General features: G+C 41.5%; 347 protein-coding genes and 4 non-coding genes across 351 annotated transcripts, besides 14 other annotated features; 181 read left to right on the forward strand and 170 right to left on the reverse strand.

Annotated features, from left to right (window-relative positions):
- Positions 1-7,569: 7,569 nt before the first annotated feature.
- Positions 7,570-9,027, forward strand: BEWA_045210 (hypothetical protein; the record flags this gene model as incomplete). Its single annotated transcript, XM_004831453.1, has 1 exon — positions 7,570-9,027. One exon carries the CDS (start codon positions 7,570-7,572, stop codon positions 9,025-9,027), a length of 1,458 nt encoding a protein of 485 aa, XP_004831510.1.
- Positions 9,028-9,377: 350 nt separating this feature from the next.
- On the reverse strand, positions 9,378-10,589 carry BEWA_045220 (splicing factor subunit, putative; the record flags this gene model as incomplete). The annotated part of the gene is made up of 1 exon (XM_004831454.1): positions 9,378-10,589. Exon 1 carries the CDS (start codon positions 10,551-10,553, stop codon positions 9,378-9,380), a length of 1,176 nt encoding a protein of 391 aa, XP_004831511.1. The 5' UTR covers positions 10,554-10,589.
- A 250-nt stretch (positions 10,590-10,839) lies between these two features.
- BEWA_045230 (conserved hypothetical protein) lies at positions 10,840-12,318 on the reverse strand (the record flags this gene model as incomplete). Its single annotated transcript, XM_004831455.1, has 6 exons — positions 10,840-10,926; positions 10,963-11,096; positions 11,130-11,199; positions 11,233-11,514; positions 11,550-12,115; positions 12,150-12,318. 6 exons carry the CDS (start codon positions 12,316-12,318, stop codon positions 10,840-10,842), a joined length of 1,308 nt encoding a protein of 435 aa, XP_004831512.1.
- A 950-nt stretch (positions 12,319-13,268) lies between these two features.
- Positions 13,269-15,453, forward strand: BEWA_045240 (conserved hypothetical protein; the record flags this gene model as incomplete). Its single annotated transcript, XM_004831456.1, has 3 exons — positions 13,269-13,376; positions 13,411-15,230; positions 15,264-15,453. 3 exons carry the CDS (start codon positions 13,269-13,271, stop codon positions 15,451-15,453), a joined length of 2,118 nt encoding a protein of 705 aa, XP_004831513.1.
- Positions 15,454-15,692: 239 nt separating this feature from the next.
- BEWA_045250 lies at positions 15,693-15,776 on the reverse strand. The gene has a single exon. It is a non-coding gene; the product is annotated as a tRNA-Leu (tRNA).
- Positions 15,777-16,666: 890 nt separating this feature from the next.
- BEWA_045260 (trehalose-6-phosphate synthase, putative) lies at positions 16,667-19,708 on the forward strand (the record flags this gene model as incomplete). Its single annotated transcript, XM_004831457.1, has 1 exon — positions 16,667-19,708. One exon carries the CDS (start codon positions 16,667-16,669, stop codon positions 19,706-19,708), a length of 3,042 nt encoding a protein of 1,013 aa, XP_004831514.1.
- Positions 19,709-19,716: 8 nt separating this feature from the next.
- On the reverse strand, positions 19,717-20,680 carry BEWA_045270 (TBC domain containing protein; the record flags this gene model as incomplete). Its single annotated transcript, XM_004831458.1, has 5 exons — positions 19,717-19,818; positions 19,854-20,034; positions 20,068-20,177; positions 20,210-20,286; positions 20,320-20,680. The coding sequence occupies 5 exons, from the start codon at positions 20,678-20,680 to the stop codon at positions 19,717-19,719; spliced, it is 831 nt and encodes a 276-aa protein (XP_004831515.1).
- A 621-nt stretch (positions 20,681-21,301) lies between these two features.
- On the forward strand, positions 21,302-22,134 carry BEWA_045280 (conserved hypothetical protein). The gene is made up of 4 exons (XM_004831459.1): positions 21,302-21,569; positions 21,605-21,658; positions 21,707-21,814; positions 21,849-22,134. Exons 1-4 carry the CDS (start codon positions 21,471-21,473, stop codon positions 22,125-22,127), a joined length of 540 nt encoding a protein of 179 aa, XP_004831516.1. The 5' UTR covers positions 21,302-21,470; the 3' UTR covers positions 22,128-22,134.
- Positions 22,110-23,036, reverse strand: BEWA_045290 (conserved hypothetical protein). Its single transcript, XM_004831460.1, has 4 exons — positions 22,863-23,036; positions 22,455-22,706; positions 22,278-22,393; positions 22,110-22,243 (listed from the first exon to the last, which is right to left on the reverse strand). The coding sequence occupies exons 2-4, from the start codon at positions 22,674-22,676 to the stop codon at positions 22,144-22,146; spliced, it is 438 nt and encodes a 145-aa protein (XP_004831517.1). The 5' UTR covers positions 22,677-22,706; positions 22,863-23,036; the 3' UTR covers positions 22,110-22,143.
- Positions 22,148-22,212: a sequence feature (CT-rich).
- A 327-nt stretch (positions 23,037-23,363) lies between the features above and the next one.
- BEWA_045300 (conserved hypothetical protein) lies at positions 23,364-25,326 on the forward strand (the record flags this gene model as incomplete). Its single annotated transcript, XM_004831461.1, has 6 exons — positions 23,364-23,389; positions 23,425-23,485; positions 23,520-23,618; positions 23,655-23,756; positions 23,790-24,047; positions 24,081-25,326. The coding sequence occupies 6 exons, from the start codon at positions 23,364-23,366 to the stop codon at positions 25,323-25,325; spliced, it is 1,791 nt and encodes a 596-aa protein (XP_004831518.1). The 3' UTR covers position 25,326.
- Positions 25,327-25,430: 104 nt separating this feature from the next.
- Positions 25,431-27,675, forward strand: BEWA_045310 (conserved hypothetical protein; the record flags this gene model as incomplete). Its single annotated transcript, XM_004831462.1, has 4 exons — positions 25,431-26,982; positions 27,016-27,131; positions 27,165-27,558; positions 27,593-27,675. 4 exons carry the CDS (start codon positions 25,431-25,433, stop codon positions 27,673-27,675), a joined length of 2,145 nt encoding a protein of 714 aa, XP_004831519.1.
- A 13-nt stretch (positions 27,676-27,688) lies between these two features.
- On the reverse strand, positions 27,689-33,766 carry BEWA_045320 (hypothetical protein; the record flags this gene model as incomplete). Its single annotated transcript, XM_004831463.1, has 1 exon — positions 27,689-33,766. The coding sequence occupies one exon, from the start codon at positions 33,764-33,766 to the stop codon at positions 27,689-27,691; it is 6,078 nt and encodes a 2,025-aa protein (XP_004831520.1).
- Positions 33,767-34,587: 821 nt separating this feature from the next.
- BEWA_045330 (tRNA pseudouridine synthase A, putative) lies at positions 34,588-35,583 on the forward strand (the record flags this gene model as incomplete). Its single annotated transcript, XM_004831464.1, has 7 exons — positions 34,588-34,662; positions 34,697-34,788; positions 34,824-35,102; positions 35,136-35,223; positions 35,256-35,317; positions 35,352-35,439; positions 35,473-35,583. The coding sequence occupies 7 exons, from the start codon at positions 34,588-34,590 to the stop codon at positions 35,581-35,583; spliced, it is 795 nt and encodes a 264-aa protein (XP_004831521.1).
- A 593-nt stretch (positions 35,584-36,176) lies between these two features.
- BEWA_045340 (conserved hypothetical protein) lies at positions 36,177-37,129 on the reverse strand (the record flags this gene model as incomplete). The annotated part of the gene is made up of 5 exons (XM_004831465.1): positions 36,177-36,362; positions 36,396-36,506; positions 36,540-36,589; positions 36,627-36,681; positions 36,713-37,129. The coding sequence occupies 5 exons, from the start codon at positions 37,127-37,129 to the stop codon at positions 36,177-36,179; spliced, it is 819 nt and encodes a 272-aa protein (XP_004831522.1).
- A 395-nt stretch (positions 37,130-37,524) lies between these two features.
- Positions 37,525-38,478, reverse strand: BEWA_045350 (ema family member protein). Its single transcript, XM_004831466.1, has one exon. It carries the CDS (start codon positions 38,373-38,375, stop codon positions 37,557-37,559), a length of 819 nt encoding a protein of 272 aa, XP_004831523.1. The 5' UTR covers positions 38,376-38,478; the 3' UTR covers positions 37,525-37,556.
- A 750-nt stretch (positions 38,479-39,228) lies between these two features.
- BEWA_045360 (signal peptide containing protein) lies at positions 39,229-39,795 on the reverse strand (the record flags this gene model as incomplete). The annotated part of the gene is made up of 1 exon (XM_004831467.1): positions 39,229-39,795. One exon carries the CDS (start codon positions 39,793-39,795, stop codon positions 39,229-39,231), a length of 567 nt encoding a protein of 188 aa, XP_004831524.1.
- A 1,677-nt stretch (positions 39,796-41,472) lies between these two features.
- BEWA_045370 (reverse transcriptase domain containing protein) lies at positions 41,473-44,940 on the reverse strand (the record flags this gene model as incomplete). Its single annotated transcript, XM_004831468.1, has 1 exon — positions 41,473-44,940. The coding sequence occupies one exon, from the start codon at positions 44,938-44,940 to the stop codon at positions 41,473-41,475; it is 3,468 nt and encodes a 1,155-aa protein (XP_004831525.1).
- A 231-nt stretch (positions 44,941-45,171) lies between these two features.
- BEWA_045380 (hypothetical protein) lies at positions 45,172-46,653 on the forward strand (the record flags this gene model as incomplete). Its single annotated transcript, XM_004831469.1, has 3 exons — positions 45,172-45,253; positions 45,382-46,073; positions 46,162-46,653. The coding sequence occupies 3 exons, from the start codon at positions 45,172-45,174 to the stop codon at positions 46,651-46,653; spliced, it is 1,266 nt and encodes a 421-aa protein (XP_004831526.1).
- Positions 46,654-47,184: 531 nt separating this feature from the next.
- On the forward strand, positions 47,185-49,083 carry BEWA_045390 (conserved hypothetical protein; the record flags this gene model as incomplete). The annotated part of the gene is made up of 1 exon (XM_004831470.1): positions 47,185-49,083. One exon carries the CDS (start codon positions 47,185-47,187, stop codon positions 49,081-49,083), a length of 1,899 nt encoding a protein of 632 aa, XP_004831527.1.
- Positions 49,084-52,077: 2,994 nt separating this feature from the next.
- Positions 52,078-56,640, forward strand: BEWA_045400 (ABC transporter, ATP-binding protein domain containing protein; the record flags this gene model as incomplete). Its single annotated transcript, XM_004831471.1, has 1 exon — positions 52,078-56,640. The coding sequence occupies one exon, from the start codon at positions 52,078-52,080 to the stop codon at positions 56,638-56,640; it is 4,563 nt and encodes a 1,520-aa protein (XP_004831528.1).
- A 1,696-nt stretch (positions 56,641-58,336) lies between these two features.
- BEWA_045410 (hypothetical protein) lies at positions 58,337-60,073 on the forward strand (the record flags this gene model as incomplete). Its single annotated transcript, XM_004831472.1, has 1 exon — positions 58,337-60,073. The coding sequence occupies one exon, from the start codon at positions 58,337-58,339 to the stop codon at positions 60,071-60,073; it is 1,737 nt and encodes a 578-aa protein (XP_004831529.1).
- A 529-nt stretch (positions 60,074-60,602) lies between these two features.
- On the forward strand, positions 60,603-61,634 carry BEWA_045420 (signal peptide containing protein; the record flags this gene model as incomplete). The annotated part of the gene is made up of 1 exon (XM_004831473.1): positions 60,603-61,634. One exon carries the CDS (start codon positions 60,603-60,605, stop codon positions 61,632-61,634), a length of 1,032 nt encoding a protein of 343 aa, XP_004831530.1.
- A 646-nt stretch (positions 61,635-62,280) lies between these two features.
- BEWA_045430 (choline/ethanolamine kinase, putative) lies at positions 62,281-63,414 on the forward strand (the record flags this gene model as incomplete). The annotated part of the gene is made up of 1 exon (XM_004831474.1): positions 62,281-63,414. The coding sequence occupies one exon, from the start codon at positions 62,281-62,283 to the stop codon at positions 63,412-63,414; it is 1,134 nt and encodes a 377-aa protein (XP_004831531.1).
- A 1,046-nt stretch (positions 63,415-64,460) lies between these two features.
- Positions 64,461-65,900, forward strand: BEWA_045440 (hypothetical protein; the record flags this gene model as incomplete). The annotated part of the gene is made up of 1 exon (XM_004831475.1): positions 64,461-65,900. The coding sequence occupies one exon, from the start codon at positions 64,461-64,463 to the stop codon at positions 65,898-65,900; it is 1,440 nt and encodes a 479-aa protein (XP_004831532.1).
- A 398-nt stretch (positions 65,901-66,298) lies between these two features.
- Positions 66,299-68,941, forward strand: BEWA_045450 (hypothetical protein; the record flags this gene model as incomplete). The annotated part of the gene is made up of 1 exon (XM_004831476.1): positions 66,299-68,941. The coding sequence occupies one exon, from the start codon at positions 66,299-66,301 to the stop codon at positions 68,939-68,941; it is 2,643 nt and encodes an 880-aa protein (XP_004831533.1).
- An 839-nt stretch (positions 68,942-69,780) lies between these two features.
- BEWA_045460 (hypothetical protein) lies at positions 69,781-71,103 on the forward strand (the record flags this gene model as incomplete). The annotated part of the gene is made up of 1 exon (XM_004831477.1): positions 69,781-71,103. The coding sequence occupies one exon, from the start codon at positions 69,781-69,783 to the stop codon at positions 70,903-70,905; it is 1,125 nt and encodes a 374-aa protein (XP_004831534.1). The 3' UTR covers positions 70,906-71,103.
- A 118-nt stretch (positions 71,104-71,221) lies between these two features.
- Positions 71,222-73,093, reverse strand: BEWA_045470 (hypothetical protein; the record flags this gene model as incomplete). Its single annotated transcript, XM_004831478.1, has 1 exon — positions 71,222-73,093. The coding sequence occupies one exon, from the start codon at positions 73,091-73,093 to the stop codon at positions 71,222-71,224; it is 1,872 nt and encodes a 623-aa protein (XP_004831535.1).
- Positions 73,094-73,448: 355 nt separating this feature from the next.
- BEWA_045480 (hypothetical protein) lies at positions 73,449-75,623 on the reverse strand (the record flags this gene model as incomplete). The annotated part of the gene is made up of 1 exon (XM_004831479.1): positions 73,449-75,623. The coding sequence occupies one exon, from the start codon at positions 75,621-75,623 to the stop codon at positions 73,449-73,451; it is 2,175 nt and encodes a 724-aa protein (XP_004831536.1).
- Positions 75,624-75,708: 85 nt separating this feature from the next.
- BEWA_045490 (transcription factor TFIID or TATA-binding protein, TBP, putative) lies at positions 75,709-78,433 on the forward strand. The gene is made up of 3 exons (XM_004831480.1): positions 75,709-76,484; positions 77,398-77,604; positions 78,082-78,433. The coding sequence occupies exons 1-3, from the start codon at positions 75,932-75,934 to the stop codon at positions 78,234-78,236; spliced, it is 915 nt and encodes a 304-aa protein (XP_004831537.1). The 5' UTR covers positions 75,709-75,931; the 3' UTR covers positions 78,237-78,433.
- Positions 78,434-79,206: 773 nt separating this feature from the next.
- BEWA_045500 (eukaryotic translation initiation factor family member protein) lies at positions 79,207-83,211 on the forward strand (the record flags this gene model as incomplete). The annotated part of the gene is made up of 1 exon (XM_004831481.1): positions 79,207-83,211. The coding sequence occupies one exon, from the start codon at positions 79,207-79,209 to the stop codon at positions 83,209-83,211; it is 4,005 nt and encodes a 1,334-aa protein (XP_004831538.1).
- Positions 83,212-83,776: 565 nt separating this feature from the next.
- BEWA_045510 (signal peptide containing protein) lies at positions 83,777-84,364 on the reverse strand (the record flags this gene model as incomplete). The annotated part of the gene is made up of 1 exon (XM_004831482.1): positions 83,777-84,364. One exon carries the CDS (start codon positions 84,362-84,364, stop codon positions 83,777-83,779), a length of 588 nt encoding a protein of 195 aa, XP_004831539.1.
- Positions 84,365-84,615: 251 nt separating this feature from the next.
- On the reverse strand, positions 84,616-85,116 carry BEWA_045520 (hypothetical protein; the record flags this gene model as incomplete). The annotated part of the gene is made up of 1 exon (XM_004831483.1): positions 84,616-85,116. The coding sequence occupies one exon, from the start codon at positions 85,114-85,116 to the stop codon at positions 84,616-84,618; it is 501 nt and encodes a 166-aa protein (XP_004831540.1).
- Positions 85,117-85,391: 275 nt separating this feature from the next.
- Positions 85,392-86,891, reverse strand: BEWA_045530 (hypothetical protein; the record flags this gene model as incomplete). The annotated part of the gene is made up of 1 exon (XM_004831484.1): positions 85,392-86,891. One exon carries the CDS (start codon positions 86,889-86,891, stop codon positions 85,392-85,394), a length of 1,500 nt encoding a protein of 499 aa, XP_004831541.1.
- An 86-nt stretch (positions 86,892-86,977) lies between these two features.
- On the reverse strand, positions 86,978-88,355 carry BEWA_045540 (hypothetical protein; the record flags this gene model as incomplete). The annotated part of the gene is made up of 2 exons (XM_004831485.1): positions 86,978-87,094; positions 87,132-88,355. 2 exons carry the CDS (start codon positions 88,353-88,355, stop codon positions 86,978-86,980), a joined length of 1,341 nt encoding a protein of 446 aa, XP_004831542.1.
- Positions 88,356-89,272: 917 nt separating this feature from the next.
- On the reverse strand, positions 89,273-90,079 carry BEWA_045550 (conserved hypothetical protein; the record flags this gene model as incomplete). Its single annotated transcript, XM_004831486.1, has 3 exons — positions 89,273-89,434; positions 89,469-89,725; positions 89,914-90,079. 3 exons carry the CDS (start codon positions 90,077-90,079, stop codon positions 89,273-89,275), a joined length of 585 nt encoding a protein of 194 aa, XP_004831543.1.
- Positions 90,080-90,499: 420 nt separating this feature from the next.
- On the reverse strand, positions 90,500-92,890 carry BEWA_045560 (hypothetical protein; the record flags this gene model as incomplete). Its single annotated transcript, XM_004831487.1, has 1 exon — positions 90,500-92,890. One exon carries the CDS (start codon positions 92,888-92,890, stop codon positions 90,500-90,502), a length of 2,391 nt encoding a protein of 796 aa, XP_004831544.1.
- A 2,209-nt stretch (positions 92,891-95,099) lies between these two features.
- Positions 95,100-96,545, forward strand: BEWA_045570 (hypothetical protein; the record flags this gene model as incomplete). The annotated part of the gene is made up of 1 exon (XM_004831488.1): positions 95,100-96,545. The coding sequence occupies one exon, from the start codon at positions 95,100-95,102 to the stop codon at positions 96,543-96,545; it is 1,446 nt and encodes a 481-aa protein (XP_004831545.1).
- Positions 96,546-96,966: 421 nt separating this feature from the next.
- Positions 96,967-97,773, reverse strand: BEWA_045580 (signal peptide containing protein; the record flags this gene model as incomplete). Its single annotated transcript, XM_004831489.1, has 1 exon — positions 96,967-97,773. One exon carries the CDS (start codon positions 97,771-97,773, stop codon positions 96,967-96,969), a length of 807 nt encoding a protein of 268 aa, XP_004831546.1.
- An 812-nt stretch (positions 97,774-98,585) lies between these two features.
- BEWA_045590 (hypothetical protein) lies at positions 98,586-100,340 on the forward strand (the record flags this gene model as incomplete). The annotated part of the gene is made up of 1 exon (XM_004831490.1): positions 98,586-100,340. The coding sequence occupies one exon, from the start codon at positions 98,586-98,588 to the stop codon at positions 100,338-100,340; it is 1,755 nt and encodes a 584-aa protein (XP_004831547.1).
- Positions 100,341-101,299: 959 nt separating this feature from the next.
- BEWA_045600 (hypothetical protein) lies at positions 101,300-102,232 on the reverse strand (the record flags this gene model as incomplete). Its single annotated transcript, XM_004831491.1, has 1 exon — positions 101,300-102,232. One exon carries the CDS (start codon positions 102,230-102,232, stop codon positions 101,300-101,302), a length of 933 nt encoding a protein of 310 aa, XP_004831548.1.
- Positions 102,233-103,351: 1,119 nt separating this feature from the next.
- BEWA_045610 (hypothetical protein) lies at positions 103,352-106,411 on the reverse strand (the record flags this gene model as incomplete). The annotated part of the gene is made up of 1 exon (XM_004831492.1): positions 103,352-106,411. The coding sequence occupies one exon, from the start codon at positions 106,409-106,411 to the stop codon at positions 103,352-103,354; it is 3,060 nt and encodes a 1,019-aa protein (XP_004831549.1).
- Positions 106,412-108,436: 2,025 nt separating this feature from the next.
- BEWA_045620 (hypothetical protein) lies at positions 108,437-112,063 on the forward strand (the record flags this gene model as incomplete). Its single annotated transcript, XM_004831493.1, has 1 exon — positions 108,437-112,063. One exon carries the CDS (start codon positions 108,437-108,439, stop codon positions 112,061-112,063), a length of 3,627 nt encoding a protein of 1,208 aa, XP_004831550.1.
- Positions 112,064-113,861: 1,798 nt separating this feature from the next.
- Positions 113,862-115,649, forward strand: BEWA_045630 (Papain cysteine protease family protein; the record flags this gene model as incomplete). The annotated part of the gene is made up of 1 exon (XM_004831494.1): positions 113,862-115,649. The coding sequence occupies one exon, from the start codon at positions 113,862-113,864 to the stop codon at positions 115,647-115,649; it is 1,788 nt and encodes a 595-aa protein (XP_004831551.1).
- A 697-nt stretch (positions 115,650-116,346) lies between these two features.
- Positions 116,347-117,798, forward strand: BEWA_045640 (conserved hypothetical protein; the record flags this gene model as incomplete). Its single annotated transcript, XM_004831495.1, has 1 exon — positions 116,347-117,798. One exon carries the CDS (start codon positions 116,347-116,349, stop codon positions 117,796-117,798), a length of 1,452 nt encoding a protein of 483 aa, XP_004831552.1.
- Positions 117,799-119,004: 1,206 nt separating this feature from the next.
- BEWA_045650 (hypothetical protein) lies at positions 119,005-119,539 on the reverse strand (the record flags this gene model as incomplete). The annotated part of the gene is made up of 2 exons (XM_004831496.1): positions 119,005-119,414; positions 119,497-119,539. 2 exons carry the CDS (start codon positions 119,537-119,539, stop codon positions 119,005-119,007), a joined length of 453 nt encoding a protein of 150 aa, XP_004831553.1.
- A 1,265-nt stretch (positions 119,540-120,804) lies between these two features.
- On the reverse strand, positions 120,805-123,156 carry BEWA_045660 (conserved hypothetical protein; the record flags this gene model as incomplete). Its single annotated transcript, XM_004831497.1, has 1 exon — positions 120,805-123,156. One exon carries the CDS (start codon positions 123,154-123,156, stop codon positions 120,805-120,807), a length of 2,352 nt encoding a protein of 783 aa, XP_004831554.1.
- A 4,230-nt stretch (positions 123,157-127,386) lies between these two features.
- Positions 127,387-129,753, reverse strand: BEWA_045670 (hypothetical protein; the record flags this gene model as incomplete). Its single annotated transcript, XM_004831498.1, has 1 exon — positions 127,387-129,753. The coding sequence occupies one exon, from the start codon at positions 129,751-129,753 to the stop codon at positions 127,387-127,389; it is 2,367 nt and encodes a 788-aa protein (XP_004831555.1).
- Positions 129,754-130,117: 364 nt separating this feature from the next.
- On the reverse strand, positions 130,118-132,904 carry BEWA_045680 (conserved hypothetical protein). Its single transcript, XM_004831499.1, has 2 exons — positions 132,302-132,904; positions 130,118-130,625 (listed from the first exon to the last, which is right to left on the reverse strand). Exons 1-2 carry the CDS (start codon positions 132,610-132,612, stop codon positions 130,154-130,156), a joined length of 783 nt encoding a protein of 260 aa, XP_004831556.1. The 5' UTR covers positions 132,613-132,904; the 3' UTR covers positions 130,118-130,153.
- A 350-nt stretch (positions 132,905-133,254) lies between these two features.
- Positions 133,255-133,548, forward strand: BEWA_045690 (conserved hypothetical protein; the record flags this gene model as incomplete). The annotated part of the gene is made up of 1 exon (XM_004831500.1): positions 133,255-133,548. The coding sequence occupies one exon, from the start codon at positions 133,255-133,257 to the stop codon at positions 133,546-133,548; it is 294 nt and encodes a 97-aa protein (XP_004831557.1).
- Positions 133,549-134,838: 1,290 nt separating this feature from the next.
- BEWA_045700 (signal peptide containing protein) lies at positions 134,839-135,615 on the forward strand (the record flags this gene model as incomplete). The annotated part of the gene is made up of 1 exon (XM_004831501.1): positions 134,839-135,615. The coding sequence occupies one exon, from the start codon at positions 134,839-134,841 to the stop codon at positions 135,613-135,615; it is 777 nt and encodes a 258-aa protein (XP_004831558.1).
- Positions 135,616-135,902: 287 nt separating this feature from the next.
- On the forward strand, positions 135,903-136,655 carry BEWA_045710 (conserved hypothetical protein; the record flags this gene model as incomplete). Its single annotated transcript, XM_004831502.1, has 1 exon — positions 135,903-136,655. One exon carries the CDS (start codon positions 135,903-135,905, stop codon positions 136,653-136,655), a length of 753 nt encoding a protein of 250 aa, XP_004831559.1.
- Positions 136,656-138,803: 2,148 nt separating this feature from the next.
- On the reverse strand, positions 138,804-139,625 carry BEWA_045720 (signal peptide containing protein; the record flags this gene model as incomplete). The annotated part of the gene is made up of 1 exon (XM_004831503.1): positions 138,804-139,625. One exon carries the CDS (start codon positions 139,623-139,625, stop codon positions 138,804-138,806), a length of 822 nt encoding a protein of 273 aa, XP_004831560.1.
- Positions 139,626-140,957: 1,332 nt separating this feature from the next.
- On the forward strand, positions 140,958-142,433 carry BEWA_045730 (conserved hypothetical protein; the record flags this gene model as incomplete). Its single annotated transcript, XM_004831504.1, has 1 exon — positions 140,958-142,433. The coding sequence occupies one exon, from the start codon at positions 140,958-140,960 to the stop codon at positions 142,431-142,433; it is 1,476 nt and encodes a 491-aa protein (XP_004831561.1).
- A 305-nt stretch (positions 142,434-142,738) lies between these two features.
- BEWA_045740 (signal peptide containing protein) lies at positions 142,739-144,382 on the reverse strand (the record flags this gene model as incomplete). The annotated part of the gene is made up of 1 exon (XM_004831505.1): positions 142,739-144,382. The coding sequence occupies one exon, from the start codon at positions 144,380-144,382 to the stop codon at positions 142,739-142,741; it is 1,644 nt and encodes a 547-aa protein (XP_004831562.1).
- A 604-nt stretch (positions 144,383-144,986) lies between these two features.
- Positions 144,987-147,329, reverse strand: BEWA_045750 (conserved hypothetical protein; the record flags this gene model as incomplete). Its single annotated transcript, XM_004831506.1, has 1 exon — positions 144,987-147,329. One exon carries the CDS (start codon positions 147,327-147,329, stop codon positions 144,987-144,989), a length of 2,343 nt encoding a protein of 780 aa, XP_004831563.1.
- Positions 147,330-148,422: 1,093 nt separating this feature from the next.
- Positions 148,423-149,223, reverse strand: BEWA_045760 (hypothetical protein; the record flags this gene model as incomplete). Its single annotated transcript, XM_004831507.1, has 2 exons — positions 148,423-148,798; positions 148,862-149,223. 2 exons carry the CDS (start codon positions 149,221-149,223, stop codon positions 148,423-148,425), a joined length of 738 nt encoding a protein of 245 aa, XP_004831564.1.
- A 745-nt stretch (positions 149,224-149,968) lies between these two features.
- Positions 149,969-151,381, reverse strand: BEWA_045770 (hexose transporter, putative; the record flags this gene model as incomplete). The annotated part of the gene is made up of 1 exon (XM_004831508.1): positions 149,969-151,381. One exon carries the CDS (start codon positions 151,379-151,381, stop codon positions 149,969-149,971), a length of 1,413 nt encoding a protein of 470 aa, XP_004831565.1.
- Positions 151,382-152,534: 1,153 nt separating this feature from the next.
- On the reverse strand, positions 152,535-154,133 carry BEWA_045780 (hypothetical protein; the record flags this gene model as incomplete). The annotated part of the gene is made up of 1 exon (XM_004831509.1): positions 152,535-154,133. One exon carries the CDS (start codon positions 154,131-154,133, stop codon positions 152,535-152,537), a length of 1,599 nt encoding a protein of 532 aa, XP_004831566.1.
- A 728-nt stretch (positions 154,134-154,861) lies between these two features.
- BEWA_045790 (signal peptide containing protein) lies at positions 154,862-155,653 on the reverse strand (the record flags this gene model as incomplete). Its single annotated transcript, XM_004831510.1, has 1 exon — positions 154,862-155,653. The coding sequence occupies one exon, from the start codon at positions 155,651-155,653 to the stop codon at positions 154,862-154,864; it is 792 nt and encodes a 263-aa protein (XP_004831567.1).
- A 593-nt stretch (positions 155,654-156,246) lies between these two features.
- BEWA_045800 (Ras family Rab small STP-binding protein) lies at positions 156,247-159,996 on the reverse strand. The gene is made up of 4 exons (XM_004831511.1): positions 159,621-159,996; positions 156,795-156,864; positions 156,608-156,759; positions 156,247-156,515 (listed from the first exon to the last, which is right to left on the reverse strand). The coding sequence occupies exons 1-4, from the start codon at positions 159,922-159,924 to the stop codon at positions 156,268-156,270; spliced, it is 774 nt and encodes a 257-aa protein (XP_004831568.1). The 5' UTR covers positions 159,925-159,996; the 3' UTR covers positions 156,247-156,267.
- Positions 159,997-160,361: 365 nt separating this feature from the next.
- On the reverse strand, positions 160,362-161,778 carry BEWA_045810 (signal peptide containing protein; the record flags this gene model as incomplete). The annotated part of the gene is made up of 3 exons (XM_004831512.1): positions 160,362-160,371; positions 160,448-160,726; positions 160,922-161,778. The coding sequence occupies 3 exons, from the start codon at positions 161,776-161,778 to the stop codon at positions 160,362-160,364; spliced, it is 1,146 nt and encodes a 381-aa protein (XP_004831569.1).
- Positions 161,779-163,156: 1,378 nt separating this feature from the next.
- Positions 163,157-164,514, reverse strand: BEWA_045820 (hypothetical protein; the record flags this gene model as incomplete). The annotated part of the gene is made up of 4 exons (XM_004831513.1): positions 163,157-163,259; positions 163,702-163,801; positions 163,858-163,939; positions 164,452-164,514. 4 exons carry the CDS (start codon positions 164,512-164,514, stop codon positions 163,157-163,159), a joined length of 348 nt encoding a protein of 115 aa, XP_004831570.1.
- A 321-nt stretch (positions 164,515-164,835) lies between these two features.
- Positions 164,836-166,175, reverse strand: BEWA_045830 (conserved hypothetical protein). Its single transcript, XM_004831514.1, has 5 exons — positions 166,014-166,175; positions 165,559-165,697; positions 165,456-165,525; positions 165,054-165,149; positions 164,836-164,940 (listed from the first exon to the last, which is right to left on the reverse strand). Exons 2-5 carry the CDS (start codon positions 165,667-165,669, stop codon positions 164,888-164,890), a joined length of 330 nt encoding a protein of 109 aa, XP_004831571.1. The 5' UTR covers positions 165,670-165,697; positions 166,014-166,175; the 3' UTR covers positions 164,836-164,887.
- Positions 166,176-166,726: 551 nt separating this feature from the next.
- Positions 166,727-169,005, forward strand: BEWA_045840 (conserved hypothetical protein; the record flags this gene model as incomplete). The annotated part of the gene is made up of 4 exons (XM_004831515.1): positions 166,727-167,056; positions 167,901-168,621; positions 168,689-168,928; positions 168,968-169,005. 4 exons carry the CDS (start codon positions 166,727-166,729, stop codon positions 169,003-169,005), a joined length of 1,329 nt encoding a protein of 442 aa, XP_004831572.1.
- Positions 169,006-169,105: 100 nt separating this feature from the next.
- BEWA_045850 (diphthine synthase, putative) lies at positions 169,106-172,119 on the reverse strand. The gene is made up of 5 exons (XM_004831516.1): positions 171,701-172,119; positions 170,739-170,972; positions 170,532-170,652; positions 169,385-169,516; positions 169,106-169,326 (listed from the first exon to the last, which is right to left on the reverse strand). Exons 1-5 carry the CDS (start codon positions 171,839-171,841, stop codon positions 169,142-169,144), a joined length of 813 nt encoding a protein of 270 aa, XP_004831573.1. The 5' UTR covers positions 171,842-172,119; the 3' UTR covers positions 169,106-169,141.
- Positions 170,276-170,298: a sequence feature (AT_rich).
- Positions 172,120-173,412: 1,293 nt separating the features above from the next.
- BEWA_045860 (adenylate kinase, putative) lies at positions 173,413-175,286 on the forward strand (the record flags this gene model as incomplete). Its single annotated transcript, XM_004831517.1, has 4 exons — positions 173,413-173,532; positions 173,660-173,764; positions 174,670-175,143; positions 175,248-175,286. The coding sequence occupies 4 exons, from the start codon at positions 173,413-173,415 to the stop codon at positions 175,284-175,286; spliced, it is 738 nt and encodes a 245-aa protein (XP_004831574.1).
- Positions 175,287-175,596: 310 nt separating this feature from the next.
- Positions 175,597-179,709, reverse strand: BEWA_045870 (hypothetical protein; the record flags this gene model as incomplete). Its single annotated transcript, XM_004831518.1, has 1 exon — positions 175,597-179,709. The coding sequence occupies one exon, from the start codon at positions 179,707-179,709 to the stop codon at positions 175,597-175,599; it is 4,113 nt and encodes a 1,370-aa protein (XP_004831575.1).
- A 312-nt stretch (positions 179,710-180,021) lies between these two features.
- Positions 180,022-181,426, reverse strand: BEWA_045880 (conserved hypothetical protein; the record flags this gene model as incomplete). The annotated part of the gene is made up of 3 exons (XM_004831519.1): positions 180,022-180,252; positions 180,418-180,927; positions 181,253-181,426. 3 exons carry the CDS (start codon positions 181,424-181,426, stop codon positions 180,022-180,024), a joined length of 915 nt encoding a protein of 304 aa, XP_004831576.1.
- Positions 181,427-183,669: 2,243 nt separating this feature from the next.
- On the forward strand, positions 183,670-184,930 carry BEWA_045890 (hypothetical protein; the record flags this gene model as incomplete). The annotated part of the gene is made up of 2 exons (XM_004831520.1): positions 183,670-184,380; positions 184,688-184,930. The coding sequence occupies 2 exons, from the start codon at positions 183,670-183,672 to the stop codon at positions 184,928-184,930; spliced, it is 954 nt and encodes a 317-aa protein (XP_004831577.1).
- Positions 184,931-185,167: 237 nt separating this feature from the next.
- On the reverse strand, positions 185,168-186,369 carry BEWA_045900 (hypothetical protein; the record flags this gene model as incomplete). The annotated part of the gene is made up of 2 exons (XM_004831521.1): positions 185,168-185,582; positions 186,107-186,369. The coding sequence occupies 2 exons, from the start codon at positions 186,367-186,369 to the stop codon at positions 185,168-185,170; spliced, it is 678 nt and encodes a 225-aa protein (XP_004831578.1).
- A 312-nt stretch (positions 186,370-186,681) lies between these two features.
- Positions 186,682-191,729, reverse strand: BEWA_045910 (Helicase associated domain HA2 containing protein; the record flags this gene model as incomplete). The annotated part of the gene is made up of 4 exons (XM_004831522.1): positions 189,974-191,729; positions 189,694-189,914; positions 187,563-187,760; positions 186,682-187,529 (listed from the first exon to the last, which is right to left on the reverse strand). Exons 1-4 carry the CDS (start codon positions 191,497-191,499, stop codon positions 186,682-186,684), a joined length of 2,793 nt encoding a protein of 930 aa, XP_004831579.1. The 5' UTR covers positions 191,500-191,729.
- A 106-nt stretch (positions 191,730-191,835) lies between these two features.
- On the forward strand, positions 191,836-192,810 carry BEWA_045920 (mitosis protein dim1, putative; the record flags this gene model as incomplete). Its single annotated transcript, XM_004831523.1, has 5 exons — positions 191,836-191,877; positions 191,912-191,947; positions 192,101-192,202; positions 192,441-192,517; positions 192,630-192,810. 5 exons carry the CDS (start codon positions 191,836-191,838, stop codon positions 192,808-192,810), a joined length of 438 nt encoding a protein of 145 aa, XP_004831580.1.
- Positions 192,811-193,335: 525 nt separating this feature from the next.
- BEWA_045930 (conserved hypothetical protein) lies at positions 193,336-194,554 on the forward strand. The gene has a single exon (XM_004831524.1). The coding sequence runs from the start codon at positions 193,642-193,644 to the stop codon at positions 194,491-194,493; it is 852 nt and encodes a 283-aa protein (XP_004831581.1). The 5' UTR covers positions 193,336-193,641; the 3' UTR covers positions 194,494-194,554.
- A 974-nt stretch (positions 194,555-195,528) lies between these two features.
- On the reverse strand, positions 195,529-196,248 carry BEWA_045940 (hypothetical protein; the record flags this gene model as incomplete). The annotated part of the gene is made up of 1 exon (XM_004831525.1): positions 195,529-196,248. One exon carries the CDS (start codon positions 196,246-196,248, stop codon positions 195,529-195,531), a length of 720 nt encoding a protein of 239 aa, XP_004831582.1.
- Positions 196,249-196,892: 644 nt separating this feature from the next.
- Positions 196,893-198,563, forward strand: BEWA_045950 (hypothetical protein; the record flags this gene model as incomplete). Its single annotated transcript, XM_004831526.1, has 1 exon — positions 196,893-198,563. The coding sequence occupies one exon, from the start codon at positions 196,893-196,895 to the stop codon at positions 198,561-198,563; it is 1,671 nt and encodes a 556-aa protein (XP_004831583.1).
- Positions 198,564-200,384: 1,821 nt separating this feature from the next.
- Positions 200,385-201,612, forward strand: BEWA_045960 (signal peptide containing protein; the record flags this gene model as incomplete). Its single annotated transcript, XM_004831527.1, has 1 exon — positions 200,385-201,612. Exon 1 carries the CDS (start codon positions 200,452-200,454, stop codon positions 201,610-201,612), a length of 1,161 nt encoding a protein of 386 aa, XP_004831584.1. The 5' UTR covers positions 200,385-200,451.
- Positions 201,613-202,604: 992 nt separating this feature from the next.
- BEWA_045970 (signal peptide containing protein) lies at positions 202,605-203,596 on the forward strand (the record flags this gene model as incomplete). The annotated part of the gene is made up of 1 exon (XM_004831528.1): positions 202,605-203,596. One exon carries the CDS (start codon positions 202,605-202,607, stop codon positions 203,415-203,417), a length of 813 nt encoding a protein of 270 aa, XP_004831585.1. The 3' UTR covers positions 203,418-203,596.
- A 2,156-nt stretch (positions 203,597-205,752) lies between these two features.
- Positions 205,753-207,609, forward strand: BEWA_045980 (hypothetical protein; the record flags this gene model as incomplete). Its single annotated transcript, XM_004831529.1, has 1 exon — positions 205,753-207,609. The coding sequence occupies one exon, from the start codon at positions 205,753-205,755 to the stop codon at positions 207,607-207,609; it is 1,857 nt and encodes a 618-aa protein (XP_004831586.1).
- A 369-nt stretch (positions 207,610-207,978) lies between these two features.
- Positions 207,979-208,598, forward strand: BEWA_045990 (hypothetical protein; the record flags this gene model as incomplete). The annotated part of the gene is made up of 2 exons (XM_004831530.1): positions 207,979-207,990; positions 208,014-208,598. 2 exons carry the CDS (start codon positions 207,979-207,981, stop codon positions 208,596-208,598), a joined length of 597 nt encoding a protein of 198 aa, XP_004831587.1.
- A 725-nt stretch (positions 208,599-209,323) lies between these two features.
- Positions 209,324-212,350, reverse strand: BEWA_046000 (hypothetical protein; the record flags this gene model as incomplete). The annotated part of the gene is made up of 5 exons (XM_004831531.1): positions 209,324-209,794; positions 209,865-210,176; positions 210,423-210,733; positions 210,806-211,788; positions 211,875-212,350. The coding sequence occupies 5 exons, from the start codon at positions 212,348-212,350 to the stop codon at positions 209,324-209,326; spliced, it is 2,553 nt and encodes an 850-aa protein (XP_004831588.1).
- A 425-nt stretch (positions 212,351-212,775) lies between these two features.
- On the reverse strand, positions 212,776-214,487 carry BEWA_046010 (conserved hypothetical protein; the record flags this gene model as incomplete). The annotated part of the gene is made up of 4 exons (XM_004831532.1): positions 212,776-213,213; positions 213,501-213,557; positions 213,970-214,089; positions 214,329-214,487. The coding sequence occupies 4 exons, from the start codon at positions 214,485-214,487 to the stop codon at positions 212,776-212,778; spliced, it is 774 nt and encodes a 257-aa protein (XP_004831589.1).
- Positions 214,488-215,240: 753 nt separating this feature from the next.
- Positions 215,241-215,930, reverse strand: BEWA_046020 (hypothetical protein; the record flags this gene model as incomplete). The annotated part of the gene is made up of 2 exons (XM_004831533.1): positions 215,241-215,489; positions 215,559-215,930. 2 exons carry the CDS (start codon positions 215,928-215,930, stop codon positions 215,241-215,243), a joined length of 621 nt encoding a protein of 206 aa, XP_004831590.1.
- Positions 215,931-216,721: 791 nt separating this feature from the next.
- On the reverse strand, positions 216,722-217,243 carry BEWA_046030 (hypothetical protein; the record flags this gene model as incomplete). Its single annotated transcript, XM_004831534.1, has 2 exons — positions 216,722-216,959; positions 217,029-217,243. 2 exons carry the CDS (start codon positions 217,241-217,243, stop codon positions 216,722-216,724), a joined length of 453 nt encoding a protein of 150 aa, XP_004831591.1.
- Positions 217,244-217,938: 695 nt separating this feature from the next.
- BEWA_046040 (conserved hypothetical protein) lies at positions 217,939-219,348 on the reverse strand (the record flags this gene model as incomplete). The annotated part of the gene is made up of 1 exon (XM_004831535.1): positions 217,939-219,348. One exon carries the CDS (start codon positions 219,346-219,348, stop codon positions 217,939-217,941), a length of 1,410 nt encoding a protein of 469 aa, XP_004831592.1.
- Positions 219,349-221,335: 1,987 nt separating this feature from the next.
- On the forward strand, positions 221,336-222,622 carry BEWA_046050 (conserved hypothetical protein; the record flags this gene model as incomplete). Its single annotated transcript, XM_004831536.1, has 2 exons — positions 221,336-221,777; positions 222,006-222,622. 2 exons carry the CDS (start codon positions 221,336-221,338, stop codon positions 222,620-222,622), a joined length of 1,059 nt encoding a protein of 352 aa, XP_004831593.1.
- A 100-nt stretch (positions 222,623-222,722) lies between these two features.
- BEWA_046060 (ABC transporter, ATP-binding protein domain containing protein) lies at positions 222,723-227,336 on the reverse strand (the record flags this gene model as incomplete). Its single annotated transcript, XM_004831537.1, has 1 exon — positions 222,723-227,336. The coding sequence occupies one exon, from the start codon at positions 227,334-227,336 to the stop codon at positions 222,723-222,725; it is 4,614 nt and encodes a 1,537-aa protein (XP_004831594.1).
- Positions 227,337-228,157: 821 nt separating this feature from the next.
- BEWA_046070 (signal peptide containing protein) lies at positions 228,158-228,838 on the reverse strand (the record flags this gene model as incomplete). Its single annotated transcript, XM_004831538.1, has 1 exon — positions 228,158-228,838. One exon carries the CDS (start codon positions 228,836-228,838, stop codon positions 228,158-228,160), a length of 681 nt encoding a protein of 226 aa, XP_004831595.1.
- Positions 228,839-230,289: 1,451 nt separating this feature from the next.
- Positions 230,290-230,319: a sequence feature (AT_rich).
- Positions 230,320-230,781: 462 nt separating this feature from the next.
- BEWA_046080 (signal peptide containing protein) lies at positions 230,782-231,579 on the reverse strand (the record flags this gene model as incomplete). The annotated part of the gene is made up of 1 exon (XM_004831539.1): positions 230,782-231,579. The coding sequence occupies one exon, from the start codon at positions 231,577-231,579 to the stop codon at positions 230,782-230,784; it is 798 nt and encodes a 265-aa protein (XP_004831596.1).
- Positions 231,580-232,944: 1,365 nt separating this feature from the next.
- BEWA_046090 (signal peptide containing protein) lies at positions 232,945-233,889 on the forward strand (the record flags this gene model as incomplete). The annotated part of the gene is made up of 1 exon (XM_004831540.1): positions 232,945-233,889. The coding sequence occupies one exon, from the start codon at positions 232,945-232,947 to the stop codon at positions 233,887-233,889; it is 945 nt and encodes a 314-aa protein (XP_004831597.1).
- A 598-nt stretch (positions 233,890-234,487) lies between these two features.
- BEWA_046100 (Papain cysteine protease family protein) lies at positions 234,488-235,972 on the forward strand (the record flags this gene model as incomplete). The annotated part of the gene is made up of 1 exon (XM_004831541.1): positions 234,488-235,972. The coding sequence occupies one exon, from the start codon at positions 234,488-234,490 to the stop codon at positions 235,970-235,972; it is 1,485 nt and encodes a 494-aa protein (XP_004831598.1).
- Positions 235,973-236,736: 764 nt separating this feature from the next.
- On the reverse strand, positions 236,737-240,162 carry BEWA_046110 (hypothetical protein; the record flags this gene model as incomplete). The annotated part of the gene is made up of 1 exon (XM_004831542.1): positions 236,737-240,162. The coding sequence occupies one exon, from the start codon at positions 240,160-240,162 to the stop codon at positions 236,737-236,739; it is 3,426 nt and encodes a 1,141-aa protein (XP_004831599.1).
- Positions 237,170-237,222: a sequence feature (CT-rich).
- Positions 240,163-241,411: 1,249 nt separating the features above from the next.
- On the forward strand, positions 241,412-243,898 carry BEWA_046120 (conserved hypothetical protein; the record flags this gene model as incomplete). The annotated part of the gene is made up of 1 exon (XM_004831543.1): positions 241,412-243,898. The coding sequence occupies one exon, from the start codon at positions 241,412-241,414 to the stop codon at positions 243,896-243,898; it is 2,487 nt and encodes an 828-aa protein (XP_004831600.1).
- A 1,193-nt stretch (positions 243,899-245,091) lies between these two features.
- On the forward strand, positions 245,092-246,485 carry BEWA_046130 (hypothetical protein; the record flags this gene model as incomplete). The annotated part of the gene is made up of 2 exons (XM_004831544.1): positions 245,092-245,951; positions 246,042-246,485. Exons 1-2 carry the CDS (start codon positions 245,109-245,111, stop codon positions 246,483-246,485), a joined length of 1,287 nt encoding a protein of 428 aa, XP_004831601.1. The 5' UTR covers positions 245,092-245,108.
- Positions 246,486-247,707: 1,222 nt separating this feature from the next.
- On the forward strand, positions 247,708-249,600 carry BEWA_046140 (hypothetical protein; the record flags this gene model as incomplete). The annotated part of the gene is made up of 2 exons (XM_004831545.1): positions 247,708-248,740; positions 248,774-249,600. The coding sequence occupies 2 exons, from the start codon at positions 247,708-247,710 to the stop codon at positions 249,598-249,600; spliced, it is 1,860 nt and encodes a 619-aa protein (XP_004831602.1).
- Positions 249,601-251,048: 1,448 nt separating this feature from the next.
- Positions 251,049-252,959, forward strand: BEWA_046150 (hypothetical protein; the record flags this gene model as incomplete). Its single annotated transcript, XM_004831546.1, has 1 exon — positions 251,049-252,959. One exon carries the CDS (start codon positions 251,049-251,051, stop codon positions 252,957-252,959), a length of 1,911 nt encoding a protein of 636 aa, XP_004831603.1.
- Positions 252,960-253,916: 957 nt separating this feature from the next.
- On the forward strand, positions 253,917-255,168 carry BEWA_046160 (uncharacterized protein). Its single transcript, XM_004831547.1, has one exon. The coding sequence runs from the start codon at positions 253,946-253,948 to the stop codon at positions 255,152-255,154; it is 1,209 nt and encodes a 402-aa protein (XP_004831604.1). The 5' UTR covers positions 253,917-253,945; the 3' UTR covers positions 255,155-255,168.
- A 1,980-nt stretch (positions 255,169-257,148) lies between these two features.
- On the reverse strand, positions 257,149-258,072 carry BEWA_046170 (hypothetical protein; the record flags this gene model as incomplete). The annotated part of the gene is made up of 1 exon (XM_004831548.1): positions 257,149-258,072. The coding sequence occupies one exon, from the start codon at positions 258,070-258,072 to the stop codon at positions 257,149-257,151; it is 924 nt and encodes a 307-aa protein (XP_004831605.1).
- An 874-nt stretch (positions 258,073-258,946) lies between these two features.
- Positions 258,947-260,005, reverse strand: BEWA_046180 (conserved hypothetical protein; the record flags this gene model as incomplete). Its single annotated transcript, XM_004831549.1, has 1 exon — positions 258,947-260,005. One exon carries the CDS (start codon positions 260,003-260,005, stop codon positions 258,947-258,949), a length of 1,059 nt encoding a protein of 352 aa, XP_004831606.1.
- Positions 260,006-260,780: 775 nt separating this feature from the next.
- BEWA_046190 (hypothetical protein) lies at positions 260,781-263,549 on the forward strand (the record flags this gene model as incomplete). The annotated part of the gene is made up of 2 exons (XM_004831550.1): positions 260,781-262,378; positions 262,514-263,549. 2 exons carry the CDS (start codon positions 260,781-260,783, stop codon positions 263,547-263,549), a joined length of 2,634 nt encoding a protein of 877 aa, XP_004831607.1.
- Positions 263,550-263,763: 214 nt separating this feature from the next.
- BEWA_046200 (signal peptide containing protein) lies at positions 263,764-264,708 on the reverse strand (the record flags this gene model as incomplete). The annotated part of the gene is made up of 1 exon (XM_004831551.1): positions 263,764-264,708. One exon carries the CDS (start codon positions 264,706-264,708, stop codon positions 263,764-263,766), a length of 945 nt encoding a protein of 314 aa, XP_004831608.1.
- A 3,185-nt stretch (positions 264,709-267,893) lies between these two features.
- On the forward strand, positions 267,894-269,093 carry BEWA_046210 (hypothetical protein; the record flags this gene model as incomplete). Its single annotated transcript, XM_004831552.1, has 1 exon — positions 267,894-269,093. One exon carries the CDS (start codon positions 267,894-267,896, stop codon positions 269,091-269,093), a length of 1,200 nt encoding a protein of 399 aa, XP_004831609.1.
- A 165-nt stretch (positions 269,094-269,258) lies between these two features.
- Positions 269,259-270,774, forward strand: BEWA_046220 (conserved hypothetical protein; the record flags this gene model as incomplete). The annotated part of the gene is made up of 2 exons (XM_004831553.1): positions 269,259-269,687; positions 270,175-270,774. 2 exons carry the CDS (start codon positions 269,259-269,261, stop codon positions 270,772-270,774), a joined length of 1,029 nt encoding a protein of 342 aa, XP_004831610.1.
- A 1,209-nt stretch (positions 270,775-271,983) lies between these two features.
- BEWA_046230 (signal peptide containing protein) lies at positions 271,984-273,759 on the reverse strand (the record flags this gene model as incomplete). The annotated part of the gene is made up of 1 exon (XM_004831554.1): positions 271,984-273,759. One exon carries the CDS (start codon positions 273,757-273,759, stop codon positions 271,984-271,986), a length of 1,776 nt encoding a protein of 591 aa, XP_004831611.1.
- An 857-nt stretch (positions 273,760-274,616) lies between these two features.
- BEWA_046240 (hypothetical protein) lies at positions 274,617-275,288 on the reverse strand (the record flags this gene model as incomplete). Its single annotated transcript, XM_004831555.1, has 2 exons — positions 274,617-274,890; positions 275,029-275,288. The coding sequence occupies 2 exons, from the start codon at positions 275,286-275,288 to the stop codon at positions 274,617-274,619; spliced, it is 534 nt and encodes a 177-aa protein (XP_004831612.1).
- Positions 275,289-275,457: 169 nt separating this feature from the next.
- On the reverse strand, positions 275,458-276,651 carry BEWA_046250 (signal peptide containing protein; the record flags this gene model as incomplete). Its single annotated transcript, XM_004831556.1, has 1 exon — positions 275,458-276,651. The coding sequence occupies one exon, from the start codon at positions 276,649-276,651 to the stop codon at positions 275,458-275,460; it is 1,194 nt and encodes a 397-aa protein (XP_004831613.1).
- A 370-nt stretch (positions 276,652-277,021) lies between these two features.
- BEWA_046260 (signal peptide containing protein) lies at positions 277,022-278,043 on the reverse strand (the record flags this gene model as incomplete). The annotated part of the gene is made up of 3 exons (XM_004831557.1): positions 277,022-277,247; positions 277,413-277,435; positions 277,558-278,043. 3 exons carry the CDS (start codon positions 278,041-278,043, stop codon positions 277,022-277,024), a joined length of 735 nt encoding a protein of 244 aa, XP_004831614.1.
- Positions 278,044-278,141: 98 nt separating this feature from the next.
- BEWA_046270 (hypothetical protein) lies at positions 278,142-282,815 on the reverse strand (the record flags this gene model as incomplete). Its single annotated transcript, XM_004831558.1, has 1 exon — positions 278,142-282,815. One exon carries the CDS (start codon positions 282,813-282,815, stop codon positions 278,142-278,144), a length of 4,674 nt encoding a protein of 1,557 aa, XP_004831615.1.
- Positions 282,816-283,974: 1,159 nt separating this feature from the next.
- On the forward strand, positions 283,975-285,360 carry BEWA_046280 (hypothetical protein; the record flags this gene model as incomplete). The annotated part of the gene is made up of 1 exon (XM_004831559.1): positions 283,975-285,360. The coding sequence occupies one exon, from the start codon at positions 283,975-283,977 to the stop codon at positions 285,358-285,360; it is 1,386 nt and encodes a 461-aa protein (XP_004831616.1).
- A 277-nt stretch (positions 285,361-285,637) lies between these two features.
- On the forward strand, positions 285,638-286,568 carry BEWA_046290 (conserved hypothetical protein; the record flags this gene model as incomplete). The annotated part of the gene is made up of 2 exons (XM_004831560.1): positions 285,638-285,964; positions 286,455-286,568. The coding sequence occupies 2 exons, from the start codon at positions 285,638-285,640 to the stop codon at positions 286,566-286,568; spliced, it is 441 nt and encodes a 146-aa protein (XP_004831617.1).
- Positions 286,569-287,956: 1,388 nt separating this feature from the next.
- Positions 287,957-288,929, forward strand: BEWA_046300 (hypothetical protein). The gene has a single exon (XM_004831561.1). It carries the CDS (start codon positions 288,310-288,312, stop codon positions 288,895-288,897), a length of 588 nt encoding a protein of 195 aa, XP_004831618.1. The 5' UTR covers positions 287,957-288,309; the 3' UTR covers positions 288,898-288,929.
- A 741-nt stretch (positions 288,930-289,670) lies between these two features.
- On the forward strand, positions 289,671-296,840 carry BEWA_046310 (hypothetical protein; the record flags this gene model as incomplete). Its single annotated transcript, XM_004831562.1, has 1 exon — positions 289,671-296,840. One exon carries the CDS (start codon positions 289,671-289,673, stop codon positions 296,838-296,840), a length of 7,170 nt encoding a protein of 2,389 aa, XP_004831619.1.
- Positions 296,841-297,921: 1,081 nt separating this feature from the next.
- On the forward strand, positions 297,922-299,383 carry BEWA_046320 (signal peptide containing protein). Its single transcript, XM_004831563.1, has one exon. It carries the CDS (start codon positions 297,946-297,948, stop codon positions 298,837-298,839), a length of 894 nt encoding a protein of 297 aa, XP_004831620.1. The 5' UTR covers positions 297,922-297,945; the 3' UTR covers positions 298,840-299,383.
- A 413-nt stretch (positions 299,384-299,796) lies between these two features.
- BEWA_046330 (hypothetical protein) lies at positions 299,797-301,548 on the reverse strand (the record flags this gene model as incomplete). The annotated part of the gene is made up of 1 exon (XM_004831564.1): positions 299,797-301,548. One exon carries the CDS (start codon positions 301,546-301,548, stop codon positions 299,797-299,799), a length of 1,752 nt encoding a protein of 583 aa, XP_004831621.1.
- A 1,129-nt stretch (positions 301,549-302,677) lies between these two features.
- Positions 302,678-303,610, forward strand: BEWA_046340 (signal peptide containing protein; the record flags this gene model as incomplete). The annotated part of the gene is made up of 1 exon (XM_004831565.1): positions 302,678-303,610. The coding sequence occupies one exon, from the start codon at positions 302,678-302,680 to the stop codon at positions 303,608-303,610; it is 933 nt and encodes a 310-aa protein (XP_004831622.1).
- Positions 303,611-304,017: 407 nt separating this feature from the next.
- BEWA_046350 (hypothetical protein) lies at positions 304,018-304,902 on the forward strand (the record flags this gene model as incomplete). Its single annotated transcript, XM_004831566.1, has 2 exons — positions 304,018-304,186; positions 304,340-304,902. The coding sequence occupies 2 exons, from the start codon at positions 304,018-304,020 to the stop codon at positions 304,900-304,902; spliced, it is 732 nt and encodes a 243-aa protein (XP_004831623.1).
- A 1,211-nt stretch (positions 304,903-306,113) lies between these two features.
- Positions 306,114-307,097, forward strand: BEWA_046360 (signal peptide containing protein; the record flags this gene model as incomplete). The annotated part of the gene is made up of 1 exon (XM_004831567.1): positions 306,114-307,097. The coding sequence occupies one exon, from the start codon at positions 306,114-306,116 to the stop codon at positions 307,095-307,097; it is 984 nt and encodes a 327-aa protein (XP_004831624.1).
- A 1,319-nt stretch (positions 307,098-308,416) lies between these two features.
- BEWA_046370 (signal peptide containing protein) lies at positions 308,417-309,868 on the forward strand (the record flags this gene model as incomplete). Its single annotated transcript, XM_004831568.1, has 1 exon — positions 308,417-309,868. One exon carries the CDS (start codon positions 308,417-308,419, stop codon positions 309,866-309,868), a length of 1,452 nt encoding a protein of 483 aa, XP_004831625.1.
- A 2,191-nt stretch (positions 309,869-312,059) lies between these two features.
- BEWA_046380 (hypothetical protein) lies at positions 312,060-313,907 on the forward strand (the record flags this gene model as incomplete). Its single annotated transcript, XM_004831569.1, has 1 exon — positions 312,060-313,907. The coding sequence occupies one exon, from the start codon at positions 312,060-312,062 to the stop codon at positions 313,905-313,907; it is 1,848 nt and encodes a 615-aa protein (XP_004831626.1).
- Positions 313,908-315,880: 1,973 nt separating this feature from the next.
- Positions 315,881-317,098, forward strand: BEWA_046390 (hypothetical protein; the record flags this gene model as incomplete). Its single annotated transcript, XM_004831570.1, has 1 exon — positions 315,881-317,098. One exon carries the CDS (start codon positions 315,881-315,883, stop codon positions 317,096-317,098), a length of 1,218 nt encoding a protein of 405 aa, XP_004831627.1.
- A 228-nt stretch (positions 317,099-317,326) lies between these two features.
- BEWA_046400 (signal peptide containing protein) lies at positions 317,327-318,403 on the forward strand (the record flags this gene model as incomplete). The annotated part of the gene is made up of 1 exon (XM_004831571.1): positions 317,327-318,403. One exon carries the CDS (start codon positions 317,327-317,329, stop codon positions 318,401-318,403), a length of 1,077 nt encoding a protein of 358 aa, XP_004831628.1.
- A 439-nt stretch (positions 318,404-318,842) lies between these two features.
- BEWA_046410 (hypothetical protein) lies at positions 318,843-321,311 on the reverse strand (the record flags this gene model as incomplete). The annotated part of the gene is made up of 1 exon (XM_004831572.1): positions 318,843-321,311. One exon carries the CDS (start codon positions 321,309-321,311, stop codon positions 318,843-318,845), a length of 2,469 nt encoding a protein of 822 aa, XP_004831629.1.
- A 651-nt stretch (positions 321,312-321,962) lies between these two features.
- On the reverse strand, positions 321,963-322,334 carry BEWA_046420 (hypothetical protein; the record flags this gene model as incomplete). Its single annotated transcript, XM_004831573.1, has 1 exon — positions 321,963-322,334. The coding sequence occupies one exon, from the start codon at positions 322,332-322,334 to the stop codon at positions 321,963-321,965; it is 372 nt and encodes a 123-aa protein (XP_004831630.1).
- Positions 322,335-324,921: 2,587 nt separating this feature from the next.
- Positions 324,922-326,187, reverse strand: BEWA_046430 (uncharacterized protein; the record flags this gene model as incomplete). The annotated part of the gene is made up of 1 exon (XM_004831574.1): positions 324,922-326,187. One exon carries the CDS (start codon positions 326,185-326,187, stop codon positions 324,922-324,924), a length of 1,266 nt encoding a protein of 421 aa, XP_004831631.1.
- Positions 326,188-327,022: 835 nt separating this feature from the next.
- Positions 327,023-327,508, reverse strand: BEWA_046440 (signal peptide containing protein; the record flags this gene model as incomplete). The annotated part of the gene is made up of 1 exon (XM_004831575.1): positions 327,023-327,508. One exon carries the CDS (start codon positions 327,506-327,508, stop codon positions 327,023-327,025), a length of 486 nt encoding a protein of 161 aa, XP_004831632.1.
- Positions 327,509-328,753: 1,245 nt separating this feature from the next.
- On the reverse strand, positions 328,754-332,212 carry BEWA_046450 (hypothetical protein; the record flags this gene model as incomplete). The annotated part of the gene is made up of 1 exon (XM_004831576.1): positions 328,754-332,212. The coding sequence occupies one exon, from the start codon at positions 332,210-332,212 to the stop codon at positions 328,754-328,756; it is 3,459 nt and encodes a 1,152-aa protein (XP_004831633.1).
- A 1,521-nt stretch (positions 332,213-333,733) lies between these two features.
- BEWA_046460 (reverse transcriptase domain containing protein) lies at positions 333,734-335,077 on the forward strand (the record flags this gene model as incomplete). Its single annotated transcript, XM_004831577.1, has 1 exon — positions 333,734-335,077. One exon carries the CDS (start codon positions 333,734-333,736, stop codon positions 335,075-335,077), a length of 1,344 nt encoding a protein of 447 aa, XP_004831634.1.
- A 364-nt stretch (positions 335,078-335,441) lies between these two features.
- Positions 335,442-336,865, reverse strand: BEWA_046470 (signal peptide containing protein; the record flags this gene model as incomplete). Its single annotated transcript, XM_004831578.1, has 2 exons — positions 335,442-335,835; positions 335,865-336,865. The coding sequence occupies 2 exons, from the start codon at positions 336,863-336,865 to the stop codon at positions 335,442-335,444; spliced, it is 1,395 nt and encodes a 464-aa protein (XP_004831635.1).
- Positions 336,866-337,787: 922 nt separating this feature from the next.
- On the reverse strand, positions 337,788-338,297 carry BEWA_046480 (hypothetical protein; the record flags this gene model as incomplete). The annotated part of the gene is made up of 1 exon (XM_004831579.1): positions 337,788-338,297. One exon carries the CDS (start codon positions 338,295-338,297, stop codon positions 337,788-337,790), a length of 510 nt encoding a protein of 169 aa, XP_004831636.1.
- Positions 338,298-338,909: 612 nt separating this feature from the next.
- On the reverse strand, positions 338,910-339,176 carry BEWA_046490 (signal peptide containing protein; the record flags this gene model as incomplete). The annotated part of the gene is made up of 1 exon (XM_004831580.1): positions 338,910-339,176. One exon carries the CDS (start codon positions 339,174-339,176, stop codon positions 338,910-338,912), a length of 267 nt encoding a protein of 88 aa, XP_004831637.1.
- An 812-nt stretch (positions 339,177-339,988) lies between these two features.
- On the forward strand, positions 339,989-340,543 carry BEWA_046500 (hypothetical protein; the record flags this gene model as incomplete). Its single annotated transcript, XM_004831581.1, has 1 exon — positions 339,989-340,543. The coding sequence occupies one exon, from the start codon at positions 339,989-339,991 to the stop codon at positions 340,541-340,543; it is 555 nt and encodes a 184-aa protein (XP_004831638.1).
- A 755-nt stretch (positions 340,544-341,298) lies between these two features.
- Positions 341,299-341,769, forward strand: BEWA_046510 (signal peptide containing protein; the record flags this gene model as incomplete). Its single annotated transcript, XM_004831582.1, has 2 exons — positions 341,299-341,527; positions 341,585-341,769. 2 exons carry the CDS (start codon positions 341,299-341,301, stop codon positions 341,767-341,769), a joined length of 414 nt encoding a protein of 137 aa, XP_004831639.1.
- Positions 341,770-342,584: 815 nt separating this feature from the next.
- Positions 342,585-345,174, forward strand: BEWA_046520 (conserved hypothetical protein; the record flags this gene model as incomplete). The annotated part of the gene is made up of 2 exons (XM_004831583.1): positions 342,585-342,768; positions 344,363-345,174. The coding sequence occupies 2 exons, from the start codon at positions 342,585-342,587 to the stop codon at positions 345,172-345,174; spliced, it is 996 nt and encodes a 331-aa protein (XP_004831640.1).
- Positions 345,175-345,657: 483 nt separating this feature from the next.
- Positions 345,658-347,007, forward strand: BEWA_046530 (hypothetical protein; the record flags this gene model as incomplete). The annotated part of the gene is made up of 1 exon (XM_004831584.1): positions 345,658-347,007. The coding sequence occupies one exon, from the start codon at positions 345,658-345,660 to the stop codon at positions 347,005-347,007; it is 1,350 nt and encodes a 449-aa protein (XP_004831641.1).
- A 681-nt stretch (positions 347,008-347,688) lies between these two features.
- Positions 347,689-350,699, reverse strand: BEWA_046540 (flavodoxin domain containing protein; the record flags this gene model as incomplete). Its single annotated transcript, XM_004831585.1, has 5 exons — positions 347,689-347,843; positions 348,134-348,386; positions 348,508-349,924; positions 350,228-350,463; positions 350,564-350,699. The coding sequence occupies 5 exons, from the start codon at positions 350,697-350,699 to the stop codon at positions 347,735-347,737; spliced, it is 2,151 nt and encodes a 716-aa protein (XP_004831642.1). The 3' UTR covers positions 347,689-347,734.
- A 3,245-nt stretch (positions 350,700-353,944) lies between these two features.
- BEWA_046550 (hypothetical protein) lies at positions 353,945-355,504 on the forward strand (the record flags this gene model as incomplete). Its single annotated transcript, XM_004831586.1, has 1 exon — positions 353,945-355,504. The coding sequence occupies one exon, from the start codon at positions 353,945-353,947 to the stop codon at positions 355,502-355,504; it is 1,560 nt and encodes a 519-aa protein (XP_004831643.1).
- A 1,134-nt stretch (positions 355,505-356,638) lies between these two features.
- BEWA_046560 (hypothetical protein) lies at positions 356,639-358,067 on the forward strand (the record flags this gene model as incomplete). The annotated part of the gene is made up of 1 exon (XM_004831587.1): positions 356,639-358,067. One exon carries the CDS (start codon positions 356,639-356,641, stop codon positions 357,983-357,985), a length of 1,347 nt encoding a protein of 448 aa, XP_004831644.1. The 3' UTR covers positions 357,986-358,067.
- A 284-nt stretch (positions 358,068-358,351) lies between these two features.
- Positions 358,352-359,878, reverse strand: BEWA_046570 (conserved hypothetical protein; the record flags this gene model as incomplete). Its single annotated transcript, XM_004831588.1, has 1 exon — positions 358,352-359,878. One exon carries the CDS (start codon positions 359,876-359,878, stop codon positions 358,352-358,354), a length of 1,527 nt encoding a protein of 508 aa, XP_004831645.1.
- Positions 359,188-359,217: a microsatellite.
- Positions 359,879-360,791: 913 nt separating the features above from the next.
- BEWA_046580 (conserved hypothetical protein) lies at positions 360,792-362,294 on the reverse strand (the record flags this gene model as incomplete). Its single annotated transcript, XM_004831589.1, has 1 exon — positions 360,792-362,294. The coding sequence occupies one exon, from the start codon at positions 362,292-362,294 to the stop codon at positions 360,792-360,794; it is 1,503 nt and encodes a 500-aa protein (XP_004831646.1).
- Positions 362,295-364,103: 1,809 nt separating this feature from the next.
- On the forward strand, positions 364,104-365,762 carry BEWA_046590 (hypothetical protein; the record flags this gene model as incomplete). Its single annotated transcript, XM_004831590.1, has 1 exon — positions 364,104-365,762. Exon 1 carries the CDS (start codon positions 364,425-364,427, stop codon positions 365,760-365,762), a length of 1,338 nt encoding a protein of 445 aa, XP_004831647.1. The 5' UTR covers positions 364,104-364,424.
- A 193-nt stretch (positions 365,763-365,955) lies between these two features.
- Positions 365,956-368,164, reverse strand: BEWA_046600 (hypothetical protein; the record flags this gene model as incomplete). The annotated part of the gene is made up of 1 exon (XM_004831591.1): positions 365,956-368,164. The coding sequence occupies one exon, from the start codon at positions 368,162-368,164 to the stop codon at positions 365,969-365,971; it is 2,196 nt and encodes a 731-aa protein (XP_004831648.1). The 3' UTR covers positions 365,956-365,968.
- A 2,035-nt stretch (positions 368,165-370,199) lies between these two features.
- On the forward strand, positions 370,200-374,240 carry BEWA_046610 (hypothetical protein; the record flags this gene model as incomplete). The annotated part of the gene is made up of 9 exons (XM_004831592.1): positions 370,200-370,353; positions 370,759-370,917; positions 371,702-371,774; positions 371,816-371,878; positions 371,912-371,993; positions 373,144-373,219; positions 373,253-373,304; positions 373,370-373,886; positions 373,973-374,240. The coding sequence occupies exons 1-9, from the start codon at positions 370,228-370,230 to the stop codon at positions 374,238-374,240; spliced, it is 1,416 nt and encodes a 471-aa protein (XP_004831649.1). The 5' UTR covers positions 370,200-370,227.
- A 1,053-nt stretch (positions 374,241-375,293) lies between these two features.
- BEWA_046620 (conserved hypothetical protein) lies at positions 375,294-377,678 on the forward strand (the record flags this gene model as incomplete). The annotated part of the gene is made up of 2 exons (XM_004831593.1): positions 375,294-375,819; positions 376,462-377,678. The coding sequence occupies 2 exons, from the start codon at positions 375,294-375,296 to the stop codon at positions 377,676-377,678; spliced, it is 1,743 nt and encodes a 580-aa protein (XP_004831650.1).
- A 1,719-nt stretch (positions 377,679-379,397) lies between these two features.
- On the reverse strand, positions 379,398-380,792 carry BEWA_046630 (hypothetical protein; the record flags this gene model as incomplete). Its single annotated transcript, XM_004831594.1, has 1 exon — positions 379,398-380,792. One exon carries the CDS (start codon positions 380,790-380,792, stop codon positions 379,398-379,400), a length of 1,395 nt encoding a protein of 464 aa, XP_004831651.1.
- A 270-nt stretch (positions 380,793-381,062) lies between these two features.
- On the reverse strand, positions 381,063-382,606 carry BEWA_046640 (hypothetical protein; the record flags this gene model as incomplete). The annotated part of the gene is made up of 2 exons (XM_004831595.1): positions 381,063-382,180; positions 382,351-382,606. The coding sequence occupies 2 exons, from the start codon at positions 382,604-382,606 to the stop codon at positions 381,063-381,065; spliced, it is 1,374 nt and encodes a 457-aa protein (XP_004831652.1).
- Positions 382,607-384,215: 1,609 nt separating this feature from the next.
- BEWA_046650 (signal peptide containing protein) lies at positions 384,216-385,868 on the forward strand (the record flags this gene model as incomplete). The annotated part of the gene is made up of 1 exon (XM_004831596.1): positions 384,216-385,868. The coding sequence occupies one exon, from the start codon at positions 384,216-384,218 to the stop codon at positions 385,866-385,868; it is 1,653 nt and encodes a 550-aa protein (XP_004831653.1).
- A 2,195-nt stretch (positions 385,869-388,063) lies between these two features.
- BEWA_046660 (hypothetical protein) lies at positions 388,064-388,786 on the reverse strand (the record flags this gene model as incomplete). Its single annotated transcript, XM_004831597.1, has 1 exon — positions 388,064-388,786. One exon carries the CDS (start codon positions 388,784-388,786, stop codon positions 388,064-388,066), a length of 723 nt encoding a protein of 240 aa, XP_004831654.1.
- A 461-nt stretch (positions 388,787-389,247) lies between these two features.
- BEWA_046670 (Papain family cysteine protease family member protein) lies at positions 389,248-390,450 on the forward strand (the record flags this gene model as incomplete). Its single annotated transcript, XM_004831598.1, has 1 exon — positions 389,248-390,450. One exon carries the CDS (start codon positions 389,248-389,250, stop codon positions 390,448-390,450), a length of 1,203 nt encoding a protein of 400 aa, XP_004831655.1.
- A 387-nt stretch (positions 390,451-390,837) lies between these two features.
- Positions 390,838-391,938, forward strand: BEWA_046680 (hypothetical protein; the record flags this gene model as incomplete). Its single annotated transcript, XM_004831599.1, has 2 exons — positions 390,838-391,219; positions 391,241-391,938. 2 exons carry the CDS (start codon positions 390,838-390,840, stop codon positions 391,936-391,938), a joined length of 1,080 nt encoding a protein of 359 aa, XP_004831656.1.
- An 857-nt stretch (positions 391,939-392,795) lies between these two features.
- BEWA_046690 (signal peptide containing protein) lies at positions 392,796-393,860 on the reverse strand (the record flags this gene model as incomplete). The annotated part of the gene is made up of 1 exon (XM_004831600.1): positions 392,796-393,860. One exon carries the CDS (start codon positions 393,858-393,860, stop codon positions 392,796-392,798), a length of 1,065 nt encoding a protein of 354 aa, XP_004831657.1.
- Positions 393,861-396,326: 2,466 nt separating this feature from the next.
- On the forward strand, positions 396,327-400,677 carry BEWA_046700 (ABC transporter, ATP-binding protein domain containing protein; the record flags this gene model as incomplete). The annotated part of the gene is made up of 1 exon (XM_004831601.1): positions 396,327-400,677. The coding sequence occupies exon 1, from the start codon at positions 397,012-397,014 to the stop codon at positions 400,675-400,677; it is 3,666 nt and encodes a 1,221-aa protein (XP_004831658.1). The 5' UTR covers positions 396,327-397,011.
- A 188-nt stretch (positions 400,678-400,865) lies between these two features.
- BEWA_046710 (hypothetical protein) lies at positions 400,866-402,011 on the forward strand (the record flags this gene model as incomplete). The annotated part of the gene is made up of 1 exon (XM_004831602.1): positions 400,866-402,011. One exon carries the CDS (start codon positions 400,866-400,868, stop codon positions 402,009-402,011), a length of 1,146 nt encoding a protein of 381 aa, XP_004831659.1.
- Positions 402,012-402,208: 197 nt separating this feature from the next.
- BEWA_046720 (hypothetical protein) lies at positions 402,209-403,255 on the forward strand (the record flags this gene model as incomplete). Its single annotated transcript, XM_004831603.1, has 1 exon — positions 402,209-403,255. One exon carries the CDS (start codon positions 402,209-402,211, stop codon positions 403,253-403,255), a length of 1,047 nt encoding a protein of 348 aa, XP_004831660.1.
- Positions 403,256-403,968: 713 nt separating this feature from the next.
- BEWA_046730 (signal peptide containing protein) lies at positions 403,969-404,664 on the reverse strand (the record flags this gene model as incomplete). The annotated part of the gene is made up of 1 exon (XM_004831604.1): positions 403,969-404,664. The coding sequence occupies one exon, from the start codon at positions 404,662-404,664 to the stop codon at positions 403,969-403,971; it is 696 nt and encodes a 231-aa protein (XP_004831661.1).
- Positions 404,665-405,525: 861 nt separating this feature from the next.
- BEWA_046740 (hypothetical protein) lies at positions 405,526-407,049 on the forward strand (the record flags this gene model as incomplete). The annotated part of the gene is made up of 1 exon (XM_004831605.1): positions 405,526-407,049. One exon carries the CDS (start codon positions 405,526-405,528, stop codon positions 407,047-407,049), a length of 1,524 nt encoding a protein of 507 aa, XP_004831662.1.
- Positions 407,050-407,507: 458 nt separating this feature from the next.
- BEWA_046750 (conserved hypothetical protein) lies at positions 407,508-409,590 on the reverse strand (the record flags this gene model as incomplete). The annotated part of the gene is made up of 2 exons (XM_004831606.1): positions 407,508-408,145; positions 408,246-409,590. The coding sequence occupies 2 exons, from the start codon at positions 409,588-409,590 to the stop codon at positions 407,508-407,510; spliced, it is 1,983 nt and encodes a 660-aa protein (XP_004831663.1).
- Positions 409,591-410,046: 456 nt separating this feature from the next.
- On the forward strand, positions 410,047-414,458 carry BEWA_046760 (uncharacterized protein; the record flags this gene model as incomplete). Its single annotated transcript, XM_004831607.1, has 5 exons — positions 410,047-410,243; positions 413,069-413,198; positions 413,232-413,296; positions 413,411-413,692; positions 414,329-414,458. Exons 1-5 carry the CDS (start codon positions 410,167-410,169, stop codon positions 414,456-414,458), a joined length of 684 nt encoding a protein of 227 aa, XP_004831664.1. The 5' UTR covers positions 410,047-410,166.
- A 570-nt stretch (positions 414,459-415,028) lies between these two features.
- Positions 415,029-421,274, forward strand: BEWA_046770 (4-methyl-5b-hydroxyethyl-thiazole monophosphate biosynthesis protein, putative). The gene is made up of 3 exons (XM_004831608.1): positions 415,029-415,094; positions 416,070-416,484; positions 421,076-421,274. The coding sequence occupies exons 1-3, from the start codon at positions 415,059-415,061 to the stop codon at positions 421,198-421,200; spliced, it is 576 nt and encodes a 191-aa protein (XP_004831665.1). The 5' UTR covers positions 415,029-415,058; the 3' UTR covers positions 421,201-421,274.
- Positions 421,275-421,467: 193 nt separating this feature from the next.
- BEWA_046780 (hypothetical protein) lies at positions 421,468-424,487 on the reverse strand (the record flags this gene model as incomplete). The annotated part of the gene is made up of 2 exons (XM_004831609.1): positions 421,468-424,077; positions 424,338-424,487. 2 exons carry the CDS (start codon positions 424,485-424,487, stop codon positions 421,468-421,470), a joined length of 2,760 nt encoding a protein of 919 aa, XP_004831666.1.
- Positions 424,488-425,178: 691 nt separating this feature from the next.
- Positions 425,179-430,017, reverse strand: BEWA_046790 (hypothetical protein; the record flags this gene model as incomplete). Its single annotated transcript, XM_004831610.1, has 1 exon — positions 425,179-430,017. One exon carries the CDS (start codon positions 430,015-430,017, stop codon positions 425,179-425,181), a length of 4,839 nt encoding a protein of 1,612 aa, XP_004831667.1.
- A 1,100-nt stretch (positions 430,018-431,117) lies between these two features.
- BEWA_046800 (Papain cysteine protease family protein) lies at positions 431,118-432,611 on the reverse strand (the record flags this gene model as incomplete). The annotated part of the gene is made up of 1 exon (XM_004831611.1): positions 431,118-432,611. One exon carries the CDS (start codon positions 432,609-432,611, stop codon positions 431,118-431,120), a length of 1,494 nt encoding a protein of 497 aa, XP_004831668.1.
- A 446-nt stretch (positions 432,612-433,057) lies between these two features.
- BEWA_046810 (signal peptide containing protein) lies at positions 433,058-433,798 on the reverse strand (the record flags this gene model as incomplete). Its single annotated transcript, XM_004831612.1, has 1 exon — positions 433,058-433,798. One exon carries the CDS (start codon positions 433,796-433,798, stop codon positions 433,058-433,060), a length of 741 nt encoding a protein of 246 aa, XP_004831669.1.
- A 1,176-nt stretch (positions 433,799-434,974) lies between these two features.
- Positions 434,975-435,535, reverse strand: BEWA_046820 (signal peptide containing protein; the record flags this gene model as incomplete). Its single annotated transcript, XM_004831613.1, has 1 exon — positions 434,975-435,535. The coding sequence occupies one exon, from the start codon at positions 435,533-435,535 to the stop codon at positions 434,975-434,977; it is 561 nt and encodes a 186-aa protein (XP_004831670.1).
- Positions 435,536-435,820: 285 nt separating this feature from the next.
- Positions 435,821-436,240, reverse strand: BEWA_046830 (conserved hypothetical protein; the record flags this gene model as incomplete). The annotated part of the gene is made up of 1 exon (XM_004831614.1): positions 435,821-436,240. The coding sequence occupies one exon, from the start codon at positions 436,238-436,240 to the stop codon at positions 435,821-435,823; it is 420 nt and encodes a 139-aa protein (XP_004831671.1).
- Positions 436,241-436,416: 176 nt separating this feature from the next.
- Positions 436,417-438,744, reverse strand: BEWA_046840 (hypothetical protein; the record flags this gene model as incomplete). Its single annotated transcript, XM_004831615.1, has 2 exons — positions 436,417-437,483; positions 438,018-438,744. 2 exons carry the CDS (start codon positions 438,742-438,744, stop codon positions 436,417-436,419), a joined length of 1,794 nt encoding a protein of 597 aa, XP_004831672.1.
- Positions 438,745-439,042: 298 nt separating this feature from the next.
- On the reverse strand, positions 439,043-441,879 carry BEWA_046850 (hypothetical protein; the record flags this gene model as incomplete). Its single annotated transcript, XM_004831616.1, has 2 exons — positions 439,043-439,507; positions 439,954-441,879. 2 exons carry the CDS (start codon positions 441,877-441,879, stop codon positions 439,043-439,045), a joined length of 2,391 nt encoding a protein of 796 aa, XP_004831673.1.
- Positions 441,880-442,662: 783 nt separating this feature from the next.
- Positions 442,663-447,347, forward strand: BEWA_046860 (signal peptide containing protein; the record flags this gene model as incomplete). Its single annotated transcript, XM_004831617.1, has 3 exons — positions 442,663-442,932; positions 445,306-445,664; positions 446,027-447,347. The coding sequence occupies 3 exons, from the start codon at positions 442,663-442,665 to the stop codon at positions 447,345-447,347; spliced, it is 1,950 nt and encodes a 649-aa protein (XP_004831674.1).
- A 528-nt stretch (positions 447,348-447,875) lies between these two features.
- On the reverse strand, positions 447,876-452,663 carry BEWA_046870 (hypothetical protein; the record flags this gene model as incomplete). Its single annotated transcript, XM_004831618.1, has 1 exon — positions 447,876-452,663. The coding sequence occupies one exon, from the start codon at positions 452,661-452,663 to the stop codon at positions 447,876-447,878; it is 4,788 nt and encodes a 1,595-aa protein (XP_004831675.1).
- A 441-nt stretch (positions 452,664-453,104) lies between these two features.
- BEWA_046880 (hypothetical protein) lies at positions 453,105-454,526 on the reverse strand (the record flags this gene model as incomplete). The annotated part of the gene is made up of 1 exon (XM_004831619.1): positions 453,105-454,526. One exon carries the CDS (start codon positions 454,524-454,526, stop codon positions 453,105-453,107), a length of 1,422 nt encoding a protein of 473 aa, XP_004831676.1.
- A 1,224-nt stretch (positions 454,527-455,750) lies between these two features.
- On the forward strand, positions 455,751-458,486 carry BEWA_046890 (hypothetical protein; the record flags this gene model as incomplete). Its single annotated transcript, XM_004831620.1, has 1 exon — positions 455,751-458,486. The coding sequence occupies one exon, from the start codon at positions 455,751-455,753 to the stop codon at positions 458,484-458,486; it is 2,736 nt and encodes a 911-aa protein (XP_004831677.1).
- Positions 458,487-458,744: 258 nt separating this feature from the next.
- Positions 458,745-460,609, forward strand: BEWA_046900 (hypothetical protein; the record flags this gene model as incomplete). The annotated part of the gene is made up of 2 exons (XM_004831621.1): positions 458,745-460,123; positions 460,402-460,609. The coding sequence occupies 2 exons, from the start codon at positions 458,745-458,747 to the stop codon at positions 460,607-460,609; spliced, it is 1,587 nt and encodes a 528-aa protein (XP_004831678.1).
- A 45-nt stretch (positions 460,610-460,654) lies between these two features.
- On the reverse strand, positions 460,655-461,611 carry BEWA_046910 (signal peptide containing protein; the record flags this gene model as incomplete). The annotated part of the gene is made up of 1 exon (XM_004831622.1): positions 460,655-461,611. One exon carries the CDS (start codon positions 461,609-461,611, stop codon positions 460,655-460,657), a length of 957 nt encoding a protein of 318 aa, XP_004831679.1.
- A 337-nt stretch (positions 461,612-461,948) lies between these two features.
- On the reverse strand, positions 461,949-466,059 carry BEWA_046920 (Sec1 family member protein; the record flags this gene model as incomplete). Its single annotated transcript, XM_004831623.1, has 5 exons — positions 461,949-463,105; positions 463,180-463,989; positions 464,334-464,825; positions 464,959-465,745; positions 466,003-466,059. The coding sequence occupies 5 exons, from the start codon at positions 466,057-466,059 to the stop codon at positions 461,949-461,951; spliced, it is 3,303 nt and encodes a 1,100-aa protein (XP_004831680.1).
- A 1,910-nt stretch (positions 466,060-467,969) lies between these two features.
- On the reverse strand, positions 467,970-468,746 carry BEWA_046930 (hypothetical protein; the record flags this gene model as incomplete). The annotated part of the gene is made up of 1 exon (XM_004831624.1): positions 467,970-468,746. The coding sequence occupies one exon, from the start codon at positions 468,744-468,746 to the stop codon at positions 467,970-467,972; it is 777 nt and encodes a 258-aa protein (XP_004831681.1).
- Positions 468,747-469,507: 761 nt separating this feature from the next.
- Positions 469,508-470,341, reverse strand: BEWA_046940 (signal peptide containing protein; the record flags this gene model as incomplete). Its single annotated transcript, XM_004831625.1, has 1 exon — positions 469,508-470,341. One exon carries the CDS (start codon positions 470,339-470,341, stop codon positions 469,508-469,510), a length of 834 nt encoding a protein of 277 aa, XP_004831682.1.
- A 268-nt stretch (positions 470,342-470,609) lies between these two features.
- BEWA_046950 (signal peptide containing protein) lies at positions 470,610-471,344 on the reverse strand (the record flags this gene model as incomplete). Its single annotated transcript, XM_004831626.1, has 1 exon — positions 470,610-471,344. One exon carries the CDS (start codon positions 471,342-471,344, stop codon positions 470,610-470,612), a length of 735 nt encoding a protein of 244 aa, XP_004831683.1.
- Positions 471,345-472,450: 1,106 nt separating this feature from the next.
- BEWA_046960 (hypothetical protein) lies at positions 472,451-483,496 on the reverse strand (the record flags this gene model as incomplete). Its single annotated transcript, XM_004831627.1, has 1 exon — positions 472,451-483,496. One exon carries the CDS (start codon positions 483,494-483,496, stop codon positions 472,451-472,453), a length of 11,046 nt encoding a protein of 3,681 aa, XP_004831684.1.
- A 1,728-nt stretch (positions 483,497-485,224) lies between these two features.
- BEWA_046970 (signal peptide containing protein) lies at positions 485,225-485,620 on the reverse strand (the record flags this gene model as incomplete). Its single annotated transcript, XM_004831628.1, has 1 exon — positions 485,225-485,620. The coding sequence occupies one exon, from the start codon at positions 485,618-485,620 to the stop codon at positions 485,225-485,227; it is 396 nt and encodes a 131-aa protein (XP_004831685.1).
- Positions 485,621-487,578: 1,958 nt separating this feature from the next.
- On the forward strand, positions 487,579-488,895 carry BEWA_046980 (signal peptide containing protein; the record flags this gene model as incomplete). The annotated part of the gene is made up of 1 exon (XM_004831629.1): positions 487,579-488,895. The coding sequence occupies one exon, from the start codon at positions 487,579-487,581 to the stop codon at positions 488,893-488,895; it is 1,317 nt and encodes a 438-aa protein (XP_004831686.1).
- A 167-nt stretch (positions 488,896-489,062) lies between these two features.
- Positions 489,063-489,646, forward strand: BEWA_046990 (hypothetical protein; the record flags this gene model as incomplete). Its single annotated transcript, XM_004831630.1, has 2 exons — positions 489,063-489,230; positions 489,284-489,646. The coding sequence occupies 2 exons, from the start codon at positions 489,063-489,065 to the stop codon at positions 489,644-489,646; spliced, it is 531 nt and encodes a 176-aa protein (XP_004831687.1).
- A 600-nt stretch (positions 489,647-490,246) lies between these two features.
- BEWA_047000 (signal peptide containing protein) lies at positions 490,247-491,434 on the forward strand (the record flags this gene model as incomplete). The annotated part of the gene is made up of 1 exon (XM_004831631.1): positions 490,247-491,434. The coding sequence occupies one exon, from the start codon at positions 490,247-490,249 to the stop codon at positions 491,432-491,434; it is 1,188 nt and encodes a 395-aa protein (XP_004831688.1).
- Positions 491,435-491,548: 114 nt separating this feature from the next.
- BEWA_047010 (hypothetical protein) lies at positions 491,549-493,033 on the reverse strand (the record flags this gene model as incomplete). The annotated part of the gene is made up of 1 exon (XM_004831632.1): positions 491,549-493,033. The coding sequence occupies one exon, from the start codon at positions 493,031-493,033 to the stop codon at positions 491,549-491,551; it is 1,485 nt and encodes a 494-aa protein (XP_004831689.1).
- Positions 493,034-493,670: 637 nt separating this feature from the next.
- On the reverse strand, positions 493,671-494,234 carry BEWA_047020 (hypothetical protein; the record flags this gene model as incomplete). The annotated part of the gene is made up of 1 exon (XM_004831633.1): positions 493,671-494,234. One exon carries the CDS (start codon positions 494,232-494,234, stop codon positions 493,671-493,673), a length of 564 nt encoding a protein of 187 aa, XP_004831690.1.
- A 2,186-nt stretch (positions 494,235-496,420) lies between these two features.
- BEWA_047030 (signal peptide containing protein) lies at positions 496,421-497,470 on the forward strand (the record flags this gene model as incomplete). The annotated part of the gene is made up of 1 exon (XM_004831634.1): positions 496,421-497,470. The coding sequence occupies one exon, from the start codon at positions 496,421-496,423 to the stop codon at positions 497,468-497,470; it is 1,050 nt and encodes a 349-aa protein (XP_004831691.1).
- Positions 497,471-497,647: 177 nt separating this feature from the next.
- On the reverse strand, positions 497,648-500,142 carry BEWA_047040 (hypothetical protein; the record flags this gene model as incomplete). The annotated part of the gene is made up of 2 exons (XM_004831635.1): positions 497,648-499,365; positions 499,452-500,142. The coding sequence occupies 2 exons, from the start codon at positions 500,140-500,142 to the stop codon at positions 497,648-497,650; spliced, it is 2,409 nt and encodes an 802-aa protein (XP_004831692.1).
- A 2,480-nt stretch (positions 500,143-502,622) lies between these two features.
- Positions 502,623-503,111, forward strand: BEWA_047050 (hypothetical protein; the record flags this gene model as incomplete). The annotated part of the gene is made up of 1 exon (XM_004831636.1): positions 502,623-503,111. The coding sequence occupies one exon, from the start codon at positions 502,623-502,625 to the stop codon at positions 503,109-503,111; it is 489 nt and encodes a 162-aa protein (XP_004831693.1).
- A 194-nt stretch (positions 503,112-503,305) lies between these two features.
- Positions 503,306-507,682, forward strand: BEWA_047060 (thioredoxin and glutathione reductase family member protein; the record flags this gene model as incomplete). The annotated part of the gene is made up of 4 exons (XM_004831637.1): positions 503,306-503,584; positions 503,718-503,855; positions 506,570-507,181; positions 507,221-507,682. The coding sequence occupies 4 exons, from the start codon at positions 503,306-503,308 to the stop codon at positions 507,680-507,682; spliced, it is 1,491 nt and encodes a 496-aa protein (XP_004831694.1).
- A 983-nt stretch (positions 507,683-508,665) lies between these two features.
- Positions 508,666-513,774, forward strand: BEWA_047070 (hypothetical protein; the record flags this gene model as incomplete). Its single annotated transcript, XM_004831638.1, has 1 exon — positions 508,666-513,774. The coding sequence occupies one exon, from the start codon at positions 508,666-508,668 to the stop codon at positions 513,772-513,774; it is 5,109 nt and encodes a 1,702-aa protein (XP_004831695.1).
- Positions 513,775-514,103: 329 nt separating this feature from the next.
- Positions 514,104-516,446, forward strand: BEWA_047080 (hypothetical protein; the record flags this gene model as incomplete). The annotated part of the gene is made up of 1 exon (XM_004831639.1): positions 514,104-516,446. The coding sequence occupies one exon, from the start codon at positions 514,104-514,106 to the stop codon at positions 516,444-516,446; it is 2,343 nt and encodes a 780-aa protein (XP_004831696.1).
- A 668-nt stretch (positions 516,447-517,114) lies between these two features.
- BEWA_047090 (signal peptide containing protein) lies at positions 517,115-518,803 on the forward strand (the record flags this gene model as incomplete). Its single annotated transcript, XM_004831640.1, has 1 exon — positions 517,115-518,803. The coding sequence occupies one exon, from the start codon at positions 517,115-517,117 to the stop codon at positions 518,801-518,803; it is 1,689 nt and encodes a 562-aa protein (XP_004831697.1).
- Positions 518,804-519,514: 711 nt separating this feature from the next.
- Positions 519,515-521,941, forward strand: BEWA_047100 (hypothetical protein; the record flags this gene model as incomplete). The annotated part of the gene is made up of 1 exon (XM_004831641.1): positions 519,515-521,941. The coding sequence occupies one exon, from the start codon at positions 519,515-519,517 to the stop codon at positions 521,939-521,941; it is 2,427 nt and encodes an 808-aa protein (XP_004831698.1).
- A 413-nt stretch (positions 521,942-522,354) lies between these two features.
- Positions 522,355-523,932, forward strand: BEWA_047110 (hypothetical protein; the record flags this gene model as incomplete). Its single annotated transcript, XM_004831642.1, has 1 exon — positions 522,355-523,932. The coding sequence occupies one exon, from the start codon at positions 522,355-522,357 to the stop codon at positions 523,930-523,932; it is 1,578 nt and encodes a 525-aa protein (XP_004831699.1).
- A 1,346-nt stretch (positions 523,933-525,278) lies between these two features.
- BEWA_047120 (hypothetical protein) lies at positions 525,279-526,000 on the reverse strand (the record flags this gene model as incomplete). The annotated part of the gene is made up of 2 exons (XM_004831643.1): positions 525,279-525,441; positions 525,474-526,000. The coding sequence occupies 2 exons, from the start codon at positions 525,998-526,000 to the stop codon at positions 525,279-525,281; spliced, it is 690 nt and encodes a 229-aa protein (XP_004831700.1).
- A 794-nt stretch (positions 526,001-526,794) lies between these two features.
- On the reverse strand, positions 526,795-527,631 carry BEWA_047130 (hypothetical protein; the record flags this gene model as incomplete). Its single annotated transcript, XM_004831644.1, has 1 exon — positions 526,795-527,631. One exon carries the CDS (start codon positions 527,629-527,631, stop codon positions 526,795-526,797), a length of 837 nt encoding a protein of 278 aa, XP_004831701.1.
- Positions 527,632-529,542: 1,911 nt separating this feature from the next.
- Positions 529,543-531,301, forward strand: BEWA_047140 (hypothetical protein; the record flags this gene model as incomplete). Its single annotated transcript, XM_004831645.1, has 1 exon — positions 529,543-531,301. The coding sequence occupies exon 1, from the start codon at positions 529,550-529,552 to the stop codon at positions 531,299-531,301; it is 1,752 nt and encodes a 583-aa protein (XP_004831702.1). The 5' UTR covers positions 529,543-529,549.
- Positions 530,524-530,565: a microsatellite.
- A 746-nt stretch (positions 531,302-532,047) lies between the features above and the next one.
- BEWA_047150 (hypothetical protein) lies at positions 532,048-537,681 on the forward strand (the record flags this gene model as incomplete). The annotated part of the gene is made up of 1 exon (XM_004831646.1): positions 532,048-537,681. The coding sequence occupies one exon, from the start codon at positions 532,048-532,050 to the stop codon at positions 537,679-537,681; it is 5,634 nt and encodes a 1,877-aa protein (XP_004831703.1).
- A 267-nt stretch (positions 537,682-537,948) lies between these two features.
- BEWA_047160 (hypothetical protein) lies at positions 537,949-539,740 on the reverse strand (the record flags this gene model as incomplete). The annotated part of the gene is made up of 3 exons (XM_004831647.1): positions 537,949-538,731; positions 538,865-539,269; positions 539,351-539,740. The coding sequence occupies 3 exons, from the start codon at positions 539,738-539,740 to the stop codon at positions 537,949-537,951; spliced, it is 1,578 nt and encodes a 525-aa protein (XP_004831704.1).
- Positions 538,382-538,497: a microsatellite.
- Positions 539,741-540,268: 528 nt separating the features above from the next.
- Positions 540,269-542,500, reverse strand: BEWA_047170 (hypothetical protein; the record flags this gene model as incomplete). Its single annotated transcript, XM_004831648.1, has 1 exon — positions 540,269-542,500. One exon carries the CDS (start codon positions 542,498-542,500, stop codon positions 540,269-540,271), a length of 2,232 nt encoding a protein of 743 aa, XP_004831705.1.
- A 1,298-nt stretch (positions 542,501-543,798) lies between these two features.
- Positions 543,799-543,828: a sequence feature (AT_rich).
- Positions 543,829-543,874: 46 nt separating this feature from the next.
- Positions 543,875-543,947, reverse strand: BEWA_047180. The gene has a single exon. It is a non-coding gene; the product is annotated as a tRNA-Arg (tRNA).
- Positions 543,948-545,467: 1,520 nt separating this feature from the next.
- BEWA_047190 (hypothetical protein) lies at positions 545,468-547,447 on the forward strand (the record flags this gene model as incomplete). Its single annotated transcript, XM_004831649.1, has 1 exon — positions 545,468-547,447. One exon carries the CDS (start codon positions 545,468-545,470, stop codon positions 547,445-547,447), a length of 1,980 nt encoding a protein of 659 aa, XP_004831706.1.
- Positions 547,448-547,878: 431 nt separating this feature from the next.
- Positions 547,879-548,876, forward strand: BEWA_047200 (hypothetical protein; the record flags this gene model as incomplete). The annotated part of the gene is made up of 2 exons (XM_004831650.1): positions 547,879-547,980; positions 548,298-548,876. 2 exons carry the CDS (start codon positions 547,879-547,881, stop codon positions 548,874-548,876), a joined length of 681 nt encoding a protein of 226 aa, XP_004831707.1.
- Positions 548,877-549,132: 256 nt separating this feature from the next.
- On the reverse strand, positions 549,133-553,443 carry BEWA_047210 (ADP-ribosylation factor family member protein; the record flags this gene model as incomplete). Its single annotated transcript, XM_004831651.1, has 2 exons — positions 549,133-549,514; positions 550,013-553,443. The coding sequence occupies 2 exons, from the start codon at positions 553,441-553,443 to the stop codon at positions 549,133-549,135; spliced, it is 3,813 nt and encodes a 1,270-aa protein (XP_004831708.1).
- A 538-nt stretch (positions 553,444-553,981) lies between these two features.
- On the reverse strand, positions 553,982-554,195 carry BEWA_047220 (ADP-ribosylation factor, arf, putative; the record flags this gene model as incomplete). The annotated part of the gene is made up of 2 exons (XM_004831652.1): positions 553,982-554,096; positions 554,131-554,195. The coding sequence occupies 2 exons, from the start codon at positions 554,193-554,195 to the stop codon at positions 553,982-553,984; spliced, it is 180 nt and encodes a 59-aa protein (XP_004831709.1).
- Positions 554,196-555,616: 1,421 nt separating this feature from the next.
- BEWA_047230 (hypothetical protein) lies at positions 555,617-556,246 on the reverse strand (the record flags this gene model as incomplete). The annotated part of the gene is made up of 1 exon (XM_004831653.1): positions 555,617-556,246. One exon carries the CDS (start codon positions 556,244-556,246, stop codon positions 555,617-555,619), a length of 630 nt encoding a protein of 209 aa, XP_004831710.1.
- A 347-nt stretch (positions 556,247-556,593) lies between these two features.
- On the reverse strand, positions 556,594-556,980 carry BEWA_047240 (hypothetical protein; the record flags this gene model as incomplete). The annotated part of the gene is made up of 1 exon (XM_004831654.1): positions 556,594-556,980. The coding sequence occupies one exon, from the start codon at positions 556,978-556,980 to the stop codon at positions 556,594-556,596; it is 387 nt and encodes a 128-aa protein (XP_004831711.1).
- A 482-nt stretch (positions 556,981-557,462) lies between these two features.
- Positions 557,463-558,316, reverse strand: BEWA_047250 (signal peptide containing protein; the record flags this gene model as incomplete). Its single annotated transcript, XM_004831655.1, has 2 exons — positions 557,463-557,971; positions 558,001-558,316. 2 exons carry the CDS (start codon positions 558,314-558,316, stop codon positions 557,463-557,465), a joined length of 825 nt encoding a protein of 274 aa, XP_004831712.1.
- Positions 558,317-558,801: 485 nt separating this feature from the next.
- BEWA_047260 (hypothetical protein) lies at positions 558,802-561,018 on the reverse strand (the record flags this gene model as incomplete). The annotated part of the gene is made up of 1 exon (XM_004831656.1): positions 558,802-561,018. The coding sequence occupies one exon, from the start codon at positions 561,016-561,018 to the stop codon at positions 558,802-558,804; it is 2,217 nt and encodes a 738-aa protein (XP_004831713.1).
- Positions 561,019-561,702: 684 nt separating this feature from the next.
- Positions 561,703-562,058, reverse strand: BEWA_047270 (hypothetical protein; the record flags this gene model as incomplete). Its single annotated transcript, XM_004831657.1, has 2 exons — positions 561,703-561,918; positions 562,050-562,058. 2 exons carry the CDS (start codon positions 562,056-562,058, stop codon positions 561,703-561,705), a joined length of 225 nt encoding a protein of 74 aa, XP_004831714.1.
- Positions 562,059-563,281: 1,223 nt separating this feature from the next.
- Positions 563,282-565,339, reverse strand: BEWA_047280 (conserved hypothetical protein; the record flags this gene model as incomplete). Its single annotated transcript, XM_004831658.1, has 1 exon — positions 563,282-565,339. The coding sequence occupies one exon, from the start codon at positions 565,337-565,339 to the stop codon at positions 563,282-563,284; it is 2,058 nt and encodes a 685-aa protein (XP_004831715.1).
- A 253-nt stretch (positions 565,340-565,592) lies between these two features.
- BEWA_047290 (hypothetical protein) lies at positions 565,593-567,410 on the reverse strand (the record flags this gene model as incomplete). The annotated part of the gene is made up of 1 exon (XM_004831659.1): positions 565,593-567,410. The coding sequence occupies one exon, from the start codon at positions 567,408-567,410 to the stop codon at positions 565,593-565,595; it is 1,818 nt and encodes a 605-aa protein (XP_004831716.1).
- An 875-nt stretch (positions 567,411-568,285) lies between these two features.
- BEWA_047300 (conserved hypothetical protein) lies at positions 568,286-569,101 on the forward strand (the record flags this gene model as incomplete). Its single annotated transcript, XM_004831660.1, has 2 exons — positions 568,286-568,837; positions 568,871-569,101. 2 exons carry the CDS (start codon positions 568,286-568,288, stop codon positions 569,099-569,101), a joined length of 783 nt encoding a protein of 260 aa, XP_004831717.1.
- Positions 569,102-569,483: 382 nt separating this feature from the next.
- On the forward strand, positions 569,484-570,977 carry BEWA_047310 (hypothetical protein; the record flags this gene model as incomplete). The annotated part of the gene is made up of 1 exon (XM_004831661.1): positions 569,484-570,977. One exon carries the CDS (start codon positions 569,484-569,486, stop codon positions 570,975-570,977), a length of 1,494 nt encoding a protein of 497 aa, XP_004831718.1.
- Positions 570,978-571,010: 33 nt separating this feature from the next.
- On the forward strand, positions 571,011-574,419 carry BEWA_047320 (hypothetical protein; the record flags this gene model as incomplete). Its single annotated transcript, XM_004831662.1, has 2 exons — positions 571,011-571,013; positions 571,196-574,419. 2 exons carry the CDS (start codon positions 571,011-571,013, stop codon positions 574,403-574,405), a joined length of 3,213 nt encoding a protein of 1,070 aa, XP_004831719.1. The 3' UTR covers positions 574,406-574,419.
- Positions 574,420-574,715: 296 nt separating this feature from the next.
- Positions 574,716-575,057, reverse strand: BEWA_047330 (hypothetical protein; the record flags this gene model as incomplete). The annotated part of the gene is made up of 1 exon (XM_004831663.1): positions 574,716-575,057. One exon carries the CDS (start codon positions 575,055-575,057, stop codon positions 574,716-574,718), a length of 342 nt encoding a protein of 113 aa, XP_004831720.1.
- A 997-nt stretch (positions 575,058-576,054) lies between these two features.
- Positions 576,055-576,864, reverse strand: BEWA_047340 (signal peptide containing protein; the record flags this gene model as incomplete). The annotated part of the gene is made up of 1 exon (XM_004831664.1): positions 576,055-576,864. The coding sequence occupies one exon, from the start codon at positions 576,862-576,864 to the stop codon at positions 576,055-576,057; it is 810 nt and encodes a 269-aa protein (XP_004831721.1).
- A 763-nt stretch (positions 576,865-577,627) lies between these two features.
- On the forward strand, positions 577,628-579,136 carry BEWA_047350 (conserved hypothetical protein; the record flags this gene model as incomplete). The annotated part of the gene is made up of 1 exon (XM_004831665.1): positions 577,628-579,136. One exon carries the CDS (start codon positions 577,628-577,630, stop codon positions 579,134-579,136), a length of 1,509 nt encoding a protein of 502 aa, XP_004831722.1.
- A 612-nt stretch (positions 579,137-579,748) lies between these two features.
- On the forward strand, positions 579,749-581,758 carry BEWA_047360 (hypothetical protein; the record flags this gene model as incomplete). The annotated part of the gene is made up of 1 exon (XM_004831666.1): positions 579,749-581,758. The coding sequence occupies one exon, from the start codon at positions 579,749-579,751 to the stop codon at positions 581,756-581,758; it is 2,010 nt and encodes a 669-aa protein (XP_004831723.1).
- Positions 581,759-582,208: 450 nt separating this feature from the next.
- Positions 582,209-582,769, reverse strand: BEWA_047370 (hypothetical protein; the record flags this gene model as incomplete). Its single annotated transcript, XM_004831667.1, has 1 exon — positions 582,209-582,769. One exon carries the CDS (start codon positions 582,767-582,769, stop codon positions 582,209-582,211), a length of 561 nt encoding a protein of 186 aa, XP_004831724.1.
- A 31-nt stretch (positions 582,770-582,800) lies between these two features.
- On the reverse strand, positions 582,801-583,802 carry BEWA_047380 (hypothetical protein; the record flags this gene model as incomplete). Its single annotated transcript, XM_004831668.1, has 1 exon — positions 582,801-583,802. The coding sequence occupies one exon, from the start codon at positions 583,800-583,802 to the stop codon at positions 582,801-582,803; it is 1,002 nt and encodes a 333-aa protein (XP_004831725.1).
- Positions 583,803-584,829: 1,027 nt separating this feature from the next.
- BEWA_047390 (signal peptide containing protein) lies at positions 584,830-585,744 on the reverse strand (the record flags this gene model as incomplete). Its single annotated transcript, XM_004831669.1, has 1 exon — positions 584,830-585,744. One exon carries the CDS (start codon positions 585,742-585,744, stop codon positions 584,830-584,832), a length of 915 nt encoding a protein of 304 aa, XP_004831726.1.
- Positions 585,745-586,980: 1,236 nt separating this feature from the next.
- Positions 586,981-587,778, reverse strand: BEWA_047400 (signal peptide containing protein; the record flags this gene model as incomplete). Its single annotated transcript, XM_004831670.1, has 1 exon — positions 586,981-587,778. The coding sequence occupies one exon, from the start codon at positions 587,776-587,778 to the stop codon at positions 586,981-586,983; it is 798 nt and encodes a 265-aa protein (XP_004831727.1).
- Positions 587,779-589,340: 1,562 nt separating this feature from the next.
- BEWA_047410 (conserved hypothetical protein) lies at positions 589,341-590,777 on the reverse strand (the record flags this gene model as incomplete). The annotated part of the gene is made up of 1 exon (XM_004831671.1): positions 589,341-590,777. The coding sequence occupies one exon, from the start codon at positions 590,775-590,777 to the stop codon at positions 589,341-589,343; it is 1,437 nt and encodes a 478-aa protein (XP_004831728.1).
- Positions 590,778-592,489: 1,712 nt separating this feature from the next.
- Positions 592,490-593,247, reverse strand: BEWA_047420 (hypothetical protein; the record flags this gene model as incomplete). The annotated part of the gene is made up of 2 exons (XM_004831672.1): positions 592,490-593,153; positions 593,240-593,247. 2 exons carry the CDS (start codon positions 593,245-593,247, stop codon positions 592,490-592,492), a joined length of 672 nt encoding a protein of 223 aa, XP_004831729.1.
- Positions 593,248-593,361: 114 nt separating this feature from the next.
- Positions 593,362-594,484, reverse strand: BEWA_047430 (hypothetical protein; the record flags this gene model as incomplete). The annotated part of the gene is made up of 3 exons (XM_004831673.1): positions 593,362-594,325; positions 594,390-594,421; positions 594,455-594,484. 3 exons carry the CDS (start codon positions 594,482-594,484, stop codon positions 593,362-593,364), a joined length of 1,026 nt encoding a protein of 341 aa, XP_004831730.1.
- Positions 594,485-595,804: 1,320 nt separating this feature from the next.
- On the forward strand, positions 595,805-596,593 carry BEWA_047440 (hypothetical protein; the record flags this gene model as incomplete). The annotated part of the gene is made up of 1 exon (XM_004831674.1): positions 595,805-596,593. One exon carries the CDS (start codon positions 595,805-595,807, stop codon positions 596,591-596,593), a length of 789 nt encoding a protein of 262 aa, XP_004831731.1.
- Positions 596,594-597,533: 940 nt separating this feature from the next.
- On the forward strand, positions 597,534-598,727 carry BEWA_047450 (hypothetical protein; the record flags this gene model as incomplete). The annotated part of the gene is made up of 1 exon (XM_004831675.1): positions 597,534-598,727. One exon carries the CDS (start codon positions 597,534-597,536, stop codon positions 598,725-598,727), a length of 1,194 nt encoding a protein of 397 aa, XP_004831732.1.
- A 984-nt stretch (positions 598,728-599,711) lies between these two features.
- On the forward strand, positions 599,712-600,209 carry BEWA_047460 (signal peptide containing protein; the record flags this gene model as incomplete). Its single annotated transcript, XM_004831676.1, has 1 exon — positions 599,712-600,209. One exon carries the CDS (start codon positions 599,712-599,714, stop codon positions 600,207-600,209), a length of 498 nt encoding a protein of 165 aa, XP_004831733.1.
- A 294-nt stretch (positions 600,210-600,503) lies between these two features.
- BEWA_047470 (conserved hypothetical protein) lies at positions 600,504-602,072 on the reverse strand (the record flags this gene model as incomplete). The annotated part of the gene is made up of 1 exon (XM_004831677.1): positions 600,504-602,072. The coding sequence occupies one exon, from the start codon at positions 602,070-602,072 to the stop codon at positions 600,504-600,506; it is 1,569 nt and encodes a 522-aa protein (XP_004831734.1).
- A 915-nt stretch (positions 602,073-602,987) lies between these two features.
- Positions 602,988-604,475, reverse strand: BEWA_047480 (conserved hypothetical protein; the record flags this gene model as incomplete). Its single annotated transcript, XM_004831678.1, has 1 exon — positions 602,988-604,475. One exon carries the CDS (start codon positions 604,473-604,475, stop codon positions 602,988-602,990), a length of 1,488 nt encoding a protein of 495 aa, XP_004831735.1.
- Positions 604,476-606,242: 1,767 nt separating this feature from the next.
- Positions 606,243-606,805, reverse strand: BEWA_047490 (signal peptide containing protein). Its single transcript, XM_004831679.1, has one exon. It carries the CDS (start codon positions 606,786-606,788, stop codon positions 606,315-606,317), a length of 474 nt encoding a protein of 157 aa, XP_004831736.1. The 5' UTR covers positions 606,789-606,805; the 3' UTR covers positions 606,243-606,314.
- Positions 606,806-609,415: 2,610 nt separating this feature from the next.
- On the forward strand, positions 609,416-612,544 carry BEWA_047500 (hypothetical protein; the record flags this gene model as incomplete). The annotated part of the gene is made up of 3 exons (XM_004831680.1): positions 609,416-611,267; positions 611,331-611,544; positions 611,623-612,544. 3 exons carry the CDS (start codon positions 609,416-609,418, stop codon positions 612,542-612,544), a joined length of 2,988 nt encoding a protein of 995 aa, XP_004831737.1.
- A 690-nt stretch (positions 612,545-613,234) lies between these two features.
- Positions 613,235-613,975, forward strand: BEWA_047510 (signal peptide containing protein; the record flags this gene model as incomplete). Its single annotated transcript, XM_004831681.1, has 1 exon — positions 613,235-613,975. The coding sequence occupies one exon, from the start codon at positions 613,235-613,237 to the stop codon at positions 613,973-613,975; it is 741 nt and encodes a 246-aa protein (XP_004831738.1).
- A 1,150-nt stretch (positions 613,976-615,125) lies between these two features.
- On the reverse strand, positions 615,126-615,536 carry BEWA_047520 (conserved hypothetical protein; the record flags this gene model as incomplete). Its single annotated transcript, XM_004831682.1, has 1 exon — positions 615,126-615,536. One exon carries the CDS (start codon positions 615,534-615,536, stop codon positions 615,126-615,128), a length of 411 nt encoding a protein of 136 aa, XP_004831739.1.
- A 1,190-nt stretch (positions 615,537-616,726) lies between these two features.
- On the reverse strand, positions 616,727-617,557 carry BEWA_047530 (signal peptide containing protein; the record flags this gene model as incomplete). Its single annotated transcript, XM_004831683.1, has 1 exon — positions 616,727-617,557. The coding sequence occupies one exon, from the start codon at positions 617,555-617,557 to the stop codon at positions 616,727-616,729; it is 831 nt and encodes a 276-aa protein (XP_004831740.1).
- Positions 617,558-617,893: 336 nt separating this feature from the next.
- Positions 617,894-618,202, forward strand: BEWA_047540 (signal peptide containing protein; the record flags this gene model as incomplete). The annotated part of the gene is made up of 1 exon (XM_004831684.1): positions 617,894-618,202. One exon carries the CDS (start codon positions 617,894-617,896, stop codon positions 618,200-618,202), a length of 309 nt encoding a protein of 102 aa, XP_004831741.1.
- Positions 618,203-618,623: 421 nt separating this feature from the next.
- On the reverse strand, positions 618,624-620,523 carry BEWA_047550 (hypothetical protein). The gene has a single exon (XM_004831685.1). The coding sequence runs from the start codon at positions 619,506-619,508 to the stop codon at positions 618,681-618,683; it is 828 nt and encodes a 275-aa protein (XP_004831742.1). The 5' UTR covers positions 619,509-620,523; the 3' UTR covers positions 618,624-618,680.
- Positions 620,524-621,765: 1,242 nt separating this feature from the next.
- BEWA_047560 (hexose transporter, putative) lies at positions 621,766-623,349 on the forward strand (the record flags this gene model as incomplete). Its single annotated transcript, XM_004831686.1, has 1 exon — positions 621,766-623,349. Exon 1 carries the CDS (start codon positions 621,937-621,939, stop codon positions 623,347-623,349), a length of 1,413 nt encoding a protein of 470 aa, XP_004831743.1. The 5' UTR covers positions 621,766-621,936.
- A 494-nt stretch (positions 623,350-623,843) lies between these two features.
- On the forward strand, positions 623,844-625,171 carry BEWA_047570 (hypothetical protein; the record flags this gene model as incomplete). The annotated part of the gene is made up of 2 exons (XM_004831687.1): positions 623,844-624,264; positions 624,372-625,171. The coding sequence occupies 2 exons, from the start codon at positions 623,844-623,846 to the stop codon at positions 625,169-625,171; spliced, it is 1,221 nt and encodes a 406-aa protein (XP_004831744.1).
- A 600-nt stretch (positions 625,172-625,771) lies between these two features.
- On the reverse strand, positions 625,772-626,764 carry BEWA_047580 (hypothetical protein; the record flags this gene model as incomplete). Its single annotated transcript, XM_004831688.1, has 1 exon — positions 625,772-626,764. The coding sequence occupies one exon, from the start codon at positions 626,762-626,764 to the stop codon at positions 625,772-625,774; it is 993 nt and encodes a 330-aa protein (XP_004831745.1).
- Positions 625,927-626,032: a sequence feature (CT-rich).
- Positions 626,765-627,268: 504 nt separating the features above from the next.
- BEWA_047590 (hypothetical protein) lies at positions 627,269-628,426 on the forward strand. Its single transcript, XM_004831689.1, has one exon. The coding sequence runs from the start codon at positions 627,575-627,577 to the stop codon at positions 628,403-628,405; it is 831 nt and encodes a 276-aa protein (XP_004831746.1). The 5' UTR covers positions 627,269-627,574; the 3' UTR covers positions 628,406-628,426.
- A 745-nt stretch (positions 628,427-629,171) lies between these two features.
- Positions 629,172-630,716, forward strand: BEWA_047600 (hypothetical protein; the record flags this gene model as incomplete). Its single annotated transcript, XM_004831690.1, has 1 exon — positions 629,172-630,716. The coding sequence occupies one exon, from the start codon at positions 629,172-629,174 to the stop codon at positions 630,714-630,716; it is 1,545 nt and encodes a 514-aa protein (XP_004831747.1).
- A 351-nt stretch (positions 630,717-631,067) lies between these two features.
- On the reverse strand, positions 631,068-632,906 carry BEWA_047610 (hypothetical protein; the record flags this gene model as incomplete). Its single annotated transcript, XM_004831691.1, has 1 exon — positions 631,068-632,906. The coding sequence occupies one exon, from the start codon at positions 632,904-632,906 to the stop codon at positions 631,068-631,070; it is 1,839 nt and encodes a 612-aa protein (XP_004831748.1).
- Positions 632,907-633,002: 96 nt separating this feature from the next.
- BEWA_047620 (membrane protein, hypothetical) lies at positions 633,003-634,902 on the forward strand (the record flags this gene model as incomplete). The annotated part of the gene is made up of 5 exons (XM_004831692.1): positions 633,003-634,092; positions 634,127-634,282; positions 634,316-634,554; positions 634,593-634,673; positions 634,707-634,902. The coding sequence occupies exons 1-5, from the start codon at positions 633,049-633,051 to the stop codon at positions 634,900-634,902; spliced, it is 1,716 nt and encodes a 571-aa protein (XP_004831749.1). The 5' UTR covers positions 633,003-633,048.
- Positions 633,098-633,118: a sequence feature (GC_rich).
- A 380-nt stretch (positions 634,903-635,282) lies between the features above and the next one.
- Positions 635,283-641,015, forward strand: BEWA_047630 (hypothetical protein; the record flags this gene model as incomplete). Its single annotated transcript, XM_004831693.1, has 1 exon — positions 635,283-641,015. One exon carries the CDS (start codon positions 635,283-635,285, stop codon positions 641,013-641,015), a length of 5,733 nt encoding a protein of 1,910 aa, XP_004831750.1.
- A 35-nt stretch (positions 641,016-641,050) lies between these two features.
- On the reverse strand, positions 641,051-642,454 carry BEWA_047640 (hypothetical protein; the record flags this gene model as incomplete). Its single annotated transcript, XM_004831694.1, has 1 exon — positions 641,051-642,454. One exon carries the CDS (start codon positions 642,452-642,454, stop codon positions 641,051-641,053), a length of 1,404 nt encoding a protein of 467 aa, XP_004831751.1.
- Positions 642,455-642,848: 394 nt separating this feature from the next.
- BEWA_047650 (hypothetical protein) lies at positions 642,849-643,787 on the forward strand. The gene has a single exon (XM_004831695.1). The coding sequence runs from the start codon at positions 642,936-642,938 to the stop codon at positions 643,761-643,763; it is 828 nt and encodes a 275-aa protein (XP_004831752.1). The 5' UTR covers positions 642,849-642,935; the 3' UTR covers positions 643,764-643,787.
- A 921-nt stretch (positions 643,788-644,708) lies between these two features.
- On the forward strand, positions 644,709-646,079 carry BEWA_047660 (hypothetical protein; the record flags this gene model as incomplete). The annotated part of the gene is made up of 1 exon (XM_004831696.1): positions 644,709-646,079. The coding sequence occupies one exon, from the start codon at positions 644,709-644,711 to the stop codon at positions 646,077-646,079; it is 1,371 nt and encodes a 456-aa protein (XP_004831753.1).
- A 433-nt stretch (positions 646,080-646,512) lies between these two features.
- BEWA_047670 (hypothetical protein) lies at positions 646,513-647,751 on the reverse strand (the record flags this gene model as incomplete). The annotated part of the gene is made up of 1 exon (XM_004831697.1): positions 646,513-647,751. The coding sequence occupies one exon, from the start codon at positions 647,749-647,751 to the stop codon at positions 646,513-646,515; it is 1,239 nt and encodes a 412-aa protein (XP_004831754.1).
- Positions 647,752-649,195: 1,444 nt separating this feature from the next.
- BEWA_047680 (signal peptide containing protein) lies at positions 649,196-650,341 on the forward strand (the record flags this gene model as incomplete). Its single annotated transcript, XM_004831698.1, has 1 exon — positions 649,196-650,341. The coding sequence occupies one exon, from the start codon at positions 649,196-649,198 to the stop codon at positions 650,339-650,341; it is 1,146 nt and encodes a 381-aa protein (XP_004831755.1).
- Positions 650,342-650,430: 89 nt separating this feature from the next.
- BEWA_047690 (hypothetical protein) lies at positions 650,431-651,666 on the reverse strand (the record flags this gene model as incomplete). Its single annotated transcript, XM_004831699.1, has 1 exon — positions 650,431-651,666. One exon carries the CDS (start codon positions 651,664-651,666, stop codon positions 650,431-650,433), a length of 1,236 nt encoding a protein of 411 aa, XP_004831756.1.
- Positions 651,667-652,178: 512 nt separating this feature from the next.
- Positions 652,179-655,352, reverse strand: BEWA_047700 (2-oxoglutarate dehydrogenase E1 component, putative; the record flags this gene model as incomplete). The annotated part of the gene is made up of 2 exons (XM_004831700.1): positions 652,179-654,850; positions 655,064-655,352. 2 exons carry the CDS (start codon positions 655,350-655,352, stop codon positions 652,179-652,181), a joined length of 2,961 nt encoding a protein of 986 aa, XP_004831757.1.
- Positions 655,353-659,310: 3,958 nt separating this feature from the next.
- Positions 659,311-660,396, forward strand: BEWA_047710 (hypothetical protein; the record flags this gene model as incomplete). The annotated part of the gene is made up of 2 exons (XM_004831701.1): positions 659,311-660,299; positions 660,357-660,396. 2 exons carry the CDS (start codon positions 659,311-659,313, stop codon positions 660,394-660,396), a joined length of 1,029 nt encoding a protein of 342 aa, XP_004831758.1.
- Positions 660,397-660,674: 278 nt separating this feature from the next.
- On the forward strand, positions 660,675-661,547 carry BEWA_047720 (hypothetical protein; the record flags this gene model as incomplete). Its single annotated transcript, XM_004831702.1, has 1 exon — positions 660,675-661,547. One exon carries the CDS (start codon positions 660,675-660,677, stop codon positions 661,545-661,547), a length of 873 nt encoding a protein of 290 aa, XP_004831759.1.
- Positions 661,548-661,892: 345 nt separating this feature from the next.
- Positions 661,893-662,960, reverse strand: BEWA_047730 (hypothetical protein; the record flags this gene model as incomplete). Its single annotated transcript, XM_004831703.1, has 1 exon — positions 661,893-662,960. One exon carries the CDS (start codon positions 662,958-662,960, stop codon positions 661,893-661,895), a length of 1,068 nt encoding a protein of 355 aa, XP_004831760.1.
- A 1,052-nt stretch (positions 662,961-664,012) lies between these two features.
- BEWA_047740 (hypothetical protein) lies at positions 664,013-666,856 on the reverse strand (the record flags this gene model as incomplete). Its single annotated transcript, XM_004831704.1, has 1 exon — positions 664,013-666,856. The coding sequence occupies one exon, from the start codon at positions 666,854-666,856 to the stop codon at positions 664,013-664,015; it is 2,844 nt and encodes a 947-aa protein (XP_004831761.1).
- A 634-nt stretch (positions 666,857-667,490) lies between these two features.
- BEWA_047750 (hypothetical protein) lies at positions 667,491-668,936 on the reverse strand (the record flags this gene model as incomplete). Its single annotated transcript, XM_004831705.1, has 1 exon — positions 667,491-668,936. The coding sequence occupies one exon, from the start codon at positions 668,934-668,936 to the stop codon at positions 667,491-667,493; it is 1,446 nt and encodes a 481-aa protein (XP_004831762.1).
- Positions 668,937-670,455: 1,519 nt separating this feature from the next.
- BEWA_047760 (hypothetical protein) lies at positions 670,456-672,519 on the reverse strand (the record flags this gene model as incomplete). Its single annotated transcript, XM_004831706.1, has 1 exon — positions 670,456-672,519. One exon carries the CDS (start codon positions 672,517-672,519, stop codon positions 670,456-670,458), a length of 2,064 nt encoding a protein of 687 aa, XP_004831763.1.
- An 855-nt stretch (positions 672,520-673,374) lies between these two features.
- On the reverse strand, positions 673,375-675,537 carry BEWA_047770 (hypothetical protein; the record flags this gene model as incomplete). The annotated part of the gene is made up of 1 exon (XM_004831707.1): positions 673,375-675,537. One exon carries the CDS (start codon positions 675,535-675,537, stop codon positions 673,375-673,377), a length of 2,163 nt encoding a protein of 720 aa, XP_004831764.1.
- Positions 675,538-676,135: 598 nt separating this feature from the next.
- Positions 676,136-677,512, reverse strand: BEWA_047780 (hypothetical protein; the record flags this gene model as incomplete). Its single annotated transcript, XM_004831708.1, has 1 exon — positions 676,136-677,512. One exon carries the CDS (start codon positions 677,510-677,512, stop codon positions 676,136-676,138), a length of 1,377 nt encoding a protein of 458 aa, XP_004831765.1.
- Positions 677,513-678,492: 980 nt separating this feature from the next.
- BEWA_047790 (signal peptide containing protein) lies at positions 678,493-679,281 on the reverse strand (the record flags this gene model as incomplete). The annotated part of the gene is made up of 1 exon (XM_004831709.1): positions 678,493-679,281. One exon carries the CDS (start codon positions 679,279-679,281, stop codon positions 678,493-678,495), a length of 789 nt encoding a protein of 262 aa, XP_004831766.1.
- An 888-nt stretch (positions 679,282-680,169) lies between these two features.
- BEWA_047800 (hypothetical protein) lies at positions 680,170-682,035 on the forward strand (the record flags this gene model as incomplete). Its single annotated transcript, XM_004831710.1, has 1 exon — positions 680,170-682,035. The coding sequence occupies one exon, from the start codon at positions 680,170-680,172 to the stop codon at positions 682,033-682,035; it is 1,866 nt and encodes a 621-aa protein (XP_004831767.1).
- Positions 682,036-682,500: 465 nt separating this feature from the next.
- Positions 682,501-683,760, reverse strand: BEWA_047810 (signal peptide containing protein; the record flags this gene model as incomplete). Its single annotated transcript, XM_004831711.1, has 1 exon — positions 682,501-683,760. One exon carries the CDS (start codon positions 683,758-683,760, stop codon positions 682,501-682,503), a length of 1,260 nt encoding a protein of 419 aa, XP_004831768.1.
- A 1,790-nt stretch (positions 683,761-685,550) lies between these two features.
- Positions 685,551-690,197, reverse strand: BEWA_047820 (helicase family member protein; the record flags this gene model as incomplete). Its single annotated transcript, XM_004831712.1, has 1 exon — positions 685,551-690,197. The coding sequence occupies one exon, from the start codon at positions 690,195-690,197 to the stop codon at positions 685,551-685,553; it is 4,647 nt and encodes a 1,548-aa protein (XP_004831769.1).
- A 1,698-nt stretch (positions 690,198-691,895) lies between these two features.
- Positions 691,896-692,923, reverse strand: BEWA_047830 (signal peptide containing protein). The gene has a single exon (XM_004831713.1). It carries the CDS (start codon positions 692,900-692,902, stop codon positions 692,444-692,446), a length of 459 nt encoding a protein of 152 aa, XP_004831770.1. The 5' UTR covers positions 692,903-692,923; the 3' UTR covers positions 691,896-692,443.
- A 290-nt stretch (positions 692,924-693,213) lies between these two features.
- BEWA_047840 (conserved hypothetical protein) lies at positions 693,214-694,985 on the reverse strand. Its single transcript, XM_004831714.1, has 3 exons — positions 694,814-694,985; positions 693,907-694,221; positions 693,214-693,818 (listed from the first exon to the last, which is right to left on the reverse strand). The coding sequence occupies exons 1-3, from the start codon at positions 694,940-694,942 to the stop codon at positions 693,324-693,326; spliced, it is 939 nt and encodes a 312-aa protein (XP_004831771.1). The 5' UTR covers positions 694,943-694,985; the 3' UTR covers positions 693,214-693,323.
- A 460-nt stretch (positions 694,986-695,445) lies between these two features.
- BEWA_047850 lies at positions 695,446-695,517 on the forward strand. Its single transcript has one exon. It is a non-coding gene; the product is annotated as a tRNA-Gln (tRNA).
- Positions 695,518-696,418: 901 nt separating this feature from the next.
- Positions 696,419-697,641, forward strand: BEWA_047860 (signal peptide containing protein). The gene has a single exon (XM_004831715.1). The coding sequence runs from the start codon at positions 696,534-696,536 to the stop codon at positions 697,044-697,046; it is 513 nt and encodes a 170-aa protein (XP_004831772.1). The 5' UTR covers positions 696,419-696,533; the 3' UTR covers positions 697,047-697,641.
- Positions 697,642-698,077: 436 nt separating this feature from the next.
- On the forward strand, positions 698,078-699,099 carry BEWA_047870 (signal peptide containing protein; the record flags this gene model as incomplete). The annotated part of the gene is made up of 1 exon (XM_004831716.1): positions 698,078-699,099. The coding sequence occupies one exon, from the start codon at positions 698,078-698,080 to the stop codon at positions 698,918-698,920; it is 843 nt and encodes a 280-aa protein (XP_004831773.1). The 3' UTR covers positions 698,921-699,099.
- A 10-nt stretch (positions 699,100-699,109) lies between these two features.
- BEWA_047880 (conserved hypothetical protein) lies at positions 699,110-700,217 on the reverse strand (the record flags this gene model as incomplete). The annotated part of the gene is made up of 7 exons (XM_004831717.1): positions 699,110-699,177; positions 699,318-699,501; positions 699,533-699,607; positions 699,642-699,713; positions 699,746-699,996; positions 700,117-700,160; positions 700,213-700,217. 7 exons carry the CDS (start codon positions 700,215-700,217, stop codon positions 699,110-699,112), a joined length of 699 nt encoding a protein of 232 aa, XP_004831774.1.
- A 508-nt stretch (positions 700,218-700,725) lies between these two features.
- BEWA_047890 (hypothetical protein) lies at positions 700,726-703,255 on the reverse strand (the record flags this gene model as incomplete). Its single annotated transcript, XM_004831718.1, has 1 exon — positions 700,726-703,255. The coding sequence occupies exon 1, from the start codon at positions 703,138-703,140 to the stop codon at positions 700,726-700,728; it is 2,415 nt and encodes an 804-aa protein (XP_004831775.1). The 5' UTR covers positions 703,141-703,255.
- Positions 701,552-701,574: a microsatellite.
- A 120-nt stretch (positions 703,256-703,375) lies between the features above and the next one.
- BEWA_047900 (conserved hypothetical protein) lies at positions 703,376-704,061 on the reverse strand (the record flags this gene model as incomplete). Its single annotated transcript, XM_004831719.1, has 3 exons — positions 703,376-703,586; positions 703,622-703,764; positions 703,972-704,061. The coding sequence occupies 3 exons, from the start codon at positions 704,059-704,061 to the stop codon at positions 703,376-703,378; spliced, it is 444 nt and encodes a 147-aa protein (XP_004831776.1).
- Positions 704,062-704,426: 365 nt separating this feature from the next.
- On the forward strand, positions 704,427-706,319 carry BEWA_047910 (conserved hypothetical protein; the record flags this gene model as incomplete). Its single annotated transcript, XM_004831720.1, has 5 exons — positions 704,427-704,535; positions 704,646-704,800; positions 704,848-704,970; positions 705,005-705,156; positions 705,191-706,319. 5 exons carry the CDS (start codon positions 704,427-704,429, stop codon positions 706,317-706,319), a joined length of 1,668 nt encoding a protein of 555 aa, XP_004831777.1.
- Positions 706,320-706,935: 616 nt separating this feature from the next.
- BEWA_047920 (conserved hypothetical protein) lies at positions 706,936-707,298 on the forward strand (the record flags this gene model as incomplete). The annotated part of the gene is made up of 2 exons (XM_004831721.1): positions 706,936-707,014; positions 707,093-707,298. 2 exons carry the CDS (start codon positions 706,936-706,938, stop codon positions 707,296-707,298), a joined length of 285 nt encoding a protein of 94 aa, XP_004831778.1.
- A 1,045-nt stretch (positions 707,299-708,343) lies between these two features.
- On the forward strand, positions 708,344-712,977 carry BEWA_047930 (hypothetical protein; the record flags this gene model as incomplete). Its single annotated transcript, XM_004831722.1, has 1 exon — positions 708,344-712,977. The coding sequence occupies one exon, from the start codon at positions 708,344-708,346 to the stop codon at positions 712,118-712,120; it is 3,777 nt and encodes a 1,258-aa protein (XP_004831779.1). The 3' UTR covers positions 712,121-712,977.
- Positions 712,930-713,001, reverse strand: BEWA_047940. Its single transcript has one exon. It is a non-coding gene; the product is annotated as a tRNA-Gln (tRNA).
- Positions 713,002-713,711: 710 nt separating this feature from the next.
- BEWA_047950 (signal peptide containing protein) lies at positions 713,712-714,467 on the forward strand (the record flags this gene model as incomplete). Its single annotated transcript, XM_004831723.1, has 1 exon — positions 713,712-714,467. The coding sequence occupies one exon, from the start codon at positions 713,712-713,714 to the stop codon at positions 714,465-714,467; it is 756 nt and encodes a 251-aa protein (XP_004831780.1).
- An 866-nt stretch (positions 714,468-715,333) lies between these two features.
- On the forward strand, positions 715,334-716,224 carry BEWA_047960 (signal peptide containing protein; the record flags this gene model as incomplete). The annotated part of the gene is made up of 1 exon (XM_004831724.1): positions 715,334-716,224. One exon carries the CDS (start codon positions 715,334-715,336, stop codon positions 716,222-716,224), a length of 891 nt encoding a protein of 296 aa, XP_004831781.1.
- Positions 716,225-716,772: 548 nt separating this feature from the next.
- Positions 716,773-717,423, forward strand: BEWA_047970 (hypothetical protein; the record flags this gene model as incomplete). Its single annotated transcript, XM_004831725.1, has 1 exon — positions 716,773-717,423. The coding sequence occupies one exon, from the start codon at positions 716,773-716,775 to the stop codon at positions 717,421-717,423; it is 651 nt and encodes a 216-aa protein (XP_004831782.1).
- Positions 717,424-717,837: 414 nt separating this feature from the next.
- On the forward strand, positions 717,838-723,787 carry BEWA_047980 (methionyl-tRNA synthetase, putative; the record flags this gene model as incomplete). The annotated part of the gene is made up of 2 exons (XM_004831726.1): positions 717,838-721,997; positions 722,146-723,787. 2 exons carry the CDS (start codon positions 717,838-717,840, stop codon positions 723,785-723,787), a joined length of 5,802 nt encoding a protein of 1,933 aa, XP_004831783.1.
- Positions 721,496-721,680: a microsatellite.
- A 1,473-nt stretch (positions 723,788-725,260) lies between the features above and the next one.
- On the forward strand, positions 725,261-725,713 carry BEWA_047990 (signal peptide containing protein; the record flags this gene model as incomplete). The annotated part of the gene is made up of 1 exon (XM_004831727.1): positions 725,261-725,713. The coding sequence occupies one exon, from the start codon at positions 725,261-725,263 to the stop codon at positions 725,711-725,713; it is 453 nt and encodes a 150-aa protein (XP_004831784.1).
- Positions 725,714-727,573: 1,860 nt separating this feature from the next.
- On the forward strand, positions 727,574-728,026 carry BEWA_048000 (hypothetical protein; the record flags this gene model as incomplete). The annotated part of the gene is made up of 1 exon (XM_004831728.1): positions 727,574-728,026. One exon carries the CDS (start codon positions 727,574-727,576, stop codon positions 728,024-728,026), a length of 453 nt encoding a protein of 150 aa, XP_004831785.1.
- Positions 728,027-728,251: 225 nt separating this feature from the next.
- BEWA_048010 (hypothetical protein) lies at positions 728,252-731,869 on the forward strand (the record flags this gene model as incomplete). Its single annotated transcript, XM_004831729.1, has 1 exon — positions 728,252-731,869. One exon carries the CDS (start codon positions 728,252-728,254, stop codon positions 731,867-731,869), a length of 3,618 nt encoding a protein of 1,205 aa, XP_004831786.1.
- A 990-nt stretch (positions 731,870-732,859) lies between these two features.
- BEWA_048020 (hypothetical protein) lies at positions 732,860-733,998 on the forward strand (the record flags this gene model as incomplete). Its single annotated transcript, XM_004831730.1, has 2 exons — positions 732,860-733,766; positions 733,844-733,998. 2 exons carry the CDS (start codon positions 732,860-732,862, stop codon positions 733,996-733,998), a joined length of 1,062 nt encoding a protein of 353 aa, XP_004831787.1.
- Positions 733,999-734,135: 137 nt separating this feature from the next.
- Positions 734,136-735,887, forward strand: BEWA_048030 (protein kinase domain containing protein; the record flags this gene model as incomplete). The annotated part of the gene is made up of 1 exon (XM_004831731.1): positions 734,136-735,887. The coding sequence occupies one exon, from the start codon at positions 734,136-734,138 to the stop codon at positions 735,885-735,887; it is 1,752 nt and encodes a 583-aa protein (XP_004831788.1).
- A 1,204-nt stretch (positions 735,888-737,091) lies between these two features.
- On the forward strand, positions 737,092-739,656 carry BEWA_048040 (hypothetical protein; the record flags this gene model as incomplete). Its single annotated transcript, XM_004831732.1, has 1 exon — positions 737,092-739,656. One exon carries the CDS (start codon positions 737,092-737,094, stop codon positions 739,654-739,656), a length of 2,565 nt encoding a protein of 854 aa, XP_004831789.1.
- A 477-nt stretch (positions 739,657-740,133) lies between these two features.
- BEWA_048050 (signal peptide containing protein) lies at positions 740,134-741,783 on the forward strand (the record flags this gene model as incomplete). The annotated part of the gene is made up of 1 exon (XM_004831733.1): positions 740,134-741,783. One exon carries the CDS (start codon positions 740,134-740,136, stop codon positions 741,781-741,783), a length of 1,650 nt encoding a protein of 549 aa, XP_004831790.1.
- A 749-nt stretch (positions 741,784-742,532) lies between these two features.
- Positions 742,533-744,086, forward strand: BEWA_048060 (hypothetical protein; the record flags this gene model as incomplete). Its single annotated transcript, XM_004831734.1, has 1 exon — positions 742,533-744,086. The coding sequence occupies one exon, from the start codon at positions 742,533-742,535 to the stop codon at positions 744,084-744,086; it is 1,554 nt and encodes a 517-aa protein (XP_004831791.1).
- Positions 744,087-744,506: 420 nt separating this feature from the next.
- BEWA_048070 (hypothetical protein) lies at positions 744,507-746,453 on the reverse strand (the record flags this gene model as incomplete). Its single annotated transcript, XM_004831735.1, has 1 exon — positions 744,507-746,453. One exon carries the CDS (start codon positions 746,451-746,453, stop codon positions 744,507-744,509), a length of 1,947 nt encoding a protein of 648 aa, XP_004831792.1.
- Positions 746,454-746,770: 317 nt separating this feature from the next.
- Positions 746,771-747,763, reverse strand: BEWA_048080 (hypothetical protein; the record flags this gene model as incomplete). The annotated part of the gene is made up of 1 exon (XM_004831736.1): positions 746,771-747,763. The coding sequence occupies one exon, from the start codon at positions 747,761-747,763 to the stop codon at positions 746,771-746,773; it is 993 nt and encodes a 330-aa protein (XP_004831793.1).
- A 643-nt stretch (positions 747,764-748,406) lies between these two features.
- Positions 748,407-749,093, forward strand: BEWA_048090 (hypothetical protein; the record flags this gene model as incomplete). Its single annotated transcript, XM_004831737.1, has 1 exon — positions 748,407-749,093. One exon carries the CDS (start codon positions 748,407-748,409, stop codon positions 749,091-749,093), a length of 687 nt encoding a protein of 228 aa, XP_004831794.1.
- A 1,171-nt stretch (positions 749,094-750,264) lies between these two features.
- BEWA_048100 (conserved hypothetical protein) lies at positions 750,265-751,017 on the forward strand (the record flags this gene model as incomplete). The annotated part of the gene is made up of 1 exon (XM_004831738.1): positions 750,265-751,017. The coding sequence occupies one exon, from the start codon at positions 750,265-750,267 to the stop codon at positions 751,015-751,017; it is 753 nt and encodes a 250-aa protein (XP_004831795.1).
- A 780-nt stretch (positions 751,018-751,797) lies between these two features.
- Positions 751,798-754,940, forward strand: BEWA_048110 (conserved hypothetical protein). Its single transcript, XM_004831739.1, has 6 exons — positions 751,798-751,918; positions 753,921-754,106; positions 754,141-754,495; positions 754,530-754,663; positions 754,697-754,777; positions 754,813-754,940. The coding sequence occupies exons 1-6, from the start codon at positions 751,889-751,891 to the stop codon at positions 754,870-754,872; spliced, it is 846 nt and encodes a 281-aa protein (XP_004831796.1). The 5' UTR covers positions 751,798-751,888; the 3' UTR covers positions 754,873-754,940.
- A 58-nt stretch (positions 754,941-754,998) lies between these two features.
- Positions 754,999-758,373, reverse strand: BEWA_048120 (haloacid dehalogenase-like hydrolase family member protein; the record flags this gene model as incomplete). Its single annotated transcript, XM_004831740.1, has 2 exons — positions 754,999-755,678; positions 758,184-758,373. The coding sequence occupies 2 exons, from the start codon at positions 758,371-758,373 to the stop codon at positions 754,999-755,001; spliced, it is 870 nt and encodes a 289-aa protein (XP_004831797.1).
- Positions 758,374-759,055: 682 nt separating this feature from the next.
- BEWA_048130 (arsenical pump-driving ATPase, putative) lies at positions 759,056-760,067 on the reverse strand (the record flags this gene model as incomplete). The annotated part of the gene is made up of 5 exons (XM_004831741.1): positions 759,714-760,067; positions 759,492-759,679; positions 759,316-759,457; positions 759,185-759,281; positions 759,056-759,150 (listed from the first exon to the last, which is right to left on the reverse strand). The coding sequence occupies exons 1-5, from the start codon at positions 759,996-759,998 to the stop codon at positions 759,056-759,058; spliced, it is 807 nt and encodes a 268-aa protein (XP_004831798.1). The 5' UTR covers positions 759,999-760,067.
- A 246-nt stretch (positions 760,068-760,313) lies between these two features.
- BEWA_048140 (hypothetical protein) lies at positions 760,314-762,425 on the reverse strand (the record flags this gene model as incomplete). The annotated part of the gene is made up of 2 exons (XM_004831742.1): positions 760,314-761,621; positions 762,192-762,425. 2 exons carry the CDS (start codon positions 762,423-762,425, stop codon positions 760,314-760,316), a joined length of 1,542 nt encoding a protein of 513 aa, XP_004831799.1.
- A 521-nt stretch (positions 762,426-762,946) lies between these two features.
- Positions 762,947-766,576, forward strand: BEWA_048150 (conserved hypothetical protein; the record flags this gene model as incomplete). Its single annotated transcript, XM_004831743.1, has 2 exons — positions 762,947-763,097; positions 764,730-766,576. 2 exons carry the CDS (start codon positions 762,947-762,949, stop codon positions 766,574-766,576), a joined length of 1,998 nt encoding a protein of 665 aa, XP_004831800.1.
- A 771-nt stretch (positions 766,577-767,347) lies between these two features.
- On the forward strand, positions 767,348-768,556 carry BEWA_048160 (hypothetical protein; the record flags this gene model as incomplete). The annotated part of the gene is made up of 1 exon (XM_004831744.1): positions 767,348-768,556. The coding sequence occupies one exon, from the start codon at positions 767,348-767,350 to the stop codon at positions 768,554-768,556; it is 1,209 nt and encodes a 402-aa protein (XP_004831801.1).
- Positions 768,557-769,642: 1,086 nt separating this feature from the next.
- On the forward strand, positions 769,643-771,322 carry BEWA_048170 (hypothetical protein; the record flags this gene model as incomplete). The annotated part of the gene is made up of 1 exon (XM_004831745.1): positions 769,643-771,322. The coding sequence occupies one exon, from the start codon at positions 769,643-769,645 to the stop codon at positions 771,320-771,322; it is 1,680 nt and encodes a 559-aa protein (XP_004831802.1).
- A 793-nt stretch (positions 771,323-772,115) lies between these two features.
- BEWA_048180 (hypothetical protein) lies at positions 772,116-772,642 on the forward strand (the record flags this gene model as incomplete). The annotated part of the gene is made up of 2 exons (XM_004831746.1): positions 772,116-772,156; positions 772,237-772,642. The coding sequence occupies 2 exons, from the start codon at positions 772,116-772,118 to the stop codon at positions 772,640-772,642; spliced, it is 447 nt and encodes a 148-aa protein (XP_004831803.1).
- A 2,225-nt stretch (positions 772,643-774,867) lies between these two features.
- On the forward strand, positions 774,868-776,415 carry BEWA_048190 (conserved hypothetical protein; the record flags this gene model as incomplete). Its single annotated transcript, XM_004831747.1, has 1 exon — positions 774,868-776,415. The coding sequence occupies one exon, from the start codon at positions 774,868-774,870 to the stop codon at positions 776,413-776,415; it is 1,548 nt and encodes a 515-aa protein (XP_004831804.1).
- Positions 776,416-777,168: 753 nt separating this feature from the next.
- On the forward strand, positions 777,169-778,635 carry BEWA_048200 (conserved hypothetical protein; the record flags this gene model as incomplete). The annotated part of the gene is made up of 1 exon (XM_004831748.1): positions 777,169-778,635. One exon carries the CDS (start codon positions 777,169-777,171, stop codon positions 778,633-778,635), a length of 1,467 nt encoding a protein of 488 aa, XP_004831805.1.
- A 732-nt stretch (positions 778,636-779,367) lies between these two features.
- On the forward strand, positions 779,368-781,087 carry BEWA_048210 (hypothetical protein; the record flags this gene model as incomplete). Its single annotated transcript, XM_004831749.1, has 1 exon — positions 779,368-781,087. The coding sequence occupies exon 1, from the start codon at positions 779,480-779,482 to the stop codon at positions 781,085-781,087; it is 1,608 nt and encodes a 535-aa protein (XP_004831806.1). The 5' UTR covers positions 779,368-779,479.
- Positions 781,088-781,413: 326 nt separating this feature from the next.
- BEWA_048220 (hypothetical protein) lies at positions 781,414-785,190 on the reverse strand (the record flags this gene model as incomplete). Its single annotated transcript, XM_004831750.1, has 1 exon — positions 781,414-785,190. The coding sequence occupies one exon, from the start codon at positions 785,188-785,190 to the stop codon at positions 781,414-781,416; it is 3,777 nt and encodes a 1,258-aa protein (XP_004831807.1).
- Positions 781,699-781,769: a sequence feature (GA-rich).
- Positions 785,191-785,727: 537 nt separating the features above from the next.
- BEWA_048230 (conserved hypothetical protein) lies at positions 785,728-786,198 on the forward strand (the record flags this gene model as incomplete). Its single annotated transcript, XM_004831751.1, has 1 exon — positions 785,728-786,198. One exon carries the CDS (start codon positions 785,728-785,730, stop codon positions 786,196-786,198), a length of 471 nt encoding a protein of 156 aa, XP_004831808.1.
- A 702-nt stretch (positions 786,199-786,900) lies between these two features.
- BEWA_048240 (signal peptide containing protein) lies at positions 786,901-788,307 on the forward strand (the record flags this gene model as incomplete). Its single annotated transcript, XM_004831752.1, has 1 exon — positions 786,901-788,307. One exon carries the CDS (start codon positions 786,901-786,903, stop codon positions 788,305-788,307), a length of 1,407 nt encoding a protein of 468 aa, XP_004831809.1.
- Positions 788,308-788,441: 134 nt separating this feature from the next.
- Positions 788,442-792,608, forward strand: BEWA_048250 (conserved hypothetical protein; the record flags this gene model as incomplete). The annotated part of the gene is made up of 1 exon (XM_004831753.1): positions 788,442-792,608. One exon carries the CDS (start codon positions 788,442-788,444, stop codon positions 792,606-792,608), a length of 4,167 nt encoding a protein of 1,388 aa, XP_004831810.1.
- A 553-nt stretch (positions 792,609-793,161) lies between these two features.
- Positions 793,162-795,354, forward strand: BEWA_048260 (hypothetical protein; the record flags this gene model as incomplete). The annotated part of the gene is made up of 1 exon (XM_004831754.1): positions 793,162-795,354. One exon carries the CDS (start codon positions 793,162-793,164, stop codon positions 795,352-795,354), a length of 2,193 nt encoding a protein of 730 aa, XP_004831811.1.
- A 294-nt stretch (positions 795,355-795,648) lies between these two features.
- BEWA_048270 (hypothetical protein) lies at positions 795,649-797,295 on the forward strand (the record flags this gene model as incomplete). Its single annotated transcript, XM_004831755.1, has 1 exon — positions 795,649-797,295. One exon carries the CDS (start codon positions 795,649-795,651, stop codon positions 797,293-797,295), a length of 1,647 nt encoding a protein of 548 aa, XP_004831812.1.
- A 1,249-nt stretch (positions 797,296-798,544) lies between these two features.
- Positions 798,545-801,292, forward strand: BEWA_048280 (hypothetical protein; the record flags this gene model as incomplete). The annotated part of the gene is made up of 1 exon (XM_004831756.1): positions 798,545-801,292. The coding sequence occupies one exon, from the start codon at positions 798,545-798,547 to the stop codon at positions 801,290-801,292; it is 2,748 nt and encodes a 915-aa protein (XP_004831813.1).
- Positions 801,293-801,589: 297 nt separating this feature from the next.
- On the forward strand, positions 801,590-803,083 carry BEWA_048290 (hypothetical protein; the record flags this gene model as incomplete). The annotated part of the gene is made up of 2 exons (XM_004831757.1): positions 801,590-801,605; positions 801,642-803,083. 2 exons carry the CDS (start codon positions 801,590-801,592, stop codon positions 803,081-803,083), a joined length of 1,458 nt encoding a protein of 485 aa, XP_004831814.1.
- A 260-nt stretch (positions 803,084-803,343) lies between these two features.
- On the forward strand, positions 803,344-803,902 carry BEWA_048300 (hypothetical protein; the record flags this gene model as incomplete). Its single annotated transcript, XM_004831758.1, has 4 exons — positions 803,344-803,382; positions 803,419-803,508; positions 803,547-803,631; positions 803,694-803,902. 4 exons carry the CDS (start codon positions 803,344-803,346, stop codon positions 803,900-803,902), a joined length of 423 nt encoding a protein of 140 aa, XP_004831815.1.
- A 1,119-nt stretch (positions 803,903-805,021) lies between these two features.
- BEWA_048310 (adaptin, alpha, putative) lies at positions 805,022-805,810 on the forward strand (the record flags this gene model as incomplete). Its single annotated transcript, XM_004831759.1, has 1 exon — positions 805,022-805,810. The coding sequence occupies one exon, from the start codon at positions 805,022-805,024 to the stop codon at positions 805,808-805,810; it is 789 nt and encodes a 262-aa protein (XP_004831816.1).
- A 346-nt stretch (positions 805,811-806,156) lies between these two features.
- On the forward strand, positions 806,157-809,906 carry BEWA_048320 (hypothetical protein; the record flags this gene model as incomplete). Its single annotated transcript, XM_004831760.1, has 1 exon — positions 806,157-809,906. The coding sequence occupies one exon, from the start codon at positions 806,157-806,159 to the stop codon at positions 809,904-809,906; it is 3,750 nt and encodes a 1,249-aa protein (XP_004831817.1).
- A 428-nt stretch (positions 809,907-810,334) lies between these two features.
- On the forward strand, positions 810,335-813,898 carry BEWA_048330 (conserved hypothetical protein; the record flags this gene model as incomplete). The annotated part of the gene is made up of 2 exons (XM_004831761.1): positions 810,335-811,948; positions 812,249-813,898. 2 exons carry the CDS (start codon positions 810,335-810,337, stop codon positions 813,896-813,898), a joined length of 3,264 nt encoding a protein of 1,087 aa, XP_004831818.1.
- Positions 813,899-814,371: 473 nt separating this feature from the next.
- Positions 814,372-818,121, reverse strand: BEWA_048340 (BT1 folate/biopterin transporter family protein). Its single transcript, XM_004831762.1, has 4 exons — positions 818,083-818,121; positions 817,795-818,049; positions 815,207-815,766; positions 814,372-815,171 (listed from the first exon to the last, which is right to left on the reverse strand). Exons 2-4 carry the CDS (start codon positions 818,033-818,035, stop codon positions 814,557-814,559), a joined length of 1,416 nt encoding a protein of 471 aa, XP_004831819.1. The 5' UTR covers positions 818,036-818,049; positions 818,083-818,121; the 3' UTR covers positions 814,372-814,556.
- A 598-nt stretch (positions 818,122-818,719) lies between these two features.
- BEWA_048350 (signal peptide containing protein) lies at positions 818,720-820,402 on the reverse strand. The gene has a single exon (XM_004831763.1). The coding sequence runs from the start codon at positions 820,346-820,348 to the stop codon at positions 818,966-818,968; it is 1,383 nt and encodes a 460-aa protein (XP_004831820.1). The 5' UTR covers positions 820,349-820,402; the 3' UTR covers positions 818,720-818,965.
- Positions 820,403-820,808: 406 nt separating this feature from the next.
- BEWA_048360 (hypothetical protein) lies at positions 820,809-821,450 on the reverse strand (the record flags this gene model as incomplete). Its single annotated transcript, XM_004831764.1, has 1 exon — positions 820,809-821,450. The coding sequence occupies one exon, from the start codon at positions 821,448-821,450 to the stop codon at positions 820,809-820,811; it is 642 nt and encodes a 213-aa protein (XP_004831821.1).
- A 410-nt stretch (positions 821,451-821,860) lies between these two features.
- BEWA_048370 (hypothetical protein) lies at positions 821,861-824,146 on the reverse strand (the record flags this gene model as incomplete). Its single annotated transcript, XM_004831765.1, has 1 exon — positions 821,861-824,146. One exon carries the CDS (start codon positions 824,144-824,146, stop codon positions 821,861-821,863), a length of 2,286 nt encoding a protein of 761 aa, XP_004831822.1.
- Positions 824,147-824,979: 833 nt separating this feature from the next.
- On the forward strand, positions 824,980-826,479 carry BEWA_048380 (conserved hypothetical protein; the record flags this gene model as incomplete). The annotated part of the gene is made up of 1 exon (XM_004831766.1): positions 824,980-826,479. One exon carries the CDS (start codon positions 824,980-824,982, stop codon positions 826,477-826,479), a length of 1,500 nt encoding a protein of 499 aa, XP_004831823.1.
- A 659-nt stretch (positions 826,480-827,138) lies between these two features.
- On the forward strand, positions 827,139-827,940 carry BEWA_048390 (haloacid dehalogenase-like hydrolase family member protein; the record flags this gene model as incomplete). The annotated part of the gene is made up of 1 exon (XM_004831767.1): positions 827,139-827,940. Exon 1 carries the CDS (start codon positions 827,158-827,160, stop codon positions 827,938-827,940), a length of 783 nt encoding a protein of 260 aa, XP_004831824.1. The 5' UTR covers positions 827,139-827,157.
- Positions 827,941-829,280: 1,340 nt separating this feature from the next.
- BEWA_048400 (hypothetical protein) lies at positions 829,281-833,855 on the forward strand (the record flags this gene model as incomplete). The annotated part of the gene is made up of 1 exon (XM_004831768.1): positions 829,281-833,855. The coding sequence occupies one exon, from the start codon at positions 829,281-829,283 to the stop codon at positions 833,853-833,855; it is 4,575 nt and encodes a 1,524-aa protein (XP_004831825.1).
- Positions 833,856-834,761: 906 nt separating this feature from the next.
- On the forward strand, positions 834,762-836,153 carry BEWA_048410 (signal peptide containing protein; the record flags this gene model as incomplete). Its single annotated transcript, XM_004831769.1, has 2 exons — positions 834,762-834,936; positions 834,970-836,153. The coding sequence occupies 2 exons, from the start codon at positions 834,762-834,764 to the stop codon at positions 836,085-836,087; spliced, it is 1,293 nt and encodes a 430-aa protein (XP_004831826.1). The 3' UTR covers positions 836,088-836,153.
- A 604-nt stretch (positions 836,154-836,757) lies between these two features.
- BEWA_048420 (signal peptide containing protein) lies at positions 836,758-837,552 on the forward strand (the record flags this gene model as incomplete). The annotated part of the gene is made up of 1 exon (XM_004831770.1): positions 836,758-837,552. The coding sequence occupies one exon, from the start codon at positions 836,758-836,760 to the stop codon at positions 837,550-837,552; it is 795 nt and encodes a 264-aa protein (XP_004831827.1).
- Positions 837,553-837,736: 184 nt separating this feature from the next.
- On the reverse strand, positions 837,737-842,497 carry BEWA_048430 (hypothetical protein; the record flags this gene model as incomplete). The annotated part of the gene is made up of 1 exon (XM_004831771.1): positions 837,737-842,497. One exon carries the CDS (start codon positions 842,495-842,497, stop codon positions 837,737-837,739), a length of 4,761 nt encoding a protein of 1,586 aa, XP_004831828.1.
- Positions 842,498-843,615: 1,118 nt separating this feature from the next.
- BEWA_048440 (signal peptide containing protein) lies at positions 843,616-845,853 on the forward strand (the record flags this gene model as incomplete). Its single annotated transcript, XM_004831772.1, has 1 exon — positions 843,616-845,853. One exon carries the CDS (start codon positions 843,616-843,618, stop codon positions 845,851-845,853), a length of 2,238 nt encoding a protein of 745 aa, XP_004831829.1.
- A 38-nt stretch (positions 845,854-845,891) lies between these two features.
- On the forward strand, positions 845,892-846,332 carry BEWA_048450 (conserved hypothetical protein; the record flags this gene model as incomplete). Its single annotated transcript, XM_004831773.1, has 2 exons — positions 845,892-845,909; positions 846,015-846,332. 2 exons carry the CDS (start codon positions 845,892-845,894, stop codon positions 846,330-846,332), a joined length of 336 nt encoding a protein of 111 aa, XP_004831830.1.
- Positions 846,333-846,808: 476 nt separating this feature from the next.
- On the reverse strand, positions 846,809-847,305 carry BEWA_048460 (histone H2a, putative). The gene has a single exon (XM_004831774.1). It carries the CDS (start codon positions 847,294-847,296, stop codon positions 846,898-846,900), a length of 399 nt encoding a protein of 132 aa, XP_004831831.1. The 5' UTR covers positions 847,297-847,305; the 3' UTR covers positions 846,809-846,897.
- A 653-nt stretch (positions 847,306-847,958) lies between these two features.
- Positions 847,959-849,665, reverse strand: BEWA_048470 (hypothetical protein; the record flags this gene model as incomplete). Its single annotated transcript, XM_004831775.1, has 1 exon — positions 847,959-849,665. One exon carries the CDS (start codon positions 849,663-849,665, stop codon positions 847,959-847,961), a length of 1,707 nt encoding a protein of 568 aa, XP_004831832.1.
- Positions 849,666-850,484: 819 nt separating this feature from the next.
- On the forward strand, positions 850,485-851,117 carry BEWA_048480 (hypothetical protein; the record flags this gene model as incomplete). The annotated part of the gene is made up of 1 exon (XM_004831776.1): positions 850,485-851,117. One exon carries the CDS (start codon positions 850,485-850,487, stop codon positions 851,115-851,117), a length of 633 nt encoding a protein of 210 aa, XP_004831833.1.
- A 538-nt stretch (positions 851,118-851,655) lies between these two features.
- On the forward strand, positions 851,656-855,042 carry BEWA_048490 (haloacid dehalogenase-like hydrolase family member protein). Its single transcript, XM_004831777.1, has 2 exons — positions 851,656-851,986; positions 854,292-855,042. The coding sequence occupies exons 1-2, from the start codon at positions 851,674-851,676 to the stop codon at positions 854,975-854,977; spliced, it is 999 nt and encodes a 332-aa protein (XP_004831834.1). The 5' UTR covers positions 851,656-851,673; the 3' UTR covers positions 854,978-855,042.
- Positions 855,043-855,227: 185 nt separating this feature from the next.
- Positions 855,228-860,213, reverse strand: BEWA_048500 (hypothetical protein; the record flags this gene model as incomplete). The annotated part of the gene is made up of 1 exon (XM_004831778.1): positions 855,228-860,213. The coding sequence occupies one exon, from the start codon at positions 860,211-860,213 to the stop codon at positions 855,228-855,230; it is 4,986 nt and encodes a 1,661-aa protein (XP_004831835.1).
- Positions 860,214-860,888: 675 nt separating this feature from the next.
- On the reverse strand, positions 860,889-862,355 carry BEWA_048510 (hypothetical protein; the record flags this gene model as incomplete). The annotated part of the gene is made up of 1 exon (XM_004831779.1): positions 860,889-862,355. One exon carries the CDS (start codon positions 862,353-862,355, stop codon positions 860,889-860,891), a length of 1,467 nt encoding a protein of 488 aa, XP_004831836.1.
- A 1,937-nt stretch (positions 862,356-864,292) lies between these two features.
- On the forward strand, positions 864,293-865,717 carry BEWA_048520 (hexose transporter, putative; the record flags this gene model as incomplete). The annotated part of the gene is made up of 1 exon (XM_004831780.1): positions 864,293-865,717. One exon carries the CDS (start codon positions 864,293-864,295, stop codon positions 865,715-865,717), a length of 1,425 nt encoding a protein of 474 aa, XP_004831837.1.
- An 878-nt stretch (positions 865,718-866,595) lies between these two features.
- On the reverse strand, positions 866,596-867,843 carry BEWA_048530 (signal peptide containing protein; the record flags this gene model as incomplete). Its single annotated transcript, XM_004831781.1, has 1 exon — positions 866,596-867,843. One exon carries the CDS (start codon positions 867,841-867,843, stop codon positions 866,596-866,598), a length of 1,248 nt encoding a protein of 415 aa, XP_004831838.1.
- A 371-nt stretch (positions 867,844-868,214) lies between these two features.
- BEWA_048540 (signal peptide containing protein) lies at positions 868,215-868,955 on the reverse strand (the record flags this gene model as incomplete). The annotated part of the gene is made up of 1 exon (XM_004831782.1): positions 868,215-868,955. The coding sequence occupies one exon, from the start codon at positions 868,953-868,955 to the stop codon at positions 868,215-868,217; it is 741 nt and encodes a 246-aa protein (XP_004831839.1).
- A 1,781-nt stretch (positions 868,956-870,736) lies between these two features.
- BEWA_048550 (conserved hypothetical protein) lies at positions 870,737-872,206 on the forward strand (the record flags this gene model as incomplete). Its single annotated transcript, XM_004831783.1, has 1 exon — positions 870,737-872,206. One exon carries the CDS (start codon positions 870,737-870,739, stop codon positions 872,204-872,206), a length of 1,470 nt encoding a protein of 489 aa, XP_004831840.1.
- Positions 872,207-872,823: 617 nt separating this feature from the next.
- BEWA_048560 (hypothetical protein) lies at positions 872,824-873,174 on the forward strand (the record flags this gene model as incomplete). Its single annotated transcript, XM_004831784.1, has 1 exon — positions 872,824-873,174. The coding sequence occupies one exon, from the start codon at positions 872,824-872,826 to the stop codon at positions 873,172-873,174; it is 351 nt and encodes a 116-aa protein (XP_004831841.1).
- An 87-nt stretch (positions 873,175-873,261) lies between these two features.
- Positions 873,262-874,014, forward strand: BEWA_048570 (hypothetical protein; the record flags this gene model as incomplete). Its single annotated transcript, XM_004831785.1, has 1 exon — positions 873,262-874,014. One exon carries the CDS (start codon positions 873,262-873,264, stop codon positions 874,012-874,014), a length of 753 nt encoding a protein of 250 aa, XP_004831842.1.
- Positions 874,015-874,760: 746 nt separating this feature from the next.
- On the forward strand, positions 874,761-877,235 carry BEWA_048580 (conserved hypothetical protein; the record flags this gene model as incomplete). Its single annotated transcript, XM_004831786.1, has 1 exon — positions 874,761-877,235. The coding sequence occupies one exon, from the start codon at positions 874,761-874,763 to the stop codon at positions 877,233-877,235; it is 2,475 nt and encodes an 824-aa protein (XP_004831843.1).
- A 541-nt stretch (positions 877,236-877,776) lies between these two features.
- On the forward strand, positions 877,777-879,282 carry BEWA_048590 (hypothetical protein; the record flags this gene model as incomplete). The annotated part of the gene is made up of 1 exon (XM_004831787.1): positions 877,777-879,282. One exon carries the CDS (start codon positions 877,777-877,779, stop codon positions 879,280-879,282), a length of 1,506 nt encoding a protein of 501 aa, XP_004831844.1.
- Positions 879,283-879,704: 422 nt separating this feature from the next.
- BEWA_048600 (hypothetical protein) lies at positions 879,705-880,751 on the forward strand (the record flags this gene model as incomplete). Its single annotated transcript, XM_004831788.1, has 1 exon — positions 879,705-880,751. One exon carries the CDS (start codon positions 879,705-879,707, stop codon positions 880,749-880,751), a length of 1,047 nt encoding a protein of 348 aa, XP_004831845.1.
- A 919-nt stretch (positions 880,752-881,670) lies between these two features.
- On the forward strand, positions 881,671-883,281 carry BEWA_048610 (hypothetical protein; the record flags this gene model as incomplete). Its single annotated transcript, XM_004831789.1, has 1 exon — positions 881,671-883,281. One exon carries the CDS (start codon positions 881,671-881,673, stop codon positions 882,937-882,939), a length of 1,269 nt encoding a protein of 422 aa, XP_004831846.1. The 3' UTR covers positions 882,940-883,281.
- Positions 883,282-884,055: 774 nt separating this feature from the next.
- On the reverse strand, positions 884,056-884,624 carry BEWA_048620 (signal peptide containing protein; the record flags this gene model as incomplete). Its single annotated transcript, XM_004831790.1, has 2 exons — positions 884,056-884,454; positions 884,589-884,624. 2 exons carry the CDS (start codon positions 884,622-884,624, stop codon positions 884,056-884,058), a joined length of 435 nt encoding a protein of 144 aa, XP_004831847.1.
- Positions 884,120-884,181: a sequence feature (CT-rich).
- An 895-nt stretch (positions 884,625-885,519) lies between the features above and the next one.
- Positions 885,520-886,703, reverse strand: BEWA_048630 (BT1 folate/biopterin transporter family protein; the record flags this gene model as incomplete). Its single annotated transcript, XM_004831791.1, has 2 exons — positions 885,520-886,428; positions 886,530-886,703. The coding sequence occupies 2 exons, from the start codon at positions 886,701-886,703 to the stop codon at positions 885,520-885,522; spliced, it is 1,083 nt and encodes a 360-aa protein (XP_004831848.1).
- A 477-nt stretch (positions 886,704-887,180) lies between these two features.
- BEWA_048640 (signal peptide containing protein) lies at positions 887,181-888,761 on the reverse strand (the record flags this gene model as incomplete). The annotated part of the gene is made up of 1 exon (XM_004831792.1): positions 887,181-888,761. The coding sequence occupies one exon, from the start codon at positions 888,759-888,761 to the stop codon at positions 887,181-887,183; it is 1,581 nt and encodes a 526-aa protein (XP_004831849.1).
- A 487-nt stretch (positions 888,762-889,248) lies between these two features.
- BEWA_048650 (hypothetical protein) lies at positions 889,249-889,500 on the reverse strand (the record flags this gene model as incomplete). Its single annotated transcript, XM_004831793.1, has 1 exon — positions 889,249-889,500. The coding sequence occupies one exon, from the start codon at positions 889,498-889,500 to the stop codon at positions 889,249-889,251; it is 252 nt and encodes an 83-aa protein (XP_004831850.1).
- Positions 889,501-890,086: 586 nt separating this feature from the next.
- BEWA_048660 (hypothetical protein) lies at positions 890,087-891,118 on the forward strand (the record flags this gene model as incomplete). Its single annotated transcript, XM_004831794.1, has 2 exons — positions 890,087-890,860; positions 890,915-891,118. The coding sequence occupies 2 exons, from the start codon at positions 890,087-890,089 to the stop codon at positions 891,116-891,118; spliced, it is 978 nt and encodes a 325-aa protein (XP_004831851.1).
- Positions 891,119-891,570: 452 nt separating this feature from the next.
- BEWA_048670 (signal peptide containing protein) lies at positions 891,571-892,324 on the forward strand. The gene has a single exon (XM_004831795.1). It carries the CDS (start codon positions 891,636-891,638, stop codon positions 892,188-892,190), a length of 555 nt encoding a protein of 184 aa, XP_004831852.1. The 5' UTR covers positions 891,571-891,635; the 3' UTR covers positions 892,191-892,324.
- A 907-nt stretch (positions 892,325-893,231) lies between these two features.
- Positions 893,232-893,952, forward strand: BEWA_048680 (signal peptide containing protein). Its single transcript, XM_004831796.1, has one exon. It carries the CDS (start codon positions 893,250-893,252, stop codon positions 893,793-893,795), a length of 546 nt encoding a protein of 181 aa, XP_004831853.1. The 5' UTR covers positions 893,232-893,249; the 3' UTR covers positions 893,796-893,952.
- A 354-nt stretch (positions 893,953-894,306) lies between these two features.
- Positions 894,307-895,212, forward strand: BEWA_048690 (signal peptide containing protein; the record flags this gene model as incomplete). Its single annotated transcript, XM_004831797.1, has 1 exon — positions 894,307-895,212. One exon carries the CDS (start codon positions 894,307-894,309, stop codon positions 895,210-895,212), a length of 906 nt encoding a protein of 301 aa, XP_004831854.1.
- A 1,757-nt stretch (positions 895,213-896,969) lies between these two features.
- On the forward strand, positions 896,970-899,048 carry BEWA_048700 (conserved hypothetical protein; the record flags this gene model as incomplete). The annotated part of the gene is made up of 1 exon (XM_004831798.1): positions 896,970-899,048. The coding sequence occupies one exon, from the start codon at positions 896,970-896,972 to the stop codon at positions 899,046-899,048; it is 2,079 nt and encodes a 692-aa protein (XP_004831855.1).
- Positions 899,049-899,454: 406 nt separating this feature from the next.
- Positions 899,455-900,915, reverse strand: BEWA_048710 (conserved hypothetical protein; the record flags this gene model as incomplete). The annotated part of the gene is made up of 1 exon (XM_004831799.1): positions 899,455-900,915. The coding sequence occupies one exon, from the start codon at positions 900,913-900,915 to the stop codon at positions 899,455-899,457; it is 1,461 nt and encodes a 486-aa protein (XP_004831856.1).
- Positions 900,916-901,761: the final 846 nt, after the last annotated feature.

Below are 901,761 nucleotides of genomic sequence, written 5' to 3' on the forward strand. Positions count from 1 at the left end.
CATATATGCTCCCTTCTTGAGGGAGATTCTACATTCAAATTAGACTGTCATATGGTCATTCTGCATACATGGATGGTTTATCCATGGAAACACTGGTACTACTATCCCGAGTAGTAGAACATTCTTCCTTATCCTCAGTATTTAAGCTGGTATTTCCCAAGGTGTCTGCATAATGCTACCCTTAGATCATGCTACAGACTCTTCTGGCACGACTGTAGAATGGTACTACCATACCCCGAAGGGGAGTGAAGAACTACCCCTACCGGGTAGGAATAGAGAATCTCCCTCTGGTCAGTAGAGACTACTAGTAGGAAGAGCTCCTGTTAGTCGCTCAGGCTCCCATACTCCGTATACTCGCCATACCCCTACGGGGAGGATACTCATTCAGACCCTTCACTGACGGATAATCAATGAGTAGAAAAGGCGGAGTGAAACGACATTATTATGAATCTCTTTGGAGGACTTGAAAGTTGAGAAATCGGGCTAAAGTGTGTACAGCTAGCTGAATGAATGCGAACTACGGAGTAGTGAGCATAGTGAAATGTCCCGAAGAATGAGGGACTAGAGCGAACAAGCGACTAACAGGAGCTCTGCAGCGACCTCTGGGAGCCTAAGGAAGAGTAGGATTAAGGTCATCACTGGAGTGCAACGGAAGGAAGAATGACCTACCGTAGGCTTTAGCCGGAGGGAGATTCTTCCTCACTAGTGGTGATAACCACTTCGTGGTACCATTCCTATGAGACTCTTCTATAGACTCTTATGGAGACCAGTCATTCATGCATGCATGTTAGTGTCTATGAGACTCTAGCAAGTCTTCCCCATTAGTGTCTCCTAGTCTCCATAGAATGCCTAGTATCCCCGAAGGGGATGATACTCTCATGAAGAGACTTCCCCGAAGGGGTGGGAAGAATGTCCATTAAAAGTCTCATGAAAAGTCTACACTCTATCGAGTGAAAACAGTACCCCCTACCGGGGAATGGTCGCCTAAAGACACTCCCCAAGAGTCCATTAAAGAGACTCATGAAGAGACTCATGAAGAGTCTATGGAGTGAGGAAGAGCTCCTGTTAGTCGCTCAGGCTCACTCTGTTCGCCTGGTCGCCATCTGGGGATAATTACCCCCCGATCCACCGAGTGGTAGTTATCCGGGCCAAGTCAAGTAAATGTTGGGTTTTGGACACTTTTAGCAGTCTCCCGACTATGAGAAATTTCTGATTTTCAAGGCGTTAAATCCCAAAAACCATGTGTTTCTTTTTGCAACTTGTGACTGTGGGGATCGGCATTTTAAAGGCTAAAAAAATGAAAATTCCCAAACTGATTCAAAATTCTTAACAGGTGACAGATAGACAGGACTATTCTTCACTCCGTAGGAGTGTTAGTCTTCTTCGGAGACTCTTTATTCCCCCGTAGGGGAGGTGGTGTAGTACCCCGTAGGGGTAGTACTACCTATCCTTCAGGGGGGAGTAGTCTTCCCATGGAGACTCCATTCTCCTAGGAGTACCTACCCCACATGCATGCAGTATTCCTTCCCCGGAGGGAGATTCTCTAGTACTCCTTCGGAGACTCTTGGGGGGTGAGTATCTTCTGCCCTGTTGGGCAGTGTTTCCCTTCTAGGTACCTCATAGAGTCTCTTCCTTTCCCGTAGGGGAGATTCTCTATTCCACCTTCGGGGATAGTATCTTCATGAGACTCTTTAATGGACTTCTTTGGGAGTATCATATGATCATGGTTCATACTCCATATGGAGTATCCTGTTAGAGATTCTCTAGTACCCATTCTGGTCTGCATACTGAGCATTTTCCACTCCATGGGGAGTCTATAGACATTCTTTTACCCCTTCGGGGGGTGAGTATCTTCATGAGACTCTTTAATGGACTCTTTGGGAGTATCATATGATCATGGTTCATACTCCATATGGAGTATCCTGTTAGAGATTCTCTAGTACCCATTCTGGTCTGCATACTGAGCATTTTCCACTCCATGGGGAGTCTATAGACATTCTTTTACCCCTTCGGGGGGTGAGTATCTTCATGAGACTCTTTAATGGACTCTTTGGGAGTATCATATGATCATGGTTCATACTCCATATGGAGTATCCTGTTAGAGATTCTCTAGTACCCATTCTGGTCTGCATACTGAGCATCCATACAGAGTAGTATCTAGAGACACTATGATCACCATGCATGGTCAACCTAGTATTCAGTGAGTGCAGGGTCATTGTAACCACGTAGTGGTCAGTGGTATGGTCAACTGAACATGATGGGTGGCACACTATGCATGATCCACCATCTACATAGTATGACTACACATGCATTAATGCATGCCAGTATGTGCAGGTTCTCTCTATGGATTACCATGTTCTACCAGATACTCCAGTGCATGACCACTATGTACAATGAGTACTCACTCTGCATTACATGAGTAGTAAACACTCACTTTGTATAGGCATCTTACAGACTCCACAATGGTCCATTGAGTGATGAGTATACTCCATAAGTCTCCACTATGTCACCATAATGTCTCCATTAGGTACTCATGGTTACCACAGTCACTATGGTCCACAAACATGGAGTTACTCCCTATGGAGTAAGTCTCCACTCCCCGGAGGGGATCATTCTTCACTCGATAGAGTGTAGACTTTTTATTAGTATCTCTGAGAGTATCATGCCCGGTAGGGGTACTATCTTCTGCCCTGTTGGGCAGTGTTTCCCTTCTAGGGATCATTCTTCCCACCCCTTCGGGGATACTAGGCACTCCAGTGAGTGGAGTACTCACACTACCAGATGCCCATACCAGATACCGTAGTGGGAGCTGAATGGTCACCTAGCTCATCTATTACTTCGTTCACATTCTATACATGCTCTACCACACTCCTACTGTCTCCATGTTAATACTCACCAGTACCATGACTGAATGTTGTACAGTGGTCAGGTAACCAGACACCCCTCCAGGCATCACTCACAAAGTAGTCACATGCCATGTCACCAATTCCAGACTTGTGAACACCCTGGTAGATGGTCTCTCATCTCCATACTACATAGTCACCTCACCATGCATACTTACAACTCATCTAGTCATAGTACTGACATTAAAAACTACACCCTAGCCTAGGTATAATACAGATATACTCACCCTCACTATGTGGTTACCACACCACTACACCGTAGGTGACATGTTCAATATGGATGACAGTCTGTATGAATGTTCATTATCCCCTGCAAGGGGACTACTCATTATGGTCACCATGCAATATCAGATACCAACACATAACCAAAACTCATACAATACACACTTACAAAAGATGTAATGGTATGGTGTATACTGAGTAACTAGTATGTAGAAGGTACCCTTCACATTGTGAAAGTGTGACATCACTAATCTGGGTTAGTAACCTATTACATATCCGTTACCATGGATACATCTCGTCTCACTATATAGTAACAATATGTTAGTACCATGATTCCACAATTATTCAATAGTATGGTAGTATAACTATTGGTGACCACAAGATGAGGAACTCGTATTACTAGTGTTCACAATGTTACATTTCTGATACACCCACTTTTATAGTAGTACATGGTATCTACTATTGTAACATAACTGATAATACACCATACCATTACATCTTTTGTAAGTGTGTATTGTATGAGTTTTGGATATGTGTTGGTATCTGGTATTGCATGGTGACCATAATGAGTAGTCCCCTTGCAGGGGATAATGAACATTCATACAGACTGTCATCCATATTGAACATGTCACCTACGGTGTAGTGGTGTGGTAACCACATAGTGAGGGTGAGTATATCTGTATTATACCTAGGCTAGGGTGTAGTTTTTAATGTCAGTACTATGACTGGATGAGTTGTAAGTATGCATGGTGAGGTGACTGTATGTAGTATGGAGATGAGAGACCATCTCCCAGGGTGTTCACAAGTCTGGAATTGGTGACATGGCATGTGACTACTTTGTGAGTGATGCCTGGAGGGGTGTCTGGTTACCTGACCACTGTACAACATTCAGTCATGGTACTGGTGAGTATTAACATGGAGACAGTAGGAGAGTGGTAGAGCATGTATAGAATGTGAACGAAGTAATAGATGAGCTAGGTGACCATTCAGCTCCCACTACGGTATCTGGTATGGGCATCTGGTAGTGTGAGTACTCCACTCACTGGAGTGCCTAGTATCCCCGAAGGGGTGGGAAGAATGATCCCTAGAAGGGAAACACTGCCCAACAGGGCAGAAGATAGTACCCCTACCGGGCATGATACTCTCAGAGATACTAATAAAAAGTCTACACTCTATCGAGTGAAGAATGATCCCCTCCGGGGAGTGGAGACTTACTCCATAGGGAGTAACTCCATGTTTGTGGACCATAGTGACTGTGGTAACCATGAGTACCTAATGGAGACATTATGGTGACATAGTGGAGACTTATGGAGTATACTCATCACTCAATGGACCATTGTGGAGTCTGTAAGATGCCTATACAAAGTGAGTGTTTACTACTCATGTAATGCAGAGTGAGTACTCATTGTACATAGTGGTCATGCACTGGAGTATCTGGTAGAACATGGTAATCCATAGAGAGAACCTGCACATACTGGCATGCATTAATGCATGTGTAGTCATACTATGTAGATGGTGGATCATGCATAGTGTGCCACCCATCATGTTCAGTTGACCATACCACTGACCACTACGTGGTTACAATGACCCTGCACTCACTGAATACTAGGTTGACCATGCATGGTGATCATAGTGTCTCTAGATACTACTCTGTATGGATGCTCAGTATGGAGATCATGGATAGAGAATTCTCTATGGAATAGAGAGGTACTATGCAGAATGATGTGTAGTCACTGGATACCAGAATGCATCTGTAGTCACTGGATACCAGAATGCATCTGTACTCACTGGATACCAGAATGGGTACTAGAGAATCTCTAACAGGATACTCCATATGGAGTATGAACCATGATCATATGATACTCCCAAAGAGTCCATTAAAGAGTCTCATGAAGATACTCACCCCCCGAAGGGGTAAAAGAATGTCTATAGACTCCCCATGGAGTGGAAAATGCTCAGTATGCAGACCAGAATGGGTACTAGAGAATCTCTAACAGGATACTCCATATGGAGTATGAACCATGATCATATGATACTCCCAAAGAGTCCATTAAAGAGTCTCATGAAGATACTCACCCCCCGAAGGGGTAAAAGAATGTCTATAGACTCCCCATGGAGTGGAAAATGCTCAGTATGCAGACCAGAATGGGTACTAGAGAATCTCTAACAGGATACTCCATATGGAGTATGAACCATGATCATATGATACTCCCAAAGAGTCCATTAAAGAGTCTCATGAAGATACTCACCCCCCGAAGGGGTAAAAGAATGTCTATAGACTCCCCATGGAGTGGAAAATGCTCAGTATGCAGACCAGAATGGGTACTAGAGAATCTCTAACAGGATACTCCATATGGAGTATGAACCATGATCATATGATACTCCCAAAGAAGTCCATTAAAGAGTCTCATGAAGATACTATCCCCGAAGGTGGAATAGAGAATCTCCCCTACGGGAAAGGAAGAGACTCTATGAGGTACCTAGAAGGGAAACACTGCCCAACAGGGCAGAAGATACTCACCCCCCAAGAGTCTCCGAAGGAGTACTAGAGAATCTCCCTCCGGGGAAGGAATACTGCATGCATGTGGGGTAGGTACTCCTAGGAGAATGGAGTCTCCATGGGAAGACTACTCCCCCCTGAAGGATAGGTAGTACTACCCCTACGGGGTACTACACCACCTCCCCTACGGGGGAATAAAGAGTCTCCGAAGAAGACTAACACTCCTACGGAGTGAAGAATAGTCCTGTCTATCTGTCACCTGTTAAGAATTTTGAATCAGTTTGGGAATTTTCATTTTTTTAGCCTTTAAAATGCCGATCCCCACAGTCACAAGTTGCAAAAAGAAACACATGGTTTTTGGGATTTAACGCCTTGAAAATCAGAAATTTCTCATAGTCGGGAGACTGCTAAAAGTGTCCAAAACCCAACATTTACTTGACTTGGCCCGGATAACTACCACTCGGTGGATCGGGGGGTAATTATCCCCAGATGGCGACCAGGCGAACAGAGTGAGCCTGAGCGACTAACAGGAGCTCTTCCTCACTCCATAGACTCTTCATGAGTCTCTTCATGAGTCTCTTTAATGGACTCTTGGGGAGTGTCTTTAGGCGACCATTCCCCGGTAGGGGGTACTGTTTTCACTCGATAGAGTGTAGACTTTTCATGAGACTTTTAATGGACATTCTTCCCACCCCTTCGGGGAAGTCTCTTCATGAGAGTATCATCCCCTTCGGGGATACTAGGCATTCTATGGAGACTAGGAGACACTAATGGGGAAGACTTGCTAGAGTCTCATAGAGACTAACATGCATGAATGACTGGTCTCCATAAGAGTCTATAGAAGAGTCTCATAGGAATGGTACCACGAAGTGGTTATCACCACTAGTGAAGAAGAATCTCCCTCCGGCTAAAGCCTATGGTAGGTCATTCTTCCTTCCGTTGCACTCCAGTGATGACCTTAATCCTACTCTTCCTTAGGCTCCCAGAGGTCGCTGCAGAGCTCCTGTTAGTCGCTTGTTCGCTCTAGTCCCTCATTCTTCGGGACATTTCACTATGCTCACTACTCCGTAGTTCGCATTCATTCAGCTAGCTGTACACACTTTAGCCCGATTTCTCAACTTTCAAGTCCTCCAAAGAGATTCATAATAATGTCGTTTCACTCCGCCTTTTCTACTCATTGATTATCCGTCAGTGAAGGGTCTGAATGAGTATCCTCCCCGTAGGGGTATGGCGAGTATACGGAGTATGGGAGCCTGAGCGACTAACAGGAGCTCTTCCTACTAGTAGTCTCTACTGACCAGAGGGAGATTCTCTATTCCTACCCGGTAGGGGTAGTTCTTCACTCCCCTTCGGGGTATGGTAGTACCATTCTACAGTCGTGCCAGAAGAGTCTGTAGCATGATCTAAGGGTAGCATTATGCAGACACCTTGGGAAATACCAGCTTAAATACTGAAGGTAAGGAAGAATGTTCTACTACTCGGGATAGTAGTACCAGTGTTTCCATGGATAAACCATCCATGTATGCAGAATGACCATATGACAGTCTAATTTGAATGTAGAATCTCCCATTATACTTGTAGGAATGAGTCTTCTCAGTACCTCTTCATTCTTTCCACCCTACACATTTCTATGGAACCGAGAAATCTTGAACTCTCGACACAATTTATCCTAAAGAATATGTATACTAAACATAAGCTTTAGCAATGAAGAGATTACCTCTTCCGAGGACAGAAAGATCCCCATCATCGTCCTTATTCTTAATATACATACATAGAGTCCCTTGCATGATCTTCTTCTACCCATTCAGTAGACCTTTTGTTAGCCTTCTGTCATACCTATTGCGTATTGTTTATTGTCAATAGTCATCCTTGTGCACTGATCATTACTCATCTATACTGACAATCTTCATATCAGTTGAGAAGTGGAAGAGGTGAGGATTCAGTATGGTTGGCCAATATGAAGCTGCTATCGATATCAGCAAAGTGCCTGGAAAACATGACCTAGAAGAGGATGGTGATAAAAATAATGAATATTATTATCAAGATGGTAAAGAAGGGATAATTGTAATCCTCACCGAAAATCTTCCAAAAGCTCCTGGATACAAGAAACTAGAGCACAGACCAGAAGACCAAGTTGTAAAGATTAAAGGGATTAAGAAGGGAGACACTCCTCAGAATGTGCTTCCTAACCCTTCTGGATATTCCAATGTCACAGAGGTGGCAGTCTACTACTGGTCAGGGGATGATAAATATGATAAACCCCTTCTACTTCAACTTGTTAAACTTGGTATTGATGAAGAATACTATACGTCCACTCCTGAGAACCCAAACTATTGGACTAAACAAGGGGGTATAAATAATAGTAATTTAAAGGATAGGCTTGACAGGCAGAACTGCAAGAATGGAGTCCATACTGTAAATATCTCGTACAAGCTTCGCGGAACTACCTCGTATGGTATTGGTTACTACTGTCCAGTTTGTAATCAGAGAATTACGGTAAGCTATCTTGATCCACCTGATCATGACCATTATCACTACTACTCACACACTATTGGACATCCTGGTTCTTCGTCCTCAATCTCAGTTTCTGGCTTTAAGGACAAAGATAATTATCAAGTTGGACTCCCACCTGTTAAAGGTGCCCAGTTTATATCTGTCTACTGGAGACAGTTTACTGGTAAGCCTCTTCTCATTGCCTACCAACAAAGACCAGAAAGATGGTTCAGAAGAAATGCTAGTGATGGCAACACTTGGAGTGAAGTATCCCCGAATTTGATACCTGATCCTAGAGATACTAGTCACTATAGGAATAAAATCAAAGAGCTCCTAGACCTTAAGGAATATTACCCTAAACTTACCCCGGATTTATCTAAGATAGATAAATATTCCGATAGTATTACAGGTATATCCATAACTGTTGAAGCCATTACTGGGGATATCTATTCTATACTTGAGCACTCTCTGAATGGCCAACTATTTATGCTTACCGAAGTCAAACATAAGAGCAAGGTTCTAAAAGGTATAAGTTCTGATTATCCCTTGATTAGCATTACGGCCTACTATGACAAAGATGCTAGTACTGAGAGTGAAGATAAACTTGACTTGGTTGAACTTGCTGTTCAAATACTTGAAAGTGGGATTCATTATACCAGATATATATACTACGGCAGACCTAGTACAACTAAGGAAAACTCATGGTACGCATTTCTTAACTTAGGCACTCGGCCTAGTGAGGAAGATCTGAGGAAGGAAGTAGATAGAATTAATGAACTGAAAGATAAGAAATACAGTATGGATAAAATCATTAAGGCATCCCTGCAAGTTGCTAAACCTGGAGTGGGTGCAGGTGCTGCAGGATTTGGTACATGGAAACTATGGTCTGTACTCGCGACTCTAGTTTAATGGTCCGTGTCAGAATGAGACTCCCCCTATATACTCCTCTCTTCTCAGTAGGCAGGACTAGGGAGTCTCTAACCTTAACTATTGATGTATAACATTACTCGTTTTCTTATAAGGGTACATGTCTTGAGAGTACTCCCACAACCTACTCTTGTTCCTCTGTACACTCCTGATTCAAGGGTACCATGGTGAGCCAGTAGTCTCCCTTCTATAGAGTACCAAGACTACCAGTGAATCTAATGTACCACCAAGAGTCTAGAGTAGGTACTAACAACGACAAAGAACCATTATAACATAGGTAAGCTGTAAAAAATGTAGAGTATATATGTATAAGGTTTTTAAAGAATTAGCGATTATTCTGGTCTATCCATTTGTTCCAAATCGAAAATTATGGGCCTTGCAACTGCATCGTAAACCTCTTGTTCGAGTGGTTGCATTTGAATAGGTCTATTTTCATACTTCCTGTTTGACATATTCTGTACGCATGAAACAAGTGATTCATTGTTTAAAAATTCCACGAGAATATCTCCAACCTCGAATTGACTAGCAATGCTCTCCTTGTGTTTAGGAATCACGATTGCAGCACTTTTAATTTTTCCATATTTTTCAAATTCCTCCTTTACATCATCAAGAACGTCGAGATATTCAACTTCTGCTTCAATAGACTCTGGTAATACAATCTGAACGATATGCAAGTAGCATCCTTTAAAGTTATCGTTTATGCTACTTGTTGTCATTGTTGGTATGGGCATAACAGCTTGTTGCATTGCACTCTTCATAGACGTCGATGAGTAGTCATTAGGTCGTGAAACCCGCAACTGCACTCCCATACAGCTCATTCCATCCATTGTTAGTGCCCTCTCAGTCTCTTCTACTGTTGCAAATTCCACAAAACCATAGTTTCCCTTATCCTTGGCAAACCAAACGTATAATACAGGCGATACATTTGGATCGTTACAGAAATTGCGATTTCTCATTTCGTTCCAGACCAGATTTTGGAATCCAGTTTCGGTCAATCCCATGTGAATTGGTAGATTGCCAAAGTATAACCTTCTTAGTTTCCTTGTGGAATTCATGAGGGCTGGATCTCCACCTAGGATTGTCGTTTGTGCACTCTTTGCGACCCATTGAAACCCATCCCAGAATAGGCGCACAGTTTGATGGCCTTCCTGATCAGCTAGTTTTTGAAAACCACCTGCTCTTCTAATACATTCTGCTTGTGCCTTCCTACGCCTCCTTTCCGCAGCCCTAGACCTGGCATGGCTCTCTGAAATATCTCTGTTCAATAAAAGCTCTTCTTCTGGATCGGTGTTATTTCTGCTTCTCGACCTGGACCTTTCCCTAGACCTGCGCCTGTCCCGTTCATCTCTCCGTTCGTAATTCCTAGACCGAGATCTACGTCTGCCGTAATGACGGTCGCGCCTGTATCTGTCGCGGTCCCCTCTGCTAGATGAACGATCTCTGCGCCTCCTCTCGTAGCGACTTGGCTCTTGATGTGGTTGTAAATGTCCGCCAGAGTATCTATCCATTTCCTAAACACAGTTACTTTGCAAAGAAAGTGTGCCTACGCACTGGACTCCTAAACCGCGGGATAGGGTGGGGGCCGAGATTCTAATGGCGAACTTTTCTATATTTCGTCGGCTGTGCACGAATCATTTTTTTATACATTAAAATTTTAAGTATTTACATGGGCTTTTCGGGCAACACGCAAGGGAATGGCTCACGATAGCAGAGTTGTGGAGAGATTTGTGCAAAAGCCATTATATTACGCACCTTTACCTACTAGGTATAACGCAGCATATATTTAATCTACTATTATTCTATAAACGGGGGCAAATAGTCCCTGTCGATCAGCGTCTCCTTTGGAATGACATAGTCGGATAATACGACAACGTTTTTGAGCTGTGTGTAAGTGTATCGAGTAAAACGTAGACGAACCTTTGACTTTTCACCGACAGTCACTGATTTACCAATGACAGATCGGTCTAGAGTAACCTCGCCTTCTAGTTTACATCCATCCATCACCACGCAATTTGTTACTTTTGCATTTGCGCCAATTTGTACGTTATCACCTATTCATGATGTTTTTGAGGATTAACACGTACCAAAAACACAGTTCTTGATGCTGGCTGTAGAGTCCACATTTGGATTTTCCCCTGAAATTGTGTTCTTTGCCTACAAGTCGTGAATAGCAATAGATGAACAAACCTTTGTAATTTTGCTTCCAGATGCGCTAGCTGATTTTGAAGTGCATTCCCTCATATTTGCAAGGTAGAATGCATCTATACTGTTTACTCTGGATATCTTAAATGAGTCTCCGGAGCCAATAAAGTAAAAGACCCTTGTGTCATCAAAGTCATTGTCAAGTTCATGACGCTTCCACTGCTTATCATAAATTTCATCAGTTTGACCAGGTAAATCTCCACTATCAATGCATACCTTAAGAACTGGCGTTTCTTGCATTTTTACGATAAATGGGATAACATCGAGCTGTTTATATACATCAATTGCAAACTTCAACGTACCCTAATACTTGAATTCTTATAGACGCCAAACATTTTAAATATGTCATTGGAAAACACATAAATGTGCACGTCAACCAGATTGCGGAGTATCACACAATGTTGGTGTTTCAAGGAATGCCATTTGAATATCTCGTGTTTCTCACCGCTTTCAACTGAAATTGCCTGTGATATTCCAACAATTTGCCCCTTTGATTCGTCTAAAGTCGATATAACTCTGTACTTGTAGTCCCAGGTTTCAACTTCACATCCGCCAAGGGCAAGTTGGTTATCGACGGTCTTCTTTTCACTCTCTACCAGTGCAATGGTACATAATCTCTTGCTCCTGAAATGTTCCCTTGCAACCGCTTTGAAATCAAATTTTCCATAAAAATCACATGGAACAACCATGAAAGGAGTGTCTGTAGACTTTGCAAAGGCACGTACGGCATCAGTGGTTCCTTGGTGATCGCAAAAGGAAATCCCATGAACTTCAATACTCGGATTATATGACTCCCAATCCTTGGAGCATGTAATTACGTGATCCTGTATCGATGCGGAAAGCTCATCATTCGTGATAATTCTCAAATCTATGGCAGTTCAGGATGAGTATGGACACCTTACCTTTAAACCCAGACACAACTAAGTTATCTATAGTGTTTTGCAGAAGTGTTTTGGTCCCAATCTTCAACAGAGCCTTTATTAGTGTACTTCCAAGCTTAGAAAAGTTGTCAGACTCCCCTCCGGCGAGGATAAAAACCGGTATATCACAACAAGATGAGGAATCGTTCATTCTTGTGTTAAAATTATGCAATATGTGTAACTAGATCGTAAAAATTCGCGCTATAATTCAGTATTGTTGACTATTCGATCATGAACATGTGTAGAGGACGTAGTATATACATAGAAGGACGGTAGAGCAGCCCACATATATGTTGCGATTAAAAGCTTTGGGTATAAGAGATGGATCGTCCAGATGTTTCTGAAATACGACTGCGCAGATGCGAGGGCACTCCCAAATGGGAACTCTGATCCGAGAGGCACAATTGTCCCATCTTCTCTACCTTAAAAGGCTCAATTTCATGTATTAACCATGAAGATTTGCCATTTGTGGACTAGCAGCTCTGCGTTGGTGCAATCAGAGTTCTACACCTACGTATCTCTAAATGACGACATTTGGCCAAATCTCCAACAGAATCCTACTTTTCCATCTATATTTTAGCCATTTTAACAGTAACTATTCTACACATTGCATATAAGGAACCATTTATGTCGAGTACAATAGGATGCGACGATATCCACCAATTACCGGTTTATAAATGGAAATTTTGCCATAAATAAGTGAAATTAATCGATATTACTGCGATTGCAATTCGTTAATCTCAATTCATTGCTGCGAAAATCACGACATCCCGAATGTACTTGATCTGTAATTTGGAGACGCCTTGAGATGTACAAACGATTTCTTGACATTTTCGGAGCTCTGCTGATTATCTCCAAAAGTTATGCATAGCCCATAGTTGGTACTCCGCTTCTACTTTAAGAATCCGCTGGACAAGTTTTGCAAACTCTGCATAACTCTAGGCAGATTTAGGAAAAAGCAACGCAAAGTATATTCAACGATCTAAGCCCTTTCCTTACATGCAATTTTGCAAAAGTTTTCTTCTGTATTCACCGTAATCTCAGGATTCTGCTATACATTCCACAAGGACTTCTCACTTCTAGAACACATCATACTTCACAATGTTCTTCAGAAGATTTAAAGAAAGGGGTAGCAAAGAACCAGTGTCTGCATCACAAGAAGCACTGACAAGGACAGAAAGCATAGTAAAGGCTCCGAGTACATTCACGGTAAGTCTCTACTGGTATCTTACATCTCCTCCAGGAACAAGTTATAGTTGGATTATTTAATGACATATTTTCACACTGTGTTTTTCGCTCAATAAATGAGAGAGAATATGAGGTAACACCCTTGGTAGAATCACTTCCAACAAGTGATGATAACACATGCATGTTGGTCTTAAGAAGACGAACCAAGGGAAACATAGAGATGCAAATACTTTCCCACAATTTTAAAACATGCTACGAACCGCCAGAGTTTTATGGTTATTCACTATTGGATCAGGATCCATCACAGTATGCAGAGTATAAACCCAAGTATGGAGAAGTGGCCCAGTACTTATCACTGGGTCTTGCTTCAGGACTTAAAGCACATGTTAAAAGACAAAAGGAATCTTCAAAAGTGCCTATTTCTATTATAAAAAATTATCTACACAAAGATGTAAATAGGGGCGGGATTTGGGCCTATTTGTCTGCTCCAATACTTGTCGACCATAATGTAACAGATGAAACTGCACTAAAGCTACAAAGAGATCGAAAGGCAAAGCTGATGGAAATATCCAAAGAAAAAATGGGAATAATTGATTCTCATACAATCATATCTCTGCTATGGTCCATCTGCATTTTTAATCTGCATGCAAAATTTCACGACCTACTAGTTATATTATGCAACGAATTTTTGGAATTTTATAGTGAAAATGCTTCAAAACTAATACATGTACTATATCTATGCGAACAAATGGAGATATTGCCGCATGAGGATATCAGCGAGTACATATCCAGTCTGGGCAACGTTTCAATATTGGAAACTTTATCACCAGAAGACCTCATTATTCTCATAAATTCAGCAAGAGAATCGGATTCATTAACTGTGCAAAAGATTACTGTGATTATACATGACTATATTGAGATAATAGCTCCGGAATTTGCTGTACATCTACTTTGGGGCCTTGTGAACTCTAAATTCAACTTTCAGAAAAATGATCTATTCACAAAGAGACTATTCATTAGGTTTGTGGAAAAATTCGAAGAAATTCCTATAAAGTTACTTAAAACGTTTTTCAATGCACTAATGCTTGTGCCTATGGACATTGTAGCATATTTCAATTGTATAATTTACAAGAGTCTGAGAATGTTGCATTTGATAGACAGGAAAGGACTTATTTTGATTGGTTGTTCATATTCCATGTCTCATAATACAGCTGAAATTCTAAAGTACGGAGACAGTCTCGACGATGATGAGGAAGAGCCTACGAGCAACATTTACGAATACTTGAAGTACATCGTAAAGATAGGTGCAAAAACATACAGACCTAACAGCATTGACATTTTATCAGTCATTTACAAGTACTTGGTATCTGGGTTAACTTGTGCTGGCGAACCAAACTTTACGTCGTACGAGTACAAAAGTATATCGAGCCATGGAGGAAAGAAGATTATTGCAGGCCTTGAAGAATCCTTAAACATGATAAATCCCCAGGCAAATGAGAATAGCTATAAGATATTCTTCTCAAATCTTATGGAAGACTGTTGCAGAAACTTTGCAGAGCTCGATTCAGAGGCAACAAATGCTATTATATTTTCCCTAATCACACTCAAGATTGATATCAGATATCTACACCAGATGATGTTGATGGATAAGGGCGAAATAGTAAAGAGTAAGAACCAGATTCAGATTGAAGTGATAGACCCAGAAAGCCCAAAATATGTCGAGCAGTTTCAAATGGCCAAAGAAATAATGGAATATATGCGAAACAAGGAAGGCATATCAGAGGAGCTAAGTATAAAAGAAATTGTGCCAAGCTGTAATGCATTGTCCGGTGCACAAGAAGAGCAGGTCGATCCGGAGGATATCCAACCCATAAAGTAAGCCCTGCTGATTTGATTAAATGCGTTTAGGAGTACCGCAAGTGAAACCGGGACTTTCTTTAAAAAGGCACAATTGCTACTCGATTCCGGAGACGATATCAAACTTTGCGAAGTAGTAGAAATGCTAAAGGCAAGTCCAGACTCGTTACTATCACGTAAGTTTGAATATATGAGCCATTCACTATCCTTGGAGGTCCTGGTGAACTATTTCGACCTTTAACATGGATTGTACCGAGTTTATGCACATTATTGATTGTTTGTATATTATTAAAGGCGCCTATATTGAAAAACTAGAAATTTTAGTGCTTTGTGCTAAAAGTTGTCTATTCTGTGACTGCTCACGGTCTATTTATCGTACATCTGCGCGTGAATCTACATTATGCCAATGAAATTGCCGTGTGAATACATTAAAGGATGAAATATTAAATTTTCATGGGAAAAAACTCAAAAAAGAGAGATTGCACGAAGTGGGATTTGAACCCACGAGGACTCTCGCCCACCAGAACTTGAGTCTGGCGCCTTTGACCGCTCGGCCATCCGTGCTACCTACCGGCAGGAAATTTACACTTCATACACACGTATATAGCTGGGAATCCATCGTACGAGATATTTTGTTCTCTCATTCGAGCTTCAATAGGCTTAAACAAGGGCACCTGTGAACACAAATCCACTGAGACCCCCAACATCACTCCTAGGGATAAATTTCTCAAGAGATGCGGGGCGAAGAGAAACGAATGGGTCCAGGTACACAGCCGGCGTTTATACAGGAAAAGGCCGGTAGAGACGACAAAAGGTATGTATGTGGACTTATGTGTAGCATCGCTGCAGATATATCTCCCGAGAAGAGGTCGATTAGCCTGGACATTTCGGGTAAAAAGCCCACAAACCTCGAGATTGTCTACCGCGTAAGGTGGAAAAACAGACCCCGAGTGGAGCTTCTGAAGAGAAGATTGCAGGTCGCCTGTAGCTACGTGAGGATTTAGAGCGATACATTATGCAGTAGACGATTTAGAGCTTCAAACGGTCATCATGGAGACGTTTTGACAGCCATACGTCAGCCAATCCGCAGGTGACACTGAGAGTTTAGCTTCTTTACACTCAAAGGCCAGAGTTTAAGGTGTGAGGACAAAAAGCGCAAATGATGGCCTTAGACCCCCAATCCCCCAGCCAGCTCTGGCGCCTAGTACGTCAAATACCATCGTATTTCATGACCCCGATACACTATTAATAGATTTTTGTTCTATATTTTCAATTTGTATCAACACATTGGTCCTGGACCTTTGCTTTTCGAGCTGTGCATAATGTAGAATCTGTTTGGCGTATAAAACCGTTTATTGCACGTCTTTTCGTTCGTAAAGCGTCAATAATAGTACAAATTTACTTAGATATAGCCCAAACCCGCCTCATACTCGGGGTATCGTCGTTTAACGACAATGGTGTATTACACTGCGGTTCACTTTCGCTGTAGAGCGCAGCTGGAGTATGGGCAGAGAGTAGTTGTCGTAGGAGCCCATGAACGACTAGGAAATTGGGACATCAAACGCAGCCATAGCCTGGTGCAAAGCGATACAGTTGAAGATGTCTGGAACTCACTTTTCCCAGTATACTTGCCTCTCAAGGAGCGTATGACGTATAAATACGCTGTTTTAAATGTAAAGGATGAATTCATGCGTTGGAATGATGAAATGGAGCGGTATATAGAGCCCACTGGAAACGAAATGATAATCGAAGATGATGATGGATATTACCGATCCGAGTGTTCCACATACTCAAACGATGAAAATAAAAAGACACTTATGCCTTCAAACGTTTCTGATGACGCTAAAGCTGATCAGAAGTTCAAGTATGAATCGGATCCAAATAAAACGGTCTATTTTGTAACATCGCGATTGCCCATTCAAATCTATAGAAAGGGTGATGGAGAATTTGGTATAAGGGACAGTAACACGCCGCTAACTGCTGCGTTGTGGCAACTTAGGAACAGGTACACAAGCAGAATGAAGTTTGTAGGATCATGTTCCGTTACGCTTGCAACGGAAAAGGACCTTGATTCACCTAATTTTGGTGGTGTAGGTACTCCAGAATTGAGAAGCAGGACAAGACGAAGTGATTCTGCGGATGGAGGTGCTAAACGTGACTCTCAACATGAACAGGATAACAAGATTGAATTTACTGAGGAGGAGCAAGAAAAGATACGTCAACTTTTAGCAGAACATGATTGTATTCCAGTGTTTATACCAAAGCTAGACATAAAGCACTCGTTGAAATTTTGTAAAACATACATGTGGAACCTATTTTATAATATAGGACTGTGGGATATTGCAGAGCAAAAGGAATTTGATTGGGAACTGTGGCAATCATATCTAAAAGTGAACAAACAGTACGCATATACAGCAGCACAGTGCATATCGGGAAATGATTCTATTTGGGTACACGATTATAAGCTTTTAATGGTTCCTCATTTTATAACAAGAAAGTGCAAAACTGCCAATATTGCAATGTTTATGCACGCTCTTTTTCCATCATACTCACTTTTTGCATCAATCGCTGTAAGGGAAGAAATTTTGCGTAGTATGCTTTGTTCTGATTTGATTGGGTTTCATTACTTTGAGTTTGCTAGGCAATTTTTAACGTCCTGCAAAAGAATATTGGGGTTAGACCACAGCTTCTCCGCAGGTGGAACTATTGGAATAGAATATAATGGTCGTCAAGTAATGGTCAGAATGAGTCATGCACATATACAACCAGACCTTTTGATGGAGAAGATTGGGCCAGGTACACCCGTCCCCGGACTTGTTAGAGAAATTAAAGAAAAATGGCCAAATCGCTTCATTGTTGCATCTGTTGACAGAGATACGATACTTTCCGGGCTTATACTCAAATTCAGAGCCTTTAAGAGATTCTTGCAGGATTATCCGAGTGCGCGTGGCAAGATACTTTTGGTGCAGCATATTTGTACCTTGGATACGTTATGGGAGGGTAGACTTGATGTGCTTTTTAAGCTAAAGGATCTTGCAAATTCAATTAACGCGGAATTTAACACGACACATATCATATTAAATAGAAACATCACATATGAGCAAAAATATGCGCTCTTTATGGCAGCTGACTGCTTTATGGATACTTCTATTCGCGGTGGTATAAATCTCTGTGCCTTTGAATACATTTTATGTCGCAAAGGTATGCCAGCATGTGCAATTGTGAGCGAATTTACTGGATTTAGCAAAACGCTACTATCAGCCGTTAGGGTAAATCCATGGCATATAGAAAGGGTTATGAGTGCTTTGGATACTGCAATGTCTCTAAGCTTAGAGGATCGTATGGAAAGTTGTAGCAGGGATGTTGACTATATAGAAGGTAATGATACAATCACTTGGGTTGAAGACCTCTTAAAGGAACTTTCATATGCTAGGAAGAAACAGGATATGTTCCATTTAACTTGGGGTTTTGGGAGAACATACAAGACATGCTCATTTTCAGCAAACTTTAAGCTTTTAGATACAGATTATCTACTAAAGCACTTTGAGCATGCACAGCGCCGTTTAATCTTTTTGGATTGTGAGGGTACACTATCTTCAAGTTTGTCCGATATATATGCCAGGTCAACCAGGGAAAGGAAACAGCAAATAAAATTGCATAGCGCACCCTTAGACGTAAATTTAGAGAGTATAAAAGAATTGGCAGCCGATAAACGTAATGTCGTTGTTCTGATTAGTTGCAGAGGTAGAAAAATCATGGATTCATGGTTTGGAGACATAAAAAATGTAGGTTTGTGTGCGGAACATGGATACAACTACAAACTCCCTGCCATAACTGGGGACGAATGGCAACACATGCAGCATTCTTCGTCGGGAGAATGGAAAGATGCCGCTACTCAGTTCCTCGGAGAATATGTGCAACGTACACCTGGTAGTTATTTGGACGTTATTGGGAGTGCAGTTATATTCCAGTACCATCATTCTGACACAGAATTTGGTGCAATACAAGCAAACGAATTGTATCCAGCTCTAAGTGAAGTAATGACAGGATTTCCAGTCGAAGTTCACAGGGGAAAGAGTCATGTTGAAGTAAAATTAAAGGGAATAAATAAGGGAAGTGCACTTTTACACGTTGTTAAGAAATATTCTGCCCTTTATGGCGACTTTGATTTTGTTTTATGTGTTGGTGATGACAGGTCAGATGAAGAAATGTACAAGGCCCTAAACACACTATACACATGGGTTTGTAACGCTAGACCAGATCTAGGAAAAGGCCCTGATGAGGTCCATGACCAAACCACGCCAGTTGGACACTCTGAGAGTCAATACAGCATAAAACCATTGGATATGCATTCAGACCCTCATCCACAATCTCAGGGAAACGCAAAATACATTTCCTGTACCGTTGGAAAAAGACCAAGCAAGGCTCACTACTATCTAAATGACTATCTAGAGGTCGCAGAGTTACTTTCGTCAATGGCGAAATGCTCTAAATAATGTGTATATTATTCAATTAGCATTTTAGCTAGGTTCTGAGTGTTTAAATGTGGTGTAAGATTTTGCAGTGTGATTAGAATTTTGTCTTGGTTCAGAGAAAGCAAGTGCGTCTGTGCATATTTGCTATTTCGCAAATGTATCGTACCTCTATCATTTCTAATATTCCAATGGCAATTGAAAGTACTGGATTTTTATCCAGCAAAAGGAAAATATCCCAGATTGGCGCAACAGCCTCCGGAGTAAGGTCATAACTGAAAATAGTGAGTAGCCAGCGAACCCCAAACAAATCCACTGTTATGTTATTCAACTTGAAATGCTTATAGAGCCTGCATGTTGGTTTAAATTTGCAGTAGCCATACCTTGGTAATTTAATTTTTATGAGTTTTTCCAGTCTGTAGCAAAACCTATCCACCATTTCCATTCCAGGTGAAAAGAATTTCTTCAGGTTATTTTTCTCCAAAATACTAATCTGGAGGGTTTTTATTAAAGTAGCAAACTTACCATGGTAAAAAATGCATCCTCTTCATTCATGTAGAGAAGCAATATCCCCGCTATAAAGCTCATTCCCTGACAGTATCCTGCGCATTGATAAAATATACAACAAAACCTACCTATATCCGGGTTAAATAGAGAATATGCGTGTAGAATGTTGAACAGGGACTTCCTGACGTGCTGGGATTTTTTGAAGACTTGGCAGTTTGGGAAAGTTCTCTCAATGTCCTTTAGAATTTCCTTGTCAGTCTCTGGGTTACCGAAACTCAGCAGGTGTCTATATATTTCCTTTGGCAAATTTTCTGCGAAATTTGGTGGATTGACGAAATGCTTACCTCTATATGCTCTGGTTTTTGCCAAAGACTTCCACACTTCGGCACGTCCATATTCAGGAATTCCGTCCAGTATCATCTTCTTGATTAAACCGGTTTTATGACCTCTTTTTGCATCGTTTATAGAGTTTTGGCTAAAGCCAGACATAGTAGAGCTGCCATGGGTCTGACTTTTCGATTTTTTGGGGGTCCAATAGATTCTCATTTTCTCGGTCTCAGCAAGTGCACATGCATGCAAAGGATGGCGTAATGATACACAAACTATATGAACACAAGACAAAAGCCTACAAAATGGAACCAAAAATTTTACGGTTATGCGAGGCAATACAAGAGCCAAAATTTTGACGTTCAGACCCCTAAAATGATAAATTGCGATTTATATCTAAATGTAGATCTTATGGCTCCAAAAAGGTTGATTATACAGAACGAGAAAACGATGAGAAAAGAGACGAGAAAGCGGTGAGAAAATGAAGGTCGGAGGAGAGAATATAGACTCATGTTCCCGGGGAAATTTCTCACTTCGATAAAATCACTCCCCGGTAAACTTTAGTGCGTGTGTAGATGGTTTCTGGCCTCTAAGTATCTCAATGACCAAAAGTCAGTCGGTGGAAAACGAGAGAAGCACGAGATCCAAAGGGGTAGTCATGGATCTGCCCATCTCTGTCCCTGGTATTTACAAAACGACAAACTGCATATTAACAAATTCAAAACCTCTAAACACACTCCATACATCTCATGGTACACACGACAAAGTAACGGGTACGTGACCATTACACATTTCGCCATTTGTGGCTAACTTTACAAATTTTTACAACCAAAGGACTAAAAACCAAGGTTGTAGGTCAAAACAACAAAGATCTGCGATGAAAAGGGACTAGGTACAGCCCAGGCTCCAATCTCGAGATTCCGACGCAATAAGCGAACAAACTCTGCAAAATATGGAAAATTGTGCAAGTACACTAATCTCAAAGGTCTCTGAGACCGTTAATTTGATCCTGGGTAGTTGTATTCCAAAGCGCGAAAACGACTATGAGGAGGTTTGCAATGTTTTTAATTCTAACCCTGAATTCAGCATTTTGATGGGCCAAAGGATGATGAATGTAGAAAGGAAGAGCTGAAACAACTGGTTTGTATTCCTCTTGTACACGGAGGTTTTCATGTACACATTCTGCAGGTTTCCATGTTCGCATCAAACGCACAAAACTATATTGGATGCATCAGAATATCACTAGACGATGGTAAAAAGCTGGAGTCGAGCTACAAGCTTGACAGTAAGCTAGAGGTAATTGCTCTCGCCAAATGTATAAAATACTCAGGTACTTTGTATCAAGACTGGAAAGCATCTCCAAGAGATTCCCCTGTCCAGCGTTGACGGCATTTACAATTTTGATGATGTCTCTAGTGACGAGAACATGATGCAAAACAAGACTATTGATACACTCACCAGGAACGAAAGGAGTCGCTTTGTAATGATTGAACATTTCGAAAATGGTCAAAGGCAAAGGCTATTTATGCTTGTCGAAGAGGTTGGAAATAGTGACCCATTTGTCACTGTTTTACGTATTTTAAAAATGTACGCTGATAATAAAACTTGAACTATACATTTACAAGCTATTCTTCCTCCTCGTAGTCGTAGTCGTCCTCTTCTTCCTCGATTTCCTCCTCCTTTTTCTTTTCCTCTACTTTTACCTTGGGGATCTTGGCACTGAGTCTGTAGACTTGTTTCATGCGGACAAGAAACATACCGTTCCACAATCCTTCCTCTGGTTGGATGAATGAGGTCGAATTCCACCTTTACCTTGGTATTGATGTCAACTCGAATCCTCCTCTTTATACACCTACCTCCCAGATCACAGAGAACCTGCATGAGTTTTTAGATGCGTTTTAAAGCATCACGTTGAATGGTATATAGCAAAACTTACCCTCTTGCTGGAGGAATCGAGTTGTACTAGAAACGTAGAACCGCCTCTAAACTCCACTATAGAACCGGTCCTGTAGATCTTTGTCGGTCCAGTAAGTGCCCTGGTTTCCAGTATGTTGCAAGAACGACTGTTCACGCGGGGAGATACAAACGAGTACTTGAGAGAACGACCAGACCGAAGAGTGTACAGTAAGGCCAGGACCAGTGCTAGGCTGACATACATTCGATTACCAGGGCTTTGCTACGCGCATTCCTACAAGGCAATGCTGTATAAACTGCTAATGAGTGAGCTCAATAAACAACAATACTGGTTCTCGACCAAACACAGCGAGGCCAAAATCGACCTCAATGGCCCATACATCGCGCCACGTCTGGTATACGCCAAATCAACCATCCGAGTAAAATGTACCTGTGCCATTTTGGAGTTTAATGAAACTGCCAAGCTGAGAGAGTAACCCTGGCCTATAAATCTCTGCGGGCGCCGTATACCTCCACAATCGACAGGTTAAAACTATGAAACGTCAAGAAGGCCGTAAATGGCGACACTTTGCGTCCAGGCGACTTAAACTGAGATTAAGCGCCCTTTCGTTTTCCCCCACCTGGGCCTAGTCCCGGAAAAGGACAAACGGACACTTTTATAAATCCTCCAGTTTGCATCCACAAACGAGCTCAGTTATATGACCCATTGCAGGATTTTGCGAGGTTTCTTCTGCGCACAACCGTTAGTAGGAGACCTTATGATTCCAACGACGACGACTGGAGCGTTTCTAGCTTGAATATCACAAACGGAATGTGAAAGTAACGACAAGCTCTTTATTCTGGGTGGATATTAAGTTTCTGTCGATTTGGGAGCGTTTTTGGCCGATTGTATTCCCATTTGTTTGAAAAGAGCAGAATCGCATTTAAAAAGATGACGCTACGTCCGCAGAGGAAGAGGTTAGTCCCGAATATAGACAATCATGCCCTTTCAGGAGATACAGACAAGGGAGCTTCCACCGTGTGCTCAACTTTAAGCAGTTTGTGCTCATGAAGGTTTGTCCTTGAATGCCCGGCTCACAATCCGCAGGATGACGAAATTTCGCCTGATAAAGCTGCAGAAGAGTACACCAAGTATCTGTGCGAGTTTCTCAACAACGAAATCACGCTCTACTATGATACTTACGAGGTAACTTCACGCATTCCCTCCACAATCATACGCCAGGATCTCCCCTTCTTTCGCGAGAAGTACCATCCCTACTATCTAAAGGAGGACTTTGAGCTGATAAAACGGACATTTCTCTCCCAGAGTGCCCAGTTTATCAAGGTTTGCTCACCGGATACTCTATACATTATGCAGGATTATGAATCGGGCAAATACAAGGACCTCTTGTTCGAAGTAAGCATCCAGAGACTTTACGGAAAACAAGATGATGAGGATGTAAAGAACTTGGCAGATGCATCGTATGAATGTAACGAGTGGGCGTATGAAGTTCCACTCGAGTATCCAAATGAGGATACAACCAAAAGGCTACCATTGATATCACCACTCGAATCGGTAGTACTGGTGGACGTACCTGAAAAGGTATTTAAATTTGAAATCGTAAATGCTGTAAAGGTGAGTTTCAGTCTCTGCTCTAAGAAAATTTAGCATCGCATCGAGAATTTTATCATTTATGTTGCTGAGCGTGACATGGTCAGAACGGCATTCATAACAGTTCCAGAGGATGAAGATATAGACAAAGTTGTGGAGGATCTCAACAATGAGAGGCTGACTGTGCAAGAATTCTTGCTGAGGTTTGCAAGGTGTAATCCAAAGAAGGATAGGATTGTCACACGTGTCTGTCCCCCGATTTGTTCTCACCCTGTGATTATCATGAGGGACTTAGAATTAACCAAAAAGTTGATTAGAAAATTGGACGCTGACCTTGGAAAGGCGGAAGGCTCAATCATTGATTTGCTCCCAGAGGATCTTGATATCAAGCTTCGTTTGGACATTCACATTTTGTACCTTCGTATAGTACATTGTTACTGCTACTATGGACGCACAAAAACGCAAAATTATATTGATTTGTGGGATTTGAGCGGTCCAGGTCACGTTAGAGTGGACCTGACAAACGACCTCTACGAAAAGGAGGAGGAACTTGCTGGCAGCGTAAAGTTTGCCGCTTGGGGAGCAAAGAATTCAAATGTCCCAGAGTCTGGTACAACATCGGAGACTAGTCAAAACGATGAAAAAATGGATATTGTGGAGAATAAATTGGAGGAGCTCAAGGACTGGCAAGAGGCGATCTCATCCCTCAAAGTATCACATTCTCAGCTACAGTGGCTTAAAGACGTGGAGTCGTTTGCTCTTCATGTTCTAAATTCCAACCTGGCACCTCCAGAGTATGTAGAGGACGCCGCTCTTATTGAAGAAAAGTGGCAGCAATTTTGCAACTTGAACACCCTTATCCAGGGTCCCGCCATGTTTAGGTGCAAAATATGTAACAAGCTCTTTAATGACGCAAAGTTTGTCTGGAAACACTTGAAAAACAAGCATCCTGAGCGTTACGAGCAGATTATTGTTGAATCCGGGGTTCCGCAAATGAAGGACATATTTTTCAACGCACACAGAGATGCTAAATGCAATCCATTCGAGCGACTCTTGTCGATTCCTGTCATTCACAAACCACCTTCTGACTTTGATACCATCTCCGCAGAGTTCTTCAAGAGGATCGGAGACAAGCCTTACAGTACGTTTTCTTCTTCCGCATCATTACCTTCAGGCACTTCAAACAAAAAGAGGCGCAGAGAGTACTATGACTTTGATCAGCCAAAGGCCAAAAAGGACAGAGAAGTCACGTTTGCGGCAGACGAATACTCCCGTCCCAGCGTAAAGTACGACGACCTCTAGGTCACCACACTCTTAATTTTTAAAACACTCGACTTTACACTCCTTTCATCAATCCCTTGTCCATTTAAACCATGCCTTTTGCCGGTTTTTGTCTCTCCTAGGTCAATGTCTAACACGAGGGCCCTGAGGCTCGCCTACGACCATTTGTGCGAGGCTGAGGACAAGATTCTCAGAGAATTGAAGGAGCTCGAAGGCGTAGCACACACCCACCTGAAATCCACCCAGGAAACCTTCAGCTCCTCCCCTCTGGTGGACGTCCAGGTGAATATCGACGGAAAACTCGACGAAATCGCAAGTTTTGGAGACAAACTCAAGGTGGCAGCCAATGAAAGCAACGGGGCGCTCAGAAATCTGAGATGTGGAATCAAAATCATAGAAACGGTCACGGCGCTCTACAACTCGGCCTCCAAGATTCTCGCAAGCTTCAAAGACGGTCCGTCAGACGAAGATGTGAGGAGCTACATCAACTCTGTGGAGCTTGCCAAGGCGAACGGGCACTGGGATAACGTCTACATGGTCATATCCAGGGGTCACATTGGAGATGTTGTCTCGTCACTGCGTAAGCTTACGCTCGAGACTCTGCGATCCAAAGCGGCAGTCCCGGATTCAAAGCTGCTGACAAAGTTTGCCGTAGCACTAGGAATTGAAAAGGAAGCCTACCAAGCGCATTTAACCTCGGCGAAATCAGACACTGCAACCAAGAGCTCAAAGCTCTACAGCGGAACTACACTGAAAAATGAGTGTTCAACGCTAGCCAGAGTTGTCCATAATGCTGAAAAAATGTTACTGGAGCAGGCATCCATCGTTCGTGAAGAGCTAGGGTCAGTCTATTACATCGAATTCTGTCGCGAGATCCACAGTGATACATCCAGAGAAGCTGTTGCTATACTAACAGAGTTCATAAAGACAAACTTTGGAGAAGACTTTAACCTTGAACAAATTCTAACCACTATTGAACCTGACGAAACCAAGGACGAAAAACTGTTGGATACAATGGCAGGACTCAGCTCACTCTGGAACGAATTTGAAGCTGCTCTAAAGGAATCAACGAGTCCAGTTTATGCCAAACTATTAGTCACATTGGGGAACGTAAGTGACGAATTTTCAAACGATGGACTAGTACAGCTCAGCCCAGCCACAAAACTCATCCAATCCATTTTGGCAATTTATGTAAAACTGGAACACTCCTTCGCCACCAAATCTGTTGAAAATGCAATAGCAATAGAAGATGCCATTGATTTTACTCCAGAATATGCTGATTCTGCCTCTACAAGTACCATTGTAGATGACACATTTTTCATTTTGCAAAAATCGCAACATCGAGCCATAGGAACAGGGGACATACAAGCGGCGTGTGCAATTTTAAATCAAGTCTCCTCAATCATATCGAGTGAACTAAAGGAAGCACTATTCCGAAACCTGCTGGAAAGTCAATCTATTTACGAAATCTGGGTCCAAGATATTGAAAGCATGTCCAGCGATTCGTGGTACACTGTGCTAGAAGACCACTTTAAAAGATCCAAAATTAACACCCCAGAGACCATTAGTTCCAAATACAGCTTTACACATTGTTTGAGCAATATAGAAGAGAGTTTGAATCTCTTGATAAAGTTCAAGAAGGAAGTGTGCGAGTGTTTTAACGTTGCATTTTTAAATGGTGAGTTATGCATATGTTGCAATCTCCATACAGACGGTAAAGACACAAATCTTGTGGTAGAAAATACCGTACAAGCACTAGATTTAGTCAAGGGAGAACTCGAACAGTTGCAGAATGACGCCTGCAATTGCGCACTAAATATCCTCAAGGTTTGTTTCTTTTCCCTCGTGCAAAAAGTATAGGAAAATATGACTGAGCCACTAAATGTATTCTCCAGAATAGACTTTGATATAAATGAAGAAACATATACGGAATACCAGGACGATGAGCCATTCCTCAGTGAACTTGTCACTGTTTTGCACGCAACCTTCACTCACATTGAAAGATACTATTCACCACAAATTGGATCCAAGTGCATAAATAACCTCATTGAAAGGATATGCAAATATTTGGAAACGACCACTCTGAACAAAAAATTTAGCATTTATGGAGCAGTCTATTTCGACGAGACAATTCGATCCCTCATGTCTACATGTTCAAGTCACGACCAAAAGATACGCAAACGGTTTGCAAATTTACTCCAAATAAGTGATGTTTTGAATGTCTCGAGCATCGATGAGGTGCAGGTCTTCAAGGGTATGTTGAATTTTTAATGTAAACATTTTCACAGATAGCGGAGACTATTCAATTGATGTAGATAAATACGTTTCACTAAGGGTAGATTTGGCTACAGATGATGAAGAAAGTATGTAAATATTATGATAAATTAATGTTGAATCTGCTTTATAGTATTTTGCGATATCTGGAGTCCATAGTGAAGTGTGTATATGCCAAGTGGAATGAGGGAGGTTGTCTTGTTCCTCTTGGCGATCTCCAGTTGGTGGTCAAGAGTGTGAGAAATTGAGTTCTTGAACCCTTTAAATATGCGATAATTATTCTCCAGTCCGTCTTGGTGGAATGTCAAGTCGAAGAGTGCCATTTTGTGGTCAGTGTCCAGATCAGAGTCTCCATGAGTGTAAGTGGAGTAATAGTCTGTGGAAGTAATGTACTCTATCATGTCCTTTACAGGTTTATGGTCTTCACAAGTGTCAAAGAATCCCTCAAGGGACTTTACTGCAGTATTCACAGCCCTCTTGCACTCATCCTCATCAGACAGAGTTTCACAAAAGCCGAGTTTGGAGCTCCTCCAAGTCTTGATCTCCTTCTTGAGAGCCTTGCAAGTGTTTATCTTGGTACCTCTGTAGACGTCAGAGTACTTTTTATCCAGTTTCTCAAGGGAGTTTGCAGTCAGTTGTACAGTGTCCAGTTCCTTAATGTACAAAAATGGCAGGTCTTCACTACTGCTATGCTCATCCAGAGGTACATTCACAAGAGACTTTGTAGCCCTGAGTTGGTATACCAGCCACTTTTGTCTATACTCCTGGTACAGTCTCTCCCTCAAAAGGTTCAACTGGTGTCTGCTTCTGGGTATCTCAATTTCGGGACTATTGAGAGAAGCGTTGAAGGAGAGGTCTACCTGAATCTTGCCAAAGTGTTTCCACAGTTGTCTAGAGTTGGTGAATCCCCTCGAGAATGGCTTGTCAACTGGTCTCAGACGGACAATCTCACTCATCTCAAACAGGATGGAGCGTCTGAGGTAGTAGTAAAAGAGAGTGGTGTCAGTGATCACAGTGTTGGCGTACCAAGAGTGCCAAAGCATCTCCCTGTTCAAATCACCAAAGTAGTCACTAGACTTTGTCAGGAGGTCATCTGAATGGCACCCAAGTAGAGTGAATGAGATGTGATCCATGATGGCAGAGACACTTCTGTTTGGACCATTGAGTATAGGAGTAAAGTCCAGAGTGCCTCTGAATGAGCTGATGAGACTCTTTGGCATTGTGCTGAACGGGTAGACGTTCTGTCTAATACCAGAGTAAGAACTAGTGGTGTCCAGGTCTGAGAATATGCCAAAGATACTGTTGAATTCAGTCTTGAGAGAGGATATCAGACTAATAAACATGCTGTACCGAGACTTGCCATAGTCCACAGAGGGGTTTGAGGTCTCCAGCTTAGAGACAATGTTGCCAAAGGGGTAGACTATGCTGACGTAGTCAAACAGGTGGAAGAGCCAGGAGTAGATAAAGTTTGTCCCAACTCCACAGAGAAGCATGAGGTTGATCAAGTACCCAGTATGTTTTCCAAGGTCACTAGAAAGCTCTGTGATGAGGAGATTGAGGTAAACGGCGGAGAGAATGCTGAATGCAACAGTGAGTACCTTCACAAGCCAGAGGCGATTAGGGTCAACAATCTGGAACCTCAGTAGAAGAAAGATTATCCTGCAGACTATAAAGATATACTCCTTTAGAATGGAAGAGTTATCCTTCTCACTCTTGTTGGGAACATCCACTTGGACAGTCTTGGAGTCAGCCAGTAAAGCCACTCTGCTACGACCTGTTGAGGCAGCTAATTGACTGGTGGCCTTTACACGCATAGCTACTTCTGCCAGATTCTGGGTGGTAGACTTGAGTAGTTGGTCATGGAAATCAGTCTTCATATAAGTAGCCTCAATCTCTGGAGAGTAGGATGTTACTAGCACAGCAAACTTTCCAGTCTTCTTGACAAGGTCCACAACCTTGGGATACATTTCATCCCTTTTGTCTATAGATTCTATCTCTTCTGTCAGTGACTTAAACTTGGCTCTGTAACAACTTATCATGCACTTGACCTTTGTGATCCTACATTCTACTATATCTATGGCCTTTGTTAGTACCTCCTTCACATCCTCAAGAGTGTTGAGAACACCACAAAGCTGCTCACAAAACTGGAATAGTTGACAGTCAAGTTTACTAGCAAGACAATACAAAGTTGGGAGTTCCTTTTCCATGCATTTAAGGAGACAGGTAATCTTATCAATGGAGCAGCCCAGTCTGTCTCCACAGCAACAGTTTAGTTTTAGGCATGCTAATTCTTCCTTTTTCTTTTCTTCGGTAACCTTGCAATAACAGTTATCATCCTTACAGTCACACTTGCAGGAGATAGCAGATGGTTGACATTTAGTTTCAGATTCTGAATTTTTACAGCACTCACCACAAAAGAACATGTTCGTGGTGTAAGAACAAAGTAGGCACTTTTCACATTTATGAACGCAGTTTCCCTCATCTTTGTGGCTATTTTCACATTCACACTTAGTTTGATCAATCTTCGTACAGCAACATTTGCAACAATCTCCCTCAGGAGGTTTGCAATTTTCTCCACATTTAAGTCCACAAATTACGTAGCATCTAAAAAGGTCTCTCCAACATATTCTACAGCTACAGTTGCATTTACAATCCGCGCTATCTAAGGTACAACACTCTCCAGTACCAGAACATTTACACTCACATTTGCATTTACATTCCTTTTCGTCCTTCTTCTCTTGACATTTGCAGCTACATATCTTCTTATTTTTATCGCAACATGGACAGCATATACATTTTGTATCCGTGCATTTTAATTGTTTGTATATCTTCCTGAAGAGACTAACTAGACACTTACATAGACCTGCGTCTCCTCCTCCAAGCGATATTGATCCTCCAATATTAATACCACCTCCAAAAAGCCAACCTAAAACACTAGTTAGATTTAAACCAAAAAATTCGATCCTACTCTGAACAGGGCCAAAACCTGTGGTATACGTACAGTGACAATTGTAGCTTGCAAACCATCCCTTTAAGACAAAGGAGATTCCGCAAAGTGAATCATCTGACAAGCACATTGATTTGTCAAGGCAACACCAGCATGGAGAAGTATTGCTCTCACAACTACAAGTCGGATTTTCACTAAGTTCTTTAATATAGCATGTTAATAAGTCTGAGAATCTTCTCGTTTGACAACATATTCCTTTACACTTCTCTGTATCATGGCTACACTTTTCTTTCTCGGGTTCTTTATTTACACTCTCTATTTTAGTACTTAACTCGGACAGACTACTACATAGTTTCCCAAAGCAACTACATTCTTTCTTTCCCTCCTCTCCACACTTACATTTACATTCTATAATTTGTGATAAACGGGTGAATATATTTTTATCCTTGCAAGGTTCTTCCTTTTTACTACATTGACATCCATTATTCTCAGGGCATTCGCATTTACATCCACAGTCCTTACATTCATTACACGATTCATCCTTTTCACAGTGATCACAAATTCCATCATCCTTACTACTACAACATTTACAGGATGATTCTTTTTTCTGATCTTCTAAATTAGCCTTATGTCTATTCATGCAGAAGCTACTTCTAGACATGAAACCAGATTCTTTTACATCTTTGTGAAATCCAGCAGACGATGCGAGACCATAATTTTTATGATTCGACATTTTAAACCTAGAAAGGTAATTTACTGCTTTATTAGTCTTATCTATATCTAGGGCATAGTAAACAGCATATCCTTCACCATCTGTACTATTTAGGCTATAGAAATAGGATAAGGAAGTTTGTGCACTTGTTACAAATGTCTCAAATGAAGTGATTGTCAACTTCAGGTTCTTAGTTTCTTTCAGACATCCCTCTGCCTTATTGACTTCATTCTCTTCCTTAGGCACATCAACTATAGAGCTCTTCTTAGCCGCAAAGATACACTTATACCACAGAAGTGCATCCTCCAAGATTTTAGTGCCTTCAGAAGCATCTCGGAATAGTCTGGAACAAAGTCTATAGCATACCAGCAGACATGATAGTACGGCTGGATACAGAGGAGCCTTGTCCTTATGACAACACCAGCATGCGTCTTTAAACGTTTCTACTATGAACTTGTAAACACTGTCAAGACCAAAGAATAGTATGATAGCTGCCTTTATGGAATCCAGCAAGTATGCCTCAGAAGCCAAGTCAGAAGTTTCCACCTTTTGAAATGTACATGTAGTATTAGCTCTGGTAACAAGTTCTGCCCTCAAACAGTGAAGTTTAGTCATTATAGCCTCCACACTAGCCATGATGCCGTAGTAAGAGATTATGCAGAGACAGTCACAGTCGTCAAAGTTCTCAAGAGTAGTTACAGAACAGGTCTTAATGGTTACAGCAGTGCTTTCCTTAGATTTATTTATACACTGGCAATTTATCCCAGTAATGTTACCACAAATACTCTTGTATAGTTCACAAAGTCTGCAGAACCAAATAGCGAGTAGGATGGCCTCCTCTATGCAGAGTATTGAAATGAGAAGCCAGATACAGCTTTGATAGTAGGCCTTTAGTACTGCTACACAGACTTTTGCAGAGTCGAGTGTTAGATCAGAGGCTTCCATGGATGATAGTATCGTATCTGTATTTATCCTAGTAACCATTGTGCAGATGCTATCCTCAGTGGAAGAAACGGATTCTCTCACAAAGGTCCTAATCTCAGCGATTGACACTGGACAACAACAGTCACAGGTTTTATTCTCGGCACCTTCACTGGCATTCTCAACCGTACAAGTGGTATTTCCATTCTTATGATCACAGGTCTTCTTGAAACAACAACGTTCAGATTTACACATGCCAAAACCTCCATTATAGCAATTGGGTATCTTCTCGACCTGAGTGAGGAGTCCCTTTGACATTCCCAGGGACCTTGACAGGACGGTGAGGAGGACCTGTTTATTGTCAGTCAGAAGCACCGTGCAAGTAGCCAGTGGGTCTCTAGTCTTGGCAGAGCAGTATAGCTTTAGAATGTCTTCAACAAGTCCCAACTCTAGAGTATTCTCCAACTTGATTAGCAGGTCCAGGATAAGGATTGCCGAGAGAATGGAGTCTCTGGTCTCAACGTCTCTGCGTTCCCAGTCACTGAAAGAGTCACAGTTTATAGAGGACCAAGTGTCAATGTGAGAGGGCACTTTAATGTCTGAACTGTTGTAGACTATAGAGAGTGGAGACTCCTCCCTTCCATCCTCCTTAACCATCTCATTAAGTTCCTCAGAGACCATGATGGCAGCCTTTAGTCCCTCCAGATACCTCAGAGTTCTCTTCTTCCACAGAGTCAGTATACAGCGCATTGATACATCCATTGAGCCCATTACTGAGGGTATAGCCAGGAGGACTATTGCAAAAGAGACCCTCTGAATAAAGACGTGGTTGTGGTACTCTGACTGTTCCATCAAGGTCTGAGGCAGTATGCTTATACAAACCGGGTTGAGAATCCAAGGGTAAATGCAAGAACCAAAATTTACCTTGTCTCCCATTGATGGAGAAAAGGCTGGTAGCCAATAATGAGTATCCGCACCTCGAGCCATGCCGTAAAAGAGGTAGTTCAGACATGCAGCCATGGTAAACGTTATGAAGAAGAGCGTTGTGCAAAAGTGGAAGAGGTCGTCTCCTATAGAAGCACTATCCATCATTCCATCCACCAAGACTCTTCTGAGGAGGAGTCTAGTCACCACTGGGTATCCCAAAAAGTAGCCTCCAACAAAGCTCAGTATTCTCTGGCACAAGCCCTCATTATCCTCAAAGATTTGGAATACAAAGCAGGTCTGAAAGGTGTGGGAGACTATGGAGGTCACTGCAATGGCACGAAGCATACTAGTCCCAAACTTGACACTTCCATACTCTGTAACCTTGGAAGTGATGTAGAGGTACGAGAGAGGCACCAGCCAACCAACAAATGTGCATATCTTCTTGTTAAACACTCCGAAAAACATAAATGTGAACGAGGCTATGAATCCCCAAAACGCAATCAGTTGACGAAGGTAATAGTGTGGAAAGTCTACATGGATTCCGGCCTCTCTAAAGACCTTGTAGAACATAAAGTGGTCATTGTCCGCAAAGGAGTAGATCAGAGGAACACTCAGTCCCACCAAAAAGTAGGTGAGAGAGTTAAACAAGAGACCATCCTTCTTCTCTTCCTCTTTTGCCATCTTGGTAATCTTTAAGCCAACGGACTAGCAGAGGGAGCGATAAGAAGAAGATTAAAGCCCTGAAATGGCAGAAATTCGAGTCCTAATCCATCGATAGCCGAAGAAGAAGCCACGGCGTAGAATCTCCTTTTATCCTGAATCACGTCTCCTCCCTTGGTGTATTTGCATTATAACTACGTTTAAACGTTCAAATATCGCTAGGATGTGCTCCTTGTGACCGTATTTTCACGAAATTGCCACTCATTCAAAAATGACGGCGAATTCTGCATTAAAATCGATACTTTTGACTACATTTACATTGCTATAATTAACATAAAGTTGTCATCTCACAGTGAGTTCAAATTGCGGAGAAATTAAAAGTAAAAATTTTGGTAGGGAGAGGGGAGCTGGGAGACCCCGGCGTTCCGGACGGCGGCAAGAGTTGAGACCAGGGGACGGAGAATCCAAAGGATGGTAATGTACCTCGAGCATGAGCCGAGTTATGGAGTCATGTGTTGCCGAATTTCCGGAAAACGTGGAGGTCATTCCCCATGGGGAGCGTAGCCCTGGAACTGGCCATTTTACACATTTTGACATCCCCTAGACCGGGCAGACACCACAGCATCGCCTCAAGATTCTGTCTTGACTCTCGTTTGGCCATCAGGTTTGGAGATTTCCCCGCAGCTCTGCACAGAGACTCTTCCGCCAAAACGACGCGCACATTTGACATTTCCCGGTACTATTTGGTTGTCCGTATGTATACGGTACCTTCATATTGTACGTCATCGCTCCAGCCCACTCCGCTCTGAGTTTGGTCGCCGCTTCTTGTCCAAGTTCTCATTATGGCCATGACGAAGGAATTTGAAGGTCTGGACAAGGTCATGATCGACTTCTCCTACGTCGGTAGGGACCTACATGTTAGTTTGTGTTCTCGGAGTTACGCTGCCGCAGGGACTGGCTTACCAGAAGGACGAAGATACCGTAGAGGGGAGGCTCTTTGACGCATTAGACAAGGTCAACATGCTCAAGGACTTGGTAAGCAGGTACGTCATGATGACTACACTCTACATTCCGCCAGTCGCTACGAAAGAGCCGCAAGAACTGACAAGGGTGTCCACGCTCTGCACAATTACTGCTCATTCTTTGTCGATCCTGGGTTCGTTCTTTCCTTGCCAGACCATCTGCACAGGTTCTACGAGTTTCTAAAACCGTCCCTCGTGAAATTTGAGACTGATGAAGAAAGGAATCTCTTCAGGCAGACACGCATCAGCGGAATGACTAGGCCCATCAACAAGCATCTCCCCAAGTACATTCGTGTCAATAGCATAGCCATTGTGCCTCCGAACTTTAGCGCCAGGTAATTCCAAGACTTCTTCACATTGCTCTGCAGGGGAGACTGCACCTATCGAATTTACAAGTACTACTTTCAACCAGAGAACATGGACATTTATTTGATGAGAGAAGCCTGTCAATACTTTGTAAGTTTATGGTCGCAATCAAACACATACAGGTGGGTCATCACAATTTCACTCAGTTTTGTAAAACGGACAAGAGAAATCCAAAGGATCCAAAGTTTGTTTCCATCTCCATAAACACAAGTTGGCAGTAAAACCATTTACTTTTTCGGGATTGAAAAGTACAATGATCTCCTACATGCGGCTGTGATCAAGGGGAGTTCGTTCCTATGGCACCAGGTATCGCTCTCCTAATGCATTCATCTCACTCAGGTCCGCTGCATGATGGCGGTTTTATTTCTAGTCGGAAAAGGAACTATAAACGCTGTGGAAATCAAAAACATGCTAGAGAGGCATGATGAAGAAAAAATGAAGTTTGTCTAGCACACTCTATTCATTCCGTCAAGGTACAATATGGCCAGCGCATCAGGTCTTATACTGGTCGATTGCGGTTATAACTTGCAATTCAAGGATCAAAATTTGAATAGAAATACAAACATATACGAGGTTCACCATTCTCTCATCATACAAATCACGTAGGAAATTCTCCAAGAACATATACAGGAGCTAGGTCCACTGACGCTTTTGGCAGATCACTTGGAGTTGTAATGTGCTCAGAAATTATCATCTAGTCAAAAACCAGATTAAAGGTAAATGTCCTCGACATTTGTGGACTTGTTACAAAAATGGGATTGCCAATGATGTCCTCCAAGTCCCTAAGTACTATAGATTTATGTGCTTCACAAACCTTATGCTCTCCTTTACTCTATTTCTGTATAGCAATCTCATCGACTCTGGAGAATCCGTGTATATAATGCCCTGTTGGACCATGTTTATAGGGTCAAAAGTACCTTTTCAGACATTAGCGACACGGAATCTGCGGCAAGAGTGGCCTTAATCATGGCCAGCAGGTCGCCAAGACTCTGGGACCTCTTGATGGACACCTCAAAAGCTTTGCATTTGCAGATTAGGCAGTCCTAGATGTTCATTTCTGGCATAAATGCACCTACTGGGTCAGCTTCCAGACTAAAGGCCGACAAGGAGGTTTCTCCGTCTCCAGTGTAAAAGTAAAAGTTGTTCTTCTTGACCGGCTCCTCCGATAGTACATTTACCATTAACGATGCGATGATGCTATTTGTAGTCGACAAATTCGGAATCGTGTTCTAAATGTCCATAAATGTAGGGAAAGAACCTACACTCGCAATGACGTCCACGAGGTTGCGAGTGACTCCGTCTATTCCAAAACTCTTGGCACGTTCCAGGGAAGCCTTGTACAACCATTCAAGCACATCTGGAAACCTCACATCCTATTCTCCACATTACTGACCATCTAAACCAACCGGGTATGTATCTGGGTTGTGCTCTTCCCAGGTCACTTGAATTGCGTACTCTATAGGCAATGTATTTCTCCATTCATTCATCCATACGTATACAGTCCTCTGGTGTCTTTGGAGCACCGACAAGACTACAGGCTGCGGTTTCCTAGGGGATTAGTGCGATGAATGCAAAATACCAGGGTGGTAAAGAGGGAGAGTGAACACTCAATGCACGAAGTTTTGCCCGGTCTTACAATTCGCACATGCCCGTACAAGTTCTGGGATCCACCGTCAATCAAAAGCCTCTCCAAGCCATCAAACTCTGAGAGCTGAAACACAGCCGCATTCACCCATCTACGGGTCTCCACAGAGTCCACAGCGCAGAGAAACACGTCGTAGCCCCTGAGCTCCTCCAGCGCCAAATCCTCCACCTTGCACGTGAAACTGAATGGTGTGACATGGATGATGATAGAAAACCATTTAGAACCGGCGGAAAGACCTCCAAAGGCCTCCTTGAGCACCTCGAGTGAAACCTCCGCCTTGTACCTTCCAACGTCGCCCTGCCTACACACACCGTCAGCGCCGCTCAACAATATGCTTGGCCTCGCATTCATTAAACGAACCTAAAGAGAAATTGGCGGTTCAAGTTGGACAGGGCGACCGTATCGCAGTCCACGACCGAAATTTTCGCAAATCCCTGCAACGCCAGGACCTTTAGGAGTTCACATCCTACGGGACGCCGTAAGGTCCTCTGAGACCGCGCACAAACGTACCTAAACCGCCGCAACCCACGACCAGAACCCTGCAGTCGGAGGAAAACATCAACTGATCACATGAATGTCATTCCTGAATGCCACGAGCATTAGTCACACAACATGAATGTAAGCTATACACATGAATGGCAAGGGCACAACAGTAGTGACCACATGAATGCCTACCAAAGACCACCAACCATCACATGCATGTCTACCGAGAATAGACCAACTGACCACGTGTCTATCATGAAACGCACAGGTACACATATTAGTGCCATCATGGCAATCACTGAAAGAGTACAAACAGGGCGAGAGCGGCGACTGAGAACAAAACTGTGAGCACTGGGCAGCCGTCGTAGAGCGACTCATAGTCGGCGGGGAAGGCTGAATTCATTGCATGCAGGACCTTGGCGGCGGCTGACACCGTAACTGGTGACCAGTAGGTGCGGACCTTTTGGTAAAACACCTCCTTGATCCTGGAGTCGTCCCTAGAGACGTAGCCGATTCTGAGGATCTTGTCGCTCCCGCTAACGTAAATTACCACGTCGATCAGAACCTCCTTGGGGACGCCCAAAATCTGCTTGCCGGCCGACATGACCTTGAGCGGCCTCTTGAGCGAGGAGGGGAACTCGTACATCTTGCCAGAGCCGAATGAGGAGGCGTCGAAGTAGACGGCAGACTCGCACTTGTCCGCGTCGATCGTCACCTTTTCAAAGTCCTTGAAGAGCACATTCTCGTAGAATTCGACCAGGTTGAGCTTAACGTACTCGTTTCCTCTCTTTTTGTAGGCGAAGTGCTGAGACGGCTCCATGGCAACCGTCACGTAGATGCCATCGTCAATGAGGTACTTGGTGACCGTCTTGGGTGACGTCGCCTTCAAGTCGAAAGTAGCCACCTCAACGAGGTTGTCGACCACCTTCTTGAAGGCGTAGCCCTCCGCAGTCGTGTATACGATGTGGTTCTCGTCCACCTTGGTAATCACGTTGTACTGCTCATTCACGTCGTTGGCAATGTTAACTGTCGCAGAGGAACAGTTGTGAACCTTTGCAGCCAAAGTTCCCGAAATCGCCAGGGAAATGACCAAAATCAACGATGTCGCTCTCATTGGTGCTCCTTTACTCTCTGCCGGCCAAACCCAAATCCTGCGACTGCATTAACGTTAATCGATTAGTCTCGTACAAATGTATGGAAATTTTGCGTGATTCTCCCTAAATCTGACAGAGAACGCGAGATAATGCCACTGACGTCGCCTCACCATACCAGGAAGGAGCAAACGGGCGCTGCCAGTCGCAGGCGTTGCAAAAGGTGTGCATAAGGTCCAAAATGTTAAATTGTCTTTAAATGGCCGCAGAATGGGCTCTAGAAGCCAAGTGCTCCGCCAAAATTTTTAAAGTTACGCTTTCCGTCCTTCCAAGGGCCGCGCAATCGCCGTAGCGCAGATTCGTGCTTATCTTGCAAATTAAATGTGGATTTTGTGTTCATACATTAGGTGTGTGCCATGGGATTAGAGATAATGAACCGTAGGGTCCCGCGCACGGGCTGAGGGCATGTAGCTCTCATATTTTGCCAAGCCGTATAGCATAAATGGGTATCACACTCTCACAAGACCTTTAGTTAGTGGTATAGGCCCTTACATGCAGCCTGAAAGTGGCTAGTTGCGATGGTAGATCCACTCCAGAACCCATGAAGAAAGTTGGCAAAAGCTCCGCTAACTTACGTTGATCTACGTGGCAACAGCCCATAAACAACTAGAGGAATGAATGGTGTGTATTATCTCCACATACTGTATCTACCACAAAGAGTTTAGCAGAAGATTTAAAAGTCGTCAGACACTGACGTATTCCTGCATTTTGATGCTTTCATGATACAAGGTCATGGAAGTCCCGGTCTATACTATAGACGGCATCGTTTGGACTTCAACAATTTAGTCAGGAATGTTTAAAGACATCTTATCCTGTTTACTGCATGAGTTCTGGCTTGTGTCCGGCTTGAGCGGCAGCCCTCTCTCCAGCCAATCTCAAGTGACGGAAGAAGAAGTGAGCGGCAACAGCTGGATATGGCTTCTGGAGAGCCTCAACAGCGCCAACATTGCGGAGAGCGAGCAAGACCGCCTTAACAAAGCCCTGGAACTCCTCTGTATTGCCGCCATCATACTTTTTCCTAAGAGTACCAGCCACTGGGTCAAGCTCGAGGTAGTGATGAGCCAAACCTCCTATAGCAGTTAACTCAGAGACGACAGCGAAAGCAGCCTCCTTGCACTTGGAGAGAACAAGAAGTTCGTGAAGCTCGTGTTCCTTCTCGGCTGTGCTCCAGAGTTCATGAGTACCACAGCGAACCTTTTGGACTTCCTTGCCAACCAATGGCTTGAACCATCCAAGCTTCAAACTATGACGACCTTCTACAACAGTGAACAAACCAAGATCATTATGACCAGTTTCCTTGAGAGTCCTCAAGTCAAGTTCAGCGGCAAAGGCTGAGGCCACAAAGGCAAAGAGGGAAGCGAATACGAGTTTGGCAGAAAGCATTTTGTAATGTGTATATAAAGTGATTAGAGGGTTGCATTCAAGAATCTTCCTATGGGGACCTGAACCTTCTACATTAATGGGGGAATAACACAATCTTCTCCCTTCCAGCTTTCATTACACAGTGAATTTCATGCCTTTAATTTTCCCCAAGGTAGCTGGAACCTCCCATGATCCTCCAGCATCCAAGTACTTGCCTAGTGATCACCTAGTCTTCTTTCTACACACCTTCCTGATCCCCCTATATTCCACAATAGGGCCCTGTATGAGTGTTCCTACGAGTATTACCCTTTATTTACCCACTAATATGGACTAACGAATTGCATGAGCTTGTTGGTAGTCTTCTGTGGCACAGGATAGTGCCAACCCTCCGTTTCCATACATCTGCGGAATGAGACATTCTAAAAGCCCGTAGGTAAATACATACTGTGCATATATAGTAATGTGAATAAGCTTCTATGCTTTATATGGTAACTTTTGGAGAGAAGCCTTATGTGTGAAGTTTCCAGAACTTTGACGTCCTGATGTACATCGCTAATTGAGCTGTCATGAGTGTGGATTATTATGGATGGACTCTTGATATTTTAGGCTCTTGGAGATACCACAGCATATTCATGAGTCAAAAGGTTGTTTATTTCTCTGGTATAGGTCCTTCTTCTGACTCTCTTATAGACATCATCTGTTCATACATAAACTAATTAATCTGCCCTAGGTGTAGGTGTTGGTTTATATGTGTGTTATTAGTTCCTACACCCTTGTGGACAGTACAGTTTCCTGTAGGTTTGGGGAATAATCAGAACAGGCCTTTATAAATAAGATTTTTCGACTGTATTTCGACCTGACCTTGATTTCTTGACCATTTGAGTTTATCCTCTTTGTCGAGGTTTCCGAGGAATCTCCCAAAGATGCCTTCCAGTTTTTCTTCTGGAGCTCTTTCTTCGATCGTGAGTTACCGAATCGAAGGTGGTACGTAGTACTCTAGTCTGCATGTAAGCTCTGATTTTTGTGGGCAAAGCTATTTTCTCTAGGTGCTTCGCGTGGTATTTTGTAACCAATCCATCCCAAGAATATACTATTGGAACGGTGCATGCTGGCATATTATGGATGCAGCATAATTCTTTTGCAAGGACATCGTATTTCCTTTGTTTGTGGGATTCCGTATCTGAGACCTTAGTTGGACATGTGATTCCGACTTCGACTATAAATATCCTTTTATTTCTCCTGTCGTAAGTCGAAATCTTTTGGTGAAAATATCGATTGTTAGATATTTCTTATTTTAGAGATATATTCTCTAAAATACATCATCTTAGGCTCTTTAACTACGATGAATAAGCATTGGAAGTCCATTCCGATAGAGAACGGCAATGCCTACCTGAATCTAATCGAAAAAACTTCTTATATAAACAGGTGGCGACTGGTTCACCCACCCAGATTAGACAAGGGATAAACATAACTTTTAAAAAGCAAGGCGGTAATAAAACTATGGCGCTTATAGTAATCGTTGAAGAACCAGTAAGTCTCTCTAGGAGATTCGCTGGAATCCTCAGTAAGAGGATAAACTCAAATGGTCAAGAAATCAAGGTCAGGTCGAAATACAATCGAAAAATCTTATTTATAAAGGCCTGTTCTGATTATTCCCCAAACCTACAGGAAACTGTAGTGTCTACAAGGGTGTAGGAACTAATCACGCACATATAACAATCCGGTACGTACGGGGTAGGTAATTTGTTGTCTCCTGTCGTAGAGTTGGATATCAGGTCTATTGTTCGTTATCCTGGCGTCCGTCTTAACAGCAGTATCGATCCTAAGTTCGTTTGTACCGTCAGTAACTGTCTCCTGCATCACATATCCTTTTATTTTCTTTCTTTTTATTAGGTTTAACATGCAGCACATGTGGAGAGATACACATTTCAGTACTTCGTTATGTCGCCTAGTGTAATCAAAGGCTAGTTTACGTTCACAGCATGTGGCCAGGTGGTCGACGGTAGCTGTTGCTCCTTTGCAATGTTTGCATTTATCATAGTTTCCCATGAAGATATTTCTGTCTTGGAGAGCGCAGTAGGCTGCTTCGTCTCGAGCTGAAATGTTTCCATGTGTTAGCCAGAGTGCAGATTCCTTTCTGTCAATTAGATTATCTCCATTCAGTTGTTTAAAGAATATAGGGTGGCATCTCTTTTGTGAAAGTGAGTGGAACAGACTTCTCCTTTGCATCTCATTGATATTGTCATCTCCAATTCGTATTCCCCCATTGTTAACTTTTTCGTATTTACGTCTGACAAATCCTTCTATGCGTGACATATGGGTGAGGTCTTCATTTTCAATTTTCATTATCAATGCACGGCGTGTGGATGTCTCACTACCTTTTCTCAAGGTGTCCCAGAATGTTAGCAACATCTTTTCAGATCTAAAGGTTGCTGATGCTAGTCCCCGTCCGCATTGATCTCTTTTAAGGTAGAGTCTTTCAGGGGATGCATTCAGGTAATGTATCCTATGTTTTGCCAGTATTTTGCGGATGTCCAAGTCTAGTGCCTCAAAATCATCCGGTAAAAGTCTTAGCAATCCAGTGTAGTAATTCAGGAGGGACAATGCAAACATATTTATCGCCTTGAACATGTTTCTCCCGTTCAGCTTGGTTTTTGCTAATTTTTCAACCCTCGCCAGAATTTCAGCTCGGATTTTTTCCCATGACTCCAAAGATGGGATGCTTGATCTGTCCTCCATTATACCCAAGTATTTATACATTGCAGTTCCTTCCAATAGTACCGCAGTGTCTTCACAGAGAGGCGAGTTTGTAGCTGACTTTTCTCTGTTTATTTCCAATCCTGAGGCTTCGCAGAACATTTTGACTTCGTCCGTCATTTTCTTTAGGATTTCGTCAGTTTCAGCGAATAGTTTAATGTCATCCATGAATAGTAGGTGGTTCATGGCATGTTCCTGTTTTTCTCCAATCTTTCCTTTTACCGTTGGGTAAACTGAGTGTAGGATTTTACTCAGGGGATCCATGCATAGTACAAATAGAAGTGGTGATAACGAGTCTCCTTGGAGGATTCCTCTTGTTACCTTTTTCACCATTATAGGTTCTTTCCCACATCTAACGTCTATTGTCCATCCACTAGTGATATGCTTTATAAAGTTAGTAATCCAATCTGGGATATTCAGGTGATCTAAAACGGCATGTAAATATTTATGGTCTATCGAATCGAATGCCTTTTTAATATCGAGCCATGATGTCTTCAGATTGTTATTGTGCGCCCTGTTAATTGCGATGTTCAACAGTGCTTGTTCCTTTGCCCCTTGAACTCCTCGAACCGTGGCCAACTGCGCTTCCGACAGCAATCTTCTCTCCTGTACAATTCCAATTAATACTCTGTAGACACATTTTGTTACCAGTTTGTACAAGTTAGACATGCAGGTTATCGGACGGTAGTTGCTTGGCGTTGTTTCGCTGCTCTTCTTGATCAAGTATGTTATTCCCTTTCCAAACCATTGAGGTATTTTATGGGGTTCCATGCATGCTTGTTTCGTTAATTTATACAAGAAGGGGTGCAGATGTGTTGTTCTCTTAATAAAGAAGTTGTATACTCCATCAACTCCACATGCTTTCCAGTCTGGGAGTCCTTTGATGATCTCATAAAATTCTTCTTCGGAGATGAAGTCTTTCTCTTCCCTTACTACTGTAGGGTTGAGATATAAATACCTTTCAAACTTTTCTGGATTTGTAGGTCTGGCGTCCCACGCAGGGGACCAGTGTCCCTCCATTTCCACTGGAGACGGATGGTCTTGAGAGTTTTCTTGGTTCAGTAGGTTTCTGAAGAATTTTCTCGTGTTCTTCTCGAAGTTACTGTTGTCCTTGTTGAATTGTATCCTCTCTACGCTCCTGTCTATTCTTGTCTGGTATATTAGTATTTTCTCGTCCAAGACTACTTTTTCTTCGAGTCGGTGTTGGGGGTTTTCCAGAATCTTCCCTCTGTTCTTCATGTATTGTATAGCCCGACCGCGTTCTTGTTTCGACAAGTCGTACAGTTCATCTCTGTCAATCAGGTCCTTAGTGTATTTAAATCCCGCTATCTTAAATTCCATGTTTTCCTTCCAATTGGAGGGTTCCCATTCCTTGTATGTTACGTGGTGATATGACAGCTGTACCGCTTGTAGTATTCTTGTAGCTTCTGAGAAGTCTCTTGGTTGATTTGAGATTTCTAGTAAGTAGGATCCTAACTCGTCCAAAATATACTGGAATGTTGTTTCCTGGAATCTCTGTGAGTAAATCTTGTATGTCCTTTCGGCCTCCTCGATTTCATATTGTTCCATTAGGACCAACTTTCCGTTTATATCCTCTTTGATGTTTATTTTCCTACGTAGCTCCTTTAGAGAGTTCTCCGGGAGTTCATCGGCTCGCAGCATGAGCTCTTCATCAGAGGGTAGTTTTAAGTGTAAGTTATTTCTTATTCCTTTCCTAGCCAGATCTTGGAGTTTTTCCAAGTCTATATCTTTAGAAAATCTTGCCTTATAGGCTTCGTGGATGTGTTGCCATCCGAACTTTGGGACTTTACCATGACTTTGTTGGACCTTGTACAATACACATGCAGGCCAAATCTTCTCTGGTTCGTCCGTACAATCTAACAGTACCTTTAGAGCTATGATTTTATTATTTTCGTTTTCCTTCCGCTGCTGTTTAGAAGGTCTTCTGTTCCCCTGTCTAATCTGGGTAGTTGTACAAGTCGCCACCTGTTTGTTTAAATAGTTGTTTTGATTATATTCAGGTCCACATTGCATTTCACCCGGGGCTCGAGATAACCTGTCTTGAGCTGCATCGTTGCAGAGTTCTTCGTCACCTAAAAAACAGGATGTTCGATCAGACAAACCTGGCTTTTCTATCGGACTCGAATCTTCTGGTAATTGCGAATTAACCTCTATCGGCTCTAATACTCTAATTGAATTATCGCTTGGACTTGGCGGAGTTCCTGTTAGCAGGATTTCGACCTCGTCAGCTTGATAGTTTGGAGGTGTTAGGTCGATGACCTCAATTTGGCCATCTTCCGCATCACTAATCTCCGTTGGCGTTAGAAAAGCCTCGCTAGAAGCAGATTCTGCTTCTGTAGTTGAGTTTTCACTCATTGCGGTTAGCATTTGTGTGTCTTCGTCACACATCTTTTTATTTAGGCGCGGTGACCTTCTTGGAAGGCTACCTTGACTGAATGATGAGTCTTTTTGTGTCCTTTTTGCGGGACTCATGTTTAAATTAGTAAAATCTAGAATACAATGGTTTTTACACGGCCTTCTGGTCGTTTATGGCTTCCGAGTCCTTGTTTGGAGTCAGAATTGAATAATTCGAATATATTTAACCATTTATCTAAGTGTATAAGCTTAAATTTATCGGAGATGCCTCGAAAATGGACATTTCCCTTTGTTGACTCAGAGTCTCTTATTTGGGTTTTAGATTTCGATTTTAAGACTTTGAGAGGTTGGTATGTTTATATGAGAAGATATATTAATTTATTTAGATTCATATCAGTCACTCAAATTTTGCAGAAGATTGAGACCCCTACTGTTAATAATGTCGTTAACAATCATGCCACCGGTAATCTCTAGATTTTGAAGATGCTACTGACAAGGCCGTCAATAGTGAATTCGTAGATGTGGTGGTTTCCGCCGACAGCGGAGATACAGTTATAGACATATCCGAAATTAACGTTGCAAGACCTGAGACATCGACCGTTTATGGACTTGAGTTTGGACCAAACGAACTGACAGTCAAAACCTTTTATTCAGGAAACAAAATTTATGCAACTCGCGTTTTAGACAATGGAGTACTGATCTGGGAAGTCTCTGAAAAGGAAAGGTGCAAGTTTGTTGAGTTGTATTATAAAGGAGATTCCAAGTTGTTGAGGCTCTTGATTGTGCTAGGAGGTTATCCTAGGACTTACTATCTCTACTACGAGAAAGTTGATGGCAGGTGGAAGAGTGTCCAAAGTGAAAATGAGTTTGATCAGAAACTTGAAGAATTGAAAAACACTTTTGAACAAACTTCCAGAGATTCAGAGTCACCAAAGAATGCCGAGTCCTTTAAGGAAGGCTGGATTAAATCAAAGTGGAATAGTGTCACATATTCAAGGTCGTCCACAATGATGTCCAGCCCCGTTCCTCAACAATCTTTAGACCTTGATGATGTCACTGATCCCAGATGTAAAGTTATATATGTGGACATTGATGGAGTACCTGTAAGAATGCACATTATGAGTATGGAAACAAATGTAACAAAGCTTCTTTACGGGGAAAACGAGGTATTGACTATACCAGCAGAAGACGAATACATGTACTGCATAGAATATCTCCAAAATGGTGAACCAAAAATTGTGACTGTTGTTACAGACAAAAAAAAACGAGTTACATCAGACATATCGCAAGTATCAGGATACCAATAGTTGGTACGACCGTTTTGGTTGGCTTGGCACAAAAGGCTGGAAGAGTTACGATAGGAAATATCTTAGGAATCTTAATGCTCTAAAAGTTGGTTCTAATCTACCCACTAGGTTTGCTCTGGACATTTCTTCTTATGAGGATACTTATGATTGTAGAGTGACAGTGAGTAAGCAGGACAGCATTACCACTCGCTTATTTACCGCAAACTCTGGTCATCTCATAGATAAAGTCACGGATGGACCAACTGACATATGGAACGCTGAACATGATGTCATTTGCTTTCTCTGTGAGGTTCACATTAAAGGTAACTCCAAGCTTCTTAGACTACATGCAACGAGTGGAAATTATCAGCTTGCTTTCCAAAGCTTTGAATGCTCTGACGGGGACTGGGATATTGTAACAAACGCAGATTTTAATGCTAAACTCAAAACATTGTGGTAACACTCCTAGACAAAGTTTATCACACTAAAGCGCTTTAATCTTATACTATAATGGCCACTCTATGGACACTCATTATTCATCCTGTGGATGGACTGTTTTAATCATTAATGTAACTGTACCTCCAAACTCACTCTGGATGATTTAAACAAACTGAATAGACACGTTTTAATGGTTAATTGCATATCACTTGTAATACCAGGGCAGTTTAATTAGTAACGTTCATCACTGTATATTTGAATGCATAAATATTCTTTGTAGCTCTCCAAAGTCTCTCTTTCACCCCTTTCTATACTGATTTATTCCATCTACTCTGTCCACCAGCATGGGATTACGAGCCTTCTTGGTCATCCAAAGGGAGTATTTGAAGGTACAGTTTTTTATAACCTTGGGAGAATCTTTATTGCTCAACAATATCCCAATTTAGACCACAGTCTGCGTATATCCATAGATATTCTCTTCCTTCCACCCCATGCATTCTGTCTATTCTTCATCCCGCCAATCAAACTCAATCACCATAAGGTAACCTGGAAAATGAATGTTTTGGGGGTTTTACATCTGGTTCTATTAGTTAGATCTTGCATAGCTACCTTAACCGACTCACAGGTTGAGGGAGGAGATGGAGGAACGAAAACAATTGCTAAATCCACCAAAGAACTCGTAGTTCCAATTACCCTAGATTTGGCTGAGGTGAATACAAATTCTGTTGATGTTCCAGCTACTACTGTGCAAGATGGCATAAGTACAACCTACTACTACCCAAAGGAGAAATTCTACTTTAATAAGATAGTTGATGGAGGCAGGACTGTATGGGAGTCTACTGAAGAGAAGTGTTCTCCAGCGTATACTATCTCAAAGGGTGATATAACATTTCTTGCTCTCTTGCTAAAGAAGTCTGATGATGAGACTGAGTTAATATACTACGAAAAGAAGAATCTAAGGTGGAAGCTCATAGAGAAGACAAAGTGTGAGAAGATGATAGAGGAATTAAAGATGCAACCTGAGCAACCAGCTGTAAAAACCGTCGATCTGGATCTTTCATATGTTGACTCTATAACATTCTCTGTAGAAGAATCTGAGGAGGATAAGGTTCCTCTCAAGAAATTTGCCGTTAAAACTGATCATCACCTGAATGAAATAAATAATGGAGATTCTGAACTTTGGAAATCGGAATCTCCGAACAAACATTGTACACTTGTCACGGTATACTTTGAGGGAGAGAATCCCATGCTAACATCCTTATCACTTAACCAAGGATTTGTTTATTTACAAAATAAAGACGGTAAATGGGTTGGTGTTTCTAAGGATGGCTATGATGTTGCACTGACTGAGATGAAGAAACTAGCTTCCTTACCCAAAGCCAGGACTGTCGAATTAGATGTCTCTGATGTAGACGATAGTGCCTTTACGGTTAAGGAGGAAACCGTTGAGGGACTACCTCTAAAGACTGTTACTCCAAAGAGTGACTTTCACATATCCTCTGTTATGGATGGAGAGAAGGAAGTTTGGAAGGGTCTAGATAAAGAACACACTCCTAAGGTAATGATCTACTATGATGGAGAATCCCCTGCATCAGTAGTTGTAAACTTTGTAAAGGCTGATGGAAAGAATGTTTTGAAATATCATAATAAGCAGGGTGATAAATGGAATGTAGTAAAGAAGGAAGATCGTGAAAAGCTCTTGAAGGAGTTCAAGGCTTCAGAAGATAATAAAGATAAAGAATCCTCAGAGAACCTTCCTTCTCCTGGGTTGATTCTTGACATTGGCCGACCAGATTCCACAAACTACCAGTCCTTTGACTATAACAAGGATGGAATTCCTACAAGATTCATTATGCCAAAGGATGATAACGTAATAACTTCAGTCAAGGAAGGTTCTTTAGAAGTATGGAAAGCTTCTGGAGATAATGACACATGCGCATTTGTAACTCTTCGTCTGAGCGACGGCAAACCCGTAGTTGCACAACTAACTAAAAATGCTAATGGACATCCAATGGTTATATTTGTAAAGAAAGATGGTACATGGAAGCCTACAAATGATTATTCGGCAGAACTTAAGAAGCTCCGAATAACTCCAAAGTCTGTAATAGGTTTTACTCTCGATATTTCTGCTACTAAGGATACTGACAAGTGTACCATCTTTGATACCAAACTTTATGGAGTCCCAGTCCGTTTCTATGTTCCAAAAGTTGGTTTTCATGCTACAAAATTGTCCTTTGGAGGAACTGAGCTCTGGACAAATGCTCCTGAATCGAATAAGAGAATCTTCCTTTTAATAGCCGGGTTGAGTAATGGAGAATTGAATATCATTCATGTATTCACAAGGGGTCAAAGCAATGGCTCTGAGTTGTTATATTACGAATGCAAAGATGGTAACTGGCAGAATATCCAACGAGATGAATATAGCAAGAAGTTTAAGGAGTTGAAGAAATAGCATTTCCCTCCCTATCTCATCTATATCACAAGGAATGGATAGAAACTATACAGGATCTTTATAATGTCTATAAAGGCAGAATATACCAAATCCTATTCACGCTGGGAAGATTGGACATTCAAGACTCCCAAATTATGGAGAATGTAGTATAGACCTTACAAGTTAATGCAGTTTATTTTGTGAGACTTTTATCTTGTTTAACTAATGACTATGAATTATAATGATTTAATTTGGTTTAGTGGTACGTTACATTGTAGGTATGGTTTAATATTTATTACACATGCAGAGGTTTATAAGGGTACCATTAGGAGAGGAAGTGGCTTCTGAACAACTTATCCTGTAACACGTACACAATTATCTGGATGATATGAGAAAGATACAACTATTATGGGCTTAAATTGCGAGATGGAGCTGTTATTCGTACAATGCTTATTCCTTTGGGAGCATTAAACAGGATGGAAGGTATGTATCCAGTGAGAAGCTTAAGGAGCTACTAGTGGCTCTTAAAACGCATGGAACATTCCAAACAATAAATCTACTAATGAGAGATAAAGCAGATTCAGACAATCATGTTACCATCACCGGTCCATATCTTTTTGTGGAAGTTTTAGATGGTAAAGAACTCTGGAAGAATGTTCTTACATTATGACCTTCCCACTAACAAGTTACCTAATCCTCCACTCAGGCATTTCAAAGCCAGATAAGGACAGGTCTCAGTCATCCATAGCAACTACCAAAACTTGAGGGTTATAAGAATGACATACATCCAAATTTGAGACCAATTGACCCATCTGGTTGGCTGAAATGTGTACCTATTATCGGGAATAAAATCCTGATGCCCCAGATGAATGTTTCTTCTTCCTTACATTTTTATTCTTCTTCACTTTACAGAAGTAAAATGAAGGTCGCTGCATTATTTAATCTTGTGTCCGTATTGGAATCTCCACTTGCTATCGCGTAAACATTCTTGGTTGAGGCGAGAATGAGCCTGAAAAGGACGACGAGAACGAGCAAACAGCGGGTAACCTCGCGGGTTCTCAGACTATTGGTGGATCTACAGCATCATTAAATGGTGTCTCTAGAAGAGTATTTGGTCAACCCGTTCCTCCATGTCCTCTTATAGCTCATCCCAGTGGTCTTGAAGGACATCCTCTTCCTAGACCCATAGTTGATTCCATGGGTATTGCTCTTCAAGTGTAGATCCTCAGGGAATGGACGATCAAGATGCACCAGCTCAAGCCCCTCCAACTGTAAAGCAACGCTCAGATATGGGTCAAGAGGAGAGGAAAAGGCTCTGGAAACCTGGAAAAGAAAGACATTTACGGATGGCATAGACAGGGCAAAGAGGGTCTTGAGGAGGTCAAGTCAACCCTGGAAACCGCTCAAAAGATGTTATGAGATTATGGTCAACCTTGCAAATATAGCAAGAGGAGTAGTAGGAAGAGAATCAAGCAGCCAGAAAGGCCACGATGGTGGAGTACTAGGGTCTCTTTTATAACACGTGGATTCAGAACTACCATCCGTAGAGAGCCAGGAGGTCGTTATGGAGGCTCTAAAAACTCTGCAAGGTTGGGGATGAACAAGGGGAATGAGGAGGCTGTCTCGCTAACCAGAGCATAGCACTGGTCTCAGTGACCAGATGTTGTCTGAAGGTCCTACTCAAGATAATCTGGATTCCATTTCCACTAGAAATGAACTAGATTAAGCTGATAGAGGTCTATTGACCCATCAGGAGTGAACTGGAATGCCCCGCTTGATGACACAGCCTCCTCATTCCAGCGCTTGATTTCTCGGCACTGCGCATACCCTCGGCAGTCCAGACACTCACACAGGCAACACTATGCAAGATACAACAGTATAGACAGCTTCACGACCCATTAATGGAGAACGAGAGAGCGCTATTGGCGAGCAGACCAGCGGGTCGGCGGGGAGCCTCTACGCAAACCCCGCGACAATGGAGGATGCCATCGCATTTTTAGATGAATTAGATGAGGAAAGAGTGATTAAAGTGACGTCGCGGCCCAAAAAGAGCGTGTAGCATGGAGTCTATGAGGGAAGAAGAAGTGATGTCGCAAGTCGGGATAATTATCGCCATATTTCTCCACTTTTTCTTCAGGAAGAACACCATTCCTCCCTCCTCTATTCCGTACCGTCATTACACGTCGTTAACTACTCATTTAGATATAGTCAGAAAACGGAGTATTAGACAAGGCCTAGGGCGCCTCTTTGTGGGCACTGCCGGTTCCAGGGCCGTGAACAGACGCTCCAGTTCCGAGAGGCAGAGCCCAGATGGCTGAGGACCGACGATTTGGGACCCCTGGCGCCATTCCTGTCGACGGACTCCCCACTACGTCGCCTCGACGTCCGTTCATTCTCCAAAGACACCAGTCATCTTCTGTTCCTCCAAGCACTCAGAAAACGTCCGGGAATTAGTTTCCTCTCTAATTCAGATCGTCGGGAAAAGGCAACTCGGAGGAAGAATCGCAGAGAGTAACAAATCTGCGAAAGAAGATCTTCTTGTTAAGGAAGAGACGGTTATTCGAGAAGGCGTATGCCAATCTGAGAAGAAAGTCTGCCATTCTTCTCTTTGGAGCGTCGGCAGACGCGCATCCCCTGCAAACAAGGCCGCTGTCTTGCGTGGCTAATAGACGCTCTATGGACTGGGATTTGCCGTGAAGGAGCACTGGACAACGACGACATTGCGTCTGCACCGAGAGAAGAAGGTGTCTTTGCACTGCAACATCTTCTTCCTCATCCATACGGACTCATTCTGCCATACGTATTTCTTCCTCTCGACACAAACCCATTCTGGTAGCTCTTGCCCATCAGAACATGGAGCGATATGCGACTCGTTGCTGAGTAGTTTTGCATCCATCTACAATCTTCTGACCATCGGCCTCGGACTTTATGTGCGGGAGGCTGTCCTACTCTTGCATTCTCTGCTCCCGCACACCGTTACTCCATCGAGTATAACCGGTTCTGGGACTCTGAAGGATGATGGGCAACGGACCCGTCTCTGAGGTCGGCGACCATCACTTTTGGGAGAGTGAGGTGGAGCTGGCAAGGAAGAAGATGACGGCACCGAATGGGAAGAAGTTTCGCTACTTTGATGACAAGGGCGTCTTCAACTTTGTCTTTCTGGCGTGGATGCATGGCTGGGTCAAGGAAACGTCGAGGAGGTACCTGGACCCTTACATGCTCCACCCGCTCCCGCTGGCTGACCAGATTCTCAAATGGCAGCCAATTCTTTCCAGGCATGTTAGCGATGGCATCGCCAGCATTGAGGCCCACGAGTCCCTCAGCGAAGAGGAAAGGAAGAAAGCCAAGAAGCCGGCCAGGTACATTCTGCTGAGGGCGCTCTTCTTGACCTTTTGGAAGAGACTAACCATCATCCTAATAGGAATTGTGATTATGAACGCCATCGGTATGAGTGTCGCTGCCTTTTTGCACAAGTTACTTGGCCTATTGTCCGAAGGAGAATTCAGATTCGTGACCTTCTTCTTTCTGGTGGTGGCCGTCATTGCAATCGAGCTAATAAAAATGATCGGCATGAGTCACATCAACTACTATGTACAAAGACTCGCCATCCTCCTCGATGCGTGCCTTCGTGTCACGATCTTCCAGCACGGTCTTTGCTACAGACGCGGCAACTTTGCCAACTTTCAGTCCAAGGAGGGGGTTTGCAAGAGCACCATTCACTGTTGTTCCGGAGAAGACGCATGCACGGATAACCCACTACTGTGCCCGGCAAGGCGCTACAAGAACAATGAAGTAACCCCGAAAATGTACGCTCTGGTCCTCACGGACTCTTACTACCTTCCCTTTTTCATCGAGGCTGTTCCTGGGTTTGTTGATTTCTTGACCTCGCTGACGTATGGAATCATCTTAATGAACAGTCAGTTTAACATTAAAGCAGGAACTGTTCTCATCGTGTCACTCTCTCTAGTTGTGTGCATGTTCATTGTTGAGATCTTGAATGGTTTCATGTTAAGGTGGTATCTCGGAATCAGAGACCATAGAATTTCTAAATCAAGCGAGGTAATCTCTGGGCTGCACTTGATTGAAGCCATGGCTCTTGATGATATCGGCCACGATATCATTACCGAGACCAGAAATGACGAGCTTAAAATCGTCTTTGTTCGCTTCCTCGTGTCTCTAGTAAACAAGGTCATAATTGTGTCAATCATGTGCATAGACATTATCATTCTTGTCAACGACTTTGTCGGAGAAGTCAGAGAAGCTACTGACCTTAGGGGCGTGAATCCTTCGGGGATCTTGGCATCCATATTTGTCATTATGAAGATCATTGGTCCGCTCTACATGGTTCCCATGTACCTGAGACTCATGCTATTCGGGATCAATGCATTCAAAAGAGTGGAGTATTTCCTCAGAACTTGTTCTCCAAATTTTTATTTGCAGGACAACAAGTTTACTGGGAGGAATCCTTTGCCAGAGGCACTACCTGCTGAGGATAAGACACTGCCCAAGGGACTAGTTGTGATGTTCAAGAAGGCCTCCTTTGCGTGGGTCAACAGTAGAAAGGATCTTCTTGACAATACTGGTACTACTTGTCTTAGGAACCTTGACTTTGTCCTAAACACTGGTGATCTTGCCATTGTCACTGGTGCTCAGGGTTCTGGTAAGACCAACTTTATCAAGGCTATCCTTGGTGACATGACTCTTGTTGAAGGATCAATGGCCGTATTGCCTCTCTCTACCAACATGCCAATATTCTATGCTTCTCAGGATGTCTGGCTACAAAAGGGTACCATTAAGTCTAACATTACCTTTGGTCACAGATTTGATGAGGATGTCTACAACACTGTCATTAAGGCAGTTGAACTTGAACATGACATTTCCACCTGGAACGGAGGTGACATGCGCAAGATTTCTGAACATGGCTACTCTCTCAGTGGAGGTCAGAGAGTAAGAGTTGGACTTGCTCGTGCCATCTACGCTTACCTCATCTTTAGCAAGACTAATAGGGAGAGTGAATCTGAACATTCCTTCCTTGTGGTAATAGACGACTCATTTACTGGTCTGGACCCGTTTGTGGCGAGGACCATTTTCAGGAACTTGTTTGAAAAGGGAAAAGGCTTGCTGGAAAAGGGTGATGTATCTGCAGTTCTTACCATCTCAAAGAACATCTTGGACGCCTGCGTATCATCAGCGTCTCCAGATTCATTCCCAGATGCTCCGATATACTCGCTGAGAAACGAGACGCTCATACAGAGGAACAAGCTGAGGTATCTGATAGAAAACGAAGCTGGCCATCTTGAGCCTCCAAAGCCCTCTGAAGACAAGATGGAACTACCGTCTAGATCGCATGAGATGCTTGGAAGATGCGACTCTGATGACTATACCAGACCGGGACGAAGAGGCTCTACAGAGTCTAAATACTCTGACTCGCCCACAGTTCAGCATTTGTATGAAAAGAACAAGACAAAGGACTCTAAATCAGACAATGCGGCTCAGTTCAAGGTTTACTTCCATGCGGCTGGTTGGTCCATTGCACTCTTCTTCATATTTACATTTACCTTCTCAAGTTTGGACAGCACAAAGTTCATCATCACCTCCAAGGTCTCTGACTCTATCGTTGATTACGCAAATGAGCATAGTCATACGTCAGTTACGCTTGAGGATGTTAAGGAGTATTGCTATAGATCTTTGAGGTGGATCATCATTCTCTCGGTATCTGTCATGGTTGGGGTCTTCTTCCGTGCATTGGCCATGACCCAGGCCTCTTTTAATGTTTCAAGGAGAATCCATGAGTATTGCATCAACTCCATCTTCACCAATAGCTCTGGAGTGTTGAGCATCAAAAAGTCGTTGAGCAGTGTGCAAACATTCTTGTACATGGATACTCTTTCCATTGACAACATGTTGAGTTACTACCTCCACGACGTTTTTGTACTGCTGATTGAGATGGGTGTTCAGATGTTTACGCTCTTCTTTATGATACCTTGGGCTACTCCGATTTCCATTGTGCTCTGCTTTATCATCTTCCGGTATATTGTCTACTACTACATCAAGGCTTGCAAGAATGTAGCATTTTCGCGTTTGGAAGCTTACAACCAAATTGATTCCGCCATAGGGTCGGCAATCTCAGGTTTGCCGATTTGCAGAAGTTTTAAGAGTGAATGGAAGTTGGTTCACACGATGATTGAGCATGTTGACTATAATGTTAGGGGCACATACATGAACAATTCCGCAATGTTTTGGAGCTCCATCGCTTCCAGATGTTTGCTCTCGCCACTTGCTTTGTTCATTCTCCTCTTTCCTATTATCCGTTCCAGGTTCTGTGACATGGATATCAAGGTTGGTTACTACGGCATGGCTTATTCGTTATTTCTGAACATTAACAATTACTTTGCAAACTTTCTGGAGATATCGTATTACCTCCAGTTGCATTCGCTTCCCATGAGGAGGTTCGAGAATTTTATTCCTCCAAATACTCCACTCAAATTTGGCGATAGGAAGGATATCCACCGGACAGATTTTGTCGTGGACCGTTCCACATCAGCTGGAGGCGATCAGCCGTCCGATGAGAACATCAAGGACTCCATTCGTAGAAGGCGACGTAGTGAGCATGCCAAGAGAAGAGCTGTTCATTGCACTAGTCTCAAGATGCTCCTCTTTAAGCACAAGGTTAATGTGCTTGACGTGTCCAAGTATGCAGTTCCAGGTACTACTAGGATAAAGTTGGATAATGTGAGCGTGCACGTTGTCTCCAGGGATTCCAATGAGAAGCATGCCATTCTCAAGAATGTTACATGTTCAGCTGATACCTCGGACATTATCGGCATTGTTGGCAGAACTGGAGCAGGAAAGTCTACCCTGTTGTCAGTACTTCAAAACTTGGCTAGAAATAGAGACGGTTCTGTTCTCCTAGACGGTTGTGACTTGAATGATATGCCAAAGAATGTGACTAGGCAGATCATCGGAGTACTTCCTCAACTGCCATTTGTATTCAGGGGGTGGACTGTTCGCAGATTCATTGATCCAAGAATGTTATTTGATGACGCTGACATTGAAGCAGCCTTGGAAAATTGTGGCTTACTCAAGTTTGTCGAGAGTCTTCCTGGAGGAAGAGGATTAAATACCATCATTATACCTGACCATTACCACAAGGATCTACCAAGGCATTTAAAGAGAGCTTATTACGGGCCTACTCTAAGACCCTATGATGTCCCCTCCGCAGACAATGTAAATATAGACTATGGAGCTGTACTCTCAAGCTCCCAACTCCGCACACTATCAGTGGCAAGACTAGTATTATACAGAGAATTTTACAAGATACTCCTGGTTGATGAGCCTCCAGAAGATGAGGTTGGAACATACAATACTGCAGAGACTCCCATTTATGAGCTCATCAAGACCTACTTCCAGCATTGTACGACCTTCATTGCGGCACATGATGTTGACGTTTTGCGTCTCTGCACTTCAGTTTGGGTCTTTCACAGCGGGTCTCTCATCAAGACCTGCAAGACTGAAGAAGTTATAGACAGCGGGTCACTCTCCAAGATTATAGAGGATTGCATTACCACACACGTTTAATGCGGTATAAGAGTTATTTTAAGAATAGTACTTTCAAATCATAATTGTTATGCTTCAGCATTGTCACCAAAAGTGTTATTTTCATTCCACATTCACCTTAGATACTGCATGCACGAGCTTCTCGGTTAGAATGTACATTTAAGTGTGGCATTAGGAAGGCTGTTCCAATGGTATATTATAGAGACGGCATTGTTACAAGATGTCATGCCAAACAGACTAGGAATCCTGGACAGGGTACGACTATAGATGCAAAGAGACGGCTCACCTTTGATTACGTAACTCATGTCTATGATGGTTATAGGAAGAAGACCTCCTAGTGATGAGAGAGCAGAAGGAATGATGGGACAGAGGAATAAGAAAGTGGTCCTCTCGCAGGGATTGGAAATAAGAATGAACTAGAGACGCTTTCTGGAGCAATTAGAGACTTTGTTACTTGTCTCTACAGATAATATTATAGACTATGGAAGGAAAAAATGGTAACAATCTACAGATGCCCTGGAAAGCACTGGCTTAAATACTGAAGGTAAGGAAGAATCTCTACCAGAGGAAGAAAGAAGTAACTCTTCTGACTCCTGAAGAGTGATAATCGAGTGTCAAAACTCATGCATGTAGGATACAAACCATCACCATACTGGCAATGAATAACCATGAATGCTTACAAGTAACCAGACTACTTACATGAGACAGGGAGTGGACCTCTAGGGTACCCGAGGATAAGCTTCTAGGTACCCCTCCAACATTTTCCCCTGTACCACATTCTTCTAGGTACCTGTCCCCTCTCACGAGTCAGTTCAAACATCACTCATGCGAATCTTCATTTCTGGTCTTCTCACTCTCATTTCAATCCTCAAACTTGCATATTGTACATCCTACAACCAGCTCATTGGTTTATACAGCGGAAATGAGGCGGAACGCGTCATTTTTGAGAGCCTCGCGAATAATCGCCCCCAAAGGCATAAAATTTGGCAAATAGACGATGACTTGTACTTTAAGCTTGTCCTTGCGGAGGATAGGAGCTACACATCCGCTGTCCTCTTGCAGACACGGAGACTGAAGCCACACCTGAAAACTCTTTAGAGGGACGGACTCGGACTCTTCTTTGGCATTCCAGACGTTGACCAAGCGAAACGATTGTATGGAGGATCGGTGAGGTAGGAAGAAGAATTCGTTCCCGGCTCCTGGTTAATCTCCTGGAGCTGATGGATCTCCTCAACCTGTCGTTAGACAACAGGGCCAGGCCTACCCATTCAACGCTTACATCAAAGGCTTGACAACAGGGCATGAAAAAGAGTGGAGTACTTGCCATAATGGCGCTTATAAAGTCTCCAGTGAAGACATTAAACAGACACCAGATGACCCAGTCTGTTATTTCAATAATGCAGATACTATGGACATTGGAAGATTTTATCATGGGTAGGCAGGAACCATACTGTTGCGGGAAATATGGAGGCGTATTATCTACCTAACTACTCCTAAACTCCAATTAAAACACTAGTCTCTATGCATCAACATTCGATACTGAGACAGTAACAACTCTCTCTTGTGTGGTACATCAGTGGTAATTAGACAACCCATACACACTGGCACCATGGCAAGACATCATAAACTTGAATACGGCTAGGCTTCAACCATAGAACTTTACCATTACAGTCTGCATGCAAGCACCGATTGAATGGTGGAGACGTGAAACAGTCAAATGGTAGTGCATCAGATTGACATTTATCCCGACGCAACTTTAGAAGACGGTATAAAACGCAGTGATAATGATGAGTACGATCCCGAATACAGGTATTATAGATACACTGGCTCTTCGAGCTCTTTTAATCTCTCTGCTCTTTTGTATAATGGAAAACTGCTACCTGGGATTCCACCGTATATTATTACTATTGAGAACATTGTAACGTATTTTAAAGGAGACAAAATTCTACTTATACAGATATTAGCCTCTGGCATAGGCAGCCTATACCGCCTAAATCAAGATGTTGATGAAGATGTGGACAAGGTGACATTTGCAGAATTCACACCTAGAAACGCACACATCCTGCATGACAAGGAGCTGGGTGCTGTCCTAAAAAATATAACTGAACATGGCGGATTCAACTTTCCTGAGCTTTATAAGCGGAACAGATCCACTGCACTCCAAATTGTTGGTTACTTGGATCTTGTCTTTGATCTCGAGAGAGTTTCCTTAGGTTCCAATCCCACTATTTATCCATCAGAGATTTCTAAAAGGAAAATAGTTATAAAAGAAGATAAAATATTGAATGGCAGTTTCAAAAAGGCAAGTCATACTTTAGTTCACGAGTCATTCCAGATTAAAGGAATCAAACTTCCAAATGGAGAATACATGAAAGTGAAGGGCGGTCTTCCAACTGGCGTCTTTGAGGAGTTTAATGTATACTATAGAGATGCTGATCATACCAATCCTTTGCTTGTGGAATTGTTGGAGTTTCATGCGAACGATGAGCACGTTCAAATTGCATGGCATCTCACCAAAAATGCCAATGGAAAATGGGACCTTCGAAAAATATGCTCAGTTATTGATGAGGCGACAGAACTTGTACAGGTGCTCCAGAATATAGTTACACACAATAGGCTTCTTGTTGACAAAATATCAGATGAGAGTCTTAGAACAAAACTTGGAGATATAAGGGATGGTCTATCTGTAGATGTAACTCAGATTAGAGGATCCACGGGAGTAATCCAATATTATTCTTTTGATGGAGTTTCTATTCCATACAAAAAGTGCAAGGACGCGGTACAAGGCTATTTTCTAGTCAGACATGCGACTATTCCTCATTTTACTCTCAAGAAGATTAAAGTTGCTGAGACTAAGGAACTTACTAAAGACGAGCTCCCTCCCTTTGGCACCCTCTTTGGGAGACTAAATGCTTATTACATCGATTATGCCAGTAATAATCCAGTTTTGATTGAACTAGAATGTTTGGATCATTCCGCACTTGAAGACTCTCCAAATTTAGTTTACTACTACTCCAGGAATGACGGGGACAGGTGGATGGGTTATAGACTGGAGATAAAGGCTTACGTTGAGAATAATAGATTAAAATTTCCAGACAAAGATGCTCTAATCTCTCACATTAAGGAGAATGGTAACAAGATAGTTTTTGAAGATCTTAAGGGAAAACTTACCGGTAAGCTTACCAAGTATCCCTCGCAAATGAATAACAAAAGGGAGCAAGAAGATGTTGTAAAGGAAGCTGATGAGAAAGCAGAGGAGAGAACATCAACAGGTTCTATGCAAAACTCTAAACATAACATTCAGTCTGGAGAATCAGGTACTATTGAATATGGCGTTGGAGTAACATTTGGTATATTGGCGATATGTGTTGGTATCTATTTGCTATTTCCTTCCATTAAAAGACTTGCACATGATTACTCCATTCAAAAGCTTATGTACCGTCGCTACGTTTAGTGGAGTATATACCAAAAAATTTCTGTTGTAATCCTTATTAGCGTTTCTTGAGGGTTACCTGATAAGATAATGAACCTTCACTCCCAGAATGTCACTTTGGATGTCTCTTTATAGCCTACCCAGAAGCCTGTCTAGGTGAAAGAAGATACTAGGATGAATATTAGTGACTCTTCCTCAAGTATGTGTACATGAATACTTACCATATGCTCATTAAACTTCATGGAAGATGTTATGAAGTTGTCTGAAAGTACTCCTGTACACCAACATTCCAGCCCCTTGTTCTTCCAAATTTGACCCGCTTGGAGTACTCATTTTTTATTCTAATGGTACACACGGTTGAGCAACTCAGTAGAGGAAATTAGACTGCCTAAGAAGAGAATGGAAGGAAGAACTCTTCACCCCATCCATGTTGTCTATTATTTGATTCCCCTCCGCTCTTCCGCTCATTCTCCCTTGTATACACTGTAATACACTGCATCCTCGTCAAGCATCTCATGACATATCCTTATGGACGAACGTTGGATGGAAAATGGTCTTTTCCATTCTCCTGGTAACCTGTCTACTGGGACTTTGCCATTGCAGGAGGTCCAAACTTCCCACTGACGGACTCTTTATCGAGGTTCTAGACGACTATGTAGAGGATGAAATAGTGACCAGTGAATTTGTAGAGGAGACAAAGAAGAATAGATCGAGTGGCCAAAGGCTGGTATGGGATCTTGCTAATGGAACTGTCTATGAAGCAGAGTATACACAGTCTTTGGATCATAGACGTAATGGTAGAAAGGTAGAAGATGTAGCAGTGGATGAAACTCCAGTTACTCAAACATCTAGACACACTACTACTCTTAATATTGCTAAACCAGACGAACAATGCAACTCCTTTGACTATACCTTTACTGCAAACAGAGTTAAACTTATTGTTCCAAAGAAGAACACTACAGTTATAAGGTTAGTAGATGGTGAGAAAGAAATCTGGATTCCATCTACTGGAGAGACATTTGGCCATGCCAGAGTATATCTTAGTAAGGACGGTAAAGCAGAGCTAGTACTTGTAGTAACTAAGAGAGCTGATACTTCCAAGGAAACTTATATAGAGCTAAATGGTGATAACTGGATGCCATGTAATAATCATGAAGAAAAGATGAGAATTTTAATGGCGCCAGCGGAATGGATATCAGACTTTGAACTTGATCTTTCCTTGGCCAATAGTACTAATGAATGTAGCATTTTTGAGGCAGATCTCCTGGGTATCACTACTAAACACTTTTATCCCAAACCAGGGTACCTTGCCAAAGGAATAAGGGACAGTACCAAAGAGTTATGGAAGGCTCAACCACATTTTTCTAGAGTGGGAATAAAAGGAAGGTTTGGTGGACCTAATGATGATTACTGTCTTTCTTGTCTTGTTTATAAGAAAGGTGATAAGGAACTAATGGAGATGATCACAGTGGAGAATTTATCAGAAGGAAGCAGGTACTTTGAGAGAGTTAGTACTGAATGGATATCAGTCGAAAAGGATAGTTTCTTGAAGAAGCTCGATGAAATGAGGTCTGGATCATAATCTCCTAATTCTGCTTAAAAGTCTCATACCACTCATAAACCCAGTGAATCACAGTAGAGCGCTTTAATTGTATGATAGCAAGTCCAGTGTATGGAATGTTGATAACTAATGCAGTTCTTACATGCCAGTCAAAATAGCGTTCCTCCGCAAGTTCTCTAGTAGCTGTAGCTTGTTCATCCGTCTTATAGTCATCACTACTCATTCTTTCCATAAACATCCATCATCTATGCCCTCACTAGGAGGCTTTCCGCCAGGAGTGGAATTCATGGAGGCAGCCAAGGAACACGCGGTGTAGCAGGAGAGCCAGTCTTCTTCCATGCAACGCCATCTCCATGAATACTGGCATTCTCTGCCACGGTAAAGTCCTTGGAGGTGCATGGAAGAGGAGCCTGGGACTAAGGGACAAGCGACCGGGGCTGGATGGGCACACCTTTATTCATGGCACCCAGTTCCCCTTCTTTCCCCTAACCACACCTCCTCTTTCACCCATAGGAACGCTCAGAATAAATCGGCGAGTGGACGAGCAGAGAGTAATCCACGGCAGTGTGTATTCCCCATATGCTCCCCTGTCTGGGCAGGACTCGTTATTCTTCTTCCACCGTAAATCGCAATTCCTGTGGACCATTCTTGACTGAGTTTAGCTAGAATGGTCTCTGAATGTCTGTCTCCGAATACTCTGATGAGCAACGCCACCGCGGCCAGCAGTTACATGGTCCGAGTTGATGACTCTGACGAGTTGAAGGACATTTGTATAAAGTACGTCCCGTTCTGGAACAAGTTTGGCCATGGGGACCTCCAGGTCCACAAGATCACGAGTGCAATGACAAACAGGGTCTACAAGGTCCAGGTGATTGAACCCAGGAAGGACTCGTTGGGGGCACACAAAGTATTGCTGAGGCTCGTATACCCGGATGAGCTTGTCTCCTTCGACCTGGACCACCAAAACGAAGTGCTTGAACTGCTGAGCTCCTATGAGTTCTCTCCCAGACTTGTGGCGGCGTTTCCGGGAGGACGCATAGAGCAGTGGCTGGACGGGTACATACTCTGTACGGGCTCCTTGCAGAACATTTCGTTACTCACATCCATTGCGACAATCTTGGGCAACTTTCACAGAATTGTTAGCATGGTCGCCAAAGAGTCCTGGAGCAGGAGGCCGATAGTCGAGAGGACAGTTGAGCGGTGGCTCCCACATGTTAAAGTGGCTGTGCAGCAGCGTGGACTGGATGTTGATGTGGACAAATTATACAGGGCATTTGATATCTACCAGAAGGTGATTGCTAAGCACGCCGAGACGTCGCAGTCCTTCTCCAACAAGGTCGTCTTTTGCCACAATGACCTGCATCTCAAGAACATTGTAGCGACCTATACCGGACTACACTTTATCGATTTCGACTATGCCGGCTTCAATTATGCCGGGTATGATGTCGCCAACTTTTTCGCGGAGATGCTATTCTGCCACGTGGACCAGCCGCCGTCCTTTAAGATCGATGAATCACTTGAGCTCTCCAAGGACCTCAAGGTCCTCTTTGCCAGCGTATATCTCTCTGCAGCCACTGGATCAAATGTGCTACCATCTGACTCTGAGACTATTGACGGGTTTCTGAAATCAGTCGAGATTCACACCCTGGGACCCATGCTCTTCTGGTCACTTTGGGGCATCCTCCTGGCCGCTAGACCCGATGCGGACAGTGATGATTTCGACTATCTCGCATACAGCAAGGTCAAGTTTAGTCTCTTTGAAAAGGTGCTGGAGGAAAGCGGACTGGGATACGCTCTCTAGCTACCCTCCCCTAAATCGCCGGTGGGGACAATGGGAATCTGCATGCACATTTATGACGAGATCTTGCCCTAGGATGGCAAGATGATGTGTTAATGTAGTTTTAATTTAAAGTACACTGTAGGTATAATGGTAAGTTCCGAAGAATGAGGGATGCGAATTCACCGTAAGGTAGATGAGCTCAAGCGACTAACAGGAGCTCTTCTTATCAATAGTAGGATTCTCACTGTCCAAGTACGACTGTAAGGAGTACTAGACGACCGTAGGGAGTCCATAGAAGAAGGATAGACTAGGTAGTATATCACTATGGAATGAGTGTAACGAGTGGAATAGTGATGCGAATTCATCCTCAGATGAATAAGTTACCATTATGAGATTCTTAGCATAAAGTTGTCTAATACAACAATAGCAGAATGGGAGACTGTGTCCATAGTGAAGTGAAGGAGTATAGGTAATCACTAGGCTCTGTGGAGGAGTTCCCTATTCTGGACTTTGGACCATCTTGAGATGGAGGGAACGGAGTCATTATGGCTCATTCCAGGAAACTTCAGGGAGACTAAATTGTCCGATCACAGGGAGAAAGGCAGTGAGCTCCAGAATGAGCCATTTGGACGATCGATAGGTTTGAAGATGTTGCCTGTGGAATATGAGAGGAAAGGAATAGGGAACTCGTTTCTAGCACACCTTTTGATGCATAAACTATACGAGACAGCTAGAAATACATCCTTTAAAATACCTATGTAATATCTGAGAGAATGAGTGATTAAGTTACAGGAATAAAAGGTAAAGGATAAAACAACTTTATTCGTGCATGCAGGTTTTGACAATGAGCAGATTATGGAGTAAGGGATCCTATGGAACATTATGGCCAATATAGTTACTTTGATGGACATTTTATAGTACTAAATCCCTGTAAATGCCAAATAGTGATGAATAGTACACTAAAAATGACAAAATTACTTCCTGAACCCCCATACATTACCTGACGTTTATTGCCCATCTCCAAAACATTTCAATCTTGAGATGAGTACGAGATTAGTGAGTGATAAATGGATGAAGGCGTTACTATAGACATTAGTAAACATTCTGGAAGTGGAGGACAAGCCCAAAAGGATGATAGTAAAGGATATTATTATACTAGTTCAAGCGGTGGAAGAGTTAATCTTACGGATGAATGGTACCCTGACCCAGAAGGGACTTATAGAAAGTTAACACATGGTCTGAAAGGGGAATATAAAATAGGGAATATTAAGGAAGTAACCCCTCAGAATGGATTTCCTAGCCTAGATAAATATTCCAGTGTCTCGGTATTTTTTTGGTCAGAAGATAGCACTTGTAGTACACCCTTGCTAATTCAACTTGGTGATGGAGATACCTCAGTCTACTATACATCAGCTGCTGGGAATAGTAACTGGACCAATGTAAGTATAAGTGAAGGCAATTTCAGGAAAGAACCTAACAAGCAGAACTGCATCAGGAACAAAGCCCACACTTTTAATATTTCAGAAAAGAATGGTTACCAATGTCCCAATTGTACCGGCATAAGCATCTTAATAATATCCCAACATGAAGATAATTATGATTATTATGCGCATTATGTTTTGGCTTCTAGACTTGGATCCTTTTCTACCACCAGTTTCAAGGATGATAAAAATTGGCAACTTGGACTTCCATCAGTTAAAAATGTCCAATCTATATCAGTTTATTGGACTAAGTCCGGTGGCAAACCTCTCCTAATACACTATGAACAAGGTTTTCATGAAAGGTCTTGGTTCAGAAGAAATACTACTGATGGAAGCACTTGGAGTGAGATTGGAAAGGCGGATCCAAATCTACCAGAACATACTTCTGATGATGGTAAAATAAAGAAGCTTCTTGAAGAGGCTTCTTATTATCCATTAATCATTCCAGATTTATTTATGCCTGCTGATGCACACTACCCGGATGGAAATATGAGCATCAATATAACTGTGAGAAATGCTCCACTTGGTAATGGCTATTGGAAATATAAACATTCTTTGAGAGGTGGACTCTTTAAGCTAAAGGGAGTTGAACATAATGGTAACGTACTTGATGGCATAACACCTCCAGATTATATCCTTGGGAGTATAACCGCTTTTTATCAGGGAGATGATCCTTATTCTCTGAAAAACCTTATAATGGTTGAGTTAGAGAAAAGAGGTACTGCTAGTAATGACTATCTATATTACATAAGGCAAGAAAATAGTCAAAATAGCTGGACTCTTCTTGGGAGACAAGAAAAGACAGGTAAATTAGAGAACGATGAACTTACCAACCAACTAAACCAGTTGAAGAACGAACTTAATCTTGGTGCAGACGAAGACGTACATCCCTCTGCAGATCCCCAAAAACAGGTCATCATAAATGCAGTTGGAGGAACTGTGGGAGGACTTGTAGTGGCTGGAGCTTTAGTTGCTCTAGTCAAGGTATTTTGGCCTGCAATTGTGGCATCTTTTTCCGCTCTATAGAATGTTTTATGGCTATCGTCTGTCATTGGAGAACTCGTAGATTGGGAATGTTCATAACCTTTGTGCACATAATCCTACCTTATTCCTGTCCTTTCTTTTGATCGGAGATGCCGCCGTCTACGGCTATAGTGTATTATAGATGAATGTTAAATTTGTATTAATAGCATAGCCACGGTATTCTCATGACTCCCTACAGTCGGATAGTTGCCAAGCTCTTGCGAGAATAGGCAGTATAGGAGCGAAGATAGTCCACAGAGATCATTCGAGAGACTTCTTTGATAGTTGCTCATCTTGTTCTGTGGATAGTCTCTCTGACGGTGAGCTAGTTGTGAGAGAGGATAGTATTATGGCATAATTTCAAGACATGTAAGTTGGGATATTAGGAAGTAGCGTTATGAATGCCTCCAAGCATAAATATAAGAAACAAATGTCCAAATGGAGAACAAGGTGACCACCAAATTGGAAACTGTAAATGTTATGGTAGTTTCAAGGCATATTTGAGAAATTTAAACACCAATCATGATGGTCCAAAATACAGGGTATGTCGTCATAAGAGTAACAGAATACCAAGGATCAATAGTTTAAAATATGGTGGAGGAGTTCTTACTGATTTAAATGGAAATGGACTTACCACTGAACATACTGAGATAACGGAAGTATACACTTACTATAGCCCAACTTATGACACTGGTGATGATTGGAATATAGAGAAGCCTCTTCTGCTTATAATCAAAGAACACGGCAGCACACAGTATCACTGGTATGAAAATACTGCTGAATCAAATACAAAATGGAATGCGATACCAAGTGTAGATACACAATTTAATGGTGGACTCACCCCAACTCCAGAATTTAGAGAGAAACTCATTAAACTCACCTGTGATCTCTACAATCTTCATATCGTCGACATTCATGCAAAAGATAATTATAGATGTGCATGCGGTGAGAAAAATGTCACAATTGTTCCTGTTGAATCGGAAAGAAGTACTGATGATGGATATACTAAATACAAGCACGAGTACGGTAAAGGTACTAGGTCAATTAGGTATGGTGAGGTTGAGATTAAAGATGAAGATGGTGGATCCCTTCCACTTGATAGTAATCACACTCGTGAACTCTTCGTCTATTACTGGGACAAAGACAAGGAGCGTACAAAACCCCTGTTAATGGAGGTATATGTTCGAGGTTTTACTGAAAAACCCGTTCCAGTTGCTAATAATGGAAAGGAAGATAACAGTGAGTGGCAAATGATCCTTGATTATAGTAATTTTGAACTCAAAGGTGAGAAACTTGAGGAACAGCTTAAAGAACAAAAATGCAAACTTTTCAAACCAGTTGTCATAGATGTCTCATTCCATAGAACTGGGGAATATTACGACATAGAATGTAAGAAGGAAAAATGTCCTGGTAAAGTTAAAGTTACCAGCGTTCCTCTACCTGGGTTAACAGATTATACTGCTTGGAGGCACACCTATGAGAATGATGGAGAAAAGACCTTTACCGTAACTGGTTTCACTGATGGATCAGGTATGGATCCGGATGAACTGACAATATGGGATGTTAAAGAGGTACTAGTTTTCTTGCCGGACTGTCCGAAACTTGGCGCTGAAGATACTGAAGCACCTTTTATAATCCGTGTTAGCACTGGGAATGGATATGCTTATATGTGGTCCAATAACTCTTGTCGGAATGGTGGTAAGCAGGAGCTGGAGGAGATACTAGGAAGTAAGGGTCAAAATACGGCAAGCGGTCTTAAAACTATTCACACTCTAGAATATGATGAAGAAGAGGAAGAACTAGACGCTGTTAAAACTGCTGCTCATCAAGGCACTCAAGCTGATGAAGCTCAACATCCTCCTCCACCTCTTCCTGCTGATGGAGCCGGAGTAAACCTTGGTCAAGAACTATGGGATGATATAACTACAACTGCTGCTTCTGTACTAGGTGAGTCTATTGTAGCTGGTGCAGCTGGACTGTATGCTACTAGTGAGATTATCAGAGAAACACTTCCACTAGCTCTTCAAATGGCTGATACTGTTGTTACTGCTGAAGCCGAAGCGCTTCCTACACCTGCTGAACAAGACCGTGGACAGAATGGAGTTCAACGTGAAGAGGTTCCAGCTGCTGACTTATCTGACCAGGTTCCTGATACAGAGTCTGAGACCAAGATTCTCCTACAAGGTACTCCAGTGGCTCAGATGGCTGAAGATGCTATTGATGGTGAAAGGGAAAAACAGATGACTGCCCTTTTTAATAGTCTATCTAGTTTACCTGATGGATACCCTATTGTCGGACCTGGACCTCAACCACCTCATCATATCGGTGTTGATGGAGATCCTATTGTTATTGCTACTACTATTCCTAAGTCTGCTGATGTTCAAGAATTTCCTACTGATCCATTTCCTAGACCTATTCTATCATCATCACCCCTTCAACCTAGCGGTGTTGAAGGATATCCTCTTCCTAGACCTAGATCTAAAGGATTTCCTATTCCCTTTGCTTCTATTAATCCACCTCATCTTCCTCTTTCTAGTGGTGGTCCAGGATCTCCTATTGCTCCCTTTGCTACATATGGCTTAGGGGTTGTTGACTTGGATGAATATGGTACTACTATGCGTGGATATACCTCTAAAGTTGAAGAGTGGGATGAGACTCTCCCTATTCCTCCTATTTTTGAAACATTTGAGACTGTTCCTTTTCAAGATCCTGCTGACGTATTTGTACAAGCTTATACTAAATTTACTACTGGTGATGTTCCTGAAGGAGGTAAACAAGTTGTCTCTGCACTTTCTCAACAACTTGATGCCACATCTTCTGAAACTCAACATTCCAACCAGTCTAATATAGTTACTGGTGTTCATAGTGGAACTTCTACTGTCGCTGGAACTCAACCTGGAGACGGAGCTGGAGGATCTGCTCGAGCTGAAAAGGCTGCTGAAACTGTTGCTACCGGTTCTGTACTATGGACAGCGTTTGGCTCTACCTCTTGTACGCCTGATCTAATTATACTCTTGGGAAGTCTACGGAGACCCTTGGGTTAGACACAGATATCCTATAGTGCTCAAATAACGTACCATATTGAGCATGCATAGACTCTTGGAGCTCATTCCTTCCATCTCATACTCTCTTTGCTCATCTAGTCGCACAACTAGCTCATCCATCTTTATTCTATGGACTTCTGTTTGTTGCCAGTTCTCTATTCGCTACGCTCATAGAGTCTCCATCCTTCTTCTAGAGGCTCCAGCTAGTCGCTTATGCTCCTATGCCACCGCTGTTACATTGTAGAACTCTATGCTTGGCATATCGTAATGACAACTCTTCCATCTAACGACGAATACACAAGCTCCTCTATTTGCTACAGTAATGTACTCTCATCACTCATATCCCTCTTATATAGACTCCCTAGTGGTAGGTCATGCTCCCGTCCTTCCTCTACCAAGCCTCATGAATAGAGACTCCCGTTGGTCGCCTTTACAGCTCCTATACTAAAGTATACTCGCCAGATCTTCTCTACTCACTAGGCTCATAGAGTCTTCATTACTCTTCTTTAAGCTCCCGCTGGTCGCTAAACTACCTAGTCTTTGACGTCGGTAGGTCATTCTTCCTTCCGCTATACTCCAGTAGTACTGAAATCCTTCTCTTCTCCATGCTCACGCTGTTCGCTAGACACCCCAGATCCCGGAAGAGAGTGGCGACTTTCTCGGTCTTTTGCGCTCTATTGACGAAAAGAATGAGGATAATCATCCTTCTCTCCCTTTTCTCATTCCATAGGCTATGCGTTTGTGGCAATTCGGGGGAGTCTGGAGGAGTCTCGGGGAGGACCCTTCCGGATTCTTCTTCTTTGGGCACAGAGGGAGCTACGGGCTCTTCTGACTACCGCATGGGCGACGGCGCAGAGGCCAAGAGGGCCCTGTTCTACTCCCTGGAGAGGGCCCACGCAATCGACTTTCTGGCAAAGGTGGAGGAGCAAAAGGCTCGGATGGAAAAGGACACCAGCGACGGCACCGTCTGCCTCAAGTTTTATCCAAAAGTAGGAACGTACTTTGACAAGGTGATGGCAAACGCTAAGACCGTCTGGGAAGCCAGCGAGGAAGAAAAGTGCGTCTTCCTCAGCGAGAGACGTGTCAACCCGAACAAGCTCCTGAGAATAGTAGTAAAGACCCCAAAGCTGACGAGAAGACTCTACTACCTCAACCACGGAGACACGTGGACCAGCATACCGGGAAGCGACTACTTCAAAAAGGTGAGCTTTGCCAGGAACCCGGGGAAGCCTAACCACAAGCCAGTGAAGCCGACTGAGAAGAGACGCAACCTGGTGGACGTTGTCTTGGATGAAGACGCCCAAGAGAAGGAGAACGAAGCGGATGAAGAACAGTACGGCGAAGTCGGAAGCATCACCGTCTCTGGCGGAATCGTTACCATCAACCTCATGCCCATGGGATCACCGGCTCCCGAAGAACAGCCCACAAGGGGCGCTCAAGAGTCCCCTAGAGTACCTGCTGGTGAAGAGCATAGGGAGGAAGAACGAGAAGATGGAGCCCATGCGGAATTGAATGATTCAGACACATCCGTGGAGAATGGAGTACCCACTGAGGAGAATGAAAAGGAGGGTGAAGCTGAGAGTGGAGAGGACAAAGAGGAAAAGGAAGGCAATTCTCGCGATTTGTCAACGATAAAACTTGACGAGTCCAAGGTGGACTCTACTCTCTTTGATGTACAAGTGGGAGATTACCAGGGAGTGCCGACACTAAACTGCACCGCCAAGGAGGGTGTAGAGGTGACTCAACTCGTTTACGACGGCCAGGTGATATGGGAAGCCGATGGACCCCAATTCTGCCCATCAGCCACCTTTTACTTTACAAGTGACGACCCCTTTGGCGTCGTTTTCAAGTATACAGCCGAAGACAAGGACACCAGATGCTTCCGTCAGTTTTCAGGTGGCGCATGGCGTCCCGTGGATAGAGCACAGTTTGAAAAGAGTCTCAACGAGGATCTCTCTTTATAGCAGTTTCAAGTCGCAATGCAGTAGCCTGTGAAGCCGCATGTTTTGGTGAAAATAGCCCCTACAAGATCTGCATGCATGTTGGCGAGTGTCGTAGGACGACTTTAATTTGTAAGATTTAGTCTCGATGGAGACAGTCCCATATCTGGGCAGTAAAATGCAGCCGCTCACTCGCTGCGGAAAGTTAACATTTGCAAAATTATCATTCGTGTGTATGCATAAGCGTAGAGAGTTTAGGGCATGGAATGGCGACAGAGCGGGTAAATGGGATGGTCTAGTCATACTGGAATGTACTCTAGGGAATCTTTTGGGTTCCATATCAGGGACTGTTAGATAGAGAATCAGCAGTGGGACCAGTATGAGATTCTCCAGAAGTAGAAGACGGATTAGTAGCTTTAGCAGCAGTAGGAGTAGGAACATTTTCACCCTTTTGTGCTTCAACTATAGCATGAGTAGCTATAGCAAGAAGATTAGCCAGACTAGGAGCTGCCCTCATAACTTCTACAGCAAGTTTGCTGGGTAGACCATCAAGAGTTGATTTAAGCTCGGTAAAAGGGCTAACTGCTTTTTCATAAAAATCTCCAACTGTAGAGGTAAGCGAATCAAATGACCAAATAGAACTTTCACTTCCTCTATCATTAGTCTGAGCTCCAGGAGCAGCAACAGTAGGAGCAGTAGTAGTAGAAGGATGTGAAGTAGGAAATTGAGTAGCACCAGCTTCAGGGCCTAGTCCACTACCACCACCTCCAGATTGGGTATCAGCACACTGTCCATGGTCTTTACATCCGGCACTTCTTAGTGCTTTCACAAGATCATTATATTTCTTGCATTCTGTATTCTCACTTAACTCATTTGGTGTTATGTCTTGGAGACTTGGAACTTGTGTCCACACTTCATTGTCATTACCACCACCAGAAATATCTTTCTTCCTGAACCAGTTCCCTGGAGGTTGGAGGTATATCAGTTTTGGATCACTTACGCAGTAGAAGGCGTAGACACTTCTTATATCAGAGATTGGAAATGACGGTCCATCTAAAGTTATAATCTTCCTAGTTTTATTAACATTATCTTGAAATATAATAGCAGCAATCTTTGTTTCACCGGTAATTTCATGTTTGAAGTAGGGAATAGGGTTTGATTTAGAATGTCTATTACAACGAACTGTCACAGGAGTGACGGAGACTTTTCCACCCTTGTCTTTACCATGACAACGGCAACAATAACTAATCTGAGATGTTCCACCTTTTGTGAGATTAATAGTGACATAATTCCGGTATGAGCAAGCAAATCCATCTAACTTCCTAGTAAACTTCTCTGTGAGAGTGGATATTGAATTATCTTTAGAGCCTTTGAGATAAAATTCACTGGACCCAGCATCTTCTCCCCATTGAGTACCATTTCCACCTTGACTATAGTACCACTTAGAGCCTCCACTCTTTAATTTAAATGAAACCATAACAGGTGTAGTACCTGCACCGCTTGGTGATAAATAAACCTTGAAATCAGTAATTTCACCCTCTGGAATATCGACACCATTTGCCTTTTCCTTGCCAATCATTGCTACGGAAAACTTGGTACCATCTTGACCATTTAGCTTGTACCTTGTAACAGTATAGTTGGTACCAGGAGGTTGAGTAGTATTATTGGCAAGTTCTACTCCTATCTTCTTTGCAACGTCTGACTGCACATCCAGAGGCTTCGTGGGATCGCTGAGATTAAGGGGGAAAACATTATTTATGCCTACATTCCGCTCATTCAACAAAGCCTGTAAGGATGTTCCACCAGAAGTGGGATCTAATTTCCACGCATTTGGTCTATCATCAGCTTCCTTTTCATTCTTTCTGTATTTATAATAGTATTCCTTTCCAGTACTAGTCTCTACTTCAATAAGAAGAGGTTTTCTTTCATCCTTCTCCCAGTAGTAAACAGCAACACTCTTGACCCTTTTAACTTCTTGGTAGCTTTCAACATTCGGCTCCTCATCATCATTACCTATACTTTTGAGTACTCTGAATTCCTTTTTACTGTAATGAATATATGAAACAAAACCGACAACATTTTCAATACTATCCTCCTTCTTGGCTGTTAAGCCGGGTATGGTATCATTACCTGGGCAACTACATTTTTTTCCGTTCTTTCCACATTTTTTCTTTATCCGTAAACTGAGTTCATATACCACATCCCCGGTCATCCTCCATGTTCAGAGAGTATGGTCTTTCAAAACTCTGAGATACATGAGTATCTCAATGCGACCAAAGGGAGCACATTCTTCTCTTAACTACTCCTCATCCATTCATTCATCCTCCCTCGTAACTAGTTCACCGTCAGAGAACCTACCTAAGATATGGATGTGTATGGTAGAAATTATGGTCCCTACGGACTACAGACAGCCGTCTGGATTCCCCTTTATACAAGACAGAATAAACTGCATTAATGAGTCTCTAGAGCTTTTGCGATGATTCTAGCTAGGTTTTCCTGGAGATACCCTTTTATCAACAGTAATATTCTCCAAAAATCAATTCCGAGTCTAAAGTACGGCACAAACGTTAAACTGCAGATAGTACTTGTTGGAGGCCCTGCATTATATTTTTGCGATGAGTTTCGTCTGTTGTTTCTATACTTGTCTTTTGTGGACCTTCTAGTGTGATTACAAAGTCGTCGTTCCATATTTTTTTGGGGTATTCAGAATCTGAGACTTGCAAATCGCTGTACCCTCTAGACTCTAGAAATTTTGCGAGCTCGTACACACTAAAGGTTCCAAAGAAGATCGGTCGTTTGTTACCCGGAGAATCTTGTGCAGGGGCGTCCATTCTTGCACTCTCCATGCCCTCCTCAGACGTATCAGTGCATGAATCAATCATCATGATATCCTCCGTATCTTGCAGAGTGATTATGCTCTTGGAAACGTCAGCCTGCACAAGTGCGATTTGTGCATCAATTCCCTTTACTTTCCTCAACTTTGGTAGCAAAAGTCGCTTCACATCCTCCGTTTTAATCTTCCCCTTTAGGAACCCTGTAAACTTGGCTTCAGCTGGCACAAAGTATGTCGGTGCAAACTTGGCATTGGGATGGAATGTATGGAGCCTGTTTGATGTGATTACCGTCCTACTCTCTGGGATCATTGGTAAAACCTCCATGGCGTCTGCCCTGTAGTCTAGGCGAAATGTGCTCGTAAACTCCCAGTCGTGCGATGCTCCTTCATCCTGTAAATCCTCATTAAGCAGGGCAGCCATCCCCTCATCCACTATGATGAGCTTGTAGCCCCCTCGCTCCATGCAAGTCCTGATATAGTCCAGCATGGGTGAGCCTCTGTGGACACTCAAAACGAGTATGAATGGAGTCTTGAAGTCAGACTTGACGCCATCCAAAGTATTTCCAACGTACAAGAGTCCCCTTTCCCTTATATCCTCAATCCTGTGGAGTGGGTGTAGAATCTCGAGATCCTCTGTATCCTCCGTTTGGAACGAGCGGATGAAATCCTGCATGTTTGACCATTCCGTGCACTTTTCCACAAACTCAAACAAATGCACCATGCTCTCTCCCACGCAGTAAATGAAGCTAGTTGTCTTTTGCAGTCCATCACAGAGTGCGTTTAAAATATGAAAAATGTGCTCAGAGTAAATGTCCACCGGGAGCAGTACCGGAAGTTCCGAGGACATGGCTTCAGTGCACACCTTTTCCAGCGTTTCCTGCAGCGGGTGTGGCTTTTGCTCATTCCATATGTCAACCGCTCCCACGGGGACGAATGAACATGCACTGTCCAGAACCACAAAGTAGTCGGCGGCCTTTAAAATGTCATAATCGAGTCCTTTGCAATGTTCTGCATTAAAGGAGATTGTTGAGGGTCCAATTATGGCCACACTGACCTGGGAATCGCTGTGAGTGATGACCCAGTTGGCGGATCCCAGTGAGAATCCGCTGGCAAAACCGCGGATTACAAGTCTGGTTATAAACTTTCTGGCGTTGTTTGGGTCGAGTTTTCCGATTCTTGACTTGTGCTCCAAATGTTTCCTGTTGTAGGCTTCGTGGAGGTCCTGTGCCCTCGTCGCCACCGATACCACACTGGAGACTAGATCCGTCGCAATGTCCAGTTCCACATCCTCGTTATACGACACTGCATGCACGTTTCCACTCTCTATAAGGTCCCTATCCGTAATGAGCGGCTTCCTGGGCCTGAGAGCCTCTTGCCCATTAGCGGCAGGTGAACCCTTGAACGAGATCCCCTTGCGGAATCTGTCCAGCAGGGCCTGGTTTTCCGAGATGCTATGGCCCGTAGAGTCTGAGCTCCCCTCGTTGAGCTCCTCCGCAAGGTTCGCCAGCGTGTAGGCCGGTCGTGTGCAGACGACGTGTGTGTCCCTGAGGCTGTAGAATTCCCCAAGGAGGTCCAGTCCCTCGAGTCCCCGCGCTGTATTTGCCACAATGACGTGAATCTCGAAGCAACCGAACGCTGAATAGACGTCCGAGTGCCAGTTTTGATGCTCAGTCTTCAGTCCTGTCTTGGCCTTTATCTTCGCCTCCGGAGCACTTTTGGCGTTCACAGCGCCGGAATTAGCTCCCTCATCCGCACATCCATCAGGTGAATGGCTCGCAGCTTGCAAATTCCTGGCCTTTGCACATTTCCGTAGAATCTTCAGTGGCACATTCACGAGGACATTTACGGCGCCAATCTGCAGCAGTACGCTGTTGCATTCAGCACACTCACAAATAAGCTTATAGTACATCTTGCGAATTCATTTTCGTGTCTTTTTAGTCTCTGACTGACGAGTTTGGGCCGCAGCGCCGCGTGGGGAGCTCCGGAGAGCTTTTAGTCGCTAATTTTCATATTTACGGCCGTTCTCCAAAAATTTTTGAACGCGCACAAATTGTTAAGCTTTATGCTCCAGAAAAGCTGGAGGTTTCGCTGGTAAATGTGCATTAAAGGCCAATTTGATGCGCAAAGTGGATAAAGCCTCGACTCCAGGGAAAACTCGCGGAATTATGTGATAAAAGTCTCTCTGTAAAGCGATAATCTCTAGGGTAAAGCGTAGGTATGGCACGAGGGCACTCCGTCAAGGACTCGGACCCTGAGTCGGATGCTCAGGGCCAAGAGTCCGATCAGAGCGTTTCCAGGGACGATTTTCCGTACAAAAATATTGAAGCGACACAGATGGATGAGGGTTACATGACCAAAAGTGACGCAGAAGGCGAATATATGAAAGATACCCAGGGGTACCTAGAAGATGTTAGACAAGGGTACCTGGATGATGTCATCGCAACGAGGACACCCTCGAGAGGTGGATCCCTTGAGAATGAAGCTCTACTGCTTGACATTGCGAGCGCGAGTCGCAACTCCAAGAGCTTTATCGAAAAATTTGCAAAATATTCACACATTTTAAAAACGAGCAGCACAGAGACTTCCACTCCTGTCGTTCAAAATATCGTAGCATCGGTCCATTTAGGCCGAGAATTGGACCTGAGAGAGATTGCAATATCAACCAGAAACGCAGAATATAATCCAAAGAAATTCAACGCCCTCGTATTGCGCATGCACAACCCAAAGTGCACTGGACTCATTTTTAGAACTGGAAGAATTATCATTACCGGTAAGTTTAATGTGAGCTATGAATGGAGCGAAGCGAAATGTCCCGAAGAATGAGGAATGGTGAAAGAAATGGGTTTTGGTGATTGAAAGGAGCCTAAGGAATTCACCATCTCTAGATGGTGAAAAGTATGAGTGACTCAGAGTAGAGAACGTGGATTGCTAACATACTCCATGTAATCATCCGGTGAGCTAGTTGTGAGGGAGGATGAATGTATGGATGAGGATGCTGAGTGAGGAAGTACTATTGGATGATGGGTATGGTTCCTGTGGAAGGACAATTACTCTCATCAGTTCTATTCTCTTACTCATACTATAGACGGATATGAATCGCAATTTGATCTTGGAGGATCCAAGGTTAATGTAGTCTGTCATGGCTTCTCCTACTTTTCATAAATAAGTCTACCACTTCGAAGACTAGGAGCTAGGAGAATGTCACCTGCTATTACTAAAGCTGATGAACAAGTTGATAACCCATCTACTGTTCCTTGTTGCAGTTGGTCTCATTGGTGCTGGTGCTTATGGAATCTATTATGGAGCTTCTCCTCAAGACTCTTCTAAATGGATTAAGATTGTCTCTGGAGTTACTGCTATTCTAACTGGCACTGTAATTCTCGCTGTATTTGGATGGAAACTCTACAAACGATATTATAGAGACCCTCTTGTACGCTTGATCTAATGATACTCATGAAGTCTATGGATATTCTACGGAGACCCTTGGGTTAGACAGATATGAGACTCTATGGAGGTACTCTAGATACTGGCTTGGGTACTGACTAGTTGGTATTAATTTGTTGGTTTGTTGTCTGGAGAGACCCTAATTACTCCTTCTGGACTCCATTCCTACCATCTCATACACTCGCGTCGCTCATGCTCATTCAGCACACTCCCAATTACACTCTTATACCAACGTATAGGATCAAGAACTACCGAAGCTGCGAGGCTTGGAGCAAAGAGAATGGCAAAGATAATACGCCGAGTTCTCGGAGGGGACGATTTCGCGTTTAGGAATTTTAAAATTGAAAATATTATCGCAACATTCAACTGTAATGTACCAATAAGACTCGAAGTTTTATCAAGCGAACATGAAGATCTCTGTAATTATGAACCAGAGTTTTTTGCAGGTAAGTTGAATGAATGGACGACCGAAGGGAGTCCATGCAGGAGTATCCTACGAAGTAGGTACAATGGTAGAGTCTTGAGCAGAGCGAAAGACTATCCGACCATAGGCTTTAGCCGAATATACGTCAGTATAGGAGCATAGGAGACCCATGGGAGCCTAAGTGATCACTATAGAGACTAGAAGGATGGGAATGATTGCTCCTATCCTACCATTGTTGCATTGTACAACTCGATGCTTGGCATATCCTAATGGTAACTCATTCATCTAAGGGTGAATTCGCTACAGCCTTCCACTCGTTATACTCATTCCACCGTGATATACTACCCAGTCTATCCTTCTTATATAGACTCCCTACGGTCGTCTAGTACTCCTTACAGTCGTACTTGGACAGTGAGAATCCTACTATACGGAAGAGCTCCTGTTAGTCGCTTGAGCTCACATTATGCTCGTTCCATTCGCATAATACACATCCATTCAGGCTTGGTATTTCGTTTCTCACTTACCGACACTTCAGAGGCAGTACTCTTAATCTTTGTCTCGGGCAACGTCATCATCACTGGCTGCAAGTCGATGGAGGAAGTCCACCACGTCTTCAACACCATGCATCCCATTCTCCTCCGGTACCAAGAATGATGGGCCATCCGACTGAAAGGAGGAATGGTAACCCTAATGCATAGCATGAAGGGAGCTTTGGCAACACTTGGAAGTACAAATGATCACTAGAGGGACACAAGAATGGTGACGAAGCTCATCCATCTTCCGAAGAATGGATGAATACTACTCCATTCCGAGCACATCATAGTGACAAGAGACTCAACTACTGGGCAATGTAAACACATAGACGACTATGCTGCATAGAACAGCCATCATTCATCCTTCCTCCCGAGTTCTATTCATGCCTTATTCTATAGACTCCCTTCGGCTAAAGCCTATGGTCGTCCAGTACTCCTTACAGTCGTACCTGCACAGTGATAATCCTACTATATGGAAGAGCTCCTGTTAGTCGCTCAGGCTCCTATACTGACGTATATTCGCCAGAGCTCACATTCATTCTTCGGGGTAGACACCAAGGTGTCCAATGAGCCTTGTGGGGGTGGGTCTGGAGGTGTCGTCTGTGTATCGTCTGGGCGGCCATTAATCAGACTAAAAGTTGATTTTGCATTGCGTACTTGGCGAGAGCTCTTATATGTCTGGTAGTGTTCAATTGTGCCGAATTTAGGCCTTGAAAAGCGAACAGTTTCTGCCCAAACGAGTTTTATACGACAAGTTGTGGTTTTGGGCGGATGTCATGTACATTAGACGCACACACGCATAGGAAAGGATTCATCCAAACAGGTGCACGTAGGCGGCTGCCTGGAGAGTACGGCCAGGCACACCGTAATGTGAGTACGCCGATCGGCGCAGGATAAATGCGAATACGCCCGGCGGAGTTCAACGTTGACGAATGCCCAGTCGGAGGCTAACGGAAGGGTAGCACGAACAAGTTTGCGAGGAGGACTCGTCACTGCGCGACTGGAGCAGGAAGAAGAAATGCTTCAACCAGACTCTCCATGCAAAGCGAGTAGACACCAAGGGGCACGAATCATGGCATTTGGTTCTTCAAATGAGGTTATTTAGACGTTCAAAGGCTCCCGAAGCTGCACAGCAAGGCGGCCAACCCGCAGATAAACGAGGTGACAAGGTTCTGGAAAAGGGACACATGGAAGCTCACCCCAAAAAGGTCACCACTTCAGCATTCTCCAAGGGCAAACGCGGCTCCCAGGACCTAATTGACGCATCCCAGGATGAAAACTCTGGAAAACAAACGAGACCGTGGAACCTCGTAGTCTCCAACAAGCCCTGGAATCCAAAGAATGGTGATGGTGGAACGAAACCTGCCGACGGGGGAATGAATGCCAACTATGGAGGAGCAAAGCGAACAGATGAAACGGGGCAAAGGACAGACACCATCAAGCATAAAAGGGTGCCCGAGTCTGATGAACCTCTGGACAAGAAAACAGAGTTTAGAAAGCACATGACAGAGTCGACTGCGACGGGGCATACTGGGCCTTCCATCACGCACTCTGGCGAGGAGTGGGACGTGACCCTCTCAATAGAGCAGGGGGAGAGGTACCAGCAACCTGGAGATGCTGTTCCAAGGGAAAAAACGTCCTTTTCTGCACGCAGAAATGAGAGTGGGAGGCAAGACAAGGTGCAGGCGCTTAGAAACGCCGAATCGGCGCGAAAGTATGAGCCTGCATCGGATTACATCAAAGGTGAAGAGGATGTTTCCAAAAAGGGTACCACGTATCAACGAGGTAAATTCAAAAGACCAGAGTTTAGGCAAAGGTATGAGTCACCAAAGGATGTCAAGAAGAATGTTGAGTCTTCAAAAACCGTCAACCGCGCTCAAGCTTCCAGCCGTAACGATGCGGAGATTGCTCGCTCCTCAGAATCTGATGATGCTGAGGGAAAAGAGGTAAAAACTGGTGAACCTGAAAAGGAGGAAGATTTCCCGAGAACAAAAGATTTTGTCTACAAGCCAGCGATTGTAGTGGAGCAGGAGGTTGAAAAAAAGGATAAAAACATGGATTTGGTGCACCAGGATGCTCTGGGTGACTCTGGCGCCGTGCAGGACTACAAGGGCAGGATCACAAAGGGGAAGCCATTTTATCCCCCAAAAGCTGTTCTGTCTCCTTCTGAAAAGGCTACTGCCCATTCTGAAGAACATACCGGTTCCCAGGCGCAGCAAGCCGCGACCCACTCCACATCAAACGTCTACGTGCATCACGACGAATACAAGCCCTCTGAGCACGGCCCTCGCAGGAAAAGGGAAGCTGCTCAGGTTGGTGAGCCTGATTATAGATTTGTAAACCAGTACCACATTCCAAAACACGCCGAATATACATATCCAGTGGAACAGGAATATCCACAGTATGGGACATTACCGCCCATTGACACTAGTTTTGGCGTGCAATATGTTAGAAGCTTACCTGGGCCCTTCATCCCTCCTGAACGTGCCTCCAAAGATGTCATGAATGCGGACACTGTAGATGGACAAGCGGTTGCTCGTCCGAAAATAAAGCCGCGAAAGAGCGCGGCGCTTCAAATTTTAAATCCAGAAACTGGAGAAGTTGTCAATAGCGAAACTCGCAAGGAGCAAAGAAAGACTCCGAAACCACCAGAGAGTGCTCAGGGGCCCGTATGGCAGTATAATCCCTATGTAAACCCATACGCACGCCACGTTCAGGTGCCACAATATCCACCTCAGGAACTCTTTGGTTACTATTATTTACCACATGAAATCCCCGATGTTGGCGGATTCACGTTTTTGGATAAAGATGCAAGTATTGCAGAACCAATCGACGGTGTGCATATGCCGATACAATTCCCGCTGCAGAGGAGATCTTCCATTGAATCTAAAGGGTCAATAGGCCACAAGGGCCAGGCCACCTCCTCAAACTCGGGGTCGGTGGACATTGATGGAGCCGCTTCAGACATGTCTCTAGAGGGAAGCGACGCCTCCAAAACACTCTTTATATCGCCTTCAAATATGATGAAATATGCGCAAGTCATGCAGAACCAACACACCGCCATGGCTGGACAGTATGCGATTTATAAAAGTCTGCACGTGCGCATTAAAAATAAACCGATCGCACCCTCGGAATCTCTCTTTACGCTCTCGGAACAACACCCCCTCACCTCTCGCAGCACCGCAAGAAGACGGGCCAAGGTCGTAAACGAGGCTCTGCCGTCTACGCCCACTGTAGAGCATGATGACCAGGGCTCTGAGGTTCCGGTAGATACTGCGGCACAGTCAGAGGAGAGTTTGGGGGAGGCGCAAGCGCCTGTTGCGGATACTGAGACTCCTGAGCTTCCCACTGAAGATGTTCAACCTGAGGAGGGACCAGAAGAAGAATCTGAAGATGAGGATGACGAGAAGGAAAACGAGTCAATAGACATTCTGCTAAGGTATGCGTTTAGCATGGAGATTTGTGCGCCTGAAGAGTTGGGATTTTTCAAGCTGGTTCCGTTAAATTACCAGGCAGAGTCTCCGCGTGAGCCAAAGAGTGCGAAAAGTAAAAAGAAAAAGAGTGAAAAGTGGCGTTCAGATCCTCCGCCTGGTGAGCAGAAAAAGGCCAAGATGAGCAAGGAGGAGCAGTTTACGAGAACTGTAAGGACATTGTTGAATAAGCTGACTGTGGAAAAGTTTTTGACGGTTGGCGAAAAGGTTGCGCTTGTGTATCAGGAGTTGGATTCTTCCGCTCTTGTGGATATTTTGGTGCGACTATTGCACGAAAAGGCCACAACTGAGATTGATTACAGCGACATGTACGCTGATTTGGCGCTTTTGCTCAAATACAAGTTTAATGATGCTCTGGATATTGGATTCAGAACCACGTGTTTCCAGAGAACTTTGCTCAATCGCTGCCAGGACGCCTTTGAAGAAATTGCTAGAACCTGCAAGTCTCCAAGTGAATCCGCTGCTGCTGGCACAGAGGAGGATCCATCTCTACCAAGCAAGAATTGGGTGCTTGGAAATATCAGGTTTATGGGAGAGTTGTTTTTGCGCAAAATCCTCTCCATTGCAATTTTAAAACGCATATTTAGTACGTTACTCTGCAAAGATCAGGTACCCTCTGAGCATTTGATGGAGTGCTTTACTGAGCTCTTGACCACAATTGGGTTTACCATGGAGAAAATTCCAGGAGGATCTGAAATGCTTGATGAGTACATGAAGGTTCTCCTGGGCTTGCGCACTTCGGGGGTCTATTCTACGCGCATAAGCTTCAAGATTCAGGACCTGATGGACCTCAGGACCAAAAACTGGAAGAAGAAGCTCTTTAGAGAAAAGGCAACCACTGTGGATGAGATTCACACGCAGGCAAAGGTTGAGGAACTCAAGGGAGGTTCCATTCATGCAGAGCAAGAGGGAAGATTCACCACCGCCGGACTCCGTGCAGATCGTCACTATTCTGCCCACCTCCAGACCCTCCGAGAGCAGGCCCAAAGCCTCTTGGTCGATGGCGTCTACAAGGGGCCAACTGGTGGTCAGTCTGTGGCTCCGGCTTCCTCAGCAGTTCCACCAACAGCACCGCCAGCAGTAGGACCACCATCCGGACAAACGGTGGACCTCTGGGAGGACGTGCTTGAAATATTCACCAAGAGACCAAGCAGGGAGGTCTTTGTTCAAGAGTGGAAAAAGATTGGCGTGCAGGAAAACGACAAGCCGAGAATATTCAGGCTCATGTGTCAAAAGGCGACATATGCGAGCACGTTGGAGGTCTCGTGCGCCCTGGCGGAGCTTGCGGCACTTGTAATTACCACACTCACAGAGTCACAAGCTACTCTGCACAAACTTGTCGATACGCTCTCCATCCAGTTTTTGGAACGCCTGCAAGATGAAATGTTGGACAATCCCAGGGCACTGGTCATCTTTTCTCGTATTTTAATTGCACTCTTTTGCGAGTGCTCCAATCGTAGGGAACTGCTCGAAATGCTCATTTTCCCACAAGACGAACAACTCGCCCAAGAACTAGCCGAAGAAGTCATCAAGGGAGTCAAGGAACGAAATGGCGATGTCGCCTTTGCAACCAAGGTTATCGACAAGGTCAAGGTACAAGTCTAGCGCATTATACACACTTGCGTATAAATTTTATGTGAATGATGAATGTGTAACATACGAGTGAAACGAATATCCGACTGAAAGGAGGATGAGTCCCGAAGAATGAGGGATGCGAACTACAGAGTAGTGAGCAATGGCGAACAAAGTGAGCCTAAGGAATAGAAGGATTTCAGTACTACTGGAGTGAAACGGAAGGAGGAATGACCTACCGACGTCGGAGACTAGGGAGTAGATCATGACTGTCCGACTGAAGGGAGGATGGGAATGATGGCGAGTATACAGAGTATAGGAGCCTGTGTATTCATTGGTAGAAGAATGAGAGTATACCATAGGTGGATAGAGCATTTCATCGGTAGTTTCTTCTCATCCTCAGTATTATGACTACTACTCCATTCTTATAGTCTCTGTAGTGATCATTTAGGCTCCATCACTCTTCCGCTCGCTACACTCATTCCATAGTGATCTACTCCCTAGTCTTCGACGTCGGTGGGTCACCTGTTTCAGTACTCCTTACAGTAGTACTGAAATCCTTCTCTTCTACAGGCTCACCCTGTTCGCATTAGGGACCTTAAATGACGACGCAATTACATTGCCTCTTGTGATACATCATATCCTGGAGCATCCGATCAAAGTAGAGCGGTTCGATGCTCTTCCATTCTCCGTCCTGTTCCTCAAAGTACTTGTACTCGAGCTTGCGGCCTCTGCTCCATACGCTAGTCACGAGCGATACTCCCTCGACTGTAAAGAGTTCCGCCTCCTTGCACTTCCACTTGGTCGACTCCCAAACTGTCGCTCTGCCGTGGACAATCTTGGCAATGTAAACGCCGTCCCTCGGGGTGTAAGTCCTGCAGGTTACTCCACGAGCCTCTTCCAACTTCACTTGGATCTTGACGTCGTCCTCCACGGTCAGGTCCATCACGTTTGTCATGTCTGGAGAAATCAGTGGAGTCGAAGCTGTTGCCTCTGTTTCTTCAGTATCTTCAAACGGGTCTCCGCTGTAGTCTGCCATTGCAAATGGATTCCTCTCGTCTGCACTTTTCAAGCCGCCGGTAGACAAACCGCCAGTCGTTGCCCTGAGCTTCTCGTCGTCCCCGCAGTGGAAATACGGCAACATGGAGAACATGTGCGCCGCCAACAGCAAAATTAAGATCTTCATTTGATGCCCATAGGATTCTGCATGCAGACCCCATGCAGGAGCATCCTATGGACTAGTGAGCAATGGCGACCTCTGGGAGCCTAAGGAAGAGTAGGATTCTCAGTACGACTGTAAGGAGTCTCTAGAAGGATGGATGAAGTAGTAATGACCACTCACACTTCCATCTACAAAACCTTGTGAATACAGAGGCTCCCTCTGGTCGCCTTTACAGCTCATATACTCCGTATACTCGCCATAGCTCACATCATACACTAATTAAACAAATTAACGAGTCCCCGGGTTTCCTCAAAGACAAAAAACCGCTTGGAGTTTTCATTCATAAACATGTACCGGTACTTGGCTTCGGTTCCGTCATTGTATCTTGAAAAAATGGTAATCCTCGGCTTGTCGAGTCCTCCCTCCCAGGTGACTTCCCTGCGGACCAGCCCATCAGTCCGGTCGTCCACAGTGTGGTCCCCAAATTTAACGGTCCCAATGACCACATTGTCGCGCATTTCTCTCTGGACGCAATAGTGCCTCGTCTCTACCCCTCGATTATTCACAGAATACACGCTGACCGTGTTTGTCGTCTCCTGCGTTATCACATCAATCTCAAAGGCCGTTCTAAAGAGCTGAAAGTAACTGAAGTCGTGCGACCTCTTGAGGAACTCCCTGATTGTTGTAACAAAGTTTTTGTCCACTCGGTATCTGCTAATCACACGAATGTATTTGCCGCCACAGTCCCTAGGCACAACCAGGACGTATCTACTCATGTACCTCGGATCGCCCTCGACTATTACATTTCCTAAATGAATGTGATGTGTACGAGTGAAACGAGTATAATGTGAGCTATGGAATAGCGAACGTCGTTAGACGGAGTCCCGAAGGATGAGGGACTAAAGCGACTGAAAGGAGCCTAAGGAAGAGTAGGATTCCTCACTGTGTAAGTACGACTGTAAGGAGTACTGAAACAGGTGACCTACCGACGTCAAAGACTAGGCAGTAGACTCTCTAGTCTCCCTACTGGAGAGTATCCATCCATAGAGTCTCAAATCTGTCTAACCCAAGGATCTCCTTTATAGCGATTATAAGCCCACCAACCAAGTCCAGTAAGAGAACCAGCTCCACCAAAAACAGAAGAAACGGTTACTCCAATACCAAGAGGAGCTTCAAGAATTCCAGTACCAAAAGGTTGAGAAGTAGGAGCACCTTCAGGAGGAGATTGAGGAGCACCAATAGCAGCAGCTTGAGAAGTAGTTTCACCACTAGAGTCACTAGAATTAGAACTATCACCAGCTCCAGAAGCTTCACTACCACTAGCAGCATTAGAACCAGCGCCAGGAGTTTCTCTTCCAGTTTGATTACCTTGAAGATTACTAGTAGCAGTAGGACCAATAGCAGGTCCAGGAGGTTTATCCACTTCAGTAGTAGGAAGAGTATCAGCAGCAGGTCCAGTACCTTTATCTTCAATTTGAGGATTAACACCTACACCATTAGTTCCTTCTTCAGCTCCATCAGCTTTACCTTCACCAGTAACTCCTTGAGCACCAGCCGGACTAGATTCTCCTCTATCACCATCTTTACCAGCAGGTCCTTTAGATCCATAAGGACCAGGACTTAGTTGAGGTGAGAGTTGAGTAGAATTATCAACCTGAGTGGCAGAAGGCTTATGCTTTATGGTTCCTAATTGACCTACAATATCATTTTCATCTTGTTTCACAGGTAGTCCATGGTTTAGATAACGCCTATCTTTAAGAAGTGGAGGAATTACGCCTATGGCTGAGTTATACAACCAACCATCCCCTATCTCATTGTTTTCTCTTGAAAATTGTTTAGACTTGAATGCTTGTGGAATCCCACAGTCGATTCCAGTGCTATGTTTGATTTCCTCTAAAGCACTCTGAAGAAGATGGCTGCTGTGAGCTTCCTGTGGAATCTTACCTAACAAACTGGAGGCACTCATCCATGTATTACCGCCTTTCTTTTTCCTAGTATACCAATTGTGATTCTTTCCATCGGTTATGTAAACAAGAAGTGGAATGCTGGTAACAGGATCATAAGATTGCGGACAGGAGAGAAAATACGCTATTGCGCTCTTAACATCCTGTGCTGGTGTAACTCCTTTTGGGAAGATTTGCCTTATTCCTCCAACTGTAAACTTTTCTATAGTAAAATCCTTTTCTTTGCGTTTGTGCTGAAAAGCAGAATATCCAACTACAGGAATATCAAGGTAAAGGGAAACATTTATCCTTTTCCTGTCGCTATAGTTAATAGGGTAGGGAGATTTACTGTCAAGCTGTATGGTGATTCCTCCAGCTCTACCTTGACTACCATCAACAACAGGTTTAGGAGTGGTCAGTATAGGTGAGGATTGACTAGAACTACTACTAGAGGATCCAGATCCTACACTACTTCCAGAACCTGGAGAGGATCCACCATCTTGAGGAGCTCCAGAGACAGCAGCTGACAGACCGGATTGGGTAGCACGTGCTTGCTGTTTAAGGGCTTCTTTTCGTTCCTTTATTGCTTCCTGTTCTTCCTTTTGCATTTCTTCTATTAGTTCTTCGTCAGTAAGTTTAGACCCCTCAGGGCAGTCTGGTAAACCACCACAACCAACTTGTCCTAGTACTATCCTTACTTTCTTTCATTGTCTACATTCAAGGTTGTTAAAACTATTTGGTTTGATATTGTGAATACCACCAACCCATCTCCAAAGAGTGCCATCACCATCTTTCTTATACCAACCTCTTGCTAAACCATTTTGAGGTGAGTCAACATATATAAGAACCGGATCATTCCGGTTGCAATATAAAACATAAATGTTATCTATACCATCCATAGGGAACGGGAGTCCGCTTATTTTCCTCCTATTATTCGTAGCATAATCTTTGTAATAAATACCAGCTACTGATGGTCCGGAAAGAGAGTGTTTGTAGGCTGTAATTTGACTTGAAATCCGATGTGCACAGAAAACTTGTACTTCACTTACAGAGACCTTTCCACCACCTTCCTTCTTACTGTGTTCATTGCAACAATAGGTCCCAGAGTGTCTGATGTGTGAAAAGTCCAGGGTAACATTACCGTATTGTTTGCACAATACTTCGTCGAGCTTTTCGGAAAGTTGTACGGTGGGCTGAGGATCACTGCCTCCATCATAGAAGCTGTCTCCATTGCCATGTTCCATCCATTTTTTACCATTTGAATTTGTACTATAAAACCAGGAAGATGTCCCACCACCAGATGGTCTGAATTCAAGCATAAGTGGTACCTGATCACTAGCTCGATATGAATAGAGCGTTATTACATCAACCGGAAAATCAACAAGAGGAATGTCAGTAGGCTGGTTCTTATAGGTAACTCTTGAGATCTTTGTATCAAGATCATTATCATTAATAATGTAAGATTTTGCAATGTACTCGCTACCAGGGGGAGATGCAGAATTTGAAACAGTTGATACCTTTCTAGTTTTCTTTATACAAGTAGAGCCAACACCGTCTAGAAAAGAACCAGATTGGGAGCCCTCCAGATTAAATACGACAGCTTTATTATTATAGCAGTTTTGTTGGTCTAGTGCTTGTAACTCCTTAAGGTTTTGCACTAGACTAGAAAACCAAGATAGACCTGCACTGTTACCAAATCTTCCATAGTATTTGGTTTCTGTGTTACCGCTTTTAGGATCTTTTGTAGTGATCCCAAGTAATATTGGAGTAGCCTCGTTACCATTCCAGTAGTATACTGATACCTCTGTGACATTTTCTATGGAGTTTACTCTGGTTCCTACGGTTGATCTTATAGTACCTCCATTACCCAAATCTCTCTGAAGAGTGAATGTTCTTCCACCGGGATTCCGAAGTTTATGAATATATTTGGTAAAACTGGTGACATCTTCAATATTAGTCACCTTTTTGACTTCTAAGTCGGATGGTTTATTGTTATCCGAACAGATGCATCTTGGGTCTTCCTTCTGTCCACCACACTTTCCATATATGTTTAATTTGAATCCCTGAGTCATCCTCCATGATTAGAGAGTATGCTTTTTCAAGACTCTGAGATCCATGAGTAGTCTCAATGCGACCAAAGGGAGCAGACCGGTACCTTAGTCACTCTTCCCTAGACAACCATACATTCATCCTCCCTCAACATTAGCTCACCGTCAGAGAGACTATCCACAGAACAAGATGAGTATCAAGGCAATCGTCTACCAAGGAATACACAGCCTCCTATACTCTGTCTAGTCGCCAGTCCTCCACCTTGCTGCGGAGATGGTCGTTCATGCTCACTTTGTTCACATACTGTACATATTCTTACCTGATTCAATAACTCTGCCGATGATGTGAGTGTGTCTTGATCCAGCTTTAATGGTATAATTAACTCCTCCGGGTATTTCCGCAGATTGGATATCTCTAATTCTCCTTGGGAGTGGTCCCGAGAGGTCCAAGTCGACCATACTCTTGTACACTGGAGAGGCGCATGTATGCCTCAAAATTGCGATTATGAGTGAAATGGACAAAAATAGACAGTGGTATGAAGCATCCATTTCATTCCACAATCTTTCTCCGTCCTGTGCGTTTTATTTCATTCCTTGTCTTTTCCAGGAGATAGATAGACAAACTCTAATGGCTTAAATAAATTTATTACCTCTCTGGCCAATGTACCACGTTTAAAATTGTCTGGGGAGATTATCGATATCCTCAATGTGGTGAGGTGTGTGCATGTAAAAGTCTAGAATACTTTCAGATAGAGATGATAATGAGAGCGAATTAGGGCGGTTGTTGGATGTTTTTCATGCATAACCGCTGCCATTATTGCACGAGGCGCTAAACAGAGAATGCGCAACTCTCCTATTACCGTCCATATTATACCGTTTTCATAACCGTAAAGATGTTTAGTTGCATAGGCTCCTTTTAGTCATTACTAGTCCGGGGTAAACTACCATTCATCACTCTTGACAAGTGCATTCTCATCACACTTGTTCGTCCTTCTGGTTACAAAAACTGCGCTGAGCCAGGACGATCTCGTGATGGCGAGCCAATTTGAAATTATGGGACGGGAATTGAGGGACCACATTTCAAAGTACATGACAATTAGACGCTGAACAAAATGCTTAGTAACGATAAAAACGTACCGCCAGGAAGCGAATTAAAGAGGGATGTATTCCAGCCTCCTTCATCTCCTCAATCATGAGCAGTGGCTGCTGAATGTCGTTTTTCTTGCTGAATATCAGAGTCCCGTTTATCATCAAAGTGTAGCTTACACCGTCCAACTCTACACCCGATGTTCTCAGAAGTTTACACTGTCTCTCAAATGAAAGGGAGTCCCTCCTCTTCATGGCGACCCAAATGTCCTTGTGATGGCGATTTCTCACGTCTATTGCTCTTTTTCCTAAATTGTAAATGTTTGCATTGTACGGGGTCTTTGTATACATCATCCATTAAATGGTGAGTCCCCAAGAATGAGCGAGTTCACCGTAAGGTGGATGAGCATAATGTGGACTACATAGTAGAGTATGAACGACTAGCAAGAACTCTTCTTACCGGTAGGATTAAGGTCATTATGGATAACAAACTAACCATTAATAGAAGGTGGTGCCCCGTCAGAGGGTATTATAGTGGATTGCGATTCCATTGGAAGGGTGCTAGAGCTTACATCCTGACTGGCACTGCTCTGATCATTTTGTTCAGTGGCTGCCAAATTTCGTCTAGGATGCTTTCTGGGTAATGTGTCGCCATCTTGCATCTCCTTCCTAATGCTCTTTAGAGCCTTGTCAACATTTCTAGAGTCATCGTAAAGACCGTACTTTGGAAGTCTTATGCGAAGGCTAGAAGGGCGCACCTTGGCAAACAAAATCCTAGGAAAGAGCATTCGATATCTCCAAGAGTTCAAGTTGCTTTTTGCGAAGTTTATTGTACCTTGAGTCTAATTCGATGCGTCCTTTGCTCTAAATATTGGAATGTATGTGGAAAGTGATTGTTGCATAAATACATGTGCGCGCGAAATGGGAATGTTTGTAGGTAAGGATGGGTAGGTGTAAAGAGTCTAAGGAAGGGAAGATGATCCCTGGTAAACTTCTTAGTATACTCCATCAATCCATGGCGGCAGTCCATTATACCAACTATTCAGTATCCAAGCTAGTATCTGGAGTATCTCCATAGGGTCTCAAATCTGTCTAACCCAAGGGTCTCCCTTATAGCGGTTATAAAGTTTCCATCCTGCAAAACAAGCCAAAGCAGAAGTACCAAGAATCCCGGTACTTACAGAGATGGTAGTTTTAATAATGTTAGGAGTGTTAGAATTAGAGTTTCCAGTTACAGAAGGGCCTGAGACTTCAAGTTTAGCAGTTTCAGGACCAGGAAGATCAATAATAACAGTAGTAGGACTCCAAGAAGGGGTGGTGATGGGTAGTAGATCAGCAATAGGAGGAGATCCATCAAGTTGAGGAGAAGTAGAATCAGTGATAGTGATAGGTACATCTACAATAACAGGAGTAATAGTATTTCCTATTTCTTGTACTACTTCCCCTGTTATTCCTACCGGTTCTATTACTTCTACTTCCTCTATTATTTTTCCATCTACTGTGCCTGGAAAAGCTGCTGCTATGATCTCAAACTCGGTCACTTCTAATGGTGGAACTTCCTCTCCTGCTAATAGTTGTCCCTCTGACTCTAATTCTATTACTTCTGCTTCTACTTCCTCTGATTCTGAAGAATCTCGTACTGAAGCTCTTACCACTGGTAATACTACTGCTTGTACTTGTGGTACTCCAGTATTACTTTCAAGGCCAGCACTAGTATCAGCAGAATCTAGATAGGGTTCAGAGGCAGGAGCAGTTGGAACAGAGGGCGTTTTTTCAGGAGGTAGGTCAAAAAGCTTCCTAGCCAGTGGAAGAGCATCCTTCAGCACCTTAGCAAATCCAATAGTCTCTTCCACCAAGTCTTCAACAATTTGTTCTGCATCTAGTCTAAGCTCTACCAACGCCTTGGTTAGCGTGGTCAATAGCTTTTCACCGGGTATTCTAGGTTCAGCTTCTGTATCTTTAACAACTTCGCTCTTAAAAGCGGATTTAGCAGCAAGAATATGAGGAGGTTGAAGTATCCCTTCATTTTGGCAATAAAGTTTTAGCTCCTTAATTTCATCTATAACACCTTCAAGATCACGAACCTCATTTGGAGGCTTATCCTCTAGTTCACCCTCAACTTCCACCCAGTTATTTCCACCCTTTGGACCAGAGTTCTTATACCACTTCTTAGCATTCTTATTATTACTGTTAACATAAATCAAGAGAGGTGTAGTGGTAGCTTTGTCATCGGGACTGTTCTTACATTCTGGAAAAAATACCACCACTTCTCTAACATCCCATATTGGAAAGGATCCTGTCGGGATATCAATTGGAGAAGGTCCATTAGTAAAACCCGTTATAGTGAACGTCTCTTCTGGTCCTCCATAAGTGTGCTTCAAAGCGGTATATTTCTCCAAGCTAAATTCCTCATATAGAGAACCACCATAATCTTTAACTTGTATAGTATGAGTACAATCTCCATTCTTACAATTTTTACCATTACAATAGTCATTGAGGTAAGATTCTCCCTTTACTGAGACATTTATGACCGCTGGTCTGAAAAGTTTGCACTTTTGTTGATGGAGTATCTTTTGGAGTTCATTACCTTTTAGTTGTAATTCATCACCTTCAGGCATTATCATAGTCCACTTGCTGTTACCTTTTTCTCCGTTATTACCTAGGGAAACTGGTATTTCACCAAAGAGACCAATTTCCATGAGTAGAGGTCTCTTACACTCTTCATCTTTGTCCCAGTAATATACTCCCAGACTATTATCGTATCTATCATTAAGTGGAATGGGCTTGTAATTATCTCCATCTTTCCATTCAAGAACAGTGGCGTCATACCTAACCAAGTTTGTATCGGCATCATATGTATGTTTGTGCTTGGTATATCCAGAAATATCTGTTTTCGTCTCAGAACTAACTGTAACCTCGTATTTTCCACAGGCAGGACAAGAGTATTTTCCATCATCACCTTTCTCATAAATGTTGACAGAATGGAAATTATGGATTCTACAGGTAAGATCATTGAGTCGTTTCTTAAGAGCGTCACCTTTTAGATTATACCCATCGTAAAATAGTTTTTCTCCATCCGGGATATTTTCCCATTTTGTATTTAAAGGATCTCCCTTATTCTCATACCAGTGGTATTCCTTATCATCTTTGATTTTAAGCAGAAGGGGTTTCTCTATGCTGTTTTGGCTTCCGTCATAGGTCGCACTATAGTAAGTAGATACCTCAGTGATTGGTTGGTGTTTAGTGGAAAGTGGATCATATTTTTCATCGGTAAGCTCTTTTTCACCATATTTTAGATTAGTGACAGATACTATCCTATCCCCTGTATGTTTGCATACTCTGTAATGTGGAGGTTTGTTGCCGTCTAAATTTCTCAGTGATGCAATAAGTCTGCTATACCTGGCACATTCTTCAGTTCTGTGGCCACCATTTTCTCCTTTTGGGCATTTATTCTTTATATCGATGGAAGACATTCATAATGTTATGTTATAGTCTCCCACCTTGTGTTCCAAATTATGCCATAGTAACTCTTTCATCTAATTACTCCCTAGAAAGCCATACATTCATCCTCTCTCACAACTAGCTCACCGTCAGAGAGACTATCCACAGAACAAGATGAGTAGGTATCAATAGAGTCTTCAGCAGTACAGTATGAATGGTCTACTGAGTATAGATGCTCTTATGGACTCCATTCCTGTCATCTCACAGGCTCCTATACTCTTTATACTCGCCATTTTATCTCTAATTACTCCGCTCACAGAGTCTAGTAAAGATACTAATGGAGAATCTCAGAGTGGCATCTCGTTCATCTGAGGATGAATTCACATCACTCTTCCGCTCGCTACACTCATTCCATAGTGATCTACTCCCTAGTCTCCGACGTCGGTAGGTCATTCTTCCCTCCGTTGTACTCCAGTAATGACCTTAATCCTACTAGACGGAAGAGCTCCCAGAGATCGCCATAGAGCTCCTTTCAGTCGCTCAGTCCCTCATTATTCGGGACATTACGTTCATGCTCCTCCTAGCTCCGCTAGTAGTTCGCATCATTCATTCAACTCACCAATTGCGATTCTATTTCAATTTGCCTTGCAGTCTTTGGTTTATAGAGGGGATCTGTGGAGTTTGCATCCAAATCTTCCATTAAACTTGCCTATTTTCGAGTCATTTTCGAGATTTACGTTAATTAGCGTGTACGGAGGACTATTCGTCTCCAAAATTGGCTAAAGGGGCGCTGTATGGACCAGACGATGGCAACTTACCACAAATACCGCACTGCAAACGCCAAATGTGCAAAATGTGTAGAGAAGATTCATAGTGAATGGGACCACGCCGTCGTGTGTGGGCCCCGGCGACCACAGGGAGCCTCCGGAGTACAGGGGTACCTAGAACAATGGTGTCTAGGGAAGAAAAGGAGGAAAGGTACCTAGAACAATGGGCAGGATGAAAGAGGGAAAGGTACCCGGAAGAATAAGTGGAGGTGGTGAGAAGAAAAGTCCAGAGGAATTTTCCTCGCAGCCCTGCGTGGCACACACTCGGGGCCACTTGCAGATTAAATGGAGTTTTAAAGGAAATGAATGCGAATATGCGAACGTAGTGAGTTGTGCAAGAGTACGTCAGTACGAGTGCAATGTCTTGAGCAAAGCGAAGGACTATACGACTGAAAGGGGGATGAGTTCCGAAGAATGAGGGACTAAGCGACTAACAGGAGCTCTATGGCGAACAGAGTGAGCCTAAGGAAGAGTAGGATTACCACTGTGCAAGTACGACTGTAAGGAGTACTGAAACAGGTGACCCACCGACGTCAGAGACTAGGGAGTTTATAATGACTATCCGACTGAAGGGAGGATAGGAGTGATGGAGACTCTATGAGCGAAGTGAGTGGAGAAGATCTGGCGAGTATACGCAGTATATGAATCTGAATTGACAGTTGCTCTTACTCCAGTAGACTCTCATTTTACTAGTGGAGCTAGAAGGACTGGTGACATTCAGGGAGCTTAAAGAAGAGAAGGATGATCAGTATGATGGCCTAGTAAGAGAGTACTAGACGACCAAAGGGAGTCTCTAGAATAAGGATGAATGAGGTAGTAAGATGACTATTCTAAGCAGTATAAAAGTATGCACATTCTCCACATTCTTGTGATTGAAAGAATAATAAAAGTGATGGCCATTATACTCTGTACTCATCCTCAGATGAAGAATTTATCTGGAGGACAATATGGAGTGTTTGTTACCGAACACCTGCCATTTGGTAGCCAAGAAACTTCTCTTTAGAAATACCATTGAAGAGTGTATTGACGCTTAATCTGGCCTATTTGATGACGATACATGACGGATCCTTTGATAGTTTCTGTAAATAATACAGGGGAATACTTATGGACTTATTGAGGAGATACTGAATAGTATCATTTTGCATGCAGATTTGCCATGGCCTGTATGAATGGACAACTATGGAGTGTAATATATACCCTTGTCCATAAAGAGTCTTGGAATGAATATTTACAAATACAGTACCTCGAAAGGGTGCATAGGATGTCATAAATTGAGGATATCACAGCTTACAAATCCCCATATCGTCGTTTACGCATTTTGTCTGATGGACTCGGACGCGAGCAAAGTTTCAAAGCGGATGGTTCATTCATCTGTGAGTATATGATAAAGCCACAAATTTAACGCAATTTTAGCATGACTAACGGTGTTACCATTGACCTTGGAAAATATCCTGGAGCTAGTGGAGTTAATGGTAATGGAAAGACTTATACGTATGATGGTGGAAATGTTTCCATAGAAGAGAATAGAAATCCTGCTGGACTCTCTGGATACAAGAGTGTGATCCATAAACCAAAGGACAAAGAAACTAAGATTACTAGTATTCAAGATAGCAAATCCCAGACCAAATTTAAGAATCCCATAACTGAGTGTGAGAGTGTAGTAGTATTTTACTGGGAGAGTGACGATACTCATAGTAATCCTCTTTTACTCGAGCTTACATCGTCTAATAAATCCTCCTCATACTACACACTTGTTAATGCTGGTAGTGACAATACTTGGAGCGAGGATCAAGGGGCAGCTGGTACTCTCAGGCAAAAACTTAACAACCAGAACTGTCTTAAGAACAGAGCTCATATTGTAGACATTTCACGGAATAGCAGTTATTATTGTCCTAGTTGTAATTTTCAATGGGTATCAGTATCCAACTATGATAAGACCGAGACAAGTGGTGACTATTCCTACTCTCATCATCTTTCTAGTGGTAGTTTCTTGAGATTCATGGATGGAATGACGGAGCAGACTGGAATTAACTTTCTACAGAGTACCACTCGAGTGTATGTATATTACTATCCAAGTGGGTACAATAGAATTCCACTCTTGATCTATCTTCCACTACCATCCAATAAGTGGTTTGAGAGGACCTCTGTAGATTCTAATACATGGAAGTCAGTAGGAGGTAGTAAACCAACATCTACATTTGATAAGGAAAAGATACTAAAGATTTTAAAGGCCATATTACCAACTGTTACTATAGACCTTGGACGAACCAGTGGAAGTTCTCCTACCTACTCTGATAGTTCTGAACAGATTAATCTTAAAAGACAGGATCTGACTGGCAGTTTCTCAAGCCTCTCTCACTCTGTTCAAGGTAAATCTGCCTTTATAGTTAAGAATGTACAACATAACGGTTCCACCCTCCTTGGCATAGATAAAAGTCTCATTCTTAAAAATGTAACAGCATACTATGAGGGAGATAATCTTGATTCTATGGATTGCCTTTTAATGGTCGAACTTGAGAAAAGAGGTAGTGGTAGTAATAACTACGCATATTATGGTAGGGACAACACTGGATATAGGTGGACCCTTCTTGATGGAAAGACTGAGAAACTGAAGAGTACCTCTCTCACCAATAAACTTAAGGAGTTAAAGGAAAAGCTTGCGAACTCATCTCAAGAACCAGACACTGCTGGTGGTCAAACTGCTCAACTTGGAGGTGCTTCTGAAGCTCAAGGTAAAGCTGCAGGGCTCTCTTCAGGTGTTATAGCAGGAATTGCCATTGGAGTTATGGGCGCGGTGGCATCCATTGTCATTCTAGTCTGGAGGAGAAAAGTCATGGTAAAAGCTATGACTACCTTATAAAACTCTTACTGATCCACTATGATGATCATTATAGACCTTTCAATGGATAAATCTCCAGTCACACTTGTGCATGCAACTCGTCCAATTCCCGCAATAATTCATTACTTTACTTGCTACATCATATCTTACATCTTAATGCAAAGTAATCAGGCTGAACTTTTGGAGATATACTTGGAATCTGTCAGTCTTGGAAACCGCAGAGGTACATAGAGTGGATTAGTATGGAAGAGGCTATTGAGAGCGGAATCCGTTATGATCTAGACTACGTTATATTATTTACTTGGTAATAGGATAGAGCTGGAATTGCCATATTTTCAATACTAAATTGTGGATTTCTCCAGTCGATATTCTAATGTGTATGGTTTTTGTTTAATATTTAATAGTTTACAATACTCTATAAATTATAACACTTTTGGCTCTGTTAATTCCCCTTTTGAGCTATTTCTTTGAATTTACTATTAAAATCCTTCTCGGTGATATCCTTCCATTTACCATCAGTCTTCTCAAAGTAGTTAAACTTAGTTCCAGTACTCTCTGAGGTCTCCAGGTAAAGAAGTTCTAGAGCACCCTTAGAATAAGACTCTACAAGTTTACACTTTTGGCCATCTCCAGAAGCTTTCCATAGTTCCTTATCACCATCAGTCAGAGAGGATATGTGGAAGGCACTTTTTGGAGTATACTCCTTTAATGACACTCCATATGCATTTTCTGTGTGCACATCTAACTTGGAGGTATCCGGGTTAGAAAGGTCTAAAGTTTCTCCAGGTTTACATCTCTCCTTTAGATCCTCTAGCTTCTTCTTGTGGTCCTCTTCTTTACCATCTTTCCACTCGTTACCATCATGGTATCTGTAGAGAGTAAAATTAGCACCACCCTTAACGCCTTTAGCTTTTATGGCGGTCATGGTAGGCTTTCCTTCGTCCAGATACGAGACAGCTGAGAGACATAGTTTATTATCATCTTCCCAAACTGTCTGACCATCAAATGTGAGCTTAGTAGCCTTAGCATTCTTCTTGGATGTGAGCTTGAGAACTGGAACATTGCCCTCAAGGGACTCTTCAACATTGAACAGTGACCCATCTACTTTGGAAGCCAATGAACTTGCTGGGTGTGTGGGCTTAGGAGGATTTTGTTTATCTGCTCCCTTTACTACTCCTTTTCCATCACTATCTCCACACCTTACCCATCTTATTAGAAATATTGCCAAGAGTGTATGAGCAATCCTCATTCTTCCTTCATGCCTGAGTTTCCCTCACTCTCTACTATGGATGCCAAAAACAATGCTATTAGATGATTCCAACAGGCTCTTCTTGGAGCCAATCGTTACGGAGAAACCCATAGGTGTATGGAACAATAACCGGTAACCTGTGACCATAGTATCCTCAGTACATGCTTTTATCAACCAGTATATTGTTAGATGATACTTATAAAGTAGTAAATTGTGGATTACATTGGCTCCATGAGTAGTACTACCGTGAAGAATCCATCACTATCCTAATGATTCCAGAGCCAAAGGTTACTATAAAGCCTTTCTCTGATGGTATTATATTCATCATAATATACTATTGTGCCTCCATGAGTCTCTCAGTGCGACCAAAGGGAGTGTAATAGCATCCTATCTCTTCACAGGTAGCCTCTAGAGGCGCCTGATTCAGTATTACTCCATGAAGATCTCCTAAAGGCCCTCACTCTTCAGGAATCCAAAGTTTCTTCCTCCTCAACTTAACATGCATAAGTCTCTGTAGAGGATGTAAGGTCCCTGAGAATGATACTCCTTTACAACATCTGGTTAGACTACCCATTGTTTAGACCTATAGTCTTTGTCACGCCTATTGCGTATTGTTTGTTGTCTCTTCTTTACATAGTTATCACCATTCATCCTTGTATACTGATCATTCATTCATCCATACTGACCATTCTGCTCACACCAGTTGAGACATTAATGGAGTACTACCATTGAAGAATGAAGGAGCGAGTAGGATAGAGAGTAACAAGTGGAGGGACTATCAGGAAATACTACAAAATGAGTGAAAATGGAGGATGTCTGGTGGAATACGACTGGACATAGATCCAAAAAGTTGGAGCAAAATTCCAGAGGAGATAACATGCGAAGATGATAATTTTCCTGGTACATATGATTCCTACAAGTATTATTCTGAGCCAGGAAAGGGCAAGCCTTTCATTTTATCGGCTCTTCTTCACAAGGAAAGTGTGCTTAAGGGAATCATACCATATCCTGTTCCTGTAAAAGTTATTTCCACATATTTTAACGGTGACAAGACCAATATATTGTTTATACATATTGTTCTTTCCATTGGAACCAATTGGTACTGTGCGAATCCAGATACCGATGTAAACGTAAGGGAAAACACTTTTACAAGATTTATAGTGGATTCTAGTGATGTACTTAATACCGATGATATAGAGAATATACTCCAAAACGTAGAGACACACAATGGATTTAGCATTGCTCAGCTAAATGCTACTGATGGTAGCTTTTCCAAGAAACTGCTCGGAGATAGTGACATCATTTTTGACCTTACTGAAAAGCCTAGTACAAGTGGTGGAAATGGTAAATACGATTCTGAATATTCTGGGACAAGTATCACTGTAACACCCGGTAGTTTAATAGGAGGTACATTTAAAAAGATTCAACACAATCCAACTTATAGTCCATTTTGTGTTAAGGATATCCAGCTTAGTGGTGGGAACGATATGAAAGTTAAGGGAGGACTTCCGAATGATCTCATCACAGGTTTTTATGTCTACTATAAAGATGCTACTTATACTACCCCTTTACTTGTGGAATTGAACATTAGTCTAGACGTTATAAGTGGTAGTTATGTTACTAGCAGGTACCTCTTATCTAAGAATACCGAAAAGAGCGGTAAAGGCAAAGAATGGGATATCCGCAAGATTGGTTCATACATAGAGGAAGGTGAACTTAAGAAGGTAATACAGAGCATTTCTGATGGAAGTAAGCTAAATCTTACTTTGATAGAAGGTGAAGACCTAAAGAGTAAGCTTGGTGATATAAACAAGGGAATTACTATTGATATAACGAGGACATTTGAACAGACAGGTGGGATTCATACGAAATATTATGACTCAGATGGAGTACGGATTCCATATAAAACACTATCATCTTCTGGCTATTATGTTGTTCAACAGCCTTACTTTCCCTCGTTCATATTAAAAGGCATTAAGACAGAATCAGGTAGTGATATAACTGGGAAAAATCTTCATCCTCCTGGCACAGAGATATGGCAGCTGAATATCTATTTTAAGGAGGCCTACAAAGATCCAGTTCTCATTGAGGTTATATGTAAATATGAGCAATCAGATGGTTGCCCCAAGTATGTCTATTACTATTGCAAAGATGGTAACAATACTTGGAACGGATATCTCTTAAGTACGCAATTTAAGAAGGGAGGGGCAGGAGAAGATTTTGCAGACACAGAAAATCTTATTAGACATGTCAAACAGAATGCTGATAAGGTAGTTTTCGAAAAACTTGAGGGAAATCTAAAAGGCAGACTTACCAAATATCCACCGGACCCTCTGTGGGTGGAAACTCAAGAAGGTAAAAGTACAGAAGAACGGAGACAAGGGGACGACCAGAATGAAAATAGTAATAGATCTAGTACCCTTGAAACTCACACTAATTCCTCTTCTGGACTTGGTCCAGAAGCTATAGCGGGAATATCTAGTGGAGTGCTAGGAGGTGGAGGTCTCGTCGGTGTTACTATATGGAAGTGGCCTACTATAATGTCATCTCTAATCACTCGCTTGTAAAATACCCCTCATACATCTGCCAATATAGCAGAACTAGGACCATTAGACTCTCCCCATCTAGACTTCTCTCTTGTTGATATACTGGAATGCCAGATAGCCTATAACTCTTGGTATGTAGTATTACTCGTTTTATTATAAAGGTCCACAGGCAAGTATATCCATACTCAATATGGTACATTCTTGCTATTGCTCCTAATGGTGACTGGTGTCTTATGATGGAGTAGTGACCCTATGGAAGAGTCCAGAGAATAAATGTTCTTACTCATTATTCATCAGTCTACCACGAATATCTTTTAATGGATTCTACATGCTTAATTGATACTAGTATATCCAGTAATGCAGAATCCATGTATAACGACATTCATAAAAGTAAGAATTAAAGCCCGAAGAGGCTGCACAGCTGACACTGGCCATGTCACCCTTATACTCTTTTATTCTCGACCATTCTGAGGCCGATACAGAATTTTCACTGTCCACTGAATGAGTGAATGAGCGATTGTTAAAATGTATAGGCGTCCCACCAGCCATCCAGGGCATGTGAAATGCCCAGTTTACAGTAATTGGTTAGAGGCTAGACCCGAGAGACGTTCAGTGTCGGTTAAAATCCAAGTGTGTTAATTCAGGATATAACGTGTTTAAGCAGAGTAATTCTTGTCCACTTTGTGAGACTCTGCATTGTCCTGTTCTGGTGGCATACAGTCACCTATTTTACAACTGCATTCGCTAAACCTTTAGTTTAAATCGTGACTCTAATGAGTGTTTAAATGGTAACTGCATTGTAAAGGGTTACCCTCGAAATTCCCTGCAGACTTGTATGCTGTATACCTGGGAATTAGTAACCCGGAGCATGAGCTACTCCTTAAATTGCTGAATAACCGCCACTGCAAGATTCTCCAAGCATACAGAGTGAGTCCGTACTTCTCCATAGATGCTTTAGAATAGACTACATCCTGACACTCTCATTCAACTACATGAGTGAGCTGAAGAACTGAGAATGTATCCTCCAACTCTATGGAACCATTGGAGCCTTCCACGCCCTCTACCTTCATATTCTCCAGTCCCTCATCAAACTCCTGTTCGTACATTCTCCTCCATTTATTATCGCCCGTAGTTATAAAGTACATTGCGTAAGTTTCATCAGGTGTCTGACCAGCGAGTAACACCGTCTTCACAAGTATCTTGAGCAGAGTCTCCTTGCCATCTGAAAATGTCTCCACAAGTGAGCATGTACCATCACTTCCAAACCAAATGACAGTACCATTAGAACGAACAGTCCTGACTGGAGTTTTGAGGTTGTATGAAACACTACTTATGCCACTGAAACTATCTTTAATGATACGTAAACTGTTCATGCTTGTATTTTCAAGGTCAAATGCAGTAATGCTCTGGGATTCCTTGGTAGTTTGAGCACCTTCTGGTAGCTTCAACTTCTCTATTCTGCTCTCAAATGCTCCCTTTGAAATACTTACATAGTCCGTGTCCCGGAACTCAAAGAAGAGTTTCTCGTCGGATCCATAGCCGTTTGTCGTTATCACCAGCAGGTTTACACCCTCTTGGTCAGAAATTTGGACATTCTTAAGTCGGCGTGGAGCTTCTATGTTCAGCAGGGTGGAGGAAGAATGAAGAACTGCAGTCACATTGACGTTAAGCTTTGGCTCATACTCTTTAAAGTTCAGTCCACCAACAGTCACATCTTTAGAATCAAAATATCTAACACTGGGCTTCTTTGCAACGTCAAGTCGAACGGAACTTGATCCTGCGTATCTTCCTTCTGTGCCTCCTCTGGTTTCCACACAACCTACGTGACCACAAATGTGTACAGAAGCAAGGAAGATGAAAACCCACGAAAAATCCATCTTTAAGTGCCAGTTAATTGGTCTGAATATGTTCATTCTTCTTCCTTGGAATGCATGGGGTATGTGAATGTGTAGACCGGACATACTCCTCTATTCGCAGTAGTAAAGAGAGAAGGAAGCTGTTTAGATGTAGAATTGTGCCTGGAAGGCCAAAGTTTCCGGGAAGATTGCCCAGCAAGGCCAGGAGCCTCCAATGCAGTTGCACCACAGGAAGAGTTGATTGGTGGCCCAGAATGTCTCTAATGGAGCTTCGTGATGCCCTGAAAGATGCTTGCCGAGTTCCTCTAGTGTGTAATCTGCTGAGTGGTATGAAGAAGACAAGATTCATACCAGTGGCTAAAGCCCACTTTCCCATGTCCACATGCTATTTCAAGCGTAAATTGAGCGTCTTAGGGGTATGAATTGTGCGTATTGTGTAGTCCTCTGCATTAACATCGGAGATGCTCTGCCTTATCATTCCCAGAATCCAAAGACTTGCTCCTTCCTTCTCAGTACAAGGCATTCTCATGACTACAGGGGGATCGCATTCTTCTTCTGGTAGAGGTTTCCCAAGTGTCTTCTAAGGGGCTCTCTTTTGGAGACGCCACAAGTGTACCACTGGACGAGCGTAGGGAGTCTCTAGAAGAAGGATGAATGAGAGAATGTATCACGATGGAATGAACAAAGTGACTGAAGAGTGATTGCTAGATGCCAAGTATAGAGACTGTACAAGTCTGAATACGAATCCACCATTCTGGTCTACAGGATTGTGAGGGAAATTGCTATACTTTGTGTCTAGTCAGAAGCTGATTCCATAAGACTCTCTTCCTTCATGCTGTGCATTATTCTCGTCATTCTTTGAACACTCAAGTGAATAGAATGAGTAAGTACCGTGTTAATGAGCCACATTGTCCTAGTACTCGTGTATGTATATGCCTATTTATAGTTTATAACCCATAATGCTGATAGTTTGTCCATGAGTGTAATGGTCTTTGGCTAACCAACAATCCCTGTTATCGCAAATTCATGGGTATATATAACGGAAATTCTTCTTATAGAGATACTAATAAATCCACCGATATTTCCTGAACCAACAACAAGGTAGTCAACCAACAAATTAAGATCAACTACTCAGTATGGCTTCCCTAGTCTCCATACTGGAGAGTCCATAGACTTCTAAATCTGTCTAACCCAAGGGTCTCCAGCAAAGCGCTGGTAGATCCAGTAAGCAAACCCTGTTATGGATCCTGAAGCACCAAGAACAGAAGATGTGATAATAGAGATAGTCTTAATAGGAGGATTAGAGCCTTTATTAGAAGGGGCTGGAGAAGAGTCAGGACCAGGAGTTCCTTGAGCAGCAAATTGAGCATACTCCATGGAAGTAGTAATATCGTCATATCCATCCTCTTCTTCGTCAGTAGATATAATAGCAGGAGTAGGATCAGCAGATTCAAGAGCAGCTTGTTCACCAATTTCAGCGGCTTTTTCTGATTTTAATTGGTGTTCCAGAATGGCAGTCTCTTCACAGTTTGGTATATTTACTTTGAGTTTTCCTAGAATTGTAGCGATATTGTTTTCGCCACTTGGATTAAACTGAACCCAGTTCCCCTTTCCAGTTTCATTCTTAAGCCACTTTCCCTCTTTTAAATTTTCTCCACCGGATTCAATATGCATAGCAACTGGATAATCTACATTACATTCTGGAAAATATATTGTAACTTGTTTTACATCTCTGAGAGGATACGGTAGACTGGTATTTTGTTCTTGACCATGACTAGTTATAACGGTTACTGTAAAAGTCTCCCCGTAAATATTAGAAGTATGTTGGTAAGCAGTGTATCCAGGGGTGTTATACTTAGCGTTAACCTTTATCCTATTCGGTATACATCTATCATGACAATACGACTTTCTATCCCTCTTCTTAAATACGTCTATATTAACTGTATGGTGGACCCTGCAGCTAACTTCATCGAGCTTCTTAGTAATTTCATCAGTATAATCATTTCGTGGAGGACCATTTTTGTAAAACTTCTTGGCTTCATCCCCTCCAACAGGTGCCCAAGTAAGACTCTTCTCATCACTGTTCTCAAAGAATGCACGCTGGCTAGAATCACTAATGAACTCAACAAGAAGTGGAAGAGTCCTTCCATGTTGCCAGTAATATAGCTTAATCTTAGTAACAGGAGTAGGAAGAGGATCTATATTCGTATCTTTATCAAATGTAACTCTGGATATTCTTGCACCACCTCCACCAACTTTGTATTCCTTAACAGTGTAGTCACTTTTAGAAACTAAGTAATGTGAATAAATAGATATTTTTTTTGTCTCCTTTATAGATGTCGGTACTTGACAATCAGTATAAAGCTGAGAAGGGTCTTCAGGGTTTCGGAGGTTAATTGGAATAGCGTTGTTCCTTTGACAATTCTTCTCATCGAGAAGATATTCAAGTGTATTATTAGAGTTACCAGCATTTATCCACGAAAAACCTTTGCTATAGTACTTAAGATGTCCACCCTGACTAATCCCAAGTAGAATTGGCAAGTTAGGGACCCCCTGCCAAAAGTATACCTCTACATACTGGACGTCTAATGGCCTTCCCATTCCTGTACCAGTTTTTATTTCCTCTCCATTATCTAGCTCTCTACTTAGTAGAAAGGATTTCTCTGTAGCAGTTTGGTGAGTGACCCTAAAGAAACCCTTATTTAAATCGGCAAAACCCTTATTAATGACGACATAATCGGTATGAGCACCAAAGATAGTATTGTAGGTACCATTAAGTGTACCACCCTTTGGTTGTTCTGTTATATTTATCTTGACACCCTCTTTTGGAGGAGGGGCAGAAGTAGGACATTCTTTTATACTTAGTTTTGCCTTAACATTGGCGAAAATTTCCCCGATTTGGCTAGACAAGTCATTATCTTTCCTCTCCCAGGTATTATTAGTTTTTCTTTCGTACCACTTATTCTCATTACTATTATTGAATTCCACACGTATAAGGAATGGATTTGTAGGATCACAAAACGAAGCATATGAAATAACCTTTGTAACATCCTTTAAGAATAGGTTAGTGGATTGTACCTTTTGTCTATAGCCTACAATAAATAGTTCCGCTACAGAAAATAGTTTCTCACCCGATTCTTTACTTGTATATTCATATGCAGAAATCAAAGGAGATTTGTTAAATGCACCATTATGAAAAGCCTTTATTCTGTCCTTGTGTCTATGATCATTGGAATCATGACAGCCCGAGTCCAATCCTAAGTTGATCCTCACAGATCTATTGAGTTTACAATTGAGGTCATCCAGTTTTTTCTTAAAATTTCCGGACATTCCAGAGAAACCGCTAGTTTCTTGTTCTCCCAACTTCTTCCACTTGTAATTTTTATCCTTATATTGCAGATCATTCTCATACCACTCCGAATCACCTCCGCCAGCGCGTTTAACTTGTATCAAGAGAGGATTTTCATGCTTATCATCTCCTTCCCAGTAGTAAACGGAAATATCATCACCCTTTTTAACAGATAGTGATTTTGATTTGTCATCACGTTCTCGGTATTTAATAAGATCATTTCCATAAGTAAGTGGGTATTTGATTTTACCTTTAGTATCTTGTGGAGCATGACAACACTTTTTGTAATAGTCGATAGGCTGTCCTGGCGTATCCACCTTTAAAAATAACTTGGCCTTTTTACAAACAGGACATGTGTACGGGTTAGTCTTGTTAGTTCCATCATTACGTATATCAATTTTATGGAGTCTGTGAAGAGTACACGTCTGACGCTTTAACTTCTCATTAAGGTATTCGGTGGTATTACCATGTGCAGGAATTTCCTTTAAATCTTTCAAAGGTACACTTTTCCATTTTGTATGGTCTCCACCCTTGTTAAGGTACAAGTAATATGGTCTTCCTACACTATGAATTCTGAGGACAAGGGGTATCTGTATCTTTTCTTCATATTTCTCACCTTCTCTATAGTAGTATGTAGTCACTTCCTTGAGATTAGGATACTTTTTGGAAAACGTAGTAGTTCCTCTATCACCTTCTATTACAAGAGGGTGGCCATCATATGTTAGTTCTCCTGTCCATGTAATATTGGATAAATCGTGAGTGACGTATTCGTAGCCTTTGGCGTTATCTGGAAGATTTCCTTTTTCTGCCTGTATAAATCGATCATCCTGACATGTACCCGGACTTCTTCCTTCAGGGCACCTTTTCTTTATGTCGACGGTAGACATTCATAATGCTACTTTCTTCCTAACTTCATACCTTACATGTCTTAAATTACGCTATAGTCGTGTCTTGGTTCAGTATTCACATTCATTCATCCTCCCTCACAATCAGCTCACCGTCAGAGAGACTATCCACGGAACAAGATGAACAAGTATCAATACAGTCTTCAGTAGTACAGTCAACACTCACGTCAGTAGAAATTAGTTCGTCTATCCAATCACCAACTTCCACAGAGTCCATAACACAGTCCAGTCACAAGTATGTTTGGACTAGAACACAGCCAATAGTTAAAGCAAGAGAGATGTAGAGATACAGTCTATCATCCTAATCTACGCTAACTAGACTGTCATGGGTCGTCTACTACATGGATGGTGTGCCCTAGAGACAGCATGGTCTATCTACCCATGAGTCCAAAGAGCACCTCCATCTCTTTGTCTAGGCTTCCTGGGACCATTCAGAGTATGCCGTTCACCATTATTCCTTTTCTAAAGCATTCAGACAACTTATGGGGTTTGCATGCACGTTGTTTCTCTGGTTTATACGAGAGGAGCTAGAGATATCTTGTTCTCATAATAAAGCAGGTATATGCTCCATAAACTCCATAATTTTGTCGGGAGCTCCTCTGATAATCTCACGAGAATCCTCTTCCGAGATAAAGTTTGTCTACTCTATGGTCGAGGTTCGAGTACCTGCCTCTCAAGTTCTGCTGGGTCCCTAGTATAGAGTCTCTATTCCTTACCCACTAGTCCACACATTTTAACATTCATTGATTTATCCTCTTGTAAGTTTTCTCGGCAACTCAGGTTAGCGGTCTACGCTCTTTAACCACCAGATTGGGAGCACACCCTGGTCTCCCATCTTAGACTGATGACAGTATGGCACCTCACCCGCTCACAGAGTGATTATAAAACCCATTGTCATTACACTATTGATGAAGATAGATCTCCAGATAACCACTCATCATCTATCCCATAATGTTGAGTCCTCTAACATTCCCCCGTGAGATGTACGGAGACCATATCTGCGTCGCATTGTCTAATGACTCTCAACTAGACAAGATTATTTATAAAGCCTAAATATTCAAAGTGTGGGTAATTTACAGACCTTGTAGAGGACATTATGCATCTTGTAGTGCATTCAAGAAGAGGGGAATGAAGGAAGAGCTTTGCCTGTACAACAAGGCCCTTTATTCCGAAACTAAATGACATGAATAGACATCAATCAATGTAGTTTAAATACAGAAAAATAGTAGCTCATATAAACGTAAAAGTTCATCATGTTTGAGACTGCACATCTTCTTTCTGGCAAACAATTGCATTATTACTCGGGTAAACATTCTCATGGACTCTTCCCTTCTCATACAAGACATCAGATGGTACAGTTGATAAATCTACGAGACTATCGCATGTACTATCCCATTCTTTTCCCCTGTTTAAAACCTTTTGAGTGTCATGCATTAAGGGTCTGCATAACGTGGTTTCGGCAAGGGGAAGATGCTCTGTATGAGCCAAAAGACCAAGGAGAGAGAAAGACACTACTCGCAAAGTGTGACCTCAAGAATGTGTTCACCAGAGAGACCCTCTAACTGTCCAACTATTATAGGTGGTGGGGTAGTTTCACTCATCATTCCGACTGAACAATTCCCTGTGAGTAACCCCAAAATTCTATGATATTCCCTTCTTATAGCCAAACTCGTCGTATTCTTCCTAGCTAGAATCGTACACGTTTATATATCTGCTGGATCCTGCAAAGGTAGTGATCCTCTCTACCAACCCAAAGTTCACCGTTAAAGGGATACGTTTCCGGTCTGGACATTCAGTACCAACTAGGCTGATGTATGGAGTCGGTGGAACTGGGTGGTGATCGCATAGACATTGAAGTGATTTCTACTGACGTGAGTGTTGACTGTAGCACTGAGGACTGTGTTGATACTTGTTCATCTTGTCATTCTGTGGATACTCTCTCTGACTCTGATCCAGTTGTTATGGATAACTAATCAAGAGGAGTAAATAGGATAGTGACTGGACAAGATGGGAAATAAATATTCTATTGATATTAGTAGGAAAGATGCACATGGCACAAATACAATTAAGTATAAGGATACCAAGGGTAACTTGGTGGAACTCTTTAGGAAGGACCATTACACTAAAGATGGCAAGAAATTCCCTGGATTCAAGATCTACACGCACGAATTACCGTATCAGATCTTCTTAGACTACTACATCGAGGAAGTAAAGTATGCAGAGACTAAACAAACTGGCCTGGAGCCGGCTGCAATTAAGAAACCAAAGTACGTTGGGGTCTTTTACTGGGAAGCTGACGATGATAACCTCTGTCCCCTACTCCTTGAACTGGGTGACACTTTCCGGAATCCCACTCTATACAAAGCCTCTGGCATACGCAGTAATAAGTGGGAAAGTCTCTCATCACGGTCTCATGATACTGTAAAAGAGCTCTTCAAGAACGCTGTGATCATCAATCTGCAAGGAAAAGATGGAAAGTACAGTCCACATCCCTCCCAAAATGGCTTCAAGAATGGGAAGCTTAATGGAAAGAATTTCCCGACAATGAATGTTAATAAAGAAGAAGACAAACCCTGTCAGGGTTATGTCACCATTACTCAGCAACTGGAGGGGATACAACATATGAACATTCTCTCAACTTGGACCACTCCTGAGAATAAGCAGATACGCTTCACAGAGCCCATCATAGAGAATAAGTACAAGACTGCCAGGATCTACTACAGTGCCTGCAATACTGCATATGCTAACGGAGAACGTAATGGAGACACTGACCTAAGGAACCCTCTCATCTTGGAACTGGTGAAAGAGGGAGGTGCCTCAGAATTCTACATTAGAAACAAGGGTGACAGTAAATGGGTAATGGATTCAAATATAAATACGAATAATTTAATTGAGAAACTAGATGATCTGAACTGCAAGTACAATAATCTCTTTGCAGTGGATATCTCCAAGGAGACTGAAAGTTACCCATGTGGAACATACTGTAAGAGGCATAAGATTACTGTATCAGAATATAGCGCTGGAAAGGTTCATGGGTACAAGAACATACGACACGTTCCCAAAGAAAGTTATGGCTATACGCTCAGTAGAATCAAGAATGGAGGATCTTCCTTGACACTGGATGGACAGAAATTTCCGATACCAAGAGTCTCTCAAGTGCTCCTCTATTATCCAAATTGTTCTCCAAATAAACCTATTCTCCTCTACATCCATCATGGAAACGGGGATACTGAGTGGTTTAAGAGAGACCCCGTGGATGAAAACAAATGGACCAGAGCGACGGAAGCAGAGCTGAAGAAAGTATCCATACTAACTGCCATCAGGAAAAGCGGTCTTAAGAAGGTGCTTTATGATATACTAAAGGAGTTGAATATACCCGAATGTAAAAACAAGGAAGGGACCACAATCATAGACATCCAAGATTGTCTAAAGGAAGGCCACTCCCACAATAATAATCTCAGTGGAACTGTAGGAGACTCAGATTACTTTGGATATTGTATCCATAGTGGACTAAAACCAGAAGAGAGTATAATCACCCGCGGTGATGATCTTCTTGAAATAGAAGGCAGCAATGCAAAGGATCCTACTATACTCAGTGATAAGCATCCAGATGCTTATTCCATAACTACATTCTATCATAAAAAATATGATGAAAATTCACATGTAACAAACAATCTCCTTCTAATAAGGATTGAAGATGCTAAAAATAAGTACCACTGGTATGAGATATCCGTAGATGGTACTTGGAAAAAGTCCAATGATTTTACTAATGGAGGTATTAAGCTTCCTGTATCCATTGATGAAGGGACAAGAGGGTTGAGAGAAAAATTAGAGGAACTAAGCCTCAACTTTGTAACACCAGTAGTATTGGACATCTACAAAGGACCTATAAACCACCCCTTCAAGGCATCCGAAGAAAAGAGTCTAGAAGATTACTTGAAACGCACTTATATACCTACCAATGGAAGATCATTTGTCCTAAGTGAAACTCTCAACAATGGAAACAAGATAGGAGGAAAACCAGCTCCCATACACTATGTGCAGACTATTTCTGTTTACTACTGGGGTGGTAAAGACACTGAACCGATCCTATTTGGAATTACCAAGACTAGCGGTGAAGTGAAATATTATGGAAAGAATGGAAAAGAGGGCACTTCTTGGTTGAATGGTCCACAACATACCACTACTGAACTAGATGCACTTGATCACCAAAACTGCCAGCTTAATAACGCTATTCCATTCGAAATTACCGATCCTGCCATTAGGCCAAAAAATACTAAATCCAACTGTCTAAATAATTACAGAAGGATATCGTTCCTTCCTAATTCTAAAAATCCTCCTGGTAGCAACTACACTGTTAAGGAATACACAATTAACAACGGAGCAAAAATGTCCAGAATCACCTATAACAACCGGGATATAAATATTGGCCTTCCAAAAACTTATCCAGTTTCCAAGGTTAGAATGTTTTTTTACCCTGGCAGTGGCATGCCTCTCATGCTCCAGTTCATAAAGAAGGATGTTGAATATAGAGCAAAGTGGTATTACAGTACTAATCCTCATGGTACCGAGTGGCAAGGACATGATACCAGTGGAACTACATTCTATGATAGTGATGACAAACCTACTGAAGCTCTTACCAAACAACTTGACAAGGTGATTTGTAAATACCACAACGGTGTTACTGTCGATCTATCATACAAAATATATAAATCAGAAGAAAGGTACTGCTGTGATGAGCATCAAGAGGATGACCTAAAAAGGATCTCCGCTAATGACGTGACAGCTTGCTGTTGGCATCAGTCTAACCCTATTACGTATCACAAGCATACCATTACGGATAAGTTTAAGCTAGCTGCCATCATGTTTAAGGAGCATGGTACTAAAACTAGGCGGAACATAACTTTGAAGGGATTGCCATTTCCAATTTCCGGGATAGATAGCGTCTCTGCATTCTACTGCGGAAAGAATCCAGTACTTATCTATGTTCAAGGCGGAAACCCTCAGGTTAATAAGTGGTACCAGAAGAATGGTAACACATATGATGAGGAGTGGGTAGAACTTTCTGATGACCTCCAAGGCATAACACCAGAGTGGTTGAATATTCCTTCAACCTGTGAAAACTACAACCAACTTGTGAATGTAATGAAATACTTTGTTGGATGTAAAGATTATGTTGAATGCAATAAAGCTCCCCTCACCGGTTACAGGTTTGCTCCTCGCCCCGGACTGGAAGGTGGTAACGGCCCAGTCCTGTCTCTAAACGGTCCCACCCATCCAGTTGTAGGTGGTCGTAATCCTCAGCACTTACCTGGTCAATTTGGTGGTTCTCAAGGTCTTGAACCCTTGTCTGAACTAGAAGGTTCCGCTATCACTGTTGATAGTCGAACTAGTACTCTTCCTCCAGAGCTTATAGGTGGTTATGCCTCTTCTCAATACTTATCTGGTGAGGAAGGTGGACATTCTGGATCCGATAAAGCTACTACAGAAGATTCTAAAGGCTTACTAGATAAGCTAAAGATTTCCCCTGAGACCGTAAAAACGGGCGCCTCAGCCGTTGGCACCGGAGGTGCAGCCTATGGTGGCTGGGAATTAGGTAGAGAGATCCTATTTAACATATCGCGCATGTTGTAGTTTAATGGAGTACTAGACGACCGTAGGGAGTTTAAGTCTCTAGAAGACGGATGGTTGAGGAGTATCAGGAAAACTTTCTAGGAACATTTTAGAAACCTTTTATGGATAGAGACTGGTTGTACTGTGAATTTTGTGCTGAAGTAGGACAACTGATTATGATACACTCGTTTTTAGACTAGTACTACAGAGGTACAACGCTAATGATCCACGTCAGGATGCTCTTGATGCTAACAAGCATCACTACTTCTCTGTGCATTTGGACCTTAGTCCAGATGAATGCAATGCAAATGTAGACGAACCAAAATTTGTGGAATAACTCCAAACTTAAATCCTAAAGATAGTCACAATGTAGCGTCTGTTTTGGACGCTTGTAAGGAATCGCAGACTGCTACCGAATGTGGTAGTGAATAGCCATTGGTCTAAAGTATTCCTAAAAGCAGGTTAAACCTGACATTATCTCAACAAGGGTTTCTTAAAGAAGCTCAATGTTTCTGTAAATGGAACAGGTCAGTAAAGCCTTCCATGTTATTCTTCATGCTTAGCCTATTTTGCTCCGCATGCATGCAGTTTTGTTATGTATACGAATGTAATACGGAGCATAATGCGAACGCAGTGAGCTATGACGACTTCTGGGAGCCTAAAGAAGAGTAGTATTATCACTGTGTAAGTACGACTGTAAGGAGTACTAGACGACCGACGTCAGAGACTAGGGAGTAGATCATGACTGTCCGACTGAAGGGAGGATGGGAATGATGGCGAGTATACAGAGTATAGGAGCCTGTGTATTCATTGGTAGAAGAATGAGAGTATACCATAGGTGGATAGAGCATTTCATCGGTAGTTTCTTCTCATCCTCAGTATTATGACTACTACTCCATTCTTATAGTCTCTGTAGTGATCATTTAGGCTCCATTGATTTAGCATAACCCGCCGTTTCACAGCTCGTATGACTCCCTAGTCTCCGACGTCGGTAGGTCATTCTTCCTTCCGTTTCACTCCAGTAATGACCCTAATCCTACTAGACAGAAGAGGTCGCACATTCGCTATTCCATAGCTCACATTATGTTCACTACTCAGTCGCTCTGGTCCCTCATTCTTATTCTCTCTTCTTGTAGGGTTAATTATCAGGACATTCGGTGGATCTTGTGGTCCGTCCGTGGACCTGCACTAGGCTCTAAAAACTCTGTACTTGTGTCCTTGTTTATGCCCAAAAGTTGGTCTTGAGTTACACTAATGACGGCGACCTCTGGGAGCCTATACAGTGTACCATCCCTACTACACCAGGGACCCCCTCATGGACTCTAGTAGACTATCCATACTGTACTACTGAAGACATTTAACGATCATCTAGCGAGTGTAGCGGATCCCAGAAGGAAAAGTGAGGCTCAAGTACAGGAGTGGCAGGACGGTCGTAGTCCCGTGGAGGTGAGGAGTCGCACTATGGAGGCATTGCAAGTGTAGATCTGGAAATTAATGTCTGGCGTTAAGCATCTCCTCTGTGATAGGGCGGGTCTCATCCATTCCTTCCGGACGCCGAGGTACTCCAAGCAAATGTTTAGGGATCTCTGGTGCCTTATCTACGAGCGTAGATTTGCCAGAGTTGTGACGCATTCAGACTCAGATCTCCGGTCTAAAGACAAATTTACAGATCTATAGACAGTAGCATCTAGATCTGAATCTCCCCGTATAACTTCATTTTATAAAAACACTGTCGCTTTACTATCGCAAAGTCAGTGCATGCATCTGTTTTACTGTGTAACCGAGGCAAAGTTTTGAGGATTAAGAGTGTGACAAGGAGATGAAATTCCGCATTTCGAGTACAGAAACTGAAAGAGGCTACAATGCAGGTGGAAGGAAACGATCCAAACGGGTATTTTTGGCCGTACTCTTGCTACTTGCCATTGTTGTAATTGCAATTGCAGTCCCACTTTCCCTGGCCTCCAGCAGCTCAGAGCCTGCTGAAACCGAAAAGACTGTCGTTCCAAAGGATGATAAAGTTAATGGACCGACTGGAAAGGAGAGTGCCGATGAGGAGGCAAAGGATGTCAACAACCTTGCTGAAGAAGGACCCGAAAGACCTGATGCTAAAGCTCAAGCTCAAAACGTCACTGAAGAACAAACAAATGAGCAAGAACAGCAAAATGAAGATGGCACTGAAGATCATCAAGATGGCCAAGAACATCAGAATCCACCAACGGACTCCCGCCAAGGGGCAGAGGAGGATGGACCCAAAACTGCGACAGATGATGAGCAAAAGGCTGCAGAACAGAATGTCACAGAATCACAGGACAACAAGGGACCTCAGGAGGCAAGGGAACCAAAAAAGTCCATAAGAAGCGAGGTTATCCAGGGTAAGGAGCCTACGCCGTTCGAAAAGATCGAGCTGGAAAAGAACAAGTTAAAGAGGAACCTCAAACCCAGATTTGACATGATGGATAGACTAAAGCAGGGCATCCAAAAGCCAGTCGAATACATCGAACAAGACGCCAGCTTTTGCCTCGCAAAGGGTCTCTCAAAATCCTGCATGCAAGGTGGGGAAGTCAAGTACATCACCTACTCTGAGCTCTTTTACCTGGCGGAAATGACCGAGTTTCTGCAGCACAGGGTAAAGCCAAAGTTTGAAATTGAGCTGCTCATCAAGTTCAAGAAGTACTGCGCCAAGTACGGCATTGACTGGGAGAGCGAGGGAACCTTTAAAAAGTACCTCTACCTCTTCCGCAAGGACGTTATCCAGATGGAGAAGCACAACAGGAACCAAAACAGAGGATACACCATGGGATACTATACCAGACTCGCGGAAGACGTACCAGCGGAACAGATACGGGTCATCGGCTACGGCAACCTGTTTGACAGAGTCAAGGACGGAGAATTCAAACACACACCCCTGCACTTTGAACCCGAAGCCCAGGCAGACGAAAAGAGAGCAATCGTGGACTGGAGAGAAGGCGGATATGTACCAGACATCAAAATCAAGAATAAGAGGCAGTGCACCTCCTGCTGGATGTTGGCAGCCGCTGCAATGTACGAGGCACTTGTAGCCAGAAAAAGGAGGACAAGAGTGAACTACAGTGCACAGCAACTCTTGGATTGCGCCCATGGCTTTGATGACAACAGGGGAGGAAATCTGGGAAAGGCCCTCGAGTACCTGAAGGACCATGCGGTCTGCCCCGAGATCAGGTACCAGTTTATCGGTAAACCTGGCATTTGCCAAGACACTAAATGCCAGGGAAAACCACTCGTCAAGTCCGTGATCAAGATATCGGAGCCAACTGCCGAACAGCACCTCAGGAAGCATGGACCATTTGTCACCGTTTTTGACGCTTCCAACTCCTTCATCAATGGCTTCAGAGGTGGAATACATGACCAGAGATTCGGTGTAGGCGTGAGAGTCACGGCGCTGGTGGTAGGCTTTGGCACAGACCAAAAGACCGGCAATAGGTACTGGATCGTCCAAAACGCCTGGAGCCCAAAATCCGACTGGGGAGAGAACGGCTACTTTAGAATCACAGACGGTGCAGCCAAGGGAACGAACGGAATATTCGATAACGCATACGGACTCTCCACAGAACCAGCACCTGGACCATAATCTTTGACGCCAAGGAACGGTATCCCTTGCGTAATGCACTTTAATTCCTACAGCCGTTGCCTAATGCATGCCTAGTATACCCACTGAATGTAATGTTGAACGAGTATTTCAGTCTCTGTGCCCATACAGACGACCGAGCAAAGACTCGGCATAGCCTCAAAGGGGCGACTAGAGGAACGAATCAATACCCAAGAATAGCGCCTTTACCCGGTTTTCCAGTGACTGAATAAAGGAAGGCAGCCAGTAAAGAGCAGAGGAGGTTAAATGGGAACGAATTGGCGAGTGATGAGAATGTCTAGACTATCCCTAGGTTATTCTCGACTTTGCGGGTCAACCCGGGGGATCCAGTCGGATTTCTCAGTGAACAAGAAACGTTCATCATGCTGAGAATCGGAGTCTGTCTGGAAGAGCTCCGGAGAATTACTAGAGACTCCAACTCTTCTTCCTGGAATGGGGGTCCTCTCTGCTCGTCTATTTCCTTCTTCTTTCTCGGTTATTCCTCCAAACCCGAGATTCTTTTCATCGTTATTAAAATGAAGATGCGGTATTGCCAACTGTTTCTGCTAGCATTGTCACTGGGTAAGAGCCAGAGCTGTTACACTTGGCTTCTCCTTTGACATTCCATTGAGCATGAAAGACTTTGCAGAACACTCTGACCTTGTAATGCATTAAAGGAGTAGATGTTAAGGGCAAAAGGATGATGCTGAGTACATTCAGGCTTCGGATGGCCATGAGACTCGCTCGCTCATCATCTAAAGACAAAACAAAGGACGAATCATTCTCCAGGAAGCAGATGAGTGGTACACACGGATACCTCTTTCTCCTCATGGGCATCTCTATGGCCACGAACTTGAACACTAGTTTGCTGACGGAAAAGGTCTTTAGGTGCCAGAACTTTGCCAACAAGTGTCTGGTTGCCTACATGTTCTTCATATCAGTGGCATCATTCGTGGCTCTATTTCTCTGCGAGTTGGACTTTTCGACCATGGTAATGAGTGAATGGATGTTGGTGACGTCCCACTCGATGCATGTACTCGTAGGCATGTTTGGCAATGGCATGATGGCTCGCAACATCTTCATCCTGGGCTACGGAATAAACGGAGCGTTGGAGGCGTTCATCTGTTTTTCAGCCACTACTGTCATCTCTAAACTATTTCTCAATTCAACCTACTCGATGATATTCACAGGGTTCCCTGCAGGTTCCATTTTCTTGGGAACCACCCAGACCATACTGAACCGTGTAGTCGGAACTGCCACAATTTCGCAAATGAGAAAGAACCTGGTATTATGCCATGGATGTCACGTTGTATTATCAGCAATCGGATATCTCTGGGTGACCTTTCTCTACATCAAGTATGGGCATTTTGTTAAGGAAGATGACAAAAAGGGTGAAGGTGAACAGAACAAGACTGAAGAGAAGAAGCTCAGTGTTGGCCAAAAAATTTTACAGACTGTTGAAAGTTTTAGATATGCAAGGTACTACTACTCGAGGCTCATTTTGGTCGTTTGTGCATATTTACTAAGGTATTTCTTCTTCCCTTGTCTCATCCCATTTGTACTGGATATTCCGCATCACATCAAGCTCATAGGTTCTCTATCGCTCACCATCTCAGAATTTATATCAAAGCTAAATACTGTAAGTATCAACGAGGCTATAAATCCATCGGAGAAGGATCCTTCTCAGTCACATGCCATGTTCTTGCTAATGAGGGACGCCTCTCTACACTTTGCGATGCTTGCCTCCATTGGATCTTCGTCCTTTATCTTGTGGTCCTCTTTGACTGGCAGGTATCACTTTTCAAAGTCACCCATATTCATCTTTTGCTTTATCGTAATGATGGGAATATCATATGGCTACTTGTCAACCAGATCTATTAACGGCTGTAAGCCAGTGCTTGACTATTACACTAAACAGTTGGATGAAAAGGGAAAGCCTATGGTAGAAGAAAAGGTCGCTAACGGCCCCGGAGTCTCAGACGTTGCAACTCTGACAATCAATGTAGCTGTATTGTTTATTTCAGTCTTTTCAGATACCACCGAAGGGCTCATATTAAAGTACAAAGGTTCTAGAGCCTACATTATCAACAACAGTAAAGGAGATTTGTCCATTAAAGCTGTGGATGCTCTACTAATGCAGTTTAAATCCTAGTATCAACACACTTAAAGCCTACTACAAAATGGTAGAATAGGTCATTTAATTTGTCAGAATTTGCATGTTTGTCCTTTTGCTATTTTAGAGGTAGTCTCTGAGCGATGGGAGCTCCCTGAAGAGTATAAAAAGTAAGAACTCTAGGGGTATGAGCCTTAGAAGCAGTAGTAGGAGCAGATTGAGGTCGGAAGCACCAGAGCGACGTGATCACCAATGAGGTATGTGTAGAAACAATTTACGGTACATGTGCATTCTACACTTTTATGATATGTATAGATATCAGTTAGACTCATTGTGACACTTTGGAAATAGTTCTAGGTACCTCTGGTCCATACAGTATCGAGATGACCGGCAGAGTGGATCCTCACTTGTCCCAACACATGCAGAATGCAAGTCTGTTTAATAATGCACTTGTAGTCTCTATGTTATGAGCTTTATTCTTCTCTGTAAACAAAAATCTCATGTACAAGTTAAAATTTACAGCCACCTAGTTGGTGTATATGGCGGTGATTAAAACTATACGTTGACATTTGTGATACAGAATGCGAGTGTCTGACCATTCTGTGAATATAATGTGCAGTGAATTCGTGTATACAGGCCTCTGTGGCTCCAACATGAAACAGAAAAGCCACAGGAATGATGAGTGCCTCTGGTACTACCTACTGGTAGATTTTACTGCATTAATAACAAGTGTTTACAGCTTTGTGTGATGCTTTCAGCTATAAGATTCTCCTTCTGGAGAGTAAATCCCAGTAGGTCATGTATCTTCCTCCGTATACTCTTCACCAGCAGGTGCGGAAAAGTCCTTCATTGAGAACAGTTTACTTTCAAACTCCAACTTGTCCACATTCTTCCATGCTCCATCAACTTTCTCAAAACAAAAGGTCTCATCTCCAGAACTCCTGGTATAGACACTGAGAAGAGAGTGTCCTTCCCTGGAAAAAAGGTAGGCACCTGTACATCCTTCTTGAGGGTCCGTAGAAGTCCAAAGGGTATCTCCGTCATCCACTGATACTAGAGAACATCCATCCTTGGGGACAAAGCCATGTGACTCACTCCAGAAAGTACATGGTCTGTTATGGTAAACAGGGAAGGACTGGAGAAGAGATGTCCAGAGTGGTTCCTTCTAGTTGTTGAACGACGTCTTTAGGTGGAACATCTGTATGGTCATTTCTCGATCCTTCATCAACAGGATTTAATGGAGCCTCAGATTCTCTCTTCATTATTATTAGAAGATACCCACTTCCCATCTTTAAGTTCAAGATAAGTTTCCTTAGAAGTACCAGATAAAGTAGTTACTAAAAGAGCAAGTTCAGGGTTACCATCCTTGTTAATATAGACTTTAGTATGGTCAATTATTTCTCCAGATGAAGGAGTCCATACAGTCTCAGTATCGTTCACAAGCTTGGAGACGCTAACACCCTTGTTAGAGACGACCAGTTTTATTGCATTACCGTCAAAAGAATAGTCGAAGGATTTGCATAGTAGTCTACTTGGATGAGAAATATCAATTACTCCGGGGAGGGAAGGAACATTTTGGGATTCGGTAGTAACCTCATCGGAGCTTTCTTGCGCTACTTGTACATAGACATCATCGTCATCGTCACGATCATAATCTTTATGACAACATTTTCCGCGTATTGTCAGATAAAAATACTTGAAAACACAGCAGGCGCCACAAAATCTCACTAGGCATACCGCCAATAGCAGTGCCCGAATCTTCATCCCCTCCAACTACCATTTCCTAGAAAACTGGTTACCACTCCCAATTAATGGGCCATTTCTCCCTCATTCTTCCTGTAGTCCGCGGGTGATATGCGCAGGAATAATACAGCAGATGCTCAAGATCCCATTGGATGGTCAGAAGAATGGATCATTACACTCTCTATGATTCTCCCAAACAATGCATCCATCATTCCCGTAACCTTACAGTTTGAGACGACTCATTTACCCCCGTAATGTCCACACACTCCAGTCTCCGATACTCCCCAGACACCGTCCATCCTTTTCATTCCATCAACAATTCCTATTACCAGCCCATTTAGTGACCCTATGGATGGCTACTGTGGGCAACTGGCAAAGGAGCAAACATATAGGCACTACCCTGGAGCATTGAGCTCAGACCAAAAGCTGTCAGCAACAAAAGAATGCATTACATTCTACATTTCTCAAAAACATCTACACCCTTATTGGATGCTATTAAGACGTTTCTCATTCATGTGACTTTCAAACATGTCCAGTTCCTCTACAAACTGATGCTCACCTCTTATCTCGCGATTATCTGCATATCTGGATAGAATGATAATCCTTGGCTGTTCCGCTCCTCCCTCCCAGGTAACTTGTCTGCTCATTAGTCCCTCAGTCCTGCTCTCTATGATATGCTCGTTATACTGTACTTCACCAAGTCTAAAACATCCTCCATTACTACCATTCTTGGCACGCGTAAACTTTATGAGACAAAAGTTAGGAGAGTCATCAGACTTTTACGGCCTAACTTTCTGATCAATGGCTACATTTGTCCAAGGGAATTGCCAGTCCACCAAGTGAACGAGTGAGTTGTATCTCGAGATTCTACAGTTTACAGAGTTATTACTGAGTTACTCACAAGCTTATCCCATGACATCTTCCAGTGAGATAGTCCAGTACCTCGTCTATAGGAGAACTAGTGACTCCAGTCCTAGTCTCTTTCTACCCTCATTCTATCATCCATAGTCCATACTAGATTCTTAATCCTCATAAAACTGCATTGGTACTTCATATCCTGCCCACAACTCACATTTATGGTATTACCAAGATTAGTCTTTCCGCTGATAATTACCCCAACTTACGACGTCGTTCTACAAGGACTACACATTAAACCAGACCATAGGCATCAACAACATCCACATCAATAGTAAGTAATTCCATTGAAAACCCTAAATAGCATTCCATAGGATCCTCCTGTTGCTCCTGGGAGCTACACATTCTGACCTTAATCTAGCACGTACAAGGGTTGAAATTAAAACTTTACTGCATTAAGGCAACTCTGAGATGCTCAAAATCGCCATAGTATTGATTTCTTAACTCGCCAGAGGTTGAAACTTCATTTCCAGAAAGTGATGGTTTTGTAGACAGTTCCTCTAGCCATCTGTCGATATGCGGCATGACGCTGGATATCGATTGGTAAGCGTTTAAATAGTGACATGTTCCCTCTAGTTCGACAAGTTTGGCCGTTTTGCTCCCCTTTAAATGCCTAGTCATCATGTCCCTAGGGCCCTGGACTCCACAAACGTAATCGTCTCTAGTATGCACAAATAGCGTCGGCAAATCCTTCGGGTAGTTTACCATATTGTCCTCCCTGTTAACATCATCACATGCAGTAAATAGTGATATATATGGCTTTATAGCGCATTTCCCGGAATAGTGAAATGGGTTCATAAATCTCATTATAAAGTCAAACGACTCCCCATAGTTTTCTATATTCTCGCAGGGATTGAACGTTTTTGGAACTAGCCATTCTAATAGCTTGGAGAATTTCATCAATAGTCTCCTCGCAGGGGTGTTTAAATGGTGATCCAAATTAAGCATGGCCGAGAGACCAACAAGGCCGTCTATAAGCTTTGCTCCCTCCTTTGCATGCTTGTTAAATTCTTGCACAGCTTGAACTGCAATGTTTCCTCCCATTGAGTGAGCTAAAAGGAATGTCTTTGTATTTGTAGGAATGTTCTCGTAAACTGCTTCTTCATCCCACTGTTCATTAGGATCCCCAAATTTACCTCTTTTGACGATACTTATAAACTGCATTAAGTCATAGACATGGTCTTTAAAATTGTTCACATAGCATCTTAAATCGCTAATGGATCCAGAGAGACCCTGGGACTGTAAGTCCATTGCATAAACGTTGTAGCCAAGCCTATTAAGGGCTTCTATGAAACTGTTGTTGTAAATGTATTCCGGTAATACCTCCAGGGCATCCAACCCATCCAGACTTGTATAGTTAAAGAGATGCTTATATCTTGCAATGGACGAAGAAGTTTGGTACAAGTGGTCCCAGTGGTTGATAAAGATCCCGTCAACGTAGGGAATAGACGGATATTCGAACCGCTCCAAATTCCAGTCCATGTCAAACATGCCAAACTCTGACATGAAAGATGACCTGAATCCGTGGACCAAAATGAAGTCTCCCTTGGCATTCTCAACTCTGGAGGCATATGTTGCAATCCGTAGACCTTGCCTATTCTTAAAGCTACTCATGATGATTTTACCGTCACCCTGGTGGGTATACCTTGAAGAATCATCATTTACGAGAATGTGATAATACCCATTCCTGTCAACCTTTTTCCATTCCTTACCAACCTTTCTAAAGTATAAACTCTTACGACAGCTTGTGGAGTCAGTCGTAAACATAAATAACCCCAAATATCCCGTCTTCTTAGCAAATACATTGATGTAAGTGCATCGTTCAGTGTCCTTGGCCTTCCAGATTGTAGCGACTCCATCAACTATCCTCTCAAGTGAAAAACCAGGAAGTGTAGTGTACATGTACGTAATGTTTTCATGTACATTGTATCTATAAGTGTAGACCAGATCATTGTCTACACTGGATATGTCCAGAGTTATCCTGTTGCTAAACTTTGATCTGTCAAAGCCAGCCTTGGCCAAGTCCTCCAGATACTCATTCTTGTCAACAGACTTCCATGACCCACTCATCTTGGAGTAGTAGAGACCCTTGAGTTCACCCAAAGAGTGAATGACCAGGTAGGCCAAAGTGGGAGTATCCCTCGGATAAAACGAGGCGTATATGCAGCCTTGGTCATTAGCACCTGCATTCCAAATGACGGTGCCATTCTTGACGCTTTTTATGCGACATATACTATTTGGAGCGTATACTGCAAAGGGGAACTTGGAGGACTTGTTGACGTATAGTATCTTTGGGTTGTACTTTTTTCTCGTGTCAAATGAAATGGAAAGGGCAAGTAGCTTCATGATAACCATGGCATGGAATTTGCCGTAAAAGTCTTCTTCCTGGATGCCTACCCATTCCCTTCTCTTTTCATAGTACAAACAGTCCTGTTTAAAGCCTCCATCGGTCAAATAGAGAATGAGATGGGTCGGTGCCCTGTTTTCTCCAACTATTACGACGACGTGGTCACAGGAATGGCCATCGGAAGAGGTCCAAATGGGAGCTCCACTCTCCACCACTGAGGATATCCTGTAGCCCTCCCTTGCCTTGTGTATCTCCGTAACGATGTTATAGGGTCTCCTTACCAGCGTAGTCGCAAGAGAAGAGTCCGGGGCAGAAACATCCAGGGCAATGCCTTCATCCTCTCTCTTGCGTTTCCTGTTACGGGTTCCACCCCTTCCCAAATGAGTAGCCATGGCTTGGAGGGTCTTTCTTGTGCATTCAGTATGATGGTTGGATGAGTAAGGTCGCTAGGCAGAAATCGCCCAGAGTACTCGCCAGCCAAAGATTAACCCAGAGAATGAAAGCAACACTTTCTGTGTATCGATAGCCCCTCATGCTCACCAACAGAGGAGCACAAAGTGTACCTATGAACATGCCCTTGTACTCTCTTGCAATGTAGATAAATGTGTCATGATAATCTCCCATAAATCGTCTCTTCCTCCTCGACTCGTAAAACTATGCGGTGGAAGTGCCCTCTTTGGAGCCTGCCGAGGTTCGTATAGCCAAATGATACGAGGAAGGCTGGATTCGTGGAGCTGAACGGTCAAGTGCGGAGGAATTGTGGAGTTTGAGCTTCTTCCGACGCAAAGAGCGTGGATATCCCCACTGAAAGCCATGCACAAAAATCCCGAAGCACAGACAAGCTATTCACAATGTAAAGCTGTAAATGATGAGGAAATATGGTAAACAAGTGCACATTTTAATTTGGGTGAAATGTGTACTCGTTTCAGGGCCCTACCAAGAGGCACCAGGAAGAAGTCATTCTGGCCCATTTTCCGGCGATTCTTCATAACTTTGATGAGTTATCCATCTATTCCATGGGTTTCAGGGTTACTAGGAGCGCAGCGATTTATTCTCCTCCCTCTGGTCAAGTCCAGGGTATCCGGTACCGAGGTGCAGGTAGGCTACTATGCCATATCCTTTGGATCTGATCCACCATGTTCAAGCTTTGTATCCCGGGCACTTTTAACAGTGATGTCAAGAGCAGGTGCTCGGAGTGCGGGTATAGCAGGTGGAACCTCCTACTTTTGGTCCAGGAGTTACAGTGATGAGAGTGCATTCCTCCAGAGTCGGTAGGACTAGGGAGTAGATCACTATGGAATGAGTGTAACGAGTGGAATAGTGATGCGAATTCATCCTTAGATGAATGAGATGCCACTCTGAGATTCTCCAGTAGGCTCTTTCTTAGACTTATTAGGAGTATCTTTATAGACTCTCTTATTCTACCAGCGGAGCTAGGACGACCTTAGGGACTCTCTAGAAGAAGGATGAAGGAGCCATTAGGATATGCCAAGCATCGAGTTGTATAATGCAACAATAGCAGGATAGGAGTTATTAATGTTTGCTATCTGGATCTAGCACGGAGTAGTTAAGCTTCTGGAATCTAAAGTTAGGGTACCATAGCTGATACTGATGGAGGATAGCTCTGTTCACTGCTATGCAAATCCTTCTGGAGTAAGTATTGGTAAGCAAGTAGGTAAATACTGCACAGAATGCACCGGAGGAAGAAACTGCCAAGAGAACTGTGGATGCAACTGCAATCCTAGAGGAGTAGAAGCCTGTAATCCTGACGAATGCACATCTAAAAACTGCCAATGCTGTAAAGATAGGGGTGGTAATATCTCCTCCTTAAACACGTTTACATCCCGATCCATAATGACCATCTTGGCCTTTACTGGAGACGGTTACCTCAAGACTTATTCCGAGTATGAGCATGATCGGAGTAAGTGGCCTACTGGTGGCTACCATAGTTACAGCTACTCTAATAATGGATAGTCATGACACTGATTCTAAAAAGAGACCCACTCAATCTATTTTACCGACTCATTCATCCAAGGGTGAGTACACAGGCTCCTATGCTCTGCATACTCGTCAGTCCTTCACTTCACTATGGACAGTCTCCTATCCTGCTATTGTTGTATTGTACAACTCGATGCTTGGCATATCCTAATGGTAACTCGTTCATCTACCAATGATTATACAGGCTCCTATACTGAGAACTGTGAATTCAGAGACTCCTCTACTAAAGTACACTCACAAGGCTCCTATTCGCTTCGCTCATCGAGTCTCCATCATTCTTCTTTAAGCTCACTTTGTTCGCCTATTCGCTTCGCTCATAGTGACAAACTCCCTAGTCTTGGACGTCGGTGGGTCATTACTCCCTCCGGCTAAAGCCTCGACCATGTGCTTATAAAAAATTACTAAAAACTGTAAAACCTAAAGTTTAACTATATAGCATAATTTGGCGCCAATAAAACGTGCATGCAGAACGGGAATGGGAACATTCATCCCGTAACCTTGCGCACAAAATGCTCCATCTATAGCGTTCGTGGTGACCAATAAAGTCCTTTAGACTAGAACAAATGACAGGGTGTTTGAATTAGTACGCAATTGCCTACAGAGAAGACTGAACAAAGCGTCCCCGGTACCCCAAAGTATGCACTCGTTATACATCCTTTACCTCCACCGGGCCGTTACACAAACACCATCAATACAAATAGACGGTACAAAATTCGTGATGACCTGGGAAAAGATTTAAAGTATGCAAGGGCATCTTATGAGAACAGACAGGATAGGAGGCAGATTCTTCCTGTGAGTCCAGACTTATAGGCATCAATGGACGACCAAAGTCCGATTCTTTGGCTATGGGTAGTATCTACGCCTTCTATCCTGCTATTACTCTTTCATCCTGTAACCATAGATCGTACATCCTAGGAATATTGACTCCGCAAATCGCATATTTATGGCAATTCCGCAAGACTGGCGCATAAACGAATTGTTATGACAGAGACGCATTATAATCAGCGGAGTATATGGCATCCTCTGCTTTGTCCGTGACACAGAGGGGAGACAAACGCGTAGCCTCATCGCCAATATCCCTAGGTCTTTATTGTGGTCCAATGGGACCCAGAAACTGTCACCGCCAAAGGCGAGTAAATGTCCCGAGTGCAGGTTATTATAGACTATCTCTGCAGATCCTTAACCTTTCACCCTCTGCAACAGCACATTTATACAGAGACTATGGCCAAGTTTATGAACGTACCACTAGTAAAGGAAGAAGAGAGAATAAGTCCACTTGTATGGTAATTGCTTTGGTATCTTCTCAATCTCCTCTATAAACAATACCTATGAGTCTAGAAGATCTAACAATGTGAACATTGTTGTGACAGTCCATCTATCAGCATTAAAGTCCAAAGATAGTAGCTGAGTATTCGGAGGAATAAATGCCTACACAAACCGTTATTCCTCCCCATCTCCCTGCATTCCTGGGTTCCATTCTCACCAAGCCTACTCCACAGTATCATTAACTGACCGAGGATCCTTTCCAACTCACTTGTATCTTTGACTTGTCAAGACTGAGGTCTTTGTTTCTTCCTCTACTTCCATGTTATTTATATCTTACAATTACTCGTTGCCTATACCAATATTCTAGTCGTTCTTTGATTTAGACAAGAGCCCGCAAGATGAAGGTGCTGATTGCACTATGGGCGGCATCTCTGGTGGGACTCTGCAGTGCAGGTTTTTGTTGCTATTTGGAGTTAAAAGAGGTGACACAGGTACTGCTCCACCTAAACCTGATACTCCCATTACTCTTGATCTTGCTCATCCTGACCAGTCAAGGGTGAATGTAGAAGGAGCATTTCCGAATATTTATTCCAAGGTTATCTCTGCTATGGATAATGGAGCTCATTTGGAAAACCTCTGGGGATGAAGAAGAGTGTTGTTTCTCTAGAACTTTCCCAAGGGAGGCTATACAGTCCCTCAATATAATTGTAAAGAGTGGTAATAATTTCAAAGCTAAATTCATCGAGAACTAGATTGTAGATGGAAGAGCATTACTGAGGACTTTAATGGCGAGATTATAAGGCGAGACCATATGCTCCTTAGCCTAGTTCATAAATGCAGGACCGTTTACTAGAATGACCACTCATCCATCCTGTGGGTGGACTGTTGACCATAAATGCACCTGTAGTTCCAAACTCACTCTGGATATTTTCAAACCAAAATGGTGAATAGAGAGTCTCTTGGATGATTGATCATGCATCGCTCGTAATGGTAATGTGGTTGATAGCACCAATTGTATCAGAGTAATGAAGTAATTTGTAATGTTTATACCTTCTTGTGTAGGTATGTTGATAGGTGTAGATGTTTAAAGATGTCTCCGAAGAGCCTAATGGAGAGTAAAGTACAGAAAGAGTGACCCAACAAGAACAGAAACAACTAACATGAAACAAAAACAAACCAACAAATTAAGACCAACTACTCAGTACCCATTCGCATCAACAAGATAACAATCTCAAAATAAATCTTGAAAGATTTGTAAGGAGTAGACAGAGTCTGTAAGAACTATATTTGGTACCGATCATGCTTTTGGTATTTCTTAGAACATCCATTAGATTTGTCGTACCTATCTACTTCTATCATTAGACCAAGCGTACCAAAGCGTCAAGGAAATAGTTAGTATAGACGTGCCATCCTGCACCAGCCGCTCCACCGACAGTAGTAAGAGTACCACCGGCTCCAGATCCAATCTTAATCCATTTAGAAGAGTTGTCAGTAGAAGCGGATTCTTCAGTAGTAGTAATAATAAGAGATTGTTCACCTTCTAGTCCATGACCTAATCTAGAACCACCTATAAATCCGAGAGGAGCGTGTTCACCTTGTTGTCCAGATAAGTATTTAGTAGCACCAACTATAGGTCCAGGAAGAAATGCAGTACAAAACGGATAGTGGTTACATTTAGCCTCTTTTAGTGCCCTCACAAGGTTGTTAAATTGCTTATGGTCTGTAGTGGCATTAAGATTCCTTGGTGTTATATTCTTTTTGAGACTAGTGACCTGTGTCCACTCTTCATTGCCATTACTACCATTCCTTTTATACCATCCTTTAGCATCGTCTTCTCCGGTAGACTCTAAATATATAAGAACTGGACTATTATCTTTGCAATAGAAAACGTAGACACTAACTGGTTCCTGGGTGGGAAAGGTTAACGAATGAGATTTTATCTCTTCACCATTTGAATTACTAATATAGTACTTAATCTTAGCAAGTCCAACTTTAGAAGGATCAATGGAGTGTTTATAGGATATAATGGGAATTGAGATGTGACCCGGATGATTACAGGAAACCGGTACAGGAGTAACAGTAACTTTTTGCTTATCCCTCTCTTTATGGTCTTTACCACAACAGTAGCTTTCTCCTGTGGATTTTTCATAAGATAAATCTATTGTAACTGCATTGTTGAGTGAACAGTTGAGGTTGTCCAACACCTTTTCTAGGGGTTCATCTTTGAGTGGAGGTCGAGAATCTCCATAAAATAGATACCATTGAGTCTCACCACCATTAGCATTTTTGCTATAGTAAGTAGTTGTACTATCACTTGTAATTTCTAGAAGGAGAGCACTATCAGTATTGCCAATCCAGTAATAGGCAGCAACGGAGGTTACCTTTTTCCCACTAAACTCCGTAGTAATAACACTCTGATCATCGTCTTTAATCTCCTTTAGTGTAAAGTTCCCTCCATAAGGCTTCTGATGAGTGTATTTGTGGAAGCCAGAGTACCTTTCGGATCTTGTAACCTTGATCTGTTTACCAGTTGTATGAGGATCTCCATTTTTCTCTGGCTTTACACCAAGGTTAATGATTACTCCATCTTCAGCCATTTGAGCCACAGGAGTTCCTTGTAGGAGAATCTTAGTCTCAGACTCTGTATCAGGAACCTGGTCAGATAAGTCAGCTGCTGGAACCTCTTCACGTTGAACTCCATTCTGTCCGGGATGTTCTGGATCACGAGTACAATCCTCCAAGCCTTTACATCCAAGTCCTCTTAGAGTTTTTGCAAGTTCTTTAAAATTTTTGTTATTACTACAGTCAAGCTCCTTATTCTCTAAATCTCCTGGTGTTGTGTTGAGATCTACTCTTATCCAGTCTTCATTCTCACTTTTACTACCGTTCTTTTTGTACCAACCGGTAACATTAGGTTTTGTCCCAGTTGACTCTACATAAATGAGAGCTGGATTATTCTTAGAACAATAAAAGGCATAAATTGTAACTTTTACTGACTGGTTGGTAGGTAAGTTAAGGTCAGGAATATTCACTCTCTTCCTTCTACTGGGATAAGTATGGTACTTAATAGCTGCAAGTTTTGAAGTACGATCAGAAGTAAATTCATGTTTGAAGTATGAAGTAGAACAACCATGTGTTTTACAAGAAACTTTATTGCTAGTAACGGAGACTCTTTTACGACCATGATTAGCACCACAACAATATTTATTATCTTTGACATGATTCTTAGGTACACTCTTGGTAAGGTTTATAGTTACAGCATTATTATTGTAGCAGTTAAAGTCGTCAAGTTTGATCTCCAAGGATTCACCTGTGAGTTTAGAAGTAAGATTCCAGCGATTACCATTATCATTGTCCCTGCCATAATAAGAGTACTCACTCGTGTTCTTTATCACTCCTATCAAAAGAACCTTAGTAGGTGTTTCTCCAGAGGGGTTTTCATACCTCCAGTAATAAGCTTCAACTGAGGTCACATTGTTTCCACTGGAGTCAGGAATAGGAGTATCATGATCATCTTGGATCTCCTTTACTTCGAACTTTTCTCCATGAGAAGCCAGAGTATAAGTATACCTTAGGAAGTCAGATCCAGTAGGTTCAATAGTTCTTTTGACGGTAAACTTCTTACCCCAGTCTGAGTGTTGAATTTCTTCTCTATCTTTGTTTGGTTTGTGCTTGAGCTGAATGATTACCCCGGGATCTTGTGGTGAAGAGGGAAAGCCACCCATCCTCCATGTTCATAGAGTGTGCTCTTTAAAAACTCTGAGATCCATGAGTATCTCAATGCGACCAAAGGGAGCAGACCAGTACCTTACTCCCTACTCATCCATTCATTCATCCTCCCTCACAAGTAGCTCACTGTCAGAGAGACTATCCACAGAACGAGATGAACAAGTATCCAGACAGTCTTCAGTAGTACAGTCAACACTCACGTCAGTAGAAATTAGTTCGTCTATACACTCTCCATAAAATTCCACCGAGCCCACAAATAGCAAAGATCATGTAATGAGACTCATGTACACAAAACCTGTTACGATTTAGTCAACCATCCCTCAGGGTCCTAAAGAATGTGTAATGTCTGAGAAGAACTTACTGGAACCTCATCTTCTCTATTCTAGTAGACATCAATTACAACCGTCTAGACTTTCTTTCCCTCGATCCGTCTCTGCGTTTGGAACCTTTATCCATTCCAGACTCTGGATGTCTAGGGTCTAGACGAGGCGCAGGATCTGCTGAATCCCGTCTACTCTTGCGTTTCCTGGACGGGGATGGTGAACCTCTTGACCTCGAACGTCTCGACTTTGATGGTTCGCGATGCCTGTCCAACTTCTTTAGGAGCGAATCATTCTCCTTTTTAAGATCTGCAATCTCTGCTGTGAGTTGAGAGATCTTGGCAGACATTTCGTTATTGTCTTTATTTATTTGTATATTCATCTGCAAAAGGGACTTGAGCTCCTTTTCCAAGATTTTGTTCTTTTCCTTCTCCTTGTTAACCTCAAAGGTGAGCGGCTGAACTTGCGATTCGATTATGATTTTGGAGAGCTCCTCATTCTCCAGTTTTAACATGCGGACCTTCTCAAGAAGGTTCTTGCCAACGGCCCTAAAAATGGATGAATGTGTCGCTAGAAAAGAATGTCTCTGAATCCTAGCATTCCAGTATACCAACAAGAGAGTAGTCCAGAGGGAGTGTCTCTACCTCCCACCAAGGGTAGGGAGAACATACTGCATTATATCCATAGAGAGTATCCGTGAGTCATTACTGAGATGGAGCAGAAGAATGTGAAGAAGAAGGATGCGAAGAAGGATTAGGAGATAATGATCCAGATTTACTCATTTCATTAAGCTTCTTATCAAACTCTTTCTTCTTGATGAGAGTCCATGAGTACCTCTGGGAGATCTTTAAATATCAGACGTGGAAATACGTCGAGGAAGAAGCTTTTCCAGAGGTAGTATCCTGCTCCACCTGTACAAAAACTGAAGCAGCTCCAAAGATTTTCCCTAAAAGATCTTAAGAAGAGCCTTGATTAGAAGTGACCGGGTCTTTAAAAACTATAGCTTGAATCTGACCTTAAAGTCTTTCAGGACAAAAAGAATGAGTATCAGTTTGAGGAACCATAGAGAAGGAAAGAGTATTAGCAGGGAGAGGTATAGGTTGTAAAGGTTATCTCCACTGGAGATGGCAAAGGGTAACGCCAGTACAGACACTATGAACAGAAGTAGTAGAGATAGTGTCAGAGGAAGTAAGAGCTGGTTCTTCAAATCCAACTGTTTCAGGTTCTTTAACTTTAGCATAAAGTCTTTCGGGTCCTCTAGCATTGCCACGGACATCGTCCCCAGTAGAAGACCCAGAAGTAAATTCTTAAGCTTTACTAGCACCTCCATTCTTTAGTTATTCCTCAGGTTGAGTAGTAGAGGAACCAAGAAAGTAGGATTATGAGATTCCTTAGAAGACTTCCTAGATTCTCCATCATCCACAACCTCATTCATACTATCCTTACCCATCATTCTTCCACAGTAGTAATCCATTCATGTCTCAACTGGTGTGAGCAGAATGGTCAGTATGGGTGAATGAATGCTTACTAGAGAGAAGTTCACAGGAGAGTCTATGTATACTCAACATGATACATTCTTTAAAAACTATAGGATATCGTGTCTAACCCAAGGGTCTCCACTACGGCTCTTATAGAACTTAAATCCCGCGAGGCCAGTTAATCAAGAAGAATCAGAAAGCTTCAGGAGATTCTGGAACACCGTTACCATTAGTAGGATCAAGGTAGTTTTCACAGTTTGGGAAGATGTGGGAGATACTTTTACAGGGATTAGAAGCAGGTTTTTCAACATCTTTTAATGAAGATGAACCTTGTAGTTGTTTAGCGGGTTCTTGAGTACATTCTTGCAAGCCAGTAGTACCACATTCTCAAACATCCATCATCTTCCATTCACCCGTTCCCCCAGTTATACTTTTATAGTGAAGAATCCCACTCCTCCTTAGGCTCCCATAGATCGCCTGTTCCTATACTAAAGTATACTCACAAGGCTCCTCACTTCACTTCGCTCATATAGTCGCTCAGGCTTACGCCAGTCCTTCGGACTCTATCCTCCCTTCAGTCGGATAGTCATTCCATAGTGATCTACTCCCTAGTCTTTGACGTCGGTAGGTCATTACTGCCTCTGGTAGTACTGAGAAGAGTACTCTTTTAGGCTCCTTCCAGTCGCCTGCTCGCATCCCTCATTCTTCGGGACTCATCCCCCGCTTCGCTACGGACATTAACTTACCCACTAAAGTCGATCTTTTGTCCTTCTAGTGCATCTTTGGCCTCTTGAAGCTCGATGCTCTTTTTGTTAATGATTTTCTTGAGGTGTAAAATCTCGTTATTGACCACTGGATCCACAAAGACATTGAGCAATTGGTTCTTTTTATTGTACCCGTAAACCTTCCTAAAGTCTTCCACGGTCTCCTTGGTCCTCAGTACTTCTTCCTGAAGCGCAGAAATCGCCGAAACCGCAAACGAGCGCAAACCCTCGAGGCTATCAGAGTTCACGATCACGTTCGTAATCTCCTCCAGTGTGTATTCCTTCACCTCCATGTCGCCAATTCTACGACTAGTCTTGAAGATGTAAATTAAAGGCGTCTCGGGGACTACACCCTGACTCAAGATGTCACTTTGTCTTCTAGGTACCTTTCCTCCTACCTACCTTCTAGGTACACCTGTCTCCTGTGGGCTCCCCGCGGCTTCTACTCCTCAATACTCGCCTTTAAAATCGCTCCAGGTGCTCCCTTGGCCGTGTTTTACCACAATGTGTCTACTGCAGTACAGCTACCAAGTTTTGGCACAAAAACGAGAGCGACTGGACTTTGGTTTCGAGTTTAAATCGACTGAGCGTCGTGGCCCTGGGCCTCCCCATCCGGGTGGCCTCCTCTCCACTCAGTTTCCGTAATTTCTCACTTTTCGTTCCCAGTGCCAAAATTTGACGCTGGACTCGCGAGAATCAAAGGGACACGCAGCCACGCAGAGGGACGACCTCCAACTCGACGTGTGTCTTCCAGGGGCCATTTTTGGCCTTTTTATCGATTTACCTGGACATAGAGGCGTACAAACAGCCATACAAGTGCGATAAAGGGCAAGGCCAGTAGAAGAGTCAAAAGGAATCGGAAAAGCTATTATTCGGGGTTGACAGAATATTCTCGGTCTCGACATCTGCCAACGTGTTGCTTCGCAGGAGGAAAGATGGAAAAGTTTGGGTCAGACTTGGAGAGCATAAACAAGTTTGCAGACTCCATTCAGCACCTCAGCCCCGAGGGCATGGTTGAAGCCTTTAACAAGTTTTCGTGGGACGACCAGGCCGTGGCAAAGCACCTCCCAGTCTACTGCAAAGCTAGTCCAGAGGAGCTTAAAAAGGTGGACGATGCCTTTGTCAAACTCGTTCCGTCCCAAGACAAGGTCTATGGTCCAAATTTCAATACCATGGCACTGTGGCTCAAGACCAGAATTCATATGCAAATGGGCAACCATAATGCGTAGCATAATGTGAGCAATGCGAGCTACGGAGTAGTGAGCAATGGCGAACAAAGTGAGTATGCTGAGCATGAGCGACCGTCAGGGAGCCTAAGGAAGAGAAGGATTCCTCACTGTGCAAGTACGAATGTAAGGAGTACTGAAACAGGTGACCTACCGACGTCGAAGACTAGGTAGTAGATCACTATGGAATGAGCGTAACGAATGGAGTAGGGATGCGAATTCATCCTTAGATGAATGAGATGCCACTCTGAGCTTCTCCATTAGTGTCTTTCTTAGACTTATTAGGAGTATCTTTAGGAACTCATTCTACTACTGGAGCTAGGAGGACGACCTTAGGGAGTCTCTAGAATAGGAATGAATGAGGAATGTGGCCTAGTACGGAGTAGTTAAGCTCCTGGAATCTCAAGCTAGGGTACCATAGATGAGACTGCCTACTACTATGCAAATCCTTCTGGAGTAGATACCGGTAAACAAGTAGGTAAATACTGCACAAAAAACTGCCAAAGCGGCGGTTGTCAATGTGGAAGCAGTGGAGGAACTTGTAATCCTGACAAATGCACATCTAAAAACTGCCAATGCTGTAAAGAGAGGGAGGGTACTATATCCTCTTTCAACACCTTTACATCCCAATCTTTAATGCTCATCTTGGCCTTTACTGGAGACGGTTACCTCAAGACTTACTCCAAATATGAACATCAGGGTAAATGGCCTACTGGTGGCTACCATCGTTACAGCTACTCTAATAATGGATAGTAATGACACTTATTCTAAAAAGACAATCTATTCTAACAATCCATCCATCCTTCTAGACAGAAGAGCTGACAGTCGCACTTCTACAGCGATCTCCACTCTTTAGCTGGATAAAGTTCAACTACTTGTCTCTGGTTATCCATAAAGTTCTCATACCTCAAACTCCCTCTGGTAGTGCCAATTACTGCAGTTTGCGGCTTACAAAAATACCTCTTGCCATGTCTGGAATGCATAAATCGCTCCCTTTTCGCATACAGACCACCTAGACTCATCTCTATCCCGTTAACTAGTACTTATAAACCTACTCGTTTTTTACACCGTTCATTAATGTTCGCAAGAGCTCTAAAAGGCCACGTTCATGGAGCAAAATAGGTCACTGCATGCACTTTGCCCTCACCACAATCCTCCAGGACTTCCCCAGAGATTATTGGACTTTTACAGATACTAATGGGCAATACCACTAAACAATCGGATTATTGTATAGGCAAATAGCCTATAAAGCGGAAATAGAGCTCGAAACACTGCCAGAATATATAGAAAAGGATGGTAGACAAATACTCATCAATCATCCTCTTTTCGTCAATTCTTCTGGTGATTTCCCCATCTTTTGACTCTGTAAACGCGTTTCCAATTGTGCACAAATTCCTTATAGACTTTGATGTTTCTGGAAATGTACCCGGGAGGATCAAGGTCTCCTCATCCCTGAGGTATTCCGGTGGACTCAACTACAGTATAAAACAGGCGTCCAGACACACCCACGTTATTGGCAGAATTGTTGACGAAGATGAAGTTTTACTAGATGGTAAATCGACCTACATGAGCAGATATGTCCTTGTGGTTGTCAGAGACGGTGGTGCCAAATACGTCAGGATAACGACGAGGCGAAGAGAGGACCACAAGTACGTGACTTGGATTAGAGAGTTTATAAAGAGGACAGGGGCTGAGAGATATATTCCAGTTATTAGGACACCAGTTGCTATCGATCTAAAGACTCAGGAAAGCGACGAATTCATCAAGATGGAGACTGTAATCTGTGGGAATAATAACGATGTTATCAAGGAGTTTACCATCCACAGGAATATGCAGGATGACTTTATAATAGGCCAAATACAATATGGCGAGTTTTTGATTGAAGCAGTAACCTCGGAGATCATGGAGAGGAAGGTGGCACTGGGAATGGTCTACAACATTCCTTCCATCACCATTTTCACTCGCTACGCTGACGGGGCAGATGTAACGACAAAGTACAAATTTAGCATCGACTCCAAAACGGTTCACCTCTTGGAGGAAACCAGGAAGCTTATGGATTTGTGTGAATAGTTTTGATTACAAATAACAGCGGAATGGATGCCATGTCCTCTGTTGGAGGCATTATAGCGGATATACTCTGATAATTTCTCACCAAAGAGCATTTAATTGTCCCTGTATGGCGTATTTGCACACATGTGACACATTTCCACATGCATGCGGGGATAAAGACTATATCTGACGAGCCTTACAATCTCATTTAAATTTGCAATCAGAAATAATAAATCGCAAAATAGTATAAAATGAAAACATCAGCAATTGTTCCTTCTATTATTCTTATTCTTGGCCGAGTGTTGTCCATGGATGTCACTCTGGACCTTTCAAAGCCTGACCAGCCAAGTGTTCACAGAAAGAACATGCAGGAGTGGGACGGAGTTTCGTACGTACTCTACTATCCAATATACGGTAGTACAGTCGTTCAGTTGAATTACGCGGACCAAATTTTATGGAGGAAGCGCAGGCCGGAAGAAAAGCTCATGAACTTTAACTTTTACTACCTATACGGAAGACCTACAGTTGGGTTCATCCAAATCTATGATGGAACGAAATACACAACGTATAAACTAAAAATGAACCAGACAGGTTGGATCTTGATAAGTTGTCAACTTTACGAGAGGCTGTTGGAAAATACAAAGAGGAATAGAGAAATCGACATTGATGAGCCCATAAATGAGAACGTATTTAGAGTACAACAATACTCTCCGTTTGGTATTCCTGCAGTCATTTGTACACCTATCTCCGACTATATTCTCAAGGCTGTAAAAGTTGGAGAACATTCTCTCTGGGAAGCAAAAATGGAGGCAGAAAGATGCGAACACCTCGTAATCCATGGACCAAGGAATGAACCGAAACTCGTTCACATCTTCATAACACTCGACAATCTCCAGAGGATCATATACTTTGCCAAGGATGGTGACCGTTGGATGCGAGTGACAAAGCACACGTTTTACAACAGGCTCTGGAGCATTAAAACGGAACCAATGCCAGCATGTGGACGCACTCCTTCGTCTGGAGGGTCCTGGGATCACTCCTACAGTGCCAAGGCTATTTGATTGACATATGCATGGAGCACGTTATTCAATGGTCAAGCTTTGGCATGAGACAATGGAAATACATGCATTCAGTATAATGTTTGATTGTTTTACAGGCATTAGTCTGTATAAATGCTTGAGATTTTACATTTACATCTTCTCCATTAGTGCAATAGGGAAACTGAGGCTTCAGGAAAAAGAGAGTACTCTGTCATGGAGGATTCCATCCAGCTCCATAGACGGTCTCATGGTTTATAAATGCTACATAATGGCCGAGAAACGTCGTTGCAATAAGACGTTTGGTTGATGGTAATGAATGGCCATTAACGGGGCATGTCATGGCATTGATAAGGAGATGGAAGATAATAACGATCATGTAGAGTATTAAAACTTCATTAATGTACACAGAGGACTTGTGTGATGCACTCGTGAGTTTGCATGTCCCCTTTTGTCTTGAATAGTCTCGTTTAATGCTTTTGGGAGCCTTCATGTTTTATCTATCTGCATGCATATCCTTGTCTACCCTTGCCCTTTTTATCTTGATGCTGGCCGGAAGTGGAGGATGCGTGAGGTCTTTGGTCTTGTCTTGGCTCACCATTTTGCTTTAAACCTTTGTAGGCTTGTCCCTACTAGTCCATTTTCCATCAGAGCCCCTTGAAAAAGTTTTGGTATTTATGGAACCATTTCTATTGACGATCAAGGATATGGACTTTGGGTTCCCGTTATCTACTACTAGCCTTACAAAGTCACATACTTCGCCATCTTCAGCCTTCCAAATGGTCCAGTCGCCTTCCTGGACCACCAGCGCAGATTCCTACCAGGAATACAAGATAGAGGGCGCCAAAGATCCTCATTGTGCGATAAATATGCTCAAAAGAGCAGGAAAAGTTCTTCTTCCTGGCACCGACTCATGGGGTGTAAGGAATGATTCTTCCTGAGAATAAACTCCGTCTTCAGCTCCTCAGGATGTGCGTCTAGACATAAAATCAGTTGTTTTATTGGTGCCAAAAATGGAGGATTTCGACCGCTCTCTGGCCCGTTATCAGCAGTGATAATCCCTGAGCCAAAGGAAGATTAATGGTTTCATTCTCATTCTATTATAGACTAAATTCTCCGACTATTTCATCGTTATTATGGACTCTATGGTCATATGCATAAACCGGTTTGTGGAAGGATGGATCTTGCGCTGTATAGAAAGAGATGTGCCGCTCAAGAGGCTCCAGTGCTTGGAGGACGCACGAGCTCTCCATCACGTTTCATGCTCCAAATTCTTCACCCAAACTACTCCAAAGAACATGGCAGTTCTACAAGACTAAAAAGGCTGAGTTTGTGGGCCGTAATTCCAGACATGGTGTCTCGAAAGGTCTACACATTCTTTTCATCCAGTCATCCTTGGAGCGCATTCTTGACCAATTATACGGAGCTTGATCTCTCTACTGGTCTATACAATCTACAGTGGTCCACTGTGCATATAAATCCATTGACTTTTCTGGGAACATGAAGGTAAGATCCGGAGTCTCTCTCGAACGAGTGATGGTGGATTGGCATTATGGCCTTTTACCATTCCTAAATCCTTATTAAAATTCAAATACTTCTATTCGGCCAACAAGAGACCAGTCTAGAAGGGTCTCTAATGGGAGAGAGTATGGAACTTATACTGCATTCGTGGTTGAAATGAGAGTATAAAAGACCAAATGCCCATCCCTTCCTTCGTTATGCTGGTACGCATTATTTGGTCATTGCAACTTTTCCATCCATATCTTCTCACAGTATTTAACTACTCATAAATGTGCATGGTATGGAAGCATTTGCTCTGGTAGAGTAACTTGCCATTCACCAATAGTCTCGTTCCTACTGTGGATCCTCCGACCGGTTCCATACTAGGCATTCCATGTCCACCACTTGTCAACTTTCTACAATCCACCTTTAAACTCATTTTAATGTGAAAAGGTGATGTAGACGGTCCAGATACTCAAAAGCGCATGATGGCTGCTATACCTGTAAATTAATATTATGGGACATGGAGGCCGAAACAGCCCCTCCATGCAATGCATTAGTTAATCATGAACATTTATAATCAAACTACCTTTAAATTATTCCAAAATTATGCATAAACTGCATTAAAACGTCTCTAGTGTGTAGACTGTTGTGACAAACTATTCTCCAAGTTTACACTAAAATTTTGTCATTTACTTGTACAGATTCATTCTTTTCTAAAGCATCATTAAATCCTAGTTCTTCTAGCTTTGAATCAAAAGCTATTACGTTTATAGCTTTCCATTCCTCATCCACCTTTTCAAAGTATTCGGTATCGATTAACCCGTCTTGGTCCCGCTTTACCAGGTTAAATAGGCACAATTCACCGTTTTTAAAGTGAGATATTGTGGCTATGCATCTTTCTCCATCTCCTCCCCTCCAGACTAGCCTTCCTCCACGGACAACCTCGGTGGCAAGGTGGCCAGGTTGAGGAACATGGAAACGAGTCTGTACCCCGAATAGCACAGTTTCAAAGGTTTTACAGCCGCATGTATCATCATTTTCGGTTAAATCTATGGAGGACGCGGATCTTGACGACGTAGCGAGTCTTAAATCTGTAAATGCTTTGCGGTACTTTTCATCATCGTCAGAGGGCAGTACTGTCCAGGCTCCACCGTCATTGAGTAGACTAACCATGTTCTTACCAGGATCGTCCTTTATTATGTCCACAAGGACCGTCTCTTGGCCCCTAAAAAAGAGAGTTATCAGTGCACACCCTCTGCCATCCTTGGAGGTCCATATGGACTGCCCAGCACATGCTAGCGCTGTCACCTTTATCGCGTCGCTAGGAACGATAATATTCGCTGGAACGTCGTCAAAGTGAAACTGGAAGGAAGAGCAACGAGAATCTCCTTGCCCTGAAATGTCAAAACTCTCCCCGGTCAAATTCACACATTCAGCCACCCAAATGACTACAAATAGGAATCCTATAAATGGAAATGTTAAAGCACTCATCTTTCAGTATTTAAACTGAGAAGGTAAAGGAAGAAGAATGGATGGTAGATGGATGGGGTGAAGAGAAGGAATAAACGTTATCTCAGTGAATACAGCAAGTTTCGCCGTGAAGAATAGTCCATTCCCATGAATATGATGTGTATGTGTGGATAAACTCGTGAGAATAAAAGTGTAGAATTTGGGTGTCTGCAAGAAGACACACACCAAGGTGATGTCGTAAGATTACTGAATGGCGGCCAGTTTTGCCAAATTGCGACTTGAATAGTGTTTAAACACCGTGAATATACTCATTGCATGGAATTAACGGCCAGAATCTTGGCATGTGTACTACAAGTTTTCCTGGGCAAGTGGGTAGAGTTGAGGAATCAGAATTATGAAGGCATAGGATCCTATTGGGGGTTTTAGGGACATTTTATGGACTAGAAACTCCTATAGAGCTACGAGTGAGGTAATAGGGACCCCGGTACCTCTGCATTCCCTCTACTGAAAACATGTCCAGGATGGGCATATTTGGCGAATCTACCGCCTCTATAGAGAAAATGCTCTCTACACATTCCCGGCATAGCCTCACCTTCCAAAATCTAAAGGAGGTGGGACAAGTTACTGTCTATGGAAGATCTCATCCATCTACATAAGCTGTGAACAGTCTACCATGGACCACAGTCACTCTGTGAAACATGCTAGTGCCTAGATGACTATGCATATAGTTGAAGAGTGAAGCTGATTGGACAACACTCTTTATGCTCTAGAGAATGTGAGTTAAGTCTACTGGAATGATGGGTCCCTAGACAGAGAATCTACTCTTCTTAGGATAACCAGTAGTCAAGATCAAACTTCATACTGTATATGAGATTTTTATCCAGGATAGTAGCAGAAGATGCTTGTAAGAGTGAATGTAGAGAATAATCTAAGGAATTAGACATGCCTATTCTACTGTACATGGAGAGGATCTACATGGGTACCAGTCACAGCAAAAGATGGAGCACAAGGAGTAAAATCTGAGTATTCAAGTGGAGTCTACCGAGCTTTATACTAGTCTACTTTCAGTCTATTCCTCCGAGAAATGTACCTATGGGGTCTGGAATCTCTTCTTCCTGGGCTCCATTCTTCCTCGGTAGTCCCTCATTCTCGCTTTAATGTAGTATAGTCTTAACAAACCGGACGTTCCAGTTGATATGTAGCCGTATAGTCCTGATACGGTGCTGTCTAATCTGCTAAGGTCCTTGTCTACCTGGTAGACTCAGACAAAAGGATGTGAAGATGTTTGAAGTGCTGTTCGTTCTGATAGTCTTCCGGGTTTAATGTTCTTCTAGGGTATTAAGGGTGTTCTGAATGACACGGATGAACACAATGACTAGCCCACCGGAAACTGAAAGTAATACTAACCAAAAGGTGGCAGTCTTTATGGCCGGTTTTACCTTAGCCCAGGTACCTCGTTTAGCAGTTTCCGCTGGTAAGTTTTCTGCTGTAAGGTTCAGGATCAGTTCCAGCTACATTCCTCTCTTCCTTAATCAGATGATTATCTCGTATAGAATTGCTGCTTTACTTGGGACAATGGTGATGAACGGATTAATTCTGGGTTGTCCTAACTTTAAACAACACCTGGGTATTGTATCTTCCATATGTACCTCTTCAATGTCGCTTTGTTATGCTCTAACGTTAGTGACATTCTACACTGGAGGAGACCAAGGGTACATTACAGCTTACTACTGGGGTATTGTATTAACGTCATTCATGTATGGTTGTAGTGTTGTCTCTGTAACAACTTTGGCGTCGAGCGAGATTGCAGGATATTTAGCGGCCATACCAGCGGCGTCTATAGTTTCTTCCTCATACCATCTTTCATTTGTCAAGTTTGGAAACAAATTTAGACTTCAGAATATAAACTACTGGGTAGTAGTATGGCAAATTATCACTGCTATTTGTTTAGCAGTAATTGCAGCGGGAATTTGGATAGTTGCGTACGGTGATGGAAAGGCTGTTAGTTCTGGTACTACTGCTGAAGAAGATGATTTTTGGACTGGTTTGAGCCTGTCTGGGTCACCACTATTTCTAGCTGCATTTGGTTACGGACTACAGTATGCCTTCTACCCGGCCATTGCACCTTATAAACTTGCTGGTATTCAAAAGGGTTTTTACATTTCCTTGGCACTGCTTTATACTGGAGCAATACCACCTGCAATTCTACTATATCTAAAGGAGGCAAAGAAGGGTCCAGATAAAAATTGGACAGAATATTATGGATGGCATTACGCTTGGTTCCTTTTTGCTCTAGAGGTGACATGTGCATACATTTTCACGATTATATTGCACTATCCAGATGGGTTTATAGCCAGAACACTTCGGCATAGCACAATACTCCTCACACTTGTTATTGTCTTGTATGATATGTGTGTACATACTACTAGGGGTATTGGATCTAACGGGGCCTCAAGACAAACTAAAGAGGGTAATAGTAAGAAAAACTCAAAAATGGCTACATTAAACACACTACTTTATTCTATAACGCAGTTAATATTCGCCTTCATGGGTAATGGTTATCTCAAGACTTACTCAAAATATGAGAAAGATCCAGACAACTGGCCTACCAAGCACTTTACCACAAGAAAGGCATTCTGGTACTGGTGTGGATGCTCCACAAAATGTGCATGCAAGAATCTTGTGACAGCCTTTACCACAGATGTTAGAGGGTCTATCGTTGAAAAGAGGGAATTTCTCTATGTCGTATATGCTGATGAAGTGGATAATAGTAGAAAGCCTCCTAACGCGAAAGATCCTACAGTAATGAAGATAGTTCATGACATATAAACGTGGCAAACATTTTTCACTAGGCTCCCATCACAAATGTAGTCTTTTCACGACTCTGCAGTTTTAATTTGTTATTCTCCCACGTGGTATTATGGTTAGTTTATACTCCATACTTGACATCCCTAAGTGTCCCTGGAAGAATGCTAATCACTCATCATTTTGCCTATACGTATAAGAGAGACTACCATTATTTAAGCATGTACACCCTCTAATGGAGTGTGAGCAAGATGCAGAATTATGGAACTGCATTATATCCGTAGAGGGAGTATCAATGAGGAATCACTAATTAGAGTCTTGAGAGGCTATTAAGATGGAGTAGAAGGATCTGAAGAAGAAGGATTAGTCACACCACTCTTGAGATCTTTTAGCTTCTGATCATAATCCTCCTTCTTGATGAGAGTCCATTTACCATCAGCGTTCTTTTCAAAATGCTTAAAGTCTAGCTTAGAGCCACTACCTTTGCTTATACCTATGGTAATGAGAGAAGAGTCTCCTTTTGCATAGTATACTAATACTGATAGAGCATGCTCCTTATCCACACCCTTCCAGACTTCCTTCTCTCCATCCATAACAGTAGTAATCTTGGAAGTATCCTTGGAAGTATCCTTTGGATAATGGTACTTAACAGTTACTCCGTATTCCTTATTTTCCTTCACAACTATTTCGGCTTCATCGGGACTAGCAAGATCTAGAACAAGACCACTTTGTCCAGATGGTTGAGGAACTTGAGATTCATCAGTAACAGGTTTACTGGTTCCATTATCTTTAGGAGTACCTTCACCAACTTCGGATTGAGGAGCATCAGGAGGAAGTCCACCTTGAGCAGTAGCAGTTAGGGCAGATGAGACAGTAGATTGTTGAAGATCTTCAGAAAGAGTACCTTGATTAGGATTAGCTCGGCCAGTTGAGTTAAGTTGTTGAGTATCAGAAGCTTGAACATCAACAGCATTCTGAGCCTGCCAAACTACTTCAGATCCATAGGTAAGTTTGTTAGCAGTAACTCCTTCCTTAGCCTTGAGCTTTAGAACCTTAAACCCATTCTCTTGTCCATTCTCTACATTGAATAGGGTAGAGTCAACTTTGGATTTGTAATCAGATAGAGAAGTAGGTTGAACAGCTGGTTGAGAAGGTTGAGCAGTAGGAGTCTCAGGTTCTTCCTCATTGTCTTGAGATATAGCCCCCTCCGGCTTAGCTTCATGATGCTCGCTACTTACAGAATTATGAGTAACTGGAGATTCCTCAGCAGGAGGTGCTACAGTGGAAGTAGTAGGATTAAGAGACTCTTTGGAATGCTCTTTTGGAGCTTGATTAGCAGGATTACAACTCTCCTTTAATTTCTTAAGCTTATTTTTATGAGTACGCTTCGTACAATTCTTCCACTTCTTACCATCATGGTATCTATAGACAGTGAAATTAGCATCACCCTTAGTGCTTTTAGCTTTTATGACAGCCAGAGTAGGTCCACCTTTGTCCAGATACAGGACAGCTGAGAGGCATGACTTTTTCTTTTCTTCCCAAACTGTCAAACCTTCATAAGTGAGCTTGTTAGCAGTAACACCCTCCTTAGCCTTCAGTTTAAGAACCTTTACATTGTCCTCAACAGAGTCCACAACATTAAAGAGGGAGGTATCTACTTTGGAAGGCAAGGAGCTTGCTGGCTTTTCAGGCTTAGTAGGTTCCTTTTCAGTATCTTCAAGGGAAGGTTGCGCATCTAAATTGTCTCCGGAGCCTCTGACATCAACATCTACCTGCCTACAATTAGACCCCTCTGCAGTCCCTGACCCTTCAGCTACAACATTTCCAGATCCTTGTGGATTTGCTGGAATACTCTGTGGTTTCTTAGAGTCGCCAGAATGTTCATTATCGTTACTACGGTAATTTTTATGGCCACCCTTACCATGGCAGAGTCCTGCCAGAGACACCGTCCAGAGCAGTGCTAGAATCCTCATCTTATAAGCTCCTTGATCTGTCAAAATAAGAACTAGAGTTTTAGTGTAAATAGGAATTATTAATATCAGGGAGTGTGGTAAGAATGGAAGTAAGGAATACAGAGATAGATGGGGTGAATAACAGTTTCTTTAGGCATCTTATTCTTCCTTATCACTAAGTATTACCTTGAGACTCTCATCCCTGTATGTTATTAGTCACAATAATGTCCGTCTTGTTAGATGCTCTGGACTCACAGGCATTACTGGAAGAAGAGATTGGTAACCTACCTCCTACTCTCCCGAGTAGTAAAACATTCTTCCTTATATTCTCTATTTAAGCCAGTGTTTCCCATGGCATCTTATGTCGCTACTATTTTTTCCTCCTACCGCCTTGGTATCTGCAGAGACAAGTCAAGGAATATGACATTCTATCCTGCTTCAAAAACTATGTACATTTTGCCGTCAAAAGTAACAACAAATTTGGACAAATGTGTACGTGATATACACTCTTTATTGCGTCATGATTCTGGAAGTTATCCTTTATCTTACGACTATAAACCTCTTGAGCATTCCACACTTTAGTATCTATAGAGCTATCTAGGAGAAATAGAAACATTACAAATTACTACATTCTACCGACATTGTTAGTTTTATCAACTGTATTAGCATTAGTAGCTGAAGGAGTATGTTTGCTCAACCACTCCTTAAAGGCCTTTTGTGTTAAAACTATAGAATGAGGGACAGTCAAAAAGTGTGTTGTTCCCTTGAACTCTGCCAAAGTTACATCTGAATGGTCCTTTAGATATGTATCACGCATCTTCTTTGGGCCCTTTACATCACACAGGAAGTCAGTATCAGTGTGTAAGAATAGAGTTGGCAGAGTCTTGGGATAGTTTGCCAAGTTCTTGGAGTTCTTTACATAATCGCATGCATCGTACAAGAACTTTCCTGCCTTTAATGTAAGCATGCATGAGTAAAAGTGTGGATCTTGGTACATGATAAACAGATCAAATGATTCTCCATGGTTGAACAGCTTGTCCTCTTTATTTAATGTGTTTAGTAAACACTCTGATGCACATCTGGCCATGAACCTTTTAAACTTTTTAGCGGTTGTATCCAAGTGATAATCCAGGTCAAACATTCCAGAGGTTAAAATGAGGCCGTCCAGGAATTTTGCTCCCTTTTCGGCATTCTTATAAAATTCTTGAACTGCCTGAAAGACAATATTACCTCCCATGGAGTTTCCTAGCAGGAACACCTTTCCATCTGTGGCATGACTCTTGAAGGCTACCTTTTCGTCCCACTTTTCATTAGGATCTCCAAATTTACCTCTTTTGACGATACTGACAAACTGAATGACATCGTGGACGTAATCCTTGTAATCTTTAACGTACGCAGTGAATTTCGAAATGGCATCGGAAAAGCCGTGGGACTGATGGTCCAGAGCAAATACGTTGTAGCCTGATGCATTAAAGTATTCTACAAGACTATTCCTGTACTCAAAGACAGGGAACACCTCAAACGCATCCATTCCATCTAGTCTGGCATGCTCAAATAGGTACTTGTACATGGCAGTATAATTGGTCTTTTGGGCATTTCCTTGCATGAATATCCCACTAATGTCTGGAGCAAGTTGAAATCCAAACTTTTCAAAGTTCCACTCCAAATTAGGTGAGCAAAAGTCTATCTTGAAGTGGGAACGGATACCGTGGGCCAACACAATGCTTCCCTTGGCATTCTCAACTCTGGAGGCATATGTTGCAATACGCAGTCCTTGTTTATTCGTAAAACTACTCATTACAACCTTTGGATTCTCAATCCTTCGCAAAGGCTCTAGACCATTCTCCTTTGCAATATGATCATAGTATTCATCCTTACCGACCTTTTTCCATTCACCACCACTCTTTACAAAGTATACAACATGACGTCCATTTTTCGGATCGTCGACAAGAAGCAATAGGGTCAATGGACTTCCCCTGATAAACAGTCTTACAAATCTGCATTTAGCATCACTTGACTCTGGAGCTTTCCAGAGTGATACTCCGCCATCCATAACCTCCTTGAGTTTAAAGCCAATGGATGGTATATATGTATCTCTATTACAATCATCCAAGGGATCATTTTTAATGTAAAAATTGTTGCTGTCCACATTACTAATGTCCATAGTAATGTTATTATTGAAGGTGGACTCATTGAAACCAGCGTTTATCAGCCTATTCAGGTAGTCTTCCTTCGTCCTAACAGTCCATCCTCCAAAGGTACCTGTCTTGGCATAAAACCTTTCCTGCAAACCATCCTTAGTTTCTATGATCAGGTAGCCAACTTTGGGTTCCTTCTTTGGATAAAAGGAAGCGTAAATGCAATGCTCATCCTTTGACCTTCTTGACCATACTACATGTATACGGTTATTTCTGTGTCCTAGGGCGGTTTTATAAATTACCTTTTTAATGCGATAGCCTACATTTGGTGCATAGGCAGAAGAGGGAAAGTCTGGTGAGCTGGACAAGAATTCAGGTGATTTATTCTCTCCAGTTATATTCAAGACCAGACTCTTCAATATGGACATCTTTAGCGCTTCGTGATGAAAGCTCCTGTAAAACTTTTCTTCCTCAACAGTCTTCCATGATGACTCATCCTTTTCATAGTAGAATGACTTCCTTGCTCCGTTACCATCACTAGTATAGACAGCCACTAGTCTTGTCACAAAGGATGTCGAACGACCACTCTTCTCTTTGAACCTAACGACTGAAACATGGTCACAGGAATAGCCATTGGCAGAGGTCCAGATGGAAGCTCCGCTCTCTACCACCGAGGATATCCTGTGGCCAGCCTTGGCAACATGTATCTTTGTATTCACTTCATGAGGTACCCTCGCAATTACGTCAATGGAAGAAGAATCCGGAGCGGCAATGTCGAGGGAAACATCCTTGAACCCCTGGGGGTCCGCCAGACCACAATTCATGGACATAAATATCACACAAAGGAATAAGATACACTTCATTGCAACGATTATCCTTAATCCTCCGGATTGTATCCGTGCCTTCGGCATTCATGGGGAGAATGATCTACACTCAGTTGATTTATGCGGCAATCCAAGTCTAATTCCCGCTAGAAAACGTTTTCTGCCTTGGAATTGATGTTATGAATATTCTATGGACCCATTGACATGTCAAAATGGCCCCAAATTGTGCGGTCGTCTGGTAGTACAGGATGCGCATCGCGAGACGCTCTTCCCGGTCTTTACTGGAGATGGAATGCTGACATTTGGGAATCTGTTTTCAACGCAAAAGTGGAATCTTTGCCAATGACGTACACATGCACCCATTTCATAGCAAAGTCGGTCGTTTTCTCTGATGAATGATCCATACGAATGCAAGGCGGACTATCGAGGGGGACGGAATGAAGAGGAGTGGCTCGAGATGATTCAACCCAGGTGATAGTTGCTGCAAATGGGCAGAGATCTGCCTCTCCTACTCCATATTCTCCATGACAGCGTTAATGCATGGGCATCGTCTTCTCTGGTTTATGGGTGCATGCTGTCTAGCCATGCCTCCATACATGAGTTACGGGAAGCTCATGTATGGCAATCTTGAGCGCTTTATTCTCCGAATTCCTGCAAATTACGGGGCCTCTGGTCGATTTGTGCTTTCCCCCTTCAAAGGCTTGAAATTGGCTAACGCCTAAAATGTGTAAGGTGTCTCCTGCCTAATTCCTCATTTCATGGATCCTACAACATCCTCATCCATTTATTATACTGACTGAATACTATGAACAGAAAACTGGTGGGTTTAAGAAGAATTTTCCTCTGGCTGAGAAAATAATGGACATTAGTGGTGATAATTATCCCGACTTAGGCAACACTTAGAACAAAAATACTCTGCAATTACGTAAAGTACAAGGGCCCACGGCATCAGGACTATCTACAGATGAATATTAAAGGTTAAAGCATTAGGATATGGCGACAGTTAATGCCATGTGGTCTTCCTACAAGGAGTAAGTCGAGTGCTTCTTGGATACTCAAGAGTATTGAGCTCAGAGAACGACTGTTTGATGGAATAAACCTAGGCTTTTGCGGCAACATCCTTCATTTCGTCAAGTTTTCCATAATAATCATCCCTTTCAATCTCACTCCAGCCATGGTCCTTCCTCTCGTAAAAGTGCTGTTCGACACATCCACGTGTTGAGGTATAAATTAGAAAGAGAAAATACCCGTTTTTGGATGACAGCTTGGCCAAGATACATTTCTCGCCTTTGGAACTCCTCCAAATCTCAGATCCGCTATGCGAAACAAGAGTTATATTTGTGCTAAAGTCTGGAACAAAGGTCTCACGAATGAGACCATTTCCCGTGATCTTACCAGAGTTTACTCTGGAGCCATCCGGCCTGACGATATCCAAGACGTTAGCATCAGATTTTTGCTCTTGAACATCTCTAAGGCTGCATGCAGTGTCATTGGAATTGGATGAACCTCAAACCACTCCATTCAACAGTGCATTAAACCTTTCCAGGCTAATCTTTTGCCACTTTTCACCTGTCTTTTCAAAGTGCAAGTCTGTGGACCCTCCATTAAGAATCTGTAAAACTAGGAATCTTTTGTCATCCTTGGAATATAAATTAACGGCAGAACAAATATCATGTTCTCCTGCTTTCCATATTTCGAGACTATTATCTACGACTGAACCTATATAATGTCCGTCCCTTTGAATGTATTGTCTATGCTCGATTTCGGAGTATATTTGTTTTATAAGATCTATATGAGTGACATCTGGGTTTGACAAATCAAAGGAAATTGCAGAAGTAGTGCAAACAGATTCCTTTATGGCTACTATACACACCAAATAAAACACAGGTAAAGGATCCATTCTGTGGAATTGGGAGGAGATGTGTACGGGGATTAAAGATAAGTAGCACCTTTGTGACTCGGCCATGTGGTGTGCTCCGAGATTCCACCAATTTCTTCTTCTCTGGTGCACGGAATAAGACCTTCCTTGGTCCATTCCTTCGGGGAAAGCGTGGTGGTAATCTGGCAAAAAGGGTGCCGCTGTGCACTCTCGGAATTACCGAGGAAGAAGAGCACCCTGAAGAGGAAGAGTCACTAGATTCCATCCCTCCCTCTTCATAGATCCCGTACAATGACTGGACAAATCCTCCACTTCTACTGTTAATATTTATGATGTGACTTTAAAAGGAAGAAGTGGATTTTGGTCTATTCCTGGCTCTTCCTTCTGGATCCGAAGAAGGTGCCATACAAGTGAATGGTTCTAGAGTAGGACTCCTAGACATCAAGACATAACTCATATGGCAAACTTAATGATACTAAAGCTGGAACTTTGGTAATATGTGATTGTATGTAAAACTTGTCCACCATAAACTAGGAGTTGCTATATATGGAGCAACAAATTAGAATACCCCTGATGCAAGGGTTTATTTTACATGTGCGGTTTTTACTTTCTACCCTTGCATGTCCTACGGACTTTTACACTCAGTAGGTTTTGGGAATCTTCGGACCTTGTAGTAACGCATTTCTATCGATTTATGGACAAACTCAGACCAATTTGCATGCAATGGGTTTCCCAGTTCAACTCGTTTTTTTTGACCAAGATAATATCAACTGTAAGCCTTGCCAATGGGAAGCCCTTTGGTCTCTTTGATGAAAAAGTAAACGTGTAGGAAATTGATGACCGAAAAAACAAAGATCATGATATAGACAAACTTTTCGGACCAAGAGAGCAGGATGTCGGAAGTACTAAGCATCAAGCAGGCGGTAGTCCAGTTGGCAAAGACTGTGACGGAAAAGGCTCCGTTCTTGTATTCGGGGGAGTACATTTCTGGTATGTAAACCCAAAATACACCCCCCATGCCCAACGCAAAACCAAAGACGAAACCGATTGCTCCAGCAACAGAGACCCACCCAGACCACGCAGCCTTTGCATCAATCAGCTTGGAAAGTGCGGGTAGTGTTGAGAATACCGTGAAGATAGAGATACTGGTGAGGAAAAATGTCCTCCTCCCAAACTTGTCCAGAAAGGGGACTTGAAAAATTGTTATTAGGGTATTAAGGAGTGTAATGCTGCAGGACAGTACAACCGCATTGTACGTACGACCTAGCATAACGGTAAACATTTTGGCGGTATTTGAGGTCAAGATTGAAATGCCCGTAAGATGTTGGAAGATAGCCAAGATGATGCCATGCATGATGGCTACTCTATACGTCTTGTTTTTTACCGCTTGAATGAATGAAATGTTTGGTGTAGCCTTGGCAACCTCGAGGTTACGATCAATCTCTTCGTAGACCTCATCCACCCTTTCAGGTCCGTGGAGCTTCTCAATGACCGCCTTCGCCTCATCGGTCTTTCCCTTTTCCACGAGTTCGTGAGGTGTGGACATTGTGAATGAAACTCTGAGGAGGACCAGAGCAATTGCTGAAAAGAAGGCGGGGAACATTTGGCAGAAGCGCCACAAAAACTTGTCAAGAAACGGGATCGTAACATCCACACTCTTTGCATCAAGAACGTAGCCGTGTGAGAGTTGAAATGCGCAGGACGCAAATTGCCCAAATGTGATGCATGCAGGGTAAATTATGCCAAAGAAGCCTCTAGACTCCGAGGGGCAAATCTCGGTAATGAACATTGGAACGATGCCAGACAAACCAATGGCAACGCCACAGGCTATGCGTCCAATTAAGAGACAATTAAAACAATGTGCGGTGGCAATCATCGTAGACCCAGCAATGTATAGGGAGGATATCAGAGTCATGTTTACCCTCCTTCCATACTTTGCAATGAATCCCATGAGAAGCGACCCCAAAGCTGCCCCTGCAAAGACCGCCCCGTTGACGATACCTCCAAGTATGGCTGCTTTACTGCATTCAATAGTATCGGTGCCTTTACACCACTCGAGCTCCACAATCATAAAATCCTTGCAAATGTTCAAATTGGCTGTGGTGAACCCAAAACTGAGGGCTAACAGTGACGCAATCGTCATGCCAACTATCAACTGTGGCTGACTGTTCTTTGGCATTGTGAGTCGTGTAACTATAAAGTATGCTACAGAGATTTGACAAAATTTCAAACAAATATGTATTTCCAAAGTAGTTTACAGAATCGACTTAAAAACAGGTTCGCTGTTAATTAAAATTTAAATCAACAGGGTACACTATTGCATCATAAATATTAGGAAACTAGCTGTCGCACATTACTGGATAAAGCAGGCTTGATTCAAATACCTTTGTGTATTTAAAACAAATAAATACGGGAGTGTTATATCAAAGGGGTGACATATGGGGAATCTGGCTGTTTTAACTAGCCATTAGTTTTTTTAATATTGAAGATGGCGAATCATGTGCATCGCTTTGAAGCGTTTCTATCCACATTACCTGCTCCTTTAGGGGTCCCTTCAACATCGGATTTGCCGATATTGGGCTGGGCATGAGTTATAGAACGAAAGGGTATAGAGCATGGGTAATGCTGAAAAGAGGCTCATCTTGCTATAAACACACCAGGAATGTAAAGAAGAAATACGCGGGAATAGTTTAGGGTGCTCAAATCTGCATAATTACCGCCGAAATGTGAGAAGTTATTTTGCATGTGTCCGGATGGAAGTTATGGCCCACTACATGGACATCCTATGGAGACTCTATCCTAAATTGTAGAGAATAAATCGATTTTGTCTCTCCTTAACAACGCCTCCTCCTATTCCTTGCCCAGAAGTTGTCCTCCATTCTGTCATCCTTGCCATTAGTATTCTTTGGTCAATAAAATTCTCACATGCCCACTGGAATTATCACGAATCCTGACCCTTGACCTGGAATAAGGGGTACAAATTTACAATGCTATCAGTCGACAATTTACAACACCAGGTGGTTATAATGAGGCCAAAGTGTCTTAGTAAAAACCTGTTTTCCTATATAACCCATCCTATCCTTCTTTTACTCACCATCCTCCCATAGTTACCGCTCAACTGCAGATAGTAACAAGAATGTATAGTATGGAGGACATTAATCCTTTCAAAGAGCTAGAATTCTCGCTTCAGTCGGTCGTTTATCTTGCCAAAGCCGTAGATTACATCTTCCCATTCCTGCGTGAATGACAGACATACACTATTATAAATATAAAGAACCATGAATTATACAAAATTAAAACAAATATAAAGACTAGAGTTGAGGCCTATACCATCAGAATGCCTTTTTTACCATGGGCCATAACTTCCATGCAGTAATGGCTACGGCTCCTATTATTCCCACAATTCCTCCAACTAAAACAGCAGTTTCTCCAATATCCTCAGTATAAGGTTCATATCTTGTGAGTTTTCTATGCAGTCCATGAGTTCCGAGGGTATTATGGTTTATCCTGTTACGATTCTCCTTGATATGTTTGAGCAGATTTATAAGGTCCTTTTCACTCTCATCTGCGGTTGTAGTGAGAAGGTATCCCACCCATACACCGTCATGATAGTCTCTAGAGTAATAGTAGGCACAAAGACGAGCATCACTCTTTACAGGGTTGAGACAAATGAATTCAATGAGGACTGGGATTTTGTATGAGTTGGTATAGTATACACAAAATTTGACAAAGGGGACGCTAAAAGGAGGAAGTCTGGTATAATCAATGGTTGTAGCGCCATTTACTTTGACACTCCTGACTGTAAAACTGGGGAAAGTGTCTGCATGCAGAACGGTATTATAGCCCTCCACAAGAGGTCCCTTTCTGTAATGTATGATTGATCTGTTACTATATGTGCCCCTTTGCAAGCTTGTTTGTGTAGCATCCAAACTGAGCTCCCTGGTAACGTCTTTGACTTTATCATGGATACTGGACTTTAGCTTTGACACTTCAAGTCTGTTGTGCAATTCAATATTGTCTATAATCTTTGGTATGCAAATTTCCTCATTAAATAGTGCAGAAGAGACTCTCCGAATGTGCCATGTGGCACAGTTTCTGTTCTTGGAGAGTAGATACTTACCAGGGCCGTATTCTTGACTGCCACCGGGATATTTAGCCCAGACGGTTAAAACAATGAGGAGAGGGTTTGCATAACTCTTGTCTTGACTATCATAGTAAACACTAAATTCTTCCAGAGGTTCATTAGGAAAACCTGCCTCTAGAGTGATGTCATCACCCTTTGGATTCTTTATACCTTTGATCCAAAATTGGTGACACAACTGTCTGTGTCTAACCTTGGTGTATTCACCAGATTTTATTTCGGAGTTCTCTACCCATATTTCCACACCTGTGAGTTTGGATTTGTACCTTCCTCTCTTGCCCCCTTTGGGTTGTTGTTTGAGGTCAAAGACTATCTCACCTCTTCTCAGCAACTTTGTCTTCATTTCATTAGATAAGCTTTCATAGTCCAAACTCTTTTCTTCCTCTACCTTTTTTAGAATAGTAGTAAGATCCTCAGTAGCGAGTTCATTCTGATTTATAGTCACGAAATCGTCAAAAATAGAATCGGGATTCATTTCTACATCAGTATTGTGATTTGTGTAGTAATAACATCTATATTCCGCTTTTATTTGTATGACTAATAGACTATTACTTGTGCTTGTAAAGTAAGTTATAATCTTGGAAACCTTTTCTGTGGGTGGAATTATATAATCGAGTTCCTGAGTTCCATAATAGAGTTGATCTAGCTGAAACAGGACTCCTGTAGCCTTTTCATACTCATAACAGATATACTCTGAAGGATAATCACGCCTTTTAACTCCCTTTATATCATTATGATGATTTCCATTAAACCTGCTTGGTCCAATGTCTAAATTTATTTCTTCATCCATCCTCCATTAGTTTATTTCTACAAGACACCAAAGCTCTTTATAGTTTTCAGAATGTTAACAAGTGTTTATTATCGTCTATTTATACTTTATACTATCGTTTTTAGTCATTTCTCGTCTGCATGCTGTTCTCTTGTCCGCTGAAATATTTCCCCACCAAGTGCCCTAACAATTGTTCGTGTCTTTAAGCTCACACGGATTTGCGTCCATAAAAACTGCTAATACAAGAGAAATGGACTATTTGCAAAACTTTGAGTGGATATGAGATTTATACAAGCGCTGAGTCACGGAAAGGAGAGAGACTGTAGGGTCTCTAATGTGAACTTCACGGAGTTTTTACAGCGGAATAGAATGCTCTTTCACTACAAAACGATGTTAGTCACGTATATATCTAGATTATATATCGCTCTAGAATAGTGAATATTGCGGAATGATCCGAGGGAGAGTAGAATAAATAAGAGGGTGCTTTGACTACTTAAAAAAATTTTAGAGCGTGATTTACGATAAGGCAGAAAATGCATATTAGTGTAAATGTAAAATAATAGAATTAGCTTATCGTTCAAGTGCGAAAATTTTTTTCATTAATGATTAGTCTATCTACAGGAGGAATAATGAATGGTGTGAGACTGTAAAGTGGGATTAGGAGATTTCTTGAGAAGGCCCTTAAGTCCTTTGCCACTTACCATCTCTCTTTCTAAACCATATATCTTCTTTCTTGGCCGTTTTAATTTTTAATCCCAAAGTTTATCTCCTACAATTACAAGCTCTGCATAGAGACAATTGTGGTCAGTGCCTGCGGTAGCCTCCCATATGACATTTTCACCATCTACTACTTTGGTTACCTTGGCACTATCAAGATCGAAAATGTGTAAACATTTGTCCTTAATATCATTATAATAGATGCCTACTGAGTTTTCCTTCTTTGAAATGTCTAGAGTTTCTCCGGGCCTACATTTCTCCTTTAGCTTCTTGAGTCTAGTTTTATGAGTACCCTCTTTATCATCCCTCCACTTGTTACCATCATAGTACTTATATACCGTGGATTTAGTGCCACTACTACTCCTTGTCTTTATAACAGCCAGTGTAGGTCTACCTTTGTCCATGTACAGTAATGCAGAAGAGCATAACTTTTTCTTATCCTCCCAGACTGTTTCTTTTCCAAATGTGAGCTTGTTAGTAGTAACACCTTCCTTAGTTTTGAGCTTGAGAACTGGAACGTTGCCCTCAAGGGACTCCAAAACAGTAAAGAGTGAAGAGTCTACTTTGTCTAGGGAAGGGCTTGCAGATTGTTCAGGTTTAGGAGTTTGTTTGACACCACCCTGGAGATTTGTAACCGGCTCTGTATTTATCTGTACTATACCTTTCTGAGGAACTTCTCCATTGGTCTTCAGTGGACCCTGTTGAGAAGGTTGAGTATGTGTGGAAAGATTCTGCTGATTGTGTACTCCTCTAACGCTACCTTTATCTCCACATCTTACCAACCTTATTAGAAATATTGCCAAGAGAGTATAAAAAATCCTCATCCTTCTACATTTCAACTACAAAAGAATGTGTAGGAAGAGTTTTATAGACACCCCAGATAGGTAAACATTTCTTCTTCCACATGCATTATTCATCCTTCTTTCATGCCTTAGTTTCCCATACTTTCTGCTATGAATGTTAAAAATGAAGCTATTAGATGATTCCAAGAGACTCTTCTTTTAGCCATTCAGTCCAGAGAAATCCGTGGGTGTAGAGGAGGAAGAGATGGTAATACATAGATGACTAAGCCTAAATCCAGAGTATTATAGCCCAATGTTGGACATTATTCTATAGTTTTCCAGCAAAATTCCGATATACCTTTATCTAAGGGTGTTGCTGTTATGGCTCCATGAGTGCTACTTTATCATTCCACAAGATAATTGAACAAGTTCTGAGATCTCTAACAATGTTCCCTTCCTTGACCGTATTGGCGTACTTATAGTGTAAAGAACCGACAGAAAACCTGTACATTTAACATAGCCACTTTTAAATAGATAGTCTCCAGAAATACTTCACTATCTATAATTATCCAGAGAGGGGGAAATTGTCCCAGTCTGGACACCATCAAAGTAATAGACCTATGGAGTATCAGAATGTAATTAGAAATTAATAAAACTTATCGTGTACAGCACCTTAGGTTTGTGGTAGTATTCCTAAAGTCTATTCTGAATCCGCTTTGAAAGTCGTTTACTCGCTTCTCTCTCGGGATTTTACGGGCCAATTCCATAAACAGCTTGTTTATATTATGTCCCGTCTTTGCTGAAGTTTCCATAAATATACAATCGTTGGCCTTGGCAAACTCCTTCACAATATCAAGATTCACACTCCTCTGATCCTCCAAGTCAACCTTGTTTCCAGCCAGTCCTATAGAATGAGTAAGATGCATGCAGGTTGATCCATACATGGCAGTATTTTTGTGAATCGTCACTGCGATTGAGACTCCACATTAAACTTACCGAGTACAATATTTGGTTCTACATAGCTTTTAAGCTCTTGTATCCAGCTCTTGGCCTGGTCAAAAGAGTCCCTAACGGTAATATCGTAGACTATAATTGCGGCGGCAGATCCTCTATAGTACATTGGAGCCAAAGTTCTATATCTTTCTTGGCTGTATAGTATTAGTATTACAAGGTTAAAACGTACCCAGCAGTGTCCCAGATTTCAAAAATGATCGTTGCATCGTCGACCTTTATCGTGTGTTTTACAAAAGCCGCTAAAAGTGGGTATTAGTGTTTAAGATTAAATTAGGCCGAGCTAGGAGTACAAGCGGTAAGAGCAGCTATAAGCGACCTTAGAGGAGCATACATAGAGCAGGATCCGTTGCAGTTATTCATGACTAGATGGTGAGCCATTACAAACACTGATCATCTATACAGAACGAACGTTGTGAAATAATATATACTTTATTTGTGTAATGGGCCAGTGCCTCTTTGCCATGATGCCAATGATTGCTACTACTACCAATACCCCTATGGTTCCTCCAACTGCCGGACCAACTGGTGAAGATGGATATTTCCCAGAGGTAGAATCGTCAAGTTTCGTTTCAGATTCATCCAAGTCATTAGATTTAGATGATTCGTGATGTATTTTAGGAGATTCAGAATTTTGCTTATTTTCAGTTGGTTTAGATTTCTCTGTGGGTAAATCAGGTTTAACAGTAGGAGGTGGTGAAGATTCTGGTATCTTTGGATGATTATGTATCTTCTTAATCTCATCTAGTGTTTGCTTGAGATTAACAAGTTTAGTAGTTTCTCCAGATCTAGACAATGGTGTCCAATCAGTTCCATCCTTATCCTTTTGATAGTATGAATACTTGGTTTGATTATTAGTCTTGATAGACAGTTCTACCAGAAGAAGCTTAGACATATCTTGAGGATCAGCTCCTCCGTAGTAGAATCCAGAAATGCTAAGTAGAGTGCCTCGATAGGATACACCATTTAAAGTAGTTCCACTATGACTAATGCTCCCAACTGTAAATAGAGTACCCCTGAGGGAATACTGGTATCTGTAATAGCCATCACCGATATGATTACTTAGCACAGCCATCTTTATTTCAGAGTACGTTCCAGACGATGAAGAGAGATCTAGAGTAGTAATAGTAGGAAATTGTCCATTAGGAAGAGAACCAGCATTAGAGACTTCAATCCAAGTATTACTAGTACCTGAAGTTTTTCTGAAAAATCTCCCCGGACTTGGTTGAGCGACTAGGATGGGATTATTACCAGACCTATTCCAGATGACCTTGACCTCGCTAATACCCTTTAGAGATGGGAGTCCAGCTTGATAAGTGCCGTTATCCTTGAAACTAGTAATTGAGAGGGGACCAGAACGATAAGGATAAGGTGAATAGTAGGTGATATCTAATTCGGTATTAAGTGCAACATTAATTTCCCGAGCATTACAACCTGGACATTGGTAAGTAGTACTACTAAAATCGGTACCCTTATTTTTGAGGTCTATAATGTGAGCATCGTTCTTCTTACAGTTCTGCTTGTTAAGTGAATCTCTTAGATTACTAGTTGCCTCTGAATCTCTTATCCAATTATTAAGACTACTAGAATGTTTATAGTATTTATCTCCTGTACCAAGTTGAATTAGTAATGGTGTAGCATAAGTGTTGTCCAAGGTCCAATAATAAACCGATGCACCAGAATATTGTGAAAGATTGGCAGATACCAGAGCTTGAGGTTTTCCATTGTGTGTAATACTTTGGATGTTGGCATATTCTGGAGTATGTGTTAACTTTATATAAGTTCCTTCTAAATCAGGATACCATTCATCCGTCAGAAGAATTGTTCCATTGCCACTTTCATAGTAGTATCCATTCTCATTTTGTTTGACTCGTTCTTCTCCTCTTCCAGGATAATAACTAATGTCAATAGTAATACCACCCATTTTAGCTGCTTATGTTTAATAAAAGTCTGTTAGTATCAAAATCTGCGTAAATAGACAAGATGTGCAAAGGAAGATATGGGGATTTTTAAAACGACCTGTCCGCCGTTTATAGTATTCCATACACCCCTTCGAGGTACTATACTGGTAAATATTCATTCCAAGACTCTTTATGGACAAGGGTATATATTACACTCCATAGTTGTCCATTCATACAGGCCATGGCAAATCTGCATGCAAAATGATAGTGTCCAGGATGTCCCCTCAATAAGTCCATAAGTATTCCCCTGTATTATTTACAGAAACTATCAAAGGATCCGTCATGTATCGTCATCAAATAGGCCAGATTAAGCGTCAATACACTCTTCAATGGTATTTCTAAAGAGAAGTTTCTTGGCTACCAAAAGAGCTCATTTGTCCAGAAATATCTGTATTACTCATTCTGAGATGCTAGTTACTTCAATGGCTGAATATCACAGCCAAAGAAATGAGATCCCAAATGGCAGGTGTTCGGTGAAAAGAAGTCCATATCGCCATCCAGGTAGATCATTTGTCTGCCTAGGATGAGTACAGAGTATAATGGCCATCACTTTTATTATTCTTTCAATCACAAGAATGTGGAGAATGTGCATACTTTTATACTGCTTAGAATAGTCATCTTACTACCTCATTCATTCCTATTCTAGAGACTCCCTTTGGTCGTTCAGTAGTACCACTAGTAGAATGAGAGAGTCTCTAAAGAGTCTACTGGAGTAAGAGCAACTGACAATTCAGACTCATATACTGCGTATGCTTGCCACTTCTCTTCTATTCACTAGGCTAATAGAGTCTCCATCCCTATTCTTTAAGCTCCCGTTGGTCGCCCATTCGTTACACTCATTCCATAGTGATCTACTACCTAGTCTCCGACGTCGGTAGGTCACCTGCTTTGGTCTCTGGACCTACACAGTGATAATCCTACTAGATGGAAGAGCTCCCTGACGGTAGCATGAACTCCTTTCAGTCGCTCAGGCTCACTATGTTCACATTACGGTGAATTCGCCATTGCTCCGCTCGTTTAACACACATTCAACTTACATCCAATGGTCGATTGTTGGTCAACAAACTCGTCCTTGACAAATCTGCTGACAATGCAACTCTTTCCTACAAAGGCATCGCCTAGAATTACGAGTTTGTAATGAAAAACTTTATCTTTTCCCTTTTCTCCTTCCCTTTTCCTTTCTCGGCCAAATTTCTCCGAGCCCATTCGACTTTCTTCTTTCTTTCCGGTTCCAAGTCCACTAAGATCAAATCCTGGCACGCCTTCAAATCCGCTGAGCCAACTTTTGCGGTTTTTAGTGGCCTTGTCGAACGGAGGTTCCTCTAGACCGTCTCTGCTCATTTTGCAGGACCCTCGGTCATTATAGTTCTGCAAGACCGATTTATTTATGCAAAAGGTTACGATTAAAAGTATGAAATACGAGGGATAAAGAGGAGATGACGTGTAGAACCCAAGGCAGCCTAGAGGCCTGTGGGATGCAAGGGTACCTAGAATGAGGGCTAGAGGAGAAAATTCCACAACGCGGCCTTGGCCAAAGAGAGGATGGACAACAATGACAAGCCAGGCACAAGTACTTTAGTGCAACTGCTTGGACCCAAAAGAGTATTTGAGAAAATTTAAAGGCGATTATTGAGGGTAAAGTATCAACAAGAGTATAAAGAGACAAAGGTACCTAGAACGACACACAGAGGAGGTACATGGAAGACTGCAAAGATGACTAGACACGAACGGAAATAAATTAAAGCGTTAAAATTATAGAGGCAAGAAAATGTGCAAAGCTACTTTTTCCTAAATGTGAATATGATAAATGGAGCAAAATAGCATAGATACTAGGGGATCCATTGAGATCGCATGGAAAACTTACTTGATCCTGGACAGTACACTAGTTGGTAGTGTAATCTTGACAATAGCATCCTCATGGCAGTGCAGATTCAACTCATCTCCAGCGACGAGATGGTCTTGAGAGCATCCGATTAGGCTCATTGGAATTGACTTATCCTCAAAGTTTTGATCAGACACAATTGCACATTTCGTATCTTCGTCATAGTATTGAAATAGAGCCACGGTCTTTTCAAGGTCGATTTCTGTAACGGATGTCAGAATGAATACTGCGCAAGTGATAAATACATGAGAGCGATTGGAACTGAGAACAAAGGGAGTTTAAAATAATTACTTGCAAGTTCACATTGCCTACTAAGAGTTTGACACTTTCTGTCATCCCAAAAGTCTTACTAATACAACAATACAGTCTTCATCCACAGGATGAATAACAAATCCACTTTAGGACCATTCTAGTGTACAATTAAAATGCTATCCTAGGAAACACTAGGTTTAGAACTGTTTGTAGGATTGAAATGATTGCCCAGACATTCCCATCATCATACAAAGTATAGAATGAAATTTGTTACCGGGGAGATCATCCCATTCATCGTAATTTTTTTCAAAATATCTAGTATCAGTATCACCACCATCTTTAATATCTAGAGCTAAAAGAGTCAAATCACCCTTTGATAGCAAAGTTACAAACTCACACCTTTCACCCTCAAGACCAATCCAAAGTGCAATTCTACCGTCCATAACGGAAGAGATACAATGACCTTCCTTTGGACAATAACTCTCACACTTAACTCCGTTTTTATTACCAGCCTTGAATCTTACCTCCGAGTTATCCGGGTTGGAAATATCAAGGACATTTGGATCACGTTTTGGAGTAAACTTACATTCCTCTCTAGACGCTTCATTGGTAGGATGGGAAGAAGAACATTCAAGACAAATGGGATTTTCAGATTCACTGTTAGACTCACACTTCTCCTTCAGGACGGTCAGCCTACTATTATGGTCATTCTCGTTACCATTTTGCCACTTCTTTCCATCATAGTGCTTGTAGACTGTAGAATCCCGACCAAAAAAACCCTTAATCTTTATAACAATAAGCAACGGGAGATCGTCATCAAAGTAGATGGTAACAAAGGAGCATAATGAATTATATATAATTCCTACTCCGGACCATACGTGTTCACCATCATAGGTAAGATTGCTGACTTTGGCATCAGCCTTGGCTTTGAGGTTAAGAACAGAGAGACAATCGTCTCTTGTCATTCCAGCATCAAACAACAATGGGTTAGTTTCGCTCTCGTTGTTGCAGTAACATACTCCCACCAACCATAGCGCCCAGAGCAGTTCCGAGATCCTCATGCTCGCAAATTACTACATTTTCATAAAGTAAGGAATTATACTTTCATATTCCAAGGATATACACCTCTAAATACGCTCCTGTAGCCTACAGATTCGATGGAAGGAAGATAATGCGCATTCATCCCTGCAAAGACCCCATCGAAATGGCGGAGGAAGAAGACGAAGGATAAAAACTCGTTTTTTCCTTCTCTGGCGTTATTGAGTGGTTTAGTATCCTAATCATAAGCTGATGATGGCAATGGACTTTCACTCGTGGAGGCCAGTCCAAGGGAGAACCTTAGATTTTACTCGTCCATGATTTAGCCACAAAATCGACAGTTTATGGTCATACCTGTTACAAAAAGAGTTGAAATTAGTTGTTTGTCCGTCCTAACCAACCTTCTCGCGGGTATTTGACAATGCACCGGTAATCCATTCTCCTTCTTCCCATCGTAAAGTTGACTCGGCGCCTTCGCCAGTTGCTCCTTTTGGTACCAGTATGATGTAATACTTTACTGGACTTGTTTTGTGTTTATAGCAGTAGCATAATCTGTACCAGCACCTGTCACCTCCCTTGCAGTAATAGTAGTATGTGTCACCATCCTTATCATAATCTCCATTGGACTTCTTGATGCAAACTAGGAGGGATTTTTCGTGTTACCACTGGCACAAGCCTCCTCATAGTAAAGAGACCTCGTCTACAAGGCTGTCTACACAAGGGTGAGGGATCTAAAGTCTTGGTAAGAGATGTTATACAAGAATTTGGTCTATTTGCTATTCTATCTATACAGCATTTGCATCCAGAGTCTAATCTGAGTACAATTGCAAAAATTTCCGGGATGATCTATAGTATATTGTACTGGTTACCAGTATTAAGTTGCGCAAGGCCTCCAGGATTTAGTTGACCAGTATTACTGCAAATATCCTCTACTAGATACATATTTTTCCTCCAAACTTAGCACCGGCCATATTATTCTCAGAATCTACTCCATTACTGGGACAATAGTAGTAGGCAGAACCGTCCTCTATTCACTGGTTATCCGGGATTACAGCTTTCAATGGCAAGTATTACAAATCCCTAGTTCCTCAGTATCCCCCGGCAAGTTCCAGCTAACTCATTCCACTCATCTATAGTACAGATAAACTAACTTTCAACTTTGGATCCTACGGGATAGTTTTGTGTATAGACCTTTTTGCTGCCTAAATCAAGATATTCTATTTGTATTGAACTTGATCCTCTTCCTTGTTTCATTTGACGGTGCGAAACAACTTCGCAGTATTTGCCTGGGAATGCCACATGTAAATGGAGGTCAACTCACCCTGATTTAGGAAAATCATACCAGCTCTCAGAGAGCCTGTTGAGAATGTACTAAAGAGCCGCCGGAATGGTGACAACATTTTAATATCGCGATGGGTTTCTGTATCTGTCCATTGAAATTGGCCTGTAAACCGGTTGGATTCTTGATCCAAAGTTGAGAAAGTCTAGAGAAACGTCAAGCTTCCTGTAGTTGTAATGTAAAGGTATATAATATGGGCAGAATATCTGACCAAATGTGCCAATAAAGGAGGATTAAGGCATGTAGAGAGATTTTGCAAGTTAGCGATGTTAATATCATTGGAAGAATGCGTTAGAACGGCAAATATGGAATTAGATATTTTAACCGGAAGCTCATAGAGGATGGCACTCCCTCATCCACATTAATGTTAGTGTAGACTCTTAGTGGTATATTTGGTTCACTGGTCATCTTGGCACTATGGAGGAAGGGAGATTACTGACTCACTAGTAGGCTTCCGGAGCAAGAGTGTACAGAAGAACAAGAGTAGGATCATGAGCCAACAAAAGAATGTCTGGAGGATCATAGTCTCCCCCGTATCTCTACTTCATTCTTCCTCTGGTAGAGTTCCTTATGGTGAATTCCTCCATGATAGACATCTCCAACTCACCTATCCTTAAAAAACGATCCGTTAAGTAATTTGCATGCCTCAAGCGCCTTTGTTTCTTCCTCTAGATAAACGTACGCACTTCCGACGAATCTTTTCCTTCCTGTACAGTTGAATGCAGAGAAATTATGGACACGGGAGCATAAAGAAGTGTCTAACTTGAGATTAACAAGACCGTCGATGGGTCAAATCCTTTAAAAAGATCAACTAGATCCTCTTTTGTAGCGGTAAACGGAAGGCCCTATGAATGATTTATGAATGAGAGATACAGACATCAAAAATGAGCACTTTAGGGATTAGTAAAGGGCACATAATGGTCACTAGCACAGCCGGGAATTGACCAATTGAGTCCATCCATCAAAGTTATAGGAAGTGCCGAACGAGCCATGGAGCTCAATTTTAACCTCTTTGATCAAAACAAAAGACGATCCATCCGCTATAACTGCTGTATGATTTGCAGAGACTTTACAGGAAGAGGTGTGACAATTCCCTTCTTCCTAGACATAAACGGAGAATGCGCAACAAATAATTAGGTCATTAAAATCCCATAGAATACATCAAGAACTGCTAGCGTCAATTTCTCTTCTAGTAGCCTCTTTATCTTCTTCCTGTGAGCTCCCTCGGCAAGTTTGACGAATCCTGTCACCTTTGGAGCATCTTTATGGGAGAAAAAGACAATTAATGAGTATTTCCCCGGGAATAGCACAATTATTCGCAAATAAACAACAGTTGAGACAGAGGACGGGAACTCACCTTAACCAGCAGTCGATAGTGCCCAAAAGTTGAAAAGTTACGACAAAAGAGCGTATTGTACATTTAAAAGTTGATTTAGAATGGCTCCGGGCCAGCGGAAGGAGACTGTAGGGACTCACCAGGCGGACCAGAGCCGACGATACTCGGGGAGATTAAAAGACAGGGATTGACGGACCAGGTGACAAGATTTCAGCTCTCAGTGATTTCTATACTCCGAGTTGTCAAAGGGAATGTGTGGAGGCAGAGCTCTTCCTTTGGCGTAATTTTCTTCCTGAGGAGATACAGGTTCAAAACAGAGACACATTAGCCAATCGAATCGCAAAAGGCTTGGCGAGAGAGCATACGTTACCCAGTAAACGAATTCTTTAGACGAGTCGAGAATGAAAAAAAAAGACGATTTAGACTTGCATGTGAGCTTGGCACAATTTATACTACATTAGAAACAACAGTCACAGTCGAATGGACACAACTCAGTGTCTCCTCCTTTTCCTAAGAATTTGTAATGTACAAATGTGAATACGTTGCACTTTCGATACAGCACAGAATGATTCAACATTACGTTGTACTCATTCCGCTCACGCGCTTTGCATTCATTCACTTACCGATATTTAGCTCTTCCATGGTATAAACTGGAAGGTTGTCGATTGTCGGTCTACCTTTTCCCTCTAGAGGAACCGTGGAATACTCTTGAGACTTTCCTAAAGGGTTTGGTAATGGGTTTAGAGATTCCATGTTTACGAGAATAGTCAAGGAACCCAGGAGAGTTGTTATCCACTCCTCGTCTACCAACAAGAAGGCAGGGATAACCTCACGGGTATGCATATTTGGAAAAGAATACTTCTATAGTACTGTCTAATCGGCTATATACTGCGTTGTGTATTCAGAGTATCCATGAGGAGTCACTATTTGGACAATGGGATAATGAATGCATATGAGCCAACAAGTTTTCTCCAATTCCAAAACATTTTAGTGACAATTGATCAATTATTCTACGTACTTCTTACCTTTCTTATCCTTTCTTCCCAATTTATCCTTTGATTCACCCTTTACATCCTTGGCACTTACAGAATTGCTCTGGGTATTTCATTAACCATTCTTACAACAAACCTTTCCCTTCTTCAGCCCTTTAAATATCCCGTCTAGTTTCCTTTTTCCATCTGCAATTTCGCTTTTTAGGGCTCCGTTCTTCTCCTTCTTTAATGCCTTTTTTTTACTCATCTTTGAGACGTAGCAGTATATTTACGACCTATATTGTTTTGTAGTTTACACAATGGAATTAATGAGTTATAGGCCCTGCAAGAGATCCAAAGCTCTTTTGGCAAAATAGTCTATTCATTGCAGTGAGTACTTCCCAGGCATAAAACATCAGACCCCTGAGGACCATGCATGGAGACAAGGGTACCTAGAAGGTTTACCGAATTGACCAGGGCAATGGTCTTGCAGAGGAGCGAGAATATTCTAGGTACCTTATGCCGATTAACATAGAATTGACCTTACAGAGCCTCTCTGGCAAGACCGAGTTGGGAAGTATCTCACAATCATATAAAATTCCAAAAACTTACGTCTAAAAGCTGTCCTTGGCACCTCTCTCTTCACCTTTACCAAATTGGCCCTTGTCGAGAGAAAACCAGCACGTTCTTGGCTAAACAAGGAGAATATTATCTTATATCGTCAAAATTGGCATGTAAAGTCCATTAAAGTGACGGAAAGGAAAGATTTGGTCTGATGCTTTGGGCGCTACCCACTAAGGTCTTGTGCGGGTCATTTCTCTTTATTCGAGGCATTTTATTTTTCAGAATTTTACAAAATGAATGGTATATCTCCATTCCTTCATACTATAAACTGACAGATGATCAGGTATTTGAATAGCCGAGATCTTGGCGGTTGTTGACTCCTCGCTCCTTCTCAAATAAACACAAATTATCCACTTATTTGTGTTTTAAAGTTTGTACATGACATTTTGGTGAATATTTAAAAGAGATTATGGTGATAAAGAGTTTAAAAGGAGTGAAATTGACCGAAAAGGGAGCAGCTTGACTTGGCCTGGATAGCGGACAGTTGGTGGACCTAGGCAGCCATAGGTCTAAACGACTACACCCCGAGTGAATAATCCCATTCTAGAGTCTGCAACTGAAAGGATTTTCCGGAGGCCTTGGAGGACGGGTTTATCTCTGCCAAGGAGACGGACCTACATCTCAGGAAGGAGACTTCTATACCATACATTGGTCTGACTCTATCTAGAAGAGGACAACCCCGGGATTCAAAGTAAGATAGGATGAAGAGAATCCTCTTTTGGATGCGTATGGATGAGGACTACAATGAGCTCATTGAGGGTGAATTGGAATCGGTTGCTCTTCTAAATGGACTGGATTCTAATTCGTTGAGCCTATCATACAGTAAATCAGGAGGTTCTAGACTCTTTGGAGATGAGCTAAAGGAGTTTTACAGGAGACTTGGCGAAGTTTGTGCGGAAGAAGAGAATCTGAAGGAAGAACTAGAATATGAAAAGGAAGGGCAGAATATTTTTATATATGGTAATGTGCCAAGCGAAGATGTTGCCAAGGAGATTTTTGGGAAATGTGTGCTTATTAAAGCCATCGTAGAGGTAAGTATGCGTACTATGCCATGAATGTGGATGTGTATAACTAGTAGAGGATGTCTCTCTGACGGTGAGCTGGTTGTGAGGGAGGAGGAATGTATGGATGAGGAGGTACGGCTAGATGGAGGAAGTAATATTGGATGATGGGTATGGTTCCTGTGGAAGGACAATTACTCTCATCAGTTCTATTCTCTTACTCATACTATAGACGGATGTGAATCGCAATTTGGTCTTGGAGTATACAAGGTTAATGTAGTTTGTCATGGCTTCTCCTACTTTGCATAAAAAAGCCTACTACTTCGAAGACTAGGAGCTAGGAGAATGTCACCTGCTATTACTAAGGCTGATGAAGAAGGACACTCTACTGTTAATTGGTGCAGTTGGTCTTGCAGTGCTAGGTGCTATTCTTGCTGCTAGTGGAGGAGCTTCTAATAAAGAAACTCTTAAACTCTCTGGAGTTGCAGCTCTTGCAACAGGTGTAGCTGGATTAATCTGTTTTGGAGGCTGGAAACTCTATAGTCGCTATTATAGAGACCCTCTTGTACGCTTAATATAATGATACTCATGAAGACTCTATGGAGACCCTTGGGTTAGACAGATATGAGAGTCTATGGACTCTCCAGTATGGAGACTAGGGAATCTGTACTGAGTAGTTGGTCCAATGGAGTACTAGAACACAGGATCTTACGGATTTGTAAATTTCCATGTTTGCTCTATTCACAGCAAATTTCACCTGTTCAAAACTATCCTGCTATCAACAGACTACCTGGCTTTCCACATTTTATCTCCACCTCACGATGTTTAATATACATACATTTTTCCATCCATACATATTAACATCAATATGCAGATATGGGCTGAAAGCAAAAGTCACGATTCTCTGTTGGAAACTCTCTTAATAACTTCTGGAAGTCTCATTGACACCCACTTGTCGTCCAACAAAAAATGGTCATTTAAGCTCAGCAGATACAACAATAAATCTACTTACAACGACTTGGTAAAGACTCTGGATAAACTTTCTCCAATATTTAAAAAGGCAGGACAAGTTGACTTGGCTAACCCTGATACAAAAATGCTCCTATTAGAGAGATATTTGAAGGATAAAGACAGGCATAAGTATTTGGAAGCTCTCTACTTTGGTCGTATAATCGCAGATCGAAATGATATATCGCATTGGTGGAACGAATACTCACTTTCTACAAGACCAGTACTTGGACCAACCTCGCTAGAAAATACACTCAGCTTTGTCATGTGCAATATGGGTTTGGTTGGTAAAAACAGCATCATTTATGATCCTTTTGTTGGCTCCGGAGGCTCTATAATATCTTCTTCAATCCTAGGTTCATTTTGCATGGGAAGCGATATTGATATACGAATCCTACGAGGCTGGGGAATTGCCTATAGGAATATAAATTTAGATAATAATGAAGGTCCTACTGATATTTTCACAAATTTTGACCACTATGGACTAGAAAGGCCAGAGATTGTCAGATTTGACATCAAACATCCAGTATGGAGAAGATCTGGTAGCCATGGATGGGTTGATGCAATAATCACTGATCCTCCCTACGGTTAGTTTTTTGTGATTTAAGAACGCTTTGTATTCACAATTAATACATATAGACATAAATGCTACAGGAAACAGGGCGAGTGCAAAGCATACAAAAATTGATAAGAGTATGAAGGGAACTGAGACAGTTGAGGTTTCATTTAGACTTATTGTAGCTCTTTTGGACCTCGCTGAAGATGTGCTAGTCAAAGGAGGGAGATTGGTATTTCTTCTTCCGGCGTTTCAGGGAAAAGTTAGAGAAAGTCTCTCGTTATTGAATCGCAAAAGACTTGAAGTAAAACATATCGGACAGCAAAAGTTGGCTGCAGGTTTGTTTAATAGTTGTTATTGACTGCATTTATAAACAGGTGCCTCGAGATTTGTTGTTGCCATGGAAAAGTTGTGAAACAACGAACTGGTAGTATCAATAGTGTACGGACGAAGCTTACATCTGACGACTTTAAGCATAAATGTAGCAAGTATTTTACACGATTACTGGTATTATTATATCTAGTAACCTCAACACATACAATTTGACGTTTTTAACCTGAAGCATAGTGATTGTAAAATGAGAGTTCAAGATCGTGAAGTTCTGGAGCACAAATGATAAGAGAATGAAGGGGAACTCCAAAGTCTGAGTTCCTGAGTGACTGGAGAGTTCCAGAGATTATCTTCCCCTCCTTTGTTCCAAGTCTTGAGATACCAATTGCCTTTATCTCCGTTTCTCCTAAGAATATATGATAGTTTATGCGGATAAAACAGCTTATATGTTTGGGAAACCCTACCTAATAAGTTCAACTCATTATCAATCTCTAAAATTTGATCTATTGCTACATTGACAGTCATGAACCTTGGAGGCTCAAATATGAGCCTATTTGCCATTAAATTTTCCACACTGCGTTCACGCACTTTAATATCTGTCCGTTTGGTGTAAGTTGTATAGATAAATTGATGAAATATTGCACAATATGCGACTATATTCCCAAATAAAAGCCATCCCTCAGTGGATTGGTTCATATTCATCATAATCTTCATCAGATAATGTCATATCTACAGATTCTTCTATTCCTAGGTCACACAAAATATCCTGTTCATCTTGTTCGGATGATCCCAAGCTAAATATGCTGATATCCGGGGGAATAAGTCCGATATCCAGTAGTTTTTCTTCAAATCCCTCCTTATCAATTTCCCACCAATCTCCATTTCCATCCCTCTCAAAATATATGTGTTTAAATTTATTCAGTTCCTTTATGCTGATGAATACCAGAACATACTCACCATGCCTTGAAATTGCTTTTGTGTAATGTAGATCTTCTCCAGGCTTTACATGATATATCTCCTCTGAGCAGTTCACCAACCTTTTCGAATTTATGTTCAGCCTTTGGATAATCAGCTTTGCAGTGTTTGGAATTATGTCAAACGTAAAACAGACGTCACGGTTCGGTTCAGAAATATCAATTACAGGTGAAGAAGAAGCGATGATATTTTGATCATTCTGAGGCTCTTGTATATTTCCTGTGGATGAAATATCATGCATTTCCAAAAATTCTACACTCTGTTCATTTCCATTTACAACGCCATCCGATGGCTCATCCTCTGGAGCTACACCTAGGGTCCTGCCCTCGCAATGGTAAAGTTTGACCAGCAAAAACGCATATACCAGAGTTACAATCCTCATTTTAAAATATAATTAATAAAACTCCTATTTTAGTCACTATACCCATTTGTCTAAATGGTGCATGCAGGCATCACAATAATAGTAGGGACAGATAGCGATTTATAGTAATATGAGAAGAATAAGTGGTAAAATAATGCGAGGAATGAAATACCGAACAGCCATTAACACCTTTAGCCTCGCTATAACGGGTAATAGTAACAAAGAACAGCTCGTGTATTCACATCACAATTATAGAAGAAAAGAGAAAAACTAACCTAATAGACACAGAGTGTGCAAATTTGCACTGCGATTTTTTATAATTTTATCATAAAAACTTCTGGGTCTCCAATTTACTTCAAAGAATGGAATACTCACAGTTTCTCCAAACCGGTAGAGCTAAAAGTTTTTATGAGTGTACAATTAAATGAAAGGATGTATATGGTAATGGATAATGCAGTGATGTTGAGTTAAAGCGGATATACCTGTAACCCACAAGAAGCGACTGCGTTCATTATACTTGCATTGTGAATGACTTTTACATCAATTCCCTGTTCAATTGCCTTTAGATATAGTTCAGAATGAGTTGTTGCGCTGAATGGATCACCTCCAACCAGAATTGCAACCTTCTTTGTCTTGGCCTCTTCCAAGATTTTGTCATTTTGTTCTTCAATGCAAATTCTATCTGCTTCCAAAATCTCCTTTCCGTAGAATGATTCCTAAACAGAGCGTGTGATGGGAACATAAGGTGAATATGGATGAAGTTTCCATGGTCTAGTCTAGTTGCTAAATAGACCAGATTCTTGCTGTTTAAATTCCCATCAGGGTCATGTTTTCAGTTGAAAAGGATGGAGAGAGGATAATACTGGAAATATCTTTATTATGAGATGCCTGTATATCAAGGAATATGCGACTCTAGAAGCATCTCATCCTGGTCACTTTGTTTACCATAGTAGTAACTTCAGTACCTACTCCAGAAAAATTTGCATAGTAGTAGGAGAGTCATCCTCATCAGAGTCTCAGCTATGGTACCCTAACTTGAGATTCCAAAAACTTCCCTACTCTGTATTACATTACATTCTTCATACTACATTCCACCATACTTAGTCATTTACTCCACTCTATGTCCTTACAAAACTGCACTCATCTCTATACTAGCCATACTAGCTACTGCCTAAAATATGTAAGAGACTCCCGCCTAATTCTTGTCAATGGAACCAACTCCTCCATCAACCAATGAATACAGAAGCTTTCATACCGCTCTTCATGCATTATACAACTCGATGCTTGGCATATCCTAATGGTAACTCATTCATCTAAGGATGAATTCGCATCACTATTTCATTCACCTCGTTCATTCCATAGTGATCTACTACCTAGTTTCCGACGTCGGTAGGTCATTACTCCCTCCTTTGGTCGGACAGTCGTACTGAAAATCCACACTTACCAGTGTCTGCTTGTTTGCATTGATGACGAGCGACGTGTAAATTTCTAGAAATACGACATCAGCTTCCTTGACTGCGTTGAATCCCTTCAGGGTGACATCCTCAACGTCACCCAAGCCTAAACCTACGATGCTCAAGACCATCTCTAGTTCCTTTCCCTCTCCCGTTTACGCCTATTTTGGGTCTATTGCAGTCACTTCCTGACCGTCCTATCCAGTTAATCTCCGTCTTGTTCCTCCAGTAGCGCCTTATAGCAGCCTATCGCCAAAAACAACGGTGGAAGGTTCGTACTTATGAGTAGTTGACTAAAAGGTTGAATATCTCGGGAATTCTTTCGCCAAAACTCATCACATGGACCATAAAGTTACGAAAATGGCAACAAACAAGAACCCGTGCAGTTATAGCCATAAAACACGTCAATAGGCCGAATGTGTGATTTCCGCCCCCATGGGGACACACCTATGCCCATAAAACTCGGCATTTCGCATAAATAAACGAGAAAATTGCACCGGTAAGTAATGCATGGAATTTAGGCGTAGTACTTCCTCCGGGATAACTGCCGCAGAGAGAGAATATATGACTAGACTCAGAATGTTTTGATATTTTGTCATTTCTGGCTCAGAAGAGGCGTTTCTACGGATACAAACGTATAGATATAAAAGGGAGGAGGGATTGCCAGTGGATGGTCTTTGAGATGCAGAGTACCGGAAGATGGAAACTGCAAGGGATTCTCGGCGCCGAATTTGTCAGTAGATTAGAGTATATTTCGATAATCTATGGCTTAGTGCCTTGATGACATATATGAGGGTTATAGAGAACAGCTGGACCCTAAGGAACTTCTATATTCCTCCAGACTGGGCGTACCTTGAAAGGAATGATAAGAACAGTACATTAGCCAGGACCGTAGATGAACATGCTTCTTACTCTGACACTTATACACTCAAAAGAATCAGCTGGCCTTACCAGGAATGACGATAATAGTGGATATCTCCAGGAAGTGTGATCCAGATTGTTCATGCATAGGATCCAGTGGTACATATCTAATGGCTAAACATTATGAGAATATAGATGGTCTAGAAAGTTACGGATCATGCACTCATACAGTTGGAAAGGAAAACAAATAAAATCACATGGAAGAATGATGGAGTTGAGGTAAATTTTGAACGTGGTAATTATGCTTCTTCCGATCGACATTCTCATGGAATACCTATTACGGTCTACTACAGCAAGGTCTACGATGGTGAGAGTGGGTAGAGGAGGGAGTACTCACTGGCAAGAGACCTCATGATCCAAATGCTACCACCGCTATTGAGAATAAGCTTAAGGAGTTAGCAAAGGGAAGGGGTACTAAAGAGTGTCAAAATGAATGGGAACACAAGAGAAAGGAACTCTGGAAAACATGGCACGAGGCTGAGGATAAACGTCCTAAACGAGAACTAGGTCCCACGGAACCTGACGATAATTCCTCTGATTCTCTATTTGGAATACCTCATAAACCTAAAAATTTGTAGCAACCTCCTATTGTGCCTCTGGTCCCTTAAGGTATTGGAAGCTCTAGAACTCCAGGATCTATGAAAATAATTAAAGTGATTCAAAAAACTGCAGGGGTCTAATTTCGAAATCTTTTGTAAATAATCATCATTCTCTAATAAATCTGCGCCAGTTTTAGCAATTAAAAACAACGACAAATAAACATTAAATATGCAGGAATAAAATGACAAATCTTGAAGATTTCGAGACTGTGGACCTCTTGAATGAGCTCAAGCGCAGATATAGCTGCCTAAGCAAACCAGAGGGTAATTTTGTGCTCCTTGGGCCTCCTGGCTCAGGAAAGGTGAGTGTGTAGATACCACTACATTAATTTTGGTTACGAGCACTTTGAGGGGATATACAATCTCTTTGCATGAATAGCAATCCATATTTTATTTGCTCACGTCCGTCAAATCCACACTAATGTTCAGGGAACTCAATCAGCCCTTTTAAAGAACTCTCATTGTTACTGTCACCTGTCCACTGGTGACCTTATTAGGGAAGCTATCAGGAATAACACTCAAATTGGACAAAAGGTAAGTATTTGTGCATAATTATGGATTTAGTGAAAACAACTGGATGATCCTGACAAACGAGATGTTGAATATCGATGGGTTATACACTGCGTTGTGTTATGTATCTATCATGGAAATGTTGTACCAGATACTTTCTTTAAACCACAAATGACTGTAAAAGTGGGTATTTACAAGGAATGGTGAATAATGAGAATTTCGAATTTCTAATTCTCTCACAATTCCTCAGTCAGCTAGACAAGGTTTTTTCCTGGATCTCCTGAAACCAAACAGAACAGTACATGTTAGGTGATTACAATAATGACGAACTGACTAAAATGGTCTTTGTTCCAAAGGGCACCTTTCATATATCCTCTGTTGCGCAATATTGTGCTAAGAATAATGTAGAACTTCTTTACCTAGAAACCTCTGACAGTACTGGTACTAAGCTTAGGTACTTTGAATATCTCTGTGCATACGGAAATTGAACGACCTAAGCAAAAGAAAGATTCTAAATAAGCTCCGTTGGGGGAAGGAATTTACTCAACGGACAATTCTCACTACTTTGTCCTTCAAAGATGCTGTGAAAGAACTCGAATATCTCAGAAAGCTTTTAGAGATAAGAGTCCTCTATTGGTGGTGGAAGAGTTCATTCTTGATATTTCCAAGGATCCAGAGGACCACAAGATAAAATTTTCCACCGCCTCTTACTATTGCTGTTTGTGGAAGGAGAGTGACTTTGTTGCATAAGTTCATCAAAAAGGCTTCCGGATGGAGAACTATAACCGTTGAAGAATTTGAACAAAGGATGGAAGATTATCTACTCGGGGTCCACCTGATCGATACTGTACATCTCGCAAGCAGTTGATCCCTGGATTCATAATAGTATATATTTTCATTCAATACAACACCGATAATAACAAATTTAGACTAAGGAATACGTTGATAAGGGTTTAATAGTTCCTGATGAATATGTGACTGGTTTGATTGAAGAGAAGATCAACACACCAAAGTGCCGCAGAGGTTTCTTACTTGATGGTTTCCCTAGGACAGAAACCCAAGCTGAGAAACTTTCTTCAATGTTGAAATCTTCTGGAAAGGAGTTGAATGGCGTAATTCTCTTCAAAATGTCCGATGATGAACTTGAAAAAAGAATTACTGGTAGATTGATCCATCCAGGCTCTAACAGAGTCTACCACAAGATCTTTAAACCACCAAAGGTGCCTGGAAAGGATGACATAACCAACGAGCCTCTAGTGAGCAGAACAGATGATACTCCCGAGATTATCAAAAAGAGAATGGAACAATATAGGGAACTGACTCAGCCATTGGTAGAGTATTATAACAAGAAGGGACTTCTCAAGGAAGTTGATGCAAGTGCAAGCGAAGCCAATGTTCAAAAGGTGAGTATATTTTATCTCTTTGATGGCAATTTCGACAATCTATACATTCATACGCTGCGAAAGTTGGCAACTCATATATATAACACATAAACATACACATTTAGGCTGTTGAGAAGATTGTGGCAAAATCAAAGTCAAAGTAGGGACATAAGAAATTATGTTGCATAGTATATCGACTAGGTATTTAATTTGTTATTCAGCAGGGCGTCTCGTGCCAGTTGTACTTGATCTTGGCTCTCAGCTCCTCTATTGATACCTAAATCGGTGAATGAGTAAAAGTTGTCTGATGTATGCAAATGTGCGATAAAGGGGAATCCGCGAGATTCTTCAAATGACAATTTACTCGTAGACTAAATATATAAGAATTTTCTCTACTACCTACCAAGGATAGGTTGAGAGTACTGCATTATATCCATACGGAGTAAGGAGTCATGAGTCACTATTTAGAAGCTATTAATATGGAGCACCAGGTTGACTAGAAAATCCTCTCATTTTATCAAGCTTCTTGAAGAAATCATCATGCTCGAGATTCTTCCATGTTTCATCAACTTTCTCAAAATACTTATCGGTATATCCATTATCATCCTTTAAAAGTATTGTAAGGAGAATAGAGTCTCCTTTCATGAAAGATTCTAAGAATATACACTTCTCATATTTCACTGGGGTCCATACAATTACTCCAGAGTCAACAATGAAGTCTACGTAATACTCTTTCTTTAGAGAGCATTCCTTTAAAATTACTCCCCTATAATTTTTAGTTTGTATATCTACCTTTGACCTATCCGGTTTGGCAAGGTCCAAAGTAATGGGGATATGTTGGTATCCCCTCAATATCTCAAGCTTTCTTTCATGTTCTCTTCTGTTATCTTCCCATTTGCAACCATTGTAATGGAGGCATAGAGTCTCTTCCTTGCCATTCTCTTTATACTGTAGTGTCACAACATATGGCTTGTCTCCCTTAAAGTGTATTAGGGCTGATAGGAACAGTATACTTTTGTTTCCACTCCATATGGTATCCTTTTCATAAACAAGCTTTGTAGGATTCTTTTTCTCCTTTGGTGTGCATGTCAAGCAGTATACACCGTTATATTTGTATATTGATGCATTGAAGAGAGAGGCATCTACTTTGGAGGCAAGGGAACTTACAGGTTCTTCTAGTTTTTCAGGTTCCAGAGTAGTTTCTCTCATCTCGATTACAGTTTCAAAATACTCACTCCTTGATAGTTCTACCCAGGACTTATTTACTCTCTTAAATCCTTTGACCTCTACAGACATACCATTGTCAAACCATAAACCGAGAAGAGCACTATCCTCCTTGGTAGCTAGAGTCACATATTTACATTCATCCCCTCCTTCAGATGCTTTCCATAGCTGTTCCCCTAGATATGTAACGGACTCTATAGATTGGCCACCGTTTGGAAAGTACCTTTTGTATTTTACTTCTCCATCGACACTGTCTACTGTTCGTATCATAGATTCATCGGGATTAGGAAGATCAAGAGTGACGAGAATAGGTTCATATCCAGCGTGCATTCTCATTGCTCTCCAATTAAACGCATCAAGATCAATACTCCTCCAGTTTCCACCAATCTTATTAAAGTATTTTTTCTGGACCTTATGAGCATCATATATATCAATGGCAAGTAGTATGGATTCTCCCCGGGTAAAATATTGCGCACCTACACATTTTTGATCATCTCCCGTAGCTTCCCAAACAGTAGCTCCAGAGTCTACAACAGAGGATACATGATGCCCATCTTTTGGGACAACAGTCTTGAGAAGTGCTCCGGATCCAGTTTCTGTATTTACATCTACTTTAGATCTATCCAGACAAGTAAGGTCTAAAATGCACGGAGCAGAAGGTTTATATTTCTTCTTTAGCTCCTCGAGCTTCTCCTTATAAGTCTCTTCGTTACTGTTCTTCCACTTCTTTCCATCATGGTATCTATAGACTTTTCCCTGCTTACTATTCTTATCCCTGGTAACAAGTACCGCAAGAGTAGGCTTCTCTCCATCCATATACAGGACAGCCGAGAGACATGACTTTTTATTATCTTCCCAGACCAATTCCCCGTCAAATCCAAGCATATTAACACTAACACCTTCCTTAGCCTTCAGTTTAAGAGTTTTAACATAATCTTCATTTAATTCTCTCAGATCAAATATAGATGTGTCTACCTTGTCTAGGAAAGGGCTTAAAAATTCATCAGATTTGTATGTTGCAGGATCTTCTATGTGTTCTATAACCATTTCGGCGACTTTTCCATCAAATCTATCCATATTAGTCTCACTCCATTCTCCATTTTCTCTAACAAAGAATCTACTCCGGAGACCATAAGCATTGTGAATGTTCAGATTAATAATAACGGAGTTGCCTTCTTGTGATTTTACGAAGGTACACTGTTCACTAGCTTCAGCTTCCCAAACAGTAGTTTCGTGATCTACAACTGAAATTATCTTATAACCATCCCTCGGGTAATATTCTTTATATTTTATCCCGCATTCGTCAACTACCTTAACGTCTATATTCGAAACCTGTGGATTTGAAAGGTCTAACGTGCAAAGGGATAGTATAGATTCTTCCCTCATCACACCCAACCTTTTATTCGCTGCCTTATTTGTAAGTTCATTCCATGATCCAAGGAACTCTTCAAAGAATTTATCGTAAGTGCGACCACAATCATCTACACTGACTTTGAGGACTTTGAGGTATTTATTAGAGCTTAAAAGTGCGTGCGTACAGAATTGTTCTCCAACACCAGTCCATATATGAGTGTCTTCTCCGTCTACAACAGAAGTAACTTTTGAACAACTTTTTGGAGCATATTCCTTAACAGTTACTCCGTTATCATCCTTATCATGTACACTGATCTTTGATTCATCCGGTTTGGCAATGTCCAAAGTAACGGGAGTAATAGGTCTACATTTCTCCTTTAGAGCTTCTAGCTTACTCTTGTGACTGCTCTCGTTACCATTCTTCCACTTCTTACCATCATGGTATCTATAGACTTTTCCCTGCTTACCAGTACTCTTTGTATTTATAACAGCGAGCGACGGAATAACACCATCAAAGTAAAGAGTTGCAGAAGAACAGGAAAAGGTTGAAAATGTTCCCTGGCCAGACCAAACCTCTTTCTCATCATATGTAACATGAGTTACTGCCTGACCATCTTTAGGAGTAAGTTTTAGAATCTTGACGTTACATTCAAAAGAGTCCAAAACAGTAAAGAGAGTGGAATCAACTTTGGAAGCTAGGAGAGCAAGTTTCTCACATGGTACTTCAGGCCTTTCCATTCTATCGAGCTTATTGAAAAAGTCACCCCTATTAAGACTCTTCCATATTCCACCTGCTTTCTCAAAGTACTTGCGTCCAAAATCACTTACAAGAGTAAAGAGAGCAAGACTCTCATTTGTAAAAGACTGTGCAAGGAAACACCTTTCACCTCTAGAAATTGTCCAGATAGGACTTCCGTCGTTAGAGAAAGAAGAGAAATAATGACCTTTCTTTGGAGTATACCCCTTATATTCTACTCCACTATAATTTCCTGTCTCTACAGTTATCTGGGATTTATTAGGATTAGCAAGGTCAAGAGTGATTGGTATTGCATGTTTAAGTTCTCTTTTCAATATCCTAAACTCTTCTTCAAACATTTTCCCTCTAACATCATTCCAATTCTCATTTATTTTCTCAAGATACCACTCAGTAGAAGGAGGTTGTTGAAGAGCCAGGTTAAGAAGAGTAGAGTCTCCCTTGGACCATAATGTTGTAAGTAAAGACTTTTCATATGACTCAGTAACTGGAGGACGTCTCTTCAGTGTTTTAAGTTTATTTGCATGTTCTTCCTTATTATGTTCCCACTTCTTACCGTCATAATGGAGGAAGAGAGTATAATTCTTTTCTTTTTCCCTATACTGTAGTGTCACAACATATGGCTTATCTCCCTTAAAATACATCAAAGCTGAAGAGAGAAAAGAGTTCCCTCCATCCCATATGGTATCACCTCCATAAACAAGCTTTGTAACTACAGTGTTTGGTTTTGGCGTGCATATCAAATAGAATGGGCCATTGTTATTAGACTCTCTCACATCAAACAGGGTAGAATCAACCTTGGATTTGTAATCAGCTACAGGGTAACGGTCTGAGGTTGGTCGAGCTTCAGAAATAGCTACAGGAGTACCTAGTACTGGAGATGAACCTTCTTTCTTAATTCCCTGTACTGGAAGTTGAGGACCGGAAGGTTCCTCAGGAGCAGAAGGAATAACCTCAGCAGAATCAGTAAATCCTTCAAAGGGTTCCTCAGGAGCAGAAGGAATAACTGAGCCTGATCCTACATCTCTAGAATGGCTTTCACCGCTATATAGATTAGTATCAATACCAGAGTCTGGTTCATCCAATCCATGTTGAAAGCCTAGACTTTGAGAAGTCTCAGATTGGAAGGTAGGTTCTTCAGATTGTCCCTCTTTCAGTTCGGCGGTACCAAGGGAATTTTGTGCTTGTAAATCATCTCCACCGTAACACAGTCCTACAAGAAAGAGCGCATAGGGTATGATAAAGGCCTTCATCATCCTCAAAGCATTCATGCAAGTCCTAGTAAACCCCAATATACTCTAGTATATGGAAAGTTTGTATTTGGTGATTCTAGAGTGTGTAGGGTTTTTTTCAAAAAAAAAAGCTCATGCAGATTCCCCACCTGGGTGAATAGAATAGGCCCATTTTTCCATTTATGAGTTACTGCTAAATAGCTTCCGTAAATACCTCAGCTTTCATTTATTTTATCATAGTCATAATTATATAAAAAATAATGGCCGTATGCGGAGAAAATAGTCGAGTCTCAAAAACATTCTATCCAGCAAATTCCCCTTTATCGCACATTCAGATTAACATATTTGAATAAATGTGTGAATTTTATTGTTATAATTATTTATACTTACCGAATCAGATGAGTATGAGAGTCTTGTGTTTCCCAGAGCTGGTGTTGGCACGAAGAGTGGCGCAAAACCGCAGGCTTTGTAGAAGAGAGTCTGGGGTTCGTCAGACTTTTCAGGTTCTATTTTCTTCTCAAATACCATAGGAACCACTGGAGCCGTAAATCTAGATGGGATAGGTGCCTAAATTGATGTTGTATTTGAATTTAGCATTTGTGCCAAGACAACACCGGAAGTAAATGCCTTGCATATATACAAGAAAGTAGTTAGATATCACTGTAAACGTTCCTCCCAGTTATTTAAAAGTTCATATTCTGTCTAAAAACAGCGTTCACTCATTCAACTAACCTTTACTTCTGGAGCTTCTACGGGAACCCCCTTCGGTCCTAATATAAGTGGCTGTATAACTCTCGTTTGCGAGGCCATTGGTACTCCGGAAGTCGCCCCTGGTTGTAATATTGGTTGTGCAACAGGAGTTTGATGTACTATGTCCACTGGTTGAGAAAACCCAGAGGCTCCTCCCCTTGTGGCACTTTGGGCAGCCATCATAGGAGTAGAATGAGAACCAGCGGTAGTAGGAGCTGGAATTACAGAAGCAGTTTCTTGCATGCCTGGGAAGTGAGTATTTCCAGTTCTCATTTGGGTCAAAAATTGTTCGACCGACGGTGCCATTGCAACTTGGGTCCAACTTATTCTTTGCTGCTTTTTATTATTTATACTGTCTGCTCTTTGCACCTGTTTAATGTGGAACTCCTGAATAACCTCCGGAGGCACTCCATGCATACCCTGTACCACGCAGTTGATATCGTCACGGCCGTCTATTGCGTTTGGGACTCGTCTCTGAACCATTTTATGGACCTAAAAATGGGTGTATATTGAATTTAGAATGTATGGCTTGATGGGTTAACCAATGAAAGAGAATTACTTGGTTATACGGAAAACAAAGGCCGTATGAAATTGGAGAAACCAGCGCATTTTATGAGCAGAATGATCAGTATGGATGAATGAATGCTTACTAAGGAGTAGAGTACGAGGATAAAATGTTTCTAGAACGCTCCTAGGGATTCTTCCCGGTAGTCTATCTCTTTAGTATCCATCCATAGTAGTTACTAGAGGGTATCCATGGAGAATTATTCACCCTCCCTTTAGCTAAGGCCATAAACCAGATGGGAAATACACTTACCTGTTGCATATGTACTAGTAGCCCATTGGCGGTTTCCAATTTGCGATTACATTCTTCACATTTAAAATGTTTAGCCTTTTGGTGTTGAATTAAAATCTTTTCATTATCAAACTCTCTGTTGCAAAAATAGCAAAAGGGCTTAATCATAGCCCTCTTCCGACTCTTTCTACCCATTTTATGCGAGGTTAACAGACATTTGATTTAAAGATGGACGGTGGAGAAACGTAGCAAACCCTACCGTTCTAATAATCCATAGGAGCAATATACTCCTATATGTGACAGTCCTTCTACAGAAAGACTGGTAGAAAGTTCAGCACAACAAAGGCAGAAATGACAGAGAAGAGAGAATTAGCGAGTAGTTCTAATGTGCACAAGTGTCAGCCCTGAACTATATCACCAACCGTCGCTAGTAAAGTTCTCACTTCAATCTTTGCCCTTTGTAGAGTTTTATTTGCGATTAAACTGTAATAGTCGCTAAAAATCGTCTCTTTTAAACTGAAAGGGTAAACTTCTCATATAAATCCTCAAAACTCCGCAATTAACGCTTTGCAGGGGAAATCCAGCAACTCTAAGCTTTAATTGCTGCCAATAATGTTGATAAAAATGCCAATATGAGGACCAAATAGTAATGGACAGAGGACCTCCTTAAAACCCAGTGAATTCTATTTTCTTTGGGCTAAAATATGGCAGAGCCATATATCAATACACTATAATCCAAAATTGATGGTTATAGTGTGTAATTAACACTTAAATAAAGAGTATCCCTCTGACCCAATGCCCAACTGCATCTCTGTCCACAAACTTCATCAAAAGGGTTATAAAATGGCACCTTTGCACACACTTTTCGTTTATATGTATATATTTATCAACTAGGAAGAAGAAAGATCTCTTTTAACGAGAATTTTGTGGAATCTCCAGAGGAGCCAAGATTCCACAAAATTCTTCTGGATCCCTCGCTATTCTTCTCCACTTTCTTATTGTCTGCCTTTTACTGTAACAATAAAGTCAAAAGAAGGTATTTTAATAGCAAAAATGGGTTCTAGGTTCATCCTTTCTGGGTGTCTAAAAGGTCGGCTTTTGTCAGTCTGTGAAAGGTCCTTTGGAGCGTATCGTAGTTTATCAGAACAAAGGGATCTGTGGATAGGGCATAGACGCTTCTCTACCAGGGTTTTAACAAACGAGAAACTCTCAGATATTAAAGGGTAAGTGTGCATGTTATACAAACGAATGTGAGTTGTGCGAGTACTATCAGAACTATGAGGATTATCAGTACTACCAGAGGTAGGAATGACCCACCGACGTCTGAGACTAGGGAGTAGATCACTATGGAATGAACAAGGTGGATGAAGTAGTGACTGGCAGGAGCTCCTCATACCAGTATAATTCTGAAGGATCCAGTCTAGCTCCCGATGAGAGAGGCTAGAGCCAATGTTGGTCATAAGAATTTGAGCTCTTCATCTTTTCCCGTGGCTTACTGCGACAAATTTGGTTCTTTAATCATTGGAAATTGTCCTTTCATAGCTATCTATTACTGACGAAACATTAATATTATAGGAGCATCTCGGCAAAATTGAAGAATACACTGGGATCATCTCGAAATATCGCTCTTCTTGCGCCGATAAGTCTAACATCTTCAGTGTTATTCTCTGTAATGCTCTCTGAAGGATTTGCAGTTACTCTGGTTCCACTACCACATTTTCTACTAAAGGAAAGGATGCTTGCAGATAAAGTACAGACAGACCATAATACTCAACATATTCGGCAGAATTTGAGGAATTTGATAGTAGAAGGTGGTTTCGAGTTTTTAATGGTGAGTTAATGCAGACCACTAGCGAAGCTAGGAGGAGCATTGGATGAGTAAAGTCTGTAAGATGGCAGGAATAGAGTCCATACAGGAGCCATTATGACAACTGTATGGGATGTTTCCCCAGATACTGATGATATTTTGAAAATATTAGCCCTTTAGTCGCACCCTGATATCTACTACTGATCCACTACCTAGTGAATGGGTGCGCTGCATCTATTATCTCTGATGAATGAATTTAATCATCTGGATGTTATGGGAAAACACGTACTCTACGGTGTTGGCTCTTTCAATAAGGTTATCGCAAAGTACTCTGCTAATGCTCCTGGCTTAGCTACTATTTTACCACTTTTACATCCCACATTATATACACTCATCAATAACTGTACAGATAAACTCGTCAAGCTATAGTTTAATTGAACCGATAATTACAGATCTTTGTCTTCCCTATTGTGTAATAACTCCGGGCTCAATTCTGACTTCCACTCAACACAAAGAAGCTATAGCGGCTGGTCACTCGTATTTGGAATTTTTGGAGTCCAAAGAGCTTGATGATCATATAGATAGATCTTTATCATCACAAAAAACTCTGCATGCACGGGATTTACTGGCAATGGAGATAGAAACACCGGATTGTATTTCTCTGGGGAAGCTCTGCGTATTCACGGAAATCCTCACAGCAGGTGCTAAAGCGGCAGTTTTAGCACTTGAAGGGATAAAAGCAGAAGCTTTAAAATTTGTAAAGCTTATTGGAATCAGAAAATCGGAACTCATAGCCAATCTTCTGGAACCACACGGAATTGCCGGTTATGTCTACGGTGTCATAGCTCCGCTTAGTGTAAACGCAAAAATCGCATTTCCTATGTTAACAATCCCATACGAGTCTATTGATTGTATAAAAAATCCACAAAATGTTACCGCACGTGAGAGGTATGACACAGTAACCTCAAGGGCATTTTGGGATTTTTTCAAGGCGAATGACGAGGATCTCACCATTATTTCCGACTTTGGAACCTGGAACACATATAAAAGACACCTTGAAAATCTCCCAGAGAGCTATAGACTCAATACACATCGCATAAAAAAACTGGTTCTAGTCTCCGATTTTCAGGACGTTATAGGTTCATGGAAAAATGGGACGTTGGGAGATCTAGAGATCGATTCCCCCGGAAATTCGCAAGTAGTGCATATAATTACTATCCCAGAAATTGGAATGATCATGTACAAAAAAGGAGGTGATACCTATGTCCTATCAGAGGGCACACAGATAGAGGATGGACCTGAAAGTGTACGTATTTCTGTAGGGTCAAATGTTTTGTTTAAGGTTAGTTTTAGATTTTTCATGATTGTCTGTATAAAAGGTGACCATAGGTTACTTTGGAGTCTTGATACCGGCTCCATAGTCAGGTACTGGTCAAAAAACAAGACTCTTGCTTACCACACCAAGGGGTATACCTTGGTGAAAAATAGAGAGGGACAGATTTTAGAGAATCAAATATGGTTCCAGTAGGGGTACTTTGGTGTGACTGTAAAGTCAATAATCACCCCTGACTTGTGAAGATACTCTATTTCTTTACATCTTCACTCCGAATGCTACAACTATCTTTACATTTATTAACGAATAAATTTAGGAATATTTTCAAAAACCAAAGTCAACATCTTCGGCGTTTAAATCTGGAAGGTTTACGAGAGACTATGAAAAACCTATACAGGCCAAAAATTTGCTCAAAAACCACAAGGATTATGTCCTATATTTTAAAAAGAGACGAGATCGCATGAGCAGATATCCACAAGGCTACATTAAACGAGTACCAATTAGAACTCAGTTTTGGGGAAATTTTACGGGTAGAAACAGAAACTACACATTACCATAAATTTTAATCTGTATACTCCATACCTTTAGTTGTACTGGTGGTTTCTATAGAGACATTTGTGGACAAGCGTGAAGGCTACCCTTCGCTTTCATGTACAATATATTCATATTGGCGAAATATTGAGACATCTTTCATCACTGGTCTCAGCTCGATGGTTTATATCGCTTTGATAATTTATATGCTGATATGTGGTCGGTATGTTTCCTCTAGTTTATGTCAAATCTTGCATTAATTCGCTCAAATTATCAGATTCCTTTCTGTGTACAGAGTCACAACTCCAGATCCTACAACTCTGTGGAGAGTTTTAATTCCAAATCCATCATTAAACAATGTTTCTATCCTAACAATACTTCCTTCTACTTCAACAATTTTACTAATCACACCCTCTACTGCATCATCCAGAATGTATTCACCATACTTGACTGGGCCAATAACCACGTTTGGTGTAAAGAGACGATTTATCTGAAATTTCCTTACCTTATTTCCGCTCTCCTTTATCAAGTAATGAGGTGGTTTCTTTTTCAAATCCATAACTACAAAGTCCTTGATAAGCTCAGTATATACTCCGTAATTTGCCTCGTTTATTCTTTCCACAACCTCCTTAGTGATTGAACCCGCCTTATTTAAATAACTACTTGTTATTTGTGCATACCTAAATGACTCTATGGATTTAAATGGAGAGTGGTAATATAAGTATAATCTATATAATGGCGAAAATTAGTGTAATTTTAAAGCAAAACATTGGAAATCTTATCAGTAAATGAACGAAATTAAATGATAAAATACGGGATAAATGATTCTGTATCCGAGAACAGCATCCGGAAAGCCATGCATGTTAATAGAAATTGTATATCACATTTGAAAGATGATACTCGTTCTGACACCTTATCCTCTCTACCTACTCCCTCATCCACATTAATGCTAGTCTAGACTCTTAGTGGTACACTTGACTCACTGGTCATCTTAGTACTATACAAGAGGGAGACCACTGACTCAACATGGTACCCTTGAATCAGCAGTGTACAGAGGAACAAGAGTAGGATCATGAATCAACAGAAGAGTGTCTTTAAGATCATCCTGGATCTTTTACAACTATAGACATCCTACGTGTAACAGAATACTCTCAATATATATTCATTTCGTTACTTCCATAATCTCATCAACACAGTAACTAACCTGACTCCAGAGCTGTACTCAAAGAACAGTACACTTCTATATATCAGAAATAGTGAATCTTCATAAACTAAAATGTCTCCATCCCTTACTTCACCAATTCTGTATTCTTCCATGTATTCCTCCATTAGGCTAAATATACGGGTATTTCCGAGTGATAAAATTCTTGATTCTGAAATCATCGGATTAAAGTTATTCCTCAGGTCAAGTGTAATGGGTTTAAGTTCTTTCGAGCTTTTAACTAGAGAATCCACCAATTTAGTCATAATGTAAATAATAAGAGTGAAGAAAAGAATACGCCTCATTGCACTACTCAACTAGATTCACAATGTTTTTAAATTCATGAAGGGATTGGTAAAAGACATTACCCCTGAAATATGCAAAAATAAAAATATCAACACTCCATTCATTTCACCCAACTAGCTGTAATCGCCAGTCAGAAATGAAGATGCAGTCCCAGATAGAAAAGTTGTCAATAAAACTATGGAAATAAATCGGAATCATATGGACTCATTTAGAGTATAAAAACTTGTAGCTATAAAAGTTTAAAAATTAGTCCATGTATTCCCTGTGTTAATCTACTTTGGCATTTTTTTGCGCTTTAGCAGCGCTTCATCCTGTTTGTAATAATGAGGAGCAAGCTGTGTAAGCCACTCCGGTTTAATCTCTATAACCTGTCGCATGTAATGTTTTGTAGTCAGAACTAAATCATCGTAAATTACACACTTAGGTTCCTGATCAAATAGAGACGATTGAGGATGGATGTCAACATTTTGGGGGTATTTAAGAGTCCTATATGATGCTGTTCCCCTGAATGTACTCCTAGTTGCCGCATGCACAAAGAAACCACTTGTGATACTCTTTAGAATATTTTCTGTCACATTTCCCAAATCTTCCAATTTTCCTTCCTCCTTATTTTGTTTTTCTCTTTCCTTTTCCTTCTGTTCACCATCACCAATGTCCAAGCGTGTTATAAGTTCCATGATTTGTTCTCGGATATCTCTTGCTCTTTGCATCGATTTATATTGAATATAATTCTCATAACACCAGGATACTGAAAACTCAGTCTCTTCCCACTCGTTAAAAACATGCAAAAGTGTCAAGTGATCACCTCCTTGTTTAAAAAAGTTTCTTCTGGCATTATCAGCATGGAATATGCGATCCTTTGGTCTATAAAATATGCTATTTCCAACGTTCAACATGGCGGCAATTGTGACGCATTCTTCTGTACATTTGTAACGGAATGATGAAATCAGCATTTTAGAGTACATTGGATCAAGCGGTAGTTCCGACATTTTCCTACCAAGTCTCGTCAATTCGCCGTTGTCATTGAGTGCTCCAAGTGCATATATGAGCTCAAGGGCCTTTATTAGCGTCTCTGGAGATGGAGAGTCCATAAAATCGAAATTTATTAGATCGTCAATTCCTAAAAGATATTATTACAACCTATTGGACAAACCCAAGGCCTTTAAAGTAAGTACGACATGCGATAGATTCGAACGAAGTATTTCTGGGTCATTTACGTCGTCCATCTCCTTTTCATAGGAGAATTTAGTGTACAGTCTGAAGCAGTGGCCGGGTTTTACCCTTCCAGCCCTTCCAGTTCTCTGATTTGCAGATGCCTTGGAACACGGCACTGTTATCAAACTCTCTATTCCTAAATGGTTAATTAGTCTGGGTACAGTATAAACGTTGATGAATTGTATCCTACATGGACAATCTCTGGGTGAATTAGTAGGCTAAGTACACATTGCATTGAATTTTTCAAAAAACTCCTTTAAATCAATTCCTTTCCATCCTCCCTTTACCTTCTTAAAATGCCTGTATCTTCTCATCTTTTCCTCCTGAACAGTCACTTCTAGCAATTCTTCAGCTCCCTTTTTATGCAGAATCAAGGAAATACAGTAATCCACATGTTGTAGAGTACCGTCTTGTTCACGTTGCAATGTCTTCCAGACGATTCTTCGATCAGATCTAACCTCAGTTGCGTGAAAGTCTGGTTTTGGAAAAAAATGTTTAGTAGTGATACCCAAAAGTTCAACCTCAAATATTCTACAAGTGGGACTATCATCCTCAGCTTCAACATTTAGGACAAAAGTCCCCTTAAGTTTATCAGGTGCCTTCAACTGGCCAATGTTCTTATCGTAACAACATTTTGACTCTTCCCATTTACCATCCTTGAACTTGTAGTACCTTCTCGTTATACCCGATGGTGTTCTCATTACTACAAGAACCACTACGGGCTTTCGTTCATTATCAAGATAGAGCCTGGAGTGGTCAAATTTTTCTCCCTCTCCAGGGATCCAAATGTCCTCTTGATTATTAACTACTCTTGATATAGCAATACCCTTTTGTGGAACAATTAGTCGCATTGGAGTCTGAGCGAAAATGTAGTCGAAGGACTTAAATAGAGTTAAGTCAAGATTTGCAAGATTTAGAATTACTGTGATACTAGCAGTAGCCCCTTGAGAATCTCTAGAGGTTGATGGATATGCTTCAGGTAGTGCACATGCACCTCCCACTTCTACATCTCCCGTTTTCTCTCTAGGTTCATCCTCTTTATCATCGGAAAGGGGATCACGTCCTAGCATCATCTTTTGGACCCTGCTGCTGAATGTTGGACCATCTACCCAATTCCATGACCCTCTAATACACTCAAAAAATTCAGAATTCATTCTTTTACCGCTTTGAGAACAAACGACAATCATATGATAATCATTTCTTGAATAGACGTCCACGTAATTAAAACGCCTACCCGCTGAAATCCATAGAACTTCTGACTTGTCCACGACGGAAACTACATTAAAACCTTCCCTCTGTCTATACTCCTTAAATTTAAATCTTGAATTTCCATGTCCACTAACATCTATCCTGAAGAGGTCCACATCGGAAAGGTCAAGGACACAGTTTTCTGGTTCTATTGGAGAAGTTGGTTGGGTAGGGGCAAATGGGACTGCATCCGTAGTTGGTTCATTATCTTGTGTCTCTTGGTCTTTTGTATTTCCAGCTACACCTTTTTTCTCATCATCTCCGCAATGAATAAATCCCGCTAAACATAGCATCCACAGTGCTGTAAATACTTTCATCTCCTCATATATCAATTGTGATTTTCAATATCCAAAGCTTAAATGTCCATATTCCTTTGTTAAGTGTATCAGTTTCAAACTTTCACCATATGACATGGTGCATGCAAGCATCACAATAATAGTAGGGACAGATAGTGATTTATAGTGATATGAGAAGAATAAGTGATAAAATAATGTGAAATAATGGAGAGAATAAAATTGTATTGCAAGATAGGATCATTTTTCTGTACGCCCGTGGTCGCACTGTACTCCTTCCGTATTTTGTGCATGCTTGCATTCTTCATCACTTATGAAGAGTTTTTTGTTAAATTACAATTTGAAAATCCACAAATATATCCATTTTAAAAAATATAGCCTTGTTCGTACGGTATATCTTCACGTTTAGTATTACGTAGCGTAGACAGTCGCCTGAAGATAGGCTCAAACTCACTGTATTAGCCAACTAATTCACCATTATTTCGCTCCATATAGTGATTATTCTTATATAGTAAAGAAAAAACATACCTGTTTTCGGACTAAAAGAATTCAACTTGCAAAACCCGCAGTCAATCACGTAAACGATCTCATTCAAGGTAATTGAAGTCTCTGCGATATTAGTAGCCAGAATAACTCTTCTTGCACCCTCTGGAGTAGGTTCAAATATTTTTGCTTGCATGTCACTCGGAAGTGATGCATAAATTGCCAATACTATCAACTCACGCATGTCCTTGCCCTTGTTTCGAATTCTGTATGTTTTTATTATTGGAATAAATGGATATATATTCATATAAACCATTCAACAAACCTGTTTTGAAGCTCTTCTTGGACCTCTTCGATTTCTTGTTGCCCGGGTAGAAATACAAGGATATCACCAAGGGGCTGGGTGAGATGAATTTGAAGTACAGTAATGACGGAAGCATCCAAAAAATTAGCCTCTGGACTTTTTGTGTAGTAAATCTGGACAGGATACCTCCTTCCTGGAATTTTAAAAATTGGTGCGTTATCAAAATATAAAGCAAACTTCTCGGCCTCCAATGTTGCTGATGAAATGATCAACCTAAAATTCTTTCGATGTCTAGAAAGGTCCTTTAAAAGGGCACACAAAATATCTGTATGAATAGTGCGTTCATGTGCTTCATCTATAATCATAGATGAGTAGGTTGAGAGTAGAGGATCTGTCATCAGCTCCCTTAGTAAAATACCATCGGTCATATACTTTATATTCGTAGAGCTTGTAGAACAATCTTCAAAACGGATAGTATATCCCACAGCGTTACCAAGCTTTGTCCCAACCTCTCTGGCGACTCTGGCAGAGACAGACATACAGGCAACCCTCCTAGGTTGAGTACATCCAATTATTCCAGCCTTGGAATAGCCAACTTCGTGGAGATATTGCGGAATTTGCGTAGTTTTACCACTTCCCGTTTCTCCTACCACTATTAGAACTGGATACTCTCTAATAGCGGCTAGGATGTCGTGTCGATAAAGATAAACTGGAAGTTTCATCCTCTCCTCCAAAATTTTTCTGCGTTCCTTTTTCTCCCTCTTGAGCTTCCTCCTTAGTATTCTCTCTGAAAACTTGAAACGCTTGTCAGTTTCTTCTTCATCTTCCTCCTCGCTAGAGCTAGTATATTCTTCATCTGATACAATATCTGTAGATAAAGCGGATACGGCTGAAGCGGCTGCTGCCTTTGAATCAAATTCCAAATTCCCTGGATCACATGCATCAAGTACAAAATCTATCCCGTCAGATGTTCCCTTCATTTGAGTTTCCTTTTTATCCACAGTGGTTTTATCTGTAGATCCATATGATACAGTGCCAAACTTAATCTGAGTGTCCTCCCAGGCTCGTCTTTCATCTGGCGCGGAGGTATCTTTGCTCACCTCCTTCCTCTTGAGCACAGCTAATCTTGCATTTGTATCCTCATCATAGCTGTCCGGAAGTTGGTATGTAATTAAACCTGAATCTTTGTTTCTGGCTTCAATGGCTCCCTTAGCTAGAGATACCGTCTCTCTCTCGAATTCTAATGATCTCTTGGAGTATTCGTCGCGACTTCCCTTGTATACAATTTCCTTCTCATCTAAAGCTCTCTTTGCTAGGATTAATCTGTCATCCTCACGGCTTTCTAGATACGTTCTACGGGCTTCAATTCTGAGTCTTTCCAAATACTCTGGGTTATCCTTTAGATCCAAATTCCTTCCTTTTGTAGCTTCATAAGCTATATTTAGCTCTTTCATCGGATCTTCAGTGTATTTAGACTCTGAATCTCCGTTTATTTCTGTTTTTTGGTCATTTTTTGGCCCATCTTCCTTCTTCCCTGAGTCATCCATTTTTACCACTCTTAGTCGCTATTTGGTTTAAATTTTCATCGATCCATGAGAGTAATCTATGTTGTCGCTGCTAATCTACCTTGTTTAGAAATAAAATGGCAAATTACGACGAAGAACAGTAAAGAAAATCTTTTATCGCCAAGTGGCCAACGGGCGGTTTAAATTTTTCCAAAATTTAGGAACAACAAGAAGACATTATGATAAATGCTATGGGAGAACTTTGTGTGTATAAAAAAATGTTTAAAGTGAAATTCGGACACCGATGGGGACTGAGGAACGTCACTTGACATTTTTTAGCCAAAAAGCTCATTATAAATTTCCTTTAACTTCATAAAAATGTCGTTTATGTTGACTCATTTGCATTCTGGTTGGGCTGTGGTAAGTTTATGACCGTAAACACCGACGTCTCTAGGACCAGGCTATTGTAACCGAGGAAGAACGACTAGTAGTAGGTTTTTTATCCAATATAGTGGTATATTGTCATCTTATGTGGTATATATTTGTCAATATCTGCTCAAAGTGGCTTCTTCATGGTAATTGACAAAGATGAATAACCAGTGATGACCGTTTTACACATCCCGAAGATCACAAACATATACAGTGCATAAGATTCGGACATGATCATAACCCAGAGTGTATGAAGATGGATGAATTGCTCTATAAAATTGCTGATGATGTGAAGAATTTCTGCGTTATTTATGTGGTAAGTAATAGTGAATGGAATGTATGACAAAGGAGATTTGAGGTTTTCTACTGCAGCCACGAGGAACTCTGGGTAAAATCTTATTGAAATGAATGGTGATTAAATTATGGATCTAGTGAGGGAGGATGAATGGCTATCTAGGGAGTAGACTTATCTGCCGTATATGCTCTCTTTGGTTGCAAGTATTTCCTTCTCTCATTCCATAATCAAAATGTTATATTAACATCAGAATGCACAGGTTGACATAACAGAGGTCCCAGATTTTAATGGGATGTATGAGCTCTACGATCCAGTTTCGGTAATGTTCTTTTATAGGTTCGTTTTTATGGTAAATTACGGTTGATTTTGTTTAATTTACGTTTCTATGGAGTTTATACATTCCAGGTAGTCCTTCATACACTACCTAACTTTCATTAAAACATCTCAGAAATAAGCATATGATGGTTGATCTCGGAACTGGAAACAATAACAAGATTAACTGGGCCATGAATAACAAGCAAGAACTCATTGATATCATCGAGACAATCTACAGAGGCGCCAGAAAAGGTAATACCCGAAATACAGTTACTGAAAGGGATACGAGGTGGACTGAAATATGCACTGGCTAAAGTTTGAGTTTTCACCAATATACGCAGGTTATTCCTGCTCGGTGACTACCAGGGAAGAGATGTAACAAAAATTGAATGTCAGGGGAACCCATTGATCTTGTTAACACCCATAATTTGGAGGCCTTACAGGTTATCACTCACAGAGAATACCCAGATATTGCCAATAGAACATCTAAGTACCATACATGGAGACAAGGGTACCTAGAAGATGCGAGTAGACTAATGACTCTCCTTCTCTACACACTCCATTTTCCTTGTTCATGGCTACTCTACGGCCTCTGGTTGTGTATGGTTCATATTACCATTTATCCTCCCTGGGTGTATCCATCTACACATCCCTCTTCTGGATCAAGCAGTGGATTCCCAGGTGGTCTGCTTACCGGTCGTTCTCATCCCTTCTGCAACACTTTGTACGCTCTGTGGTGTATTTCTACCACCTTCTGTGCTCATATATTTTGCCTCGTCTATCCCTGTCATACTCATCATATAGGGCGTGGTTTGGTTATTTCTCCAAAGGATTACTCCACAAAATATCGCTACTAAATTTTATCGCAGAGTAATTTTTACTACTCATTCTTTTATTCCTTCTCTTGTATTATCCAAGGGACCTTTTAGCTGACGGCTGCCTCTCTAGTTGGGACTTGTGAATTTGAAGGTTTCCCGTGGAAAAAGCCGGCAATCTCATGGATTATTATCGTTAATATTTTTGATATATATGCTAGAGTCGTATTAAGTAGCCGAAATTATCTTCTGGTTGCTCTGTGAAGTAAGATTGCTGATTTTTCAATTTTCGGAGCGATTCGTCACGATTTTGGGTATTATACTGAATTAATGAATCATAGAATGGATAGGATGTCGATGGATTCGTTTAGGAGTGGTGTGAAACTCTCAAAAAGCGCCCCGTTTGGGAGTCCATCTGGAGGCTCGCTGAATGGAAGCTCCAGAAATTCTCTAGACAGTATAATTACAGGTCATAATGATGAAGAAAGAGATTCTATATGGTATAAAATTAGGAAAATGAAAAAGAAGGGTCTCTGTATGAACTGTGAAAAGAGCAAGTGGAAGAACCACGAATTTCAAGTATGCTCAGAATGCTACAAGAAATGTGCAAGACTAAAATGTGTGCACTGTAAGGAAGAGTTTTCAAACCATAGGTACTGCAAAAAGGCGGAATCAATCTACAAAAAGACGGTATGCATGAACTGTGCATACCAAACGTCCATCCACAGCAATGATCCAAGGCTATGTAAATACTGCAGCGCATGGGCAGCGTGGAATAGTGACTCTGTTTGTACCCGTTGTAGCAATTTTTACGAAAAGTTTGGAGCTCCCATGAACTGTGAGTCTTGCGGAAACAACTCCGCATTCAACAGAGGCCAAGAGTCAAGAGATAAAGTTGGAGGTATCCGTCTCTGTTTCCTATGCACCTATGATTTTAAAAAGAATGATTATTATATTAAAAGAAGAATAATATCCTCAACAAAGGGGCGCAGCAGCCCAGAAGATAAATCTATGCAAGGAGATGATGTCTCTAAATTGACGAAACAGGTCAAGGAATTACAAGGGACAATTGATACACTAAAGAGCACAATAGATGCTCTAAACAAAACAAATAAAGAGTTGGAAAGTAAATATAATAAGTTGTTGGAAGAATATAATGGGATTAGCAATGCCGCTCCCTAATTGTGTAAATTTGAAAAATGTGTTTATGGAAATTTTTAGAACAGTGAACAATCAGTTTTTCCTATAAAATGACCATAATTTGTAAGTTTTTAGGTATAGTCTAGATAGTTTTGCTGTTTTTTTGGAGGTACACACTTACATAATGGCATAGTTAAGTTCCTTTGTGGTAGAAGTGGCTATTCAACTTATGGAGAATGGCTCGGTCTACTATGCAAATCATGGAGGTAGTGATAAGGAGTGGTGTCTCGGTAAGCTGTCGAGTGTCCATAAGTTAGAGGATAATAAGCTTGAAGAACTACTCAACCAAATTAAGTATGTTAACGATTACAGATAGCGCTAAACTTCAAGAACAGCCACTTAAGGCAGCTTCTCAACAAGGTGCTGCTAATAAAACCTAACTTAGAAGATCAAGTTTGATATGGGAAACACTGTCCTCGTCCCTGTAACTTCTCTCAAAAAACCTGATGCACTAAAATAACATAGATTTACACATGTATACTAATTTACAATCCAGATATAGTATCTGGGTACTGCGTTATTCGTCTACACTGTAGACTTGGTGGATGGTCCTATGATAGGACATGCGACTGCATTTGTGATTAAGTGTCTTGCCAACATTCGGCAGGTTGTGCTGTCTTTGTTTTCAGAATAGGGTGTAGGGCAGATTTAGAATATTGTTTCTAGAATGATCAAAGATTCTATTATCCGCTTTGAGATATAGTTCGTATATATTCCCTCCTAAATTATAAGAGTTATTTCCATACTAAAACCTTGAATAAGCTTATGAATAATCTGCATCCATACAGGTTTAAGACACTGCATCTGGTGCCCTCATCGGATTTAGGGATGCTATTTCAAGTACTTGAAAGTAATGGTATTGCTCTTATGGATAATAGTAGATGGAATGCGGAATGATCAAACGACCATGGGGAACAAATAGTTTCAAGTTGAAGTATTGCCAAAGTAAAATACACCTGTTCTTTACTGCCTACAAACTGAGCTTGGACTATTTGAGAGATTTTAGAACCAATTTTTCTATTGTCTTAGCTGGGTATGTGTACGGATGCCCATCTCATCTAAGTCATCAAAGAATGCGGATTCTGTCATTGGCATAAATTGTCCATCTATTCTTCTAAAGTATAAGGAAGAAGTAATACCCGTATCATAGACATATAGGCGGAGAAGTGTAACATTCGCCTTTGTATATACTTCTGCAGTTGCACATTCCTCGCTCTTTCTGGAAGTCCATAGAGTAACTCCAGAGTCAACAACAGAAGACATGTGTGTTCCAGAATTAGGACTGTATGCTAAATGTCTAACTCCAAGGTAATCATGTTCCATAACTGAGACATTTTCTGGTGGATTGGATATATTGAGGGTAAAAGGTTTTGTATTCTTTTGAACCATCTTTTCGGCAAAAGCTTTCTTTTTATAATAATTATCCTCATCTTCCTCATCATAATCTTTTCCAACCATTTCCTCCAATTTTGCCGTATAAGCATCCTTTTGGATTGCATGCCAGTCTCCATTTACTTTTTCAAAACATGCAGGCGAAAATATAATATTATTACCTTCCCTAAAGTTAAGATATAAGACGTGTCTACCTCCTTTCTTGCAATATGTTGCAAGTCGGCATTCCTTTTTGTCTGCGTCACTATTCCATAGAACAACGGAGCCATCAACTACAGATTTAATCAAAGTCCTGTTCTTTGTGAAAACCGCACAATCTGACCCAGATTTTGATCCTTTTACCATCTTCACTACTGACATATCTGGATTAGATAAATCCAAAGTACATCCTTTTGTCCTAAATGGCCAAAAGGCACTGCAAAGTTTGAAGAACAAGAGTGGGTATAGCACGGATAAGACATTCATCTTGTGGTTGTATGGCAAGGTAGGGGACTTCGTATAACAAAGTTTATTAATTGTGGTGTATATTAAAAGACTAAATTGGAGGGAAACCGTTGTCTAAATCCCAAAAGACAACCCCCATCCAATTAGACAATGCATGAGGAAATAAACCAATGCCATGGTAATAATAGTCTATCCCACAAGGTAACAGGAAATTAAAAGGGTACAAAACATCCAATAAGTCTAATCAGATATATGGCTTCGGATAATAATGGAAAATCCTAGTATGACTCTCCTACTCCTCACATTTCTTCTCTTCTATCTTCGTATTTTGCCCTGGGAGAGATACACCAAAAACCCACTTAAAATTGGTCATAGTAAAAGTTATTCTAACTCATGTCTAAGCTCTATAAAGGTAATTTTATGCGCAATCTTACTCATGCATTGTCTAATTGGATGGGGTAGTGCATGAAGAAGAAATGTCTTCTCAGATAAATAAAAAGTATTTTCCAAAATAATTATCCTTTGTTTTCGGAAATATCGACAAAATGAATATCCTAATACTGCTAGCAAGTATCTTTATCGTCAAACTCTGTAGTTGCAAGAGGAACGGTACTGCTTTCCCTTTTGATTTGTCCAACCCGGATGGCGTCCATACCAATCTCACTGAAAGAGCATATTCTGGAATCACACACGAACAGTACACTGTAAAAGAGGGATTTGCCATAAGCTCAGTTTCAGACAAGGATGCAAACCTTTGGAGGGCATCAAAGAGCAGTAATGAAATATGCAGAGCTGTTAATCTATACTCCAGGGGCAGTGATAAGTTATTCTTGGCCATTTGGATCATTGATGGAAGGCATCTAAATATCAAACGCTTTGAAAGAGTGGAAGGCAAATGGGAGAGCATAACACTAAAAGAGTTTAACGAAAAGCTGAATGGAGTGGTAGTTTTAGAAGTTCCAAAGGTTGAAGAAATCAAACCCCAGCCTGTTGAAGAACAGCCTACTGAAGAACCTGATAGTCCTGAAGTTGAACCCACAGCTGAAGTCATTGAGGAAGAATTACCGCCAAAACCTGCACCTCTGAGTGAACGTGCTAAAAAGGTTGATGCAAAGTTGTTTGATGTAAATGAGACTGAACAGTATGGAATTGCAACTTTGCAATGTGTCCTAAAGGAAGGTGCGAAAGGAAATCAATTGATCTATGATTCTGAAACAATATGGGATGGTGGAGAAATGTCAGAGTGTCTATTAGCTGATATATACTATGACAATAAACCTGAATTAGCAAGATTGCAAATTAGAGAGGGAAGATTTGTTAGAGCACTATTCCTCTGCAATGTTGGTGGAAACTGGGTAGATGACAGAGAAACCTTTACGACGAAATTTAACCACTTGAAAAATTATCCAAAACCTGCAATGTATGCTCTTAACTTGGCTACAAAGATTGATGATAAATTATTTGACGTAAAAGCCTCTGCTTCTGAAGTTGTTCCACTTTTGATATGCACAGCTAAGAAGGACAAGAATCCTAAAAAACTTGTTTATGATAAGGAGACTATTTGGAGCGGAGGGAAAAAGGCACATTGCTCTTCGGCCCTAATATATTTTTATGGGAGAGAGCCAAGGGTAGTGACTCTTACCATCAAAGACACTTCCGGAAATGAAGAGGTATCCTTCCTCTACAAGGAAGGTGAAAAATGGTTTGAGGGTGTAGAGCAACATAAGGCAAAGCTGACTGAGCTAAGAAATGATCTCAATCTTCTAAAATTCCGTTCTTATGCTTTTGGTACTCCTGTTCCAGATGAATTTGGTGACATTAAAGTTGCTAATGCCTCTGACAATCTGAGAGGTGTTTCTGATAGGATAATTCCTGAATCTGTAACTCTTGATATTGCAGAAAAACAAGAGTCCACGGGTATAACTGTCTTTGAACATCTTGAAAAACATGGAATAAAACACAAAAGATTTAGTCCAAGATCGAATGTAGATATTATTTCTGTACTTGCAAATGGTGCTGTCGTATGGATTGCCAGAGGAACTGAAAAGTGTAGAACTGTGCGTGTTATCTTTAATAAAGACAAGGTTCTTGTTACACTAAATATTCATGAGAATAATAAGCTTGTTGGGTATCGGTCTTTTGAAAAGGTTGGTAATGAATGGAATGAGATTTCCGAAGGAAAGTTTTGGCAACTTGCAGACGAAATGAAGAAATGAATAAAATATTCCCCTAACGCAGAATTCATACTCTGAAAATCTAAAAAATAAACAATGCAGTTTTCTGCCACTGAAAGGATCGAGAATGAATCCCTCCGGTTCTAATTTGGCAGTAAGATATCCAAGCCGTAAGGAATTATAATCCTGCCAACGGTACAAGTGTAATGTAGTTAACATGTTATATATCGATAGAATCCTTTGGATTTTATCCCAAGTCTTCAATTCTTACTTTTACCCTAGGCGTCTTTTAGTCGCCTGGATGCACTTGTTGGAATATATTACCGTGTATGTATCTAGTTATGCTTCATAATTCCCTCCCAAAATCTTTTGTTTTTAGGCTAACTTAATCTTACTTTTCATCCCTTCTTGTCCATCTATCCATACAAGGATATGGTGAAGTTCTATTCCTTTGATGAATGACCTACTTGTGTGGGTCAAGTCGCGTGGAGAGTGGGACTGTATCGCCACACATTTACGGGGACTTTAGTGTTCATAAACATAGTAGAGTTCCGTTCAAAGAGGGAGAACTGTCTATAAGTTTTGGTGTGGGGAATGATTGTTTGTTCTTTGCCATTAATCATCAATACCGATCTCTATGTAGGATTATTTGCGAGATGTGGAATTATAAATGTGCTATATAATTACTGAGTGGGGAAATTACGAGTTTGATTGTTATATGCGTGTACAATAGCCTCTTAATATTACAGAAGATCTAGAAGGAGACATTTTCAAAAAGAATGGGTTATTTGTAGACTCTATAACGACCCTATGGAGAAGGTTGAGAGCCTCCAATGAGAGTTACATAATTTATGGTGTATTAAGTAGTCGTAGATGAATGTCGGTTTACAGGTTCATGTTTTCTGGTATCTGTTGAGAAATCCACATCCGATACTCTCCTTTTCTCCATCCTCCATGGAACCCAGAGCATACTAGAGGTGATAATTATAATAAATAAGTTGAATTATGTAGTGGTATATCAGCGTAATTTTAATCCACCAAGAGGTCCAGACAAATTTGTAATGACTCTTCCTAGGTGGTTAGCCATCATCCACAGTCTATGTGACTTCTCCAAGTCCCTCAACTGGTCTAAGTTTATGTATAATATTGCATTTCCTTAAATGGGGATATTTAACGAGAAATGAGTCGTTTTCCCTTATTTATGGAAATAATGGTCTCCGATCGTCTGAAATTAACTGTGCATGCAGCTTAATAATTGCGAATTTTGCAGAGTCAGAGAGAAGATACGCAATATTTATAAAATTACCACAATTTTATCATTCTTGGAATCATGCATGTCACCATATTACTTCCCATAACGATTAGATATTTGTTTACATTCAGACACCGTTGGTGTTTACTGGGAATCCGCAAGATGAAGAGGACAAGTATTTTCCATATACCTTGGATATGCCACATTTAAAAGAGACAAAAGTGGCTATATAATCTGTAAAAATGCTTGAACAAGGCATTTTACCTCAAATAAAAAGGAGGTAAATGACAACTCTGGAGTTTTTAGCTGGAAAAGTGGCTGTATGGAATATTTTTGGAAATTTAAAGAATATTTGTTCTAATTGCTCCTTAAATATCGTACTCATGCCTTTTTATTTTGCGAAAACTTCCATTTTAGTTTGCATCCGGATAAGATGATCGAGAAGGAAGTTGGGGAAAATAGCACTCTATTCATATAAATATAGACAAGCGCCCAAGAATTTAAGACACTTATAAAACAGTATCTTTCTTTTGGAACTATCATGGCGTCATGGTTTTAAACCTTATAGTTCCATTACAGATTTGTTTGGGGAGGTACAATACTAGGATCTAGACTTCAGTATCCTTTTCCATTTCTTAATCTTCACCGTTAACACTTTAAACCTGAAAGTAAAAGACAATGAAAGTTTCTGCTCTTCTATTTTACGCTACTGCTTTATACAGGTGCTTTTCAGCCGGTGTTGAACCCTCTGGGAAACCTGTTCCTAAAGGGGTATCTAATGTGGTACCATTGAATGTTAAACCCCCTGTGATGCCGAAACCGACTCTGAGAGCCGGTGGGAAATCAGAGCCTGCTCCATTATCATCGTCTGAAGTTCCTCCACCAATTCCAGCCATAGGAAGAGCGGCTAAAGAACGTAAAAAGGACAATTCAGACCTAAGAAAGATAACAATAGCTGCAATGGGAACAAGTTCAAACGAAAAGATTATTTTGGATCTCAGCAAAGCTGAAAATCGTGGTATAAATAAAGACTGCACAAATAAAACTCTTAATGATGATGAAGATGTTAAAGTACCGCATTATGTTTATACAGTAGAATCAGATAAGGATCTTGTTAAAATAGTAGACGATAAACGTGTGATATGGGATGCTAAGGGAACAGGCGCTAGGGTATTCTATGCCATTCTCATACTTAAGGATGGCCACAAATTCCTTTCGTTCCGTGCTTCTACTGGGAGCTATAAGCTTGAAACAAAGTTTGCAAGTGACTTTAGTGGAAAGTGGGAACTTGTCAATGAATTCGATCACAACACTCAGTTGGCTGGTACTGTTGTGGTACCAACTTGCTTATATCTTTCTAACCCAGACCAGAAACTTGTAGATGTAAAGAATATCTCAGTAGAAGGTGTAAAAGGTCTGAAATATCAAGCAAAGGACGTCAATAAGGGAATAACTTGTATATTCGAACGAGAACCCGAAGAACATTCTGCCAAAGAAGATGTTCCAGCGCCAAAATCAGAAGCTGATAAGCCAGCAGAACCGACTGTTAAGCTTACAGGAGCTGCTGCATTAATCGCTTCTGATTTTGAAGATTTTTCAGACTTTGAGGATGATGATGCAGAAGATGAAACTAATAGTAGTCATATTTGGGGAACTAAAATCGACGGACAAAGATGCGTTGAGATTTCTGTATTTTCCGACACAAAGGGACCAAATGTTCTCTCCTTGAGCATAATAAATCCAGATGGGTTAACTTTGCTTCAGTATCTAGTTAAGGACAGGGGATTCTGGAAGTTGACTAGCAGGGTCAAGTATCTTGAACAGCTCAAGAGTCTGTAACAATCCAAGACACCTTGAGCAAAGTAGAATTAACCTTGATAATCACCATTATGTTTATCACCACATTTATCATTTGGATTGAAACAACATTTTGTAATACCCTGGAATTCTTCAATTTGTTGTATAAAAGAATTGTGGCTTGATGGCAGTTATGGTCTTAGACAACCTGATTTTGGACTCGATTGCCTATTGTTATGCAATAATATGATGTGTAAATGCATCGGTAATGTTATAACGTATTGAATATATGAATTATGGACATTGCAAGAACGTAAAGTAGCACATTTTAAAGACCGCCAATCCAGTCCCATCATCGGGATGTCAGTAACGAATCTCTACTTTGTACACATTATAATATTCCACAATAGTCGCCGGATAACTCTTATTGTCTGAAGGCCACGCTTTGAGGCAATTTATGAGACATGGTAAGTTACATTCCTGCTTGTAAATTATAGTAACTGAAGGGTGATATTATTCATCCTCTTAGTGTAAATAACATAAATGCTTCTAGAAATCTACTTGGGGATAAATTCGAAATACTTGGAGTTTCAGTCTGGGACGTTGAGGGTAGCCCCTCTCTATAAACAGGGTCAGTAGATACGGAATTACTAATTTACTGATGACACATCTACCTATCCACTTAGTTAAATGAGATTTATACCTAAATATGTATACATGCATAGGTTTTTATGATGAGAAAATGGTTTTATTGGGATTAATAATCCTATTATAGACCTTTCATATAAAAGGGTAAGACATCATATGCTGACAGTTACACTACTATAAACCGAGAAATTGAATGGTATAAAAACAGTATGACGTAAAATATCAGGATGGAACCAGTAAATAGGTATTTGTCTATTTTATAGTCCAATGGGGTCTGTTAACTTGTCCATTCTTCCTTTGACCTCATACTTTATTTTTAAAGAAGTTCTTACACAGAATATTATACTAATTTAATCATTTATTTTATAACTCGGATTCTGGACAGTATGAAGGTCTTCTCACTGTTTTTGTTGACATACTTGGGAGTCTCCCATTGTATGGGCACCGGAAACGCTCCTCTTCCTGACGTTGTCCTTGATCTTGAGAACCTTGACCCTTTGAATGTATGCAAACATGAAAATGTAGTGGACGGAGTTACCTACACCTGCTACTTTCCTAGCGTCGGTGGCATATTCGGAAAGGTCTTGGACGGAGAAGTCACTCTCTGGGAAGCTGAAGGAGAAGAGAGATGCACCGGAGTATCCTCAAGGTCTGTGGGCGACTCTGTCCTTCTCACCCTCTCCGTATTACCACCTGGTGGTAGACTCGGACTCAAGTACTGCATGAAGAGGCATGATGGAAAGTGGGAAAATGCTGAAAAGGATAGTTTCTTCAAGAAGCTTGGTGGAGTGAGAGGAATTTCTAAACCTTCCACTTTAGCACTTCCTAGTGATGGAACTCAGTCTAAGGGATCCAGAGCAGCCCCCTTCGTTTTGGACCTTTCAAAACCTGATGAGGCAAAGTTAGATGTATACAAACATGACATTGATAAAGTAGTTCTTAAGGATTATTTCCCACTAAGGGATCATATTACTTCTGTCGTAGAATCTGGAACTTCTGTTTGGAGGGCTGAAGCCGACCAAAAGTGTTTCCTTGCCAAGTCTTATACAAAGGAAAAGCACATACTGTTTTCCGTATGTATAAAGAATAATAATGGATACGTTGACAAGTACTTTGAAAAGGCTGATGGAGTATGGAATGAGGTCGATAGGGAAGTATTCAGTGAGAAGGTAAGGGTACTATTGGGAATATCCGAATGATAGATTAATAATTCCATTTCTGAGACTACCTATTTCTAGAAGATAGTTGTCCCTAACGTTTCTCATTGTCTACATGCGTTTTGGCATAGTATGTGATTCTGAATGATAATCTAGTTGAGACAGATCGCTCTTTTGGACTAGTTTGTTAAATCCTCTGAAAGGTTTTGCTTATGGATATTTTGATGACTAAAATTTAATCTGTACGAGCTGTTAAAGGGTTATTGCCCTTCTGGATACGCTATTGTTTAACCTACAGCCCATCCTCTATTGTAATCTGCATGCTTAATTAATGGTAGTCTCTTTTGCATGCATAGACAGAATGATGAGTGCTACATGTCTATGGTCTACTATCTACTTCTTCCGGGGACATTTTGGGAAAACCCCCAGTCGGGATAATGAAGAGCCTGGAGATGGTCTAGAGAGGACACTTACCTACCTCTTTCTATGAAGTCTCTAAGTACTAACTACTGTCCTTTAACTACATTAGTAGAGTGTTCACAGCTTCCATATATGGATAATTAGTGCCACTGCTTAGTATACATGCTCCACCTCCTCTAAATGTGCAATTATCTCCAGTTCAGTCCACCAATTATGTAACATATAAAAAGTTTCTCCAACACTCTCTAATATAACAGACTTATTCTGACCATCTCTAGTCCGCTGAGACGAAGTGGAGATGAATGGACATAAATATCCTTGCAGTTATAACACTAGCTCTGGATCCACTGCAGCTTTAGCCATAAAAGAACTCTGTATACTCTCCGTTGGTGGTTGCCTGTACATTCCTAGTCCGTGGAACGCCAATCTACAATCTCAGTCATCATTCAAAGATCTTCCTGTACTAACGTCTTCCTAATTATATCTGTACTACATTCTCTATCCTTATAAACTGCATTAGTGGCTTTTACTAGCCATACTGGCTAACGCCTAAAATGTGTAAGGTGTCTCCCGTCTAATTCCATAATACTCCCATGTCTACCACATCCTCATCCATTAATTATACTGACTGAATGTTATGAACGGAAAATGGTGGGTTTAGGAAGAAAATTCCTCTGGCTGAGAAAATAATGAGGAAACTCTGGAGGCACTCACCCCGACTTACGACATCATTTTACGCGAACTGCACATTAAACTATTGACCAACTTAGACCAGAGAATGGACTTATTTTCTGCTTAAAACATCTGCTACATCCAGTTTAACTGGATGATTTCATGATTTACTTACACCTTTTACGGTAGACCATTTCTTCGTCTATCTATAGGGAAGATGACCTTGTTAGAGCTCTGTAATGAAGACTTCTTGTAGATTTATAGAGCAACCATAGAGGCATACAGTAACTGGTAACAGGTTCCTTTACGTTACTATCCATGCACATTATGTCTGAGGATGGATGATGAATGGTCGTCTAGGAAGTAGTTGAAGATGATTGCTCCTCTGCAAGGACCTCCAAAGGATGAGGCTCAGGATGATTAAGCTTGGCCGAAAAGAGGGAGATAATGCTACGGGCTCCTTCACCTGGAGTCATCATATTCAAGGGAGAATGTTCCTAATGGACAAGAAAAACTCACCCATATGGACGGTTTGTTAGCCTTGAAAAGGGAGAGACTCCTCAACACTCTTGATTCTGGAAATTGAGAGATACCCTGGAGAATGGTGGAGGGAGATCCACAGTGAAGGAGGTAATATTTGGATATGGTAATAAAAATTAGGAGATAAAACCAAAAGAAAGTGAACCTATAAAATATTACTATCTGCTATTGGAAACACGATGAACTGAACACTCCTCATCGAACTAAAAAACTCTGATGAAAATTATACTTATTACTATAACTTTGGAGTCACTTCCTGGAAATAGCTCTTCAAACTAAATCCATCTCATAAGACATTAAACAGACACCAGATGACCCAGTCTGTTATTTCAATAATGCAGATACTATGGACATTGGAAGATTTTATCATGGGTAGGCAGGAACCATACTGTTGCGGGAAATATGGAGGCGTATTATCTACCTAACTACTCCTAAACTCCAATTAAAACACTAGTCTCTATGCATCAACATTCGATACTGAGACAGTAACAACTCTCTCTTGTGTGGTACATCAGTGGTAATTAGACAACCCATACACACTGGCACCATGGCAAGACATCATAAACTTGAATACGGCTAGGCTTCAACCATAGAACTTTACCATTACAGTCTGCATGCACAGGATAAACTTGGCTAATTAGGTTTTAAGGAGTAGTGATATACACACTAAACAGATCCTCATTCAAGACCTAAAAGGGGAATATTGTAGCTAGGAAAACTTTGGCAACACTTTTGGAGATCAAATATGCATATTCACCGACTAGATATCGGTACTAGGGTCAATAATCCCGGTGATGGGATAATACGCACTGAGAATAAGGACGGGGTTCCCAATGGGTATAGCTCTTTAAAATATAGCAGCACTGATGGAAAACCGTTTGATATATCCGTTTTATATATTAACGGAAAACCGCTCAAAAGCATCATCATCTTGGTAACAGCTATTATATCCATTGTAACATATTGCAGGAGAGGTAGGGTCCTGCTAGTACACTTTTTGATACTTGGCGAAATTTATTACTATATCTTCAATCCGGACACAAAATCAGAAGAAACTGAGAATGTTTTTATAGAGTTTGCACCAGTTTATAATCAAGGGTTATCTGAAGAGGATGTGAAAATTTTGCTCAGGCACATAAGGACTAACCGAGGATTTAATCTCGTACATCTTATTGAGAAGAATAGGGAACTCGCGGGAAAGCTTATTGATCACTCAGACCTCATATTTGACATTTCAAAAAACCCTGGTGGTCATTCACAGGGCTATCCTTGCAATATTAAGGGTATATACATCTTTGTTGATGTCAGATGGAAAATAGGTGATAATATAGTCCGAGTCCAACACACTCCTACTGTTTACAGTAGTGAATTCCACGTCAAGGGTATTGAGAGTGGCAGTGGTAACTGCATAAAAGTCAAGGGAGGTCTACCAAATGACCCTATCACTGAGTTTAGTGTATACTATTATACGGAGGATGTTTTGTACGAAAATCCCATCTTTATAACTTTAAAGATTACTAATCACCATAAGGATCACATTCCAGGCTACTACATTCTCTCAAGGAATGCCAATGGAATATGGGACCTTCGTCAAACATCTCCGCTTGTATATTCAAGTACCTCTGATATTCAAGAGATTGCCAGGAATATAGCTACATACAATAGGCTTCTTGTTGACAAAATATCAGATGAGAGTCTTAGAACAAAACTTGGAGATATAAGGCAAGGCCTATCTATTGATTTGACAAAGACCAATGATCCTCCTACAGAAGAGAGCAGCTTAACTATAATGAGTGAGGCTAGTAGTTATGACTCTGATGGAATACGAATACCTTACAAAAAGTATAATGATGCACGTGGTTACTCTATAGTTAGGCATGCTTCTACCATTCCCTATTTTACCGTCCAGAGTATCAGGACAGGTACAGACAATGATATAGCTGAAGATGATCTTCCTCCCTTTGGAACCCTCTTTGGAAGACTAAATGTCTACTACGCTGACTATTCATACAAGAACGCACTACTTATTGAGCTCAGATGTCTCTATGATTATCCTGGCACAGATGACTCTTCCACCTGCATCGACTATTACTACATTTCTGACGAAAATAATGAGTGGGTAGCTTACAGATTGGAAACAAAAGCCCCAAAATGGGGAAAGGAGTACGACACTTCAGGCAGAAATGCTTTAATTGCATATGTCAAGCAGACTGATGGAAAGATTGCCCCTGAAAGGCTTGGAGAAAAACTAGGAAACAGTTTGTCCAAATATCAACCAAGAAGAATAAATGTTAAACAGGAGATAAAAGAGGTAACAGAGGATCCTTTGGATACTGAGGAAGAAGATGACGAAGATGGTGATGCTCGAAAAGGGTCCATTGCTGGATTGGGGTTACTGTCCAGTATGGATAATAACCCACATTATGATAAAGGGCAAAATACTACTGGATATATTTTTGGATTCATAATAGTCATTATAATATTGTGTCTCTACAGTTATTTTGCATTTTCCTCTGTTCGCAAATTTGCACGTATTCCTTACATTGGAAGATTATCACATAGTCCTTTTATTAACAGGCGTCTACATCGCCATTACACTTAAATACTTGCGGGCTTAATTCTCCATCTTCATTTCACTGAGATCTTGGAATGAGCATCTATAAAGGCTTGAGCTATATATGCACTTACAGTATGCCTTTATCTGATAAGATAATGAACCTTCACTCCCAGAATGTCACTTTGGATGTCTCTTTATAGCCTACCAAGAAGCCTGTCTAGGTGAATGAAGATACTAGGATGAATATTAGTGACTCTTCCTCAAGTATGTGTACATGAATACTTACCATATTGCCATTAAACTCCATGGAAAATGGTATGAGGTTGTCTGGAAATAGTCCTTTACACCAACATTCCAGCTTCCTATCACTGGCAACTGAAGGTTCCACGGAATGACCACGTTTTATTCTCTAAAATGCGGTATGGAGTATGAACTAGGAGTAGGTATAGGCCAAGGAAGAGTCTACTGAGGTAGCTCATGAACAACCAGACTCTGAGAAAACTTATGGTGAATGGGAAAGTCATAGAAATCATCTCAAGGGTAGACCTCTAAAAGATACTACTGAGCCAGATACTCAGCCCACTCCTCTACCCGATCTCAAATCCAAGATTGATTCTACTCTCTTTGATCTTGAAGAAGGGAAAGAGAATGGTATCAAGGTTCTTAAACTAAAGGCTAAGACTGATACTAAGGTTACCGAGCTCGCATTTGATGGTGTATCACTATGGCAGGGTAGGGATCCAAAGGATGCCTGTTCCTTGGTCTTCTTCTACCTTGGACCAAATAATGACCCAGTGGCTGCCTTGTATAGATTCAAGAGAGACGGAAAACTGATTGAAGGTTACCGTCAATTCTCTGGTGGGAAGTGGTTCCGAGTCAGTGGAGCTGTCTTCAAGAAATTGATAGGGAAGAATACCCCTGTTACAAAACATGAAGAACCATCTAATAATGAGGGATCGAAATATGTTCAACCCAAGGAGGAAGTATCTAAAGAGACTTCTGCAACAGAAGCACTCACTCAAAGCAGTGAATAGGGGAATAAAATCGTCCCATGTAAATGAAGACCAATGAATGTCATTTTCAGTGTAGAATCCGTTTATGGATTATTGGTGGTTTGTGAACGCAGTAAAATCGGTAGATAGTCTCTACCAGTTGGTTTAACTCCTGAGGCTGTACATGCATGTCTTCATTAGCTCGACTTTCTATACTATTCTGCGAGGAATCTCAAAGAGTTGAGGGAATATAGTCCTGGAAAATATCCTGTTTGTATATCCTTCGGGTTGTAGTCAAGGAGTTATTTCCCTAGAGAGAAGAGAGTGAATATAATGTTGTCCATGCTAGCATGTTACCAAGATACTCCACAACATTTTATCATTAAGGAATGGTAACGGTTCTGTTGGTAAATATTTTTAAAAGACAGATACTGAACAGAAGAGTTTAAGACAAAGATAAGAGAAACGGCGATAGGATTTGTTGGGGGGTACTCAAGCTTCTTCAAATATTACCGGAATTCGTCCAAAGACTTGATAAACGATAGAACACTTGCAGAGTACCATGACCCATCATCACAATTCGCCTAAAAGTAGAGACAAATTTTCTTTGGAGAAGTCAACCGTAGTTTTAAACCCTGAGTTTTATACATACGTACTTCCATTATCCCTGCATCTCATTCATGGGGATAGCTCATGACAATTCTAAAACAATGATAACTTTAGAGTAACTATAATGTATAGAAAACAGAACCCAATTATGGCAGAAGCTAATCATCATCTTCCTCTTCTTCGTCCTCCATTACGTGTTTGGCTTCTAGTGCGATTCTGAGTCGCTCAACAATAATTCCCTTGGCAGAGTCGACTTCGTTACCCCTTATATGCAATATGTTCGGGTTAAGCACATCGTAAATGTAGTTTGGATCGTCTTGTGATACCGAGGTGAAGACCAGAGGCCAGAGGTCTGGAAACTCCACCCTTACGTCAGGAGAGTATCCATAGCAAATGAACCCATCGAATCCTGGGTTCTTGATGAATATGAGACAACGCAAGCTGTCCTTTTTCGTTGCTCTTGCCTGAGTGGAAGAGAGAAGAAACCCGAGAAACCTCAAGTGGTCACTGTGCCTGTAAAGAAGATTAAAGTAGACATGCACTAACCTAATGTTGAATTGCGGATACAAAGTCGTGATTATTACTGAATCTGAGCCTGAAGTTTTAATACCAATGAGAGCACGTGACATCTAGAATGAATGATGTTAAAGAATAGAAAAATATATGCAAGTGGTCCATGTAAATGAACTAGAAACAAACCAGATCGTATAATTTCGAGATAAAGTGCACAGTCTTCTTCTTCAACTGTGATAATATGCTGCGATCGTAGAATGACTCCTGGAACATTCTGTCCACGAGAGTATTGTAGAGAAAGTCTGACGCTATGATTGGAGAATGAGCCTGCGTTGAAGTGTTGTCCTTTGTGGTCCACCCAGCCAATATTGCCATCATTATGTATATTACATCGATCGCTGGAACTGTAGTAGCCCTCCGCAGCCAACACAGCTGTGGCTTGTCCTTGTAGAGGTTTATTCTACTCTTTAAAAGACGAAGTACCAAGCTTTGACGTTTCTGTAAATGTTAATGAATGGGTAGAGTACGACAGACGGAAGTAGCCATAGGGATAATATGTGCCGTAGTTAGACAGATTGTGAGCTATAAAAGCACTAGCGTAGCATGAATGGAGCTGTAAAGGCGAATAGAGTGAGTCTGAGTGAGTGCAGATCCCATATTATCCAGACTCCACATTCTTTGGCATGTACTGGTAGGATTCTATATTCTGACAAATTTCGTCCTTATCCTTGGCCAAAACTTTACTAGCAGGACAATGACCACTGCAGCTACCAATGCTCCTATGGTTCCTCCAACTGCTGGACCGACTGGCGTGGATTTATCAAAATAAACTTCGTCTTCACCTACATTTTCGTGGGAAGATTCGGATTTTGATTTATCAGGACTAGGTTTGGATTTCTGAGGAGGAGACTGACTATGTTTTGGTTTAGGTAAACCTTTTTGCAACTTATCTTTTACATCAGACGAACGTAACTTCCTAATATCATCAAGTTTAGTTTTTATACCTTTGTTTTCAAGAGCAGATGTATTAATATCTTTGATCCATGTTGATTTACCTGAGTTCCAGTGATAATATAAATATTTTATATCCATTTTCCTAACAAATTCCAGAAAAAGAGGATCCTTACGAGAATCATCTTCTTTACGGTAGTATACTGTTACGGAGGTAAATATTTCAGCAGTGGAAATATTATTAAGTATCTCCTTTCCACGTTTAACTGCCTTTAGTTTGAAGCTATAATAATTACTGGTCCCATGAATCAACTGAAGATACTCCGTACTTTTGTATAAATCTTCAACCTCTTTCCTTATAACTGTTATCTCTTGACCACTATCAGGATCAGTATAAACATACTTCCCTTCTTTCTGTTGCACACCTATGTTATGAATGTCTATGGTAACTTCTGGAGAATAGGAATCCAGAAGGTTTATCAAAATATTTTTGTGATCACCATCATGTTCAGGTCTATCTTTCTCAGGAACTTTTTGCCAAGTATTCACAGTGGAAGATGTCCTCTTAAACCACTTGTGACTATTAGATCCTTGGTAATCAATAAGGAGTGGAATCCCGTCTTTATCGGGGTAGAAGAAGACGGTAATATACTGTACACCCTTAACAGATGGGAGTCCCGTTTGTTCAACACCATTATCTTTAAATTTTACTACGGAAATGGTAGATGAACGACCAGAAATATGGTGATCAGACCTGGAGTAATCTGAAATGGAAAGAGCCGACACTTCAATGTTAACGTTACACTCCGGATTTAGACACTTGTAATCATTACTGACATTTTTCGAGATATCAATTTGATGAGCTCCGTTGCGCCTGCAGTTCTCTTTATCAAGCACCCTATTAATATTTGATGTAGTTATATTGTCATTAATCCACTTTTTACCATCTGGAGTAATCTTAAAATATACTGATGCTCCATGGTATAGCTCTAGCAGTAACGGCCTTTCATTGTTTTGGTCTTCATTCCAGAAATATACCGAGGCACTAACGTAATGAGTAAGTAGATTTTTGACATAAAATGGTATACCTCCGTTAACATCATTTGTTGAAAGAACAATCATTGCCAAAAGATCAGGAGTATGAACGTATTTTTGTAGACTGTATTATGAAAAGGATACTCAGTAACATTTATTTCTACGTCTGAGTTGAAAGGTGGAGCAGACGTTTCTCCATTACCATAATACTTCCCTGTTGTTGCATGTAGTCTAATTGAAATCACGTCCTTTCGTGAACTACTGATTTCCTTGAGTTTTTTTGGAAGTTCCGCTTCCTTAGTTCCAATTCTTTTCCATGAATTACCAAGATAGTACCCAGACTTCTCATAGTATGTATAGTTCTTTTTATCTGTGGTAAGTCCAACCAATAATGGCAGCAGGTTATCGTGATCATAACTCCAATATATTACTGTTACTCCTTTGTAGCCTTTACTTCCTAGACCTATAAGCTCCCTTTGTCTTTCATTATTATGCTTAACATCATTAATATAGACCCATGGGAATAGTAAATGGTTGTATCTCTTGTAGCCAGTGGCAGGTGGTTTTCCATTTTCAAGGCTTATTACATTACTACAAGAGTCCTTGTAGGTCTTTCCTAGATCATTTCTAGCAATTTCTATATCTGCATAACTGCTCCAAAAGTTGCTTTTGTAACAAGTACTCATTTTTTCACCTAAAAATAAACCAGCATTAAAATCCGCTCAAATAGACAAGATGTGCAAAGGAAGATATGGGGATTTGTAAGCTGTGATATCCTCAATTTATAACATCCTATGCATCCTTAGAGGTACTGTATTTGTAAATATTCATTCCAGTAGACTCTTTATGGACAAGGGTATATATTACACTCCATAGTTGTCCATTCATAGAGGCCATGGCAAATCTGCATGCAAAATGATACTATCCAGTATCTCCTCTTTTAAATTTACTGTTCATCCCTTTTAGACCTTTTATATCCTCTCCATGGATCCATCACTTGTGGTTATCAAATGGGCCTACATTAATTACATAGATATTCCTATGAATATCCTGTTGGCACTGTTCCCCTGGATAGACGAACTTACTACGTTCGTTCATGATCATAGCTCCGCTAGTAGTTCACATTCATTAAACTTACCAAATCTAAATTACAAAATTCTGCGGTAAACTCATCTGGCTTGAGATTGCAGTGAATCCTGAGATCAGCTAGAGTCTCTGGTGTTCTCCTTGGATCATAGACCAAAACACTTGGACTAATTCTGAGTGCTTCTTCGACTGATGTAAACATAATGAGTGGCAATAACGACTTTTCTGAATCATACGATGTAAACGGTCCTCCGTCGAGCAAAAAAGTTTTTTGGAAAAGCTCCGTAATTCGTGCATTCACATTCAAGTGTATCCCACTCGAATGCTCCGCTTTGCTTAAAATACCAACTGAAGCTGCATAAATAATTGCTGCTTGATTTGCTTCGTGTGTTGCCTTTGATATTTGCTCCATTATCGATGCGATTGAATTGCAGTGGTAAATACCACTCATTTCATCATATTCCTAAACAATATATGAATGTGAATGGAGCGGAGCAGAATGAGCACTGGCAACCGTAATGCGTAGCATGAAGGAAGAAGAGTAGGATTCCTCACTGTCCCAGTACGACTGTAAGGAGTCTATGTAGGAAGGATATGAGCCTGTGTATTTAAAGGACTTGGTAGGTGACTGTTGGTTGTGAACATCATCTTCCTTAGGCTCGCTTACAGTATGATACTCGTTCAACTCCAGTTTGCCGCATTATTAGTCGCTTTTACGACATAAAAGCTCCATAAAATTACTCAGCTAACCTGTTCTTCTATTGCCATTTCTTCCTCGTTTTGAACGAAAAAATACCATTCCCCGTCCTATATTAGCAGTTAGTAGTTATTAAAACATCAGTCATTGCATAGACAAGAAAAACTTACGTGTGGAACATGAAAAAATGAAATGGGTCTCATTACAGAGACAATTGCGATTTTGAGGTCATTTTTGAGCTCTTGAGGAAGGAGCTGTTGGAAGTGGATCTTGATGGCATACAAGAGCTGAATGTTCCAACCGTAAATTCCCAATAGGACCACGCGAAGGTAGTAGTCTGGCTGTAAATTGATGTAATGGGTGTTAATGCATGAATGGAGATGAGAGTTGCATATAAAGAGTTTGGGAGGATTCTATCACTGCCATATCATAGACGCAGTATACTAAGAATTGAGAATGGACAGGCTCCCTTCATGTTACGCATTACGGCCACCACTATCTACAACTGAAAAATACGCTTACCTTGAGATCTGGATATGCCGATTGTATTGAGAGGCTCTTTTTGATAAAGGTGTAAACATCCGACTCTGTGGATACTGGCAGATTTGCCAGCTTTAGTCCATTCCTGAACCTTGCGTGATGCTGTAGCGTATTGTATTGGTGCATATTCTCGTCATTCCTGTGCCGGAGAGGGACGAGTGGACCAAGAGAAGGGGATAAGCGTATCCTTAGAGAGCCATTGTATCCCATGGAAGCGTAGAGACGTTTCTTTTGGGTATCCAGAAAGGGCTGTGTCTGGTCCATTATCGCTCCTTTCCCTCGGTCAACCGCCAGCCCTGGACGTGCAACGCGGAAGTTCCGTGACACAAACGCCAACTAACCTCGAGAATAAACATAGCGGCGATACCATCGACGTCATTTTGGTAAAAAACAAAAATCCCGGCCTTTCCGGCGTCTAGGGAGGCCGACGGATCGAATTCATCCAGAAAATCCAAACTGAGAATCTCATTCTCAAAGTCTTCCACGAGACACAACGGCATTGCAGTTGGAATGTGGACTGGCAACAAACACACCCGATGGGTGTGTAGTGGAACCACGTCGCTCGACGAACAGGCACTTTTATCCCTTTACGAGTGAATAATGCTGTGCTTTTATAAATTTTTGTTCTTTTGACCAAAACGTAGCTGGAAAGGTGAACGGAGTGAACTCGAACGACTGCAGAGTCCGTCCTGTCCACATATTGCGTTCATGAATAGTATGTACATTCTATAGACTACCTCAAGGCCGTAGAGTAGCCATGAACAAGGAAAATGGAGTGTGTAGAGAAGGAGAGTCATCAGTCTACTCGCATCTTCTAGGTACCCTTGTCTCCATGTATGGTACTCAATGGTGTCTAAATGAATGTTTAGGTATGTTCTGGGAACAATAGGCGAGAGGAGTAATTGCTACTACTGATCTCTATTCCCTAGTTTCAGGGGTGGCTAATGGGAAACGCATCCTGGTAAGTGACCATTTTCCCTGGGCATCTATACCACTAACAAGCGACTCTGCGATGTTAAAGTATCCATGCTGACCAAGAGTAGTGCATAAAATGGCGACTAACAAAAACCACATCTCTATTCATGCAGAAACATTTAGTCCAAATCATGGCTATTGTGTCTTGTCAAATTGTTGGTGATACCAGTCCACCGTAAATGGTCTGGAGACACCATTTAAAACTCATCATGCTTTATTAACTCTAGTTCCCTGTACCAACGAGTGGGTGTACACTTGCATACTACCCATAAAAGAGATTATCGCTCTCTCCATCTCTTCTTTCTCCGCTTAATTCCAATTTCTTCTTCCAGAGGGACATCACTGTCTGTCTTCATGTAAACTTCGGTATCACTCGTAACATCAATGAGGTCTTCCTTGCGAAGTCTGCACCACTCTTCAGTATCTCCATTCAAATTTGCATTTGATCGAATGGTCATAATTGGTGCATTTGGATCAAGTGAGAATAAGCTCATTGACCTTGCGTGTTCTGGCAAAATGTTTAAAATCTGCATGTTAAAATTAGCGAGCGCATAGAATTATGAGTATAAATATGTTCTGGAATAATGTAAACTTACATCTCCGTGTAGTATGGGATCGATGGCCTCAGCGATTAGGTCTCTCCATCCATCACGTTCCAATAGCCCAAGTCTGGCTCTTTCTTTCCTCTTTGGAAGCATCAGGTACATGTAGCTTTCAGTACATCCTACAAGCCTGTCCAACCACGCTTGATCGTCTAGTCCCTTTTTAAGCTTTTCAGTTCTGCAGTTGCAAGCAACGCTTCTGGCGGATACCTCACTTCCAACGGTGTTCAGAATATTATGCGATGGAACTCCTTCAAACTCCTTTAGGAGGAGATGTCCAGCCTCGTCTGTATGGCAATCACCGTACTCGAGATCAACTGGATGTTCTTCAAATGTTGATGGTTCGTAATGCCGTGGAAGTGACATTTTCTTTGCGGAAGCGAGTAACAGCCAACATTGACGTGGGAATAAATCCAAATCGTTGTGCATGGCATAGGCAAACTTGTTGTAGTGAGATACACCAGTTGGAGTTACCACAGAAGGTACCTGGAAGATCTCATACATTAATCGAGGCAAGAATGCCTGCAAAAGTATCCTAGAAGAATGTTTGGTTAGCGCAGGATGAACCCAAATGCACTTTATGCAACGCTCATTCGTAACCAAACACTCTACAAGGGCCCCAGCGATTATTTTTGATATTTTCTATACATTTGTGTAGCAAATTATGAGAATTGTAAATAGGCATCACAACTAAAGTGTAGTAGAATAATTGGCAGGGTTTGACCGATGACGAAATGTATGATTATAAAGTATTCTTCAAGGTTAACATGGGTTGAACGCTCGCAAAATGTATTTTTAAATGTTCAAAACTACTGCGTTTCAGGACAAATATCTCTATTGATAGAGTAAACTGCATTAATGATTAGAATGTCGAAGTTTCTATTTTATTCCAAAAGGAAAAATACCACAAATAGTACTAAAATATCGTTGTATGGGCCTTTTGCCTTCTTATTTTACACAAAGTAGTTTTATTCGAAATATATTTATCCCTCCGAACCCTCTAAGGATCACTCCTCATTGTACGAAGAACGTGATGAAACAAGGTATGCCCGATGCTATTCCATTGATCACCCTTAAATTCAAAAGGTAAAAATCTAAATCCGGAGCCATGTTTAATGTGTAACATAAGGATCTTGGAGTTATCCCTATAATGGCGTTCACAGAGAAAACATCTCACCAGTACCTTCAGCCGCCTTCCAGATATCTATATCTTTATCTCTTACAAAATCTATGTCATTTGTATCCTTTGGAACGTAAATGTAGGTTTGAGCTCCATATCTAACATAATTCAATACTTCAAACTCCTCTGTCTCCTTAGGAGAAGAAATATCCAACGTAAAGGTTGTGAGAGTACCCTCTACCTTTAAATTTTCCATTTCTGCATCATAGGACAAACTATATCCCTTCTATTGATTGGCCTCGTATTTATATAGTATCTGGTATAAACCATCCCTAAAATCTGACCTAAGGAGTAACATTGGTACACTATTTCCTTTAAGGAAGGCTATACAATATATAAATTTCCCTCCGCGCTCTGCTTGCCAAATATCTTTGTCATTGCTCTTAACCTTTGTTATAGTAGCACCTGGATTAACAAAGTAAACTTTGGATGAGATTCCAGCAATACTAGCTTCAAAGGATCGGCATTGTGATATATCTGGATTATTTATATCAATCATTCCGGAAGGAGAGGTGACATTCTTAGGTCCAGCAACAAGAGGTGTAGATTTATCTGTTCCTTGTTCAGCTGGTTCTACCTGTCCATTCTGTACGCTATTTATAGCTCTATTTTGCAATTTTTACCGCTACAAGTACATATTTTGAGCGTGAACAGTGTGTAAAGTAGTGCTACAATCCTCATCTCCCCCAAAATCCTCAATGTTACCAATATATTTTATATACCAATTTATTATATCTCAAAATTCTAGTCATTTATTCTTCCTTAAGATGCTGACCCTATGCAGAAGGAAGATGAATAGACAACCATGCAGACCCCATTGGAATGGAAAAGAAGATGTGGACTCTGGAAGAACGTTGGATGTAAATAGAGTGGAAAATTGGTCTATCGAGCTATTTTCTCTTTGTCTACACATTATGCACGTGTATTCCTCAGTGTATCTCGTATCCTAAAATGGGAGATTCAGAAATATTCTGAATGTGAAGTAGGTATACAATTAAACTCAATGTATTACAGTTCCTGCTAGATCATAATTTCTAATACAAAGCACCAGAAGGGTTACCAATGAGGTCTCAAGGTCCAAATAAAAGCTGCTGTTTCCATGTTTTAACAATCCTTAAATCATCCTTTTATTCTACTTTAAGCATTTGATTGTCATAAATCCTATCCTTATTAACAGCTCTATTCTACTATACGTTACTTGTGGCAACCTTGCCCATATATTACAGTAAATATAAGGATAAAACTTACCCTCTTTTCATTGTTTTCTCCCTTTTCGTCTGTTGATGTCTTTGAAATCTCATCTTGATCAACAAACTTTACATGTTTCGTGGAACTATCAACAGTATCTCCTGTTGCTTCTGATGCACCATGTTCATGTACAGGTGCAGAATCTTTGCTCTCAAAATGTATGGAATTTGAGTCCGTAAGCTTTTCTGACGTTGTACTAGTAAATTCATCAGTTTGTTGACTTTCGGATGGTTTAGCATCTTGAGAAGCATCCACTGAACCTTGTGAATTATGATTACCTTTGCTAGCAGATGAATTTGCAAATTTTACCCTCTTCAATTCTCCATGCATTGTCTCATTTGTCTCCTCGCTAGCGTCACTATTCAAGATGAAATCCAAGTCGCTTGAATCTGTAGATAAAGCATCGCACGTTTCGAGTGTCTTTTCAGATTTTGCAGCTTCTGTGGATTCTGAATTCAGAGATCTTGAATCATTATTGTTGAGAGAGTCTATGGAATCACTATTCTGCATAGAGAAACCACTGGCAACACTATCTGCATCACCCTGCTTCCCTACAGAATCAGTGCTCTTCATAGAGTCATATGTATTCTTGACCGGCATGTGCATGGAAAGAGAATCATCTTCAGGTTCCAAATTGATGTCTATAGAAACATCCACCGGTAATGATTTATCAATAGCCATATCCATGTATGTTGTACTGTGAGCTGATGTAGGATTTTCATGTGCGCTTTTTTGTAAATTATGCATAGCAGTGTATACTTTCCCAGGTACTGCATTATCTACGGACTCTTTATCATTTTTCTGTACATAGTCTCCAGCATTTCCGTGTTTGTATTCTGCCATCGAGGGGTCATCCGTCTTTTTACTCCCGGATACATCTGCTGTTTTAGCAGTTGTCCCGTCTTCCTCTGGAAGGTATGAATATGTGTTTAGAGTGACTAATAGACCTGAAAACTCTGGGTCCAACATATCCTCATTAACTACATCAAGTTGGTTTAAAATTTCAGTAGTGAGAGGACGCAAATCAAATGGGATGTTTTTATTTCTAGGGTCCTTTGAGCGGTTCCATCTGGTTTCAATGTAGCTCCAGTTGTGTAATATCCTGGCTTTTAAAAAGTGCTTGTGTCTATATACCGTTGTAAGTGGTTCAAATTCCTTTCCAGTATCCAGAACTTCGTCAAAGCTTTTTGCCCATGGAGGAAGCTCTGACGGAAGGATATACTTTTTAAGCCTTAGATTATGTCTCTTGAGGAAATCGTCAGTTTCTGATTTGAGAACATCACTCTGATATTTGGCAAAGGACTTGAAGTCCTTGTAAGGAAGAGGGACATCTTCCTCTTCGTATTCCTCTTTCATCCTGTAAATTTGTGTTAATGTGAGCGCTTATGAAGGTACTTCATGCATGATAATCTATGCTAATGCGCAGTTTTGCAAGTTTTAAAATAAAAGGGCAGAGCAACCAAGAATAAGTATATGGGACATGAGTCCCGTAATAAATCCATGGTATCTTTCCCAATAGGTGTTTATGGTTAAGAGGTAGGTCTATTTATGAAGTTTCCATTCTGCAAGATAGGCTGTGGCGTAAGCCGAATCTATCCTAGTCAGAACTCCAAGCACGGTCTAAGGAGAATTATCACCAGGAGAGTCTGTATAGCTGGGCTTCCAAAGACATACTTAATCCAAGGAAAGCTTTTCTTAGGATGAGCTTGGATGTCTCACATATCATCAAGTTGAGATTTTTCAGGAGGAGAAGCAAGAAGAGGTTGAGGTTCTCCTTCACCTCTAGGATCAAGTTCAGAGATGCAGTTTATGCCGGGAAAGCCTGAGGGGCAGGGACTTCCAGGTGGTGGCATTCTCCCAGTTCCTAGTCTTGGCAGTAGTAGATTCCTTTAGGCTTAGATCTCTTTATGTAAATTAGGAGGGGATGAGTAGTCTCTCTTACCATTATATTTCTGCAGGAGTAGCATATCAAAGTCTAGTGTCGTCTTTTACTTTAGCAACTGTGAATGGTGTTCCATTATCACACTCATGAGTGTCTTTGAAAAGGTATGGTTCTATAGTATGAGTAAGAGAATAGAACTGATGAGAGTAATTGTCCTTCCACAGGAACCATACCCATCATCCAATAGTACTTCCTCCATCTAGCCGTACCTCCTCATCCATACATTCATCCTCCCTCACAACTGGCTCACCCTCTTGTAGTAGGGAACGTCTTCCCTATGGAATATGCTAGCTACCCGCATTCTCTACTCCGAGTAGCTCATACTTTTCACCACTTAAGGATTGTGGCATAACCTCCAGATTCCTTTGTTTTGCTAGTCATCCGCTTCGCCATGGAAATGATACTCATACTAGGGCTTATTCTGTCTGACAGTGGCGCTCCATTCGTTTATTTTCCCTATGGTTGCTCTGGTCCTCTTTTCAGTCGTCTAGTTCCTCAGGTCCTGCCATCCAATGCTTTGCATTTCGTTTATATCTACAGCATCAACTTACTCTCTTTGCATTCTTCTCTATTCCCAAAGGCGTGCATTTTAGATGCCAGACGGGCAGACCATGGTGTCCTTTTTCATATAATGGCGTCTTTATCAGTAAAACGTCGGCAGAGAGTGTCTAGAGGCCCGAACTTTTCAATTTGGCCGGGAGATTCGTCCGTCTGCCACCACAAATGTGTAGTGTGGCCCAGTCACCAATTCTCGCCTTTTAAACCACTCAATCAAAAGTCAAACTCCAAATTTTGCGTGAACTCAGCAAAGATTGGAGACTAATGGGCACACACTCCTAGCAATGCATCCGGTGGCTCAAAGGGACGACCAAAGGGGGAAATGCACATATTTTGACTGAAAATTTTTGAAAAAGTAAAAGTAGATTTTGTTTTACGACAAAGTACGTCTGGAAAGGGACAAGTGGCGATCTGGAGGCGAAATTCGATAAAGTGTGGCAAGGGTACCTAGAAGGTTTCTCAAGGTGACATGCTGACTTATCAATGTACTTGCACGAACGAGGGTAATTTTGCTAATCTGGAACTATTTGGCCTTGTAACACTGTCTACTGGTGGTCCTAAGGGGGGATTTTCGGTTTTAATTTTCACTCAAGTCTCTCCTTTGGTTTCTCGTCTACAAGGCTCTCTCCAGACTTTTTACGCATCACTCCATTCTCGTCCTCTTTAGTCTCATTGGATCACTTAGCAGTTTGTAAATTGTGAACAATGCAGTTATCACGGGTTAGGTCCTACTTTAGGAGAGGCAAACGCATTAGATATGCGAGCCAGTCTCGATCGCATAGTGGATTGTATAGTCGATCTGGGCTGTACAAACATATTAGGTTGCATAGCAGGTTTACGTCAATGGAAACTATGCTAAGCTCCAAAATGACAAGGGATTTTGAAACTTATGACGCGCTTCAAAGTGGAAAACTCTCCAGGATGTACCAAACCACATTTTACTCCGCGTTTAATAAACAGCACAGACGTAGTAAGCTTTCCATACAGTTGCTTGTCACGTCTTTCTTTTGTCTGGCAATGATGTTATACTCGTACTTTTCAAATGACATGGTATCGTGTACGATTAATCTTGGGGAGTATCCCGAAAAGATTAATACCATTGAAATTGACAAGAGAAAATGCCCAATAGAACTTACTCAGAGAAATATTTATGTTTATTATAAAATTGATGGATATCCGCTGCATGCATATGCAGGGTACAAGCTACACAATAAGACGCAGTTCAAAGGAATCGTGGATGAGAATGCCAGAGCATGCTTCCCATATGATTTTCTCAAGGGAACAGGTAAGTTAATGTAATGTCCGTAGCAAAGCGGAGGACTAGCAACCACAAGCTTTAGCCAAAGGGAGCTCTTCTTATTAGTAGGAGCATGAATGATCACTAGAGAGGATAAAACTAACGGAGTAGTGATCGTGGCAATTGAGAATAAATTCTCATGGTTAATCATCGTTCCTATCCTCCCTCACAACTAGCTCACATCCATTATATTCATTATTCTCATCGTGATTATAGGTACAAAGAAGCTCTTGTTCCCGTGCGGTGCACATCCGGTAAATGTATACAACGACAAATTTGGCTTTTACTCCGAAAGTATGTTTCACGACAATAAAAAGATACTAATTGATCAAAGATTTGAAACTTTAGCTAAATATCAGGACTACCAAGATATAAAGGATCCTCCAAAGGGGTCATTCGATGGTAAAGCTGATATCCATAACTGGTTAAGAGCTACATCCGTAGAATCTTTAAAGTTTTCCTCTGGTGTAAAAACCCTCAGTGGACGGGAGGATAAGCCGAAAATGACTCATTTACTATCATCCATATCCTCGGGAGACGGAATGGAAAATGGACATTTTGTACAGTGGATGACACCTCCACCGTTTGAAAATTTTATGAAGCTATACGGAATTGTCAGTGGGCCCACAAAATTCCCCTTTTATATCAAATTTGAAAATTATTTTAAAATCAATGAATTTGGAGGTAATAAATATCTTGTACTCATTGGCTCAAATAGTCGATTCTTCTCAACGTCGTTCTTAACATCGGTCTACTTGGCATTTACCATAATAACTTTTGTTCTAGGTTCACTACTTTTGACAAAACGGGGCGCTCGGATGAACTGTGGATGAAGGAAGAAGCGGGCAGATTATAAAGTATAAAAATACGGATAGTAGGCGTAAATGCATAATTTATAAAAGTTCAGTCGCGTAAATAGTGTACAGTTTAAATCTACGACTCCGGTTGCGCGTACTGGACAATGCAGTCTTCTATGATCTTTGACAGGGAGCCGCTGTCGACAACTTCTTCAGTCTTGCAGGTCTTGATGAGAGAACCGCTGTGGAATACCCAAACTGACGTACATAGACGCAAAACACTTGCATCGTGAGCTGCAATAAATGTTGTACAATGTTGAAAGTGGGTCTTTATGAGCTCATATATTGGAATTCCAACCGTAGTGTAGGAGGTCTCATGTTCATCTTCTGGAGGTTCATCAATCAGGAGAACCTTGAAGAATTCCCTGTAGAGCACTAGTCTTGCTACTGAAAGTGTGCGTAGCTGTGAGTTTGAGAGTACAGCTCCATAGTCTATATTTACATTGTCTGCGGAAGAAGTATCCTGTGGCTTCAATTCTGGGCCGTAGTATACCCTCTTGTAGTACCTTGGCATATCCTTGTGGTAATGATCCGGTAAAATGACCGTGTCAAGACCCTTACCGCCTTCAATACCCTCGACAAACTTGAGTAAGCCACAATTTTCCAGAGCCATTTCAATGTCAACGTCCTCAAATAACATTCTTGGATCAATGAATCTACGTACAGTCCAACCTCTAAAGACAAATGGTAGTTGAGGTAGTACTCCAATAACTTGCCTAGTGACGCTCTTTGGCAGATCATTCAAGTCACAGCCATCCAAGAGGACAGAACCTTCCCTGTTTCGGGCCAAGTTCTGGAGTACGGAAAGCATGGTGGACTTTCCTGCACCCGTTCTTCCGATAATACCGATAATATCAGATGTATTAGCCGAGCAGGTAACATTCTTGAGAATAGCATGCTTCTCCTTCGAAATCCTAGAGACAATGTAGACACTTACATTATCCAACTTTACCCTGACTTCTTCATGGGACATATGATCAGATACATCAAATATATTGATCTTGTGCTTAAAGAATAACATTCTGAGACCAGTACATCTAGCAGCTCTCCTAGAGGCGTACTCCTTACGTCGCCTCTTGCGAAGCTTACCCTTTACATCATCAGAAGTGTTATCAGTAATCTCATATCCTGAACGGTCGACGATAAGATCCGTTTGGTGAATGTCCCTTTTCTTATCAAACTTGACTGGAGTATTTGGAGGAACGAAGTGCTCAAATCTTCTAATAGATCCCATATACAATTCAAGGAAGCAATAGAGCTTGAGGAAAATTGTGAACGTGCTGTTTAGACTTAAAACAATGGAAAATGCCATACCATAGTATCCTACATTGACCTTTGTGCCAAAATATCTTGATCTAATAAGAGGAAAGAGGAGAATGAAAAGAGCCAATGGCGAGAGCAAACATCTAGAGGCAATAGAACTCCAAGTCATAGCAGATTTGCTAACGTAGCTGCATCTAATGTTGTAATCAGCATGTTCAGTCATTGCGTGTATCAATTCCCATTCCTTTTTGAAACTACGGTAAATTTGTGCACCAGATATGGCCGACTCAATTGTAGAATCGATTTGGTTGCAAGTCTCTAAACGTGCAAAGTAAACATTCTTGCACGACTTTACGTAGTAACATACAATGTACCGGAAAATGATAAAGCAAAGTACGAGGGCAAGTGGACTAGACCATGGCATCATGAAGAACAACGTGAGGAGATGAACACTTGATTCAATCAGCAATAGGCAGGCATCGTGAATGAAGTAACTCAGTAGGTTGTCAATGAAGAATGTGTCCATATATAGGAAAGTAATGACACTGCCCAACGACTTCTTGATCTTTAGAACCGTAGAACTGTTCACAAAGACCGAATTGATACAATACTCATGAACCCTGCGTGAAACATTAACAGAAGCCTTTGTCATTGAAAGTATACGCAAGATAGCTCCAACCATAACAGATACCGAGATAATCACGATCCGTCTGAGAGCCTTAACAGAATAGTTTTTGATATCCGAAAACGATGTTGTATCCACAGCACCGTGTTTTTTAGTGTAATCAACAACGGAATCCGAAACCTTTGAAGCAATAATAAACTTGGTGTTATCCAAAGTTGAAAATGCTAGGGTAAAGAAGAAAAAGAAGAATATAGGCCAACCCGCCGCACGGATGTAAACATTAACAGCTCTGAAATTATCATTCCTACCACGCTTGAAGTTGATCCTATTGTATAGATTCTGTACCGTTGGCGATTCAGAGTACTTTGTTTCTACAGAGCTTCTGCGTCCAAATCTTGTGTATTCATCAGAGCTGCACATCCTACGCAACTTGCTAGGCATAGCGTGAAGGCCCATTCTATCATCAGATAGTGGAGCGATATCAAGACGGCCAACTTCGTTTTCTATCAAAGACTTGAGTCTATTTTCTTGGATAAGAGTCTCATTCCTCAATGTGTATACTGGAGCATCTGGGTACGAATCCGGAGACTCGGATGATACACAGGCATCCAAAATACGCTTGGATATCGTTAGAACTGTGGCAACATCACCACCAGAGAGTAGACCTCTTCCCTTTTCAAACAAGTTCTTGAAGATTGTCTTGGCTACAAATGGATCTAGTCCAGTAAATGAGTCATCCAATACTACAAGGAAGGAACATTGGGAGCTATTGTCTTCACCATTAGCCTTACTGAAGATGAGGTAAGCGTAGATGGCACGAGCAAGTCCAACTCTGACTCTCTGACCTCCACTGAGAGAGTAGCCATGTTCAGAGATCTTACGCATGTCACCCTCTTCCCAAGTAGATATGTCATGTTCAAGTTCAACTGCCTTAATGACAGTGTTGTAGACATCCTCATCAAACCTGTGACCAAATGTAATGTTAGACTTGATGGTACCCTTTTGTAGCCATACATCCTGAGAGGCATAGAATATTGGCATATTGGTAGATAGAGGCAACACAGCCATTGATCCTTCTACCAGAGTCATGTCACCAAGGATAGCCTTGACAAAGTTGGTCTTACCAGAACCCTGAGCACCAGTGACAATGGCAAGATCACCAGTGTTTAGGACAAAGTCAAGTCTGTCCAAATGGATGCCAATATTTCCTTCCTCGAGAAGATCCCTTCTACTGTGAATCCAGGAAAAGGAGGCCTTCTTGAACATAACCACCATATCCTTTGGTACATTCTGTGCCTTTGCCGCGGCAGTTGCTGCAGCAGCCGTTGCTCCAGAATACCTGTTATCAGGAAGATAAAAGTTTGGCGAACAAGTTTCGAGGAAGGCTTCTACTCTTTTAAAGGAAGTCAAGGTGAAAACAAGGAGCTTGAGCTTCAAAGGTACAAGATACAGAGGGCCAAGAATCTTCATCAAAACAAAGATAGAGGCTAGAAGTCCAGAAGGATTTATGCTCTTGATATCTGGACACCTCTTAACTTGAGCGACAAAGTCGTTAATGAGGAAAATAATGTTGATGCACATTATTGAAGTAATAACAACCTTGTTTACTAGGGACAAGAAGAAACGGATGAGCACAAAGCGCAATTCATCGTTTCTCGCCTCTGTCACAGCATTATGACCCATATCATCCAGGGACATTTTGTTAATCAAGTGCAAACTTGAGACAACCTCAAACGATTTCGTAATTCTGTGATCCCTAATACCCAAGTAGTACCTCATGAGGAAACCACCAGCAATTTCAACTAGAATCATACCAACCACCAGAGTGAGAGAGATGAGCAAAATGGTAAGAATCTTCACATTGAACTGAGTTCCCATCAAGATGAGACCGTATGTGAACGCTGTCAGGAAATCGATGAGACCTGTCATACATTCAACAAAGAGTGGAATGTAGTATGGGTCATTGAGAATCAAGGCGTACATCTTTGGAGTAACCTCATTGTTCTTGTAGCGTCTAGCTGGGCACAATAGCGGATTTTGTGTGCACAAGTGTTCTCCAGAACATCCGTGGATAATACTGTTGCACTGTCCCAATTTCTTTGACTTGAAATTGCTGAACTGGCTACGCCTGTAGCAGACTCCATGTTGGAAAATTGTAACACGAAGGCATCCATCCATCACGAATGAAAGTCTGCTAACATAATATTCAATATGATCCATACACATTTCCTTCACAAGTTCTGCGAAGATTATTCCTACGGCAAATCCAATGAGAGTAGCCACCCTAAAGTCCTTTCCGGAGAGTAAGCCGAGCAATTTATGGAGGAAGATGGCGATACTCATACCAACACCATTCATAAAAACAATGGCTATGAGAACGAAGAGAATCCTCCTCCAAAAGGTTAGCCAAATTGCCCTCGCCAGAACATATCTCACTGGTCTTAGTATTTCTGCTGGTTTCTTGTCGTCATTAATGAATGTAGAATGCATCTCCAAACTAGCAATGCCATCACTAATGTGTTTAGAAAGAATAGGCTGCCATATGAGAAGCTGGTCGGCCAGGGGGAGTGGATGGAGCATATAAGGGTCCATATACCTCCTTGACGTTTCTCTGGCCCATTTTCCCATCCATACCAGAAAGACAAAGTTGAAGATTCCTCTGTCATCAAAGTAGCGGAATCGCCTACCATCTGGTGCGATAGTCTTCTTCCTGACCAGCTCCACCTCACTCTCCCAAAAGTGATAGTCACGCCGTGAGGAATCTGGTTTATTCCTCAAGCTCCTATACCTTGTAACTACCATTTTCGCAGTCAAGTAAAGGTGGGTTCCAAATTTGTTAAGGTTCTTTGGCCAACGGGTAATCTAAATTGTGGTTTTTATCAGAAATATTTTGGCTCTACCCAGCTGTTTTAATGGCGCTGCTGCGGAAGACGCCTGGTAAGCAGAAGGCAACGATGTTCCCGATACGATAACAGAGCAGGAATACTCTCCCTTGCAGTAGTAAAAGAGAAGACAAGAAAATATGGACGAATTGTCAGGAATGAAAACGTTCTACAAGTTAAAAATGCCAGAACATCTTGTTCTCATCTTGCATGAAACGTAAATGCTAGGCAATCAGTCAATGTCCACGTAAACTACACGATAGACTTGAAAGACGGCGGGATATAAGTAAAATCCACAAATTTTCAAGTGAGACATCCACTGCAAAGATATAAGATGAAACCCGGCCATGTCTAAGAAGAGAATCTGCGGCCCCACGAATATAATGGGAAGGAGCATCACCCGCACGCAATTCACGCATTTTAAGTTTCTGTCACCTCTCAAGCGTTGTGGAAGGTCTGTGAGAGAAGATTCTCGTGTGGCCGAGGAATTTTCCTCGAGTCTCATTCCAGAGGCTCTCGCCAGTCTCTCGGCCCTGCATTCTAGGCATACCCCGCACTTTCCTCGTCCTTCCTCCAGTATTTTCAATATTACAATTATCTAGAGTCCAAAGTTGTCGTTCCCATCCCCGTGCGACCCTCCACTCCAACGATCCATTGTTTTCCGCTATTACTCTATCGTTTTGGCGTGTTTTTCGAAAATTATAAACTTGATTGATGATTTTTAGTCTCGTGATGGAGTAGTTAGTATGGAAACTGGTTGAATCCCGAAATCCAGGCAGCAAAATCGCAAGGGACCGGAATAGCGAAATGTTTACGTTGAAATGGGCCATATAGTCTCTCAATATCCTGTGAATGAGTATACATCACTGGGCTTTGGTCCTTTGGCGACGTTAAGGACTGAGGATGGATGAATCCTATGGTCCAAGTCTCCATCAGGAACTTCCCAGTCTCTTCTGGGTGCACCTGCTTCTCTTTAGGCTCTGTAGCATCAGTAGTTGCCTCAAGGGTAGTCTTGATAGCTTCTTGTCTATTCTCATGATACGCCTTGACATGCTTTAAATCTTCTTCCAGATCCTCGCCAATATCCTCAATGTCTGGATGAGTATTATACCTGGAGTTTACGGTTACTTTAGTAGTACTCCTTCCAACTGCAGTTTGTGTACCAGTAGGTTTTGCTCCCGGAAGAGTACCTCTTGTTGTTGTCTCCATGAGTCCTCCAGATCTAGGAGGTGGATTCCTTTGAACATTCAGACCAGGTCTACTGGCATGTGAACCACCGGATGGAGATGATAGAGGTGATTGTCTCAGTCCAGTCTCCTTAGGTCCACTTTTAACATCTGCTTCTTTACCGCTAAGAACGGGAGGGTCTACACCACTGCATAATCTGCAGGAGAACAAAAGAATGAGTGTGGTGATCTTCATTCTTCTGAACTGCACATTGAATCCATAAGTGTTCTTTGACAACTATTCTTTGATAGATAGCTATGTAGAGGTGTTCTCGTATTCCTCTTCTTTAAATTTAAATCCTAAAATATAGAGCCATTCCTTCTTTGAGTAATTGAAAACGCCTTTATCGTCAAAGTAGCGAAACTTCTTTCCATCTGGAGCAAGAGTCTTCTTCCTGACCAGCTCCACTTCACTCTCCCAAAAGTGATGAGTGGTAGTTTCTGATATATGCACTTTATCCGACATTTTAACATTTATATAGAACGCAAACCTGGGATTCTAGTGTGTGGAAGGATGCGAATTGCAGAGACAGAGCCGAACGGGTCCATCCTCTGCCCTCATTATTCTAATGTTATGAAATGAGCAGCCATGTGTTTACATGAAAACAAAACATAAATTTGGTCAACTAACATCCTGCACTAATAAAAGAGTGGAAAAAAATTCTGCGAAGAATATTCTTCGGATATCCCCATTAGCGAAGAAAGAGGAGAGAAAATGTTTCTTCCGGAATAATTTTTTTCTTGTCTTAATCGCGACATTTTTAGTTCATCCTACCAATTTGCTCTTGAAAACTGTCACATGTGTGTCACGGTACAAAACGAGGAGTTCCATCTGCTGTGAGTTTGTAGACTTTTGCATGTTGCCCCGTGATTGGTGAGTTTTATGCCAAATTTTGCTACAGATCAAGAGAATGTCGTTGTTGGACAAAGTGTCTGGATGGTGGTTGTATTGTCTTCCATAGGAATAGCTAACGAGAGTAGTCTAGAGGGCTGTATCGCTAGCACTGCCTACTGGAAGAGCATACTGCATTGATATTGTCGTGATTCCATGGATTATTTTTGGCTTGTTGCAATGATATGTCATCCTTTTTGCCCATATTGTCTCATCAACATCCTCATTCACTCACACATTTGGAAGTGTCTATGGTGTGAGCAGGAGATTGTGCAAGTTTCGCAGACAGTGCATTGTCACTAATTCCTCTATTCTATGCCACAGGTTAATAGATGTGGATTATACCTAGAATTTGGCATGTCCATGTGTTCTGGGGGACAGGATGGAACCATGCATTGAAGGATTTGAGGATTCTCCACAGTTTATAATGGAGATGTGTTCAAGTTTATATCCACAAGAGGTAGAGAATCTTTCCATTTCCATCCTACGCATCCCTGTAATGATGCCAGAATAGTTTTAATGATGAGCAGGACATCCATGTAGGACCATCCATGATTGTCTACTGCTCCACAGCCAATGTGTTAGGATATTACCCATCATTCTACAAAGTAGCATAGTAATGATAACGATGAAACTGCACTAATGACTTTTAGTGGCCATATCAGCCATACTGAAAAATGTGTAGGACGAAGAATCTCTATTGTGCCGCTTTTAGGTCATTTACGTACTATCGTCCCCTCATTCTTCTATAAACGATAAATAAAATTAAAATATTTGATAAAATAGAAGACTCTTGTAATTGCTGAAGAAATAATGGAGATTAGTGGTGATAATTATCCCGACTTGCGACATCACCACTTAAACGTTTATCTTATAGAAGTTTGCCTATCGGTACTCTTAAAGTACTAGTTGTCCATGGAGGAACACTAGACACACTCCCTTTGGACGAGTTTACCGATCAAGGAGATGACGGTCGATTTTTCAGAATGGATACTACCTGGGAGTGTACATGGAATTGCTACTAGAGAATATTAAAATACAGGGGTGTTGTACTACATTTACCATTCTTTGACTCTTCGGCGTTCACTGGAGATTCTCTCATGGACTCTTTATACTCCAGTAGAACATACATTCACTCCCACCAAAATGTCACGTGTGTACTCATTAAATCAAGTTTCAACACAATTGCAGGGTCCATTCGTGCTTTATATAATTGGTGGGTTCCACCGGATATTAAAAGCTCCTCATTACACCTTTGAGTTCGATTCTGTTTGTGCTATACATCTCAGGTTCTCATACTTTTTGCACGAAATACATCCTTGTGAATTGCACTGACAATTGTCCGTTTCAATCGATATCCAAGTCCCGCCTTCGTTCTTCAGGAGGATGTTCTTTGCGTTGTTCACTGGATGTGAAACGAATATTCGAACGAAAATGCAACATCCATCTCCATAAACAACGACAATTGGTGCTGTTTCTTCATCCTCAGCGATCCATAGAGTCTCCTCTCCATCCTTAACTTCGGTGCATGTAAATCCAAATTCTGGACTAAAAACTCTCGAGACTTGGCCATCTTCATCCACAGTATCAATGCTGAATTTACTCTGTTCCTCAATGGTGGAAATGTCCAGATCTATCGCCTCCATATTATCACCAATCGTCTCGGAAACCTTGTCATTGTATCCCATCTGGCTGATTCTTCTGTAAGAATTACCGCTCATAATTTCAAAATACTCATTATGGACGCCATTAAGACCCCTGACTGAAATGTTTGTAAGGAATATTTTTTGTCCTTTGTAATACAAAGTCACAGTATCACAGTGTTTTATAAATGACCTTCCCTCCCACAGGAGTATATTTCCAATGGCAATTTTGGTAATGGGATATCCAGATATCGCCACAATTAACTTGAGCTTAAGGGGTCCGTTCTCAAGGTCTGAGGTAAGAGCCACAATGTCATCAGGTTTCAAAAGATCGAGAGTACATGGAGTTATTTCTGCTCGAACAAGAAGAAATAAGGGGATAAATATTGCGATAAAGTTCATTTTCTACTGATGGTCAAGTCACCACAGGAGTCTGCATGTAAATATTTCCAGACAGTATGGGGAAGTTATATCTATAGTCTGAGGCTTTTACCGTTTAAATTATCCCCTTGTGTTAATATAATGGTAGATTGTTGGAAATGGAATTTTTTGAGACCAACTCTTAGCATGCAACGGTCATCGTTACCGAGAGTTGTTTAGACAATTTTTGTAGAGAACTGGACGTATTTTGAGACTTTTACCGGATGATTTTGAGGCACTAGACTTGGACATCCGCAAAATCCTGGTCAAACATAGGATACATTACCTGAATGCATCCCCTGAAAGACTCTACCTAAAAGAGAACAATGTGGACGGGGACTAGCATCAGCAACCTTTAGATCTGAAAAGATGTTGCTAACTTTTTGGAACACCTTGAGAAAAGGTAGTGAGACATCCACACGCCGTGTAATGGTAGCGAGGATTCCTTCATGTTATATATTCAGGCGGTTTATGGTATATTTTATAAACGATACGGGAGTATGTATTGGAGAAAGTAGTGAGTAGTACTCATCAAATATTAGTCCATAGATGTGAATTATTGGCTACATTCATTATCAAGGAAAGCAAATCTTTAGACACTCAAACTCGGCACTTGTTAGTTGAAAATTATCCCGTTGTTATAGAACTGGGAAATGTATCTGGCTTTGAATGTTGATATGGAATGTATTCTCCTTAACTTGTTCACCAAAGGTACCTTTGCATACAGAGGACACTTGGAGAGTAGGAGAATGGAGTGGTAATGATCTACTGACACTTTAGTAAAGAGCTGGCGCTTCTATTGTAAATTACGAGAGACTAATGACTCATTTAGTTTATAAAGTAGAAAAATAAAAGGGTATTTCCAACACTCTTTCCTGGCTCTATCTATTCCTCCAGTCATGCTTATCTATAATGGAATACTGAGAATGTGAGACGCTTGAATACCCTTAATAGACAAGGAAATGTGCCCTGAGACGCTGAATAATGATGAGAATGAATTAATAGCGACAAGAACTGGTATTTACCCCCATTAACCCCTACATTCCTGGGTTCGACTTCCGTTATGCTCTATTCACATTATCATTCATTTATCAAAGAGACTTTATAGTTCTTTTGTACTCCTGACTTGTTAAGACTCAAAGTCTTTGTTTCCTTACTCAATCTTCTCTGTTGTCTATTGCGCACTTTTCTAGTAGAATAACACGAGTGCATGTTTGTTGTTGTTTCTTGTTCTGAACATTTTTGGGTACTATCTACTGCCAGATAAAATCTATTTTTCCTATATTACGCTGATAACTCTGCTTATACTGAGACTCTAGTTGCTATTTTGACAAGGGGGTCTACAAGATGAAGATTCTAGTTGTACTATGGACTGTATCTTTGGTAAGATTATGCAGTGCAGGCTGTTGTGGAAAGAGTAAGACCACTGATAACGATAATGGAGCTTATGGTGAATCTAAAGAGAATCTGAGGAACACACATAAACCATCTGGGCAGTCTGTAGCTAGCCCACAAGTTAAAAGAGGCGTTGAACAATCTACTAACGAAGCCACTCCACAGGCACCTCAGAATCCTCCTAAGGATCCTACAACTAGTAAGGAATCTCCAGTTGTGCAACCAGCTCCTCAACAAACAGCCAAACCAGGGTCAGTTCCTGAAGATAAACAGGAGCAAAAACCAGCTAAAAATCTCCAGGGTAGTGTCAAGAAAGAACATGCTCAACAAGGACAAACTCAAGCGAATGCACAGCCTGCCGATAAACCCGTAGAATCTCCAGAAACAGCTGAGGATATTCAAACTGATGAAGCTCAAGGTGATCAACCTACTCAATCTCCTACTCAATCTCTTCAGGCTCCTACTGCAGGTCGCTCTAGTCAGTCTACTCCTGCTGATGAATCTCCAAAACCTACCAATCCAGTTACTCTTAACCTTACCGATCCTGATGAGTCCAAGTTAGATGTGCATACAGAAACAAAATCAGAGGTAACTGTTAAGTACCATTATCCAAAGGATACTTCCAAGGATACTACTGTTATGGACGGTAATAAGGAACTATGGACCGGTGGAGCCAATGATCGTTGTCTTTCTTGTCTTATATATAAGAAGGGGTCTATGGAATTACTTAAGATAGTTGTAGTAGAGAGTGGTTCAACTGTCTACAAGTACTTTGAAAAGTGTGATGAGGAGTGGAAGAAGATCGATAAGAAGGACTATGATCAGAAGCTTACTGACATGAGTAAATCTGTATCATCTCCTAATCCTTCTTCGCATCCTTCTACTCAATCTAAATAGTGACTCCTTACTCCCTATGGATATAATGCAGTTCCATAATTCTGCATCTTGCTCATGCTCCATTAGAGTGTGCATGCTTAATTAATGGTAGTCTCTTTACATGTATAGAAATAATGATGAGTGATTAGTGTCTTTTCTTATACTTCAGGAACATTACTCATGCATGAACAGATGACAAAAGAAGAGGAGTATAAGAAAGAGCTCCAGAAGAAAAGCTGGAATGTCTCTTCGAAAGATTCCTGGAGACCTTATACTGACAAATAGGAGGAACGTTGTACTGCTAGACGACGTATGAATGAGGAATGTGACCAGGCTAAGAACTCTTTGGAATCTTAAAGAGACTATGATTTCCGGGACTACACAATCCATAGAGCTATACCAGTTTAATTTGTACATCAATACCATAGATCGAGACCTCCGTCAACCTTGTCACGTCTCGCATGTTTTAAATTTAGATCTATATACCCATTAATCATTTATTTCAAGTCTTTGGACTTTTTCTTAAAGTTTTATCAGTGCATGCAAGGAGTTTTTGTGTTTAATCGGAACTTTGGTTTGAGTATATCTGGAGCTTTATGGGCATAGAGGAATCAAGGAAATGAAGCTCGGAATTTTAAGCATAGATACTGTAAATGGCGATGATCAGGAAAGGCGTAGGTTCAGTAAAAGGACCATATGGATGGTCGTAATCATCGTGCTGGCTATCATCGCTGTAATCGTCCCAGTAACGTTAGTATTGACAAGATCCAAAGCTAAAGAGAAAAGGACTATCAAATTTCTAAATGGCTTAGATATAGAACCGTCTAACGAATATCCGATAAGCGACTTTATAGTGGTTGACTCCAAAGATGACCAATATGTCAGTCATGAAGAGGATGTACCAGTGCAAGTAGTAGAGAATGAACATGAAAGGGATTTTCTTAAGGAACTAAGGGCCATAAAGGCCAAAATGGATGAAAAAATGAGAGGTGATTTGGTCAAGTTTGAGGATGAAGTTGTACGCAATAATATTGAATATAAACAAGACGAAAAAACCTGTCTGGGAGACGACCTTAAAGACACTTGCGTACAGCATGGACAAGTAAAGGTCATAACTTCCTATGAAGCCTCTTGTGTTTTGAAATTGATCAATATTCTCAAGGAAGAGTTCCGACCAAAGTTGGAGGTTGAGATCCTCATTCTCTTCAAAAAGTACTGCGCAAACTATGAAATTAGATATTACAACCACGACTGGTTTTTAAAGTTTTATTACACCTTCCGGAGGGACGTCATTAGAATGGAAATCCACAACAGGGACCCCTCGAAAAAGTACAAGAAAGGGTACCATACCAGACTCGCTGAAGATTACATTTACGGGCAAACAAAGAGTGTTGACACTTCAAGTCTCATTAATGGGTTCCAAGGTTCAGAGATTATCAAGACGCCGCTGCCCTTTGAGGTAGAGAGTGACTCCATAGACCTGAGAGACGGCGGTTATATTGGGGAGTTTTTAAGTTATAGACTAAACAAATGCAAGTCATGCTGGATGGTAGCTGCATCCATCGTATATGATGCCTTTGTGACCCTCAAAACCGGCAGAAGGCTAACCCACAGTGCACAGCAAATTTGGGACTGCGCGCCAGAACGGAGTTCTCCAGAACTTCTCGAGACCAGTCTGGGCTACTTTAAGGACCACGCGATTTGCCTCAGGGGAAAATATCCATTTATTGGTGAAAAGAGGAGGTGCAGAGACAGAATGTGCGCAAAACTGTCGATTGTCAAGAGGATCGTAAAGATTTCTGAAAGCGAAGCGGAACGACATTTGAAGACAAACGGTCCATTCATGGTTGAGTTTTACATTTATGGACTGGAAAATGTCTACACTGGTGGAATATACAAGGGGAAATTGAGCATAGGCTCACTGATATCTGCAGTAGTCGTTGGTTTAGGAACTGATGTAAATACCAGGGAAAAGTATTGGATGTTAAAACCAATCATAGAGGTCAGATCTAATTGGGGAGAGGGAGGCTACGTGAAGATTTTGTATGGGCACATTGACGACGGAAAAAGCATCTTTGATAATGCATACGGATTTTCTGGTTAATATTAGAATATTAAGGCGGTTCATCCACAAATACTCGATAGCCAAAAGATAAATTTGTGATCGCCAGCTTATTTTAGTATATGGTCTATAACCATAAGTAATCTCCCTTAATAGTTACTATTCATCTTTAGCTAGAATGATGATGGGTGTAGCACACGTCCAGTGGCTCATTTATGAGACTAGTAGGACAATAAAAGACAAATCAGGACAATGTTTGACCATCACCAAAGTTCAAGGACCACAAGAAGAGTTGGCGGAGCTAAAAGTCGGGAAGAATGGAGAATTAGACTCCCTTTTTGATAATCCTGGTACTCAACAACTCATGAAGATTGCAAATTCTACATCAGAGTAACTTTCCAGTTAATTCATGAAGATAAATGGGGAAGAATGCAATTGGAAACAGGATGTTAAAGGGTATAATGTCAACCAAAGGACGAAACTAAATCGGTCTGACAAAAATGGAAGAACCTGGGATAATGAAGAAGCGGTATGATCTGCAGAGTAGTGAGCATTGGATTGACAGTGAACAGAGAAATTCCAATATAATCTGGAAGACTTCAGCACAGAAAAGACAAAGGGCATGCACTAATAAACATATAGTAGGACCTTGCCGTACAAACTCACAACAAGCGGTAGGAGAGGGTAGACTATACTATAGACAATGACCTAACAGGAGCAGAAGTAACAAACATGAAACAAAAACAAACCAACAAATTAAGACCAACTATTCAGTATCCAAGCTAGTAGAGTATCTCCATAGACTCCTAAATTTGTCGAACCCAAGGGTCTCCTTTAGAACGTTTATATATCCACCAGCCAAATCCAGTAAGAGAACCTGAGGCACCAAGAACAGAAGAGGTAATAATAGAAATAGTCTTTATATCAGGAGACTTTTCCTCAGGAGCTTCACCAGAACGAGCAAGACCATCTCCAAGAGTAGAGTCTGAGGATTGAGCTAAAGCTTTAGCAGTAGTTTGATCAGGAGATCGACTAGCAAAAACATCCTTAACCAAGCCAAGAGTTAAATCAGCAATAGTCGATCCAAACCTAACTGTTTCACCGATTGCTTTAAATAGTTCTTTACCAGTGTCTCCTCTAGCTCCAACTTTACCAACACTTTGAGACTTAGCGGGGAGAAGAGATTTAGGTTTAAGAGTTTCAGCTTGAGTAGAATCGTCGTCTTCACTGGATGCTTTATCTTCGTCTTCTTCCTCTTCTTCTTTTTCCTCCTGTTCATTTACATCTTCTTCATTACTAATTTCAGGGTATGTACCTAGTTCTCCAGCGGGACCTCCATCAGAATGTGGTTGTGAATGTGATTTAGACTCTTTAGGAGATCCTGGACATAAGTTTAGATTACTTTTTACACCATCAAGAATCTTTTGAATTGCTTCTTTAATAAGATTCTCTTTATCATCTCCAGGGATTGTACTGCTAACATTATCCCAGTTTCCTTCTTTATCTTCATTCTTTAGCCACATACTCTTTCCATGACTGTTATTCTTTGTAACATCATAGTTTATGTATATCATAACAGGAACCATTGGATTGCAAACCGGAAAATAAACAGTCACCTGTTTGACATCTTTGAGAGGGAATTCTACGTTATTATTCACATTTTGTTTCTTTTTATTATACACTATGGAAGTAAGCGTAAAATTATCCTGACCTTTGATTGCAGATGTGTGTTCATAACCAGTATATCCATAAAATATTCCACCCTTCTCTTTATCAACCTTTATCCTCCTTGACTTACACATATCATGACAATACAACATTCCACTATTCTTGGATATATTTATACTAACAGTATGATGAATATGACAGCTAACCTTATCGAGCTCATTAGTGAACGAGGGGTCAAATTGATACGGATATTGTGGAGGAGAAGTACTCTTGTAAAACTTTTGTGAGTCCTTAGAGTCAGCTCCTTGCCAGGCAAGACTCTTTTTATCAAGATTCTCAAACCACTCAGATTTACCACTACTAATGAACTCAACTAGGAGAGGCACCTTATCGGGTAGACTGGAGTCATTCTTCCATTGATATATCCTAAGTTGAGAAACTTTATCTTTAGGAGGCTCGATACCAGTAGTTTCATTACTGCCATAAACGACCCTAGATATTTTTGCACCTTGACCACTCTCTATAAGATAGGATTTTACTTCGTAATCCTTTCTGGCTCCTTGGGGAAGTTCAGGTCCAGGTAACAATGGAGTTACATATCTCCTTTTCTCAAGGTGCGGAGTAGTTGTAGTCTTTACCTTAATGGCCTTATAGAATGGTTCAAGAACTTCGGGAGTCTTGAGGTCAATTGGTATTGTGCTATTCCTCTTACCATTTTGGTCATCAAGCATGTCATTTAGCTCATTAGATGTTAGCTTATCATAATCGTTTTGTTGTGCCCAATTACCCTGGCTCGTTCCGGTGACTTCAGTACGAGAATAATACTTTGTTTCGTTGGTCTCATCCTTCACTTCAAGTAGGATGGGTAAATCAGGCTTCGAACTTCCAAAATAAACAGAAACACAATCTACAGATCGTTTGCTCCTTCTTATACCATCTCCGTCCTTAAGTGTATTACTTACCGTAAAATGTCCTATATCTGAGGTTGTCTGGTGGGTAACTCTGAAGAAACCCTTTGGAAGATTGTTAGTATCCTTAGTAACCAGAATGGGAATATCATCAGAACTGGAGTCATAATAAATACTCTCAAGTTCGTCACCAGTCGGCTGCCTTTTAATGTCTAACTTAAGGCCAGTGGAAGGAGGGGTTTTGGTAGGACATGGTTTTACTCCGAGAGGATCTTTCACGCTATTGAAAATTCCTCCGATTTGACTCTTAACATCCTTAGGAGACTGCTTAGAGAACTGGGGATAGAGTTCCCAGTTATTCCCTAACTTTGTTTTCCAGTACCATTTGTATTCATTACAATTTGATTCTATACAAAGCAAGAATGGATTCGTGGCATCGCAGGATGAAGCATAGACAATAACCTTTGCAATACCCTTGAAGAACTTAGTATTACCAAAAATCTGTCTTGCATCCTGAACAAACGATTCTGCCACGGAAAATGGTCCTCCACCATGTTCGCTACTAGTGTATTCATAGGCCGAAAGAAGAAGAGCTTTATCGACAGTTCCATTGTGACGGGTTTTGATTCTACTTTTATGATTACTATCCCTAGAATCATGACAACCAGAATCTAGTCCTAAGTTAATCCTAACAGCATTATTGAGTGTGCAATTAAGGTAGTCAAGTTTGGTCTTTAGACCATTCTCTGTAGCAAGTACTCCCTTATACTGATCTTGAACTTTATTCCATATCTTGTTATTTCCACCTGCACTCTTGTTCTCGTACCAAGTAGATTTCCCGCTAAATTTAACTTCTATCAGGAGAGGATTATTACGCTTACTATCTCCTTCCCAGTAATAGACGGAGAGATAATCACAATCGCTCTTACTGACTGAAAGCGGTTTCCATTTGTTAGTAGCATTGTTCCTGTACACAATAAGTTCATTTTCATAAGTTACTGGATGTATAATTTTATTACCATCATCTAGTAGGACATGACAAAATATTTTGTAACAGTCAATGGAGTTCACATGTCTCTCTGCATTTGACCATACTGTAGCCTTGTCACAAACAGGACATGTGTACGGATTAATATCACTATTTCCATCATTACATATATCAATTTTATGTAGTTTGTAAAGTATACACGTCTGACTCTCTAGGATGTTAGTTAGTTCTTTATTTGTAGTATTGTCTGTAGGAATCTTAAAGTTATCACTCAGAGGAACCCGCTTCCATTTTGTATGGTCTCCACCAAGGTTTAGGTACAAGTAATATGGTCCTCCTCTATTAAAAATTCTTAGGATAAGAGGTACATTTATGTTATCGCTGCTATTATCATTCTTTGTATAGTAATATGTAGTCACTTTCTCTAAATTATGATACTTTGTGGAAAATGCAGTTCTTTTACCATCTTCTATCTCAAGGGACCTTCCACCATAGGTAAGCGTTCCTATCCTTTTCCCAGTGGAACTGTGAGTAACATATCCATAGTATGGAGCTCCTTCAAGGTTCCCCTTATCGGCCTGTATAGATTGATCATCCTTACAGGTACCTGTACTACTAGTTTGGTTAGAAGGGCATTTGTACTTTATATCTATGCCTTTTTGAGACATTCATAATGTCACCTTCTTTCTAACATTCCACTTTGTGTTCCTCAAAAATTATCCCTAATACTCTCTGTTTAATACTCACATCCCATTCATCCTCCCTCACAACTAGCTCACCGTCAGAGAGATTATCCACAGAACAAGATGAGCAACTATCAAGGCAGTCGTCTGTAGTACAATCAACACTCACGTCAGTAGAAATTAGTTCGTCTATCCAATCATCAACTTCCACCGAGTCCATAACACAGTCACTCAGCAGTTAGTACCCAGACCAGAAAAGACCTATAGAATGCTAAAGATGGAGAGTCTTGTTTCTACTGTACACTCCTTTTGAGGGAAAAAGTACCGACTATAGCACTCGTTAGAACAAAAGGAAAAGAGCTTTCTCAAGTACTCGTCGAAAATGATGGCAGTCAGTGGCAACTGTCTTCTTGCCATGCCCATAATAGAATTAAAATACTAATACAGGGATCTGTCCAGGTTCAACGATTATCTCTTGACACCTCCCTGGTAAAGAATGAAAAATGCAGTTGATAATTCTGAATACAATCGTTTTAAGACTAGCATTTATGCCCAAAGCTGGCAATGTAAATATCTAAAATCTGAATAGTGGCTCTGTATCTCACATCTGTGAGCTCCATTCCAAGGATGCTATTGCCCTTCCAAGAGTGCATGCAGAAAGGGAGCTTAGTAATGGGCAAATAGATTCTACAATTTTAAAAATATGCCATTAACCCATGATAGGTCCACAATTATTGTATCCCAAAAGAGGATTATTTTTCGGTAGAAAGTCCATTGTATGGACACTCATTCATCCCATGGATGGATAGATTGATCACCATTAATGCAGTACATTCCACCAAATATACCTCAAAACAGCACAATAAATACTCAAGTTCTTCACATGCATTTGCATAGCAGAATCAGGGACCATGATGTACTCAATCTGTTGGTGGTGTCTCTACTCGCAAGATCTGATTATGACATCCACCAGAGACACATATCTAGCCATCTTGTGCACAAATACTACATTCTTATAATCAGACCAATATCCTTGAAATCTACAGAGAACAAGAAGCTGAAGATCCGCAAGGGCAGAGGCTAAAAACGGCACACGTAAACAAGTACATGCACTCAAGACATTTGATTTTGTTACTATATTATAACTGAAATGTTTCAATTAACACCTCTAGAGTCAATCTCCTGAGGTAATAACTCTGATTTGTACATGCACTTGTTCTGACCAAACGCCAAGATGAAGGTATTTGGAATGGTAGGACTCTACGTACTTTGCACCTGGAACGTGCTTCAAGTAGCAGGTTCTGATGACCATGATTCAATCTCAGAAAGCATCTTCCACTACGACGAATATGATTTATACCCGCACCAACACGTGACTCTCTGGTGTCTACATAACATTTATGGATATGATACAATTCCAGTTCCACTGGACAAGGGAGGGTACTATGTGAAAAACAGCCTTTTAGAGTCAGATGAAAAGAACCTCAAACAGGAGAGAGAAGTAAAGAGCATCAAGGATGCAGTCCCAGAGATTCAAGTAACTCAATTTGATGAAGTGAATTACAATCTCCACTACACTAGTCCGATAAAAGGGAGTGAGATAGTGAGACTACACTTTGATTGTATTGCTATAACTGAGGATAGGGGACCCATAGTCTTCTCCAAGATCCAGGTGAATGTGATGCCTAGACTGGAACATATTATTGGTAAAACGGAGCACCTCGTCCTTGACGCTCTGCACCTACCAGAGGATAAAGTTGTATCATACTATAGACCTGCCAGACCAGGAATTGAGACAATCACAGAGTGTAAGAACTCCGATCTTATTCTTAACGATGGACAAAGTATCTTGAATGAAGAACCAAAAGCTAAGACTTACATTAATCCCCTTACTAAAGTGGAATATCAGGACATCACTGACCATGTATCTAAGCATCGAGTTACGAACAGAATGCACAAGATCGATTTGAAAAATGAAAATGTAGTAAATGAGAATTTAGATGTAAAAATACACTGTAGAAACAATCCAAATTGTAACTTGAGGTACAGTTCACCTCTTTCATCAGACACCCCTGGACTTAACATAAACCAGGAATTTGGCAAAAAGACAAACCGCCTTGGAGAATCTGTGGATCTAGTCCAAATTGACACTAGGACCAATTCAAGAGTACTGGTAGACGTACCAACAAACAAGAATATCATATACCCAAACGACTGCCTCAATGAGGTTTACCTGGGAAACAAAGTTGTGAAGATTAGCGATATTGTAAAGGACACACGACTGGTAAGGATGACCAGCTCAGTGAAAATTTTAGACCTATCAACATCGTCGTCATACAAAACAGTTACAGTCTCGTGCTATACCAAGGTTCCTCAGGATGACGGTCATAAAACTACCTGGATGGATATTACAGTCTCTCCCCTATGCAACTTTTATGACCCCGAGTCTCTGGATTCCGACAAGAAGACATGCACTCTCTTTTCTTCGGGCACTGTACAGTCGTTGGTGGCTAGACCACTTGAGCATTTTGGATATGATAAGACTTTAGAATTTGACGAAAAATTCTTTGAGAGGGTTGATGACCCCAATGGGAGTTGCAAGGACTGCTACTACAAGCCTATTGATACTGAGGACGGGGACATGTCAGTCTCTGTAAGTATAGCTGAAGAAAAACAGGAATTCACTATAAAAGACGGCGCCATAAACTTTAACCCAGTTTACATGCTGAGGAATGAAGATGCCAAAAGGGGTGAGGGGATACTGGACCCATCTCAGATGATAAGGATGTACCTTCACAACAAGGAAACTGAGATTGACAAGGACGGTACGGTTATTGTGAAAGACAAGGTCGACGACAGTGGAGAGTCTATATTTTACATGGTACAAGCCGATGGCAGAAATAGTATCAAGATTTCGTGCAAGGAATTTTTTCAATACTATAGACCACATCTACCGACCCTGTTCCCAAATGGGAAGAATACTGTCTACAAGAATGTGAGTGACGGATTTATGGATCCCAGGACCATTGAGACTGTGCAATTTGGAGAGGAGTTTGCGGCTAGGGGAATCAGTATACTCAAGAAACCAGAGACTGATGTGGACCTAGAGATAATATTTGATGAAGATAAGATGATACAGAGTGACCATGTTAAACCGCTCTACTTTATCTGCGGTCGTGATGTGACAAGTGAAGAATGGGAGAAGAGCAGAAACGCATACGCAGTCATAGCAGTAGACCCGGGGTATAGACCTCAGAGGCTGAGTGGTTGTAGCGTAAAGAAGGGAGTATTTGTAGATGAAGATGGTAGGGATTCCGGAAGAGAATGTAGTTACACTATTGACGATACAAACAGTGTAGGATTCCACTGTCCAAGCTACGTCCCAGAGCACTTCTTGGAGGGAGACCAGAGAATGTATAAAGCAGAGGGTGACAAGGCAGCCGAGAACCCATACCAACTCTTGATTAGATGCTATGACAGGTCCATTACTTCCCAGAGAACCTTCAAACCAAAGACAGATCTGGAACTCTTTCCAAAGCCAACGTTTGCCGGAGAGCTGAGATCCCTGTGGATCTTTAACAAGGACACCTTTGCAGAAAAGGACGTCAAAGAGATAGTTTGCACTTGTTACGACAAGAATGGAAAGGGTCTTTCTTCCATCCACATAAAGAATGAGAGCAGTTCAGCAGAAAAGGAAACCCAGATTCCATCAACTCTCTAAATGCCTCTAATGAATTTTATCGGGACAAATAATTTTTAAACATTTATAATTTCTATGCATGCAAAGGTGACATCCTGAAAAACCATTGCACTAACCGGAGGACCAAAGGGCATGCACAGAAGTAAAACAACTTGAGATGATCCATGCTATCGGAACTTGCAGAGTCGTGAAAATACTGCATTTATAGTGGCGTATAGTTGAAAAATGTACGCTCCCTTTAAAAGGTGGTTATGTGTGGGATATTCCTTGTGAATGAGTGAAAGGTCAAAGAAGGGGTCATCCTCGGGAGGAGCATCTTCATAAACAATAAAGAGGAACTCCTTGTTAGTCTGAATCTCAGCTCTAACATTTCTAGTAAAAGCGCTTTTCATGGCTTTGCATGCTACTTTTGTAGTATTCCAGTACCAGAACCAAAAGGCCTTTTTTGTGGTAAACTGTTTGGTAGGCCAGTTGTCCCTATCTTGTTCAAAAAATCGGTATCTAACAAGATTCATGCCAGGTACTTTTAAAAAGATGTTACTGATGAAATAAAGAAAAGAAAAGGAAGATCTGATATCTCTGATTCGCCCTCAGAGACCTCCACCAGCGAGAAGCCAAAGCAATCCTAGTCCTATGGAAACGGCGATTGTTCTCTTTGTATTTTCTATAAACGTGGTGATGAGAAGTGCTGGAGATGATTCTGGCGGAGGTATCTTCAGGGAGATTCTTTGAGAAGTGTGGCAAGGAATGGAGACCCGTCGATTTTTGACTTACACGAGTAATTATCTCCAATGTTACAGTCTGCGGGGTCACCATGATCGAGTATTAGAGGCCAAAAACGAGACAAGGCTCTCCAAGAATGTTGGTTCTAGACCTCTTTTGCGTGTGGTAAGCTACTTGTTTTCAAAAAATACGACTACCGCCAGGATTATGGCTTGAATTTTTCCAAATTCCGAGGGTAGTTGGAGGAGCATGATCCATCAAGGTAAGGATCTTGTAGGAATAGACTGTAACTGTTCCTGCGGTGAAGCTCGCAAGTACGGCCATTCATGGATATATTTGGAATGTGAATATGATAAAAATATTTTAAGCCGCAATTTTCACATTTAGCCTACCAAAGTAAAGAGTTCATATGGATACGGAGGGGGTTTGCTCATTTAGTCTTCCTTCACCCCCATGTGTGGTCTCTATTCCTCTTCCTTTTTATCATTCTTAGGCCTTCAGGGTGAGGATGAGATTATCCTCACTGCTTTATACAATCTTATTTATAAAGCTAGTGAGGTCTGAAAAGAAGGTTACCTTTGACATTTTAAAACCAGACTCAAATAAAACGAAAGTTAATGTTAGTAAATACTCTGGACTAGAGAGCAAGAGGTACACCCCAAAGGATGGATTTCGTATAAACAAGGTCAAGTATGGAGATAAACAGTTATGGAAGTCCCGATGGATCCCCAAGGATGGTTGTAAGAGCATAGAAGTCTATTCCAATGAAGAGACAAAACTCTTGGCTTTATATGTCGTAAAAGACGGAAATACGAAGATCAACTGTTTTGAGGATGTGGGTGGAATGTGGAACAGCCTACCTTTTACGACATTTAACAATAAGTTTAATGAGGCAAAGAAGAAAGGCTCTGAAGCTACTTCTGCCGCTTCTACTGAAGATAATGCTCAAACTGCTGATCATACTTCTCCTGAACCTAAGAAATCATCTACAGAAACAGCCAAAGAATCTTCACAGAAAGTAGGTACTCATTCAGCTGAGCAGGTTAATACTACTATTTCTCTAGATCTTTTTAAACCTAACGCATCTGAAATCACAAAAATTGAGTCTGCTCATCGTGGAACAATAACAAAGACATATACTCCAAAGGAAGGTCATCATATATCCTCAGTTGTTTACAATAAAAGTACTCTTTGGAAACCAGCTGAAGGAGCTAATGAGAAGTGCGAACTTGCAAAGTCTTACTCATCTAGTGGAGAAATCCTCTATTTAGATATCAAAGATAACAATGGAAACGCTAAGCCAAAGTACTATAAGAAAAATGGAGCAGTATGGAGTGGCATTCCTGAACATGTGTTTAATCTGCAACTAAAGACAATGAAAGGAACGTCTGTTGATGAAGACTCTGCACAGAATGATGGGTAGTCCCATTTTGATTTACAGCCCCGTAAAGATAACAGGACAAACTCTGAAAATGGTTCCACCGGTAAATCTGAAATTTTAGAGGAAGATGAAGAACCTCCGGCTCCATCTAGACCTCTTACAAATTGCGCTTTAAATCTTTCCAAACCTGACGAGGACGAAATAGTTGTGAATGAAAATAAGAATTATGGAGGTGGAGTAACACAAAAGGACTTTTCTCCAAAGGAAGGTTTCAAGATAGACTACATTCTTAATAATGGGATACCAGTTATTAAGCTTTCAGAGGGAGAGGAATTTAGATCTATACGTTTGTATTCCAAGGGGAGTTCCTATCTACTCATGATTACCATAAATAAGGGTCAAACTCCTGAGCACCAATATTATGAGAAGATAGCTGGAGACTGGTATAAGCTCAAGGATAAAAGTGAGTTTAATAAGAAACTAACTAGTATGAAAGGTTCTTGATAATGATACAACATACTAGCCACTACTCATAAACTCTGTGAATCAGAGCAAAATGCTTTAATTGTACAATATAATGGCCATTTAAAGAGTACTCATTCATCCTTTGGATGGATATGCTCACCATTAATGCAGTAAATCTGCCAGTAGGCAGGAATATATAGAGTCGTCCAGAGAATATCTGGACTGTTATAACACTCGTTTGTTTCTCATACACTCTACTATTCTATAACTTGTAAAACCCTTAGACTATGAAATGTACATGCAAACCGTTTAAAGGTTCATGGTAATAAGAATCAGAGAAGACCTTGTTGACATCCCTTTTCATTAAAAAGACATGGTGAAAGCGCTATTTATGGACCAGCAGCCATTGGTTTTACCGGAATAATGAAATCAAAATCATTTTGTTTCATGACAAGGAATCATGTGAGTGAAATAAGGAATGGTTCTACCAGCATTTTGGAGGCCGAATACGGTGAAATTGTTTGTTTTTTACATTTAGATTTGACAATGGAAACCAAAACTATATATCATTGAATATTAAAAGGGAGAATACCGAGAAAACAGCCCCAAGAGGAACAAAACAAAATCCTGCAGGGGAATGGTACTCTTCAAGATTTTTTCAAAACATTCTTCACCCAGTCCTACTCAAGCTATCGAACATGGTAACATTCCTGCAGGTCAACCAAATGGTAAGCCAACACAGGACCAAGGTAGCCACCTGAGAAGTTTGACTCCTGGACAAACCGGAGCCATTACTAACTACAAAAGACCTTCTTATAAAATTAGTGCAGATGGTAACCATAAGAGATTGTGAAGTCTAAAAGGTGAGCATGCAGACAAAATCTCTCCGTAGGGACATCCTACTTGTCCCACCAATTGGGACCAAAATTCACATGCCGTTGACTACCTACCTGTGTAAATAACTAAAAATGCATTCAAACTACTTTTATCATCCATACACAGCATCTAGACAAAACAGACAAGTTTAGATGGACCATCAAATCTCTGGTGAGTGACAAGGGATTTTGACGACCCGTCTCGAATTTACAGAACTTGTCACGTGATCATTAGCACAAACTACTAATCAGTATACGCTATAAATGTTCCAAAAGGTCAAGGGATAGCTGATTCCCATTAAATTTACAAAACCATACCCCATGCATGAGAGTTTTGTAAGGGGACTTGGCATCACTTTAAACAGACTGCAGTTCACGTCACAAAGATGAATGTCATAACCATACTATACATACTCTCATTAGTAAACTTTTGTCGTTGCGGAGATGATGAGGGACGCTCTTTGCCAGTCTCAAAGCCAGAGTCTACATCGCAATGTGCAAGTGCCAACCGACCACCTTCATCTTCAGGAGACTCTGATGAAGATGAAGACTCTGCTCCCATAATTCTCGACTTGACAAACCCAAACCATGATAGGGTCGAGGTAGAGAAGCGCCAGTACACCAGATTAAGCCACCAACAAATAACACCAAAGCAAGGCTTCCATATCGCCTGTGTAGTCAACGATGATACCACTATATGGCAATCAGAAAATGATACAAGGTGCATAATCGTCCATTTCTACAGTTGCAAGACTTGTATCATCAGCCTCTGGCTAAAGGTCAAGAACGAGACCAGGATTGAGCGTCTTGAGAATGTGAACGGAGAGTGGAAGAATATCACACTGGAGCAATTTAGTGAAAAGGTCGGTGAGATTAACGAGACTGGTGCATTTCCAGAGTCCCCTGGGGGTCCGTTGCAGGCTTCCCCCAGCCTCTACGGACCTATTGGCGTCACGAACCCTTACCAGAGGACTGGAGGTCAATCAAAAGATGCAGCCTCTGCAGGTTCCTCAGATGCCTCCGATTTCATTCTTGACATTTCAAATCCCAATAGGTCCCTCGTGACCATGAGACGAGTAACCTCACCTACTGGAGTTACAAGCTCTGTGTTAATTAAAATTAGGGGCCAAAACATCATCTTTGTCGTAGAAGGCGACTCTCCCATTTGGACCGCCAGAGCTGGTGACGATTTCAGGTCCTGCTTCATCTACGAAAAGGAGGGACACTCTCCCATCATGAGGATCCATCCCGGCCGTATACCGAACAAATGCTTCGTTAAAGTCGGAGGAAGGTGGATGGACATCGTCAATGACGACTATGAGACGAGGTTTTACAAGATGGACAAGGGCCTTCCAGGAGACCTGCAGGAAGGCGAAGCCGCTCTTTCCAGCAGCGGATCACCCAATTGCTTTTGCGCAGGTATTTTTTGAATGGTACATATCTTATACCCAGAACAGGCAGAGCCAGTTGGCGCTAGTTGCTCCAAAGAGTCGCCCGGGAATGTGGAAGGTGACGACAAGCAAACCACAATATCACCTTTTGGAGCATCGACTCCGGGACATACTCTGGATATCGCGAATCCAGACGAGTCGCTTGTCAGTTTCTTCGAGTATTGCTACGACAGGATTCACAGGAGAATGATCATTCCGAGGAGGAAATACCCAGTTACTAGGATTCTAAACGGTCAGGAAACTGTCTGGGAAGGCGATGAAAGCCACAAATGCGCGCAGTGCATCGTTTACCTGAAAAACGGTCAACCTGACATTGCTCTCGTGGTAAAAATTTCACCTTCCGGAACCCGTGACGAATACTATGAGCGTATAAATGGAGAGTGGTTTGACTGCGGTGGAATACATGCAGAGAAGATTAGGGCAATGAGGACAATTGTTGAACCAAAGGGCGACATTGTCATGCGATTGGAAGACAAGGAGGATGGCGAAGAGAAAAAGGTCTTTTCGCTTGAACTATTCGGTGTACCATTCAGCTCGCATGTTCCAAATCCTGGCTACTCCGTAGTGGAAGTGAAGGATGGAGAAGAGACGCTCTGGAAAGCCTCTGGAGATGAAAGATGTGTATTCTGCGAATTGTATCACAATGAGCTGAGCTTCCCACTACTCCTCATTAGCGTAAATGATAAAAACTCAAAGTACTTTGAGAATATTTGCGGGATGTGGATGGCACTACCGGAGGAGGATTTCCAGAGCAAAATTCTCGAGATGAGCCTCTCTAGAAAACTATGCACAGAATGGTCCGCCGTACCTCCCAAAGATGAAGACTAGCATTTTTATAAATACAAATGGACCGCTCATTTTGTAATTAAACGCAGTAGAATGTATGGTATATGAACTACAAATCTGCTGGAATGATAAGTCCCGAAGAATGAGGGACTAAAGCGACTGAAAGGAGTTCTTCCGTCTAGTAGGTACTGGAGTATAACGGAAGGAAGAACGGATGAGGTGATCGGTGGAGTTCTGAGAATTTGTAAACTGGTTGATAGTCCCAAAAGGCTCACTAAAGGTCGAGCAAGAGTTCCTACAGGATGAGTAGGCCAACCAGCAATGGCATGCAGGTGTTCATCCACCAGAGGGTGAATTTCATGTCCACCACTTTCGTCTCTCTAGTGAGCATTTAGAGTACCGTACTGAACATTTCTCATAATGGTAACTCATTCCTCCATCTGCCAATGATAATGCAGAAGTAAGTCACAAGAATCTGGAGAATACAGGCTCCTATACTCTATGTACTAGCCACTCTCCTCTACTCACTAGGCTAATAGAGTCTTCATCACTCTTCTTTAGGCTCCCTGACTGTCACTCATACCCATGCTCCTCCTAGTTTAGCTGGTGGTTTTCACATTTCCTGAGTACAGCCACTGATGGTATACCACAGGAAAGCGGAGGGACGTTGCATGCACAAGTATCTGAAGCCTTTACCGACTACAGCACCAGTTTAACCTCACAGGTTTAATCCTTTGCCAATTTTAATGCGGAAACTGTAGGAATACGACGCTCCGTATCCACAAAACCTCCCAATTTGTTACTTTAATGGTATTCTCCCTTTTCATCCGAGTCACTGTCTAAATACTTTATCGATGGTTTTAGACTGTTTTTCAGTAAATTCTGGACATAAATACTGCTGGAGCCACCTATAGCCAAGGTCTAGGTCTAGACAACCTTCCCACAAACTTGTACTCTCTGACCATTTAGGTGTACAGCTAGAGTGCTACTTTTACCCTTTTGGTACCAAAATAAAGTGTTATGAGCCCAGAAAACCTTCTTCCTTGACCCCTGTGCCATCCATCCCACTTCTTCCTCCTCGTTTTCCCATGGTCACCAGAATTTTCGGATGTGTATAGACTAGGCATAATCTAAAAGAACGAATATACTCCTCTGCAACTGCTGGTAACAACGCAAATGGTTTGTTCCGGGGCTCTCAAGAGTGACCATGTTCCTACCATATTTCTGGAGGACCCTGACAGTCTGGCAGATTCACAGTTGGTAAAACTCCTGGAATGAAAGAGACCGAGCTCTTTACAGACCATAAACCCCGGGTCCTCGGCCAATTAATCGCCAAACACTCCGTCTATCCGCCGTCCCAATGGGGTCTTTGCAGGAATAGACATCCTCTTCCTTTCGTCTTTTGTACAGACTAGGGTCATAGACAGGGTCATAATAGTCTATAATTCCGAATTCTTGCAAACTATATGGGAGCAAGGTCGTTGGGGAAAATGAGGGTCCTAATACTACTCTATGCATTCTGTCTGGTTGGATTAGGTTATTGCGGCGATTGTGTGCCTCCAAAGGACAGTTATTGTGATACTAAGCCAGCCACTCAACCAGAGGATGGGTCTACTCCCTCATCTGACCTAGTTTCCAAGGTTGATGCCTCCCTCTTTGACATCGAGGAGACAGAAGAGAATGGCATAGAGGTCCTCAAGTTGACCGCTAAGGAAGGCACTGTAGCCAAAAAACTCGAGTGCGATGAGGAAGTAATCTGGAGGAACTATAGAGGTTCATGTTTATCGGCCAAAATCTACTTTGATGAAGGTAAACCGGAACTGGCAACAGTGCAGTATAGGGAGAATGGCGGGGATCGCACTCTCTTTCTCTACCGCGATGGCAAAGAGTGGGACTCAAACGAGAAGGTATATGAAAGGAAAATGAAGGATTTGATAGAGAAACGCAAGCATAGAAATCCCGTTATTCTTGATCTTACCGATCCTGATATGACAAAGATGGACCTTTGTGGAGGCAATTCCTACGGAGTTTCCTTTAAGGAATACTCCCCAAACGACGACTTTTACATCTCTGCCGTATTATACGGCAAGGAAGAAGTCTGGGAAGCCTTTGGGGTGGAAAGATGTCTGGGTGCCAGGATTTCTACAAGGGGAGATTCAATGCTCCTCGCGTTGGAGGTCAAGGACGACCAACAGAAAATTCCCAAATGCTTTGAGAGAGTAGACGGAAGCTGGAAAGAGATTAGACTTAGGATGTTTAATGCGAGACTGCGAGAGTTGGAAAGGGGAACTAGACTTCGTTGCAAACTCGACCTACTCCGCCCAGACGAGGATATGATACAGAGCGTTATCCGTGATAATGGAGGACTTATATGCAGAAAGTACTTTCCAAAAGACTGTCCAGAGATCGAATCTGTTGTATTTCTCAAGGATTTACTCTGGGATGCCTCTGAAGGCGATACATGCACGAGTGTAACTGTAGTGGCAAACGGGGACGTAATTCTCCTAGACATTGGATTAGAGGACGCTCCAGTAGAAGTCAAGGGATTCAAGAAAGTAGGCGACTCTTTTAGAGAATTACCGACGGAGGAATGCTTCAAGAAGGCGGAGGAAATAAAGAAATTATTCCCCAACTCTGACCCATTCTCGGAGGAGATTCAAGAGTCCAAACCAACGAGTTCATTCGTCTCCAAGGTCGACTCATCCATATTCGAGGTAGAGGAAGTTGAGGAAGACGTTATGACAGTGCTTAAACTCACAGAAAAGAGCGCCAAGTCTACCAACACGCTTTTATACGACGGCCAAGTCGTTTGGAAAGGCAGGTACCCACACGACTCTTGTTCCTCAGCAACCCTTTATATAAAACCAAAGGGACCCGTAGGAGCTCTATATAGATTCAGGAGAGGTGAAAGACTGATGGAAGGATACCGTAAATTTGCAGATGGAAAATGGACTGCAGTCAGCGGCGCCGAGTTTAAACAGTTAATGGAGGAAGATAGAACAATTCTTTCACCCACTAAAGATACCGGAAGTGTCATTCCAACTACTTTGGACATCGCTAAACCGGACAGAAGAAACGTCGAGGTCACTGAGGAAGAAGGCGAGAACGGAGTCAAAAACAAAGACTATGACCCCGTGAACAGTAGTGAGATGATCTTAGCCGTAGTTGAGGCAGGTACAAGCGTCTGGAATGCCAAGGAAGGGGAGAGATGTACATTTGCGACACTCATAGCAAAGGGCTCCGCAGCTCTCCTTGCCCTGGGAATTCAGACCAACGGAGTCTCCAGCACATTGTACTTTGAGCAAAAGGGCAAGGAATGGAGAGATCTTACAGAAGATGATTATGATAGGAAGCTTCAGGAAATGAGAAACTCTGCACCTCCATCAGCAACTCTAGTGTAGTTCCCCTGGGAAGTCCACCACCCTGTGACCTCCTAACAACCCGTATGTATAATACTTTGTCTCTGGAAAGCAGTACTGTAGAAAAAATGTCCCTACCCTTGGTAGGAGGTAGAAGCTACTCTTTGGATTTAACCTGACCTCGCATGCACACTGGCTTCTGCATGCGTTACAGGGAGCAGAGGCGCTTGCATTCCCTGCCAAAAGGTCAATCCATCGTTTTAATCGCCACCGTACACACCAACTAGGTGGTCCATCGTAAGGTTTAGCTGTGTGTTTGTATTATGCGAGCGTAGTATGTGTACCATGAGCGCAGCGAATGGGTGGCTATGTCCATAGCAAAGCAAAGGACTGGCGAACAGAGGGAGCCTAGAATAGTAGAATCGCGTACGCTCCTACTTCAAAGGTGTCATTATGAGCCTGGCTTCTCCCTCTTGTACAGCGTAGAGATCACCATTGAGTCAAGAGCGTCAAAACGAGTACGATGTATATCTACCAACAACCATTCAAAGCTATACAGCTCTCCTATGTTCGCCATATAGACTCCATTTAGCAGTAGAATATCCTTGCATTAGTTTTCTAGCGACCATTTGGGCTCCCATACTGTGTATACTCATGATATACTACTTAGGCTCCCAGAGGTCGCAGAGTCCCTCATTCTTCGGGACTTACCATTATACCTACTCCGTAGGATACTCTGCCAGCTCACACATTCACTACTTTGCAGTCCGCATTCATTCCGCTACGCTCCACTCATTGCATTGACGTATAGGGGCGTTGGTGGGTCCTCCCAAGGGCCACCACTTGTACCTGGCGTCTCTGGGTGCAGTGCAGGCTCTCGGAGCTCCTGCATGGGTCCGTTGCGATATTAGGAGCGGTATTTTGAGACCATGCATCCGAGTTGCCGGTTGGTTTGGTCGGAGGTGAAAATTCCCCCCAGAAGAAATTTGCCCTACGAAGCGACTGGTTAGTGAATAGACATACGAAAAATGAAGATGTTGTGGACGTTTTTGCCGTTATCGTTTCTTAGCGTTTATGTGAGTGTTGCTAAGGATGTGGCCAGCTCGAGCGGGTTGGGTTCTCACACATCGCTGCTTACTCTCGACCTCGCCAACCCCGCGGAGAAGGACTTTGGCATTTCTGTCAACAAGAGCGACCATGTAGTCATCAAGACTTTCGCTGCCGCCGGCGGAAAGGGCATCGGAAACGTCGTCTTTGACGATGAGGATGTATGGAGGGCAGAGGCCGGAGCAGGCGCCTCCGCCGTCAACTTTTACACCAGGTACGGCAAGGCCATGCTCGTTGAGGTTGTGACTGGCAGCAAGCGCTTGCCCAAGCTCTTCTTCTTTGAGCACCAGGGCTTCAACTGGATCGAGGTCTCAGAGGAGGTTTTTTGCGGAGCACGCAAGGACCTTTACAACACTGCCATGACCCCAAGGACCATTGACATTTCCTCCCTCGACATAGCCTACCCAGTTGCCCGCGAGGAACGCCAAGGCAGCCTCCTCTACAGAGAGTACACTCCACTCGAGGGTGAGTACTTCTCTGACCTCTACGATGGCAAGACCCACGTCTGGGACATTAGAAGCTACCCAAGGAAGCTTCTCAACCTCTACGTCTACAGCTTCAACGGCGAAGCCGCCTTGTTGCACCTCTACTTCAAGGAAGGCAGCACTGAGGTCGCCTCCAACGATAGGAGATTCAAGTACGACTACTTGGCAAAGATCGATGGCGCATGGGAGCCCGTCTCCTCAATGGAGTTCTCCCGCAAGTACAACCTCATGAGAGATGGCGCCAAAAAGACCGTCCAGGGTGACCTCACCGTAGACGTCTTGGAGGTTGGCAATGCCGCTGTCGAGGTCACTCTCTCACCAAGCGAGAAGCAGCCATTCTTGACCTTTGCCCCTCTCTCCGAGACCAAGATCACCAAGGTCGTTGAAGGAAACACCACCATCTGGGCCGGCAACACTACCTCCTGCGTCTCCGCCTCCCTCTTGTTCAAGGAGGAGAAGCCCATCCTTGCCAAACTCGGCATTGAAGCCGGAGAAGAAGAAAAGGAACTTTACCTCGAAAAGAGAACCTTTGGCTGGTATCCAATTGCCAAGGAAGCATTCGATGCCAAGGTTGAGGTGGCCGGATTCGCCACTCTTTCCATTGTCACTGTTGCTTTAATGTTTGCCTTTGGTATGGAATTTTAACTTTTTTCTCTATGTAATGTACGCAATGTGTAGAATGTGTCTTGAGCATAGCGAAAGAGTCCCGAAGAATGAGGGACTAGAGCGACCATAGGCTTTAGCCGAAGGGAGAAATGGTCATCTACTTTCACTCCAGTAGACTCTTTAATGGACTCTTCAGAGGACCTTTTACCAGTAGGATTCTTCACTGTGCAAGTATGACTACAGGGAGTACTGAAACAGGTGACCCACCGACGTCGGAGACTAGGGAGTAGATCACTATGGAGTGAGTGTAACGAGTGGAATAGTGATGCGAATTCATCCTCAGATGAATGAGTTACCATTAGGATATGCCAAGCATCGAGTTGTCTAATCCACCATAGGGAAAAGGACCATTTTGAGATGGTAGGAATGGAGTCCAGAAGGAGTACTGGACGACCGTAGGGAGTCTCTAGAAGAATAGATGAATGAGTTACCATTAGGATATGCCAAGCATCGAGTTGTCTAATCCACCATAGGGAAAAGGACCATTTTGAGATGGTAGGAATGGAGTCCAGAAGGAGTACTGGACGACCGTAGGGAGTCTCTAGAAGAATAGATGAATGAGTTACCATTAGGATATGCCAAGCATCGAGTTGTATAATAGAACATAGCAGGATAGGAGCCTGTGTATTCATTGGTAGATGAATGAGAGTATACCATAGGTGGATAGAGCATTTCATCGGTAGTTTCTTCTCATCCTCAGTATTATGACTACTACTCCATTCTTATAGTCTCTGTAGTGATCATTTAGGCTCCATTGATTTAGCATAACCCGCCGTTTCACAGCTTGTATGGCTCCCTAGTCTCTGACGTCGGTAGGTCATTCTTCCTTCCGTTTCACTCCAGTAATGACCTTAATCCTACTAGACGGAAGAGCTCCCGTTGGTCGCTCAGGCTCACTACGTTCACCATTGCTCATTCTTAGGGACTCGTTCTCCGCTCTGCTCAAGACATTGCATTCCATTTGCACACCACTTGGTCCATAGACCCAGGGGACCCTGACCTTCTTTACCACCTACAAACGATTCAGAAACCTACCCATCTACGATGATACCCAATTTAACCCCCTTGAAGGAATGGCTGAAAAGTGTAGAGTTAGGAATGAATAGACAAGTGTGGGGAAGGAAGAGAATGTAACGGAAGTTTTACACGCTCCGATGGCACATTTGACCGTTTTAAAATCTCGAGAGAATGTCTGAATGGGTAATGCCTCAGTATGGATTCCCTGGCGAGCATGTGTGAGCCATTAGACCCTCCCATTCAATCCTTACTCATTCCATCCCTACTGCTAGATTGTCTGTACAACTCTCTTTCAGAGTCTCACATTTTCACCTATTCCTTCACCATCAGCGTCCTGGTATTTTCTCGCATTTCCGTCCTCTAGATAATGGCAGGCGTTTCATTCTCTTCTTCTGTGTACGGTAGAGTAGTTGTACCTTCCAGTGTCATCGGATCATACACCTCCATTTTCGGCCTTTAGTCACCCACTTTTTATCATTGGAATGTTACTGACGATTTAAAGCCCGTGCAATTGCCCAGAGTAGTTCCTCAGTTTGGCATTGCCCTGCATGCAGAGCCTTTATAGATCCATATGTATGATTAGTCGTGAACAAAGACTTGAAGATTTTAAAATGTTAGCGACTAAACTGCATTTATCCCCAAGATCAGAGATTCTCTGGCCGAGGGGATTGTATAATGAGAATGAGAGTTTTGCGGAACTCGATCGTGAGTCGAGTAAATTTAATGTGTAGTATGTCCGTAGCATAATGCGAACTACGAAGTAGTGAGTATAATGCCGTCGATGGCATAAGCCAGAGGTAGCATGGGTCCCGAAGAATGAGGAATGGCGAATGCAGTGAGCCTAGAGAAGAGTAGGATTAAGGTCATTACTGGAGTGAGCTCTGGCGAATATACGTCAGTATAGGAGCTTATGGAGGTGTAATATTCTCCCATATATACTCCATCTCTCTCAGTATTCATCCACAGTGAAGTAGTACTCCATTAGACCAACTAGCGAGACATCCAAAGACAGTATGTTCAATCCAAGAAGAATCATTACCACGAGGTTGATGAGCAGGAGGAGCTTCAAGATAAGGTTGAGTAGCAACAGTAAGAGAAAATGGATCAGAAAGATGTTGAATTTCGGTAACTTCAGGAGCAGTAGGAAGAGTAGTAGTTCCAGGAGCTACTTCTTCAGAACGTTGTGTTTGTAGTTTTTGTTTTCTAAGCTTCTCTTGAGAACAGTCTTGCAAGTCACTATTACTATCTCTTAGTTCACCAACAAGAGAATTCCAGTTGGCGCATTCGGTAATATTTTCTGGTATTATACCACTGAGTTCAGGAGCTTTCGTCCAGTTTTCATCTCCATTACCACCCTTCTTAAACCACTTCCTATCAACACTAGGATCTCCACCTTTGACGTAGATTAACTCTGGGTTCTTACTATTACCCGAATAAACGGTGTATATGTCTACTGGATCATTTCCAGAAGCTTTGAGACCAGGAATCTTTATTCTCTTTATTCTATTCTTTTTATCTTCACTACTTGAATCATGCTTGATAGCTGCCAGTGTTGTACCCAAAATTGAGTATTTTTTGACTGTAAGATTCTCTGAACCCAGATGGTGGCGGCTATGTGGATGATTAACTGACACTGGCTCAACAGAGACCTTACTATGGTTTTTATGACCATCACAACAGTGTAACTTTCCTGTCCCGTATGCATCTTTTGTGAGTTTAACGGTAACTGCGTCATTACTATAACAGTTGAGGTCATCTAGTTTCTTTTCAATAAGCTCGCCATTTGTTGAGAGATCATGTTTTTCAACCCACTTATTACCATCACTATTCTTATAATACTTAGTTCTATTGCCAGTGTCAGTGGTGGTAATTCCCACCATGAGAACCTTACTAGGTAGACCCCTACCACCATTCTCATGTTTCCAGTAGTAAGCAGAAACAGAGAATGCCTTTCCATCGGATTCAGGGGGAGGAATCCCTTCTAATTTTTGACTACCATCACCTAGTACTTTTTCAAGTATGAATTGTCCTCCATTAGAAGCCTTATGAGTGTACCGGTAGAAGCTAGGAATATCATCAGATCTTGTAACGGTAATTTTAACAGTCTTACCTCCGGAAGAAGTACTTGCTTGATATGTAGTAGTATCTTGATTTTGATTATACTTGAGTTCAATGATTACTTCTTGTTGAGTCATTATTACAAGTGTATCATTACGGTATTCTCACTGGCCTAATCTCCTCCACACTCACCATTCTTCAAAACTATGAAATCCATGAGAGTCTCAATGCAATACCGTCTAGTCATGCATCCTCTATCACAAGTAGCTCACCGTTTGGCAGTATGGACATACTCTGCCATTATAGAGACTCTAATGACTCCTTATGGGATCCATTCCTACAAGCTCAAGACGGTCCAAAGTCCAGAATAGGGAACTCCTCCACAGAGCCTTGTGAATACCTAAGCTCATATACTCTGTATACTCGCAACTTATCCTATATCCACTTCGCTCATAGAGTCTTCATTACTCTTCTTTAAGCTCCCGTTGGTCGCCCATTCGTTACACTCATTCCATAGTGACAAACTCCCTAGTCTCCGACGTCGGTGGGTCATTACTACCTCTGGTAGTACTGAGAAGAGTACTCTTTTAGGCTCCCAGAGATCGCCATAGAGCTCCTGTTAGTCGCTCAGTCCCTCATCCTTCGGGACTCCGTCTAACGACGGTGTTCGCTATTCCAAAGCTCACATTACGGACATCACACCCTAACATGTTGATTGACAAGTTTCATTGCAACTTTAATGTCATTGGGGCAGATGATGTCTACTCCAGCCTCAATGTGTAGCCTATAGTCCTCTTCTAGATCTGGAGACTGACACCAGTAGGTGAGTACTGAAATGTCTTCCCTGTGGAGTCTTTCTACGAGGTGTTTGAGGGCGTCCTTCCCGGTCTCTGGGTCTCCTCCGAGGAGTCCCTCTCCTTCGATCCAAAAGTCATGTACCACGTTTACAAACTTTGCCTTGTAGCTCTTGGCGATTTCGATGATTCGTGGTACGCTGCAGAGCGCCGTTTTTTCATAATTGAAGAGGACACCCAGAGAGACATTTGCGGGGAGTTTGTCGACAAGTGGTCTCAGAATATCCGCCTTCATCCTTCCATTTGGCCAGTGTTCGAGCTCACTCTCGTGGTGTGGAGAGTCTGGGCTGAGTTCTGGTGGAACCCATGTGAAGGACGAGATCATAACGTCGAGGTTGGGATATCTCTCGAGTATTTTCAGGACCTTTAGACCCAGCTCTGGCTTTGTTCCCTTGAGCTCAATGTTGTATTTGAGTTTTTCTCCATACCTATCGAGTACATGCTCAAGTTTTGGCATGTGTTCCAGACTCCCATCCTCCATTCTCCACGGGGTGTTGTCGCTCACATAGTCCGCAGTTATCCTCTCCCTCTGTTCCTTTGTTAGCCCAGGAAACGTCCTCTTTACTTCATCAGCATTGCGACCTTTAATCCACGGCATTTTGACCACGAGCTCCTCGGGAGGAATGGTGAGGTTCTGGCAGGTTACCTCGTCAGGAATGACCTCCGTCTTCCCGTCTACCAGCCGCAAATAGTTGTAGTTTATCCTACCGTCCGGTTCCCCTCCATGGCACAGGACAATGTCGTCCAAGTCGGTCAGATAGACGTCAAACTCGACCCCGTGTGACCCATACTCGACCGCCCTGCCAATGGACGTCAGAGTGTTTTCAGGGTACTCTGAGAGAGTATGGGCTATGCTACAGCCAACGCCTCGGTGGCCGTAACAAAGCGCTGTCTTGTCCATTCCCTGTGAATGAAACGAATGGACAAAGTGCGGGGGGAATAAGGAAGAGGAATTGTGGACGAGAGGAAGAGATGGACAGAGAAGGAAGAGACTATGGGGAATGGAGGCGACGCCGGAGGAGACAAAAGGAGTGGAATGAGAAGAGGAATGGGTGTTATAAAGGGAGAATGCGAGACTTTATTTTATGGTGACTCTGGGAATGGGCAGAGAATGGAAATGTGTGACCTCTGAGACCCTCATATCGACCCCGGAGTTGCGCCAGCCTCTCTACTACCCATCGATAGGCATTTAGATGTGCTCTCTGTCCTTTTCCAGAATGAATGGGTATATTACATTCCAGATTGACCACTAGACAGGAGAAGAACCGCTCCAATGAGCCAAAATTTGCAGCTTGTCTACTATTCCTCATTCGCCTCTTGACTGCTCCATGGGCATTTTCAGGGCGAAATTCGGCAATCATGAGCTGTGAATACGAACTACGGAGTAGTGAGCATTGGCGAGTATACGCAGTATCGGAGCTGCAAAGGCGACCAATGGGAGTCTGTGTATCTCTAGAGATATGGCAAGAGTGGAACCAAGGACTATGTAGTCTTACTGGATTATCCGCAGAGATCATTCAGATGACTGCCTTGATACTCATCTTGTTCTGTGGACGCTCTCTCTGACGGTGAGCTAGTTGTGAGGGAGTCTATCTCTACTGTATGCTCCCTTTGGTCGCATTGAGATACTCATGGACCTCAGAGTTTTGAAAGAGCATACTCTCTGAACATGGAGGATGAGTGCTGGAGTGTTAACGTTAAATGTAAATTGTCAAGGACCAAAATGTGATTGTCCAGGTAATGATAAAATACCTGGCCTAGAGGTCAAAAAGGAGACTAATATTGGTGGCGTCACTAACTTCATCAAATATACACACTATCTTGAAGGACGCACCTTTAAGCTTAATACCACACTCAAAGATGGAAATCAAATAATAGGAGGTTTTGCAGCAAAAAGGGGACAACCTGTGGAGGCCGTTAAAGAAGTTTCTGTTTACTACTGGGATGGTAACAACGCAAAACCAATCCTCCTTGGAATTAAAAAGGGTGAAGACACCAAGTACTATAGTAAAGGCAGTTCTTGGTTGCATACTCCAGTAGCTCATCTGAGTGAACAAGAAGCTCTGGATGAACATAACTGCCAAAAGAACAATGCCGTTGTATTTGATATAAAGAATGCTCACTCAGGTCATATTCTCAAAGAGTATAAAGCTAATTGCATGAATAAGACTAGAAAAATAGAATCTGAAACTTCTCCTAATCCTCCAGGAAGTGAATATATCGCTAAAGCACATATCATTCGTGATAATGATAGGGATACAAGAATATCTAGAGTAACTTACAACGGTAAGCCCACTGATATTGATCCTACTAAGCACGGTCCAGCTTCTCAAATAAGGCTATACTCTTATCCTGGTAGTGATAGTGTACCACTTATGATTGAGTTCAAACCATCAAACAATAGGATATCTAGATGGTTTGAGAGTACAGATCAGAGTGGTAAGGAATGGCTGGAAGTTTATGACAGTGGCAATACATTCTATGATAATGTTGGTACTCCACAACCCACTTCAAAGCTTTCCGAAAAGCTCGATGAGGTATTATGCAAACGGCATGATAATGTTACATTGGATCTATCCTCTTCTAGAACTAATGGATCATATTGTTGTGGTACCCATAAAAGTAGAGTCAATGTTAGCGAAGGATCAGTTAAAGTTAAGGGTGAAGGCAATCTTTCTACTAAGTACTACAAGCATTCTATGACCCCTGGTACTCAACTCGCTGGTATCTACTATACGGTTGGAGGTCAAAGGAAGAATATAAAATTACACGGATCACGATTTCCAACCTCTGTAAATAATGTTTATGCCTTCTACTGTAAAGGGGATAGACCATCACTCATGTATGTTGATAGTGATAGTGTTATGACCAAAGGTTGGTATAAGGAAGGTAGTGGAGAATGGAGATGGACACACGCTGGTACAAAACCAGAAAATTTCGAGAGTAAGGACCTTGATTGTAAACAGTGGCAGAAACTTAAGAAATATCTAAAGGATCATGGTTGTGGTGGACTGCTGGATTGTCCTGAGGGTTCTAAACTTGATGAAGGAGAACTAAAAAAAGAACTCGAAAAGGAAGAGAAAGAAGCAGTAAAGGAAAGAGAAAAGAAAACAAACCAGCATCAACCTCTTTTTGCTATTCAAGGTAGTGCCGGTAGAGGTAGACAAGCTTCTGATCCAGAACCTCCAAAAACTAAAACTGATGAAAGGCCCGCTTCTCATGATCAAACACAATCTGAAAATACTATTAAACCTTCTGAGGGTCCACCTTCTCGGTAACTTCAACCGGCTAGTCTTAAACTTGCCCCTGTTGGTGATGCTAGAGTAGGCCTTGGTGGAGAAGCTCAGGCTGGTCGTAATAGAGGAGTTGGAAATAGTAGCTGGATAAGGCCATTGGGTTATCTCTTTAGAGAACTTGGAGGACAACTACTTAACAAACTACTTACAACTTCTCTTGAAGAATCTGGAACCCCCTCAAGTACTGGAAACTACGCTGGTCCTAATACTCCTACTCCTCCTAAAACCACTCCACCTACTACTACTCAAGGACCTGGATTTATAGGACCTACATTTCCTATTGTTGGTACTAAAGGTAGTTCTGGAGCAGGAGTCACCATAAAGCTTGACAGTAGACATCCTTACTTTGAATATGAAAATGGTGGAGATATGGTTAATATTACTTCTTACCACAACCCTCCTCTTGTGAAAGGATACAACGCTTTTCAACACACTTATAGTCACAGAGGAAAGAGCTTTAGAATAAAAGACTTTACAGTTGGAGGTACAAGTCAGATATTTTCCCCAGGAGTTACACCTGTAGAAGATGTTAAGAGTGTAATGGTATATTTTTCGAGTTGTGGTAAAGAGGGTATTCCTCTCATGCTCTATTTTAAGGACAAGGATGGTCATAAATGGTATGAGAACATGAACAAGGGTGATGGGTGGCATGCTTCCCGTAAACTTACTAAAATCCCTCCACATAAAGCTTACAGAAATGGTATTCTTAAAAGTGCTTTGGAGAGAACCAAGCAAAATCTTGGAATTAATTGTGGAACCACACCAGTATTCGAGTTGGAAAATACACAAGGAGAAACCGATTATATAGAGGATAGCTTCTTTGATAACAACTATTTTGGACGTTCTCAGAACAATCCTACTACTGCTAGTCTACATAGTAGTGGCCCTCCTACTCCTAAAGCTAAACCTCCTGATTCTGCTACTGATGATAATAAATCTAGAGGAGCTGATAGAGATCAACTTGGTCAAGAACCTGAGGAACCTCAACCTACTATTACTACTCATACTGAAACTCAAGCTCCTGCTCAAGCTGTTACGGGCGTTCTTAAGAGTGCTGCTGGTTCTGTACTATGGACAGCGTTTGGCTCTACCTCTAGTACGCTTAATCTAATGACACTCTTGGGAAGTCTACGGAGACCCTTGGGTTAGACAGATTTAGGAGTCTATGGAGATAATCTAGAGATACTAGCTTGGATACTGAATAGTTGGTCTTACCTTATCATGGATAAATACTGAGGAAGATGGAGTATACCAGAAAAATCCTACACTTCCTGATACTGCTAATCTCACTCCATTCATTCCATGAATAAGAATCTGCATGTATCATGAATTTAGGGAATTAAGTCTATTGGTCTACCTGCTTCTAAGCCAGTGGAGACCTTTCGAGGGCTACTAGAAACTGTTCCAGGGTCTTGAGGACTTCGTCTCCATCCTCTTGGTCCCTGGCAATGTCGAGGATGAGTTCACTAACGTCGGACTTTACCATGGCACGGGTTTGAAAGTGGCCTAAAAAGTGTCCAAGTGCCTTTTCAATGGCTTCTGATGCATCCTTCTTTTTAGTCTTTTCAAGTTCCTCAATATCCTTTGTGATTTCCTCAACCTTTTTAAGAATCTTCTTGAGTATCTTCTCATACTTTTGTTTGGACTCTGGTACAGATATTGCGTCCACCTTTGCCTTGGCTTCTTCATACAACTTTCTGGCACCCATTTCAACAGCCTTGGACTTGGCAAGCCACTCGTCAAATTTGCCGTCTTTACTGGCTTCGTACTTTTCTTGCCTATCCTCTATGGGCTTTGCCTTTTCTAGACTAATCTTTTGCTCTAATTTAGCCCTATCTCTTTCCCTTTTCTCTTTAAACTCCTGTTCCTTTTCTTTTAGAGTTTGAGCCTCTTTAGATGGCAGACTTTCTGGTGGAACAGTTTTTGGAGGTGTCTTTTCTGGTTCTTTTTCTTGTAAGACTTTATCCTTTTGCTCAAGGTCATGATCCTTTGGCTCCTGATCTTGGGATTTCGTACGAGGTTTTGGTTTCGGGCTTCCCGGCGGAGTAGAACCCTTTTTTACCGGAGATTTCCCTGGCCCGTCAACACTTGTAATGCTTGTAACTGGTAACCTGGGATCGTCAGAACTAGTTATCAGCTCAGGGCCTTTAATCTCTTTATCAGTCGCTTTGGGAGAAACGATCTTGTTCACGATGGTAACCCCTTTTTTCTCGGTTGGAGATTTCTTGGGACTGGTTGGACTCTTTGGTGGAGTTCCTGGTGTGGCCGTACAAAGGCCTAGTAGAGTTGTGAGTATGATGAGCTTCATGTTTCGCTGGAATGTGGAGCCCCTACAGATCCTGCATGCAATTTATTTTCCTCCTCGTCTCTATCGCTGAAACGTTCTATGGACTATTTAATGGGTAGATAGCCTCTATAAATAGTCAAGATATGTAAAGTCGTAAAATATGGCAGTGATGGATCTGATGAGGGTCGAGTACTGAACATGCCACGTGTCCCATTCCGTCTCCAGAATGACCCAGGGACACTCTATAGATGAATGGGTCCGTCTCATACATTACAAGAGTCTTTGGGGGTCATATAAAACTAGGATAGACATCACAGAAACCCTCGTTCAGAATGAGAGTGAGGGAGTCATACGACCGAGGGAAGGATACAAGAGCAAAGGAGACTCTCAAGGATGACATAAAGAGTCATAATGACTAAAAACGGAACGAATTCTAGGATTAAATAGGGAATACTAAACTACAAAGAACAATACAAAGTGGAAAGCCCGTTAGACAGGACCTTGTCATGGGACAAGGAGTGGGGAATTGTTTGCAATTATTGAATGACATGCAGACATTTGTGGAGTTTATAGCGCCGTAATAAATGGTAAAACGCTTTATAATTCTTTAAAATTTCACCAGAGACCTGTTATAAAGGCTGAGAGAGAATGAACGGCGGAACTGGAATGTGTAGAGATTCACCAAAGTATGGCACACACAGCGATTTTACAAGAGCTACATGCGATGATGGTTCTCGTAAAAGTATAAGCTATGAACATCTCTATCAGAATGGGCATCGTATAGTCAAGCGTGACTTGAGCGTTAATTTGGGTCCTCTCAGTTTCAAAATTGCCAATGGCCAGAAAGAGACCAAAGGTGCAAGCACTGGAAAAATTGTAGGAGCGAGTATAGGGGCCATAATTGGGTTAATAATCCTCTGCATTTTGATTTGGAAGTTTTGGCCCCTGATAAAGAGGTGCTTTACGAGAAGACGGAGACGCACGTAACGACCCGTAATTCTTTATCCCTTGAACTCCGTGCATTCATGTTTAACCACCAGCCTATTTTGTGCCTGTAGTGGAGTTTAGAGAGTACCGTGAATGGAGTAGTCTATCGCTCATTCTTCCAAAGGGACAATTATTCAGCCAGGTTGTAGATGGTGGAGTCAGACTATAGCTTACCATATTAGTGACGAAGCATCAATGGACCTATGAGGGAGTACTAGAGTCCACGGAAGACCGTGACCCTGAGGATGCCAAGGGGGCACAGGCACGCAGAGATATGCGGGTGACCAGACGGCCGTATGTACCCGTCTCTCTTGAAACTCATATAGCGCAAACCAAGAGTCGTTACAGTGCAGCAAGAACCTCACCCATGGTCTCCCAGAGCAACCCATTCTTATTTTTCATGGTTGCACCGTAGACCGTCTAGAGCACATTTCCCGTTCCATACGAGTGCCTACGAATTCGTACTCGCCATCATTGTTACCCTTCAGTAACGAGAGTCTAGTGATGGTAAGAGAACCACCCATCTACTGGGCAATGTATGTGCACTGGATGGATTCATTCTCTATGAAGATGTTGTCTCCATCATTCATTCTTCTTCATACAAACTGCATTATCCGTCTTTCTTATCTACATTATACAACTCGATGCCGAGCATCTCATAATGGTTAGACATTCATCCATCTACAAAACCTTGTGAATACAGAGACTCCTGTACTCCGTCTACTCGCCAGTTCTCCTATCGCTTCGCCCATAGAGTCTTCATCGCTCTTCCATCTGCTGATAAATTCTCATGGCTAATCATCATGACTATCCTTCCCTCAGTCGTCCTCCTAGCTCCACCACTCTCATCTCTCTAGTGACTACTTAGACTACCATACTGAACAGTTCTCATAATAGACCATTCCTCCATCTACTAAGGAATACACAGGCTCCCTACGATCGCCTATGCTCCTATACTGCGTATACTCGCCATTACTCCCTAGTCTTCGACGTCGGTAGGTCACCTGCTTCGGTCTAGAGACCTACGCAGAGATAATCCTTCTCTTCTTTAGGCTCCCAGAGATCGCCATAGAGCTCCTGTTAGTCGCTCAGTCCCTCATTCTTCGGGACTCCGTCTGACGACGGTGTTCGCTATTCCAAAGCTCACATTATGCTCACTACGTTCGCATAATCCTACAAACTCTGCACACACTGAAACTTGGCCCATAATTTAGCAATAAACGTGAGGAAAAGGGGCCCGGGCGGGCGGAGGGCGAGCAGCACAATCGAGGCGCCGCAAGTTTCATTTCCTTTGGAGTTTTGGGCTGAGAATTTCAAAAGCCATAAAATGTCGTTCCATCTTTGGATTTACGGGATATTATCGCAGGAATCGTAAGGATTTAGAGGTAAGTCCCGAGGACACCAAGGCGTGGCAAATCTCCGACTGAAAGGAGGAATGAAGCAAACAGAGTGAGCTAGGTAACCTTAGGCTTTGGCTAGATGGAGTCCATATGACCGTCAGGGAGCCTAAATTGTCGCTAGAGAGTCCGGATGGAGGAACAGATGGCTGAAGTGAGACAAAGAGTCGCCATTCTGGTGAAATACAGTCGCCATGAATGAGTTTTGGTTGTTAAATGGGCACACAGTAGGTGAATATAGGTAGAAGATAGGGAGCTGGATGGTATAGAGCTAGAGGAGATTCAGAAGTGAAACTGGAATGCACTTGGTGGACAGAGACTCTGATAGTGGCTTGGAAGAATGTGCTAAAGAATTCCAATCTGATAAACAACAGGATTCTGTAGTACGTGCTGAAGAGCCTGATAAAGATACCGGAGAAGGACAAGAACATGAAGAAGCTGAGGAAGGGAAAAAGAAAGAAGTGGATACTCCATCTGCAGTAAAAGGTGCTTATGGTCTTCCTGGACCTGCTGGTAGAGGTGATAGAGACACTGGTGATTAAAAGGATGGATATAATGATGGTTACCAAAAGGAGCCTATACAACAGAGCATGCCTATTCGACTGAGACTATTCCAGTAGATTCTCTATACTGTACTACTGAAGACTGTTTTGATAGTTGTTCATCTTGTTCTGTGGATAGTCTCTCTGACAATGAGCTAGTTGTGAGGGAGGATGAATGTAATGAACGACTATTAAGGATCTAGTAAAGTACGGAGATATCCTCCCATCCAATTTAGTGTATAAATTTAAGAATGAGTCTAGATATATTTGATGACGGAGGATGAGTGGCAGAGTGTTAACCTTAAATGTAGACGGAAACTGTGGAAAGAGTAATAATATATGTCGCTGTCGTGATAAACCTCCTGGTATAACTGCCAGAAAGGAAACTGACCAGCCAAAAGGCTTCATTAGGGTTACTCATCAGCATAAAAGTGGAAATAAATTTACGCTCAACAACAAACTACAAGGGGGAGGTAAAATAGGAGAACTAATCCATAATGTCACTGAGGTTTCTGTTTTCTACTGGAATGGAGCACCAGACAAAGCAATCCTCCTTGGAATTACCATTACTAATACACCTATCTATTACGCAAAGAATAGCGACAATGATTGGATTGGACAACCTCCGCTCTCTGATGACCTTCTTGAGACTAAACTTGACGAACAAAACTGTAAACATAACAATGCAGTCACAATTAACCTTAGCAAAGGTACATTCATGAGCGGTGATAGTAAACATTCGTACTGCTGCAGTGGTAATCATTCTGATGGTGCTAGAGGCTCTAACAGGGTCACTGTTACTTCGGCACAAATTTCCTGTAAACTGCATGAGAACCCAAGTTCTATTCCATTCCACAAACATGAGATTACTTATTCTGGTGGAGTTAGGCTTGCAGCTATTAAATACAATGATGGAAAGCATAGGAAGCGGATAAACTCTTCTGGACTAGACTTTCCAATTCAAGGTCCTCTTAGTGTTTATGCTTTTCACTGCTCAGGAAATCCTGCTTTGATTTATGTAGATTCGTCTTCAGACTCTTCAAAAAACGGCTGGTATAAGAAGTATACTGGTAGTAGTACTGTTAGTGGAGATGAGCAGTGGGTAGAAGTCTTCACTATCTCCAACATACAACCAAGGGAATTAAGTAATACTATAGACCATGAAAAATATAATGGTATTGTTGGCATACTAAAAACCCTTTCTGGATGCACAAGCTATAAAGAATGTCCTAAACCTGAAGAAAAACCTAAAGCTGTTCCTCCTGAAACTACTACTCCTGATAATGCTGCTCTTACTGAAGATGGTCAAAAATCTCCTACTTCTGCTAAAGTTATTGCTGCTCCAGCTGCTGCTGTTCTAGGACCATGGGCTATCTTTGGAGCATCTTCTGGTCCTATTGCCGGAGCTGGTGGTCTTACTGGATTTGGCTGGTGGATATATAAACGCACTAAAGGAGACCCTTGGGTTAGACAGATTTAGGACTCTATGGAGATACTAGCTTGGATACTGACTAGTTGGTCTAATGAAGTGCATATAGACTCTTCTCTGGACTACTATCTTTCCCCATCCATGGCCACAATTCATTCATCATTTGCCGCGCCTTGTAATCCTCATCCACTATACACATTACACTAATTCTATAGAATGTCAGAGAGAAAGGTGCTGAACAAATACATCCCTCCGGATTTCGATCCTGGACTTTTGAAAAAGCATCGTCACATTTTAAAGAGCGATGGGTTCGGAAGGAAACGTTCAGGCTTTGCCAAAAAGTTTGGTCTGCATGGCAGAGTCCTGGAGATTCGTATGATGTTTCCATTCACCTTTAGATGCGAAAGTTGCAGAGATTTTACTTATGTTGGCACAAAGTTCAACAGCAAAGTACAGAGGATCGAGGAGAATTATTTGGGCATACAAAAGTATCGGTTTTATGGAAAATGTCCAAACTGTAATCACATGATTATCTTCAAGACTGACCCAAAGAATGGAGACTATACACTTGAATCCGGAGGAACAAGGACCTATGACGCGAATAGAGATGCGCAACTTGCAGCTGAAGCTGTTGATAAAGAAGAGGTAAGAATGCGTAGCGTACGAGTGAAACGAGTATGCGGAGCATGGGTCCCGAAGAATGAGCGACTGAAAGGAGTTCTATGGCGAGTATACTTTAGTATAGGAGCATAGGCAATCGTAGAGAGCCTGTGTATTACTGTCTTAGCATCCCTATGGAGTGTTAGTCTTCTTCATAGACTCTTTGAGTGTTATTCCCCTTACGGGGTATCAGTATCTTTACTGATTTCCAGTAGTACTGTATTCACTCCATAGATAGTATCTCCAGTAGATTCTTTATGGTATAGTACTATTATCTGGTGTCTCCATAGGAAACTTACTCTTCCATAGATCAATGAATACACAGGCTCCCATGCGTCGCTCAAGCTCACTGTGTTCGCTTTAGTCCCTCATTCTTCGGGACCTGTACTCCGCTTTTCTCATGCTGTCTCTGTCTTACGCCATCGACAGCATTATACTCGTTTCACTCGCATGCTTCACACTCATTCTTTAGGAGGCAAAGGCGGAGAAGCAGGACACAACGGAGCGTATGCTTGACAAGGCGAACCACGCCTACGCGGAATACGAGGAGCTAGAGAGACTCACTGCACTTAAAAAGCGAGCTGGACGTATGCGCGAGCGTGAGCACCTCGCGGATTTAACCCTCAAGAAGATCATGCAGGAAAAGTTTGAATCTGCAGCCAATGAGGATGAACTAGAGGCCTTTAGAAGGGACCAGGAAAAGGCTTGTGCAGAGGGTTCCCTCGGAGAGGACGACTGGAACGAGTTTTACTGGCAGGAGGCCATTGATGACGATGCACTCGATGCAGATGGTACTGTCTCTGAATCTCTTGATCAAAATGGTAATGGTCCAGCTGCTGACTTATCTGAAGAGGCTCCTGATGAGACTGAAAGCGCTCCAGTGGACACTTGGGTCAGCTCTAGCAATCGCAAACAACAGCTCTCGAAGCAATCGCAGGTCCCAGACGTATTTAGCAACGAGTCTGCAAAAAAGAAAAGGGCGGACGCTCCAAACGAAAAGTACAAGGGGATTAAAGTTTTACAAAAGAAGGAAGAGGTGAACCTCTTGAGTGGTTACGATAGTGATGATTAATGTCCGTAGCGAAGCGGAGGACAATCCGAACGTAGTGAGGATGAGTTACTAGAGCGACTAACAGGAGCTCTATGGCGACCTGTGGGAGCCTGTACATTCCTAGGTAGATGGATGAATTGTTAAAATAGATTGAATGGGTATCTATAAAATCAGAAGCGTCAGCATAATAGTATCCTAAGGAGTCCAGAATCCAAAGTCTTTAGTAGGCCATTTACTCCGATCATGCTCATACTTGGAATAAGTCTTGAGGTAACCATCTCCAGTAAAGGCCAAGATGGTCATTAGGGATTGGGGTGTAAATGCATTAACAGATGAGTAAGTACCCTCTCTCTCTTTACAGCATTGGCAGTTGGTAGATGCACAGTTTTCAGGCTTACAAGTTCCTCCACTGCTTCCACATTGACAACCGCCGCTTTGGCAGCTAGATTCATTGCAGTATTTACCATTCTGCTTACGAGTACTTACTCCGGAAGGATTTGCATAGTAGTAGGCAGTCTCATCTATGGTACCCTAACTTGAGATTCCAGAAGCTTAACTACTCCATGGTATATCCAGATAGCAAAATTAGGAACTCCCATACTGAGTATTCTTGCATTATACAACTCGATGTTGGCATATCCTAATGGTAACTCATTCATCTATTCTTCTAGAGACTCTCTTTAGTTGTCCTCCTGGTTCCACAAGTAGAATAAAGAGTCTAAAAATAGTCCTAATAAGTCTAAAAAAGAGCCTACTGGAGTAAGAGCAGGTGACCATTCAGGCTCCTATGCTCTGTATAGTCGCCATTACTCCCTAGTCTCCGACGTCGGTAGGTCACCTGTTTCAGTACTCCTTACAGTCGTACTTGCACAGTGAGAATCCTACTCTTCCTTAGGCTCCCATAGGTCGCCATAAAGCTCCTGTTAGTCGCTCAGGCTCACTGCATTCGCCATTCCTCCTTCTAGTCGGATACCCATTCTGTCTCTGGCTTATGCCATCGACGGCATTATACTCGCTTCACTCGTATGCCACACATTCTAACATGCATGTAAACCATTAAATCTTATTGCGATGTGCATCTTCCTTCTCTTTCAAGGTCCCAATTTTCGAGCTTGAATGCGGGGTCGTATCCTCCTCCTCCATCGTTCCTTTGCAGGTATGGATTCTTTATCGTGTCTCCGGTACTGTAGCATAAATGTTTGATGCAGGTGCGGGCGGGGCATGTATGTTTCAGGAGGCCATTTCATTCTTTCGGAGGCTAAATTCCTCCTCTGTGATGCTTCTCCATTCTCCGTTAATCTTCACGAAAAAGAGCGTCCTGGTCATGTTTTGGTATCCGGCGACTAGCAAGAGGAGTGGCGGTTTATTTTGTCCATTGTACAAGTCGCACGAGAGGCACTTTCCGTTCTCTCCACTTTCCCATACCAGGGACATGTCGTCTAGAACTTCCTTGGCATGGAAGCCGTGTTTGGGGGCGTAAAAGCGCGTATTTACATTGTAAACTTTTGTGTTAAAGACTGTGCATTGATCAGTGTCCGTGCTCACAGAAATGTCCATTGAGAAGTTTGTGACCGACTCTGGTTCAATTCTGAGGTTATCAATTGCCCTTTTGTAATCCCCGTTGAAAACCTTCCATTCGTCTCCCTCCTTGCTGTAATACTGACGTGGCATCCCGTAGGAAGTCTTCATGATGACGTACATGAGCACTGGCTTTCCACTCTTGTCCAGGTAGAGTTTGAGATGCTTGAGGAGCGTGTTATCGCTTGATTTCCACAAGAGCCCCTCTGGGCTCACCAACTTTACGACCCGTCTCCCAGGGACTGGCACTACCATTATCACTGGATTATTGTCGTAGAAATAGTCAAAGGACTGGTAGAGTGACGGGTCCGGAACTGCCAGGTCAATGGTCTCCCCCGAGAGCTCATCTCCAATTTCCTCGTAGCCAGAGTTGGCCTTGCCACTTATCCTGCGGAATGTTACAGGGGTTCTGACTGGTCTTTCTGGCGAGGCGCCCTCTGCTCCAGGGCTGCTCTTGGACTTTGACTTTTTGCACTTTTTCAGGGAAAAGAAGCCAGAGAGCTTCTTGCCCATCTTTGACTTGCTCTTCTTTTCAGCCTCTTGAGGAGATGGCAAACCTGAGTCCTCAGATCTCATCAATGCGTGGCGCCTTTCGTCAAACACCCTGGCATCAACTTCTATCCAGTGCCCGTTCCTCTTCTCAAAGTACTTGTAGTAGAGCAATCTGCCGTCTCTGATGCTCAAGAGCGCGAATAACGGATCGCCATGTTTGGAGTAGAGGTCGCAGGAAATGCAGTAGTCGTAGCCATCCGACTGCCAAATGACCATTTCCCCCTGGGTGATTGCAGCGACAATGTAGCCTGGATTCGGGAAGTAAAAGGTTGCAGGAAGTCCCATGATTTTTACATCAAACATTGTGCATTCTGGGCAGTCTTGCATGATTGAGATGTCAAGTACAATTTCACAAACGCTGCCAGCAGTTACCGTCTTGAGGCACTTTATTGCTTCAGTAACTTGCACGCACTCGTTCCATGCGCCATTCTCCTTTATGAACCACTTTCCAGATACGCCATATGGTCCCCTTTTTGTGACAAGGATGAGCAGAACCTTCCCATTCTTTAGATAACCCTTGATATACTCAACCGTCTCTCCGGGCTTGGCTTCCCAGACTGCTGACCTAAAGTGCTTGACTCTTGTAACGGCAACTCCTGGGTTGGGAACCGAGAGAATGATGTGGTTCTCGTTGTAAAAGTACTCAAAGGACTTGTATTTCGGGCCGTTTGGATTGGCAAAGTTCATGCACTCCCCAACTGGCGATCGTTCCTCCGAGTCTTTAGGTCCTTCAGCGCCAGTAGACACTCCAGTAGCTCCCTGAGGTGTCTCTTTTGGTGCGGATGGACTGCTCCCCGACGTTGAAGGCTTTTCATCATCTCCACCGTGGCATTGTCTTAGTAGACATGCCGTCCACAGCAGTGCCAGAACCCTCATTGCCTTGGTCTAGAGATGTTCAGGGAATACCAAAAGAGCATGCATGCAGGTGTTTTGAGCTTAAATCGCAGAGGAAATATACTGCAAATGGCAGAGTCTCCTCCGACGGTAAAATGCCCTCTGTACGCCCATGGTCGCACTGTACTTTTGCATTCCCTAGCGCCAGTTTGTGCTTCTCGTGGTTATGGGCCATACAAGTTTCCCATAGTGGCCATAATGCAGAGCCTGTCCTCCATACACCCACCGGATGCCCTACGGGTGGTGCTCAATAAAGGCTGCCAAAACTCCCTTGTCGCCACGCATTGAGTTGTCTATAGTCCTTATAGTATTCTCTGGCGATGTCTCCTTTTAGTGCATGCAGAAGGGCTATGAAGAATCATAGGAATTCCTGCTGAACAGCTTGCCAGTGCTCTCGCCATACCCCAGAAGATTTCTGCATGCGCAACAAGTTTGGGTACAGAATGTCCTATAGTGGCGTATACTTGCCGTATAGTCCATAGAGAATCCTCTAGAGTAGACTTCTCTGCTATATAGGCTCCTTCATACTATCCTATCCTCCTTAGCACATTGCACAACCCGATGCTTGGCATATCATAATGGTAGTCTATCCATCTACTGATCACCTCGCTATCACTCTTCCATTCGCTACACTCATTCCATAGTGATCTACTCCCTAGTCCTTGACGTCGGTAGGTCATTCTTCCTTCCGTTGCACTCCAGTATGACCTTAATCCTACCAGATAGGAAAGCTCCTTTCAGTCGGACAATTCCTCATTCTTCGGAACTCATCCTCCGCTTCGCTACGGACAGGATACTCCTGCATGGACTCCCTTCGGCTAAAGCCTTTGGTCGTCCATTCACATACATTCAACGTACCTTCCAATAGAGGTGTAGCCTTGGTCATAGAGTTCGCAGTACTCGAGTTTGAAGAAGCGTATAAAATTCCAGACGTCTCCATAGGTCCAGTTCAAGAGTGGGTTTATTCTCTTGAATGTAAAATTGTCGACTGAGCCCGATTCAACGTCCTTGTACGACTCGCAGCCGTAATCGGTCCTTCTAGTTCCCATTATAAAGGATATGTTCCTCTTGTAAAGCAGCGGAATACCAACCCTCCAATCGACCGAAAGAGTTCTAAATTGTCAGTATCGCTAGTGCAGAAAGAATGACTAGTCTAGCAGAAGCATTGTCGAGAGGGTCAGGATGAACAGATGGTCCTTGGAACAAGGATGCCTGGTGGCATAGTGGAATGTTTAGGAGTAGAAAAAACACCCTAGTAACTTTAAAATATTACATCCACCTCCACACCATCCATCGTCGTTATTTTCCACAACTTGAACCCCTGGTGTGGATTCTACGGCTCCTTCAGCACCCTTTACTCCAGTTCCTTGCAGATTCTGTGACTTTGCTGGAACATTTATCTGGCCAGAGAGGTTAGTTGCTACAACTTCAGGACCATCTTTACCATCTTCACCCTGAGCTTTTGGAGTACCCTTGGGAACCTCTACACATTTTGCTCTAGTCCACGTCATTAAAATGTATAGCACTGCCAGAACCTTCATCTTTTATGGCAATACTGTGAATGGTGAATACAGAGCTTGCGCATGGAAGGAAGAGAATGCGCATTCATTCCTTAAGGGCCCCTTGAATAGCCAAGGAAGAACATACTGCATTATATCCATAGAGATTATCAATGAGGAATCATTTAGATGGATGTGAAGTAGTAGGTGATCCAGACTTTCTCATTTCCTGAAGCTTCTTATCATAGTCTTTCTTATCAATGGACGTCCATCCATCACCACTCTTTTCAAAGAATTTATACCACCTTGATCGTCCCTCAACCACTGTCAGATCAAGTAACTCTATATTACCTTTCTTGTATGTAAGGCAAGAAAGGCAACAATCGTCATCAGATATACCTGTCCACAGGTCCTTATTTCTATCCTTTACTTTCTTGGCAAGGTGCTCCGGTTTTGGATAAAAGTGCCTGGTAGTCACACCCAGTAATTCTGCCTCAAAGATGCTACATTCTTTAGTACTAGTGACTGAGGAAAGGTCAAGTTCAAAGTCTGATATATAATCTGCAGGATCCCTCAAGCTCCTCATCTTGGCATCTGTGTCATTACAAGATACCCATTTACCATTCTGGAGTTCAAGATAGTACTCTTTAGAAGCACCAGATAAAGTAGTTACTAGAAGGACCAGTTCAGGCTTCTTATCCTTATTTAGGTAGACCTTTGCATGATCAAACTTTTCTTCAGCTGAAAGAGCGTGTACATCCTCAGTGTCGTTCACAAGCTTTGTAACAGTAGTGTCCTTATTAGGAACCACTAATCTTACCGCGTTGGCAGCAAAGGAGTAATCGAAGGACTTATATAGTAATCTACTTGGATGAGCGATATCCAGAGTAAGACCATCTCTTCTAGATTCTCCAATGAATGTCTTTGCCTTCTCATTAAATGGCTCTTCATCAATCTCATTCCATTTACCATCAGTCTTCTCAAAGTACTTATACTTAGTGCCACTACTCTCTGAGGTCTCCAGGTAAAGAAGTTCTAGAGCACCCTTAGAATAAGATTCTACAAATACGCACTTTTCATCTCCAGAAGCTTTCCATAGCTCCTTATCACCATCAGTCAGAGAGGATATGTGGAAGGCACTTTTTGGAGTATACTCTTTAAATGACACCTCGGACTCATTTTCTGTATGCACATCTAACTTTGTTTCATCAGGTTTGGTAAGGTCTAAAGTAATGGGAGTAGTAGTAACTTGAGATTCTTGTTCCACTTGAATATCATCCGTTTTACTTCCAGAAAAGCAAGACAATCTGTCCAAAAAACCTGCGCTACAGAATCTCACCAGGAATACCGCCCATAGCAATGCCAGAACCTTCATCCCTTCCAACTACCACCTCTCAAGAAACAAGGTAATTATTGCAACCTTTACACTAGTCTTCCCCTGCTCTAATCATCCAGTAGAGGAGGAAGATGATAAAAGGAAGAGTGGATGAGTAAAAAGACCCCATTGCGGCCAGGAAGAAGATGTTCCAACGTCGCTAATACAGTCTAGAGGAAACTTTATAGGCAAAAACAATGGTAGAGATTTGACCAAAGTGACGGATCAAAATTCGGTCACCTGCATTATCCTCTGGTCCCAGAAATCGTCATTCCTGTCCGTCGGATTGACATGCTACCTGTTCATCCCTCTCACTCATTAATTCGCCCAGAAGAGCCAACTACTAGATCTCACACTCTGCACAAATCACTCACCTCAACTCGATTTCGTATCTCTTCTTTATAAAATCCACAAAACTTGCCATTTCGGGAAATTCCCTTGACCCAAAATTGTTGAAATAAACTCCCTGGAGCGGAGAGTTAAAGTCGATATCCTCCGATCTGTGCATGTCCCTAGCGATTCTGTAGAGGTGGAGAGCCACGATACTGTCCTTGCCTCCATTAAATGATAGGTAAACGTTTGAATATCCACTGGTCCTGTAAAAAGTGTTATAGGTGCTGAATGTAGATTTTGGATTCATCACGTAATGATGGAGGGTTTTGAGTGGGCACGTGTCTCATTCTAGTTTTTTAAATGTGTATGGTGTACCAAGAGAGTAGTCTAGAGGGGAGTGTCTAATGGGAGAGGGTAGGAGAACATACTGCATTATATCATGAGGGAGTATCTGTAAGCCACTATTAAGATGGAGTAGTAGGATGTCAAGAAGAAGGATTAGGAGGTGATCATTCAGATTTACTCATGTCAGTAAGCTTCTTGAAGAAATCATCCTGTGAGACAATGCCATACTCCATCCGTAGCAGCTTTTTGAAAGTACTTATTAACAGCCTTTTTAAGAGAAATAGCTAGTGAAGAGTCTCTCTTTGATGATACTTTTGCAGATAAAAATTTATCCTCTTCAGAAGCGGTCCATATAGGGGTCTGACCGTCAACAACAGAAGTAATCTTGGAAGTATCCTTTGGATAATACTCCTTCTTCTCCACTTTATTCCTACTAGCTTTGAGAATATCCACTTTGGACTCATCAGGATTAGCAAGATCCAAAACGTCTGCCTTTCCAGAAGAGGCTGTTACAGGTTTAACAGCTTGTTGAGTAGGTGTAGAAAGATTTGCCTGAGTTTGCCCTGGTGGACCCTGCGTATTAGGTTGAACGGGCTTCACTGGATCTTGCTGAGCTACTGCTCCCTTTACTCCTCCTTTAGCGCCACCATTATCACCTCCACAGTGGCAGAGTCTTACCAGAGACACCGCCAATAGTACTGTTAGAACCCTCATCCTACTCCCAACTCTCAACTGGTATGAGCGGAATTGTCAGTATGGAGGAATGATATGTTCCCTAGGGAGTAAGAGTTCACAAGTGAACCTATGCATGCTCAATGTGGGACATTCTTTAAACACTCTATAGAATATCCGTGTATAACCCAAGGGTCTCCTTTAGAACGTTTAAACATCCACCAACCGAGTCCAGTAAGACCACCAGCTCCGGCAGAACCAGTAAGGAAGTATCCAGCTATACTAGCAATAACAGGAGCTTCAAGAGCAGTAGAAGCTTCATGTTTAGGAGATTCTTCAGTACTTTCAGTTTCACCTTGAGAAACAGTAGGAAGAGGAGATTCAGCTTTAGGAGTATCTTTACATTCACTTTCAAGACTATTGAGTACATTGAGGATCTTTTCATGGTTTTCTGGTCCATCGGTGTTAAGTAATCCTGCATCTACCCATTGCCCAGCCTTACTAGTGGGTTTATTGTTCTTGTACCAGTAATGTTGTCCATTTGCCTTGTAGTACAGGAGAAGAGGCTTATTATCTAATGAGCAAAAGTATACTCTTACTTCGCTCACATCAAGAATGGGTGAAAAGGGAGTTGGTCCAATTCCGCTGAGAGTTGTTCCAGCATTCTTGAAAGAGAGTATATGAAATGGTCCACCACCACTGTTTAGAGTATGCCGATAAACCTGATAGTTGCGTAGTTTACCCATGTCTTCTTTATCCTGATCAACCTTGATCTTATCGTTATTACTGTGCCCAGAGTCCAAATGAGTATCCTTGCAAGTATCATAAGTAACAGTATCCTGCTTACTAATATCGATAACCACTGCCTGGTTGAGTTTGCAGTTTAGGATGCAGAGTTTACTTTGGAGAATGGGCTCAGAAACCGTTGACATCCACCATTCAGTCCATCCTGTATTATTGCGATTACCGTCATTCTCATACCACTTTTCCATAAATCCTTGACCAGGCTTCTTCTGAGTAATTTTAACGAGTAAAGGCCTACTATTTCTCCGCTGGAGATCGTCCTCCAGAGCAGTCCAGTGGAAGACTGAGACGGAAATTACATTATGAGTATTTCCACTCAGACCAGCTTTAACCTTTTCCTTATTGTATTCAAACCCTGAGACAGTGAAGGTATTTTTTGATGCACCGTTATCGGTGTGTTTGTACTCAGTAAAACCAGATGGATTATTCCCAATACCCGTTACAAGAACCCTATTAGACCCACTATCATATTTATAGTATTTTGTATGTCCCCCGGGATCTCTCTGATAAATGTCTATAGTAACAGATGGTGGAGCACAACCACTCTTAAGTTTATCAAGTATTTCAACGATCTTTGAATATTCCTTTTCACTAGGTGGAGGAGAATTTACTGGTAACCATTCAGTACCGTTATTAGGCTTTTGGAACCACTTGCTAGTAATATTGGGATCATTAGAGTCTATGTAAAGCAAGAGGGGACTCTTACCACAAAAGTAGACAACAACCTTTTTAACATCTAGAACAGATGTAGGCAGACCAGTAAGTGTTTTATTCTGTATATCTTTGAAATCAGAAATGTGGACTTTGCCCACCGGGTTCATATTTGGTTCATGCTTATAAGCTTTATATTTTCCAAGATTATTCCTATTCATCCCCTCAACTTTGACTCTTCCAGGATTATGACTATTAAGATGACCACAATAAAATCCTTTAGTCTGATTGACTTTTATGTTCACTACGTTGTTTATATTGCAGTTTAGAAGTTCGAGTTCATTTTCTAATTCCTTTGGCTCGGGAGGAAATCCTTTCCACAACTTCCACTGAGTATGATCGCCAGGCTTAGAACTAACATTCTCATAGTAAATTTCCTTAGCTTCTTCACCGGGTGCATGGGTAGTAATTTTAACGAGTAAAGGCCTGCCTCTCTCATCTGGAGAGCCCTTCCTAGAATCATTCTCCAAAGCGGTCCAGTAGAAGACCGATAGTTTAGTAACCTTAGGAGTATCTACAGATTCTAATCCGCTTTCGATCTCATTTCCACCGTATTTGAACTTTTTAACTGTGAAGTAGCTATTCTTTCTACCATATTCCCTATGGGTATATTCGGTAAAACAATCTATATTGGAGTTGAAAGAATCCTCTACAGTAATCCATCTTCCAAAATCATCTCCATAGGCGTATGTATTCCCTATAGTTCTGTTATAAATGTTGATAGTTACTTCAGGTGGCCTACATATACTCTCAACAGTGTCCAAAAAATCAACAACTGCGTTATCAAAGCATTCCTTTCCATTAAGTTTATTAACTAGTGTCCATTCAGTACCACTGTCAGGTTTCTTAAACCAGCGTTCTCCCTGATCGGAATTTGGTAAATAAATGAGAAGTGGATTATTCACCGATTTCCCGGAAGAACGAATAGCATTGACTTCGCCCTCGCAGAAATAAAGGATGACCTTTTGAACACCCATAACAGGCAGGTGCAGTCCACTTAGTGTTATAGGAGTTTTCCCATTGGTAAAACCAGATATGTTAAACTTATGAGATTTTCTTCCAGTATAAGCATCGGAATTCGGAGTATGAGCATAAGCAACATAGTTTCCAAGATATTTATAAGAACCTAGTATCTCACTAACCTTGACTTTCTTAGTATCATGAGGGATCTGAAGATGTTCGTTATCATCATGACAATAATCAGTAATTTGTGCAACATCTATTTGAACAACATCGTTGATCTCGCAATTTAGCAAGTCTAACTCCTCTTTGGCGGGTGGGCCTCCAGAAGGTGTTTCCATAGCCTTATATTCACTCCATACACCATCTCTAGTGTTCCTATAGTATGTAGTCGTATTGCCGTCCTTAGTAGTAACCCCTACCAAGAGGGCTCTATCAGTATTACCGGTCCAGTAATAAGCAGAAACTGAGGTCACCTTTCTATCGCCTTCCTTAGGTATAACTATAGGGGCATTACTATCATCTTGGACTTCCTTTAGTGTAAATCCTCCTCCATTAGAGTCTTTATGTTTATAGTTGAGGAAGTCAGTTTGATAGGAAGATCTTGTGACAGTAATCTCTTTACCACTAGGAGGATACTTGTACTTTTTAATTTCTCCTATGTTAGTTGATTTTTCTGAGAGATTAATGATTACTTCTGGTGGGCTATAACCGCTACTATGAGACATGGATCTTTCTTCACTACTACTTCCAGAACTAGAACTAACAGAGCTATCACTTGGAGAAGGTGGAACTACAGCAGGAGGAACAAGATTACCAGCAAGCCTTTGTTTAGCATGTTCTATTGCCTTATCTCGTTCCTTTATTGCTTCCTGTTCTTCTTGTTGAAGCTGTTTTTTATCTTCATCCGCTTTGTTAGGATCAGTGTAAGAACAGTCTGATAAGTAACTGCAAGTAGGTCCTGTCAGATGATTCCTAAGCTTTCTCCATTTAACACAAGTAAGTCCACTTTCTATATCATTAGAGTTTATAGCAATCAGTTCAGATATCCATGTCCAGTTTTCACCATAACCTTTTTTATACCATCCTCTTGCCGCAAGGTTTCTAGGGGAGTCAACATAGATGAGTGATGGCCCCTCCTCTTTACAGTAGAAAGTATAAACACTTCTTACGCCAGAGATTGGAAACGTGAGTCCGTGTAATTTTATATTATTCCTATCAGAAGATCCACTATCCTTGTAGTAGATACCACCTAGTTTTCCACTGGTAACGGTATGCTGATAGTACTGGACGGAAAGTTTAGGATTGTTCCTAACTTTAACTGATCCCTCACGGACAGAGATTCTACCTTCCGTGCCTTTATGAGTACCACAACAATACTTATCTCCGTTATGTCTACCGGGAGTTATATCCAAAGTAACATTGTCGTGCCGTGTGCATAATATCTCATCGAGCTGTTCGGAAAGTTTTCCAGTAGGTTGAAGATTGCTTTCATCTCCATCATAGAAACTGTTACCATTACCAACCTCTCTCCAGCTAAGATGACCCTGATCTGTACTCTCATAAAAGGTGGTCTTTTTAGTACCATGCTCTATAAATTCAATCATAAGAGGTACATTTCCACTACCCTGATATGAGTATAGTCTTATTTGATCAACTGGATAAATGGGAGGGGTCAGATCAGTAGACCTATCATTCAAAGTTACTCTGGATATTCTTGTCTCCCTATATTTACCATCAAGACCAGTTATTTTATGCGTTTTAGAAACATAGTTACTACCAGAAAGATGTTTTAAGTCACCAAGTTCTATCTTTCTACTTTTTATGCAATCAGATTTTGAGTTGTTAGGGAGAGATCCAGATTCTGAATTTTCTATGTTAAACACGACAGCATTGTTTATACCGCAGTTTCTGTCATCAAGTCTTTCTTGTAGTGTAAGTTTGTCTGGGATGAGCTTCCAAATGGTTGGAGTCGGTCCTTCACTTTTGTCATATTTGTAGTAGTAGCTCTTATGGCCGCTATTGTCTCTTTCCAGGAGAAGCGGTCTTTCAAGACTCGCGTCTCCAACCCAGTAATACACTGATACCTTAGTAACACCGTAGAGAACTGTTATGCCGTCCTCAAGACTCTCACCGTTACCCAGATTTTTACTGAGCTTAAATGTCCGTCCTTTCTTGATGGAATGAACAAGGGCAACAAAGCCTTTAACATCATCGATCAGGTCTTCCCTTTTTGCAGTAACACCCTTAGGTTGTTTAGTGCCACACGTACATGTTTTAGTATTTCCACATTTTTTCTTTATCTCTAACTTTAATGTATTACCATCATCTCCACTCATCCTCCATGTTCATATAGAATATGCCCATTCAAAACTCTGAGATCCATGAGTATCTCAATGCGACCAAAGGGAGCATACAGTAGAGATAGACTCCCTCACAAGACTAGCTCACTGTGTAGCCGCTTGGAGGACATCCTGTCACTATAGACATATTAATGACTTCCCCTGTACTCCATTCCTGGCATCTCCCACGCAAGCTCCCATACTGGCGTATAGTCGCCCATTCGCTTCGTTCATGTAGAGATCTGCAGTGTGTTACCCATCTTCTAGGTACCCCTCCGTCATTTCCGCGAAAATCCATAAAAGGGCCTGTATGCGCTGGACAAACTCACCTGAAACTGTCCAGTATCAATTTTGTTCCTTCATTTACGAGTTTTACGAGTCTGTCAGAGTCGCTACTGCTCAAGTCTCCGAGATCCTCTCTGGGCGGTTCCCCGGGCACACCCTGCGATTTCGACTCCACACTCGCCGCAACCTTTGGGGTTAAAATGTCCAAAAGATCGTGGAGAGAAGAAATCGGCAAGATCTGCCGCCCTTTGGACATTTTAATGAGTAGACGAGGCACAGCACCATAGATGACCTGCCAGACCTTCAGTTTCCACTTTTCTGTCTTTAAACGCTTTTATTCGAGGAATTTACCGCTAAAAGGTAAGTGCATGGGCAGAAATGCCCCGAGCTAAACGACCAAGGGGAGCCCGGCGAGCGTAACGGGAATTTACCGGAAAACTGTCGCAATGGATGGGTATTGGTGATTGCTATGGGCCTCCAGGCTATTGGAGCTCTAATGACTGCTGATAGATGGACATTGTACTCGTGTTGGCGCTCTTGACTCACTGGTGATCTCTACGCTGTACTAGAGGGAGGAAGCTGGCACATAATGACACCTTTGGAGCAGTGGATCACTACTCTTTCCAGTTTGCTCCTATGGCTATACTATCCCGTTCTGGAGGACTGAAGGGTAGAGAAGAAGCTTCCATGGTCATCCTAGTCTCAGGTCTCGGTAGGTTATTCCCCCTCTGGAGATCTACTTTTGTCCCTAGTAAACATTCATTCATCCCTACTGACAATTCTTCTCACACCAGTTGAAATGTGCAGGATGGATACTGGAGGATAGTATGGTAGATGGGTGTACCATGGGCCATCTCTGCAAAGATGATAGATGGGAGGATCACACTCCAAACCTGTTACTGTAGACATTAGTAAACATTCTGGAAATGTCCAATCAGGTGATAAAGGAGGACACTATTACGATAGCGATAGTAGAAGAGTTAATCTGACGGATGAATGGTACCCTGACCCAGAAGGAACGTATAAAAAGTTCAAACATATTCCGGAATCAGGAAATATCCAAAGTATTACACACAATGATGCTCCTCAAACCCTATCCCCTAACAGTCTTCCACAGTATTCCAGTGTAACGGTCTACTACTGGTCATTGGATAGCACTTGTGCTACACCCCTCCTAATTCAACTCGGAACAGGAGATACAGACAAATACTATAAACATGCTGGTATTGAAGATACTTGGAGTAAGGATAAAGAGGCAAATGTAAGTCTCAGGGAGGAACTTAACAAACAAAACTGTGGTAGAAACAAGGCTCACATTATAGATATTTCACAGAAGAGAACTAGTTCTTATAATTGTCCAAGTTGTGGTTATAAACGGAAAATTCAAACCAATTATCAAAGCAGTTCAGATTTTACTTACTGTGCACATTCTATTACTGGTGATTCTCATTCTTCTGGATCCCTCTCAATCTCTGGGTTTATAGATAGTAGAAATTGGCAAGTTGGACTTCCGTCTATTAAGGATATTTCGGTCATAACCATAAATTTTATCTCAAACACTAATACCCCTATTGTAATTAATTATAACAAAGGTGGAGAGAAATATTTCAAGAGAAACACTAAAACTAGTAATTCCTGGGTTGCAGTTCCCAAGGGTCAAGAGTCTAACCTTCTAAATGATCGGAATTATTACCCCAAAATTACTCCTTATATATCTAGTAAAGCTAAAACATACACTGATGAAGGTACTGGTATAAGTATAACAGTGCGGAATAGTCCAATAGGTGATGGCTACTGGAAATTTGAACATTCTCTCGTGGGCGGTCTCTTTACAGTTGAGAGTGTTGTGCATGATAGTACTCCACTTGAGGGTATAGAATCTTCTCCTGATACCCATCTAGAGAGTATCTCATCCTATTACTGTGGAAACACTCCTACGGATCTACCTAAGCTTCTCCTTGTTGAACTGTCTATAAAGACTAGTGATAAAACCACATACAAGTACTATTGCGGAGATAAGAAAAATGCACCTTCATGGTCAAAATATCCCGGATCTGATGGAACTACTCAACTAAGGGGTGCCCCTCTAAAGACTGAACTTGATAGGCTAAGGAAGATACATTTTCCAGATACTGGACTTTCAACAGGAGCTAAAGCAGGGATTGGCATTACAAGTGTAGGCGCTGGTGGAGGCATCATCTGTCTTGGAATATGGAAGGGCCCTGCTCTAATTGCACGACTAATCACTCGCATGTAAAATATAGTCCATACTCTAAGTAGACAGTACTAGTACCAAGAGATACTCCCCTCTAGACTACTCTCTTGTTGGTATACTGGAATGTAAGACTTATGCTCACTTGTAATATGCCAAAATCTATCAGTTGCTATCTCATCATGGTTTTCTCATCCTTTTGTTATTCTAGTTCCACTGTATTCCTTAGGCTCCTATACTGCGTATACTCGCCCATTCATAGCTCACATTATACTCACTACGTTCGCATAATACACATTCATTCAGGGTTTAAAGAATCGCAATGAGTGATATTAAAAGTCTGGACGAGGAGTTAATGTCGCTCCAGGGAATGACCGACGCGAATCCCGGGGCTGACGACGTTGATATGGAGGAGAATGAGGACGTGGACAAGAGATCAGTCTACGTCGGAAACGTCGATTATTCCACAAAACCCCAAGAGCTACAAGAGTTCTTCAAGTCTTCTGGTCAAATTAATAGAATTACAATCATGGTGGACAAGTGGACAGGACACCCCAAGGGCTATGCCTATATCGAATTCTCTAGCGAAGACGCCGTGAATAATGCGGTCATGCTAAATGAGTCGCTATTCAAGGAAAGGATTATCAAGGTGAGTTAATGTCCATAGCGAAGCGGAGGACAATCCGAACGTAGTGAGGATGAGTTACTAGAGCGACTAACAGGAGCTTTATGGCGAACAGAGTGAGCCTAAGGAAGAAGAGTAGGATTAAGGTCATTACTGGAGTACAACGGAAGGAAGAAAGACCTACCGACGTCAGAGACTAGGTAGTATATCACTATGGAATGAGTGTAACGAATGGGCGACCAACGGGAGCTTAAAGAAGACTGATGGAGACTCTATTAGCCTAGTGAGTAGAGAAGATGTGGCGAGTATACAGAGTATAGGAGCATAAGCGACCAACGGGAGCCTGTGTATTCATCAACAACAATGACCCTAATCCTACTCTTTCTGAGGCTCCCTTCATGCTACGCATTACGCGGGCATCATTCCTCCTTACAGTGGGACATTGTTCCCATACTGGCGTATGGTCACTCATTCGCTCATGCTCACTACTCTGTAGTTCACATTAACATCATAGGTCACTCCAAAGCGCAAGAACATTCCGGGACTCGGCCGAAAGAGACCTACCGGAAGATCCAGGGGTAGAGGACGCTCTTTTAACAGGTATGTTGAATGCTCAGTATCCGAATGAAAGGAGTATATATCCCGAAGAATGAGGGATGCGAGCTACAGAGTAGTGAGCAGGAGGAAGTACAGCAACTATACGCCAGTATAAGAGCTATGACGAGCTGTAAACAGCGAGTTGAGATGCTCATTCATCTAGTGAACACTGTGAATACACGGGCTCATATACTGAAGTATATTCGCTAGAGCTCCTTTCAGTCGCTCTGGCTCCTACTCCGTAGGATACTCCCTTCGGCTAAAGCCTTTGGTCGTCCATTCATTCCGCTACGCTCCATTCACATTCTATAGGGGTGGAAGGTACTATTCACGCCGCGGGTTCAACCGCGAGGGATACGGAAAGCCATACTAGATTAAGCCCAATTTGTTGCTGTTATATGTACCCATCATTGCTGCTGCTACTACTAGTGGAGCGTGCCACTCCGCTGGGGGCTCCATACACCGTGGAATCTTCGGTAAGGACAGTGTCTAGGGTCCACCAGCACATTCCCTGGGCTCCATTGCCTCTTTAGTTCCAGAAATGTCCACACACTCTTTTTTATCATAGCTAGAATGTCCTTCCAAAGTCCAGAATTGAGCATTCCTTCCTTCAGTCGCAAGAATCTGGCGAATATACAGGCTCCCGTCGGTCGTCCAGTCGTACTTGGAGAGTGGAGAATCCTCTCTTCCTTAAGCTCCCAGGGGTCGCTGCAGAGCTCCTGCTAGTCGCTCTGGCTCACTACGTTCGCCATTGCTCACTACTCCGTAGTTCGCACTCTTCATTCTTCGGGACCTGCCATTCCTGATGTGTAGCGGACAGGACGTGAACACACACCCCATTGGAAGGTTGTGGAATCTCGCTGTTCATTGCTATTTCTGCATCTGTGTCCTCACTCACCTTAAAACTACACACTTTGAAGCGCGTAAGTACACTCCTCGGTGCGCCCTGGGCATGTTTTTCGGACGTTTTGTCGTCTAGACCAAATTTGCGCCAGCTTACGCTAACACACACATATCCTGAGATATCCCACGCTTTGCTCTTCTTTGGCCCTTGGATTCCACGGGGCGTCCCAGGCCTCGTCTCGAGGCCCCGAACGAGTGTGTGTGAATTTTCGGAAGAAGAAATTCATTTTGGCACATTTTTTCTCTTGTTTTATAGGGCAATTTCAGCACATTTACGGAGAAATTTCCTCCGAATCGCTCCGCCGCTTTTCTCCTCTCGACGGACTCGCGAGCCTTGCGTCCTCCTGGAGCTCTGCGACGTCGTTCTTGGCTGCGCACTGCAGAGGGTAAACTGCATTAAAGCTACAGGGAAGCTGCGCCCGCGTCACAGCTGTTTGGCCAACGCCGCCGCTCGTCTGTCTGGGCACCTTGGTGCTCCGAATGCAACTCGGCATGTCTGGTAAGTTTTAACTTTTTGGAAGCTGAGAACAACCCAGCGCTGATTTTTTGTTTTGTCATTTAATTTGCCTAGTCGACCGAGTCCTGGAGCGCTCACACACTGTCTAGGCCTTTTCCCCTCCCCTAGACGAAATTCTCCAGACAGCATCACTTTTAAATTAACGGTAATCCACGCAGGGCAGAGCTAAACTGCCGGTCTTTAAACACACACTGCGTCGTCAGGCTGCTTGACTTGGCCCGGATAGGTGGTACTTGGTGGACCCTCATACTCCTTCCAGTAGAGACACTACTGTCTTGTAGACAGGATAGACTTATGACGGGAGCGCGTCCGGCTGTTCCCTGCGGGGATTCTGGGATGGCTGCAGCCTCGGATGCCTTGGTTATCAGCAAGGCCAAGATCTGCTCCAGTGTCCTGCAGGATGTCAAGGGAGGGCGCTACGAGTTCCCCGGTAAAAAGAGGCTTTGCCTGCCCATTCCGCTCGGGAAGGAGCACAAGAAAGCGCGCAAAAGTGTCCCCGTTGGGGACTTTTGGAGTCGAGTTGATTCTCGAAATATTCCCATTGACGGGATGCTCAAAGAGTATATCGAATCTGCCCCGCTCTCCATCCAAAAGGCTGAGCGGAAGCCCACCAAACAAGAGAGGATTGTCGAAAAAATGCACAGTCTTACAGAGGCAGAGTTGGAATCCATTTATCCAAACTATGGCATCATCACCACCTGCGTTGCCGATTATTCGTACAAGACCACGCCCTTTGGTGACGTCTATTACTCACCGAGGTTTCAAGATGAAAAGTATATCTATCGCTATGTCATACTCACCAGAGGTGTCAAGACCGAAGCCTATCGCATACTCAAAAACTGCGGGACATTTCTACTCACCGAACAACAAATTATACGCGAACTCGCAATCGATTTGTCACCCGGATGGGAGCATTTTATGCTCTTTCGGAATAAGCTAGATGAGTTGATACTCCGAAGGAGGATCGGAACTTAAGTTTTGTATTTGTAGTATACGAACGTAATGCGTAGCATGGAGTGAGTATACAAACTCTAGCAAGAGTATCCTACGGAGTAGGTATGACTGCTAGGTCCAGATGACCCTAGGGAATCTGGAAGTCGTGCCGCCATCTCTAGATGGTGGTAGACGAGTGTTCTATTGGCACTGTAAAGTGACAAGAGAACAGGAGTATGAGCGAGTTCACCGTAAGGTGGATGAGCTCAAGCGACTGAAAGGAGCTCTTTCTATCAGTAGGATTAAGGTCATTACTGGAGTGCAACGGAAGGACGAATGACCTACCGACGTCAAAGACTAGGGAATGAACGTGGCGAGTATACGCAGTATAGGAGCTTGTGTATTCGTCGTTAGATGAAGGAATGGTCTATTATGAGATACCTGACATCAATTCCCATTCCAGTAGACTCTTTAGAGATTCTCATTCTACTAGTGAAGCTAGGAGAACGACTGAAGGAAGGATAGAGTGATGATTTGCCATTATGAGATTCTCAGCGTCGGATAGTATCGTCCATACACTGGGAATGTATGAGTTCTCTAGTGGTCATACGAGAGGAATAGATAGCCCATGATCTGCATGCATAACTGTCTGGTCATAGCTACTAAGGGCGAAGAAATGGACTCGGTGGAAGTTGTATCTACTAAAGATTGTATTGATAGTTGTTCATCTTGTTCTGTGGATAGTCTCTCTGACGGTGAGCTGGTTGTGAGGGAGGATGAATGAGTGAACTAATAGTGGACGTACAGAACAAATGTAGAAGTAATAAAAGATGTAAGTGCCAAGGGAACAAAAGATATGTCTCTGTGAGGGCAGGGATAATAAAAGGGACAGATTTTGGATACTGTACCCATGAAATTGACTCACAACATACCAGGGATATTAAAATCTCAAATGTATTCTGGCAAAATGTTGAGCTCGAGAGAATAGGGTTTTCCAATTTGTTTGAATCTTCAGTATTTGTGACAGTATTTTACAATAAAACTTATGACTATGATCATAATGCAATAAAGAAGCCTCTCCTCATAAGATCTAAAGATGCCGGTAGAAAGACTCATTGGTATCAGAACGTTGGAGGTTATGCTAATAAAAGATGGCAACGGATTAACACTGAGGCATTATCTGGAGGATACCCCGAAGAGGACGAATATACTCAAAATGATAAATTTGAGAAGAAGCTAAAGGTACTTTCGTGTAGATTGTTTGTTTCTCATAGGATCCACATAGACTTTAATAAGGGTGATAACTATGAAATTACGTGTGAAATATGCGGTGATAAACTGAAAATAAATGTTAAGCGAGATAAAGCTGACAAAGCTCCAGGATATACAAAGTACAATTATAGTGGTACGTTTTCTGAGAATGCTATCCTTGTTTACGATGGAAGGCAACTCACCTTTCAGAAACGGTTAAGATATAAGACGGGTTATTATCTCCCAATTCCTCTTGATAGGGAGAATTTTAATGGACTATCTGCCTATTACTGGAAGGAAGACAACCAGAAGAAAAATCCTCTATTGATAGAATTTTCTGGTGATAATGGTTATTCATACTGGATTGAAAATATTAGTATTGCTGGAAAAGATGGTAACTACAAACATGATAAATGGAGGGCATTATCGTGGCAAAATAGTTCTCCCGCAGACCTTAAGAAACGACTAGATGTTCTGAATTGTATTTACAATAATGTTGTACAGATTGATGTTGGAAATCCAGAAGATTGTCATTCTAAGCACTATAAACATAGTAAGAGAGTATATTATTTATATAGTGAGGAATATGCTACACATCCAGTAGTCTTTTCCTACAAATATTTATCTTCTTTTGGTCGTGATAAACCATATAATATATCTGAAATTTACGCAGAGGGTAGAATTCAACAATTTACAAATGGATTGCCATTTAAGAACGTTAGAAGATTTACTGCATTTGTATCTCCATGCTTTGATAAGAAACCATTTCTCTTATGTGTAGAATCTGTTTTAAATACAAAAGAGATCAATTGTGTGTGGTACAAGAGGAAACCGGGAAATACATGGGAGCACTATACTGAGTTTTCTGGTAAGCCTAGCGATTTTAAACTTAGGCTTGGAGGTGTATTAAAAGATGCTAAAAGTAAATTAAACATAGGAGACTGTGATGTAATCACTAGTGCAGACGGTATAAGGCTTGATATTAAAGAATCACCAAAGAATAATCTGTCCAATCATACTTACCAGGGTGAATATGGTCCAAATAAAAAGGTTTCCATATTTGTGACGAAATCTGAAGAGGGTCTTGTACCAGGCTTCATTAGAAATTCTCATAAACCTTCTACTAAGAGTGGTATATTCGTTTTAAATAGAACATTAAAAGATGACAGTAAAATAGGAGTAACAGTATCATCGAACACCAAAATCCCAAATGTCAAAGATTTCTTTGTATATTTCTGGAACGCAAGTCCAGATGTACCAATATTACTTGGAGTTATCACAAAAGATAATGAAGAAAAGACTACATACTATGGAACACTAATCAAAACTTGGGGTCCAGGTCAGGTAGCTGGTATGAATGAACAAGAAGCAATAGATCATCAAAATTGTCAAAAGAACCAAGCTATTCCTATTGAACTGAATAAACCAGACAGTTTTGAATCGTTTTTTCCAGGTACAATAAAATCTAGTTGCCTAAAGAATAAGTCTGTAAAGCTCTCTACACCTAAACCGGATATTCCCCAAGGAGCTAAAAAGGACTATAAAGTAGAATCCTACGATATTAATCCTGTTAACACAAAGATATCTAGGATTACCTATAATAACCAGCCTACTGACATTATTACTACGAATGATGTTATCTCCAATTTGAGGATCTACAAGTGGAAAGATGGTCCAGAGGATACACCTCTACTTGTTGAGTTTGTAAAGCCTGCTGGAGGCTCTATATTTTTTGAGAATCTTGGTAAAACTCCAGAATATAAGGAATGGAAAAGAGTTCCTAGGACAGAAGCAGACCATTTTTACAGTGACAATCCACCAAAACTCACAGACAAATTTATAGATAAGCTAAATGAGGTTAATTGTAGAGTAAATGGACTTGTTCAATTGGATATCTCACAAACTGGTTCTAAATATTGCCACGGTATTTACGCTGGACATGAGAAGAAGATAAGTGTCTCCAAGGAAAATAAAGATAGATACTCTGGTTTTATTGGTTATGAACATACTCCAACTAGAGGTCAGAGTATCCTCAAAGTATCATCAATATACAATGGGAAGGATAAACAGGAATTAGGTGACTTTAACATACCTAAAGAGGTCTCAAAAGTTACTGTTTATTTCCCGACTTGTAATGGAGGAACACCCATAGCTATTCGTATCAAACAAACCAAATTTCCTGAACAATGGCTCAAGAGAAAAGTCACTAGGGGAGAATGGGAAGTCGATAGAGGATTTGAAAATAAAAGTGATGAAGACGTTGAGACTGCTCTAGAGAGTGTAAAGGGGGCTATTGATGATGCATGTAACAATCCGCTTCCACATCCAAGATTTACTGCTCCACAATTTCCTTATATTCCCCCAGGATCCGTAAATCCTGTATCACCTGTGCATGACAATGATAACGATGATAATCTTAGTTTTAAGGATATGGTCGAGGATATTGCAGTTACGGAGCAAGAAGAACAAAATGACGATGGTATTGTAATGCAAGAGGAATATGAAGATGAAGGAGTAACGGAGGCCCAAAATAAAGCCACCTTTATGACTTCTCATGTTACTGTGGATGATGTTCAAGTAAATGTTAATGGTACTCGCCCTTCTCTTGGTATTCCTACCGGGCTTAAGTCTACCTCTGTTAACACTTTTCTTAGTCTTTCTATTGACATAGAAAAGGGTATCTCCGAGAAATTAGACACCGGAGAGTATGGAGATGTAACTGGGAAAGTTAGATTGGAAAGGGATGAGAAACCGGAAGAATCTGGATTTTACATGTTCATACATGACTCACCGTATGGACGACCATTCAAGGTTAAAAATATTCAATACGGAAAAAAGGATATATCACTACAAGATATAGGATTAGAGAAAGATGAGGAAATTGTTCATCTTGCTGTATGGTACTGGAAAGATACAGCTGCAGATATGGCAAATCCACTCCTCATAGAAATATTAAAGGAAAATGGAGATTATATATATAGGTTCAACAATGGTCCTGGATGGAAACAGCTTTATGAACAATATCAGAAGAAAAATTCTGAACTAGTAGGTGAGGATCTTGAGCAGGAACTTGATAATCTCAACTGTTATCTCAACAAAGCGGTTATCATTAATCTTACAGAGAACCATTCTGAGAAACATACCAGTGGTAATAATACGTATTGTTGCAAGTACCATAATGGTCCTAGTTCTGGCAAAGGAAAGGTAACTGTTACTAGCGGTTCAGTTACTGCTCAGGGTAAGAGTAATAATCCTATTACCTATTACAAACATGATATTTCTGCCGGAAGTAGCAAGCTTGTAAAAATTAAGTACTACAAAAATAGTGATACTAAGACCCCTAGGAAGAGAATAAAGCTTGGTGACCTTAACTTACCTACAAAAGACTCAGTCACAGTCTATGTTTTCTATTGTGGAGGAAACCCTGTTCTTATTTATTTGGATTATAGTGGGCAGGATGGTGTTAAAGGATGGTACCAGAAAGACAAGACTAATGACAATAAACCATGGAAAAGCGTTTTGATTGGAGTTACTGATCCAAATAATATCAAGGACTGTAAGGATAAATTCAATGAACTTGTTAAGGTACTAAGTTTGTTTGGATGCAGCGGTTATAAAGATTGTTCTGACACTGCTACTAGCCAAAAGGCTCAAATATCAGTACAAACAGATCTTGGAGTAACCATAAATCTTAAACACAAGTATGGAGATTACTATGGAAATTCTACCAAAAAGAAGCGAATTAATGTGGTTAAATACTACCAAGGTAATGAGTTCCATAAATATATCCACACATTAACATCATCAAAGCTTGAAAAAATAGAAGATGATGAAGGTAGTCCTATAAATGGAGTTAAAGGAGATAATGTCGCATCAGTTACAGCTTATTACTGGCAGCATGATAAGGGCGGTGGTCAGACACATAGTAGGGTTCTCCTAGTGGAAGTAGCACAGAATGACAGTTCTATTGGAAGCGAATATTCCTATTATGTTAAGAGGAATGGTAATTGGAGTGATTATGATCTTAAAGGATCTCCTGGAGGTCCCACTAAGGAGGAATTAGACTTGCTCAATTGTGAGATTAACGATGTAGTTCAAATAGATGTTATGAAAACGAGTGACTATTGTCATAATGGAAACGATCATATGCCAACTAAAGTCAAGGTCAGTGAGATATCAGACGCATCTAAACTTGGAAATTATAGAGCTTTTGAACATAGTCCATCTAATGGACCATTCATAATATCTGAATTCAAGAAAGGTAATGATTACATAACGCTTGACAGTTTGGAACCTGATCTCCCCCTTAGAAATACAAACAGAGTTATTGTTTATTTCTGCATGAGTGATTTTGGAGACCCATTGCTTGTACATCTACCCAGTGTTAATCAAGGAAAAGGATGGTTCCAAAAGCCTACTGATGACACTAATGATTGGAAACCTGTTACTAGCCTGAATGGCAAGAATAAAAATGACTCTGACTATGACGCAATAGTAAATTTCCTGGACACCATAAACAGCCCCTGTAAACCACCAGAAGTAACTATAGATATTTATAGCAGATCGGTAATTAGACACTCTACCATTCATGGGAACCCTTTCACTATGGAAGTTAAAAACGACCAACGAAATATAAATGGTTTTACTGAGTATGTTCACACCATACATGGGAGAACAAAAGGATACTTCACTGTTAAGGAGTTTCATTACAACTATGAAAGGGTTGAGGGTAAGTTAGGAAGTACAGAAAAAGTTACTCATGTATCAGTATTTTATTGGAACTCTCTAGAGGAATCTAATAAGAGTGGGAACACAAGAGGTAGACCATTACTTCTGAAGATTATAAAGAACAGGAAATCACCGCTTTACTATGAGAATACTAATTCTAAGGGGAACACTAATTGGCAACATACTGTTGTGTATCCAGAGAATCTCCAAAAGAAACTCCATCTCCTAAACTGTAAACTTAACAATGCAGTGGTCATAGATGTAAGTAAGCAGGATGAATCTTATGACGCTTGTGATATTAAGTCCATTGATCCTTCTCATGGTGATAGAATGCAAGTTTCTGAAAATCAGTCTACTTCTGACAGAAGACTTGGAAGTTATGAAGTTTACACTCACAAACTTAGGACTCCTCTTGGAAGCAAGTTTCATATAGTATCTTTTAAGAATGATAAAACACCTCTAACTGGAATTTCTGCAAGTTATACTACTCCCATTCTAGACGTGGACCAGGTCAAGGTCTACTTTTGCTTAAAGGATAGAGATAAGCCTCTACTGATATACATAGATTCTCAAACCCGTATTTCTCAGAACAAGTGGTACAAGAATGAGGATACTGCTACTCATATTGGTAAATGGGAAAAAGAAGCATCTGATTTATCTAGAACTTATGGCCCCGACAAACATGACAACATTCTCACTGTTCTTGACAGTCTACAGAGTTCATGTAAACCTCCCTCTGTTATCATTGATATATCGCAGAAAGTTTCTTCTATGTATCCGTATCCTGGTAACTATATGGTATATCAAGAGCGAATAAATCTGGAACTCCAGCCAAATTATCCTGGATCAAATAGCCCTCCAGAATATTACAACCTCTATGAGCATACCGTGGATAGTAGGACTAACAGTTACTTTACACTCTCTGGTCTTGTATACGGAACAGGACATGATATTCAACTAGATGATAGCTCTCGGTTCATTCCCATGCACAATGTAACCTCTGTTTCTGTGTATTATTGGCAACATCTTAAAACTGGTGGAAAACCTTTACTTATGAAGATTACAACTACTACAAGCAAGAGTAAACCTAATAGTAACACAGAAGATAAGTGGTTCGAAAATACTAGCAATAATAATTTAACATGGAAGGAAGTTGAAAAACCTTGTCCCCAATCTCAACTATCTACATATCCAGCTTTTCTCCAAAAGAAACTCCATCTTCTTAACTGCCGACTTAACAATGCAGTTATAATAGATGTAAGCAAGATACCAGTTGATGATACTAATGGTGTAGAGAATAAATACGATTCTTGTATTGATACCGATGTCGATTCGGATCATGGGAAAAGACTTAAGGTTACCAATGTCACTCCAGAGAGAGATGAACTTGCCACCTACAAAGCCTATGAACATTCCATTATAGACTCTAATGATGGAGAAAAGTTTCACATAGTTGGATTTACGGGTCCTTCCACTGGACCTATAACTCTTCCAAGTAGTCACGGTAATGGCCGAGGAACCCCTGATAAACCCATCCTGAATGTTGAGAAGCTAATAATTTATGTTTGCCAGCAGGAACTCACAAAACCTCTTCTCATATACTACGTTACTGATGGTGATAATCATAACTGGTACAAGAACAATAGCTCCGATACTGATAATGGTGACTGGATACCTGCTGAACATGGTTTATCCGACACTGACCCAGGTTCCTATGAAAAGATCCTCCAAGTACTCAAGAGTCTTAATAGTAGTTGTAATACTCCTCAATCTGCTACTGAAGCTCCTACTCCTACTGCTCCTCAACCTCCTGGTCCTGCCGCTCTTGCTGCTGAATCTGTTGGTATTACCGCTATTCTCACCGGATTAGGCTCTACCTCTGGTACTCTTGCTGGAGCTGGTGGCCTTACTGGACTTGGTTGGTGGGCATTTAAACGTTCTAGGGGAGATCCTTGGGTTAGACAGATTTAGGAGGCTATGGAGATATTAGCTTGAGTAGTTGGTCTTAATTTGTTGGTTTGTTTTTGTTTCATGTTAGTTGTTTCTGTACTCTTGTTGGGTAGTTTACTCTCTTCTTTAGGTTGACCACTGCATGTTCTTTGTCTCCTATATTACTTCTTCTAGTTGTATCTTCATCACCCTTGCATGCCTTGGATATCTTCTTTCTTGACGTATTTCTACGCTTAACACAATGGTTCTTTAACATTCTATCTACTCATTCCAGTCATCTAAACACTCTAAGAATGAGAGTAATGCACAGCATGAAGGGAGTTTTATGGAAGGAGGAGCATCAACTCCAGACTAGGCAGTGAACATAGCGATTTCTCATCATAATTCAATGGATCAGAATGATGGATTCGTATTCAGACTTGTACAGTCTCTATACTGAGTATCTAGCAATCACTCTTAGCTTTGTTCATTCCATCGTGATATATTCTCTCATTCATCCTCATTCTAGAGACTCCCTACGCTCGTCCAGTGGTACACTTGTGGCGTCTCCAAAAGAGAGCCCCTTAGAAGACACTTGGGAAACCTCTGCCAGAAGAAGAATGCGATCCCCCTGTAGTCATGAGAATACCTTCTACTGAGAAGGAAGAAGCGAGTCTTTGGATTCTGGGAATGATAAGGCAGAGCATCTCCGATGTTAATGCAGAGGACTACACAATATGCACAATTCATACCCCTAAGACGCTCAATTTACGCTTGAAATAGCATGTGGACATGGGAAAGTAGACTCGAGCCACCGGTATGAATCTTGCCTTCTTCATGCCACTCAGCAGATTACACACTAGAGGAACTCGGCAAGCATCTTTCAGGGCATCACGAAGCTCCATTAGAGACATTCTGGGCCACCAATCAACTCTTCCTGTGGTGCACCTGCATTGGAGGCTACTGGTCTTGCTGGACCCTTTACCCGGGAATTTTTGCCTTCTAGGCAAATTTCTACCTCTAAACATCGTCATTCTCTGGTACATACCGGGAAGAGAAGACTGTCTTCAGTCTACACATTCACATGCCCCATGCATTCCTGGGAAGAAGAATGAACATATTCAGACCAATTAACTGGCACTTAAAGATGGATTTTTCGTGGGTTTTCCTCTTCCTTGCTTCTGTACACATTTGTGGTCACGTTGGTTGTATAGAGACCAGAGGAGGCACAGAAGGAAGATACGCAGGACCAGAAGCCATTAAATTAGACGTTGCAAAGAAGCCCAGTGTTAGATATTTTGATTCTAAAGATGTGACTGTTGATGGACTGAACTTTAAAGGGTATGAGCCAAAGCTTAACGTCAATGTGACTGCAGTTCTTCATTCTTCCTCCACCCTGCTGAACATAGAAGCTCCACGCCGACTTAAGAACGTCCAAATTTCTGACCAAGAGGGTGTAAACCTGCTGGTGATAACGACAAGTGGCTACGGATGTGAGAGTCTCTTCTTTGAGTTCCGGGATTTGACCTATGCCAACATTACAAAGGGAGCATTTGAGAGCAGAATAGAGGAGTTGAAGCTACCAGAAGGTGCTCAAACTACCGAGGAATCCCAGAGCATTACTGCATTTGACCTTGAAAATACAAGCATGAACAGTTTACGTATCATTAAAGATAGTTTCAGTGGCATAAGTAGTGTTTCATACAACCTCAAAACTCCAGTCAGGACTGTTCGTTCTAATGGTACTGTCATTTGGTTTGGAAGTGATGGTACATGCTCACTTGTGGAGACATTTTCAGATGGCAAGGAGACTCTGCTCAAGATACTTGTGAAGACGGTGTTACTCGCTGGTCAGAAACCTGATGAAACTTACGCAATGTACTTTATAACTACGGGCGATAATAAATGGAGGAGAATGTACGAACAGGAGTTTGATGAGAGATTGGAAAATATGAAGGTAGAGGGCGTGGAAGGCTCCAATGGTTCCATAGAGTTGGAGGATACATTCTCAGTTCTTCAGCTCACTCATGTAGTTGAATGAGAGTGTCTGGATGTAGTCTATTCTAAAGCATCTATGGAGAAGTACGGACTCACTCTGTATGCTTGGAGGATCTTGCAGTGGCAGTTATTCAGCAATTTAAGGAGTAGCTCATGCTCCGGGTTACTAATTCCCAGGTATACAACATACAAGTCTGCAGGGAATTTCGAGGGTAACCCTTTACAATGCAGTTACCATTTAAACACTCATTAGAGTCACAATTTAAACCAAAGGTTTAGCGAATGCAGTTGTAAAATAGGTGACTGTATGCCACCAGAACAGGACAATGCAGAGTCTCACAAAGTGGACAAGAATTACTCTGCTTAAACACGTTATATCCTGAATTAACACACTTGGATTTTAACCGACACTGAACGTCTCTCGGGTCTAGCCTCTAACCAATTACTGTAAACTGGGCATTTCACATGCCCTGGATGGTTAGTGGGACGCCTATACATTTTAACAATCGCTCATTCACTCATTCAGTGGACAGTGAAAATTCTGTATCGGCCTCAGAATGGTCGAGAATAAAAGAGTATAAGGGTGACATGGCCAGTGTCAGCTGTGCAGCCTCTTCGGGCTTTAATTCTTACTTTTATGAATGTCGTTATACATGGATTCTGCATTACTGGATATACTAGTATCAATTAAGCATGTAGAATCCATTAAAAGATATTCGTGGTAGACTGATGAATAATGAGTAAGAACATCTCTTCTCTGGAGTCTTCCATAGATTCACTACTCCATCATAAGACACCAGTCACCAATAGCAGAAATAGAAAGAATAAGTAAGTGATGGAAGCACTCTCAAGACATATACCTTTATAATAAAACGAGTAATACTACATACCAAGAGTTATAGGCTATCTGGCATTCCAGTATATCAACAAGAGAGAAGTCTAGATGGGGAGAGTCTAATGGTCCTAGTTCTGCTATATTGGCAGATGTATGAGGGGTATTTTACAAGCGAGTGATTAGAGATGACATTATAGTAGGCCACTTCCATATAGTAACACCGACGAGACCTCCACCTCCTAGCACTCCACTAGATATTCCCGCTATAGCTTCTGGACCAAGTCCAGAAGAGGAATTAGTGTGAGTTTCAAGGGTACTAGATCTATTACTATTTTCATTCTGGTCGTCCCCTTGTCTCCGTTCTTCTGTACTTTTACCTTCTTGAGTTTCCACCCACAGAGGGTCCGGTGGATATTTGGTAAGTCTGCCTTTTAGATTTCCCTCAAGTTTTTCGAAAACTACCTTATCAGCATTCTGTTTGACATGTCTAATAAGATTTTCTGTGTCTGCAAAATCTTCTCCTGCCCCTCCCTTCTTAAATTGCGTACTTAAGAGATATCCGTTCCAAGTATTGTTACCATCTTTGCAATAGTAATAGACATACTTGGGGCAACCATCTGATTGCTCATATTTACATATAACCTCAATGAGAACTGGATCTTTGTAGGCCTCCTTAAAATAGATATTCAGCTGCCATATCTCTGTGCCAGGAGGATGAAGATTTTTCCCAGTTATATCACTACCTGATTCTGTCTTAATGCCTTTTAATATGAACGAGGGAAAGTAAGGCTGTTGAACAACATAATAAGCGTTAGATTTCAGTGTTTTATATGGAATGCGTACTCCATCTGAGTCATAATATTTCGTATGAATCCCACCTGTCTGTTCAAATGTCCTCGTTATATCAATAGTAATTCCCTTGTTTATATCACCAAGCTTACTCTTTAGGTCTTCACCTTCTATCAAAGTAAGATTTAGCTTACTTCCATCAGAAATGCTCTGTATTACCTTCTTAAGTTCACCTTCCTCTATGTATGAACCAATCTTGCGGATATCCCATCCTTTGCCTTTACCGCTCTTTTCGGTATTCTTAGATAAGAGGTACCTGCTAGTAACATAACTACCACTTATAACGTCTAGACTAATGTTCAATTCCACAAGTAAAGGAGTAGTATAATCACTATCTTTGTAGTAGACATAAAAACCTGTGATGAGATCATTCGGAAGTCCTCCCTTAACTTTCATATACTGACCACCACTAAGCTGGATATCCTTAACACAAAATGGACTATAAGTTGGATTGTGTTGAATCTTTTTAAATGTACCTCCTATTAAACTACCGGGTGTTACAGTGATACTTGTCCCAGAATATTCAGAATCGTATTTACCATTTCCACCACTTGTACTAGGCTTTTCAGTAAGGTCAAAAATGATGTCACTATCTCCGAGCAGTTTCTTGGAAAAGCTACCATCAGTAGCATTTAGCTGAGCAATGCTAAATCCATTGTGTGTCTCTACGTTTTGGAGTATATTCTCTATATCATTGGTGCAGAGTACCTTACTCTCCGATATAAACCTCGTAAGTATATTGTTCTCTAGATCCGTTTTTGTATCAGGATTCGCGCAGTACCAATTAGTTCCACTGGAAAGAGCAATATGTATAAACAATATATTGGTCTTGTCACCGTTAAAATATGTGGAAATAACTTTTACAGGAACAGGATATGGTATGATTCCCTTAAGCACACTTTCCTTGTGAAGAAGAGCCGATAAAATGAAAGGCTTGCCCTTTCCTGGCTCAGAATAATACTTGTAGGAATCATATGTACCAGGAAAATTATCATCTTCGCATGTTATCTCCTCTGGAATTTTGCTCCAACTTTTTGGATCTATGTCCAGTCGTATTCCACCAGACATCCTCCATTTTCACTCATTTTGTAGTATTTCCTGATAGTCCCTCCACTTGTTACTCTCTATCCTACTCGCTCCTTCATTCTTCAATGGTAGTAATCCATTCATGTCTCAACTGGTGTGAGCAGAATTGTCAGTATGGATGAATGGTTATAACTATGTAAACAAACAATACGCAATAGGCGTGACAAAGACTATAGGTCTAAACAATGGACAGTCTAACCAGATGTTGTAAAGGAGTATCATTCTCAGGGACCTTACATCCTCTACAGAGAATAATGCATGTTAAGTTGAGGGTGAATAATCTGACAGAGGAAGGGAGCATGGAACCACAGACATCTCAGTAACTATGGGATTAACGGTAACTCTTTGGAGTCCTAGAGAGGCTCTGGGACCTTCAGTCTCACGGTAATCCTCATGCTCTCTAAGAGGCTCCCATAGTAGTCTATACTCGTTTATTCCTTATTTGGTCAATAGATCTATAGAGAGAGGAATTAGTCTCTTCTTCCAGGCTCAAATGGTAGTATTGTGCATTATAACTCAATGATGAGAATCTCCATAGTCCTTGGTGATAGTCTAGACTCCCATACTGTTGTTGCATTAGACAACTCGATGCTTGGCATATCATAATGGTAACTCATTCATCCTTCTTCTAGAGACTCCCTATGGTCGTCCTCCTAGCTTCACTAGTAGAATGAGAATCTCTAAAGAGTAGGCATTCCATTCCAAGATGGTTCAAAGTCCAGAGTATACCATTACTCCATCTACCAAACACTGAATACACAGGCTCATATACTAAAGTATACTCGCAAGACTCCTCTATTCACTTCGCTCATAGAGTCTTCATCACTCTTCTTTAGGCTCCCGTTGGTCGCCCATTCGTTACACTCATTCCATAGTGATATACTCCCTAGTCTCCGACGTCGGTAGGTCATTCTTCCTTCCGTTGCACTCCAGTAGTGACCTTAATCCTACTGATAAGAAGAGCTCCCATACTGGCGTATAGTCGCACATCCTTCGGGGCTCATTCTCCGCTTTGCTACGGACTTTGCATGCAGTGCATCTTCTGTCCTTTTGCGTACGTAAATTTTTATTCCGCTACCTAAACCCATTTCTTCACTATATTCTTCCCCAAATGTCCATATTTGCCCGTTTAATTGGCGCCAAGACTCTCTTCTTCCTTCTCATCCTCTACACCTCCACTCTACTTGCAATCGACGTTACCTTTGACATATCCACAAAAGGGGACTTTTACAACATCATAGAGCACCTGGAATACAACAAGGATGTTGTGGAGCGTACTTATATTCCGCATTCAGACTGCAAGATCAAGAGAATCATCGACGGTAACGAGATCCTCTGGGACGCCGAACCTGGGACTGAGTGCGGGAATCTGACGGTCTTTGCTCTGGGTAGTGAAAGGAAAATGCTCTCCATCAGAGTAATGACTGCGAGCGGTTCCGAATTCATCTGGATGGAGAGGTTTAGGAGCCACTGGAGGTTCATGGCTGATGAAGAGTTTGGCAAGTGTTGGTACCAACTGCATCACGGAAGAGAGCTGAAGTTGGAGGACCCGCATAGTCACACCTTCAAGGCCGAGGAATGCAAGTCCATCTACGGAAAGGGGCTGAGGATTATGCCGATTTTGGACTACAAGATCAGGTCGGTGACTTGTCTCGGGGAGGAGCTCTGGAGCTCAGACGAACTAGACTGCGAGTTTGTCATTGTCTACGGAGACTTTACAGACCCAAGGTGGGTGAGCATAACCATAAACTTTGGTGGAATCTACCATACCGTGTACTTTCAGAGAACAGCGATAGAGTGGAAGACGCGCTCATTTGAGGAGTTTTCAGAGGAGATTAAAAGGGCAAGAATTTATAGTGACGATCCAGGAGAAGGCTGTTCATACGTGACGCACTTTTACAGGCATTCAGCCCCTAGAAGGAGTGCAGTTAGGACGGGGACGAATACGGCGGAAGCCAATGCTGGCCATTGGAATTTTATAAATTACACCGAGGAAGAGATTAAGGATTTGTATTATGAATGCGCTAGCGGCCAAAGAGAGTAGTAAGGCGCCGTTCTTGAGTGGGAATATGATGGACAGTATGCTCTGATTGGTGAGCCCTCGTCAACCCTTCCATGCCTCAACTGTTGGTGCAATCGTCAATTAAAGTTCACTATCCCCTATCATCCATACTCATTCATAGTATGACAATTGTGGATGTGTGAAAAATAGCTTTATGGACGACAAACAATCTGCATGCAGTTTAACTGACCCCTCGCCACGGGGCAAATGTTTGGCCTCCCCAGAGGTTTTTAATTCGCAAGAATAAATTTTTTGTTTAAATTGATTCTAGAAGTCTGCATAACAGCATTTAAAACTGAAGGAATAAAAACTACGAGACCATGAAGCTCACTCTAGTCTTCCGTTTAAACTTTGCGATTCTTTTCATTTTAACAAGGCTCAAGGGAGCAATGGCTCCACCAACTGGCCCTAAGAGGCTCGTCAGCATTGATCTTTCAGGGCCACTGCCAGGCAACATTATGATGATTCCGTCAAGGAATGAGGAAATTGGCGGTTACAATTATACCATTCAGCACAGTCGAAGACATACGCACATTATCGGTCACATTAGCGATCGAGGTAGGTTCTAGATCCGTAGAGAAGCGGAGAATGAGGGATGCGAACTACGGAGTAGGAGCCAGAGCTCCTGATAGTCGCTCTTGCTCCCTTCATGCTACGCATTACGTTCACATTATACTCGTTTCACTCGCATACTTCACACTCATTCTTTAGGGCAATTCCTGGTACCGGGTGATCCTACGGCAGTGAGTAGGTACCTTTACGTCCTTACCACGAGCGACGGCTCAAAAGTCGTAAGAGTAATGACCAGGACGAGGGTAAGCAACGTCTTTTACCTGAGGAGGATCCAAGAGTTTATCAAGAAGGTCGACGATGCCATGTACCACGTTCTCGTCAGGGAGCCCATAGTGATGAACGTTTTGGAGCAGACTGAGGACCAAAACATCGAGATTGAGCTCATTCCCGATAATCCAATCGAGGAGGGAGATCTCGACCCCTCAAGACCAATTCCCACCTACTACAGAATAAAGCCTGCTATGAAGTTTTACAGGACCATTGGCGTAGTCAAATACGGCAGACACACTGTGGACGACAAGATTGAGGGACTGATTGAACGAAGGGTCATATGGGGAGGAGCAATCGGTAATCCCAAAATTACAGTCACTTCGAACTACACCAACGGAACCGAGGTCGTGGAAAAGTACGAGTTCTTGAAGAACGAACAGATGTTTCACGCATTTTCGTACAAGAAGCGATATTCCTCACTCTGTGGGTAGTGCATGCATGGATGTGAGCTATGGAATGGTGAATTAGCGACTATATGAGCGTAGCTAATAGAGGAGCCAGAGCGACTAACAGGAACTCTATGGAGACCCCTGGGAGCCTAAGGAATAGTAGTATTCTCAGTGCAATTCTGGAGGATCCTCGGCCGAGTCTTTAATGCCAACTGTAGAGATAATCTTACAAATGTAAAATATTAGGGTCTTGAAGGCCCAAACAATCAAAGTGGTAACTTTACATTTAAGTGCCATGTATTACTGCACGCTTGTATTTAGGATCTCCATTTCTTAGGGTTGACAAGTTGGCTCCTCAGTCCATAAAGGTTTCTGAATTATGCATGTCTTGATGTTGCACTGTAGATGGAGTAGTATACTGCTCGTTATTCTCTAATGGGCCACTATTAAGCCAGGCAGTAGATGGAGGAGTCACCATATGGAGTGGAGAATGAGGTGAGGGGTCTACCGGAGCATCCTCAAGTATTGGTGGTAGATACGCTAAATATGGAGGACTAAATGGCGTAGAGTTATTAAATAAGTAAAGACAAGAATCATCAATCAGTCACAGACTTCATTACCTCATCCATCTCTAGACATTAGAGTGTTCCACTGTTGGATCGTGATCCATGGTAGAGTGGACTAAATAGACCGGAATGGAGTCTTGCTCTAATGTGTAAATTTTAGGATATACCTGATGTTGTCATTCATCAAAGAGAACCATAATAGTCCACATTGAGGCTACTACAGTGACATCTGGCAGGAATGTTAGGGAGGTAACAAGGCTCTCTTGCAGACTCACTGTTTGGAGAAAGACCGTGGAAAGTAGCTTCTTTAGCATATTATCAATGGTACAAGGACATTGAAAGAATGCTACAAAAAGTTTGAGACTAGGGAAGTAAATATGGAAGGTTCCGTGAGGAGAGAGTACAAGGTCATTTATCGAGGTTACTCTGCTCTCTATTTCGTCATCTCTCGGTGTGAACCAGAAACTACTATAGCATAATGGAATATAGCTCATTTGCTTCCTACTAATCCCTCATTAGTGCGGAAATGTCTCTTCCTCTTGGCCATTCATGGACCCCAGATCTCCAGGAATAAATCGTTAGAGGAGGAACATTAAGGCCATTCCTCTTCTTTCTTGTGGACAAAGACTCTACGTTTTAAGGTCCCTAAAATTTCTTGGTTTATAATCGGAAGGCTTACTTAGCAACATGAAGATTCCAGTTTTGTTCTCATTCATTCTCGTTTCTGTATCAGGTAGTTTACTTTCATTTGGGGGTTGTGGTTCTAAAAGCAAGACTAATGAGGGCGAAGCGAGTGTAGCAGCTAAGAATGATAAAGCTGAAGGTAGAGCAAATACGGAGGTTAATAATGAAGTGGTAGAGGCAGCCGCCTCTACTGTAAGTGGAGATACTACAGACACATCCGCAATTGACATTTCAAGACCTGAAACGTTCACTGCTTATGGAACTGGTTTGGGAACAGATGGTGTGGAATTAAAAACTCTCCATCCAGGAACTGGCATCCGTGCAACTCGTGTTTTAGACAATGGAGTAAAGGTCTGGGAAGGTTCTGGAAAAGAGAAATGCCAAACAGTGGAGTTTTATTCTAAAGGAGGCTCCAAGTTGTTAAGGCTTTTAATTGTGGTAGAAAGTTCTTATAACACTGGTCATGTCTATTATGAGCATGTTAATGAGAAGTGGAAGAACATCAAAAAGGGAGTTGACTTTGATAATAAACTTGAAGAGTTGAAAAAATCAGAGAACAATTTGTCCATTACTCCTGGGCAGGAATCTCTAGAGCAAGAAGAATCTTTAGAAGTCATTCCTACTGCTCCTGATTTCAAATCCAAACTTGACTCTACCCTGCTTATTGTAAGAGAGTACACTGTTGATGGTCTATTCTATTTGACCTGTACACCAAATTCTAATACCAAGGTTGAAAAACTAAAGTATGATGGAACGGAGATATGGTCTGGTAGTGCGACAATTAAGAAGTCTTCAAACTTAGTGGATGCTATGATATACTTTGATGATAATGCTCCAGCATTAATTGTAATCCATACCATTAAAGGAGACGAAAGGTCTACGGTTTATAGATACCATGATGGTAAGCAGTGGAAGGATACTAAAGAAGATGATCATAATAGTAGGCTGACCGCTCTAAAGAAGAAGTATAACCTGAGGGTATTTTAGATCTTACTAGTCCAGATGAATCCAAGGTAATTGTGAGTTTTAAGGAAGATAATGGAGTAAACATAGTAAATATTCTCCAAAGGATGCCTTCTACATCTCCTCTGTTCTTGATGGTGAGAAGGAGCTATGGAAGACTGGAAAAGATGAAAAATGTGCATTTGTACAATCTCATACAAAAGGTTCTTCAATACTTCTAATATCTCTTTCAAATACTGATGATAAGTATTTTGAGAAGAATGGCCAAGAATGGAAGAGTTTTAATAGGAATGACTTTTAAAATAAGCTAAAGGAAATTATGGTAGGATCTAAAGTGAACCAAATCCTTCTGTTAAACATCAAAAATATAAACAACCCATGTTTGTAAAGTAGATTAAGTCTCCATAGGAATTCCCTATGGACACTCATTCATCATTAATGCAGCTTATAACTTGTGTTTAATGTACTATCTAGTATGCTAGTTTGTTTGGTGTTCTCATATTCACAGAGTTTGTTCTTTTCAAACAAAGTCAGGATAAGTATTGTTCTCGTGATGGGCATCAGAATGTCAAAGAATAGCCCGTAATGGTAATGGAGGAAGGGTGTCTATACCTAGGAATGAGTATCTTGTGTAAGCAAGGCTAATTAACAAGATGTATGAGAGAGTAGTGAGTAAAGTACAGGCAGAAAACATCTCAGTGCTACACTCATGATGGATCTAGAAGAGGAGCAATATAAATACCTTATAGTGATGAGAGGGAAGAACCTCTGCCAGACCAAAAAGTAACTCTTTGGGCTCATTAAAAGGTTGGAATTTGCAATGGTAGTGTACAATAACTTACATATATGGTAGCCTAATTAATTAGTGAGTATATAAAGTATCTTTTATAGCTCCAAAAATGTACAAACAATCCAAAGAAAAGGCAAACACGCCGATTTATAGATGGTTTGCTTGAGAAAATTAAGCCACAAAGACTATAGGACAAGTTATTCTCAACTTATGATGGTCAGGGCCTACAGAAGAATCTAAAACATGATCACAACAACATAAAGGTTGAAAATTTTCTCTTTCCTACCCTCTTATACCGATCTATTCCTCCAACAAAACTCTTCTTCCTTCCATCTACTTGGTCTGATACTATTGTATTACAAGGCATCTAGGTTACCCCGAAGACATTCCCGGAAAGTACCATTTTTTATAATCTTTGGAGAATCTTTATTGTTCAAAATACTCTAATTTATGTAGTCTTCCTGGTCCATTCCTGACCATCTCTTCACCCCATGCATTTTATAAATTCTTCACCCTACCAACAAAAGTCAATGGCTATAAGGTAACCTGGAAGATGAACGTTTTAGGGGTTTTATATCTGGTTCTATTGATTAGGTCATCCATTGCCCCTCCAGTATGTTCAGGAGGAAGGTTGTCTAATCCATCAAGGAGAAATGTTCCAACTACGGTACCTTCCGGGTTGGTTCTTGACCTTGAAAAGCCAGACGATAAGCTTTGCCAGTCCTTTGACTATAACACAGATGGAATTCCTACGAGACTCATTATGCCAAAGGATGATAATGTAATAACATCAATCAAGGAAGGTTCTTTAGACATATGGAAGGCTTCTGGAGATAATGTCGCATGCGCATTTGTAACTCTTCGTCTGAGTGACGGTAAACCGGTAATTGCACAGCTAACCAAGAATGGCAATGGAAATCCGATGGTTACATTTCTAAAGAAAGATGACAAATGGGATCCGGTAAATGATTATTCGACAGAAGTCATTAAACTCAGGAAAACTCCAAAGTCTCTAGAGGACTTTACCCTTGACATCTCTGCTTTTAAAGACACTGATCAGTGTACTGTTTTCCAAGTAGACCTTCTGGGTATTACCACTAGACACTTTTACCCTAAACCTGGACATGTAGCTATCCAAGTAAAGGATGGAAATAAGGAACTGTGGAAGTGTGGAAACAGTGACCATTGCGTTTCTTGTATCATTCATAAACATGGGAGTGTAGAACTACTGGAGGTGGGTATAGTGGAGAACTGTTCAAAGAGATGGAGGTACTTTGAAAAGAATGGTCAGGAGTGGAGAGAGATCGAAAAGACAGAATTTGATGAGAAGGAGCAAGCTATTATAGGGGGAAAGTTTGTAAGCGCTCTCCTAGACAAGGTAGATGCATCCTTATTTGATCTTGAAGAGTCCCTTGAAGATGGTATAAAAGTTCTCAAACTCACAGCTAAGGAGGGTACCTCTACTAACGAACTTTTATACGATGGCAAGACAGTTTGGGAGGGTAAGAAGAAATCCTGCCCATCGGCTATCTTGTATATGGATGGAGAGAAGCCCACTCTTGCAGTACTTGTTACCAAGGATAAGAATGGTAAGGATGGAAAAGTCTATCAGTACCATGATGGTAACAAGTGGAGGGATACTAAAGAAGATGACCATAAGGAGAAGCTGGCTGAGCTAAAGGAGAAGTGTAAGCCTGGAAAAACCCTAGACATTTCAAAGAGGGATAGTTCAGTAGGTAGCTATTACATCACTTATCCTGGTTATGGAAAGATTGCACACAATTTTGATCTCAAAAGTGCCACAGTAACTAAAGTAGTCGATGGAGAACATGTAATATGGACAGCTAAAGAAAATGGTCATAAGTGTATAGATGCAAAAAATATCGTTACAGGCGGTAAAGAATCATTGAGATTAGAAATTAAAGCGGATAAGAATGAGGACTTATGGTTTAGGAAGAGAGATGGTAAATGGACCATCATCCCCCAATCCAACTCCAGAGCCTAATCCACTCATCATTCATCCTGTGGATGGATAGACTAATCACTAATGCAGTAAAATCTGCCAGTAGGCAGAACTACAGACAGTTGTCCATGAGAATATCTGGACCGTTTGAATGTTCCTGTTTCTCATACATCACTATTATTCCGTACTCTTCACCAATTATGCATGTTCAATATTGAAAAGGAGGAAGAAAATAAAGGGCTACATAACGGAGAAGATCTTCTAGTGATAATTGCAAATGATGGAAACATACGCTACTATTATCATAATAAGTATGGCCAAGTAACTTGTGCAAAGCTTACTGCTGTATTAGTAAAATATTTTTTAGAGGGTTTCTAGTGAGTAGTTCTTTCACTTGTTCACCAAAGGTACCCTTACATACATAGAACACTTTAGATAGTAGGAAGATGTAATGATCTGCAAATACCCTGGAAAGCACTGGCTTAAATATTCAAGATAAGGAAGAATAGGAATAACGTGTTCAAGTTATAAGGCGGAACGTTTATGAGACATTTTCGCCATCTCTTACTGGAAATGCCCACTCGGCAGAATAGAGGAAGTAGGAAGATTAATATAATTGCTCAGATGCATCAACTATTTCACTATGTTAGTGACCAGGAAGAATAAAGGCCTATGTAAACTGTTATTTATCCCCATTAACCCCTACATTCATTGGTTTCGTTCCATTATCATCTTTGATACTAATACTTCCTGCATGTGCTAAGACTCCATTCACACTATTCTAGACATTAATTACTAGTTTGGAAAAATTATGAGTAGTATGGGACAAAGAGCCTCTTAAATAGTCTTCTAAGGAATCTCTTAATACTACTCGGTCTGATGAACTAAAGGATGGAGGTGCTAGTAAAGTTGAAGAATATTCTGAAGCTTCTTCTACTGTATATGATGCTAGTGGTAATGCTAGAGGACCCTAAAGACCTATTTGTAAAGTTAAAGAACCTAAAACAGCTGGATCTAAAGAACAAGCTCTTAGTTATTCTGAGCATATCTCTACTAGTTCTGTTCATAGTATCTCTAATTGTACTACTCAGTAGCTGCTTCTTAACCTCTACCTGCCCCCAGCTTCTGTACAGCGTCCCGTTCCTCCTAGTCTCTCTCCTGCCCCTGTGGTTCCTCAAACTGACACTCATTCTTTTTGTCCTCAAAATCAACCTAAAGGACTTGTTCAGAGCATCAACCTCTAGCTCTTGAAGACTCGGTCACTTCTAATTGGGGTATAACTAGGATCTAGAAGTACTACGCTTAGGAGTGGATGCATTGGTTAGACATCCTTAGAGATACTAAAATTCTTTCTAATTAGCCCATATCCACGCATAATATGATGGAAATGTCTCCTAGAGATATTCCTTAAAATACTAATATTGATCTCCATTTCGAAAAGAATGGTAATGGTGGATGAATATCTATTTATAAGGAAGACTACGATAAGAAAAATGCTTATATGAATGACATTCCCTCTGGGAAACCTAGTGAGGAATCTCCTGATCTCACTTCAGAGTCTGAAGATTCTGAATAGTAACTCACTGATACTCCCTCTTGACATAATGCAGTATAGTGGAATACCATAATTCAGTCTCTTCTTCACACTCCATAGGAGTGTGCATGTTTAATTAATGGTAGTCTCCTTTACATTTATAGATATAGCTACGAGTACTACATGTCTATCTTCTTCCAGAGATTCATTCACTATTAATATATTAACCCATGATGGGTCTAGAAGGGGAGTAGGATCAAGACCATGTAATGACTATAAGAGCGAGAGACTGTAGAATCTCAAAGGATATACAGTCCACATATGACATAGACAGAGAGAAATTTAATTATATACTCTGTATAACATCTCTTCCTCCCATAGAGACCTTCCAGACTGCAAATACGGTTTAGTGGAAACGGGACAAAGTTTTCAGCAAATTTGCAACAAGGATTCAAAGGTTTCCAAGAACCCAAAAAGTACAACCCTAAACATTCCCTTAAACAGCTCCAATCCAGCAGCTTCCTTATGGATTGTCAAACGACAGCTCATCAACCATTCGAGTAAACCTGATGACATCGTGCATGTAAAAATCCCCATGTCTTTTAGACACGTTTATACACCCAAAATCGGTGTCTTATCCCTCTTGAGTACAGAATTAAAATCTTGGTATTGAATTAAAAGGATAAGTGAACGGTAAAAATGGCAAACACGTGTAGATCCTACAGTTGGAACTATGTAAATGTAGAGATTAATCAGACAAAGTCCAGCTATAAGGATGCATGTGGTAACGAAATAAAGGTATATAACTTAGATGGTGACAAATTCCCGGGATATAGACTATACGTTCATAAAATTCCTCAAGGACAATTCTGGCTCGGTGGAATATATCACAGGGATAAACAGCAGACTGGATTCGGCTACATACATAAATATCATACGGACGTTAAAACTTACTATGTGGATTATGACTACGGATACCTTGTCCCGCTGCTTCTCGGACTCAAGAGATTTGATCACGACTATTATGAACGAGAAAACTATATCACAGGTTCCGGAAACTGGAAGAAGTGCAATATTATAGATGACAATACTCGCGTCAAAAACAAGTTGAATGATTTAAGTAAGAACTTAAAAGAGTTTATTGTAGTCAAAACGGATGCCTCTGGAAAGACCTACTATGCCAATGGTAAGACTAGTTCAGCTCCAAAAGTCAATGGAGAGATAAGCATAACTGTCTCATCATCTGTATACGATGGAGCATATAAGCTTTATAAACATGTTAGAAAGGACAATGACACAATTAGAGTTCTCTCAGCCATGCATTCAGATGTTAATGTCCCGTTTGATTATCCAGTATATGGAACTAAGTGCAGTGAGGTTTTGGTATATTACTGGGAGGGCGACAGTAGTCATACTAATCCCCTTTTACTGGAGCTTAAGCAAACGCTAAATACTTCACAATCCTACTATAGACTTTCTTCTGGAGGAACAGATAAAAAATGGACACCTGCTGGTGTAATAAATGCTGGTAATCTTAAGGATAACTTAGATAAGCTAAACTGTGAAAAGAATAAGGCGCATGTTATGGATATTTCAAAGGCTGAATCTACTACTTACAATTGTTCTGGCTGTGGGAATACCCGTATCACTGTTGTAGATTCTAAAATTACAGCTGAAGACTACATAAAAACTACTCACAAGATAGAGAATGGCGATATGATTGGCAAGTTGGCATCTAATGGCTATGGACAGGATGGAATAAATTATACAAAGGATAGAAATACCGTGACAGTGTTTAGATATCCTTTATCCGGAGAACCTATCCTACTTTACTACTCCGGTACTTGGTACAAGAAGGCTATAAAAACCAACCAGTGGAAGGAAATTACGAACCAAAAAGTCCCAGCCGATGATAATTCAACATTTGATATCAAGAAGATCCTTCTAGACGTATATGCACCCTGGGTTACAATAAATTTGGATAAAACACAATATAAGGAAAAGTATTATGAAGAAGATTTAGAGATTACAGTCGAAGAAGGAGATGACCAGAACGAGTATAGAAAACTTACACATGTTAGAAGGGGAGGAGTTTTTAGGGTAAAAGCCATTGTTCACCATGGAAGCCCCTTGATTGGTATAGAATCGAATGAGCCTCTGGGAAGCGTATCCGCATACTATTATCTCCTAGATGGTAAAAAGGAAGGCCCACTTGCCATAGAGCTCAGCTTGAAAACAAGTAGCGGATACAAATATGACTACTACATCGAGGACCCGCATAGTGGAGAATGGATCCCTTTCTCCTGGGACGGAAAAAGAGAAGGTGCTCAAATGGGATACTACGAAATTACAAAGCAATTAAAAGATGCCAAAGAAATACACATCACGAGAAAGAAAGGGAGTGGACCACCTCCCGGAGCCATAGCAGCCGCTCTAACCCTTGCAGTAGGAGTTGTATGCGTTGCCGTATACTACAGATATTCATTGCGAAATATGGGCTCCTTGATTATAACCAAAGCCGTACATACCATAAACAGAATCCATTAGCTCGTTCACCTTTTATGTTATACATGGATAATTGCAAGGAATAGGAAGTATTTCCCCGAAAAACAGAATGTATAAAGTTTAATTAGAGTTATACAGTGTTTATATGTTAGATATATGGAGCAGGTGAAGTTGACAAGTATAGACCAAACGGAAACCTGCATGCACAAGTTTTGGGTTTAGTTTCTTCCGAACAACATGGACATAATGGAACTTAGCAGAGTACCATTATCTAAATAAACACATTTATTCCTCATTATCGTGTCCATGACTATCCGACTGAAGGGAGGATAGGTCCCGAAGAATGAGGGATGTGAGTTATGGAGACTCTATGAGCGGAGAGAATAGAGGAGAACTGGCAAGTATACGCCAGTATGGGATAATGAGCGAATAACAGGAGATCCTCCGTCTATTTGCCATCTTTTGCTTTAAAAGTCTCTAAAAGAACATAATTGGATAGAAACGGAGTGAGTGTTTAGGAGCATATACTCTCCATAAAGAGAGCACTGTGTTTGATGCCAAATTTTATCTTGGAAACAAAATTACCTGGATCAAAAACTGCCTATTGGTGGCATTTACGTTGTTATTATTTGGGCAGTTCTTCTTCCTACTTCACCTGTTTATCAAAGGTACCTTTGTATAGAGAGGACACCTTAGATACTAGGAGGATGGTAATTATATAGAGATACTCTGGGAAGTACTAACCTAAATACTGAAGGTCTCTAATTAAACTGAAGGTAAAGAATAGAACGTATAACTCATTCAGTTTATGAGGTGGGTGCTTTTGTATCTTCTCAAACCCATTCCTATAAAATATACCCATTCATCCCAAAACAGAAGGAATGCAAAATGTTTCATAGTGTCGAGTCATTACAATATGTTTAGAAAACCCATGAATGATAATGTACTAATTAACCCACCCCGTACGTACCGGTCTGTTATATGTGCGTTATTAGTTTCTACCCTTGTAGACACTACAGTTTCCTGTAGGTTTGGGGAATAATCAGAACAGGCCTTTATAAATAAGATTTTTCGATTGTATTTCGACCTGACCTTGATTTCTTGACTGTTTGAGTTTATCCTCTTACTGAGGATTCCAGCGAATCTCCCAAAGAGACTTACTGGTTCTTCAACGATTACTATAAGCGCCATAGTTTTATTACCGCCTTGCTTTTTAAAAGTTATGTTTATCCCCCGTCTAATCTGGGTGGGTGAACCAGTCGCCACCTGTTTATATAAGAAGAAGTTTTTTCGATTAAATTCAGGTAGGCATTGCAATTCGTCCAGGGTTAACGCTGACCTTATGTCAGCTAGATTATAATAAAGTCTTCTAGTGCCAAGTATGTCATTGTTGAACTCTTTGTCGTCAGTTTGGAATGATGCACGGTAGGTTATACCAGTTTGTTTAACGATTAATTTGGGTCCTATTCTTCCACTATCATCATGTTTTTGTTGCTTTTTAAGAGGCAATATGTCTCCCTGTTTACTCTCTGTATAATCGCAAGCTCGTACCCATTTAGAAAAGATTTTTTGATTAGATTCAGGTAGGCATTGCCGTTATCTCTATCGGAATGGACTTCCAATGCTTATTCATCGTAGTTAAAGAGCATAAGATGATGTATTTTAGAGAATATATCTCTAAAATAAGAAATATCTAACAATCGATATTTTCACCAAAAGATTTCGACTCTGACCATAATGTAAATGAATAAAGGCCTACACAGTGTGTTATTTATCCCCATCAACTCTTTTATTCCTGGATTACATTCTCATCGTCTTCTCTTCATATTATCATTATCCACAGAGAACTTCTTGTAGATAACTTGTACATCTGACTTGTCAAGGTTTCTAGTTTCTATCTTACTCCACTTCCATATTACACACTCTGTGTTTAACTGTAAGGTAATGGAGGTATTTGGTTGGTTCTTGTTCTGAAGATTTGCCATCCTAAAAGCAGTCAAGAGGTTGAATGCGGGATGAGAATCTTGGCGGTATGTTTGGTAAAACTCTGCAGTGCAGGATGCTTTGACAAGTTATGCTTTTGGAGAAGTACTGGCATTACCCTAGATCTTTCTAATATAGATGAGACAAAGATAGATGTTTGTACATGGTACAGTGGTGCTTTTGAGCAAAAGATCTACCTTCCAAAGGATGGCGGTAATCTAAGATCCATCTTGGATGGTGGAACTTCTGTTTGGACCGCTGGAACTGGAGAAGTTTCTGGGTTTGTACAATCTTATGCCAAGGATAATGTAGAACTTCTTTTCGTAGGAATAAAGAGTGGTGGTAATAATACTACTTACTATGCCAAGAATGTTAATCGTAGTCCTCCTTGGTATCCACTTTCTGGAACTTCTGTTTGGACCGCTGGAACTGGAGAAGTTTCTGGGTTTGTACAATCTTATGCCAAGGATAATGTAGAACTTCTTTTCGTAGGAATAAAGAGTGGTGAGAAAGTTACTGACAAGTTCTTTGAGAAGAATGGTGGAGCATGGAAGGAGCTCCAACAGGATGAGTTTAATGGGAAGCTTGCGACACTTATGGGAGAAACCTTAGATCTCTCCAAACCAGACATGTCAAAGGTAAAGATATCTGAAAAGGCAGATAAGGGAGTTGAGAAGAAGGAATATCACCTTAAAGGAAGATTCAGAATAACTTATGTCATTGACGGCAAACTGTCGATCTGGACCGTCCCCAAAAATGAAGAGTTTGTATTCGCAGAAGTGTCGTCCAAGGGAGACTCTTCTCTACTTTTACTCTCTCTTACGAATTGTGATAAGTACTTTGAGAAGAGTACTTACGGATGGAGAGACATTGATGAGGAAGAGTATAAGAGTAGGCTAAATGAGATGAAGGCTAAGCCTGATCTAAAATCCAAGGTGGACGGGTCACTCTTTAATGTAGATGAAACAAAGGAGGATTGTATTAAGGTTCTAAAACTCACAGCTAAAGTCGATAAAGCTGCTGAGCTCAAGTATGATGGTAAGGACGTCTGGACATCTCAAAATGCTGGTGACTCATGCTTGGTAGCCACTTTATACTTCGGACAAGACAACTACCCCGTTGTAGCCACGTTTAGATTCAAGGACGAGTACGGCAACAAGTGGGCAGGTTACCGTAAATTTGCGGATGGCAAGTGGATTCCGGTCAACAAGAAGACCTTTGACGAACTACTCGCAAGCTCAAGATCATGAGTCCCTAGTCAGTATTAAAACGCAGTTTCTCAAACAAATGTGTGCGCATCCTCATCACTATAGTCGCACATATGGGTTCAAAATGTAGTCTTCTTTATGCATACTCGGTATCACATACAGGAATCCACATTAAACCCATTTAAAAAACTCTTCCTTCTGGAATCTCTTCCTCTTCTTCACCCCATGCCTTCTGTCTACTCTTATTCCTCCCTGTCCATATTCCTGCCTATGAGGGTCTTTTTGACCCTTTATCTCTCTGCCATCGTTGGCGCCTTGGCTTCCGCTGAGGATGCCCTCTCTGGGAACGAGTCGTTCGTCCTCGACCTCTCTGCAGAGCCAGATGAGACCAGGATCTCTTTCCACAGCTTTACCAGAAAGGGAGTCACATTCAAGTCTTACACTGCAAAGGATGACTATGACATCTCCTCCGTTGTTTGCTCTGGAGCCATTGTTTGGACCGCTACTGGAGATCAAAGGTTCAAAACGGTGGGCACCCTCGCCAGGAAGAATGGAGTCCCCGAGCTCCTTGGACTATTTTTGAGCACTGGGAAGGTGTTTTTTCGCAAGCATAAATCGGGACTGTGGCTCCCAGTGACTGAGGAGTTGTTTGAGGAGGAGTCCAAGGGTCTCTATGATGGTTATGAAGAGGACACTTTGTCACCCATCCCACAGGTTATAGAAGGTACAAGCAGACTTCCGCCATTTACTCATGCTGTCTTTGACATTTCAGAGCCGAATGGAAAGTATGCACGTCTGGAAGATGATGAGTTTGGGGGGATTCACAAGAACTGTTTCATAGCCAGGGAAGCCCTGATTATCGCCGTCGTGGACGGAAATTTGCCCGTATGGCACGCAAAGTTTGGCGAGACATGTCTCGGTGGAGTATATTCACGTCACGAAAACTTTGAACTCCTGAACATGCGCGTAGGAAGTGACTCTGGAGACTTTACACTCTTTTTCGAAAAGGTGGATGGGAACTGGGTTGGCGTCACAAGAAGGAGATTTTACAAGGTCTACTTTGGTTTTGATTTACCTGAACCAAAGACAAGGGACGCAGTCGAAACTGGACCTCTCAAACATCTCGTCCTTGCAGTGTCCAGTCCGAACAGGAATGAGATACTTGTAGAGTGTGATGCCCTCGGAGGAGTAGACAGCCTTAAATACTCGCCACTAACACGCCTCAGTATACCAGTTTTTCCCGAGGAGCTCGAGACCTTCTCCCTGACTTTCAGCCTCGGCGGCAAACCCGCAGTTTTGAAATTTGAAAATGCAGATGGTGAATGGAGACAAGTTTTTGGTGACTAGTCACGCATCGCTCATAATGGTAATGCAGTTGTAACGCCGATTGTATCGGTAGAATGCAGTAATTTTTAATGCTTCCATCTTCCTGTGTAGGTATGTCTGTAGGTGCAAAAGTTTAAAGTGGCTGTGAGAGCATATACAGCAAAGAATGATCCTCACAATGAACACTAGAAGAGAGTAAAGTACAGACAATGACTCAGCAAACACGGAAGCGACTGATATGAAACAAAAACAAACCAACAAATTAAGACCAACTACTCAGTATCCATTAGCATCAACAAGATAACAATCTCAAAATAAATCTTGAAAGATTTAACAGGATTAGAGAGAGTATTTCAGAGAGTATCCATAGCTTGTGGTTATACAGATTTCTTGGTTGTCTATTTTCGGACAGCATGTAGTCCTGTATTCCAACACTGTTGTCAGCATTCATAGACTACCATCATATTTGTCGTACCCAGGGATCTTGTTTAAAGCTCTTATAAAGTTTCCATCCTGCGAGACCAGCTGCACCTGATCCTGCAGAACCAGCTAGGAAGTATCCAGCTATACTAGCAAGAGCGAATTCACCAGCTCCACCAGTCATAGGAAGAGCTTGATGAGTAACTTGAGATTCTTCAGTAGAATTGGCTGAGGCTGATTGAAGTCTAAGAGGACCAGGAGAATGATGATTATTAGTAGTAGGAGATCTTCCGGAAGCAGAAGAAGTAGTAGTTTCACCAACAGCACCAGCAGCAGGCTGAGCTCCATTAACAGGTGGACTAGCAACAGGAAGAGTAGATCCAACTTGGTCAGACCTGACATCAGTTTGTTGAGAGTCTTGAGCTCCATCAACTTCACCAGTTTCACTATTAACATCAATAACAGTATCAGGGTTAGATAGGACATCAGTAAGTTCAGAAGCGGTTTCAGGTCCGAGAGGTGGTTCACCCCTTTCAGTTTCAACACTATCATCAGTAGTATTAAGGGATCCTTCAGGTCCTTTACCATATATACCAGCAGAAGTAGATAGAAGACCAAAACCTCTACCATTACCATGGTTATAAATAAATGCAGGAGTACCACCAACAGCAGTTTGTAGAGATTCCCCTACTTTGCCAGATAGCCTAACACCACCGGTGATTTTAGATTCACCATTTTCATGGCTTGGTTGATTCTTGTCATCTTTTATGTAATTGTGTTCATCTATTATTCTATAAATATATTTGCTATTATTGACGCTGTCTTCAACAACATTCATATTTCCTGCCCCTCCATCCCTCAAATTTACCATAGATACTATAGTATCATAAGTATAAGAATCTCCATCATAACTAGTATTTACATTATAATTATATCCCTTTATAGTATCTTGATCTGGAAAGTATTTCATATAATCAGCAGAGTATCCACCTATGTTCACTGGCAAACTATCGATTTCCTGCCTCTGTGCTACTTTAATTATATGAGGATAACCGTCATCATCATATTCATGCCCATAACAGTTGCTTTTAACATCCAACCCACATCTGTTATAGGATAAATTTGGAGTGTTTTTAACCGAGGGTATCTTGGGTTTAGCTCTTTTTACTTCTTTACATCCTTTCAGATCCAATTTATTTAAAATTCCCTCAAGAACATTAATGAGTACCTTTTTATCTATATCCTTTGGAGTTCTATTATTCAGACGAGTTTCAACCTCTACCCACTCATTTCTTTTTTTAGACTTCTCATACCAGCTGTTATCACTGCTTCCATGAGCAATATAAAGTAATACAGGTGTATCAATTCTACACTGCGGGAAATAGATAGTAGCATAGCGAATAGCATCTACAGGAAACGTACAACCATGCAACATAATGCTTTTAGGACCATTTTTGAATCTTGTAATTGTAGAACTCATGCCATTTGGAAGTGTATGGGTATATGCTTCATATTTTCCAAGATCCTTTGAAGCATTATTATCTTTCCAAACATTTATCATGTGACCACTGTCACATTTATCCTTACACTTATAACTACCACTTTTTTCTGAAATATCAATTGGAATTGCATCATATCTCTGACATGTATGTCTATCAAGAATCTTTATAAGTGCGGTATTTTCTCGGTGTTTTTTTCCATCTTCTATATTAAACATATGATGCCAGCGGTTTCCATTAAACTCATAAAACTCACATGTTGTATAGTATACGATTGCTGACTCATATTTAGTCTTTAACAAATGTTTTTTAAATTGTATGAACTTCCCATCATTCCAAGTTGAAAGAATATACATGGAACCACTAGATTTGTGTGTAAATGCAGTATATCCTTGACATGGTTTATTGTCTTCCCAATCCACAGATATTGTGACATATTCAGAATTCACTTGGCTAGGACTCGATTCCTTAAGAAGTTTGAAATCGTCTTTAGATGGGTGTCCACAGTACTTACTATTTACATCTGCATTCAGGTTTAGTATGACGATTTTCTTAAATGTTCCATCTAATATATCTGTAAAATGAAACCCAGGTGTATAAGGCGATTTATCATATTCTTTCCACCACTCGTTATCTATACTTTGTTTCGTAAAATATGTATGATAGTTTCCGTTTAGATTTATTCCAATGAAAAGCGGAAGTATATTGTCTTCATCATTTTTCCAGTAATAAACTGAAACATAGTTAGCACGAACGTACGTTTTATGGTCACCTATTCCTCTTTGTTGAGTATTTTTGTGATTTATCACGCCAAGATAGTAAGTCCACGCCCAGCTGGTTGGTAATGTGTGGATATATAGTTTGTAACCAGGTAACTTATTGTAATCTGTATGCCATTTTGGGTCATATGTTCTGGTGAGAGTGATTACACATCTACAGTGATCCTTGTAGCTACTCCTATCTTTTTTACCAGTGTCCTTGCTGATATCTAAGTATACATAGCTCCACATCACTTATCATCCCTTCCCAATGGTACGTACTTACTGTTCTTATTATGGTAAAAGGTAGTCCTTAGTTACTAGCTGTCTTAAATCCATGAGGACTCAATATTTTCGAGTTGCACTGGATCCGTTAGTCATTGATAATTCTCTTCATTCCATCCATCCTCCCTTACCACTAGCTCACCGTCAGAGAGACTATCCACAGAATGACAAGATGAACAACTATCAATACAGTTGTCTGAATGGTCCCTGTGGATGATCCAGTAAGACTACATACTCCTTCTTGGTTCCATTCCTGCCATATCTCTAGAGATACACAGGCTCCCATAGGTCGCCTATGCTCATATACTGCGTACACTTGCAAGACTCTTCTACTCACTAGGCTAATAGAGTCTTCATCACTGTTCTTTAAGCTCCCGTTGGTCGCCCATTCGTTACACTCATTCCATAGTGATCATCTCGCCAGTAGTTATTTGTCTATCATTCTTTTAGAGACTCCCTACGGTCGTTTAACCCTTCCTATGGTTTATAGACCTAGCAGTCGCCCTGAATATCGCCTGGAAACTTATTCCTATACTGCGTATAGTCGTAAGACTCCTCTAATTGCTCTGCTCATATAGTCACCATCACTATTCCATTCACTTTGTTCACCATTTCACATTATGCATGTCTGAGAAATCTGCCACGTAGATTTCTCTCATCTATATCCATAATTACAATGTCGAATAAAAGTCTATTGACTTCAAACATCTCAATCTCTTGCCATTCTCTGTCGGCTAGTTTCAGTTGTGCCTTGTACCCCGATTCCGATCCATTTTCCAGTCCAAGGACAATGATTATATTTTCAGCACTCACATATACGTCTGCATGTGTACATTCCCAGCCGTTTTCCGACTCCCATAGGGTGAAATCGCCGTAAGTGACCTTGGGAACGCGATACTCCAACTTTGGGACGACCAGTCCGGAGGCCATTTTATCGGACTCCTCCCCGTCAATCATGAACTTTTGCGAATCTAGATCCTTTAAATCCATTGTAATGCGTCGATAAAAACCTTCATCGCCCTCCTGATTGTCTGGATTGCAGACTGATGGCACTGTCTGGAAGAAGAGCAGGTACAGTGCAAGAAACGCACACGAGCCCATCTTTGTCATCATCTTCCCTTTCCTTGGCAAGTTTCAAGCTTGTGGTATCTAATTGTCATTGGGGACTCCTCTTTATTCCTTCTACAGCACCGGTCCTTGAACCTGCATGCAAACCCCATGGGATGGACGGGTGACAGATATCTCCAAATCTATGGACCAAGCAGAGCCAAAATAGCGTTGGCTCACCCATAACGAGTTGTTATATGAGGTATATCGCAAGTTATTGGCTCAGATATTGTGGAAAGGGGAAGAATGGATGAGATTGTAATTTGGTAGCATGGTATGAATATAGAAAATGAGACGTTTTAATGGGATATAAAGGGGTTTAAAGCATAGCAAGGCTACTCATACTTAAATCAACAGTAATTATTCGAGGCTGACTATCCCTTCTCATTCTCTCTCTTCTTCATGAGTGCTATGGTCCTCAGATTTGAGGACTGGGTCTCTCCAATTCCCGAGACTATTTTATAATACTGTACTGATTATTCTCTGGATTATGGCTACTTTTACTTGTTTGTGCATCTCCATCGCCATAATCTTCATGTTCCGTGGTCTTTCTGTCTCGACTTCTCTTAATCCACGAAGTAGTTTCCGTTTAAAACCTGGGCAAATGTATGGGCAATCAAATCCCTTTGGTAGTTCTAATTAGGCCTGTTCAATGGTAAGAATAATGTAGTCCATTTTTGGAGTTTCCTCTCAACGTCTTCATCCAGTTTATATCCTTTGAGTTCATCAAGAGAGTCTTGTGATGATGTGGACTTCTGCAGTTTCTGTCTCGATCTCCTTATCTCTTCAAGATTGAATTCCAGACCATGAAGCTTCTTCATGTGATTATCTGTGAGATTATCCTATTTTAGATCTTCAATGACTTCTCTACCCCTTTCCTTCATAAACTACCCATTTGTGAGTATCAGCAAACTTAGTCGAGCTTTTGGCATCCAGAAGTCTGGAGAATTTCTCATGAGAATATCCACCCTTTAACCTTGTCCTTTGCATATTTTCGCCCTTCCAACATGGAATCTACGCCTGTTAAGGATATCAAAAGCCTTTCTTATGAGGTCCAAAATTGGTTATCTTGACCTTGCGGATCCTAATGCCAGACTCGGTCCATCCCTCACATTTTTAGCTTTTTCATTAACCTCACCAGTTGTACTTTCAATGAAATTCGTTTAATGGGTACATTAACCGTCCTTGGTCACTCAACTTGTTGGCGAGGTCTTTCAGGACCTCCTACTGGACTGTCCCCAAAAGACTTGTGGAGTGAGTTCACACTCTTCTCGGATGTCCATAGGGAGCTTTCCTTGAGGCATTACGAGGGTCTTCCACATCGTCCCTCAAGACCTCAGTAGACTTTGCCGAGTCTCCCCTCAAGGGCGGAAAGACGGCCGGTAAATAGAGCAAGTTTAATGTGTTCATAGTGATGCGATGTCATGGAAATGAATATTTGGTGAGATAGTCTAGAAGCTGGAGCTGCAAAAGAGTTGCATGCAGATCTGCAGCTTCGCCTGGCAGATCCGGTAGCTCTTCATATTTTAAAAATTTTGAAGACAAGCCATTCATGGTTATCCAGAGGCAATTAATGGTATAAAAGTGAGGGTAGTATCTCATTTCGTAGCACTTATCCAGTGTTATGTTCATAGGTCTTCCTTCATCTTCTCATTACGGACCCATCTCAGTCTACACGCAGAGAGTACAAAAAGCATTAGATCACCAGAATTGCAGTATGACGCTGAGTATGTAAAAGATGGCCCCAAAAAGATGCCAATTACCCTTTTTGCAGCCAAGCTGCCTCCTCCGAGAACCGCTTCATGGTTAAGCCACAGTATGATAAAGAGTAGAAAATAGGCCATGTAACGAGTGACGGAACATAGTAATAGAGTAATGAGCTTGTAAAGACCCTGGAAACCCCTCGTTATCCATCATTAGGTACCCTATAGACATTGATGTATTAACCCAAAAGAACACAAGCACAGTACGAGTCCAAGGAGACTTGAGAAGCCAAGCGAGATTCAAACTGCTTGATAGAATGACAAATCATGCATACATTGGCATAGTAAAGTGCGGTGGACAGATTGTGCATAAAGCTTTGAGTAATGACATTTTCGTGAGAGATATAACATTTAATTCACTTGGAAAGGAGCCAACTATTTTGGTAAAAACTTATATGAAAGACGGAGTTTGCATACACTCGAAATATCAATTTTCATATGATAAAATGCGGTTTAGACTCGTGCATGAAGACACTAGAGATTACACATAAAGATGCCAAATGCAAATCCAAGGCAATAAATGCAGCTTCAATATTATACATCCACTTATTCTACATGCGTATATTCCATTCACGCATGCATTTAGATAAAAATTACTTTGGCACAATTTTATGCGATGTGACGAGTTTTAAAGCTACGGGGCTTTGCCCTTGTTTTCTTTGAACACTGCATTAGAATATCCGTTATATTTGGTACATGGTATAGTTTTAGATCCAGAAAAACAAGAGAACAAAAACCGGTAGAATACCTAGACCATTAAACCCAGAAGTGCTTGTAGATGTAGTTTCCTTCTCAGCCCTCATTGTTGTTAGTAGTGCCTCGAAATCATTCTCTGGGACTTTAACCCATGCATCTCCAGCACTCCGGAAGTACATGGAAGCGGAGGAGAGCTGCAGGAAGATGGCATACCTCTTACCCTTGGCGTATAGCTTGACGAGTTCACACTGTTCATCCCCTTTACCTGCCCAGAGAGTGACTCCTCCATCTACCACCTTGCTGAATATGCAACCGACTATTGGCCTGAGTGAAACTTCAGTTACACCTTCCCTAACCTCCTCATCTCTGGCGACCTTGACTGGGTCGGTGTTGGAGAGATCGAGGACGAGGGAGGTGTGCATTGTCCTGTCCAGCATCTTGGCAAATTCCTTCTCTATACGATCTTGTTCCTCATTACTCCTCATACTTTTGAGTTGCTCCTCAAATTCGTCCTTTTCAATACTCTGCCAGCCATAACCTGTGATCTGGAAGAAGAGTTTTTTGGTCAATCCGAGACTATTCACCCGTACAACTACCAGGCGTTTGTCGTTCCTGTAGTACTCTTCGCATAACTCAAAGGTGTCAAATTGTCCTTTTACCCAAAACGTGAATGGGCCGGAAATTACCGACGTAACCTTGGAAGTTAATGCTACCCTCGAACCTTCAAGGTCCCGGTAGACTACATGCACGACCTCACCCTCAGCGCTCTCCTTAACGGAGACTCTGGGATCATTTCTAGCATCAATGTTAATGGTGAATGTATCCTCTGAATCGTTCTCACTCCCATTCTTCTTCTTGCTGATCTGACTCCATTCCCCGTCAACCTTTTCAAAGTAGTGTTTTCCAGCACGATGACCCCGTCCAAGGGTGATTGTAAGGTGTTTATGTTCACCGCTCTTGTGTATTAGTTTGACAAATGTGCATGGAGTCTCTAAAGTGCCCTCCCAAACGGTTCTGTGTTCATCTAAAATGAGTGTCACCGGGAAGTTTTCTGGGATGTGAAAGTCATCAGTTCTGGTCCCACCCGAGTATGTGATGGTCCTTTCGACCTTGGGGTTGTCATCCCGTGAAATATCCAGCGTTAGCTCCTTGATAAAACCACTGCTTTGACGGAGGTTCCCGGGAGCTCTGGTGTCCTCTTCATCCGCGGGTTCCGCTCTAGTACAAAGCGCCAGTCTCAGGCTTTGAATCAATACGATAAGCTTTAACGAATTCATTTTTATAAAAATTGCAAATAGTCGATAAAAAGTGATTTTTGAGCTCTTCCCGTTAGCCAATTTGACCCCATGTGTAAAAGTAATTTCCGGCCAATTATGCCCCAATATTCTCATTAATATGGCATTTTCCGTTGTATCTCGATACTAGTCATACGGGTGTGTACGGAAGAGTGGCCAGAGCGGACGGAAGACGAGTGGAAGCGCGCCTTAAAGTGTGTAATTGAAATGGCTAGTGTGTGGCTATACTCTTACACATTTTATGTTTCCCATTGCTTTTTTCTGCGGAAAAGACGGCTAATGGACAAGGAGGATATATTCTCTCTTCTTCCTGCATGCTAGCCACCGCAAGCTCTCAATTCTCTCTCTTCATTCCCACCTCTTCCGGAGCCCATTACTCGTTGATAGCTCTACACATTTTCTGAAAGGTTTGGGCCCATAATGTGTCACAAATTGGCTGCAAAATGGCCAGTTGTGGAGGTTGCTGTGGAACTCTACAAGGGGAACAGAAGGACTATGTAACGATAATGCATCCTATTCTCAGAAATTGAACACCCTGAGGCTTTACCCAGAGTTTATTCATTCTATATTAAAGATTCTAGCCCATGGGTTTGGAATTGGGCAGAGACGCCGTCCTGGGAGGTCCCCTGCCATCGCTCCAATGGCTCCCGCTTAGCCCATTATCTGCCGATGAATCTGCACAGCAATAATCGTACTCTTTAGGGTGACCATTTGGGTTTCCATGGGTTGTCAAAGCTCCCTATGGTCGGATAGTCGCCTGTTCGCTATTCCATAGCTCACATACCCACCACTCTCTATTTCGCATGCATGCAGTGCATCACTCGCTTCCCAGTCCGCACTCTCGTATCTCGTTCATCCTCCTTAGAAACGTGTCCTGCGTCAGTTCCTTCCACTCGCCGTACTTTTTTTCGAGGTGCCTGAGGTTAAAGATTCCATTCTCGGTCGAGTCCATGGTGATGAGTAGGGTGTTCCCCTTTGCATAAAAGGTCAAGAATGCACATCTGGAGTTTGGTCCGGCTCTCCAAATCTCTATTTCGTCTTCCAGCACGGAGGATATGGAATAACCCTGCTTTGCCATAAAGTGTCTCTGGAGTAGTTCGCCCTTTTGGTGAAGACTAGTGTCGATTGTACTACTGTCTGGGTTGTCAATGTCGAGAATGCATGGTGTGAGACCGTTGCTCTGTTCTCCACTGGCACCTGCGGGAGCTCCTTCATCCTCCTGGCTACCCTTGAGACACCAAGGCCAACCGGCCCTGCAGAGCTTAATGGCGGCAAGAATGGGTAATAGAATGTAGAGTCTCATGTTTAAGTCCCTTTCCACTAGGTTAAATAGTGAAAGAAGCCCCGGCAGCAACTGGCAAAGAGAGGGACAGGGGAGGTCATAAGGGGCACTGCTGCCAATGGCTAACTACTAGTGGGTCCCGAAGAATGAGGGACTAAGCGACCAACGGAAGCTCTTCTTATTAGTGGGATTCCTCACTGTGCAAGTACGACTGTAAGGAGTACTAGACGACCAAAGGGAGTCTCTAGAAGAAAGATGGATGAGGTAGCAATGGAGACTATATGAGCTTGTCTATTCAAAGCGTTTGGTAGAGAACCATTGCCATTATGAGAACTGTTCAGTACGGTACTCTAAATGCTCACTAGAGAGACGAAAGTGGTGGACATGAAATTCACCCTCTGGTGGATGAACACCTGCATGTTATTGCTGGCTGGTCTACTCATCCTGTAGGAACTCTTGGTAGACCTTTAGTGAGCCTTTTGGGACTATCAACCAGTTTACAAATTCTAAAAAGTCCACCAATCACCTCATCCATTCTCCTAATTGTACTTGCAGGATGATAATCCTACTAGACGGAAGAGCTCCCGTTGGTCGCCTTAGTCCCGAAGAATGAGGGACATCCTAGTCTTTTGCTTTTCTCAAGACATAGCTCACATTATATTCACTCCATGCTACGCATTACATTCGTATACATCACAAAACTGCATGCATGCGGAGCAAAATAGACTAAGCATGAATAATAACATGGAAGGCTTTACTGACCTGTTCCATTTACGGAAACATTGAGCTTCTTTAAGAAACCCTTGTTGAGATAATTCCAGGTTTAACCTGCTTTTTTAAAATACTTATAGACCAATGGCTATTCACTACCACATTCGATAGCAGTCCACGATTCCTTACAAGCGTCCAAAACAGACGCTACACTGTGACTATCTTTAGGATTAAATTTTGGAATTATTCCACAAAATTTTGTTAGTCTACATTTACATCGGATTCATCTGGACTAAAGGTCCAAATGCACAGAGAAGTAGTGATATTTGTTAGCATCAAGCACATCCTGACGTGGATCATTAGCGTTGTACCTCTATGGTACTAGTCTAAAAATAGTGTATTATAATCAGCTATCCTACGTCAGCACAAATAGTCCACAGTACAACCAGTCTCTATCCATAAAAGGTTTCTAAAATGTTCCTAGAAGGTTTTCCTGATACTCCTCATCCATCCTTATTCCAGAGACTCCCTATGGTCGTCCAGTACTCCATTAAACTATAACATACGTGATATGTTAAGTAGGATGTCTTTAGCTACTTCCCAGCCAGTGTAGGCTGCACCTCCAGTGCCAACGGCTGAGGCACCCGTTTTGACGACCCCAGGGGAAATCTTTAGCTTATCTAGTAAGCCTTTAGAATCTTCTGTAGTAGCTTGATCGGATCCAGAATTTCCAGATAAGAAGTCATAACTATAGTAACCTTCTTCTCCGGGGAGAGGAGCAAAGTTATAACCACTGATAGGAGATTTACCACATCCTTGATAATCGTTACATCCAGCAAACAGTTTCAGTATACTCACGAGCTCATTATAGCTGGCGCAGTCTGTCGTATTACCTAGCTTCTCTGGCGTTACATTTTTGAGATCATGAAAGACTTGTCTCCAATGTTCATCTCCATTAGTATTAACTCTATTAGGCTTATGGTACCAACCAGTGATACCGTCTGTGCCTCCGTCTTTTATGTAGATGAGCACTGGATTCTTACCACAGTAGAATACAGAGACACTTTCTACACTGTAAATGGAGTATCTCTGTCCATGTAATTTTATATTACTTCTTTTACCATCATTCTCGTACCTTATACCAGCTAGTTTAGGCTTATCCGAGATAGTATATTTGTGGTATGTAATGGGTTTTAGTTGGTGTCCACAGCTAGCTGTCACGTCAGTAGTGGAGATCCTTTTTAGGTTACCTTGATGATATTCACAGCAGTACCTTTCTTCTGATTTATATATTTTGTATGATAGGTCAATGGTAACTCCACTATGATTTTTACAAGTTAGATCATCCAGATGATTGGAGAGGTTTTGGGTTGGTGTATCACTATCATAAAATGCAGTTACACTTGTAGTGTGTTTTTGCCAAGAAGTTGGATCCGTACTGTAAAACCACTCAGACTCTACATTACCCTTCTTCATGAACTGGACCATGATGGGTACCATTATCCCAGGATGTGAGAATAGTCTAACCTTATAGACTGAATAGTCGTTTTGGGACCTAATATCTTTTATATATGCTCCATAAAATGTGACTCTTGAGATCCTTGTATCGTCTTTAACCTCGTATTCCTGAACAGTGTAGTTGCTACCTGGAGGCTTTTTGGAGGGATGGACAAGTTCTATCTTTCTTTCCTTATTTAGACATTCGGACTTTTGTTCAAGTAAAAACACCACCGGGTCAGTGATTTCGAATGGAACAGCATCATTAAGTCTACAGTTTTGATGATCCAGAAGATGTACAAGTTCAGTCATGTCTTCTACTTTTTTAGGACCCCAATTTGTACCGTTATTTTCATTCATTGCATAAAATGTAGGTGCAGTATCACCAATTTTTGTAATTACGAGCAAGATAGGTTTCTTGGGTTCACCGTCCCAAGAGTATACAGTGAGACTCTGTACAGAAGGTATGCGATCTCCTGTTGATCCTTCCACAATCTCACCTCCACCATCAAGTTCCCTATTGAGGACAAACGACCTTCCATTGATAGCTACATAAGTGCGTTTTAAGAAACACTCTAGATTATATTCCTGGACTTGCTCAAAGGAACAGTTGATGGAGCCATCGGAGATGTCCAGCACTACTGGGTTGACAGACTTAAGGCTTAGTCCCACCAGTTTATCCCTCAGTTTTTGGACAATATGGCTAGTAGATCCGGAAACTTTAAGATCACCATTAGTAGGATCCTTAGATTTTTGCCAAGTCCCACCTCCGGAGGTCTCGTACCAGTAGTCACTCTGGTCTTCTATAACTATTATGAGAAGAGGAATGTTTACGGGACCCTGCTTTCCACCGTATGTTCTATAATAGAATATAGTTATGGCATCCAGATTCGGATGTTTATCATTGAGTATAGTAGGATCCTTTGCATTAACATCCTTTATTTCAAGAGGCGTATCACCGCAGGTGACCAGACTCTCTTCTGGTCCTATTCCAGTATGGATACAGTATACAAAGTCTCCATATTCCCCTACAATTCCTCTTCTGCTAGATTCTTTAGGAGACTCTTTGAGAGTATTATTGCAGGAGTTGCCTTCCTTAAGACACTCTTTGATGTCTATGGCTCTGGGTTTCCTGTTTGCACATCCTTTTATATCTAGCGTCCCCAATAGACTTCTTAGTACCTTCTTAACGGCACTTTTCTCGCTGTGGCCTACTTTCTTTAGGTCTTCTTCATTGACTCTTGTCCAATTGTTGCCACCTATGGAGACTCTCTTAAACCACTGACTTTTCGCATCCTCATGGTAGATGCGTAGTAGAATGGGCTCTTTTGGATTACACCTTGGATAGTAGACGAGTACTTGGGAGACTAATGGTATTGGAAAATCCTGTCCTTCCAGTGTCAGAGAAGACTTTCCATTCTTAATTCTACTGAGTTTGCCACTGAAATTTTGTTTGGGAGTGTGTTGTAGGTTCTTATACCCATAAATATTTTTAGTGGGATATTCTGATACATCTATCTCATGCCTCTTACAGTCGCTTTTACATTTGTAATTACTGACAATAGTAGTCTTTGAGGCGTTTTCATTCCAATTGGATATATCCACTGCGTAAAGGTCATTGTACTTGCAGTTAAGTTCATCTAGTTTCTCAGTTAGATTATTCAAATTTATCTTTTCATCCTTCTCCCATCTATCGTCCTTGTTTCTAATGTAAAATTCTGAGGAGCCTTGTCCATCTTTCACCAGTTCCAGTATGAGAGGGTTCCTTAGGTCAGTGTCTCCATTACTATAGTAGACATAGACATTCTTGTACTTATTCTGTACAATGGACTCTTTGAAACGTACTTGCTTCTTCTTGTCAGTGCCCCAAGTTGAGAGAATGTTCATGGGTTGTTCATTATCCAGCTTCTGAGTGATGGTAATGTAGCCTTGACAAGGTACATCTTTCTCTTCAATCACAATCATTGAGGGAAACTCAGTCCCTGAAGGCTCCTTGTCAGTCTTGAAATCATTTTTGGAAGGATGTGGAGTGTAGTTCTTTTTGTGACTTCTTTGTAGGTTGATGACCACAGCGTTTTCGAAGAGCTCTTTTACGGTATCATGAGACCGTGGTTCGAGCTTATTCCAGTCATTACTGCGTATCCCAGAGGGTTTGTATAGATTGTGATTCTGGAAAAGGTCACCCAGTTCAAGGAGTAGGGGACAGAGGTTGTCATAGTCGGCTTCCCAGTAGTAGACCTCAACATACCTGATCTCCAAGGTAGTCTGATCCTTGGCATTCTGCTTAATCCCTGCATGCTCTACTGCCTCGAGGTAGCAGCTGCCTAACGTCTGATACGGTAGTTCGTGCGAGTATATTTTGAATCCAGGAAAATTATTATCATATTTAGTGTAACCGTTGTCATTCCTACGGAGATTCAGTGAGTTACGATATTTATCCTGATAGTAAGTTACGTACTTGTCACGTTCCTCCTTCTGACTAATATCAACAACGACCGCAGATTGGTTCTGTCCCATCTTGTCCAGCCAGTATCTTTCCTCACCGTTGTATTACTGTCCTCATTCAGTATCTATATCCCATTCATCCTCCCTCAGAACTATTGACGTAGTCTTTAGTAGTACAGTAGGATATTATAATGAAATAACTAGTTCATAAAAGAGTCTAAGCAGAGTAAATGTGTAAACAGACAAGCAGAGAATAGCTGACAAGGGTTGACAGGAAGGATCACTACCTTTGCAGGATCCAGCAGGTATATAAACGTGTACGATTCTAGCTAGGAAGAATACGACGAGTTTGGCTATAAGAAGGGAATATCATAGAATTTTGGGTTACTCACAGGGAATTGTTCAGTCGGAATGATGAGTGAAACTACCCCACCACCTATAATAGTTGGACAGTTAGAGGGTCTCTCTGGTGAACACATTCTTGAGGTCACACTTTGCGAGTAGTGTCTTTCTCTCTCCTTGGTCTTTTGGCTCATACAGAGCATCTTCCCCTTGCCGAAACCACGTTATGCAGACCCTTAATGCGTGACACTCAAAAGGTTTTAAACAGGGGAAAAGAATGGGATGGTACATGCGATAGTCTCATAGATTTATCAACTGTACCATCTGATGTCTTGTATGAGAAGGGAAGAGTCCATGAGAATGTTTACCCGAGTAATAATGCAATTGTTTGCCAGAAAGAAGATTTGAACTCCTAAATATGATGAACTTTTACGTTTATATGAGCTACTATTTTTCTGTATTTAAACTACATTGATTGATGTCTATTCATGTCATTTAGTTTCGGAATAAAGGGCCTTGTTGTACAGGCAAAGCTCTTCCTTCATTCCCCTCTTCTTGAATGCACTACAAGATGCATAATGTCCTCTACAAGGTCTGTAAATTACCCACACTTTGAATATTTAGGCTTCATACATAATCTTGTCTAGTTGAGAGTCATTAGACAATGCGACGCAGATATGGTCTCCGTACATATCACAGATGAAGACTAGAGGACTAAACATTATGGGATAGATGATGAGTGGTTATCTGGAGATTTACTTTCACCAATAATGTAATGACAATGGGTTTTATAGTCACTCTTCATGCCAGTGAGATGCCATACTGTCATCAGTCTCAGGCGAGAGACTACTGTATGCTCCCAATCTGGTGGTTAAAGAGCGTAGACCGCTAACCTGAGTTGCCGAGAAAGCTCTCAAGAGGATGCATAAATTACCATTAAATGTGTGGACCACTGGATGAGGAATAGAGACTCTATACTAGGGACCCAGTAGAGCTTGAGAGGCAGGTACTCGAACCTCGACCATAGAGTAGACAAACTTTATCTCGGAAGAGGATTCTCGTGAGATTATAAGAGGAGCTCCCGACAAAATTATGGAGTTTATAGAGCATATAACTGCTTTATTATGAGAACAAGATATCTCTAGCTCCTCTCGTATAAACCAGAGAAGCAACGTGCATGCAAACCCCATAACGTATTTCATAAAGAAGAGCAGCGAAACAACGCCAAGCAACTACCGTCCGATAACCTGCATGTCTAACTTGTACAAACTGGTAACAAAATGTGTCTACAGAGTATTAATTGGAATTGTACAGGAGAGAAGATTGCTGTCGGAAGCGCAGTTGGCCACGGTTCGAGGAGTTCAAGGGGCAAAGGAACAAGCACTGTTGAACATCGCAATTAACAGGGCGCACAATAACAATCTGAAGACATCATGGCTCGATATTAAAAAGGCATTCGATTCGATAGACCATAAATATTTACATGCCGTTTTAGATCACCTGAATATCCCAGATTGGATAACGAACTTTATAAAGCACATCACTAGTGGATGGACAATAGACCTTAGATGTGGGAAAGAACCTATAATGGTGAAAAGGGTAACAAGAGGAATCCTCCAAGGAGACTCGTTATCACCACTTCTATTTGTACTATGCATGGATCCCCTGAGTAAAATCCTACACTCAGTTTACCCAACGGTAAAAGGAAAGATTGGAGAAAAACAGGAACATGCCATGAACCACCTACTATTCATGGATGACATTAAACTATTCGCTGAAACTGACGAAATCCTAAAGAAAATGACGGACGAAGTCAAAATGTTCTGTGAAGCCTCAGGATTGGAAATAAACAGAGAAAAGTCAGCTACAAACTCGCCTCTCTGCGAAGACACTGCGGTACTATTGGAAGGAACTGCAATGTATAAATACTTGGGTATAATGGAGGACAGATCAAGCATCCCATCTTTGGAGTCATGGGAAAAAATCCGAGCCGAAATTTTGGCAAGGGTTGAAAAATTAGCAAAAACCAAGCTGAACGGGAGAAACATGTTCAAGGCGATAAATATGTTTGCATTGTCCCTCCTGAACTACTACACTGGATTGCTAAGACTTTTACCGGATGATTTTGAGGCACTGGACTTGGACATCCGCAAAATCCTGGTCAAACATAGGATACATTACCTGAATGCATCCCCTGAAAGACTCTACCTTAAAAGAGATCAATGCGGACGGGGACTAGCATCAGCAACCTTTAGATCTGAAAAGATGTTGCTAACTTTTTGGAACACCTTGAGAAAAGGTAGTGAGACATCCACACGCCGTGCATTGATAATGAAAATTGAAAATGAAGACCTCACCCATATGTCACGCATAGAAGGATTTGTCAGACGTAAATACGAAAAAGTTAACAATGGGGGAATACGAATTGGAGATGACAATATCAATGAGATGCAAAGGAGAAGTCTGTTCCACTCACTTTCACAAAAGAGATGCCACCCTATATTCTTTAAACAACTGAATGGAGACAACTTCATGGGAAACTATGATAAATGCAAACATTGCAAAGGAGCAACAGCTACTGTAGACCACCTGTAGTATAACTAGTCCTCCCTCCAGCTAAAACCTATAGAGTGCAGTATCCCGTAGGCTCCCTTTAGTCGCCAAATACGACCTAGCAGAGATACTCTAGAAGCACTCTCAGTACGTATGCCTTTATAAAAAACGAGTAACGTTGAATATCAAGAGTTAAGGTTAGAGACTCTAGAAGGCCATTCAACAGTCCAGATATTCTCATGGACAAGTGTGTATAGTAGTGCCTATTTGCAGATTTTACTGCATTAGTGATTACTCTATCCACCCACAGGGTGAATAATGAGTGGTCTTTAAATTATTCTAGTGTACAATAGTTCTGCCATTATTAACTAGGCTTAGGAGTAGGATCAGGAGACTCCCTAGCAGATTATTCCGGATTATACTTTTTCTTTAGCTCCTCAAACTTCTTCTTATGAGTTCCTTCTTTACCATTCTTCCACTGCTTACCATCATGGTATCTATAGACCTTGCTCTTCTTATTATTCTTATTATCCCTGGTGACAAGTACTGCAAGAGTAGGCTGGTCTCCATCCATATACAAGACAGCTGAGAGACACATCACATCCTTCTTCCCTGGCCATATTGTATCAGATCCATAGGTAAGTTTAGAAGCACCATTCCCAGCTGTGCATTTTAGGACTGGGACTGTATCTTCCATGTCAGTCGCTACGGTAAAGTTGACATTCTCTTTAATGAAGTATTTTGCATCAAAGAGAGTAGCCCATCTATCTTGGAAAGGAGATGGGATGTAGGTTTTCCTCCTATAATCTCCCTTACCTTTTTATCAAACGCATCTATACCAACTTCATTCCATTCCCCATCTATTTTTTCAAAAAATTTCCATCTCTTTGATAAATTCTCTATCACCGTCATCTCCAGTAGCTTCACATCTTCCTTCTTGTACAACACGCATGAGAGACAATAGTCAATGTATCCATCAAAGGTTCCATCGTTGACTAGCGGTTTTAAACCTTTAATGAGTCTAGGAGACATCCATAACTCTTTACTCTTATCCTTTACTCCCACTACAGCATATCCGGGGTTGGGAAAGAAATGCTTTGTAGTAACACCAAGGAGATTAACTTGGAAAACAGTGCATTTGTCGGTACTGTTAGTTGAGGAAATATCCACAGTAAGGTCTGATGTACAGGTTGAAATCATCCTTAGGTTTTGCATCCTCTCTTCACTATTACTAGATGGTACCCACACCCCGTTATTGAGCTCAAAGTAATACTCCTTTACTGTAGTGAGTGTCTTTGCCAATACCCGAACAAGTTCTGGCTCATTATATTTATTGAAGTATACTTTGGCATGATCAAATTCCTCACCAGAAGAAGGGCTCCATACTTCTTCCTTACCGTTCATAAGTTTAGATATGATTATACCCTCCTCCGGAACAATAAGTTTGGTTAAGTTATCATCATAGTAATAGTCAAAAGACTGGCATAATAGTACATTGGGATGAGCGATATCCAGAGTAATGGGAGTAGCGTATCTATGGCGACATTTCACCATGGATTCTTCCTCCAATGCCTTTCCAGCATTACATCTTCGAGCAAAGGATTGTATATATTCTTCTTCATAGGCAGTTCCATCAGCCAGATCCCAGACCAGCCTTTGGCCACTTGATTTACTCTTCCTCGTTTTCCTTACGGGACGATAGTTGATCAATTCGTCATCCGCATAGTCATCTAAGACTTCAATAACTGGTCTATCAGTGAGAGCTCTGGACCTCTTGCAATGGCAGAGTCCTAGTAGACAGGTTGCCAGAATAACGGAAGAGACCTTCATCTCTCCTCCAACGTTCATCCACTATGATACACCATGAGATGTTTGACGAGGATATAATCTCTTCCAATGCGCACAAGAGAGAAGATAAGTGAAGGGATGAAAAGGAAGAATGGATGAGTAAACAGACCCCATTGCGACTAAAAAGAAGAGATTGTTACTAGGCCCACAGCAATATTCTGAGACAATAGGGCATTATTTATGGCTTATAATAACAGTATGTTTTCTATGTAAATCATTCTATTGACAATTTGTTTCTCCAGGGGATACTTCAGAACAGATCCTCCTCAGACATCACTTTTGAGGTCCTTTTTGCGCATATTTTAGATTATGAATATCTCACAAGTTTCTTTATACATCTTCCATATCCAAGAACCATCCCTCCATCTCAACCTGAGCTTTATTCTTCCTCTTCTTCCTCACTTGTTGATATGGGTGTTAAAGCGCCACTTTACATCATTTAGGCTCCTGTATTTAGATTTAACCCTTTGCGGTTGGTGTTCCTACTTCGTCTTCCCCTCTATTTTTGCTCAAATGTAGCGATATTTATGAAAGTTACCTTGGTTTAGTAACGAGTCTATTGGAGTCCTTTCCTTGGAACTCTATATATTCTCTGTTTTGGGACTCTAATGGTAATTTCCCTTATTTATATCTAAATCCACTTTTTGCCCTCAGTTGTCAGTTTTAGGGCTATTAGGAGAGGTACATGCTTATATAAAGTTCATGTATTCATTTATGTATACTCATGGCAATCACTCAATTTTCACGGAAAATTATTCTGTGCACTAGATTTTTTCTGTATACATTGTTTTTTGGCAAATTTATATTTGTAGCTGAAATCTTCGTTTCTGTGGTGTTTTAGGAATACTAATTAAATTGCCCTAGGTGTAGGGGTTGTGTTATATGTGCGTTATTAGTTTTGCCATTATTCATAAAGATTCATAAGTCTCTTTCTGGCATCCCAAATGTAAAACTTGTCGAGATTCCCATCGATAAAGGCATATTTGATGTCTGTCTCCATTCCATCTTGATATCGTGAAGAGACTACGATTTTGGGTCTTCCTGCTCCACCTTCCCAGGTGACTGTTCGGTTGATTAGCCCGTCTGTCTTTTCATCCAAAATCATATCACCATACATTACTGTGCCAATGACCAGATAGTCTTTCATTTCATCCTTTACCGTATATTCCTTATTAAACCTCTCAGGGTAACGCTCATCTGGTATAAAGTTAACTGTGATGTCGTTATTGTTGGCTTCAATGGGTAGGCCAAGAGTCACTGGTATGCGCTCAATTTTGGTGTATTCAAAGTCTGTACCCCTTTTTATAAATTCATCAATCCTACAAAAATAGTTTCTAGCGATTCTCTTGCGAGTTGCTATGCGGACATATTTTGTGCCATCGTCACGGTTATAGACGAGAACATATCTACTCATATTTGTCGCATCACCCGGGACCAATAACTGCCCTATAAAATGATGTGAACCATGCGAACTACTAGCGAAGCTAGGAGGACAAGTGACCTACCGACGTCGGAGACTAGGGAGTTTATCACTATGGAATGAGTGTAATGAGTGGAATAGTGATGGAGACTCTATGAGCGAAGTGAATAGGGGAGAAGTGGCGAGTATACGCAGTATAGGAGCTTCTCCATTAGTATCTTTCTTAGACTTATTAGGAGTATCTAGAAGAATGGAGGAATGATTACGACTGGAAGAAGGATGGGAATACTGAATACTCTGAGCCTAGTGAGTAGAGGAGTCTCTGTCCATATTCTTTAGTCACACAAATGTATATTAGGGTACCCTGAAGGATGTCTGGCATTGACTTTCCCTTTATCCACCACAGTCACTACGCTCTTCTCCATTCATTTAGCATCTCAACTCGCTGTTTTACAGCTCGCCAGCTCCTATATTCACTAGGCTCATAGAGTCTCCATCACTATTCCACTCGTTACACTCATTCCATAGTGATAAACTCCCTAGTCTCCGACGTCGGTAGGTCACTTGTCCTCCTAGCTTCGCTAGTAGTTCGCATGGTTCATTCCGCTACGCTCCATTCGTATACTCCGCATTCAACTTACCTCGATCGATTACTGCTCCGATAATATGTGTATGTCTGGCATTACCCTTGACAGTATAGTTCATAGCCCCGTGCATCTCTCGGGAATAAATGGCCATGATCTTTCCGGGTAAAGCTCTAGAGAGGTTGAGATCTACTAGGATCTTTTGACGTCCGAGTACAGCACTGCATGCTTGCAGATTCAAAATGAAAAGCGAGAGTGCCAAGTACCTCTCAACCACTTTTATTTTCATTCTTCCAATTGGTTTGTATAGACTAACAATCCAGTTGTTTCTCTCATGGACACTTTACGCAAAAAACTTCCCCCTCTAAAGGACGTTAACCCACCTGGGGAGACTTGTGGTGAGATTGCAAACACATGCATTTTGTGGATGGCGACAAATAGAGTAGATATTTCCACCCTGGCACGCCCGCATTTGTGGTTAAGTTGGATGGCTATAATCTCAATTTGTGGGCGATGTAGATGTCGTATAACAACTTGTCTAGAATGGAATGTTGTTGTAGATCTCCCATTAATGGACAATTTATGGTTACTCTAATTATGCAAAGAGTAGTCCATGATTTAATCAGAGAAATTGAGGAGCTACTGTAGTCAACCAATAACCAGTTTAATATCCAACAAAAACTCCAGCTCCATTAACTCACCATTTATGTCTTACATGAATACTTATAGTCTAGGAAAATGGTTAGGAAACCTGTAAGTGCGTATATAGACATTTGAGGCTACACATTGTGGTGGCGTAGACAGTCCACATTTATTAACCTCCATTAGACTACTATTCTCCATAATTACACATAGCTATAAATAGACCATTACTATAAACTCTATTTGGCTGTAAAAACTCGTTAGACTCGTCTAAACTCCGTACGGATGTGGTGCAGACCTGCATGCAGACGTTTTAATTATTCCTCTAGATTTCTATTTTACACAGTTCTAACATACAATATCTTCTAAAACTGTTAAACACTCGCAACAAAAAATATTAACTTGAAAAGTACGGTGATATACGGAGACGTTCATGGATTTTTTTACCACTCGGTCATTATGGCGACAAGAAGAGGAGTAACGATAGATATACGTCCAAAGGACATTTACGAAATAACGCACAAGCTTTTCAACCACAGTTTTGAGACTGAGTATCTCTCGGAGCCAGACGGTATCAGAATTGGTCTCTATGTGCAACTCTTTGAGGATTACGGAATGTACTATTATCACCTTCCTGATACCACAAAGAGGCGTTCTCCGACAGGAGATACAGGAATGGATGCCTACAGAAACGTAGAAATCGCAAAGCTCGTAAATGGAAGTCAAATTGTAAAGTTACATGAGAGGTTCCTTGAAAGATGTACAGCTGTTTCTGCGTACATTGGAAACTATAGACCGGACCGTCCCCTTTTAATTGGACTATTTTACGACTTTGGCCACGAAAGGTACTTTGTAAATCTAGGAAATGGCAACTGGAAAGAGAACCCCTCTGTGAATTCCACCAACGTAAACCAAGAAGTTGCCAGACTTGTCTTTAGCATAAATCCGATTAGCATCATGAAGGGAAGATGTAATGGGAATTTTAAGGAAAAGAATGTGGAATGTAAGTACTAGAGCGACCATAGGCTTTAGCCGGATGGAGTATAGAATGACCCTTAGCGACAAACGGGAGTTCTTCCGTTTAGTAGGATTCCTCATTTCCTAAGTACAGTGGCTATGTCCCTAAGAAGGAATGATGACTTTTTAGAACCAGTTCATCCATATAAAAGCTTCAACTATGGAGAATACAAACTCAAAGCCATGAATGTAGTTTTGACCTTTCAAGAAGAGAAGGTCCAGACATTGATATTCTGCCTTTATGGATCCCATTGTAGAACAAGATGAATAGGAAAAGGACGGAAATGTTGATGAACTTGGCCAAAGCGGACCATTACAGATGAATGAGAGGTAGAGCAAGTTTTCTGGAGGTTCATGGAGACTTATAGAGAAGACCTCTTCACACTCTCAGAAGAAGAATCTAAAGGTAGTACAAGACATTGTCCGCAAAAACTGTTCCTCCTTTCAACCAACAACTAGCAGAACTTTAACATCTCATTCATTCTTTATTCTTACTGTTCACTGATACATGAAGGAAGAGTTTGTGAAGAGCCAGGACCTTGACATAGACCTTCCAGATTTGGCCAGCGGAATCCATTCAGCCACAGATACCAACGGCAGTCATAATTATAGTGGAATAACCCAATAACAATAATAATGCATTTGCTCCGCTTTAAATCCCCATTTACATCACAATAGAGGGATGTCTATTCTTCCTCACATTTTTATTCTCTCGAGTTTTATAGAAATAAACACATCTATTAGGTTACAAAATGAAGTTTATTTCTCTGTTTTACTTTGCATTCATAGCAAAGCTTTGCAGTACAGGTTGTTGTGGAGGTGAAAACGGCGAAGCACTTGATATCTCTAATCCCGATTCGTCCAAAGTAGATATAAGGGAGGAAACTAGCAGAGGAATAAAGTGGAAGGTCTTTAAGCCGAAGGATGGTGTAACAATTACCTCGTTCACAGAAGGAAGAGTAGAAATAGGAAAGATAAGCAGTGCGGTTAAACTTCTAAGAATCCCACTGCATTCACAAACCCCCATCATATATATAGCACATGGAGGCGCTACACCCGAAAAGTGCTATGAAAAGGTTGATGGAAAATGGAAGGAAACTGGTCTTAATGATTTCTTCAATAAACTAAATGGAATCAAGAATGCAGTAAAACAAAATGAAGGGCCGGTAAGTGCAGAACAAGGTGTTTCCAAGAATTTAAAGCACCAACATAACCCCGAATAGTAGCTATAACCAGAAATCATAACTATTACCACAGCATCCATATAAACGCTTTACATGAGTCAGTTGAATTCTCGGAAGGCCATCCAAAAAGAATGCAGTACAATCCACAGATTCTTTACCAACACTAGTGTCCATATTTCCATTATGGATTACAGGAGCCAAGGGGACTAGTTATCACCACTACTAGTGCTATGTATGGATCCTCTAAGTAAAATCTTGCATCCAGTATACCAAACAGTTACAGATCTCTTTGGATGCTACAGTCACACTAATGGCTCATTATGGACTCCATTACTCCTAAACAAACATCCCAGCAATTCTGACCATTACAAGCCTCAGGAATCCATCCATGGAAGTAAAGCACAGAGTTTAAGGTGCACAAAACATCTCATTAGCGCCGTATAGACCCAATATCCATATATGTGCTTCACTGTCACCTCTGTAGCCATGTAAATGAGAATTACATCCTCTTCTTCCAAATGTATGGAGGAAGAGACTCATAGATGTACCTCTATTCTCTTCCTCGTTCATAACTTTGTATCCAGCAAACATAGACGTGTTATAATGTGCAAAATATTCCTCCTAGCAGATGTTCTACTCATCCTTCCGTTAAGAGTAATCGCGAGGTTTCTCTAGGCTCTTTTGGAGCCAAAAGTTTTCCGGGAGCCTCAATTACTGGGCAATTTCTTTTACATTACACAACATTTCCAGCTTTACAACGGAACTTGTCAAAACTATGCCACTAAAAGTGCAATAGAGGTCCTCATTTACACTATACGTTGAACAGGTCCACACACTTTATTGCGTCACATTTCATGAAGTCTTTGAGTGACCTTTTGGCCGTAATTTCGGCTGAAAAGCGTCGTCTATGCTATGTGTTTAATCTGGACGGCCTTGGAATTTTCAAACAGCTCCAGTTTGAGGAGTTTCTGTACAGAAGAGCCACCAGCGTCTCAAAGAACTGCGCGTTTCTTCTCGTAAACAACTTGGCTAGAACCGGTAAGTTAATGCGGAGTATACTAACAGAGTGAGTATGATGCTGTCGATGGCATAAGACAGAGGCAGTTTAAGCGACTGGCAGGAGCTCTGCAGTGACCTCCGGGAGCCTAAGGAAGAGAAATCACCATATCTAGATCCATTTACAAAACTATACGACCGTAGGGACTCTCTAAAAGAATGAGGAGTAAGCACAGCTAATATAAAACTGGAGAATGAACCTGTCTATTCACCTTTGAATGAATGCTCAAAATTGATTGAATGGGTTGCCATCCAATGGAAGAGATGAATAGACTCAACAATTCTATACAGGCAACCGATGATGCACTTAAAGAGCCAAGAATACCGTAAACAACCTATTTAAGCACCGTAAAGCCCATATTTTGACATCATTCATACGCAAACCATTAATAAAGACAAAGAATGAGAATTATAATCTCCAAAATGGGCCCATAAACTGGTATGGGTGCTGAGTATACAGGGTTGACTGGTGGTATGGACATGGCACGGATCTTCTTCTGGAGACATCCTTTTGAGCTTTACAGTCACCCATTCACTCCATTTACTCATAAAATAGTGGTAAGGGTGAGAGAAGAGACAGAATAATATTGGGATAACCTGCATGCATCTTCTTCTCTGTCCTTATCTGTCCTCTCCCCCGCCATTTATTCAGTGACATGTCTCAGTATAACCCTTTTAGGAATAAAGATAAACATGAGGATCATTGTCTTCTTTTATCTACTGAGCTTCATCAAGCTCTGCAGCGCTGGCTGGCCGTGTTGTTTGAGGGGAAGCGAGGAAGAGAATGATGAGCCTGGTTACGGTCAAAACAGACAAGAGAGAAGTAGCGTCATGCTGGACCTTAAAAGGCCAAACAAGAAGAACATAAGTTCCGGTTATATAAAGGAAGGAGATCTTGTAACAAGGGAATACTGCTCGGTAGCCGGTCAGCTATTATCTTGTGTCGTTGAGGATGACATTAGTATTTGGGCAGCTTCTGGAGAAGAGGAGTGCATTTATGCCGAAACTCATTCTAGAGGTGACGTTACCCTTTTGGTTTTGGACTTGGTGACGGACGACATTGAGTACAAGCACATATACTTTGAGAAGATTGGTGGTAGATGGGTGCAACTTGACGCTTTGGTCTTCTTTGACAAGCTCAAGGATCTGAATCCCATTCAGAGGACTGCAGTGTAGGTCATACTTGCTCGAACAAAATGGGAGCATGTGCTTTGCCTTTATTCCCATCTTTAGGATGGCTGTTGCATGCGGTTTATATGGATGTTTAAATGATCAGGAATGGGAGGTTATTGAATGCTTCAGCATCTTGGTCATGAATAAACATGCTCACTCCGCCATTGGTCCAGGGGACCTTGTTGATTATCTCCGAGAAGGGAGACTCAAATAATCGCTCACTCGCTTCTCATTTATTCTTCATATAGAAGCTCCTATATGGTAGTCTGGTCACCCGTTTTGGTCTATGGACCTCACTGTTAGGAATCCTTCTCTTCCTTAGGCTCCCATAGATCGTCACAGAGCTCCCATACCGGCGCATGCCCGCCTATTCGCTACGCTCATATTAACATCCATCATTCAGAAAAGTCCTCGATAATCCTCGGTCTTTCCGGAAAGCCTGGCGACTTTATCAGGGACATTCAGCTTTGTCGTAGAGAGAATGTGGAGGTGATCAAGAGATTTACCGGAGGTGGGACTGTGGTTGTAGACAAGAATATCGTAATATCATCCATAATCGCAACTCATGAATGGATGAATGGGTATGTGAACAGACATGCCGGAGCTGGTGCATATGGAGGTGTCGCTTCATCTGCGGATCCCAAGACTCCCAACATGCCTGTGATATCCCAGTGGCTTGTTGACGCCATTTATCGCAAGAGCGGGATTTTCAACTCTAGATTTGGACTCCTGGACGGGGACTTTGTTGTAGAATCGCCTCTATCGCAATTTAAAGGTTCTGAATCGGCCAAAGTACAAGTCGAGAGTCCAGAGAACAACTCCGTGCATTACAAAGTGGGAGGGAATGCGCAGGCATGTTCTACCAGTGCATTCGTCTATCACACATCATTCCTCTGGTCAATTTCCCCAAACATTTCCAGGCTTTTGGTAAAGCCTAAACGGAGGCCAAAGTACAGAGGAGAACGGGATCACGGTGAGTTCCTCAAGAGCGTTCAACTGGGACTCTCTAACGAGTATCGAGACTCTGGAAAGTTTGCAAACGCCCTGAGGGGAATGGTTGATGACTATCGACTCGTAGAGATTGAAGGGGATTCTCGGAATGAAGAAGAGGTGACGGACAAAAATCACCCCCAACGGTTAATAATCAGAGGGAATGTTATCGATGAAGCCATAGAATCAATGGACAAACTATCGACGGTTCTTTTGGATATCTAGAGACCGTATAAACAAGACGATTGTAAAATGATAAAGCTAATGTTTTAAAACTGACCGCAGACTCTCAGACGGGAGATTAAGCTAATTGACCGGGGACTTTGGCCCAAGGGACAGCGTGAGTAACTATTAATGTATAATGTATCTGTTTGTAATAAAAATTTCACTCGAGACGAAATGTACAGTTATCAGTAGCTATAGGATTCTTGACGGTTTGGAGTAAACTCACTCTGCATGCAAGGACATGTCCATTCCATATAGGCACAAAAGCTACAAAATATGATGCAAACGAATTTAAAGGATGAGTTTACCGTTTAGACCTATCTGATGGCTGTTTACGTGCTGAAAAGTGTACCGATGGATGGGACACCATGGGGATGTAAATGTGTTCTCCATTCTGTCTGTTTCCTGCCAACACATAACTTAGGCAATAGTTTAAATACTTGTGGATGAATTCAGATTGTTATTGTCTTATAGGATGATCTAATGGGGACAAAGACAGTTGATATTGATATCAGTAAAAAGAATGATTCTGGAAGTGTAAAAATAGACACTGATAACAAACCTGTTACAAAGGATGGAGCAGTGCTATGTGGATACGTAAAGCGGACATATAGGGTAGATAAGGAATATAATATAAAGAATATTAAGAAGGGAGGGACATCTCAGAATGTGTTTGCTACTTTGGGTTTGTGTTCAAGTGTTTCCGTTTTCTTCTGGAAAACAAAACTAGATAAGCCTCTCCTAATTCAACTTGGTGAAAATGGTGACTACTACAAGACTGATAATGATCATGATTGGAGCCTAGATTCATCTATAGGTTCTCACAATCTCTTGACAACACTTGATGAAAGGAACTGCAGGAAAAATAGCTTACACGTGATAGATATTGGCCAAAATAGCAGAAAAAATTCATATAACTGTCCTTATTGCGGCCCTGGAAAGATTCTACTAGACTATGACGATAGAAATAATGGAAGATACAATTACATAGCTTATCACTATACCGCAGCCTCTGGCTTTGGAAATATTAGGAATGGTAATGACACGATATTCTCAATCCCTGAAAAAATTATTACTATTTCAGCCTACTGGTATACTAAGGAGGCTCCTACTCCTTTGCTCTTCTGTTATGGGTCAGGGGGATCTTCTGAATGGTACAGTAGATATGACGGGGATCGAATCTGGTCATCCCTCATGGGATCCCCTTTATCTACACGGATTGATCCTACTATTCTTCAGGCAACTCTTCAAGAAAATTGTATTCCAAAGGTCATAATAGATCTTTCTGAGCCAGTAAATGCGTCTTATAGTCCTACTAATAATACTCTGAAGTTCAAGGTTGAAAGTACTGAGATTTCTTCCAACTCTGGCTTATGGAAGTTCACACACACCATGAATAAAAGTGGAATATTTAAAACTAAGGAAATTGTCCACAAGAATGAGAAACTAGAGGGTGTGAAATTTTTCTACCAACTGAATAGTATCTCTGCCTATTATTACGAAGACGATCCAGCAGATAGGTCTAAGCTTCTTCTTGTTGGACTGGAAATTAGGGATGGTACTCGAACAAAGTATGAGTACTACAAACGACCAGATAATAGCGGATATTGGATAGAACTTAATCAACTAGAGGGAGATACCGAACCTCTTAAAGAAGTAAATACCAAACTTGAGATGTTAAAGAAAGAGTATTTTCCTGAACCGTTTGATGCAAGCATCATAGCTGGTGGAGTGATTGTAGGTTTGGCCTGCTTATGCCTGCTTGGCATTGCAATGTGGAAGGTAGGACCTTCAGTAAGGACTCTTTTGGCCAGTAGACAACCCCTCTTGTAGTATTACATTACGTTACAACCCCTCAATATTTATAGGCACATCTCCTACCATATAGCTCGAGTATTAACTATATAAAGCCCCGGGGACTCGTGGTTAGGAAGCTCTGTAGATACCACCATATCTTGTTGCATGCAGAACAATGGACCGATACTCATGACGCGATATTTGTCATTTTGACAGTATAAACAATCCTAGTTTTATGTCATATATTTATGTGCAGATCTGAGTAGACTGGTAGATTTAGGGGACCTGTCTCTGGAGAATCCAATGGACTCATTATAGCAACAGTTCTTGCCATACAGACTCAGAATTAAAGCAGAAAGGCTAGGATATGATATGCAACAACCATGCTTAATTTTAAAAGAGGATATGAAATCATGAAAACCACAAAATGAAGGCGAAAACTGGATAATGGGCTCGCTCCAGAGAACAAGACCAAGAAACTTGAACGATTTCCCAGCTCCTATATGGATTATTTTAGAGAGATCATAGAGCAATAGTTCATTGTAGAGTCCCATCGCTTACATTATGGAGGTTTAGGGGTCCTATAATCATACGTATGAAAACTCCCTACAGATCCGTCTAGTGTTTATCTGTAAAAGAATAGTCATTAGATGACATTCTATGGTGAATCCTCATCTAGTTTGTACTCTACATTCATCCTGGTATAATTTAGACATTTTACTGATAGGTGATTAGTGCATGTTAGATAAACACTGCATTTAGTTTACCACAATTCTTCAATGAATCGCGATTCCTTCTTGAGCTCCTCAATGTCAAAATCCGGAATTAAATTTGCCAAGATAAGCTTGACCTCGTTACCCATTCGGCGACTCCTGTATGTTAATGTAATGTGAGCTATGGAATAGCGAACACCGTCGTTAGACGGAGTCCCAAAGAATGAGGAACTAAGCGACTGAAAGGAGGATTAGGGCGAACATGGTGAGTTCAAGCGACCGTAAGGTAGTCTCTATATTCACCTTTGGATGGATTAACTATCCTGTCGTTGATAAAGTTTCTCTTCTATAGGCTCACTTTGTTCGCCAATGCTCACTACTCTGTAGTTCGCATCCCTCATTCTTCGGGACTCATTCTCCGCCTTGCTGCGGACATTGCATCAACTTACCCGCAAATTGTAATGATGCCATCGGTGGAGAGTATTCTGGTTATGTCTTCCACATTTTTACGAACGAGTTCTTGGACATAAATCTTGTCCTTTTCTCTGGAAAAGGCGTACTTTACGTTAATGGTGGATTGTTGTGCGAGTTCCTTTAGCTCGTTTGCGTAGAGGATATCATCTCTTGACCGGAACCCTAACATTATTAGCTTTTCAGAGTCATCGGTGAATGAATCCCAAAAGCCCCTAAATGGCGCAATTCCTAAATTTTTGTGTGACTTGATATAAGGGTAGAGAGTAGTTATAAATGGATTTATATGGTGATATAGCTGGACCTAGAATAGAGACCCCTAGATCATTCCACGCTAGACATTGAGACATACCTGCTCCGTTTGCGATAAGAACCATTGGTTTATTAAAGTCTTGGATTGTTGAGAATGAGGATGGTCTGATAAAGATATTGACCTTGGAATCAACCTTGAGATCGCACAGATAGTTGCTACAGATACCCTCGTAAATTCTCCTAGCTTTCAAAAACGACTTGTTAACTCCTTCAGGGAAAATCTCTAGCTTCAAGTTCGTATTATAAAATGTCTTGAGCGAGTGTAGATTCCTTTTTATTCTCTTTACAGTCAGACGGAGAGTATCACCGCCTTTGGAAGATATCGTGTATGGTCTTGGAATCTGCTTTGGAATGAGTTGCAGAAATCCAAAGAGATGAAACGTCACGTTTGGCATGAACAAACGAATAAACTCCTCCAGACTTAGACAAAGCTCCTCCTTCATTTGCTTCATCAAACGTTTATTCGTAATCACCTTCATCAACCTTTCACACTCCCTTGGATCCCTGAGAAAACAGCAAAGCTTGGTCAAATTCTCAGCACTTGGTAAAGAAACCAAATCACAGTAAAATTCCAGGGCATCTTGAACTGTGCAAGGGACTGGGAACGGAGCAGAGAATGATGATCCGTCCCTGACGTTTCCATATCTAGGAACAAATGTGATGAGTTTGTGCATTTGCTCATCACTGATACGAGCTCCACTAGACTCTGAAACGCCGAGTTTTTCCATAAAAAAGTCAATGGTTGATTTTGGATTCGCATAGAGTATAAACGCAGTATCCGCTGTATTGAATGTGCATGCAGTCTTTGGTCGATTCTTTGCAGCGTATGACGAGTTTGAGGCAAACGATCTGTCTGTGGAAGGAGTGTCAAAGGTAAGCTCAAGTGTGTGTGTGTCCTGCTCACTCTTTGGAGTGAGGTTTTCATTGAGCAAAAGTGTAGCCTTTCTGCATTGCCACTGTTGTTTGCAGATCACGTCTGTTGCCTTTGCCTCAAAGTCTGAAGGCATATTATATGTTGTATAACGGAGTTCCAGGGGAGCAAATGATCTCCAAGTATCCCCTGGATTGATTTTTAGCTTTGTGTCAAATTTTAGTTTCGGAGGCTTTGTCTCGTAAAGGTTGGAGAGTGAGGTATAGAGAACTCCAACCCACTTTTCAAACTCGAATCTGAATCCAGCCAATTCATCTCCAAGGCCCAAATTTGAAAACTCTTGCGCTCCAAGACCCAAAAGCTTTGCTTGCAAATCGTAGGCAGCCTTGTTGTAGTAGTCGTACTCTTTGCTTCCAAAGCCAAACATTGCAAACTTAAGACCACTTAAAGACATCCTGTTGCGCTCCAAAGTCTTTAGCCACTTGCAGAATTGAATTGTGTCATCAGTAAATAGACCGTCGTAATGAGTTGAAATGAGGAAGATGATGACCACATTTTCATCCGTAAAGTGTTCCTTCTCAAAGTCCTGTAAATGGATATAATACGAGTGAAACGAGTATGTGAGCTATGGAATAGCGAACACCGTCGTTAGACGGAGTCCCAAAGAATGAGGGACTAAGCGACTGAAAGGAGGATTAGGGCGAACATGGTGAGTTCAAGCGACCGTAAGGTAGTCTCTATATTCACCTTTGGATGGATTAACTATCCTGTCGTTGATAAAGTTTCTCTTCTATAGGCTCACTTTGTTCGCCAATGCTCACTACTCTGTAGTTCGCATCCCTCATTCTTCGGGACTCATTCTCCGCCTTGCTGCGGACATTCAACTCACCTCTAGGCAAATGGGATCCTTGTGTGATATATTGTCCCACTCTGCAAGTTTAGATGATAAAAGTCTGGCAAATTTCTCAGATGTTCCAGTTTGAGTTCCATAATATACACGACAAGGTAGAGGTTTTGTCGGTTTTACCACTTCCGGCACCTCTGGTTCCTCCTCTTCGGAGGGTGCTTCTTGCACATCTTCCTCCACTTTATTATCTTCTTTCCTCTGCCATCCTTTTATTTCCTCTGTATATATTTGTATTTGTGATGTTTATGCATGTATGTAGTCTAGTAGGATGCACATTGCGGTCATCGCTGAAGGAAGAATGCTCATATTTCCAGTAACCATCACCGATGTGACTAATTCTTACTATTATATTCATATTACCAACTCCATCAGGGTATTGTCCGGACGGTTTAGAGAGATCTAGATCAACAGAAGGGGTACGAAGAGTTTCTTTAGCGGAAGTAGTAACCTCCATCCAGGAATTTAGATTTCCAGCGTTTCTTCTGAAGTATCTCTGCGGATGACTTTGATAGACAATGATGGGTGTTTCACCAGGCTTATCCCAGTAGACCTTGATAAGGTTTACACCCCTTATAGATGGAAGTCCACGTTGCCAAACAGTACCATTCTTGAAACCAGAGAGAATGAAGTAATAGTATGTCCGTAGTAGGGGGTGTCTCCGGAGGTAAGCAAATCACTGCTATAGTATACGCGGAGACTTGCTTTACAACTGGGACATTTATAACTGGTACCACCACCCTTCTCTGTAATATTTATAATGTGTGCCTTGTTTTTGTTACAGTTTTGATAATCAAGTTTATGCCTGAGAGTAGTGGTAGTTATACTTGCATCCTTATTCCAAGTATTACCGCTATATGTATAGTACTCATTATCTCCCTCACCAAGTTGAACGAGGAGTGGTGTAGCACAAGTGCTATCCAATGACCAGTAAAAGACTGAGACACTACCATAAACGGCTAAATCATTTGATTGGCCAGTGGTCAAACTTCCTCTGCCAATGTCTCAACTATTACCTGCGCATTATTCCCTCTATATACAAAGCTAGCAATGAAAGATAAAAGCTCAAAAGCAGACAATTCTGGTAATTAAAACAAGGCGATATCCTGGGTAGGCACCAGAACCGTTACCCTTCCTCCTTCATTTTCTCATACTTTACAAAGTATTACAACACTACAAGACTATGGAATTGCCCATTAAAATGTAAAATGGATGGTGGTAGGAACCACTCTGCCTAGTCACCCTAACCGTCTAGTCCATTGGAGCTCTACAACGGCATCCAACCCGCAGGTTTCACTTTAGAGACTCAAAAATCGTACCATTCATCGATAACAGTCACATGTTTGCCACGAGTACACAAGTGATTATACTACTCTTCTTCATCTTCAATACAACTCTGTTTATAGGCTCTCAGTACTCTAAAACTTGTATATTTTCCTCCTAGATCATTTTCTTTAATGTAACAAACTTTCAGGCCAAGAGTCTCTTCGGTTCCCCCGGAAAACCGATTCTTTTCTGATCCACGGTCCTTAGACTCTTCTTCCTCCTCTCTTACTCGTTCATTTATACATTTTGTGCAAAGATAACACAAATTTTGCGTAAATTCATCCACTATAGTCCTCAAAACTCACCTTTAAAGCGATAGTAGGCGTAGGTGGCAAAGGATGCCGCAAAAATCGTCCAAACCAGGGCTCCAGGGCCACTTCTTCCATTGCTCATTATAGACCCAGAAATTTCAGCAAAATTTTTGGTCCCACTATGACTTAACGGCAAGTGAACCTCCCATGGGCAGCGCTCCACCGCCGGGTGCCACACTTGGATTTCATTCTCATTCCTGCACTAATTTTCCTCAGTTTCGTGAATGTTTTATTGATGAATTGGAATGGGAGCGTATTGAGCATTTGGAGGAGAGAACAAGGGAGGAAGCTCAGCGTTCCTCAGCCGGAGGAATGATGGCTACCAACCGGAGCCTTTAGTGTAGAGCCGTAGCTTTAAATCTGAGCAGTGGTCATTCAGAGAGTAAGGTTGCTATAGAGTGGATGGAATGGGAAACGGGTAGAGCACGTACAGGTGCGGAAGAACCTTCCTGGTGGACGCAAGTGGACAGATGAGTGAAATGTCCCGAAGAATGAGGGACTAGAGCGAGCTTTGGCGACTGAAAGGAGCTCTTCCATATAGTAGGATTATCACTGCATAGGTCTTTAGACCAAAGCAGGTGACCAGACTACCATAGGGGAGTCCCTAGGAGAAGGACAGATGGATTCCCAGATTCTCTATAATGGTAATTTACAGTTACTGTAGCGAGAATAAGCCTATGGGATTCACAAGAGTCCGCATTCTTCTTGTCGGGTTCCCTTTACATATGCCCAGCGTTACTCACCCATCTCCACAGTTTTAGCACAGTGCATCGTATTACTCGTTCATAAATGTATTCTTTACTCATTGGAATAAATCCTGGTGTCATTTTGGCTCGTCTATCATCGACTGCCATCTGCATGCATGTGGGCCGATTCTCCATGTTTGTCCATTTTCTGTAATGTACTTATGCTTCTCATTTACAATTCCATTTAATGACTCCAGACACTCCATTTCATGCCATTATGTCGGCACAGTTTTGGATAGAGAGTTCTGCAAGCCCTTGGGGATTGTCCATCGGTATTCTTGGATATCTACGGCCCTTAATGCTCCATCAACCAATAAGCAAATGCAGGCGTCTCCAATACCTTCAAAAATGTCCGGTGAGCATGTTACTTGACTAATTTCCATAAAAGGGAGGGATTTCTGGAGCTCAATTGAGACAATGTAGATACTCGTAACCCGTTCAGGGATATTCCAGCATACAACTATCATCTATATAAAGAGAATTTACTCTGCAATATCGTCTTTAAAGGTATACTTTAACTCTAGATACCTCTTTACTCTGGCAAAACTAGACATGTATTCATTGTAGAGTAGCAGATCTTTTCTCCCCTTCATGGACTAAATAGACACCCGTTCCAATTATTATGCTCTAAATTACAGTTAGAGGTCCATTGATGTAAAGTAGGTAAAGAGTGGAGAAGAGAGGCTCTCTTCCTGAATGGCCCCCATGAATGGATGTTGCAAGTCATTCCCGTGAGAAACCACGATTCTCATTCCCTTCCACTTACTTGATCCATATACTAATCTTGTTGTGGTACCAGTGTTGATTCTAGGTGCTCCAGGTTAGTCAACAAGGTCCACTTTTCCTGTGATGTTACCAGGAACAAGTTATTAAGCATCGACTAGACCTTGGAGTATTTGGAGCCTATTACGAATTTCTGCATGTTCTTTTATGAGCTTCTTACTTGTGTCTTCTTCTTGGCTATGCTCTAGAGATTTTATGTATGAAGAAGACGCGGTAAGAAAGAGTCTCATTTCTTCTTCCTCTAAAAGAGGCTTTATCGCAGACTATCCAGAAACTACTTGGTCTTAATATGGGATTACTAATTGGCTAGGTATGGTAGGTGTAGCAGAACAGAAGAGAATCTCAACTCACAAGATATGAACGCTCAATATTGGCCAAGTTATCACCGATTTATATGCCAAACCACACACTTTAGAAACACATTCTTCACACCTAGATCATGCAGGTGTGACATTGCGCATTATTTCAAGATTAAAAAAAGACAAATGCAGTTTAGGGACTGAGGTATCAAATTCACAAATGTAGGTTGGTAAAATATGACAGAGGAGGATAAAGCAGATGTTAAACAACGGGTTCCCAGATCTGCCAGACCTAAAAAGGCTCCTTTCCTTTTTCCTTTGGCTATTTCAAAAGATGTGAATGACTCAGATGTGACTTGCGTTGAGAAGAAAAAGGGATATCATGTTGGATATTATTTCGTATCTCTGACAAAGAAGACAGATCCATTTCTTGGTAAAACTAGAGCATATGGATACAAATGCTATAGACATTCCAAACCAACAGATTTGGATGTTTCAAACTACTACTTCTTCTATGCATGGTACAAAGGATATCTTCAAAGTGGAATCAAAATAAACCAGAAGTCTTTCAAAAGCCTCTCGGCCTACTACTTTTCCCATGATACAAATAACACAACGCCCCTTTTCATTAGAGTGAATCCAAAGGGGGAGGGGTATTACGAGCGAACTTCAGCTGGCAATGTATGGAGAAATGTCAGTCAAGTAGATGATTCCGAACTTTACAGCAAATTTATGGAAATAGTGAAGAACACGAAAGTTTACCCAGTAGTAATAAATGTGACTGAGAGGAACGAATATTACATAGATGGGTATAGGGAGGATGAATACCTAGCACGGTCAAAAGTACCCCGTATTACCGTAACGAATTCTCAAGATTCCTTATACAAAGGATACGAAATGAACACTCACAAGATTATTTCATCAGATGAGAGATCTGAGGAAAACCAATTAAAGGATATGAGAGTGATTTCTACAATTTACGGGGGACATGCCTACGAGTTTAAATCAAGTGTTTCTGACAAGAGATATTCCTGCGTTAGTGTATACTATTGGGACCTTATTCCAGACAAAGTTTTACTTTTACAACTTGGATATGGTAATACTTTCTACTGTCCAAAAGGGGGAGAATGGACTAGTTTAACTGGTATTTCCAAAGAAAATCTAACCACATATTTAGATTCTATAAACTGCATACAGAATTCGGCCCATTTTCTTGATATTGGTGAGACCTCAGATTATATATGTTGGAGTTGTGCCACCCATATTATATATGTAGAACAAGAATGTTTTGAAGGAAATTGGACAAGATGTACCCATAAAATGAGGGGGAAATTTTCAGCTAACAAATTTTGGTACAAGTACATGCTACAATCTGGACTACCAGCAACTAAGAATGTATCAGAAGTTCATGTATACTTTTCCAATGGGAAACCTTTAATGGTAGATATCGATTCTGACAATCCTAGAAACGATCTATTTGAGCTACACAAGGAAAATGAGTGGATAAGATCCAATAGAGGATATTCTGGGAGAATAAAATCCATTCCCGATATCCTAAAAGAAATCTGGACAAATTATCGATGCAATTCTGGGTTTATAGAAACAAAAACAGAAGAATCTTCTATTGGTGGGCAAGAATCTATCCGAACAAGTGACTCTGAAAGCATTACAAAAATAGCAGTTGGAGGAGTTAGTGGTTCCATAATAACTATACTGGGAGGCCTTGAGACTTTTGCATTTTTTAAATATCCAAATAAAAGCGTCATAAGATTAATAACAAGCATGTTCAACAAGTAGTTAGACTACGAACCTGTGGAACAACTGAATGACCCGATATTCTTGTGGACCAAAAATTAGTAAAACTCTGAAACCTATCTCTATAAAAATTCCAAACAATGTAGTATGATTGATGTTATTAGAATATCGATAATTTTGTCAAATGTGTAAAGAAATTGTCGACTATTCTCAATAGTCAAGTCGGGATAATTATCCCCAGGAATAAATGCCTTTTTAATTAGCTTCAAAGGTCCTAAGTTTTGTATTCACTCTACTATTCACTAGATTACTACATGTTTGTTCCTCCTAGGCAGTACCAGTTCAGTGTCTGCCCTTTATGTTCTTTTATCAGTCCACCTCTAGCCAAGGGTCTATGTCCACAAACCTTCCTCAATCGCATTTAGAGCCAGGAATAGACATCACTCAGTATTAAAACATGGTAAAGATCACGATTACTCGGAAATTTGCGCACAAAGTCGCGACCATGGCTCAGGCAGGTTACCAGGTGTCCATAGTGAAGATCTGGCGGCAGCCATAAGGATGTCCCCGGGCCAAAACTTTCTCTACTCATCACTATAGATGCTGAAAGACTTTCATGACTAGTAAGCCAGGAAGTGCCCATGAAATCCAAACACATCCTCCAGACTACTACCCCCTGTTACTCTGCCCTCAGCAGTAATTTCCCAAATGTGTAACGACTTTTGAGATCAATACCAATGGAACTAGGCATTTCCTGGATATGATTGTCAAAAAGTTCCATTATGGCCCCTTTTTGCACGGTTATTCTCTTCCTCACTCCAGATGGCAAGGAATAGACGATTTCGTCCTCTTCTTGTCGCCAAGTCCCCTAAAAATGAGACAAATATGAATGTCCTAACTTTATTTTACACTATACTCCTATACGGAGTCCGTATAAACGCGGAAACCCGGAATTATTACCAAGACCTCTTCGAGGAGTCCCTTGGATCACGCATTGATGGGTCGGTCTTTGATGTAATGCCATCTAGTCTGGATGGAGTGCCTTTGTTGACCTGCACGGCCAAGTCTAGTCCTGGAGCACCCACACTTGTCTATGGCTCCAGGACCATCTGGCAAGGCCATAACAACCTTTTTTGTACACTTGCCCTGGTCTACTTTGATAAAACTAACCCCAAGATGGTCCTGGCGGAGATAAACGACAAGTGTGGAAAGAACTCCACCCTCTTCCTCCTCAAGGAGGGTAAGGACTGGAATGAGGTTAACCTCTCCACTTACCTCGATACGCTGGAAAATATGAAGAAGGACGTGCCAAGACAAGATCCTATTGATGAACAATGCGATCCCGCTCCAGAGTGTGAACAACCAGAGAAACCGACCGTGGGAGAGTGTAACAAAGAGGAGGAAGAAGTGCATTGGGACCTCTCAGACTCCGACTGTGATGATGTGCCGCCGGCTCCAGTTGTTACGAATAGGAGGAAATGCAAGAAAAAGGAGTCCGCAAAGAAGAAGGATAATATAAGAAAGAGAACACCAAAACCTGCTCCTGTTAATCCTGAAAGGGAATCCAAGTGTATAAAGGTGAGTGAGGATGAAAGCGGAACAAACATGAACTGCACAATAATATGGGATCTAGCAAATGAGGACGCGTATGAAAATGAAGGGGATGAAGATACTCTGACAATCGAAGTAAAGGTGCCGAGATCTGGATCTAGACAGAGAATCCCACTACCTCCCATATCTCTGGATGATCCAGGATCAAATTGTGATGCTACTACCATTGACATTGACGATACTCCGGTTCAAAACGTTGTTCCATACAAATCATTCGATCATTATTATGATCGGGTCCCTAGCAAACTGGTAATTCCGAACCCTGGAGCAACTCTATCCACGCTAACCATTGGTAGCAACAGAGTGTGGACCGGACAGGAAGGCGACAGAATTCTCTACGCCAACGTACATTGGAAGGATGGGAGATCAGTGCTGGTATTCCTTGTATTGTATCCGAGAGGATCCCCAAGAGACATTTCACTATCATTCGTGAGGAGGAATAATACCTGGATTCTAACGAAAAACTACAATTGCGAGTTGGGTAAACTCAAAGTACCTTTGCAGTGCTGGTCAGCTTTTGCCATTGACATCGCCAGTAACAAAAACAGCAACTGCCACGTTTTCGAAGCGATGATGGACGACATCCCAACTCGTTTCTACTACCCAAAATTGGGAAAGATTGCAGACAGAGTCTATTATGGTAAGCACAAAATTTGGGGCTCTGAGGCTTGCCAATGCAGACAAGAGCCGTACACATGGCGAGCGATAAGTCTTAGACTATACCTGCGGAATAAAACCCCCAAACTCCTCAAAATCACCCTCAAGGACCATAACGATAGACTTGGTTCTCAACACTTTATATTTGCGGAGAGCAGCTGGGTTAGAATTGACGAGTCAAGTTCCCAGGGTATTAAGCAGACATTAAGAACCTTTGCACAGCGACAGCAGATCCTTGAACAATGCAGAGATTGATTTTAACAAATGCAGTTATTTGAATCGGAAACTTTAATGCAATTAAAATCTCCAAATATAATGCGGTTTATAATATTTTAATCATGTACTATGTGGTTTGTAGACTTTCTAATGTAGCGAAATTGTAGATTATGGGAGTTGTGAGCTCAAGGGAGGAATTGCCTCAGTATAGCAATTACTCCAGGATATATCACATTCAACTGAATCTGCTTCCACATCGAAAAAACTAAGCATGCATTGTAGCAGATATTGAGTTGCAGATATATACATCAACATCAAGTACAAGAATAGCAAACAAATTAAAACTGAAGAGTCGTGAAAATACTGCATTTATAGTGGCGTAGAATTGAGAAATGTTCGCCATGATTATATGTCGTAAACTATCTTCATTACTGTAGGATTTTCAGCCTTGGGAGGCTTGTTACTATTATCCACTTCATCAGAATACACAATAAAGAGAACCTCCTTCTTTGTCTGAATAGCACCTCTAACATCAAGACAAAAGGAACCACCGATGGCTTTAAAAGACACTTTTGTGGCTGTCCAATACCAGAACCAGAATGACCTCAGAATCCCAAAGTGCTGAGTAGGCCATTTACTTCTATCATGCTCATACTTGGAATAAGTCTTTAGATAACCATCACCCATTGATGCAAAAATAACTTGTGTGAAGCCGTATGAAAACGAGTTCAATGTATTCATCGCACTGTTACTACGCTTTTCGTAACTTTGCATGTCAGCTCCGTTGGTACCAATACTTCTCGTAAGCTGTGCACAGAGATCGTACGTCACAGTCATCAACCCCAAAATAGCAGGACTGCTCTTTACAGCTCGTGATATCGCCGCTCCTGGGGAATGAAGACCACAGATGAAAATGGTTGCACATGTCATTTCTATTAAAAAGAATATCCATGAGGCATGCCATATGGAATTACCCTTTATCCACTGCACATCTGGTCCCATTTTCTTGTCCTTGAGAATCAAAATGGAAAGTGGAGCCAGGGCGCTCGTAAAGAGAACCACCAGGTCAATGTTGTATGCAGTCTTTACATCAGTCAGCTTATAAGGCGCTATACCCGGATAAAAGGCATTGTGAATACCGTAACCCAGAGAGATCAATAGAATGGGTGACCAGGCTTTCCCCAAGGCTGTCATGAAACCATCTTCCTGAGTAGCACCATCTTGACCCTGAGCTCCAGTAGTATTGCTGCTACTACTACTACTACTACTACCAGTGCCTGATCCTTCACCTTGAGCATCTTCACTCCAATATGTAATGGTATAAAGTAACGCATGAATGCTAGTAATGCATATGGCGATGATTAACTGGCATACAACGAGCCAGTAGTTGATGTTGGAGAGTCCAAATAATTCCCAGAAGAAGATGAATGTGAGGTGAAAGATGGAGACAAACACTCCAGTGAGTGGCAGAGAAAGTAGAAGAAAGACCACGTTCTCCGTCACGATGTCTACGATCGTGGTAAAAGCGGCGCCCAGTAGGAATGATGCCGCACCAAGCCCCCAGTAGTAGAGAGTAAGATGACCCTGTTCTCCGCCAGTACAGTAGATGAGGAACAAGAAGACAAAGCACAAGCTAAAGGCTATAAAGAATCCTGCAGTCATCTGCCTCTGATAGGGTCCCTTGCACTGGGAGTAGAGAGTCAAAAGGGCAATTCCAATCAGCGAGAGGACCCTAAAGAGAACAATCATCCGGCTGATGTATAGGCTCAGCAAACTCATGGGTATTTGGAACCTTGCCAGGCTGTACTTGGCGGCAGCCATGGCCAGATAGGGCAGCTGATAGAGAGACAGACCTGCCATGAAGGCTACAGTCTTCTTCAGACCATCTCCTTCCTTCTTCTTTTGGTCCATCTTAGCTTCCTCACTCATCATTACCCTTTATAACCCCTTTAATAGCATCTTCCATTCCTTGTCTAAAGGTGTCTCGTAAAGGAATAATAACCTTGTCTTTGTCATCCTTCCGAGTGAATAAGAAAAGACAAGGTGAAGACATCACTATTCTCCTGGAAATTTTTCAAGTGTATAAGCCATCCTATAGGCTCTAGTTAAAACTATAGTACATTTAAAACTAAAGGAAGGAATGAGAAAAACTCGGAGGATTCCCCGAGAGCATCGGCCAGACCCCATAGCTCATTGCCGAGATATCGCCTTAGAGCACAGTATTGAGATTTTTCAGTAATGCCTAAAGTAATCTCCGTATTTTATTCTACCGGTATGTCCTCCTCATGCTTATTGCTCTCCAGGTTTTCTCAGTCTATTCTTTGATACAAATTTAATTCTTTTACTCCTAAACGTTTTTTCTAGTATTCTTCCTTCGATCTCATCACCTCCTTAAACCTTTATTCATATATTTAGACCACTTTAGCGGCCTGACTGCCACAAATTCTGAGTTTTATGGCCGTTACAGCCATTCCCTAGTCCTCCTTCTTGAAGCCAATTCTCTCTTGCAGTTCTAGAAGACGCTGTTGCTAGACGTATTATGGATGAAGATGGGTAATACTGGGATCTAAACCTTGTCTATTGGCAGGGAAGATGGCATATCTACAAAAGGTGCCAAAGTTGTGGTCACCCATTCTGGAGGCTTACCTGCTCCTCCATTCTCATTCTGCAGTGGTTGTCATTATGGCATATACATTCGCAAGGCTCTCTATGGAGAATGAATGAATCTGAGATACCCTGCATAATTACAATGATGGGAGTAAGAGTATAGAAATGAAATGAGTTAGGAGTGTTTTAGCGTTGTAAAACTGCAGAGTCGTGAAAATACTGCATTCGTGATGGGAGCCTAGTGAAAAATGTGTGCTCCCTTTAAGCTGTGTTTATCTGGAGACTCTTCCTTCTTTTTAATAAATGGAAGGTCAAAGAAGGGGTCATCCTCGGGAGGAGCGTCATCGTAGACTATGAATAAATGCTCCTTTTTAGTTTGAATAGCTCCCCTTACATCTCTGGTAAAGGCAGTTCCTACGTTGCTAAACGATACCTTTGCTGTACTCCAGGTCCAGAACCAAAAGGCCCTGAGTTTTCCATAGTGAGCAGTAGGCCATAAATCTGAAGTTTCTTCCGCTTGGCGATATGTTCTAATGTATCCATCTCCAAGGAATGCAAAGAGAACTTGCGAGAAGGAGTATATAAAGGTGTTGAGTGTATTCATCTTAGGGGCATCTTTACCTCCCTGCTTGTCAACTCCGTTACTTCCTATACATCTAGTCATCTGCACGGAGAAATCGTAGAGTACTGTGAAGAATCCGAGACCCCAAATACTATCCTTTATAGCTCTTGGCATGGCACTATTTGGGTAGTGAAGAGTTGAAAAGAAGAGCATTCCACACATCACCTCTATTCCAAAAAACGCCCAGGCTCCATGCCACCACCTAGCATTACCACTAGTCCACTTCTTGTTTGGGCCCTTTCCTTGGGATATAAGGTACAAGAATAACAATGGCGGTACAGCACTCGTGATTAAAACTGCAACATCTATCTTGTAACCTCTGTCTATGCCAATAATTTTATATGGAGCTACTGATGGATAGAACATGTTCTGGATGCCATACCCAAATGCAACCAATAACAGTGGAGATAGGGCATTGTGTAATGATTTCAAGAACTCTCCACCTCCAGAACCACTTTCAGTACAAGTAGTAGAAGTGGTATTAGTACTATTTCCATTAGGAGTTATACCCATGAATGTCCAGACAAGAACTGATACAGCCGCTATCAGTGATATCGCACAAATCCACTGCCAGAATACCAGCCAGTAGTATATGTTTGAGAAGTTCAAATACTGAGAAATGACAATGAACGATATGTGATAGGAGGACGCCAGAATTCCTGACACTGGAAGGGCAACCAGGAGGTAAGTTACATCATCTCCTAAAGCCTTGACGATTCCGACAAAGGCTGCACCAACGATAGCTGAAGCCAAGATGACCATCCAGTAGTAGAGAGTGAGATGTCCCTGAATTCCTCCTGAACAGTATGTGAGTAACAAGGCTATATAGCAGCCTATAACACCCCAAAATAGTCCAACTGTTATCTGGCTGATACCAGATTCATAAAACTGATCATAAACTGTCAAGACTGCAACTCCTAGTAGTGAGAAGATTCTGTACGGTATAATCATCCTGTTGATGTACAAGCCAACATATTGCTGAGGAATCTGAAATCTTCCTACCGTAAAGTTACCAGCAGATATCGCGGCATGCGGGAGCTGGTACAGGGCCAGTCCAGACAGGAATGCCACAGCCTTCTTTAGGCTGCCATTTCCTGTATCTCCCTGTTCCTCACCCATATGGCTTTCTTCCTGGACTACTCCAGATCCATATGTCCACTCATTTAGACTCTTGAAACAAGTGCGATAGCGTTTGATGCGGTAATTTGAGATCTCTTGATTTCAGAGTCATTCTCAACTGATATGTCTCAATGGGAGAGTTGTGTCTATCCTCGCAACTATAGTACTAAGAAATCCGCCATCCTTTGGCTACAATATTATTAAAATGTAAGTCAAAATTTTACTCCATTAGACAACAAGAATAAGCGACTACCGAGGAAGAATAGAGCCCAGGAAGAAGAGATTCTAGACCCCATAGGTGTAGCCTCGATATCGCTGGTAAATGGAGGTTATTCCACACTTTATGGTCTATCATCATGGTTTCCCTGCGTTCTATCCGTAAACCTCTCTTCTTCCTCCAAAGGCGTGTTTGTTTCGTCTCTCCCTGTCCAGTATAATGGACATGTCTAACTCCGTACATCTAATCTGGAGTGTCCATTTTACAGCGATCGTCCATCTTTAATATGCATAGGCATCTCATGTACAGTATCAAGTTTGTATCTCGACTACCGGTTATCCTACGGGGAACACATTCTTGATGTTCTAGAGAATGTGAGTTGCAAGTCTACTGGAATGGTAGACACCTATCGAGAGACAGTAAGAATGCCGTCCATTAAAGCTACTAGAAGCATAAAGGTGGAGTGGACCACTCTCTCAAGTAAACAATGGGAGTCTCAGCGGTTTTGGATGTTCCTGCTATTCCTCTGGCATTCATGCAGAGCCCTCAGGTCTATAAATCTCGAGTATATTTCACTTCCAGACGACAATGTAGAGGGTAATACAACGTTATGGAAGGGTAAAGTGGCTGGTATTAAGGTCTAAGGCTGGTAAAGGCCATTCTACCATTGTTTACTTGAGAGAGTGGTCCACTCCACCTTTATGCTTCTAGTAGCTTTAATGGGTCTATCTGTACAGTATACCACTGTAAAGTATTCCTGTAGACCATACAGAGCATAATTACGGGAATGGGTCCGCATTTGCTTGATCCACTCTTTGCTCCATGGGACCCATACAAGGCTGCATTCATGGCCATAGATCATCCTATTGATTGTTCAAAACTCCTTTCGACACATTACTCATCAGCATGTCTCTTGGGAGAATGGGATACTCTTAGAACATCCATAGTTTTTAATTCTGGATTACTCTGGCATAAACTCCAGAGACGCTACAGTCGCAATTCTCCACCTTGTAAATGGGATATATAGCTCATTACACAGGTTTAAAGCGTAGAAAGGTGCCAATGGAACTGGATGAACGTTTATAGGAAGATCAGGGAGAATTACCCAGAGAGCATGACTGCATCTCCAAAACTGGTCAAGAGTTTTTTCATCATCATTTTGCTCCATAAAATGAATGTAAATGTCGTATTTTGTGAAAATAGCTTGTGCAGTGTCCAAAAATCGACGTCTAGCCCTAATTATGACTGCCCTGCAAACACACTTGTATGTGACAATGCTCCCATTCTACACCCTTTTGACTCGTTCAAGGGCTTAGTTTGAGGTATCCAGATCGATACATTTATGTTCCGACGTCTAAATGTTCTGTCCATCTCCATCAGCAGATCTTGATATGACGGTCAAACCCTCACTCGATTGTATACTCGAAAAGTCCGGTTATGAAGTAGATCCCTGGCCACTAGGAAGAAGTTATGGATACACAGCACTTGACTATTCCGTGACAACCCCGAAGAGTAACGCAAGTCGGGGTAAATTTCATCTTCCTTCTGTAAGAGGGCAAAAGCTGTTTGCAGTTGTCATTTTTTGGTTTTTTCCATCTTGTCTTGTGACAATCTCTTTAGTTCAGGCCGGTGGTTGCGCAGTCACGTCGATTTCTTACACATTTTAGGCGTTAGCTGGCATAGAGACTGTAATGCAGTTGAATGTTGTCCAGAAATTTCCCAAATGGATAATTGAGGTTTAAACGTTGTACTTTGACGAGTATCATCTCCTTGGAACTTCCAGATTTGATTTTGAACGACTTTTGCTATTCCCTTGGAGATTTTGTTCTTCTCGTCCATTTATCGCAGTTGAAGGCTACAGCGCCGGCGCGGATTGCACCTGGAAGAGCAGCTTTTTCAGCAGGAAGAAGGAAATGAGTGAAGAGGTTCAGCACGTTACTCAAGTTTCTCTGGATTTGCATTTAGGGCAATGCACAGTGATCCACAGGGATATACGCACGGGAAAGATCATTAATCTCTATGTTGAGAGCTTTAAAGAGGTGCATACAGGCCGCCCAGACCCGAAGAATGTCGAGAATGTGGCAGACTTTGAGGGACATACATGCCACTCTAATGTTTGCAAAGGCTACTCTGAGGATGCATACACCGAGAATGGTGAGGGTAATGGATTTTTAGAGCATACAACTGACCCGGCAGCAGTCACAGAGTCGCCGGATAGCGACTATGAATGTTGTGGGCAAGGTGACCATTATGAATATGTGCAAGGGAAACTCCATCAAGAACAAGAATCCGACTATCTTGCGTATGTGCCGTTTGAAAATTCAGAGGGCTCCACAGATGTGCAGTTGGACTGCTCTGACGAGGACTATTCCGACAAACTCACTGTAAATCTTGAGAGTGAAGAGCATGATGAAAAGGAATGCGAGACCTCATCTCCGCCCGCTAGCGTTTTGGACGACAATAGACCCAAAAGGAGGATAGCGGTCAACAATGTAACACCGACCTTTGCACTTGGAAGGTACGAGGTCTATGAGCACATCATTCCAGACTCCGTCGAGTCCTGCAAGGTTAATTACGGCGGTCTTATTCAGGAGATTCCTGTGGTTCTCGAGGATTCCGAAGAGGTTAATGTGAGATTTAGAGACAAAATACATACCAGTGCCCATAGCGCCAAGAGGGTCTTTGTTTACTTTTGCAAGGATACCCCGCTCTTGATATACATCAAGGCGCCCGAGGGTAAGGGAAGGGGACGTTGGCTCAAAAACAGACAAGATGGCGGAGCCTGGGAAGTTGTGGAATATCCTCCAGCCAACGAGTACGCATATAGGGACATTGTTGACGTTCTGGATACTCTTGAGAGCGACTGCGGACCTCCCTGTGTAATCGTTGACATATCGCAAAAGGAAGGTGCATATGTGGATCCGGATTCCCCTAGCAAGCACCAAATTACAGTTGTAAAGAACGTCGGTCCGCAGTCTGAAGTACCGGACAATTATATAATGTATGATCACACCATTGAAGGCAGAAGCTACTTTACCATGGCCACGGCAAAGTGCGCAGGGGAAACTATAGACATTATTCGGAACATTGACAAGGTTACCCGGGTATCAGTCTATTACTGGGAACATGACAACCACTACAACATGCCGCTTGTAATGAGAGTATCTAGGCACGCTGGAGACGAATGGCACGAGAACGGAGGCTCTCCCAAGAATACAAAGTGGAACGCACTTCCAGATTTTTCCGCCTAGACTGGTGGATTTAATGTGTTGTCGCTACTACTACTCATTCATTGTAGTCTATATGTATACACTGCATCAATGCAATTAATTTACCTTGGACCAACACATCCACAGGCTTGACATTTTCAAACACGAATTTTGCTCTAGTCCCTCATTCTTCGGGACTCCGTCTAACGACGGTGTTCGCTATTCCATAGCTCACATACTCACCATCATCATTCATGCATTCCTTCATTCCATTCGCATACATCCACCTTGTCGAGGGGTTCAAAGTTTTGTGCAGCCAGCTCCTCATAGGTTGGCTCCTTTAGGTCATGCATGTTTAGGTTCTTGTGTTGCAAAATGTACATTTTGTATAGTTCAGCATGTTTCCTTGCCATTAGTGGACTTGCGTATCTCTTTGCATAAAAGGATTTAGAGTGTTTTGTGCCTTCCTTTGTCTTCCACTGGGCCATGAATCTTTGCTGTCTCTTGTCATACGAGACACTTGCGGATACCACTGAAATCTTTGGACCATCTAGCCTCAGACTCGTAGTATTACTTGGTACCTTGATATCGCTGTAAATTCTCTTCCTCTTCCTCTTTTTCTTTTCTCCATACTGCTTTGCAGTGTGGACATCCTCCACAACCTTGTTGGTTATAATTCTCCCAGATTTGCTGACTCTGTAGGCGTCTTGACCTCTGTAATAGTCGGAATCATAGTCAATGTTCGGTGAGTAGTTGCCGGAATGGCGCGAGTAAGCATCCTGGGAGCCGTAACGCATGGAAGAATGCTTCATCTTTTTGGTATACGGGGCATCATCCTCATTGTACTCTCCCTTGGCATGTTTAGAGAGCACATCAACTACGATTTTTCCAAACTTGGACACTGTATCCTCGTTACCATTCTTCCAGCTAGATCCATACTCAATTTCTGGCTCCCTTCTACACTCTCTCATGGGCTCAATCACATTTTCATCTAAAACTGCAAAAGAGGAGCTACTTTCTGGGTCAATGTTCATGTAAAAGGGGTCCCTGTAGGTATCACATGGGATCGGATCAGTGTGGTTTATGGTTGAATCTCTAGAGATTGTCAAGGGCGCATCTGGGAGGCAAATGGTGGATGTCTCACTAGGAGCATCATGCTTTGGCTCAATTGACATGTAGAGAGAAATGTCAAATTCATCATCCTCTCCCTCCTCTTCCTGCATATACCCAGTGAGGGTGTAAGATTCGCTATCAGTGGAGTCCTCTCCATCTACAGTAGACTTTTCATCAGTTTGAACCTCCGATTCATCAATGTTTCTAGAGCTCTTTGAATCTTGTGCAATAGATGTAGGGGCAAACAAATCAACCTTATCAACCCTCTCCTTAGTTTCCTTTTCCAGTTTCTTGTAAACCTCTGGATTAAAGGGTACATTATTCCTCAAACACTCCAGCTTGTGGATAATTTTAAAATACTCCAAATCACCAACACGTGTCCACAAATGTGCTGGATCATCATACTTGAACCTTTCATAGATTGGGGCAAAGATTGATTCGTATTGGTGCAATAAATGTATGGACTTTGCACTTGCAATTTTGTCAAAATGAAAAGCATAGTCAGTTCCATTTGGAGGGACTCCCCAAGGTCTACAAACTGCCTTGACCAAATCAAGGGTGTTTAAAAGCTTCATTTGTAGCAAAAAGAGGTAAACTTCTGATATACACTCTTTTGGTAGTTCAGAGTCGTTTGTAACATGAGAATGGTCAGTTTCCAGGGATGACAAGATGGATGAAGCGCAAGAAGTAGATTCTGGGACCTCTGGTTGTCTAATGTGAAGATTTGTATTTTTAGGCTTCTTTTGAGCCAACAGCTGTGATATCTTTTGCATAACCTCCTTGTCTAAATCAGCCATGCTACTTTCCACTCGGTCATCCGAATGGTATGTTTTTGGTTTGCTAACATTTTCATCAGCCAGCTTTAATGGGCTAGAGCTGCCATCTTGTTCTACCGGCAAGGGCTGTGTAGAGTACTTGTTACGGGTAGAGTCTTGCAAAATGTAATCTGCATTTTGCTCATCGACTTTGTTATTTTGCAGGTCCATAAACGGTTCCAAGGTTGCATCCTGGAAAAAGTCGAGACAACTTATTGAAACCGTGGACACGAGGCCCTTTTCCTCCCCCTTGATGCCTTGGGGAGACACAAGAACTGAGCCATCCTCTTCATCCTGCGTCGAGGTAAGTGGATCGGTCGACTTCCAATAGTCTATATTCTCCCCCTTTACTGTGCTCGAATGAGCAACGCTTGACCCATTCTGGGCAGCTGCAAAAACCGACGATTCGCCGCTCGTGCATTTGCCGAGACTGCACATGGCACTGCTCTCGCTCATTCCCCCGGAGGGAATGTCTACATCTACTTTGGGTTCGGGACCTATGTTTAAAATCTGCATTTTTGTCTTTTCTCCGTGCTCGCAGATTCACAAGTCGAATTTACAGCGCTCTCCTGTACACCCTGCCCGCGTATTCTCGCGAATTCGCACTGGCTCTCTTCTCTAACGTTGACCAATGTCCTTCGGACTCCTCCCTAGGCTCCCTGATGGCCGTTGGTCCACCTTTGGCCTACACACCTGATCTGTGAAATCGAGTGGTCAGATTTCCCGCGATATCCCTCAAAATCCGCAGCTACTGCACCTGTGTGTGGACTTGCATCACTCCAATGTTCCTGTACCGACGTTTAATCGCCTCGTTCAATTCCTGCGGCGGCCTGGCGAGGGCAAATCACTAAATGCCCACAGGACGGAAATTCGTGCAGACAAAAACTGGCAGAGGCTAAAAGCTGAAAGAATTTCGTAAAACACAAAAGAAAGGCAATGTGTGTAAGGAAATCGCCGACGCCTTTGTGTGGCAATTGTGTGTAGACACAACGGGTGGCTGGAGGCGCGAGGCTCTCTTTGCGGGCTGTGTGAAGCTCCAAATCGCCTACACACAGCGCCCCTGGGCTTTTATAAATTTTCTCATTGGATTCTGAGCCGACTGGCCCGAAATTGCGGCCGCACGACGCATTTTGGAGTAGAATCACAACCCAAGGGACTAACTCTGGATTCCTCCGAGTTTACACCCACATCCGCATATCATGCGCCTTATAAAGACGATAAAGTCGCCTTGTTACAGAATAAGCCGGATGTGTGAAGGAAGGAACGAGTTTGGACGAATCAGGCTGGCACACACCTATACTCGGAGCTAATTACAGCCACGGGTCTCCTAGAGACCAGATGTTTTGCAGGATGACTGAAAATTGTGGCATCTATGGACGAAATTGAGGGTAGCCTCGTGTGTGCAGGTTTTGCGGCAATTTAGGAGGTGGAAGGCTGAGGGGCTCCGCGGCCGGAACGGGCACAGCGCTGTAACATCAGCCAGAATGATGCTATATACAGCATTAAATGGTACTCCGCTGGTAATGTTTATGGTAGAAAAGCTGCAAATGGGCCAATAGGTGGATGAGCTCCGAGTGGTGGCTGCGGGGACCCTCGTCACAGAGTTGCCTTTGCATTCCCTTCTGGATCGTCTAGCCCATTCAATGGTGAAAAGGATGTAACGTTATGCTAATGATACGGTTGGATGGGTCTAGTTTTGACCATTTGAGAGAGGAAGCAGTGAGCCTTTGGTGACCTCGAAATCATGGGCTTCTCAATGTGAAGAAGGAGCTATGCTATGAAAATTTGCAGGTAAGAGTGCGATGATCAGTATAGATAAAGGAGAAGGAAGCTAGTCTAGAGTGGAGTCCCTAATGGGAGAGGGTAGTGAGCAAGGGACTGTCCGAGGAAGGAGAATCTCTAACTCGCTACTCTACGATCCACCAAGAGTTTCCCTAGGTACATGACTAGAGAAGAGCATTACCATAATAATGAAAGTGATGGAATCACAAAAAGTGTAAAATATTGCAGCCTTCTAGTCACCTGTTTGCCGCTATAGTATCCGTTCGCCAACTGTTTTGGGGGCCATTCACAACCTTTCTCATTGGGAATCTCTCTGTCATCCTACTACATACTCTCTATTCATATAGATTATGGGCCATTTAGGTCCATAGAGTGCCCTTTAGCCGGATAATCCCCTTTTCCTGTCCCGATGGATATCTGGGCTACAGAATCCATAATGGACCTCAATGGCATCTAATTACCATTAGTGAGACTCCTTACCTTTTCTTTAATACATAGAACATGACAAAAGTCAAGTGTGTAGCGATTTCGCTCTTGTCTGGGTCCCTCAATGATCTCCATTCCTCCTCCATACTACAACAATTCCAGGGGCTCCATCCACTACCAAACTCATTCATGAGCCTCCTTAAAGCTCCATAAGGCATTTTGGTGTACAAAAACCAAAAAATCCCCGAGAAACTCGATGCTGTCGAGAGTCCGTTTTGGGCACATTAGTGCACACTGCGGCTAGGCTTTTATGGGCCAATTTTGGGGACTTGCAGACCATTTTATTCGTCTAACATCGATGAAAGGCCAAAATGTACGATGTGGAGGCTGCGTGTGTAGTAAATGGGCGTTTTGAGGAGGCGTTTTCATTCTCACCTCAAGACTGCAAATTTAGAGGAAATGCCTTTAGAGGAGGCAAGGCTGGGCAACTTTTAGAGGTATGAAATTGTTATTCTACCCATGTGTAGCCTGTCTAGCGACTCTGGCGCTCTCATAGCCTTAGGGAGTCTTGATGACTGGAATTTTGGCAGATACGCGAACTTTTGGCTCTCCATCTCTCTGAAGTATGGAATGATTGTCCATAGGGAGAACCTGTGTGAGCTACAACCGCTGAATAGGCCTTGGTAACTAGGGAGCTTTATGGACATTTTCAGAGGCCGTTAGTGCAGCTGTGAGATCCTCAGAGCATGGAGTAAAGATCCATAACATCCTATAGATCACAGAAAACAGTCAGGGCTGCCCAGAGAGCATGTAGACTCGCCAAGTTCGTCAGCTCCACTCTCCCATCAAATGGCCAGTCGTCTGCCCTTCTCACGCCTTTACATCATAACACGAACCTATAGGGAATCATCGAGTTGTACGATGCTCAGGGCTTTAGGATAAACGAGTCCTGTGGATCTCTCCTGGCTTCACTGACCCTGAGGAAGAACGTCTTTGAAGAGCAAGAAGATCTCATTAGCGAAAAGGTGTACCTGAGAGAGCGTCAGGATGGAACTATTGAGGTTAGTTTATCAATGAGTTGTGGCGAGTATATGAGCGGAGCGAGTAGATGATTCGTATGACTCTGTTGACAGTTGCTCATCTTGTTCCGTGGATAGTCTCTCTGACGGTGAACTAGTTTCGAGGGAGGATGAATATATGGATGAGGATGCTGAGTGAGGAAGTACTATTGGATGATGGGTATGGTTCCTGTGGAAGGACAATTACTCTCATCAGTTCTATTCTCTTACTCATACTATAGACTGATATGAATCGCAATTTGGTCTTGAAGGATCCAAGGTTAATGTAGTTTGTCATGGCTTCTCCTACTTTTCATAAATAAGCCTACCACTTCGAAGACTAGGAGCTAGGAGAATGTCACCTGCTATTACTAAAGCTGATGAAGAGAGAAACTCTACTGATACTTGGCGCAGTTGTTCTTGTAGTGCTAGGTGCATGGTTAATCTTTGACGCTTCTACTGCTGACTCTTCTCAAAACTCTTCTAAATGGATTAAGATAGGTCTTGGAGTTACTGCTATTCTCACTGGCACTGTAATTCTCGCTGTATTTGGAGGTTGGTGGATCTACAAACGCTATAGAAGAGACCCTCTTGTGCGTCTAATATAATGATACTCTTGGGAAGTCTATGGAGATCCATGGGTTAGACAAATATGAGACTCTATGGACTCTCCAGTATGGAGACTAGGGAATTGATACTGAGTAGTTTGTCTTGGGGGGTATGCGTAGACTCTTATCTGGAGTATATAGACAACCATCCATACATTACGCTCTACACTTCCATTCAGGTAGTCTATATCGCTAAAATTACTGGAACCTGGACATTGAGTATTACATCGCAAGATTTTGAACATATAAGAGGTTTGTCATCCGTCCCTTATACATCCACAACCTGCATGCAGGGTCTCCGTTTGAAATTACCATTACTGAAGGTGATGCATCACCTTATTGTTGCACGTTGCAAGGTAGGCATTTTGTTCCTTCCATCATTCTTATAGCCGTTGAACAAAATGGGTATATCTCTAATTTTCAAGAATTTGTCCTAGAGACCAAAGATGGATTTGGCAATCCACATACCAGGTGAGTATAACGAAGTGTTTTATGCGGTTTGTACGGAGAAGAATGGAATGTAGTATGAATGAGAAAAGGTTTTGATGGAGGATAGATATTCCTACTGCTATTGCAAGAACCCTAGTGAACAGATGATCTGTGCTGAGTTTGTGGATGGCAAACATGTTCCAGTGAGAAGCCTAAGGAGATTAATATGGGTAATAACGACAGTGAGGCCGTTCAGGATCTGGGAAGAGTTTTTATATCTTGCAATCTCAATCGGAAGTTCATTAAACTCACAAACATGATGCTGTGCATGGGGTCTGCATGACTGTCTGGTCTTGGGACAATTTGTCCAAGACTGAAAACTTTACCAAATGAGCATCTCAATTCTGTTGCTCCTCCTGCAATTGTGCCACTGTAGATATGAGAATGGTGAATCTACTGCAATCCCTGACGAGTATGCGCCGTATTTCGATTTTTGGGATGTCGTGGAGTCGACCATACCTATTGATGATGAGCTCTGTGACTTGAGTGATTCCCTCGCAACTCTGGACGTGGATAGTCCCAATGAGAGTTTGATTTATGAAAATAGGAAGTTTGTCTCAGGTGTACTTGTAACGACATTAGTGCCAAACGGCAATCAGGTTATCACAATGGTCGTGAATAGTGGAAAGATTATTTGGATTGCAGACTGTGGCGAAAAGTGCACCTTTGTAGAAGTCTTCTCGAATATACGCGGGAAGCTAGCAATCGTTCGAGTAGAGGATGGAATAATGTTAGGGTATAATCGGTTTGAAGAAGTGAATGGAAAGTGGAGGTACTCTCCACTCGATGAATTTTACAAGAAGCTGGACGACATGATGGACCATGAAATGGATGAAGAAAGGAGGTATACCAGAAAATACTGGTGGTAGATGAGTAATCGTATTTTTCAAGGGTGCTTTTACATATTGTCTATTCTGGCTTCGTATTGACATGTTAGACTCAATGGTGGTCTCTACGCTGCATAGGAGGGGAGATGCTAGCTCGTAGTGGCACTTTTGAAGCAAGAGTCTACGGAGTAGTAGTAATAATCCTACTCTTCCTTAAGCTACCTGACTGTCGCTTCATTCCTCTGGCTAAAGCCTGGGGTGGCCATTCCATCTACTGATAATAATCACTCATGTAAATATTACAGAGGCAAGACTGGCTATGTGATAAAGTGTATAGGAGGCAGTAAGCTTGTTAGTGTGCAGGACCTCAACAATGGAAAGGTATCTTTTTCATCCTCATAAAACTCTCTTTAGTATCGAATTCTCTGTTTAACCGATCCGAATTCCCATTTTAGTCAGCTCAGAGGTTTGTCGATCTCCACGGATATTTTGCATGCATGTTTTCGTATTCAACCTTACAATAAACATCAGTGACTCTTATCGGAAAGGATGTTGTAAATTCGCCATATTCGCTGGTAAAAGGGGGAAATGCGCGTCTAGCTGATGCTTCTGGCCGTTGCACAGGCGCCCACCAGGAGGTGTTTAGGACCCTGAAAATGTGCAAAGAGGCCCATGAAAAGAATTTGAGAATTAGACAAGAGTGTAATGTTATGGAAAATGAATTTGAACGGATGAAGCATGAAGCATTCACATCGTACAACGCCTCAAGACTCCAAGTCGTCCATTCCATTCCTGCCATAATTTCCATCAACGATGTAAGCGTGGAGGAGCAGAAGGAAAAGAGGAATGGGCTAATAGCTAGGCACCAAAAGGTTCTTGAAGACGTGCAAGAACTAAAGAAGGAAATGGAAGAGGTGGATAAAATGAGAGAGGAACTCTTTGGATTCCTGGGTGAAAAGTATACCAATGCAGAAGATACGCTGAGCAAGGCAATGGAAGAATACAAGAGGGCGCTTGGAGGCGTAATTAAGGAAGTTTCAGAAACGAGGTTTGTTGTGTTTTAGACCATTTGGCATTCTTTTGGTCTACGTTCATCTATCCTCACCCACCATTCATTACTATACTCATGAATAGGTCACTCCAAAAATTCCGCCGGGACTTGCAATCTGGCAGTGCCAATGCCTACAAGAAGCTGGAGGCTCAGAGGGACATTAGTGAAGCTCTGCACATTCTGCAGAATCATGTCGAGAGGGAAAAATCGCAACCAACGAATCATGTAAATCTAAGCGCAATACCTGTAAAGCTCCTCGGACAAAAGAGACCGACGATTCCAGACAAACCAAAAACACTTGCATTCTGCCTGCTCGAAGGAAGATATCGCCCAAAGAATAACAAGACGTGAAGAATGGTTGCACGGACTTGAGGATGTTTGCCACTCATTATTTTATAAGCTATAAGTACATGATAGTGTAAAGTCATAGTGTTGCTGCTCTGTACACTCTTGCTCCAGAAGTCTGCTAGTGAGTCAGTGGTCTCCCTTCTATAGAGTACAAAGATGACCATCGAGTCAAGAGTGCCAGGATGAATCTGTACAGAAAATAAGGAATCAACACAGTCGTCTGAATGTTTTCCCTCTATTCTGGCACACATTCCTTGTCTCTCAGTTCCCTTGTCTATTTCCTTCATAAATCTACTCGTTTCCTCATTTCCACTGTTCAAATCTTTGCGCAAGTCTACATTTTTGGTCTATCTCGTTCATCACCCTTCTTCCCATCAATTCTCCTCTTCAAACCCATACTGGTGGCTCATATGGGTACTTTCATGACCATAAAAGGGTTTGGGCCACCAGTCCTTGGCCATAGGCTCGAAATTATCAAGTGCCTCTGCTAGTCTCACACACTTGGCCCGCCACACACCGAGCGTTTTCATTGCACATTTTCTTGTGGTTAAAATGAGTTTGGCGTCTCCTTACGAACTTTACGGGTTAAGCTTCGATCCAGAGGCCGACCCTGCGGAGCACAATGGCCAAGACTACTCGAAACTGCTCAATGAAGAGTTTTCCGTGCCAGAGTAAGTTTATTCGTTAAATTATGGTAAAGTGGGCCTATTCTCAACCGATGGTACGGTATAAAGGTGGTTATGGCGCAAGTAGAACGAGTATGCGTAGAATGGCGAGCTCACCGCAAGGTGGATGACCGGCGACTACATAACGCAGGAAGAAGAGCAAATTTGCGAAATGTGTACATGTCCTTTGGCTTCTCACTAGTAAAGATGAAGGACTTTTGTTCTATGTGATCATGGACAAGAGTGCAACCGAGAAAAGTGACCAGAGTTGTCCTATAGACATGTCTAGTCTTGACTCTTAGTGGTACATTAGACTCACTGGTAGTCTTGGTACTGTGGAGAAGGGAGACTATTGGCTCACTAGTAGGCTTCTGGAGCGGAGATGTACAGAATGCTATTCAGGCTCCCTTCATGCTACGCATTATGCTCAGTACTCTGTATTTCGCATAATACACATTCATGCTTTAGGTTTTCTGAGCCTGCGCTGTGTCGTTACTTGGGAAAGGGAGTGCATTCTGATGCCATCTTATTGGTCATTCCTTCCGTGTCTAAAAAGGTCATTGAAAACTATGATGATTCGTTAAAGTACATAATCAAAAAGATGGACAAGTATGTTGCTACGAGGTTCTCACTCATTGTTTGTCAAACTTGTGTCTATTGGACGGACTCCAAGTCCTACTATTTTGTCAACTTTTGGTACTCGATGCTTCCTAGGAACTTCAAGAGGAACCTGCACAAGGTCTATCTGGTACATCCATATGCAGCCGCTCGCACTCTGCTGACTTATTCGTTTGGGTACTCAAATGTCGAGTGTGTCGATATGATTGGACCTTTGCTTACCAAGCTGGGACTCACCAAGGCCGGAATGCTAAAACAATTTCCATATGTCGTTCAAAGGATGGAAGAGGTTTTACTAGGTACGTTATGGGTTTCCAGAATCTCTGTAGCAAAGCGAAATGTCCCGAAGGATGAGGGACTAGAGCGACTGAAAGGAGCTCTTCCTCACTCCGTAGGAGTGTTGGTATCTTTAATGGAGTTTTGGGGAGTACCTTTGGCGACTAGACAGAGTATAGGAGCCTGTGTAGTAGTCTTTATTCCCCGTAGGGAGACTTATTCCCCGGTAGGGTGAGTGTTTCTCCCATACTGACCATTCGTGGTACCATTCTTCTAGGAGTACCTACCCATTCATCCACCGATAGGTGATCCTCATGCTACGCATTACTGTCGCCGTTCTCCCTCTGGCTAAAGTCTATGGTCACACAGGCTCCCATTCTGCTACTCTTGCATTATACAACTCGAGGCTTGGCATATCCTAATGGCTCCTTCATCTATTCTTCTAGAGACTCCCTAAGCTCGTCCTAGCTCCGCTAGTAGAATAAAGAGTCTACTGGAGTGAGAGTAAGCGACCATTTAGGCTCCCTTTGGTCGCCGTAAAGCTCCTGTTAGTCGCTCTAGTAACTCATCCTCACTACGTTCGGATTGTCCTCCGCTTTGCTACGGACATTACAGTCGTTCTGGCTTGTGCCATCGATAGCATACATCATTACAAAAATGTGTAGGTATTTCAACACCAATATCACCATTCACGGAGCTCCCTGTTCTTTCGATGCGTACGGGTCACACTTACAAGTCCTTCCCAAACATTCCCCCGATTCTATCAAAGCTCTTGGATACGATTGAGCAGCATGTGGATATCCCTCACCTCCTCTACTTGCAATGTCCTGTAGATGCCCTCCACAATACGGTCAACGAGGTGGAGCGAATTGGAGAATTCTACGAATACGAGACACCTGCAGAGGCTGTAGCGATGCTAAATCTCATTCTAAACTCCCAAGTTGGAGGTCTCCTTGGTCCAAAGGCGTACATTACGGTAAAGAATTCAGTCATGCAGAGCATAGGCAATGAGGATATTCTCAATAGCATACAGAATCTGACAAATAAATTGCCATCGGTCCAAAAGGACTACATTTGGTGCATAATCAAGACACTCAGAGCAATTGCCAGAAAGTCCGGAAAAAATGGTCACAGCGTAAAGAAAATTTCAAAGATTTACGCCTCCACGTTCTTTAGGCCGCTTTCAAATGATCGGGACGTTGCCAAGGTCATTCCTGCATGCGAATACATTTTGGCCAGCATGATTGAAAAGCCAGAGTCATTCTTTAAAAAGGAGGGTTCTTCATCAAAAAAGGAACCGTACGCTAGGCTGGTTTCTGGCCAAGTCAAGTCCAGCAGCTCCACTAAATCCGCAGCTTCGTCGGATAAGCACAGCAGTGCCGCATCAACCCCAATTAGAACAAGTGGGACCAAAGAAGTCAAACATGACTCCCTAGTGCACACAAGTTCGGCATCTTCCCAGGAGGGAACCACGCTCTATGGTCCAAAGGATTCCATTAAAACTCTCAAGGAGAAATCAGCAAACTCGGGGGAAAAACGTCTAGGATCAAAAGATCAAAAGGACAAGGAGTCCGGAAGATACAACAAGTCTAGAAACAGCTCTAGGTCTGAATTGAGTTCAAAAAAGGAGAAGCGACCAGTTTATGATGACGAGTCGCCAATTGTAAAGGAATCTCGGTCATCATACAAGGACGAGGACATGGATGCACCTATATCAAGACTCTCGAGAGAGTTTGCAGAGACCCTCAAGCTCCAAAAGACTCCATCGTTTATAGGACTCTGCGATCAAGACTTGCTTCCCAATGAACTTGGAGGAGGAAGGACAGTGACTCGCAAGGTGACAAAACAGCTGTTGGACGATCTCTTTGCAAGGGTTGAGTAGTGCTCGATGGTGGCCAAGTGTATATATAAACGGAATGGGATGTCTTGCCCGTGTTTACTGTCTATAGGGGTGGTTGTCCCCTGGTGGTTTTATAACAGGCATGAAATTGCCTAGGAATGTAACATTTACGTTTTAAATTTATGAGGGTTCTAATGGTTATTCTCCCAAATTTGTGCCTCTGGAATTCACAGATATTCCTCCCTGGCGAGATTCTTTAGAGAATGCTTTGCATCTCATCTGACCAAGCATTTCCTCTGGACAAAGCTCCTCTTGATGGAGACCTTGTCTGTCAAAAAGCGTCCACAATTTATACATTTACATCCACAAGTATAGTCCTTACAAAAATGTGCGATGGCTTAAATGTTTGGAAATTGAGCATCTCCAAGCTCTTGGTAGTACGACCATTCATTCCAGAAATCACCGGGTTGTTGACCTTTTCTCGTCAGTGACCTATACCTAGTCACATCATTCCTACTATACACTGGCTAGAGAGCTTAAATCGTCATAATCACCAGAGGAGTTAAAAGCAGGGTGGTGACCAGGACCAATTGAGAGATCCCTTCACCGGTACTCTCCTCACCTTTCAAGTTGGTCTTTTCCTTCTCTGCCACGTCCTCTTGTTCATTCTCCTTTCCAGTGCCTTGTTCCCTCGCTTCATTTTCTTTTGCAGTGCAAGTTCCGAGTGTGCTCAGCCTATTGCCCATGTTGGAAATGTCCTGAATTTTATCGTGGACTCCAGCATGACACATTCCGCAAATGAGGACGAAATAAACGGGGCCAAAGACCCTCATCTTGCTCTACTCTGAATGATTGTGTATGAGGAAGAGGACGGCATTCTCATGGGGTGAATAAAAGTCTGCGAGACATTCTTCCTCCGACTTACATAACATTTAGGCCCTCAAATTCTGTGTTTTAGGACCATCAATGGGTGAACTTTACGCCTCCTTAAAGAGCCACGAGTGGCGCTAGACCTGGTGTTGTTATAATGAGTACAAGAGTCATTCTTGGAGGGTTGTAAACATGGTCATTACGAGCATCCTCGTTAGGCTTACCTGGGTTGAAGTATCTTTATTATCAAGGTATAGAATAAGAATATGTATATCCTCTGGGGATAGGTGCCATTGGCCAGTCCCTGGCTTATCAGCAACTCCTGTCTGAGGACTACCCCCGCTGGAACTATTCTCTCCATCTTTAGTCACAAGAATGAGGAGATGGGTTCCTCTGCTCTCTTATTAGAGCTGTTTGTCTTGCAGTCTAGTAGGAGACATTGCTCATCCTCCTTAAGATGTAGGCTTTAACCTTGCTCAGATCTAGAATTGGTCCGGTGGGAGTTACTGGAATCCCACTAAGTGTTGTTCCAGAATTAGAAACTTTACCACGTGAAAAGCTGTACTGGGTGGACGATGATTATTCAGAGAGTTTATATAACAGGTGTAGCCTTGCATGTAGCGGTCTCTTGCGGAATGAAGGAGAGTGATGGGTGTCTATGGTAAGACACTAGTCAGTATGGAGAGGTAATACACTCACCATTAAGAGCAAGGACAATAATAAGCAGTTGATGGAAGTACTCTCAAAGCATCTACCTTTATAACAAAACGAGTAATACCGTATACAAAGAATTAAGGTTAAAGACTCTAAAAGGTCATATGGATTCTAGCATTCCAGTATACCAACAAGAGAGAAGTCTAGAAGGGAGTCTAATGGGAGAGAGTAGGGAAATTATAGTGCCTTAGTGATTAGTCTTGCGAGTAGAGAAGGTCCCTTCCATACGGCAAGAGCACCTAACCCTGCTCCGCCAAGTCCACTTCCAACAGATGACCCAACGATTGTGGTAGTAGGTGACTCGGGAAAGTGTGCCATTTTAAGAGCGTCCAGCATCTGTCTTAGTTTATTTTGTTCCAATTGAATAGAATGTTCTTCCATTGCCCATGTGCCTCCCGTAACAAGTGGTCTGCTATAATATACATGCTTATTTTGGCCATTCATTTTTTCTAATCCGATCAGCAGAAGTTTCTTCTCGTCTGAGGGGTCTTTTCCATGGTAATATACTTCGACGGATGTAAAGATACATGGCAATTTTATACTAGTAAGTTGAGTTTCTCCATGTTTAATCTCCCTAACTTTAAACCAAGACTTACCGCTAACAGAATGAGTAAATCCAATATATCCAGTGCTTTTATTCCCTACCATTACATCATCCCTTCTAATACTAATGGTCTCTGAGTTATCCCGATATGTACTAGATTTTCCACTTCTATCAAGACCATTTCTATATCCAACATTTATTGTTACTTCTGGAGAATGATACCCAAGGAGAATCCTCAAAATGTTTGGCTCATCGGAAATACTACTAGGTCTATCCTTAGATACCTCTGTCCAAGCTTTGGAGCTAAGAGCTTCTCTTTTGTACCAAAAACTATTTCCACCAGATAAGCATATGAGAAGGGGCTTTTCATCATCCTTATACCAATACACATGGACTTTAGTAATCATACTAGAGCATGTTAATCCCGTTTGATCTTCTGTATTATATCTTAATTCTCCAATGTAATAGTCACGAATTGAATGTGTATAATAGGTATAGCCAGATGTGGGAGAAAATGAAGATACTGAGACTTGTTCATTACAACCTGGACATTTGTAGTCGGAAGCACTACTCTTCTTGGAAATGTCTATAACATGAAAGTTGCGTCTTTTACAATTTTGCTCATCCAGATGCTTCTTGAGATGTTCTACAGTTATGTTTCTAGCTTTAGTCCACTTATTACCATCTTCAGTGGTGTAGTACTCATTCTTTAAATCACCAAATTCAACAATGAGTGGTGTTTCATGAGTTGGATCCGACAGAGAATAGAAGACCGTTACACTAGTTTTGTTAGATGGTGGAGGTGAGAAATTTGTAAGGCAATGGGTACTCTTTATTGTTTCAATGGAGTGTCCACCTTCTGGAGTATGTGTTATCACTCGATAATAGATGAGGTTTGGCCTACTCTCTATATCAATATTTACCCTTCCATTACCACTAATATAACACTTTTGTCTATATTGTTGAATGATTTTATCACCTTGATACCCCCTATAAATGTCTACATCAACAGTATTCACTTGGACCATCTCCCATCATTATGTACCTCTCTCTTCCTATTCCAATGTCTCAACTGGTGTGAGCAGAATTGTCAGTATGAATGGTGATAACTATGTCAAGAAGAGTCTACAAACAATACGCAATAGGCGTGACAAAGGACTATAGGTCTAAACAATGGGCAGTATAACTAGATGTTGTAAAGAGACTACCATTAATTAAACATGCACACTCTAATGGAGTGTGAACAAGATATAGAATAACAGTACTGCGTGTCAAGAAGTAGTATTCGTAAGGAGTCACTATTGAGACGCTTGAGAAGATGCTACAGTGGAAGTAGGTGATCCCGGCCCTCTCATTTCGTGAAGATCCTTTAAAAATTGCTCCTGCTTTATCTCCTTCCATGCATTACCATTCTTTTCAAAGTACACATAACCACTTTCAAGAGAGATTAGAAGTAGAGTTTTATTTTCCTTTGTCGATAATTTTGCAGATAGAAACTTTTGATAACCTTCAGCCTTCTTCCACAACTCCTTACCAGCATCAACAACTGAAGATATATGATAGTCTTTCTTCGGAGAATATATAGTATGCTTTACTCCATTATTTTCCTCATTTTTTGTCGTATCTATCTTGGAGTCGTCTGGCTTGTCAAGGTTTAAAGTAACGGGAGTACTAACATCCTGAGGAGCTGGAGATCCTTCACCAGGAGATGCTCCAGTTTCACTAAAAGGTGGGCTGGGAGCAGTGGAAGCAAGAGGATGTGATGGAAGGTATCCTGCATGTACATCAGTAGTATATCCCTTAAGACCAGATAGACCAGCAGAACTATAAAGATGAGGTAGAGGTGGATCAATAGAAACGGTATCAATATGTCCATCACCAGAATATGGTTGAAATTGAGGTGTTGGGAAATACCCTATATCTCCAGAGAGTCCTTCAGATTGAATAGCATGACCTTCAACATTAGGATAAGGGAGAGGTGGTGGAGCAAGATATTCTGTATATGCAGAAGGAATATGAGATCCTTTAACAGCACTAGGAAGAGGAGGATGTGAAAAATACCCTGTGGGTACAGAGGGAATAGGAGATCCTCGAACATGACCTTGAGTAGCTTTAAGAAAAGCTTCAGGAGTAGGTTGAGCTTGAGGTCCTCCGGAAGCAGTAGCGGTAAGAGCAGCTTGAATAGCTTCAGGAGATTGAGAAGGAACAGGAGGTTGAGTATCAGGATTAGTAGCAGATTTTACTTTAGCATCATTAGTAGGCTTACCATCTGCAAGTTCATGTAAGGATACATCTGAGCCACCAGAATCCTCACCTGAAGAAACAGCAGTCTGTTCAACTACTTCCGGTTTAGCGTCTATTGGAGTAGTCCCCAATGATTGTTCATGATTACCTTCATCAAGTTTTTCCAGGGGTTCTATGTTATTTAGCGAATCTTGAATGTCCGCCAGTTTTTCAAGAGCCCCTTGACAACCTTGTTCTGCCCTTCTACGGAAGGTACCTCATACTTTGCATCTTGAGGAAGAGTTCCCATTACCTGTTGAAGAAGCTGTAATACAGCATTAGTTCCTGATCCAGACACTGCACCTAAAGCCTGTCTTGCGACTTCAAAAGCCTTTATAGTTTTCTCTGTCTCTTCTTTTTTAGCATTTTGTATCTTTGTACAAGCTTTGGTATACTCTTCAAGTACCTTTTCAGCACCGTTTAAAGTCGATTTGGTCTCTTCTATGAGTCTCTGAGCTTTGGTTACGTCACCATCAAACTTGGCAATTATGTCATCTAAACCTTCACAACTACAGAGCCTTGTAATATAGGCTATACAAAGTATTACAAGAATCTTCATCTTGTAGAGTCCTTTCTACTAAAATAACAATTAGAGTCCCAATATAAGCAAATGGTAGTTACAAGCATTCAGAAAAAGAAACAAGAGAAGCATGCATTCGTATTATTTTACAGCTATAATACACACACTGTGTGTAACATGGAAGTAGAGTAAGGAAAACAAAGATCTTTGTCTTGACAAGTTAATAGCATAGGTAAAGTATAAGATGCATTTGATCTTTTACTAACACTATTAAGGGAATAGAATAGAAATGGAATCCAGGAATGAAAGAGTTGATGGGGATAAATAACAGTTTATGCAGGCATTTCTTCCTCCTGATACCCAGTCCACTAGATTAGTTAACGTGATGAGTAGTTGTATTAATCTTCCTACTTCCTTTATTTTACGAGCTGGCATTTCCGGTAAAAGATGGTGAAAACATGTTTTAAGTTGGCACATTGACCTGAACTCGTTATCCTCTTCTTCCTTCTTCTCTTCAGTATTTAAGCTAGTGCTTCATATGGTCTCCCTGTTTACATGTGATATTAGAGAAGGTATAAGCTAGAGTATCAATACCCATGCAGGACATACACAGAGCAGTCTTGAATATACAGGATCGTACGAAGTAGTTAAAGAGGAGGTTCAGAAGAGGACATTGCAACTTAGTTGGTTCAACTGCACAAGAATAACAAGGGTCTTATCCACCACGATCCTCTTTACTCCTGGTATCACTTTACACACCCAGCACTATTTGAACGTTTGCATACCATCCACCGCGCAATTCACGATAACAAGATCTAATGTACCCAAAACTCTACGTGTTCTCTAGATGAATCCACGTTACTTTACCAGTCCACCTTCGACTACACCAGACGAGATAACGAAGTCCTGAATCGTGTATCTCTCCACCTTTACTTATCTTCAATCTAAGAGAGGAAGATGAAAGGATATCTATTACTGGAGGCAGTTATGGACAGTACAAATCTACATGCAGACTAGACTGCCCATTTTCCATTGTGTAACTCACGGAAAGACTAGGAGATATAGGCACTCTGGACTCCTGAAGAGTGAGAAAGAGGAAGATCTTCAAGGATAATAATCTAGAATAACATAGACCTATGATTGTTTGGTTTTATTACAGGAAAATCTCTTCCGTCGGCGATTAACGTTGTAGGAGAAGAGTTCACGACAAAGACTAGATATAATAGCTACTTAGGTGTTTACAATAACGGTACACTACTTTACGATGATTGTAAAAGAATGGCATATTCCAGAGGATTTACGAGAGAGTTTGTCAAGGGTCGATTTCATAGAGGCATTTTTAGTCATCAGGATTAATATAGATACTATCATCTCATGTATTAACCCATTATTTGCCCATTAAAAGTCAATGGAAGAACTAGGAAACCTTCCCGAATGTGTTCTAGTACATCCACATTCCAGCTTCCTATCATCCAAAATTTGACTTGCTGGGATTGCTCATTTTTTATTCTAATAGTAATTACAGTTGGGTAACTCATTACAATAATTATGGTTTAGGAATAAGAGAATGGCAGGAAGAACTATTCCAATACCCCATTCAGCTACCATTCATTCTTTTCCTTCACATTCCCAGTCTCCATATAACAGGATGAATGTTCTAGCAGTACTGTGGACAGTGTATTTACTAGGTCTCTGCAACTGTAGAGAACCAAGTAGTCTCCGTAAAGAGGTTGTAGATCTCGTCTTTGACCTCTCTTTTCCAGACTCTTCCTTGGTTAGGTACTATGAAAGTACTGCAGATGGAGTAGTCTACCAATCATTCTTCCCCAAGGGACAACTATTCAGCAAGGTAGTGGATGGTGGAGCTACTCTCTGGGAGGCTAAAGGAGAAGAGAGATGCGATGTACTATTCTCGAATGTTGGTGATAGAACAAGAGCCGTTCTCCATGTATGGGCCAATGGTATAGACTCCAAGATGATGCATTATGAGAAACTAGACGGAGAATGGAAGCTTGAAACTGTAAGAGTTAAAGGTCGCCCAGTGTCAGAGAAGCCTGCAGAATCTAATGATGAGCTTAACTTTTCTAGTCTCGGGTGTCCATTGGGAGGATCCTCAGGTTCAGAGGTTGAAGATGAAGAGTCTACCAAATCTGAACCTTCACTAGGAGACACTGATAAGGCGCCTAAAGATGCTCAACCTGAGGAAGTATCTAAAGAATTTCCTGAAGAAGACTCTGGATATGTAGAATCCTCTGTTGTTGTTCCTCCTAAACATGCTGACGAAGAACCTAAAACTAGTGATATAGAAGTTGTTAATAATACTGATAAACCTGATGCTTTACCAGAGTCTATAGTAGAAGATGATGTAAAGGATTCTGAACCAGTTGAGGATGAAGCCTCAACAGAAGCCCCTCAGGATGTTAGTGCTAATGATGGAGAACCCACTACTACTACTCCCGTAACTCTAGACCTCGCCACTCCAGATAAGTCAAAGCTGGATGTGCATACAGAGACTGAATCCGGAGTACCTCTCAAGACATATTCTCCAAAGGATGGTTATATTACCTCAGTTGTAGAGAACGGAGCCCCTATTTGGACTTTCTCTGAAAATGAAAAGTGCCTATTTGTAGCGTCTTACGCCAAGGATGGAGTAACAATTATTCGCCTAGGGACTTCAGATGAAAGTAGTGGTACTAAATCTAAGCATTTTGAGAAAGTTAATGGAACATGGAGTGGAATTGACATAAACGCCTTTGATAAAAAGATTGAAGAGATGATGGGAGAATCTTCAGGACCAGAAGAACCTTTAAATCCTCTCTTTGCCAAGCTAGATACCTCCCTATTTAATGTAGAAGATTCTGTTGAAGATGCTGTCAAAGTCCTCAAGCTCGAAGCTAAGGCAGGTGTTACTGCTAACAAGCTCACTTATGGAGAAGATAAAGTTTGGGAAGATAAAAAGAAAACATGTTCCTCAGCATTGCTCTACATGGATGGAGAGAAGGCTATTCTCGCAATTGTTGATGTCCAGGATACTAAGAATGGTAATAAGAAGGTCTATCAGTACCTCGATGGTAGTAAATGGAAGAACCACAAGGAGGGTAAACATAAGAGTAAGCTAGAAGCTCTAAAGAAAAAATGCGAGTCCAAACCCGAAAAAACTCAAGAAACCCCTCAGTCAACTGGACGAGCTGACGGTTCCGCTCCTAGCGGACATTCTGGAAATAAGAAGAATAAAGGTTCTCAATCAACCAAACAAACAAATTACCTACCCCGTACGTACCGGATTGTTATATGTGCGTGATTAGTTCCTACACCCTTGTAGACACTACAGTTTCCTGTAGGTTTGGGGAATAATCAGAACAGGCCTTTATAAATAAGATTTTTCGATTGTATTTCGACCTGACCTTGATTTCTTGACCATTTGAGTTTATCCTCTTACTGAGGATTCCAGCGAATCTCCTAGAGAGACTTACTGGTTCTTCAACGATTACTATAAGCGCCATAGTTTTATTACCGCCTTGCTTTTTAAAAGTTATGTTTATCCCCCGTCTACACTGGGTAGTTTTACAAGTCGCCACCTGTTTATATAAGAAGAAGTTTTTTCGATTAAATTCAGGTCCACATTGCAATTCGTCCAGGGTTAACGCTAACCTTACGTCAGCTAGATCATAATAAAGTCTTCTAGTGCCAAGTATGTCATTGTTGAACTCTTTGTCGTCAGTTTGGAATGATGCACGGTAGGTTGTACCAGTTTGTTTAACGATTAGTTTGGGTCCTATTCTTCCACTATCATCATGTTTTTGTTGCTTTTTAAGAGGCAATATGTTTCCCTGTTTACTCTCTGTATAATCGCAAGCTCGTACCCATTTAAAAAAGAAATTTTGATTTGATTCAGGTAGGCATTGCCCTTCAACGAGGGATAACGTAGACCTGTTGTCAGCTACATCACTTGTTGATATTAATGTTGGATTTGTGACACCTTTTATCGTTTCAGCTCGTGAAGTTGAGATTTCACTCGCTGCAGTTTGCATTCCGACGTTGTCGTCCCCTATTGTTTTATTCAGGTGTGATGACTTCCTCTGGAGGTTCCCTCGGCTTAACAACGAGCCTAAAGGAGACCTTTCCTCGGAAATCATTGTTTACGTTGCCGAATTTTGGATTTTAATGGTTACTCCCCGACCCTCTGGTCGTTTACGTGTCCTGAGTCCTTCTTTGGAGTCAGAATACAATGTTCCTTTTGGAATTAACCATTTATCGATGCCTGTGCCGTTTAACTTTTTGGAATAACCGTGAAAATGGCCATTGCCGTTATCTCTATCGGAATGGACTTCCAATGCTTATTCATCGTAGTTAAAGAGCATAAGATGATGTATTTTAGAGAATATATCTCTAAAATATGAAATATCTAACAATCGATATTTTTCACCAAAAGATTTCGACTAAGGTTCTCAATAATGACTCTTCATGGATACTTATAAACACACTACAGTACCATAACTCGGTATATTGTTCACACTCCATAGGAGTGTGCATGTTTAATTAATTGTACTATATTTACATTTACAGACATAGCTATGAGTGTCACATGTCTGTAGTTCAATGCATATCATCCATAAATAATCTAAGAACATGATAAAAGAGAAGCAACTCTTTGGACTCATGGAGAGTGAGAAACTAGATTGCCAAAACGCTATATGACATACACAAGGACACTCGCATTAGCTTGTTTATATTCTCACCAGTACACGACAAAGAGAATAATACCAGCCATTCAGCTACTCTACCATTCTCACCGGGTAATGGAGACATAGATCTGGAAATCTGTACTCGGGTCCAACCACTTCCTGGTCGCAAATATGGAACAATGCATTCCTCTTTGTGCTACTTTAAAGCTATAAACACCCATAACTTGGGCACCTACTCTCCTCTCCCATTCTAGAGATCATCCGTCCAACCTCTAGTGCCTCCGTGCAACTGCACCTCCTTGTCATTGACGACAACCACAGCGAATTTGCACATTCTGCAAGCTTCATAGCATCACATTAAACCCTTACATCCCTGCATGCACGGACTTTTATTGGCGAGTCACGAGATAATTTGGTCCGTTTGAAGAGGTGAAGTTGGCGACAAGATGCTGAAATCTTTAGATTCCGAGTCTGTGGAAAACGACACTAGGCAGCAGAGTAAATGGCAGAAGATTATAGGCGAAAGGACCGTCGTTATAGCTTTTGCCATCATTATTATCGTCGCCATAGCAATCGCAGTTCCGATGATCGTGATAACCGTGAGGTCGTCCTCCGCCAACAAAGGAATGAAAGTGGATGTTCTCAGCATTGAGAAGTCGTTGAATGGTGGAGATTCGGAACAACCAAATGCTTTAGATGATGGGACAAAAGAAGAGAATGGTGATTCGATGAATAAATCACCGGAAAATACAGATGACAACAAATTACCTACCCCGTACGTACCGGATTGTTATATGTGCGTGATTAGTTCCTACACCCTTGTAGACACTACAGTTTCCTGTAGGTTTGGGGAATAATCAGAACAGGCCTTTATAAATAAGATTTTTCGATTGTATTTCGACCTGACCTTGATTTCTTGACCATTTGAGTTTATCCTCTTACTGAGGATTCCAGCGAATCTCCTAGAGAGACTTACTGGTTCTTCAACGATTACTATAAGCGCCATAGTTTTATTACCGCCTTGCTTTTTAAAAGTTATGTTTATCCCCCGTCTACACTGGGTAGTTTTACAAGTCGCCACCTGTTTATATAAGAAGAAGTTTTTTCGATTAAATTCAGGTCCACATTGCAATTCGTCCAGGGTTAACGCTAACCTTACGTCAGCTAGATCATAATAAAGTCTTCTAGTGCCAAGTATGTCATTGTTGAACTCTTTGTCGTCAGTTTGGAATGATGCACAGTAGGTTGTACCAGTTTGTTTAACGATTGGTTTGGGTCTTATTCTTCCACTATCATCATGTTTTTGTTGCTTTTTAAGAGGCAATATGTTTCCCTGTTTACTCTCTGTATAATCGCAAGCTCGTACCCATTTAAAAAAGAAATTTTGATTTGATTCAGGTAGGCATTGCCCTTCAACGAGGGATAACGTAGACCTGTTGTCAGCTACATCACTTGTTGATATTAATGTTGGATTTGTGACACCTTTTATCGTTTCAGCTCGTGAAGTTGAGATTTCACTCGCTGCAGTTTGCATTCCGACGTTGTCGTCCCCTATTGTTTTATTCAGGTGTGATGACTTCCTCTGGAGGTTCCCTCGGCTTAACAACGAGCCTAAAGGAGACCTTTCTTTGGGGCTCTGTACATCTATTTAGGATTTTAATGGTTACTCCCCGACCCTCTGGTCGTTTACGTGTCCTGAGTCCTTCTTTGGAGTCAGAATACAATGTTCCTTTTGGAATTAACCATTTATCGATGCCTGTGCCGTTTAACTTTTTGGAATAACCGTGAAAATGGCCATTGCCGTTATCTCTATCGGAATGGACTTCCAATGCTTATTCATCGTAGTTAAAGAGCATAAGATGATGTATTTTAGAGAATATATCTCTAAAATATGAAATATCTAACAATCGATATTTTTCACCAAAAGATTTCGACTCCACAGATGACCAAAACAGTCACATACAAGTACAGCCACAAAAGGCAGCAATTGAGAAAATGGTCCAAAAGATGGTAGACGAACTTGCAAAGTACAATATAAACGTTTTGGACCAGGAGACGTTTTCCACATGCATGAAGGCAACCCAAAACTGTTCCTGCATAGACAAGAGGACAAAGGTGGTTTCCCATATCACAAAGGACGAGCTTTCTGCACTGCATGACATTATAGGTTTCCTTGGCGATGACATGAATGCGGAATTCGAGGTCGATTTGCTACTCAAATTCAAGAGGTTTAACCTGGAATATGAGAGGCACCCTTGTGACTTTGCTGAGCTCAAGAAAATCTACTACACGTTCCGCAAGGATGCCATTTTGATTGAGACTCACAACAGGAATCCAGACAGACTGTACAACATGGGCTACAACCGGCGTACCGGCATGGTGGTCGACTACACTCCTGAGGTAGATGTAGGCTACGGGGACCTTTTTAAAGACCCGAAAAAGGACATTGGAAGCGGCCAGTATAGCCTCAAGGGGAGCTTCCGCCAGAGTCTCCACGAAAAGTACACGCCACTGCCGTTTGACAGAACGGAAATTGCCAAGGTACCAAAAGCAACGTTTACCTGGCAGGATAAAGGATACGTTGCTCCAGCTCTCAACCAGGGAATCTGTGGCATCTGTTGGGGAATGTCATCAATCGCTACACTCGAGACATTCATGGCGGTAAAAAGGCAAAGGTTCGAGCCGTTTAGTGTGCAGCAACTCCTGGACTGCGTATCTCAGAATCACACCTGTTTGGGAGGAGCGATGGAACCCACTGCAGAGTACATTAAGACGCATAAAATGTGCACAGAGGACGAGTATCCATACACTGGCCAAAAGGGTGCATGCGATGATAAAAAGTGCAAGACAGAGACTCTCATCAATGAGATTGCATTTATTGGCTATAAAGGTGCCAAAGACTTTTTACAAAACCACGGAGCCTTTTCCATCGATGTGGATATCCCCAGGGAGTTTACTCACTACGAATCTGGAGTCTTTAATACAACAGGCCCAAAGTATATACGACATGCAATGACCGTGGTAGGATATGGAAGGGATACTGACAGAAACGTCGATTACTGGATCGTCAAAAACTCCTGGGGAACAGACTGGGGAGAAGACGGTTTTGTTAGGATACTCGATGAACCCATAAATGGCCCAGATGGCACACAAACCTCCTTTTGTGGAGTCACTGAAAGGGCTAGTGGGTTTCTCTAATGGCGAGTATACGGAGTATAGGAGCCTGAATGGTCACCTGCTCTTACTCCAGTAGGCTCTTTAGGGACTCTTATTCTACCAGCGGAGCTAGGAGGACAACTAAAGAGAGTCTCTAGAAGAATAGATGAATGAGTTACCATTGGGAGATTCTCAACAGCTAGCTGTATAGTGAAACAATAGCAGGATGAGAGCTTGTGTATTCACAGGGCATAGTAAGTGACAGTTGTCTTTGAGAATAGCAAAAGACTGGCTACATATGGGACTCTCGAGAAAGGATGAACGTATGGTTGTCTAGGGAGTAGTTAAGAGAATGTGCTCCCTTTGGTCGCATTGAGACTACTAATGGATCTCAGAGTTTTGAAGGACTACTCTATCTAATCATGGAGGATGAGCGCTGGAGAGTTAACATTAAATGTAAAGTGTCAAGGTGGAGACAAGGGACAATGTAACTGCGGTGCTGGTCCACTTCCTGGCATTACTGCCAAAAAGGAGACTGACCTACAATCTGTTAGAGGCTTTTACAGCTATGTTCATGAAAGAAAAACACCGTTTACACTCAAGAAAACTCTTGGCAATAATGAGGAACTAGATGGGAATGATGTTGACAGTGTTACTAAGGTATCGGTTTTCTATTGGAATGAGAATGAGACTAGACCACTGCTCTTGGAGATTATTAAGAATAATAATGACCTGGAAAAGGAATACTATTATAAATACGGGAATAATGAAAATGAAGCTGCTGATCATCCTTCCTTAGAAGACTTTCCTAGTGAGGAATCTCAGTAACCAGTGGTCACCACAGATCCAAATACTTTTGATTTGGCAGTGCAGAACTCATCGTCATATAGATCCTTTGACGTAAATATTCAGGGAATTTCCACAAAAGTCTATGTTTCTACATGTGGCAATACAATTAAAAAGGTTGTTAATGGGAGCAAGGATGTGTGGACAGCCACAAGTAAACAAGCACGCATTTACTGCATTGTATTTCTAAAGGATAATAACTTGAGCATGGCTCTTGTTAAGATAAGGGATAATGATAATAAGGTTTCCTACATACTTACCGAACTTGACAAGGATAAATGGGTAATATCTCCTGGTCACTCTATTTCCGGTAGGGTTAACGGACTAAAGAAACCAACTGACACAATTACTAGATTCTCCATTGACATTTCTCTAGCTAATAGTAATGATAAATGCATAGTTGAGAATTATGAAAGTAATGGTCTTAAGGCCCGTTTCTATCCTGCGCAAGCTGCTATTGCCATAGGGAAGATTACAGACGGAAGCACAACTATTGGTGAACTTAACAAGAGCTACACATGTTACCTCTGTGAATACTATTCCAAAGGTGGTGTTACAATCATAAGAGTGCATGCTCAAAATAACTACAATCTTACAATGTTTTCTTATAAAAAGGATGCTGATAAATGGACAAGCATATCTGGAAGGGACTTCAGTGATGAGCTTGTTAAAATGAGCAACTAGATTCTACAATTCCTAAACATATCGCAGAGTAAATTCTATCCCTTGTAGGGATTCTCCACATTAATGCAGTTTCAGACATTTTAAAGCTTAATTTTTCAAATTTTATATTCATAATAAAGGACCAGCATGTACAAGATATTGTATAGCGTTTTGGCAATCTAGTTTCTCACTCTCCATGAGTCCAAAGAGTTGCTTCTCTTTTATCATGTTCTTAGATTATTTATGGATGATATGCATTGAACTACAGACATGTGACACTCATAATTATGTCTATGCATGAAAAGAGACTCCCATTAATTAAGCATGCACACTCTCATTGGAGTGTGAACAAGATATTAGATTATGGTACTGTAGTATACTGCATTATATCCCTAGGGGTTGTAAATGAGCCAAGACTGAGAAGCTTGAGACGGAAGACCTATTAGAATAAAGAATTTATTTAAAAACTTACCCTGCTTTATCTACTTCCACTCATTAGTACTCCTTTCAAAGTACTTTAAACCTACTCTAGAGTAAATATTAACCTTTAAGTAGACCAGTATGGAGCTCCCCTTGCTGTAAGCTTCTACAAGTTCACACTTTTCGCCGTCTCTTTTGGACTCCCATAGCTCCTTGCCAGAATCCATAACTGGGCCTATATGAAAGGTATATTTTGGAAGGTAGTATTTGAAGGATATTCCGGATTCACTATATTCGCCAATGGTTATATGCGATTCATCAGGGTCAGAAAGACCTAAAGCAGTAGGTGTTACATGCTTACACTTCTTCTTTAGAGCTTCCAGTTTATTTGTATGTAAATACACACTACCATCCTTCTCCCTTACATCAGCTTAGAGCCTTTATACCATTCTTAGCTCCTAGTTTATGAAGTCTGACATTTTCTTCCAGAGATTCCAAGACAAGAGAGATAGTGAGCCATCTACCTTTGAGAGGATGGAATCAACAGTTATTCCGCCCCTAATATATCTTGCCTTTTTATCAAACGTGTTTACGTCAATCTCATTCCATTCACCATCAGCATTCTTTTCAAAGTACCTGCCGATTCCCGATGAGTTCTCCAAGAGAGTAAGTTCCAGTAGCCTTGTGCTCCCCTTTCTGTAAATGAGACAACAGAGGCAGCGGTCATCATACTTGCCGCTCCACATCACCTTATTCCCAGACTTGTAAAAGGGTTTTGAAGACTCCCATAAGAGAATATCCTTGTCCCTTATTCCAGTTAGCAGATGGCCAGGCTTTGGATAAAAGTGTTTGGTGCTGATACCCAAGACAACGGTTTCAAAGATGGTACACTCTTTGGTGTTTTTGGAGGCAGAGAGGTCAATTTGGAAATTGGAAATCCACTGGGCAGGATCCATCAATTCCTTCATCCTTTCTTCATGGACTCCAGTACAGTCCACCCACTCCTCATCCCTGAGCTCCAGGTAGTGCTCCTTTACAGTGTCGGATGCATTAGTCACAACAAGAATGAGTTCAGGCTTCCTGTATTGGTCAAGATACACCTTTACGTATGCCAGTTCCTCGCCTGGCCTAGCATCCCAAATATCCGAACGGAAGTTGACAAGCTTGATGACAGCAACGCCCTTCTTGGGAACCACCAGCTGAATAGCATTACCAGCAAAGGAATAGCTGAAGGACTTATGGAGTAGCCTATTCGGATGACCGATATTTAACATAGCAGTGTCATCGGTGCCTGGTAGTATCTTGGATTTTTTATAGACAGTACCGTCAGCCATATCCCAGACCATCCTCTTGCTGCTGAATAGACGTATCCTTTGCCTCTTTTTGGGAAACTCGTTGGCAATATCATCCTCTACGTAGTCGTCCAGGACTTGGATATAGAGTCGATCAGCGGGAAATCCGGACCTACTGCAGTCACAGAGTCCCAGTAGACAAGTTGCCACAAGAATGAAAAAGACATTCATCTTCCCTCCAATGCTCGCCCATAAGGATACGTCATGAGATGCTCGATCAGGATGCAGTGTATCAGCCCCGTAAGATGCGGAGAAGAGAGTGCAGGAATGACGAAGAAGAAGAGTAGACAGAATGGATGGGGTAAGGAAGAGGAATGTGTAATACCGGTGATGCATGGGGTGAAGAGGAAGAGTTATTCTTCTTCCTTCCATTCTCTTCTTCTTGGGTTATGATATCTTCTGCTAAGCCCCCCCAGGCATCTTGGTCATTGGAATGGAAATGAGTAGTCCAAGCATATTAAATTGGGGTGGACAATAAACTGGGATTTTGTGTAGCATAACACATTTGGGAATTTGTAAGTTACTCCGCAGATTTTTCATGGGCAAGCAACGGACATCCATGCGCTCATGTCTGAGACAAGTGTATCAATCTTCATCTTAATGGTTTGCTCTAACTAGACAGGCTTTTTGGTAGGCTGCTGATGAGATGTCTGGGGTGACATGAATGGTTCGATAAGTTTCTAACGTCGAGGTTTTGTAGCTATTAAGTGTCACTTTAGACAAATTCTAGGATTTTTGTAAATTTTAAAAGGTTTGTAGGTGATGAGAAGAGTTAGGAACCCCCTAGTGCCACACACTTGCCCTTCTCCACAAAACTAAAGTATTTCCCCTGCATGCACCTTAGCATTTTGCTCATACACGAATATGTCTCCATCTATATCTTTAACTGTGAGGAAGATGTAATTCTCCATGTTGCTCTCACCACAATCATCGCAAGTTGCACGGTAACATACCATCACGGCACGTATTCCGTGAGAATGTCGATCAGATGACGTATAACGTTCCAATTTTACCTCAACTTCATTATTCCATGCTACCTTGGCTATTCTATCCTGTCTAAGTGAGTACATAACCAGTAGCCATCCAGATTCTCTATATTCTCCTTCCTTTCAACCATTAAGCCTATACCTTAAGATCCAATGCATGAACAATCTGGACCGCATTTCCTGGAGATGTCTACCGTGATTTCTATTCATGGTAAACTTGGCTTATTCTTTTGAGTATTCCGAATGCAGTACTAAGACACATGATCGCTGGTACTGAGGGTCAAACATTATCATCCTAGTGTTATCCTTGTTCAGCATCTATATCCATTCATCCTCCCTCGAGAGTTCACATTATGTACATAGGTATTCGCGTAAAAGAACCTGTTACGAGTTACTGTATGCCTCTATGGTTGCTCTATAAATCTACAAGAAGTCTTCATTACGGAGTTCTAACAAGGTCTTCTTCCATATAGATAAACAAAGAGATGGTCTAGTGTACAAGTAGATGATATAGTAGTAAATAACTGCATTACGGTAGTCTAGTCTGCAAAGCGTAGGTAAATCATGACATCACCCAGTTGAACTGGGTGTACCAGACGTTTTAAGCATAAAACTGATTCATTCTCTGGTCTAACTCGATCACAAGTTTAATGTGCAGTCCACGTAAAATGATGTCGTAAGTCGGGGTGAGTGCCGCCACAGTTTCCTCATTATTTTCTCAACCAGAGGAAATTTCTCCCTAAACCCACCAATTTTCTGCTCACAGTCTCCATTCAGTATAAATAATGGATGAAGATGTGGTAGGTACAGGAGTATCATGGAAATAGACGGGGACTGTCTTACACATTCTAGGCGTTGGCCAGTAAAAGGACTTGATCACCCTAGAGACAGAGATTTACACACTTTGCGTATAAAAGTGTCACTAGAAGACATTTGAGGAGTATTAGGACATCCCTGTGGAAGTACTAGCCACTATCTTCTTCTTGGCTTATCGAGGCCTACAGAGACACCCCTTTTCCTGCATCCAACTGGAGAGTAAGTAGACTGTTGGCCCATGGCACATCAAACAATGGTCCTAAAGGAACATATACTATAGCCCATTGGCAGAAGAATAACGATTAGACATCCAGGAGTATATGGCATACTAAAGCCACTTTGAAGGTTTATGGTAAAGGAGATTCTTCCTAGAGGACATGTAGCAGCTTTATGACTAGTGGAGAAGCCTATGTATATCGAGACGTCCATCATGCTAGACACATGAGTTAGGTCTTGCAACTACTTCATTGACATAGTATTGGATAACAAAAGACTAAAAAAGTAGCAACTCTTGGACAAGACATTGCACTCATCATACTAAACACAGGGCTATATTCATCACTGTCTTTACACATTACTATAATGCAATTGAGAATCTCAAATAGTGCCACAAAACTTTAGAGTCTACTTGGTTTCTGGAGATACCCATGTAGGGATACTTGTTCATCACCCAATCCTCGATAGTATCCTCCAATTATCTGTAACACAATTTTGTTTTAAATGTTAGACTTGTTTACACCAGAATTCATCTTTTAACCCCTTTAAGGAGGAAGAAGAACCACCTCTATTATAAACTCCTGAGACACACGCTTGCCTGACAGCACCCTAAAATTTCAATGTATCTTTGTGGAATCTAACCAATCACAATGGAGGAAGAACGTGTTACTCTGGGGAATAGATACCACTTTTGGGAGAGTGAGGTGGAGCTGGTAAGGAAGAAGATGACGGCACCGAATGGGAAGAAGTTTCGCTACTTTGATGATAGAGGAATCTTCAACTTTGTCTTTCTGCTGTGGATGTACAGGTGGGCCAAGGAAACATCAAAGAGGTACCTGGACCCTTACATGCTCCACCCTCTTCCCTTGGCAGACCAGATTCTCCGCTGGCACCCTATTCTTTCTAAGCATACCAGTGATGGGATAGCCAGTATTGAGACTTTTGAGTCTCTAAGTGAAGAGGAAAAGAAGAGAGCCAAGAAGCCTGTGAGATACATTCTGTTCAGGACTGTAATGTTGACCTTTTGGAAGAGATTGCTTTCTATACTAGTTGCTGTGGTAGTGGTTAATGCCATTGGAATGAGTGTCGCAGTTTTCCTGCACAAGTTGCTGGGCTTACTCTCCGGAAAGGACTTCAGGTTAATGGCAGTTCTTGGGCTTGCCCTTTCCATTATCATCCTTTAAAAGTATTGTAAGGAAAATAGAGTCTCCTTTCATGAAAGATTCTAAGGATATACACTTTTAATTGAGGCTGTTCCTGGGTTTATTGATTTCTTGACGTCACTGACTTATGGCATTATTTTAATGAGCAGCCAATTTAATGTAAAGTCTCTGACTATTCTCTTAGTTTCTCTTTCCTTAGTAGTATCTATGATCGTACTAGAACTTGTAAATGGTCTACTCATGAAGTACTACTTGGGAATTAGGGATAACAGAATTTCTAAGTCTAGTGAAGTTATTACTGGATTGCATTTGATTAAAGCCATGACACTGGACGATATTGCCCATGATGTCATCACTGAGACTAGAAATGACGAATTGGTGTTTGTTGGAATTCGCTTCCTCTTGTCCCTAGTAAACAAGGTCATAATGACATCGATAATGTGCGTCAACATCATCATTCTGGTTACTGACTTTGTCGGACAAGTTAAGGATGCCACCAATGTTGAGAGTATTGATCCTTCGGGACTGCTTGCATCCATCTTTGTCATTATGAAAATTATAGGTCCACTTTACATGGTACCAATGCATCTAAAACTCATGCTATTCGGAATCAATGTATTCAAAAGAGTGGAACGTTTCTTGAGGACATGTTCACCAAACTTTTACATTCCTGATAACAAGTTTACTGGGAAGACTACTCTGCTAAAAGCACTACCTGGTGAAGAGAAGACTTTACCAAAGGGTCTAGTTGTAATGTTCAAGAAGGCCTCCTTTGCATGGGTCAATAGCAGGAAAGATCTTATTGAGAATACTGGCACTACTTGTCTGAGGAACCTTGACTTTGTCCTCAACTCTGGTAACCTTGCCATCATTACTGGTGCTCAAGGTTCTGGAAAGAGTAACTTTGTCAAGGCAATTCTTGGTGACATGACTCTTGTTGAAGGATCAATGGCTGTCTTACCTCTATCTACCAACATGCCAATATTTTATGCCTCTCAGGATGTCTGGCTACAAAAGGGTACCGTCAGGTCTAACATTACCTTTGGTCACATGTTTGATGAGGATGTCTACAAGACAGTCATCAAGGCTGTTGAACTTGAGCATGATATATCCACTTGGGAAGAGGGTGATATGCGTACTATTTCTGAACACGGCTACTCCCTCAGCGGAGGTCAGAGAGTCAGAGTAGGACTTGCTCGTGCCGTCTATGCCTACCTCATATTTAGCCAGACTAATAGGGAGAGTGGTTCTGGACATTCCTTTTTGGTTGTAATAGATGATTCATTTACTGGTCTGGATCCATTCGTGGCAAGGACAATCTTCAAGAATCTCTTTAGTCTTAATGGTGGACTATTGGCAAAGGGTGATGTATCTGCGGTACTCACCATCTCTAGGCGTATTTTGGAAGTTTGTGTATCATCCGAGTCTCCGGATCTATACCCAGATGCTCCGATATACGTATTGAGGAACGAGACTCTTATCCAAGAAAACAAACTCAAGTCTTTGATAGAGCACGAAGTTGGTCATCTTGAGCCTCCGAAGCCTTCTTTCGACAGAGTGAAGCTTTCGTCTGTGTCACGTGATATTCTTGGCAGATGCAGTTCTGATGATTTTACCAAACTTGGACGAAGAAGGTCAACGGAGTCTAAATACTCTGACTCTCCCACCGTTCAGATGTTGTATGATAGGATCAACTTTAAACGTGGAAAGAACAAGAACTTCAAGCCATATCTGGCGTATCTCCGTGCAGCAGGCTGGCCCATTATGCTCTTCTTTCTACTTACATTTACCTTTGCAACTCTGGACAGTACCAAATTTGTCATCACCTCAAAGATCTCAGATTCTGTTATTGATTGTGCAAATGAAGTTGATGGAGAAGTAGTATCACTGGAAGACGTTAAGGGGTACTGTTATACATCTTTGAGATGGGTTGTTATTCTCTCAGTGTCTGTCATAATTGGAGCCTTCTTCCGTATAGTTGCGATGACAAAGGCTTCGTTTAACGTCTCTAGGAGGATTCACGAATATTATGTCAACTCTATCTTTACCAATAACTCTACGGCATTGGCAATAAAGAAGTCGTTGAGTAGCATTCAAACTTTCTTGTATATGGATACTCTCCACGTTGACAACTACTTGAGCTATTTCGTTCACGACACGCTTATACTTTCCATTGAAACTGCAGTTCAGATGTTGACACTCTTCTTCATGATGCCGTTGATTACTCCAATTGCTATATTGCTTTGGTTTATAATCCTGAGGTTTGTAATATATTACTATGTCAGGTCCTGCACGAATGTAGGATTTTCACGTTTTGAGGCTTATAACCAGATTGATTCCATCATTGGATCTGCAATTTCCGGCTTGCCCGTATGCCGTAGTTTTAAGAATGAATGGAAATTGATTCACACGATGGCTGAGCATGTGGATTATAATGTTAGAGGTACATACATGAACAATTCCGCAATGTTTTGGGCTTCTATTACCTCCAGATGTCTACTCTCACCATTGGCTTTTTTCATTCTCCTCTTCCCTATTATTAGTTCAAGGTATTGTAATACGGATATCAAGGTTGGTTATTACGGCATGGCCTACTCGTTGTTCCTGAACATTAACAATTATCTCTCTAACCTTTTTCAGATATCGTATTATCTTCAATTAAATTTGCTTCCCATGAGGAGGTTCGAGAATTTTATTCCAAAAAATACTCCGGTCAAATTTCAAAAGAAGAGGAACATTCACCAGACCGATGTTATTGTTGACCATTCTGCGTTAGCTGGAGATGATAAGTTATCTGATGAGGATATAAAAGATACCCTCCGTAGAAGGCGACGTAATGAATATGCTGAGAGAAGAGCTGCTCACTGTACTAGTCTCAAGATGCTCTTCTTTAAGCACAAGGTCAATGTGTTTGACGTTTCCAAGTATGCCACTCCAGGTACGACTAGGATGCAGCTGAATGACGTCAGTGTCTATGTGACGTCTGGCAAGTCTAAGGAGAAGCATGTTATTCTCAAGAATGTCACTTGTTCGGCTAATACCTCGGATATTATTGGAGTTATTGGCAGAACCGGCGCAGGAAAGTCTACCCTATTGTCAGTGCTCCAGAACCTGGCAGAGAATAGGGACGGATCAGTTCTTCTGGACGGCTGTGACTTGAATGACATGCCAAAGAGTGTGACTAGGCAAGTGATTGGTGTCCTACCTCAACTGCCATTTGTATTCAGAGGATGGACTGTACGTAGATTTATTGACCCTAGAATGTTATTTGAAGACGCTGATATTGAAACAGCTTTGGAGAGTTGTGGCTTACTCAAGTTTGTAGCGCATCTTCCAGGTGGCAAGGGTCTTGATACTGTCATTTTACCTGACCATTACCACAAGGATATGCCGAGGTACTACAAAAGAGCCTATTATGGACCTACTTTAAAGCCACATGATTCTTCTGTAGACAATGTAAATATAGACTATGGAGCTGTACTCTCAAGCTCCCAACTCCGCACACTATCAGTGGCAAGACTAGTATTATACAGAGAATTTTACAAGATACTCCTGGTTGATGAGCCTCCAGAAGATGAGGTTGGAACATCCAAAACCGCTGACATCCCAATTTATGAACTTGTCAAGACCTACTTCCAGCATTGTACGACCTTCATTGCGGCACATGATGTTGACGTTTTGCGTCTCTGCACTTCAGTTTGGGTCTTTCACAGCGGGTCTCTCATCAAGACCTGCAAGACTGAAGAAGTTATAGACAGCGGGTCACTCTCCAAGATTATAGAGAATTGTATTTTAGGACAAAATTAATGCAGTACACGTTTCTTTTCAAGAATCACGTTTTAAATTAACTTTTGTGCCATGCTGGCATTTGTATTAACCTTTTTGTGAAATGTTTATGGAAATTTCCCTAACTTATACACTTTTACTACTTATATATCATATTGAAGTATACTGTCAAAGTTTTTAATGTACACTAAAAAATTCAGGTAAGGATTATGGAGGATTCTGTCCACACATCTGAGGTCATGGCCAGTATAGAAGTACCAATGCAGTTTTGTTACACACTAATACTAGGTATAGACATAGTTAGAAGGCTAGTACAGGAAGATGTTAAGGTTCTTAAACTCACAGCTAAGGAGGGTACCTCTACTAACGAACTTACCTTTGATGGTCAGACAGTTTGGGAGGATAAGAAAAAGTTGTGCTCCTCAGCTATCTTGTATCTGGATGGAGAGAAGCCCACTCTTGCAGTACTTGTTACCAGGGATAATAAGAATAATAAACAGGGGACAGTCTATAGATACCATGATGGTAAGCAGTGGAAAGATGGTAATGAGAATAAACATAAGACCAAATTTGGTGAGCTAAAGGAGAAGTATAAACATACACTTATTAGTCTCAATATTGTCAAACCAGATGGATCAAATATAGATGTGCATACAGAAACGGAATCCGGAGTATCTTTCAAGGGCTATTCTCTAAAGGAAGGTCATCATATGTCCTCTGTTCTTGATGGAGATAAGGAGCTATGGAAATCTTCTGGAGATGGCCAAAAGTGTAAACTTGTAGAGTCTTATTCTAAGGGTAACATAACCATCATTTACCTCGAAACTTCTGATAATAGTGGCACAAAGTCTAAATACTTTGAGAAATTAGATGGAGTATGGAAGGAGATTGATGAAGAGCCATTTAATGAGAAGGCAAAGACATTCATTGGAGAATCTAGAAGAGATGGTCTTACTCTGGATATCGCTCATCCTAATATAGTATTGTTCCTCCATGAGTCTCTCAGTGCGACCAAAGGGAGTGTAATAGTCTCCTATCTACTCCATGAAGATCTCATAAAGGCTCTCACTCTCCATGAGTCCAGAGGGTTACTTCTTCCTCCTGGTCTTCCAAATAGTACGACATTCTGTATCCTCATTAGTACAAGGTCATCTCCTGGTTTCTTTGCTGGTCTCTCATATATCTTAATTAACCTTTCTTGTCCACACAATTCATCCTTCCTCGGTATAGACACTCTTCCTCCGTTGTCATTCCTTCACATCCTGGCGACCTGGGAGGAATGTTTAGGTCTCTCCATTTTTGGTCCACATGGACAAACACCTCAAAATCACCAGAGATGTTGTCCTAAATGCTAGAAAAGGGGTTCTGGAGAGTCCACAGCTCATCTTCCTTACGGGGCGTGAAATGTAGGGGGAATCCAGGAAGAGTCGCTAGCTTACTCCACGGCCTTGAAAGGACAACTCTGTCAGTCTTTAAACATTGAGGAGGTGCAAATGCGTCGCTTTACCATGACTTTTACCCTATTGACGCTCCATAGACCAACAAGGAGAACATGTGCGTAGGAATAAGACTGGATATCCATCCAGGCAGGTTGAGCACGAACCAGGGAGACGTCACAGGAGTGTGGAAGGACGGTATTCTCAAGGGGTACAACGTCTACGAGTACAAATACCAGCCTGAAGATGAGCCATTTGATCTCTCTGAGCTCTCATACAACGGCGTGAGAATGCCTGGAATCGTCGCACACATTGTCACTGTTAAAAGCGCAACCACGTTCTTTTCATCTGAAAATTGGCGTCTCTTGCTCATAGGTCTGGATTGCGCCGAGAACTACACCTACTACGCCAATCCTCTGACCAAGGCCGAAGTTGTAACGAGCACCTTTACGGAGTTTACAGTGGATATTCCGCTTATAAATGACGACTTGATGAGGATACTAAAGAGTATAGACAAGAACGAAGGTATGAGGATCCATAAATTGTATGCCGAGAATGTAAATTTGGCCGAGAAGCTCCTGAGGTCCTCTGACGTTCTTCTCGATTTTTCTCACAAATTTGAAGCTTGCGAGCACAAATACCCGTCAGTCATTACAAACACGAATGTGACCGTTGAGGTGAGTGCAGAAGTTGGTACCAGGTACCTCAGAGCGAGACATTTTGCCAGCGGTCCATTCAGGGTACGGGGCATCAAACTTCCAAGTGGTAACTACATGAAGGTCATCGGAGGGCTTCCCAACGATTTTATTCACGAGGCAAATATGTACTATAAACAAGGGGATCTAGCCTGCCGTAAACCACTCCTGGCAGAGCTCAAGAAGGATGAGAATATAAAGTACATCCTGTATAAGCAAAAGAAGCACAAGTGGAACATTTACAAAATCTCCAAGGCACAGAAAAGGTCGTATAGCATAGAAAAGATCCTGGAGAGGATCGAAAAGGACGGGAAGCTCGATGTTTCTAAACTGGAGTCTAACTCCGCCATTGGCTTACCCGGTCTTCCAAAGGTCAATTTTGTCGGCGGTCTCAAGAAAGTTACGGGATTGGTAAAGAATGTAACTCTCGGGATCGCCAAAGGTCTCTCGGGGAAGCACAAGGGGTGAATGGATGTTGTAGGTGAAACTCAATGGGACGTTGTCCCGAGGGTTACAAATACTGCATGAACACTCATTCCTCATCCTTTACGCCAAATATTCAATTCTTAAATCGCAATGTTCTTCAAACGTCATCCATCACATTTGTCAGCCGGGTGGCATTTATTCAACCACCGCCCAGTCTCTAAGTTTTGACTTAATGCTCCTACTTTCATTAATGTGGACTACTCTCTTGTTGGTATACTGGAATGTAGGACAAGATATGGAGACTCTTAAACAGCAGTACACAGACGTTGGAATATTAAGACATTGTAATGATACTATGCTTCATATGCTGTATATATTCAAACAAGGTGCTAATGCAATGAATGTATCCACACATTAATAAACTCATAGAATCAGGGAACAATGAGAATAAGAGACCTAGAACCTACAGGAGAGGGAGTAACTAAACATTTAAGACTCTAATGGAATATGTCATAGGATACGGATCTAATAATGGAGCACGAAATACAGTCTGTTCAACATATACTACATATTAAAAGTACTCTCAAGACATGCACCTTTATAACAAAACGAGTAATGTTGTAAACCAGGAGTTAAAGTGAGAGGCACCATGGCATTCCAGTATACCAACAAGAGAGAAGTCTAGAGGGGAGTCTCCACCACCTACCAAGGGCAGATGAGTAAACTGCATTATATCCATAGGGAGTAAGGAGTCACTACTGAGAAGATTGAGATGGAGTAGAAGGATGCGAAGAAGAAGGATTGGGAGATGATCCAGACTTTCTCATTTCATTTAGCTTATTCAAGAAATCATCCCTAGTGAGACTCTTCCATACAGTACCAACTTTCTCAAAGAATTTAGCTTCCGAGTCACTACCTTTGCTTATGCCTATGGAAATTAGAGAAGAGTCTCCTTTTGCATGTGATTCTACAAATTTGCACCTTTCCCCTTCTTCAGCCTTCCAAACAGAAGATCCACCATCTATAACAGAGGATATGTGGAAAGCCCTCTTCGGAGAATAGCCCTTGAAAGATACTCCATTCTCCTCCTTTATATTCACATTTATATCGGCCTTATTCGGATTTGCAAGATCTAGAGTAATGGGAGTAGTAGTAGTAGGTTGTCCAGTTAGCTGGGGAACTCGAGATTCCTCACTAGTAGGAGTAGATCGACGGGTGGTAGCATCCTGAGTTACTTCTGGAGAGGCTTCGTTAGTAGATTGTTCAACGCCTCTTTTAACTTGTGGGCTAGCTACAGACTGCCCAGATGGTTTATGTGTGTTCCTCAGATTCTCCGTAGATCCACCATAAGGTCCATTATCGTCATCTTTGGTCTTGCTCTTTCCACAACAGCACCAAGCGCTACAAAACTTTGCTATGAATGCAAAGTAAAACAGAGCAAGAAACTTCATCTTGTAGAATCTTTGTCTATCAAAATAGCAACCAGAGTCTTGCTAGATAATACGCAATAGGCGTGACAAAGACTATAGGTCTAAACAAACAAAGGGCACAAATGCAAAATGGACTCTGACCCAAACAAGAAGACCTCCTAGTGATGAGAGGATCTCTTCAGAATGTTCCTGAGAAGACTAGGATGTCTCAACAGAAGCTCCTCAGGATGATTCTACATAGGATAATTTGGCTAATCTAGAATGATATAACTACAGAAAAGCTAATAAGGCATTAGACCTCATCACTGAGATGCGGAGAATGTGATTTTTCGAGACGCAAACTTGAGTTACAGTCCCTCTACATTAGCACTCCTGTGGACCCCTTCTCGTCCCTATACCCAAAGAATGGATAAAAAACACACTTATAAATTACATAAAAATCTGCACAGCCAATCATTCATTCTGGAAGTAATGAAAATTCCTTGATAATCCCAGATTTTGTCCCCTTGTCTTGGTTCGCAAACTCTGGCACCGAATGGTTCCATGGGTTGTCTGCCGTAAGTATACAACTTTCCCATCCAAGTACCCATATGGGCCATAAAATTGCGGCGCACAGTCCCCCTGTAGCGACCTTTGAATTCCCAAATATCTCATGCATGGGGCCTCTCTTATTCGTCACCTTTCCGGTTTTTTACGAGGCACGATAATGAGGAATTACGGCGCTTTACAGCAAATGCACTTTACAGTCGATTATACCAGTGGTATAAAATACATTCTTTGGAATTTTAATTCTACACATCGCACTTGTTACACTTGTCTGACCTGAGAAGAGGCACCGGTTTTGTGGAGTTTGCAAACGAAAAATTCAATCTACAGCTCAAAATGGGAAATAGCGCGACGTTTTTACCGGTGACTGTGGATATTTCCGAGGGATACCCCGATCTTGTCTACGGAGAGCACGATGATGGGAATAAGCATGCAGTCAGGGTGGACATTACTTTGAACGATCCTCCCAGTTACTTTCGGGTTCAGCATACGGTAAATGTCGAATATGGTTCAGACATTGTCCATTATATCAATAGGATCGTTCACAGGGGGAAACGGCAGTCTGGACTGCCAACTCATCTCTACGACTTTTGCGGCGTAGACGTCTACTACTTTGGTTTTGACGCTATATTTGAGACTCCATTAATGGTAAGACTGCGTCACAGGAGAAATATTGACAAGGACGAGTACTATGTCAAGAATGAGTATGGGAACTACTGGATCAAGGAGCCCAGTCTCACTCCACGCAACTACATCCACAGACTTGACCAGGAATGCTCCTTTAGACACAACTGTCTACTCCTCTACATTTCCAATTATTACCCGTACAACGTCAGCTCAAAGGGCCGCCAAATACGAGTGAGGGTGGAATCGGATTTTCGGGACCGTGGCAACTTTGGCTACGAGAGATACATGCATGCAACTGGTTCTCCCTTCACAGTCTTTAGGTTAAGAGATAGGGAGAATTTACAGTACGGTTTAAGCCTACCTTTAGAGCGGGTCAGCGCCGTTCATGTCTTTATGCCGGATTGTGGTTTAAGGGTTGCACTTCTCATTTGCATGGAAAGTGATGAACGTGGACCGCTCTGGTTTGAAAGAATCGATATGAACAATTCGTGGAAGGAAGCAACATTAGATGCACCGGCTGGTATTGGCGATAAAACTGGCATCAAGAAGCTCATGGATAGAATTGCGGGAAGGCTAAATCTACAAACATGCAAGGCCACAATGAATGATGTAATACCGTATGGATACAAGAGTGGTCTCATAATAGACATTTCCAAGAATCTAAATAACGTCTCTGAGTATTTTATAAGCGGTTCTAGCGGTTGGGTGCACATAAAATCCATCGAACCAAATGACACATTTCCGTACGGATTCGTCGGAGTAAAACATAAATCACGTGATTTTGGTCACTTTGGCATAAAGAGTGTCTTTTATCGCGATAAAGAGATTACAGGAGACCTGGCAATTAACCCACAGGATGTCTACATCATGGCAAATGTCTACTACTATCTCAGGGACACAGACCAGAATTTCCCGTTGCTCATTGAATTGCAGAGATGGGATGGCGCCTATACATACTATGCAAATACTGGGGATTTGACCTGGAAGACGGTCTCTCGTAATGTGGGCTCTAGGATGGGATACGTGAGCTTTCAGCACGAGTTGTACAGGGCATACGATTTAATGCACCCAGGTGATGAAAAGGATAGAATTCACCGTATAATAAGTATCCTCTCGTTAATTTTCGGGTTCTCTTTTGGCTTTTACGAATGCTACAACCTCATAATGAAGCCGCAACGGAGCATCATTGCCTGGCTGCTTGACTGGGTTACTCACATTTACCATTGGATTTGAATATTTTGTAATCACCACTCTAAAATTAATGTCTACAAGTTGCATATTCAGCTGCATGTTTTTGGGTTAGCACATTTCCATTTGGTCAGGAGAGGGTCCAGTCACGGAGATTCTCATGATGCATTTGCATGCAGTGGTTTCATTCTCGCCATTTCTCAACTCTGTTCTCATTCTCAACATTTTTAGCGTCTCATTTATGACCAATTTTTTGGTTAGCTCCTGATTTAACAGCTCCCACATTTTGTGGTCAGTTAGGAAGACCAGCTAGATGTTTGTCGGAGTCTCTATTCACATGAGTTCTCTGAGCAAACAGGCGGTAAATGGGTTATTAGTTGGATAGACGATTATGAGAAAACCCAAGACAAGCACCAAAAACCAACACATTGTGACATAAAACTCACAAGTCTTAAATCTTGACATTATACCATGTATGTTCCCATTCAAAGAATAGTGAACCATTAAATTTCGAGTGATTTAAAGTACTCTTCCATATCGGAGAGACTGTTACAGTTTGTTGTTCCATAGCTGTCTGAATCTTCCAGACTGTCTTGTTCCTCGTCAGAGAGATTATAAACCAGCGGTGCGCCAACGTCACAATTCTCTGAAGCGTCAATTTGTAGTCTACAATTAGGGCACGAGTTTTTATTCAAGGCCCAAGTGTAGACGCATCCCTTATGGAAGACATGACCGCACGGAAGACGTTTGATGTTTACGGGTTCAAAGAGCGTTGAAGGTGTATCCGCTACTGTGGACGGTGTGACCTCGTCCCTTTCCTCATTAAAATTCCCTTTGGATGTGTCATGTCGATGTGTGGTTCCCCTTGTGTAAATTGGCTCGTAGCACACGGTGCATTTTAGAGTGTAGTGAATGTCCGAGCGATTTGACGGCGTCAACGAGTTCAAAAGCGTGTTGTTTACGTTTACGTCATGAACGACGCTGGAGTGAGACTCTGTATCGTGTAGTCTGACAAGACTCTCATGGTCCAGCTCCGATGTAAACTTTGCAAATAACGACTCCCTATAACAGGGCGGAGTCTCCCTCAATATTGCAACCTTTTGAGGCGACAAGAGATCCAGCACTCGAGGCCTCACCGGGTCTATAAATTTGTGTAACTAGTGATGGCGACTCTATGAGCGAAGCGAAACCACTATCTAGAGATGGCAATAGACCACATCCTCACCGGGTAAACAACTAACCTGCAACGACAATTTCTGTGTTATTCCCGACTCGTCCCGATTTGGCTTCTTTGAAAATGCTAAAAATTGATCCACCAATTGTGGCTTCTTGTATTCTAAATTGAATTCCGGAATGCTTGAAAACATCTCCCTTGTGAAATATGCGATGGCTGTTTAGTCTAAAGAATGGCTTGACGTGATCATTCAAGAGATCGTATTGGTACAGAGTAGGGAGTGTGTCCACCAAAGGAGCGACTGTAACCTTTGAATATTCGTGTACCGAGTCAACGTGAAAGTAAATTTTTGTCTTGCGTGAAATGTATCCGGGCTTATTGGCCGGTTCCAGGTTGGAGACTATAAACTTTAGGTCCCCAATGTAGAAGGATTTTCCAAAGTAAAAGATGCGAAAGTCAGAGGCTAGCTGGTCGGAGACATAGTTTTTGAACATGGAGGCAAAGAGTTTGGTCCCACCATTAGCAGTCTTTATGGCGCCACTATTCAATCCCCCGGAATGAATGGAAGAAGGCTCGGCATTCAGGCTCTCCTCGATGTTGTCAGCGTAGCCTCTGACCGGTCCAAAGTCAGAGTCGATTAAAAACGCAGAGTCCCTAAAGAATGCGTTTTCATACAAGAATGGATCCTCTTGCTGCATGTTGCACATTACGTTTTGGCGTATCTCTGAGATGTCTGCTAGTACACTCTTTCTCTTTAGATTCAAATATCCTTCATCTTGACTTGAACGGTTCGGAGAGTCACCTAGAGGATCCGGTGCGTATGAAATTTGGCTTATAGCAGACTCATCATCTGGTCGTTCCAGGACCATTGATAGTATCCTCAAATTGCAGTTTTTGGTGCCCCTATTCTTCTTTACATCCTCCACCTCGTGCTCTAGCCCAGAGCGTGTATTTTTGACAAAAAACGGGCCATAGACTCGGTCTAGAATGGACTCTTTGGTAATGTCAGAGGAAGATGGCGTGAATATTGCCGCATAGTTGCTAAAGTCGGAGTGAATGTCCCATAGCAGGTGAATGCTCTTTAGCGGCTTGATGTCCTCCTCAATGTAGATTACCGTGTCCTCGCTCAAATATCCTCCGGCAGGATCACAGCGTATGACTGTGTAGAGAGTTTTCCCTCTCTCTGCTACATTCTCCTTGTACTCGCACACCTGCACGTCGCTAGAATCCCAAAGTTCTGATCCCTCCGTAATGTACTTTTCCTCATCCTTTAGCGTCTTGAGGAGCTTTATCAGCTCGTCCTGCACGTTTTTCCCATTGGTACCAACGTGAATTCTCTTTAGACACGTCCACACGCTGCGATTCTTGTTGAATAAAAAGTCCAGGTGAACATCCGCCGACCCTTCCGTCATGCTTTTCTTCCTCTATTCTGCTCTTCTACCTCTTCTTTGGCCCACACCTGACAAGTTTCCGGCGGATACGATGATGGAGAGACGCTAGACGTGTCTATGCAAAGCAAAAAGTGATCTTTTACATGAAAACTCTCTGGACGTCCTTCCAGGCACCCCTCGTCTCTGCTGGCGCCTCCAGAGCCTTTTCCTTCGACCTTACCCTCCTGTGGACCCTTTTAGTAGCATGCAAACGCTCTAATCCTCGAGGCAGGGCCAAAACACAGACTTTGCTCACACACACGGCGACGTGGTCACGAAATGCGCCTCTCGGGTAAAAGTAGTGCCTAAAAATTCCCCCGCTAGAAAATCACGAAAAACAAAAGTGCGTAACGGGAATTTGTGGGATTTGAGCCTCGTTTGCGACCCTTTAGGACGACATCACAGCCCAACTTGTTGTGTGTGTCTAAATCCCTCGCCAGTCGCCATAAACGTCTGACTTTCAGCTAATCGCTGGATGGTTTACTTTACCGCAGGATTTAAGGCTTACCCAAGTGGAATTACAAGAGAATCGACTAGACTCGCCGCCGGAAAGGGAAGATGAGAGTACTCCAAATCCTCGCCGGATTGGCCATGTTTTCGTTTCCTTACGTACTCGTATACAGCAGCGTTGGATTGTAAGTTTATGTCCGTAGCAAAGCGGAGGACTGGGCGACTAACAGGAGCTATATGGCGACCCCTGGGAGCTTAAGGAAGAGTAGGATTAAGGTCATACTGGAGTGCAACGGAAGGAAGAATGACCTACCGACGTCGAAGACTAGGTAGTAATGGTGACTATACGCAGTATAGGAGCATAGGCGACCAATGGGAGCCTGTGTATTCAGTGTTTGGTAGATGGAGTAATGGTATACTCTGGACTTTGAACCATCTTGGAAGAGTGATGGATACTCTTTAGAGACTCTCTTATTCTACTAGTGGAGCTATGAGGACGACCAAATGGAGTCTATGGAATAGGGATGCGAATTCATCCTTAGATGAAGGAGCCATTGGGATATGCCAAGCATCGAGTTGTATAATAGAACATAGCAGGATAGGAGCACTGAACGACTATGATATGCCAAGCATTGAGTTGTTTATTTTGGGCTTTTATTCCAAAAGAGAATACACTACTCATTTGGTATTAATCCATACTGACCATTCTGCTCACACCAGTTGAGACATTAATGGAGTACTACCATGGAAGGATGATTGGGGAATAGAAGGAAACCAGTGGAGGGACTAGTAGGAAATGCTACATAATGGATGAGGATGTAGCATGGGCGAAAGGAAAGAAGTACCATTGACATTGGTAAAACTGAGACTGATAAAACCTATCAAGATGATAGTAATAATAACATAAAAGTTGAGAAGGTAGAATCACCTTCAGGTCTTAGCGGCTACAAGAGATACACTCACACTCCTCTAGATAAGCCGCATTATATTACTGAAGTAAACCACAATGGAACGAGACGGAATGGATTAGAGAATATATCAAATTATTATTATTATGAAAAAACAGCAACCGTATACTATTTAAAATATGATGAATGCAATGTTTTGCCGCTAGTAGTGGGAATTGAAAAGAGCAGTGGGTATGATAACTATTACTACTATAAAAAGACAAGCTATACTTCAGCTTCCAATCAATGGAAAGATGAAGATAGAAGTGTTAAGCAAGAGAACCAACTTCCTGAAAAACTTACAGAAATCGTCAAGAATATAGCTACTGTTATCATTCTTAGGGTTGACCATGTTACAAATAGTACTTACTACGCTAATGGAGATCCTCATACCGCTCCAACTATAAATGGAAACCTTAAAATTGAAGTCACTGACTCTGGAAGTATCCATGAAATCTACAAAAAATACAAGCATACTACTGGACTAAACATAAGACTCCTATCCACAAAGCATGGTGGCAAGAAGATACCATTTAAGTCCCCTATATATAGAACTGGATATAGTGAAGTTCATGTCTATTTCTGGGCTGGAGATAGCAATCACAGAAATCCCCTTTTACTGGAGCTTAAGCAAACATCAGGTACATTCTCTTACTATACACTTCCTGGTGGAGGAACTGATAAAAAATGGAAGCTTCAATCCAATATAGAGACTAGTAACATTAACAAAGAGCTGGATAAGCTGAACTGTGAAAAGAACCAGGCCCATATTGTGGATCTCTCTAAGCAGGGTAGTGGTACTCCTTACAACTGTACCGGTTGTTCTTCCAACCAAGTTACAGTAAACAACTATCCTGCTAGTGAGTATTCCTACTTCTATCATACTTCTTATAGCTTCTCTAGATTTAAGGATGGAGAAACAGAACAGGATATAATTGACTTTCCAAAGGGAGCTGGTAGAGTCAATGTATATTGGTATCCTAAGGATGGAGGGGAGAGTATACCGCTTTTGATTTATTTTCCATATTCATCTAGATGCTACCAAAGGGAAGCTATAGACTCTAGTACTTGGATACCAGTCTCTAATGATCCACCCAGCAGTCATGATGAAGAGTCAAAAATACTAAAGCTTCTAAAGGCTATATTGCCAACTGTTACCATAGATGTGGGATATAAAAATAGTCTTGAGACAAGTAAAAGTTCTACTAGTTATGAGGATACTTCTGGAGGGGTAAAAGAACGGATTAATGTTACAAGAAAGGATATTGAAAATGATGGTTTTGTTAGATTTTCCCACTCCGTTCATAATAAAGATGGTTTCATACTTGGTGGAATTAAACATGGTGACACTATACCTGGAATATCATCTAATTTCATTCTTAAAACTGTGACAGCATACTACTCTGGTACTGATTTCAAACCTGAGAACCTTATCCTGGTTGAACTTGAGAAAAAGAATGGTGATCCTAATAATTATGCATATTATGTAAGGCAAGAAAATAGTCAAAATAACTGGACCCTTCTTCCTAATAAAACCAGTAAACTAAGTGGTGTTGAGCTTACCACTAAACTTAAGGAGTTAAAGGGAAGGCTTAATTCTGAGAAGCCTAATAGTACTCAAGGTGGTGGATCTGGAGAACCAGAGGATGATGAGGAAGATGGTGAAGCTAAAGGTGCTGAAGGACATAGTTCTGGTGGTATACGGGCCATTTTTCAGAAGATACTTAAGTTCATTGAATCTCACCCTGCTGAAATAGGTGGAGGAGTCGGTGGAACAATAGGAACAGGTATTCTTGGTTTTGGTACATGGAAACTATGGCCTAAAATGATGTCATTACTAATAGCTTGTCTGTAATGTACTGCAGGAAGAACACTCTTCCAGGATACTCCCCTCTAGACTACTCTCTTGTTGGTATACTGGAATGCTAGAGAGTCTCTCACTTTAACTCTTGGTATACCCTACATTAAACCACTCATTTGTTTTTCTGTACATCTTCCTTAGGCTCTCGCTGGTCACCCATTCGCTCATCCAATGCCATGCATCCCATTACATTTTCATATAGGAAGGAAAACTTTAACAACTGGTCGATATTTAATGTTACATTTGGCTATTTTTTGGCTTCGCATGCCGCCAAGGTCTTGATAATGGTCTCTGGGATTCCAGAATTATTTGTCCGTCTATTCATTCCAGAGGTAAGTCTACACTGCGCATAAAATGGCCTTTAGAAATTTGTACTTTCTCTACTAAACACCGTAGCCGCTGCCGGTATATACTTTGCGCTCCAATCAAAGTAAGTTTAGGGTTTTCACCTTTCCGGGGATACATGGGACTATATGGCTCCTCTATTCACTCCATTCATCTCATCCTTATCATTATTTACGCATTCATAAAAATGCCAACTTAGGAGCATATCATCTGCAAATAATGAGCACAAGATTTTGGGAATTGGTATCTTTTGGTCGCTGCTCGACCACATTATCCCGTTCTTTCACGAGACCCTGAGGGTTTTCAAGAGTCTCGATTACTCGTACAAGTTTTACTATTTTGCGCTGCAAGCAAACTTTAGCGTCATTGGCTACATTTCACTCACATGCATCACGCTCATGTACATTAAAGGGAAACCGTGTGTACACTTGCTATACATACTCTTTGGGGCCTACGTTGCCATTTTTCCTATTCTCACAGGGTAAGTTGAATGCGATGTCTTGAGCAAAGCGAAATGTCCCGAAGGATGAGGGACTATAGCGAACGCAGTGAGCTCTTCTGTCTAGTAGGATTAAGGTCATTACTGGAATGCAACGGAAGGAAGAATGGCCTACCGACGTCTAAGACTAGGGAGTAGATCACTATGGAATTAGTGTAACGAATGGGCGACCAACGGGAGCTTAAAGAAGAGTGATAGAGACTCTATTAGCCTAGTGAGTAGAGAAGAGGTGGCGAGTATACAGAGTATAGGAGCATAAGCGACCAACGGGAGCCTCTGTAATCTTTGGCAGATGGAGGAATGGTCTATTATGAGAACTGTTCAGTGGAGAAGCATAGACTATGGACCGGGAAATAGGGAGACACTACCTCTTACACTACTTTGCTCAACGTGAGTAACGTCCCTCATCCTCCTTTCATGCTACGCATTCAGTCGGACAATCATAAATGTCTCTAGAAGACTGCAACAAACTCGCTGTTTTACAGCTCGTCATAGCTCCTATACTTTGTATAGTCGCTTAGTCCCTCATCCTTCGGGACCAGTCCTCCGCTTTGCTACAGACGTAACCGCCAAGCTCATTGCATTCGCTAATAGTCATACATTCACACAAATTTACAGTTTTGCGACGGCAGATGGTCTCTTGGTTCCCCTAGGGAACATTATAGTTTTCGCAGTTCAGGCAGTTTTGGGAGTCGCCTTTGGCTACGCTGTCAAGCACTTTTACAAAAAGTCCCTCGTTAAAGCATAGAATTTCTCCTTACGTGATGGTAGTTTGTCAATTTTTGGGTTTACTGGCTTCCTTTCTGCATGCAGACTCCATACGGGCTATACCATGACAATCTGCCAAAACTCTCCGGCATCTCACTCATCGGAATTCAGGGGTTTAGGAGTCACAGAGACATTGCAAGAGCCTGCAAATGTGCTTTGGACATTCTCCAGATCTTCCGCGGTTACCATGGCCTTACACATCCACACCACGGTCCAACAAGACGGAGGAGCGACAAACTGCAGATTTTCATCCTACACATTCATCCCTCTCGTCACCATTTCGCTCATTCCTCCATGTGCCTTTCCTCCCCCGTGACCCTTCCAGGTACCTCTCCAGCATTTTTCCATCCTGTCCATTCTTCTAGGTACCCCTGCCCATATCGAGTCAAAAATGGCGTTGGCCCCTTCCAACTCTGCATTTTGACGACATTTCCAGATTAAAGTGTAAAATGAATGATGTTAACGCAATAACCATGAGAGATAACGAGAAACCAGCGAGTTACGGCTTGCATGAAGTTACCCTACACACAGAATCCGCGGGGCGACGTCCAGTTCGAATTTCGGAATTCAAAAGACAAAAATGGCAAAAGTGGCTCGTAACGCACTCGTGGCTGTCGTAAGTTTTGGTTTAATGCATAAATGGGATGGATTTGCCGAATTTCTTGGCAAAGGCCCAGGATGGCTGGCAAAATCCCGAAGAATGAGGGACTAGCCGACTGGAAGGAGGATGGGCAACCGTAATGCGTAGCATGAAGGGAGCGCAAGAAACTATAGAGAGATTGGAGAAGAACGTTGAAGAGGATTGAGATACTCACCTCGACACATTTGACTCGCCGGTCGTCTTGGTACTATTGAGGAGGGAGGACGTTGGCTCACTAGTAGACTTCCAGAGCACTAGTGCACAGAGTAGTACTCGGGTCCACAAACTCTTCCTTAAGCTCCTATACTGGCGTAAGCCAGAGCGACTGAAGGCTTTAGCCGAAGGGAGCTTTATGGCGAACAAAGTGAGCCTAAGGATGGTTACTATAGTGGTCCCGTAGAGTTACTACCCCCGCAAGGGGAGAATGAGTGGTACCAGTACCACTGGAGACTCTATGAACGAAGTGAATAGAGGAGTTCATGCTACCGTCAGGGAGCTCATCCGTAATGGCAACTTACTCTTCCATGGACCAATGATCGCACAGGCTCCCATTCTGCTACTCTTGCATTATACAACTCGATGCTGAGAATCTCCTAATGGTAACTCATTCATCTGAGAATGAATTCTCATGGCTACTCCACTCGTTATACTCATTCCATCTCAAGATGGTCCAAAGTCCAGAGTATACCATTCCCTCAGCCTCTAGAGTTATAGAGGCTCCTATACTGAAGAGTTTTCATAATGGCAATGGTTCTCTACCAAACCTTGGGAACACACAGGCTCCCGTTGGTCGCCTTTGCAGCTCCTATACTGGCGTATATTCGCCATGTTTGCCACAGTCCTCCCTACGGTCGTCTAGTCCCTCATTCTTCGGGACCTAGCAGTCGCCCTAACGGCTCCTGCCAGAGCTCATTCCATGCTCCGCATTCATTCACTCATACATCCATATAGGCCCACGGAAGTGAGGACATTGAATTCGTGACTCTGGTTGATGTTTTGCGCAGGGCTGGAGTTTCAGTGACCGTTGGTTCTGCAGGTGATTCCTTGGAGACGGTCTTGGCTCACGGAACAAAAGTTACCGCTGATGACCTCATTTCAAACGTCAAGGGCAAGACTTTTGATCTCATTGCTGTCCCGGGTGGTCTTCCAGGATCGACCAATTGCGCCGCCAACTCTCACTTGATTGAGATGCTCAAACGTCAAAAGGAGGAGAGGCGTCTCTACGCCGCCATTTGCGCAGCTCCATCCGTCGTACTCGCTGATCACGGTCTGCTACACCCCGACGTTAGCGCCGTCGGATACCCAGGATTTGATTCCAATTTCCCCAAAAAGGCAAATGAGCGTGTACACGTCTCAGGACATTGCGGTAAGTTTAATGTGAGTTAATGTCCGTAGCAAAGCGGAGGATGAGTCCCGAAGGATGAGGGACTAGAGCGACTAACAGGAGCTCTTCTGTCTAGTAGGATTAAGGTCATTACTGGAGTGCAACGGAAGGAGGAATGACCTACCGACGTCGGAGACTAGGTAGTTTATCACAATGGAATGAGTGTAACGACTGGGCGACCAACGGGAGCTTAAAGAAGAGTGATGGAGACTCTATGGGCGAAGCAGCTAGAGAAGAAATGGCTAGTACACAAAGTATAGGAGCCTGAATTGTCAGTTGCTCTCACTCCAGTAGACTATCCATATAGATTACTCAGACGACTGTATTGATAGTTGTTCATCTTGTTCTGTGGATAGTCTCTCTGACTGTGAACTAGTTGTGAGGGAGGATGAATGTCTGTAGATGTAGATATACACAGAAAATGCAGGTATACATGCACATGCCAAAGGAGTGCAGGTCTTATAACTACTAAAACAGGTTCACTAAAAGACGCTACTGAATACGGATATTGCACTCATGATAAAGTTGCTGGGCATGGGATTAAGGGACTAAACTACGATAAACAACCTCTTAAAATACAAGATGAGAAAAGTAAATCATCAGAACAGTTTAAGGAGAAATATCCTAAACTAGAGTTGGTTACTACTTACTATCATAGAACTCATAGTGGAAATAGAAATACTATAAAAGTTCCTCTACTTCTTGGTGTCAAGAGTACTAAAGGGGGGACCTATGACTGGTACGAGAATACTGGTGATAATATATTATGGAGGAAAATTGTGGATACCAACGAATTTCCTAAAACAGACAAAGGCCCTTCTACTACTCTGTTTACTGAGAAGCTTAATAAACTTACCTGTGCTCTGCATAAACGCCATGGAGTTGATATTTCAAATTATGGGAAGAAACCTAATTACCGCTGTCATCTATGCGGAGAAAACGATGCTATTGTTCAACAAAGATTTCCTGTTAACGGAATTTACTCTAGGTTCGAACATACTCTAAAAGAAGAGAATCAATACCATGTGACATACGGGAGCAATTTGGTAAGATATAAAGACCCAAGTGAGTATAACTTTAAACCATTTGAGGTCCAAAAGAGCAATACTATCTCTGTTTACTACTGGGAAGGTGACAGTGACCGTAATAATCCATTATTGATAGAGGTTACACAAGCCTCTACAAAAAAGTCTACTTGGTATGAAAACATAGGGGAATCCGGTGGAAAGCATAACAAGTGGAGAAAGCTGGAAAAACAGGAGATTTCTGGATTCGATAGTTCTAAACTTATTACTGGAAATCTAAAGACCAAACTGGACTTCCTTAACTGTTCACTCAATAAGGCTGTTAGGATTAACTTAGGACTAGATTCTGGTTGTCATGATTCTGGCAATGGCAATCATAAAAGTAGAATCAAAACCCGTCACAATGGAACTGTGGATAGCAAACTCAAAGTTTCAGCTTATGAATACACTAGTAGCGAACATGGTGGAGGACCATTTTCCGTAGCAGAGATTTTACTCAAAGGTAATAGGCAAAAAATAGGATTTGAGAATCTTCTATTCAAGAATGTTATTAAGGTCCTCTCATATGCTTCGTTTTGTGATCCTACAAATCCATTTATTATACATGTGGACAGTAGCGATTCAAAAAGCCAATGGTACAAAAGAATAGGTGATAACACATGGGAAAAAGATAATGACTTGTCCACCCATATTAGACAAATTTTCGACAATGTTAAGAGAAAACTAAATATACAAGAATGTCTTCCTGCTAAACCTCCACCAGCTGGTGTCCAACTTGATATAACAGAACAACCGGAAAATGATAAACTTAATGATACCTACAACGTTTCGCCTGGTTTTGAGAATCTTTCTATCCTCATGTCCAAGGATATTAACAATCTTCCGAAAGGTTTCTTTAAAATTACTCAGCAACCAATCACAGGAACATATTTTAAGCTAAGTAAGACACTCAGTAGCAATGGAGACCAGATAGGAGCAAGAAAGGGGACCATAGATGATGTAGAAAGTGTTTCTGTTTACTTTTGGGTTGAGGCTCCAAATAAACCAATCCTACTTGAAATTAAGAAAAAGAATGAAGACCCTAAGTACTATAGCAGAGGTGATAGAAAAGATAGTTATTGGATACAGGGTAGTTACGATAAGCTAACTTCTGCTGATTTGAAAGAAATGCTAGATGACCAGAATTGCCAAAGGAATAATGCTATTCCAATTAACCTAAGAAATCCTGAAGACCCATCTAAGCTTTATAAAGACGATAAAGTACCGAAATGTATAAAAGAGAGCAAAAAGATCACAAACTCTGACTCTTCTCCACCATCCCCTCCTGGGAGTGAATACACCGTTAAAGAATACACAATTGAAGGTGGTGCTAAAATCTCAAGAGTAACATTCGACGGAAGAAACACTGATATGGCCGTTAAAGATACCGTAACCAAGGTTTATGTCTATTACTGGAAAGATGCTGATAAGAGTGAAATAACCCCTCTCCTTGTAGGATGTGTAAAAAGCGACAATAGTGGTTCTATCTTCTTCGAGAATCTTGGAAGTCCAGATTATACAAAATGGAGACCTATTAGAAAGGATGAGGCCATGAACTTTTACGAGAAAACTACTCCACAACAACCGCTTACAGATAAGCTCGATGAAGTAAGTTGCAGGATTTATCACAGTGTTAAGATCGATATATCAAATAAGGGAAATATAAATTCGTATTGCCATGGCAAGTGCTCTCCGAAAAGAATAAAGGTCATTCCCACAAATAGAAGGATTTTGGAATACACAGGTTATAAGCACACCTCTGCAATTCAGGGACAGAAGACTTTTACAGTAACCTCAATCTTGAATACTAAAAAGAAACAAGAAGTCACCGCAACCCCCCTCGGCTTTCCTATCAAGAATGTTGAAAAGATCACTGTATACTATCCAGAATGTAATGCTGATTATCCTGTTGCAATATATATTAATAATGGAGGACCCGAAATTTGGCTAAAACGAACCTCGGATCCTGGAAAATGGGAGGAAATTAGCAACATAAACTCTGGAAATTATAACGGATATAATATTAAAAATATTCTAGATGGTATAAAAAGTAATCTAAATTTATGTCCAGGATTTTCTGGATCCGTTACCGTAGTGCGCAATGATACTTCTGATGATATAGGATTATCTGTAAGGGGAGATATTCAAGATGGATTTTGGTCTGAGGATTACTCCGACGAAGACGAGGATGAATCAACTGAAGGCATTCTTGGTAAACCTAGTGAAAATGATCTAACTGAGGGTGGAAGTGGTGTAGTACAAGGCCCTGGTACTACTAGTCCATCTGTTAGTGGAGATACTGATGAAGCTCAAAATCAAGCTTTTCAAGGATCTCAAGTATCAGACCGCTCTACCTCTGCTCAACGAACCAATTCTCCCAAGAAAAAGTCTCCTGATATAAATACTCCTCTCATTATAGCCTCATCTGTTCTTGGTGCGTCAGGCTCCATTACTGGGTTTGCTTACTGGATTTCCCAACGCTTTGCCGGAGAACCATGGGTTCGGCAGATTTAGGAGCCTATATAAATATCCTTATGTACATCCTATTCTCCACTGGTGGTCTTACTGGACTTGGTTGGTGGATGTTTAAACGTTATAAAGGGGATCCTTGGGTTAGACACGGATATCCTATAGAGTTTTTAAAGAATGTCCCACATTGAGTATGCATAGGTTCACTTGTGAACTTTTGTTCCTTAGGGAATATTCCATCCATACTGACCGTTCTGCTCACACCAGTTGAGACATGAATGAGTGGGTAGAGTGAAGACTATGGAGGAATGAGGGATATCTGTGAACAGTACACTGGATACATTAGTGCTACAAAATGAGTGAAGATATGGTATGACAGAAACAGGGGCCCATGTCGTAAAAATCTCTGAGAAGCCTAGTTCTAGTCTTAGTTACTACAATTGTCCCGGTTGTGGTTCTGAGCAGATTATGGTAACAAGGAGTAGTACCAACGATTACTCATATTACCTACATTTTCATTCTGGATCTGGCTATATCTCCAGATTCGAGGATAATACTGTCGAGCAGACTGGAATAACATTCTCCGATACGTCTACTGCGTATGTGTATTGGTATCCTAAGGATGAAGATAGTAGGCCACTTTTGATTGACATACAAGAATCATCCAATAGCTGGTACCAAAGGAGATATCTTGACTCTAACGAATGGGACCCAGTAAAGGATCCTCCAACTCTTGGACATGGTAAAGACCCTAAGATTCTTACACTTCTTAAGAGTATAAAGAAAAAACCTACTGGACCCTCTGCAGTGGATATAGCAGGTTATGTAGCAGAGGGTCTGGCATCGGCTGGTATGAGTGGACTAAGTATATGGAAGGGACCTGCTATACTCTCACTACTAAAGACCGTTCTAAGACACTCTTCCAACATCTACCATCCCGTCACTACTCCCTTTGGCTAAAGCCTATGGACATCCATTCCGTCAAACACTGCACTTGCCATTCTATATACAACATTATACACATTACACAAATTCTATAGTGACATCTCAAGGCCCTGGAACAGCCCTAGAGTTTGCGCTCAAGCTCGTTGAGTTGCTTTGCGGAAGTGACATCAAGGACAAGCTTTCAAACGGCATGTTATTGCATCCTGCTATGCGCTTTTAGAATCACCAAAATGCAGAAGCTCTGGGACCTTTTTCAAGAGGTACCAAATCCTGCTACAAGAGAATATCATCACCTTTGTTCATGCTTACCTTAAAATTGCGATTAAAACTGAAACCAGGGGCACAAAGTGCCTGTGAACGTGCAGCCTCGTTAGTCGGTTTGTGCTCGATAGAACTGAAGTCAGCGCCTTGAAAAAGTCCCTGTTAAACCTTTTGGATTTCCACAGTTCACTGAGCTCTGGAGCCGCAAAGTGGGAGTTTAGGACCTTTAAATGACGCAGAGTTGTGTCCAGAGACTTGATGTATGGCGTGAATCGGTGCTGATTTCGGTTCTGTAGATTTGTGTAAATATGTTGAAGGTGGGTAGATGTACACATGGCCAGAATGAGAGTATGCAAGCTGCGAGCCATAATGTTGATAGGTGATTATGAGCTTGTGGCGGTAGCATCAATAGTAGTACCCAAGGGTCTCCTTTAGAACGTTTAAATACCCACCAGCCAAATCCAGTAAGAGAACCAGATACAACAGTGGCAGAGGCAGAGCCCCCGAAAATTACTTTCCAATCAGAAGAGTTAGTTTGAGAAGTTTCAGCAACAGAAGAGGCTTCAAGACGAGCAGTTTGAGGATGACCTTCTTTAGCACGAGATTCAGTAGCAGCAGTAGATTGAGTAAGAGGAGATTCAGGATCAGAATAAGCAGGAATAGAACCTAATTCAGTAGAGGAATTAGTAATTGTACCAGCAATAGTAGTTTCAGCTTGAGTAGTAGCAGGGGGAGCTCCAGTTTCTTGACCAGGAGAAACACTGTCAACATCTTTACCAGTAGGTCCTTCAGGAGGAGCATTAGATTCAGCACCAACTCCAGAAAGAGTATCTTTAGGAGTGGCAGCAGATTTACCTCCTCCAGGAGCACCAGAATTAGCTTCAGTAACTTCAGAAGCAGCTCTACTATCACCAAGAGTCTCTACAGCTAGTTTAACTACCTTTCCGATAATCTCATCAGCAGCGTACAGTCCAAGTCCAGTAGCTATAACTGATCCATCTATTACAGGACTAACAACTTTACCAAGAGCTCCTCCAGCCGCCTTCCATGGTCCAAGGTTTACTCCAGCTCCCGCAGCTTTATCAACACTATCACCATTAGGTCTATGAGCGCCATTACTAGGAGGAGGTGGAGCAATTTCTCCTTTTTGAGGTAAGGATATATCAGAATCGCTACTAGATGACCCATATACTCCACTACTACTTCCAGAGCTTTCACTACCTGGAGAGACAGAAGGAGTAGGAACAGGAGTTTTACCCCCTTCTCGTTTCCTTATTTCTTCATTTCGTTCCTTTTCTGCTTTCTCGGCTTCTTCTTTGAGTTCCTTTTCTAGTTTTTCATCAGTAACTTTATTACTACTCTCAGGACATTCTTGCAAACCATTACAACCACAATCTTTTAGATATTTCCTAAGCTTCTGCAACTTTATGCAATCCATTCCATTCTGTAACTCGGTTGTTGTTATGCTTTTATGAATACCACCTTTCCATGTCCATGGATCATTCCCAGTACCCTTCTTATACCATCCTTTGGCCATGCCATCACTTTCAACATAAATAAGTACCGGATTTTCCAGGTTACAGTAAAACGTATATACACTTTGTATACCTGATATTGGGAATGGCGATCCGTGTAATTTTATATTCCTCCTCTTCCTTGAGCCATTGCCACCGTTGTAATAGATACCAGCCACACCAAATTTACCATCATTAATAGTATGCTTGTGGGCTGTAATAGAGCTTGAACCATGTCCATGTTGTACACAAGAAATGGATACATCCTGAACAGAGATTTTCTTTTCATCTTTATGCTGAGTACAACAGTATGACCGCTTACTAGTAGATTTACTGTATGATAGGTCAAGGGTAACATTGTTATGTCGTGAGCATAATACTTCGTCAAGATGTTCAGAAAGTTTTGCAGTGAGTTGAGAATTGTTTTTATCGTAGAATCCATTGTTATCATTACCATATCCTGTCCAGTTAGCACCACTTGTATCTTGACTCTCAAACCATCTGGAATTTCCGTTAGGCGGCTTGAACTCAATCATAAGAGGTACATTCACGGCACTTGGATATGAATAGAGCGTTATTACATTTATTACCTCACTAATAGTAGGAATACCAATAGGCTGGTTCTTATAGGAAACTCTGGAAATTTTTGTGTTTCCACCTTTAATTGTATAAGTTTTAGTAACATAGTCACTACCTGGGGGATTGGGTGATTGTCCCAATGTTGATTCTGTGATATTTCCGGTTACTCTTTTACAGTAAGATGTAGAATAATCAGTGAAAGAACCGTGTCGAGGGTCCTGTATGTTAAATACAACGGCACTGTTCCTTTGGCAGTTTCTCAAATCCAGCAGCTGTACAAGTCCTTTGCTAGCATCATTACCAGCATGTGACCAAAAATTTTTATATAATACTCCATTAATAAAACTTTGCTTGGTATATGAATAGTAGGTGGGTTTACCACTATCACCCCCAGTAGTAATTCCAAGCAAGATAGGTTCTCTGTCATTCCCGACCCAGTAGTAAACAGAGACCTCCTCGACACCATGTATAGGACCTCCTACTGTTGTTCTTCCTTTTCCCCTTATCTGGTTTCCATTGTTAAGAGTTCCACTAAGAGTAAATGTGCCTCCATTCTTAACATTATGTGTAACCTTAATGAAGCCATTTACCGGTTGGTTAGTCTCTTTTTTGGCCTTTAGGCCAGGTATGCCATCCTTACCTAAGCAGTTACATTGTCCCTTATCACCACATTTTCCATTTACATTTAACGTCAACTCTCCACTCATCCTCCATGATTCGATAGAGTATGACCTTCCAAAACCCTGAGATCCATGAGTATCTCAATGCGACCAAAGGGAGCATACAGTAGAGATAGACTCCCTCACAACTAGCTCACTGTCAGAGAGACTATCCACAGAACAACTAGACGCATCCTCTCCATTAGTCTTGACAACTGCCAAGTTTATCGTAGTGAATGGCAGAGAAGAAAGCGTCTACTGGAAGGAGCCCAGACGATCCACCAAGTACCACCTATCCGGGCCAAGTCAAGCAGCTGTGGCAAACGCGCAAATTATGGACTTACCCTGTAAAGTAGCCTCTTGAGTAGCAAAGTCTCTGCTTCTAGCCACTCAATGAGCAGTTTTCCCGATGTCTCCTCGACCTTTTGCTTCTTTTTGGCCTGGCTGGCGCCATTCACAGCCAAATTGGCCGACGCCTTGCGCTTCTTTGCCATTTTATGAATTTATGGATAAATATACACACATTTTGCTCCCACGATTGTCTATAGAGCGACTATGGAGAGTTTTTGCAACTCGATGCCAAGTGACTGGGCGTAGGGTGTGGAATCGTACGCCAGTACCATAATTTCTACCAGACTTGTTACTAGACGGCGGAAATGGGTACATAGGATGTCTATAGTTGTAAAAGATCCAGGATGATCTTAAAGACACTCTTTTGTTGACCCATGATCCTACTCTTGTTGTTCTGTACGCTACTGATTCAAAGGTGTCATTATGAGCCTGGCTCCTCCCTCTTGTACAGTACCAAGATGACCATGGAATCTAATGTACCACTAAGAGTCTAGACTAGCATCAATGTGCCAATATGAGCACCACTCTTCTCACGGCTAATGGCCATTTACGACCCATATTCTGACTCTCAGTTGCGTAGAATCCTAGGGAAACAACTTACCAAGGCAAACTCATCCTCCAGACGGGAGAAGAGCAGGTACTCTGACAAAAAAAATGTGCATGCAACAAGGTCAAAATTTAATGATACAAATTTTGCGTATTTTACAACAAGGCTACTACTTTGGCGATTGCCAGGTGTTTAAAAATCTCTTGGCCCTTACAGTTTTGGAATTTGTCCATTGGTGCCAATTCATACTCTTCTTCCAAGTGCTTGACTTGGTACCTGAGACGCTCTCACTTTTTCATTTTTGAAACATCGTCATTTATCTTTTGAATGTACTTTTTGAAGAATGTGGAGACTTCGTCGAGAATGGCATGTATGGATTCATCCACCGGTTTGTCCTTCTTGCCGAGGTTTTGGTGAGTTTCTGCATCAGCCGATTTTTGGGCATTACTTGTCGTCATTCTCTCCATTATCTTCTCGAACTCGTCACTTTCTATCCATCTCCACTCATCACCATTCTTCTCAAAGTATTCAAAGTTGGAGAGATCCTCCACATTGCTGCAGACATGGAGGATGGTATCTTGGCCGTTTGAAACGAGTGTAGCGCTCTTTAGGCTAAAATGTTCCTTAGCCCTCCATATCGCTGCATTTTCATCCACAATAGAGACGACATCAACGTCATCCTTTGGAGTGTAGAGCACCTGCTTGACTCCATTCTCTTCTTCCCGGTCGATCTCAAAGCTCATTTCATCAACTCTGGAGAGATTGAGGACCGTAAGCTCTGGCATGCCGTGCATTACGGCTATTATCTCGTCAAACTTGTCCTGACTCATGCTCCTCCAGACCTTGCCGTCGCGCTCAAAGTAGAGTGAGGAGTACTTGTCGCCACTTTTGATCCTCAGGGATACAAGGTCAAAGTAGGCATCAGAAAAGACCTCCACTGAAACGCACTCCTCGCCATTCTTGGCCTCCCAGATGGTGGCTCCAGCATCAGCGACTGATACCAGGTCAACGCCGTCCTTAATGTTGTACCTGGCATGCTGTATGCCGTTGACAAAAACCTCGTCAACAGTGGCAATGACGCTGTCTGGGTTGTCGAGGTCCAAAATTGAGCCAAATGGAGTGAATGATTTGCGGCTGAGGCTCTTCATGTTGTTGTACTCCTTGGAGAATACGTCGCCGGCGATCTCTTCCCAGCCTCTGGCGGATTTTGAAAAGTACTTGACCCCAAATCTCTCGTCTTGCAGAACATGCACGACCATGAGTGTGACGTCTCCCCTCGCAAAGGTCTCCACTAGGGTAGATGTCTGGTTCCCCTCTCTCTTCCAGATGGTGGCGTTATCCTCCAGAATGGTCGTCACGTAGAAGCCTTCATTCGGGTAGTAGTCGATCTCCTCAATGCCGTCCTTTCTGTCCTCAAAGAACTTGAGCTTTGACTTGTCAGGATTGGTGAGGTCCAGCACAATTGGCTCTGGCGGAAACTCGACTTCTAAACTTGCAGCGTCGAACGAGTCGGTAGTCGATGCATCAAGAGTTTCTTGTTCGTCAAAGTCTACGAGTTCACTCAGTCTCTTTCTAAAGGTCTTCTTGGTCACATTATTCCACTTCCCAGAGCTCCTCACAAAACGGAGGGATTTACTCACGCCCGATGTTCTCACGCGAATGGAGATTAGAGGATAGTATGGAGTGGTGTAGACCCTTGCACCTGTGCATTTATCGCCTGGCTGGCCCTTCCAGAGCATCGTTTTGGCGTAGGAAACGGAAGAGACGGCAACGCCATTTTTCGGCTTAATGGAGACGTAGGAGATGCCACTCTTTCCCTTGGACTCGAGAACAAACTTGTTCTCGTTTGGCTTGGCGAGATTGAGAGCGGTATGAGATGTTGGGAGTTTGCCAGAGTTCTCCATCATGTCCTTTAGGGCATCGTAAAAGGCGTCCCTATCGAGCTCATTCCATTTTCCATCACCCTTACCAACATATTTAAACTCGAATGAATCGCCATTCTTGACATGCAACAACATTACAGCGCGAGTATCCTTGGTGGAGAGAGTGGCAGCTGTGCACTTGTCTCCATCAGCTCCGGTCCAAACGTGGACTCCAGCCTCGGTAACTTTAGTCAACTCAAGAGCTCTGTTTGGGAAAAAGGTCCTGTGCTTGACTCCCTTGATGTCGTGGTCGTAAACCTCAACTTTCTTCTTGTCGGGATCAGAAATGTCAAGGGTAAATCTTCCGGCCTTGAGTATCACCCTTAGCATCTCGGAAAAGTAGGACTCGTTCACCTCTGTCCACTTGCCATTATTCATCTTCTGAAAGTGTACGGGAATAAACTCGCTGCCCTTGTTGACACTTACGTGGGCAATGGTAATTCCACTTCCGTAGTAAACTGCCACAAAGGCGCACCTCTCTCCTTCCTCAGCAGTCCATATGGGAGCTCCATTGTCTACAACTGAGGAAACTAAAACACCCTCTTTGGGAGAATAGGTGCCGCAGGTGTGTTGATAGTCCTTGTAGTCGTTGACGAATGCATTGATTGTAGAGGGGTCTGGGTACTCAATGTCGAGAGAAACGCTCTGTTTAGGCTTGTCCGGGACAATGGTCCTCTTGTGCAACTCATTGTAGGCGTCCTCTGAGAGCTCGATCCACTCTCCTCCAGAGTACTCATAGTGCTTGGAGAGGGTGTTTCCGCCGTTTCTAAAGTAGATGGATAGTAGGCAAACGCCATTCTTGCTGTAAGATTCTACAAGAGCGCATTCATCACCGGGTCCAGCCTTCCACAACTCCACGAATAGGTCAACAACCTCGGCGATCTTGATGCCGTATTTCGGAAAGTACGCCTTGTAAGTCACGCCCTTATCAGTGGATTCGTAGTAAATCGCTCCCTCCTCGTTAGAGCCGTTGAATATGTCCAGCACGGAATCTGGAGAAGTTGGAGGTAGGGACTCCTCACTCATCATGGTGTTGAGCTTGTAGAAGAATGCGTCCTTGGAAATCTCGTTCCAGCCGACGCCCTTTATAAAGTACTTGAAGGTCCTGCTACCGCCCAGCATGAGATGCAAAATGAGGACGTTGGAATAATCCTTCCTGTAGACTTCCACGAGGGTGCATTTGTCATTGTAGTTATTGGCTGTCCAAACGTTTACGTCATCCTCAACGACAGAGAAAACATGCGACTCCTGGACTGGGTAGTAGTTGGTGTTATGGACCCCCCTGTGGTCGTCCTCCTCGACAATCACATTGCTATCCCCAACCGAGAGATCGAGCGTAGCAAAGTTCTCTGGCAAGTTCTTCATCATGCTCAGCAGAGACTTGAATCTGTCCTCCATGATTATGATCCATTCCCCGTCTACCTTTTCAAAGTACTGGTGCTGGACATATCCAGACTTAAAGACGCTAATGTAGAGGATATTGGAGACCCAGTTCGAGAATGACTCGACAACAGTGCATTCAGACCCAGAGGAAGCCTTCCAGACAGGAATATCAGAGTCTGAGATGGAGGAGATGAATGAGGAGGAAACGGGGTAGAACTTTGTGTAGTCGAATCCCCTGTCGCTAGCCTCGTAAACGACAATGTTCTCGAGATCTGGAGTAGCAAGGTCCAGGTTGAGCAGATATGAGAGTCCATCAGTACTCATCATGGCAGTCGCCTTCTTGGAAAAGTTACTTCCATCAATGACCTTCCATTCACCGCTCACATTCTCGTAGTACGTGGACTTGGAGTCGTTTGTCATTTCCAGCTTTACCAGTACATGATCAGACGTCACATAGGCTACAATGGATGTGCACTTGTCTCCTTCCTTGGCAGTCCACATGGTTTCAGAACCGTAAAGGACTGAGGAAATGTAGGAGTCGTCCTTGGGAGTGTACGAATGGTAGGAGGCATTCTTGTACTTGTGCTCCAGTACCTCAAATTCGGTCTCGTTTGGATCGATGACGTTGAGGACCTTGCCAGGGGCGCTCTTTATGATCTCATATTCCTTCAAGACTTCCTCAATAGCCTCATCAGAAAGGTCGTCGATCTCGTCTTCGTTGCCGAGTATCTCGTCGTAGAGTCTGTTATATTCTTCCCTTTCAATGCTCTGCCATTCTCCGCCCAGTTTGCCAAAGTGTCTAAAGCTGTAGCCCGTATCGCTCCTTACATGCAGTTCCAGCACAACTACATCATCCTTGTAACTGTAAAAGGCAGCAGTGCAGATTTGTCCAGACTCTGAGTTCCATATTGCCACCTCAGCATCCACAATTTTTGTTATGGCTTTTCCGTTTCTTGGCAGGTACAGGGTATCCTCAACATCGTTGAGCGCCTCCTGGTCCACGAAAATGTCCTGAGTGTTGACTGATGAAAGATCCAGAGTGACAGGCTCCTTGGCTTTCTGTTTGGCCACTCCCATGATCTCCTCGTCGAGCACCTTGGCCTCCTTTGCATTAATGACTACCCATCCGGAGCCTTCATTCTTGAAATACCTAAACTCTGCCTTGCTTCCCTTGCCGACAACTTGCAAGGTGAAGCTGGCTACTCCATTCCTGGACTTGTAAAGAGCCATGGAGCATTCCTTGTCTCCGGAACCATCCCAGACGGTCTCCTTGCCGTCAACGACCTTGCTGAAGAAGGACTCCAGAGGAAGGAAGGACTTTTGAAGAGCACCTCCCAAGAGATTCTCATAGTTGCTGGCAATCTTGTCGTCAATGTTTCCAATGTCCAAAACTGGAGACTTGGGGAGGGCTCTGGAGCCGGCCCTCATTCCGGCATGCTTGAGGTCAAACTCCTCGGCCCCTATGGCCTTCCATTCGCCAGCTTCCTTCTCGAAGCAGGAAAGACCTAGGCCCTTGTTGTAAAGGGTGAGAAGAGGAGTGTGCCCCTCCCTCTTGAAGATATTTACGGCGGTGCATTTTCCCTCAGCGCCAGCTTTCCAGAGAGTAGCTCCACCTTCTACGACGCTGGTGAAGAAGTGGTTGTCTCTCATGAAGAAGGATTTGAAGGTAACTCCGTACAAAGTGCCTTCTTCCACCGCGACGTTGGCGCTGTTTGTACCGTCAACGTCCAACACGATGCCGTTTATCCTTCCTTTGAGGACATTCTCGGATCTAACCGGAACACACGTGAATAAAAACAGCAATAGCTGTATGACTACCATTTTATTGTTCCTGAAGAACGAGGGGCGCCGAGATTACTCTTCTTCCTGTTGAGGATGGGGTGGGACCCTGCACACGAACAACGCCGCTGGAAACGAGGGGACCAGAGTGGCATTCTCCCGGAACTGCCACCTGCCCCGCTGGTCCGCGAAATTTTGTGGGCGTCTAACCCACACTTGGGCGGTTGTCTGGACCCCGGAATCCCGTTGCCTGGGATGCCACTGTCTCTGGATCCTTCATCTGGCGGTCTCCTTGTCGCATTTTCAGGTTAATCTTGGACTGTCTGTAGTTTGTCTTGGTTGTGTTGATGGATATATGCGCCTACAGGTGGTCTGGCAGGGCCCTGTTTGGTCCTTAGGGTTCGCCGGTCTCCATGAATGTGTTGGCTCATGCCGTTTGGAAATGCTCATGGATGCACTTTTACCCAGGTATGGACATCATTGACGAGCCCAGATGCTTTGATTGCGAGAGCTGGGTACATGGATGTCTTGTGGATACCCTTATGGACTTTTGTTTCCCAGGGAATATGCCAGTCATTTATCCATTAGTCCTCATTCACTCATCCATGCTGACCAGTCTGCTCACACCAGTTGAGACATGAATGGAGTACTACTATGAATGGGACTATGGAGGATAGTATGAAGGAGGCTATACAGGGTAGGAGAGAGAGCGGGAGAGATCTGGACTGGGAGCTGGGACACTCCACCAAGTTTTCCCTTGACCTACCGATTCCAGCGGCAATTATGGTGCAAGAGGGACTCTATAAGCTACAATCTCAGACACAGAGGCGCTTCTGCGGCCTGTAGAGCCTCTATGGAGGCCAATGGGTGACAGAGTTTTTGGACGGAAAATCTCCGCCATAAATACTCCCAGAGTCCCTACGCTATCCACTCTAGCCTTTCCATGTATTATAAACGGGGAAATGTGCAAATTTTGTCCATAGACCTATGGAATCTCAATATACAAATCTGCATGCAAAACTTGTGGGCCCTACAACTGAAGATTTTTGAAGGATAAATTATGGAAAGAGATTACCTGTAGACCTACTATAGCGCTAAATGATGAAATGAGGCCTACCGCTTGACATGGGCAACTGTATGACCTATGATGACTCCTGAGGTTCCCCTGACCCTTGAGATACCTTTGGATCCTGAGGCTTTGACGTTGTGGCAGACAATCCGTATGCATTATCGAATATGCTAGGGTCATACTTCCCCTTGCTGGAGATCCTAAAGTAGCCGTCTTCGCCCCAACTAGAACTTGTCTTCCAGGCCGGCTGGGCTATCCAGTACGTTTTTTTGGTCTTAGGATCGGTACCATAACCAACAACTAGAGCCACAGAATTCTGTTTAGTACCTAAATCTTTGTCGTATATGCCACCTGTATAGTTGGTACGAAGGTCAGCTGGCGCATCAAAGATGACCATAAATGCTCCATTTGTCTTCAAATGTTCGTCTGCCCTCTCTTCTGAAATCTTTACAATCTTCCTGACGAGTGGTCCACCTCTGCACCTCTCCCCTTGACACTGACCCTTTGATCCAGTGAATGGATATGATGCCTCTAGACAGAGCGGGTTTTTGAGAAAGTACTCGAGGGACTTTGCCAGATTTGAATCCTTCAACTCGTCGGCACAATCCCAAATTTGTTGTGCGCTGTGATGGAACCTCTTGGCTTTCTTTCTCGCAATGAATGAATCGTACATGGCAGCGGCTGCCAAAAACCATGGCGACTCACATTTGTTCAACCTATCAGCATCGATTTTGCTCACGTATCCACCTTCCCTCAGGTCAAATGTTGGCCTTTTACCGTCCTTTTGCTCCTGATCATCTTCAAATATGAGTGGAGTGTGTTTGAATGTTCCATAGTTTGAGAGATCCAGACCATCATAGTCGACCTTCTTCATCTCTTGTTCAGTTACTGCCACATCTTCCGCGAGTCTGGTGTGGTATCCCATGGTGTAAGTCCTGCCAGAATTCACATTATGCTTCTCCATCTGGATGGCATCCCTGCGGAAGAGAAAGAGGTACTTTCCAAGTGTTCCCTCGTCATACCAGTAGATATTATAGCCTTCACAGTACTCCATGAATTTGGCGAGTACCTGTACTTCAAACTTTGGATTTACCTCGTCCTTGATGGGTTCAAGTAGTTTGGCAAGTTGAAAGAGCTCAGAGTAGGTTACATCCTTGCCATCCCCGAGCTCTAGATTAGCACCTTTAAGCTCCGCCCTGAGCTTTTCTACAAGCTCAAAGACGTATTTTAGCTCCTCTTCTCGCTTCTTTTTTGCGATTTGGACAGATGTGTAAAACTCATCCTGCGTCATTAGCCCTCTCTTTTTCCCGATGCCTGAGCCTTCCTCGTCAGGTCTTTTACCTGAGACTCCCTCTTGATTGCCATTGCCCTCTGGAGTTGCCGTAAGTTGAGCTTCTATGACCACAGTTGGAGTGGTTACTTTGGGTCTATTCAGAATAAAGACAAGCGGAGTGATTACTGAAATAAGCAGGACCAGGAGTGCAACGGCAAAAATGATGAATTTGGATGTCTTTTTACCCTTTTGGCCGTTAATGACCACCTCAGTGTCACTCGTTTCGTTTGACATTTTGCCAACTCTTGAGCATGCACAAATCTGGGACTCGCTGTGCAAACCGAATGTGTGAAATTAGTCAACGGCAGTATCGATATTCAAGTGGACAAATTCTGAGTCTTGACCCACCTACCAGTAGTTGAACTATATAAATTGTGGTCTAACAAACCAGTTGGCCAAAACCCTACGGCAAAAGGTAGCGGGGGTAGTCAGCTAGCTCTGGCGTCCGCCAAACCACTCTGCTCGCTAGTCCACTGTTTTCTCCCAGATATATGTCTAAATGGGTCCAAAGAGATCTTCCAGTTCGTCCTTTAACTATCTGGTGGGCTAATGCAAGATTTTACTCAGGGGGATCTATGCAAAAGAATGGATAATAGTGGTGATAGAGAAGTTGTGGATGGTATGCTGAGAATTCTACAGGCTCATGTAAAGCGTTTATATGGAGAATAATGCGATAATAATTATGTTTGGTTGAACCAGTCTTTATGGTTTTGTGAGTGCTTTAAATTCTTGGGAGTACCTTCTGCATTTACTGCTTCTTCATTTGGTTTTACTGCGTTCTTGATTTCATTCGTTCTCATGTAGAAATCATTAAGACCAATTTCCTTCCATTTTCCATCAACCTTTTCATAGCACTTTTCGGGTGTAGCGCCTCCATGTGCTATATATATGATGGGGGTTTGTGAATGCAGTGGGATTCTTAGAAGTTTAACCGCACTGCTTATCTTTCCTATTTCCGCTCCTCCTTCTGTGAACGAGGTAATTGTTACACCATCCTTCGGCTTAAAGACTTTCCACCTTATTCCTCTGCTAGTTTCCTCCCCTACATCTACTTTTGACTCATCTGGATCAGAGATATCGAGAGTGGTATCACCTTGTCCAGCCGACTGTGCATTCGCCTGTGGTTGCTTCTGAGGAGTCGGTCCATCTATCTTTACTGGAGCATTAGGTTGAGTTGGTGGCTTCTTATCATCTTCGGAGCCTTTAGCATTAACATTTGCTTTCTTACCACTAGACCCCTCTGCAGTCCCTGACCCTTCAGCTACAGCATTTCCAGACCCCCGTGGACTTGCTGGAATACTCTGAGATTTCTTAGAGTCGCCAGAATGTTCATTATCGTTACCACGGTAATTTTTATGGCCACTCTTACCATGGCAGAGTCTTACCAGACACACCGTCCACAGCAGTGCTATAACCTTCATATTGTTAATTCTTGTTTGTCAAAATAGAACCGAGTCTTGGTACAAGCAGAGAGTACTTACAAGCTATTGAAACAAGAAACAACGACAATCATACAGTTGTATTACCTTACTAGAAAAGCCACAAAACAAAGACCTCAGTCTTGACAAGTCAAAGATACAAGTTATCTATAAGAAGCCCTTGATCTTTTAATAACATAAAGAGAACATGTCGGCTGGGAAGGAAACCAAGGAATGCAGACAACAGTGGGGATAAATAACGGCTCACGTAGACATTTATTCCTCCTGATAATCGACTATTACCTTGAGACTTTCATGTTGATAGGTTACTAGTTGCAATCATGTCTGTACTGTTATATCCTCCAGATTCACAGGCATAGTTTGTGGAGAAATAGGCTGGGGAGATGCCTCCTACTCTCCCGAGTAGTAGAACATTCTTCCTTACCTTCAGTATTTAAGCTAGTACCTCCAAGGGCATCTATACATAATTACCGTCTTTCTAGTATCTATAGTCTCCTCTCTATGCCAAGGTGTTTTCGAAGGACAGGTGAAGGAAGAAAAGGTACTCATTATTCTTTTCGTCATTACAGGGTCTTCTTCCTATAACCCCTATAGACAGCATTATGGCTGTTTCTAACAACCCCTTCATACAGCTGACTGTCTTTACTGAAGCATCTATTTTAATGTGTGTATTGAGAAGTGGATATTCCTGGAGTGAGTGAACCCTCATTCTCGTCCCCTATATTGACCCATAAAGTTGCATGCAGAGGGTGCGCCTACCTAGGAGCATTATCGTAGTAAAATGATTGGCTAGCCCTTTAAAGGTACTTACGCCTATTCTGATCCAGAGGTTTACTAGAAACGTCATAATAAGGATTTAGAGTGTTTCAGCCTTTGGAGCGCAATTGGAAAAATGTCTGAGCTGTGCCATTTTGGTGGCTCCTTTTTGCTTCACTATCATAATCACGTCCTACTTTCCCTTTCACACCCCTTTTCTATGGATACCCATCAACCATTCCCGCATTGCATGGTCTCGAAAGCCTGTGGTCTACCACTGGCATAAAACCCCCAGGGTGCAAATGAGGTCTAAAATGCACGTACAGTTGCAGACTAGACTAAGCGCATACATTCAAGCGTCCATAAATTGAGTATTATCCGAGTGTCCGCGGGAATGGTAATCTAGAATATCGTCGTTATGGAATCTGAAGATTCTTCCGAATCTTCGCATGTAGACTCCGCATTACTCCCAATTTTTAGCATGTTTAGAACATCCAGACCGCTTATTCCCAAGGTTGAACCCTTTGCCTTTTCGAGGGTGTTCTTGACGTTTTCTTCCTGGCCTTGTAAAGTCACGAGTGCAGAGACAAACGTTTCTGGCAGAGTTCCAAGAGCATCCTGGAAGACTTTGAGGGCCCATGAGAACGTTACAGTTGCATCTAAAACCTTGATGACCTCTGAAAAGGCTTCCCTGATCTTTTCCATGTCTGGTTTCTGGTCCTGATTTTCATTAGAGAATTTGATGTATGCGTCCAGCATTGCCTTGGCAGCCCTGAGAGCTGAGCCTGCGTCGTCCAAAGACCCTTTAGCCTTGACAATGTGAGCAGTAAAGGCTGAAACGACATCGTTAACGTCCTGTTCGTACCCTGGATCAATGTCTTGCACCTCCTCCTTGGACCCGCCTCCGGTGCAGCCGCAGAGCCTTGAAACGTAGACTACAGAAATCAACAAGAGAACATTCATGATTGCATTTAAAACTTACTGTGAGAGACTCTAGACAACCATCTGGGGTGTAGATTTAATGTCGTGAGACTCGAAGGGATTCCCAGGCAAAATGCACTCCCTTGAAGCATAATCTTTATCCACAAGACGTGAGAAACTGCAAACAACTCATCGAGAGAGAGATACACCTAGCATGCAAGCTCATTCGAGTTGTCTAAGTCTGGGCATGTAGTGAAAAATTAACAACTTAATGTGGGCTTGTTCTCCACAAGATGAGCTTAATCTAAGACTACCAATTTTGAGCAACTACTTTCCCTGCTTGACCAAATTTGCGATTTCGGTAATTTTCTCTCGCATTGCTTGAGACGTCACATTTGGGTGCCTTTGGTGGACCTCCAGATGCTTTAAAATCTGCTTGGCTCTGTACCAATTTATTCCTGTATTGTCACGGAGACTCATAAAGAGAGTCTTTCTGGAGTCTAGAATCATACCCTTCATCTCCTTTTGCTTTCTCGCAGACTCCAACGCCAAACGCTGTTGCAAACGCGTACTCTTGTAGTTTTTACTCTGAACATTTAATGTTTTGAGCATAATGCGTAGTGTACGAGTGAAACGAGTATGCGGAGCATGGGTCCCGAAGAATGAGCGACTAACAGGAGCTCTATGGCGAGTATACTTTAGTATAGGAGCACAAACTATCACAAGATGTTTAACATTCTGTTTCATCTACTCCTTCCTAGTCACAAGTAAGTTGTATGATTTAACAAGAGAATTCTACTGCAGTTCCGCCAAGAATGTATAAGCAGGGGCTTTGTGAATTGCCACTATTATGACTATGAATTTCCATGAGTGATTGTCTATGGAGAATTAATGGGGAGTTTAATGTACAATGGAAGAGATTCTTAGGTATTTTGTTCAGTAGTAGCTACAGATGTAATCTTGGTAGTTTCTGTCTGTTGATGGGTTCCACCTGTGATATTCTTGAGTTTCTTGTCAAATTCTGTTTTGTCAACCTCCTTCCAGCCATCGGTATTCCTTTCAAAGAATTTCCATCTCCTTGTTAATCTTTCCACTACTGTCATCTCCAGAATCTCTACAGTCCCTTTCTTATAAATAAGACAAGAAAGACAACGATCATTGGCTCCACCATTCCATAGAAATTTACCACCATCCTTTACTTGGATAGCGACATGGCTAGGTTTAGGAAAGAAATGCTTAACGGTCACACCCAGTAATTCTGCCTCAAAGATGGTACACTTGTCAGCGTCCTTAGAAGCGGAAACGTCGATATCAAAGTTTGACTTCCATTCTACAGGATCCCTCAAGCTCTTCTTCTTGGCGTTACTATTATTACAGACACTCCATCCATTCTCAGTCTTTACATAATCTCTTCGTGATATTCCAGATAAAGTTCTGAGAGTGACTAATATAAGTTCAGGAGTACCATCCTTGTTTAGGTAGACTTTAGCATGATCAAATGTTTCTCCGGGTTCAGCTGTCCAAACAGTCTCAGTGTCGTTCACAAGCTTGGAGACGCTAACACCCTTGTTAGAGACGACCAGTTTTATTGCATTAGCAGCGAAAGTATAGTTGAATGACTTGCATAGTAGTCTATTTGGATGGGCAATATTTAGATAAGCATCTCTTCCAGATTCTCCAATGAATGTCTTTGCCTTCTCATTAAATGGCTCTTCATCAATCTCCTTCCATACTCCATCTAATTTCTCAAAGTACTTATACTTAGTGCCACTACTCTCTGAGGTCTCCAGGTAAAGAAGTTCTAGAGCACCCTTAGAATAAGATTCTACAAATAGACACTCTTTGCCAGCTCCAGCCTTCCATAGCTCCTTATCACCATCAAGAACAGAGGATATGTGGAAGGCACTTTTTGGAGTATACTCCTTTAATGACACTCCATATGCATTTTCTGTGTGCACATCTAACTTTGTCTCATCAGGGTTAGAAAGGTCTAAAGTAATGGGAGTAGTAGTAACTTGAGATTCTTGTTCCACTTGATCAGTAACTTCATCGTCATCCGTTTTACTTCCTCTAAAACAGCACAAAAAGCCTGCGCTACAGAATCTCACCAGGAATACCGCCAATAGCAGTGCCAGAACCTTCATCCCTTCCAACTACCACCTCTCAAGAAACAAGGTAATTATTGCAACCTTTACACTAGTCTTCCCCTGCTCTAATCATCCAGTAGAGGAGGAAGATGATAAAAGGAAGAGTGGATGAGTAAAAAGACCCCATTGCGGCCAGGAAGAAAAGGAATACGAGAGATAATCACTTGGCATCTAGCTGAATTCCCTATTATATCATCTTTAAATCTAACAGTTTATGCGGATGAAGAGGGGATAAGGGTCCAGGAACTCCATTCTCATCATGGGAGTCAAGTGTTGATAAAACCTTAAATTGTTTTAATGCTGTAACAATAGTACTTTATATACAAAAGGTGGTAGGATAAACTGACGTATCAACAGGACAGGGTAATATTTATAACCCTTAAATCCCGCGAAGCCAACTAATCCAGATACAACAGCAGCGAGACCTCCAAAGACAGTCTCTTTCCAAGGAAAGATTTGAGAAGTTCCAGGAGATTGAGAAGTAGAGGAAGAATGAGGAGTAGAAGTAGCTTTACTAGCATTAGCACCAAGTGAACCATCTTGGCCAGCAGGTCCAGGACCAGCACTTTGTCCTGGAGGTGAGAGTTGAGGAAGAGTTTCACCACATCCACTAGGAGTAACAATAAGGTCTTTTAATTTTTCAGTAACTTCAGGAGGATAAGTTGTACCTTGTATGAGAATCTTAGTCTCAGACTCTGTATCAGGAACCTGGTCAGATAAGTCAGCTGCGGGGACTTCCTCACGTTGAACTCCATTCTGTCCAAGAGGTGGAGGTTCAAGACACTTTTGCAGGTCTGTACATCCAAGTTCTCTTAAAGTTTTTACAAGTTGTTTAAAGTTCTCATTATTGCAGCCTGTAGGATTGGTTAACTTATCAGGTGCTTTATCTTTGAGATCCTTTACTTCTGTCCATTCTTCATCATTACCTCTACTACTATTAGTAGGCTTCTTATACCAACCCGTAACATCCTCTTGAGATGAGCTAACATAGATAAGTATTGGTTCATTACTGCCACCTGAATATAATGCAGAGATCTCAACTGGGCCATCCGGTGGGATGAATAAGGTCATTAGAGAGTCTCTACTGGACTCCATTCTTGCCATATCTCTAGAGATAAACAGGCCCCCTTTGGTCGCTATTCTCCCTCCGGCTAAAGCCTATAGTCTGCATAATCACGTCACTCATCCATAAACGCTCCTTACAGTAGATAAGCTCCTCATTTCAAGGGGCGTAGCAGTCGCTCTAGTGGCTCCTGCCAGAGATCCGTATGTTCACTACGTTCACATACTGTGCATGCATTAAACTTACCCTTTTGATACCATAGGGGACCATTGGTGCAAACTTTTTTGCAGCCATTAAAAAACTCGAAAAAAACAGCATTTTGATCTCTATACCAGCGTGCTAATCGTCTGATAAATATCCCTCCAGGAGATTTGCAAGTTGCTTCTCCTTCTTTTCTTCCTCTTTACTCTCGTTTGCCTCTTTCTTCTTTCCCTTGACAACAACGGTTGGCACCTTTTTAATCTCTGGGTCGGTGCTAAATATTGAGCTTTTGGACGTTTCTCGCTTCTTCTTTCTTGTAACCTCTGATGGAGCGTCCACGGGGTTTAGGTCAGCTTGCTTCGCTCTAGAAACTTCTTTACTATATTCCAAGTCTTGCTCAAGTCTCCTCTTCCAGGCAAGATTTTGCTTTCTTTCCAATTCCTCGTAAAAGTCTAAATCATCCTGAGTTATCGCGGAACTTATAATCGTCCTCTTGAACTCTGTCGGCTCGCGGTCGTCTCTGTCCCCGTGAAGAACTGGCGATACTGGAACGTTGCGAATCTCAGGGAGATTTACATCCTTCCGGAAATCCATATAGGAGACCTAAATGAATGTGTATAATGTGAACGTAATGCGTAGCATGGAGTGAGCAAGAGCGACCGTCAGAGGGCCTCTATTCACAAGGCTCATTAGATGAATGAGTTGCTTTATTCACTGGTAGTTACTTCTAATGGTGAGATGCAAGAAATTGAGTCCAGGCGAGGAAAGGCTTTATACAAATGGAATTCCTTAATGTATGTCCATGGACCAAACCAGATGATCAAACAATCGGAGGGGATGAACGACCATAATACATAGCATGAAGAGAGTAATGATGAAATAGCAACTGCTAGGATTTTGTATGTGTACCGAACAACAATGCCTCTTGATCCTAGCATTCCAGTGTACCAACAAGAGAATAGTCTAGAGGGGGAGAGTCTCTACTACCTACCAAGGGTAGGGAGAGTATTTTACATGGAAGTAATGAAGGTTGTAATTATGCTCCTTACTATAGCAGGTCCCTTCCATACAGCGAGACCAACAACTCCTGTTCCACCGACACTTGCAACAGATATTCCTGCTATAGCTCCACCAGAAAATCCATTACCTTGTAGAAGCTTAGTCTCTGACTCTGTATCAGATGGCTTGGTAAGCTTCTCCTTTGTTTTAGCAAGTTCATCCGTCAACTTCTTGAGCTGAGTGGTAAGATCTTTACCATCTAGTTTCTTAGTCTTTCCAGGGATAACGGTCCAAGTAGGTCCTCCGCTTTTCCTACCATAATACATGTAATTGTTTGGACCATTCTTTTTCTCAAATCCAACTAGGAGAAGGTCATCAAGCGAAAGATCATCAACCTTAAGCTCAGGTCCTTTTCCAGAGTAGTATGCTGTTACAGTTTTAAGAATGAAATTCGATGGTATGCCTTGCAGAGTATCACCATTATGTTTGATCCCCTTAGCCACAAAATATGGTTTACCTTGAACGCAGTGAACAAAACTAGTATACTCAGCTTTTTTCTCAGATTCCAGTACATCATTTTTAGTAAGACTGATTGTTTCTGGGTTATCCATGGTACCGGGATCTGTATATGTAGTACCACTTCCACTAGCACTTTGGGAAAAACCATTTGTATCTCCAACATTTATGGTAACAATTGGCAATTTAGTCTTTATAAGCTCCAGAATCTTAGGATTATCATTATAACCACTGGGTTTATCCGGAGATACCTCAGTCCATTTAGTAGAGTTAAGGGAGGTCCTCTCAAACCAATGTGATGATCCTGGGAAATAAATCAAAAGTGGGATTCCATACCGTCCTTTTGGACAGTGATATACATAGACCTGACTACTAGTCTCTGAAGAATTAATTCCGGTCTGTTCCTTTTCTCCATCCTTGAATCTGCGAATAGAAGTATCCAAAACGTGCAGATAATATGAGTAATCGTTGGCACCATAGTTAGCAAAAGTAATACTGGCGCCACATTCTTTTGTTAGACATGTATATTTGTTTGGACTGCTATTCCTTGAAATGTCAATAATATGAGCCTGGTTCTTTTCACAATTTAGTTTATCTAGCTTATCCTTAAGATTACCAGCATCTATATCGGATTCATACTTCCATTTTTTATCAGTTCCTCCACCAGAAAGTATATAGTATGAGAAAATACCTGACGTTTGCTCGAGCCCCAGTAATAGAGGATTTCTGTGTCTACTATCACCCTCCCAGAAGTAAACATGAGCAGTAGTGTATGGTGTAGTATATATACTAAGATCTTCAAATGGTATCTTCTTGCCACCATGCTTTGTGGAAAGGAGTCGCATTACAGATGCCTCTTTAGGAGTGTGCTTGTACTTTTTATAACAATCATGTACACTTGACTCGGTGACTTGAATTTGAGTAGTTAGATTTGCTGGTGGAGGTGAACTCGTTCCATTGGCATAGTAAATGCTCTTTGTGGTCTGATCAATCTTAAGAATGATAGCTGTAGTTAGGCTTCTACCAATTTCTGGGAGTTTTGAAGAGAGTTGACGATCACGAGTGATAGTTTTCTCTCTTGTCCATTGATTGGAAGTTACAAAATAAGTCACCTTTTTGTAGTATTCGTAACTATTACCACTCTTGGTAATGCCTACTACTAATGGTACTAGGTTACATTCGTCATAACCAAGGTAGTATACGGTTACATCTTTATTATAGTAACTTTTCAGACTCACAGGTATACCAAGTTGTTTTTCTCCATTATAATTTATTCCACCAATATAATATGACCTACCAAATGTGTGAATATATTTCTTGTAACCAGAACTAGGATGTCCATCAACCTTAGTGAAGTTTATGCTATTACCACAACCATCCTGATAGCTTCCATTATCACCCGTTTTGCTAATGTTTACATCAACATATCGTCCTCTAATACAGGTATGGGTTCTAGTCATCTATCATCTCTACAATCCTCCATCCTTATTCAGTAGTATTTCCTAGTAGTCCCTCCACTAGTTCCCCTCTATCCTATTCATTCATTCCTCCATTGTAGTAATCCATTCATGTCTCAACTGGTGTGAGCAGAATTGTCGGTATGGTACATTCTCACTAATCCATAAAAGGTTTCCAGAATGTTCCTAGAGATTCTTCCTGGCATACTCCATTTCCTCAGTATGACCTACCGACACCTGAGACTAGGATAACCATGGAAGCTTCTTCCTCTACCATTCACTCCTCCAGAGTGGGAGAGTAAAAATCTAGAAAGCATGGTAGAATGAACCTGTACATCTCCGTTTCAAAGGTGTCATTATGTGCCAGCTTCCTCCCTCTAGTACAGCGTAGAGACCATCACCGAGTCAAATGTGTCAAGGTGACTCCAGAATAGACATGTGTTGGTACTAGAACATTCTCTACACCTCCGTCCGACGATTATTACCATCTGGCTTAATTCATTGACCGTTAAAACCCTCTCTTGCGGTTATGTAGACTCCTTGTAGCCTAAAAACTCCCTTTCTTGTCTACACAGCTCAATCTCGTACATCCCGCCCATTCACTCCTCCAGAGTTTATCACCCATTAAAACAAACCTGTTGATTCTCGTAAAATTGATTCCTTGGTAAAAATGTCGCCGCAAGTCCCTGAAATATCGAGTGGAGCCTCAGAATCTCACCACAGCCCCCAAAACTTGTGGCGTTGGCGTTTACTCTCTGAGATTTCTGCCATGAGTTCAAGATTCGAATGTTTTTGAGATTTGGCCTCTGGTTGCTCCTCTGCGGTCTCTGGGAGGCCCCTGGAGGCGGGGCCCTGAGTCTCGGGGGCGGCAAGGGCCTCCAAACGGCTGGATTTATCGCAAATTTCGGTACAAGTGGCCAGTACCCCAGTGACGGAGTACCAGAGTGGCGGATGAATGGACAAAAGGGGCCAATGGAACAAAGAGAATGGAGGCTACACATGATCATCACGAGCTCCATAAATGGCGTCCCAAAGCCCAGGAAATTGCACAAGAAGGTGAGTTAATGTCCATAGCGAAGCGGAGGACAATCCGAACGTAGTGAGGATGAGTTACTAGAGCGACTAACAGGAGCTCTATGGCGAACAGAGTGAGCCTAGAGAAGAGTAGGATTAAGGTCATTACTGGAGTACAACGGAAGGAAGAATGACCTACCGACGTCGGAGACTAGGCAGTAGATCACTATGGAATGAGTGTAACGAATGGAAGAGTGATGGTGACTATGAGCGAAGTGAATAGAGAGTCTTGCGAGTATACACAGTATAGAGCCTAGGTATTCTTCAACAGAAAGATGAACGAGTTACCATTAGGATCTGCCAAGCATCGAGTTGTATAATAGAACATAGCAGGATAGGAGCACTGAACGACTATGATATGTTAAGCATTGAGTTGTCTATTCTGGACTTTGGACCATCTTGAGAATGAAGAAATGCCTTTCAGAGTGTCTAGGGGACAATGACTATACAAGTATATTCACCAATAACCATTGATCTCTCACAAAAGCCAGCTACTTATGAAGGTACTACCGGAGGTAGTAAGAACGTTACCATTACTGTCACGGAAACCTCTGAACCATCTGGCTTCTGGAGGTGCACTCATACCATACATCCTGGAGGAACTCAACAATTCACAGTAAAGGAAGTTCTAGATAATTGTGGCAAAACCCTGCAATTACGCCCATCTATCAAAGAACCAGTTAACTTTGTTAGTGTATACTATGACAAGAGCAAGGCTACTGATCCCCTCCTAATCTGTGTTAAGAAATCTGGAGATACCTACTGTTACTACTGCAAGGGTAAGGATGACTGCTGGTACAGGTACAAGAATGGAGATGACTGCAAACAAATAGAACCTGAAAATGGTACTACTAGTGAACTAGGTAAACTGCTTACTGAACTTAAGACTCCATCACATCAACTTAATGAAAGCAACTTCTCCCAAGTTGCCATTGCTGATCTTCAGGATCTCCAATTTGATCAATACAACTGTTACTATCGGAAGGTATTGTTTGTCTTCATAGTTATCATCATTCATCCATACTGACCATTCTGCTCACAGCAGTTGAGACATTAATGAGTTACTACAATGGAAGAATGATTGAAGGAGAGTATGGAGCTAGAGGTACTACTAGGAACTAATGTAGTATAGATGTGGATTAAAATGGAGGATGACCCGAGGGGAACAAGTAGGTATTGATATTGGATACAGCAATCATGCACTTGGTCACACTGAGACAACAAATAAATATACATACAATTACGGTAGTGCCTCAAACGACGAGGTAACTGTCACTGAGACAAAAAATCCTAAAGGTTTGGAAGGATATATAAAATGTGTTCACAAGCCAAACAATGGTAACACAATTGGGGCTATAAAGTATAAAAATGATGGCACTACTGGTTTAGAGGGTGGTTTATCAAAGCATAAAACTGTAACTGTCTATTTTTGGGAATGGGATATTGGGTATATTAATCCTCTATTGGTTAAACTAGAAAATGTTGAAAAATATTATGCTACAAATGACAATAAAATTTGGAATGATGCAAGCGGCTATATTAAAACACATGGTCTCCTAGAGATTCTTGATGGTATGAATTGTAATAGGAACCAGGCCCACAAGGTTGATATATCCTGCACGAGTCTTACATATCAATGTTCCCCTAGTATCTGTGGCAAGACGATTACAGTGGCTAACGAAAATTGGGCCAATTCTTCAAAATATGCTTACTCTATACCTGAAGAATTCCAAGGATTTAAAGTTGGAAGTATTATTCACAAAGGAACTAGGCTCCAAAGTATACAGATTCCATCTGATCCTCTAATCGATGTATCAGTGCATTACTATAAGGGAGATACATCATTCTCTGTCCCACTTGTACTAGAGTTTCACAAGCAACAAGAACGTAATGGTACGAGCTATGAATACTTTCAAAATAGTGGTGACACATGGATATCAATACCTATACAAGAATGGGACCCCAGTAATATAACGGAAAAGTTACTTAAGATACTAGATGAACTGATAGGCAAACACTTTCCATCTAATGCAGGTAAAATAGCTGGTGGTGTTTTTGGATCCAGCTTCGGAGGGTATGGTCTATTTGAAACTTATGCACTAATATTCAACAAAAAGCTGAGTCTAATTTTAAAAATAGTTTCGCTACTAATTGCTCGTCTGTAAAACACTGCACTCATCTCTGCCAATAGGCAGTATAGACACTCTCCCTCTAGACTGCTCTCTTGTTGGTATACTGGAATGTTATGACTTGTGGTCGCCAGTCTCTCTCTATTCGCTACGCTCATTCCTAGGGACTTGTCATCGTATGCCATACATTATACCCACACCATTCACATATTACACATTACTACAGCCACCGTGGTACAAGCTATTCGAGGAAGAGGTAGAAAAGGAGCCACTGGGTCCGCCATGCAAGAATCTCGCCAAGGATGTAATCGAGGGAAAGAGACGCCTGAGATTCACTCTAAAGCGCTCCAATAAGCAAATGTATGCCACAATTGTCGACGATGTAACTAGACAAACCCATTGCTTCTTGTCCACCAACTTCAAGTATCTCTCTCACATCTTTGGCTCAGTGCCTACAAACAACCCAAAGATCACGAGGAACAAGGGGTGGAATGTAAAGGCAGCCTACGAGCTCGGGAAGCTGATTGGAAGACAGGCGCTCTCTAGGGGAATCTCCAAGGTTTTTTTCGATCGCGCAAACTACAGGTAAGATGGGTCCGTGCAGAGTGGGATGTGTAAGCATTCCGAGGGTCAAATGAGTCGCCTCAAACTGTAAGGTTACGGGAATTATGGGTGTACTACTTGGAAGAATCCAGGAGAGTATAATGATCCATTCTTTGGCCATCCAATGGGGTCTTTAGCATCCGCTGTCTTCTTCCTCCGTGTATCACCCGCAGGCTACAGGAAGAATGAAGGGGAAATGGCCCATTAATTGGAGTTGGTGGCTACTTTTCTAGGAAATGGTAGTTGGAGGGGATGAAGGTTCTGGCACTGCTATGGGTGCTATTCCTGGCGAGATTCTGTAGTGCCTGCTGTGTTCTCAAGTATTTTTGTCTGATGATACGCAGCAAATGTTGTCATAAAGATTATGATCATGACGATGATGATGTCTATGTAAAGGTAGCGCAAGGAAGCTCCAAGGAATTACCCACCGAATCTCCAAATGTTCCTTCCTCTCCAGGAGTAATAGATATAAGTAACCCAGACAGGGAACAGTGCCAAACATTCAAATACTCCTTTGACGGTAATGTTATAAGGTTGGTTGTTCCCGAAAAGGGTCTAGTTAGAAAATTGGCAGAATCAAAGTCTACAATATGGACTCTTTCATCCGGTGAGGCATTTGATCACGCCAAGGTCTACCTAAACAAGGATAGTAAGCCTGAACTTGTGTTGGTTACCCTAGAAACTCCATATAGAGTCTCACATAAGGCTTATTACAAGAATGGAAGTAGATGGGAATCTTGTAATAATCATGAAGGGAAGATGAAGAGTTTAAAGGTACCTGAAACTTTAAAATCCACGTTTGAGCTTGATATCTCCTCAGCCGATGCTACTGAAAAATGCAAAATCTTTGAAGCCAATCTTCTAGGTGTTCCTACCAAGCATATCTTTCCAAAGCTTTGCTATGTTGTAGTAGGAGTAAGGGATGGTAATCAGGAACTATGGACTGCTCAACCGCATTATTCTAGAGTGGGAATAAGGGGAACGCTTGTTGAAAATAATGACTACTGCCTTTCTTGTCTGGTTTATAAGAAAGGGAGTCTGGAGCTACTAGAGATGACAGTTGTAGAGAGCAAGTCGAGGAAATGGAAGTATTTTGAGAAGACTGCTGATGGCTGGAAGGAACTCACACGGAATGACTTTTTAAACAAGTTTCATGAAATGAAGAGAGAATCTGAGGCTCCATTAAATCCTGTTGATGAAGGATCGAGAAATGACCATACAGATGTTCCACCTAAAGACGTCGTTCAACAACTAGAAGGTTCTGTTTCTCCATCTGACACTTCTATGGAGGGAACCACTCTCGACCTCTCTTCTCCAGACTCTTCTTTATTCTCTCTGGCTGATGATTTGGTTTATGGAGTGAGTCACAAGGCATTTGTTCCCCAGGTTGGTAGCTCTGTAGTATCAGTGGTGGAGAACGGAGATACCCTTTGGACCGCTACAGACCCTCAAGAAGGATGTACAGGTGCCTATCTCTTCTCCAGGGAGGGATACTCTTCTCTTCTTAGTGTCTATACAAGGGGTGCCGGAGATGAGACATTTTGTTTTGAGAAAGTTGATGGAGCATGGAAGAATGTGGACAAGTTGGAGTTTGAAAGTAAACTGTTCTCAATGAAGGACTTTTCTACACCTGCTGGTGAGGAGCATAGGGAGGAAGATACGTGATCTACTGGGATTTACTCTCCAGAAGGAGGATCTTATAGCTGAAAGCATCACACAAAGCTGTAAACACTTGTTATTAATGCAGTAAAATCTACCAGTAGGTAGTACCAGAGGCACTCATCATTCCTGTGGCTTTTCTGTTTCACGTTGGAGCCACAGAGGCTTATACACACGAATTCACTGTACATTGTATTTACAGATATCACGGAAGGGTCGAGGCACTTGCAATTGGTGCCAGAAAGGTCGGCCTGGATTTTTAAATCACCACCATACACACCAACTAGGTGGTCCATCGTAAGGTTTTAAATGCATATTTTGTAGTAGGTAGAGTAAATGGAATGTGAGGTGTAGACGATCATATGGACTACGGAGAGGTGTAATGGTAGAGTCCAGAGGAATGAGAAATTGGTGACCACCAGGGTCTTTAAGGAAGAATCATTAGGGTTCCTGCCAGAAAGCCTCAACCAACAAATTAACACCAACTACTCAGTACAGACTCTCTAGTCTCCCTAATGGAGAGTCCATAGACTCCTAAATCTGTCTAACCCAAGGATCTCCCCTAGAACGTTTAAATGCCCACCAACCAAGTCCAGTAAGGCCACCAGCTCCAGCAAGAGTACCAGAGGTAGAGCCTAATCCGGTGAGAATAGCAGTAATAGTAAGGCCAGAGGCTCCATCAACAAGTTTTTCAGGACCAGAATCAGTAGGAGAAGCAGGATTAGGTTGAGGTTTACATTCACTACCCAATTCTTCAAGTATCCTTTTGACCTCTTCGTGGTTTTTGTCTGGATCAGTGCTGAGTAATCCTGCACATACCCAGCCACCAGTTCCACTGGCGAGATCATTATTCTTGTACAAATTATGGTATCCACTAGTGTTGTAGTATAATAGGAGAGGCTTGTCAGGATTTTTCTTACAGAAATAAACCTTTACTTCATCCACATCAAGAATGGGAGTAGTATAACTTGCAGAAATTCCAGTTAGAGGTGTTTTATCATTCTTAAAAGATACTATATGAAACTTCTTTCCTCCACCGGAGGAATCTTGGAGAGAGTGTTTATAGACCTGATAGTTTAGTAGCTTACCAGTGTCACCAATATCTTGTTCAACTTTCATCTTATTATTACCATGACAACCGTCAAAAGTTTTATCCTTACAGGAGTCATAATTTTCAGTATTCCGCTTACTTATGTCTATGACAACTGCATTGTTAAGGCGGCAGTTAAGGAGGTATAACTTAGCTCTGAGACTATTTTCAGAAACCGTTGCCATCTGCCATAAGGTCCATTGTATATTATCATTCTCACCCTTATTCTCGTAGTAAAATGGTGTTGATCTACCATACTTAACAACTTTGACGATAAGAGGTTTGTTCTTATCCCTATACTCCGGAGTCTCTAGAGGAGTCCAGTAGTAAACGGATACTCTAGTTACCCTAGGCATAGGAACACCCACATTTACAATATCGGTTACATTGTTTTCATAGTTAACTTTCGGGAGTGTAAAGTAATTATCTTCTCTACCAACCACTTGGTGATCATACCTAGTATAATGTTCTGGAGGATCCTTTTTATGAGAGCCTGACCTCTGTGTTACCTCTATAGTTTTCCCATAATATCCAGAATAATAATGAAGGTATCTTCCATTTTCTCTCTCATAGATATCTATAATTGCCTTTGGAGATTGGCAAGCACTCTTAATAGTGTCCAGAGTGTCAACTATGTCTGTATAACTCTTTTCATCTTTACCATCTAAACCTTTAGCTGACTCCCAAATAGTACCATTATCTGGCTTCTTAAACCACTTTTGCTTAGCATTCTTGGGGTCATTAGAGTCTATGTAAAGCAAGAGGGGATTCCTACCGGTGCTCCCAGTAACCTCCTTACCACAGAAGTAGACAACCACTTTCTTGACATCTATAACTGGTAGTGTCAAGTCTCCACTGAAATCAATCTTATTCCTTCCCCTTGTAAATGTAGATATGTGAAATGAACTTCTATATCCTGCAGATGTATTTGGAGTATGAGAATAGGCAGTATAGTTTCCAAGCTTTCTTTCATCACTTACAGGGGTTACTTTGACTTTCTTAGTATAAATATCATCATGTTTAGGATCTTGGGAGTATCCATCATGACAATATTGTCCATCTATCCTAGTAACATCTATTTGAACAACATCATTAATCTCACAATTGAGGAAGATGAGCTTATTCACCAATTCATTCTGATCTAGTTGCTTGTCAGAATTGCTATATTGTTTCCATTCCTTACCATTTTTTGCATAATAAGAATGTTGTCCATTAGATACTACTTCAACCGAGAGTACATTCTTGGGAGTCTCACTAGGATCTTCATGCCTCCAGTAATAAGCAGAAACTGAGGTTACCCTTTCTCCACTAGCTCCATTTATGGTATGACCCTGATCATCAATTACTGCCATCAGTTTGAATGGTACTCCGGTGGAATCTTTATGCTCATATTTGTAGAAGTCAGAGTTACTAGTGGATCCAATATTGAGATAGGGAAGTATTTTGACGTTTATAGTAACTCGTGGGTTGGAAAGATAACCTGGATAAGAAATAGGATCTGAAGAGTCATCCTTTGGTTTATGTTCAAGTTTAACAGTTACTTCTGGAGTAGTAATCGCAGATACTATAGATGAAGAGGTAGTAACATGTTTAGCACCAGGAACAGTAGAACATATTTCATATTTACAGCTACTTGGAAGACTATTTAGTACCTCTACCAATTCTTTCTGTTGCCCACAAGCAAGGTTATCCAAATTATCAGACGTCACACTAGTGAGTTTGTCACGCAATTTCTCCCATTTAGAGTTGTCATCTGTTCCTCTCTTATACCAACCTTGAACATCCTGAGGTAGAGTTCCTTGAGGATCCATATAAATCAAAGCAGGTTTTCCTGAGCAGTGAAATACATATACATCTACAGGTCCTTGGATAGGAAGGTCTAATTCCTCGGTGATTATACGTTTTCTATTATCGTCTCCGATAATATAATATTTGATCTTTGCCAACTTAGTATCTCCTCTCTTTATAACTGAGTATTTGTAATATGGAATGGATGTTTTGCTACCTCTTACAAGAGAACTAGAGCTAATTGTGATGACTTTAGAACTAACTTTAACCTTACTATGGCTTTTATGATGTTCACAACAGGTATGTCCTCCTTTCTCAGCATTACTATTGGTAAGGTCCAAGGTAACCGCATTACTGTTGTAACAGTTAAGGTCATCTAGTTTCTGTTCGAGGGCTTCACCGGTGAACTGCTTATTTTGATAATTATTGTATCCACTAACAGGTCTCCAATCCAGATCACCCTTATTGTAGTGATACTTGTAATGTCCATTTTTGAATACTTCTATTAGGAGAGGGACACCTAAATTTGAATCATTATTCCAATACCAAACGGCTAAGTGAGAAATACTTTCGTCTATATTGGCATCCACATCAACTGTTGGACCACTATCCCCGTATATAACCTTTTCAACCTTGAAAGGTCCTCCACCACTCTTAGTATGTGTGAACTTAAAGAAGCTAGAACCTTTAGGATCCTCAGATTTTTCCAAGTTAACTTTCTGATCAGCGGATACTTCTAAGTTATATGTATCAGATCCCGACTTTGCATTATTATGCAGATCCTTCTGTATGTCTATAATAACGCCAGGTGGAGGTGGTGAAACAACTGGCTGAAGTTTGGCTTGGATTTTCTCCACAATTTTCTCTACCGTTGGTATGAGTTCATCAGGAGTTATAGAAAGCGTTTTAAGACTTTTCTTGAGACTACTTAGTGTCCTCTTGGAGGGATATGTGTATGGTTTTTTTTCACTCATAGCCTTTTGTTTTTCTGCCTCTATCTTCTTTTCTTCTTGTGCATCATCCTCTGGTCCTCTCGGTGGTTCCAATCCGTATGTTTTATCTTGAGACTTCTGCTTTAGATCCTCGAGTGTATCTTTTGGAGACTCCTGTGGTTCTGGCTCCGGTCTAGTGAATGATTTATCCTCAGGGATACTGTTTGGACTACAGCCACTTGTAAGTAGAGTAGCTACTATCTTGAAATTATTTCTTAAATCTTCACTGATCTCAGTATCTGTACTTGGTATATTATATATGTAGTCCCATCCGTTTTTAGTGATACGTCTATACCACTTGTTATCAGCGAAATATTCATCATCTGCATATTTAATGTCCATGAAAATTGGCTCACTCAAACATTTCTCTGCATAATATACAGTAACACTATAAGCATTTCTAATAGGAAACATAATACCACCCTGCTTAACACCATCCTTTATTATACTACTAATAGTGAATGGAAGTCCGTCATCTGAAGCATGTTCATATATGGAAAACCCTTTATATGCATCTGATGGTTGTGTTTTAACGTTTATCCTAGGGTTTTTGCACGTTTTAGTACAACAATACCTTTTATCTGCAGGGCTCTTAGACAGGTCTATAGTAGTGGTCCTATTGCGTACGCAGTTATGTTCAACCACCGTATCTTCTAGTTTAACACCCATTGACACTGCCCTTTTATCCCATTGCAAACCAACTCTACCATCATTGAAATAATATTTTGGCTTACTACTTCGATCTATAACTTTCACAACGAGTGGTTTTCCCAAATGATGCTTCCAATAAAATGTAGATATTTCTAGAACACCATCTGAAGGTATAGGTATTTCTATATCCTTTCCATTATACTGAAGTGAATGGACCTTAAACGGTTTGTTTCTTTGAGTACTCTGTTTAAACTGGTAGATGCTTTTGTCATCCGTGAAGGTTGTTCCTACTACGTTGAAACCAAGATTACAATAGTGTTTTTTTCTGTCTATCTTTTTGAAAATATCCACCGAAACGGAATTGGCATATTCACAGCTCAGTTGTTCTAATGTATCAAAGAGGCTCTCAGAAGAGCTTCCTAGACTATAATTTTGGGCCCATGAATAATTGGCGTAATAATCATCGTTTTCGTCTTTAATGCTAGGTTTATTGTTTACATAGTAATCTTTTCCTCTTGATCTATTGATCTCAATAACATATGGTCTATTATCAGTATCATAGTATACAGATACTTCTATGGCATCTTTGACATAATAAGGACCAACGAGGGCTAAACTGTGGTACTTTACACCCTGAAGTTCGAATTGTCCATTTGTCTTAAGTCTATGAGTGTGCTTTGTGTATCCTTTTGCAGGATTTTTGACTTCCTTAGTGGCAATAAACGTTCCAGACTTTTTTTTGCAGCCACATGATCCAGTACATTGTTTCTTTAATTCCAGTAGGAGATACTCCCCACTCATCCTCCATGTTCAGAGACTACTGCCTTTCAAAACTCTGAGATCCATGAGTAGTCTCCTATCTACTCCTCCTCACCCATTCATTCATCCTCTATCACAACTAGCTCACTGTTTGGTAGTATGGAGCAGTGTCATTATGGTCATACTAAAGATTCCTACAGAGACTCCCTTTGGGTCGCCAAAACTCACTACGTTCGCTCCATTACTCCTATACTGCCTATTCTCGCTAGAGCTTGGCAACTATCCGACTGTAGGAAGTCATAAGAATAGCGTGGCTATGCTACTAATACAATTTTAACATTCATCTATAATACACTATAGCCGTAGATAGTGACATCTCCGATCAAAAGAGAGGACAGGAATAGAGAACGATTATGTGCAGAACTTGTGAATATTCCCAATGTACGGGGTCTCCAATTACCAAAAGTGAGAGCCGAAAACATTCTATAGAACGGCAAAAGATGCCACAATTGCTGGCCAAAATACCTTGGCTAGAGCAACTAAAGCTCCAGCCGCTACAAGTCCTCCTACGGTTCCCCCAACTGTATTTATGATGACCTGTTTTTGGGGATCTGCAGAGGGATGTACGTCTTCGTCTGCACCAAGATTAAGTTTGTTCTTCAACTGGTTTAGTTGGTTGGTAAGTTCATCGTTCTCTAATTTACCTGTCTTTTCTTGTCTCCCAAGAAGAGTCCAGCTATTTTGACTATTTTCTTGCCTTATGTAATATAGATAGTCATTACTAGCAGTACCTCTTTTCTCTAACTCAACCATTATAAGGTTTTTCAGAGAATAAGGATCATCTCCCTGATAAAAAGCGGTTATACTCCCAAGGATATAATCTGGAGGTGTTATCCCACCCAGTATGTTAACATTATGTTCAACTCCCTTTAGCTTAAAGAGCCCACCTCTCAAAGAATGTTTATATTTCCAGTAGCCATTATCCAGTGAACTAGTTCTCACGGTTATATTGATGTTCATATTTCTATCCGGGTAGTGTGCATCGGTAAATATAGATAAATCTGGAGTGATTAATGGATAATAAGAAGCCTCTTCAAGAAGCTTCTTTATTTTACCATCATCAGAAGTATGTTCTGGTAGATTTTGATCCGCCTTTCCAATCTCACTCCAAGTGCTTCCATCAGTAGTATTTCTTCTGAACCAAGACCTTTCATGAAAACCTTGTTCATAGTGTATTAGGAGAGGCTTTCCACGGGATTTGGTCCAATAAACAGATATAGATTGGACATTTTTAACTGATGGAAGTCCAAGTTGCCAATTTTTATCATCCTTGAAACTGGTGGTAGAAAAGGATCCAAGTCTAGAAGCCAAAACATAATGCGCATAATAATCATAATTATCTTCATGTTGGGATATTATTAAGATGCTTGTGCCAGTACAATTGGGACATTGGTAATCGCTCTCTTTTGAAATATTAAAAGTGTGAGCTTTGTTCCTAATACAGTTCTGTCCATCCAACTTGGACTTTAGAATGTCAGCAGTTATGCTTCCTTGTTTAGTCCAGGTATCATTGTTATTCCAGGTGTAGTACTCATTCATTCCCTCACCAAGTTGAATGAGGAGGGGATTCTGGTAATTGCTACTCCAGTAAAGGACTGAGACACTTTTGTGATCTCCTAGACCACTAATTCCAGAAAGTCCACTCCCTTTATGTATAATAGTTTCAATGCTAGTATTTTCAGGAGCATGCGTGAGTTTCATATAAACTCCATCTGGGTCAGGAAACCATTCATCCGTAAGATTAACTCGACCACCACTTGAACTAGTATAATGGTATCCATTCTCGTCTTGCTCTACTCCATTTTCAGGACGTTTACCGATGTCTATAGTGACACCTTCACCCATTTATCACTCCTTAATCTCGTAATTGTTTTAATAACGAAAGATTTTTGGGAAAGGGATAGACATCAGATGATGTATGGGGGTTCAGGAAGTAATTTTGTCATTTTTAGTGTACTATTCATCACTATTTGGTATTTACAGGGATTTGGTACTATAAAATATCCGTTAAGGTAGCTAGATTGGTTATAATGTTCCGTAGTATCCTCTACTCCATAATCTACTCGTTGTCAAAACCTGCATGCATTAATAAAGTTGTTTTATCCTTTATCTTTTATTCCGCAATTCGATCACTTATTCATTCTGATGTTGTATAGGCATTTTAAGGGATGTGTTTCTGGCTGTCTCGTATAGTTTACGCATCCAAAGGTGCGCTAGAAACAAGTTCCCTATTCCTGTCCTTTCATATTCCATGGACCAATTTTTCAAACCTATCGGTCGTCCAAATGGCTTCTATATTCCATGAGGGTCCCCTAAAGATGTTCCCAAGGTTCGGAATAGACAGCTCCATGCTAAGAATTTCCTACTCCCTAGTGATAGCCTAAGTCCATCCACTGAACAGTTCTCATAATGGTAATAGCCATCTACTAGGCCCTGTGAATCCACAGGTTCATGTACTCCGTATAGTCGCCACCCTTCCTCTGTTCACTTCGCTCATGTAGTCGCCATTCTAGAGACTCCTTAGGATTGTCTAGTACTCCTTACAGTCGTACTTAACAGTGAGGAATCCTACTATTCTATAGGCTCACAGAGGTCGCCTAGTCCATCCTCCCTATGGTCGGATAGTCGCTCATGCTCCTCCTAGCTCCGCTAGTAGTTCGCATCAGTCACCTCAAAACCCCCAGGAAGAGACTCATCGGTGTACCTACAACCTTCCATTCTTCTTCCTTGTCCATATCAACTCCATTTTGTCTCCTCTTCCGTCTATACCGCGTCCCTGTTCCTCCTAGGTCCTTGCGACCCATCTGAGCCTTCTTCCCGGGGCGTTTGCGGCCCATGGGCCGAGATTCCCGCGGGGCACTCGTATGCCACGGGGATAATTTTGTAAAGGGGCAAAATTGTGACAGAGTTGCCTGGTTTGGCGTAGGTACGGCCGCTGTGGATCCCACCTGCGACGTCGGTTGTGTGTGCAGATTGGTGTTGTGAGAATCTCGGTGTATAGTTTTAATTCTGGCCCTAAACGCTCGAATTTCTAGCTTTAAAATGTAAAGTTTTGTTTCCCTGGTTTTAATGACGATGATGGGTAGCCAGTGTCAGAGCAGTCAGCCGCTGGAGTGCGAGTACTTTGAGAACACGGTCGAGTGCACGAATAACGTCTACATAACCACAGCTGGTCAAGATTGTGGTCTAAGGAGAGACTCTGGCGGTGGCTTTCGCGAAATCTACTGCGAAGACCGCTCAAAGTGGAAGAATGTGCAAGTTGGACCGGTCATGCACCAGGACGATGTCGACGCGCTTCTCAGCCGCAAACCAAATGCAGTAAAGAACTTTATAAAGTCCCTAAACAAACAGCTTGAAAAGGGGCCTGATTGCGGACCCAAATCTGAAAATTCTAGACAAAGGCCAGAGGGAGCCAATGAGCCTCTCAGAGGCTCCAAAAATTGCAGTTTTGAGCGAATCACGAAAAAAGTCAATAGGATATACTCATTCTCAACCATTGACCCAGCCACAAGTATTGAAAATGAAAGAGGATACGAAAAAGGTCCGCATGCAGAACTTGGCGGCTACGAACGTGGCTGTAAATTGGTGGACAGAGTAGTCGCTGAAACGACCTTTGGAGTAGACCGCAATGGTAATATCACTAGGGAATTTGGTCACGATGGAATGGTGACAAAAGACTCCTGGTACAATGGCTTTGGCGATGATTTTGTCCGCGTCAAAAGTGCATCTCCCATGGCTGAAATTCCGAGCCTGATGGCCGCCAATGGAGAGTTTGAACGCAGTTTTAATGGTGACCACATGCTGGTCCAAGGTTTTAATGCTAGTCGCTGTAACGACCGTTTCGGAGACTTTGGGGATGGTCGTTACGGCAGCCAATGTGGTTCTGGTAACCTCTACAAATGCAGTGAATATGGACGAGAAATTCAGGGTTCCCCGGGAAACTCGTTTGGATTTCCGGTGCCCATGGATGGAAGAGATAGGCTCATCAATGGAGGACTTGTAGGCTACGACGGAGCAACTGCTCCAGAAGGATTTACTCACAGGAGCAATACTTTTGGAGAATTCGCCAGGAGACCAAACTTTATGGAGATGAACAAGAGCACCTCGGACATTTGTCACGATAGTTATAGGGACCTTGTGGAGCATGGAAGAAGTCCATACGGAATGTCTAGTCCGGGGGCATCATCTCCATTTGACATCTCCAGTCAGTATGGAACTTGTAGCCCGTACATTTTCCCCGAGAGAGCCCTGGACATTTCTAGAAACACGCCCATGGTATCACCTTCAAACTACGCCCATAGTGCTGGAAACACTCCCTACGCCAGCAACATTGCGTGGAGAGGATACGAATGTCGAGACAGTGAACATCAAATGGGCTCAATCAGCGAACACGACGAAGCCATAGTCGACGATGTCGACCTTATCCATGCACGTTTTATGGGCATGAATGAAAATACAGCGAGCCCATCTCTGGCAAAACTCGGTCATCCTCGTGAAGCGCTTTTAAACGGTCAATATGGAGGAATTGGTATGGATGAGTACGGAGTAGACGCGGGTCAAAGATGGGACTATAACGATGAATGTGCATTTGGGTCTGCAAGTTCTCAAGGATATCCGCAGTACGTTGAAATGGTAACTAACATTCCGGTGCTTAGTGGCTCCTACAATGAGCAGTCCGCGGAGCCCAGTGAAGATGAAAGAGACACTCCGAAAAACTCCATCAAGAGCATCTTGAAATACGCCATCAACAACAACTTTTTGCACAGCTTATCCTCCCTTCCGGAATTCGTCAACATGCTCCTTCCAGAGCATAACAAGAGGAAAAGGATGAACCTCAGAAACGTCAAAGTCACAAACTCTGGCTGGGCCTGGGTGCAGTCGAGTAAGACCCACAGATGGGTTCCAAAGTTTATCTCACTTGTATATACTACTAGCACACAGAGAATGTGCAATACCTACTCCCTGGAGACCAAAAGACAGGAAGGCGCCTCTGCAAGATGGAGAAGAGGTATGGATAGTAGAGCTGATAGCACGAGAAATAAGAATGGATTCTGGGATATTTACAAGGTCTACTCGGCGCTGAATGATGTTACTTCCGTCATGCCACCGCTCAGGAGTCTCACTCATTCCGTTTACCCATCGGTCATTGATGCAATGGGCGCCGGAATGCAGAGCACTAATACGGAGAATAGAAGAATTCCCTCGGGATCAACGCTCTATTTGTGCATTTTGAACGAGGAACCAATCGACATTCCAGCAGCTATTGCAAACGGAGACTATTTGGAGATCATGCAAGTGGACACCAAGACCATCCCATTCACGAGACAAATGGCACCAACCAGCTGGCTTTCTGGGTTCATTGCAAGGACTATAGGAAAGGAACCGCTCAACCTCGTGGTCATTCCACTAGAAGATGGATTTGAATGTAATTTCATCCCTCTCTGTGCCGCCAGATTCGAGTATAGTCTCTCGTACAAAATGCAGTGCGCCAGAAGGAATAGAGTAGATAGGGAATATGACAAGTGGTTATTTAATCTCTGGGAATATGTAGTAAGAACTAGCGACAAGCATGCAGAACTCAACAGAGGATATACCTGCAGTAGTGGAGCTCAGAATGGTAGCACCGGAGGCGACTCTGGTGAACACACGCAGAGAAATGATAATGCGTGGAAGATTAGAAATATGTTTAACAGACTTGGAAACGCCATTGGGTCAATTTTTTGGTTCTCAAAGGACAGGATGGCTAGAAGCTGTATAGATGATATGGGAGAAGACGAGGTGGTGAAAGATGACCTTAGAAGGTAAGTTAATGAATGAGATGTACGTAGCAGAGCTATGAGGGGCATGAGCGAATGGATGACTATACGCCAGTATAGGAATCCAGAAGGAATCATTAGTGTGTCCGTAATGTCAGGATGTACTCCATAGTGATCACCCGGTGAGTTAGTTGTGAGGGAGCTGTGAGTTAATGGACATCATACTATCTAAAATGGCTGTACTTAATGAAGGTTGAATGAGAATCTGGGAACTAAAAATAACTTGACACTTAGATCATAACCCAAAATGACTGCTCTACCTGCTGTTACCATTGATATACAGAGGAGTCCTAGTAATGGAAAAGAGTCTGATACATATACTTCTGGAGGGGGTTCTGTTAGTCTCAATAAGATTGAGGATCCCCCTGAATCCGGCTTCTTAAAGTTCATACATACTTCACCTGACGGGTCACCTTTTAAGGTTAGCGAAGTGAGGTATGGAGCTACTCCAGCTTCTGACTTAAACCCTAGTGATGATATTCAGCACCTTTCAGTCTGGTACTGGAAAGATACAGCTGTAGACATGACAAATCCACTCCTCATAGAAATCTTACAGGGTGATAATAGGTATACTTATAAATCTGCTAAAGCAGGTGGAACAAGTTGGCAACCACTTCCTATAAGACAAAGTCCTCGACCTAATCCACTCACCGGTAAGACACTTGAGACTCAACTAGATGGTCTTAACTGTTCACTCAACCAGGCAGTTACCTTTAATCTCACCTTTGAGCTTTCTAGCAGTCTTTCTGATAAACATAAAAAAAGTAGAGATGATAACACCTACTGTTGCAGCACTCATTGCCCTCAGGGTACTAGCGGTAGGGTCACTGTTAAACTAAATAAAGTTTCTTGTAAACAAAATCATCGTAGTGCCGATTACTATAGGCATAAGATTAATACTGTCAATGGAAGGAAGGTAGCAGCTATAAAGTATGATCCTACTGGTGGGTCTACTAGGAATAGAATAAATTTGAACGGACACAAATCTCCTCCAAGCGTAACAACCGTATATGCATTCTATTCCGGACAGAATCCAAAACTAATATACGTTTATGGAGGTACAGCCACAGGCTGGTACAAGAAACCCATCACTATTAGTAATGGTGATACGGATGAAGTCTGGACACCAGTAAAGGATCTCAATGGTATAACACCTGATTATCTAACTGAGAATACTGAATGTTCAAGTTGGACTGCGGTCAAAAAAGCACTAACAAATGTTACTTGTAGCGGTTGTCCACCATGTCCTCTTCCTCAATCACCACCTCCTCCTCTTGCTCCATCATCTAACATAGATTCTGGTGCTAGTGGAGCTGTAGTAGGCCCTATTGTAGGTTTACTTGGTACATTGCTTGGAGCACTTTCTGGAGCTAGTAAGGTTGTTAATACAGAACTACTCGAAAACTTGGTGGGTTCCATACTATATGGATCTGATTTAGCCGCTACAATTGGTATAGAGGCTCTAGGTGCGGCCCTTGAAACTACTCTCTCTTATCCTATTTCTGCTCCTAATCCTGGTCAAGCTCCTCTTGATCCTCCTAGATCTGATGGTCAAGCTGAACCTTCTACCTTACTCCTTCCTACTAGTATGGCTGGATACTTCTTTGTTGGATCTGCAGGATCTGGGTTAACTGGTTTCTTGGGATATAAGTTCTAAAAGAACTTTAATGGAGATGCTCTAGTAGGGAGACTAAGTAGTTTGTATGATGGAGCTCAGTAATGGATGGATACTAAGAATAGTAAGAATGTATCGGAATAATCTTACTCTTCTTTAGGCTCCCATACTGCGTACAGTTGCTCATTCATTCCGCTACGCTAAATTCGCATCATGCTATCTCTAGCTTATTCCATCGACGGCATCATACTCACTTCAATCATATACTAACCATTACACAATCATGTAGGCACATAATAGAGTCGATATCAGTTGAAAAGGAGGCATCTCTTAGATCTGACGTTTGTTCCACAGAGGCCACTTCGAGGTTTGAGGACTTGCCAATTCACGACGAAAACATACCATCGCCAATCAATTTCATGAACTGGATCAACCGCTATGGCTTTGACGACTTGTCCATCAAGATGAACATTTACACACTTGTCAACAGGAGATAACTCATCTACAAGTTAATGAGTCTCTAGAAATTAAGTTTACATTCATCAAGATGTGGAGCTCCTCGAGGAGCGCGCCTGCTTGATATCCTGAAGTCGTTTGGCAAATTGCACACTATCAATCTCTACCCATGCATCTTCAGACTTTTCAAAAAATAGGGATGTAACCTTTTTACCAGTGCCAGCCTCAATATAGAGAATCATGCATTCTCTTGCAGAGTAATATTCCACAAAGAAGCAGCGTTCTATACCGAGGCTTTTCCAGATTGTATACCCATTATCATGTACGGAGGAAATGGAATACTCCTTCCTTGGAAAGAATGACTTGTGGTCCATTCCATTCTTTCTACGTCCACCTGCGCAAATATTCTTCTTGTCTGGGTTGGAAATATCCAATTCAAGTGGAGTAATGAGCTCTAGTCTCAAATTTGGACGCTTTTTTTGATGAGGGGACGGCTTTGTGGCTTCATCACCCTCTCCCCTTTTGGCAATTTGCGATTCTGTACTTCTTTTGAGTGTATCCTCTGAAAATACTCTGGGTCTTATCTCGTCTGAAAGTTCAGTCTGGTGTTTTGCGCCAAATGCTGGGTGCATGGACTCCATTTCAGCCTCAGAGTCGCCTGGTGTCCATTCATTTCCCTTCCTTGTAAATGTCTCTACCACCGTCTTGTCATCCTCTACAATACTCAATTTGGCAGCTATTAGAGACCCTTTCTTCAGTGATAGTCTGACAAGCGAACAAGTTTGGGGACCTTGTGCCTTCCAGATTGGAATGTTACCTTCCAAAACCTCCGTAATAACACAGTGTGTTCTCGGATAAATTGCTCGTTCCTCATCATTTTCCTCAACTTGAAAGAGTGTTTTGTCCACCTTTGAAATATCCAAAACGTTTTGATCCTCTGCTTCTTCAGCATCTCCTCCAGTGCAACACTTGAAACAACACGGCCAACCGGCACTGCAGAGTTTAATGGCGGCAAGAATGGATAATAGAATGTAGAGTCTCATGTTTACGCTTCTTAAAATGTTATAAAATGGTGCAAGAAGGACTTGGGATGAATAGCGAGAATGAAGGACCGAAAAGTACAGAGGGCAATGTGCCCGTCCAACTTTGGCGAGGCAACCAGGGATTCTGAGTGAATAATGCAGAGATCTCCTTTATTAAATGTCTATCCATTGCAATAAAGTGGCTATGAGGCTATAAAACCCATGCATGCAGTATGCTATTCGCCATCCCCCTCCGAGTCATGCTTAATTCTCGCGGATCCAAGGGATCATTACAAGTCCACAAAATACTGATCTCCTCTTCTAATGTACTTTTGCATTTAAACGCAGTAATGACCCATCAAATGCTAACTCTCCGATGATAGAATCCACCTATTAATCTGCTTGGAGTTGTAATGTGATCTCCTCCTAGATAAAAGTCAAAGTCTGACCGATTTGTAGCTGCGTAAATCTCCCTCATTTCTGAAAATGTAATTCCTCCAATAATGTACAGTATAACCTTTGGCTTTGACACCTCCTCCTTTTCAAAAAAGGTCCATTGCTCCTTTTCCACTTCATCCTCCTTCGCCTCCTTTGTAGTCTCCTGGGACGAATCCAGATATGGAAAAAGCTCGGGATCCACCTTTCCCTTTATAATCTTATCCAATATGTGATGCAAGTAGGGAACATATCGCGATAAATCAAACTCTGCAGCACTGGCATACTTTTTGTAAAATTTTTCAGAGTCGTACCGATGACTCGTCTTTGAATCGGATCCCTCAGTAAATGTTATACTAAACAGGTTAACTATATCCTCGATGACCCTTCTGCCATCTATGCTGATAGAGGAAACTTCCAGAAGTTTTTCGATATTCTTTTTCTCAACATTCTTATAACTTGTAATGTACAAAATGAGAAGTCTCAGTCTGTCCTCTTCGTCCATACTGGTATCTAGGAAAAGCTGGAAAATCTGCTGGTGCACCTTTGAATGGCTAATGTGCTTACCGTGTTTGTCCACGTTTGTAGCAATATTTTGTTCAACGGCACCAATCTTTAGCAAATCCTTGGACTGTACAACCTCGAAGCAACGCTCACTTATGCTTACATGCGCCCAGTACTTTTCCAAGAGGTACTGCATCTGTGGAATGTTTCTCACAATCTCCAAAGTACCGTAAATATCCGCAACCTTGCTATGTTGTGTCTCAAAAGGACGCCCAGAGCCTAAATCTGTGTGAATGGATGGAGAACTATGAACTGTCCCAATCGAAGTCATTTGTTTGAGTGATAATTGCGAAGCTGGTATTGAACCTTGTTTAGAGGTTGGTATAGATGTCATTGAGGTTATAGATGGAGGGTTGGAAATTGTCTTTTGTTTCCCAGGCATTTTCGTATCCATTGATAGCTTTTTAATTTGGTCAAGGACATCGGAATTTACCTTTTGAATATGCAAGTGACGGTACTTTTCCCAAAGTACGTCATTTTGGCTGTTTAAAAGTGCGACCTTTGTCTCTTTTTTGCCTAAATAGGGTTGTATTGTATTGCTATGCAGAATGTGTACTAGAGATAATAGACAAGTCATAAAATCAACATACCTGCATTTGTGACAAATTTAAATTCCCAAGTATCATCCGTCACTCCTTCACTAGCTTCACTGCATACGGGTACTCCAAGCATATCGTATACAAATGCTTGATAAGTGTACTCGTGGATGAATAAAGAAGTAAAATCAAATGATCGATCTAGGATATACAATACATCTCCACTGTTCTTATTTACTCCACCATTTTCAGAGTCTTTATCATCTTTAACCTTTCCAAAAATGTCTAAAAATGCAGCAACTGTCTTTGCTACAGATTCACAAATCCCAGACTTTGACCGATAAAACCGAATCTTTGGACGCGCATTCATCGTCGATAGAAATGAAGCAATTCGTGATGATATAGGATATACGATGGATCTTTGAAACTGTGGGTAAACTCTGGTGAGGGTATTACCCATTAATCCATGAAATATGCGATCTTCATATGAGCAAAAGTTGAGATGTAACTCAACACACCCCAAAACAATATCAATGTCTATACATTCTGCAATTTGACGCAGAGCACTATCATCTTGAAGATGGTAGTTAAAAATAATAAATAGCGCCTTGTATTTTTCCTTGCCTGGGACAAAGTCCTCGCAGAGGAGATCCAAAGACGATGGATCATCACTCAGTATACAAATTGCATTTCTGTTTCGTATGGATTGACGCTTCTTTGTAATAAGTTCAACGAGCTCAACTCCCTCATCCATAAGGTCACTAATGGAACAACAAGATGAAATCATACGGAGACTCTTGAAGTCAACCAGAATAATGGATTTTCCAAATGGAATCACAACCTTTCTTATCGCCCAAATGAGGCCTAAAAATGTGTGTTTTGTGTGTATAACAAGAGGGTTGTGACAAATGCAGGCATAGAGGATCTATGCTATCTGGAGTCTAGGATGTTCTGTCATTTGGTGTAATATTTTGTTGCTTGGGTCATTCATTGTTGGTATAAATGTTTGTAGAGATTTCATGTTTGCTATAAGGGTCAATGGTAGCGTTATGAGTATCTACTCTTAGAGGAGTTGTAACAATGGTCATTAAGAGTAGTACTCTGATCATTCTCATACCTAGAATAAGTCTTGAGGTAACCGTCTCCGGTAAAAGCCAATACTATCATTAAACCTTGGGATGTAAACGTGTTTAAGCAGGAAAAGGTACCTTCCCTCTCTTTACAGCATTGGCAGTTGGTAGATGTACATAGGTTGGGTTTACAGGGTCCTCCACGGCTTCCACATTGACAACCGCCGCTTTTGCATCCATATTCATTGCAGTATTTACCTACTTGCTTACCAGAACCAGCAGTAGTAGTTCGACTATAAGTAGCAGCTTCATCAGGAGGAACAAGAGTTTCTTCAGGAGGATATTGAGGAGCATGAGAAACTTCAGGTTTAGCAACATCCTTATCTTCACCAGGGACTCTTACTTTAGGTTTAGCTTCATCTTCTTTGTCATCATTAGCATCTTTAACAGTGTCACTATCAGTTAGAGCAGCTCCAGTTTGAAGAAGTTTCTCCGTAGCAAACCATCTAAGTAAAGTAACTATGGCTGATTCGGTTAATCCAATTTTGATAAGAGGGCTAACTGTTTTCAATACTGTTTCACCAAGGTCTTCTACAGCTCCAGATGGAGTAGTAGCAGGGGCAATACATTCTTTATAGTCTTTAAAACCTAGTGCCTTCACAAGATCTTTAAAGCCGTAACTATTAGTCTTTGATATCATCAGGACAAGGTACTCCAGTCAAGGTTTTTTCCCATCTATCACCAGAATCGTTCTTGTACCAACCTTTAGCCGCATCGTTTCTAGGTGAGTCAATGTAGACGAGAACCGGGGCCTCCTCTTTACAGTAGAAGGTGTAAATATCTACTGGACCTTTAATGGGAAAGTTCAATTCAGGAGCGGTTATTCTCTTCCTAAGAGCATTGGTATTAAGACCACCATCATAATACTTAATACCCGCTAGTTTTGAAGTACGAACAATGGAGTGTTTATATGCTGTAACATGGTTTGGATTGTGTTGCAACTTACAGGAAATTGTCAATTCACTAACTTGAACCTTACTATTATACTCTTTACAACAATACTGTGTTCCATTTTCACCACTAGTATGTTTCTCGGAATGGCTTTTAGTAAGATCCATGGTTACCAATTTGTGGTATTGGCAATTGAGATCGTCCAGCTGAATCTCAAGATCCTCGCCGGAAAGTAGAGAGCCACCATTTCCAGAAAGCGGTTGCCAATTTATACCATTTTTGCTGGAATAATAATCATAGTCTCCATTTGTATCTCGTATTTCTATTAGGCTAGGGTTGTGCATAGTTGCAACTGTCTCTTTCCAATACCCTACTGCCAGATGTAGAATATCAGTGTTATTGATACCTAAACCATCAGTGAGTTCACCGCATATTACTTTCTCAACTTTGAATGGTAGTCCACTACTACCATTTTTGGTATGTTCAAAGTTCCAGAAGCCAGAGCTAGCAGGATCCTCAGTTTTATTTACTTTAACACCATCATCTTGGCCAAATACTCCATAAGTATACGTAGTAGATCCAGCTCCCTTTCCGGTATTCTGAGCTATGTTGATTATCACAGAAGACGAGGATGCCATCCTGGTTTATAGCCTAAGAGGATCAAGTAGTTAGTTCCAAGATCTTCATTATCCTCCATTAAACACTGCCATTTTAGACAGTCTTCATTCCACTCAACATCCTCCTCATCCATACATTCATCCTCCCTCACAATTAGCTCACTGTCAGAGAGACTATCCACAGAATGACAAGATGAACAACTATCAACACAGTCTTCAGTAGTACAATCAACACTCACGTCAGTCGATACAACCTCAATATCTATCCACTCTCCATAAAATTCCACCGAGTCCATAACACAGTCCACTCATGACAGACTCCTCTAATTACTCCGCTCACAGAGTCTCCATGACTATTCCACTCGTTACACTCATTCCATAGTGATCTACTCCCTAGTCTCTGACGTCGGTAGGTCATTCTTCCTTCCGTTGCACTCCAGTAATGACCTTAATCCTACCAAACGGAAGAGCTCCCATAGGTCGCTCATCCATCTATGGTCTCAGAAATCTACACATTTGCCGTGGCCCTTCTTATGGCCATTTTGGCGGTTTTCAGGGGTTCCATTTGACTCCTTGTGGCAAAAACATGACAGAATAACCCTTGAACCATCCAAAAGTCTAAATAAAAAGCAAAAACTTACGTTCCTTGGCGGCTTTTTTGATCGACATTTTTAAACCCTCGAAAACGATCCCTTTGTGCCCAGTTTGTCTCCCCTAGTTGCCTTTTAAAGTGCGTAAAACTACAAGTCTAAAATTTTGGCAAATTTTAGTCGTCTAAATGATAAAAAACTAAAATACGTCCACACGCGCTTCTGGCTTGCACATTTTCGAAACCGCGAGCTCCAAGGCTAGTTCAGGGCAATGTGATGAAAATGTACAAGTATGGGAACCAGGATAAGCTGTTTATATGAACTAAATGGCAGAAGAAAATCTGTACGTTGTACGGCTGCCATGAGAATGTTCTAGGTACCCCTTGGTCACAAGACTATGTGTATACCCCGAAGAGTGTGAACTACGAAGTAGTGAGCCTGAGCGACTAACAGGAGCTCTATGGCGACCTCTGAGAGCCTAGATAAGAGTAGGATTAAGGTCATTACTGAAGTGAAACGGAAGGAATAATGACCTACCGACGTCAAAGACTAGGTAGTAATGGTGACTATACGCAGTATAGGAGCATAGGCGACCCATGGGAGCCTGTGTATTCAGTGTTTGGTAGATGGAGGAGTTGTCTATTATGGACTTTGGATCATCTTGGAATGGAATGCCTACTATTTAGAGACTCATTCTACTAGTGGTACTACTGAACGACCAAAGAGAGTCTCTAGAAGAATAGATGAATGAGTTGTCACTATGAGATACCGGCATCGAGTTGTATAATGTAATAACAGGATAGAAGCCCTGCGACTATGATATATTAAGCATTGAGTTGTATAATGTGACTACAGGGAACATGAGAAATTATATACTATGGAACCTGGTGGTTTCATAGACAATGTCTATGGATGGCATAAGTCTGGATGTCCCATACATTCCCCTTTATACTTTAGAGAATCCACATTCTACCGCAAATGACTCTCTACCATTTTAGGCTATTTTTGGTAGAGCGATTACACCTTGTGGATTTGGAAAATGGGCCAGTGAGACCCCTGCATGCAGACCTTTCTGGCGGACCTACTCGTGGGCTTTTTGGTCACCTTTCATTCTTCATTACGTAAATGTCATAATAGAAAGAAATAGGGAATAAGCAGCCATTAAATTATCTAGACACTCCAACATCTATCTCTGCCTATTGTCTCCGAACTTTTGAACTTGTCAATCCACAGCATTGACAGCGATGCGACAAAAACCATTAAATGGATATTAACAAGGCTCCAAAATATTTATCTACTTCCGATCCATCTGAGATCTTGAAAGGTGGGAGTATAAGTCAAAAATGAGACGATTGTCCCATCGGTCGACGATACATCAAAGGAAACTGCAGGATTTCTCGCAGATTCGGCATCCTCTCGGTTCCGTCATAATTCAAATCATTACAACCCTTTCAATATTACAAGCAAACTACGGGGTCACCACCTGATAATGGGACGGAAATGATGAGTACAGCAAACCATTCCTCATCGGACCCTGTGACGAATCCTCCAGAGAAATCCATAACCACAATGTTGCGTAAATAATATAGACATTAAGACGGTACAACTTAAAACATTTACGCGGGATCTTGGTTTCGAAGTCTCTTCCAAAACTTCCAACCGCCACTTCCAGACTCTCTATCATCGTAATAACTGCTGTACCTTCTACTCCTCCTGCGGAGCTCAGCTCCTCCGATCCTCTTCCACCTCCCATTCCTCTTTTCAAAACAGCTAATTTTCCATCCTCCACCTACTTTACTGCGAATAAATAAGAGTCTGTTCCGATGCCCTGGTGTGATTTTGGCGTGTTTAAAAGTCCCCTCAACTTCCGCAAAAATGATACCATCGTCGACCAAGTGGGTAATCTTGACATTAGCCTTTGGAGTTAAGACGTGCCAAAGTATATTATCGTGTATCTCTTCACTTTTATAAACCTGCTGAGGACTGGGGTTTGCGAGGTCAAGTGCATGCATGTCAGATGGAATTAGGGGCTCCTCAGACTGAGAATAAGCCCTTTCATGAGCCCTTGATCCACTTGCTTCATTGTCATTCCTTCGGTTGAGTCCATCCGCGTCATCATTCTCTTCCTCGCTTCCCCTCAAACAACACGGCCAACCGGCACTGCAGAGTTTAATGACTGCAAGGATGGGTAATAGAATGTAGAGTCTCATGTTGAAGTCCCTTTCTACAAGGTTAAATAGTGAAAGACGTCCCGGCAGCAACTGGCAAAGAGAGGGACAGGGGAGGTCATAAGGGGCACTGCTGCCAATGGCAAACGTAATGCGTAGCGTGACTGTCAGGGGCTCAAAGAATGTGTGATATTCTCCATGGTATACTCCATATCCTTCAGTCATCTATGATAATACTCCATTAGACCAACTACTCAGTACCTTAGCTAGTATCTAGAGTGCCTCCATAGACTCCTAAATCTGTCCAACCCAAGGGTCTCCAAGAGCATCATTAGTATCATTATATTAAGCGTACAAGAGGGTCTCTATAATAGCGACTATAGAGTTTCCATCCAAATACAGCGAGAATTCCAACTCCAGTTAGAATAGCAGTAACTCCAAGGCAGATGTAAATAGTAGCAGTAGTAGATTGAGAAGTTTTAGAGCCTTTCCAGAGACCAATACCAGCAATAGCGAGACCAACTGCAACAAGTAACAGTAGATGGGTTATCAACTTGTTCATCAGCCTTAGTAATAGCAGGTGACATTCTCCTAGCTCCTAGTCTTCGAAGTAGTAGGCTTATGTATGAAAAGTAGGAGAAGCCATGACAAACTACATTAACCTTGGATCCTCCAAGACCAAATTGCGATTCATATCCGTCTATAGTATGAGTAAGAGAATAGAACTGATGAGAGTAATTGTCCTTCCACAGGAACCATACCCATCATCCAATAGTACTTCCTCACTCAGCATCCTCATCCATACATTCATCCTCCCTCACAACTAGTTCACTGTCTGTCATTATGAACCACGTTCCAGCATCCACTGGGCTACAGTAGTCCATGGGAGTCTCTAGTGGACTCCATTTCTGCCATCTCTAGAGATACACAAGCTCCCGTTGGTCGCCCAGTCGCTCATGTTCATCCACCTCAATGTGAATTCGCCATCACTCCCGTAGATCAAGTTGATTTATTTTCTTCTTGTAGATATAAAATCTGTCGTATTCTCCTCCGATATACTTGTACTTGACTACGCTTTGAGTCCAATTGTTGTATCTTGATACAATTTGTATGTAAGGATCGTCAATACCTCCTTCCCATGAGACTTCTCTACTTATCAACGTGTCTGATCCAGTGTCCAAAATCACTCTCCCATACTTTACAGTGCTGATAACATAGTCGTCTTGCATATCGTCCTTTACTGTGAACTTGACTGGCAGAATATCGAGGTCTCTCGGGATGCCAATCTTTTCAGTTTCCTCCTCTGGCACTTGGCCATCAGTATAGCATTCAACCAAACTCTTCTTTGGTTCCCAGTCGACGACAACGTCAGCATTTACAAACTTGTCGGTTTGCTGTGATAAAATGTCCAGTTGCAAGGGGATCCGGAAGACTTTGTAAAACTTGATGTCATTATGTTCCTTTATAAACTCGTGGACCTGGCTAGAGTGTTTCCTCCCAAGTTTCCGTCTGGTGATTACTCGGATGTATTTCGTGTTATCCTCGCGTTCAATAGTCAGGAGGTATCTGCTCACAGCCGTGGAATCTCCCGAGATAATAAGTTTATCACCGTCTAGGATATCGCCAATAATGTGAGTATGCCTGCATCCCCGTTGAATGTTGTAGTTTACACCCCCAAAAAACCTAACTGATGGGCTAACTGTAACGTACGTTATGCGATGCTCGCGTATGTTTACATCCACAGGTATCTTTTCCTTCAAGGGCAGACTGCACACAAAATTTAATCGTAGCAGAATACAAAACGAGAGGATGATCATCATAACCTCTATATTGCGTTGTTTTTGTCTCTAGCTCTAGTATAAAAGGGGAATAAGGATCTGCAGTGACACATTTAAAGAGCCTACAAAGATTTGGTCTCTAGGAACAATAAATAGTTTGCATGCACTATTCTTCTTGGAGAGTTGTGAATGGGTAATTACATTTGCTTTTTGTATATGGAACGAGTGGGCCGCACAAATGATGAGCGCATTGTCCAGAATGTCACCCCAATGAACGTTGAACAAAGTGGGCCATAGGCGAGATAGACGTCTAATAGTAACCAGTTCTACTTGATACCATGGGAATACCTCCAACTATCCTGTATGTCAAATTTATGAACCTTCCATCATTTAAAAATGCAGAAATTGTTATTATCCATGGGTTTCTTCTCTTGTCTACTTGGATCATTTTCTTGAGCACTCCATCCACCCTTTCGTCAACGATATATCTACCGTACTTTACTATGCCAATGAAAAAGTCGAGTTCCATATCGTTTTTCGTTGTGTAAACGATAATTCCGCGTTTAATTCCATTGGTAACCTTGATGAATCTCTCATCGTGTTGATCCACTAAATTGAGATCTAGAGGCCATCTTACCAGTGGCATGTACATCATGTCGTCCGTTTTCTTGATCATTTCTGTGATTTCTACTTTAGAATCTTCCACTCCCCCTTTTGCAGTTGTGACCATGATGTATCTCGTGCCATCTGTAAAATACCTAAATAGGACATTCCTATCAATAATCGTACTTTCATCCTCAAGAATGAGGTGCGTTCCATCAAAAACTGCTCCAATTTTGTAGTTTTTGTTCAGCCTGGGTTTGATGGTATATTTTATCTCACCCGTGCTATGATTGACAATACCCATTATCTGGCGTTGATTCTCTCCACAAATGTGTAGATTTAGAGACTTTTTTTCCTTTTGAACCTGAACTCCATCTCCGGCAAGAGCGGTCCTGGTGGACAACATAGTGAACAGAATGGCTAGTCTCAAAAGTGCCTCCATTGCTATTTTCCTTTGTTACCATAAATTACCTCAGGATAACCATGAATGGTTTGTGTTCAAGATTTTGGAAATCTGCAAGAGTTACCGGATCTAGTATGTGGAGATGCAGATCTGCATGCAACAAAATTCGGGACAGCTAGAATAGGTACCCAGCTGTTGTCTGAACGTGATGAGAGTTTAGAAACCTCAGCTTTATAGTGTAAATGAGTGGTGATTATAGATAGTTTAACAACGCCAAATTTTGTGGAATGTTGGACAAGATTATGGAAGTCTCTGGAGCATCTGCAGACTCCACCGGGATGACTTGGCATTCCTAATTAAACTGTCCTATGTGTAAGTTATTCTGTTTTAGCCTTCAGATCGTCCATAGAAGTTTATACTGATGAATAACGTATAAAATTACCAGTAACAGAGGTACCCGTCATCCCAGTTGTTACATTCCAGACATCCTTTTAACAGGGCCCCTGTATATCTACAAGTCAATACATGAAACACATTTAACTTATCACATTATAGCTCTTTCGTCATGTCAAGCATCAGTGACTATCACAAGGTATATTCTCAGTATTAACAAGATACAGCCCACTGGCCAACAGAGGGCCAGCTTATGGAGCTCACTCGGATTTTGGATTTCCGATACAGTGAAAGATGGAATAAATATTTTGAGATGTTCCTTTACCACTGATTTAACCAAATATGTGTCTCCTATTGATCACTTTTAATTACGTGTACCCTGGCAGAATCTCTGTAATTATGTTGTTTCCTCTTTAATAGCAAGAGTTTGGGGAAGGAGTATGATTTGAAACTTCGAATGGTTGCATAATGCTTCCATCATAGCCTCATGGATTCAAAAGGCATCGGTGAAAGTTGGACTGTTGAGCCTATGAATATTCTTTGAACATACTGATAGGCTTAACCATCCCCGCTACACTGTACCCTAGTCTCGCCTATCTTGTAAAAAATCCCAAATTCCAATAACGAATGTTCCATAAATAAGCATGTAGAAAGTTTTTAAACTAGTTGATAAGTTGGCATGGCCAACAGACTCAATAAGAGTTTACAAATATTAAACTGCATTATTTTTGTACAATTTTAAAAATCTTCCATTAAAACAACCTAGATAACCAACTCTTCTTCTTTTGATGAAGAGTCTTGAAGTGATTCATCATCCAGTGAGGTACATGAGTTAGTAGCCACTGGTTCAGATAAAGAATATTCATGTCTTCTGAGGTACAAGAAGTCTTTCTATCGAATATATCTGCATTTTCAAACGTATCCACAAGTCTATCCTTTAGCAATTGTAAACGTGAGTTGTTGCTAAAAGAGGCTAGTCTAAGATTAAAAGTCTCCTCATTGATCTCATTCCATTCATTGCCTCCCTTTTCAAAGAAACTTATGGATACATTATACTTATTTTTTATCATAAACCCAAGTACAGGATCATAACCCTCCCTCGAATAAACTTCACATGCCAAACACCTGTCATTCTCACCACCCTGCCAGACGATGATTTGTGCTCCATCTACAATCCTTTTAACATTAGCATTCATAGGTGTTTGATACTCAAAATGTGTTACCACCGAATTGCTATAGTTGTAAATTCTAAAAGTATTGTCCACATTCCTTATGTCAAGAGTAGTGTCTATCAGTTTACCATTAAATACCTCTTTTGAAAGCGGAGTAAGTCCTGTGTGAACATTGGAAAAGTTATAGTGGTTTCCCTCGTGCCACTTGCCGGATGAATAGCAAAAGGACGAAGGTGATATATCACCATTACTACTTTTCACATTAATGTAGGCTAGATCTCCGCCTGGAGATGTGATGAAGTGTGCATTTATACACTTTGTGCCATCTTTAGATTCCCACATATCCTTATTATAATTAATTTTTGCAATGTTAAGTTTAGGGACTATTGTTGTTGAGATTGCATGTTTGTCAAAGTATTCTACTGCCATGCAAATATCCCTGGACACTCCCGAAGCTTCTATCATCACATTAATAGATCTGTAGCTTACAAGCTTCTTCAGCTTTTCTTTATACAGCTTTAAACCTAGTGATATCCAAACGCTACCTTTCTTCTCAAAGCAGTGAGGAGTAATGATACCAGAAGAGAGAATGTCAAGGCGACAGAGAGAAGATAAAGGTGTTGAGTAGGTCCAAGCATCTATACATTTCCCAGATGAGCTCTTCCATACATGAATCTCGCCATCCATGACTTTTACAACAGATTTATCATCCTTTGGTTTGAAGGTCTTGTAAGTTACCTCGTTATACGTATACTCATAGAAAGTAACACCCTCAGTAGGCTTGGTTGATATATCTAGAGTTATAGGATTATCAAAAGTAGTATCAGCATGTGTTACCAGAGAGTGTCTATACATTGTAGTCAACAGCTCATCATACTTGATCTTTCTAATGAGGTACCACTCCCTGTCCTTCTTCACTAGGTACTTATACTGTACTACAATATCATTGTTGATAGAGAGACTAACAAGTGAATCATGTCCTTCCTTTGAGGATATAACGACGGTAACACACTTTTGGTCAGAATCTCCCATCCATACAGTCCCATCAGAGTCTACCACCTTGCCAATTCCAGCAATAAACTTGGGTGAGTATGTAACACTCTTGACATCCTCGTATGTAGTCTCTGTAGCAGTAATCTTATCCCTATCTACGGTTCCAGAAATATTCAATGTGTAGACATTAGGATCAGATTCAGCATCATGTGGAGTAGACTTTGCATCAATCTTTACATCTACACTCTGTATACCAAGCTTATTCTTAAATTCATCCTCTTTAAGAACAACCCATCTACCTTCCACCTTTGTAAAGTAGCGATGTTCAAAAGAGCTTCCCATCTTTAGGAATAGTCTAATGAATATGGCACCACCCTTGGTTATATGCTCAGCCGAGATGCAGTATTCGTCATGGTAGTGTCCAGACCATATAGTAGACTCTCCAAAGACGACTGCAGTAACATGCCTTCCAAGATGCGGAGTATATTTCAGCACTGTAACATCTCCCATCACATCCTTATGTCCAGTAACAATACCAAAGTCTGGCTTTGCTATGTCAAGTTGCATATCTTGTACCCTTTCAGAGTCATTAACAGGAACTAGATACTGGTCATATACGTCCTCATCAACGGGTGACCAAGTGTTTGAAGACTTTAGGAAGCAGAGATTCTCAACCTGGTAGGAGTGGTTTATGATGGACAGGAGTGTATAGTCACCAATTATTGACATCTGGAACTCTGTAGCATATTGATTGTGTCCGGCTTCCCAAACTTCTGTAGAACCGTCGACAACTGTAGTTAGTGCATAACCAGGTAGTGGTCTTCCATAGAGTATCTCATAGCCGTTCTGAGTATACCTGAAGCTCTCAAAGAAGTTAGTGTCCAGGTTACCAAGATCAAGTTTAATTCTAGGAGTTTTGACATAGCTTCTCAGCCACTCATGGAAGGTATTGTGATTAGTGGAAGACCAGTTGCCAGCCTTTCTGCAAAAGTACATTGGGGTTATGACATCCGAGGAGAGTACGTCCAGACGACAGTGTAGTTCATCCTTTCCATAAATGGTTACGCTAATACATTTGTCCTTGTCACTCTTCCAAACACTCTTGCTATTGTCCGATAAGCTATTAAAGTAGTCCCCAGTCTTGGCAGAGTAGAGACGTCTAGTACCATTCAAGGAGTCTTCATGGAGATCAACTCTATCATGGTCAACATTGGCTGTGTCAAGAGTAACTGCATTCTTGTACTGAGGTATAGTAGCTATGGCAACAGTAGTAGTCACATTGTTAGTTTGCTTCTTCTCAATGAGTCTCCTGTCATAACCACGTTCATCAATATGTCTCCACTTATCAGTCTTCTCAAAGTGTTTGAAACCACAGTAGTCCTCATTCCTTACAAAGAGACTTAGTAGTGAAGTATTACTCTTATCAGTACCCGGTACAGAGAGAATGAATATACATTGCTCCTTATCCTCTGCCTGCCATATGGTAGTTTCATTGTCCTTTACCTCCTGAACATGGTAGCCAGGTAATGGTGAGTAAGCTCTGTGTACTATACCATTGAAGACATTGTCACAGAAGTAGATATTCTGATGAGTCTTGTCACTTAGGTTGAATACAGCAGGAGTAGTGGTCTTGCAGTCATTCTCAGGTCCGAGCAACTGGTGAGAAAATGTCCACTTGTCCCTCATCTCATAGACCATGAACTTTGATCCATCCATATAGTCCACAAAGACTGTTATAAATGAGTTTTTTCCAGACTTGTCAAGGACCATTAGATATCTGCATTCCTCATTCTCAGACGACTGCCATATTAGGTCCTTACCAGAGACCACCTTGTCAAAATAGTATCCGTATATGGTAATGAAGACTGTGGTAGTAACACCATTTATATCCATATTAAACACTCTGTACTTCTCTGGGTCGTGTTTTCCAGTTATGTCAAGTGTAAATCTGAAGGACGGGATTGGTAGTGTCTTGGTAATGTCAGTAGAGATGGCTTCGTGGTTTACCATATGCCAAATATTGTTCTTCAGATGGTAGGATAGAACGGCAGGAATGTTGAAAGGTGATTGAACAAGAATGTAGAGATGAGTGTCCCTGGAGAGGAGTACCATGCTAGCATAGTAGTCATCTGAGGACGGAGTCCATATGGTAATGCTACCCTGAACTACCTTCTTTATGACACCATTCTTGGGAGTACAAACAGCATACTTATTACCTCCATATGTCATGAAACCAGAGTTAAATCTAGAGTCTAAGTGGTATCTACTCAAGTCGAAGGTGTATTCATAGTATCCATCAGTTGTGGTAGTCAAGGCAAACTTGAGTGGTTCAGTCAACTTTAGGACCATCAAGTTAAGTCTATCGTTAAATACATCCTGACTGAGGTACATCCACTTGTCAGTATCAAATGCAAGGTGTACAATGTTACTTCCATCCTTGCCAACAGTACGGATCTTGAGAAGTTTGGGTCCATTGTCCAGATAGAGACGACCATAGACACAGACCTCATCCTCTTCAGGTTCCCATACGGTAAGCTTACCACTGGATATCCTGTCTATAACACCCTCTTCTGATGTGTAAAAGGTAGTATAAGAGACTCCTTTGAAGGTGCCATTTTCAGCTTTAACTCTGGAGTCCAGCGCCTTTGAGACATCCAATGAGATTGTGTTAGGTGCATCAGGTACCTCAAGTGGAACATAGAATGGAGTTTGGTCAACTTGTCTGTACCCTAGTTTCTCAAATAGTTCGTTGTACTTCTTCTGTGGCACCTTTGCAAGTTCCTTGTCAAGTCTAGCAAAGTGGAGAGTCTCATTCTCAGTGACTATCTGGACTAACTGTATGGACTCCTCTGTGGAGAATGTGCTGACATAGAGACACTTTGATTCATCACTTGTCCATAATACCTTGCCAAGTACTACTCTACCAATGGTATGTTTAGGTAGTGGTAGATAGACTGCAGAAGAGAGACTGTCCAACTGGAATCTGTCAATCTCAAAGTCAACTTCAGCTGGAGTAATGATATCCAGAGTGTCTATGGTAGAAAGAATGAACTCAAAGTCTTCATCAGATTCACCATCTCCAGAGTCTAGTCTTGATAAGGCATCATTGTACTCCTCAGCTGTAATGCTACTTAGTCTACCATCCTCCATCTCAAAGTGCATATACTTCTCACAACCATCCACAATACACAGTTGAGCGAGTTCTATGGATATTCCTCTGTAGGTAATGACGGCAAAGTTACACTGTACACCAGCCTTGAGAGTCTGCCATAGAGAGTCATTGCCGAAGACAACCTTGGTAACACGGCTGTTCTCTGGTGGACTATACTTTATGCTGGTAAGTACTCTAAGCTTTGTAGTCTCCATTGTATACTTGCCAGTATCTACCTTGGCAACATCTAGAGTGAGTACTTCCCTGGTATCTCTGTCAACGGATTTAGACAACTTAGATTTAGTGGTATCAACAAGGTCCTCCAGTATAGCTTGGTAGTCTAGATTGCTAGCAATTGTCCATTCACCATTGTTGTAGAAGTAGTAGTGTTCCAATGTACCATCAGATAGTCTCACAAATATGTTCAGTAGGATAGGAATACCATCCAGAAAACTAGCGAGAGTATATAAACACTTTTCACCAGCATCGCCCTTCCAAAGAACTATAACTCCATCAGTAACCATATTAGCTGTATAACCAGCGTTAACGACATGAGTGTGAGTTATAACACCATTATTATGGAAGCTTACAAATTTACATTCATCAGTTCCTCTACGGGATATATCCAGTGAGAAGATGAACCTGGAGTGTTTGTAGGATTCTAAGGCTTTAACATCAGCAGAACTGCACTTTCCGTTAGTGTCTGCGAAATCATAATAGTTATCACTACTTTCTCCCTTATAGACCTCTGAAAGATGCATTATCGATAGTTCATTGTCTTTCAGCAACGAAGATAAACCTTTGAACTCGTCTTTAGGGAAAGAATGGGAAAAGTTCACATTTCCTAAAATAATTTTGCTAAAATTAAAAGTTGGTCCGGGAATATAGACCAAGGCAGGAATATTATTGATGAAGGTCTTTATAATCTTATGCTTTTCATGGAGAGATATATCCCTGGCATTTATAATACAGTCTCTGGATAAAGTCTTCACCTGTGCAACCTTTTTAAGTCTCTCTTGTTTCATATCTGATATTTCTTCATCATCAGTTGATGTATTGTTCTTAATTTGTTCATTCCACTTACTTCCATAGTTATTTGAATAGCTAATAGTCCAATTACCGTTTGATCCTTTATGGTAAATATGATATTTAATATCAGAACCCTTAGATGTTACAAAATACATGAATCCATCCTTATCAACACGGGTTACTGTTATATACAAGCATCTCTCACCACCTCCATTCCAAACATTTATACCTCCTTCCATTATCTTATTCACTGTAACTTCTGGATATGGATAGTATGAGTATGTCAGAAGCCCATCTATTGTGTAGCTATAAACTTTGCACTTTTCATCACTAGTAGTATTATTGATGTCTATTACATAGATTCCGGAGGCTGGTTTATCCTTATGAAGTCCATTAAGTTTTCTAACGTAGTCTACCTGGATCCCCTCCCACTTATCTCCCTTGTTTGCAAAGTATAAATCTATATCCCTGTCTGACCCTTTTATGAGGTATGCAAACGCTGGTATACTATAGACGTAGTGGACCATTAAGTACTTACATTCCTCATTTTCAGCACCTTCCCAGATTGTAAGAGTTCCATAGACTACCTTCTTAATGCTACCCTTGTCAGGAATAAAGACTGTAGTAGGATAACCATCTAGTGTGCAGTTGCTTACTGTATAGGCATTGGACTCTTCATAATGGACAATGTCAAGAATGGAAGGATCTTTTGGTCCATCGCAGTCTGTAAATTTCATGGATTCTACTAGTTTATCAAGAGAGGCCTGTGACTCAATCAGTTCTTGTCTGAGCCTACCAACGTCTGTATTTTTACCAGGTGCAGTAGCCTTGATTTCAGAGAGTAGTCTATCGTGAACGTCCTTATTGATAGACTCCCACTTATTGGCACTCTTGACAAGGTAGTTGTGTTTGAATGCTCCATTAGTGTCTTTAGAGAGTATGTGTAGCAAGGTAGGATTATCAGATGGGTATAGTCTCACCAGGATTGCTTTCTCCTGACCACCCTTCCATAGTACAGCTTGTCCATTAGAAACACTAGTGGCATACCTTCCAGCCTTTGGAACATAGAAACGAGTATTAACCTTATTGAAGAGTGTATCAAAGATTCTGCAATTGGGACTATCCTGGTTAGTAGAGATGTCAAGGGAGAATGAGGATGGTGAGGGTACAGCAACTCTAAGCTTAGAAAACTCCACACTATAGTTGTCAATGGATTTCCATCCACCATCAGTCTTTAGTAGGTACAATGAGAATGATCTTCCGGAAATGTAGACTAGCACTGGCCTATTATCCTTCATGTGGACAGTACAGTAGTTACATCTTCCAGTGTCATCAGACCATAGAGTTTCTTGTCCAAATACTATCTTGTTTGGAGGTTCCTTCACCGCAACTATAAGTCTAGTTGGAACATCATCCAGTGCATAGTCAAAGAATTTGTAGCTTTGTGGATCTGGTCGACCAATGTCGAGGAGTGTCTCCTTTACTGGAGCTCTATCGGGTGATTGAGTATGCCCCTTATGAGTATTCTCGTCCTTGATACTGGATGGTTTATAAGCATTACTTTTGAGATTGTCATATTTGACATCAAAGTCTTCCTTAGTGACACTCTTCCATCCTCTGCCAGCCTTCTCAAAGTACTTCATGGAGCTTTTATCATTGGTATTCTTGGTTGTCATACGGAACAAGTGTTCTTGTCCATCTTTGAGGTAAGACGTCACAAATGTGCATCGTTCCCCTTCCTCAGCGGTCCATATGGAGACTCCATTATGTGCAATGTAGGATGCGTGGTGACCACTCTTTGGAGCATAGAAGCGAGTGTTTGTTCCATAGAGTGGAGCTTGGAATATTCTGCACTCAGTGGTATCCTGGTGAGCAGAGAGATCAAGAGTAAATTGAGATGAGGATGTAGGCGCAGTCCTTAGCTTCTTGAACTCGTAATCAAAGTCTTCAGTCTCTGTCCATTTACTATCTTCATCCTTCTTGTAAAAACCGCTGTAACTGTCTCCCTGGATGAATCGGACAATGTAGACTAACTCCGGTTTATTATCCTTGTTAAGGTATAGCATTATGATGGTATACTTGCCATTCTCAGTGCTCCAGAGATAAGTACCACCATTCACAAGTCTATTTATTGTAACATTATCCTTTGGAATAAACATCTTTACGGGGACGTTATCAACGGTGTAGTCGAATGATTGACCTTTATTGGCATCAAATTTGGCAATGTCCACCGTTCTACTGGCTATGAGAATCTTGTGTTGTCTAATCCTATTCTCAATGACCTTCTTTAGCTCCTCAAATTTTGACTGGTGATCCTTCTCCTTATAGTTCTTCCACTTCTTTCCATCATGGTATTTATAAACCTTGTTCTGCTTATTATTATTATTATCTCTGGTAACAAGTACTGCGAGTGTAGGCTTGTCTCCATCAAGATACAAGACAGCTGAGAGACACGTAACATCCTTCTTCCCTGGCCATATTGTATCAGAACCATAGGTAAGTTTAGAGGCACCATTCCCAGCTGTACATCTTAGGATTGGGACTGTATCATCCATGTCACTAACTACGGTAAACTTGGCAGTGTCAATGAAACTCTTGGCTTTGGTATTCTCAGATGCAGTGGCTACAGAGGTCTCTGGATTCTTGGCTTCGTAAAGTACCCTTTCATAGTAGTCACCGTTTACACCCTCCCATTCGTCGTTGCTAAAGACACGGAAACAGTCATGGAGAGTCTCTTCTATACTGCCATAGGTAAAGGATATGCCAATGATACCAGACTTTCCAAAGTAAAAGGTGGCTGATGAACAAGATTGATTTCCATCAGCTTGCCATACTACATTGCTGTCGTAAACAAGTTTGGGTACCTTTACACCCTTTTTGGCAGTGCAGTTTAATACAGGTATCCCATTGTGCTTTCCCACCTCCACATCAAAGAGAGTAGAGTCTACCTTTGTTCTATAGGCAGATGCATTAGCATTACCAGGCAGTTCACCAACCTCATCAAATGTCCTTTCAAGGGCACCTTTATCAACAAATGTCCATCTATCCTTTACAAGCTTACAGTATTCCTTTGTAGTGCTTTCTGTGACTCTCTTGTATGTCAAGTTTGCGGCTAGTGGTCCACCAGATCCAAGGTATACCGTCGCCTTTACAAGGGTGTCCTTGTTACTCATACTGTCTATACCCTTCCAAACAAGCTTATTATCATGTAAAAGTAGGGGTATATTGGCATCTGGCTTGGCTGTATAGGTAACCACTGAAAGAGTTCCCTCGGTAGACTTTCCTACAGTGACCAAAGCCATGTCCATCTTATACTCCAAAGGTTTCTCTGTAGGCACTGTAGTACTAGTTACCTCAGGGGCAGTCTTGGTAGTTTCTTGCATATTCTCATGATACGCCTTGACATGCTTTAAATCTTCTTCCAGATCCTCACCGATATCCTCAATGACTGGACGAGTACTAGGCTTGGAGTTTACAGCAGTCGTATTAGTACTCTTTCCAACTGCAGTCTGTGTACCAGTAGGTTTTACCCCTGGGAGAGTATCCCTTGTTGCTGTCTCCCTGAGTCCTCTAGATCTAGGAGGTGGAGTCCTTTGAGCATTAGGACCGTGTATATTGGCATGTGAACCACCAGGTGGAAGTGCTAGAGGTGGTTGTCTGAGTTCATTTTCTTCAAGATGTGGATATTTTAGAGAGGATTCACCCGGAGGTACCACAGATTTCTCCGAATTCTTCTCTTTCTGTGTAGGAGTCTCAACAGTCTCTTCATGAACCTCATCTGTAGCACCTGAATGGGATTTAGGAGGCCCCTGTTTAGAATCCATTGTCTTGACCTCATTAAATGTGTTTTTATCAACCTCATTCCATCTTCCTCCCACCTTTTTAAAGTACTTTAAGTCTAGTCCAGAGTCACTTTCTACCTTGGAATAGGCCAATATTAATTCTTCCTTGCCATGCAATTCTACAAATAGGCACTTCTGGCCAGCTCCGGAGGCTGTCCAAACCAGAGCTCCATTCTCTACAACAGAGGTTATTTTGGAACCATCCTTTGGAGAGTATATGTTGTAGTCTAATCCAGATTCATCACCTTTTTTCAAGTCTACCTTGGTTTCATCTGGACTGGAAATATCAAGAGTAGCACCATGTTCAGCTGATTTAGTAGATGATTCTCCACGTTTCGCAACATGATCATCCTTCCCTATCAATTTCCTGAATACATCACCACGGACTTGGAGCCAGTTGCCATCTGAGAATTGGCGGTAGCCTTCCATCAGTCTTCCGTCTCTCTTGAATCTATACGAAGCACCTATAAGTCCCTTCTCTCCCATGTAGAAGAAAGCCAAGGAACATGAATCACCAGCATATCTACCTTGCCAAACTGGTTTACCATCAAAAAGAAGCTTGTTAGAAGTAACTCCTTCCTTTGGTGTAAGCTTTAGAACCTTAAACCCACTCTCTTGTCCTTCTTCTACATCAAAGAGAGTAGAGTCCACTTTGGATTTTAGATCATGTACAGGAGTAGGTGCAGGTTTAGGAGCTACCACTTGTTTAGAAGCATCGGACAAATTCTTTCCAGATTTATTCATTTCATCAAGCTTCTTTAAAAAGTCATCTTTGTGTATAATCTTCCATCCAGAGCCCGTATTCTCGTAATAAAATAGGGAAATTTTATAGCTGTGCTCAGCATGTATTCTTAGAAGCTTTGATTCACCCTTGGAATGGAGCTCGCAGAGGTAACAAATGTGATTATCTGGTACAGTAAATATATTCCTACCACCATCCACAATCTTTTCTATAAGATTACCAGGTTGTGAAGAGTAATAGAGAGTAGTAGCATTCTTCTCTTCCCTTACAAGCTTGAACCTTTCGTCATCTTCCTCGAGAGACGAGATGTCCAGAGTGAACTTTGTTGGAGGATCTGTGTTTATCTTTAAGGTAGCAATTTCCTTTCCATATTCTGTTGGCGATCTTTCCCAACCTGACTCATTGCCATTGCTCCCAGTTTTTTGTTTGTACCTGAATATTTCCCTGTATATACTAAGATCGTGTATTTCAACTAGTATCATAGCAGTGCCAGTACCCTTGATAAATGTTATACAATACGTGCATATTTCTTCAGGCGTTGTATTATATCCATCTTCACCTTCACTGAACCTAGATGCCTTCCATACGTCTTTCCCATTATATTTGACCTTCTTGATATCTTCCTTTCCATTAATCATGTAAACCCTTGCAGGGACTCCAACAATGTTGACATCAACCGTCTTGTAGCGGGGATCCGTAAGAGAGGCAAGGTCCACTGTTTTTGGATCTGATGGTGGATGAAACTTAAGGGGCTGTTCCACTGCAATAATCTCTGCATCCTTGTCATCTGTTTTACTTTTCCCGCTAAACCAGCTCGCGCTACAGAACCTTACCAAGCATGCCGTCCATAGTACTGCCAATACCCTCATCCTCCGCCAATGTCTCAACTGGTGTGAACTACGAATGAGCGGTGTACAAGGATGAAGAATGTATGGATGAAAACGATGAAAGATATGCAGTAGTGATTTACCATTGCAAATAATACGCAATATGTGTGATAAAACAAGACCTTTAGCCTTGACAAACAAAGGGCATGGGTTAGGTGGAGAGGTTTTGGACGAAGGCTTTGCAAACGGACCCTGTGCCTATTCAGAATAGAGAAGATGATGGGGGCGTTGGTCTCGAAGGAAGAGAATCATTTCTTCAGTGCTAAATCCTACATTTATTACATCAATTATTTCCGACAAAATTATGTTAATCGTTGAAGGTTTCCCGTTCCACCTGAATGTGCCCAGTGGAGAGGATGAAGAGATACTGAGAAGACTCCTTCTTCAAGCTTAATGGGAGGTAGAGAATTGAAGAGTTTACCAAGATAATGGTCTTTGTGGGAAAGAATGATGTTAAATAGGATGGTGTTTGCGGAATCTTTCAGAAAAACAGTAGTTAATGACAATGTATGCAAAATGTTACCGGGTTTAGATGTCCATTTAATGGAGATTGGTCTTTTATACTATAAGAACCAAAATTATGCGATTAAATACTTATTATTCCAAAACCCAGAGTAGGTGGATGAGAAACAAAAGGCCTTCTGAAAAGCACTGGTGAGAAGCATGAGATGATGATAAAGAGTGCCCTCAGAGTAATCGTTGAAGAAAGAGGTCTATAAGGGAGACTGGAAGATCTCCCAAAGAGACTTGCTGGAATCCTCTATCAGAATTAGTGACTCGATGCCCAGGCTATTACCGATTCTCCTTTTCCTATGAATCTTTACTCATCTAACATTCTTCCTGTGCTAGCATCCTAATTGTATCCTATACTCCACTCTATATCCTTATAAAACTGCATTAATGACTTTTACCAGCTACTACCTAATTCCTCACTTCATACATCCTGTAAATACTCTACTCAATTAATGAAACTGATTGTAAATTATGAGCAAAAAACTGGTGGGTGTAAGAAGAAATTTCTTCTCAGAGAAAATAATGGAAGTAAGTGGTGATAATTATCCCGACTTGCGACACAACTGGTTTATAACCCGAACATTCGGTAATTACGCAAATTGCAGGGAGTAAAGCATCAGGACATTCTCTTCAATACTATCTACAGATGAATATTAAAGATTAAAGCGTTAGGATATGGCGACAGTTAATGCCATGTGGTCTTCCTACAAGGAGTAAGTCGAGTGCTTCTTGGATACTCAAGAGTATTGAGCTCAGAGAACGACTGTTTGATGGAATAAACCTAGGCTTTTGCGGCGACACATTATTCTCTTCTTTCACGAGCGTGAGTCTTTCATCATCATCCCTTTCAATCTCACTCCAGCCATGGTCCTTCCTCTCGTAAAAGTGCTGTTCGACACATCCACGTGTTTAGGTATAAATTAGAAAGAGAAAATACCCGTTTTTGGATGACAGCTTGGCCAAGATACATTTCTCGCCTTTGGAACTCCTCCAAATCTCAGATCCGCTATGCGAAACAAGAGTTATCCTGGTCCGAAAGTTTGGGACAAAAGTCTCACGAACGAGACCATTTCCCGTGATCTTACCAGAGTTTACTCTTGAGCCATCCGGTCTGGCAATATCCAGGATGTCAGTATCAAATTTCTGCTCCTGAACGCCTCTAAGGCTGCATGCAGTGTCATTGGAATTGGATGAACCTCAAACCACTCCATTCAGCTTTTCGTTAAACTCTTCAAGTTCCACATTCTTCCATTTTCCACCAACCTTCTCAAAGCGTTTAATAGTCAAACCTCCATTAATGACCCACAAATCCATAAAGAATGCATTGCCCTTGTAGTACAAATTAATGGAGACACACTTTTCATTATCTTCCTTAGCCTTCCATAGCTCTGTACCCTTTTCCAAAACAGAGGAGATGTAGTGACCATCTTTCACAATGTATTGTCTGTGTGTGATTCCAGGGTATGTTTGTTTTGTAAAATCGGTATGGGCACCATCTGGGTTGGCTACATTAAAAGAGAATGCAGAAGTACTGAAAGCGGATGCCTTTGTAAATAGTATGCACACCAAATAAAACACGGGTAAAGGATCCATTCTGTGGAATTGGGAGGAAATGTGTACGGGGATTAAAGAGAAGTAGCACCTTGGTGACTTTGCCAGGTGGTGTGCTCCGAGATTCCACCGATTTATTCTTCTCTGGTGCACGGAATAAGACCTTCCTTGGTCCATTCCTTCGGGGAAAGCGTGGTGGTAATCTGGCAAAAAGGGTGCCGCCATGCACTATCGGAATTACCGAGGAAAAAGAGCACCCTGAAGAGGAAGAGTCACTAGATTCCATCCCTCCCTCTTCATAGATCCCGTACAATGACTGGACAAATCCTCCACTTCTACTGTTAATATTTGTGGTGTGACTTTAAAAGGAAGAAGTGGATTTTTGTCTATTCCTGGCTCTTCCCTATGGATCCGAAGGTGCCATACAAGTGAATGGTTCTAGAGTAGGACTCCTATACCTCAAGACATAACTCAGATGGCAAACTTAATGATACTAAAGCTGGAACTTTGGTAATATGTGATTGTATGTAAAACTTGTCCACCATAAATTAGGAGTTGGCCATCTACGTGGAACAATATCTATGCTAATTAACCTACCCCGTACGTACCGGATTGTTATATGTGCGTGATTAGTTCCTACACCCTTGTAGACACTACAGTTTCCTGTAGGTTTGGGGAATAATCAGAACAGGCCTTTATAAATAAGATTTTTTGATTGTATTTCGACCTGACCTTGATTTCTTGACCATTTGAGTTTATCCTCTTACTGAGGATTCCAGCAAGTCTCTTTGGGAGATCTTCCAGTCTCTCCTATAGACCTCTTTATTCAAGGATTACTCTGAGGGCACTCTTTATCATCATCTCATGCTTCTCACCAGTGCTTTTCAGAAGGCTTGTTTATCCCTTGTCTAATCTGGGTGGGTGAACCAGTCGCCACCTGTTTATATAAGAGGTTTTTTCGATTAAATTCAGGTAGGCATTGCCTCTATCTCTATCGGAATGGACTTCCAATGCTTATTCATCGTAGTTAAAGGGCATAAGGTGATGTATTTTAGAGAATATATCTCTAAAATAAGAAATATCTAACAATCGATATTTTTCACCAAAAGATTTCGACTCCTCAGCTCTGTATTATGTAGGTTTTATGGGTATTCAAGTCTTCTAAAGAGGAGCAACTCATCAAACTAATTTGCATGCAAGAGGTTTCCAAGGAGTCTTACGAACATCCTATGAGTATCTCTCGCATTGTATAGCCTTTTATTTTCTTTCTTTTTATTAGGTTGAACATGCACATAATGTTCGGGTCATATTGGAGCCTATACTTGTTCCGGGAAGCCTAGAAAAGTAGCATGGATATGTCTAGATAACGTGTAAAACTACAAGTAAGTTAGATATTGTTATCGTGTATTGCACGGTATATAGCATGCAGACGTTCGAATAGTGCTGGGTGTGTAAAGTGATACCAAGAATAAAGAGGATCGTGATGGATGAGTCCCTTGTTATTCTTGTGCAGCTGAACCAACGAAGTTGCAATGTCCTCCCCGTAACCCAATTTAACGGCAAAGCCGTCTGCTTAGGATCATTAAATTAGACTCCATGGATGTATGTCATAGATGGATTATCTACTCTGGCTTCTTACTCTCACAAATAGCACATTTATACAGAGACACTTGAGCTAAGTTTGTAATTATATTCTCAGTAAAATAAAATTGGAATAACATGTTCGAGGTACAAGACAGTGAGTCTATGATATTTTACCATCTTTTACTGGAGATATCCACTCGAAAAATAGAGGAAATGCGAAAATTATTGTAACTGTCTATGTACGTCAACTAATATACTGGGCTAGTTATCAGGAGGAATGAATGCCTGCATAATGCGTTATTTATCCCCACTGTTCTTCGCATTCCTGAATTCCATTCCCACATGCTCTCTGACACTAATAATTTCTATTTACATTAAGGTTATAGTTTTATTTGACAGATCAAGGAGCTTATAAGATGAGAATTCTGGCGGTATTGTTGACGGTGTCTCTGGTGGGAGTCTGCCATGGGAAGGGTGGTAATAAGAAGCCACCAACTCAACCGGCGACCCCTGCTGCCAAGGGACAAGCCACTCCACAGGCACCTCAGAATCCTCCTAAGGATCCTACAACTAGTAAGGAATCTCCTGCCGTAAAACCAGCTCCTCAACAAACAGCTAAACCAGGGTCAGTTCCTGAAGTTAAGCAGGAGAAAAAGCCACCTGCAAATCTCCAGGGTAGTGTCAAGAAAGAACAGGCTCAAGTTCCACAAGAACAACAAGCTAAACCTGCCGATAAGCCCGTAGAATCTCCAGAAACAGCTGAGGATAATGTAGAAGAGAAGGTAAAGTCCAATGAAGATGGAAAACCAGCTCCTGAGCCAACTGGATCTAAAGATACTACTCTTCAGACTGATAATCCTACTGCAGGTCGCTCTAGTCTGGCTCCCCAGCCAGCTAGACAAGATGGTTCATCTGGAAATACCAATGCTAACAGAGAGGCCACTCCTCCCAAGCCAACCACACCCGTTCCTCTTAACCTTGCCAATCCTAATGAATCCCAGATAACTGTAGAGACAGGAAGCTATAGTGGAGTATCACTAAAGTCTTACACTCCAAAAGATGGTCATCATATCTCCTCAGTTGTTAATGCTGATAAGGAGCTATGGACTGCCAAGGATAAGGAAAAGTGTCTATTGGCTGGTTCTTATGCTAAGGGTGATATAGAACTTCTTTACCTAGATATTGATAACAATGGTCGCTTTGACTATCAGTATTTTGAAAAGGTAGATGGAAAATGGAATGGTATCACACAAGGAGACTTTTTAAAGAAACTAAAGGAGAGGTATAACCCTGACAATATTCTAGATCTTACCAGTCCAGATAAATCTAAGGTAAAGATAGGGACGAAGGAAGATAAGGGTCTAAAACATAAGAACTTTAGCCTGAAGCATGATTGTGTTATATCCTTGGTAGTTGACGGTAAAGCTATGCTTTGGACTGCTTCTGGAAAGGAAGAGTGCCTATCTGCTAAATTATCATCAAAGGGAGACTCTTCACTAGCTATGATTTGGGTTTATGCGGGTAGTAGCAGTGGTTATAAGTACTTTGAGAAGAATGCTAATGGAGAATGGAAGAAGATTACCGAGGAAGAACATAACAAGAAGCTCAAGGAATTGCAGCCACCAGCTAAGCCTGAAGAATCTCCAGAAGTTCATCGGGATGATTCTACAGAGGATAATCAGGCTAATTTAGACCAGTCGGATTCTAAGCCTGCAAACTCTTCCCTTTCCTAGACAAGGTTGACTCTACTCTCTTTGATCTTGAGGAATCCCTTGAAGGTAGCGTCAAGGTTCTTAAACTAACTCCTAAAGGTGATAAGGTAACTAAAGTCAACTATGATGATAAGCAGATATGGTCTGGTAAAGCGAGATTTAGTAAATCATCCAACTTGGTTGAGGCTATGCTATATTTTAATGAGGAAATTCCAGCATTGGTTACGATCCATGCCATTAAAGGAGACGAAAGGTCTACGGTTTATAGATACCATAATGGTAAGCAGTGGAAGGATACTAAAGAAGATGATCATAATAGTAGGCTGACCGCTCTAAAGAAGAAGTATAACCTGAGGGTATTTTAGATCTTACTAGTCCAGATGAATCCAAGGTAAATGTGAGTTTTAAGGATGATAATGGAGTAAGGACCAAGAAATACTCCCCAAAACCCGGTCACAATGTTGTATGGGTTAAGGATGGTGATGAGTCTCTATGGAAGGCTCAACCACATTATTCTAGAAATGGAAGAATAAAACTGTTTGATGGATATGATTCTTGTTCATCATGTGTGTTATATAAGAATGGAAATGTAGAACTACTGGAACTTACTCTCTTTGAGAACGCATCTTCAAGGGGGTATAAGTACTTTGAAAAGAATGGTGGAGAATGGAAAGATCTCACTAGGAATGACTTCTTCAATAAGCTTACTGACATGAGTAAATCTGGATCATCCCCTAATCCTTCTTCAGATCCTTCTACTCCATCTCAATAGCTTCTAAATAGTGTTCATGGATAATCTAAACACTAATGCAGTACCGCAATTATATATTTTGTTCATGCTCCGTTAGAGGGAGTGTGCATGTTTAATTAATGGTAGTTTCTCTTACATACATAGGTATGGTATGTTTATATCTTTCCACTACTTATTTATCCAGTATTAGTGTAGGAACAAATGATAGATGAAGAGGAGTTGAAGATGGAACCAGGAGACCTTGTAGTGATTAAAAGGTAGAGAATCAATGTAGAACATACATCCATGACAGTCTTATTTAGATGAGAAGACATCAATGGGGTCTAGATATCGAGCTGAAGCTCTTTGGCTATTACTGTGTATATTATCCTTGAGTTTTTCGTGGACTATACCGCGTAAAGAAGAAAAGTTTATGGAAAAATAGGAGAGTGATATTGCAGATTTGTACCAAAGAATAAACGATATTCCGAGAGTCAAAGCATCACATCTTCATTAAATCTACAACACTGTAAAGACCTGCATGCACTATTATTCACATTTATAAAGATCATACATCTTAGAGGGAATATAAAACAACTTTAAATCTGGAAGAAAAGTTGAAATTTGAAGCTTGTGGTTAACATGATTGGCAGAATAAAGATCCTCATAGTCTCTACACTCTTATTCACCCATACTTGCCACTGTGGAGACGAAGAAAGGGTTGTAGAAAGACAGCCCTTGCCATGTGATGATGCAGATCCTCCAGAGCTCCCACATGCACAGCCCAGTGGTCATAATGAACAAGCGGAAGATTCAGGCTTTATACTCGACCTTTCATACCCAAACTCTAGGATCCACAGGTCCTTTCACTACAATAGCGACGATAACCACATTAGACTAATCATTCCGGAGGATGATGCAAGGATTAGAAAAGTCGTTAGCGGACAGGAAGAAGTATGGATTCCCGGAAGAGGCGAAAAGTTTGAGTATGCCAAAGTATTCCTAAAGAACAGAGTTCCATCTCTAGTCTTTATTGTCAAGAGTAAAAATACTGCAACATGGAAATGGTACGTAAAGACCGGGAACAAGTGGAAGGAGTGTGGAAGAACCTACAATAACGAAATGTACAAACTCAGGATTCCTGTGGAAAAGAAGGAGGACTTTGCCCTTGAAATAAACGATTCTCAAGACACTGATAAATGCAGGATATTCGAGACCAAGATCCTGGGATCACCCATCAAGCTCTACTTTCCAAAACCTGGCTACCACGTTCAGGAGGTAAAGGACACTGAGACTACCATATGGAAAGCCTCTGAAGGCACAGATGAGAGGTGTGTATCCTGCAATCTGTTTTCTGAATATGGCAAACCTTCGTTCTTTCTCCTGAAAGTTAGGGAAAAGAACTTGCTGAGACTCGTTTACTTTGAAAAGGAGAATAACGGTAGATGGTCGTACATAAACTCAAATCAGTTTAACAAGAGACTCTCAAAGATACGAACCATGCATCCCACTAGCGGTTACTTGTTCGAGGATATTGTCGCAAATGGAAAGTCAGAGTCTCGAGTCTCAGATCCGAATTCAGCCAAAAACCCAATCACATGGTTGACCGGATGTATAGATGCAATAAGGGCTGGAATACCATCTCCGACATCTCATCGTCTCCTATGGAATCCACCTGGATTTGGCGGTGGATACAAGGTCGAATCAGCGGATTGTGAAGGGGAAAGGGAAGCAAAAAGCAACCAACCAGTCCAAGGAGTGACATGGAAACAAGTGGATGACTCTCATGCAGATTCCCAGGATGTTGAAGAAAAGGAAAAGAATGACTGAGATGTCAAGTTTTAGGGGTCTCCTTTTGCATGTAAAGTCCGAGGAACCCTTGCATGCAGAGTGGAAACTGTACAAATAAACTCATAAGTTTCATGTATGTTCACATAAAAAATCTTAGACCAGAACTATAAAGACTGCAGTGATTAAGGGGATCATTGTACCAAACATATTCACTTCACTCTTGTTTTCTACCTTGCTTTGCTCTGGCGTAGGGGCTGGAGGTGCTCCTGATGTAAGAACTGGACGTCCATTTTTAACACCAGCGTCACTTTCATTGTTTGAGTTGTCATCTTCTTCGTCAGAACTATAAGACTCTGATTTATCCTTGATCTGTTCCACAAGACTCTCCATCTTGGAAATAGCTTCACGAGCATTTTTAAAATGTTCATCCAGAGCTTTATTCTTCTCATAGAGTTCTATGAATAAAAGGGTATTTCTTGAGTCTCCAACACATTTCTTTCTTAAAGCATCATCAAAATTAGTTTTAGAATCTGTCAGTTTCTTCCCGCATTCCTCCAAAGTTTCAAGATACTTATCAACGGAATTACTGTCTATAATCCTCGATATTGTTTTGTATGTTTCATCCATAGTCGACTTTATATCTTGTACATCTGCACTTAGTGCCTCTATTTTTGAATTCTTGGAGCCTTCAAATAATGATGATATCCTTGTGGAGTGTGCCAAGAGTCTATTAGCCTTATTAACCTTTTGTTCTATTTCGTTTTTAGCATTTTTAAGATAGTGCCTGCGTTTTTCTAACAAGTAGGCTGCTGTCAAGACCAATTTGAGAACATCATTTTTCCCTACCTTTTCAATCTTTTCTTTAGACCTAATAAGAGTTGCAAATTCCTCTCTGGTGAACACTTTGCCCCTGGGAGCATCCCGTTCTCCAGAAAAGATTCCCTCGAAAACGGTCGTTTTATGATCCTTTTGGAGAGTTCCAGACTTTAATTCACTTATTCTAACCTCAGCTTCCGAAAGCCGTTCTTTGATGACCTTTTCTTTTTGAGTAAACTCTTTTAGGGCTTTCTCGTCTTTATTCACAGTGACAGTTACTTCAGTAAGCTTGTCCTTTAATGTCTCCAGACTGTTTTCTTTTTTTATAAACTCATCAAGTTCAGAAATTAGGTCGGTGCTTTTCTTGGATATCACATTCATCTTGACAATGTCGTCATTTAACACATCTTTAGCCTCTATTTCTAGCTCCTCCATGTCCTTAAGATCATCCTTATTCTTACTTTCAGAGATGTTAGGGAGACTCTTTATCGTTTTAATACAATCTTCTAACCTTTCGAGTGCCTCTTCAAACTCCTTAACAACTGCCTTAGCCTTTTGTGCATGCTCGCCAAGAGTATCCTTGAGTTTTCCAAGTTCTTCTTTAGCATCTTTAACATCCTTTACATCTACTGTTTCCACTGGAGATGGAGTTGAAGATCTGCTAGTTGATTGGCCCGGATATCCAAAAAGACCTGTATGTGATGTTCCATTCGGTTGATCAGCTCCTTGTCCACCACTAGCGCCATGATCACCTACTGTTTCTCCTTGTTTATCTGAACATGCTACCAGTGTAACGGCAATAGTCACGATTATGTGTCTCATATTACTCATTTTATATTCCTTATACAGTCACAATCTCCTTGGTTAGAAGAGTCTACCGATAAACTGTTAATGAGTGTGTGTAAAGACAGTCAGCTAGATGAGGGGGTTGTTAGAATTAGCCATCCAGATGGCTTTCTATCCACTTGGGTGGGTATTTAGGACCTCCTACTGGACTATTCCTAAAAGAGTCGTGGAATGAGTTGATGCTCTGTTTTTTGGATCACCCTAGGGGATTGTGAGAGTAGCAGTAGGATGAGAAACGGATTGAAAGGGAGTAATAGTTTCCGCTCGATGTTCCTGAGAAACAGTAAGATGTAAAGAAAAGAGAGAAAGCTCCGGATAGTGTCAGATATCTAGACTTAATGGTGACATATTAGATGATATTACAGGAGCTTAAGGCACTATCCAATCGTAGAGAGTCAATGTGACCGTAAGGGAGCTCAAAGAAGAGTAGGATTAAGGTGACTATAAAGAGATGGTACGAATGAAATGTTCATGGAGACAACCTACCATCTTTCTGTGGTTACATTGAAGATCATTTCTCTATAGAGACTTCCATACAATCATGCAAGTCTATAAAGTTGGTACAAGCCTGACTTTAAAGAGGAATTTTGGACCCTGATTTTACTCGAGAGCCCTAGTCTTCATTAAAGCTTCTGGAGATTCCCATCATTTTATTGAGCTTCATTGTAAACTCCCTTAGTCGCACCCCAATCCAACTTGATTCTCTCAGCTCTAGATGTTTCACCCTAAAGCTTCCACATGCACGAATTTCCAGGGCCAAGAGAGTAGTTTCCCCTTTATAGCACTGTACAAACGTACATTTCTCATCTCCGTTTGATCTCCAAACCTCCATTCCACTGTCTTTAATCAGCACAATTGCAGCTCCTTTTCTTGGCGCATATATTCTGTGTGTTACTTCTCTCTCACAATGCTGGGTCATATTAACTCCACTCGGACACTCTTCTGCCAAGTCGAGCGTTTGGTCATTATTTAAGCTGCCACCGTCCTCAACAAAGTGAGCAATCGAGGCGTGGCATGTCTGGAGGTTCACACAATTAGTCTCTTGGGAAACACTTTCCAGGCCTTTATAATAGGCGCTGTTACTCTTTATTTCACTCTTGTTCTCTTTGTCTGAGCAGTTGCATGACTCGATTATATAGGCAATATAAAATGTCCACAGGATCGCTAGTTTCTTCATATTATAGATTCGCACAACCTAAACATAGGATGCTCCTGATACATACATATTAATACGCTTTAAATAAAATGGAGTCTTGCAATTGACGCTAATCTTATGCCATAGGAGACATGCACACCCCATGGTTATCCTAATTAGACTGCCTTATGTCGATGTCCTACATGGATGGTTTATCTCTACAGATTCCAAAACATCTTTGGGAGCTTTCCGAAGAGGTCTTATAGCTTATCTTTATTTACCCCTCTTCCTTTCGTGTCGTCTTTTCATATTGAACAATAGATGATATGCTAATCGCCCATCATATCTATAAATGTAAGAGAGACTACCATTAGTTAGACATGCACACTCTAACGGAGCATGAGCAAGATACCGAATTATGGAACTGCATTATACCAACAAGAGAGTATCGATGAAGAGCTACTGTACATGTTCCTAATTTTTACAATTGGAATCACTTGAATTTTAAATCTACTTTTTCTTCCATTTATCACCAACCTTCCCAAAGCGAAGAAACGAAAATGAGTCTTTGTTCTTCATGATATGCAGCTTGACCTTTCCGGAAGCGCTCTTTGGGTAGTATTCACAGAGATAGCAAACTTGATTATCACTGGCAGTCCATATTCCTGCTCTACAAAGGGTCCTCTGTAGAGACAAGGTGTTTTCGGTAGACAAGGCAAGGAGGAAGTACTCACTACCCTTATAGAGAGCCTTCACCTCACTAATCCAGCCATAAAGTTCCTCCTGAGTAGTCCATGATTACTGAGATGTCTGTGGTTCCATGCTCCCCTTAAAGCTGCTAGTGGAGAACATGCTAATGCTCTTAAAACTCAATTTCAAGAAGGCTTCAACCTTTCTGATTGGGATCTAAAGAAAATTCTTGGAGCCTTTGTTGATGTTTTTACAGCATCTACTATAAATACTTTTGCACCATGGAAACTTTATAAGGCCTATACACAGCACTCTGACCCTTGGGTTCGGCAGATCTGATGACTTTCCTACTTCCACTAAACAACCCAGTGGATCACAGTAAAACGCTTTAATTGCACGATATAATGATAATTTAAAGACCATCCATTCATCATGTGGATGGATAGACAAATCATTAATACAGTTTACTTTCCCTACCCTTGGTAGGAGGTAGAGACTCTCCCTCTCTAGACTACTCTCTTGTTGATATACTGGAATGCTAGCATCTATATGACCTTTTAGAGTCGATAACTTTAACTCTTTATATACAATATTACTCGTTTTTTATAGAGGTAGATGCTTTGCTTTCCGCCATCTCTGAGGTAGACTCTTCTTTCTATTACTGCTAGTAGTCTCTTGGTGAGTGTCTTTTGTAGATAGTATTGCTGGCAGATCTTTTTACTTTTGTGGTTCATTAGTTTTTGATCAGATACTCTACCACAAATCCCTTCAAATGGAATTTTCATGCTCAATTAATGATAGTCTCCTTTACACTTATAGGCATGAATGATGAGTACCACATGTTCATATTCTTTATTCTTCCAGAGGCATTGCAGATTCATGTATGAACAGGTGATAGATATATAAGGGAACTATAAGAAATGCTATGGAATCTCCAGGGATAAACCATCCATATAGGAGATAACCCACGAGAGTTTAATTAACATTGTATACATGTTCATAAAAATTACATTTGCACATATATTACTATTTAGTAATTAGACGAGGTGCTCCCAGCCATTGAACATGCTATTCCACCAGCACCATTATACTCACCACTGTTTCACTCTGGGGATATTCTTGGCTCATTAGAGCCTCAAAATGAGTAGAGACTGTACCGATACACAGAAAAGAATTTTCACATTTGCAGTTACAACCTCTTGGACCATTCATAGAGTCACCGGGACTACAAACGAGCTGCATGCACTCGTCCTGCTTTCTAAAATTACTCTCCTTGCAAGACTATAGCTGTCAAAAAAATACCATTGCGGGAATTGAGCGCATTTTGGTATACTGTGAATCTCTGTCTGGGAATGCGGAAGAAGTACAGTGCGGCCATAGGCGTACAGGTAACCTTTTATTGCAAGAGAGAGGAAATCGGTTATTCACAGTATAATGACTCCATAGTACTATCCTTATTATGCAATCAAGGCTCCAAAATAGTTGCATGCACGTTTTCCGAGTTGTTGGGCACTCCCTGAATATCTAAGACCAAAGCAATGAGGATTCTAGCAGTACTATGGACACTATATCTGGTAAGATTATGCCACTGTGGAGGTGATGAGGACGGTAAAAAGCCTTCAACGTCAGGGGAAAATCCATCTACACCAAAAGAAACACCTCAGGGAGCCACCAGCACCTCTATGGGTGCTCAAGGGCCCAAAGTTGTATCAAAAGACGCCAAAGGTAAACATAAAAGTGTAACAGAGAAACCCAAAATCAAGCTATCCATAAAGGTCATCGACTTGGAAAAGCTGGATTTCAAAAGCTTCGACATCTACGAATGCAACGATAATGGTAATGAGGTATCACTAGTGGTTCCTAAGCCCGGTGTGGTTGTTAGCAGGGTCATTGAAGGGGAGACCACGATTTGGGTTCCATATTTTGACGAAAAATTGGACCACTTCAAGATTTTCTATAGGTTCGGCCAGGTTAAATTAGCCTTGTTAGCGTACAGAAAGGGTGAATTTGCTACAGGAATCTGGTTTGAAAAGGTCAAGGACGACTGGTTCGATTGTACCGGTAAACATTCAGCAAAGGTCTTGGCACTAAAAGTGCCCATAGAGCGGAGGAGAACGTTTGTTATCGACCTTGAGGATAAGGACGACACCAAGCAATGCAGAATATTTACTGCACGACTCTTTGGAATAGACGTGAGATTCTACCACGCGAAATTCGGGTACATTGCGAGGGAAGTGATGTATCAGAGTGTCACACTTTGGGATATCAGTCAAGAGGAGAATGAAATGTGCTTCTCCTGTAACCTCTACTATAAAGAGAAGAAGCCATATCTTCTCGTTATAATGATCAACAAGAGAGACAAGTTGAAATACAAATGTTTTGAGAGAGTAGACGATGAGTGGAAACCTTTAACTTTGGACAAGTTTAAGGAGGCCAGAGGCATCCTCATGGGCTTCCCGTTTACCACCAAATCCAAAATCGAGCAAAAAACAAAGACTTGGTGGACTAGAACTTTGGAAAGGTTGAGTACTAGAGAACGCGGATCAATCCTTCGTCGGGAACACAAGACACGGGGACCAAAGAATTGACATTGTTTTAAGATATAGTGATGGCATAGTTGGCGGCAATGGGCACAGGAAACCAACAATCTTGCAAATGCAAGTGAGGATATTCGCAATGTTTGGCCCATTCGCTTAAAAGTGGATTCACATAGCGATTAACATTTAGACATCCAGAAAACATTTCTGGTATTATAACAACTTGGCTCATCTTTTTGTAATAATGAGTCCATCTACGTTTGGTATAACATGATTGAACTTATCTGCATACTCTAGGGGGACTCCCTTTGTCTTTTCTGGCGGCATGGTATGGACCACGTGTACCACTTTGGTGTCGCCTTGCTTTAGGCCCTTGTTCTTTTCTTCTGGATGTTGTGCATCCTCAGGCAACGTGGAGACTACAACGTGACCGTTTTCCTCCTTTTTCACACTGGAGGCTGTGTCTGCATCATGACCGCCGTCGAGTGGAGGAAGTCTCAGGGGAGGCACAACTTGGGCCTGGAACATCCTCTTGAACCATCTTCCAGCTTCTACATGTCCCGGCATCGTTGCCGCCCCCTTCTTCCTCGCCTCAGAACCAACAAAGTCGTAAGAGTACTGAACAACTCGCACGTACTTGGGGGCACTTCCAGCGAATGGATTCTTGTAAAAGAGCTCGCCAACTTCATTTGAGCCATACAGCAACTTCCTGAGGACCCCAAAGAGGTAAACTGGAGGTGCATGAATGTTTTTGTCCAGACCCCTGGCAGAGAGAATCTCCATTGTATTATCCAGCGAGTACTGGTAAAAGGGGAGGAATCTTGGTCTCCTATCTAGACCGCTAGGCTTAGCTTTGAACTCGTATTCCTTCCATTCCGTGACTCCGCTGAGGATAGAGTCTGATGTTCCCTGAATAACAAATTCCATCCTTTCTCCATTGATTGGGAAAATACTTCCATAGTCGTTAAAAGTGTAAAATGCGCGGTCAATGGGATATCCAATCTCCGGGACGACGCTAGGGTCAACATACCGATCGATCATGCTGAGACCATATATGATGGTACGCAGGAGAATGAACATTTGCGTCATAATCTTGATGGTCTTGACCAAATGGTGGCTCTTGGATAGCGAAATTTGGAGCTCCAAAAGTCCCAGAAAGAGCATAAAACTCCAGACGGAGGGACCAGCAATGAGCATTTCTCCCACCAGCCATACTTGGAGAGTAAAGAGCGTATACTCTGTCATGAGCCTCTCCTTCAACGTCTCAGAGTGGATCTGCAAGAGTACACAGAGCAAGAAGATAAAGACAGCCTTTAGACCCCGATATCTCGCGTAACATATGGTGAAGAGTGAGAGGACAAAAATCGACAACATGCAGATGATGTGAACAACCGATTTTACCTTATCACTCGTCTCTGGCAGAATTTTCTTGAGGTACCCCTTTTGCGTAATTGCATCCACGACCTTTTCATATTCACTAGTTGTACCCTCTGTAGTTTGCTGGTCATCCTGTCCCACTTTATCATCCATGTAGACACAAAAGAGCTCATCATCTGCGACTGTGCTCTCAATGAGATCCACGGAAACTTTCCTAACGAGCCTACTGCCCTTGGTAAACATGTTATACTTTGAGTTTACGAGACTATCCAGGGCAAAGTCATCAAAGCAGAAGAGCGAGCATGAAGCCAGAATTAGGTAAAAGGACCCGAAATTACCCAGTAAAGTGAAAAACAAACAGTAGACTAGGGTAAGAAAACCCCCAATTAGTCTACACTTTCTTATCGGTGTAGCCACAAAAACACTCAAAACACACTCGTAAAAGAGGAGAGATATAGCACTGTCCCGGTCAAAGTCACCATAACTACGGTAAACCTTGAGGACATAATACAAGAGAGGCGTCGGCAAAGGAATCGACGCCAAGATCTTCGACAGCTCCAACGAGTGATCTACAGAATTTTTATAATGAATGTGTAACAATGGGCACTGAATACAGTGGCTCCTATACTGGCGTATAGTCACCCATCAAACTTACTTAAAAAGAGTCTCAGCTTGGATAATCCGGCGAAAAAGACTACCTTGTAGACAACTCCTCGGAACGCCCATCTGCAAATCAGTGGAATGATCCAGCTTCCCTCCACTTTGTCAAAGATTCTAAAGGGTGAAAAGATGAAAATGGTCAAGAAGCCAACTTCCAAGAGCAACAAATCAGCGACGCTTTTTGGGACCTTTTTGTAAAAGGCAAAGCTCGAGATTTTCAAGAGCCACAAGAGACTAAAAGTGTAGCATCCCGTGAAACTCGTAATGAAGCTCAGCATCGAGACTATCATTCCAATTAGTGGAATGATCATCAGGGTAAAGTCACTCAGAGGAATGATCAAATAGAGTGATGGAAATTGGCGAATGGATGACCAGATTTCCCGGTGATCCATGTTATCCAAAAACGTCCTGGTGTGCCTTGAGATATCATAGATACCCGTGGACCCGAAAAGCCCGTGAACATCGTTGAAGGAAGACAGAAAGGAGAGGAAATAAAAGAGAGAAAGCAACCGACAATGAATCGATCGCGCATGTTCATAGGTATACTTTGTGTCTTCGCAGTAAGAGTCAAAAGTTTCAATGGAATCGCCATCTGCCTCCGGAATAAAAATCGCATTTTCAAACGGAGTCACCGGAGAATATGCACTCCCTCGAGAGTCAGCATCAGAAAAGACACTTTCGTTCATCTATATATATTGTGTTGGCGTATAACTGATGATGACTGTAATAGGGGAGTATGCGGAATGCAAATGCTAGCGGAACAATAAGGTGGAATGAGTCCGTACACTTCTGCTCCAGAAGTCTACTAGTGAGTCAGTAGCCTCCCTTCTTCACAGTACCAAGATGACCAGTGAGCCTAATGTACCCATACGAGTATCACCTTCCAGACATTCGTGTGGGTACAGGTTTCAAACAGTTCTGCATGAACACCTTATTTTGGACAATTGACGGATACTTGGCCACTTTTCACTCTATGCCCCTTTGATAGCTCGATGCTGAGCATTTTGTAAAGCTCCTATCATCCGCCTTGCAATCACGGTCACAATTACTTTGATACTGCGAGACTATCGATTAATTCTAGCTTGTCTGAGAGCGTCTTTGGTCACGTTTCCCCTTGGCTGGATAAAATTCCGCATACTCCCCTCGTTTCTAGTCTACACACTAAACATACCTTGTTTGATGGCATAATCCTCTCATTTCTTGGTAAATTAGGCCTGTCTTAAATCTAGTATTCATCTATGAGCGTAGAGGGGAGTGTCTAGATTTGGTGTGTAGAGTGTGCAGGAGGTGCATCCAGCCGAGCGCATGGACGCGGCATCTGCGACCCTGTGAGCCACCAGAGCCTCTGTACATTTCATATACTCCATTACAGGGACTATAGTTGAGACAATCCCGGGAATCTGGCAAAAGGCCGAGATTCCATAGGCAGTCCCTTTACTCGGCTCGGATTCACTCGTGTCCATTGTTTTCCTCTAGAAAATTTCTTTCATTCGCCCTCCATTTTCCTCTCCTCGGCGGTGGCTGTCTGAGCTTCATTTGCCGTTCAGCGTGGCCGGCGCCACGGCCCGTTGTGGGTAGAAGGAGCGCCGCTCAAAATGTATAAAGGACTTGACGTCTACAGGGGAATGAACCTTTTTGTATCGACAGTTCCAAGAATCTTTATTTCATGCACTTTTATTCTCTCTAGACACTCGATTGCGCACTGCCTATCAGGAAAATCCGAACACTCGGCGTTTATCAACGGAAACAGGACAAACTTTTCGACCAGACGAGGCGGATTTCGAAGCTTTTGTAACGGTAAGTTGAATGGATGCAATGTCCGTAGCTAAGCGGAGGACTGGTCAATGTCTGACGGAGTACAACGGAAGGAGGATAGGTCCCAAAGAATGAGGGATGGAGAACATAGTGAGCCTATAAAAGAAGGATGGATGAGGTAGTAATGGCGACTATATGCAGTATAGGAGCATGTCTATTCACAAGTATATTGGAGGAATAAGTTAATCAGCTAGATATCTAGCATTAAGTTGTCTACCCTGGACTTGGATCATCTTGATATGGCAGGGATGGAGTCCAGAAGGAGCCTATGCAGCGAGAGTCTACTCCACTAGAGACTCTTTCATGGACTAGTGAGTCCATAAATGCTGGAATCTATTCCATACTGCCAAAAGGTGAGCTAGTTGTGAGGGAGGATGAATGAATGTATGAGGATGCTGAGTGAGGAAGTACTATTGGATAATGGGTATAGTTCCTGTGGAAGGACAATTACTCTCATCAGTTCTATTCTCTTACTCATACTATAGACGGATATGAATCGCAATTTGGTCTTGGAGGATCCAAGGTTAATGTAGTCTGTCATGGCTTCTCCTACTTTTCATAAATAAGTCTACTACTTCGAAGACTAGGAGCTAGGAGAATGTCACCTGCTATTACTAAAGCTGATGAACAAGTTGATAACCCATCTACTAATACTTGTTGCAGTTGGTCTTGTACTGCTAGGTGCATGGTTAATCTTTGACGCTTCTAATCAAGGCTCTCCTGGTTGGACTATTGAAAAGACTATCCCTACTGTATTATCTTCCGTTCTTGGTACTTCTGCCTTGGCTTGTTTCACAGGATGGAAAGTCTATAGTCGCTATTATGGAGACCCTTGGGTTAGACAGATTTAAGAGTCTATGGAGATACTCTAGATGTTCCTATGGAAGTTATATTGACTAGTTGGTCTAATGGAGTACTGCTATGGATGATGATAAATACTAGGGGACAGAGATACTAAGTGAATATAATGCTGGTAAACAGCTTGGAGGAGTATTAGGAAGTCGGACAGATGGAACTCCTATCGGAATTTGTCCATGGAAATTGCTTTCCTAACATCTCGCATGTAAACATTCGCCTACTCTCTTATCAGCATAGATAGAGTATAACCATGCATTAGGGAATATGAAGAATGTATTGTACAAAATCTACACAACTTGTAAAACGAAACACTCTTCCCTTATTCTGCAGCGTTTACTTCTTGACAATTCCGTATGTTCCATACGCATGGGGCTCACATGCATGATTAAAGATTTAAAGAGGAACAGAATTTTAATCCAGGCTCTGGATTCCTTTCCGACATGAATCGTATAGGAACAAAATTTTTTATTTATCAAGAAATAAGAGTAACAATATGAAGGTCACAGCTTTTCTTTTCATGCTTGCAACCATACAATTATGTTATTCCGGAAACGTTGGAACAGAGTCTATATGCTCAGAAAACGACACAAATGGTCAACAAGAAGCAACAAACATAATTTATGCACCAGAACAAGATTATATTCCATCTCAGAGGATATCAATAACTATGAACATTGCAGATCTAAACCTTGACTGGTTTGAAATGGAGGGGAGCATGAGGGCTGGACTGATATGTGCAAGGTACGACTACTATGCAACAAAGGTAGTATATGGTGATGATATCCTTTGGACGTCCGAAGATGGCTGGGAATGTACACATGTATTTGTAAATTCAAACTCGATAAAGATGCTAATTGTTATGGGATTTAGGAGGGGAATACAAACAGATTACAAAGCCCTATTCAGACAAAATGGACAACCTTGGGAACGGGTTTCTATGATGGATGCCGGCCGTCTGGTCTTTGATATCGAGGATACATGACGGAAATTTGACGCATTACAGAGCATATGTGATTCACCATTGAGTGATTTATGGAACTGTATTTGGAAAGCTTATTTTCTCTAGACTTATCACACACTCCAGATGGCACTTGTCTTAATGACCCTGTTAGAGTCATTCCTCATAGCTACACATCATTCATACATAAGTTATAACACTCATTCATAGGAACGCCAATGGAAACCTATGATTTTGCAGTAATTGGTGGTGGTCCCGGGGGCCTCGCTGCAGCTAAGGAAGCAGCGAGTCACGGTGCCAAAACGGTTGTTTTTGATTACATAAAGCCATCACCAAAAGGTACTACCTGGGGTCTTGGAGGTACCTGCGTGAATGTTGGATGCATCCCCAAAAAGCTTATGCATTATGCCGCTATCCTTGGCAAGTCTGAACACGATAGAGTGATGTACGGATTTGCTCCATCGGTTGGAGGCCACGATTGGAACAAACTTGTTCAGGTATGTTTATATATCTATATACAACTCAATCATCACTGAGGATACTGGCACGGCCAAACTCTGATGGGACATCCCATTGCATAACTTCCGGAATACAACAATCCTTGCCAACATTCCATCATTGACATTACAGACAGTTCAAAATTACATTCGCATGTTAAACTTTTCATATCGATCCGGCTTATTATCTTCTGGAGTACATTACATTAATGCTTTTGCATCAGTCACTCCGGATAAGCGTATAACATATGAGAAGGATGGAAAGGTAGAGGTATGTTTGACAAGTGAACACTAATACATGATTCGTGGAGTCTGCCTAATGATTTGGATGACTGTATTACTTGGAATGGAGAAAAGACGAGCTAATTTACTCCTTTGGTGGATGTATAATCGGATTTTCTGATCATGGGAGCTTTAGAGGAAACTTTACTGTAAAATTCATTGATGGAAGATTGTAAATGATGGGCTGTGAATAACAATACGAGTCCCCATGAACAAGGAATCTTGCCTACATGAGGGAATAGACAGGGACAACTCTATTACAGGAGGCCCGTTTATTCTTACCATACACTTTATTTTAAATCAATGGATAGAGGATAAAACGAGTGACTATCCCCTTAGTATTCCCCTCTTTCTCTGGAGCAAGTTAGGGTGGGGTGTGCATGAATGGTTCCGTTTGGAAGCCTTCCACGCCGTAGAACTTTTGCAAACAAGAGTACACTTCCGTTTCATTCTGTATAGGTTCGGAGGAGGATGAAGGTTTTTACCATACTCTATGTGTTCCTTCTCGCGGAACTGGGTCGCTGCGGAGATGATTTGGATGCTACCTTGTCCCAAGAGGGTGAGCCATCGCCTCTAGACTCTCCAGGTGAAGTTGATACTCCTGATCTTTTGAATGGAGGAGTTGATGGCACGGCTGTTAATCCTCCAGATCTAGGGGAACACTGGAACTTTGAGAACTCTGAGGATAACGTCGGGGAAGATGATCCAGAACCAGTCGTTGATGGACCACTTGCTGAGGTTCCTGAACCTGTCGTTGGAGTTGATGGTACCGTTGGAGAACCAGTAAAACTTAACTTTGCTAACCTTGGGTGCCCATTAGGAGGATGCTCAAGTTTAGAAGCTCATGTAGAGAATGCTGAACCACTCGTTGAGGACGTAGGAGAAGCAGTTGAAGAACATGCAGAGCCTTTGAATGAAGGGGTTGATGGACTAGTTGATCCTGAACCACTCGTTGAAGAAGTAAACGGTCCAGTTGAAGACCCTGCTGATGTAGTAGAACAGGTATCTCCTGGAGTTGAGGAGGAAGAACATGAGGTAGATGGACCAGTTGGGGAATCTGTAGGATCTAATGAGCTTGACTTCTCCACCCTTGGGTGCCCATTGGGAGGATTCCAAGACACAGAGGTTCCTGTAGATCATCCAGATGAACACTTGGAGGAGGAAGTTGAGCCCGTGGAACCTTTGAATGAAGGGGTTGATGGACCACTTGCTGAGGTTCCTGAACCTGTCGTTGGAGTTGATGGTACCGTTGGAGAACCAGTAAAACTTAACTTTGCTAACCTTGGGTGCCCATTAGGAGGATGCTCAAGTTTAGAAGCTCATGTAGAGAATGCTGAACCACTCGTTGAGGACGTAGGAGAAGCAGTTGAAGAACATGCAGAGCCTTTGAATGAAGGGGTTGATGGACTAGTTGATCCTGAACCACTCGTTGAAGAAGTAAACGGTCCAGTTGAAGACCCTGCTGATGTAGTAGAACAGGTATCTCCTGGAGTTGAGGAGGAAGAACATGAGGTAGATGGACCAGTTGGGGAATCTGTAGGATCTAATGAGCTTGACTTCTCCACCCTTGGGTGCCCATTGGGAGGATTCCAAGACACAGAGGTTCCTGTAGATCATCCAGATGAACACTTGGAGGAGGAAGTTGAGCCCGTGGAACCTTTGAATGAAGGGGTTGATGGACCACTTGCTGAGGTTCCTGAACCTGTCGTTGGAGTTGATGGTACCGTTGGAGAACCAGTAAAACTTAACTTTGCTAACCTTGGGTGCCCATTAGGAGGATGCTCAAGTTTAGAAGCTCATGTAGAGAATGCTGAACCACTCGTTGAGGAGGAACCAGAGCCATTTTTTGAGGAAGTAAAAGGACCAGTCACCTTGGACCTGGCACATGTAAACAAGGGTGCTGTTCATGTACTGGCAGATGTCGTAATGGGTGATCTTAAGGTGACCTATTACTATCCAAAAACGGATTGCTTATTCGACAAGGTTGTGGATGGAGAAAAGACAATATGGAAGAGAGAGGGAGAAGAAGTATGCTTGGTTGCCTACACGTTTTTGAAGGATAATGAAACCTTTGTTGTTGTGGTGTTAAGAAATAATGGATTGAAATCTAAAAAGTACAAGAAGGACCGTGGAGGAAATTGGTTCGTTGAGGAAAGGTCGAATCTTCGAGGCAGGTGAAACCTGAACCTTTGAGACAATGCCCATTATGTTACTGAGAATATCAGATCATATGTTCATACATCACTAGTTCCAGTTACCCTAGACACTCTCAATTTTGATTCCTCTCTGTAATCATTCGATCATTATTATAACATCCTTGGCAAACTTATAATTCCGAAATATGGATCAAATTTACCCACACTAACCATTGGTAGAAAGAGTATGGACTACCTCTGGAGATAGGGGATGCACCAATTACTACGTCTCCTTTTTACACCCAGAAATGCTAATGACCAAAGTTTATAGGATTTGAAAAGTCGGTGGAATATGAAAGATTACATAGGGGTTTCATGAAAAACTGGATAAAGTGAACAATGGTCTTGTATAAACTCAAACTTTTTTCATAGACATGACTAGTCTATATTGAAATGCAGTTTTTATAAATGATGAAGCTTTAGTCGGATATCCTAACAAAAATGCAGTCATCACATTAGGTTCTCTCACAAATATTCCTTTATACGCATTAATCGCATTTGAATTTAGGAAATCATCGCAAAAAATATCCTGATAGCAGTTGGAGAACGTCCATACATCCCTGAGGACGTTGAAGGTGCTCAGGACTGTGCAGTTACATCTGATGATCTCTTTAAGCTAAAAAAGTCACCTGGAAAGACCCTAGTTATTGGAGGTTCTTATGTTGCTCTTGAATGCGCTGGTTTCTTGACCGGACTTGGACACGATGTAACTGTGTCGGTAAGGTCTATTTTGCTTCGTGGGTTCGATCGTCAGTGTGCTGAAAAGGTTGGAGATCTTATGGAAGCCACTGGAACTAAATTCCTCTACAAGGTCCTTCCAAAGGCTATGAAGAAGTTGTCAACCGGGCAGATTGAGGTTATCTTCACCGACGGTTCCGTTGACACATTCGACACTGTTCTTTATGGAGTTGGAAGAGTCCCACTAGATAATGTAGAGGAATACAAGAAAATTGGCGTGCAATTTCAAAATGGGCATATTGTAGCTCCTAATGAGGATACTGGAGTCCCTGGAGTTTACGCAGTTGGTGATATCTTGGATGGGAGACCGGCACTCGCTCCAGTTGCTATAAAAGCTGGAGAATTGCTGGCTAGGAGGATCTTCCTTGGGGCAACCGAGCAGGTTTGTTATCCATTCGTTACTCTTACATCATCCATTCAGATGAACTATGACAATATTCCTGTATGTGTGTACACCCCTTTCGAATATTCAAGTTGCGGTCTTACTGAAGAAAAGGCCGTTGAACTATACGGAGATGCTTCGCTTGATGTCTTCCTTAAGGAGTTCACATCTTTGGAGCTCTCAGCTTCTCATAGGGAAAAGGCGGAGAATGCCAGGAAAGATGAGTATGACGTTGATCTTCCACCAACGTGCCTCGTAAAGCTCATTTGTCTAAAGGATACCGGAAGAATCCTGGGAGCCCATTTTGTTGGTCCAAATGCAGGTGAAATTATGCAGACACTTGCAGTTTGCATAAGGCTTGGAGCTACAAAGAAGGATTTTGATGAGACAATTTCGATCCACCCTACCGATGCTGAGAGTTTTATGGGTCTTTCAGTTACTAGGGCATCTGGAGTTTCCTGGGTCGCCTCTGGCGGTTGTGGAGGTGGACGTTGCGGTTAATGCAAACACAAGACGAATAGCATGTAAACTCACGAACTCGACACAATCAATACGAATGCAAAGGATAATATAATCATAAGTATTACTATAAAGCGTAATAAACTTGAGATTATTTCTACTCGTTATCTCTCTTCCATTCTTCTAGGCGCCCTTCCCACATTCTCCCTATAGACCATTCTAGGTACCCCTGTCCTCCGGAGGCTATTGCCGGTCTCTGGTCACCCATCCTCCACCTAGAAACCCCTATAGACCACCGTCAGTAGCATAGATTACCGGACGACCCATTTTGGGCAAAAGTCATCAAGATAGTCGGCCGCCCTGGTGTGTCTCGCCGACTGTGTGGACCCTGGACATTCACTTTGAGTTTTATCGGCAATGTGGCCAATTTACACCTGCAATCCCGTAAAACTACCGATCTGCTCTGAAAGTTAACATTTGGCACCGATTTTAGGGCAAAAAAATCGCAGAAAAATCGCTCAATGGACGTCTGGAGTCGAAACGTTCCATAGACCAGGATTTTGACCAGAAAATCGGATATTTAGAGACTATACAAGATGGTAAGTTGATGTGTGACTTGTAGGATGGAAGAGTTGGCCAAACACCGGCTATGGATGGCCTTGGAGACACAGCTCCGAATTCACGGCTCTAATTGCGGCTACAGTGATGAAATGTATGGATGATATGGTCATGAGTGAATGAGTTGAGTGTTGAGACTGGTATGCACATTTTTGGCCCCTAGAGACGAATAGCAGAGCAGTGAGATGGATAGGCAATAGAGTACAGAAGAGCATATATACTCAGTAGACAATCCATACTGTACTACTGAGGACTGCGTTGATAGTTGTTCATCTTGTCATTCTGTGGACACTCTCTGACGGTGAGCTAGTTGTGAGGGAGGATGAATGTATAGATGAGTAGATAGGATATTCTCATGGATCTCAGAGTTTTGAGAGGATTTTGAGATAGAGCCAACTTGACCATGAATGACGACTACAATAATTGTAGATGTACATAACCGATGCAGACATAGAAGATGTAAGTGTAGAGGGGGTAAAGGAGGTAACATCTCCATAAGAGCGGGACCCGTAGGAACAGGAGATTTTGGATATTGTACCCATGAAGCCATTGAGAAAAAGTCAAATATATCCAAAGTCATATGGACAAATGTTCCACTCGAGAGGGTGGGATTTCTCCATGCGTTTGAGGAGCTAGCATCTGTTACAGTATACTACCATAAAACTCACGATAAGGATAGACGTTACATAAATAAGCCCCTTCTAATAAGGGTTAAAGGCAAGAGTTACAGTGGAACACATTGGTATGAAAATGTTGGAACCTATGATAATAGAAGATGGTGGAGGATTGATAAAGAAGCAAAATCGGGTAGTTATCCAAATAGAGATGAATACAATTCATGTTCTCAATTTGAGAATAAGTTGAAATCAGTTGCATGTAGACTACATGGACTTCATGGGATAAATATAGACATTTCTGGCACTCAGAATATTGACTGTGCAGTTTGTAGCGAACAGGACTATGTAACATTTAGACAAGAGAATCCCACTAAAACATCTAGCTACGTAAGGCATGAATATAGTGGGAAATTTACGGAAAAATCTATTCTGCTCCACCGTAGCAATCAGGTTACGTATAGGATGATCTCGTCAATGAGGAGAAGCTATTATGTCCAGTTTCAACTTGATGATAGTAATGTCCAGACAGTATCAGTGTACTACTGGAATGATGATTGTGCTCACAATAATCCACTTTTGATACAAGTAGAACTTAAAGGCAATATATCATTCTGGCTCGAAAATACCAGCGTTCTTGGTAACGATGGAAAGGTTAGACATGATAAATGGAAGGTTTTAGGGAGAGATGAAATCAATAGGCTAGACAAAAAAGGTCCAGATCTCCAATGTAAACTTGATGTTCTCAATTGTATCTATAACAGAGTTGTACAAGTTAACATTGGGGAGAAAAAAAGCTGTCATGAGACAAAACATTATCTACACAGAAATAGAATTAGTTATGGATACGGAGAAGTTTTAGGAACCTATCCAGTTTTGTATGCTCACACGTATGAGAAGAGTCCGGAATGTAATAAAGAATCTTTCAACGTATCTGAGATCACCGTAAATGGTCAGCCACAAAATTTCGAACCTAATCCCCTACCATTCAAGGATGTCAAGAAGCTTTTAGCATATGTATCTCCCTGTGACCCAAAAACGCCATTCCTCATCTGTGTTGAATCTGGTGATAAACCTAAGAATCCTTATAAATGGTATGTTAAACAAGCAAAGGGGGCAGATTGGGAGGTCTATAAAGACCTCCCTGGACGATACGAAAAACCACCAGAAGAGGCTGTATCAGATATTGGAAATTTTTTTCAAAATGTTAAAGGTACTCTTAAATTAAACGACTGTTATGTATCAACTTCTGACAAAGGAATTATGTTTAATATTAGGAAGACACTAAGTGCTGGGCAGAACTCTATTACATACACCGATATATTAGATCCTAAAAGTACTCCAGTTATTGTCACTAAATCTGATGATACTCCTTTACTTGGTTTCTTTAAGAATGTTCACAGGCCAGCTACAAACAACAGCAGTGTTTTTGTTCTAAATGAATATTTAGCCGATGGGTCAAAGTTTCAATCCAAGATCCAGGGTGTAAAAAATTTTCATGTATACTTTTGGAATGGAAATGATAATACACCTATCCTACTCGGAATCAAAAAGAGTACTGAGAAAGACTTTAAGTACTATTCTTATTATGGACCCGGAGAACATGGTAAATGGATACAGGGTAGTTATGAAAAGCTAGTTTCTACCGATCTAAATTATATGCTAGATGATCAAAACTGTTATAGGAATAGTGCTATTCCCATAAACCTTATGGAACCTAAAAATCTTGGAGTATTCAAGTCCAGTAAAAATCAATCAAAATGCTTAACAAACGGGCTTGTAACTCCATCTACACAACCACAACTTCCAAACGGAGCCGAAAATTACTACAAAGTCGATGCATATCAACTCTCAAATAATAAAAGAGTTTCTAGAATTACATTTAACGATAATCCCACTAACATAATTCCTCCCTATAACGAAGATGGACCATTGTTACATATTTACAGCTGGAAAAATTCCGGAATACCTCTGCTTGTTGAGTTGATCAGGAAGGATGGATCAGACTGGTTTGAGAATCTTGGAGAGGGTCCAGATTATACAAAATGGATGAAAATTTTTAGAGGAGATGAAGAATTTTATACTCAAGAAAGTGATCCAACTAATAAAACCCTGCAGGATACTCTAACAACAAAGTTAAATGAAGTAAATTGTAGAGTACATGGTGTTGTCCAGATAGACATCTCAAAAACATATGGTAGATACTGTCATACTGGGTGCCTTTCAGGTAAGATAAAGGTTACTCCATCTGAAGAAAAGATTCCTGAGTACAGTGTTTATGAGCATGCTCCTGTGGGTCTAGGGAAGGCCACCTTTAAAGTTTCTTCTATTTTATATTATGGTGTTGAACAACGTCTTGGAATATTTAGTACACCTAAAGAAATTTCCAAGGTTAAAGTATACTTCCCAAACTGTCCTGGAGGTGCTCCAGTTGCCATAAAAATTGAACAAAATGGAGAACATGAAATTTGGCTTGAGAGAACATATAATAAGTGGGCTGAAAATACAGAAAAGTTTAAAGGTAAAGATGAAAATACCACGGCATTGAAAGGTCTCCTAGATAAGATAAAAATGGATACGAGTGCATGTAATCCATCTCAAAACCCACCTTCTCAGCCATATCTAGAACTATATGAAAACCAAGATAGTGATAATGATCGTTTTAACTTGCTGAAACTAGCTGATGATATTGATAATGGAATGGAAGAACGAAGTAACGGTGGTGTTATTGAAGTGTATGATGAGGATATAGAAGAAGAGTTAATGAGTGAGTATCTCAATAATACCCTTTCTAGTGTTAAACATTCTTCCACCGCTACTGAATCTATGACCTTAACAGCTTCTGCTAAGGCTCCTGGTCATAGTCCCATATTTGCACATCAAAAGTCAGCATATACAATTATCATAGACATAAAGGAGAAGCCTGATGGACAAGAAACTTCTACGACATATCCTCCTGGAGGATCTCCCGAACAACAAGTTGAAGTAACTAAGTTCGAGGAACCACACGGTTCTTGTTTCAAGATGTTCACACATGAGGCACTAGCTGGACAGCCTTTCATGGTTAGGGAAGTTCAGTATAATGGTATGGGTGTTCCAAACATAAGACCTACTGGTCCCATTTATGATTACTCTGTATGGTACTGGAGTGGAGATAGGGACAATTCTCAGCCTCTTTTAGTAGAAATTGAGAAGGAAAACAGTGAATTTGTATATTATTATAGAGGCGGAACCAGTATATCTAATTGGACTGAGCTTTCTGACTATAAAGACCCTTCTAAACCACTGGAAGGTGAACCCCTTGAGACTCATCTTGACGAACTTAACTGTCGACGTAACGGCGTTGTTGTAATGGATCTATCCTTCAGAAATTCTCATACTCATGCTAAAAAGTCATACTGTTGCGGTAAAGACCATACTGGTGGTAAAAAGGTATCTGTTACCGATAGAACAATTTCCTGTAAGAAGTCGAGTCACAACACAAATCACCTTACATACTATAAACACGATGTTACCTCAGGAACTAGACTCGCAAAGATTATATATTATGAAAATAGTGGAAGTGATAGGAAGAGGATAAAGATTACTGACCTTAAATTACCTACTACAGAAAAGGTTACAGCCTACGCCTTTTACTGCACAGGGAATGAGCCCGTACTAATCTACGTTCAAGGTGGAATCCCTGGCGTTAACAAGTGGTACAAGAAGTCCTCCAGTGATACATGGGAAGAAGTCCTTGGTATATCAAGTGACCCAGAGAATATTAAGGACTGTAGCAGTAAAGGCTGGAGTGCACTTGTTAAGGCGATAAATTGTCCCAGCTACTTGAAGTGTAATAATACTCAATCCTTGTCTCAACCAACTACTTCTGGTGCGGATACTCCTGGACCTACTCGATCTAAGGGTGAAGATGGCGGTCAAGGTAGAGTGGGAGCTAGTGGAAATAATCAGGTTACTGGTAGGACAAGTGAGCATTATGATAGATTATTAAGTTCACTTTTTGGTATTGCTCAAGACATACTTACTGGAGCAGCCGGTACTTTAGCAAAAACATTGTCGAGTCCTAAAGGTACTGAAACTACTGATCGTACTAGTTATGTTCCTAAAGAACCTCAATCTCCTGACCTTAAACAAAAAGATGCTGCTGTCTCACCTGGAAAAGCTGATATTACTCAAGCCGCTCTTAGACCTGAACCTCATCAACTTCCTGCTCTCTCATCTGACCTAAATGCTAATATTAATGGTGGATATCCTCCATCTGTAGTTGCTGGAAGACAAAGCCCCGGTATTACTATTCCATCTGGTAATGGAGCAAGATTTAAAGTTGATGTTCCTGGTTCTATACTTAATGTTGTTGATAGTGATAAAGCTTACGCTGTTCTATCTCCTACTGAATCTGGAACTCTGACGGGTCTAGGTCCAGGAATACCAGGACAAAGACCATTGCCAGTAGATAGATTAGTAGGAGTACCGTCTTTACCAGCAGGGGGCCCAGAAAGGGCACCACCAAGGTCATCTTTGGTTTCACTACCAGGATGGACTTCAGGGGCACTAGCTACCAGTGGTCTTGATGGACTTAGAGGACATACCAGTGATATTGGTGATAATAGTGAAGCTGTTGGACCTGATTCTCAAGAACCTGATACTAATGAAGGTGAAACTAGTGGAGCTAAAGGACCTCCTCCTCAAGCTATTGCTACTGAAGAATCTTCTCCTGAACCTGCTCCTCCTACTGCTGAAGAACCTGAATCTCTTGTTGAAGCTCCTCTTACTGTTGGTCTAGGATCATGGTTAACCTTTGGAGCATCCTCTGGCACTGTTGCCGGAGCTGGTGGTCTTACTGGACTTGGTTGGTGGGCGTTTAAACGTTCTAGAGGAGACCCTTGGGTTAGACAGATATAGGGGTCTATGGACTCTCCATTAGGGAGACTAGGGACTCTATACTGATTAGTTGGTCTTAATTTGTTGGTTTGTTGTAGATGTATATGAGAACTTCATTTAGGCTTATGGATTTCTCTAAAATACTGAAACAGTGTTTAAAGACTATTTTTGAAGTATCTTATGGAATAGTTGAACATTCTACAAGGGTATTACGGGATATATAGGTTCTTGTTACGAATACATTCCATTAATTACCAAAAATGTCTCACACTCACCCATTTCCGTATCATTCTGACAACAGTATCTTTATACCTCATCAATACACTTACACAACACATTTGTAGGCTCAAATGTACAAACTTGGAAAGAGAACCAGGCCCTCAGAACCCTCTGAGGGAAACAACAAAGTGCAGATAACGTCAGAGTCTGTAAAAAGAAATCTGGATAACAATGTAAAGAATAAAGATAATGATACTAAAGATCAAAAGAAATCGCAGGATTTACTTTCCCTCTTCACAAGTTGTATGACTGCCTTGTCTACTAACAAAATTTGTAGCAAGAATGCCTTTGAGGTTGGCATTATCGACCATATGGATGACTTGGTGCAACTACAAGGAGATTCAGAGGATGAAGACGAGGCATTTGAAGGCACAAAAAGAGTCAGCTTTACCACCGCTTCTCGTGTAGTTGAGGGAGCATGTAAAGTTTATGGCTATCGTGTCGAGGCTCTTTACGACAAGACGTATAGTGTTTTAATGAATGTGCATTCCGTGAACAAAACAGATGCGCCAAAAGCTACCAGGAAGAGTAAAGTTTCAAGGACAGGAACTCTTGCCAGCACATTGGCCCCGGAAGCAGAGGTCACTTTAAACGAACTTCCAGTGGATGACATTTCTCTAGACCCGTACTTTTTAAAAATTTCTTCCCTATTTGATCAATCTGGAGCCCAGGGTCTCTTACTTAATAACCTGATAATTAATAAGGATCTCTCTATTAACCTTAAAACAGAGGCAGATGTCTCAACTGGCACTTCATTAGCTCTAGTACCTTCCAATGAAGTGGAAGGTTCAAATCCCAAGGAGCAGGTACACCGTGCTCTGGATGATGTTAATATGTTAGATGATAAAGTTGGAAATGGAATAGGTGATCGGGATCGCAGCTATCGCTCCATTTCTACTACATCTGATTTTGAAAATTTGCAAATCGCAGGCACACCGGATATCGGAGAGCTAACTATTGAAGTCGCAGAGCCTCTTGTAGATTTAGCATCTTCTGATGCGATTGTATCATATCAAGATGTAGATGATACTATGTTTTTAGATGAGACAAAGGGACGTGATGCTATAGCAAACCCTAAGGATGCATCAGGAGATGGGAGGAACATCCTAGTTGATGGTCAGAAAATTTACGACATAATAGCAAACTGGAGTCTCCCGTTGGACTTCAAATCGCAATTTTGGGATGCTCAAGAAACAGTGGATGGGTCTTCCATGGATATATATTTGGAAAAATTAGCAAAGATGCAGATACTGCCGGAGCTTGGCTATTTTAAACGAGAGTTGGAGGGTATCAATACAAAGATTTACAGACTAAAGAACCCAAATGCACTGGTAGATGAAGTTGATGCACCACTAGAGATCGCAGATGCTCCTCTTTCCGGTTCTGCATCTGTTTGTGATGCTTTAGATGGACGTAGCTCCAGTGATTATACGGGTGATGTAGATTATGAAATGGATAACGCTGACTGTATGGACGGCGGACTAGATGGCTATGACTATCTTGATGATGCAAATAGCCAAGAATTTTACACAGAGAATCAAAAGGTTTCACTAATGGACCGTTTGGATGCAATAGATATTGAGGGGGCAACGAAGTTTTCCTTTTATAAAAAGGCCACTGAATCATACTCGTTGTACAGAAAAACTGTAAAACCGTATTTCATAAAGAAGGAAATTGGTTCCCCGCAAGCAAATTCCCCTAAAAGTCCAGAGTGCAAAGTTGCAGTTAAATCAGAAATGAGTCTTAACGAATCAATCATGACTTATCTAGGCAGGGCACTTGTTGATGAATTGGATACTATAGAACTTTCACTTCCCTCCAAAGTGGCAAAGAAACAAGAGGATGTTCCCGACTTTACTACGTCTGTATACAAGTTTGACAATCGTTTCTTTACAACCCTTAATGTTTGCGAAAATAGACTAGTAAAGTTATCAAACGATAACCAATGGCTCTTTGATGAGGAGAGGGATAACCCAGTCATACAGATTATATATACTGGACCAGAAATTTCCACATACAAGAGTATAGAGAGTGATTTTGGTGGGAGTTGCTATGACGAGTACATGGACTGTATAGAAGGAGATGTTATGGAGGAAACGCCAATGGACGTTGGAGGGGCACCGGGAGAATCAAATGTCTCTGGATATATCGATATTTTAAAGATTAAGAAAACACTTTCAGAAATTATACACAACCAAGCAAGTGATAACACCATAGACTTTGAAAAGGCGGTCAAAGCAATACTAGAGAGACTCTCGCAGGAGGAAAAGGACGTTTTGAGCCCACATGTTCTCTTTGTGTGCTTATTGCATGTTTGCAATGAACAGAATCTATTTTTGCAGCAACCGGAACCGCTACATGATTTTCAGATTCTGCTCAATGCTTCCACCGAACAACACGCAAAGTGTGCATAATTTGCGAGTATTACCATGAATTGCCAAAGTTTAAAGGAACAAGCACCATAGTAAGTTGAATGTCTTGATTACACCTCTTGTAGGATCCCAAACGGATAATCGAATAAATAATAGGAGATCTTACATGATTATACACGTTCTGAGTAAAGCTGCCTTTATAAAGCACCAAGTCATCAAACTATGTGTTTGGGACTTGTAAGGTGCCTTTTTTGGAGGAGCCCCTCTTACATGAGTATTCAATTATATATCAGGTACTCTTTACAACGATGAATTAAACAGTATTAAGGCCTTTTAACTCCTGAGAATGACTCCTAAAGAATCCTTCATGAATGCTCCTACCTTTGAGACTAGGTAAGATTACAGGCTAAATGCAGAGCTATAGGGGATATAGAGTGATTTATCAACTGAAAAAATCTTTATACCTTTCAAAAGTATTCAAAACCCATAAAAACTATTGTCTGGAGTATGGAAGAAGAAGAGAATGAACAGAATCTCTTCCTATACCCCATGCATCAATGGCATTACACATTCTTCCTATACCCCATGGATTCTGTCTACTTTTCTTCCTCTTCATTCCTCCACTCATATTCTCCAAGTATCATGGGCCTAAAACACTATATACTAATCAAGGATCTCATGGCGTATCATAGTGGATGAACGGAGGAGAGATGAAGGTCTTTTTCATTCTTGTGGCAACTTGTCTACTAGGGTTCTGCCATTGCAAGAGGTCCAGAGCTATCACTGATAGACCAGTTACGGATGAATTAGACGACTTTGCAGAGGATGAAGTTGTCAACGAGTGTCACATAGGAGAGAAAAGGAGAAGTGGACTGAGAGGCAGAGGGCAAAGTTGGGATATGGACAGTACTGCTGTCTATGAAGAAGAGTATACTCGATCCTTTAGTCGTAGACGTAATGATGAAAGTATAGCATATATAGCTGCGGAGGATTCAAGGAGACTACCTTACTCTAGACATACTATCACTTTAGACATTTTTAGTCTAACTTCATCTCTGTGCCAATGCTTTGGGTATTCCTTTGCCGGTAATGCAATGAGGTTAGTGGTTCCAAAGAATGGTATTACTGTTACACAGATCATGAAGGGTGAAGAAAATGTTTGGACTCCTTCATCCGGCGAGATATTTGACCATGCTAAAGTCTACCTAAACAAGGATGATGAACCAGAACTTGTTCTTGTAGTGGCAAAGACATCCACTAAAGTAAAGGAGCATTATCTGGAGCTTAAGGATGGTGAGGAATGGCAGGATTGCACTGGGAACCATGAAGAAATGATTGAGGATTTAAGGAATCCTGTCCAATGTATTTCCGACTTTGACATCGATCTTTTTGCTTATGAGGATACTGATGAATGCAGAATCTTTGAGGTAGATCTTTTGGGAGTTACTACAAAACACTTTTATCCAAGACCTGGCCATTTTGCCACGAGAGTTATGGATGGTAATAGGGAGTTGTGGAAATCCCCAAAATATTCTCATCAATCGGGAAGTAAAGTGTTACGGAGTAGCAAATATGATGATCGTTGCCTTTCTTGTCTTATATATAAGAAAGGGATTGTGGAACTACTTGAGGTGACAGTTGTAGAATATGGTTCTACACAGTATAAGTACTTTGAAAATACTTTTGGATCATGGAATGAAATTGATAAGAAAGTGTTCGACAAAAAAGCGGACGAGACACAATATGAAGAATATGAAGAACCTATAAGTTATTTCGCTTCCAAGGTAGATACCTCACTATTCTATATTGAAGAAGCAGAGGAAGATACTGTTAAGTTTCTTAAACTTACTGTAAAGTACGGTGTTAAGGCTACTGAGCTCAAGTATGATGAGAAGCAGATATGGTCTTCTACCTGGATGGTTGGTTCCCCTTGCTCTTCTGCATTACTGTACATGGACAAAGGTAGACCTACACTGGCTGTTATAAAGACAAGGAGTAGTAGTGGCACTAAATCCACGGTATATAAGTACTATGATGGTAACAAGTGGAGGGATACTAAAGAAGATGACCATAAGGAGAAGCTGGCTGAGCTAAAGGAGAAATGTAGGCCTGGAAGAATTCTAGACATTTCAAAAAAGAATAGTTCGGTAGGCACATATTATTATCATTGTCATCACAACACATGTTTACACACTTTTGATCTCTACAATGTCAATGTGGCCAAAGTAGTAGATGGTGAATATATCATTTGGAGAGCCACTGCAGACACTGACCAAAAGTGCACACATGTACAAATTGCCGTTGTGGGAGATAGAGAAACTTTGACGCTAACGATACAATCTGATAGGGAAAGACTGATAAAATTCAGGAAGGAAGGTCGTAGATGGCAAAGGGTTTAAGAGCCTTCTCATTGATACTCCCTATAGAAATAACATACCATCCACCTTGTATGTGAATGCTATAGCAATAAATGTAGTATAAATCTCCAAACTGCTTCTGTAGAGATGATAAATTTCTCATGCATGCTACATGTACTCTTATGGGATGTTTGGACGTATGTAGATACATTTAGGAGATTGCAATGACCCTGCATTTATTGCTATAGCATTCACATACAAGGTGGGTGTGACCATTCCTCAGTCATTCTGTAACCTTGCAGACCATACATTGTCTCTGTAAAGTATCTAGAGTACGCATTTTGGCGAGGCAGTGAATGGGTAGATAGGCGGCGTTCAGGCTGACTAGAGAAGAACTCGGGACTTGTCGAAGCTGCAACACTCACACATTACACTAGAATCGACGCATATAGCCATTCCACACTATGGAGGAGCAAAGGTATCCATTACATTCCATAGCTACCATTCAGTGTCGAGCGACTAGACAAGAGTTCTGGGAATTTTGGAGCAATACGCAGCATCTTCTTCATATCCTGAGGCGCAAATAAAATGGTACAGACTACAGAAATGGTATAGAGGTACTATGGAATAAAGAATGGAAGAATTTGTACTATTTTTTGAATCTTCTTCCTGGTACCCCAGATGTCTAGGAATAAACGAGAACTCCGTTTCTTCTTCATTCTCGGTACCAAGTCTCTACAAGATGACAGGAATATGAATATCCTAGTGGTATTCTACACTCTGTTCCTGTCTATAGTTTGTAGCTCAACGGATTCTCGAGATGGTGGAAGTAACGGATCGACCGGGTCTTTAGTATCCAAAATCGACGGTTCACTGTTTAACACTAAGGAGTGTAGCTACAGCGGAGTTCCACTCTTGGCCTGTAACGCGAAACCTGGTGTTTTAGCTAAAGAATTCAAGTATGGAGGTGAGACCATATGGAAGAACTCCAGAGGTTCATGCCTATCGGCTTTAATTTACTTTAAAGGGGATAAGCCGGAAGTAGTAACGCTACAGTATAGAGAGAATGGCAGGGATCGCACTCTCTTCCTCCATTATAATGGTAAAAAGTGGGAACATAAAAAGGAAGAACACGAAAGGAAGCTTAGGGAGCTGAAAGAAGCTCCTTCTCCAGTCGCCAAGTCAGCAGGAAGAGTGGATGCCACTCTGGATATCTTGAAGCCAGACAGAGGATCAGTACATGTTGGTGGCGACGACAAGGACGGAGTAGCTAAAAGGGTCTTTACTCCAAAGGATGGCTTTGCTCTGACCAAGGTTCTCATCAGGGGAGCTCCCATCTGGAAGGCTAAAGCTGGTCAGAAGTGTACCCTTGTAGAAGCTTACAGCAAGGGAGACTCCATACTGGTCTACTTAAAGGTTGATACTGGCACTGGATTAGATTTAAAATACCTTGAGAGAGTAAATGGTAAATGGAAGGACGTCACTACTACAGACTTTTACCGGAAAATTGGAGCAATGAGAATGAAGAAAGAGGAATCTCCAGAGGAAGAGAGAGAAAGGCACCTGAAACGTGCCGAGAAGGAACGAGAAGCAAGTAGAAAGGCCTTGTCTGCCCAATTGGCTAGAAAGAATGTTCCAATCCTCAACCTTGAAAGTCCTAACGAGTCCAGGGTGAGTGTAGAGACAAGGGAAGATAAGGGACTTGAGAAGAAGGAATATTATATAAAGCGTGGTTCTATTACTTCTATCGTTGAAGGCGAGGCTACTCTATGGAAGGCTTCTGGAAAGGAAAAGTTTGTATTTGCGAGACTATTTTCCAGAGAAGAGTATTCTCTCGCCCTCCTTTGCGTTCATACGGGTGTCAAGGATGAATTTAAGCATTTTGAAAAGGTGGGAGGAGAGTGGATATCCATAGAGAAGGAGGATTATGACAAGAAGCTAAAAGATCTCAGGAGTGGTGTGACTACTAAACCTGCTCAGGATAAGTTTACGGGAGCTCTTCAGTCACTCCCTCCCAGTGATGAATATCCAGAAGCCCAGCCAGACAAGCAAGAGATTTTTAATTGTAGAGAAACTTCCAATTATAATAAATCTGCCGTTATAACAAGATACGGTGGACCAAACAGCTTCCAAGAGCTAGAAGAGTTTGACGAATATGGCGACGGTAATTCTGAAAGCGATCTGCTGTGGAATGAGATTGTGCATGCGCTCAATGGAGGCAATGTTGAAATTGAATCCCCAATTGGTGGCAGGAGGAGAATGAAGCGTTTTGAAGGGGACACTCCTTACACTGGTCTGGATGAGATTATCAACTGGTCCTATTTGGAAAATGTTCCCATGAACAAGAGTAAGGAGAGAGGGAGTTGTCACGTATCTGATCCTTCTCACTTGAATACTTGCAAGAATGTGAGCGGTATGGAAAAGGTTACAACGTCTCTCTTCTTTCCAACATTTCAGAGTGACACAGTTATTAATGTCTCAAAGTATAATCCAACCTTCTACAATCTTTACGACTATCATTTTGACGATATAATCACGAGACTTATTGTTCCTTTGAATGGGACAGAGATAACAAACCTGAGTTACAGTGGACATTTCATATGGAATTCACGGGAAGGGGAGAGTTTGGTGTATGCCACGATCCATCTGAGGGAGACTGTACCAGTCCTGGTCTACATTTTAAAAAACAGTCCCTCTGTGAATAAAACCGAGACGATGTTGAGAACAAATCATGGATGGAGACTCATAGGAAACTACCCTGGTGCCTTCAAGAGCATCCCTAGACCTGATGTAGTTAAATTCCACTGTACTATAGACCTCACTTGCCCCGACCATGGAAGAATCAAGGTCTTTGACACCGTCATTGGTGGACTTAAAACCCAATTCTTTGTTCCTCGACCGGGATTTTCTGCCGATAAAATCTCTCACAAAGGCGCCATCCTTTGGAGATCTCCAGAGTCTGAAAATTCAGGGAAAGAATCCCAGTGGAGAGCCGTTCTCGTGAGGGTTTACCTGAGGGGCAATTCCTGCTTCCTTGTAAAGGCTACATTAAAGTCAAAAGGAGGTTCATTTAGTTCCGTCAACTACGTTCACTTGAATGAAAAGTGGTTTGAATTGGATGAACATGAATCCGAGAAGGCGAAATGGGCACTAAAGTCTTATGGAGGTCTGCAGGAGTGACCATAGACATTTTTAAACACGCACCCTTGGTGTCTTTAAATGCAGTTTATCTCCAACTCACATTATGGAGATGATAAGTTTTTTCATAGACAGTACATGGTAAGTTAATGGCTTATTTATGGAATGGTTTATAATAAACCACAGGACTATTATGGAGACTACACTCCTTCAATAAATGATTCCACAGCACAATATGATTATTCAGGTGCTTGAAGGTTATGAATGTTGCAAAGTATTTAAAGTGTGATATAGACAAGGCTACATTTGGATTAAGCTGGAAGTCTGCATGTAAAATCCCCCATGATCGTCTAGACTATCTTACACATTTTTCAAACTTTACAGGTTACACAGCATTAATACACTATTAAGATGCGAAACTAGGATATAGATATAGAAATCTGGTTAACGATAGGATGACAAACACATGTACAAAACCTTCAAGATCATCCTGGTATGGTTCCCGTGTAGACATAGATATTAGCAAAACAACCGCTAAAGTAGGATATTTTGATTCTTGTGGAAACCAAGTTAATATTGTAAGAGATCAGGAACACTTTGGAAACGGATACAAAACATATACACACAGGGCAGATCGAGGAGGAGATTTTATTGGTGGAATAAACTACGCTGGTAAGAATCAGAATGGATTTGGTAATTTAAACACTGTACACCACAGAGAAGCCACAGTAATATATTGGTACTACGATTATGATAACCGCATACCACTTCTAGTTATACTGCATGGTAGCTATGTTTCTACCTACTACTCTAGGGACAACTATTTTTCAACTCCATCAACCTGGAAGAAAGATGACTACTTCAAGTATCGATCTAATCATATTTCAGTGATCAGTTCGAAAATAAAGGATTTGGTGGTACTCAAACTTGATGCTGTAAATGAGAACTACTTTGCCAATGGAGATTCTAAAAAGATTCCTGCGATAAACGGAGACGCTAAAGTATTAGTAACATCGTCTATATATGAGAATATATATGACAAGTATATTCACAGACCATCGGGAGGAATATCTATAATGAGACTTTGTTCAACAATAATTAAAGATACGAATATAAAATTCAGTGATACTCCATATACAAAACAGTCCAAAGAAGCACATGTATATTACTGGACTTGTGACAAAGAATGTGTTCGTCCTCTTATTATTGAACTGTTTTCCGGATCCTCCACTTACTATAAGTTTATTAATGATAAGAATAATAAGAGATGGCAGAATGACGGTGGAATAGATAATAAAAACCTCAAAGATAAATTAGACCAGCTAAACTGTGAAAGGAACAAAGCTCATCAAATTGACATTTCGCAAAGTACTTCTGATGAAACTACTTATATCTGTCTGAATAAAGGTTGTAACACTCAAATTACTCTGTCAAATACAACTGTAAAAAGTCCTGATTATTCTAGGTTCTCACATTACATCTCTGGTGGCTCATCTCATCTTTCAGTTTCCAGGTTTAAAGACGGCAATGATGAACAAACAGGACTTCCAACCGTTAAGGATGTACATCAGATTAATGTATTTTTATACCCTGAGAAAAATGGGACTCCACTCCTTATTAACTACCAGGTGTCTGGAGAAGATAAATGGTTTAAAAGAGGCTCTCCTAATGTAAATACTTGGACTGAAATAGTTGAAAATACCCAAAATAGACCTGAACATGATGGTGACCACGAAAATATTTTGAAAAACCTTCTGGATTCCTATTCTCCAGAAGTTACCATAGACAGTAAGACTGATACACAAACTCCTTATGATCCCGATTCCAAATCAGCTTCTAAAGAAGATGGACATGAAGATGCAAAAGGCAAGGACTCAGTTACATCCCCTTCCAAAGAGTCTCCGGATTCTTCTGGAGCAGTAACTGGTGGAATACTATGTGGCCTAGCCTGCTTATGCCTTGTTGGTGCTGCAATATGGAAGGTAGGACCTTCAGTAAGGACTCTTTTGGCCAGTAGACAATCCCTCTTGTAGTACCATAACCTGTTCATGTAGATTAATGTCTACCTTCCAATCACTACATTACATTCATGAACAGGATACACATTCTATAGCGCCTCTTAATGCTGTAGAATAGCCACTAACAAGGAAGAAGAATGGAATGTGTGGAGGAAGAGACGCATCAGTGTACCTCTACCATTCATTCTTCTTCTTTTCTTCCTCCACACATGAATTTTCTTCGCTAAAACCTCCCCATCCGTGCCGTTTGAGAGTAAATTGTCAGTAAATAAAAATTTCCCGACAGTCGGACCCAACGTCGTGCCTGTGCGCCTGCAAACTTCTTCAAACGACGTTTTAGACGCGACTTTTCATGTAATGATTTACATTTCACTCCTATTTGCCATAATCGCAGGTGAGTTTCTCGTCTCTTGCGCCCTGAGGCCAAACTCTGCCATTTGCGGAGTCGTGCAGACGCCTAGGCCGGACAACGATGTATCGAGGCTCCAGGTATGTTTTGTGCCGAGATATTGCCGCTAAAATGGTCAAACTCGTGATTGGAGGGAGAAGAAGGGGCTGGAGGAGGTTTGAGAAGCCCATTGTGTTGCTACAGGTCTAAGCTATACGATGGATTGGATGGCTAGGCTACAGATGCTCTCGTTTTGCGCCTGTAAAGCTACACATTGTGAAGGATTTGGAGATTCCATGAAAATTTTGCTCATTCTTGGAGCTCCCATGTTCTCTTAGTCCTTCCCTGTTTACCATAACAGACCATGTACTCTATGGAGTGAGTCATAGAGCGATTACTTCAAGCGATGATGGCTCTGTAACATCTATAGCATTCCTCCAGACTCTACTCTTCTCTCGACAATAGACCACTGAATCTCTCATACTACTCATCAAAACTTTATAATAATCCACAGGTTGCTGGAGTGTACATACCTGGTATTGGCATAAAGTGGCATCTTCGCCGTAAGAGCGCAATTTTGGATCCTATACTAGGACAACTTGAAAAGTTTAGACCTACACTCAAGGACAAAGCTTGCCAGGATTTTCTATACAGAGTCGTCATCGTAAACACACTCGTAAGTTTTTTACTCTAGGCTTTTTGATGTGAACTAGTACATGAAAGATTTGGAAGTCTACGGATAGACTAAAGATTTCAGGGCGTACAAGTTCCAACACCGTTGTACTTCCATGCAACTTTATAATACATCAAAACATTGCACATTACAGAATACCCTGAAATATGCCGCAAAAAGGCGACTAATAACTCTGTCTGTAAAAGATGACTCTTTAATCGCTACCCGTAATGGATTTTTAAAAAAACTTTTCAAGAACATTTATTAATTAAATCGCACATGTACGTTGGCATAATCGTTTCAACTCTTAATTTTACATGTTGTTTTAGGTTGGATTTTGCATGTTCCCTCCTCTTGACCACATTTTGACCTCTTCGCATTACCTAGTGCTGCTTGTCTCGATTCATCATATTTCGAAACATTTTTCGACCTTGAAGAGACGTGAACGTTTCCATGTGCGTTCCTACAAGTGTTTAATGTCAAAGCGTATCATACCACGAATTGCCATCTATTCGAACCATTGGACCTCCTATAGTTGGTTTATACGTCTCCAATGAATTTTTAGGATGTCTAAGGATATAACCCAGTAATCTGCTTCTCTCTGTTGATGATACAATGTCATTTGTATAAACATAGCCCATCCACTCTCCGTCAGGATTCCGGATGTAGTAGTACCTTCCAAAGTCTGTATTATAAAGACCCATATTACAAAGAACGATTTTTAAGAGCAAAGGATGTTTTCTTGATTTTTCAAAGTAAACTAGAACTGATTCAACGTTTTCCAAATTTGTTGGCAAATTTGTCTTTTTTTCATATATAAACTCCCTCACTGTGAATCCCAAAGAGGTTCTTGGATATGGATAATGGGCGTATTCAACTATTCCAGGATCGATGATATCCGATTGGCATACGATGCAAATGCCAAATGAACCCTTTTGACAAATATATCCAGTCTTTATCCCCAAGTCAATGGTAACTACTGGTTGAGGATTTAAATAGCCAATCTCACTACATCTGCGCATTTTGACATCCACTATACACAGGATACAGGGTGGTTCTGTAACTTTTATTTGCAGTTGAAATCATAAAGGTTTAAGGCACAAGCATACTTTCCAGTCTACAAGGAACTGTTACTGCATGAAGTCTTTGGGGATACTAAAGATTGGTATTAGCTCTAAGCATGCAACCTCCGTTTCATTACCCCGTGGATAGGATATACGTATCGAAAAACTGGGCTTTTGATCTCGAATCCTCAGTCTTCACCTTCTGAAAATCAGTCAATACTAAACTGCTTATGCGCAAAAGGGGCATTACGCACACGATTTATGATATAAACTGCAGCAAACATGCATATTAAATGAGGAATAATCCAAAGTACCGTTTAGCTAGCCAAAAGATGGGACCACAGGGTGCTCTTACTCTAGATGTTCTTTGCCATCCAGAGATTCCAAAGAGACGTTCACATCCTTCCAACAGAAATATAAGTTTTTAACTATGTTTTAGAGTCTGGATTAATGTATAGATGGATTTATTAACCCAAATAACTGATGGCCCTTTAGTTTATATCTCTGGCAAATTTGACACCTTTGCACCATTCCTTCCATACAGTAAACGTTAAATTCCAAAATTGAATGGGATAGGATAAAAGAGACATGAATGATGTAGACTATCTCCAGAGTAAATTTACACAAACACAAATAAATCAAGGCATAGTGTGCCTGACACTAAAACGATTAGCCTGCATTTACCTTCTGCCCATACCACTCGTTTAATGAGGGAATTATTTTGCACCAGAGGATTTATATTCAAGTTTTCCCTAAGATGTATCCATCATTTCCTCGACACCACCTAATTTGTCCCCAAGACCTCGACTTTCTTCCATTGCATAGCGACAAACGTGATCAAATGCCTCTTTAAGTCTGGTTTCGAAGTTGGCAGGATCTAGCTTCCTCCAAAAGTAGTCCTTTTTCTCAAAGTACAGAACAGTTATTTCATTGTAATCGCTAATTACAACGCATATGAGTATCGGTTCCAGATTCTTTAAATGAGAGGCAACTGTGATACAATGTTCATCCTTTTTGGTTGCCTTCCAAAGGGAGCTTCTTCTGTAGACAACTTCAGTAGCATGATGAGCTAGCTTTGGAACATGAAAACGCACTGGTATTTTAAAAATATCAAATCTCATCACAGCAAATTGATCGTCTTCTTTGGTAATGAAGAAGTCCAGAGTGAAGATCCTCCTGTTCTTTGGGATATGCCTTTGCTCGAAAAGGGCCTTAGTCGCTTTTTCTTTAGTGTCAATCAAGTCAAACCTCCACTCTCCTGCCACTTTATATAAATTATACCCCGATGACTCTTGAGAAAGTGTTGATATATGCAATAAAATTGGACGGTCTGATGCCAGACGAATAGTCAACATAAAGCACTTTGGACCACGTCCAGCATTCCATATCGTCTTGTCACCTTCCTTTATGGATGTGATATGAATATTTTCCTTTGGAACTATGAGTCTCGTGGGAATGTCGTCGTAATAATAATAAAAGTAATTGAAGAAATATGAATCGGGACGGAGGATATCAACGGTACAGTCCCTCGCCGAGACATGGTTGTTGAATATTGATATGAAAAGGATTATAATCTGTGTTATAACCATCGTTTCAAACCAGAAATGCACGCCTTTTTAGCTAATTTGACTTTGTCTGTGGATCATACCAGCAGGTTTACGGAGGTGTAAAAGGTTTATTCTTGATTTTTACTTCACTATACTTGCATGACGTATTGTTGCTTTTCTTATTTTGTGGATGAATAAGAGAAAAGTTGTTAGCTAGCGATTTCCGGCCACACGACAATAGCTGCAATTACAAGCATTTGCAGACCAAACTGAAAAATTTTGCCCATGCATCACCTTTGTTTAATATCTAGAAAAGGAGAGGATATTATCATGTCAATTATATGACAGTAATTACCGAATAGAGACCAATATGAAGAACAAATCAAGCAACAGCACGAGCTACTCATGGCAGGATAAAATGAATATATTTATGAAAATACATAATTCCCTATCTAATATATGAAAATACCGTTAGGAAAGACCACATTCTCAATTTCAGACCTTTATAGTTTATTAAAAATACGTAGAATTGTGAGCAACCTTTAGGGAACCTAGGGAGGAATAGAGAGTGAATTAGGATGATAAAATCACAGAATAAATTTAAAATCTAATTATATTTACGCTAAAAATATATGGATATATTTTTTGGTCATTTAACAGAATTTCCAGTGGCACAAGGTCCAGACGCCAATTACTGCATGCAAAAAATATCGTTTTATATACAGGATTTTACGCACTTTAAATAGAATAAAACGACTCTTAGATTTATCCTAAAGTAATCGATTACGTGTGAGAGACGCTATATCGCTAGAATAAGCCCATTTGCGCCATTGAGGTTATAGGCCTGCAAGGAAATATTAGACTACAACCTTTGAGAACCTGATCATTTAAAAAAGAGCATTGGTATAAGAATACCAAAAGAAGAATATTTTATAGATTGGAAAGTAGAGAAATATGATTTTATCGTCTGGAATGATCTACACATGTTTCCATTACTTTGGATATTGCAAATCCTAATGGGCTCAAGATAGGTATAGATGAACGAGACTTTAGTGGCAAATCACTCAAAGAGTATTCTCCAAAGAATGGCTGTGCTATAACCTCAGCTGTAGGTGGTAAAGTAACTATCTGGCAATACTCAGACATGAGTTGGTGTATCTCTTGACAGGGAGAGGTACCCATCTCCAGAGAACTTAAGACTCTTCTTAAAGCTGGTAAGGAAGGATTCACACCGGGTAAGCTTAATAAGGATAGTGTTTCTCCTGGTAGGTGATGGTTACAGCTGAGAATAATGGTACCAAGAGTACTCATGTTAGTGACCCTTCCAGGAAACATACAGCTTTTCCAGACCTTAAGAATACCTGTGAGAGCGACAAAGAGTGACTGAAATGTCGAACAAGACTGTATAGTCACTAAAAGACCACAGGCTTTCGCCGGAATGACAGGAATGGACAACCGGGACAAGATCACCAATTCCCTGGCGCCAAGACAAATTCTCAGAGCCTATACTCACAATTGAGATATGGAAATGCCAGAAAAGCCCGAAACGTTGGCGTATGGAGACCGGAAACCTTTGGAATCCGCAAACAGATCTAGACACGCCATTCTCAGTACTAGACACAATTTATATGGCAACTCTCCACTTTATACTAGTGCAAAAAACCAAACAGGCGCGGTGTTGATGCATAAAGTAGACAAAAGACAAGGTTTACCCTCGAGGAATGTGGCCCGCCTCCACAAGCGCCATTCACCGCTCTAAAGCGCCCGGAACCCAGTTAGACACGGGACTATAGCTTTGTAACAGCATTTAAGCTCCAGATCAAGGGTGGAAGGTTGATAAATGTGACGGAAAAGCGCTCGTTTGGTGCCATGAGATTTAACCCCAGATGGGCAGGAAGAGACTGGCGTCTTCCTTCATTCCTCTTCTTCTGCCACTGGACCCCTGTCTGGTTCCCGCAAGATGGATATTCTTGCGTTTATATACATATTGTGTTTGTTTAGACTTTGTACTTGTGCGGGTTCTCAGAACGGAAGGCTGAACGGGTCTACCGGCGCTTCAGCGGGTCAAGCATTTGAAACTGAACAGTATACGGAAGATGACGTCAAGGTCGTCAAATGTACATTCAACAAGGGCGTGGAATTCAACGCCCTAAACTATGGAGGAGAGACCATTTGGGAAGGAAAGAAGGGAGAGTACTGCACTCTCTCTCGCCTCTATCTCGACGATAACAAGGCTGCTCTGCTCGTCGCAACCATAAAGAAAAGGGGTAACTCTACCACGATATACCGCTACAAGAACGGCAACAGGTGGGTGGACAGTGACAAGGATACCCACAGTAGACAATTGACGGAGTTAAAGGATAAGGCAGCAGGCAATTTCAGCGCCGGATCAAGCCGCTCTAGGAGCAGCAGGAACGTCAAAGACGTGGCTGTAAGTGACGACTCTGAGGACGAAGATGATGAAGAAGAGGAGGATGTGAGACGGGAACAAAGAGCTCGAAGTACCAGAGCTAGAGATTCCTGGAACAACCAAGAAGATGAATATGAAGAAGATGACGATAGTAACAGTTCATCAAATACCAGAAGAAACCTACAAAGAAATGAAGTTGAACACAAAAGAGCTACAAATGATAGTGCAGCGGAACGAGCATTTTGGCGCGGTATTCCTGAAAGACAAAGGAAGAAACTTGAAGATGAAGCCAGACGTTCCGTCAAGGTCGACGATAAGCCATGGGATATGGCCTTTGGAGCCATGAAATCCGGAGGTGATTCGCATGGCAGAATAGTTATAGTCTCGGAAGAGCAAGAACCATCACATAGAGCTTCTAGAACACCAGAGTCACGTCCAAAACGACCTTCACATGACGATGAAGATGACGAGGAGAATGAAGAGGAGAATGAACAGGATGAATACGAAGATGAGGATAATGATTCAGACGAGGAAGATGAAGAAGAAGAAGAAGAGGAGGAAGAAGATGGCGGATCTCACGCATCCTTTGATATTATTAGACCCAACAAATCATTATGCGACGTTTTTGACTATGCCTTTGATGGTGTTCCCACTAGGCACATTGTCCCTAAACGTAATGTTGTTATAGTCCAGTTAGTGAGTGGGAAGGACAAGATTTGGGTTGGAGAACGGGATGAACATCTACTCTACGCTACCTTCCATATTAAATCCAATAAGCCCGTGTTGGCCTATATTTCCAAGGAATCTCCCAAGAGCAAATTCGTTTCGCTTGTCAAGACAGACAGAGGGTGGATATGTACAAACGACTATATCGGAGAGTTGAAGAACCTCATGACTCCTCAGGCCGATCCAAGGGAGTTTGTCCTTGACATCGCCAACAAGGAGACTGTCGATGCATACAGAGTCTTCCAGACAGTTCAAGAGGGCGTGAGAACACGTTTCTACTTCCCCAAAACAGGCTACACTTCTAGGAAGCTATATCAGAACCAAACTAAAATATGGGAGTGTAGTTCCAAAAACGCATGTCATTGCAGCAAAGTACCAGAGTGGAGAGTTATAGGCGTTAAAGTCTGCATGAGGAAAGACAAGGACTGTATGGTTACACTTACTCTGAAACACATTCTTCGTAACACTATCAAGGCTGCGCATTATGGATTGATACATGGCTATTGGACAAGTGTTAGTGACCATGTACATGACGATGTCATCCGGGAACTTCGCAAGGCTTTCCCTGCGGAGTGAAGACTACAATATTTGTAACATTTGTCCACATGATCTTTATTCACACTGTAAGACGTTGTGGCATTGTGCATTTCAACTACAAAACTGTAGACGTACTTTAATGTAGAATAGTTCCTCGAGCTATACGCGGCAGTTATCGTTATAAATTTTAATTTGCACATTACGTGGTAGGCTATGCGACTTTGTGGAGTGTCTGGCTCTCATTTTAGGTGGACGGTATTCATGATTGGTCATGGTACCTCTCTCAGACAAGTTTAGGATTGCAAGGTGCTATTGGAGAAGCTTAACTTGCCAAGGAATCGTGTGACTAAAGGCAAGTTGTGACTCTTGTATGCGTACTTTGTGCAGATTCGTCAATTATTCTTCCGGATGTTGGTTCTTGCCCCTCCTCCTATCGAGAGGAGCATGGAATACTGGCCTTTGTCCACAATCCAAAGCTATCGAGAGGATTTATAGAGCACCTTTACCAGGTAAATACTACAATCTACGCCAATAATGATTCTATAGGCAAGGAAGATTTGTCCCCGGACGCAAATTTAAAGAGTCAAAAGGACCCGTCCCACCTCTACATTTTACTCTTTTAATATGCATGTTTGGTAAGTGCAAAAATTTGCATACCAAGAGTTATGCAAGACGTGGAAGATTAAAACTAATCTCTTCCTCTTGCGAACTTCTTCCGTTGAATGACCCCAGATGTGTTGTTATTCCTTCCTTTCACCTCTTCCCATCAGTAACATCACAGCAAGATGAGGGTTTTCGCACTGGTTTATCTCGTGGCAATCCTAGGATTTCACAAGGTCCAGTGCGATGAGTTGTCTATGGACCGTGAAGATGGTCAAAGCTCACCTTTGGAAGGAACTTCTCAAGGGAATGATTATGGACCTTTAGTACCACAACCTGAGAATCAAGACGTTGGACAAGAAGAGAATGAAGAGTCTGAGAGATGTCCAGATAGTGAAAACGAAAGAGCCTCCTCCAAACAAGATGGTCTTGTTCTAGACCTTGCTAAACCAGACGAAAATATAGTCAGAGGGCAATTAGACGAAACGAATGGAATAACACATACTACGTATACTCCAAAGAGTTGTTATATTACTTCTGTTGTTGACGGTCAGACCCCTATATGGACCGCTTCTGGAGATGAAAGGTGCCTATTAGCAAAAGTTCTATCAAAGGGGGGTTATTCAGCACTTGTACTCTTTCTTGAAAAGTCTGATAAGTACTTTGAAAAGAATGGTGAAAAGTGGAAGAGTATAGAAAAGACCGAGTTTGATCAGAAACTAAAGGATATGGAAGAAATGAATAAGTCTGAAAGAGAATCTGCTACTTCAGTTGTAACATCGCCTGAACCAACTGAACCCAAGGAGGAAGCATTTCCTGCCAAACCCGTAGAATCTCCAGCTCTTCAGTCAGAGGCACAGTCTTTTAACCTTCCCCAATTACCATTACAACATCTTACTCCGGAACCTACACACCCAGAAAGTTCCTTGGTTTCCAAAGTCGATTCCACTCTCTTTAATGTAGAAGAAGCTGAGGAAGAGAATGTTAAGGTTCTCAAACTTACTCCTAAAAATGATAAGGTGACTGAGCTAAAGTATGATAAGAAGCAGATATGGTCTGGTAGTGCGTTCATTGGCACATCATCAAACTTAGTGGAGGCTCTGATATATTTTAATGAGGGAATCCCAGAATTAGCTACTATCCAGACCATTAAAGGAAGTAATACATCCACGGTTTATAGATATCATGATGGTAGTAAATGGCAGAATGGTAATGAGAAGGACCATGAGAATAGGCTAGAGGGATTGAAGGAGGACTGTAAACCTATTGGTAAGCCTGAAGAAAATCCACCTGTTCCTTCTAATCCTTTGGAACAAAACACCCTGAACATTTCTAGTCTAGACTCATATAGGTGCCAATCCTTTGAGTACATATATGATGATAATCATATTAAACTGATTGTCCCTAATAAGGACATTTCTATATCTAAGCTTTTAAATGGCACTGAGGAGATCTACACTCTTCCCACTGGTGAGATATTAGACCATACTAAAGTCTACCTTAACCAGTATAATGACCCCGGACTCATCCTTGTTGCAAGCACCGTTTCTTCAAATACACAGTACAACTACTTTGTGAAGAATGGAACCAAATGGGAGCGTGCAGTAGAGTATGTCGAAAAGATGAAGGCTATAAAGATTGTTTCATCCAGCAAAACTGACACTCCTATTGATTTAGCCAAAACAGAAGACACAGATAAATGCAGAGTAGTAAATGTTGAACTTCTGAATGTACCAACACGTTTTCATTTGCCAAACCCAGAGTGTCATTCCAACAATGTAAGGAGCGGTAATAAGAACATATGGACTGCCACTGGTGATGAGAGATGTAAATCTTGTGCTATATACTCCAAGAATGGTGTTTCTCTGCTCTCACTTTTTATAAGAGATGGGAACGAGTTGCATCACAAATACTTTGAGAAGAGCGGTAAGGAATGGAAAGATCTCACTCATGAGGTTTTCTTCAAGAAGTACAAGAATATGCAAGTTACAACAAATAACTCATCCGATGATAATTCCGATCAGCCTACAATTTCTACTCCAACGGAACCTGAGGAGGTTAATAAAGAGATTGTAGTTGAGACTCCTGCTGAATCCTCGCCTTCACCGGAAGATAATGAGGAAGAAGCTCAAGAACTTGATATCTCTACTAATCAAAACACAGCACCAACTGAAGAGCCTCTTTTGGTCGAACTGGATCATAATGAACAAACCGCTACAAAACGTGAAGATACTGAACAGACTACTGTTTCTGCAAATGAGCCTCAAAACCAGCAAACTACAGAGGTGAATGAACTTCAGGAATCTGAACCTTCACAGCCTACCGAATCTCCCCAAGAAGTAACATCTCAACATAGTGAAGAATCAGGGGAAATACTATCTAAACCTTTTGATCCAAACACTCTAGACCTTTCCAGTCCTGATGAATCTAAGGTAGACGTAAAAAATAATGATGATGGAATAAACTCCAAGAGATATTTTCCAAAGAAGGACGTCAAGGTTACTTCTGTTGTTGATGGTGAACTGCCCATATGGACTGCCTCCGAAAAGGACCATTTTCTATCAGCAGAAGTATCATCAAAGGGAGAGTCCTCACTAGTTATGGTTTATTTTGCCTCTGGCTGGGATCTGAATAGGAACTACTTTGAAAAGAATAATGGTGGATGGACATCTATTGATGAGAACACTCATAAGAGTAAGCTAAATGATCTCAAGAATGGTGTTACTAGTCAATCTGCCAAAGATGCTCCTAAAGAAGAGCCAACTGAACCTAAGAAAGTATCTACAGAAACTCCTCAGGACGTTAGTACTCCAGTTTCTCAGTCAACTGAACAGGTCGTTACTAATCCACTGTCCCTTGGTTCCTCATCACGCCGAGGATCTACAACTAATACAACATCAACCCAGGGTTTGGACTCGGATACCAAAGCTTACCTAGATAGGTATAATGACAAACTGTACGGCTCTTTTGAGTATCACCATGATGGACTCCATACTAAGCTTATTGTTCCACATGACGGTGTGGTTGTAACTCAATTGTTAGAATCCGAGTCTATGATATGGACAGGTCAACCTGGAGAAACCTTTGGCTATGCCAAGGCATATCTCAACAAGGATGGTGCGCCCGAACTTGTACTTGTTGCAAAAAGGGATAATTCTGGCACAAAGTATACATATTACTCGAGGAGTAAAGTTTTGGTATGGTCAGAATGTGACAACTTTGGTGACAAGATGGATAATCTAAGGGCTCCAGTTAAAGCCACAGAAACATTCGTGCTAGATGTCAGTGTTTCTCAAAGTGTTCCAGAATGCAGCATCATTAAAACGAGACTGTTTGGGGTACAAACAAAGCTCCACTTCACTAACCCTGGACACCTTGCTAAAGAGGTAGTCAATGGTAAAGAAACTATATGGAAGGGATCCAGAGATGATAAATGTTCAGCATGTTACCTCTATCTAAAGGACAATGAACCATTACTCGTCTTCTTGGTCATAGAGAGTAATGGTGGAAAGGTGTCAAAATACCTGGAAAGGAATGAAGAGTGGAAGGGTATAGAAAAGACACCGTTTAACGAGAAACTAGATGAACTTAGAGCAGTAGATCCTGAGGTACCTCAGGATAACACTGAGGATCAATCTGAAAGCCCTAAGACCCACTCTGAAGAGGAATTAGAGACTGGAGAGTCTACTTCTCAAAGCGAAGAACTGCCAGAGTCAGCTGAGAGTCCTACTGAAGTCAAGACTGTCGAGCAGAAGGAAGAAGATACTTCTGTAGTAGAACCTCAACCAGATACCGATACCAATGGTGAATCGACACCCATTGAGGACTATGATACTCAGAGAGAAGCTATGAAAAGTATCTCAAATGAGAGATCTTTGGGTCAGGAATCTCATAGTCTTGGTACTCCTGATCTCAGAGGAAGCAGAACATCAATCAGTTCTGGGATACAAAACCGTAGAGATTCTACAGCGAGCACAATCTCTACAACTAGTACAGCCTCAACTCTTTCCTTGAACCAGACTGGTAGATCAACAACGTTGAAGTTAACAAGACCTGACGACTCAATTTATCAATCCTTCGAATACTACCATGATGACAACCGCATTAAACTGGTCCTTCCGCAGGAGGATGTGACAGTGACGAAAATATCAGAGAATAGGAGTGTATGGACAGGTAAACCTGGAGAAACCCTTGAATACGCTAAAGTGTACCTTGATAAGGATGGTAAACTTCAATTTGTTCGGGTTTGGAAAAGGGACTCCTCAGGTGTAAAGTGTGTAAATTACACAAGGGGTATGGTATACGGATGGTCAAAATACACTGGAAATATAAACGACAAAATAAATCCGCTTAAGATTGCTACAGAATACAAGGGAGACTCCATCATGGACTTGCAGAATGAAGAAGACACAGATGACTGCAGAATCTTTAGTGTAAATTTCCTTGGGGTTCCTACTCGCTCATATTCTCCCAAACCAGGCTATTACGCTACTGAGGTCAAGGATGGTGAGGTGTCCATCTGGAAAGCCTCTGAAGGTACAGATGAGAGATGCTTATCCTGTGAGGTCTACACCAAATATGAACAGAGAATCCTTTCTTTGACCAAGAAGAGAGATGGTAAAAGAGATGATGCTTCCTTTGAATTTTCTGACGGAGAATGGAAGAGCATGACTGAAGAGGAGTTTAATAGGAAGTTTAAAGCTATGGTAGATGGACCGTCTCAAGAGCCTGAAATCTCTGAAAATGAGTCACTACCATCAGGTAAAGTGGAGGATGCTGATTTGACGGTTACATCAAACGATCCTGTGAATGTTGGAAAGGTAGAGGACAATGAATCCGAAGCTCCTGAACCATCTCCTATACTCGATACTGAACAATCAGCGGCTTCTACAGATCTAGGATCATTAGACTCTGAACCAAGTGATCAAGGAGCCCAGAGTGGAGAAACCAACCAACAAGAATCTTATGATACGCAAACAAGTTCCCGACCTGTAAACAACCCTGAAGATCAAGACCCTATGACCAATAATTCTGAAGGTAATGATACAATCGATACAGATTCTTCTATAACTCCTGATGATACTGCGAATGAGACCTCGGAAGGGGAAGTTGAATTGGAGAAGAAAGAGGATGGAGAATCTCGAGAACAAATTTCCACCGCTGAAGATCTATTTCAGAACTCCGAGTCAAACATGCCTTCAGACAATGCAGCTTTAGATGAAACGAATTCCGAATCTTCCATATCCTCGGATTCAAACCCTGCTGACTCTACCAAACTGGATGAGAATAAAGATTCATCTGAGAGTGATGGATCATCTAATGAAGTTTTCACAGGTTTTAGTGATACAGTGAATAAAATGATGAAGGAAGCTACTAAAGAAACTCCAGATGTTACATCAAGAATAGTAGAGGATAATAATACCACAGGAGTATCAAATTCAACACTATCTATCCAGGAAGATAAAGAGCAAAGTAGTACCTCGGATACTCAATCAAACGAACATTCTGTCAGTGAACCTCAGAATGGCTCAACTGTAGAAAGTATGAATTCATTTGAATCTTCAGAACCTGATGATGAACTAAAGGGTGAAGAAGAATTGCCAGAGGCTTCAGAATCATTTCCCGTAACAATGAGCAATATTAAAAACCTTCCATATATTGGCTCTAAACTTTCTTCAGTTTACAATTTTGGTAAAAAGATGATTTCACATGGTACCAAAAACGAATTTAATAGCAGTACCAAATCATCAAAACCGAATAAAACACAAAATATATTCTCTAGGTTATCCAGAGGAACCTGTAACCCTGGTAAGAATTAATAATCGCTCTTTCCATTACAAGATTCTTACATCCGATTACACTTGACTTAAAATATCAAATAAAGACTTTTGTGATAAATCACAAATGTGTTCCCAAAAGGGGATTTTTTTGTTTAACAAATCATGTTTTAACCACATTGTGGGAACCATCAGTCGCTTTAATTTGTTGTAATTTCATCATCTGTAGAGCGTATTTATCCTAGTACTTTGTATATATAATCAACATGTCATTAAAACAACTACATTGGAATGCAAGAGATAGAGTCCCTAGAATCTTCTCTTTTTCTTTTTAGCATTTCCCTTCTTTAGACCTTTAATGTGTTTTTTCAGCGTCATCATTTTATCTTGTAGACTCTGTGCCTGTTTATTCTTTACTCGTCTACTTTGGAGTGCCATTAGTGCCGGTTTATTACGCGCCTTTACCTTGTTGGTTGTACTCTGTTTCTTTCCTGCCGAGCTCCTGGCCACCTTTCGTGCAAGTTTCTTTTCCATGCGATTTTTAATGCTCTGAGACCTCTTTTCGGATGCAGAATATTTAGCCTTTGTTCCAAACTTTAGACTGTTTGGGTCGATTACGCCAAGAGGAGCGTCAGATTCTTCATCGCTGGAACTTTCATTTTCCTTTCCCTCATTTTCATCCTCTTGGCCATCACTAGTGTCTTTTCCATCGACATCTAACTCGTAGCCATCGAGTTCAAATTCTTCCTCATCGTCACTAGCATCATCTTCCTCTGTTTCCTCACCACTTTCATAGTCTTCATTCTTTTCATCATCCTCGTCTTCAACTTCTGGATCCTCTTCATAGGTATCATCATCTGTCTCTGCACCGCCTTCTTCACGTTTCCTCTTCTTTTCCTTGGAGAGTTTGGTGCCGGCTTCTCTTCCCCTTAGATTAGGATGTAGCAGTTCGGGTGCTGCGGTGCGATACAAGTTAATGAGCGCCTTTGTGGCCATTGTGACATTTTTAGACTTGTATCTCCTAAATTCGGCGACTTGAGCAATTGTATCCTTGTCCAGAACCTTTGGAGACCTCACAGCAATCTCACGGATCTACATTTTAATTATGGCTGTGAACAGATGGACTAATTGTATGATAGCATGGAGTTTGAGCATGACGTAGCAGTTCGTCTGCGTTTCCTTCATACACCCCTCCATGCTATCATATACTGCACAGATAACTTACCACATTAATTCCAACTGTAATGACATCATCTCCTCTATCTTCCGCGACAAAGTTTTGCATGAGATGTCTGACTAGTGGCTCCAGTACATCAATAGGCACTTCCACATGCACAGCTTGAGCGGCTATGGCGAGGACTTTTGTAACCAATTTTTGCTTTGGGTTCATGTACTTTAGCAGGTACATGTAAAAGTTTGGCAGGAGGAGCGAATGCGTGCTGATTAACCTGGAGATCAGATTCAACATTGTAAGTTTGTGTGAAAACGATGCATCCATACATCTCTGCAAGAGCTTTTCCGCAAAATCATGTGGAGAATAAATCTGTAAACACGCTGCTTGGACAATCTTTGTACTCGTATCCACATTCTCTTCCTTGGTCTCAGCAGCAAATGTCACATCGTAATGGTTCTACAGGATTAATGCGATTTATACGGCTTATAAATAGTAAAGACAATGAATTTATTGAGGAACAAGTATGAACAAACAAACCTTGGTACCGAGGAGAAAGTGAGTGGCTGCCATGACAAGTTTGGCATCTTTTGAGAGGGCACAGTTTGCAAGGATGTTTGCGGTGACAGGGTCCTTCCAAATGTTCCTCTTATAGAGTTCCACAGCTATACAGCAGGTGAGGATCCTGACGTTAGTACTTCCATGCATGATTTTGTCATAGAGCAATTTCTTGATGGATTTTATCGTTTGCTGATCCTTAAAACGCCTGTGAAAGTTTGTCAAGTCCTTGACTATAAAGGTAAAGAGTCTTTTTCTTTGGTCCTTATCCTCAAGGTCTAAAAGTGATAACCAGATAGGCAAGATCGTAAAGACATCAATTTGCCGTTTACTACGCAGTAGAAATGTCGAGCCAATGATTATCCTTCTCATTTTCGGTTCGATTGTATTCTTGTGTTCTTTTAGATACTCTACAAGCATCAATGTCAATTCTCGTCCCTTGCAGTGGTAGTCTTGGTCCTTGACGAAAAGCTCATCGATATTTGTCTTTTGAGTAAAACTTTGGGAGTAGTATGGGACAGTCTGTAGTTTGAGTGTAATGTTTGGTGATGAAATGTATAATATGAAGTGATGGAGGACCGTGAGCAACTAGTAGGTCTTTAACAGTGAAAGGTATGTAACCATAATGTGTAGCATAAGTGACTGTCAGGGAGCCTAAGGAGTAGGACCCTTTATTATCCTTCCACGGCAGTACTCCATTCATTTCTCAACTGGTGTGAGCAGAATTGTCAGTATGGACGAATGGCGTATTCCCCTAGGGAACAAAAGTCCACAAGTGGACCTACGCATACTCAATATGATACTCCTTACTGGTCCAAGTATCCTTCCATAGTAGTACTCCATTAGATCAACTACTCAGTACAGATTCCCTAGTCTCCATACTGGAGAGTCCATAGACTCCTAAATCTGTCTAACCCAAGGGTCTCCTTTAGAACGTTTGTACAACCACCAACCAAATCCAGTAAGACCACCAGCTCCGGCAAGAGTACCAGAGGATGCTCCAAATGTTGTCCATAGTACAGAACCAGCGGCAGCAACTTCAGGACCAACAAAAGCGGCTTTAGTAGATTCAGCAGGTTGAGCTTCAGGAAGAGATTCTTCAGTAGAATGACGAACAGGAGGATTATGAGGATCAGTACCATCAGCAGCAGTTTGTGTTTGAGAAGTAGTAGATGGAGAAGTAAATTCATTACCACTAGATTGACTAGAAGCAACAGTAGCATCAGGAGTAAGAGAAGCTGGAGTGAGTTCAACTTTAGGAGGAGTGACAGGAGTAGATCCACCAGTTTGAACAGTGGTATTTTTGACAGTATCTTGTGATTCAACTTTAGCTTTAGCTTGAGGAGCAAGAGGGGCAATTACATTTCCAATCAATCTCGTAAAATCAAAATCTTTATACCATGGCGAACTAGAACCCTTATCTATTAATCTCCTAGTCTTAGTCTTTCCTGTACTATGGCCATATTCACCTTTATTACCAGATGGACCAGGAGGTCCTTGAGGTCCAAGCGTTTTAGAATCTCCAGATTCCCCTCTATCGCCTTTTTCAACAGATTCAGGTTTAGCTCCAGAAGGGGGAGGACCAGGTTCTTGAGGAGCAGACATAGCAGTTTTAGGAAGTTGAGAGACTGGATCATCTTCTTTAGTAGGAGTATGAGTAGATTTCTGCTTCTGTTTTTTAGCATTTTCTCTTTCATTGTTTGCTTCTTCCTCTTGTAGTTTGAGTTCGTTTTCCTCTTTAGCCTGTTTTAAATGATCGGTATAGGAACACTCTTGCAAATCACTACAATTAAATCCTTTGAGTATCTCGAAAAGCTTTCTCCATTTCGCACAAGTAAGTCCACCTTCTATGTCATTAGAGTTTATGCCAATCAGCTCAGAGATCCATTTCCATTCTCCAGTATCCTTCTTGTACCAACCCTTGGTCATAATACTATCACTATTAATATAGATGAGTGAGGGTTCCTCCCCTGCGCAATAAAAGAAGTAGACACCATTTACAGAGACGGGAAATGATACTCCCGAGAGCTTTACATTTTTCCTCATATTAACTCCACTATCATTATAATATATACCGGCAAGTCCATATCTGCTATCGGTAATGGCATGCTTGTAGTAGTCAGTCTTTGTCTCACCATTTACTGTGATCTCTCCGGGTGTGACAGAGATTCTACCTGTGCCTTTATGACTACCATGTTCACTGCAACAATAGTTCCCAGACTTTCTGGCGTGTGATAAATCCAGGGTAACATTGCCATATTCTGTGCATAACACTTCATCCAGTTTTTCTGACAGCTTTGCAGTAGGCTTAGGATCACTGTCTGCGGTGTAAAATCCAGGATCATTGCCATGTTCTTTCCATTCTTTACCGTGTTCACCAGTGTTTTTACTATGAAACCATCTAGATATCCTATTGTTTGATGGCTTGAACTCGATCATAAGAGGGACTTCTATACTTCCTGGATATGAATAAAGTGTGATTAAATCAATTGTCTCATTAGGAGTAGAAATGTCAGTAGGCTTACCGTTGTAAGTTACCCTGGATATCCCTGTATTAAGACTAGCAGTAATGATGTATGCTTTAGAAACATAGTCACTACCAGGAGGATTTTGTAGAAGATTAGATTGGGTTATCCTTTTGCTCTCTATACAGGTGGAATTTGAGTCATTGAGAATAGAACCAGATTGAGAGTCCTGTATATCAAATGGAACTACATTATTAATCTTGCAGTTAAAATCATCAAGTGCTTGTATTAGAGTCTTATCTTTAACTGGGCCATTCAACCAAGATAAGTGTCCTCCAATGCCATTTTTCCCATAGAATGTAGTTGTGCCACCACCACTATTGGTGATAATTTCAATAAGGATTGGTCTATCAGGGGCTCCATTCCAGTAGTAAACTGATACCGACCTAACATTATTAGTAGATTTTCCTGCTGACCCTACCTTACTTCCATCTACTTTTCCATTTAGAGTAAATGTGCCTCCTGTTGTAATACTATGAACATATTTGGTAAATCCTTTGGTTGGCTGATCAACCCATTTATTGGCGGTAATGCCAAGAGGATTAGGCTGGCAAGTACAGACTGGTCCACAACATTTCACATTTAACTTTAACACTCCAGCACTCATCCTCCATGATTCGATAGAGTATGACCTTCCAAAACTCTGAGATCCATGAGTATCTCAATGCGACCAAAGGGAGCATACAGCAGAGATAGACTCCCTCACAACTAGCTTACTGGGTGATCCTATGTAACACATTCCATCATTCTAAACATTCAGTTTCCTAGAGAATGCTAAACACCTCCACAACTACTAATCACTAGAGCTGCTGTAAGTCTCTAAAAATGGTCCTCCTTGGGACTTAGACAACTCAATGCTGAGAATCTCATAATGGTAACTTATTCCTCCATCTACCTACGAATACACAATTCGATGCCTAGCATCTCTTCATCACTATTCCACTCGTTACAGTCACTCCATAGTGATCTACTACCTAGTCTTTGACGTCGGTAGGTCACCTGCTTTGGTCTATGGACATACGCAGTGAGAATCCTACTCTTCCTTAAGCTCCCAGGGGTCGCCGTAAGGCTCCTGTTAGTCGCCAAAGCTCCTCCTAGCTCCGCTAGTAGTTCGCATTCATTCCGCTACGCTCCATTCATTAACTTACGTGTGAGACAAAGTCTAGTAGCTTCATGGCTTCTGCATTGTAGAGATGTGGAGTCACTCGAATGACGTCCAAAACTGCATTGAATTCCTGCCATTTGTGTTCGAAAAGGTCCCTGTGGGCTTCTGGGTCCCTTTTGATGTTGACAATCAGCCCATCCAGGTCGTTCATTGCGTATTTCCCCTTCTTGGCGATGTTTGACTTGATACAAAGAGTTTAATGGGCTGAAAATGGTCAATAGTATGTCAAACGCCCATTTTATCTCCTCCTTTGCCAAATTGTAGCCCAGAAACGGTGCCAGAAACGCCCGGAATTATTTTGCGATAAAATTATGGCAAGAGCTACGGCAATATTGCGGATAAATGATGAAAAATTGGTACTGAGCAGAAAATGGCCGAGATTCTGGTGCCTTGGGGACCCATGGGCTCTAGCCGGAGGAATGAAGCGACCGTCAGGGAGCTTAAGGAAGAGTAGGATTATCACGTGGTCTCTACAGCTGAACGATGGCCAGAGGAGCGATAGAAGACAGGGGTACCTGGAAGAATGTCTGGCGAGGAATTTTCTACGCTCCCTGTAGAGTGTCTCTAGCTCTGGCCAGGGAATGTTTATGGCCTAGTCAGTCATCAATTTCCGGATTTATAGAAATGCATAACGTAAATGAACCGAGAAACGGCTGGAAAACTGCCAACGGGAGAGCCAACATGACAAGAGACCCGGAGCCTAGAGGAAAGGGAGCGACAGAGGCCCATCGAGCCTCGAGTAATAATTAAAAATAAATTAAACAAAAATAGAGACAAAGGCCAAGAAGAAAAAAGCAAGAGCCAGGAATGAGGATTCGTGTGTGATGGGACTCGAACCCACAGTCTTCGCCTCCGGAGGGCGACGCGTTATCCATTACGCTACACACACTCGACCGAGCAGCCTCATTTTTGCAAAGATATGGAGGTGCACACATTTCACAGGGTAGATGTAGAGTCACCCCGCAGACATTTAATGAGCAAAACTGCAGGTATAATGACCTCTTTGCAGTGGACGTCTCCAAGAATGGCAGTCATCTGGGTCGCCAAAATGTAGCAGAGTCGCCATATTACACTAATGCATAGGACGCACATTCTATAGCGCCTCTTAATGCTGTAGAATAGCCACTAACAAGGAAGAAGAATGGAATGTGTGGAGGAAGAGACGCATCAGTGTACTCGCATCTTCTAGGTACCCCTTGTGTCCACCGGCGTCTTGTGGTCGTCAGTCGTTTTTATTCCCACTAGGCCACCTAAACATCTTCATTTAGTCTACATGTTTGTACATTAGTGATAACTTGGGAGGTTGACGACATATGAGGGCCTCACCAGAGTGAATGTGTCTTTGGCATCAGTTGGTTCCATTTAGTCGAAATTTCCCGTCAAGTTTGGCAAAAGCTCAGATTTTCCAGGGGCTACCGACAAGATGGTCCTGGCGCTCAGCGGGACGCTTCTCAAATGGTAAGTTTGGTGATCAAGGAGATGGAAAGTGTAATGCTTGGTGTACGGAGTGTAAAAGGTGACGGTCCATGGGTATTTAGTCAAGGCAGGAGTATTACAAGTCCGTAGCAAAGCAGAGGATGAGTCCCGAAGAATGAGGGATGGTGAACAGAATGAACCAGAGTGACCGTAAGGGAGCTCTTCCGTCTAGTAGGATTCTCACTGTGAAAGTACGAGTGTAAGGAGTACTGAAACAGGTGACCTACCGACGTCGGAGACTAGGGAGTAGATCACTATGGAATGAGCATAACGAATGGAAGAGTTATAGAGACTCTATGAGCCTAGTGAGTAGAGGACTGAAAGTATACTTTAGTATAGGAGCTTGTGTACTCTAGAGATATGGCAATAATGGAGTTCTGAGGGAGTACTAGACTACTGCGGGGAGTCTCTAGAAAAAAGATAGACAAGGTGGTTGGTCACGATGGAATGAGTGTAACGAGTGGAAGAGTAATGAAGACTCTATGAGCGAAGTGGCTAGTACACGGAGTATAGGAGCCTGATTGGTCACTTATTCTCACTCCATTAGGCTCTTTAGAGATTCTCTTATTCTACTAGTGGAGCATAAGCGACCAAAGAGAGTATGAGATGGAAGGAATGAGCCATTATGAGATGCTAAGCATCGAGTTGTATAATACAACAATAGCAGGATGGGAGTCGGTATTCTCCAGATTTTTGTGACTGAAGGAAGGATTGTGAGCTGTATATGCAGATTCATGTGACCATGGATAATAATGCAGTTTTGTATGAATAAAAATAATAAAATCCAGTACGAATTAGTTGAGCTTGTGAGGGAGGATGAATGTATGGATGAGTAGGGAGTAACTAAGGTACCGGTCTGCTCCCTTTGGTCGCATTGAGACTACTCATGGATCTCAGAGTTTTGAAAGAGCAGACTCTCTATGGACATGGAGGATGAAAGATCTGTTAACGTTAGATGTACACTGTAGTGGACCAAAATGTATCTGTCCGGACAACAAGAATATACATAACCTAGAGGCCAAAAAGAAACCTATTCCTAATGTCACTAACTTTACCAAGTATACTCACAGCGTTCCAGATGGATACACATTTACTCTAAATAAGACGCTCGCCGGTGGTGGAGGAAAAATAGGAACAACTGTGGGATCTCCAGACGTACCCATACCAAAAGTCACTGGTGTCTCCGTTTATTACTGGGATGGAGTACCTACTAATCCAATCCTACTTGGAATAACCACCCAGGGGAGTGGTACACCTATCTATTATGCTAGAAGTAGCTATGCTAATGATTGGACCCCCGCTTGGGTGCGTGAAATGAATGAACAACAAGCCTTAGATAATCAGAACTGTCACAATAACAATGCAATCCCTTTCAACATAACAGGTTCTCAATCAGGTGATCTTCTCAAAGATTCTCAATCAAACTGTCTAAAGAATTATAGAAAGATGACATCTACAAAACCACCTGATCCTCCACCTGGCAGTAACTACGTTACTACAGCATACAACATTCCCAGTAACACAAAGATATCTAGAGTTACATATAAGGGAAAAGATACTACTGATTTGACTCCTCCCACTTATTTAGTTTCTCAAATAAGACTCTACTCTTATCCAGGTGCTATAAACGTACCTCTCATGCTAGAATTTAAGTCAGAAAACGATGGAACATCTACTTGGTATTATAGCATAAACGCCAACGGAAAAAACTGGACAGGATATGTTGGAAAAAGTAGTGGTTTCTATGGAAATAATGGATATACTCCAACATCTGCTCTTTCAGAAAAACTAGATGAGGTGTTATGCAAATGGTATAACAACGTTACCCTAAATCTTACTAAAAGACATTCTACTAGTCATGCTAGTAATAGGTTGCCATATTGTTGCACCGACCATAAAAATGAATATAAGGTCTCTGTGGAGGAAATATCAGTTAATCATTATCACGGAAGATCCACTAAATTTTACAAACACTCCATTACCGGGACTAATTTGAATCTTGCTGGTATCTTTTACAATGAGAATGATAATTATAACGATAGGAAAAATATAAAATTGCACGGAGCACCATTTCCAATATCAGGCATACAAAGTGTATGTACGTTTTACTGTCAGATGGAGAATCCAGTGTTAATCTATCTCTGTGGGAAATCTCCGTATGGAGGTTGGTATAAGAAAGGCTCTACGGACGATGCCCTTTGGACATGGATACCTGGTATCCACGATATCAAACCAGAAACTCACCTACAGAATGGGCTTGAATGTAGACAGTGGATGAAACTATGGATATATCTAAAAGATCTTGGTTGTGACCCTTTGGGAGAATGTACTGCAGGAATTACTCAACTTGACGAGGGAAAACTAAGGCAAGAAATCCGAGAGGAAGCTGTTAATGCAATAAAAGAACGATCTGCGGCTAAACAATCTGCTAAACTTGGACTCTATCCAGGTGGTAGAATCTCTGGTTCCAGGTCTACTGGTGCTGCTTCTGAGCTCATAAGTGGTTCTGCTACTAGATACTTACCTGGAATAAGTGGTGTTACTCCTAGTCCAGTACTTATGGGTGGTTTTAATTCGCACGATATTATAGAAGAAACTACTTCTCTTCTAACCACTACTGGTTCTGTTTCTCTACCTGAAACTCATTGTGGACATGCCTCTGGAGTATCTACTTCTGAAGCTAAAGGTCCTACTCCTCATACTGATGAAGTTACTCTTACTCAATCTTCTCTTCCTTCTCTTACTCCTGGTACTGCTGCTCTTGTTGATGGTGGAGCCTCTGTTGGTATTACCGCTATTCTCACTGGTGCTGGCATGTATGGTGGCCCTCTTGCCGGAGCTGGCGCAACCTTTTTCGGAGGATGGAAACTTTATAATCGCTATAAAGGAGACCCTTGGGTTAGACAGATTTAGGACTCTATGGAGATACTCTAGATACTGGCTTGGGTACTGACTAGTTGGTTTAATGGAGCACTACCATGAATGGATACTGGAAGAGATGGAGTAAATCAGGGAGTATCTCAGCGGTTTATAGAGTGTTTTTATGGATTAGTAAGGAGTACCATATTGAGTATGCATAGATCCACTTGTGAACTCTTACTCCCTAGGGGAATATACCATCCATACTGACAATTCTGCTCACACCAGTTGAGACATTGATGGAGTACTACCATGGATGAACATTAGACTTTCATTCACTGTGAAGACGTCCTTGTACCTTATACCCGGAACTCATCCATTTACTGGATAATATAAAACCCAGTTTACCCTTATACACCTTGCAATCTATGCATTCATTCATGTACGTTTTCCTCTTCACATTCATATTTAGCGACCCACCGACGATGGAGATTGTCAAGCAAATAAACGAGACAAAACACTTTATAATCGAACAAATAGACGAGGGAGTTGCACTCTGTAACGACGATGTTCACGGATTTTTAAAGGTTTGTTGAATGGATACGATTGTTAGAATGGGTATGCTGGGTGCATAAGTAGGGGAACATGGGCAAGAGTACCTTATAGGAAATTTATACTACATGGCAGGGTAGTATAAAGATGACGATAATAACCAGTATGAGGTGGATATACTGGTGGAATTAGTTACACATACTGCATACATCCCTTGGTATCCACAAAGCTGTACTCTGCACCCTCTCATACCAACTTGCGCTGTAGCCCGTTGTGTCCCACAGGATGGATGGGGTCTGCATGTGTTATTGGTATGTACACTTTTATAAATGCACTTCAAGGATAATAATAGCGTCACATATTAGGATCTTCTGTGAGTAACACTGGGACCTTTCCCATAAAGACAGATTTTGATATGAAAAGATTTGTCCATTGCCTATTCTTTCTCCTTCCCCTATGCCACTGTGGAAGTGTTGGCCGGGAGTCACTGTCTACTGCCAACGATGTAAATGGACAGCCTGAAGGACCAGTCATAGTACGTGTGGAAGAAGACTTTACACCCTATCAGCGGATACCTGTGACTATGGATCTCACGAATCCGGACAGTAAACTCTTTGAGATTGAAGGCGAAATGCAGAGCGAATATCCTATATCCGTAACTCCATGGCGTGAATATTATGTCACAAGAGTGATCTATAGCGGTGGCACTCTCTGGAGATCTCAAGATGACTGGGAATGCACACATGTCTATGCATACTCTAGAGCTAATGATACGCTCTTAATGATGGGATTCAAGAGGGCCAGACGGAGGGAATATAGAGCGCTGCACAGAGACAAGGGTGGAGAATGGAAGGAAATTAGCATGATGGCTGCCTATCATTTAATCTTTTGTACGGAGAAGGAGGGATCTGAGAATGTAACGTCGGTGTAGTCATTAAATGTGGATTTGTTAGAGCATGTATGCCCGTTCACTCTGCTATCGCCCAAATTTCCCAGCTTCTCCCCTAGACTATTGACGAGTTGTACGCATTACAAGTTATTGTAGGAAAAGGTGACGGAGATTTTAGAAAAGGCCGAGTATTTTACCACAGCAGAGGCCAAACAAAGTGAAAAGAAGGAGGAGAATGCCCAGTAAATTCTCCATCTGCATTATCGCAACATGTATAATCGAGTAGCATTATAATACATTATCCACTGTTATACATCCGATTAGCAATATCGTCCACGAGCCAAGCGATCCCATCCAAAAGACCGTCACCTTCAACTCCACTGCAGCCGTGGATTCTGTAGCTTCTGTCTTGAGCAATTACGTCCAGTCCAAGAATTTCATTAATTTCCTTTGGGGACATTGCACCTCTAATGTCCTGCTTGTTTGCAAAGACCAAAAGTGTTGTCCTGGTCATTTGGTCTTCCCGCAAAATCTTTAGGATCTCGTCCCTCGAGAGCTCCATTCGTGCAACATCTGCAGAGTCTACGACCCAAATGAGACCGTCTGTGTTTTCAAAGTAATTTCTCCAAAAGGCACGGATACTCTTTTGACCTCCAACGTCCCAAAAGTTTAAGTGGTACCTACAAAAATGTGTTAAGATGAAATGTAGATGAATGAGTTTGTGGCTTTTTGAGGGCAGTTGAGATGAATGTGGATAAGGATGAGAAAATGGTGATCTATATTCCCCCTGGTATCTGTCCATGGCAGTATCTCTAGAGTATCTCCATAGACTCAAATTTGTCTAACCCAAGGGTCTCCTTTCGAACGTTTAAACACCCACCAACCAAGTCCAGTAAGACCACCAGCTCCGGTAAGAGTAGCAGATGGTGTTCCAAAGGTTAACCATAGACTAGTAGTAGCGGTAACAAGTTCAGGACCAGTAAAAGAAGAAGCAGTACCATCTACAGATTTAGCACCTTCAGAAGGAGCAGTTCCATCTTGAGTATTAGGTTGGAGAGTAGAATCTTGTTGAGAAGTTCCAGGAAAAGAGGCTGAGGATAGAGGTTGAGCAGAGTCATACTCATATCTGTCTGACCCAGGGTTCTCCGGCAAAGCGTTGGTAGATCCAGTAAGCAAACCCTGTTATGGATCCTGAAGATACAAGAACGGAAGATGTGATAATAGAGATAGTCTTTATATCAGTAGGAGAGTCAGAGCCAGAAGCTCCATGAGAAGGAGATTCACGACCAGGAGTTCCTTGAGCAGAAGGGACTGAGGTTGATAGAGCTTGAGTTTGAGCTTTAGTAGATTCAGTAGAAGTAGGTCCAGTAGAAGTAGTAGCAAGAGGAACAGAGGTAGTAGAGAGATATTCAGAACTAAGAAGAGGAGCTTGGGGTTGAAGAGCATGGTTTTGTCCTCCACCATCTACAGGAGTATCTTGTGGAGGTGAGGCTTCAGGAGCCTTGTTAGATGCAGAAAAGCTGTCTTCCATAGCTTTGAGAGTATCTTTTGCCATACTAATAACTGTGCTTGGTAGTCCAAGGGTTGGAATTGTCGCTTTTAGAACTGTATCCGTAGCATATACTCCAGCTGCAGTAGCTAAAGTGGATGCTATACTCCCCAAAGTTACCAGGTCCGCTACTATTCGACCATGACCTTCAGATCCGTGGTATTTATCGTCATCGCCTTCTGTACTATTAGTTTGATCTTCATCAGAGTCACTAGAACTATCTTCAGGTGCTTCAGTATTAGCAGGTGATATCGCGGATTTAAGACGTAAACCTCCTACCGTAATTCCTTGACATGTAGTTAAAGTTTTTCTTACATCTTCTAAAGTATCCTTTATGGAATTTTCATCTATAAAGTTACCTTTTGAGCCTGGAACAAAGATTTTCCATTCATCTCCCTTAGCTTCTTTCTTGAGCCACGTGGTACCCTCTTTATTATCTTCCTTTTCAATACGTATAGCAACAGGAGTACCTTCATCACAAACTGGATAGTATACAGTGACCTTATCAACATCTCTGAAAGGAAGTCCATCTACATATTGTTTCTCTTGCTTATTGACTATGGAAGTTACTATAAATTTATCCTGTTCCTTGATGGCAGAAATGTGCTCATAACCTGTATATTCCTTGAATGAACTACTGATATCCCTCTTAACTTTGATTCTCCTTTCATGTCCAAGAATACTATGGCAATATATTTCCCTATTTGTTCTTGAGATATCTATGCTAACAGTACGATGAACTCTGCAACTCACTTCATCAAGTTTGTCTGTAAGTTCCTTCTGTGGATTGGATCCTGTTCCAGCGTTATCATAGTAACCTTTTGATTCGTTTCCATCAATAGGCTTCCATTTTGTATAGGGTAATTTAGTTCCACTATTTTCGTACCAGTCTATTACGCCATTTTTGACAAATCCTACAAGAAGAGGGGTTTTTTCAGGTTTACCTTCATTCTTCCAAGAACATATTCTAATTCCAGTTATCAGATCTGTAGGAGGAATGTCAGTATATCTGCCATCAAATGTAACTCTGGATATTCTTGCACCACCTTTAATCGTGTACTCCTTAACGATGTACTCGCCTCCGAGAGGAGTTTTTGGAGGTGGAAATTGTGATGAAGATACATGTATTTTACTTAGGTATGGAGTAGTAGGAATAATCTTTTTCTCAATGGCCTTGTAAAATTGTTCAAGATTGGCAGGGTCATTTAGATCAATCGGTATTGTAATATTCCTATGACAGTTTTGGTCATCAAGCATTTCTTTCAAATCAGCAGAAGTTAGCTTATCGTAACTACCCTGTATCCATGAGCTACCTTTGCTATCACCTCTACTATAGTACTTAGGGTCTTCATTCTGTTTCTTAATTTCAAGTAGGATAGGTTTATTTGGAGCCTCAACCCAAAAGTATACACAGACATTTTCTACATTAGGTATGGTCCCACTTCCCGCTCCTATCTTATCTCCATTGCTACTGAGTGCCTTACTTAGCTTAAAAGGTGTTCCTGTGATTGGTTGCTGAGTAATTTTAAAGAAGCCCTTCGGTAGTTTATCTGTACTCTTAGTGACAAATATTGAAATAACCTGAGAACCATAGATACTTTCGTACGTATTGCTAAGTGTACCACTATCTGGTTTTTCTTCAATGTTAATTTTTAGGCCATCTTGTAGACTAATTTTAGGAGAAAGACATTGTTTTATCCTAAAGGAAATCTTTGCCTGCTCCAAAGCCTGTCCAATATTACCAGAAAAGTTAGTATCTTCCTTCCATGTATTATTATATTCTCTCTGGTACCATTGGCATTTCTTATCATTAGTTCCATATTCTATGCAAAGTAGGAACGGAATCCCAGGACTACAGTTTGATTCATATGAAGAGACTTTAGTAATATTCTTGAAAAAGAGGTTTCCTGATCCTGTTTTCTGTCTTGTGCCCTGAAGTAGGACCTCTGCCACAGCAAACCTCTCATTCTTATATACACTACTATGTGTATATTCATAGGCTGAAAGAAAAAGTTGTCTGTTTATCGTAGCATTATGACGAGTGTTTATCCTATTATTGTGTCTGGCATCCCTGAAATCATGGCAACCAGAGTCCAGTCCTAACTTAATCCTAACAGCATTATTGAGTGAACAGTTAAGGAAATCCAATCTTTTCTTTAGGTCACCAGTACAAGGTTTGGAGCTATAAAATCCAGAAATCTCCTGTTTTTCCAGCTTTCTCCACTTGTTATGCTTTCCACCGGATTCCCCTATGTTTTCATACCAAGTAGACTGTCCAACATTGGGTTTAACTTCTATCAAAAGAGGGTTATCATGAGTATTGTCACCCTCCCAGTAATAAACATAGATGCGATCACCCTTTTTGACAGAGAGTGGTGTGAATTTGCCGCCACCAGGTTCCTGGGATTTAATCAGAGTATCTTTGTATGTAACATGATAAGGAATAGTTTCTAGTGGGATGTGATCAATCTTAGTGTAAATACCCCAAATCTTTTCATGTTTAACATTAACAGTTGCTTTATTACAAATAGCACATTTATAAGTACCTTCTTGCTTATAATCCTTCTGTATATCAGCTCTATGAAGGTGGTGAAGAGTACATGAGAGTTTATCTAGTTTCTTAGTAAAGTCTTCAGTAGACTGATTGCTATATTTGGGGAATTCTCCCTGGCCATCGATATCCTTCCATGTTATACAATCTCCGGTATTCTCGTACCATGTGTAGCTTCCTCCAGGTCTATCCTTGACACCAAGGATCAGAGGGGTTTTTATGGAGCTAGAACCTTTATCATATAACGAAGAGTAGTAAGTTGCCACCTCATATAGTCTATCATATGAATCGCTAAAAGATTTTTTAGAGCCTTTTTTCTTACCATCTCCTATCCGAAGAGGTTTTCCAGTGTAGTTGAGCTTTTCTATCCATTGTCCAAACAAATAGTAGTGTTTGAAATATCCATATTTTCCAGCTCCATTAACCTTACCTGTTACAGCCCCAATCTGTATATTGTTCTTGCAAAACCCATTGCATTTCTTGCTTATATCTATGTCTTTGGAAAACATTCATACTTTTACATATTAAACTTTCAAAACTCTGAGATCCATGAGTAGTCTCAATGCGACCAAAGGGAGCATACCAGTACCTTAGTTAATCCATAGACATCCATACATTCATCCTCCCTCACAACTAGCTCACCGTCAGAGAGACTATCCACAGAATGACAGGAGCAGCTATCAACACAGTCCTCAGTAGTACAGTATGGATGGTCTATTGGAGTATAGAGAGTCTCTGGTGGAGTAGACATACTCTATTATATAGGCTTCTTAGAGTCACCATCAGTCCCTCATTCTTCGGGACCTGCCAGTCCTCAACTTCTCCATGGACTTAGAATACCCCTGTCTTGACTAAATACCCGTGGAGAAGCACCAAAACCACATCCACAAAAGTTTTGATCTCGGCTCTTCTCCCAACTCATGGACTTTCTGGGCACCCTGGAGTACATTTCATCATCTTTATCCTCCAAAAACGCTCAAGGCTAGGCCAAGGCTTCTCTAAAGCCGGAAGAGAGCCAACTGCCAAGCCCATTCCTCTCCATCCAACTTACCCATTATATTCGAGGCTTTTTATGCTAAATCCGACCGTTGGCTCAACTTTAGAGACATCTTCAGAGTTTATCTTCTTCAAAATCGTCGTTTTTCCGGCATTATCGAGTCCCCTGTAGAGAATTTAAAAGTGGACGCAAAACCTACAAAATGAGAATCCGCATCTCCTTCTCCAAGAGCTTGGTCTTCCTTATGACCTTCAAAAGGCCCATCTTGCCGCAGTCCTACCCTCGGCCGCCAAATCGAGACTTAGACTCTGACCACCCAGTGTGTACGCACCATGTGGGTATAGCGCCAACTGGCGGCAAGACCACCCGTTTTATCCACTTGGTATCCAAAAGGCTCGTATATTACAATCAGAAAACGGAGGAACTGCTGGAAGAGCCAAGGGTACCTGGAAGGATGTTCAAGGAAGAAAAAAGTGGCAGAGTGAACCAGCGTATCCGCCAGTCTACCCTGAAGAATGAGATTGAGATTTCTGTCGCTTTTCTGGCATAATTGATCATTCATCTAGGCTCAATAGATCGGTAGACAGCTGCTATGGGTTCCGGAGAGAATGAATAGACGTCGTTTTGCGGCTCCAGTGCATTGACAAAAATGTGAGTTAATGGATGCCTATATGCGTCGAAAATGAGGATGTGGATGGCTAAATGGGTGTTTGTATCAAGATTCTGCGGGAGTATGAATCCACAAAGGAGTTTGGAGGCCCACGGGGCTGAGCTCAGGAAGGTTTCTAAATGAAGAGTTTTACGGGTAAAATGCAGACTTTCTGACATCTCATGGGATTTATGGATGATGTATAGTCGCAAGGGGTCTTTGGGTGAATGATTGGCGACCTGTGGAACCAGCTAGAGGGAGGATGAATGTATGGATGAGGAAGAGTAGCTAAGGAGGCTAATCTTTACTATAAGCTAAGGATAACGGAAAATTTAGGCATTCGGACAATGTAGGTACTAGGGTGTTGGATAATGTACCACTAAATTGTTCGACCGTGCTGCATGTAGCTTATTATGGCCGCTGAAAAGGCACGGACCAATCACAATTCATGGCATATAAACCGATGACTTGGAAGAGCCAAATTGTAACCAGCTGTAAGGGACTTAGGTGACAAAGGGCTAAACAGTTTGTGGAGTTTATGGCTTCTGGAATTAAACGATTTAATGTATTATGGGTAATAGCAGCTATGGAAGAAATTTAAAATGCCTATCGGCAGATTAAACGTGTTAATATACGAGTGTATTCTTTAGTTTCTTAAGCCTAGAATTACAGTCATCTTCTTCACCATTCTTCCACTGCTTGTCATCCTTGCAACGGTGGGCTATGAATTTACCACCCCTACTGCTCTTTGTTTCTAAAACTACAAGAGCAGGATTTTCTCGATCCAGATACAAGACAGCAGAATAGGCTTTAGAACCCTCCCATAGTGCTTCCATAATCAAGCTTAAGGGCTTGATGTTTTGCTGTGAGTTTAAGAACTGGAAGATCATCTTCAGCGGATCCCAAAAGATTAAAGAGTGACCTATTTGCCTTGGCGAAAAGGGCCTGCGGATTCCCCAGATTGTGCCTCTTTCGGTTTAAGGCCTTAATACCTCATTAATCCCCCAGACACTTCCTCAACGACTGGCTTTGGAGCCTATTCAGAATCATCCTCGTCCTCTTCTACGGGTGCGGCAGGAAGATCAGGGACTGCTGATTGTGATTCACCGGACTCTTCCTCATCGTCTGGAGTACCTCCTTCCACCTTGTTTTCACTCGCATCTTCACCATTATTGTTAGATTCTGTGGGAGGGAGAGTGACCTTTGGCTTAGCTTCTGAACCTGAAAATCCTCCCAAGGGACATCCAAGGTTGGCAAAGTTAAGTTCAGCATGTTCCTTTGGAGATACAACTTTCTCAGACTCCGGAACGCCTTTAACTCTTACAGTTACAAGCTTCCATTCTCCGTCTAGTTTCTCATAATGCATCATCTTGGAGTCTATACCGTTGGCCCATACATGGAGAATGACTCTTGTTCTATCACCAACACTTGTGAATAGTACATCACATCTCTCTTCTCCTTTAGCCTCCCAGAGAGTAGCTCCTCCATCCACTACCTTGCTGAATAGTTGTCCCTTGGGGAAGAATGATTGGTAGACTACTCCATCCACTGCACTTTCATAGTATCTAGCCAAGGAAGGATCCGGAGAAGAGAGGTCAAAGACAACCTCATCGCAGCTAGACAGTCTCACTAGGAACAATACAGAGAAGACAGAAAGGAATCTCATCTTTGCAACAGTTTAAATTGAAATCATGCAGAGGAAGAACTTGATACAGTACATGGGGTGAACAGGAAGAGAATGTACCATATACCACAGAAATAAGACATTAAATTGGCATTTGAGATATTGCAAAGGGTGTGGGTATTGGAAATTGTCGACTCCTAGTAAGGCCTAACTGGCTGTAGAGTACCGCCTGATAGCATTGACTAAAAAGACTAGTAGGACCTGTATCTTGTATTTTCTTTATGGGTACTCCATTAAATGTGAGAGTATGGGCCATAAACTTTTAAATCCATAACCTACATTATCCACTGGGTTGCAACTATGGTACACGCTAGGAGTTCCAGCTGTCGTTACAAGGATGGATCTGAGTCCGTATCCTCATTCTCGTTTCCTACGGATTCCTTTATCTCCATATTATCTTGTTTAGCAGTACTTGTATAAATATTTACTCTTTTGACATCGTCGGCGGTACCCACGTCTTGGCCGCGGAATTCCTCACTTTCTTCTTCATCCTCTTCAGAGCCCTGGTCATTATCCTGTTCGACACTATCATCTAACTCTTGGGACTCCCTTTGGTATAATGGAGCTTCTGTCTGTTCATCCTCGTGTTCCGTGGCCACTTGCTCGTCTTGGCCTTCCGTCTCCGCTGGAGTATCCGCGGTTGCCATTTCCAGTTCCCCCTTTTTGGTCAATTCCTTGTTTAAATCCTCTTCCTGCTTCTTGTAATCTTCTTTCATAGCCTTTAGTTGCACATAAAATAAATTTTCGGCAATCGCATGCCATGCAATTGTACCTTTATAAGATACAAGAATACATCCATCCCACCCCTCTTTAACCTCAATACTAGTAGATTTGGAAAGTTTTCTCTGGAAAGTAGTGTAACCACAATTCCATATTCATTATTTCCAGCCTTTCATATCTGCTTGTCATCATCCAAAACCTGAGTTATATCAACCTTCCCCATGACTTCATAGTTTCTCTCGCTCACTCCATTCTTCTGGCTCTCATAAATCTTGATCACGTATTCATCTGCAGCCTGAGAAACGTCAAGAATGTATGAACCAGAAGGCAATCCTAGTGGCACTTCTCCGAACTCTTGGTCTGCATGTTCCTCTGCATATGTGGAGGTAGTTTCTTCAAGCTTTGTATCAGAGACAAAATCTTGTGGTAAACCATTATGCATCCTCTCAAGTCCGGTGTCATAATCTTTGCGGTCAATTTATTTCCATCTATCTTCATCTTTGAGATAGCAGAGGGTCTTTCCGTTTCCAAGAGTTAGGGAGAGAATTGAAGAGCACCCGTCCATTTCATAAGTAAAGCAAGATTGGAAGTTATCATCTGGTTTGGCGGTCAATATGGAGATATCACCGTCAACGACGTAGAGAATATCACCTCTGCCCTTACCATATGTGGAGCTGGTACCTGACATCTTTGTTTGTTTTCTCAAATTAACCATAGCTCTGTCCGGGTCAGAGATGTCAGGGGTCCCTCTGGATCTATCTACATGCTCTTTCTGGACTTCCTGCGAGAAAGGCTCAACTTGTTCTGGAGATTCATGATACTCTGGGTCTACAACCACTTTTACTTCTGACTTATCCAGTGGTTCTACATCTTCTTCCACGTTTTCACAAGAACGTGAGGATTCTTGAGCGTCCCCAGAGATTCCCTTCATCTTGTTCAGGTGGTATTCAAACTCTTCACCATCGGTTTCAGTCCACTCCCGTCCTCCTTCAAAAAGTACTTAGACTCGGTCTTACCTTCCCTTATAAAGGTCAAGAGTATAACTGGATTGTGATCTTGTCGAATATTCAATTTGCAGTTCACAAGACATTCTCTGGTTCCGGCCTTCCATATCTTGGAACTGCCTTCAACAATAGACGTTATGTCCTCACCCTTTGCAGTGTAGATAAAAGTGTTGGAATTTTCGGTGGTTTTCTCGGAAAAGGATGCTAATTCAGTATTGCACCTCTGAGAGATATCAAGGGTGTGTAGATCCAATGATTCCTCATCTGCGTATAAGCATGTGCTTGGCCTGAAAAGGTACAAGGATAGAATGGCAGAGATAAGTCTCATTCTTTTCGTAACTGAGAAATGTCTGTATACAATGGAGAGAATGCATTTCTGGAGTAAAATGCATGGGCAAAGAAGAGTTCTTCCTTTCATTCTCTTCTTCCTAGGTCTATACCTGCTCCTAGTCTTTACTCCATGCTGTGTTTGTAGAGAATAAAATGAGATCATTCCGTGGAGCCTACATGGTCAAAACTGGGACAGTCTACACTGCTATAATAAAGCTCATCATGGTATCTATAGACTGTTAGTGGCATGAGTGACTTTTAACCTCTCGCGGATGATCGCATAATCTCGCATTCTATCCTCCTTTTAGTTTCCACCGATCATCTTCCAGAGTATGCATAATATATACCAGAAAAACCTTAAAAATTAAAAAGTGACTGCCTATAGTGGCAGATTAAACTGCGTTAAAGTGTCTCAGTGTGTAGACTTAATATAACATAAAACAACAGGATCTGATTAGGATTAATCAGTGAATACCTGATACATTACTTGAAAACTGCAATTGGACCTAATTTTTTGTTAAAATTCTCCTTCTTCGTCTTCCCTATAGTCCATACCTTCCACCGAAAATTCCACGTTACAGAACTCCACTTATTATCCTTTCTCTCGTAGTACTTTTTTTCTGGTTTACAAGAAGAGTCTCTAAGAAGTATGTACAGGAGGAATGGGTTCTCATCCTTGAAGTAAACTACAGCGAAAGCAACCCTTTCCTTCTTGCCTACACTTCCAATTACCTTTTCTTCACCATATTTAACAGAAGTTGCAACATTGTTAGCCTTTGGAACAAAGAGCATCATTGGAAATACGAAAGCTCTCATATCAACTATATGTGACCTCTCATCTTTCTGTGAACGCAGGTTCAACTCAAAGTTTACAGGGTTTTCAGGTGTTCTAAGACCAGAAAGAAATTTCTTAGGATCTATGCATACTTTCCATCCATCATCTCCTTTTATGTAATATATCTCTTCTTGTCCAGTAGAATTAACCCTCATTAGATGTAAAATGTAAGGATTCCCTCCTTTAAGGTATGTTATTGCAAAGGCGCAAATTTCAGAAGTAGTAGCAGATCCCCAAATCATATTTTCGCCCGATGTAAATCCGTTTATGCAAGTTCCAGTTGGTGGAATGAGCAACTTTGCCGGTATGTCACCCATAGAGGACTCCACAGTTTTGCATCCTGGATCAGGTGATAATATATCATAAGTCTGGTAGTTAAAGCCAACCTCCCTGGTTTTCATACTTTTTACTAGTTTAAAATATGTTTCCTCGTCCAGGGAGTGAAGCATGTCACCTTTTTTTATACGAAAATGCACCGCAGCACAATCCTTATCTGAAACAACTATGAACATCAGGGAAATACTCGAGCTGTAGCGAGTTACATAAGCAACATTAACCCTTTCACACTTACTCTGGTTAGATTCATAAAGTTGTACATCACCATAAGTAACTCTGGTTGTGTAGAATCCTGGTTTTGGAATAAATAGCACTGTAGACATTCCAAAGAGACTGAGTTTAACAACGTCACATTCTTCTGTTTTTTCTACATCCATGACATCCAAGACGAATCCATTAACAGAATTCCTGGTTGTAGCGAAATTTTTAAGTTCCTTGTCGTAGATATGAACATTCTTCCATTTGTTTTTATCCTTTACTTTTGAGTAAGCAACAACTTCAGAACAAGATTCCGCAGTTGCATGAATCATAACAGGTTTTTTATCCTTATCATAGTGTATCTTTAGAAGAGTACATCTTTTATCATCCTCTGCCTGCCATAAACTAGTAGAACCGCACTTTACCTCACTTAATCCCCAAAACGGAACGCATAAAAGTGTATCAACATCGTCCATAACGCATTCGAAGGTTTTACAAAGCGATTTATCAGGGTTTTGTATATCAATAACGTTTAGATAGTCATGCATGTGACCAGAACCCTTCCTTAGATTATTCGGATCCGTCGGTCCAGCTGGTTCTGACCGTAGCAGTTCTTCATGTTTGGCTCTAAAATCATCCATTCCCAGTTCAGTATAACTGTCACTGCCCTTTTCAAAGTACTTGTGGACCTCTTTACCGGAACTTTTAATGTAGAGATGAACAAGAGAAGAAGAGCCCTTTTTCTGATATACATTGGCACGCAATAGCTTCTCACTATAACCTGCGGTCCAAAGAGTAGTTGGACCAAAATTTACAGAGAGGATATGTGTAGCTCCATTAGGATGGTACATGTAGTGTGTGATGTTCTCATCCTCTATCTTGTCTACAAGTACCTTTTCTAGATCTGCTTTAGCTAAATCAATGTCAAAGTTTTTAGATCCAGCAGAATTATCTTGGACTGTGCCAGGCTTATTCGTAACAACAGGAGTGAGTTGGTCCTCCTTGGTAGATGTTTCTACCTGATTTTTATCCAAGTTTGACGGGCCTGGTGTACTAAGAGTAGTGGCTGTCGCTTGATCATCCCCTGGATTAGCCTGGGTTTGTGGAATAGGCTGAAAATGTGTAGAAGCCTGTGTATTGGGTTTTGAGATTTGCTGGGGAGCTGATTGAGCATCCAGTTCAGCCTTAACCCCTCCTTGTTGAGCCTGTGTGCCTGATGTGCGAAGAGCAGCACTGGCAGTCGCTTGACCCTGAGGATTTGAGGCTTTACCACCTCCACAGTTTGATAGTAAAACTATGCAAATCGTGCATAGAGTTACGATAAATCTCATTCTCCTGTGCAAGGGTGATGATAATGGCTGAGGAAGAGAAGACCATGCCAGGAAGACATCTGGGGTGTAACAGGAAGACTCCAGATGGGCATTTAAAACTTTCCCTGATGCATTCTATATATTACAAGTGACCTGGTACAAGAGTAAAATTGTGTTATGCATTAGGCATTTTTAATTGTCACTTTTGTCACCATTTATGTCCACAGTAGGTGCCGGAATGTTCTTCCTTATGCCGATGATTCTCTATAGCTGTGTTGGCTATCAAGTGATTGTATTCGCTGATAAAGTGCTTTTATGCAGTGAAACTTGTGAGTTAGGGGGATAAAAGTCAGAAAGAGTGATCTGGGCATTCATTCCTCCTGTTCGCACGGTGAGTTCATTGCTTTACATTCTCACCTGACAATCTCCATTAATGACCTCATTCTGAAAGTGGAAAGTGTGTATGTGAGTGGAGTAGTAAAAGAGTTGGTATCTACTCCTTGTAGTTCACTGGTCTTCCAGCCATTCACGGCATGTTATGAGTGATAGTAAGAGTTAGAGTAGCATCTTTAGTACCCTGGGCACACAGATCTGTTCCATAAGAATCTTCACTAGTATTATTAGCAGTAACAGGAGTACCTTGTAGAAGAATCTTTGTCTCAGACTCCGTATCAGGAACTTGGTCAGCTACAGGTCTATCAGGATTTAGTTCTTCATCGGGTTTTTCAAGTCTTCTTTAATTTCAGCTCCACTACTTCTATCACAATTTTCACCACCTCCTTTAGATTCAGATCCTTGAGTATCATCCTCGCCATTTTTACCAGCAGTTCTTCTGTCACCAACAAGTCCATTAGGTTCTTCAACACCAGATGAACCAACAGGTTCTTGGGTGCCATCTCTACCATTGTTATCAGGATGTCCCTGAGGTTGTTTAAGAGCAGATTTAGGTCCAGTACCATCTTTACCTGGATGTGAGGATGAGGATTTAGAATTGACAAGGCATTGTCCAGAGATAGTACACTTCGGTGCCTCTACATATTTGCTAGAGTTACCGTCACCATTTTTGATATTATAATCTGTTTTATTCTTGTATACACCATGGAATATTTCCCAATTGTCACCATCCCAGTGGTACAGTCTAGATGCTCCATCTTCCACCGTATGGAAGAATCACATCAGTGCCTTTGCCACTATATTGTACTTCACCAAGTCTAAAACATCCTCCATTACTACCATTCTTGGCACGCGTAAACTTTATGAGACAAAAGTTAGGAGAGTCATCAGACTTTTACGGCCTAACTTTCTGATCAATGGCTACATTTGTCCAAGGGAATTGCCAGTCCACCAAGTGAACGAGTGAGTTGTATCTCGAGATTATACAGTTTACAGAGCTAGATCAGGGTGTCAAAAGTAGCATCCTTATTCCAGTGAGATAGTCCAGTACCTCGTCTATAGGAGAACTAGTGACTCCACTTCTAGTCTCTTTCTATCCTCATTCTCTCATCCTATACTACATTCTCTATCCTCATAAAACTGCATTTAATAACTAACTATCCATATTTTAACCATTACGCTGAAAATCATCTGCATTTAAGCTCCTTCAGGAGAGACTCAAGACAGTGTGTAGACACTCCCTGCCTATTTCCATGATACTCCCATACCTACCACATCCTCATCCATTATTTATACTGAATGGAGATTATGAACGGAAAATGGTGGGTTTGGAGAGAATTTTCTTCTGGCTGGGAAAATAATGGACATTAGTGGTGATAGTTATCCCGACTTACGACATCACCTATTCATTCTTCATAGACTACACACTAAACACTTTCAGATAACAACGCTCATCACAGACCGAACATCGGTACATATAAATGTAGAAGAATTCTGAAAATCTTAGACGATTTAGGACAACTGGCCCTGAAACTGCATTGTCACTGGCAATCTTCACTAGTGTGTATTTGAAGACTCTAAAGTAGGCCAAGACACATTGTGGAATCCTCTCAAACCCACAGATTGTCATCATATGTAAAACAAAGGATAAAGCTATGCAGGATCCACGGGATTCCAGTGTCTCTATAAGTACTTTTATTCATAAACTCAAGGGATAAATAAATGAGTTAATCGTTCACCCAGCTGCGAATGGTACTCTTCTCATTTATGGTACTGAGAACTCATTTTAATTCCCAGCTCACAGAGATACTCCCTGTATATTCTTGGTACCCTTATCGTCTTAACATATCTGCTTGAATCATAGACTACCTTACACACTATACTCGTATATTCACCTGATAAGTTTTAAAATCTGCAAAGTGGGAGGTACTACGGCAAGCCCACCAAATGCAGCAATCATTGTGTATGCAATGAGCAAATGATTTTTTACCAAAAATCCCGATGGAAAGACATTGACTCTGCAGTCAATTGTCTTTATTTCTACATACTCAACCTTATCAGGGTTTTCGAACTTTTTACGATTTATAGGAACTAATACATTGTACAAGTGATCATCCAGGCGAGGTTTTCCGGCCTTTATAATTTTGAATGAAGTGTAATCCACTTCATCTGGGGAATCAATGAATCCCACGGTCATGCCTCCCTCACCAATACTAGCATTACTATTCGCCGTTCTTAGAGGTGGTCCTGTGGTATTAAGTTTTGTGAGATCACTCAAAATCCCAGAATCAGCTCTACTGGGCACATCAAAATCCTCTTTGGAGGACATAGTCTCTAGTTGCGCTGCTACTTCTCCACTAAATGATTCTCCTTTTTCATAAAAACTGTTACTAAGTCTCTTTTCAATGGATTTTGTGACCCTCCTCTTGAATGAGTCAATGGTTTTGAAAAGCATAGTTGAAGCTCTATAGTACATGCCTTTACCATGGTCCTCTACTTTTTTGTGTGCCTTTACATATATAACTACAGGAGTTGCAAAATCGCAAACAATGGCGCTAATTAGACCAATATTGTTAAAAATTTCCATAAAAAGAGTCTCATTTGAGAGTAACCAGGTAAATAAAAATGGAAAGGCACATCCCCAAAAATAGGCCAAATTACTACCGCAATAACCCAAGTTTAGCAAATTGTATTTAGTAGTTATACATCCAAATACAACATCTGGGATAGCAGTGAAAATAACGAATATCAAAATACAAATGCTAGTTACAACTCCAGAGTCGCTCATCAATATGTCATTTACTATTGAACCAGTATTTGCTGGAAATGCACTGGATATAAGGATTCCGAGAATGTAATAGATTATACAGGAAAAAAGTGTACTCATCCAGAGGATTGGAGCAACTTTGACATCTAGAGTCATTTCATTAGCCCATGAAGGTGTTGTACTTGCTAAACTGTAGTTATCCACGAACGTGAGGAGAACATTCGAGAACGACTCATTCCCAATTGCTGGAGGCAAAATCTTGGCTGATCCTGCCTTTTGTTCATTCGAGAATTTTTGTGTGTGTATATGTAATTCTCCAGTGGTAGGTATATTTTTGTCAGCGTTTACATAACGATTGATTCCATCATATAACCAATTTGCACGATCGTCGCCGTTATAAGTACATGAATTAGGTTCATTTCTATGGTGAATAGCACATGATTTCGTGCCAAAAAGTCGCTCATAAGTTGTTCTATTATATCGTCTGGTAAAATCTCTGGAAGTCATCCCAGAATTATTTTTATATAATCTCCTAATCTTGAGCACAGAATGCGCTGCTAATTGCAAAGAACAGCCTAAGAGAACTACAAATGATGTAACATGGAAGGTTGTCGTCTCCTCTAGGGCACATGCACTCAACCTAAGGCATAAAAGAGCGCAGACAATGTAACCCAAAGTTATCCCTAATCTCAATTTTCCATCACAAGATGGGCCAGACATATCTAAGGTAAGAGTCTCAATATCCGAGTGTATAAATGACAAGTTTTGTGGCATTTTTATCGCGGCTGTACTGTTAGCTGATCCATAGATTGAGGATATAACAGCCATATTTGCCTTTCCCATGGCCAGGTGCGGATAAATCTGAATAGCGAATGAATATCCAATCGTTTGTACAAAAAGCATATCTATGAGCTTTGAAAATGTGAGAATTCCACAGATAATGCAACAAAGATCTCCTATATGATGAAGAATCGAAATAACCTTGAAGGAATAATCAGAGAGGTAATACTTTACCACCGTATCAAATTCTATCCTCTGTTGGAAATTAGAATTTTGAGGTATTAAAGTAACTGCCTGAAGAAGCATCAAACTACAGAGAGCAGCAGTGATACACATGCCAAAGTTGGCGAGCAAAACTTTGAACCATCCACCATCGCGAGTTATGGAAGGGATACCACTCATACCTATATAGTTATGTAAAGTTATGGATAAATGTATGGACATAGATGTTTCATCATCGTTCTTAATAATCCATGGTTCACCAATCTCCGCGTTATCTGAGTGGCCAAATTCACAGCTAGCTTCAAAACATCGTATCTTTAGAGCCTACTATAATGAGCTCTGGATACGACTAAGGTACCTAGTATCACTGTGTTTAGCTAAATTGTATCATAGCATATCCAAATACCGGTCATTAGATCATCGGACCATCAAGTCAAAGGATCTCCACTACGGCCCTTATAAAACTTAAATCCAGCGAACCAAGTCCAGTAAGAGAACCAGCTCCGGTAAGAGTACCTGAGGATATACCAGAAATTGTCCCGAGAGACATAGCACCAGCAGTAGCAACACCAAGAGCTTGAGGAGCAGGTTCTTTAGGAGCTTCAGGTCCAGTTTGAGCATCTTTACCAGCACTAGGAGTATCTCCTCTACTAGCTTTACCGGTAGAAGGAGCACCAGGAGGGCTTAGTCGAGGTGAGGATAGAGTAGATTTAGAATGTTCAGAGTCGTCAGCGGATTCCTCATCATCTTCCTCAGATCCTATTTCTGGTACTCCATCGCTATCGTTACGTGCTACTGAACCCTGTGGTCTAGGAGGTTCTTGACATTCTTCCAAATTACCATCGCGCTTATTTAGTATCTCTCTAAGAGCAGTCCACTGGGTGCAGTTGAGCCTTTTCTCATATATATCCTTGTGCTTAATACTCCTGAGACTGTGAGATGTTTTTTTCCATGTAGCTCCATAACCAGAACTGTCTCTTCTAAACCAACCCTTAACCGGGGGGCTTGTCCCAGTACCATATACATATATAAGCTCCGGATTATTACCAGAATAAAAAGTATAGATGTCCACTGGACCCTCCATTGGAAATTTAAATGATCTAGCAGATACTTTCCTTCTATTAGAGGTGTTATCATCTTGATAGAATTTAATACCAGCTACCTTCTGTCCTGCTTCAATATGATGTTTGTAATATGGGAGTTTATTTACACCACCGTTTAATGCTAGCTCTTCAGTTTTAACAGAGACTTTCCCTGTACCCTTCTCACCTGTATGATGCTCACAGCAGTAGCTTCTTCCTTCAGATCTGTTGCGTGATAAATCAATAGTTACTCCATTGTAATTTTCACAAACTAACCCATCTAACTTCCTAGTAAACTTCTCTGTGAGAGTGGATATTGAATTATTTTTATCACTATGGAATCCCTCTGGATTACCAATTTCTCCCCATTGAGTAGTACCTGTACCTTTGTTCTGATTATGGAACCATTTAGAATTTCCTCCATCCTTCCCAACAAACTCAAACATAATGGGTACTTTACTGTTGTTAATTGGCGACGAGTATAGTCGAATATTACTAATTATATCATTAGGGATAGTGATACCATTTACCCTATCTTTACCGTGCATAACCCTCGAAAATCTAGTATTTCCATCCTTGCCATTAAGTTTATACTCGGTAACTCTATAATCACTCCCAGTAATCTCTGTGCCATTTTTAACAAGTTCCAGACCCTTACTTTTTGCAACGTTGGACTCCACATCAAGGGGTTTGGTTGGCTGATCAAGATATAAGGGAAAGACATTATTTCGGCCTAAATTTCTCTCGTCTAATAGAGCCTGCAAAGATGTTCCTGTGTCATCAGTATATTGTTTCCAGACTGCTGGCTGATCTCCTGTTTCAGTTTCATCATATCTTAGGTAATAGAATGATTTGGGGTCGTCTTTCTTCTTCACCTCTAGAAGAAGCGGTTTATCATAGTTTTTGTCTCCATCCCAGTAATAGACCGATACAGATGTTACCTTTTTAACTTCCTCATCCTCTAGTTTTTCACCATCACCTAGATTATTACTGAGTGTAAATCCTTCTTTGTTGGAATGAGTATAGGCAATGAATCCAACAGCATTATGGTCACCAGTCACCTTTTTAGTTTCTAGCCCAGGTGGTTTATAACCTGGACAGGTGCATCGGTTTCTAACTTCTCCACATCTGTTTTCTAGATTTAACTTGAGCCGGTCTCCATCATCCATCCTCCATGTTCATAGAGTATCCCATTAAAGACTCTGAGATTAATGAGAGTCTCCTATCTACTCCTCATCCATATATTCATCCTCCCTCACAACTAGCTCACCGTCAGAGAAAGTATCCACAGAACAAGATGAACAACTATCAACACAGTCTTCAGTAGTACATATGATTTAGTAGTCTGTACCATTTCTATCTTCATCTGTTTGTCAATACTCTTCCTATAAACCATATTCACCACGTCTTTGTCTAAAAGCTTCCATTCAGTGCAATATTTGGTGGCGGCACATTTCCTCGGTGGTTCCTGCTGAGCTCCGTGCGCTCAGGTTCCCTTACGGCCACTCAGCTAACGCCATAGACGGAAAACTCAGATTGGCCAACATTTACTACGCATTAAACTTACCAAATCCGAAAATCTGGTTGACGAGTAGCACAAATGATGCTACAGGGGTGATGGTCTTTTTATACTTCCATGTGTAAACCTTGAAGCGTTTACGGGAGCGTACAAAGTTGCTACGACCTCCATCAAAATTGGTCTTTGTCATACTCGAGCATTTTTAAAAGACTGACTAGGTGCCTGAGCTCGTAGGGGAGTAAATTTGTGCCACACTTTATGTTTCCTGGTGCTCTCTCAAAGTCTCCAGACGTTACCGTGCCAGAACTCCAAAGTGTGTAAAGGACTTTGCGGTCTGTCTGAGTCCAGGCCCTTGCTGCTCCACAGAGGAATTTTCGGCGCCAGGTCTGGAATTTTTCACCATTACCGAGGAAATTTCTCTGATTTGCATTGAAATCTTCCGGGTTATCGCAGAATTTTCACTTCTCGGGAAAACTGTAGCGAAGCTTGTCCGAGGGCCGAGGTGTTGTTGTCTCTAGGGTTGCCATGGCGATCCAAAAGTCTGAAGGTGTGCTAGGCATTCTCAAGAATGGGCAAAGGATGGTCGGTATGGAGCGTGCGGGCTCTCGTCTCAAGGGAAAGGGTAAACGTGCCTCCAAACATCCCGTAGAGGAGTCTAGCCAAACCATTCAATCGGCATCCTTTACACATTACACGTCCAACTATGTGAACGCGCTAGTCGGAGTCCTGGAAGGGACATTGACGCCAGAGGAGGCCCAGGGGATTTTGGCGCTACCACTCAAAGAGCTCCTCGAGGATACCCTGAATGGAACTCCCTATAGCAATTTATCGAGACAAGAGAACATGGAAAAGGTTGATGCAGTCTTGAATGAGATCTCGAAAGCGTTACTTCTGAGTGTCCTCTTCATTGGAAAGGCCAAGACTCAGTACAGAAATGGAGCTTTGGAGGACGTATCTGCGTTTCTCTATAAACTTGCAATGCTCATTGACGGGACTATGGAGAAGATTTGCGGATCCATAGCGTCTAACGAGGGAAACTTGGAGAGGAAGAACCCGGAAAATCCGAAAATGTTACTCGTAAGTTTCTTTTATAAATAATGAGCTGTTCAGCACATTTGGACGATTCTGCTATCACTGGTCTATGCCAAGGAAAAAAGACTGAGGGTCACATTTTGCACAATTGCACTTCATCTCGTCAGAAGCGCATGCATTGATGAAATAATGATTACAAGTGTGCTCTTTGAAAAGCACGTACAGACATTTGTATCCCTGCTAACAGATCAAAACAAAGATGTGCGTTGTGCTGCCGTAAAGGTCTTGGAATCGTTTCAGGTGAGTTGAACGATATGTAGGCTTTAGAGTATCCACCGCCAAATTCATCAGTATGAGTTGTATAAGCGAGCCGAGAGCTGTGTATGTTCTGGATTTTATGGCTGCAGGGGATTAATTATGGACTTATTGAGGAGATACTGGATAGCATACTAATGCATGCAAATCTGCCATGGACTAGGTGAATGGACAACTATGGAGTGTAATATATACCCCTGTCCATAAAGAGTCTTAGAATTGGCATTTACTAATGTCATATCTATAAAATTATGGACAGGATACAGAAAACTGAGGACATACCAGTTTATAGATCCCCATAGGTTCCTTTACACATCCCGTCCATCTGCTTGAGTTTGATATAAACAGACTGTTTTATTAGACATAAGTAATTAAAATGAACAGTGTTACTATTGACATCAGTAAAAACCCTAAAAGTGGAGTCCAAACAGATAATGGAGGAGGATACTATTATGAAAGTAACAGTGGAAGAGTAGACCTAACGGATGACTGGTACCCTGACCCAGAAGGAACTTACAGGAAGTTTGTTCATACTCTAAAGGATGGTAAGATAGGGAATATCAATAATGGAGGAACTCCTCAGAATGGGTTCGGGACATTAACTACTTATACTAGCGTCTCAGTATATTACTGGTCAAGGGACAATAGTTTTAGCAACCCTCTACTCATTCAACTTGGAACAGGAGATAATGAATACTACGCTAGTGCTGATGGTACTTCTTGGGCAAAGGATCACGAGGCAAGTACTAGTAAGTTAAGAGATTCACTTAACAAGCAGAACTGCGGAAAGAATAATGCTCATATTATAAAGATCTCAGAAAAGAGTAGTGGAGGTTATAAATGTCCCATGTGTTCTAAGGATATTCAACTTTCATACCAAAACCAGTCAGGTTACGACCACTACCGACATACTATTTCTGATTCGTTCTCAGTAACTAGTTTCAGGGATGGTAACGACTGGCAACTTGGACTACCATCTCTAAGGGATATTTCGCATATACAAGTCTACTGTGACTCTACTTCACGTGGAAAACTCCTCTTAATTTACTATGATCATGGTGGGCACAACTGGTTCAAGAGAAACACAAGTACTGAAAATACCTGGAGCGGATTTCCCAATGATAAAGTGTTAGAACTTTTGAACAGTGACAATTATTACCCCAAAATCACTATTAAGTTATCCACTTCAGCTGGGAAATCATACTCTGATAATGGTATACTCATAACTATGAGAAGTAGTCACATTGGTGATGGTTATCGGAAACATGAACATTCTCTATGCGGCGGTCTCTTTGAGCTAAATGGTATTACCCATAAGAATGTTCCGCTTACCGATATAAAATCTACCAGCCTTCTACTTAGCATCTCTGCCTATTACTATGGAGAAAATCTTACAGGTGAGAAGAACCTTCTCCTGGTAGAACTGAGATCAAGTGGTAGGGGTACCACATATAATTACTATCAAAGGATTACAAAAGATGCTAAGAATTGGACACAACTGCCTATAACTGAAAAAGAAACTGATCAACTTACTGGTAATAACCTTAGGACTGAACTTGACAGGCTTAAGAAGGAGCACTTTCCTACCACCCATACTAATCCACAACATGTTCCGTCCTCAAAACCTTCACACCCTAAACCTGAAGAGACTGAAAATAGTACAGATATGGAATCACCCGCAACTCATTCATCAAATGTTGCCAATCCATCCTCATCTGAACCAAAACTTAACAATTCTACCTCTGCGAAATCTGCATCACTAATTGGTTCAGCGGTTGGAGGAGCTGTATATGCACTGGTAGCTGCAGTGGTCATTGTCCTGCTAGTAAAGTTTTGGCCAAGGATAAGGACGAAATTTGTCAAGATTTAGAATGGCCTTTTCTATCCATAAATTCTTCCGTTAATGGTATGTTCGGGACAAAAATCCTCTTTAAGTTGCGGAATGTTTACTGTCAATAGTAACCTCACTACTCTGTACTCCATTAATATTACCTATGGTCGCATTACAACTCATACTGATGAATTCTACACTGGGCACTCTGACGTTCTCAATAACATCATCTATGCATTCATCCATATATTATACAGACTCCGTTTGTGGTTCAATCAACACTTCCGTTGCTCAACGATCCTCATCATTCAGTCAGGCTAGCAGTGCTTGAAAACTTGGAACCTCCAGAGGACCAGTCAGCCTACCAAACTATAATTTTACGCTGCTCTGATGAATCAAAAGATGTCAGGATAGGGGCATACAGGAAGCTTGCAAGGTGGTACATTCACATACCATTAGAACTAAAGTTGCAAATTTTATCCTACGGGTTAAATGAGGAAGATAAACAAATAGTTTATGAATTCTACAAGCTTGTTTCAGAGTGGGTTAGGATATCTGGATCACTATTTGCCTTCATTGATGGATTCATAGACAAAGTTACGAATATGAGTCTTTTGGAGAATGTAATCAAAGTATACATGGAGAGGTCCTCATTTCTTGAAGAATTCAAGGCATTTGGAGATGTTGTAAACTCCTCTGAAAACCTGCAAATTCCTGGTGTTTCAACGACACATTGTAATATATACTCACTTCTAAATAGGATAAAGAGTGCTACACCATCTGAGCTGCTTGTTCTCTCTGTGTTCTTCCAAAATTTTGCTGATGCAACACATAAACAGGCTATTGAGGTCTTGGATGTTTTCTCCTATCTAAATGCACTTGTCTCTACACGCTCAAAAATAAATGATATGCTAAAATCTCCAACCAACTTTGAATCTTTATCTCAAGAGACATATTCATCTCAAAACATGCCCTTATCACAGGAAGTCTACTATTCTCCGAGGACGGATGAATACTTTGAATCACCTCCTCTCTCTCAAGATGTGGTACAATCACCTGCAGTAGATGGAATTGCGAGATATGATGAGTTACAGATGGAAGGTTTACGGGAAATCTACACAAATGATTATTTACTCTGTAACACTCTGCGCAGTTTGCTAATTATCGCAACAAGTTCTCAGCTGGACAAGTATACAAGTGCATGCGAACTTGTATGCAATAAAATTCTCTTAAATGCTCCTGTCAGGAGTCTAACTGGATACCTCCTTTCTGATATGGTTGTGAGTACATCTCTTGGTGACAATTCATTTCTTGTTGCACAGTTTTACGGGTATCTCAAAAACAGCTATGTGTTCCATGCTTTGTCGCTACTTCGAAGGATAACAGCGATTTCCGGAATTGGTCTATCAATCATAGACGATGGTTTAGGAGGAGAAATTCCAAGGACAAGTAGCATGCTGAACAAGTTTGAAACTTCCGTCACTCACAAGATACTCTCAGTCATTAGCGATATCAAGGATCCATTTCAGACATCTGGAATTGAAAATGTGAGAATTGGTAGAAACGAGTTGGAAAGAATTTCCAAGGCGAAGATTAGGCGTTTCAACGTCTCAAAATACTCTATTGAACACCTTAACATTTTCGTAAAGAGTCTTGAGGAACAAATAGGGAGCAACAAAGCAGCAATAAGTGAACTTGAGACTTTGCTTAAAGTTCCAGGAGAATCTGAACGGGAGTCTGCTCTCATGTCTGAATTAGATCGACTTTTCAAGCTTTTGGAAAAACAGGAACTCTTTATTTCAATTCTTCATTCAGAGTTAAAGGAACGCTGGTCCCGTATTTTAATAATTGTTGAATCGTTCCTCGCTCTTACAAGGAGTAAATGCGCTAATGATCCTGGGTTGCAGGAATTTCCGCAGATGATTTTACTGCCTCAACTCTCATTTTTCTCCTCCACTGTCATCGAGTGGAAGAAGCAAGATTTGTGTGATGAATACTGCGATGTCCTCTCCAGTAAGTGCCTAGGAGGATGGTCTCTTTTGAACCAGGGCCATCCAGAATTGTTGAGGCAGATCAAGGCATTCTATACTGCATTCAAAGAGTCACATGATGTGCTCATGGTATACATGAACAAGTTTACTGAATTGTCTAAAATGGTACAAAAAAAGGGGGTGGATAATAAAGACGGTGATGAGGAATTGTTGGTCATTAGACAAAGAATAGAACTGCAGACTTTACGCTGTGAAATGTACTTGGCTACAATTGTGGATCTTTTGATAACAAATGTGGAGTTGCGCAAGGATTGTGTTGATATTGTTTCCGGGTTTTGGAATATTGTAAGTGGAAAAGTAGCCAGCACAAAGTATATACAATCTGTGACAACGCGGCTCTCTTGTAAACTCGTTCTTACAGATTTTTTCGAACCAGCCACTGGTGTTGTCGGTAATGAGCCTGTAGAGGATTTGGAGTCTGTAGAAAGATTAAGAGGTCTTTTGGAAATCGCATTTATACTTCCGACTTCCCCAAGGACGTTGCTTAGTAGTTACAAGTTTACAAATACGACTACACATACAAGTTTCTCTCCAGAAGATAAACATATTATTGTAAACATGGCCTGCCTCTATCCCACTCTATCCTACAGACATTTAAAGGCATATCACAGAGCATTTGAACACATCTTTCTGAGGTCGCTTCATGGCCTCCTGGAAACAAATTTGCCACTAGTTGGATTCTCATCCCTCGTAGTGTTCACAATGCAAATGTTTCTCAAGGCTCCTCTCCATTTTATAACCAGAAAATATGCAAATTATATAAAGTGGCTTCTTCTTGTTACAATCGATGAAGGGAACGTTATGGAAAAACTAAAGGTGACATCACTACTCCATAATATCATCTGCATGTACACTAGGGAGGACATATCGGAAACCAACCAGAGCTTCCCGCAACATTTACAAGATGTGAAAACTTTAAGCTCAATTTGTTCACATGAAAATGCGCGGGAGGCGCTTTTTGACCTCAGAGATATTCGCATTCTCATTATCTACATTATAAAAGATGCAAACATTATAAAGACGAGGGCAAATATACAGGTACTTAAAGATTCTCTAAATCTTGTCAATGAAGAAATTGATAGGATTGTAAAGGAGCATGAGGATGTATCTGCAATTGTAGAAGTGGAAGCCGGAAATTACCGATTCAAAACTCCAGATGATGCTGCATTCACAGCACTCGTTGAGGCATATGATGCTTACGTGTCATCTGTTGGAGAAAGAGAATGCGTTTCACTAATCGTGCCAACTGGAGGGGTAATGATGAGAAGACGGAATCGCACAAGGAGGACTTATGAAAGCTCAAGTGAATCCATAAGTAGCGACTACACAATTAGTAGCGAAACTGAATGTATGGATGAGGAAGGAGAAGATGATGGTGAGGGTGACGACGAAGTAGAAACTGATGTATCGGAGTAATTTGTTTAATTTATATTGTACCTGGAATGCGTAGCGTACGAGTGAAACGAGTATAAGTCCCGAATAATGAGGGACCCACGATCCTAATCTTGTTCTTATGTGCACTACTGATTCAAGGGTACCATGCTGAGTCAGCAATCTCCCTCTTGTACAGCGTAGAGACCACCATCGAGTCAAAGGTGTCAGAACGAATACCATCTTATATACTCCCTACCATCTGTTAATCTTGTCATAATATGCATTATACATACAAAACTACATTACACAAAACCTCTAGGTTCACCTGAGGCACTGCGTGATACACTTCATTTTACTGGACCCATTGATCTTCATCATCTTCGGGTCCATGTGGCAACTGCAATTCACAGGGTTCGCATCCATAATCGGTCGACTTTACGTCGTCGTCTCCCCTCTGCTCCTTTAGATTCTCAAACTTGAGTTTGGCTGGTGTATCATCTCTAACAATTTTGATTCTCTCACTAGCCAGTTGAGGCATCCACTTCCCATTGACCTTTTTAAAACGCCGAAAGCCCTTTTTAGAAGCCTTTTTGACGTATAAATTCAGCAAGGTATCCTCACCATCTTGGTATATATTCACCACCGTGCATTTGGTATCGGATCCTGCCTCCCACAAAATAATCTCAGAGTCCATCTGAATGTTTCTATTCCAAACTAAAAGGTCTTAGCCCCCGTATTTCCGGGAAATCTGACAGACTCTGGATTTAAAGAGTAAGTTTTTTGGGAAAGTCACCTCTAAAAAACCTTACTTCTCCGCCTTAAAACGATTCTTTACTCGAGATATTTCCAGTCTCAGTGAACCCTGAAGTTTTTTACTTTTGCAATTTTGCTGGTATCCCCTGGATATTGTAAAAACTCCGGATATCTCTAAAGCTCCTGGAATAGCCTCTAGAAAGATCTATTGATGACCTCCTGAACCACCAAAATACCCCGCGGTACTGCCCTGTAAAACCTTGTGTATTCGTGGAACTTGGCAATTTGGAATCTAAAGTAAAAAGTAGCGCAGTGGTCACTGTATAGCCGAAATGCATGGGGTGCCAACAGTTTGTTGGAGATATAATGACCGTGTTAACACGCAAATTATGCATCCTAGGATGAGTGAGCTCTATCGGATAACTGCTACTGATCATGGCTTTGACATTTATGCACGTGACTAGCCTAGTCTCGCAAGTTTTAATGTTCAACAGGAATGGGAGGTCAGGGGAAATTGTTCAGAGATTATCGTAATTGGCGACTCTATCGGCATGAAATGATCTGTATGGAATTTTGCAATACCAGTCAAAAGTATGCATCGAAAATTCTGCTACAATAGCTCCAGAAGGAGCCGAGTGATGTCGTCATGGTTAGTCAAAATTGGGCTGGCATTATTGTTGGTGTTTAGATGAGATCTTGTTCTATAAAATTGGTCAATGCTAGTCTTGACTGTTTGGTCTTCTAAGAGTACCCTGAGCCGTTGCCACTGCTGGACCAAAGTATGCAACCATCATCCCAAGTTTCACTACCCTGTGCATGTAGACTGAAATGGGTCCAAATGGGAGAAAGTATTGCTACCACAAAATCTTTTGGTGGAGGAGCTATCACTCATATACATGAATTTATAAACTACTTGTGGGTCTGGTCCAGACGTGCATTCAAAAGGTCTTGGTTTCCTCGTGAACGATCCTTCCTCCGTTCCCATCTTCTACAACCAGGTATTTCGAGTAAGAAGAGCTTCCGTCCCTCATTGTTGACCTTACTAAAATGGCATGACTCTCTGGGCTGTTGTCTAGAGTCACCTCCCGTTCAATGACATCGTTGCTCAGAGCTTCATGTACAATCTGTCCACCGTACTTTACTACGCCAATATAGGCGTGGGTCAGCATATTTTTCCGCAGTTGAAAGACCGTAAATCCTGATCCTTCAATTTTGTGGACGTTTAGCTTGTCTAGGGTGCCTGGATCCAACAGGTCAATGTCTATATGGTATCTAACTAGTAGTGCATAAAAAGACTTTCCCGGTTTATTTATAAACTCCAACATATTTTTTATGACTTTAGAATTCTCAATCTTGAAGGTATCCGTAACTCTAACTACATTTGTACCGTATCTGTCTCTGAACAGGCTGACTTGTCTTTCCATAATGTTGCTATACTGTGGCAAATTTTGATGATTTTCGTCCAAAACTCGCATTCCATTATCACTAATTGCGCCTATTCTGTAGTGTGTTTTGTATTCCGGAGCGACTCTATAGCGATTTAGATGAAAGAGTGTCCTGGACTTGATCACCTTTATCTTGTCTGGAATATCTCCAGATACGTCCAAATCTATCAAAATCATTCCATTTTTATCTCTCCTTTCTTCGTTATTGTTATCTCTTCTCTCTTCATCTCCAGGGTTAGCAATAATGGTCCTGGTGGACAAGAGGATAGTGAGCAGAAGCGGTACTCTCAGAACTGCATTCATTGTTGTTGGCGAATAAAATAAGCTTTAGTGGTAAGAATTTATTGTGGCAACACTAAAACGTCACATTCTTGGGTAAGCTTGCAGCAGCTACGAATTAGTGAGTATGCTAGCGATGTTCCATTGTCAGAGGGCAGAGGTACCTTGTCGCCATTATCACGACTCCTTACTCCCCCTATGGATATAATGCTGTGATTAATTAATCTGCCCTGAGTGTATGCCATTCTGCACTACCCTTGTAGACCCTACGGTTTCTTCATGAGTTCGGAACGTGTCTCTATCTCATTCTCTCATAACTACAAGGTCTATTCCTGGCACTTCTTTTTGATAAATGACGAGGAAGGTGAGCAGTCTCGTCTGCATGTAGGCTTGTATCCCGTCTGTGATTCCCAGCCTGCTTGACATGGCACCTTGTAGCCACGCCGTCCCAAGAATATACCACTGGAATGGTACATGCTGGCATTTTATGTATGCCGCTTAATTCCTTTTCAAGGGTTTGGTACTCTGCCTAGTCGACTCCATTTCCTGAACCCTACTTGGACTCGTAACTCGTCCTTCCTCAGTATAGACACTCTTCCTCCTGTAGTAGAGTTGGATATCAGGTCTATTGTTCGTTATCCTGATATCCACCCCCATAGGAATGAATTGAGGTGAGGAACTTGGGGTAAATAAGTTCATTTTGTTATGTGTGTGTATTGATTTTCGCTGCATCATCACAGAGGATCTCGCTTTCTGCTATTTTTAACTTGTAGATTAAGGGTTCACAATGATGACAAAATCTCTGTTTGGTGTTGCTGTCTTTACTTACTTTGCTGTTTCCAGCGTTTTTGCAGCTGCTCAACCCTCACCTCAAGAACTTAAACCTGTTGCTGGTCCTGATGGACTTCAAGGACCTATAGGACCTGTTGGTAAAGGACTTACTGCTAAAACAATTGCTAAACCTGATCCTGGAAGTGCTAGAGAACTAAGCTCTGGTGCTAATAGTACACATGATAGAGAATCTACTGGTAAACCTGAAGAATCTGAACGACGATATGATGGTCCCGGCTCTGCTGGTTTTTGTCCTGGTGGGCCCACTAATCCCAGTGCTTTTATTCATACTTGTAATCCTAAAGATAAACTCTATGCTGCTCTTTTATCTCCTCAATATTCTGGTCATGCTGAACAACTTGGTACCGGAGCTGCTTCTGTTGATCCTGTTGCTAGTAATAAAGCTCATGTTGAAGAAGCCGAGGATAAGATAAGCTCATCTCGACAAGAGGGTGCTGATCCTCAACCTGGACCTAAACCTGGTGAAGGAAAAGAAGAGGAAGTTGGTGATGTTGGGGATCGAGATGTAGAAATACAGCAGAAATTAGAAGAAGATAAACCCTTATCTCTAGTACAAGCTTCTGGTCTTCCTGGACCTCCCAGACCTGAAACTGATCAAGGTGAAGATGGTCAAGCTGATGAAACTCAAGGTAAAGATACTAAAGGTGCTGTAGGTGAAGAAAACTCTACTGCTAGTCAACATGGTAGTGGAGCTCAAAACCAAGGACATACTCCTACTGAAGAACCTCCAGCTGCTACTTCCTCTACTGCTGTTGATCAATCTCAATTACAACCTGAAGCTCTTGGTGCTGTTGAACTTGCTGGTCAAACTGCTTCTACTGCTCTTCCTGAAGCCCCTCAACAACCTGATGGTCCATCTCCCCCGGCTAATATTACTCAAGGTAATGCTCAAGGTGAAGATACTCTAACTGAAGATGGTGAAGGAGCAGGCTCTGGTGATAATAGTCCATCTAGTGAACCTACTCTCTCTACTTTTTCTTCTCCCCAAGCTACTACTTCTGAAGCTCATAATCCTGAAACTTCTGCTTCTGGAGATGCTCAACCTTTTGCTGAAGATGGTGGAGGGTCTCCTAAACCTGTTGCTCCTCAACTTGGTCAAGATACTCCTGAAGCTGAAGCTCTTACTGGTCAAGGATCTCTTGCTGGAGAAACCCCTGTCTCATCTGACCTACGTGCTACTCATAAAGGTAGATCTGCTCAATCTGGTAGAAAAGCTGGTGATGCTAGTGATGAAGGTAAAGCTGGCCAGCATACTAAAACTGATGGTTCTGCTGCTACTGTTGTTCAACCTGCTCCTAGAGTTGACGTTACCACTGCTGCCAAGATCCGTAACGGCATGAACTCAAGCTTCTCTGCCGACTACAAGGCTGTGTACGATGGATTTTCCGCCTCTCACGTCTTCTCGGCCATCGCTGTTGTCTTTGCCGTTGCTTTGTTCTACTAAGAGCCACGAATGTGAATCGTTCCTATTTGTGGAATTATAAATTAAGTTTTGGTGCGTGTGGTGTTTATGCATATCACATTCGTATTAGATATTCAGAAGACTGGTAGTTGCTGGAACAGTTTTGTCATTTACGTTTGCTCTTACATGCTGTTTTATTTCTGGGGTGCATGCTATTTTCGGAACAAGACAAATTAGCCTGGCCTGGGCTATTCCAGCCTATAATGAGATATTCCCTCCTGGTTGATCATGTATATCGTAGTGACCTCATCTACCAAACCTGCATGCACAACTGTCTGGTCATATCTATACTATAACTAATAAGGATGAATAAATGGACTCGGTGGAAGTTGATGATTGGATAGCCGGATTACTTTCTCATCTTGTTCTGTGGACAGTCTCTCTGACGGTGAACTAGTTGCGAGGGAGGATGAATGTATGGTTGTCTAGGGAGTAAAGTACTGGTCTGCTCCCTTTGGTCGCATTGAGACTACTCATGGATCTCAGAGCTTTGAAAGACAACACTCTCTCTGAACATGGAGGATGACTGAGAATTTTAGAGTATAGACTCGTTCTGGGAACTAACAACTTGATCATCTTAGACCTTGGTCCAGAATGGTCCATCCTCAATCTAGTGTTATAATAAATATTAAAGAGGATGTTCCTAGTGAATTAGAAACCACTGGATTTTATGGAGGATCTCCTGACAGAGAGGTAAGATTAGAAAAGTCTGAGAGTCCTCTATCTCCAGGTTTCTTAAAGTTCACACACGTAGCATCTGCTGGACAACCTTTTACCGTTGAGATTGTAATATATGAAAGTGAGAGTAACACTGTTGATGTAGGTGTGAAGAACAAAGAAATAAAACATTTAGCAGTATGGTATTGGTTTGGGGATATTAATCACAATCAGCCTATTCTCATAGAAGTATGGGAGAAGGATGGAACTTACACATATTACAACAAGGGAGATGACAATGGTTGGAGTATATATAACCTTCGATCTAATCCACTCAAAGGTGAAGCCCTTGAACGGAAACTGGAACATCTTAATTGTGAATATTACAAAGTGGTTACCATGGATCTCACTCTAGGTAAACACCAACATGGAAACTCGTACTGTTGTAGTAAGCATAATGGTCAAGAAAAGGTTTATGTTCAAGAGCTTAAAGTCCCAGTTGGTTCTCCACCAATCCCTTACTACAAACATGAAATCATAGATAAAGGATATAAGCTCACTAAGATTAAGTACTATGATTACAGTGTTAATAGAAAACCTCATGCGTTAAGCTTTCCCATTCCTGGTTCAATAAGTGCCTGCGCATTCTACTGCGGAGGAAAAAATCCGGTCTTACTTTATCTACATTCTGAAGATAAAAACACCATTAGCGGATGGTTCAAAAAAAACACTATAGGTACTGGTGATAATTGGGAAAGAACCTTGACTGGAGTACCTTGTCCTGATGATATCAAAGGCTGTGATGATGGTTACTTTGATGCACTCGTGATGGAACTAATGAGTGCGGGATGTCCCTATTCAAGATGTACTGATAATAAATCCCTACATGGAGCATACGGTGATTCTACTTCTTTTGTTCCTTCTGGACTTCAAGGTAATGCTCAACCTCCTCAATATTTACCTAAAGAATATCCTCAGCCCGCCGTTTCATATTACCGGCCTGATGCTACCAGCCCTATTACTGGAAATAGTCTCAAAGGACCAGGCTCTGGTGTTAGTATGCCTAACGAAGAAGGGACATTTAAACAAACTGCTATTGATGGTTCTGAAGTACTAGTTGCTCGTACTGCTGATGGCCAAGTTTATGCTATTGCTACTCCCGCTTCCGGATCTGCTCCTGAGGGAGTTTCTAAAGAATCCAGTGAATCTAAAGGGTCTACATCAGAGGTTCCTGCATATCCTATTTCACATGTAAAAGAGTCTGAGACTCATAAAGAAGATCTGGTAAGTGATACAGAGTCGATTGTAGAAAAGACTAAATCGCAAGTTGCATTCCAAGAACAAGAAGCAACACGTGCTGATGAAGATACTGACTCTACTGCTTCTGAAACTGCTGCTAGACCTGCTGATACTCTTGCTGAAGGCGAAATTGGAGAAATCCCTGGTAGAGGACTATTGGAAACTTTTGGTGCTCTTATCAAGCTTGGATTAACTGGACTAGATACGGCTGCTACACTTGGCACATCTGGATTGAGTGCTACCCTTGGACTAGATGAAAAGGATGTTAAACAACTCGTATTCGGAGTACTAGATCTTATTGATCCTGGACCTCATGGACCTCTTGGTGAAAAGGGTAGTAAAGGAGAACCTGGTCAAGGTGATATTAGAGGTGGAGGAGGACAAGGCCGTAATGGTCCTAATCTACCTAATAGTAATGTTCCCGGTGAAACTTATGAAACTAAAGAAGAAACTGGTGGACCTCAAGCTCAACTAAGTGAATCTCCTGATCCTGGTGGAAAAACTCAAGCTGTTACTGGATTTCTTGAAACTGCTACTGGTCTAGGATATATCATCTCTGGTGTTTTTGGTGGATCAGGTGCAGTTGGTCTGGCAGGTTATAAGCTTTATCAACGTTTTAAAGGAGATCCTTGGGTTCGACAAATATGATGAATGTTCTAGGAAAGACTAAAAGCACATCCAATACAAAAGACAGTCCTCACAGACTCCGTCTACTCCTGACAATCTTTCAAGATTTATTTTGAGATTATTATCTTGTTGATGTGAATGGGTACTGAGTGGTTGTCTAATGGGGTACCACCAGAGATAATCCTATTCTACATTCTCTAGGCCCACTACATTCGCCAAAAGACACTCAAGCCAGTAGTAATAACAAGAATAAGCAAGTGATGGAAGAACTCTCAGGACATGCACCTTTATAACAAAACGAGTAGTACTGTCTACAAAGAGTTAATGTTATAGACTCTAAAGAACATCTACCACGGGTAGGGAGAACATACTGCATTAAATCCATAGGGGGAGTAAGGAGTCACTACTGAGAAGACTCCTTCTTCAAGCTTAATGGGAGGTAGAGAATTGAAGAGTTTACCAAGATAATGGTCATGGTGTGGTCTCTGATTCATCTCTGTTAATCTCCGGGCCTATTGTTTTGAGGGACCTTTCATTCCCTAAACAATTCTCAATCATATAGTCGTCATTTGCAGATAGTTTAATGTCATCCATGAATAGTAGGTGGTTCATGGCATGTTCCTGTTTTTCTCCAATCTTTCCTTTTACCGTTGGGTAAACTGAATGGAGGATTTTACTCAGGGGATCCATGCATAGTACAAATAGAAGTGGTGATAACGAGTCTCCTTGGAGGATTCCTCTTGTTACCTTTTTCACCATTATAGGTTCTTTCCCACATCTAACGTCTATTGTCCATCCACTAGTGATATGCTTTATAAAGTTAGTAATCCAATCTGGGATATTAAGGTGATCTAAAACGGCATGTAAATATTTATGGTCTATCGAATCGAATGCCCTTTTGATATCGATCCATATTGTCTTTAGATTATTCTCGTGCGCTCTGTTAATTGCAATGTTCAACAGTGCTTGTTCCTTTGCCCCTTGAACTCGAACCGTGGCCAAACTATGACTCGGAATGAAAACTGCATGCATAACATATATTCATAGATTTAGGGTTGAAAACCTATAATAAAGCCTTTCCAGTTTTCAAGAAGGTCTTTGCATGAGGAACCAAGCTGAGTGCCACAAAACAAAGGAGACCAGCAGAGGCTATACCTCCAGCTATTCCGGCGACAATGATACTAGCATTAATATGAGACTTTTCACCCTTGTGTGTTGAAAAGTATGTTTTCATTAGGTCGTCTAGCGTCTCTTTAAGTATCTTGTTATTCTCTTCCGAGCTACTAGGCCCCTCCTTCATTGGTACCACCTTCCAGAGTTCACCCCCAATTTTGTAAAACTCATAACCATTCTCCTCGGCCTGTTCAAACTCGACGATAAGAGGGTATGATAACAAGACGTCACAGGTGGAATAATACACGGAAAAACTCTTTATAGCGTAAGCGGGGATCGGTATGTTCATGGCTCGTTTCCCCCTGTAGATGAGCGCAGAAATCTTGAATCCATTATTCTTGTGAGGTATTGAATGGGAATGTTTTATGTAGTTGCAAAATGGTGTTGAATTCACAGCAATAACTTCTCTGCATCCTTCAAAAATGCACACGTAATCATGGATCCTGGAAAGGTCTATATTGTGAGCGTTGTTGTAAATGCAATTAAAACCATCAAGGAGTTGTATTAGACTATACTTACTCAAGGAATTGACGTTTTTCAGGCTGTCACTGTGTTCAACGGCGTAGCAACTTGTTCGATCACCCAGTTCGATAAGGAGAGGATTCTCATGCTCTCTATCGTACACCCAGTAGTAGACAGAAACTGTAGAAAGTGTTGTACTACTAATGTTGTATTTTCTCCTGTTATGCATTATGTCTCTGATCTTTGCTCCCTCTGGAGTATGGGTTACCTTTTCATAGCCAGGGCTGTCCTCCGGGTATGTGCTGGTTAGAAATACCTTTACGTCTCCAACAAGGTAATAACACCTGTTTGAGGAGTCATCTAGCCTAACTCCATCCTCACCCGCTTCTGCTCTCTTGGCAACGTCAATGGCGACTGTAGTCGGTGTCATTTCTACACACCTTCTTGTGCTCTACACATTACACTTTTCTACAATGTATCCAGCTTTGTGGAAGTTTTAGTACTTTTTTACTCTTGTAAATGGTTTGTCTACGCATAATGTCAGTGTGCACGCCTATTTGTCCGTTGGAATAGTTCCCCACCCAGGGTTACATGTCCGGCAACTTTTTAGGTTTGTAGAGGTATAGTCTTCAGTATTCCTTGGAATAGAAAATTTATCACTTAGCTTACTTGCTTATAGCTGAGAATTAGCCTGTAAGGATGTAGTTCTGACGGATAAAGCAGATACTCGCCAGAGGGTCAATGAGCGAAGAGGGATATTTGTTATAGAGTGGATACTCAAGTTTAGTAAATGGTTTTATAGGATGAAATTGTCGAGTAAGTCCCTATTAACCAATGAAAAGTTCATACAGGGGACATCTCATTCATACCTTGCAAAAGAGGAATAAAACTATAAACCTGCATGCAGAGATAATTGTGCAATATTTTGCTCATTTATGACTTTAAATAGGTTGTAAATAAAAGGTTATACACTTAAAATGTGAATTAATGAATTGTAATAGTTAAATCCCATATTTTAAATCCTTTTCACTCTATGCCCAGTGATTCCAGAGAGAGGACGTAATGGCTCTGTAAAAGACATCAAAGGGCAAAACTGGAAGAATAATGAATCCAGAGATAAAAACTGCTTATTATAACCCATTATTCAATCGGTATAAATCAAAAAATTTGTTAGCCGCCTTAATAACTTGCAGCCATGTGGAACAAGCATTCTTGAAAACTTGCAACTAGGGAAACCTATAACAAAAATTTTTGGGTATATGCCAGATTTATTGCTCTTTTTTAATTCCTCGACCATAATGCATCTTCCTCCATCTTTGAAAGCCAAAGTTTGATTCCCTGCATACATTACCCTTTTCCCCAAAATGTGAGCTCTGTTGGCCATATTCTGCAATCTCTGTCATTTCAACCTTTTAGAAATCTTTATCCATGACATTGAGAGTGTAAAAGACTAGAAATTAACCTTCCAAGTTGGGAGTTGAAATGTTTTCGCATGGAGCCCTTGCACAGACTTTTGAATATGGGCCAGATTTCTGTAACTTCGCCTTCTTCTTCATCTCATCGAGCTTTACACTATGTTCTTTCTCTGTAATTATGGTCCATGAGCCGTCAAACTTTTCATAAAACAAGTTTGTGGCAGAGCCAAGATCGTAAGTGCGTAGATGCAAAAGACTCTGATTGACCATAGTCCTCTCATTGCAGAGTTCTAGTGACTGATTTCCATCACTTTCCCAGAATAAAAAGTCACCAGCAAGGACAGCTGTAATCTTCACTCCTGGATTTGCGATGTATCTCATCCGAATGAATTCTCTAGTGCCCCTTTCCGTTGTGGATACAAACGCAAGGTTAGGGTGTTCAATATCCAGTTTGTATCCACAAAGTTTTCCAGAAGAAATGTAACCGTCTCTTTCGCGTTCACGGTTATTACCTCCGCATAAATCAACGAGTAAGGTTGTGAGTAACAGGTAAGTGTTGTTGGTGAAGGCGCTTACAGCTTTGCATGCAGCTTCTAGAGGACCTTTCCAGACCTCATTTTCTCTATCCGTTATCTTTGAAATGACAAATTCGTCATTAACTCTGGAAAATGAGTTTTTTGTTTTGTCAGTAGAGAATTCTTCCGGGAGAACATTTTGCTTCGTAGATTGAGAAATGTCCAAGATCGTTCCCCCAACTGGCGAATTCGTGAAATTTAAAGGTTCTGTCTTGACGTTAATATCCATGCGCTGAGCTGATAATGCTGAGTTAACATTGGAGTTTTCACGTTTTGCTTCATTACTTTGACCGGCTATATCTCCACATGTAGCATCGTCTCTGTTGCAGCAAAAAACGCCATAGAGGAGTAGAAGAATTAGCGACCCACTTAGCTTTACCATTTTCTAAAACTCCCCGTAATTTACGAGAAAGGGTGGGGTAATGTATATCCACAAGAGTTGAACTTGTATGAAATGGGCCACTTGGTATCCCTCAAGTCTACAGTCTAGCGTAAATGGTACCCTCTGGTCGAATGCTATTCCACATGCCTATAAATATGGTGTGTCTTTAAAAAGGCTTCCAGTAGCATGCAGGAAAACTGTCATAATGTGTCTATACACGAGTATACAAATTATAAAATGTTATACCAGTGGACATTCTCCACAAGGGCGGTTAATAGTATGGCTTTCTATTCATCCATATGAAGAGCTCTTTTACTTGGAACAAGTGCGTGTAATGGTCAGAATATTTTTGGAGCGTTTCAAAATGTACGTCACTTGTTGTTTCTAATGATCTAAGACTGGAGTGATTTAGGGTGTATCTTCGTGCGCATGTAATCAAGATAAAGCAGCATATTTTCCCTTCATTTCCTTGGATTTCTTGTCGAATACCTCAATTGGCATATTTGTCTATTCATTTCTACTCTTCTCGATACAGTATTTATCCCTTTTCTTACCATCGTCCAAAATAAGGTATGCAAACGGGGTATCTTCATTTGGATACACTTTACAATATATGCATCTGATCATCTCCAGGAGCCTTCCATACAGATTTCTCACCATCTCTTACTTCCGTAGCTTTAAACCAGCCTCTGTGTAGTGACAATTCGCTGGTGTGTTCAAGAGTTTGGCATAGAATGCAATGTCTATGAACATATTTGTAGTCTCTTTAGTCTTTACCTTCAGTTTCTCAATCTCACTTGGGTAAGCATAGCACATTTTCGATTTATTACCAAGTTTGTGATACCATTCATAGCTTTCGTGACTAACATTTGTAGACTTGCCAATAGAATGTTACTACCATCATTATGGTATTGAAATTACTGCATTATTGATACGATTCATATCCAACTTGGACAACTGACAAAATATTTTTGCCGCAAGCTCATTGTAGAATCTTCAAATGTTGTGGAATTCTACTTTTGAGGAAACGGCCACTGAATTGGTTTTGTTGTGATCCCTAAAGATCATGGTTTGAATTCTTCCAGAATCCCATTCTACTCACCATTTTTCAAAGTATTTAGTAAAAGAACCATTGCCAGTCTTTGTCATTATGGCAAAGAGTGATCTTTTCTTCCGAAAACCTTGATACAAATTGGATATTGAAAACCCTGGCCCTTAAAAATGACAATTTGAGCTTCAGGGGACAACTTTAACTGTTGAAGTAGTTGTTACTTTACAGGTATTCCTTGTCAATCCATTCTCATATATCTCCTCTCTGGGTGCATTGTCATAGAGGTAAGGTTCCTCAGATAGTAGTTCCTCACATTCTTCATTCTGTTGAGATGGTGGAAGAGTTATTCCTTTAGAGCCTCTAGTAGCTTGTGTACCTTCTGGCCTTTTTGGTCTATTGTTTGCAGGTTTTGGGGGAGTTTTTTTAGGTTTGGTATTTTCAGCGGTTGTACACCTAGGTTTTACAGGCTTTGCTACGGGAGTGGTCACTGGTTCAGTATCTGCTGGAATATCCCACAATGGCTTCTGTTCATTACCACCTTCATAAAACTTTTCCAAGGGTTGTATGTTGCTTAGCAGATATTGAGCATCTGATACCCTCTTCATAGCCTCAGTGACAAGACTCTCTTGAGATTCTACGGATGGAATCGTGTAGTTTAAATCGGACTCTAGGCCTTCCTTGACCTTTTGCAGGACCCTTAGGACCATATCGGTTCCGGAGGCTGCTTCCAGAACCTTTTCTGCGGTCTCAAGGGCACTTCTAGTTCTTTCCAACTCTTCTTTTTTGGCATTTTGTATATCTGTACAGGCATTGGTATAGTCTTTAAGCTTATTTCTAGCACCCCTTAGGGCTGATTTCGTCTCTTCTATAAGTTCCTGAGCCCTGGCCACTTCACCGTTAAAACCTGCGGCTATCTCGTCAAACCTCCTACAGCTACAGAGCCTTAACGCGTAGGTTACGCAAAGTATTGCAAGAATCTTCATGTCTATTAGGATGAAGAGTGAGATAGACAGGGATTCTCGGCTCTTGTTCATGTGGTGTAGCGCGAGGATGAATGCCAAAATATTGAGGTAAACTGAACGTAAACAGTTGCAGTTTTGATGAGAATAAGAGTATCTAAGTGCTTCCCTTGTCTTGCCGCGTTCTTGTCCTTGTACGGTCTCTATTCCTGCCACTAGAGGGGGAGTGGTTCCTACCTTGAAGACCAGTCACTCTTCAAGGACAGGAACGGCCATGAAAGAAGGAATAAAGGGGCTCTGAATGTTATGCTCTCTGCAGCGACACATGGACTCGCTGAGGCTAGGCAGACCGAGACAACGTCCCTTGCAGACTTGGGGTTGTCTAAAAGTCCATAAGAAGCAAATTAGCCGCAGTTGTCGTTATCAAATTGGAGCTTATTATGGAGAGCATCGATTGTGAAAAGGCTGCCGCGAAAAGCGCATTTCCAGGGCTCTTGGTGCATCAAACGGGTCAGGTGGTCCACTGGCAGTATCTCCAGGTGGTATGTTTTCACACCTATTGTTAGTAGATTCTTCATACCTATGCCAACACCCGTCATCATTCTTGCAGGAGTAACAGTAAGTGTCCTCAGGCTTCCCTCCTGGCTTGGGAGTAGACTTCTTGGTGCAGATGAGTAGAGATCCTCTGTCTTGCCATTGTACAAGCCTTCTCATGGTATACCGCCGCGTCATTAAAGCTCCTTCGATGTCACCTGTCTCTCCATTGTTCTTTCATTCTGGCCGTGTATCTCCATGTAGATCCTACGTACCTTCTTTGTCTTCTCCCATCTTTGTCATCCCTTTACCTGACAGAATGCATTGACTAGACAGTTTGTCGTTTATGCTCCAAAGTCGGTCAGTCAAAGCTGACAAAACTGCATGCAGTGGCCGTCTAACTCTCCTGTATAAGTATCATGTGAGTTCATTTGCCGGAGATGCATAAACAAGAGGGGAGTCTCTACCACCTACCAAGGGTAGGAGAACAAACTGCATCGTCTATAGAGGTCATATCGTCTGAGGTCTCACAGCGTTCCGCATGCATCTGAGATACACTCAGGAAAGTACCTTGGCGATAAATACGAATACAAACACGTTATAATGACAAGAGAGGTAATTTTGTGGAGAGAAATAGAGATTAACAGCAATACAAGATGTACCGGGATTAAGTTCATAGGCTAAAGGGCGGGTTCGTTTCAGAAGAGTTTATCCTTCAAACCCTCAAAATTCGACAAACCAACGGCTGGGAGCATTATTACATTTATCCGTACGTTGTTTTCATCATTTTCCAAATCATTAGGCCAAATCCAAACGTATTATGCCTAAGAATTTTGGTTACAAAATAGTCAATGTGCAGTGAGTGTTCAATTTTTTGCAATATTACGCTCACTGTATACGAATATTGGCAAAGCTGAAGCTACTATAAAGACATTGGTACTCCTAAACTGTGGTCATTAACTCTATAATTCTCATTATTAAAAATATAAAGTGTAATGAGTTGAGATGGCGTGCACATTTAGCACGGACTGACGAGTGTGTATATTTTACAGTTAGTAAGGAGGCACAAACGGATATGGTGTGCATTCGACCTCTTCTTTCTTCTTAATGAATGGTAGATCAAAGAAGGGATCTTCATCTTCAGGTGGAGTATCTTCATAGACAATAAAGAGATGCTCCTTCTTTCCGAGAATGGTGCCCCTGATATCCCTTGTATAAGACGTCATGCAGGTTCTATAGGCACCTTTGGCTGAACTCGAGTACCAGTACCAGAATGCCTTTTTTGTGGTAAAGTGTTTGGTAGGCCAGTTGTCTCTATCTTGTTCAGCCTGTCTATACGTTGTGAGATACCCGTTGCCCATGAATGCAAAACTTAGCATGGCCAAAGAAAATCCAAAGGCATTAACAGTAGCCATTGCCGGGTTATTACTTCCTGTTTGCATAGCAGCTCCACCCATTCCAGCGGCTCTAGTCGTCTGAACGCACCAATCATATAATATTGTAAAAACAGCAATCATGCAGCCACTTTTCATACCAAAAAATTCTGAGACCCCTGGATAGTGCAAAGACAGGAGAAACAACAGTCCAAGTAATAACTCTATTAAATAAAAGGCCCATGCACTATGCCATCCTTTCCATGGTTGATTTGGACCAAGATTTGCACCACCCTGAGACATGGCAAAGATAGTCATACCTGGTATTGTGCTTGTGAATAAGACAGCCATTGAAATCTTAGAACCAGGACCCATTCCAATAAATTTGTAAGGAGCAATAGCAGGATAGAAGAGATTTTGCATTCCGAATCCCAAAGTAGTCAACATAATTGGAGATAAGGCCTTACCTATTCCATTAAAATTAGTACTTCCACCAGTGATATTAGCATCTGCATATGCAACTGACCACAATATTGCAGATATCCCAGATACAAACACTACAAGTGATAATTGTCCGACAATTAACTTGTATGGAATATTTGTGACCATCCATGCCTTTGCAATCTTTGTGAACAAAAACTGGTAAGCGGAAACCATGACGGCAGATAACTGGATAGAACCTACGTAAAAGGGCATATCCTTCCCTATTACAGCCGGAAGGCAGACGTTATTTGAACCGTATACAATCGATGCGAAAATGATCGCACAGTAGTAGTACATAATGTGTCCCTTTTTCCCTCCATTGTAATATATCAGTAGCAGAGCTAGGAAGGATAGACAATATAACCAAATGGATACCGTAGAAACAATGTTAAGGCCCTTTTTAAATTCCTCAATGCTAAGTACTGGTATATTAAGAAGAAGCGATCCAATGAATGTAGACAGCCTGAATGCAATAATAGTCCTGTTAATGTACATTCCCACGTAACTCCTGGGAAGCATAAACCTGTCCACCGCATAACTCCCAGAAGAAACCATGAGAATGAACAACTGAGAAGAAGTAAAGCCTGCCAAGAAGGCAGCCGCCTGTTTCTTCCCGTCAGACATACTGTTCATCCCATAGACACTTGTAACTAGTTATAATTTCCAAGTGCTGGTGCCTTAAGACACTCATTTAACGGCTCCTGATTCTCATCTTGTAGAAACGTTCTAGACAAAGTAGGTGACTATGCATAGTTAACAGTACTAGACATGAGAGATGGTAGTCAATACAGCCTCTGTAATCCATACAAACCAAACTTTGTCACGTTTTCCAAGAGAATACAAGATGGGAGTGATCCTATTCCTGGGCCAGGAAGAACGGATTCTATGCCCCATGGTAGCGAGGAAAATTCTTCTTCAGCGAAGAAAATTATTCTCTTTTCTTCTCTAAATGTTTTGGCGTTTATTTACTCTTTGGTGCCAATACAAGTCTGTCTACCATCTTGTTTCCTCTCCAATTCCTCTGTATTCTCCTCTGTCTAGTCATCCCTGGAGAGTTTCAGAGACCTTAATAGACATTATTCAATGGGCCCAGTCTATTGATATTTTCGTTAGAGTTTTTAAAGCTTTGCAAGTTACCCCTGCATGTTTGGTTTTAGCGGTGGGTATGAGCCCCTACTGACCTGCATAATGGATCACTTGGACTGAGCGTAATCGTGGAATTCTAGTCAAGTTGGTACTTCATTATTACAGGCCGTTTCTAAGATTTTTAGGGCACAAATAGGTACGTATTAAAGGGCATGTGTTACCAATCTGGTTGTAATAAATAGAGGCAAAGTGTTTGCTCCCATGACCTCCACGAGCTTCTGGTATTTTCTCTGTTTGTTTTTACAAGAGAAACGAATTTGCTCTTTACTCCCCTTGTAGGCAATTTTCCACATTGAAGGTTATACATGTCTTCTAGTCCCTGGTGCATCGCGTGCTTTAATGGTCTCTGGTCATCTTATTGGTACCATATTGCAGTTCACGTGGCAAGCAGATGGTAGATTTATGTCCTTTGGCTCGTGTGTAGGTAAATGGCCTACTATAAAACAACAAGATGTTTAAATACACTATTCGTGTCGCTAATGCCCATTTTTGGAAGAACTTCCGTAAAATTCCAGGAGACTTGGCTTTGGGTGTAAAGAAGCTTTGACAGGGATCCCTACATTCACAAACTGTCTAAAGATGGTATAGGATAACTACTTTATTCAAATAGTGCGTGAATATAAAGCATTTTAATGGTATTTTGGAGTTAGGATGTCTGCATTTCCGGAATATTTAAATCTGTCCAGTGGTTCCGTTGTTGCTCAAAAATGCCCTCATTCACCATTTATCTCAAGAATATTTCTGCATTTTAAAGTGAGCTTAATTTTAATAGGTTACTGCATTTATCTAAGAACTAAAAAGGCCTTTGGTCCATCGGTTTCCCTTCCATATAGTAACCGACTGTGTCTACCTTGTGCTCTATAGATACTTCTATTTCTGTCACATTTTGATGGTATTTGAGATCCTCTTCCATGTTCATTTCATAGATCTCGGACTAACTTACTCCTTATTTTCTAGATTTTATTTCTCAATAGGCAGCCCTTGGACCTCTCACCTCTGCTGCATATACTCCTCCCTATGGTCGGATAGCTTACTGTGTTTGCCATACAGCATTATAAGAAAACGAGAATGGTGTAGACCAAGAGTTAAAGTGAGAGACTCTCTAGCATTCCAGTATACCAACAAGAGAGTAGTCCAGAGGGAGTCTAATGGGCAAGGATAGGAGAGCATACTAGAAGAGTGTCTTTAGTAGTGTTCTACTATACAGCGGTGCTAAAAATAGTACTCACTCTCCTAATTATACTCCAGCTTGGATTAAGGAAGAAATTTGCAGTTTCAGTCACTCCGGTAGCAGCTAGTGGAGTTAAAACAGAAGCCGCCGTTTTTGTCCCGGAAGAAGTTTGTTGATTTATTGCAGGAGCATTTTCCGGAATTTCACTAATTATTTCCACAATTGTAGGGTCCTCAGACGGATTAGGTGGTGACATATCCTTTCCTTCCTTTTCCCAAATAGCGCCCTTCCTATAAGATTTCTTCCACCATGTGCCTTTAGTGGAACGTTCATCATCTTCCGGAGGTATGTAAATAATAAGAGGAGATCCATTTTTGCCAGGGTGAAAGTATACATACAAGTATTCTATTCCTTTCGGAAGGGTAATACCTGTCTGAGGAGCATTTCCAATAACAAATGAAGAAGCAGAAAAATGACCCTCTTCCGCAATATAGTGTTTGTAAAAACTATACTGTGCATAATTCTTCTGTTTCTCTACTTTAATCTGGACTTCACAAATGAAACAATTATATTTAGAGTCACTAGAAAGTTCTATTTTGTGAGCTTTATTCCTCTTAGATCTTTGCTTAAGGAGATCAGTTGCGAGTGTGGTAGAATTTATTGAATTATTTCTTTCCCAATCATTTATAGATCTATACGTATAATATATATCTTTGTCTCCAAATTGGATTATCAAAGGAGTTGCAAGACTCTCAGATTTATCAAGAAAAAAGTATACAGCAACATTTTTATGCTTTCCCAACTCAGCATTAAAACCGACTAAATCAACATCATTCTGTTTAATTTTTCCAATGTTAATATTGTTCTCGGATCGGTGAATTACCTTGTAGAATAGTCCTTTCACAGTGTGTAACACTCTTGACTTTGAAATGGTTGATTTGATGATTCAATATATGTAATTTTGTAGAAGTTAGAAGAACCAACTTGGCCCTTACTACCACGGAACTGTATATTATAATCCTCAGGCCGGTATGCACTACTATCTGACCGAGAAACATCTATTGTAACTTTTGGAGTGGAGAGTTTCTGGAGATTCTGAATATTGGAAGGAATTTTATCTTCAGTATTAGGGGCTTGAGTTAAGCTATCTTCATTCTTCCAATCATTATCTCCAATGTATTTACTAAACCATTTACTTACTGGACTAGAGATGTAAAAAAGCAAAGGAGTTCCAGAGGACTGAGGATAAAGGTATACGCTAATACCAGTGATATCCTTTGAAGCAGGTATTCCTGTCTGCTCCACAGCTCCAGCAAAAAATTTGGAGATGGAGTACTTAGAGATGCTATCTATAGTATGCCAATAATTAGAGAGTCCTGAGGGTGTCCTTGGTTGTACAGAAATTTCCACGTCGCACGTTGACACCAAACACCTATAACTATTTTTCTTGGTATGAGTTTGTGAGAGGTCAACTTGATGGGCCTGATTTCTTTTACAGTTTTGTTCATCTAACTTCTGTCTGAGAGTAGTAGATGTTATATGTTTCTCACTAGTCCAAGTACTGCTATCACTTGTTAGATAGTACTTTTCATCATTTCCTAGTTTAACAAGTAAAGGGTTAATATACCCAAGATCCCATTCCCAAAAATAGACAGTTACACTTTTATGAGTTCCCGCATCAGATAATCCAGTGGTAGGTTGCCTTTTATACGTTATAGCTTTAATTGCGTTACCATTGTTTGGCTTGTGTTCACATTTTATATATCCTTCCAAGCCTTTAGGATTTTTAGTCTCAGTGACAGTTACCTCGTCGTTTGAGGCACTACCGTAATTGTATGTATATTCATTTGCTACACCAGTTGGACTAAGTGTACTAGGGTTGTGTCCAATGTCAATAGTGACATCCTCTTCGGTCTTATTATGATAACTGCAACAATAAGTTCCTGCTCAAGGGGCTCACCTGAGAGCTGATTAGATCGAAGGTTATATATACTCCAACCATTGTCATCTCCCTTAGTTTCATGATACTTATAAGTACCACCTTTCTCCCCAATTTCTATGAGAATAGGCTTGTTGTGATTAGGGTCTCCGAACCAATACCATATAGAATAGTAGTAAATAGGTTCTTTAGGTCTTATATCAGGCACATTGCTGCTTCCAGACTGTACTTTTTCGACAGTGAAAGGAATAGTAGTAGATGCTACATGTGTGAACTTATAGAAGCCAGAACCTTGAGGATCCTCAGACTTTTCCAGTCTAACATCTCGGTTAGTAGATCCAGCTCCTTGTCCAGTATTCTTTTGTATGTTAATGGTGACGCCGGATGAGGACGTGATCCTGGGCTACTACCTAAGAGTGTCAGGTTGTTAGTTCTCAGATGCTAATTCATCCTCCATGTTCAAGGTGACTACTTCCACTTAAAGAATGTTCAGTAGACGCTACATCTCTATCAACCACTTCCTCCATTAGTCTTCCGTACACAGTTCCTATCTTTAGAACTAACATCATGTGCATGGATAGTCACGCAAAGGAACCTGTTACGCGTTACTCTATTCCTCTATGGTTGCTCTATAAATCTACAAGAAGTCCTCATTACGGAGCTTAAACAGTGTATTATTCCCTATAGATAGACGAAGAAATGGTCTACCGTAAAAGGTGTAAGTAAATCATGAAATCACCCAGTTTAACCGGGTATACCAGAGTGTTTAAGCAGAAAATAAGTCCATTCTCTGGTCCAATTCGGTCACAAGTTTAATGTGCAGTCCACGTAAAATGATGTCGTAAGTCGGGATAATTATCACCACTAATCTCCATTATTTTCTCAAGCAGAGGAAAATTCTCTCTAAACCCGCCAGTTTTCTGTTCATAACATTCAGTCAGTATAAATAGTTGAGTAGACTCTTTATGGGATGTATGAAATGAGGAATTAGGCGGGGGTGTCTACACACTTCTAGAGCTATGGCCGGTACGGCTAGTATAGACACTAATGCAGTTTTATGAGGATAGAGAATGCAGTTATAATACACCTGAATATACAATGTGAGTAAAAGCTGGTGAATGTATTGAGAATTAACATGGATGATGCTCTGGACACTGACAAGGCAGAAGACACAGGCTCGATGATCATCACTAACACTGCCCTTTCTTGCGTTATCTGGATACTTCCAAATTTTGATACAAGTAGGACAACATAAAGTAGTTGGAACGACTGGAAAGCATGAGGATGAGTCTGTTTAAAGGAAAACTTCATTATTCCCCTCAGTCGGATGACCTCTAAACTAGCGCATATTAACCTTTTACCCGTGCAATAGATGATACACTTACAAGTACGGCACTTTTAATAATGGCATGTTCACTATACCTCCTAAATTCCTTACGATGGCCCTCTGGGATACACTTTCAGCACAGAGAATCCCTTGAGAAAGCAAAGGCATTGATTGGAGAATCTGGAGAGGATACTTCTCTAAATATCTCTCATCCGAGTAGAATACTGTGCCAATCCTTCGACTACACCTTTGACGGTAATGCCATAAGACTCATTGTTCCAAAGAAGGGTGTTAGCGTCTCCAAGCTTGCGAACGGCAGTGAGGCTATCTGGATTCCTGAAGATGGAGAGACATTTGGCCATGCCAGAGTTTATCTCAATAAGGATGGTAAACCTGAACTGGTCCTTCTAGTAACTACTTCATCTGGCACTTCTAAGGAAACTTATCTTGAACTTAAAGATGGTAAATGGGTATCCTGTGATGATCATGATGCAAAGATGAAAACTTTGAAAGTTATTACAGAATGGATATCAGATTCGACCATTGATCTCTCTGCTTCTAAGGACACTAAAGAGTGCATCACTTTTGAGACTGACATAGTGGGTATTACTACTAGACACTTTTATCCAAAGGCTGGATATCTTGCTGTAAAAGTAAATGATGGGACTAGGTCCATATGGGAACCCACAAAGCCTGGTAGTAGATATGGATCAGAAGAAGACTTTGATGGCTATGATTACTGCCTTTCTTGCCTTGTTTATAGGAAAGAGAATGTAAGACTACTTGAGATGATTGTGGTGGAAAGATTATCAAGGAGATGGAAGTACTTTGAAAAGAGTGGTGAAGAGTGGATGGACTTCCATTGAGAAGAAAGAGTATGATCATAAATTTGCTGAATTGGAATATCTCGCACAAAAAGACTTATTCAATAAGCTAAGGGACCTAAAGATGGAACAGTCTACTACTCCAGAGTCTAAATACTGACTCGCATATGCTCAATATATAATGCAGTATATAGCCTACTAGGCACTACAGACTCACAATTTACATCGCCTAAACACTGGCTGGAAGCCTCAAATCTAGATGTGGCAAGAATGTTATGCCCGGTCTAACAGCCAAAAGGCGCTTGACAATGGCATGTTGCGAAACAAGGATAAATTTATAAAGAGGAGGCAACGTCTTATAGGTCCTGGAGGTTCTACGTTAAGGGCTCTGGAGCTTCTCATAGAGTGTTATATTCTTACCCAGGGACAGACGGTCTCAATAAAGGTTCCAAACGCAGAGACGGATCGAGGGAAAGAAAGTCCAGACGGCTATAATGGATGTCTGGTAGAATATAAAGGATAAAAGTTCCAGTAAGTCTCATTGCAGACATTACACATTCTTTAGGACCCTTGAGGGACTGTCGACTAAATCGTAACAGATTTTGTGTACATGATTCTCATTACATGATCTTTGCTATTTGTGGGCTCGGTGGAATTTTATGGAGAGTGTATAGACGAACTAATTTCTACTGACGTGAGTGTTGACTGTACTACTGAGGACTGTGTTGACAGTTGTTCATCTTGTTCTGTGGATAGTCTCTCTGACGGTGAGCTAGTTGTGAGGGAGGATGAATGGTTGTCTATGGATGAGGAGGTACGACTAGATGAAGGAACTACTTGATCCAGATGTGGCACATAGCGACAAGGCTTTATGTAGAGGCAAAACTCTGAACATGGAAGATGGGTGAGAATCATGATGGAACTGTAATATCAATGTCTAAGAACCTGTCCAGATCATCATGGTTTGTACTCCCTATAAATAATGGCAAAAGTAGTCATTGATCTCTCACAAAAACGAAATGATGGTAATCCTATCACATATCAAGCAAGTACTTCTACCGGAACTGGTAAGCAAATTACCGTCAAAAAAACCTCTGAACCTCCTGGATCTAATTTCTACAAGTACACCCATAGAGACTCTACCGGGGAACCATTCACACTCTTAGAAGTTAAAGATGATAGTAGTGCAAAGATCCCTGTTATAGGTAGGATTGAAAGGGTAACCTCAGTTTCTGCCCATTACTGGGCTAGTGATACTAGTAAGTCACTCATAGTAGGAGTTACCACAAAGGGTGGAACTACATATTATTCCAAGGATAATAATAGTAGTACTGGTTGGATTGGACAACATCAACTCTCTGGTGAAGCCCTTGAGACTAAACTTGACAACCTAAACTGTTTGTTCAACCGAGCAGTTGCCATAAATCTTACAGAAAATGCCCATGGAACAGGAAATAAATATTGTTGTACTTACCATAGTACCAGTACAGGAAAGATCTCCGTTACTAGCGGAAAAGTTTCTTGTGAGATACATAAGAGCACAAGTTCTGTTCCCTACTTTAAACATGATGTTGACCAAGGAATATTAGTTGCTGGTATATACTATAGGGATCGTTCTAATAAAAAGAGAATAAATATTCCTAACCTCGAAAATTCTGGAAATAGTTCCCTCACCGTTTATGCATTTTACTGTAACGGTAAGAATCCTTTATTAATATACGTTGAAGGTGGAGACAAAGTTAAAGGATGGTACCAGAATGGTAATGGAGATGAAGAATGGAAAAATGTCTCCGGTAAACTCCAAGGCATAACACCCATAAATTTCGGTAGCCTTAAATGTAACCAATGGAATGAGCTCGTGACTGTACTCAAGAGTACAGGTGGATGTAGCAGCTATAAACCGTGCCCTGAACCTCCCAAAGCTGCTTCTCAAAAAAATCCTGATCCTCCTGAACCTGCTAGTCCTCAAGCTTCTGCTGAAGAATCTACTCCTACTGCTCAAACTGCTAGTCAAACTACTGGAGAAACTGCTAAAGTTACTGGTGCTGAGCCTTTTGCTTTCGCTACTCTTGGATATGCCTTATCTGGTTCTCTTGCCGGAGCTGGCGCAACATTTTTTGGAGGATGGAAGCTTTATAATCGCTATAAGGGAGATCATTGGGTTAGACAGATTTGAGACTCTATGGATGGATACTCTCCAGTAGGGAGACTAGGGAGTATGTACTGAGTAGTTGGTCTTAATTTGTTGGTTTGTTTTTGTTTCATGTTAGTTGTTTCTGTTCTTGTTGGGTCATTGTCTGTACTATGCTGTTAACCTCTCTTCCTTGGGCTCCCATAGGTAACTACTCTCCCTCCGGCTAAAGCCTACGGGGAAGTGTATACTCGCCCATTCGCTTCGCTCATGTAGTCTCCATTCTCACCTTGGCATGCAGCAGCTCTTTTAGCCTTTCAGGTTCTCCATTCATCTAATACTCATTCTTTTGGACTTTTCATTCGTACAGCTCTTTGAGATTATCCGGAACCGTCTGTTTAACTGCCTCTAGCAATATATATTAATTAAGCTATCCTGGGCGTATTTACTGCTGAGTGGACTGTGTATCCTTGGGGATCCTCAACTTTTCACTCTCTGTAACAGCGCACTTATAGAAATACTATGGCCAAGTTGGTTAATGTAGCACTACTAAAGGAAGAAGAACGTGGAACTCATTCAGTTTAGAAGCTGGGCATTTGGACATCTTCCCAGTCTCTTCCTTCAGCCATCCCCGTTCATCCCAAACCAGAGGTGATTTACAAACCATTACAACTGTCTATGTATGCCATGTACCGGGCTGGCGAATTTTGAGGTTAAGATTCCGGCCAAGAGTGTTATTTACCCCCACCATCTCTCGTTCCTGGGTTCGACTCCCAGTAGGCGAGTCTACAGCATTATTAAAGGAATAAGGGGACTTTTCAGCTCTGCCATATCTCACACTTTTGAGGCTTTTGATCTTCTTTCCATTGTGCTTTAAATGTAAGACGATAGAGGCGCATGCTCGTCGTTTCTTGCTTCAGCGGCCTATAGCTACTCCCCGTTCATGCTTACGTTTTTGCGATTTGGAGCTGTAATTCGTGCCTATATGAATAGTAAAACTTTTATTTGGACGAATATAGAGTATAAAAGATGAAGGTTCTTGCAGTACTATGGACGGTATGTCTAGTGGGACTCTGCCGCTGTGGAGATGATGATGGCGCTAAAGGAGCATTAAAGGGGGCCTTTACAGAAACTCCCGAGGGTCTTTCTCCTGCTGAGACAACCGCGCCCGTTGGCCTTGATATTGCCAAACCTGATGATACAAACTTGGATCTGCATATAAAGGACGGTAGTTGTTTTAAGTACAAGCTATACCTTCCAAAGGATGCCTTTTATATATCTTCCGTTGTAGAAAATGGAGCTCCCATCTGGGAGGCTGAAGAGGATGAAAAGTGTGAAATCGTAGGATCGTTTGAGAAGGAAGACTACGTCCTCGTAACCGTATTTTTAAGTGGTGGTAATAACGATCAGTCCAGGTACTTTGTGAAAACTGGTGGGCAGTGGAAGGAGCTAAAGAAGGAGGAATTGGACAAGAAGATAGAGGAGATGATAAAGTATATCGCTAGTCCAGCTCAAGCTTCTCAGTAGTGACTCCTCATGTATACTCTAAATACACAATGCAATACCATAATTCGATGCCTTGTTCACACTCCGTTAGAGTGTACATGTCTAACTAATGGTAGTCTCTCTTACACTTATAGGCATGAATGATTAGTATCTTTCCAATGCATCCTCCTTATTCCAGGAACATTTTTAGGAACAAGCATGTACCATAAACTAACCATATCAAAGTGCGTGCACAGAAGTAAAACAAATTAAAACTGCAGGGGCGTGAAAATACTGCATTTATAGTGGCGTATAGTTGAAAAATGTTTGCCACAACTATATATCGTGAACTATCTTCATTACTGTAGGATTCTTCGTCTTAGGTGGCTCGCTACTATTATCCATTTCATCTTCATAGACAATAAAGAGAAACTCCTTCTTTGTCTGAATAGCACCTCTAACATCTGTGGTAAATGCGGTTCCTATATTGCCAAATGAAACTTTTGTGGCTGTCCAAATCCAATATCGGAATGCCCTAAAGTTGCCATAGTGTTTGGTAGGCCATTTACTCCGATCCTTCTCATACTTGGAGTATACTCTGAGGTAACCGTCACCCAGAAACGCAAAGATGACTTGTGAGAATGAGTACGAAAAGGAGTTTAGTGTGTCCATCCTAGAGTTCTCTTTACAACCCTGCATGGAGGCTCCGCTCGTTCCAATATTTCTGGTACACTGAGCACAAAAATCATATGTAACTGTGAGAAAACCTAAAAGTGCCATGCTACCCTTTACTGCTTTTGATATACTCCACCCTGGGAAATGAAGGCACCAAAGGAAGATCACTGCACAGAGCATTTGGCATAGGAAAAATAGCCAAGACCAATGCCATCCGGGATATTCTTTCCATGAAACATTTGGAGCTATATTATTCTTCTTTTCCTTCAGGGCAATGATAACCAATGGAGGTATGGCACTTGTGAATAAAACAGTCAACTCTATGTTATAGCCCTTTGTCATTGTAGTGAGTTTGTAAGGGGCTATACCCGGATAAAAGGCATTTTGAAGACCATATCCCAAAGCTACCAGCAAGAGAGGTGACCATGCCTTGCCAACTGCCTCCATGAAACCCTCTTTACATTCCTGAGTGCCACCTTCACTATCACTGCGAACACAGGTACAGGTGTTACCCCCAGTAGAACCTTCTGTTGTACCTGTAGAACGATTATCAGTCTTCTCTGTAGACTTACTCTCTTCGGTCTTCTTCTCTTTACCCTCATCTGGCTTATCATTATCATAAACTGAATACAACATGACAACAGTCAAACTAACTATCGTGATCCCAATGATAATCTGCCAAAAGACGATCCAGAATGGAATGTCAGAGACTGTAATGTAGTTGGTGATCATCAAGAAGGCAAGGTGATATGACGATACTACGATACCAGTTATGGGCAAAGCAGCCATCAGGTATACAATCTCCTTGGAGACGATCTTTACCACAAAAACAAAAGAAGCTCCAAGTACCATAGAGGAGATAGAAATGGTCCAGTAGTAGAGGGTGAGATAGCCCTGTTCCCCTCCAATGCAGTAGACAAAGAGTATGGATGACAAGGATGCTGCTAGGAATATAACACTTGCCTTTCCTACTTGTATGATACCTGGCATTCCAAACTGATCACACATCGTCGCAAGTCCAATGGTGATGAGAGAAAAAATCCTACTGGATATAATCATCCTGTTGATAAAGAGACCCACGTATGCCGATGGAACCTGGAACCTAACCAGCGTGTACCTACTAGCAGAAAATGCTATATGAGGGAGCTGGTACAAGGCCAGTCCAGACAGGAATGCCGTGAACTTCCTCAGCCTATCTCGATTATTAGTCTCTTCTCCTTCCTTACTCATCCTTAACCCTTTATAACCCCTTTAATGCGTCTTCCGGTCCATGTCTCAGGCTAAATCCAAGAAGAATAAAAACCTTGTCTTCCTCATCCTTCCAAAGGAATAAAAGAAAAGACAAGACGAACACATCACTATTCTCTTTGAAATTTTGCAAACATATAACCCATCCTATTGGCTCTGGGTACAGATATAGTACATTTAAAAATAAAGGAAGGAATGAGAGGACCTCGGAGGATTCTCCGGGAACATCTACCAGACCCCATAGCTCATTGCCTGGAAATCGCCTTAGAGCACAGTATTGAGATTTTTCACTAATGCCTATAATAATCTCCGTATTTTATTCTACCGGTATGTCCTCCTCATGCTTATTGCTCTCCAGGTTTTCTCAGTCTATTCTTTGATACAAATTTAATTCTTTTACTCCTAAACGTTTTTTCTAGTATTCTTCCTTCGATCTCATCACCTCCTTAAACCTTTATTCATATATTTAGACCACTTTAGCGGTCTGGCTACCACCAATTTGGAGTTTTATGGCCGTTACAGCCATTCCCTAGTCCTCTATTTAGGTGCCCATTCCTTCTTGCAGTTCCGGAATACACCGTTGCTAGACGTCTTATGAATGAGAATGGGTAATATTAGAATCTAAAGTTTGTCTATTGGCAGGGAAGATGGCATATCTACAAAAGGTGCCAAAGTTGTGATCACCCGTTCTGGAGGCTTACCTGCCTCTCAGTCTCATTCTGCAGTGGTTGTCATTATGGCATATACATTCGCAAGGCTCTCTATGGAGAATGAATGAATCTGAGATACCCTGCATAATTACAACGATGGGAGTGAGTATAGAAATGAAATGAGTTAGGAGTGTTTTAGCGTTGTAAAACTGCAGAGTTGTGAAAAGACTACATTTGTGATGGGAGATTAGTGAAAAATGTGTGCTCCCTTTAAGCTGTGTTTATCTAGAGACTCTTCCTTCTTTTTAATAAATGGAAGGTCAAAGAAGGGGTCATCCTCGGGAGGAGCGTCATCGTAGACAATAAATAGATGCTCCTTTTTAACAAGAATCTCAGCCCTAACATCTGTACTGAATGCACCTTTTAGCATTTTACAAGCCACTTTTGTTGTATTCCAAGTCCAGAACCAAAAGGCCCTGAGTTTTCCATAGTGAGCAGTAGGCCATAAATCTGAAGTTTCTTCCGCTTGGCGATATGTTCTAATGTATCCATCTCCTAGAAAAGCAAATATGACTTGTGTGGTGGAACAAAAGAACAGGTTTAATGTATTCATCTTGGGAGCATCTTTACCTCCCTGCTTGTCAACTCCATTACTTCCTATGCATCTAGTCATTTGTGCAGAGAAATCGTAGAGTACTGTGAAGAATCCGAGACCCCAAATGCTATCCTTTATGGCTCTTGGCATGGCACTATTTGGGTAATGAAGAGTCGAAAAGAAGAGCATTCCACAAAGTATCTCGATTCCGAAGAATGCCCAGGCATAATGCCATGCAGCATCTCCAGTATTCCATTTCTTGTTTGGACCCTTTCCTTTGGATATAAGGTACAAGAATAACAATGGTGGTACAGCACTCGTGAATAAAACCGCCACATCAATCTTGTAACCTCTGTCTATTCCAATGATTTTGTATGGAGCTACTGATGGATAAAACATGTTCTGCATTCCATACCCAAATGCAACCAATAACAATGGAGATAGTGCATGACCTAATGCTGTCAAAAAACCTTTATGTCCTTCACTACCACTACTACTTCCAGAACCACTAGAACCACCTGGAGTCCCTCCATTTCCATACGCAAATATCCATACCACAGTAGTCACCGATATCAGCGATATCGCACATATCAACTGCCAAAAGACTAGCCAATAGTATATGTTTGACAAGTTAAAATACTCAGAAATGACAATGAACGATATGTGATAGGAGGACGCCAGAATTCCGGATATGGGCAGTGCCGCAAGAAGGTAAATGATTTCATTACTGGCCAACTTAACACTGAAGACAAAGCACATTCCGATGATAAGAGCCACTACGACAACAATCCAGTAGTATAGTGTAATGTGACCCTGAGCTCCTCCTGAACAATATGTAAGCAACAACAAAAGGTGGGATAGTGCAACAAGCACGAACAGTCCGATGTTCAGTAATGGAATAGCGGGTCCATTAAACTGTTCATAGAGCGTAGTAACTGTAATCCCAATCAATGAGAAGACTCTATTCGAAATAATCATCCTGTTGATGTACAGGCTGACATATTTCTGAGGAATTTGAAATCTTCCTACCGTAAAGTTACCGGCAGATATTGCAACATGAATCATCTGGTACAAGGCCAGTCCAGACAGGAATGCCACAGCCTTCTTTAGGCCTACATTGCCTCCCTTTTCCTCACCCATATGGCTTTCTTCCTGGACTACTCCAGATCCATATGTCTAGTGATTTTACTCTTGAAACAAGTGCGATATCGTTACGATGCGGTCATTTGAAGTCTCTTGATCTCAGAGTCCTTCTCACTGTTATGTCTCAATGGGAGAGTTGTGTCTATCCTCGCAACTATAGTACTAAGAAATCCGCCATCCTTTGGCTACAATATTATTAAAATGTAAATCAAAAATGTACTCTAGTAGACAAGAGGAATGAGGGACTACCGAGGAAGAATGGAGCCCAGGAAGAAGAGATTCTAGACCCCATAGGTGTAGCCTCGATATCGCTGGTAAATGGAGGTTATTCTACACTTTATGGTCTATCATCATGGTTTCCCTGCGTTCTATCCGTAAACCTCTCTTCTTCCTCCAAAGGCGTGTTTGTTTCGTCTCTCTCTGTCCAGTATAATGGGCATGTCTAACTCCTTCCATTATTCTTTACATTCATTCTTTCGAGCATCTACTGCCATTAATCTGCGTAAAGACCTCATGTATGGTATGAGTTTGTATCTTGACTGCCGGTTCACCTATGAATAGCACATTCTTAGTCTCTCTGGAGCACGAAGAGTCCTGTCTATTCAGTTACATATGTAGTACTTTGTATACCAACATGTTGTACAGGTTTACTATGACAGAGTAGATTCAAGCCTAGTAGGTATAAGAACCTAGAGATGGTCTAGAAGAGACTTGCCTACCTCTTTCTATGAAGTCTCTAAGTACTAACTACTGTCCTTTAACTGCATTAGTAGAGTGTTCAGAGCTTCCATATATGGATAATTAGTGCCACTGCTTAGTATACATGCTCCACCTCCTCTAAATGTGCAATTATCTCCAGTTCAGTCCACCAATTATGTAACATATAAAAAGTTTCTCCAACACTCTCTAATATAACAGGCTTATTCTGACCATCTCTAGTCCGCTGAGACGAAGTGGAGATGAATGGGTATTTCTATCCCTTGCAGTTATAACATTAGCTCTGGATCCATTGCATCTTTAGCCATCAAGAAGAGTCTTGTATAGACTCTCCGTTGAGGGTACACTGCAGATTCCCGGTCCATAAAGTCTAGAATTAGTATACGTTCTTATTCAACTGTATTGACATCATCCTATACTCCACTCTATATCCTTATAAAACTGCATTAGTGTCTCTATAGTAGTCGTACCGGCTACTGCCTAAAATGTGTAAGACATTCCCTGCCTAATTCCTCATTTCATACATCCCATAAAGACTCTACTGAATTAATGAAACTGACTGAATGTTATGAATGGAAAAGTGGCGGATTTAGGGAGAAAATTCCTCTGACTGGGAAAATAATGGAGATTAGTGGTGATAATTATCCCGACTTACGACATCGCCTCTTTCTTCTTCACGGGGTACACATTAAACACTTTTGAGTGGAAACTTTCACAAGATTTTCTACACTCTAGTACTTTGAGAGACTTGAGCATATTTGCGAAGGATCCACCATCCTTGAGTCTCTTATGAATAGACAAGTTGGTCTTATGGACTCGTTCTTCGATCGTATTCATCCATACTGTGTAGACATGAATTGGAGACTCTCTTGTGGCTCTGAGGAATGAGAGTTATCTGCATGATAGGTCACCTGAATTTAGCATAGTAGTTGGCTTGTAGAGGCTTACTCATCATTCTAAGTGGTAAGAGGAAGGATTACAGAGACCTACCATCTACTATGCAGAGACTATAAGGATGTCTTTGACATGTATAGAGAGCGAAACTATGTTCCGGTTGTCTACTTAAAGATGCTTCTACCATTTTGAATGGGTAGTTTTCTCTCAGCATCTTGTACTGCATTATTGTTTGGTATCCTTCTGAGTCTTATTACCATTGTTACTACCTTGTAGATTTAGGTTACTTCCTCCATTTCTGTCTTCATTTGCTGGACTATCACCTGATGGATTCGATGCAGAACTATCTTCAGTGTTATTTACAGTAGTGTTAAAGGGAATTTTTGTGTATTCCTTGTTTTTCATAGTAGGATATGCCATTCCGTTTCCCTTATTATCAATAGCTACTTCAACCCATTTACACCCTTGTCCATCTTTAGCTTTCCATATTTTACTTCTACCGTAAAATATCTCAGTTATTTCTTTACCAGATGCGAGCATATAAATTGTTCCTAATCTCCCATTCAGCGTGCTAAATAGTGATTTATCTGGATTGGCAAGATCAAGGACAGTTGAGTCATCTTTAGTGCTGCCTCCACAACAACTTGCATTGCATAGTCCCAGTAAAGACACTTCCCATAGCAATGCCAGAATCTTCATCTTGAAATACTGAGATTGGGAAGGTAAAGGAAGAATAAGACTGTGGATGGGGTGGAGAAGAACCATTCATTCCCGCATTCACTCCACAAAGGTCATTAATTGATGTTTAAACGAAAACTCTCACAGTTCCTGGATGAGAAAATCTTGGAGAACCTCTTGGTAACATGCTAGTGTGGAGAATGGCTCTGCATTACTACTAAATTTTGGTCTATTCCATAGACAACATTATGCTCACTATCTTCCTTCTAGAGGAATACCTCCTTGATGACAACCTGAAGGAGGTACAAAGGAGGTATTTTCCAGGACTATATTCCCTCAACTCTCTATCCTGTCATTCTCAGTAGTAGAAAAAGAGGATGACCCATCTGTCTAACCTTGACTCCTTGATCGGAATCATGAAATCCAGTAAACTATCAATCCACTGGAGATGTACATGCAAGGCTCTATGGTCTAAACCAACCGGTACATCTCGTCCACCTGATGTTATACATGATCTCTACTAGAAATTCCAGCCTACCAAACCCAAATTTAGCCCAGCGTAAACGTCTACCAAAGCAGTTATGATTACATGAAGAGATGTACCAAAGCCCTGGAATGTGTTTCAGAGGGAGCATGTCGAGTTGTTCCGCTATTACCGGTAGAGACTTGAGCTGTTTCCGTACAACTCCGTTGATGTACCTGGTCATCCTAGTCAAAATTAGAGACTCATTCTCCCCCAAACCTTTATCTTACCTACCCATTTACGAGATTTCTCCCAAAATGGACGGATGGCACAAGAGTAGCAAAATTTCAGCCATGGCCCAGACGGTGGATCCCGGAGACGAAATTCAGGGTATAAATGGCTGCTGTGTTCAAGATATTAAATAAATGGAGGATTATGACTATATTTAGACAAATGGAAAAGAGAGTGGAATTTTCTACGCAAGGAAGGAGGGCAAAGGAGAAATTTCTCCGGAAAGGTGGGAAAATTCCAATAAAAATGCGGTAAAAGTGGTGTTACTATATTTAAAGTTTTAATTGTGCGTAAACTTCCGCAAATTGCGGTGGTTGCGCTCCTATAGAGACGAGTAGACGGGCTGAACCTTCCCGCCCACCAGCTACTTGTGGCAGTCGCATTTTCCGCCTCTAAACACCAAGACAGGATCCTGGGAGTTAAATTTGACTTTTGGGTCTACTGGAGTCTCAAGGGCCACGTATTTGAGGTACAGGCTCTGCTCAGTCATCCAGAATCCACTCGGAAGAGTAGACTATAAAATAGTCGCTTACGAGTATTTTTCCAGGAAGAAGAGAATGAGGAAGGAATGTGCACTTGAACAAACTTTTGGGCTCACAGAAAGACTTGATGAGAGGCTGGTTATGGCTCTTCTCTTTGCCATGGTACTTGTGATGACAGTGGCCATGAGAATAGAGTCAAAGTTTTACAATAAGGACACATACGGAAGGATTTTTAGGTACTTGGCTCAAGATAACCTTGAAAATGAACTTGCATACACTGGGAGCCACTCGGAGGGTACACCAAAGGTTCTACTCATGACTTCAAAAATGGCTCTTTGCAGCTTGACAACATGATTGTCATCGTTTTATAAGCTTTACGGAATCTTATGTGCCTGAAGATAGACGAATGCTCATTGTCATGCTGGTGATGATAGTAGAGCCGGAACTGCCTACAAGCTCACTATAGAAGATCTTTTCTGTAAAATGTAAATCCAAAACTTCTCATGTTATAGACTACCATGTGGATGGATAGAGACTTACTATTAATGCGGTATACTGGAATACCATAATTTGGTATCTTGTTCACACTCCCTTGGAGTGTGCATGCTTAATTAATGGTAGTTCCTTTACATACATAGGCATACTGGTTTAGATTGTAGACTCCTTATGAAACACTGCACATCCATCCATTATTCATCTATAATAGATGAAAGAAGAGTACTCGTTGCACTTACTAGAACAGGAAGATACCTTGTAGTGATGAGAAGATGAGATAGAGACACTCTTTGGACTCCTTAAGAGGCTATGGGATCTGGAAGGATAGACAACCCATGTAGGACATGTACCCAGGGCAGTGTAATTTGGAAACTGACCACCGGACATATTCAGGTGGAACCGAGAAACCTTCAATTTTTAGCAGGATTTTATCTAAAGGAACAGATATAATAAATGAAGGGTTTAACAATGAAGAAACGATTCTCTTCTTTCGAGGCCGACAACACCCCCATCTCTGTACTCTAGATAGACAGGGTCCCTTTGCAGCGCCTTCTCCAGCTGCGGATGATAAGACAGTGCTCATTTAGATGTAGATATATATACGCTGATGGTACAGTCACAACTGGTGACATTATGAGACCATGAAGTACCATGAAGGTTGTGCGAGCTAAAGAGTTGTGGAATGACTACCAGTGAACGGGGATTGTTATAACTTTAACTGTACAAATAAACCTTGGAAATAGGACTAGTACGCTTCCTTGTTCCACAATCTCTACATTCTGTCTATTACCCTAAAAGGGTGCAAGGAACACTCAACGACTATGAAGGATGAAATGGCAGTGATTGGAACACACAAATTCAATGCAGAGAACTTTTTTCATTGTAGCAAATGATAATGCAGTACATCACGGCCTAGAATGGCTGTCTCTATTCTGCAGAAGGAGAGGCTCAAGAAGACAGCCTTGTTCTTTGCTGGACTGGGACACCTTCAGCCTCTACTATTGGCAGCTACAAACTCTGACTACCTACTTGACAGGTTTCTTCTCGAGAAGCGTTGTTCCAGTGAGTATGTCTCTAGGACAATCACCTCACTCATATTCGTAGAGATCATAGCAACTGTTCTCATGGGTGGTTTTGCAGTATGCCTTGGATTATGGCCAGATTATTTCAAGGGTATTTCCAGGGAGAAGGAGGAGGACTTTAGAGGATATCTCACTGTTGCTATCCAATGGGTTCTTTTCCTTGGATACTTGCAGATACTCAAGGCTTTTACATCAGGTGGAGAAAGGGGACATATTCAATGGTTTTACTATTCTCTACTATTTCAACACTTTTTTACCTGTATCATAGGAGCAGGCATTGGATTTATAGATGTGGACAGGGCACTATGGTACCTTATGAACATTCCTGTAGCACCTGTCCTTATCTTCTTCTACCAGATGTTTATCCACATGTGGGCTCGTAAGAGTGGTCTGGCTTACCCGGCGTATCTTGTGGTCAAGAGTCAGATATGGCTAGGTCTCCTCAACTCATTCATTGTCATGGCACTATGGACAGTTGCCTATTTCCCTGGATTGTATAACTCTCAGCCAATTCCAAATGTGGTTGAGGTAAGGATAAAGTTGGATAAAACAGACTCATACGACTGTACTACTAGTGGACCTAATCGTGCTTGCATGCTTGTTAGTGGATGTAAGAATTCTGAAAATGTCAAGTACTGTCATACACCGGATACCTCGGGGCATTTCAAGGATAAGAAATTTATTGTTAAGGAGATACAATGTAGAGGTAAGAGGGTAGAAAAAGTTTCTTTTCCAGAGCATGAATTTTGTTCACATGCAGAGGTCTATCGGTCCAACAGTGATAAAAAGTGGCTCCTAGTTAAGCTTCTGATGGAGGATGGTTCAGCCTACTACTATGCAAATCCCGAAGGAACTTGTGGAAGGTGGTGTGTTGGCAAGTTGCCGAGTAGTCACAAGGTAGAGGATATTGGAAAGATACTCAAGGAGACTAATAATTGTGGTAGTAGCCAAATTAAAGACAGTGGAGAATTCCAAAGTAAGCTACTCAAGGAAGCTTCTCAACCTGGAGTATCTAATAATACCACTTCTTACGCTGATGAGATAGTACTTAATATAAGCAACACTACCAATTATGTCTGTCAATATGAAGGATCTAAAAAGACCGATATTATTGTGACAGTTACCGAAGATAAGACCCTTGTACCCTCTGGCCTGCAAAATTATACCTGCTACACTCATCGGCCTAGTGTAAGCTGTAAGCTAGATAAGGATCTTAAATACCGGAACGGTCAACCTTACCCGTTGCAAGATTCTAATGATGAGCTTAAAGACAAGAAAGTTGACCACATTCATGTCTACTGTAATACTTCTGCTGGACACAGGACTGACCTTCTTGTGATAGTTACTGGCGATGGAAACAAACACTACTACTGTCAGAATGAGCACGGCCAAGTAACTGGTACAAAGCTTCAGGATGGAAGGTATGTATCCGATGAGTGTCTTAAGAATATACTAATCTTTATCCAAGTTTGCGATGGTAAACTTCAGAATGCTGGAGGTCTTACGAATCTTAATAGTAATGATAGCTACAGTAAATATATTTCTAGTGAAAAACCCAAGAATACATCATCAAGTTCCCCTCATAGCCTTACTCTTGACCTGGGAAACAAGTATCCGTATATATGCACAAATAATGGATATAAGGATGATAATAATAAGACTCTTGTAGGCGTTACTGGATTTAGAGGTACGTCGAGTACTACCGACCCTCCTTCTGGCTTCTGTAAGTACGTTCATAAGATGGATTCAGGATATAAGTTTTGTCCGGACAAGATTACTCATACCGGAATTGTGGACTCTGGAAATCATCATATGTTAGACCTCAGACCATGTATAAAAGGAATCGTGGACGAAGTAGCAGTATATTATGAGAATCCTATGAATGATCCTCTCCTGCTTTGCATCAAGAAAAATGATAAATCCTACTGCTATTACTGTAAGGGAGAGGATGAATGCTGGTACAGGTATGTTTATAAGGAGGATAAAGACTGTAAGAAGGTAGATACTCAATTGAATACCCTGCTAAATACACTTAAAGGCAGGTCACTCACCAGCAAGAATTACTCCAGCGTTAGGAGCGCTAAACTCCAATCTGACCATCTAAACTACGACTACTGGAAAGTGTTGGGTAATCATGATGATGGCTCATGGTGGAATCCCCTGTACTGGCGTCTATCTGGTACCTTCATGCCACTCCTTATGCATGGTTTAGCAGTTGGAGCAATGGGTTCAATCTATCCTAATTTGGTTCCCAAGACTCTGGTATCTGCTAAGTGTGGTGGTGCATTTAACGTCACCAGTATGTTCTTGGCACCACTTCCTCATATTTTTAATCTCATATTTCTTGAGACTAAGAGTAAAGCATTTGCCGGCAGTGACTGGACTGTAAAACCATGGTACCTTACTTGGCTTTTGTATATACCATACTTTTTGTCATTCCTACTCATCATCTTTAACATTCACTACCCACGTTGGCGTACCTGTTGTTATATCAGAAGTCACACTTGGTTGGAATTCCTCATTATGCTTTCTGTTAGTTTCACCAATGAAATTCTCCTGGCAACAGCAAGAGGTGGTATCATGGACCAGAGAAGTGGAAACAGACGTCTAGGAGGAGATCGTGAAGGTTTGAAGAATGATCATTCTCTCTTTAATAAAATAGCTCCTTTGATGTCACTTTCTTATATACCATTTTGGTTGACGACTTCTCCAATGATAAAGAGTTATGCTCATAGTGTTGATCAGTACTTGTCTGATAAGGATAGGGCTTCTTGGCCTACTTCATGTTGTGGCTTTTGGGCTTCCTGGAGATATTGGTGTAAATGTGGTTGTCGTGGTCTCTATACTAGTCTTCCTAAACTATTGACTTTTAATATGAGGACTGCGTTGACTCATAAGGATGACCGTTTGTTTGTTTTGGTTACTTCTGACTTGCCCAAAGAGGAATGGTTTACTGATTGGTAACAAAGTAACAGGTGGGCTACCTACGGTGCCATACCAATTTGCCATATTAGACATTTCAAAGCGTTATGAATATTTTAATAGCCGCAGTAAAAGGAACTGTAGAGAGTTTTAATAAAGGTGGAGCCAATACCACACACTCGGATAATGGAAGTGCTCCCAAACAAAACTACTGTAGATAATGATTCCGGTAGTTCACTAAATCAGCAGAATTCACAAGATACAGAATGATAAAACACATTAATTTCTGTTAGAATTTATTTTTGTACTCATTCATTCCTTTCTAGTCTCTACTTCTTTCTACATGAATATTCTCCAGTGGTTTGAGATTCTCGAGAAATAGACAGAATCCACCGACTACCAGAATGAACCCAAACTCACTCTTCTTGAACTAGTAAACTTGTGATCATTAAAAGTACGTTATCTAGTAGAGATGGTCATGGAACATCTCAATTACATATCCTGGTAGACATTGTGTAAGCTTCTTCATTGGTCCAAGAGATGAGTTGCAGCCTTTCTATAAGGGACGGAATCTTCACACTGAAACAGTCACCCGTTAAAGCCAATATGATTATATGAAATAAATGAGGAATAGAAAATAAAGAGTCTAAAAGGATACTCTGCCATTCACTTCCATTATTTATCCCCAGATTGTCTAGAAGAAGAAATCACTCACCTCCTTTTACTATCACCATGAGGGTCTCTAGTCTCTTATTCATCGCTTTCTTTTGTCAATTGTGTTACGGGAAGGGTGGTAATAAAAGGTACCACTATGGTGAAAATGGTCCTTGCAACAACTCTAAGAAAGCTCAAAGTACTCCACAACCAACGGTAACTCCTCCTAGTCAGCCCACTCCCATAGTTGATTCCAAATCAAAGGTAGATACCTCCCTCTTTAATGTCGTGGACTCTGTTGAGGACAATGTCAAGGTTCTTAAACTAACGGCTAAGGAGGGTACCTCTACTAACAAGCTTACCTATGGATCTGACACAATATGGCCAGGGAAGAAGGATGTAATGTGTCTCTCGGCTGTCTTGTATCTGGATAGAGACCAACCTACTCTGGCTGTTATAAGGACTAAAGGTATTAAGAGTGGTGCTGAATTTACAGTCTACAAGTACCATAATGGTAAAAAATGGAAGAATGGTAATGAGAGTAATCATAAGAAGAAACTCAAGGAACTGCAAGATGCCGCTAAAGAAAAAGAGTCTACAGAAACAGTCGGAGATAATGTAGAAGAGAAGGCTAGACCTGCTGATAAACCCGTTGTAGCTCAGCAGGCTCTTTCTACACCTACTCAACAAGCTGTTAAACCTGTAACAGCCTCTTCTGGAAAGGCAGACGTTTTGGATCTTACCAGTCCAGATGAGTCCAAGGTGGATATTCTCAGAGCTAGTAGGAATGAAGTGGAGAAGGAGAGTCAGCTCTCCTAGATACAGAGATAAGTGATGGTAAAAACAGATGTCAAACACTTTAAAAGGGTTGATGAAATGAGCGGATTTCCTAATCCCACTTTACAGTCTCACACCATTCATTATTCATCCTGCGGATGAATATACTCACCATTAATGCAGTATCAATCTACCTACTTGCAGATATGAGAATAGTGCGTACTCCACGAGTATAAAAGGGAACGTTGAAGTCAAGTACAATGGGCCGCCTGTGGATAAATTGTGCCCTCTGGGTAATGACACTCGGGTTCCCGTTTGCGATTACGCTCTTCACATTCAAATGTGCATGGAGTATCAGTTTACTACTGGACTGGAGCTCCAAATCCCCCAACTCTTGCTAAATGTACATTCTGAGGTCCTTGTAGACGTGTTTTGGCTGTGGGTACAATAAAGGGTAAACGCTCGACTAGTATGCATTCTCCGTCTTGTGTATCCATAGGTACCCCTAGAAACATGCAAATGGGCCATAACAAAGAATGAAAACCTGTTGAAAATCAGTGTCTTGTGGGTCTAGACACTTGCTCCCGTACCATTGCACCGGAGCCAAACTGTATTGTGCATTTTAAATAAAGATCCATAGTTTGGGACCTATGGGTCTTTGTAGGTGAACTTGAGGTCTCGCATCGCCACGGAGTTGCAGTGAAGAATCGTGGTGGTAAGAAGAGGTCCTGTTTGTTACCCCGGCTCGCTCCATTCACCATTAGCATACATTTCGCTACACCCATGTAGTCGGCATCTTTCACTCTATTCAAGACCTAGCAGTTGCTCTAATCCTACCTGTGGTCAGATAGTCGCTCATAGTTGCCATCGCTCCCTCACAACAAACTCACAGTAGGAGAGAGTATCCACGGAACGAGATGAACAACTATCGACACAGTCATCTGAATGATCTCTATGGATAGTCTACTGGATGAAAGACAATGTATAGTATCTCATAATAGCCCATTCCTGCCATATCTCTAGAGATACACAGGCTCCCATAGGTCGCCTATGCTCATATACTGCGTCTACTCGCCATTTTATCTCTAATTACTAGGCTAATAGAGTCTCCATCACTCTTCTTTAAGCTCCCGTTGGTCGCCCATTCGCTTCGCTCATAGTGATCTACTACCTAGTCTTCGACGTCGGTAGGTCACATGTTTGTCGCGCTGGAATCATCTCGATTAATAATCTTGAGCGTGTACGTTATAAAATCGCTAAAGTACTGGTCGCCCATAAAGAGGCTGGTGGTGCCAACGGGGTCTTCGGAATTTGCAATCTTGGTCAGTACTCTCCTCAGCGTGTCATTCTTGAGGTATCCGCGCATGCGTTCGTCTCCTCGTATGACTGCCATTTGTGATTCCGTGAGTCCAGTGATCCATTCCTTTCCTCTGGGCTTTGGCTTTGGTTCCATCGAGTGCTTTTGGGCTCTCATGGCCCTGTAGGACGGGTCCTCTGTGCATTTGTGCGCCTTGAAGCAGGCGATGGAGCAAAAGGTGTTTGGGCAACACTTGAAACGGTACTTGCCATTCTCCGAACCGCACTCGTGGCACTTTTGCTCCATTTTGATGATTTTTCTCTACTCTAGCAGTGCATGCAGGTTTTGCTTCTGGGCCTCTGTAACGCCTCTATGGGCCACTATGCCGTCTCTATAGTTCTATAACGACCTTTCTATACAGTAAGACAATCTGTAATGCCGCAAAAGTCGCCTTTACAGCTCCTCTATTCGCTACGCTCATATACTCGCTAGAGCTCACTCTGTTCGCTGTGAGACCTCTGGGAGGCACTATGGTCACTCCTCCGGGTAGTACGGCCCTCTGTAACCTTCAGGGCGTCTAAATGGACCCTCAGTCCTCCTGGGACTCCCGGGAGCTGCGAGAGCGAGGGCCAGCAAAAGCGCCAACCTGAATCCGAGACCTGGGCCTCTAGGGGCTCAAAACTCACCAATAGGCTCCGCTGGGACTGCGAGTTTGGCGACGATACTCGCAAGTTTGGCAAATGCGACCGTAAAGAGGAAAATCTTCGCCTTTTGCTTCAGGGCCTCTCGCGTTCTATTCGACTGACTCTCCTCGCGGTCAAATGTAAACATTTTCGCGTCTTGTAGCTCTGCAGGAGATTTAAAACAAAAATTGCGGGCGGCTTCTCTGGTTTCGTCCCCCTTCCAAGTCAAGGGCAAATTCTGCGGATAAACGAACGAGTTGGCGCCTTTACAAGAGAAAACAAAGTAGAAGACGACGTCGTGACAACCACCGAGACGCTGCCAATGTGTGGGCCCAAGCCTCCGGCTAGTCAATGGCCTCTCTGCCCAGCGCTTTAAAATCTCCACTTGTTAGCGACTATACGCGGTATAGGAGCGATGGCTTTAGCCAGAGGGATAATGGGTATCCGACTGAATGCGTAGCATGGGTCCTGAAGGATGAGGAACTGAGTGAACGAGTGGCGGAATGGCTGTCGATTTGGAGAGTCTCATGTATGTCTGTGCAATGGCTATGTATCTACTGGAGCTACAAGAATGTATGAATTATGATCAAGGTATTTGCGCGAGATGAAATGTGTATTTGGTTGTACAGGTGATCATTTCCATCTACACATTCTGACACATTTGACTCGATGATGGTCTCCACGCTGTACTAGAGGGAGGATGTTGGCACATAATGACACCTTTGAAACGGAGATGTGCAGAGGAAAAATACTGAGCTCACTAGTCAACAAAAGAATGTCTGGATTCTCCAGACAAAATGCTCATGTCATGCTTCAAAAGAGTCCAGTAAACACAAAGTCCTTGATCTGTTCATCTACCCTTTTGAATTCTTCGTCTATAAACTCGTATTTCCTCTCTAGTTGCATGCCATCTGTTTGATATGTAATGGTTTTTATTTTGGGGTATACCCCGTTCTTGTCGACGATTACTGCCTTTTGTATGATGTCTCCTTCATTCTCTTCCACGAGGTTCTCTCCGTACTTTACGGTCCCAATGTACAAACTGAAGGAGTCGCAGAACTCGATGGTGTAAATGTAGTTTTGAGAGTCCATCTGGAATAGGTTTATGTACGAGGGTACCTCTTCCGTGAGATCCAGCAGAATGGGCTCCCTCTCTATTCTCGAGTAGCATGGCTCGTCCTTCTTTTTGATAAACTCCAAGCTGATTCTATTCAGACGGCATGTCTCATTATCCCTCTCTTGTGCATTCTGGTCGTCATCTTCATCGCCGTAGGCGTTGGCCAAATCCACAATGTAGACCAAAATGTACCTCGTTCCGTCATCGTATTTTATGAAAATTACAGTCTTGTCGGCGTCTCCAACTCTGTCAATCACGACAATCTCCCTTCCATCCCTAACATTACCGATCCTGTAGTAGTCTTCAAATGCTTCGTCCACGCTGTACTGAATGGCGTCATAGAGCGAATTGTACCTTCCCACCCTTATGCCCTCTGGAACTTTTCCAGAAAGGTCGAGATCTATTGTTTCCCTGGAGCTCTTTCGCTCAAACTTGTTCCCAAGAGATAAAATGACAACTGGGACAATGATCGCCGCGAGACCAATCAGGATGAGAAGTAGGATGAGAACTCGCTTCAATAGCGTCATTATTTATTGATGTGTTTTGTTATGGACTCTGGTTGCGTTCTGATAAGTATATAGCCGTATTTTAAACCTCCCAGCCAAACTCTGGTCTAGACATGCAGTCCTGTCGTTCCAAGCGCATAAGGATGCCTAAAACGTCCCTATAAATCAAAAGTATAAATCTCGTGGCAGTATAAACCCTTTTAGAGTGACTTGTCCCGTCTGAAAAGTGTAGGGGTTCCACAGCAATTGCATGCAACCTATTCCGGATCCCCGTCCTCCCCCAGATTTACAGATTGCCAAAATATTGAGCACGAACCATTCATGGTTATCCTGAGGTAATTTGGGGTATAAAATGCAATGAATGCTGTTCTAAGAGTGCCTCTTCTGCTTATCATCTTGTCAACCAGGACCACTCTGGCAGCTCGTACATTTGGTTCAAGCGATGATGCACAAGATGTTATACATCCGGTACAGCACTATGACTTTGAGTATGTGGGAGATTACCCCCAAAAATCTCCCATTACCCTCGATTTAGCCAGAGAAGCACCAGCTGTAATCATGAGAGCTGAACGTAAGGCTGCCGCCTCCGAGAGCCACTACGTGGTCAAGCCACAGTATAATGGTTGTTATGAGTCGAAATCTTTTGGTGAAAATATCGATTGTTAGATATTTCTTATTTTAGAGAGATGTTCTCTGAAATTTATCATCTTATGCCCTTTAACTACGATGAATAAGCATTGGAAGTCCATTCCGATAGAGATAGAGGCAATGCCTACCTGAATCTAATCGAAAAAACTTCTTATATAAACAGGTGGCGACTTGTAAAACTACCCAGTGTAGACGGGGGATAAACAAGATACCTTTTAAAAAGCAAGGTGGTAATAAAACAATGGCGCTTATAGTAATCGTTGAAGAACCAGTAAATCTCTTTGGGAGATTTGCTGGAATCCTCAGTAAGAGGATAAACTCAAATGGTCAAGAAATCAAGGTCAGGTCGAAAATACAGTCGAAAAATCATATTTATAAAGGCCTGTGCGGTTTGGTGAGGGGAACAATTATTACATCATTGATCGTGGTACCACTTGGACAACAACAAATTACCTACCCCGTACGTACCGGATTGTTATATGTGCGTGATTAGTTCCTACACCCTTGTAGACACTACAGTTTCCTGTAGGTTTGGGGAATAATCAGAACAGGCCTTTATAAATAAGATTTTTCGATTGTATTTCGACCTGACCTTGATTTCTTGACCATTTGAGTTTATCCTCTTACTGAGGATTCCAGCGAATCTCCTAGAGAGACTTACTGGTTCTTCAACGATTACTATAAGCGCCATAGTTTTATTACCGCCTTGCTTTTTAAAAGTTATGTTTATCCCCCGTCTACACTGGGTAGTTTTACAAGTCGCCACCTGTTTATATAAGAAGAAGTTTTTTCGATTAAATTCAGGTCCACATTGCAATTCGTCCAGGGTTAACGCTAACCTTACGTCAGCTAGATTATAATAAAGTCTTCTAGTGCCAAGTATGTCATTGTTGAACTCTTTGTCGTCAGTTTGGAATGATGCACGGTAGGTTGTACCAGTTTGTTTAACGAGTAGTTTGGGTCCTATTCTTCCATTATCATCATGTTTTTGTTGCTTTTTAAGAGGCAATATGTTTCCCTGTTTACTCTCTGTATGATCGCAAGCTCGTACCCATTTAGAAAAGATTTTTTGATTAGATTCAGGTAGGCATTGCCCTTCAACGAGGGATAACGTAGACCTGTTGTCAGCTACATCACTTGTTGATATTAATGTTGGATTTGTGACACCTTTTATCGTTTCAGCTCGTGAAGTTGAGATTTCACTCGCTGCAGTTTGCATTCCGACGTTGTCGTCCCCTATTGTTTTATTCAGGTGTGATGACTTCCTCTGGAGGTTCCCTCGGCTTAACAACGAGCCTAAAGGAGACTTTTCCTCGGAAATCATTGTTTACGTTGCCGAATTTTGGATTTTAATGGTTACTTCCCGACCCTCTGGTCGTTTACGTGTCCTGAGTCCTTCTTTGGAGTCAGAATACAATATTCCTTTTAGATTTAACCATTTATCGATGTATGTGCCGTTTAACTATTTGGAATAACCTTGAAAATGGCCATTGCCTTTATCTCTATCGGAATGGACTTCCAATGCTTATTCATCGTAGTTAAAGAGCCTAAGATGATAAATTTCAGAGAACATCTCTCCAAAATAAGAAATACCTAACAATCGATATTTTCACCAAAAGATTTCGACTAGAACTGTGAAAAGAATTGGAGACAGCAATATTTACCACACACACTCAAGAACGCCAATACAAATTACCAGAGAGATTTTAATCCATAGTATTCAAGTGTAATGACGGTAGAGACGTCTGTTCCTTGACCCCTCTTAACATCAGAATGGTGGGTGTGAATGGCCTGGAGATTATCTAGAAAGGTCGATTTCTATGGCATTTCCCTCCATAGAATCCTAATAGTGTAATGTTTAGATTGTAGTAGTCAAGTCTGCTGTTACTGGTTATGTTTGAGAGTACAATGCTCACCTCTTCACGAAATCCAGTACCATTATTCGCTATGAAGCTGTCAAATCTGGCATTCTCACTCAATTGTTTTCTAGCATCCGTGTTATTATAGTAATACTGTTTTGTGTAAGTGATAAGGCCTATAGCAAGAAGTAGTTTACTTTCGGCATCTAAATGTTATAACTCTACTGGTAGCTATGGTAGAGGATATAACGATGGCTGATAACTTTCTGTTATTATAGGACAACCCAGACAATTTAAATGGTTCTTCACCAGACTTTTTAGTCTACTCACAATAAGTGTACCCCTTTGGGATATCAGGTTTCAGAGTTCCTTTTACAAAATAGTCAGAATTCTCCAATCTCTAACTAAATTCCACTCATTCTTTACAGTACATACTTTGGTTAAAGAAACTTTATTCCACAAAAACATAATCTTGAGATTAAAAACTGTACTTTATAGCCCTCTGTGTGTCTATTTTTGAACTATATGCGGGGATATCCTCTGGGACTTGTCCCCATCAAGTTCCATAACAAAAGTGGTCTTTACGCTCTTACAGCTGTAGTTTTCTAGCGTCTTAATGTCTTAGGAATATTATGCTTACTATAGAACCTGTAGTTATATGGTAACGACTACAAATTGCATGCGAGGAATGCATATTTTAGCGGGATACAGAGAGCTCCATGAGATGCCCTAATGTTTGTTACAAATGTCTATGGACGTTTATTTATTGATAGTTGATATTTTATCATAGTAATGAATTACTTGTCATGGGTGTAAGGTGACCACTTTGCGCGCGGATGGACAAATGGGTGTCCTTATGGCTGTGCCTATTACTAACTAGTTAAACCATCCTAGGTCCATGTCCCACATTATACTCATCCTCTAATTAGGCTGTACTGTGTCCATATTATTCTGCATCATTCTTGCTATCCCATGATTTCTCTATAACTCCAGATGGTTACTTCCCAGTCCTCTCCCAAGCAGTCCAACACTCTTCCTCTTTGTCAGTATAAGGTCTCCAGGAATCTTCCAAGGAGGTCTTCATACGGAACATAGCATCAATTACTCCATTTCTTCGCATTACTTCGCATAGTGGAAGGATCCGAGACCGTGACGTACTCCTCTACTTCTGGCGTCTCTATTCGCGGGACCCGACTAGGGCATCTTCATAGGGGACACTGATCTGGCCATCTTGTGCACACATCCCACACTTTATCATTCTAGCGTGATAGGAAACCTTTGGGGAGTCTCATTCCAGGGAAGATGCTCAGGAGCTGCCAATTGGAGTGCCCCCGGATGCCTGGAGTACATGGGCCTTTAAGCCCGGAGACGCTATGGTCTCCCGCCCTTCAGGGGCGTCTCTAGCTCATTCTTCCACATGGTGCAAGATTCTTCTTCTCATCAGTATAGGGAGACTACATTCTTCTTCATTGTCGACATTATTCCTTTTATTCTTCCAGGGGTACCTCATTCCCCTGACGGCTTGGTCGTGAGATATTTTGACCAATTTGCCACTTGTCCCTCGGGTGAGGGTTCTTTCTCCTTGTCTGAGCCTCCAGAACCTTCAGAATACGGCGTTTAGCTGGAGATAACAAAGGCGTACTCCCCCATATATTATGCCACTTGGCTGATGTCGGAGGTGAATGGCCACTTGGCATGATGGCTTCCTATTAATTTATTTTTGAATGAACTGTAGTTAACCCATTAATATGCAAAAGCTAGTTTATTAATGTGTACGGCGATATTCGGCCGGTTTTAATTTTAATTCAGAATGCTCTAAAGTACTTACACATTTTTCATCAATACTGACAAACTCTCTGTACCATAGGTTAAATTATAGTTTAAAAACTCAAAATGTCGAAAAGGACTCAGCCACAGTTGATAGTTGGCATGACGATTGCGTCACTGTTAGCCCTTAGTTTTGGGTTCACCACAGCCAACTTGAACATTTGCAAGGACTTTATGATTGTGGAGCTCGAGTGGTGTAAAGGCGCCGAGACAATTGAATGTAGTAAAGCGGCCATACTTGGAGGTATTGTCAACGGGGCGGTCTTTGCTGGAGCAGCTTTGGGGTCACTTCTCATGGGATTCATTGCAAAGTATGGAAGAAGGGTAAACATGACTTTGATATCCTCCCTATACATTGCTGGTTCTACGATGATTGCCACTGCGCATTGTTTTAATTGTCTTCTAATTGGACGCATAGCTTGTGGCGTTGCCATTGGTTTGTCTGGCGTTGTCCCAATGTTTATTACCGAGATTTGTCCCTCTGAATCTAGAGGGTTCTTTGGTATATTCTACCCTGCATTCATCACGTTTGGGCAGTTTGCGTCCTGCGCATTTCAACTCTCACACGGCTATGTCCTTGGTGCCAAGAGTGTGTATGTTACGATCCCGTTTCTTGACAAGTTTTTGTGGCGCTTCTGCCAAATGTTCCCCGCCTTCTTTTCAGCAATTGCTCTGGTCCTCCTCAGAGTTTCATTCACAATGTCCACACCTCACGAACTCGTGGAAAAGGGCAAAGTGGAGGAGGCTAAAGTCGTCATTGAGAAGCTCCACGGACCTGAAAGGGTGGATGAGGTCTACGAGGAGATCGATCGTAACCTCGAGGTTGCCAAGGCTACACCAAACATTTCATTCATTCAAGCGGTAAAAAACAAGACGTATAGAGTAGCCATCATGCATGGCATCATCTTGGCTATCTTCCAACATCTTACGGGCATTTCAATCTTGACCTCAAATACCGCCAAAATGTTCACCGTTATGCTCGGTCGTACGTACAATGCGGTTGTACTGTCCTGCAGTATTACACTCCTTAATACCCTAATAACAATTTTTCAAGTCCCCTTTCTGGACAAGTTTGGGAGGAGGACATTTTTCCTCACCAGTATCTCTATCTTCACGGTATTCTCAACACTACCCGCACTCTCCAAGCTGATTGATGCAAATGCTGGGTGGTCTGGGTGGGTCTCTGTTGCTGGAGCAATCGGTTTCGTCTTTGGTTTTGCATTGGGTATGGGGGGTGTGTTTTGGGTTTACATACCGGAAATGTACTCCCCCGAATACAAGAATGGAGCCTTTTCTGTCACAGTCTTTGCCAACTGGACTACCGCCTGCCTAATGCTTAGTACTTCTGACATCCTGCTCTCTTGGTCCGAGAAGTTTGTCTATATCATGATTTTCGTCTTTTCGGTCATTAACTTTTTACACGTTTACTTTTTCATCAAAGAGACCAAGGGGCTTCCCATTGGCAAGGCTTACAGCTGAAGTTGTACTTGTAAAAAGGTTGGAAAAGGGGAACCAGGAGGCTCCTGGGAACCCACTGCATGCAGGCTCAATATGATGATGCAGAATAGTTTGATATTTTAGATAAGTTAATACAAATTTTAAAGTTGATTTCAATGTTAGAGGCTGTATAGCGCACATTTAAACACCCACATTGGGGATATTTTAATTGGTAGTATTTTTCACGCCTATTGCGTATTGTTTGTCTTCATCTATAGACTCTTAATAGTTATCATTCATTCATACTGACCATTCTGCTCACACCAGTTGAGACATTAATGGAGTACTACAATGGAAGGATGAGTAAGATAGTGAGAAACTAATGTAGTACATTATCACATTGAGACATTGTTTTAAACGTAGTCAGTCATACATAAATGGCAATGTTTAATGGATGAAATTAGACTATTATGAAGAAACCATAATCACCATATCTAAGGACTTGTTCTGAGCATCATGGTCTATAAGCCTTAGTAATGACGGAGGGAGTAACCATTGATCTTAAAGAAAAACCACCAGATAAAGATGGTAGAGAGGAAAAAACTTATGATGGAGATCCTCTTACCATAACAGGTATGACAATTATCGTTACCAGATCTCTCTATCCTCCTAGTCCTCTACAAGGATCCTCTCAGGACTTTTACAAGTACGAGCATAAAGATTCTGGAGAACAGCAATTCACACTAAAAGGGATCCAAGATGATACTGGCGTGGTAATAAATGTTAAGGGACTTAGAAGTGTTCCAGAATTCCCAAAGGATAATGTCTTATCCGTTTCTGCTTATTATTGGAAGCATGAGAATGGTGGTAGCAGGAAGCCTAAGAACGTTCTCATAGTTGAAGTGGTAAAGAAGGGTCATCCTAATAATGAAACCAAGTATTATGTTAGGAGTAGTGGTAATCCTAAATGGTATTCAATCAATGGAGGTTCTCAACCCATTCAACTCCGATCTGAAGTCCTCGAACAAAACTGGATTACCTGAACTGTTCACTCAACAATGCAGTCACCATAAATCTTACGAAAGATGCATATGTGGAAGGAAAGCGGTACTGTTGTTATAACCATATTGGAAAAGGAAAGGTCACTGTTATTCCTGGATTAGTTTCATGTAGTCAGCAACATAACTCAACCCACATTACATACTTCAAACACTCCATTAACAATGGATATAGTCTTGCCGGTATTGAGTACAACGATGATGGCAATAGAAGTCAAAGGAAAAAAATTAAGATTCCTGATATTGTCTTACCTACCAGACAGTCAGTAAAAGTCTATGTCTTATATTGTACAGGGAATAATCCCAAGCTAATATATGTAGATTGTGGCGTGCGACATGCAGCTACTGGCTGGTACAAGAATGATAGATGGCAGAAAACCTTGAATAGTGTACCTGATCCAGAAAAGATCGCAAACTGTAGTCACAATGAATTTAACACACTTGTGAGTGAGTTAAAGAGAAACGGTGGATGTGGGAAAGTTGGAGATCATCCTGGTTCTCCTCAGCCTCCTGCCAAGCCTACTATTCCTGTTCCTCCTATTTCTATTGAAGCTCTATCTCTTGAGGTTGCATCAAAGTACTGGGCCATTCTACTAGCTAGTAGAGTTCCAGGAGCTACTCCCATTACTATACTTGCTTCTCACCCTTCTGCTTCTACTCTTATTAAAGCATTTTCTGAACTGTCTGGGCTTTCAACACAAGCAATAACAGGAATATCTATTGCGAGTGTCGGTGGAATAGGGTTGGGTGCTCTCACTGTATGGAAGGGACCCGCTCTAATTGCACGACTAATTGCTCGTCTGTAGTATGCCCTCAAACCTACCCTTGGTAGTAAAGACACTCCCTCTAGATTACTCTCTTGTTGGTCTACTGGAATGCTTGCTTCAAGATGACCTTTTAGAGTCTTTAACCTTAACTATTGGTATAGTACATTACTCATTTTATTATAAAGGTATATGCTCTGAGAGTACTTCCATCACTTGCTTATTCTTGTTATTACTACTGGCTTGAGTGTCTTTTGGCGAATGTAGTGAGCTATCCGACCGCCAGGAGGGCGAGTGACCAATGTCTATAGGGAGTAAGAATATACAAGTGAGTCTATGCATGCTCAATATGGTACATTTCTTATTATTCCAAATATCCATAGTGATACTCCATTAGACCAACTACTCAGTGTCCATTAGCATCAACAAGATAACAATCTCAAAATAAATCTTGAAAGATTCTCAAGAGTAGACAGAATCTTCCAGGGAGTATCTCCATAGACTCCTACAGTTTTATATATGTTCTGTAGGAACTATATCTGGCACTGATAATGCTTTTGGTATTCCTTAGAACCTCAAAGATCTGTGGACTATTAGATCTGACGTACCCAGGGATCTCTAGTGGAGTCTTCATGAGTATCATTAGATCAAGCGTACCACAACGTCAAGGAAAAACCAAGTATAGAGTTTCCATCCCGCATAAGCGCCTCCACCAGCGCCGACTGTTGGAGTAACACCAGAAGCAACTTTAGTAAGAATATTCTTAGTCTTACTAGAAGATTTGTCAGTAGGAGGGACTTCTCCGTAATCATCTTCGTCTTGCTCTTCTTCCTCTTCTTCGTCGTCACCATTCTCAGCTTCCTCCTCCTCCCTTTTATCCTCTTCTTCTCCACCATCTTCTTCAGCTATATCATTCAATAGATCTTTAATTTTCCCAAAATCCTCGTCACTACTACTGTCTTTAATTTCATCCGGTGGCTTCTCTGGTTCATTTTCTGGTTTGTACCAATTATGTCTATTCTTACCTTTTCTTTCAAACCAGCCCTTAATACCATCTTTTCCATCATAGTCTACATAAATCAATTTTGGATCCTGATTGTCATCAGAGTATAATGCAGAGACACTTTTTACGTTTGGAATAGGAGTGGAAAATGCTAACGCATGAGATTTAATCGTCTTTTTTGGAAGATCAGTATTAACACCAACGTAGTACTTAATCTTTGAAAGTTTTAATCCATTGCCAACAATTGAGTGTTTGTAGAATGGAATCTTTTTGGAACCTGAATCAGTAACCTCAACAAAACCTCCCCCTACGGTAACCTTCTTTTCAACATGGTAGCGGCAACAATATTGTTTATTCTTGGTGGATATACTCTTAGTAAGATTCAGAGTAACTGCACCATTGTGGTAGCAGTTAAGTTCGTCAAGCTCCTTTTTTAGGGGTTTACCGGCAAGTTGTTTAGTTAGAGGACCTGAGTATTTAGGAAGTCGACTCCATTGGATATCACTACCTCCATTGTTATACCTATAGATATACTCTCTGGATTTTTCCACTTCTATCAAAAGGGGATGATTACGGTTACTGTCATTATCCCAGTACCATACTGCAAGATTTTTTATCTTTTCATCACTCATAAGAGTAACATCGGTCCTTTTGCTATTATACTTAACTTCCTTAACTGTAAAAGGCTCTTCACTATTACCATCCTCGGTATGTGTGAACTTCCAAAAGCCTGAGCCTCGTGGATACTCCTCCTTAGTCAGCTTAACTTGTTCATAACTGGGAGGTACTGTATATGTATCCGATCCTAGTCTCCCATCATTGGTATCTTTCTCTATATCTATGATTATACCAGATTGAGGAATCATTCTGCATTACGGTCTAAAAGGATAAGGTAGTGGTTAGTTCCATGGATGAATTATTTCCACTGTAAAATGCTCATTCTTCATCCATTATTAGAATTCCATATCCACTTAAAGCCTCGCCACTATATGCTACATCTGGATCGAGTACTTCCTCATCCATACATTCATCCTCTCTCAAAACTATCTCACCGTCAGAGAGACTATCCACAGTATGGCAAGAGTAGCTATCAACACAGTCTTCAGTAGTACAATCAACACTAGTAGATATGGTATAGAGTCGAAATCTTTTGGTGAAAAATATCGATTGTTAGATATTTCTTATTTTAGAGATATATTCTCTAAAACTTACCATTTAGGCTCTTTAACTACGATGAATAAGCATTGGAAGTCCATTCCGATAGAGATAACGGCAATGGCCATTTTCACGGTTATTCCAAAAAGTTAAACGGCACAGGCATCGATAAATGGTTAATTCCAAAAGGAACATTGTATTCTGACTCCAAAGAAGGACTCAGGACACGTAAACGACCAGAGGGTCGGGGAGTAACCATTAAAATCCAAAATTCGGCAACGTAAACAATGATTTCCGAGGAAAGGTCTCCTTTAGGCTCGTTGTTAAGCCGAGGGAACCTCCAGAGGAAGTCATCACACCTGAATAAAACAATAGGGGACGACAACGTCGGAATGCAAACTGCAGCGAGTGAAATCTCAACTTCACGAGCTGAAACGATAAAAGGTGTCACAAATCCAACATTAATATCAACAAGTGATGTAGCTGACAACAGGTCTACGTTATCCCTCGTTGAAGGGCAATGCCTACCTGAATCTAATCAAAAAATCTTTTCTAAATGGGTACGAGCTTGCGATCATACAGAGAGTAAACAGGGAAACATATTGCCTCTTAAAAAGCAACAAAAACATGATGATAATGGAAGAATAGGACCCAAACTACTCGTTAAACAAACTGGTACAACCTACCGTGCATCATTCCAAACTGACGACAAAGAGTTCAACAATGACATACTTGGCACTAGAAGACTTTATTATAATCTAGCTGACGTAAGGTTAGCGTTAACCCTGGACGAATTGCAATGTGGACCTGAATTTAATCGAAAAAACTTCTTCTTATATAAACAGGTGGCGACTTGTAAAACTACCCAGTGTAGACGGGGGATAAACAAGATACCTTTTAAAAAGCAAGGTGGTAATAAAACAATGGCGCTTATAGTAATCGTTGAAGAACCAGTAAATCTCTTTGGGAGATTTGCTGGAATCCTCAGTAAGAGGATAAACTCAAATGGTCAAGAAATCAAGGTCAGGTCGAAATACAATCGAAAAATCTTATTTATAAAGGCCTGTTCTGATTATTCCCCAAACCTACAGGAAACTGTAGTGTCTACAAGGGTGTAGGAACTAATCACGCACATATAACAATCCGGTACGTACGGGGTAGGTAATTTGTTGTTGTTGATATGGTATAGATATGGCCAGACCGTATCGCATATTAGAGATGTACATGGGATAACATATTCATAACTCAAAGTTTGAGAAACAAGAGGATTATAAAGACTACTCTTCATCTGGAGATCTTGCCTGTGCCAGATTCGCTTACCCTGCATCTTTAGAGCACGTATGCTTGCATGTTTTATAGTCCAAATAACTACTAATTACAATATTGATAACTATTTTAAACAAAAGGGGTATAAAAGACTATTTTAATAGGAGATCCCCAAGACAAACCGAGGGACCACATTTTGGTTAATATACAAACTTTAACCAATGAAACCGATTAATAATACACTTTAAAGATGTACAAAGATTTTAAAAATATTTACATTCACAAATTTCATGGTAAATCCATCCTGGACAATCTCCGGGTTCTGTCCCTTCAAAGACAAGGAGACGTATCAGTAGCCCTTTTTAGGCATAACATCCCTTAAGCCGGAGTGTAATGGATAAAGCCATTATAATATGGTCGAAGATATTGCTTGGACTATCAGACAGATGGTTAGAGATGACACTGAATGGGGAGAAGTTCCTCTTGACAAATCTGCATGCAGATGTAAAAAAGTTCTATACAAGACTATCAAAGTGTAGTTGAGATCTTTAGACAGTGTGTTAATAGAATAAAGTTTCTATAAAACCAAAGTGTGTATTGTACAAAGGTTTAGAAAGGATGACTAACAGTGGAGTAGATTTGGATATTGATCCTAAAAAGAAGGATAACCCGGGAAGTGGTATAAAAGGAGACGTAAAGGATGATCATCCACAGGGGTATAAAAGATATGAATACAAAAAATCTAGTAAACCGCTCGAAATAACAGGATTTAAGTATGATAAGCACAAACTATTAAATCTAATTTCAATCAGTGGTATACAAATCACCAAGGTTGTAACCTACTTTGATAAAAAGGGTAATAAGCTCTTAGTTATTCATGTGGAAGCAAGTAAAGAACATTACTATTATACAAACATTAGTGATGGGCCTGTGAACGGTGAGACTAAGTTTGATAGTTTTGTAACTGTGGGCAAAAATGCACTCAATGAAAATTCTGAAATCAAGACGATTCTAAAAATGGTAGAAAATGGTGAAAGACCTAAGCCAGAGGAAGTACCTAATCTTAAGAGTAAACTCAGGGATCTTAGTGAGAATCTCATTATCAATCTAAATGAAGCTGAAAAGTCGTCTGTTTCATTTGGCAAATATAATGCCGGTGAGAAGAAAGAAATTCATTTTGACAAAAAGATTAGTACTGACTTTAGTTATATAATCCATTGTTATGGATTAACGGACTTTACTGTCACTAGCATTAAAACAAAAACCGGAGATATACCTTCAGGAATAATTCCCACAAAGAGAATCAGAAAATTAAAGGTTTTCTACAACGGTGACCCGAAAGATAGCGAACCTCTCCTAATTTACTTTCTAGAGAGCAGTGGAACTAACAAATGGATATGTCAATATTATGGAGATACTGACTGGGAAAACGTGAATAGTAGAGATGGAATCCCAGCAAATGATAATGATGACAAGAAGATTAAGAATCTTTTAGAGAACATAGCTATTCCTAATGTTGACCTAGATCTTTCTAAGTCAGGTTCCACGTATAAGCCCAGTAAAAACAATTTATATTTCAAGGTTTCTAAAACCCAGAATCCTCCTAAATCCGGTATCTTCCAATTCAAACATACTGAACAAAAAAACAAAGTGTTTAAAATTACCAAACTTGATTATGACCACGACCTACTCACAGGTATAAAATGTGATAAAGATTTAGTTAGTGTTTCTGCTTATTACCTCGGAGATACTCCTAAACCAGATCAACTTATGATGGTTGAGCTGGTATGTGGTGATGGGAACTACATCTATTTTAAAAGGAATAATAGTCCATATATATGGACGAAAATTCCGGATCAAGAGAATAAATTGGAAAACCAACAACTTGACGATAAGATCAAGGAGTTGAATAAAGAATATCTTGATGCCTCCAAAACTGAAGATGATGACTCTGGATCAACACAAAATTTTCACAATTATGAATCTGGAGGAACAGAAGATCCAGAGACATCCATTTATTCTGCTACCCCTTCTTCACAATCATCATCATCTTCTGGTGTTTCTGGCGCTGTAATTGGAGGAATAGTGGGTGGTATACTAGGACTTGCAGTTTTTGCCTTTTTAGCATGGAAGGGAGTAGCCAGGATGAGGTCACGCGTATAGTATGTGCCAATGAATATATGCCCTGTGACGCCCCTTCCGTCATTACATGTTCATCTTTTTATTCATATGAAACGTTCATGTGATTAATACAGTACTACGGACTGTTGCTAATTTTTGGGTTAATGTTATTCCTACATTCCCTCGTCAACCCAAATCAGGTTCCAGATGCATTACTAATGCTCTCTCATTCTTCCTTTATAAATGGTCTAATACTCGAACATCACTAATCAGTATGGAGCATCAATACTGGAAGCAAGTGCATGCAGACATGCTTCCACCGGAACATGAGCTAAAATAAACGACAATACTGACATTACCTCATACCTGAAAAATTAGAGTTCCCACGGGGAACTAGTAGAGTGGGTGTGTGGATATAGGAACAGGTTTGTGTTCCAAGCGGTCCATGTGCGATATGATTAAATAGTTGGCCTTGGGAAAGAGTTCAAGGGAGAACCTTTCTCGGCATACTCGGAATGTTTCGTGTGTCTTGGCGTATATGAAATACTCTGGGACGTAGCGTGCGTAAATGGGTTTTAGACATTCCCCCTTTTCGTACCAGATCTTCAGCTTTTTGCAAATTTTGCCATGGTCATATCTTCTTCTCTCATTGAGGGCTTCCACAATTTTCTTGTCCATCTCTGCGAGTGTGTTTAGGTTGGTGAAGATGATTTTAAAGACGATTGCGTGGACCTTGAGCACCACGAGTGCCAAATCTTCCGTTATGAAAATGCGCTTATCGTATGTATTCATTGCGTCTATAAAGGTGTTTACCGTAAGGAGGTCAGAAATGTCAATGTTTCTAAACTCTTTGATCCGCTCGTAAGTATGGTTCTTGCAAATGTGATCCGCCACAATGCTCGCTGCATGCATGCCATTTAGGGTAATGTTTCTGGGACTAATAGGCATCAACTTCATGCCAAAGGTCGAGTAGACGAGGTCTATAAAGCAGTCGTAGACGAATTTCGGGGCGCTTGTGCGTATGGGACCGCTACAGCCGAGGGAGTGGTGCCTGCTAACCTTCCGAAGCAACTTGGCGGCCAGGGACAGACTCTTTTCGGCCAAGCCGTAGACCTTGACATTGGCATGCGAGTCTGCGTCGCACACTTTGTTAAAGACTGGAAAGTACTCTTCAAATGCGAGCATGCACTTGAGGAAGAGATCCGATATCCCAATGTCACACGGGTACCAGTTCTCCACTTTTTCATTTTCCAGCACCTTGGTCTCCTCCCTTTCCTTCTTTGGACTCTGAACATTCCTTTTAATCTCCCTCGCAATCTTCTTCCTGGAGACCTTGTGCTCCAGGTCCCGGTTCCTCAGCCTGTGGATGTAAATGAGGGCGGACTTTACTACACTTCGAATGGGTTTATTCTCTGGTGGAATTTGATGGTAAAACTGGGCGATGGAGGTTGGGATGTTCGAGAGGTCGACTGTGCGATTTGCTTGGATGGAGAGCGAGGATATGCCGAGCAATACCTGCGCCAACCCGGAGGTGTTGTCCACGGGATTCTCCCTGTAGGACTCGTCTCTGACGACCGATTTCACAAGCTCCAAGTTCGCCTGAATGTCCTCAGGGGTCACAAAGTCCAGAATGGACTCGATGCTGTCCCTGGACGAGATCCTCCTCTGTATCGGCGTCAACGTCTTCCAGAGCAGCCCCTTGAACGGAGCGCCTCTGCAGCGCAGGGAATCATCCTCCTCCATGGAGGCGCTCAGGGAGACACCCAGAGACGCGCCGCCTGCACATTTCCCTTGAAAATCCTCGAGAATCGCCAGCATGTTGTGGCACGGGTGGAGCTTGCGGACGTCTCCCTTGAAGCGCGTGATGTAAGTGTGCAGGACGAGGGGCGCCAGGGCGGCCAGAAACGTCCTTCCAAAGACCTTGTAGGCCGGAATGTCCCTATCGTCCTCCTCTGCAGCCCTGAAAGCGCAGGGAGCCGCAGATGAGTGACCCAAGCCACCGGCAGGCCTCGACCGCCCGTCTTGGCCTGTAGAAATCCTGTAAACGCTCAGGAGGAAGCGTATGAACGGGTCGTCATTGTCTCCGCGGCAGTGGAGGACCAGCAGCGAGATACACTTGAGGTGGTAGGGGTCCGAGAGCCTGAGCAGCAGTCTGAGCATTCCCCGGTCCCTGTCCTTGCAAATGTCCTTCAGAACCTCAACAAACCAAAGCCTCGAGGATTCCCGGAACATTTCGCAGAGACTCGCCATTTTCCTCCCTCTGAGACGAAAATTCCCACTGCGAAGAAAACGACACCCACACCTCGACCCGCGCCAGTCGCAATTTTTCCTTCACGCCGCTCCACGCCACGATGAAGAAGATGTAGCGCGGATTATGCTTCCAGACCTTCGAGGTGCGCTCCTTGTCGTCGCGTTTGTGCTCTGCGGCCGGCCGCGCGCCGCGGAAGGCTTCAGGATGGGCAAGACGCCAGTAAAGTACAGTGTGAGGCTCCACAATAGCGCCATTGAGCAAAATGTTGGTGAGTTTGAGGCCAGGGAAGGGGACGAAGATGAAGATTCTACCGTGCCAAGGAAATGCCCGTGGCCCATCGACTTGACGAAATACGCAGACGGAGAGAGTTTGACGTACGAAGAGTTTTCGACTGTGCATAACATGGCGTTTGAGGTCAGAGAATTCCAGCTGCACGTCCCTCCAATCGCACACAATCCGCCGTCTCTGGACCCAAAGTTCACGAGGAATGACGCGTATTGCAAACTGAAAGGGAAAACACCAGACGGTAGACGCGCAAGCGCGTACATGAACGGGCCGATTGACTTGATGGACATGGTAAAACGGGGCGAAATGAACGACTTTAGACACAACTGCCATGGAACATCCACAGAGCCAGGAAAGTCGGTACTTTACACATGGATGCTGGAGAGGCCAGCAGATGTTTTCATCCTCAACTGGTCAGGTTTGGTAACGCTGGGATGCAGGGAGTACGTTGTAATTGCGGCCAGGATCCTCCTAAAGCTACCAAGTGTTGATGTGACTGATAGGAGGACGTTGCTGGAAGACATTGCCAACAATAACATTCCGGTATGGCTCTATGAAAGGTGTAGATATGCTATGGCGTATCTCGAGGAACCCACCGACTGGATCGCACTATTGAACTATTTTACGAGGAATCTGGAACAACTACCGACCACAGAAGCCCCCAAAGTTGACAAAGCCGGAGGGGACCTTGAATTTGTTAAAAATAACACGATAAACGGAGATCCGTTTAACCTTGTAGATTATTTGGCAATACCCAGATATAAATTGGGTCTAAAGGCAGACGAAATGTACTATTGGAGGAGAAGGAAACATAATGAAGACGACTGTTTATACGATCGAGAATCCAAGGTCCTTGGAGCCTTTAATGCTGAATTAACAAGAGTAGGTTGATTGATGGCACACTATAAACATTTAGATGCTTGATGAAGAAAGGATAGAAATGAGAAGAAACCAAGAATGGAAAAATCTCATAATGTATCGCACAAATTGCGCACATTTGCCAGAATCACAAAGGATACATCACGAGGCATTCAATCCTGCAATTATAGATGCCATAAATCATCACACACAGGTATGCTTATTTCTGGCCTAACAAAATTTACAGTTCTTTAAAATGCCAGTCTACCTGGTTTCAGATTTCGAGACGAGCTCCGAGGTGAGGCATCAAATGGAAGCCTTGGGCATCAAAATGAGCCCTTTATTGAAGGTGATTGGCTCAGAATCTGGGACCTTGGATACATCCATTTCAACTATTCGCGATTCGTTAAAAATTGATAGGAGAATTCCAATTCACTATTTTGACGATAGAATGAAGAACCTAGTCGCTGTATTGGGACACAGACAGTTTGTATTTATCATAAATTCACAATCTCTTCATTTAGTTTGAAACATGTGAGGACATATTTTGTAGACTGGGGAAGGTCAGACTATCAGGAAAAACTAGCAGCTCTTTATCATGACGGGTGAGTTTTTGGATGTAGTGATCAACTGCGCAGAATAAAGTACATAAAGACGACCAAGAACCTTGTGGAACTCATGTGTCAATTTACAACCCTTAGGGGAAGGGAATGGACACATGGATACAGGGTAGTGTTACCGAATGAAGAACATGCAAATTACATGACAAAGTGGAAAAACAAGTGGCATGAAGGCGATAAATCGTTTGGACCTAGAGACCTTCCAGTTATTTAATGGTAATTTGTAATTGCTTTCTAGTTTTTATTTGATGGTTTTATTCACAAACTCTAGATTTTGTCTATGAAACCTTAAGGATGAAGGGACTCGGTGGAAGTTGATGATTTGATAGAGCTTGAACTAATTTCTACTGACGTGAGTGTTGATTGTACTACTGAAGACTGTATTGATAGTTGTTCATCTTGTTCTGTGGATAGTATCTCTGACGGTGAGCTACTTGTGAGGGAGGATGAATGTATGGATGAGTAGGGAGTAAAGTACTAGTCTTCTCCCTTTGGTCGCATTGAGACTCTCATGGATCTCAGAGCTTTGAAAAGATTTTAAAAACGTGTAACATAGAAGGTTTGAAAGGATAATCCCCTTCTTATAATGGATGGATGAGTGGACCAGTTGTGAACATACGTAATAGATGTAACAGGAGGTGTAAGTGTAAAGGAGGAAGACAATTGACCACTTTGGTTAGAATTATAAAAGAAATTCCAGAATTTGGATATTGTACTCATGAAGCTAATGGAACTTCTAAGATCTCAAATGCTACTTGGAAGGGCGTAGAACTTGACAGAGTGGGTGGAGGTCTTCACCCATTTGAGGATTCCGCTTCGATTACTGTTTACTATCACTTCGTGCTAGATGGTAAACAGGCTTCTATAAACAAACCTCTTCTCATAAGATCTATAGACTCCAGGAAACAAACACATTGGTTTGAGAATGTCGGTCATTATGCCAATAAAAAATGGAAAAGGATTGATAAAGAAGCAGAATTTGAGAAATATCCTACAGAAGATAATTATGCTCAAGTTGGAAAATTTGAGGAAAAGCTAAAGGCGATTGCATGTAGATTGTTCGCATCTCATGGAATATATATTTCTCATGACAAAGAATACGCTCTAAGTTGTCCAATATGTAATCGACCAGTTAATGTCATAGTTAAAAATTACAATTCTGAATTACTTGGATATACAAAGTATGAATACAGTGGTGATATTTCGGATAAGTCCATACTAGTATACAAAGAGAACCAAATTACTTACAGGAGACAAAACAAAGGTTTCCCAGGTTATTACCTCCCTATCCAACTTGAGGAAGAAAATGTTGATAAAGTCTCTGTCTACTACTGGAGGGAAGATAAACAGCAAGAAAATCCTCTCTTACTACGAATAGAACTTGATAGCGGAATATCATACTGGCTTGAGAATATCAGTAAAGGTGAGAAAGATGGAAGTTATAAACATGAAAAATGGAATCCTATAGAGTATGCAGTATCTAAAACTTTCTCTACTGATACAAATGGCCTCAAGAAAAGACTCGATGCCCTCAATTGCATTTACAATAAGGTCGTTCAGATAAACGTTGGGAAATCAGATTGCCATAATACAAAGCATTATGTACACAAGGATAGAATTTATTATTCATATGGAGAAGAATTTGGGACATTTCCCGTCCTTTACTCGTATAAGTATTTACATACTGCAGGTACTAGAGAATCCTTGAACATATCAGAAATTAGTGTAGATGGCCAACAGCAGAAATTTGAGAATGGGTTACCTTTTAAGGATATCACAAGACTTACTATATATGTATCTCCATGCTCTTTGAATATCCCATTTCTAATTTGTGTAAAGTACAATAATAACACTCGTTACGAATGGTATGAAAGGACAGATACAAACGGAAACTGGAAGAAGCACACTAAGTTAGATAAACAAGCTCCTAAGAAGGATAAGAGTGATATTTTAAGCGTATTTAATGCTTTGATGAATAATTTAGGAATAAAAGACTGTAATGTACAGACAACTGCATCAGGCATAAAGCTTGATATTACTAAGACAGTCAAGGAAGGGAAGTTTTCTGATACTTACAATGATACTTCTGGTGGCAGAAAAGTTCCAATATTTTTAGCTAAATCAAGAGAGGAAATTGTACTTGGGTTTTTCAAGAACTTTCACAGACCTGCTACTAATGGTAAAACTTTTGTTGCAAATAGGGAATTGCAACTTGGAGGTGAAATAGGAAGAGGAACAGGTGGAAAGATACAGGGTATAGAGGATTTTCATGTATACTTTTGGGATGGTGAACCTACCAACCCAATCCTGATTGGAATTAAACAACAAAATAGAGATAGACCAAGGTACTATGGAAAATTTGCCCAAACTTGGATGAATGGACCAATAGACACTCTCGATGAACAACAAGCATTAGACCACCAAAACTGTATGGTGAACAATGCAATCCCTATTGATCTCAAGAATCCAACTAGCTCAGGGCTATTTCGATCAGGAAAAAGGCAATCTAGTTGTTTAAAGGATGTATTTATAACGCAAATTCAGCGATCTACTATTCTTCCAAAAGGAGCCAATGATTATAACACAGACGCTTATCAACTCTCAAATAATAAAAGAATATCTAGGGTTACTTATGATAATGAACCTACAAATATTGTTCCTCCATACGATGAAAAGGAACCCACACTTAATATTTACTACTGGAACAAAGATTTTGAGAAGGTACCATTGCTTATTGAGTTTAAACCTACTAATGGAAAACCGTCAACTTGGTACGAGAATCTTGGAAAAGAGAAATATAAGAAATGGGAAAATATACATGAAAATGTACACAAAATGTTTTATAGTCAGGATGACCAAAATTATCCCCAACTCATTGAGGGATTCACAGTGAAGTTAAATGAAGTTAATTGCGTAGTGAACCGAGTAGTCCAATTAGACATTTCACAAAAGAGTGGGAAATACTGTCATAGTGTCCATTCCGGACATAGCAAAAGAGTAAAAGTTTCTAAGGAGCAAGATGAAAAATATAAAGGTTTCATCGGATATGTGCATGAATCTGCGGTAACTAGCCAGGATACATTTTCAGTATCATCCATAACAAATAGTGCTGATTTACAGAGTTCAGATGTGCATTTTCCTCTCAATGTTTCAAGGGTTACAGTGTATTTTCCAGAGTGCAATCAGCATGCTCCAGTTATGATGTACATTCAAGAGAGTGGAGGAATGGAAAAGTGGCTAAAAAGAACAAAGGATAATAATAGATGGGAAAACGCCACCACTGAATTTAATAATAAAAACGGTGATACAAACAAAATCAAAAGGTTTTTAGAAACTATAAGGGATACAACAAATGCATGTAATACTCCTCCTCCAAACCCACATGTTTCATATTCTTTGAGACTACCTACTTCATTACCAGCTCCTGTAAAGGATATGGACGATAAATTAAGTTTAAATAATATCTTTGATGGCATAAAAGATATAGATATAGAGGAATTTATGCTAACACAAGATGAATATGAAGATGACGAAGTTATAGAGGAACAGGTAAAACATACCCTTGTTACTATTTCTCCTCTATCCATTCCTGTTGTGGCCCTTCCTGGTCCCATAGGTGTAGCTGCTACTCAGATAACATCTCCTAGTATCACCATTGATATAAGTCAGAAGCCTCCTGGTAATGGAGCAGAGTTAACTTATACACTAAAAGGTAGTACTGGAAAAGTTTACTTAGAGAAAGGAGAGTATCCATATGATTCAGGTTTTGATATGTTTACACACGAAGCATTAGCTGGACAACCTTTTACGGTTGAGAAGGTGATGTTTGGAAAAGAAGGCGAAATTGGAGATTTAAGACCAGAAAACGAAAAACCCATTACTAGTTACTCTGTATGGTACTGGAAAGAGGATAATGGGATGAGTAAGCCTCTTCTTGTAGAGACAGCTAATGAATATGGGACATATACCTACAGACATAGCAAAGATTGGAAGAGTTGGAACGCTCCTCATCACAAATACGACCCACTAGAAGGTGAGAAGCTTGAAACCGAACTGGATGACCTTAACTGTCAGCTTAACTATGGAGTTACCATGGATATATCTTATGAGAAGTATAAGGAAGGAAATTATTGTTGTAAGAATCATAGTAATAAAAAGGTTACAGTTAAGAATAATTCCATAAGTTCAAATGGTTCAAAACATATACAATACCACACTCACTCCATATCAAATGATGGAGATAAACTTGCTAAGATTAAGTACTATCTTCATGTGGACGTCAATAAGTTGAATAAAGAAAGAAAGCGTGTAATTACCAAAGGATTAGATTTCCCTATTGACTCTCCAGTGAACGTTTATGTATTCTACTGTAATCAGAATCCAGCATTAATATATATTAAAAAGAATGGTCGAAATGGAGCTGATAAGTGGTACAAAAGGAAAGATAAGAACGATCATATCAGTAGATGGGAAGAAGTATCTGGTCAACTCAATGATATAACATCTACAGATTTAGTTAATCTTGATTGTCAGAAACAGAGAAAGCTAGTTGATGTACTAAAAACAGTTGGGTGTCTTAACTTGGAGGAATGCTCTGGTGCACCCACTGTTAGTGGTCCTCAGAGCACTTCGGTAAATGTTGTTTCTGCTCCACAAGATCCTGAGGTAACAATCAAGTTCTCACAAAAGACATTGAGTCCATATTTAAATAATAACAAAGTGATAAAGATCACAGGATCTCCCTATCCTGGCGATGGATCTGACTTCCTAAAGTATGAATATGTTCTTCTCCCTAAGGAAAAATTCACACTTGTAAAAATAGAAGATGAAAGTGGTAATAATCTTCTAAAGAGAACCACAACAAAGGAGGTAATCTCAGTTTCTGGTTATTACTGGAATGGAAAGCTTGGTAAGGCTCTTCTGGTTGGGGTTGCTACTAAAGATGGTAAAACAAAATATTATAGAAACAGTAAAGGGAACACATGGGAATCTTATCCTAAAATAGAATCTGACAAAGAACCTACTAAGGAGGAGTTAGACTTTCTCAATTGTGAGATTAACGATGTCGTTCAAATAGATGTTAGTAAGACTTCTGATTACTGCCATAATGGACACAAGGATGGTTATAAGAAAATCTCTGTAAAGGAAGTAAATTATAGTGATCGACTTGGAAACTATACTGCTTATGAACATAGTCCAACTTCAGGGAGGCTCAACATATCTGGATTTAAAAATGGTCAAGATAGTATAAAGCTAGATATTTTACCAGTACCTATTAAGGATGCTGAGAAGGTCGTTGTTTATTTCTGCAAAGCTAATCTTGGAGATCCTCTACTAATCTATGTACCAGATAGTAAGAATGCAAAGAGATGGTTTAAGAAGTCAGATCCTGGTGAGAATTGCACAAAATGGGAATTTACATACGGTTTGCATGATAAAAGGGACACTGACCATATTTCCATACTAAACTTCTTGGATACTCTTGAAAGTAGATGTAAACCACCGCTTGTCACCGTGGATATTTATCAGAGAGGATATCCCAATTATAGGAACTTTATTTACGAAGATACAAATGTTCAGCCAGATAAACATAACATATTAGTTATACCAAATTCTAACCCACCAGGTGTACAGGGCTTCACTGGATATAAACATACTGTGGAGTATAGGTATACGTACTTCACCGTAAATGGTTTTAAATATAATTTGACAGGGGCCACTAACTTTGGACTATTACCCACCAACTACGTTACCTGTGTTTATGTCTTCTACTATACACCTCTGGACAGACAACCTAGGAAAGGTGATAATAGGGGCAGACCCCTTCTCATCAAGATTGTAACCATAGAGCCTACTTCAAAAACAAGGAAGGAAGAATACTATGAGAACAAAAGTTTAGATTATGATAAAAATGATAAATGGGGGAAATGGAGTCCTACGTTAAATCCTGTAGATTCAGGTGTTCTCCAAAGAAAGCTCCATCTCCTAAACTGCAAGCTAAACAATGCAGTTGTTATAGATGTTAGCAAGCAGGTTAATTACGATGCTTGTGAGAAAAATACTTTGGATGATAATCATGGTGAAAGAATGGAAGTTAAGAAGGAGGATCATAACGCCTCTCTGGGAAATTACAGCATTTACACTCACAAGCTAAAAGACGGTTTATCTGGAAAGTTTCATGTAACAGATTTTTTTAATGGTGGACAAAATTCATTACATGTCGGAGGAACTCCTGACATCCCAATTCTTGACGTGAGTGAGGTTAAAGTATATAGGTGTGATAAGGATGGGAAGTCTCTTTTGACATCTCTAATTAGCCTGCCCTAGGTGTAGGGGTTGTATTATATGTGCGTTATTAGTTCCTACCCTTCTTGACTCCTACGGATTTTCCGTAGGTTTTGGGGGCCTTCAGACCTTCTAGAAGCAGCGGTTCTTCTACGTTTTATTTTCTTCCTGATCCTTATTACTCGGTCGCGAGAGAATTCGAGTTCGTTTTCCACTTCTTCCTCTTCAAGAGGTTTTTCCTCTTTGTCGAGGTTTCCGAGGAACCTTTCGAAGATGTCTTCCAGCTTTTCTTCTGGTTCTCTTTCTTCAACTCCTCTTCTTCGATCATGAGTTACCGAATCTAAGGTGGTACGTAGTACTCTAGTCTGCATGTAGGCTCTGATTTTTATGGGCACCGCGATTTTCTCTAGGTGCTTTGCGTGGTATTTTGTGACCAATCCATCCCAAGAGTATACTATTGGAACGGTGCATGCTGGCATATTATGGATGCCGCATAATTCTTTTGCAAGGACATCGTATTTCCTTTGTTTATGAGATTCCGTATCTGAAACCTTAGTTGGACACGTGATTCCGACTTCGACTATAAATATCCTTTTATTTCTCCTGTCGTAGAGTTGGATATCAGGTCTATTGTTCGTTATCCTGGCGTCCGTCTTAACAGCAGTATCGATCCTAAGTTCATTTGTACCGTCAGTAACTGTCTCCTGCATCACATATCCTTTTATTTTCTTTCTTTTTATTAGATTGAACATGCGGCACAGGTGGAGAGATACACATTTCAGAACTTCGTTGTGTCGTCTGGTGTAATCAAAGGCTAGTTTACGTTCACAGCATGTGGCCAGGTGGTCTACAGTAGCTGTTGCTCCTTTGCAGTGTTTGCATTTATCATAGTTTCCCATGAAGATGTTTCTGTCTTGGAGAGCGCAGTAGGCTGCTTCGTCTCGGGCTGAGATGTTTCCATGTGTTAGCCAAAGTGCAGATTCCTTCCTATCAATTAGGTTGTCTCCATTCAGTTGTTTAAAGAATATAGGGTGACATCTCTTTTGTGAGAGTGAGTGGAACAGACTTCTCCTTTGCATCTCATTGATATTGTCATCTCCGATACGTAGTCCTCCATTGTTGACGTTTTCGTATTTGCGTCTAACAAATCCCTCTATGCGTGACATATGGGTGAGGTCTTCATTTTCGATTTGCATAATCAATGCTCGACGTGTGGATGTCTCACTGCCTTTTCTCAAGGTGTCCCAAAAAGTTAGCAACATCTTTTCAGATCTAAAGGTTGCTGATGCTAGTCCCCGTCCACATTGGTCTCTTTTAAGGTAGAGTCTTTCAGGGGATGCGTTTAGGTAATGTATCCTATGTTTGACCAATATTTTGCGGATGTCCAAGTCTAATGCCTCAAAATCATCCGGTAAAAGTCTTAGCAATCCAGTGTAGTAGTTCAGGAGGGACAAAGCAAACATATTTATTGCCTTGAACATGTTTCTCCCGTTCAGCTTGGTTTTTGCTAATTTTTCAACCCTTGCCAAAATTTCGGCTCGGATTTTTTCCCATGACTGTGAGATTTATGACATGAGTTCCACTCCTTGCGCAGTTTTGCTTATCAAGGTTCTGTTTGAGATTACCACTATGTATCCCTCCTTTTTTCCAAGTGGTAGAGTCGAAATCTTTTGGTGAAAAATATCGATTGTTAGATATTTCTTATTTTAGAGATATATTCTCTAAAACTTACCATTTAGGCTCTTTAACTACGATGAATAAGCATTGGAAGTCCATTCCGATAGAGATAACGGCAATGGCCATTTTCACGGTTATTCCAAAAAGTTAAACGGCACAGGCATCGATAAATGGTTAATTCCAAAAGGAACATTGTATTCTGACTCCAAAGAAGGACTCAGGACACGTAAACGACCAGAGGGTCGGGGAGTAACCATTAAAATCCAAAATTCGGCAACGTAAACAATGATTTCCGAGGAAAGGTCTCCTTTAGGCTCGTTGTTAAGCCGAGGGAACCTCCAGAGGAAGTCATCACACCTGAATAAAACAATAGGGGACGACAACGTCGGAATGCAAACTGCAGCGAGTGAAATCTCAACTTCACGAGCTGAAACGATAAAAGGTGTCACAAATCCAACATTAATATCAACAAGTGATGTAGCTGACAACAGGTCTACGTTATCCCTCGTTGAAGGGCAATGCCTACCTGAATCTAATCAAAAAATCTTTTCTAAATGGGTACGAGCTTGCGATCATACAGAGAGTAAACAGGGAAACATATTGCCTCTTAAAAAGCAACAAAAACATGATGATAATGGAAGAATAGGACCCAAACTACTCGTTAAACAAACTGGTACAACCTACCGTGCATCATTCCAAACTGACGACAAAGAGTTCAACAATGACATACTTGGCACTAGAAGACTTTATTATAATCTAGCTGACGTAAGGTTAGCGTTAACCCTGGACGAATTGCAATGTGGACCTGAATTTAATCGAAAAAACTTCTTCTTATATAAACAGGTGGCGACTTGTAAAACTACCCAGTGTAGACGGGGGATAAACATAACTTTTAAAAAGCAAGGCGGTAATAAAACTATGGCGCTTATAGTAATCGTTGAAGAACCAGTAAGTCTCTCTAGGAGATTCGCTGGAATCCTCAGTAAGAGGATAAACTCAAATGGTCAAGAAATCAAGGTCAGGTCGAAATACAATCGAAAAATCTTATTTATAAAGGCCTGTTCTGATTATTCCCCAAACCTACAGGAAACTGTAGTGTCTACAAGGGTGTAGGAACTAATCACGCACATATAACAATCCGGTACGTACGGGGTAGGTAATTTGTTGTTGCTGTCTCCAGGTTCACGATGAACAAGCTGTGCAGTTTAGCCCCTTTACCCAAGCGTTTTCACAACTGGCAGTTCTAATAAGAGTAGAGGGTATATAATAATCTATTAGAGGAGAATAGGGGACGTTATAGAAGGGAACAAAGTAGAAATCTCGTGCATGCAGATTATCCCCATGACAAGTCAATTCATCACATCTTCCCAGGAATTGCACCCTTCACAGCTACAATCTACTCTTAAAGCCCTAGAATCATTTTATAAAAATAATGTCCATCGAATGAATACATGGTAATGTTCAGAGAGTCTAACATAAAGGTATGGAGAACTGGGATCTGCGTGGATCTAGACTTTGGAAGAAATGGTACGGAATTGACATACGATAATGCCTCCGGGAATGTATAAAGTAGGTTCCATACTATGCTCATACTCTCTTTCACGGGTTGGAGTACTAATATCTGTGGTAAGCTCAACTTTCTCCTTTCCAACAGTTCTAGAACTTCCTCCAATGAGTGGTCATACTATGTCGACCCATCTCCCATTCATTTGCCTCTTTGCTCTTCTGGTTTCCTTCTAGACCTCTTTTCATACCACAACTCCAGACAGAGCAATTCAGTGAGTATAATAAGTACTCTCTGTAGTCTATTGTCTTTTGGGTCAGAATAGAAACTTGTATCTGTACCCCTTGTTTAGTCCTATAGTCTTCTGTCACGCCTATTATTTCTTGTTTACATAGTTATCACCATTCATCCATACTGGCTATTCTACTCACACCGGTTGAGACATAAATGGAGTACTACTATTATGGTGGCTATGGAAGAATGATTGAAGGATAGCATGGAGTTAGAGGTACTGTGAGGACTTAGTGTAGTATAGATGTGGATTAAAATGGAGGATGACTCATAGAAGTAAGGTGGATATAGATATTCATAGAGGCTATAATAGAGATGACAATGTTACATCTCAAGGCTTTACAAAATATTATATCAGCAAAGGTGTAAATGTCTTTATTACTATAGAGAATAGAGCAGATCTTAATAATTATAGATTGATAAAGCACTCTCTGGAACGTGGATACTCCATTGATACCATAAAAAATGGTGAATATCTTGCACTATTCAAACCTCCACCATCCAAAAAAACTACTGTAACAGTATTCTACTCTATATCTGATATAACTCATGAAAATCCACTCCTTGTTCAGTTTGGAGAGGGATACAATGGTTACTATACCACCACTGATAGCACGAATTGGAGCAAACAGAACGGTATAAATGAGAGTAATATCAAGAAGACCCTCGAAAAACTTAACTGCCAAAAGAACCAGTATCATGTTATAAAGATTTCGGAAGGGATAGGATACAGTTGTCCAAGCTGTAGTACCCAGCCAGTACTGGTATCTCCAGGTTCTTCATATTATACACACACCGTTTATGGCTACATTGGAGAGTTAAGAGATGGCGACATAGAACAAAGGGGAGTTACACTAACCGGAAGAATATCTAGTGTATATGTGTATTGGTCTAAATGGGAAACTCCTAAACCTCTTTTAATTAATATACAAGGATCCACTTGGTACCAAAGAACAGATCTTGTATCTAGTAAATGGACACCGGTATCTCAGCACATACCCAGGAATTTTTCCGACAAAACAAACATTTTGAGGATTCTCATTGGGTATTATTCTCCCACAGTTACCATAGACATTGGAGACGGGAAGGGTCTTTCTGAGAGTGGAAGTGGTACTACATATAAAGATCCTGGTTCTCAGGATAACCAAGAAACAATCAGTCTTAGAAGAGATGATGTAAAAGTGGATAAAAAAGGTACAGAATATATTGGATTTACTCATTTTGTTAGTAGCAAACCTGCTTTTATAGCTAGGGAGATTAAACATAATAGCAACACCCTAGAGGATGTAAAACCAAATTATCCTCTTGACAGTGTAACAGCCTTCTATTTTGGAGATGAACCTTCAGAAGAGAAGAAACTTTTATTAGTAGAGTTGAAAAAGTTTGACAAAACTTACAAGTACTATGAAAGGGCTAAAAAGGATGCACCTATATGGACAGAACTTATAAGAGGTGGAGAGGAAAATCGACAGCTTTATGGACCCTCTCTAAAGGAAGAACTCGAGAAACTAAAGAAGATAGCAGGTTATAGTACTGCAGGGGGCCTTGCTACTGCGGAAACCGTAAACTTTGCACTTGATACTGGATGGAGTATATTCAGAAGGGTAACCGCCATCTTCACTGCTGCCATATAGATCCCCTGACACCCTCTGGACCACTCTCTTGTTGGTATACTGGAGTGCTAGAGTCTTTAACCTTAATTCTTGGTATACAGTACTACTCGTTTTCTTATAAAGGTACATGTCTTGAGAGTACTTCTAGAGAGACTAACAAAGGTCCAGAGAAGAATGTTCAGAGTATTCATACATATCAGTACCCCATTAGACCAACTACTCAGTAGCAATTCACATCAACAAGATAACAATCTCAAAATAAATATTGAAAGATTTAACAGGAGTGAACAGACTTCAAGGGAATGCAAGGGACACTTCATGCATGTAAATAATTTGCTGTGATACAGATTTACTGGTTCTTCTTTCCTATAATATCTAGTAGGTGTTTGTAACTGGCACTTGTACTTGTCATTGTTTTACTACTTTCTAGACCCTTGAACATTCACAGTAGGGATTATATTAAGCGTACTACAACATCAAGGAAATACTTTTGGTAGACATGCCATCCTGCATAAGCGCCTCCACCCGTACCCAGAATTGAAGCACTGCTAGACCCTATAGTTATACCCAAACCAGAAGAACCTTCACCCTCAGAGTCCCATTCAGCTTCACTATCGCTAGAATCAGTATCATGTTCTTCAGATTTTCTTAGAACATCGAGGCCTTGCCCTATAGACGGGGATTGAGGATTGTCACTACATTGTTGATATTTGTGACAACTTAGTGCATTAATGAGCTGTTTGTATGTCTCACATTTTGTGTTATTACTTAAGACATTTGGTATTATGTCTTGGAGATCCTTTACTTCTGTCCACTCAATGTTGTCTTTAGAAGCGTTTTTCTTGAACCACCTATCCTGAATTGCCTGAGTTCCGCCTTCGATATATATGAGTGTTGGATTCGTTCCGCAGTAGAATGTATGTACAGCTTTTACATCAGGAATGGGAGATTTAATACGTCCTCTAATCTTGGAATTGCCATTATGATAAAACCTAATTCCTGATAATTTTGCTCCAGAATTAATCTCATGTTTGTAGCATGTGACAGGAGTAGGGTTGTTAGGATGTGTTTGGCAATAAATTTCTACAGGAGTAACAGTGACTTTCCCTGGACTTTTATTTTTCTCCTTTCCCTTATGTTTACTACAACAATATTTCTTTTTACCTCTTATATGAGTCTTATAATTAATTTTTCTAAGATACATTGTAACTGCATTGTGCTTTTCACAGGTTAGTCCATCCAGTTCTTTCTCAAGGGTTTTACCTTTGAGCTGAGAACTAGAAATTAGTGACTCCCAACTTAAGTTATCACTATCGCCATTGCTGGAATAATACTTATAGTTATCATTTTTGTACAACAATTCTATGAGAAGAGGTTTTTTCATGTTATCATCTCCGGACCAACACCATACTGCAAGATGCTGGATTTCACTGTTTGAGTCCATGCCAATATCTGGTAATGATATATCAGAGGATTCATATTGAACCTTACCAACTTTAAAAGAGTCTCCTTGGCTAATGCCATTTTTGGTATGTGTGAACTTCCAAAAGCCAGAGTTAGTAGGATTTTCTTCTTTTATTAGTTTAACCTGTTGGTTACTATCACCTCCATATGTAATAGACCCTAGTCCATATCCGCTATTTGGGGGCTTCTGACTTATTTCTATTGTAATACCATCTGAATGGGAAGTCATTCTGTATTACTGTCTAAGAGGATCAAGTTGTTAGTTCCCAGACGATCATTCATCCTCCCTCACAACTAGCTCACCGTCAGAGAGAGTATCCACAGAATGACAAGATGAACAAGTATCAACAGAGTCTTCAGTAGTACAATCAACACTCACGTCAGTAGAAATTAGTTCGTCTATCCAATCATTAACTTCCACCGAGTCCATAAATGTCTCAATGGACCATATGACCATACAGTTCTGCATGCAGGTTTGGTAGAGCTCATTACGATTGCACGATTCACCAGAAGAAAAGAGGAGATAAGGGAGGATGTCGGAGAAGAACTCCAAAAGATTTGTAAACCCACAAAATAGACTCTACGGAGATAATATTCATGTTTAGATACCATAACTGTCCATTATCTTGGAGATTCCTCGAGAAAGTTTTTGAGCACATTCCACCTACCCCTTTAAATACAGCGTTACATTTACCAGAAATTATCCAGAGAATAGGCATCAAAACTTTCCCGATTAATCTCCAAGATAATGGACATTAAAATGGCTCTGTATATCCCCGGAAAAAGGAGGCATCCGCTTTCACATTGGACGCAATGGATACTTGGTCATCCTCTAGAATGAACGCACTATTCGGTTACGAGATTACTAGAGGAAGAAGGATGAACAAAAGACACAATTTAAAACTCTACATGATGCTAAATGAGGATAATGCCTCTTTGATTGGATAACATTGTGGTTTCCAAAGGGGACCAATTGGTAGCAAAGAGAGTGGACCATTCGTCCAACTGAAGACTCCACCATGGAATGGATGATCTCTTACACATGAGCACGAGATTTCCGGATCCACTGACCATTCTTTTGGCTACACATTTCTTCCTCAGAGTAGGTAGAATAACATGGTAAGAATAAGGAAGCGACTCGTAGAGAAGAGACTAGTGATGCAATGGGCAATTACTTTACCACATTAAACTAAAAGCATAACCATAACATGATGTGACGAACTATGACCCATTTGGAGGCGTATATTCCGCAATAATCCACTCCATCGATGTCGAGGTATGGGGGACTGGATCTCTACATCCGGTCAGTGTCTAGGGCTCCATTCATACATAAACACTCCTTTAACATCAAATTACGACTATTGTAATGGATAGACCAAAATACCACTCTTGTCATTGCATCAAGAATCTACTTGTCTCCCCTCCTTCCTCCGCAAAAGTGAGTAGCCTAATTGACGCCTCGTCCCATAGATGGACTTATTTGACAGTTAAAGGCATCCATGGAGCCTTTGACGGCCGCTACTTGACCATTCCATATCTGTCACAAGATGGATGGGGCCTGATTTTGCATGCATAATTTGGAGCCAGAAAGAACACTTTAAATTTATCTAAAAATCGACATTTAGCACTGCAAACTGATAAAATTTACATCACAAAAAATCGCGCAAACAAACATGAACACTTTGATTCTTTTTCATTCATTCTTCTTTGCTCTTCTTCCACTATCAAAGTGTGGAGATGACGACGACAGGATTAACACCAGGGGAGCAATTGGCCATCAAACTCTCTATCGTGACGGCAAAGTTACTCTATCTGAAGAGTCTGGATTCACGATTGATTTGGACTCTCTGAATGGAGCAATTCACAAGACGTATGAATACTATGATGACGGCAACCACATCCTCCTGCTGACTCCACAAAGGGAGATTACCATTACGAAAATCGTCCATGCAAACTTTAACATTTGGAGCTGTGGAGAGGGAGAAGAGTTTGAGTATGCCAAGGTATACCTCAAGGATAATCAACCCGCCCTTGTGTTCATTGCCAAGAGTAAGGAATCCAAGGGAACCTGCAGATGGTACGCAAGAGATGGAGACCTTTGGAAATGTTGTATCCACTCATATGAAGACAAGATTGAGGAGCTCAAGGTGTTTTCAGAGTACAAGGGAGACATTACCCTCAACCTGGAGGACCAGACTGGTGACGACAAGCACACGATCTTTGGACTCACATTACTTGGAGCCTACACGAGATTGTACCATCCAAAGCCAGGATTCATCATCACTAAAGTTGATTACATGGGCCAAAACATCTGGAAGAGGGAGGCGGGTACTGAGGAAGGAGTAGTGACATGTAATCTCTACTTTAGGCGCGGTAAACCATCATTCTTCCTGATAATCGTTAGAGACAAGCTTGTAAAAAAATCTCTCTATTTCCTAAAGAGAGACGATGAAGTCTGGGAGAGTGTAACTTCTGCCGTCTTCAACGAAAATCTCTCGCGGGCCAGAAATGTGCAGCCCAGGGATGGATACCGTGAGAAAGACATAGAGACTAGAGACAAATATGAATCCTTCCCAGATAAATTAGAGGACAAGACCTTGACAACTCCAGCAAGGCCATGGTGGTTCGGGTGTCTGAATGCAGTGACTGGTGGTCTCCCAGAAGCTGCCCAAAACCTACTCTTTCCAGGCTCTGTAACTCAGACCGAACATGTAAACCAAGAACCTCCAGAGGTTAAAACAAACCAGCCCACCCAAAGCACCCCCTTTGAACGCCAAGAGACCATACCACACGTATTGAGGAGAAGAAGAAATGAATGAAACAAGACATCGCAACTAGATACATAAATTTATAGCCACACCTCTACATGGTAACAAAGCACTCATTCATACAACCATGCATGCACCCCTTAAAACATCACCAATAAGCTGGCAAATAAAATAGCATACTTAAAACCAAGACCCTCCATCCCATTAGCATCTTCCTTTCCCCGTAAATCCGCTTGAGGTTCCTTGTTGTCTGACTTTCTTGGCTGGGTCTTGAGTCTGTCGACTACACGACGTATTTCAACGAGAAAATCATCAACCCTTTTAACCGCATCAGTCCTAACATCGGCAATGTCCTTCCGAGCATCATTCTCATCTTTAACAGTCTTGGCAAAGTACTTTACACACTTGGAGTTTACATCTCCGTCAAGAGCATTATTATCTGCAAGCCCCTCTAGGACATCACGGCAGTCGGCAATGACAGCCAAATCCTCTTCCACAAGCGTCTTCTTGGCATCAATATGAGCCATGGCTGGGCCAACGACATCATCCAGTTTCTTCTTTATTGCTGCAACATCCTCATTTGCCCTTTTATGAGCCTCAGAGGTAGGATTTTGTGCTACAAGGGTCCCAAATTCGGCACAAAGTTTCCTTGCATCCTCAACCTTTGCGGTCAAGTTATCCTTTAAAACATCAAATTCCTGACAGAATCCTCTAACAACTCCGTGATACGTCCTAGATACCTCAATTATACGTGAGATGGTTATAGTTTTAACATCTTCTGTTCTAAAAGTGTCATAAAGGGGTAAATTTTCAGACCCCGGTACATTGGATGCATTTTTCCAAAATTCACCCACAATAGCATTTTGAACCATCGCCTTAGAAGCAACAAGGAGTGCAAATCTCGCTTCTATATTAGTATAAGTGTTTGCTAAATCATCACTTGCAGTTTGGTGCTGGTCTCTAGCCGTCGTTACAGAAGCTATTTTTGCATTGGCCTCATCATCACTAGCATCACCTGCCAAGAAGGTATCAATTTCAGCAATAGAATCAGAGATAGCTGTGGCAAGTTCCATGATCCTTACCTTTTCATCATCAAATGCAGTTGTAATTTCCGTTTTAATTGTTTCAATTTGAGTAACATCGGGTTCAAGGGGTGCAGAAGAGCTGGCAAACCTCTTGGCGTAAGCATCAGCAGCATTCGCCTTTTCTAACATCTCACTTCTATCATTTTTGGCCTTTTCAACACCCCTAGAAATGACCTCAAGCTCACCCTTTAGCGCCTCGAGTTGTTGAACTAAAGCGGGATCTGGAGCGGCAACAGATACCCTCATGAATGCAATGGTTGCAAGTATTCCCGGCAACAGTTTATAGTCCATGTTTAAAATTCCCCAGTTTATCTACAATGATAGGATAATGTGTTTATAAGTTTTAAATGATTGATTCTATCAGTGGAATATCAATAGTGAGTCGTGGTTACAAATGCTCTCGTGGAGCGTTGCATCACTTTTAACGTTCCAGAATGTTTACGGTACTCACGATGCATATACAATACGTGCAGATTATATGCATGTTTTATATATGTAAAATAATGCATGCATAACCCAACCACAATAGCTTTGTGCCAACCAACTAAAATGCAAACTGATACTTTTCGAAAAATAGCTCATAAATCTTGAAACTTACGAGAATGAAATTTAAGCATGTACTAGAACTAGAAAATCTGCATGGATTTGACGATTCAGATTGGATTGAAAATGAAAACACTGAGCAATGGAAATGTCCTGTAACGTGTAAATGCCATAAGAAATAAAGATTAGAACACCAAACTCATATTATCCATTTGATGTAATTAAACATTTTCTGAGCATAACAGCCTCTAGATTTGAGACTACAAGTCAAAGGCTTCATTGAGATACTTCGCAAGCTCTAGGTTATGAAGTCGAGAGTCGCCCACACTTGGAGCTGCGCAGGGGACTCTTCCAACATATTTCATATCAAATGTTCTTCCAATCCTTTTGAAGATCGCCTGCATTCTTGGTACAACAAAGCTCCATGGTCCCGCATTCATTGGTTCCTCTTGGCACCATTTGATGGCCTTGAGATTTTTGTATCTACCCAAGTCTTGTATAACTTCTTTGAATGGGAATGGTGTCAATTCCTCTACCCTTGCAATTGCAAACCCTTTAACTCCGGTTGTGTCTCTCTTTTCCAACAAGTCATAGTACACTTGTCCAGAGCATAACAAGAGAGTGTGTACATTCTCAGCTTCCTTGTCTGGAATGTACCTTTTAAACTTGGTGCCAGTCTGCAAATCAGAGAGTGAACAGAAGCAGCCTCTGAATTTCAACATACGTTTTCCAGTAATTGCAATTAGAGGTTTTCTATAGTCCCTATGAACCTGACGTCTAAGAACGTGGAACAAATTGTCAGCAGTAGTGCAATTTACGATTGATACATTTACAAGACGAGAAATTTTATCGTCTGACATATCCCAGAGACCCTCAAAATCTTCCCTCTCACTACTTAGCTGGAGGTACCTCTCAATTCTTGCGGAACTGTGGTCAGGACCTTGGCCATCATATCCATGAGGAAGGAACATGACCACTCCATTTTGCTGATCCCACTTGGTTTCTCCGGAAACTACAAATTCATCTGCAATGACCTGAGCGATATTTGCAAAATCTCCAAACTGAGCCTCCCAAATAGTCAAGATTGATGGAGACTGCAGAGCATATCCATATTCAAATCCAAGGGCAGCCATTTCATTCAATAGGGAATTATATACAGCAATCCGGTCAGCGTTTTCATGATTTTTGAAAACGTTGTGATACTCAAAGCTCTTTTGACATTGTACAAAGGCATGTCTATGAGAGAAGGTACCTCTTCTCGAATCCTGACCAGAGAGACGAATCTGGAATCCCTCAGAAGCGAGCGTGGAGTATGCTATAATTTCTGCAAATCCATAATCTATTTCCGGAGATCCATTGGCTGCTTTAACACGCGTCTCAAAAATACGTTTAATCGAAGTATGCGGTTGAATATGAGAAGGAATTTCCGATGTCATCTTAGCGTGACGAAGTAGAACATCATATGGTAAACCTGTTTCTACATGTTTCTCCTCACCATTGAGTGCACCATAAGGACTGTCATGTGAGAAACCCTGGTACATTTTCTCCCATTTTTTTGGAACTTTGAGAAAGTCGATTTCTTTTACCTGTGTGGACTTTTGCAGAGCTTCTTCAAATCTCTTTTCTAGCTGTTTTTCAGTAGCAACTATAGTCTCTTCGTCCAACAAGTTATTTTTGAGCAAATGTTTTCTGTAAGTATCCAATATATCTGCTGTCTTATCCACTTTGCTATACATTTCTGCATTCGTAAACTTTGGCATGTCTAGCTCATTATGACCAAAGCGACGGAATCCTACAACATTTATGTAAATGTCCTTATGGAACTTGGCTCTATATTCAAAGGCCAATCTTCCAGCAAATGCTATAGCCTCAATGGATGTTGAATTGACATGGATAATTGGAGACTCCATCATTTTGGCAACATCTGTGGGATATCTGCAAGACGATCCTTCTTCTGGAGAAGCGGTGAACCCAATCTGATTATTAGCAATGATATGGATAGTTCCACCTATGGAGTAACCTGGGATATAACCCATTTGTAGTGTTTCATATACAATACCTTCGCCTGAAAACGCAGCATCTCCATGGACCACAATTGGGACAACTTGTGATTTACCATCAGGTCCAAGTTCAAACTGGTTTGCACAAACCTTCCCAGCAAGAACAGGATGTACATATTGCAGATGGGAAGGATTGTGCAATAGTTCGAGTTCCAAATCTCCCTTTTTAGTAACATGACCAAAGTGATACTTTACATCTCCAGATCTAAATAGTGGAGATACAAACCAGTTTTTACCTCTGAATTCAGCGAATATATCATGTAGAGGTTTATTCATGACATTTGCCAGGACGTTAAGTCTTCCTCTATGTGCCATGGCCATCATAAACTTCTTGACGCCAAATTTGCTTGCAGACTCTTCAAAAACATCAAATAAAACTAGCATTCCCTCTAAGCCATCAAGTCCAAACCTCTTTATGGTGGGAAATGCTTTTATGCAAAATTTCTCCCAGCGGACGCCGTTGTAGACACCCTTAAAAAACTGCAAATGTTCATCTCTTGAGAACTTTAAAAAGTCGTCATCTTCTATTTTTGAAATGAAAAAGTTCTGAACTTCTGGTGAGGGTATGTGTGAAAATTCAAATCCGATGGAGCCACAATACGCCTTTTTATACTTTTCTATACATTCTCCTATAGTACTGGATGAACCTATATATCCTGGAATGTCCAGTTTTGGTATGCTGGCAGCAAGAGAAGAGGCTGAAAACCCAAAGCTTTCGGGAGATAGCCTTTCATGAATGTTTGGCACCTGAGCCTTGTGAAATGGAGGCTTGCGCGGAAGCTCAAGAGGATCGAGACTCGTCAACAAGTGACCAAATGTGCGATAGGCAGCTGCAAGCTCCGAGAGACGTAACACGTCAGTATTTACATTACCTAAATGGATGTGTATTATGCAAAATACAGAGTAGTGAGCATAATGCGTAGCATGAGCGACTCTAAGGAGCTCTATGGCGACCTCTGGGAGCCTAAGGAAGAGTAGGATTAAGGTCGCTCTGGCTCCTCCTAGCTTCGCTAGTAGTCTGCATCCCTCATTCTTCGGGATTCATCCTCCGCTTTGCTACGGACATTAACTCACATTCAACATACCTTGACCGAGTTGATCGAGAATACTGACGGCCTGTGAGGTGGAGGCGTTTCCGCCGACTCCAGCTCCGGGCTGAGTTGATGCGAGTCCAGGTCTTTCTCTGGCGATTGCTTCTAGCGTGTAGTTCTTGTCTTGATCGAGTAGCTCAAAGTACTTTTTCCATGACGGCTGTAGCTGTTCGGGGCTTTGTCTGTAGACTTGGTAGAGATGTTCCAGGTAATTTGCACTTTCTCCTCCAAAGTTTGCGACATTCAAGAGCCTTCGGCCTCCTCGGATTAGGCCAACTCTCATTCTTTATAGCTTGTGACAGATTCTCCTTTTCAGCGGGGAATTTTCCTTCCGTCGAGAATTTTCTCTTGCTCCGCAGAGGTTTGTCCTCGAGGTCTACTTTCTAGACTTTGGCGGCGTCCATCTATGTCTTACGAGAGCTCTCTATCCTCTTTTAATCTCTTGGTTGCGACTGCGCAGTGTCTTTTGCGTAAGAGTCAAAACTGCGGTCAAAATACCAAACTAACAGCACAGGGCTAAAGGATGACTCGTAAGAATTTTATTACAAACGAAATGACCAAATTACAACAGGAAAAGCGACTGATAAACAAAAGACCTGGGAGGACAAACGAGGCGAGACCCTACATTAGGGGAAGAGCCGTCACTAGCCGAGGGCAACTCTCGCGCGAATTCTGAGCACATGCCTCGACACATTTCGAACCCCTGTATTCACAACCACAAAAGCCAAACACCGAGGACTTTATACGAGGCCAGGAGACCCGGAAAGATCACAAACGACCGAAAAGAGTCTCGGGAGACAAGGGTACCTAGAATGGTGCGCGGGAAGAGGAAGGGTACCTAGAAGAACGGGTGAGATGGAAAGCAGACGGGAGGATGAGAGACCGTCGTTTTCCATGGGTACTAGGGGCATCTTTGGTGTATAACGGCTGTCCACAGTATCGTTGGTATAAATGGGCTCTACCTTCATATTGCAGAGGAGGAAGCGTATGGAGAGGCACGGCTTGTCTACGCCCTCTTTTACTCTGGAAGATGGGAGAATCCACAGGGGTTCACTATTTAGAATGATTAGGAATCCCCTCCCCTGAGAGTCTACAAACCCTGTTTACCACCATCCTCATTCTCCGTAAACGTCCATTGGATAAAAGGGCATGGTAGAGGCTATTGTCAATGTCTATTCTGCAAGAATGGTTTAAGAGGACAAAACCGTCGATGTAATGAACACTAAAGTTCAAGGGCCGTCGCCGTCGGCCATACTGCGTATAATATACCGGATCCCATCCGAACTCCGAAGTCAAGTTGCGCTAGGCCCGGATAGTACTGGGGTGGGGGACCGCCCGGGAACACCTTTGGGTGCCGACGGCCTTTATTGTTTCGTTTGAAGGTTTATTATTGTAACACTACTCATTTGGTATTCTCCCTTTTCTTGGATAACTCTGCCTGCCATTGGAAACTGGCATAGCCTCAAGCATATATGGATATAGATGGATACAGAGAATAGACAGTATTAGCTTTCTTTAACGTCAATGGCGTGTCCCTTGTGTCTGGAGCCTTCTAGGGTGTCGTCAATGTCCCAGTAGACTCCCCTCTTGTACATTTCGTCGGCAAGCACAATCGAAATGAAAAGGAGCCGAAAGTTGAGCGCGAGGGAAATTAGCATGAATACCAACAAGAGAATCTTTATCGTAGCAAATACTGAGGAATCAATGCTCTCCAAGTTGATCTTCCACAGGTAAAAGATTATCAAGACCTAAACGGGTGTGTAATGTGAAGCATGCAAGTGAAACGAGTATGCGGAGCATGATGCTGTCGACGGCATAAGCCAGAGACAGAATGGGTATCTGACTGAATGCGTAGCATGAAAGGAGAATGAGTCCCGAAGGATGAGGGACTAGAGCGACCATAGGCTTTAGCCGGAGGGAGAATAGGTGACCGTAATGCGTAGCATGAAGAAGAGTAGCAGGGCTATGATGAGCATGAGCATTCGAGGGACAATGCCTGTGGAGATGTAACCTGTTCACCTACTCCATACCAGATCCATATAGCAAACATTAGAAGCTCCCATCCTGCTATTGTTGCATTACGCAACTCGATGCTTGGCATACCATAATGGTAACTCATCCATCCTTCTTCTAGAGACTCCCTAAGGTCGTCCTCATAGCTCCACAAGTAGAATAAAGAGCCTACTGGAGTATAGCAAGTGACCATTCAGGCTCCTATACTCTATGTACTCGCCAGATCTTCTCTACTCACTAGGCTAATAGAGTCTCCATCACTCTTCTTTAAGCTCCCGTTGGTCGCCCATTCGTTAGACTCATTCCATAGTGATCTACTACCTAGTCTCTGACGTCGGTAGGTCATTCTTCCTTCCGTTGCACTCCAGTAGTGACCTTAATCCTACTGATAAGAAGAGCTCCTGTTAGTCGCTCAGTCCCTCATTCTTCGGGACTCATCCTCCGCTTTGCTACGGACATTAGCTCACATTAAACATACCTGAAGAATGGTAGAGACAAACTCAAAACATGTTCCGAGTATGAGGAAAACATAATTCCCATAGATTGTGGCCAGTACAAAGAGGACGAATCCAATGGGCGCAAATATTCCGGAAAGGTACGCCGAGTAGAGCACAAAATTTGCAACTTTATTGTACACGATAAAAATCAAAATATTGAGGGCAATCGAGGTCGTATAGAGGGAGGTGCAAAGTGGAGTCCCAACCAACTTTAGGATCCTGGTAGCCCTTGTTCCCCTGTAATGGAACGGGAAAAACAAGTGCGCCCTCAAATTCGACATTTTTGTTCTCTTCCAAGCATGCAGAGTTGTAAATCCTCACCTAACGATCCTTCTAGTATCGATAAGAACCACTAGCACCTTTAACAAGCTCGCAGGACACTCATACCCTACGAAAATCGCTGGTACCGGAAATAAATACCGCGGTCACAAATATTCGGGGTTGACACTTTTACCTGCCTGCTCCTTTTCCTGGTAAGTCACAAACCTTCTATCTATAGCTCAACCCTTTACCATCAACAGCTTCCAGGATGTTTGGTTTATTGGTAAAATCCGTCTGGAAATCTGGTAACGACCCGTCCACCTCCGGTGTGCCCGTAGCGCCGGTCTCGCTCCCTTTGGTCGCGTTCTAATCTAATGTACAGAAAGTAAAGATGCCAAGGGCGATTTTTGCCCACAAAATACTTGTGAGGACCCACGCCAAGCGGCGCTTCTATCGGGTCCCCTAGACACTGCCGTTCAGTTGCCATTTTTACCTCCCAGGCACGACCTGCGCCTATTTTTGGTAAATTTATGCAAATGTGCGAGTATATGTCTTGAGCATAGCGAAATACCGGCCGACTGAAGGGAGGACGGAGCGAATATATGAGCTAGGCGAATATACGTAGTATAGGAGCAGAAGTACGTAAGTACGAGGGACCGTAGCGAACAGAGTGAGCCTTGGAGGCCATAGGCTCAGAAGGAGGAGAATAATTGGTCTAAAGGGCTGAATTAGGGCCACTACTGGACGATTGGAGTGAAACGGAGGGAGTACTAGACAACCATAGGCTTTAGCCGGAGGGAGTCTATAGAAGAACTACAAGTCCAGAGGAACGAGGGACTAAGCGACTAACAGGAGCTCTGTGGTGACCAGAGAGGGAGCCTAAGGAAGAGTATAGAGACTTGGTATTCATCATTCCCAGCATAGCAACTAGATTTGCTTACCATAGGATGGACTAAACGGCCGTAAGGGAGTCTATAGAAGAAGAATAGACTGGGAATTTACTGTATAACCTCCTACTGAAGAAATAATAGGCGACCTCTGGAAGCTTGGTGACTTTAGAAGACCTGATAGTAATCCACATCTATACTACACTAAGTCCTCACAGTACCTCTAACTCCACATTCTCCAGTAGACAATTTTGAGACCCAAAGAAGCCACACAGATACACCTAGTAGGTTAGATCTAGAGGCTGAGTTATTTGTCACTTGGTCCGGAAATTGCGGACATATTCCCCCTCTAAATTTTGAGGTTTTTCTACAGCTTCAGGGTCTCTAAAGGGCCAAAGAGAGAAGGGATAGTGAGCATCTACCAGAGGAGGTATTAGCTCAATAACCTGTAAAAGAACCTGGAAACACCTAGACACCAATCACTAGGGTCATTTAACCCCCAAAGAGCTTTCAGGGCCCCTTATAGTCACCCATTCATGCTACACATTACGGTCACCATCTTACAATACTGACCCCCGCAAAAATGGATCACGGCATGGGAATGACAACGCGCCATTTGGCGGTGAGGTTTGACGAAAACGGGGCCATGAGGACCGTGAAGACGTCGAGATCAATAAACCCAGAAAAGTTGAAAATTAGAGCGACTTATGGAATTAAAATACTAGACTGTCTGAAAAAGGGAAGGTCGGAGCTTTTGGCCCAAAAGAATCCCCCAATGCTCCACTCAAACGACCCCTTTGGCAAGGACTATCTAGACACGATTGAACTTGAAATATTAAGCACAAAAATCTGTGACCTGTGCTATGACCGGTATGACAGGCAGCAGTTTAAACGCAAGATTTTTGACATTTACACGAACCTAAAGCGGGACAATAACAAGGACCTCAGAAGAAGAGTCCTCACCAAAGAAATGAGCGTAGAGGAACTTGTCAGAGCCGACACGCTGGAACTAGCTCCAGACGTTTTAAAGAGGAAACGAGAAGAGGAAGTAGAGGCGCACTACCGCAGAAATGTTATTCTCCCAACCATGGATCAGGACCCAGTCGACCAGGTGATAGCAGTTGCAACCGTAGAAGATATTCCTGTGGTTCCAGTGGAGCCTACTATGGAACCAGAACCATCTACCCATCCAGAGGACGAATCGGCCAGACTAGAGGAGACAAGTAGTGAGGAGGACTCCTCATCGGATAGTTACGATGATGAAGACAGCGAGTCAGAGCCTGAAACGGAAATAAATGAGTCGGGTAACGAATCTGAGCCCGTAGAATCGCAGCCTGAAGAGGTAGAGGAAAGCATCGAGTTGACCAGCAAGGCAACGGCGGCTCGGAGAATCGATTCTGACGACGAGCAAGAGGAAAAGCTGGCAAAACCTCCCTCGTGTTTGGCGTTTACAGTGGAAGAGACGAGGAGGAAAATTGAGGAGCGCATCAAAAAGCTTCCCAAATTTATCGCAAAGGCGTTCATGTCACCGTTTCAAGCAGGTTCCAAAAGGATTGATTCATACGTCAAAAGGTTAGTTTGTGGTCCACATCTACAATTTTACATGCATGCATAATAATCACATTTTAGATCTACAATATTGTCAGAGAGACAGTCCGTCGTTGGTTAGTCTTGGCTATTCATCTCCATTTTAAGCAAGGCTGAATAGCATACATTTGATCGCATTAACATCTTGACGAGGGGAGAAGGCCCCGCAAATATCTAATCAATTCCCATTCCATTATGTACACTCTGGCTTATCTAGATCTTTAAATCGCCATGTCTCGGGTTAAAGGGAGACGCGAAATGTTTTACACTTTTCATTAAGATTACAAGGGCAACTTTAAATTTAAACAACTCGGACAAGAACACGAAAATTCTGCATGCCCCGCACCCCGCAAAATCACAATGACGTCTCACACAGTATCAAGGGAAATATCACCGGCTTCATCAAGGGCGCTCTCCAGGTGCACGTCCACCAGCTCAGTGGAGGAACCCACCGCCTACTTGGAGGAGGTAAAAATTGAAATTGAGGAATTCGCAAGGATCATTGCGGAAGCAAACATGAGAGTAGGCGAACCGAATCATGAAGCTGACAAGATTTACGCCGAGAAAAAGAGTCGACCAAAGTCCAAGATCGTTGGTGTAAACAACGAGTACTATATCAGAGAGGGGGATTTTGATGAGATTTACAGTGGCAACTGCACCGAAGACTTTGCAAAGAAACTATCTGTCAAGGGTATCATACAATCTGCGGGAATGGGTTCAGCAGGTATGGATGGCGGAAAGGAGATGAATATCAAGAGCAATTATGACATGTTTGGTGCTATAAATAGCAACTCTACCAGCTCTGGAGTAAACAGCATTACCGATCGGCTAGGGTCTTACATGGACCACTTTCCACAAAATAATGGTAACGTTTCCATAAATCCATATAAGTCTGCAACAGGGAACACGATCAACTCGAGGAATTCCGGCCCGCTTAACAAGGTGGTCTTTAAGAATCCCCGCAACAATTCCTTCGTACTCATGGCAAATTGCGCTGAAAACGCAATAGTTAGCATCAAGAGTCAAAACGGAATGGTAGAATTGGAATACTCTCCCTCTGTGAAGGAGATTTCGCTGAATTTCCAATCGCAAATCCCAAACTTTCTCAAGCACTCGGACCTATTCCAACGGTGGAGAAGCCAACAGTTTGGCCTGCACCTAGGTAACTACCATCACATCGCTGGTACAGGTTTGAACGTCCAAGGGAAGCTCAATGAAATTCCACAAAACTAGTTTTGCGCAAAGATTACACAATGTCACTCATTATTTCAAGGTATGAAGGTTCTCAACCTATGGAGTTCGAGAAGCTGAAGGTCTCTAAGGGTAATGAGAATGACATGCCTACACCAGTCTAATTGGAGTTTAAAAGGCTCTGAGGTGCCGTCTGAAATTGCCCGAGATAAAACGCACGCGCATGTAACGTTTCCATAATTTATACATTTCATGTTACAAACCATTTAGGCCAAATTCTAGAGCACGCAAGATGTGCATGCAGTTCTTTATTGGGGATGTTACGAGTGTGTATCCGGAACATTCATGGATAATTGGTAAAATGCTGGCCAAGATTTAAGAGTAAGACTACAAAAGAGTGTACCCCTTTAGAATAAAACGTCGTATTTGAGGAGAAAACTTGCGAAATAAAAAGCAAATGAAGGTTAATCCAACCAAGTTTAAAAGTGCAATTCCGATAATAATCTCTCTAGAAGGAGCTGTCTTTACAGGTTTATTTCCTGTATCCTCATAATAGAAACGTAAATGACTGGGTGTAGTCTCCTCGTATATTTTCTTGAGTAACTGAACGAAAGATTCCGGTTCGTTAATCGCGGGACTGTAATTCTCCATTCTAGTCCATCTGTTTCCGGGAAGCTTTCTGTACCAAATACTACTCTCTGATGTCTCTTCCTCATAGTATTCGGTAAGGGGAACTGGCAAATAGACAACTACCGGCAAACCAAGTCTGCTGGGATACCAGTAGACTTCGACAGTTGGCGTCCCCTCCGAGACCATGATATCGGTAACATGCTTTGCCCCGTTCTTTATCCTGCCAACACAACCACCGGTAAGTCTGTGGACGACTTTTCTATAGCCCTTTTGCCCGCTCAAAGTTGTCACTCCCAAAACTTGTCGATGGCAAGAGTAACAGTTGTAGCTCTCCTCGTAAATCTTTGAAATGTCTATAATGTGGGCTCCGTTCCATCTACAGTTTTCACTATCGAGCCAGATGAGGAGGTTTACGGATATCTGAGAACTAAAGAGTATCGTCCAATCAGCCTCCCCGCCCTCGGAGGCTACAAAATAAACGGATGAATAACCAGATGTCAGTTGGACGATTAAAGGGGTGCGATAGGTCATGTCCCCTGACCAGTAGTAGACAGCAACAGTCTCGCAAAATTCAAGAGAGTTTTGAAATTCCCCCAAGGGTCCAGCACCGTATGAAATTCCGACTATTTTTGTGCCAAATCTCTGTGGCTTATAGGTGAGCTTCTTGTACCCAGGACACTCTGAAGGGTGCATGTCAAAGGTTATGTACACCCTTTCACCGCCATGTTCATTGTCGTCATAATAGTACGTGTTTCTATGGCCAGGTTTAACCTCGTTACTCGCTGGATACTTGCCAAAGTCAATGACCACCTCCCTGGCATTCATGTTTCCCAAGCCTCTTTTAAATGCACCAATCTGGCCTCTTGTGGACAAAAATGTTGTATATGACCCTTAACTTCTCTTTGTGCCTAATTTAGACTTGAACGGGCCAAGTACTTCCCCACTAGGGGTGACAGTTATGATGCCTAGAAATTTACCGGGAAATCGGATGTTTGATTAGCTCTAGGAATAACAGAATCTGTGAGTTTGTCCGCATGGGTTTGTTGGTAAATGAATCATCAGGATTATGGGCAAGATGCAATGGCAAAGAATCTTGTGCTACTCGGGAGAATGAGGTGTAGGCATTCTTTTGGCTCCCAAATAGGCTCTTGAATGTGCATAGCTCATCTATAATAACATACAGATAATACAGTCTGATCGAGAATTTATAAACCCATATTTAGTCCCAGAGTCCGTGCCAAAACAAATTCCTGCATGCAGAACCGTGGCATGTATATTCAACATTTTGTAGATTCTGAGAATCTCCCTTCATCCCATTTTCATATCTAGAAAGTTTTTTATAACTTCCCATTCTATGGAGATAAACTAGGTGATGAAAAGGGAGAAGGACCGATTGAGTGTCTTTAGAGTACTCTGGTCTCAGAAGACGGATTCCCTCTGGTTAACACGATGGCTATAAAAATGGCCTAATATACTCCTCATCTTAGTGAACTCATAGAATCAGGGAACAATGAGAATAAGAGACCTAGAACCTACAGGAGAGGGAGTAACTAAACATTCAAGACTCTGCTGTAACATGCTCTATGATAAGGATAAAATAATGAGTAACGAAAGTAAAAACATTTATTCTCTGGAGTCTTCCATAGGGTCCCTAGAGATACACTCCGGCTAAAGCCTACGGTCGCTATTAAGACACTCACAAAGAGCAATAGAAAGAACAAGCAAGTGATGGAACTATTCTCAGGACATATACCTCTATAACAAGACGAGTAAGATGGTATACCAAGAGTTAAGGTTATAGACTCCCTAGCACTCCAGTACACCAACAAGAGAGTAGTCTAGAGAGGGGAGTCTCGTTTTGATTGAGGTATGAACAATTAAAATAGTGTTGTTAATACTGGCCATAGCTTATATCCACCAAATCCTAAAGCGCCTGTTCCTATTGCGCCGCCGATTGTTCCTCCTACAATTTCCTTGATCTTTGATGGTGGAAAGTACTCTGCCTTTAGTCTGTCCAGAAGTTTTTTGAGTTCTTGTGGCCTCATTTCCTGGGCTTTACCACCTCTCTGAGTCTCACTAATTTTTTGCCAAGTTCTATCGGTACTCTTGCTTCTCTCATAGTACATGTACTCAGTGTTAGACGCTTTCTCTTCCTTTAACATGACAACCAGAGGTTTATCAAAGGCTGCATCACCAACCCAGTAATATGCTGAAAGCTCTGCCAATACTTCTGTGGGTTTGATGTCATTAAGTATATTTCCACCGTGTCTAAGATAGTTAAGTTTGAAATGGGCCTTGTCCTTAACCTTATGAGTGTACTTCTTATACTCAACACCTTCCTGCCCTTGTTCTCTTGTCTCTCCCTTATCTGCCTCAAAATTCTCGGCGGTAACTTTAATCTTATTTCTACTTCCTCCGGGGTCATCATATTCATCGGTATTCTTGAGGTTTATAACTACAAATGGGGAGTTAGAATCCAAAAGGAGTTTCTGAATCTTTTTCTTCTCTTCTTCACTAGTAGGCTTATTTGGATCATCTCTAGTAACTTCTTGCCAGGTATCATTCCCAGTTTTCTTAAACCACTTATCTTCTGTATCAGTAGTACAATCATAAAATACTAAAAGTGGCGTGGCGCTTGAACCATTTGGGTACCAGTAAACATAAACTGCAGAAAGATCCTTTGCGGATGGAAGGTCACTCTGGGGAGCAGTCTTATTTAAAAGGCCAGATATTGATAGCTTCCCAGGCGATAGATAATGCTTGTATTTTGTAAACTTATCTCCAGAATTTTCAGTAGATTCCAACTTTATCGTATTCCCACAACCAAGACAAGGATAGGTTTCATTGTCAGTTTTTGAAATATCCAAAATGTGGCCTTTCTTCCTACATACCTCTTTTTTAAGGGTATCTTCAACTTCTCCAGATTCTTTGATTGTACTCCAAATATCACCAGCATTCCATTGGTAGTACTTCTTATCCTCACCAAGTTGAACGAGAATGAGATCATCATATGAAAGACTCCTTCCAAAGTAGTAGGCTGATAAACTAGTTATGGAATAAGAAGTTTTTATACTAAGTGATCTCTGGTCATGTATAACAGTCTCAACCCTAAAACCCACACTATTTTGTGCAATCTGTCTAAACTTGTGGAAGTTAGAACCAACATGGCTCTTACGAATGATGAACTCTGTAGCATTATCACCCTCTGGTGTGTACGCAGTACCATCTGGCTTTGAAATATCTAGAATAACTTTTGGAACTGAATCCGGATATTTAACGAGTTTGTTCTCTAGACTTTGTCCAAGCTTAGAAGGAACTATCTTGTTATCATTCTTACTAACATGCTTTATGACATTTAGCATATCAGTTCTACTGTTTTCCACCGTTGTACTGAGAACATAGCCTTGCCATTTACCCTCTTCTTTGCAATAGTAATAAGCATATGCTAATGTATTAGTTGTGTTATAAATACACACAAGTTCTATGAGGACGGGATCTTTGTCTTCCAAGTTTTTGTAGTAAACATTGAATGATCCGAGTAAGGTACCTGAGGGAGGAAGTTGTTTGGTGTCTATTTCCCCTGAATTTGTCTTAACGCTCTTTAAGGTAAAACTTGGCACATTTGCATGTCTAATAAATCGGTATTTGTTCGACTCATCTTGCATTATCATATAAGGGATTAATACATCTTTTGAAACATAGTATTTAGTCTGTCCTGGAGATCCCCCTGTAGTCTGGGTCAGATCAATAGGCAATCCGTTTCTTATATCATAAAGTTTTTTCTTTATACTTTCATCCCCATGAGCTTGAAGTTGAAGTTTGCCATTCAAAGAAATATCCCGGAGTATATGGAGAATTTCACTGTTGTCTAGATGTAGACTCACTCTTCTAATATCCCACTGTTCAGTACCTTCATTATCGCTTTTGGTCAAGTAGTATCTACTGGGAATGATGTTGCTACCTACAAATGAAATCTTGAGAGTAACTAAATAGGGATCATCATGATTACCATTCCTGTAGTATACACTAAATTCTGTGATTAGATCATTTGGAAAACCTCCCTTAACTTCCATGTATTGACCACCTGGAAGTTTAATACCAAGCACTCTAAATTGGTTGTAATCTGAACTATGTCTAACCTCTTGGTATAAACCATCTATCGTACCATAACGTGAAACATTGACATTCACGTTAGCAAGTTCAGAGATGTAACTAGCATTAGGACGGTGAGTAAGATCAAACATTATGTCATTTTCTCCAAGAAGTTTCTTGGAAAGGCTACCATCAGTAGCATTTAGCTGAGTAATGCTAAATCCACTATGCCGAGTTATGTTATTAAGTACCTTTTCAAGTTCTGGAGTGTCAAGTGCCTTTCCACTAACTATGAATTCTGTGAATATCACATCTCCTGGTTCAGAAATTGTATCCGGATTAAAATAGTAGGTATGTGTAGTATTGCTCTCCAAGTGTACTACTAAGGGTTTATTTTCTTTCTCCTTGAAATATGTTATAACAGCCCTTACGGAGACATCATAAGATAGTAATCCTGGAAGTAGCTCATCATTGTATAGTAAAGCGGAGAGATTAAAGGATCCATCATACTTTACCGTATACTTGTAAGAGTTATACCCTTCAATTTTACCATCTTTATTTTCGCTGCGTTCTATCCTTGTTGGAAAATTTTTGGATGGATCGAGATCCAATCGAACTCTATAATTCATCCTCCATTTTAATCCACATCTATACTACACTAAGGTCTCAAGTATTTCCTAGATATTTCCTCATTCATCCATGGTAGTACTCCATTAATGTCTCAACTGGTGTGAGCAGAATGGTCAGTATGGATGAATGAATGCTTACTAGGGATGAAGAGTCTATGGATGAAGACAAACAATATGCAATAGGCGTGACAAAAGACTATAGGTCTAAACAAACAAAGGGCACTGATACAAGTTTCTATTCTTACCCAAAAGACAATAGACTACAAAGAGTACCTTTTATACTCACTAGAACAAGAAGAGAGCCTGGTGGTTCTGCAAGGTTAATGTAGAATAACATGTAGGAGATACACCTAAGAGAGTCTAATCGATTAACTTATTTACTAAATGAAAAAGGGGTGCTAAATAATGGAGTAGGGTGGCATATCTACAGTAGTCATTTATGGACTATAATAGACATTTATATCCACACAGACAAAACAATAGAGTTAATTACATGTATTTTTGTATTATAGAGGGATACAACTGTAAATATAAACCAATCACATTGCATGCAGTATGAGACTCCCCCAGCCAATGACGTGAAATTTAAGGCTTCTGTCCACAAGTACAAACAAATAGCGATAGAATGATCTTGCTATAATAGAGGGTGATTTTTGAACAACCGAATCCTTGCGTTATATCTATACCTTCGCACTAAAAGAACGGCGGCGAGTGTTAGAACCAGAGATCCCACAATTAGTCCACTTATCGCACCTGGTTTGTTGAAAGGAGATGAGCCAGATGAAAGTTCTGATACTGAACCATCAGAAGATTCTTTCTTTAATTTTTCGAGTTGATTTCGGAGATGTATATTCTCTAACTTCTCAGTTCCCTTCCTTTCCAACTTTACCCATTTACTCTCATTCTTAGCCCTGTAATAGTATGTATAATTATGACTTTTATCCACAATTTCAACCATTAAGAGTTTGGTTGGATCTGATGGTGTGTAGTCAGGGTAAAATCCGCTTACAGAAGCTAGGACTTCTTCGGAGTATATACCGTATAAATGGTCTCCATTATGGGTAATTTGAATGATTCTAAACTTTTTGTTCTCTGATCTAGTATGTATAAACTGGAAAAATCCTGAACTAGCAGGATTGTGCTCGATAGAAACAGTGAAGGTAAGAGTGTTCCCAGTAGGTGTATAGCTTCCATTAGTTTTAGTGAGATCTATTGAAACCCTTGGAATTGTTCTTTCACCAAGAATTTTAATAATATCCTTTTCATTCATAGAACTTTGTGCAGACGGTCCATCACCACCGACTAGAGTCCAGACAAGATCTCCGGAATATCTATAGAGCCATCTCTGTCTATAATCACCGTATAAAATGTATATCATAAGAGGATCATTAGTGGATGAAGTATCTTTGTAATAGACCTCTAAAGTCTTTATTGGAGTATCCTTAAGAGGTAGATTACTTGTTTCTATTGTATGATCTCCATCAAATTTTATATCCTGGACAGTGAAATCATATAATGTATAACACTGCTTAATCCTGGTATACCCATGGTCTGTAAACTTCTTGTAGTAAATCTTATTACCTCCCGAATCATAACTTCCAACAGAATTACCATGTTCAGCTGGAAAGTTTCCACTGAGGTTAATATTGAGATCCTTTGTAATATCTGTGAGCTTTTTTTGAACATCTTCTTTAAGTTCTCCAACATCAAGCTTATTTTTGGAATATATTTCACCAAGTACTTCTTCAAGTTCTGTGTCATTTAGAGAGCTACCAATTCTACGAATGTCCCAAGTAATAGCATCGTAGTTCTTGGATAGCATATACTTATCAGGAACATACTTTAGAGCTTTGACATCACCTAGTTGCCTAATATTAAGCAAAACCAAAAGAGGATCACTGTAATTTGTGCTGCTATAATAAACATTAAATTCTCTAATTGGGACATTTGGAACCTCATCTCCAAGCTGAATATCACCACCAGTGGGAACTTTAATTTGTCTCACAAAGAATGGTTCTGTTCCTATACTATGTTGGACCTTGTTGTATCCTGAAAGCCAACCCAGATTTTTCTCCTCCATGGTAACATCCTCACCTGCAACTACGGATCTGTATTTTTTATCGGCTCTCGTCACAAAATACCACGCAAAGCACCTAGAGAAAATCGCGGTGCCCATAAAAATCAGAGCCTACATGCAGACTAGAGTACTACGTACCACCTTAGATTCGGTAACTCATGATCGAAGAAGAGGAGTTGAAGAAAGAGAACCAGAAGAAAAGCTGGAAGACATCTTCGAAAGGTTCCTCGGAAACCTCGACAAAGAGGAAAAACCTCTTGAAGAGGAAGAAGTGGAAAACGAACTCGAATTCTCTCGCGACCGAGTAATAAGGATCAGGAAGAAAATAAAACGTAGAAGAACCGCTGCTTCTAGAAGGTCTGAAGGCCCCCAAAACCTACGGAAAATCCGTAGGATCTACAAGGGTAGAAACTAATAACACACATATAACACAACCCCTACACCTAGGGCAGGCTAATTAGCTTAATATCGGCTCTCCCTGGATAGTTTGTAAGGTTAAAGACAATATCAGTTCCTCTCCAAAATGTTTCCTTTATATCTCTAGACAATCTTTCATAGCATAGTTTGGTATTTTTTACTATACTATCTAATACCTCCTTAAGTTCAGTGTCCTCACGAAGTGGCTTGTTTTGGTCGATTGTTACAAAGTCTGCAAATACAGAATCCTTTGTTATGGCTTCTTTTGTATCAGTGGTTGTGTAATATACTTGCTCATTCTTGGAGTCTACATGAAGCATGAGAAAAGTGGTACCAATGAAATATGTATTAACCTTTTTTACCTCCTCTATGGATACTATTACATTGGTAAGTTCGTGTACATCGTATGAAAACCCAGATAGTTTAAAATTGGAATTACCATTTGAGTATTCATATTTAGTATATTTCCCATCTAAGCTGGATTTATTTCCTTTTATGCCATCACTTCGGCTATTGAGTTTGTTTGGATGTATGTCCAAGCGTATTCCACCTATGGCCATTTTATACAAACCATTAAGTGTCTATATTTACCAATAATACTCCAATAAAAGTCTTAAAAATAGTCTTTACCACTAAATTAGGCCTTGAAAACTCATTTACTCGTATATACCGAATTAGGTAAAACAAACTAGTCCCCACTCATGATGTTTAATTCAGAGATTATAGACCCTTTAGACTATAATGATCAGGGTATTAAGTAGTAATTGGAACATATTAGATCCATTTTATGACAAAGAAATGGACAGTATATGGGTATCATATCTGTGAAGAGGATAAACAGCAAAAGTCGTCTAGGAACAAAAGGTTCTATTATAGAGAAGATTCTAATATAATATAGCGTATAACCATTATATATTTACACTGTAACTATTTAAATGTAACCTTTTTACTCTAAAAACACTGGCAAGAACTATGAGATGGTTGCCAAGTCTCACTGCATGCGGGGCAACTAATCGGTATAACAAGCTGGAAAATCTCTAAAACTACAAAATATGCAGTAAATGTAGAATTAATCGATTATATTGAGGTATATAAAGTCGCATGGCTATACTCGGCGGATTTTATTGACTACATAAATCCCTACTGTGGGCTTTAACTTCCATATTAGAGCACCAACAATGCATAGGCAAGCAATGCCACCAAGCAATCCACCAATTACTGCTCCAGGGCTAATAGAAGATTGGGATGTAGATGTTGGTGAGGATTCTTGATTTGAGTCTTCTGCTCCCGTGGAATTTTGGGAATCCTCTTCAGATTCTGGTGTGGAAAGTCCAGGAAAATCATCTTCCTTTAGTCTGTCTAGTAGTTCCTTTAGATCAGTCAGTTTGCCAGTTCCTTCAGGTCCGGGATAATTTGACCATGTAGATGCACCTTTAGTTTTTCTATAAAAGTACCTTTCATTGTTCCTACTAACTAGTTCAACCAAGAGAAGTTTGGTAGGATCTGTAGGACTATCTCCATCATAATAGGCAGTTATACTCTCCAATTTTCTACCTAGCTCACCGTCAGACGTTATACCGCTTAATGTATCTCCTTTGTGAATAACTTCCTTAATCATAAATCCTTTGTTTCCCGATTCAGTATGTTTAAAGCCATAGTAGTCTTGCGAACCATTAACTACAGACTTATCAACAGTAAATTGCAGAGTATTCCCATCTGGTTGGTATTGACCACCAGTTTTGGAAACATCAATTATAATCTTTGGAGTGGACAGTTTATCAAGAAGCGTCTTGATTTTAGAAGAATCTACATCACTAGTTGGAGCTCCACGTTCAAGTTCCACCCACTGTTTATCTCCAAGATGTCTGCATATCCACTTCTTTGTCCCATCACTCTGCAGGAAGTATATTAGTAGGGGGTCATCTGTCGATACAGTGCCATTATAGTAAACCTTTAACCTAGATACTCTAGTGCCGTTTTGAGGAAGAATATCTTGAGAAATTGATCCATAATTAGTGGCAATTTTGCTTATTGTAAAACTAATGAATCCATAGCCATGAAAAATCGAAGTATAACCAGCAGAAACTTTTGTTTTTTTGTAAGGAATTTTTTTACCATCAGAGTCATATTTGCCTTTTTCTTCCTGGAAATCCCCTGTTAAATTGATAAGAAGATCTTTGGTGATATCTTGAAACCTTTTCCGAAGTTCTGTTTCTGGCTTGAAAAGTGTAACTTTTCGATTTTCATCGATCTTTTGGAGTACTTCCCCGAGCCTTTTATCCTCTATATCAGTTTCTGAGATTCTAAGAATATCCCAATGGTATGTAATTGTATTGGAGAGAATGTAACTCCCATTAACAAAACTTTTATCATTATCGCTAATATCTTTTAAAGTTAAAACAACTAATAGAGGGTTTATATAATCACCATCCCTATAGTAGACAATGAACTCTTTGATTATATCATTTGGAAAGCCACCCTTTACGATTACTATATTACCACCTGCGTCACGAAAACCTTTAATATAAAACGAATCGGAAAACCCTTTGGAAACGTGTTTAACTTCAAGGAAGTTCTTATTTATTGTTTTACCTTTTTCAACAGTAACCTTAATATTGGTAACTTCAGAATCGTATGTTTCAATTAAATCTCTATTCTGTTCGTTTTTAAGGTTAAAGTATATATCATTTTGTCTCCAAAGATACTCCTTTATATAAGCATCTAAAGTATCATAGTCAAGCTGATTGTTAACTTCTATGTTTTGCAATAGAGTTTTTGTTTGATCAGGACTAAGTTCTTTAACCTCCTTTTTACCTTTATCACTCACTATAAATTTATCAAATGTAGTATTCTCATCAGCTGATTTTGCGGCATTTTTAGTTGTATAATACGTATTTCTATCGTCCTTTTGCTTAATTTGAAGACATAGAAAACTGTTGTTCTTCGTAAAGTAGGTATATAGATTTGAAATCTGCGTTATACCGGCAAATCCTTCGAGTGTCTGTCCCTTGTATGTCAAGCTTTTCAGCTGAAATGGTGGTTTTGTTGCATCATATTTATACATAACATATGGTTTATATGTTACTTCGTCGGAACTCCCTGCTATATCATCTCCAGGGGATGTAATCTTGTCTGGGCTGAGATCCAAATTTACTCCACCGTTACTCATCTTTTCTCAACTTTTATAATACACACTTTGCTTTTCTAGAAGTTTTATTCTATTAAAACACCGCCTAAAATCTCAACTATACTTTGATAGTTCAAACTACAACCCGTCCTGCATATGCATGCAGATGGATGTCTGCTGGATTATTCCCCACTCAACATCAAGACAAAACATTTACTGTTGATAATGAATATAGACAAAGACCATTCTGTAAAACGAAACAAGTATGTCTATAATGGATAGGATTTAGGGAGATATTACTCCATACTTGGTTATGTGGAGACCCATCATCCCTTTTCTGGTTAGCGAAGACATTTACCAATAATTGTCCTTGTTATTTCCCTACTTGACTTGATGTTATGTTATATAGGGGGAATTGTTGGTGCATAGATAGTCTATAGTCCCATTATTCTCTCTACTTATCTCTAGTTTGATACTCTTCTCATTTGTATCATTTTTCATCCTTCGCATGACTTTGAGCTTATCATTCATTCTTTCCTTAATAAGAGAGACTAATCTTTAAAATATTTAACATTGTTTTAAATCTGTACCATCTCTAAATATTCCTAGAGTGGAGGAATAATCTCTGGAATGAACCTTGGGGAATAGATCAGACGGACCCTAAATACATGGAATGATCATTTTATTGATGTAAGATATTCGTAACTATAATGCGTCAAGATACATATAGAATATAAACGTTAAAGACTAATTATACATCGTGTCGGATACGTAAGAGGTGGTGTACACTCTCTCGTATTAATGCATCAAAAACATAAACTTGATCTGCATGAAATGATGGCCTGGAGTAGATCCATGGAAAATAACATGTAATTTGTGAGAATAAAACCCTAAAAACTACAATGGAGGATTTCTGCTTTCCAATTGGGCTCTTACAGCGGGTCCAACTTTCTTAACGAGTAGGGCTGTGAGAACTATGAAAAGTAGAGCTCCTATTACTCCACCAGCTATTTTACCAGCATTACTAGAAGTTTGAGGTGAAGCTACAGTCGATTCAGAGGAAGAGGAATTGTTACCAGATGAGTCTTGTCTGGAAGTTCCTCCATTGTGAGTTTCCTTCGTAAGCTCTTCCTCCTTCTTTTCTTGAGATTCAGATTTATTTTCTTTTTCTTTTTTGGTTTCATGTTTTTTAGGATGTTGTTTCTCCTTTAACTGGTTAAGTTTTTGGGTGAGAAGAGAACCTTCTAGTTTAGTTCCTTGTTCATGTGTAGATAACACTGTCCAATTAGCATTCTCATCTTTCTTTTCATAGTATAGGTACTTGGAATTCCCACTTAATGCCACTTCAACCAGGAGGAGTTTCTTTACATCTCCGGGATCCTCTCCAAGGTAATAGACTGAGATACTAAGTAATTTGTCAGGAGGGGATATACCATTTAGAGGAGTTTTACCGTGCTTAACACTCTCAACTGTAAAAGGTTGATTGTTTTGAGTCATAGTATACATGAACTTCCAGAACCCAGAGTCAGGAGGATCTTGCTTACTTTCAACCTTGAACTTCAGAGTATTATCCTCAGGCTGATATGTACTATTACCGGTATTGGGCTTAGAAAGATCTATTTGAACATTAGGAATCTTTAGCTTCTCAAGAAGTGATCTAATCTTCTCAGAATCTACATCACTAGTTGGAAGATGATCCTTCTGTTCTTTCCAAGTGGTATCTCCAAGATGTCTACTTATCCAATTCCTCTTCCCACTACTGTACAAGAAGTAGATGAGCGACGGATCCTTGGTAGTTGATCCGTTATAGAATACCTTGAGTCTATCTAGTCTATCAGTACGTTTAGGAATGAGATCTTGAGAATTTATGGAATGCTGAGTAGTCACTTTAATTGCAGTAACGGTAAACCCATTAAATGTATCAGCGTGTGAAATAAATGAGTAGCCAGTACTCACAATTTTTCTGTAAGGGATGATTTTTTTATCAGAATTATAGGTACCACGTTCTTCAGTTGTTTTTGTTAGATCTATGAGAAGATTTTCTGTGACGTCTGTAAGCTTATTCTTAAGGTCAGAATCTAGTTTTTCAAAATCAACATTCCCAGAGCTATCAACGCTTTTCAATATCTTTGTAAGATCCTTTTCCTCATCTAAATTATTAACCGTAATTCTGCGAATGCTCCATGTATTCGTTTTGTTCCTTAATATTATATATTTACTTTCAAGATATCTCGGATCCTTATCTTTGGATAAATTTAGGATAATCATAAATGGATGCTTGTAGCTCTTATCATCCATTTTATAGTACACGGAAAATTTCTCCAATAGATCATTTGGAAAACCACTAGACATGACAATTATTTTTTCATCGGGATCCTTAAGTCCTTTAATATGGAATGGAAAATTATTAGTTTTAGTGTCATGTTGAACTTTTAAAAATCCACCGCTTGTTGCAATCTTGACAATAATTTCTATACCAGTCGTGTCAGAATTATATTTGGTTACTTTCTCAGTTCCTGACTGAGGCTTTTTGGAAAGGTCAAAAAATACATCATTTGTCCTCCAAAGATTTCTCTTGATTTCATCGACTAAATCGCTATATTCAAGCTTACCATTTTGCTCTATATTTTGCAATACGTTTATTGTTTGATTATAAGTAAGTTCTTTATCATGCTCTTTAGTCCGTCCACTACCTGGTCCCTCCTTTGTTATAAATTCCTCGAATGTAGCATCCGCTTTGGTAGAGTTTATGATATTTCCAGTAGTATAGTAATGGTACCTTTGATCACTCGTATAAGCTTGAAAGGCTAAGGGAAGCTTCTTATTATCATTGAAATAAGTATAAAATCTTTCTACGTTGGCTATAACCGGAAAATGGTCGAATTTTATTTTACTATATGAAACGGAATTTAACTGAAATGATGATGATGTCGCACTATATCCATACCGCGTGTATGGTTTAAAATATTGATCGTCTTTGATTCCGCGTATGTCCTGACTAACATAGCTATCAATTTTCTCTGGGTCTATGTCCAGTTCTTTCCTAAACTTACCAGTCATTTTCTCAACCTTTACAATACACACTTTGGCTTTCTATAAACACAATTATACTCAAACACTATCTATTTTCCCAAAAAACCTTTATAGTCTTGTCTAGAGCTTTTTTACATCTGCATGCAGATTTGTCAAGCGGAATTTCTCCCCACCATACACCCTGGGATTCCTATTAACTAACTCTTCCCTAGTAGTCCACATACACACTTTCTCTGTTTAAATAATTTGCAATGTTTTCCAGGACTTACCCATTCTACTCGGTGTAAACGTGTAAATGGTCACCACATGATAGTCTGTCTGAGGCTCTACTTTTAAAATACAAAACCATGAAAGACATCGTAAAACATCAATTTGTACAAATTATTCTAATTTGCTTAAAAATTAAAGATTACAACTGTGATTGCTCTGAAAAGATGAAGCAGACCTTCTCAGTTTCCTCGACTCTTGGTTTTGTAAACCAGGCGTCTAGGCGATACTACTCGTCCTAAATGTTCACACTTGTTTAAAATAGTTTACTCTCTTTAATCATCTTCCAGAGACCATTCATGGACACGCTCAGTCCATAATCTCCTAGTGCCATGGCTTCCACATCATAAAACGATCATCAACTATGTCCCCCTTTGGTCATAGATTTCCGGAGATTTTCCAGCGAGAATCTTCTGCCTTTGGCCTTTTCTTTACCTTCAGTGCCTTTGGAGGTGGACGCTGCACTTTCAGAGGGACTTGGCTTTTCCGTACTTGTTTCACTGGTCTGATCAACTTTCTTGTAAAAGCTCTCCTTGCTGATAAATTCCCACATGTGTCCAAACCTCTCTAGAAATCGGTTGTCAAACACATCTCCATTTTTGATGATGAGTTGCATGTACCTTGGAATTATGCCTTCCTTGTGTACCACAACGGATGTGCATTCAGGTTCGCGTTCCGAGTACCTCCAGAGCATGAGGTGTCCGTCCATAATGTATCTAATCTTCTTTGTAGCCCGGGGGTGAAATATAAAGGCTGGCTTCCCAAAAGGCTCATAGAAGGTTATTTTAAATAGGTCAATGTTATGTCTGGCCGAGACATCAAAGACAAGGGAAGACGAGCGGTGGTCAAATAACTGCATATATTCCGCATGAGTTATACTCTCCCAGCCCGGATTGGTGAATTTGTAATGGGCGAACCTTCGAGCTTTGCCGACATCAATGCGGGCATATGCCAACTTGTGACCCCTGTGAAAAGTATAAATGGTGAAACTTGTACAGAGTTCATTGACTGATTGTGCCTGCCAAATTAGATACGCCGTGTCCACAATGCGTGTTATGTAATTTTTCTTCCTGACTGTAAAATTTGTGTAGCGGATGCCCTCCTTGACAGACTCTACCTTGGAGAGCTTCTTACCCTCAGGCTCCCTCGCAATGTTTAGTGTCAAACCGCCTCCAGAGACCGACGATGGAAGTAGCGATAGCGTCAATAGGATTGTTAATAAACGTCCAAAGAAAATGGTAAGAAGTAGGCCTTTAGATGGCCGTCTTGCCGACATATTAGGTGAACAAGGAGTTTTGAATAAATCTTTCTTGTAAATAATTTTATTATGAGAAGGATGAAAAAATTTTGGCCCTGGATCGCCCTGAAAACCGAGTTTATTTCCAAATGCATGTGTGGTAATTTTTCTATTTTTAAAGGCATTTATCGCGATATTTCTCTCGTTCATCCCATTTATACCTCCTTTAAAACCCTCATTATCGCGATAAATGCTGAAAATTTCTGAAATATGCCCAGAATGTACTCGTCTTGACGAATTCACAGCTGGGCGAGTAGCTCGTAATTTTCGAAGCAAATGATGGCTATATTTCCTTAAAACCCGTTTCTTTTCCATCATAAAATTCCTATCCATATTCCTAACTCCTTCAAGAGTAAAACTAGTTCGCTTTACAGACGTAACATGTGAACTCTGATGGGTAACCCTTTCATCCCAACCATCATCCTTTAACATTCCCATTGAGTCATTCATCCGCCAACAACATTTATTTGAGGGAATAGAATCATCTTCTTCCGAAAATGAACTGTGCGAGTGCGATGAGTTATCCTCCAAGTCACAAAATCCAAAACCAGGAACTCCGCTGTCAGCACCTCCGAGAGTTGCATGCACATCTAAACTCATACTATTGGAGGTAATGTAATAGCTTCTATATTATTTTACCCTTTGGGCGTGTTTAAATCTAAAAATGACCTCCAGACGATAATGAAGAGGAACAACTCCTGATAAAGGAAAGGTCGAGAGGTAGCTAATAGAGGAGTTATTTTGGGACGCTCTATATAGAATAAAGAATAGGGTAAGTAATGTGTAGAAATGGCGGTCACCAGATGTACAAGGTTCTCAATTTGCATCCTCTGTACGCACTTTTGCCATGAAGGAACTCTGACCCTTCTCAACATCATCTACAATCGTGAGCGTTTAAAATGACTGTTAAAAGAAGAGTACGAGTAAAAATGAGTCAAAGGAATTTGCATGCAGGTTGATGTTCCCCTAATTGATCAGCCTATTCCCTTAAAGTGGTCAAGGTCTCATTTCCAGGTCTATTCGTACTGCGTACAATCACTGATCTAATTTCCGACTCTGTAAACCATGGAGGGATTCTTATGGTGATAAACTCACCGGATATGTCAGACAGCTAGCGGAGTAGACAAGTAGCATCGCAAGGTAGAAGAAAGATTTAAAATGACTGCATGCACTGGATGGAGTTTTCATTGGACGATAAATGGCTAGTGGAGGGTCTCTAGGACTAACCATCCATGTATGACAGATAAATGATATATTAGTATGGTTTAAGAGACTACCATTAGTTAGACATGTACACTCTCATTGGAGTATGAACAAGATACCGAATTATGGTACTGTATTGTGTCAAGAGGGAGTGTCAATGAAGAGCTACTGTACATGTTCCTAATTTTTACAATTGGAATCACTTGAATTTAAATTTACCTTTTCTTCCACTCTCCAACTTTCTCAAAGCGAGAAAATGATAATAAGTCTTCGTTCTTCCTGACATGTAACTTTATCTCTCCAGAGTCATCCTTGGGATAATATTCGCAAAGGTAACAAACATGGCCGTCACTGGCAGTCCATACTTCCAAATTTCCATCTATGATTCTTTCTATAAGATTACCAGGGTGTGGAGTAACCAAACGATTAACATCATCCTTCCCGCATTTTACAAGTTGATATTTTTCATCATCTTCCTTGAGAGAAGATAGATCCAGAGCGAACTTAGTAGGTAGATCTGTGCCAACCTTCATCTTAGATGCTATCCAGACCTTTTTGTCTCCATTCACAATTTTATTAATTTGGCTAGACTTTAAGAGGTATACTACTGCAGGAATGCCATCAACATCTGTTCTAATGGCTCCGCAGATTGATGGATCAGGTTCAGAAAGATTGAGAGTAATGGGATTAGTAGTATGTCTAGAGTAAGGTAGTCTCCTTGAATCTTCCACTGCTACATCTTCTACCTTTCCAGCATTAGATCTACGAGCCGATGACAGTGTGTACTCTACTTCATAAGCAGTTCCATGGGCCATATCCCAGACAAGTCTTTTGTCGTTCGATCCTCTTTTCCTTGTCTCCTCTACAAAATTACTGGTCACAATCTCATCCTCTGCATAGTCGTCTAGAACCTCGATAAAGAGTCCGTCAGTGGGAAGTTTGGACCTCCTGCAATGGCAGAGTCCCAGTAGACAAGTTACCAGAAGAATGGAAGCGACATTCATCTCTCCTCCAACGTTCATCCACTATGATACACCATGAGATTCTTGATTAGTATATAGTGTTTTAGGCCCATGATACTTGGAGAATATGAGTGGAGGAATGAAGAGGAAGAAAAGTAGACAGAATGGATGGGGTGAAGAGTGATAGTTCTTCCTCAGACCATAATTTCCTCTACTGAGTCTCCAAAGTATCTTTGTCACTGGAATAAAAAGGAGTAAGCCAAGCATGTAAAGTTTGGAGGGACAAAAGGCAGGAAGGATGGCGTAGTAGAGCACTTCAGACAACTTCATAACACCTTCCGTGGACTTTAAACAGGCAACTAATGGGTATTAATGGATTACTGCTGGATGGGTAGTCACTAATATTTATCCCAACGGCTTCTCCATTGTAAATTCAGCAGGACCATTGACAAATTCCCTAGAAAATACATCCAAGGATATTATATTTCCATTTCACCATAAACTATTGAGCAGTTATTATATACTCCAGGATAGTCATATCCAGTCCTTGCCCTGAACTCTTCTCCTATAACGTTCATTTCCGATGGCAGATTTTTCCTCTGATAAAATCAAAGTACTCTGGGTGTATGTTATTCTACATTACTACCATTCTAGATCCTGTGGACTTTTCAGGAGTCCAAAGAGTGCCTATATCTCCTATTCTTCCTCCTGCATCAGTGCCCATTGTTTGTTTAGACCTATACTCTTTTGTCACACCTATTGCACATTGTCTCTTGTCTCTTCTTTACATAGTTATCATCATTCATCCATACTGATCCTTCTGCTCACACCAGTTGAGACATTGATGGAGTACTACTATGGAGGAATGAATGAAGGATGATGCGAGGGGAGATAATGATACTGAGAGAAACCGGCTAGTGAAGATGTGGTATGACAAAAGATTACAAAACTCTGGATATAGATCCAAACAAACTCAGTGAACCAGGTGATGGCATAAACGGGTCCCAGAAGCATGATGGTCCACAAGGATATACTTCCTATGAATATACAAAGTCTGGAGGAGAATCATTCGAACTCAGATTTATTTCATATGAAAACGAGAAGTACCTTCCTTTTCTTCCACCAAAAGGAAAAATCTCAAAAGTCACAATCTACTACGCAAACAGAGGGACTATTCTCTTGGCTGTACAGATTGCCACCGAAAAGGATAGAAACTATTACTACATATGCAAAGATGTCAGTAAAACTGTAGACGAGGATTCGGAGTTTTATGAGTTTGTAGAAAATGGAAAGAAGAGACTCACTAATCAGGATATTAGGACAATCCTACAAAAGGTAGAAACTAACAAGTTTTACTATGAACAACTTTCGAATGATCTTAGAGGGAAGCTTTGGAGAAAAAACGATTCTACTGTAGATATTAGCAGATATCCTGGAGGATCTGGGAATAAAAAAGTTCGACAAGATGCTAAAGGAGGATATTACTACACCAATGAAGTTGGTGTAAGAGTTAATCTAACGGTGGAAAATTACCCTGATAGAGATGGCTCATACACTAAACTTACGCATACTCCTGAAAATGGTGAACTTGGAACTATAAAGCATGGTAGAGGTTTTTACTTCCTAAGACCAGAACCAACGGATGAATCCAGTGTTTCCGTCTATTACTGGAAATATGACACTACTCATGAAAAGGTTCTCCTAATTCAGCTTGGTGATGGAGACCCCTCAGTCTACTATACTACTAGTAGCAGTACTAATGGTATTGTGTGGAAAAACGATGAACATTCCAAGATAAAAGAGGATTCTCTGAAGGAGCTGAATAAGCAGAACTGTTTGAGAAATGAAGCACACGCTATAAATATATCAGAAAAAAGTGAATCTTATCAATGTCCTAGTTGTACAAAATACAAAATCGATATATTACTTGATCGTGAAAAGCAATATTATATTCATAGTTTTACTGTAACTAAAAATAAAGAATCACCTTCCATTTCCAGATTCTTTGAAGGGGATTTAGAACAAACTGGATTCCCATTTGTAGCCGGTATGAATAACATATGTGTTTATTGGTCTGAAGATAGTAGTAAGCCCTCCCTCATCTACTTCTTTATTGGAGGCTACCACTGGTACAGTAGATATCTGGGAGAGACTTTCTGGGAAAAGGAGACAAGCTTGAAGAATTCTCAGGCTAGTGAGAAGAGCAATATTCCAAATATCCTCAAGAAATATGCTACACCTAAAGTAATTTTAGATGCTTCTCATACCGAGGAAGGTAAAACGACGTATAGTCCAAGAAGAAACACCCTAACGTTCAGAGTGTCCAAAGACACTGTTGAACAATCTTACTCTCAGTATACCCACTCTAAATATCAGGATAATAAAGGTTTTAAGCTAAAGAATATTGAACATAAAGGGAACTTACTTGGTATAAACTCCGATGATCTTCTAACTGATGTAACCGTGTTTTATTGGAATAAGGATGAAAATCACTATAAACCACTGTTAATAGAACTGAAGTTGCAAACTCCAACTACATACAAGTACTACCAGAAACTTGGTAAGAATGTTGTATGGACAGAATATCCTAGATCGGAAGCAACTACTCAACTTCTTAATGAAGATCTCAAGAAAGAACTTGACAGACTAAAGGAGATACACTTTCCTGATTCTGGACTTGGTACAGGTGCTAAAGCAGGAATTGGTATTGCAAGTGTACTAGGTGGTGGAACTGCCATCGGTGTTACTGTCTGGAAATGGCCTTCTATACTCTCATTTATAATCACCCGTGTGTAGTACTCTCCCTACCCTTGGTAGGCAGTAGACACACCCTCTCTAGACTATTCTCTTGTTGGTATACTGGAATGCTAGGGAGTCTCTAACCTTAACTATTGGTATAGTACATTACTCATTTTATTATAAAGGTACATGTCCTGAGAGTTCTTCCGTCACTTGCTTGTTCTTTTTATTGCTCTTTGTGAGTGTTTTTAGTAGGGAGTCTTATGGAGTGTATCTCTAGGGACCCTATGGAAGAGTCCAGAGAATAGATGTTTTACTGATATGCAATAACACATGCTTGAATGTGTGAAAATATCATGAAAATGTAAACTAAATTTTAGATTTCTAGAGTATTTTTAAGTGTTGAAATTGCTCGGCTCTGAAATTCAGAGGGCGAGAATTAAAATTTAAAATACAAATGGATAATATCTTTGGCAATCATGACGTATAGTACTGCATTTTCGTTAATATTTGTCTAGAAGCTCATTCTTCCCACACACCATTGACTTTGGAGAAGTAGACATTCTCGATTTCACCATTATTTTCAACATCAAGTCCGACCATGTGCATGTCAGGATTTAAAAATACATGGACTCTCCTGCATCTTTCCCTCTGTTTTGCCTTCCAGAGGACCTTTTCTCCGTCCATAACTTCTATAATGTACTTTTTTCCCGTTGGAACATACATGACGTAACTCATCTCGTAGGACGAATTTTCAAGTCTTTTGATTCCAGGATTATAATCATCAGCCAGATCAAGTACTACTCCCACTCTAGTGCCCCTCTTTCTGAAGGATCTGAGGTTTGTTTTCTGACTTTCATCTACGTCGGTGTAATCCTTCCTGTTAGGTGTAACCGTGACTGGAATCTCCTCTTCGTCGACGCTTTTGAAATGCTCAGAGTACCTGTTTTTGCGGTTAATTGCGGTTTGAAGTATCTCTGGAAAGGTGGATTGGAACCAGATTCCTCCTCTTTTAGACAATGCAATGTGTTCCATCTGGCCGGCGTTATTTCGTGTGACAATGTAGAGGTGTCTCAGTCGGCAGTAATTATTCTTTCCCAGTGCCTCTTGACTCGTTATAGAGCTATCTGGTCGTTCTCCACTCAATGCTAGGATATAAACGGCCCTGTAACTTCCACTTGTGTTCCATATGGGAACTCCATTGTCCTTAAGTTCCGTTACACGATAGCCCGGATTTGGGATGAATACGACGCCTTTCTCACCATACACTGTGAGGTTAAGAGCCCTGTAGAGATAATTTGGATCCCTGTGTCTGATATCGAGGACAAATGCTGATTTAAATGTGATATCTAGTTCTAATCCATTCAGTTTGTCAGCATAGCGTTTCAGAGATTTGACCCATTTCCCTCCCTTTTGCTTGAAAAAGAGATTTTCAAGACTTGTTCCCTTTAATACGGCAATTTGTACGATGTTTGGCGTTCCATCGCTTAGATAAACTGTTACACCTACCGCCATTTCATTATTTTCATTCGATATCCAAATTACTTGGTTCTTATCAACCACGTGGTTTATAAGCCTAGAAATCGGAAGGAATAAACGAGCAGGTATTTGATCAAGTAGTCCCTCTACTACTTTGCACCCAGACTTTCTGTTTGTGTCCCTGATATCCAGGGTGGTGAATGTTTTGGAAGATAATAAACTTTGGTCAAAAGTATTTCCCTCTGAAGAGGTTACGAAAAATGAGTAAATAATAAGAATAACCAACGATTGTACGCTTTTCATTTTTGCAAACGTAATGGCTGATTTATTTATAGTAACTGAACACAATTCTTCCTCCGCCTATGGGGACCTTCCGCATGCACAATGGTACCAATAAGATAAATGACATATCCTCAGGGTTGACAAGTAGGATGAATGGATTTAAACATGGCCTTATTGAACAAACCATTTGTGTATTTGGCGAAATTGCAGCTTTAAGTGGCAAAAGAGCGAGTCCTGAATGAGCCTTTGGGAAGAATGCAGAGAACAAATAACAAATGGGTCCTTTAAGATTTATGCGAGAATTAGCCTCAAGAAAGTTATAAAGTTTATATCCTCTATTTTTAACTGATGATAAGAGAGTGATTGTAACCAATAGACTTTAGGTATGAAGAGAAATATCAGTGTGTGGATTTACAAATTAGGGCAAAGTAGAGGTCATTTATTCCAGGATTACAGGCATAGAAAAAAATTTTAAAGTTTACAAAATAGAGATTATTATATTTAAAGGGCGTATTGTTCAGGAAAGTCTACAACAATCCCGTTTACTTCCCCTGAAGCGTCAAAGCATTCCCTACCAAAAGTCACCAATTTATTCCATTTCCTTCTCCATTATGATCCTAAATGTTTTTGGAGGATAATTGTACCTTTCAAACAAACTGGTACTGGTGAACATACAAGTAAGACTATAAAATTCCCGTCCAAATCATTTATTCTTTTCAAGCCGTGGAATATAAAACTAGTCACCGTAAAATCTTACCAATACAAGAGTACAGGTCCAACTATTATTTATAAATCGTAGATTATTGTGTAAAATATCCGTATATCTGAACTATATGTATTCGCCCTTTTCATTATTCCAATCAGCGGGACAAGAATAAAACTTTGGCGTACGGCTAATTCGGACCTTAACTGGTACTATAGAATAGATGTTAATTTTTAGACAGATACAAACTGGTTTCAGCGCTAAAATAAGCAAACGATACAACGTATAAGATGGAAGAATGCTTAGGGTACTTCAAACATTCCATTCTGCAACAGATTTAAAATAAGAGATTTCCCCTAGACAAGGAACTAGAAAGAGATGACATATGCAAATGGTCCATAAAATTGGGGCAAATACCCTTGATAGCGTCGAAATATGTCCCAAATAAGATTCACAGAATGAATGCGGACCTGTGCAGTTGGTATTTTCCCCATCTAGACGGTTCATTAATGAGAGATTCCAACTAGCCTTTTGGACGTTGTATTTAAGATATAGAGGACTACAAATGGCCTTTACTTTGTTTAACTAGAGAGTTTAATTATGAACCTGGTCGCATTTCTTTTAATATCACCCATAAATTGGAGATGCTCCAACCCATTTGATGTAAACAAATACCATCTTAATTGGCATACAGCCGTTTAATCTTGGTTACTCGTTACTTACCTCGATAATAATCATTAAAAACTTGCTAAATAGGAGCAAATATATACAGAGGAAGGGATGGAAATTTGGGTATTGTAAGGATTTACCTTTGACAATTTCTCAGGACTCTACCACCATTTAAGAGACATGACAAGAGTGATACCCACTCAGATCATCTAGATGCAAACTAGTCATACTTACTCGCCCTTGTTTGAATTCATGAAATGTCGGATATAATCCGTGTATTGTCTCTAGATGTTACAATTCTAAAACAGACATCTTTATTATAGTCCAAAAACAAACTTCCAGATTTACACTCTTATTCGCAATGCATCAAGATAACTTCTTCTACTATCAAAGTATGAAAAATAAACAAGAATTAACGACAGTGGTTATTTCAAAACCATCATTTAAATAGTGGATTAATTTTCCAGTTGCTTGGAAATTCCTTATCACAAACAACCTGTTCAAATTCTTTTGCCCTGTTTGGATTGTAGACTCTTATATATTCCATGGCCAATTTTTCATGAACATGTGCGTTAATGTGTGCATAAAGTTCAATTGACCTGCGGAAAATTGCGGATTCAGCTCCATTGTACGTCATACAATTGCTCAACACGAGTTCCATTTGTTTTTTAAATGTATAAAGCGATTCTATGGAACCAAGAGAATTTAAAATGCAGGAAAGTGATATTGGATTTGAAACTCTGTCATAGTAATCTACATAAATTGACTTGTCTGGTAGGTTGACAAAGTCTATAAATCTTGCATCATTCATTGTGCTTGTTAGAACATCCTTCAGAACAATGTGCAGTGCATTGAGTTTATCACTTTTAATTTTATCCATCGGCCTATCGTTTAAATAGCGCATAAAGTAATTGAGATTACGTATGCGCTCTTGGGGATATGACAAGTCCAATGATGTTATGCTACAAATCTGTTTGTTTATTCCAGATGAATGGTCAGAAATCCCTTCATCAAATGAGTGTGTGTGCATGAGAGTTTGACTTGAACTAGGCACTCGTTGTAAAGAGAGAGAACACTTCTCTGGTACCTCGTCATCATCTTCCTCCTCATCATTTGCAAGCCCTGAAGAATGAGAACCTTGTGGAGCGTCAGAGTTTCCCACAGAGTCATTTTCAATGGATTCAATAGATGACGATTTGCTTCTAACCACTTCGTCCTCCTCTTCTTCACTCTCTCTTGACCACCCCTCATTGCTCTCTCCTACATACTCATCACATTGTTCAGGTTCGGAGGTGGAAGGAGCATAATCGCTCTTCATTAGAGAAGCATCACACTCATCAGAGGGAAAAGATGCTACCCCTGAGGTGAGAATATCATCTGATGATTCATCCACACTTCGTTTCCTCTTTTCATCTTCATTTATACTCATGTTTATGTCATGGACATTTCCAATCTTTAGCCTCTTTCCTCTTTCTAAATATTGCGCATTCTCCCTCTTGTATAGATTGCCATACTTTATCCTTTTCATGGTATTATTTAAAACATTCATACTATATAAAAATGCTTCTGAATAATCCCTAGAATTACAGCTTTCCAACAAATTTGCAAACTTGTTCATACATTCGTCAGTCGGCTCTACGGCATAAATATCATAGTCCAAAAGTATAGAATTCCAAGTATCTTCCTCTACAGAAAGCAAAATACGATCAGAATCAGTTAGGAAAATCTTTTTAGAATTTGCAATAGACTGATACAAGAATGGCGGTATAACCTTTTCTTGTATGACTCCAAACGGGTTCATCATAAATGTTTTAAAGGCCGTAAAGTAAAAGCTCTTTTTATCTTCATCATTCCTTGCCAATATTTCATCTATACGTTCAATAGTGCGTACTCCATAGGATCCATCGCATTCATTATTGCGTCTAAGGATTTTAATAACCTCCTCCTGCTTACTTCCATCTTCTACCTGTACACCATGATACTCTCCAGACTTTATCGCCAGTGCATCCTGGCTTAATTTCACGCTTGTACTTTTAAGTATATTCTCCTCAATTGTATTTGGAGTTACAAATCTTATGGTAATAACCTGCGATTTTTGTCCAATTCTATGCACTCTTGATTTTGCCTGAATATCAACCTGTGGATTCCAATCACTGTCGTAAATAATGACAGTATCAGCCGTTTGTAAGTTGAGCCCAAGTGCACCCGCCTTTGTCGAGAGAATAAAGACAAAGTAGGGACTGTTTTCCTCATTAAACTTTTTGAGACGATCAACACGTTGATCACTGTTTAGGGATCCATCGAGACGAAGATACTGATAATTTCTGTACCGCAAATAAACCTCTAAAATATCTAGCAACGACGTCATTTGACTAAAAATAAGTACTCTATGTCCAACTTGGAACAAACGAGCCAAAATTATATCAAGCATTGCAAATTTTCCACAACTCATAATTATATTATCATTACATGGGAAATTTCCAGGACAATACAGATAGGGGTGATTTATAACCTTTCTCAATTGAATCATTTTATTATGTGTAGTTTCTCTGGAAGACAAGAATTCATACAAACGTGTTTGAATTCCACTCATTGGACAGCATACAACATACTCAAAATTTAGAGGAACCTCATCTGCCACCTCATACTTTTCGCGACGCAATAAAAATGGTTTAAGAATTTTGTGTATCCTATCAATGATGAGGAGCTGCTCCTCTTCCGAAAGTGCAGCTTGTTGAGTGTCCGTATCCTTTGTACGCACAATCGATCCCAAGGGGACGTTGAACCATTCGTCGAAATTTTTTGAAGAAGCAAAAAGCTCTGGCATTAAAAAGTTCAAGAGAGCCCATAATTCATGCAGGTCATTTTGTAATGGAGTTCCAGTTAGAGCCAATCTGCGATTCACGACAAATCCCTGGTTTAAAACTTTTACGAGTTTGCTGTTTGGATTCTTGAGCCTATGGGCTTCATCCACAATAAGATATTCCCAACAAATTTTTCTCAGGTATGTTTTATCACGCAAAATAAAAGAATCAGTTGTTAGTAAAACATCAAAATTTGGTCTACAAGATCCATTTTCATACCAACGATTTCTCATGCTCTTTCTATATTCCTTTGTTCCTTCATATATGCAAATCTTGCAACTTGGAAACCAGTTTTCCAGTTCATTCTTCCAATTTCCATGAAGAGTGGAAAGGGGCGCAAGAACCATATGTACTCCACTTATACCCTTGTGATCCTTCAAATATGCTAATAATGCGATAGTCTGGATAGTTTTTCCCAATCCCATTTCATCCGCGAAAATCCCATTCAACTTATTATTATAGAGCGATACAAGCCAATTAAGACCATCCATTTGGTATTTCCGTAGCTTGCCATTTAGTGAGGGGATATCCTGTTTTATATCCTCCTTTACACAGTTTGCAACCGTATAATAACGCGTCTTGGCGTCCATGATGGACTGTACACTCGTGTCTTGGGGAGTACTAGTATCAGTCTGAAGAGTAGAATCTGAACCTTCTACGGAAGGCCGAGCAGTCTCATTTTGAGTTGCACATACTCGTGCATAGTCTGAAACCTGTCTGGCTCTAACAAGAAGGTGGGACATATAGTCCATGTACACTTCAGTTTGTTTTATAATCTGCAAAAACTTGCTCTCCTTACTTTCCTTAAGGAGTCTGAGATAATCTTCTTCATTATGAGCCCTCAAAGCTTCGAGTCTCTGTTTTTGTTTGGCACTTTCTTGCATTTCAATACGTTTGATGGCCACTTCTATTGCTCTAACTGCAGATATTGCATTTTTCCTGGAAACCTTGCGATTCTCCTTGTGTAGAGTTGTAAAGTGTCTGATATAATCTGGAAGATCCTTCCTGAATGATCTTTCCGGATGCTTAAAGTTTGGAGAGTAATCCAGGACTCTGGTTAGGGAAATCATAGACTTTAAGCTCCTTTGTAAAACCAGCAGATTTATCATATTTTCCAATCGCACCAACGAAATGTATGCGTTTTGTAAATGAGAAAATGGAATTTCGTCCTCTGGTGACGCATCTGACCCCTGATTTTGATGAACTGTTTGTAATGGAGGACTCGAAATATCATACGATGGATCTTTTTGGGAGACATTTTGCACAGGGACCTGGTTAAATGATGAATACGATTCCTTATTACCTTGCGACCCATATGTTTCTCCCTGAGTAGTATCCACCTTTTGACTACTTTCCTCATTCACCTCAACTTTACACAAATTCTCATCCGAGTCACGTGAAAAAATATAATCATAGAGCCCAGATTCCCTGGCTAAATTCTCCAAATTTTTAACAGACTCTTTTGTATTCACATGCATTACATATTCCAACATGCTCTTTAGATTGGTTACCGCGGTAAGGATGAATGTCAACTTATTTTGATCCAGATTGTCCTTGTAATCCAACCAAAAGCACCCGGGACCCCAAAAATCGCTGGATCGATGTAGTGTATCGGCTATTGTGAGAATTTCAGAAATTCCGGTGGAATCTTTCTCCACTCTATCATCCTTTTGACTCATTCCCTCCGACTTTACAGCCACTCTGTTTGGCATGCCAGGTCCAAATTCCTCCGGTTTATAATTAAATGTCCCATTAACATCAATCAGCACAGCCTCCATATTATAAGATGCATCATAGGTGGAGTCTGAAAACACCGAGTTGTAGTTTCTGCACGGCTCCTGCCGTATCGCATAATTCGATCCATTCTTTATCCCATCGCTGGCGTAGATTCCAGAATCTGCGCCAATGTGTCCATCCTCAGATGTCTGAATATTGGAGGACCTAGAGAGTAAGTCTGGCGGTACTTTTAGCCCCTTTGCCAGATAGTTTACATAAATATCAATCTGGGTCAATAGACACTCGTACTGCTGCCTGTTGAACGGATTCTGGCCATTCCCGTCCAGCTCTACCCATTCCTGTAGATTCTCACCTCGTCTGGTCCTGTAGTTGTTCAGGGCGTGCATCAGCTGTCTGTAGCGAACATCTTGAAAGTCTGACCCCGAGGATATCAGATTGCGGAGCCCACACACTATGTCTACGTATCCCAAATTCGAAACGTCCATTTTAACCTCTCTGCTGTGTGTATCAACTCTGCTTTGTCTGTCTTGTGTGTATAGCGACTCAACGCTGGCCTTGCGCCTTAATCCTGCACTATTGCGAGTAAAATGTTGTTTGTCTGTCACATCCTTTACGATTACATACACCTAGTACCATTAACCCTCGAATTTCGGTACAAATACGCAATTTACGGGTGCCAGGGATGTCCTCTACACCACGTCGTTATTCTACATAATTCTACGCTAAAACCGGCTGAATATATATAGAGTATATATTACCGAATGCTACCGACGAAATTTCAGGGGAAAACATGAACTACAGCCCAAGTTTGAGCTACACATTGACACTACAACTGTTGCCACTTTATATCTTTATTTCCCACTTTATCCTCCCAGTTTTTTGTGTACACAGAGATGAATGATTTAGGGGTGAGAATTGCGGGTTTTTCCATCCTGAAACTGATGGCAGATTGAGATGAAGACACGTACAGGTGACGCTCAGGTTCGGATGCCAAACGGTGACTTATGGATGGGAAACAGAGAGGGTATATCTAGGCCGTACCGAGGATCATGGTTAGACCGAGTTGAGAGCTCTGGAGAGGCCAGTGCCTCCCCAAGCATGCACAGAAAGCGGTGCATTCCGTTGTTCTTCTGGCGCTTATTTTGGCTTCCACTGGCCTTTTAAAGCTATACATGATGGGAAGACATCGAATTATTTGCTACATTTGCAATGATGATACGTTTAAGGCGGATGAATGAGTGGTTGTCTAGGGAGTAACTAGATAGAGGAAGTTTTGTTAATGTCAGTAGATTTTCCAATAGCCTCCACATGCGCCAGGATAGTACAGCATACAGATTTTAATGGCAACCATGGCCTGTAAATAAGACTATAAAAGGGAGTTGGCCATCCGAAACAACGTTTGATAAGCATGAGCGTTTGCAATATTCTTGATTATTTCCAGCCCGTTAAACTCTTTGCAAGAGATATTAAAAGGTAAAAGAATGGAGAAAAGCCGGTTAACTTGACACTTCAACTACTGTAATGACTTGTACCCTTGTTAAATCTACAAGGGAACTCTGTTTTTGAAAAACTAGACAAAATTCAGGAAACCTTACCAAACCAACTTTTAGTATAAACGAACCGTTCTCATTCTGGTACCAGTATATATTCTGAAAAATCCAAAATTTGCATGTTTTACTGCCAGGACGTCTCCACGGATTTAGCCTTTTTTCACAGTAAATGATGGGTATGTTATAAATTTAGCACGGACAAGGATTTATTCTGCATATAAACACTTGTTCCACTCCATCTATAAAGCGCATTTCTTGGTAATACAAATACTTTTGCTACACTTGTAAATAGCATGTTATACGACCTGCCAGTGGCTGAAAATTTTACCACGAATTGGAGCCGATTTATAATAGTTTATTGGTGATGGATTCCTTCCAGAATAGCGCCATTTTAGGGAGGAAAGGATCAAACAATTCCATGGGAATCTATGTTTTTACGCAGAACAAATGCGCATTCCACCAAGCCTGATCATACGTACTAAATTATCATGCCTTTCACAAAATTGGATTCTATACACGGGAGGTGGACACTTTATCGGTTACACAAACTTTGCATACCTCCAAAAACATTCATACCACAAAAATGTACTAGTGAATGACAAAAACTAGTTATTTGGAAAAAATTAGCTTGTAAATGTAATATTCATGCACACCCTCTTTAGGGTTAGTGTGTATGAGGAGTGCGAATTCTTTAAAGTGTGTTAGAGCTTTCGCGATTTACAAATACATTACTGCAAAATTGTGTTAAACTACCATTAAATTAGTGCATTTTTCACTATCGGAGTGTTTACTCCTGGTCAATCCATAGGCTTTTAAAATGTGCACTTATCCCGATCATCCACATGTGAATCTCCCATCTCAAAGTAATCTTCATGTGGAATGTTACTATTTAAATATCTCATAACCACCAAACATCAGTGGCTACAAGGAAGATTTCACAGGGCCTTTATCGATGCCCACGGAAACTCACGGAACCTCCCGAAATTTTAGACTGTCATTTAAATGATAAATTTGAGTATAAAATCACAAGGACATTCTACAATAAAACCAACAAAGATTGTCTTCAATCACTATGTTTGCCCTACAGATGGCACAGGATATTATTGTACATTCGGACATCACACCTCTGGAGCGTTTAACAGTTGTAAAATTCCAAACTTGAGAGCCATCTGAATGATGCACTATGGATTATCCTCTGGAGGTTTCATACTGACGAGTTTTTTGTCAAAGTCCGTCTTAGAGATGGCAGTCCATCCACTACCATTCTTCTGGAAGTGTTTGCTACCAGAAGTCCCATTTTTATCCGTATATACGGCAAGAAGATCACTTAATTCTGGCTTTTTCAAGAAATGAACGCTGGTACACTTCTGGCTAGCATCAGCTGCCTTCCATACCGATGTTTCACCTTCAGCTACAGAGTTTACAGTCTTGCCTTCCTTCACAGTCATTCTCTTATATACAAGATCACCATTTCCTTCATCTTTTAGCGTAACCAACTCTTCATCTGGACTTAAAATATCGAGAGAAATGTTTGGTTGATTTCCGGCCGCCGCTCCATTGCGTGGTCTTCTTTTCTGATTGCCTCCAGGATGGCACATTCCCCATGATAGGAAAGCTATAAAAACAACCACAGCCTTCATTTTGTAAAAGAGGTTGAATGTGACGTGTGATGGGTCATTCCTCCCTGAATGCATGGGGTGTGGAAGGAACTTGTATGCCCCTTGTTCCCTTGATTTGGCCGAAGAATAGAGACATGTAAAGACACATTCAATAGAATTTATCAATAGGAACGCAATGTGAACGTTAAAGTGGTCGTAGGTGTGAGTTCACCCAGATATACACAAGCGTCCCTTCGCTGCCCTCACGCAGAGGGTACCTAGAAACATTTCCCACACAAACACAGGCACTAGTGTACTATAGAGACAAGATATACTCGACTAATTAAAAGGCTTAGAATCCTTAGTCAATATACGCATAGAAATCGCGTCAACACAACTCATACATGCACAGCGCCGCTGCTTATCATCTACATTCACCAGTAGCTTTCCAACTAGAGAAAAGCTACAACTCTGGCATAATTGGAATATCAAACATCGTAACGTTTGGTGCCTTGCCCCCAAACCTCGCTTCTAACTGTGATGGGTGCGCCATGTCCAACAGCTTCTTGCTATTTTTGCCGCTGCTGATTACAATCTTTTCTTGAGTAACTTGTGGAATAACATTTTTAACCAAATTCCAAATGCACGACAGGATGAACGGTGCATTTATGATGAACATCTGGGACAGCCTAGCCCTATAGTTTACAGAAAGTGATTTAGCGATTTGTTTCAAGAGAGCGACCTGGATGTTAAAGAGATTTGTGCCATCCAAGTCGATAATCACCTTCCATTGTTCCACCCTTCCTGGAACCAACAACTTCTCAATGCACAGCTCGAGCATGAAGTAGATTGTTTTCAGAATTGCTTCGTGACGGTTTTTGTCCATTAGTGCAGAACGCATGACAATAATCGGTCTCATGAATTTGTCACGTCCATGAATGTAAACGAACCCCCTCGCCTGAAAATACACGTGAAGGTTGAGAATATGCAAAGGGTACAGCATCAGAGTAATTTAGACTTGCATCCAAAAGACTAGTAAAACTTACAATTTCCGATTCAACATCTATTCTTCTAATGGGTAGAGTGCTCTTTCTCCATTTCAAGTGATTATACATATCATTCAGGACGTCTGGGTACGAGTAGTCATTGCTGATGAGGTACCTCAGCAAATACCCGTCATTTCCAAATACTGTATTATTGAATCTCCTAGAAAAAGATTCAATAGCCAATCCTGACTCCAACTGCGGCCCATCCAACTTTTGTGTCGCAAATATTTTAAACGCATGAATGTGTTCCTTTTCAAAATCAGTGAACTCTACGTCCGAAAAGATGAAGCGAATTTTAGCTCCACTCTTTGTAGTCTGTAGGTTTATATGAGCATGAATGCGTGAATAGTAGGTGAGTATTCAACCGGTGACTATCCAACCGTAATGCGTAGCAAAGCGGAGGACTGGCGACCTCTGGGAGCCTAATAAAGAGTAGGATTAGGGTCATTGCTGGAGTGCAACGAGTGGAATAGTGATGGAGACTCTTACTCCAGAAGCCTACTAGTGAGTCACTAGTCTCCCCCTTGTACAGCGTAGAGATCACCATTGAGTCAAGGGTGTCAGAACGAGTACCTTCCTCAATTCACCATCCTTGACCGCGTAACATCCGTTCTAGACACCAATACAATGTAAACATTCCAACATCTACACTAGATACCCGTTCCGTCTTGTCACAGGCAGGTCATGTGCTGGCATGAGCACAAATTCTCCATTTGCCTGGGCCCTGTATATTTTTGGCCCCTAAAAACATCCATTAGGACGATTCGAAGCTCATTTATGCCCCGCTATGGTCGTCACTGCTCCCTTTGGCCGGATGGTCGTACGTTTCGCCCGGTCCGTTGGTCCTTCACCGAGCTGGCACCACCGGCTGAATACTCGCCTGGTGTATGTAAAATGGTAAACTTACAGATTTGATGAGTTCCTCTGTCGGTTTAAACTCCCTGACGTAATCTGGAATTACGATAGAATCTAGAATGGGATCGTCATACTCGCTCTTTTTGCGTTTATCGATCTTACTTACAGTTGGCGCAGTCATTTTAAATCTACATGTTCTTCGGAGCAGCCCAAAGGTAACAAATGGCATCGCTAATGCACCACGTGGGTACATCGCATGATCGGAGCACACCCCGCCTGCATTTTCAGAATTTTCCGTCCCTCACCAGTTCCAGAGTCAAGTCACAATTTCCCTTCGTTTATCCCTCGACTTTTTGCCGCTTTAGGTCCAGGTGTGTGAGAGACCAAAACGGGCGCTCCGCGCGTCCGGCGGCTCCTTGGGCGAAATTTCCACCCCGACCTCCCGAGTGAACCATTTTCCACCCTTAGCTCTACATTTGCACCTCGTGTGAAGTCATTGGCCGCTGTGTCCCAAAGAGTAAGGCGAAGGGGTGAACATAATGTGAGCTATGGCGAATAGCGGCAACCAGTAGTTTAGCATAGCTACGAATAGATCAGTATGATAGTACAACTCTAGTAAACTTGTGTAGAAAAAAGGGCAGCAAGATTCTGGTATATAAGCCAAAAATTGAGGCCCCCGGAGTAGGTTTCGTAGTGTAGTGGTGATCACCGTGGACTCTGAATCCACTAACCCGGGTTCGAGTCCCGGCGAGACCTTTTGCTGTATGGTCCTCTTTTCTCACCAAAATGGTAACTTTACATTTAATTGCCATGCATTACTGTCACGCTTGCATTTAGGATCTCCATTTCTTAGGGTTGACAAGTTGGCTCCCCAGTCCATAAAGGTTTCTGAATTATGCATGTCTTGATGTTGCAGGCTGGTAGGGTACTCTATAGCTCGTTTCCCCAAGGGACAATTATTCAGCCAGGCAGTAGATGGCAGAGTCACCATATGGAGTGGAGAATGAGGTGAGGGTCTACCGGAGCACCCTCAAGTGTTTGTGATAAGGATGCTGAGGATGGAGGACCAAAGCATGTGGAGTTCTAAATGAGCAAAGACGAGAATATTACATCAGTCACAACTTCATTACCTCATCCATCTCTAGACATTAAAGTGTTCCACTGTTGGATTGTTGTCCATGGTAGAGTGGACTAAATAGACCGGAATGGAGTCTTGCTCTAATGTGTAAATTTTAGGATATACCTGATGTTGTCATTCATCAAAGAGAGCCCATAATAGTCCACATGGAGGTTACTACAATGATCTTCGGGAGGAAGGATAGGGAGGTAACAAGGCTCTCTTGCAGACTCACTGCTTGGAGAAAGACCGTGGAAAGTAGCTTCTTTAGCATATTATCAATGGTACAAGGACATTGAAAGGGTACTACAAAAAGTTTGAGACTAGGGGAATAAATATGGAAGGTTCCGTGAGGAGAGAGTACAAGGTCATTTATCGAGGCTACCCTGCTCTCTATTTCGTCATCTCTCGGTGTGAACCAGAAACTATTATAGCATAATGGAATATAGCTAATTTGATTCCTACTAATCCCTCATTAGTGCGGAAATGTTTCTTCCTCTTGGCCATTCATGGACCCCAGATCTCCAGGAATAAACTGCTATAGGAGGAACATTAAGGCCATTCCTATTCTTCTCATGGAGGCGGACTCTACATTCAAGGCCGCGAAACTTCCTGGCTTCTAACCGGACGAGGTTCCTGAGGACTACTCGGCAACATGAAGATTCCGGTTTTGTTCTCATTCATTCTTATTTCTCTGTACACCAATGCAGTTAAATCCATAGGATCTAGTTCTAAAAACAAGAATGATGAAAGTAAAGCAAATACAGAGGTTAAGAATGAAGTTGTAGAGGCAGCAGCTTCCACTGTAAGTGGAGATATAGCTATCGACACGTCTGCAATTGATATTTCAAGACCTGAAACATCAAACATCTATGGACTTGATTTTGGAGCAGATGATGTGAAATCAAAAACCTTTTATCCAGGAAATAGCATCTATACAACTCGCGTTTTAGATAATGGAGTACTGATCTGGGAAGGTAAAGGGGAAGAGAAATGCCAAACAGTGGAGTTTTATTCTAAAGGAGACTCCAAGTTGTTAAAGCTTTTAATCATTGTGGGAAGTTCTTCTAACGTCGGTAACGTCTACTTTGAGAAAGTTAATGGTAAGTGGAAGAATATAGAAAAGGGAGTTGACTTTGATAAGAAACTTGAAGGATTAAATAAATGAGTAGATCAGCGATAACTTAGTACCTACATGTCATTAGTAAAACCAAAAGTTGGTAGATTTAACACATGGAATCACAAACAACCGATCTGGTTTATGTATAACCTAATCGCATTTCTTGTATCATGTAGATGGACTAGGTGTATTAGTACACTAACTTTATAGTCTCTACATCCTTCTTAGACGAGTCTAAGTTGCTCGTTCAAAACTGTTGAGGATCAGACAAATCTACTGACTCCAGGAATGGATCTAAACTCACTCTTCTTGAGCTAGTAGACTTGTGATCATTAAAAGTACGTTATTTCATGCTGTATAACTATGAATAGCCCTTTTACCATGGATGTAAAGGGAACTTTTGGTACAAAAGTGGAAGTATAAGGATAGCGAATTGATTAAAATTAAGCCAGTGAATTACCACAAGGAATGAAGCGGATGTTATCCACGGAAATATCTCAAGCATGAATATTCTTTAAACAAGACTACTGAATGCGGTTTGGATAGTTCCTCAAGATTTAAAAAATAATGCAGTAAATCCTAGAGACAAATATCTAGGTTAAGTCCACCTTTTAATCAGTATAATCCAATGTTTTGTCTTTATTCTTATCCACTACCCAGCTATTCATAAGCATCTAAGATGTTTCCCGCCTTTATATTTAATGCGAGTTTGGAATCAATAAGGCCCTTTTAATGACATTTATGTACGGACAAAGAGACAGGTCCTTATGCATAAACCACGGAGACAGCAGACGGTTCGGTTCACGATGATTGCTGATAGACAAGAGGTTATCTATATGGTAGAATGGTAGTGATGGTGATAAAGGTTATAGTTCCTCTAAGAATTCTCATCATTAGGAAGAGATAGGGAGGCAGAACGAAACCTCTGTTTTTTTAACTACCACAAAGGATTTATTCGAGATCAATATCCCTATTTAGGAGGGTCTGGAAGAGCCTATTATTGTCTATTCTTCCTCTACCCCATGCATTCACATTATACGGGAAGGATTTTTTCATTACTATTGCGTTAATATCGCAAAATGAAGATTTCATGTGCTATCTATCTTGTGCTTCTCGCTAAAACATCCTTGTCTCATGCCTCAAAGCCGTCTGGAGCCGAGGGAAATGACACTAGAGACGAGACACCTGTTTCCAGAGGAAATGAAGTGTCTAATGAAGAACACGGAAGCGGTCTAGGTGCTTCTGCTCCAACTAAAACTCTCCCAGCTAAGGGAGGAAATGTTGCTACTGGTGGATCTGGAGATCAGTCTTTTGACAACTTGCAGGGCAAAGCTTTTGTAGCACATTATCAAGGGTTTGAAAGGCAACCACTGCCACCTACTCTTACCCTCGATATCTTGCACCCGCATGATTATGTAACACTGACAGATAGAGATATCGCTTTTTCCGGGGACTGGGAAAGAACATTTCACTATAAGTTAGGTGATTTTACTGAAGTTTCAGAAGGAGGACAGACAATATGGAAAGCTGGGAATGATGGTAAGCACTGTTCATTTGTGAGAACAGTTATTAATGGCCAAAATCCTAAATCCATGTCATTGATTGTCAGAGGTAACAATGAAGTTGATGTACAATTTTTCACGAGAGATGATAGTGGAAAATGGAATCATGTGCCAAAAAAACATGTGCTCTCTGTGCCAGAAAATGGTCAAGGTACTAAAGATACTACTGCTGAAGATACTGCTCCTGCTTCTAAACCCACTGAAGTTCTTGCTACTCCTACTGCTGAAACTACTACTGAACAAACTACTCCTACTCAAGCTGAATCTGGTGATAATCCTGATGCTAAACCATATGAAAGTAAGCAAAAGGTACAAGCTCCCAATGATGCCCCTGCGGAAAAGAAAAATAACAAAGTCTAAAACATAGGGCTACCCATAACATTCCCACTGATAAAAAGTTACCTTGGCATAGAAATGGACAAAAGATCGCAAATGGCAAATCATAAATTCAGACAAGTGATAATGGGTTCGAATAAAATAAATGACAACACGAACACGTGGCACTCGCTTTAAAAGTAGCCCTAATTTGTCTGACCATTTTCTATACCATTACGTATTGTATATTTCTTTCAACTGAACCGTTACATTAAAGGGTTTAATCCCAGTTCCATAGTAACCTAGTGATTTAGACTTTTAAGTCCATTTAGTAGAGACTCAGACCGAACCTATTCCTTCATTGGTGCTGAAATTTCTTTATTATAGCCACTGGATATATCATCTAAACCTGTATACATCATCCAGTGGATTCTCAAAATACCTTCAATGTGCGACATATCACCGATTTGTGGTTCCTCTCTTTCTCCCGTTTGACTAGTTTCCTCATCAAAGTTGAGATTGCTAGTTGCATTCTCTTCAAGGGAGTTGAATGCCTCATCCAGTATACTTTCGTCTAGCATAGAAAACTCGAGATCCAGGGTGCCTTCGTCGATATCCTCTGGGACCTACAAAGAATAGAAGGACGTCTCTACAAACCTCGTATTGTCTTCCCAAGACATCAGATATTTCCTCCGCATACATGTTCATGTCTTCAATCTCGTCTTGCAGTTTCTGAAGAGCGTGAGTTATCCACAAGGGAGAATACCTCAATTTTGGCGAGATTGACCTTTTTAGCCTCCTTCTTCATTGTCTTTAGAGAGGTAGCCAAAGCATCCTTCTAGGAAGTTTTATGAGCATAAGATGGCATACCATGAGATTGGCGGTCTTTATTTGGGCATGGGTATATTCAGAGCGATCGATATTAAGCTGCGTGGCTACAAGACTGTCCCGCTGCGTCTCATATACCTTTCTTCTCTGTAATATCTCAGACGCTTTTTTCTTGGCCAAAGAAGTTGCAGATGGTGCCCTAGCCGATGCCATTGCAGTTTTGATTTTTGCGAGTTCCAAATTGCATGCATTGATTTTGGCGTCCAACGCGGATATTTTCTCCCCAATTTGACCTGCATGATGTTAAATTTACCGTAAGGACTCTAAATGCAAGGCTCAAATCATGGGTAGTGAGATACGGAAACTGGCTGACCCAGAGGAGCCAATGGAGGTACGCGATTAAATGGACATACCTGACGTTTCTTCCAAGGAAGGTCCGGGCTTTTTCCTCAGAAACCTATGATGATACGGTTAACTCGGGAAAATTGTGACAAATCATGGCAAAATACCTCATTATCCCAAATACACTAAATCTGGACTAAAATCGAAGATGGCTGGACAAAATTCTAAAAATATTCTACAAACTGCAAGGATAGACGATATTTTACAAGTATTTTGGCGTATTTTACAATTTAAAGATTGTTAATACAGGTATTGGATGAGTACACCAAGATTCCACACACGCACATTTAAAAGTGCACAAATTTCGAGCTTAAACTGCTCATATATAACCGTCTGGGTACCTCCAGCGCTTCATTATGTCCTTGTAGCTACAAAAATGTGTGAATATGTGAATGGAGTGTAGCGGAATGAATGGACGACCAAAGGGAGCTAGGCAATTATACTTTAGTATATTAGCCTCTGTATTCGCAAGGTTTTGTAGATGGAGGAACGATGATGACTGGAAGTGTAAGATTCTCCTTAATATACTCCATATCCTTCAATCATCTATGATAATCCTCCATTAGACCAACTACTCAGTATAGATTCCCTAGTCTCCCTACTGGAGAATCCATAGGGTCCTAAATCTGTCGTACCCAAGGATCTCCCTTAGAACGATTATAAAGTTTCCATCCTACAAAACAAGCCAAGGCAGAAGTGCCAAGAATACCCGTAGTTACAGAGATGGTAGTCTTAATAATTTCAGGAGGATTAGAACCAGGAGAATATGGTTGAGGAGGGCCAAGACCAGAGACTGAGGATTGTTGAGCAAAATGGTGAACTAAAGCTTGAATAGTTTGTGTTTCAGTAGTAGGTTTAGGAGTTGCTCTTCCAATTAAGTTTTTAAAATCAAAACCATCATACCATGACGAACCAAAACTTATAGTCCCCTTACCAGGGCCTCCTTCAACTTCAGGTTTTTTAATAGCAGGTGGACCTGCTTCTCCTTTATCACCCTGTTCATGTTTACCAGCAGAACCGGAAAGTCTAGATGAGGATCGATCAATAGAGCCTGATTCTCCAGGTAAGTATTGATAAGCAGAATAAGTTCCTCCAGGAAGAGCAGTAATACCCCTATAACCACATAGTCCAGGAGCACCTTTTTCACCATGAGAATCAGTATCTCCTTTGTTTTCTTTAACTTCAGTTTTAGGAAGAGGTGGAGTAGTTGGAGCAGGAACAGAACCAGGAGGAGCAGCTCCACCAAGGCCTACTTCAGTTTTATCAGCATCACTTCTATCAGTTTCTTGTAGGAGAATCTTAGTCTCAGACTCAGTATCAGGAACCTGGTCAGATAAGTCAGCTGCTGGAACTTCAGTAGTTTTTTCAAGAGATTCATCTTGAAGTTTTTGAATGGGAGCTTCTAGTTCTGCAGATTTAGCTTTAACTTCTTCAGCATGAGTTTTATCCTCTTCTTCTTCTTCTTCTTCAGTTTCCCCAGATCGTGTTTGTCCTAGTTCTTGTTGTGGTTGTATCTCCTCTACTTTCTTATCTTCTGGACATTGAAGTCCTAGATTCTCCATAATGTCATCTAGAAATTTTTTAAGAGCACCCTTAGAATAAGCTTCTTGTGGTGATTTTCTATTTAGGTTAACATACCTGTACTCTTCTTGCCACTCTTCTTCATTATTCGATCTACCGTACCACTTATGAGTCTTTCCATCATCACTGCCCACATAGACCAGAAGAGGTGTTTTGGTAGCATTATCATTAGGATCAGTGCAAGAGGCAAAGAAGACAACTAGTTCTGTGACCTCCCATATCGGAAAGGATACCTTGGGACCACCTTTGAAATCAGTTATAGTAAATGTCTTGGTCTCTCCATCATTCTTATAGGTGTGCCTAAAGGCTCCGTATCCGGTTGGTACATGACCATTGTAACCAGTAACTTGTACTTCCTTATGAGAGTTTTCATTTGTGCACTTTTCTTTCTTTATCACCTCTTTACAGTACTTATTTTCATAATTTCCAGTCTTTACTGAGACATTTATCTCTACTGTTTGGAAGAGTTTACACTTATGCTCTTGAAGCTTGAGCGGAAGTTCTTTTTCAGAAAGTTCTAGCAAACCATTATCAGGAGGAGTTTCAGGTATTATCATACTCCACTTGGTGTTGTCGTTGTCACTTAGATTCCCATCATTACCAAGAGGCACTAGGCCGCTACTAAAAACACCAACTTCCATCACAAGAGGCTTTGTATGCTTCTTATCTTCCTTCCAATAATATACTGTAAGATTTTTAATCTCCTCACTAAGTGGCATGGGTCCGTCCTCATAATCTTTCAATTTAAGAACAACATCTTTGTATTTAACGGATTTTACATCAGCATTGTACGAATGCTTGTACTTTTTATATCCAGGAACACTGTTCTTCTCTTCAGAAACTGTGATATCGTATCTTCCACAGACAGGACAAGAGTATTTTTTCTCAACATCACTGTTCTGAAAAATATCAACATAATGAGGTGCGTGGAGTTTGCAGGTGAGCTTGTCTAATGCATTTTTAAAATCTTTCTGTGCTTGAGCTCCATTGTAAAATTTGCTACCATCAATATTCTTCCATCTAGTATTTGCAGGTGCTTTAGGTTCCAAACTTTGTTCGTCTTCTTCAGTATCATCTGCGTCTGCGTTGGAATACCAGTGGTATGTACTATTGTCTTTGATTCTAAGTAGAAGAGGCTTCTTTATGATGTCATTATTGCTGTCATAGGTTCTGCTATAGAAGACTGAAAGCTCAGTGATAGTCTCATGTTTATCGGTAAGTAAAGACCCATATGCATTTTTGAGTTCATCTCCATCATATTTTAGATTAGTTATCTTTATTCCATTACTCTTATGACGACATACTTTGCAAGCTGCCCCCTTAGTTTTGATGTCTACATTTCTCAAATATGCCTTAAAACCATGCTTGATACATGTTTTTTTTGTACCTCTACCCTTTACTTTCTTATCATTCTGTTGGCATTTGTGCTTGATATCTACACCTATTGATGACATTCATAATGCTACCTTCTTCCTAACTTCCAACCTTATATGTTTCAAGGTAGCACTATCTAGTCATTACCCATTAGACAACCATACATTCATCCTCCCTCACAACTAGCTCCCTGTCAGAGGGTGTCCACAGAACAAGATGAACAACTATCAACACAGTCTCTCAAATGATCTCTATGGAGGATCTACTGGGGTATAAAGAGGTCATGAGAGTCTCCAGTGGAGTAGGCATTCCATTTCAAGATGATCCAAGCTCCAGAATAGACAACTCGATGCTTGGCATCTTGCCATCACTCTTCTTTAAGCTCCCGTTGGTCGTCCAGTCCTCCGCTTTGCTACGTACATAACATTCAACATACCTGAAAGGCTTTGGTTTGAGACCATTTTGTGTCCTGCAGGAGTTCTCTGCCATTTGTATCCATCCCATCAACGTGCGCCTATTTTCGGCCCTGAATATGTATGTTTAGATGCGCCTGCTACATACTGAGGGGGGACGGTGTCTACGAATTTCCGGAAGCACTGCTTTGCGTTGGTGCACAAGTCTGGCATTGTCTTGTAGAATACCTCGATGCTCTTCCTCTGTTCCGGGGTAAAATTCTCGTCTAGATATGCTCCGTACATCCAAATCTGCGCATTGATGATTTTTGGGGATAGTCATGAAACGTAAGCACTGCCATTGCGTGGTATACTGGGCACAATTCTGACCCCTTGGCTCGCACCAAGAGGCTGTAACCATATCGTACACATGACAGGATGCTCAAACTCGGCGTATGGAGCTCCAGAGCCCCGGGCATCTACACACACCGAGTGCCAGGGAAGAGGGGCGAAACTTACGAGTAGCCACTGCGAGCTGCAGGGATCGATTGCCTTGTTCTCTTCTACGGCTGCTAAGGACTTTTCAAACGGAATTTCCTTTTTCTCCATCTCCATAAATTCCTGGTCGTCAGAAACGGTGGATATGGACTCTAGAAACAAAAGTACAGGTTATAGAAGTCACAAAACAAGACGATGATGCACAAACACAAACTCGGAGCGCAAAGTTGCGGAAACAAATTTTGCGAGGCCTCGCATCCTACACACCAGTTCTTCTTCCTCTCGGGACCCCATTGGCGCTGGAATCCGCGTTATTTATAGTCTAGTGGACTTGCCAGTGTTTTTGCGACTCATTCTCCGAGACGAGCCTCCAAGCGTTCAAATTGGTCCATAAATGGCCACCAAAGGGCCTGCCAGGGGTTTTGTGCCATTTATACTCGCTCATTTCCATCTTATGGACGCGAACAGAGGCTAGAATGCTTCTGTACAGCAAGGTCTTGCTAAACGCCCTGGAATCGGCCGGGAAAACGGCCAAGATTAGGTTTTCGGAAGACACACTCAAGGAGGTTATAACAAAGACTCTCGGTGCGTTTGCCTCGTTTTATGTGTAGCTTATGACCATGAGGATCGCTCCATTCACATTGTAGCATCCGGAAAGGCTCCATTCATAGCTCACCCTTTATCTCATCATTCAGGAAAACCAACGTCCAGCGACGAAATTCGCTATTTTAAATCAACTAGAAGGACCAGGGCGCTCGCTCCTTGCATTTTTGGCCACTTGAGGCCGAAAGTCAAGTTGGTAGCATCGGCTTTAGAAGCCTCCGAACTCCCAAAGTCCACTCTTCCAGAGGTAAATGCCTATACCGGCTCTCTAAACCCCTTACAACAACTCTACAGATCGCATTTTACGGGAGAAGCAACGTCGGTAAATCGCTATTGATAAATGCAGTTTTGGGAAAACATGGATTTTGTGATGTAAAGGACCTTCCGGGGACAACCAGAAAGCTTTTTTTCTACAAGGTACGTTTGTATCATTAGTATCAATAGATTCCAGGTCTGTTCTCCCGGTAGGGTCATGCTTGTGGATATGCCCGGGTATGGGTACAGCGTATGCAGTGAGGACGTTTCAATTCTCTACAACGAGTTCTCCCTGTGGTATATAAAGAATAGGGAGAATTTAAAGCTCCTGGTCCTATTGATTGATGGGTATGGCAAGTCGTCACGATATATGCACGTTCAGGAGGGTTGGTCTCAAGAGGTCGGATTTCGAAGTTATAAATTTTTGTGACAAATACAAGGTGCGGTGGTTACCAGTTATATCAAAGTGTGATGCTGTGAAGCCCGTGTTACTTGCAAAAATGATTCAGAAGGTGCGGTTTGATACGCAGCAATTTAGATTTATGTTGACGCATGCAATTCCAGTTAGCGGTATGAAAATGCAGAATTTGGACGAGCTGAGGAATATTCTCGGTGAATTCAAGGCCATACCAACGATAGAAAAACCTCCGCTTGAACCGAAAAAAGATGCAAAGGAGCCTAAAACCAAAACTTCAAAAAAGCTTCTCTACAACTATCTCCCCGAAGAAAAGAGACTGCCTTTGGCATATATTCCAGAGAATGCTACTTCTAGCCCTACCCAACCTGTGTCTCAATCTGCACCAATTAAAGCTGCTGAATCAAAGGATGCTGTCAAGGCAACGGGTACAGGGAGCCATTCTCTAAAGGACATAATTCTAGGATCGCTGGATGATATTTACGCCAAAATGGGCTTCAAGGATGAATTACTGGCTAGCACTTGTACAGATTCTGAGGAAGCTGTAGATGATTCTCTGGTTCCTAGCAATTTTACGCCCGAAGCAAGTTTCGGTGCTGGGTACAAAATAAATAAAGGATACATTGAAATCGCAAATTATAGTTACAAATCTCTGGAATTGGACAAGAAGAATTCAGAAAATGCACTAGTGACTAAATCCACGCAAGATGGGCTGGAAAACGGTAGCCAACTTATCGACGGCGACATCCAGTTTGAGCTTTCAGTCAACATTGGAGATACACTAGAGTATGTAGCAACTGACGATGAAAATGCGCCGCAAAAATCAAACTTGGTTGCAGAGAAGATTGCGAGTTTTGAACGTAAACTATCCTCTGGGCTATTAAAGTTTTCAAAAATCGGACGACCTCAATTCAAGAGGAGTTACAAGAGGGTCTTTTCAATGTTCAAACCAAAGAATGCCAAAAAGTACATGTACATTACCAAGACAAATGAAAAGGTCGACAATTGGAGGAAGATTTATAACAAGTGGTCCAAATGGAGCAGGAGACATCCCGATCTTGCAAGGTACGTTTATTTGGCCGCTGGGTCTATATGAACCTACAGCACGATTGACCCACCTACAAAGTCGTCTGTTGAAGGTATTGACAAAAGGAAGCAAATTCGCAAGGTCCAACTGGACACCCACGCAAAGAGGGAGAAACTCCGGGGCTCCGTTCCCAAAGTTGGCAAGTAGCTCTCGACACACTTGATGGGTTCGCAGCGCAGTGTATGAACACACCAATGGGTAGCCTTATTAACAAGTACAAGGAGAGCAGGAAGGACTCGCTTCTTCTTCACCCTAAAGAATGAATAGACAAAATGTTACGCGTTAAGTAGATACCATCCAATGGATAGCAGTACAGTTGAGAAGAAGGTGAACATGACCGCAATGATGGCGGATGAGATCTTGAGCGCGTCCAGGTAGTAAGTCGATGTACAGTCCGAGGTCCAGATGAGAGGCCTGGAGACCATAAAGTAAAATACCGCAAATGCAAACGAGAGGACGAGTATCGAAGCGACCTTACATCTTGAATGAGGTGATAGTAACATGTCAAGGCGCTTCTTTCCTTTTTTATCCACTGAGCTCAGCCCAATCCGCACAGACCACCACCAGGGACGCCAATTGCCATTTCAGCCCACAAATTTATACTCAATCGCTGGAATCCACAGATATGCACCTCATGGATCCCTTGTACAGCTACTATCGCTCCATAATATCCTCACTCAACGCCACAAACACCTACGAAACAAGTTTGTCTATTAATCCCTATTCATGCACATTCACACTGGACAAATGCATACATTCTACCCTAAAACGCTAATCTACAGACGCAGAACTGCTAAGAGAAATCAATGACGTCAACCCCGAAGTCGTGAGAGGGGCGTACGGCTTGATCAACGACTGCAAGATTGTGAGATTTGTCTATTCTCCAGACGACGAAACTGAACTCCAGGCGTTTTACGCTCTCGACGGGAATGAGAAGGAGTGTCTCTTTATGAGCGGATTTTGCACATGTAAGTTTTGTATGATGTAATGTCCCGAAGGATGAGGGACTAGAGCGACCAGAGGCTTTAGCCTGAGGGAGTATGTTAACTTTCCGACTGTAAGGAGGATTGAGAGTTCACTGTGAGGTGGATGAGTCCCGAGGAACGAGGGATGCGAGTTACGGAGTAGTGAGTAGTTGGTCTAATGGGCAACTATGTCCGTAGCAAAGCGGAGGACTGGCGACCTCTGGGAGCCTAAGGAAGAGTAGGATTCTTCACTGCATCTCTCTAGACAAAGGCAGGTAACCATACGACCATATATAAGAACTAACATTGGATTCTTCTCTACTGGTATACTCTTGCAATATAAGACCAATCACAAGATGATGACACTTGGAATGTATTTTGAAGCCAGTGACGTACAAAGGGAATGAGAGACTGATCCACTGGCTAGAGTTAATGCTACCGTGTGGACTACATGGAAAGTCCTATTCCTGCTTCAGAGGGAGCACATCGCTGTAGCATCCATCTGAATGGGAGCAAAAACAGATGACCTACGAATCAAATGACAAGCCATCCACTCAAGCATTAGTAAATTATGAGCATAAAAGTGACAAAACCACTTGAGAATGGGCAAAAGTTGTGAATAGGCAAACAAGTGGGCAGGCAATTTCAGAGTGGATTCTGCCAAACAGCAACACCTCCTTAACGATTAAATTAGCCATATTCGGAGATGGAGTGGCGTTTTTACGTCAATATTAGCTAAGAAGTGTGTTAAAGAGCAGTAAATGTGCACGGTGAGAAATGTCTAGTGATGAAGAGTCTGATGCTTATCCAGGAAAAATCCTTCCGATAGACACGTTGCTATAGGGAGTGTCCCGTTCCTGGAAGACACAACATTTTGCACTTCCTACCTTCATTAATCATCCACAATTTACTGCCATTTCTCTTCCGGTTCTACTCGCTATACAGCAATCTGGTGGGGCCTTCCTGGATTCCTGAAAACTCGGCAATAAGGGCATCGTAAAAGAGGTTTAAATATACCGGAGGATGCTGGGTAAAACTCGCTAATGTGTCTAAGAATCTCCTAGGGAAATGAGAGTTTTATCGGTACTCTTTGGAGTCTTCTTCCTCCGGTTCTGCAGGGGTGGTCCTCCAGCTGGACCGAATAATTTCAGATCTTCTGCTACAGGGTCAAGAGTATCGACTCCGCCTAATGGTAGACCTCATGTAGTTTCATCTCAGGTCTCTATTGGCTCAGATGTTGCAAGAATTACTGGAGGAGGGCCAGTATCTGGTCCACAACCTACGAAACTCGATAAAAAACCACAGGCAATAGCACGAGGAACTCCCACCTGTCGACAAACTCCACAGGCCAAAGGCACTGGCAATACCCAGGATTCTAAACTATTGCAAACTTCGGTACCAGATTCGTTCAACACCCAAAGAACTAATATCATGAGTGATGTTGAAAAACTTATGGGAACAAGTACGACCAATCCTGATCGAAAACCAGCTGCTAAGGTTGAAGTAAAGCGTGATACAGCATCATCGGTTGGACCGGGGTCTATTCCCCGAGGAACAAATTACTCTGATATAGGAACCAGGTCACTGGATAGAACGTCCTTGGTTTCATCTGGACCTTCACATGATCCACTAACAATGGCAAGACCTCTACAAGTTGGAAATGTTCCATCACAGGCACTTGCTGGGGGTAGCATTAGGCCTTCTTCAACTATTCTAAAGGATCAACTAAGTCCACCCTCACTAAAGGATACAGAGAAGGGTGTGAAGATTCCTATGAGAGACCAGAGGGTAGCTACGAGTACTACAGCTACTACCCAGACTCTCTCTTCACCTACTCTAGGGAGCTCTACACTAACTCAAGGAATTGGATCTCTAGGTGCTCAGAATACACCTACTACTCCAAGAGAATCTTTGGGGACATCTGTACTGCAATCTCAACTTTCTAGGCCAGAACCACCTCAAGAAAAGACTCCTCTCCCAGGAGTAAAGCCTGCTGTTACACAAACTCCACAAACTAAGGCTATGCTAGATGGAATCAATAAGGATGTCGATAAGATGCTTGGACAAATTCCTCAAGCAACAAAGCCTCCATTGACAACACCATCGGCATCTCTTGGAGTTCTCAATTCAAACTCTCCTAGTATACCCGTCACAGTTCCTGCTAGTCTATCTGGTAGTACATCTCTTGGAGCTACTACTTCATTGGGGCTTTCTCCCTCCGTTACTCGTAATAAAGCCACTATTGGAGGGAGTACTTCTCAGACTAATGCTTCTGGAGGATCAAACCCAGTTACTAGTACTCAAGATGGAGGATCTGGTCCAGTAGCTCCTAAACCTGCTTCATCAGGTCCTTCTCTTGGATCTCAGTCTTCTGCTATAGGTTTAACGAGTACTACAAAGGATACTAAATCCTCCCTTGGTCAGGGAGCTCCAACTACACCTGAAACTGGACTCCAGGGTTCTCAATTATCTTCACAATTGGGTAACAGTGGAACAAAAGTGTTGTCAGCTCAGGGAACTTTACCTACTTCTAACGTTCAAAAGTCTGCAGTTGTACAAACACCTTTGCCAAGTCAACCAGGACTACTCTCTCATCAGAATACTGGGGACAATGGACTCCCGGGTGGACAATTAAATCTTCAGACACTCCCTAAACCGGTAGGTACTCCATCAGGAGTAGATTCTGCAGGAAGTCTGGATAGGACTAAGTTGGGTGCTAGCTCTGACACTAAGGTTTTAACTCAACAAGGTAGTCGGCAAGCAACAGGAGCTCCTGCTCTTCCTAAAGCTGCGCAACCTAATACTCCTGGAGGACCTCAAGCTCCAGTTCAGACAGAAGCAAAGAATCATCCTGTAACTCAGCAGCCACCTGGTAACCCTGTTCAGGAAGCACCAAAACAGGCGGCTCCACAAGGCTTAGTTGCTCAAGCAGTTCCCCAACAAAGTACTACTAAACCTGGTACACAAGGAGCTGTGCAACCTAAACCTCAGCAATCAGCGAAACCAGAGACAACTCATACAGTTCAGCAAAGAGCTGGTTCTCAATTAGGGAATCTACAGCAGAAAACTCAAGTTACTGGTGTGGTTGTTACTCAGATGTCTCAAAAAAATCTCACTCCTCAGCCCTCAGGTGGCCAAAATCAGGATATTAGGAAAACAACCCTATCTTTAACTTCTCAGGGAACTAAATCTCCTGCTACTCCATCCCAAGCTCCACAGCCAAAGGTTGCAGTTCCTCCACCACCAAAAAGGATGAACGCATATGACATCCTTAGATCTATTGATTTATCAAAGGCTAACAAAATCTCTTTCGATACAGAAACATTGATAGAAGGTGGAATTCCTACTCTAAAACTAACTTTAAAACGGTGCGCCAAGGCAAATCCTTTCACATTTGATGGTAAAAATATATGGAAAGGTCAGGATGTTGAAGACACGTGTTCCTCGGCAACCATTACCTTTGGATCTGATGGGCCAGTTACTGCTACATTTGTTTGCAAACTCAAAAGTGGAAGTGAGTTTACTAGTTACCGCAAGTTCAATAATGATGAATGGGTGAGAGTTGACAGAGCTGAAGTCGACAAAATTCATGTGGAACTCAAAAATGAGCTTGAAAAGTTGAAATCTAAGCCTATAGCAGAGACTCAGACTACCAGTCCGCAAAAGGCTGGCGCTGCTCAAGCTGTTGGCGAACCTGAACAAGTGGAGTACAATCCCTCAGCTGATGGCGTTCTCAACTTGTCCAAGGACCTTATAGGTGATATTGTATCATTGCAAAGAGGTGAATTTAATGCTGTAAGGTCAAGAAGATATATTCTGGCTAGGGAAGATTTCAAGGTTACTTCCCTTGTGGATGGTAGTGAGACCTTATGGACTGCTGGAGATGGTCAAATCTTCAAGAATTGCACCTTTCACACTCCGCAGAGTCACACACCTCTATTTGTCGTGACATTTAATAACGGCAATGCTGATGTTAATAAACGTTTTGTTAGACGTGGTAACAAATGGGAACCTATAGCAGAAACCGAATTCAATGATAGGTTCAACAAGATGAAATCTGGCAAATCTGAAGCTTCTTTTGCTGCAGTTGGTATGGTGGAATTGAATCTTCAAAAACTTGATCTAGCTACTTTTGAGTTCTTTGACTATTACTACGACGGTGTTCATACCAAACTTATTTCGGCTGGTAATGCTACCGTTACCAAGTTGCTAAATGGGCAAGAGACTATATGGACTCCATCTGGAGAAACATTTGATCATGCTAAAGTATACTATAAAAAGGATAGGAGTGCGGGATTATGCTCTGTTGCAAGCACTGGTAGTGGTGTAGTACATTTAAAAAATTTTGAACGTTTAAATGGGAAGTGGGTAGAGTTTGAAGGGAATTTAGATAAAAAACTGGATGGAATGAGGAATATAAAGGAACCCGATGATACTGTCACTATTAATTTTGCTGACCCTTATGAGAATGATGACAAAGTTACAGTATTTAAGTTGAAATTACTTGGGGTGGAAACATTACTCTTCCATCCAAAACAAGGGTTTGGTATCGACGAGATCAAACTGGGAGAAACAGCCATATGGCAAGGCTTTGCTAGTCAAATATGTTTTGTTTGTTCCCTTCATTATGTATCTAATGAACCGGGCCTTTTTTCCTTTACAATTAGGAACAAGGATAAGATTAGCTATAAATACTATGCAAACAAGGGTAACGAATGGAAGAGTATTGAGCAGGATGAATACTTGAGAAAGTTAGATGTGCAGCAGTACAAGGGCAAAGAAGCCCCTCAAGGCAACGTACGTCTTGCAAACAAAGTTGGTGCTAAATCTAATGCAAAACGCTAGAATCCTTCCAGATGATATCCTACAATGCAGTCAGAAGATATTAACTCCCTTCAAATATACGCTTTAATAGTTTTAAGAATTGGTGTTTACGAACCGCTAGAATTCTTGTTAGGAATTTTACTCACCAACCTATCAGCGAATGCACTAAATAATCCTACCTTTTACGAGCTCATCCTCGGAGTCTTACAGACGGAAAATTTGAGGCAAGTAGCCTCTATTATGTTTTAAGTGCCAACCATCGACTACAGACAAAGTAGTTGCAGATTACACATCATCTATAGGCTACAATTATAAGGAAAATGTCTTGACAAATGAGACGGAATTCACGGTATGTTTTCTCGTTACTCATACACTGGCCTTAGTGCATACACGAGTTGGCGTCCATCATGCTAGAGTGTGTTCATTCCTATTCTAGAGGCGGTTTTTCTGGCCTCGTTGCAAATTCTGTGCGTTTGAACGCTTCAGAATATCTCAGCAAAATGAAATCTCTGGCCGGTATTTAACTAGGAATGACCTACTAATCGCATTTTGTCTCCTTGGTTATCAAGTTGCTCATTCACGTTGCAACGTTTGGTACAAGGACCGCCTCTACATTCACTCGGGTGGTTTTAATTTGTTCACTTTGTATTATGCATCTTTATTCATCGCTGCAGTCTGAGGTTCTCCAGAGAAGGGATGCCCCTTCAGCCGGCTGACGCGGCCAGCCCATAATAGCGTAAATGACTGGGATTGTGATCATAAATGAATGGAAATGCCATGTAAATGTGTAAAGTTACCATTTTGGTGAGAAAAGAGGACCATACAGCAAAAGGTCTCGCCGGGACTCGAACCCGGGTTAGTGGATTCAAAGTCCACGGTGATAACCACTACACTACGAAACCTACTCCTGGGGCCTCCATTTTTGACTTATAAACAATTTATTTACCTCGTCTTTCTTATTTTTGCTCATTTCCAAAGATCTCTACCTCTCATCTACCCCAAATCGCATTATTATGTCCCCGGATGGGATGTTTATAGAGCTTTACCGCTAGTTTACCAAAATGTCACTAAAAAGCTGCAACAGTGACTCACCGAGAGGCTTCTCTGCGATTATTCCGTCGTCATACACCTTGAGATTCATTCTGACCTCTTTTACTACTCTCCATCTCCGCCCGTTCTTCTAGGTACCCTTCCTTCTGGCTGCTATCCAGGTATGCCCTGGCAGTAGGACACCTGCGCCAACGTATATGCACTGTATGTCTAGAATAGGCACTTTGTAGTACGACTCTTGATGTCCAGAATGATGAATGAGGGTTCCTGTGATGTCTATCCTAGTTTTATATGACCCCCAAAGACTCTTTTCATGTATGAGATTGGCCCATTCATTCCTGGGTTGCTTCTGGGCCATTCTGAGACGGACGAGACACGTGGCATTTTCAGTACTCGACCCTCATCAGATCCATCCACTGCCATATTTTACAACTTTACATATCTTGACTATTTATAGAGGCTATCTACTCATTAAATAGTCCATAGAACGTTTCAGCGATAGAGACGAGTAGGAAAACAAAACTGCATGCAGACTTTGTAGGGGCTCCACGTTCCAGTAAAGATGAAGCTCGTCATACTCGCGACTCTACTAGGCCTTTGTATGGCCACACCAAGTCCAGCTAGTCCCTCCAAGAAAAAAGAGGAAACGCCAGGGAAATCTCCGGCAAAAAAAACTCCCACCGATAAAGAACTTCCAGAATCCTATAATGACTGGTTGGGAATACTACCTCACGAGTTCATCTCCCTGGAGAAGAGGCGATCGGAAGCTCTTCGAAAATGGCAAACGACACAAATGGGAAAGAATCCGTTTCTAGACCCATACTATGAAGAATTGATGAGAAAGGAAGCTAGAACTAAGTTAGAGGGAGAAATTAAAAAGGTAAAGGAAAAGCCTATCGAGAACAAAAAGGAGTATGACGCCAGTAAAGACGGCAAATTTGACGAGTGGCTTGCCAAGTCCAAGGCTGTTGAAATGGGTGCCAGAAAATTGTACGAAGAAGCCAAGGCAAAGGTAGATGCCATAACTGAAACAGAGTCAAAAGAAAAGTTCGAAGAGAGACTCAAGAAGATTCTTAAAAAGGTTGAGGAAATCACCAAGGAGATTAAGGAACTTGAAAAGATTGAGGAAAAGGAGAGTTCTAAGGCAATTGAAAAGGCACTTGGACACTTTTTAGGTCACTTCCAAACCCGTGCCATGATAAAGTCCGACGTTAGTGAACTCATCCTCGACATTGCCAGGGAGCAAGGGGACGGTGACCAAGTCCTCAAGATCCTGGAACAGTTTCTAGTAGCCCTTGAAAGGTCTCCACTGGCTTAGATGCAGGTAGACCGGCAGACGTAATTCTCCAAATTCATGATACATGCAGATTCTTATTTCATGAAATGAATGATGACGGCCTCAGGGAACCTAGAGTATGACTCCAACAACCACCATAGGGGCAAGAGATATGGAGATGAAACTCATTGGTGGATGAGTAGATGGAAAGTAAATGCTGAGTGTCCCCCATCCTGTAGTGGTTCTCGTAATGACAACAAAAATTTCTCTGCCAAACATTGTATAAACAAGTTCCTCTATTCGCTACGGTTATCTATTCTTCTTCTATAGACTCCCTTTGGTCGTCCTCATAGCTCCACTAGTAGAATAAGAGAGTCTCTAAAGAGTAGGCATTCCATTCCAAGATGGTTCAAAATCCAGAGTATACCATTCCTCCATCTACCAATGAATAGACAGACAACTAGGCTGCATAGAACAACCATCATTCCTATCCTTCCTCTGGTCGGATAGTCATTCTTCCTTCCGTTGCACTCCAGTAGTGACCTTAATCCTACCAAACGGAAGAGCTCCTTTCATACTGCGCATTGTGGTCGCCATAGAGCTCCTGTTAGTCGCTCATACTCATTCCATTCGTATAGTCAGAGAATCTACCGAATGAGTGGGGACAACTCAATGCTGAGCATCTCGTCATGCTCATCTATTTACTGTACTCATGAAACAGCCTGTACTCCTTGAATTCGGGTATTTAACATGATCATAGAGTCGTCATTGCTCCACAAGGTCGTAAAATGCGACAAAAGATGTCTCGATCCTGGGACCTCCGTACGCGATGCTGTACTCGTGTTACCATTACTCTAAATTAAGATTCCAAATCTTTATTGTAGCATTAAAATTTTAAAGGGATAAAAATGAAAGTCATCAGCCTACTTTTAACTCTTTCTACCTATGCATGCGTATTAGGAAGTGATGCCAATCCGGAACAGAAAACAGATCCTGAACATAAGGGTGATGGACCTGCTACTGATAGAGGTAGTGGTGCTGATGGTAAACCTGAAGGTACCCCTTCTGATGGAGCTGAAGAATCTACTGTTGGATCTTCTACTGGGCCTGATACTCATTCTGGAGGATCTCCTCCAACACATCCTAAAAATACTCAGCTTACTACTACTCCTGATATCCCCCCTGTGGAATCTGTTGGTAATAATGAAGATGAAGCTGCAAATGGACTTGGACCAGATATTGAAGATGAGGTTGAGGAACACATTAGTAGTTCTGCCGGTAAGGTAGAGGTGGAAAAAGCTAAAGATCCACCTGTAAAGAAAAACTACGGCAAGTACGCCGCCTGGGAAAACCTCGCAAAGAAGATCGACAAGGTGCTAGAGGAGCGACAGAAAAAGGCCGAGGAACTTGCCAACAAGATTACTGACGAGGGAGAGAAAAAGAAGGCTCTAGATAAGGTCGAAAAAATGAAGGAAAAGGTCAAGGCTGTAAAGGCTGAAACTAAGAAGATTATGGACCTTGGAAATAATAAACAGAACCTCAAGGGTGAAGACGAAGAGAAGATATCACAGAGTGCCTTCCAGTCCTCTGGTGCCTTATTCCACACTCTCAAGGAATACCATGATGAGAACATTGAGGTTGAAAGTGACTACATCAAGGCTGCGGTCAAGGAGAAGCGCGGAATCGACGTCCTTAACGTCATTACCGCTAGGATCACCGTACTTTCGAGTGGATCAAAGACTGTCAGCATTCTCGGTGCACTTGTTCCCATCCTCATTTTCTCCCTTTCTATATTCTAGGATCGGGCATAGATTCTGTGTTGACTCGACAGCAGGTTGGTTACCCGGAAAAGATCCCTCTAAAGCCATGCATGCACAATTTTTGGCTGTATTATGCGATTTGGATGGTATTTCCCGGACTATAAGCAGTTGGCATGAGGGATTAATGGACCAAAAGACGATAAAGACCCGCCGAGGTCCACCGGACTCGACCGGCCATACATTAGACCATCACGTGATTTAACTCATTCCATGTGTCTTTTACGCAATTAACTTATATATACAAAGAGACAAAGTTGGAGCATCGTCTCTATATTCACGTTCTAAGCCTTTCCAGAAGGTGTCCAAATAGCGACTCTAATATCCACAAAACGAGGCATTTATGAATGTAAATCTCCAATATTCGCCCATAACAACCCATAATGATGACTCATAAATGCCTTTTGGACTCTGTAAGAATGTACTCCATTCCCCTGAAAAGTTTGGACACTGAGACTTTGCCCGACCTGTGCGTGGCCGAGGGGAGGGGGCCCGGCGTTTGGCGTTATGGGCACACATGTCACTCCATAATGGAACTGTGCCTGTTGATTTGTAACAAGTCGAAGGAATCTCTGACTGCAAGGGCCGTAGCGCACCTTTTGAGGTCCACCGTCGTCGTTAACACAAACGCCAAGGCGCCCGAAGAGCTCAGCGATCTCACCGTCGATCTTTCAGGTAATTTGCCCGAGGAAATTTCTTCATTCGTAGAATTTTCCACCAAACAGGAAAATTCCTCCGCCCCCGGGCCGAGTCTGCAGAAACTCACACAATTTGTCACTGAATTGCTGGCCAGCAAAGGCTCCGGGGATTTGGTCCTCGGGAGGATTTCAGAACTCCTTCAACTCGTTCCAATCAGACCACTTTTGCTGGTCCTAAAGGTTTCCGAGTCAGAGGTCCCCAAAGGCGTGGAGCTGAACTCTGACAAATTCGTGACTTCAAATCACATTTTTGGACTCAAGGCGATCCTGAGGTACCTGGTAAACTCTACGAGTGGATCCAAGGCTCAAGAGCATCTCCATTACATCAATTGGGCATCAGAGTTTGCTCAACTGACCAGTTGTGTTGGGAAGAAGGAAATTGAAGAAGCGCTCAGTGAACTTGATGCCAAGGTCAATGTACACGATTTCTTGGTGAATGACAAGCTCTCAGTGGCAGATTTGGTCGTTTTACATAGTGTGTAAGTTTGATGCATGTGTAGGTGATGAAGAGTAGGATTCTCAGTACGACTGTAAGGAGCTCCACAACGACCGTAGGCTTTAGCCGGAGGGAGTCTCTAGAATGAGCGCAGCGAATAGAGAACTGGTTAATGGGCAGAGTATAGGAGTCCGCATCTTCGTTGGTAGATTGAGGAATGAGTTTTTCGCAAAAAGATGCTAAGTACTGAGTTGTCTATTCTGGACTCTTCTAACTCCAGTAGACCATCCATACCGTACTACTGACGACTGCCTTGATACTTACTCATCTTGTTCTGTGGATATTATCTCTGACGGTGAGCTAGTTGTGAGGGAGTCTATCTCTACTGTATGCTCCCTTTGGTCGCATTGAGACTACTCATGGATCTCAGAGTTTTGAAAGGATATTAAACAAAAGCATGAATGTCAATAAATGCTGGCATAGATATAAAAAAGAAGTGTAGTGGAAAATGTATAGACAATCCACTGATAAAGGCTACAAAATACGAAGTGAAAAACGCTACTAACTATGAGTACTGTAGCCACTCTAAAATTTTCACATGGATAAGGGAGCTTAGCTATGGCGGAGAGCCTCTTCAAATAGAAAGCGGAGGATCACATAAACCATTCACTAGTGAATATTATCAGCTGGAAGAAGTAACCACATACTACTCTTCGTTATATGATAATGGAAAGACAACTATAAAAGTCCCTCTTGTCATAGGCACCAAAGAATACTCTACAGGAAGTTATAAATGGTACGAAAATACTAGTAATAATATAGTATGGAGGAAAATTGATCCAAAAGAATCCAGTAACTTCCCTGTCACAGCTGCAGACACTGTCGATCAAAAATTCACCCAAAAACTTAACAATCTCACATGCATTCTACATAAACTGCACAAAATTGATCTAAAGATAACTCTCCGTGTATACGATTGTTCTGTATGTGGAAAAGCAAAGGTTAAAATCGGAGAAGATACTTTACCCGGTGAACTTAACATATACAAGAAATTTGAACATACTCCCCAATATAAAACTGGAGATAAGTACCACCTTTTCTACGGATACAATGAAGTCAGGTATGAAAATTCTAGGCGCAACAACCCCTGGACTAACTTTTCAATCTCATATGACGATAATGTTAAGGGGATAACAGTTTATTACTGGGATGGAGATAGCGATCGTAAGAATCCTCTCTTAATCAACATCGGTCTCACAAGTGGCACATCACAATGGTATGAAAATGTTAGCCGAGATGAGAGGAATACTAGTTGGAGGCTAGTCAGTGAGCAGGTTATTGGCAAACTTTCCGAGCAACATCATCTTAGGGATAGGCTTCACCTCCTTAATTGTCATTTTAACAGTGTTGTACAGATAAAATTTGGAGTTACTGGTTGCCATGTCCCAAAAGATGGTGGTCATCCTGAAAGAGTGAGAGCTGTGTATAATGGTGAATTGGGGAAATATCCAGAATTTTCAGCTTATGAGTATATATCCAACAAGGGATTTGAGGGTAAGCCATTCTATGTATCTGACTTCTACTGCGATGGCAAAAAGCAGAACTTTCCACCTGGTTACTTATCATTTAAAAAAGTATCAAAGCTAACATATTATGTGGGTACGGGAGATCCTTATAATCCTTTTCTCATGTATCTAGAGTCGGATGATCATAATGATAAAAAGTGGTTCAAAAGAACTAATGGAGATACTTGGGAAGAAAGTACAAACGAAAAGGAATTCCAAGGAAAAGATCCTTCACAGGTTATACAGCATCTTGACAAAACTTTTGAAAATATAAAATGGACATTAGGTCTTAAAGATATCGGAAAAGCTCCGACATCTGGTTTACAATTGGACATTAGAGTAACACCGCACGGGAATAAGGAGGAAGAGGTTTACTACGATGATACCAGTCCAGAAACTAGAAATATTCCCATAAAGGTTACAAAGGGTACCGATGACCTACAAAAAGGATTCTTTAAGAATTCTCACAAACCTCATACTTATAAGGATACTTTTGTTGTTAAGCACTTTTTAAAAGATGGAGATAAGATTGGAGCTGGTATACAGAGAGATGTCGGAGATTTCTTTGTATATTTCTGGCAAGGGGCTCCTAGCGAACCAATTCTACTTGGAATTAAGAAACAGAATGAAGATCATAAGTACTATGGAAAAAATGGCACTAAAAGGGGTCTATCTTGGTTGACTGGTCAAGTGGATAGAATGGATAAACAACAGGCACTAGATAGTCAAAATTGTTACATCAATAATGCAATTCCTGTTGAGTTAACAAATCCCACTAATCTTCTGCAATTTTGGTGCCAAGATAAACCTGGTTGTCTAAAGGGGAAAAAGATCACAGTAGTTCAATCTAACCATAACCTTGAACTTCCTTCTGGAGCTAATGATATATACACAGTGGATTCCTATAAGATTCCTCCTAATACGAAAGTATCTAGAGTTACATATGAAAAGAAAGACACCGACATAACTCCACCTTATGATGAAAACATTTCTAACCTTAGGATTTATAAATGGAAAGGTTCTAATATTCCTCTACTTGTTGAGTTTGTCAAAGAGGGTGGTAAAGGATCTGTATTCTTTGAAAACATTGGTAAAAGCATGCCACATACGAAATGGAGGCGTATCGAAGATTCAAAGGACTTTTATGATAACATTGGTTCCATATCCACATTTACCGAGAATTTTACTAAGAAACTAAACGAGATTAACTGTTATCTCAACGATGCAGTAACCTTGGATCTTACAAAAACCAATTCTGAGGCAATTTCTAAGAAGAGTCCCAGTAGCGGAAATAATAGATACTGTTGTACTTACCATGAAAAGCAGAATGATGGTAAGGGTGGAAATATCAGTGTTAATAATGGACCAGTTCCTTTCAATGGAGATTCCATTAAGTACTATAAACATGAGGTTACATCAGGAATACCAGTTGCTGGTGTATATTACCAGGACGGTTCTGATCTAAGGAAGAGAATAAAAATTCCTGGCCTTGAAAATCCTAGAAATTATTCCGTAAAGGTATATTCTTTCTATTGCGCAGGGAATGATCCCAAACTCATTTATGTTGATTCGTCCGTGCACAATGTTACTGGCTGGTACGGGAAGGGAAGCGATGATATATGGAAAAAGGCTTTACGTGGAGTAGATGATCCAGATAACATTAAAGATTGTCAAAGTTGGACTCAGCTTAACGATGAACTTAGGGAACGTGGTTGTAAAGACTATGGACCATGTACTGCTGATTCTACTCAGCATTCATATAAAGAACAAGATGCTGTTCTTGGAACTAAAGGTAAAAATAATGAACTATGTGTTCCAGAAGGAGATAAAAAAGAACCTGCCCTTAAATCTGCTGCTAGTGGTTTAGATGATAAAGGTCCTGGAGTAGGAGGCTTTGATGGAAAAATTCAGACTAATACAGAACGTGGGTTATTGAGTTTGAGTTATGTTCTTGCTCAAACTCTTGGAAAAACACTACTTGAGAAAGCAGGAGATGCAGCCCTAAATTTAATGGCATCCTCTCTTAAAGACACTGTAACTCACAACTCTGCATCTCTTCAGTTACCAAACGTTGGTGATGTTCAACCTTCTGGAAATACTCAACAACGTGGTACATTTCTCAAAACTGATACTTCATTTCCTACTAATCCTGGCTCTAGTTATAGTGGTGGTACTGGTCCAGGATCTCAACAACCTGGTGAAGCTCCTTCTCCTCAACTTGATCCTACTGCTTCTAGAGGACCTACTCCTGGACCTCAAGGACCTGGTAATAGAGAACCTAATGGTGAAGTATTTGGTCCCGGAGAACCTGGTACAGATCCTGTTGTTGGTTCTGTTACTGAAGATGCTCAAGCTAGAGTAAGCTCTGCTACTCCTAGTACTGTAGATTGCTCTGAAAGTGCTGGAGGACTAGACCCTGATGCTCCTGTTCCTGAAGATGAACCTCCTAAAGAAGCTCAAACTACTGAAGTTGATGGAGGACATACTCCTTCTACTCCTACTACTGTTACTCAAACTGAAGCTTCTTCTGAAGCTAAATATTCTACTCTTCAATCTCCTACTGCTACTTCTCCTACTGATGATCAAACTGCTGCTACTACTTCTCCTACTGATGATCAAACTGCTGCTACTACTTCTCCTACTGATGATCAAACTGCTGCTACTACTTCTCCTACTGATGATCAAACTGCTGCTACTACTTCTCCTACTGATGATCAAACTGCTGCTACTACTACTACTGAAGAACCTCATACTTCTACTCAAACTCCTCCTATTCAACAACCTCAACCTGCTCTTCCTAAAACTGAAGCTGAGGTTAAACCTGTTCCTACTACTATTACTACTACTCAAGTTCCTCCTCCTGATGACAAGTCTTCTACTTCTACTACTAATATTCTTGTCTCGACGGGTAGTACTATTACTACTGAAGCTTCTGCTCCTGGAGATGCTCAAGCTTTTGCTGAAATTCCTATTGCTACTGGTCTTGGTATATGGTCAATCTCTGGTATATCCTCAGGCACTCTTACCGGAGCTGGTGGTTTTACTGGATTTGGGTGGTGGATCTTTAAACGTTCTAAAGGAGATCCTTGGGTTAGATGAGACTCTGACTCATTCAGTCGCAAACTTTGAAATCCTCCAAACTCTTACTTCCCCTCCTAAACTTACATTATACTCACTTTTATACAAAAATATACATTCATTTAGGGACTTGAAATACATTGAAGCTCTAAATATTGATTTGAAAATGTACAAGAATCTTTCGAGATATCTTTCCAACCTTGCTACGCAAAATATATTAAAGAACTGCACATCGCATCTTAGCTTCAGTTCTAAGGCGAGTAACAAGGGTTCAGAATTCTTCATTACTAGTGCTATCGCATATACAAATGGTCTTCCACATATTGGTCACGCATATGAAGCAATATGTTGTGACGTGTTGGCACGTTTTCATAGGCTCACCGGAAAGCGCGTAATATTCTCCACTGGAACTGATGAACATGGACAGAAGGTGGACCAAAAGGCGCAATCTCAGGGTAAAGCTCCAATTGAAGTTTGTGATTTTTATTCAAATGCATTTGTTGAACTGTACAAAAAATTACAAATCATGTATGATGATTTTGTCAGAACTACGGAAGAGAGACATCATACAATTGCCCGTTCTTTATGGAGCACAGTTGCAGAGATTGGTGACATTTACTCTGGTACATACAAGGGTTGGTACAGTGTGCGTGAGGAAAGATTCATCCCTGGCGCAGAGGCTAAGCTCACGAATTTTTGTGATCCCTGCACGGGTGTTCAATATCAGCAAGTAGAAGAACCGAGTTACTTTTTTGTTATGGAAAAGTACAGGAAGAGGCTTGTTGAGCACATTGAAACGCACCCGGACTTCATTATGCCTGAACGTACACGAAATGAAATATTAAGTAGACTACAAAACAAACTGGATGATTTATCTATAAGCAGGACAACTTTTTCTTGGGGAATTCCGGTTCCTGGTGATGATAAGCACGTGATGTATGTCTGGTTTGATGCTCTATCAAACTACGTTACCGCTAGTAAAACTGCATCCATATGGCCTCCGGATGTTCAAGTTATTGGGAAAGATATCGCATGGTTTCACTGTGTGATTTGGCCTTGCATGCTTATGGCACTAGGGAAGGAACTTCCAAGGACTATATTTTCCCACGGTTTTATCCAGAGTTCGGATGGACGCAAAATGAGTAAGTCTCTTGGAAATGTTATGGATATGGACTTTTTATTGGGCACTTTTGGAGTAGAATCGTTGAGATACTATCTAATTCGCTCAAGTATATTTGGTGCAGATGTATCGTTTGATCTAGATTCACTTGTTGATCTTTATAATGCCGATTTGGCGGATGTAATCGGAAATCTTGTGCACCGTGTAACATCCTTGTGCACTAAGTACTGCGATGGGAAGATCCCAGAACCTGTGCAAGTGCGTATTAAGAAACCTATAGACACGATGCAGATTTTAGAAAATTGCATAAGCTCTATGGAAAACCAAAATTTGCAAGGGTTTATCGTACATGTAATTGGTGGATTTAAAGAATGCAACGCATATTTGACACAAATGGCTCCGTGGTCGTGCAACGATCCCATCTACAGAAGTGCATACATACGCATTCTCTTGGAAAGTATATACTTTTTGGCACACTTATTGCAACCTGTACTACCTAACGCATCACTGTCCATTTTTGAAAAATTTGGCTCAAAACAGAAGTGTCTGTCTGAACTTGTACATACTTTTGATAATTTACAACAAGGAGTAAATGTTACAGTCGGAGAGGTACTTTTTAAGAAACTGGAAAAGGCAAAGCAAGAGTAACTTTATTTTTACAATAACCTTTTGGTATACCACCAAACACTTTGTAAAGTGTTTATTTAAAGGGTAATATGTTTGTGTACATGATTTAAGCATGTACATGGAAGTTGATGGTTATCTAACATATATTTGCAGGTATAACACCCTTATTCCACCTATGAAACCTTAAGGATGTGAGACGCTTGAAACATGCATCTTGAAATAATGAGGGATACTGGAACACTAAACTCTCGAGTGGAGAACGGAGGGGTATCTTTAATGTATGACCAAGGATAATCTAGTATAGAATGGATCAGGATGGAATACTGTGGTTGTGTCGATAAGATATAGCTGGCTATTATCAACTCATTCACGGAGATAGTATTATGGACAATAGCCTAATTTCCACATTTTTTGAATGAGGACAAACCAGTAGGCCTAAGAGTAACCACTCAGCTCCCATAAAAGTCTGGTAATGATCTTACAACTCTGGCTTATGCAAGCATAGCCATACTCAGGACTACAGGAAACCGTTTCACAGTAAAGGAAGCTATAGGTGATAGCTATAATAATCCACAAACCCTTAGACCACGTATCTAAGAAAAGGTTTACAAACTTAGTGTGTACTATATTAGTCAAAATACCATTACACCTATTCTAATCTCTTAGGAGAAATAAAGAGTCTTACTGCTATTACCGCAAGGGAGGTGACGGATGCCGGCATAGGTACACAAATGGAGACAGTGGAGATCTTGTATCACATAAGGATAGTACTATTGGACTATATGGCTTAAGAAACCAAATAGTGGGAATAAAGGAGAGACGACTAACGAGAGCTTTACGGAGCTTGAGGATCTATACACTGGCGAGCTAGTGAATAAACTCCAATATGATAAAGAAAACTATAAACATCGGAAAGTTTATGGAGTTTATTAAAATATATTTCAAAACGCATTTCGTACCACTGTTCTCTCAAGAGTGTAATCTACCTGATCTTCTATATCATGGTTATAAGCGTTTTATTGGCTAATTACGGGCAATTTGCGTAGTTAAATCACTAAATTTTGATACAAAACGATTTGGTGGTCCAACGTTGGATCTGGTATGACTAACTGGTCTAGGTACAAAAAAGGTTAAATGGCAGATAAGAACACCTTTCCGGAAGCATTATCCACTATAAACACGCAAACTCCATAGACAAATACTTGATAAGTAATGCTACAATGTTGTTCATCAAAGGTACCCCAAATTCCTCCGGTTCCGTTAAAGAAATTTGGGACCTCCAGATTCATGAGTATGTTCTCCTGGGTTTTTATGGAATATCGTTTACTCTATATCTAGAATTTTGCCTCTTCCTTTTTTATATTACGGTAAAAAATTATGATCCTCAGGAAAGTCCCATTTAGACAGTTTTGTGAATGCACAACCCCTTATTCCTCTTCACCCCAGATATCGCATCGGTCGTCTGCTTTCCATATGATAAAAATATCGTTACCAATGAAGGCTGTCGTTGTGTTTTTTGCATTCTTCGTTGCCAAGTTCTACCACTGCGGAGCTGCTCCTGCCGGACTCTCTCTCGATCTTGCCCTTCCTGATGAAGGTAATCTCACTGTCAAGAGAGGAGTTCACTTTGGACTGGACACTCTTGAATGTACTCCAAGGACTGGTGTTGTACTTGGAAATGTTATGGAAGGTGAATTGTTGGTACATAAGGTTGCCAGAGGTGAAACCGTCTTGGATGCTTTGCTATTCTCAAAGGATGAAGCTTCACTCCTTCTTCGTCTTCTTGTTTCAGTTGGCGGAAAGACAGAGTTCAAGCATCTTAAAAAGGTCGACGGAAAGTGGGAACTTTTAAAAGAGAGAAAAGACTTTTATGAACTCCTCAAGGGACTTGAGGGTCAAGAGGTTCCAGCTGGAGATCTAGAAGAGGGTGTCTTACTTGATGGCTAAACCAAAGATCCGTAAGGCGGTTCCCTGACTCGCATGTATGACTATTTCCCAAGGATTACTCGCAATAGTACACTGTTCACATTGTACGCTCATCTGTGATGAGGCATAATCTACAAATTGGTAGATTTATTTAGTAACTTGGGATACAGAATGCGTATTCATGTACTAGTTTACTCTGTTGATGGTCTATAGTGGTACTCTCACTGGCACCCTTGACTCAATGGTGGTCTCTACGCTGTACAAGAGGGAGGAGCTTGGCTCGCAGTAACACCTTTGAATCAGAAATGCACAGAGGAGGAAATTTTGGCAAGTATTTCAAGAGACCGAGTTCATAGACACGCTCAATGGGTGGACTTTCCAGGGTATTTTTAGAGTTATCCAAGGTTAGCCAGTCCAAATTCCTTACAATAAGAGCAAAAATCCTCATTATAAACCATTTACCCCTGTAAGTGACGACTGTTGACCCATCTGATATAGTATGACCAGGAAAGAGGTTACCATTGACATCGACAACAAGTTTACGATGAATAAATTGTCCAAAAATGGGCGCATGGTGTTGTCTATCGGCCATCCATTTGCCGCGGCGCCGCTGTAGGACCGGAGTGGCCACCGGTGCTCTAATTATCGTTATTCCTCGGCCAATGACAGCGCGTCCCGATAAATCCGGATAAAACATCTATTAAGAGAACCTGGAGGTTTGAAGATCATAATTTATCGCCAATTTAAGGTCCTGGCTGTCCTTGGCTCACCTCATGGGGAATGCCCTGGGAATTACCGAATGGACGCAGAGGTTTCCCTTTGAGGTCGTCCTCTCGGTCCCCTGAGCCAATGCAGTTGGCCAGATGGGAGTGTGTGCCTTTTCCCCTCCGGTCTCGTTTCTAGGATTCGCTCTTGTCGAATATTTTCAGAGACGGGGCGTAGACGCCCGTAATGGGCCACCAGGATGGTCTTGCAGACACTAGAGCTGCCCATTTTGGACTAGAAGCGGTAGTGCTAGACCCTGGTGGATAAATTGCAAGTCACAGATGCGTTGACGTTGGAAACGATTTAGGGCGTCAAACTGAATCCAAATTTTGTCATGAAAGAGTTGGTCGATAGCACAGGTAAATTTAGAGCCTAAAGATGTGCCCAGGAAACCTTTGAAAATCATACGACATGCAGCGTTGATCCTCTTTTGGGGAGAATTAGAGCGCCTTGGAAAATGCCCAGATCTACAAGTTTGAATTTTCAAAAGTTAGATTTCGGAAATTTCACGAACCCATCGCTTTCTCCAGTTGCAGAATCAGGATCTCCTTGGTCAATGCAAATTATAAAAATTGTTTTCACAAAGTCTTACATGCACATTTGGATAAAATGAAATCACATTCGAGCTCATCGCCGGTTCAGCGCTTCGTCTTTGAACTTGACATTAAAAAGCTGTACCTGCGGGTAGACTACCCAGTCAAGGTATTTTTCTTTTGGATCTCAGGTATGTTGAATGCAATGTCTTGAGCAAAGCGAAAGACTGGTGACCGTAAGCTTTAGCCGGAGGGAGCCTGAGCGACTAACAGGAGCTGTAGCGAGTATGCGTCAGTATATGAGCAGGGGTACGTAAGTACGAGGGACTGTGGCGACCTCTGGGAGCCTAAGAAAGACTAGGGAACTCGAATAGTATACACAGTATGCTAATCTCTACACTACTGCTTCAAAAGTACCACTACGAGCCAGCATCTCCCCTCCTATGCAGCGTAGAGATCACCATTGAGTCAAGGGTGCCAGTGAGAGTACCACTATAGACCAGAAAATCTTCAAGCAAAAGACCTGCTACGACTCTGGCTCATTCTACAATGCTCCATGTTCACCCATACACTTCATCAATATATGCGTCATTTAGGTCAAAACAAGAGTAGAAGTTGTGATGCCATACTCTTAGATTTTCAATCGGACGAACATGCCATTAACCAAAAGCTAATCATTCACCACTCGTTTCACAGTGAAAATTTTGAGTCGAGCATCACGTCTTTGAGGATCGTTACTGCAAAATCCTCTGGAAGTAATGGCCAGTTTAGGAGTGGAGAAAGGATCGCAGAATGCGAAATTGACTTGGCGGACTTGGTCAAGGACTACAAGAAGGAGGTGTTGACATACAAACTTTCAAGTGGTATAGACTCTGATGCGTCCATCAAACTATCGGTTAATATCACCAGTTTCATTATAGATGATGCCATCGAGTATTCATCGAGATGCTCAATAAACTCGGACGCATTTTCATCTGGAGGAACAGTTGAGAGCAAGGATTTTGAAAGACATCAGACACACATCCTGGTAAGTTGAACGCACATGTAAGCGACTATTTGAATCGAAGAGGTTATAAGGAGTTTGTAAAGTAGCGAGCTCTTATCTCTCGTATTCCTTCTCTTCCTTGGCCTTCCAATGGGGTCTGTTTACTCGTCCATTCTTCCTTTTATCATCTTCCTCCTCTACTGGATGATTAGAGCAGGGGAATAATAACGTAGAGTTTGTAATGATCACTTTTTTGAGCAGTGATGGCTGGGGGAGATGAAAGTTCTAGGAGCACTATGGGCGGTATGCCTAGTGGGACTCTGTCATGGTGGAGCAAATTTAAAAGCACAAAATCCGCCTAAGGATGCTGAACAAGAATATCTTAAGCCTGGAGAGCACGCAGGCAATTTCCTGGACAAGGTAGATGGGTCCCTCTTTGACGCCTTGGAGTCTGTTGGAGACGGTCTCAAGGTTCTGAGGCTCTTGGCGAAGGATGGAATTGCCGCCAAGAGTCTCACATTTGGATCCGACACAATATGGCCGGGGAAGAATGAGGCGACCTGTCTCCTTGCCACCATTTACCTTGACAACAGGCATCCCAGGTTGGCAGTGCTTACCACCAGGGATAAGAATAATAAGCATAGAAAGGTGTATAGGTACCATGATGGTGAGAAATGGAAGGGGTATAAGGAAAAGGGTCATGATGCTAGGCTTAAGAAACTAAAGGAGGGTTGTAACTCTACTACACCTCAACGCGTTGCTCCCTGCAAACTTGATATTTTAAACCCTGACCAGACCAAGGTACATGTAGGTGACCTGCCTTATAAGGAAGAACATGAACTAACTCTCAAGAAATATTCTCCAGATACCGGTCGTCATGTGAGATCTATTGTGGATGCTGGAACGATTGTTTGGGAAGCTGACGAGTATCAAAAGTGTATAGACGTAAAGTCTTACACAAGGGGAGAATCCATACTACTTGCAATCAAGGTGGAGGATTTGGATGAGTTGGAGCATAAGTATTTTGAGAAACTGGATGGAGCATGGAATGAAGTCGACGAAGATGGATTTAATGACAAGGTTAATATAATAATGGGAGGGTTAATGGAATATAGTGGAAATGAGGTACATTCTGAAACGCCATTACATCCTGTTGGGACATCTACAGATGACCATGTAGATGTCCCACCTCAAGGGTCTACTCTCCCTCCCCAAGAAGTAACTACTCCATCAACTCAACATGTAGAGCCTACTACTGAACCAAAAGTATCTACCTCTGAAAAATCAAATGAGGTAGAAGACTCTGGAGAGACTCCTGTAGAAGAACTACAGCCAGAAGTTGTTCCTCCTGCAGAATCTCCAGAGGATGATGAACCTGGGAAGGAATCAGAATCTGATGATATGGGAGGGTCTCCTGTTGTAGAGTCAGAGTCAAAGCTGGTAGCCGTAAAAGAGTCTGAGCCAGTCACAAAAGAGCCAAATTCTACTGAATCATTACCTTCACTGGGAGATAGTGAGACCTCTCAAGAAGGAAATGGTGGAGATACTGATGAGGAAACTCAAGAGCCAGAGACTCCAATGGAGGATGAGCAGGATACCGAAGAATCTGATGAAGAGGAGGACGCTACTGCTGATGGACAAGGTAATGAGCCTAAGTATACAAAAGAGGAATTAGAGGAATTCAAAAGGCATTTGATTAAGCTTGCCTCGAAAGTCGATAAGAACATATTCAAGGTAGATGGTATAAAGGAAGATAACCTCTTTGCTCTTCAACTTACTCCTAAAGATGCTAAACCAGTAACTCATGTTACATATGGTGAAAAGGAAATATGGTCCGGCGGTGGGCTCTTTAGTAAATCAAATTTAGTGGAGGCTATAATATATTTTTATAAGGACATTCCAGCATTGGTTACCATCAAGGCACTAAAAGGAAATAATGAATTTATGGTATATAAATTCAGTGACTCTGAAGGTTTTTGGTATGATTCTGAAGAGAAGCAATTCAACAAGTTCTTGGAGGATACTAAAAAACAGATAGAGAAGATTAAAGCTAAAGAAGCTGAGAAAGCTGCTCAAGAGGAGTCTACTAGCCAGGATGCATCCAGTTCAGATTCTCAACCTTCAGGTGAACAAGAGGATGTTAGTCAACAAATTTCCCCTGAAGCTACTAAGCAAGAATCTACAGAACCTGCTGAACCTGAACAACTTCTAAACCCCTTCCTTTCCAAAGTAGATGCATCCCTCTTTCATGTAGAAGAGTCCCTTGAGGACCATGTCAAGGTTCTTAAACTCACAGCCAAGAAGGGCGCTGAGGCTACCAAGCTAGTGTACAATGGAAAGGAAATATGGTCCGGCAGTGGATTCTTTAATAAATCAAACTTGGTGGAGGCTCTGATATACTTTTACAAGGAGGTCCCAGCATTGGTAACTATTGAGGCAAACAAAGGAGGTAATAGGTCCGTTATTTACAAATTCAGTGACTCTGAAGGTTTTTGGCGCGACTCTAACGAAGAGGGATTCAACAAGTTCTTGGAGGATACTAAAAAACAAGTAGAGAAACTCAAAGCTAGAGAAGCGGAGACTCCTAAAGAGAATGAATTGGAGTCCAGTGAACCTAAGGATACACCTGAAGTTACTACTATTCAACCTGAGGTACAACGTAATGTTGGCATTTCATCTGATAATTCTATTCCAACTAGACATAATGCCACCTCAAACTCTAAGGACGGAATTAAACCACCGGCGACTACATTGGCAAATTTAAATACGTTTGGAAGATTTGGATCTATGTATAATATTACCAGTGAAATATCCTCTAAACAAGACCTACTAGACGTTTTCGGGGAGGCATTAAAATTTTTGAAGGATAAAAATCCACTATCTTCAGAGGTTGATAAAAACGAAGCCCCTCCTAAAGTGTCCACTAGCTCTTCCTTGGATAAAGAAGAAAGTGTGAGAAACACTCGGCTAACTCCATCAAAACCTCTTGATCCACCAGGTCCACTAGTCCTTGACCTTTCAGTGGAGTCTGCTGATGATGATAAGGTTACCCTCTACAAGAATGATAATGGTGAACTAAAGTACAGAGCATTTACATCAGAAAGTGGAAACTACTTTGAAAAGATTTTACATTATGGAGTTGTAATTTGGGAAGCTGAACCTGGTCAACGCGGAACGTTTGCGTCTTATCATTCTAAGGAAGATGCTATGCTTGTTCGTATGTATGTTCAAACAGATGGACACGTTGAAAGGAAGTACTTTGAGAAAACTGCTTATGGGTGGGCATCTATTGAGAAGGAGGATTATGAAAAGAAACTAAATGAGATGAAGAGTGTTCCCGCTGGGCAACCTGAACCTAAGGAAGTCTCTCCTCAGATTCTTACCATCAGCCAGTCTGAGCCTAGTGAGGATGTTAGTACTCCAGTTACTTCTTCACCTGATCATGTTGATGGTACTCCTATCACCCTTGATCTTGCAAGCCCTAACGAATCAGAGATAGGGATTTTGGGATCTGACACTAATGAAGTCTCTACCAAGACATATTCTCCAAAGAAGGACGTTAAGGTTACTTCTGTTGTTGACGGTGGACTGCCCATATGGAAGGCTTCTGGAAAAGAAACCTTTTCCTCCGCAAAATTGTCATCCAGGGATGGATACTCATTGCTTCTCATTTATCTCAAAGATACTGGAAATAGTTTTGGTAAGCATTTTGAAATGGTGGGTGGTGAATGGATTCCCATTGATAAGAAAGAGTATGATCAGAAGTTAAAGGATCTCAAGAGTGGTGTGATTAGCCAGTCTTCCTTACAAGGCTCTACAGAATCTTCTCAGTCTTCTCCTTCATCTGCAACATCTCAAGCTCCGTTAGAGCAGCTACCTACTCCAGACTCTTAATAATGGCTCTACCGTATCATGCATCCATAGACACTCCCTATGGACACTGATGTTTAATGCAGTAAAACGCTTATTAAAAGGTATAAGACAGGAAAACGCAGACAATCTCCCACAGCACATTGCTATGATTGTATGTCTCCAAGAGGATTCACGAACACTCTTGGCATTTAATCTACCACACAGATCCGAAATAGTTGTATTTTGACGAAAATGTCTCAACTTAGTCACGTATATCTGGAAATTTCATATTTGTCGCAAAACAGATGGGGCCTGTCTTTGCATGCACGATTGAGGATTCACGAATAAAAAAAATGAATTTAAGGCTATACACTCATCCCTGATAGACACATGAAAAGATAAGAGTAACAAAGAACTTTAGGCGCAAACGTGATGGTTATAATTACCCCTTTCCATGTGACATATTCATTCCTTCTTCTTTCCATTTGTCATTGTGGGAACCTTGGAAAAGACTCTGTTTCTGCTAGCAACGATATAAATGGTCGACAAGAAGCGGCTGGGATTGTATATGTGCGAGAAGAAGAATTACCGTATGACAAAATCCCTATAGTTTTAGACGTTGCCAATCTGAACCTTGAACTTTTTTACGTTGAAATGTTTGTGGACGGAAATGATTCCTTTAGAGAAATAACCTCACGTGAGGAATATTCTGTTATAAAAGTAACATGTGGCGATGATATTCTTTGGAAGTCCGAAGATGGCTGGGAATGCGTACACGCCTTTATGCACATTGGAGCGGATAACCTGATCCTCATGATGGGATTACAGAGGGGTAGAATGACACGTTACCATGTTTTTTACAGAAGAGATGGTGAAGAATGGAAGGAGGTGACTATAGACGATGTCCAACGTTTTATTCTTTCACTTCCAGATTTATGAGCTCGCTCTAATGACTCTATCCCTTCAAACTCCATATAGTCGCTTGGATTATACATTTGCTAGACACTCATTACACGCTACATTCAGAACAACATGGACAATGACGAAATCTACAAAAGCATAAACAAGATGAGCACGAAATTGGCCAAGATAGAAAATGAGATTAAGCTTAAAACCTTAAAGTTGAGCAAGATTAATCGTGAAAACATGGACAAGGTGAATGGGATAAAGAGCAAACTTGACGATGAGATTAGTACCAAGGATCTTCAGATTCGCACCCTAATCAAACAGCTTGACGAGTTGCATACTGCACTTGCGATATCGCACCAAAGGGAACTAGAAATGGCGAGTAAGATTCCAGGCAGTGAGACAAGGGCTCACTTGAGCAGGCTGTCTAGCACATCTAACTATGGCTCTCTTGTTGTAAGGAGAGGGGTAGGAGATTATCTTACAGAGTTTGGCAAAACAGCTCATATCCCTTCAAATTCGATGGAATCCCTCAATTCTGAAAGTTGCACAGTCAAGAGCGATAAGTCCAAAAGTCAGCACGGAACGGACAAGGAGTACCCATGTAGACGGGGAATGTGCACTGAAGAATACAGGGATGAGAGAGCAGACAGCGAGTACATGAGCAGCAAGAATAGCACGATTGGGAGACTCGGAGCCGGAAGGACCAGGCTTGCTGAAGATATGGGTCTTTCACAATACAGTGGCTCAGTCAGAGTCATTAGGAACTACCCAATCAAGCCAAAGAACTCAATTGAGACCAAAGCATGGCCCAAATTCTTGCCCCGTGCAAGTACATCGCTAGAGGTTAACGCCAGACAAGTCGCCAGAACGCAGGCTCAGGTTTGTTTTCTCCCGTTATCCACGACCCCTCAGGCCGACCTACCGCAACAACGATGCCCAAACTCGAGGAACATGCGCATTCCTTCTGGAGTTCCGCAGCTAGTGACGCCCACTGTTGACAGCTTTGGCAACGTCTCAAACGCCAACGCCGGTATGTTTGTCTGTTCATCCACATGTACACCTAATGGGCATACTGCCCATCCCATCTACACATTATACCCATTACAGGAAGGGTGGCACCTGAGGTCCCCCGGAACCACGAGGCGGAAAAGAGGATAAGCGGTCTTGAGCGCGAGCTCATAGAGACCAAAATCGCACTGGCGACCAGCGAGACGATGAAGGATTTGGAAATTTCAAACCTTGTGAGAGCCAAGGACCAATAAGTCCACGTGAATAGCAATTTGCGCAAAATGCGCCAATAGCCCCTAATTTTAAGCTTACACTTTTCATTATTAAAACTGTTTGTGCCGCATTTCCCTGGGCTTTGCCCGCTAGGGCGACGTTGCTGCCAGTTGGAAAAATGTACGTCTGCTACAGCGGCGGCGGCCGCCCCTTGAGGCTTAAATCTCAACTCAAATCGCAAATCATCCTCGAAAAGATAAAAAAGTACCACATACAGCAGGTTATCCACCGAATCTCCCAGAATGTCGACTCTCTACTCGCCGGGCTCGACGATGAGGCGCTGTCAACCCTGAAGAACAAGTTGGAGGATGCTCCTCGCTCCAGAGGAGAGCTTTTAGCCTTGATGGAGGACAGCGAGTACGTCTCAAAGCTCCTTGGTTTGCTAGAGGGAATCCAGGGCGGCAAGGACGTCGTCTCTGATATTAAAAGGGACTGGGAGCTTATCATTAATCTCTCCACAGAAGACTATGTATCCGCCAGCAAGTCGGATTTGGAGACCATTAAGCCCGTCATTAGTCACTACCGCAGGTGCGCCAAGAGGTCGCTGGAGGAGGGCACCGAAATGTCAATAGACCTTCCAGAGAAGCTTGATGTGGATCAGCCATCTGACGAGGCTTCGGCGGTACCCATGGAGTTGAGGGATCTGGAAGACCGGTACAGAGTTCGTCTGCAAAACTTTGTCAAGATACACCAAGTTGGCCAAGGAGCATACGGAGACGTTTGGCTAGCTGAAGATATCGTCAACAAGATACCAGTGGCACTAAAAAAGCTAAAACTTAGCGAGAATCGCGAAGGGTTCCCCAAGAATGCCATTCGGGAAATTTTGCTCCTCAATACCCTAAAGCATAAAAATATAGTAAACCTGCTCGGAATCGCCTACTCCACCAATACACGTCGGTCAAGGACCCCAAAGTCGGATGAAATAATAATGGACGGTGAGACTCTGAAAAAGGATGATGAAATTAAAAGGAAAGACGAGACAAAAAAGCAAAAGGCGGACCAATCGGAGACTTACAATGTATGGATGGTATTCGAGTATCTTCCGCTGGATTTGAGCGGATATATAGAGGCCTTAAAGGAGAAAAACAAGCACCAAGGCTTCATACTGAGCTTGCCAGAAATAAAGTCTATAATGTTCCAGATTCTTCAAGCGCTTGCATACATCCACAAGCAATCAATAGTGCATAGGGATCTCAAAACTGCAAACATTCTCATGAACCTTGATGGACAGGTAAAGATTGCAGACTTTGGGTTGGCACGCCAGATGCCATACCTTCCCTCTGGACTCACGAATCGCGTGGTTACGCTCTGGTATAGATCACCAGAGCTCCTACTCGGAGATGTGCAATATTCCTACTCTGTGGATATATGGAGTGTCGGTTGTATTTTGTGTGAACTCGTGGCCGGTAGTCATTTGTTTGCAGCAGATAAGGAATACACGATACTTCGTCTGATTGCTGAACATTTAGGAATTCCAAACGAAGCCACCATGAGATATTTTAGAGCGCTTCCCCTATACTCTGATATACACTCCAACCCTTTACATCCAGATAAAATTGGAAGCATACCCTCAAGAGCTGCAGAGTTTGAATCCACATTTAGAACAAAGTTGGGAAGCGCCGGGTACGATTTACTGCGCAAGCTACTCGACTACAATCCTACCACTAGGATCTCCGCAGAGTCTGCACTACGACATCCATTTTTCAAGGAAACGAGCATACACGCTGTAGACAGAAGCATCAAGGTTGCGCATAGCTTCATGAAGAGGAAACAAGGTGGTCATGGTGCACGCAAGAAGGATTATGTAAAGTATGCAAAGATTGGAAACATACGAGAGATCAAGAGGAAACAAGCCATGAAGAAGCTTTAATAAATGCTCCACCGAAAGAAACATTTTAAAAGGCTGTACTCTCGCTGCACATGCCCTAGAGAATGAATCACACCCCAGAAAAATCTTATTCTCTCACCGAATCCATGGAACAGGAACATTTTCCCAAATGCAACAGTCCTGTACTCATCAACTAGGACAAGGTGAACCAGGCTGTCGGCTTGACATTTTATTCTGGGACACGCTTCTAGCAGGGTAACATTACGGGCAGAGTCGCCTCGCTAGAGTTTTTTATACTGCAGGAATTTTAACATGAAACTGCTACGACTAAGTTTTAACAGCTTTGCATTCGTGTTAGGCAGTTTTGGTTTTAAAGAGCATTATCATGTAAATGTGCAGGTGTCTTGAGAGGAAGAGCTCAAGGTCATCTGTATGGCAGATGTGTGAATTATGGAACGGATGGCTTTGTAGATTCGAGGTATACTGAATGGCATTTTGCAACGCTTTGAGGTTCTCTCAGAGACACTTTGCAGTAAGTAGACATGTTTTAGGTCTACCTCTGGTAACCAAGAGAGTAGAGCTGAGACGCCCTGTCGCGGCAAAATCTGGGTCAACTGCAAGGAGCACAAGTGGGAGCTGCCAAGGCAAATTAGAAGTGCAAGTGACGAATCTCGCAGCGTCATCGAGGGATTCTACCTGTTATAGATGCAAATGTCAAGAAAGTTGAGGTATATCGGCGCAAGAGTCGGAAATTTACAAGGGTGTAGTAGGAAGGGAAAAACTAGTCGCTAAAATCGCACACATTTCAATTTTTCCTTCGCATTCCACTAAAACAGGTATTTTTAAAATCATTTATCCAGTTACATTTGTGGAATGTTTCAGAAGTTTTGAGAATTTTTGATTTTCTCCTTGTTGACGCATTCCGCGTCAATTTACCCATCCTTCCGGCCATAAACATTTACACATTTAGTTTTCAAATGCCAATACTGGAAAATAACCGGTACATCTCCAGAAATTGCAAGGATATTGAGCCATCAAATACCTACATACGTATGCATAGCATTCACACACACAGCCATGCATTTACTCCTCCAGTACATAGTTTTGGTTTATTATACTTTGGTACAACTTGATAATCGTTTAACACTTTGGCATATAGCAATTTAGGGTTCATTTTTAAAAGGAAGATTCTGTAAATTGCAAATTCAACTTCATCCTATGATTCTCCGTCCCCTACCATTTTTTGATGAAGATAATCGCACTTCTACTATTGGCTTTTGTATACAAGGGTGGATTTAGTATCAACACTCCCGTGGAATTGGCCTCCGTATCGCACGCAACATATCTGGAACTCAGCCCTTTGGAAAGGCTCAATCTCGTCGGATTCACCCTTGACGTCTCGAACAATTATGGAGACGAACGTTTCAAAGTCTATAACTTTGTTCTCGACGGTATACAAACTAGACTTGTCATTCCTCAGAACGAGAATTACATTGGAAAAATAACAGATGGGAACGACGTAATTTGGGAACCTGAAGGAAAAGAAAAAGGCCTTCAAGCCAACATTTACTTGGGAAATGATGTTCCCGCAATATTGGATTTAACCACGTCCGCTCGAGGCGGTTTTGGAAGGGCTCTCTTTGTTAAGGACGGCAATGTTTGGCTCCCAAAGACGGAGGAAACTGAAAGAATGTATAATGTAGTTAGCTGGAATCTGAGGAAAATCGCACGTTCCCCTCTAGCATTCAACATTGATCTCTCAATCGACAGAGACACCGAAAGATGTGCCGTTGTAAACTTTGACATAAAGGGCGTTGTAACACGCATGCATATCCCAAAGTACGGATTTCGCGCCCATGGAGTTTACTATGGAAAAGAAGAGGTTTGGAGATGCTCGTCCTCCAAAGATTACGTTGGTTGGATTCCAAGCAAGTTTAGGGCAACGTTTGCCAAGGTGCACTTTAAGAACGGAAAACCACACCTTGCCCACGTAATTGTCAGGAGGTTGGATGACACTGCTGTGAGTTACTATTACGTATGGCAGAGAATGGAATGGAAGGAAAATGAAGAGCTTTTCGTTACGGAATTGGATGAATTGATCAGGGAATCGAAAAAGGCCCTTTCACTCAAATCCTTACACAACTACATTGCAAGAATGGATTTTGACACATTTTTGGAACCAGTTGATCAGGATGAATATGCTCCATATTCTCAATATACCCATCTTGTTGACAATCAGACATTCAATCTGTTTGAGTTTGAAAGGGATGGCGCAATAATTTTGCACTGCGTACCCAAAGAAGGCGTTCGTGTAAATACATTCTTCCATGGAAATAACCGTGTATGGAAAGGTAAAGAAGGTGAATATTGCCTTTCGGCAACCATTTACCACGACAGCGAAAATGCTGTGACTGTCATGATAAAATATGCATACGACGAGACAGTTTCAAACTGTTTCTGCAACCTAAAGGATAAAGGGTGGACTTGTGTAAACAAGGAGGAACACCAAGCTGCTATCAGCTCCATCAAAGTCTCTGACAAGGCTGTAAAGTCAAAGCTAAAGGGACAAATGAGCAGAGCAAATAAATCCAGGTATTATCCAAAGAGGTCTGACAATCTCTCTATACATGATCTCACAGTTCCAATCACCCTGGACATTGCAAAACCAGACAAAATTCACATGGATATTAAAACGACGAATAGTGATGGTCTAAAGACCACGTATTACTATCAGCTCGGAAAACTATACTTTAATGAAGTTAAGGATAATTCCACTAGTATATGGAAGGCTGGAGACGGTGAAACATGTCCACTTGTTTACAAAACGACGAGAAATGATAAACAGTTCCTTACCATACTTGTCAAGAAAGCAGATGAATCCAACATCCTCTCCTACGAAAACGTTGGTAATTTAAAGGCAAGGGAATGGAAGTTTGTGGAACAACAAGATGACGATGATGAGAGGGAAGTTGTTGAACCAAAACAAGAACTTCTCGTCTTCAAGACCGCTGACTTGAATATCGCCGATGTGGATCAATCACTCTTTGACACCTTTGAGGATTATGAAGACAAGGTCCATTTGAAAAAGTTCACAGCAAAGACTGAAGAACAAATTGGAAGAATTGTGGACAAAGATGCCCAAATTTGGAAGTCTGAACTGCCAGGCGAACGCTGTACATTGGCTACAGTCTACTATGACGGCAAAGAACCGAAACTGGTTTACCTGGTAGCAAGTGGTTTTCTAGGTAGCGCTGGAATCAACTTTTACAAGAGAGGCAGCAAATGGATTAGGGTCTCCAAGGAGGATTACAATAGGGTCTTGTCCAGAATGAAAGACATTCCTTACATGCCGGAACAGCATCACGCTGACTTGGATATAAATTATATTGACTCCAAACTATTTGCCGTTGACGAGGCAGTGGAGGACGGCATATTGGTCAAGGAATTCACCGTACGACACGGCTACATTCTTACGGATATATTCCAGTCAAGCGTCCCAATTTGGGAAGGAGGCAAGGGCGAATCATGCACATCAGCACTGGTTTATTATGATGGTTTTACTGCCATTGCTGCTACCATTCATTTTGTCAATGGATACGGCAACAAGTTTGTAAAGTACCTTGTCCATGAAGGTAAGAAATGGGTACACGTGGATAAGGAAGAGCATCAAAAGCTGCTGATCGGATTAAGAGAAAGACTTGTTGGAGTGGACCGCGTGTTCCCATTCCATTCACTTCGCTTCAAGGCCTATAGTGAATCTGATTTATCGAGTCTAGGCAAGCGCCGCAAAAAGAAGGTTGATCTTGTGTAATCGGATGCAGACAAAGTTCTATTTCATCCCTAGGGGCTCCTCTTGGCCCCGCTATACTTAAAATTTACCATTTATATCTACATGACGTCTCCATTATCTCGTGTTGCTGCCAGTCATTCTTCCCTTCAAACCACCGCAAAGGAATGAACTGGTACGACGGCTGTGGAGAGGTACGTGACCAGATTTTCGGCTCATCTGATGCAAAATTTATGTATTTACTGTAATCCAAGTTCTTCTTCCGGGATATCCCTGCGGAATCTCAACCTCGTAAATCATTCCCGGTAGGGGAGCCTCCGGAAGAACGCACATACGGGGATGCATCCATCCACCACTACGGCAAAAGAAATGTAAAGTATTTGCAACCTAAAACCGCCAGATATGCAAAACAAAAATCTTTGAAAAGTGTGCAAAAACTCTTCGTCTCTTGTGCTCATCCCCATCCACGTGGACCTCAGTCTCAACTCTTCCGTCGAAACAATGAGGGCGTTTTTGTTGTTTTCATCGGTGCTTTTCATTAGGTTCGTGCACTCGGTGGAGACTTCCAAGAATGACGGCTTTGAGGAGATGTTCAGAGTTCGCGATACTACACTTGACCTTTCGGACCCGGACGAGACCATTTTCAACAAAGTAGAGGATCCATTCGATGGCGTTGGCTTCATTTCATACGCACCGGTCAAAGGAACAGTCATGAAGTCGGTCAGGGACGGCTTCCGTGGAATCTGGAATGCTCAGGATAATCAGCTCTGCTCGGACGCCAAAGTCTACAAGAAGGACGGAACGATGCTCCTAAGCCTCTACGTGAGGACGGGAAACCTCTCAAAGCTGAATCACTATAGGAGAGTGGATGGAGAATGGAACGGACTGAATGATGAAGAGTTTAACAAAGTCATAGAGGAACTCAGGGACGTCCCAGAAAAACCATCTGGAGACGAAAATATCGTAGTCACACTTCATAAGAGAAGAGGAGAGAAGCCAAGGTTTAAGGCTTGCAAAAATGGGCTCGATTGGGTGGATATAAGTAAAGAAGAGTTCCATCAAAAAGTCAAAGAGGCAGAAAGCGCTCCGGTAGATCTCGTTCCTTCTGGCGCAACACTTTATCTCGATAACACAGACACTGTTCTCTTTGACCTCTCAAAGGGATTTTATAAGGGAATCGTCTGTAAGGACTATACCCCCAAAGTTGGTGTCTATGCAGTCAAGGTGGTTGACGGTCAGGAACAGGTATGGGCAGCTGAAAAACGGGGTGAATACTGCGTGAATGGATCTGGACTCGCCAAGGGTGAGCATAGACTCTTGTATCTACGTCTCTACAAGGAGGTAAAGTATGTGCAAAGGTACTTTGAGAAACTGGATGGAGCATGGAGCGAAGTCAACGAGGATGGATTTAACAAGAGCTACAAGGAGATGAAGAATAGACCTGTAGCCTACGAACTAGAACTTACCAATGCGGATCCTGAAAGGGTAAGCGTTGTAGAGAGGGAAGAAGATGGAACAATGTATCGTGAATTCACCCCAAAGAAGAACGCGGATATCGTTTCTGTTCTAGATCACAGGAATGTTATATGGGTAAATCATGCGGGAACCAAATGCACAGCAGTGGTACACTCTTCAAAGGGAAAATCGGCCCTGTTACTCGTACGTCTTGATGATGGCAGTGGCGGTACCCTTGAGGACTACCTTGACAAGAAGCCAGGTCTTGGATGGGTCTCCGTACCAGAAGAGGAATATTATTCAAGATACCAGAGCATGAAAACCGAGGTTGCCGAAGTCGAAGACCCTGAAGATCTCTCTGAAAATGTACAGGATCTCCCTCATCCCGATGGATACACTCTCAACCTCGCCCATGTAATTCTCTCCGAGTTCACCGTAACTAAACCTGATGCAAATACTCTAGTCTACCGTACATTGGGTACAGAACCCCTACTCTCGGTAGTTGATGGCAAGGTAGAAATATGGACTGCCTCCGGGAATGAAAAATGTCTTTCTGTCCACCTCCATTCAAAGGGTGAATTGTTGCTACTTGCACTCGCTTTTGATCGCCAAAACTCTGGAAAATATTTTAAAAAGGAAGGTGACGAATGGAACTCAATCGGGGATGCCGAATTCGTCACGAGCCTCCTAAGCTAAAATAGCTATACTTTTTTAACCTAAATATGGTAACAGTTGTCCTCGAGGTAATACCTCGATACTAATGTAGTTTTTTGCTTTGTTATGACTGCTTTTGTGCCAAATCCCATGTAGTTGGCTACTGAATTCTAGCCGTGGAGTTTTCTATCACTGTGCTTCCAGTGGCATTTATACAAGCGGTAAGTTTACCGGAAGCATTTACCCGCTGTTAACCGGATGTTTGGCCGTTAAATTACAGTCTCAATAGATACTTTAAGCTTCTCCTCTCACCATAGACCCAATCATGTGTCACTACTAATACATCTGCCATTTAAATAGAATAGTAAATTATTCTGACCTTTTTACAAAGTTAGATTGGTAGTTTTAACGACAATCTTGGTATTCCTGCCAAACTATCGTAAGGACTCCATTCCATAAGATTAAAAATTCATTATAATGAAGGCTTTGATGGTCCCAAATCTGCAGAGGTTTAGGGGCTGAGGATTTACACATCTCTATATGCAGCATTGTCTGGCCATAATTACTACTGACGAAGGAAGTTGATGATTGGATAGAGCTTGAACTAATTTCTACTGACGTGAGTGTTGATTGTACTACTGAAGACTGTATTGATAGTTGTTCATCTTATTCTGTGGATATTCTCTCTGACTGTGATCTAGTTGTGAGGGAGGATGAATGTATGGATGAAGAGTAGGTGAGACAGTCATGGATCTCAGAGTTTTAAAGGGGCATACTCTCTATGAACATGAATGGTGATAAATGACTTTATCTATCTTGAGATAGATAAAAGGTGTAATGGAAAGTGTAATTGTACCGAAAAGATAGGTGATTTTGACGCGAAAAGGGAGGATGTTATCTCAGATGTCATTGGCTTTAACAAATATAGTCACAAACTAAAGGATGAACAAACATTTACTCTAAATAGAAGACTTGGTAAAAATGAGCAACTAGAAAATGAAGTTCAACATGTTAAGAGTGTTGCTGTTTATTACTGGGATGGAGATCCAGGATACACAAAACCCCTTCTCCTGGAGGTAAAAACTGGCAGTAATACGCAGTACTACTACAGATATGAAGAAGGAGAGAGTGAGGCACTTGGCAATGCAACAATTTGGAAATACGTTCAAGGTGATCACAAACTACAAGACAGACTTGATGATAGAAACTGTGGTAGAAATGGAGCTGTTCCTCTAAATCTACAGAATCTCACGTCAGACAAATGTTTTATAAGTTCCAGTTGTCTAAAGAAGGAAAGAAATATCGCAGAATCCATCTATCAATCTCCAAAAGGTCCTCCCGGAGGTGAATACACTGTTAAGGAGTACACTATTAATGGTGGAGCAAAAATCTCCAGAGTTACACATGGTAAACAAAATGTTGATGGTATTGATCTTACTAAGAATGGGATATCCAAGGTTAGAGTATACTCACAAGGAAATGTAGGTAGTACAAATCCTCCCCTAATGCTTCAGTTTATACCAAAGGGTGGAACAGAAGAATCTAAGTGGTTCTATAGCACAAACAGAGACGGTAATAACTGGGAAAGTGTTGATGAAGAAAAGTCGGAGGCCTTTTATGATACTGGACACCAGCCACAAGAGGCACTTACAACTGGACTTGATGATGTTAGGTGTTTTCGTGACAGTGAGGTTACTATTAATCTTACAAAGAGTATATCTGAAGGAGATCAGCCATACTGTTGTCATTACCACGGTACTAGCGGTATGGTCTCTGTTACTCCTGTCACAGTTTCTTGTACAAACCCTAGTCACAGAACAAGTCACCTTACAGCTTATAAACATTCCATTTCTGGTGATAGTTTGAAGCTTGCTGGTATTAAGTTCTATCTCAATGGTGATAATGCTGGTAATACTCCTAGGACGAGGATAATCTTAAACACACAAAGATTTCCCATATCTAGTCCTGTTAGTATTTATGCCTTTTATTGTACAGGGAATGATCCACTTCTCATCTATGTTGATTCATCCCAAGCTAATGTTAAGGGATGGTACAAGAAAGGTGACTATGGCGGTCAATCATGGATTAAACTTAATACAGAACTCGGTGATACTACACCTGATAATTTCAGTACTCTAAACTGTGGACAATGGAAGGCACTCAGAGAAGTACTGACGGGTTTTGGCTGTGCTGACTTGAAAGAATGTCCTCCTGACAACTCTTCTATTTGGGTTAAACTCTTTGGAGGTGGCGGTGCCTCAGCCGTTGGCACAGGAGGTGCAGCCTATGGTGGTTGGTATGCCTGGGTCAATTACTTTCTTGACCCTCTCGTACGCTTAATATAATGATACCAATGAGAGGTCTTTGGAAATCTACGGAAATCCTTGGGTTAGACAGATTTGAGACTCTATGGAGACACTACCTTGGATACTGAGTAGTTGGTCTTAATTTGTTGGTTTGTTTTTGTTTCATGTTAGTCGTCTCTGTTCTTTTTGGGTCATTGTCTATAGTATAGTCTACCCTCTCCTACCGCTTGTTGTGAGTATCATACTCCGTTACACAGGCCCCTAGAAGCACTCTCAAGACATGTACCTTAATAATAAAACGAGTAATGTAGTATACCAATAGTTAAGGTGAGAGACTCTAAAAGGTCATGTGGATTCTAGCATTCCAGTATACAAACAGGAGAGTAGTCTAGAGGGGAGTGTCTAATGGTCCCAGTTATGTCTATTGGCAGAGGTATGAGGATTTCTTTCTGTAGTACATTACAGGCGAGTTATTAGCCTTGCGAGTATAGCGGGTCCTTTCCACATAGTAAGAGCACCCAACCCTGCTCCGCCTAGTCCACTTCCAATAGATGACCCAACGATCGTGGTAGTGGGTGACTCAGGGAAGTGTGCCGTTTTAAGAGCGTCCAGCATCTGTTTTAGTTTTACCTCATCCAATTTAGTAGAACGCTCTTCCATTGTCCATGAATACCCGGTAACAAGTGGTCTGCTATAATATACATGCTTATTCTGGCCATCCTTTCTCAGTAATTCTACAAACAAGAGTTTCTTCTCATCTGAGGGATTGCCTCCATAGTAGTATGCCGTTACCTTCTCAAGAAGATCAGTGAGCTCTATACCATTCAGAAGGATAGTTCCATGCATAACACTCTTGACTGTAAAGGGTTGCTTTAATGTACTCATAGCATGTTCAAACTTCCAAAAACCAGATCCAGGAGGATATTCACTGCCATTGACAGAGAACTGAAGAGTATTTCCAGTAGGTTGGTATTGACCATTCTGAGAAATATTTATTTGAACATTGGGAATCTTTAGCTCCTCAAGGAGTTTATTTATCTTCTCAGAATCCACATCACTGGTTGGGGTGCTATTATCATTATGCTCTTTCCAGGTAATATCTGCACATTGTCTCTTTAGCCAGTGATCCTTTTCTCCGTAGTAAAGATAAAGCAATAGAGGATTTCCAGAATTTCCATTTGAGATGGCAGTAGAGTAGGAACTAAGACTGTAAACAGTATTGTTGGAAGAAGGAAGGTTACCAGAGATAGAATGATTATCATCAAAATTTATCTCTCGTACGGTAAAGCTAAAAAATGTATAGCAGTGTTTAATCCTAGTATACCCATTCCCCGTATACTTCTTGTAGTAAACAGTTTTTCCCTCTGAATCATAGCTTCCAACATTCTTATTATCAACTGAAAAATCTCTGGTGATGTAAATTATGAGATCCTTTGAGATGTCTGTGAGCTTTTTTTGAACATTTTCCTCAAGTTTCTCAACGATGAGTCTTTGATTTACCACAATATTTTCAAGCACTTTCCTAAGTTCCTTATCTCCTAGAGATCCATCAATCCTACGAATGTCCCAATTTTTAGTATCCTCAGTTTTAGATAAGAGGTATTTATTAGGGATATATTTATACTGATCTACATCTTCTTGTTGCTTTACATCTAACAAAACCAATAGGGGGTTAGAATAGCCTGAATCGGAAGTACTGTAGTATGCATTAAACTCTCTAATGGGAACGTTTGGAACCTCATTTCCAAGTTGAATATCACCACTGGAGAGTTCGATCTTCCTTACAAAAAATGGTTCACTCGCTATTTCGTGTTTAACCTTGTTGTATCCTGCGATCGCTGTTTCAACTTGTTTAGGCGATATTGCTACATCTGTAAGTTCAGAGCTATAGTTGTTCTTAGGGTTTTTTGTAAGATTGAAGACTATATCATTACTTCTCCAGAGGTTTCCCTTTATACCGCTACTAAGTCTGTAATAGTAAAGCCTGGTATTTTTGTCTATATTTTCTAGTATCTCTTTAATCTCCGTGGACTCGTCAAGTACCTTACCACATACAGTTATAAATTCATCAAACCAAGAGTACTCGTTTATAGATGTGCTAGTATTATAATTGGTGTAGTAATACTGCTTGACATTTGTACTAACATGTATAGCCAAAAGTGTACCCTCAACCTGTTTAAAATATACCACTACTTTTGAAACATCATGTATGGAAGTTGTAACTATAAGAGTAAACTTTTTTCCACCATATGATAATCTAGATAATGTGAAAGTGCCACTATTGGACTTTTTGTAGACGTACTTAGTATATCCAGAAGGACCATTGGATTCAAAAGTTCCTTTTATGCTTTCACTTTGAGAAATGTTCCGTTTGGCTGGTCCAATGTCCAAATCTACATTGACCATCCTCCATCTTCACTCACAGTATACTACATTAGTTCCTCAAACTCTATACTATCCTACTCACTATCCTCATCCTTCCATGGTAGTACTTCATTCATGTCTCAACTGGTGTGAGCAGAATTGTCAGTATGGATGAATGGTGGTAACTATCTAAGGAAGAGACAAGAAACAATAGGCGTGACAAAAGATTATAAATCTAAACAATGGATAGTCTAACTAGATGTTGTAAAGAGACTGTCATCAATTAAGCATGTACTCTCATTGGAATGCGAGTAAGACATCGAGTCATGGAACTGCAGTATATAAACAAAAGCGGAGTCTCATAATGCGGCCTTCAGTGCTGAAACTATAGCAGGACCCCTCCAGATTCCAACACTAATGGCAGCTCCACTTCCTAGTACTCCACAAGATATTCCCGCTATAGCTTCAGGGGAAACTCCAGAAGTTTGTCGGTCTGATTTTGGAGGAGTTTCCGGGATTTTACCAATTATTTCTACAATTTTAGGGTCCTCAGACGGATTAGATGGTGAAATATCCTTTTCTTCCCTTTCCCAAATAGTGCCTTTCCTATAAGATTTCTTCCAAAATGTACCTTTATTGGAAAGTTCATCATCATCCTCCGGAGGTACGTAAATAATAAGAGGAGATCCATTTTCGCTGGGATGAAAGTATACATACAAGTTTTCTATTTCTTTTGGGAGGGTAATACCTGTCTGGGGAGTATTTCCAATAACAAATGAGGAAACCGAAAAATGATCCTCTTCCGCAATATACTGTTTGTATAGACTATACTTTGTATATACCTGTTGCCTTTCAACTTCAATTTGGGCTTCACAAATGGGACAATTATACTGAAATTGTCTGGAAAGCTCTATTTTATGAGTTTTATTTCTCTTACATCTTTGCTTAAGGAGGTCATTTGCAAGTGTTGTAGAATTTATCCCTTCAGCTTTTTTCCAATTGTCCTTTTGGTCATATACATAATATATATCTTTGTCTCCAAATTGGATTATCAATGGAGTTCCAGGACCCTCAGATCTCTCCTCAAGAAAAAAGTATACAGCTACATTTGGGTACTTGTCCAAATCAGCATTGAAGCCGGTAAGATCAGTATCATTCTGTTTTATCTTGTCAATATGTTTTCCACCGTCTGGAGTGTGAATTACCTTGTAGAAGTTACCTATATCACTTGGGTAACTATCATGAACTATGACCCTTTCTCCATCTTCGGTATAGAAATGTTGCCCATGCGAATCACCATTAGTCGTAGTTTCATCTTTAGATATGTTTATGGTTACACCCTCATTACTCATCCTCACTCTCTACTCATACTATACTCTTTCTGACAGTCTGCAGGACATCAAGGTCTCAAGCATGTCTAACTCAATACAATACTCCTATCATCCCTCCATACTGACCACTCTACCACCTCTCAACCGGTATGGGAAGAGTCTTCACTTGAATGACTGGTGTAAAGCAATGAATGTTGACTGGGGATCGAGAATGTTGTACTACTTGGGGGAACAGGTAACTCTGGATTACTAAAGATGCTGTAGAGTCTGAGGGATAAATCATCCATATAGGAGATACTCAAAAGGCAGTCTGATTTGGATTATAATGAAGGAAATTAGGTAACAAGGTTTTACCATGTTACTGCGTAATCACAAGCAAAGGTACAGATAACTACGGCACCCCCATTCTCCATTTCTTAATCCTCACTTTCCTATCGATAATTACCGTATATTTGGTATATTATGCATTTAATAAAGATATTCTTAATCTATTCTGCATCATAAAATTCTTTAATTTCCACTAGATACCATTTTGCATATCAATTTTCCCTATTCCAATGATACGGCTGCATGCACAGCCTTTAGAATATATGCCGTTATAATGAGCATGTGCAACATACGCACAATAATTCTCCTTTACGCACTTGGAGCGTATGGAGAAAAAATGACGTTGGATGTCTCAAAACCGCCAGACTTGAGCAAATTTTCAGTCATAAATTATGGAACTCCAGAACTTCCTCAGATTATGTATAGTCCTCTAGGAACTTTAACTATATCTAGAGTGGTAAATGGGCCTCAAATGATTTGGAAACAGGAAAAGAGGAGTGAGAAGTGTTCTTATTTTGTCCTCTTTAAGGTTTACGATGACCCAAAATTGGCATTTGCACTTATAGAATACGGAAAAACGAACTTTAGTCTTCATTACGAATGTTTGAACGAAGTTTGGAAACAAATTACATTTTCAAGGTACGATAGACTTTTGGAAAAAATGATCCTACGACGCGTGCTGGATTTGACAAACGTTGAACACAGACTAATCATCTCGCACAGGTACCATCCATTTGGAATTGAGGCGTATATTTACGTACCTGGCGACTGCTGTGATATTTTCAAAGTTGTGGACGGCGAGTCTCCCATTTGGGAAGCCAAATCATTTGACGAAAATTGCGAATACACCGTATCTCATGGACCAAAGAACCAGCCGAAATTGGTGGAAATATTCGTTAGGGATAATGTTAATTATGAGAGATTCTACTACGTCAAGGGAGCCGACGGATGGACCCAGGTGAGAAAGAATCTCTTTTTCGAGAAACTTGATGAACTCGATGGCAACGTTGGAACAAGGCTTTAGTGTACAGATTATAAACAAAATACATCTGTATAGCAAAGAATAGTAGACTTTAGAGAATCTTTGAAAGATGTAAATGCTAAGGAGTTCCTATGGAATGCCCCTGGAAACTGACTCGATGATTGTCATATTGTACCCTTCATAAACCCTGCAAAATCATCGCAGACTCATTTAAATTCAAGACTTTAAAGCTAAAATTTAAAATTTCCATCTACACTTTGTCATTGCCCATTTATAACCTGGTATCTTGTCCAACGAGTAGTCTCTGCATGCATGATAAGGAGTGGAATTTAAATGATGAACCTGAGCCCAGATAAATTATACTAGTGTAAAATACATATATATTTTTTTAAAGGGCCAAATAGGGAGTTTTATACATTTTCCAATTCCATTCTCGCTGGTGGTGTCTATAGACACCTTCCATGGGAAATACAAAGTTATGCTCCACTCTAAACATCCAAATAAACCCATTTAATCTGTTAAAACACTGGATAGATATCCTGTGAGCTTAGTTTGCCCCTCTTCGCCCCCTAAGGTAATTTCCTCCGCCAGGATTAAATCCTCGTCTTCTCCATGTTTTATAGTCGTTAACCTATGAGTAACAAGTATAACGAGATAATTTTACAGGGTATGAAAGTACTATGGGGAGCACAAGGAGATTTGTTTAACTATTGTCGTGAATCTCTCGACTTGTCGGAATCCCCTATTTCGAGCCTTTTCCGTATCTCGGCGATTTTGCAGAATTTAGGCTTGCAAGAAAATGAAAACGCTTAAATCTCTTCTTTGTTGCATATTAATCTCAATTCTGTTGCATAAAAGGGATCTTTTGGAAGATTCTCATTCCTCTGGGTTTCATGGATATGGAATTTCTGGTGAATCTTACTCTAGACGTTCTATGGCCAGATATACATGTTATAAAGAGGATAATTATGACCTTAAAGTGTCTACAGGTGACTCTATTTGTCGAGATTCATTAGAGCTGTGGCAACATGCAGTTGGGAATGGAGACACTAAAACCGCAGGATATCACCAGGATTACGCAAACATTACCTATAATCGCAATAGTGTTGTATGCAGTGGTATAAAGAAACAAAGTTCCGGGTTAAACATAATTCTCTCGTTTGCTATGAATCTGACAATGACGTTGATAGTTCCTGTTACGGTTCATTCCGCAATGCTCCATTCACTCGTCAGTGGAATAGTCGCCTGCTATTCACAGATGTATATTGCTCACGCGATTGGGAGAACAGTGGATATTGCCTCGCCTGAACTAATTTCTGCATGCAAATCTGCTCCAACGGACTGTAAGGAGATTCAACAGCATTTGTGCATCATGTCCCATAGCTTCTCAATCACTCGTGTTTTAAACTCTGGAAACTTGATATGGGAATCTCAAAGTCACGGTGAAGCCTGCATATACTACACTGTCTATCAGTTTTACGGCCAGAACTATCTCGGGTACCTCAAAATCCGGAACGGTCTCTTCTCCCACTACGTGCATTACAGGATAAACGGAGAGGAGTGGAGAGAGATTGCATTTGAAGAATACGTTTTGACCTTTTCCAGGATGCGGACTGAGCGCATCTTTGACGTTGGATTTCCTGAGGATCACATTGTGAGAACGACGGAATACACTCCATTTGGAACTCCTGCATTCATTTATAACCCGTACGAAACGTACAAGATCGTCAAGGTCCAGGACGGCATTGTGAACATTTGGGAGTCAAACTCTGCATGCGTAAACTGCGAGTATGTGGTTGTCCACAAGGCACGGGGAGAGCCCAGGATGGTACACATGTTTGTCAAGGACGGAGATACCTATGACATTCTCTATTTTGACAGAATTGGAACGAAGTGGATTGGCATCCAAAAGGCCGATTTTTACGCGAAACTCGGTGAACTGGATGGTGAAATTACGAGGCTGTAATGGCGAGTTCACCGTAAGGTGGATGAGCGAATGGGCGACTATACGCAGTATAGGAGCATAGGAGAACAAAGTGAGCCTAAGTGACTGAAAGGAGTCATTAGTGTGTAGGTCAATAGACCAAAGCAGGTGACTATAGACCGCAGAGAGTCTCTAGAAGAAGGATAGAGTAGGCAGTAGATCATGACAATCCGAGTGAAAGAAGGAGGAGCCAGAGCTCCTATTAGTCGCTCTTCTTATCAGTAGGATTCTCATTATGAAAGTAATGCTGTACAGAGAGATTTTGGCGACTTGTAGAGCACCCATAAACTTCTCATTTATGATCCCCTAGAGCCACAAATGAAGGCTCTGTAAACGGCAGTAATCGCACACATCCACTATTACAATCACTCATACAAGCTCATCATAATGATAGGAAACTGTTGAGCTCCAGATTATCATCCAAAGATGAGCCATTTATGCGATTTTATGACCACTAGAGGCCTCAAGAAACAAGTTGCCGTTCTCTCTCTACAACCACTCGTGCCATAATTAGACCATGAATGAGACTAAACCAACATAAGCAAATAATTTTAGCATTAATGGACCGAAATTCGCCAGTTCTGCAAGTAAAACTGACCGGAACATCTAGCAATGCCTATATGCGATCAAATTTCCTCCAAAGAGAGCCATGAGATAGATGGGCCCATGAACAATACAGAAAATGCCAAAAATGTCGACACTTGTCGCCTGCGTGACTTCGAGACCAGCGCCCTTGGGTGCAGTTGTCTATGGTCGATTTTCAGTCTAAATGATGACGTTTCTGTACACTTTATAGTTTAAGCCACTCTATTTTGTTTTAAAATTTGCAATAGTTTGACATTTTGTAAGCAAAATGGGCAACATTTGCTGCTTTGGGAGATACGTAAGTTTTAAGCCACTTTACCCGTACACATTTTGCCAATTTCCACAAGTGTTACATGAATGAGGATATAAAGCGGGAATACAGAGGATAAGGGATTGATAGACCAAAGGAATTGACCTAAAGTCATGAGGATTTTGTGTCTACCCCGAAGAATAGAGATGTAGATTTTAGGTGGAGCATACAAGTTTCTGGTGATGTAAATGAGGAAGTCTGTGCTCTATCTTGCTATCATTGTTGTGTAGTACTCATTTGGTATTCATTCATACTGACTATTCTGCTCACACCAGTTGAGACATTAATGGATTACTACTATGAAGGGGAATATGGGAGAATGAATGATTAGGATGGTGAGGAACTGATTTAACATAATTGGCAACAATGTAGTATGAGCCAGGGAAAAACTGTGAAGGTGGACATTAGCAGATATCCTGGGGACCAAACAGTCCAATCAGATAAGGGAGAATATTTCTACAATAGTGACCATGGAAAGGTCTATTTAATAGAAGAGTGGTATCCTGAACCAGAAGGGACATATAGAAAGCTAACACATAGTATAAAGGATGGGAATATCAAAAGCATTGCACACAATGACATCCCTCAAATTATATCCCCTGGTAACCTTTCACAATATTCAAGTGTTTCAGTCTACTACTGGACTTTGGACAACACTTATGGTACGCCACTACTAATTCAACTAGGTGATTCTGAAAAATACTACATCTGGAGTAATAGTAATACTTGGACTGAAGATAAAAAGGCAAGTAAGAATCTAAGAGGTTCACTTGATAAGCAGAACTGTGACCTAAACAAAGCTCATATTTTGAAAATCTCTGAGAATGGTATTACTAATTACAACTGTCCAAGTTGTGATAATAGTCAACAAATTAAAACGAAAGGCCAAAACAGACAGCCAAATTACAACTACTCTATACATACTATTGGTTCTGGAACTTTCTCAGTCTCCGGCTTCAAGCTTTCTAGCAATTGGCAAGCCGGACTTCCATCTTTAAAGAATGTAAACAATGTCCATGTTTTCTTTGATTCACAAGTAGCTGGAAGACCCTTTCTAATTTATTATAAACAAGATGAGAAGTGGTTCAGAAGAAACGTTAAATCTGGAAATACTTGGAGTGAAATTGGAAAGAATCACAAGAACCGGCCAACTAGTGAGATCGACAATGATAATATACCAAAGCTTATAACGGATGAACCTTATTCTCCAAAAATTACCATAGATTTATCTAGGCCTGCTGGTGGAGATACTAATATACTCATAACTGTGAGAAGTTGTTCCATAGGTGATGGCTACCATAAATATCAGTATTCTCTCTGCGGTGGAATATTTATGATCAATAGTGTTAGTCATAGTGGAACTACTTTAAATGGTGTATCCTATCGAGGCAGTCTATTTAGTATTTCTGCATACTATTATGAATATACTTTAGATCTTGACAACATTCTCATGATTGAAGCGGTTATTAGTAAGGGTGAAACTACAAAAGAATATAAGTACTTTTACAGAGATAAGGATGAATCTACATGGGTTGAGTATCCTAGACCTGGAAGATACACTTCTAAACTTGTTGACGAACCTCTAAAGGTAACGCTGGATAAACTTAAGAAATTGAAGGAGACCATAAATGAGCTTAACAAGTTAAAGACAGAAATTGGCCAGTTAAAAAATAAATCTGAGTCGCCTACTACCACAATCGTTGGGTCATCTCTTGGCAGTGGATTAGGCGGAGCAGGGTTGGGAGGTCTCACCGTATGGAAGGGACCTGCTCTACTCACAAAACTAATCACTCGTCTGTAAAATACTCTCCCCTCTAGACTATTCTCTTGTTGGTATACTAAAATGCTGAGACTCATGCAGGCTTGCACTTTCTTCATAACAAATTCTACTCAACAAATCTGGCCATTATTCCTTCTTCCATCCTATATACCTCTGCGTGGACCAAAAACCATTTTTACACATCCATCTTCCACATACATCCACATTCAGAATATATACAAGAAGCAGTTGGAGGCGATCGAGGCTCAGGTAATAGACAACATCACTCCGTATGTGCCGATTGATGCTCTTGGACTCGATGAAGACGACGATATAAATGACTTGGACAAGTTCAACCAGGCATTTGAAGAGGGCAATATAGCAAAGTTGGTGGAATTTTGCGCATCCACACTTGAGGTGAGCTTTGGACGTTTATAAATGAAATGTGCAGATTGAAAAGCTGGATCGTAGATTGCACCCATGGGCTGCAAATCCAAGGACGATTGGTGCTCTTTCGGCCACCCAGTTGGCCATTTATGCCAGCAAGGAGTATGAGCCAGAGTATAAGGAAGAAATCAGAGCGGCGGGAGGAATTGAAGTTTTGGTGGATATGCTCCATAGTGAGGAAGAGGATCGCGTGCATGCAGCTGTTGTTGCTCTCTCCTTTTTGTCCACAGGAAACCTAAAGTGTTGTTCTGAAATGTACGAACACGATGCATTCCCGCCGTTGATCAAGGGGATGAGGTCAAAGATTGATGAGATGAGGGCCGCTTGTGCACAAATTTGCCGCAATATTTACCAAATGGGTGAGTTTCCTGCCGTATTTCACACATATTGCAGACTTGGATTATCGCAGAGATTTTATGAAGCTAGGTGGACTCGTGAATTTGGTCCTTTTGCTTGAGCCTGATCCTGAGGATAAAGAGTGCCTTACCCAAATTGAAGCCATTTATCATATTGAAGATTTCATGATGGTATGTGCATGTTACATCCATAAAATTTCCTAGGAGGGGGCCGAAGAGGTACCAGATCTTGTCACTTGCGTAAAGGCATCTGGAGCTCTCGCCAAGCTGCAGGTTTTGGAAAAGGTTTGTTATTGGAGATTAATAACCGACAAATGTAGAGCTCAAACAATGAACTTTCAATGGCCGCCAAGGGAATTAGTATAAGACTTGTAGACTAGAATTTATGTCATCCCACACTAATGAAGTAAATGCTCGGCTAGGGTCGAGAATGCACATTTTAACGTGTATACATGAAGTCCTACTGTACACATGACATGCCTAAGCAGATACTTGTACATTGTCTTTTATAGAGGCCCATATGTGAGTTGAAGGGCCTCTGCAACTGCTCCTTGGTCACAGGTTTTGTCTAGTACCCACTGGGCACTCCTTTTGGCTACGTCCTTGGCATTTGCAACTGCAAATGATGGACTACATATCCTAAGACATTCTACATCATTGTAACAGTCACCTATGAATCCACAATCTTTTGGAGAGAGACCATAGTGGTTTATAAGAGTGGATAGAGCACTCGCCTTTGTGACTCCTGGAGGGCATAAATCGCGAGTATGGTCTTGATCTGCCCTTTCAATATAGTCAATACCCTCTTTTAAATCTGGGAGGTCTAGTTTAAAATAAGCGTACTTGATCATGACGACATTCTTCTTGAGGAGCTCTTCAAAAGTCAGAGTTTTTGGTATGTTGCGATTTATTGAAATGAGATTTTCTCTCCACTCTGGACAAACATCAGCGAGTGAATGCTCATAGTCTTCTGTAAAGAATATTACTTTATCTGCGCATTTGTTTTCCGTGAGAAAGTTGGAGAATTTTGTCAGAAAATCCTCAGAAAAGGCACAAAGACTTAGGATATCACCCTTTTCATCATAAACAACAGCACCGTTTTTGTAGACTCCAGGGTAGCCCCTGTACCCAGTCTTTTCCACAAAGTCTGGTCCAAAGAGATTAAATGATGTTTTCCTTGATCGCCCTAAAAATGAATGTGGTGAACAGTAGCTAGTAGTAGCTATGCGATTTGCGATGGTATGTGTTGAGAAGTGGGAGAGTAAGATTATCACTGTAAAGTCTGAGTACTATTAATGTACAAATTGTAATACCCATTTCTTATAACTTTCTCCGTTTCAGACAGCTGTATGTGATTCCACCTATCCCAGCTGTCACAATTCCAGGGGTGACTGATGCAGCAACTATACCTGGTGTTGTTTGAAAAAAGACAAGTGCTTTCTGAATAAGACCTCCAGTTTCTTTTAGTACAGGAGTTCTTTCAGGATCTTCAGAGGGGACATTAGAGGCACCAGCAGAATCACTATTAGGTCCGGCAGGACCTTTACCAGCACCACTACCGCTAGCAGCATCAGCAGGGCCCGATCCTCCAGCTTCATCGGGGAGTCCATCAGCTTTAGTTTCAGCTCCACTATCAATTTTGCCAGCTTCAGGTTTACTAGCAACATCTCCTTTAGGTCCAGAAGGATCAATATGTCCAGCATCACCTAGTTGAGATGAGAGTGAACTAGAACTGCTACTGAAAGATTCAGATCCTCTACCAGAGTCACTAGTACCTACAGAACCAGAACTACCGCTAGAGCTACCAGAGCCTGCACCACTTGGAGATGATTCAGGGACAGAAGCGAAGGAAGTACTATTTGCATGTTGACACTCCTTAGCGCTGAGTTCCTTGCAAAGTTTGTGGAGTACTTTCCCAATATTGTCTTTGAAGTTATCAGTAGGATTTGTTCCAGACAAAGAATCAGAGTTAACTCCTGTAGAAGTATAGTCACCTCCAGAAGTCTTTTTGAACCATGTACCTTCACCAATTTTTCCATTGTCCACATAAACCAGCAACGGCATATTTTTGTTCTTGTCACAAAAGTAGACGTACACACTTTTTATATCTGTCATTGAACTTCCAGGCCACGTAAAATATTTACGGTCATCCGTTAACCTATACTTATTAAGAGAGGGTTTTGGAGTTTCTTTAATTCCTTTACTTTGAAGAGTATGTATGTATAAAAGAGATCCAGTAGGTCTATTTGCGTATCCACTCTTATTTGAAACCAAAACCCTCTTTGTATGCTTAACGTGTTTTGAATGCTGCTTACAACAATAATAGCTCTCATTCTTAGACACATTAGCCATAACAATGTTATTGTGCATGCAGTTTTGCTCGTCTAAATGCTTGAGAAGATTTTTCCCAGTGATACCATGAACTCTTTTTAATTCATGGTCCAATGTGTAATACTCTTTTGTTCCATTATAACGTAATAGTTCAATAATTAGAGGTCTCTTTCTGTTACCATCAGTTGAAGAGTAATATACATTAACCTCACTAATTTGCATCGAAATATCCCTTTTTCCAAACGAATGCACATTGTCACCGTATAAAGCTGAGAGCACTCTCATTGGAGAACCATGGCCAAACTTATGAGTATATTTATCAAAGCCTTTACTATCATTGGAACATGTTACACTTACAGTGGGAAAGTCAGTCTTTTCTTCACAATCTTCTGGGGGGGAGTCCCCTTGTTTGACGGAGGGATGGCCGCAGTACTTGTTATCTTTATCGGCATTGAGGTTAACTATCACAATACTTTTGAAGTTTTCGTTAAGACCTTCAAGCACTTTGTTGTAGTCTGATAAATTAGCTGGATGCAAAATATTAGTCCATTCCCATCCGTTGGTAGTTTTTTCATATCTTTTGTAATAGGTTACATTATCTTCGCCAAGACCAACAATTAATGGGAAGCGGTTATCCCAGTCATTTAGCCAGTATACCACACACACCTTCCTATGATATTTAAGATTACCCCTTTCCTCAAATCCAGTTTGTACGGCACCATTGTGCTCAACCTTTTGGAGCTGGTAATAGACGGACCACCCCTCCCAATTGTCTGGAATTGTATGGTAATAAAACTTATAATTTAGCAGTTTCTCCTTCCTTTCCTCATCTTTAACATATATTTCTGGTTCCTCTTCTTTCTTGATGGCGATTGTACACCTGCAGGAACCTTTATAGTAGTATTTACCACCGCTTTGGTAAACTCCATTTTTGCCTTTAATAGTATCCTTGCTGATATCTACATGTACATCCCATGTGACCATTTACCATCGTAATAACTCAATAACAACTACATTATTCATTCATTTTTTTAGTATTTCCTACCTCAACTGTCTCTATCTCAAGTAGTGTATAGAGTCTGAATATATAGAGGTATTACAAGGAATAAGCACACAATTATAGTAATATTCTAGATTGTATATCATCTCAATTAATCTTATAGGACTCAAATACCTTATAATCATTCATTAAATCTGTTGGAAATCCAGAAAATCTTATTTTTATGGACTCATTCCACTAGTCTTTTACCGGTTACCTGGGGATACTTAGGGGATCTGTTCGTCCTAAAGACTTGACACATTAACATCCACTTTACTAAAGTACCACCTTGGATGCATTTACGCATACTAATTTCCTTACCTGTACAAATGAATGGAATGTAGCCTCTCTTCCTGATTTGTGTTATGGCCTTTACATTCCTTTCAAATCCTTCGACATTCTTTGTGTAAAGAGTTCCATCTACATCGATTCCAAAATACTTTGGGAGCTCTTCTGGCTTTAAAAACTGCGATAAATTGGCCATTGGTGAATGTGTATCACAAATTTCCATTATTTGCGAAAAAATCCGCAAATAACTATACCATTAGGAGCTATCATGGATAATATCAACAAATCCAAATATTCATCGGAATAATATATCTGCTGGCCTTTTTTATGGTCTTCTTTAGCCACCCCTTCAGTCCCCATGTCTAATTGATCCATGGGCTCCTATAGAATTTATATTGAGTTAAAACTCTTTATTTCCCATTATTTTAACCATTAAAATATGTATACCAAACACACTCAAGAAAACTTGTTCGAATAGCAACTTTATGGCATCTTCTTCTGGTCATTGCCTTTGTATATACTCCAGAGTTCACACATGACATCCATATTGTGAAATATTTGTGAATCTGTGATATGATGAGTGAAATTCTAGAATTTAGTCCCTAAACTCGATGGAAAATCTGTTGCAAAGGTCAGGGGTGGTGTGTAACTGAAGAATAGAGCTCCGTTTCCATTAAACTCTCAAATGAGTCGTATAAAGTAAGATTTCAGTAGAATAATCAGAAAATGTGTTGGCTACTGAGAATCCTGGAGAATTGTTTGGATGAGATATCCCTTCAACTACTCCTTAGCCCTTTTTCAGTCACCCATCCCGTTAATCTCAGAATAGTTTAGAAACAAGTACAACTTCTGTAACTAGAGATATCAAATTTAAAACTTAGCGGTGAACGTGTACTTCTGACAACTTAAAAGGGAATTGGTGAATGTTCCAACAATATTTTAGAAAATTCCTTAATGGCTTCAGAGCCACGGACTTCATCCTTGTATTGCGGTATTGCAACTAAAAAGGAATATATATAAGGAGAGGTACTCACCTATATTAAAATAATTATCATAGAGTTCCTTGATGTCATCAATGTATTTTTTTTGAATTGATACACGACCCTTCAACATACTCTGCTGCTCTTTTATCTGTAAAGATTGAAATTATTAAGACAAAACTTACAAGTTCTAGGAGGTTTCTGAATATTTCTCTAGTCTCCTCCTTTATGTCATCTAGTGAATTTTGGGCCTTTATTATTGAATCTCCCAGGTCAAAATAGTTGAGAATTTGATTTATTATAATATATGAACAGTCAATATCGTTCCTGTAAATTTATGGCTACTACAATAAATACTAACCTAGCCAGGTATTGAACCAGTCTTTCAGTTTCGTAGACACTCAGAAACTCAGGAATGCAGACACAAACAAAAGTCGTCAAGTCTGGATTTTTCATTTGCTCCATTGTGAGTGTAATTGTACTTTTTAGTTCTTTCACCTTTTCAAACATCTCACCTCGAGAAGTCTGAGAGTTGACAAGAGAAAGCATCTGAGCATTTATAAATTTTAATCACTAAACATACCCTCATGAAGACTCCAAAGAATGATTCAACCTTAAGAAGAGTGTCCACAAGTTTGTCCAATAAATCCGGAAGATTTAAAAACTTTAAAGTGTGACCGGTTGGTGCAGTATCAAAGATTATGACTGAATATTTCATAGATTGGACCGACTGGATGAGTTCAGCGAATGAAAGCGCCTCATCTATTCCAGGAAACATTTGAAACAAATCTGGAATAGACTCTAGTATCCCTTTAGGTCCGAATGAAGCGAACCCACTATCTGATACACTACCGGCATCAAGCTCCATCGCATAAAGATTCGTATAACCGTTTACCAATCGCGGGTGAGACGTAAATTTTTGGTTGAAAGCGTCGCTCAGACTATGTGCAGGATCCGTAGATAATAGAAGAACCTGTAATATTGATATATTTAGGAAATAAATGTTGTGTTTATAATGGGAGTAATGGGTGTAATTAAGGAGGAAATTTATCCCTCAGAATTTATTATATTAAAATTCTACAAACAGGAAGTATTAGCCCATAAAGATTTGCGATAACAACTAGTCCAGTACCCATTCCATAGGAACATCTAGAGTATCTCCATAGAGTCTTCATGAGTATCATTATATTAAGCGTACAAGAGGGTCAAAGAAGTAGTTTTTCCAGAAGTACCATCCCACATAAGCTGTTCCTCCTGTACCCAGAGCTGAAGCTGATCCGGATCCAAGACCTATTTTCCAAGCAGAACTAGGAGGACATTCTTTCAAGTCAGTACAACCCCCTACCTCCTTTAATACCTTAACAAGGGTGTTCCATTTGTTACAGTCGTCTACCTTGTCTGGGTCTGTATCATGGAGCCCGGTCTCTACTTTTGTCCATTCAGATTCACTATCCTTATTTTTCTGGTACCATCCTTTAACTTCATCTTGGCCAGGTGAGTCCACATAAATTAGCACTGGGTTCTCAGAACAGTAGAAAGCATAAACAGCTTTTACGTTGGGAAGAGGAAATTGTTGTGTAGTAAATTTTACACTTTTCCTAGTTTCAGTATTACCCCCCTCATAGTACTTAATTCCAGTAAGCTTCAGACCTGTCTGAGTAATGGAATGTTTATAGGCTGTAATGGAGCTTTGGTTCTTATGTGTAGTACAGGAAATTTCTATTTTTTCAACAGAGATTCTACTTTCCTTGTCATTTTCATGGTAACTGCAACAATACTTGTTTTCACCACCATCACTGGCAAGCTTCTTAGAAAGTTCCTTATAATGGTCTTTGGTGAGATTCATAGTAATCTCACTGTCACGAAAGCACCTAATATCGTCAAGTCCAGTTGTAAGTGCTTCAGTAGGATCATCTCCTGGATTATAGAATTCAGAATGGTTATCAACTGTTCCCCAATCAATGCCATTTTTGTCTTTACTATAATACCACTTTGATTGCTTTTCATCCTTCTTAATAAACTGGAGCATAAGTGGAGTACTATTACTTCGGGAATCAGCATGTGAGTATACTCTAACTTTAAATATATCATCATTCTTGGTGAGATGAATACCTTTTATATCTGTTCTATTATATGTAACCCTGGAGATCTTGGTATCCTTCCCACCGATCGCATATTCTTCAACGGTGTAGTCACCGTTTGGAGGACCTTGTGGAGATGTAGAAACAACAGAGATTTTTCTAGTGGTCGTTAGACAATTAGAATTAGAATTTCCAGAGAGGATACCCTTTTCAGGATTCTGAACGTTAAACACAATAGCGTTGTTCCTACCACAGTTTCTATCATCTAGTCTTTCCTGTAGTGTTATATCTTTAGGTCCCTGATATTTCCAAGTATTTGAATTTGGTCCATCATATTTATAGTAATACTCCTTTTCATCTCGACTATCCTTGTTTTTAACGACCTCTAGGAGTAGTGGCTTTGTTTTTGCCTGATTCCAATAGTAAACAGATACCTTGGTAACATCTGTGATGTCATTTAGTAGTTGCTCACCATTACCTAGGTCAGCTTTCAGAGTAAAAATACGGCCTGTTACTTCATGGATATATCTGTGAAAGCCAGTGACTTGATCAATAGCCTCCTCTTTTCTGGCTTTTATACCATTGGGTTGAGGAAAACAATTACATGGTCCCTTATCTCCACATTTTCCACCTATATTTAAGGTTAACACTCCACCATTCATCCTTCATATTTATAGTTCCACCTCCACTCAAAACCTCGTCAGTATATGCTACATCTGGATCAAGTAGTTCCTCCATCTAGTTACTCCCTAAATAACCATACATTCATCCTCCTTCACAACTAGCTCACCGTCAGAGAGAGCGTCCACGGAACAAGATGAACAACTATCAATACAGTCGTCAGTAGTACAGTCAACACTCACATCAGTAGAAATTAGTTCGTCTGGACTCCATTCTTGCCACCTCCCTATGGCGGATTATACAACCCATCTACTCCCATTTCATCACATCCATTCATTTAATCACCATTCTAAACTTACCGACTCTCTATGATCGGCCAAAATCGATGCTAGTGAACATGAAACAGTTGTCTTTCCGACTCCTCCCTTTCCTCCTACGAAAATCCACCTCAAACTTGTCTGTTTCACCAGGTTGCTCACGTCATTTCGCAGCTCGAATGCTCTTTCAACATGTTCTTCCGAGTAGAGTGGCTCTCTTTCTACATTGTCTGACTCTGAAGTCGACGGCACTTCTTCTCTGTTCGCTTTATCCATCCTTCCACCTTATTTCAGGCATTTCAGTAACTTTTTGTCCATGAACCTACTCTTGAAACTCATGGAGCGTTTGTATAACGGCAAAATGTCTAGAGGATGACGATATTTACCAGAGAACCGACGAGAGCAAAATTTACCTTTGCTGGATGTTCTCAGAGACCAGCAGAGTCATGAATTAAATAATAAAACGGCAACTTTCAAAATTATAATTTACAGAAATTTGAAACTGAATGCCGCGTGTGTAGGTCTCCACCACGACAGTCTCGCCTGTGCCTACAAACACTTTATTCCGGGGAAAGTTCTCCGCTTTCCAGAGAAAATTCCCTTGCCCTGCAGAGAATTTTCCATTTTCAACATTCTATGGGAATAGACTGGTGGAGCTTTGGGCAAAGTGTCTCCATCCGCATAGTTTGCAGTTTATACACTTGGTAATTACTATGATGACTCCTCGAGTTGTTTTTGACTAACTGTTAGAGTCTCTGCTACGGATAAACTGGGAAGATTATGGATATACGCGCAAAATGAATATAAATTGCAGAATAAGCGCTAAAAAGAGTCGATTCTCTTGCCAAAAGATCACCTTTATGGAGTTTCAACGCTTCAAAAGGGAACATATCACCAAGACTATTACACAGAGAAAGAAGATGGCACAGGTACTCTTTAGTCCAACAGGTAAGAATGTGTATTATCCGACTGTAAGGAGGATTGCGAGTTCACCGTAAGGTGGATGCGCATAATGTGAGCTATGGAATAGCGAAGTCGAGCGACTAACAGGAGCTCTATGGCGACTGTCAGGGAGCAATGCTCATTATGACTGGAGCCTAAGGAAGAAGAGGATTCTCACATGTTCACGAGAAGGGTTTGTAGAAGGGTAGACATGAATTATCTCATGATGGAATAATTACAACTATAGAACAAAATTTTTGAACTAAAACGGCACACCCAGCTACACTGCCAGAGTACGATAGGCCTTGGTACTACCTCCTTAACTTTCCTGCACTCAGGAAGGAGTAAATGCCTGGAAAATACTCCTACTATTCTTGATCTTTCATAGCTAATAAATGGAGCAATACATACCATTCTCCACTCATAAAAGACTAGGGAGGACCACAAGATCCTGCATGCAGATGTTATCCTCACTCTTGTAAGGTAGTATAGATATTTTTGGAGTTGGAAACGTTCTATTATCTTCACTATGGTTTCTTGGGCTGCCTCTGGCTTAAGCTATCGACAGTATTGTCCTCTGTACTTTTCTGTCCTTCATTCTCGCTATTCATCCCTATGGATCCTTGTGCCATTGTAAAAGAATAGGCAAATTGGAAGATGAAGGTTTTCGCTCTTTTTTCTCTACTAGCGCTCATTCAATTTTGCAGTTCGTGCCTTCCCTTTTGCTTTCGCTGTGAGGATGAGTGCACCGATGTTGAAGAAGAGGGAGAGGAACATGAGCATTTGGAAGATAATGGAAATCTTGAATCTGACAATGGTGGATTTGGGCAAGAAATTGAAGGTGATTCTGACAGCTCCTCAGAAACTTCATCAGACTCAAGTGAATCCATAGATCTAATGAAGGTATTAGAATCACATCCCTTTATGGTACTAGACGAAGAGGATTATCAAGGGGCATGCGGAGGAAGAAGTGGTAGTACTCGTACTCACTTTTCTCTAGATATTGAGTCCCCTAATCAAGATGTGGTTTGTATGGAAGAACACAATGACAGGGGAGTTACACACAGAATATTTACTCCAGATGAAGTGACACTCATAGTTTCCATTAAAGCGAGTGGTAAAGAAATTTGGAGAGCTGAAGAGGGAGAAAGATGTATATTCGCGCAATATTATATAGGAGAATATGCTCTTGTTTCTATGGAAATTTACAATGGTAACAGGTCCATCGTTAAACGATTTGAAAAATGTGAAGGTGAATGGAGAGAAATTAGGCTAAGGGAATTTTCACTTAAACTTAATAAAATGATGGCTTCTGTACAAGATGATATAGCGGAGCCATCTCCTGGTACAAGCACATCACTCCGTACCAAATTTTAGATTAAAAGAATATTATACGAGGCATATATGTATCCTTGGCAGAATTTTTTCCTCTACAGTTTCCTAATGATTGTTGTTTAAGGACTCACTTTGGATTATTCAGGTTCAATCTTTGTACAGAAACTATATTTATGTACTCTTGCTGGAAGCCCACTCCGTCCAATGACACTATTCATCCAATGTTCACTACTTCAAAGCTCACATTTTGTACATACAATCAACTTTTATACCTAAAATCATGCATAATACACAACGCTATAGTGACTGAAGAAGCATCAACTCTGAGCAGCGAATATTTACAAAAGTTTTTTCATCAAGGATCATTATTTCACTCCGTAAACACAATAGAGTCGTACAAAGAATCTCCCGTAACTATAAAAGATGTGGTACGTAAAGTTGAAAAAAAGATGAATAAACCTTTACTTTGTAAATTGCATAGCAATTATGTTTGCAATACACATGATTTGACAATTATTCTTTCCAAACTTATTCGTGACAAAGATACAGAATTTGGATATTTGTGCAAGATATTGACGCACATATATTCTACTTTCAGCAATTTTGTGACTACAGAAAAGATACATATTCTCTACTCCATATCATCAAGTAAATACGCAAAGCTGGACATTTGCAAAAAAATTGTGGAAAGGTATCATTCAGAAATTTCCAATATAGATGTCGCGTACTCAAACGCATCCAATGTTGCGAAATTATACTACGCACTTGTGAGTTATGGGACTCGAGATGAAATGTTGTACAGACGGTTAAATGAGCAATTTTACCTATACTCTACTCAGGGCATAGACTATGTTATCGATACATATTCTGAAAATGAATACGAATTTCATGATAGTGATGACAAAGAAGTAAATGTGGACAAGAAGGGAAAGATGGAACGATTGGGAATAAAATCTGCAGATTCACATGCAAATTATGCAGACAAAAAAATTATATCCCGCGACTTTAGGCTAGTAGCAACAAGTATGATTAAGGCGAAAACATTTTGCTTTGATGTACTAAAATTGGCCTCAAACTTTTATGCAAAAGAGTTGGAATCTTTAAACAACATGACGGATACAGATCCATACCAAGTTTACCAATTGGATGAAAAAAAGACAATTGAATGGGAAATTAGAGATCTTATTACAATCTTAGAAGCCAATGAAACCTTTGGATATAATTGTAGAGAGCTACTAGAAACTCTCCACAAGTCCATAAATTCCTCCTGTAACATATTCGAATTTGCTGATATTCCCAGTCTTGTGGTAATTGGTAGAAAGTATGTGACTAAAAGAGGGCACTGGAAAAGATTTTTGAAGAGCAAGAGTGAGGATTCGAAATTTTCGCAACTCTACGAATTGTATCGTCCTGACGAGCGAGAATATTTTGGAGATGTCAGAATATCTCTAGACCTCAAAAGTGGTCTCAATAAAGGGAATAATTTATCGAGTGTTGATAGTTTTATGGAAACTTGTACAAAGTATATAAAGGATACAGGGTTTAAAGATTGGAGTATTATTTGTAAAATGTTCGACCTTGTTGACCACCTAAAACGTTTGGATCTGGTTCCAATAGTCTACTCTTTATTCAGGGAAGGAAGTCTCTTGTTTGTAGACTTGAGTAGGGTAATAAAATATCTACATAATCTACTGGTACACTTTGATGATTGTAAAGAAGATGATCTGTCGATAATAACATCTTTGGATAACTGTGCAAGGCTTTTGAGTTTGTGTATAGATGCCGAAAATGAACGAGATTATGTAGACCTCTCCATATTTTCTACTTTATTCAAACTGCAAAAATTCCTATGTGCTCAAGATAGGCAATCATTTCTAAATTCTTGTGGAACAATTGATCATTTAGATGACGTTATCACAAAACATCTAAATTCTTATTCGGAGTGTAAACGCATATCTTTCACAAAACTACCAGAGGATCTCGACATATTTACATTTATGCCTACACCAACTAATCATCCAGCAAGATGTACTATAGACACATTTAAAGAAATTATAAAGGAAATACACAAAGACACCATCGCAGGGAAAAATGCCGAAATCTTTAGGTTTGTAACACACAATACATTTCTTAAAATGTCAACTCTCTAGTTATACGTTACTTATCAAGATTCTCCTACAAGGTACTCCTGTGGAACATCATGATTTCACCTTTGAGATTACTAATCTTCTTCATCCAAAGTGAGCAGTCTAGTCTGCATCTCACCATGCTTTGGCACAAGTTTTATTACCATCATAAATTGAAAAGTGATGACTCATACTGTAGAGGTACTTGCTATGATTTCGGGAAGGTGAGACGGTTAACTGGTTTGCAATGCTCAATTAAAACTGTCACTAGGGAGGACGTGGATGTGGCTTTCATCGCTCAACTTTACTGTAGATGGGCATGTATATATGTCGAACTTTGAGGTACATGAGATTTCATTCCCGGGACAAGTCCCCAAGTTTTTTCGACCAATTCGAAATTTATACAGATTGCAGCAATTTTTAAGTGGTAAAGATCCTTATCCTACACATTATGGTAAGGTTTAACGATTTAAAGTCTTTGAGATAATGAATTTAGGAGCTCAAGTGGTCCGTCTACAGTTCCAAAATCCTCGTCCCAGTGTATTACACCATCAGATTGTAGCAATATGTAATGGATGAATTAAACGTCAGAATTCAAAGGTGCAATGTGTTATTTTCTGCTCTTCATTCCGGATGATTATGGATTCTCTTCCTCCACACCCCAGATGGTTGTCTATTATTTTGACTTCCGATTCATTCCTTTCCTTCCATCGAACGAGTATGAAACTCGTTGCAACAGCTTTTATACTGTGCCTCTTTAGGCCCTGCTACTCCAGCAGAGACATAGTGGAACAGATGAATTCTCGTAATAACCTCAATGGAGAGCCAGCGCCACAACCTCAAATATGGCAAAATGGAGGGTTGACTTTACTAAGGAGGGAGGTCCCTCATCTGTTTGATGTACCGATAAGGTTATGTAGGATTGTACTTACCATCTTTTTATCTGATAGTGATGAAGATGAGGATTCCACTCCCCAAGATGATTCTAATGGAAGGACACTTGGAGATATGCGGGGTTCTAGTGGTACCATAGGGAGTCCTGTCTCAGCCTCGGCATCCGCTCCTACTCTCGAGAATGAAGGTCCTACCTTGTCTACTTCTCAAGTCCATCCCGGAAATAACGGGGATCATTACCTCAGAGTCAGGGGTAATGATGAGTTGCTACACAGTAACGACGCTGAATCTACTGATGAAGAGGACGAGTTTTTCCTGGCCAGTGAGACCTTTGATGATGATTCGGATGACGACCAATATACACTTGCAAATGAAACTAATGAAGAGCTGGACAGCTTATATGACATTGGAAATTCCATAAGCGAAGAATACGACGCGGTAATTAGAGAACTAGAACTGGGATTTGAAGCTTCACTTTTGGCGGAAGCACTAGCAGACATTCCAGATAATAGTGAACTACAGCTAACCATCGAGTTTGAATATCCTGATATTGTTAACTTTTTGAACGATATTTCAGATGACGAGGATATCGAGGTAGAAGTAGTTTCGGATACTTTCCAACAGGATCCTTTTGAAAACTACACATCCACACTCCCGACTCCTGTTGAAAACCCAGTCACACTGGAGCTTTCAAACCCTAATGAGAGGGAAATCAACCTTTTAAAGGGTGAATACAATGGAATACATGAGAAGGAATACACTCCTATAGGAGAGAGAAACATTGTCTCCATACGAGAGAATTGTAGATGTATTTGGAACGGAGCTTTGGGTGAAGCTTGCCAGCGAGTAATTCTCTACAAAAGGGACAGGGATGTGCTCATTTGTCTAGAACTTACTACACCAAATGGTTCTGAAAAGAGGTTCCTAGAAAAACAAAACCTTGGATTTATGAGAATTTCAGAGAGTGAATTTAGAACAAAGCTCGACGAAATGAGGAATCAGCCCAGAGAGACCACTGAAGCAGAACATCCAAACCCAGAACCAATCGCAGAAGAGTCAGTTGTATCTACAAGCACAGCCGAGGAAGCCTCTACTTCAGAACAGGCATAAATGAAGAATATTTAAATTCCAAGTCTGTTAGCACTCCAGTTATTGAATAATTTGGAATAACATAGTAGTAATTACCTGTAAAAAATCGCAGGTGACATTCTCGGTGGATTCAAAGCATAATCACACGAGTGTTCTATTCCCAAAGAGTCTTAACCTCGCCGAAACATGGCTCATGAGTAATTGAGCGGGAATGTAAAAGACTGCCAAAGTGGCAGAAAGTTTTGCATTTTAAGACAAGCTTGTTGTTGTTAACATTGTTGTTTTCTAGGTCTACATTTGTTAGTCTATCTCTCAACTATGCATCTTGGTAAGTTCCAATATTCATTATCTTCTTTAAAATTCATTTAAAATCCTGTGGATGTAAAAGGAATCCTGTTGAAACTAGAACGTGGTTAATCTTCCAGTGGGCAGAAAAGGTAGTCGTGATGTCAAAAGGGATATTACTAGGGATTAGGACTGGAAGAATTCAATAGGAATAATTATGTCCACTTATAGGGTATATCTTCTGGTCTATTCACAACATCTTCCTCTATAAACGATGTCTATCTATAATGGAACATAGAGAATATAAGATGATCGATGACTATCCATATACACCAACTAATCTACTAGACTAGTTATCAGGAAGAATAAATGGCTACATAAACAGGGAATATTCCCCACTGTTCTTATCATTCCTGGGTTCCGTTGCCGTTATTCCTATATTGTGCTAATAATTCCTATTTGTACTAAGACTCTAGTTATTTTGACAAACAAGATTCTACAAGATGAGGGTCCCGGCAATTGTGTGGACGTTATGTTTGATGAGATTGTGCAGCACATAAGTCTCTGTATTCACAAGTCTTAGTAGATGGAGGAGTTGCGATGGAGATATATTAAACATTGAGTCGTCTACTCCACTAGAGACTCTCTCATGGACTAATGCAGCGGCTGGTAACAGATTCTTTTACGTGACTATCTATGCATATTCACAGTGAATTCTTGAGGGATGATGAATGAATGGATGAGTAAAGTACTGGTCTGCTCCCTTTGGTCGCATTGAGACTCTCATGGATCTCAGAGTTTTGAAAGGGCATCTATCTGAACATGGACGATGGGTGGTGGAGATGGCTCCAGTTAAATCTGCAGAACAAGTGTGGAGAAAGTAAACAATGCAAGTGTGGAAGTGCTAGAATAGTTGGTATTACAGCCAGTAAGGTTACTAATGATAGCAATACCGTTGGTTTTGTTGTTCTTGTCCACGAAAGTGATAAACCATTCACTCTACTTCAGGATCTAGGCAATGGTGAGGAGCTAGAAGTGAACCAAGAAGTTAAGAATGTTACAAAAGTATCTGTATACTACTGGAAAGGAGATGATTATTTTCAGAATCCACTCCTCCTGAAAGTAGATATTGATTGCAGTAATACGCGGTACTACTACAGATATAGCGAATGTGAACTAAAAAGTAAAGGAAAAAATCCGAAATTTTGGCAGTATATAGGACCTTCCACAAGCAATCTTACACTGCAGGTTATGCTTGATGATAGAAACTGTGGTAGAAATCATGCTGTTCCACTTAACATAAAGGATCCTGAAGCTGGTACACTTCCCAGCGATGTTAACTCTACTTGTCTAAAGACTAAAAGAAAGATATCACTTGTTGATTTACAACTTCTTACTGGGGACGAATACACTATTGAAGAATATAAAATTAATGGTGAAAATACGAAAATCTCCAGAGCTACATATGGTACTGACTATATCCCTGGTATCAATCTCCCACATGACTATAAAGTCTCCAAGGTTAGAATGTTTTCATATTCTAGGAGCCAGGTGCCACTTATGCTCCAGTTCGTAAAGAATGGTGGAACGGAAGAGTCTAAATGGTTTTACAGCGCGAGCAAAGATGGTAATAACTGGGAAAGTGTTGATGAAGAAAAGTCGGAGGCCTTTTATGATACTGGACACCAGCCACAAGAGGCACTTACAACTACTCTTGATGATATTAGATGTTTACGCGACAGTGAAATTACATTAAATCTTACCAAAGATGCATATACTGGAGGAAAGCCTTGTTGTGAGCATCATAAAGATGAGAAAAAGGTCTCTGTGAAGGAAGTACCAGTTAATCATAACCACCAACATGTTCCTTCAAACAATCTTACAGTCAAAAAACACTCGATTAGCTCTGGATACAGTGTCTCCGCTATAAAGTACAATGAAGGTGGAAGTGGTCAAGTGAAAAGTATAACTTTGAATGGTCTACAATTTCCCATATCTAGTCATGTTAGTGTCTATGTATTATATTGTGGAAATAATCCAGCTCTTATTTATGTTAAAGGAAATGGGCAAGCCAAATGGTACCAGAAGCCTACTGGGAGTAGTAGTAGTGGTAATGGAAATGAACAGTGGGAAAAAGTTGAACTGGATGGTATAACACCAAGCAGCTTTCATAACCTTGGTTGCCAACAATGGAATGATTTTGTGAATGTATTGACAGACTATGGATATAAAAACTTGCAAAGATGTCCGGGTACTAGAGTTATAAAAATTGTAGTTGGGGGAGTTAGTGGTTCCATAATCGCTCTACTTGGAGGTTTTGAGACTCTCGCATTTTTTAAATATCCAAGTAAAAGCGTCATAAGGTCAATAGTTGGCATGTTCAACAAGTCGCTAGACTATACACCTGTAGAACAACTGGATGGCCTGATATTCATAGGGACCCAAAATTCGGGAATTTCTGCAGCTCATTTGTATCAAAACTTTTTAAGAAATGTAGTATGACTGATGTTGTTATAATATAGGTAAATTTGCCAAATGTGTATAGAAACTATCGACTATTCTCAATAGTAAAGTGGGATAATTATCCCCAGTAATAATCACCTTTTTATTCACTTTAAATGCTCTAGATTTTTTATTCACTATATCACTACATGCTTGTTTATTGTGTATAGTATAACTACTACAATAAATACTAGCCTAGCCAGGTATTTAACACATCCTGGTAAGGTCATTTTCTAGAGATAATCTTTGCATTCTCCTCAGTTCCTTGTCTATACATCCTCCATTGGACAAGACTCAGTACAATTCGTGTATATTATAAACAGGACAGGACTACTCTTTTACTAATCTGCGTGAGATCCGGAGCCTCTTACTATTACTACTGCAAAGGCCCTGATGGCTGCTGGTACAGGTATAAGAATGGAGATGGTAAGGAGATACCACCTGGAGACACTAATGAAGGACTAAATAAGCTGCTTTCTGAACTTAATAATAGTCCTAAGGGAGAGATGAATAGTGAAAAACATTCTAAACTTGGTGACCTTAAGAACAAACTCCAATCTGATCATAACAATTATGACTATCGGAAACACCATCCATATCCTAATCTACTCGGGTAATTACACAGTTTATATAAATCCTCATGCATACAATTATTCCAACAACATCATTCCTACCTTAGTCTGCTCTGACGGAAATTGACAATAGTGCATGAATAAAGGGGCACTGTCGCAAGTTATAGCCCACGCTCATATATTTGATGTCGTAAAATCCTTCCACTTTGGTTGCACGCAAAATGCATGTGATGGCTTCTCGTTTGACCCCATGGGAATTGAGGTTCAGTGTTGTATGGTAGAGCCTCTCAGGATCCGCAAAATGGCAGTTTTCACCATTTTATATCTTATAATATTATTTAGGTCGTGTAAAGCTGGTGGGTGTTGCGGAAAGAGAATTTACAGCTCTACCAATCTAACAACTTTGGATATTTCGAATCCAGATAAATTAAAGGTACATATTGACGAGACCACCGGGAACAACAGAGGAAAGATTTTTTCCCCAAAAAATGACCAAACAGTCAATAAGGTAGTTGATGGGAAGGCAACTATATGGATTGCAGGTGCAGGTGAGGAATGTTCATTCGTGGGACTGACTTTGGACCATGATCGGCCTAAATCCGTATCGTTGAGCATCAAAAAAGATTCTTCCAGCTACATCGAGCTAAAGTACTATGACAAAGGTACCACTGGCTGGAATGAGAGGAGGGATGAACCTAAAAAGCGCTCTACGACTCATCCTGCAAGTCCATTACAAAGCACCAGGTGAAGAATCAGCGGGTCATAAACCCCTCTAGAACTCGTCCTTTGTTATTTTACGCGATAAAATGACAATTTCCCTCAATATGAATCGGGGATATGAGCCTACCAACTTGACAAGGTATGAGCTCATGCATTTCAATTGTAGTTACCGGAGTGCCTCAACACCCACAAATTTGTAAAGCAGTTTATCAACATGTACACAGTAGTAGTATGCCAGAATGATGTGTATATGCTGGATTGTTGAGATGTATAGACCTTCCATTCCTGTCCACAAACAGGTAGAGAGTAATGTATGGAGGTGTTCATCAGTTCAAGAAGGGTATTCAGAGTCTATAACAACCACTTATAAGTAAGGAAGAACATTAAAGTAGACAATTACAGAGTCATGTATAGGCAATTTTCTAGCTGTGAATGGAGATGCTAAAAGTGATGTCGTAAATTTGGGTAGGTGCCGCCATATCCTTCCTCCCGAAAAGAGTGAGATTCTTTCGTACTCCCTCATAGTTTCATTAATATACCATGTAATGTAGAGATTTCCTATACGTAGGCAGGATAAAGCGCTATATGTCGACATTTGTACACATTAAGTGTAGCAAAGAATGTGGTTTATGTAGCCGAAATAATGCATTTCATTCAATCTTAACGCACTGAGTATCTTCTAGCATATTTAAAAGCCTGTGAATGAACGAGAAGCGGACTAATCTTTCTCATAGACTAATAAATTCGTAACAAATCCTCTTACATTACCACCTACCGTCCACGGGTAAATAGTATTTTCATGGTCTGCGTCGGTGTTCTCTAGTCTATAGCATATAGTACATGTTACTCAATTTCATTCGTTTCTGCATTTCCATTCGTGCTCCCTTTAGGAGTCATTTATGCTGGGCAGACTGCCCCCGGTTTGCCGAAGTCTTTACGTTATCCATCGGCATAATCAGCATGGTGAGTAAACTACCGTAGGTTGTGAGAGATGTGACTCGTTTATAGGCTCAAGTTTCTACTAGAGAGCTGGTAGGCTAGCCTTTTGGACCATAACAGGATTTGCCGTTCGATCAGTTGGTATTTTTATGGCTGCTTAGAGTGATAGAGGACCCTAGAAGACCCATTTATGACTACAAACTTTGATGTTTCTAGTAAAACCATCAGGGATTGTCCTCAGGGGTAACGTAGAATAACCTAATGAGGATTATTTTACCAACAAATTTAACCACACCTTCTTCCTCTTTACTGGCCAATAAGAGACGATGGAAGATTCAGGGACTGTATTATGGACTATATAGAGAATACAGCATCTTTAAAGACATGATAGAGGTGCAAAATCTCGTATATACCTGGAGGAGAGGGCACCTTTCCGGGGACCATCATCATGTGAGGAGAGCGTATAAACAAGGCCTCAACTTATAGCAGCAATCCTTTATGCCCTCATTCAGCTCCGAGAATGCCCCTGAACGACCATTCATCCCGTTGGATACCTCTGCAGAGTGACCATGACTATTCTTCTCATGTTCGTTTCGAAGAGGAATCCAACCGGTGGGCAAACTTTGTCACTACACATAGCACCCTAGCATCCAGTAACATTCAAGCAAAGCGCCAAGAAGGAGATAAACATGCTCAGGTTCTGGAAGATTACTGCCGAAATGGAAGGACTGGCAGGAGTTGCCTAGACCCCGAGAAGAATGATGGCAAGAGTCCATAGACTAGTCTAGGCCAAAACAGAACATTAATGTAGATGTTGTATGGAAAATCGTAGTCAAATGGACACTCCAGATTAGATGTAAGGAGTTAGACATGCCCATTCTAGAGGAGATAGAGAGGCTAAATGAGCACACCTGTGGAGGAATAAGAGAGGTTTACGGATAGAACGCAGGGAAACCATGATGATAGACCATAAAGTGTGGAATAACCTCCATTTGTCAACGATATCGAAGCTACACCTATGGGGTCTGGAATCTCTTCTTCAGGACTCCATTCTTCCTCGGTAGTCCCTCATTCATCTTGTCTAATAGAGTACAATTTTGATTTACACCGGAATAATACTGTAGCCAAAGGATGGCGGATTTCTTAGTACTCTAGTTGCGAGGATAGACACAACTCTCCCATTGAGACATATCAGTTGAGAATGACTCTGAAATCAAGAGATCTCAAATGACCGCATCGTAACGCTATCGCACTTGTTTCAAGAGTCTAAATGAGTGGACATATGGATCTGGAGTAGTCCAGGAAGAAAGCCATATGGGTGATACTCCGGAGGGAGAGGAGGAAGCTGAAATGAGTCAGAAAGAGGGAGACACAGGAAATGGCAGCCTAAAGAAGGCTGTGGCATTCCTGTCTGGACTGGCCCTGTACCAGCTCCCGCATGCCGCTATATCGGCTGGTAACTTTACGGTAGGAAGATTTCAGATTCCTCAGCAATATGTTGGCTTGTACATCAACAGGATGATTATACCGTACAGAATCTTCTCACTACTAGGAGTTGCAGTGTTGACAGCTTACGATCAGACTGGCAGTACGAATATTGACAAGATAACAGTTGGACTGTTTTGGGGTGTTATAGGCTGCTATATAGCCTTGTTACTCACATACTGTTCAGGAGGAATTCAGGGACATCTCACTCTCTACTACTGGATGGTCATCTTGGCTTCAGCTATCGTTGGTGCAGCCTTTGTCGGAATCGTCAAGGCTTTAGGAGATGATGTAACTTACCTCCTGGTTGCCCTTCCAGTGTCAGGAATTCTGGCATCCTCCTATCACATATCGTTCATTGTCATTTCTCAGTATTTTAACTTCTCAAACATATACTACTGGCTGGTATTCTGGCAGTGGATTTGTGCGATATCACTGATAGCGGCTGTATCAGTTCTTGTCTGGACATTCATGGGTAAAACTAGTACTAGTACTACTACTACTGTTTCTAGCTCTAGTAGTGGTAGTGATTCTGGAGGTAGTAGTACTAATGGAGGCTTCTTAGAGGCATTAGGCAATGCAATATCTCCACTATTATTGGTTGCATTCGGGTATGGCATCCAAAACATGTTCTATCCATCAGTAGCTCCATACAAAATTATTGGTATAGACAGAGGTTACAAGATTGATGTGGCAGTTTTAATCACGAGTGCTGTACCGCCATTGTTATTCTTGTACCTTATATCCAAAGGACAGGGTCCCAATGTTAAGTGGACCGAGGGCAATGCTCATTTATGGCATTATGCCTGGGCATTCTTCGGAATCGAGATATTTTGTGGAATGCTCTTCTTTTCCACTCTACATTACCCAAATAGTGCCATGCCAAGAGCCATAAAGGATAGTATTTGGGGTCTCGGATTCTTCACAGTACTCTACGATTTCTCCGTGCAGATGACTAGATGCATAGGAAGTAACGGAGTTGACAAGCAGGGAGGTAAAGATGCCCCTAAGATGAACACACTCAACACCTTTATATACTCCTTCTCTCAGGTGCTCTTTGCCTTTCTAGGAGATGGATACATTAGAACATATCGCAAAGCAGAAGAGAGTTCAGATTTATGGCCTACTGCTCACTATACCACAAGAAGAGCGTTCTGGTACTGGACTTGGAGTACAGCAAAGGTATCATTTAGCAACGTAGGAACTGCCTTTACCAGAGATGTAAGGGGAGCTATTCAAACTAAAAAGGAGCATTTGTTCATAGTCTACGATGACGCTCCTCCTGAGGGTGATCCCTTCTTTGACCTCCCATTTATTAAAAAGAAGGAACCCTCTAAAGATAATCACAGCTTAAAGGGAGCACACATTTTTCACTAAGCTCCCATCACAAATGTAGTCTTTTCACGACTCTGCAGTTTTACAACGCTAAAACACTTCTAACTCATTTCATTTTTATACTCACTCCCATCGTTGTAATTATGCAGGGTATCTCAGATTCACTCATTCTCCATAGAGAGCCTTGCGAATGTATATGCCATAATGGCAACCACTGCATAATGAGACTAGAGAGGCAGGTAAGCCTCCAGAATGGATGACTGTAATGGCCATAAAACTCCAAATTGGTGATAGTCAGGCCGCTAAAGTGGTCTAAATATATGAATAAAGGTTTAAGGAAGCGATGAGATCAAAGGAAGAATACTAGAAAAAACGTTTAGGAGTAAAAGAATTAAATTTGTATCAAAGAATAGACTGAGAAAACCTAGAGACTAATAAGCATGAGGAGGACATACCGGTAGAATAAAATACGGAGATTATTATAGGCATTAGTGAAAAATCTCAGTACTGCGCTCTAAGGCGATATCTCAGCAATGAGCTATGGGGTCTGGCAGATGTTCCCTGGGAATCCTCCGAGTTTTTCTCATTCCTTTCTTTAGTTTTAAATGTAGTATATCTGTAACTAGAGCCTATAGGATGGGTTATATGTTTGAAAAATTTCAAAGAGAATAGCGATGTCTTCGTCTTGTCTTTTCCTATTCACTTGGAAGGATGACAAAGACAAGGTTATTTTTTTCGGAGTTAGCCTGAGATATGGACCGGAAGATGCTATCAAAGGGGTTATAAATGGTAATGATGAGTGAGGAAGCTAAGATGGACGAGAAGAAAGAAGATAAGGATAAGAATGCTGGTCTGAAGAAGGCGGTAGCCTTTTTGACTGGTGTTACTCTCTACCAGTTGCCGTATTTGGCCATTTCTGCCGGTAAATTCACTCTTGGAAGGTTCAAGATACCGTCAAGCAACCTGAGTCTGTACATTAACCGGATGATTATAGCATACAGGGTTGTCTCATTGATCGGAATAGGTTCTACAACAGCGTATATTCAGATGGGTTGGCCAGGAAAGAACGAGTTGACATCAGTCCTATTCTGGTTGTATAATTTTTGCTTCGTCTTATCGCTGTTTGTCTATTGTATCGGCGGTGAGCTCGGGTACATTACGGCGTATTACTGGACAATTTCTCTGGCGTCACTCATTTTTGGCTTATGCTATACCACTTCTGTTGATATTGTTGCGGCCGATGTGGTCTGTCTTCTTGCAGCCTTCCCGCTTACTGGAGTTATTATTTCTCTCTATCACATTTTGTTTTTAACCATTGGCGAGTACTTTGGTATCCCTAATACCAACTACTGGTTGGTGGTAGTTCAGATGATTATCGCAATACTCATAACCGGGACGAACGCACTGCTGTTCACCATCGCTTATTGGAATAAGAAGGATGCTACAGGTGGAGATGGTGGAGATCCTGACCCATTCATGACAGCCTTTGCAAAGGCCTGGTCTCCGATTCTTTTAATCACTCTGGGATATGGTCTTCAAAATGCCTTTTATCCGGGTATAGCCCCTTACAAGTTGATTGGTCCTAATCTAGGGTACTGGATAGATTTAACTGTTTTATTCACCAGTGCCATACCGCCGCTCTTTATTCTTGTATTGAAGGAGAAAGAAATAGGTCCCAATACTTCATGGAGTCAAACTTCTGGATGGCACTGGTCTTGGCTATTCTTTCTTGTTGAGATTATCTGTGCAACAATCTTCATTTGGGCTCTTCATTATCCCGACTGGGGGCTTTCCCAAAATGTCCGGAGTAATGCGAAGCTTCTAGGTTTTTTAACTGTCACATATGACGGTTGCGTACAGTTTACGAGGAGTATTGGTACCAACGGAGCTGACATGCAAGGAGAGCCAAAAAAAAGTAACAGTGCAATGAATACATTCAACTCGTTTACACACTCGTTCGCACAGGTAATATTTGCATTTATGGGAGATGGGTATATGCGCATTTATTCTGAGCATGAAGATAACAGAGACGGTTGGCCAACCAAACACTATGGTAACTTGAGGGCGTTCTGGTTCTGGACCTGGAACTCTACAAAAATGTCATATCACATTTTAAAAACAGCATTTACCACAGATTTAAGATCCGAAGTTATCGGCAAAAAGGAGTTTCTCTTTATTGTCTATGCCGATGAAACGGATCATAGTAGCCAACCTCCAAAGGTGAAAAATCCTACAGTCATGAAGATAGTTCACGATATATAGTTGTGGCGAATATTTTTCAATTTAAAGCCACTATAATGCAGTATTTTAACGCCTCTTCAGTTTTAATTTATCATTATCGTACTTGGTATCGGTGTAAATGTGCATGTAGTTGTTGTGAGATTATCTGTGAAAGGTGAGTTTAGAATGCATCTTTGTCCATTCATGACCAGAACATTGACAAAATGTTGGAATGGAGAACTTTAGAGTGGAGATAAAATGCGCGAGTCCATTATGCTCCGCCCTTGTATATTCTTATTACCTCGTCTAGGGAATAACCAGGAGGGCGAGAGGAAGTCCCATATGTCTTGAAATATCAAAATTGTACCATAACCAGACACTGTGATGATTCACAGAATGGCAATGGCACAAGTGGAGCATAAACGGGTCCATCGAGACAGTGGCTTCTCAGGGTTCACCAATGCCATCTCAGCTCTCCACATCCAGCCATTCCCTAGACGAAACGATCAACATATGCGAAGGTGGAACATAATGGAGATAGATGGGTCTAAGGAAGGAGGAAGAAAGTGTGTATACCGCCATAGCATGGCAGGGTCAACTCGCCCTAAAACCCCGCGGCTGATGGCTCAAGTTCAGGGTCATATTTTTAAAATCTCAATGCCAAAATTTGGACCAAATGCGCATTCATTTGAGGCGTGAACGGAATGCATTTTCGTAGAATCTCTTCTTCCTTTTTGCCCCATGCATTCAAGTGTGTAACGAGAGATTCTACACACTTTACATTATCGCAGAATTTGTTGTTTCTTTAACCGTACAGACTACACGCTTCCCTAAATCCCCTTTAACCGTACACATTTAATTCTTGTTACCGTGACATCATCAAAGAATGAGAATCTTGGCGGCGTTTTACACACTCTTGATCTTCAAGGGGGCCTTCTGCGGGAAGAACCTCAGACTTTTGGACTCTTATAATGGGTCAACCCAACTGAATTCTCACGTTCTCGATCTCGCAAAGCCGGACGAGAACTTTGTGGAGGTATCTTGTACCGATGACCCTACGGGAGTCTCCCAAAAGGGATACAATGTGAAGGATGACCATGTAGTATCCTCAGTGGTAGAGGACGGTCAGGAGATCTGGAAGGCAGCCGAAGGATCCGAGGAATCCTGCACACTCGCACTTGTTGGCTCAAAGGAACAAGACGCCCTGTTGACCCTTCACGTTCGAAATGGAACTTCATTCACCTTCTTTTACTTTGAAAAGGTTGGTGGAGCATGGAAGGATGTCCATGAAGATGAGTTTCAGGCAAAGTATGATGAGATGAGTAACAAAGCTAACCAGCATGCAGAGAATGCTCAGGCTGAGGATGGGCCAAAAAATGGTAGACATCTAAGAGAGTCTCAGGCATTCCAGTCTGAAAATGATGTAGAAACTGCCCATAATGGTGAACAGGATGGTCAGAATGGAAAATATGAACCGAGGGACGATGTCGTAGATCTCGCTCATCCTACAATTTCCAGTGTGACTGTGGACAGCAAGGGAGTAAAGCAGACAAAGTATTCCCTCGGTGAGCACCTTGGCATATCCTCAGTAGTTTATGGCAGTCAACACCTATGGCATGTCGGTCCGGATGATAAGAGGTGCACAGCTTTGGAGTCTTTTGAAAGGGACGGCACCTTCCTCTTGGTTGTTGGTGTTTACGACAATGGCATAACCGTTACTGTGCCATTTGAAAAGGTGGGAGAAAAGTTCAAGAAATTGTCTGAGCAAGTCTTTAATAGCAAGTTCCATAGCTTGATGGAGGAAAAGCCAATTCCTTCCAGTCACTCGGGTCCACACACCATTGACATTTCAGCCTCGGCCTTGTTCCCATGTCACTCATTCAAATTCCACTTTGACGATATTCCAGTCACAGTGCTAATGCCATGGGTGGAGAACTTACACATTACAAAGCTCGTGGATGGAGAGGATACAGTTGCTGAAGCCACTCTTGGGGGAAACTTTGCATGGATTGCCATTCACACAAATGAAGAGAGAAAGCCTGATATGGTCATGGTTCCAGGTGGTTCGGCAAAGTATACGCTATATAAGAAGAACGGCGACGAATGGACAGAGTGCCAGGGACTCGGTGCAATGAACAAGTACAGGGCTCCCGTAGAGAAGAAGAGAGAGTTTATTCTTGATGTTTCTGCTACAACCGAGGACGAAAACTTCCAAGTATTTGGAGGAGAGTTGCAGGCATTCTTACTTCGTGCCTATTTCCCAAGAGCCGGTTCCTACGCCACTGAGGTCGTCCATGGCAGATCTAAAATCTGGAAGGCGGCGGAAGGCACAGATGAGAGATGTCTTTACTCTGAGATTTCTTCCGCAGAAACTTCCTGCCTACTCATCCTATCTACAGACGGAGACAAAAAGTTTTCCTTTAGGTATTTTGAGAATACCGCTCTCGGATGGATGAGTACCCTCGAAAATGATTTTGTTTTGGATAGGGAGTAAGGGATGCTCCTAGAATTTATAGTAGTATGGTTAAGAGTTTGTTAGTCTACAAAGATAGACGGAATGCAGTAGACTGCCAAAGGGCAGATGTACATGACTCCAAAGAAGAGTTTTGAACTTTTGTTTATCCATACTATTTATCAGATATGCTCATGCTTTGGGTGATAATGGTGAAGAGATGTTTAGTGGAGTGAGTCCGAATGGAGTACTATTACTGTTATCTATTACAGTGGATAACATGTTAAACTGGATATTATGGATCACTATACTTGTCCTCCATTAGGCCAACTACTCAGTACTCAAGTTAGTATCCATACTGGAGAGTCTCAAATCTGTCTGACCCAAGGGTCTCCTTTAGAACGTTTATACAACCACCAGCCAAATCCAGTAAGAGAGCCAGAAACTACAGTGGCAGAAGCAGAGCCCCCGAAAATTACTTTCCAATCATTAGTAGAAGAGTTAGTTTGAGAATCTTTACCACGACCTGAGGCTGAGACTGATCGAGCAAGAGCTTCACCTTTAGCACCAGTAGCACCTTCAGAACCAGCAAGAGGTGGAGGAAGGGGAGCACTAGGAGGTTGAGGAGCTTCTTGAGCAGCATTAGATTCTTCAGGAGATAAAGGATCAGGAGAATGAGCATCAGGAGCAGAAGCAGATTGAAGAGCAGAAGGAGAAAGAGTAGTACCTTCAGGAGAAGTATCTTCACTATCACCAGCACCATTTTGACCAGGCTCTCTGGGTCCAGGAAGTCTAGGAGTAGGAGGAGTAGCAGAAGTTCCCTGACCAGGCAATGGTTTAGTATTAGTAATACCTTGTTCTTTAGCTCTACCAGCTTTATGTTGAAGAGTATTTTGTACTCGTTCATTTGGTTCAGGTTCTTTGACTTTTTTAGCTTTAAATTCAGCTCCAACGGTATCTCTACTACCAAGTTGGCTATCATCAGTACCTGAGCCTAGTTCTACAGTACCAGAACCTCCAGATGGAGCAGTTTCAGATTCATCAGTATTGCCTCCACCTTGATTACGAGTAGTACCTTGGTAAGGTGAGCCATCAGGAGTTTCAGAATTTTCTTGAGAATTTTGATCAAGAGATTTAGCAGTATCTTGTCCACCTCCTTCAGGGAGTTCTTCAGCTTTACTAGCATAAACATCAGCAGGTTGAATAGTTTCATCTATAATAATAGGAGGAGGAAGTTTGTTTTCTTCCATAGTATACCGAAAATTAGAACCATGTATAAGTACTGGAAGAGTAGCACCTTGTAGAGATAAGGGTCTATTAAAACCACCCTCTTCTCCGCAAAGAGCAGTACCTCTAGAACCACTTAGTGCTGGAAAAGTATAACCTACTACAGGAGAAACGTTTCCAGCCATTTGAGCCACTGGAATGCCTTGTATGAGAATCTTAGTCTCAGACTCTGTATCAGGAACCTGGTCAGTTAAGTCAGCAGCTGGAACTTCCTCACGTTGAACTCCATTCTGTCCAAGATGTTCTGGATCAAGAGTACATTCTTGCAAGGGGTTACATCCAAGTTCTCTTAAAGTTTTTACAAGTTTACTAAAGTTGCCATCACTACAGCTCTTGAAATTGTCAGGTATTTTATCTTTGAGTCCAGAGAAGGTTGTTATCCATTCCTCATTGCCATTACCAACATAAGTGCCTTTTTTGTACCATCCTTTTTTTGAAGAGTCTGAAGACGAGGAAAGATATATGAGAACTGGAATACCATCCTTGCAGTGGAATGCATATACAGCTTGTACATCAGAGGTTGGTAAGTTCAGTCTGGTAATAGTTATTCTAGTTCTTTTGCTGTTAGATTTTTTACCTCCATCTGCATAATATTTTATAGTTCCTAGCTTCAATCCATCACCAGAAGTATTAACATCATGTTTGAAATAGGGAATAGGAGTTGAGCTTAAATGTGTCGAGCAAGAAACCTTTTTTGACTCAACGGAGACTTTACTCTCTCCATTATTATGGTAACCGCAACAGTAAGTTCCACTGCTGATATGTTTCTTAGAATGAGACTCTGTAAGATCCACTACAACAACGCCATTATGGTAGCAATTGAGGTCATCCAGTTTCTGTTCAAGGAGTTCATCTTTGAGTTGTTCAGATTGAGAATCTCCAGATGAAGTCCAACTTAAGTTATTACCTGGTTTAGCAGATTTATAGGTATATTTTCCTTCCTTGAGTATCTCTGCTAAAAGAGGCTTCTTCATGCCACCGTCCCCGAACCAGTACCATACTGCAAGATGATCGATCTCTTCGTCAGAGTTAACTCCTATATCAGTAGTAATATCCCTAGAAATTTCCCCGAATATTACTTTGTCAACCATAAAAGATCCTCCACTGGGTGGCTTGTGAGTGAACTTAAAGAAACCGGAGCTAAGAGGGTCTACAGACTTTACCAACTTGACCTTTTGATTAGATACTCCAGAAGTATATGTATCAGGTCCTAGTTTCCCTCCATTAGTATCCTTCTTTATGTTTATGATAATGCTAGGTGGAGAGGTTGTTACAGGTAAAGCTACGGGCTGAGAATTAGATGGTGAATCGTCCTTCTCAAGCAGTACTTCCTCTTCTTCATTGGATCCTCCAGAATATTGTTGAAATTCTCCCTCATTGTCAGACTTTTCTATCGGTCTAACGTCCTGATGTAGACTTTCTGAACGTCCTAAACCATCAGAGCGGTCTCCAAAGGGACTACAACCAACTGCCTCTAGATATGTCTGGAGTTTTTGCCACTTATCACAACTAAGTCCATTTTCTAAGTCAGTTCCTATTATATCTTTAAGCCCAGTATTAATCAATGTCCAGTTGTACTCATAACCTCTACTGCTCTTCCTATACCAACCCTTGGATTGATATGTTCCGTCCACATATATAAGAGCAGGTTTTTGTTGACAGTAAAATACAAAGAGACTATTTACATAGATTGGAAATTTTAATGCATTAGATTTAACACACCTTCTTTGTCTTATGTTGCCATCTTCGTAAAACTTAATACCGCCAAGATTTCCATTGATAATAGAGTGTTTATAAGTTGTAAGAGAACCTTTGTTGTGCTTAGGCTCTTTACAAGAAACTTGTACTTCACTTACAGAGACCCTTCCTTGGTTACTATGTTCATGTTTGTTACAACAATACTTAGTTTCATATTTGGCATGTTTCTCAGAATTCTCTAGGGATATGTCCAAAGTAATATTGTCGTAATATGAGCAAAGTACCTCATCGAGTTTTCCGGACAGAGCATCTTTTGGTGTTTGACTGCGCAAGTGTTCGTCATCATAAAATTTCTGTGATCCCTCATCAATCCTTTGCCAATTATTTGAACCTCTACTTGCATAAAAAGTGGAATGCCCTACACCATTTGGTTTAAACTCAATCATAAGAGGTACATCTTCACTAGCTGGATATGAGTAGAGTGTTATTACATCGACCGGAAAATTAACAGGAAGAATATCAGTGGGCTTACCGTTGTAAGTTACTCTAGATATTCTTGTATCCCTATCATTATCACGAATGATATGTGCTTTAGCGATATATTCACTTCCTGGAGGATTAGGAGAAGTTTCAGATTCTATTTTTCTAGTCTTATTCATGCAATTAGCTTTATACTCTTTGAGAATATGACCTGAATGAGAATCTCTTATATTGAACACTACAGCATTATTATTGTAGCAATTCTGTTCATCAAGTGCCTGTTGTTCATTCAGATATTCTACTGGACCATTCAACCAGGAACTACCTTTACTAAAGTATTTTGTCTCTATATCAGCGCTAGTACCCTTGGCAGTTATTCCAAGTAGGATTGGGTCGTTAAGATTACCATTCCAGTAGTAGACAGAAACTTCCTTAACATCCTTTATGAATTTCCCTGATCCCATAAAGCCCCCTCTTATCTCATCTCTATCTTCAAGTGTCCTATTCAGAGTAACCTGTGATTTATTAGGTTTATGAACATGCTTGAAGAATCCCGGTACACTGGTAGTACCCTTTGTGACCGTAAAGGTAACACCAGCTCCACCGTTATAACTTGTTGTACTCCCACCATCATTCTTTGGCTTCCTGGAAAAGTCTATTTGAGGGTCTCCATTACTCATCCTCCATGTTCAGATAGTGTGCTTATTCAAAACTCTGAGATCCATGAGAGCCTCAATGCAGTACTGTCTAGTCATTCATCCTCCCTCACAACTAGCTCACTGTGTAGCCGTATGGAACATCCTACTATCCAGTGGAGTGAATAAGTCCATGGGAGAGCCTCTAAAGAGTCTACTGGAGTAAGAGCAACTGACAATTCAGACTCATATACTGCGTATGCTTGCCACTTCTCCTCCAGTCACTAGGCTAATAGAGTCTTTATCACTCTTTCATTCGTTACACTCATTCCATAGTGACCATTACTACCTAGTCTATGACGTCGGTAGGTCATTCCTCCTTCCGTTTCACTCCAGTAATGACCTTAATCCAACTCTTCCTTAGGCTCCCAGAGGTCGCCATAGAGCTCCTGTTAGTCGCTCATACTCATTCCATTCGTATAGTCAGAGAATCTACCATTCCTGGGCGATGCCAAGGCAGTGGCACCACGATGCGAGTAAAACTGAAACTGACGGCCTGATGTGCAAATCTCTTCCTCCGCCATGTTGGGTCGTGTACGCCTCAAAAAGTTCATTCTAAAGGCAGAATTTGAGGGCCTTATAATGACGTCTATAGTTACGCCAAAAACGGCCACTTTGGCGGAGCTCCACGAGAGTTTGCTCTACAAGAAGCTCCAGTCGTCTATAGACGACGCCCTGCCGCTCCTGGAGGCAAATGGCGACGCCTCCTCCTTCATAAACTCGAGATTCGCCAACAATGTCTTGGAAATCTACGGAATCCTCCACCAGGGCTCCTTTAACCGGCCGGATATGGCCGCACTCGAGTTTTCCGGCCTTTTATCGCACATCCTGCCGTTTCTCTCACTCGAGCGACTCCCATTAGTTTCAGGACTCGGAAGTGAATATGAAAAGATCAAAAGGGCGACGATAATGACCTGCGTATGGGCGTTTGTCGAGGAGAGCGGAGGGACGGAAGACGTTTTATCGAAAATCGCAAAGGGTAAGTATATGTGACATCAGTATTCGTCTTGCTTTAAAAGAGGAGCCTCTGTATTTGACCAGGTGAATGGATATGGTAAAGGAAGATTGATGGTATTATGGTAGGAATGAAACAGCCCAGGAGAGGCATAGGCAGAGTTTTATGATAGTTTACATGACTAGAATGCATGTGAATGATGCTGTCAATGTATATAGTTGACGTCCTTGCGGCCAAGGGTACTGAATTGAGGAAGGTACTCGTTCTGACACCCTTGACTCGATGGTCGCCTTAGTGCTGTAAAATAGGGAGAATCTTGGCTCATAGTGACACCTTTGGAGCCGGGATATACAGGGGAAGAAGATACAACCAAAAGACACTATACACCAATTGGCGTTTGGAACAGCTGTGGAATAGATATAGACAACTCATATGACCGCTTAAATATCCTTTAGCATCCTAAAGGGGCATATAATAGTGACTAGCGTCGGGTGTGTAAGAGCTGGGCTCCGGCGATGAAATAAACAAAAAGTTGTAATAGAATGGGCATATCCTGCAACAATATATACATTACTCTTTCCCTACTTTCCCACATTTACCCATTTATCTTTACTTATTGTGAACCATCAGCCTGATACTTGCATGCACTTCACGCTGGTAAATTTTTAGTATACACAGAAACGTGAAACACGGGGATAGTTTACATTAAACATTGAAAATCATAGTTGATATATGGGGAGATGAAAGTATTTATGACATTATGGGCGGTATGTCTAGTGGGACTGAGCTACTGTGGAGACAATGAGAAAAGGAGAAGAGCTGGAAACGGAGATCACGTTGGATACGAAAGTTCGTCTGGAGATGAATTATATCATGATGACATAATTTTCAAGTCTACACAGCCAATCGCCGTACCAGAGTCAACCAGCCTCTGTTCTCTCGACATTTCCAACCCTGATGAGACGAAGATACTTACCAGGGTAACTTATAATAACGGGTTTTCCTACAAGGAGTTTACAGCGAAAGAAGACTTTAATATCATTTCTGTTCTTGATAAATCACAAATCTTGTGGGTTTCTGGAGGTAGAAGACTTAAGCATGCGAGCTGTTATGAAGCAAAGGACTCTTCTCTCATTTCCATATATTTTACCAATGTCAGAAAGGTAGAATCTGAGTGTTTCGAAAAAGTTCATGGAGAATGGAGAGAGATCGAGGACAAGGCATTTGAAGTAAAGGCATGTAAGATTACCAGGGGAGAATGTCCTACTGTATCCAATAATGGGAAATCTTCCGAATCTGTTGCTAGTGAAGGTGCAGATGATGACACAATGGAGGGAGATGACGACCCCTATTTCACCTTACCTGGCAATCTTGATAGACGTAAAGGCAAACCGCCATTTGCCATCAGATCTCCACAGACCATAGATATATCTTCTCCAAACGCCTCAATTTACAGATCTTTTGATTACCTTTTTGCGGGAAATCAGACTAGACTAATTGTTCCAAAGAGGGGAATTTTCATATCCAGACTAGTGAATGGTAACGAAGAGATCTGGACCCCTGAGAAGGGTGGAGTTTTAGACTACCTAAAGATATACCTAGATAAATACAAGAGACCAGTTATTGCTCTTGTAATAATGGGAATCTCTGGTTGTACGTTGCAGAGGTATTATGAACGGAATAATGGTAAATGGGAAGAGTCCAAATGGTGTTACGATGAGAAAATCAATAGTCTTAAAATTAATATAGAAACCCGTGGCAACATTATCATGGATATAGAGAACCAGAAGGATACTAATGATTGTAGGATATTTGAGGCTGAATTATTCGGTGTTCCCACTAGACATTTCTTTCCAAGGCTCGGATACGAAGCTAAGGAGGTTAGATACGGTGAGCAGACTTTATGGAAGGCTGCAAGCTGCGGTGAACAATGCGCCTCGTGTGGATACCAAGATCATTGTCTTGCTATTAAAATTTACAGAAAGAGGACTCTACGATTACTGGAAATAACGATCGCAGAAACTAGAGCGAGGGCGTATAAGCACTTTAAAAAGGTGAAAAAGGGCTGGAAACCGATAACTTTGGAGGAATTCTTTAGGAAGCTTACAGACGTTAGAGCAGAATATATACGAGTTTCTTCCGATTAGACTACCATCCATTCTCAAATTTGGAAAATTATGGTCATTTACATAGTCTTTATATTCACCACCCATTTTATAATAACATTATAGAATACGAGCCTGCGTTTCAATGTATGTTTTACAATGCTGCTCAATTACTCATGTTGGAGAGCTGGATTTCTGATATCTGCGATGGTAGGGATACGCAAGATTATTCTAGACTCGATATTTTGGAACAAAGAGTTATACTGCGCTTTTTGATAACGTGTTTCCAGCGCATAGAAATCACTCAAGTCCGAAAGTGTTGCATGCAACTCCTTTCACCTTGCATTTGGTTGCACATTTCCCCTTCTTCACGCGATACCTTTCTCGATAACAAGGTTGCAAAGGCGCTATTTACCAGGGCCGTTCAGATGGTAAAGAAGAAAGTGGAGGATTTGGACTCTTCAACATCAACATTGGGCAATGTGCAAACTGTTAGGGATTTGTATACCGTTACACATTTTGGAGATGAGAAACATCTTGAGCTGGCCAACAAGAGAGCATTATTTATACTTTCAAGGGACTTTGTAAATTCCATTTTAAACCATTTTGTATTTGTGCTAGAGGATGGTTTAGATGCGTCTACTTTGGATTCTATAGAGAGCCTAGGAAGTGTTTCAAAGGAAGATGTGAGTTATGCCCATATAATGCAGCGAATCATGCTTTGTGAAAACTACCTAGAGTTTATAATAGATTTGTTATCACAGCTACATACAAGAAGGGTTATGAAACCAATTTTTGGCAGCAAACTTATACTTATACGTTGCAGACAAAGTAGTTTGCACGGACATGTTGAGGGTCTACTTTTCAAGGGTCTCGTAGAGATTCTCAACTTTTATCTCAGATTTTATATTCACGAGGAATTAGGGACCCCCCTTGATTATCCTACCGTAACTGAAATGTATTACGAACGTATTGAAAGTTTTTTGAAGCTTTGCTACACGAAATTTAAGGATGATGATACTTTAAAGGACATATATTTGGAGTCTCAGTATACACTTTCTGAGAAAAATGTACTCCAGGAACGTCTTAAAAAGTGTAAAACTGGCACTCTCGTTAAAATATGCATGGAGTTTGGACTTTTGGGTGCTCAGAATGAGGAGTCAGATAGCTCGTTACTAGTACCATCTCCAGTGCAACTTGTTCCTATTAGAAGTAAGAGGAAGGGAGCAATCAAGCTGTTTTTGGTTGATGCAATCTGCACACATTTAGAGAAGCCTGTAGATTCTGTAACAATGTTGAATGAGTCATCTCTATACAACACGGAAGAAGTTCTTTGGAACTCGTGTCATATCCCATCAGACCAATATGTCAGACTTTCTTCCTTGGCAATTTTTAAGTTAAATCTCCAATATTTGACCTTGTTCGACTATCTTTACAGAAACTTTATGCTCTTTAGATTGGAAAGTGCATATCAAATTAGATCAAATATTCAAGAGGCGGTATATCACACTCACCCAAAAGCAATACTATCGTCAAAAGTTACACATCAGAGTGTAGATGGAGCCTCTGGATCAACTGTCACAGTTTTTGAGGATTCTTATAGAATGGCTATAGAGGTTGAATCTCTTACAATCACCCGCGTTCACGCCGCAAATGTGCTTGCTTCTATGAACTCTCATGTTGAGGTTGTCATAGTAATCGATACTGCAAAGGTAAAGGATTTCCAAATTAGAAAGGAATGGCAGAAACTTAAAAAACACGATGTAATATTCCTTGTGGCTGTAGCTCCTGCAATGAATATAGAGGCTTCTCACCCAGATACTTACGAAACACCAGAAGAGGTTGCCCTAAGTCTAGGAATTAACCTCGTCAGGGGTGCTGAGATAATTTCAATGTCAGACGAAGAGGGACACATTATATCAGATTTGAATCCTTATGAAAAGAGAGTTCCTATAGGCTTCAAAATGACCATTAAGGCTCATATGGACTATAACCAGTATGTAGAAGATATGGAAAAGGATCCGAACATGTATCTGAAAATGAATTTACTCATAAGAAGGCATGCGCGGGAAAATAACTTTAAAGCTGTTTTGGGCACCCTGCGTTCTATTATAAATAAGCCCGTTGAAATACCAGAATGGCTACACGATTTGTTCCTTGGATTTGGAGACCCGCAGGCTTCACAATATTCCAGTCTTGAGGAGGATTATTCCATAAACTTTTTAAATACATGGAAGGACCTAGGACACCTTTGGAGCACATGCAAGGGTTTTGTCTGTATCGCAGTTGAAGTTGAAAATGGATTAATGGGAGAGTTACCTCGCATAGATGCAGATTTTGAGTCTAGGGAAATTTCAGAATCTGAATGTAAAATTTTGGAACTGGAAAATGTATTGGAATCTGGAAAGGATATTCTAGAAATAGTTTGTGCAACTTTGGGCTTTGACTCTTTTTCAAACACTGAGACTTTATCACCCGGCAAGCAAATTGTAGATTTCGAGAACAAACGCTTTATTCTCTACACTGATGTGGATATGCTAAATTCTGAACCTGTTAATGATAGGTTCAGACATCCCCTTCGGTCTGACTTGCTTGTAAAACCAAAATTGCTTCTTGTTAGGCCAAAGTTTAAGGAGGTTGTAGCACCGAGCGTTAGCGATGTAAAATTCACAAGCAGCCAAGTTGAAGCAATAAGATCCGGTGTTAGCCCTGGTTTAACTCTAGTTGTTGGACCACCAGGAACTGGAAAGACGGACACTGTATCCCAGATTATATCCATTCTATTTAAAAACTATACCAACGAGCGTATAGTCATTTGTACCCATAGCAATTTTGCCCTTAATGATATATTTACCAAACTCGTCCTAAACGGCCACGTGGATGAGCATCATATCGTTCGTCTGGGATCAACTGAACTGGAAATTGGTGAATACGGTGATTTCTCCAAATGGGGACGTGTAAACTTTATTTTACAGCGTAGACTAGACTTGCTGGCTCTAGTAAAAGAGTTTATTGATGCATGCGGTATTCAGGGAGACTATGACTTTAGCATTCAAATGGCACTCCAGCTCTTTGATGCCAAGCTGTTGCCTAACATCAAGAAAGAAGCTGTTGCAGGATTTACCAGCTCTCTCTATCCACAGTTTTTTGCAAAAGAGATTGAATTCCCGAGATCAGTCAGAGATTTGAAACTATTGTGGTCTTTCGTAAAGGGTTCAGAGTATACCAAGGATGTAGAGAATAATGAAGAAAACAGTGTGCCAGAAGATGAGGCGAATCCTGGCACTGTTACCAAGGAATACGATGCGGTACTCTGCAAAAACTTTTTGATTCGTCTCTATTCGTGCCTAAAGGAGCTTCTTCCATTTGAAGTGCTGAGAAACAACACGGAAAGAGGCAAGTACTTGGTGGAAAAGTTTGCAAGAATGGTGGCAATGACATGCACTCATGCGGCAATCGCTAGGCAGGAGTTGGAACATGTCAAGTATTCTACCTTGGTTCTCGAGGAAGCTGCACAGGTGCTTGAAATTGAAACATTTATTCCCCTCGCTCAAAATGTAAAACGAGTTGTTTTAAGTGGAGATCACTTACAATTACCTCCAGTAGTTCAGAATAAATGTATGGACGTTTATGGAGGATTATCGCAGTCTTTATTTTCTAGAATGATCCGTTTGGGGACACCTCATGTAGTACTTGATAAGCAGGGCAGATCTAGACCAGAAATTGCAGACTTGTGGACGCATCGCTACAAACACGCCATAGGAAGTATACATTCTGATTACCCAGACATTAATCCAGGGTTTAAGCACTTTTGTCAGTTTGTTCATGTAAATGGCACGGAGAGTGCACCTATTCGACATTTTTACCAGAATTTGCAAGAAGCTGAACTTGTGGTTTCTGTGTACAAGTATATAAGAATATCGCAAAATGCAGGAAAGGACGCTCCGTCAATCGCAATTCTTACTGCCTATAATGGCCAAAAGGCTCTTGTAGAGGATGTTGTAAAAAAGAGATGTGCAGATGGTCACGTTCCATTTATTTCAACAATTGATAAATTCCAGGGAAGGCAGGCGGACTATGCTTTAATATCTCTTGTACGTACGGAAAGACCAGGTCATTTGAGGGATGCAAGGAGGATTTTGGTTGCTCTATCTCGTGCCCGTCTTGGTCTCTATATTTTTGGAAACTGGCGAATATTTAAAAATTGCAAAGAGTTGGATGGATTTTCGAGCAAACTTGACCTCTATCCAAAAGAATTGGAACTGCAATGTGACGCTGGATCATTTTCAGTTTCAAGCGCAAAGGAGATGGACTCTGTAATTTCACAATTAAGGAGACTTTAATGGTTTATGGGAAGGCGCCAACTTTAAATTTCTTGATCACACAGTTGCTCTGTTTGATGAACTTTTATTAAATTTATGCGTATATTTTAGTGATTATACAGTTGGATCTTGAATGGTAGGTCTAATTATGCGAAAAATAATTAGTGGCCTATTTGTCCATCATTGCCTCAGTTAGGGGTCCAATAACAAAATTTGCGAATTTTCAAGAGTATACCACATATCCACGCCTCAAACTTCTCAAGATACCTTGTAAATTAAACATAAGAGCATGGGAATGAGAGAAAAGCAGATGAAAACACATTAAAAATCCGTACGGTGAGAGCCAGGTAATGTGCATGCACAATCACTCACCGGGGATAAACGGGTACAAATATTCCAAATCCATCATTCATGAGGTTCCCCATCATTGTTCATTCATTCACAAACAATAAACTTGAATAATTCGCAATCTGACTATCGCATTTAAAATTTTGTTCATTCTAATTTTCATAGCAAATCGTTTATTATTCTTCTTCAAGTATAATTTTTGATTCTGTAATTTTATTTTATCGCAATGAATATCGCAATTATGTTTTGTTTTTTCTATCTTTGCAAATTCGGCAAATCTGCGGACAACTCTGAAGGAGAGTCACTGACTAAGAATGGAGGAAATCTTCGCAGGAGGAATTCCTTATCTAACCAGTCACATTCAAGTCAAGACTCTGCAAAAGGTTCTCAGCCAACTACTCCACCAGCTGTTACAGTTCCACTTGTGCAACCGGGTGAAAATGTTAAACAACACAGGGAGCCGCTAATTCCACCAACTCCTTTGGACGGACAAACTGTACAAGATGCGCCAAGGTTAACACTTGTTCCAATGACCTTTGACATATTTGACGTGGACCATGAAAGAGTACGCAGCAGTGAAAGGACAACGTTTGGCATTGCGCAGGTAACCTACGTTCCAGTCCCCGGTTTTTACTTTAAAAAGATTGAGGAGATGGGCGAGGACATTTGGGATTCTGGAGAATCTAATCAAATCTCCACAAGGCTTACAACTTATGGAAAAAATGGACTTGTGTCCATAATAGAAGTTGATGTAGTCAGCAATCTCGGAGATATTCCCGAGGCAGTTTACTTTGAAAAACTCGGAAACATATGGGAGGGTATCACCAGTGATATGTTTTATGATAAACTGAGTGCCATGGAGGAGAAGAAAAAACCCTTCAAGATCAACCGTAATGAAGAGCCAAGCTCTCCAACTGGCAAAGATGATAGGAAGCTTGACACAATTGACCTTTCAAACGTTGACGAAAACCTTGTTGATATCACCTCTTCTCTGGAAGGAGCTATGAGTTACGTCAAATACGTCCCAAAGAATAAAGTTAACATTGGACCCATTGTAGATGGTGGAGAGGTCATATGGGCTCCAAAGGATATGCACATGGAGTGTGCATTCATAAAGATATTTTCAAGGGATGAAATGAAGCTCATGTTCATTTATACTCGTCACCACAAATTCCCAGAGTACGTTTACTTCAAGAAGATTGGAAACTCGTGGAAGCATATAAACAAGGATGAGTACGACAATACCTTTGACATTATGAAGGAAATGCGTCCAATAAAATATGTTCTTGATCTTGCAAACCCTGAGGAAGGCAAGTTTACCGTAAGGGACGAGTACGACGATGGGATAAAGCAAAGGGTAATCTCACCAAAGAGCACGTTTACAGTGACATCCATAGTTGATGGTGAACGTAAAGTATGGGAAGCTGGAAGTGGAGAGAAACTAAAGATAGCAACTTACAATTACAAGGGATCCTCCGCTGTGTTGCGTCTTATTTTGGACAAGTATACCATGGAAACTGTTAGGTTCTTTGTCAAGAGGAAATCAAAGTGGATGCAGGTCCTAGACGATACTTATAACAGGAAATTCAGGGAGATGAAAAGGAAGGAAGCGATTGAAACGCCAATATTTCCTCCGATAATACTTCCTTCCCATGATGATGAGAAGCCATCACCTCCAAAGCCAGCTCGTACTGAGAACCAAAAGCAACACTTCTTTGAGACTGTGTTACCGGAGATGATCGAGAGAGAAAAGGAAATTAACAAGGGACTAGAGCCTATCAAGGACGCAAAAGTTGTTGTAGATAACCATCCGTTCCTTATCCCAGAGTCCGTTGTGATGGAGCAACGTAAGCATCAGTCGGAGCAAAAGATCTACCATCCACCAAAAGTGGAGGATAAAAAACCGGAAAGGAGGTCTAACATTGATTTCAGCGCTGAACTTGATCGTGCGAGACAAGAGGTTGAGAGAAGGTTTTCTGTTTTATCCTCTCTTGAGATAACGGGTGGCGAGACTCCAAAAATAGAAAAACAAGAGAGAACAATTAATGGAGTTGTGGAAACCATATTTGTGCCAAAGGAAGGAAAGTTTAACAAAGTTACAGAAAACGGAGTTGATGTTTGGATTGCAAAGAACGGCGAAGCTTGCATCAAGGTAAAGATGTACTCCAATGGGAAATCCAAACTCTTACATCTCTACAACATATTTGGAAATAGAGTAGGCTTCAAAACACTCAAAAAGTCCGGTTCTAGTTGGTTACCAGTTGATGAAAATAAAATGTACGAGGAGCTCTCAAGAATGAGAGGTGAAATTGTGGACAAAAAAACAAAACCTGAAATCTCCGGCAGTATTTTTTCCAGTCCCCTCATACTGGTCCTACAATTTTCAATCCTCTTTTACTTTATAAACTCTATGGATTAGGGTCCCAGAGTAGGAGGAATAGGAACTTGTGCAAGATATCATAGTCACTAAAATTTAAAATAAAACGCCAGCATCAATTTAAAATCATAGTTATATAGGAAATACATGTTAGACAGTCCTTGCATAGATAGGGAGGTGATAGGTCCGATTGTCACGGATCTGCATGCACATAAAATCCCCCATGAGTGTCCGGACAATCTTACACATTCTTCAAACTTTACAGATTATACAGTGCAAAGACGCTGTATAAGTGCTGATTTGTTATTGTGGAATATACATGAAGGATAACTGAAGATGGCGTCTAAAGGAACTCCATCATCTACAAGAAATAGACCTGCTTCTGTGGAAATTGGTAAAGCTTCTAGAGGTGGACAATATACTGACGAACATAATATAATAAAATTTACCAGATATAATGACAAACCGGAGAACGGATATACAAAATATGTTCATACAGTTCCTGATAATTGTTATGTTAAAACTATAAAACATGATAACAAAGATCAAAATGGATTTGATCTGAAAAGTCAAGAATACACAGAAGTTACTGTCTATTTCATAGAGTATGATAATTCTAGCCTTTTACCACTCGTAGTTGGTATTACAAAGGGTAATGGTACCTATGAATACTTTATCAAGGAAGAGTACTTCAACACTTCTGATAGATGGAAGAAAGATGGAGAAATTAAAAACGATGGGACCCTCAAAAACAGACTTGCAGAAATAAATAAGAAGACTTCTGGCTTAATGGTGTTAAAAGTGGACGCAAATGCAGATAGTAAATACTACGCTAACGGGGATATCCAAGCTCCAAAAGTCAATGACAAGATTGAAATATCTGTTTCTCAAAGCTTTAATAGCACAAATACCTACAAAATATTTACTCATAAACCAAAGGATGGTAAGATGCGAGTGTTAACTACAAGGAATGCCAGTGGTAACTTTTACCCATTCAATCCAGACAACGCATATATTACCGAGTGCGATAGTATCTTTTTATATCACTGGTATAAAGATGAGGGCAATAACAGGGTACTTATTCTCGAGCTGAAATCTTCTGGAAATGCAAAGTACTTCAAATTAGAAGGGGGTAAATGGGTACCTGAAAACACAACAGAAACTCTTGATACTGCACTCAGGAGAGAAAACTGTATTAGAAATGGTTTACATGCTGTAGATCTAGATAAAAATACCAGTGGTCCTTATCCATGTCCTATTTGCAAAACTACCATTAATTTAACATCACAAACTCCAGAAAACGCGTATACGAAATGTACCCATAGTATTAATAATAGTAACTTTAGAAGCGTTATCTCTAAAAGAACAGACCAAGATGGAATAAATATTTCTTCTGGTATTAATAAAGTTGTTGTATTTCACTTTCCTCCTAGCAAACCAAGTCCTATCCTCATTTGCATTCCTTCCCTGGACAAAAGGTGGTACAAAAAAAGCACCAAAGATGGAAACAAATGGGAAAAGATAATGGAAAATACACCAACCAACGAACATGACACTTCAAAGATAAGGGAACTTCTCAAAAAAATACAAGGTGAACTTAAAAAATCTCCCACTCCATCTGAATCTTCAACAAGCCAGAGTGGAGGTACTACCACGAACAAAGACACAGAGAAAACTACCAGAGGTGTAGAAACTACAACACATACCGCTAGCGGAAGTGGAGGGAATATAACATCTGAACAAAAACCATCTCAAACTACCAGTCCTCCTCCCTCCTCTGTTGCCGCTCAGAAAGCTGAATCTTCCCCCGTAGGCATAGTAGTTGGAGTGATTGTAGGAGTAGTTCTTGTAAGTCTTGTCATTTACGAAGGCTTTATGCTTCGCAGGAATCCAGAGAAAAGCATTACAACGAGAGTCATGAGCAAACTCAGAGGCCGAAAATATCCACCTATAACACACGATAACATGCATGTTCCGTCATAATGTAAATATTATGCCCAAAGATGTCCGTCTATGCATTCTCAGCCTTTATTCTTCCAGAGTCACCTTCCATTCCTCCTTTGGTGGGCGGACGCAGTTCCAGTTTGTCTACTCATACCTTAATTATACACATTCTGATTGAATGAATATGTAGCCATCATGGTCAAGTATATGCTACAGTATTATTACATTGTAGCTTCTATATCCATCAAGTTGGTGGATTTTGCCTTAAGGGGCATGTATTCCTCCTCTGTGCGCCCTTGCTCCGGAAGCTTACTAGTGAGTCACTAGTCTCCCTCTTGTACAGCATAGAGATCACCATTGAGTCAAGGGTGTCAGAACGAGTACCTTCCTCAGTTAAATACCCTTTGTCACAAGTACGTCAAATATACGCACCGATAACATCATCCATGGACCTTCCAAGTTATAAATCCGCAAAATAGATCACACTACTGCTACATACCTGTAAATGTTACAAACACTTGTCAACTCGTCTGCCAGGCGTTGTGTGTGTAGCGCATGGTGTTGAATGTCCACACACGGAGGTTGTCTGTGGCCAAAAATGATAAATTGCGTGGATTTTGCGTAAAACTTTTAAATTTGACGACAGGGTTGCGCAATTTGCCATGGCGCTTATCGTGTACTCCTGCATAGCCCAGGAGGGTTCAATCGTTGCCGATTATACTGCGCCGCAGGCCTTTCAGGGGAGCAGACAAAGCATAAACTTTGACATTGTCGCAAGGTAAGTACTGGAGAGGAATGTGTAGAGGGGAGCTGCTCTGGACCGCCGGAAGAATTTCTCGATGAACAACTTGCCGCAAAATGACGAGTTTGGAGATTAAAAGAGAGTGCAGATATTGATGGGATGTTACGGCCTGGATGTTCTGTCTCAGCAAGTGAAGGGGACTCTATGAGCTAAGCGAATATAGGAGAAGTGGCGAGTATACAAAGTATAGGAGCATAGGCGACCGCAGGGAGCCTCTGAATCATTGGTAGATGGAGGAATGGTCTATTATGAGATACTATGGATCGTCTTTCATCCAGTAGAACATCCATAGGGATCATTCAGAGGACCGTTCATAGTTGTTCATCTTGTTCCGTGGATACTCTCTCTGGCTGTGAGCTGATTGTGAGGGAGGATGAATCTATGGTTGTCTAGGGAGTAGTTAAGAGAATGTGCTCCCTTTGGTCGCATTGAGGCTCTCATGGATCTTAGAGCTTTGAAAGGTCATACTCTCTATGAACATGGAGGATGAGTGTGAGTGGAGATGGAAACACACTAAAACTAGAGGTAAGCAGGAAATGTGGAAAAGATAATTCAGTATGCAATTGTCTTCCTAAGCCTGCTGGCATAGAAGCCATTAAGGATTCTAATCCTCTTAACGCTACAGGCTTTGTTGCCCTTACCCATTCCAACAAGGGAAAAACATTCACTCTACTCAAAAGTCTAGGTGATGAAGAGGAGCTAGGTGAGGAACTACAAGATGGACCAATCGGCGGTGTTAAGGAAGTCTCAGTTTACTATTGGGACCAAGATAAGGGTTGTGATACTCCACTTCTTCTGAAAATTACTAAACAGGATCATGTTACACCACTATATTACCTAAAATATGAGAGAGGTGAGGCCGGAACTTCTGACACACATATCTGGAAGGAATATACCCTTTCCGGAGGGATATCCCTACAAGCCTTATTGGATGATAGGAATCTAGGCAGAAGCAACCGCATTCCTCTCTATCTTAATGAACCTGAGAAGCCTCTAGATGTGCAGTCCGATATTGCAAAGAGTGTAAGTATACAACTTGTTCCACATACTCCTCAGCTTACAGAGACAGATTACAGGGTTACCGAATATAAGCTTAATGGCCAAAACGGTACTAGATTTTCTAGAGTAATGCTGGATAAAAATAGGGTAAATGGTATTAAGATTCCAGATGAGGCAATTTCTAGCGTCAAGCTTTATTCTTCCATGGAGATATCTGAGGTTCCCATAATGCTCCAGTTCATAAAGGGTGGAGGAAATTCTGAATGGTTTCATACTCAAGGTGGAAATGGTACCCAATGGGGAGAGCTTGAAAGTACTGGTAATTTCTATAAGGATGGCAAACCTACTGAAGAACTCACTAATAAACTAGATGGATTTGCTTGTGAACATCACAATGCAATCACTATGGATATTTCATATGACAAGTCTACGGGAAAAGGTCAGACTTGTTCTGGTAGTAAGGAGGAGAAGATTTCTGTCGAGAAAGGAGAAGTCAAACTAGATGGCACCAGAAAAACAGAGTATACAAAATACTCCATTACAAGCGATAACAAGTTGGCTAATATAAAATTTTATCCAGGTGGTAACAATCAGAATAGAAAGAAGGTATCTGCTAGAGCATTAAACTTTCCTGTTCCTGGTCCAGTGGATATCTACACATTCTACTCTGATAAAAATGATCCGGTATTAATATATCTTGACGCCTCTGGAAGTGCAAAATCCCAGGTCACAGGCTGGTACAGAAAGCAAAGAAATGGTGGTGACAAAAAACCATGGAAGAGGACCTATCGCAAACTTCAGCATATTAAGAAACAGGATTTAGATGATCACACCCTTGAGTGCACTAAATGGAACGCACTAGCAGACATATTAAGAGAACGTAGTACTAGTGACTTACCAACTTGTTCTGAACCAACTGCACGTTCTGGAGAACAAGGATCCCAAACTGAGGAAGGGAAAGAAGACTCCAAGGAAGACGATGAATCTAGTGATGAAGAATCTGAAAGGGTTGAAGCTGAGGAATGTAAGGAAGAGAAGAAAGACTCATCTCATCCTGATGCTACTGGTAAAGCCCTTGGTGCTGACCCTCCTATTGTTAAACCTGCTGGTACCTCTGGAATACCTGGTAAAGCTGATACTCCTCCTACTGCTACTGATTCATCTGACCAAACTACTGGATATTCTCGTACTTACCCTGTTACTGATGATGTTGGTAAAGCTAGTAGTAGTGCTGAAGATGGAGTATCATGGGGACCAGCATCAACAGGTTCAGTATTACTAGGAAGAACTTTAGAAGTAGAAGAAGGAGGAAGACGAGTAATAGCTCTACCAAGTAGATTAGCATCAGTAATGCCTGAAGCCAACCCATCTCTCGAAGCTGATGTAGGTCCTCAACCTGAAGTTGGTAAAGTACAGGTCTCTATTGGTGGTACCAATGATCAATGGAGCCAGGTTCCAGGAGTTTCTGGTGCACTACAACTGACCACTCCTGAAGGAGCAGTTGCTCGTATTCTATCTCTTGATGCTGCTCCCGCTCCTGAACCTAGAGGACTTACTGGTAATAATGGTAGGGACGGTGAAAAGGGTGATGAACAAGCTGTTACTGATGAAGTTAAAGGCACTAGCAGAGATCCTTCCACCTCTTCTGGACCTCAAGAGAATACTGTCTCTGAACCTAAAGAACAAACTACCGAACAAGAAAGGAAGGTTGCTCCATATGATAGAGGAGATAATCAAGAATATTCTGGTAAAGGTGCTCAACATGTACTTAAACCTGCTCCTGGTAGTAGATATACTGATGGTAGAGATGCTGGTGAAAAAGGTGAAGAATCTACTAAAGCTGAAGCTACTGTTGGCAATCCTGATGAAGAGGGTGCTAGTGAAGCTGAAGAAGTTAAAACTGTAAGAGGAGCACATAGTAAAGGCATACCATCTCAAGAACAAGAACTACAAAAATCACGTTCTGAAGAATCTGTCTCTAAATCTGCTAAACAACCTGGACAAGAATCTGAAGACAAAGTTGAGAAAAGAGAGAAAGAAGAGGAAGGCGCTAAAGCTCCTGCTCCTCCACCTCCTCAACCTGAACAACTTACTGATCCTGTTTCTGGAGGTATACTATCATGGTCGGCATTTGGAACATCCTCTGGTACTCTTGCCGGAGCTGGCTCTCTCACTGGACTTGGTTGGTGGGCATTTAAACGTTCTAGAGGAGACCCCTGGGTTAGACAGATTTGAGACTCTATGGATTCTCCAGTATGGAGACTAGGGAGTATATACTGAGTAGTTGGTCTAATGGAGATACTACTACCATGGATGCTTGGAGGATAGTAAGAATGTACCATACTGAGCATGCATAGATCCACTTGTGAACTTTTGTTCCCTAGGAACTCTAGTCATCCATATTGACAATTCTGCTCACACCAGTTGAGACATGAATGGATTACTACAATGGATGGATGAACAACTAGGATAGTATGGAGCTAGAGACACTACTAGGAACTAGTCTAGTATACTAGTGAGTGAAGATGTAGCATGAGTAATAATGGATGTACGGTCAGTGCCTATAGTCCGTATCAATATGTAGCTGTTAACATCGGTAACAACTATTCTGAAAAAATATATGCGGATGCATGTCAACATGTCATTAACATTAGCAGAAGGAATGACAAACCTACAGGCTATAAGCAATATATTCATACACTTCCAAAAGGCAATTGGAACTCGGGATCTTATTACCTAGGTGGCATTCATCACAATGGAACTATACAATATGGGTTTAAATATATCAGGTCTTGCCATACTAACGTTGTGGTTTACTATTGGAGCCATGATGAGGATAATTTCTGTCCCTTACTCATTAGAGTAAGAAAAACATGGCTCTCTTGGAATAGTGATTATTACTATGAGTATTACATTCCTACGGGTATAGGTTCTAACAAGTGGAAAAGACTTGATCAAGGTAACAATGTTTATAGCAGACTTACAAATATTATCAACAATGGTTTTAGAAATATAGTTGCTCTCAAGTTAGATGCACCAACCAATGAAAGCTACTATGCCAATGGAGATCCAAACCAAGCTCCAGATATAAATTCAGATGTTAAGATACAGGTTTCAGGACCAGGAGTTGTACATACAGATTACAACAAATACACTCACCGTTTAGAAAAGGGTGGACTCATGAACATTTTATGCACAAAACATCAGGGAAAACATAAATCATTCAAACAATCTGTACTAGGTACTACGTATGATAGTGCCTCAGTATTCTACTCAAAGAATGATACTGGACGTAAAAAGCCTCTCATTCTTCAGCTCGGCTACAGTGACTTTTATAGATTAGATGGTGAAAAGTGGGTTAAAGATACTGGTATAAAATCTAGTGAACTGAAAACTGCACTGGAAAAAGAAAATGGAGCACATATAATTAATATTTCCGAAGGGGGACAATACTCATGTAGTTCCCTTAACTGTAGGCAAGAAATTCAGGTAACACCTAGTCAAGAGGGTAGTCACCATTACATTAGGAAAAGGCATCATCTTCAGAATGTCTCATTTTCTGTTTCCTCGTTTGTTGGATCCAGTAAAAAGTCTCAAACAGGTCTTTCTTCTCCAACTGATATAAATGAGGTAAACGTCTTCTGGCATCCTCTGAACGATGGTAAGCCGCTGCTCATTCAATTCTCAGCTAAATGGTACAAAAAAACAAAGGAAGATAATGAATGGGAGGAAGTAAAGGAAGGTACTGATAAGCCAAAAAACTATACTGATACTGGTAACAAGGAAAAGATTAAGAAGCTTCTCCAGAAAATTGATCAAGAGATTAAACAACTCGGACTAGAATCACGTTCTGAAGGAGCTGGAGAACAAGACCAAGCTGAAGAATCCGATGATGAAGTTTCTGATCAATCAATCCTTCCTACTATATTATGGAGTACCTTCGGAAGTGGACTAGGTGGATCTGCCATCGGTGTTACTATCTGGAAATGGCCTACTATAATGTCATTTCTAATCACTCGTGTGTAGTACTCTCATCCCTACCCTTGGTAGGTGGTAGAGACTCCCCTCTCTAGACTCCTCTCTTGTTGGTGTACTGGAATATTAGGACTTGTGCACACTCATACACCATTACACTCATTTCACAGGAATCACATCCCAAAGATACACACTGATCAGGGATCGACTACTATTTTGGGCTACCCATTTCATCACGTAAGTTTCCTCTGGTAATCTTGTACTCATGCAAACTTTAGCTGATGAGCGATGGATTACTTGCAATCTGTGTCATGGACTCGGACGGTTCTGATATCCCAGACAAATTTCTGGTAGGTTTATGGCACATCTGCACATTAACATTATAGAACGAGCTAACATCTAGCATAACTCCACAGATTGTTACAAATACAAACAAAAGGGGCGAAATGCTCACACGTTTACTCACTCACTATGTGGTAAGTGGGATGTATAGGATGGATGACACATTCTGCAGAACGCATATAATAACACTAGCGAGAAGTTTAAATCGATAGAATCATCCCTTGTCAGTACCACCGAGGCAATTAGAGGGAATATAGGTAAGTGGCTTGGCTAATGATAGGCAGTTTTCATGTTACCTACACCCATGACTATTCCACAGGAAACCTCTTGGAGAGGGGAGAGTTGATCGATTCTATAGTTTCAAAATCAGAGGACTTGAGGGACAGTACCTTTGCGTTCAGAAATACCGCAAAGCTGGAAAACTCTTCATTCATTTCCCGTTTTCTCTATGAGAATATTAAAAACAAACGCATTTTTATCGCACTCACGGTATTTTTGAATGTCTTGATAAAGCATGGTTTAGGTTAGCGTAATTTTCTTTTTATTTTACAATTTGATCATGCTGGAAAAGGAAGGAGCAATACCAAATTGATGGAAAAGACGCCGGTATTACCGCAGTTTTGTTAAGCCACTAGAATTTTTGCTATTTGCTACGAGTTAGATGAGGTTACATTATACTCACGAAGGGAGCCAGATGCAGACTTGGCATGGAGATTTAAAGGGAGTGTAGAGAATGAGAAGCGTCTGCTAGATTAGTCATGATACACAAGGGATGCTCTGTTCTTTTTGCAGACATACTGATGGGTCTCTTCTTGCACAGATCTCATTCTTCCTCGGCCGTTACTCGAAATCTGTGCAAGAAATGGAGGTTCCTAACACACACCTCGACTCCCTTGGACACTGCAATTGTCTGAAATGGTCTATGGATCCCTGAAAATCATCTCTATGGACGTTCCAGTCGTCATCATTCCTCCATCTGCCAACGAAGATGCGGACTCCTATACTCTGCCCATTAACCAGTTCTCTATTCGCTGCGCTCATTCTAGAGACTCCCTTTGGTCGTCTAGTACTCCTTTCAGTCGTACCGAACATCTTGCTCTTCTTTAGGCTCCCGCTGGTCGCCTATGCTCCTGTACTACGTACACTCGCCAGTCCTCCGCTTTGCTATGGACGCAGTCGCTTTGGCTCACTACTCCGTAGTTCACATTATGCTTCGCATTAAACTGGCAGTGTGTAGGCCGACTGTGCAGTGAGGCTGATGGTGTACTCCTGGGTTCCATTTCATTTCCGCAAGTGAAAACGAAATTTGTGCAGCAATTGCAGGGCATCGTGCGATTGTTGACTTTTCATCATCCTTGGCGGAGTTGCGGCACGACTTTGTGCGCCAGCGCCAAAATTGCACACTGGGAGCTCTTCTCGGCGGTTTAAGCCTCGGAACCTCCATTTTACCGGTTCTCCATTTCTTTAAACTCGTTACAGGCTCAAAATAGGCACAAGCCACCCGTACAGACGACAAGAAGCCAAGGATTTGCGAGACATTGGACACACCGCAGACTAGACATTCTCTTCCGGGTTGACACTTTCTTCCTTGGCAGGTTACCGTTGGCTTGATAGACCACTGCTGGTGACAATCTACACTTTACAACAATGGCTCCAAAGTACATTAGGGGCTTGGTCAACTTTATAACGGAGTTGCGTAGTCTCAAGGGCGAGGATGAGAAGCTCTTGAGGGTCAAGGAGGAGATTGCCAAGGTGCGCATTGTGCTTTCTGCGGCCAAGGTTGACAGCTACAGCAAGTGCAAATGCATTCTCAAGTTGCTCTACATTGAAATGATGGGTTATGACGTCGATTTGGGCTACTTGCAATCGGTGGAGCTCATTTCAAGTTCAAGCTACGCCGACAAGGCAGTTGGATACATGGGCTGCGAGGTCTTGCTTCATGGACACACCGACCTTTTAAGGCTCTGCATAAACACCACTCTGGAAGATATGCGAGGGAATGAAGGAGTTGCGAGTCTTGCCCTCAACTTTGTTGCCAACACCCACTCTGAGGAGATTCTCGAGAGGATTGGAAGGGAGGTGCTAGGGATGCTCTCACTAGAGTCTCCACATGTTAGAAAAAAGCTTTACATGTGCCTATATAGGCTGCATGATATGGAGACTGGGTACGGAGATGAAGAGTGGAGAGAGATTATCGGAGGTATCATTGAGAGGGAACAGAATGTTGTGTGCACCATGGCAGTGTGTTCCTTAGCATCCAAGGTGTTTGGCAAGTCCTCAAATTCCTACTGCAGTTATCTCGTCGCCCTACTCTGGGATCGGATGAATGAGGGAGCTTCCGCAGAGTACGACTATTTTACCGTATCGTCACCATGGTTGATTATAAAGGTCTTGGGGATTTTGTCTGTAATGGACGCTAGAGGAGATGAAAGGTAAGTTTTGCTTGTGCATGTAGAGCCACAAAAGGTGGATTTTTTATGTAGAATGCTGGCCATTTGAAAATTGTTCTAATGCAAACTTGTTTTCATGACAAGTGGAAGTTTGTGATTGGATAGACGAACAAATTTCTACCGACGTGAGTGCTTATTGTACTACTGAAGACTGTGTTGATAGTTGTTCATCTTGTTCTGTGGATGCTCTCTCTGGCTGTGAGCTGATTGTGAGGGAGGATGAATGTATGGATGAAGAGGGAGTAACTAAGGTACTGGTATGCTCCCTTTGGTCGCATTGAGACTCTCATGGATCTCAGAGTTTTGAAGGAGAGACTCTCTGAACATGGAGGATGAACGGGGTATTAACACTAAGTGTAGAAAACCAATGTGATGATAAAACCTGTAGCTGTGTAAAATCTTCTCCGGATCCTGGAATTATTGCTGAAAAGAAGCCAAACACTCCGGTAACAGGATTTACCAAATGCACGCACCATCTTAAAAGCGGAGGAACCTTTACTCTAAGTGGAATTCTTAACAATGGAAACCAGATAAGAAGAGGAGGAACAATAAGAAACTCCATAGATGGTGTTGAGAGCGTTTCTGTTTACTATTGGAATGGAAATGACAAAGAACCTATCCTACTTGGAGTTACCACTGGGGGTGGAAGTGGTACAACTACACGTTACTGTAGAATTAAAGGTAACACACTTTGGGGCAACGGTCAGGTTGAAGGTCTAACTGAGTTAGAGGCTCTAGATCAACAGAATTGTCACAATAATAATGCTGTTGTATTTAACCTACAGAATCCTACTAATCCATCTATGTTCTATCACACTGGCAACGTATCTTATTGTACAAGAGTAACCAGAAATATCACAGAATCGACGCTTGGACAAGGATCAACGCCCCCTGGAAGTGATTATACCACAAGACTTTACACCATTAAAGATGGTGATCTTAACACAAAAGTTTCCAGAGTTACTTACAACGGTGAACCTACTGATATACCTCCTATTAATTTTCCGGTCGATATGATAGCACTCTACTCGTATCCAAGTGCTATAAACGTGCCTTTAATGCTTGAGTTTAAATCAACAAGCAATGGAACATCTAGATGGTTTTATAGCACGAACCTCAATGGTACAAAATGGCTAGAAACTAGTGGTAATAGTTTCTATGACTCATCAGGTACTATTCCTCAATCTTCTCTTTCAGAAAAGCTGGATGAAGTGTTATGTTCTCAGTATAGCAATGTTACCATAAATCTTACCAGGACTCACTCTGAGCAATATGCCAAGTATGTTGACACTGGAAATGATAGCAAGTATTGTTGTGGTACTCATAAAGGCACTGGTAGAATCTCTATAATATCTGGAGAAATAAAAGTAAACAGTATTAATAAGACTACTTCATTCTTCAAACATTCCATTTCTAGTGGAAACCTTGCTGGTATCTATTACAACGGTGGCAATGGCTCAAGGAAGAGGAAGAATATAAAATTACACGGATCACAATTTCCAATCTCTGTAAAAGCTGTCTACGCTTTTTACTGTGGAGAAGATGGACCTTCACTCATTCACGTTGACAGCACTAATAGTATGGCCAGAGGTTGGTACAAGAAAGAAGTAGGTACCGAGATCTGGAGATGGAATTCTACACTAAGTGTTATAAATTCTGATGACATAGATAATGGACTTACTTGTGCGAAGTGGAAAAGGCTAAAAATAGTACTCACAGGATGTAATTGTGGTAGTTTACAAGATTGCTCTGATAATTCTGGGACGCGCGATTCCGAGGAAAAACAGCTTCAACAACAGGAGGAAGAAGAAATAAGGAAACGAGAAGGGGGTACTACTGCTCTTCCTGCAGGTGCTCCTGGAACCCCGTCAGGTACTAATGTAGGTAGTGGTAGCAGTAGATCTGGATCTTCTAGTATTAGTTATAGTCAATCCTCATCTCAACCTCCACCTGAAGTAACTATAGACATTAATAACAGATCGGCAATCGGACAGTCTATTTATGGAGGTAACTCTTCGAATGTATACGTAACTCCAAATTCTACTACTCTCGATGGTTTCACTGAGTCTACCCATAAGGCATATGGTAGAGAAGGCAATTATTTCGCTGTTAAAGAGTTCAAATATAAGAATAAGATTGTAGAAGGATTAAAAGGACCTATGAGTAAAGTTAGTAGTGTCTCAGTATTCTACTGGACCCATCTAGAGACTGAGAAACATAAGGAAAGAAATAGACCTTTACTGGTAAAAGTTACTCAGCAGAATCCTACCGGAGGAATAGTTAATGAGATGCACTATGAGAACATTAGTACTAAGCCTGATGAGAATACTCAGTGGAAGTTGTGGAAAGGATTTCCTCCAAAACAGGATGAGCTAAGAGAAAGGCTGACTCTCCTGAATTGTGATATAAACCACGTTGTAAGTATAAAGGTCAATCAGACTAAAGGATTTTATTGTGGTCATCTTAATAGTCATAATCCTGGAAGAGTCAATGTTGAGGGGGTGGATGAAGGTAGTCTCGGAAACTACAGAGCCTTTGAACACAAACCAACCTCAGGGAGTACATTCCATATATCTAGATTCACTAGGGGAACTGCCCCTATAGCACTTGATGGTCTGCCTACATCTGTTCTAGATGTTAAAAAGGTTCTTGTCTACTTCTGTGGTAGGAGTCCCCTCTTGCTTTACATAGACTCTAATGACCCCAAGAATGCTAAGCAAAAGTGGTTTAAGAAGCCAGATAATGGTACTATTTGGGAGTCAACTAAAGGTTTAGATGGTAAAGATGAAAAGAGTTATACAGACATAGTAGGAATTCTTGACGGATTAAGGAGTAGTTGCGCTCCACCATCTGCAATTATAGACATTTATAAGAGAGGGACTTCTACAAAAATATTTTATTCACATGATAGTGGGTCTAATAGGGTTCTTGTAACAGGCGTTAGGGACAGTCCTTATGGTTTTACTGAGTATCAGCATACTATTTCTGGAAGGACTACCTTTAGTATCAAGGCTTTCCAACATAATGGAAGATCTATTGTAAGTGATTTTAGTGAAAATATGAGTAAAGTTACTCGGGTTTGTGTCTTCTATTGGACCCCTCTGGAGACTACGGTATATAGGGACAAGGGTAGACCCCTTCTTTTCAAGGTTGTTACTCAAACCCCTGGTAGACCCACTATAGAAATTTATTATGAAAATAATGGTGATACGGATAATCTGAAGTGGAAGCCCTGGAATAATGGAGTCCAGGATCTGAGCAAGAAACTTCACCTCCTTAACTGCAAACTAAACAACGCAGTGATCGTAGACGTTAGTCAGAAGTCGGATAGTGGAATTTCGAACTATGATGCTTGTGAAACAACTGATAATGATAATCTGGATAATTATCACGGTGAAAGAATGCAAGTTTCTGAAGATTCATCTACTTCTAGTCTTGGAGACTACAAGGTCTATAAGCACATTCTAAACAATGGTGATAGAAGAAATTTTCACATAGTAAATTTCCATAATAATGGAGTAAATATAAACAAAGTAGGATCTCTACCCATTCTGGATGTTGAAGAAGTTAAAGTCTACTTTTGTTCTCTAGATAAGAAGCCTCTACTCTTGTACTACAAGGTTGGTGAAAGTCATAACTGGTACAAGAATGAGAATCCTAGCAGTACCACTGGATTGTGGGTATCTGCAGCATCCAAATTATCCAATACTGGATCCACCGACTACAGAGCAATCATCTGGGTACTTAACACTATTAATAGTCCCTGTGCTCCCAAAGAACCTACTCCTGCTGCTCGAGGCCTTGATACTGGTCGTGAACTTACTACTGATTCTCAAACTGAACCTACTGAAGTTCTCTCTACTGCTAAAGAATCTGAATCTCCTCCTCCTAAAGCTGAAGCTCGTGCTGAAGCCCGTTCTCCTGCTGCTGGAACTCCTCAAACCTCTACATTTTGGGAATCTTATGACAAATCTATCCCTACTGTCCTGACTGGAGTTGGTGTTGTATCTGGTTCTCTTACTGGATTTGGTTGGTGGGCATTTAAACGTTCTAGAGGAGATCCTTGGGTTAGACAGATTTGAGACTCTATGGAGATGCTAGCTTTATGGACTATTTCTACAGACATTTAGAATTCCCTTAGACTAGCCATGAGAACAAGTTTGCATTATAACAAATCCCATATGAAACCTCAAATGACCAGCATTATACACAATCCATATAAACTCATATACATACAATATACACACTCATTACACCTATATACAGCTTCATTCCAACGCTATCAAACTGTCTGAGAAGTTTATTGGACAAGACTGGAAACCTCGTACTCGCAAAACCTGGTCCAAAGGAGACCTCAAAGAACAAGAAGTTCATGAATTTGAGTATTTACCTCATAAAGACTGGAATATTACGGGAGACTATACGGGCAATTGTAAACTGGTTCCCATACCTGCAGGGCATTTCTTCCCAAGTGATTTGCAACTGTATTAGACACCTTTACAATTCAGTAATGGGACAGGTCCGATTGGTTGCCTTGGAGATTATTGAAGATGCAATAAAAGTCAAGGAGATTGCAAACACAATAAAGGGTGATATGGAGATGATTATACACTTTTTGAACGAACCAGACCCAACAATTAAAAAGAGAGCGGCTTTAATACTCTGCGGTTTATGTGATTCCACAAACTGGGATATTGTGGTGCCAGAACTAGTCTCTACTCTGAGATATTCCGAGATTTTTGTACAAGAGTACATTGTACCCCTTGCATGTAAGACGATTGATAACATTCTTCCAAAGAATGCGCTCTACATTGATCTAATTTTCAAGATTATAATATACACGCCTCTCTTGCCAAATGACTTTGTCTGCATCCTTTTGCTTTCCGCACTGGAAAAGGAGAATTCTCCAAAATTCAGGGAGCAAGTGGTCGGCAAGTGCATCGGTTATCTCATGGATGCTGATGTGGAAATGAGTGAGAGTCTCCTAAGGACATGCGCATATGTTTTGGGAGACTATGGCCATCTTTCTACCGAATACACTCTGAAACAGCAGGTAAACTTTCTCGACAAGTACTTCCCGATCGCTTCTTCCGAATGCAAGGGTGTAATGATCACGAGTTACGGCAAGATGATTTCATATGATAATTCCCTACTCGGAGTTGTAGAGCCGATATTAGAGCTCTACGTGACATCTACGGATGTAAACTTGCAAAATAGGGTCTGTGAAATGTTAAAGCTATTGAGATTGGATACTAGACTCTTTAGCAAAGTTTTTAGGCATAATATACTTCCAAAGTACGAGAGGGAGAGTTTGAGCCCAAAACAAGTCTCACGTTCCGGTACACTAGAAGCTCCCAGAGATCATGATTTGGATAGAAGACCAAGCGGAACTGACTCGCGACAAAAGACAATATCCAGACATAGTACACATGGATTAGAACATAGGACTAGCGCTATGCGCAGGGAGTCTGCACATGGTCCTGATGTACCCAGACGCAATACGGCAGAGCCACATGGTCATTCCGAAGCAAGGGGAGATGCTTCCCGCATGGATTCGCTTCGTACAGATTCACTCCCTAGAGAGTCATCCAGAGCAGGACCAAGACATGCTCCTTACGGCGCAAGCACAACACCCGCAATAACCTTGGCACCGTCCATCATCTTCTCAAATCATCACTGTAAAGTAATCGTCGAACAGGCATACAAGAACCAACAGGCAAAGCTATTGGTTAGGATAGAAAACACCTCTGGATCTCCCATTCAAATTCACAAGGGAGCTCTAAAATGCCCAGTTGAACTTTCTGGAATGTTGCACAATGCAATAGAAGGTCCACTTAGTACTGGAGCTCATGTTGGTCACAGACTCTCGTTTGTGCTCGTAAATGACGTTGCTGTGCAACCACAGTATACGTTGGAATATTCATCCATGGACGGACCAGCCAGGATTACATTTGAACTCCCAGTCATGATACACAAATTTATGAAGCCTTATAAGCTGGAAGCTCCAGGGTTTACTGCCCTATGGAATAAACTCCAGGGAAAAACTGCTACATTTGGATATAGTGGAAGACTCGAAACCCTAGCCAAGGGAATCCAAGATGGACTAAATCTTTTTTGTGTACAGGTAAGAATGAATGTTAGCCATACAACTGGAGTGCAACGAATGGAAGAGTGATGGCGAGATGTCAGGCATCGAGCTGTATAATGCAACAGTAGCACTATGGGAACCTCTAGTGTTTGGTATGAAGAAGAATGAATGACTAGACAGTAGTGCATTGAGACTACTAATGAATCTCAGAATTTTGAAAGAGCATACTCTATCTGAACATGGAGGATGAGTGAGTATCTGAGAACTAACAACCTTACTCTTAGGTAGCAACCCAGAATGACTGCTCCTTCAGACGGTATCACTATTGATATACAGAATAAGCCGGATAGTGAACTAAAAACTTACACATATGGCCCTAATGGCAACAAAGATGTCCAGCTAGTGAGAACTGAAGATCCTCCAAACTCTGGCTTTTATAGGTTCAAGCATACTTCGGCTACTGGAAAACCTTTTACTGTTGATAAGGTTCAGTATGGAGAAAATGGTCAGACTGTTGATGCAGGTGTAAACAACACTGAAATTAGGCATCTATCAGTTTGGTACTGGAAAGAAGATGGTTACCTGAGAAAGCCTCTTCTTATAGAAGTATGGAAAGAAAGTAGAGACTATATCTATAGGTATAACAAGGGAGGTGGTGGATTTGGTTGGAATGAACTTTCTGGAAATCCTCGAGCAAGACCCCTTCAAGATAATGATCTGGAGGCAAAACTTGATCACCTTAACTGTAATCTCAACCAGGCAGTTACAATTACTCTGACTTTTGAGCATTCTAGCCATCTTTCTTATGGTGCATCAAAAGGTAAGAACAACTACTGCTGCGACTACCATAATCCTGGGGGTGATGGTCGAGGAAATATCTCTGTTACCAAGGGGATCGTTCCAGTTGCACCTAGAGTTGAATACTACGAACACTCCATTTCTGACGGCGGATTGAAACTTGCAAAGATTAAGTATCATATTACCAATGGTGATGGACGATGGAGGCGTATAAAGTCTGATAATCTTGGTCTTCCTATACAAGGCTATGTTAGTATCTACGTGTTTTATTGTAGCAACAATCCAGAGCTCATTTACGTTGATGGAAATGGAATTAACGGAACAAATAGATGGTACCATAAGCCCACTGATAGTAGTAGTATTAGTGGAGATGAACAGTGGACAGAAGTAAATGACCTCAGTGGTATAACACCAGAAAACATTACAGACTGTACCAACTTTAACAAACTTAAAAATGTACTGAGTTGTGCAAAAAATGCAACATGTACTCATTCTCCTCAACCCTCACCTCAAGCTGCTAGTTCTGTTACTAGTCTATCTACTGCTACTCCTTCTAGTGGTGGTCCTACTCAACAAGATCTTAATGGACCTGGTAATAATGCTGCTGGTCAAGATGGTAGTGAAGTAGTTCCTATTGTGGGAAGCATACTTGGTACATTACTCGGAGGAACACTTTATGGAGCTAGTGAACTTGTTAACGATGCAAAAACATGGGGAAACTTGATAGAGCTTGTGGTAAAAGGATCAGGTATAGCTGGTATAGAGGCTATAAATGCAGATCTTGAAGCTATACCAAAGTCTGCTGACTCTAAATCTGTCTCTGATCCTCCTCAAGGCCTTATAGATGCTGGTAAAGCTGGTGCTTCTAGTCCACCTGGTAGTAAAGTTGGTGGACCTGAAGAATCTCCTATTGAAACTACTACTCCTGCTTCTCAACCTGTTATTGCTGAACCTACTACTACACCTGCTGCTCTTTCTGGACTACCTCTCTTGCTCCTACTCATTCTGCTAAACCATCTGAATCTCTTACTCAAGATTCTCCTCCAAGCCCTTCTAATTCTACTCAAGATGAATCAGATTCTACTACTACTGTTCCATCTCCTGAAGAACCTACTTCTAATGATGACAACTCTTCTAAATGGATTAAGGCTGGAATTGCCGCTGTTGGTGACCCTACTAATACTGTAGTTACTGTCTTGACCGGCGTTGGTGTTGTATCTGGTTCTCTTACTGGATTTGGTTGGTGGATTTACAAACGTTCTAAAGGAGATCCTTGGGTTAGACAAATATGAGACTCTATGGAGATACTCTTTGACTCTCTACTAGGGAGATGGAATATATCAGGGAGAATCTTTAACCCATTCAGTCGCACACTTTGGAATCCTCCTAAACTCTTTACATACTACGCTTCATCTCCATTCATACATTCACATACATTACACCAATTTACAGAATGAAAACAACATTTACGCATCCGGATCTGGAATAAAGGGAAAGGTAAACCAGCAAGCCGCTCAATTTGTGTCTCTGGTAATCTTTACCCAGGAGAGGTCAATGATTGTTGCCAACGTCCGTACCAGCAGTGACGCTGTTACAGCATCGATTCTCAACGCTATAAAAATCCTCTTTGATAACTTTTAACATGTACAGAGTTTATTTTTAAAACTTTACACAGTGCGATTATTAACCACAGACAAGCTTCTACATTTAATGTCCCAGGTTTTATAGGGGACTCTGCCACCTGTAGGTGGTCTACTGCATTATTTACAATGCACTTGGCCCTTTGGACCAGTAAGTGCCTCCTTGGTACCAAGAGTCAATGCATAAGAGAGACATTGCGATAATGTTACTCCAAGGAATCGCGACTAGAAATGGGTACATATAGCTCAGACTGGTCAATAGTATCTTCCGGCACTTCCTCTGGAATCATCCAGACAGAGAGAATAGGAACCAGACGAATGGTTGAGAATAGAACAATTAGTGGGACAAGTCCATCAAAATTTCCCTTGTACACTCCGAAAAGGTTCATTGATATCGCTGAAATATACGTGCTTATATTCAATCCTACAAACTGCATGCTCCATAATAAAGAGTGCATGCTAGACTCGATCCCCTGTGGGCATAGGCGCATTGATATAATGGACATTGGGATTGAATAAAGTTCAGTAGAAAACTCCAAGAGTGCGGCGATTGCAATGGCAAATGTTGTGTCCGGAACGCCTAGCTTCACACTCCACCTTTTAACCAATACCATGCTCAGCACAGAGAAAAATGATATCAGAACCCTCGTGTAGGCAAAAAGTTTTCTCATGCCAACTCCCCTAAAGAATACCGAATAGGAATAGATACCAACCAGACCAGCCAGAGACTGAATAGCCCAAATCCTACCCAAAAGTTCCGACTTGAAATGCAGTTTTTCAGTCATAAAGTAAAACATTGCAAGTCCAGGATCAGGGGCAACCTATACATTCGCATGAATATTGTGGGTGAACTTACCGCAGTTATAAAGAAAAAGAATGCGGGTTTCCTAATCTCTGGTACGCATGCAAACGTCACCAGACGTGACCACTGATTTTGAACGTTTGGTGATGTAGCAATCTCGCGTTCTTGAATGAGTGGCGAAATTAAAAAGACCATAGTAGGCACTACCGACGCTATCAAAAATACCTTCCTTGCAGAAACAACCATCATAAGAAGACCACCCAAATATAACATTGTGGAGAAAAGGAATTTGGTAAAGGTAATGGATGCCGATGTGTACCGTGTAAATTGGTCGTTTGATTGATTCCGCCCAGATTCCACAACAAGTGCCTCTCCAACCACATTGCACAGCGTGACCCCAAGTGCATATGAAGTCAAAAAGAATGTCGTCGCAATTATCCCTTGCTTCTCCGGGATCCCTATCATCAACATGGAGCTCAAAACCGTGAAAGATCCAATTGCTAGATAATTCTTTCTTCTACTTCCAAAGATTGGAAATGAGTCGCTCATGAAGGCAAATAGCATCTTTATATTTAAAGGCAACCTTGTTATACCAGAAACGAAGATTAACATTGCTGTAAATTGGTGTAATGAGTGTGAATGTATGGATGGAGATGAAACGTAGTATACAGAGTAGAGGAGGATTCCAAAATGTGCGACTGAATGGGTTAAAGATTCTCCCTGATATATTCCATCTCCCTAGTAGAGAGTCAAAGAGTATCTCCATAGAGTCTCATATTTGTCTAACCCAAGGATCTCCTTTAGAACGTTTGTAAATCCACCAACCAAATCCAGTAAGAGAACCAGATACAACACCAACGCCGGTCAAGACAGTAACTACAGTATTAGTAGGGTCACCAACAGCGGCAATTCCAGCCTTAATCCATTTAGAAGAGTTGTCATCATTAGAAGTAGGTTCTTCAGGAGATGGAACAGTAGTAGTAGAATCTGATTCATCTTGAGTAGAATTAGAAGGGCTTGGAGGAGAATCTTGAGTAAGAGATTCAGATGGTTTAGCAGAATGAGTAGGAGCAAGAGAGGTAGTCCAGAAAGAGCAGCAGGTGTAGTAGTAGGTTCAGCAATAACAGGTTGAGAAGCAGGAGTAGTAGTTTCAATAGGAGATTCTTCAGGTCCACCAACTTTACTACCAGGTGGACTAGAAGCACCAGCTTTACCAGCATCTATAAGGCCTTGAGGAGGATCAGAGACAGATTTAGAGTCAGCAGACTTTGGTATAGCTTCAAGATCTGCATTTATAGCCTCTATACCAGCTATACCTGATCCTTTTACCACAAGCTCTATCAAGTTTCCCCATGTTTTTGCATCGTTAACAAGTTCACTAGCTCCATAAAGTGTTCCTCCGAGTAATGTACCAAGTTTATTCCAGTTGTCACAATTGTTCTGAATCTCCTCTGGTAATACAGTTTTGAGTTCAACAACTTTTGTCCATTCTCCACTACTACTAGTAGGCTTGAACCATCCGGAATTTTGGTCCCTATTTCCCTTGTTAACATAGATCAAGACTGGCTCCTGATTATTGTCACCAGAATAAACAGCGTATATATCTACTGGATCATTTCCAGAAGCTTGAAGACCAGGGATCCTTATTCTCTTCCTACTCTTGGGATCATTAGTATGACCATTATCATAGTACTTAATGCCTGAAAACCGCCCACCATTTGTGATAGTATGCTTGTAAATATTAGTAAGTTTTCCGTGATTATGACGATGATTAACTGGTATATCCTGAACAGAGACCTTATATCCATCTTTATGATGTTCACAGCAATATCCTTCTCCATTGCGATGATTCTCGGAATGGCTTTTAGTTAGATTTATGGTGACTGCTCCGTTGTTGTAACAGTTAAGGTCATCCAATACCTTCTCGATAAGTTCAGCGTTTGTTGAGAGTTGTCCATGTTCAGTCCAATCTTTGCCACCACTACTCCTAACATAGTACTTTGTTTCACTGCCAGTAACTCCTACCAAGAGAAGCTTATTAGGTGTATCACTAGTACTGCCATTTTCATACTTCCAGTAGTAAGCAGAAACGGATGAGACACCAGACACACCATTAATCCTTGGGATCTTTACACCCCTATCATCTCGGATCTCTGCAAGTTTGAATTTTCCATTCCATTCATGAGTGTACTTGAGGAAGTTTGCAGTAGATCCTTGGTCAAGAGGATAGGGTGTTCTTGTGACCTTAATTTGCTTATTTCCGGGATATGTATGATCTCCATCAGTAGTTGGCTTTACATTAAGCTCAATGATTACTCCTGGAGAAGAGGTTGTATTACCCATCCATTATAGCGGACTTTGTGTGACCAGTTCCTCCATCTAGTTACTCCTTAGACATCCATTCATTCATCCTCCCTCACAAGACTAGCTCACTGTGTATCAGTATGGAACTACATTCATGCCATCCAGTGGGACGTATGAGGTCATAAGAGAATCCTCTAGGGAGTCTATAGTGGAGTAGACATACCCTACCAATAGGCTCATATACTGCGTATATTCGCCATTACTACCTAGTCTCCGACGTCGGTAGGTCATTCCTCCTTCCGTTGCACTCCAGTTGTATGGCTAACATTCATTCTTACCTGGCGACAGATTAAACTCGTTCTTGTAAATGTACATAATGGGCAGGCTGCTGACGAGATCGACGATGTTAACGGTGGAGATGAGACACGAAATGACGTCATTCCTGACAGTAAAGTAGCCTGTGGAGTAGAGAAGCGACTCGTCTAGTCTGCAAATCCTCGAAAATAACGACTCTTGTTCTTCTTCCAACAGCTTGTGGTTGGAGAACAGCAGAGTGTCATCCTCAAAATCTACTGCCATCGTACCAACTCCACCTATACATTCCAGTCGTCCAAAAGAAAACTTACCTGGTAAACCTCAGTCAAGATGAATTTTTGATTAAATGGAAAAGTGCGGACGAAACGAACCAAAATGCCAAGATTCGCCAACAAAGCAACGAACCGCCATTTGTGCAGACCATTGCAACCTTCCAGGAGAACGGACCGACCCTGGAATTACGATTTATCCTATTAACTTTTCTGGAAGGAATCAGAAAAATAAAAATGGCGAGAGAAGCGGAACCCACCAGGGCCGGCTCTAATGGAGATATACACCACAGGTAAAATCCTAGGCCAACTCAATGGTCATGTGTTTATGGAGAAACAAGTACTTGGAGGAGAAACAGGGGAACAAGATGGAAAAGGTAGATGAATGGGAAGAAAAGAACAGAGCGACGTGATCACCAATGAAACATGTCTAGGAACCACTCACAATACATGTAGATTCCACAGATTTATAATCTGTATAGATATTCGTTAGACTCATTGTGACACCTTGGAGATGCTTCCATGTACCCCTAGTCCATGCAGGATCGAGGGGAATGAGTCTTCACTTGTCTCTCATGCAGGATACACACCTGTATAACAATGCGCTTGTCTCTAGACCAGGTGCTCATTCATTCTGCCTAGTATAAACTATGCATTAAAAACCTTACGATAGACCACCTAGCTTTTGTATACGGTGGCGATTAAAACTATACGTCGATATTGTGGTACAGAATGCAAGTGTCTGGTCATTCTGTGTATGCGGGTCTCTGTGGCCCCAATGTGAGACGGAAAGCCACAGGAGTGATGTGCGCCTCTAGCTCTGCTCTTTGACAGATTTTACTACATTAGTGACAAGTGTTTACAACTTTTGTGTGATGTGTTTAGCTATAGGATTCTCCTTTCGGAGAGTGAAACCATCAATAAATCATGTATCTTCCTCCTTGTGACCCTCACCAGCAGGTGCAGAAAAGTCCTTCATTGAGTGAAGTTTACGCTCGAAGTATCTCTTGTCCACATTCTTCCACAGGCTACCATTCTTTTCAAAACAAAAGGTCTCATCTCCAGCACCTCTTGTATAGACACTAAGAAGAGAAGAGTATCCTTCCCTGGAAAAGAGGTAGGCACCCATACATTCTTCTTTAGTGTCCGTAGCAGTCCAAAGGGTATCCCTGTTATCCACTATGGCTACTAGAGAACATCCATCCTTGGGAACAAACGCCTTGTGACTCACTCCATGAATCTGATCATCAGCTAGAGAGAATAAGGAAGGGTCAGGATTAGAGAGGTCAAGAGTGATTCCTAGTCGTGTAACGAGTTTAGGTGCAACATTACGGAAGTTAGTCTGAACAACCACTGCTGAGTCCTCTTTAGGTTGAGCCTTGGAAGGAACCTGTGAAGGTTTTGCTCTCTTTATTTCATTAAATTTCTTATCATAGTCCTTCTCAGAAATGCTCTTCCATTGCCCATCAGCGTTCTTCTCAAAATACTTATACCACCTTGAAGATGCCTTACCAACCACAGTAAGTTCTAGTAATTCCATAGATCCCTTCTTATACAATATACAGGATAGACAATAACTTTCATATCCACCAAACATTGTTTCCATTCCCTTTCTAGAACTATGCACTTGAGCCTTCCATAATTCCTTATTGCCATTCTTAACCTTGATAGGAACATGACCAGGTTCAGGATAAAAGTGTCTAGTTGTAACTCCCAGGAGGCCAACCTCAAAGATGCTACATTTATCGGTATCCTTAGAAGCAGAGATATCAATTTCAAAGTCTGATTTCCATTCTGCAGGATCCCTTAAGCTCTTCATCTTATCTTCGCTATCATTACAAGATACCCATCTGCCATCCTTGAGTTCAAGATAGGTTTCCTTAGAAGTTCCAGATGAAGTCGATGCAACAAGAATAAGTTCAGGTTTACCATCATGGTTAAGATATGCCTCGGCATATCCAAATGTTTCTTCCTCTTCAGCTATCCAGACAGTCTCACTGCCATTCATGAGTTTGGATACAGAAACACCTTTATTAGGGACAACAAGTCTTATCGCGTTACCGGCAAAAGAATAATTGAAGAACTTGCACTGTTTTTTGTCTAACGCTGAGATGTCAATTACTCCTGGAAGAAAAGGAACATTTGGAAATTCATTGGAGCTTCCTTGCGCTACTTGTACATAGACATCATCGTCATCATCTTTATTACAAAGTTTTCCATTTATCTTCTTCCATAAACACTGGAGCATACAGCAGGCACTACAGAATCTCGCCAGGAATAGCATCCATAGCAGTGCCAAAATCCTCATCCCCTCCAACGACCATTTCCTAGAAAACTGGCCACCAATTTCAATTAATGGGCCATTTTCCCCTCATTCTTCCTATAGCCCAGGGGTGATACGCAGAGGAATAATACAGCGGATGCTCAAGACCCCATTGAATGGCCAAGGAATGGATCATTACACTCTCTATGATTCTCCCAAACAATACATCCATCATTCCCGTAACTTTACTATTTGAGGCGACTTGTTTACCCCGTAATGTCCACATATTCCAGTCTCCGATACTCCCTGGACACCGTCCATCCTTTTCATTCCATCAATAATTCCTATTACCAGCCCATTTAGTGACCCTATGGATGGCTACTGTGGGCAACTGGCAAAGGAGCAAACATATAGGCACTACCCTGGAGCATTGAACCGAGACAAATTGCAAGCAACAAGAGACTCCGATTCCTGTGAAGCACATTTCTCAAAAACATCTACACCCTTATTGGATACTATTAAAACGTTTCTTATTCATGTGACTTTCAAACATGTCCAGTTCCTCTACAAACTGATGCTCACCTCTTATCTCGTGATTATCCGCATATCTGGATAGAATTATAATCCTTGGCTGTTCCACTCCTCCCTCCCAGGTGACTTCTCTGTTCAATAGTCCATCAGTCCTGCTCTCCACAATGTATCCATTGTACTTTACTACGCCAAGTACGACTTCATCTTGCATCCTTTCCTGAATGGTAAACTTTGTGGGAATAGTCTCCAAATTTTCTGGCGTATCCATGGTAGCCCTTCCATTTGCTACATCCTCATTGTGCTTTTGCCAATTAACTAGAAGCTCGGCATTAACAACATCGGTAGGGGTCTGATAGAATACATCCAGTTCCAGAGGAATCCTCTGAATCTTTGTATAGTGTAAATCAGTGGGATATCTCAGAAACTCCAAAACATTAGCTTTTAACTTGCCAGTATAACCCTTGTATCTGTCCAAAATTCGAATGTACTTGGCTCCATCTTTTCTAGGTACAACCAGGACGTATCTACTTGTATTCCTGGGATCCCCGGGGATGATCAGCTCCTGTCCATCAAACACGTCACCAATAGCATACTGAGACCTATTTCCTATCCTCATAGCATAATAAATACCTCCAGGGAATTCCGTGGATGGGACGTTCCGAATGAAATACCCAGGCTCTTCAGAAATGTCTATAGTAAACAGAGTCTTTTTTCCCGTCGGAGTTGCATTTGTCTCACCAATAAAGATGAGAAACAGAATGAATAGCATATGAGTTGTCCAAAGTAACATCATTTTTGAGAAATTATAATGAATACATGGCGGGAATAAGCATGGCTAGTGATGGACAAGTAGCTATCCATCATAGGGTGCTGCAGGAAGTTTTTTAGTCCATTTTATAATGCAACTTAATGGTTATGTAATGTCTCCAAACTCAGCATTATCATGCTAGGTTTCAGCATAAGATACTCCCACTGTATCCATCATAAAAATTATGGGTCTCAATTTACCTAGACCCATGTCCAGTACTACTGGGTTGCCTCCATTAATCTCTCCTCATCAGAGTCGTACAACCCTTCATCCATACTCAACATGATACTCCTTACGATCCATAAGATATACTTGTCTAACCCAAGGGTCTCCTTTAGAACGTTTGAATGCCCACCAAGTCCGGTAAGAGTACCAGATACAACACCAACTCCAGTCAGGACAGTAGGGATAGATTTGTCATAAGATTCCCAAAAAGAAGAGTTAGTTTGAGGTTTAGGGCCTGGAGAAAAGCCAAGACCATGAGTTCCTTGACCAGGGCCTGAGGCTTCAAGTCTTTCAGCTTTAGTAACAGGTTCAGCAGTAAGTTCTTCGGTGGGAGCTTCAGGTCCAGTTTCTTTAGGAAGAAGAGGGATAGTCTCATGGATTTCAACAGGAGTAAGAGTAGGAGAAGCTTCTTTAGGAGTAGTAGTTGGGAGGAGTGAGGCAAAGTGTTGGATAGTAACGGAATTACCTTCTAATCCAGATAAGGGTTGAGTATAACTACATAGTACAGGAGGAATATTAGTACCAACAGTAAGCTCAGGAGGTGGCGGTCTAGAACCTGTGGCTCCAGGAAGAAGAGTATGAATAGTAGAGCCACCTAGTACTTCAAATCCATCAAGATATACTCTAGATGGATCAGCAATAATATGTTTTAACCTTTCACCATCTATAGCATCTTCAGCCATTTGAGCCACTGGAGTACCTTGTAGGAGAATCTTGGTTTCAGACTCTGTATCAGAAAGTTGGTCAGTTAAGTCAGCTGCTGGGACCTCTTCACGTTGAGCTCCATTATTTCCTTCAGTAGATTGCGAGTCATCAGGATTTTCGGAAACAGGATCATCTTCTTCCTCATCATCTGAGTCATCCTCAGTTTGTGATTTTTGTTTAGCTTCTTGGCCCAATTCTTTCTTTAGTTCTTGAAGTTTTTTCTCCAGCTCAAACTTACCACCCTTTTTGCAATGGTTATTGGACCACCTATAAGTATATCCATTCCCAGTGCTAACACAGACTATAAAAGGTCTTTCAGTAGCAGTGTTACCAGGAGCACACTCTAGAAAAAATACTAGTACATCTTTAACATCCCAGATTGGAAAGGATCCTGTCGGAATATCAATTGGAGAAGATCCATTAGTGAAACTTGTGATGGTAAAGTTTTCTCCTTTATTGCCATAGGTGTGTCTCCAAGCAGTATATCCGCTTAGACCGCGTAGAGGGTAAGCGGAAACTGTTACTTTACCAGGACAGTCCTTATTAGGACATTCTCCACTACAATACTTGTTAGTATACTCTCCAATATGTTCAGCAACATCTATGATCACTGGTTTGAAAACTTGGCACTGTAGCTCGTGAAGTTTTTCCCTAGATACAGGTCCTGTGCCTATCGGTATCCATTTTTTATTATTTTCATCGCCTTTGTTTCCATAGTAAACTTTCGTAGTTCCAACACCTATTCCCGCAATTCCTACAGAAACCTCTAACATAAGAGGTTTCTTACGCTTCTTGTCTTCATTCCAGTAGAAAACAGAAAGATCTCCGGTTATATCATTGAGTATAAGGGGATTTCCACTATAATCATCTTCAAGAGTAACATTTTCATATATAACGGAGTTTTCCTTAGTCTTGTATGTGTACTCATATTGGGTATACCCAGAAAGATCAGCTTTCGTCTCAGACCTAACTGTGACATTGGCCTTACCACACGGACAGCTATAGTTTTTTGCCTTGTAAATGTCAACGATATGAAGGTTGTGGAGAGAGCATGTGAGATCCTTTAGCTTCTGTACTAAATCACTACTAGCAGGATCCTTGTTATTTTTAGGATATTCATTCTCTACCCCTGGAATTCTTTTCCATGTCAGGTTATCTCCATTAGTACCAGTATTTTCATACCAGTAGTAGCTACCACCACTATCTTCGCTAGCTTTACTTTGCACTCTGAGGACTAGAGGAACTCTTATAGTTGTCTTGCCATCATCATGTTCAAAGGAGTAGTAAGTTGTTACTTCAAATATCTCATGGTGTTCATCGGAAAATGAAGTAGATGCCTTACTTTCGCTATTTTTAATGTTAAGGTGCTGATTACCATAGTTAAGATTTGCTATCAATGGTTCAATTCTTCTATTCCAATGTATACAATATCTGTAGCTTGTCTCTTTTCCATAAGTATCTTTGAGAGTTCCTTCTTCTACCTCAATTCGACCATCACTCTGACAGATACATTTATTTTTACCACTTTTGCCATTATGACATTTGTACTTGATATCTACGCCTTCTGGAGACATCCATAAGGCTACCTTCCTAACTTCTCACCCTAGTTACCTCAAAATTATGTTGCAGTAGTATCTCAATGCAATACTGTCTAGTCATTCATCCTCTCTAACAACTAGCTCACCGTCAGAGAGACTATCCACAGAACAAGATGAACAACTATCAATACAGTCGTCAGTAGAAATTAGTTCGTCTATCCAATCACAAACTTCCACAGAGTCCATAACACAGTCCACCCATGACCAACTCATTCATCTACCAAGGATTACACAGGCTCCCTGTGGTCGCTCAGGCTCACTACTCTGTAGTTCGCATCCCTCATTCTTCGGGACATCCTCCTTCCAGTCGGATAGTCTTTCGCTCTGCTCAAGACTCATTACACACACCTTCTAGGTACCCCTGCAAATTTCCCCGCGATTGTACCTCTTGCCAATACTCTCATCCTCCATTTGGCAGTGTATTCCTTTTCGATACATGTCCTGGTGTAACCTCTCTAGACCTCTAGCCACCTTTGCAAACCTCGTCAGTTGGCGTCTAGGGACTGTGTGCCTTCTTGGGCGGCCAGATCCGCTAGATGGCCATATCGGCAGCTCAGGTTGAGGCTCACGCCTCATTCGGTGGTCTTGGGGAGCGAGGGGTTTGTTGGCGGCGTAAATTGTCCCTGCTGGGCCCATCTCGTCTAACGACGACGCGCGCCTTCATGTGTGTTTGGGTCCCCACAAACGTGGCCAATTTCCTACCTTTGCCGTTGGCCCATTCACAAAATCTACTCAATCGGTAGTTGAGCCTTTTGCGTAACTATGTGTTAATACTTTGACCTTGTCATATTCCACGTTTATACGAAAAAATGTCTACAGTGGCCCCGGAAACGACTTCCCTCGGTGCCGCCGCAAAGCAGGACCCTTCAGGTGCGAAGAAAGGAGGTCCGAAGCCTCACTCCGAAGCTTCCCAGGACGGACCTCACGAACCAGCCAAGGACCGTAAAGTACCAAAGGGAGGACCCAAAAAACCACCACGTCAACCCAGACCGGAAGAAATCCCATTCAAAATACAAATTGATGAAAAATCCAAAAATATTGCGCGGCTACAAGCAGAACTTGCAGCAATCAACCGCCAAATCTACGATAACAAAGAGGGAAGCTCCGATAATGACGAGAGAAGCGTCATCAAGAGCAAACTCGATGAAATACAGTCAAGAATCAACTCTTTGGACCTCAAAAGAAATGAATATCTTGATGAACTAGATACAAAACAAAAGGATATCCGTAAAAAGTCAAAGTCGCTAACTGAAATGAAAATGAGCATTGGATTCAAGTCCGAGGAAGAAATCAACCACCAAATCAGACTACTTGAAGGACTCATGATGACCTCATCACTCTCTCTCAAGGAAGAGAAGCAGATGATGGCCCAATTGCAACAGTTGAGGGCATCCAAACTATCATTTGAACGCATCCACCGTCTGGAGTCCCAACAAAGCAAGGACACACTTGATGGCATAATCTCATGCGTCAAGAGCAATTTGGACAGTCTTAGAGAAGAAATGGCTGTACTTCGCAAGGCTAAGCGCGAGGAGTCTCAGAAACTCTTTACTCTTAATGAAAATAAAAAGAAGACCATGGATAACATGAAGGAACATTTTGACGCCAAGGCACGCATCAGCAAGGAGATCCAGGAGGAAATCCAAGCCAAGCAAAGACTGATTAAGGAGCTCGAAGAGCTCAATAACGAGTACTATGCCAAGCAAAAGGCCTTGCACTTGGCAAGAGTAAAGAAGCAACAAGAGGATCGCGAGAGAAGAAGCCTCGAAAATGAGGTTAGGAGCCTATCCAACCAACTTGAGAACTGCGACTTTCTTCCTCACGACAAGGAGGTTAAGCTCTTGCAACAGATACTCGTCTTTATTGACAAGTTGGAGGAAACCCATGTATCTGGTCCAGCCTCCACAGCTGCTCCTCTAGATGCCACCAGCGCCTCATCTGTGCCAACTGAAACATCTCTAAATGGAACCACTGCTACCAGGGTCATTCCAAAGAAGGAAAGGGATGAATATTTTATTACACCAAAGGCTGGCAAGAAGGAAAGAAAGAGCAAGGACAAGAGCAAGAGCTTTAAGTTGGACATGGTCACTCTATCCTATTTTGAATCCGCTGGAGTTGAACCACCCACATCAGTAGATGGCATTGCCGGATGCAAACTCAAGGTACAAGAAAAACTAGACTTTTTCCTCAAGGAACGCGCAAAGTGCAACGTGGATGAACTCAAGGAAAAGTTACAAGCCAGACTTGAAGCCGCCACCAAAAAGCTCGAAGAAGTCTACAAGGACAGAGCACCCAAGGGACCCGAATAAAAGTCCAATAGCAATCGTGCCACCATGGTACATGCAGTAATTCATTGATGTGCATAAATTATCCGACTGTAATGCCTAGCATGAAAGGAGGATGAGCCCGAGCGACTATAAGGAGCTCTATGGCGACCAAAGGGAGCCTAAGGAAGGGTAGGATTCTCAGTGTACAGGCATGACTTCTGGATCCAGAGGAATAAAGGACTAGGGTGAGCGTAGTGTTCGGCATGAGTGGAGCAATGCTCAGTACGATTGAAATTATGGGAGTGATGATTGGCCATAAACATAGATTCCGCAACGAGAGGACCACTTGACACTGATTACGTCTCAATTCTTCCTCATTCTCCACGGCCAAAGTGTGACTTTAGCAAGATGAGACAAGCATATATTCCCACTTCATGGTACGTGGATCGTCATACTTGAAAATCCAAACATTAAAGCAGATATTACGAGGAAGAATTCGACCAAAGAGGTTTTATGACCCACATGATCTCAACTCATTCTCCATTCTTGGCCCTTTCCTCCGGGAATGGAAACTTAATATTGACGTACAGGCTCAGTTTCATCATTCTAAACCTTTTGTAAAAGCTACAAAAATGATTACAGCCCTGTATACTTCTCTTCCTTTTCCAAGACCCCATAGATAAATCGTTTCTTCTCTGACTAGTCGACGTCTTAACCACAATGAGGATAGGGTATATAGCATACATCCTATCACTTGTTGGATTCTGTGTTTGTGGCCCTGGATATGCCGGTCTTCAAGGGGTCAACCAGTCCGATGAGCACGACTCTACAAATTCCTCTTTGACATATTCCGCGCCATCTAGAGATATTTCTAAGTTTGTAAAGCCGGAAAATCCTCCAAAGTACTTTGCAATCGACATTGACGGTACGCTGCTTGCCAAGAACAAGGAGGGATGGGAGCGGAACATTGAGGCTTTTGCCAAGGCCAGGGAGATGGGCTACACGCCGTTCCTGTGCACTGGAAACTCCTTTGGCAGGTCCATGTCGAAGCTCGGCCAGGAGTTTATCGAAAGGACGGGCTACAAGGGCTACCCTGGAGTCTATCTGCATGGGATACAAATATACGATAGTGACGGAAATCGACTCAAACCAAAGTATAACGTACCAACATTTTTACTCTGGATAAAATCAGCAATTTTAGTGGAGATCATGGGTCGGTTTATCTGCAGTACGTTCATGGGAAAGTGGCTGAGTAACAGCGTGTGTAGCATCAATAAAGCTACCGGGATTAAAGATCTCATGAAGCCTCTTGGAGTTCCTCCAGAGCAGTGCGGGTTCATCGGAAATGACTGGAATGATATCCAAGCCATGGACTTTTGCGATATCTCGTTTGCAGTTGGAAATGCGCCAGACTATGTCAAGAAGCATGCAAAGGTCGTCCTAGACAAAACCTGTGACGAGGGAGCAGTTGCAGAGGCCCTTCAACTCACATATGGGTTCTGACTGCTGTATCATGTAAAACATTGTTATTGTACTGTACATGCCTAGTAGACCATACATCCAAGACAGGAGTGACCACTTTATCTACCAGAATGAGGCGGAACTGAGCATATCTAAAGGGCGTTGCACGAGTTTCATTCTCCTTGACTCCACACTTTCCTCCTCCATTAAAACAAGAGCTTTATGGTACAGAGGTCCGAGTATCTTTGGTCTCACGTTTCCCAATCTGCGGAATCTCCATCTCATGCATTCTTTCCGCCAGGAGTGTTCCTCATTCTGAGCACACATTTGGGTGTACAAGACAGTTACTATGAGTTTGTATACATTACATGCATCCGCTAATGTCTAGGGACTCGCTCCTTATACGAAACTGGGAGACAGATGCACAGGCCCCTGTGCATGCTACGAGTCATAATGGGTAAAGGGGTGGTTCTAAACCCAAATTTGTCCCATTAATGAATGGGTTTTTTCCGGCAAAAAGTACGGAGAGCTCCCTGATGGCACAGCTCTAGATTCTGAATCTAAAAACCCATTTACCATTGGCATGCCCGAGGAAATAAGAGGCCAAATGGGCACTTGTGAACACTACGGTACAGTTACCATGAGCATTAGCAAGGAGGTACCCATAGAGTATGCGCAAAATAGAACGAGGTGAGCTCTATGGAGCTGCAAAACCTGGAAATCCCTCAGCGGTCCAAACTCCCACTGTGGCACCAGTGGAGAGATTCAGAGAGATAACCGTCATGAGGTAGACTTTACAGCAGTGTTCCATTCTCCTTAACGGGAAGCGAGTCTCCTAACAATCTGTAGGATGGTAAAGCACCGTGAAACACCTACCACAGCGTGGTGAGAGTTTGAATTCTAGGAGACTCCAGGAACGTCCATCCCGCAAAATTCCAGCTATACATCGCCTGTGAGGACGGGATGCCAGCATACTTGTGAGATAAAGCCTCTGAGTGCGCCAGAAGAGAGCACTTGGACAAGAGCATACGGAAGCTCTATAAACAGAGAATTTCAGCAAGGTAGTACAAAACGAGGCCAACTTTGCTCATACACTGGAGGAATCTTGAACGATTCTGCGCTCGATAACATTCTCTTCCTCGTGTCTAGCTCTGGAATCCAGGAGGATTCTCCGCAAAATCCTCCCTTCTGCAGAGATCCATCAGCTCTCATATGCCCAAAATTCCAATGCAAGTTTAAGTGGTCGATAATCTCTGCATTTTATTGCCTAATAGGCTCATTCTTCCTGGATTCCATTCCGCGGTACCCCAGATGGCTGATGGGCAACTTCTTCCTCTTGCAATTTCTTCCTGAGGTAAAAGGCCATAGAAAATGACAGGAGGATGAACTTTCTCGCGCTACTCTGCATAATATTCCTATCTAGACTCTGTGGTTCGACTGGTCCTCAAAATCCCGGGAGGAGCGACTCCATCAGGTCTCTGGAATTGCAAATAGACGCCTCGCTATTCTCGACTGATAGGTTGGACGATAACGGCATTCCAGTCTTGAAATGTGTAGCACGGGCGAACACGCGCTCATACAGCTTCCACTGCGGACCAGAGACCATCTGGACCGGCAATGGAGAAGACGTTTGTACGTCGGCTCTGATGTACATTGAGGGTGGGAAACCGGTTCTGGTAACGTTACAGGTTAAGAATGATGATAATGAAGGGGTCGTCTTCCTCTATCACACTGGAGATGAATGGATACAAGACGGTGATCGGCATAGACTAAAGCTCAAGGAACTGCAAGGCATTGCCCAAGCAAAAGCCCACATTGAAAAGAGTCGATACGAATCGCCATGGGAGCCTGGAACTGTCGACATCTCCAGCTTTGACTACCCTAACTACAGGGTGATTGATGTGGACATTGACGGAGTCCCGTCCAGAATCCTCATGATGAACCCAGGCACAACCGTAACAAGAATTGTAGATGGTGGCACTGAAGTTTGGAAGGACGTATCGCCCGGTGTCAACTGTTTGTACTGCATACAACACCTGCAGAATAACGAACCAAAGATGATGAGCATTGTGGTATGCAAGCCAGATGGCCTCTTCCAGGTCTTTAGAGAGTATAAAAAGACAGCAGGTACATTAAGCAAGATTGGTATTGGCGATAAAAGGGGATGGAATCCGTCTGGAAATGATTATCTCGACCGAGTTTCTACCCTAAAAGTTGACTCTGGAACTCCTTCCAGGATCCCTATAGATATTTCTTCAGACGAGGATACCGAGAAGTTCAAGATTATAAGGTACGAACAGTATGGCGTTACTGTCAAATTCTTTGTGGCGAGGCCGGGCTATATTATAGACAAGGTGATGGATGGCACGAATGATAAATGGGCTGTCAAGGACGGTTACCTATGCTTTATGTGCGAAGTACACACCAAGAATAATTACTCGCTGGTAAGAACACATTTAAAACATGACAAGATTGTTGGATACCTCTCCATGGAAAAGAAGAAAGGTGAATGGAAGAACCTTAGTGCCTGGGAACACACTTTGAGATTTAATCAATTGTATAAAAAAGGTGCCAATGCTGTTAAAAGAGAGACTACTCCTGTAAATGCGCCGCCGTACATTCTAGATTTGGTAAACCCAGATAAGAAAAAGACGGACTTGGATGGGAATACAAACGGGGGAGTTGATTGCAAAACGTTTGCTCCAAAGGATGGTCATCGTATCTCCTCTGTTGTAGAGAATGGAACTCCTATTTGGACGGCTTCTGGAAATAGTGAAAGGTGTGAATACGTGACTTGGCTATCAAAGGACAAGTCGAATTTTCTTGCCTTGGATATTCAAGAATGCAGTGGTGCCAAGACTAAACATTTCGAAAAGGTCGGTAGAGCATGGACTTGCATTACATCCAAGACATTCACCGTTAAAGTAAAGGCGATAATGGAAGTGGGTGGTGAATATGGATCTCCGCGAAAACCGCTAAATACGACTCCCTGCATTCTTGATTTGGATAATCCGGACGAATCAACGATTGGTTTCCACAGAGAGATGACTTCTGGAGTGAACATTAGCAGATATTTCCCTACGGACGGCTACCATATATCCTCGATTAAAAAGGGAAAGGTGCCAGTTTGGATTTGTCTTGATGGTGAAAAGTGCGAATATGTAACTGTGTCCTCGAAAGGCGATTCTATTCTGGTTAGTCTAGACGTTAGCGGCGCGAAAAAGGAGTACCTGGAGCTGACTGGCGGATCATGGAAAGAAATTACAAAAGAAGACTACGATGCCAAATGCAAGGCAATGGCAAATGTTTCTACCGAAAGCCCTAGAGTGAAGAGTATGCCTACTGGTTATCATTCCAAAATGAAGGACGTTTCTACCGAGAACTCTAGAGTGAAGAATGTGCCTACTAATGATCATTCCAGAACGAAGGATGTTTCTACTGATAAGCCTAGAGTGAAGAATGTATCCACCGACCATCTCAGAGTGAAGGATATACTTGCTGACAAGCGTTCTAAAAGGGAAAGTGTGCCTACCGAGAACCTTAGGGCTGCTCCAGTTAAGAATTCCAGAATTCCTCTCTCAGAAGAATCTACAGCATCTCTCAGTAGATTCTCCAAAGAGGTCAATTGGGAAGAGAGGATGCCATTCACGAGCTTGCCTAGTGGCCCAATTACCATGGATGTTGCCAACCTATGCTCTCAAAACTACAACCACTTTGACTATATCTACGACGATAACTACATTAGGCTCTTTATACCAAATGAGGGCGTGACTGTCGCCAAGTTGGTGGATGGAGAACATTTTATATGGATGGCTAGACCTGATGAAAGGTTTGAGTTTGCCAAGGCATACATCAATGAGAGCAACAAGCCTGTGCTCCTGGTTATTAACAAGAGCGACATGTTTGGAATTAGCCACTTACGTTACAGAAAGACTTGGACAAAATGGATGGCATGCCAAGACTACAGCAATGAACTGGACAAGCTCAAGGTTCCCGTAGAAACAACTAGAAAATTTTTCATTGACCTGGAGGATGAGGAGGATACGGAAGAATGCATAGTATTCAAAGAACGACTTCTCAGGGTCCTTACAAGACACTTTTTTCCAAAGCCTGGATGTCTTGCCAAGGGGATCATTCACAATGGAGTTACGGTATGGGCTGCCGCCGAACATGAAAAGTGCATTGCTTGCGATTTTTATCCCAGGAGGAAGGAAAACTCACTCCTCGTTGTCATTATTAAAACTGACAGAAAAGAGTACAAGTACTTTGAACTTGTGGGCAAGGTGTGGACTCCAATTACGAGCTGTGAATTCTCCGAGAGGATACGATACGTGAACAGATTGTCCGTAAACGTCGATACATTGCTCTTTTCTGTAAAGGAGTCTTGCTCCAACGGGATACCAATTCTGCATTGCATGTCCAAGGGAGAAAAAATATCTGAATTCGTCTGCGCTTCAGAGACTATTTGGAAGGGCACAGGGAATGACAGCTGTCTCAATGCACTGGTTTACTTCCTGGGAGATGAGCCCAGGGTGGTTGTCTTAAAGGTTATAGAGAATACCAGAGAGGTCGTGCTTTATCTGTACAAGAACGGCGACGAATGGGAAAATGACAAGGCTGGTGCTAAGGCCATGCTGGAGCAACTAGAGAAGACGTACGGATACACCATGCAAAAACCTGATGAGCCTCTAGAGGTAGGGGAAAAGGTCGCAGTGCATGCCACAGTGACTGACGAGAACCAGAGGCTCAATTTCTCTGGAAATGTTGACATCGAGGATGTCCTCGGACAAGAGATTTTTAATTGTAGAGAAACTTCCAATTATAATAAATCTGCCGTTAGAGCGAGATACGGCAGAATAAATTGCTCCCAACAGCTAGAAAAGTTGGATGAATATAGCGATATTGGTCGCTCTGAAAGCGATGCACTGTGGAATGAGATTGTGCATGCGCTCAATGGAGGCAATGTTGAAATTGAATCTCCAATTGGTGGTAAGAAAAAGGCGGAGGATCTTGAACAAGACGTCCCTTACAACGGTCTGGATGAGATTATCAACTGGTCGCACTCAGAGGATTGGTCCATGGAACAAATTTATGTGGAACCTAGGGATAATTTTACATATTATCCCTCAAATCTCATGATCCCTGATAAGGGTCCGAGTGGTAAATGTGCCATGAAGAATAAGATGATAACACCTCTCTTCTTTCCAACATTTAACAGCGGAAGCATCATCAATGTCTCAAAGTATAATCCAACCTTCTACAACCTTTACGATTACTACCTTGACGATGTGATCACGAGGCTAATTGTTCCTTGGAGTGGGACCAAGATGACAAGCCTGAGTTACGGTAGAGATGTCATATGGAATGCAGGGGAAGGAGAGAGTTTGGTCTATGCCACGATCCATCTGAGGGAGACTGTACCAGTCCTGGTCTACATTTTAAAAAACAGTCCCTCTGCGAATAAAACTGAGACGATTATGAACAACGGCTTTGAATGGAGGCCAATAGGAAACTACATGGCTGCATTAAAGAAGTTCCCTAGACCTAATATAGCCAAATTGGACTTTGCCATGGATCTCACCTACCCGGACAATGGCAAGGTAAAGGTCTTTGACACGGTCCTTGACGGAATAAAGACTCGACTGTTCGTTCCAAGGCTGGGATTCCGCGCCGACCTGGTTAATCATGGCGGTACCATCCTTTGGAGGTCCCCAGAGTATGAGTATGCAAGGGTAAAGTCTCGGTGGAGGGTCGTCCTTGTGAGGGCCTACCTGAGGGGCGATACCTGCTTCCTCGTCAAGATGACATTAAAGGAAAGGCGTGGCTCATTCAGCTCCATCAACTACATCCATTTGAACGGTCGATGGATTGAAGTCAGCCAGCGCGAGTCCGAAAGAGCAAAGTGGGCACTTAGGACTTTTGGAGATGTGCGGGAATGGCCCACTAGACATTTTTAAAACATGCACCCTTGGTGCCTTGAAATGTAGTTGTATCTCCAACTCACTCTGTGGAGATGATAATTTTTCTCATGCATGCTACGTGGACTTTATGGAGTGGGTGCTTTGGGTGTATCTAGGATGCATTCAGGAGGTGGACTCTGCCCTGCATGAATGTCTTAATTTGCTACTCTATCGTTATCCATAGCATTACATGTATCCCCTACACTCTTTACCATTCCTCAGTCACTCTGTAGCCGTGTATACCATACACAGCCTCCGTAGAGCCCCTAATGGATGCCTTTTAGCGAGGTAATGAATGAGCAAGAGAAATGGAATCTGAGCTTGCTAGAGCATCCCGCGACCTATAGAGGCTGAAACGGTCGTACATTACGGTGGAATTCACACCTCCTAATCATTCATGCCTCACCAAGAGGCATCCATTCATTCCGTAGCTACCATTAGTACCGGGTGACTGGATGGGTTCCATCCCTACTAACACCATTCCCGGTCCATTCTAGAGCTATGGAACGCCATCAAAACGAGATGCTGTGGATAGTCACCCGGTGGGCACCGAGTGTGTGGGAGGAAGAGAACGTCCATACAGCAGGCACATGTGCGAGAAGAAGGACAAATTTCGCATTTTCATTCCTCCTAGAATGTTTCCCTTTGGAGAATCCGTACACATTTCTATTCCTGTGCTCCTGCGAGGTTTGAGGAAGGAACAAGTTCCCTCGCATTTTGGCCGGAAACCCCGAGATTCCGCGGCATGAATGATGGTATGAGCACTCATCAAGCGCATTCCCCTTGAGATGTGACTGTAGAGCCACCAATAATCTCCTGGGAACGACGAAAAGGGCCAAAAATGCCGAGCGAGTTTACACACCAACACCCCATGACCGTCGCCTTCATTCTTCAATTTTTTCAATGAATGCCCTGGCAGTTTTGTCATTTATACTATGGATCCATAAGTCGCTTTCCATTTACCCCGTTCTAGAGGAAGAAGTAGGATTTGTCCGAGGAGGAATAGAGAATGCAAACTCGAACTATTCCTACCCTCAAAATCTAAAGGGGAGAATCCCTCCTACCCTGTCGAGCTACGGTAAGTCTATTGACATCCAATAAAAACCTCTAGGCTATCCGGAAGAAAATGTGCAATGGACTGTAGACCAGTCTTCGGGGTTTACAAAGACTCCCTATGGAACCATCAACTATCCAACTTACTGGGAAAATTCTGAAAGTAAACACGTACCGCAAGAGCATGAATACGAGGTGTGTACCCTAGACAGGGCGACGAGAATTAGAGGTGCCTCTGAACCCACGATCAAGAGAGAAGATATTGAATGTGTTCTTTGTACCGTTGGGAATGGAATAAAGACTGGCGTAAGTTACGCCATAGAAACTGGTAAGGCTGTTGTCGAGTGCGTTAAGCCGTACGTTTGCGATTTCGTGGAGGCCGGCGTACGGCATGCATCGAATTTTCTGGAAGAAAAAGCTCCAACTTTGCATGAGGGATTAACCTACGCTGCTCCTATAGTCAAGGGCGTCGTAAAGGGCACGGCCAAAGTAACTGCAAAAGTAGCAACTGCCGCCACAAACTACGCCGTGGAGAAAGCGCCCGCAGTCGGAGAGGCGATCATTGATGTAACTACAGATGCACTCAATTACGTTTGTGACGCCGTTCCTGTTGTCAAGGATAAGATCATTAGCGGAGCAACTAATGCAGTGGATAGTACAAAAGACTACATTGCAGAAAAGGCACCCATTGTTAGGGACAAGATTCTAGATGGAGCGGCTTTTGCCATGGATAATGCAAAGGTTTATATTGCTGAGAAGGCTCCAGTCGTTAGAGATAGGATTTTAGATGGAGCCAATTTTGCTGTAGAAAGTACAAAAGACTACATTGCAGAAAAGGCACCCATCTTCACAGATAAAATCGTAAGTGGAGCCAACTGCGCAGTGTATAGTGCCAGAGATTACATTTCAGAAAATGTGCCAGTCGTGGCAGGGAAAGTTTTGGGAGGAATAAACTACACCGGCAAAGTTCCATATACAGTTGTGCCAACTGCTCCTCCAATGTACCTTGATGTCCAGAATACCGGAACATACGCTCCACCGAGCTACAGGCGTGAGACCGGTGTGCCAGGTCTCTCCTATGGGAAACCAGTTCCAAGGAATGCGCGTAAAGCCTCGCATGACCTGATCGACGAGATGGATTATCTGTTTGACGATAGTGATCCTGGACCCTGGTAGTTTTATCCCCCCGTACTTAGCAGTGATTTAAGTTTTGAATGCAGTTGTTATAATTTCTAATGTAGCATTTACGTGGTACTATCTGTTCTTTTATATCCCAGCGACTTCATGGATGTTGCTACCAAAATACTTTGCCAATCCAGAATCTGTGAGTTCATAAAACAAGATTTGTAGGCCCGGATGGTATCACCTAAAGAACTAGGTACCTCTGGATCTAAAGGTAATCCTGGTACTAGCTCTAATTCCAGTGACTCTAGTGACAGTAAAGAAGCTACTCAATGTGATACTGCTCAACATGGTAGTGGTAATGATGATAGTGTTGATCCGAGTGTTTCCGTTGAGCAATCCCAGTCTAGACTCGTTCTGTCACCCTTGACTCAGTGGTAGTCTTGATGCTGTGAGATAGGAAGACTGCTGGCTCAGTATGGTACCTTTGAAACAAGAGTATGTAGGCTCATTGTAGAGACCCCTTAAGGCAAAATCTACCAACTTTGTCTACAGCAAACATGCGGTATATTCCCATGGTGACCCTTGATGTCCGGGGTAGCTAAGATGCTGTATTTTTAATAACCAAAGTATCGCTAGGGATCTAAAAATTTTCTTTGGATACCTTTAAAAGATCCATTGTTTCCATAAGGGTGCCAGGGTTTAAACTTTGCCACTAAATGAGATGGATGTATTCCTGAGACTGTCCATTCTGCTCACTATATTGTCCACCAGGGCCATTCTTGCTACCCCCGTGAATGAATATTCCACCATAGAAACTCCATCAAACGTTGAAGAGGAACAACATGTAAACGAAAAGACTCCAATATACCTCAACCTTTCCAGGGGAATTCCGAGCAAAATCAGGGTGGAAGGAGTTGCAAGGATTTTTGGTGCCAATCACTACATGGTTAGGCCAGAATATTATGAGACCCACAGAATTGGTGAGGTAAAGGATGGAGTTGAAGTCCTCTTTGACGACAACGCTCGGATTTTGGAGAGAGTAGTTTACTTTTGCAGAGAAGACGATGGAACTAACATTGCCCGTGCCATAGATTTTTGTACAATGGATGATGGAAGCATAGTCACAGAAACTAGTGAACTTGTAAAGAAGCCTGGATCTATCAACTATGTGCCATTAGTGAGATACCCTATAGACATTGATGTATTAACCCAAAAGAACACAAGCACAGTACGAGTCCAAGGAGACTTGAGAAGCCAAGCAACATTCAAACTGCTTGATAGAATGACAAATCATGCATACATTGGCATAGTAAAGTGCGGTGGACAGATTGTGCATAAAGCTTTGAGTAATGACATTTTCGTGAGAGATATAACATTTAATTCACTTGGAAAGGAGCCAACTATTTTGGTAAAAACTTATATGAAGGACGGAGTTTGCATACACTCGAAATATCAATTTTCATATGATAAAATGCGGTTTAGACTCGTGCATGAAGACACTAGAGACTACACATAAGGATGCCAAATGCAAATCCAAGGCAATAAATGTAGCTTCAATGTTATACATGTTGTCATTGTTTTCTCGCATATGTAAATGTTTGGTAAGAATAGTGAATTATGAGCCTCAATGGAGATGAAGAGATGGCAAGAATCCAAAAGTTGTCATGGATGAGTAGTGTAGTACCTTATGTAATAATGGTTCATAAGAGTATATGCATACTCAATATGGTACATTCTTTAAACACTATAGGATATCCATTTATAACCCAAGGATCTCCTCTAGAACGTTTGAATGCCCACCAACCAAGTCCAGTAAGACCGCCAGCTCCGGTAAGGGTACCAGATGATATACCAGAGATGGACCATATGCCAAGACCAGTAGCAACAGTTTCAGCACCAAATTTAGCAGGTTGAGATTCATCAGTAGTGGGAGGTTCAGTAGCACGAGATGTAGGAAGTTCTTCAGGAGATTTACATTTACCACCCAGTTTATTGAGTAGTTCTTTGATCTTTTCATGATCTTCTGGTCCAATGTTAGATAATTCTGGTTCTGCAAGTTCCCATTCACCAGTACTATTAGAATCTTTACTAGTATTTTTGTACCAGTGATGTTTTCCATTAGTGTTGTAGTAAAATAGTAGGGGCTTGGCAAGTTCCTGCCCACAAAAGTAAGCTTTAACCTCATCCACATTAAGAATAGGAGTAGTATAACTTGCAGAAATTCCAGTTAGAGGTGTTTTATCATTCTTAAAAGATACTATATGAAACTTTCCATTACCAGATGAGGAGGTATTTAGAGTGTGAGTGTATACAGTATAACTTCCAAGAAATTTACCAGATTCATCATCTTTCTTAACTTGCATTCTATCATTACCATGTTGAGGATCCAAGGTCAGTTTATCAGTATCATTACAGGCATCATAAATAATGTCCCTATGACTTACATCTATTACAACTGCATCGTTTAGTTTACAATTGAGAAGATGGAGTTTCTTCCTGAGAGTAGCTGGTTCTTTAAACTCTCTACCCGGATCAGAAGGATGTTCAACTTCTTTCCACTCAGTATTATTAGTAAGATATTCACCCTTATTCTCATACCATTTTTCACTTCCACCATAGAGAATAACTTTGATGAGCAGGGGCCTACTTTCATCCTTCTTGTCAGGGTTATTCTCCAGAGCAGTCCAGTAGAATACTGACACCTGATTGACCTTACTCATAGGTAAATTACCGATTCCATGAGTAGGCTTTCCATTATAGTTCACCTGTTTGAGCGTGAGAGGATTTTGCGCTGTACTGTCTACAGTATGTTGGTACTTGGTAAAACTAGGTGGATTATTCCTAACACCAGTGACAAGAATCTTTCCGCTGGGACTTGTATCAGTATACGAATGATAAACATGTCCTAAGGAATCCCTCTGATAAACGTCAATGGTAACAGATGGAGGTTTGCAAGAGCTCTGTAGAGCGTCCAAGAGATTAACTATATCTCCATAGTCGGAGTCTTTCTTATTTTCTCCATTCAAAGTAGCAGCAGATTTCCAAGTACCTCCTCTATCATCACTCTTAAACCACTTATCCTTGTAATTAGGGGTATTAGAGTCTATGTAAAGCAGAAGAGGATTCCCACGGCAGAAATAGACAATGACCTTTTTAACATCTAGAACAGGTGTTAGTAGGCCATCAAGTGTTCCATCCCGTCCACTTGTAAACTCTGATATGTGAAATGTATGAGTGCTGCCTGGGTTTCCAGTATAAACTTTCTCATTTGGCCTGTGTTCAAAGGCTCTGTATCTTCCTAGGTTCTTCTCACCTACCTCCTTTACAGAGACTTTCCTATGAATATGAGAATGTCGATGACCACAATAGTTACCACGTGTCCTGCTAACATCTATGTTCACTACGTTGTTTATATTGCAGTTTAGAAGCTCAAGTTTATTTTCCAATTCCATTGGCCTTAGAGGAAATCCTGGTGGAGTCCATAACTTCCACTTACTGTTGTCAGTAGGTGATGTACTAACGTTCTCATAGTAAATACTCTTCTCTAATCTTCCAGGTTCCTGAGTAGTAATTTTGACGAGAAGAGGTCTACCTCTCTTATCTGGAATATCCTTCCTTGCAGGATCCTCCAAAACACACCAGTAGAAAACCGAAACACTGGTAACGTACTTTAGAGATTTTGTGGAGGTTATAATAGCATCAATTATACTAGTCTGGTAGTTTACATTCTGGAGTGTAAAGTAGCTAGTACTCCCGGATATTGTGTGAGTGTACTCAGTAAAACCAGATGCACCAACAACCTCACCGCCATTTACAGTAATCCATCTTCCAAAATCATCTCCATAGGCGTATGTATTCCCTATAGTTCTGTTATAAATGTTGATAGTTACTTCAGGTGGCCTACATATACTCTCAAGAGTGTCCAAAAAATCAACAACTGCGTTATCAAAGCATTCCTTTCCATTAAGTTTATTAACTAGTGTCCATTCAGTACCACTGTCAGGTTTCTTAAACCAGCGTTCTCCCTGATCGGAATTTGGTAAATAAATGAGAAGTGGATTATTCACCGATTTCCCGGAAGAACGAATAGCATTGACTTCGCCCTTGCAAAAATAAACAATAACTTTATTAGCATCCATTATAGGTAAGTGCAGTCCACTTAGTGTTATAGGAGTTTTCCCATTGGTAAAACCAGATATGTTAAACTTATGAGGAGATTTGCCTCCAGTATAAGCATCGGAATTCGGAGTATGAGCATAAGCAACATAGTTTCCAAGATATTTATAAGAACCTAGTATCTCACTAACCTTAACTTTTTTTGTTGAATGAGAAACTTTATCATTATGGCAGTAGTCTCCGGTCTCTGTAACATCTATTTGAACAACATCGTTGATCTCGCAATTTAGCAAGGTGAGCTTCTGGAGGAGTTGGTATTCACTAAGTTTACTTCCTTTAGGCAGATAATCGCCTGTAATGTCTTTCCACTCGTTATTTTTACTATTCTCATAATACTTGTAGTTTCCAGTGCTGTCCTGTATTTCAACTAGGAGAGCCATATCTAGTCTATGCTGCCAGTAATAAGCAGAAACTGAAGTTACCTTAGGTATGTTCTGAGCTCCGCTCACAGTTACATCCTGATCATCTAATACTGCTAGTAGTGTGAACGGTTTTCCTGTAGAGTCTGTATGTTCATACTTGAGGAAGTCTATGCTAGGTTCATTAGCACTCTTGACAGTAATTTGCCTACCCCCAGTAGGATCTGTATAAGTAGTAGTAGTAGTAATAGCACCTCCACTAGGTGGTTTTACACTAAGCTTAATGGTTACTTGTGGTGGACTACGACTGCTACTAGAAGACTCAGATCCTCTTCCACTACTTCCAGAACTACGGCTACCACTACTTGAAAATGCTCCTTGTCCAGCAGCTGACTGACCGTATTGGGTATAATGTGTTTGCCGTTGAAGAGCTTCTGTTCGTTCCTTTATTGCTTTTTCCTCTTCTTGTCGAAGCTGTTTTTCCTCATCAGCCTGTTGTTCAGGATTACCGGAGCAGTCATCTGTCAAGTTAGTACAGCTACATTCTGTGAGTACTGTTTTTAGTCTCTTCCACTTCGCACAACTGGGTCCATCATTTATATCATTAGGGTTTATAACACTAAGCTTTGGGTTCCACCTCCATTGACCATTATACCTTTTATACCAACCTCTTGCTGTAGGGTTTTCACTGTCAACGTAAATAAGAAGTGGAGTTTCTCCTGCACAGTAGAAGGCATAAACGCTTCTTACACCATCTATTGGAAATGGGAGTCCGCTTATTTTACTCCTTGCATTATCTCTACTATCATTATAATAGATACCCGCCAAGTTCAAACTAGGAGTAGTAATAGAGTGTTTGTAGTATGAAATCTTTGTCTGACCACTTACTTTGATCTCTCCTTTCCTAACAAGAATCCTACCATCACCTTTATGATCACTGCAACAATATGGTTTTTGACTACTAGCGTGGGTCTCTGATGTACCCCTGGTAAGATTTATTGTAACATTGTTATGTTGTTTGCATAGTACCTCATCTAGTTTCTCGGAAAGCTTTGCAGTTGGTTTAGGATCATCTCCTCGACCATAATCATAGAAACCAGTGCCACTACCAACTTCTCCCCAGTTATTACCATTTGAATCTTGACTTTCATACCATTTGGACTCAGTCCTACCCTGTTTTATAAACTCAACTAGAAGGGGTACTTGACTACTACCTAGATAAGAGTAAAGCATTATTGTGTCAATTGGATAAGTGGGAGGAGAAATAGTGATGGGTTTGCCTCGCAAAGTCACCCTAGATATTTTTGTATCCTTATTTCGATCACCGATACCATTGATATTGTACCCTACAACAGTATATTCACTTCCTGGAGGATTTTGTGAATGTGGAATAGTAACCCGTTCTATCGTTCTGGTGTTTTTCATACAAGTAGCTTGAGTGTTTTTAAGGTGAGATCCAGATTCTGAATTTTCTATGTTAAATACGATAGCATTGTTCTTTTGGCAGTTATGCTCATCAAGCGCTTCTTGTTCACTCAGAGCAGATACTGGACCGTGCAGCCAATCATTACTTTTACTATAGTATTTAGTTTTGGGGTTACCATTTTTCGTTGTAATTCCAAGTAGGATAGGGTTACTAGGTTCCCCGTTCCAAAAGTAGACAGACACCTCTGTGACATCAGGTATCGGTACTCCTGATCCTACGGTTGCTCTTATAGTACCTAAATTGCCTAAATTTCTACTTAGCTTGAATGTACTTCCATCTGGAACCCTGTGAACAAATTTAGTAAAGTTAGTGACATTATCAATATTAGTTACCTTTTTGGCCTTTAGGTTGGATATTCCATTCTTACCGCATTTACATTTTGAATCTTCCTTTTCATCATCACACCTTTTGCTTATATCGAGCTGTAACTCTCCGCTCATCCTCCATATTCAGAGATAGTGTGCTTATTCAAAACTCTGAGATCCATGAGTGTCTCAATGCGACCAAAGGGAGCACATTCTCTTAACTACTCCCTAGACAACCATAGATTCATCCTCCCTCACAACTAGCTCACTGTGTAGCCGTATGGAACATCCTAGTATTTAGTGGACTACATTAGTCCATGAGAGAGCCTCTTAAAGAGTCTACTGGAGTAAGAGCAACTGACAATTCAGACTCATATACTGCGTATACTCGCCACTTCTCCTCTATTTGCTTAGCTCATAGAGTCTTTATCACTCTTTCATTCGTTACGCTCATTCCATAGTGATCCACTCCCTAGTCTCCGACGTCGGTAGGTCACCTGTTTCAGTACTCCTTACAGTCGTACTTGCACAGTGAGAAATCCTGCTCTTCCTTAGGCTCCAAGAGGTCGCCAAAACTCATCCTCCCTATGGTCGGATAGTCGCTCAGGCTCACTACTCCGTAGTTCGCATTATGCCAAGTAACTGGAGCCCAGGGCGCCTCCCTTCTACGCGGAAAATTCCTCGCTGGTCGTCCTTCTAGGTACCCCTTAATCTCTCCTGTATATTTACCCTTTATTTCGTCACTTTTTAAATCAAATTCTACATTTTGATTTACATTTCCCTTGGCTTGGTTCACACACCCACCTGCCCACTTGTGGCTGACCGCACACTTCCACTTTACATCCAAAATGGCGACTGCTAACCCTGGGAGTACGGTAAGTTTATCATTATCCATAATTATCCGCGGATTGTCTGTGACATTCGTACACATTTGATCTTTTCTCGGTTTTTGCATACTTGTGTCAATTTTGCGTTTCATGACTCTGTTTGAGTTTGTATGCGCGTTCATCTGCCTTAAATGTCTTGTCTTTGTGACTGGTGGTCATATGGATGAGCCAAGGACTCTAGTGCCTCCAGCTGTGGCTTTGCTCTCATGCCAGTGACCTCAATTTGCTCTCCAAAGTCAATGTGCGCCATAAATGGTCTATGGAATGTCTAGAGTTGTGGCTGGAATTGGTATGATTCGCAAGGGTTGTCTCTTGTTCTGAATGCTGACCATTCTGCTCACACCAGTTGAGATGTGGTAGAGTGGGATGAGAATTCTAGCAGTACTGTGGACGGTGTCTCTGGCGGGACTCTGCCGCTGTGGAGAGCTCGGTAATCTCCGTAAAGAGACTGGAGATGTCGTCTTTGACCTCTCTTCTCCGGATCCTTCCTTGGCTAGAGACTATGAAAGTACTGTGGATGGAGTAACCTATTACTCCTACTTTCCCAAGGGACAATTCTTCAGCAAGGTAGTAGATGGTGGAGTCACTCTCTGGGAAGCTGAAGGAGAAGAGAGATGTGATGTACTATTCTCGAATGTCGGTGATAGAACAAGAGTCATTCTCCATGTATGGGTTAAGGGTCTTCCATCCAAGATGTTGTACTATGAGAAACTAGACGGGGAATGGAAGCTGGTAACTATAAGAGTTAAAGGCGTTCCAGAATCAGAGGAACCAGTCTCTCCAAAGGAGCATGCAGCTGAGCTTGACTTTGCTAGCCTCGGATGCCCATTGGGAGGATTCTCAGGTTCAGAAGCTAAGCCAAAGGTCACTCTTCCTCCCACAGAATCTAACAATAATGGTGAAGATGCGAGTGAAAACAAGGTGGAAGGAGGTGCTCCAGACGATGAGGAAGAGTCCGGTGAATCGCAACCTAAGGAAGTGGATAAAGAGGAGCCTGACCAGCAGTCGAATGAGTATGCAGCTGGACCAGTTGCGGATCCTCAAGAATCTGGAGATATCCCACCTGAAAGTCCTGCAAATGACTCTTCATGTCAACCACAAACTGAAGATACTGAACAGACTGCCGTTTCTTCAAGTGACCCCGTAGATCAGCAACCTATAGAGGTGAGTGAGCTTCAGGAGTCTGAGCCTTTACAGTCTACTGAATCTTCTCAAGAAGTAGCATATCCATCAACTCAACAGGTGGAAGGATTCGAGGTACCAGAAGATTCCAAAGATGACAACCCAGAGGTTACTCCTCAAGATCATTCTGAAGAGGCTCCTGTTGATCCTGGTGCTTGTGATAAAGCTGAAGAAACTACTCCTGCCGAAAATTCTGCTACTCTTACTGTTGCTCCTATTCTTACTGAACCTGAAAAGCCAGCAAGTTCATTGGCTTCCAAGGTAGACTTTACTCTCTTTAATGTCCTGTGCTCTGTTGAGGACCATGTCAAGGTTCTCAAACTAACGGCCAAGGAGAACCAGAATCCTAAAAAGCTCAAATTCGACAGAGAATTGGTCTGGGAAGATAAGAAAAAGTCATGCCTCTCAGCTGTCTTGTATCTGGATGGAGAGAAGCCTACTCTGGCTGTCATAAAGGCAGTCAAAGGAGGTAAAGAATCCACGGTTTACAGATACCATAATGGTAAAAAATGGAAGAAGGGTAGAGAAGGTACCCATAAAACTAGACTCAAGGAACTGCAAGATGCCGCTAGACCAAAACAACCTCCAAAAGTATCAAAACCTCTCGATCCACCGGGTCCACTAGTCCTTGACCTTTCGGTGGAGTCTGCTAATGATGATAAGGTTACCCTCTACAAGAATGATAATGGTGAACTAAAGTACAGAGCATTTACACCAGACAATGGAAACTACTTTGAAAAGATTTTACATTATGGAGTTGTAATTTGGGAAGCTGAATCTGGTCAACGTGGAACCTTTGCATCTTTTCATTCTAAGGAAGATGCTATGCTTATTCGTATGTATGTTCAAACAGGTGGACACGTTGAAAGGAAGTACTTTGAAAAGAATGCTAGTGGTGGATGGACTTCAATGACTGAGGAAGTCTATGATCAGAAGCTCCAGGATCTCAAGAGTGGAGCGACTAATCAGTCTTCCTTACAAGGCTCTGCTACTCTTCGGACTGATAATCCTACTGTAGTACCTTCCAGTGATGAGTTTTCAGAAGCTCAAATGGTTAAACAAGGTGGTACTACTCCCATTACTCTAGATCTTGCCAATCCCGATAAGTCAAAGTTCGTCATACGGGATGGGAAATTAGGAACACTTTATCTCCACAAATCTGGTAAAGAAATAAATGAGCTTGTTTACGGTAGAAGGAGAATATGGAAAGCTAAAGATGGACAAGGGTGTAAATGGGTTGAAGTAGCTATTGATAGTAAGGGAAATGGATTAGCATATCCTTATCTAAAAAGCCAGAAATATGTAACACGTACCTTTCAAGCAGTTGTAAAGAAGACTGAAGATAATTCCACATCGAATCCGTCAGGTGATAGTCCAGCTCCTAAAGAATCTGCTAATCCCTCTACTACTCCCTCTCAATAGTGACTCATGACTCCTTACTTTCTATGATATAATGCAGTATGTTCTCCCTACCCTTGGTAGGTAGTAGACACTCCCTCCTCTAGACTATTCTCTTGTTGGTATACTGTATATACTCGCCACCATGCATTCACTCACCCATTTTGCTCTACATTAACATTTAGCCTGACGGGTACGACCCTGGTTCGACGATTATAGTCGATGGATTTCCATCGAGTTTCTCGGTCAACGACTGCAAGAACTTTCTCTCGTGGTTTGGTCCGATTATCTACATTGACAAGCTCACGCACCCAGACGGTGCCTTTTGTTATGTCGTCGTATTTGCGTCCCCGGTGCACGCGGAGCAGATGCTAAAGCTCAAGACTATCGCCATTGATTCGGGAAATACAAAGATTACTGTGCAGACACCTCAGGAAATGGAGTCTATATGGAATACTGTCGGAGATATGTTCAATAATGCAGGATCGGTAAGTTTAATGTGAGCTATGGAATAGCGAACATTGAATGGACGACCAAAGGGAGTCCATGCAGGAGTATCCTACGGAGTAGGTGCGACTGCTAGATCTTGAGCAAAGCGAAAGACTGTCTGACTGGAGGGAGGACTGTAGCGAGTATACGCAGTATAGGAGCTGTAAAGGCGACCGTAATGCGTAGCATGAAGGAAGCCTGAGGATGTATTGTAAGTTACCTATCGGTGGATGAATGGGTAGGTACTAGTAGATTCTTGGTATCTCCATACTTCATCGGGAGATACAGTCATCCTGCCATATCTCTAGAGATACCCAGGCTCCTATACTGCGTATAATCGCTGTGCTTCCTCTGGCTAAAGCCTGTGGTCGGATAGCTCACTTTGTTCGCTTGAGCTCACTACTCTGTAGCTCGCATCCCTCATTCTTCGGGACATGCTCATCCACCTTACGGTGAACTCGCCATTACTACGTTCGTATAACACACATCCATTTAGGCTCCAATACTTCAATTAGCTCAAGACGGTTTGAGCAATGCCTTAAATGGCCTGGGTCTCAATTGGGGTGGTTACTTGACCAACTAGAGCGCTTGTGACTGTGAGTGATCATTGACACTCCTTGAACTTTTGGCCAAGAGTACCGAGTGTATATTTGGAGTTACGCCTGCTTGACTGAGAGTTACAGTGTCGAGAAACTTGGAGAGCTCCTCGTCCCCCTTGATGGCGAGCAAAAGCTCCCGGGGTGAGATCCTGCTCCTCTTACGATCCCTGGCTGCGTTTCCTGCGAGTTCCAGGACCTCCGCGCAGAGGTACTCGAGCACAGCCGCGAGGTAGACGGGGGCACCCGCTCCGATCCTCTTTGCGTATTTTCCATTCTTGAGTTGCCTGCTGATTCTGCCGACAGAAAATTGGAGGCCGGCCTTTGTCGACTTGGCCACGCGCTTCGTCTGCTTCCTGCCCTGATTGCTTATCGTCGTCATTTTGTTTGTGGCGTCTACACACACCCTACATGAGCACCGCCCGGTGGAGGAGTGGACTTGCCGTAGGTTCATGCTGCCGCCGCGTTTCCTACGCAATGATTTTTACATAAGTGATGACTCGCAACGAGACGTGACTGTACAGAGCATGGGCCAAAACTAGCATGAGCGGATCGACGAGTACAGGGGCCATACCTGCGGCAAGTGGATGGATGAGCGCAATGGTGACTATTTTGGTGTATGGATGCAGATAAAGAGAGTAGCGAGATCTGTAGGCGAGCCAAGCGAGCGAGGAGCTGCTACGAGACACTCAGTAGTGAGCTGTCTAGTGCGCGTTTGGAGTATGTAATCAGTAGAAGGTTCTACGAATGCTAGTATTGCTGTGAATGAGTATCTTTAAGATAAGGCTGAATAGGATTGAGATACTCACCTCGACACATTTGACTCGATGGTGGTCTCTACGCTGTACAAGAGGGAGATTGCTGACTCAGCATGGTACCCTTGAATCAGTAGTGTACAGAGGCTTCTTTCAGTCGTACCTTCACAGTGATAATCCTACTCTTCCTTAGGCTCACTCTGTTCGCCAAAGCTCACTGCGTTCGCATTATGCCACGCATTACGGTCGCCTTTACAGCTCCTAATACCGTGAAAAGATGGAGAAAACATTAAAGCAAAACATGTCGGTTTACGAAGTAAACTTTTGTGACTGTGGCGAGCTTCCGGCCTGCAAATACGAGGAGCATTATTCCAATGGCTACGGCAGATGTTATTCCAAAAATAGCGCTGCTGGAGTACGAGACTCCTCTCTGCTTGTAATTCTCATAGTCCTCATCTTCTTCCTCCGGTCCATTTTCAGAATCGTCCAAAGGCGACGGGTTGTACTCGTCAAGCTTCCCCTGTTTGACTTCATTCTTGAGACTTCCAATGCGTATGTTGTTCTTGTTACACCGAACGTGTCTGAGGAAGCTCTCTGTGGCTGTGTGGTCTTCCAGACCATCGTCTCTGATTGATACTTTAACCTCCAGTTTGTAGCCCACCCATTTGTCGTTTTCATCCTTGGAATAGTAGTAGATTATCTTGGAGGAGCCCCTCACCAACTTGTACGTGCAGATCATTTCAATGAGGACTGGAGTCTTGTAGTCTTTGCCATCATAGTAAACAGCAAATCTCCCAAAGACTGTGTTAGTAGGAGGAAGTTTATTCCCGGTGAGCTCATTTCCATCCCTTATTCTAATCCTCTTGACCGTAAAACTGGGGAAAGTGTCTGCATGCAGAACGAGACTATAACCAGCAGGTGATGCGTCCTTTCTGTAGTGGACAGTGGCTCTGTTGGAGGCATACAGGCCTTCAGGTGAGTATACCTTGGTGAAATTTATGGTGAGGTTCTTGGTGATGTCTACGAGTTGCCTCTGAATATCACGAGACAACTCTTCAACCTTCAGTCTGCCGTACCGAGATATATTTTCCAGCACTTCCCAGAAGTCATTACGCCTATACGAATCCACGTTTCCACAAATTCTACGGCTTTCCCAGACGTTTCTAGCTCCGTTTCTTGACAGAAGATACTTTTCAGACAAACGGGTGATACTCCCCTTGTAGTCTAGACTCATCGTTAAAACGATGACTAGTGGATTCTCGTAGGTGAAATCGTTAGTTCCATAGTAGACTTTGAATGTCTCAATAGTCTCCCTTGTAAAACCACCGTCGACTGTAATTTCGTGGCCATCTGGACCTGTGATGCTTTTGACCCAAAAGTTTCTTGGCCGCGGTCTGTGTGCAACAGAGACGAACCCTTTGGTTCCCTGGTCTTGTTTTATAAGTGAAATTGTTGTGTTCATGTACTTGTAGGCCGATGTTTTGGCTGTATGTTCTCCAGGAGGTTTTTGGCGGAGGTCAAAGATGAGATCAGCTCCTCTCAAAAGTTTGTTTCTGAGGCCCTCAGAAAGTGCATCGTAGTAAAAGTTCCTTCCTTTTATCCTGTTCATGATTTCTTTGAGTTCCGTTGCCTCAAGTGACCTGCTATAAACCGTAACAAAGTCCTCAAAGACCGCAGTATCATCAATCGGCTTATCCACCTTTTTGTTCACATAGTAGGTGCATCTATCGTTAACCTCAATTTGGACGACTAATAGGATCTTTTCAGATGAAAAGTAAGTGATTATTCTCTTTGCATCCTTTTTGGATTCTGGGATTATAAAATCAAGTGGAACGTCATTGTAGAGGAGTTGTGACGCAGTGAAAGACTCTCCATTATGGTATTCATATTTGATGTATGGAGATAATGATCTATCTACTTTTGTGGTCCCCCTTATACCTCTTTCCTGAGGCTTATTCCACTTTTCATTTCCAATGTCTAATTTTAGTGTATACATTCTCTCCTCGTTTCTACAAAACTTGCGCGCTCTATTTCATAATAAATGGTTTAAAGATGTATAAATAGTCTGCTAAAGAAGGTCAAAGTTCAAGGACCCTCTCTGTAACTCGTCTGGTTATGCATGCCAGCTCCCGTTTGCTGGTTATTTTTCCCCACTCTGCAGAGCCCTTGATCGCTCACCAAGCATTTTAACGAGATGTTTATGTATGTTAGGGTTAGAATATGCGGTGTGATATGGATATTTTGGGATTTAAGGTGCGAAATTGGCGATATAGCCATTAGAAATGTTTCTCACTGGTTTACAGAGTTTTTCTATGTACAGACCATGCATAGTTTATAATTTAATGTCCATCATACATTTAAATGCTAGGGGAATTTTGTAAGTTCTAGAGAGCAAAGGTAGGAGAATATGGCATATTTCGGTCCCGGTAATGTAAGCTCTATTTTGGGTCAGTATAGACAGTCCTCGGATTAATTCTCGCATTTACTATGCATTATATGGTAGTTATACATTATGTAAATGTTTTTATGTGCGCGTATATGTGATAGTAAGAAAGTTGTGACAATGGAAACCCCTGCATGCAGTTTTGCGTTTCAGGGGGTACAGAGTTTATAGCCCAATCTAATTCCGCCATGCAGAACATCCTTGTGATTCCTCCATAATTTGAATTTTCCAGCCCATAATCACCTGCCCAAGCCAAGTTATGCGAGAAAATGGAAGGTCACCTGGGGTATCTCATGTTAGACAAGGCAGACTTTATTTTAGCACTCAAGGCTGTAGTAGGTAAAAGCTGACATCTTATAGACTATATGGAGAATGTCCCTTGAAATGGAAGACAGTGTGACAATGGATATGACTGCAGGGTCTGTTACAAGTCATGGTGAATACACGAGCGATGTTACGCAATACAGCAATGTTGACGAGGCAATGAATGCAGACGAGGATCAATATCGTGCTATACAGGTTGAAAACGAGGAAACGGATCATGGAGAAGTGGATGGAACGGGTGAAGGAGCAGTAACTCATGGTGAAGTCGTGACACAGGGCCTGCATCGAATTAAACGGTCCGACAGGCATCTTATGCAAACTCCACCTCCTCCTGAAGACTCTGAAGATGGGGAAGAAGAGGACGACGAAGATGAAGAGGATGATAAACCTGCTACTCCTCCACCTCCCCAAAATAACCGAAAAACACCTCCCGTAGCTGCCAATCATAGTCCACAAAGACAGTCGAGCAGCGGCACAACTACCGCAGGAAAGGGGTCTTCACAACTGCGTACCTCGAAAAGAAACGTTGCAGAAGAGATTTTTGGTGCATTAGGGGCGATAGTTGGCGTCATTCTCGGCTTCCTCGTGCTCATTGAACTCATGCGAATCATCAGGAATCCGAAAAAGAGTTGCATTCTGACCCTCATCTCCAAGATACGGGGACGTCCACTGTTTGAGTGACGCTCTTAACTGCTACTCTCTCCTTACATGTAATGAGCATTTGTCATCCAAAGGGGAGCTCCGTGTGTCACCTAAATGGCTACACTTTGGCCTGTAGATCGTCTTATAGCTTCCTTCCATAGTCTAGATCAGCATTCCATCTACAGAGATTGCTGAACAGCCAAAAATGGTCATCCTAGACACGTTTTCGGTAGAAAAGGCCTGAAAAGCCCAAAAATACCACAACAGCGTCCACACAGGGGGAACATGGAATCTGCAAATTGGTGCAATGAAATAGTTTTACGGAATATGCCAGAGAACTCAGTCTTTCACAAGGACGAATGTGTATAGACTGAACCACGGAATCATCTCGTCACTTTTTTCTTCGCTAGCCCTCTTCCAGGTACCTCTCTTGTTCAGAGGCTTTATATGTCATTGATATAAAAATGTCGATTGTCAGTTGCGGCAATGGTTACTGGATAAAAGAAATCGTCTACTTCCTGGTCGTTTAGACACCCCAGAAGTCCTCGGATTTGTTAATTTTTGTTTATGGCAGAAACTCGGCCAATCTCGTATCATGAGGTTAATTTCACTTTTATTTCTCACATATAGCCTTGTGGATGTCATTGGGAACGAAGTAGAGGCCAGAACAGAGAGTTCTAAGCCGCCCCTCAGGAAGGATGCCGATCAAGATAAAATGGGCTTTAAACTGGCGGATTTAGAAACCGCCAGAGATATTTCAGAGTTTGTGGCTCCAGAGAAGCCACCAAAGTACTTTGGAATCGATATAGACGGGACAATGTACGCGGAAGGCCAAGAAGAACGAGAGAAGAATATCAAGACATTCGCACAGGTCATGGAAAAGGGCCACACACCCTTCTTTTGTACAGGTAAGAATGTGATGTGTACGAGTGAAGCGAGTATAATGCCGTCGATGGCATAAGCCAGGTCCCGAAGAATGAGGGACTAGCCGACTAACAGGAGCCTAAGGAAGAGTAGGATTAAGGTCATTACTGGAGTGCAACGGAAGGAAGAATGACCTACCGACGTCAGAGACTAGGTAGTTTAGCGACCAGCGGGAGCTTAAAGAAGAGTAATGAAGACTCTGAGCCTAGTGAGTAGAGGATAAGTTGCGAGTATACGGAGTATAGGAGCCTGTCATGGGTGCCGAGTCTAATATGGACTCGGTGGAAGTTGGTGATTGGATAGACGAACTAATTTCTACTGACGTGAGTGTTGACTGTAGCACTGAGGACTCTATTGATAGCTGTTCATCTTGTTCTGTGGATAGTATCTCTGACGGTGAGCTACTTATGAGGGAGGACGAATGTATGGATGAGTAGGGAGTAAAGTACTACTATGCTCCCTTTGGTCGCATTGAGACTACTCATGGATCTCAGAGTTTTGAAAGGCCATACTCTATCTGAACATGGAGGATGAATAGGTGCCTGGAAAATCAACCGCTTGATCCTCTTAGACCTTAACTTAGAATGTCTGCTCAATATGGAGTCACCATTGATATAAGTCAGAATACTGATTATGGATATGCTACTAAGACATATGGTACTCTGGGAAAAGAAGTTTATTTGGAAAAGTCCGAAGATCCTCAAGGTTCCGGTTTCTGGAAGTTCATTCATATAAAGAACAATCCTGGAGGTAAGTCTTTTGAGGTGGAGAAAGTAATATTTGGAGACAATAGTAAGGATATTACGAGAGAGATAGGGATTAGTCCGAATGATAAAATTACGCAGCTATCAGTGTGGTACTGGCAAGGGGATAATAGAATGGAGCAACCCCTTCTTATAAAAATCTTAAAGGAAGATGGAAAGTATACATACACATCTAACAAGGGAGGTGGTGGTAATAACTTAACTTGGCAACAACTTCCTAGAAGAGATAATGAGAGTTATCCACTCCAACCTGAGAAACTTGAAAAGGAACTTGATGACCTCAACTGTTACAACAACACTGTGGTAAGCATGGATCTATCACATACCAGAAAGTCTGGGAATTATTGTTGCACCTACCATGAGGGTCCTAATGCTGGCAATGCTGATAAAAAGGTCTCCGTTACTCCTGTACCGGTTTCCTGTAATCATCCTGGTCATATCTCAATTCCCATTATAGCATATAGACACTCCATTAATCCCACTAGAGTTGGACTTGCCAAGATTAAGTACTATATTAGTAATTCAAATGGTAGAGAGATAAAATCTCATTCATTAACATTCCCCACCCAGGAACTAGTTTGCGTATACGTATTCTACTGTGAAGAGAAGAACCCGGTTCTTATATATCTAGAGTCTACTGGAGAAAACGATGCTACTGGATGGTATAAAAGGAATGGTAGTAATGGCAACGAAAAGTGGCAGAAAGTTCCTAATGGACTTGAAGGTCTAACTCCCGAAACAATTAACGATTGCGATAACTGGAGTAAGCTTAAAAAAGAACTAATGAAAGCCAAATGTGGCAATCCATTTTGTACTGCTTATAGGCCCATATCCGGAGTAGGTGGTTATACTACCAAACAATTATCTGGAGAATCGGGATCTACTGTTCCTCCAGTACTAGTTGGTTATAGGGATAGTGCTACTCTTGCTAGTCAAGAAGGTGCTTTTGATCCTCAATCCCTACCTGGAGAATCTGGCTCTGTTTCTGAAGTTCCTCCTGACAACTCTTCTATTTGGGTTAAGGTTGGATCTGGAGCCGGTGGTACTCTTACTACTGTCGGTGGAGCGGCTGGTGCAGGATACTGGGTCTATACTAAGTATTTCCTTGGCGCTTTGGTACGCTTAATATAATGATAGAAGTCGATAGGTACGTCAAATATGATGAGTATTACGGGTCTGAGGTTATAAGAAATACCGAAAGAATGACTAGTACCAGATATGGCTCCTACAGAACATATATAAAACTGTATACTCCATGGAGATACTCCTGGACTAGTCCGTCTACTCCTGACAAATCTTTCAAGATTTATTTTGAGATTGCTATCTTGTTGATGTGAATGGATACTGAGAAAGACTCTAAGGAAGCTACTACTTATTTTGCAAACCATTATACTTTCAAGACACACATGGAAGTATTGCGCTCCACTCTTTACATTCCAAAACCAATTCCCTGACCATTCACTCCGCTACGCTCATCTATATTCATACCCATCAACCTCTTACAAACATTGACACTAATTTACAGGTCGCTCGTATAGGTCCTCCATGAGTATATTTGGAGGTGATCTTGAAAATAATACCACTTACAAGGGCTATCCTGGAGTGTACAATAATGGATCGTCCGTTTATGACAAGGACGGAAACATCGTCTTCTCGCGTACATTTCAACGGGATTTCCTAGAGGCATTCATAGCCTTTTTAGAGAAGAAGGGAATACAAAACAAATGTATATTTTACACCGAAACAAACGACTTTTCAATCGGTGAATTTGATCCGAAATGGAAGGCAACCTTGGACAGTAGAAAGATTCCATATCCAGAGCCAAAGACTGCACAAGAGATTTTAAACATGAAAGTTATATACCTATCGGTCGATTGTGACCATTATGACCTTGGAAATTTCAAGGAAAATGTAGATTACCTCAAAAAAATCTCCAGTTCTGGACTCTATAACGTTACTCCCGGGAATGTAAACAAAGCTCTCGGTCTCACAAAATTACTTGAGCACGTTGGTGCAAATGTAGAAGACCTAGGATACATTGGTAATGCCGAAAATGACATTGAAGCCATGGAGTTGTCTCCTTTATCCTTTGCGGTAGCAAATGCCAAGGATGATGTAAAGGAACACGCCAAGTGGATCCTAGATATAACATGTAACGAAGCCGGTGTTGCAAAGGCACTCGCACTCGTCTATGGGTTACAAATCCCATGATTCACACACAAATGCAGTTTTAACTTTTTCACTGGGTAAACTGTTCCAAAAATGATGCTTGTATGATTCAAGGTTAGTTATGTCTATTTGGCATGTACTGGTAAATCTCACAATAAACAGTAGAGGAGACTATAGTACAGACAATGACCCAACAAGAACAGAAAGGACTAACATGAAACAAAAACAAACCAACAAATTAAGACCAACTACTCAGTACCCAAGCCAGTATCTAGAGTACCTCCATAGAGTCTCATATCTGTCGAACCCAAGGGTCTCCTTTATAGCGATTATACAGTTTCCACCCAGCGAGACCAGCTGCACCGGATCCACCAAAAACAGAAGGTATGATATATCCAACAAGGACACCGCCAGTAGTAGCAACAAGAGATTCAGGTTTTTTAGGAGCAGTACCAGCTTTAGGAGCAGAAACTTGACCAGGTTGAGCTTCTTTATCAGCGGGATTAGCAGAAGGAGTAGTTTGTTGAGTAGGAGTAGCAGTGTCAGCTCCAGAAGTAGCAAGAGTTTCGGCACGTCCTTGATCAGTAGCAAGTTCTTTAGGAGGTTCTTCGGGATGAGAACCTTGGTTAGATGAGCTAGAAGTTTGAGGATTTTCAGTAGATTTAGCAACACCAGCAACTTCAACCTTTTCAGCTGGTTTACCAGGGTCACCTTTTTCACTATCACTAGTACCAGCTCCTCCTTGAGCAGTAGAGTCTGATCCTCTACCTCCAGATTCAGCATGAGGAACTTCACCAGTAGTACCTCCATCAGCTCCTCTATCACCATCTCCAGAAAGAGCAGGACTTTGCCCTCCCACACTTCCAGATGGAGTATTTTGGACAGATGGGATAGTATCAAGTTGAGGATCAGGAGATGCAGACTCATGATTAGCTTTACTAGAATCCTGAGATTTTATTATTTGACTAGGGAGCAGACTTCCAGACAATCTTTTAGTTAAAGAATTCCAGTGTGGTAACCAATCATAGTTGTTACTTATTGTACTACTAGTCTGAAACTTTCCACCAGGGACATCTTTAGTATCTATATCTTCATGAGCATGAGATTGGTTATCAGATGACTCAGGAGATTGTTCATGTTGACCGGTATGAATATCAGTAGTAGGAAGAGCATCAATAACCTCTTTAGCCAGTCCAAGAGTTGTCCTTAAGGTCTCTGTACCAACTGCACTGGCCACAACTGATCCCATTATTCCAAGGTTTACTAATGTTTTTAGATATCCTTCACCAAGGTATCCTCCAGACTTATCGTCATTAACAGCATGAGGTTCATGTACAGTAGCACTGGGTCCGCCAACACTTTCCGGAAGTGAGGATTTAGTAAATTCAGGACACTGTCCATATTTACATCCGAACGAACTTAGTTCCTTCACAAGTGCTTTAAATCTCTCGTCACTACAGTTTTTTATATCATCTGGGCTTTTACCGGAAAGCTCATTAGTGACTTTAATCCATGGAACATCGTCACCATTAAGAGTATCTTTCTTGTACCAACCCTTAGCATCCTTTTTACCATTATAGTCCAAATAAATTAGAACTGGATCCTTATCTTTGCAATAGAATACAGAGACGGTAAGTGGACCATCTATGGGAAATGGATATTCACTTAAAGTTACTCTCTTCCTATCAGTATTGTTGGCACCATTTAAGTAGTACTTAATCTTTGCAAGTCTAACTTTATCAACATTACTAACATCATGTTTGAAGTAGGGAACGGGAATCGGGTGGTGATTATTTTGTGTACAATAAACTCGTTGTTCCTTAACGGATACCCTCTTAGAACTAGGACCATTATGATAAAGACAACAATATCTATTATCATTTTCACTACTGGAATATTTCTTAGAAAGTCCTTCAGATTTCTTGTGAGACAGATCTAAGGTTACAGCGTCATTATGTTTACAGTTTAGGTCATCTAGTTCCTTCTCGAGGGACTCACCTTGAAATTGACTTTTTTCCTCAGAACGATCTCTGGTATGTTTAACCCAATTGTTATCTCCAAGGTTTTTAATATGTATGTATTCTCCGTTTTCTATCATAACTTCTATAAGAAGGGGATTCAACATTCCGTTGTGTCTCCAGTACCATACCGATAGATACTCAATCTTGTTGTCCAAAATCGGTAATTTAGAAGTATCTATAATTTTGTTATCATACTCCACTTTATCAACTTTAAACGACTTTTCACCATTCTTGGTATGTGTAAACTTCCAGAAGCCAGAACCTTTGGGATCCTCAGACTTTTCCAACTTAACAACTTGTCCATCTGGAAGAATGTATGTTCCACTATCTCCACCGCTTGGTTTTTTCTTAACGTTAATGGTTATTCCATTCGGAGGACTTTTTAGAGCTGAAAGTGTGGGAATCTCCAATTTATCTTCGTTGCTTACTTCGTAATATTCCTCATCTCCAAAATCTAGTTCATCACCTCCAATATCATTTTTCAGCCTAACATCAATAGTTTCATTATCCAAAGTGAGTGCTGTTCCTAGTCTAGGATTTATATACTGTGGACTAGGAAGGTGAGGTTGATTACATACACGCGTAGTATCCTTAATGGACTCTAGAAGATTTTTTAACGCCGTTATATCATCAGCTTTCCCTTTAAAGTCTCTAGTGACATCTCTCCAGCTATCGTTAGATATTCTTTCAAGCCATTTCTCTTCTTTTCTAGGTCCTACCATATGTTCAATACGTATCACAATAGGGACTCTTTCGTTACATGTTGGAAAAAATACTGTTAACTTTTCTACATCATACAGATTTAGACCTAGATTACCAATATCTTGTTTCGTAGTATCGTTGTATATCGAAGATATCATGAATCTATCCTGACCATTAATTGCAGAAGTGTGTTCGTAAATTATATAGTTAGGAATTTCACTATTGACTCTCTTAGAGTATATCCTTTTGTTCAAGCATTTATTATGGCAGTACTTAACATCCTTCTTGGATATATCAATGTTCACAGCGCGGTTAATTGTGCAGCTTACTTTATCTAACCTGTTAATGAATTGTGGAGTAGCATCTAATTTTGGGGATTCAGAATAAAAGGCTTCTGAGTCCTTTTCGTTTATAGGTTCCCATACAGTGCCTGTATGAGTTAATCTCTCAAACCAGGTAGAATATCTTCCATTGTTATGCCTAAACTCAACCATAAGAGGTTCGGATGGTCCTCTACCCCAATAATATAATTTTATTTGCGATACAGGTGTATTTGGTGGAATAACGGTGGTATCTTCGGTCTTGTATGTAGCTCTAGAAATTTTGACATTATGTTTATTAATCTTGTAGTATTCTATCAAATACTTATCATCTTTTCCAATTTGTCTGGAACCATTACTAGATATTACCTGTGCCTTTGTATTTAAACAATTAGAGTTGCTCGCAGAAAATAATAATGGGTCTTGAATGTCGAACGGTATGGTGTTATTAAGTTTACAGTTTTGGTGATCTAGCGCCTGTTGTTCGCTCATACGTTCAACAGGTTCCAACATCCAATATTGACTATTCGTACTCCTTTTCCCGTAGTACTTGGTTTTGGGGTGACCATTCTCGGTGGTAACTCCAATTAGGATAGGATTAGTTGGAGCTCCATCCCAAAAGTATACAGCTACATTTTCGGCATTGGGGATCTTTTTACCTCCTATTCTATCTCTACCTTGTGTATAATAGTCTAAAACAAAGGGAATTTTAGTGGAAGTATGAGTATTCTTAAAAAATCTATATTTTGGATCTCTCTCCGTCTTTGTAACAATAATAGATGCATTCCTATCTTTGTATATTTTATTACGTTCCCCCCGAGTTGGAATTTCATTAATATCGAGTTTAACACCGGAGCTATAACTGTGCACAGTATTAAGACATTCACTTATTCCTAAACTTGCTTTAAGTTTGTTAAAAAGCGTTATAATTTCATTATTGGCCTTTTCAGGAGTCTTATTAGAGAACTCTACACAATTTTCCCATATATCTCTATTAGTTCTTTTAAACCACTTGTTGTCACCATTTGATTTTGCATATACTAGAAACGGATTAGAGATGTCACAAGGAGACATATAGTAAATGAGGTTTTTAACTTCTCTTAGAGGAAGGGCATCCACTGGGAAACTCTGCTCAATACCACCACAAAAAAACTTAGATACTACGAATGGCTCATTTCTGGAGTCATCACTTGGAGTGTACTCGTAAGAAGAAATAAGAGATGTTTCCAAGGTCCTGGTAAATACACTATCGATCCTATTTTTGTGTTTAATACTGTTGTAACTATGGCATTTAGTAACTCCAAATTTTATGTGAACCACTCCATTAATATTACAGTTGAGAATATCCAACCTTGTCTGGAGTTCGATCCCATACCTAAAGAGTGAAGTAGATTCTTGTCGACCCAATTGTCTCCATTTATCATTTTCCCCATCTAATTCTCTAATATTTTCGAACCAGAATGGAATATCACCATTATTTAATCCTATTTCTATTAATAGAGGGTTTTCACACTTCTTATCCTCTTCCCAGTAATAAGCTGATATATTTTTAATATTTGCTGGATCGTTAATTGGAATGGGAATATAGTATACCTCTCCATTACCTCTTCGTTTATAGGTTATTTTATTACCATTATGGGTGAGAATTGACTTTTCTGTTATTTCGCCATGTGTATATTTCGTATATCCGGTGGTACTCCCTGGAGAATTTTTCGGTTTAATTTCTCCAGTGACATGCTCACCACAAATAAGACACTTATACCTGTATTTTCCAATATAGTGTATATCTATTTGATGATATCCGTACAGCCTACATGCAACCTGAGTCAATGTTTCCCTCAATTCAGAATTTGATTTGTAATAATTTGTCTCACCAATTTTCCTCCATTTTTTATTAACATGATGCTCAGCATTTTCATACCAAAGTGTATTTCCTGCATTTGTTTCAACCTTTATGATAAGGGGTCTCTTAATACTAGTTCCTGGTTCATAATGTTTGTGATAATATGTTGTTACAGATTCCAGCTGGGTGAACGGAATGCCACTTGTTGTCTCAAGATTAATATTTCTCCAGTACAGTGCAAGCTTCTTATCCTTGGAAATATGGGTACAGCATCCATATTTACCTAGTTGAGCATCACTATCATTTCTTGTAGCTTTTACATCTTTGTCCTGGTTTACGTAGCACGTGCATGATCCATTACACTTCCTAGAAATATCAATTAGTGTAGTCATCCTCCATGTTCAGATAGAGTAGTCTTTCAAAACTCTGAGATCCATGAGTAGTCTCAATGCAGTACTGTCTAGTCATTCGTCCTCCCTCATAAGTAGCTCACCGTCAGAGAGACTATCCACAGAATGACAAGATGAACAACTATCAACACAGTCCTCAGTAGTACAGTCAACACTCACGCCAGTAGAAATCACTCAAGGTCTATCCAATCATCAACTTCCACCGAGTCCATAAACAGTAAAGAGCATGTAATGAAAACCATGTACACAAAACCTGTTACGATTTAGTCAACCATCCCTGCGGGATCCTAAAGAATGTGTAATATTTGAGATGAACTTACTGGAATCTTTATATTCTCTATTCTACTAGACAACCATTACAATCGTCTGGACTTTCTTTCCCTCGATCCATCTCTGCGTTTGGAGCCCTTGTCTGCTCCAGACTCTGGATGTCTAGAGTCTAAACAAGGTGTAGGATCTGCAACCTCTGCTGTGAGTTGAGAGATCTTTGAGAGCTCCTCATTCTCCAGTTTCAACAGACGGGCCTTCTCGAGAAGGCTCTTGCCAACAGCCCTAAAATGGATGAGTGTTTACGCTACAAAAGAATGTTGATGGTGGATGTCCTGTACCCTCCGGGTACCAGTATACTACAGTACCAGTTTCCAGAGATCAAGCATACTACAAGCGAGTGATTAGAAATGACATTATAGAAGACCATTTCCAGACAGTAACACCTACGGTTCCTACAGTGACTAAACCTCCAAAAACACCACCAGCTATTTCACTCGCATTGGATGGAAGATATTTAGTAATCAAGTCCTCCAGTATCTTAGGCAGTTCTGTCGTATCACTGGATCCCCCTTCTTGAGTATGTATTGGCGTCGATTCATTATTATTACCACCAGCAGGTCCTTGAGGTCCAGTTTTACCATCGTTACCAGCTCCATGTTCAGCCTCTCTTTTAGTGCTAGGAATACCACCCTGTTCTTGAAGTCCAGAGCCAACGTCTTGTTCTCCAGATGAATCTTCAACGTTTTTATTAGATTCTGCCTTTTTAACCTCAGCTTGGTCTTCATCACCTTTACCTTCTGAAACTTTTCCACCACCAACAGGAGGTTCAACCTTTTTAGGACCAGATACAGAAGCAGTATCGTGAGTACCTCCACCATGTCTACTACCAGCTTCAGTACCAGGGACTTGTTCTCTACCACTTACAGGAGATTGAGCGACTAGAGGAGGATTTTCTTTCTCTTGTTTGTCCACTTTTTTACTATCCTTGTATTGTTTGGATTCTTCTTTAACACCTTTATCGGAGCTTTGTCCTCTAGTATCTGGCGGAAGTTGACTATCTTGTTGAGAAAGTTTAATAGAGGTTCTTTCCCATCCAGTACCACTTCTATTGAAGTATTCATAGTTTACATCAGAACCAGATTTTTCAAATTCTAGTATTAGTGGAACTGGTAAGTAGGTATGCCCAGGATGGTAGAATACTGATAAGCTTTCCAGAAGTTCATGAGGAATGTCGACGTTGCTGAGTCTCTTTTTTCCATGAGTAATACTTCCAATCCTAAATCCATTGGGTTCTTCAGGTATGGTTTGGACATATTTTTCGGAATTGTCCACTTTACCATGTGGATTTACTTCAATTTTAACAGGGCATGTGGTTGATAGGCACTTATATTGCTTCCTTTGTAATATATCTATCTTATGAGCTTTATTCAGTGTACAATTCATGCCATCAAGAAAGCCTATAAGACCGTGTCTTAAAAAGGCAGTGGAGTCACGCCAAATTTTGTTGTCATTGGTGGCATAATATTTACCATTTCCTAGTTTAACAAGCAGGGGATTAGCGTAGACGAAATCCCATTCCCAAAAATAAACAGTTACATTTTTGTATTTTGAGATATCGGCATTTTCAAAGGTAAGGTCATCATCTTTATACTTTATGGCCCCAATTGTGTTAGCATTGTTTGGCTTGTGTTCACATTTTATATATCCTGGATATCTGCTCTTATTCTTAGTCTCAGTAACAATTACATCATCACTTGAGGAACCACCGTAGCTATATGTGTATTCAACTATCTCAGCTGGATTTAGTGGATGATGACTGTATCCAATGTCAATAGTAACACCCTTACCAAACATACTACATATTCACTCATTATTATCTCTCCATAGTCACTTTCGTGGTATCCTGCTCATTCCTCCATCCCTTCCCATTCTATAGACCCCTTTCTCTTCCTCTTCATGTTTCACCCTGTGTGAGAAGAGAGTTGGTATGGGTGGTATATTCCCTAGGGAGTAAGAGTCTATCTCTACTCAACATTATATTCCTGCCATTCACAAGATATCATGTAGTATTATGGAGTTCATAAGCCTAAATCAGAGGTACCCCCATTCGCATAAACACTACTGTCAAATGTCAACCTTGAAAGATTTATTAGGAGTAGATCAACCCTTGCAGAGAGTATCCATAGACGCTTAAATCTGCCTAATCCAAGAGCGAGCGATATTTATACATCCACCAAGCAAATGGTGAGAGAACCAGAAGATACAAGGACAGTTGTGATTACATAGAAGATGGTCTGAATGGGAGTATGGCCTTGATAATGATCTCCGGGACCAATAACTTGTTGAGAATCTTGATGTTCTTCAAGAGATGTGGTATGAGATTCGGGTTTTGGACATTCTTTCAAGCTGTCAGATTCGAACTATTCTAGAGTACTCTTGAGTCCTTTCCACTGAGAACGGTCAAAGTCTCCAAACTTCTCAGGTTTTACGTCTTGGAGAGTTTTAGTTGCCTCGGTACAGTAATCCTACTCTTCCACCTCTCAACTGGCATCGACGTCCGTGACACAGATAGGGAGTACCTGCACGTGCTCCAATGACATTCTACATACTATATAAACTGTAACCACGCGATCCTTGTCCATCAAAGGAAGAGAGAAGGGGCCAAAACCAACACATTAGTGGTCAGACATGTGCATGGCAGTTCCGCTGTATGGCCCCTGGGAGCTCGTTCAGGGCCACCTGGAGACCAAGGCAGCTGAAATGTGTAACGGAATGAAGATGGAACTGACGAAAATCGCCTCCATCTGGTGATAATTAACCCCATGAGTTGGCGCCAGGAAGAAGGACTTTGATGGCCAAAATTGCCAGTTTTGTCGATTCTTTTTTCATTCTAGACTTTAATTATGGGAGTGCTTTGATATTCGGTATGCCGAGTGCTCTGGAACGCCCCCGAAACTCCATCCTCTGGTCTTCCTCATCTCTTCTCGTCTCGACCAACCGTCGACCCGTAAATTCCGAGACTTGCGCTCTTTCACCGTAAGGTGGATGGGTTCCAAGAAACGAGGGACTAGAGCGACTGAAAGGAGCTCTGTGGCGATCTCTGGGAGTAATGCTCATTACGACTGGAGCTTAAGGAAGAGTATGAGGACTAGGATGGATCATTTAGACTTCATTTCCAGAAATGTTGATTATTGTGCATGGAAATTGTGAATGAGAGGGCTAGAATGGGTGGATGAGCTCGGGGTGGCCAGTTAGACAAGACTCTGTGGTGACGCTCCCTGGGCCAAAATCTCTCTAATTCCTGGTCTTTCTCCCTTCTTACACCACTTTTAGGCTTTAATGAGTGTTGTAGTGTGGAAATGATGTACACATTGGAGTGGAACCGCTCATTCCTCTCGGTAGAAGACCCGTGATTCTCGGAGCCATAAACTGCCTAAATAATGGTAGTTTTGCAAAATTCTTCATTAATTCCTACTTCTTAAACATTAATTGTATCAAAAAAAGCTGGTAATCTACCATTCTCGTGCCAGCCCTGGAGAGCACAAACTTTCCGCGGAGGAAGAGAGGATTTCGGCCGTAATGTGTGGGATCTCTCCCATTCTCCTACACACGCTTGTAAAATGTAGTGAAATCCAGTCGTAGTTCTGGTTGTTTGCCGGTATTACGTTGATTCCGTCTACATCTAACTTATTCTTTTCGTCACTACGTCTATTCGTGGTATTTCTACGATGATTTTCACATTCACGCCCTTGGCGATTCACAATAGTCTATAAACAATCGGATAACATAGAATGGGTTGGGTTGTACGGCCGCAGTTTATGGTCGGAATGGCTATTGCCTCTCTGGCTGCCCTGAGTTTCGGGTTCGCCACAGCGAATTTGAACATTTGCAAGGACTTTATAATCGTTGACATGGGTTGGTGTAAGGGTGAAGGCGTGATATATGACTGTCCAAGGTCCAGGATTCTCGCAGGTGTTGCCAACGGGTCGGTCTTTGCTGGAGCAGCTTTGGGGTCAATTATCATGAACTTTGTCTCTCACTACGGACGCAGAATAAACATTATCGCGATATCTTGGCTTTACATTCTTGGCTCTACCCTAGCTGCCACGGCTTTTCAGTTTACTACTCTCGTAATCGGTCGTCTGACATGTGGCATTGCCATTGGTTTGTCTGGCGTAGTTCCAATGTTTATTACTGAGATTTGTCCCTCAGAGTCTAGAGGGTTCTTTGGCATCTTTTACCCTGCATTCATTACGTTTGGGCAATTTGCATCCTGCGCATTTCAGCTCTTGCACGGACGTGTTGTCTGTGCCGACGGGGAGCCGCAAAACGTCTTCCACCTCCTCTTCCAGGATAAATTCTTGTGGCGTTTCTGCCAAATGTTCCCTGCGATATTCTCTGTCATTAGTCTCATCCTCCTCTACTTTTTCTTTACCACCGACACTCCGTACGAACTCGTTGAAAGGGGAAAGACTGAAGAGGCAAAGGCAGTCATTGAGAAGCTCCACGGTATGCTCAGAACAGATGAGATCTACGAAGAGATTGATAAGGATCAGGAGATCGCCAAGGCTACTCCAAACATTCCATTCATGCATGCAATTAATAACAAGACCTACAGGAGGGCCATCATTAATGGTATCATCCTTGCCATCTTTCAGCACCTTACTGGCATTGCAATTTTGACATCAAATACAGCAAAGATATTCCTACTCATGCTCGGTCGTACCTATACGGCTGTAGTCCTCTCTTGCAGCATTACACTCCTCAACGTTATAGTTACAATCGCTCTATTCCCCTTTATCGAAAAGTTTGGAAGAAAGACGTTTTTGGTGACTAGTATCTGCATCTTCACGACATTCTCTACCATTACAACCTTTTCAAAATTTATCGGAGGAGACGAGGACTGGGTTAAATGGGTCTCAGTGGGTGGAAGTGTCGGCTTTGTAATCGGTTTCTCCATGGGTATGGGAGGAGTTTTCTGGCTATATGTATCGGAAATGTATGGCTCAGAGTACAAGAATGGAGCTTATTCCATGACTGTGCTGGCCAACTGGACTACAGCCTCATTAGTTCTAACGGCATCTGAACCACTCTTGTCTTACTCTGAAAGTCTCGTGAACTTTATGATCTTTGCCTTCTCCGTCATGAACCTCTTTCACGTTGTCTTTTTCATCAAAGAGACCAAGGGAGTCCCACTGGGCAAAGCCTACAACTAGCTCTAGCAAATGTTAGCATGGAGTAGTTTTACAAGGATGAAGGTACTATTTAATTCCTCGGTAAATGCGGGGTCATAAAGGGATCGTGAGTACTGCTGTATTGGTTATTAAAATGTAAAGCGGATACACACTGCCGAGGTTTTGGTAGTGAAATAGCGGGAGCTATTCGACGTATTGAGTACGTCTTTATTCAACAATAAATTTTAATTTCTATGCATGTACATTTTATTCCCATAATTTTAGTACTTATAGTCTTGATAAAGACAGTTTTGCGACTAGCATTCTGAATTTCAAATCCACAAACTTTGTAACGGATGATGTATTTTGTTCCCCTAAATGAGAATGTCTAGGAGTTCAGAGGGGAATGGGTATTCTGTAGTCAACTTTACTGTATTGTATTAGTGAGAAGTTTATAAGGGCATACCACATGCGAAACCTTTCTTTATCCATCTCCAAATATCACACCCACAACATCCATTATTATTTTTCGCAGTGTTAGCCTCTTTTCTGGATTCCACAGCTCTTTTAGGGACATCAACTCCAGTCCCTTGCAGATTCTGTGACTTTGCTAGGCCATTTTTCTGGTAAGATAAATCATCCGATCGAGCTTCAGGACCATCTTCAGAAGTAGTAAGAGCTTCATGAGCTACACCCTGAACTTTTGGAAGATCCCTTACAACCTCTGTACATTGTACCCTAGTCCATGCCATTAAAATGTATAGCACTGCTAGAGCCTTCATCTTTTAGAGTCTTTGTCTGTCAAATAGAACCAGAATCTACATGTGGAAAGAAGAGAATGTGCATTCATTCCCACAAGGGCCCCATTGAATAGCCAAGGAAGAGCATATTGCATTATATCCATAGGGAGCAAGGAGTCACTACTTAGAAGATGGAGTCGATGGATTAGTCACACCATTCTTGATATTCTTTAGCTTCTTGTCGAAATCATTATAGCCAATACTCTTCCATGTTCCATTAGCAGTTTTCTCAAAGTGCTTCTTTCCCCTTGAATTATTCTCCACAACCACTGTCTCAAGTAACTCTACACTCCCCTTGTAAATAAGGCAAGAAAGACAATAGTAACCGCGTGCATTAACCCTTGATGCATAATTTGTAGAAACTGTGGAAGCTGCGGATTTCCACAGTTCCTTATCTCCATCCTTTACTCCAATTACAAGATGACCGGGTTTTGGATAAAAGTGTCTAGTGGTAATCCCAAAGAGAACAGCTTCAAAGATGCTACATTCTGTAGTACTATTGGCCAAGGAGAGATCCATGTCAAAATTTGAGATCCATTCTGCAGAGGTTCTTAAACCCTTCATCCTCTCCTCACTATTATTGCAGACTGTCCATTTACCATCCTTAAGTTCAAGATAAGTTTCCTTAGAAGTACCAGATGAAGTAGTTACTACAAGAATGAGTTCTGGTTCATTATCTCTGTTGAGGTAGAGTTTAGTATGATCAAGTGTCTCCTCGGATGAAGGGGTGTAGATATCTTCACTGCCATCTACTAGTTTAGATATAGAAAGACCTTTATTGGAGACAATGAGTTGAACAGCATTACTTGAAAAGGAATAGTCGAAGGACTTACACAACAATCTGCTTGGATGAATAATGTCCAGAGTACTATCTTTTCCAGACTCTCCAATCATTGTCTTTGCCTTCTCATCAAAATCTTTCTCAGCAATTTCTTTCCATGCTCCATCTACTTTCTCGAAATATCTCGTAGAGAGTTTCCCACCATTCTCAACTTCCAGAAAGAGAAGTTCTACTTTACCCTTAGCGTAATACTCAGCTAACAGACACTTTTCATCTCCAGAAGCCTTCCATAACTCCTTATCAGCATCAACAACAGAGGAGACATGGTTACCACCTTTCGGAGAATAAGTCTTTAGTGATACTCCGGATTCTGTTTCTGTATGCATATCTAACTTTGAGGTATCTGGATTGGCGAGATCTAGAGTAGCAGGTGTTGATGGTTTGGTGGTAACTTGAGGTTCATTATCGTCATCACTGGTCCTGGTCTTACTCTTGCTCTTGCTCTTACCTCCTCCAAAACAACCACAACATCCAGCGCTACAAAACCTTACCAAACATACCGTCCACAGTAGAGCCAGAACCTTCATCTCCCCCAAGCTACCACCCTCTCAAGAAACCAAGTGATTATTACAAATTACAAGAGATCTTCACTATAATCATTCCATAGAGGAGGGAGATGATAAAAGGAGGAATGGATGAGTAAAGAGACCCCATTGGAATGGAAAAGAAGAAGAGATTCTAACGTTACCAATGCAGTCTAGAGGAAATTTTATGGGTAAATTCAATGGTAGTGATTGGACCAAAGCAACGGATCAAAATGCGGTCACTTGCATTATCCTCTGGTCTCAGAAATTGTCATTCCTGTCCATTGGTCAACTCATTCCATTATCTTCAACCATGTTACAGTCATACTTTTTCAGTGACAAATTTTGCAAGGTAAGATGGGTATTTGGCGAGTTCATCTGGACAAGAAGATATCAAATACAAATTCATGTAACAGTACAAATGGTTCCATTCCTCCCACGTATCCAAAAATTTTGTCAATTCTAGTTGCATTCTGCATGTATGAGGTCACCGTTATGTTGTTTATATTCCTATCAACGATGACATACTTGTAAATCACGCCTTCCACATTGGCATCCAGGATAAAGTCGCCGTATTTTACAATGCCAATAATGAGCCCATTTACAAGGCTCTCTTTTATATAATACTTTACAACTCCAGTGCAAATGACAAATTCGTCTAGCAATTGGGTGAATCGCGGTCTAAGCAAATTAAACTTTACGGGGTCCCGATCCACCTCGTAGTAGGTAAAGTCGCCATTTCCCTTGTAAAATTCCTCAATGGTCTTTACAACCTTCCCATTGCGATCTTTGCGTGACCTGTCTACTTCAATGTATCTTCCAGATTCTGTAATCACGAGGAACACGTGTTTGCGTATGGTATAGCAACTGTCCTCGGAAATGATAATGCCGCGATCACTGATATTTCCTATTCTATACCCTCTTTCATGTTCTTCTTTTATGGTGTAATAGAGACAACCTATAAACTCAGCCGAGGGTCGCACCTCAATCTTGTCTGGAAGTTGTGCACAAAAATCAAAATGGACAGGTGTCTTTCTAACACAGTGCTTAGGAAGTGCTGCATTATTGGAGGACAAAATAAGACATGTCGGTATTAACAAGAGTAAAATGTTCATGTTGTCTATTTTATTTCCTTTAGTCTAAAACAAACTTGTGCATAAACGCATGTCTATCTCAATATGCTCCTATTCTCGTGCGCTAATACTCTGTATTTGGCCCTTCTTGTAGATGCTAATAACTACGGGTGCGTATCTACTGCTCTATTTTATCGTTTTTGGCTCAGTTGACACCAAGATTGATGTAGCTTGTCTAAGTTGTCAGGTGGAATTAACTTGTGACCAAGGGGAGTTTAGCTGTTTAAAACTGAGCTAGCGCTATCTCATACATGCCATTTTATACATTTAGGGTGAGAAAATGTTCATGGTTTGTTGCTTGCAGAGATTCCCATCCTCTTGAGGAACACCTCTAGGGGATTCTGATGTTATGAATCGAGTAATGAATTTGTCACCTGAACAAGAGACTGGCGTGCAGGCTATAGGTTGTTGTTTCCTCCTCGGATTTCTAGTAAAATCTGGACCTTCTTTAGCATTCATTCATGGCAGTACTCCATCTTCTTCGTCATCATTCATGCATCGTATACCGTAGCTTCATGGTAAGCGTGCCTCTTGAGAGTGAATGGCTCATTACTGGATTTTGAACAGTCCACTGGAGTTGCCATGCATGCACGGATAGAGTCTCCTGAGACCATCTGCCGGTACAACTGGTTTCTACCATGACTAAGACGCTGTATCTACGCCAATGATATGCTAAATGACATTCATTACCGTATACGCCACTGAGAATGTACCCTCATTTTAAGCATCCAGTTACCTCTGAGCTGATACAACTCATCTATGAACTTGATATTGTCCCAGTTATGGCTATGATACAAACTAATGTGCCGATGATGGAATGGACACTGATGAGAAACCACCCCGTTGATGAGTCTAAGCCTCGCAAAACAGTTTGACACTGCCAAGTAAATGGGTCAGGAATGAGTTTTGTGATGGAATTGGTCGAATTAGCGAGGTGAAAGGGTACTAGCTAAACATCTACCATGTTATTTAGGTCAGATAACACCAGAGGGAGAAGGTGAGGAATCTCAGCACCGTAGCAAGAATGGCCCTGGTAGGCAGGTACGACTAGCAGAGTGGCATTTGGAGAGTCCCTACCAGACCAGCAAGTCTACAATACCACATGGATGCGTTATGTCCACGGATACTCTTCTAGTCCATATATCAGCGTTTAATACATGGATGATGTTGTCTTATTCTTCCAAAATCTCCAGGTCTAGAGACAGATAGGCATAATTTACTCTTCTTAGGATAACTAGTGGTTAATATACAAACCTTATACTGTACGTGAGTTGTCTATGTAGGATAGTAGCAGAATATGCTTGGAATAATGAATGTAGAGAATAATGGAAGGAGTTAGGCATACCCATTCTACTGGAGATGGAGAAGATGTCCATGGGTACTACTTACGGCAAAAGATGGAGCACAGAGAGTAAAATCAGGGTGTTCAAGTGGAGTATATGGAACTTTAGGATGGTCGACTTTTACTCCATTCCTCCGGGAAATCTACCTATGGGGTCTGGAATCTCTTCTTCCTGGATCAACCTTATCCCCTAGATTAGCCTGCTACTTCTCTTTATCGCATAATTTAAAAATGTTTTGGACTTGTAAGTTGATATGTAGCCATACAGTTCTGGACGACGCTGTCTAATCTGCTGAAGATCCTTGTCTACTTGGTAGGCTCAGACAAAAGGATGTGAAGGCGGTTTGAGGTACTGTTTGCTATGGTAATCTTCCGGGTTTGATGCTCTTATAGGGTGTTAAGAGCATTTGGGATGTCAGAAATGAGCACAATGGCTAGCCAAGCGGAAGGTAAAAGTAATACTAACCAGAAGGTGGCAGCCTTTATGGCTGCCTTTGCCTTATCCCAGTTACCTCGTTTAGCAGTTTCGGCTGGTAAGTTTTCTGCTGTAAGGTTCAGGATCAGTTCCAGCTATATTCCTCTCTTCCTCAATCAGATGATTATCTCATATAGGATTGCTGCTTTACTTGGGACAATGGTGATGAATGGTTTAGTTCTTGGTTCTTCTACATTTAAGGATCGTCTGAATATTGTGTCTTCCATATGTACTTCTTCAATGTCCCTTTGTTATGCTGTAACGTTAGTGACATTCTACACTGGAGGAGACCAAGGGTACATCACAGCTTATTACTGGAGTATTGTATTGACGTCATTCATGTACGGTTGTACTGTTGTCTCTGTAACAACTTTGGCGTCGAGCGAAATCGCGGCGTATCTAGCGGCTATACCAGCGGCATGTATCGTTTCTTCTTCGTACCATCTCTCATTTGTAAAGTTTGGGAACAAATTTCGACTTCAGAATATAAACTACTGGGTAGTAGTATGGCAAATTATCATTGCTATTTGTTTAGCAGTAATTGCTGCAGGAATTTGGATACCTGCGTACGGTACTGAAAAGGCCGCTGGTTCTGGTACTAGTACTCAAGAAGATGATTTTTGGACTGGTTTGAGCCTGTCTGGATCACCACTATTTTTGGCTGCATTTGGTTATGGACTACAGTATGCCTTCTACCCTGCTATTGCTCCTTATAAACTTGCTGGTATTCAAAAGGGTTTTTACATTTCCTTGGCACTGCTTTATACTGGAGCAATACCACCTGCAATTCTACTATATCTAAAGGAGGCAAAGAAGGGTCCAGACAGGAAGTGGGATAGTGTAAATATTTGGTGGCATTATTCTTGGCTCTTTTTTGTTCTAGAGGTGACATGTGCATACATTTTCACGATTATATTGCACTATCCAGATGGGTTTATAGCCAGAACACTTCGGCATAGCACTATACTCCTCACACTTGTTATTGTCTTGTATGATATGTGTGTACATACTACTAGGGGTATTGGATCTAACGGGGCCTCCAGACAAACCAAGAATAATGATGGTAAGAAAAACCCTAAAATGGCTACATTAAACACATTACTTTATTCTATAACGCAGTTGATATTCGCCTTTCTGGGTAATGGTTATCTCAAGACATACAGACAGGCAGAGAAGGATCTAGACAACTGGCCTACAAAACACTATGGAACCTTGAAGTCTTTCAGATATTGGCTTGGGTGCTCCACCAAGTGTGCATGCAAAAATCTTGTGACGGCCTTCACTACAGACGTCAGAGGATCTATCGTTGAAAAGAGGGAGTTTCTCTATATTGTCTATTCTGATGACACTGATAATAGTAGCAAGCCTCCTAAGACGAAAAATCCTACAGTAATGAAGATAGTTTATGACATATAAACGTGGCAAACATTTCTCAATTCTGCGCCACTATAAATGCAGTCTTTTCACGACTTTATCGTTTTAATTTGTTCTACTTCTTTGCGTGCATTTTGATATTATGGTTAGTTTATAGTTCATGCTTGGTGTCCCTAACAATGTCCCTGGAAGAATGGACACATGATGGAAATGGATAAACTAACCCTCACCACTAATACCCATACATGTAAGAAGACTGTCATTAGTTAGACATGAGTCGAAATCTTTTGGTAAAAATATCGATTGTTAGATATTTTTTATTTTAGAGATATATTCTCTAAAACTTACCACTCATACTCTGACCATTTTGATGAGTAAAAATTGGACGTTCATTCTGATGGAGATAAAGGCAATGCCTACCTGAATCTAATCAAAAAATCTTTTCTAAATGGGTACGAGCTTGCGATTATACAGAGAGTAAACAGGGAAACATATTGCCTCTTAAAAAGCAACAGAAACATGATGATAGTGGAATAATAACACCCAAATTAATCGTTAACAAAGCTGGTATAGCCTACCGTGCATCATTCCAAACTGACAAGAGAGAGTTCAACAATGACATACTTGGCACTAAAAGACTTTATTATAATCTAGCTGACATGAGGTTAGCGTTAGCCCTGGACGAATTGCAATGCGGACCTGAATTTAATCAAATAAACTTTTTATATAAACAGGTGGCTGCTTGTAAAACTACCCAGTGTAGACGGGGAAACAAAATGCCTTCTACAAAGCAAGGTGGTAATAAAACAATGGCGCTTATAGTAATCGTCGAAGAAAGAGCTCCAGAAGAAAAGCTGGAAGACATCTTTGGGAGATTTATTGGAATCCTCATAAAGAGGATAAAAGTCTCAAATGGTCAAATAATCAAGGTCAGGTCGAAAATACAGTCGAAAATCATATTTATAAAGGCCTGTTCTGATTATCCCCCAAAACCTACGGATCTTCCGTAGTGTCTACAAGGGTGTAGGAACTAATAACGCACATATAACAATCCGGTACGTCCGGGGTAGGTTAATTAGTTAGCAATTAAAAAATTTATGGTTTACTATAATGGCGATACTGGGAGTAATGTACCACTCCTGATATACATCCTGCAGAGTGATGATAGACACAGGTGGATATGTAGACACTTTGGAGATATCACCTGGCAGGAGTATAATGATAGTTCTCTAACCAGTGATACAGACAGTAAGAATATTAAGTCTCTCCTTGAACAACTCTCCACTCCTCACGTTACCATAGATCTCGATAACTGTGCTACATATAATCCAAAGGGGAATAGTCATAAATTTGATGTTGAAAAGTCTCAGGTCACTAGCTCTGGGTACTACCAGTTTACACATACCAAGAATAGCAGTAATGGAGAACCTTTTACAGTTAAGAGTGTTGTGCACGGTCAAGGAAATGTGTTAGATGGTATACAACCTTCTGATAAACTAACCAACATTTCTGGCCATTACTATGGAGACAATCCATCAGATGAGAAGAAACTTTTATTGGTAGGACTACTGAAAAAGAACGGTTCCAACAAGTATGTATATTATAGCAGACCACTTGTTAGCGGAGGCTCATGGACAAAGATTGTTAGAACTAATAATCAAACAACAGCACTCAATGAAGATGAACTAAAACCAATGTTGGATGCTCTTAAAAAGGCACACTTTCCTGACTCTCCTACTACCACCATCGTTGGGTCATCTATTGGAACTGGAACAATAGGAGCCGGGATTACAGGCCTTGTTGTCTGGAAGGGACCTGCTTTACTTTCAGCACTAAAGACTCTGCTTTAGAGTACTCTCTTGTTGGTATACTGGAATGCCAGATAGCCTATAATTTTAACTCTTGGCTTACAACATTACTCGTCTTATTATAATGGTACACGTCTTGAGAGTTCTTTCATCACCTGCTTGTCCTTGGTATCTCAGTATGGAGTGTCTTTGGTAGACAGTCTTACTGGCACGTAGTATACAGCGAGTAGAAGAGAGTGATCTGACTACCCATACAGGAAGAACTGAGATTAAACCCTTTTGCTTATTACAGATGGTACATCATCCGTTGAACTCTTAAAGGGGTATATGAGGACTCCTTGTTGCATAAACTATGGCAGACTACCATTCACGAAGCCAGAACTTACGGATGGCGGTCCATGCTCTATTCCATCTATGGATCGCATTCACCAAAGCGGACCAGAAAACCTCAACCTTCCACAGCCCCTTTGGTTCTAAATAGTTGTATACAAAAAATTCGCAAGTCTAGGCTCCCAGAGTGAAACATTTGCCGAGAGACATTCAGTCGTACACACTTGCCCAGGGCCCGCCAAACGCTAATCTCCTCACTACTCACTCGCTAGCCCACATGTTTCCGGATTCCACACAAAAGTCGCCATTTTAGTCACAATGCTCGACAGGGTCAGACTTGTAGTCCGAAATTCCCCGAAAATGCCGAGGTAATGGTGATAATTTTCCCCATAGGAATGTGTAAGGAAGAGACCGCAGTTTAGGCGTAGAATTCGGATCTAGAAGGATGGATGATTAGAATGAATGTTATCGCATTATTCTTACTCATACAGACTGTTCTGCAGGCATGTGCTTCGCCGGTAAATTTGGATGTTGGCAGTACCAACCACCCGGACTTTTTCCTGGAAACTGAACAGGAATGCACATTGACTAGGAGCGTTTATAGACCTAAAAGGGGTAGAGCAGAAGTTAGAGTATCGCACAGAGGAGGACTCCTGTGGAGTACAGGAGAGAAGGACGAATGTGTAAATGTGCAAGTCTTCTCCAGGGACAAGTTACCTCTCTTCCTCCACATTGTATTCACAAGAAATGATGTACTTGAGGATGCCTATTATGTATACAAGAAGAAATGGGAGATGTGTAACGAGAATGCATTCAAAGAGGCACTGGAAAGGGAGAGAATACAGACCTTGAAGATCGACTCTCCTAACCCATTACTTGGGACTTTACAGAGAAATGACACTTTAATCGGAGAAGAAACGTTTGTATCTGACGATAAATGCAGTATTGGCAAAGTGGAACATAATGGAAAGACTTTATGGGAGGGAAGAAGAGGAGATTCATTCCTCTCATACATGCTCATTTCAGAGAATGGAAAGGCGAGTCTACTTAATTTAATGTATAAAAGGGACGGCAAACAGTTTGAATTATACTACCACTATAGTGGAGACTGGATTGCGTATACAGGTGAGTATAGGGATGCCTTTGACAAGAGAGAGAAAAACATTCTGGAGATCAACTTCCCTAATTCATTACTCGGAAATCTGACAAAGTACGGAGATCCAGCATACGAGGCTATATTCATCTCTAATAACGAATTTAGAATTACCAAACTGAGGGATAATGGAATTACTATATGGGAGGCTAAAGAAGGGGAATGTTTTATTTATTCTAAACAATTTTTGGATAATGGCAAAGCAACTCTTCTCCAATTGGTATCAACCAGTAGCAAATACTTTTATGAGCTTTCTGATGGCACATGGAAGAAGATTACGAAAAAAGAATTTGAGCAACAGTCAATGGTAAAAATGGCCATCGATGTAGGTAACCGGAAGAATGGCGCATATAAAGTCTTTGAACACCAATTTCTCAATGTTCCTGCAACAAAGTTCACTTCAAACACAAATACAAGGCTCGTATATGATTCTGGAAGACTCGTTTATAAAGTGCGTTCAGGATTTAAACTGAACAAGGTAACCCTTTATAACACAGGCACACATATTTTGATGGATATAAATTATACTGAATTCGACGAAGAAAATCATGCTCATTTTATAAAAACTAATGGGTTATGGAAGACGATCCTAGGAACTGACTTTGACAAAATATTGCAAAGGGTTACGACTCCAATAATACCAAATCAAATATCTCTAGACATTAGAATTCCAGATGAAAGGATTTGTAGAATAGAGAATACAGGGGATCCAGTCTGTGAGAGAGTTATAATTCCAAAGAATGAATATCGTGTAACAAAGGTAACTGATGGGAAAAATACCATTTGGGAAGCCAGCGGAGACAAACACATTTTAAAAGCAACGGTTTACTTGGAGAATGGACAACCTGTTCTTTTAACCTTGAAGCATTCAAACGTTGAAAGAAACTACAAATTCTCAAATGGTTCGTGGAGTAAAGTTAGTTGTAACTGCACCTTTAACCGTAAAGTTAAGGGCCTAAAGGGTAGAGTAGCTAGCAAAGTAATGGATGAAAGAAAAACGATTGACGTGAATAAAAGGGAGAGCACCTTTTACAGTTGCTCAGAGTACATTGAATGTGGTATTCCTACGGTCTCCTTTACTCCAAGAGAAAAAGTTATGGCCATCAAGGATGGACATAATATCATTCACAGATTTGAAAAGGAAGTAGAAAATCCAACCATACGTCTACATGTTGCAAAGTACCTCAAACTACTCGCTGTAAGTTATCTACAACATAACAGATTCAAGAGTAATGCCACTATTAATCTCCATTTCGAAAATGTACACGGCATATGGAGAAGCATTGACCATGACAGATTCACAGAACTATTCAGAGATGCTTCAGAAAAGCTTATAGCGGATGCTCTGGAGAAGGATACAGAAAACACTCTTGCTAATTCCAGAAAGGGGAGTAAATCTTTGGAAAGGTCACATTATAAAGATTGTACTTTAGCACCTCCCGGAAATATTCTGGATATAATGGCAAGTATAGTCACAGGTATGTTTATGGATGGCGATAGATTAGATTTAAAAGATCCCTTTGTCAAGGTTACCCCCAAAGAGGATCAGAAACTCACAGAAATCAACGAATCCGGGCAATGCATCTGGAGAGCCTCTGAAGAAGAAAAATGTATAGCAGTTTGGATAGACTATAAAAACAATAATGCAAAGCTCATTGATATTTTGCTCTTCTATACGGATGAACTTCACAAGTACTTTGAGAAGCTAGATGGATCATGGAAAGAGATTGATGAAGAAGAATATAAATTATTACAATCTCTACAGGACAAAGATCCGTAGTAACTCTTGTTTTAATCTCTCTGTCCATGTTAGTAGTACATACAATATAAAGTTTTGAAGTTAACATACTGAATTTGCCCTTTATCTCCTTTCCAAAGCTGCCGTTTTGTTGTACGACTATTACTGTGAGGATCGTGAATAAATGAGATTTGTTTTGGTAAAACGGTCTTAAATACTCATTATAATCTAGAAATAAGTGCATGCAGAGTTCTATCTTTGTGTTTGCTGTGTATAATGTTTCTTCCAAAAATCTTGCCCATGTCCTCCCGTGCATGAAAAATGCCATTTATGTAGGCTATATACACACCAACCTTGTTGAAACATCTATAAAAGGTAAAATTAACTGTCAAGGTTGAAATTTGAGTTCGATAATGGGTACTAAAGTCGCTATGGTAAATGTCTAGAGTGGGGGAATATTCGATCGATTCCGACTTGCTATACACAAAAGGGGTGGCTATTAATGTTCTCTAAATTTTACCAGTTATACTCTAGCCATTTCATGAGTAAAAGCTGGTCTACGATCCACATTCTGAGATGAAAGATGACTGCTAAAGTGAGTCTAGACATTGGACCGATAGCATTTAAGAATGGAACTAACGGCATAAAACGTGAAAAGATAAAAGACAACAAGCTAAAATATCATAAATATGAGTATAAAAGTTCTGATGGGTCATCATTCATACTCACAAAACTCCTGTACAACAATAACCATTTGGTCAATCTAATTTTCGTTCCTGACTTGATTGTGAATAAAGTTGTAACGTATTTTAATACCAGTAATAAAGTACTACTTCTCATTAGTCTTGAGAATAACGAAAAGTGTTACTACTACGTAAATAAAAACGCTAAAAATTCCACAAACGGTCACGGCAGATTTAGTAGTTTTATTACACTTGATAAAGGGTCACTTAGAAATGATGAAATCGAGTATATACTGAATACTCTCACTGAAAATGCCCATTTTGATGCTTCAACCCTGTATAAAAGTCTGAAAGGTAAATTGCAGTACCTTACGAAGGATATCACGATTGACCTCACTAGAACATTTACAGTTGATAATAAGAATATTGGAAGCTATGACTCTGGATATGGACTGATACATTACAAAAGGTTTATACGCACAGGTTATACAATCGTTCAACATTACGCCAAATTCGATTTTAGAGTTAGAAGGATAAAGTTTGATGGTGACCATTTTATAGAGTCATATCTCTTTTTACCTCCTGAAGACGATTTGATAGAGAGTATAGAGGTATATTACAACGGTAATTCATCAACTAAATACCCCCTTTCGATATGTTTCTTGTATAATGGAATAGTCAAAAAGTGGATCTTGAGAAACTCTGGAGACATTAACTGGACAATTCTTGATACTAAATCTGGAAATCTGGAGGGTGAATTAAATACTCTTAATGTTGTTGGGATTCTTAGTGCTCGTTCAATTCCAAAGGTGCTTATAGATCTCTCCAGAGATTCTTCATATAAACCCAGGGATAACACCATAGACTTTTATGTTGCCAAGGAAGAGGTTGAAATTCCCAATTTATTCAAGTTAAAACATTACAGAATTGAGAGTGATGAGTCCGGAAATGCTCCATTCAAAGTCCACGGTGTCATGCATGGAACTATTCCACTTGTTGGTATAAAATCAAATGACAAGTTGGAGAGTGTTTCTGCCTACTACTACGGAACTAGTATTGCGGTTGACAAGCTTCTCCTGGTTGAACTGAGATCACAAAATGGAGATACATTCAGGTACTATGAGAGAACTGATAAGAAGGGAGAGTCCATGTGGTCCACCTCTCCTGAATCTGGAGGAAGAACTACTCAAGTTAATGGTAATGAACTAAATATTGAATTGGAAAGGCTAAAGAAGGAGTACATTCTCGACTTACCTCGTATAGATTCCTCTAATTCTTCCAGCGGTGCTATAGCTGGCGCCGTCATTGGTGGCCTGGCCTGTGTAGTGGCTCTTGGTGTTCTAATATGGAAGGTTGGGCCATCAGTGAGAATCTACATGGCCAGTAGAAGACAAACACTCTTGTAGTACCATAACTTGCTCATGTAGACTGATATATACATCTTCCTTGTCTAGTACATTACATTCATGAATGGGATGGACATTCCATAGAGTAACCATTGAGAGAAAGAGTATAATCACAAAAACCGTTTTATAAATGTGTAATAAATCTTGGACCCTTGGTAACGACTCTAACGCATCTACTCATGTAAACACAACTGGGAATGGTAATTCCTAAAGTTTAAAGGTATAACAATGGCTAAAGGTGTGCCATAAGTCTGTAAATGAGAGACCAGAGGATACCCCGAGTGGGGAGAAAATACGGTGGATCAGTCTGCATGTAGCTCTCAAACGACTCTAGACAAGACTATAAAGGCATAATTATAGTCTATAATTCTAGTATTCACTAGTTATGCTCGTGAATAACCTCCACTACCAACCGTTGACAGATGACAGCTGGGAGGAAGGCCTCGGTTTACATATTCAAATTTCCCGGAGGTAAAGACGTTAAACATGATGGTGGAAATAAATATCACTATTGTGACAAAGAAAATGATGGTGAAAGAGTGGATATAACCCTGGAAACGGATCCTGTAAAGTTCCCGGGGTATAACAAACTGGTTCACAAGCCCTTTACTTCAGGGGTAAAGATTCAGAGTATCAAGTATTATGAGGAAGCCTCAGGTGACTTTAATTATTCCTTGGATAAATGTACTAGCGTCTCTGTCTATTACTGGGAAAGGGATGATGGTTATGAGAAACTGTTACTCCTGGAGGTAGAAACTACTGACAATGGAAAGAAATACTACGTCATGGGAAAGACAACTGAGTGGAAAGATACCAATATACAACATGATGACCTCTTTACATTGCTTGAAAGAGAAAACTGTACTATGAACAAAGCCCATCACATCAATATTTCCAAGAAAGACGGACAACCTTATGATTGTCATTCATGTGATCACCAAATAAGAGCTAGCTCTTTTAATTTCAAGGGTGAATATAGAAAAGTTACCCACGAACCTAATGATGGGTATGTTGGAAGGATAACGGATGGTGAAGGGAATATTAACGAAATAGATCTACCTGCGGATGTTACGACTGTTGAAGTTTACTGGTACCCAAATCTATCAGAAGGACCGATTCTCATTGAGGTAAAGGGAGTTTTGGAAAAGGGTGATACTTCTATAAGACTGTCAGAGTGGTACAGACTTTCTACAAATGGTAAAACCTGGAGAACAACGGACCCACCTAGAGGCCGTTTGGAGGGCAGTGATCCGGTTTTAGCGCTCCTACATCAAATTGACAGGGAGCTTAACCCTCACTTTTATCTCAGTAGCACTGGAAAGTATTACAAACCGAATGTATCCCATGTAATCATATCCACTGGAGTTGTCGTTGGGACTTTAATTGTGGTCTGCTACCTCCTGTTTTCAGGCTGGAAGCTGAACAAGATGTCAATGAGTTATCTCATAAATCAGAGCCTTTCATTATAATGCCCTAATTTGTGGTTTTATCACCCACATTCCATAGAGGTTCTGTATGAGTTCCAAAACTGGATGATCCGTTTTTAGGCCCTTTCTCGAATACATTCTGGAGATTTCCTGTACTAGATGGATGATAAAAAATACTTTCCATAACATAAAGCGACAATTGCGATATCATAGCACTTTTTCAGTGAGATAAAGGGGACACTTGTATTTCAAAGTGCCCTGCATGTTATCAATTTGGAGGGATCAATCTCGTTTCTATCCCATTTATCTCACTATAAACGATGTTTTGGACTATTGGATACTCCAACTAGTCTATATATGGATATATTTACTGGCTAGAAAGAATCTCAGTCGTGCAAGCAATGGAGCTCCCGTGGTACTCTATGGTTCCATCAGTAGTCTCCAGTGAGGGCATAAACAAGAGGCCTAGCCAGGTGCAACGTATGAAACTTCACATGTACTGCCTATTCGCACCAATAGCTGTTCACAGCCTCCCAGGCTGTACCACAACCACCGCCGTTTTTTCGTCTAAATATCCTCTAAGGACACTTTATAGCCGCAAAATCCACTTATATACGCACTAAAGACTCTCGTTTCACGGTAATAATCACTCCAGATTGTCTATGGAACCTATTTTAACGGCACATTGTCTATAGACGGCGAAGTGGACACATATTAGCCGAAATCCCATCATTTGGGCCACCATCTACCATTCTGGTCCGTTTGCACCGTGTGCCCAGATGCTCTGGTTTCTCAAAGTCGTACTTGACCTTAAAGAGCGAGTGCACCTGGGAGCTCCTCGATTTCTGGCCAAAGGACGACATTTCCGGCTCTAATGTCGCGGTTACGTACTCGTATAAAGGTCTGTATACGAGTAATATCCGAAAAACGGCTATGCCTGGCATTTAAGGCCTCCCGGTGAATGCGCGCATGTCCCTCGGCATGTGTAGTCTCGTCTCCTGCCCTCTTCAGTGTAAATTTAATTTCACCTTCATATCGCAACGTCCCTTATCGCAATTTCTCTATCGCAACTGTAAAGATGAATGTTTTGCTCTATTTGCTCTTATCTTGCGCTGGTCACTGTGTCGTCCTGGACATCCAGGGTGCAGATCCCGGCGTCTTTGACTCCCAGGAGCAGCTGGTCGGGGGGGTCAAGGTGACTGAGTTCTCGGCCAGAGCAGGCGGCGGATTGGCTACAGACGCCTCAGCTGTGGTTGGAGAGGACGCCATCACTAAAGTCGTCTCTGGAGATGCTCACGTCTGGAAGACCAACGGACCCATCTGCAACAAGGTCTGGGCCTTTTCCACAGGTTCAGCTGTTGATTTCCTACGTCTGGAACTCGATAGTGAAACTCAGGGTAAACTCTACGTCCACTACGAGTTGGAGGAGGGCGTCTTTGTGCCAATCGCACTTGAGCAGTTTGAAAAGAAGGTGGGCGCCGCTGGACAGATTGCAGTCACAGTCGACATTTCTCAGTCCGTTGAAGCCGCTCACAACCTGAATGCACGCAGGGAAGCTTCCTTGAGGACGTCAAAGAGCGTCATCGATGGAGTAGTCCTTGAAGAGTACTACCCAAAGAGAGGATTCCGCCTCGCAAAGATCGTGGACGGAGATGATGTACTCTTCAGGTCTGAGGTCTCTGGCTGCGCAGCCCTCACTGTCGCCAGCTTCAACGGAGAGAAGAAGTTGGCATCACTCTACATCCCAGGAGAAAAGGTAAAAGATGCCAACTTCTTGCACCTCGAAAAGGGCGAGAATGGATGGCAACAGGTGGATTTCAAGGCATACCAGCAGAGGTACCAGGAACTCAAGAAGACCATCCCCAAGGTAGGCTCTTTTGAACTTGATTTGGCAAACCCAGACCTCTCTGTCGCCCATGTGAATGAAGTCAAGGACGGAAAGCTGGACGTCAGAGTTAGCTTCCCACTCCCAGGATGCCTGGTTGACAGGGTCAAGCATGGCGACAGTGTGCTCTGGGCAGCCAAGAAGGGAGAAAGGTACATTGGCGCCATGGCCACTGCCGGCGGTCTCAAGAAGGCCGTCGTCCTCTCCTTTAAGGACGCTAGTGAAAACCAGAGAGAATTGTTCTTTTTGGAACAAGAAGGAGAATTGACTGGATGCACCAAGGAGGAATTCGAAGCATTTATGAAGGAAGTTGCCCCAAACATGACGGAACTTCCAATGGTATAGAGCGGTGCCTTGTTGGTGTAGCCACGTCAAGCGACAGTTACATGTATGCTATAAAGAATGAGTGACCATTGGTTACAGCAAGGTCTAGCCTCTCGGTATTACTACTGCCTGTAATAAATGGTCATTTTCAAAGGTAAAAATAAGCACATTACAATAAGGATAGACGAAGCAAAGACAGTCTGAATTAGGGAATTGAAATCTCCCGATTTACACATGTAAAAGTATTCTAACAAAACTAAAGACATAAGTAGCAAAAAACGATTATGAACAAGGGGAGCTAGAGTTGCAAGTTTGCAAAATCTTTACTGCACTGGAAGCTTGAAGATTTGAGAGACAAATCTGCAACTTGGCGCTCCGCAAACGAGTACAGACAACTCTTGTGGACCTCTCAAAACTCATAATCACCATTAAAGTTTTTAATTTGTCCCTCTTATGCATCCTCGACATTGTAGATTGTGTTTATGCTCTGGAAATTCTTCTCATCCTACGTGCATGCAAAGCTGTATGACGAGTAGAATAAATGCTATACTTACAAGATTATTTTGCAGTGTTAGAGACATTTATAAAGACGCCTTAGGACGCCTCATTTACTCTTGAATTGCCTACATTGTGAAAGTCCATAGGATGGGCTCCAGCCATGGTGAGTGTTGCATGGAGATCTTGTACCATCATTTGAGTAGTAAATACATTGTTCTCCCTTGGAGTAGTAGGGAACGTGCTACCATTGTTGTATTTAGCTTATTGAGAACGCATCTCCTTGAGCATGTCTCGACAACGGTCATTTCAGGAACTCCCTTATCACCGTGTTTATAAGGCAAATATTAGATTTGTCGGTCAATATCGTAGACCTGGATTCTGAGAATTTTCTACAGAAACGCCCTTTTTAGGGACAACAAGTTTTACTGCATTAAACATCAGTGTCCATAGGGAGTGTCTATGGATGCATGATACGGTAGAGCCATTATTAAGAGTCTGGAGTAGGTAGCTGCTCTAATGGAGCTTGAGATGTTGCAGAAGAAGACTGCTTAGTCACTTTATTCTTCTAGGTACCCCTGTCTTCCTCATCTTAGATTCTCTCTAGGGAGCTCATCCCGATCATATGATAGATTGGGATTTTTATTCTCCTGTACCTCCATTTTCGGAAGCTTCATATAGGTGAGGTACATGTGTCTCAGTAAGCTCTTCCTCTTCGACTTCTTCTACCTCTTCATCCCCGTCTCCTTCGGAGTCTCCTTCTTCATCACTATCATAGTCTGAGTCACCTTCCTCTTCTAGCTCGGCAGCTTTTGCAGCGTCTGCTGCTTTTTGGAGTTCTTCATACCTGGCGAGATTAAACCCGTTGTTTAAAGCCCTCCACTCTCCATTATGTTTGACGTAGTACCTGAGTCCGAGTTTGCCGCCAGGTGGTAAGACGGAGAGGGTGAGAAGGACAGAGTCGCCCACAGACTTTGAGGATACTCCGGTGCATCTCTCTTCTCCTTTGCCTTCCCAGAGAGTAACTCCACCATCTACAACCTGGCTGAATAATTGTCCCTTTGGAAGAATGAGCGATAGACTACTCCATCCACTGCACTTTCATAGTCCCTAGCAAAGGAAGGATCCGAAGAAGAGAGGTCCAAGATGACCTCATCACAGCTTGACAGTCTCACTATAAGTGCTAGTGAGAACACATGAGGGAACTTCATCCTTGAAACGGTTACAAGAGGAATAAAGATAATGGAATGCATGGGGTGGAAGAGGAACAAATCCACAAAGAATGGCCATGAATGGAGTTTTAATGAACGTTTTTGGTAGTAATCTCTACTTTTCCTGTAGAGGAAAAAATCGGAGATTTTATCTTTTCGTCTTTAGGATCAGGAAGGGAAGAAAATCCAAGGAATCCCAACAATTCATTCCAACTAGCCAGGATTTTCTGTACTATAAAAGGGAGAATAAAGTCTGTAAAGCAGTGAGAAGACCTTCATCCTGTCCAGAATCCTAGCCAATGATTAACTATTCTATAGCCTCTTTAAATCTCCTTAACGCAAAACTCGCCTCTAAGCCTCAAGGTTTAAATTCGAAGCGGAAGGAAGAATACACCGCAGACCCCATGGGGGCAAAGGGGAGGAATGAATGGACCTTGCGGCCCCTCTAGACATTCCTAATGGCGTGATTCGTTTTCAACAGCTTTACACTGTCCATATAGAGGTGATTTTCACGTTATTCATCCTCACTGTGCGAGTACTACTTCATTGGTCTCATCTCTCTAGTGACTACTTAGACTACCATACTGAACAGTTCTCATAATGGTAACTCACTCCTCCATCTACCAATGAATACACAAGCGCATATACTGCGTATACTCGCCACTTCTCCTCTATTCGCTTAGCTTATAGAGTCCTCATCACTATTCCACTCGCTACGCTCACTCCATAGTGATCTACTACCTAGTCTTAGACGTCGGTAGGTCATTCCTCCTTCCGTTTACTCCAGTAATGACCTTAATCCTACCAAACGGAAGAGCTCCCAGAAGTCGCCAAAGCTCATTCTCCCTCCGGCTAAAGCCTACGGTCACCAGTCTTTCGCTTCACTCAAGACTCATTACACATCGAGCTCAGCTCCGCTCGTCCTTCCTGGGATCATCCATACGAACAGGATCGGCAGTAAATGCAGAATTGTACACATTACGAGAAAGGAGGCCAGGCGCTCAAAGTGCTTGCCGTCGAGCCCGAACATGTACATTGTCAGACATGAGAGGTAGACGTTCACATTTCCACCAATCACTTGTACGCTCCACAGCATAGAGTAGACACTCGACTCGATCCCCTCGGGGCATATCCGTGTAACCATCGCGTATATCGGAAGCGCATAAATCTCCGTCACCAGTTCCACGATGATGTTGTCCGTAATCACAAAGATGGCGTCTGGAAGGCCCAACTTCACGTTCCACCGCTTAACAACTACCAGGCTGAAGAAGGAGAATGTGGCAATCAGAAGAGTTGAGAACATGAAGAATAGTCTCGGATCAGCTCGCTTTAACCATCTTGAACTGCAGTAAATGCCAACTATGCTTGCCACCGTTTGAATTACCGCCAGCCTTCCAAACAGCTCCGGTTCAAATTTTAGGCCCTCAGTCATGAAATAAAACATTGCAATTCCGCTAGTTGGAGCGACTGAAATGAGGAATAGAAAGAATGCGGGCTTTCTGATCTCTGGGATTTGCGTAAAGGTGACAAAGTTTGAGACTTGGTGACCAACAGTTGGAGGTCTACGGACCTGACGTTCGCGAACAAAGAGCGCGACAACCAAGACTACACTTGGTATAACTGCCGATAGCAAGAATACCCTCCTCTTTGACATGCTCATCATCAGGATTGCCGATAAGTAGACCATGGAAACCCAAACCAGTCTCCGAGCAATGTAGTAGATTGAGACTGAGTTTGTGACCTGGTAATCAGATTTGGATGCTCCAGACTCAACCAATAGAGCTTCACTAACCACGTTACAAAGCTAAATGATTGTATAACAATGTATGGAGATCTTATATTCTCTAGTTATCACAACTCCTCTGGCGAAGGCCAGAGTCGTCTCTATTGCATGCAAAAACAAACCGTCATTCCGAGTGAGCACATGGCCAAAAGGAATGTCGTTGCGACAATTCCCTGGTCAGTTGAGGTTCCAAGTATCACCAGGGATGACATCAAGACCAAGGACCCAAGCACCAAGTAACTTTTTCTCTTGCTCCCAAATATGGGAAATGAATCGCTCATGAATGCAAAGACCATTTTTATGTTCATTGGAATGTGAGTCGCCCCGAAAACCAGTGGCAGTAGAGCTGTAAGATTTTTGTAATGTATGTGAATGGAGCGTAGCGGAATGAATGCTAACAAGCGACTGAAAGGAGTACTGAAACAGGTGACCTACCAACGTCGGAGACTATGGAGTAATGGTGAGTATACGGAGTATAGGAGCCTTTGTATCCATATTCTGTCCCATGTAGAGGTATACCAAGGTACCCTGAAAAGGACGTCTAGCATGGAATAGTTATTCCCCTTTATTCACCATTGTTCACCACTCCATGTTCATCCCCCTCATCTCTTTAGACATTCACAGGCTCCCTCACGGTCGCTCAGTCCCTCATTCTTCGGGACTTATCCTCCCTTTATGCTACGCATTCAGTCGGATACTCTCTGTAAGGACCATTTGTGACTGAAGAAAATATAGTAGGCAGGCATGCCATGTGCATGCACAGGAATTAACGACTATATGGACCCCCTGTCTTCAGATTTTGAGAGATCCTGAGAATTTTGATCGCTTGTGCTACTTCTTGTATCCGAACTTGATGTGCCTGAGCTTTCTGCCTTTCTAACCAACGGCTTCCTTGATTTTCCTGAGGATAGCAGTCCGGAAAGTTTCCTCATGAGACACCCTTTGCCTTTCTTTTTCGACTTTTTGGGAGACGCCGTTTCTGTGAGTATTTCTCCAGGCTCTTTACTAGCAGGTTTCAATGTTCCTGCAAGAGCGTATTTCCTCCTTGCATCAAGAGCAATCGTCTCTCTACGTTTCTGCTCAAAATCCTGAGCTGTAATGTTCTTCCATTCTCCATCAATAACTCGGTAGTATTTGGACCTCAAACCCCTCACGTCCTTGATGGTCAGCAGGATGAACGACGGTCTCTCCATTTCTGAATAGAGGTCACATGAAATACACCGTTCATTCTCTCCGCCAATCCAAATGGAGGATTTGCCGTAGAATACTTCAGTGGCAACGTATCCGGGGTTGGGAGAATAGAAGCGGGTATTCACGCCGAATAGCAAAGTTTGGAAGACGGTGCATTCCTTGGTGCTCTCCTCATCCTCTATTCTAAGGGGAAACTCGGTACTCGTTTCTACGGGAACCTTGAGCCTGTGAGTCCTGCCTTTGAAGGATTTGCATTCCTCCCATACTCCTTCATGTTTGATAAAACGTGTATGTCTTACGACATTGTCACAACTCTTGGCGATTAGGAGCATTTCAGGTTCTCCGTTTTTCAAAAACATCTTGGAGTATTCCACCTTTTCTCCGGGGCTAGTTGTCCATATCAGGAACTTACCCTCCGCGATATTCTTCACCATGTTCGTCTTTGGGACTATCAAAACAATGGGAATCTCATCATGATGGTACTTGAAGCATTGACACTCTCTAGTGTCTGGAGTGGCAATGTCAATGGTCAGTCCAGAGGGCCGTAAAGGCACCTCTTCAGGTTTATCCTCGGGGCTCTTCCTCAAGTATTCCTTTGCTCTAACGACTGGCTCCTCCTTTTTTGCTTCAGTTTCACCCATAGGTTCTGTGGTAGAGGCATCTTCAGGAGCACATGCAGCTCCTTCTTCAGTCGGAGTATGCGTCTCTGTTTGCACTGCTTCAAGAATATCCTCCTTTGAACCATTTCCCGTGCTCTCAACGAGGGAATCGGTAGGGGAATAGTCGCCTCGTTCGTCATTCTTTGTAGCCAGCACAGGGTCTTCTGGAACGGATATTGTGGCTCTACGCTTTTCCTTCTCCTTGTCACTTTCATTCCTTTTGACTTTAAAGGACCTTTGCGTATCCTTAAGTCTACGTCCCTTCTTACTATCCTTGCGCAGCTTTATCTCAGATGCATCCGCGGCTGCTCCTTCATCCTTGTCAGCTTCCTCTTTGGATTTATCCTTCTTCGAGGTCTTTTTAGGGGCGAATCTGTCACCACAAGTGCATCTATGAAAGGGTGGAGGGGGAGGTGGTGGCGGGACAGGGTATTCGTCTGTCTCATTTCCACACCTGCAAATGTGGAACAGTGATGCGGTGAAGAGTAAAAGAAGAATTCTCATGCGTTTTATTATTTATTCAGATGTAGAATGGCAATGTTGTGCCTGTGAAGTGATGGTGAGAATGAAGGACCGAGGAGGACACATGGCAGGTACTCGGTACAAGAATGGTGCATGTTATTCCTCCACCGCTCTGTTGTACCTCGCCAATACTCCTGCATAAAGAGGAAGTTGTTAGGTTTAAGAAATACCCGTATTGTCCGAAAGATCCATCTCGTACGCCCTTTTAGAGCCCCTCTATACAGAGAGTTGTTCTCTCACTACTAGTCACAAAATGGGTCCCAAGTGGTTTTAATCACTAGAAATGGAGTCTTTATGGCTAAAGAAAGGAGAAGTATCGATGTCTAGAGATGGTAGTCCTTCCCAGATTTCCCAACTGTCGCATGGACTCCATTCCTCTCTAGAGATACCCAGGCTCCCATACTGGCGTATAGTTACCCATTCGCTCATACTCACTACTCCATAGTTCACATTATGTTACACAATACAGTCACTCATCAAACGTACCTGGTGGAATGTTGAAATCGTCCTTGTAAATGTAGGTGACTGGGAGGTTGATCAGGACGAGGATCCCATTGACCATGACGACAATGTACGAAATGACTTGATTCCTGGAGTACTGTTCGCCTGTTTCTCTCTCCAATTCGTCACATAGTCCAGAAAAGGTCAAATCGATCTCTTCTTCAGCCAAAGTTGGCTTGGCTGTCAGAGACATACAACTGCCTTCAGACTCGAGATCCATCGTCAAGACCTTAAATTCGCACTAGTTCCTACCTTTTCTGGTGTTCTGTCCGGACACATATACGTCTAGCGTAGAGGTTCATTTACGGGAATCCCAGGGGTTGATACACCAGGAAAGGTCAGAGAGTCTCAATCTCATTTCTCAAGCTACGCGAATAGTCAATGCTCTAAATGCCTTTGCATAAAGTAAAAGGTCTACGAGAGTCATTGATCTATAAATCCGGATCCACAACAAGAGACCAAGGGTGAGACAACAAGTACATGGTCGGCCGTAAGGGGCAGTGAATAAATTAGGAAGAATAGAATGAACAATGTATGCACGGATTATTAGATCCACAGGGATGAGTTTGGCAGTTTCTCGTCTTTTAGAGTTAAATTGGAGGATCTAAGGTGAATGTAGTTTGTCATGGCTTCCCCTCCTACTTTTCATAAATAAGCCTACCACTTCGAAGACTAGGAGCTAGGAGAATGTCACCTGCTATTACTAAAGCTGATGAACAAGTTGCTAACCCATCTACTAATACTTGTTCCCGTTGTTCTTGCAGGTATTGGTATTGGTGTTGTAGCTGGTAGTGGTGCTGGATCTAATGGAAACTCTTCAAGGTCTTGGAGTTGCAGTACTTGTTACCAGGGATAATAAGAACAAGCAGGGAACAGTTTATAGATACCATGATGGTAAGCAGTGGAAAGATGGTAAGGAAGAGGACCACAAGAAGAATCTGGACGCTTTAAAGACAAAAGCAAAAAATCATCATATAGCTAAGCAGTCACCTGTTCAACTAACTCCCAAGCAAGCTGCTCAGCCTGTCCAGGAGCCACCAAAACCTACAGCTGATAAACCTGTAGAGGCACCTGCTCCTAAAGAAGAGCCTACTGAATCATCTAAACAGAGTGGTGATACTACTTTAGACATTTCAAAGCCGGATAAGGACAAGTCTCAGTCCTTCGACTATACTTTCGCTGGTAATGCGATAAGGCTAGTTGTTCCTAATAAAGGCATTTCTGTATCAAAGCTTGTAAGTGGTACTGAAGAGGTTTATACTCTTTCAGCTGGAGAAATGCTAGAGTATATCAGGGTATATCTCAACAAGGATAAGAAGCCTGAGCTTGCGTCAGTTACTCTCCAAACTTCCTCAGGTGTATTACGAAGAGATTATGTAAAGAGTGAAAACGGATGGGTATTTTGCACTGATACCGATGCTAAGATGAAGAATTTAAAGGATACTACAGAATGGAAATCAAACTTTGAAATTGATCTCTCTGCTTCTAAGGATACTGATGAATGCAGGGTCTTTGAAGCTGAATTACTGGGAGTTACTACCAAGCATTTCTTTCCTACACCTGGCTATCATGCCAAGAAGGTTACGGATGGGAGTAGTGAGTTGTGGAATTCCTCAAAACTTCTTAATGTACAGGGAGTCTATGCAAGGTGGAATGGATACTTTGACGACTATTGCCTTTCTTGTCTCATTCACAAACGTGGGAACATAGAACTACTAGTAATGATTGTAGTGGAAAGATTAACAAGGAGATGGAAGTATTTTGAGAAGAATGCTGATGGCTGGAAGGACCTCACACGAGACGAATTTGACAGGAAGATAGAGGAGATTAAGGGATAATCTATACCATAACCTCCTAATCCTGCTTTAATTGTACACTAGAATGACTACTCATCCATCCCATGGATGGATGTGGGCTAATTATTAATCACAAAAATAAACTGCATAGGTAGAGGTAGTCCTGTATGGATTGTGTATCTCTCAGGGATCCCATAACCTCAACTTTCGGTAATACTACATGTATATAGAAAAGCCTGTGACGATACTACTAATAGAGGAATATTGGAATAGGTTAGAGTTACAAGGCACTAAATTTGTGGCATGTTTCCACCATCTTTCACCAGAAATACCCATCCAGTAGAATAGAGGAATTGTGAACATTATTACAAGTGCTCATCTAGACCAACTAATCTACTAGACCGGTTGTCAGGAGGAATAAAATGTCTACATAACTGTTATTTATCCCCACCATTCTCCACATTCCTGGGTTCCATTCCCGTTACTCCTCTAATACTAATAATTTCTATTTATACCAAGACTATAGCTGTTATTTTTATTTAGACAAAGATTCTGCAAGATGAGAATTCTGGCGGTATTGTTGACGGTATGTTTGGTGGGACTCTGTCACTGCGGGGGTGATGATGGCAAAGGGGCATTAAAGGGATCAGTAGGTGGCCAACAACCTACCCCTCAGAAGCTACCACAGGTAAATGCGCAGCCAGCTGCCAAACCTAATCAGAAGGCTACTAAATCAGCTCCCCAGCAAGCTGCTAAACCAGTGACTCCAGTTACTCAGTCAGCTGGACAGGGTGGAGTTACCCTTGCTCATCCAGACGAGTCCAAGGTATCTATATCTGAGCAATATAGTAGCGGAGTAAAGACAAAGAGATATACTCCCAAAAGAGGTTTTAATGTGACATCTGTTACGCACAACGGTGAGGAGTTATGGAAGAAAGATGAAGACTATAAAAAGTTTATATCCGCAGAAGTATCATCAAAGGGAGACTCTTCAGTACTTTTAATTTCTACAAATACTGGTATAAAACACTTTAAGAAGGATGGCAGTAGTTGGACTTCATCGAATGAGAAAGAATATGAAGAGAAACTAAGGGAAATGAGGTACACTGACTAACCAGTCTCCTACTTCCCTCTCTCAAGCTTTTTAATAGTGACTCATGGTTACTCTTGTTGGTATACTGGAATACCATAATTAGATATCTTGTTCACACTCCACTAGAATGTGCATGCTTAATTAATGGTAGTCTCTCTTACATGTCTATGTTCCTTATGAGACACTACCCATTCATCCAGTATTCATGCATGTCCTCCTAGGTCTAAGCAGAGGTCTACACTAGAGTCACTGTCACGTCATCAAAGCGTTCCATCCATGGTGTACTAAAAGGTGACATAGGAAGACCTTGTAGTGATGAGAAGGGAGAATGAGAAACCATCGGATCTGCAAGCTTAAAACACCCATAGCTCATCACCTTTGAAAGGAGCCGATGGTATAGCCTGAGGAGTACCAGGTGGCCTGACTGGCCTATGCCTCCTTGGCGTTGCAATGTGGAGAATGGGACTCCCCGTGAGAACATACATTGCCACCCAGAAACCTCCGTATGTACCTTATGACTGCCATAAACTCCATTGGCGCTGGCCACGAGTGGACGGTAGAACAGGACAACACATCTTCCATGTCACGAGCGCTCCCCTAGTTGTCACATGGACTTACCACCCATGCAACACCCTCATTTGTCTCGCAAAACGAGCAGATTACGGACAAACGGATGATTCTACCCATAAACTGCTGGAATCCGTCTACACATTGGCCCTCGCCAAGTTCACCGCGTTCGCTTCGCTCATTCCATAGTCATAGTCCCTCATTTAGAGACCCCGTAGGACAAAAGACACGAGACGATGCCAGCGCCAAATTTAATGGGTGGAAAGAGGTACACACTGAGTCTAGCCCCCATTCGTCGTTTACTTGGTTAGCGAATTGCCATCCTTGTGGCCTTTGGCAGCTTGTGGAGGTTCTCTGCGTCTACATGGCTGCCACTGCAGGTCGTACGCTTTGCTTTACGGGTCTTGGTGTATACACCTTGCGGATGTTGGCTCAGAGTTGCTCTTTTCTTCGTTTCCCCATAGGATGAGCGGTTCCCCATAGCTTCCCTGTTTCATTCATAATCTCTGCATAATGAAGGTCCTTTTCGCTCTTGTTCCACTCGCTGCCCTTTTGGCAGGTTTTTCCTCCGCTAACCTCGTCTTGGACCTCAAGCACCCCGAAAAGGTCTCGGGCCAGTACCACGACTACGACCATCTCGGCCTAAAGGTTGGAATCTTCAGACCTTCGTACAACACCAAGGTCACTTCCATCAAGTTTGACTCGCAGGGTATCTGGAAGGCCGCGGACGACGGCGTTCAGCACCTCCTGGAGCTCGTTGTGTTCTACAAGTGCATGGGCATTGGTCTTGCACATGTGACCTTCTACGCTGGCTTCAACGACAAGAGAAAGGTCCTCCTCGGATACTCTCACAGCAGCTCTGACATGGCACCAGTCACTGATGAGGCCTTTTACAAGAAGCTCCTCTCATACGCTAAGCCTGCAGAGCCCAAGCACCCAGAGCTCCCAGCCCACGACGTCTTCTTCAAGCTCAACAAGTTACTCAGCGGCGAGGAAGAGCTCGGTGAAGCTCCCAAGGTCGAGGCTCCAGCTGGTGAGGACGTCTCTGATGAACTCTGAGCCCCTGGGACGTTTCCATTCCAGAGCTCACGCACACGGTTGGTATGGACATTTTAAATCTTGACAACGATTTGAAGATGAAGTGGGCTAAATCCACTGCCATGTGGCTATCGCACTTTGTCGAACCTTGTCATGTTTACTAATTTTTTTCTTCTGCATTTACGCGGTTGATTGAGTGTATGGTTGGGGATTTATGATTATGGATATTCATGATGGCTGTGTCGAAGGAATGGTCTTATTGGACGGAGATACTGGCTGCATGCGTTTTCCACCGGCAGATCAAGAGTCTTGCAGTCCCCAAGAAAGGAGCAGGAATGCTCACCAGGAGACCAAGTTGGCGCCATGACGTCTAATGGGGCCTTGCACGCTAGTAAGCTCTTGAAAATATCGAGCTATTCCTGCGACCAAGCTGCCAAATACCCGTCGGCTTGGATGACCCTCAGTACGCCCATGTACTTTTAATGCCACTTGAAAATTTGGACTCTCGGAAAATACTCTCATTTTAAAAAACATGAGGGTCAGCATTATAGCGCCCATTCTGGCTACCATCCAGCTCTGCAGTGCAGGCTGGCCGTGTTGTCTCAAGGGTACTGATGATAACCGCGACGGAGAAGGATACACCCTCTTGACTCACACGGATGGTTGTGATGTCACCTATGGCACATGTGTAGATGAGAATGCATCAATCTGCCCTTCTGAAGGTGGTGAGGCCCAAGCTCCTATAGATTTGGAGGTCCTTGACATTTCTAGACCTGACCCGCAAATTTTCCATTCCTTTGACTATTACTACGACGATGTTGAGGCGAGGCTAATTGTGCCTCAAAGGAGGCTATGTATCGCTAAAATAATGAACGGAAGTGAGCCGGTATGGATGTCCTCTTTTCGCAAAACTACCGAGTACATTAAAGTATACCTAAGGAATGGAGCACCGGAGCTTGTCAACACTGTAGTATCTGTCATTCCCACGCTACACAACACCTATTTTGAACTTAACGACGGCAAGTGGACCCACTCTTTGGAGACTCACCTCGACAAGTTTAAAACATTAAAGGTGATTCCGGCATCTTTTCACAGCTTCTCCCTCAACATTTCTGTGATCAAGGATACTGAACACTGCACAAGTTTTGAAGTTGTCATTCTAGGGACTTCCACTCGCTACTTTTTCCCAAAGTATAGTCACTATGCCGTCAGAGTCCAAGATGGAGAAAAGGCTCTTTGGACGAGTGACGGCCACTCAAAATGCATATCATGCACTATATTCACCTATCCAAGTGGTAAGCAACAATTGGTCATTGAGTTGGTCGGCATAAAGGGCTCAGATTTCAGGTACTTTGATAGAGCGGGCAGACGATGGAAAAAAGTCACTAGAAAAGCTTTCATAAAGAACAAGAAAAAGGAAATGGGTAACTCAAAATGAGAAACGATAGAAAAGGACCCCGGAGTGAAGGATACCAAGGGAAGAGAGATTCAACGCTGTAAACAAGGAAAAGGAGAGATGGATATAGCTACGACAATACATTCCATTTAAACTTATACAATCGTTATTTATAGTCCATTTGACATGTTTACACAAACTCTCGTTATTTGTCGTCTGCGCAAAACGACGTCGTAAGTCGGGATAATTATCACCACTAATGTCCATTATTTTCTCAGTCAGAAGGAATTTTCTCCCTAATCCTACCAATCTTCCACTCATAACATTCAGTCAGTATCATTAATGGATGAGGATGTGGTAGGTACAGGAGTATCATGAAAATAGGCAGGGAGTCTCTACACATTTTAGGCGTTAGCTGGTAAGGCTAGTATAGAGGCACTAATGCAGTTTTATAAGCATATAGAGTGGAGTAAAGGATATTATTTGTACAGTATGGATGTTTGATAAGGAAATCTGATGGTCAAAAGAGGGACATCAGTTGGCCATGTGTAGGACCAGCTGACGGAGGACCCACTTTTTACATCTTTGGACCTGTAAGACTGGGAGGAACTTGATTAGAGAGGAAATGTGAGACATGGAATAGTGCCTGGAAGATATGGAGGATTGGCCGTCTCTAGACAAGGCCATTGGTAGACCTACAGATCTCTCAGGACCTGGTAGGAACATTCATCTTGCAATATCGAGACTGAGAAAAACCATTCAGCTTAATGTTAGAATGGATAGAGTACCAGGAACGCCCTTTCTCCGTACGATTATAACTGATGAATGTAAGGTTTCTTCATTGCTGAATAAGATAGGGAACATAGCACTTTGGATGACGCTTAAATGAGAATACCGAAATACATTCACATTGATTAAACTATGGAAAAATACTAGCTTTATTCAAAAAAGGAGAATCTGAGAACATGCAAGAATGAGACCACGTTTGCTACAAGGATGATCTCCAGTTGATTACGAATCTATTGCATCTCCTTCAATTTAAACTGAGTTCTTTAGACGTGGAAGATACTAGTGCATTTCAAGTTATAAAGCAATTTCAGTATAGACATTCAGGTATAGTGTATAGGCTCCTTCCAGTCGCCATCCCTGCCACCTTTGGATGACCAAGTCTACGATTATACCCACAAACTGTTCATGCCTTGTCACAAATTCGTGGAATAGGAGCAGTACAGAAACCTTATGGAATAACAAACATGTGATTCACCTTGAAGAAAACTTGATCTTCCATCATCATTTTGTCAACATGGACCTCTTGGAAACAGCAAGGAAGAATGAGTAAGTAAAGACAATGAGGGAGTAGAAGCCTCATAGCCTTCCTAGTCAATGCTAATAGACTGTACTCTATAGCGGGTCAGGCCCTACTGGGAACCAACAATTTTAAATACCCAAGTCCATACTAGGAAAATTTAAACGGCGGTTTAGTCTCTTCTTTTTATGGTGGGTGGTATGTTCTCTTCCTCTTCACCCCATGCATTGGAACTCGTAGAAGAAATGCTCTTTATTCCAGGCACACATTTGCCTGAAGATCTCTAATGCGGATCTTCCTGATACTATACGTACTGCTACTAGGTAAAACATATAGTTTGGTGGATTCGCAAGGACCCAGGGAAGAGGTCAAAGATGTTACTCTCAATCTCTCTTCTCCAGATTCTTCCTTCATAAATGTATTCACTAGAAGACCTTATGAGCTGTTTCAGACGATACATCTAGCCAGGAATGGTTTTGAGATAACGTCGGTGATGGATGGTGGCACATTTCTCTGGAAGAATAAGGATGGAAACCATTGCACTCATGTAACAGTTTTAACGCATGAAATCACCCATGCCAACATTTACTTAAAGAATGAAGAAGGCATCAGGAGCTGCTTCTACCTCGAGAAGAGTGGTGGAGAATGGAAACAGACTACCGGGAAGGAGTTCTACAGCCGACTCCACTCCGTGGTCAAGAGGAATGAAGACTTCGATCATGTAACTTTGGACATTAGTAAAACTCAGGATCCGAGAGTGTTCTACGTAAACAAGACGCCAGACTTTCCCTTTGCAGTATACGCTGCCAATAGTAAATGCAGGATCAAAAAGATAAAGAATGGATGGACTACCACAATTTGGAAGGACAGGGCCAAGAATAAGGGCTGCATGTATGTCTCATTCTATCCTAGAAAGGATCCAAAGTGGGCTTACCTACTCTTTCTAAATTCGGATGGTTTCAGGGAGGAGTTTCTGGGTAAAACAGGCATCCTTGGAAAATGGAATATTAAGACAAGAGAGGAATACCTGGAGGGAATAAGGAAAGCCGGATTTAAGGAATCTGAGTTTAATAATCACATTACGATGGACCTCTCAAAACCGAGTGATTCATTCCACACACACTCTTACATTGCCGGCAGCTGTTCAGAACGATTATTTACTCCACTTCCAGGTCTTCTTCTCACCAGTGTTATAGATGGCAATAGTGCAGTATGGACGGCAAAGGACGGAGAGTATTGCACTTATGCCGATGTCTACCATTATAATAACAAACCACTTGCTGGATTCCTGTTGGTCAAAGACAACCAGGGCAAGCGGAAGGTTTTATACTTTGCCAAGAGCGGTGCTGAGTGGATTAGTGTAGACAAAGAGGGCTACTTTTCCGTAACTTCCGGTAATGACCCTCTGGATCCACCCAAAGAGGTTGTCCATGAATTGACCATGAGTAGTTTTAAGAATAAGCAAGGCCTCAGACTCACAAGTTATGCCTCTAGAGTAGAGAATGCCAAGGGAGATATCATTCTTATTCATGGATTCCGCGGATACTTTATAGGCTTTAATCTAGTGAATCTAGAATGGAATTATAGGCATTTAGACTTTCCAACCTATTCATACGCCCCTCCATTTGGGGGCTATAAACCTTCACCAGAGCCGAATCCGATGGAGATGTATAGACACATCTTCGAGAATCCAGCCATACGTGGAGACTGCATCAAGGCGTCGCCCAGATACGACTATAGAGGTGGTTTTGTGGAGGCTCTGAATAGACTCGGTTACAATGTCTACGGATTTGACCTGCAGTCCCAGGGTCTCTCTGAATCCGTCTCAGCACCAAGGTGTCATGTTCGTAGCTACAAGGACTACATTTATGATCTCTTGCAATTCATTAGTATTGTCAAGAGGGGCAAATTTGATGACTCCTCTGAAAAGTGGAATGAAAAGGTTGTATATGAGAACACTCCTACGGATAAAAAGACATTCTTGCTAGGATTTTCAATGGGAGGAAACATTTCCATGCGGGCTATTCAGGAGTTTTACAAGCATGCAAAAGAGGGAGCAAAATCTGTAGACGGCCTAATTGGTCTCTCGGCCATGTTAAGCCTGGAACACTACGTAGCTACCTGGACAAAATGGATTATGATTCAATTCTATAAGCTTTATGCATGGTCATTTCCAACTTGGGAGAATTCACACGACAAGCTGAGTAGACACGGAGAATCGTTTGGTAATTTTACGAGACACAGTGACCCGTTCTTCCTGTCCACTAGAATGTTATTACACACATCCAGACTTCTCTTTAGCGCTACAGAAGATGCCAACAAGGATGAGAATATGGCCCATTATCCAAAGGATTTACCAACGCTATTCTTGCACACAAAGGATGATGCGAGATGTAACGCAAATGGTCCAAGGAAGATGGTTAACGAGAAACTAAAGGAGAGTAAAGTTGCAAAATTTGTAGAGTTGGAAGGTGCCTGTCACTATCTTAATTCATACCAATTATCTCGTGCTGTAATTCCACATGTAAAGGAATTCTTGGATCAGTATGCTTACTATTTTATTTCCCATTAATGCAGTTAAGACTAACTGTGTCGGTAAAATCTAGTAATTTTTAACACTTCTATCTTCTTGTACAGGTATGTTTGTAGGTGTATAGGTTTAAAGATGAGGAAGAGAAGTCTTTCATGACAAACCTACCGGAATATCCACACCAAGGAGCACTTCTTATGGACTATGCTAACGCAATAAGACTAAACAAACAAGTGATCACTACACATTGGATGTAGAGGGACTTTTGTGACCCGTAAAGGAATAGGAGGGAGGCCCTGCTGGTGATACCAATGTTCTCTCTTAAGGTACCTCTATCTCTAAGACTACCTCTGCTTTAAAATAGCTACTCTAGACATTATGTAAACTTCTGACAAATTAAATGACCTATTCTACCACATTGTGTAGTAGGCTTACAAGTGTTAAAGCGTTATGATTTAAGCTGCATTAATAGAGCATCTACAGCTTTCATGGACAATTCTCCTTTGCTGTTGTTGAGAATGTAGGCTATAGAACCTTTATACCTTACTATAAACCCTTCCGTCACATTTGAAAATATTGAAATGAACACTAGAGCCATATTGATTGTAAGAGTGGTGACACCAGAAACTCCGGGGCCATTGGCAATCTCTTCTTTTACCATTGGGTTACCCTTATTGTCTCTCTGTTTGGTATAGTAGTCTAGCACTGGCTTACAACCGTTAATGGACCTGGTTGACAAGTAACCGTATGATATTCCCATGAGAACGATAAAACAAAAGATGAATATGGGTGACTGTGTAAAGCGATGCCTGCCAGTCAAAGACGACCATAAGACAAGCGCCGAAGATGTAATGGAGGCAATAGCAATAAAGTGTAAATAAGCGTCCCTCATTAAAAGAAACACATCATGAGACTGAGAAGGACTCCTTTCCGATGGATTTATAACCTCGTTGATATTCACACTGTTTAGCTTTGATATAAACTCTGAAAGCGTAAGTGAAAGAGAACAAATGAGCTTGATATGGTGTGGAATGTCCAGTACAAATGGCAATAGACAAGGGAAGAAGAAATACCTCATGGAGTATGCGAAAGTGACCAAAATGAGCCTCGAATAGTAGAACCTCGTATATTTAAAGCTTTCAATAGCATCGGCAAACTTTTGGCTGATGCCGGGCTTCTTGTTTTCACTCTCGGACTTCTTTTCATCTTCAGTCTTGTTCTCTTCATTATCCTTAACAAAATGCCCATATTTAATGTACAAGAGTGTAGCCCAAATAGCTGCTATGGTTGATATTAAAGCTTGACATCCGTGGCACAGGACCAGGTTCTTTCTCATTTGCGAAATTGTGGCAGTTCCGACTACACGGTTCAGTATGGTCTGGGTGGTTCCCAAGAAAATGGAACCTGCAGGGAACCCCGTGTAGATCATCGAGTAGGTTGAATTGAGAAATAGTTTAGAGATGACGCCAGCACCCGAGAAACAAATGAGTGCCTCCAACGCTCCGTTAAACCCATAGCCCAGGATGAAGATGTTACGGGCCATTAAACCATTACCAAACATGCCCACAAGTACATGCATCGAGTGAGACGCCACTAACAACCACACACTCAATACCATGGCCGAAAAGTTGAGGTTTATCAGAAAGAACAACGCAAATGCTCCAGTAAAGGTGAAGACGATGTAGGCGCCCATGCACTTGTTGGCAAAGTTCTGACACCTAAAGACCTTTTCAGTAAGTAGACTCGTGTTCAAGTTTGTAGCCATGGAGATGCCCAGGAGTAGAAAGAGGTATCCGTGCGTGTCACTCATCTGCTTCCTGGAGTATGGCACTTTGCTGTTCTCCTCTTCCTTTGGAGCCGGACGAGAGAGTCTCATGGCCATCCGAAGCCCGAATGTACTTAGCGCCATCCTCTACTCTTTAACGTGTACTTCCCTAATGTCTTCAAGGTCAGAGTCTCCGCAAAGTCTTCCGTGCTAAACAAAATGTCAAAGGAAGAACTCTGCATGGCAGTTCTGGCTATTACCTAGTGAGAATACTAGCAGAAACAGTTGGCAATACTGTGTCTCCATTTTAATAACGATGAAAAGAATCTCGGGTTTGGAAGAATTGATGAGAAAGAAAAGAGAAATAGACGAGCAGAGAGGACCCCCATTCCAGGAAGAAGAGTTGGAGTCTCTAGTAATTCTCCGGAGTTCTTCTAGCGCCATCTCAACGGAATGTACAGGTAATAGAATGGATGGTTATGCCTGATTTATGGATCTAGGTGGATTTACTCCACTTGGCCTTGGCACTGCCTGGGTGATCCCAGGCGTCATCGCCGTCACTCACCCAGCACATTTCTTCTATATTCTACAGTACTGAATGTTGTATCCTCTAGGGATATACCTGGGAGGGATGGATAAAGTGGTCATTCTGGGTGCTCTCATGAGAATGTTTACACACTCGCCGGACCAGTTAAACGAGTAAAATTCAATGAGTGTTCCGGATGACTTGGATGGTTAATAGAGCCTGGATTGACACTCTTCTCGATCACATTACTGATGGATGGGAGAATGGGTGATGAGTGTACTGCGCCTCAGAATGGCAGAGGTACCTGGAATTGAGAACTCTGTTGTACATCAAGATGAATCTAGATGGACAAGTCACTCATAGGAATGGTATCATTGATGTCCATTTCGCGGTTGAGATGGAGAGAATGGCTTTTCATATGGCCCTGGAGATGATGGTATTGGAGGGACGTAATTGGTTACTAC

The sequence above is a fragment of the Theileria equi genome (assembly GCF_000342415.1).
Source record: "Theileria equi strain WA chromosome 4 map unlocalized gcontig_1105316255041, whole genome shotgun sequence".
NCBI classification, from domain to species: Eukaryota; Apicomplexa; class Aconoidasida; order Piroplasmida; family Theileriidae; genus Theileria; species Theileria equi.

What these genes read in the sequence shown, in the direction of transcription:
- BEWA_045800 (XM_004831511.1), bottom strand. Translation starts at nt 159,924, where the DNA reads ATGAGCAGAGACGGTCTAGAGGAACCTCCGTTCGACAAGGCCACTAAA. An exon ending in CCAACAATCGACCATTGGAT is followed by an intron (nt 156,865 to 159,620) that starts GTAAGTTGAATG and finishes ACCCACTTTTAG; the next exon opens with CGGCTTTTGTAAAACACACG. An exon ending in GAAATCTGGGACACTGCTGG is followed by an intron (nt 156,760 to 156,794) that starts GTACGTTTTAAC and finishes AATACTATACAG; the next exon opens with CCAAGAAAGATATAGAACTT.
- BEWA_045850 (XM_004831516.1), bottom strand. Translation starts at nt 171,841, where the DNA reads ATGGTCTTGAGCATCGTAGGTTTAGGCTTGGGTGACGTTGAGGATGTC. An exon ending in GCACACTCTGTGTCTATTAG is followed by an intron (nt 169,517 to 170,531) that starts GTTAGTTTTTCT and finishes CCAAACGGACAG; the next exon opens with ATATTAAAGTGCGTGAACGC. An exon ending in TAATGAGTTGAACTTATTAG is followed by an intron (nt 169,327 to 169,384) that starts GTAGGGTTTCCC and finishes ATATATTCTTAG; the next exon opens with GAGAAACGGAGATAAAGGCA.
- BEWA_047550 (XM_004831685.1), bottom strand. Translation starts at nt 619,508, where the DNA reads ATGATTTCCGAGGAAAAGTCTCCTTTAGGCTCGTTGTTAAGCCGAGGG.
- BEWA_048460 (XM_004831774.1), bottom strand. Translation starts at nt 847,296, where the DNA reads ATGACGACGATAAGCAATCAGGGCAGGAAGCAGACGAAGCGCGTGGCC.
- BEWA_047860 (XM_004831715.1), top strand. Translation starts at nt 696,534, where the DNA reads ATGAAGATTCCGGTTTTGTTCTCATTCATTCTTATTTCTCTGTACACC.
- BEWA_045490 (XM_004831480.1), top strand. Translation starts at nt 75,932, where the DNA reads ATGGCACGAGGGCACTCCGTCAAGGACTCGGACCCTGAGTCGGATGCT. An exon ending in TGGAAGAATTATCATTACCG is followed by an intron (nt 76,485 to 77,397) that starts GTAAGTTTAATG and finishes ACCAACGTATAG; the next exon opens with GATCAAGAACTACCGAAGCT. An exon ending in TGAACCAGAGTTTTTTGCAG is followed by an intron (nt 77,605 to 78,081) that starts GTAAGTTGAATG and finishes ACATCCATTCAG; the next exon opens with GCTTGGTATTTCGTTTCTCA.
- BEWA_047490 (XM_004831679.1), bottom strand. Translation starts at nt 606,788, where the DNA reads ATGAAGATTCTGGCATTGCTATGGGAAGTGTCTTTACTGGGACTATGC.
- BEWA_045830 (XM_004831514.1), bottom strand. Translation starts at nt 165,669, where the DNA reads ATGAGTAAAAAAAAGGCATTAAAGAAGGAGAAGAACGGAGCCCTAAAA. An exon ending in AAGGGCTGAAGAAGGGAAAG is followed by an intron (nt 165,526 to 165,558) that starts GTTTGTTGTAAG and finishes TGAAATACCCAG; the next exon opens with AGCAATTCTGTAAGTGCCAA. An exon ending in GGGAAGAAAGGATAAGAAAG is followed by an intron (nt 165,150 to 165,455) that starts GTAAGAAGTACG and finishes CAAACCCTTTAG; the next exon opens with GAAAGTCTCAAGAGTATTCC.
- BEWA_046770 (XM_004831608.1), top strand. Translation starts at nt 415,059, where the DNA reads ATGGCAAAAGTGGCTCGTAACGCACTCGTGGCTGTC. An exon ending in GTAACGCACTCGTGGCTGTC is followed by an intron (nt 415,095 to 416,069) that starts GTAAGTTTTGGT and finishes ACATCCATATAG; the next exon opens with GCCCACGGAAGTGAGGACAT. An exon ending in ACACGTCTCAGGACATTGCG is followed by an intron (nt 416,485 to 421,075) that starts GTAAGTTTAATG and finishes CAAATTCTATAG; the next exon opens with TGACATCTCAAGGCCCTGGA.
- BEWA_048110 (XM_004831739.1), top strand. Translation starts at nt 751,889, where the DNA reads ATGGGCAACATTTGCTGCTTTGGGAGATAC. An exon ending in CCGCAATATTTACCAAATGG is followed by an intron (nt 754,496 to 754,529) that starts GTGAGTTTCCTG and finishes CACATATTGCAG; the next exon opens with ACTTGGATTATCGCAGAGAT. An exon ending in AGCTGCAGGTTTTGGAAAAG is followed by an intron (nt 754,778 to 754,812) that starts GTTTGTTATTGG and finishes CGACAAATGTAG; the next exon opens with AGCTCAAACAATGAACTTTC.
- BEWA_048490 (XM_004831777.1), top strand. Translation starts at nt 851,674, where the DNA reads ATGAGGTTAATTTCACTTTTATTTCTCACATATAGCCTTGTGGATGTC. An exon ending in CACACCCTTCTTTTGTACAG is followed by an intron (nt 851,987 to 854,291) that starts GTAAGAATGTGA and finishes ACTAATTTACAG; the next exon opens with GTCGCTCGTATAGGTCCTCC.
- BEWA_048340 (XM_004831762.1), bottom strand. Translation starts at nt 818,035, where the DNA reads ATGGCAGTAGATTTTGAGGATGACACTCTGCTGTTCTCCAACCACAAG. An exon ending in CGAGTTTAATCTGTCGCCAG is followed by an intron (nt 815,767 to 817,794) that starts GTAAGAATGAAT and finishes ACCAATTTACAG; the next exon opens with CAATGTTAATCTTCGTTTCT. An exon ending in TCTTTTTCTTTATAACTGCG is followed by an intron (nt 815,172 to 815,206) that starts GTAAGTTCACCC and finishes GCGAATGTATAG; the next exon opens with GTTGCCCCTGATCCTGGACT.
- BEWA_047590 (XM_004831689.1), top strand. Translation starts at nt 627,575, where the DNA reads ATGATTTCCGAGGAAAGGTCTCCTTTAGGCTCGTTGTTAAGCCGAGGG.
- BEWA_048670 (XM_004831795.1), top strand. Translation starts at nt 891,636, where the DNA reads ATGAGAATTCTGGCGGTATTGTTGACGGTATGTTTGGTGGGACTCTGT.
- BEWA_045350 (XM_004831466.1), bottom strand. Translation starts at nt 38,375, where the DNA reads ATGAGAGCGACATCGTTGATTTTGGTCATTTCCCTGGCGATTTCGGGA.
- BEWA_048350 (XM_004831763.1), bottom strand. Translation starts at nt 820,348, where the DNA reads ATGAGGATTTTGGCACTGCTATGGATGCTATTCCTGGCGAGATTCTGT.
- BEWA_046320 (XM_004831563.1), top strand. Translation starts at nt 297,946, where the DNA reads ATGGATTTTTCGTGGGTTTTCCTCTTCCTTGCTTCTGTACACATTTGT.
- BEWA_048680 (XM_004831796.1), top strand. Translation starts at nt 893,250, where the DNA reads ATGAAGGTCCTTTTCGCTCTTGTTCCACTCGCTGCCCTTTTGGCAGGT.
- BEWA_046300 (XM_004831561.1), top strand. Translation starts at nt 288,310, where the DNA reads ATGCCTTGGTTATCAGCAAGGCCAAGATCTGCTCCAGTGTCCTGCAGG.
- BEWA_047840 (XM_004831714.1), bottom strand. Translation starts at nt 694,942, where the DNA reads ATGACTGCGCCAACTGTAAGTAAGATCGATAAACGCAAAAAGAGCGAG. An exon ending in CAGAGGAACTCATCAAATCT is followed by an intron (nt 694,222 to 694,813) that starts GTAAGTTTACCA and finishes ATAAACCTACAG; the next exon opens with ACTACAAAGAGTGGAGCTAA. An exon ending in TAGATGTTGAATCGGAAATT is followed by an intron (nt 693,819 to 693,906) that starts GTAAGTTTTACT and finishes GTGTATTTTCAG; the next exon opens with GCGAGGGGGTTCGTTTACAT.
- BEWA_045280 (XM_004831459.1), top strand. Translation starts at nt 21,471, where the DNA reads ATGGAAAATTGTGCAAGTACACTAATCTCAAAGGTCTCTGAGACCGTT. An exon ending in GCGAAAACGACTATGAGGAG is followed by an intron (nt 21,570 to 21,604) that starts GTTTGCAATGTT and finishes CCCTGAATTCAG; the next exon opens with CATTTTGATGGGCCAAAGGA. An exon ending in AGGAAGAGCTGAAACAACTG is followed by an intron (nt 21,659 to 21,706) that starts GTTTGTATTCCT and finishes CACATTCTGCAG; the next exon opens with GTTTCCATGTTCGCATCAAA.
- BEWA_046160 (XM_004831547.1), top strand. Translation starts at nt 253,946, where the DNA reads ATGAAGATGTTGTGGACGTTTTTGCCGTTATCGTTTCTTAGCGTTTAT.
- BEWA_045290 (XM_004831460.1), bottom strand. Translation starts at nt 22,676, where the DNA reads ATGTATGTCAGCCTAGCACTGGTCCTGGCCTTACTGTACACTCTTCGG. An exon ending in TCGATTCCTCCAGCAAGAGG is followed by an intron (nt 22,394 to 22,454) that starts GTAAGTTTTGCT and finishes AAACTCATGCAG; the next exon opens with GTTCTCTGTGATCTGGGAGG. An exon ending in AGAGGAAGGATTGTGGAACG is followed by an intron (nt 22,244 to 22,277) that starts GTATGTTTCTTG and finishes ACAAGTCTACAG; the next exon opens with ACTCAGTGCCAAGATCCCCA.
- BEWA_047650 (XM_004831695.1), top strand. Translation starts at nt 642,936, where the DNA reads ATGATTTCCGAGGAAAGGTCTCCTTTAGGCTCGTTGTTAAGCCGAGGG.
- BEWA_045930 (XM_004831524.1), top strand. Translation starts at nt 193,642, where the DNA reads ATGAATCATAGAATGGATAGGATGTCGATGGATTCGTTTAGGAGTGGT.
- BEWA_045680 (XM_004831499.1), bottom strand. Translation starts at nt 132,612, where the DNA reads ATGGAGGTGAAGGAATACACACTGGAGGAGATTACGAACGTGATCGTG. An exon ending in CAAAAGATCGACTTTAGTGG is followed by an intron (nt 130,626 to 132,301) that starts GTAAGTTAATGT and finishes ATCCATTTTTAG; the next exon opens with GGCCGTTGGCAAGAACCTTC.
- BEWA_047830 (XM_004831713.1), bottom strand. Translation starts at nt 692,902, where the DNA reads ATGAAGGCTGTGGTTGTTTTTATAGCTTTCCTATCATGGGGAATGTGC.